The sequence below is a fragment of the Pholcus phalangioides genome, unplaced genomic scaffold (assembly GCF_987345545.1).
Source record: "Pholcus phalangioides strain wild (caught in Gottingen) unplaced genomic scaffold, Ppha-v1.0 ptg000004l_1, whole genome shotgun sequence".
NCBI lineage: Eukaryota > Metazoa > Arthropoda > Arachnida > Araneae > Pholcidae > Pholcus > Pholcus phalangioides.
Genome location: NW_028301597.1, coordinates 6,790,674 through 7,810,129, shown reverse-complemented (window position 1 = coordinate 7,810,129; position 1,019,456 = coordinate 6,790,674). Strand labels below are relative to the sequence as shown.

Sequence of the window (1,019,456 nt, the reverse complement as noted above, 5' to 3'; positions counted from 1 at the left end):
AGAGACAATTAAAGTATTTTTAATAGAAATTTTATATAAATTACAATTTTTTCTGAAAGATAATTTTAATTGCTCATGACATTACATCATAGATAGGGTGACCATACGTCCCGTATTTCCCGGGACAGTCCCGGTATTTTCTGTTTTTTTGGCTGTCCCGACTTTTTGGCAAAAGTGTCCCGGTTTTTCCCGTATTTTACACGAAGCCTACTTGAATTTTTATTCTTTATTGAAGTCAAAGATTGACATTATTTTTCAACTCATAAATTATTTTACGATAATTACAACTATATATGAGAATATTAATCTCCCACATTTGTCTTGAACGTTTGTTTTTCGTGGAATACATTTTAATCCACTGCAATTTGCAGCGATGAATCATTTCCCGCCATTGTGATTTTTCCGTAATTTCAACAATATTTGGCAACTTTGTTTGGTTTTGGCGTTGTTTTTGGCGATGTCCCGTATTTTCCCGTATTTGGAATCCCAATGTCCCGTATTTCTCTCGAGGAAATATGGTCAGCCTAATCATAGAGGTTAATACAGCAAGTGTCATGCTCAATCATGGGGGGAAAATGATTTTCCTGAATTTAACACACTCAAGTTAACGATTCTTACTCAGGAAAATGTATTGAGATTTCTTATTCGTCCATCAAGTCTTGGCATGTTGGAACTGTAGCTATTTCCCCTATATACGTTTGGCAAATATTGTTTGATACTATATATTTTGATATCACTAGAACCATGCCATTCACCATATCTCGCAATAAAATTTTAATTTCTTTCCAATCGTTTCATTACATTTTTTGACAACATAAGTTATCAACTGCAGTGAATCCCGCTTGTTTTCCAAGAAAAACTCATGAGAAACTAAGCAGGGAAACGCTTTGGACAGAAAATTTCGACGAGTCGCCAAAAATAAGTCATTCTAAATGGGAATGTTGTTCGTTTTGTGATTTCAGCTGCATTTAATCAAAAACAAATTATATAACTCTGGTTCAGATAAATCAAAATCAACACTTCGTTCCACTGAGCTGTTTTCTATGAAACTAATTCTAGATTTATTGTAGTACAAAAATGGAACATTCATAAACAATTTTTCTAATTATAATCACAAAGAAAACAAACTCATTTTCTGCTTACGATCATGGATAAATTTATTAGATAAATGTGTGAACAGTATATCATACACATATATGATTGCGGCTGTGTGTGAATATACACATAGGTGCTGGTTAATAGTTGTTGCTTAAAAAACAAAAAATTTCTAGTTTTAACCATAGGCCATAACTTGTGTCATTGCATTCAACATTTTTACCTGAAATGAAAAGGGTAACCTGTATCTGTATGATAGTTTTCAGTATTGAACTTTATGCACGTCATAAAAAATTCCAAAGATAAAAATGAAAAAGATTCAACTTACCTGCGAAATCCATGTTTTAATCCATTAGTACATAAGTACACTTCATGAGCACCGATTTCTGTCTTCAACAGGCATGTAATGTCTTCATTTTGCGACTCTCGTTTTAGTAAATGGTCAAGAACCTAATAAGCATTTCAAATAGTATATAACAAAGTACCAAAATATATAAATAATAATACCAAACATTTCAATGTATCAGCTTATGATGGAATAAAATAACATGTTAGTTGTCAACTAAAACAATTTGCCAACAAACTGCTAGTACTACTAAACCGCATATACGTGATATAGTTCTGAGGAATTTCTAATTGACATACCTTGGAAAAAGTTATGTGTATACATAAGTCTTTGTGTCCTTAGCAAATTAATTGCAATATATAAGGAATGCATGTTTCATGTTCGACTTACTATCATCTATTTTTGATACTGAAAGTGATGATATGTGCTTGAATTTTTGTGCTCTGAGTACCATATTAAGGGTCAATCTGTTCTGTGGACATATATGTATTTCAGCCCCCTCATAAGGCTGTTGTAATCTGTTTAACAAATATATATATATATATTTGTTAAACAAGAGAAAAAATACACCTAGGAGCAATTACTAATGAATAACCTACCCTCAAGTGTCAATTATACCATTTGAGCAACTACACTGAACACTTGTAACAGTGTTCCTACTTAATAAGTATAACACAGTAGTACAGACAATTATTTTCTGAATTTTCTTCTGAAATTCTTCCCATTAATATCAAGAATTCGTTCTTTATAATTTATTATGTTTTATGCTTATATCTCATGGGTGGGGGGGGGGGGATCATCTGAAGGACCCCAAACTTAACATTACAATGGGGGCGCCAAAATGCGCACTTGCCCCGTGTGATCGAACATCTAGTTGAGGCCCTGCGCAGGACCGACTTTCAAAGGGGGCATAAGGAATTTTTTTCAGAAAAATTTTGATTTACCAACCCTCAAAAAACATCTAAATTAACTTAAATTGGTTTAAATAGCATATTTGATTATCTGGCCAGCGTGGAGGATTACGGCCAAAAACCCTCTAAAAAAAAAAAGAACTCTGTCAAATAGCATATAAGAAGTATTTCTTTCGATATTTTGATTACGATAATATTTTCAATTTTTCCAAATTATTTTATCAGCTTAGGGGGAGGCCATTTCACCAACCCAATTCCTTCGTATGCATCTGCCCCGGGGCAATGTGGTGTACAATCTGGTTACCAAAGTATTGCACATTCGGCAAATTTGATTATACATAGTTAGAAAGAAAATATGGTCAGCCTGTAGACGATAGCTAACACGAAGTTAGTCATAGAAAAGGGGAGTTCTGACAACTTGTTTATATAAAAGTGAACTTACACATGAGGTGCGACCCGCTTCTTGATGAATGCTGATATGAAATTTCTTTGAGGAAAAAAATTGTAAATTTTTCTTTCAGCTCTGTGCGAGAACGTTTCATGTTACAAATAATGCACGCTACTAGGCAGGGAAAGTCCAAACAAAAATTTGAAGACTGAACTTAAAGAACTGAAACAACGAATGAATGATATTGAAACGAGAAGCAGAAAAAACAACGTAGAGATCAATGGAATTCCTGAAATTGAGAATGAAAATGTTGATGAAATACTTCAAAAAGTGAAAATAAACTTGGATATTCAACAAGAAACTGTAATAGAAAGTGCACACCGAGTTCCAACGCAGAACAACAAGAAAGCTAGGCCGATTATTGTAAGATTTCAAAGTGAAAGATCGAAAACCATCTGGATCCATTAAGCGAGAGGACAGAACACGTTAACAGCTGACCAAATCAATACTAATTTTAAAGACAACAGAATTTATGTCAATGAACGTTTAACAATAGAAAACAAGAAGCTTTTTTTTATGTTAAGACAATTTAAAAATGCAAACGACTACAAATTTGCATGGGTTAAAGAAGGTAAAATTTTCCTCCGAAAAGATGAAAAGTCAAAAATATTGCGAATAACAGAACAAGAGCAATTACACAAACTAGACGCAAACATTAATGGAAACTGACATTGATCAAATAGCTACACTAAACCAAAAACCATTGGAGGATATTGATGAGGTTCAAAATTTTTTCAAAAGACCCGCTAACACAAATAAAACACCAACATTTTTAATACTTAATATTGTTACGCTCTGTAGGCGATAGATGGCGCGATTTGATCGATTGCTCTCAGAAATATCGAAATCGGTTGATATCGGTTTCGGTTAAACGGAAAAAGTTCCGATTGGCGCAGGGCTAGAAGAACATTCTAGAAAGCCCCGCCCTTCCGGAGAATGGTTCAACCCCCCTCCAGACAGACCGTACGGTGGCTTGCCGACTGGGGAACTGTAAAATAGAATTTTGTGGAATGTTCTTTTTCTCGAAGTTTCTTGGGGGTTATAAATAGTGCGGCGCTCACAAGATGGCAGGCTCAGAGAGGCTCAAGGAGACCCGAATAAGGGAGAGACTGGATGAAAAGTCAGTCGTGTTTAAACGTTGAGAGAAAGTTGTTAGCTCTCTGATTAGGCTGTAAATACGTGTAAACTGCTGCTCCGTAAATAAATCTGTGTTTGTCCGTCGAACCGCTTCTTGTTTTGCAACCTCGAAGTAAAAAAATCATTTGCGGTCGTGATCAACAAGATAGAGACCACGAGCGCAGCCGTGAAAGAAGATGTCAACACCTCCACTGCTGCCGACAGAGAGCTGAAAGCTCTGAAGAGTGCCAAGAACGATCGTGGGACCCGGAAAGACAAGTCATTGGGAACCTGGAAACGCCACGAAAAAGGCCACCTGCGGTGCGCATCCTCAGTCACAGCTACCGGTACGAAAGATGCGCCATGCCGAGTGTACCACGTCTCACAGATGCACGGAGGAGACCACGGGGTACACGTGAGAGGCGAGATCGATGGACTGCCGTGCAGGATGGTCATCGACACCGGAGCCAACGCGAGCATCGTCAGAACGGACCTGGCTCGGAAATTCCAGCAACGACTTCTCTACGTACCACCATCGTTGACGCTACAGACAGTCACGGGAGAGAAAATAACTGTGCGAGGAAAATTAAGAGTCTCACTGAAGTTCGCCACGGTCACCTACCAACACACCGTCTTCGTGGCCGACATAAGGGATCCGTGCATCATCGTAGTGGACTTTTTGAGGAAACACGGATTTTCCTTGGACATGAGGAATTGCACACTCCGAAGGAGCGTATCGCCTTGCTTGGGTGTGGTCGTAACGAAGTACCTCCAAGGAAAGTGATGGACATTCCAGAAGCAGAAAAAGAGTGCATCGCCGATTCAGAGAAGACCAATGGCAGGACCGGAACTGTTCTCCCACGAGGGTCAGATGGCATGAAGAGGACGATCCAGCCTCGTAAAGAAAAAGCGTCTGGAAATGCCGACGCCCTGACGAGAAGACCGGGTCCACAGAACCGTCGTCGTTGCCCCAAGGCAAAAGAGAAGTGCGGACCAGTGAACCCTATAGTGAGACGGATAACATCTCAAGTCACAAGTGACGATCCTTGGAGCGACGAGAACACTCGAAAGGCCCAGCTAGAAGATCCCGACATAGGACCGATCATGGAGTTGAAGGAATCCACCGGGAGTAAACCAACATGGCAAGACGTCGCCTCTTCCAGTCCGACGACCAAGAGATACTGGGCGCTATGGGACTCTCTGGAGATGAGAGATGGCGTGCTGTACCGCAAATGAGAGTCGGAGGATGGAAAGACGTTCCGGTGGCAACTCGTCCTGCCAAGGAGCCGTGTGAAAGAAGTACTGAAAGAATTGCACGAAAGCCCGACCGGTGGACATTTCGGCATGATTAGGACGCTCCAGAAGGTCTGTAAACGGTTCTACTAGGACAAATCCAGGACCGATGTGCACGAGTGGTGCAAGAATTGCGACGCCTGCGCCACCCACAAAGGAATCGCCCCGAACATCCTGCGACCGCTACCGAGGACCGCCCAAGAGAGCACCGGATACTCGCCATCGCTGATGGGACAGGTCCTTCGCAAGCTAGGTGATCTGATGTTTCGGCGACCAGATGCTGCTCTTTCACCGGAAGAACACGTCCAGGGACTCCAGGAGCACTTCGAGGACATGCATCGAATCGCCAGACACAGGATCAACATTGGCTCCGAAAAGATGAAGAACCGCCACGCTGTGAGGGCCACGACTCATGACTTCAAGGAAGGGAACCTCGTCTGGCTCTGGAACCCGAAGCGCCGGGAAGGACTGTGCCCGAAATTTCAGACGTCATGGGAAGGACCCTACAGAGTCTTGAAGAGACTGAACGACGTCGTAGCTTGGATCCAGAAGACGCCATCCTCGAAGTGCAAGGTGATCCACTTCAACAGACTGGCCTCTTACCACAGTGACATCCCGATGAACTGAATTGTCGGGACGAACAATTCTAAGAGAGGGGCAATGTTACGATCTGTAGGCGATAGATGGCGCGATTTGATCGATTGCTCTCAGAAATATCGAAATTGGTTGATATCGGTTTCGGTTAAACGGAAAAAGTTCGATTGGCGCAGGGCTAGAAGAACATTCTAGAAAGCCCCGCCCTTCCGGAGAATGGTTCAACCCCCCTCCAGACAGACCGTACGGTGGCGCCGCCGACTGGGGAACTGTAAAATAGAATTTTGTGGAATGTTCTTTTTCTTGAAGTTTCTTGGGGGTTATAAATAGTGCGGCGCTCACAAGATGGCAGGCTCAGAGAGGCTCAAGGAGACTCGAATAAGGGAGAGACTGGATGAAAAGTCAGTCGTGTTTAAACGTTGAGAGAAAGTTGTTAGCTCTCTGATTAGGCTGTAAATACGTGTAAATTGCTATTCTGTAAATAAATCTGTGTTTGTCCGTCGAACCGCTTCTTGTTTTGCAACCTCGAAGTCTTGTGGAAAATTATCCGGTACAATATACAAAGCTTAAGAGCAAATTTTGACAACTTTACAGCATTTTTAAAGTCTTTGAATGTATCAATACCGTATTGATTATTATATTTCAGATAATATAAATGACTATTACAGTTACCCAAACTGTAGAACCTATAATAGGTCAGGAGGAGTTATTATGTATATAAACAAGTCAATTAGATCAATACAAAAAAAAGCTATAAATTCCAAACAGCTGAAGAACTTTGCATTTTTCTCCCTGATTATGAACTAGAAATATTACAAATCTACAGACACATTGCTATACCATATCACAATTTAATGATGAATTGGAGTTTTACATGTTAAATTCGAAAAGTAATACATTAATAGTGGGAGACATAAATATTAATCTTTATGGAGAAGACATAGAAACATCAAAATATCTTGATATGATGGCGTTAAATGGATTTCATCCATTACATGAAAACGTAACTAGAGAAGGAAATGGAAATAAAACATGTATTGACCATGCTTTCTACAGAACCAAACAAACAACCACACAAGAATTCACCGTTTACAAAACACAAGTCACTGACCATTACCCAATTATAGGTTACATCAATTTTTTGGAAAGAAATATAAAAATCACCAGAACAAATGAACAAATAACGATAATAAACTATGAAAAATTTGAAAAATTCATTTCAAATTTGAATTTAACAACTATTATTGAAGAGAGTAATACTCAAAATAAATACAAACGGTTCATGGATGTGATAACATTAAACTCGAACTTATGGTCTAAAACGGTTAAAAAAAATCCAAAAAAATCCAAGAAAAATGAATCACCAAGGAAATTATAGATAGAATAAACTACAAAGAAAAGTTGTACAAAAAATACAAAAAATATCCAAATATAGTATCCTTTGAAATAGAATACAAGAACTACGACAAAGAATTAAAAAACTCATAAAAACCACAAAACTGAAATACATTAAGAACAATTTCAACACTTGTGAAAATTATAAAAGGCTGCAATGGAAATGTATAAATGAAACCATTTTGAACAAAAATATAAAGAACAACATATTACCAGAATTCCAATGTGCTTCAGATATGGCTGAAAGATTCAATGTCGATTTCATAAACAGAAATTTGGAGGATGTAGAAGAAAATGAACATTATTTTTGTACAGCACAAACAAATAATAATAACGCAAGTAATTCTATGTTTTATTTTGAAACCACTGATGAATAAAGGATGTAATTAAAGAAATAAAAGAAAACAAATCAATTGGATACGATAAAATTACCCCTAAAATGATTGAAATTATTTCAACATACCATTTAAACGTAGTAAGAAATCTCATAAATTCATCAATATCAAATGGACTTTTTTATCCGGAACTCAAATATTCCCTGGTACACCCAATTTGCAAAAAAGGAGATGCAACCGACTTAATAAATTACAGACTAATCTCTATTCTACTTGTTTTTTCAAAGGTTATGGAAAAATGTATAAAAAAACTTCTAAATTTCTTAAATCATCAAAAAATTTTTGCCACCAACCAATACGGATTCCAAAAGAAAAAAATACACGAATGGCTATAATTGATTTATGTAATCGTTTAAACAATGTATATAACTTAAACAAATACTCAATGACCGTATTCCTAGATCTTAAACGAGCCTTTGATTACGTTGACCTTAATATCCTAACTAAGAAACTATACTCAGTGGCTATACTATACTCAGTATATTGGCATACGTGGCAATATATTGAAATGGTTTGAAACATATTATTACAATACACAACAAGCAGTTAAAATAAATGAAAAAATTAGCACATTCCTGGAAGTAAAAAAAGGCGTACCTCAGGGATCAGTTCTTGGACCTGTACTTTTCCTCATATATATAAACGAATTTTGTAAACTAGAACTAAATGGAAACTTAATATCTTTTGCCGATGATACAGTACTGTATGTAGAAGAGATGGAAATGGAAAATTTATTAAAAAAAGTAGAAGAAGACCTTTTCAAAATAAATAGTTGGCTAAGTAAAAACAAACTGTAGATAAATATTCAAAAAACTAAATATATTTGCTTAAAGACAAAAAACATAGATAATTTTAATAATATACATATAAAAATTCATAACCATTCCCCTAGTCATAGCATATCATACTGTAACTGCCAGGAAATAAACAGAGTTTTCGACTACAATTATCTGGGCATAATAATACAGGATGACCTAAAATGGAATTTGCATTGTGGAAAAATAACTAAAAGAATTCGAACTTTTGCAGCGGTATTATATAGACTTAAAAATGCAATAGATGAAAAATTTTTTAAAGATATATTTTATGCATGGATATATTCAATTGTAACGTATGGAACCTGTGCCTGGGGAGGTGCATATTATACTAACATAAATAAATTAGATAATATATATAATAAAATCAGATTCACAATAAAAACTAATCCCACTAACCAAAACAAAACTGAGTGCCATGCATTATCCATAAGACAAAACTATATATACAGAATAATAAAATTTTTGTTATAGCAAATGAAGAATGGTTAATAAAGAATCGAAACAGATCTTCAAGTAGATTAAATATGGAATATCAAGTGCCAAAAACAAATAAAACTCTATTCAAAAAAAGTTTTAGTTACACTGCTCCAAAAGTATTAAATAAATACCAAACTGCTAATCATACTAATAAAAGATTGAATTATAATATTTTTGATTTTGCAAAGAGCATTGTGTTTGAAACACTAATACAATAGAAATATTTACATTGAAAAAAAAAAAAAATATATATATATATATATATTTCTAACTTTTGCAATACATGTGTTTAATTTTTGTGCATAGGGATATACATGTATATCTATCATAAATATCTATATTTTCAACAATTTTCATGAACACTAATCAAAATTTGAAGAGATAATACTATGAACAAGATGTATTTTTTGTTTTAATTTTAAATATTTTCAACATATTTTTGTGATGTTATAAAAATCCAATCATTGAGCGTGCACACGATCATAAATTATTAGTTTTTTGTTTATTATAATAGAACAATAATGAAGGTTGCTTGAAAAATAGAAATATAGTATTACAAATTTTCGACCTTCTGGAAGGAAAAGTAGTCCCTTGAGGGTCACAGAGTGGGTTTATATGTATGTCCATTTTTGTTTATTTAGTATGTATTTTTGTTTTATCATCTATCTTTCTTATGTATTTTGTAACGTGTTTTGTTTTGTCCAATTAAAAAAAAAATAAAGGAACATGTTTTAAAGGAACAATAGCAGCAATGAAGGTTTTTTTTTTTTTGCTATACAGTCACCAAATATTTCCAAGAAAATAGGCGGGATATATGAGCAACAGTCACCAATCCCATACTGATCAGCGGCACTCTTTTTACTTCGTAAAAAAAGGCATTGCAATAAAATTACTGAGTTCAAATATTCCATGACGCCGACGTAGGGGCGAGTGTGTCACCTGCTGTGCAAGAAAGATACTTGTCACCAATTGGGGTTTGGGTGCATGCTTTTGTGTGAATGGATAGCCGTCGGCAAAAGACAGTCACGGAAAGCAGCTGCAAGGCCGTGGCGAAAATGAGACTATGCAGTTCTAATCGTAAAAACGATAAAAGGGCAGTACAAAAGCATGAAGTAAGCCCGTCCCCAGAAAAAGCTATATCGTTTGAGATTGATTTAAATGAAAACATTTCCCAGCAAAAAAGTGTGGGCATAGAGGAGGTACCCACGCAGGATTTAAATATAGGGAACCATAATGAAAATGAACCATAACGAAGATGAAAATGGTACCCAAAATGAAAATGGTTTGCCAACAATCGCCGAGACGGTGGACGAGTGTGTCGCTGGTCAGGAACGAGAAAACCCGATTTTAAACGAGGAGGACGGAGTCGTTATTCGCCCCGCGACTGAACGGGGGACAATAGGGGAGGAGGTTCCCTTGGAGGGAGACGATTTCACAGAGGTGACGCGAAAGAGAAGGATGGGTGATATTCCTTCCATTGTTTTGTCAGACTGGGGGGACAACTGGTTGAGGGACTTTGCAGAGATTTGGAGAGGGTGTGGGTCATAATCCCGACAGACGAAATCCCGACAAGTCACAATCCCGACAGGTCAAAATCCCGACAGGTCAAAATCCCGACAGGGTCGAAATCCCGACAAGTCAAAATCCCGACACGGTCAGAATCCCGACACGGTCGAATTTAAAAATTCAATTTCCATGTATAAGCCGCACTTCGCGATTTCTGTCGGGATTTGGATTTCTCTCGGCGAGGGGCGTTGGGACGCCGATGAGAATGATAAATTGCGATCAAATAAATTTTTCAAATTTTAATTTCGCCGTATATGCCACACTTCGCGATTTCTGTCGGGATTTGAATTTCTCGCGATGAAAGGCGTTGGGGCGACGATGAGAATGATAAATTGCGATCAAATAAAGTTTCAAATTTTAATTTCGCCGTATAAGCCGCACTTCGCGATATCTGTCGGGTTTCCGTTTGTCGCCGCAAGTGGTTTGTGGCGCATACCAAGATCAATAATTTGGAAATTCATTTAGTTTTCCAACTTGGCGAAAAGCAAAGGATTCAGGGTTGCCTTTTTCCGGCATTTGTCGCTTTTTCTATCCGCCACAAATACTGTGATTCCTTATTATTTTCTTTGAGAATTTTTCGAAATTCTTTCTCGCTCAAGTTTCAAATAGACTTAAAATGTCAAATGATATTGCACAAAGTTGGACCGTATCATGAATATCTTAATTTAAAATTTTCAAGGTTTTTCGAAAGCAATGTATTAGTAAAGAAATCTTTTTATTCATATGTATAAAATTACATGTCTTGACAGCTTAATTCACTGATTCATCGCCGAGTCGCAACCACTGAAGGTCAGGCCCGTATCCAGAAATTTCATTCGGAGGGGGGGAGGGGGACAAAGTGGTCAAATAATGTATTTGGTCATGTTTTACCTTATTTCAATCATTTTCTAACATTTCGAAGGGACCGGATCCCCAATCCTCCCCTCCCCCTCACTACGGCCTTGCTGAAGCTATAAACATAAAATAATTCCGTCAGCAGTTTCATTTTATACTGTTGAGACTCCCAAAACTTTTGTTTTTAACTCTACCTCTAAGTTGGTCTTAAGGAAGAATTTGCAGATTACTAAAGCCACGCTAGTGAAGACGCGTGTAATAGTTAGTTCCTTATTCATGGGTATTCCCCCTTTTCCTCATCCCCCCCCACCCCGCCCCGATTCATTTTGTACTTCACTATAGACAGAACCCGTGCACACGGCAGTGTTATTCTTGGGGGCCCAGCTTCCATGGCCCCACAGTGGGTGCTGGGACGGATTTAGCCCAGAGAGGAGAATAACGGTTTATATGTTACTGCCAAAGCCCGAAATTGCCCACTTCGCAAACTGACTAGCCCAGTTGACCCTTCCCATGTCCGAAATACAGGCTTTGGCCAGCCTTTTGTGTGTGTATCCCTATATCGATGCCTATGGTTCGAAGTTATCACCGAATTGAAGTATTTTTTGTGACAATTAGGCCATTTATAATTAGCTATAGCTAATCGTAGTTATTATGGTTAGCTGTGGCAACTCTAACAGTCAAAAGAATCTGAATATAGATATCTTAGTGATCCATATACAGTATAAGGATCGACATGTAGGGCCTGGGGAAAGCCCATAATTCGGACATTGGCCGGGTCCACTTGGCTGGCCAGTTCGCGAAGTGGCCAACTTCAAGGTTTGACAGTAACATATATAAATAAACATATGTATATGCAGTCATCGCTCGATATAACGACCCCCTCGTCTCTTCAAAATGAACGTTATAGTGGGAGGGTCGTTGTATCGAAAGTAAAATATATATGATTGTCGTTCTGTGAAAACATTTGGGTCTTATCCCACTGGTCGTTGTAATGGAATGATCGCTATAACATGAGGTAGTTATAATGAGAGTCAACTGTGTGTGTGTATATATATATATATATACACGGGATGGTAAAACTATCGACTGGCCGAGAATTATACACATGATTCCTTGTGAAAAATCAATGTCAAAAAGTTTTTCCGTTTTAGGATCGTCAGAATATTAAATGTATTATAACAGTTTGAACTTTTGTGACGTACATTTTTATAACGGCCAGTTACGCGCCACACAACCAACGAAAGTTAAATTCTTCCCCAGCGGAGTGTGGTGGTCTTTTTGAAAATTAACTGAAATATTCAATCACGTTAGAATCCAAGTTCGATTGTCTTCCTTCACGATTGGCACTTTTCCCTCTTCGTGAAGATTAATGTTATAACCTTGTTATTACGTAATAAATTCGATCACTATATAGGCAAATTGATCACCAGATGTGTAAAGTGTTTGCCAAATGACTTTTGGCCAATTGACCCACACATTGCATTATAAAGTATGCAGAACAAAAATTATGCACAGTTGTCCTGAGCACCAGGGCTGGTACCCTTGTAGGAGCCACGATGGCTCCAAAATACTCGAGGTCGTACGCATTGCCCTAGCTAGCCTATTTGTTGAAGGAAGCCCTGACCAGGACCGTCTCAACAGCATGATACAGCATACTAATAAATGATGAAAATTTTCTCATTTTCATGATGATTTGCGTACCGAAAAGAATCATTTCTCTCTCTCAAAATTGACTTAAACTGAAAAAAGAAATAAGTTCAAACTAATAAAATGCCTTCAATTATTTTTTGGCCCTCTGATTAACCGGATTCCCGTTGGCCCATTGTACGCGGAATTAAGCCGTTGTTAATTGCTGGAGTTGTTCGCCCGTGGGCTTCGTGGAGAGTTCTGGTTTTTCTCACAATGTTTGATAGGCTGAATCCCTGGATTATAACAGTTGAAATTTCTTTTCACATATAAAACGGTAAAATTAATTTTTACAGTGCAGTTCGAGGATTGAGTTCAATACATTCTTGATTGCTTTTGCAAATACAGTAAAACCTGTCTGCAATGGAATCGCAAGGGACCGAGATTTTTTTCCGTTGAGAACAGGTTTCCGCTTAATAAAGGTTCAATTGATATAACGTGTGAAATTATGTAACGATCTCTCAGGAAATTGAAATAACATATAAAAATAAATTAATTGAAAATAAATAATTTAAAACTAGATGATAAAATTAATTATATTTAAAATAATTGAATGTAATTGAATAATCAGTCTATAATTACTAAATAATGTATTTGAGTTCTGGCAGCACCTCTATAAAGTTATAACTACCTACACTGTGTTCTAAAATAACGACACATTTACGTTCTTTTTAACTTTCTCAAAAATTTTTGATCAGGGTGTCATTGTCTGTCATGTCAGGTTCAGGTTGTACATTATCGTCAATGTTTATGTAATCCTCAGCATCAGAACCTTAAATAGGAATTTTGTTAGGGAAAGAGCAACATGGTTCGAAGATTTTGTAGCGGTGTTTTTGTTCCCACCTAAAATTTATCACCCCCTGAACTTGCCACCAGTGTAGTAGCCCCCCCCCCCTTTCCTATCTCTAAATAATTCCGGCCCTGCTAAGCCTTGCGACCACGGAATGCACACAGCTTGCATACAATTTTGTAAGTATTGCATAACATTTGAAAATTGAATCCTTATACTGATTTTTGCTGTTGAAAAGCCTGCTCTTCTGAAAAATTTTGTTACAATTTCAGAAAGCAGCTGTTTTACTATGGTTATGGCTTATCAAAACCACTGCATTAAGTACAGAAAAGATTTATGCTAATCTAAGGTGTTGATAATGTATAACTCTCATTTGCGAGCATAGATTGAGATGAAAAATTTTACCTACTCAAAAAGGATTGAGTTCATTATTTTACTATTACCTCATGAATTGTCCTCCGATACCATTTTTATATCATTCTGATGACTATCGTCCATTGATCGCCGTGTGTGAAATTTTCCGTTGAAGGATACAATTTTTCTTTCTGTTTCCACGTTAGACAGGTTCCGTTTAAACCCATTTGCATCTTTCGAAAAAGTGGAAAATTGGTCCATATCACCAAAATTTGTTTATTGTATAAAGTTAGAAATATTTCAAAATGATGAAAAGCGAAAAACAAAATGGCGTTCACAAAGAATTTATAATTTTACTTAGTTCAATGAAGATATACATTGTAAATAATTTGAAAAATTAAATTTAATAGTTTGATACAGTATATGATAGTAATCTAGTGTTTTGTTCTTATGCATAAAAAACTGGAGCGCATATCTGCGTTTTGGTGATAATGGCCAGGAAAATTCCGCGCATATATGCGCTTATGATGCAAATGGATAATGGAGGTTTTTTAATGTGTATTTTGGCAGTGAAGAAATCATGGGAGCACGAAATTTTTCCGTTGAGAAGACAGGTTTTACTGCATTTCCTTTTTGCAATCATGGAGGAAAAAGTAAATTAGCAAGGTAAACGTGTAAAAGGCAGCTTAGCAGGGCCGGATTAACCCATATGAAGGCCCTAAGCACTAAAGTGATTTTGGTGCCCCCATTTTTTACTTTAACGCATGCTCCTCGTGATAATTAGATTTGTTTACAATTTTCTACTATAAGTATGAAAATTTTGATAAGCAGAGAGTTTATGTGGGGTTGAAAATAATCATTTTACCACGAACAATCTATGATGCCACTGCTGCTGAAGAGCCTCGAGTGTCAGGAAGACCTCGTGACAATTTGATCTGGTTAAAATTTTGTAGAGAGTATGCAAATTGTGAGGTAGTGTAGTTGCATACAGGGTGTCCTTTAAGAGTTAGTACGGCCATTGTCTCCTCAACCATCCGTGGTAGAGATGATTTCAGTTTGAAAAAATGCTCAAAGGCGATCAAAAAACACAGTGTGTAACAAAATAAAAAAAATATAAATTTTTAAAACTTCTAATTATAAAGTGACTGCACCGTATCTCCTGACACCAACAAAACAAATCCAAGTTGACAAGTACAATGTTCGCTGAGATATTTGAATTCAAAATTAGCGGCTTATACGGCGAAATTAAAATTTGAAAATTTATTTGATCGAAATTTATCATTCTCATCGTTGCCCCAACGCCCCTCGCCGCGAAAAATTCAAATCCCGACAGAAATCGCGAAGTGCGTATTATACGGCGAAATTAAAATTTGAAAATTTATTTGATCGCAATTTATCATTCTTATCGGCGTCCCAACGCCCCTCGCCGAGAGAAATTCAAATCCCGACAGAAATCACGAAGTGCGGCTTATACGGCGAAATTAAATTTGAAAATTTATTTGATCGCAATTTATCATTCTCATCGGCGCCCCAACGCCCCTCGCCGCGAAAAATTCAAATCCCGACAGAAATCACGAAGTGCGGCTTATACGGCGAAATTAAAATTTGAAAATTTATTTGATCGAAATTTATCATTCTCATTGGCGTCCCAACGCCCCTCGCCGAGAGAAATTCAAATCCCGACAGAAATCACGAAGTGCGGCTTATACGGCGAAATTAAATTTGAAAATTTATTTGATCGCAATTTATCATTCTCATCGGCGTCCCAACGCCCCTCGCCTCGGGATTTTGACCTGTCGGGATTTCGACCCTGTCGGGATTTTGACCTGTCGGGATTTCGTCTGTCGGGATTGTGAACGGAACCCATTTGGAGACTTTGTGATTTTCCCCCTGAGACAAAGGCCTCAACGAACACAGTCTCGGTAAAACTCTTTACTGAGAGTGACTATTGTAAAGTAACAAGATTTTGTAAGGAAAAAATTTAAAATTCTACACGTTTCAGCTCGAGAGAGACCGAAATTTAAAAATCGTTATTAGGGGTCTCCCCCCAAATCTGTCTACTGATGATATTGCCGAAGACATACTGTTGCAGGGCTTCTCTGCAGTAAAAATCTCGAATATGCGTAATTATAGATCGGGCCAACTATACCCGCTGCACTTGGTTGAGTTTACCCTGGACCAAAAACTGATTTTTAATATTACTGAAATCACGGGCATTCCGGTACAGGTGGAAAGGTACATGAGCAACAAAAATACCTTGCAGTGCAGGAACTGTATGCGCCTAGGGCACTCGGCAAATAACCTGTAAAGATCGCACTCGTTGCGCGTTCTGTGCCGGGCAGCATAGCGGCAGAGACTGTCCAAATGAAAATAATGCAAATATGAAAAAATGTGTCCTGTGTGGGGACAAGCATTGTTCAACATATGGAGGATGGCCTGCTAAATTACAAAGACAAAGGAAAGAACCAAAGGGTAGAATGTTTATACCATCTCTCCCTTCAATAATTAGAAGTGAGCCTGCTATTAATAGAGGTACTTTTGCGGAGGTTGCCGGTGGCCATTTGGATGACGGCCCCTCCCCGGGGTAGGAGCTTCTGTGGTAGGTGTCACGGACCCCTTGAGAGCCTCGGGTGTAGATCTCTAGTCTTTTGTGCCACTCACAAGTAGGCCAAATCCCAGGCTTTTACTAAATGTGAAAATTTTGCCCGTAGAAAGAGACACCCTCTTTACAAGGGACAGTCACTGAATGAGGGCGATTTTGTAACAGAGCTTGACAGGGCTGTCATGAGGCAGGAAGCGGCGTTGCAACAAATTAACGGAGGACCACAGGCAGGTATCACACCGACCGGGGGGTGGATATGGGGGGCCCCGGGCCGGAAGAAGAGCCGAGTGCAGCAGACAAACCTGGGTCGGATACTACAGAGAGACAGAGGAGATGATCCCGACGTTGAGTGTGACGCCGGGGGGGGGGGGGCAAATGTTAAGTACGAACTGGCATCGATCATACTCTCAACTACAAGAATTACTGCGGCAGTTAGTCCACCGCCCAGAAATTGAGACAAGACTAGCTGAACTCCTGAGCGGACTCAAGGAAATTCTATCGTTATTATACAGTACAACACTAATACAAATACAACGCCACAACAGGCAAACTGCCCAACGAGGTGGCTGACTTAAGAACATCATGGATCCCCGAGCCCCTACCTACTACTGCTACACCACACATGCACCCCCCCCCCCGCCGCGGAACCCCCCAACGAATCGGTACATGCGGGAATGTGCGTGTACGTGTAGTGCAACCTGACATAAAGTTTGTTTCTGTGTAATGCTTGTTATGTGTAGTGCTGTCATCTGCCCCCAGTTTTACTAACTATGAGTGAAGTGTTATGGTTGAATGATTTACAGTTGTAGGACTGTTGCTCTCTGTGGCGAGACTTTTTAACGGGGAGATCGGCTCGCATTTGCGCCTTGAAGTTGGGAACCACAGAAAACCAACTTCAGCCGACCACCACTGTGGGGTTCGAACCCGGATCCTCGCATCACGAGTCCGGCACTATAACCACTCGACCACCACAGCGGCAACAGCGGTATTAACACAGAGAGGTCCAGTTGGAACCCTGAGGCCACTCACGGTGTTCTCTTGGAACTCAAATAGCTTGAAACCAACCATCAGAGAGTTAACAGAGGCGCTGGTAGAGAATAATGTGGATATTTTCCTGTACCAGGAGACCTGGCTGGTACCCAGTGTAAAGATTAGAATACCGGGGTACGATTCGGTGAGGAGGGATAGACTTCATAATCGTGGGGGTGGAGCAGCGGTTTTTATTCGGAGAAATATCCCATACAATCTACTAGATCTGGTGGACTCGCCATCAATGGAGGCGGTGGCAGTTACGGCTAAAATAAATGGTGTGAATATGAACTTTGCATCAGTCAATAAACCCCCGGGTAAAATCCTGGACCTAAGGATCTGCTAAGGCCTGCTATCTCATATATTCCAGTCCAGGGACCCTACGCTTGCTGCAGTGGAACTTGCAGCATACCGCATGGCATAGCAGGTACGATCAACCGGGTGGAGTTGCATTGTTGAACTTTTGCCAAAATAATGATATAGAAATTGTCTCAACCATTGACGCTACCCATCACCCGGGTTATGACCTCCATTTACCGGATGTGATTGATTTCACCATCGCTAAAAATTTTGATAGATCAATTTCTAGTATAGGGTCCTGCCAATCCTTACCTCTCCCCACAATCCGGTCCTAATTGAAATAGATCTTTGTGTCTCCCGAAGGATTAAATCTATCTATCTATCTATCTATATATATAAAATTGATTTTCTGTGTGTGTGTGTGTGTGTGTGTGTGTGTATGTTCTCTATACAAATCTACAATTTTAGATCGATCGTCGCCAAATTTTGCATATATACCAAATGGGACCCGATTTGAACGATAGGCTACTTTAAAATTTCGCCAGACCAGGGCAAATGCCCTAAACGGGCAAAAAACTGTCCGGCAACAATGGTTTTTGGGCCTCAACAATCACTTTCCGAACGTTTACTTTGGTTACCGTGGTTCCCTAGCAATGCGTTTCAGACGTGTATATGCCTTTACGGTTTGTCACTTCTTTAATCCTGTTAGTATATGTATAATAGTTTATGCCTTTATAATGGTTTGCCACATTTTCAATATACTCTCAGTAATGAGGCTTTTTGAATAGGCGTCATAATCATCATCAGCATCGCTTTGAGAGTCAGGAAAACGGTGATCCTCATAGAAATCAGTGCTAAAATTGTCGATTTTACTGTAGAAATGCGGAAATTAGTGGGATTTTCCGCCCCATCAATAATTTTAAAAATTGTATTGAATTCCCGATTTTTGAAATATTCAGTTCGCTTAGAAATATACGAAGCCCAGGAGATTAAATATGAAGTAATTAGCCAAACCTATACTTTTGAGTTGGATATTCGAGCAATATCATTGATTTCATTTATATCTTCTCAAGTATGAAAATTAATGTCTCCATATTGTCTCTTTTGATATTCATTTGCATAAATTCATGTGGGTTAGGATATTTTAAAATTAGTTATGAGCCCGTGAAAAGTGCATCGAAAAACTTCCACAGCTTTAACTAAGGATTTTTGGAAGCTGGAACAGACAGATGGATAACTTGAAGTTCAGGGGGGGGGGGGGATCGAAATACATAGCGTCCCTCAAAAAAAGAAAAATATATATTCATTTCTACGTTTCTGTGTAAATCTATATTTGTTTATTTCATGAATCGCGCAGGTCGCCATATTGGTTAACTTGGACACGGTTTGTATGTCCCTCAAGAAAAAGAGAGGGAGATATCACGTGATCCAAAAAAGCCTCATTGAAGAAAACCCGGGCAGCGCCGGGTATTATAGCTAGTATGTCTATAAAACAGACTGGCAGGCATTTACGGAAATACTCGAGAGTGAGCCGGCTGTGGGGTTTGCTGCTTTGACGGCGGACCAAGTGGAGACTCAGGGGCGTAGCCAGAAATTTCGTTCGGGGGGGGGACCACTTTCATTTCGGGGGGGGGACCAAAGTGACAGAACAATGGATTTGGCCATCTTTTTCCCTTTTTTCGGTCATTTTCTCACATTTCGGGGGGGGGGGGACCAGACCCCCAAGTCCCCCCTCCTGGCTACGCCCTTGTGGAGACTGGTATTGTTGATTTGACTAATAAAATACATAGTGCCATCTATCGATGCACGAAACAGATAAAAGTAAAAGAACATGAATTTGGTCTCTCCAATCAGCTTTTGAGAAAAATTAGAGACAAGAATAAAATCAGGAAGAGATGGCAGCGCTTTCGAAGAGAGGGGGATAGGAGGGCCCTGACAAATATCGAGCGTGAAATCAAGGCAGAAATCAAATCTTTTGTTAAGGAACAATTTAGCAGTTTTATTGAAGAGGTTAACGTGTCTGATGTGATGGGTCGTTATGGAAGGCATCGAATATATGCAAACCCAGGAGAGAGAGTATGGTCAGATTACCGTAGCCGGTCAATTTGTCGCACTCAACTTGTCGCGATCAACTCGTCGCGCCTCAATTTGTCGCGGTACAAATTCGTCGCAGTGCCAGTTCGTCGCGGTACAAGTTTGTCGCAGTGTCAATTCGTCGCGGTACAAATTTGTCGCAGTGTCAATTCGTCGCGGTACAAATTTGTCGCAACTTCAATTCGTCGCGGTACAAATTTGTCGCAACTCCAATTCGTCGCGGTACAAATTTGTCGCAGTGTCAATTCGTCGCGGTACAAATTTGTCGCAACTTCAATTCGTCGCGGTACAAATTTGTCGCAGCTGTACAAGTTTGCCGCCGTGTCTATTCGTCTTGACGTCAATTTATATATTACAGCGCAGAATCAATTCGTCGAACCGTCGATTCTTCACTGTACATGTTCCACGCGAGCTTGTATGTAGGTTTTTGTCTTACACGTGAAATAAAAACATGAACAAAAGTGTACACGCAGTTAACTGAAAATAATTAATTTTTGTCAATGCAGAAAGGTCATCGAAATTAAAATTACAATATCAATTACATTTAAAAATTTAACTTCATATAAAAGTTTAATTATATTTGAAAATTCAGTTATAAAAATTTGAAATGTTAAATAATTGATTTCTGCTGTGATAAAATTTCAATATCATGTGGAAATATTTCGGTTTGTATGATATTCCCCAAATTACAGTGAGCCTATCTTTAACGGTAAATTTCTATCTGCCCATTACAGTATTACCATTACAGTATCTCCATAAGAACCTGAAATATTTAATTAATTAATAATTCAATTAAATTAATATTTAATTTCACCGTATAAGCCACACTTACAACCACACAAACAAACCAGCCAAAGATATGCGACTGGTTATGAACATAAGATTAGTGGTTATATTACACTGAAGAGCCAAAAAAACTGGTACACCTGCCTAATATCATGTAGGGCCCCTGCGAGCCCGCAGAAGTGCCGCAACGCGACGTGGCATAGACTCGACTAATGTCTGAAGTAGTGCTGGAGGTAATTGACACCATGAATCCTGCAGGGCTGTCCATAAATCCGTAGGAGTAAGAGGGGGTGGAGATCTTTTCTGAACAGCATGTTGCAAGGCATCCCAGATATGTTCAATAATGTTCATGTCTGGGGATTTAGGTGGCCAGCGGAAGTGTCTAAAGTCAGAAGAGTGTTCCTGGAGCCACTTTGTAGCAATTCTGGACGTGTGGGGTGTCGCATTGTCCTGCTGAAATTGTCCAAGTCCGTCGGAATGCACAATGGTCATGAATGGGAGCAGGTGATCAGACAGGATGCTTACGTACCTGTCACCTGCAGAGTCGTATCTAGACGTATCAGGGGTCCCATATAACACCAACTGCACACGCCCCATACCATCACAGAGCCTCCACCAGCTTGAACAGTCCCCTGTTGACATGTAAGGTCCATGGATTCATGAGGTTGTCTCCATACCCGTACACGTCCATCAGCTCGAAGCAATTGGAACCGAGACTCGTCAGACCAGGCAACGTGTTTCCAGTCCTCAACAGTCCAATGTCGGTGTTGTCGGGCCCAGGCGAGGCGTAAAGCTTTGTGTCGTGCAGTCATCAAGGGTACACGAGTGGGCCTTCGGCTCCGAAAGCCCATATCGATGATGTTTCGTTGAATGGTTCGCACGCTGACACTTGTTGATGGCCCAGCATTGAAATCTGCAGCACTTTGCGGAAGGGTTGCACGTCTGTCACGTTTAATGATTCTCATCAATCGTCCCGTTCTTGCATGATCTTTTTCCGGCCGCAGCGATGTCGTAGATTTAAGTTTTTACCGGATTCCCGATATTCACGGTACATTCGTGAAATGGTCGTACGTGAAAATCCAAATTTCATCGCTACCTCGGAGATGCTATGTCCCATCTCTCGTGCGCCGACTATAACACCACGTTCAAACTCACTTAAATCTCGATAACCTGCCATTGTAGCAGCAGTAACCGATCTAACAACTACGCGAGACACTTGTTGTGTTATATAGGCGTTGCCGACCGCAGCGCCGTACTCTGATTGATTCCATATCTCTTTATTTGCATACGCATGCCTGTATCAGTTTTTTTGGCTCTTCAGTTTATATCTATGCGACAGACCCATAGTCATCTTTCTTATTGGTGATTACATTGCCTTTGTCGGTGCTCATCCTGTGGGCATTATGAAAACTTCATCGAATCGTCATTCATAAGCACTGTACATTTCCACCCTTGATCTGCGCCTAACTCCCTTCGCTGTGAGAAATAGAAATCCCAACAAAAGCGGGAAGCGCGGCTTATACGGTGAAAATTAAATATTAATTTAATTGAATTATTAATTAATTAAATATTTTGGGTTCTTATGGAGATACTGTAATGGTAAATGTTGGTGACTCTCGAAGGGGGGGGGGAACTCGCGAGCCCATGGGGCAGATAGAAATTTACCGTTAAAGATAGGCTCACTGTAATTTGGGGAATATCATACAAACCGAAATTTTTCCACATGATATTGAAATTTTATCACAGCAAAAATCAATTATTTAACATTTCAAATTTTTGTAACCGAATTTTCAAGTATAATTAAACTGTTATATGCAGTTAAATTTTTAAATTTAATTGATATTATAATTTTAATTTCGAGTGTCATGTACATGAAGTTACATACAATGGGCCAATTAAAAGTCTGATTTCATTCTTTTTACTCGAGAGTTGTTAGAGTTGAAAAAAAAAATCAAAAATCGATTGACATTTGCAGTGGTGACAGAGATGCTGTTGGTGCACAGGGTATTTTATGGAATGGGTATGAGCACCCAGAGAAATGATTTATAATAAAATAATATAAATTTTTATTGATTTGACCAGTAGGTCCTTCAATGAGTGGCAATTCATTGTTGCCACATTTTACAGTCATATTTACAAAATATACCATACATTGGGAATATAATGGAGCACATATGTTGGTGTCAGAACAGTTAATATAAGGTAAGGGGAAATAATGAATGAATGATAAGCAGACACAGAATAAGCATTATAATATACCGACAAATAAAATAGGTAATATACATACAGAGCGGACAAAAAGCAAGTAATAAAAGAAAAAGTAAATTAATAACAATAGAAAAATATGGACTTCAGTCCAAACAGAGCGAGCGTAGGCGAATACATGATAAGATAAATAGATATATTGAGTATAAGTTATCAGTGATCGAAAGTAATTGAGCAATATTAGCGGGACCTGAAGAGAGATTTAAATATTTGGATCTGGGATTAGAGTAAAAAGGGCAGTGAAAAATTACATGATTCCAATCCTCAAATACCAAAAGGTTGCAATACGTACAATTGCTGATGGGATCTATAGAAAAGTTTTTACCATTAACAAAAATTGATGTCTGATTAAATCTGAGTTGGGCAAAAACCCTTTTGACTGAGATATGAAAAGGGAGGAAAAAATAGTCTTCCATCAGGAAAGTTGTTTTTATATCTTTATAGTGAGAAAAATTTTTACTATTTACAATACGGGAGAAATCAGTTTGGGTACTCTGGTTTTTTATGCTCTCGATAATCAGTGGAAGATAAGCTTTTACAAGACTTGGATTTTGTTGAACCCAAATAAAACCGAAGCCAGCATTGTCAAGAATATTTTTAACGTGAAATGCCCAATTATTTTTATTATTAATGGACGAATTACAAGATTGAAATAGTTGGTCATAACTTATTCTTGTCAAACGGGATTGTTTCATTTCAAGCAAACGTATCCAGAATTTTAAACTATATTTTTTAAACGAAACACTGAGGCTTGGGCGGCCAAGTTCAGCTCTCAGAGCGTACCCAGGGATATTTCTAGATACTATCAATAGCCTCTTAGCGAAAATGCTAAATATTTGATCCATTTTATCAATAAATTGTAATACCCAAATGGGAGATGCATATGAGGCTGTTGAAAGCAAGAGGGAATCAAAAAGTTTTAAAGCCGTGACCAAGGAATTATTATGAGCTCCTCTAAGTATATTTATTACTGGTAGTATAGCTGTTTTGGACTTTGCCAAAAAGTGTAAATATGCTGATTAAAATTTGCCGGAACTTGAAAAAGGGACCCCCAAGTACATGTAAGTCGAAGTGGTGGTTAATTGTTGACCCCTAAAGTACCATTTATCATATTTTGACAATTTACCTGATTTTTTGAATACAATAACTTGGGTTTTATTAATATTATGGTCAATCAAAAAGTCGTCACAAAAACCCTGGAGTATATCTATTTTTCTTTGCAGGTTTTTTGGGGAATCTGATAAAATTACGGCATCATCCGCGTACAGAAGAGCATGTATACCAGTGGCATGATTTATAAAAACTGGTGAAATACTAGAGGAATTTAGACGGTCTGTGAGTTCTTTAATAAAAATTGAGAAAAGTGAGGGAGATAAAACTTCACCCTGCAAAACCCCTTTAGTAATATTTATTGCAGCAGTTAGCCCATCGAGGGTTCTAATTCTCACTTTTGCTTTAGCATACATGTCAGAGAGTATCTTGATAAATTTATCACTGATACCTATGGATCTCAGAACATGCCAGAGTAGGGAATGGTCAACACTATCGAAAGCCTTCTTGAAATCGATAAAAGTAGCATAGAGTTTACCCCTAGGTTTAAAAATATACTTCTGTATGAGATTATTCAAAATAAAAATTTGATCAGTGGTTGAAAAATTAGAACGAAATCCAGCCTGTTCCCTTGGAATAATGTCTTTCTCATTTAGCCAGGTATTTAATCGATTATTCAAGATAGAGGTAAATAACTTGGTCGCGACTGAGATCAAGGAAATGGGTCTGTAGTTCTCGGGTTGGGTGGGGTCACCTTTTTTATACATAGGATTGACTTGTACCTCGATCCAGGAAACTGGAAAACATGATTTTTCAAAGATATCATTGAAGATTTTTAGAAGCCTTGAAAGATTCGGAGGTCTCAAACTCTTTAAATATTCAGGTTTTATGAGATCACCTCCATGAGCCTTTCCACTTTTCATATTCTTGAGGGCAAACAAAAGTTCTTCCAAAGAAAACGGGTTGTCCAAAATAGGATCCGTATGTGCAAGAGCAGGCTCGAAACTGGAGGGAAAAATTTGTACTTGATTGTTATCAGTCGGGGAAAACAGATTTGAATAAAACTGGTACCATGTTGCTGTAGGAACATTATTGAGATTCGAACGTCTAGGTTTAAAATTATTAATTATTTTCCAAAATTCAGAAGAATTTATCGCAGAAATCAACAATCTATTTTGGTTTGAAAAAAAATCTTTTTTTTTCGTTTTACAGAGTTTTTTATACCTTAATTTTAGAGCTCGAAAAGTTAAAAATACTTCTTGAGAGTGAGATTTTCTGAGAGAACGAAGAGTTCTATGAATATATCAGAGAAATGATTTAGAAATCAAAATTAACTACTTCAAGATCAAGACAAGAACCCACAAGTTCCAAACACTTCCGGCATCTTTGGCCAGTCAAAGGTGCCGACATGAAGGAAACATTGAGGAGGTGGGGGCGGGGGGCTAAAAATCGCCATTCATTCCGTTCATAAGGGACTCAAACCCGTACTCAGGAGGTGAAATGGTGCATTGAATTGTATATTCATGAGTTAGTGGAGTTGAGGGGGGGGGGAGCCTCAAATGGCATCAGCCCCCAGTTCTGGTGCCTATGGTCGGACTGTTTGAATATTATTTCGGTGTGATAATACAAAGTGATTTGAAATGTACACTGCATTGCAAAAAAATAATTTGAAAATAATACTTTTCGCAGCTGTTACATAAAACTTAGATACGTTGTCATAAAAAATTCCTTAAATATATATTCTCTGCATGGATACATAGAAAGCGGGAACCGTGGCTTATACGATGGAAACTAAATTTTCAAAATTTATTTGATCCCAATTTATTATTTGGGTGAGCTCCCAACGCCCCTCACTACGACAAAAGGAAATCCCGACAAAAAGTGGTAAATGCGGCTTATACGGTGGAAATTAAAATTTAAAAATTTATTTGATCTCAATTTTTTATTTGGGTGAGCTCTTCAACATCCCTCACTGCGAGAAATGGAAATCCCGACAGAAATGCGGCTTATATGGTAAAAATTAAATTTTAAAAATTTAATGACTTCAATGAATACTTTCCTTCATTTGTTAAAAATTAAAACAGATGGGAAGGGGGAACATTTCCAACAAATGAGGAAAAAAAATTAGTTCCATTTTTTACGCCTAAAACAACTACCCTATTTATAAGATCACAACAAACACATGAATTTTAAAGAAATTCAAATTTGTCGCGATGAAATGAGTCTACGAAAAATTTGTACCGTGACGAAATGAGCCTGCGACAAATTTGTACTGCGACGAAATGTGTCTGCGACAAATTTGTTCTGCGACGAAATGAGCCTGCGACAAATTTGTACCGCGACGAAATGAGTCTGCGACAAATTTGTACCGCGACGAGTTTGTAGCACGACGAATTGACGCTGCGACAAATTGAATGCGACGAATTGTCCTGCGACAAGTTGAGCGCGACGAATTGACCTAGACCCGTCAGATTACAAGCTCAAGAAAAGAAGGCCCCGGGTGAGGATAAAATTACAAACACTGCTTTGAAGGATCTCTCGTTTTCGATTCGTGTAACGCTAACTAATATGTTCAATCACATGCTTCGTTTCTATTTCCCAACATGTTGGAAAACCGCTATAGTTAGGGCGATTCATAAGCCCAACACAGATCCCCTCCTACCATAAAATTTTCGACCAATAAGTCTCCTTAGTAACATTTCAAAACTTTTCGAAAAGGTTGTTAATGCTCGCCTCACAGCCTTCTGTGCCGCAAACTCTATGCCTAGAAGGGAACAACACGGCTTCCGGGGAAAACATTCATGTATAACCCAGTTGCTTCGCACCACCGAATTCCTAATGGACTCGGTAAACAATAGTGAGTATGTGTGTGCAATTGCACTGGATTTCGCAAAGGCCTTTGATCGGACGAACCATAAGATCTTGATTTACAAAATGATTAACTTAAATTTCCCACTTAAGATGATATATTTTGTTAGGAGCTACCTGGCTGACAGGAGTTTTAGAGTCCGGTCTGGGGATGCACTCTCCACAATTAGAGCCGTAAGGGCGTCGGTCCCCCAGGGGAGTGTGCTGGGCCCGCAATCGTTCTCAATTTATGTTTATGACTTCCCAGGCCCACAGAGGGGAATCATCAGTCAGTTTGCGGATGATGTCTTGCTGGCCACGAATTGCCGAGACGTGCAAAAAGCGTTCGAGAATCTGCAAGAGACAGTGAACTGGGTGAAGGATTATTGCGAGGACTCGGACATAGCGCTCAATTTCCAGAAGTGCAATGTGATCTGGTTTTTTAAAAGGAAACCACCCCCGGCGGGACCGAATCACCATATTTGTATTGATAACGCTAGACTGGCTCCGAAGGCGCATATAAAATATTTGGGAATAATTTTTGACCAGAAGTTAAATTTTATAGCGCAAGCAGAATCGGTGAAATCGAAGGCAGCCAAGAAATTAGGAATGCTCAGCAGAATCTATTTCCCCCAGAGCAAGCTTATCCTGAAAAACAAAATGACCCTGTATAAAACTGTCAGACCAGTGTTGACATATGCGGCCGCCGTCTGGGCGTTTGTAACACGAAAAAATATAAATACACTTCAGATTTTCGAGAATAAAACTTTTAGGAAATTCACCAGAGCCCGATGGTTCATGGGAAACGTTGATATAAGAGGGGACCTTTCTGTAAACAATATTCTCGATGAAATTAAGAAACTTGCGGAGTCTCAGTTCGAGATCCTCCGGGCTCAGAATATCCACACCTGGCCGAAATCGTGGAGTATGACCCTGCGGTCATTTTCCGCTATGGAAGGCCTTTTAATATACAGTCCCAGTTCCTACATAGGAGCTGGGACGAATAACATAACGCCGAAGCTCGGGGCCCAGGCTGGGACCTCTGAGATTGAATCTCACAAAATTTTATAAAATCGAATAGAATCTTAACAAAAATAGAAAGTGGTGTGACGCAGTAAATATCGTCCTATTGGACCATGAGAGAGAAAAACCTCTGGAACAGATTCTCCCCCCGAGATGGCACTGAGGGATTTTTTAATCCTGATTTTTACGCTCCCTCCTTTCGGGTGTTTGGAATCCTTGTGGAATTTTTGATTGCTAATAATGACTTTGACCTACCGCGCTTTTGTGGTATAGAGTGTCAATATTTTGATATTATAATTTAAAATTTTGATTTTGTTTTAAACTTTAAACTTTCAAATTTTAATTGTTTTAGACGGGTCCTGATGGGGGTCTAAGGGGTTTTAGACTTGGTTTTTAATTAAAAGTTTGCTGAGGTGACTAGGGTGAGAGTTCTTCACTCGTAATTTTAAGCTATTTTTTCTTGAATTTTTATTCGACTACCTGACCTGATTGCATTGTGATTTATATGGTGCTCACGAAATGTGAAATTATTAACCTGGATTTGACTTTTTTATGACTCTACATCATACACACGCTTACACGCACATGCACGCACACTATACATACCAGGCCAATACAGGGCCCCCGGATAAGACTGGTAGAGTGGCCGTCAAAAACCGTGCCACGGGATCAGCAAATAGCTTCCATTCAGCTCAGCGGCCGTGCGAGAGGGGAACTGGGAGGTCCGGTTTTGCCCCCAACATTTTAGAAAAAGGCAAAGAAAAATATTTTGTTCTGTCACTTCAAACCTCCTCCGAAAACATTTCTGGCAATGGCTCTGATAAGCTCCTTCGAAATGAATACATTTGTTCAGAAAATTTGTTCACTTGTTCACGCAGGATAGTAATTTTTTAAACCTATAAAATTTTATGATTAAAGTAAAATAGGTGCAAGTAAAGTAATATAGTGCAAATTTGTGATTACTTCATAATTCATTAATTTCATAATTTATCTATCTATGAGACAAAAAGAATTGAACAAAAATGGCAATAAAAGGTCCATACTATATGCAGCTGGGTTCCAATCAAGGACGAGTTGAAAAATTTGCCACACCATAGCTTCTAGTCTAAGGCTGGGACCCGACTACGGCGCGGTTGCACGCCGTTGAGGTTGGGGGGGGGGGGGGAAGGCATCATCTATAGTTTTATTCTGTCAACGCACAGATACAACTGCAACCGCTGAGCGCGGTTTTTTCAACCGAGAAAATCCACATTTTTTGGGACGGTTGGGGTAACCGGAAAGCTGCCATCATGTATTGCAAAGGCTTGAGCTCCCTGATGACGGTTCGGCTGAACCTGCGGTTGCTGTCTTCCATTGTCTATTAAGTGGTTTGACAAGGAGGGTGATGGGATTTCGGATGCACTGGACAAAGGAATTGCTCTCCTTCTCAGGCTGCCATAAAAAAATGAGAGAAGACAAATTCGAGGAACTGTATGGTGAAGTTCCATGCGACGGAAACTAATTCTTTGTTTGGCACTTTTGCACTGATAACAATAAAAAAAACCAATGAAGAAAAAATTAAATTTTTCTAACTAGTGAAATTTTTTTGCTTTCCTACATGAGCACACATTGAAACTCGGTTATAATGACATTCATAAACTAACGTGATTACGCTAAAACCGAGATGTATATTTTAGAACACTTGAATGAAATGCATTGGATCCCGATTATAACGTTTTAGCAAAAAACCAATTAGTTATCTCATCCAAAAGAGTACAAATTACCACGGGGCCCAACCATTTATAATAAATTCATAAAAAATTAGAAGTAAAAATAATCAGACATCTGAAGGAATATATTTTTATGTTTGCAAATTCTCCATATCAAACTTTTGAAACATTTATTAAAAGCCTAAGTATGAACCGGGGATGAAATATGTCCCTAAGAGCTGCATTGTGTGTTTTGCTTTCATTATTCTGTCTTTTTGGTATTTATTTTTGTATGTATATGAATGTGGCTGTCTATCTGTTGTTTTTGCAATGAAAAAAAACCATCTAGGCCAGCGGTTCTCAACCGGTGCTCCGTGTGAACTCCCAAGGGCTCCGCGGCCCTCGAGGAAAATAAAAAAAGAACCAGTAAATTTGAAAAAAAATAATTATTAATATTTTTGAATAAAAATAAATCAGTAACTTTGATGAATAAATAAAAAATAGGCCTACGGGGCTCCGCCATAGAAATTATATACTGGAAAGGGCTCCGTGGGTCAAAAAAGATTGAGAACCGCTGATTTAGACAAAACGTTGTATGCGGGTAATATCGAAGAGTGCACTAAAACAATTTTCACACCTACCGTTCTTTTCAAGCAGTTTTTAATTTACATACACACACAAAGTCGCAACTAGGGAGAGCGGGTCCACTGTATCGAGTGCTGAACTAGAGGGGGCGCCGACAGGGGCGTAGCCAGAAATTTCATTCGGGGGGGGGGGGACCAAAGTGACAGAACAATGGATTTGGCCATCTTTTTCCCTTTTTTCGGTAATTTTCTCACATTTCGGGGGGGGGGACCAGACCCCCAAGTCCCCCCCCCCTCGCTACGCCATTGGGCGCCGAATTGCCCCTTTAACACCACTCCTTCTAACCTTTCCTTATACGGGGACGCTTGCTAGCTCCAGTTAAAAAAGTATCCAGCTGCGACCCTGTATGTACCTTAAACCTTGCAACATACATACTGATGAACAGGGCCACAACGACATGCGTGGTCAGCCGGGGCAAGCACGCATTTTGGCGCCCCCTTTTAATATTGAAGGAGAGATGAAGGGTTAACATTTGCGCTCCTGTCTGGCTCGGAGTTCGGGGGCATCAGTCAGTGCCGTCTTAACGCATGGGCCCACCTGAGCACGGCCCGGGTGCCTCAAGAGAAGAGGGGCCTCCCATAAATGAGATGCGATTGAAATTTTCAAGGATTTACCATGTAGGATCTCCTTAAAACCACTTGGCCCGGGGGACCCATAATACTCGTAAGACGACCCTGGCACCAGTCCCATCTGCTCCTCTCTAGATGCGGCCCTGATGCCGTATGTACAGGGTGTTAAGCGGGCCGGGGTAGCAAGTTCAGAGGGGCGGCAAATTTGAGTAATTCGTGGTCAAGAACTTTAAATTATAACGTGAATGGGGGCAGAGCAATTCGAATAGCCAGCACGTGGCGAAGCCATAAATCTGTGTCTGGAAACGGATTTAGTGTGAAGCATGTAAATAATTTCGTATAAGCACATTACGTTCCCTTCGTGTCATCGCATCATCTGGAAAAAATCATCTGATAACTGATCGAGAGAAATGATAAACGAAGAAGTTTTTATGACGTTTTTCGTTACCACGGTTCTTCGTGTTCATCACAACGAATTTACTAATCCTCCGTTGATGGATGTTCTTAGTATTATTATATAGCGTTATACTGTATCATGTGTGATTGAATAAATTAAAAAAAAAATTACATTAAACGAAAATATCATATGTTCCAGTGGCTGCCAATTTTTTTGTGAGCTAATGGCGCTGTGTACCGTATTTCCTTCTCGTGCTGCCCCCCCCCCCCATCTTTCCCCAGGACCTTCTACCCCGGGTCGGGCACTGTTTCACTTGTTGGTCGAAAATTGAACTGCAGCTTAATCCCATTATAGCAAACTTCCAAGAGACCGGAGAAATCACTTCGTTACAACGAAATTTCCTTGTAAAGGAATTCCAGGTTGTTGCCCTTGTGCCTATGTAAACTGTTGTGGGAGGTTAGAAAAGTTTTCGTTAGAACGAAATTTTCACTGTAACGGCGGTATTCGTTCAAACGGGGTTAGACTGTATTTGTTTTACTTCATAAATCTCCCCACGGTCTCATTGAGATATCCTGAAAATTTGGATGTACTCGGTTAAGCAGTTTTTGAGGAAAAACTACTCGAAGTACGCGAACTTAAACTGTAATCACCCATTATGTAATTATTTACACTCTAAACCGGAGGTCCTCAACCTTTTTCTAGTTGTGAGCACTGGCTGTACCCATCATCGAAAGGAGAGCACCCTTACAAGTTTGATCATACGTATGCATGAAAAATTAGGATGATTTTAATCCTCGAATGCAATTTGAACGAGGTAATTTGATTGAAACGTCGATCGAATTCTAGCAAGCAATTAAAGGACAAGAGCTTCGAGAACTCCAGTTGCTTCAGGTAGCACCGTGGTGCTCGCGAGCAACAGGTTGAAGATGCCTGCTCTAAACCATTATACTACATCTGGTCATGTAGGCCCTATGTGAACAAGAAGCCCAGGGTCACGCGAATATGGGTGGCTTTAAGATGGCCTTGGTCCCACGAACAGCTTTGCTGAGTTCGCAAAGTAGTCTGTAGAGCCTCAATATATATTCTTATATGTATTATTATTATTACTTTACTTTGTACATTGGCTCTCTCTTAACAAGCACGCTCTGGTCACGTGAAAGAATCTCAGTACATTCTGTACTGAAACACGAGATGATCACGTGACCGGATGCCCCTTCGGAGGGTCCGAAGGGCCATGTGTGTGAGAACATCAGTTCAGCTCCAGCTCTCACACGAGATGCACCAACGTCGTCTTTCTCTCTCTTAATATATGTACCGTGTAAATAATATCTTCTATATAGCATCATAATTAAAGATAATGTATCTACAACTACGTCTCATTCATATGGAGTCAGATGCAATTGCGCTACCGTCACCACATAGCATTTAGCATTTCAGCATTGGTGACCGCAGACGTTTAAACGCAAATAATGATGCCTTCTGAATATTCTTCAAAAGACGCCATTACGGTGAGAGCAGCAGCAGAGGACCACGGAGCAGCCTCCCTCATAAGGTCACTTCCGCTTGACCTCTTGGTTCTCTTCTCTCTCAAGCAACAGGATGATCGCAGCAGAAGGGGACAATACCGTTCCCCAAGTTTCCAGTGTCGCTCTCCGCCTACCCCCATTTTGGAAGACAAACGTTTCTCTCTGGGTGAGGCAATGCGAGCAAGCTTTCCTCCTCAGCCGCATTACAAGTGATGATACCAAATTCGCCGCTCTCGTCGCTAATATCGACTCAGAAACATTACATGCGGTTGCCGATATTGTCGTCAATCCTCCTGCGACCGGGAAATTCCAGGCTCTTTCGGACCGGCTGATACAGGAGTTTGCAGAAACTGAATCTGCCAAAATCAAGAAGTTGCTCACAGAAATTCAACTCGGAGATGATAAACCATCACAGCTGCTACGAAAAATGCGCCAACTCTCGGGATCTCGAATAACCGATGATTTCTTAAAGACATTGTGGTTGCAACGTCTTCCCACTCAAATCAAAACTGTCCTCTCAATATCGAGTGATGGACTGGATAAACTCGCGGAACTGGCTGACAAAATCGCGGAAATAAGCCAAAATACATCCGTTTGTGCTGTTTCCCCACCGCCGGATCAAGATGACTTGCGTGAACAAATCGCAATGCTCACCAAAAAATTGGATGAACTTTCCTCTCAACAACGTGGACGTTCACCACATCGCGGACGAAACAACTTCTTCAACAGGCGTTCCAGTTCCAGAAACAGGAAAAATTCCTCCGGAATGTGCTACTACCATCATCGCTTCGGTAAAAATGCTCGGCGCTGTACTACACCGTGCAACTTCAGCTCACCAAAAAACGAAGGAGCTCCGTCATAGCTGGCATGGCGAACATGAGCTCAGAGACCAGCAGGTTGTTTATCCATGATCGTAAAACGGGAATAAAATATCTCGTTGACACGGGCAGTGAAATTAGTGTCGTTCCGCCGTCAGCGATTGCTTCCACAACTCCCTGCTCTACATTTCGTCTCTACGCAGCAAACCAGACGTCAATACCGGCCTACGGTACCAAGAATATTGTCCTAGATCTCGGTTTGCGACAAAATTTTCCATGGACATTCGTCGTCGCCAAGGTTTCGTGCCCTATCATCGGAGCAGATTTTCTGCGAAATTTCAATCTCATGGTAGATTTGAAAAAGCGTCGTCTCATTAGCTCTAGCACATCACTTCATTCCCTGGGATCAGTGCATCAAACGGCTCATCTCTCAATTTCCACAGTGGGCCCATCTCAGTACGAGAAAATTCTTTCTGAATTTCCAGACATCACAAATCCGTGCTTAATAGGCGAACCTGCATCGCACGACACAGTTCACCACATAGTGACTAAAAGTCCTCCAATATGTTCTCGACCGAGACGGCTTCACCCTCAACACTTTGAGAAGGTGAAGACGGAATTCGATTTTTTGTTACAACAAGGAATAATTCGTCCTTCAAAAAGTTCATGGTCTTCCCCATTGCATATTGTTCCGAAGTCGGAAACATCTATACGATCAGTGGGAGATTATCGAAAATTAAATTCTGTCACAGAATTCGATTCCTATCCCATCCCATACCTAAGTGATTTCAGCAATGCACTTCATGGTAAGTCAATTTTTTCAAAATTAGATATTTTCAAAGCGTACCATCAGATCCCTATTTTTGAACCTGATATTCCTAAAACAGCGGTGACAACACCATGGGGTCTGTTCGAATATACTAGGCTTTGTTTTGGTTTAGTAAATGCGCCTCAAACATTTATGCGTTTCATGCACGAGGTGTTAAGAGGTTTATCTTTCTGTTACGCATATTTAGATGATATCCTCGTATATTCATCATCTGTTGAAGAGCACGAAAATCACCTGAGGCAAATATTTGAGCGTTTACACAAGTATGGCTTGAAACTTAATATTTCTAAATGTGTATTAGGGGTAGATAACTTGGAATTTTTAGGTCATTTAATCACTCCTCTTGGCATTAAACCATTACCTAGCGAAGTGCAAGTAATATTAGATTTCAAGAGACCTGACACAATTTCTGAGTTGAGAAAATTTCTTGGTCTCATAAATTGCTATAGAAGGTTCATAAAACATGCTGCTGAGTCACAAATACTCTTACACGATTTTCTAAAGGGCTCCCGCCGTAAAAAAGATAATCGTAAAATTGAATGGACCGATTCTGCACTCGCAGCATTCAATCAATGCAAAGAGCAACTAGCTAATGTCACTCTATTAGCTCACCCTTCCACATCTGCAAAACTTGCACTTCATGTTGATGCATCTGATTTTTCAATTGGTGGTGCATTACACCAGGTAGTGGACAATTCTTTGCAACCGCTAGGATTTTTCTCTCGCAGACTCACTCCAGCGGAAACACGCTATAGCGCATATGACAGAGAACTATTGGCTGCATATTCTTCTATCAAATATTTTCGACACATGCTCGAAGCATGTCAGTTCACTCTATTTACAGATCAAAAACCTTTGGTCTATGCTTTTCGGCAGAAGCATGACAAATGCTCGCCTCGCCAAACCAGACATTTGGATTTCATTTCCCAATTCACGAGTGATATTTGTCATATTCCTGGCTCAGAAAACATAGCAGCCGATATAATGTCCCGCATATGTGCTATTTCAATGCCAAGCCCAATTAATTACAATGAAATCGCCGAAGCTCAAGCGACAGATGATGAATTATCAAAATTGATGGGTGATTCAAATTGTGGCTTACAATTGAAAAAAATTAAATTTCCCGAATCTGACATAGATTTAATTTGTGATATCTCCACTGGAAGTGCGCGTCCTTACATTCCTGTGCAGTATAGGAAAACGGTGTTTGATCACGTTCATAACTTAGCGCACCCAGGCATCAGAAGAACGATCCACCAAATCCGTTCTCGCTTTGTTTGGCCTGGTATCAATAAGGAAATAACAAAATGGGCAAAAACTTGCATGGCTTGTCAAAAAAGTAAAATTCACAGACATGTCAAATCTCCTTTGAAAGAATTTCCTATGCCATCTGCAAGATTTGACCACATTCATCTGGACATAGTGGGTCCATTAACTCCATCAAATGGTTATTCTTACTGTTTGACCATGATCGATCGTTTTTCCCGCTGGCCAGAAGCACAACCGATAAAAGACATCACAGCTCCAACTGTAGCGGAAGCCTTTTATAACTGTTGGGTATCCCGTTATGGTGCTCCATCAGTTATAACAACTGATCAAGGTCGACAATTTGAGTCCCACCTTTTCCGCTCTCTCCTACAACTTCTAGGCACCGAACGAGCTAGAACTACCGCTTTCCACCCTCAAGCGAATGGTTTGATTGAGGAATTTCATCGACCACTAAAAACGGCCATTAAATGCCATAACACCGAACGTTGGACCGAAGTATTACCAACTATACTTCTGGGCTACCGAGCCGCTCTAAAAGCCGACCTGCAGTGTACGCCAGCCGAACTCGTGTTTGGTGCACCCTTGCGTCTTCCCGGCCAATTTTTCGACTCAACAAATGTCAACATTGACCCTTGTGACTACGTAAATAAGTTACGGGGCCACATGCAGCAGCTCCGTCCAACGCCAACAAAACATCATGGAAAACGTGCTACATTTGTGTATCCAGAACTGATGAATGCTACTCGCGTATTACTACGTCGTGATAGTGTCCGTCGACCCCTCCAGAGACCATATGATGGTCCCTTTATTATCATTAACAAAAATGAAAAAGTGTTCAAACTTGACATCAATGGCAAAACAGTTTCGGTTTCCATCGACCGCTTAAAACCAGCATTCTCCCTGTCGGAAGATACAACGCTGCTGGTGGCGAAAACGCAAACTAACGACTCTACGTCAGAGAACTCGACCACGAAATCGAAACCACCAGTGACCACACGATCTGGACGTCGAGTCCGGTTCACGGATTTTTATCGTGTCCAACATTGACACTGGGGAGGGGGTACTGTAGAGCCTCAATATATATTCTTATATGTATTATTATTATTACTTTACTTTGTACATTGGCTCTCTCTTAACAAGCACGCTCTGGTCACGTGAAAGAAACTCAGTACATTCTGTACTGAAACACGAGATGATCACGTGACCGGATGCCCCTTCGGAGGGTCCGAAGGGCCATGTGTGTGAGAACATCAGTTCAGCTCCAGCTCTCACACGAGATGCACCAACGTCGTCTTTCTCTCTCTTAATATATGTACCATGTAAATAATATCTTCTATATAGCATCATAATTAAAGATAATGTATCTACAACTACGTCTCATTCATATGGAGTCAGATGCAATTGCGCTACCGTCACCACATAGCATTTAGCATTTCAGCAAGTCCCTTCCCCCCCTTCTTTCTGATGTACACCCCAAACCCAAAACAGAAGTTCTCGAGGTGTGGGTCGCTTTTTCTGGGAATGTTCGGCATTATCGCTCGGAAGGACGGCACGATGACTGCATTGCCGTGAACCCCTGCAGTGCTTTGGAATGGCTCTTGCTATTCTTACGAGCAGGCCAAAGAAGCCGCGAGTGGCAAAAGTTTCAAGAACCCCTGCCAAGGTCTTCCAAACGGGTATACCAGTCGGTAACCGTTTTTCAGTTTGTTTGCCTTCATCCGGATTTCTGAGAATTATAAGAAAAACCATTATCTATTTTAAGAGCAATAGACCTGTTGGGAAAAGCAATAAAATTTAGATACTGTACTTCCATTTAAGCCCAATTGACTAGCCTTCCATGCACGCCCTTGGAAAAACGAATGGTCTTTTAAAAAAAGGGACTTCGCGAAACATAAAACAAATTTCGTGGAACCTGTCAACTCGGACATCTCCTACATGGGGCAACTTTGAAAGGCACCGTCATAATCCTACAACGCAGAATGTCGGCAATACCGAACGGCTTAATTTAATTGTAATGGAACCGTAGAGGTGTCCACTTCAGAAAGGTTTTGGTATCAGTAAGCCAATCTGAAGCCGCAGCTACGATTATTATTGGAACGCGTGAGGGCGCTTGCACAGTGTTGCAGTACATTACTAATCATATTTTATCCATCTCATTTCTTATTTACCAGTTCCATTAGTCAGCTGTGTCAACGGAATTTTTTTGTGTCACCATGTCTTCAGCAGATTCTGATTCGTTAATGGCTAGCGATAGTTATTCCGAAAAAATCATAAGCGCGGTTGAAAAAAGACCAGCTTTATATGACAAAAATATGTTATTTAAATAGTTTTTTATAATATATGTTATTTAAATAAATTATGATGATTCCAGTCATGATATATAAAAAAATTTGTGCGATTTGGTCACGAATCGTAAAAGCATCAAAAATGGGTCAACTTGTAGGTTGTCTTTCTTCAACTTTGAATTAATTTCAAACGGCAAATATTGTTACAGAAAATTAAATTCCATTACATGAATATTTTTATTAGTATATACAGTAAAACCCCTCCTTTTTGTGAACACGGACAGGACAAAAAAATGAAATCCATGTAAAATGAGTGACCGTTAAAAAGAGGTTTGAAATTCATACTTTTATATATTATACAACTGTAAATTATTATTTGTCCGTAAAAGAGGGAGTATCCGTTAAGAGGGGGGTTCACTGCAATGCAGCTTATGAGCACGAATTCGCATGCTAACTGGAGCCAACTTCAGCTTGGCGAAAATAATTTAGCCAATCCCGAGATGTCACGTGAAATTTAAAAAAAAAAAAAAAAACCCCGGTTGCTAACAGCAGTGTGTGTTTCACGCGAAATTCCACGGTTGCTGATAAGATCAACCGCACCAGCCGAACCGTAGTGTGCTGGTAGCCTAAGAGGGTCCCTGCTTCAGGATGTGGGGACCATATAAATACTTACAAAAAAGTTAGGCTGCCGGCACACTACGGTTCGGCTGGCGCGGTTGCTCTTATCAGCAACCGTGGAATTTCGCGTGAAACACACACTGCTGTTAGCAACCGAGTTTTTTTTTTTTTTTTTTTAATGTCACGTGACATCTCGGGATTGGCTAAATTATTTTCGCCAAGCTGAAGTTGGCTCCAGTTAGCATGCGAATTCGTGCTCATAAGCTGCATTGCAGTGAAACCCCCTCTTAACGGATACTCCCTCTTTTACGGACAAATAATAATTTACAGTTGTATAGTGTCAACGAAATTTGTGGTCGAATATCTGTCGGGGAAGTGGACGTGACGACCGGAGCGAGTCACAGTTGCTGGTACTGCTTGTGCTGGCAACGCTGTACTGGATGGCTGTATGGGCACTTCTGAAGGTACCTTAAAGCTATCTCCAAGTAAAGCTGGAATCAAACGATCAATGGAGATCCTCTTGCTTGCCCCATTGATGCCAATGTCGAAAAATTTTTCTCTGCGATCTTTGACAGGAAACGGGTCTTGATATGTTGGTTGTAAGGCAGGATGTGGTGCGTCGTTGCGTACGAAGACATGCGACGCGGATTGCAGATCACTAGGAATATACGTCGGCGTGTATCCGTGAGTTGTTGTAGGCACCGGCTTCATTGAACGCATTAGCTTTTGGATTTGATGGACGAAATCGGATTGTATTATGTCTGGTGTTTTCGAAAAATACTCGCCGGGCAACTGCAATGGTGTTCCGTAAAGGATTTCTGCGGAAGAGCATCCCAGGTCTTCTTTCACTGCTGCTCTTAGACCCAGTAGGGCGAATGGAAGAGCATCAACCCAAGCAGGATTCGATTGAATACGGCATCTCAGGGCAGTTTTCAGCGATCGGTGTTGTCTCTCGATCAGCCCATTTGCTTGTGGATGATAAGCAGTCGTTTTATGATGTTGGAATCCTAGATATCTGCTCAAGCTTTGGAAAAGCTGGCTCTCGAACTGCCTGCCCTGGTCGGTGGTGATCCTGTGCGGTATGCCAAATCTTGCAAACCAAGTGGCAATTAATGTTTTGGCGACTGTTTCGGCAGTTTGGTCTGGCATTGGAGAGGCTTCGATCCACCTGGAGAATCTGTCTATCATCGTTAGGAGGTACCGAGAACCTTGGCATAATGGTAATGGACCAACTATGTCAAGATTGATATGCTGAAATCGGTTGTTAGGTACCTTGAATTCAGCCAGCGCGGATCGAGTGTGTCGGTGAACTTTAGAGCGTTGGCATGGAATGCATGCTCTAGTCCACTCACGACAGTCAGATCTAATTGAAGGCCAAACAAATCTGTCGCTCAGCAGTTTTGATGTTGCTCGGATGCCAGGGTGTGATAAGCAATGCAATGATTCAAACGCTCGTCGTCGTTGAGAAATTGGTACAAAAGGCCTTATTTTGCCGTTTGACACATCACACCAAATTTCGGCTGTTGCGTCAGGAAGGCTGAGTTTTTTCAGTTGTAAAGATGATACACTAGAATTTAAGATGGTTTTGAGATCGTTGTCATTCTCTTGGTCAGCTGCGAGTTGCACATAATCTAAAGGTGTGGGTACAGAAATGGCCGATATTCTAGAAAGAGTATCAGCTGGAATATTGTCGACACCTTTTATATGGAGAATTTCTGTTGTGAATTGGCTGATAAAGTTCAACTGTCGTAGCTGGCGTGGTGAGCACTTTTCTGGTTTCTGCCTGAACGCATACACCAACGGCTTATGGTCACTACAAATGCAGAACTGTCTTGCTTCTAGCATATACCTGAAGTGCTTGACAGCAGAATAAGCTGCAAGTAATTCTCTATCGTAAGCAGAATAACTTCTTTGTGCGCTTGAAAGCTTCTTTGAGAAGAATGCAAGTGGTTGTAGCTGATTATCGTTAGATACTTGATGCAAGGCGGCACCTATAGCAAAATCACTGGCGTCCACATGTAAAACTAATGGTGATGATGCTGAAGGATGGTGCAAAAGAGTAGCATTAGCGAGCTGTGTTTTGCATTTTTCGAATGCTTGTCTGGTCTCAAGAGTCCAAGAAATTGACGTCTTGTCATTCTTCTTGGTGCTAGACAAGAAGGAATGAAATGGTGCTTGCACAGCTGCTGTAGATGGTAGAAATCGCCTGTAAAAGTTCAAAGTTCCCAGAAATCTTCGAACCTGCTTGATGTTTTCTGGAAGAGGAAACTCTTGGATTGCACGAACTCTGTCTGGAAGAGGCTTCGAGCCGTGTTCATTGACCAAATAGCCCAGGAAGGAAATTTCCGGTACATTGAACACGCATTTAGATGTGTTGATTGTCAGTCCGTACTTATCGAGTCTTTCAAACACTTCTCTAAGATGCTTGTGATGTTGCTCTGCGTCATGGCTGGCGATGAGCACGTCATCAAGATACGAGAAACAGAAGTTGAGATTGCGTAGCTCGTGGATGAAGCGTTGGAACGTTTGTGCAGCGTTTGAGAGTCCGAACGGCATGACTACGAATTCAAACAAACCAAAGGGAGTTATGATTGCTGTCTTGGGAATGTCGTCGGGATTTACAGGAATATGATGAAATGCTTTGACCAGATCTATTTTAGAGAAAACTTTACATCCATGCAGATTCTGCGCAAAGTCCTGTATATGTGGCACTGGGTAGTTATCCGGCACAGTAATTCGATTCAGACTTCGATAATCACCAGTTGGTCTCCACTCATTCGGTCCTTTTGAAACCATGTGCAACGGGGAAGCCCAGTTTGATTTCGATGGACGACATATACCTTGGTCCAACATCATCTGGAATTCGGTCTTGGCAATCTTGAGTTGAGCTGGGTGCAATCTGCGTGGCTTTGCGAAAACAGGAGGACCTTTAGTTTCTATGTAGTGCAAGGTATTATGGGAGGCTTTCTTCGAAAACGGACGAGGTCTCGTTAATTCGGGAAATTCCTTCAAAATTTCAGTTATAGCACTGTTTCCTGAGATTGTTTTAATCGTTGTCGAAGGTCCATTGTAAGTAAAACCTTTACACGTGAGAGAAGTGAGTGGATCTATAAGTCGCTTGTTTTTGATATCGATGATGAGTCCGTAGTGAGCAAGGAAATCCGATCCGATAATTGGTCTCTCAACGTCAGCGAGGGTGAAATGCCATTTGTAATTCCGCCGTAAGTTCAAGTCCAATTCCAGGAGTTTCAAACCGTAGGTAGATATACGGGAACTATTTGCAGCGAAAAGCTCAAAAGTTGTCGGTTTGCCGTTGCCTTTGTAAGGTAAAATTGATATATGAGCTCCAGAGTCAATTAAAAACTTCATGCCCCTTTTCCTTTCCATAATGAACAAACGGCTATGGTGAAGACTGCTATCGCCGCCACAGCATGCCGTTACTGCGGGGGGCTTGGACCGTTTCCCTGAATATTCTGAGCGTTGTAAGCGCAGGGGGACTTGCATCTGAAAGCTTTATTTCCGAACCTGCCATGATAATAACACACGTCAGTGTTTTCATCGGAGTCTTGATATCGCGAGCGATTCCTTGAACCAGAATAACGTCGGTCTCGACTGGAGTTTCGATAGCGGTTCCGGCTATGCCTCGGATATTTGCCCAACTGTTCAACTCTTTTAGTCAGCTCCGAGATTTGCAGTTTAAGGTCTCTTATTTCCGAGCAAGACGAGGCTTCTGCTACATGACCGTAATTGGGTTCGGTGAGCTCAGCTACTCGATCAGCTAACTCGGCTAGCTTGTCCAGTTCTTCACTGCGAGCTGCTAACACCGTTTGTATACTCTTTGGTAGCCGTTGAAGCCACAAATTTTTGAGGAAGGTCTCATCGCGACATCCATTCTGTACGACGAAATACAATCAACTGATTAAAACGTTTGAAAAACTCTCTGGCGATCCGTTGCTAGGTTACCATCCATCGCAAGGCGAAAAACGCTACAACGAGAAAACGTGACATTGTGACGTCACAGAGCATTGTTTATGATCGGTCACTACACAGTAAAATCCCTCTTAACGGACACCCCCTCCAAATACGCTCACCCTCTCTTTTACGGCCAAATAATAATTTACAGTTGTATAATATATATTGACTTTATTGTAAATTTTGAATCTTATTCTATTGTTCAAGATAAATTAACCCACATTTACCACTGGTGTATCGAAAATCATCTACACTTGAATATTAACAAATGCTTTGTTATGCCTTACACCCGTAGGAAAAATCCTATCACATACTCTTATTATATTGGAACTGATATTTTACAGAGAAGGTATTCTGCTACTGACTTGGGTGTAATTTACACCTCTGATTTTTCCTTTCGTGACCATATTAACGATATTTGTAGTAATTCGTATCGCAAACTCGGTTGCCTTAAAAGAATAACTAAAGATTTCACCAATTTGGATACAATGATTGTTCTTTTCAATTCTATAATACGATCTAAACTTGAATATCATCTGTTGTTTGGAATCCTCATTACAATAATGCTATTGATGATATTGAAATTATACAAAACTCATTTATGCGATATTTGTATTTTAAGAAATTTAGAGCATATAACATTACAATTTCGACAACTTTTCTCCGACAAATTTTTTTAATTACCAGTCTCCAAAAGAGATGAAATTTCATTCTTTTGAAATTTTTCTGGAAGTTGGTTAAAAGCTGTGGTTAGTGATAAAAGTTTCGCACGAACGAGTACAGGCCAACTGGCTTTGATCGCGGATTTAGCTTTCGCCAGAAAATGAATTTTAGACGAGTGAAATGAGCCCGTTGACGAGAAAGGTACTCCTAAGTAGGTGTAATTTCCCACAATTTCCAAATGGCTACCTTTATAATACCATTTTTCTTCGTTCTTAAGCCCACCACCGTTTCTAAAAACCATTACTTTAGTTTTCTGTACGTTGACAGATAATTTGAAATCGATACAAAATTGCTCCAAAATTGAAATTTTGCGCTGAAGATTAATAATTGAATCAGCAAAGATGACCATATCATCCGCGTACATGAGTGAATGGAGAAATTTGTCTCTGCCAATTTGGAAATCTGGAATGGGGGACAAGTTGAGTCTTCTTACAAGATCCAAGATGTAAAGTGAAAAAAGAGTGGGGCTCAAAATCTCTCCCTGCAGTACACCCTGATTCACAGATATATTGTCAGTCAGCCCAAAAGTTGATCTTATTTGAATGGAGGCTTTTGAATAAATGTCTTGGAGAATACCGATAAAACGAGCACTGAGTCCAGTATTGGCTAACACTTGCCAAAGAATTTCGTGATTAACGGAATCGAAAGCAGATTTGAAATCCACGAAGACACAATAAAAACGGCTACCCTTATGAGACAATTTCTTTTGCACGAGGAAGTCAAGCCCAAAAATTTGGTCAATGCAACTATAACCCCGACGGAAGACAGCCTGTTCCTCAGGAAGAGTACGATTTATTTCTAGCCAATTTGATAAACGATTATTCAAGATGGTTGTAAACAGCTTCAAAGAAGCAGAAACGAGGGAGATCGGGCGATAATTGGATGGAAGAGAGGGATCACCTTTTTTAAACATGGGAATAACTATAATATCCGTCCAACCATTTGGAACCGAACAGTTTTCAATGATATTATTGAAGATATTAAGCACACAATTTTTACTAATGGGAGGGAGGTTTTTGAAAAATTCGTTAATGATAAGGTCTTTCCCATGAGCTTTATGACATTTTAATGACAAAATAGCCTTATCCAACTCCTGAAGTCTTATATGATTATCAAGTAAAAAATCATGAGTATGGTGCATCAAGGAAGGGACGGTTGGGATATCAGATTCTCCTTCAGAGATGTATCGACTACATTGTGTAGGGCTTCGGCCGGAAGTCAGAAATGATTGGTGTAGCTCAAAGTATGCGAGTTATTTCTCTCTACAGGCCATAATATTTAAATATATTTTCGCCTGACCATACGTCCATTTTTGAAGTAGTGTCCCGTTTTTTCGAATCTATTTGATTTTAGCGATGACCCGTTCTTCAACCTACTTTTGTAGTAGTGGTAAGATTTTTACTACAGTAAAATATAACAAACCTATGCAGGAGGGGTCCCGTCTCTGCCCCAAAACCAGTACCGTCTTAATGCGTGGGCCCACCTGGGCACGGCCCGGGGGCCTCAAGTGAACGCGGGTCTCACAAAATGAGAACCAGTTAAAATTTTCGAGGATTTGCCAGGTGGGATCTCAGAAAAATCGCTTGGCCCTGGAGCCCATGATGCTCTAGAGACGGCCCTGCTCAAGACAATCAAAAATTAAAATTATTTTTTTGAATAAATTAAAATATTGAAAGAAAAAATACCTTTACGTGCTATATTTTTCAATTTCTGTTAATTTAAAATGTTTTTTGAAGGTAATGAATTCAAAATGTCTCTGGGACAGATGCCCTGTGCCTTCCTCATAATATTCACATAAAACTGTGAAATTCTATTACAAACCGATAAAGTGGTGGAAAATGGGTTTAATCATCAATCACACACACACGCACAATGATGGTTTTGATCACCAGTTCTTTAAAACCATGCTAATGCGTATTCTGAAATCGAATAGTTCTATCGAATGTATTTTACAGTTTTTAATCGATGATTGGATTGGATTTTTTTTGTTGTTGTTGATGATTTATTTGGATTCACGTTTCAAGTTCTCCGATAATTTAAATTTACAACCATCACCACACAGTAACGTTGCTGGTCATTTGAATATAATATTTCAGAATATTGGGTAAGCTTACATTTTGAAAACAGAGTGTACAAATACATAATGCAGGGGGTTCTGGAAATGTGTGCCACGGCACCCTCCAAAGGTTTTCCGAAAAGACTGTTAAACTGCTCTGGGGAGCCGCGGATAAGCGTTGATTAGAAAAAGAGGTGCCGCGGGTGAAAAAAGTTTGAGAGCCCCTGACATAATATTTAAGTGTATAAGAGGCCCCACACATCCACCAACGCTGCCAGGATCTTTGACGGGCCCCCAGGCCAAGTGATTTTTCTGATTAGGCAAATTATCGAAAGTTTCAACCATATCTAATTTTTGTGAGGCTCCTCTTCTCTTGGACCCCGAGCCGTGCCTAGGTGTGCCCCCATTCTTTTTGATGGCACTCCCGCCCTTACCTAAGGGGCCCGGTGCGTCTCAATAGTTTCGGACACGAAAAATATTTACCCGATTTTATATATTTGGAGGGGAAGGAATCGGCATCCATTATTTCAAATTATACAAGACTCTGAAATATTCATACAAAAAAATGTTAAGTACAGAATTCAATAAATTAACACAAAAACTGGCAAAAATTCAGCACTGAAGGTAATTTTAAATTAATGAGAGAAAAAAAATCCTGTAACTGATAAAAATTTTGGACTTGATGAATCAAAAATAATTGAAAGAAATAATTCCAGAATTGGTGAAACTTCAGAATTAATGCAAGAAGTAATTTCAGAATTCATGAAAGTCTCCAATAGTTTACCGTGAGTGCGGGGGCCCACAAAGCACGGTGCGACCGCTCCTGTCGCACAGTCCACACAAGAGCGGCTCTCACTTTCACAGCGGAAATCACTTTTCCTCATTTTTCTTTGACAACCTCAACCGTTTTTTCCACTGAGGGCAAAGCAAGAATTGGGGAACGGGGTGCCGAGACCAGGGACGCCGGAACATATTTGCTGGTGTTGCTAAAGCAATACCAATCATTTTTATGGTATTGCTCAGCAATACCAATCATTAGAGCCCGGAAGTTCAGGCAAAATGCGATAAATGCTCTTTTTTTGCCTATTTTCAAACTTTTTTGGTAAACATTAATTTTTTGAAATTTTCGTGCCATAAATGCCTATTCCAACATAGTTTAGTAGTGAATTTTATTAGTGAATTTCAGAGGCCATAATCTGTAAAACTTGGGTATTTTGGGCATTAAAAACGTCAAAAAAATCGTTATTTTTTAAATTTTCCAACTTTTAGTATTTATTATCAGAAAGAACCCCCCCCCCCCACTTTTAGCCTATTTCACTCAAATAAGTGATCTGAGAGACTGGTGTTGCCATGCATTAATTTTGCTTTGGCCAGATAGTGTTAGATGTGAATGATTTTGTTTCAGATGAGCGAAGCCCGTGCTAGAAAAGCAGAGGAAAACTAGAAGTTTTTTTTTCTCTCCCGCACGCTTTACATAATGTCTCGGCCAGGCATTAGACTGCGTTGTATGTGCATAGCTGGCTGATGGCTGTTCCAAGAGATCATGGATTGACGTCATGGCTCACACAAGGTGGAGTAGGAGCAGACAGGGCTCATTATGTTTTGATTTTATTTTTTGTACCATAAATCATAAATGCACTGCAAACAACCATGGCTATTTATTAAACATACATACAGCATTTAATATTCGATTAAATTGACCAGAGCGGCCCTCAGGGGCGTTTGGCAGATACGACCACTCAGGGTCCCACGTATTCATTGACGTACGCAAAGGAGGGTTTTGGAGTTCTCATTCCCCCCCCCCCCCCCCGAGCCAAGATTATAGTGTTATTTTGCAGGAAAAACTAAACCCCCCTCCCCCGAGAAAATACTGCGTACGCCTATGCCTGTATTTACCCTCATATGTGGTGGTAATATTTAAAAAAGTTCTATTTTTGTAAAAAAAAATGCGATAGCAATGTTTCAACTATAAAGATGATAATGATTATTCCAAATAACACAGCAAATAAATGAGAATTATTTGCAACTCGAAGGAGCCCCACAGATTATTTTCTCTACCGGCTCCACGTCTAGTAATGGGGGGGGGGGGGTCCTGGAATTACCCTAATCCTGAGGATCTACTAACATTTTATTTTGGGCTTGAAATCAATTTAACTCAGATAATAATGCAGTTAATACAAACTATAATTAAAACAATGGACGGATTAAGTGCAACCAATTTTTCAGCTAGTTTTGGACCCTTAATATCTTTGTTTTTAGTTATTTTTCTTCCTTCCAAAAATTATAAATGCCTTTTTTTAGTGCCTATTTTAGGCATTTTTAGTGCCTTTTTGCCTGCCTATTTCGACAATTTTTAGTGCCTAAATTTTTGGGCTCTATCACTCGTGTAATATATGAGATGTGTCTCTCATATATTACACTGAAAGCACTTTTCTACTATGTTTGCGAGAAAAAAAAGAAATTTTAAATCGCTATTAATTTGAGTGATTTTTTCGCCTCTTTTACGCACTACCAACAGCACCAACAGCTACCATTCTCCCCCCCCCCCTCCTCCCAAAGACTCCTAGATACTTCTAGGAGGCGTTGCTCCTCCCCGGGAGCGTACCAATTGATGAAAACCTTGCATATCTAAAAATGTCTAGCACTAGCTCATTAGCCCTGGGGATGACAAAATAGTATTTGGCTAAAAAGGCATCCGTAACCGAATGCCATTGTCATCTACTTCCCGATATTTCTTGTATTCATCCTTCCCCCCAGGGATTTGCATCCTGTTGTTGAAATTTTAGGAGAAGAAAAACAGCGGTGTCCAGTGTGAAGCCCGCTGGCACCAGACACTCCAGATGGTTTTGCAAGCTGTTTTCTCTGAGCACATGCAATTAACAATAATTGAATCCGTCGGTCTTTTTTACTCAGTGAAAAAAGCTGCTGATATAAGCATACAATGAGGGATGCCTGTTGTCAATGGTTCGTGGTTGTTTTTTTTGAAATGATATACAGTATATTTTCCACATGAAAAAAGCCTGGTTTCTACAGTACAGCAACACCAATAATCCTGCCCCCCCCCCCCACAAGCGTAGGGCTAACAGTCCTATACAGTCACATCCAGCCCTGGGGCCCAAGATAATTAACATTGTTTTAAATTGCTATTGTTTTAATTGCTATAAATTCACTATGGGAGCTGCCAAAGATTCCAGTTTAAGGCCGGGACCTGACTACGGCGCGGTTGCAGGCGGTTGAGGTTGGGGGGGGGGGGGAAGGCATCATCTATAGTTTTATTCTGTCAACGCACAGATACAACTGCAACCGCTGAGCGCGGTTTTTTCAACCGAGAAAATTCAAATTTTTTTGGACGGTTGGGGTAACCGGAAAGCTGCCATCATCTATTGGAAAGGTTTGAACACCCTGATGACGGTTTGGCTGGACCTGCAGTTGCCGTCTTCCATTGTCTATTAAGTGGTTTGACAAGGAGGGTGATGGGATTTCGGATGCACTGGACAAAGGAATTGCTCTTCTTCTCGGGTTGCCATAAAAAATGAGGGGAAAAGACAAATTCGAGGAACTGTATGGTGAAGTTCCATTCGACGGAAACTAATTCTTTGTTTGGCGCTATTGTACTGATGACAATATAAAAAACCTGATGAAGAAAAAATTAAATTTTTCTATAATCAATGATTTTTTTTGCTTTCCTACATGAGCACGCATTAAAACTCGGTTATAATGCATTCATAAAGTAACGTGATTACGCCGTCAAAACCGAGATATATATTTTAAAATATTTGAATGAAATGCATTGGATCCCGATTATAACGTTTTAGCAAAAAAACCAATTAGTACCTCATCCAAAAAAGTACAAATTGCCAGGACACCCAACCATTTCTAATAAATTCATAAAAAATTATCAGAAGTAAAAATAATTAGACATCTGAAGGAATAAATTTTTATATTTGCAAATTCCATATCAAACTTTGGAAACATTTATTAAAAGCCTAAGTATGAACTGGGGAGGAAATACGTCCCTAAGAGCTGCATTGTGTGTGTTTTGCTTTCATTATTCTGTCTTTTTGGTATTAATTTTTGTATCGTATATATGAATGTGGCTGTCTATCTGTTGTTTTTTCAATAAAAAAACCATCCAGACCAGCGGTTCTCAACCTGTGCTCCGTGTGAACTCCCAGGATCTCCGCGGCCGCTTTTTAATATTGAAGGAGAGATGAAAGGACAACATTTGCGAACCTCTCTGGTTCGGAGTTCGGGGTATCAGTTGGTGCCGTCTTGACGCATAGGCCCATCCGGGCATTCCCGGGGGCCTCAATAGAAGAGAGAGCTCACAAAAATGAGATCCGGTTGAAGTTTTCTAGGATTTACCAGGTTGGGTCTTCGGTAAACCACTTGGCCCGGGGGCCCCGCGATAGTCTTAAGACGGCCCTGGCATCATTTCCTCCTGCTTCTCCCTAGTTGCCACCCCGTATGTACAGGGTGTTAAGCGGGCCAGGATAGCAAGTTCGGAGGGGCGGCAAATTTTAGTAATTCGTGGTCAGGAACTTTAAATTATATCGTGAAAAAAGGCAGAGCAATTCGAATAGTCAGCACGTGGCAAAGCCATAAATCTGTGTCTGCAAACGGATTTAGTAAGAAGTATTTAAATGATTTCGTAAGAAGGACATTCCCTTCGTGTCATCGCATCATCTGGAAAAAATAATCTTTTGGTAACTGATCGGGAGAAAAATGATAAACGAAGAAGTTTTTATGAAGCTGTTTCATTATCACGGTTCCTTGTGTTCATGAGAACGAATCCGCTAATGATCCATTGAGGTGTTCTTAGTATTATTATATAGTGTTATATCATGATTGAATAAATTAAAAAAAAATTTTTAATTAAAATAAAATGTCATATGGACCAGTGGTTGTCAAATTTTTTGTTAGGCAATGGCCCTTTGCACCATATTTTCTTCTCGTGCTGCCCTCCCCCTTCCCCAGGACCTTCTACCCTCATCCAAGAGCGAGACCCTTTTTCCTTATTGAATTGAATTTAGTCAAAGCGAAATTTATTGCACAAATATATATATATAAAAAATTGCGGTCGCTGGAACTCCCCGGGACAGGTGCGGATCCAAAAGGAGGGGGGAGATCGATTCCTCGCTAACACCGAATTGTCTCGGAACAGTACGTCTGGGTATAATATATATGAGACGTTGCAATCATCAATTGTTTTCATGAGGTTTTCTTTTTAACCCATTTTTGACTAACGTTGCGTTTGTGCGATGCTTTGTTTAATACTTTTTTCAGATATTTTTCACATAAATGTTTTCATGAAATGAACTAAAAGGTCTAATGAGTGTTTTATCAGTAATTTTTAAAATTTGTTTACAATGAAATTTGATTTTTTAAAGTTTTTGAAACATGAAATTCTCAAATTTCATTCCGATTTTCTATCTGATTTTTTATCCTGACCATCAACAGAAATAATTTTTTCCTTAATTTTTTTTGTCACATGGGGTTACCAAAATTATAATTATCATGATTAATTTCCATTAATAAGAAATTTAGTTAATTGGAAATTTACTTTAATTACAAAGAAAAACGTGCTAAATTCATGTCCAATTTTTTGAAACTTCAAAAATATGTTATTTGAACAGCCAGTCATCCTATATAAAAAAATTTTTACGATTTGGTCACGAATTGTAAGAGCGTTCAGAAATGGGTCAACTTTTGGGTTGTCTTTCTTAAACTCCTATTTAATTTCAAACGGTAAATATTGTTACTAATTTAATTTAATTAAATTACCTGAAAAATACCTGGTAATTTAATTTAATTACCTGAAAATTTTTATACAGTAAAACCTCTCTTTTGCGGACACCGACAGGACTAAAAAATTCGTCCGTGAAAGAGGAGGGTGACCGTTAATCAGAGGTTTGAAATGCATACTTTTATATTTATTTATTTATTTATTTAATACCACGCTACAGAAAACAATCCAATTACAGCAAGGTATGACCGAAGCATTGTAAATATAATAAAATCAAACAGAATAGAATGCAATACACAGTTATGAAACATATAAAATAAAAACAAACACTAGTCAATACCAAATAAGTAAAATAAGGGTGTATAATAATAAGTGTGTATAAAATCACCGGATCAATTAAAAATGAAAATAAATAAAAACACACGAGACGATTAAAAAAATGAAAAATGAATAAACAAAGAAAAACTAAATATTTAACAGTCAAATACAAGAAATCACCATTTAAATATTAAAAAAAAAATCGCTGATCAATCGCAGAGAAGAAGCTCTTTGAATTTACCAATAGGTGTCGCAAATATATCCAATTCATCAGGTAAACTATTATACAAAATACAGAATCTGTTAATAGCACAAGACAGACCAATCAATGTCCTAAAGTGAGCTACATAGAATAATTTATTTGACCTTGTGTTGTACCGTGTGACCAAGAATCCAATTTTTGATAAAAGAAAAGAACAATCGATATTACCATTAATCCCATTATAGCAAACTTCCAAGAGACCGGAGAAATCAGTTCGTTACAACGAAATTTCCTTGTAAAGGAATTCCAGGTTGTTGCCGTTGTGCCTATGTAAACTGTTGTGGGAGGTTAGAAAAGTTTTCGTTAGAACGAGATTTTCACTGTAACGGCGGTATTCGTTCAAACGGGGTTAGACTGTATTTGTTTTACTTCATAAATCTCCCCACGGTCTCATTGAGATATCCTGAAAATTTGGATGTACTCGGTTAAGAAGTTTTTGAGGAAAAACTACTCGAAGTACGAGAACTTAAACTGTAATCACCCATTATGTAATTATTTACACACTAAACCGGAGGTCCTCAACATTTTTCTAGTTGTGAGCACTGGCTGTACCCATCATCGAAAGGAGAGCACCCTTACAAGTTTGACCATACGTATGCATGAAAAATTAGGATGATTTTAATCCTCGAATGCAATTTGAACGAGGTAATTTGATTGAAACGTCGATCGAATTCTAGCAAGCAATTATTGGACAGGAGCTTCGAGAACTCCAGTTGCTTCAGGTAGCACCGTAGTGCTCGCGAGCAACAGGTTGAAGATGCCTGCTCTAAACCATTATACTACATCTGCTCATGTAGGCCCTATGTAAACAAGAAGCCCAGGGTCACGCGAATATGGGTGGCTTTAAGATGGCCTTGGTCCCACGAGGTGTGGGTCTCGAGGTGTGGGTCGCTTTTTCTGGGAATGTTCGGCATTATCGCTCGGAAGGACGTCACGACGACTTTCCATTGCCGTGAACCCCTGCAGTGCTTTGGAATGGCTCTTGCTATTCTTACGAGCAGGCCGAAGAAGCCGCGAGTGGCTAAAGTTTCTTGAACCCCTGCCAAGGTCTTCCAAACGGGTATACCAGTCGGTAACCGTTTTTCAGTTTGTTTGCCTTCATCCGGATTTCTGAGAATTATAAGGAAAACCATTATCTATTTTAAGGGCATAGACCTGTTGGGAAAAGTAATAAAATTTAGATACTGTACTTCCATTTAAGCCCAATTGACTAGCCTTCCATGCACGCCCTTGGGAAAACGAATGGTCTTTTAAAAAAAGGGACTTCGCGAAACATAAAACAAATTTCGTGGAACCTGTCAACTCGGACATCTCCTACATGGGGCAACTTTGAAAGGCACCGTCATAATCCTACAACACAGAATGTCGGCAATACCGAACGGCTTAATTTAATTGTAATGGAACCGTAGAGGTGTCCACTTCAGAAAGGTTTTGGTATCAGTTAACCAATCTGAAGCCGTAGCTACGATTATTATTGGAACGCGTGAGGGCGCTTGCACAGTGTTGCAGTACATTACTAATCATATTTTATCCATCTCATTTCTTATTTACCAGTTCCATTAGTCAGCTGTGTCAACGAAATTTTTTTGTGCCACCATGTCTTCAGCAGATTCTGATTCGTTAATGGCTAGCGATAGTTATTCCGAAAAAATCATAAGCGCGGTTGAAAAAAGACCGGCTTTATATGACAAAAATATGTTATTTAAATAGTTTTTTTATAATATATGTTATTTAAATAAATTACCATGATGATTCCAGTCGTGATATATAAAAAAATGTGTGCGATTTGGTCACGAATCGTAAAAGCATCAAAAATGGGTCAACTTGTATGTTGTCTTTCTTCAACTTTGTTAATAATTTCAAACGGCAAATATTGTTACAGAAAATTAAATTCCATTACATGAATATTTTTATTAGTATATACAGTAAAACCCCTCCTTCTTGTGAACACGGACAGGACAAAAAAAAATTAAATCCATGTAAAATGGGTGACCGTTAAAGAGAGGTTTGAAATTCATACTTTTATATATTATGCAACTGTAAATTGTTATTTGTCCGTAAAAGAGGGAGTATCCGTTAAGAGGGGGTTTTACTGCAATGCAGCTTATGAGCACGAATTCGCATGCTAACTGGAGCCAACTTCAGCTTGGCGAAAATAATTTAGCCAATCCCGAGATGTCACGTGACATTAAAAAATAAAAAAACCCCGGTTGCTAACAGCAGTGTGTGTTTCACGCAAAATTCCACGGTTGCTGATAAGATCAACCGCGCCAGCCGAACCGTAGTGTGCCGGCAGCCTTAGTCCATTCTCAAGGAACATTCTAGTACATAAGCTTTTAAAATCCCATTGATAGGGCGTTGCAGTTGTCTTTTCCGTTCCCGCCTCTGACAAGAGCTTTCATCTTCTTTCCCGTTGGTGACAAAAGCTCACCAAAACATACCCATACCCCCTAGTTGGGCCGACTTGAGGCGGTTATGGGCATTAACCTACTCGGCCGACTTCGGGCGATCTGGGCATTATAGAGTTAAACTTTTTCATTCCCTTGAAATCTCAACACTTTTTTACGGGGCAGCTGTTTGGTCTACGAAATACCAAAATGACTTGGAAGGGATTTTTACTCTCTTTGCCAGGAAGCTTCTAACATTGCCATGATCAATTCCTGGATACATGATAAGAGCGGAGCTTGGTCAGCCTTCTTTGTCAATACAGTTGAAGAAATCCGTTCTGTCGATGTATATTCGTATATTGGAAATGCAGGACGATAGATAGCTGAGGCTTTGCCTCAATAAATTATACGTTTTGATGGATTTCGACCCTAATAATTCATACAACTGGTTATCCAATGTTTGGAGAATTTTGGATGAGACTGGCTTCAGTTTTCTCAAGTTCACACATGATGCTACTGTTTTTAAACATTTTTTCCCTCGAATAATCTTAACACTGAAAGATCAGAGCTACCAGTCCGATATGGCTAAAATACGTGGTGCGGTTTACCTCCCACTTTACAAAAGCATAAAAACAAATTTTGAAATCGAGCCCTATCTCCTCTCCTCAACGGGAATTCATATAAAAAGATTGATAATTCAACTACGTGTTGGCTTCCACATCATTTATTTTAGTAAAAATAAAATCTGCGCAAATGTGGAATCAAATTGCACATTCTGCAACATGGGAGTGATTGAGACCTGGTCTCATATTCTGCTAAGGTACCCTGCATATAAGTCATATAGAGTGCATAATCTAGGACAGGTCTCGACCGATGATATAGTAACCTACCTTAATGATCCCACAATTAATTATAATAGTATCTTCCGTTTTTTCCGTACCATTTGTAATTTTCGTTCTTTGTTTGACTGATTTCCCCATACACAATCTTCCAGACGTATTTGCTTGAGTTTTTTATTTATTTTATTTTGCACATGTAAATAGTTTTTATACTTTGTAATCCTTATTTTGTGTTTACCTATCTTGTTTTTGCTAATTTATAGTTCGTAATCCTATGTTTTTAATAATATCGCAGCTCTATTGTAATTTGACATGAATGTCGCTCTCCACTTGTTAATACAAGATATACAGAAGACTGGATGTTGTGAAGATATTTATTATTTGAGATGTTAATTTTTTAAGGAAGGAAAAAACTCATCTTTGCCTCTACCGGGAGTCGAACCCGGGTCCCTCGATTGCCGCACGAGTGCTCTGACCACTAAGCTACAGAGGAGAGAGAGATTTTCCTTCGCTAGAGCGTATATATGCCGAACGGAACCGTGCGATGGACGGTGAAACCGATCAGCTAATAGCTCATGGACGACGAGCCACCAGAGGGTTATATATATGACATGAATGTCGCTCTCCACTTGTTAATACAAGATATACAGAAGACTGGATGTTGTGAAGATATTTATTATTTGAGATGTTAATTTCGGTACTCCCGGTAGAGGCAGAGATGAGTTTTTTCCTTCCTTAAAAAATTAACATCTCAAATAATAAATATCTTCACAACATCCAGTCTTCTGTATATCTTGTATTAACAAGTGGAGAGCGACATTCATGTCATATATATAGCCCTCTGGTGGCTCGTCGTCCATGAGCTATTAGCTGATCGGTTTCACCGTCCATCGCACGGTTCCGTTCGGCATATATACGCTCTAGCGAAGGAAAATCTCTATCTCCTCTGTAGCTTAATGGTCAGAGCACTTGTCCGGCAATCGAGGGACCCGGGTTCAACTCCCGGTAGAGGCAGAGATGAGTTTTTCCCTTCCTTAAAAAAAAATAAAAAAAATTAACATCTCAAATAATAAATATCTTCACAACATCCAGTCTTCTGTATATCTTCTATTGTAATTGCCATCGTATTTGTGTTGTCATGGGTTCATGCACCCAAACAAATAAAGATTTATTTGATTGATTGAAGGAGAATCGTCAGACTCTGAGATCTGATTTTGCTGCAGGTGCGATGAGCAAGGATTAATTTTTCAAAGAAACGTTTACAAATGTACATTTACATGTATATATTTGTTTCGCATTTTCAATATTATATCATTCTCTTTCATAAATTGATATCTCCACTGGAATTGTTTACTGTTTAGAACAACACTAATTTTGTTCTGCACTGTATGTTGTACTATATTGTATATATGACCTACAACTAACCTATATATTCCTGAATCTTACATAAATAAGAATGCCAAGAACAAGAATATGTATACCTGTACGCAAAGTGAATAACATATGTTTTTATTTTTTCAAAAATATTCGAACTGTTTTTAATATTTCAATATTGTACCTTCTATAATTTTTTAGTAAATATTTACCCTGTTAGCATCAAGTGTCAAGATATATTTCATCATATACGGTTGACAACACTTTTTCGCTCTGCTCTGTTTACGTATCTGGCCTATGATTTTTGTTCAACATATGTTCTTAATACTTGTTTGTTAAAAATTTTTACGCTTATGCAAACATAATATGTAGTACGGCACTTGGTAGGAAGTCATTCCTTCTTTTAATAATGTATGTCTGTTTTCTGTGTGTATATAGCACATACATTGTGTAAACCTGCTAATGATCAATTTGCCAACGTGTTAATAAAGACTCTGGGATGTTTGCGGGATCGGGTCTCCGGGGGTGAGGGTGGTTGCGCCGGCTGCTGTCTTCGGGTTTGTGTGTCCATTCTGGGTGGATTCGGGCTGGGGGACTTGCTGGGCTCGCTGGTTGGCGGTAGGGTGCCTGGACTCTTTAAGGATCTTTCTAGATTTTGAGTCTAGAGCCCCAATCGTAGGGATCGAGGACTGGGGGCGCCGGGCCGGGGGCTCGATCTTCGGGCCCTCCGACCCGGCGGACCTGGTTTTCTCCAGTGTGACCCAACCTCTCGGGGTGATGTGCTTATATCCCATATGGGACAGAGCCTGGGTCATATCTGGTTCAACAGTTGCCCCCCTCCCCAGACGTCCAAGTCTATCTCCGCCTATGTGTGTGGCCCCTGGTGCATCGCTGCTAGCAGGGTTGACCGACGTTGGTTGGAGAGAGGAGGCCTCGAGACAGCCGCTGTCATCAGAGGTGGTGGCCCAGGAGCATCGTCTTCTATGATCTGGCAGGGTAGAGGTTGACGTTCCTTAGTATGAAAAAGCATTGCATGTTCTCCCCCCCCCCCCCCATGTTCTGAGAGGAGACTCGTCTTTTGCGTCTATCTACCCCGAGGAAAAAAGCCTCGTTTTCGACAACTTTTTCCCGAACTTCCCAGTTTCGACACAAAATCCAGTTTTGATTGGTCGCGGAATTGTCACGTGACATCAGCGTGAGGTTTTAACTCCGTTTTTTTTGGCAAAAAACCGTGAAAAAGATGACTCACTTGGGAGGGGAGGGAGCGAGAACAAAAAATGACCAAAATGCGCGTGTCTAAACATGATTTCGCATCTGGAATTATTGTGTGCCCACACGTGGTATTTTGGGGAATAGCCACACTCAAAGGGCCAAAGAACCGCATGTGGCTCACGAGCCGCGGTTTGCCGACCACTGCTCTAGGCGATATGAACTGGCCCATCTCAGGAGACGTGGGCCACAGTGGAAAAATCCAACGACATGCAAGACCAGCAACCTACCTACACCAAGCCACAAGCAGCAGGACCCCTCCATACAACTTCACCCCTCCCCCCACACACACAAACACTTCCCCACTTGTTGTACATGAAATGATATATCAAGAAAAATTTGTGGGAACATGGGCAGGTGCAGAGACGCACATCGCCTGCAGGCTACGAGTGGGGCCCACGAAGTCACAGGGCATAGGGTGTCCGTATAAAAAGCTCATTTTTTTAAATTTTAATAACTAGACAATCCCTTGAAACATTAATGAAATTCTTGACTTCCCACATTTACATTCCGCAAGAATGACTTTAATATCTGTCACCGTTTTCTTGCAATTCCCATTTTGAAAACCGTCAGGCAATTGTGGGACACTGTTTATTCAAGTAATGCAAGTATTAAAATCACGGGAGTGCACAAAACCACTGGCGGGCCCTGTCGAGAATTTTAATCGGTCCACGAAACAATTTTGAAAAAGTATTTCATTATTTCAAAATACACTTTAGGATGTGCGGTTATAGATAATATGTATAGATATTATGTAATGCATTATTGATTTTGTTGCTAGACTGTAACCAAGTACGCAGAAAGTATGGCGCATACATTCGAATTAAACCTATCAGTGTTTTTCATCGATGTGAGCCAGCACATGGGTGGGATGCAGTTTAGACCCCTTCAGAAAGTCGCCAACTGTGGCACCTCGGAAACGTTTGTTTACGCTCAGCCTCAAGTGGATTATAATGTCTTCTCGGTTTGCTAGGGCTTTATTCCTGCTTAGTGAAATATTCTTGCCATGTATCCTGCTTAATGAAATAATATTACAAATACAAATACAACGCCACAACAGGCAAAATGCCCACCGAGGTCGCTGATAAAAAGATGCCCATAAAAATATGGATGTCATATACACTCATGTCCATAAATTAAGGATAATTCAGAATCACGCGGAAATCGAAATCTAAAGTAAAAATTTCACCTGTAGAATTATCACACACACATCTGCAAGAATGATATGCAAATTTCAGGAAGCCACCAGATGATGCCGATAGTACGTCACAATGACGAGAGTGTAAGAGGGGGGTATATAAGGAATGGTGGCAAAGAAGTAAAATTGTTTACAAGAGTTCTGTAAGGTGCTCAGTGCCATAAGCGAATAGTTATGACACCGAGGACGCAGAACATTGCCATGTTTCTGGTTGTGGTGCAAACAGAGTTGATAATTACAGGCCGGGGGCAGGGGCCCCCTTTAATGGTCGGAGTTACCGTAGCCTGTGATATGAAGCACCGGCTAAATGCCGCATCTTCTTCATCGTGGGGACCTCTTGGGTCATTTGGTTTAAAACAATAACTGCTATGCTTATTCTAGAATTAAATAAGCATAGGATGGAGAGAATTAAAAAAAAAATAAAAAAGGAGGGGGGTGAAAAGAAATTGGGTTTAAATTTAATGATGTTTACTCAACATGTCTGGACGAATCGGAGTAGTTCAATGAACGATTATGATGAAAATAATCGTAATTTAATCGCCGTTTCTTTTTCTTTTCCGTCGTGATTACACCATCAACCTTCATCATGAAAAGCTAAGTTATCATTGGCTGAGAGGGTCGTTCCTGCCATCCTGGTTCTTAAGGGCAGCACGAGACATTTATCTTTTTTGTTTAAAACTTAGTCAATAAAGGAGAGAGGCTTTTTTTTTTTTTTTTTTTAATCGTTTTTTAATAACAATTTTTAAATTTTTATTCCCAAAGGGGTTTTTTTTTTTTTTTTGTATATTTTTTCTTTTTTTCCCTTTCGAAGAGATAGACGAGTGCGTATCTGTTTGTTTTAAAGGTGTGTGCATGTTGTGTTTAGGAAATAATAGTCATAATTTTGCCTTTTGCTTGTGAGATCATAATTCCTTGATGATATTATTCTTTGCTTAATGAGCTCTTATCTTTATCTTTCTTATTTTTTGTAATGTTCATTGATTTTTCGTTGACTTTTTGATCTTGCTTTATGTTTTGATTTTCTTCCACTAGGTGGCTCTGATTGTTATTTTCAATAGTTACTTTTTTTTTTTTCTCCATCTTATTTTTCTTGCTTTCTTTACGTTTATTAATTTTATTTATTGGATTTTTTTTTCATCCTTTCCATTTTGCTATGTGATTTAAATTACAATTTGCGCATTTAAGGGTAATTTGTTTATTTTTATCTGGATTACAGGATGCTGTCCAGTGTCCTTGACCACAAATCATGCATTTAATTTCTTTTTTGCATGAACTTTGGAAATGATTAAATCCTTGGCATCTGTAGCACATAATTATATTATTTGGTTTTCGGTATTTTTCAATTTTAATACATTGTTAACATTGTTTTTATTTTATAGATTAGGTGGCTATTTTCGTCTTTAACCATATGAATTTGGAACATATTCAGCGGCATTTTGTTCCTTAAGCTACGCATGCGATTAACTTTTTTTATTTTGAATTGAAGTTTTTCTAATTCCATCTTTATTTGTTCTGTTTCGCATAAGTGGTGCAAATTTTTAATTACAATTTTGACTGTTGCATCTTCATTACTTGTGTTATCTTCAATTATGTTTATATTTTCAATATTTAGAATTTTTTTGGAGCTGTCCTTATCCATTGTGTTAGAGAAATTAATTTCAATTTTTGTACCTATTATTTTGGCATTAAATGAATTTTTGCAATTCTGGGTGAGTTTTTCGTTTAATCTAGGCCAATTTTTAGCATCTTGAATTATTATTTTATTTTGTTCCCTTATTCTCTTGCTTTTATCCTCTTTTATTTTAAGTCGTACACTATTGGTTGTTATATGATTTTCCTCCAATCGCGTGCCAGCTATCAATGAGCTATTGTTAAAACTACAGACCGTTTTTCCTTCCTCCGATTCTGAGATATTAATTATCTCTTTGAATGTATTTCCCTTTTCGATATCATTATCGTATTTTTCGTTATTTATTTCTTTATTAGTTCGCTTATTTTCATTAAGTTCCTTTCCTTTCCTTTTACTCTCTACTTTACTATTTCCTTTTTTGTGCTTATTTTTTTCATGTTTACATTTTCCCGTGAAAAAAATGATTCCTAAGTCTTTCGCGGCTTCCTCAATTATTTCGATTTCATCGCAATCGATTAATTCATTCTCATCTATATCTGCCTCTTTTATGCGTTCAAGTAAATTTATCATTTGGGCCTTTCTTTCACAAGCATTGGAGAATTTTTTTACTTCTTTTTTGGAAAATAGCTTAGACAAGTTAAATAGTTTGTTCAAAAAATTATTTGATTTATATTTCTCGTCTATAGCAGCTCTCTCCGCTTGTTTCAGATAAATGTCCCATTTGCCTGGGGCGATTATGCTAAATTCTTGCACAAAAGTGCATTCGTATTTGGCCATTGCCGAAGCCCCCAAAATTATAGCGGCAGAATTGAAATTAACTTACCCCGGAGAACCACAGGCGTCAGTTGTACGTCAGAACTTCCTTCGAAGCTTTTTTCGTAACGATAGACAACAATGCGACAACCTGGATTAGCCGGGATAAACCAGAGCTTGAAGGTTATATCTTGTCATCTGCATTTGCTGCTTGGATCAGGAAAATGCGATTGTAAGGTAAAACCGGAGTTGCGGCGCAAGATGCGTTATGCTTCGCTGACCATAGCTAGGGATGGACGGAGATGCGTTACCGTCGGCTGCCTGCTGTCAACATCCGAAGTTCAAGCCCTGAAAAGAAACGTGACCTGTCAGGTCGGCGCTGAAAGAGAGAGTGAATTGTAATGGCCGGAGGAGTGAAGCGAGGCGGCCAAGCCCGAACGAAGTTCGGCCTACAGGTGCAGTCACTGATTTGCATATTCGCATGCACTCGTTAGCGAATGGACGAAACGTTTTCTGCGCTAATGCATTGCTGAACTACGTGTCTTTTCACTTCCATCGCGCGTTGTTGCAGGATGTTCTGTTCGTAGTCGCGTTTCAGCACCGATTTTTTAATTCTTGACGGTGTTAAATGGCTTCTGTTCGGCCGAAGCCTAGTAACTTCAACAACAGCGCATTTTGGATTATTTACGTGTTTGTGTCCTAAGGATAATTTCATGTGCATCAAGGATTGTTTCTAATGGATTATTGCTGTGCCATTCAGGATGGGAAAAAAACAGGTGAGCGGTAAAAAAAACCTTTTTTATTTCCCTTTCTCGGGGTTACATTAGACTCGGCACTGCTTGGCGATATGGCGCCAAAGCAGTGCCAAGAAGGGTGCTTATACTGCTTTTTCACCAAAAAACCCATCGCTGATATACATATATAATAATTAAAAAATGCTTCTGTTATTTCATCCTCTGATACTTTTGCTCTATGGATAAAATTCGATGCTCGCCAATTGTTCAGCTCGTATGGAAACTAATTATTTTGAATGTACTGGGTTTATATTGAAAATACTATAGCAGCGATTCTCCAAAACCGGGTGCCGTGATCGGTGTGAATTGCCGTGGGATGTTTTATTTATAAAATTATACTGGACGTGTTAATAGGGCTATGACTCCCAATCAGTATGTGATGGCAATTCAAGGTGCCCTGGAAACAGGGCCGGAACTAGAGGAGGCAAGGGGGCAACCAACGTGGGAGACAGAATTTAGGAAGTGGCTAATTTTAGGTGGGAACAAAAATACCATTATAAAATATTTATAACGGTTATAAATTATCGAATTTGACCGTGGGGGGGGGGCAGCTAAATCTTCTACCCCTTTTATTTTTTTCAATTTTCTTTTTTTAAATTTCAAAGTTATTTATAGTTAATTAATTCCCAAATAAAAAGTTAAAAAAATGATGATCATGAATCCAAAAGAGTTGAGCTGACAGGGCTCCAGTCCTGGGGCCCGAGACAATTACTATAATTTTTTTCTAATGCTATAAATTCACTATAGAAGGGCCTGTGGTAAGTTTGGTTTGTGGGAGCCACTAAAGTTTTCAGCCTAGGGGCCCTGCTCAGGAACGTGGGAACCATGGTGACGATCTCGCTATTTTTGAATTTCACATGTATATAAAATATAAATTTTTCTTTTTATACGAAATAAATAATTAAAGAAACTACAGATTTTGCATTTTTGTTTGTTGTTTTTGACTATATAATAAGTGAAATTATACAGCGCATATGTTTTTTTTCCCTGCAGATCAAATAAAGTTTGTAATTTTACAGGTTCAAAATTGATCACTCGAACAAAATCAAAAGAATATGTAGTGCGTTCTTATCTGTATAGATGGCGCACCCTCCTCACGCTCCTGGTGATTGTAAAAAAAAGAAAAAATGTCAGTTGGAATTGTACCACCGATTTGTATACACGTGTCATCCTTTTCGTTATGTTTCTTTCGTATATTAAATCGTTAAGTTTTCATTACGTTTTATATCGTCACTACAAGCATCGGATCACTGGTGACCTATAGGACGCATCTGATTTTGGACTTTGAAGTTAATTTCTCCATCGTTTAAATTTCGTTTTCGCGCCTTGTGCTTTCCGTTCGTACGCTCTTCAAAGATGAAACTTTTCTAATCTCCTAGTCTTTTGGATATATATTTTTTTTTTCAAGCCAAGCCTACTCGTTTCTACCCAATATAGAGGCGTTCCTGGAAATTCAAGGTGAGGAATAAACTTTCTACTCTCAATTTGCCGGTCTCCATACTTGCATTTGTCATGGCTTAACCTATTGCATCAGCTGAAGTTTCACGTGTTGCCTTTCGAGCCCCTCCGTTCTGGGAAGCAAATCCAGAGATTTGGTTTCTTCAAATTGAGTCCCAATTCAAAACGACAGGCATAACCGCCGATGAAACTAAATTTCACGCCATTGTAGAAGCTCTTGATTGCAAAGTTTTGAACTATGTTTCTAATATCGTTCGCAATCCTTCCCAACAGCACATGTACGAGACTCTCAAAACTCGCGTGCTGGAGCAGTTTCAACAATCAGAATCTTCCAAATTGCGAATGTTACTCCAGGAGCTTTAACTAGGCGACAAACGCCCGTCCCAGCTTTTGCACGAAATGCAAACGTTAGCTGAGGGTAAAATGGAAAGTGACATTTTGAGAAATCTCTGGATGCAGCGATTACCTTTGCACTCCCAACAAATATTACAAGCTTCTAGTGAACCGTTAATTGGGTTAGCGAAAATAGCCGACAAAATCTGTGAGGTTTCTCATGTGTCATCTAATACTTCAGTTGTGTCTCACACTTCAGAGTTTGATGATTTGAAAAACGAAATTGCTTCGCTACGGCAATCATTTGAAAGGCTTTCGCGATCTCCTAGACCATCTCGCGGTTATCGCAAACGATCTCAATCTCGTAACCGAAATAAATTCGGCGATGCTTTGAAAAACGGAAGGCTTTGCTGGTACCATGAGCAGTTTGGAGAAAAAGCTCATAAATGTATTCCTCCATGTCAGTTTCAGGAAAACTATAGTTTGTTTCAGGTTAACTTTGCAGTGAAGAGAAAGGTAGAGAGTATATTCCTTCGCCGCAAAATATAGTTCCCATACATCGGAGGTTTCTGATGATCATTTATATAGAATATTTCAAATTTTTTTATGATTTCGAAAAAGATACTGAAAAAATACCGTTTTGAACCAATGTATATTTGTTTAAAATTTTTAAATTAGAAAAAATATTGGTTACCATTATCAAAAATCCATGGTGAGCTCAAGAACATTTTGGCGCGATTTCCAAGAAATTTTCCCCGCCAATATCACTGTCGTGTTTTTTTTTTGGTTGCACAATTATATATATATATTATATCGTCATTTTGTTGAATTTTCCATTGAGTTTTGAATGTAGTTATAGGCCTACGACGAATATTCAATCAGTTTTTTTTTTCTCCCGAAAATAGCCTCCAACGAATTCAGATAATCACTCATAGATTACAGGAAGTGTCCCTCTTCCACGACAGCGCCGATACCGTTGTGAGAGGCTCTCTTTATGGGTGTAGGTTACGGTTCCACTCTTTATTACGGCGCCTCCCCCCCCTTTTGTTTTTTAATTATCTATTTCTTGCCGTGTTCGTAGGATAGGGGTGGTTTCTGAATTCCAATAGCCGATAGCGGAGGGTGTTGACATGAGTAATATCTCTTTTGCGTCCACACCAACTTCTCCCCCACAGCACACACAGAGGCTGTCTCTCCAGATAAATATAAATAAGCAAGAGAGAGAGAGACCCACAATGGTTTAGGCTTGCAGTGTATTTTTTCCTTCTGTGACAGTTGTATCTTTTCACCAGAGATAGACACGCTAAAACGTTCTCCGTTCTTTTTGGCAATAATGCATAAAGCACGTTATTAGCTATGTCTACACTGGTGCGTTTTTTCTGCGTCAATGCGCTTTCCACTGGCACACCTGTCATCAAGCGTGTCGTAAATCACTCAGGCGTGACTCAAACTTGTTGAAAGGCGGCCATTTTTTAAGAGGCATTCCTTTTCCTTCTGCTCCACCAGGTTTGGATTTTCGTTCAATTTCCCTTTCCTTTTCGTGAAGATTCAGTGTTGTTTTCATAAGGTTTTTCTCGATTTTTGATGTCAACAAAAAAAAAACATTGACACTTTTGAAGGCCACGTAGTGCATAACGTGATATTATTGAAGGTAAATTTAAATTAACGGTAATTATAATTGTAAAATTATAAATTAAATGATTGTCTTGAAAATTATTTTTTGGTAGAATTTCATGTTAAAATGCTGGTCGATTTCTTTTTCATGTTTTGGCGAAGAGCTCGCGTTACGGAGGTTTGCTGTGTAATTATAAAATAATTCACGAGCTCTTCGCGGGGCCACCCAGACCACGACCACCTAGATAACCACAAGGTTATATAGGAGGTCGTGCCCAGACACGGCGTTAGAACTTTAACCAGATGTGTTGGAGGGCTATTTATGATAATAAGATCTAATGGTATGATTTTTCAAAGTATATAAAATTGGTACGCCCTCCGAATATCACTTTCATCGGAGGTCCACCGTGCTGTTGAAACTCTTGACTCCACATTTTTCTAAACATTTCGTGGAGGCACACGAATAATACTTAGTCAACTGTTGGAGGATCACCCTTACCGGATGCGAGACCCCTTTACCAGTGCCTGTTTCTTGCATGGGCAAACGGGGGCAAGTGCCCTTCGCCCTTGCAATTTTAGGAGGCCCACAAATTTGGATTTTCTTTCCTTTATTTTTTTTAACCTTCCTGTCCGTAGAATATTTCTAAACGTGGAATTTAATTTGAGAGTAATTATGTAAACTTTTTACATAATTGTAATCTGTAGCAGACATATTCAACCTGCTGCTCGCGGGCACTGTGGTGCTTTCAAAGTGCTTGATGCTCGTGTCCGATTTCATGTTTGCGAGTACTTGATTAACGTCCCAATTTGAACACTTTGTACAAATTGCATTCAACGATTAAAATCATCCTGATTTCAAGCAGTCGTATGCCAAACTTGATAAGGGTGCACCCTTTTTGGTGATGGGAACAAGCATTGTGCTTGCGACTGCAAAAAAGTTGCCTCAAAGAATGTTATATAAAAGGGGGGGGGGGGGTGGGGAGGGAAAAGATTAATGTTTGCACAGGGCCCGAATTTATGAGGAGCAGGCTGTGCCCTTCAGCCAAGGGCGTAGCCAGGGGTCTGGTCCCCCCCCCCCCCCGAAATGTGAGAAAATGACCGAAAAAAGGGAAAAAGATGGCCAAATCCATTGTTCTGTCACTTTGGTCCTCCCCCGAAATGAAAGTGGTCCCCCCCGAACGAAATTTCTGGCTACGCCCCTGCCTTCAGCACAATAATAATCTTCGCCATTTTCTCAAAAACTGTACAGTTTTATGCAGATTTTATTTTCATGAATATTATTAGAGCTGCAACCAGAAGCGTACGCAGGACCAACCTTTCGAGTAGCACGCCGAGTTTAGGGATGAGCGTACAAGAAATTCTCTTCTAGAGAAATTTTCTGTTACTGACTGTCGAAAGTACGGTATTTCAAGTGTAAAAATTGTTTGAAACAACATATTAAATAATTTTCTTTTTGATATTCGAATTGTGTGCGAAAATGTTTTAAATCTGATCATCTTGGGCCAATATCATATTCTGCTACTTTTTATTATGAAATTTCCAAATTAAATAATTTTAAGTTTTTCACTTCTATTACCACGGATTTAGTGCTTTGATGTATGAATAAACACTTGAGAAAAATAATGCGCTGACTATAATTTTGAACGAAAAATATTATTTAAATACGTATTAGATTACGACTTCGCAAAATAGACGTATACAGTTTTCTTAATTTCTTTGACTCGACTATATTCGGGTAAAGTTGACGAACGACTTGATTTAATTTTTAATTTATTCCGAAGTTGAGAAATTTTGAGAATGATTTCGTCTATATATTCCGTCTTTTATAGAGCAATTTTCCCTCACATATTTTCACATTAAACTGTGGAAATTGCATCCACTGCGACAGTTGCATCGGCATCTGAATTGAAAGGTTTAGCCGTATAGGTGAAGACAGAAAAAAGGCACGCCACTTGAGGCATGCGATAGAGTTCAGCGGTAAAGAAAAAAAAAACGAGATTGAAAGCTGTTGAAAGAAGACGCACCAGTGAGGACATACCTATTGAAAGGAAGAGGAATTTTGGATTGCAGATGGCCTGATGGAACACATGTTGGAGCAACAACAATTAATAAGTAATAGAGAATCCAATAGTTCTACAACTTCAAGTCAGGATTCCATAGAATGGGAATCCGTAAAAAATGACTAAAACTGTAGTGATAACAAGTGGCATCGACATATATGCGTTCGGGTGGGTGAGCGACGGAAATTGCGGCAAGAAAAGTGAGTAAAAGAATTCTAAATTTTTCCTTATCATTTTTATTATTATTATTTGGGGCTATTCCCAAATTCAAACATGAAAACCGGGTAATAGGAGTTACTAAGATACTTTTCAATAAAAAAAAAAAAAAATTTCGAAAACCACACTTTAATTTCTGAAAGTATCGACAATGATTTTTTTTTTTCATAAGCTAATTGTTACTGACTGCAATTTTTTCTACAAGCATTACGTTATACGAAAAAAATATATTTTTTTCTGCGAGATTGGCGAGAATCAGCCATACCTTACCGAGGCTGCGCGTCGATACATAGGTTAAGAGGCTTTCGTTGTCATAGCAACGAGTGATGCGGTTCCCTCGTAGCTTCCTCTTCACTGCAAAGTTAACCTGAAACGGACTATAGTGGGCTCGTCTGTTTCGGCGACAGCTGACGAAAGCCTTCTCCATAGTCGCCTATTTGTCATCGACGTTAATACGGGTTTCCGATTTCTAATTGACACTTGCGCATCAATCAGTTGTTTTCCGAAACGCCTGACTAACTTGACAAAACCTCACAAACTCTCACTGTATGCTGCAAATGGATCCGAAATCCAAACGTTTGGCAACAAAAATCTAGTTCTGAATCTTGAACTAAGGAGGGACTTTCCTTTCGTTTTCACTGTGGCAGATGTTTCACATCTCATTATTGGAGCCGACTTTTTGGAAAGATTTGGTTTGCTTATAGATGTTAAAAATTCTCGTTTCGATAACGAAACATCGCTATCAGTGAATGGTTTAGAATCCCAAAACGGCTCTTTTGGTTTAACGCCGATCTCTGGCGATTCTCCATACCACCGCATATTAGCCAAATTTCCTCAGCTTACCAGCTCAGTTTTAAATGCAGTTCCAAAGAAACACTCTGTCATGCACTTCATCGAAACTACGGGACCACCGGTTTTCGCAAAAGCTAGAAGATTGTCTTCAGAAAAACTTGCAGCTGTTAAAAAACAATTCAATGAACTGTTGCAACAAGGTATAATTCGGCCCTCAAAAAACCCTTGGTCGAGTCCAATCCATCTTGTACCCAAAAAAAGCAACGAATGGAGAATTTGTGGGGATTTTCGCGGACTCAATGCAATAACCATCCCAGATAGATACCCGCTTCCAAATATACAGGATTTTTCTATCAACTTGAGTGATAAAAAGATTTTTTCAAAAATCGATTCAATAAAAGCATATCACCAAATACCGATCAATCCTAAAGACATTCCCAAAACCGCCATAATTACGCCCATTGGGCTATATGAATATGTTTATATGTGCTTCGGCCTGAAAAATGCAGCTCAAACGTTTCAGCGTTTTATTGACGAAGCATTTCGTGACTTAGATTGTTGTTACGCATATCTCGATGATTTGTTAATCGCTTCCATTGACGAAAAATCTCATGAAGCTGACTTAAAACATGTTTTTCAAAGACTGAATGACTATGGTATCGTGATCAATCCATCTAAATGTGTATTCGGTTAACGTCAAATTAATTTTCTGGGTTTTCTTGTTTCTCCCGATGGGATTGCACCTTTACCAGATCGAGTACAAACATTCCTCGATTATCCATTGCCATCAACAGTGACTGAATTGAAGCGTTTTTTGGCAATTGTAAATTTCTATCACAGATTCCTTAAAGATGCCGCCAGGATGCAAGCTCTTTTGCATGAATTAGCAAAAAGCAAGATAAAAAAAGATAAAACTGAAATAGTTTGGTCTGAGGAGGCCAAATCCGCTTTTTTGTCATGCAAGTAATCAATTGCCAACGCCGCACTTCTGGCCCATCCTGTTCCGAATGCAAAATTGTTTTTGACTGCCGATGCTTCCGACACTTCATTGGGTGCAGTCCTTCAACAGCAAATAGGAAACAAAACCCAACCATTGTCATTTTTTTCACGCAAGCTCAGTTCGACTGAAAAAAGTACAGTACATACGACAGAGAGCTCTTAGCAATATATTCAGCTGTTAAGCATTTCAAGCACATTTTGGAGGGACGCAACTTCATAATTTTCAGTGATCATCGTCCTCTCACGTATGCCTTCAAACAACGTAACGATAAATGTTCTCCCCGGCAACTTAGACATCTTGAATATATTAGTCAGTTTTCGACAGATTTACGATATTTGCCTGGGAATAGTAACGTCATAGCTGATGCTTTCTTAAGAATTTGTGAAAACCCCACTCCTTGTGCAATCGATTATGCAGAATTGGCACGGGCGCAGGCAGATGATGACGAATTGCATACCTTGCTTCAAAGTGAAACTGGGCTTCAGCTAAAACGCCTCGATATCTCCGGTGTTAATATCTACTGCGATGTGTCTACTACTTCACCAAACACCAACTCTGGCCATATCGCTATATTGCAATTTACTGCCATTAGTGAGATGGGTTGGAAGTGAAGGCGCTGTTCATCGGTGGTCGCCTCGAGTTCTTTAGGGAAAATATCTTATCTATATCCTCCCTTGGGTTCGAACCCGGGACCCTGACAACAACCTTCACGGTGGTAGACGAGCATCTTACCACCATGCCACTCGGGCCGATGTGTCTACTGACGATATACGCCCGTATGTACCCGTTTCAATGCGACGTCTAGCGTTCGACTCTGTGCATAATCTGTCCCATCCTGGGATAAAAGCCACTCTAGGTATGGTACGCAAACGATTTATTTGGAAATCGATTGCGAGAGACTGCAAAGATTGGTGTCGTACTTGCATCGCTTGCCAGAAGTCGAAGGTTATCAAACATACCAAGTCTCCTTTAGGCTCTTTCCAGGTTCCTGATTCTCGCTTTGCACACGTTCATCTGGACATTGTCGGACCCTTGCCTCCCTCTAAAGGATACACGTATCTCTTGACATGCGTTGATTGGTACACACGGTGGCCCGAAGCGGTACCAATGTCTAACCAAACCGCTGAAACTACAGCTGAGACATTCTTTTCTACCTGGGTGTGTCGGTTTGGCGTTCCTGAAAAGTTGACCACAGATCAAGGTCGTCAGTTTGAGAGTGATCTATTTCGCTCTCTTGCACGGCTGTGCGGCATCGAAAAATTCCGCACCACTGCCTACAATCCAAAGTGTAACGGCCAGGTTGAGAGATTCCACCGCGATCTCAAAGCCTCTCTGATGTGTGTCCTAAAAGGTAACGAGCACTGGACAGAGGTTCTTCCTACAGTCCTGTTGGGGTTACGTTCCAGCATCAAAGAAGACCTCCAACTATCAACCGCTGAGTTGGTATACGGCACAGCCCTACGCCTTCCTGGTGAACTCTTCCGGCACTCGGATGAGCGAGACGTCCTACCTCGATATGACTTCTTGCAGAGACTGGGAGACCATTTCTCCCGTGTGAGACCAGTACCAACCTCTCATCACAATTCGTCTAAGCCCTTCGTCTCGACAGACTTGCTAACTTCTCCATCAGTATTCGTCCGACAAGACTGTGTACGCAAACCTCTACAACAACCATACACCGGACCATTTGAGGTTATTTCAAGAACTGATAAGTATTTTATGTTGAACATTAGTGGCAATCATAAAAATGTATCCATAGATCGCCTTAAGCCATGTTTTATGTTAAATAATAATTTATGTGACACGTTCAAAAATCAGTATATTTCCAGGTCTGGCCGAAGAGTGCGATTTCGTATTGACCCTTCGAAATTAGCTATATGATTCGTAATTATGTATGGTATATATATATATATATATTGCAATTTTTTTTATTATTTGTATGATTATTATTCAAATTTTCTTCTCTTAAATGTTTCGTCTTCGACTGGAGGGGAAGTTCTAAAGTGCGTTCTTATCTGTATAGATGGCGCACCCTCCTCACGCTCCTGGTGATTGTAAAAAAAAGAAAAAATGTCAGTTGGAATTGTACCACCGATTTGTATATACTTGTCATCCTTTTCGTTATGTTTTTTTTCGTATATTAAATCGTTAAGTTTTCATTACGTTTTATGCCGTCACTACAAGCATCGGATCAAATATATTACCATCAACGTAAGAATTTATTAAGCGAATGCAATGAAGATAAGGATGAGCCGTGTGTGAGCCTGCGACCTCATCAAATTTTCAATAAATATAATGCTCATTTCTAAAGAAAATATTAATTTTAATGAGCATGTTGTCACACTGATTTAAAAAATATGAAAATATTGCACATGTAAATATATGTTATATATAAATATAAACTACGTTTCATCAACTTTTTGTGGTCATTTTTTAACAGAATGTCTCCGGTCATTATTATATTTTATGAACCAATTTTTGGCATATTTTGATTTATGTGATTTATTTATGTCAAAGTTCAAGTTATCTTGAGTTCAAGAAAATAGACTTTTTCTGCATATTATGATGAAGCGAACTCCAAAAGAAAAGTAGTTATGTCTATACCGGAAATTGAACCCAGGTCTTCTTGCAAACCGGGCATGTGGGCTACACGCCATGTAAACCGCTAGACATGACTCTGCCTTCCTTATATACCATCTCCACTATCAATCTTGAGTACATTTGGTATGTTATTATGATCAAAACATGATAAAATTTATAATAGTTTCAATATTAAATTACATATCTCATTCTGAACGCTATAAAATTCCATTTTTGGTTTCATATAGGCCTACTCAGAAAAAAATCGCCAAAAAATACCGTTTTTAAATACGTAGCTAGAAGGGATTGATCCAGATCTTACATAAATATTTTTCAAAACGATTAATTGAATGATTAATGATTTATTTATATCTTAACATATGTGCAGTGTACACAAAAACACTATTTTTCAAAAAATTGAAAAAAAAACCCGTCATGGGGAAGAAACGCCATTAGCGGAAAAACGCTTTAAACGGGGAAAAAATCTTGATGAATATTAGAAAGAGGTGGGACCACTAAAATATAAGTCGTACTAAGCGGGATCTACTTTAATTGAAAAATGGTTATGATAGTCAATCTCTTAAAATATTTGATGGAGCATAGAAATTTCGGGGTTTTTTTCCATAATTTAAATAAAAATGGATTTGAAACGTCAGATTTTAATAGAATTTCTTAAAAAAATATATAAGACTATAGACCATATTAATTTATGACATGAATGTCGCTCTCCACTTATTAATACAAGATATACAGAAGACTGGATGTTGTGAAGATATTTATTACTTGAGATGTTAATTTTTTTAAGGAAGGAAAAACTCATCTCTGCCTCTACCGGGAGTCGAACCCGGGTCCCTCGATTGCCGGACGAGTGCTCTGACCACTAAACTACAGAGGAGATAGAGATTTTCCTTCGCTAGAGCGTATATATGCCGAACGGAACCGTGCAATGGACGGTGAAACCGATCAGCTAAGTCTTGCATATTAATTTAATTTTTTTAGCTACCAATAAATAAAGAAATTTATATTGATTGTAAAGTTGGCTGCGATACCCAAAGATTGCTTCAAAAGTGATATTTGTTGAGAAAATGATCACCCCAGTACGCGTTATGTATTACTGTATGTCATTTGAAAAAAAAAATATGTATGGCGACCTCTGTTTTCAATGAAAAAAAACACGAAAATCCCAAATGGGGTAAACAATGCAATTTCATAGTCCAGTCGTTTACTTCATCTAACAATCCAATCACACATAAACACCAAACATGGCCCCCGCTCTGTCCCTTGTGGGATATAAGCCGGTCACCTTATGGCTGGGCCATGTTGGAAAAAGGAAAGCCCTGCCAGCCATCAAGACCACCGGTCGAACGCCGGCTGGCATCGCATCACCGGACTTCCGGCCCACGCAAATGACCAGTACGAACACCCTGGCAGCCCATGGTCTCGCCGGACCTACAGCAGGACGGCACCATCCGTCACTCCATCGGATCAACGGGGAAGAACATACATTGTTGGCAATAAACATAGAAAAAGTGGCAATTCAAAAATAATATCATTCTCAAAAAAATCAAAGTTCAACCTGGTATGCAACTCAGTTCAATATTGGAAATTCCATTGGTTCACAGACCAAAACTAGACAAAACAAGCTGAATATGTATGAATATATGAATGATGCAAGATATATATGGAATTATAATTCCCAGGATAATATATCAAGATATCAAAAAATATGTATGGAGATTGTAAACATACATTGTTGGCAATAGACATAGTAAAAATGACAATTCGAAAATAATATCATTCTCAATACAGTATTATATAAGAAATGAATCATATACGTTTCTGTAAAGTATAATAGACCTAGCTATGCATTCCGTGCAAGGCAGACTTATAGTTCAAAATCAGAGTCCGAGTCCGACGGAAAATTATCTTCGGCAGTAATTTGTAAGTCCACCTCTCTAGGAATGATGATTTTATCTTGATGTTCTTGGATAAAATTTACCAATCTTTTAATTTTGACGTGAAGATTTGTGTTCTTGAGGACATTGACTTTGCAGGCCTGAGTATTTTCAGACATTTCAGGAATATGAAAATCTTTCGTCAGTGGGCATGAATTGGCATAATGAAAGGGAGTGCCCTCTTCTCCGCATTTACATTTGCTAGTTCGTCGATGGAACCTTGCCATATATGTTGGAAATGGACCATGTTCGGAGAAGAAGATGATCACATTTCTCTGGTCCATTTCCTAAACTTACACTTAACCGTTGGAAGAAGGGCATAGATTTTTCGACCAGTTTTCTTCTCATTTGTCCATCGGTATTGCCATTTATTCATCATTTCCTGACGAAAAATGTTGGCCGCCCATGATTTTGGGAAAAGTACTGAAAAGTCCGGTGTCTCTTTCCTAGTTGCTGCTTTTGCCAATTGATCAGCAAGTTCATTACCACGGGTACCTTTATGTGCTTTTACCCATGATAAACTGATCTGGGGGTTAGAACATAAAGTTGATCTAATTTGCCGTGCAAGGAGATGTGTAGATAAGGGATCTTTAACTGTGTGAATCGATGAAAGTGAGTCTGAGAATATGGAGCAAGTTTCCTGTAAGTCCTATGCTTTCTTAATGGCCATATATATTACAAATAATTCCGCTTGGAATATAGAGTTATTGTCATTTAGTCTACAAGGCCATTTATATAATATCATTTCACTTTTGAGAATGATAAACGCAGCTGCTACTCCATCTTCAGTCTTTGATCCATCTGTATATACTCTAAGCTCATCTGAATTCGCTGAAGACTCTATAGTGGATATTTGATAGGCATTTGGGTACTCAGATGGATGGGAAGACCATCCCGTGATTTTTCGTTGTATTTGTTGATGACCTACTATAGTCCCATCCAGAGGATAAATATCTCTTCTATTCCTGAAGAGAGCTCCTTTGTTTGCTTCGTATTCCACAAATAGGTAGAGAGGTGGAACGCCAGCTAACACCTGAAGAGCATTACTTGGAGATGTTGAATAGGCCTTCAAGATATAAAGAAGACATCCCCGTTGAATGGAATCCAACCTTCTTCCTTGTTCCTTATTCAGTCTAAGGCCCCCATGTAGTCGCACCATATACCAAAATTCTCTGAGCGACCGTCTGATAAAGGGTTCTCTTCATGGTTGTAGAAATGCCCCAATTTTTCCCGGTTGAGCACCAGAATCTGGGCAGTAGCGCATTTATTTTCAAGGAGAGATCAGCGATGTGTTGATACCAATTAAGTTTATCGTCGAAATGTACTCCAAGTATTTTGATACTAGACTTCTTTTTGATGAATCTATCACCAATCTTAATAGATGGGGGTCTTTTAGAGGAAATCCACGTAATGTTAGTTTTTTCAGAAGCTATGTTTAGGCCATGAATAACCAGCCAGTCGTTGATTTTATTTAATACAAAAGTTGCAAGGGCTCCTGTCCTTTCCACCGCCGGGCCCGAGGCTGTTACAATGATGTCGTCTGCATAAGCTTGGACCCTAACGTTATTAGGCCACCTTTGCTTCAGTAGGTCATTTATAAACAGGTTCCACATCAGGGAACCAGAACATGATCCCTGCGGGCATCCTTTCGTCATCTTGTGTGAGACTGCATCTAGCGGAGTGTTGATTTGAACCATTCTATTCTGCAAAAGGCTCTTCATTGTGTCCACAAGGTTGGATGGGATAGGGAGCTCAGACATCTTAAGGCGCGTATACACTAGCGCGCGGATCATGCAATGAAAGCATCCGCAATTGGTTGTTCGGTAATTTGTACGGTGTTGCGAACGATTCGTGAGCTGTTTTCACCGGACCCACCTGGAATCGGTTTTTCAACGCACACAAAGGAAAGAAAGGAACACAAAGAAAGTTTGTGTACCCACGAGCGGATTAGAGCCGTTGCAGAGGGTCGTGCGTTGCAAGATCTGCGCGCTAGTATATACGCGCCTTTATGGCCAATAATCTGATGATCAATGTTGTCAAAAGCTCCCCGAATATCCAGAGTAATAACCACGATGTTATGCTTTTTTGCCTTTTGTTTATTGATCTCCATCAAGATTTGGAACAAAGCCTGGTCAGTCGATCTGCCATGAAGGAAGCCATATATAAATGGGCTGAAAACAGAAGATTTATCGAGAAAGAAAGAAACTCTTTGGCACAAGATCTTCTCAAAAAGTTTCCCAAATGTCCACAGTAGGTGTATAGGCATATATAAATTAATTAGTGAGGGATCTTTATCTTTTTTCAAGAAGAATAAAACCTTGCTTTGCTTGAAATGACTGGGAAAGAATGAGAGTTGTAGACATTTGTTGAATTAATTTACAAACATCTCTGGAAATCGTTTAAGCAAGGCTAAAAGCACTACGTTGTTTATTGAGTCAATTCCCGGAGCTTTACGTTTGTTGAGATGGACCGCTATGTGCCAAAGTTCATGAATCGAAATTTTCCGGGTATCAGGTTCAGTTCTATCTGATTTCGGTTGTGAAGATTTACTTGCATCTGGAAGTATCATTGATTTCTCCGGGAAGAAGAGTTGAAGTTGCCCCAATGCTTGATCCTTAATGGATAGATTTTCCTCCGGATCAGTTGTGTAGAAAATTTGTGGTGACAGAGAAGATTGCTTGACAGTGGCCTTATAAAACGTACCATAGGGATCGGTCGCAGCGCTACAGACATTTCTCCATGAATCCCTCTTGGTTTTTCGGATCAGTTTAGTATAAAGCGCTCTATTTCTATGGAAAATTATTCTAAGAACTTCCCTATTATCATCATTAGCTGTAAGAAATCTTCTTTTACTGGCTCTAGCCTTTCTCCTGGCCACCTCCAGATCCTTAGTCCACCAACTGTCAAAATACCTGTTTCTTTGCTTGTTGACTCTTAGGTAAAGGCTACCTTTATCTTGAATATTATTGAAAGTATACTGATCCAATTGTTTTTCGTTCTCAGCCGATTGAATTTTACTGAGATATTGATGAATGTCCTTTTCTAATGATTTCAAGAATTTATAAATTCGACGTTGAGAATTTTGTCGTATAACTGAGTATTGGTGATTCTTGTATAGAAATTTCTATATAATGATGAGGGCTGCGTGATATATCTTCCTTAAGAACTCTCCAAGTCAACTGATTCAAGGGCGAGACAAAATTAGAAAGTGTGACGTCAGGAGCCCCTATTGCTCCGAAGTGCTCATAAGTCGTGGATCCATTATTATGAAAGACTAACTGATGAGCATTAACAAAGTCCAAAAGCAACCATCCTCTTGGATTATTGTCTTTATACCCCCAGCTTTGATGATGCGCATTCAAATCCGCAGATATAAGAGTGGCGATATTGGTTAATGAACCGCATAAAGAGTTCAATTCTTCAATAGTATCTTCGAGTTTTTTGTATGGAGATGAGTATGGTGAGATAAGAATAAGTTCACCTTTGTGAGTAGATATCTTTATAGCAATATAATTGTGGGTTCATATGTGGCTCCCATTATATGTTCGTTAGCTATTACAATGGCCGCTTTTTTATTTAGTGAAGTCCATCTCGGCCATCTTGCAGGTAATTCCAGGAGTTTACCATTTCTCTGAAAAGGTTCTTGGAGCATAAGAATATCCCATTCATTTTTAGAAGACTGAAGGGGAATTAGATTTGTTGCTATTCTGCTTTTATTAGCATTAAACTGCAAAAGTTTTATTGCTTTATTCATTATGCAAATTATACGATGAAAAAGATGAAGATATGTAAATTATTTATTTGTAGGTGATTTTTTATTTTGAAATTATTACTAATTTCTCTACTTATGGCCGCTTGGCCGTATAATGATGTACATTTAATCCCGAGACCTCCTTGATATCTATAAATTTGTCGTAATAGGTGTCGAAGACCAGCATATGTTATCTGTTCTTCGAGGTCTTTTCTCAGAGTACCGTAATCTCTTGTACTAATTTTTTTCAGATCTATAGAAAATTCTTCTTTAGCATATTTCTGATTATTCCATGTATCATATCTTGTTTTAACGGTTTTGTTATTTTTTCGGTTGAATTGATCAATCTTGACAAATGCTATAGCATGATTTCTTAGAAAACTATGAGCTGCCAAACTGTTCTTGATATTATGACAAGTTTGTATAGATTTGCATTTAATTGCAGTACCATTCCTAATTGGACCGGATGATATTATCTCCGAGTTGAAATTATCCAAAAATTTTGTTAAGCTGATTGTTTCATCACCCATAGAGTGTCTTCTTCTGTAAATAAGAACGGTCCTGTTTTTTGAACATTAGATTCATTGTTTCATGTATTTGAACTAGTTGTTTTACTTCTTTTCGAGATATTTTCATTAGGGTTACTTTGTATTACTGCTGATTGTTTAATAGTGCTTCTTTCCTCGGAATTTGCTGATTCTGTAAGCACTGCATAAATATTATCTCTAGTTAATTTCCTAGAGAGGATCTCTGTTTTAATCTCAAAACAAGTGTCGTTCTTATAACAATCAACTGCATAACCCTTACTAATTTTACGAGTTTGACATATTTTCCTGTGGAATTTGTTCACAATTGCTTCCAATTCGTAGTATATGTCTCGTTTCTTAGATTTGTGATTTTGGATGAGAAGAATAGTATGAAGTTTTCCTGTTTTTCCTTCTTCTTCTCACCCGGCTTCTCTCTTTTCTTTTCCCGTTTCTTACATTTTACCTCTTTAAATTCTTCAGGTGATGTTTCTGTCGATGACAATCCATATCGTTGATTTCATCGACTATTTCAAACTGATCTAGTTCATCTTGTACGATGACATTTTCAGATTTTTTCGTTTTCCTTTGGGGGAGAGGCGGCATCTCCTGAGTTCCTCGAGTCATAGATGAATCTGTCCTGTTCTCCTTCCCATTTTTATCCTTGTTGACTTCATCGTTTTCTGGGGTCGCTCTAGTCCTACTAGTCAGCTGATGACTGTTATTTCCTAGAGTACGTTCTTGTTCCTGTGTCTCAGTTTGTGTGGTCTTATCAGCTTGGGCTACGGCTTGCTGTACGATGTTAATTTTTTCCGTTGGTTCTTGTGTGTCGGTTCGCCTACGAGCGGTCTTATTTGGTTCACAGCTCCTCTCGATCCACTCCTCCACCTTTGTTATCAGCATATTTACCCTCTTTCTGGCTGCTTTGGGGAGATTGTAGCGATTTTCGTTGTTGTGGTATCCGGAAGATAGGACAATGTCCTTAATACAGCTGAGCATCTGCAAGACATTGGTGTATTTCCCATTTCTGCTATATTCCTTGAAGAGTATTTTCTCCCTTTCCAGGTGCATACGTAGTACCAGCTCCTGTGCCTCCTGGACACGATCTCTGTAATAGGCTTCTAAGTTCTCTTGTGGTTCCACTCAGTGCAGTCCAGCATATAAATCCTCAGCCTTTCTAATCGCGTCTTCCAAGACATCCCTCTTACATCGGTGGCAAATGAACTTCCCTGTCTTTTGACTTTCCTCATCCGAAGATGTGCTGTGCCATCTGAATCCAGAGGGTTGAATTGACAGATGGTCTTGATCTCTTGATTGATGCGATTTTGAACTTTATGTGTTTTCTCCTTCTGCTTGCCCTGTTTTTTCCCGCTCTTTCTCCGAAGTTTACTTGATGTTTCACAGCCATCAGTATTCACCTTGGATATATTTTTCCTAAAGACCCGTGGGTCTTGTATTTCGACTCTGGTCGGCCTTTCTTCCTCCTCAGTTGAGTCGTCAGATTCTGGGCTCCAGAAATATATTGACTTGGAAGTTCTTTGGCAAGGCTTTTCCCTTGCATTCGGTGTCATGACGCAAGTTCCTTCTTCCTTATTTGATCGCTTGTCCTCTTTTATTGGGACTTGTATTCTCTGCTCCTCGTTGGCCCTCTCTCATTTTCGAAATAGCATTTCCGGTCCGGTATTATTTTCGTGTCCGTTCCCGTCATGCACCGGCTGAGTCATTGCTATCTCTGGGGAGGGGGGGGGGCTGGACCCCTGCGTGTCACCGTTTGCTGTTTCCTGCGCCCTTTGTATCTCAATGGTGGTGTTCTCTATCCTCAGTAAGTTGTCCTCAGCATAACTGGATTCGCCAGTTTCAATGGCTAGTTCAGTGCTGTTTAACTCTTGTGCCTTTTGTATCTTCAGAATTCTGTCTACTCCCAATATTTCAAGATTTGGGCCCTGATTGACTTGAATGTGTCCATATACTGGTTCTGTTGTGATTGTTGGTAAGGATATAACACCTGTTGTTTATCAAGATTGCTCTTGATTATCTTCTCCTTCACGTCTTTACTTTTTGGCTGTTGCTTTTCTCTAGGAGGGGAGCGGGTCCTTTGTTTTTCTCCATTGCTTTTTTTCCCGCTTATAAGTTTACGTTTTTTCCCTCGAGCCTTGTTCTTACTTTCTGCCTGAATTCCAAAAGTGTCGTTATTAGTAGTTTACCCTACCGATAGGATGTCTGCAACCTCTGTCTCCTCATCGTCCTTTTCTAATGAGTAGAGTCCAGCAGAGTCCCGAAAATTTGCCGCTTTTATTAGTTCCCTTTTGTTTTTTGGTACAGTAGAGCCAAGACTTTCCTCATGGTGATGATATTGAATTACACCCAATTCCATTTCTTCTTGTGATTCATCCCTCTCACTACACTTACATACAGAATGACCACCTCTGCAATTCATGGCGCTGTTCCTCTCCATAAGCGGATTGGATGACTGAGTCTTCTTTTTCTTCCCTTTTTTGTTCGTTTCCGCCTTCGCGGGTGTTATACTCGTAAAAGTCTCCATGCAAAACCTTGCTCAATTGCTTTTCCTTTCGCCGTTTGGCCATAACTTTCATTAGTGACAACGGTGAACCTTCGCTTGTCATTTCTGCGCCAGATGTGTCACTTGTTCAGAGTGGTCGGGTGCTTTTAAGCTCTGTATATAGGATTCGGTTTTCCCTATTTTTCTGTTCTTACACTTTTTAGTCTTTGATATATTTTCACTAACTACCAGGTCACTGTCTGTCTCAACGGAGTGTTCACTGTGCGGTTCCACGTCATCAATTTTCTTGGCATACATCCCCTCATTCTTTGAGCGATGTAACGATATTTTCACTGAAGTTCAAGTTGAATTAGTCTTATTTGCGGGAATAAAAAATTTACTAATCGGCACACAGGAAATTATAAACCCTTTTTTTGATGTTGAGAACAATCTGCAGCCTTTCCCACAAGAATTTTTGAAATCCGTTATTTAGTTCCAGAGATACGTTACCACCTTCTCCCTGTGGCAACACTAAACCCGCCAAAACTTGAAGTTCTTGTGGAAAATCTCACACACAAAAATATTTAATCAATACGTAGCTGTGAACCCGAACTAAGCGGTGGACAACCAGGAAAAATAACTTTTTTGGAATTCACTCACCAGGATCTCAGTTCGCCGTTCCCGCCGACCATCCATACGCTTAGCATTAACAGCGCCAAGTGCTGTCATATTTACAAATATTCTAGGGGCCATAACTTGTGAAGCGCCCGCTCAATTCACAAGTAGTAACGCCCTATGTGTTAAGCTTGCACTCAGAAATACGCGGATATATCGCACAACACCTATCAATTACTGGAGCATATTAAAAAAAAACTATTTACAGGGGAGTTACACCAACTTATATGTTGATAGTTCCAGTGACTGGACTGAACTAACAATCCAATCAGCATCAAAGAATTCTGTCGCCCACCGCCGCCAAGCAAACATCGCCAGCTGAACTACGGATCGCTTAATCCACGGACGGTGATCGAACGAGAATACCAAATTTCGTTTGAACCTCAACCAGGGTTTAGACGATCCATGGTTTGATCCACTGCACTGTGAATACCGCCCTGAGTGAGTGAGTGAGCTACTGAGTGGATGAGTGATCTAGTGAGTAAGTGACCGAGCTACTGAATCCGTGAGTGAGTGAGCTACTGAGTGACCCAGTGAGTGAGTGAGTGATCTACTGAGTGACCCAGTGAGAAAGTGAGTGAGTGAGCTACTGAGTGACCCAGTGAGAAAGTGAGTGAGTGACCTAGTCAGTGATCCTAAAGATATGGCGGAAAGTTTTAATAATGACTTTATTAGAAGAAATTGAGATGATACGGAAGAGAGAAATTACAAATTGCTGTTGCACAAGAGAATATACTCAATAATTCCATTAACTTTATATTTTATTCAGAATCTTCTAACGAAACGTTAAAAGGAATAATAACAAAGAATTAAAAGATAATAAAGTAAGTGGATACGTGATGAATTAACCCCCCTAAAACAGTGGTTCTCAACCTGGGGCCATATGACCCCCTTGTGGTCCTGGGATATTCTAGGGGGGCCACGGATGAAAATCAGAAGAAAGGTGATCCACAGCAGGTGGTGAAGAGAGTCATAGATAGGCTGACCATATTTCCTCCAGAGAAATACGGGAAATTGGAATTTCAAATACGGGACATCGCCAATTATCGCCAAGAACGACGCCAAAAGTGCACAAAGTTGCCAACTATAGCTGAAAATACAGAAAAATCGAAATGGTGGGAAACGAAGTGTTACTGCGAATTGCAGTGTATTAAAATGAATTCCACGAAATAAAACGTTCAATAAGACAAATGCGGGAGATTAATGTTCTTTTTATAGTTGTAATTATCATAACATAATTTATGAGATGAAAAATAATTTCAATCGTTGACTTCAATGAAGAATAAAAATCCAAGTAGGCGTCATGTAAAAAACGGGAAAAACCGGGACACTTTTGCAAAAAAGTCGGGACGGCCAGAAAAAGGAAAAAACCGGGACTGTCCCGGGAAATACGGGACGTATGGTCACCCTAGTCATCGCCGGTCATAGTCATAGAGAGCTGTGGAGAGAAAAGCTTTAAAAGAGAAACATGGTTGTATTACACTACTTTCAGAATCCATCAGATCCGTCCATAGAACCAGGGGCATTTTAACCCTTGGGTCTATGTGGGCATAACCCAGGGTCTTCATATCTATAATGGAAGGAGGGGAACTGCACTATATGGGATCTGGTACTATGATTTTCATATATAATCTGTTACTTCCAGCTAAGTATAGAGTGCCACCAGAGCAACGGTTGGTGTGTTGGGAGGGTCGATTTATCGTGCATGTTCGTTGGATCGTCCCGTTTTTTTTACGCAGACCGTTTTTTACCATATAATTTTACTCCCGGGAGAGATGATAATCCACCATTTGAATCCGGGCCTAGCCAGGATTCCAGAGATTGATCTGATTTATTAAAATTTTATATTCATAATAAAAAAAATAGAAAGTATCTCACTCTTGGATAAGGGTAGAGGGGGCCCTGAATAGGACAGGGGGGGGGCCACGAGAAAAAAAGCGTGATCCATTGGGGGCCATGAGCTGGAAAAGGATAAGAAACACTGCCCTAAAATGCTTAAAATCATCTCTTGTTATAACTTTGATATTATAAAAAACATTGTTGATCATTAGTAAGCAATGGATTATTTTTTTATGATGAACTAGCTGTTACCAGCGACTTCACTGGTGTGGATTCTGCAATCTTCAAATTTACGCAGCGATGATTTCTCCCCCCCCCCCCCTCTACTATATACCACTTGAACATCTCATGATCCCTATAAGTGATGAACTTTCAGAAATCCCGTTTTAGTGCGTAACTACATCTATATATTGTATATAAAATAACATGTCCTGACTGATTCGTCATCGCCGAGCCAAAACCGCGGAAGCTATAAATATCAAATTTTGTGAATAGTTTAATTTCACGACGTGAAGACTCACTAAGAAAGGTTTTTCCATATTCGACTCTTAAGGGGGTCATAAGGGGGGAAGGGGGTTCAATAATGAAGGGGGTCATACGTTGGAATCACGCCGAGCGGAAACCGCTGAAGCTATAAATATGCCATTAGGTCGATATTGTAATGTAGACAATATAATATAGAACAATCGGATTTTTTAATCATTTGTGACACTACTAGGTTAAAACTAACAAAGTTACTCACTTACTCACTAGGTCACTCGCTGAATCACTTAATCACTGGTCACTCGCTCCATCACTTAATCACTGGTCACTCGCTCCATCACTTAATCACTGGTCACTCGCTCCATCACTTAATCACTGGTCACTCGCTCCATCACTTAATCACTGGTCACTCGCTCCATCACTTAATCACTCATTCATTCACTACGCCACTCACTCACTCAATTACTAGGTCTCTCACTCACATACTCACTAGGTCACTCACTCCCTCACTCACATACTCACTAGGTCACTCACTCCCTCACTCACATACTCACTCAATTACTAGGTCTCTCACTCACATACTCACTAGGTCACTCACTCCCTCACTCACATACTCACTCAATTACTAGGTCTCTCACTCACATACTCACTAGGTCACTCACTCCCTCACTCACATACTCACTAGGTCACTCACTCACTCATTCGATTACTAAGTCACTTACTCACATACTCAGTAGGTCACTCACTCACATACTCATTGGGTCACTCGCTCACATACTCATTAGGTCACTCACTCCTCTCTCACTGGCTCAGTGACTCACTCCCACGCTAACTGACTTGCATCGAACTGTTGTCGGTGAATTTTCCTAGCGGTGAATTGCATGGCGGTGAATTGTTGGTCGGTGAATTTTCCGTCGGTTAATTTTCCGGCGGTGAATTTTCCTAGCGGTGAATTTTCCGGACACGAAATGGGAGGGGGCGGCAAAAACATAAATTGTTACCTGATTATATAATTGACCTGATTATATACTTGACATATCTAGAGTGTTTTACAAATTCAATCAAACTTCTGAATTTCACTTTTTTATCATTCGTAGTTCTTGCGAAATTTTAACTCACTCAAAATAACTCAAAGTTTCGTTATTTTGACACTGACTGACTAACGATCATTAAAAATCCCAGATACCTCTAGCAACCCTAGAAACATGAAATTTGGTATGAAGGTAGTGTTTAGGCTACAAAGCAGGAAAAAATTAAGAAATCCGGAAAACTCTCAGGATCGGAAATAAGGGAAAATTTGGGATATTTCTTATTGTCGCCCAAAAAACAATGCCAAATGATTGATTACAAGATAGATGAAATTGTTCAAAATTTACCGAAGACCGGAAAAAAAGGTTTTTATATGTATCGACAGTGGTGTTGGTTCAGTGCTGTGTCAATATATAAATTCACTGCTAATTTCGGAAACAAAAATTCAACTGATCTACGATAATAAACGCCAGTGGCGTATTTACGGGGGGGGGGGGGGTCTTAGCTGGCTAATATCCTCGGGCGGCAAATTTGAGAAATGAGTATCCAAGAAAATTAGAAGAACAGGAGAAGGCCGGTAAAATTTGTATAACCCTCAATAAATCCGCATCTGCCCAGACAGTTAGGGACTAGATTAGTGGGCGATCAAAAAAAGTGACCTAGAGAGTTTGCAAGCACGTGAGTGAGCAAAAGAGTGACTTCGAGCCATGGCCCCCACATGGGGGGGGGGCTGACAGGGCTCCAGCCCTGGGGCCCGAGAGTCAGGGGGCCCGTGGAAAGATCTTTTTGATTTTTTTTCTTTCAGATATGTCCCATAGGAAAATAGACAGGACTCTTTAATATCAATCATATCAATTTGTACTCGTATGGACGGATATCTTCAACTACGTACCTTAGATCTCATTGAAATTTTCTTTAACTATACATATGTACAAGTAAACGAAAAAAAAAAAAAAGGGGAAAAAAACCCCGGAAACGAAGAAAAGAACACTATACAAGGCCCGGCTCCCCCCCCCCCCCCGGCTCTCATGGCAAGAAAAGACATTGTGATAGTCATGGCTACTGAGACGTCAAGGACACCAGGAGCTGTACTACCTGTTCATGCTTATTCTCATCCGATCCGAATTATAAGCACTGGTTCATAAGCATGACGTTAAGAATAATCCGAAAAACGATACCAATTATTTGTAGGCTCACTCCTTAACGTCACGTAACGTGAAAGAGGGAAAATCAAAGAAATCGCTTTCTACACAGGGAAAAGCGATTTTTCCCTTTGACCGATCTACCACTGACCAATCAAAATTAAGCTTGGGGTATACAACTACTACTATACATTTACTGAATTTTTTGTTCAGCGACGGTGGCAACGCAATTCATTTTTAATGCACGTGCAGAACGTTTGTGTTGTTGCTGTCTTTCCACATTCTTTAACGTCAAAAATGGAAGGTGTTAGCGGGCTATCGGCTAGATACTTTTTTTTTAATGGGGAGGAAGGAAAATAAGAGTATATGAAGTTATTTCTATAATTAAAATATATTTTTCAGCGTGTAAATATTATTCAGAAAGATATTTCAGCATTCTAATTAATTTATTGAAGTTCTTTTTAAGCCGCACTTCATAAGGAACTACCAAAATCACATTAAGATAATAATGTATTGTCCTCCGTTGCCTATTTTGATGGACGTGGGTGATTATTACTTTGCTTCATTTATTGTATATATATATATATATATATGTATATAATTTTAGGATAATGTAATTATATCATCGAGAAATATACCATGAAAAAAAAATCTCGAAAAAATATAGCTGTAGAGGGAATTATCGTTATATCGAGTATTGTTGTAGCGAGGTTTCACTGTATACTACACTTGGATTTCTAATTGAATCCGTCCAATCAATTGTAAAAAGCTGACGAAATTGCATAGTTTTCTTTCAAGGAAAAACACCACTTAAGTCATCGTAATAAATTTCCAAGTCCAAGAAATAAATTTTTCATTTTTCGTATTTTCCACTCGCCATCGATCATCCGATGCTTAAGAAGTGGGTCTCTCCTATCCTTATCGTCATCCGAATATTCGGAGAAATACGATGCTTGTTTTCGGAGGGAGAATGCCGCTAGTACGAAAATTTCCCTTCCATGCTTATATTGTCATAATCGGCGGGGATACGGATCGGATTCCCGATAAGCATGAAGAGATAGTACAGCCCTAGCATTTTGTGTGTCCTCAGGGCTATAGCCACTAGAATAAGGGAGGCCACTAGAATAATCCTTATCTAGTCGTCGAGCGTGTGTAGGGACCTACAGGGCTACCGCGCGACCCCTGCTGTTTCAGTTCGTAGAAGGCCATAATGTCTCGATAGAATGAAAATTGGAGTAAACAGACGTCCTATTCCACAGTGAAATCCCCCTCTGGGTGCTGATGAAGCACATGAACCCCCCCCCCCCAACATTCTGGAACAGGGGCCCGTAGGTTTTACTGTAAATTACTAATAATATATATGTACCCTCGATAAGTATATATATATGAGTGTGCTCTTTCCTCATAATTTCAGTATTCCTTTGACAATGTTGCTAGCTGTAGATCATAAGCGGAGATAGACATGAAGGGCTGTGGGTGGGTGGGGGGGGGGAGGGGGGGAGATGACACAATGATGATGAGGTATTCAGTACCAGAAATCTTGTCTAGTGTTTCTCGTATTGTATTCCGCGCAACTCTGGGTTCCGATAGTAATTTTAAGTTTTTATAGTTTCCCCTAGGTTTTTTTTTCTTCGATGTTCTCTTGTGCAATATACAGTAGGATTTCGACAGCCCGAAAAGTCAGCGGACCCCCTCTATAGTGAACTAATAGTGTGGAAAAAAGACAAAAAATGACAAGAATAGTCCAGGCCCCAGGCCTGAAGCTCCGCCAGCCCCACTCTCGTGGGCTGGTTACGATACTGAGACAGCTTTGCTGCAAGCTTTTGTATACAGTGGATCCCGCATTACTTTTTCCTCCTTGGGTCCTGCGACTCTCTGGTGCCAACTCTTATTACTGATACTCATCGAGATTTCTCGTTTAAAGCGTTTTCCCGCAAAAAGTATTGCACGAAATGGCTGTAATGACGTGTGTACTGAATCACGTGATTTCGCTCACGGCCCCTCTAGTAACCCCCTCTCTCTCCTAGTCCGAACAAATCAAGGGGTTTTTTCCTTGCTTCTGAAAAAAAGGCTACATTCCGCATCGGCCTTTTTTATTCGCTGTACTGTCTTGAGGACACATCTCCCCTCAAAACTTCTATTCACAGACGATATTGTTGAACAGAAAAATATTTATGGTTCGCGTCTGCAAAAATACAGTTGTTAGAAATCTTTTAGTAAAATAGTTGAACGAGTTTGCGTACATAAAGGATTAATTTTTTTTCCCACCTGGATGAATCCTACGGTTCTAGCCCAAAAGAACGGTAAGCAAAGCTAAAAATTTGAATTTTTGTTAAATTTTTATTTTGAGCATAAGAGTTAACTATAATAAATCTATGTCAGAAGAGTTTGGCCCTGCATCGAGGCCAGTTGCGATGTTTGTTGAATTGTGTTTCATAAAGTTTAAAAACGATTATTTTTAATAGGGCATATCTACAAATTACAGAGTAACGTCGTTCATACGTCACTCAGTTACACAATTTTTCATATTTATACGACATTTAACTTGGGTAGCAATTGGTAACAATACATTTTAAACAACAATACAACAAATACATTTTAATGTTAAAATATTTCATTCATTTATTTAACGTAAAACCTCAATTATTCGACGTTTTCACTTCGACTAAAACTCGGAAACTTTTGAAAAAAGAAAAACGTAATTTAAATCCACATCAAAATTTTTGTATGCAGTGAAAAAGCGTTGCTGCAACAGTTCTTGCATGTTGTCACCGCAAAAGACATAAATTTTAGGGTGATTGCTGACGTATACGAAAATTGCCAGTGAGATGGCTGATGACCATTTAGAGTGGACACTTAGGTGATTTGTTTATTGCCTCTTTCCGAGAATACGCAGATGTGGAGAGTCCCGAAGAAATGGGTTCCAATTGTTTTGGCGGCCATATAACCTTTCAAAATTTTTTCTCTCCCTATGTTTTCAAAGTTATCCCGAGAGGGTGAGAAAGTGTACTGTAAGCAGTTGGGGGGTACAGGTCTGCCGAAAATAGGTACACATGCACAGCAAGCTCTTTCGATCATTTCCTGCAGAACTTTCTTTCGATGTGGTGCTTTGCTTGCTGACAGGGCCGTCTTAAGAGCATCATGGGCCTCCGGGCCAATTGATTATTCTGAGGCCCAACCTAGAGAATTCTCGAAAATTTCAATTACTTCCCATTTTTGTGAGCCCCCTCCCTTCTCTTGCGGCCCCCGGGCCGTGTTCGGGTGGGTCTATGCGTTCAGACGGCACTGCTTGCTGACTGTGATTCGTCGTTCGTAATGTCGGAAAACCAAAAAACGCTCCTGGAAATTTTGGAAGAATTCAACAAGAATTTTAAATTGATAACGAAAGTTCATCTTGCAAACAGGCCCGTCATTTAGGGGGGGGGGCAACGGCCCCCCGGCTTCTGAAAATACACTAAGAATGGTATATATACACTGCTGGCCACCCAAATTGCAACACCAAGAAAGACAAGAGATATCGCAACAATATTTATTTTGTAGATAGCATGTTGACCAAGCATCAAATGATTAAATTTATAGACTTCTGTGAAGTGTGGTTCCTGCCAAAATCAGTAGCCAGAGTAGCCGCCATTGTTGGAGATCACCGCTGCCACACGCCTCGGCATTGATTCAAAGAGACTTTGGATGTGTTCTTGGGGTACAGCAGACCAAGCAGCTTCCACGCGTTGCCAAAGTTGATCTGGTGTGGCAGCTGGGGATGTAATCTGGGTCAATCGTTGAGCAACCATGGACCACATGTTTTCTATCCGCGAAAGATCCGGAGAGCGAGCTGGCCAGGGAAGCAATTCAATCTGGCGATTGACGAAGAACCTTTGGACAATGCGTGCCACGTGTGGTCGCGCATTATCCTGTTGAAATATGGCTGTGGGCAAGCCCTGAAGGTAAGGAAGGACAACTGGCTCCAACACCTCGGAGATGTAGCGCTGGCTTTTTAAAGTACCGGCAATGCGTACTAGAGGAGTGCGAGAGTGATATCCAATACCGCCCCATACCATAATACCCGGTGCAGGACCAGTGCGGTGGTGCATAACGCAGCTGCTCAGCATCCTCTCTCCACGGTGTCTCCAGACTCGAATCCGACCATCGTGGTGTTGCAGACAGAAGCGTGACTCGTCAGTAAAGACAATTTCATTCCATTGTGCCGTCCACATCCTTCTTTCATCGCACCATTGGCGGCGGAGACGTCTGTGGTTCTGCGTCAAGGGTAGACGAAGCAATGGACGTTTTGCGGACAGACCACTCTGCTGTAAACGGCGTCGAATGGTACGCGCAGACACTGGATGATGCGGTACAGACTGAATGTGCTGTGCTATGGTTCGTGATGCGTCCGTCACTGCCATATGCACAATACGCCTGTCATCACGTGAAGTAGTGCACTGAGGTGGATGCGATCGAACACGTCGGTCCGTCGTACCCTCCTGCATCCAACGATCACATATCCGCATTACAGTTGTTTGGTTTCGTCCAACACGACTACCGATTTCCCTGAAAGATAATCCACAATCTCGGTAGGCCACTATCCTTCCTCTGCCGAACTCGGATACTTGATCAAAAGATGATCGCTGTTTTCTACGAGGCATAATTGATCGTTTTTTTGAAAAAACCACAAGAAAAACACAATTGCCGTACTTCAAATCGTCGAAATCTCCAAGCCTTAAATAGCGCTTTGAAGTGGCGCCACAGGCGCGCGTGATGTGCGTCTGCGCTGAAATTCTAATCATTTGCATATCTCACCTCCGCTAATGCATGTTGTAAATTTCATATTATTTGCATGCTTCCTTCAGGGTGTTGCATTTACGGTGGCCAGCAGTGTAAATACAAATATATATATATACATACATTGAGTACATGTGTTTTCCCCCCCTGGAAGAATTTTGCCCCCCCCCCTGGAAAAAGTTGAAATAACGGCCCTGCTTGCAAACCAGTTGAATATGTTCGTTTAAACTTTTTGAAACGATTATAAAGTAGAGAAACAACCAAAGAGCAAGCTCCTGATTGAAAGTCATCTACTGTCAAAAAAAAAAAAGTCCAAGATGGGGAACTTTTTGCAAGTCGAGAAGATTTTGTTGCAATTTTGTACCCAATGTCGTGCCTCAAAGGTAATGTGCTAAATTTTATTTCTTTAAATGATTTGAAATGTGATTTAATTTCCTCTCAAGTATGAAATGATATTTTTTAGAACAGAATTGGAATGCAATCAAACACATTAAATTTTATAACATTTTATATGTATGAGGGGGGGGGGATAATTTTTTAAAAAGGCTATTAGGAATTATATTCACTTCGACTTATACATAAAACGTTTTATAAAACGTTTTGACTCGGCCTCTTGAACGTCGTATGAACGACTGTAACAGAATTGTAAAGTTGCTCAGTTGAATATATGAAGTGAACTTAAATATTTGAATTATTTCAGTTCTCACACACAATTTTTCAGACCGGTAGTTCAACCAAAAGGCCAATGAAAATAGTTTTCAGTATTAGTACTTTAACTCTTTAATTCACTAAATTTATTTATTCTTTTTGAACGCCTGTAGTGAATCGCCTGGCATAACGGAATCGCTTCGTTTTATCAAAAAAATCATTGCATGGAATAACTTCACGTTAGAGCAGGGCGTCTCAAACTTTTTCCACCTGTGGCGCCCTTTCCCCCTATTCAATGCTTATCCGAGAGCTTCACCGGCTCTCCAGAGCTGTTTAACAAAGAATATTTTCGAAAACCTCACACCATGACAAAGGTTGGAGGCGCACAGTTTGAGAACCCGTGCGTTATAGGAATAATCTTTGATGTTCTAAATTGAAGTTAAACGTTTGGATAAAAATTTTGTTTTGTGTAAAACACGTTTCAAACTGGTTTGTAGAGATTCTACAGTAATTTAATTTGGTGTAGTATGAGTATACTTGCTTGGTTGGTGAACAACGAAACTATACAGATGCGGTGGATATCTTATCTGAGAGAAACTAAGGATAAATTTGATACTGTGCATATATCTACTCTATAATATAAAATCACAAACTCGAAAAGGGCCTGTTGCTAAGCAACCGAGCGACGGAAGTGGGTGAAGTTTGTGAGTGACGGAAATCTGTCACGTTTTTGTGTTACGGAAGTCGGTTACGATTTTGGGTCAAATATTCATTTAACTGTAGCACATATCGGGACCATGTTATGTGCATGTACCGAGAGGCTCCTACATCCTACAGCAGAGACCTTAGGCTGGAATTTAGATTTCGAGCCCCCAAACCAGCTTTCCAGGGGCCCCTCTGTGATTAATTTATACTGTGAAAAATCAAAAAGTGATAAGAATCGTTGTGGCCCCTGTCACCTGTCAGCCCTGCCCTTGTGGGGGGGGGGGGGTCCATGTCGAGAGATATGCATAATATACACACAACAGCAGTGCTCCCAACACAGGGTCGGGGTTCCCGGGGGAGATTTCACGTATAAGTAAAAAGTTTTCAATTCCAGGGACCCTTGATGGATCTCATTGTTTTCTTGCTGCTTTAACGTTGAAAAATTTACGATAGCGGAAGCAAAAGATATATCCAGTCTGGGGCCCCACCAAAAGTATGCGAATTGGTGTCCCGGGTAATTGGTTGGGGGCCTGGATTTTATTCGTTGGTAAAACGAATACAAATGAAAATTTTTCATGGCACTCGCTCCGGGGGGTGACCGACAAGCTTCCAAGTCGGGGGCCCCCATGTTTACAGGTTTCATTTTGGGGGCCCTGGATTTTATTCGTTGGTAAAACGAATACAAATGAAAATTTTTCATTGCACTCGCTCCGGGGGATGACCGACAAGCTTCCAAGTCGGGGGCCCCATGTTTACAGGTTTGATTTTGGGGGCCCTGGATTTTATTCGTTGGTAAAACGAATACAAATGAAAATTTTTCATGGCACTCGCTCCGGGGGATGACCGACAAGCTTCCAAGTCGGGGGCCCCATGTTTACAGGTTTCATTTTGGGGGCCCTGGATGAATCTCATTCTTTTCTGTTATAGAATTTGCAACAGCGGAAGCCCGAGATATAGCCAGTCTGGGGCCCCACTAAAAATCTGCGTATTGTGTCCCCGCTACTGGATGTGGGGCCCTGGATTTTATTCGTTGGTAAAACGAATACAAATGAAAATTTTTCATGGCACTCACTCCGGGGGGTGACCGACAAGCTTCCAAGTCGGGGGCCCCATGTTTACAGGTTTCATTTTGGGGGCCCTGGATTTTATTCGTTGGTAAAACGAATACAAATGAAAATTTTTCATTGCACTCGCTCCGGGGGATGACCGACAAGCTTCCAAGTCGGGGGCCCCATGTTTACAGGTTTGATTTTGGGGGCCCTGGATTTTATTCGTTGGTAAAACGAATACAAATGAAAATTTTTCATGGCACTCGCTCCGGGGGGTGACCGACAAGCTTCCAAGTCGGGGCCCCCATGTTTACAGGTTTCATTTTGGGGGCCCTGGATTTTATTCGTTGGTAAAACGAATACAAATGAAAATTTTTCATTGCACTCGCTCCGGGGGATGACCGACAAGCTTCCAAGTCGGGGGCCCCATGTTTACAGGTTTGATTTTGGGGGCCCTGGATTTTATTCGTTGGTAAAACGAATACAAATGAAAATTTTTCATGGCACTCGCTCCGGGGGATGACCGACAAGCTTCCAAGTCGGGGGCCCCATGTTTACAGGTTTCATTTTGGGGGCCCTGGATGAATCTCATTCTTTTCTGTTATAGAATTTGCAACAGCGGAAGCCCGAGATATAGCCAGTCTGGGGCCCCACTAAAAATCTGCGTATTGTGTCCCCGCTACTGGATGTGGGGCCCTGGATTTTATTCGTTGGTAAAACGAATACAAATGAAAATTTTTCATGGCACTCACTCCGGGGGGTGACCGACAAGCTTCCAAGTCGGGGGCCCCATGTTTACAGGTTTCATTTTGGGGGCCCTGGATTTTATTCGTTGGTAAAACGAATACAAATGAAAATTTTTCATTGCACTCGCTCCGGGGGATGACCGACAAGCTTCCAAGTCGGGGGCCCCATGTTTACAGGTTTGATTTTGGGGGCCCTGGATTTTATTCGTTGGTAAAACGAATACAAATGAAAATTTTTCATGGCACTCGCTCCGGGGGGTGACCGACAAGCTTCCAAGTCGGGGGCCCCCATGTTTACAGGTTTCATTTTGGGGGCCCTGGATTTTATTCGTTGGTAAAACGAATACAAATGAAAATTTTTCATTGCACTCGCTCCGGGGGATGACCGACAAGCTTCCAAGTCGGGGGCCCCATGTTTACAGGTTTGATTTTGGGGGCCCTGGATTTTATTCGTTGGTAAAACGAATACAAATGAAAATTTTTCATGGCACTCGCTCCGGGGGATGACCGACAAGCTTCCAAGTCGGGGGCCCCATGTTTACAGGTTTCATTTTGGGGGCCCTGGATGAATCTCATTCTTTTCTGTTATAGAATTTGCAACAGCGGAAGCCCGAGATATAGCCAGTCTGGGGCCCCACTAAAAATCTGCGTATTGTGTCCCCGCTACTGGATGTGGGGCCCTGGATTTTATTCGTTGGTAAAACGAATACAAATGAAAATTTTTCATGGCACTCACTCCGGGGGGTGACCGACAAGCTTCCAAGTCGGGGGCCCCATGTTTACAGGTTTCATTTTGGGGGCCCTGGATTTTATTCGTTGGTAAAACGAATACAAATGAAAATTTTTCATTGCACTCGCTCCGGGGGATGACCGACAAGCTTCCAAGTCGGGGGCCCCATGTTTACAGGTTTGATTTTGGGGGCCCTGGATTTTATTCGTTGGTAAAACGAATACAAATGAAATTTTTTCATGGCACTCGCTCCGGGGGATGACCGACAAGCTTCCAAGTCGGGGGCCCCATGTTTACAGGTTTCATTTTGGGGGCCCTGGATTTTATTCGTTGGTAAAACGAATACAAATGAAAATTTTTCATTGCACTCGCTCCGGGGGATGACCGACAAGCTTCCAAGTCGGGGCCCCATGTTTACAGGTTTGATTTTGGGGGCCCTGGATTTTATTCGTTGGTAAAACGAATACAAATGGAAATTTTTCATGGCACTCGCTCCGGGAGATGACCGACAAGCTTCCAAGTCGGGGGCCCCATGTTTACAGGTTTCATTTTGGGGCCCTGGATTTTATTTGTCGATAAAACGAATACAAATGAAAATTTTTCATGGCACTCGCGCCGGGGAATGACCGACAAGCTTCCAAGTCGGGGGCCCCATGTTTACAGGTTTCATTTTGGGGGCCCTGGATGAATCTCATTCTTTTCTGTTGTAGAATTTGCAACAGCCGAAGCCCAAGATAAAGCCAGTCTGGGGCCCCACTAAAAAACTGCGTTTTGTGTCCCCGCTACTGGATGTAGGGCCCTGGATTTTATTCGTTGTAAAATTGATAAAAATGAAAAATTCTCACAGGGGGGGGGGGTGTCCGACAAGCTTCCAGGTCAGGGCTCCATGGAAATGTTGGCAGGTTGTAATTCGGTGCCCCTGGATGTATCTCATTGATTTTTGTGGTTTAACATTGTAAAATTTGCAACACATCGGTAGCCCAAGATATATCCAGTGTGGGACCCCACTGAAATTCAGCGAATTGAATCTGGGGACCCCCATGGGGAAGTTTTCTGGGGGTACTTGATGAATCTCATTTGTTTTTTGTTGCTTTATTATTATTATTAAAATTCGCTTCTTCAGTAAGCTGGTGCTTCCACACGTCCCTTTCCCCCTTTCCATAGCACGCTGATGAAGTGGGACGAAATAAACAAGATATGTTGGGAAGAGAAGTGGGGGGGGGGGGTTGGCCGCCAAAGGCGGAAAGGGGGCAGAGCCCCCCTAGTATCTACATATAATTGATTTTCTGTCTGTGTGTATGTTCTCTATACAAATCCACAATTTTAGATCGACAGGAAAATTACTCGAATATCCCTTAAACCCGCGGATCATGGTGTCACCATAGTAAGAAGGCCTTTCAACTCGTGTACTTTACATTGTACGGTGAAACAATATACAAAAAATAATTTTTAAAAAATAAAACGGTGTCCAAAAAGTACGCAACGTCAAAAAAGAGGGCTACAGAACTTACAAAAAGAAGTGAAATCCCATCAAAAACATTTCAGGTAAAAAATGAAGACGCACGCGTCTTGAGATTCTTTAGCAGTAAAAAGTTGTGAAGTCAAATGCTGTTATTAGCTGTGACACTTTGATTCACAAATCACTACACCTTTAATTGAAGAACATTTTGGGACTTGGCAATTACGCAGATCGGGAATTTGTCGACCGTGGTCAAGTTTTATTATTCACGGCATTAATCAAATTCCATCAAATACTGTTTGTGTAAAGATATCTGTATTTACAACGTTGATTTTTAATTTTACGTAACATAGTAAGGTGTAATATGTGCTGCGTAATTGACAAGTCCCTAAATGGAGTAACAGCAATAAAAGACATGGAAAATTTGCAATTGATTCATAAACAGTAGGACATATATGATTACCCCTCTTGATCTATTATATATATTAACAAAAACATCAAAACAATACAGGGACAAAAATTCAAATTTATAATAGCGGAGGATTTATGCATGTATAAGTCTCCCTGATTATGATATAGAAATATTGCAACTTTATCGCTCTCACAATCGTACACAATTTCTCAATTCACCACAGAACTAGAAATTTATGTGAAAAATTTAAAAAAAAAAATAGTTTAATAGTGAAATATCAATATTAATTCATATAGGGGTCATTCAAGTATTACGTCAGCATCGATGGGGGGGGGGGGAAAGGGGGTTTCCGATTTGCTGACATTTGTTGACAAGGGGGGAGGAGGGGTTTGGATGATGCTTACGTAATCAACCACCTTTTATGAAGATATTAAATATTTTTAAGCATGTTATTCGGAGTGCCAAAATCGGAAAAACCTTTCTATAGTTATTGGGCACCTGAACTAACATTCTACCTATTGATAAGTCCCCTAAAGCAGGGTTTTCCAACCGGTGTTCCGCGGAACCCTTGGGTTCCATGAGAGTTTTTTTGATGTTCCGTGGAATCAAAAGGGACGGAACCCTGGTAGCTTCAAAATTTTCTTGTTACTGTTTCACCTGAATCATTTTTTTTTTTTTCTGTTGAGAACGGGCACTCTAAAATAATTCAGAGAAAATATTGGATAATCAGCCAGTAGAAGACAAACAATATTCTTGTTGGCTCCTTTCTTTCTTCCTATTCTCGCACACAAGTCCTTCAGACAACAACAGTCAAGATGACTTCCTGGAAATTTGTATTCCCCAAACTCTCAAGATCTACATGACGATTTTTATGAGGGTCTTCCTTCAAAGATTCGGAAGTATTAAATTGTTCCTTTGAATTTTGTGCCCCCACCATATTCTTCCATGCTACAGATTCGTTACCACACATGGAACCTCGTTTACACAACGTTCAAGAGGGCACGTCAAAACATAGCATAAGGGTGAAAATCGTACAATTGAAACTTCTTTGAAAATGACCCACCCACCCATCCCATAGACCTCACAGAAAATATCACAAAAATTCAATGGTTTCAATTGCATTTTGTTTTTATATAATGATAATTCTTGAGAAAAATTAGCCACAATATTAAATATTTTTCAAAACAATATTATAAATTACTAATTTCATCACCGTTCCTTATTCCTTCATTTTGCATTCTGAGTATTCTTATATTGTCCTTCTGAAGGTTTGAAAAAAAAAACGTAACTTTTCATTTTTTTTGAAAAGTTTGGTTTTCCATATCTAAGCAAAGCAGACAATAGTTGGGCATCGAGTCCAACTCTCTAAAAGTTGCCTAAAAGAGAAGAACCGAAATACTGGATATCAGTGTTTCTCAAAGTCTCTCAGGGACATCACCAACCTTTTTCAAGGGCGTCGCGGTAAGCTGTCGACATTGCTGATTGCCTGTTCAGTGCTTTAAAAGGATGCTTTTTTTAACTATTCTGAGTAGGGCTGTAACCAAAGAAGAACTTGGGAGTTCTGGTGACCAGGGCGCCGTACTACAGGGGGCGAAAATTTCACTGCACTGAAATTGCAGATGTTGAGACGGTCATGCATAATCCCCCCCCCCCCCCAAAAAAAAAAAGGAAGCTTACTGCTTCATTTAGGTGTTGCGTCAGGAAGATCGGTTTAGCTTGAAAATCGGTCAAAGTTCGTTGCATCGCCCAGTTTTGCACAGACCTGTTTTTCCGATACAATTCGGTTCTTGCGGAAAGGATGGTCACCCACTTTCTGGAACCATGCATGGGCCAAGGTTCCAGAGATCGATCTTATCTGATAGATCTTATCTATAAAATTTTTGTTCATTATATACAACCTCTGACAATAAAGTTCGGTGAATAGTCCTGTAACATTAACGTAGATGTTAACGAAAGTTACCTTACTGGCCTTCGAAATAGTCACCTCCCATTACTATGCACCGCTGAGATCTCCTATACATGTCCTGGAAACTTTGCAAGAAGTTTTCTTTTGGGATGGAGTTCAAAAGCCTCGTCACGTTTCGTTGGATGTCAGGAATATCTTGAAATCTCTTTCCTTTCAAAGCGAGTTTGAGTCGTGGGAATGGGAAGAAGTCTGGAGGATTGAGATCTGGCGAGTATGGTGGATGTTCAATTTGCACCACCCCCTTTTTTGGCAGGAACTGTTTGACGATATTGGCCGTGTGAGGGCGAGCATTGTCGTGAACAAGAAACCATGAACCTTGTTGTGCGTACTGAGGTCGCACCCTGCGTAGACGTTTCATGAAACGGGTCAAAATTTCAATGTACCTTGCAGCATTCATCGTCGTTCCTTCAGGTACTTTAAATTGATCTTTTGTTCGTTCATTTTCCTGTTCTCAGTTAAGAACCAATGCACTAAACAAGCACTTTGTAAAACAAGTCTTTCACGGAACACAAACGACGCTCAACTGAACAACGGTGGCGGCAGATGGTCAACACCTGCCGCTACGCATGTGCAGCGTTTTGCTTCGCCAGTGTTGCCAGATCGGCCGTTCTGACTTCATTCACCGAACTTTATTGTCAGAGGTTGTAAAATTTGTAACAGTAAATTACGCATGGCTAACAATAAAAAGGAATAGAACATCAACTAGATATAGAAATATTTATCAAGTGCCAAGAGTCAATAAAACATTATTTTAAAAAGTTTGTTTTACTGCTCCTAAAATACTAAATCTTTTTCACACAATTAACCACACGAAAAATAATATGAATTCCAATTTTAACATTTATTCATTTGCAAGAGAGACAAACTAAGAAGCAATTATGCAATAAATACGATGATTGAGCTAGATACGATGATGATGCTAGACACATAGATGTATATGGTTTTTGTGTGATCCTAATTATTATTTTTGTGAATATTGGCATATAGCAAGAAATTAACATTTTGAACTTTTAACCTTTCTGTGTATGCATACTGAAGTAAATCTAAACAAACTATGCGCAGCGTTTTTTGTTTTGCTTCATATATTGCATGAGTTACATTTGAAAAATTATATATTGACTTATATATTTATTAAAGAAAATGCATATGTAATATTGATCACTAGAGCTCGGATTATATGCACTAAAAAACAGGCGAAATATGCTCTAAAAATATGCAAATATGCACTTAAAAATGCAAAAATATGCACTTAAAAATGCAAAATATGCATTTAGAAATGCAAAATGTGCACTTAAAATGCCGAAATATGCACTTAAAATGCCGAAATATGCAATTAAAATCCCAAAATATCCATTAAACACCCCAGAATAGCACTAGAAACCTTGAAAAAGTCCGAAATATGTACAAAAAATAAGAAAATATGCATTAAAAAAAATCACCATGCAAAAAAAAAAGCAGATGTGTTTTTCAAAGGCATCTTTTCTATTTCTTAGTGCATATGTATTCATTTACAAAAAATTATCTCCTTATATATATATATATATATACCGCATATGCAAATAACTTCTACATATTTTTTATTCAGGCATTTTTAATTTTTAGTTTGTTGTAGCTGCTCAATAACGAAAATACTAGTAAGAAAAGAATTTCGACACTATTTCTAAAACAAATTTAACACTTTGATATATCTCTAGAAATAGCCTTACAATAAAACAATTAGTATTTGTAAAATACTTTAATATGCATTAATTCACTAAATTTCACCTGCGGGGAAAAAACCGATGTTATGAAAATATTATGAACAATATTTATTTGAAAAATTATGAAAAAAAAATTGAGTGAGCTTAAATAAACCTTCAAAAATATGCATTTATACAGAAAATTCTTTGACTTTATGCATTTGTATGCATTAATGCTAAAAAAGGCCAAAATATTCAAATGCATATGCACATATGCATATGTAAGATAAACTTAATAGCAAGTTATATATATACATTTCAGTTTTATGTCAAGTGTGATGTTATCTTAAGTGTGATCAATAGAGCCCGAAAAGAAAAAAAAGTAAAATAAATTCCATAAAAAACCCTAACAAATTTTTGATAAATGTAACGACAGTTGCCACATGCTAACAGGTATGAATAGACTATTCTTATAGGCCTGCTAGAAGGGCACCCTAGTCCCTTGGGGGGGGGGGGTGACATAGTGAATGCTCCTAATTTTATGTTTATTTTTATGTATGTATTTTTTGTTCTGTTACTGTTTTTGTCTTTTTGTACTTATTTGTCATGCTGCTGTCATAATAAAAAAACACCTGTGACAGGAACCTCCAGCTATAGAAGGTGTTGCATGGAGAGTCCTCTGAATGTGGGAAGGCACGCCGGCCTGTAAACGAGAATGATGACATAGTACAAGACTTGAATCGGGTATAACAGCCACTAGAAATAGCTTTTCCTAAGATGCCTTCGTATATAAAGGGGTTCTAGCTTTTCCTATTCCAGTTGCCTTAGAATCGGATAGAGTGAGAAAGAAAACCAGTTTTGATGACAATCTGGCAGCGCTTTTTCCGATAAGGGAACAGTAGAGAAAATGCGTGGAGTCATACGCGTGGAATACAAAGATCTGTAGGTATAATAAAACGGGTTTAAACATCGGGGGAACTGAAAACACGTCGACAATACGGTATAAAAATTTAGATTTTTTTTTATTTTGTTACACACTGTATTTTCAGTCAAAACTGGTACGGGGTAACTTAAAAAATGCTCAACTGGCATTCAAAACTGGAACCATACCTCTAAGACGGACGGTTGACGAATCCGCGCTAGCACTTACAGGACATCCTGTATATTACTTTATATTGGACTTAAAACATCATTGAAATGGAACTACTGCTGTCACTTATCAAATAAAAAATACAACTGTTGTGAGTCTTCGATTGAAATCGAGACGATCGGTTCGACTAATCGCATAAAAAAAGTCAATATACTTTATAATAATAATCTTTGTTTTGGGCCAATCGCCCCGTTACAAGGAAACAAGGGGAACAGATAAATTTTTGTTCTATATGAAATACATGCAAGAAAATATATATATATATTTACAAAAACAAAAAGAGGGAGTAAAAACGAAAAAATATATATATATAATATATAAGTCAATATACTTTAAGCAAGACATTAATAAATATTTTTTGAGCAATAATATCAATTGAATTCATATAATTGCCTCTATTATATATTATATTCTATATTATACTCTGCCTCTACCAGGAGGTAGAGGCAGAGATGAGTTTTTTTCCTTCCTTAAAAAATTAACATCTGAAATAACGAATATCTTCACAACATCCAGTCTTCTGTATATCTTGTATTAACAAGTGGAGAGCGACATTCATGTCATATCAATTGAATTGTCAAGTTTACTTCGAAATTTTAACAGTTGCTGTTCGTATGTGATAAATAAACATTTGTAGATGCGCAAGAGTAAGACTCAGTTCTATTCTTATTATTAAATGTCTTTTCTGAAAAAGATCATAGAACGGCTACTAAGTATTTAAATGAAAAGAATCTGGAATACCACACATACCAACTAGACAGTGAGAGATCTCTAAAATTCGTCATCAGAGGCCTTCCGGCGAACACCAGCTATGAGGACATTAAATCAGACTTGATCAACAAGGGTTTTGAGATAAAAAAAAATCTCCAATATGAGAAATTATTCCACTGGACGTATTCTACCACTGTTCTTGATAGAAGTACCTATCAGCAGCAAAGAAATTGCCAACTTAGTTGATATTCAAGACGTACCAATTGAAATAGACCGTTACAGAGGTAATAAATTTCCTCTACAATGTAGAAATTGTTTATTATTCGGACATTCATCATACTACTGTTTTAATTAAACAAACTGTGCTTTTTGTGCCCTTGGAGCAGAGATTGCCCCTCAAAAGGGAATCAATCTAAAATGAAATGTATTACGTGTGGTGGTCCACACACTGGAACTTTCACAGGCTGTCCACAAAGACCTTCCAGTAGAAGTGACGGGGCAAGAACTTTTCTTCCCAAGCTACCTCCCAGCTTAATGAACTTTCCCTCTTTGGAAAAAAGTTCTAACAAGTCTGAAACAAGTCAACCCCTTCACATCTTCAGTCCTTCGTCCACAAGTGGGCTACCGTCTAGACCTCGAATAAATCCTTGGAACATAGGGGCTAACAATAATGACAAGCAGCCGACTCAAGACCAAGAACCCCCTGTGGAAATAACGAGGTAAGAATTACACATTTTGGGGCAAGGCAAGCCACAGCTTTCCATGGAAGAATTATCAGCGGAGCTGCACAACAAATTTTTAGAGGCAGAGCGTGAAAAACTTACTAAATTCAAAGCCAGCGAAACAGGAATGAGATATAAAGAAGTCTTAGAAGATTTCATGACCCATCATGCTGTACAGGACAAACTTGAACTGGAGTTGGAAGTGACGAATCAGGATAAGGGTGTGTCTTCAACAAACCTCTCCCTTCTACGGCCTTCACTTTTCCGGAACTATAATGACAACAAATGTGATCAAACCTACATCATAGTCGAAAGTATAGAAGAGAATATAGACAGAGACTTACCAAATAATGACAACTCACAAAATAAAGTTTTAGTCCATCCAACAGTAGCAACTCATTCCCCTGCTCAAAATATTGAACAATTCCTGAACCTCTTAGAACCGTTCTTGAGGGAACTGGGTCTATCCAGGGACAAAATTGAATTCATACTGCAATTTTTGATAACTATAATCTCACACTCCAACAATTAGCACGCCAAGACTTGCCAGCAGCAAACCGTTGCGTATTATGGCATGGAATGCCACAAGTCTGAGAAATGACCTTAGAGAGTTTGGGCAGGCACTCTATGACATGGAAATTGATGTAGCTCTCGTATGCGAAACATGGTTGAAGCCTTCACACACCACTAAAATATTTAACTACACCTGCCTCAGAAAAGATAGACTAAACGAAAGAGGAGGTGGAATAGCAGTCTTCATCAAAAATGATATACCATTTAAAGAACTTGATACACCAGACTCCGACTCCATGGAAAATCTGGCAGTTACCATCTTTATTAACAGGCATCCAATATCTCTATGTGCAATATACAAGCCACCTAGAAACAGACTTGACCTGAATCTACTTAACTTTCTGATCAACACCAACAGTCCAATTCAATTCTACTGGCTGGGTACTGGAATTGCAAAAGTCCTGCCTTCTGCAGTAACAGATCAAATTCCTGTGGTAGAATTCTGGAAAGATGGTCTAGAAACAAATGCCTACAAATACACTCCAGTTCCACACCAACCCACCACCCTGGAGGACGGGGTACACCGGATGTACTTGACTATGGTCTTTCTAAAAACTTTCGGAATAATGTTGACATAGAATCGTTCACTGGCCTCAACTCAACACATAATCCAATCATATTCACGATTGATCTAACAAGGCCTCAAGATGTTCCTTTCTGCCTTGCCACTGACTGGAATAAATTCAGGGATCTGCTAGATGTTGACGAAGTTCTCGAGCTTCGGCATGCAAACAAGGAGGAAGTTGATGCAGCAACGATCATCTTTTCGGACAGTATCAAAGCCGCATTACACAATTCAACTAGAAAAATCAAATATCCGGGAAACAAATTTGGAATCTCTCTTGAGCTAAAGGAAAAAATTAGACTCAAAAATGAAATAAGAAAATCCTGGCAAAGATTTCATCGCCCTTTGGATAAAGTTGCACTCAATCGACTGGAAAAGGAAATCAGGAAAGAAATCAAAGAATTCGTCAACGAGCGCTTTTCGAACTTCGTTGAAGAGGCCACTGCGAGTGAAGGTTCCCTTTGGAAAGTTTGGAAGATCTGTAAAAAGAAAAGCAAGAAAATTACCAAAATTCAAAACGAACGAGGTGAATTGGTTTTCACTGATGCTGAGATAGCGGAAGTGCTTGCCGAAACTTATGAGGGTCTGAATGTGGGAAGGCACGCCGGCCTGTAAACGAGAATGATGACATAGTACAAGACTTGAATCGGGTATAACAGCCACTAGAAATAGCTTTTCCTAAGATGCCTTCGTATATAAAGGGGTTCTAGCTTTTCCTATTCCAGTTGCCTTAGAATCGGATAGAGTGAGAAAGAAAACCAGTTTTGATCACAATCTGGCAGCGCTTTTTCCGATAAGGGAACAGTAGAGAAAATACGTGGAGTCATACGCGTGGAATACAAAGATCTGTAGGTATAATAAAACGGGTTTAAACATCGGGGGAACTGAAAACACGTCGACAATACGGTATAAAAATTTAGATTTTTTTTTATTTTGTTACACACTGTATTTTCAGTCAAAACTGGTACGGGGTAACTTAAAAAATGCTCAACTGGCATTCAAAACTGGAACCATACATCTAAGACGGACGGTTGACGAATCCGCGCTAGCACTTACAGGACACCCTGTATATTACTTTATATTGGACTTGAAACATCATTGAAATGGAACTACTGCTGTCACTTATCAAATAAAAAATACAACCATTCAAACCTAACACGAATCAACCGATTGGCACTCAGCGGGAACACTTGCATAAAATTGAGGAATTTCTCAACAGACCACGTCATCAGAGTCTTAGTGGGTTTCAAGATTCAGAGCTAACAACTATGGAGGAGGTTAGAGAACTTATTAACAAGCTCTCGATCAAGAAAGCCTCTGGACTGGATGAAATCTCCAATCTTGCTCTCAAAACTCTGCCCCTATCTGCCCTTATGACTCTCACGAACATTTTTAATAGCTTTTTAAAAACTTGTCACTTCCCGAAGATATGGAAGCTTTCAGTAATCAAACCTATCCACAAATCTGGCTCTAACCCTCTCATAGCCAAAAATTTCCGACCGATCAGCCTTCTGAGCAATATATCTAAGCTGTTTGAACGTATTCTTCTTATACGATTCAATAACTATCTCGAATCTTCTAATTTTCTTCGTCCTGAGCAGCATGAATTGAGAAGAAACCACTCCTGTGTCACACAGCTGCATCGAGTCGTAGAATTCGCAATACAAGCCTTCAACCACAAGGATTTCACCTGCGCAATGTGCTTGGACATTAGCAAGGCGTTTGACAAAACGAATCACGTAACTCTGTTGGCCAAGCTTGTTGAATACGGTTTTCCTGACCACTACGTGTTGTTCTTCAACAGCTATCTTAAAGATAGGCATTTTCTGGTAAAAAATGGAAATGCTTGTTCTTCTGTTCGTCCAATAAGAGCCTCGGTTCCCCAAGGATCAGTTCTTGGGCCTCAGCTCTTCTCCATCTACATCAATGACTTCCCTGCCCCCCCAAATGGGCATACTGGGACTCTTTGCGGATGATGCAATTATTATCACCAACAACAGAAAATCTGATAAATGCAGAGAAAATCTTCAGGAGACTCTAGAGGAGGTTGAAGACTGGTGTGAGGATAATGCTGTCGAGCTTAATCATGCCAAGTGTCAGTTCATCTGGATAACAAGAAGAACCAAATTCACTAGAGCACCAATCTACCTGGGCAGAGAAGCCATAAGACCTGTGAAGGAAGTGAAATATTTGGGATGTATTCTAAACCAATCATTATCCTTCGTTCCGCAAATAAATCACGTAAGAACTAAGGCTACCCAAACCATGGGAATGATGTCACGCATTACATTTCCAAGTGCAAGACTAACTCTTAAAAACAAAGTCATATTGTTTAAATCAATCATTAGACCTATCATGACCTACGCCGCCCCAGCATGGGCTCATGTTTCAAAAACCAACATGCAGCGTCTGCAAAGTCAACAGAATAAAATACTGAGAACTCTTGTGCGTGCACCAAAGTACATCCGAGGGGCTGACATTAGAAAAGACCTGAAGATTCCAACCATCCCCAGCTACATCCAACAAATCTCAGAGGATCACTTTGAAAGGATGAGGAACTCAGAATACGAGCATCTGAGAGAGCTGGTCGATTACAACCCACGTGAAAGACTAAAATTTCTTAGGCCTCAAAACGTGCTGCACGTGCCATGATCGGTGCGTTAGGGTCTGAACTACTGAGCTGTATAATCTTTGTCTATCTATCATAATATTTTTGTACTTTTAATTTGCTATCGAAATAATCGATCAACTCTATTGCATAGAGTGGCATTGTGGTTTGATGTACATGACTGATCTTGCACTGCACCAATTTGTATAATTTCGGCTAACACACTTGTTTTTCTATGACTTCTTTTGTATGTTAGATTTATTTTTTATTATTATTTTCTCATTAGTGCATTATGTAGCGTTTTGGTGAATTGCACATAAGTAATTTCATTTTTGTGTCCATTATAATATACATTTATCGCATAATATGTATGTGTATATATATGTGTGTATATGTGTATGTATATATATATATATATATATATATATTTTACTACTATTGATTTTACTGATCAACTGCTCTATTGCATAGAGTGGCATTTTGGTGAAGTTTGGCTGATCTTTGTGTATTTTACTATTCTGATGGTAGCATTTATCGGACTGTATGTGTTTTTTTTTCTCTATTAACTTACAAGCACTTCACATCTACACAAACACGCACAAACTTGTCTATAACCCTCGTCATAGCTAGCAAGAGCAGTCTGTAAGTCGCCAGGCAGCCCCTTTGGGCTGGGCAGCGACGAGAAAAATTAAATTCTGTCTGTCTGTGACTCAGTTCTATTCTAGCTTACATATCTTTGAATTGCAATTTGCAAAACGTTATGCGCATCTTACTAATGTTAGTTTACCGCACACAAACACCATCTGTTAAAATTTTTAAGCAAACTTGACAATTCAATTGATAATATCACTCAAAAGATATTTATCAACATCTTGCCATATTGATTTTTTCTATGCGGCACATTAATCAAAAACCGATCATCTCAATTTCAATCGAAGAACCGCAAGTGTTATATTTTTATTCGATAGGTGACAACCGTAGTTCTAGTTCCTGAAGTTGGTTTTCTGTGGTTTGCACCTTCAAGGCGCGAATGCGAGCCGATCTCCCCATTGAAAAGTCTCGTCACAGAGAGCAACAGGCATACAAATGATACAAATATTCAGTCATTACACTTCACTTCTGAAATAGAGATGGCAGCACTGAAAAATCAGACTACACTAAAATACGCACTCAGACTCTTAGGTACACACACTTACACTTCCGACACAGCTTACTAGGTAGTAAATTGCCCATGGCGATTGACCTGAGTTGTGCTCGGTTTGAAAAAAATAAAGTAGTTCTAGTTCAGTGATGTTTCTTCAGGATGATTACTCAATTCCCCCTTACCGCATTTTACTAGCAAACAGTTTATTCTCGAGGCATACTCCCAGTTAGAAAAAGTATCTGCATAACGCGTAGAACTCTACAAGGAGTTGCGTAGTTATCAAAATATGAAAAAAAAAACCTTTTTATACGAGCACCCTGTCCTCAGAAACTTGTTGCCCTCCCTGTCTCTCCCGAGGCCCCCCCCCCAAAAAAAAAGAAAATCACGTTTTCAAGTGCAATATTCGCAGAGACATTTGAATTCAAAAATCGAGACTAGGTTGGGAAGAAACAACATAAACTAACGGACTATGCTTCTTTCCCTGATTTATGTTTTCCTTTCAATCTGCGGATTTTTTAAGAGACACCATCTCGTGTTAAAACTCAAAGAACAGCTTTGCGAGTGGGGTCATTCAAGTATTACGTCAGTAGATTTTTAGCCTTTTTTGTGATCCCTCGAGCCTGCGTACGCCTCTGATTGGGAATATCCCGCCCCTTTGAGAATATACATAGGGCGGCAAGTCAAAAGTAAACAATTACCCCCCGATAACTATACACCCCCGATGATCCACTTCCCACCGACATGTTCGAAGAACACGTATCTGCTTATGTACCGGTGTCCAGCAAATTACTCAAGGACAACACGTGACACACTAAGTAGACAAAAGACCGTTTATCCGACGGTCCCCATCGTAAGTGGAACAGGGCAGGGAAGGGGGGACGTCGGAGCTTCACTAGAGATCTATAGAGGATCTATCATCTATCAATGGGAGGGGGGGGGGTGAATGTTACTTCAGGTGCCCACAAACAAGGGAAAGGTTTTTCTCGTTTTTCGCGTGCCATTACGACATGCTTCATACTTTTATAAAGGTAGAACCTCTTTATACACTGAAGACGCCTTATATAAAGGGTTGTTGATGACGTATATAAGCATCAGTCAAACACCCCTTTCCCCGCTTGTCATCAAAAGTTTGAAACCTCTTCACCCTCTATCGATGCTGACGTAATACTTTGAATAGCCCTAATAAACTTACCTCAATAAATAGCCTCAATAAACTTACTTTTCTTCTTTGAAAGCTCTCCGAGTTCCGGGATTTTTAAGGGTTCCGTGGCATTTAATCATGCTGAACCCCAAAAAAGCTGTCACGGAACACCAAATGGAAACTCATGCCTTAGGATAGCCCAGGACACCAGGGGGGGGGGGCATATGGCCCCATGATTGGAACCACTTCTGTACATTATTGCAGCTGCAGCCAACATTATTAAAGCTGCAGCCAGGGCCGTACGTAAGCCGACCTTTAGAGTTATGTTAATAGATAATCAAATTTTAAGTCCGTAGATAGGGGGTTGTGATTGGTTTTCTTGAGTGTCAAATCCGTAGGGTAGATTTCACCGCTAAGATCAAGAAAATTATCAAAATTAAAAATGATGAGATCATCGATATATCTAAAGCCCATGATTTTATGTTTAGTGAAAATTTTAGTTTCATGGAAATGTAGAAAAATATTTGCAAGAGCACTATAGAAGCAAGTGCCCATGGGTATACCTTTGATCTGATTAAATATATCGATGCCATTATGTAAGTAGTTTTCGAAAATACAGAACTTTACAAGATTATTCCAGGTGTTTTTTTTCCAAGTTAATAATGTTTTTGTATTTCAAAAATAAATTATCACAGATATTTATAATGTTTTTATGAGGAATATTAGTAAATAAGTTTTCAAAATCAAAAGTTTCAATTTTCTCAATTTTTGCATTTTTTAAAGAATTGATCACTTTTTGATTATTTTTTATAATGAATGTGTTTTCATCCATCTCTATTTTAACAAGAATATTTTTTAGAATATTGAAAAAAGTTTTACCGCAATCACTATTGTAGCAGTTGGTCCCACATGTGACAAATCGAAATTTAATTGGTTTTTTGTGAAACTTAATGGTGAGAAAAAGATGAGGGTAACGGGATATGAAATTATTTATTTTAAGTTTTTTGAGAAAAGCTCAATTTCTGTTGTTTATTTCTTTTAAAGGTCTTTCTATTTTTGTGTAAGTGCAGGTGTTGTTATAGTCATTAAGCAGTAAGTTCTTGTAATATAACTTGCAAATAATAGCAAAGTTATTGGCTGCTTTGTCAACTACTGTGATGACAAATTTATCTTCAATATTTTTAATTTCTTCAAATAACTTTTCAAAGTAGCCGAAAAATTTATTCTCGAATTCTGTCTGATAATGCAGTATACTAAGATTGTTCTTGATATCATTAAAAATATTAAATTTCCATTCTTGAAAATCTTCAATTGGCCAAGAATATTTTCGAGAAATTTTAGCAATTAGCAAATTTAAGTTGTTTAATATATCATTTAAAATATATTTAGTAGGAAGCTTTTTTTGAAGTCTGAATTTAGTTCCAAGTGACATTAAATTTCTAAGTTTATCATATTTAATAATAGAGAGATTACCAGTAATTATGTGTCCATGATCCTTATCAACATAATCAAGCATGCTGTTATCATTGCAAAAACAATGTTTATCTTCAATGCTATTAAGGTTTTTACTCAAATTTTTTGCAATGATTTTGGCAACGGATATCCATCTTCTTTTCTGGGTTTCAAGATGCGCCATGTGTGCTGACAAATTGTTCCAAAATTGTAACGTAACGTTCAGCAGTAATCGTTTCTCGCACGAAGAACGGGCCGATAATGCCTCTGGCGCATACTGCAGCCCATGCAGTAACTTTAGGCAAATACAGTGGTTTCTCTTCACACAAATGAGGATTTTCGGAACCCCAAAATCTCCATTTTTTTTTTTTTTAATTTTAAAAATTTTTTAAAAAAACTAAATTTTCGAAATTTCTGTACAACATTCTTACAGTTTTACTAATAATCGTACCGTTTACCGCATAATTCTATTGATCTTTGTTGTAGAGATATTTAATTTTGAAATAAGGGCTTATTCGCTGATCACCCTGTATGTATATATATAAAATTTATTATCTGTTGTCTGTGTGTCTGTCTGTCTGTGTGTGTGTATGTTCTCTATACAAATCTACAGTTTCAGATCGATCGTCACCGAATTTTGCATATATACCAAATGGGGCCCAACTTGAACGATAGGCTACTTTAAAATTTCGTCAGAGCAGGGCAAGTGTCCCAAATGGGCAAACAACTATCGGGCAACAATGGTTTCTGGGCCTCAACAATTACTTTCCGAACGTTTACTTTGGTTACCGTGGTTCCCTAGCAATGCGTTTCAGACGTGTATATGCCTTTACAATGGTTTGTCACTTTTCTAATCCTGTTACTATATGTATAATAGTTTATGCCTTTGTAATGGTTTGCCACTTTTTCAATACTATCAGTATGGAGGCTTTTTGAATAGACATCATAATCATCATCAGCATCGCTTTGCGGTTCAGGAAAAGGGTGATCGTCACAGGAATCAGTGTTAAAATTGCCGATTTTACTGTAGAAATATTCATGCAATAACATTAATTTCAAGTTTTATATTTACATCTTCTCAACCATGAAAATTAATATCTCCGTATTGTCTTTTGATATTCAACTGCATAAATTCACATGTGGGTTAGGATATTTTAAAATTAATTATGGGCCCGTAAAAAGTACATCGAAAAAATTCCACAGCTTTAACTAAGCATTTTTGGAAGCTGGAACAGGCAGATGGATAACTTGAAGTTCAGGGAGGGGGGAATTCGAAATACCTAGCACCCTCTCAAAAAAGGAAAAAAAAAACGCTTCATATTTATGTTTCTTTAATCTAGATTTATTTCATGAGTCGCGCAGGAAGTCACCATATTCGTGAACACGGTTTGCATGCTCCTCAAAGAAAGAGGGAGATATCACGTGATCCAAAAAGCCTCATTAAAGAAAACCCGGGCAGCGCCGGGTATTATAGCTAGGCGCATTTGGCCAAAATCCTTATTATTTAGATTACAGGGAATAATCTATTCTATATCGATCATCCAGATTTATCTCCCGCAATTTTGTAATTACACAAATCTGTATTTCCTCTACCATTTTGGCAATTGTGCAAGTTCGAAACATGTTCTTTTATTTATTTTTGTAATTATGCAAGTTGCAAAATGTTTTTCTTTCATTTTTGTCCTTATACAATTTCGTAGCATGTTTTCTGTCTGTCTGTCTGTGTGTGTGTATGTTCTCTATACAAATCTACAATTTTAGATCGATCGTCGCCAAATTTTGCATATATACCAAATGGGACCCGACTTAAACGATAGGCTACTTTAAATTTCGTCAGCCCAGGGCAAATGCCCCAAACGGGCAAAAAAACTGTCCGGCAACAATGGTTTTTGGGCCTCAACAATCACTTTCCGAACGTTTACTTTGGTTACCGTGGTTCCTTAGCAATGCGTTTCAGACGTTTCTGTATATGCCTTTACAATGATTTCTCACTTCTCTAATCCTGTTACTATAGGAACAATAATTTATGCCTTTATAATGCTTTGCCACATTTTCAATACTCTCAGTAATGAGGCTTTTTGAATAGACGTCATAATCATCATCACTTTGAGGGTCAGGAAAAGGGTGATCCTCATAGAAATCAGTGTTAAAATTGCCAATTTTTACTGTAGAAATGCGAAAATTTGGTGGTGTATACGAACGACGAACGCGTCGTTATATACGGAGAACGCAAAGGTTTCAATTATAACAAAAAAAACGTTTATTAATGAGATGAAGCAAAGGTACGACTGACTCGAGCCGATACAAAAGAACATCTGCCTCAAAAGGCGGAAAAATAACATAGATAATAATTGTGTAAGCGGTGCCATCTAGTGGCGATACAGAGAAAAAGAATAATATGAAATACTACAGCTACACACAAACATACTCCCACCCTATCAAGAATATATACATGGTGTCATATTATTCTTGATACATAAGTAGAACTCATATCTTAGCATCTGATTAACAAATTAAAAATTCCTTTCAAAAATACCCCTAGCAGTTTGAATGCTGAATACTCGAACATAACATTTCTACTTAGATGAATATTATGGCATTATCACTGCGAATATTTTTTTTAGCACCTCCACGTGAACAAAATCATTGAAGGGCTGCAAAATATGCACTGGGTTTAAGATCACTAACAAATTCGATATGAACAGCTTTCGGGCAAAACACAAAAACAGCGGTAAATCCTTTTGCCGGAAGGCATTCGCGACCTCTGTGTTGTTGTATGTTGACAGGTTCTGCAAAGTCAACTGCACAAGCTGAAAGAGAACGATTCAAAGAGGAATGTCGCAAACGTCCTCCCACCTGTAAGATACCATCACCACAACTTTCAACGAATGCATTTTCAGGAGAGACATCCCAAGAAATATGTTCAGTTGGTTCCAATGAATTAGATCTCCACATTCTCAAATAAAAACCATGCTCTTTCAAAACATCGATAAGCTGCGGTGGCGAACAAATGTTTACAGCGCTTGTCAAATCATCACAACAGGATACTATATCGTCAACATACGTGTCCTTCTTAATGACGTCAGCAACAGCTGATAATCTCTCCTCACAGTTCAAGGCCACCTAATGCAATGATCTAGTAGTGGGGAAGGGGGCCGATGATGTTCCGTAAGTTACCGTGCACAGTTGATAATTGTCCTGAAAATGCTTCTCACAAAATTCCTCTTCAGGGGAAGAGACAGTTTTTATGGGACACTGTAGGAATCTCGTCGGAACCATGAAGTGTTTCATCGATATCCAATTCAGAATGAAGATACATCAAATTAGTATTAGACAGACAGTTATTATTAGCTTCATTGCATTTTGTAGGGATCTTTCTGACAGCACCCAACCGAACAATGTATTCTGGGCGATGAGTGCACTATCGTTATCCCGTATTTGCCCTGGGCGTATCAAAGAGAAAAAATGCTCAGCTCCAATAATAATGTCAATATGTTTACACTTACCAAAGTAAACATCGGCTAATTTAAGCGAATCAGCATAAGTATTCAGTTCATCCGAACGGACAAACTCAGTAGGCAATGAAGCCGTTAACCTTCTCAAGATATACGAACCAATGTCAATATAATGATTATCATCATAGGTAGAATATAATTTTAAGTTCACTAACCCTCTAGTGGTACCAGCGTCCACAGCTGCCACTCCTTTCACAGTAAAGCGGGCATTTTTGCGGGGAATGCTCAATGCTTGGACACATGCCTCACTAATAAAGGAACACTGAGAGCCCGAGTCGAGAAGTGCACGGATAACGTGTTGATTACCTGATGTATCCAAGACGCACACTTGAGCCGTGGGCAATAGCGTACAGAAAGAAACATTAGCGGAAATATTTGATTGCAACACTGTGGAATCATGCACCCTAGACTCGGTAGATACAGGCATATCCGATAACGCAGCGGTAACACTGGTGGACACAACTTCGTGCAAAGTTGAATGATGCCTCTGATCACATCGCGAACACCTGAACGACGACGAGCATTCATAAACTTTGTGAGAGCTGGAGAAACAGTTGAAACATAACTGTTTCTTGCGAACGAAGTTTTTTCTGTCTGTCACTGACCAAGACTTGAAAATGTGACACTTATGTAGCCCGTGATGTCCGTGGCATGATGGACAGCTCTTGACGATACTGCTAGGTGACGATGTTGATTTCTGTGGCACCTTGATTCCGTTTGCTGACCTTTCAGGATTGAAGATCTCGAGGGCAGCGCATCTTGAATTGAGAAACTCGAGGAAGTTTCCGAACTTTGGAAAATCTTGTTCTGCTGTCTTTTGAGCCCAAAGCAATCGCGTTTCTGGATCAACTTTTTCCAGCAAAATTTCAATGAGCCAAAAGTCCAGAGTAACAGCTTCATCGACAATGGCACGCGAACTTCGAATAATCTCATCCGAAGTATCGGCAATGTGTCTGAGTTTCTGTTCATCAGGAGTAGAAATCGATTGCTGTTTGAGGAACGTCTTTATCAGGGACGAAATTATGACCTTCTTCCTAGCAAAACGAAGCAATAGTTTTTCCCACGCCTCTGTGTATGTGGCCTCTGACACTGGTATGTGTTTGATCAATGCCGCTGCATCACCCTCCAAGAGGTCCTTCAAGTAGCTGAATTTATGGACGTTCGTCAAATGCTCGTTTTTGTGAATCATCGATTCGTACAGGTCCTTGAAACTGTTCCAGTTTATATACGACCCCGCGAATGACGGAATGTTTATGCGAGGCAAATAACTGTCTCTTACCTCAGTAGTAGTAGACGGTGAACGCGTCATAAACTGCGAAAGCACTCGTTGTTGTTCCGCCAGCTGCAGCAGAATTATTTCAGTACGGGTGTCCGCGTCGGAAAGCTCAACTGTCGTCGTGGGCACCTCCGTCAACGCAGCCAAAGCTCGTCTCAATTTCGATTTCGTTGAAAGATACTGCTCTTCCACCTGAGCAATTTCTGATAAATCCTCGTCCAAGCATTCGTCATGGCGAACGAATTCCTCGAAGACATTCTCGAGCCTTTCCAATCTGGTCTTGATGTCCTCGTGGTCGAACTCGGTTGCGCTTTCGACGAAATGTTGGATTCTTGTGATCGAGGCCTTAGCTCTTCCTCGATGAGCGACGATGTCCTTAGTTGACATGATATGGACTACTTTATGCAGTGAGTCCCTGTTCGGGCGCCAAAAAAACGTATACGAACGACGAACCCGCCGTTATATACGGAGAACGCAAAGGTTTCAATTATAACAAAAAAACGTTTATTAATGAGATGAAGCAAAGGTACGACTGACTCGAGCCGATACAAAAGAACATCTGCATCAAAAGGCGGAAAAATAACATAGATAATAATTGTGTAAACGGTGCCATTTAGTGGCGATACAGAGAAAAAGAATAATATGAAATACTACAGCTACACACAAACAGGTGGTGTTTTCTGTCACATCAATAATTTTAAAAATTGTATTGAATTCTCGATTTTTGAAATATTGAGTTCGCTTAGATATATACGAAGTAATTATTTCAACTTTTTATTTATATCTTCTCAAGCATGGAAAATAATGTCTCCGAATTGTCTTTTAATATTCAACTGCATAAATTGATATAGTTGTTTAGGTTGTTTTAAAATCAATTATGGATCCGTAAAGTACATCGAAGAAATTCCACAGCTTTAAGCATTTTTGGAAGCAGAAACAGGCAGAAATAGATAACTTGGGATAGACAAGTTCGGGAGGGGGATCGAAATACCTAGCGTCCCTTAAAAAAAAGGGGAAAAAAGTATTCGTTTCTATGTTTCTTTAAATCTAGATTTGTTTATTTCATGAAGTCGCGCAGGAAGTCGCCATATTGGTTAACTTAGACACGGTTTGCATGTCCCTCAAAGAAAGAGGGAGATATCACGTCATCCAAACAGCCTCATTGAAGAAAACCCAGGCAGCACCGGGTATTATAGCTAGTGCATTATAAACACTATCACGCACATTCTTATCACTGCTTTTATCACGTATCTGATTTAATATAAAAATCCTCCAAACATTATATTTCCCCTATTTTTTCTTTTTTATAAATTGAAGAATGAAAAATGATAGAAAACAATGAAAACAAGTTAAATTAAAATTCTTTCATTAAGGAACTGTTGTTAGGTTTTACTCATCTATCTTTAACAATTTTAAATCCTCTTATGAAGAACACTCACGGCTTCATGTCAACTTGGTACATGCTATTTATTGCCCGCATGTTTTAGTTGACTTATTTCTCTTACAATTTGATTTTCGCGATACCAGACGATGTCAGCAGGGTCTGGCCACGTCCAATACTTTCCTTTCTTCACCATAGCGGATACTAGTATATCTCCTTCGTTGTCTGGCTTGGAAACCTCAAGTCCTGGATAAAACTTTCCACAATATTTCACAATAACGTAAATATTTTTTATTAATATTGAATTTCCGCTAGGTGGCGCAGGAAGTAGGACAACGTTTTTTTCACGTCTCTCGTTTTCTTCTTATTTTATTGATTTAAATTGATTTATTTTAATAAATTAGCCTGTTTTATTTTGTAATTTAACGAGTAAATTGTAAGGAATGGAAAACTGTGGCGTGTGCAAGTCTAACATCGCAAATACGAAGGATTTGGTAAAATGCGCGGGAAACTGTGGTCGAGGTTTCCATTTCGTATGCACTGGCATTACCGGCACTCTAAAGCAAGCAGCTTCGCGGAAAAATATATGGATGTGTGATTTCTGCAGGTCTTTTGAAAGTGCGATATTTTCGAGATTGGAATCAATGTTTGCGGCTTTCAAGATGGAGATTTTGAAGGAGATCAAAGACAACTCGCAAAAGCTGGAAGAAATGAAGGAGTCAATTGAGATCTACCGGGGTCAAATACACGAATTGCAAGTGTCAACCGATGAAATACGTTCAAAACAAGAATCCCTTTCTCGGAATCAGGCATCGCTGGAAGTTCAAGTAAGTGACTTGATGTGCCAACTAAATGACCTGTCACAGTATTGCCGGAATCGCAATATAGAGATTTCTGGAATTCCACGCACGAAAGATGAAAATGTGAAGACTATCGTATCCACGATCGGACAGAAAGCTGGACTAGAGGTATCGGAGATGGACATTGATGTCGCGCATCGGATCAGAAACTACGGTGACCATCAACCTGACAAAATCGTTGCACAATTCCGTTCACGGGACATACGAGATGCCTACATTACCGCATCACGAAAAATGCGTTTGACGGCGAAAGACATCCATGGCGCCTTCTCAGAGCAACAGCGGGTGTTCATCAACGAGCACCTCACGCAGCAGAATAAACTACTTCTCAAGGAGGCCAAGGAAGTTGCGAAATAGAAGGGTTTTACTTTCGTGTGGGTCAAAGATGGTAAGATTCTAATGAGAAAGCAATCAGGTGATCGATCATTTCGCGTAGTGAATTCAGATATATTGAAAAATTTGTAACTCAGGTATGTGATTGATTTTGCTTGTTTTTTTTAAATGGATCAGAATTTGACATTTTCTACAGTTGATGATTTCAACATATTTTGTTATGACAATATAAATAATCTTACCATGGCCCATTTAAATATACGTAGTTTACGTGCAAATTTTGACATCTTTGTAGTATATTTAGATCAGCTTGATATAAAACCCTCAATAATAATACTCAGTGAAATCTGGATCTCTGAATGCGAAACTTCGTTTTACAAGATACATGGGTACAGAAGTTTATTTAAATGTGGAAACATAAATCGCTCTGGTGGTATAGCACTATTTTTTTCTGAAAGTATAATTTTTAATAAGTTGCATTTAAATGAGATGACATGTGTTGATTCGCTGTTGGTTGATTGCACTTACGGGAAATACAAATTTATTTTATTAAGCATTTATAGGTATCACATGTATTCTATTGACACATTCATAAACGAAATTAATTATTTGCTTGATTATAAACGAGATAAAGATATGTATTTGATCGGTGACTTAAACATTGATATTTTAAGATCTGAAGACTTAAATATTTTTTCTTATGTGAATTTGATGTCAAGATCTGGATTTGAATCGTTAATTAATTCTCCAACTAGAGAAACCGATGAAACGTCAACTTGCATAGATCATATTTTTTGTAGATCCAGGAATTTAAATTCAAAAAAAGCTGTACTTCTCGATTTGTGCATAACTGATCATAAAATGGCTTTATTTTATTTAGAAACAGATCATGACAGCAATGACTCAAATTGTGAAACAAAGTGCTTTACCTATCTTGATAAAAATCAATTGATTGATCTTGTGAAAATGGTTACGTGGGATACTGTTTACAGTTGTGAATCTGCAAACTCGGCAATGAATACTTTCTTGGATTTAATTAAGAATTGTGTTGATGCTTCTACTAGAGTAAAGGATAAGAAAACCTTGGATTACGAAAAAAATTTATGAAAAAATTAAAATTAAACATAGATTATTGAAAGAAATTAAAAAGAAACCGTTTGATATTGAGCTGCGATATAATTTCAAAACATTTAGAAATATGTTAAACAATGAGATAAAACAAAATAAGAATGACTATTATACTGCAGCATTTATTCAAGCAAACGGTGATTCAAAATCTCAATGGAATTTAATTAACAAATTAATTGGTGAGGATAAGTATAGCAGCATTGACACGGTTTTTACTGAAACAACTGGTGAAATAATGAATCCAATTGATATTGCTGAATGTTTTAATGACTTTTTTTCTAATTTTTGTAACAATAATCTTCCTAATAATTGTAATTCATTAAATTGTTCAAATTTAAATTTTTTTGAGAAATCCTTTTTTATATACCCTACGGATAGTCATGAAGTATTGAGTATAATAAATTCTTTACACTCCAAAAAATCGTCAGGATTTGACAAAATTAATTCCATAACATTGAAGTGCATTGCACCATATGTAAGTGATGTCTTATCGTTTATTTTTAATTTAAGTTTTATCACTGGCGAATTTCCAGAGTGTCTGAAACTTGCAATGGTTTCTCCAATACACAAGAAAGGGGACAAAAAGAATGTTAATAATTACAGACCGATTTCTTTACTATCTGTCTTCTCAAAGGTCATAGAAAAAATAATTAAATCCAGAATAATTAAATTTCTTGACAGCATTAATTTTTTTAGGGAGAACCAATTTGGATTCAGAAAGGCAAAAAGTACAGAGGACGCTCTTGTTAATTTTCTCTCAAATGTGTATATAGCAGATAACAATAATTGTAAAGTTGCGTCATTATTTTTAGATATCAGCAAAGCTTTTGATACCGTGAATCACAGTATTCTTCTAACCAAACTAGAATATGCAGGAATTCGGGGTTTGCCACTTAAATTTTTCAAAACATATCTTACTAACAGAGTTCAAAGTGTGAAAGTAAATTCCGTTTTGAGTTCTAAAAGACAAATTACATCTGGTGTACCTCAAGGATCAGTACTTGGACCTATTTTATTCCTAATATATATAAATGACCTGTGTAACTTTAATTTGAAAGGAAAAATCACTGCTTTTGCTGATGATTTAGCTCTTTGTTACTCTGAAAGCTCTTCAATCAACTTGAGGAATAACATGCAAAATGATCTTAACTCAATAAATATCTGGTTTAGAAATAATAATTTGAAATTAAATACAGATAAAACTAAATATATGTTATTTGGTTCTGGTACTTTCGATGATTTTGGTGTCCTAAAATATCATAGTATGACAGATGGCTGTATCTCGGATTGTATGTGCACAGTTGAAAATAGAGTAGACACCTTTAAGTATTTAGGGATTTTTTTAGATTCAAAACTATCCTGGAAAACACATATTAATTATTTGAGTGTAGAATTAAATCGGAACATTAGGAAATTTTATTTTATCAGGAATAAATGTTCCCAATCCATTTTAAAACTTCTTTATTTTGCGTTAGTAGAATATAGATTGAGTTACGGCATTACATGTTGGGGTGGGACATACTTCAGCAATCTTTCTTCACTTTTTGTCACACAGAAGTCCTTCATCCGTATCATTCTGAGTAAAAATAGACTCACGCATACATTTCCACTTTTTAATCAATTAAAGCTACTCCCTCTGCAACATCTGTACGTTTATAAAAGTTTAAAAATGTTTTATAAAAGAAGTGGCCATCTCAATCTGAAATTACACAAGTCTGGAATGCAATTTAGACGTCATACTATACAGGTACCAAGGCCAAATAAAACTCGTTTCCAAAAATTTTTCCTTTATTTAGCTCCCAAAATATTTAATTTACTTCCTCAGTTAATAAAAGAACAATCTTCATGTACATCTTTTTTTATCAATTTAAAATCTTGGTTGTTAACCTAAGAAGATTTAAATTATCTGTTTGATATTGTAATGTAACCTTCTTTTATCTTGCATACGCTACTAAATGCCAAATTTTTTTGTTTATCAATTCCATTCCTGTTGCCACTTATTTCTTGGTGTTATATGTGTGTGTGTGTGTGTGTGTGTGTGTTTTTTTTCTTTCTCGTTATTATTTATGCCGACAGATATCTATCAGATATTGTTTTGTGGGCTCACAAGCTTGCTTAGCCCCTAAATGTTTTGTAACTGTGTTTAAAAATCTTAAATAAAGGAAATTTGAATTTGAATATTTTCATCCTTTTGTCGTGCATCTACTTGTACACTCTCCTCTACATCATCAAATAAGTGGACACTCTCAACTTCATCTCGGCTTTCAACTCGATTAGCGGGAACAAAAAAGAGACGAAAATATGAAAATTGGGAAAAACATTGGTGGCACAAAGTTCTGATTATTGATAAGGGGTCATTCGAGTATTACGTCAGCATCGATGGGGGGAGGGGTTTCCGATTTGCTGACTTTTGATGACAAGGGGAAGGGGGGGGGTTTGAATGGCGCTTACGTCATCAACCACCCTTTATTAAGATATGAAATATTCTTAATAACATCTTATTCGGTGCGCCAAAAACGTAAAAAAACCTTTCGATAGTTATTGGGCACCTAAACTAACATTCTACCTATTGATAAGTCCCCGACAGAGCCACTTTTATGATCTCTAAATGTTTCACGGATCCTTCCAATGCTCTGGGAATGTTTCCGGGCCGCTTAAGTGCTATAAAACTGTGCCACATGTCACTCAAGGGATCTCTAAATGTGCCACGGAACATTTAAGTGTTCTGTAACTGTGTCGCGGGTTACTTAGGTGATCTTTGAATGTGAAAGTGATCTTTGAGGCCTACTTCAGTGATCTGAAAATGTGCCACGGGTCATGCAGGCCCCTTTCACACGGAGTGGATGCAGGTCCGGAAGATGTTTTAACAATTGGAATGAGCTGAGCCTTTCAGACAAGCCGAAATTTCCCCGCACCTAGGAAATGTTCATGCAGGTCCGGACGTCGTCTGCATGTGTCAAAACCTAAGTGTGGGCTCCGCATCCGCACATAGAAGTTTTGACAATTGGGTTATTCGGAACTATTCGATGCGGATGCAGAGCGAATTCGTCCACATCTTTGGCTACTTTTTGAAGGTGATTTTGCACTGAATTTTTTTAATTATTTGCCATAAATACCCTTAAAAACACCATATGAGGGTTCCTGTTCATCAATAGGGTGTACCCACATCTATCCCTCCGTTTCCTTCTGAGATTGAGATACAGCAACTTTAACTGCCTTTTGTCCATAATTTACAATTTTATACAATAAAACCTGCTGACAACGGCCACTGACGGGACCAAATTCAGTACGAAAATATAATTGACTACATACTTTAATTACTTTTAAATTTAATTAAAAATTTTTTATTTTTTCTTTTTAAATATTTAAAATTATGTTAAATATTATTTTTTTAAATTTTTTAATCTTTTACTTTTTTTAAACTTTAAAAAAAATACGGTGTTCACTCAGGGCCGGATTAAGACGTTTGAAGGCCCCAAGCACTTTAGTTTTGGTGGTTCCCCCGATACCTACAAGTACTTTATATTTTACTCGATATTCAGTTTATAAACTGAAAAAAAATTAAATTTTATATTTCAGAAGTGACTAATCTAAGGATGGATTTCACATTAAAAGGTTTATGATAGTTATTTTATAAAACTTGAAAAAAGCAACTAATAAATTTATCGGTTGGGTTTGTTCGAATGCAACCGATAAATTTATTTGTTGCTTTTTTAAAAGAATTATTATAAATTTTTTATAGTGTAATCCCGTGCTTAAGCCCGGATTACACTATACATTTTTATAAAAGATATTTTATAAAAGTTGAAAAATTCAACCAACAGGCGCATAAAATGCAACCGGTGATCTTATTGGTTGAATTTTTCACGTTTTATCAAAGAGCTTTCACAAAACTTTTATAGTGTAATCCCGGCTTAAGACAGAATTGTGAATATTTCTAAGCACAGACATTTTGAAAGTCTTTGATATCTCCTGAATTTTTTTTTGGAGCATGGATGTTTTTGGATTGGATTTTTCGAATGTTGGATGTTTTTGAAATTTTTTCTTTCACATGAAAGAAAAAATTTCGTTTGAAATTATTTTAAGATATTTTCTCCCATCGACTACTTGAGAGGATCGGAATGAAGGCATCTCTATACCCATATTCTATGGGGCTTTAGATTAAACCACCGAAGAATGGTTCTATGCCTATGGGCACTGAATCAAGGAGAAAAATAATTACAAAAATTGCGAAAAAATAGTTTTTATGCACGAATTTCAAACTAAAGATACGGGCGCAACGCCCGCATCATTAGCGCTCGTGTGAAAGGGACCTTAAGCTATTTGTAAATGTTCCACTTGATTTATTTTTACAAAATTGGTTTTGAGGGGGCAAGCCGCATCAGATAACCTTCAGGGCCACATTTTGTTCACGGGTCAAGAGTTTACTATATATGGCTTAAAGGGTGGGTCGCAATGAATTTTCTAAAGAGAAATTTTGAGTTCTTGCCCTTCAAATAGCATTGAAATTAAGAGAAATCGATTATAATAAAACATATAAAGGTATTTTCTTTCGAAATTTTAATTAAAAAAAAAAACATTTTTTCGTCTGGGGGGGGGGGGGGAAGGCATACGAGCCCCTATGCCCCCCCCCTCCCACGTACGTTTCTGATCCCACCAATATTCGTTAGGAGGTAGAGGGCAGTGATGTCGAAATTTTGCTGACAAGGGGAGGGGGGGAGGAAGTCAAAAATGGCTAAAAATTCGCTTACGTGATACTTGAACTTCCCCTAACAAGTGATACTAAGGGGTAAAGAAAAAAAAATTTAGTAACACCTAATGCACCAATTTGTAGTAGATAACAGAAGTAAACATAGACTTAACAGATCTCTCAGGAAACCATAAATGGTCTAACTAAAGGAAACAGTTTTTCACGAAACGAACACCAAAAACTTGCAAATCACCAATAATTTTCTGATAAACACGCGGGATAACTGGGAAGGTCATTCTTACCCAACATTACTTTTACATATGTGTACCTCCCTACAACCATTCACCGCTAGAACACGCTGACGTTTGGAAGTCGTATGTGGCACAATGTTGTAACCTTGGCACAAAGTTGTACCATTTCACGGTATGTGCGGTGTAAAGCAAAATCTTCACAACTGTTTTCGTCACTAATCTCTATTCTACGCTCCTGTAACTCTTGCTCGCCTCACTATGTGCGTGGCCTAAACGAGATTTAAGATTGAAAGCTATTAAAAGAAAGCGCATTAGCGAAGACAGCTTTAGAGTATAGCAAAACTAGTTTTCTATTCAAAGTGACATATAACTGTTGAAAAAAACGACATAGGGAAAACGACTATTGGGGCTGTGATCATAATATTGATGTCACATTTCGCACAAATATGGCTGATGAGCCTGCTTACGGTTTCCAGGACCTCTAGTTTCGATACTTCAAGATGGACGACAATGAATCCACCAGGATTTGTTAGGGAATGAAGTTCTCATATTGTTCTCACGGAAAAAGTCCCAGAATAGTTTTGGTTATGTTCAGTGAAGGTTACCACAAAAAATTGCTTATCGCTTAAACTCTAGTCGCAAAGATATTCTTTGTCAAACAGAACTTGATCTGCTTTTTCCCCTTTCATATTTATTTTTATATAGCTATTTCAAAATTCATGGGATTTGTATTAGTCTTAATGTCAGCAAATTAATATCGATCTTTTTCAGGCGCGTTAAACAGATGCCCTAAAGTTCTGGTCAGTCAGCCAAGCACCTACATCGATGACATTGAATATTCAGATGTTTGAAAACAATAAAATGAGTGGAAACGGGATGGAATCGTCGAAGTTTTGAATAGTGGGAATTTTTTTGGTGCGTAGTTTTCTCGTACCGTAAATTTCTCGAGGTTTACTACGAGGATGATCACCAAGTTCTGGTAAAAGAAATTCAACCGGTGCACTAGTAATACGTAGGTCACTGATTAAAGTGGATTCGCTCATTACATCGATTGTTTTATGCATCTTATGGCTTTCGTTTCACCTAGAACATAGTTCCCAAACTTTTTGTTCCATCGCCTTCAGAAATTTTTTTTCTCATTGCGCCCCGACTCAAGTGGACCAACCCATAGGATCCCATGTTATACTCGTATCTTCCATCGCCCACCAGGGGGTGATATTGCCCACTTTGGGAAACACTAACCTAGAAGTTGGTGAATACAATACCAGAAAAATATAGAGAAATCTGACCGAAACATTAGATTTTTCGTGATTCTCCTACGTTGAGATGTGTGCTCTGATGAGAGATCGATCGAACTCGCCGTTCCATCGACCAGTTATATGCGAGAACCACAAACACAAAGAAATATTTCTTAAGAGGTAAGAAAGAGACTCGATTGACGAATAGTTTAAGTCGCATTTCCCAGTTTTCCTGAATAATGAATTGGTTTAATTGCAGATGCCGAGAAACAACGGCAAGAGCCACTTTGCGATCGGGGAGAGGGGTCGGGAGGGATATATTCGCAGAACATCTCGTTATCCTCTTGCAGTCAGAGAAAAAGAAAATCCTCGGCCTCCACCATCGGTCACAGCACTTTCCCCTTCATATGCTCCATGTCCGCCACCGTTTCTAGTTGCGCGTGGGGATGCGCCACTGCATCAAATTGCGCTGCTCAGCCACCGCTCTCGATCCTTCTTTCTTACTGTGTAACACACGCATGTTCTTGAAGAATAAGACGATTCTTACCAAATAACCAGTGCATTCATCATAAAAGATTGCCAATTATATTTAAAGGATGTATCAGCTTGGTCCATTAATTTCGATATCTTCGCTCATTTCTGGAACAACGGGAGCCCGGAAAATCAGGCCCCTGAAAATGGATCACTCTTCCCGTCGTATTGAATGGTAAGTGGTGATAACTGATCGAGATCCCAGGATTTCCGTTCGTTATTTGACGCGAAGGTGTCACGGGTCAAACGGAATATTTCAGCATTATCCTAAATTTTGCACTCGTTTCCCATCTCAAATCGAAAAATCATCGCGGTATATAATATATACACAGGTCATATAAGAACGTATGAGTAATGCTTCGAAATCCATCCTGTCAATTTACTTGTGCGTCGGTCGGACGCGAGTGAATGTAACGTGTACTGCTAAGATTTCCACCGAACCTTGAATTATTATTATTTTTATTTTTAATATTTTTTTTCCACTGCATTATTCGGAGTGCGAAGTATGAGCCTTCAAAAGCCCCACCTCGTTATTTATACTTTTCTGTTATCAAATTATGAATCATTGTTTGAAAACACCCAAAACCTATAGAGGTAGTGGGAATTATATTTATGGATATCCGGTAAGAGAATAAACGTGTGCGCTTACATACATGGGAAAAATCGGATGAGAGGATACCGTTGCAGTAGATGAAAATTCATTTAGCTGAATGCTTAATTTCAATTGGAAATCCTCTAACGCAATGTGAATCCCTCTCTAAACGGTAAATAATGAATTTTCATAAATAATGAATAATGGATTTTCATTCATGCTGTTATTCGCTCGTACAGAACGAAAGTTTGTCGAAGAAATTCACACGTAGAAAAATTTGTTTGCATAACATTTTACTAAATAATGATAATCGAATATTAAAATGATTTTTTTATATTTTTCTAAAAAAGATAAAATATCCTCAAAGAAAATACTTTCATATGCTATCTTAATAAATTTCTGTTAATTGCGGTCTTATGGGGAGGTGTGTGGAAATTGACATCGGGAGAAAAACGGTACTTCTTTGTTATAACGGCTCTTTACGATTACAAGGTCCCTAGATTTTATTTTATCATTATTTCTTAATTATAAGGTATACAATCGTGCGCTAGGTCAGTGGGCTCTAACAGCATTAGGTGCACAACACAAGCAAGCAATGAAATAGAAAGGAAAAGGCCGGGACATCAGTAAGAACAATAAATTAATCACAAACACGAATCTGTCGTCTCCCTCATGTGCAAATTTTCACCTTTTTTTTATCAGCTGGTTGTGTGGATACCTTATTTTGCTATCGAAGTCCGACTTGAAACGTGAATGTGTGTTCATAGTGAAACACATGTTACAAAATATTATAAGATAACTTCCATAGACTAACATGGATAAATATTTGAACGTCATTTCCCACGTTTTTTCCCCAAGGACATAGCACACTCGTGCTTCTAGTCTAGCGTGTAGGGGGACGATATGCAAAAGGGGAAGTGCATGAAAGAGGGCATTAATAAATATTTATGTTAGAAAAAATCCCCGAACACATAACAAACAATAAAATAAACATATATACAGTCGAACCCCGTTATATCGCCAACCCCGCTTAGCACCACAAATTTTCGATGAACACATCTTCCCTATAAGGATTATTCAAATTCAACTTTATTGCTCTAGTCATAAAACCGATTGCAAAGGTGACAACACAATTAGGTACAATTAATAACACAAATAAATATAAAATGATAACAAACTTGAAGGTATAACGTAAAGGTAACGCCCTTATATGCCTGTTATACGACTAAATTTACATGTCGATTCACAATATCACAGAAAGCGGTGCAATTACTAAATCTGAAGGTGCACAACACTCTCTGTTCAAAGTTAAATGCAATTATAGAACTCTATAAGGCGGTCGTAACTTTATAATGCAAACGTTTCCCGAAACCTTGAGATGTCAGAAAGAAACTGGAATATTTTGTATATAAGACTATCAGCATTTTTTTGTATAAAATATGTGAAGGATTGTTGTAGGGGCTTCTAAGTATTTTATTCTGTAATAACTGTAAACTTTACATCTCAGGATCACATGCTGCCAAGTCTCTGGTACCCTTTCATTACAGAAGGAGCAGGTCTCTTCTTGATTTATTGCTATTACTCTATACCAGTGGTTCTCAACCGGTGCTCCGCGGGCTCCGTGTGCACCTCCCAGGGGCTCCGCGGTGACTCGAAGAAAATAAAATGAATTAGTAAATTTGATAGGTAAATAAATAAGAGAAGCCTACAAGGTTCTGCCATAAAAATTATGTACAAGAAAGGGCTCCTCGAGTCAAACAGGGCTCCGCCATAGAAATTATATACTGACAAGGGCTCCACGAGTCAAAAAAGTTGAGAACCGCTGCTCTATACCATTCAAAGAACGAGTCTAAAGCGAACTAAGTTGGGTGAAAACCCGTTTTGCCCGTATTCCCCAGTTTTCATCGAGGTACTTTTCCTAGCCGAAATTCATTTTTAGGAATTTATATTGGGGAAAATACGACGAGGTTTGGATTTATTCTGTATGCTTTGATCTTAGTGTTTGAATGATAAGGAAAATAAATGTAGATACGGATGATGATCTCTCGGGTCCCTCACTTGCTTAGGAAAGAGAAGCCGGTTCCATCCAGAACTCGCCAAACTGAGTTTAGCCAATTTGGTGGTGATGAGTTGGCTGGATTTTCCGCATTTTCGGTCAACCGGAGGTAGCATTGCTTAGGGTATCTATGGTCTGGCATTTACAGTAATCGAATCCAGAGGTCTAAAATCATTTTTTTTAATTCCACTGCAACCGGGAATTGACCAAATTCTGCTCTTATCATATGGCCTGGAATTCGTTGAGGCAGAAGGAAAATTTTCCTGACAAATTTATACAGAATAGTTTCGAGGTCAGTTAGATACATAGGGGACCAGACGACGGCACCGTACTGAGCAGAAGTTAAAATTGGACTAAAATATAGTCTAAAAGCAGCCGAGATAGAAGATTGTTTCGACTTCGATGGAATTGACCACATGGAAGATGAGGCCGATTTAGCTTTTGCAATTGATCTTAGCTTTGCCAAATGGAAACTCTCGGAAAAAGAGAAGGGTATTCTCATACATGAGAATATAAGGTATTTAAGGTATATATTCATACATGTATGACGGGGTTACGTCTAGTAGCCTACCCCTTAGGAACCATCTTTCATTTTCTCTAATTTTACTGCCTCGCCTGAAAATCATCACTTGTTTTTTTAACATTTACGCTAAGGCAATATATAATCTCTACAAAACTTTTCCAGAATATTTATTTTTTTCTGTAATCCCCTATTGGGTTATTCGAAATTATGACTGCCTCATCCGTGTAAAATAAACAATGTGTTCCTTAGTGGTTATTAATGCAGATTGGGGCTATATCTGAGACATTCAGTCTCTCCACTAAAGGTCTGGACACACATATCCGCACCGTGCCCGACACGTGTGTCGGCCGAGTGTAGGAAAAACGGCAAGGAAAACGGTAGGAAACACGGTCAAAGAATAATTCTTTGCTAAGCAATGCAGCCGTTCACACATATCCGCACCGAAGCCGAGCACCGTCACCGCACCGCGTCCGCACCGTCACCAACTAGTTTATTTTATATTTTTACGGTGACGGTGCGGTCTCGGGAGAGAGAGAGAGCGCAGATTTTTTTTATAAAAGAGGAGAGAGCTCATTTATTTTATGTCGCTTCTCAATTTTCATCAATTGCAGAATTATTAATTCCATTTATTTCTTGATTTTAATCAATTTCTGCATTATTACTTTTATTAATTATGAATTTTCAATAGTTCTGGAATTATTTCTTCCGTTAATTCTAAATTTTAATCTATTCCGAAATTATTTCTTTTATTAATTCTGAATTTTCATTGGTACTGAAACTATTTCTTTTATTAATTCTGAATTTTCATTGGTACTGAAACTATTTCTTTTATTAATTCTGAATTTTCATTGGTACTGAAATTATTTCTTTCAATTATTTTTAATCCATCGATTCTAAAGTTTTCCTTAATTTCAGAAACGGTTTCTCACATTAGTTCAAAATTACCTCCATTAATTTTTGTGTTAATTCACATTTGTGTAGTTATTATTTTTTTTGTATGGGGGTATTTCTTAGCGTTCGTGTATATTCAGTATGCCGATTCCCTCTTCCCACAAAATATATGAAATCTTGTTAAAGAGAGGGGGGTGTCCTAAACATTTTTCGTGCCCCGAAATTGTTTAGACGCACCTGGCCTCGCTTCTGTGGTACTAGCGTAATATGTAGAAAACATATGGATAAACATTTTCACAACTTTGATGGGAAAACAAAGTTTAAAATAGAGTTCACATAGCATATAACGAAATTTTGCGGGGGAGATTTTTGTTAAAATAATAATGTAAACTTGGAAAACTAACTGGGTTTAATTTCCGATGCTCTATAAATGAATCATTGTTTTGGTTTTAACATAAATTATATATATAAATAGAAAACGGTTCGAAAATTTTTGGGGTTTTTCTTATGGGAAAATATAGGAGACATTTTAAATTTGGTACTCACATCAGATGCAACATGTTAAGCCATAAATGCTTAACCCATGTCCTGTGCTCCAAATGCGGCCCTCGGAAGCATTTGATGTGGCCCGTGACAACAAAAAACAAAACAAGGCTCTCGAGTGGTCTCGAGCACATTTCAAAATCACTTGAGTGACTAGCGGCACACCTCCAGTTCACTTAAGTGGATCGTGATACATTTGCAGATTATCCTATTTGAGTGGTTAGTGGCACATTTCCAGATCTCTCGAGTGGCCCGCGGCACGCTTGCAGATCACTTAAGTGGCACGTGCCACTTCTTTTTAGATAATTTTGGAGGATCGAGACTCATTTCTGGATAACTTAAGAAGCCCGCGAAATATTTCAAAACAATGAAGTGGCCCACACCTTCCAAAAAGTCGAGCACCTTTGTGCTAAATATCTGACAAAGGTGTTTCAGCGACTGGGACTTTAGCAATGAGTGCTTTAAATTACTATCGAATACTGGTGAGGCTTTATCATTGAATCAAGCCCCGGCAAACTAAACACCCCAATTGTTATTGATTTTAATATCCATTTGCCATCTGCAGAGAAGCCAATTTTCAATTTAGAAGATTTCGCGAACACACACACACACACAGAGTAAAAGATATGCTCGCTCTTTCGTACAATATGCTCCTGCTGAGCTGAGATACACTTCTCCGAGGTGTTATCGGAATTTGACACCACCTGCCCCTACAGATGATTATATTTATGATGGCCGTTGACTCTGAATAAAAAAAAAACGAGTGTGTAAGGTGAGGAAGAAAGAGTACCCCTCTCCCCCACAGATTGTTTTAATTTCTATATGGCTTTTTTCTTCTCTCCACTTTTATCACTCCGTAAATAATCTCCTCTCTCCAAACTATAAACAAGAATGCATATAGTCAAACTAAGCAAATGGCCGTCTTTTTATTTTCAGCTGCATTAAATAGATCCTATCCTTTTTTGCGGGTTTGTCCACGACCTCCTATATAACCGGCCTTTGCGTAGCGTTGTGACGTCACTGGAAGTAGTGCTAAACCTCCGCCTCCTTAAGCCTAACAATCTGATCAGATACGGCGACGATATTTTTTGAAGTTTTTTTCTCCCTGAAGAATTTGAATCACGTAACCAGTCGGGAAATTTTCTTAAAAGACATCGATATTTTTTTCAACTATATACACAAACATTAATGACCCATTTAAAAAAATTCTTTTGCCCTTTCCCATTCGTTATGCACTGCACTATTCACTTTTTTTAAAATTAAACAATGATTTCATAGATATCTCTCATTGTAGAGAGAGTCATCTTAATTCCTTAATTTTTTTTCTATTTGAAAAAGAAAAAACCCAATCATTCTGTACAGTATTATTTCTATAAATATGAGACTTTTTTTTTTTTAAAAAAATCGAGTGTTCCTAAAATTAAACCTTTGCAGAAATTACTTGAAACTTCTGATTTTTGAACTGATGAATGAGAAAAAAAAAGCCTTGTATCTTTTTTACTCCTAAATATTATTTGATAGCAATAAAATACACCATAATGTCAAATTGGAAAAGTTTATTTACATGTTTCAAAAAATATTGACACAACTTTATTTTACATGAATATAACATCCTTTCAGATGTAGGAAAAACAAATCTGTCCACACATGTAATAAATTTAAAAATACACATTTGATAAATGATTTCAATAACTTGATTTTTCAATGATTTTCAGTAATTTCAAATATATTTTGATTTCAAAAATATGCAATTCTGATTTTAATATAAGTTGGTGGTTATGAGTAAACAGTACAGTCAAAAATATATTTTTTGTGATCATCTGTGGCGTGTACCAAGTAAGACACTATGGAACCCAAAGACTATTGAAAAATAATTATGTTGACTTAAGCAGATGTCAAGTTAGCGAATTTTATTTCATTTTGCTTCAATTTTTAAAAACTTTGTATGTAATATTGTTGAGCACACACACATAATTCTAGATATCATTCACAAATTCATAAGAAAATGTTCATATCTGCAATTTCCTACGAAAAGTTTTTGTATTGGGAATAATCTCAAATTTTAGGTGGAAGGGGCATATATTTTAATTGTTGGAAGATGTTATTTGTGAATGAGCGTTGCAATTGACCAAACAGATAAATTTCCTCCCCTCATTTAAAACATATCAATTTAGCTTTCTCGTGTCTTCTCTCACACTCAAAAATCATTCACAGCTGTGGCTGTCATATCAAACGGGTTGAGTTTTCAGGTTCCAAACAGAGAAATAACGGGAAGTAACCCTACTGAAAGGAGTGGAGAGAATTTGACGAATATTAATAAAGAAATAGCAGAAACAATGAAAAATATAATTTTTCACATACGAGAGTAATGACGCAAAATTTTTTGAACTGATCAACGCATGGGTGATTTCTGAGTACAAGTTATGGTAATGCAGTTTAAATCGTAGTCGACAAAAGTGAGATATGGTTCTCATGTATCAAATTGAAATATTTTCCCCAATGAATCGAATATAGTGGCAACCATATAAATAATAAACGGCGAGTTATCAAAGTTGCACTGTACTAAATTTAACGCTTTAAAATACTCATGTTGCGATACAAAAAAACAAGTTAGTGAATAAAATTGGAGGTTGATGTCTCCTTTCCAAATCACAGTAATGTTATATGAAGACATGCTTGCATTTAACGATTTTTTTAAAAATCATTTTTGTCATAACAGACTGTTCCGAATTATATCTGCATCATATTAAAAAAAAACCTACTTGGAAAGTATGAACAAGTAATAATCCTTTGCCTGATAGGCATAATTGAAAAGAAACCAACGATAAAGGCAAAGCTATGATTCAAGCGAAAGCATTGATTTTTTTCATGACTTTTAGGGGGGTCATGATTTTTTTCTTACTCTGAAACAGAGTTCCTCACTCAAAATCTGAAAATTTTCATAAAACATTAGAAATTCATGGCTTTTTCTTATTGTTTACCTTCATCGTTGGTCACCTCTTCGAATATTTAGAAAATTTTTGCATTTTTCTATTACCTTTCACTTGGCATTTTCCCCTTTGTTTCAAATTCATCACAAGTCATTTTTTTTATAGAAATTATTTGAGAATGCATCAGTAATAAAACATACGTACTCATATACATAACCTTACAGTGTTATCCATAAATGTTTTTCACATCTTTCTGATAGAAAAATTTCCCTTTCAATCCAATAAATTGCATATACACATTTCAAACTCCTACCGGTTTCATATCCTTTTTCTCTCTGGCTTGTTTTGAAGTGTGGAACAGTGAAACGCGAGAGTCCCAGTGAACAAAAACACATGGAAGAACCATCTGAATTGACCATAGTAAAAAAATTTGTGACCTGACTCGATGGATATGAAAGAGCAACTCCCTGGCAACCTATCAATAACAAACATACTCCTACCCTGTAATAATTGTTGTAATTATTACGTACAGAGTTACAAGAGAAATGCAATTATCTTAAGTCTGTTTCTAAAGGCTCTTGGAAGTCTTCACAGCGTGACTACACAACTATCTCTGGCAAATTGGCAGTAAAATTCGAGCAAACTGTCAGAGTATTACACTTGATCTTTGAAAGGCATCACCGATGGTCGAAGTGATTCAACAGTGGTACATCTGTATCCGTAGATTTGCCTATCAGGAAGCTTGTTGAATTCGTTGATGGAGGATAGATAATGTTGTCATGACCGTGTTTGGTGCTGAGCAGATAATGAAATCAGGAACGCTTCCTCAGGGTTCATAATAGCTTGTTGAGAATCTGGCTTGAAATGTGGTTTACATACCTGTAAAATGAGAGAGAAAAGCCCTTATAAAAATTTATGGCATTAAATCAATTTATTTTGAAAATAAAAATTTTGAAAAAATAAAATTTGATATAATTTTATTTTATGATTACAATTTTTTTTCTCTCTACTATCAAAAGATTTCCTACTTGTAGGTACATCTTGAGATAATAAGTTTTCTAAAAAATATTTTTGAAAATATCTAAGCATAAAAAAAGGTAAAACTTTCATAATATTCACAATGTTAAAAGTATATGACAAATTTTCATAATGATTAAGTTTTTAAAAAAAAATTAGAAATTAAGAAAGGAAAAAAAATTCCCAAGGTGAACAATTCTACGTTAATTAATGCATGCCTAATTTTCATTGAGTTCATTGCCAGTAAGAAATTGAACTAATGTTAACTTTTTAAAATTATGAAAAGATAAAATAAGAAAAATTGTTCAAATAGACAAAAAATTAAGTAATATGATCTAAACACAAATACTGTACCTCATCTGTTCAATTTGAACATTGTTCAAAATTGAACAGATGAGGTATAGTATTTGTGTATAGAGCATATTACTTAATTTTTTGTCTATATTATTGGAGTTAGATTAACAAAACAGCAACAGAAAAAAAAAGTTAAACTTTCATTTGTATCGAAGTTTGTTGATGCGGAAAAAAAATATATACCATATTGATATATTATATCAAAAAAATCAGCGATTTTGCACTTCATGATTAAATTTCGACATTGACTTCAACATTATCATAAAACTAGTGGACTAATGCTCTTATAACCAGAAAAATTCAAGAAAATTTCAATAAATAATACAAGAACGTTCTTACCTTACTATTGCTGGTAATTACGAAAACCTTTCGATGGCATGTTATTTCTCGGCATCTGAGCACGGCGACTTTTGGATCATTCCTTCAATTTAATTTATAATTCGGCACGACTATCGTGAACGGCATGAGAAATATATAAAAATACAAATTCGAAAAAACTGAGAGTTAAAATAAAATTATTAAAAACACGTGCGAAGCAGAGATGAAGAACAACCAAACACGTTCAATCGTGCTTCGCTGAGTAGGGTCATGGAGGAACGATAGCGCTACTCTTGCTGACGTCACAGCATTCCTGATCACGTGTGCAGAGGCCGGTTATCTAGGTGGTCGTGGTTTGTCACATACAAAAAATCTATCGGAGATCAATCCAAAATAAAAAATTTATATACATGTATAGATTATTTACAGAAATGTTTAGAACAATTAATTATTGTTAATTTACGCTAGGGTTATTATATCCAAATCACTCTTGTTAATTAATTTACTGAACATTTTGATTACACCGAACCGGCTGCGTTAAAGACTTGAAGCAATCGACACAGCTTCGTAGTCAGCATACGGCAGCGACACGGGCAACACACGGAAAGGTGTGGTCTGAAGAGGAACGAGCCGAGCCACGGCCAACTGACGCCCGAGCTACGGTCCTGGCACGGTGCGGATATGTGTGTCCAGACCTTAATTCGATAAGGCAAAACGAGAAAAATAGTGGTGGCAAGATTTCACCCTGGAGAATTCCTCACTTAATTTGCACTGTCTCCGAAAGTCCCTCGGTTGTTCTCACCCTCAAAGAAGCTCCTGCGTACATTTCTTTGATCAGGGCAATAAATCGAGGGGCCAAGGCTCTCGAGTGTGAGCCGTAACATATGGTGCGACACCGAAATCATATGCATTTTTAAAATCAGCATATAAGACGTATAGCCTGCCCTTGGGCTTTCTAAGCGCCTGTTGCATCAAACAATGGGGAGTGAAAATATGATTTAGACAACCATATCCTTCTCGAAAGCCGGCTTGCTCTTCAGGGATGACATTGTGAATATTTAACCAGCCTATTATTCAGTATTTTAGTGAAATTTTTTGTTGACGAGAGTAAAAAAAATTGAGCGGTAATTTTTCACTCTGTTCAAGTCTCCTTTTTTGAAATTTGGGAACACCACTGCCTCCATCCAACTGGCCGGGGCCCTCCTATTAGACAGAATATTGTTAACCGCGGCTTAAGGCAGGGATTACACTAAAATGTTGATAAAAGTTCTATAAAACTTGGCAAAGATCTTTTATGAATTTTGTATTCAAATTTTATCATAAAATTTATTTTGTATAGGAAATGGACTAAATTGTAATTTAGTCCATATAAAAGATTTATATAAAATTGTTTTTGCAGAAGTTTTCGTCGGTTTGTCCGTTTGTCAGTCTTCGTTAGTCTTGTGCTGTTGCTGGTAGTTATGAATGAAGAAATTTTTCTTACCATTTGCTATAGGGGGAAATTTATCATTTGCAATCGCTGTAATGGCTTCATTTTAAAAAATAAATAAAGCTCATGTCGGTGATTGTACATTGATGGAATAATTTGCGGTGGAAACTAATTTTTTTGATGTATTACATCTAGCTGGGAACGGGTTTTGCCAAGGCGAGTTGGTGAAAATCCAATAAACGCTTGTAAATGTTTTAATCTCGGATTTTTACCAAGTCAAAGTCAGTTTTATATGAATCAATTAATCATCATGAACTTATCAGGTCCTGCTGCTTATTAGTCGATTAATAATAAATAATTTAATAATTATGAACAAATAATGAAATAGCAAACGAAATGACCACCATGATGAGGTTTTGACGATATTTAAGTAATGGATGCTCATAATTAATTTACTCCTATCAGTTAAAGCCCGTTTTTAATGAATTAATTAACCATCATTCATCAAGACGAGTGGGGGAACTATTAATTAATAATTGTTCAATAATTGTAATTACTAGCGTGAATGACGCTTCTTAATAAATTAATAGCGATAAGAATTTAAGTAAAGCTTATTTCGTCATGATAGCCCGCTGCTTGCGCTGACGCACGGGGTTGCCAAATGCGCTTCGTCCGCTGATCCACCTCCCGACACAGTGAGCTTATCATGACCCCGCTCTCCCTCTGAATATGTTGGGGCACTAATAGTCTTGAGTACAAATGAACCTAAACTTGGATACGTGGCAGCATGTAGGAAAACTAATATATATAAAAACGATAAGTTCATTATCGTTTTTTTTTTAATTCTTTAAAATGGGTTTACTGTTTATTTATGCTATTCATAAATAAAATAATTTATTCATTAATATTAATTCCCAATTAGCTTAATTTAATTTTTAATTGTCTAACTATTATATTAGTTCTTGATGATTTTTAATTAATAAGTTAATGATGGTTTATTGACTGATTAAAAACGGGCTTTGACTTGGTAATGACACCCAAAACACATCAAGTGAAAACACATCACTTAACTATTCTAGGGAGCAGCAGGTGAAACATGAACTGGGAAAAGAGCCGCGGGTATAAAACTCATTTTCTATAAGGTCTCGTTGTGCCTTTTCGATGGCCTGTGGCAGACTTCCATTTGGGGCAAAGCTGCATTAAGAGTCTTTCAAGCGGCTTTGATTTGGGGTAAGCAAGGGTCTGCCCAGACCATAGACTAAAGATATACTAGACGGCGCACGCTATTCATAAAACTTGTCGAACGTGAAAAAACGATAAGCAGTATTGTCGGGGAAAGAACAGGTTCTGCGCTATTACATTTGGCTCGTTTTTCACAGAACCCCCATAGTGATTTCGTGTTAACGCTAGGATGTTGCTGTAACGAAATTTGACTCGATCAAATTGATGAAAACTTTCCTTCAGTTGTTCAATGAATTTCATTCATTCTTTTGTAAAATATTTAGAGAGTATCAGATTTGGAAAAAAAAAATCAATTCTATAACGTAAACAAATATTGAAAAACTAAAAATGTTTTATTTCCCATAAGGGATAATTCCAAATAATTTAATACTTTTGAGTTTTCAAATCTTATTCCGCTTAGATCTATAGACGATCTCTTATATACAGCCTATTTCATTTATATTTTTAAATATTGTCTTCATTCACTTTGCCACTTTCGATTTCGAAAGTTTATTTTAACTAGGGGTTATTAAAACAGAAAAAATTATCTTCCAAGAACATTACAATTACTCTAATCATACATTTATTATGAGTATGTAATTATAATGCATCCTATTATGCTATGTAATATGGCACATTCACACTCATACCATATTCAGTCATGAAACATTCAAATAATAAGCAAAAGTTTCATTTCTAACATTCCTGAAAAACTTTTTATAACCTCATCACACAAAAATGTAAACACATAATATTTCAGGAATAAAATAAATTTTTCAAGAAAATTACAAAACCTTATCATCAATACTTTTTCTAAATTATAAGAAATGAAATTTCGTGTAGAGGTCAGTCAAGCATCGTTAGTGCGTCACCCGGTTAACACGTCACTCCGCTTACCGGGTTACTTTTTGGAAGTCTCAATTGTCCTCGGGCAGAAATTGGCACAGCTATGGCTTACTCCGTTTAACGAGTCACTCCACTTAATAAGTCATATTTTTTGCTCTCCTAAGAATGACACATTAACGAGGTTTGACTCGTTAATGTGTTGATATGTAATAATTTAAAGTATGTAAATATATGTTACATGTGACACGTGTGTAACCTCGTCGCTCCAGAAGTATACATATGTGAATCTTCATTTTTTAAAGTATTAAATAGCTTTTAGAATGATTCTTTTTTCAAGTTAACATCTGAGGTACAAATAGTGACTTCAGGTCTTAACTCTATTGGTCCTAATAAAGATATTGACTTAAAATTAATTAATCAATTAATTAATTGATTTTCTTGTTTGAGGGCAATTTCACATACAATACAAATACAAATCAATCAATAAAAAAATTTCTTTTCTGTAATAGTTTTATCTCAGACTTGAAGAGGGGTAAAAATATTACTATTTTTAGAGGTAGTTATACATTTTGATGCAAAACTGCCATTGTTTCTATAGGGTGGGATGAGTTTTCATTACATTCTATTTAAATAAAATATTTGTCATATATTCCTCATTCTGAGAAGCATATTTCCTTCAAGTTGAGCGAAACTCGAATGGACTCGCTAGCTCGCCAAATCTTGCGGAGACGTATATTTCAGTTAAAACTTAATAAAACTCATTACTTCAATCATTTATTACCAAAAATTCTATTAAAACATTTAATAATGACTCGTGACATTTGAATTTTACCAAAACTTGGTAAAAAACTTGGAACTTTAATTGAATTAAATCCAAAATGGAATCGTAAAAAACTGAGACTACGCCAGAAATCCATTGAATATCTAATATTCCAATTTTTAATTTATAAGAAGGGAAATAAGCAAAAAAAGTACTCCCTTGTGAAAGGATATTGGTCCCCCCTCCCTTTCCTAAACCGTTCAGAACATCCGAAAGCTGCACAGGTGTTGTCCATTCTAATCAAAAATAAGACAGCATGTGGAGATCATCGTATGAACAGTCATAAGGCCATTGCCAGCCAGATTCCCTGACCAGACTTTTGACCGGAGTCACGTGACTCCGATCTTTTCTTCACATTGTAATTCCTCGCGCTCTCTCCATATTATTATTACTCTGTGGCCCAGACTTTTTTGCAGGGTCCTGTTTTTGTGAAATGTCATTAATTTTGTGAGAAATTAGTAATTTTTTGGGAAGCGAAATTATCTAGTAGATCTATCGCAAAAAAAAAATGAAATTTCAAATTCGTGGATTCATTATTTTTTTATTTCGTAAAGGGTCTTGAAAACGGACCCGAATTTTGGCTGGACAGACCACTGGTAAGTGTAAATTTCCGTGGCCCCCATTCGGCTCGGAGCCCTCGGACAATACCCCGGTTGCCCCAGCCTAATTACGTTCCTGATTTTCTATCATATTTATTGTTGAAAACGAGTTTTTTAATCGAAGAAATTACACAACGGAAGAGAATCTTTTTTCTCCCCAGAGAAGGGAGGGGCAAATGAGAGGATCGGGGCTAACGAGAAAGAGGGCTATGGCACTCGGAGCAGAAACGACGATCACGTGATCAACTGGGTCCTAGCTTTTTTCCTCTGCTCTCCGAGTGCACCCGTAGCATGGCTTTCTTGCAAAACATCCTCTGCAATAGCCAAGTTTTCCAACTTTGCAGAACATTCCTTGCGATCTTTTGCAGCATATAAATACGAATTCCCGTTTGCAAAATATGTTCTGCCCCAAACAGTTTATAAAGAGAAAAATTATATAACATTTGTATAACGAAATATTAAGCTTCTTCCAAGTCTTTCTACACAAATTTGAATGCCATTTTCCCTCAAATATTGAGGATAGAATCTATTCTTACTAGATAATTACTGTATACAAATCTCATGGCCCCCACATCCTGGAGCAGGGCTCCTAGGCTTCATGGGCGGATATATGGGGGACCCCTAATGTCAAAGGTTGAGTCAACTGGTTTAATATATATACGCAATATATTATGCAAAAACCTGTGTGAATAAGACATTTTTTAGAAAAATTATAAACACTAGAAGAATAAAAACTGAAACAGATTTTTTACCCTTGCAATTGGGATAACAAACCGCTGAAAATACACTGCACCGATTTACCTGCTTTTAATAGCGCATAAACTTCGTAAACTTTTAAAATAAAGATATCTAGAAAAGAACCCTTCAAGTAAACTTTTTCAGGTTCACTAAGTATTTTATATTCCAATGCATTTTCATAACCCGCAAATGGCAATCTATTTGTCAAACACATTCTGAAATCAAGTTTATTTGCATTAGCGATACAAGAAATATAGCCTACTTCTATGTAGTAAAGTACAACTTTTTGCACATTAAAGAAATTTTGTAAACTGCTTATTAAGTGTAAAAATATTACACTGAAGAGCCAAAAAAAACTGGTACACCTGCATAATATCGTGTAGGGCCCCCGCGAGCCCGCAGAAGTGCCGCAACACGACGTGGCATGGGCTCGACTTATGTCTGAAGTAGTGCTGGAGGTAATTGACACCATGAATCCTGCAGGGCTGTCCATAAATTCGTAGGAGTAAGACGGGGTGGAGATCTCTTCTGAACAGCACGTTGCAAGGCATCCCAGATATGTTCAATAATGTTCATGTCTGGGGATTTAGGTGGCCAGCGGAAGTGTCTAAAGTTAGAAGAGTGTTCCTGGAGCCACTTTGTAGCAATTCTGGACGTGTGGGGTGTCGCATTGTCCTGCTGAAATTGTCCAAGTCCGTCGGAATGCACAATGGACGTGAATGGGTGCAGGTGATCAGACAGGATGCTTACGTACCTGTCACCTGTCAGAGTCGTATCTAGACGTATCAGGGGTCCCATATCACGCCAACTGCACACGCCCCATACCATCACAGAGCCTCCACCTGCTTGAACAGTCCTCTGTTGACATGTAGGGTCCATGGATTCATGAGGTTGTCTCCATACCCGTCCATCAGCTCGAAGCAACTGGAACCGAGACTCGTCAGACCAGGCAACGTGTTTCCAGCCCTCAACAGTACAATGTCGGTGTTGTCGGGCCAAGGCGAAGCGTAAAACTTTGTGTCGAGCAGTCATCAAGGGTACACGAGTGGGCCTTTGGCTCCGAAAGCCCATATCGATGATGTTTCGTTGAATGGTTTCCACGCTGACACTTGTTGATGGCCCAGCATTGAAATCTGCAGCAATTTGCGGAAGGGTTGCACGTCTGTCACGTTTAATGATTCGCGTCAGTCGTCGTTGGTCCCGTTCTTGCATGATCTTTTCCGGCCGCAGCGATGTCGTAGATTTAATTTTTTACCGGATTCCCGATATTCACGGTACACTCGTGAAATGGTCGTACGTGAAAATCCAAATTTCATCGCTACCTCGGAGATGCTATGTCCCATCTCTCGTGCGCCGACTATAACACCACGTTCAAACTCACTTAAATCTCGATAACCTGCCATTTTAGCAGCAGTAACCAATCTAACAACTATGCCAGACACTTTTTGTGTTATATAGGCGTTGCCTTCCGCAGCGCCGTACTCTGATTGGTTCCATATCTCTTTATTTGCATACGCATGCCTGTACCAGTTTTTTTTTGGCTCTTCAGTTTACAATAAGAGAAAAAAATCAGACAGAGAAGTGTATAAAACTTTTATTTTTCAATAATTTAATGCATAATTTATTACAAAGCTGAAGTTCCGCAAGAAATAAAACCACTAAAGTGTGTTGAAGCTACCGAATACTACAAATGTAAACATTTTTGCAACATAACCACAGTTGCTCCAATTTTTCTCACCCCTAAAACATCTTTCTCGTTAGCCTTACGTAGAAAGAACAGGTTTTTGAAGAGTTAATACGTCACAGTGTGCCATGTTTCAGTGATTGAAACTGCAGGATAGGAACCGCATCAGCATAACTCTTTTATCAAAAATTGATGAGGAGGAATATTTGATAAAAGATTTCCCACCTAATAAAATGTATTGGTTCACTGTCAACTCTCTCAGATGATAATGAAATTAATGTATAATTAGTATGAACCAACAAATCCAGTGATGTGTCATGCATAAACAGTCGAGCCCGGATATAGCGAAGTGCACGTGAAAAACATTTGACATATCTGGTATTCGTGAAAACCGATAAACCATAAATATTTCCTTTAATGAGGAAAACTGACTTCTCAACCTATTCGCGATGATGGAACAGGTGGTCCTCGAACAGACTTATAAATTTAAGAAAATTAAAATAAAAATTATTTATGTATGTTACAAACATTAAAGATATTCACGTAGCTTTTGAACAAAATATTAATACCCGTGTACTACAAGTCAGTGATTCTCAAAGTGTGAGCCGCAGCTTCTAGGGTCGAATCACCATCCTGTATCAGAGGCGAGCTGTCTAATTGATGAAGTGTTCAGTGATTTGTAGTTCAATATGAATATAGTACACTGCTCAAAACAATTAGGGGAGCAAGCAAAAAAGTGAAGAAAACCGTGCGAGACAGTCACGTATTGGCATACAATGGATAGTACACGCGTATCAATGCGTAATACAGAAAAAAGACGTAAAAAAATTTGGAATTAAGCTTTAATTCTTTGAAAATATGGAAAAAACATGAAAAGATGATTTAGGGCAACAATTTGGTTACATGTAAACGATAAAAAAAAGTACTGTTTAGACATGATGCATGAGTTTTAATAGGGCGTGTGGTCTCCTCGAACAGCTAAGGCTGCTGCACACCTGTTTGCCATGGATGCGATGAGGTTATCGATCAGACTTTGGGGAATACTGTTCCACTCCTCAAGAAGTGCAATCTGCAAGTCTCGGACAGTAACAGGCGGCCTTGGTCGCGCAGCAATGCGTCGTCCGAGCATGTCCCAAACATGCTTGATTGGATTCAGGTCAGGAGAGCACGCTGGCCATTCCATACGCTGTATTGTTTCAGCTTCAAGCATGTTCTTCACCAGACGAGCTCTATGCGGTCGGGCATTATCATCCTGGAAAACAAAGGAATATCCAATGGCTCCAGCGTAAGGGATGACATGAGGTCGCAGTATCTCGTCTGCATACCTTCGAGCCGTCAAAGTGCCATTCCGAATGATATGCAGGTCCGTACGTCCGCCTATGCTGATTACATCCCATACCATCCAACCAGCTCGTCTGTATTGTGACCTTTCACGAACGAATGCGGGGTTATTTCGAGTGCCCCTGTCCCTCCATACCAGAACACGTCGGGTGTCACACTCCAGACTGAATCGGTACTCATCTGTAAACAGCACTTGGCTCCAATCATGTTGCTCCCAATCTCGATGTTCAGCAGCCCATCTTCTTCGGGCCGCACGGTGCCGTGGGGTCAACGGAATGCAGACCATTGGCCTACGTGCATAGAGCCATCCCTCATGAAGCCGATTACGTACTGTTTGGCTGGACACCCTTCGTCCTGTTGCCGAGAGCAACCGTCTTTGCAGCTGCGTAGCATTCTCTGTTCTGTTTCGACGGGCTGTTAACCGTATATACCGGTTATCAGTTGCTGTAGTGGCGCGTGGCCGACCTTGCCCTGGTCGACGTCTAACATTTCCTGTTTCTTGGAATCGATTCCACAGCCTTGCAACAACACTTCTGGCGACTCCAACAGCGTCCGCGACACTACGTTGTGTTTGCCCGGATTCCAGTCTGCCTATAACACGCCATGCCATGGATTCCGGTAAATCACGTTGTTGAGACATCCTCAAGTCACCTTGTCTAAAAAAAAAATACTGCGCAATCGAATTTCACAGTTACGGCAGTAAAACAGGCGTTTCTTCCCGCCCCCTAAAATTTGCGGACTCGTAGATTGTCACCCACGACATGTAACCTTCATTGCCCCATCAAACCCCAATCTTGCTATAACCCACGTCTATAAAATTAAGAGCATCCTGGCCGAGTGATGTTCTGGGGCCCCTCACTACCTGATTGCAAGTACCAGAAGTATAAGGCCCAATTTGCATAAAAACTGTACTTTCGGAAATCATATATATATACCATTTCATATATACCAACCAAATACCATAACCCAATTTCATATTTTCGTACCTCTATGGCTCACCCAATCATCATTCGAGCACCTTCCCCACCTCTTGTCATTAAAAGTCAGCAAATCATAGAGGTATTATCTAGTGGAGATGGCAAAGCGGCAATATATTTTGGGGCTAAAAAATCATGGGGTTCCATGGCCTCTACAAGGGTATGGATCCAGCTTTGGGGCCCAGGAACGATTCTCATTATTTTTTTTTTCACGCTATAAATTCACTATTAAAAGGGGCGCGTGAAAGGTCTCAGCCTAGGGGTCTTGCTCCAGGATGTGGGAGGTCATGTGTCCCCCCACACCCGAGTGGAAGTACTAGCCCTTACCAATTTACATACTTCTGAAAATCACAGTACTAGATCTGTAGTACTAGATCATTGATGTAGCAGAGGTGCTATAAGAGGTGCTATATCAGGGCTATCTTATTAACAGCATCTTGGGGGCCACTCCATGAAAGTGATTTTTCTGGAGACCCACCTCGCTGTAACTACTTTCTTTCAAATTTATCATATTACTTGCACTCGAAAAATACAACCAAGTCTCATTATCATAGGAGCGCAGAACGGGCCACCCTTACTACTCGCGGGGCCCGGTGCAAAAAAAAAGAATTGTGGAGCCAAGTGCGTCTCAACAATTTTGGGACATCAAAAATGTTTAGGACCCCCCCCCCCCCTTTGCCCCGATTTTACATATTTTGTGGGGATAATTCTGTGGCGTTTGGTCAGAACACGATATCTCCAAAAAATGGCTTTTTGATCTTGTAGTAGGTCTTGCTAATTATAACTAATTAGAAGTGAGGAAAATGCACAAATACGTGCGTACAGCTAAGCAACATGGTGACGTATGATATTTTCATTTGTGTGCATGATTTATTTCAGATTTTTAAATGACAATGAAAATGCTTACATCTCAAAAATGTGATTCTGAAGTTATCATGTTCTGACCGAACACCACAGAATTTTTCCAATTCCAATGAAAATTCAGAATTAACGAAAGAAATAATTCCAGGATTTATTAAAGAAATACTTCCAGAATTGATTAAAATTTAGAATTAATGGAAGAAAAAAATCTACAATTGATGAAAATTCCGAATTAATGGAAGGAATAATACCACAATTAACAAAAATTCAAAACCAATGAAAAAAAATACTACCAAAAGTAATGAAGGAAGCAATTCCAGAATTGATAAAAATTCAGTACAACCGGGGGATTCCTTAATTAAGAAAATTATATATAAGAATTAATGAAATTAATACTTCCGCAATTGATGAAAATTAAGAATTAATGCAAGAAATAATTTAAGACTTGGTGAAAACCCCCAAAAATTTACCGTAAGTGCGGGGCCCGGTGCAACCGCACCTGTCGCACATCCTTTAGGGCGATTCTGCATAGGAGATCTTTACACTGGAGGCTCCAAGCTATGCCTGAGTAGTCCCATGCTTTAAAAGGGCCATCACCATGGTTAGCTAACGTAATCGCTACGGGCCCCTGTTTAACCGGGTCCCTGGTGGCCATACCACTGTACATTGAATTAAGCTGTTGTGAATCTGGATTCCGAGTTGGCCCGTGGGCTTTTTGGAAAGTTTTTCTTTTTCCCGAAATGCTTGATAGGTTGAAGACCCCTCTGGATTATAGACAGTTAAAATTTATTTTCATATAAAAAGTAAAATTTATTTTAACAAACAAATCGGCTCAATTCGCCGATTCAGTTCAATTTATTCTTGATTCCTTTTGAAAATATCAAACCAATTATAATGAAAAAAGTAATTCGGCAATGTAAACGCGTATGTAACGCGGCAATGTAAAGGCAGCTTATAAGTTGCTATAGCAATGGATAGCGTCCATTCAGCACAAACAAGCGGAATAGGGTTGTCGAAAGGCGGGACATCACGCGACCTTTTGTCATCTCCTCCCCATAATACCTCCATGCAGCAAATACGAAACTTCCCCCCCCCCCACTGGTGGTGACATATTACTTGAAAATATGACCCTTTGTATCCCATATATATATAAATATATCCATTCGTTATAATGATATTTTCAACATTATTTTAGTATTTCATTGTAGGTTCACCAGGACGGAATTAAATTCGTTATAACCGATAAGCATCCAACCGTTTGTTTCTATTTTTGTAGTTAGCTAGAGAAATTCAGATCTTTGATGTTCACATACGGTATTAAAATTCTTGTAGCGCTCCCACTGACTACGTACAACTCATTTTTTAATTGCTTTTATGAAATTGTGTTATGACGCTGATGTGGTTTGAAAATGGTTCTGGTTTCGATCCATAATCTCCCACAAACTCCGAGCACAATGCGGATGAAACGAAAAATAAATCCATAGTACTAGCGCCGTTATGAGCATAAAACGTAAAACTTCCCTCTACATCGGAGGGTCACACACCGTTTAATAAAATTAAATCTGCTTAAATAAGTCAGCAAAGTCAGAAATCCAAGCCCTGCTAATGATTTTTCTGTTTTGACTTATTCTGTCCACAGTCAGCAGCGCAATATCTCTAGAATCTTGGAGGTCCACGACTCTACAGGGGGATTCAGAAAAGATGGGAAAAACCTTAAGAGGTGATAGTACATACTAATACAAGCAATTGTCATCAAAGAATCTATGGTTTAACATGAAACGCAAACGCGTTGCGCGGTGACTATTGTGAATGGCAAAGTCCTCCATGGATGTTGTAGCAACAGATGGCTACTTCTTCCATTCTATGGACAATAATTTTTGTTGGTAATCCTTTGCAAGGATAAGGCAGACTAGTGGCAAGCACCCGCACACTTTTTGTCCAAGACATTGAAATTTTTCATCATATTTTTAATTTTTAATGTTTTTCTATAATTTTTTATCATTTCAAATGTTTTTATAATTTTCAATTCTCAGTGTATTTTTGATCATTTTCAATGATCTTACCAGTTTTAGCGTTTCTTTATAATTTTTTAATGTTTTCTTTTATTCCTTTTTTTAAAGTATGCTAACTATTTTACTGAATAAACCCACTGTAATACTTGTGTAGTTAATGATTTCTCTTCCACTATATTGATGATACACCTTTTTTTCACCTTATTTGTATCTGTCCTAAACGACAATCTTGGATGATAAACCCATCGAATGGTTAAGATCGTGTCGTAATATAGGACTTCAAAATTCTTGAAGTCAAGAGTGAACGCACAAATGTTGCTGACTTAATCGTCTTTTTCAATAGTCTTGTACGAGGGGGGAATTAAATTTTTTACCAGGCGTATATACGTTTCAAGTGAATTTAAAGTGATAAAATTTGTCCTAATCAAAGTACACTGCTGGCCACCCAAATTGCAACACCAAGAAAGACAAGAGATATCGCAACAATATTTATTTTAAGGAAACAGTTATTTTCCGGATATTATGCTGAGGTGAGCTCGGAAAGAAAAGTCATCACGTCTCCGCCGGGACTCGAACCCAGGCCCTCTTGCATCCCGAGTCCCGGCGGAGACGTGATGACTTTTCTTTCCGAGCTCACTTCAGCATAATATCCGGAAAATAACTGTTTCCTTGATATCTCTGGCTGAGAAAAAAAAGCCATCTATATCTCTCCAATATTTATTTTGTAGATAACATGTTGACCAAGCATCAAATGATTAAATTTATAGACTTCTGTGAAGTGTGGTTCCTGCCAAAATCAGTAGCCAGAGTAGCCGCCATTGTTGGAGATCACCGCTGCCACACGCCTCGGCATTGATTCAAAGAGACTTTGGATGTGTTCTGTCTTCCACGCGTTGCCAAAGTTGATCTGGTGTGGCAGCCGGGGATGTAATCTGGGTCAATCGTTGAGCAACCATGGACCACATGTTTTCTATCGGCGAAAGATACGGAGAGCGAGCTGGCCAGGGAAGCAATTCAATCTGGCGATTGACGAAGAACCTTTGGACAATGCGTGCCACGTGTGGTCGCGCATTATCCTGTTGAAATATGGCTGTGGGCAAGCCCTGAAGGTAAGGAAGAACAACTGGCTCCAACACCTCGGAGATGTAGCGCTGGCTTTTTAAAGTACCGGCAATGCGTACTAGAGGAGTGCGAGAGTGATATCCAATACCGCCCCATACCATAATACCCGGTGCAGGACCAGTGCGGTGGTGCATAACGCAGCTGCTCAGCATCCTCTCTCCACGGTGTCTCCAGACTCGAATCCGACCATCGTGGTGTTGCAGACAGAAGCGTGACTCGTCAGTAAAGACAATTTCATTCCATTGTGCCGTCCACATCCTTCTTTCATCGCACCATTGGCGGCGGAGACGTCTGTGGTTCTGCGTCAAGGGTAGACGAAGCAATGGACGTCTTGCGGACAGACCACTCTGCTGTAAACGGCGTCGAATGGTACGCGCAGACACTGGATGATGCGGTACAGACTGAATGTGCTGTGCTATGGTTCGTGATGTGGCTGAGCGATCCGTCACTGCCATACGCCTGTCATCACATGAAGTGGTGCACTAAGGTGGATGCGATCGAACACGTCGGTCCGTCGTACCCTGCTGCATCGAACGATCACATATCCGCATTACAGTTGTTTGGTTTCGTCCAACACGACTACCGATTTCCCTGAAAGATAATCCACAATCTCGGTAGGCCACTATCCTTCCTCTGTCGAACTCGGATACTTGATCAAAAGATGATCGCTGTTTTCTACGAGGCATAATTGATCGTTTTTTTGAAAAAAACCACAAGAAAAACACAATTGCCGTACTTCAAATCGTCGAAATCTCCAAGCCTTAAATAGCGCTTTGAAGTGGCGCCACAGGCGCGCGTGATGTGCGTCTGCGCTGGAATTCTAATCATTTGCATATCTCACCTCCGCTAATGCATGTTGTAAATTTCATATTATTTGCATGCTTCCTTCAGGGTGTTGCATTTACGGTGGCCAGCAGTGTATAATCCCCAGCATTAACGGTCATATGGGTGAGAATCACTGTGTATTTAATGATATGGGTGTTTCGTAATTGATATGGTGTTCGAGATGGTAGTTATCAAGCCTCGATGTCATTTAGCTGATAGCTGGGACTCGAAAAAATTCTCGAATTCTGTCCCTTGGGGTATATTCGTTATATGTGTATGTCTTTTTTTCTTTTTCTTCTGTATTCCTTTTCGTGTGTTATTGTCCAGTATTTGTGTAATGTGTATGTGTGTGTATTTGTTTGCTTACAATAAAAAAACCATACAGAGATAATAAAAATTAGAGAAATTGAGAAAGAAACCTCGACGCAAATTTGTTTTTATCGAAAATGCAAGTTTCACCTAAAATAATTCTTTGAAACATAGCGAATGATGAGATCCAAGGATGAGTTTGAGTTTGTATAGGCCTACAAAGAGTAAAATAATCGAATCCGAATTTTAGTAACTCAAAACGATCAAAGTTTTCTGTTTTAATTGGTAAAGATGATACAGAAAAGTTATACATAAGTGTCTTTTTATCAAAAAATTGGTAATTTGGAAAATAAAGTAAAATGTATGGAAATAAATTAATGCATTGAAAGAATGTCACGTGAAAGAGCTGAATTAAATCTCATCATATTGAACATCATTCGAAAATTGTGTGAATCCAAATCCATTTGAAAAATTTAGTGTAGAAAATGGAAGTTAATTTGGATTTAAATATAAAAGTGGAAAATATTATGGAGTAGAGAAAAAAAAACAAGCCAGAGTATGAGTTAAAAGAAGTTGAATGAATCGATGATCTGAGTAAAATCCTTTTGATTTCGCGGCAATATAAAAGTTAAAAATGGCAGTATGGATGCAAATGATTGCAATATCAAAGCTGGATGGACAAAACAAATGCAGAAATGTATGAGCACATATACATGGCTAATCATCATATGCGAATCACATCGAAACCTATATAATTTCAAAGATGAGAGAAAAATGAATTCATAACCACCGTACGAAGATAAATTAAAACGAAAGATTTTCATCTTGATTTGTTTGAAAATAACGCATGCAGCCGACGTAGTTACTCCGTATTCAAAAAAACTTTAAACTTTAACAAAGGGTATTTTACAATATTAGATAAATATATGGCAATTTTTAACTTTAGTATGCTGCTCTTGTTTGGCAGTCAGAGAACAAACCAGTTAATTGATTCGTTTTAAAGCGTAACGGTTAGGTGAGGCCTTGTGTGTGTGTTTTGTTTATGTTGTGTGTTTTTTTAATATTTCGTTTATTTTATTTATTTCTTTAATTATAACGTAATTTATTTAATCTTCGGTGCCTCTAGATGGTAAACATGTTTCTCATAAATTCACTTTTTTCTGCATGTATAAAAAGAACAAATTCAATTTGATTTGAAGTGGAATGTGCCAAAGATAGTAAACTGAATGAGAGGAAAACCACTGAGAATTCATTCATCTTAAGAAATCGAGTATGGCCGATTGAAAACCAAAAACTTTTTTCGGAAAGCATTCACTGAGAACTTTTACGAAAGGAATAATGAATGAAAGATTCCTACTAAATAATTTAGAGACAAATAATGCTTGGTTAATAATATAGTCATTCTAAGTTATGATATGACATGCGATTTAGAAATAGTAAAAAAAAAAGACTCGTATTGGTAGTTGACTTTCATATTGAATTTTTTTTCTCGATCGTTTTTATCACTTTTAATGTTTTTTTATCCCTTTTCTTAGAGTATAATTATTTTATTGGTTACACACACTTGCTTCTGAAAACATTGTAACTTTTATTCTTTCTCGCACCAATGTCATGAAGGATATCCACTCTTTAGTTGACACATATCATATCAGAAACCGCAGTTTATTTTTTAGCCTTTATCATTGTCATCAGTAATCGAAACCTCTCCTCTCGTCTTTTAAGAAAATGTTCGTTTCGGTGAATGGTAGCAGTTGACTGCGTACACTTTAGATGTTTGTGCATATGTATGATATGGAACAGTGATATCTAAGGAATAATGCTGCAAGAATATAATCAGCAAAATCTTTCTTCAAATCAGGAAAAATTGAATTTTCATAGAGATTTTCATCACGACACTATAAAGTTTCCGCTGAAGAATTCACAGTAATGTTATATTGAAATCGTTGCATGCAGCGGGAGTGCTTGGTGAGAAATACATTTAAATTTTGTAACAAAATATATTCAAACAACCATCTCATAGTTTTGATCTGTTTTAGTTGTTAATACATCTATTTATGTTAGCATTTTATTTATTTTTCATAGTATTTTTACTTTATTTTTTCATTTTTAATTTTTCAAAATTTTAATATTAGTTTTATTCGTTTTATATATATATATATATATATATATTTTAATTCTTTATTTCATTTACTCATCGTAATTATTTTATCTATTTGATTTTTATTATCTTTGTGTTATCATTTTCTTTTCATTGTTAGTTTTTCTTCAATCCTTTATTTTTTTTATCGTAACCATTTCATCTGTTTCATTTTTTCATTACTTTTGTTATTTATATCAGCGTATTATTTTTAATCGTTCGAAATTATTTATTTCTGCAATTATTTCTTATTTTTATTGGTTTGAAGACTTATTTCGATTAATTTTTTATATAGTACGTCATTTTTATTTTACTTTTATAAAATTTGTTTTAAATCGGTTTTATTTTAATATTCTCAATTTTTCTATAATATTTCTTCTTTTAAAACGATTCAGCGTATCGACCGCGAATTCAAAGAAAATTGTATGGTGATAAACAAGTTGGAAAAAAAAAGTTATAACGATTGACGTTATAACGACACAAACTAATTACTAAGACAAGTCCGAAATAAATAGAAGTTTGAGTTGTAAAATAAATTTGATTCTTAACTTTGATTTTTCTTTTTTAAATACACTGTTTTAGGGTACGTTTGAAATCAAGATATAATAAATTTGGGGGAAAAAAAACTACTAAAATTTTCGGATCCTTTCTTTGTACGGATGCTTTCATAGATCACGTATTTGGCAAAATAATTCTCTAAAACAAGGAAAACTAATGCAGAAAACATCTATGCAATTGAACACTATCAACTAGAGGGATAAGTATGGGAATACGAATATATCAGCGAATAACAGTGATAACAGGAGTGTAAAGACATGTTTTAAAGTCGTAACATAACGTCGTCAAAACACACATCATTAGGGAAAAAAGAAAGAGGCAGGAAGTGCCGAGATAAGGTGAGAATCCTGGCAAAAACATGAAATTGGAACAAAAAGCCCCTCGTAGATACTTCCCTGGTGGCAGACTCTTGAGTGAAACGTCCCGTTTTTTTTCCTTCAAAATATGGTCACGGGCTACTCGAGGAGTCTCGGAGTTCGTCGCGAATATTTATAGCCCCCGTAGTTCTCAATAATCCGTAGTCCCTAATTACCAATAGAAATAAGTCAACACAGAAGTCAAAAATAATATAACACCGGAAGTCTCTTAATAGAAAACAGGAGAGATAATGTCGTTTAATGAACAGCAGATGTCACTTAATGAACACCGGATGTCATCATTCTGTAGAGATGAGACATCGGAAGTCTCTTAATAAACACCAGAAGTAGTTTAATGAACAACAGATGTCACTTAATAAACACCGGATGTCGGCATTCTGTAGAGATAAACAACGGAGGTCACCTAATAGACAACAGAGGTCACTTAATAAACACCAAAAGTCTTAATAGAGATAAGGCACCTCGCACTATATCTCGCCACAGGAAATCATTTAATAAACAACAGATGTCACTTAATAAACACCGGAAGTGGGATAAGAAACCTCGTACTATATCTCAGAGGTAATTTCCGGCGGAAGTATGACGTAACTTCCGGTGGTGGGGCGGAGGAAGTGTGACGTCACTTCCGGTTCTATACCGACCCCAATACTACTAGCTTAGTTTCGGTAAAAATCTCTTTGTTATAAATGAATATCAAGCCACCACTAGGTCTGATAATATTAGAATGTCTGTGTAAGCAGGTTGCTCAATTAATTCGAACTTTGTACTGGGTTTGGGGATGTTTGCTGTATCTACTGTATACAAGTTTGGCCAAAACAAAGGAAAAATCATTTTATTAGCAATGACTTCTTTATTATAAAAGGCAATTTTAGAAATTATATTTCGGGATGTTTTGGGAGCTTGATTTAACAAAGTTGTCCGGGCGGTTGCAGACCCAGTGGGAGGGGGGGGGGGGGTACATCAAGAACAATGTTATTTTTAGCACTGCTGGTTTCGGGACCGTTTCCACACAAAACTGTTAAATACTATTACATTTGACAATGCCGAATGCAAATTCCACCCCATCAATGAATAAACTATCAGTTTTCAATTTCACTCTTTTGCCTTCCTCTATAGTCCTACGCATCGTCGGGATCAAGCCTGCCCTAATACGCCTAGTTTGAAAACAAAAATCCTCACTTAATAAAACACCGCATTCCTCGGACTCCTATGATCGGCGTTTTTTCCGAAACTTTTGTAGCACTTGGTCGATTTCCTCTCGGCACACAAATTTCACAACCATTGGGACGCCATTTGAACTATTTCTACAGGACAGGAGAGGGTGTACTTTATCCAAAAGCATTTGGGTTCCTGCCGGCACATCTAAAACCGAAAAGATGAAATTTCTAACTTTTTCAGCACAGATAGCGGTCGATTCATCGGCTGAAGCATTCAAGTTTCTAAAAATAAGGGGGGTGGGGGTCTATTACGCTGATGCCGTTAAGTCCGCGTGTCAAACGTGTTTGCGGTGCATTGTGGGATAGATTTACGTCACCATCGCTAAAGCGGGGCTAACTATGGTCTTTCCTGCATAGGGGCTCACACGCAACGATTTTGTCGTGTCGTCCATTCGTTCCTTTCACACACCCCGATTTCCTGCCGGACGGGTTGTTTGCACCGAAGAATTTCTTTCTTTTTTTTCATATCGTCGTATACGGTATAGAAAACGATACAACCGTGCTCACTGGGTGCACCCAATCAATCAAAGGAGAGATGTGGTGGGCATAATCACCACATTGTTTTCAGAATTAAGAACAGATGAAAACAAATTCTTCAATTATTTTAGAATGTCTGTGTCGTCCTTCGACGAACTCCACAACCACTTGAAAGATCATATCCAGCGGCAGAATAGCAAGATGAGAAATTGCATCCAACCTATAGAAATGTTAGCTGTGACATTGAGGTAAGTGTAAAAAAAGTTACGTATTAATATTTTTTTATTGTTTGAAATATATTATAGATAAACTTTTGTACCGCTTCTCGCTAATCAACTTGAAAACGTGGAATTGTAAACTCACATGGAATTGTAAAATCACACAAATAGAATGAATGCATACAAATTAACAACAAACAAGTTATTTTTTTTTATTTTTCGGCTGTCATTGAGGGCTGAGTTCTAAAACATCAATTGAATCATATCTATTGGAATTAGTAGAAGGGCTCTGCCAATTACGATGCAGTGCTGCAGTGTCAGATGTAGAGGGCTGACAGAAGTTTTGGTAATACTGAAGGCCTTGAGGAGTTGAATGAGTTTGAGAAAACGGGTAGTGGCAAGATTGAGAAGACGGTATAGGCTGGGATGAATATTGAGGAGGAAGTGGGGGGAGAGTGAGACTATTTTTTTTGATGATTAATATTATTAACAAGTTTTTTTTTTTTCAAGCCGAGCACAACTCAGGTCTATCGCCATGGGCAATTTACTATCTACTGAGTTGTGCCGGAAGTGTAAGTATGTGTACCTAACAGTCTGAGTGCTGTTGTAGCACCCCCATCATTTTCACTAAACTTCTGTAGAGAAGGCCGTCATTCCGTCAAAGAATGATTGGTGGCGGTTTGGTTTTTCATCCTCCAAAAACTTCATCATCTTGAGTTCTAATGCATCAGGCTTTCGATGTTTTCTTTGTGGAAAGTCCAGATTGGGACATCTGGGTGAAGTAGCTTGGGGTGAGCTCGTGGCACCTTCGTCCATTGTTTCTGGCTGAGAGAGAGACTCGCCCCCAATTGATGAGTTTTGATTTCCATTGTCTTCCTCAAAGTTCTCTTCTACATTCCGTGCCTTGTACAATTTTGAAAGAAATTGCAGCTGGTCACTATAAACATACTTCTTATTATTAGAAGCCCCTGCACCCGATTTTTTTATGGATTTGGCTTTTTTGTGTGACCTCACAAAAGAATCTCTCACATTCGTCCACCTTTTCACGACTTCTCTTTCTGTAACAAAAAAAAATCAAACAATAGTAAACAAAAATGAAACAAAATGAAAACAACAAATTAAGCAAAGGAGGAAAATCAAAAAATCTATCTATCTATCTATATATTATTATATATATAAAATTGATTTTCTGTGTGTCTGTGTGTGTGTGTGTATGTTCTCTATACAAATCTACAATTTTAGATCGATCGTCGCCAAATTTTTCATATATACCAAATGGGACCCGACTTGAACGATAGGCTACTTTAAAATTTCGTCAGACCAGGGCAAATGCCCCAAATGGGCAAAAAACTGTCCGGCAACAATGGTTTTTGGGCCTCAACAATCACTTTCCGAACGTTTACTTTGGTTACCGTGGTTCCCTAGCAATGGGTTTCAGACGTGTATATGCGTTTACAATGGTTTGTCACTTCTTTAATGCTGCCAGTTATGTATAATAGTTTATGCCTTTATAATGGTTTGCCACATTTTCAATACTCTCAGTAATGAGGCTTTTTGAATAGACGTCATAATCATCACCATCATCGCTTTGAGGGTCAGGAAAAGGGTGATCCTCATAGAAATCACTATTAAAATTGCCGATTTAACTGCATAAATACGGAAATTTAGTGGGGGGGTTTCCTGCCACATCAATAATTTTAAAAATTAAATTGAATTCTCGATTTTTGAAATATGGAATTCACTTGGAGATACGAAGCCCAGAAAATTAAAAATATGAATAATTTGCCGGATCTACTTTTGAGTTGGATATCCATGTAATAACATTGATTTCAACTTTTTATTTATATCTTCTCAAGCATGAAAATTAAGTTCTCCGTATTGTCTTTTGATATTTATTTGCATAAATTCATATAGTTTAGGATGTTTTTAAAATTAGTTATGGGCCCCGTAAAGTGCATCGAAAAAATTCCACAGCTTTAATTAAGCATTTTTGGAAGCTCAAACAGGCAGAAATAGATAACTTGAAGTTCAGGGGGAGGGAATCGAAATACCTAACACCCATAAAAAAAAGGGGGGGGGGGCTTTTCATTTCTACGTTTCTTTAAATTTAGATTTATTTCTTTCATGAGTCGCGCAGGACGTCGCCATATTGGTTAACTTAGACACGGTTTGCATGTCCCTCAAAGAAAGAGGGAGATATCGCATGATCCAAAAATCCTCATTGAAGAAAACCCGGGCAGCGCCGGGTATTGTAGCTAGTCTTATATATAAATGTGAAAGTATGTATGTATGTATGTTCTTTATACAAATCTACAGTTTTAGACCGATCGTCGCCAGATTTTGCATATATACCAAACAGGTCCGGGATTGAACCGTAGGCTACTTTAAAAGTTCGTCAGAGCTGGGCAAATGCCCGAAATGGGCAAAAAACTGTCGGGCAACAATGGTTTTGGGGCCCTCAACAATCACTTTCGGAACGTTTACTTTGGTTACCGTGGTTCCCAACAATGCGTTTCAGACGTGTATTATACAATGGTTTGTCACATCTTTAATGCTGCCAGTATAACAGTTTATTCCTTTATAACGGTTTGTCACTTTTCCAATCCTCCCAGTAATTGAAGAAAACCCGGGAAGAGCCAGATATTTTTGCTTGCCAAGGGGCCATTCAAGTATTACGTCAGCATCGATGGGGGGAGGGGGGGGGGGAGTTCCGATTTGCTGACTTTTGATGACAAGGGGGGAGGGGGTTTGGATGATGCTTACGTCATCAACCACCTTTTATGAAGATATGAAATATTCTTAATGGCATCTTATTCGGTGCTACAAAAACGGAAAAACCTTTCGATAGTTATTGGGCACGTGAACTAGCATTCTACCTATTGATATAAGTGTTCTACAGAGCCACTTTAATGATCTCTAAATGTTTCACGGATCCTTAAAGTGCTCTGGAAATGTTTCCGGGCCACTTAAGTGCTCTGGAACTGTCTGGAAGTGATCCGTAATTATGCCGCTTATTATTATCCGTAATTATTTCCACTTAAGTAATTTGGGAATGTTCCGCGGGTAACTTTAGTGATGTAGAACCACACTGGGGCCGCTTAAGTGCTCTAAAACTGTGCCACATGTCACTCATGGGATCTCAAATGAGCCACTGGCCACTTAAATGCTCTGGAATTGTGCCGCGGGTCATTTAAGCGAGTTGTAAATGTGCCGCTTAGTTCATTTTAACAAAATTAGGTTTGAGGGGGCAAGCCACATCCGATAACCTTCAGGGCTACATTTGGTCTGCTGGTCAAGGTGATATATGGCTTAAAGGGTGGGTAACAGTGAGTTTCTTGAAGTGAAATTTTGAGTTCTTACCCTTGAAATAGCATTGAAATTAACATAAATCGACTAATAAAATAACATATAAAGTATATATTGAGTAAGGTATTTTCGAAATTTTAATTTTTTGCATTAATTGTTTTCTTGCATTAAAAATATTTTTTTCGTCTGTGGGGGGAGGCGCACGAACCCCTTATGCCCCTTCCCGCGTACGTTTCTGATCCCACCAATAGGAGGTAGCGGGGGGCGTTAGGATGTAGGAGGCAGTGATCACAAAATCTTGCTGACAAAGGGGGAGGGGGTCAAAAATGGCAAAAAATTTGCTTGCGTAATACTTGAACGGCCCTCTATATATACAGGGTGTCCTGTAAGTGCTAATGCGGCCTTTATCTTGCTGAGTCACTACACAGAGCCACAGCTTCGGAATAAACATTTATTACGACGACACATAATGATAATCAGGGTTAATGAAAAAGGAAGGCAGACATAGAAATTTTTGAACCTCACGCTTTCGTGTGCAGTGACTCTCTGCTCTGCTGTTTTCCAGACGGTCGTCTCCAGTACCCGGGATGACACACTCGAGGTCGTTGACCCGACTCTTGGGGGGTCGTCTGCGTGAGACACCACACACTCCCTCCCCAGTGATCACGAGTAATAAGAGGTGATCGCGTACTATGGAGTAGCATCAGTGATCACGAGCACTGTAGACGATCTGGAAAGTGGACAGTACGTCCAGAACGAGTGGTTCTGACTGGTTTCACAGCAGAATCAGCTGCGAGTCTGTCAGACGTAACTGCAGTTGGTACGTTTGGAGATACAGGTACCGGCTCCACCGTCGGATTCACGAGAAATGCCGGTTTAAGCCGATCGACTGACACTGACACAGTTTTTCCTCTTATGTCCACGTTGAACACTTTGTCGGTCCGGCTGATCACTCTATATCGTCCTTCAAATGGCTGTTCCAGAGGACGTTTCACCCTATCAGTTCTCACGAAAACGTGAGAAGTATTTTTCAAATCATGGTGAACAAATGTAGGATGTCCTCCATGCCGTTTGATTGGTCGTGGCTGGAAAGTTTGGACGTGAGTTCTCAGCATTTGTAGAAACTCAGAAGCGTCAGTTGAGTTGGAATTAGCTCGTGCTTGGAAAAATTCACCAGGTAATCGTAAAGTTTCTCCGTACAGTAGTTCTGCAGGTGTGCACCCCAAATCTTGTTTCAGAGAGCACCGAAGACCGAGTAGAACTGTAGGTAATACTTCAGTCCATTTATGGGTTTGATTGCATTTCAACGCGGCTTTGAGAGGGCGATGCCACTCTTCCAACATACCGTTTGCTTGTGGATGGTATCCAGTTGTTCTAACCCGTTTTGCTCCGATGAATTTGGACAGCTCTCGGAATAGCTGCGATTCGAATTGGCGACCTTGATCAGTTGTTACTGTTAAAGGTGTGCCGTATCGAGAAATCCAGGTGGAAAGAAAAGCTGTAGCTACCGTGGTTGCTGTGATGTCGCGGATAGGTACCGCTTCTGGCCATCGTGAAAACTGGTCTATCATTGTTAGGCAATAAGAATATCCATCGGAAATGGGCAGTGGGCCAATGATATCCAAATGAATATGTTGAAATCGTTGGGAAGGTTCCACAAACGATTGTAGCGTGGTTCTCGTATGCTTGTGCACTTTGGATCTTTGGCATGGTATGCACACTTTTGTCCATTTAGCACAGTCTTTAGCTAGACATGGCCAAATGAATCGCTTTCTGACCAAATCAATAGTGCGTCTAATTCCTGGGTGTGAGAGTTTGTGCATATTCCAAAACACATCATATCGAAATTTTTCTGGAATATAAGGTCGAACAGCACCTGTTGATAAATCGCAGTAGAGCGCTTTAGCTGCGTCTGGAAGAAATACTTTCTTCAGTTGCAAAGCTGATTTGCTCTTTAGAAGTTCGTCTAGTTCTTTATCCCCCTCTTGTTGCTCAGCGATGGCAGTAAAATCAAGAGGTCCAGGAACTGAAATTGCTGTTACGCGTGATAAGATATCAGCGGAAATATTTTGCGATCCAGGAATATGGCAAATGTTCGTTGTGAACTGCGATATATAATCTAAATGCCTTAGCTGTCTAGGTGAGCATTTTTCACTTTTTTGTCGAAACGCATAGCACAGTGGTTTATGGTCACTGAAAAGTATAAACTCACGAGCTTCAAGCATATATCTGAAAAATTTTATGGAAGAATATGCGGCAAGAAGTTCTCGATCGTATGCGCTATACCGTGTTTCGGTGGGTGAAAGTTTACGTGAGAAAAAACCTAGCGGTTGAAGACCATTGTCCGTCACCTGGTGCAGTGCACCGCCTATAGCATAGTCGGAAGCATCTACGTGTAGAGCTAATTGGGCAGACGGGGATGGATGTGCCAACAATGCGGCATTAGCTAGTAGCTTTTTGCAATCTTCAAATGCTTTCAAAGTTGATGTAGACCACACAACTTTTGTTTTGTCTTTTCTTTTTTTCGTAGAACCTTTCAATAGATCATGCAGTGGCACTTGTGTCTCAGCTGCATGCGGTAGGAAACGGCGATAAAAATTTATGAGACCTAAAAATTTACGCAATTGCTCAATTGTTTCCGGTTGCTTGAAATCGAGTACAGCTTGTACTTTGTCTGGGCGAGGTGTGATACCAGATGGTTTGATCACATGTCCCAGAAATTCGAGCTCAGAAACACCAACAGTATGGCTTAGTTTTAAATGTGTCAAAATGCATATTTGAAGACGTTGGAAAATTTGTTTTAAATGAATTTTGTGTTCTTCGGCATTTTCAGAAAAGCATAGAATGTCATCAAGATATACATAGCAGAATGGTAAACCTCGTAATACTTCATGCATGAACCGCATAAAAGTTTGAGCGGCATTTACGAGACCGAAGCTCAATCTTGTATACTCGAATAAACCCCAAGGGGTTGTGATTGCGGTTTTCGGTATATCTTCTTCGGCAATGCCAATCTGATGGTATGCCTTGAAGATGTCTAGTCTAGAAAAAATAGACTTACCATGCAATTCTTGAGAAAAGTCTTGAATATGGGGTATCGGGTAAGAATCAAATTCCGTAACACTATTTAGACGACGATAATCACCGACAGGACGTACAGTACCATCTGCCTTGGGCACGATATGTAACGGAGAGCTCCAAGGGCTTTTGGAGGGCCGGATAATCCCTTGTTCCAAAAGGAATTCAAACTCGGTTTTCACCTGTTGTTGAATTTTTGGATTGAGACGTCGAGGCTTCGAAGCCACCGGTGGTCCTCCAGTGATGATATGGTGTCGCGTCACATGTTTCACTGTTTTACCGATCTGTGAAGGGTTGAAGACATCTGGGAATTCTTGAAATATAGCACTGTATTCAGAATCTCCAATGGTAGTGACGGAAGGTTGTGTTGTGGGCTTGATCGATCCGAGTACCCGTAATGATGTTTGCGAATCGATGAGTCGTCGGTTTCGCACATCAACGATTAGGTTGAAGTTGCTGAGAAAATCAGCTCCAAGTATTGGTGAAGTGACGTCAGCTACGAGAAATGTCCAGGGAAAAGGTTTCCGGAGACCTAAATCAAGTTTCTTGACAGTGGAACCATAGGCAAGAATCTTGCTGTTGTTAGCGGCGAACAAATGGAAACTTGGATGTAGTGCTGACGAATTTTTTTTAGGCGGTATAACAGAAACTTCACTGCCAGAGTCAACAAGGAAACGGTCACCCGTAACTCTGTCACTCACGAAGAGCCTGCTGGATTTGTTGCCCGATTCCATCATACCAGCGATGATGGAAGGTCGTCGTTTTTTTTCTGGAATTTACATGGCTGACGGCAGTAGCGGGCTTTCTCACCGAACTTGTTGTGATAGAAGCAGATATCCCGTGCTTGACTTGAACGAGATGTTGAACGCCTAGCTCGTCGCTGTTGGGAGTTACTGCGATATCTCCCTCTAGAGAGTCGATTCACCGTAGCCGTTAGCTCTGCCACTTGTTTGGTGAGCGTTTCGATGACTGATGACGAATCGTTTCGATCTTGAGTTGGCTGCATTTGCGATGATGATGATGATGATTGGATTCGACACACGTAATTTTGGGTAGTGACTTCAGCCACTTTGTCGGCTAGGACAGCAAGTTGATCTAATGGCTCACTGGAAACCGATAACACTGCTTGAATATTTTGCGGTAAGCGTTGCATCCACAAGGTGCGTAAGAACTCGTCAGTGACTTTGTTGCCGGAGAGTTCTTTCATCTTTCGCAGCAGTTGACTTGGCTTTTGATCGCCCAGCTGTAGCTCGTTCAAAAGTTCCTTGACTTTTTGATGTTCCGTCGCGACGAACTCCTTTATGAGGCGATCCGACAAGGCTTGATAGCGGTTGATTGCCGGAGGATTTAATATCAGATCCGAGACGAAAGACAAGCATTCTCCGTCCAAGGAAGAGACCAAGGCTGCATACTTCGTGTCATCGTTAGTGATTCCACAGAGTTGAAAAGCACTGTTGCACTGTTGAATCCATAGTTGGACATTGGATTTCCAAAACGGAGGTAATCGAAGTCCAATCCTCGAAACTTGAGCATTTTCTTCCGCCATCGCTCAGCTCCAACGGGAGAGAGAGAAAAAAAAGAAGAGAAGACGAGAGAGGAGGAGGAGGTCACACACCAGGAGAGAAAAAGAGTAGACGATGATGCGTGGGCGAGAGGGGTCTGTTCTTCAGGGGCCTGTTTGAGGGAAGAATCGAGTCGTCGTAACCACAGACATAATGGAGGCTCGGAAAGAAGAAAATTTCCGAAAATGCATGAGATTAAATCTTCAATGAAGATGGACTTTTTTTGATGGTTAATGTTCCTAAACGTCGCTGGTCACCACTGCTGAGTCACTACACAGAGCCACAGCTTCGGAATAAACATTTATTACGACGACACATAATGATAATCAGGGTTAATGAAAAAGGAAGGCAGACATAGAAATTTTTGAACCTCACGCTTTCGTGTGCAGTGACTCTCTGCTCTGCTGTTTTCCAGACGGTCGTCTCCAGTACCCGGGATCACGTGACACACTCGAGGTCGTTGACCCGACTCTTGGGGGGTCGTCTGCGTGAGACACCACAATCTCATCAACCGCCCAATGTATAGGTATAGTTTCAATTAAAAAAATTCTCAAAAGACGTTTGAATAATATTCGCTGCACAAGCTGGACATATGACGTCGCTAACAACAGAGGACAACAACTACGACGACTCAATTGGGAATAAAAATTTTGAACGCCAACTGATGAACTCAATGCTTGCCTCAAATCATCAACACTCTGGCACAAAGTTATTATACAGTATATAAATTACAAATGTACATAAAATTAACAAAAATACAATATTTGAAGTACAAAATTAAATGGGGAATGAAAATGAAAAACACAGAAATTGAGTTGACTAAATTTTTGTGTTCTCTTTTCAGGTATCTTGCAAGTAGGTGCACCTTCTCAGATCTACACTACACGTTCAGGATAGGCATTTCGACAGCAAGCATGATCGCCAAGAAAGTATGTACAGCTATATGGTCAGTAATGAGGTCAGGATTTCTTCCCCACACCATCGAAAGAACTGTGGAAAAAAGTAGCTACAGATTTCGAAAAAAATGCCAATTTTCCGCATTGCATTGGGGCGGTTGACGGAAAACACATTCGTATCATTTATCTCAGAGGTAGTGGCTCAATATTCTACAACTACAAAGACTATTATTCTCTGGTGCTGATGGCGGTAGCAGATTCGAATTATCGTTTTGTGCATGTGAGTGTCAGCAGCTATGGTAAAGATTACGATTCTTCAATTTTTAAGCGAAGTGGGTTATGGAAAGCCATTGTGGAAGAAAGACACCAGCTACCAGAAGATAAATGTCTGCCCTGAACACAAAGTCCCCAAGTGCCTTATTTCTTCGTTGGGGACGAAGCGTTTGCACTCCACAAACATCTATTAAGACCTTATGGTGGATCAAACCTTCCGTTAGGAAAAAAAAGTGTTCAACTACCGTCTGAGTTGGGCGAGACGTTATGTTGAGTGCGCGTTTGGCATTCTAAGTAACAAATGGAGAATATTTCACGAAGCAATGAACGTTGAACCTGACTTCGCAGTTGACATTGTCAAGGCTTGCATTGTTTTGCATAATTTTGTACGAGAGAGGGATGGCATACAGTTTGAGGACACAACAACGATAGCAGGGTTGGAAGATTTGCAAACCAGAACATTCATCACGCGGAGGTTTGTCAGCAAACTGCGTGAAGCAAATACTATGTGACTACTTTGTTACAGTGGGAGCAATCCCATGGCAAATGTCAAAAATCTGAAAATTTCGACCAGGTGCTCCCATAATTACCGATATTAGACAAACAGGCGAGGTATAGGTAAACTTTGTGATTTACGAATACTAATTTCATGGATGGCATCATTTTTATTATTTCAGCTTGCAGACTCGGAAGCATATTCCGATGAATTATTATTATTACTATTATTATTTTGTAAAAGAATATTCAGTATAATAAATAAAAAGTTGGAAATTACTCACCAAATTCATTTTTAAGCTGATCTCCTATGGCATCAAAGTGGCTTTAAGTTCATCTCCTATGGCTTTAAGTTCCGCACAAACTTCTTTCCATGCCTTTTTTGTCTCTGTCCTTATAAATTTCCAGGGATTTATCCCACAATACTGGTCTACCTTCTATTAGTGAAATCATAAGTTCCAGATCGATATATTCATTCATCATGATCACCAGCAATTTGACCTCGAAAAAAAATAGACTAGTACGGACGACAGACGATAATAAGTCGTGGCGTGTGAATGCATATACCGAGTCCCGTACTCGACCACCAACACGGCGACGACACGCCGTCGTCCATTTTCAGCCGTTGGGACGACAGCTTCAGCGCCATCGGACGACAAAAAGTCGTCTGTCGTGCTTTGTGAAAGGACCCTATTCTTTCTTCACTTGACTACTCCCCTACCACGACAAAATGGCTGCCAGCACTTTTCTCGGACGACCAAAATCGTGGCGTGTAAAAGACTAGCGGCTAAAAATCCGACATTCCCTACTGAACTCGACCAATCACAGAGGAGCGGGAATGAGTTACTCTCGAACCGTAAATTTAGCGGCGTAAACACTGTAAGAGAAGTGTAAACAACAGATTGAAACCTTCCGAGCTGGAGAAAAGTTAAAATAGTTCCAGAAGGAAGTGGTTGGGCTGTAACCATAGACCGTTCAAGTATTACTAAAGCAAAATTTTATGGGTTTTTACCCCTCCCCAACCCCACTTGTCAGCAAAATCAAGTAAACTGGACCAAAACCTTCTAGATTAGTACCGTTATTAACCAAGGGGGCTGCCCTCCCCATTCTCGAGAGATATGCGGGTGGGGGATATAATAATATATTGTATAATGTATACCCCCCTCGTGACCTCCAAGAAATGAAAATTGAATTTAAAAATTTAAATTCAAATAATTTTAATGAAATATTGTATAAAAATATCTGTACTGTTTTCATTAATTTCTGTAAATTTAAAATGTTTTTTGAAAGCTTGTGATGAGAGGAAATATTTTACCCTGTACCCCCCCCCCCCTTAAAGGTAAGGCCCCTCTTTACTTCTCTTGTTGATCTGAAGCAACCTAGTAGAATAGATCAGGATCTCAAGACATTGCACTGCTGAGGTGAGCACCTCTACCAATCAACAAAACAACCATCAATTGCCATTGCGCTTTATAATATTTTACTAGCATCTTGTGTGCCAGTAAAACAAACTATATTTTTTTTGATTCCTTAATAGTGCATGTACATTTTGAATGCCCAGAAGAGCATCGATCAAGTTGGTTTCAAAACCCCTTTCAGAAGAAATGTAAATGTAAGAAAACCCCTTTCACCCCTGTATGAAGAAATTCGCTCCAGAATCACTTTTGTTTGTTGAAACACAATTTCCCATAACTTTCTATGGAATATTGTTTGATTTATTCCAGGTATGGCTCAAAATTTAAAATACCAAGTTTGTTTTTTTAAAATACCAAGGAATGTTATAAAGACGATAAAAACTGACCAAACGCTAAAACGAATAGCTTTGAGAGCTATAAATGAGAATTTATAGGAGTGTAAGATACAGATCTTTTTATTTTAAACTATGCACACAAACACCAGCTTTATTCTGCTTAAGCCAGTGTTAACACAGTCGAGTGTGTAGGTGTCCCCCATCCATTTGTGTTTTGGTACATCTGGAGAAAAGATTACAAAAAAGGGGATGTGAGTAAATCAATCTTCGAGTGACATTCTGACAATGATTAGCTTAAATTCATCTCATGATGCAGCTGATTTATGTCATTGCTTGCATTTGCATCAAAGAAAATGTTCATTAATCGCATCTGTTAGCCAAGGCAGAAAAAAAAATTGTTAGCCAAGGTACTGTAGTTATATATCCTCGATAAACTGATATATTCAATTTTTTTCAAACCCGATTTGAATAAAGCCATGCCAATATGTTCTCATCCAAATGCTTAGATAATCTTCATTCCAATCCTTCCCTTCCTTGCTATTAAAAGCAAATATAAAACCCTATTTTTCCCTATTGGTGCTTACGTAATATTTGAACGGTTGTGAGAATAATAGAAATGTACAAATAATTATACACAGTGAGAGGGAAAAAATTTTTGAACACAAAATTTTTTATCAAGTCATATGTTATTGAATGATGTTTAACATAAATAAACAAAGTTGCACACACTATGGCATAGTCCCAAAGGCAATTAGAAATAAACACGTTTTAAATATTTTGAAATTTAATTTTTTTTTTAATTGCTGCTTGTATTTCCATAGATTGAAAATGCTATTTTTCAAAGTATTCTGTAATACTGTGCAGATGTACGTGGTGTTTTGAATTTTTATACATTAGAGAATAAGCAATTTCCTGATATAGCAGAGAGGATCAGACCATCAAAATCAATATGAGATCACAGACATTCTATAACATTGAAGATAAACATATATATACAGTAGATAAACAGATATAAACTGTAGAATAAACAATTATTCTAACAGCCGAGAGGATAAGGCCATCAATAAGACATTGCAGACACGATTCTACAATATTAAAAATAAACATGATCATGAATTAAATTTTTAATATCATAGACCGTGTTGCTCTGCCCAAAGAGACTTTTTTTACCCTTTCAGGGACAATCCTGAGATATCTTGTCAAACCTGATCTGCTTTATTTCTGTCACCCAAAATATTTTGTCTTCTATAAAAATGCAGTGAAACTGTTTTTACAATAAAATGTTTTCCATTCCCCTCCAACCAATCAACTGTCAGTGGGCAGAGTTAGCTATTGTTCTAGGTTAGATAAGAAGAAGAAGCGAGAAAAAAAAGAGAAATATATGCTCAATATATAAATAATACAAAAAGGGTTTTCATAGAAAGCCACACACGTAATGGCAAAGTTTTGCAATTTCAAATGTGGCAATTATAATGCTGATCAGGAAAATTTCAAAAACCACTCAAAGGGTTAAATGGGAGTTTGGCTTAGATTTGCACCTTAAAATTGAAAAACCAACTTGAGCTGACCATCCCAAACAGTGGGGCTAAAACAACTTTTAATAACTTACCACTAATCATGAGGTAATCCCAAAATATTGGTCTGAGGATGTGTTGTATCCACAGTGTGTACCAAGTCAAGAAAAACCTTAAGGGTTGTGGAAAAGATTAGTTTTCTAAATTCAAAAGTCATAAGCTTGTCACAAAAATTCAGCGATACAAGTGGAAATTGTAGTAAACCACTTTGAAAGTGCTCGAATGTTAATGAATTTAGACAGCTTTATTTTTTTTTTGGTTCCTTTGTTTTCCCCACATTGAATAAATCATGGAAACGGCATGCGCGAAGAGACTTAGACATTGTAAATTCTATTTTATTTCATCCCAAAGATTTCTTTAATTCTATTGATTCATATTTAAAAGGGGTTGACAGAAATTAAACATATAGTTAATTACAGGAAAGCATAGGTGTACGTAGAATTTTCTCAAGGAGAGGATTTTCAGATTTTTTATCCTTCTTTGCAGGAAAGTATACTTACTGTAGAAAATATAATTACAAGGAAATGTACTTAATATGCAGGAAAAATAAGAACAGAAAAATACATGTAATGTAGGAAAAGTAATTACAGGAAAATACACAATGTAGGAAAAATTACAGGAAAATGTACTTTTAATGTAGGAAAAATAAAAAAAATATACGTAATGTAGGAAAAATAATAACAGGAAAATGTATTTAATGCAGGAAAAATAAAAACAGAATTATACACAATGTAGAAAAAGCAATTATAAAAGAAAAATCAATTAACCTCAAATACATGAACCCAAACCAACAGGAAATTGATGAAAAAAAGAGAACTATGTAGAAAATATTGATGGAAAAAAATAAAGATGAGAGCCAGAAAAAAATGAGAAAAGAGCGCAGAATATTACAAAATTACGAGAACGCGCTTGCGCATTGTAAGTTCCGAACAGTTTCCGAAGTCACGACAGTTTCCGAAGTATTGTACACGAAGTAACGACCGGTTCGAGAGTAACTCACTCCCGCTCCTCTGTGATTGGTCAAGTTTACCAGGGAATGTCGGATTTTTAGCCGCTAGTTGTGAAAGGGGCCTAAAAATATAAACTAAACTAATCGCTGACGGTGCGCGGCCACGGTGCGGAGATGTGTGAACGGCTGCATTGCTTAGCATTGAGCTATTCTTTTACCAAGTGATGACCTACACTTTGCCGACAAGTGTCGGGCACGGTGCGGGTATGTGTGTCTAGACCTTAAAACCCAATATTTAGTGACCGAACTGTACATTTCTATGGCTGGATGCTCCCTCTAGTAATGTAAACTCGATCTTCTTCTTCTTCAATGATACAGGGCTTAATGCCTTCGTGCCATCTCCTGTTAGAGAAAAATATTACATAAGAACATGTCATAAAAAGTATACTAACGAAAAAGTTACCATAAACACAGAACACACAGGAATTCCAACATTTTCCATTCTTCTCTCTTCTTCAGAAGGATATGGAGAAAAAAAAAAAGAACACAAACCAGACGAACAAACGCAGATGGAGATGTCATGAGATGGAGAAGAAGTCTTCAGGCTTAAGGGACGATGCTAAGCCGCTTTAAAATGATATTATGACATGGAGTCCTTGGATGAGTGTGTGGTAACAAAACTGGACCAAACAACCAAGGCAGAAAAAGACACAAAAACCAAACGAGAGAAAAAAAAAAGGAGGAGAAAAAAAAACAGCTCACGAGAAACGTTGACTGAGGGTAAAAAACTTCTCAAAGCTACAGATAATACTCTCAGGCTTGCCTGAACAGAATTCGGACCAACAACTGACTGGTGGGGAAAGAGAACTAAAAGTTGAGAAACGAACCTGGGAGAACCTAATACAAGAAAACAAAAAGTGAGAGGAAGTTTCAGGTACATTGCATGCATTGTAGACAAAGAGGGTTAGCCATTTTCCTAATACGATGGAGGTAATCATTCAAGGGAGCTCTATTGCAAATGAGTTTGTAAAACAAGCATTTCAACCTTCTATTCGAAAAAAAAGAGGAGAAGTTCTGGCAGCAGTTATAGAAGGAGCTAAACTCAGGATAAGATGATAACTCAGGATATAGATAAGATGATAACTCAGGATATAGATAAGATGATAACTCAGGATATAGATAAGATGGTAACTCAGGATATAGATAAGATGATAACTCAGGATATAGATAAGATGATAACTCAGGATATAGATAAGATGATAACTCAGGATATAGATAAGAGCATTACGGATATTTTCCTTGAAATGGCGAGAGTAAAAAGAACGAATGTCCTCCACATAAAGGGAGATAACGATAAGATAAACAGTGGAAGAAGCTACAGTTCGAAAATGATTGTCAATTGTCTCATTAATGGCAATGCCCGAATGACTTGGAACCCAAATTAGTGATATGCTGTTTACCAATGAACTAGTATGAACAAATTGAGCATACAAGAGGTGAGTCACCGTAGACGAATGAATAGAAAAATTGTCGAGAGCCATGATGACTGATTTGGAATCCGTAAATATTGGAGCATTAGAAGATTGAAAGAAGGATCTGAGGCCTAAAGTAATAGCAAGGGTCTCCGCAGTGAAGACTGAGGAGACTTTATTAATGAACTTTATTAAAGACTTTTGATAACTTTGGTAACACAGCAGAAAGCTCCACAAGCCACTTGAGACGATTTAGACGCATCTGTAGCTATTACATGAGCATTGAGCGGCAGAGAATCAATATACTCTTGAAACATTGTTTGGTAAGGGATGGTAGAATTAGTTTTGTGAAAATTAAGACCCTCCGATATGAAATAGACATTCGAGGGTATCCACGGCCAGAATGAATAAATTGGACACAACATGGACCTATCGGAAAAACCAATGGTATTATTGAACTGTGATATTTTCCTTGCCAAAGATGGAGAGAGGCGACGAAAGCCTGAATCCATAAGGTTGGAGTGACCCTGCGTGGGAGAGGCTGTGGCAGAAATGCAAGATAACCCAATTCTGAAGAGAATAGAATCCTGAAAGGAGGGTAGGGCGAGAATGGTTCTGAGTTTGTCTATGCAAGTTGACGTAGGAAGGCCTAAGATATGTTGCTTCACAAAACAACAAAATAGATAAAGAGAAATTTATTCACACAGAGGTGTTACAACCTTGTCGAGCGCAGGAAGGAAGACCAATAATTTCTTTTCTTCCTCCACGGAAGCGCGCGCTTTCTCGTGACGATCGCAGCGCCACAGTACGCCCCCCCCCCTCCAGTGCGGATCGCACGAACTAATTATTGACAACAAAAGAAAGAAAAAAATATATATATACACATATAAGGACGGATTATGAATGCACTTATAAAATGAGACGATTCGGGGGACGACTCGCTCTGCCGTAACGGGTCACAATGGGTTTACTGTTTGTACTGTCACTGTTAGTGGCAATGTGCGCTGGTTTCACTCGTGCAACGTTCATACATGCGTTTCTTCCTTTGCATTTGATGGTGATAGTGTTATTGCGCCTTGCGACCACTTCATAGGGGCCATCATACGGGCACTGCAATGGCTTCTTGACAGCGTCATTGGGAAGGAAAACATGAATGGAATGATCAAGTTCTTCATGGATGAATGTTATGGATTTATTATGGTGAGACGCTGGGAGAGGTCGAATTTTCGAAAAGTGTTGTCGTAATTCAGTGAGCAACTGTTTCTCATTGACGTCTGTGGTGGAAGCTGAGAAGAACTCGCCAGGGAGTTTGATAGGTTCACCATATACCAGTTCAGATGTAGAGCATTCCAGTTCCGGCTTGTATGCCGCTCTTAGTCATAGAAGGACGATTGGCAATACTGCCACCCAATCTGTTGATGAATGGCACTTGATCGCTGCTTTAAGGACGCGATGCCACCTTTCAACGGCACCATTCGCTTCCGGATGGTATGGAGTGGTACGATTTTGTTTGATCCCCAGTAGTTTGCCGAGAGATCGGAATAGATCACTCTGAAATTGTCGACCTTGATCAGTAAAGATCACTTCTGGTACTCCAAACCGTGCAACCCAAGTATGTATGTAAGCCTTAGCAACAGTCTCAGCAGTAATATCTGCTATAGGAATGGCTTCGGGCCATCTTGAAAAGCGATCTACGCAAGTGAGGCAGTAGCGATAACCTTCTGATAATGGAAGCGGGCCCACTATGCCGATGTGCACGTGACTAAATCGTCGAGATGGAGATACGAACTGTCCAATATGAGGGCTGGTATGACGATGAATTTTTGACCTCTGACAGGCGATGCACGCTTGAGCCCAATTTCGGATGTCTTTTTTCATGTTCGGCCATACATATCTGTCGATGATCATTTTAACAGTGGATTTAGCACCCGGATGCGCAGGTTGATGAATAATTTTGAACATTTCCCAACGGTATTGTTTAGGGATATAAGGCCGTGGTTTAGATGTCGAGGTATCGAAAAAAAGTTGTGTTTTTCCAGATGGGGAAGAGAGCTGTTGAAGAGCGAGTGAAGATGGTATATTTCCGTCAAGCAACTGCTTCAGTTCAAGGTCATTCTTCTGTGCTTCAGCGATGAGGTCGTAATTCATGGAAGAAGGAAAAAGTAGGTCAACTCCTGCTCGCGAGAGAGCATCCGCTACCACATTGCTTTTTCCCTCGATATGACGAGTATCAGTTGTAAACTGAGAAATTAGATTTAATTGATTAATTTGTCGAGGAGAAAGCTTATCGGGTTTCTGATTGAAAACGAACACTAACGACCTATGATCTGTGAAAACCGTGAAAGGTTTACCTTCCAGTAAATATCGGAAGTGAATGATCGATGCAAAAATTGCCAAAAGTTCGCGGTCATAAGCACTGTACCGCTTTTCAGTATCACTCAGTTTGCGGGAAAAAAACCCGAGCGGCTGCCTGCTATCATTGACTCGTTGTTGTACCACTGAGCCGATAGCTATGTTGCTGGCATCTGTCACGAGTGCGATTGGGGAATAGGGCCTCGGATGTGTCAAAAGAACTGCTTCTCTAACAGCGCGTTTTGTGTCATCGAAAGCTTTAATGAGCTCTGGTGTCCAGGTAATAAGTGTTTTGTCGTGACGTGTACAATTTCGACGTACTAGATGCAGTGGCAATTGTATCGCAGCCGCTTTCGGTAAAAAGCGACGGTAAAAATTAACCATACCGACAAATCGGCGAAGTTCTGCCTTGTTTTTGGGTCTTGGGTAAGAGTCAATGGCATCGACCTTGGCTGGTAGTGCCCTGAGAGTTGACTAAATGTCCTAGAAACTTGATTGAGCTGCATGCGAACACGCATTTGTCGATATTTATTTTTAATCCGTGTTCACACAGACGTTTCAAGACCTCACTCACATGATAGACGTGCTCTTCAAGGTTTGAAGATGCAATTAACACGTCGTCTAGATAAGGGAAACAGAATGGAAGTCCTCGCAATATTTTGTCTATATAGCGCTGAAACATTTGCGCTGCGTTTCGCAACCCGAAACTGAGGACGTTAAATTCAAAGAGTCCGAAAGGGGTGACAATAGCAGTTTTTGGTACATCGGAAGCAGACAATTGTATTTGATGATAAGCGCGTTTCAAGTCTATGGTAGAGAAGATGCACTTACCGTGCAGATCCACAGTGAAATCCATAATATTCCGAATGCTATATCTGTCAGGAACTGTCTTCGCGTTGAGAGCTGTATAATCGCCACAGCATCTCCACGAGTCATCGGATTTTTTCACCGTGTGGAGGGGACTGGCCCACTGACTATTTGAAGGGCGACATATACCTATGGTAATCATTTTATCGAACTCAGCTTTGGCAGCTCGCAGCATCTCCGGGCCTAATCGACGGGCTCTCGCGTAAACCGGTACTCCTGTAGTTTCGATGTGATACACCGTTTCGTGTGTTGCTTGCACTGGACTTGATGTTTCTTCCATGAGCTCCTTATATTCTTGTAATAGATTGCGGAAAATTTCATGTCCACATGTCACAGTTATTGCAGGGGAAACAGTTGGAGAAACAGTTGTTCCGGTTGTAGACCGTTCACCCCCGTTGTTGACCAAAACTCGGTTTCCCAAATCCACGGTGAGTCGGAATCTTTTGAGAAAATCGGCGCCGATTATTGGTAGGGATACATCAGCAATGGTAAACACCCATGAAAAAGTTTTTGTCTTAGTTTTATCATTTTCTTTCCGTATGTTTTTATTGTAGAACCGTTTGCCGCGGTAAGCGTGAGTAGTGACTGTGGTCATGGCCCCCACATGCTAGTGCCGGGCCCCCAGGCCAGGATTTTTCACGGGGGCCCCTACCCCCCCCCCCGAAAAATTTTGTGCACCTCCCTTGAGAAAAGATTATGGTGTATTTTTTCAGTAAAAAAAAAGAAACTCCTTTCGGCAAGATAAAAATGTTGAATGCCCCCCCCCCCTTCCCATGAGAAAATCCTGCATACGATACGGCATTTGTATATGCAGCAAAATATCACGCGCTACAACGATAATCAATACATCTACAATGATATTTTTTTCATATCTTGTTTGGAATTACCTGGCTTAATGTTAAACTCTCGGTACAACGACATCATCTACTATGATAAACCCCTCTATAACACGATATATTTAGATTTTTGAAATCGCTACAACAATATTTTTTATAGAGATATTGATGGCTTCTTTCTCAGCCAGAGATATCAAGGAAACAGTTATTTTTCCGGATAGTATGCTGAGGTGAGCTCGGAAAGAAAAGTCATCACGTCTCCGCCGGGACTCGAACCCAGGCCCTCTTGCATACCGGGCAAGCATGCTACCATCTACACCACTGGAGACACATGAATCTGCCTTCCTAATTTTACGCACTGTGTCGTGAGGCGCTGAAGTAGAGGCATTAGTAGCCTCATCACTCAGTAGCCTCAGTAGGTATCAAGTTTCCTTGATATCTCTGGCTGAGAAAGAAGCCATCAATATCTCTCTAAACCGTCCGACCCGGGGGCCATTTCCTGAAGTTAAGAGAGGCTACTACTGCCTCTACTTCAGCGCCTCACGACACAGTGCGTGAAATTAGGAAGGCAGATTCATGTGTCTACAGTGGTGTAGATGGTAGCGTGCTTGCCCGGTATGCAAGAGGGCCTGGGTTCGAGTCCCGGCGGAGACGTGATGACTTTTCTTTCCGAGCTCACCTCAGCATAATATCCGGAAAAATAACTGTTTCCTTAATATTTTTTATATTTTGTTCAAAATCGTTTTGAATTTAATTTTAACTTCTCCACTTGTTCTCGTTCTTTTGAAGACTTCTGATGACATCAATATTTTGCACTAAATGATCACCGAAAGCTTACGTTATTTTTATTGCTGCACTATATGTACGAAACATAAAAGCACTATGCGGTAAGCTTCTGTACAGGGACAATACACATCTAAGTGAATTTTATAAATAAACTAATCAATTACAATTTTTTGTAACGAATAAATACATAAAAGCGTATTTTCCGATAATATTAACAATGCCGATATAGAAAAAATGACAATAGCATAAATTTGATCACACGTGAGGATAATGTTTAATCCCTCTTTAATCCCTCTGCCACAATATTTTTTTGGTCCGTAGAATATTGTTATATCGAGGTTTCACTGTATATTTAAACTAAATAAAATATAATTGCGTGTGTGTAATAAATATTATTACATTTCGAGATATGATTATGTGATTTGTATATAATTTTACGCAATACAATAGAGTTCCCCTATGGGCCAGTTAAGAGAACAAATTGGTTAGGCGATATGGTTTTCCCATAGAAACTTGTGATTGCCATAGGCGTATTGCCATTTTCACGAGGGTGGGGGGTTACGTTCTTTTTTCCTGCAATATAACCCTATAATCTCGGCTCTGGGGGTAAGAACCCTAAACCCCCTTTGCATACGCCAATGGTGATCGTGATCCATGGTCGGCAGGGCTGCAACTGGGGGGGGGGGGCAAGCATGTATCTTGCCCAAGACCAGAAGGGTGCGCAAAATTCACCTTTTATAGCCTCTTCTTCAAAATTACAGGGGGGGGGGGGGAGGAATGTCAAAATGTGATTACCTCAGCTGATGAAGCATTTAGTTGCGGCCCTGATGGCTAGTGTTCAATGTCAAAGTCTCTCGATTAACGATAATACCTCTATTATGGTATTTTTCTTCGTCCGCAGAATATCGTTATATCGAGATTTCACTGCAGTTTTATCATGCATAATACTAGCTATAACCCCCGGCGCTGCCCGTATTTCCTTCATTTATTGGGAGGATTGGAAAAGTGACAAACCATTACATAGGAATAAGTATATAATACTGGCAGGATTAAAGAAGTGACAAACCATTGTGTAAAGGCATACGCACGTGTAAAACGCATTACTAGGGAACCACGGCAACCAAAGTAAACATTCTGAAAGTGATTGTTGGGGCCCAGAAACCATTGTTGCCCGACGGTTTTTGTCCATTTCGGGCATTTGCCCTTCTCTGACGAACTTTTAAAGTAGCCTATCGTTCAATCTGGTCCCTGATTGGTATATATCCAAACTTTGGCGACGATCGATCTAAAATTGTGGATTTGAATAGAGAACACACAGATAAAAAATCAATTATATATATAGATATATATGCACAGTATCAAATTTGTCCTTAGTTTCTCTCAGATAAGATATCCACCACATCTCTATAGTTTCGTTGTTCACCAAGCAAGCAAGTATAATCATACTACACCAAATGAAACTACTGTAGAGTCTCTACATGACGAACCAGTTTGAAACGTGTTTTACACAAAACAAAATTTCTATCCAAACGTTTAACTTTAATTTAGAACATCAAAGATTATTTCTATAACACACGGGTTCTCAAACTGTGCACCTCCAACCTTTGTCAGGATGTGAGGTTTTCGAAAATATTCTTTGTTAAACAGTTCTGGAAAGCCGGGGGAGCTCGTGGATGAGCATTAAAAAGGGGAAAAGGGCACCTCAGGTGGAAAAAGTTTGAGACGCCCTGCTCTAACGTGAAGTTATTCCATGCAATGATTTTTTTGATAAAACGAAGCGATTCCGTTATTCCAGGCGATTCACTACAGGCGTCCAAAAGAATAAATGAATTTAGTGAATTAAAGAGTTAATAAAAGTAATAATACTGAAAACTATTTTCATTGGCCTTTTGGTTGAACTACCGGTCTGAAAAATTGTGTGTGTGAACTGAAATAATTCCAATATTTATGTTCACTTCATCTATTCAACTGAGCAACTTGACAATTCTGTTACAGTCGTTTATACGACGTTCAAGAGGCCGAGTCAAAACGTTTTATAAAACACGTTTTATGTGTAAAGTCGAAGTGAATAACTGAGCCTTTTTAAAAAGTTATTCCCCCCTCCCATACATATAAAATTTTGTTATAAAATTTTGTGTTTAATAGCATTCCAATTGTGTTCTAAAAAATCATTTCATACTTGAGAGGAAATTAATTCACATTTCAAATCATTTAAAGAAATAAAATTTAGCACAACATATTACCTTTGGGGCACGACATTGGGTACAAAATTGTCTCGACTTGAGAAAATTTCCCCGTCTTGGACTTTTTTTTGGCACTGGATGATTTTCAATCAGGAGGTTTGTTTCTCTTCTTTATAATCGTTTCAAAAAGTTGAAACGAAGATATTCAACTGGTTTGCAAGATGAACTTTAGTTATCAATTTAAAATTCTTGTTGAATTCTTCCAAAATTTCCAGTTTTTTTAGAGAGCGTTTTTTGTTTTTCCTACATTACGAACGGCGGATTTGACACAGTCAGCAAGCAGTGCCGTCTGAACGCATGGCCCCACCCGAGCACGGCCCGGAGGCCTCAAAAGAAGAGGTTCCTCACAAAAATGGGAACTAATTGAAATTTTCGAGAATTCTCCAGGTTGAGCTTCAGAAAAATCAATTGGCCCTGGGCCCATGATGCTCTTAAAACGGCCCCGTCAGCAAGCAAAGCACCACATCGAAAGAAAGTTCTACAGGAAATACAGGTGTGCCGTATCTGTCTATTTTCGGCAGACCTGTACCCCCCAAATGCTTACAGTAGACTTTCTCACCCTCTCGGGATAACGTTGAAAACATAGGAAGAGAAAACATTCTGAAAGGTCATGTGGCCGTCAAAACAATTGAAACCCATTTCTTCGGGACTCTCCACATCTGCGTATTCTCAGAAAGAGGCAATAAACAAATCACCTAAGTGTCCACTCTAAATGGTCATCAGTAGAGCCCGAATTATATGCACTAAAAAAGTGGCAAAATATGCTCTAAAAATATGCAAATAGGCACTTAAAAATGCAAAAATATGCACTTGAAAATGCAAAAAATATGCACTTAAAAATGCAAAAAATTTACACTTGAAAATGTAAAAAATATGCACACACACATTTAAAAATGCAAAAATTTGTACTTAAAGTACAAAATGTGCACTTAAAATACAAAAATGTACATCAAACACCTCAGAATATGCATTAGAAATCTTGAAAAGTCAAAATATCCGAAATATGCATAAAAAAAAATGAGAAAATCATGCAAAAAATAAGCTGATGTGTTTGTAAAATGCATCTTTTCTATTTCTTAGTGCATATATGTATTTACTTACAAAAAATATCCCCTCATATAGCTACATATATCCCATATGCAAATATCTTCTTCATACTTTTACTCAAACATTTTTTCAATTTTCAGTTTCTTGTAGCTTCTCAATAACGAAAATAGCATTAACCAAAGAATTTCGACACTATTTCTAAAAAAATTTAACACTTTGACATATCTCTAGAAATAGCCTTTACAATAAAACGGTTAATATTATTCGTAAAATACTTCATAAATTTCACGTGCGGGGTGAAAAAAAAACCCAAAAACTTATTTAAAAGAATTGAGTGAGCTTAAACAAACCTTCAAAAATATGCACTTATACTGAAAATTCTTTGATTTTATGCATTTATATGAATTAATATGCATTAATGCTAAAAAAGGCCAAAATATGCAAATGCATATGCACATATGCATTTGCATATAATGTGAGCTCTAGTCATCAGTCATCTCACTGGCAATTTTCGTATACGTCAGCAATCACCCTAAAATTTATGTCTTTTGCGGTGACAATATGCAAGAACTGTTGCAGCAACGCACTGCATACAAAAATTTTGTGCGCATTTGATGTGTGGATATAAATTACGTTTTTCTTTTTTTCAAAAGTTTCCGAGTTTGAGTCGAAGTGGAAACGCCGAATAATTGAGGTTTTACGTTAAATAAATGAATGAAATATTTTAACATTAAAATTTATTTGTTGTATTGTTGTTTAAAATGAATTGTTACCAATTGCTACCAAAGTTAAACGTCGTATAAACATGAAAGTCGTATAACTGAGTGACGTATGAACGAGGTTACTCTGTAATTTGTAGATATGCCCTATTAAAAATAAGCGTTTTTAAACTTTATGAAACACAATTCAACAAACATCGCAACTGGACTCGAGGCAGGGCCAAACTCTTCGGACATAGATTTATTATAGTTAACTCTTAATGCGCGCTCAAAATAAAAATTTTAACAAAAATTCAAATTTTTAGTTTTGCTTACCGTTCTTTTGGGCTAGAACCGTAGGATTCATCCACGTGGGAAAAAAAATCAATCCTTTATGTACGTAAACTCGTTCAACTATTTTACTAAAAGATTTCGAACAACTGTATTTTTGCAGACGCGAACCGTAAATATTTTTATGTTCAATAGGTCCAACAAATGTCGTCTGTGAATTGAAATTTTGACGGGAGATGTGTCCTCAAGACAGTACAGCGAATAAAAAAGGCTGATGTAGCTTTTTTTTTTTCAGAAGAGGGAAAAAAACCCCTTGATTTGTTCGGACTGGGAGAGGAAGGGGATTATTAGAGGGGAAGTGAGCGAAATCACGTGATTCAGTATACACTTTTTGCGGGAAAACGCTTTAAACGAGAAATCTCGATGAGTATCAGTAATAAGAGTTGGCACCAGAGAGTCGCAAAATAGGTCGCACTAAGGAGGAAAACGTTATATGTGGGATCCACTCCACTGTATTTTGTACAAAAGCTCGCAACAAAGCTGTCTCACTATCATAACCCGCCCACGAGAGTGGGGCTGGTGGAGCTTCAGGCCTGGGGCCTGGACCATTCTTGTCTCATTTTTGTCTTTTTTCCCCACTATTAGGCTGCCGGCACACTACGGTTCGGCTGGCACGGTTGATCTTATCAGCAACCGTGGAATTTCGCGTGAAACACAAACTGCTGTTAGCAACCGGGTTTTTTTTATATTTTAATGTCACGTGACATACCGGGATTGGCCAAATTATTTTCGCCAAGCTGAAGTTGGCTCCAGTTAGCATGCAAATTCGTGATCATAAGCTGCATTGCAGTAAAACCCCCTCTTAACGGATACTCCCTCTTTTACGGACAAATAATAATTTACAGTTGTATAATATATAAAAGTATGAATTTCAAACCTCTTTTAACGGTCACCCATTTTACATGTATTTAATTTTTTTGTCCTGTCCGTGTTCACAAAAAGGAGGGGTTTTACTGTATATACTAATGAAAATATTCATGTAATGGAATTTAATTTTCTGTAACAATATTTGCCGTTTGAAATTAATTCAAAGTTGAAGAAAGACAACCTACAAGTTGACCCATTTTTGTAATCGTAGCTGCGGCTTCAGATTGGCTTACTGATACCAAAACCTTTCTGGAGTGGACACCTCTACGGTTCCATTGCAATTAAATTAAGCCGTTCGGTATTGCCGACATTCTGTGTTGTAGGATTATGACGGTGCCTTTCAAAGTTGCCCCATGTAGGAGATGTCCGAGTTGACAGGTTCCACGAAATTTGTTTTATGTTTCGCGAAGTCCCTTTTTTTAAAAGACCATTCGTTTTCCCAAGGGCGTGCATGGAAGGCTAGTCAATTGGACTAAAATGGAAGTACAGTATCTAAATTTTATTACTTTTCCCAACAGGTCTATTGCCCTTAAAATAGATAATGGTTTTTCTTATAATTCTCAGAAATCCGGATGAAGGCAAACAAACTGAAAAACGGTTACCGACTGGTATACCCGTTTGGAAGACCTTGGCAGGGGTTCTTGAAACTTTTGCCACTCGCGGCTTCTTCGGCCTGCTCGTAAGAATAGCAAGAGCCATTCCAAAGCACTGCAGGGGTTCACGGCAATGCAAAGTCGTCGTGACGTCCTTCCGAGCGATAATGCCGAACATTCCCAGAAAAAGCGACCCACACCTCGAGAACTTCTGTTTTGGGTTTGGGGTGTACATCAGAAAGAAGGGGGGGAAGGGACTACTTTGCGAACTCAGCAAAGCTGTTCGTGGGACCAAGGCCATCTTAAAGCCACCCATATTCGCGTGACCCTGGGCTTCTTGTTCACATAGGGCCTACATGACCAGATGTAGTATAATGGTTTAGAGCAGGCATCTTCAACCTGTTGCTCGCGAGCACCACGGTGCTACCTGAAGCAACTGGAGTTCTCGAAGCTCTTGTCCTTTAATTGCTTGCTAGAATTCGATCGACGTTTCAATCAAATTACCTCGTTCAAATTGCATTCGAGGATTAAAATCATCCTAATTTTTCATGCATACGTATGATCAAACTTGTAAGGGTGCTCTCCTTTCGATGATGGGTACAGCCAGTGCTCACAACTAGAAAAAGGTTGAGGACCTCCGGTTTAGAGTGTAAATAATTACATAATGGGTGATTACAGTTTAAGTTCGCGTACTTCGAGTAGTTTTTCCTCAAAAACTGCTTAACCGAGTACATCCAAATTTTCAGGATATCTCAATGAGACCGTGGGGAGATTTATGAAGTAAAACAAATACAGTCTAACCCCGTTTGAACGAATACCGCCGTTACAGTGAAAATCTCGTTCTAACGAAAACTTTTCTAACCTCCCACAACAGTTTACATAGGCACAAGGGCAACAACCTGGAATTCCTTTACAAGGAAATTTCGTTGTAACGAAGTGATTTCTCCGGTCTCTTGGAAGTTTGCTATAATGGGATTAAGCTGCAGTTCAATTTTCGACCAACAAGTGAAACAGTGCCCGACCCGGGGTAGAAGGTCCTGGGGAAAGATGGGGGGGGGGGCAGCACGAGAAGGAAATACGGTACACAGCGCCATTAGCTCACAAAAAAATTGGCAGCCACTGGAACATATGATATTTTCGTTTAATGTAATTTTTTTTTTAATTTATTCAATCACACATGATACAGTATAACGCTATATAATAATACTAAGAACATCCATCAACGGAGGATTAGTAAATTCGTTGTGATGAACACGAAGAACCGTGGTAACGAAAAACGTCATAAAAACTTCTTCGTTTATCATTTCTCCCGATCAGTTATGAGATGATTTTTTCCAGATGATGCGATGACACGAAGGGAACGTAATGTCTTTATACGAAATTATTTACATGCTTCACACTAAATCCGTTTCCAGACACAGATTTATGGCTTCGCCACGTGCTGGCTATTCGAATTGCTCTGCCCTCATTCACGTTATAATTTAAAGTTCTTGACCACGAATTACTCAAATTTGCCGCCCCTCTGAACTTGCTACCCCGGCCCGCTTAACACCCTGTACATACGGCATCAGGGTCGCAACTAGAGAGGAGCAGGTGGGACTGGTGATAGGGTCGTCTTAAGAGTATTATGGGCCCCCCGGGCCAAGTGGTTTTTAGGAGGCTCTACATGGTAAATCCTTGAAAATTTCAATCGTATCTCATTTTTGGGAGGCCCCTCCTCTCTTGAGGCACCCGGGCCGTGCTCGGGTGGGCCCATGCGTTAAGACGGCACTGATTGATGCCCCCGAACTCCGAGCCAGACAGGAGCGCAAATGTTAACTCTTCATCTCTCCTTCAATATTAAAAGGGGGCGCCAAAATGCGTGCTTGCCCCGGCTGACCACGCATGTCGTTGTGGCCCTGTTCATCAGTATGTATGTTGCAAGGTTTAAGGTACATACAGGGTCGCAGCTGGATACTTTTTTAACTGGAGCTAGCAAGCTTTTGGCGTCCCCGTATAAGGAAAGGTTAGAAGGAGTGGTGTTAAAGGGGCAATTCGGCGCCCCCTCTAGTTCAGCACTCGATACAGTGGACCCGCTCTCACTAGTTACGACTTTGTGTGTGTATGTAAATTAAAAACCGCTTGAAAAGAACGGTAGGTGTGAAAATTGTTTTAGTGCACTCTTCGATATTACCCGCATACAACGTTTTGTCTAAATCAGCGGTTCTCAATCGTTTTTGACCCACGGAGCCCTTTCCAGTATATAATTTCTATGGCGTAGCCCCGTAGGCCTATTTTTTATTTATTCATCAAAGTTACTGATTTATTTTTATTCAAAAATATTAATAATTATTTTTTTTCAAATTTACTGGTTCTTTTTTTATTTTCCTCGAGGGCCGCGGAGCCCTTGGGAATTAATTCACACGGAGCACCGGTTGAGAACCGCTGGCCTAGATGGTTTTTTTTTTCATTGCAAAAACAACAGATAGACAGCCACATTCATATACGATACAAAAATAAATAACAAAAAGACAGAATAATGGAAGCAAAACACACAATGCAGCTCTTAGGGACATATTTCCTCCCCGGTTCATACTTAGGCTTTTAATAAATGTTTCAAAAGTTTGATATGGAGAATTTGCAAACATAAAAATATGTTCCTTCAGATGTCTGATTATTTTTACTTCTAATTTTTTATGAATTTATTATAAATGGTTGGGCCTCCTGGCAATTTGTACTCTTTTGGATGAGGTAACTAATTGATTTTGTGCTAACACGTTATAATCGGGATCCAATGCATTTCATTCAAGTGTTCTAAAATATACATCTCGGTTTTAGCGCAATCACTTTAGTTTATGAATGTCATTATAACCGAGTTTCAATGTATGCTCATGTAGGAAAGCAAAAAAATTTCACTAGTTAGAAAAATTTAATTTTTTCTTCATTGGTTTTTTTTATTGTTATCAGTGCAAAAGCGCCAAACAAAGAATTAGTTTCCGTCGCATGGAACTTCACCATACAGTTCGTCGAATTTGTCTTCTCCTCTCATTTTTTATGGCAGCCTGAGAAGGAGAGCAATTCCTTTGTCCAGTGCATCCGAAATCCCATCACCCTCCTTGTCAAACCACTTAATAGACAATGGAAGAGAGCAACCGCAGGTCCAGCCGAACCGTCATCAGGGAGCTCACGCCTTTGCAATACATGATGGCAGCTTTCCGGTTACCCCAACCGTCCCAAAAAATGTGGATTTTCTCGGTTGAAAAAACCGCGCTCAGCGGTTGCAGTTGTATCTGTGCGTTGACAGAATAAAACTATAGATGATGCCTTCCCCCCCCCCCCCAACCTCAACCGCGTGCAACCGCGCCGTAGGCAGGTCCCAGCCTTAGTTCACTTTATAGAGGGGGTCCGCTGAAGAGCGCAGCCTACGGGGCCCCTGTTCCATGATGTTGGAGGGAGGGGGGAAGATCATGTGCTTTATCGGCACCCAAAGGCAATTTCACTGTGGAATACGACGTCTGTTTACGCCAATTTTCATTCTATCCAGACGTTATAGCCTTCTACGAACTGAAACAGCAGGGGTTGCGTGATAGGCCTGAGGACGCACAAAATGCTGGTGTCCTTGACGTCAGAAGCCATGACCATCACAATGTCTTTCCTTCCTTCCTAGGAGAAGGACTGCCACCCGGGGGGGGGGGGGGCACCTTGTACCCTTGTACAATGTTCTTTGCTTCGTTTCCCGTTTTTTTTTTTTTCGTTTACTTGTACATGTGTATAGTTAAAAAAATTTCAATCAGAATAGAAGGTTCATAGTTCACAAGATATCCGTCCATACTACTACAAATTGATATGATTGATATTAAAGAGTCCTGTCTATTTTCCTATGGGACATATCTGAAAGAAAAAAAAATCAAAAAGAGCTTTCCACGGGCCCCCCTGAGTCCCGGGCCCCTGGGCTGGAGCTCTGTCAGCCCCCACCCCCATGTGGGGGCCATGACTGTGGTTTATGGGCTATCAGCTGTCGAAGGGGGTATTACGGAAATATCCGCACCAGTGTCGATGAGATACGAAAGCTTGCTTAGTGGGTCTGCGATGAAAAGGCGACTGCTGAATGAAACCAACTCCCTCGTCGCCATTAGGCCCTCCTCACACGGGGAAACTAAAGTTCGGCAACTGATAAGAGAAACCGTTTCCCGAAGACCAGTACGTATATCGCTCTAGACGCCCTCACACGAGGAAATTAGCATCTTGGCGACGAAATATCGAACGCGACTCGGTCACTTGGCGACTGACATGCTAGTCGCCGCCAACTTTTGTTGAAGAAACTAGAGAAACTGCCTTTGGCATTCCTTCATATTTTCGTCATGCGAGTTTGGACTCATATTGAAAAACAATCCAGAGTATATATATTATAAATTATCAGTTGAAAGGATATAATGAAATTTCTTCAGAATTTCAGTTCACAGGTCGAAGTAAGTAAATACACGATTTCTTTATTTAAACTGATATTATTTTGAAATTATAATGAAATCAGGGGCGTCGGTCGGAATTGTTTCGAAACTGTGGGTGCTCGTCTTTAGTTTTATATCGGAAAGTTTAATTTCTTAATCAATTCTGGGGTGCTCGGATCCATGCCACAAATTACCGTGGGTGCTTGAGCTTGCACCCCTGGCTCTGGCGCCACTGAATGAAATGGTAAACCAGAACTGTCATTTCAACTTTTTTCGGGGGGGGGGGGGGCAAAGAACATATACTCACTGTATGTACGCATATATACTATTTATAGTGTATTTTTGAAAGCCGGGGGGGCAATAGCCCCCGATCCCCTAGATGACGGGTCCGTGGTAAACACATGGGCCCACCCGGGCACTCCCCCGCGAGGGCGATTTCAAAAGAAGATGAAGCATCACAAAAATTATATCTGGTAAAAAATTTCAGGAATAACCAAATGAATTTGCCAAGTAGGATCTCAGAAAAAAAAAGTACATGGCTGGGAGCCCCCATGTTGCTCTTAAGACGGCCCTGGATAAGAACCTGCAGAAAATTTCAAAATACTGTCTACTTTTACATGTACCTAAACAAGCACGTGTTCCATAGGGATGGTCCCTGATTTTCCCCCTTGCTTGGAATATCTGTAATCTAGGTCACGTACGCGCACATCTGTGTGTGGGAGTATTCGGGGATAATCATTCCCTGAAACATAAACAACAATTCATGTGTTGTTTGTCTCTAGTTTTGCCTATAGTTTATTTTTTGCCTCTGGGAACCATCTTTCGTCGTTTCATCTCATGAAACTACTTCAAATTCTGCGTGATAATATTTTAACTAATAAACAATAAAAATATATTAAATCCAACATATATAGGTACTGAAAGGCACATTTATAGAGGGAAAAACAGACGATTTTTTTTCCAAATGAAATGAAATTATACTAAAAAATTATCTAATTTTTACCATTTTATTGTCATTTCAAAATGATATCAATTTAAATAATGAAATTTCGTATTTACCCGTGAGCTGAAATTCTGTAGCAATTTCACATATAATAGAAATTATTTTTCTTATTTATTTGTTTCGATTTTTCCTAACCCGGTAAACAAGATTGTACCGGAAGATAAGAAGGAAAACTAATAGACTGTGCTGTTTTTACTCAGTTTCCCGGGCTTTGAATATTTTTTTAGTAGCGCCGTGTGAGGGAGAACGGGCAACTCGACTCGTTCTAGTCAACTCAACTCTCAAGTTGAAGCAACTCGAGCTCGATTTTAGTTTCCCCGTGTGAGGAGGGCCTTAGTTGTCGGTTTGGTCGTTTCCCGAATAGAAACTACATGGTTGCACACACTTACGGGCGTTGGATCCGAATTCACGGTGATACCAGCAGAGATCGTTTCGAAACCTCATGGAGTTTGCACCTTCGTGGCGGTTTTGATTGGGAGGACATTGAGGGTTTCCACGTTGTTCTCGAGATCGACGTAGCGCGTCAACTTGTAATGTCAATGTCTCTATTTTTTCTGTCAACTGCTGCACGTCAAGTTGTTGTGGGTGGTCGAGATTTGGTGAAATATTCTGTACTTCTGTTTTCCCGCTGACGCTGATGATCTTGTCTGCCATCTCCGATAACTTTTCCAAAGTTTCTGAACTTGTGGAGAGGATTGCTTGAACTTGATATGGTAACAGTTGTATCCATAGACTTCGAAGTATTTCATCGCTGAGACAGCCACTGGATAGATCCCGCATTTCTCGGAGTAACGCCGAAGGGCGACGATCGCCCAGCTCGACTTCATACATCAAACGTTGTAAGCGTCGCTCATCTGGTTCAGCAAATTCAGCTTGGAGGTGTCTTTTTAGTGCGTCGTACATGTTTGCTGCCGGTGGATTCATGATGAGGTCACTCACATGTGTCAAAACACTCGTATCCATGGCTGCAACGGCTGTGTGGCATTTAGTGGCATCGGAGGTAATTCCACTCGCCAGGAACTGAGAATCCAATTGCTTGAACCATAGATGGGGTTGTTTGGCCCAAAACGGTGGGGCTTTGACAGCGACCCGGAACATTGCAGGTGGTTGCTCTGATGGATTGGGCATCGTTAGTTGCTCCGATGGATTGGACATCGTTATCGTTGGATGCCGGGTCACCAAACTGTTGCTTCACAAAACAACAAAATAGATAAAGAGAAATTTATTCACACAGAGGTGATACAACCTTGTCGAGCGCGGGAAGAAAGACCAATAATTTCTTTTTTCCTCCACGGAAGTGCGCGCTTTCTCGTGACGATCGCAGCGCCACAGATAGATCTCATCGAGGAGTTATAGATGGTGTTTATCTTGGCGAGAGAAGTTTTGGCTGCATTAAACCAAGCCACCGCTCCGTAACCAACGCTACCTCCAATAATGCTCATTAGCACAGGTTTGAGGAACTTGCAAGGAATATTTCTTGAGGAGTGAGAGATGGAGCGACAAATGTTTAAAGATATAGTGCCCTTAGAACGCAGAGATGATAATTGTTTTTTCCAGGTGAGGGTGCAATCCAGATAAACACCTAGAACTTTCAAGAACGGATCGAACGGAATGGATTCACCATTAATGCTGAAAGAAGGAAAGTATGGAGGTCGTGTACGTGAGAAAATAGAAAATCGAGATTTAGATAGAGAAATGCACAAGCCACTATCTTCAGCCCATCTGAGAATGTTAGGCAAGGTATTCATCAACCTAGACTCAGCATACTTCCCATCTAGCGCATTCACCTGGAGAAAAATATCATCAGTATACATAAAGAAATTAATGTCAGAAGCAATATATGAGGTTATATCTAATGTGAACAGAGTGAAGAGAAGGGAGGAAAGGGTAGATCCCTGTAAAAGACCACAGTTGAAAGCAAAAGCATCAGATCTGGAACCCCTCCAATGAATAACATGTTTACGGTTTGAGAGATAATTAAAGAGCCAAGTTGAAAATTTTCCATGGAAGCCCAAGAGGGCTAATTTGGAAATGAGCAAATCATGCTTCATGGAATCATAAGAGCTCTTAAATCCAGGGCAATAATGTAGCTAGTGTAGCCCTTTTGGAGGGCATATGAAATGGAGAACACCATATCTTTAATGCAAACTTCGGCACCAGTTTTCGGTCGAAAACCATAAAAGTTTTTTGGAAAGAGCTCAAAGCGTAATGCAATCCAAGTGATCCTAAAATGAATGATTCTCTCAAAGATTTTACTAATAGTGTTTATAAGAGTCAGAGGACGAAAGTTCTTCGGATCAGTTGTTGGCTTTCCTGACTTGGGAATAAAAATAATACGTCCTTCTCTAAAAGACGGTGGCACCAGAGATGAAGACCAAAGAGTACTGAAAGCATCTAGAAATTCAATCCCCTTATTTGGAAGGAGTTTATACAAAGGAACACCATCTGGACCAGGGGTCGTGGAACGACCAGAACAAGTGGCTCTACGAATTTCCGTGGAAGTGAACGGTGCATCCATGTAAACCTGGAACTCACGAGGAGGACCATAAAAAGTTACGGTGTGGGACCGGCCGGATGAAGAAAAGTGGTTAGATTTTAAAAATTGGATCTGTGCGAGAGGATCAACATAGCTATTATTAGCAATCATGAAAATGTGCCGCGAATCATCCCAAGTTTTCGCCACGATGTAACGGTGTCTACGCAAGACAGAAAAAAGAACTGAGGGCTGAGTAAAAGGATGAAGTTCTTGAGCCAGAGTCTTCAATCGTAGAATGCGAAGGTGGCGACGAAAAACCGAAGCTAATCTTTTATATTTGATCCAGTTGTCCTCAGAAGGCACACGGCGAAATACACTGCTCAAAACAATTAGGGGAGCAAGCAAAAAAGTGAAGAAAACCGTGCGAGACAGCCACGTATTGGCATAGAATGGATAGTACACGCGTATCAATGCGCAATACAGAAAAAAAGACGTAAAAAAAATTTGGAATTAAGCTTTAATTCTTTGAAAATATGGAAAAAACATGAAAAGATGATTTAGGGCAACAATTTGGTTACATGTAAACGATAAAAAAAAGTACTGTTTAGACATGATGCATGAGTTTTAATAGGTCTCCTCGAACAGCTAAGACTGCTGCACACCTGTTTGCCATGGATGCGATGAGGTTATCGATCAGACTTTGGGGAATACTGTTCCACTCCTCAAGAAGTGCAATCTGCAAGTCTCGGACAGTAACAGGCGGCCTTGGTCGCGCAGCAATGCGTCGTCTGAGCATGTCCCAAACATGCTGGATTGGATTGAGGTCAGGAGAGCACGCTGGCCATTCCATACGCTGTATTGTTTCAGCTTCAAACATGTTCTCCACCAGACGAGCTCTATGCGGTCTGGCATTATCATCCTGGAAAACAAAGGAATCTCCAATGGCTCCAACGTAAGGGATGACATGAGGTCGCAGTATCTCGTCTGCATACCTTCGGGCCGTCAAAGTGTCATTCCGAATGATACGCAGGTCCGTACGTCCGCCTATGCTGATTCCACCCCATACCATCCAACCAGCTCGTCTGTATTGTGACCTTTCACGAACGAATGCTGGGTTATTTCGAGTGCCCCTGTCCCTCCATACCAGAACACGTCGGGTGTCACACTCCAGACTGAATCGGGACTCGTCTGTAAACAGCACTTGGCTCCAATCATGTTGCTCCCAATCTCGATGTTCAGCAGCCCATCTTCTTCGGGCCGCACGGTGGCGTGGGGTCAACGGAATGCAGACCATTGGCCTACGTGCATAGAGCCCTCCCTCATGAAGCCGATTACGTACTGTTTGGCTGGACACCCTTCGTCCTGTTGCCAAGAGCGACCGTCTTTGCAGCTGCGTAGCATTCTCTGTTCAGTTTCGACGGGCTGTTAACCGTATATACCGGTCATCAGTTGCTGTAGTGGCGCGTGGCCGACCTTGCCCTGGTCGACGTCTAACATTTCCTGTTTCTTGGAATCGATTCCACAGCCTTGCAACAACACTTCTGGCGACTCCAACAGCGTCCGCGACACTGCGTTGTGTTTGCCCGGATTCCAGTCTGCCTATAACACGCCATGCCATGGATTCCGGTAAATCACGTTGTTGAGACATCCTCAAGTCACCTTGTCTCAAAAAAAAAAAAAAAAATACTGCGCAATCGAATTTCACAGTTACGGCAGTAAAACAGACGTTTCTGCAACATCCCGATTTCTGCCCTTATCTCCTTTTTCTGGTTTTTGACGTCATGAACTTTGATTTGCATATGAAGTTTTCTTCTTCCGTTTCCTGCTAGGCTTTAAATTATGGATGATTCATTTTATGTTACTTATCGGTATACATCTTTGCGTAATTTTGTTGTAACCATGTGCTCCCCTAATTGTTTTGAGCAGTGTAAACGGAAAGAACTTTTTTTTTCGATAAGAGCAATACGCCCTTCTTTGTCCAACTTAAGCCAAGGTTGTTTCTTCCGGTACACAGAGTACCTAGCTGAGTTGACAATGGAAACAACATGATTGTAGATATTGTCGAAATCGTTAGTAGCGGGGATGACAGAGAGAGACCTGCCATTACCGCTGACCATTTAATATAACGGAATTCCTGAGATATGAATTGTCTATTCAGAGAGACGGAAATCTTAATTGGCAAATGATCACTATTGAATAAGTAGTCACAGGAGACCAAATAATATATCTATATAGACCTGGGCTACAGAAACATAAATCAATATAAGATTGTGAGTCCTTGCTATAAAAGAAGGGGCAAAAAGGAGGAACTAGACAAAGGTTATGATTAAGATACCAATTAAATAACATAGTACCTGTCGGAGATGCAAAATATCCTCCCCAATTTGGATGATGACAGTTGGAATCTCCGATTATGATAAAATTCCCAGAGATATATGAGAAAATATGTCGATAGTAGCGATATTGAAGACACCTGGAGGACGATAAAAATTCACAACATACATAGAAAAATTATTTACAAAAATTTGAACACAAAAATAAGAATACTGAACTCTTGTCAGCTTTTAATGAGGTAAAGGAAAATAAGAAAAAACTTATTATAACGAGGAGGAAAAAAAAACATTATCAAACTCGATAACAGTGAGAAAGGAAGAAAAAAAAAGCAAAAAACAAATTTAAGTGAGACGGGAAAAAAGGGGGAAGGACAAAAACGAAATGACGTAAAAACTAGGTTTCAACATTTGAGGCAGAGTCGTTCTTCAGCCACTTAGCTAAGCGTCTTTGCTTAACCCTTTCCGCAGGAGAAATATAGAAAATATTCGACTCAGGATCTTGAGAAAAATCACTGTCATCATTGTGCTCAGGGGGCGAAGGTTGATTGAAGATCGCACAGTCGAAGGACCAGAAGTATCCATATTCACATTCGAATTAAGTGGCGGTATTGTATTCATCTTATGTACAGCTAGGTTGACCGAATTGACTATTTCTGGTATTAATGCTCTAATAGAGTTATTCAGCGATTCTTGAAGACTTATTTTCAGATCTTTAAGCACAATATCTTTAATCGCGGTCACTTCCGCTTGGACCAGGGAACTGATCTCAGCCTTGAGAGCACTAAAGTCTGATGACATGGAAATGCTGGTTCGAGCAGCATATGAAGAGGAATTCATTTTACATCTTGCACGAGCAACATTTATTGGAACATGATGCTCGGCTTTATATTGATATGCTTTTGACTCCAAGACATAAGCAGGGCACTGACGGTCAGAGGCAAAATGAGTGGAAGCCTTACAATTAATGCAAGAGATAGGGTTTTGGCAGTTTTCGTGGTTATGCTTTTGGTCACATCGTTTGCAGACCTGACTTGCCACTCTACAGAAATTTGAGCAGTGGAAGTAGCTCCAGCACCGGAGGCATTGATTAGGACGCTCAATAAATTTACGTGGCCGAAAAATCAAGAAGCATAATTTTACTTCCGGTGGAATATTCCTACCAAGAATCGTAACCAGAACAGTTTGTAAGGGAATTCTTTCTTTTTTAAATCTTCGAATACCGATGACCTGTGACCCCTCAGATTGCAGCTCGTCCGCAATTTCCGCTACTGCAATGTCACACGGAATGTTTAGTAGAAATTTGGAGGTAATCGAATCCTTCAGAAGGACCGATTTAACAGGAATATTCAAAATATTTTCTATTTTTACAATCTTTCTCGCAGTGTAAATATTATACGTAGAAATTAACAATTCTCCAGCGCGTGTAAATCGAATCTCCGAGATGTGTTTAGGATCAGAGATCTTTTTGCAAATATCCTTTTTCAGGCTCAACGTCCTGGATCTGTGAATAATTTCTGTACCCGAAAACTTGAAAGTTAGCAAAATGCGAGTGGACTCGCATCACCAAAACCGTCCATGATGTCTTAAACGGATAACGGCGCATTCCAATAATGAATTGTTGACAAGACTTTGTCTGCACTGCCCGCTGGCTGTGTATCTATTAGAACTGCCATAACTGCACTTGAAGGAGCCAAACTATACCCCAGGAACGGGCAAGGCCCTAACCAAGAGCCTTGGCCTAGTGAACTACAGTTCAGGAAATTAAATAAAAATACTACTGAAAATTCACCAAATAGAGAAAACTTTACTTAAAGGGGAAAAAACTAATAAAATAAAAAATTAAAAAATTAAGTAAAGGCACAAAAGCAGAGCGAGAGGGGTGTAATACCAATGTTATACTGTAAAGGAATTAGCAAAGTTAAATAATAGTATCGTTCGAGGGATAATGGTATGAAAGGATGGACTTTGAAATTATGTATTTCAAAGCCATACCAGCCAGGTGTTATGAGTCCCAAAAAATATGGATCATGAAAGAAACCTATAAATTCGGCGCGTAGCACGTAAGGAATACAGAATCGAAGAAGCAGTATAAAAAAGTAGCGATAAACAGATCTATAAATATGGGGACTGAAATGAATCGTCTAAAGGGTGCAGGACATTATGAAAGAAATCTGTATAAGTTGTATAAGAAGAATATGGTAATAAAATTCATCGGCCGTGCTCATATTTCAATGATATTTGCAGCTGGTCAGAATTTTGTATACACGTAAAAGCGTGAGAAAGTCCAGGGTTAGAGCAGATGGTATTAGGTGAAAAGAGATTTGCGAATTCCGGGAATAGTTCCCACAGGAACGTCAACCGAACCAAAGGGATAGCAGTAGCCATTGAAACGCATGTCCATAGGAAAATGTTAGCCAATAATGTAAGTGAAGAGAAGTTTGGTAAAGAAAATTTAGGAAAGAAAATCGGAAATAGCGAATGAGATGAAGTTTATGGAATATAGGTAGGAGTAGGCGGATAGCCAAAGAAAAATATATATATGAAGTTTGAGAAGAGTGGAGACTCAGAGAGAGTGAGAGGAGACAGAGACAGAGAAGTTGTGGGAGTCCACAAGATAAGTGTGAGATGGGCACTCTTGAAAGAGTGAAGTTGATCTTCACCGGATTTGGGGTAAGTCACTCTTCCGAAACATAAACCAAATATTTAACATTCACTCTCCATGTTACTCGTATAATGTAATGCAGTATCCTAACTTTTAATGTACATTCATATATGTTGTCATAATTTTAGAGTAGCCTAATTATTAAAGATTAATTAACTATTTTATCTTTGTTTCCTTGGACTTGTCATTTACATGGGCCTGTGGTTATTGACTTAGTTTCACAGCGCAGTAGTACAATGGAGCATAAAATTAGTAAGTTTAGGAATTAATTCGATCACGGCATTTGGGATGTTTACATTAATGGGATGATTAGATTCAATGTTGCAGTAGGGTAACCAAGACCTTTGTAAGTCGGTGAAATGAAACAATATTGAAAGTACCGCCCGTTAACAATAAAAATGATGCGCCCGTTAACAATGGTGCCTCATACCAGTACCGTGTCAATGTGAGTCCAAGCTTGCATTAATATATAACGTAATTTCATATTAATATTCATGAACTTATGAAAGTACCGCATTCATATTGAAAGTACCGCCCATTAACACCAAACCACGCGTTCACCTCAACACCTGAATTGAAAAAATCCCCGATGGGTCGATAAGACGAATGTAAACAAATACCAGTGATGTTCGGCTTTGACTCCAAAAATTACACGTGGTGCTCGAAAATATGTAACCGGTTTTGCGTTTGTGCTGCACTGTTTTCAGTGCCATTCGACGACGCAGCACGCCTTATTCGTTTTTTGCATTTCGAAAGTTACAAGTTTTACGACATTTATACGAATTTTCCCCATATTGCTCATGGTAATAGAAAATATTTTTTTCCTGTTTTTGATTTTGATTTAGAACATAAAGCCTCTCTCTCAGATAAAGAGACTTTGACCTAGTAGCGAAAACTCATCTATTTTTCGCGTTTTCTCCGCTAAGGATTTTCGTAAGTCGACAATTTCATCGCTTTTTCGATGCTGATGGCCCATCCGATATTGCATACAAATTTGCATCGATGCGAACTTGGAAAATCTTTTCAATCGACAAGTCCACCGTTGCAACACTCAATATTGCCTGCACGTTAGTAGGGAGCTTTTCAGGGAACAAAATTTTGAGAAATTCCTCAGTCACTCAGCTTTTAGCTAACTCTTTCATTTGTTGTGACAAAGCAGATGGTTTCTTATCCCTTAGCCGTAGCTCAGAAAGCGATCTCTGGATTACACGTGTTGCCACACTATACCAAATAATAATAATGAGAATTACAATAATAGTAAAATACAGTTAAAAAGGGTCGTTACCATCGAGCTTATATTACTGGAGGGAGCATTCAGCCGCTGCGACGGCATAGACATCAAATGCAAGGAAATCACGTGACTCGATGAAAACAAAGTTCGTTTGCCCATAGAAATGTACAGTTCGGTTCCTAAATAGTGGGTTTTAAGGTTTAAAAAAGGATAAAGAACTAAGTCATCTATATATCTATCTTATATATATAAAATTGATTTTCTGTGTGTCTGTGTGTGTGTGTGTGTATGTTCTCTATACAAATCTACAATTTTAGATCGATCGTCGCCAAATTTTTCATATATACCAAATGGGACCCGACTTGAACGATAGGCTACTTTAAAATTTCGTCAGACCAGGGCAAATGCCCCAAATGGGCAAAAAACTGTCCGGCAACAATGGTTTTTGGGCCTCAACAATCACTTTCCGAACGTTTACTTTGGTTACCGTGGTTCCCTAGCGATGAGTTTCAGACGTGTTTATGTCTTTACAATGGTTTGTCACTTCTTTAATGCTGCCAGTTATGTATAATAGTTTATGCCTTTATAATGGTTTGCCACATTTTCAATACTCTCAGTAATGAGGCTTTTTGAATAGACGTCATAATCATCACCATCATCGCTTTGAGGGTCAGGAAAAGGGTGATCCTCATAGAAATCACTATTAAAATTGCCGATTTAACTGCATAAATACGGAAATTTAGTGGGGGGGGGGGGGGGTCTCTGCCACATCAATAATTTTAAAAATTAAATTGAATTCTCGATTTTTGAAATATGGAATTCACTTGGAGATACGAAGCCCAGAAAATTAAAAATATGAATAATTTGCCGGATCTACTTTTGAGTTGGATATCCATGTAATAACATTGATTTCAACTTTTTATTTATATCTTCTCGAGCATGAAAATTAAGTTCTCCGTATTGTCTTTTGATATTTATTTGCATAAATTCATATAGTTTAGGATGTTTTTAAAATTAGTTATGGGCCCCGTAAAGTGCATCGAAAAAATTCCACAGCTTTAATTAAGCATTTTTGGAAGCTCAAACAGGCAGAAATAGATAACTTGAAGTTCAGGGGGAGGGAATCGAAATACCTAACACCCATAAAAAAAAGGGGGGGGGGCTTTTCATTTCTACGTTTCTTTAAATTTAGATTTATTTCTTTCATGAGTCGCGCAGGACGTCGCCATATTGGTTAACTTAGACACGGTTTGCATGTCCCTCAAAGAAAGAGGGAGATATCGCATGATCCAAAAAGCCTCATTGAAGAAAACCCGGGCAGCGCCGGTTATTGTAGCTAGTATATATATATAAATAAAAAGATGAAAAAGACTAAATTATTTATTTCATTAAAATACTGGAATCATCTCTTTCATTAATGCTGGAATAATTTCTTACCATGCTGGAATTATTTCTTACCAGCGCTTGAAAGATTGACTACCACATCGGTCACAGCAGACAAAGTTTCCGAATCCACATGGGCTAACAAAGTATTCTACGTTGTAGTATCTGACGTTATTTTAGAAATTTCAAAGCTCGCTTCGACCTGAGCAAACCATATAGCGATATAATTTTTTCATGAAATTTGTACAGCCACGTGCGCTACTGCGAATGCGGTTGAGTTTACGGAGTTTCAGTTATTTTCGGAAATTTTTTGCAAATTGCTCAGTGAGCAGAAAATTTAATTCGTAAATTTCAATGAGTAAATAATTGCTCATCTAAATAAGCATTCACGGCACGATACAGCTATTAGTAGGCTGACCATATTTTCTCTACGGAAAATTGGGATTTCAAATACGGGAAAATACGGGACATAGCAAATTATCACCAAAAATGACGCGAAAACTAAATAAAGGTGCCAAATATTACTGAAATTACGGAAAAGTCATAGTAGCAAAAAATAAAGCATTACTGCAAATTGCAGTGGATTAAAATGATTTCATGAAAAAAGAAAACGTTCGCCAAGACAAATGTGGACGATTAATATTCTTATATATACGAGTATATATGTACACTGAAGAGCCAAAAAAACTGGTACACCTGCCTAATATCGTGTAGGGCCCCCGCGAGCCCGCAGAAGTGCCGCAAAACGACGTGGCATGGACTCGACTAATGTCTGAAGGCAATTGACACCATGAATCCTGCTGGCCTGTCCATAAATCCGTAGGAGTAAGAGGGGGTGGAGATCTCTTCTGAACAGCACGTTGCAAGGCATCCCAGATAAGTTCAATAATGTTCGTGTCTGGGGATTTAGGTGGCCAGCGGAAGTGTCTAAAGTCAGATGAGTGTTCCTGGAGCCACTTTGTAGCAATTCTAGACGTGTGTTGTGTCACATTGTCCTGCTGAAATTGTCCAAGTCCGTCGGAATGCACAATGGACGTGAATGGGTGCAGGTGATCAGACAGGATGCTTACGTACCTGTCACCTCTCAGAGTCGTATCTAGACGTATCAGGGGTCCCATATCACGCCAACTGCACACGCCCCATACCATCGCAGAGCCTCCACCAGCTTGAACACAGTCCCCTGTTGACATGTAGGGTCCATGGATTCATGAGGTTGTCTCCATACCCGTACACGTCCATCAGCTCGAAGCAATTGGAACCGAGACTCGTCAGACCAGGCAACGTGTTTCCAGCCCTCAACAGTACAATGTCGGTGTTGTCGGGCCAAGGCGAAGCGTAAAACTTTGTGTCGAGCAGTCATCAAGGGTACACGAGTGGGCCTTCGGCGCCGAAAGCCCATATCGATGATGTTTCGTTGAATGGTTTCCACGCTGACACTTGTTGATGGCCCAGCATTGAAATCTGCAGCAATTTGCGGAAGGGTTGCACGTCTGTCACGTTTAATGATTCGCGTCAGTCGTCGTTGGTCCCGTTCTTGCATGATCTTTTTCCGGCCGCAGCGATGTCGTAGATTTAATTTTTTACCGGATTCCCGATATTCATGGTGCACTCGTGAAATGGTCGTACGTGAAAATACAAATTTCATCGCTACCTCGGAGATGCTATGTCCCATCTCTCGTGCGCCGACTATAACACCACGTTCAAACTCACTCAAATCTCGATAACCTGCCATTGTAGCAGCAGTAACCAATCTAACAACTATGCCAGACACTTTTTGTGTTATATAGGCGTTGCCGACCGCAGCGCCGTACTCTGATTGGTTCCATATCTCTTTATTTGCATACGCATGCCTGTACCAGTTTTTTTGGCTCTTCAGTTTATTTATTTATAGTTGTAATTATCATAATATAAATTATGAGTGAAAAATAATTTTAATCTTTGACTTCAATAAAGAATAAAAATTCAAGTAGGCTTCGTGTAAAAAACGTAAAAAACCAGGACACCTTTGCCAAAAGTTGGGACACCCAGAAAAACAAAAAATACGGGACTGTCCCGAGAAATACTGGACGTATGGTCACTGTAGATATTGACACATACCTGAAGCGTAAGCTGATTATAAGCCATGTATCATAAGCCGTATACCTAAGTTTAGATTTACATCATCAACTTTATCAATCACTGGAGGGAGCATCCAGCCGCCGCGACATCAAATGTAAACAAATCACGTGACTTGGTGAAAACACAGTTCGTGTCCGGCAATTTGCCCATAGAAATGTACAGTTCGGTCTCTAAATATTGGGTTTTAAAGGTTGAAAAAAGGATAGGGAACTCATCTTACAATGAAAAAAGATTAAATTTTCTTTCTTTCATTAATTTTGGAATTATATCTCATTAATTTTGGAATTACCACTTTCAACAATGCTGCAATTACATCTCATTAATTTTGGAATTATTTCTTTCATTAATTTTGGAATTACCACTCTCAACAATGTTGAAATTATTTATTTTATTACTTTTGGAATTCTTTCATTAATTTTGGAATTATCACTTTCATCAATCTGAAATTATTTTTCATTAATGCTGGAATCGCTTTGATTAATTTTGGAATCATCGCTTTGATTAATTTTGGAATCATCGCTTTGATTAATTTTGGAATCATCGCTTTGATTAATTTTGGAATCATCGCTTTGATTAATTTTGGAATCATCGCTTTGGTTAATTTTAGAATCATCGCTTTCATTAATGCTGGAATTATCGCTTTCATTAATTTTGGAATTATCTCTTTCCTTAATTCTGGAATTATCTTTCATTTATTCTCGAATGATTTTCTGATTCTGGAGTTATCGCTTTCAATTATTTTGAAATTATCACTCCATTGATGCTGAAATTACTTGTTTAATTGATTTTGGAGTTCTCTCTTTCATTGATTCTAGAATTTTTTCTTTCATTAATTTTGTAATTATCACTTTCATCAATCTGAAATGATCTTTTATTAATGCTGGAATTATCACTTTCATCAATCTGAAATGATCTTTTATTAATGCTGGAATTATCACTTTCATCAATCTGAAATGATCTTTTATTAATGCTGGAATTATCACTTTCATCAATCTGAAATGATCTTTTATTAATGCTGGAATTATCACTTTCATCAATCTGAAATGATCTTTTATTAATGCTGGAATTATCACTTTCATCAATCTGAAATTATTTAGAAGACACCAACGAATAAGGCAAATACACAAAAAATAATAAAAGTCCTAATGCATTTCAACACCAATGGGTGCCGTCTTCAGAGGAAAAATTTAACCACTAGTTTCGCTGACCGAGTTTCCCATTTGGGTTGAATACCAAATCTTCACGCTCGGTTGCTCAGCGGAAGAAGTACGTCTGTTCACTTCAAACGTCGTGGTCAGAATGAAGCTGTGACCCTGCGTGAGATACTAATGCAGCGTCCTTATTGGACCTTTGCGGAATAGTGCTATCCGATTGGTCCATTCGAATTTTCTTGTAATTCCCGCTCGAAATGAATTTAAGCCATGGTGTTGCGATCGGGGGTGTAGATTTATTATCGTTCACTAGTATATTTTTGAAGGCTCGAATATATGTGCCTTCGTAGAAATCTAGATCAACTGTGGACTTGACTTTGTGAAAAACTCTTGCTTCTTGAAATTTGAATTTGTGGCCTTCTTGCCAACAGTGAACGGCGATGGTCGATTTTTCACATTCCTGATTCTTAACACAGCGAGCGTGTTCATTTAATCTTGCTTTTATGGGTCTCCTTGTCTGTCCTATATAACCAAGAGAGCAATCACCACATGGAATGTAATAAATGCCCCATTGTTTATTCTGCGGTATAGCATCCTTAGGGGGCATGAAACCAAAGTTTTTAGTGGGCACATCTATGGTTGTTAGATTAAACTTTTTAAGAATCGGTTTGATCTTTAGTGAGAGTATTGGATCGTAGGGTATGACTACACTTTCTCTGAGTGGTCTCTCTGTAATATTTTCTAGAGTGGTTCCTCGTGCCGGTTTCAAGAATTTTCTACTTAATTCGTCAACGATCTTGGTGTTGAACCCCCTGTCTATCGCAATTGCTTTGATGGTTTCAAGTTCGTGGTCTAAAGTGTTCCGATCTGAACAGATGTTAAATGCTCTCTCTACAAAGGTGCGAAAAGACGAAAGTTTCTGTTGCATAGGATGGCAAGATCTGAAATGAGGTGGTAATGAGACTGCGAAAGGCTTACGATAGACCGAGGTTTGGAACTGTGATTTCTGTTTCGTTACTAATACGTCCAAGAAAGAGAGTTCATTGTTAGTTTCGAATTCGGCTGTGAACTGAACATGAGGGTCTATGTCATTCATAATGAGTAACAATTGTTCCAAGTCATCTTTAGAGCCGTCCCAAAGCACAAAAGTATCGTCCACGTATCTTCGATAAAATGAGAAGGGCACAACGTTCAATAGCTTACTCTTAAATTTTTCCTCTGAAGACGGCACCCATTGGTGTTGAAATGCATTAGGACTTTTATTATTTTTTGTGTATTTGCCTTATTCGTTGGTGTCTTCTAAATATTCTTGGGCAAAGTGGATCAACTCTTCTAAATCTGAAATTATCTTTCATCAATTTCAAATGATCTTTCATTAATGTTGGAATTATCGCTTTCATTAACTTTGGAATAATCTCTTTCATTAATTTTGGAATAATCTCTTTCCTTAATTCTAGAATTATCTTTCGTTTATTCTCGAATTATCTTCCATTAATTCTGGAATTATTTCTTGCATTAATTTTGGAATTTTCTCATCGATGCTGAAATTATTTCTTTCATTAATTTTGGAATTTTCTCATCGATGCTGAAATTATTTCTTTCATTTATTGTTTTAAATTCCTGCGGATGTCATGAGAAAATAACGGGTGATTGTGTGTGTTTTCACCGAGTCACGTTATCTTCCGATGAATGATGTTAGGAAACATCGTTCTCACACAGACTGCTGGCGTCATACTCTCTCCAGTAATGATGATTTACATCTAAGGTTATTGTTCTCTGTAGGTTACCAAATGCGAAGGCTTGTCGTTAAATTAGGCGAATTGACTTTCCTAAATCAAAACCATATTTCTAAATTAAAATAGTATAAATTTTTTGTTTACATGTTTAAACGTAATAAAGGCACGGAGGCCTGACAGACTCACTTCGGTGTTTAAGCGATCGACCGATTCTTTTCTCTCTAGTGCGCGCACGCACACACAAGCCGCGTAACATGTGTAATATTGCAGTAGCATTGACAGTTCTAGCACCCGCTTGACGACTTGTTTCCCTCGTAAGGAAAGAAATGGAGAGCAGGCATTGGTGAATATTGTTGAAGCGGATTTTTCAATTTCACAACGGTGCTGCGAACGATTCTTGAGCTGTTTTAACTGGACTCACTTGGAATCGATTTTTTCAACGAACACAAAGGAAAAAAAGGAACACAAAGGAAGTTTGTGTACCCACCAGCGGATTAGAACCGCTGCTATGCAGGGGTCGTACGCTACAAGATCGGTGTGCGAATGTGTATCCGCGCCTTAATATTCAGGGATTACTTCTATTACCACTTGCGTTTTTCTGGCGACTGTGTTGGTTGACGCCAACATATCACCTGGCTACGTTAAACAATATATTTACTTAATTCTGCATGGAACTCCCAACCGCAATTGGTATAGTGGTTAACGTAAGAGGCTCTATCATCGAAGGTTGTGGGTTTGGGTCCCGCTCAGCGGGCATTTTTTTAACATGTTAACTAGGGGAGATTTTGCCCCACTAGCCTTTCTATTTGCCCCACCAGTGAAGATAAAAAATAACCACTGGTGGGGCAAAGCCCTTTTCTTGTTTTCCTGAAGCAGCTTCAGCTTCAAACGAATATGAAGGGAGTCAAAGAAAAAACTTGCACGAAAAAGATTCCATCATTTGTGAGATCGATGTTTTATGACACCCTTTTTTTTTTTCAAAAAGGAAAAGGAAAGTTCAACTGAAAAGATAAGTTTTCCAGGGACGGACTTCTCTGGAATAGGTCTTTTGCTCTCATAAAAAGACAAAGAACAGATGGGGGGTGGGGGAGGCCAAGGACATGACCATTTATTGATTTTTTTTTTTTTTTTTTTGACGCTCATTAAAGTGAAACGATTTAGTTATATAACCCTGGGAGTAGAAAGGATCTAAAGTTACCGGGTTGTCATGAGATGCCGGGGTTAAAGCATTCTATTTTAGAGCAATATACATAGATAAACATCAGTGTAGTAGCACAAGACCAGAGTCAAATTCGGACATTGGGTGGTCTCCAGATCCGAACAGCAGGGAACGAACAAACAAAGAAATACAATGGAGAGAGAGAGAACCCCGTTTATACGACTTTCGAGACACCGAATCACGGCATAGTTTTTATTTATAGCCATAATTCTCCCAAATTCTCAGAAATTAATTTTTATTTAACTTTCGGATTATGCTTAAAAGTTATCTGAGTATGAAGAAAACAAAGAAAAGTCATGAGATTGCGATTTTTTGATAAATTTAACCCAATATGACTTTGCCTATTTAATCCCTCTTTCTCTCTCTCTCTCTCTCGATTATTAGAGACTCTTACGATTATTTGACAAATGCAAAAAAAAGAAGAAAATTAAAAACAAATTTGTAAGATTTTCTGCAAACAATACTGTTTATATCACAGATTTATTTTTATTATATTTTTTTTGTAACCGTCTCCACAAGTAACTCGGCATATTTAATTTCTGCACAAGCTTCCCTCTTTCATACACCCAGATTTTTTGTCGAAATTTTAATTTCACGTTCAAGAGAAGGGGGGGGGGGCTTTTATTTTTTAAGAAATTAAGAACAGATGATTCCACGTAGCCAGCTAGCATACAAGATACCACAAGCAAAGGAAATTCTACTGGAAATTAAAAAACGAACTGATATATTGCACATGTTTCTCACCAGCAGACCAGTTGCAAATCCTCCAGGAATAACGCTGGGAAACGAAGCACTAACACAATGGAAAAAACTCGGAAGGAGCATGTAGTATGAGAAGTATGGTCTGTACATCTAATATACACTGCTCAAAACAATTAGGGGAGCACATGGTTTTAACAAAATTACGCAAAGATGTATACCGATAAGTAACATAAAATGAATCATCCATAATTTAAAGCCTAGCAGGAAACGGAAGAAGAAAACTTCATATGCAAATCAAAGTTCATGACGTCAAAAACCAGAAAAAGGAGATAAGGGCAGAAATCGGGATGTTGCAGAAACGTCTGTTTTACTGCCGTAACTGTCAAATTCGATTCGCAGTATTTTTTTTTTGAGACAAGGTGACTTGAGGATGTCTCAACAACGTGATTTACCGGAATCCATGGCATGGCGTGTTATAGGCAGACTGGAATCCGGGCAAACACAACGTAGTGTCGCGGACGCTGTTGGAGTCGCCAGAAGTGTTGTTGCAAGGCTGTGGAATCGATTCCAAGAAACAGGAAATGTTAGACGTCGACCAGGGCAAGGTCGGCCACGCGCCACTACAGCAACTGATGACCGGTATAACAGAACAGAGAATGCTACGCAGCTGCAAAGACGGTTGCTCTTGGCAACAGGACGAAGGGTGTCCAGCCAAACAGTATGTAATCGGCTTCATGAGGGAGGGCTCTATGCACGTAGGCCAATGGTCTGCATTCCGTTGACCCCACGCCACCGTGCGGCCCGAAGAAGATGGGCTGCTGAACATCGAGATTGGGAGCAACATGATTGGAGCCAAGTGCTGTTTACAGACGAGTCCCGATTCAGTCTGGAGTGTGACACCCGACGTGTTCTGGTATGGAGGGACAGGGGCACTCGAAATAACCCCGCATTCGTTCGTGAAGGTCACAATACAGACGAGCTTATTGGATGGTATGGGGTGGAATCAGCATAGGCGGAAGTACGGACCTGCATATCATTCGGAATGGCACTTTGACGGCCCGAAGGTATGCAGACGAGATACTGCGACCTCATGTCATCCCTTACGCTGGAGCCATTGGAGATTCCTTTGTTTTCCAGGATGATAATGCCCGACCGCATAGAGCTCGTCTGGTGGAGAACATGTTTGAAGCTGAAACAATACAGCGTATGGAATGGCCAGCGTGCTCTCCTGACCTCAATCCAATCGAGCGCTCGGACGACGCATTGCTGCGCGACCAAGGCCGCCTGTTACTGTCCGAGACTTGCAGATTGCACTTCTTGAGGAGTGGAACAGTATTCCCCAAAGTCTGATCGATAACCTCATCGCATCCATGGCAAACAGGTGTGCAGCAGTCTTAGCTGTTCGAGGAGACCTATTAAAACTCATGCATCATGTCTAAACAGTACTTTTTTTTATAGTTTACATGTAACCAAATTGTTGCCCTAAATCATCTTTTCATGTTTTTTCCATATTTTCAAAGAATTAAAGCTTAATTCCAAATTTTTTTACGTCTTTTTTTCTGTATTGTGCATTGATACGCGTGTACTATCCATTGTATGCCAATACGTGGCTGTCTCGCACGGTTTTCTTCACTTTTTTGCTTGCTCCCCTAATTGTTTTGAGAAGTGTAGTTGTATTTCGAAAAATGTAAATTATTTCGTTTTTGTCTCGCTGTGTTTCCAGAGTTCACAAAAACTTACAATAAATAGAGCCCACTTTAAGGGGGTCATCAGCTTGCTGAATTTTGATGTATCCGTTTGCAATCATACTAAAAATGATGGCTTTTTCCGGCGATAATATTCGTAAAAATATTAATTTCAGTGACGTCTTTTGCTGCTTACAAAAAAAATTGAAATCCTATTGACAAAAATGAAGTTTTTAGGGAGTTTCGGAGTTCAAGTCGAAATGAAAACACCATGTAATTGATGTGTGTCTAATGAATTAAATATTTTAACATTAAAATGTATAGGAATGAACTACGACCGAAGCCAAACATGTATAAATGAATATGTAAAAGTCGCAAGAATGAGTCGTATAAACGAGTGTTCCACTGTACTGTGGTTTTGTGAGTGTTTCTGTGTATACTGAACCCCACTGTATGTGAGTATACAATACTTGAAGAGTGATTCCGCTACTATTGAATCTCCAATGTTTGTAAAAGTTAGAGGTGTGGGGAAGGAGAGAATGGCATGGGTCTGTCTATGGGGGATGTGTTGGTGACAGTATCTCTTTGTGATAAAGCTAGCTAATGGTCACTCTCAAGCGGGCCATACAGTAATAACAAACCATAAAAAAATACCAATCAAGACCTGGGGTATCATATGTCAACGCCTTTTTAGAAGGATCTGTGTTACGTAAGATGAAATCGTGTAATGACTCGTGTAAAATTACTTTTTGTTCAGACTTTTTTTTTAATTGAGTATTTGTTTTACATCTCTTCTTGTGTGCATTTTGTATTGCTGTCTTGTTATTATTGAAAAATGATAGAAAACAACATCTACATTTTGACATCGGAAAAAAGGTAAAATATTGTCTTGTTTTCATTTTCCATTCTAAAGTTAAAGTGTTTGATGTTTCTTTAGTGCCAGCTCAAGCTATAACAGTGTTGACAACTTAGTAATTTTCCAACTAGATCTGGCCTTTTTCTTGGCCATTTGGATGTAAAAAACCAATCTATTTGCTAGTTGTTTGTCTAGTCCTTTTCAAAAAATTTCCTGTGCACTAGTAGCCTATTATTAAATCACGTGAAAATACAGGAATGTTCCGGGAAATACGAGACGTATGCAGAGGCGGATTTAACGGCGGGCGCACCGAGCGAGCACCCGGAGCCCCGACTTCTAAAGCACCTCGAAAAACCCAAACTTCACACTTTTTCTAATTTAAGGGGGCCCAATATTTTCTTTTGCACCTGGAGCCGACTTTAATCCGTCACTGGACGTATGGTCATCCAAATAATAATTAAAATTAATTCTGGTTGCTTAAGTCCGGTTTCTAGTTGTTTTCGATGAAGATCATTTGATTTTATTACTTAATGATTTGCACTATTTCAGCAATAATCCAGTGATTATTCTTGAATTTCAGAAATGAACGTTTTTCACTGAAAATCACATAACTCTAAAACTGTGCAACTAGTGGTAGCAAGGGCGCAGCGAAAGGGGGGGGGGACTTGGGGGGGTCTGGTCCCCTCCGAAATATGAGAAAATGATCGAAAAAATGGAAAAAGGTGGCCAAATCTATTGTTCTATAACTTTGGTCCCCCTCCCCCGAAATGAAAGTGGTCCCCCCGAACGAAATTTCTGGCTACGCCCTTGAGTGGTAGTATAAGTTTGGGTATTACTGTACGGTGGAACCTCATTGTAACGATGCCCGATATAACAATAAATCCCTCTACAACAATATTTTTTTCTTGATCCACAGAGCATCATTATATCAAACTTTCACTGTGTCGGGGTTGGCAAGTTTTTGCCATAGATGGAAAAAAACTTCGGTAAAAACCTGTCAGGAAAAATAGATTATTTTCCCCATGAATTTTCTCCAAGGCATTTTTATGCATTTATTTTTCTATTTATTATGAAAATGACAGTTTGAACTCAAATTTTGGTTTAACAATCATTTTTAGGGTTGGTAAGTTTTTGCCATAGCAGGAAAAACTAGAGTAAAAAAGTCCTGATAAAAATAGGTTTTTGCCATGCATAAAACAAATCGGTACTTCCCACATTTATATATTCATGTCTAGGATCACTAAAAAAATCAACGCAAAAGAATTATTTATTGTTATAACGACCATGATTATCCCGGACGACTCATCCCATGATCATCCCGGACAGGTCCTTCTATATTTTCAGGGAAACAACTAGAAGCATTGGTCACCCGGGGCAAGTGCGCATTTTGGCGCCCCCTTGTAATGTTGAAGGTAAGGTTTCAGAATGAATTTTGCGCCCTCTCTGATCCAGCGCCCGGGGCACGAGACCCGCCTGCTCCCCCCTAGTTACGGCCCTGTATAATTTATTTATTGCGTAAAAAGCCAAAAAATGATGAGAATTGCCCGACCCCAGAGCCAGGGGACTTTTCCTAGGTCATTGTAATGGAATGATCGCTATATTGTGGGTTGGGTCATTATAACGAGCACCGACTGTATCTCTATTTGTGTATGTATTTTCCATCAGATTATAAAATTGATTGTTGTAATGATTTCTGTGTCTCATTTACATATAATACACATTGAGTGAAAATTGTTTTTTCCATGAAACCAATTTTTGCCAGTTTCGCCCTGGTTTTTACCAGTTTTCGCCACTGTCACGGCGAAAATACCTCTTTCATCCCCTTTTGGACAATATTTTCCTCTCGTCCTTCTCGTCTTAGCGGGGCCTCCCAACCCTCATCCAATAGTGAGAGAGCTAGACACTTTGCACTAATTGAATTGAATTTAATAAAAACTAAATTAATAATGAACAAAAATTTTATAGATAAGATCGATCTCTGAAACTTTGGGCCAGGCACGGTTCCAAAATGTGGGTAACCATCCCTTCCCCAAGAACCGAATTGTATTGGAAAAATAGGTCTGTTTAAAACTGGGTGAAGCAGCGAACTTACAAGCTAAACCATAGTCTCCTAAACTTTTTGTTCCATCGGCCCCTTCATCAGAATTTTTTTCTCCTTTCATCGCCCCCAACTCAAGTAAACCCATGGGATCCTATGTTAAATCAGTAGGTTCTAGCGCCCCCTTGGACCATTCCATCGCCCACCAGGGGGCGATATTGCCCAATTTGGGGAACACTGAGCTAAACCGATCTTCCCGACGCATCACCCTGAGTCCACGCCTACCCTGGGTTAGAGTTCAATAAGCTTCATTTTTTTTGTTTTTTTTCGGGGGGGGGGGGATTATGCATGACCGTCTCAACATCGGGCAAAGTGATGTTTTAGGGTCCGACACTTAGTTGGGAGTTACAGCTCACTTATATTTACATACTCACATTTAATAGTACCCCCAGATCTCATTGTGTACGGATCTCACTACTAACGGATATGAAACCCCGGGTCATGCTCACATGGGCCCATAGGTTAAGATGGGGCTGTGTTGCATTTTGAAAATAGTCACATTTCCCCTTCCCATATTTTACTTGAAAGATTTAATTCTTCAGAGCTGTCTGTGTGTGTGTGTGGGGGGGGGGGGGCACTTTTACCACTCGTCATGGGCAGAGGCACCGACGTGAAGAAAAGATTGGGGGGCGGGGGCTGAAAGTTGCTGGTCGTCCCGTATATACGAGACTCAATCGCGTACCCCCTAAATTATTGGGGGGGGGGGGCCCTAACAATATCTATTGTTGGTGGGCTCTCAAATGACCTCAGCCACTAGTTTCCCTGATCAAAATAAATATTTTGTGAAACGTGTTTTTATACTGGAAATTATCTTACGATCCCCCCCCCCCCCCAGAGGATCGCAACCCATACTTTGAACCCCTGTATATACTGTAGTGTCTTCCTAGAACTTACAAAAAATTATTTTCCTCTTTGTGGCAACACCACAAAAATCCAATGTCAAGGCCGTCTGGCCAGAGAGCTTTTGTTGTTTATATTCACCGGTCGCATCTTTGTACATGTCCCTGCTCTCGTCCGAATCGCGTATTATTTTACCTTCGTTTATATTTGTAAATAAATAATTGTTTTATTGTTTAATCTACTGCTTCGAATAATATAGTTATGCCTCAAAACCAGCTCCCATAACTATATATTGGTGACCCCCCCCCCCCCTGTTTTGCTGAACCTCCCGATATGGCAACCGATTCTACTGATGGATCCACCACGCAAGGCCTGCAAACAGACAGCGTGGCAATCAAGCCACCCCCCCCCCCTTCTGGTGTGAGACGCCAGCGTTGTGGTTCGTGCCATGGAGGAAAGAATAACAGGAGGTGACATCAGGAACGAAAATTGAAGCCGTTGTGGCAACCATATGGGCTGACAAGTAAGCCCAAACAAACCGCTCTTTTCCCTATACTTAACATGGGTTTTGCCGGATCGAATTCTTTTAAAATATTAATAACTAAATAAATTTAAGCACCATGACTGTTTAATGCATCTTCAGGTAATCTACATGATCCAATAAAGGGGAAAAATAAAATCTTATCCTTATATAAGGGGTTGTTATATTTTTAATTTATTTTTGAAAAAGGGGAAGATCACTTTTCACTCTCGACTCGTCATAAGTTTTTAGTTCAGTGCCTTCAATTTATTTTAAAAATTTGATGCATCACATTAATGTCAATGGCAATATGATTAATTAAAATAATATGAAGCTGCAATAAAATGCAATTTTCATAATTTTTTTCTTTTAACTGTTTATCTTGCCTTTTTGTTTCGTTCATCATTATCATAGATTCGGGACATTTCGAAAGTGTTTCAGGCCCGTGGGTGGTCGTCTTAAGCTTTACATGAGGAATTTTTTTTTCAGAACTGATTTCTGAATCAGTTCTGAGGTGCTCGAGCACCTACTGACAGGGCCGTAGCTAGGATTTTTGGCTACCGGGGCAAAAAGCATTTTGCCGCCCCGTGCCTCAAACAAGATACGGGGGGGGGGGGGGCAAAGGTGGAGTCGACTGATCTAATGTATATATGATCTGACATCATCATCATCGTGCCCCCCCAGCAATAATGACCTTGCCCCCCCCAGACTTCCAAGTCAATCTCCGCCTATGGCCTCAAAGTACTGGAAGTGCTCGAGCGTCCTCCGCCACTGTGTATTTATGGTTTTGCTGCCTGTAGGCTGTACAAATTTCGCCACCCTTCTTCCGTTACACTCCCATATTCTTGAGTACGTATTACTGAAATATATGCCACCCATCCGAACTTTCCGCTATGTAGATGTAGTGAGAAAAAAATATTAAAAAATAAAAAACTTTTTTTACGGCCGCGATAAGTCATCTCTCTGGCCTATAATATTTAGAAAAATAATCTGGGCTGTTTTTTTCCTCTTCATTTTGTACCAATTACTTTGCTTTTAAAGTGGTATGTGTACGAAAATTTGACAAAAAAGTTTCGAATTGAATTTGAAATCTAAAATTGTGTCTGTGTTCGAGTTTTTGCCTGGAATGAAGAAATATTTCTACAATATTTTAATATATACAGCTGAAAAGCGATATATATGCTAATGTTTTGCATATATAATGTTTTTCGCAAAAAAAGGCAGATTTTTTTTCAAACACCGCTTGTTCAAGTGTTTTTAAACATTGTATTTCTGTCAGCACTGAGGTAATACATGTTTTGGCATAATATTTTTAAAATTAAAATGCCGAAAAGAAATTTTGTGGCACAAGATATGGGTAAATTTTGGTTATTTTTGCAAAAGATTCCATGTTGTTGAAGTTAATATTCGAAAACAAATAACAACTACAATTGTAAAAGCTCCCGTTCAATTGTATAAATATATCCAAAGAATTTGAGAAAAAAAAATCGAGTTCCTAAAGTGAATAGTAAATTTTTAAATGATTTTTAAAAACGGGGATGTTTCTCATAGGAAAGCATGGGAAGCCACGGTTTGTTTGGGCTTACTTGGTCCTGTGGCGCTACTTGTCTTGTACAATTTTTATATCTTTATTATATTTTTTATGCCACTTACTAGCTAGGCATTATCTAGTGTGTTCTTGTATTGGAGTTCAGTCTGGCTCCAACTGTCGACCGAACATGTCCTAAAAGTCTCTCTCTCTTCTATTAAATAACTAAAAAAAGAAAGGAGTCATGACTGTATGTTTTCCGAAATAACAACCAGACACATCCACCAGCACTAGCATTACCACAGAATTGGTGACCCACGTAAAGCAGATGTTTGACAGCCACGAACTCGAAAGCAGACGAAAACAAGTACTCTTTCTCGCTTCGTAATATGTTACTTGCTGCCTTTCTTCTTTTTTTCCCTGTGTGTGGTGCGTTTGCTGACTGATTGAGGGGGCATCCCCTCAGTTCTCTTCAGGGGCGTCGGAAGTGCTTCGAACTTGTGGGTGCTCGTCTTGAGTCCCATGTAGTAAATTTCGATTTCTGAATCAATTCTGTGGGTGCTCGGATCCGTTTTACAAACTTCCGTGGGTGCTCGAACACCCCCGGCTCCGACGCCACTGGTTCTCTTCCTGGATTGTGCTGAACTTTTTTTTGGATATGCCGAACGCTACCGAAGAGACAGGTATGTCTTCTGAATTAGAACTTTCGCGTGTTTCTTTTCGCGCGCCTTCGATTTGGAAATCCGATGTCGATCTTTGGTTTCTTCAGATTGAATCGAACTTTAAAATTGCCGGAATTACTGATCCTAAAACGCAATTTCACTGTGTTGTGACAGCTCTCGATGTCGAAGTGTTATCATATGTTAGCGATTTGATCAGAGCTCCTGTTACAGACGATTCTTACAACCAGTTAAAAACACGCATTTGTCAACAGTTTTCACTGTCGGAAACTTCCCGCTTACGAGTTCTACTCCAAGAGCTCACTCTTGGGGATAAGCGACCTTCTCAGTTGTTGCATGAGATGCATACATTAGCTGGCAAGAAAATTTCAGATGAAGTGCTTAAAACCCTTTGGTTACAACGTTTGCCTATCCATACACAGCAGATACTTTCTGTTAGTAAGGATACATTGCCGGATTTAGCAGAAATGGCAGATAAAATTACCGAAGTCACTGGGCACACACCGACTATTTCTGAGGTCAGCCGTAATGAAACCATCAGCTTGCAATCACTTCAAAGTCAAATTTCGACTTTGACCGTTGCTGTTGACCGCTTATCCCGCTATAGAGAGAAAAATTTTAACAAAAAGGGAAGAGTTCGTTCAAATTCTCGGTCTAGAGAGAGGTCTAGTGGTGATGGTACACCCAAAAGTAAACCTTATTGTTGGTACCATTTCACATTCGGTCGAAAAGCATCAAAATGCATTAAACCCTGTGATTGGTCGGAAAACTAACTGGCCCATCTGTTTTGGCGACAGCAGGTGATGGCCGGCGTTTAGTTCGCCTTTTTGTTCATGATCGAAAATCCGGTACTGGTTTTTTAGTGGACACAGGCGCTAGCATTTCGGTTTTCCCACGAGATACACAGGTACATAAAGCAGCAGATACAAACTTTTCGCTATACGCAGCTAATGATACTAAAATTTCTACGTATGGTTGCAAATCTTTATCAGTGGATTTAGGGCTACGCAGACTATTTAGATGGTCCTTCGTTATAGCTGATGTTAATCGCCCGATATTAGGTGCTGATTTCTTAGAACATTATGGTCTATTAGTTGACGTAAAAAAGTCTCGTTTGATTGACAGTTTGACTTCACTTTCAATCAAATGTAGCAATGCCAGTTGCCCTACATTAGGCTTAAAGACCATTAGTGGAGATTCGCCCTACTTGAAAATTTTATCTAAATTTCCTAATCTAACGAATCCTTCTATGCTTGGGGCTACTTCTAAAAAACACTGCGTTACACATTGCATTACTACTAAAGGTTCTCCTGTCTTTACCAAAGCCCGCAGACTTTCTCCAGAGAAACTTGCTATTGCAAAGCGTGAAGTTCAAACGCTAATGGATCAGGGCATACTGAGACCTTCAAAAAGTCCATGGGCAAGCCCGATACACATTGTTCCTAAACGTAATGGAGAATACCGTTTATGTGGGGATTACAGAAAACTTAATTCTATAACGTGTCCAGACAGATATCCTATACCACATGTTCATGATTTCAGTTACGGTCTGCAGGGAAAAAACATTTTTTCTAAATTGGACTTGGTTAAGGCAGTAATCATCAGATACCTTTAGATCCCGAGTCTGTTGAAAAAACTGCCATTATTACCCCATTCGGACTTTATGAGTACTTATATATGTGTTTTGGATTGTCTAATGCGGCACAATCATTTCAACGGTTCATAGATATTGTCTTAAGAGACTTGAACTGTTATGCATATTTAGATGACGTACTAGTTGCATCAACAACAGAAGAAGAACATCTTAGAGATCTAGAATTAGTTTTTGACCGTTTAAACAGTTTTGGTATAATTCTTAATCCTGATAAATGCATATTTGGGAAATCTGAGATAGAGTTCTTAGGATTTTTGGTTAACAGCAACGGCATTTCTCCTTTGCCAGAAAAAGTCGACATTCTTCGTAATTATCCGCAACCAAAAACGGTTGATGAACTTCGAAGATTTCTAGCAATTCTCAACTTTTACCACCGTTTCTTAAAAAACGCAGCATCTGACCAGGCTCCCTTACACGATTTGTGCAAAGGAAAGAAGAAAAAAGATAAATCTCTCATCGCCTGGTCGGGGGAAACTATTGCTGCTTTCGAAACGTGTAACTTTCGAAACGCTTTTGGCTCATCCTAAACATGATGCTCATCTTTCGTTGACAGTCGACGCATCAGATTTCGCTCTCGGAGCTGTTTTACAACAAACTTCCGATGGTGTCGAACCACTCTCATTTTTTTCTCGAAAGTTAACGACAACTGAAAAGAACTATAGTACTTATGATCGCGAGTTGCTTGCGGTTTATAGTTCTATTAAACATTTCAGACACATGTTAGAAGGCAGACCATTTACGATCTACAGTGATCATAGGCCTCTAACTTATGTTTTTCACAAAGTTAATGATAACAGCTCTCCCAGACAACATCGTCATTTAGAGTATATATCACAATTTTCTACGGACATTCGTTACATTCAGGGTGAGCGAAATGTTGTAGCGGATGCTTTTTCCAGATTATCCGAAATTAATTTACCTGACTCGATTGATTACGCAGCTATTGCTACTTCACAGAGTACAGACGCTGAATTAACAGCCCTCCGACAACCAGGTGGGGTGCTCGATATAAAACCTATCAAATTCGGTCCTCAGGGTACAGAACTTTTTTGTGATTTATCCACTGGAATTATCCGTCCCTACGTACCAGAAAAACACCGATATCACGTGTTTACGGTCCTTCATAACCTCGCCCATCCAGGCGTTAAATCAACTGTAGACCTTATTCGTCAACGATTTGTGTGGAGTTCAATACGCAAGGATGTCACACGATGGACCAGGGCGTGCATCGAGTGCCAACGCTCAAAAGTGCATCGCCACACTCGATCTTCCATCGGTGCATACCCTTTGCCCCAATGCAGATTCTCACACATTAACATCGACATTGTTGGTCCTCTTCCTCATTCTCGGGGTTTCACCTACTGCCTTACCTGTGTGGATCGATACACCAGGTGGGTAGAGGCTTTCCCGATGGAAAACCAAAAAGCCGAAACTGTTGTAGAGACATTCTACTCTGGTTGGATCAGCAGATTCGGAGTTCCAGAATCGGTTACCACCGATCAAGGGAGACAATTCGAAAGTGATTTGTTTCGCGCATTCGTTCGTTTTCTTGGAACTCAGAAAACACGCACGACAGCGTATCATCCGTCCTCCAATGGCATCGTTGAAAGATTCCACCGGCAGCTCAAAGGTGCCATACGCTGCCATGCCACGGAACGTTGGACTGAAGTGTTACCTACCATACTTCTGTCCATCCGAGCCAGCATCAAACCGGACATCAACACTTCTGCTGCTGAGATGGTTTACGGATCACCATTGCGCCTACCTGGTGAATTCTTCCGCAGTTCCGACCCTCAGCCAACACAGCCGGAATTTCTACGTGCTCTACGAGATCACATAAACACTTTACGTCCGATCCAAACTTCAAGGCATGGGACTCACAACGTTTTCGTTCATAAAGAACTTGCTGTTTCTTCCCATGTGTTCGTGCGGCTGGACACCGTACGAAAGCCCCTTCAACAACCATATTTGGGGCCATATGAAGTGATTGAACGATCTCCAAAAGTATATACAGTGAACATGAAAGGCAAACTAGCGAAAATCTCAATAGACAGATTGAAACCAGCATTTTTGCTTGATTGCACTTTTAATGAGCAATCACCGTTCACTGAACCGAAACAGCCTTATGTAACTCGATCAGGGCGTACGGTTCGTATAAGAATTCCTTGATATTATTCTTATTTGCATATTTTTTCAAATGAATAACATTATTTTTGTTTTTTGCAACATTTTTTGAGAATTAATATTGTTTTGCAAAATTTTCATTTTTTAATTTTCTTATATGTATACTATATATGTCTATTATCTATTCTAGTAATCGTTTTTGCATATACATACATTTACTAATTTTTGATCATTTGTAATTTATTTTTTTGCTCGACTATTAATTTGTGCATAAGGTATTTTCGTATTACGTATTTTTTGAATTCTTCGAACAAAATTTTGTTTTTTGCACATGTCAATGCCATATTAGTTGCCGTAACTATATTGTCAAATCGTCGTAACTATACTGTCATTATCGTCGTAACTATATTATCATATTTTGTACATTGTGCCATATGCCGTCCTTCAGACTCGTGGGGGAGTACTGTGGCGCTACTTGTCTTGTACAATTTTTATATTTTTATTATATTTTTTATGCCACTTACTAGCTAGGCATTATCTAGTGTGTTCTTGTATTGGAGTTCAGTCTGGCTCCAACTGTCGACCGAACATGTCCTAAAAGTCTCTCTCTCTCTTCTATTAAATAACTAAAAAAAGAAAGGAGTCATGACTGTATGTTTTCCGAAATAACAACCAGACACATCCACCAGCACTAGCATTACCACAGTCCCTTTAATAGAGCGATCACTGGCTTCATCTGGCAACCCAGATTCCCCGTGCTTTCTCAACGGAGGCGATGGTCGCGTCACCTCCTGTTATTCCTTCCTCCATGGGTTCGTGCATTTGGAGGCTCAGTTCAAAACCGCAAGAGTGACCAGTGAAGAAACTAAGTACAACATCGTGGTCGGCGCCATGTACCAACGACTCCTCAACGTGGTCAGTGACATCGTCATGTCTCCGCCTAATGATCGTCGATATGCTGCGCTGAAAGAAGCTCTCACATCAAGAATGTCCGAATCAGAGAGCACCCAAATCAAAAAATTACTCTCCGGTTTAGATTTGGGCGATCGTCGACCATCACAGTTGCTCAGGGAGATGAGAAACCTCGCGGCTAACAAGGTAAGCGACGACATCATCGAAGTCATCGCATGAAATATGCCTCGCCTCTCTTTCTTCTCAAATTGAAAAATTGACTAATGAGGTGCAAGAACTAAAACGAGCTAGAAGTCGACAACGCTCGACCAGTCGATCGCGATTTCAACGGAGCAGTAGCAGAGATGTGACCCATTGCGGAAAGGACATTTGCTGGTACCATAGGCGCTACGGAGATGACGCCAGGAGATGTACAAAGCCCTGTGCTCATCTAATCAGGGAAACGACCCGGGGCATCACTGATGACGACGTGTGATGCCAGCCAAGTCTCCAGTCGTCTTTTTCTATTCGATCGTTCTTGTAATAGACATTTCTTGGTCGACACAGGAGCGGACGTTTCCGTGATACCGGTAACTGCAAATCGACGACCCTTTCCAGACAAAAATTTTTCCTTGTATGCTGCAAACTCTACCAAAGTTCAAACTTTCGGCACCGAACGTCTATACCTCGATCTTGGTTTAAGACGAAGGTTTCTCTGGACTTTCATCGTGGCAGACGTGTCTAAGCCAATACTCGGCGCGGACTTTCTCAAAGATTTCGGCTTACTCGTAGACATCAAACGGCGACGCCTCGTCGATCCTGTCACTTCACTTAGCTCATCAGGCAGAGTCGTCACTGGTCCTTCTTGTGCATTGACGACTGTTTCTCATGACATCAGGGACGACCGCATCAGAATTCTGCTAGCTGAATTTTCCTGTTTGACTCATGAGTCACCCGTTATGAGAACTGTACCTCATCGTGTCGAGCATCACATTGTTACAAAAGGCCCGCCCGTTGTTGCCAAAACACGTCGCTTGGCTCCAGACAAGTTGCAAATTGCCAAAAAGGAATTCGACTATATGCTGCAACAAGGCATATGCAGACCCTCCCAGAGCTCATGGGCCAGTCCTTTACACCTGGTGCCAAAGAAGACTGGTGGTTGGAGACCATGTGGTGATTACAGAGGTCTCAACGCCATCACTCAACCGGATCGATACCCGATTCCAAATCTGCAAGACTTTTCATCAAACTTGCACGGTTGCACGATCTTCTCCACTATCGACTTGGTTCGTGCATATCATCACATACCAGTTGCACCAGAGGACATTGAAAAAACTGCCATCACAACACCATTCGACTTATTCGAATTCACCAGAATGACATTCGGCCTACGAAATGCGGCCCAGACCTTCCAACGTTTTCTCCATTGTGTGCTCAGAGGCTTAGACTTCTGTTTCGTATACATTGATGACCTCTTGATTGCTTCAAAAAATGTAGACGAGCATCACATTCATTTACGACAAGTTTTCGAGAGACTCAAAGATTCTGGTCTTGTAATAAATCTCGAAAAATGCTCGTTCGCTCAACCTGAAATCACCTATCTTGGTCATCACATCACTGCTGAAGGTATCCGTCCAACATCCGAACGAATCAATGTCATCCAAGACTACAAGAGACCAGAGACTGTAAAAGATCTACGAAAATATCTCGGAATAATCAACTTTTACCGGCGGTTTATTCCCAGTGCTGCCAAAACTCAAGCTGTTCTTAACGACTACCTCAAAGGTAGCAAGAAAAACGACAAATCTCTCATCGAGTGGTCTGAAGAAGCTATTGTAGCATTTGAGTCAACCAAGCAACAGCTCATTGATGTCACCATTCTCGCTCATCCGTCCCCTGATGCGGAACTTGCTGTAATGGTCGACGCATCCGATATGGCTGTTGGAGGAGTTGTTCAACAAAAAGTCAAGAATGATTGGCAACCGCTAAGCTTCTTCTCTCAACGATTGACTCCAACTCAGACTCGTTACAGCACGTACGACCGAGAACTTCTCGCTGCGTATTCAACAATAAAGCATTTCCGTTACTTCCTTGAAGGCAGAAAATTCACACTCTACAATGATCATCGTCCTCTTATTTTCGCTACTCAGCAAAAAGCAGAAAAAGCTTCTCCTCGTCAAATACGCCATCTGGATTTCATATTTCAGTTCACAACAGACATACAACATATCTCGGGTAAAGACAATGTGGTAGCTGATACCTTGTCCAGACTCGACGAAATTCATATGCCTCAAACTGTTGACTACACTGAAATGGCTAAAGCACAGGAACATGACGATGAACTGATCAAAATACTTTCTTCAAACACAAGTCTCAAACTTCAAAAATTTCCAGTTTTTGATTCTAACTTACAAATCTACTGTGATGTTTCCACTGGACAAAGCAGACCGTATTTTCCGGAATCCTTCCGAAAAACTGTTTTCAACTCTGTTCATGGACTTTCACATCCTGGCATCCAAGCTACTGCCACAACTATTGCCAAAAAATTTATTTGGCCTTCAATCAAAAAAGATTGCAAAACATGGGCAAAATCCTGTCTGACATGTCAGAAGTCCAAGATACACAAGCATACCAGAGCACCTGTGGGACATTATCTACCAGTTTCCAAGCGCTTCGACGAAATACATTTGGATATCATCGGTCCCTTACCCTCTTCAGGACATCAGTATTGCGTAACCTTGATCGACAGGTTCACGAGATGGCCTGAAGCCATACCAGTTCCAGATATCCGAGCCGACACAGTGGCGGCAGCAATATACTACGGATGGATCGCTCGTTTTGGTGTTCCTAGTGTCATTATTACCGACCAAGGTTCCCAATTTGAGTCCCACCTCTTTACAGAACTGTCACACATAATCGGATTCCAAAGACGGCGCACCACCGCTTACAATCCAAAATGCAACGGCTTTATCGAAAGATGGCATCGAACTTTGAAAACAGCAATCAGATGTCACAGCCACAAGCAGTGGACTCGAGTGTTACCTACTGTCCTCCTGGGATTAAGGTCCACATTCCGGGAAGAGTTCAACTCAACCCCAGCTGAAATGGTTTACGGCACGAACATCCGACTGCCAGGGGATTTTCTCGATACATCTACCTCATCTCCATCTTCTTCCGATTTCATTCAACATCTTCGTGACCATTTCAACGACCTTAGACCAGCTCCGCCGTCAAGGCATTCAACACCGCATGTTTTTGTCTTTTCAGCGTTAAACACCTGTCCTACTGTATTTATTCGTACGGACGCTGTGAGAAAAACCTTCCAAGCTCCGTATGAAGGTCCATACAAAATCATCAAAAGGACAGACCAATATTACACTCTCTCAGCAAAGGAAAAAACATTTCCACAAACCGGTTGAAACCCTGCTTCACAGAGAACTTCGACTCATCTCAAGCCAATGAAAAACCTAACGAAAATCAAGCACCTCATCCGAAGACTTCACAACCTCTTCATAAGAAGAAAAAGGTTCATTTTAACACGACAGTAAAGACTTCGGGAGAGACTGATGAATCGGAACCGCAACGACAGACTCGTTCTGGAAGACCCATCAAACCACCTTCTCGTTACGAATCGTTCTCTTCTGTTCACTAGAGGGGGAGTAATGTAGTGTCTTCCTAGAACTTACAAAAAATTATTTTCCTCTTTGTGGCAACACCACAAAAATCCAATGTCAAGGCCGTCTGGCCAGAGAGCTTTTGTTGTTTATATTCACCGGTCGCATCTTTGTACATGTCCCTGCTCTCGTCCGAATCGCGTATTATTTTACCTTCGTTTATATTTGTAAATAAATAATTGTTTTATTGTTTAATCTACTGCTTCGAATAATATAGTTATGTCTCAAAGCCAGCTCCCATAACTATAATACAATTTCACCTTGCTTCATTTTGTACATGCAATAATTTTCTACCTCGCGTATGTTTTTTTAATATTGTTTTGAATCAACGCCAGCACAATGTGTCATTATCCCGATTGTGCATAATTTTTGATTGCAGGACGCCCTGTAAACTTCTGCTAGATTTCTTGCTATGATTTATAAGTTTTACATCTCCGCCTTTCCTTGTTTTGCACATGTTATGCAATGTTTGCTCCATTTTCTTCTCTAGCATATCATGTATATCATATCATTAATATTCAAGTCAATGGGACTTATAACTCAACTGGCCACACTCCTTGTGGCATGGAGCTTATATAGCCGTGGTGACTGAATCTAGTTTTTGTTCTGTTCTACTTGCTACCGATGGTGAATCATGAAAATAGTTTTTTTGTTACTTTGGATATCAGTATGAAATAAATGTAATAATTTTGATTAATTAATAATATTAATAGAGTATTAATTTAAAAAATTGAATCATTAGCAAAATTTAGTTATAATTAATGAGTAATAATAACTTTATTAGTAAATATTTTAGTAATTAATTACTTATTAATAAATAATTAATTAATATTTTTATTAAAATGTGAAATTTTTGCGTGCTATATCATTTGTACGAACACACTGGAACTTATTCCGCTTCGAGTGCCCTTTTTTCCTAGTGCCCCACCAGTCCAAATTTCTTATAAAATGGCCTGCCGCTCAGGTACGTAGTTACTTTATTTTCCTCCCTTCCATCTTCATTTCTTGATCGCTTAAATTAATTTTAATTGTTCTGGTTCTGTGAGCTTTCTAGTAAAAATTGGAACATTTTTCCGGCCACGGTATAATATTGCGCGTGACCGGTTTTTGGAACATCATGATCTTTTACTTATTAGTTTTGCCATGTTTCTGGTTGTGGTGAAAACAGAGTTGATATTTTCAGTCTGTGGGCAGGGGCCCCCCTTTAACGGCCGGAGCCGTTTGCGGGCCGCAGGTGTATTTACCATCGAGCTTATATTACTGGAGGGAGCATCCAGCCGCCGCACAGTGGTCAATATAGCGAATTTAGGAGGAAAAAATATTTTCTCGAAAACTAACGAATATTTTTGAAAAATTATTTTTGCCCCACATCAAAAATAGGCATCCACATAGGCTGAGAAGTATAATTGAATATTATCACAAAAATTAGAAACTTTGCCTGGACGACCAGACCTCTTCAGACGACCTGACATAAACATCACCCCTCCACCACTGATTCGTGTGAATGCTGACCACGAGGTCCTGATGACGGCTCTCCATTGAAGAGCCGAAACGCGTCGACCATTCGACCAATTGAATTTATTTGTCTTGAAAACGTGGCAATTTTTGTATAAATATAATTGAATAATAACGTTCGGTAATTTTAAAACTACTTTTGCATGATTACTACATTTCTACAATTCTTTCCATTTCAATGAAATAATTACTTATTTCTAATTAATCTTTCCAGCTTTTACTGATGTTTCCTACTTTTCCGATTCACTGTCTCCGAAATAATAATGCATCACTCATATTTATTACGAATAATATTAAAAAAAAATTATAATAATATCATAGCACATTCTAAACAAAATATTGCCGTGAAAACTCGGGCGAACACTTAATTGAAGTTTAATATGTAAAAAATCAAGATTTTCACTCACAAAATAATAAATTATTCTCTTGTAACACAAAACGTTAAAAATAAACCGTGCAAATAAACAAAATCTATGATTTCTGGGCTTGATTACAGATTGAACATTTAAAATCGCCATGCTGAATTTTTGTCTTGTTACTAGATCTCCACTTTTTTGATGAGAAACTGATGAAACATTTAATTTTCAGACGAAACTTACTACTCTTGACTTCCAGGCTATGTTCAAATTTTGACTTTCCATCAATATATTGGATTAACAGGTCTGCTGACTTTTTAATACGTAAGCTCAACCCACCATTACCGAAAATAACGTCAAACAACTCTAGACGAATCACACATAAGACCATTTTAAAACTTTCTTACGTAAAAAAGGGCGGTTGGGGGCGGTTACGCATTATGCAAAACGTTCACCAACAATGTGCGGAACATCCGAAAAAACATTTCACGATTAAACAAAGTTAAACTTTTTTATAACTCACTTTTTGTACTCAAAACTACTCAAAAATAAGCCAAACTTTAAGGGGGAATTACGAAAATTATTTCCTTTACTCGGAGCTTTTGGAAAATAACGAACCGAAAAGAACAGAGAACTAAAAATCAATAGCAAAAAGAATTTTATAGTTCCATTCAAACGCAACCGAGTAACAAAAGCTAAGAAAGTTAAGCTTTTCATCACATTTCGGCGAGAGCTCCATCTGAGTAAATCATTACCCTTCTTTGACCCCCGGGAAGCCCCCCCCCCCCCTCCGATGTAAACAAATATCACCCCAAGATGCACCAGACATTTCTCTATACACCCATATGGTTTTTTTTAGCAAGAAGCAGCGCCGCGACGCCATCGACATCTGAAGTTTCAGCCCCAGGAGAGTGGGCTGGAGCACTCTTGGTAAGATAATTAAAGTTAAGGATAATAAAAGTCGTTGTCAGGATTCGCGGTCGTATCGGGCCTCGGGGAAGCAATAATTTTTATGGCTTTCAATACAAAGGCAGCGGCACGAGCGTCTTCCTTTGTGAATAACCGAACAAGTAGGCCGGGACCTGACTACGGCGCGGTTGAGGTTGGGGGGGAAGGCATCATCTATAGTTTTATTCTGTCAACGTACAGATACAACTGCAACCGCTGAGCGCGGTTTTTTCAACCGAGAAAATCCACATTTTTTGGGACGGTTGGGGTAACCGTCCCAAAGGCTTGAGCTCCCTGATGACGGTTCGGCTGGACCTGCGGTTGCTCTCTTCCATTGTCTATTAAGTGGTTTGACAAGGAGGGTGATGGGATTTCGGATGCACTGGACAAAGGAATTGCTCTCCTTCTCAGGCTGCCATAAAAAAATGAGAGGAGAAGACAAATTCGACGAACTGTATGGTGAAGTTCCATGCGACGGAAACTAATTCTTTGTTTGGCGCTTTTGCACTGATAACAATAAAAAAAACCAATGAAGAAAAAATTAAATTTTTCTAACTAGTGAATTTTTTTTGCTTTCCTACATGAGCATACATTGAAACTCGGTTATAATGACATTCATAAACTAACGTGATTACGCTAAAACCGAGATGTATATTTTAGAACTCTTGAATGAAATGCATTGGATCCCGATTATAACGTTTTAGCAAAAAACCAATTAGTTACCTCTTCCAAAAGAGTACAAATTGTCAGGAGGCCCAATCATTTCTAATAAATTCATAAAAAATTATCAGAAATAAAAATAATTAGACATCTGAAGGAATAAATTTTTATGTTTGCAAATTTTCCGTATCAAATTTGAAGCATTTATTAAAAGCCCAAGTATGAACCGGGGAGGAAATACGTCCCTAAGAGCTGCATTGCGTGTGTTTTGCTTTCATTATTCTGTCTTTTTGTTATCTATTTTTGTATCGTATATGAATGTGGCTGTCTATCTGTTGTTTTTGCAATGAAAAAAAAACCATCTAGGCCAGCGGTTCTCAACCGGTGCTCCGTGTGAACTCCCAAGGGCTCCGCGGCCCTCGAGGAAAATAAAAAAAGAACCAGTAAATTTGAAAAAAATAATTATTGGTATTTTTGAATAAAAATAAATCAGTAACTTTGATGAATAAATAAAAAATAGGCCGACGGTGCTCCGCCATAGAAATTATATACTGGAAAGGGCTCCGCGGGTCAAAAAAGATTGAGAACCGCTGATCTAGACAAAACGTTGTATGCGGGTAATATCGAAGAGTGCACTAAGACAATTTTCACACCTACCGTTCTTTTCAAGCAGTTTTTGATTTACATACACACACAAAGCCGCAACTAGGTACAGCGGATCCACTGTGCTGAACTAGAGGGGGCGCCGAATTACCCCTTTAACACCACTCCTCCTAACCTTTCCTTACACGGGACGCCAAAAGCTTGCTAGCTCCAGTTAAAAAAGTATCCAGCTGCCGCCCTGCATGTACCTTAAACCTTGCAACATACATACTAATGTACAGGGCCACAACGACATGCGTGGTCGGCCGGGGCAAGCACGCATTTTGGCGCCCCCTTTTAATATTGAAGGAGAGATGAAAGGTTAACATTTGCGCTCCTGTCTGGCTCGGAGTTCGGGGCATCAGTCAGTGCCGTCTTAACGCATGGGACCACCCGAGCACGGCCCGGGTGCCTCAAGAGAAGAGGGGGCTCCAAAAATGAGATCCGATTGGAATTTTCAAGGATTTACCATGTAGGGCTACCATTTAGGGATTTACCATTTACCCGGGGGGGGGGGTGTCCATAATACTCTTAAGATGAGTTAAGTTTTTCGTTACCGCGGTTCTTCGTGTTCATCACAACGAATTTACTAATCCTCCGTTGATGGATGTTCTTAGTATTATGATACAGCGTTATATCATGTGTGATTGAATAAATTAAAAAAAAAAATACATTAAACGAAAATATCATATGTTCCAGTGGTTGCCAATTTTTTTGTGAGCTAATGGCCCTTTGTACAGCATTTCCTTCTCATGCTGCCCCCCCCCCCCCATCTTTCCCCAGTACCTTCTACCCCGGGGGAGGGGGAGCACTTTTTCACTTGTTGGTCGAAAATTGAACTGCAGCTTAATCCCATTATAGCAAACTTCCAAGAGACCGGAGAAATCACTTCGTTACAACGAAATTTCCTTGTAAAGGAATTCCAGGTTGTTGCCGTTGTGCCTATGTAAACTGTTGTGGGAGGTTGGAAAAGTTTTCGTTAGAACGAGATTTTCACTGTAACGATATTCGTTAAAACGGGGTTAGTCTGTATTTGTTTTACTTCATAAATCTCCCCACGGTCTCATTGAGATATCCTGAAAATTTGGATGTACTCGGTTAAGCAGTTTTTGAGGAAAAACTACTCGAAGTACGAGAACCTAAACTGTAATCACCCATTATGTAATTATTTACACTCTAAACCGGAGGTCCTCAACCTTTTTCTAGTCGTGAGCACTGGCTGTACCCATGATCGAAAGGAGAGCACCCTTACAAGTTTGATCATACGTATGCATGAAAAATTAGGATGATTTTAATCCTCGAATGCAATTTGAACGAGGTAATTTGATTGAAACGTCGATCGAATTCTAGCAAGCAATTAAAGGACAAGAGCTTCGAGAACTCCAGTTGCTTCAGGTAGCACCGTGGTGCTCGCGAGCAACAGGTTGAAGATGCCTGCTCTAAACCATTATACTACATCTGGTCATGTAGGCCCTATGTGAACAAGAAGCCCAGGGTCACGCGAATATGGGTGGCTTTAAGATGGCCTTGGTCCCACGAACAGCTTTGTTGAGTTCGCACAGTAGTCCCTCCCCCCCCCCCTTCTTTCTGATGTACACCCCAAACCCAAAACAGAAGTTCTCGAGGTGTGGGTCGCTTTTTCTGGGAATGTTCGGCATTATCGCTCGGAAGGACGTCACGACGACTTTGCATTGCCGTGAACCCCTGCAGTGCTTTGGAATGGCTCTTGCTATTCTTACGAGCAGGCCGAAGAAGCCGCGAGTGGTAAAAGTTTCAAGAACCCCTGCCAAGGTCTTCCAAACGGGTATACCAGTCGGTAACCGTTTTTCAGTTTGTTTGCCTTCATCCGAATTTCTGAGAATTATAAGAATAACCATTATCTATTTTAAGGGCAATAGACCTGTTGGGAAAGGCAATAAAATTTAGATACTGTACTTCCATTTAAGCCCAGTTGACTAGCCTTCCATGCACGCCCTTGGGAAAACGAATGGTCTTTTAAAAAAAGGGACTTCGCGAAACATAAAACAAATTTCGTGGAACCTGTCAACTCGGACATCTCCTACATGGGGCAACTTTGAAATTCACCGTCATAATCCTACAACACAGAATGTCGGCCGGCAATACCGAACGGCTTAATTTAATTGTAATCGAACCGTAGAGGTGTCCACTTCAGAAAGGTTTTGGTATCAGTAAGCCAATCTGAAGCCGCAGCTACGATTATTATTGGAACGCGTGAGGGCGCTTGCACAGTGTTGCAGTACATTACTAATCATATTTTATCCATCTCATTTCTTATTTACCAGTTCCATTAGTCAGCTGTGTCAACGAAATTTTTTTGTGCCACCATGTCTTCAGCAGATTCTGATTCGTTAATGGCTACGATAGTTATTCCGAAAAAATCATAAGCGCGGTTGAAAAAAGACCAGCTTTATTTTATATGACAAAAATATGTTATTTAAATATTTTTTTATAATATATGTTATTTAAATAAATTATGATGATTCCAGTCATGATATATAAAAAAAATTTGTGCGATTGGTCACGAATCGTAAAAGCATCAAAAATGGGTCAACTTGTAGGTTGTCTTTCTTCAACTTTGAATTAATTTCAAACGGCAAATATTGTTACACAAAATTAAATTCCATTACATGAATATTTTTATTAGTATATACAGTAAAACCCCTCCTTCTTGTGAACACGGACAGGACAAAAAAAATTAAATCCATGTAAAATGGGTGACCGTTAAAAAGAGGTTTGAAATTCATACTTTTATATATTATACAACTGTAAATTATTATTTATACAAAAATTGCCACGTTTTTAAGACAAATAAATTCAATTGGTCGAATGGTCGACGCGTTTCGGCTCTTCAATGGAGAGCCGTCATCAGGACCTCGTGGTCAGAACTCACACGAATGAAGAGTGATGTTTACGTCTGGTCGTCCGAAGAGTTCGCCTTTGTATTTGCTGCGTCCGAGTGGTCTTTGGATGCGAATTGGGGAGCCATCTGTTGTAAAGTGATGAAAGTTTTTTCACGACTGAGGTTAATAAAGCCTGTCCAAGCTGACGAAATAGGTGGTGTGTTTGAACAAAAGAAGAAAATGCCGAAAGTTTCTGATTGGGAGGATGAAAGGATTTCGCATGAGGTGGCATGGAGATAGCGAATGGCTTACGGTACACAGATGTATGAAATTCTTTTGTTCATCGAGCACTAAAACTTTGCAGTGATTCAGCCTCCCTCCAGAATGAACTCAATATCCTTCGTGACATCGCTTCTAATCGGGGTTTTTCACCTTTTATCATCGACAAGGTCCTCAGAAAAATGACCCAGACATGCACCACGAACCTGCTCCCAGCTGACTCAAAACAGTTTTCTAATACCGTTGTTCTTCCATTCGTTTCTTCAAGTTTCATGATCTCTTCTATCTTCAAGAAATTTGACTTCCATACAATATTCCAGCCAACAAATATACTCACCTTTTCCCATCTGAAAGATCCTATCTCACCCTCCAAAGAATCTGGTATCTACTTCATCCCATGCAAGAATTGTGAAAATGGATATATTGGCCAAACTAGAAGAAATCTAAATATTCGAGTTCTCAAACACCGAAAGCATGTTGAGAAGGGACGGACGGATAATTCGGCTATTGCCCAACACTGTTGGCAACATTCACATCATTTTGATTTTGACAAAGCATTTGTTTTTAAAAAAGCAACACACAATTCGGAATTGAATTTTCTCGAGGGATATTTCATCAGAACATGCCAGAATTTCCTCGTTAATGATGGAAGAAACACACCACCTATTTCGTCAGCTTGGACAGGCTTTATTAACCTCAGTCGTGAAAAAACTTTCAACACTTTACAACAGATGGCTCCCCAATTCGCATCCAAAGACCACTCGGACGCAGCAAATACAAAGGCGAACTCTTCGGACGACCAGACGTAAACATCACTCTTCATTCGTGTGAGTTCTGACCACGAGGTCCTGATGACGGCTCTCCATTGAAGAGCCGAAACGCGTCGACCATTCGACCAATTGAATTTATTTGTCTTAAAAACGTGGCAATTTTTGTATAAATTAAAACCAGGCAAAGTTACTCATTTTTTGTGATAAAATTATTATTTGTCCGTAAAAGAGGGAGTATCCGTTAAGAGGGGGTTTTACTGCAATGCAGCTTATGAGCACGAATTCGCATGCTAACTGGAGCCAACTTCAGCTTGGCGAAAATAATTTAGCCAATCCCGAGATGTCACGTGACATTAAAAAATAAAAAAACCCCGGTTGCTAACAGTAGTGTGTGTTTCACGCGAAATTCCACGGTTGCTGATAAGATCAACCGCGCCAGCCGAACCGTAGTGTGCCGGCAGCCGTAGGGATTGCTTCACGCCGGGGTTTACGCAAGCTGTGGTTTTTGCGGTTATGTTCAACAAAGACTTTTATTATCTTTAGACTTTTATTAACTTCAATTATCTTACCAAGAGTGCTCCAGCCCACTCTCGTGGGACTGAAGCTTAATGCAAGGAAATCACGTGACTCGGTGAAAACAAAGTTCGTTTGCCCATGAAAATGTACAGTTTCGGTCTCTAAATATTTGGTTTTAAGGTTTAAAAAAGGATAGAGAACACTCATCTCTAAAGATGAAAAAAGACCAAATTATTTATTTCATTAATACTGGAATCATTTCTTTCATTAATGTGGAATAATTTCTTTCATTAATGGGGAATAATTTCTTTCGTTAATGCTGAAAAATTTCTTTCATCAATTCTGGAATTTTCCTTCATCAATTCTGGAATTTTCCTTCATTAATTTTTGAATTTTCATGCATTAATTTTGAAATGATTTCCTTTATTTCTCTCATTACTTCTGGAGTAATTGCTTTCATCAATTCTGGATTTCTTTCTTTCATTAATGCTGAAATTATTTCTTTCATTAATGCTGAAATTATTTCTTTCATTAATGCTGAAATTATTTCTTTCATTAATGCTGAAATTATTTCTTTCATTAATGCTGGAATTATTTCTTTCATTGATTCTGAAATTATATCTCATTAATTTTGGAATTATCTCTTCCATTAATTTTGGAATTACCTCTTTCATTAATTTTGGAATTATCACTTTCATTATTGATGAAATAATTTCTCATTAATTCTGAAATTATACGTCATTAATTCTTGAATTATCTATTTCATTAATTTTGGAGTTATCTCTTTCATTTATTTTGGAGTTATATTTTTCATTAATTTTGGAATTATCACTTTTTCATCAATGCTGAAATTATCTCTTACTTTAATTCTGGAATTACCGCTTTTTCATTGATTTTGGAATTATCACTTTCATCAATTTGAAATTATCTTTCATTAATGCTGGAATTATCGCTTTCATTAGTTTCGGAATGATCACTTTTATCAATGCTGAAATTATCTCTTACATTAATTCTGAAATTATCTCTTACATTAATTCTGGAATTATCTCTTACATTAATTCTGGAATTATCTCTTCCATAAATTCTAGAATTATCTCTTTCATTAATTTGGAATTATCTCTTTCATTAATTCTGGAATTATCTCATCTATGCTGAAATTATTTCTTTCATTTATTATTTTAAATTCTTGTGGAAGCCATTAGAAAATAACGGGGGATTGTGTTTGTTTTCACAGAGTCACGTGATCTTCCGACGAAAAATGTTGGGGGACACCGTTCTCAGCGCTGCCAAGGCAGAGACCGCTGCCGTCATGCTCTCTCCAGTAATACAACTCGATGTGGTGTGACAATAAGCTCGATGGTCGTTACGATTCCGTTTCTCCCTTTTTTTTTTCTTTCCTTTTTCGGCGGAGGGATCATCACATCATCACACCCTAATACATTCCAGAACCCTTCCAATCATTTTTCCTTCGGACATCTCTTCCCCCACCCCATGCATTTTTTTTCCCGGTCGCAATATATATATATATTCTCGACCTTGTACCTCTTCGATCCACTATGAACCTTAAGGTATGAAATGGAGTGCAGGAATTAGTAGAAATTCTTGAAGCGTCTCAGTTTTTCCATTTCCTATTTAACCGGGGCTTTTGACATTATCTTCTCGCTCCTCCTTTTTGGGCCATCTGTTTTCCAACTTCAATCTTCGTTGCAACACATGTTATCATTAGTTTTTCTTTTCTTTTTGTCCAGGGATTGAGTGATCCTGACACATCGCATCATCCGTAACTTGTGCGTCTCCTTCCTCTGTGCCATCGTCAATCGTATCGGGCAAGATGCCATTCAGTATAAAACGCTTCACGATGCATCGAAGCACAAGCCTGCCCGGAGGTCGTACAGTTGAAGGCAAGAAAATATCTCTTACGGAGATCCGAGAGCATCTTCCGACATCGAGAAAAAAATCAGAATCTTCATCCTCCAAGAGCAGATCGTCGAGTAGTCAGCATCAGCATCACAACAGCGTTTCATCTTCGTGCAGCTTGCCAAATAGTCGATCTATGGACGTGTCCGAGCTTCGTCGAACTTTTGGAGATCCGTCGACAGGTCCACCTCCCGAGTTGCTTACAGATTCCGTGGCTCCTGGGACATCACTCCAACTGGCCACGGAAGAAAGTAGGCAGCAACGTAGAGTACTTCATAGTATACAGGAATATCCCTCTCGATGTTCCAGAAGCTCTAGAAATGCCTCTGGTTCGTTCGATAGCGAAAATAGACACACTTTGCCCGCCAAGTGGCGTAGCGCCACCACCCCAGCTTCTGATAATCGTGGTGGAATATACAGCGAAGTATCAACATCTTTAGGTCCTGGAGGTACGGAATTACGCCGTCTGGTTGTTAGAAGAAATGGCGTGCGATTCCAAGGTAAGAGAAACTATTTCTTATTTTTTCTTACTTGACTAGAAATACGCTAGTGGCTAGTAGAAATTTCAGTATGTCATTTCGATCATTTTTGTCACACCATGAACATTTTCTGCGCTTGAGGTCTAATTAGTCTTTAACCAAATCCGAACTGCAGCCTTCCACATTTTTTTTATACGTCTTGCCGAGAGGTTGATGCGGCAGTAGTAAGTTCTGCGGTCATTTTATCGCTATTCTTTTTGTAATTACGCCTCGGATTCTGACGAAGACGAATCATAGATATCGCAAGTGATACTCACACGAGTATCACATCGATCTATTGCAGAGGTTCTCAACCTTTTTTTTGTCCATGGCCCCTTTTCAACCATTTCTCATTCCTGTGGCCCCCTTGGGAACATGAATAGTTTTCTACTTCCCCTTCCTTTCTCCCCCCCCCCATTTCCCCATTAGAAGATAGTTATTCAAAAATTGTCTGAAGTATAAATATTTTTGAATTTAATTGATTAATTTTTAATTTATGAAAATCCCTTGGGGTCACAAAGTGTCTGTATCATCGTAATGTTACTTTTTGTGAAGTTTATTGTTTTGTGTTTTTCTCAGTTTGATTTGAATGTTTTATGTGTTGTGTCAGTCCAATTAAAAAATATATATATTTTTAATCAATGTAAACTCTGCGCGTGAAGACGGCACAATGTCATCAAGTTACTGTACTGGATGAAAGTTTTATTATTTCCAAATTAGTTTTTTTTTTGTGTGTAAATGGTTATGGTTTCATTGAGAAATGTCAGTTGTAGCTTCCAAAATACGCATTCATATAATGATAAAAATCGCAAAAAGTGGTAGCAAGCAGCCTTACTATGAATGTAAAAAAATGAACTAAAATACGTGTGAAAATTTTTTAAATATTTGTTTGAACCATTCATTCCAGAGAAATCATGTACGCAGCAACAAAACTGTTCGTGTGAACTTAATGATTCATTATCAGGATTTCAAGCCCATCGGAAAATACAAATAATCAGATTTTCAAATAAGAAAATTATCAGTTTGTTGACTCCAATTTCGATACGGTGAAAATCTGATATTTCGTTGGATGACAAGCTCCCTTCAAGTGGCTTTTTGGTTCATAACGTGGCTGCTCTCTCGCAGACGAACGAAGCAACATGCGAGTTGACTTAAACCCAACACAATATTTCACATAACAGTCCGTACTATATTTAATATACAGGGCACATAGGTAACGGGGCATATGACATTTTACTGGCGAACCATTGGTCCTAGGGGCATACTTCCAGTTGGAAAAAGTACCCGAATAATGTGTAGTACTCAGATATTTGATTCATGTTGCCAGGGGTTACATAGTTATTAAAATAAAAATGTTAACTTTTTATGCGAACACCATGTGCCTCAAAACCCAATTGAAAAAAAAGTTGTTTCCCGGTCTCCCACAAAAAAATTCAACGTGTCTATGTTCAAATTTTCACTGAGATATTCGAAGAAAGTTGAAAAAAAACAGCATTAAATGAGGGGAAACCATTTTACCCGCATTGAATGCTGTTTTTTTCCCAAATTTCTTCAATTTTCGAATTCGCAAATCTCGGTGAATATTGCACTTAGAAACGGGAAGTTATTTTAGTTGGCATCGGGAAAGACAAAACAACAACTTTCTAATTGGGTTCTTTGGCACACAGGGACGGTAGAAAGAGTGTTTTTTTCTTATTTTATAGCTAGACAACCCATTACAACATGAATGACATATCTGAGTTGGACACGTGATTTGGATACTTTTTCTACTTGGGTATGTCTCTAAGACTAACCAGCCGCCAGTAAAGTGTCATACGCCGTGTTACCCATGCAGCCTGCATATACTCGTAAAAAAATAACTTGAGACGAAATACAGTCAACTCTCATTTTAACAAATACCATTATAACACGGGAAAAATATCGTTTTAACGAAAACTTTTCTAATCCCTCGGATAGGTTTACATAGGAACAATATAAAAATCTGGAATTCCTTTGTAACGAAATTTCGTTATTACGAAGTGATTTCTCGGGTCTCTTGTAGTTCCGGTCTAATGGGGTTTGACCAAAGCATATTAATAAAGGGTCTTTAATTCGCTTTGGGTTTGACTGTATTTCCCCCCAAAACAATCTGACATTTTTGCAGTAAAGTAATTGAACTTCGGCAATTTGATCTGAAAACAGTCCTTTTTATAATGATCATGTCCTTTTTACTTTTATAAATTTAGGAAGGAAACAAAAGGAAGAAAAGGGGGGGGGGAGAGAAAAATAAAAATGGCCAAGACGTGCTCGGTAAATGCGTTGAAATTCAACTTGTGCGCAAGGGGATTCGTGCCTCACTCTCAGTTTTAAGACAGAATTTCACATGTATGAGACGTTTGACTACGGGCACGATTAATCTCTATATATAGCTTTCAATATTAAAATATTTCATTTATACGAAGCACAATTTCAATTATTTGACATTTTCATTTTGATTCGAACTCCAAATCTTTGGCATTCAGACATCATTTCCGACTATCAAATCCAAGCAGTTTTTGCAGATTGTGAAAACGTGTCGCTGAATTGGTTTTGCAAGCGTATTATCAATACTAAAAACCATAAATTTTAGGTTGACAGATACAAAGAGACGCATTGAGCGGATTATAGACATTTCAAAGTGAAGACTTACGTGAGAATTTATTGCACTTTTTTCAGAAATCAGCAGATGCAGTGAGTCTCTAATAAACGGATTTAAATTGCTTTAAATGTAGTCATACACCTTTTTAGAATTTTTTTTCTAATGTCCACAACATTGTTCTTACAGGTTAGGAAAATTGCATTGAAATTATTTAGGATGCTGCAGGCCAGTAGTAGGGCAGTTAAAAGGAAGCATTAAAGTATCGATTAAAAAATTTTTAAAGATGTGGTGCCAATCGCATGTTCACGATATCTACAGACAAAATGTTCGGAAGCCCGTATTCTGTTCCCTGATTTGTTAATTTAGTAGAGGGTGGTCAGGCCTGGCCATTTATCGTTGGCGACAAAATAATAACGTTAGCAAACATACCACGGGAAAAAAATACTTGTAGCAAATATTGAAAAAAGAACCCCCAGCCCTTTTTCATTGGATTTTTTTGTGATATGAATATTAATTTCAAGAAATCTTTTTTTTTTCATTTCATCGCTTTTTCTCTTCCTTCTTTATTGTGTAAACAGACAAAAATATGTGGATATGCAAACGATGGAACAGATGCGCCACGCTAGGAAAATGCAAACACCTAGCATGATTAAGTTTTTTTACGTTTCTTCCGACCAGAAATGGTCCTATTCAGTTCACGCGGATTTATTAGTGCAGATTATATAATGAAAAAAAATTCCCTCCCCCCCAAGAGTTGAGGGATGGGGGTTATTTAATGTCTGCTTTGCCCAAGGCCATGGTCCTCACATCCTGGAACAGGGCTCCCTAGGCTGGGATCTTTCACGGGCCCCTATATGATGAATTTATAACGTGATAAATACTGAGAAGCGTCCCAGGCCATGTCGTCCATATTCCTGGGCCCCAGGGCTGGAGATCTGTCAGCCCCACCCTCGTGGGGGCCATGCCCAGGAGCCCTTGCAAAAGTTGGTTCCTGCGGTGTACCCCGAGCGGGGCCGTCGCAACTAGATACTTTGTCATCCGGGGCAAGCTGGCATTTTGGCGCCCCTTGATGTAGAACAAACAGTTAAAAGGTGAATTCGGCGCCCCCGTTCTGGTTCAGCGCCTGGGGCACCAGACCCACCTGCACCCCCCCCCCCAGTTGCGGCCATCGCCCCCACCCTCTGGACCATTTCATCACCCCCTCAGAAGTTATTGGTTGACAAGGAGGAAAAAATTTAAAGTATGGGAAACTGGGCTGATCACTTCTCCATGGTGTCAGAAGTGTTTCAATCATGTGGGTGATTGTCTTGGGCTTCACATAGGAAATTTTTCATTTCTGAAACGATTCTGGAATTATTTATTCTAATAATTCAGGATTTTCATCAATTTTGGAATCATCTCTATCATTAATTCTGAATTTTCGCGATTAGTTTTGGAATAATTTCTTAACTAAATTTTAGATTTCTTTCATTCATTCCTAGAATTATTTCTTTCATTTATTTTAGAACTATTTCCTTCATTTATTCTAGAATTATTTCTTTTATAAATTCCGAAATTACAGTATTTATTTCTTCTTGCATAAATTCTGAAATTTCTTTTTTCATTGATTTCGAAATTATTTCTTCAATTAAAATTCTCTGGAATAAATCGTTTTTCAATGTTTTCAACTATTTTCAGTAAATGATCAGCGGGCCACACGTTGAACACCCCTGGTATAACGGAAAGGCTATACAGTACTTACCATAGCGGTTTCTTTGTTTGTCATATCTTTTACTCTAAAAACAACGATTTTTCTCTCCTCGTCATTTCTGATTACTTTATAACAGTACTTACTAGGAAGATCCTCCATTGTGATCAATGTGATTTGGTCCTGAGAAACGCCTTTTGTTAAATTAATAAAATTAAGCGTAAGATTAAAAATTTAAAAGATAAAAATCGAAAACGGGAAAAATAAAGCGAGAAAATTTGCCGAGAGAAATGTATAAAGAACGTGATGGTAACCTCTCCCAGCAAAATTTCCCGCAAAAATTTTTTTTTTGACTAAATTTTTCCCACGCATTCCAAAAAATGTGCTGCCATCTACCGGTGAAAATTACTCAAGTCTTTTACAATAGAAAAGTACTGCACTGCATTAATATTTTTTCAAAAAATTCTTTTGCTTGATGAACTCTCAAAATTTCCCACAAATGCTAAGAAATTTCCCACTCGGCCAAATTTTCCCACGAATATGGGAAATTTCCCACGAGTTACCATCACTGAAAGAATGACACGACATGGAAAGAGAAACTAGCCAAGCAAAGGGAAAGTAGCCAAACAGACAGCGCTCCGGCAACCTTCGTTTCGCCCAATCAGGGCTCAGAATCTGGACTCTCGAACATTTTGTCTGTAGATATGGTGAACTTGCGTCGCGATCGGGTCAAAATCGGACATTTTATATTTACCGATAATTTAACACTTATTGGCGAATGATTCTGGCGATTTTTCGAGCTACATTTTCTAAATGTGTTGAATGGGGGGGGGGGGGAGAGAGAATAAGTTCCTGGAAAGTTTGAAGAAGAATCAATATATGTCGGCTGCCGACCCCATGGGAGATTGTACTATGAAGAAGAATGAATTGATTGAGAGCTGAGAGGATTAGAGTCAATTGTCGCCGTTTTTTTCTTCTGAGAAACGTGGTTTTCTAACATTGCCGTCCGTACCTTCAAATACGACTCTTATCCAGCCCATGGATAAAAAAGTAATTTTAAAACTCTGAGAGAGAAGGTTTAAATCAAAGGACTTTTAAGAAGGTGTTTTGCAATGATCTCTGCCTCAGGATTAACAATAGCTGACTTCCGCAAACATAATTTAATACACTAATACACTGCATTCCTCATAATTTTTATTTATGAAGCTTGGCATAAAGTGACTTACACAGGGGCGCCGTTATCAGACACGGGGCCATCTCAAAAATTTCGAGGCATCAAAAATGTTTAGGACACCCTTAGCCCCGATTTTATATATTTTGTGGGGGGGGGGGATCACCAACTATTATTTCAGAATATGCAGGAATGCTGAGAAATATCCTAACAAAAAATTTTAAATACGCAATAAAATGTAAATAAAAAAAATTAATGATAATTCAGTAGTTAAAGGTAGTTTCAAAGTGATGAGAGGAAACAATATTCCAGAAACTGATGAAAATTTTAGAATTGAGGAATTAAAAATAACTGTAAGAAATGGATCCAACACCAATGAAAATTCAGAATTAATTAGAAAAATAATAACAGAATTGATTTTTTTAGAATGAACGGAAGAAAAAATTCTAGAATTGATGAAAATTCGGAATTAATGCGAGAAATAATTTAAGAATTGATGGAAGCCTCCAATAAGTTACCGTGAGTGCGGGGCCCGGTGCAACCGCAGCTGCCGCACACCTCTAAGGGCGGCTCTAGACTTACAGAACCATGAAATCCGTTTGGGACGCATTGTAGCCAGATTGCTTTTCAGGCTGAAATTTCGAGTGCTTTGACACGTAGACTGCTCAACACTAATTTTATTGCCAAAAACTTTTTAGTGATTTCAGGGTAATTTTGAGTGCTGATTCTATGTGTGAATCTGGCATTATTTTTTTTTCAAACGCTCTAATTTTTAACATAAAGTGAAAATTAAATGTCAGTAGTACTACATAAGCAGCACACAAATCGCATTTAAATCTGCGAGTGGAGTTTACATCACTAGAATGCTTGAATCAATGGAATGAATCAATTTAATTATGAAAAGTAATCAATTTAATCATGAAAAGTAATCAATACATAAATCGGAAGATAAGTCAATTCTGATGATACTTAGGGCTGGACTTGGGCAAGTGTGAAGGTTGGCCGCAACCGGGGCATTAAATGTTAGGGGCCGCAAAAACGTGATGAAAGAAAATACTTTGATAGCATTTTAATTTAAAAACTTCGTTTTCAACGAAGCGAATGCATTTAAACCTCGCTACAACGATACTCAATATAACGATAAATTACTCTACAACGATACTCAATATAACGATAAATTACTCTACAACGATACTCAATATAACGATAAATTACTCTACAACGATACTCAATATAACGATAAATTACTCTACAACGATACTCAATATAACGATAAATTACTCTACAACGATACTCAATATAACGATAAATTACTCTACAACGATACTCAATATAACGATAAATTACTCTACAACGATACTCAATATAACGATAAATTACTCTACAACGATACTCAATATAACGATAAATTACTCTACAACGATACTCAATATAACGATAAATTACTCTACAACGATACTCAATATAACGATAAATTACTCTACAACGATATTTTTTCAAGCCTTGTTTGAAAATGCCTATACTCTAATGTTAAATTGTTACCTCTCGACATAACGATATATAATCCCTACATAATCTACAGCGACATTATTTCTTGGTCTGCAGAGTCGTTGTATCGAGGTTTCGCTGTAGCTTAAAATTTTGTCTAAAACCTTTAAAATTCAGACATCGAACCCTATTCCTCTTGCCTAGGGTTTTCACAGAACCCCTTCCTCCAAGTCAAGTAAAGGATGGAGGTGGATCTAGTGTTCCGGATGATGGGTTGCTAAATTCTTCTTTTAAAATTTAAAAAATTACACAAGGCAGACATAATGCATACTTGCCCGGCTGAAAGAGTATGAAGTTGAGGTCCTGGGTAGATAATCGGTTCAATTTCCCCGACAGCTCTCCAACCTTTAAATGTCTGGAAGCAGCGGGCAATATCGTTTAAATTTATTGTCGAATAACTTTTTTCTATGACCACGAAATAATAGTTTGATGTTCATTCTGCCTATGTAAACCTGGCGTGCTCCAGGGTGTTCATGGTTACTTAGGGATTAGGAAACTCCGTTTTCGAGGGCCACAAAATGTTTAAGCCCGTCGTTGATAATGAAGTAATGCGTATTTGTAAATCAATAAAAACATCTTTAAAAACACTCCACTCAATTATCAGATTTCAATATGCAGGCAATGCACGTCACACGAAATTTGTGGTACATTTATGTTCAGAATAAAAGTAAAACAATATATATGTATAATATACATTATACATATCGTGTATACATTTATGTATCGTATAATATATGGAATGAAAATAAGGGAATATATTTAGGATATCAGAATAGATCAATGCAGTAATGATATACTCTATAATGTTGCATTTTGTCCACTAAAATGAACACAAAATGATATTAAATTAATTCAAGGAGAAGCACTTGCATGATTTTCTGTTATGGGTTTTGAATGTCTTTCATAGGAGGCTTCGGTAGAGTAATCAGACATCATACGCGAGGCTCGAGCTTGCCTTGATACTTTTGTTCCATTACTTTCATATCTTGATGAAACCGCCTGTCAAATTGGACCAAGTAACTAAGAAGAAAATGCGCTTTTGTGCTCATATATTAACAGCCTATTTTTCAAACGTTTGAAAATTTTTAAATCCAATTTACAAGTTAATCATATTTTACTGCAATTCTTCATCGTTCTCCGCATTGTAATCATTCAAAAAATTCTCAACAACCAATACGAAACATGATCAAACTGAAGATTGACCAGATTGGACGGATATTGGAAGCACTCGCCACTTTATTTATTGAGCACCTTTAACGAATTGCTTCACTAAGCCGAGTTTTATATGAAGTGTTGGGAGATGTATTTTGTCTATGAACCGCTGGCTCTCTAAAAATATTTTCTTTGTTGTCCCAGTAAGAGGTTCATCAGCTCAAGATCATGACAAATAACGAATGTCTGATGATGTGATATACGTAAATTTTGCGCATAAAATTTCGAAATTTCGCAAAAATAAAGTAAAAAATTAAATCTACGACATCGCTGCGGCCGGAAAAAGATCATGCAAGAACGGGACCAACGACGACTGACGAGAATCATTAAACGTGACAGACGTGCAACCCTTCCGCAAATTGCTGCAGATTTCAATGCTGGGCCATCAACAAGTGTCAGCGTGCGAACCATTCAACGAAACATCATCGATATGGGCTTTCGGAGCCGAAGGCCCAATCGTGTACCCTTGATGACTGCACGACACAAAGCTTTACGCCTCGCCTGGGCCCGACAACACCGACATTGGACTGTTGAGGACTGGAAACACGTTGCCTGGTCTGACGAGTCTCGGTTCCAATTGCTTCGAGCTGATGGACGTGTACGGGTATGGAAACAACCTCATGAATCCATGGACCCTACATGTCAACAGGGGGCTGTTCAAGCTGGTGGAGGCTCTGTGATGGTGTAAGGCGTGTGCAGTTGGTGTGATATGAGACCCCTGATACGTCTAGACACGACTCTGACAGGTGACAGGTACGTAAGCATCCTGTCTGATCACCTGCACCCATTCATGTCCATTGTGCATTCCGACGGACTTGGACAATTTCAGCAGGACAATGCGACACCCCCACACGTCCAGAATTGCTACAAAGTGGCTCCAGGAACACTCTTCTGACTTTAGACACTTCCGCTGGCCACCTAAATCCCCAGACATGAACATTATTGAACATATCTGGGATGCCTTGCAACGTGCTGTTCAGAAGAGATCTCCACCCCGTCTTACTCCTACGAATTTATGGACAGCCCTGCAGGATTCATGGTGTCAATTACCTCCAGCACTACTTCAGACATTAGTCGAGTCCATGCCACGTCATGTTGCGGCACTTCTGCAGGCTCGCGGGGGCCCTACATGATATTAGGCAGTAACCAGTTTTTTTAGCTCTTCAGTGTATTGTTATAGTGTTGGTTATGTCGGCGTTATTTTTTTTAAGTGTAGCAATCCATCACTTGTCAGTGGTTCAAAGAGGACGGGGTTTTTTTTTAACTTGTTCTGGCCACTGGTAGACGACTCACGTCTTTCATTGTTCAAATTTCATCAAAAGTTTCTCTGCATGTCTTTATAATGTCCATCAAAGAGAAAATCGCCACTTAGCAGCTTGGTGGAAAAATTAGGGATAAACCGCCAACATCACCGGCTCGGCAAAATCTGTCCGATTTTGACGCGGTTTCTTGTTGTATCCATTTTGTCGCCATTTAACAGGTTGGAGAAACAATGGAGATACAGCGCCAACATTGAGCGCGCGGCAAAATTTGTCCGATTTTGACCCTATTTCCATGTTGTCCGCATATGTCCCGTCTGATTTTGACTCGCTACCGAATTTCGTGCCCTCTCAAGTCTAGTGACCGGAACGCTAGACCCGCTTGTTCCCCCTTAATTGTGACACAGGTTGAGGGAGAATAAATTAAAATAGTATAATAATCACTTCTTTTTAACAATTACAACTGTCACGTTCGACAAAATGTTATCAAAAAGGATTTTTCTCTGTATATCTAATAATATCCACAAAGAAAGAAGTAAACGAAAAACTAAGATTGTTTAGAGCAGCGGTTCTCAATCTGAGCTCGAGAAAAATACAAAAAACAGTAAATTCGGAAAAAATAATTATAAGTATTTTTGAATAATAATATTAAATCAGTAACTTTGATGAATGAATGAAAAACAGGCCTAGGAGCTCCTTCTCAGAAATTATATACTAGAAAGGGCTCCGCGAGTCAAAAAAGGTTAAGAACCGCTGGTTTAGAGTACCTGTTACCGCATTATCAACAGCTTGAGAATTTTTTTACTCCCATTCTATTGATTTTTTTTTCATTCGTGAAAAAAAGTAGTTTCACCACTCTGCAACATGAACACAAGTCACTACTGGTACTGCAGTTTGTTATAACTTATTTAACACACGAATTCTAGGCGATTATGTAAACATATAAGCCTCTCTTGATAATATAAATTACACCATACACACAGCATTATTTCGGGCTTTTTGAAATAAAACACATAATTTCATTTCACAGGATTAAAGAATGGTAGCTCTGTCTAGAATAATGCCATCATCCAAACGATATCAAAAAAAAGCGATCTGCAGATTTTGTAGACTGTGCTTCCAAATGCCGAAAAATTTCATCTTTTTTCGAAAATAAATCTACGTCATCAGAACAAAATCTACAGAACCAATGAACCAACACGGTTGTTTCAATTGTATCGGCCCCTGTTACTTCTAGTTGTCTTCAAACTCTATCGCAGGAGCTGCAAAAATCAGATGGAGATGAGTGGTGCCGAGGAATGAAACTAGATCTGAAATGGCTACTAAGAAACAATACATGTTTGACCGAATTGAAAAAAACGGGAAATAAACGAAATCGTATTTACGTTGTGTGTAACATATGCCACGAATACGAGTATATAGCCAAAAAACACTCTTGAAATGGTATGGTACCCATAGCTGAAGAAATTCGAGCGGGTCCTAAAGAAAAATTAAAACTGGTAGTTGAACATATTAAGTCAGAGATCCACAAGAAAGTCACAAAACATCATGAATTGGAGAACGAATGGAAGAAAGGTTCCACAAAACATCCATGGATGAAACAATTCCAAAAACATTCGGCAGAAGTATTAGGATTTCTTATTAAGCTCGCTTTTGATGCTTATTCAGATAGTTTACTAGTACGGTTTCTCTCTGATCAGGCCACGCACCCTCTTGTTTTTTACCTGTTTAATGTATTTTTTGGATACCTTCATGTATACATTTTTGCAAATGGTTATATTCTACTTTTCTGCATATACAATTTCACCTTGCTTCATTTTATACGTGCAATAATTTTCTACCTCGCATATGTTTTTTTTAATATTGTTTTGAATCAATGCCAGCACAATGTGTCATTTTCAATGCCCATTGTGCTTAATTTTTGATTGCAGCACGCCCTGTAAACTTCTGCTAGATTTATTCAAATTCGGACATTGGATGGTCTTCAGATCTGAACAGAGGGGAATGAAGAAAAAAAGAAATACAGTAGAGAGAGAGAGAACCCCGTTTATACGACTTTCGAGAGACCAAATGATTTTTATTTAGCCATGATACTCCCGTAATTTTTATTAAACTTCTTCAGATATATATATATATATATATATCTCACACACACGCGCGCGCGCGCGATTATTTAACAAATGACAAAAAAAAGAAGAAAATTAAAAGCAAATTTGTAAGATTTTTATTATATATTCTTTGCAACCATCTCCAAAAGTAACTCGGCATATTTAATTTCTTCCCAAGTTTCACTCTTTTATAGATCCAGATTTTTTGTCGAAATTTTCATTTTACGTTCAAGACAGAAAGGAAGGAGGGCTTTTCTTTTTTTTAGAAATTAAGAAAAGCTGATCCCACACAGCCAGCTAGCAAGCAAGGTACCACAACCAAAGGAAATTCTATTGGAAGTGAAAGAACGAACTCATGTATTTCACTTGTTTCTTACCAGCAAACCAGTTATAAATGCTTCAGGAATAACACTGGGAAACGAAGCACTAATACAATGGAAAAAACTCGGAAGGAACATGTAGTATGCGAACAAAAAAAGTATGGTCTGTACATCTAGTATAGTTGCCTTTCGATAAATGTAAATAATTTTGATTATGGCACACCGAGTTTCCATAGTTCTCAAACTTACAATAAACAAACCATTTTAGAGCCCACTTTAAAGGGGTCATCAGCTTGCTGAAATGTATCCGTTTACAATCATACTAAAAATTATGGCTTTTCTGGCGATAATATTTGTAAAAATATTAATTTCAGTGACGTCTTTTGCTACCTACAAAAAAAATTGAAATCCTATTGACAGAAATGAAACTTTTACCAAGTTTTGGGGTTCCAGTTAAAATGAAAATGTCATGTAATTGATGTTGCGTGTCGAATAAATTAAATACTTTAATATTTATATGTATGGGAATAAACTGCAACCGAAGAGCCAAACGTGTATAATGCAAGGGCGTAGCGAGGGGGGAGGACTTGGGGGTCTGGTCCCCCCCCCCCAAAATGTGAGAAAATGACCGAAAAAGGGGAAAAAGATCGCCAAATTCATTGTTTTGTCACTTTGGTCCCCCCCCCCCGAAATGAAAGTGGTCCCTCCCCGAACGAAATTTCTGACTACGCCCCTGGTATAATGAATAAGTAAATGAGTAAAAGTCGTATAAATCAGAGTCGTATTAAGGAGTGTTCCACTGTATTGTGGTTTTATGAGTGTTTCTGTGTATACTGAACTCCACTATGTGAATATACAATACTTGAAGAGTGATTCCGTCACTATTGAATCTCAAATGTTTGTAAAAATTAGAGAGGTGGGGGAAGGGGGGAATGGCGTGATGTCTGTCTTTGGGGAATGCGTTGGTGACAGTATCTTTTTGTGATGAAGCAAGCCAATGGTCACTCTCAATCGGGGCCATACAGTAATAACAAACCATAAAAAAAATACTAATCAATACCTGGGTATCATATGTCAACGTTTTTTTAGGAGAAGATATAACGTAAAATGAAATTTGAGATTATTATAACCGGGAGAATTTCATGTTGAGAATTTATTATTCACAAATGCGGACTTCCCATCTCTTGTTGTGTTCTTTTTGGATTATTTTCTTGTTATCGTTTAAAAAGGATAGAAAAAAACATCATTTTTTAACATCGGAAAAAGGGTAGAATTTTTTCTTGTTTTTATTTTCCATTCTAAAGTTAGTGTTTGCATGTGTTTCTTTAGTGCCTGCTCAAGCTAGAACAGTGTTGACAACTTAGTTATTTTCCAACTAGATCAGGCTTTTTTTCTTTTCCATTTCGATGGAAAAAATACCCATCTAGTTGTTAGTTGTTTATCCTTTTCAGAAACTTTTCTAGCAGTACTAGTAGTCTATTATTAAATCATGTGAAAATACAGGAATGTTCCGAGAAATACGAGACGTATGATCATCCAAATAATGATTAAAATTAATTCTTGTTTAAGTCCAGTTTCTAGTTGTTTTCGATAAAGAGATGATTCATCTCTTTATCGAAAACAATTCATCTCAGATGAATCACTTTTTTCAAAACAATCATAATTTTTCTGCCTGTGCTATACAATGTCATCTTGCTTCCTTTTGTACTTGCAATAACATTCTACCTCGCATATGTTTTTATATTGTTTTGAATCAATGCCAACACAATGTGTCATTATCCCTATTATGCATAATTTTTGATTGCAGCTCGCTCTGTAAACTTCTGATAGATTTCTTGCCATGCTTTTTTTAAAAATTGTACATCGCCGCCCTCCGTTTTGTATATCTTATGCATTTACACGGAGAGAGAGTTATAATTAATTAATGAGTTTAATAATTTCATTAGTTAATACTTTTATTAATTAGTAACTTCATTAGTTAACTTCTATTAATTAATAATTTATTAATTGATAATTTATTAATTGATAATTTATTAAAATTTGAAATTTTCGCCTGCTATGTCATTTGTACGAACACAATGCAGCTTACACCGCTTCGCGAGTGCCCTTTTTTTCTAGTGCCCCACCAGTTTAAATTTCTAATAAAATGGCCTGCAGAGAGGGATGAACAAGATAGCATATTGTCCGTGGGCTGTTGCCATAGCTGGGAAGAAGCGCAAGTCCTGGCGCAAGAGCATCGATGACCCGGTATTATAAGAAATTTGCAGAGGGTATATGGATTAACATAGTGTCGGCGAGATAACAATAGACTCTAATGCATACTGTTGCGGTACCACCCAGTGGACATCATCTAAGGGCCCTTTCACACGGAGCGGATGCGGATCCGGAAGAAGTTTTAACAATTGGAATATACTGCGCCTTTCAGACGAGCCGAAAAATCTCCGCACCTAGGAAATGTTCATGCGGGTCCGGACGTCGTCCGCATGTGTCAAAACCTAAGTGCGGGCTCCGCATCCGCACATAGAAGTTTTGACAATAGGTTTATTCGGAGCTATTCACACGATGCGGATGCGGAGCGAATTCGTCCGCATCTTTGGCTACTTTTTGAAGGTGATTTTTCACGGAATTTTTTTAATTATTTGCCATAAATACCCTTAAAAACACCATATGATGGTCCCTGCTCATTAATATAATGTACCTACATACGTGTATCCCTTCGTTTCCTTCTGAGATTGAGATATAGAAACTTTAACTGCCTTTTGTCCATATTTCACAATTTTATACAATAAAACCTGCCAACAACGGCCACTGACGGGACCAAAATTATAAGCCGTTCTGTTCATTACGAATATTTAATTGACTGAATACTTTAATAACTTTTAAATTTAATTTAAAAATTTTAATTTTTTTCTTTTTAAATTTTTAAAATTATTTAAAAATATGAATATCTGAAATATTATTTTAAATATTTGTTATGTTTTTAAATTTTTAATCTGTTAATTTTTTTAAACTTTAAAAAAAATACTTTTATTAAACAACGTTATCCACGTACGGTTTGTTCACTCAGGGCCGTTTGAAGACCCTAGCACTTGAATATTTTTGGTGGTTCCCCGATACCTACAAGTTTATTTTACTCGATATTCAGTCTATAAACTGAAAAAATGAAATTTTATATTTCAGAAGTGAGTCTAATCTAAGGATGGGATTTCACTCTAAAAGGTTTACGAAAGTTATTTTATAAAACTTGAAAAAAGCAACTAATAAATTGCAAGTGCAACCGATAATTTTATTAGTTGCTTTTTTAAAAGAATTATTATAAAATTTTTATAGTGTAATCCGTACTTGAGGCCGGGATTATACTATAAAGTTTTGTAAAAGATCTTTTATAAAAGTTAAAAAATTCAACCAATAGGCGCATCGGTTGCATTCAAGCAAATGCAACCGGTGATCTTAATGGTTGAATTTTTCACGTTTTATCAAAGAGCTTTTACAAAACTTTTATAGTGTAATCCCGGCCTAAGACAGAATTGTGATGTGAATATTTCTAAGCACAGGCATTTTGAAAGTCCCAACCCCTCCCTTTTTATATACTTGCAAATTCTTTGATATTTGCTGAATTTTTTTTTTTTTTTTTTTTTGGAACATCGAATGTTTTGGATGTTTTTGGATTGGATTTTTCGAACATTGGATGTGTTTTTGGAATTTTCTTTCATATTTTTCCGAAACTACAGATTTTTTTTCAAAATTTTTTGAAAATATTTTAAGATATTTTCTCCCATCGACTACTTGTGAGGATCGGAATGGAGGCATCTTTAGGCTCAATGATAAAAACCACCAAAGAATGCCTCTAGGCTGCCTATGGGCACTGAATCAGGGGTGAAGGAGAAAAATAATTACAAAAATTGCGAAAAAACAGTTTTTATGCACGAATTTCGAACTAAAGATGCGGGCGATTCGTCCGCATCTTCAGTGCTCGTTTCAAAGGGTATGCGGACCCGCGTCCGCATCCGCGTCCGCTCCGTGTGAAAGGGGCCTTAGCTTTTTTCACCACCATTCCGGCAACCAGGCGGGCGAGACCTCGAAGATCATGGAGAAGGGCTCTCATAGCTTCGTTCACCAACTGCTCTCTACTTTCTCTCGTTCCACCAGACCAGAATGAAATTTATTTTCCCGGGCCATCTGCGGGGTTACAAACTGTGGCCTCGGGGACCACGTATGAAGGGAAAGACGAGTTCGTATGTGAATGTGTAAAAGTGAGTGCATGTATGTGGGAGGAAAGGGTTGTCAAAAATCAGTGAAAATGGTCTCTTCGTCTCATTTAAATTCAAAAGTTAAATTTAAATTCAATTTTTGCAGGTGAAATGCCGCAGCAACCTCCTTGTGTTAATACACTGCTGTAAGAAATTAAGAGAATTTGCAGACTTGGTCGATTATCTCTAGAACTACTGTACCGATTTTAATGAAATTTGATATGTACATACATTGATGCAATACAAAACAAATAACCATTCAATAATTTTAATACACTCGCATGATCGTGCGTAACACTCGTTGGAGTCGGAAGGTATGAAACAGCGGTTGCAGAATAAACAAAAAAGTGGGTTAATAGGGGGTATGGTCCCTCTTACAGATATAATGGTCTCGCAGCGGGATTTCATACTTGAAATAAGGCAGTTTATCATTTCCTGTGGCAATCGGTCCCACTTGTTCAGCAACGCTGTTTTCATTCCCTGGATGGTTCCCGGAGGGGGGTTGCGAGTTGCAATTGCCCTCCCCGGAGCGTCCCAGACATGCTCTATAGGGTTAAGGTCTGGAGATCTGGCTGGCCAATCCATCCGGCGAATATCCTCACTCTCAAGAAAATCGCCGAGCAGATGAGCTCTATGTGGCCTCGCGTTATCGTCCATTAAAATGAACTCAGGGCCAACTGCACCCCTGAAAAGGCAAACATAGGGCTCCAAGACCTCATCCCTATACCTCACACCAGTCACAGTGCCTCTTTCAAAGACATGGAGAGGTGTGCGGCCATCCAACATGCTGCCTGCCCAGACCATTAAACCTCCTCCGCCAAAATGGTCGATTTCGCGGACATTGGAGGGTAGGTAGCGGGACCCTGCTTCTCTCCATATGAACGTACGGCTCGGTGCTTAGGCTGAACCGGGACTCATCAGTGAAGAGAACGGTCGCCCATTGATCCATACTCCAATCTCTATGCTCTCTGCACCATGATAAAGGGATTCTTTTGTCCGTAGAAGTGAGCGGGACGCAAACAGCAGGTCTTCTTGCAAACAACCCTCTCTCATGAAGTCTTTTGGAAACAGTCAACCTTGATGCACGGGTTCCTGTGGCTGCATACAAGTCACGAGAGAGCTGAGAAGCTGTAGCACTCTTGTTACGCCTCGCTATAATCGACAAATGGCGATCTTCTCTGGCTGTCGTGGCTCTTGGACGATCTTGCCCAGGCTTTCTCTCGATGGATCCGGTATCCTGGAACTGTTTCCATAAGTTACACACGACGCTGGGCGTTAAATTGAACTCTCTACAAATCTGGACTTGAGATTGGCTTGCTTCTAGCCTCCCCACAATTCGCCACCTCATTCCATCATCTAAACGTTGGTGGTTACTCATTTTTACTGTTACAAGTTGAAATTAACCGATTGCTGCAAAATAACACCAAGAAATTCGCCGAGGTGAGCTAGCGAACGAAATGCGTCTTAATTTACGCGCGCTTATGAAGCCTGTTTCTCTACTGGCTCCACCTACACACACGTGTACGCTTACGTATTTGACGTACAAGATTTGCGTTTTTGTCTAGATGCAGTGGTTTTACATTCAGTTCAGTTCTTTTCATGAAATTCGATAAAATATGCAAATTCTCTTAATTTATTTCACCAGTGTACTATTACGATTATTCTTCGCTGTGAAGAAAGCTCGGATGCGACAAGGTATGGCTTCGCTTCTGCTCGCACGGGATTCGCTGGTGCGATTCTGCTCCCTGGTTGGCTGGACCTGAAATCGATATAGTTATTTTCGAGAAAGGAAAAATCAGAGATAGAATTAGTATGTTATATTTCAAAGTTCAGAAAATTGAAGATGACAAAAATAAATGAAAAATGTTTTTTTTTTTAAAAAGTATTTTAAAAATTTTTTTGAAGAGGGTTTTTTTTTTGATTTTTTGAGAGAAAAAGTTGGGTGAGTGAAAGAAAATGAAGAAAAGTTGAGAAAAATCCGATAAAATAATTTTCTAAAATAAGTTTAGTGAGAGCTCGATCATCAGTTCTTCACCAGAATGTTTTCTGCTTCAACGAGAAATTTGTTTATGATCGCTCTCCTATCTTTCACGGAGCTCTGCTTCATGATATCTTCAAAGCACGACTTAGAAAATTTGTACATTTCAAATTTAGAGTTATGGCTAGCCACGGAATCAGTGTCCGAAGTTTCCGTCAAGTTGTCCGCGGATGCTGCCGTAGGTGGCTCGGCTTCGGGTTCTGCAACCTTCTCGGTGACCAGGCTGCTCGTAGCTGTTGGTTCAGAAGAAATCCAAGTCCCTTAGACCAGTCTCCCAAACTTTTTATTCCATCGCCCCCTTCATCAGAAATTTTTTCCTCTCATCGCCCCCCCAACTCAAGTAAACCCATAGGATCCAACGTTAAATTAGTAGGTTCTATCGCCCCCTTGGACCATTCCATCGCCCACCAGGGGGCGATATTGCCCACTTTGGGAAACACTGCCTTAGACTGTCAGAAATCCGTAGATGAATTTTATCAGAGTTTTTCTGCAACTCTGCTGAATTTTTTTCGCTGAATTTGGGAGATTTCTACCGGAATTTTTCTCGGTGTCTGGGTGAAAAACAGTCTTTTTGGACGGACCTGAGCTGCTGGACTTGTTTTTATCGTCACTTGTGCACTATGCATTCAGGGTCTTGTTAAACTTTTCCCATACACTTCGAGGCAGGAAAGTGGTGTTGCCGTATTTTTTAGAAGATTTCGACACTATAAAGGATAGGATTTTTTCCTTGGGCGCTGCGCTTTTTCTTCGGGCGGTGGGCTTCGGCTCGGATTTCCTTTTCTGCTGCTATGAAGACTTCGCATTTCCGATACGAGGCGGGGTGATTTTTTCCGCAGTTAACACAGACCGGGGGATCTTTTCCGGGGACATTTCCGCACGGCTGTCCGGGGTGAGAATTCACACATTTAATGCACCTAATTTGGAAATCACAGTCACTTGTCGCGTGGGACCAGCGCTGGCACCGAACACATCTTGAGGGCCGTACCAAGTTAGGCCTTTTTTTGAACCGTTCGATGGTTATGATGACGTATCTAATACGACGAAGTTCAGCAAATTTATTCGCGTTCTCGTCTTTCGGTATAGTAATTTTCCACATAGCGAGTCGTTCTTTTTTAGATTTTTTGCGACTAGATTTTAGCTGGAAAATATTTAGTATGTCGAAGCCCAGTTTTTCAAGCTTGACCTTGATGTCAGTTGCGCTCGAGGTTTCATCGAGGCCTCGTAATACGAAGTTGGCCGTACTTTTTTCTTTAGTCGAAAACTTAAGAATTTCAATTTGCTTGTTGCGGCAGACATCAAGGACCGCATCCTGATCCTTCGATAGTAAAATCTGATAACTGTCATTGTGAATTTTTACCGAAAATTCTTTTTCACATACCCGTTCAAATGAAGGAGCAAGTTGAAACCAGCCACCATCTTTTCTTATCTCAACGGAAAGATTCGGGAGAATTTTCCTCTGGCCATCTCTCTCCGGACAGATGGGCTGGGTTTCGTAGGGACATACTGAACGCGATTGGCCGGTTTGAATCGTCGTTGAAGAGAGGGCGGGGCTTTGTTGAGTTTCCTCGTACTCCGGCGATCTTCCCCGTCCTCTGCCACGACCTCCTATATAACTGGTCGTGCCTCTGCACGCCCTGTGGCTGGCACACCAGGCACCGCCAGGCTGGGACCGGCAACCGTATGTGGAGGAGGCGTGGCTTCTAAGTTGCAACCGTTTTGTGATTGATCGCTTTTTCGGTCAGCTTCTGGAAGTGCGAAGCTTTCGTGAGAAGTTCGCTGCTTTTCTCCTGGTTTTTCTCGAAGATTTCCTTTTTTCTGCGGCTGTTTATTTGAACTTTTTCCTAGCCATCGCTTCGATGAACCCTTTACAATGAAGAGCATCTGCGTGTGCAATTTGAGATTTACCGTTCACTAATCCACAGAATTTCGTTTCGATAAGATCCTCGAAGGTTTCCCATTGAAGTACTGTATATCGATGGCGTGTTGGTCTGAATGTCTTTCTCTTGATCTGTACGTAGATGTTTCGCAAGATAGCGTCACCTCGGCAGATTTTGTGCAAGTTTGCACTTTTCTTCATACATTGAAAAGATGCGAATTCCTGCTGTGTGAATTTTAGCAGTATCCTTGCTGCGTCAGCCAGTATTGAGACGTCAGCATTTTCATCCTGGGCAAGCTGGATGATTTCGTTCCATCTCCAGTTGGAGGGGTCTTTCATGATATCATGAAAGAAGCATCGGAATCTGGATTTACTGAGTGACATTTTAGCAAGAGAGAATTAAACAGTTATTTAAAATTTTAGAAAATATAGAAGTTAAAGTTAACGGGGCACCGACTGGGTACGGGCCGTAGAAACTATGTTAAGCTAGCATCTCATAGCAAAAATTTTTGCGTCCGTCCCCTACGAGAAGCTGGGTTCTATTTTGTTTCTCTCGTTCCGGTACTGATCCAGTATAGTCTCTCAATCCACGTGATCGGAGACATTCTATTGGTTGAGGGCTCCTGTACACGAGCTCTTCTGTTGGCATTCCCTGTATAAGATCACGTGTTTGCTTTCCCGCGGTTGTGGCGATGCTGATGATGGCTGACTCAGGCTTCCAACGTTCGACAGAATTTCATGATTCGATACGTCGAGAAATCTTCACATACAGGGTGCTCTATGGCATGTTCTGGTTCATTATCATATACTTTTTTAATTTCGATTTTTTTTTTTACTTTAGCAAATTTTTTTGATATTTTACCACTCTTCAACAAAAATATTTTTACTATTTTAATTTAGTAAACCAAAAAAAATCTTCAAATATATTCGTATCAATTTAGAGGAATCTTCAAAAAACAAATTTTAATCTTTTCAATTTTTATGACCTGTTGTGAGCCGTCCCGCGGTACTGCACCTGATGATGTTAGCAGTTGCTGATGAAACGCTTCGTTCATACGTTCATATTTCAACTTATGTGCGTTATTAATACAGTACCAAAAAGGAAAAACGTTCTAACAGTCCGTTAAGACCGTAAGATAATAATGAATTCAACTCATAAATTGATTAAAAGGGTTTTAAATTAATTAATTAATATGTTTGTACTAATGGTTTTAATTAATTTGCACTGAATTAAAAAGTAATTAGTATTTATTAATTATTTATTACCTTATGAACGAATAAATTATTGCAATGAGTCTACGGATCGGGCCGTAGACTAATAGAAATTTTTTACATCATACATTTATTGAGCGAAGGGGGCGAGGAAAATTTTTAATCTGGAAACCCACCAAAAATCTCAGCTTGTGAGTCACCAAGTTTTAAATTTTTTCGCTGATTTAAAATGATGATTGACCACACATCAGTTCTGTCTTAACGCATGTGCCCAATTGGGCACGGCCTGGGAGCCTGAACAGAACGGGGGGGGGGGGGCTCACAAAAATAACAACAGTTTGATATAACCTAAAAAAAATCACTTGGCCCGGGCGCTCACGATGCTCTTAAGACGGCCCTGCCACAGATATGGATAAAAAGTGGAACTAACAAAAAGCAATGCGCCTAAACACGTGAACCGAAGGTTTAAAATCAACTGTTCTTAATTAGGGATCCTTGGAGGCCAGTAAGCTTTAGTGAGAAAACAATTAACTCATTTTGCTTATACAGTAAAACCCCTCTTAACGGACACCTCTCAGATGCTGCCACCCCCTTCTTTTACTGAGAAATAATAATTTATCCTTGTATAATAAAAGTATGCATTTCAAACCCCTGGGTCACCCCTTTTTTACGGAAGAATTTTTTTTGTCCCACTGGTGTCCGCAAGATAGGTTTTACTGCATTGTACAAAGAGTGGCCACATTATTCTGCTACTTGACAGTTTTAAGCAAATGAACTATGGTGCCACACTGTTGCCGCTAGAGGGCTAGGCTGTCATAAAAAAAATGAAAGCTTAGTTCTTGAGTACAGAGCCTCAACTAGAGGGGGAGCAGGTGGGTCTGCTGCCACGGGCGCCGGGCCAGAGGAGGAGCAGATTTCTCCTCTTCACCTATCATTCAACATTACAAGGGGGTGCCCCGTGCTGGCCAAGTACCTATCTAGTTGCGGCCTTCGTAGTATAGGTCAGTCGTTCTAAACATTTGAAAGCCCTTGGCCTGGTAAATCTCTTTTGAGTATGTGAAAGGACGGCTTCTCAATGCAAATATAAGCCAATGATAGCCATTTTTAAGACAAATCTAAAATGGTACTATCAGGGCCACAACTAGGGGGAGCAGGCTGGTCTGGTGCGCCAGGCCAGGGGGGGGGGGCAGAAATTTTACCATCTAACCTCTTCTTCAGTATTATAAAGGGGCGTAAAATATCCGGGGAGCGTGCTTGCCCGGCTCACGGCCGGGCTCACCAAGCGTCTTGCGGCCCTCTGGGTACTACTCTGGTTTCAATAGCTTTCCCGGTCTGGACACCAGGCTCCCGTCCCGCTTTCGTAGCGAAATTATTTTGCGCTTTATCTCGAAAAGTTTGCAACGTAAATAGACGATATTGGTATCGTCGATTGGTAGCTATTTCAAAAAGACAAGCCCGATGATACCAATGTCATTATGTCAGTAACGACAACGCTGTGTATTGTTTATAAAAGTTTTCTCCTACACGGTCCCGCCCCTTCACAGGGGTAATGGCTAAAATTGGCTAAATCCGATAGAGCCTGGTCCGCGTGTTCTTTTTGAAAGAAAGAAGGTACCGACAACGAGATTCAAGGCACAAAGACAGTGTTCATATCGAAACTTGTGTCCTTGTCCAAGACATTGTCCAAGCCTACCACAATTCTTTTTCCACAGAAATAGAAACCAATGATTTTGAATTAAAACCATTAAATTCCTTAAAAAAAGGGCTATGGCTGGGGAAGGGGGAGGGTCATTTTCAAAAAATTTCAGTAAAACGATTTTCGCATTTATACGACGTTTTAACCTGTATGAGTGTACAACCTTCTTTTATACGACGCGTTGTATAAGTGAGGTTTCTTTATATTGAAACTGAGCACCCCCCCCCCCATCATTTTGAATAATTTTCCACCTATGATTGTTTCTGAAATTATATCTCATTAATTTTGGAATTATCTCTTTCATTAATTTTGGAATTATCTCTTTCATTAATTTTGGAATTATCTCTTTCATTAATTTTGGAATTATCTCTTTCATTAATTTTGGAATTATCTCTTTCATTAATTTTGGAATTATCTCTTTCATTAATTTTGGAATTATTACTTTCATCAATCTGACATTATCTTTCATTAATTTGGAATTATCTCTTTAATTAATTCTAGAATTTTTCTTTCATTAATTTTGGAATTATCCCTTTTTCTTAATTCTGGAATTATTTCTTTCATTAATGCTGAAATTGTCGCTTTCATTTATTTTTGAACTGAAATTATCTATTTCATTAAAACTAGAATTTTTCTTTCATTAATTCTGAAATTATCTCTTTCATTAATTCTGAAATTATCTCTTTCATTAATTCTGAAATTATCTCTTTCATTAATTCTGAAATTACCTCTTTCATCATTGCAGAATTATCAACTTCATTAATTCTGAAATTATCTCTTTCATCATTGCAGAATTATCAACTTCATTAATTTTGGAATTATCTTTAATTACTCTTATGAAAGGAATGCTACATACGACTCATGAAAGGAACAAATTTAAATTAAAGAAACATAGAAAATTAATCGGTTTTTTTTCTTTTTTATGGGAGCTAGATATATCGAATTTTTTTTTTAAGTTCAAGTTATTGATCTGCCTGTTTTTGCTTCAAAAAATGCTTGATTAAAGCTGCAGAATTTCTTCAATGTAATTTATATCGGTCCATAATTAATTTCAAAACATCCTAAACTATATGGATTGATGCAATTGGATAATATAAACTGAAGAGCCAAAAAAACTGGTACAGGCATGTGTATGCAAATAAAGAGATATGGAACCAATCAGAGTACGGCGCTGCGGTCGGCTACGCCTATATAACACAAAAAGTGTCTGGCTTAGTTGTTAGATCGGTTACTGCTGCTACAATGGCAGGTTATCGAGATTTAAGTGAGTTTGAACGTGGTGTTATACTCGGCGCACGAGAGATGGGACATAGCATCTCCGAGGTAGCGATGAAATTTGGATTTTCACTTACGACCATTTCACGAGTGTACCGTGAATATCGGGAATCCGGTAAAAAATCAAATCTACGACATCGCTGCGGCCGGAAAAAGATCATGCAAGAACGACGAGTGACGAGAATCATTAAACGTGACAGACGTGCAACCCTTCCGCAAATTGCTGCAGATTTCAATGCTGGGCCATAAACAAGTGTCAGCGTGTGAACCATTCAACGAAACATCATCGATATGGGCTTTCGGAGCCGAAGGCCCACTCGTGTACCCTTGATGACTGCACGATACAAAGCTTTACGCCTCACCTGGGCCCGACAACACCGACATTGCACTGTTGAGGACTGGAAACACGTTGCCTGGTCTGACGAGTCTCGGTTCCAATTGCTTCGAGCTGATGGACGGGTATGGAGACAACTTTTATAAATAATGTTTCCTGAACTGGTTTAACATTAATATAACTGATTATTTATTACTTTAAATGTGGAGATACATAATCTAAGCACTGGCGGGAAAATGCACAAACAGCTTACTTGCTGGAGACACAAAAACGTTGTGTTCACAAAAGCACCGTTGCCACTATATGATAGCAAAATAACGTCTTTAGGTTTTAGCCTTTTAAATGGCTAAGTATATTTATTACAATACTCCCCCCCAAAAAATATGAAATACATAGATGATTATATGAATACAAAACAGAAGTTAATGTTCGTAAATCAAACGTGAAGGCTTTTTCCGCTCACGCAATGGATATCGACGAGTCACTGGTACAGTACTTTTATCAGCAATATCATGATTCACCGGATCCTTTTTTGTTGCACAGTTCTTATCAAGAGCAGAAGAATTCACTCCACTGTCTTTGGCATCTGACACAGGAATACAATTGTCATAGCTAGATGAAGATTCGCTGTCATCACTGAAATTTGGAAGTGAAGAATGAGTGATGTTCTCATCAACAGGAACATGTGTAATGGATCTTTCACTTGCAATTGATTTCCTAGGAATATCACATTCACTACTATCAGTAGTCACTGGATTATAAGCATGATCAGGGCGTAACTGATCAATGTGAGCAAGATATTTCTCACTAGCGATGTTAACAATCCATGTCTTGATTCCCTTGGGTTCCACCAAAGTTCCCCGACTCCACTGATGATTCTTACTGGATCGAACAAAAACTTTCTGACCAGGGTGAAAATACCTTTTTGCATTATGACTAGGTCATAATACATTTTCTGTGAACCTTGTTGTTTTTTTACTCTTGCTTGAACACTGGGATGTACAAGAGACAATGGCGTTCTGAGTTGTCTAGACAAAAACAATTCAGCGGGTGATACACCAGTTGTATAATGAGGTGTAGAACGATATGTCATCAGGAATTGAGAAATTTTCTTACTCAATGATCTATGATCATTTGGATCATTTTGCATTTTTGACAATGCATGCTTGAATGTCTGTACTGACCTTTCTGCGAGTCCATTAGATTGAGGATGATATGTTGGTATCAGAGTATGAATAACTGCATTAGATTTTAAAAAGGATCTGAATTCCTCTGAAACCAATTGAGGACCATTGTCAGAAACCAACTCTGACGGTATACCGTATCGAGAAAATAACTGTTGCGAAGCATCAATGGTACTGAAAGAAGTAATAGAAGGCATTTGTATCACCTCCAACCATTTAGAGTGGCTATCAACAACCAAAAGATAATTCTTTTGATCTTTTTGAGCAAAGTCAATATGCACTCTATCCCATGGAAATTTGGACCATACCCACGGTTGAAGTGGGGTTCCTGGCAAAGCTTTGCTTACTTTCTGACATGCAGAACAATGTTGAACAAGATTTTCGATTTGTTTGTCCAATTGTGGCCACCAAATATGACTTCTGGCAATAGCTTTCATCTTGGAAATTCCAGAATGTGTATTATGCAGTAAATCTAATGAACGTGTTCTAAATTTTTCTGGAATAATCACACGCATTCCCCATAGAAGACAACCACAGTCCACGGACAACTGATCTCTTCGTATGAAAAATGGTTTTAAAGCCTCATTATCGAGTCTTTCAGGCCAACCATTCTGAACATACTTCAAGGCCATTCCCAAAATTGGGTCATTGCGAGTTGCCTTGGCAATATCTGAACTAGTTATCGGCAAATCCTCACAATATGAAATCTTAAATATATCAGATGGTGCATCCGTCTCAGATTCTACTGGAGCACGAGATAATCCATCAGCATTAGCATGATCAGAACCCTTTTTGTACTCAATAGAATACTTGAATGAAGATAACAACAAAGCCCACCTCTGCAGCCTAGCTGCCGCAATTACAGGGATACCTTTGTCTGGTGCAAAAATGCTTATTAAGGGGCGATGATCAGTTACCAATACAAAAAGTTTACCAAACAAATACTGCTGAAATTTTTTTATAGCAAAAATGATTGCTCCTGCCTCTTTTTCGATTTGAGAATAATTTTGTTCAGCTTTAGTTAATGTTCTAGAGGCATACGCTATGGGACGTTCCTTGTTGTCTATGACATGTGATAAAACAGCTCCTAAACCAAATGGAGAAGCATCCCACGATACTCGTAATGTTTCATCATAATGGACAAGTACTGCATCTGATGATAGAATGTTTTTACATTTCTGAAAAGTTTCTTCACACTGAGACGACCATTTCCATGGTGTGTCCTTATGAAGCAATTCATATAGAGGACCCAATAGCATAGCAGAATTTTTAATGAACTTTGAATAATAGTTCAAAAGACCTAAAAATGACTTGAGTTCAGTGACATTAGTGGGAGCTTTCATTTGCTTAATGCATCTAATCTTTTCATCAGTAGGATGAATACCTTGACTGTCAATTATATGGCCAAGAAATTCTACACTTTCTTGCAAAAACTACATTTTGACGAATTAAGTTTGACATTATAATCAGAAAATCGTTGAAATACCTTCTCTAATGTTTTCAAATGTGCATCAATTGTATCACCAGAAATCAAAATATCATCTTGAAAACATATCACTGATTGCAAACCCTGAAGGATATTTTCAATTGATGATTGAAAAATTGCCGACGCACTATTTATGCCATACAACAATCTCGATGGACGTACTAAACCTAGGTGAGTGTTGAGAGTAAGACATTCTTGTGAGCGTTGATCAAGTTCGATTTGTTGGTAAGCATGACTCAAATCCAACTTTGAAAAATACTTTCCACCGTTGAGAGTCGAAAACAAATCCTGCTGTGTAGGCAGTGGATACTGATTTTGATCAAGATACTTGTTCTCAGTGACCTTAAAATCACCACAGAGTCGAACATCACCATTTTTTTTCGGGACGATCACAAGAGTTGTTGCCCAACTGGAATGCTCCACAAATTTCCAAACTCCACGTTGTACGGATTTGTGAATTTCTTCGGCAACTTTCACCTTCAATGAATAAGGCACAGGGCGTGATTTGCAAAAAACTGGTTGAATATCCTCCCTCATTTTCAATGTTGCCTTGATACGTCTAATTGGTTCACAACTTTCCTCGAAAAGCTTGTAATATTTATCAGTCAGTCTCTTGGCAGGATCACCGGATTTATTCACTTTGCGTATGGAAAATATTTTAGGCCAATTCAACTTGAAACATTTCATCCAGTCCCTTCCAAACAATGCTGGTCGATCGCCTTTGACAATTATAGCACGGGACTTGGAGGTCTGGTTTTCATAAGTGACATCTACAATCACCTCCCCGGAAACATCGATAGGATTTTGATTGTAATCTTTAAGAAATACATTCGTAAACTTGGGAACAACATGAGGTAAATGTTTCTTCAGCCAACACTCGGAGATAATGGCTACATCTGCCGCAGTATCTAACTCCATTTCCAATTGTTTACCACAGATCTGTGCGTTAACCAAGAAACGGGATTCTTTATTCAATTTATTAATGGAATTCACTGAAAATAAATTATACTCTTCAGTGTCCAATTTATCTGCAGTAGATACCATTTTAGCAGAGAAATTTTTCTGCTTTGACTTGCATACTGGAGAAATATGTCCAATTTTATTGCAGGCATGGCACCTAGCATTTTTGTATTTACACTTTTCGGCAGTGTGTGACGCACCACATCGATAGCATTTCTAAGAACTTGACTTGTTACCGTGAACACCTTTACTCCATCTTGGCTTATTTTGATGAAAAATCGATTTTCCCACTTTGTTTACATTCGATGAGAGTTCAGCCGCTGTAACCTTGATATTACTAGAGCCTTCCTTCTTCAGCAAGTTCCATTGCTACAGCTATGTCAATGGCATCTGCAAGTTTCAAATTTTTTCTTGCCAGTAGACGTTTTTGAGTTGCCTCGCAGCGAATACCGCAAACGAATCTATCCCGCAAAGCCTCGTTCAAAAAATCGCCAAAAACGCATGTTGATGTAAGCCGTTTTAATTCCACCAAATACTCGGCGATGCTTTCACCCTCCTTTTGATTTCGTCGGTGAAACTTGAATCTTTCAGCGATGGTAATGGGTGTAGGATGGAAATGTTCTTGAAGCAATTTGACGAGCTCTTCATACTCACAGTCCTTGGGTAGACGCGGTGTTAGCAAGTTACGAAGCAATTTATATGTTTTTGCACCGAGCACGGAGATCAACACCGGCACGCGTTTTTCATCTTCCACTTCGTTAGCTGGCAAATACTGCTCGAGCCGTTCGATGTACAAGTCAAAATCTTCATTGGCATCATCGTAAATCGACAACTAACCAACTAAGCCTACTTTCGACATTATAGCTATAGCGCAATCAGTTTCTTTTTCAGCGCGTACAAGGTTCGATTTATTTACCTTTACAGGAACACTTCCTCGTTGCCATTTTTATAAATAATGTTTCCTGAACTGGTTTAACATTAATATAGCTGATTATTTATTACTTTAAATGTGGAGATACATAATCTAAGCACTGGCGTGAAAATGCACAAACAGCTTACTTGCTGGAGACACAAAAACGTTGTGTTCACAAAAGCACCGTTGCCACTATATGATAGCAAAATAACGTCTTTAGGTTTTAGCCTTTTAAATGGCTAAGTACATTTATTACAACAACCTCATGAATCCATGGACCCTACATGTCAACAGGGGACTGTTCAAGCTGGTGGAGGCTCTGTGATGGTATGGGGCGTGTGCAGTTGGCGTGATATGGGACCCCTGATACGTCTAGATACGACTCTGACAGGTGACAGGTAAGCATCCTGTCTGATCACCTGCACCCATTCACGTCCATTGTGCATTCCGACGGACTTGGACAATTTCAGCAGGACAATGCGACACCCCACACGTCCAGAATTGCTACAAAGTGGCTCCAGGAACACTCTTCTGACTTTAGACACTTCCGCTGGCCACGTAAATCCCCAGACATGAACATTATTGAACATATCTGGGATGCCTTGCAACGTGCTGGTCAGAAGAGATCTCCACCCCGTCTTACTCCTACGGATTTATGGACAGCCCTGCAGGATTCATGGTGTCAATTACCTCCGCCACTACTTCAGACATTAGTCGAGTCCATGCCACGTCGTGTTGCGGCGCTTCTGCGGGCTCGCAGGGGCCCTACACGATATTAGGCAGGTGTACCAGTTTTTTTTGGCTCTTCAGTGTAATACAATACGGAGACATTAATTCCCATTTTCGTGCTTGAGAAGATGTAAATAAAAAGCTGAAATTAATGTTATTGCATGGATATCCACCTCAAAATGGGTCTGACTCATTATTTTATATTTAATTTTCTGCGTTTCGTATCTCTAAGCGAAGTCAATATTTCGAAAATCAAAAATTCAATTCAATTTTCAAAATTATTGATGTGGCGGAAAACTAAATTTCCGTATTTCTATGCTGAAATTGGCAATTTTAACATTGATCTATCTATATTGGGAATCGTGTTGGTTTTCACCGAGTCACGAGATCTTCCGACGAAGATGTTGGGGGACACTATTCTCAACACTGCCAAGGCGGAGACCGCTGACGTAATACTCCCTCCAGTAATATAAGCTCGATGGTATTTACTAATAAAGTAGTCGCAAATGTGTTTTTTTTTTTTTTTTGCGATGCGATGCGATATTATATATCATTATTAGGGACACGTAAATTTCGTACTACGAAATAACTGCGATGAATGCGAAATTCACGAAATAAATGCGATAAATGCGAAATTTGCCAATTTTGACGAATAAATGCAAACAATATGAATTTTTACTACTTTTCTGCGAAATCTCGATAATTTAAATTTTATCGTTAATACTTCCGTGTGTTTCCAAGCTATAATTGACATCTTAAAGGAATACGAAACTAAATACAAAATAAAGGAACTAGTATCAAACTGTGCGTTACATAACTGCGTGCTTCAAATTATTAAAAACACTTCTTGATGACAACATTTTGCACTACAAATGCTGGGCGTGTAAAGTGAATTTTGTGGGGGACGCATTCATTAAAGAATTTAATTCTGTTGTGGCCAAGACAAAGATAACTTATTTTGCACTGAAGAAAAATGAGCAGTGCGTATTTAAGCTACCAGATAGAAAAAAAGTATCACTGAATATCACTGTAAAAATCAACGAAAAGTATTTTAGTAATCGATAGTTTATAATAGGCGAGATAATTTTTTAGGATATGCTGACTGAATAATTAATGGGACTGTTAACTCGCAATATCTGAATTTATATGAAATGGAAGCAATTTGTGTTATTGGCGAGGAAAAAATTACAAATAATTATACGCAATTAATTGATGTAATCAATATTTATACACAAAACTACGTTAAACACTCACAAATGATTTATATACGTACACACAATCCCTCTTCCCCAACGCAACGAAAACAAACACTTTGAGACGATGTAAACAAAAAAGCCTTCAACAATGGACGCCATTACTCTCTAGCATAAGTTTCTTAAAAATAAGTTTTGACAGTGAAATTCTATCTCCTAAAATGCGGGTTCAGTTGACTTTCGTTTCCGAGTTCTGAAAGAAAATTATGCAAATCGACAATTTGAAAGGATCAAACTTTCCATTCGCACGTTTTGTGGAGTAAGTTAGTAGATTTGAAATCTTTTAGGCTCAAATTTCAAGGGTATTTTTACGAAAAAAAAAATTGACAAATGAGTACAGTAGAGTCTCGCTTATCTGACATAAACGGGCCGGCAGAACGTCGGATAATACGGAGGTGTTAAGGAAAAGCCTATTAAACGTCAAAATGCTATAATTTTGCACAGTACGAACCTAGTAATCATGTTTACAGCAAAACAACAGTAGTGAGAAAATGAACTTAGAATTACAATATATTTTGAAGTTAAATACAGTACAGTAGAACATCGATTATTCGAACATCAATTTTACGAACAACTCACTCAACCGAACACCTTTTCAACCTAACTCATTTTCAGTAAACGATGCTGAACACAGTTGGTATTTTCTTGGAACTTGAATTCTCTTATCTCCCAACTCGATAGCCTCGTTCTATTGAAAAATAATCCACTTCCAAACAATTGTAAATATAGTACCTGTGAGCTATAGATGTAAAGAATGGCGGATCTGGGTACAGTATATGCAGTTACAAACAATTGACAGACAAACAAACGCGTGAATAGAAGCAGATTTAGCTGGAATCTTTTTTCTCGTCTACGAATTCACCTAAATCCTGTGAGTGTGCCTTAATGAAAGGGGGGCAAGGGTCTTCTTCATATTGAAGGACCGGCACATCCCGCTTCCCATATCAGAGAGATATCGAAGCTTTCCCGGGGGATGGGTGTATCCGGAAATTTATTAATTTATGTGAAAATAACAAACAACGATAAACATATATACAATAAAGAATCTGGAGTAAAAATTGTGATCATAGCATCATCCACAGATAATCAGTCCGTAATCGTAATAGTCCTTATATAAATAATCAAAGAATAATTTTTGTCTTGTATGTGATAGAATCTGGTACTGAGTTTATCCAATCTAGAATATACCAACCTCATCAATCAAGCTGTAATAAGATATAAATTGACGTCTATATGGCCGGCATCTCCATTTCATTCACACCCGCTGGAAAAGGATGAAACAGTGGACACTTGTCTTCTTGGGCGTAAATCATATCGATTATTGGGTGTCGGTGAAACAACCGATGCTTTTCTTCTTGGCCGTAAATTATACTTTTTGATAGGTAACCGTGTTACCTCTCTTGTTGGCTCGTAAGACGGGTCCTCCGAGCGCGAATGTCGTCCCCTTGATCCCGCAGCTCGCGTCTTATTGTGGAGTAGATGTAGGTTACGGTCCATGAATCGAATCAACCTCTGCAAACGTTGAAAGTTCAGAGGGCTGTCTAGAATTCTTATCTTCCAAGCCAACATTCTGGACTCTGGCAGTTGGCCAAAGTGGAAGTCTCTCGTCTGGGGACACGTGGTGATGTAGTGCCATAGGGAACCATTTGAACCGCAGATGCATACGCTGTTACTAGAACGTTTAAAACGCAAAAGATACACCGGAAAAGGGCCATGTTCGGTGATAGCGATCGTTTTCTCTCTAGGCCATACGTTCTAACACCAATGAACTCGTCGTTGTATCTTATAGGCGTCCTTTGCTGCGCATGTATCCCAATTGGTCTGCCACTCCTGCAACACGTCCTCTCTAAGCACTCGATGGACCAAACTTCTTGGCCAAAGGTGGTCGTCTTGAGACGGAAGTTTTGTGAACTCCTTGGCAAGTTTGTCGGCTATTTCATTGTCAAAGATGCCTGCGTGGCCTTTAACCCAGGCCAATCGAATTCTCGTGTTGGCGCATAAAATTCGGCAAATCTCCCGTACATTATGATGCATAAAACGTGGGGTTTTGATTGATAACAGGCCCGAAGCGCTGTCTGAGAGGATCAGCACTGGTTTCGATAAGGGTGCCCTTGAAACGGCATTCAGAATCGCATATATTTCAGCTTGACAAACACTGTTTTCCTTTGCGAGCCGCCTGTTCCATTGTTCCTCGATGGATCCATCTTCTTTTATAACTACATGAGCGCACCCTGTACCGTCGGAAGACTTCGAGCCATCTGTATAGATCTTTACTGTTCCAGGAGTGCCCCCTTGCGGTTGTTCCAGACTCTGCCACGAAGCTGGGCTGGAAGAGATCTCGGCAACGGGATAAGTCCAGTGGCAAAGTTCTGGCGTTCATTCATTGTTTAGCCAGTGGCCGGGAGCCAGCTTAATGCATTCAGCACCAGACAGCACGACCTGATTCACGTCGATGTCGACGCTGGGATGCATGAGCCATAGCTTGTGTTGTTTTTCAAAAAACTGCGCTTGCAGTGACCGCGTATTGGTGACAACGTCTTCATCCAAATGAAGAATGCTGGTCTTGCGGGCTTCATATTCAATATAACTGTTCAGCCACGGATTCCCTGTGGCAACATATAAGACTTCATTTTCAGTGGTGGAGTAGGTTCCAGATACATACAACAGGAACGGGCGCTGGGCTATGTCCAGAATTCTCCTTTGTGTTTGCGTAGGATACCGAAACCAAGAGGCGCATCCAAAGGAGAGCTGGCGCTGCACAACTGATCTGTATAAAACATTCCTAAACTTCTGTTGGAGCCCCCATTTTGGTCCGGCCACTCTACGAAGGAGTTTGAGGGTACCGTGTACCTTGTCTACTTGCTTAGCGATACGTGTCATAAAACTGAGCTTGTCATCTATGTACACCCCTAGATATTTAATTACTTTGCAAGGCCAAATCCGTAAACCATTGATCACGATCCTCGGCTTCTGCTTCTTGGGATGTAGCCAGAGAAACGTGCTTTTCTCCACTTCCATCTGCAGCTTATAATTACTCAACCATTTCGACAGATACATGAATGAATTGTGAGCTGTCAGAGTTATGTTATCGTGGTCGACCACTGATATTACAAATATGAGATCATCTGCGAATGCTTTTATGTAGACATGAGGACCCCAGTTAAGTTTTAACAGCGTATCAAGCACCGGCGTTCACAGTAAAGGACCACTGCAGGATCCTTGTGGACATCCTTGACGTTGCTCTTTTGTTGTTACACCTCCATCAGTAGTCATTGTTATGTAACGGTCTCGCAACATATTCTCCACGATACTTACCAATGACCACGGAAGTGGCGTTTGACGTAACTGGTTTATAATGAGTTCGTGGCGTAGGGAGTCGAAAGCACCACGTATGTCCACCGACAAGACAGGTGTTTGAAGACCATGGGCGTGTTTGTGTCTGATGACACGAAGAAGAGCCTCAATGGCCTTTTCCGCTGAGTTTCCAGCGCGGAAACCAAACTGTAGAGGACTTAACCAATTAGCCTTTTCTAAATAATACACAATACGCTGCACCAGAACCTTTTCAAAAACTTTTCCTGGACGATATGAACGCAAGGACTCTGGATCACGATCCTTTTTCAGAAAAAGAAGAATCTTCCCTTTTTTTGAAATTGTGAGGAAACACCGGTATGTCTAGCAGTTTATTGAAAACGAAGGTAAAGACTTCAGCATATTCTTCAAAAAGTTTCTTCAGAATTGGGATGTTGAAATTGTCACAGCCTGGTGCGCTTCTGTTCTTGAGGTTATTCACTATGTGAGCTATCTCTAACGTTGTAATTGGTAAATCATGTTCGAATACGTCGCTTCGTCTCTGCACTAAAGCAATTCGTTCTATTGTATCCGGATATATAACATTGAGCTGGTATTCTGCTGCCTCAAGAATGGTTGAGTTGAACATACCATTGGAACTCATCCTCACTTGAAGTTTCATCCTCACATACGTTTGCATTTAAATACTGAACGATATGCTCCACCGTAAGAGCTGCTTTAATCGGCACAAAACTTCGTCCAACTGGTGATTTTAGCCCTCTCAATCGAACGCTTGTATACCGCCCTTGCTTTCTTGTATTGCGCTCTAGCTATATTTTTGTCCCCTTTGGCTTTTAGAAATCTCCGTTCCAGTGCCCGAACATTTTTTCTTTCAATGGCCATCTGCTGGGTCAAACCAGCTTGGAAGACGATTTGGTCTCGTTTGGACGTACCCAAGAGTATCTGCGCATTTTCTCTGTAATTCCCACATAAAATTGTCGATGGTATTATTTACATAGTCTTCCGATGAAACCGTCCCAATTTGCTGAAGGAGCACGTTGAACAGCGGCCTTGTAACTGCTGCCAGCTTGCGCAGCCTCCTAGTTGTTGTCATAGGCGTAAACTTATTGAAAATGTTGGTGGTGGGGGGGGGGGGGGCTCTGGCTCAATAATGGAACCTCGTTATACGACGCGTCGTATAAATGCAAAGCTGTATAACTGGGACATTTTTCGAAAATTACCCCCGTCCTTTTTTTTTTTACAGACGTTTCCCAAAAAAATTTTTTGTAAAAAATCTGTAGTTTTGATTCAAAATCTTATGCTTGAGAAGAAATATTATACTATCATAACATTACTGTTGCTAAATTCTCAAGCAATTTTACGGTATTCATTTCGAGATTTAACAGAAGAAAAAAAATGATTTAAACCTTATGTAAAACGTCCTATACATACTTGTTTGTTTTGCTTTTGGTTTCTATATCTAAGCAAAAGTAGATGATGTATTGAGTTCCGTTGTTGAAAGATTTTTCTCTTAAAGAAAGAACTAATAGTGTATATGTTTGCTATCAGCAAGGCCGGAACTAGAGGGGGGGGGCAGAGGAGGCAACTGCCCCGGGTGGTAAAATATAGGGAGCGGCAGTTTTAGGTGGGAACAGAGAACACCGTTACAAAATTATCGAATATGGGGGCGGCAAAATCATGTTTGCCCCGCTCGGCAAAAAATCCTAGTTACGGCCGTGGCTATCAGCATACCATAGCCCGTTCAATAATTATTTCAGTGCCTGTCAAAAGCCATTGAACCAGTCAATCATCTCAAATTTTATGGCTTTTTCAGTAAAAAATATGCATGAGAAAGTGTAGTCGATCCCGCTTAGTTTTTCCGCTTACAACGTTTCTTCATTTGTGTTGTTGAAAACCGGAAAACACTGTATTTCAGTGACATGTTTTTACCGATTGAAAAATTATGTAATTCGATTGATATAAATGGTGTTTTCTAAAGACTTGGGAGTTCGAGTCGAAGTGAAAACGTCTATTAATTGGAGTGTATACAGGCAGGGCCCTGGGTAAAGCAGGAATTAGGAAGCTCTTGCGACAAGAGTCAAAGATGTTAATTGGTCAGTGAATGTATGTTGTTTGAATTTCGGGGGCTCAAAGTTATAAAGGCTTCATTTGCCCATGCAGAAATTAGGCTCCGTATACAGGGATAATGAATAGGAATGTATAGCAACTGAAGCCAAACGTCGTACAAATGAGTAAGGTCAGAAACGTAATAGGGAGACGTATAGAAAGGATATTCCATTACATTTTCCTATAAATGCAGTAAAATCTCCACAAATCATTACCTGTACTCAAACACAAATATGCATCAGTGGGCGCCTCTATTCGGCGTAAAATTTCTATGGCGGAGCCCCGTAGGCTCCTCTTTTATTCATTTATCAAATTTACTGATTTATTTTATTTTCTTCGAGTGGCTGCGGAGCTCCCGGGAAGTGTACACGGAGCACCGGTTGAGAACCGCTGCTGCAGTGAAAAGTTCCCCAAACTTTTTGTTCCATAGCCCTTCTTTTTTAAAAAAAAATTCTCATCTCTCCCAACTCAAACCCACCCATAGGATCCTATACTAGACCCATAGCTTCTACCGGCCCTTTGGACAATTGCATCGCCCCTTTCCCCAGGGGGCGATATTTCACACTTTGGAAAACACTGCTTTAGTGGTCATTCTTGGTTATTATACAACTCAATTTAATGAAAGGTCACCCAGCGGGAGACGGGAAATTTACCTTTTTATTTTTGATTGTTTTTGCACTATTTATAAATTTGTTATGATTAGTCCTGTTTGTTGCATTTACATATTTTAACCTCTTTTTAGCATTAATGTGTGTATAAATGTATGTAATTGAAGAATTTTCAAGAATAAGTGCATATTTTCAAGTCGTGCGGAAGCTTAATTAATTTTTTTTAATTTTTCAAATTAATATTGCTTATAATACAATAAAAGTTCGTTGTAACAACAGCTCGCAACCACGAGAAAAATTTTCGTTGTAACGTGGTTCTCATTATAAAATAATTTTCACTTTTTGGTCTGTAAGGACATAAAATTATTGAAAACTGCTGCTTTATCTGCATTGGAACGTCTTTGAGATCATTTCGTTCTAATATTAACGAATGAACGGAACTCTAGTCATGTGAAATTGATTTTTGATCTCAAATCGGTTGATTCTCTAAGAGTATAAGACGTTTTCCATAGAATTTCGTATCATCAAAGCGGTTTAGATGACTGTAAGGTTTTCCTCCATCGGGAAGGAGCATGATGAGATTAGAAAGCGTGGGTGGGGGGAGAAAGGCCCTCGACGGGAAGAGGAAAGAAGCTTGGTGCGTTTTCAGTTAGTTAGAGAGTGGCTCCTGTGGACTCAGGAGGTAATAAAAGGCTCGCTGTAAGCGAGGAGGACGTGTAATATGTTATTGTGAGAAATTATGAATAAACCAAGTAATATATATAAAAGTGGCAGTGATTATGATTGTGACAATCAGTCATTAAAAACGAACCCTACATAGTGGTGTCAGCAGTGCGGTCAGTAGAACTATACTGAATGGAAACTGACTATTTTGTGCGAAGGTGATCGCAGGAATAAATCATCGTTAAGCGGTTGACAAAATAGGAGGATCAGGACTGATCACTTGGCGTAGCTGATCACACATTGGGTGATCACCAGTGTCTCATGACATCGGAATACTTATGTGAAAGCTCGACCATCGGCAGAAACGAACGAGCATCAAGACTTTCTCCTATACTGAGGTGAGCGGTCACATTTTTTTTTGTTTGTTAGGCGAAACCGAACTATTTTCGTACAGTAATTAGATACGTTCATTAGATACTGATTTAAGAAAAGAAAAAATAATAAAAATGGCCATCTTAGTCAGAGGACGAAAAGAGGACCTGCTGATTTTAGCAGATGAGTTACGGGTGGAAGTCCCCAAAGACGCAAAGGTTGTGGATTTGAAAGAGCTAATTGTGAAAAGCCCTCATTATGAACATGAATTTGTGAAAGAATTACTAAATAGTATTATCGACGAAAGAACAGAGCGAGAAGCAAGAAACCACGAATTAGAGGTAGAGAGAATAAAACATAATGAAAGACGTGGAACACGTGGCAATAATGATTTTATTGGGTATTTGAATTTAATGAAAGGTGTAATGCCAGAGGTGACGGAAAACATAGAGGATTGGCCTTTTTTCTTTCATCAAGCAGAAAATATGTTTAAGTTGTATGAGGTCCCGGAGGAATACCATGGGAAAATTATAATGTGTACTTTGAAGGGGAAGGCTGGATGCATAAGCATGAGACAGGCGGAACCCGATTTCGATGGTTACAACAGAATCAAAGAGATTATTTTGAAGGAATTTCAAATCACTCCCATTGAACATAAAAAGAATCTAGATACGATGAAAAGGAAAGCGGAAGAAACGTGTTGTCAATATGCGGTCAGGGTGGAAACAACTGTAAATTTATACCTCAAGTCGAGGGAAGTTAACACGTTTGAGGATCTGAAACAATTGGTCATCGTTGATAAAATAAAAGAAAGCCTGTCCCCAAACACCAGAACCTATATACAGTTGAAAGAAACAGACGGTTGGTTAGATGCAGTCAAACTCGCGAAAGAAGTAGATAATTACACGAGTGCAACAAATAATAGCGGTTCGCATTCAAGAAATGAGACAAATTTTTCTGACATAGGATATTATGATAACCAACGGAATAGATATATTCGTGAGCGTGACCATGGAAAGAAATATTCTGATCGGAAGCCACTTCGAGAGGAAGGTTGTTTCATTTGTTCGTCAAGATTTCATGTAAAAAGGAACTGTCCTGAAAATAAGAACAGAGTCAACATGAGTAATAAAAGAACGGGTAATTTGGATACGAGAGTCAACCAGATAGAAACAGAAAATGTACCACAAGATCCAGAAGCGTTTTCAGCAACAGGAATCGGTATCAGTGACGATATCAGACAAAATTCGGAATATATCCAATCTATCACCGCATTGAAGAGAATGAAAGTTAACATTGAGGGAGAAATTGTAAATGCATTGATTGATTCAGGTTGCCAAATTTCTGTCTTAAGAGAAGATTTGGTCCCCCGCCACAAGACAGAGTCTAAAGCAAAGACATATTTGAAACCTGCATTCGGAAAGCCTATTTTGGCAAGTTTGAGACACATCAATCTGGCCATTCCCAGAACGGACAAAACAAGTGTAGTCCACCACAGAGCTATTTTGTGCGCTATTACGCCCCACATAAGTGAGGAGGCCATATTGCATCCACAAATTATCAGCTTACTCAAAAGGCCCGTTTACACGAGGCAAGCGCTTTAGTGGGCAACTTAATTTTAACTTACCGATTCTTCTTGAAAGTGTCCACACGTATAAGTGGCAAGTAGATGCTCATTGGTTATTTTTTACGGAGGCGAGCGCAGTTAGCGCATGCGCGCTTCAGTCTACTCAAATCCACGGAGAGAGAGAGAGAGACGCAACGCGCGGGAGTATAATAGTAATAATTTTTTATTTATCTGGCATTCAGAGAAGTGCTTTTTTTAAAGCTCATAGCTTTCGTAACGATGGATGAAGATGATCAGGTAGAACTTACGAATACTGTGATCAGAGCCACATTATATGATATTTTTTTTAAAGAATATAAATTTATTCACTTAAATAAATTTATTCAATAAAAAAGGAGAAACTATATCACTTGCGCGAGAGCAACACATTGAGCAAGAAGTAGGTCACGCAAGGGAAACAGTTCGCTTGTCCCCTTTTTTCGCCTCTGCACCCACGTAAGGGGGGCGAGAGATGACGCCACAGGGGAAAAAAGAATACACAACATATTATAAACTTATGTAAGTCATCGAGAAGAAATATAAGATTTCTCGTCCAAGTTGTAAATATCGATTATATGATATTTTAATCGAAGTTGAAGAGGAGATAAATTATGAATTATGTAAGCCGAAAATACAGGAGAAGATTCTTGGCATTCGTAGGAAATTCTAAGGGTTAAAAATTAAATAATAAAAATTCATTAAACAAAAATTATTTCCAAATTTTCGAAATCATTGTTATTTTTTTAATTTAATCTATAGATGACATCTTTATATTAAATATTTGATCATGTATTTTTACAACAGATGGCAGCAAATTCGTTCTGGACGAGAGAAATATTCGAAACCCCCCTCCAGTTTTTAATATATAAATCCTCCCCACCCGATATATATTTTTGAATCTTCAATTTTTTTCCACTCCTGACATCACGTCGACAGAATATTCCATAGCTTTTTCCAACATCGAATAGCTTGTTTTAGCTTGTTTGTTAAGGTAATATTCATTTCTATAGTTCAACAAACATTCATGGCGAAGATATTTTTCAACAAACTTGAAGGTTGTGTCCTCACCATCCAATATTTCCGCGGAATTCTTGCGAAACTTCAGGAGACGACGGAGTATGAACAGGTTCACGCTTGAGATCAAAATAAACCCCTCCGTGAGAGAGCAAAATGACCCCTCCAGCGCGGCAGGTCACGCCCACTGGCGCATGCGCATACGTCTACTTAACCGGAAAAAATAGAACCGTTCTTATCTGACTTACCAACTAAATCACTTCTGCACTTGCGCACTTGTCAACTAAAGCCGTGTAAACTGCCCTTATCGTCTGCATACATCGTATCGTACTTGGCAACTAAAAATTAAGTTACCAACTAAAGCGCTTGCGTCGTGTAAACGGGCCTAAAGGGGAAGTGAAGGCCCAAAAGTTCGCAGCTGTGAACAAGAAGGATATAACGGACAACGAAATGCAGGCAAAGCAACAGGGTGGGAGAGATGAAGGAGTAGGTGAGAGAGAAAAACAGCCGTCACCCCACAAGAAGAATTTCGAAGAATTCAAAACATTAGTGGCCCACTGGTTGCCGAATGGGAGTCAGCAGCGAAGGGTGAGCGAGGAAACAGCGGACTTTGCTCTTCCGCAAAGAGAAACTGGGGGTTTGTTTTACCAAAAGAAAAAAGAAGTTGTTTTGCGAAGGGCCCATAAAACTTCTTTTGAGGGACATGTACAAGAGTGCTAAGAAACAAATGACAAAGTCCGGTACTCATTTTATTGGGAGGGGATTGTCAAGGATACGAAGGAATTTTGTATGTGCATGTGAAGCTTACCAGTTGAGAGGAAAGAATGAAGTCTCAGACAGAGCTTCAATTACTCCATCAGTAGGGGCAGAACAAAAACTCATACTGTGCCCGACCCCCGACCATCATCACAGCACCTGGAAGCGGACACGGCAGGGACAGATAATGTAAGCGCAGACGTGATATCGCGTTTACGAACGGAATGAACTGTGTGAACTGAAATAATGAACATTAATGTTTACTTGCGTTTTATTGCAAATTATGTAAATATTTGTTGCTATCAGTATCGTGTTATTTGACCATATCCTAGTTTCTATTACCCGTATCAATGTATGTAACCAGTTTGTCTTGTAAAATATGTTATTCATATTTCACGCTTAGGAAGGGGGTAATGTAAGGTTTTCCTCCATCGGGAAGGAGCATGATGAGATTAGAAAGCGTGGGTGGGGGGAGAAAGGCCCTCGACGGGAAGAAGAAGCTTGGTGCGTTTTCAGTTAGTTAGAGAGTGGCTCCTGTGGACTCGGGAGGTAATAAAAGGCTCGCTGTAAGCGAGGAGGACGTGTAATATGTTATTGTGAGAAATTATGAATAAACCAAGTAATATATATAAAAGTGGCAGTGATTGTGATTGTGACAATCAGTCATTAAAAACGAACCCTACAATGACCAACTGAACAATTAAAAGTCTGAACTTATTACATTCATGCTCGCTTCCATGGATGTATGGATCTGTCAACATCTTCTATCGAATCGGGAATTCGACATTTTAAAATAGTTTGATGTTTGACTGCTCAACTCCAAGGAATTCTATCTACAATCGGCCATACCCGAAGCCTGGGTGCTTTATATATTTGCTTGTCATTTCTTTTCTTTTTTTTCAAGTAAAAAGTAAAATCTCTCAGAGGAGAAAAATCCACCCACTTTTGACATTATTCATGTTTTGTTACTTTTGTGCATGTAGTTTCTATAATTATTTTTTGTGAAAAAAATAAAAAAATAATAATGAACAAATGCGATCTCATCTCAAATTTCTGATCTCATTTTTTTTTTTTTTGCGAATAAATGCGAAATTTATGATTTTTAAAATTTTTTTTTTGCGAAATTTACGTATCCCTAATCATTATTATTATGATCATTATGTTATACTACAATTAAATTATATATCATGGTAATATTATCGCTCGAGCAGTCATGACAAAATAAAAGCGAAGTCGTTAATGATTCCTGGTGTTTGGCGATAAATTGCCGCACCTAACAGGCGGGGGCACACTTTAAACTCGAAGAAAAGTAACCCTCTCTTATTGCGCATACGCGTGCACCTGGATCAAAACTACTGTATCTGCGGCTTAAGTCTTGTTATCCGAATTGCACTGGACGCTCCCCACCCCACCCCTTTCCTGCTGATACCGATTGTTGATAGATAATTTTTTTTCCCTCCTTTCACCTCATCCATGTATATATCGCTGAAAATAACGTCGGCGATTCAAGTTGTCCACTTGAAAATTACTTGAACGAACGGTTTGGATGAAAATAACAAATTCACAAAACTCTAACTAAAATAAGGGAAGAACCGGGACATCATTGGGAAAAGTCGGGACGGCCAGCTAAACAAAAGAACGGTACCATCCCGAGAAATACGGTACGTATAGTGACGTTTACTAGACTGACCATATTTTCTTCAGAAAAATACGGGAAATTGAGTTTCGAAATACGGAAAATATGGGGCATCGCTGATTATCCCCAAAAATGATGCCAAAAAGTGAGAAAAGTCGCCCACTCATGCTAAAATAAGATAAGTTGCCAATCGCGGGAAACAAAAGCCACTTCAGATTTCTGTGAATTAAAAAGAAAAAAACAACAAATGTGTTGTATCTGGCAACAGGGTGTAAAAACAGAGTCAAAACCGTGTGTTGGTCCTGATCGCATTGCTGGTTGCTGCTTTGTGTTTTTGTCTTGGTTGTTAATCAAGTTTGTTGTCGTTATGTTTTCGTTGATAAATGTACACCATTCAGCCTCGCCACGGATAAAATAATTGGCGACGAGATAAAGAACTTCGATTCCGGTAAGCCGCTTTCTCTTTGTTATCGAACTAAGATGGATCCTGAACAATTAGACAAATTTTTGGGCGCGTTTCAAACTCAACAACGTGAATTATTCGAAGGATTTTTATCGACCCAGACGCAGTTAAAGCAACCGGCCATGATTCAAACATTCGATACTATCGATCCAAAGAAAGACTCTTTCATTATGTACATTCAGCACTTTAAAAAATTTTCTTGATATGAAAAACGTATCATCCAACAAATAATTGTGTGCTCAAATACTTCTGAATTCTGTAGGTGTCTCTAGTTATAATACTTTAGCAGCATTGGTTTCACCACGCCTACCGAACGAGCTCACATATGAAGAATTGATGAAAACATTTGAAGTTCATCTGTGTCCAAAGAAGAACATAGTAGTGGCACAACATCAATTTTTGTCTACCTATCAGACGGAAAATCAAACAATCGCGGATTATAGCGGATATATTTCTACGTGCGCAGTTTGTTCGTGGAATTCGGGACAACTCGATACGTGAGCAACATTTACAGTCTGAAATTCTTGAATTTGATGAGATATTGAAGAGAACAATAGCTCTGTCGCGAACTTTCAAGGAAATCAGCAAGTGCAACTTTTGATGAAGTCCACAAAATTGTGAAATCCAGACCAGCAAAACGTGACTCGAGTACCTCGCGAAACACAGGTGTATCTTATCCAAGAAGCAAGAACCGCCAGCGTTCCAAATCCAGTTCCAGAACAGACTTTGTAAAATTGGGTGTACAAAATATTTGTATTCGTTGTGGTCGTGATAATCACATTGCAAATGATTGCAAAACGAATCCAAAATCTCCCAAGTGCAGTGCCTGCAAGAAAACGGGACACCTCAGAGAAGTATGCATTAAGACACTGCTAGATGAACAGAGCGAAAATCCATCAGAATTCAAATCAACCAATCATGTGTCCAATGCCGAAGCTTTTCGTTGTTATGGTGCGCAACAAATTATCGACATATTTCAACACCACGAGTGATCAAAGGATATCGACAAATCATGATCAACATTGAAGGTCGAGAGATAAGATTCGAAGTGGACTCTGGTGCACGATTTACATTTATTCCACGCGATGCATTTCATAAGCTGAACATTCGAACACAACTTCAAAATTCAACTGTTGCTTTCCGATCATACACTGGTAATGTGTTCCTGCCAGATGTAAAAGTGGATGTGAATGTAGAGTACCAAGGGAAAACATCCCGTGAAGAACTCTATGTTGTTCCACAGGAATATGATGCATTATTAGGACGTGTTTGGATAAGGCATCTAAAAATAAGCCTAGAAGATATCGACTCTCAAAAACCAGCTGATTTGGGAACATTACAAATTCAACAAACCAACTGCCTGGATAACATTATTTGTAAATAGCCAAAAAGTTTTGAAGAAAAAGTTGGTTGTATCCCAGGTTTCAATGTCTCATTGCAGCTACGTGAAAATTGCAAACCAGTTTTTCACAAGTAACACGAAGTTCCTTATGCCTTACGCGAAAAAGTCAATCAAGAACTGGACACGCTTGAATTTCAAGGAATCATATCTAAAGTTGCAACAAGTGATTGGGGATCACTGTTGGTAGTCATTCCTAAACCTGATGGAAATATACGACTCTGTGTAGACTACAAGATTGGTATCAACGAGCATCTTGTCAGTGCCAACTATCCAATTCGTCGAAGTGATGAGATCCTGAACAGTCTCCGAAACTCAAAATATTTCTGCCGGCTAGATTTGTTCAAAGCCTATCTTCATGTTCCAGTAGATGAAGAAAGCAGTCAAATTCAAACTTTGTCTACTCATCGTGGAACTTACCACATGAATAGGCTATCTTTTGGCATCTAAACAGCACCTAGTGAATTCAACAGAATAATCGACCAAGTCCTTCAAGGGATACCCAAGACTCTCATACTTCGACGATATCATTGTGCATAGTATCACACGAGAAGAATGTGCTGGGAACCTTGAACTGTGCCTCCAGAGATTACAGGAATATGATCTTCACCTGAATAAGAATAAGTGTTCATTTTTTCAAGAACGTATCTAATACCTAGGACATACTGTGGAGTTCAACAAAGTTTCCAAAAGTTCTGAGAAAATTAGGGCAATTATGGAAATTCCACGTCCATCAAATGTGGAAGCATTACGCCGATTTCTCGGTATGGTCACATATTATTCAAGATTTCTACCAAATATTTCCTCTGTTACCTACCCCCTGCGACAACTCCCTCGAAAAGATTCAAAGTTCCGATGGGCAGCATCATGTGAAGCAGCCTTTATCAAGCTGAAAATGGAAATGTCAAGTGACCGAACTCCAACTCCATATGATCCAAACTTATCAGTTATCCTGACGTGTGATGCTAGTCCTGTTGGTATCGCCGGAATCTTGGCACACATTATCGATGGTCAAGAAAGACCTATTGTATATGCCTCGAGATCTTTGACGAAAGCCGAACAGAACTGTTCATTGCTCGATCGTGAAGCACTAGCCATCGTGTTTGCAGTTAATCATTTCTTCAACTACTTGTTCGGAAAACGTTTCAAGTTAGCGACCGACAATCGTCCTCTAACAAGAATTTTTCGAGTTCAAAGCTACTTCCTATGACGTCTGGCCGGTTACTCCGATAGGCTAGTTATCTTTCAGCGTTTGATTACGAAATTACGTTCAAGAAAGGAATTGAAAATGCAGATGCCGATTGCCTTTCCAGGGCTCCAGTTGTGCAGAAAAAGACGTCTTGTGACATGGCTATCAACAACGAGATCAATCAAGTGTGTATGGCGTCAATTAATGAAATATCGACAGAAGTATTGAATGCCGACTCAAAAAAGCAACTGTCTGATGAAAATTTATCAAAATTCAAACAGAGAAAATTCAGCAAGATCCTAAACCTTTCTTATGAATATACCTTAGAAGATGGAATCCTATTCAAAGGACAAAGAGTAGTAATTCCGAAGATTCTACAGAAATCAGTTTTGAATAAACTGTATCGAACAAACAATCAATCTCTAGGCAACTAGGCGTGGGAGACAGAATACAAGCCCGATGTTATATCAAAAATCGAACTGTATGGGAACTTGGTACTGTCATTCAAAATTTGGAAAGCTTCACTGTCAAGTGAAGTTCATTATTCTTTCAAAAGACACATTGATCAACTGAGAAGAACAGAGATTCCGAAAAAGTCAGTCTCATTCTTACCAACTACCAAATTTAATGATAATGAGGATTCTGATTAACAGATTCGACAACAACCCAGATGGCAAGACCTTTGTTATCCAGGAATGTATCAGCAACAACCTCATTACTCTCAGAATTCAGATATTCAACCGCAACCAAGAAACAGCCAGCATGTACCAATTACAGACCAACCTGATACTCAGCTTCGTAGGTCAACACGGCAACGCAGATCTCCATCATACTTGCAAGAGTATGTCACAGATTAACTGTTCAATTAAGCAAAAAACAACAAATGTGTTGTATCTGGCAACAGGGTGCAAAAACAGTCAAGACTGTCAAATGTGTGTGTTTTTGCGTCGTGTATCGGTCCTGTCGCATTGCTGGTTGTGTTTTTGTCTATGTTCTGTGCATTGGTTGTTAATCAAGTTTGTTGTCGTTATGTTTTCGTTGATAAATGGTGTATGTTAATATTTCATGTCTCAGCCTCGCCTCGGATAAAATTAAATGTTTGAGATGAATATTTTTGTTTGTATTCGTAATTATCGTAATGCAATTTCTGAGTTAAAAGATAATTTTAATCGTTGATTTGAAGAATGAATAGTCAAGTTGGCTTCGTTTAAAATACGTGAAAAACCGGGACATTTTTACAAAAGTCAAGACAGCCAAAAAACCGGGACTGACCGGGAAATATGGGACGTATGGTCAACAGAGATGTTGACTATATTTCATCATGTGGCAATCATCATGTGGTGTTTGGCCATGCGCCGTAATTCCCGTATTTTAGAAATAAATTGCTCCGAGGAAATATGGTCATCTTACGTATGATTGGGATTAGAAGCTGGAAACTCTGAGCAGCCGTTGTTGTGAATGTTGATGGCTCCACCCTGGTCAGACTTTGGTCCAACGCTATTTTGGAGCGGCGTTTCTGATTGATGTCATCCGAAAGAGGAACTCAATGATAGAAGGTGAAGTAAACAAATCTCTCATCCTGTTATCGCTGCTCACTTGAGACATCCCGAGTAAGTCCAAATTTTGTATCTGACGAAAAGGCGAAATTTCAATCACACATGGGAAATAAATGGTTAGCGGATCATGTGTTCAATTATAAAATTCGGTTTTTGTTGCGATCACGTCGGTGGAATATTGTAATGCATCAACTGACTTGACTTCATGTAACTGTTTTTAATGTTTTTGTTTTTTCTTCATTCATCAATACCCATCATTTTTTATATCATCCCCTTCATGCCAGAATGTGCAAAATTTCACTTTTTGTGTTTATCAGCTGGTAGGATTCTTTATTGTGCTACCTAAGTTTTGTTAGTTATTCAGATGTTTGACCCCTAATGCATGGAAAGTGTTTTAGGGAAATGACACTCATAGATAGAGTAATATGACTATAGTAAGCATTCAAAAGGCATGGGGGAGGAAATAAGTAGGGGGTTCTGGGCCTCCCTACCTAGCTGAAAACCAAACTAGCAATTCAAGTTACACTTGAGGCCCATTTACATGAGTTGTGTGATTTAGTAGTTAACTAAATTTTAAGTTGTCAAGCACGCACACTTACTCACAAAGCAGGGCTTCCTAGGAGCAGGTTTTTCCTACTGCGTTGAATTGGACCATTTTGTGTCTGCAGAAATGTGTGACTTCATCAGGCTAAGAGTTTGTGTTTTCCCGCATATCAATATTTCACACTACGAAAAAGGGAGACAAAGAAAGGGAAAGAAAACACAACAAAGGTGTGAATAGAAGCTCGGCAAAACGTGCTGGTGAGTTGCGTAGGGAAAAAAGTTGTACCATTTTTCTGATTGGTAAGTGGATGGTGTGTCGCAAATGGGTTATGCACATTACACGCATCACAGAATACCTACTCCTAGAAAAGCCTTGCTGATAACTAGGGCCATGGGGCATACCGAGCAAGAGGCAGAGCTGCCCTTTCCCCAGAAGAGAGATTAATGTAGTTCTTGGCACACAGCACAAAGGATGAACTACAATTTAGTATCTGTGAGTTGCCCTCCTCTAGTTCAGATCCTGGATATACCCTTGACTAGGGCTGGGAATTGATTAAAATTTTTAATCAATTAATCAAATTTTCTGTCATAACTATATAATGTTAATTGCTATAAAAATATTTTTATTCATTCACCTATTCGCCAGATTCAAACAAATGTAGGAATACGTAGATTGAGAAATTAACTTGAAAAATATTTAACTGCCCACTTTAAGGAATTTAAAATGCTTAGCATATTTTGTCAAATTCTGGAGTTTCTTCCCTTGGATCTTTAAGGTTTTTTTTCTAAAAATTTTTTTATTTTAATCAGTCACTGATTTCGAAACAACTTTCGATTATACTGTTGCTTGCTTTTGCTACATAGAAACTCCTCCAAATGGTATGTGTGAGGAGCTGATGCTGTGCCAAGAATAGGAAAACCTTCTGTTCATAGTGAAGACAATAAATTTTAGTCTTTGAACTCAGTTTGAAACTGGAGTCGCCTGCTTTCGTTGAATCAAATTGCATTTCCCCATGATAAAAAAATGTGACCAAAATATTCATTCAAAAATGGCCAGTATCCAAAATACTGTACGTAGGTACGTACTTTAAGACATCCAATCGGCTTCGTTGAGCAAATCAAGTTAAATTTCAAACTTTTGAGCAGATTTTAATTAAATTTTGATTGAATTGATCGAGTCAATTAACTCAACTAAAATTTTGAACTGAGATTAACAATTGATCGAGTGACCAACCCGATTAATCAGACCAGCCATATTTATAACCTATCTCAATGTAAATGCCGGTCTACATTTCTTTAGTTGGTAAGCGATTAAGTGGCGAAGTTGGAGAGATGTAAAATTCTCACCATCTTTCATCTCTTGGAGCGTAATCTTGGGAAGGGTTACGATAATAAATTACTTTACCTGGAGGATTTAACTTGTGAAATATATCTGAAATATATTTATAAAATGCTGAGTGTTTAGGAATAAATTTAAAAAAGAACCAATTGATAGTGTCCCAAAGCAGAACGATTCTTTCCACAAGATTGTTTGGTACTTTGTATTGTCTGAATGAACAAGGATCTGACGATACATTTTGATAATGTGTGCTGTCATTGCGACCTTGTGAGTTCAGAAGCGGAGAAGAAGTGTGGCAATATCATCTTGCAGTGTTGATCACTTATCATCAGCTTATCATTTAGTGACAAACCCCATGACAATTTTGCTGAAGTGTGAAAAACCACACGAAACTTGGCTTGATTCTCTGGCTTCATAATTGCATGGTGAGGCAGGTAGTACTTGTCTTGATTGTCACTTGTCACTTCCAACTGTTTCATGTGTCCCAGAGTCTCATACTGTTGCATGAACTCACAGTACATTCCAGAGGAATAAAAAATTCCTCTCGCAAAAAAGCGAAAATGGGAGGAAAAGCTTTAGCAAAATGCTACAATGCAAATGTAATGATTGATGGTTGGATGCCTACTCGTGTCGTACCTCCTGTACACATTTTTGCAAAAATGGCTACTACTTCTTTTGCATTCTACGATTTTCTTTTGCATTTTTCCAAAAATGTGACCTTAGCTTAAACCCTGGTACATTCTCTGTTCTTCTGGCTGGTGTCTATGACGCTTTTCATTCTGTAGAAGTCATGTCTCAGCTACGTCTCTGGATGATGACAATTTTCCATCAATGATCTTGAAAGGAAGCCTGGCGATAAATCTTCCCGATGAATTATGTCTGTGAGTTGTGTTGAAGTGTTCTTCACATGCTTGCTCTTTGGCTGTCAACAATGAAGTTTGTGGAACTTCCTCCAATTCCCAGAACATATTGAGATCGAAGATTGTACATTGTACAAAAAGTGTTGTTGAAACAGGTCTCGGTATGTCTGTGGCAGGGCCATCATTTCAACTTTTTTCAGGGGGAGGGGCAAAGAACATGTACTCAGTGTATTTATAATTTTATATATAATATTTGTATATATATATACCATTTTTAGTGTATTTTCAAAAAGCGAGGGTTGTAAAAAACCCAGCTCAGATGGGTTTTTATAAAAGACTGTGTTTTTGGAATTAAAAACCCCGGGTTTTTTGGGCAAAATGGGGAAAATTGAATTTATTTCTTCCATAACCTCAAAATATGTGACTTAAACATGTATGTACATTATTTATGTATACATCTTATATTATGTCTAAATATACATTTTTGGTGCACCTTAAATTATGTATTTGATTAATAAAATTGATATACAACAAGGAAATAATTGTTCACACACAAACACACCCGATTCTGCATAATTATATCTGAAACTTGAGTTGTATGCAGAACTGCAGCAAGAAATTTTTTTTGTGGTAAAGCAAATGAATTTGGATAATGAAAATTCTGAGAAATCAGGATGGTGTCATAATTTTTTTTCTCCAAATTTTTCAAACACTGCAGAAAATGTATTCAAAAGTGTCCTGATCCGTCAAAAATAAAACCTTTAGCTATGTAACCAGAACCATCAAGTTTTTCTTTTTTTTAATCAAACTCATTGTTGAAAAATATCCCTGCTTCATTAAATTAATATCTGAAATATTTTTAAAAGAGTCGTGATAATTAAAAAAAAGATGATTAAGAGGAGATCATTCTCCTCTTAAGCAGTCATTCTGAGGATTCATTACTCTGGAGGTGTTTTCCACTTGTCCAAATTAGCCATTTTTGGGAACGTAAAAATACAGAATAATGTGAATTATCATTAAATACTAATGTCAATAACATTATTGTGTATTTATATCACTTTATACAAGACAACCTGCCATGTCTAGCAACAGAATGCTTTCATCTGACTGACAATTTTAACAGGCTAATTTTCGGGGCGTTGGGCTTATGAGCATCTTGAAAAATCAAGCTAGGGCTTATTTTCTGGTTAGGTCTTATTATTGGAGAAAACTATACTTTTTGTATGGTTTCACTGGAAGGTGTTCGTTACCATTGTTCAATTCAAGAATCTCACAAAGTTATTTTCTTTTTGTTATGAGATAATGTTATTTTTGTCTCTTGATATTTCAGTTATAAAAGTCTGATGTACCTGTATAAAACTTATTTATTTATGCTATATTGTTTGCCCAAAGCCTTACAAAAGGATGCGGTAGATTTGTACAAATATGCTTTGAAACATTTGACAAAAAATCGAATATCGTGGGGAGTTAACAATAGTAGAGGGGAGCTTGTTCCATTCGCCTATGGTATTCGGAAAGAAACTGAATTTAAAACAATCCGTAGAGGCACAAATTGGTTTTAATTTTTTGGGGTGGTCAAGTCTATTGGAAAAATAGGAAGGCCTAGACAAAATATCGGACGTATCAAAATTTAAATGACCATGAACAGGGCCGTCTTAAGAGTATCATGGGCCCCCGGGCCAACTGAGTTTTTTGAGGCCCTACCGAACCAATTCTCAAAAATTTCAACCAGATCCCCTTTTTGTGAGGCCCCTTTTCGCTTGAGGCCCCCGGGTGGGCCCATACCTTAAGATGGCACTGACCATGAATAATCTTGTAAAGAGCATGGCTAAGTGGGAGATAAGTCGGTAAGTAGCGAGTGGGTGGAGATTAAGTTCGAGTTTAATATCGGAAACTGAACTGAAAGATGACCAGCAGTCATAAATAAATCGAAAGGATTTGTTTTAGATAGATTCAAATTTGTCAATGTTAGAGGTGTGGGGGTCCCAGACAGGGTTTAAGCTGGATAAAAAATTCCTTTTGCAAAAATGGGGGGAAAAGCTTTAGCAAAATGCTACGATGCTAAGGGACCATTCAAGTATTACATCAGCAGATTTTTAGCCATTTTTGACCCCTCCCCCCTTGTCAGCAAAACACTGACCCCCTCCACCCCTTGTCAGCAAAATGTAGTCAGCAGCTTAGAATATTTCATATCTTCAAAAAGGGTGGTTGGTGACGTAAGCAACCTTCAAACCCCGCCCCCCCCCCTCTGTCATTAAAACTCAGCAAATCCGAAACCCCCTACCCCCCAATGCTGACGTAATACTTGAATGACCCCTAATGTAATGATTGATGGTTGGATGTGTACTTGTTGCGTACCTCCTGTAAGCATTTTTGCAAAAGTGGCTACTACTTTTTTTGCATTCTACGATTTTCTTTTACATTTTGCGAAAAATGCGACCGTAGCTTAAACCCTGGTCCCAGACCTCAGCTGCATAAAAAAGAACGGGAGAAATATAAGTTTGGTAGCAGAGAAGTCGGACGTCACAAGTAGAATGTTTGAGGTTGTGGCGAAGGAAAAAAAGTTTGTTGAGACATTTCTAGTGGACATAATCGATATGATTATTCCAACGGGGAGAGAGAGAGAGAGATCAGCAGACTCCCAGATATTTAAATTTAGAAACTTGTGATATAGTTAGGTTATTGATCGAGTATAAGAATTTGAAGGAAAGAGTTTTATGAGTAGCTCTCATGAAAACTGTTTTAGATAGGTTGATAGGCATAAGCCAAAATGAACAGCAATCTGAGATGGAAACAAGATTACGTTGGAGAGTTTCTGGATCAGATTTGTGATTAATTGTGTGGTAGGTTACACAGTCATCAGCAAAAAATCTAGTGGTGCAGTTGAAGGTTTCAGATAGATTGTTTATATATATTGAAAACAGTGAAGTCAAGAGAACCCCTGCTTGAGGAGTACCTGAGTTTACAGTGGAAAAAGGTGAATCATGATCTTTAAAATGAACGAATTGTTTATGATTTTTTAGGAAAGCTTCTTTAACCATTTGAGCAATTAAAACCAAGATTTGAAAGTTTAAGGAGGAGTCTATTGTATGGAACTGGAACTTTATCGTAGGCTTTAGAAAAATCCAAGAAGATGTTATCTGTTTGTAACTTGTTATCAATGGCTTTAGAAAAGTCATGCATGAAAAGGGACAGTTGTGATGTAGTAGAAAGGGATCGTCTGAAGCCGTGTTGGCTGGGAAAGAAAAAGTTAATGGAGTCTAAATGAGCGCAGATTTCCTTTGCTATAACATGTTTGAAAATCTTACAATGGGATTAAGTAGGCCTAATAGATATTGGTCTGAAGTTAAGAGGGTCGGAGAGGGGACCGCGGTTTTGTAAATGGGAATAATTTTATTGATTTTCCAATCAGTGGGTAGGATGGCGGTGTTCAGTGAGCCTTTAAATAAGATTAGAAGATAGTCGAAAATTTCTTCCTCGCAATTTTTGAGAATGGAGTATGAAATGTCACCGGGGCCTACAGGATGGGTTTCAGTTTTTTTAGTAACTTTAAAATACCTTCTTTAGTGAAAACGGTGGGATTTGAGTTATGGACAGAATCAACGAATGAGTATTGTGGTGGAGTGAGATGAAAAAAAAAAACAACACAAAACACTACTGAGCAGAAATTTTTGAGAGAAGTGGGTCCAACAAATTTAGGTCTGAGGAAGTTCCAAAATTTGGTAGGATTTGTTTTTAAGTAATTTGGTAAAGAGTGGGATAGGTACTTGGGCTTTTGAGTGGAGATGAGGTTCTTGAGACTCCGAGTGGAGGTCGAAATTGAAGATTTTGGGTGCATTAGATTTGATTAATTCAACAATTAATAATCTTATGAAAATGTAATGCAAACATGTAAATATTTTTTGAATGATAATTCAGTATCACATTTTTGCTCCCAAAAAATCTTTTAAAAATACTTTAAAATATACATATTCTAAATGCTGCACTATGAAGCAATTTTTAGAATACATAAACTAACCTTAAAATAAAATTTTAACCTGAAAGCAACACATTTTCTTCAAAAACAAACTATTTTTCCAAAAAAACCTGGATTTTTTAGCATAAAAACCCAGCCTGGGGGGAAAATGGATACCTACTCAGGGAGCAAATTTGATAACCCTGCCCCTGACCCCCCCAAATGACGGGCCTGGTCTGTGGTATGTACCTTCCGTGATATGACCCAGCTGAACACTGTCTCAAGGGCATGAAGTGAACTATCACAAGATGCTACTCGTCCACTCAACAACAGTTTTCCAAAAACATTTACATCCAATAGTACATCCACAGGACCAGTACGGAAGCAATGTTTATCTTCTAGTTTAAGTTACGGCAAATTGCACGTTATTTTAGTCAACAGAAAAGCATTAATCAGTTCAGTTGATTCTTGGCTGCATGAAGATATGATGTTGAAATGAACCAGTCCTTTTACCTTGCCAAGGTTGGTTGATGATAATCCAGAGAGATTCAAGTTGCAATTATGTCATCGGAGACCAAGTGTTTGAACACATGCCTCCCAGATGAAACTTGATTGGCTTCCATAGTTGAGAAGTGCCCTGAACGTGTGAGCTTGACCCATTTTATCGAACCCTTTGATGATGGCTGTCGGCTAGATGACAAAGCTGGAAGTCGATTTCTTCCTTGTACTCGACAACTGTGATGAAAAGACTGAAGTAGTTTTGAAAGTTGTTAAGGTATTGAAATCTGCTTCATGCAGTAGTGTGTTGTGTAACCCATTGCATTTCTTGCAGTGTCCTGCAGAGCAGCTCCTAACCATATGTGATGATCCTCAGCAGTTGAAACAAAGTCTGTTCTTTTCAACGTGCTTTTCTAGCTGCAACACTCTGGTCGAAGAATTTCGAACATGTAAAGATGGGATGGTTTCCTTTGCAAACCACACGTGCTAGAAACACCATGATTTATCAATAATGATTTTTGTGATTTGAATGAATTCGTCGGATGACCTTACGTCTTTGACTTGGCTGAACCTGATGATTTGCTTGTGCTGACAACTGTAAGAGTGTGAGCTCGATTGCCAGTGAATTCCTGCCATTCACTGAAAGTGAAAAGTTTCTTACGCCCTTGTAAATGAAGAAACCATTGACACAAAGATTCGAGATCCAGCTTCTTAGACAGGAAGTAGTTCAGAATACTGTCCCAGTTTTGCAGTGGTTGCTGGAGCGATTTTAGAACTTCCAGGCACTGATTTGTGGCATCTAGAAGTTGACGTAGGCATGTTGCTGACTCATGTGTGATGTTTGGTTGCGAAAACAGCTTGTCCAGACTTGCCTGAATAATCTCAGTTTCGTTGTTGAACCGATCGTACAAAAGCGCCTATGCTTTACTGTAATTGTTCTCTGCGAGCGAGATCGCTTGAATTACTTGAGCGCCATTTCCCTTGACACATAGTTTCGAATATTGTAACTTTTGAATATCACTTAGCCCCTTATTTTTATCAATGGTCCTTGTAAACATATCATGAAATGGCAACCAATTGGTTCGCCACTGAATGAAGGCAGTTCAATTTTCGGTGAGCGCACGGAACTAGCTTCTGAATTTACAGTACCTGATTGTTTCGTCAATCTCAATGCCTGAGCCATGCTGAAGGGAAGATCATCAATCCGACTCATTGAATTCTGATGAAGACATAGCACTCATAAAATGCAACACAAACACACACAGTGCATAATTAAAATTCATGACAATTTGCATTCCATAAAACTACCATATTTCAACAAAAGCACCCTTCCACCTGTTTGAATGTAGCCCATGCTAAAAGGGTGCTCATATTGAAATGTGATAATTACACAGATTAACACATAACCATACACATAATTACACATATTAAACGTGTTGGGTCAAGTGGGGTAAAGTGGTTATACTGATCATAAAATGGCATAACTTAAGAATTTCAACTAATATTACTACCAAATTTCTGTTTTAACTTTCACTTGCTAGTAGTTTTTCACCTATAATATAATGCCAAGCAACATTTTAGTGGAAATGAACATTTTTTTTGTTGTTGAAGCTCGGGTTTCATTTTTTGAGTGCCTGAATAACTTCTCTCTACCATTTTAGTTGCTAAAACTTTTTATAGATTGGCTGTACAGGGCACTCCAGAAGTATCTCAAGAACACTATTCCATGCACTGGTAAGTTGTAATCATTATATTTCATATTTTATAGTAATTTAAACAATGTGGGGTAAAGTGGTCATAGCATTAGGCTTAACTAACACTTAGTTGCTAGGAGCTATTTTGCCTAACATATAATTGAACTTGTAAGATTTTTTTTACTTAATTTACTTTTTACTTAATGTAGTTCAATTTTTCTTTTCCAGAGCAAACATGCACTTTGAAAAGTAAGTGTTTGAACCTATATGTGAAAAGAATATACAACAGTACTCTGACATTCTTCCATTAGTATTGTTAGCTGTTGGAAAGAGCATTAGAGTATCATGTGAGCTGCAAGAACATGAGTTAAAGATTCCATATGACTTAAGGAAGATGGATCATTAACAAGTCAAGACAAAAGGATTCTAGAAGAAAATCACGGTTACCATGAAAAGGAGACTAGTATTGAAGGCTTGAAATCTCTTGCTCAATGTGAACAACCCCCCCACCCTTTTGTAGATGTTGAACTTTCACAATTCACAACCAAGGGAAGTAAAGATACAGAATCAACTTCATGAGTGGCTGACTTGAACTTAGAAAGTGTCATAATTAGCTAATATCAGTGTTTGTGTCTGATGAGGGACTTGAAACGAGCCATATACTGACTACCTTGTCCTCGTTAATCTCAGCTGAAAACGAAAGGGTAATACAGAACTCAAGGGCAAAATGAAAACATGTTCAGGATAGAATAGGAGAAACCTTAATTAAGGAAATAGTTGAACTTTGGCTGCCACAAAATAAATATGCAAAAATTACATTAAACTCTCATAGCAAAAGAAAAAATTTCTTGAAGATCTGAGGCAAATCTATAACTATTCAAACTTTATGAAAGATGTCAGAAGGCTGTGTGTGTGGGGTGCTGGTTTATTATGAAGAGAACAAAAACCAATAATGCAAATTATCAGACAAGTGATTAATAAGGATTTATTATCTATTGAATATCTTGAAAGAGCCTAAATAATGAATTTTTATACCTTTCCAGAAAATAAGGCCATAGATGAAATAAGAGATCAGTTGTATTTGAAGATCCTAATGAAGCCAAGATTTATAACCATAGAGTACATTAACAGTCATAAATTTAAAAGTAGAAAATGATTGTTTGATAAATGTGTTAAATAAAATTTCAATGCCCACTGATTATTTTCTTAAAATTTCATTATTATTTGGTATGACCATTTTACCCCATGCACTACTCACTTTACCCCACCCCATGGGGTAAAGTGGTCATAAAAGTGAGGTCTAAAAAGTTGCAGAAAAAAAACTGTTACACTCAAAAAATATTTTTGAAAAATGTGCTAATATACTCTCTAAGAATTTAATGTAAAATATCAGCCAAAAGATAACCTATTTTTGAAAAAGTCATATGGTTATACCTCTTCAAAGATGAAAACACCTCTTTTTATGACCATTTTACCCCACCTGACCCTATAACACAAATTGCCATAAACTTTAATGCAGTGTTTGTGTTGCATTTTGTTTGTTATGTGGAGTTTTTTTTATAAAGCTCTGCTTATATATGAATTTAGTGGACATTATAAATTTAAATAAATGTCTTTGAAAAAAAAACGGGAAATGTATAAAAAAAATTCGGAACCATTAAAAATATAGAAATGTCCCGAAATACAGGATGCAAGTGGTCCGTTGAATTCTTTCAGACATTTTACAGGTCCTTATGTTCAGAAAGGTTTATGTTCAGAAACACTGCTCTACATGTAGGCCTATGTATCTTTTGAATACATGCATAAATTACCAGGGTACATTGATATACATCCAATATTTATTTTCAAAATATAATGGCATACACTATTTTTGATATTTTCAGTTGAAAAGGGTTTGGTATTTTTATCAGTTTTATCAATCATAAATTAGCTCATCTGTAAATAAATAAACAGATTTGTTCAAACATAAAATATTCAGTTGAGAATGGGTTGGTATCTTCAGTCAAGAATGAGCTGATATTTTCATGGTTCGATATTTTCAGTTCAGAAAAGGTCTCGTGTTTTCAGTTGAGGATGGTTTCATATTTTCAACCATGGGTAGGATGATGGTCTGGTGTTTTCAGTTGTATAAATGGCTGATACTTCCAGTCAAAAATAGGCTGATACTTCCAGTCAAAAATAGGCTGATACTTCCAGTCAAAAATAGGCTGATACTTCCAGTCAAAAATAGGCTGATATTTTCAATCGAATGTGGTTTGCTTTTTTCAGCCATAATGGTTTAATTTTTTCAATCAAGAATGAGCTGATATTTTCAATTGAGAATGGTTTGATATTTTCAACCACAAATGAGCTGATATTTTCAACCACAAATAAGCTGATATTTTCAGCCGAGAATGGTGCAATATTTTCAGCCGAGAATGGTGCAATATTTTCAGCCACAAATGGGCCGAAATTTTCAATTGAGGATGGTGTGGTATATTCAGCCACAAAAATAGGTTGATATTTTTAATTGGGAATGGGTTGGTATTTTTAATTGAGAATGGGTTGATATTTTTAATTGAGAATGGGTTGATATTTTTAATTGAGAATGGGTTGATATTTTTAATTGAGAATGGTTTGATATTTTCTATTTAGAATGGTTTGATATTTTCAATTTAGAATGGTTTGATATTTTCAATTTAGAATGGTTTGATATTTTCAGCTACGAATGGACTGATATTTTTAGTCAAGACTGAGCAATTGAAAATGGGCTGATATTTGCAATTGAAAATAGTTTGATATTTTCAAACAAAAATAATTTGATATTTTCAAACAAAAATAATTTGATATTTTCAAACAAAAATAATTTGATATTTTCAAACAAAAATAATTTGATATTTTCAAACAAAAATAATTTGATATTTTCAAACAAAAATAATTTGATATTTTCAAACAAAAATAATTTGATATTTTCAAACAAAAATAATTTGATATTTTCAAACAAAAATAATTTGATATTTTCAAACAAAAATAATTTGATAATTTAAAATTTTCTGTCGAGAATGGTTTGATATTTTGAATCGAAAATGGTTTGATATTTTGAATCGAGAATGGTTTGATATTTTGAATCGAGAATGGTTTGATATTTTGAATCGAGAATGGTTTGATATTTTGAATCGAGAATGGTTTGATATTTTGAATTGGGAATGGTTTGATATTTTCAATCGAGAATGGTTTGATATTTTTAGCTAGAAATGTACTGATATTTTCAGTCAAGAATGAGCAATGGAGGATTTTTATTTGAAATATCATTTATTTGATATTTTTTATCGAGAATGGTTTAAAATTTTAGTTGAGAAAGGTTTGATATTTTTAATCGAGAAAGGTTTGATATTTTTAATCTAGAATAATTTGATATTTTTAATCGAGAAAGGTTTGATATTTTTAATCTAGAATAATTTGATATTTTTAATCCAGAATTTGTTTGATATTTGTAATCCAGAATTTGTTTGATATTTTTAATCCAGAATTTGTTTGATATTTTTAATCCAGAATTTGTTTGATATTTTTAATCCAGAATTTGTTTGATATTTTTAATCCAGAATTTGTTTGATATTTTTAATCCAGAATTTGTTTGATATTTTTAATCCAGAATTTGTTTGATATTTTCAATTGAGGATGGTTTGATATTGTGTCAGTCAAGAATAGTTTTCTATTTTCAGTTGAGAGTGAACTAATATTTTCTATGAAGAAAAAGTTTATATTTTTTCTAAAATATCAATTTACCTGCTTCTCCAGTTAAATGTCAGAAGGATTAAAAATATCTTATTAGTAATTACGAAATGTAAATCTTTGTCAAGTTTGAAATGTTCTAAATTTTAGTTTGTACCATATGTGAAAACATTTATAATCTACAACAGCTCGAATGTTCTATCAAAAATATCAGATGACAATTCTGACATTAAATGCGAAAAGTTAAGTAAAAAACAAAAAATTAGCCTATTTATAAATATCATGAATATTTTTAGGTAAACTTTACCTTAAAAACATATTACCTAGACCAGTGGTTCTCAACCGGGGGCCCTAGGATATTCCAGGGGGGGCCACGGATGAAAATCTTGCAAAAGGGGAGCCACGGCTACTGATATGGGGGCCACGAAGAAATTTGTGACATTAAATTTTTTTAGTCAGAGTGACTAAAAAATTTAATTTCAAACAAAGTGCATAGAATATCTTTTTCGTAATTTTTCCCCATTCAAGTAACATTAACATGAGGAAGAAGAAAATAAAAAAAAGTGGTTCATGTAATCTCGGTGGTTTTACGACTTGGGGGTGATAGTAGGCCCTGACACAAACTATAGAAGAGGTTTAAGCAAAATGGAATAACTGTAAAGACAGAAAATTGTGTGTGTTCAGACTTTTCATTCAAAGAGGGCTGCCATGAAGAAAACAGACAAAGCTTTGTTGACCATTTATTGACATTCTTTTGAGTGCTGGTAGTAAATGTACTCCCCAGAGCGACCCAACCCGCAAGGGTAAAAGGCTTATATCCCGGGAGGGACAGAGCCTGGGTCGTGTCTGGTCTGTTGGTAGTAAATGTAATCCAAGAAGTAGATAGGTGAAAAATGAAAGCTTGTAAAACACCCATCGTTTTCATGCAATTACAGACGGATAGCCATCTAGTTTAGCACAAAGCTATCTTCAGCCAGCACTGAGTGGTCTGATGGGGAATATATTTATAAAAATCAAATAGAGAATGATTGCTCTGGGGTATTTTTTTATGAATTTTGAAAGGGGGTGCCAATCCATTGCTCTGCTGAAAAGAAATAAAGTCTAATTCAGTTATAACGAACTCCAAGAGATCAAATCATACACGGGGAAAAATACCCGTGAAATTTAAAATTTTTTAAAACTACATTGCTGTGATAATGTATTGGGGCAAGGGCGGCTTAAGCGAGGGTGCAAGGGGTGCGGCGCACCCGAGCGGCAGCGTAGACTTTACTTAAGACAACAAAATTTAACACAGTAAAAATTCACGACATCACGCTTTAGTGGGATGTCGACTTTAGTAGAGTCCTACTATACCTCGACAACGGAACGTTGAGAAAATAGACAAGGTCTCTGACCGTAATACCAGAAACAAGAATGGAAGCTATCTTGGCGGCTCGAGACTAAATCTGTACCCGTGTGGGACTTATTTTTTGCACCTCCTACCTATTGCTCCCTCCATAGCCCCTACCTCATGCATCAGGGAATCTTTCGTAGGGTCCATGCCCGATTTTCCACGGGGCCCCTTCTACAGTTAATTTATAGAGTGAAAAAAGAAAAGTTATGAGGATTTTGTCCCGGGCCTCAAGCTATAGCCCTATCAGTCCTACCCTTAGAAGGTGTCATGCCCCTCCCTCACAATTTATCCAAAAAATTCCTAACAAAACATTTTTTCGGCCCTTCATTTCCGATTTTGCACCCCACCCCAGAGCCGACAGTTTGGTTTTTTTTGGCAAATTGAATTTTTTTTTACCCATTCACCCCGGATTTAGCAAGCGGTGCCCCGTGTGGCCTCAATGGGTCGCGTGGGCAAGCGCCACCCCTGTACTCTATTACAAGGGCCATATTGGTTCCCTCACCCATGGCCTTCACAAGAGCCCGGGATAATTCTCATAAATTTTTGGCTTTTTCAGGCTATAAATTAACTATAGAAGGGGCCGTGAGAAATTTGACTGGGAGGAGGCCTGCAAAAGATCCTAGCCTAGGGGCCCATACCCTCACTCAGAATTTGATCCACAATAGTCAAATGAAGGCAAAGGAAAATTTTGGTTTTTCACTTGTCCGGCCCCTGGAATACCAGAAACACCTTTTGAAAATTTTTTCTTAATAAAAATTACCCTGTTAAATATCATCTTCACAAAAATAAGTGCTCTTTCAAGGATTAAGTTATCTGGCATTTATTAAGAATGGTAAAATGATTCTAGAACAAAATAATTTTCTACTTCGAAAGCGGGACGTATGGTCACGCACATTTTACACGGTAAACAATTATGTGCGGCTTTCTTCTGAAAAAAAATCAGGTTTATCTCGAGGTGCCCTTCCCCGAATCCCTATCAGCCTCCTGGCAGGGTCACCAGTAGGGGCGGCACATGAGGCTTCGCACCCGGGCGACAGGTAAGCTCGAGCCGCCTCTGTATTGGGACTTCCTCCAAGATTGACACCACATCTTTAAATTGGTGACCTCCAAACATTGACACCACATCTTCTTTTAATCCATACTGTAATGCTTCCTTTTAACTGCCCTACTACTGGCCTACACCATCCTAAATAATTTCAATGCAATTTTCCTATCCTGCAAGAACAATATTGTGGACATTAGAAAAAAAATTCTAAAAAGGCGTATCACTACATTTAAAGCAATTTAAATCCATTGATTAGAGACTCACTGCATCTGCTGATTTCTAACAAAAGTGCAAAAAATTCTCACGTAAGTCTTCACTTTGAAATGTCCATAACCCGCTTAATGCGTCTCTTTGTCAACCTAAAATTTATGGTTTTTAATGTTGATAATACGCATGCAAAACCAATTCAGCGACATGTTTTCACAATCTGCAAAAACTGCTTGGATTTGATAGTTGGAAATGATGTCTAAATGCCAAAGATTTGGAGTTCGAATCAAAATGAAAATGTCAAATAATTGAAATTGTGCTTCGTATAAATGAAATATTTTCACGTTTCTAAGTGCAATATTCACCGAGATAAGCGAATTCAAAAACTTGAAGAAATTTGGGAAAAAACCGCATTAGGTGAAACGGTTTCCCCTCATTTAATGCTGTTTTTTCCCCAACTTTCTTCGAATATCTCAGTGAAAATTTGAACTTAGACACGTTGATTTTTTTTTGTCGGAGACCTGGAAACAACTTTCCATTTGGGTTTTGGGGCACAGGGTGTCCGCAAAAAAAGTTAACATTTTTATTTTAATAACTCTGTAACCCCTGGTAACATGAATCAAATATCTGAGTACTACATATTATTCGGGTACTTTTTCCAACTGGAAGTGTGCCTCTAAGACCAATGGTTAGCCAGTAAAATGCCATATGCCCCGTTACCTATGCGCCCTGTATATGAAATATAGTACGGACTGTTATGTGAAATATTGTGTTGTGTTTAAGCCAACACGCATGTTGCTTCGTTCGCCTGCGAGAGAGCGGTCACATTATGAACCAAAAAGCCACTTGAAGTGGCTTTGACTTGATGTCATCCAACGAAATGTCAGATTTTCACCGTATCGAAATTGAAGTCAACAAACTGATAATTTTCGCATTTGAAAATCTGATTATTTATATTTTCCAATGGGCTTGAAATCCTGATAATGAATCATTATTATGTTCACACGAACAGTTTTGTCACTGCGTATGATTTCTCTGGAATGAATGGTTCAAACAAATATTTAAAAAAAATTTCACACGCATTTAATTTTTTTTTTTTAAATTCATAGTATTTTAAATTCATGAACCTATTTCAAGCGCAGAGTTTACATTGATTAAAAATATTTTTTTTTAATTGGACTGACACAACACATAAAACATACAAATCAAACTGAGAAAAACACAAAACAATGAACTTCACAAAAAGTAACATTACACACATTAACATTCACAAAAGTAACGATGATCCCTTTGTGTGACCCCAAGGGATTTATTCTATTTTTACTGTATTCTATTATGTTTGTTTTGCTTTTTCGTTATTTTCATAAATTAAAAATTAAATTAATCAAATTAAATTCAAAAATATTTATACTTCAGACAATTTTTGAATAATTATCTTCTAATGAGAAAACGTGGGGGGGGGGAGAGAGAAAGGAAGGGGGAGTAGAAAATTATTCATGTTCGCAAGGGGGCCACAGGAATGAGAAATGGTTGAAAGGGGGCCATGGACAAAAAAAGGTTGAGAACCACTGACCTAGACCATATATATATATATCCCTTTTTCGTGAAGGGACATGTTCTAATTATTAGTTTAGTTACATTAAGCTTGAAAGCTTTCATTATCAACAATATGTTGACCATTCTATCAAAAATATCATGATATTTATGAACCCTGTAAATTACATTTTATGAATAGGCGGAGATGGACTTGGAAGTCTGGGGGGGGGGGGCAAGGTCATTATTGCTGGGAGGGGCATGATGATGATGATGTCAATTCATACGCACACATATACACTAGATCTGCCCACTCCACTTTTGACGGAGTGGGCGTGTTGCGCCCATCCCCGTATCTCAGCCCATGATTTTATGTGTATAAAGCTTTGAAATCCCAGTATTCATTTTGACTTACCCTGTATTTAGTGGCTTGATAAGAAAAATTTCTATTTTTTAGTATTTCATTCTTGCAAATATGAAATATTTTCTTGCAGAACAGTTTCGAAATAAAAAAAAATAATTTGAGGTTTTATATTTTCAGAAACTGATTGGAGAGTTGAAAACACAGTTGATATAGTGAGAACTGGAAATAGTGGAGGAGGACTTATGTCACTTGTTGGTGAGTAATGAGCAAAGATTATGAATGAAATTTGCTTTGTATATTTTCATAAATCATGAAAAAAAATTGAAATACAGTAAAATTGGGTAACTGGGGTGTATGCTATAATATTTTGTTTTAGACGATGCCATAGCAACATTTAAAAACATTGTACATACCGAGAAATCTTTGAAGTTGTGTCAAGGTCATTGGTTGGGAATAATCCAGGTTCCTGGATATACTGAACTAGATCTGTTAGAACAGTGATTCCCAACGTTGGTGATAACACCCCCGTCGGGGCGATCGAAAGTTCCTGGAGGGCGGTAGAAGCTACAGGTATAACATAGAGTCCTATGGGTTAGATTACGTTGGGGGGCGATGGGAGAAAAAAGGTTGGGAAACTATGTGTTAGAGGTTCAATAACACTTGCAGATAGCCAGAATCCCAGGAAGTCTATAGTCTCTTTAGCAAAGTTGCACTTTACGTTGACACAGAATCAATATTCTTGAAGCCTGTTCAACAGAGTCTTGAGATGACGGATGTGTTCATCAAGATTTTTTGATGCAATCAGGATGTCGTGCACGAAAGCGTAAAACTCCAAGAAGTCCTCTGGTCACCTCATCGATGAATTGCTGAAAGGGAGCAGAAGCGTTGCACAATCCGAATTGCTTCCTGGTGCTTTTGAACAATCTGAAAGGTGTGCATATAGCGGCTTTATCAATATTGGTATTAATTGGAATCTGCTTTTATGAGATCAACATGGCTGAAAATTCTTGATCCATGCAGTTCATCAATAGAGTCGGCTATACATGAAATATGGTATTTATATTTTAATGTTTGTGCATTTAAAGCCCTATAATCCCCTACAAGTCTCCATTCCAAGGTACCCCTTTTTTTGGAACCATATAAAATGGCGAGATATAATTACTCCTCGACGATCCATGCCCCAGTTGCATCAGGTTATGAAATTCAAATTTTGCTACTACATGAGGTCTTTTTGTAAATATATGATAGTGTTGCAGAGATGCCACTGGACTCGGGGGGGGGGGGGGTCCTGGAACACAGGTTATTTGAAAAATCTGGGTCCTTTTTGAGTGAAAATGGGTCCCTCTCAAAAAAAATTTTTCTTGAAAAAAAATTATGCCCCATCCCCCATAATTCACTGGTATCTCTATGTATTTTCTTCCAGCATGCCCCATGTCTTTGATCACCTGCTTATATTTCTTCGTTGAGACTCAACAGTTGGAGGCACACATTTATATATTTGTTAATAATCACATATCTTGGCATTTTCAATATGTTCTGATCTAATTTAAAGCAAATCAGATTCTCTCTCTCCTCTCTCAGACACTTATCTTCTCATTCCCTATTCACACTTTGGTTTTCCTGGTAAAATGATTTGATTTTCATTCCCTGATGATCCACCATTCTGATCTGTCGCCATTTAACTGCCACATATTTTCACACCTGAATATGGGAGCTACATCAGATTTGTGTTAGAGAAACTTAACAGTGTGCCTGTTAAGTGTGTGTACCCAGCATTTGGTGTGTTTTGTGTTCAGTAGGTGGTGCCACCTATCTAGCACCACAACTAGATACTTTCTCAAATGGGGCAAGTACACATTTTGGCACAGCCATGTAATGTACAAGCAGTTATAAAGGGTGAATTTGGTGCCCCCCCCCCAGTCCACAGCCCAGGACACTAAGTCCGCCTGTCCCTCCTAGTTGCGGCCATGCAGTGCATTTGAAGTTCAATGTATGTATATTTGTGTTGTAGGTCTGTCTGATCGCCATTTCACCCAGAAGTTTTTTCAAAGGAATAGCCAACTCAAAATTTGAAATCTTTAGAAAATCACATTTTTAGCTGATTACCATTGCGCAATCGCAAGTTCCAAATACAGATTTTCACCAAAAGCAAAATTTGGGGGAGGTTATAAGGGGCCCTTCCGGGTATTTGACGCATTATGGCGCGTCAATGGCATCTCTGGTGCTGTGTTTTACTGGTGCATTAGGAGTTGAAAGTTTAGTGAGTTCTGGCAAGAAAAATTTTGTCTGAAGCTGAAATCCACGGAAAGAATACATTGGCCGCACACCTCTATGGACAATGAATTTGCGACTCTGAACACTTGAACAGGCTGTTGCTTGCAAGCAAAATTGAAACATTACTGTCCGCATCAACGATAAAATATGTGTTAGTTTTTGTATCCCTCACAAACAGGCGATGTGACGTAGGTCAGTGGTTCTCAACCTTTTTTGTCCATGGCCCCCTTTCAACCATTTCTCATTCCTGTGGCCCCCTTGCGAACATGAATAATTTTCTACTCCCCCTTCCTTTCTCCCCCCATTTTCCCATTAGAAGATAGTTATTCAAAAATTGTCTGAAGTATAAATATTTTTGAATTTAATTTGATTAATTTTTAATTTATGAAAATAACGGAAAAGCAAAATAAACATAATAGAATACAGTAAAAATAGAATAAATCCCTTGGGGTCACAAATGGGTGTCACAATGGGGTGTCTGTATCATCGTAATGTTACTTTTTGTGAAGTTTATTGTTTTGTGTTTTTCTCAGTTTGATTTGCATGTTTTATGTGTTGTGCCAGTCCAATTAAAAAAAAATATTTTTAATCAATGTAAACTCTGCGCTTGAAGACGGCACAATGTCATCAAGTTACTGTACTGGATGAAATTTTTATTATTTCCAAATTAGTTTTTTTGTGTGTGTAAATGATTATGGTTTCATTGAGAAATGTCAGTTGTAGCTTCCAAAATACGCATTCTTATAATGACAAAAATCGCAAAAAGTGGTAGCAAGCAGTTTTATTAATTTTATTCTCTTCATGTGGATAAAAGTAGTAATGAGGGAGTAGCCACACAAATGAATCACAATTGAAAAGTTCGACCTTCCACATCGTTTTCAACAATAATACATGTATCAAGGATATAGGTTCATGTTGTAGCCCTACTATGAATTTAAAAAAAAACTAAAAGGCGTGTGAAAATTTTTTTAAATATTTGTTTGAACCATTCATTCCAGAGAAATCATGTACGCAGCAACAAAACTGTTCGTGTGAACATAATAATGATTCATTATCAGGATTTCAAGCCCATCGGAAAATATAAATAATCAGATTTTCAAATACGAAAATTATCAGTTTGTTGACTTCAATTTTGATACGGTGAAAATCTGATATTTCATTGGATGACAAGCTACCTTCAAGTGGCTTTTTGGTTCATAATGTGACCGCTCTCTCGCAGACGAACGAAACAACGTGCGTGTTGACTTAAACACAACACAGCACAATATTTCACATAACAGTCCATACTATATTTCATATACAGGGCGCATAGGTAACGGGGCATATGGATTTTACTGGCAAACCATTGGTCCTAGAGGCATACTTCCAGTTGGAAAAAGTACCCGAATAATGTGTAGTACTCAGATATTTGATTCATGTTTGCCAGGGGTTACATATATATTAAAATAAAAATGTTAACTTTTTATGTGGACACCCTGTGCCCCAAACCCAATTGGAAAAAAAGTTGTTTCCCGGTCTCCCACAAAAAAATTCAACGTGTCTAAGTTCAAATTTTCACTGAGATATTCCAAGAAAGTTGTAAAAAAACAGCATCAAATGAGGGGAATCCATTTTACCCGCATTGAATGCTGTTTTTTCCTAAATTTCTTCAATTTTCGAATTCGCAAATCTCGGTGAATATTGCATTTAGAAATGGGAAATTATTTTAGTTGGCATCGGGAAAGACAGAGGAACAACTTCTTAATTGGGTTCTTTGGTACACGGGGACGGTATAAAAAGTTGTTTTTTATTTTATTTTATAGCTATACAACCCCTTACAACATGAATGGCATATCTGAGTTGGACACGTGATTTGGATACTTTTTCTAGTTGGGTATGTCTCTAAGATTAATGGCTCACCAGTAAAGTACCATACGCCCTGTTACCCATGCAGCCTCCAAATACACGTAAAAAAATAGCTTGAGGCGAAATACAGTCGACTCTCATTGTAACAAGTACCATTACAACGGGAAAAATTTCGTTTTAACGAAAACTTTTCTAATCCCTCGGATAGGTTTACATAGGAACAATATAAAAATCTGGAATTCCTTTGTAATGAAATTTCGTTATTACGAAGTGATTTCTGGGGTCTCTTGTGGTTCCGGTCTAATGGGGTTTGACCAAAGCATATTAATAAAGGGTCTTTAATACGCTTTGGGTTTGACTGTATTTCCCCCCAAAAAACTCTGACAGTAAAAATCTTTGCAGTAAAGTAATTGAACTTCGGCAATTTGATCTGAAAACAGTCCTTTTTATAATGATCATGTCCTTTTTACTTTTATAAATTTAGGAAGGAAACAAAAGGAAGAAAGGGTGGGGAGGAAAAGAAAAATGGCCAAGACGGGCTCTGTTGCGCGTAAATGCCTCGAAATTCCACTTGTGCGCAAGGGGATTCGTGCCTCACTCTCAGTTTTATGACAAAATTTCACATTTATGAGACGTAAGACTACGGGCACGATTAATCTCTATATATATATAGCTCTTTCAATATTAAAATATTTCATTTATACGAAGCACAATTTCAATTATTTGACATTTTCATTTTGATTTGAACTCCAAATCTTTGGCATTTAGACATTTCCAACTATCAAATCCAAGCAGTTTTTGCAGATTGTGAAAACATGTCGCTGAATTGGTTTTGCATGCGTATTATCAACATTAAAAACCATAAATTTTAGGTTGACAAAGAGACGCATTAAGCGGGTTATGGACATTTCAAAGTGAAGACTTACGTGAGAATTTTTTGCACTTTTGTTAGAAATCAGCAGATGCAGTGAGTCTCTAATAAACTGATTTAAATTGCTTTAAATGTAGTCATACACCTTTTTAGAATTTTCTTTCTAATGTCCACAATATTGTTCTTGCAGGATAGGAAAATTGCATTGAAATTATTTAGGATGCTGCAGGCCAGTAGTAGGGCAGTTAAAAGGAAGCATTACAGTATCGATTAAAAAAACTTTAAAGACGTGGTTCTACAGGTGGTGTTGGGTAAACAGGCATTTCATGCATGCATAGAGGGGAGTAAGCCTACCCCGCATTTATAACGGTAGCAACGGCAAGCATTTCACATATTTCTGAGGGGAAAGCGAGCATTTTGCATATGTCTACAGGGCAGTTCAACTGCTTCTTCTACATGGCAAGGAGCGCCAAAATGCCGGTTTGCTGCGGGTGACAAATTGTCTAGTTGCGGCCCTGCACCCAACACCCATGATTTTCGCGATGCGAAATGGTGACCACCTCGGTATCGCGTCAAATCATCGCCAACAAAAACATCGCCCGTCAAAACATCGGCGTGACAAAAACATCGCAAGTCAAAACATCGCAGTCACAAAAACATTGCACGTCAAAACATCGCAGTAACAAAAACATCGCACGTCATAACATCGCGTGACAAAAACATCGTTTCAAAAAGACATCGGATATTTTTAATTGCGCTTCATTATTTTATTATTGCTTTATTCCTTAAGATTATACGCTATCGCATATTTTTCTGAGATTTTATTACAGAAATAATAAAGGTACAGGTGAACTTGGCTAGTTCGAACTTGGTTAATTCGAATATCGGGTATTCCCTTTGAATTTCTTGCAAAAACTTTAATTCAATGTTGAAATTACTTGTTTAATTCGATCCCCCCCCCTTCCCCCAACGTTTTGGATAATTCGATGTTTGATGCAGATAATATGTCATTTGCAAAATGTCTCATATATGTGTGTGTTACTGCCAAAGCCTGAAGTTGTCTAGTTCTTGAACTGGCCGGCACAGTTGAAACGGCCATTGTGAGAATTTCGGACTTTCGTTAAGCTTTGGCCAGTCCCTATATGTCGATCATTATATATCCCTCCATATATACATCACCATAATATTGATATTCTGATTTCTTTGATAGTTAAGGTTGCCATTATTATACGGTTAGCTTTGGATAATCATAAGTGGTCATAATTATCACAAAAAATACGTGAGGATGACCCCGAATCATAGGAATCGATATATAGGGACAGTTCAAAGCCCGACGAAAGCCCGAACTTTGGACATTGGCCGGGTCAACTGGCCAACTTCGGCAATAACATGTATATGCATATGCAGAGTGAATCCTATTCTGCCAAATGAAAGGTGGGAGGGGGTGATAGAAAAATCCAAGTGGAACATGAAACACCCTTACAACCCTGTCCTATCTTGAACCGTTTCGAGTTATGGTGGATAATCGATTATGGAAAAAAAATACCTGAACAAAAAAAGACCTACACGCAAACTAAGCGCATGTTTGGGAAGAACACAAAAATCCTATAAAGTGACACTAATTTCATTGAAATGTCTTGATTAAGTTGCGAGCGCGTTGAAAGATTGCAGAAGTTCAGAATCGAATTGTCGCCAAAATTTTTAATCACCAATTCCGCAAACACTCTTGTACCTACTACAGTTGGTTAAATTTATCAAAAACTTGTCCACTATACCAGCTTTCGAAAGAGCCTACAATAAACAATATTGGTGTTCTGGTTCAGGAGAAATTTAGCCTTTTGTTTGCAGTTTGATGAAGAAAACTATAGTGAATGGTTTATTAATTTAACGGTTTACCAGAAAATTCATACCCCTTTTTTTTGGAATCTGGAAACCATATTTCTATGATGGGGTGGTGCGAAATGTCTCCCCGGCTCAAAAAGGGCCTAATAACGGCTCTGGGTACAGATAATACAAAATTCGAGGATGATGTCACTCTCCGCTTATCCATACAAAGGTTATTAACAGCTAGCTGATGCGAAAATATATTGTGGAAAGAGAGAAGCTTCAACTGCCCGTGCGGGGAATCGAACCCACAACCTTTCACTCTCCGGGTAAAAGGACGTGTCCAGTGCACACGAGCTCCAAGGAAAGACTGAGATATTCGTTGCCTCTGTATAGTCTAGAGGGTGGTGGTTCTCAACTGGGGGCCCCAGGATATTCCAGGGGGCCATGGAGGAAAATATCTCAAAAGGTGAGTCATGACTGCTGATAAGGGGGCCATGAGGAAATTTATTAAAAGAGTGGCCAAAAAAATTTAATTTCAAGCAAAATGCATAGAATATTTTTTTTTCGCAATTTTTTCCCTATTTAAGTAACCGTAACATAAAGATTTGATTGATTTTAGATTGGTGGGCAGAATATTTCAATGCCGAGGATAAGGATTTGAGTAGTTGAAAGATGAAATTTAGCACTTGAAATATCAAAAATTTTAAGACTTTCACAAAAGCAAGCACAATGATTTTTTTGCGTGTGTGTAACCAGTTTCTCATAAGTAGGGCTCTGATTTTTACCTAAAGATGAAAGGTCATTGATGATAAATTATTAGCTGCTACGTTTCTTCTTTAGGTCATAAATATCAAAGCCCTTGTCATAAGCTTGTGTTATCAATAATTATAAGGTTTCGAGGTGAATGTACTGTATATATGCATACAGTGTCACTTTGTTGACAGTGACATTTATTTGAAGACAACCAACTAAAAAACAACGTTAAATGCGGATAAAACGTTTTTTTTTGGGCTTTAAAAGAGTCAAGGCAAGAACATTGTAATTGAATTTTTGAGCACACGTGTCCGTATAAAAAGTTAACATTTTTATTTTAATAACTATACACTCCCTTGCAACATGAATGACATATCTGAGTACTATACACGTTATTTGGATAATTTTTCTAATTGAAAGTATTCCTGTAGGGTGAACGCGGATTGCCAGTAAAGTAAAATACCATACGTCTTGTTACCTATGCCGTCTGTATATTACATACAGTAGTGTCTGTTATGTGAAATATTGTGTTGTGTTTAAGCCAACTCACACGTTGCTTCGTTCGCCTGTGGGAGAGAGAGGTCACATTATGAACCAAAAAGCCACTTGGAGATAACTTGTCATTCAGCGGGACATCAGATTTTCTCGATGAATGTAAATCTCACCGTATCGAAACTATAATCAATAAACCGATAATTTTCTTTTTTGAAATCTGATTATTTATACTTCCTGATTTGTTTGAAATTCTGATTCACCAAAATTCAAATTTACCGAAGAAAAACTAATTTGTAAATAATTCAAACTTCATCCCGAACAGTAACTTGATGACATTATGCCGTCTTCAAGCGCAATGTTTACACATTGATTGAAAATAACTTATTATATTTTTTTTTAACTGTGTTTTAATTTTCATAAATTAAAAATAAATTAAATTCAAACACATATTTATACTGCAAACAATATTTGAACACGAAGTACGAAAGCCTGGATAACCAAGCGGAGATCGAGAAGTTGTTCGGAAAGAAAATTCACATTCCTCTGTGAATGTGAACAGAGGAATGTGAATTTTCTTTCCGAACAATTTCTCGATCTCCGCTTGGTTATCCAGGCTTTCGAACTTCGTATGAAAAGCGGAGAGTGACATTGTTTCACTCTATAAATATTTGAACAGTTGTCATTTAACGGGAAAACGAGAGGGGGGAGTAGGAAATTGATCATGGTCACAAGGGGGCCACAGGAATGAAAAATGGTTGAAAGGGGGCCATGAGCAAAAAAAGATTGAGAACCGCTGGTCTAGGGCGTTCACTCGATTAGTGAAAGGAAGTGGGTTTGATTCCCCGCAGGGGCAGTTAAATTTTCTCTCTTTCCAAAATATATCTTCGCATTAGCTAGCTGTTAAAAAACTTTTTTGTATAATACAGAATTTATAAGAACTCTCTCTATTCATTGTCCATTACTCAAAAAAAAAGGCCGAATTCGAAGGATTGAGAGAAAACTAATATGTGTGGAAACAGTCGAACACAAACATACACATGACAGTTTGGCTTTGCCACAACCAAAGCCGCTTGAAAGTTAAATGCACTTTTAGTGCAGCTTTGGTTACCAGTTGAACAAAAAAAAAGGGATGAGGTGATTTACATTACAATTTTTAATCCATTAAATTTTTAATTAAAAATTTTTTCATAAGGCGATCTTTTTTTGAGGGCCATGTTCAGGCGATGTTTTGACGTGCGATGTTTTTGTCACAGCGATGTTTTGCGTAGACCCATGAATAAATTTTATAAGCGGAAAAAAATTAGTTTTTTATCGATATTTTTTACTTTTATCAGTTCGAGCGAGCCAATCAATGAAATATTTTGTGCCAAATGCCGTTCACTTTCACCTTTCCTTGAATTTTCGCCCTTGCCAAATTCCTCGGAAACCTCAATTAGAAACTTATACGGTAGAGGACTAAACCAAGCCATCAAGCCTAGAAGAGAAGACATGGCGCTGGCCTGGCCACGGTAGAGGGCTCACGAGCCACCAAACCCTTAAGAGAAGACGTGGTCCAGGACCAGGAGCCTGGCCACAGAAAACGACAAAAGGGCTCATTAGAGCTACAAAATCATGGACGTAAATTTTGTACAATAGGAATTTTTCATAATTTTTTCAAATCTGTATGTACTTTTTGTTTGTCTTTTTTTTTAATATATGTGTTTTATATCCATCTATTATTTATATATGCACAATAAAGCACCCGACACCGCCCAGCCCCCTCATCCGGGGCAATGGCTGAAATTGATAATGGTTGATAGAGCTTGGGTGGTGCACGGTATGAAGCAGTTAAATGGTGAATTCGGCGCCCCTTCACGTCCAGCGCTTGGGGCATCAGACCTGCCTGCTCCCCTCTAGTTGCGACTCCGATTCCGAATTTTATTTATAGTTGTTTTTTTCACTTCTGTGAACACGAGACTCCCTTATTATCTGATCAGATTGCTCACGGGACTCTCAATCCTGAATTTTTTGTGCAAGACGAAAAATGATAAGAATCGTGTCGGCCCCCCCCCCCCGTTAGCCCCACTCTTGTTGGTGCCATAAAGCAACTGTTTCCTTACAGATTCATGAAATTATAACTCGTTTATTTGAAAAATTGTTATTTTTGATGAAACCTAAACGAAAGAGGGGGGGGGGGGAAGGAATTGAGAAAAAAATTTACATGATTTTGATGCTGTCAAAACTTTTTCGTTCGACATTCGAACATAACTGGTTTTCTGGTTTTTTTCATGGCATTTTTGTAGTCATTTTTCAAGATTTTTAGAGCAACAACATCCGGGCCTTCGTAATAACGTAGTAAATTATTTCCGTCATTAACAATAAATGAATGTCAGTAGTTTTCCGCTGTTGGAACTAGAATAGCTCGAATAACGATCACAAATTTTATTTAACACCTTGTAAATTATAAGTAATATTGTATTATTGTATTAATTGTAATTTGATAATTAATTTTACCTTGTCGGGGAGCCGCGGGCCAGCACTTGGCAGAGGCAATCTGTAAATCCGCGTCTTAACCCACCGCTCTACTTGATGCCCAACCGCGCAAAAACCTGTTTTTTGCCAAAACCGCCTCACGCTGTAGGCTAAAAACAGGGTTTTGAGGGGTTCAAAATGGTGAAGTGGACAGGTTTTTTGCGGCGGTTCCTGACCCGGCTTCATTTGCATGGTCAAGCTCGCGGAACTTGTGCCGGAAAGAATGTTTCATCGTAGGTGCCGTAAGAGCTCTGATATGAAAAAAACGGGGAGGGGGGTCTAGGGTTAGCAGAACCAAGTAGAATCACGCTTTAGAACAAAACAAGAAGATATATGGGGGTCTAGGGTTTCAAGATATCCAATCCATATATAGGGCCCACAAGGGCGTATGCAGATTGTATTGAATATCCATGAATTATTAATACAAATACAACGCCACAACAGGCAAAATGCCCAACTAGGTGTCTGAGAAAAAGATGCCCATAAAAATATGGATGCCATATATTTCAAAAATACAGCAACCCAATTAAAAATGCAATTAACAAAAATTATAAACAATATATACACATGATAAAATATTATACAATGCCCCATGAGGAATACTTATGGTTGTCTTATTCTAAGTATGGGTAGTTTCTCGATTTACCCCAACATGTTTATCGTATTTCTTTTTAAACGTGTCAATTGTGTTACAATTTACTACCTCCGGGGGTAAGCTATTCCATTTATTAACAACCCTATTAGAGAAAAATTCCCTGCGACACCATAACCGTGCATTGTCCCTCATTATTCGATACTGGTGTCCTCTTGTAAAAGCAGTCGATTGGCGGTGTACTAAAAGTTCACGGTCCATCCTATCCATCCCATTGAAAATTTTGAACACTTCGATCATATCTCCTCGACACCTGCGTTCATCTGTGGCGTCGCCGCCGACGTGTGGGAAAAGAAAGCCACTTCCTCAGAGCGAGGATTGATGTACGCGCTCAAAGCGCCATCAGGTGATTATTCTAGTTATTGCGCAGTTCGTTTCTCGTCATGTATATAGGATGTTGTGTGAAATAAAGTCCGTCCCTTGTGTAAGATATGTCTCTGTAACTACACGCAACCGATGCATCTCATAATTCCCGATATTGGTGACCTTGGAAAGTCTGATCATCAGTTGAGACATTATATCTAAAAAAAAAAGAAACAGCGGACGCATCTCAACGGAAACAACACGTGCTGTTGAACATTCTCGCCCACGCAAAAGCGAAAGCATGGCGGACGTGGCAGCGGTAAAGATACCACCGTACAATTTCGCCGATCCTACACTGTGGTTCTTGATGTGCGAATCAACTTTCGAACTGGGGATTTCGAAACCGGTAACGGACAGTCGCACAAAATTCAACTACATAGTGGCCCATCTACCACCGGAAGCAGCTTCCGTCATCCGCGATGTCATCACGAATCCAACGGCAACAGATCCCTACGGACACGTGAAATCGGAATTAATCAAGCGCAGTGGTGAATCGTCACAGCAAGAGATACGGAAACTTCTCACTGGGGAGCAACTCGGTGATCGTCGTCCAAGTGAACTTTTGCGCGTCATGCGGCGTCGCGCGGAATCACACAGCGTTCCGGACGAGCTCATGTTGGAACTGTTTCTTCAGCATTTGCCAACATCTGTGCAATCTATCCTGGCTGCAGTCACACCACTAACGTTGGACAAAGCGGCCGAAATCGCCGATCGCGTCATGGACGTAGCACCACAAGCGGTAAGTGCCTGTTCTAACTCTTCCGCGAATTCCATCGAGGAACGTTTGTTGTCGGAAATCGAAAAGCTCCATGTGCGAATCGACGAGATTTCCCGAGGGCGAAGTCGTAGCCCGTACCGAAATCGCTACCCGCGACAGCGTAGCAGATCGAAAAATCGCGACGAGTGTTGGTATCATCGACGATTCGGCACCGATGCCAAGAAATGTGTCTCTCCCTGCAAATATTCGGGAAACGAACTCAGCAAAGAGTAGAGGCGACTTGCTCTTTGCCATCTACGTCACGTCGCCTGTTTGTGAAAGACATGAAAACGAATCTATCTTTCCTCGTTGATACGGGCAGTGATGTTTCGATCTTGCCGGCAAGCCTTTCTCAGCGCAAACAACGGCCTGTTCAAGCGTTCGCAGCCGCGAATTCATCATCCATCGAGGTGTACGGCCAACGTATTCTTTCCGTGGATTTCGGCTTGAGACGAAATTTTTCCTGGCCATTTTATTTTACATCGCCAATGTGTCAACTCCTATACTGGGTGCGGACTTCCTTCATTATTTCGACTTAGTCCCGGACCTTCGCAACAAGTTCCTACGTGACTTGAAAACGAAATTGAAACGTCCCGGACGCGTCTCAAACGCAACGTGCATTCATTCGGTGAAAACGATTACCGGTGACTCGGCGTATCACAAGCTGATTTCTGAATTCCCGGAGATCACTAAACTTCCTAATCCAAATGCACCAGTAAAGCACAACACCATCCATCATATATCCACAAAAGGACCGCCTGTGGTGGCGAAACCTCGTAGGTTAGCTCCAGACAGATTAAAAATAGCGAAATCGGAATTTCACAACATGCTGCAACTGGGGCATTTGAGACCTTCGAGGAGTAATTACGCCTCACCACTTCATATGGTACCAAAAAAGGGTACCTTGGAATTTCGACCGGTCGGAGATTTCCGTGCTTTAAATGCACAAACGTTAAAAGACAAATATCCCATTCCTTGCATTGCTGATTTCACTGCTGAACTGCATGGTACTAAAATTTTCAGCCATGTGGATCTCATAAAAGCCTATCATCAGATCCCAATAAATCCTGATGACATCCACAAAACAGCAATATGCACACCTTTCGGATTGTTTGAGAGCACCAGGATGCAATTCGGATTGTGCAACGCTTCTGCAACCTTCCAGCGATTCATCGATGAAGTGACCAGAGGACTTCCTGGAGTTTACGCATTCGTCGACGACATCCTGATTGCATCAAAAGATCCTGATGAACACATCCATCATCTCAAGACTCTCTTCAACAGACTTCAAGAATATGGACTCTGCGTCAACGTCTCCAAGTGCAACTTCGGTAAAGAAACCATCGACTTCCTTGGATTCCGGCTATCTACAAGCGGCATCGAACCTCTGACAGGTCGAGTTCAGTGTATCTTGGATTATCCACAGCCAACGACCTTGACACAACTTCGAAGATTTCTCGGTATGTACGATTTTTATCGACGTTTCATTCCGAAAGCTGCCGATTTGTTACATCCGTTAATAAAATTTCTCGAAGGTCATAAAAATAAAAAATCACCTCGTTCTGCTCGTGCCAACGACCAACTCGCGTGGACCGATGAAGCAACAAAGTCGTTCACTTTGGCCAAAGATGCCATGGCAAATGCCACACTCCTGAGACATCCACTTCCTGGAGCTAAATTAAGTGTTTGGGTAGATGCTTCAGATGTCGCAGTGGGTGGTGCTCTCATGCAATTAGCCGACAAATGGGAACCCATCGCATTCTTCTCTATGAAATTGTCCAAAAGTCAAAACAAATGGTCCGCATACGACCGAGAACTATTTGCAATTTATTCATAAAATTATGTCGCAGATGCACTGTCAAGAATCGAAATCGACGCAATAACTGGTTCTAAGGACATTAATTTCAAAGAATTCGGGGAATTTCAATCAAGCGACCCGGAACTGAAAGAAATTTTGAAGGGTAACAACACATCTCTACAGCTGGAACTGAAGCCATGTCATCTAACAGATGGTGAATTATGGTGTGACATTTCAACTGGCTCACCCAGACCTTTCGTTCCAGACTCGTATCGAAAGCTGATTTTTGACCACCTTCACAATCTATCGCATCCCGGAATCGCTGTAACAAAAAACCTCATTTGCTCACGATATGTGTGGCCAAACATGAACAAAAACATCACAGCTTGGGTACGCTGCTGCCAATCATGCCAGCGATCGAAAATCCAGAGGCACACAAAAGCACCTCTGAGCACCTTCGCACTTCCCGACGCTCGTTTTTCACATGTGCACATTGACATTATAGGCCCTTATCCACCATCAAACGGGAACATCTTCTGTCTTACCATGATAGACAGATTTACAAGATGGCCCGAAGTAACACCGATACCGGACATACGCGCCGAAACCATCTGCAAAGCATTCTTTGATTCATGGATCAGTCGTTTTGGGTGTCCCTCAACAGTGACCACAGATCGTGGAACTCAATTTGAATCTCATCTCTTCCAGCAGCTCGCAGCACTACTAGGAACAGATCGCATACGAACCACTGCATATCATCCAATTGCCAATGGTCTGGTCGAGCGATTTCATCGCACCCTAAAAAGTGCCATCATTGCTCACGACAATACCAAATGGTCAGAATCGCTTCCGATAGTCCTCCTGGGTCTACGATCCGCTTTCAAGGAGGATCTTCAAGCTACCTGTGCCGAACTGGTGTATGGAACCACTATTAGATTGCCATCTGACCTACTTTCAGATGAGGTGTCCAAATCTACACCAGACGCTACCTATGCATCAATGCTGTCTTCGCTCATGAGGAGTTTATCACCCGTATCTCCATCTCATAAGAATACTTTCAAGATTTATGTTCATCCTTCCTTAAAATCTTGTTCTCATGTGTTCTTACGCGTAGACAAAGTTCGACCTGCATTAAGCGCACCATACACTGGACCATATCCTGTAGTGCGAAGGACCGACAAAGTTTTTGTAATCAAAGTAAATGGTAAATCTATCTCAGTGTCTATTGACAGAGTCAAGCCTGCATTCGCCATGGATGACAGAGAACCACCTGCAGTCACCGAACTACCAAATGAGATCAGTTCTAAACAGGACTCCAAAAGTCCAGTGTCAACGACAGAAAAAACAGTAACAACTCGTTATGGACGAAGAGTTCATTTTCCAGAACGATTTGTTTCGTATTTTTGATTGCATATGTTTTTTTACACCCATTTATATTCTTGTGTTATGCCTTTACATTTTCGCATATGTGTACATATTATTTTCGCATTTCTCGCATAAGTGTTAATTTACATTATTTATTTTTTCAAATCATTGCAAACATGTTAACATCGTATATATTCGTATTTTTCATTCGTCTTAGCAAAATATTGAATTCTCAGCTGTCGCAAGTATTTATACACACATGCACATTGGTTATTATTTGTTATAATTTTGTATCATCAATATGTGAATGTCAATCTTGTATTTCCTACATTAGCGTTCGCTCGCTCACTGGGGGGATAGTCTGTGGCGTCGCCGCCGACGTGTGGGAAAAGAAAGCCACTTCCTCAGAGCGAGGATTGATGTACGCGCTCAAAGCGCCATCAGGTGATTATTCTAGTTATTGCGCAGTTCGTTTCTCGTCATGTATATAGGATGTTGTGTGAAATAAAGTCCGTCCCTTGTGTAAGATATGTCTCTGTAACTACACGCAACCGATGCATCTCATAATTCCCGATACATCCAATGTAAACATATTCAAAAAATGAAGTCTCTCTTCATAACTCAAGTCCTGTGTGCCAATAAGGACACGCGTAGCTCTTCTCTGCACCCCTTCAACCAAGTCTATGTCCCTCTGTAGGTATGGTCTCCAAAACCTTACAGCATACTCCAGTCCAGGACGAACTAAGCATTCTATTCGATTTTTTGACCACCGCTGAACAATGTTCAGAGAACCTAAGCCGCTCGTCAATGAGAATTCTTAAATCGGTGACCCTAGTTGCATCCGGGATAGTGACACCATTCAACTCGTAATAGAACCGTGGGTTGTTCGAACCAAAATGAGCGACCATGCACTTATCAACGCTAAACGTCATGCTCCATTCATTTGCCCATGCTGCAATCCTGTTTAGACTGTTCTGGAGCGACTCCCTATCGCTTTGATGCCCGATTACCCCCATTAGCTTCACATCATCTGCGAATTTGCTAGTAATCCCATCGATACTCTGATCGAGTTTGTCGATAAAAAGTGAAAAAAGTATGGGGCCAAGGACACTTCCTTGAGGAACTCCACTTGTGACGTCTGTCCAACCAGAGAATTCCCCGTTCATCATAACTCGTTGCGACCTATCTCTTAACCACGATTCTATCCAATTCAGCAAGTTGCCCCCAATTCCAATCTCGTGTAAACGCTTCAAGAGTTCACCATGTTGGACCCGATCGAATGCCTTCTGGAAATCAAGGTAAACAACATATACAATAAGGGACTTGGTGACCTCGGGAAGTTGCTTCGAGAGGAGGGGGGCATGAGGTCTGAGCCTTCTAGGTTATTTTATTAATGAACTTTCAATTAAAATTAAAAAAAAATTAAATTTTTGTGTCTATTTTTTTATTGAACTGTGATTACGATTTCCTAGAGGGGTATCCACCCCCCCCCTGGTCCCCACATCCTGAACAGGGTCCCTCGGCTGGGATCTTTTACGGGCCCCCCAATCAGACTTTCGCGGGCCCTTTTATGATGAATTTATAGCGTGAAGAAACAAAAAAATTATGAAATTATTCCAGGGCTGGAGCCTTGTCAGCCCACCCCTTGTGGGGGCCACACACCCCCCCCCCCCTCACATGGCAAAGCTGAACATTTATCACTACTGCGAAGCGGCCGTTTCGAAACGCGTTTGCGTTTCATGTTAGGCCTCTTACACACGGAGCGGATGCGCATCCGCATGCTTTTTCACATTATATTTGCTCATTTTTTTCACCCAGTGAACGTTGTACGTGAATAGCGGGCTGTTTTTTATAGTATTTAATTTTTTTTTAAAGTTTTATTTTATTATTTAAGAATAAAATTGTGAAGTATGGACAAAAGGAAGGTTCTACCTGTACTAAAAATATTCTTAAAATATTTTAATATGAATTGTTGGCAGGCATTACACATGCTAATGTTTTTCCCTAAAATGTTTTTTTCTCAAAACACTTAGTTGGAATATTTTTTTAAACATCCCTCATTCAAATGCCTTGAGACTCGGTGTCTCTCTCAACACTATGGTGTTACATATTGTAAACTGGGGTGACTGTAACCACTTGACTGCCAGGCGGCGTTATATTGTGATTTACTGTGTGATTAGGCTATATTGCGATTTACACAAAATTTTTCAAGCGCGTGTAAACCTCTCCTGGTGCAGAGAGTGTGTTTCGTGAACACTAGGTAATTTAATATTTCTATGTAGCAGTTACGATAAGAAATACCTATTTGAATTGTAAACATACTGCATTTTGGCAGAAATATGCCGCATAAACAAAAAAAAATGGGGGATTTAGGTGGTGACCATAGTTTTTCCAGTGTTTTCTCCCTTTTTACACTAGTTAATTATTGTCCCAGCAATGGTTCGCAAGTATGTGTGGAAGCTGGGTAGTCGACCCTACCGCAATTACTCAAATGAAACACTTCAAGAGGCTCTTAGTGTCATAAGAAACAAATAGATGCTCACCATTTTTTTATCATTTCGGTGAGGCGTGTGTAATGGCCACGAGGAAAGTTAGCAAATTTTACTGTGCCTGATCCGGGTGACGAAATTCGGTATGCGAGTCGCCGAATCATAATGAAAATCAATTGACCAATTGGCATGGACAACAAGTTTGTAGTGGATTCGAAGAAATGAATGTTATATATTTATAGTGTTATTTTTTAAGAAGAGCCTTATATTTTCGAGTTATAAGTCTTTATTTTTGTTAATGTTTCAGAGAATTAAAGTTTTCCACAAAAAAGTAAGAATAAACGCTTTCTTTACTTAAAAATGTCAATAAACTGATTTTTTATGTTTCAGAGGTAATTTTATTTTTAAATAGTTTAAATTTATTTTTCAAAAATGACCTTATTTTGGACAGAAATAATTTTTCTAAAAGGTTCCAAGTAAAGTTGATAACCGAAATTGGATAAAAATGGGTGTGACTGGCGAGAAAAATTCGCTGTCTTTTCCTTGTCATCATAATTTTTTTTTAAACCAAAAATCGAAATCTGAGATGTGAGGCTACCCTTAGTAAAATCCCCAGCAGCCTAGGCAAAGCATAAGGGAAGAAGATATCAAGGAAAACCTCAAAGTGCCACAAAGTCACCCCAGTTTACGCTACCTTAACACGAGCTTTTAGGATTTTAATTTATGGTTATTTTTTATTGAATTTTAACTTTAACAACATGCAACTTTTTCAAAAATCACCAAAACTAACCCATATTTTGTGCAATAAAATTTTTTTAAATAATTAAAAAAAAAATCCTCGTGTTAAAAGTATGCAACACGTAGGCAGTTAAAGTTGCTATATCTCCTTTATCTCGAAAGGAAACGGATGGATTGACGTATGTGGGTACATCCTTTTGATGGACAAGGACCTTCATATGACGTTTTAAGGGTATTTATGACAAATAATTTAAAAAAAATTCACTTAAAATCATCTTTAAAAGTTGACACATGCGATTTTGACAAATGCGGACGCCATCCGAACACTTCCGCATCGTCTGAAAGGCTCCGTATGTACCAATAGTTAAAACGTCTTCCGGACCCGCATCCGCTCCGTGTGAAAGAGCCCTTAGATACCATGCATTCTTTGATGACTATTGTTTGTATTGGTGTGTAATATCACTTCTTAAAGTTTTTCCCATCTTTTCTGAATCACCCTGTAGGCCGGAGAGAGGCTAGACAGGCTAAAAGAGACTCGAATAGACAGACTATTGCTGAAGTCAGTTGCGTTTAAACGTTGCAAGAAAGTTGTTAGCTCTCTGATTAGCTTGTAAATACGTGTAAAGTGCTGTTCTGTAAATAAATCTGTGTTTGTCCGTCGAATCGCTTCTTGTTTTGCAGCATCGAAGTCTTGTGGAAAATTATCCGGAACAATTTGGTGTCAGAAGTGGGATAATTCAAGACTTGCATGAAGACAAGGAAGATGAACATGGATGGAATTCGAGAACAGCTGAACCAACTGATGTCTTTGGCGAGCCAGATGAAATCAGGCATCGAAGCCATGAAGGCAGCCGTGACAGATATCACCACCTCCATTACTGCCGTCAGAGAGCCGAAAGACCTGGAGAGTGCCAAAAACGATTGTGGGACCGAGAGAAATGAGAAAGACAAGTCGTTGGGAACCTGGAAAAGTCAAGAAAAATGCCACCTGCGGAGCGTATGCTCAGTTTCAGCTACCGGTACGGAAGATGCGCCATGCCGAGTGTACCACGTCTCACAGATGCACGGAGGAGACCACGGGGTCCACGTGAGAGGCGAGATCGATGGACTGTCGTGTAGGATGGTCATCGACACCGGAGCCAACGTGAGTATCGTCAGAACGGACCTGGCTCGGAAATTCCAGCAACGGCTTCTCTATGTACCACCATCGTTGACGCTGCAGAAGTGAGAAAATGACTGTGCGCGGAAAATTGTAAGTCTCACTGAAGTTCGCCACGGTCACCTATCGACACACCGTCTTCGTGGCAGACATAAGGGATCCATGTATCATCGGAGTGGACTTCTTGAGGAAACACGGATTTTCCTTGGACATGAGGAATGACCAGCTGCACACGCCGAAGGAGCGTGTCGACCTGCTCGGATGTGGTCGTAACGAAGTACCTCCAAAGAAAGTGATGGACATTCCAGAAGCAGAAAAAGAGTGCATCGCCGATGCAAAGAAGACCAATGGCAGGACCGGAACTGTTCTCTCACGAGGGTCAGGTGGCATGAAGAAGACGATCCAGCTTCGTAGAGAAAAAGCACATGGAGATGCCGACGCCCTGACGAGAGGACCGGGTACACAGAACCGTTGTCGTTGCCCCAAGGCAGAAGAGAAGTGCGGACCGGTGAGCCCTATAGTGAGACAGATAACATCTCAAGTCTCAAGTGACGATCCTTGGAGCGACGAGAACACCAGGAAGGCCCAACTAGAAGATCCCGACATACGGCCGATAATGGACTTGGAAAGAATCCACCGGTAGTAAACCAGCATGGCAAGACGTCGTCTCTTCCAGTCCGACTACCAAGAGATACTGGGCGCTATGGGACTCTCTGGCGATGAGAGATGGCTTGCTGTACCGCAGGTGGGAGTCAGAGGATGGAAAGACGTTCAGGTGGCAACTCGTACTGCCAAGGAGCCGTGTAAAAGATGTGCTGAAAGAATTTCACGAAAGCCCGACCGGTGGACATTTCGGCGTGATTAAGACTCTCCAGAAGGTCCGAGAACGATTCTGTTGGGACAAGTCCAGGACCGATGTGAAAGAGTGGTGCAAGGATTGCGACGCCTGCGTCGCCCGCAAAGGACATCCGAGGCGCACCCGGGACCGCCGCAACGTCGAAGCGCCATTGGAAAGAATTCGACCGTTACCGAGGACCTCCCACAAGAGCACCGGATACTCGCCATCGCTGATGAGAGAGGACCGTCGCAAGCCAGTTGATCTGATATTTCGGCGACCGACAGATGCTGTTCTTCTACCGGAAGAATACGTCCAGGGACTCCAGAAGTGCCTCGAGGACATGCATCGAATCACCAGGCACCGGATCAACATCGGCCTCGAAAAGATGAAGAGCCGCTACAATGTGAGGGCTGCGTCTCATGACTTCAAGGAAGGGGACCTCGTCTGGCTTTGGAACCCGAAGCGCCGGAAAGGACTGTGCTCGAAACTTCAAACGTCATGGGAAGGACCCTACAGAGTCGTGAAGAGACTGAACGACGTCGTAGCTCGGATCCAGAAGACGCCATCCTCGAACTGCAAGGTGGTCCACTTCAACAGACTGGTCTCCTACCACAGTGACAACCCGCCGGACTGCATTGTCGGGACGAACAATTCTAAGAGAGGGGCAATGTTACGAACTTTCGACGATAGAAATATCGATTCAGCAATATCGATGATACCGGTTTCGGTTATAAGCGAGAAGGTCCGATTGGCGGAGACTGGCAGGGCGTGTAGAGAAAAATCTAGAAAGTCCCGCCCCTCCATACGGTAACGCCGCCGACTAGGAAACTGTGAAATAGAATTTTGTGGAATGTTCTTTTTCTCGAAGTTTCTATCCGGGTTATAAATACCGTGGCGCTCACAAGATCGGAGACTCAGAGAGACGTAGAGAGGCTAGACAGGCTAAAAGAGATTCGAATAGACAGACTCTATTGCTGAAGTCAGTTGCGTTTAAACGTTGCAAGAAAGTTGTTAGCTCTCTGATTAGCTTGTAAATACGTGTAAAGTGCTGTTCTGTAAATAAATCTGTGTTTGTCCGTCGAACCGCTTCTTGTTTTGCAACATCGAAGTCTTGTGGAAAATTATCCGGAACAGTATTTTGTTGTTAAGCATGAACCTGTTTATACTCCGTCGTCTCCTTGCTTTTAGCCAAAGCGCTTGCTTTTTAGCTAGAATTCCATGGAAGTATGGGATGGCGAAGTGTCGGAGGACCAAACCTTCAAGCTTATTAAAGAATATCTTCCCCCATGAATGTTTGTGTTGAACTACAGCAGCGGTTCTCAACATTTTTTGACTCACGGAGCCCTTTCTGGTATATAATTTTTATGACCGAACCCCAATGGCTTATTTTTTATTTATTCATCAAAGTTACTGATTTATTTTTGTTAATTAAAAAATATTTATAATTTTTTTCTTCAAATTTAGTTTTTTTTTAATTTTCCTCGAGCGGCCGGTGCTCCGCCACCGGTTAAGAACCGCTGAACTACAGAAATGAAAACTACCTTAAAAAACCAGCTAAAAATCAATGTGTTGGAAATAGTGAAATCCATGGGATATGCTGTCGTCGTACTCCCAGGAATTGAATAAATTGAAGGTTCAAAATTATCTGGCGCTGGTGTGGAGGATTTATTATAAAGGGTGCATAGCAAATAGGGGGTATGGCATTCTACCGTTGATTCTGGTGAACGGGACTCAAGGAAGACAAGGATCAGCTCAAAGGAACACAGTGTTCTTAGGAAAGAAAATGTCTGTCCTCTGTGCGTGGTTGGTGGTTCGATTTCCTACAGAGGAATGAGACTTTTCTTTCCAATTATCTTCGCGTGCTATCCAATCATCTGCATTTTGTACAATTAGCGGAGAGGTTCATTGTTTCGTTTCAATATACTGTATTATTGATGCCAAAAAATCGATGCTACAGGAATATAATTGCCACCAGCAATTTTGAAATTGATGCTGAAAAAACCATTCTCGAGAAAAAAATTAATGCCAAGGATATAATTGAGAAACCACTCTTTGGCAATAAAGGCAGGTTAATCGAAAGTGTTTCAGACCTGCGGATGTTCAACTTGAGTTCCGTGTTGGAGTTTTCAATTTTTGAATTCATTATCGAGGTGCGCAGAACTGAGGCGTATGCAAGAGGGCATGCACCTTCCAAGATAAGACGCATGTATCCATGACAATAGAAAATTTAAAATATTTTTAAATGTTTTTGTTTTTCATAGGTTATGACGGTCAAGATCGTCCGCTTCCTTCAATATAGGTGGCGCGCCTGAGATCCGCTCTCGTGGGTGGTGGTGTTCGAGAGTTGTTCGAACGAAGAAATGCTGTAGTTGCGATGCATGTTCACCATATCTACAGACAAAATATCAGAAAACACGTATTCTGTTCCCTGAATTTCGAAGAGGTGATCAAGCATGGCCATTTATCGTTAGCGACAAAATAATATCGTTAGCAAACATCCTAGTGAAAATACCGTTAACTTCTTTCTCACTGAGATTAAACAAATTAAAACGGAATAACAAAAATTGGGAAGTCCCATTTTTCCCCTTCATTAGTTTTTTTTGTGATTTGAATATTAATTTCAAGAAATAATCTTTTTTAACAATCTTAAACTTTTTTTTTCATTTTATTTTTATTGTTTAAGATGGCAAAAATACGTGGATATGCAGTCGACAGAACAGATGATGCGCTACGCTTGAAAAATAAAAACGGGTAGCGTGATGAAGTTACACATTTCTGCCGACTGAAAATGGTCCTATTCACTGAGAAAAACCTGCTCCTAGGAAAACCCGGCTTAAAAGTTAAATGTTTACAAGATGCCTGTGATGACTAAAGCAATTTGCTGCTCATAATCAGTTAAAAACATGAAATATTAGTGCAGATTATGATTAAAAAACAAAAATTTCCACATAAAAAATACAGGGTTTTCTCCCCCCCCCCCCCAAGTCGGGGGGGGGGATATTTAATGCCTGCTTTGCCCGGGGCCCTTTCCATTGTAAAAGTCGGACCCTGAGATTCCAGTCATGGCATGTATACGAATTGGCATCATCATGCCTTCCCCACTCCGTCAAGTCTATCTCTGCCTATGCCGGGTGACCCATCTCTACCCACAAGGATGGGTCTGACAGGGCTCCAGCTCAAGACGATTTTTAACTTTTTTTTCCCCAAAGTACTAATTTACTGTGGGGGGGGGGGGCGCCAACGACCACAGTTGCAAGGTGTAAGATGACCTATACATTTTTTTGTGTTATACCGTAAATGTGATAAATCTGGTGATCATGCACAATCACCGACCATTATGTATGTGTTAACATCATCGTGCCCCCCTCCCCAGAACTTCAGGTCCATGTCTGCCAACAGGGTGGATCAGTTCATCTTAACACGAGTTCACCCAAGTATGGGCCGGGGGAAGGGCTTCAAGATTTCTACAGTAAGCATATAAATTAAGGGGGCTCAGAAAAATCACCTTGCCCGAAGGCCCCATGAGATGGATCCCCACCCACAAATAATACATTCATCCGAGACTCTCAGGTTCTGGCACCTGTGTTTGAGATCTGAAGCGATCTCCTATAGCTAGAAATATGTTTTGGGGGGAAACTACAGCGATAAAACAATGTAATCAGTCTGTTCATCACATTTCGGGGAGGATCTACCCCTTTTTAATAACATTGTACAAACAACAACGATGCTTAGACTATACCCATCATAATGAACACATTCTTGAATGTGATGAACGCATAATGCGCTACTTCTTGAAAGCATAATGAAAATCACATACTTGAATGTGATTCTCCAATTAGGCTCTTGAACAGCACTCTTGGATGCTCTCAAGCAATAGGCGAGATGAGCTTTAAATCATTAATATATTGGGAAATATGGAAATTCAGAGGCATCTCATTTTAGCCTGTGCCCCTCTGGACCATTCCATATGCCTATGGGTGTCATTCGAGCGAGTAAAAAAAAAATAATAAATTTGGATTCTTGGTGTTAAAAAGTAAATTTTCGTAATAAAATTTCCCCGACTTTTCCAGTCAAATTTCCAAACAATTCCAGGTAGTTTTTTAATCGAAAATTTAATATAAATCAATTATTAAGAACTAACTATATTAATTGCAAAATTAATTATATTAATTAATTATTATTATTACATACCATCATGAGCGTATTTCTTCAACATTCACGAATTATTATAGGATGAGTGGGACATTACTAATTTCAACACCCACAAGATTTAAGCCTTCACTTCTGTTCATTTGACGTGATTTGTCAAAGATGTAGTTGGTTTCACTACATCCACAATTCTTTACGGTTGGCTTATTCACTCCGTATTCGCGCTAGAACCGAAACATTTAGTAACCTCTTTCTCTCAGGGGTTGTTTGCAAACTCCTGATTTTACATGGTTGTGAATAGCTTACCCGTCCACGTTGCTCAAATTGAATAGTTTGACCGAAGATATACGTATATAAGATAGTTTCTGATAGTTTTCCAACCAAGCCTAAGATTTAAAAAACACCCAATAAGTGAACCATTATGTGCACGGAAAAATTCTTGAGAAAAAATAAAATAGTATAATGCAGGGGTCTTCAACTTTCATACATGGCGGGAAAAATTGAAACTTCCCATGAAGCCCGCGGGCCATCAACTTATGTAATTTTGTGCCATCTTAATAGAAGGGATCAATGGGGCCCCCGAGTTAAACAGGGAGAAAAATAACTGAAGACATTTATTTGTTCTGAAATTATTATCATTTTTCAATTTTGATTAGTTATGAAATATCTTTTTCACTTATCCTGAAAAAGGTTTTGATTAATTACTGTTTAAATTAATTGATTCTGAGATTAATTTCACTCTGAAATCACTTAAAATGATATTGTAATTATTTATTTCCGTAATTCTGAAATTATTTTCCTTCTCACTGCATTATAGGTATCTTGAAATCATTTCTTTCAGTAATTATGCAATAATTGATTGTGAAATAACTTTTATCAGAAATTAGGAAAATATTTCTTTCATTGATTTATAAGCTGCCTTTTTTTTACTTATTCGGAAATTATTAACTTCAAAAAATATTTCTTTGAATAAATCTGAATTCCCATCAATTCTGGAATTATTTCTTTCATTAATTCTGAATTTTCATCGATTTGCTCTGGAATTATTTCTTAAATAAATTACAGAAAAATTCATGAATTCCGAAATTGCATGTAATTACCGAAATTACATTATGAAAGAAGAAATACAAATACAACGCCACAGCAGGCAAATTGCCAACGAGGTGGCTGACTTAAGAACATCATGGATCCCCGAGCCAGCCCTCACCCCCCCCCCACCCCGCGGAACCCCCAACGAATCGGTACATGCGGGAATGTGCGTGTACGTGTAGTGAAACCTGACGAAGTTTTTTTTTGTTGTTTCACTGTAATGCTTGTTATGTGTAGTGCTGCCATCTGCCACTAGTTTTTCTAACTATGAGTGAAGTGTTATGATTGAATGTTTTATCGTTGTAGGACTGTTGCTCTCTGTGGCGAGACTTTTCAACGGGGAGATCGGCTCGCATTTGCGCCTTGAAGTTGGGAACCACAGAAAACCAACTTCAGCCAGAAAGAAAAATGCTGCAGTATTTTTTTTTTTTTTTTTCATAAATTCTGGAATTATTTTTTTCATTGAGAGAAAGAGATTCCGAAATCATTTCCGTAATTTTTTGGAATAAATAATTTTTCAATATTTTCATCCATTTTCTGAGGGTGATCGATAGGTTACGACAAAAATCTCCAAGGGCAACACGTTAAAGATTCCTGGTATAACCGAAAAGCTAATACAGTACTTGAATGCCGTAGCGAGAGATGGGGGGGGGGGGGGGTATGCCTCCCCCCACGAAATGTGAGAAAGTTTGCAACCCCCCCCCCCCCCCCCCGAACGAAATTTCTATTTACGGGCCTGAGCATTTACCTTAGCGGTTTCTTCTTTTTTTTTGTCACATCTTTTACTCTGAAAACAAGTTTTCTCTCCTCGTCATTTCTGATCACTTTATTATAACAGTAATTACCAGGAAAATCCTCCATTGCGATTAATGTGATTTGACTCTGAGATGGGGTTTTTGTTAAATTAATAAAATTAAGCTTCAGATTAAAATTTAAAGGATAAAAATCGAAAGGGGGAGGGGAGAAGAAATATATGAAGAATGATGCATAGCATGAAAAGGGAAACTAGCCAAACAAAAGGAAAATAGTCAACGCTGAACTATAAAGAAAGTGGAGTGAGAACTGCGCGAGCCGTCGCTTACGCGACCGCATCACACCCTTTTGGAACGAGATAGGCAAAACATTTCCTGACCGTGTTAATTCAATGGGACAATTCCAAATGCGAGACCCGTAAATTACGTTTTTTTTTCACTTTTCGGCCAATAATTATGCATTCTTTATCTTAAAATTTTTTTTATAAAAATTAACACTGACTTTCGTACAAGAAAAATACCTTTTTTTCAAAAACTTAAGAGGAACAAAATTAATTTATAAAAAACAACATACATTTCTAACATTATGTTTGGCATTTTATTGAAAGCTTCCACTTCGAAAATTCGCATATTTCACCACTTCGAATATTTCCGAATTAACTGCTGAAAAAACAACTTTCAATGCAAGAAATGAGATGAAAAAAGTTTTTAATATTTTTTTTTCAAACACTATACATACAACAATGTACACATACAAGTTTTTAAATAAACAATTTACAAACAGGTCCACAGAGCATAATTTGGAATATTAAAATCGCAATTCACAAGAGCACTTGTATGTTTGCTATGAAATAATTTACAATGCAAACCTTTGTCCACTATTGTATACAAACTCTCTAAATTTAAAGAGTTTTTTTCCCTCCAACCTATGCTCATTTGATCATTTTTGTCGCACCACGGTCATTTTCTGCACACGAGGGCTAATTAGACCGGGACCTACAATTTATTGCCGATTCCGAACGGCAGGCTTGTTTTTCATACTCATCGAGAGGTTGGTGCGCTAACCCCTCGATGGGGGACTCCCTGCGGTAGCAATTTTTGCTGCGGTCAAGTCGCCGTTTTTTGTTGTACCCCTGTGTCAGGAAAGTTTTCTGACAAGGACGAACTGGGTATCGAACTCGCGACACCTCTAAACATCCTTTGGTACTTTGGGAGAGCATCTTATCGGCTGGGCTACCGCGCCCTCCAACCCTATGCAATTATTCCCAGCATATAAGAAATTCTTTAACATTTTCATTAGATTTATTTTCATCATGACTCTCCAACTGTCATGTTTTCTTACACTGCAAGTGGGTGCCAGAAACTAACACCTTTTCCTCTAATTAAGACACTGTAATATTGCACGCATATCTCAACAGTAATCAACACGTTAAGGAAGATGACCAGGTGGTGGCCCAAAATTTCAATAAAGATATTTTTATTTCACAGGTGATGCATAAGAATTTAAAAGAACTTGGAACTATCCAAAAAAAAAACTTTGCATGAAATTGGCATTTTCACAGTTATGCAGTTGAAGCTCAAGGGAGACCAGAGGTGCTAACATGAAGAACGCAGGGTATTGTGTATTCATTATTGGGGAGTTGACATGGAAGAACGTGTAAGTCACAGAAATCAAATCTCACACGACAATAAAAAATCTCTGTAGTGAAGCCATAAACACTCAATGATTTCTCTCTTTGCACAGCTACAGAACTAAACTATTTCTTTTAGCGATTCACAGGCTTTAACATTCCACTGGCACAGGTTCGTATCATCTTATCCAATTCAATCTTTGCTGGAGCAGTTTTATTTTGCGCCTTAGTTCAGCTTTGGTGGGACTTCCTGATTTCGGTACTTCAGAACTGATCTGGAAAATTAGTGCAATCCTCCCTCGACAAAGCAACTGTAGCCAGTTCTGATAATGCCTGTTACAGGGTTCGTACAGTCCTTGAAAGTGCTTGAAAAAAAAAGTTCATTTTCAAGTCTTTAAAAGTGCTTGAAAAATCGTAGCAGTCCTTGAAAAAAAATAAAAGCATTTTGAAGTGCTTGAAAAGATTTTTCTGCCTTAAATTTCTTTTTTCTGATTCCCCGTTTCTCTCACAACGTTTTTACAACCCATACAAAAAAGAGCGAAGCAATAGCAATGAGTTGCGGGACGTATGGTCACGTGAACCGGAGGTATTTTTATTTTTCCTTAGTGCTTGTTACCTAAAATCTGGCAGTAAAACACGATACCGCCGCGGGAAATGCAGTTGGAAAAGCAAGGTTTCTAGAATATATAGCGGGGGGTCTGGTCCCCCTTCCGGGTACAATATACATATCGGGGTCCGGTCCCCCTTCATTTATTGTTAAATGCGGCGAATTGACTTCATTAGACGCACGCGGCCAAAGGGTTCTTCAACCATAGTTCAGTAATAAACAAGCTGACCATATTTTCTCGATAAAAATGCGGGACATATATTCAGTAAATACGGGAAAAAAATCCCGAATTTTTGCGCTAACTTTTTCGGTAAGGGGCCGTTAAAGTATTACGTCAGCAAAACTCTGACACCCCCCCCAGCAAAATAAATTTTACAATGCAAAAACATTTAATTATTCTTAGACCTTTCTACAATCTCCTAATGTTCTGGAGAAACTGAATTCTACCATCCTGAGGTTTTGATTAAGCTGTTACATAGTTTTTCATAGCTTGAAGTGTGAATGATAATAATGCTTTTCATTCAAGGTTTTCCTTTTTGGTGGAAAAGTTTGATATCTCTCCAATATTTTTTGCAGATAATCAAATCCTGTTTTAACGAATTCCATTATAGCAAAAATCTCATTTTAACGAACGCTTTTCTAATCCCGAAGATAAGTTTACGTAGTAAACAATGCAAAAAGTCCTGGAATTCCTTTTTAATGAAATTTCATTATAACAAAGTTATTTCTTCGGTCTCTTGCAGTTTGTTATAACGGAATTCAACTGTATATGTCCTTATGTCGGAATATTAAATTAATGAATGTATCTGACTATGTGCTTTCTAATTTTTTTTTTTGCTTATAAAGTTTAGTATCGTTTCAAAAATAAAATGCCATTTTGTATGCTAAACTTCAATTGTTATTTTAAGTCCTTTCAGAATTTGGTAGGCCTATTGTCTATGAATAAAAACAAGAAAAATAACTGTTGTATGGAAGTTATATATCTTAAAAACTTAATTTTTAATTATCAATTAAGAATGCTAAGTTTTTAATTTAGATTTAGAATAAATTTAACTTTTTTGAAAAAAATGATTTTTATCGAGTGTAATATAAACGTCCTTGAATTTTAGAATTTTGCCTGGAAAAGTCCTTGAATTTTTTTAACTTGAAAGAGTATGAACCATGCTGTAGTAGCTGCTTCAAGCTCATATTTGCCATCTGAATCATCAGTGTTCGCCATGTTGTCATGATTGTGAACAGCAGTTTTCAACCTTTTAGAAATCTAAAAAAAAAATCCTAATTAAAATATTAATTTCATATTGTAACAGGCAAGCTGTTGACAAGGATGTACAGTAATACTTTTATTCACGAGACAAGTGGGGTTCATGTTTTATCGAGAGATGAAGACATTCTCGAGGAGTTAAATTTTAACCTTCATGACGGAGGGTTGTCAGTTTTGCATGATAACGTAGAGTTGTTCTGTATTAATGTAGAATAAAGGAATGTTCCATGTTCACCGCTCTGTACACACCACACCGACAGTCATAATATACAGTAAAATCTCTTCTAATGGCCACCTCCGAACTGCTGCCATATTTTGTTGAAACCAAAAGTCTCAGACTTAACATTACAAGAACCTCAGATCAACTATTTCCGAACGATAACTTTGGACACTAAGTTGAAAAAATGTGTACGATTTCTTTTCCTGGGTAAATGCGAGATGGGTGTTGAGTGTTGAAGGCAGTGGAGAGGGAAAAAACTTACAGATTAGAGGGGACAACAGAAGACATGCTATCAACAGTAATCACAACAAGGAATACACAAGCTGTCCGATTACTAGAAAAGCTTTGTTTATGTGGCACTCCCGTTTTTAAGGGATAGTTCAATACGAAAAATGGACCTCGCAAATAGCAAATGAATAGAAATATCTAGGGCATAAATTTTTTGGGAGGGATGTGTTAATCTTTTTACAAGAATGTCTTTAGCTATCGGACTGAACATAAATATGCCGTGGAAAGAAGGCTTAATTTATTTTGGATGTTCCTGTTAGTGGCCGTTGTTGGGAAGTTTTACTGTAATTTTCCATTTGCAAAATAATTTTGTTTCTAATATCTAGGCGAAAAAAAAGTCGACAAAGATTTTGAAAATTATACAGGGCCATCATTGAGGGGTCAGGGGTGGCCATTGCCCCCCTGGCTTTTGAAAGTGCAATAAAGATGGTATATGTGTATACATGTCATTATGAGGACTTGAAGGAATCGACTAGGAGTAGAGGCTTAAAGTCCAATCCGCACCTTCTGGTGGTGCAACCTGTAAATAGCCATGTTTATCACGTGGTGAACGGACGCGGATGGGCTTCCTCCAACCCGCACTGGCCAGCTTGGAGGAATACGGCCAAAAACCCTCTAAAAAAGAAATATGAACTCTGTCAACAAAATTTAGGAGATACCTTCATCCAGCAGTGGATTGAAAATGGTGGTTGTTGACGATGATGATTGATATGTATACAAATTATATATACACTGCTCAAAACAATTAGGGGAGCAAGCAAAAAAGTGAAGAAAACCGTGCGAGACAGCCACGTATTGGCATACAATGGATAGTACACGCGTATCAATGCGCAATACAGAAAAAAGACGTAAAAAAATTTGGAATTAATCTTTAATTCTTTGAAAATATGTAAAAAACGTGAAAAGATGATTTAGGGCAACAATTTGGTTACATGTAAGCGATAAAAAAAAAAAGTAGTGTTTAGACATGATGCATGAGTTTTAATAGGGCGTGTGGTCACCTCGAACAGCTAAAGACTGTTGCACACCTGTCTGCCATGGATGCGATGAGGTTATCAATCAGACTTTGGAGAATACTGTTCCACTCCTCAAGAAGTGCAATCTGCAAGTCTCGGACAATAACAGGCGGCCTTGGTCGCTTGGATTCAGGTCAGGAGAGCACGCTGGCCATTCCATACGCTGTATTGTTTCAGCTTCAAGCATGTTCTCCACCAGACGAGCTCTATGCGGTCGGGCATTATCATCCTGGAAAACAAAGGAATCTCCAGCGTAAGGGATGACATGAGGTCGCAGTATCTCGTCTGCATACCTTCGGGCCGTCAAAGTGCCATTCCGAATGATATGCAGGTCCGTACGTCCGCCTATGCTGATTCCACCCCATACCATCCAATCAGCTCGTCTGTATTGTGACCTTTCACGAACGAATGCGGGATTATTTCGAGTGCCCCTGTCCCTCCATACCAGAACACGTCGGGTGTCACACTCCAGACTGAATCGGGACTCGTCTGTAAACAGCACTTGGCTCCAATCATGTTGCTCCCAATCTCGATGTTCAGCAGCCCATCTTCTTCGGGCCGCACGGTGGCGTGGGGTCAACGGAATGCAGACCATTGGCCTACGTGCATAGAGCCCTCCCTCATGAAGCCGATTACGTACTGTTTGGCTGGACACCCTTCGTCCTGTTGCCAAGAGCAACCGTCTTTGCAGCTGCGTAGCATTCTATGTTCTGTTATACCGGTCATCAGTTGCTGTAGTGGCGCGTGGCCGACCTTGCCCTGGTCGACGTCTAACATTTCCTGTTTCTTGGAATCGATTCCACAGCCTTGCAACAACACTTCTGGCGATTCCAACAGCGTCCGCCGTGTTTGCCCGGATTCCAGTCTGCCTATAACACGCCATGTCATGGATTCCGGTAAATCACGTTGTTGAGACATCCTCAAGTCACCTTGTCTCAAAAAAAAATACTGCGCAATCGAATTTCACAGTTACGGCAGTAAAACAGACGTTTCTGCAACATCCCGATTTCTGCCCTTATCTCCTTTTTCTGGTTTTTGACGTCATGAACTTTGATTTGCATATGAAGTTTTCTTCTTCCGTTTCCTGCTAGGCTTTAAATTATGGATGATTCATTTTATGTTACTTATCGGTATACATCTATGCGTAATTTTGTTAAAACCATGTGCTCCCCTAATTGTTTTGAGCAGTGTACATACATTGAGTGCATGTTGAAATTATATATTTATAACTATATGTAATTTATTATTATATATATTTTTACAATATAAAAGCTGTGTACTACCAGTTGCGCAACAGCAATTTGATTGTTCGTTACATAACTGATTACGCTGGTTAATCAAATATTACATGCCAGAGCTGTTGATAACCATTCAAGTGGGATCGATTGTACTTAAAATTTGAAAACCATTTAATCAAGGAAAAAATAATAACTTAATATCTTACCGGTGGAGGGTGTTTAATAAGTGATCGGCGTCGCTTCTGCAAAGGATGTGGGTGATGTGGAAAATCGAATATAATAGGAACAGCATCATCTCTCAAGTAGCGTTGAGGACTTATGTCAGTTGTGAAATATTCAGCAGAAAGAACAGATGCTTTAGTAGGATGCCAAGACTTTTTCATAGCTTCCAGAAATTGTTCAAGAACTTCTGGATTTAGAAGAGGAAACCTTTATTTAAAAAAAGGCTTCAAGAAAGCAATAGAAGCAATCAATCATTGTTCGTAATTGTAGCTTAACAATGATAATTGTTTGATAATTATAATACATTGATAAAATAATTAGATATTATAAACATAATTATAACACTGATGATTGTGATACATTTATGATTTTCATATTTCGCTTTTCATATTTAACCAAAGGCTGATGATGTAAATAATATTAATTTCATTGTACCACTCCTCATTCTCACATTATTTTCCCCCAGAAATAGAAAAGTTTAGGTCCTTTGTTTCTTTAATTTACAAGGGATTATGGAATGCAATTTTTAATGAAATATATTTCGTCAGTTTTTCTGTCATAAATATTCTAACCCATATAGTAATAAGCAATTTCTACACGATTTAAAAAAATACTTACGAGGTTTAAAATTCATGTGAAATTAATTTATTATTTTGAATTAGGCTTATCAAACAGAAATTGAATGTGAAATGAAAACTACATGCGTTTAATTTCACAATTTTAGTATAAAAATAAATGCATCTTTTGATATAAAACCACGTACACTCACCTATGAACACTGGAGATGAAAGTTTCCCCCATTGTTTACATGCTAAAATCAGCAATGTTTCGCTCCGTCGCGCCCACTTTTGTATTCCTCTGCGTCGGCTCGCGCACGTCTGTGTTATTGCATAGGAAGTCTTCGTTCCAGTTTACTTATAGCTCAGTGGTAGTCAAACAGCCAACGCTCCAGCAACCTTCATTTTGACCAATCCGGGCGCAGAATTTGGACTCTCGAACATTTTGTCTGTAAATATAGTGAACTTGCAGTTGCGATGCCATCCACGCGGACTGTTAGGTTTTTAGGCACTGTCTGGTTAGGCACCCCAACGATGTAAATTTCTATTCTTTTCTTGTAAATAAATTTAGTAGACTCAACCGTACGAGCCTACAAGTTTAGTAAATCAAAATTTCTCCGAAGAAATTCTTTGCACTACCCCTCCCAAACCTCCTTCAAAGGTCGATCCTGCGTACTCCCCCTGGCTGGCTCAGAATGAAAAAAAGAGTATATTCTTATTTAAAGTATAATTTACAAAATTTTAGAATCTGTTTCTCCAATTGAGGTGAAGTGACCAACATTTTTGCGTACAGTATTGTTCAGTTTAGCGTGTTTTAATGAAGAATTAATTTCATATAGTACACTGCCTAAGGAAAAAAAAATTGTCATAACATTTTCTCTTGCACCTACTGTACAAGCCTTGGTAAGAAGCGTTGTGTGTGTGTAATCTAGTGTAAGATATGAAGTGAATATTTTGGTAAACATAATGATGTTACTCACCCGTTAAAGGATGTTTTCTTCCTTGAGAACGGAAATATAATTCCAGAATGACATTGTCAAAAAATATTTTTTCAAACGGAAAAATTGGTGGAAAAAGCACGAGTCATCATTCGGACACTTCACTTGGATTATCATTCACCAAGTGAATCTAGTCGTGACCAAATCGAAACCAACTGAATAAAATCGAAAGCTTATAGAACTTATTCCAGAACAGGCGCGATCACCCCCCCCCCCTCAAGCGAAATGCAAATATGATAATGTTGCATTTAATAAATCCGTTGAAAATTACTTATATCAATGTTTTTGAATAAATAACAAATTCAAGAAAACTTCGACTACAAAACCGGAAAAAAACCGGGTATTTTTTTCAAGGTAAAAGTCGGGACAGAGAAAACCGTGTACGGGACAATGCGGGAATGTATGATCACCGAAAAGATAAGTTAGTATAATTTAATCACATATTTAATTATTGAATAAGAAGATTTAGAAATAAACTAGACGTACATAATGTATTATGGAAACGGACGCATACATGATACTCGTGCAAATGAAACGAATTAAATAAAGGGTGTATATAAGATTATTTTCCGTGTCCAAAAATGAAATGTTTGACTGTCTCTCTATTTTTTGTCCCCCTTTCGTGATCAAGTCATCCACTTTTTACAAGCAGACAAATGAATCTATGTAACAGGCAAGCTGTTAACAAGGATGTACAGTAATACTTTATTCACGAGACACGTGAGATTTAAGTTGTATCGAGAGACGAAGACATTCTAGAGAGTTCGATTTTAACCTTCATCACGAAGGGTTGTGTGTTTCGCATGTTAATGCAGAATAAAGGAATGCTTCATGTTCGTCGCTTCGTATACACCTCACCAATCGTCACATTGGCGCCCAACGTTTAAAATAGACGCGTGAGTGTTTTTAGCTAAGCGGACATCCTAATTAGGTACCAAGTGAGTGAAAATGGCATACTTGGCGAAATATCGGAAAGACGAACTCCGTCGCCTTGCCGAAGAGATGGGCGAACCTACCGAACCAGAGATGAAAGTGATAGAGCTGAAGAAGCTGATTACGTCCAGTAAAGAATACGATGAGGTCTTCGCAAAAGGAGTGCTCATAGACTTAAGATATAAATAGACCGCGCACGCTATTCATAAAACTTGTCGAACGTGAAGAAAAGATGAGCAGTATTGTTGGGGAAAGAACAGGTTCTGCGCTATTACATTTGGCGCGTTTTCGCAGAAGCTAGGATGTTGCTGTAACGAAATTTGACTCAATTCGATCAAGTTGATGAAAACTTTCCTTCATTTTTTCAATGAATTTCACTCATTTTTATGTGAAATATTTAGGGAGTATCAGATTTGAAAAAATAAATTCTATAAAACAAACAAATATTGGAAAACGGAACAACGTATATGTTGTAAAGCCTAATTCATTTATATTTTTAAATATTCTCTTCATTCACTTTGTCGCTTTTAATTTCGAAAATTTATTTATACGAGGGGTTATTAAAACAAAAATATATCTTTCCAGAACATTACAATTACTCTATATACTCATAATTAATGTATAATTAATTATAATGCATCATATTATGTTATGTAATGTAACACATTCACACTCATACCATATTCAGTCATGAAATAATATTCAAACAATAAGAAAAAGTTTCATTTCTAACATTCCTGAAAAACCTTTTATAACCTCATCACACAAAACTGTAAACACTTACATAATATTTCAGGATTAAAATAGATTTTACTCAAGAAAATTACAGAATCTCATCATCAGTTTCTCTAAATTATAAGAATTAAAATTCCATGTAGAGTATATATGTAATAATTTAAAGTGTGTATATATATATATATATATAATATTTTAGGATATAATATTTCATATATATAATATAATATTTACACACGTCACACATATATATATATATGCCATATGTAATCTCTTCGCTCCAAAAGTATGCATATGTTAATCTTAATTTAAGGTATTAAATCGTTTTTAGAATGATTCTTTTTCAAGATAACATCTGAGGTACACAATATATAGTAGTACAGATATTGACTCAAAAAATCAATTGAATAATTAATTTTCTTGTTTGAAGCGGCAATTTCACATACAACAAACATAAATTAATGAATAAAAAAATTTCTTTTCTGTAATAGTTTTATCTCAGGTGTGAAGAGGGGTAAAAATACTAATATTTTTAGAGGTTGTTATGCACTTTTATGCAAAACTGCAATTGTCTAGAGTGGGGGGGGGGGGGAGTTTTCCTCACATTCTATTTAAATAGAATATTTTTCATAAATTTCTCCTCCTGAAAAGCATATTTTCTTCCAAGTTGAGCAAAAGTCGAATGAACTCACTAGCTCGCCAAATCTTGCGGAGACGTATATTTCAGTTAAAACTTCATAAAACTCACAATTTCAATCATTTATTGCCAAAAATTCTATTAAAACATTTAATAATGATTCATGACATTTGAATTTTACCAAAACTTGGAACTTTAATTGAATTAAATCCAAAATGGAGTCGTTAAAAACTGAGATTACGTCAGAAATCCATTGCATCGTCAATTTAATATTCCAATTTTTAATTTATAAGAAGGGGAATAAGCAAAAAAGTATTCCCTTGTGAAAGGATACTGGTCCCCCTTTCCTAAACCGCTCAGAACATCCGAAAGCTGCGCAAGTGTTGGCCATTCTAATCAAAAATAAGACAGCGCGTGTAGATCGTCATACGAGTAGCCATAAGGAAAGCATTGCCAGCGAGATTCCCTGACCAGCCTTTCGACTGGAGTCACTTGACTCCGGATCTTTGCTTCACATTGTAACCCCTCGCGCGCACTCTATAGTATTATTACTCTGTGGGAGTGCTACAGACCCTCGTAGAAGAGAGAATTCGACAAGAAGAAGCAGAAGAAAGAATTCGACGAGAAGAAACAGAGGAGAGGATTCGACGGGAAGATGCCGAAGAGAAAGAAAGAATTCGACGAGAAGAAACAGAAGAAAGAATTCGACGAGAAGAAACAGAGGAGAGGATTCGACGGGAAGATGCCGAAGAGAGGAACCGGCGAGCAGAAATGCAGTTCGAACTCGAGAGACTGAGGATAGAATCGGAGAAGTGCCAAGCTTCCGTTCGACCGGCTGTGACAAATCGGGACTTTCAAGTGTCGGTTCCGCGTTTTGAATCATCAGATGACATTTCACTGTTCCTGGTCCTGTACGAACGACACATGGGATTACACCAGATTCCGGAAGAATTGTGGATTACGTATCTCATCAATAGCTTACCGAAGGAGGTGGCTAGGATCTGTGCCAGGGAGCCTAACGAGAAGTTCAAGGACTATCGGTATCTCAAGGAACTGCTGTTAAAGCGATTTAAGCTACATGCGGACAGATTTCGACAGCTTTTTGTAGAGCATCGGAAGAACTCGGAGAGTTCATGGCGTGATTTTTATTTTGAGTTGAAAACGTATCTTGAAGGGTGGTTAACAGAAGTTAAGGTCACAACATTCGAGGACTTGATTAATCTAGTCATAGCTGATCAGATGAAGAAGAAGTGCCCTCCACAAGTGAAAGAACATTTCATCGATGTATGGGCCATGTTGATCTCCCCATCGGAACTAGCGGAGAAACTCGACGCGTATGAAGATGCCAGGAGTACTTTCCCAAAGAAATTCAACCAACAGTACGATGTCGAGGGTCGTCGAAAGCAAACACCGAGGAAATATCCATGGACGTCATCAAAACCAGTGATTCATGCAGATGAACAGACACTTCCCATGATCAGCCTGGATGAACAGCGACCTCTAATCTGCTATGGATGTGGATATCCGGGGGTAATTAGAGCGCAGTGTCCGACCTGTAATCCCGAAATGACAGCGACAACCGCTCAGTTTGGTCAGTTGGAACTGAATCTATGCTCTTCTGTAACAAAACCCGTAGCATTGTTAAAAATTCATGTAAATGGCAAAGTGGGAACTGCCTGTGCCGACAGCGGTGCTACGCACTGTATCGCAAGTGATACTCTGCATCGTATTTTGAAAGAGCAAAACGCCAAATTCCATCAGGAAACTATCGAGATGCGTCTTGCAAACGGACAGCAATCAACGGTGAATGTGTGGACCACAACGGTATTGGTCAACATCCAATGGAAGCGACTAAGGACGAAATTTATAGTTCTTCCTGGAATCGTCGGTAACAGAACTCTTTTGGGAATCGACTTTCTAGAGAAAGCTGGTATCGTGTTGGATCTCAAGCGAAGGCAATGGTTCTTCGGGGAAAATACTCGGAAGCGATTCCACTTTGTGAACGAGTCTACGATTAAAACTGTTCAACATGTAGTAGAGCATGTTAACTTGAATTCTTGCCAACTACGACAAGTTGAAGGAGAGCAACGGAAACAAGTGCTGAACAGGTCGTGGAAAAAGAATGAAAATTTTTTCAGTCCAGGGGGAGGAGACACTCCCGAAGGCGAAGTTCACCATGGTGATATGGCATCGGAACCTCAGCGGTGGGATCGGTCTAGACGTCTCAGGAACCAAACAGGTCGCGTCCGTGACTATCCACGTCGTGTTTCTGGCTATCCACGTCCTGCTGTCCATAGCGAAATCCACCGATCCGCAAGAAGCTTTCATCACCAATCGGTGCAAAGGCAACCACGAGTTACTCCGACAGGCAGGCAAGTACTAGACTTACGTTTCCGCAGGAACGAACGAGTCGAACTTTCCGGTGCCAGGCGACGCAGTCCAGGATCACCAGGATATTATCACATACTGCATCGTTGTAAAATGCCAAGCCAAACAATAACGTCTAGCAATAGCTTCCATGAGTCAAGGACCCAAACAAGTATAAGCAGTGCTAGAGAAGGGAACGATAAATGCAGGGGGAGCGGCATTAAATATTCGGATCAAACCCCTAACGCGCGTCGATCAGAAAGTCGCAGCCATGCCCAAAGAAGTCGTGAAAACAGGTTGACTCCCATGCAAAGCCTTACAAGAGTTTCTGTGAAGCAGAAAGTGGAACAAAAACGGGATGAACGCAAAGGTTATGTTGACAACGGTTCCAAACCGAGTTCTCGAAGGAAGAACTGGTCGACAAAGTTCACGCCACAACGAGATGGACCGTACCCTGTGCTAGCCCAGAGATCGCCTACGAGGTACATAGTCGCTGATCCGGCCAAATCGGGTGTCTCTGTCAGCGTATATCGTACTTCTGCTCTCACACCATGTGCGAAACCGGATGCTGTATCCATAGTGTCATCACGAAAGAAGGGACGACCACTCAAAGTTGGAACTAACAAGAACACTGAACAACTTCCCATAACGCCTATTGCTGGTTCCTTGCCGGGACGTCCGCGAAACCAGAGGGGGAGTATGTAACAGGCAAGCTGTTAACAAGGATGTACAGTAATACTTTATTCACGAGACACGTGAGATTTAAGTTGCATCGAGAGACGAAGACATTCTAGAGAGTTCGATTTTAACCTTCATCACGAAGGGTTGTGTGTTTCGCATGTTAATGCAGAATAAAGGAATGCTTCATGTTCGTCGCTTCGTATACACCTCACCAATCGTCACATCTGCTAAATTCTATTGCTAAATGCTATTTTTTAAATTTCTCTCATTCCCGAAATCTTCGAAGAAGGAAGAAAACTTCTAGTTAAAGGGAAATTTTAACACTAAAATACGGAAAAGGTTCTGGGACTAAGTGAAAAATTTCGACTTAAGCAAATATTCGAGGTATCCAAGTTCGCCATATCGTGAATCAACTATTTTGCTTTTGCCTAATAAATTCAATCCTTCATATTTCACGCAATGGAAAAAATGACAAAAACCATAATTTCAAACACATGCAGGAAAGATGATTTCAGTGACACATTTTCATGTGGATACAGCCCCCTTATAACTTCAAGCCATTTATGTGCGGAAATTCGCCGTGCGGTTCTGTCTATACATCACGTCACTGTAAGTATTCTTACCCATGGAGGAAAGAATAAACAGGAGGTGACGCGACCAGCGCCTCCGTTGAGAAAGCATGGGGAATCTAGGTTGCCAGATGAAGCCAGTGATCGCTCTATTAAAGGGACCAAGTAAGCCCAAACAAACCGTGGCTTCCCATAGCTGCCAAGTCTCCCGAATTTTACCCTCATCGCTCGACATCCCGAAAAGTTCTTAAATCTCCCGAATTTTTACGAAAATCACAAAAATCCCTAATTGTCCCTTAAAATTCCCTGCTTCATTAAAAAAAATCCCCGCTTATGAAAACAATCCCTAAGGAATTTCTTGGGGGGCATCTTTTTTCCCCTTTCGAAATGACGTCACACGTCGTAAATGGGGAAATCCCCTTTTTAAGGAAGTTTTACAAACCCTCTGATGGTAACAAGAAAGTTGTTTGTCTTATCGTGCAGGGAAATGACTTAGCAGCCAATAGTCCTGGATAATAATTGAAGATTATAGTCACGCGCATGTGGTCAAAATTTCTTTTGTTATAACGTGCGATATAACAAAACACGAATACTGATAAGCAAAAACATATTTAATCAATTTTAAAGATACTTATTCCGATGAATTTCCTTTCATCAAACGTTCCAGAAGAGGGCCGACTTTTCCTTTTTGTACAAGTTGTGTTACGGACATAAACATCCGTCATGGAAAGACTGCCATCATCACTCGTGAAATGAAAAAAAAAAAAAAACATCAAGCAAGTGTCACAAAAAGTCAGTGTTCTTCAAAAATTGACGGTGTTTTCCTTCATCTTCCGATGATTTTGGGGTCATTCGCTCAGAATGTTTGTTCACAGCGTTTCTGATTGAACAGAATATTTATTTTTACATCATTGAAGTTTTGGCCTCCAATTTCACTTGTTTTTTGCGTAGGAATTTTATTCCCAAGGGTTTAACTTCCATGTGTGTAAAATCCCTATTTTAATTTGACTTCAGTTTTTGAGTAGGTATTTTATTCCCTACGCTCTAACTTTTATATTTGGAAAATCCCTATTTTATTTGGAAAAATCCCTATTGTATTTATTAGGGAGTGGTTTTAGCATAAAATACGGGTGTGCGCGAAAATCTCCCGAATTTTCATTTTCAAAAGTTGGCAGCTATGCTTTTCTATGAGAAACATCCCCGTTTTTAAAAATCATTTAAAAATTTACTATTCATTTTAGGAACTCGATTTTTTCCCTCAAATTCTTTGGATATATTTATACAATTGAACGAGAGCTTTTACAATTTTAGTTGTTATTTGTTTTCGAATATTAACTTCAACAACATGGAACCTTTTACAAAAATAACCAAAATTTACCCATATCTTGTGCCACAAAATTTCTTCTCGGCATTTTAATTTTAAAAAAATTATGCCAAAGTATGTAACACCTCAGTGCTGAGAGAAAGACAATGTTTAAAGACACTTGAACAAGCGGTGTTTGAAAAGATCTGACTTTTTTTGCGAAAAGCATTGTATATGCAAAACATTAGCATATATAATGCCTTTCAGCTGTTTATATTAAAATATTGTAGAAATATTATAGAAAAAAAATAGATTTCCAATTCAATTCGAAACTTTTTAGTCAAATTTTCGTACACATGTCACTTTAAAAGAAAAGTAATTTGTACAAAATGAAGAGAAAAAAAACAGCCCAGATTATTTTTCTAAATACTATAGGCCAGAGAGATGACTTATCGCGGCTCGTAAAAAAGTTTTTTATTTTTTAATATTTTTTTCTCAATACATCTACATAGCGGAAAGTTCGGATGGGCGGCATATATTTCCAGTATTCAAAAATATGAGAGTGGGACGGAAGAAGGGTGGCGAAATTTGTACAGCCTACAGGCAGCAAAACCATAAATACACAGTGGCGGACGACGTTCGAGCACTTCCAGTACTTTGAGGCACGGGGGCGGCAAAATGCTGTTTGCCCCGGACGGCTGAATCATGTTTGCCCGCGTGGCAAAAATCCTAGCTACTGCTCGAGCACCTCAGAACTGATTCAGAAATCAAAATTTCTCATGTAAAGCTAAAGACGAGCGCCCACGGGCCTCAAACACTTTCGAAAAGAAAAAAATTATGAAATTGCATTTTATTGCAGCTTCATATTATTTTAATTAATCATATTCCCATAGACATTAATGTGATGCATCAAATTTTTAAAATAAATTGGAACACTGAACTAAAAACTTATGACGAGTCGAGAGTGAAAAATGATCTTCCCCTTTCAAAAATAAATTAAAAATATAAAAACCTTTTATACAAGGATAAACTTTTATCTTTCCCCATTATCGGATCATGTAGATTACCTGAAGACGAATGAAACAGTCATGGTGCTTAAATTTATTTAGTTATTAATTTTTAAAAGAATTCGATCCAGCACAACACATGTTAAGTATAGGGAAAAGAGCGGTTTGTTTGGGCTTACTCGTCAGCCCATAAGGTTGCCACAACGGCTTCAATTTTTGTTCCTGATGTCACCTCCTGTTATTCTTTCCTCTATGATTCTTACCCGTGTAAAACATTCCGTTGTGTGTCATACTATGACAGCAATAAAATTAAAAGTGTGCGAATAGCAATACGTTTTTAGTTGGATATCATTCATGATATTCAATGATTTTTGGTTTTAAATGAAATCCGCGATAATCTTATAACACGAAACATCCCTTTTACTTATTTTGAACATCACTTGACTTTGGACATCTTTAGTGATCTTATCATGAAAAAGTACAGCACATTGTCCACTGAACACCTGCTATGAATGCAGACTTGGCTGGATCTAATGAATTTCTTTTTAAACAGCAGCATTGTTAACCTTCAGACATTCAGATAATGGAAGTTTTTTCCACAACCTAAATCCCTTCAAATCCAAAAAAGTTTTTTTGTAGTGTGTTCAAGTCAAATTTATGGTATCAAATTTAAATCAGATGTTCTTAACCTTTTTAGCAGCGACTTAAAAACAAACTTTCCCACATCTATTACCAATTTTAAAAATATGCGTATTGAATAAATTTCTAAAAAAAATGGTTTTTTTTCGAAATTTCTGTAGGCAGTGGTAATCGTCTTAACGGGTGAGTGAACGAAAATGGAACGAGTGCCAAATCAAAAAGGGGCCCCAAATTATTGAAAGGCTTTCATCTATTCTGAAATTATTTCTTTTTTCACTTCTGGATTTTTATTGATTTCGAAATTATTTCTTTCATCAATTCTCGCATTATTTTGCATTAATTATGGATTTATGTACATACTTCTAACGCTAATTAAAAATTTTGAAACTGATCGTTCTTAAAATATTTATTTTCTATTAAAAAAACAATTATTATTTTTTTTTAATGAAAAAACAGAATTTACAGGTTAGAAACCATAGAAAACAATGGTTCACTCAAATAAACAAAAACACAGCAGCAAGGATTACAAGCCTTGTCAGATATATACACGCCAACGAAAAACAAGAAATCTGTCCACCAGATTTATAAAATAATGTTTAAATATTACAAAAATAAGTGGGAGAAAAAAAACCAGAAATAGATAAAAACAACAAAAATCACATCCACATGACTGTCACTACTAATATCTTGTACATGTAATACATAACCATTACATGTACAAGATATAGCATGTACTAACAGGACCCGAACAAGAATTTTTATGACATTCCCGTTACAATGATGTAAATGTGATAACCACAAGTGTCCTTCATGCCGCTAGGGTGCTAGGCGGGACGACACGAATGGTTTCATAATAACCATTACATGGAGTTTATATTATATATACATTTATTTTTTTTTAATATAAATATAATCAGCCAGATCGAGTAAACCAAAACACCAAGACCGAAGCTGATCCTTAAGGCCCCTTCACACGTACAATCTTCACCGCACGCCCGGAGCGAGACGTTCTTGCTTGAAGGATTGGGGGGCTGGTAAGCCGGTTTTTCTTAGGAGTAGAGTATCTGCGCCGTGAGCAACGTGAAAATGCTGATAGGCCAGAAAACTTGAATTTCAGGTTTTTAAGCAATCAGCGATTTCACGCTGCACGCACCGTAGAAAATCTTTTCCTAGGAGCAGGTCATTTGTGCAGCGTGGAAGCGCTGATTAGTTTCAGGTTTTTAACCAATCCCCTCCTTCACGCTACACACGGTGTAGAAATCCTACTCCTAGGAGAACCCGACTTTAGGAACGCGGTGTTCAAGAGCGCGTTGTTAAAAAGAGGCACTCTCGCGTGCGCTCTTTCCTGTACGAAGGAAGGCCCCGTTCAGAATTGTGCGTGTAAAGAGAAGCATGTGGCGAAATTCATACGCTTTTGCGTGGCGTGTGGATTTTCGGGGAAACACAACACTCCACGTTCCTGGCCACAGTTTTTTCCCTGTTGGCAGATCGACGTTTGCGCGGAAAAAATGTAGATTTCAAAAGCTTATTATTACTACGCGTCTTATTCATTTTTAAAAATGATTCCAATAATTATTAATTGAAATTACTATTACAAATTTATGGTAATTTTTCATGCAATTGATAAGAAATTGAGAAATAAAATTTCTGTGATCGTTAATTTCAAATTTTTATTGTTGCGATTCGACTTTCATTTGCTCGTTCGACTTTAATTGATGTAGTTAGCTCATAACTATATTTTCTGAATTTAATTGGTTATTATACTTAATATTATAGTTTTACCGAAACAAGAAAAAATCAGATTTTTTTCTTCCATCAATTATTGATTCGGTGTGTAGCCGATATTTTTTTAATACTACCAGCCAGAAAAATATATAAAAAGCATTACAAAATTATTACATTGAAACCTCGCTACAACGATTCTCGATATAACGATAAATCCTTCTACAACAACATATCTTCAAATCTTGTTTGGAAATGTCTATTTTCTAATGTTAAACTGCTGCCTCCCGATATAACGATAATACCTCTACAACGATATGTTTTTTTTGGTCCGCTGAGTATCGTTATATCGAGGTTTCACTGCACTTTTTTGAAATTATGGTGTTATTTTGTAGGGCTTTATTTCAGATATTTAAGAAATTCTTGATAAATTTCTCTCGGTTGCATTCATATCCTCAAAAAATCATTTCAGTTTAATGTTGTCGAGCATAAGCAGTTCATAACAATACAAAAAATAACAAATAACTTGAAGCATAACTTTTTTCAAATTTTTACAACTATACACGTATTCTTACCCGTGCAATTCCATTGTGTGTCATGCTATGACAGCAATAAAATTAAAAGTGCGAATAGCAATACGTTTTTAGTTGGATATTGTTACGAACTATCTACGATAGATGACGCGATTCGTTCGATGGCGCTCAGAAATATCGAAATTGGTTGATACCGGTTTCGGTTTGGCGGAAATGACTGTGATTGGTGGAGAACTGGCAGGGCGTGTAGAGAAAAATCTAGAAAGTCCCGCCCCTCCAGGCAGTCCGTATGGTGGCGCCGTCGACTAGTAAACTGTGAAATAGAATTTTGTGGAATGTTCTTTTTCTCGAAGTTTCTCCGGGGTTATAGATAGTGCGGCGCTCACAAGATGGCAGGCTAGACAGGCTCAGACAGTCTATAGAGGCTCAGAGAGACTCGAATTCAGTTGTGTTTAAACTTTACGAGAGAGTTGTTAGCTCTCTGATTAGCTTGTAAATACGTGTAAATTGCTGTTCTGTAAATAAATCTGTGTTTGTCCGTCGAACCGCTTCTTGTTTTGCAACCTCGAAGTCTTGTGGAAAATTATCCGGAACAATATTCATGATATTCAATGATTTTTGGTTTTAAATGAAATCCGCGATAATCTTATAACACGAAACATCCTATTTACTTGGTATTTTGAACATCACTTGACCTTGGACATCTTTTGCGATCATGAGAAAGTACAGCACATTGTCCACTGAACACCTGCATGGTTCGTACGGTCCTTGAAAATTTTTTTTAAGAATTGTGTGAGAGAGAGAGTACTTGAAAAAAAAAACCCAGTGTTTTCCGAGAGAGAAATAATTTCGCGCGCCACTTTTTTTTACTCCGTAAGTGACATCCTTAAAAAACGTGCAAAGCACAGGCAAAAAGCCTTAGCAGCCAATAACCCTAGATAATTGGATTTAAAGCACGTTTTTTCCCCCATTAATCTTAAGCCGGGTTTTCCTAGGAGCAGGTTTTCTATGATGCATGCAGCGTGAAAACGTGGATTGGTAAAAAAATCCTGAATTTCGTTTGAAACCGAGTGCAGCGTTGCACACGGCGCAAAAGTTCTACTCCTAGGAAAATCCGGCTTTTCGTAGGAGCAGGTTTTCTGTGCCGCGTGCAAAGTGGATCGCCCAGCGTGACACGCCGTCCACTCACCAAAAAAAATGAAAACAGGTTCGACTGTTTTCGTAGAGAGCGCAACAAGCGGTACGGCAGTGTTTTACGTCGGGCGTGATTGGCCGACTGCTTCTGGAGGAGTCAACGCATTTGACATGCGTTGTGATCCACGCGTTTCACCGATCTTCTCTTCATTTTTGTTTTCTTTCACTTCCCTTCATCGAGGTCGATGCTTCCCTTCAAACCGGAGCATGCAGACGGCAGAGTAGCTTATGCCAAGGCCGTGAGCTGATGCGCCACGACAGGAAAACACAAACGCGTAGTGTGATTACGTAAAGGCTGAAACACACTGCTATGACATGACGTGATTTCACGTAATGTCGGAAACATTGTGAATTCTGATTCGTTTAAATTCTGTGACGTGAGAATTGCACGTAACATAATTTCCACGTCACAAGTTTTCCACGAATCAGAATTCCCAACGTCTCTGACATTACATGCTAATCACGTCACGTCAGTGTAGTGTGTTGCAACCTTAACACGTTTCTGTCGACGCGAAATGATCCAGTTCGGTTCATGCGGCGCCAAAAACCTATTTTGGAATATTTTTCCCTTTTTATTCCTTGTGCACGTGGAACCTCTCGGCCCGACACAATATGTAAATCGGCGGTGGAGTGCTCTCACCCTCACGGGAGCTCGGCTTTATATTGTAGGCTGGTTTTTTCCGCGTGTATGTCGGGATTGTTTTTTTTTTCTCCCTGAGATTGCCGGTTGTTATTTGTCGGTCGTTTTATTATTTTTTTTTTTATGATCGTAAATGATCTTGTTTTTTTTTTCTTGGAACTTTTATGGAATAAAAGCTGAAAAAGAGTTTAAAATGAACTTCCGATCGTTGTTTTTTTTCTTCAACTCAGTCGGCACGCTCTGGCCCACAACAACCCACTTCTAGGAAAACCAGGCTTTATGGTAGCATGTATCCTGTGATCGTATGTAGACGTATTTGGAGTCTGATCGTATGTAGACGTATTTGGAGTCGTTGGAAGTCATTAAACTTTTGTACTAGGTATGTTTTCTAGAGGACTTGAGAAATCAATATCTTTAAAAAAAGTGTTTCATAATTTTTGCCGAAATAATTTCAGCCTTTCGGTCCGTAAGTAAAGGAAATATTGTTTTTTTTTTAAATTATGTGATGTGAAGCGCTTGTACAAGGTTCTTTAAAGAAAGAAAACAAAAGAAATGAGTGGCAAATGTATGTACTTTTAATAACTTGTGGCTGAAAAATCCCTGCTATTAAGATTGGTTGCTGAGTATGCCAGACAAAAATGCCGCCAAATGCAAGCTGTGCTTCAATATCGCTTCAATGGGTGAATAGGCGCTGAAATCCATTGAGCTTATAATTACTGGAGGGAGTATGACACAGGGCCATAACTGGGATTTTTGTATTGTCTTGCCGCCCCCACCAACTCGGAATTAGATAATTGCCACACGGGACAGTTGCCCCCTCCTGCCCTCTAGTTCCGGCACTGGTATAACGTCAGTGGTCTACATCATTCCTTGTATAAGGAATTACAGCCCTTATATAGTGGCTATAATTCCTTGGAAGATCACGTGATGCGTTGAATGTCGGCGCGATGTCCGCTATTTTCTAATGGCATCCATAGTCGTTTAAAGGAGTTTTAATATGAAAGAAATAATTTCAGTATCGATGATGATTCCAAAATTAATGAAAGATAATTCCAGAATTAATGAAAGACAATTCCAGAATTAATGAAAGACAATTTCAGCATTGCTGAAAGAGATAATTCCAAAATTAATAAAGCAATAATTCCAAAATTAATAAAGCATTAATTACAAAATTAATAAAGCAATAATTCAAAATTAATGAAGGAGATAATTCCAGAATTAATGAAGAAGATAATTCCAGAATTAATGAAAGATAATTCCATAATATCAATAAAAGAATTCAGCATTAATAAAAAGAAAGAATTTCAGCATTAGCGAAAGAAACAAATCCAGAATTCATGAAAGCAATTATTCCAGAATTGATGAAAGAAATTATTCCAACATTAACGAAAGAATTTTTTCAGCATTAATGAAATAAATTAATTCAGAATTGATGAAAGAAATAATTTAATCTTTTTCTATCTTTAGAAGAGTTCTTTTTTAGTCTTTGAAAGAAAATTAATTACAATATTTAGAGACTAAACTGTACGTTTCAATGGGGAAATTGACAGGCACGAACTGTGTTATTCAATGTGTCATATGTTTTCCTTGCATTCGTTGTTGCTGCCGTCACTGCAGCTCCATGCTCCCTCCAGTAATAAAAGCTTGATGCTGAAATCCTGTATGAAAAGTCAAAAGCATAGCGATTTGGTTAAAATCTGGCTTCATCTTCGAATTTATTGCTCAAGAAACTTCCTGCCGTGAATGATTCCATCAAGCCTGAAAGTGACATTGTTGAAAAAAAAAATAAACGTTTCATTGGAGGTCATTTATTGAAAAATGAAGTTGTGAATGTAGAAATTACATAGACACTACAATGTATAAAAAACCATCATTCCTACAAATCAATATAAACAACCTGGGGGGGGAGCTGTAGATAATATGCAGTGGCATGAATTAATGAATTTCTTTTTAAACAGCAGCATTGTTAACATTCAGATAATGGAAGTTTTTTCCACAACCTAACTCCCTTCTAAAGTTTTTTTGTAGTGTGTTCAAGTCAAATTTGTGGTATCAAATTTGAATCAGAAGTTCTTAACCTTTTTAGCAGCGACTTAAAAACAAACTTTCCCACATCTATTACCAATTTTAAAAATGTGCGTATTGAATAAATTTCTAAATAAAATGGGTTTTTTTTTCGAAATTTCTGTAGGCGGGTGAGTGAACGAAAATGGAACGAGTGCCAAATCAAAAAGGGGGCCCCAAATTATTGAAAGGCTTTCATCTATTCTGAAATTATTTCATTTTCACTTCTGGATTTTTATTGATTTCGAAATTATTTCTTTCATCAATTCTCGCATTATTTTGCATTAATTATGGATTTATGTACATACTTCTAACGCTAATTAAAAATTTTGAAACTGATCGTTCTTAAAAGAAAAAGGGCCAAGAAAAAGTATCGTTCTAGAGGGATTATCGTTATACCGGAAGACAGCAGTTTAACATTAGAAAATAGACATTTTCAAACAAGATTTGAAGATATGTTGTTGTAGAAGGATTTATCGTTATATCGAAAATCGTTGCAGTGAGGTTTCAATGTAATAATTTTGTAATTTTTTTTTTATTATATTTATTTTTTATTAAAAAATTATTTTATATTTTTATATTTATTTTCTATTAAAAAAACAATTATTTTTTTAAAATGAAAAAACAGAATTTACAGGTTAAGAGCCCCGCCGCCGTGGTGGTCGAGTGGTTATCGTGACGGACTCACGATGCGAGGATCCGCGTTCGAACCCCACAGTGGTGGTGGCTGAAGTTTGTTTTCTGTGTTTCCCAACTTCAAGGCGCGAATGCGAGCCGATCTCCCCGTTAAAAAGTTTCGTTACAGAGAGCAACAGGCCTACAACGTTACAAATATTCAATCATTACACTTCACTCACAATTTGAAGTATAGGTGGCAGCACTGAAATATCATACACAACACTAGGTACACTCACTTCTCTGCTTCTAGTCGCAAGTTATCAAGCCCATTTGCTCACCAATAAGGTGTTAAGCGAGATGACTCGCTTCGATGGATATATATTATTTCACAATAAGATTCTCATTTTTTTTTTCTTTTTGTATCCTGTGTATATAATATGGCAAGTGTAAGATAACGGGTGAGATGGCATTGGGGGGGGGGGGGGCTCAATTGCTTTTAAATCATACCTCCATCCTAATATGTGTACATTCATCTTAACTAAGCCCCGAAACTTCTCCAACTCCTAATCCCATCTCGTCTGTAATCACCACAAAATTTGTTAATCGCGACAGTACCCAATTGTCCGGGGAAAATATGTTTAAAAAAAAAAAAACAACGTACAAACTTTTTTACGTTTTTTTTTGACACAAAATAAAGTGTTCCAGACTCTGCCACGAAGCTGGGCTGGAAGAGATCTCGGCAACGGGATAAGTCCGGTGGCAGAGACCCTAGTTAAACTATTTTAAAATTTTCCCACACCCTGAGGGTAAATGAGAGCTTGTGAAGTTATTAAAATAATAATAGTAATTTAACATATCTATAAATCTGATATAATAATGTTAGCAAACTGAAGAGCCAAGAAAAACTGGTACAGGCATGCGTATGCAAATAAAAAGATATGGAACCAATCAGAGTATGGCGCTGCGGTCGGTAACGCCTATATAACACAACAAGTGTCTGGCATAGTTGTTAGATCGGTTACTGCTGCTACAATGGCAGGTTATCGAGATTTAAGTGAGTTTGAACGTGGTGTTATAGTCGGCGCACGAGAGATGGGACATAGCATCTCCGAGGTAGCGATGAAATTTGGATTTTCACGTACGACCATTTCACGAGTGTACCGTGAATATCCGGTAAAAAATTAAATCTACGACATCGCTGCTGCCGGAAAAAGATCATGCAAGAACGAGACCAACGACGACTGACGAGAATCATTAAACGTGACAGACGTGCAACCCTTCCGCAAATTGCTGCAGATTTCAATGCTGGGCCATCAACAAGTGCCAGCGTGCGAACCATTCAACGAAACATCATCGATATGGGCTTTCGGAGCCGAAGGCCCACTCGTGTACCCTTGATGACTGCACGGCACAAAGCTTTACGCCTCTCCTGGGCCCGACAACACCGACATTGGACTGTTGAGGACTGGAAACACGTTGCCTGGTATGACGAGTCTCGGTTCCAGTTGCTTCGAGCTGATGGACGGGTATGGAGACAACCTCATGAATTATAACTACTGCTTGTTGTCTGTCAAAGTAATGTTTTGAACCATTCCACAATATTTGTTCTCGTATACCAGCTCTATGTAATTTTTCTGTTAATACGGTCAAATCCACATTATCAAATGCTTGTTTTAGGTCTAAATAAACAACAATAGAGTATTTATTGTTATTGCAGCTGGTATTTAAATAGTGACAGATTTTGATCATAGCCATTTCAGTGTTTTTATTTTTTTGAAAACCGAATTGATTCGGGGCAAATAATTGTCATGGTTCAAAAATCTATATTAGTTGTGAGTTATAAATTTTTCGATTATTTTAGAAAAAACTGGAAGAACCGATATTGGTCTGTAGTTTGTCATTGCATTTGGGTCTCCTTATAAATTGGGTAGACAAGAGAAAATTTTAAGTCATTGTAGAAATTATTTCCACTGATAGATGAATCAATGAGATGTTTAAGGACATCAATATTTATCTTTCCGGTTTTTTTTCCTTTTTATATATCTTTCAGCCTTCCTGTTCTACGGGATTATATAAGCGTTCTTTCCCCGCCATAATTCGCTTGGATGCTTCACATCCTTGCATTTTCTTTTTTCACGGGTTTCGTGCTTCTTAATCACCTGTTATTTCCTGGGCTCCAGAACTAAAGCTCTTTCAGTGCACCCCTTCCAGTGGGGCCATGACAGTTACTGAGATTAATACCTACTGGTATTTGCCTTATTCGTTGACGATTTTTTGAGTGATTAACTTATTGTAGAGATCTCTTCCAACCGGCTTTGTGGCAGATTTTGGAACAAACCCTATGACGGTTGAAAGACGAACGTTCAATCCTTCTAAATAGAATAGGATAAGTGAACTCGTACTTGTGTAAAGTTATCGGTTAGTGATGTATTTTTTTTTTTGCTATTTATTTCCCAGCGCTCGTAAGTTTGAAAGTGTACTAGATGCACTTCGTCAAGGACGCATGAAAACGTGCTGGAATAATTCGTTGTGTTATTATTTTAATCAATGATAGGGCCAAGCATACACGTCTGTCATTCTCTAGTGCTCGAGCGTATGGTAAATGCATGGGGCCGGGAGAGAAAAAAGGAGAGGAATCTCACGTGGATGGCGCCAAGCTAATTTTAGATCTACTCAGGCTCTTCTCCTTGTACTCCGTCAAGAAGTTCTATGGTTTCGTCCTTCAAATTCATGTTAGAGTTATTTCTTCGTAACATAAGCAATCTGTGTGAATTTCTTTCTCTCGTCCGTGCAGTAGAAAAGACGAACATTCTCAGGTGAGATTTAGGAAGATTTTGGGCTTCGTTTTTTCATTTTTCTTAATTACCGTACGAATTTCCCTAATGTGTCGCAGTTGCGGATGCGTAATACCTATTTTTATACTGTGTATATAATTGATGTTCCTTCTGCCTGCTTGTGTACGTATACGTTCTCAATAGATACTTCGATCTCACCCAACTCTGCTATAGACAGTGCCGTCTTAACACATGGGCCAATCCGGGTACGGCCCAGGGGGCCCTCGTAAAAATGAGAACTGATTGAAATTTTCAAGAATTTTCAAGTAGACCCTCAGAAAAATCAGCTCGGGGGCTCATGATTCTCTTAAGATGGCCCTGCCTATAGATAAGATAATCTTGTCTATGTGGGTGATGTCTCACAAGGAAAGGTTTCGTCCTCAAAAAATTATGAAAAAGTTTAAGTACATTTTTCTCACCCAGAAATACAGTAAAAAAAATAGTGGTGGAGCGAAGTTATTAAAGCCGCAAAAAATTATTAAGAGTCGGCTCTTGATCGCTTCTCGCACTCATAGGCGGAGATAGACTTGGAAGTCTGGGGGGGGGGCACGATGATGATGTCAATTCATATATATACATATACATTAGATCTTCCCACTCCACTTTTGACGTTGGGTGGGGGGGAGCATTACGTATCCCGCTCCCGTATCTCCGCCCATGCTCGCACTTCTTGGCAATATCTCTAAAAAAACTGAAACTCTTAGTTTTTTCTTTTCTCTTTCTTCGTGTGTGCTGTACCTGTTCATATCTTGTTTGAATGACGCCACTGTAAGATTATAGGGTTGCAAGTTTTTTTTAAACCATTCTTAGCCTCTATTGGCGTTCAAAATATTAATATTTACATTTCTTTTTTGAGTGACCCATAATAATTCCGCCGAAATTATTAATATTTTTGTTCATGTTTAAATTTACAGTAGAATCAGTGGTATTTTTTCAAAACTTTTTGAAGACGTCATCCTAGAACCCTCAGCCGAATTCTGCGGTTAAAACAAACATTACCTCGCGGTGGTAACAGGCTGCTTTAAAACTTTGTCAGGGCTAGACAAAGGCCGAAGTTGAAGAACTGGCCCGCAACATATACGATGTCATAGGTGGTTGCGGGGGGGGGGGGGTGTGAAGGGGACGATCGCTTTCCCCCCACCGTCCAGTAAAAAATTGTATTATTGGCGTGGGCGGAGGTGGATATTCGTCCCCCCCCCCCCCCCATCACTATACACTCGATCAGTGATTCGCCGTATTTATTCAGCTCTGACAATGCCCGTTTTCATTCAGGTCCAACCACTTGGTTTTTTTCAGGGTTTTTGATTATAAAATTATAAAGCATGATGGAGGCAAAATAGAATGCTGTACTATAACAATTTAATATTACTAAATTGTTTAAGGTAATTATTCCATTGGTATCTACGAGAATTTGATAATTTCAGAATGTTGAATATTTTTTAAATTGGGAATATGAATGAATATTTATATTACGAAACATTTTTACAATAGTTTGGGATGGAATCGGGTTCAGTCCCTGCTGGCGGCACAGTAGTGTCGTCTTGAGTTCATATTTTTAAATGCAATACAATGTTTGCCACTGTTGTCAGTACCTTTTGGAAGTTTTTTTTCCAATTTCTAGGAAAATACTGGACGAATCGTTCTGAAGTTCTGTATATACCTTATATCAGCGGTTCTCAACCGGTGCTCCGCGGAGCCCCAGGAGCACCGGTTGAGAACCGCTGATATAAGGTATACACCAGGTAAGGCCACTCAAGAGAAATAAAATAAATTAGCAAATTTGATAAGTAAATAAAAAAAGAGGCTCTTACAGGGTTACACCATAAAAACTATTCACAAAATGGCTCCTCGAGTCAAGCAGAGCTCCGCTATAAAAATTATGTATCGAAAAGGGCTCCGCGAGTCAAGAAGGTTGATAACCAGTGCCTTATGTAGTTACTTCCCATTTCCATTGAAAATTTTGTCGCGGGTGCATTTAGGGGACCGACAAAAAATTAAGAGAGGAAAAAAAAGTTTTGATCAACCCTGTACCAGAAAAAGCTACAAATGACATCTCTGCTGAAGCAATACACCAGAGGCGACCACCCGAAGATGATGCTCCTGAGGCCTCTGCGCCACAAGACGGTCCACCTTGGGTTTTTATCGACGCTGTCCTCCGGCTAACATCTTGTCGGAGGAGCTTACAGTGAACCCGTCTTCCACACGTTTCCCAGAGATGGGAGCCAGATATCCATAAGACAATGAGTAAAATAATAACTTAATGAACTTTAAGTAAAGTTTATCAAGTTAATTTTAGGGAGCGTTGGGGAGTGAAAAAAGATGTAGTGTCGAAAATTGAAAAAGGTATTTTGAGATGGTTTGGATATATAGAGAGAATGAATGAAAGGAAATAGATGAAATAAGTATATAAGACGAGTGTGGATGGGAGAGTTGGAAGGGGTTGACCTCAGCGAACGTACCTTAATCAGAATGAGGACGTTTTTAGCAAAGGCCAGCTGAGGAGTACCTTAATTAAGTTTTTTTTTTTTTCAATCCGAGCACAACTCAGGGCTATCGCCATAGGCAATTTACTACCTAGTGAGTTGTGCCGGAAGTGTAAGTGTGTGTGTACCTAACAGACAGTCTGAGTGCGTATTTAGTGTTGTGTATGATTTTTTAGTGCTGCCATATCTATATCTCAGAAGTGAAGTGAGTGTTGTGTAGTGACTGAATATTTGTACTGTTTGTAGGACTGTGGCGAGACTTTTTAACGGGGAGATCGGCTCGCATTTGCGCCTTGAAGTTGGGAACCACAGAAAACAAACTTCAGCCGACCACCACTGTGGTGACGGTGGGGCTCGAACCCAGGTCCCCGCGATGCGAGTCCGTCACTATGACCACTCGATCACCACAGCGGCTTCTTAATTAAGTTAATAACAATGTAAGTTTAAGTTTGAAAAATTTGGCTGTCAAAAGAAATTTCAATCGTTGTACTGCTGATATTTGGCTCTGTTGACTAATGAGTTTGCAGACCACTGTCCTAGACCATCGCAAACGATCTCAATCTCGTAACTGAAATAAATTTGGAGATGCTTTGAGAAAAGGAAGGCTTTGCTGGTATCATGAGCAGTTTGGAGAAAAAGCTCACAAATGTATTCCTCCATGTCAGTTTCAAGAAAACTAGTGGGCTCGTCTGTTTCGGTGACAGCTGATGAAAGCCGTCTCCACAGTCGCCTATTTGTCATAGACGTTAATACAGGTTTCCGATTTCTAATTGACACTGACGCATCAATCAGTTGTTTTCCGAAATGCCTGACTAGACAAAACCTCACAAACTTTCACTATATGCTGCAAATGGATCCAAAATCCAAACATTTGGCAACAAAAATCTAGTTCTTAATCTTAGACTAAGGAGAAGTTTGTTTCACATCCCATTATTGGAGCCGACTTTTTTGAAAGATTTGGTTTGCTTATAGATGTTAAAAATTCTCGTTTGATTGATAACGCTATCAGTGAATGGTTTAGAATCCCAACATAGCTCTTTTGGTTCAACAGGTGGCAAGACCTGACCAGACTTGGAAGTCTGGGGGGGGGGGGGCACACAATGATGATGGTGTCAATTTATATATGCACATATACATTAGATCTGCCCACTCCACTTTTGATGCTGGAAAAACAATTCCCCTGTATCTCTGCCTATGCCATCGTCCATTAGCCAAATTTTCTCAGCTTACCAGCTCAGTTTTAAATGCAGCTCCAAAGAAACACTCGGTCATGCATTTCATCAAAACTACAGGACCACCGGTTTTCACAAAAGCTAGATGATTGTCTTCTGAAAGACTTGCAGCTGTTAAACAATTCAGTGAACTTTTGCAAACAAGGGATAATTCGGCCCTCAAAAAGCCCTTGGTCTCATCCATCTTGTACCCCAAAAAAGCAACGAATGGAGAATTTGTGGGGACTTCCGTGGACTCAATGTAATAACCATCCCGGATAGATACCCGCTTCAAAATAAACAGGACTTTTCTATCAACTTGAGTGGTAAAAAGATTTTTTCACAAATTGATTTAATAAAGGCATATCACCAAATACCGATCAATCCCAAAGACATTCCCAAAACCGCCATAATTACACCCATTGGGCTATATAAATATGTTTATATGTGCTTCGGCCTGAAAAATGCAGCTCAAACGTTTCAGCGTTTTATTGATGGAGCACTTCGTGACTTAGATTGTTGTTACGCATATCTCGATGATTTGTTAATTGCTTCCATTGATGAAAAATCTCATGAAGCTGACTTAGAACGTGTTTTTCAAAAACTAAATGACTAAAATAATAATAAATACAAATACAACGCCACAACAGGCAAATTGCCCAACGAGGTGGCTGACTTAAGAACATCATGGATCCCCGAGCCATTTTTTGGAGGCCCTACCTACTACTACTACACCACACGTGCACCCCGCGAAACTCCCCAACGAATCGGTACATGCGGGAATGTGCGTGTACGTATAGTGAAACCTGACGTGAAGTTTTTTTTGTTGTTTCTCTGTAATGCTTGTTATGTGTAGTGCTGCCATCTGCCACTAGTTTTTCTAACTATGAGTGAAGTGTTATGATTGAATGATTTATCGTTGTAGGACTGTTGCTCTCTGTGGCGAGACTTTTTAATAGGGAGATCGGCTCGCATTTGCGCCTTGAAGTTGGGAACCACAGAAAACCAACTTCAGCCGACCACCACTGTGGGGTTCGAACCCGGATCCTCGCATCGCGAGTCCGGCACTATAACCACTCGACCACCACAGCGGCTCTTATGATTAGAACCATAATGATATGGTTCTAATCATAACTGTGCAGTTACATCTCAGTGACAGCCTGATTTATCTCAGATAAGTCCAATGTGCTAACAGCTGATGAAAACTTCGAGTTATTCTTAGTTTAATTTATTGGAAATTATGGTTTTGAAAAAGTTTATTTTTTGTAAATATGTATATATGCCATAAGTAAACATAAACTATTGAGCAAAAACAAATTGACAATGATGTGCACATACATATCGGTATGGATACACAATATTTTTATATCAATTTAATGACAGAGAAAAATTATTTTTTCTATAGAAAAAACCTCAATAACTTTTATTGCTATTTGTTTCATTCATGTTTGAAGAGAACCTTGCACAAATAATGTCCTTGTTTTTCTTAAGATCGTTGCTACTATATTCAGAGGTATGCCTTACTTTTCCAACAACAATTTTTTTTCTTAAGAATTTCCATTTCATCTATAATTTGTTCGGGAGAGAAAGAAGTTTCTGTATTTATGTGCACAAAACAACTTTAATTCTTTGATGAGAGGATTAATGCATTTCTTTTAAAATCATCTCATACCCAAAGAGTTTGACTTAAAGGCAGAAAACTTCAACTGAAGGAAAAATTTCAATACTAAAATAATATTGAAGGTTCTCGAGTACGAAGAAAACTTTAACTTGCACAAATATTTGAGTTATCGGAATCAAACTTATCAAGAATTGACTGTATTCATTATATGCATCTGCACAAAGTCACACAGACAAGATATCTCGCCCCTTTAAAAGCCCCTTGTTTTAGTCATGACAAGCCCAGATATTTTGAAAAATTGATTTCTTAATGCAAAACTTTTCCCCTATACTCCTTGGTGTGCCTCTATTGAAAATCCAAATAAAGCCTATTTCATTTAAAGAAGGTACGACATTTTGAAGAGGGTTTAGTGGGGGTGTAATGTGATAGGCCTCCTCGTGGTGCACTCTGGGTAACGCCAAATCTTACACACGTCATTGTATTGTCATCACTTATTTGTCCTCATATACTTCACTTCCAAAAGCCCAAATTACATGTTTATTTCTACACATCTTGCAGTACATGTCTTGCGTCTCGTTTTGTCCTGTACATGTTTTTGTCTTTTGTGTCAAACCCCTCATTGTGGGGGAGGGGTCCTCCCAGACGGGGCATTGCTTCTAGCGTATGCTCTATCTGGGAGGCTGTCTACCTGCGTGTGGGCCGTGCGTGGAGACCCGTAAGCCTGGAGATGGGGATCCTGGTTAGCCTGATGCGCTAGCTTTGGCCTCGGATTCAGCCGAAACGGGAGGCTTGGATTAGCCCCGTCTAGGTCAATTGGCTGTGGTCGCCTCGGTGGCTGAAGGGGTTACACTACTGGGCAGGTAGAGGGGCCGGGCCTGCCGGACGTCATTGAGGTTTGTTGGTGCTGCTTCACAACGATCTTGGATCTTGAACACGTCTGCTCGCCTGTTTCGGTGGTGTATAGCTCTCACCTAACCTGGCGTTGCTACTAACCTTCGTTGGTTACGTGTGTGCGCGTCCCCTCGTAGGGCTCCATGGTGGGCATGGTGGGTGAGAGTGGAACAATACACTACAAGAACTACTCTAAGTGAAACAATTGTCACAGAAACCGCTTCTTCAAATCTGTCTTCTGTCTCATTCTTCTTCTTGCATAGCTCTGATACCAATAAACAGCTGTCAAAAGTATCACCATTCTTGATTGATAAAGCTCTCTATGGCGCAGTTGAAACTTTGAAATCAGTGAAGGCTCTCCATTCAGGAGACCTTCTCGTCGAAACTAACACTCCCAAACAAGCTGAACTCATTCAAAAGCTCACATCTCTTGGGGACATATCAATAACAGTCAAAATCCACCCCACGCTGAATTATTCACATGGCGTCATCTCAGACCCTAACTTAATTAACACGGATGAAGATGAACTAACCCAGGAGCTAGCGTCTCAAGGCGTAACATCTGCCAAACATATCATGAGCCGCAAAGATCGCAATCTAACTCCATCACGTAATATAATCCTGACATTTTCATCCCCAACATTGCCGAAAGATGTCAAAATCAGTTACTATAACCTCAATATCCCGCCATACATACCTAACCCTGTAAGATGTTTCAACTGCCAAAAATTCGGTCACTCACGAATGGCGTGCCGTAGTCAACCCACCTGCGCAAAGTGCGGCAAGAGGGACCACATTTCGGACAGCTGCACTAATTCGCCATTCAAGTGCGTCAATTGCGGTGGCAACCACCCCGCATTTGACAGGAAATGTCCGAAATGGAATGAAGAAAAAAAGATCCAGAAGATCAAGGTTCTCAATAACATCTCATATATCGAAGCACGTCATCGTATAATCTCTAGCCAAACTCCAATAGCTAGTAGATCATACTCTAATATGGTAACAAATCCATTAACAGCTAACAATGTCACCAAAGCATCTGTAACAACTCAGACTGAACCCATAGCTGATACATCAACTCAAATATCATCTAACCAACCATGTAATAGTTGTGGCTGCTGTTGCTCTGCTGGATTACGGAAGGAATCCACCACCTCCGAAGAAGCGGGAAAAGCAACAGCAAACACATTCAAAGTAATTACAGGTACTAAGCCAAAAATCAATACTGGAAATAAATCTAAAATAAAACTATTCAAGACTGGATATTCACGAAAAGCCATTCAGAGAGCAAAGAACAAGCCTACATTACAAAACATGTCACTTCTTGATGACAAATCAATTGGTGACATGGATCTCGATAATCCATCAGAATGCGGTGGTACTCGCTGGAAATTAGACCGAAATAAGTTCAAAGACCTTGAACCGTCTACATCTATTTGAAATTTATGGCCAACATTATTCAATGGAACATTCGTGGTCTTAGATCCAATGACGAAGATCTCAAGGATTTGATCAATCGCTATCATCCTGTTTGAGTGGCACTCTAGGAAACTTTCACGAAGCCCTCTGAGACATGGAACATCAGGCGACACTCCCTTTTCCATATTGATTACGATGACGGGATGAGTAGAGCTTGCAGTGGTGTTGCTCTGCTGGTTCCACATCACGTATCGTCGCGCCTTCTAACGTTGCGCACGAACCTGCAAGCCATCGCGGTGAAATCTCTACAGGCCTAAAAGTTACCATCTGTTCCATTTATTTACCACCAAATGACACCATCTTACAGAGAGATCTAGAAGATCTGATTGATCAATTACCTCCACCATTTTTTCTTCTTGGAGACTTCAATGCTCATAACATGATATGGGGTTCTAACAGCAACGCCCCTAGTGGGGAAATGGTTGAACGTCTGCTAGACGACATGGACCTCGCTATCGTGAATGATGGCAGTTTCACTCATTTCCATGCCCCAACCAATAGTTTCACTGCAATAGATCTCTCGTTATGCTCACCTTCACTCTTGCCCAACTGGTCCTGGTCGGTTGATCCGGACCTCCACGGGAGCAATCATCTCCCTCTAGTGGTTAAGTGCCTTGATCGCGCCATTCCTGAGGGACCTCCTCGGTGGAAGCTTTTGGCCGCCCGATGGGCAGAATTCATGATCAAGGCAGAAATCACGGAGGATATGGTCTCGCAACCCGATGTTGACCATTGTGTTGACCTTGTGACCAGTTGCATAATTTCAGCTGCCAATGAAACAATCCCTAAAGTCTCCTCGAAACTTCCTAAATTTCCTAAAGCTTGGTGGAACCACGAATGCAGTCTTACAATTAAAGCGCAAAAGAAAGCATGGAGTAGGTTCCGGCGGTATCCTACCCACGGCAACAAGTTGGCATTTTTAAAAGCAAAGGCGATAGCAAGAAGGACCAGGCGCCAGGCTCAACATGAGTCCTGGCAAAAATTTACCACGGGAATCAATTCATCAACTTCATCCAAAATCATTTGGGACCGGATCCGAAAAATCAATGGTCATTATCAGTCTCATCCCATCACCATTTTAAATACCAATGGCAATATCATCAGCGATGTGAGGGATATTGCAGACACCATCGCTGTCCATTTCGCCACTGTCTCCAGTGATGCGAACTATCCCCCATCGTTTCATCCCATTAAATCATCGGCCGAACGTACATCATACACCTTCCGGCCTTTTACACCGGAGGGGTACAATTCCTTGTTCACCCTTCATGAACTGACGATGGCCTTGCAGCGAAGGCCTGACTCAGCTGTAGGGCCCGATAGTATTCATTATTCCATGATCCTGCATCTCTCATCTGAATCACTCTCACATTTACTCGTATTGTTTAATTGGATCTGGGTCAATCATACATTTCCTGACATCTGGCGAGCAGCCATAGTTCTTGCATTGCTGAAGCCTGGCAAAAATCCTCAACAACCTAATAGTTACAGACCTATCGCATTGACCAGCTGTTTGTGTAAACTTATGGAACGTATGGTCAACTATCGCCTTATGCACCACTACCTTGAGGTTAACAATATTTTATCGAAACATCAAAGTGGCTTTAGACGGTTCAGGTCCACAACATGCAATCTGCTACGCCTTGAGACATCAATTAGACAAGCATTCATAAAGAGGGAGCATATGATAGCCATATTTTTCGATATAGAAAAGGCCTACGACCGTACTTGGAGGCACAGAATTCTTACCGACCTCTATAACTGCGGCCTGTGGGGCAACTTGCCCATTTTTATTAAGAACTTTCTCGCTCGCCGCATCTTCCAGGTACAGATCGGAAACACATTATCAGCTCCCCAAATTCAAGAACAAGGTGTACCTCAAGGTAGCATTTTAAGGGTTACTCTTTTCATTTTAAAACTCAACGGGGTGTTGAACCAACTCCCGTTGTCTGTCACTGGCGCACTCTACGTGGATGATCTGTTGATATCTTACCAATCAGTGAATATGAGGACAGCCGAGAGACAATTACAAACCACATTCAACAAGATCAGCAAGTAGGCTCATGATAACGGTTTCTCTTTCTCCGCCGACAAGACTCGCTGTGCACTTTTGTCGGCGTCGAGACCTTCATGATGACCCACAATTGTTACTAAATAATAGCCAAATACCAATAGTAGAAAATACTAAATTCCTCTGCATCACATTCGACAAGAAACTCTCTTTCAAACCTCATATTTCACAATTAAGAGCTCGTAGCATGAAGACGATGAACCTCTTGAAGGTCATCTCTTCTACATCGTGGGGAGCAGACCGTAAGTCGCTCCTCCACTTATATAAAGCTCTGATAAGATCAAAGCTCGACCACAGCTCCACTGTATACGGGTCGGCACCTTGGAGCTATCTGAGTGTGCTCGACCCAGTCCACCATCTCGCCCTGCGGATTTGTTCTGGAGCTTTCCGGACGTCTCCAATGGAGAGCAAGTATGTCGAATGCAACGAGCCATCACTGACATCAAGACGCCAACAACTTTCTTTGAAATATCATATCAAAATGAAGTCTTTGCCAGGTCATCCACTTCATCGTGTCATTTTTAATTCCTCATTTCATAGACTTTTTGCTGCTCGACTTTCATGTGTTCCATCTTACGGTCTTCGTATGAGGGCACTTGTGGAAGAACTAGAATTAGACATCAGTTGTGTGGCCCCAGTTGCTTGGCAACTGGCACCATGGGAGCAGTCTCTGCCAGATGTCTCTCTTTCATTATCATTATACCCTAGAACCACCACAGCAGATGTCATATATCGACAGATATTCTTTAGGCACAGGGGTAGGTACAATAGGTACTTCCCCATGTATACCGACGGTTCTAAGAGCCCTGGGCATGTCAGTTGTGCCTACATCTGCTGTGAGGAGACATCTTTCAAACATCACGACACATTCTCTATTTATTCTGCAGAACTACGCAGTCCTTCAGGCTCTATGTCATATACGATGCAAACGCCACAGATGATGCATCATTTATAGCGACTCTCTCAGCGCATTGCAAGCACTGTGTTCCTTCAGTTTCCACACTCACCCATTCATTCATGCCATTTTTCATGAATTACATTACCTCATCCATCACGGTACCTCAGTAAAATTTTACTGGGTACCAGGTCACGTTGGAATACCGGGCAACGAAAAAGCAGACACTGCAGCTCGAACAACAACTAACATCGATAATAGCCTTTTGGTACCTGCCAGTGACCACTTCTCAATCCTCCGAGAAGTGATGCATCGCCGCTGGCAGGACCATTGGAACAATCAAATTAATAACAAATTGCATGCCATCAAACCCACACTTGGCGTTCGAGCTGCAGGACTAACAGAAAGGAGGAAGTTCTGCTTGCCCGGTTAAGCATAGGACACAGTCGCATCACACAATCGTATTTGTTATTACGGGAGAGTCAACCAGAGTGCCCTCATTGTCAAAGTCCATTGACCATTGCTCATGCTTTTACTTGTTCACATCATCGTCATCATTTTACGACCGCTTTTGGTCATAGTCATCTTTCACTTCATGACATTTTAAATGACAATAGCGATGCATCTCGCATTTTTAAATTCATCAAAGCCATTGGTTTGTATGACGAATTATAGTTTTACAATTCATGTCATTGTTTTACGTTTCATGTTGCTTTTTATCATGCGCTTTTTCAATTTTTGAAATGACAAAAGGACAATCTTGTTTTTTATAATCATTTGTTTTGTCACAGTTTGACCAAATTGGTCCTTGCGCCAATAAACTTAAAATCCAATCCAATCCAGAGGGTTTAGTAATGTCTGCTGTGCCGCTCAAATGAAATGTGCAGCAACCATAGAAAATCTTTGAGTTATCGTTGTTTGAAAAAATAATTTTTTTTTATTATAACACACACACAGAACCATAAACAAGAATTTAAGAATTTAATATTTTTTATTAGAATTTATATTTTTAAGAATATTTATATATTCTATATATATATTAATAATATTTTTTATATATTTAAGAATTTATATTTTTGAACAAACAAACACAAAATTACATCAAACGGGGGGGGAGTGAATTGAGATATATACATGTTAAAGACACTGGTGAAAACACCATCAAATCACCAAATATATATAATTAAAAGAATAAAACAAGCATAATTTACATGTGAGAGTTGCCAATGGGTATTTTACATAATTGATAAAATCGCGAACCCCACCTGGATGGTTATTTAAGAAACTGATTAAATCGGAAAGGTAAGGGTGAGAAATATCAAAAATTGCATAGGGAGATCAACTTAGGGCAGGTGCAAAAGAAATGTAAAAAAATTTGTGGGACATTGCCGTCATAGAGGGGGCAGTAGTGGCTCAAATGGCTGCAACCCAGTAAAAAATTGCAGTGAGCCTGCAAAAGAGCTGATATGTAGGTCTTGTTATTAGAAATGTTAAGATACGACTCAGGGTAGAAGGAGGAATTGACATATCTGTAGGCAGGATTTAAGTTGCTAACAGAAATTTTTTGGGTAAAATTCTTCACATAAATATGAATTAGGGAATTCCAAAAGCAGTCCAGAGGAAGAAAGTGTACCATTCAGTTCCAAGTTACGCAATTCGCTTGGAAAAAAATTCTGACAAAGTTACAAAGCTGGTTGCTCCAGCCCTTGTTTGGTATGGAGACATCAATTTATACTCAGTTTAAGTATAAGATTGTGTGAATTTTTTGCTCTATCCAACCACTTGAGAATAATGTTTAAACATATTGAAAGAAAGTGATAGCCTACTGAACTCCATGTAGATTGTATGGGAAACATTGTACATCGGGATATGGTAACTTCTTTTAATGAAATGGAGTTGAAGGGGATCAAATGCATCAGATCCGGCACCCCAAATTTCTGAGCCGAAGAGAAAGAATGGGAGAATAGTAGACTCAAAAACTCTGATTTTGTCTAAAAAATTTGGTAAATGTTTCAATGGGGAAGAGTACAAGAGTTTATTGATGTTCAGCTTGGAAAAGGAGTAGGCTCAGTCTATATGCCTTGGGAAAGATCTGTTGTTGTGGAAATTAGTCCCCAAATACTTATAATGATTGTCTGACCAATTCTATTTCCTCGCCAAGAAAAGCCACCTGAAAGTGTCAGGGAGCCTGAATCCTCTCCTAAAAACCACAATCTTGGATTTAGAGTAGGGGTCTTCAACGTTTTACACTTGAAGGCCACATAAAAAATTTGTGGTGTTTCACGTGCCACTCATTAACGCCGTAGGGGATGGGCCCCCCAAAGACGATCAAAAACTAAATATATTTTTAAATATTTTTTAAAATTTAAACATTCAATTCAATTAATTTTAACAAATTAATTTTGAATGATTAAAAAAAAAAAGCATTTCAAATTATAGTGTCAAAAAATTTCTTTTTTGCTATATTAATACATTTCTGTACTGGAAAATGCTTTTGAAAGTTGGTAAATCTAAATTTTTCTCAGAGATTTCTTGTGCCTCCAATCAATCTCAGTGTGTCCTCCCCCCTGAAAAAAGTTGATCCTACGTATGCTCTGATACGCCAAATTAAAATGCGATGAGTACTACATATTTTGTGATTCCATTATGTAGCATTTTTGTTTAAAAAATTAAACTGAATTGGGGTAAGACCAATTATTTTAGGTGTTTTTTTATATTGTATGAAACAGAATGAAAATGAAATGATTTTTGTTTATACATGTATATGTCAAATTAATTATGTACCAGGAAAAAAAAAAGTTTTTGATTTAGTAGACTCAAAAACTCTGAGTTTGTCTCTAAAATTTGGTAATTCAAGTGGATGTAATTTCTATAATGCAAAACTTGAAATTTTTTTTGCTTGACTAAAGTTTCAATGTTAGATAAAATTTGTGTTGCTATTCGTAAAGTATCCTCCAAATGCAGATCAGTCAGATGTGTTCTAGTTTTTGTTTTTGTATTCTTCATTTGGTTAAAGATCTGTTCACATATGTAAGTGCTGCCAAATATAGAAGGCATGAACAATGCATGTTTGCGTATTTCTGGATACTTTTCTTCGGACACATACTTAAGTAAAAATCAGTTAATGAAGGAATTTCAAAAAAACTTGCATTTAAGTGCAGAGTCACATTGCAAATCTGCAAATTCTAATTGTAGCTCTGATGAAATACTTTCAATATTGATCGAGATATTGACCGAGAATGGTGAGGTAAACATTTTCATATAGAAATTTTGTTCTCGCGGAAGTCTGAAAATCTGCTTCTGAATTCCATTCTCAGATTTGAAATGCACTGTACATAATCGTCCAGTTTCAAAATTGTAGATCTATTTACCAACTCCAATAATTTAGGAAAATTTATGCAGTTTTTACTTTGCAATTGACGTTCCCAAAGGACTAATTTAGTTTTGAACGCTTTCACATTGTCATAAAAATTATGGGCAAGTAGGTCTTTTTCCAGTAAGCAGTAGTTTAGATCATTCAGATGACCAGTGATATTGACAAGAAATATGAAATCTATCACCCACTTTTTATCTTGAAACTCTCCAATAAGTTTTCCTTTGGATTTCATGAATTCATCAACTTCCTCCTTCAAGGAAGACAGGCGCTGAAGCATCTTATCCCGGCTCAACCAGCGTACTTCTGTATAACAAATAACGTCGCCATATTCAGCTTCCAAATCCTGTAAGAATTTTTGAAACTGTCTATTAAGTCTGTTAAGTCCTTTGGATCGAATGAAGTTAACTACAACAGACATTACATGTTCAAAGTTTGAGAAAACCTATGCCCAAGTTTTCCTGGTGTATGATGCAGTGGAAAGCCATCATCTTCGTATTTCCAAATTTTTCGGCATCTGATTTTATCAGTGATTACCCCTGTCTTCTGACCGGTCATAGGGGGATCACCATCTGTAGTTATGGCAGATATGTTGCTTAAGTCCAAGTCACATTTGGCCAATGTTTCTGCCAAACTTGAATATAAGACGAAACTTAGTGTGGTATCCTTGCTTTCTCCCATTCAAGGAGGATGGGATGTACTTGAAGTTATTTTTGGTGAAGAAGTGTATGGTGTGGTTTCTTTTGCGTTAAAGGCCTTATTAAGAAGCTAAATACTGTACACTGATTCGTCTGTCCTTGTTATAATTCTATATGAAGCTGGGTGACTTTTTTGCAGAAATCATTGTTTTACAGTTTTTGAATGATATTGCCTTAATCGATCAAAATGTTTGAGCAGGCCACGGGTTGAAGATGTTGCGAAACAACGGGGTGGGTGGACTGGATAAATTGTATAAGTGAAATACACTAATTACACAAGGAAACGCGTGCCCTTCGTCATCACATTTTATTTATGGGAACCATTCCACTTATCATGTTGCCAAGAGGTCAACTGCAATACTCTTCATGCTTTTGGCATAACCAGCCGTTATCAAGGCTTCACTTTTATATCGTAACACTCATCCTTACCAAAGCATGACGAAAGGAAAAATAACATTGATGCGCTTCATCCTCCTTGCCTGCAGCTGGTTTTGCTGCTGCTGCTGGACTTCCTAGCCTTTGGCTCATTCTCTTCCTTCTCGTCTTCTTCTGCACCGTTATCGATGTCGGACTCATCATTCTTTGATTTCTTACCTTGGTAACCATCACCGTGTTTCTTGGACGGCAAAACTTCATCCTCTTCTTTCTCTCCAATACCATTTCTTCGTCCCTTTTTTGTCTGCCGGCCTACGGCCTTTCGTTTCGGTAACTTCGGTTCGTAATCTGAATCCGAGCCGGTGTCATCATCACTGTCCTCCTCCTCGTGTTCGGAACCTTCTTGTTCATCATCTTTAGCTTTTGTCATCGCCGCCTTATGCTCAATTTTTTTCTGACAGGCTTTCACGTCAGCGGTACCATCCGTGTCGGAGTCGTCGTCTTGGTCGCTATCCTTGGCAGCTGCTTTAGCGGGTCTCCTGTGCCTTTTCCGACTAGAGTTATCATCATTGTCGGTCGTCTTCTTAGCTGATTTAGCTGCCCGACCACGTTTCCTGGTTACCGGTTTCTCTTCCATGACAGCGTCACTCACTTTGCCAGCTTCCTCAACAGCCACTTGTTCTACTTCTTCCTTCATAGCTGCTTTCCACATTTCTGCATCAAATGATTTCATCGATCCTTCGACTGTGGCGGGATTCTTGATTCGAATATCAGCATTAAACTGCGCTTCATTGACAGCTTTGTATCACACTGGATTCTCATAAAAACTTGTGCGTCTTCTTTGTCTCTTGCTTCTTCAAACATCTGAAGGTTGATTCGCAGTGGTTGTAGGCTGTTTTAAATTTCCAACCATTTGCTCTGCATGATTCAAGTCGGGCGATGCATCCCTTAGAGAGGGTGCAGGAGGTGTCACTTGTACTTCTTGATCATTTAGATTGACTATTAATTCATTTCCTTTCAACTGACAATCTATTTGACTCCTCCTGAATGGAAAAACGGTCTCATCAAACCTCACATTCCTGCTGGGGAAAAAATATGCCTTCCTCTACGTTCCACAACTTGTATCCCTCGACCCCTTCAGGATATCCAATGAAAATACGTTCTTGTGAGCACTTTCCTAACTTTCCTTTTACTTGCATTTTATCGATGTGTATATATGCTTTGCAACCAAAAATTTTAAGATGACCAGTTTCAACTGGCCTTTTGGTCCAAAGTTCTTCGGGTATACCTCTCTGGATAGCTTCAGGTGGGCATTTATTCCGCAAATAACAGGCGGTAACGACAGCATCTGCCCACAAGTTGTCTGGGACCTTCGAGTCTAGAAGAAGGCATCTGGTCATGTCGAACAGGGTGTGATTCATTTTCTCAGCTACCCCATTCTGCTCTGGAATTCTAGTGACCGTGAGCTGCCTCGATATTCCATTCTTATTTAAAAAATCGTCAAATTCACGACTGACATATTCCCCTCCATTGTCGCTTCGTAGAGTAGTGATTTTAACTCCATGGAAATTTTCAACAGTTCTTTTGAACTCAATAAATTTCTCGAGGACTTGACATTTGGATTTCATACTGCATACCTTGAGTAGTCGTCAACAAAGGTTGCAATATACCTTGACCCTCCTTTAGATGTAGGCGTGATAGGTCCTTTGACATCACTATGAATGAGCTGAAGTGGCCTCGATGCACGTTTGGTCCCTCCTTTAGGGAAAGGAATTTTTCTCATCTTTCCAAGGACACAAGTAGAGCAAATATTTCCATCTTCCATTGCTTCTGCACAACTATTGGCAGTAGTCATCCTGCTTCATGAGCTTCTTCACTGCATTCAAATGAAAATGTCCTAAGCGTCTGTGGATAAGCTTGATGCCTTGAGGTATGCGCTTTATAAGTTCTTGCTTCTTCAACCTTATAAAGTCTCCCACTTCTATATGCAGTAAGGATTACTCTGTTTCTTTCATTAGGGTCTTTGACGATGGCCTTGCCTCCTTGAAATGAAACAGTCATTCCCATCTCCTCGATTCTTCCCACTGAAAGGAGGTTACCGTCGAGCTCTGGTACGTACAGAACGTTGGCTAGATAGAATGTTTCTTTACCACAGGACTTAACAGGCTTCAAAACAACATCACCTTTTCCAACCACTTCCATTTTCTCGGAATTAGCTATTTCCACTTCTGACTTCACAGTTGTCAAGTTGAGAAACTTATATTTTTGTTAACACATGTGCTCCGTTGCACCACTGTCTAGATACCAATCGCAGCTAGGCTTCTTGTTATCAGTATTAGCAGTCAGTGTTCGATTCGCGTTCTGCGAAACCATCTCGGCCCGATGGGACGTGTTCTTCGATGCAGTTTCTGGCTATGTGTCCCCAAACACCACAGGAAAAACATTGAATTCTTCCCTCATTGTTTCTGGAGTATCTCCCTGATCGTACGTGAGTTTTTCCTATATCGTCAGTTTTAAGAGCTCTATTGCCCACAGCTACACGATTCGTTTGCATATAGTCACACAGTAACTTCTTTGACACGATTTTACCATTTTTGTGGACAGTTCGTTCTCATCATGCTCTAAGTTCAGTATCAGAACTTCGTACTCTTTGGGTAGACCCATTAACATCACAAGAGCGATTTCCTTGTTGGTCAAACCATATCCACAGGATGCTACCTTTCAATGTAAGTCCATCAATCTTCCCAAGTATGCACTTACGCATTCGTCAGGCCTCATTGACACAAAGAACTCTCTAAGAAGCAGCAGTGTGTGTAATAATCCGAACTTCGTATGAATGTCCCTCAAGGATGCTCAAGTGTCCCCCGCTCTCGCACAGTCTGCGATATCGTCTAAAAAGTCATCTTCGACCATTAAAAACAGAAACGTGAGGGCCCTTTCATTGGTTTTCCTCTCGTCCTCCCTCAGTTCTGGTCCGTATCCGAGTTCTATGGCATCCCATCAGTCTTTCTGCGCCAGTGCGGCGCGCGTCCGTATACTCCACATGTTGTAATTGTTCCTATTGAGCTTTTGAATCTTCAATTCCTCCATCTCTATTAGACTTAGTTGCGTGCATGTAGAATTTTCTTTGATCCTTTGTGAAACTAGATTTAACTTATCTACTTCCCACTTACCGATGAAACGTCTATCCAGGAGCCTTCGTGCTGATAACGTGTTGCGAAACAACAGGGTGGGTGGACTGGATACATCGTATAAGTGCAATACACTAATAACACAAGGAAACGCACGTCCTTCGTCATCACACTTTATTTATGGGAACCATTCCACTTAACATGTTGCCAAGAGGTCAACTACAATACTCTTCATGCTTTTGGCATAACCAGCCATTATAAAGGCTTCACTTTTATATCGTAACAGAAGACCCCTAATTTAGAGGGTTTACAGGTTTACCTGAAGGTATGAAGGTAAGATTCATGAACAAAAGTCTCAAGCTTGTTTATCAAACTCTGCAGTTAACTCTGGAAATCTGCCATCAGAACACTATCATCGGCAAAAGCTAGGGCATTCACCGTCTTGTTGAAAAGCAAGACACCTGACGCTTCCCGAGAAAGGTCTACAAGAAAATCATTGATGAAGATATTAAAAATAAGAGGACTAAGGCTGCATCCTTGTTTTACTCCTTTTAGAATATGAAACTTCTCTGATAGGCCAGCATGAGTGAGAACTGTGCCATGGTTTGAATTATACAAACCAATTATTGCGTTAATAAATTTGTAGCTCAAACCAAGACAAAAAAATTAGCTTCTAAACCCAGCCTGAAAGGGGGGATAAAATATCATTGATAGAAGTAGAAATGAATTGCCTTTTGGGTTTGATAATACAATTGAGTAATCGACATTAGATTTACCCAAAATTCCAAAATGAACATGGCTATACGCGTTTTGGCACTATATGAAGATCCTTTATCAGTAGCAGGAAGAAAATATTGAAAAAACTCCTTATAGCGGGAGTTACTCACTGTTGTAGACAAGAGTCAAATTTTAAAAAAAGTCCAATTTTTGAATTTGATTCTTGTCTACAACAGCGAGTAACTCCTGCTATAAGGAGTTTTTTCAATATTTTCTTTCTTCTTTGTTTCTGCTACTGATGAAGGAACTTCATATAGTTCCGAAACGTGTATAGCCGTGTTCATTTTGGAATTTTGGGTGAATCTAATGTCGATCATTCAATTGTATTATCATTGATAGAGAGCTATTTTTCCCAAGCGATGATAAAGCACAGAAACATATGATTTGGAAATTGTATACAGAAATGAGATTGGGCATTAATTCTGGGGGTTGAATATAGAAACTTTTTTTTTGTGTTGAGGGAAAATGAGATTAGTTTTCCAAGAATCAGGAATATCATGACCATCAGAAAATTTGTTAAAGAGGTTTACTAAGAACGGTCTTATTTCGTCTACTCTGAAAAACTTGATTGGGGTCTCATCAAAAACTGGGGGCTTTGAGAGACTTGGTAGCCCTTTGTGCTTTGGAGGTATCGTCTGAACTAATGGGAGCATCCAGAAGAACATCTCTGCAATTCGTGCAAAGGTTAAATGGTTCAAAAGTGGCTGAGTTGATGGTTTCTGAGAAAACAGTAGAGAGAGTCCGATTTCGAGACCCTATTGCTTTCTTAGTCTTTATCAAACCAAGATTGAGAAACACAAGGTTTAGATCCTATCATATCCACAGATCTGGTCACAGAAATTATCGTGATGTGGAGCAAATTCCAATCTGAGTGGGAAACATCGATTTGGGAAAAATGCATATCTACGTTTGATCTGAAAATTTCACACCTCTCGGGAATCCAAAGAAACCTTTTGTGCTTAAAGCTAGTTTTAAACATAGCGGGTGAACTAAAAATATGTATTTGAATGGGAAAGTGATTGGAGTCGCAAAGATTGAGAACTTCAAGATCTTCAGAACTTCAGAGCCATCAATATCTCTGATATCTCAACCATTTAGAACAATCAAGTCATTTATCCAGGGTTCGTACGGGTCAGGGAAAAAAAAAATGTTACTAAAAAAAGTCAGGGAAATCAGGGAAAATGGCCCATTTTTGCTTTAAAACCTGGAAATTTCAAACAACGACCTGGAAAATCGTCATGATTGTGGTCTGATCGGGAAAAAAGATTGATCAAAAATAATAATGAGGAAAAAAAAATCCGTCGGGATGAAAAAGGGAATTCCGATAACATCGTAAATATTGATAATCCGTAAAATATTGCAATGTATCGCAAAAAACGTTAGATACTGCCAAGGAGGAACGAGAATTTCGTAAGTCCGCTTGGAAAAGCGTATTGCTACGACTTTATCTTAACTTTTTCTAGCGCTTCCCCAGAAACATCATAACTACGCATCGTAGAAAGCCATAGGTACAAAGTGCAGTTGCGATAATTTCGTAAGTTGACCAGTTGAAAACGAAGATGACGCACGGGTATGTTTTAATTTTCCACGTGGGTATTTTTATTTGAAAACAATACGTTGTAAGAAAACTTGTCTGAGCGGATCGTCAGTAGGATGATTGGATCGAAGCAGTCAAAAATGACCCGTATAAAGCATGGTGGCAGCTTTGCGGTAAAACTCGCAATATGGGCAGATAAGTCATCCAGAACTATGCCAAGCACGTCAAATCAGAGTTCAGTGAACAACCCCCGATTGCGTAGCTTCTCGGTTCCTAGCGCTTACGCGAGTGCAAGTCAACTATAAAGAATTTTGATGCAGTGAAACCAGCTACATCTTTGACTAATTATGTCACAAAGGAAACAACTGTAAAGGCTTAAATCTTGTGGGCATTGAAATTGCCGAAAAGGGAAATCTTTCATTCCTTAATCGTGTTCCATTTTTCTTCTCCATCAGGTGTTTTTGAAAAGCATAAATGTGTGTAAAAAAATCTACGATTATGATGTCATTATGATATTGTAATTAAAATTATTAATTTTATAATTAATATAAATAATTTTATAATTAATATAAACAATTTTATAATTAATATAAATAATTTTATAATATAATTAATTTTTTATAAATTTTTATTAATTTATATCAATTTTTTGATTTTAAAAAAAAAACCTGGAATTTTTTGAAAATATTACTGGAAAACCTGGAAAAGTCAGGGAAATTTTTTTACGAAAATGAGTATGAACCCTGTTTATCCTGCATTGATCTTTCAGCATACTGCCCCTAAAATTGATCTTAGTATCGTAGGAATTCCTAGATTTCTGAATAGAGAGCAAGATATCCTCATTGAGCAAGATGAATTTGCGATTTGAACTTGTTAGATAATTAAAAACATTGTTGAAAATAGTATTCCACTTGGACGGATTAATATACATGAACGCAAATATAAAATTCAAATAAAAAAATCATGTAAATTTCATTCGATCGCGACAAAATAATCATCCCTATGATAGGTTTTAAATTACATAAATTTTTAAATATGCGGCAGCCAGCCACTTTTAAATCGACCAATTCCTGGTTGCTGCAGAAAACAAAAGTCAGAAAGTACTTACAAGTCTTGCAGGGAGAGTAGGTAACCATGCTTCATACAAAAAAAAATGTTATTTTAAAAGGGTATCCAAACCATAATTGTTGATAGAAAAAATTCTTGTGACATTCCAAGAAATAATTTTACTCTGGCTTCAGCTATTATATCAGCAGGGTGAGCACTTGAATACTTTGTCATCAGTTTCATTATGCATAAAACGGAAACTATCTAGGAACAGTTCGTTGAATCGTAGTAAAAAATTGTTTTCTCCTGAAGAGTGGCCCCTCGCAAAATCCACAAGTTTGGCTCATGTCGGTCAAATTTCCCAAGAGTAATCCTGTTAATGTTGTCAGGTTTATTACAAACGGATCAAACATGGTGAATTATTTTATTAGGCTAAACACAATACAAGGACGAAAGGAATAGTGTGACCGAACACAACGAATACGCAGATCAAACTGCCCAAAAAACAAAATAATCAAAAAGAATTAACTTAAGTCACCATAGCAACCAATAGTTCAAATAAATGAGATGGAGAAGACAGTCCTTTGTAAAGGCTTGTAGACCCCCATACGTTGCAATATAAACTGTTGTTTTAAAAAAAGCCTGTTTGATATAAATATTGGTGCCTTTCAGTTTCTTTGAATTTACTAGTATTGCCATGGAGTCGTTATAGTCGAACAGGTTGCAAATTATTGGATGGTGGCCGTTGGTCTTTTTTACTAAAGTGATACACTCTCTCGATTTTGATATCTGTCAGTCCCAGTTTGTCTTTGCACAAGTCGGTGATCACTGATCGTAGATCATCAGTGTTTCAAAAGCCGATTCACTCAAACCATTGAAAATTAAATTGTTTCTTCTGGATTGGTTTTCTAGATCATCTAGTTTTCTCGACAGCTCAGTGATAGAGTTTTCTGCCTTTGGGTGTGAACATAGTGCTTCCGTATTTCATATTCTGAAAACCTGCGTCGTCTCCAATTGGTTAAAAACCAGAATTTCAACTTTTTTTAGCTTGAAATTTGAGTTTTCAACCAATCAGAGATGACATGGATTTCCGGAATCTGAAATATGGATGCACTATGTTCACACCCTTACTCTTGAACTCCTTGAGATCAGAAATGAGAGTTTGATCGGAGCAAAAATACATTCTCCCTCAGCGACAGTTTTTTTCCAGTTGATTGACATACGATTTCAGTTCGAAATAGCAGTCCTCCACATTTTGTAACCAAGCAGTAAAATGATCTAATCTAGCAAGCATTTTGTTCAAAAGGGACTTGGTCTCTGCCTCAACCAGATATCGAAGAGCAACTCGCATATCAGAGTGACCCCCCTAAATTGGGCAGATCCAAGTCTACAAATATGTCCTCGCTGTTCCGACTTGATTTCCTACACTGTTCTAGGTCCAATGATGCCGGAGAGAGGGCTTTTCTCTTACTGCTATTCGTGTTTGATTATCCCTAAGCCATGATATGCCAATAAATTTTGAAATCTTACAATTCATATGTACAGTGAAGAGAAATAAAAAAAATAAAATAAAACTGAGTAAAAAAAACTGATCCAAACATGAGAAACAAAACATCATGCGTATTCACTCAACAATGTGGTGTTGCCACTTTAGAACCATCAACAAATATTGTTTTGGTAAAAAACATCAAACAACTGGACAAAAAGAAATTGGCTAAGATGAATTATAATTATTCTAATTCTTGATTATCGAATGTGAATATTGAAAAGTACTTTCAATTCTCTGAAAAGCAATGATAACAATTATCATTATTAAAATTTTATCATTAGTTGCAAAACTGTTTCCCAAATTTTAATAATTTATAATTATAATAATTTATCTTAGCTGCTACATCATTCTACTGTTTTGGAATCAGCATCACTGCAGAATTTCCTGACCATGCTTAAAGCCTGATTTACAGAAACAGTTCATGATCATCCATTACAAAACTGTTTCCCAAATTTGAATATCATTGTTATGCTATCAAAGAAATATACTTTCATTGATGTACTTTAACTTGATTCATACTTTCTGGTACTGTCCATGCTTTTAATGACTATAAAAAGATTCAGGTTTCAAATATTGCACCTTGATCCATAGGTTGAACAACATAATCGGTATCAAGTGGTACACATTCTCGATGCACACCAGCTGAAAAAAGTTAAAATGGGCATGAATTTATCACAGAAAGAGTAAAGAAAAACACAATTTTCAAAAATTTTTATTTGTCTTCAAAAATTTGTTTTTCGACAACTTGGTCGAGAAAAACAGTCTGGTTTATTGTATAATTTTTCAAACTAAATTTTCTCATAAAAAAATTCTAATTTTCTTACTCCAACTTTGAATTATCCAAAACATTCAAAACAATTTGAACTAAACAAGAAGTTTTAACATTAAATTAGAAAGAAAACTAAAGGGGAGTTTATAAAAATTCATATTACCCCCAGTTCAAACTGTCTAAGTTCTTCTGAATATTTTTTGTGAAAGGGCCCTCATTCAGCTCAGGTCACCAGGGCAGTGCTCCAGTTGCCATGGCCTGGTAACAGCCCTGATGTTATGATATTTGTACTTTTCATACTTTGAAACAATTATAACAATATCCATGATTCTAATAAGAAACTTCTATTGTATATGAAAATGTCATCTGCAAATAGCTTCACTTTGGGAAGATTGTTTATCAGTTTCTAGAATCCACCCTGCTCAATGGATTTAAATAAGAAAATGAATTATGAACAAACTAACTATAAACTCTACTTAGAATTTTTTTTTCAAGCTCTTATCTATTGGTTTCCCTATTCAGAGACGTATCTGAGGATCACATTGGTGTATCTAGACAGTTAATTCTGTTCACACAATTGTTGAACATGCTGAATTAAAATAAAAATATATCTGTTTGAATTATTGCTGTGTTAAAAAAATTGGAAACACAGTTTTCAGTTTATTCTTTCAGCAAAAAGAATGACTGGCTTTCAGAATTTTGCAATTCTGAAAGCCAGAATTGTGAAAATTCCGAAGTGTTTTTCACTCATTAAGGGATATATATATTTTTCACACAATTTTCAATCACTAACACATAAAATATCTGCGATTTTTGTTTCTTTGCATGAGCTAAAGGTGAAAAAATCATGTTGATTTTAAGGAAAGAAAAGCTTGAGCAGAATTTTCTCAATGTTATAGGCAGAAAATATCAATGATTTGAACCTTATATCCAAGAAAAATTAACATCACCTTGACTTGACAAATTCCAGGTCACCAGGGCAACAAAAAATTGATATTTGGCATCTAAAATTTTCTGTATGTGATTATTAGCCCGGACAAAAGAACTATGATTGTCTCCTAATACATTTGGTTGGCACCTAGATTTTTTCCCCAATGTATCAAGCCCTGTTACCACTATAGAAAGAATTTGGGACCATGAAAATAAGTTGTGTGGCATTTTTGTAAATGCTCTTCTGCAGTTTTTCCATCTCCCTCCAAATCCACTATTTCCATCAACAGCCATTGACCGCAAGAGGGGACCGCATAGCACAACCCGTATGAAAGATTTTTTTCCTTGTTGTGTGTTAATGTAAGCAGGAATTTCAAAGTGAAGCCCTTCTCTCTTTTGTATCATTCCATAAATACTCAAGCCTTGTATATAAAATAAGTAAAGACATGGCAATATGTGTGAAATAAATCAACCTGCATTTTATCTTAGTAAAGAATCATGGCTGGCAGGGGCGTCGGAAGTATTTTCGACCAGTGGGTGCTCACGCAGCCGTTCGCCAGGGGGGGGGGGGGTCACCCCCCCCCTGAAGGATATCAAAAATTGAAAACGTATTTGTAAAAATAAATATAAAAAAAAACAAATACATTTTTGTATAAATTCTGTATATCATGGGTGGCTCGAGCCTCGGGGCAAAAGTCTCACCATGCGAGACGACATTAGTTACGCGTCACTTCGGCGTATAAGCCGCATCAGTGAAGCGATCCTGAAAATTCGCAACTGTTTCTAGCTAGATAAAATGCAGAAAAATTTAGTTTTCTCCGAGAGTCATTAATACGCTATAGTTCGAGTGTTTTTACAGACACGAAACACATTCTTTCTTTCTCTAAACTTTTCTGCAATTATATTTCTCTTTACTCCTGATTTAATACTTTTCCTTATAGCAGTGCTCTGTGCCGGTGGCACAGCCATAGGCGGAGATAGACTTGGAAGTCTGGGGGGGGGGCACAATGATGATGATGTCAATTCATATATACATTTATACATTAGATCAGTCGACTCCACCTTTGCCCGTATCTCCGCCCATGGGCACAGCCCAAAAGACATCCCTGTTTATATGCTGCTACAATATATAGATATACATCATATAGTAAATAGATGATGAGAGCATCATCTATTTACTACTCTTCGGCTCCAGTACTTAATAAATTAATATTTTTTATTTCTCGTGATAAGACAGATACTTTGGTAATAATTTCTAATAATTCATTATTGGATTCTTATATAAACAAGTCATGGTTTTTTCTTTATAATTATTTTTGCTACGAGCCTAATCTATGAAAATATTTTATTACGTAAATCTTTGAATTTATACAAAATGCTTTCAATGCATGCTTACTTGCATGTAATTATAATAGGGTAAGGTAATTAAGGTAGATGGATACTTTCGGAATAACATACAATAATTAAAACCTGAAAGTGTTGACTGTGAAGAGGTCATCTAAAAATATTATATCCAATAGTAGTAGACTGTCGAGCCATCGAGAGTAAATTAAATTTCAAATAATTTGGCAAGTACCAACCAAATTTATTGTGGCACTAATCATAACCAATTGAATAAGTATTTAGTCATGCCAGAGCATTGGTTATAAATTTTTTCTACAATCCTATGAGGGAGGGGGAACAACAATTAAAATGAATTTTTTTTCAGTATGTGATAGGCAATGGCAGCTCAAATGAGGTGTGACTCACGCAGACCCATGGAGCCACAGAAGAGGCATCACATCAGGGTTAAGGAAAAAAATAATTAGAGAAAAGTTTGAAAATTTTTCCTAAAAGGATGCAACAAAAAAGAGGTTTGGCTGTTCTAGCAATTTTCACGCAGGCAGATGAACCAACTTCAGGACCGTAACTAGCTCTTGGGCGCCGAATACATCATTAATTTATTATCATGAAAATTTATACCGCAGTAAAATATTTCATTTCATACTTTGAACAGGGCCGTAACTGGGGAGGGGGGGGGGACAACTGCCCCGGGTGGCAATTTTTTGGGTGGGAACGAAGAACACCATTACAAAATACAATATTTACAATAGTGATAAAAAAATTTAAAAAATTGAAACACATATAAGGAAGTCGTCGGGAAAAATGAATTTCACATGCAATATAGAATTCTTTGCATTTTACTTAACCTTTTCTCGTCAATCTTCATTGGATTCAGCTTACGCACTGCTTATTTTTCAAATAATAGGATTGATAATGAAAATTAGAATACACAAACTCACCCTCATGTATTTTCATCGAAGAAAAACTTTTCTTACACACTCGAGCGCGACAGTTTCAATTGTAAATCTGTCGATTCAAGTCCGGTAATTAAGAGAAATAACACTCTGCCATTAAGTTTCGAAACAAGATCCTACGAGAAACAGTTTCTGTATGAAAAATCTACAAAGATATCGCTGATAAGTTTAGTTTTACAACGAATTATATGAATCGCCACTATCTAGTGAATTCACCTGTTGAAAAAATCCAAATATGAAATGCCTAGATCTTTTCGATAGAGTAATTATGTTTGCATTTCATCTTCACTGTTTACACCAATGGTTCTCAAAGTGTGTGTCGCGACTACTAGAGGTACTGCGCTGAGCTGTCGATATTGATGTGTGTGTGGCAATCATTCTGGCCAGCAGTAAACATAGGTAGTACTGTACTTTTACTCGCTATCTAACATGCAAAAAAAGACGATGACGACTAAAGCAATTAGTGCAATGCCGTTGCTGTAAGTACAACCATGCTAATAAGATCCAATCACAATAAAGAATTGGCCATTAACAAAATCGGACAACCAAAACAATCTTCTACAGCTGGTTGTTGGCAGACTTCACTGATCGTGTGGCAATCATTCTGGCCAGCAGTAAACATAGGTAGTACTGTACTTTTACTCGCTATCTAACATGCAAAAAAAGACGATGACGACTAAAGCAATTAGTGCAATGCCGTTGCTGTAAGTACAACCATGCTAATAAGATCCAATCACAATAAAGAATTGGCCATTAACAAAATCGGACAACCAAAACAATCTTCTACAGCTGGTTGTTGGCAGACTTCACTGATCGTTTAATAGCATTTTTAGCGTTTTGGAAAATAAAAGAACTTTGGAAAAAGAAGAAAGAGGAATATCAATGGTTTCGAAATCTTCTTTGCATTTTTGGAGTTACCTCCCCTATACCTATGTACCATTTACCCCACACAAATATATCCGCTGCTACTTCCACACCCAAGGAGATGTCGGTCAAACTGAAAGACCCCGTCTTTGCATATGTTCTTTGGAATTCCTTCACTAATTGTAATAGCCACAAGCACTTTTTGATGTTATCAGGGTTTGAAACTGGAATCTGTTTCTTCTCCCACGAAATGTAAGTTTCAGGAGGGAAAAAAAAAAGCATTTTTCCCATTTCAGAAGAAAAGGATTTCTTTTACGATAATTGCGCCCCCCCCCCTAAATTTTGCGACCAGATGGGACCGCACCTTTTGCAACTGCTTAGGTCTGGTCTGCTTCAACAAAATGGAAAATAAAAAAACAACAATATTTCTGTTTGAGAAAGGGGGTCTTCCTTCTGTCACACAGAACCCATGGATGGTCACCCTTCAAAGAATAATATTTGGTATATAATAAAAGAATAAAAAGTGAATCGTTTCCTCATCCAAGATCATTGACCCTCCTGAAATCCTTCGGAAGAACCGAAATAAAAAATGTTCGAGCCCACGTGATCATGCGCAGGGCTACCTTTAAACAGAGATCTAAAAATCATACCCCCAACTGATGGGGGCTAACAGGGCTCCTACCAAGAATGGAGATTTGTTTTGGCACTTCCCCCAAATTTCTCACCACAAGCTGCCAATTCTACCTTGGAAATACTGTATACAGCGACACCCTGTCTTGGCCGATCTCGTGGCACACCCCTTTCAATTAGGAACCGTGGCTGTAGTCGGCACTGTTTGATTTCCAAACAAAAATATTGTGCCAAATGGAACCATGGCTCCAGAAGAGTGCCCAGGAAGGAATGAAGACTGGGCCTCCAAGTGATCAAAAATAGATAACTGAAAAAAATTGAAAATATTTAAGAAAATTTAATTAAAATATCATATTGGTATATAGAGAAAATACCCATATATGATATTTGAATTAAATTCTTTCATTTTAAAATGCTAATTTTTAGGGTTAGTACCGCAAGATTTTTCGGAAGATATTCCTTGTATCCTCCCGCAGCAGAGCCTCAGACTAAACTTTTCATGTGCCCTTTTATAGTTAATTTCCAATGTGCAAAACTAAAAATGATAAGAGAATCGTCCCGGGCCCCCGGACTGAAACCCTGTAAGCGAGCTGCTCCTGCCCAATATAGAGTCTTTTGCTATACATTAATGTAACAGAGTTTTTTTACATAAACAAATTTTTATATCAGTGGTTCTAAAAAGTGCACGTTGCGGTTCCTAGTGGGGTCACTGTGACTTTGCAACGTTGATGCGTGCCTGTTCCGTACTCTAAATTGATTTCTTTCATCACTTCGAAAAGGCGGAGGATAAACGATGGCTAGGACCAAGGCCCCACAAGGGTGAGGCTGACAGGGCTCCAGTCCTGGGACGATTCTCGTCATTTTTTGTTTTTCACGCTATAAATTCATTATAAAGGGGCCCCGTGAATGTCAGGTTGCGGCCCCTCTCAAAAGATACCATTGGCCCGGCATCTTTTGCGCCCTAACAATCTCATGGCCTCCACATCCTGGAGGAGCCATGCACGAGGGAGCCGTGGTTGGCAAACAATTGAGAACCACTTGATATTGTATAACCTAGCCTAGTATTGTATTGCTAACCTAGCTGCTTCAAATGAAAGAAGGTCCAAACACTCAGAGAACTTGCCTTGATGAGCAGTCTAAAGCTGCAAATCTTAACCTTTATCTACTCGTGCAGCCCCTTTTAGTATATAATTTCTATGACGTAGCTCCGTAGATTCGTCTCTTTTATTTATTTATCATTTACTGATTTATTATATTTTTTTCGAGTGACTGCGGAGCCTTTCCCGAAGTGCACATGAAGCCCCAAGGGCTCCGCGGAACACCGATTGAGTCTAAGGAAATAAATGCACACAAAATTGTACCACTGTCAAGACTTGTAAGCAAATTATCCCATATCTGCTGGCATAGGCGTACGCTGAATTTTCTCGAGGGGGTTCAGATTTTTTTAAGTTTTTTCCTGCAAAATAACACTATAATCTTGGCTCTCCCTTTGAGTACGCCAATGTCTGCCGGTATCAGTCATAAATAAGGAGACAAATTTTCCTTAAGAAATCTTTGGAGGCATTCATTTATTCGAGTGAAATGTGTGTCTGCATCACCCCATCAATGCAGAATTTCATTTATTGTAAAATACTTTTACCCTGAGATAATGGAAGGATGCCTGCGTGCAGGGCCGCAACTAGATACTTTTTCACACGGGACAAGCTGGAATTTTGGCACCCCTTGCATGAAGAGGAAGTAGTTACAGAATGAATTCGGTGCCCCCCCCCCCCCCCGGTTCAGCGCCCAGAGCACCAGATCCGCCTGCTTCCCCCTAGTTTCGCTCCTGCCTGTGTGGACAGAATCGTAAAAAAAAGTGGGTGTGGGCTCCAAAAATACCCATCGTAGGTGCCTGAAGCTGTAGGAATAACCACTGGATAAGTAGAGCAACAGGGCAGAGCAAGAGGTATAGGATGAAGAAAAAATATATTTTTCATTTTTTGTTAGGTTTTTGTTTATTGCAAAACACTTTGGGTGCTCAAGCAGCAGCAGCAGCACTCCCGGGTTCTGACGCCACACCAAAACATATGCATATGGATACCCTCCATCCCTTAGGCAAAACAGGGAAAAGGGACACAAGCAGAAATGTGAGAAAACGGGGGGAGGGGGGAACTACAGTAAAATGTTTGCTGTATCGGCGCCTAAAGGCTCTATCAATTGTGATGGCAGTGGGGACTCCAACAAGATTCAAGACTCATAGAGAGGAAAAACAGGCAGTTTTTCCTTTAATTTTTTTTTCGTGTTTGATATTTACGGAAAAAAATCAGAAATTTATATAGGAGGTTTTTCTTCCTAAATCAATTCTGTGGGTGCTCTGCCCCGTTCTACAAGAGAGTGTGGATGCTCGAGCACCCACAGCACCCCCGGCTCCGACGCCACTGATGGCTGGCATGAGAGAGATGGTGTCAGAATTGGAATATGTTATTTCTCGTGAAAAATTCCGCTTTGATATACAAGTGTTTGGATTACAAGCATGTTTGCAAAATGAATTATGCTCACAAACTGAAGTAAATCATATTTTGATTTTCTGTGTGTGCTCTGGTTTCATTAAAAAGATTTAAACTAAAGTGTATTTTTTCCATAATATAAAATGAACACATGCACAAATTTAATTGATATTTGCTGTTGTTAATAAAGGGGGAAGGAGAGAATGAAAATTTGAATGTGCAGCTCAAATAAACTATTATATAGTTTGATAAAATTTCATTTTTTAATCTTAGGATCTGCCACCAGTAAAAAGAATGAATGGGATGATGACCTGGATTCGGGACACTTGAGTGATGCTTTGCCACGTGGAAGTCAACCGTTGAAAAGAACAGCCGCTCCGCAAGCTACTAGAAGGCATCATGTCGAATGGTCCAGTATGACTCTTCCTCGCCCTAGCTTAGATTTAGAAGTGAGTACCTTATATTAGAGCAAATATTTTATGTATCTTATAATGCCTGTGTTTTCATCAGATAAACTCTTGTGGAAACATTTGAAAACAGCAAATGTTTTAGGTTCTTATTTCAATAAGTATTTACATGACTTACTCTTATGTTCATGAGTCTCAGTTAATACAGTAGAATAGGGGTGAACAATAGGGTGGGTTGAAGAAAAATAAGTGTTATTTTTAAATTGTTACACTGCAGAAAAGTTTCCCTCTTTAATAATGCGAAAAATGATGTAAAGATTTTTTAAATCGATTGATGTCTGTTCACTCATTGAACTTGAAGTTCATGGAAGTTGGTGAAACCAAACATTTTTGGGCTTTTAAAAACTGGGCTTATAAGCCCAATTTTTAAATTCTCTCGGGTGTCTTCAACATTTTTCTTGTCATGAGCACTGCCAATACCTATCATAAATCGCTTTTCTGCCTCTTGGCTAAGATCAAAGAGTAGTATTTTTATCATAAAAAAGAAGAGCACCCTTACAGCATGTTTGACATGTGTATATGTCTGAAATAAGGATGATCTCAATCTTCGAATGCAATTTGTACAGGGTGTTCAATGAGAACGTTGATCGAGTACGCATGAGCTCAAAATCGGACACGAGCAAACTGGACACTTCGCACGCTGCAGGTTGAAGAGATAGATCTTAGCTCTTTCAATATCTTCTGCATAAATTAAAATCAAATGATTCTGATGATCATCTTGATTCATATTTTTGAGCAATTTCCACCTTAAATTATTTTCTTTTCCCTCCCTGATGGTCTACCGCCATATTTCACACCTGAATATGGGAGCTATGTTAGATTCATATTGGTGAAATCTAACAGTGTGCTTGTTTGTCCAGCATTGTGTGTGTCTTCTGTTCAGTAGGTGGTGCTATCCATCCTCCAAATCACTGTGTGGATTTGCAATTTCATGTGTATTTGTGTTGTAAGTCTGCTAATCATGGTAGGGGCGGCTCTAGACAAAATCTCTACCCATGTAAGATCTACACTGCTGGCCACCGTAAATGCAACACCCTGAAGGAAGCATGCAAATAATATGAAATTTACAACATGCATTAGCGGAGGTGAGATATGCAAATGATTAGAATTTCAGCGCAGACGCACATCACGCGTGCCTGTGGCGCCACTTCAAAGCGCTATTTAAGGCTTGGAGATTTCGACGATTTGAAGTACGGCAATTGTGTTTTTCTTGTGGTTTTTTCAAAAAAACGATCAATTATGCCTCGTAGAAAACAGCGATCATCTTTTGATCAAGTATCCGAGTTCGACAGAGGAAGGATAGTGGCCTACCGAGATTGTGGATTATCTTTCAGGGAAATCGGTAGTCGTGTTGGACGAAACCAAACAACTGTAATGCGGATATGTGATCGTTGGATGCAGGAGGGTACGACGGACCGACGTGTTCGATCGCATCCACCTCAGTGCACCACTTCACGTGATGGCAGGCGTATTGTGCGTATGGCAGTGACGGATCGCTCAGCCACATCACGAACCATAGCACAGCCCATTCAGTCTGTACAGCATCATCCAGTGTCTGCGCGTACCATTCGACGCCGTTTACAGCAGAGTGGTCTGTCCGCAAGACGTCCATTGCTCGTCTACCCTTGACGCAGAACCACAGACGTCTCCGCCGCCAATGGTGCGATGAAAGAAGGATGTGGACGGCACAATGGAATGAAATTGTCTTTACTGACGAGTCACGCTTCTGTCTGCAACACCACGATGGTCGGATTCGAGTCTGGAGACACCGTGGAGAGAGGATGCTGAACAGCTGCGTTATGCACCGCCACACTGGTCCTGCACCGGGTATTATGGTATGGGGCGGTATTGGATATCACTCTCGCACTCCTCTAGTACGCATTGCCGGTACTTTAAAAAGCCAGCGCTACATCTCCGAGGTGTTGGAGCCAGTTGTCCTTCCTTACCTTCAGGGCTTGCCCACAGCCATATTTCAACAGGATAATGCGCGACCACACGTGGCACGCATTGTCCAAAGGTTCTTCGTCAATCGCCAGATTGAATTGCTTCCCTGGCCAGCTCGCTCTCCGGATCTTTCGCCGATAGAAAACATGTGGTCCATGGTTGCTCAACGATTGACCCAGATTACATCCCCAGCTGCCACACCAGATCAACTTTGGCAACACGTGGAAGCTGCTTGGTCTGCTGTACCCCAAGAACACATCCAAAGTCTCTTTGAATCAATGCCGAGGCATGTGGCAGCGGTGATTTCCAACAATGGCGGCTACTCTGGCTACTGATTTTGGCAGGAACCACACTTCACAGAAGTCTATAAATTTAATCATTTGATGCTTGGTCAACATGTTATCTACAAAATAAATATTGTTGCGATATCTCTTGTCTTTCTTGGTGTTGCAATTTGGGTGGCCAGCAGTGTATATTTGGTGCCCCCATACCAATTTTTTCCTAACCATCAATTCCTAAAAAATCCTAAAAAAATGGCTCAGCTTGTAATGTGCTGGTAACCGGCAACAGTGTGCAAACAGAAGTAGGCCCAAACGCAACAGCACACCTCCCTTATATAGAGGGGGAAAAAACCATGGTAGTCAAGGCAAAACTGGTCCGTCAGCCAAAGGAGCCAACCAATCCCAAGCTTTGGTTTTAGGTGTCATCGTATGGAAATAGAAGAACAGACCTCTGGCACTGAAACAGGAGCAGTCAAGGCCATTGGGACCAACTCATGACACCATATAGGAATAGTTACACTCCTTGAAACTTGTATAATCACAGTTAGGGTCAACTCCATTATCAATGGAGTTGATCCTAATTAGTTAACTGGAAACAGGGATGAAAAACAAAAACACAGCAAAAGTATGGGTGTCCTCAGCCACCCATACCTTAATGCAATTACAACTAGATAGCACATTTTCTTACAATAGCCAACTCAAAATTGGAGAACCTCAGAAAATCATATTTAGCAGACCACCTTATTGATTAGCGGTTTATTGGGTCCCATATCCGAATTTTCCCGATGTGAAACTGTGACGACTGTATAGTGACAAGATGACAAAACTGTGGATATATGATTGAGTTTTTACAGGTTTGGTTTTTTTTCAACAATCTAGAAAACTTTTTATTCAATTTGAATGAATGATCCAATCCTATACAATTTTTCACAAATGTGCATGTGTAATTTTGTGGGTACAGAGCAAATTTACATGGTAAATACGCTGTCTCTGAATTTTGGTGGACAGCTGCAAAATTACCGTAATTTCCCCGATATATACCCCTCACAAGGACAAACCCTAAAAAATTAGAAAATTTGCTGCTCGTTCAGAGACAGGGTTTTAAATTTTGTTTTTCTTTCACATAACTTCAATAATATTGAAGTAAAGGTAACCCCGGTATGGCATGCATGTTATTGATGTATGGTAACATAACATAACACAATATAATTTATTATGTTATGGTAAAGCTCTTGATTGAAAGAAGTGTAGAAGATGTTCGGGGTAAATATGGGCTTGAACTTAATCCCTAAATACAGTGCAGAAAGAAAGCTGCTCTATTTCTAGATTTTGTGCATGGAAAAAATTGCAGAAAAATATAGGGAGTTGAGCTTGGAACTTAGCTTAACTGCACTAAGTATCATCAATGCATTACAATCCGGCACCAGGGTTCCCCTGTTGAAAAAACAGGGAAATTATTTTTTGCATAAAGCCTTGCTCAAATTGCTGATTCAAAATAATAGCACGTGTTGTACCAACATAGATATTATTGGGCTTTCATCTTTACTTTTTGTATTGATATTTTGAGTTTGCTTACTTTTTTACCAAAACTCATCAAATCTGTGAAAGAATAATAACATGTAAATTATTAAGCAACATCATGCAAGTTGGAAGCACATCCATTAATTGTGGAAGAAACAATCTTGCCAATAGAATTTGTTTTATTTAGTTCTGTTGATGCTGAATGGCCCTTTGATTGTACATCAAGTGAATTGAAATGCCTGCACCGTATGTGTGATACTGAGTTGCCACCACACATTCACTTCAATGGGGAGGGGGTGGTAATTATGAATGAAAGTACTTTTTTCTGCAAGAAAAATGTTGAACCATGAAGTAAATTTGGGCTCAACCTTTTACGTTACATAATTTTTGGTGTTCATATTTTTTGCTTGTAGCTCTATCGTATTTTATTCATTAATGCAGAATTAAATTTGAGCAATGAGGAGTGAAAAGCAGTTAGGTGATATGAAAATATGCATTCTTAATGATCAGCAAGATTTGTTTTTTAATTAATAAGTTAATTTTAATTAAAAAAAACTTGATTTAAATGAAAAAAAAATCAGATTTTTTTTTCATTTTTAAAATAAAATCATGGTTTTTTCATAAAAACACAACTTGATATTTCATCAGCTTATTTATGATATAGCCTGTGGGTTTATTTATTTAATATCCATAGGTTTATACTTTTTTGCGCTTTTCTGATCATAATATACGGTGAGGAGGAGGGGAGAGAAAAAGTTGGTACAGAGGTTTTTCCCGCTGTACTTTTTTTCTTAAGACTAGGAAAGTACTCATTCCATGGAACACATGAATGAAATTATTATGTTACCTTTCCTGAAATTCTGTGCGCTATGCATCAGCGTCATCTCTGCATGTATATGTAATTTACATCATATTGCAAAACTAGTTAGATAAATTGACACGTTCAAAATTTAACTTTTAAGAGAAATAAGGCATAACTGATCTTGATAAGGACTAGATTTTACGTAGCTATCTCTAGCTTCACGTCTACATACTTTAGTTGACAACTGGATAACAAGTTTGACACATCCATCGACTGTCTGAGTGCGACAGGGAAACTTTTTTATGCCTCTGATGTGGTTAGTATCAAAATTGATGTAAGATATTATATCATCACCACATGCTTCCTGTAACATTGGGAGAGGATACAACAGGCCAGTATATTCTAGTAAATAATCTAATAGGTTTTCCTTTAGAGGCGAATTATCATGCTTTTAAAATTGTTCTATATCCAAGCTCTTTCAAATGTGTTCCGTCATCAACAATCATAGCAAATCGTAAATTTTCTAGGTGCACAAAGATCACATGTGTTCAATTACTGGATTAACAATTTGGAATAAATGAATATCGCAATGTTTGAACTGCTAGAAAAAACATGTTTAGCGTGTCACTAAAATACTTCTTTTTTGATGTGGAACTACACAGGTATGCATGATTTCAAGATGAAGAGAACTTCAAGTTCTTATAAGGATTGGGCTAACTTATGTAATTAACCTTAGCACTCTATATTGGCCGCAGTTAGAATGTGACAGAGGACCAGGATCTGAAATTGACAAATCCTCTGGACAATGACCCAACTATTTTCTATTGATATGTCTAATAAATACAGTACTGCTGATCTTTGCTCAGCATCTTTCTGTCTACTTCTAGAATTAAACAATCTACAGATTCATACTCCACCACAGGAAGCTTCTCACACCCAGTTAGCTGTAATCCAATGGGCCCAGAAGAAGATTTTGGCCCTGCTGGTGTAACGTGCCGATGATCCCCCGGCGTAAAAGTCCGTAGTCACCGTCACGTTATCTGTTGTCATAAATGTTACTAGTCTGCAGCTGTGATCGTATGGCGACGATCAAGGCCGATCGTGATGTCCGCCTGCGATCGCATGCAAATGAGGTGACCTTGAAGCCGATTGGCTTGATCAGACACGTGCGGTCCGATGTTTTTCCTTTAAATACCGGCCGTACGTTGTAACAATGCTGATTCTGCATTCATCTAATCTAGTTCTATTCAACTGAAGCCCTCTAGTAGGACGGTTCACCGTCTTGCTACCATATCCATTGGCCTTAAGCTGAATTGTTAAAATGCAATAATTTACATTGTTTGAATCCGTTTTCCGGCAGGTCCGGAATCAAAAATATTAAATAATCTTCACAGTCAAAGTTCTTCATTGCTGATCAAGGTGGTCCGGCCCTCAACCGAGAGGCCCCCCGGAGCTGAGCAAGGTGGTCCGGCCCTCAACTGAGAGGCCCCCTGGAGCTGATCAAGGTGGCCCAGCCCTCAACCGAGAGGCCCCCTGGAGCTGATCAAGGTGGTCCGGCCCTCAACCGAGAGGCCCCCTGGAGCTGATCAAGGTGTTCCGGCTCTCAACCGAGAAAACTTCTCTGATATTTATGGGGAAAGGCTAACAACATCGGATGTCCGATCACTATACAAGATGACTGTTGATGATCATCAATTGGTGAGCCAGTATCTTTACTGTTAACGTCAAATAGAGGGCTCCACGTTATACTAATCTATTGTTAAAATTGACTAACCCTATAATTAATTGAATAAATAATATTTCATGCGAAAGTTTATTTGCAATCATTTTCCACTTGTCGTTTGCCGCTTTATTACTGGATATTTCGAACCGGGCAAGCAACTCCCATAAGGGACGTTGCACTGGTTGCACCATCTATATGGGTGAAAAATATGAAAGAAAGGGAGTTTGTTGTGAAATGGGGTGGACACACGATGCATTGTAGTGTTCTTCGAACGTGCAGTTTACACGTGCTCCAGTCACACTCAGGCTGTCAAGAGATGTGCCTAACTTGTTACTGAGGCCTCAACTAAAGTATGTGGATGTGAAGCTAGAGATAGCTACATCAGATTTACACTGTTATCAAAATCAGGGCCGTCTTAAGAGCATAATGATACCCAGACCAAATGATTTTTCTGAGGCCCTAAAAGGTAAATTCTAGAAAATTTCAACCAAATCTCATTTTTATGAGGCTCCTCTTCTCTTGAGGCCCCGGGCCATGCGTTAAGATGGCACTGATCAAAATCATTCATGCCTCATTTCTCCCAAAGGTCAGAATTTAAACATGTACACTTGGAAAAGAAACAGTAAAAGAAACTATAAACCACTGACTCTTAGTCAATTTTCATAACTAGTTTTAAAATATAATACAAATTACACTCTCTCCCCTACTTTAGATGGTTGAATGGGTAGAGTGTGGATGGAAGTCGACGTGCAGCCACCTCATCCTGGTGACTCTGGGTCGTTTTTTTCTGCCAAAACGTGCAAAAAGCTCCATAGTGAAACTTGCAAAAATTTGGCCAATTCCAGTTTTTTTTAATACATTGCATGAACGATAAACATTGAAATATTAATGATGGTTTGATTTATCTTACTTTATTGAACCATAAAATAAGCATAACGTAAAATTTTGGGTAATATTAAAAAATTTAAGAAAAACATTAAGTTTTGTCAATTTCCATAAACTTCAAGTATGATGTGCAAACGGAAGATGTCATCTGATTTAAAAAATTATCATGTAATTTTTCTCATTGTTAAAGGAGACAACTTTTCCGCACTATAGCGATGTGAAAATAAAAACTTAATTTTTTTTTACCCATCCTGGTGCACAAACTTCAGAATTAATGAAAGAAATAATTTAATCTTTTTCTATCTTTAGAAGAGGTTTTTTTTTAGTCTTTAAAAGAAAATTAATTGCAATATTTAGAGACTAAACTACGTTTCAATGAGGAAATTGACAGGCACGAACTGTGTTATTCAATGTGTCATATGTTTTGTAGGCCTATGATATATATGTGTATGTGGCCTCCTTTATTCATTATGGATGGTGTGAAATAAAGTAGGTAGAAATTTAATCTCTGAAAGTTTTAATCAAAATTAAATATGCGCCTATTCATGTGAAAAATATGCATTTGTGAAAAAAGTCCTTGAATTTTTAAGTTTTACCGTGAAAAGTCCTTGAATTTTTAAGTTTTACCGTGAAAAGTCCTTGAATTTTTAAGTTTTACCGTGAAAAGTCCTTGAATTTTTTTTCGTTGGAAGAGTACGAACCATGTAGAGGAAGCTTTATCAACATACTTGATGATATGAAGAAGAGAAGGAACGGCAAACAGAAATCACAATGTTCTTTCAGAAAACATTGTCAACAATCGCTACACCCTCTTTTACATCCCCTTCTATTTTCTGTGTCACCCTGTTCTTCTCGTGATGTTCAATAAATGAGATATACGAAAAACCAATGGTTTCGATTATCCTGTATTTACGACCACCCCTAAACGTAATCCCTGCGAAATGACCCTGTAACATCTCTTAGCACTTTGTTGTTCATTGGTAATTCGAAGTATGAAGGCTGTATAACAACTTCACGATTACCAGATAACAACATAAGTGTGGAACAACTAGTTTTTGAGTATGACAAAGATCTAAGGATAGAAATTTATAAATTCTTTCGTGAATTTTCCATTTATATGTATTTCTGCCAGCTCTATTAGGACAAGTTGTAATGTGTCAACAGCTTCATCAACATGATTTTTTTTTCTGACTCTAATTTTTTGAGTTTTTCCTCTACATTTTGTACATATGTTGTACAAATATATTTATTATATATTATTATATATTATTATTATATATTTAATTAATTATTATATTATATATTTATTATATTAATTATTATATATTATTATTTATTATATTAATTATTATATATTATTATTTATATATTATTTATTATATATTTAATATATTTAAATATATGTTGTACAAGTATATTTCCTGTACATTTTGTACATATACATTAGGCAGCATGTTCAATGACTTCAATGAGTAATACTTTTTGTCTTTCAATCAATCATATTATGGTCTTGAAACCCTCCCCAATACTTCATATGATTGAGAACAAATTAAATACATTTGAGCCCAGATTTTTAACACCACCATCCGTCCCAAAGAATTTTGGTACTATAATGAGTTTATGTGGCATTATTTCAGATCATGGTCAAAATACTGTTTCAGAGAAGCACTGTCACATAAATTCACCATTTGTTTGGAACTACTGTATCTCAATGTCTTATTAGTGTTACTCTATGAAAAAAATAACCTCTTTTATACATATTAAATTTGAAGTTGAGAAAATTGGTAGAACTGTAAAATTACTTGAATATTCCTGTATATAAAACTTGACAAACATACACTTAACACTGAAATTATTGTAATTCTGTATGAATTACAATGTATTTTATAAGCAAGTGCAAAAACAAGATAAACAAAAGTGCTGAACAAAATTACGATTTTTCCACTTCAAAAAGTGTAAATTGCCTAGATTTTGCGAAAAAGTAGAAAAATCAAATTTCAGCATTTATTCGTCAAAACTGGCAAATTTTGCATTTATCGTGGTTATTTCGTAAATACGAAATTTACCTATCACTAATAATCACCTTCATTCTAAGATACAGAAATATTATTTTCTTTAATGCACATACACTTAAATTCTGTATCACTCACATTTCTTTAAAAGTTGTGCAATTCAGCCGTGTTGGTTTTTCGTGCTTTCAAACTTCAATATTGTGGTCTGCAAACTTCAATATTCACTGTCTTCTTGAAGGGAAAAGAGACAGGGACAGAGAATATTCCCTCAAAGGACTACTGTTGTAAATTACTAGAGAATATTCTCATTGAAAATAATAATTATTCTCAAGTTATTTATCAACATTATTTATTATAATACATATATTCTTGATAATACTCTCTGGAAAGATTTCCGTAATTGAAGAATATTCTCATCTAGGATTCAAGAATATTCTCTGGAAGGACTATTATTAATAACTTTAGAATAATTCTTATTCTTTTCTATAAGAATATTCCCCAGTAATTTATGAAAGTAGTCTTTCCAGAGAATATTCTCAAGGATATTATATGTAACTATATATTATAAATAACAGGAGAATATTCTCATCAAGAACTTATAAGAATATTCTCAAGTTACACTGCTGGCCACCCAAATTGCAACACCAAGAAAGGCAAGAGATATCGCAACAATATTTATTTTGTAGATAACATGTTGACCAAGCATCAAATGATTAAATTTATAGACTTCTGTGAAGTGTGGTTCCTGCCAAAATCAGTAGCCAGAGTAGCCGCCATTGTTGGAGATCACCGCTGCCACACGCCTCGGCATTGATTCAAAGAGACTTTGGATGTGTTCTTGGGGTACAGCAGACCAAGCAGCTTCCACGCTTTGCCAAAGTTGATCTGGTGTGGCAGCTGGGGATGTAATCTGGGTCAATCGTTGAGCAACCATGGACCACATGTTTTCTATCGGCGAAAGATCCGGAGAGCGAGCTGGCCAGGGAAGCAATTCAATCTGGCGATTGACGAAGAACCTTTGGACAATGCGTGCCACGTGTGATCGCGCATTATCCTGTTGAAATATAGCTGTGGGCAAGCCCTGAAGGTAAGGAAGGACAACTGGCTCCATCACCTTGGAGATGTAGCGCTGGCTTTTTAAAGTACCGGCAATGCGTACTAGAGGAGTGCGAGAGTGATATCCAATACCACCCCATACCATAATACCCGGTGCAGGACCAGTGTGGCGGTGCATAACGCAGCTGTTCAGCATCCTCTCTCCACGGTGTCTCCAGACTCGAATCCGACCATCGTGGTGTTGCAGACAGAAGCGTGACTCGTCAGTAAAGACAATTTCATTCCATTGTGCCGTCCACATCCTTCTTTCATCGCACCATTGGCAGCGGAGACGTCTGTGGTTCTGCGTCAAGGGTAGACGAAGCAATGGACAGTTGTTTGGTTTCGTCCAACACAACTACCGATTTCCCTGAAAGATAATCCACAATCTCTGTAGGCCACTATCCTTCCTCTGTCGAACTCGGATACTTGATCAAAAGATGATCGCTGTTTTTTACGAGGCATAATTGATCATTTTTTTGAAAAAACCACAAGAAAAACACAATTGCCGTACTTCAAATCGTCGAAATCTCCAAGCCTTAAATAGCGCTTTGAAGTGGTGCCACAGGCGCGCGTGATGTGCGTCTGCGCTGAAATTCTAATCATTTGCATATCTCACCTCCGCTAATGCATGTTGTAAATTTCATATTATTTGCATGCTTCCTTCAGGGTGTTGCATTTACGGTGGCCAGCAGTGTATATTTGTAATAGTAGTCCAACCAGAGAATATTCTCCGAAAGATTATTCTCAAGAATTTTACATTTCTACATATACCATTCAAAATGTTATGATGAGTGAGTAAAAAAATGCACTGTTGAAAAACTTATCTTGGCAACATTGCACAAACTGGTGCAGTGCGCTCATTCTACACGTATCCAGGTATTCATAAGAAATGTGCTTTCTAGCTTCTATTCGCCCCGACTACACCATTCCTTTTTTTTTTTGACCGATAATAACAGGGGAATGAAAAAGATAAATTCTAAATTTGTCTTGGAAAAAAAATGATGGGAAAAGAAATGTGGAAATTCTTAGAAAAGGAGACAGATTTTGTATACATCCAAACAATAGTTGGTGTTACGAGTTGGCGTTGGTGCTAAAATGGGTTTTTTGCATTATAATCCCTATGCAGAAGATTTAATCACAGGAACTTTTTAGCACTAAGCAGGGTTGGCACTGTAATAGGGAGGGGGGACTACAACAGGGTTTGACAGTATCTTTCTTGTTAATGCTTCCAAATAAAATTATGTGAGAGAAAAAATTCATTGAGTAGTGGAATTTTTATTTTGCTATCTTCTCTATGTTGAAAGGTAAATATTATACATGTGTTTTTCCTCCTGTATTAGAAGGGCTCATATCATATCTACCATTTTGATTTCACCATATTCAATATAACCATCTTTGTTAACATCATATCTTTCGATCATATCATCAACATCTCCTGAAATAAATAAAATACAGAGAATGAAAAACATTGAGAGGCGCAATTTATTTTTAAATATATCATTTATCAAGAAGAGGAAAAAAAATTTTGATTATTGTTATGTTTTGCAAGGTTGAGTGTTTATTATCACAAAAATTAGAAACTTTTTCTGGTTTTAATTTATACAAAAATTGCCACGTTTTCAAGACAAATAAAATTCAATTGGTCGAATGGTCGACGCGTTTCGGCTCTTCAATGGAGAGCCGTCATCAGGACCTCATGGTCAGAATTCACACGAATGAGTCGTGGAGGGGTGATGTTTACGTCTGGTCATCCGAAGAGTTCGCCTTTGTATTTGCTGCATCCGAGTGGTCTTTGGATGTGAATTGGGGAGCCATCTGTTCCAAAGTGTTGAAAATTTTGTCTCGACTGAGGTTGAGACGAAAGGCATGTTGTTCATCATGAATAAAGCTATTATCCTCGAGATACAAAGATAATCTCGCCTTAAAGATTCGTTCAAAAATCTTGGACAATCCCTGGAGCAAACTGATTGGGCGGAAATCATTTGCAAATACAGTAAAACCTCGATAAGTTGTCACCTCAGGTTATTGAAAAATTATGACGGCTTAAGCGGAGTGCCGTCGGTTCCAATGTGCAATGTTGTGAAAATTGTATAAATTTAAAGTAATATGAAATTTATCAAAGTATGAATCAAGATAACAATATTAACAAAATTTATAGATCACGAAAGAAAAAATAATACCAATTTTTTATCTTTTTTATCTCTTATTACTTAAATTATTGTGGTGAAATGTACTGTACACTTGAATACTTGTACTGTACACTGTTACTTGAATTAAACTAGTAATTTTTAATTTAGATTAACAGAGCAATTGTTATAATAGGTAGCTTTTCTTCATAACAGAACTTTCTATTGTGCTTAGTTTTACATATACATCAAATTTAATTTTAGTGTTTTAATTCTTCATCAGTAGTTCATGATACAACTACAAAGTAATCTCGAACACTTTTGACTTGGTGGAGGGGCCCTGGGCAGGGAAAAGTAAACAAAAAACCTCAACTTGGGAAAGAATGTCCAATTTTTTTCAACAAAGATATTTTGTTTAAATTTCAAGCACTAAATTAGTAGAGCCTATTCTTTCTATGATTATTTATTATTTGTGCCTGTTGCACTTTGACTTGATTAATTTGATTCTTCGATTTACATAATTTTTGATTTCCTTGCACTGTATGTAATCTTTGACGTATCAATAAATTTTGGTTTTGCCGGAGATGCCCTGGGGGGGGGGGGGGCGAAGTGCTTATGTTGCTTCTTGTGACAGAGCCTGGGTGTCTTGCAGTTTCTCCAGTAGAGCCCATGCAGAAATGAGATCTAGCTTGAACAGTCCCCAACGTTCCAAAAACCTTAGTCGGCAAATGAACTTCCCCAGCGTAACTTTCATTACTTAAACTGTTGCATTTGGGTATATAGGATTTTATGGTGACTTTTAAGCATATATGGCAATGCTGTTAAAAAGCTCTTTTTTTAATGGGAGACATAAAAAAATAGTCTGTTCCACTTTCTCAAATTTTGTCATAGTGACGAGTTAACTGAAATTAGTGGCGAGTGATCAAGAGTTTAATAACATTGTTGTCTATGAGAGCTGGAAGGGTCTGAAGAAAAATGACGACTTAACCAGAGTGACGACTTATTAGGGTGACGACTTAACAAGGTTTTACTGTAGTCTTATCTCCCTAGTTTTTGGAATGACTTTAATAATGGCATATTTTCAGATGGAAGGGAAATAAGAAAATTCCAATATCAAGATGGTAAATTGTGCTCAATTAAGTTTTGAAATTTTAATTTTCACCATATAAGCTGCATTTCTCCTAGCAAGGGCTGTTGGGGTGCCGATAAGGTAATAAATTGCAATCAAATAAATTTTGATTTCAACGTATAAGCCACACTTTGTTTTTTTTTGTCAGTAATTTTATGATGTTCTTTGTTCTCATTCACTCAGTCATTTGCTCACTTTCCCATTCACTTTCTTCCTCTTTCACTCGCTCATGGACTCGATAGCTTCGTGTCTAGTTGTTGTCTGGAATTTTCCGTTGATGAATTGCTGGTTGGTGAATTTTCCTAGTGGTGAAATGCATGGCAGTGAATTTTCCTAGCGATGAAATGCATGGCAGTGAATTTTCCTAGTGATGAAATGCATGGCAGTGAATTTTCCTAGCGGTGAATTGCATGGAGGTAAATTGTTGTCTGTGAATTTCCAGACACTGGTGATAATATTAGGTGGAAGAACTTTCAAAGCTGTGTTTGTAATATTATCATACCCAGTAGCCTTTTTATCTTTAAATCTTTTAATTATTTCGAGGATCCCATCACGATCAATGAGAGAAGCAATCAAGATATTATGTGGTTGATTGTTTTGTTGAAAGTTGTTAACCACTTGTTCAAAGTGTGCTTCTACAGTAGGTGGTTGGTTACTATTTTGTAAAAACTGGTCTTCATACAGGGTTGGTAAAAAAACCGGTTTTTTTGAAAAAAACCAAAAAACCGGGTTTTTTTGGTTTAAACCAGGTTTTTTTGGTTTAAACCGGTTTTTTTGTTTTAAATAGTATTAACATTAAAAACAATGAAATTTCTGAAAAATCATTCAAACTTCTGATAATTAACTAAAATAAAATGTTTATTAATGTAATTAACACTATTCCCATGCTAATTAATCAATAAATACATTTGAACAAAAACCAACTTTTGCAATTTAATTATTTTTTGCTTAACTCAATGGATTACTGTGTGTTTGAAAATTCTTTTAATGTTATTATTAATCATATAATATATAAAGGTTTTTCTCCAGTTACTTTCAGTATACTTAATTAGGAAGCTATTTTGCAAAAAGTAATAAAAATTAGGTGAATATAATGCATTTAATGAAGCATAAATAATGCAGATTAATTAGCAATGATTTACGATATACTGGGTGATTATAACTAAGGTTCTGATTTCAAAACACTAAAAAAAGAACGATTGTCAGAATGACTTGAAAATTGACATGAATATTCCTGAAAAAATTCAATTTTATTTGATAAAGGGGAAAAAATACTTAAAAATGTAAAATTAATGACATCATCCAACATGTGGGAAATTTGCTCGCAGAATGGAAACAATAGCCAGTCATGGCAGAATGATACCTTAATTATAGCATTTCACGAGCTCATAATTCATGGAAACATCACAAAAAACGAAGTAATTGAACAAATAACTACAACTTACTTAAGAAATGTAAAATATGTTGTCCACTGCGTGTTCTGGCTATGAGAAGTTGAAAGCACAAAAATTCTTGTTCAACAACAGAATCGGAGTATGCCATGGTCATAATGTGGATGTGCTTGCAATTCAGCTTTATTAAACCAAACATGCCCCCCCCCCCCACCCCGTTAATATTCCTGAGGAACTTCTAACATATAGGGAATGTGCTGGAGATTGCAATTCACCAAAGTTTGCAATCTGACCACTGTTTATAACATTTTGCTGTACCCCCACAGCCAGAAGTTGCAAGGGTTAAGGTGCATCCTGTCAAAATAGGTCTTCAGCAGCTGCTTTGCTGGTATTGCAATGTGCATCTTGATAGAAGTTCTATCCACACACTGATGCTGTGGAAGTGCCGAAATGATGTGGTTGCACAAAATAGATTATATTGCTGGCCAAGTACAGCATCATCTACTTGCACATTTTGCACTTTTTTCTTTTGCAAAAGAAACTTCCATTGCTTCAGGAGTATCCATGCAAATTTTCAAGTTATTCTGATCAGTACGTATTGTATAGTTTTGGAATCAAAACTTAAATTATAATCACCCTGTACATAGCTGATTATTTTTCATAAATCTGTTACTACTATACAGTAGAACCTTGATTAACTGGGCTTAACAGTGTGTGTGTGTGAAAGTATAAAAAAAAAAAACTATTGAATATTAAGACTGGGAGATATACAGTAGGAGATGTGCTACTTCTTATGGGAAAGAAAATGAAAATGTATGTGAGGTAGTATAACTACTAGTACACTAGTCTTTGTCCTTTAAGGACAGCTGGTCTTTATTGGATTATAGGACCACCTGCCCCTAGCATGATGGTGTCAATACTGTAGCTGCTTCTTTGTGAAGGGAAAAAGAAACCCTGTGAGATAATACACCACTACATTTAGATGTGTGATGCAATCCTTATTCATGAATTTGCTAAAGATTGAGCATCGGAATGTAGCCAAAGGTTAGAAAATGTTGTAAGAATGAGGAATTTTGGCTTTTGTATATACACTGCTGGCCACCCTAATTGCAACACCAAGAAAGACGAGATATCGCAACAATATTTATTTTGTAGATAACATGTTGACCAAGCATCAAATGATTAAATTTATAGACCTCTGTGAAGTGTGGTTCCTGCCAAAATCAGTAGCCAGAGTAGCTGTCATTGTTGGAGATCACCGCTGCCACACGCCTCGGCATTGATTCAAAGAGACTTTGGATGTGTTCTTGGGGTACAGCAGACCAAGCAGCTTCCACGTGTTGCCAAAGTTGATCTGTTGTGGCAGCTGGGGATGTAATCTGGGTCAATCGTTGAGCAACCATGGACTACATGTTTTCTATCGGCAAAAGATCCGGAGAGCGAGCTGGCCAGGGAAGCAATTCAATCTGGCGATTGACGAAGAACCTTTGGACAATGCGTGCCACGTGTGGTAGCACATTATCCTGTTGAAATATGGCTGTGGGCAAGCCCTGAAGGTAAGGAAGGACAACTGGCTCCAACACCTCGGAGATGTAGCGCTGGCTTTTTAAAGTACCGGCAATGCGTACTAGAGGAGTGCGAGAGTGATATCCAATACCGCCCCATACCATAATACCCGGTGCAGGACCAGTGTGGCGGTGCATAACGCAGATGTTCAGCATCCTCTCTCCATGGTGTCTCCAGACTCGAATCCGACCATCGTGGTGTTGCAGACAGAAGCGTGACTCGTCAGTAAAGACAATTTCATTCCATTGTGCCGTCCACATCCTTCTTTCATAGCACCATTGGCGGCGGAGACGTCTTTGGTTCTGCGTCAAGGGTAGACGAAGCAATGGACGTCTTACGGACAGACCACTCTGCTGTAAACGGTGTCGAATGGTACGCGCAGACACTGGATGATGCGGTACAGACTGAATGTGCTGTGCTATGGTTCGTGATGTGGCTGAGCGATCCGTCACTACCATACGCACAATACGCCTGTCATCACGTGAAGTTGTGCACTGAGGTGGATGCGATCAAACACGTCGGTCCGTCGTACCCTCCTGCATCCAACAATCACATATCCGCATTACATTTGTTTGGTTTCGTCCAACACGACTACCGATTTCCCTGAAAGATAATCCACAATCTCGGTAGGCCACTATCCTTCCTCTGTCGAACTCGGATACTTGATCAAAAGATGATCGTTGTTTTCTACGAGGCATAATTGATCGTTTTTTTTAAAAAACCAGAAGAAAAACACCGCCGTAATTCAAATCGTCGAAATCTCCAAGCCTTCAATAGCGCTTTGAAGTGGCGCCACAGGCGCACGTGATGTGCGTCTGCGCTGAAATTCTAATCATTTGCATGTCTCACCTCCGCTAATGCATGTTGTAAATTTCATATTATTTGCATGCTTCCTTCAGGGTGTTGCATTTATGGTGGCCAGCAGTGTGACTAAGATACTTCATATGAAAAATATATATATATTATGGCCACTTTTATGAGACTTTTTGAAAAAAACCACTTATAAAATCTTATGTCATTTAAAGATATACCATCAGAATGTACCCCAAGGATATAAAATATGGTAAAAATGAAACATTTTGGCTAATAATGAACCAATATGATATTTTTCAAGGGAAAAAAATGATATTTAGGCAACTTTTATTTGATTTTTTGAAAAAAACCGAAGTGGTTTTTTTAAAAAAACCACTTGGTTAAAACCAAGGTTTAAACCATGGTTTAAACCAACGTGGTTTAAACCAAACAACCCTGTCTTCATATGTGTTAGAGAATGACTCCTCTATTTCTTCATCAGTATATACAAGACCATTTGTACTATGCATTCTGTTAATGTTGATGGCTCTGGGCTTACAAATTCTAATTAGCTTCCAGAGGGACCCATGCGAAACATCAGCCTCGTCAACAAAATCATTCCACCTCTGAGGGTGATAATCCTTGAGGCTGTTTCTTATTTCTCTGGACATACAGTTCGGCATATTATGGAGACTGGGATCTCTTGTATGCTGTGCTCGTCTTCAGAGTTGATTTTTTAAATTAATTTTACACTTCAACTCCTCAGGGTTGCCATAATTTTTAAAAGGCTTAATACGCATTGTTGAATTATTTACGGCATTTTTAGTTAGCTCTAACTTTTTCTGCTGGTATATCGATGTTCTCTTTTGACAAACTATTGATCTCAATGATTGGTTCATTTTCCAATGCTGTATGGACGTTAGTTCAATCTGTACGAAGCATGTATAGGATTTGAAAAGTGACACCACTGTCAATCTCGAATAGTACAGAGTTATGGTCAGATCCAAGAGCACTGAGCACCTCAATGGTGACTCTGTGTAGTAGGTTTTTGTCAAGCCAAAGTCAAGTACGTCTGGCCTATGCTTAATGTTGTAGGGATAATGTGTAGATAATTGCAGTGCATCAACATCAATCATATTTGAATGAAAAAAATGTGCAAGCATCCTACCATCCTGATTTGTTGGGTGGCTTTAGAGTTGGCTCTCTTAGCGTCCTGGCTTATAGAGTTGAAATCGCCACCAAATATGGGCTTATTCCCATTGCTTCTAAATATTGCCTTTAGTAAGGGATGTTAAGTCAGTATAGTGGTGGCTTGTAGAAGGAACATATTACCATTGGTTGTTGATTTGGGTGGAAGATCAACTGTTACTAATTGCTATTGCATTAGTGTTTGAGATTCGCAATTAGCAGAAAGTGATAAATGAATTAGATTCTCTTGGGGCTAATAGGATAACCTCTATAAAGCTCTGCCAGATAACTGCGAGCTTATCTTTGTCTTCAGTGTTATCTTTAAGATTTTGGAAGGTGGTATTTGTGATGGTTGTTAAAGCAGTAGCAACTTCATTTGTGTCATGCTCAGTAGTTTCTTCATTCCTCGCAACAACTTTTTGTAACGGCCTGTGTGATTCTAAATCGATCAGTGTACCATGCAAGTGAATCCTGGAGGCCCAATGCCCAAGTGGCACAGTGGTAAGATGCTCATCTTCCACTATGAAGGTTACCATCATGGTCCATGGGTTCGAATCCAGCCATAGAATGTCAAAAGCAAGTTCTTTACCTACCAAACCTGGGGCGACCACCAATGGATGGAGCCTTCATTTCCCACCCAACTCCACTGGTTGGAAATTGCCGCCATATGGCAATGTATGACCGGATTTGTACGGTAAAGTAGTGGATCCTGGATTTCTGTTGCTGTGGGGATTGTTGAAGCACGTTCAGTGCTTCCACAAACTTGTGGATTTTGTTTATCACCTTTTTAGGCTGAGCCACATCTGCAAATCTTACCCTGAGCTGAATGGTTGCTTTCTTGTTTTTATCTTGGAAGTCTATGAGATTAACCTCTTTTTCTACTTGAGGGGGCGTTTTCACCCAAAGGAGTGAAAGTCTGACACTTTCTGCACATAAACTTTCCAGGGCCACCCCTAAGTTTCTCAAGTGTGACTGAGAGCCCTACCAACTCCTTTATTTTGTATACACCACAGTTTCCCTTTCCCATTTCAATTATGAAAAGTAGAATGAATCTCTTGGTTCGGAAGTACCTCATCAGGCTTACTTGCCCAACATCATGACCCTCACTAACAAGGGACGTTTGTATACTAGTAACTTCCATGTTGACTGGAAGCCCTCTGATAACAACTCTTAGTGGACGTTCATCTGGAAAGTATGGTATTCAAACCCAAGCTTATTAAACAGCTTTGTACAGTTACGAAAATCATCAGCGTGAAAGAATTTAACTGACATCTTATTAGCAGGGCTTGGCACGGGCCACTTTTTTCACTAAAAGTCACTTTTATTACGTATTTTCAGGCCCAGGTCACTTTTTCCACTTTTTTTAGCAAAAAAACCTCGGTCTCGCGCGTTTTTCTCCTGTCAGCGTTTTTCTTTTCTTCAAGGAGGAACTTCACAGGTTCAATATCGCCAATTTTCTCCCTCCCTTCATTGAACTACGATCGAAGGCGTCTTATCTTCCCGGGAGCATACCGTGTGACGTCAACATAACTTGATTTCAAGGTGGTTGGAAAGAAAGCTCCTTGGTTAAAGAATCGTCATTTTATGGAAAACGCGGTCGGAAAAAAAACTAGCATAAAAGGCGTATACTTACAACAAAGAATTCTCCCCCCCCCTACTACCATTCTTTCTTATTCCCCCACGTGCTCACTCGTTCTTTCATTTTCATCTTATTTTGAAATTGATCCTTTATTTTATTTGTTTTAAAAAGGTGTAGTCCTAAGGGCCGAATTCCTTTGAAATGAAGATTTAAGAGAGCCCGTGCAGAAGCTAACTTACGCGTAATGGGAAAATACCAAAGCGCGTATTATTAATATGTATTAATACGCTTTGTAGCTGGCCAAGGTTAAAGAAGCTCGCAGGTATTTTGAATTAACTTAAAATAAAAAAAATCATCCGATCGCGATCCATCTACAAATAACATTCGTACTATTTTTCTGAATGGATTTAACTCTCAGCAAGAAACCGTACCCCCAAATTTGATCGAAAGGAGAACTACTTATGAAAAGAACACAGAATCCTGCAATTCAACATTTAGTTTAACACAAGGGTTTCCAAATCAGATGAAAATTGGCCATCAGGCTGATAAAAACTCAGTTAATGCATTCGAGCCGTAAATAGAGGCAGATTTAACGATGGGCACACCAAGTCAGGGCCGTGTTAAGAGTATCATGGGCCCCCGGGCCAAGTGGTTTTTCAGATGCTCTACCTGGCAAATCCTAGAAAATTTCAACCGGATCTAATTTTTGTGAGGCCCCCCCAGGCCGTACCCGGGTGGGCCCATGCTTTAAGACGGCATTGCACCGAGCACGCCTTTGGCCCCTACTTTACATTTTTTTCCTAATTTAAAGGGCCTAATATTAGTTTTTTTTTATGCCCGGGCCGTCAACTGACCTTTATCCGCTTTTGGCCGTAACTTAATTTAGAGCATCTTCACGATACTGATTGTTGACTTAATATCGACATCTTGCGCTCCATTCTTGGTGTTGTGTAAAAAAATCCCATTTTTAGACCTCGGAAGTTATTAAAACGTTTTTCTCTCGAGTCGCTATTACGACCGCAATAGGAGAGGGCGGGGGTCTGGTTCCACGGGTGTTGAACGAGGAAAGGTGCGAGTTTACTCTTTTTCTGTTGAAAAAATGGATACCGGCCCGGGCGATAGTAAATTTTCGTTCATACTTGCGGCTCGGGTTGCTACATACTGTGATCAGATCTAAAACTGGGGGGGGGGGCAATGCCTTGATGGAATAGCATATTTAAGAAAAGGCAATAAATTCCTTTGCAAAATTATCGAATTTCACTGTCAAGGGGCAGTAAAATTATGTTTCTCCTCCAGCAAGAACAATTGTATTACGGCCATGGTAAATCAGGTGGGGATGAATTCACTGTTTTTGTTCGTTGAAAATTACGGGAAGAGTCAGCGCTAACGTGGTGAGTTTTTTCGCGCTATAATAAAATAGATAGCCCTGACAGCAGCAGCATCCATAAACTGTATCAACCGCATTTATAAACCCTGTATGTTTCTCGGTAAAATAGTAAATGTGTGGTTTTTTTGCAGGGGTGTATGTTGTGTGTAAAAAAAAAGAAAAATATATATTTTTAAAAATTTTTCTCTTGAAAACCAAACAACTGGTTTGTTTTCTCCCTCACCCAAGGACAGTATTATTTTGGTGCGCCCCCCCCCCCCCGCCTGTAAAATAGTACTCGCCCACTTTTCCCAGTCCAGCCATAGGTGGATATACTTGAAGGTCTTAGGGATGTGGCACAATGACAATTGATATACATCATATATATGTATACATCAGTAGGCTCTGCCATTGACACTGGGGGAGGGTGGATTGCCCCTCCCTCAACGTATAATAATTGAAATAATTTAGTTGATTTCATAATTTGAATACTTAATTCAATTTAATAGTTTAAATAATTTATAATTTAAGTAATTTTTTAATTTAATAATTTGAAATAATATTGTTAAAAACTTAATTTTATAGTTTATAATCATTATAGTAAATTTCTTAAAATTTGTTGGAACGTATTATACAAACCTAGGTATGTAAATCAAATTTGTACTAGTTAAAAAAGTTTGAGTGCATTGTCATTCATAGCATAACATGAATGAAAAATCCACTGGAATGTAGATGGGACAAATTCTCTCATCAAATTTTGTGTTATTTCATTTTTTTCCTTTCTTTGAACGTGAAAACTTTTTCCCGTTTTGAAGTTTTTCCTGCTTAAATTAATTTTAAGATGGGTTGTGGAAAGCAATATGGGGGAAGGCATTGCTACTGTTACTCAGAAAGGATATAATGTAGTTATTCTCTCGCACATAGTTGTTGATAAATTTGATAAGTTATTCAAAACTTTTCTGGTTAGCAGAATGCGTTTGAGTTTGAATTAATTATTTCACAGTATTATGTAAAAAAAAAGCAATTTCAATGAGTTCTATTGAAATGCAAAGTTAAAACTAAATTCTATTCATTCAATTTGGTAATAATCAAAATTCATTGTCCATTTGGTCTCTTTCTAAAAATATTTTGGTCACTATTTGGTCACTTTTAAACATTTTGGTCACTATTTTCACTAGTTTTGAGGCCATGATCTGTGCTGTATTAGCACCTGGTTTAACCTCGGATTTGTGCTTGCACATATCAATGATCTTAGGATAGTGCTCATGCCAACCAGTCCATTTATTCAACATTGCAGGAGGAATATTGTCTTTTTTCTTAGTGTGGGTCACCTTCTGAAAACTGGTAAGATCAATATTTTCATTAGCTACTTCCTCTTCATTATCCTTATCCTCTGAGCTAATGAAATCCTGTGGTGCAGTGCTACTGCCGCCTTGGTCTGATTGTTGTATCTCCACTCTATCATTCCCATCTTCATTCTCACTTTGTGACAGTACCTCACTAGGGGCTTCATTAGAAGCAGAGGGTATATTACTGTCATCATCTAGGACAGATTGAAAATGAGAAACCACCTTTGGGACAGAATCCTGAGGCATTGTTTTGTTTTTAGCCTTCTTTACACTTCTAAGAGAAGACTTGTTAATGAGCAGTGATGATACTGGGATATTTTCCTGGGCTTTGAATTTGGATGCAAGCTGGTGCTTACAGGGGACCTCATAGATTTCCAGGAAGAAACATGCAGAATACTTGATGAGATCATCTAAGTTAGAAGTGTTAATCTCATCAGCTAAGTAATCTTCATAGTCTACTATAGGTGCTGGTTTGGGCGTCTATCTGTATAACGGGTTTTGAGTGTTGTTATAAAAGATAATGACAATCAGAAGGTTTTAATAAATAAAGAAAGAACATTATTTATTAGGTATGTACGCACAGAAATTTAGGACCTCTCGTCCACATTGTTTCTTGCCATCTACTTAGAAAAACATTCTATTTTTGTCGCAACTCACGTTGCTGGGTAACAATCCTTTTCAAGGGAAAAATGCAAAGTGTGACGTCATTTTGCCACAGTGGGTAAAAGTTCGACTAGAGGTTGCTGCACTACCATTATGGTGGTGAAACTCGTAGCAACGCTACATTTGTCCTCAACGAGGATAAGAAGATTATCATAGTCAACTAAATGAAGTCCTAACAATGACATTAGACGTTTCTGGTATATCCGACGAATATCATTACGTTCATGAGCGAGTTTGGCTAGCTTGCTCAGGGCCTCAGCCCACAAGGGGCTTGACCAGGACTGGGCAGACGGATAGGATAGACCTTCATTTTATGCTTGTAAGATTGTAAGCCACCACTTTACCTTAACTGATGTGCCATATAGTATGGTGCTTAAAGAATCCAGTGATTTAGGATATTGAGAAAGTTTAGAAATTCAGATTGGCCTATCCTGGTGGTCAAAATAGGAAAAAAAGAGAAAATAGGATAGATCCACTAGTCAAATCTTTTCCATGGAAGCTTGAGTCTCATTGCAAGTTGACACCAACAAAAACTAGAGCCACGTGCAAGTTCAAAAAGTTTGGTTGGACAACATTTTGTAAACAGGTGTAGAGTGTCCTCGCTAGATGTTAACGGTTGAGCAGCCAAGAAGAAAGTACAATCCCAATGACAATTATAAATAAAATTGAAGTTTTTAATTTAAAATAAAAGTATTGGCAATTTCAAATCATTGAATTTTAATTTTGCAATTCATTATTTAAATAAATATTTTAATAAAATGGTAATTGAAAGATTTTTAATGCCAACCTGCTTCCTGAATCACATTCATTAGCCAAAATGTAATTTCCCACAGGTTTCTATGGAAAATTGTTTCATTCATTCCAGCCTTTGCCCAAAATGTTTTTGATATATTTGACATTTTCTTTCGATAATTTTAATTTCTCACAAAAATATTAGTAATTATTTATAATTTTTTATCATCTGGAGAGGGTATGGGCCTCTCCATGTCATTCTTCCCCGCTCATGCCTCGGCCTCAAAGAACACTATACATAAAGACAGGGCAGCTCCATGGGCTGTCCCTAAAGCCGACCCTGGTGGGAGGCTGAAAAGGCTTTATTGAAGGGGACTCTGGGATAAACCTTTTATTTTTTACCAATCCAAAGCTGCACACCATTGTTTAGTTTACAAAATGTTCTTGACCACACTTCCCACTTTTAAAGAAACACTCCTGTTTTTCATCCAGAACTACTTTACTAATTGTTAATTATGCCACATAACCTTTTCACTTTACAGCTCTTATTAATGAGCCATCATATTTTCTTTCGTTTTTATCTTGTTAAGATTGGATTTTTTAATTTATGTAAATGTTTTAAATAGACTTGTGCCTTGGTAACACCAAAAAATCTACTCCAAAGGTAGAAATTAGGGGGAGTGTGAGGTTTTCTACTACTCCAGGCCCTGGACATGTGAGAACCCAAATCCTTTCTTTGGCTGCTCCCATAAAATTACTGGGTGAGGGCAGTGCATATTTACAGGGGTTCTTGGCAGCCTATAGCCCAGGGTGAAAATCTCAGTGGGGCAGCAAATTTGAGAAATGAGTGGTCAAGAAAATTGGACTGGAATTGTTATTCGACTAGAAGGACACCAAAATTTGTTCGAAACCGTAAATGTGCTTCTAGGAAGGGGAACCAAAATGTACAATGTGTGATATACCGAAACGATGAATCTCTCCACTAATTGTACAAAGTGCAGATGACACTGGATACCAAGCTGGATAATTGGTCATCTGTACTCATGGCCCCCCAACATGGGGGGGGGGGGGCTGACAGGGCTCCAGCCCTGGGGCCCGGGAGTCAGGGGGGCCCCGTGGAAAGATCTTTTTGATTTTTTTTCTTTCAGATATGTCCCATAGGAAAATAGACAGAACTCTTTAATATCAATCATATCAATTTGTACTCGTATGGACGGATATCTTGAACTATGTACCTTAGATCTCATTGAAATTTTTTTTAACCATACACATGTACAAGTAAACGAAAAAAAAACCCCTGGAAACGAAGAAAAGAACATTGTACAAGGCCCCCCCCCCTCCCCCGGCAGCCGTTCTCCTAGGAAGGAAGAAAAGATATTGTGATGGTCATGGCTACTGAGACGTCAAGGACACCAGCATTTTGTGTGTCCTCAGGGCTATAGCCACTAGAATAAGGTAGGCCACTAGAATAATCCTTATCTAGTCGTCGAGCGTGTGTAGGGACCTACAGAGCTACCGCGCGACCCCTGCTGTTTCAGTTCGTAGAAGGCCATAATGTCTCGATAGAATGAAAATTGGAGTAAACAAACGTTGTATTCCACAGTGAAATTGCCTCTGGATGCCGATAAAGCACATGAACCCCCCCCCCCCCCAACATCCTGGAACAGGCGCCCGTAGGCTGCGCTCTTCAGCGGACCCCCTCTATAGTGAACTAATAGTGTGGAAAAAAGAAAAAAATGACAGCTCCGCCAGCCCCACTCTCGTGGGCTGGTTACGATACTGAGATAGCTTTGCTGCAAGCTTTTGTATACAGTGGATCACGCATAATTACTTTTTCCTCCTTGGGTCCTGTGACTCTCTGGTCGGCATTGAAAACTACTGATGGACGACTGTCATCACATTCGGTCCCTTCCGTTCCTTGGAACTGTGAAACTGTCATACTGTTCTGTGGAATCATATATATATATTCGCTTTATCCTTCACTAAGTCTGTTTATAATATCGCAGATTTTTGTATGTATGAATGAATGCTTTTTGTGCTCTTGTTTCAGCTATCGGACTTCCAGCGAGAAGAGACAACAGTGGAGTGGCGTGGATCCCCGGTGGGGGTGAATCCCGCGGCTTGAGTCGGGGATACCCGCTGAGCCCGGATACTCGAAGAGTTTTTCCAGCATGGCCCAGCCGCAAGGTAAACTGCTTATATCCCGCAAGGGACAGAGCGGGGGCCATGTTTGGTGTTGGTGTGACTCTCTGGTGCCAACTCTTATTACTGATACTCATCGAGATTTCTCGTTTAAAGCGTTTTCCCGCAAAAAGTATTGTACGAAATGACTGTAATGACGTGTGTACTGAATCACCTGATTTCGCTCACGACCCCTCTAGTAACCCTCTCCCATTCCCAACAAATCAAGGGGTTTTTTCCTTGCTTCTGAAAAAAAAAGGCTACATTCCGCATCGGCCTTTTTTATTCGCTGTACTGTCTTGAGTGAGGACATCTTCTATTCACAGACATATTGTGACACAGAAAAATATTTACGGTTCGCGTCTGCAAAAATACAGTTGTTCAAAATCTTTTAGTAAATACACTGCTGGCCACCCAAATTGCAACACCAAGAAAGACAAGAGATATCGCAACAATATTTATTTTGTAGATAACATGTTGACCAAGCATCAAATGATTAAATTTATAGACTTCTGTGAAGTGTGGTTCCTGCCAAAATCAGTAGCCAGAGTAGCCGCCATTGTTGGAGATCACCGCTGCCACATGCCTCGGCATTTATTCAAAGAGACTTTGGATGTGTTCTTGGGGTACAGCAGACCAAGCAGCTTCCACGCGTTGCCAAAGTTGATCTGGTGTGGCAGCTGGGGATGTAATCTGGGTCAATCGTTTAGCAACCATGGACCACATGTTTTCTATCGGCGAAAAATCCGGAGAGCGAGCTGGCCAGGGAAGCAATTCAATCTGGCGATTGACGAAGAACCTTTGGACAATGCGTGCCACGTGTGGTCGCGCATTATCCTGTTGAAATATGGCTGTGGGCAAGCCCTGAAGGTAAGGAAGGACAACTGGCTCCAACACCTCGGAGATGTAGCGCTGGCTTTTTAAAGTACCGGCAATGCGTACTAGAGGAGTGCGAGAGTGATATCCAATACCGCCCCATACCATAATACCCGGTGCAGGACCAGTGTGGCGGTGCATAACGCAGCTGTTCAGCATCCTCTCTCCACGGTGTCTCCAAACTCGAATCCGACCATCGTGGTGTTGCAGACAGAAGCGTGACTCGTCAGTAAAGACAATTTCATTCCATTGTGCCGTCCACATCCTTCTTTCATCGCACCATTGGCGGCGGAGACGTCTGTGGTTCTGCGTCAAGGGTAGACGAAGCAATGGACGTCTTGCGGACAGACCACTCTGCTGTAAACGGCGTCGAATGGTACGCGCAGACACTGGATGATGCGGTACAGACTGAATGTGCTGTGCTATGGTTCGTGATGTGGCTGAGCGATCCGTCACTGCCATACGCACAATACGCCTGTCATCACGTGAAGTGGTGCACTGAGGTGGATGCGATCGAACACGTCGGTCCGTCGTACCCTCCTGCATCCAACGATCACATATCCGCATTACAGTTGTTTGGTTTCGTCCAACACGACTACCGATTTCCCTGAAAGATAATCCACAATCTCGGTAGGCCACTATCCTTCCTCTGTCGAACTCGGATACTTGATCAAAAGATGATCGCTGTTTTCTACGAGACATAATTGATCGTTTTTTTGAAAAAACCACAAGAAAAACACAATTGCCGTACTTCAAATCGTCGAAATCTCCAAGCCTTAAATAACGCTTTGAAGTGGCGCTACAGGCGCGCGTGATGTGCGTCTGCGCTGAAATTCTAATCATTTGCATATCTCACCTCCGCTAATGCATGTTGTAAATTTCATGTTATTTGCATGCTTCCTTCAGGGTGTTGCATTTACGGTGGCCAGCAGTGTAGTTGAACGAGTTTACGTACATAAAGGATTGGTTTTTTTTTTTTTTTCCACGTGGATGAATCCTACGGTTCTAGCCCAAAAGAACGGTAAGCAAAACTAAAAATTTGAATTTTTGTTAAATTTTTATTTTGAGCATTAAGAGTTAACTATAATAAATCTAAGTCAGAAGAGTTTGGCCCTGCATCAAGGCCAGTTACGATGTTTGTTGAATTGTGTTTCATAAAGTTTAAAAACGATTATTTTTAATAGGGCATATCTACAAATTACAGAGTAACGTCGTTCATACGTCACTCAGTTATACAATTTTTCATGTTTATACGACGTTTAACTTGGGTAGCAATTGGTAACAATACATTTTAAACAACAATACAACAAATACATTTTAATGTTAAAATATTTCATTCATTTATTTAACGTAAAACCTCAATTATTCGACGTTTTCACTTCGACTCAAACTCGGAAACTTTTGAAAAAAAGAAAAACGTAATTTATATCCATCAAATGCTCACAAAATTTTTGTATGCAGTGAAAAAGCGTTGCTGCAACAGTTCTAGCATATTGTCACCGCAAAAGACATAAATTTTAGGGTGATTGCTGACGTATACAAAAATTGCCAGTGAGATGGCTGATGACCATTTAGAGTGGACACTTAGGTGATTCGTTTATTGCCTCTTTCTGAGAATTCGCAGATGTGGAGAGTCCCGAAGAAATGGGTTTCAATTGTTTTGACGGCCATATGACCTTTCAGAATTTTTTCTCTCCCTATGTTTTCCACGTTATCCCGAGAGGGTGAGAAAGTCTACTGTAAGCATTTGGGGGGTACAGGTCTGCCGAAAATAGGTACACATGCACAGCAAGTTCTTTATCATTTCCTGTAGAACTTTCTTTCGATGTGGTGCTTTGCTTGCTGACAGGGCCGTCTTAAGAGCATCATGGGCCTCCGGGCCAATTGGTTTTACTGAGGCCCAACCTAGAGAATTCTCCAAAATTTCAATTACTTCCCATTTTTTGAAACCACCCCTGTTCTCTTGAGGCCCCCGGGCCGTGCTCGGGTGGGTCCATGCGTTCAGACGGCACTGCTTGCTGACTCTGTCAAATTCGTCGTTCGTAATGTCGGAAAAACAAAAAACGCTATCTCTAAAAAAACTGGAAATTTTGGAAGAACTCAAGAAGAATTTTAAATTGATAACGAAAGTTCATCTTGCAAACAGGCCCGTCCTGGCTTTTGAAAATACACTAAAAATGGCATATATATACAAATATATATATATACAAATATATATATACAAATATATATATAGTACATGTGTTTTCCCCCCTGAAAGAATTTTGCCCCCCGCCCTGGAAAAAGTTGAAATAACGGCCCTGCTTGCAAACCAGTTGAATATGTTCGCTTCAACTTTTTGAAACGATTATAAAAAAAAAGAAACAACCAAAGAGCAAGCTCCTGATTGAAAATCCTCTATTGCCAAAAAAAAAAGTCCAAGATGGGGAAATTTTTGCAAGTCGAGAAGATTTTGTTGCAATTTTGTACCCAATGTCGTGTCCCAAAGGTAATATGTTGTGCCAAATTTTATTTCTTTAAATGATTTGAAATGTGATTTAATTTCCTCTCAAGTATGAAATATTTTTTTAGAACAGAATTGGAATGCAATTAAACACATAAAATTTTATAAAATTTTATATGTATGAGGGGGGGGGGGATAATTTTTTAAAAAGGCTTTTATATTCACTTCGACTTATACATAAAACGTTTTGACTCGGCCTCTTGAACGTTTTCAGGCCGGTGCTTCAACCAAGGCCAATGAAAATAGTTTTCAGTATTATTACTTTAACTCTTTAATTCACTAAATTTATTTATTCTTTTTGCACGCCTGTAGTGAATCGCCTGGCATAACGAAATCGCTTCGTTTTATCAAAAAAATCATTGCATAGAATAACTTCACATTAGAACAGGGCGTCTCAAACATTTTCCACCTGAGGCGCCCTTTCCCCCTAGTCAATGCTTATCCGCGAGCTCCACCGGCTCTCCAGAGCTGTTTAACAAAGAATATTTCGAAAACCTCACACCATGACAAAGGTTGAAGGCGCACAGTTTGAGAACCCGTGCGTTATAGGAATAATCTTAGATGTTCTAAATTGAAGTTAAACGTTTGGATAGAAATTTTGTTTTGTGTAAAACACGTTTCAAACTGGTTCGTCATGCAGAGATTCTACAGTAGTTTCATTTTGTGTAGTATGAGTATACTTGCTTGCTTGGTGAACAACGAAACTATAGAGATGCGATGGATATCTTATCTGAGAGAAACTAAGGATAAATTTGATACTGTGCATATATATCTATATATAATTGATTTTCTGTCTGTGTGTATGTTCTCTGTACAAAAATCCACAATTTTAGATCGATCGTCGCCAAAATTTGGATATATACCAAACAGGGCCCGGATTGCCCAATAGGCTACGTTAAAAGTTCGTCAGAGAAGGGCAGATACCCGAAATGGACGAAAAATCGTCGGGCAACAATGGTTTCTGGGCCTCAACAATCACTTTCGGAATGTTTACTTTGATTACCGTGGTTCCCTAGTAATCATCGAGCTTATATTACTGAAGGGAGCATCCAGCCGCCGTGACGTCGTCTACATCTAATGCAAGGATACCACGTGATCCGGTGAAAACGATCTCCCATAGAGATCAATGTTAAAATTGCAGATTTTAACATAGAATTGCGGAAATTTAGTAAGGTTTTCCGCCGCATCAATAATTTTAAAAATTGAATTGAATTCTCGATTTTCGAAATATTGAGTTCGCTTAGAGATACGAAGCCCAGAAAATTAAATATAAATTAATTAGCCAGACCCACTTTTGAGGTTGATATCCATGCAATGACATTAATTTCAGCTTTTTATTTATATCTCAAGCACGGAAATGAAAATTAATGTCTCCGTATTGTCTTATATTATCCAATTGCATCAATCCATATTGTTTAGGATGTTTTGAAATTAATTATGGAATTATTTCTTTATTAATTATTATTTCTTTCATTACTTCTGGAGTAATTGCTTTAATCAATTCTGGATTTGTTTCTTTCATTATTTCTGAAATTATATTTCATTAACGCTGATATTATTTCTTTTACTAATGCTGAAATTATTTCTTTCATTAATTTTGGAAGTATCACTTTTTCATTAATGCTGGAATTATTTCTTTCATTAATGCTGGAATTATTTCTTTCATTAATTTTGGAATTATATCTCATTAATTTTGGAATTATATCTCATTAATTTTGGAATTATATCTCATTAATTTTGGAATTATATCTCATTAATTTTGGAATTATATCTCATTAATTTTGGAATTATATCTCATTAATTTTGGAATTATATCTCATTAATTTTGGAAGTATCACTTTTTCATTAATTTTGGAAGTATCACTTTTTCATTAATGCTGGAATTATTTCTTTCATTAATTCTAGAATTTTTCTTTCATTAATTTTGGAACTATCTTTTACTTTAATTTTGGAATTACTGCTTTAATTAATTTTGGAATTATCACTTCATTAATGCTGAAATTACTTTTTTCATCGATTTTGGAATTATCTTTTCCATTAATTCTATAATTTTTCTTTCATTAATTTTGGAATTATCCCTTTTTCTTAATTCTGGAATTATTTCTTTCATTATTAATGCTGAAATTATCGCTTTCATTTATTTTGGAACTGAAATTATCGCTTTCATTTATTTTGGAACTGAAATTATCTGTTTCATTAAAACGAATTTTTCTTTTATTTATTCTGGACTCATCTTTCATTAATTCCGAATTATCTTTTATTAATGCTGGAATTATCACTTTCATTTATTTGGAGCTGAAATTATCTCTTTCATTAATTTGGAACTGAAATTATCACTTTCATTAATTCTGGAATTATAACATTAATATTTCAGCTTTTTATTTATATCTTCTCACGCATGAAAATGAAAATCAATGTCTCCGTATTTTCTTATATTATCCACTTGCATCAATCCGTATAGTTTAGGATGTTGTGAAATTAATTATGGGCCCATATAAATTAAATTCCGCAGCTTTAATCAAGCATTTTTTGAAGCAACAACAGGCAGATCGATTCATTTCTGTTTCTTTCATTTAGATTTGTTCCTTTCATGAGTCGCATGTAGCATTTCTTTCATGATAGTAATTAAAGATAATTCCAGAATTAATGAAAGAGATAATTTCAACATTGACGAAATTGATAATTTCAAAATTAATGGAAGTGATAATTCCAGAATTAATGAGCGATAATTACATAATTAATGAAAGTTATAATTCCAGAATTAATCAAAGTGATAATTCCAGAATTAATCAAAGTGATAATTCCAAAATTAATCAAAGTGATAATTCCAAAATTAATGAAAGTGATAATTTCAGTTCCAAATTAATGAAAGTGATAATTTCAGTTCCAAATTAATGAAAGAGATAATTTCAGCTCCAAATAAATGAAAGTGATAATTCCAGCATTAATAAAAGATAATTCGGAATTAAAGAAAGATGAGTCCAGAATAAATGAAAGAAAAATTCGTTTTAATGAAACAGATAATTTCAGTTCCAAAATAAATGAAAGCGATAATTTTAGCATTAATAATGAAAGAAATAATTCCAGAATTAAGAAAAAGGGATAATTCCAAAATTAATGAAAGAAAAATTATAGAATTAATGGAAAAGATAATTCCAAAATCGATGAAAGAAGTAATTTCAGTATTAATGAAGTGATAATTCCAAAATCGATGAAAGAAGTAATTTCAGTATTAATGAAGTGATAATTCCAAAATTAATGAAAGCAGTAATTCCAAAATTAAAGTAAAAGATAGTTCCAAAATTAATGAAAGAAAAATTCTAGAATTAATGAAAGAAATAATTCCAGCATTAATGAAAAAGTGATACTTCCAAAATTAATGAGATATAATTCCAAAATTAATGAAAGAAATAATTCCAGCATTAGTAAAAGAAATATTATCAGCGTTAATGAAATATAATATCAGAAATAATGAAATATAATATCAGAAATAATGAAAGAAACAAATCCAGAATTGATTAAAGCAATTACTCCAGAAGTAATGAAAGAAATAATAATTAATAAAGAAATAATTCCATAATTAATTTCAAAACATCCTAAACAATATGGATTGATGCAATTGGATAATATAAGACAATACGGAGACATTAATTTTCATTTTCGTGCTTGGTATATAAATAAAAAGCTGAAATTAATGTCGTTGCATGGATATCAACCTCAAAAGTGGGTCTGGCTAATTAATTTATATTTAATTTTCTGGGTTTCGTATCTCTAAGCGAACTCAATATTTCAAAAATCGAGGATTCAATTCAATTTTTAAAATTATTGATGCAGCGGAAACCCTTACTAAATTTCCGCAATTCTATGTTAAAATCGGCAATTTTAACATTGATCTCTATGGGAGATCGTGTTTGTTTTCACCAGATCACGTGGTCTTCCGACGAAAGATGTTGGGGGACACCTTTCTCAGTACTGCCAAGGCGGAGACCGCTGACGTCATGCTCCCTCCAGTAATATAAGCTCGATGCTAGTAATGCGTTTTACACGTGCCTTTACAATGGCTTGTCACTTCTTTGATCCTTCCAGTATTATATATTTATTCCTTTGTAATGGTTTGTCACTTTTCCAATCCTCCCAATAAATGAAGAAAACACTGGCAGCGCCGGGTATTGTAGCTAGTATTATGCATGATAAAACTGCAGTGAAATCTCGATATAACGATGTTCTGCGGACGAAGAAAAATACCATAATAGAGGTATTATCGTTAATCTAGAGACTTTGACATTGAACACTAGCCATCAGGGCCGCAACTGAATGCTTGATCAGTTGAGGTAAGCACATATTTTGACATTTCCCCCCCCCCCTGTAATTTTGAAGAAGAGGCTGTAAAAGGGTATTGTAGCTAGTATTATGCATGATAAAACTGCAGTGAAATCTCGATATAACGATGTTCTGCGGACGAAGAAAAATACCATAATAGAGGTATTAGCGTTAATCTAGAGACTTTGACATTGAACACTAGCCATCAGGGCCGCAACTGAATGCTTGATCAGTTGAGGTAAGCACATATTTTGACATTTCCCCCCCACCCCCCACCCCTGTAATTTTGAAGAAGAGGCTATAAAAGGTGAATTTTTGGTCACTGTTCTGGTCCTGGGCAAGATACCTGCTTGTCTCCCCCCCCCCCCCCAGTTGCGGCCCTGCCGACCATGGATCACGATCACCATTGGCATATGCAAAGGGGGTTTAGGGTTCTAACACCCCCCCCCCCCCGAGCCGAGATTATAGGAAAAATTATTATAAAATTATTGCAGGAAAAAAGAACGCAACCCCCCCACCCTCGTGAAAATGGCAATACGCCTATGGCAAACACAAGTTTCTATGGGAAAACCATATCGCCTAACCAATTCGTTCTTTTAACTGGCCCATACGGGAGCTCTATTGTATTGCATAATATTATATACAAATCACATCTCGAAATGTGATAATATTTATCACACACACACAATTATACACTCATTGCCATAAAAATTTGCACACCAAGAAATAATTGTGGGATCGAAACGAAAGTTGGCCTGAAGGTACATGTCGGGCAGATATGCAAATGATTAGAAATGCAGCGTGATTGCGCATTGCCACTAGAGGGCGTTGAACTTCGTTCTCCTTGGAGTATAAAACAGGTAAGCAGAGCTTGCTGGAGTGTATTTAATCGTTTGCAAAGGAAATGCTGAGGTAGACATGCCGTTACGTCGAAGACCATATGAGCAGTTGTCAGAGTTCGATAGGGGAAGAATCATCGGGATGATGGAAGCTGGGTAATCAGCTCGACGAATAGCTCGTCAACTAGGCCGTTCTGATTTTACTGTCAGGAGGTGTTGGGACCAGTGGACAGAAGAGATGTCATTTACTTGGCGACCAGGTTCAGGACGCCCTCGACAGACCAGTCGTCGAGAAGACCGTCACATCATCCGAAACGCACGCGTAGAGCCAACTGCCTCATTGTCCGCTATCCAGACACAGGCAGCAGCTTCACTACGGGCCCCTGTGTCTTCCCGAATCATCGCAAGGTGCCTGGCTGAAGGACATCTGGTATCACGGCGCCCATTACGTGTGCTGCCAATGACACCCACCCACCAATGCCTCTGTTTGGAGTGGTGTCGAGCACGATGGGATTGGACTGCAACGGAATGGAACCAGGTCGTCTTCAGCGACGAATCGAGATTCAACTTGAGCCGTGATGACAATCGTGTTCGTGTGTGGAGGCCCCGTGGTGAACGCTTCAATCCTGCCTTCGCTTTACAGCTCCCACAGCTGGTGTCATGGTATGGGGTGCCATTGCTTACGATACACGGTCACTCCTAATATTGATCCATGGCACAATGACAGCCCAGCGGTACGTCCATAACATCCTTCAGCCACATGTGTTGCCACTCATGGCAGGGCTCCCAGGAGCCATTTTTCAACAAGACAATGCTAGGCCACACACAGTAAGGATGTCATAAGACTACCTCCGCCACATTACCACCCTTCCCTGGCCTGCTATATCTCTAGATTTGTCACCAATCGAGCATATCTGGGATCATTTGGGACGGCAAGTTGGACACCCTACGAGGTTGGTCGAACTAGAGGTGCATTTACAGCAACTGTGGAACGAGATATCACAGGACATACGGAACTTGTATGCCTCAATGCCCGCTCGTTTTGATCACACCACGGTCATTTTCTGCACACGAGGGCTAATTAGACCGGGACCTACAATTTATTGCCGATTCCGAACGGCAGGCTTGTTTTTTTATACTCGTCGAGGGGTTGGTGCGCTAACTCCTCAATGCCCGCTCGTATCGCATCGTGCATTCGCACTAGAGGGGGTCCAACAGAGTACTAAAACTTCTGTTCATCTGTACTTTTTTCTGCAATAAATGATCCTTTTTCTTGGATTTTCTAATCACTTACTTACATGTGTAAAATTTCGTTTCATTTTAATGACTTCTTTTGGGTGCGCAAATTTTTATGGCAATGAGTGTATTTTATTATTTAGTTTAAATATACAGTGAAACCTCGATATAACAATATTCTACGGACAAAAAAAAATATTGTGGTAGAGGGATTAAAGAGGTAACATTATCCTCACATGTGAATTTATGCTATTGTCATTTTTTCTATATCGGCATTGTTAATATTATCCGAAAATACGCTTTTATGTATTTATTCGTTACAAAAAATTGTAATTGATTAGTTTATTTATAAAATTCACTTAGATGTGTATTGACTCTGTAAAGAAGCTTACCGCATAGCGCTTTTGTGTCATACACAGAGTGCAGCCATACAAATAGCGTTAGCTTTCAGTGATCATTTAGTGCAAAATATTGATGTCATCAGACGTCTTCAAAAGAACGAGAACAAGTGGCGAAGTTAAAATTAAATTCAAAACGATTTTGAACAAAATATGAAAAATATTGTGGTAGCGATTTAAAAATTCTAAGAATATCGGGTTATAGAGGCGTTTATCATAGTAGATGATGTCGTTGTACTGAGAGTTTAACATTAAGCCAGGCAATTCCAAACAAGATTTGAAAAAAATATCATTGTAGATGTATGCGTTATCGATTATCGTTTGCAACGTATGTCTTTATCTGCCAATGAACAAAACAGTTTCGAACAACTATTTATTTCTATTATTACAAATTAAAACATTAGTTAAGACATCAATTTAAGGGCAAACCCTTCACTAGAAGGAAAATCGCAAAGTATACTTATAGTGAAAAGATTAGGGCGGAGGTGACACTCAGCTATGGTCTTGAAGAAACGATACTCGAGCACAGATGTCAGTAGAATCACACAGAGTTCGGCGACGAACCCAAGGCGTCGACTAGGCGGCGAAATCGGATCACGGACGTCGACAGAACCACACTTGGTCTTCACCGATCAAGAAGTAGAAGTCAGATGACGGATATCGTGACGAACCCAGAGCGTAGATGAGGCGATGTTATATCCCAAACACCAGTAGAACCACACAAGGTATTCGGCAATCAAGTGATGCAGTCCAGTTAACGGATATCTCGACGAACCCAGGGCGTTGACGAAGAGGCGTCGTTAGATCGCGGACATCGGCGTGCTACACGTGGATTTCGGTGTTCAAGCGGTGGAGTCCGATGGTGGACGTCGTGACGAAAGGGTAGCCTCAGATTGCAGCGTCATACGAGGAAACTATCAGATCATTGCTATTGACCATGCCAGCCAACGCCAGATCGCAGTCGGCAAGATCTACGAAGGCATTAAGATCGAGAACGGACACCAGCAGACATCCCTGAACGGCATTCTTGGAGAGCAGCTGACGGGAACTTGTGTGACGGGAACATCGGACCAGCCGAGTTGTTCGGATGATTAGCGATTCTAGCGCTATATGACTGAAAGCCCATTTGAAGCACGGACGTGATTATATATAGCTCCCAAATCACTAAGCATGCAAATGAGGAGTAACGCACATGCGCCCCCATCGACATCGGCGTTCCAAGCGGCAAGTTCGGAAACTAGTTTCCCTTTCTTCCTAAACCAGTTCGTGACACATCGGCACCGAAAACGTCCGTAAGTAACAAGTTTGTTTAGTCGACAGGAAATAATTATAAACATAAAGTATATAATAGACATAACACAAATGCAATAATAAAACATAACACGTGCACTACCATAACATCAGGGGCAAAGGCCAGGCGAGCGTCAACAAGGCTATGTTACACGTTGTAGCGATGTTTTGCTGCATATACAAATGCTGTATCGTATGCAGGATTTTCTCATGGGGGGGGGGGGAAGGGCATTCAACATTTTTTTCTTCAGGAAAGGAGTTTCTTTTTTTTTCTGTTTTTACTGAAAAAATACATCAATCTTTTCTCAAGGGAGGTGCACAAAATTTTTCAGGGGGGGGGGGGGGTAGGGGGCCCGGCACTAGCATGTGGGGGCCATGTCTGTACTTCATACAATGAGCTGAGAGGTTCATTATTTCATTCTATGTCGCCATATGGAGGCTAATTTCGTTGCGAGCTGCTGCTGAGTTACGAGGCTGTCTATTGCGCAGTCCTGTTCAGCCCAAAGGAACACAGTGTTCTTATATAGTTCATTCTTGCTTCTGGTATTACAGCCTTGGTTCCTGTCCTTTCCCTCAAGTTTTCTCAATATTTTTGTTATCAAGGTATGGCTCAAAAGCAAGCCAGCATGTGGTATCGTCTCTAGTCCATTCCATCTCCTTTAATGGAGGGGGGTATATTGATGTTATCTCAAAAGGAGGAGGTGGGTAATTTTTTTTTAAATTTTTAAATCAAAAAAATATTGAGAGACTTCTCTTGATATTTATATTTTTACATTTTCTACAATATCAACAATGAGAAGTTGACATATGTTATTTAAGATTTGACAAATAATTTGAGAATGAGTGTTTTTAGATTTAGCTTGTAGACTTGGTAATCACTAGTTAAAAAAAATCACTAAAGGAGATACTTGAAACACTCATTAGAAAAGTAATTATTTTTTCTTGTTTTTCGCCACTGATGGAAGTCTAAATTTGTGCTTTTGTTCTCATTGTAACAGACCATAACCTGTTACAATGAGTCTGTGGATCTATTAAGATATATTTATTACAGAAACATTGCTACAAACTACACAACACACACGATGACAGAACATTTATATCTTCAATGATGATTTTGTATCTTTCCAAGCTTCATTGTGTGAATGTACACCTGAATCATTGACTGAAGCTCTGAACAGCCAGGATGCTGAACATTGGAAAAGGACCATTGACGAGGAACTGAAATTGCATGCTGATAATCAAACATGGATTCCAGCTAAACTTCCTCCAGGTCGGAAAGCCATTTCCATGAAATGGGTATTCAAGATTAAGCAGACGGCTGATGGTTCTATTGAACAGTACAAAGCCTGTTTGGTTGCTCGTGGATACTCCCAAAGCTATGGCCTTGATTATGATGAAACCTTCTCACCGATTATCTGAACAACTTCGATCAGACTTCTGCTTCCCTTTCTGCTAAATATGACTGGGATGTTCATCACATGGATGTTGTGACAGCCTTCCTCCATCCGAAGTTGGATGAAGACCTGTATGTCAAGCTTCCATCTGGATCCATTTGTCGTCTTTTGAAATCTGTCTATAGTTTGAAGCAAGCCAGTAGTCATTCATGGTATATGTTACTACATGATTTTCTCGACCTTGAGTTCAATTCGTCAGAATATGATTCTTGTGTGTACTTCAAGATCGAAGGGGAAAAAACAATCATTGTGGGATTATATGTGGATGACATTCTAATTTTTAGTGCTATTAATTTTAATCTTCTACTGATGAGCTCAAAACCGCTCTTGTCAAAAAGTTTAAGATGAAAGAATTTGGTGAAGTGAACCATTGGGTATGAGGATCACTTGTGATCGAAAGAACAGAAACATTTTCATTGATCAAGAGAAATATTTGAAGGATGTTCTTGTTCGTTTTGGTATGTCTGATTGTCATGGTGTTGCCACTAGAAGTAGGACTTAGTCTATCCAAGAATGATGAACCGAAGACTGAATCTGAAAAGAACAGATGTCCAATGTATATTACAGAGAACTGGTTGGATCTCATCTTCGCTGCATATCCAACGAGGCCTGATGTAGCTTTTGCTGTTGGTCATCTAAGCAAGTTCAATAACAACCCTGGAAAAGCTCACTGGACTGCACTGAAACGTGTTCTTCAATACATCAAGGCAACTGTTTCTATGAAAATGATGTATGAAGCGGATCACTCTGAGCTTTCTGCATATGCTGATGCAGATTGGAGAAATTGTTTGGACACCAGAAGGTTCATATCGGGATATTCATTCATGATGTCAGGAGGAGCTGGTACCTGAATGTCAAAACAGCAACACTCTGTAGCTCTCAGTTCAACCAAAGCTTAATGCTCCGGTTGAGCTGATGTACCGGATCTAAGTTCAGCAGCTCAGGAATGTGCCTGGTTGAGAGGAATAATGTGTTAGCTGAAATTGAAAGGACATCAAAAAGCTACTGTGATTTATTGTGACAGTCAATCTGCAAGAAAATCTGCTGAGAACCCAAAATTTTGTGCTCGCACTAAACACATTGATGTAAGGCATCATCATATTAGATCCAAGATCAGAGAAGGGGACATATTCCTTGAATATGTCCAGAGTCAAGATATGATTGCAGACATACATATGAAAGGACTGCCAAGACCAGCTCATCAAAAGCTTTGCAAAGAACTAGGACTTGCCACCTGATTTCCACTAATAAAATTCAGACAGACTGAATTAAAGGGCTGTGTTAGTGCAAATAATGTCTGATAGATGGCAGCACTTGTAACATGTTATTATACCCTGATCAGTGTACTGTTTATGTGCCCTTTCCTCTTGTAACTGTCATCATGTGTGTTGTGTAGTTTGTAGCAATGTTTCTATAATAAATATGTCTTAATAGATCTAAGGACTCATCGTAAAACTTATGTGTTTTGGAATCAGAAATTTAATGATAATCACCCTGCATATAGCTGATTATTTTCAAATCAGTTACTACTGTACATCCTAACCAAATGGTGACCCAGTGCATATTCCAACGAATTTCTAACTGAAAATTATTTGGACAGGACACTTCACGAACTGGTCAATTTCGGGCTTTTATCACTGTATAGTAGAACCTTGATTAATTGGGAGCAATGTTGAAAATATGTAAAAAAATAATAATTCAATATTAAACCTGGTGGTGATATACAGTATGAGATGTACTGCTTCCTATGGAAAGAAAATGTCATTGAGGTAATGTAACCACTAGTTTTTGTGGTCTTTTTCCTTTAGGAGCAGCTGGTGTCTTTTTGGATTATTTCAAACCACTTGCCCTTAGCATGACAGTGAAGTCACTACTGTTGCTGCTTCTTTGTGAAGGAAAAAAAAGCCTGTGAGATAATAAACCACACACCACCACATATGTGTGATGCAATCTTCATTCATTAATTGGCTCAAGATAGAGCATCAGAATGTAGCACAAAGTTAGAAACTGCAATGAGAATGAGAAATTTTGATATTGTATATAATTTTCAGCACCTAAGATACTTAAATGACTTACTTACTTTAATATGATTAATATTTTATGACTTACTATACTTAATGATACTTACTGAAAGAAAATTTATATTCAGGCCACTTTTATGAGATTTTTTTTGAAAAAAACAAAAAACACTTATATCACCTTACACCATTTAAAGATAAACCATCAGAATGTACCCCAAGCATACCTGCCAACTGTTACGATTTTATCGTATTGAGTACGATATTAGCCAATTAATATGATTATACGGTTTTGCTTTTAAAAATAAAATTTTTTACCAAATCGCTATTATTGTTTTCCTGCCTATGTCGCAAACTGGTCAACGCTAGGAATCATTGATGGTCCATTGGTAGACATCACTTCATGGAACCAGTAGCCGAAAATTCCCGTTCTCCCCACAGTGAGAAAGAGTAGAACCCTGCTGAGCATTTTTGCGGCAGTTTTATTGGTGCGGCTTATGCACTGAAACGATGTATCCAGTCACCTTTGACTGTATTATCAAGCACACCAATCCTATAGCATCCATATGGATGAATCAATATTTTTCCAAAATTTGCATGCCATCCTAGCAGACCCATCATTTGGGGGTGTCGTGGGGGGGGGCGTTGCCCCCCTGGCTTTTGACAATACACAAATATGGTATATATGTATACATTTATTATGTTCTGTGCTTCCCTCCCCCCCCCCCCCTGGAAAAAGTTGAAATGACGTCCCTATATCCTAACCCTTTGTTTTCATGAATTATATACCCTGGTGAAATAAATTAAGAGAATTTGCATATTTTATCAAATTTCATGAAAAGAACTGAACTGAATGTAAAACCACTGCTTCTAGACAAAAATTCAAATCTTGTAAGTCAAATACATAAGCGTACATGTCAAATATGTAAGCTTGCACATCAAATATGTAAGTGTACATGTGTGTGTAGGCGGAGTCTGTAGAGAAACAGGCTTTATAAGCGTGCGTAAGTTAAGACGCATTTCGTTCGCTAGCACACCTCAGCGAATTTCTTGGTGTTATTTTCCAGCAATTGGTTCATTTCAAATTGTAACAGTAAAAATGAGTAACCACCAACGTTTAGATGATGAAATGAGGTGGCGAATAGTGGGGAGGCTACAAGCAGGCCAATATCAAGTCCAGATTTGTAGAGTTCAATTTAACGCCCAGCGTCGTGTGTAACTTATGGAAACAGTTCCAGGATACCGGATCCATCGAGAGAAAGCCTGGGCAAGGTCGTCCAAGAGCCACGACGGCCAGAGAAGATCGCCATTTGTCGATTATAGCGAGGCGTAACAGGAGTGCTACAGCTTCTCAGCTCTCTCGTGACTTGTATGCAGCCACAGGAACCCCTGCATCAAGGGTGACTGTTTCCAAAAGACTTCATGAAAGAGGGTTGTTTGCAAGAAGACCTGCTGTTTGCGTCCCGCTCACTTCTACGGACAGGAGAATCTGTTTATCATGGTGCAGAGAGCATAGAGATTGGAGTATGGATCAATGGGCGACCGTTCTCTTCACTGATGAGTCCCGGTTCAGCCTAAGCACCGATTCTCGCCGTACGTTCATATGGAGAGAACCAGGAACCCGCTACCTACCCTCCAATGTCTGCAAAATCCACCATTATGGCGGAGGAGGTTTAATGGTCTGGGCAGGCATCATGTTGGATGGCCGCACACCTCTCCATGTCTTTGAAAGAGACACTGTGACGGGTGTAAGGTATAGGGATGAGGTCTTGGAGCCCTATGTTTGCCTTTTCAGGGGTGCAGTTGGCCCTGAGTTCATTTTAATGGACTATAATGCGAGGCCACATAGAGCTCTTCTGCTCGACGATTTTATAGAGAGTGAGGATATTCGCCGGATGGATTGGCCAGCCAGATCTCCAGACCTTAACCCTATAGAGCATGTGTGGGACGCTCTGGGGAGGGCAATTGCAACTCGCAACCTCCCTCCGGGAACCATCCAGGGAATGAAAACAGCGTTGCTGAATGAGTGGGACCAATTGCCACAGGAAATAATAAACTGCCTTATTTCAAGTATGAAATCATGCTGCGAGACCATTATATCTGTAAGAGAGGACAATACCCCCTATTAACCCATGTATTAACCCTTTTTTTGGTTTATTCTGCAACCGCTGTTTCATACCTTCCGACTCCAATGAGTGTTACGCACGATCATGTGTGTGTATTATAATTATTGAATGGTTATTTGTTTTGTATTGTATCAATGTATGTACATATAAAATTTCATTAAAATTGGTACAGTAGTTCTAGAGATAATCGACCAAGTCTGCAAATTCTCTTAATTTCTTACACCAGTGTAGCATTTAATTTTTTTAATTCGGACCAAATTTTCTAAATGAACTCGTGCCAAAAATTGAGTTCATAATTCACGCTTTTTTGATAGATTTACAATAGTACACTGTACTACCGATATTTGAGTTTCGTCAAAATTTTTCCCCATGTCTGAAATATAAAATTTTTTATTGTTATGTGTTATTCAGGGTCGGGAATTTTCGACAAAAAATATTTCACTTGATTCTAGTGCAATAGTATTCTATTATATACAGGGTGAGTGAAAAGTCCGTAAAAAGTAAAAATTCATAAAAACTGGAAAAAAAAAATTGAAATATAAAACGCTTTGCAGGGTCAGCATCACTAGGTCACAGAATTTTTTTTAGACAGGAATAAAAGAACTCAAAACATCCCATAGGTGGCGCTGACGTACACAAGTCAAAGAAAAGATGCACAAATAGCAAACAGAATGCCTCCAAATTCTTTATTACTGCAGTATGTGTTCCACATGACCGGCACCACATTGCAGGCAAATCACAAATCGAGCAACGTTTTGTTTGAATGAAAGAGATGCGCTTTCTACTGTCACGTTTATGCAAGATGGAGCAACTACTCACACTGCTACTCTGGTCAAGGCATTCCTGATACAGATGTTCGGGGAAGACAATCATTGCAGGTACCCATGGCATCCTCTGTCTCCAGATGTGACACCGGCAGACTTCTGGTTATGGTGATATTTGAAATCCCAGATGTATCGATCCAGTCCATCCAATCTGTCAGAACTGAATGATGGGATCTGCCGAGAAGTGTCATGTATACATCCGGACCTGCTGCACTCTGCTGTTGCTGGATTTGTGACTCGCCTGCAATGTGTTATCCCGTGTGGTGGTCGTCATGTGGAACACATACTGCTGTAATAAATGGTTTGGGGGCATTCTGTTCGTTATTTGCATCTTTTCTTTGACTTAAGTTCGTCAGCACCACCTATCTGCCTTTTTTCCTGTCTTAAAAAAATTCCTGTGACCTAGTGATGCTAACCCTGCAAACCGTTTTTCATTTCAGTTATATTTTCCGGTTTTCATGAATTTTTAAAGTTTCTACAGACTTTTCGTCCACCCTGTATAATTCTTTTAATTATGTTTTTTGACGTGATCGGGGACTGTTACCCATTGGCAAAATTCATTTCAGATGAAACATAACAGTAGTGTTTCTTTTTATAAAGAAAACCATATCTTCTCTCATGAAACAATCACTCTCTGATTATAATTATATAATTTTCTGATAAATTTCTTTAGTATGGGGTGCCCTCCTCTCACACCTTTTTTCCATAAATTGGAAAATGAGCCTCATTACCCTTTTTATGAATAGAGTAGGATAGTTTTCTTCTGAGGTCAGCAGGTCTGCCCAAGAATAGAAAATTGGGTAAGAATGAAACATATTGACTAACGAGGAACCAATATGCTATTTTTTAGAAGGGAAAATCATACTTTTGCCACTTTTATGTGATTTTTTGAAGAAAAAAAAACCAGAATGGTTTTTTAGAAAAAACTGCTTGGTTAAAACCAAAGAACCCTGCAGGTATCTCATCTAATCTATCTGGCAGAGAATTTCTGTTTGACCTGTTTGCACCATCTTTTTGTCACATTTTATGTGCTGTGTAAATTTTTTTGTAATACAGTACCATTTACGAGTGAAACTTCAAATTGTTGTTCAATTTATATAAAAACAACCATACACCAGGGGTTCTCTATGTGCTGAAAACCTTTGTGAGGGAGTGCTGGTCCTGACAAAGGTTTTTTGAAGAGATTCTTTGTTAAACTGCTGTGGAAAAACGTGGATAAGCATTGATTAGGGAAAAGGGCACCACAGATGAAAAATAAGAACCTCTCAGGGATTAAGGCACTCACCCTAGGATTGTCTTATTAGATTGTGGAGAAATCGATTGTTCGTTACTTTATTAGGCCTGAGAGTAAAATTTATAAATTCAACATTTAACAGGTTTGCAGAAAGGTAGGAATAGTATATGCAGATGTGCAAAATCTGGATTGGGAGAAAAATTAATCAGCATATTTATAAAATATAAAATAATTTCTTCAAGTCAAAAGTTATATTTTTATCACTGAAATATATATTTATAATTTCTGTAACTTTCAACTGAAAATTGAAACCCATCAAATTGACTGATTTAAGAAATTTTAAATTTTTCTCACTTTCCATAGTTTCTTTATTTGATATGTAGTCTTTTCCTTCATCATGGTGTTGCACAGCAATTATTAATTCCAGCCCATCAAGTTTGCCATTATCATCAAAATCATGCATCCTGCAAATATGGGAAAAGAGAATATTTTAGTATTGTTATTTTAAGTAGTCGTCGCTTATAAGTGTCACATTTGGTTCAGACATTTTGATTCTTGTTAGCAGTTGATAGTTTTATCTGGATTTTTTTTTTCCATTGATTCCATATAATTACCACTGTCATATGCCTGGGAAGGCCTTCACATGAGATAGGGATTTTTTTTTTAAAAACCGTGCTAATTTCTTACTAAATATTATATTTTTTAAATTCTAAATTAGTTTAAATATATCCATAGTATCATGACAAGAAAAATATCTATTCAAAGTCACTTGCTTTTTGAAGAATAGTTAAAAAGATTATTCTCGTGTTTTTCCAAGTCACAGTGTCCATAAATATTTTTAGTTGCACCTCTATAGAGTTCTCCCAGTGACATCCAGTGCTTCTCACAATTGCTTTATTATAACATCTTCATGTTCTGAATCATTTTAATTTTCCTCTACACTGTGTGTATGCTCCATGTCATTTGCTGTAGGCCTATCTTTGTCAGTCTTTTTTTCAGTAATTTGAAGGATTTCGTTAACAGGAACTCATTCCATAAAAAAATTCATAATTTCTGCTGCTTCACATTTTTCTGGAATGATATCACTGCTGATGAGAAAATCCTGCTTTTTGGAAGCAATTGAAGTTGCATATGTCGGAAACATTTTTCCAAGCCCTTGTAACTATATAAATGGAGTCAAGCAAATTCATCTGCTTTGTTGTATCGGCAACCACTCTTTTACCTTTGAGAATTTCATTCACAATTGGGCGATCGGGGATCATTTTATTTTTGTTTTCTTCCTTTTTATCGTTTATTCTCATTATTACTGTTTTGTAAGATGGCAACAGTGAGTTAAGTTCAAAACATCGTGGTAACAAGTCGCACATGTATGTAGCTCACATGTTTTATATTTGGGATTCTCTGAAGTCGAGATATGACAACAAGCGTGAACTCGCGTATGCACAGTGCGCCAAGATCTTCCAGCTGAAACAAGTGAAAATCGTGAATTCAAGAAACATCTTGGAACTGCTGGACACGGCGAACGAGGCAATACGAAATCTGCAGTGCTTGGGACTTGAAGTAAGTAGCCTCTCGAATGTGCTGTTGGTGTACTTTCTAAAACAAAAATTGGATGATAATCTAATGAAGCAGTGGGAACTAAGTCAAGGTCAAGATTATCCCGAGTATGGATGAATTCATAGCTTTCCTTGAAAAACAGGCCAGGTGTCTAAAGTCTGTCCAAGATGGTCCCAAACCAAGGGAAGAGTCGAAAGGCAATTCTAGACTTGCTTTTTCCTGTGCTACTCGTAAACAAGCTAATGTGTTGTGTATAGTGTGTAAACAAGATCATAAGCTCAGTGATTGTAGCAAATTTAAATCCATGACATTCAATGACAGGTGGATTTTCGTGAAGTCAAATAAGCTATGCTTCAATTGCTTGAGGAATAATCACTCAGCTGCAAAATGTTTGTTTACAACCCGCTGCCAGTGTTGTAAAGGAAAGCACCATACTCGCTTGCATGAATTCAAGGTACAGCCATTCAAGGTAGCATGAAAAAATAAAAATGATAAGGATGGAGTCCCAGGCTGGAACCCTGTCAGTCCTAGCCTTGAGAGTCATTCCCCTCCCATAACTTATCCCAACAATTTCCTAACAGAAAACTTTTTCCCCCTGTCATCTATAATTTAGTGCTTCTCCAGAATGGACAGAAATCATTTTCTTTGCCCAATAAAACTTTTTTTCACTCATTCACCATGGACTTGGCACTCCTCTTGAGTGGCGTCCCATGCTGCAGCAATGGGTCGCGTCACCCAAGAGCAGCACTGTATGGTCTGCCTCTTTGAAAAGGGGCAATTATGCACACATTTTGGTTCCCTCACCCAGTATTTTTTCCAAAATGAGCCAGAAAAAAAGGAAAAATTTGGCTTCTCACTTGTCTGGTCCATGGAGTACCAGAAACATGTTCGAAATAAATTTCTTAATGAAAAACTAACCTCATTATACATTATCTTTACAGGATAAATGATGATGGCTATTCAAATTAAGTGCTGTTTTAAGGGTTAAATTACCTGTTGCGGCATTATTAAGAACTGTAAAGTAATACTGCATCGAAAAGCAGAAAAATCTGCTTCGAAAGCAGGACATATGGTCATGCCCATTTTGTACAGTAAACAATGGTGTGCTGGTTTCTTCTGAAAAAAAATTAGGTTTATCTAAAGCAAAGCTGGTTAAAGAGTAAAACCTCTTTACTCTTTTCTTAAGTTTTGATCTAGAGGTCCTCTTGTTTGAAGCCCTGCCAGCCTCCGACCAGAGTCACCTTTATGGGTAGCATATGAGGCTTCGCACCCATGTAGCAAGTAAGCCCAAGCCACCCCTGTGCACAAATAAATATCTCAATCTAGCCACTACACCCCACATAAAGGTTGGCAATGTCCCTAGAAACAGTGACGCTCACTTTGAAAAAGCTGCTCTCTATCCATTACATTTTATTACTTTATACTTTTTTACTGCTGAAAATCATAAGAAAGCTTATTGCTGTTATGCCCATAGGCATAAACTTGTTCCTGGCCCATGGGCCCAAGCCCCTCCAATAATTTTGAAGGACCTGCTCAGCCCCCCCCCCCCCCAAAAAAAAAAAATTGAGTGGATAAGATACGTTTCACATATTTGGCTTGGCACGGAAAAACAATTTTTATGATTAAAAAAATCTCCCCCCAAAAAAAAGTAAAGTTCAGTAAAAAAAAGTTTTCAAAATTTTATTTTAATACTTTTTTAAAATCACAATAGACTTGTCCTTGGTTTTTTTTGTAACAATTTGTAGTATTTTTCTCACAGTAAACAATGACACTCGATCTCCAATTATCATTCTCCTTCGGTACCAACCATAGCTGCCCGAAGGCATGCATCTCCGGATGGCATCTGGAGATAATAATATAGGGTGGAGGTGCTTTGGTCCTTTCTTGTTCCCGCTGTCGGAAAATTCACAAGCATCTCTTCTTTTATTTGAACGCGACCCATGGGGAAGAAGGCTTCCAGACGATGCTGGAGGAAAAGAAAGGTTAAAAAATAGGCCAATAATGATTGAAACCAAAACAAGTACACTCCGAGAGCCATATTTTACTTATCGAGTTCGGGAGCCCAGGCCAAAACATTTTTGACAAAATACTAAATGACTAATAACACTGAGACAAATAAACAATAGCTAAATGAAATGCAGTGAAACCTCGATATAATGATTGTGAACCAAGAAAAAATATTGTTGTAGTGAGATTATCGTTAATGTCAAGAAGCAACATTATCATCACATGCCCTGAAATTTCTGTTGCCGTTGGCATCTTTTCTGAACTAACGTTGTTAGTACCACCAAAAAATGTGCTTTTTAGTATTTAATCATTGCAAAAGTAATTTAATTGATTAATTGATAAATAATATTCATTTGGATGTATTGCCCTGTAAAGAGCTTAATCGCAATACGCCATGGCATGGCCCTCACATCCTGTAGTAGAGTGCTTAGCCTGGAATCTTTGGCGGGCCCTAGCCAGACTTTTCACAGGCCTCTACATAGTAAATTTACAGTGTGAAAAATGAAAAAATAACAAGAATCGTCCTGGACCCCTGGGCTAGAACCCTGTCATCCCCATCAATGTTGAGAGGGCATGCAGAGGTGCCCTTATGAAGAAAACATTGGGGATGGGGGGAAATTTTGGAATAATTCCGTGTAATTAAGTATTCCAATGTCAATTTGGAAAAAAAAACTTTAGTATTTTCCTAAGAGAGATGTTATTCCTAAATTTCATATAACATGCTCTTATTCATAATAGTCATTAAAAGTTAGCAATATGCCCATTTCTGCAGCACTGAAATCAAAAATACTTCAGAAAAAATTTATTACAAATACACACTCACACTACAAACATGTTTTTTTTATTGTGTACAAAATAACATGATTTAAAAAATGTTCATGTGAATTTACAGTCAAATCCAGTTTTAACGAAAAACGTTATAACAAAAATCTTGTTTTAACAAACACTTCTCTAATCTCCCAGATAAGTTTACATAGGAACAATGAAAAAACCTGGAATTACTTTACAATGGAATTTTGTTTTAACAAAGCGCTTTCTCCAGTCTCTTCAAGTTCATTATAACACGATTCGATTCGACTATTATAAAAGTTTCTGTAGTTTTCTTTTCTTTCCTTTTACATTACTTGGACATGAATTTCCAATACTTTCAGAATCTATAGGTTTATTTGCATTTAATTTATTTTTGTCCAACTTCGAAGTCTTGGGTGCATCATTCCTCTTTTTAGAATAATTTTTCAGAAATATGTTAGTTGATGCAGATATAATTTGTTTAAGAATAAAATTTGAATATGACCATTTGTACATGTATTAGGAAAACATTCAATTCCAAATAATGTATTAACCGTTGCTTTGATAACAAAATCATAATGGTTCCTGATTTCAAAAAATTCCTTTTCAAACTCTTTTGAGACCAATTTAGAAACAATTACATAACAGTGCATAACAACTAGCAAAACAGATTGTTTTGGATATTTTAATCCACCCCTATCAAGATTTTTAATTAAATCATACTGTTCATTAAATTCCAGGGAATTATTGAAGGTGAGGTTGAATTTACAATTAGTACACTTCAATTTTTTTAAAGTTGCATGCGCACAATAGCCTGCAATATAAGTTAGCACAGGAAGTGAATTACCGAGATCTGTGAGCTCCTTTTTAGAAACAGTGATCTGTTTTAAAAGCAAATTCTCTGTATCTGGATGTTTCACAGAATCTGGTTCATTGATTTGAATACATATTGATTGATTAAATTCATTGTTTTGAATAATACAATATTCGTAGAGAGGAGCTAAGGAAATTTCTCCTTGCGAGTGAGACTTGACAGTTAGAGGCATCAAAGAACGAATCCTCAATTTCATTTCAGTTTCATACACTTGAACCAAAGACACATTGTATTGACAACCTGCAAGTTTTCGGTATTGACCGAAACGTTCTTCGAGGGAATCAGTTTGGAATTTGCCTGTTAATATGTACTGCAACTTCAATTCATCACAGCAATACTTCACAATTTCTATCATTGCATATGTTGTATGTTGCAAGGCAAGAAAAGTTTCCTTGGTTAGAAAGCCAGATGAACAATTTGCACTTTTCCAATAATCTAACCAATCTAAAAAATCATATAAAAATTTCATTTTCTCATCATCTGGAGATGATGTCAAAGGTTCCTGAAACACGTTCCTTTTTCATTTTCCTTTCAGGACTGTGCGAACGTTCATTATGTCAAACCACTTACATATTAACGTTATGTAATTGGCTGTATCTTTGTGGTTTGCAATGGCATGAATTTCACCACTGCATTTCAGGCCTTCGGAAACTGTATAGTTAAATATTTTCAACGCCAAGCGAACATTTTGACGTTCAAAATTATTGGGGCAAAGAGCTTTTTCTGTTAAAGAAGGGGCAAACTTCACAATATTGTTTGCTTCAGCTTCATGAAGCTCTTTCAATGCTAAAAAGGAAGCTGTTTTCAACAATGGCTCTCCATTGATGCCCATTGGTCGAGCTTTGAAATCTGGGAAATACATACATTTTCCTGTATTCTTTTAAGCCAATTATTTCGGATACATTTTAATATATGGACAGAATCAATAAGATAAAACAAAGGACGAAGAAAATCTGAAGGGTGTTTATATACAATGCTTAGTTCTGGAGGGCTACAGAAATACGAAACAGCCTTTCGGTTTATAGCATTATTATCTGAAACAACTCCTATAACTAAAAACCCAATAGTTTCAAGACCAACAATTATTTTGCTTAACATATTATATAATACAGCAGCAGATATTGTTTTCACCGGCAGAATGTGCATTACATCTTTATAATTAGACTCAATACTCTGAATCATGAAAGCTGAAGATGCAGCTTTTTCGTTATTATATGCCATTCCTAAAATACTCCCACCTTTATAGTCTAAATATGATTTTATGTGGATTTCATCCATCAATAGTAAAACATGCTTATCTTTACCACCAATCAATGCAAATTTTTCTTTTGCATAAGCCAAAAAAATTTTCATCATTCTGTTCAATTTTAGGATTTACATCATACATAGAACATAGCTTTGTCAGGGTAGATGAATGTGGCAAAATAATATAGTTACTGCTGCGTAAGAATTTGTATGCATGTGGAGATATGGAAAATAATAGGCAACATAAAATTAAAAAATTTCCACTGTACCTGTAATGGTTTTTGTGACAAATTATCAATTTCAATTGCTCAGAAATAAATTGAATCATTTCTGTATTTACATTCTGCTCAATTAAATATTGTTCGAGTGTTCGAAGCATATCACAGATTGACAGAACAAGTGCTGAAGCATTTTGGCACATTTCATTGTTGGAGTTTTTAACATCGCACAGAAACTTATGTAACATATTCACATCAGTTAGCTTTGTAGGTAATGCACACTGATCAACGCTGGTCAGTTTGCAATCTTTACGAAAAGCAGTAACCATCAAATTTTCATCCACAACAACTGAGGAAAGTATTATCGGAATTGGTTCTGCTTGGATGTGAATGAAAATTATATTTTCTTCCTTCACAAGAACATCTCAATCCTTAGGAACAGGACAGTTTTTCAAGCAGTCTTTCAGTTAATTTAAAGAACTATAGGAAAATCTTTTATTGTAGAGCTCTTCTTCTGCTTTGCTTTTCTCAATCGCAGCAGCGATTTGCTCACTTTCAATTCGAGCTTTTTTATCCAATGGACTTTCCCTGCTGGTAGAAGGTGTGGACAAATACAAGGGACATCCATGGAAAACACGGGGAACTGCACCATCTCTGGGTCGAGGTTGAGGAAGGCTAGCAACAAGGTAATTTCCAGTCTTTTCATCATAATACGACACTTTCCTTTCAATATCCTCTTCGATAAAATGCAGCTCGCAAATCTGAAAAGAATTTGGTATTCAAATTTTGGCTTTATCCATACAAACATAATTGAGTGAGAAACAAAAAATCCTTCAGAGAACTAGTAACTGTAACAAGTGGCATTTTTGTTTTTAATGCATGTAATAAATTATCTATAGTTATATTATTTAAAAATTAATACTATCATAATGAATATTTTGTTATAGTACAACAAATTTGTATTTTATTAAAAATTTACCATATCTTTAATGTTATTCGAAGAAATCTCTGACTACCAAGAAATAATTTCTGAAGCAAATTAAGGAAAAATTTAATTTTAACTTTGGAATAAGAATTTGTGAAATATTGTGAATTGTAAAAGCTATAAATATCAGTTCTAACAATGTTTTTAAGGATGTATGAAAAGATGAAATATCATGCAACTAACTAATACAAAATTTCAAAGAGGCTCTCTGTCCTTAGGCCTATACCTTTGAATAGAACAACTTTATGATATATAAATACCACCAAAAACAGTACGTACTCTGGAACTTGAGGTTGATTCGAAATCCTTTCGCGGTATGGCTTTGATCCATTTCCTTTTTAGATTCTCTTCTTTTGGAAACCGGAACACTGTAACCTTAGGCCCAGTTTCATAATTGCCCTTGCAGTTGGTAACACAACACTTGAAAGGCATCTTGTTATTCTGCATGAAATGGAAAGATTGAAAAAAAATTAAATTTCACATTTTAAATTAGAAATTATGAAATGTTATGAATCTTAAAATGTATGAACAATTTATTTTCATTGCAAGTCATGGCTTACAGCAGAGGTTCTTAACCTGAACTGTTTGAAAGAATTTCCAGAGGCAGGATAGAAGTGTATAAAACTTCAATAGAAATTAAAAGCATAGTAACTATTCATAAAAGTATCATGAATAGGTAATGATGTAGCCATGAAAAAATATTCATAAAACTGATATTATTTCATTTATTTTTTATTATATATATCATAGATTTTATTTTATATTTTATGTATGTATATTATTTATTATAGGCCTATATACAGGCCCATCATTTGGGGGATCAGAGTGGGGCACTTGCCTCCCCTTGGCTTTGAAAAATACACATGTATATATACAAATATATATATTCATTCAGTACATGTTCTTTGTCCCGTCCCCCCTCCCCCCGGAAAAAGTTAAAATGACAGTTTTGCCTATATATGATTTATTTTGTTACTTCAGAAAAAATTTTATGTTGTGAAAATTATTTGTTTCAAGTCATTCAAAATAATCCAGCAATATTTTTAATTTCTACGAATTAAAGAATTAGAAATATTTGATATTCAAGAAATATGGGAATCTACTTTTAGATGAGATCCATTCATACATACTTTGGGTTCTGAAAAAAAATTATTTTTTAATTTTAATCCATTCTTTTTTTTGAAAGTTTCAAAAAATATTAAGTATTAGAGATATTTGAAGCTTTGTACTGTCACAGGATAGCATATATAATCAAAAATATGTATAGTAAATTTGAAATAAATCTATGGTTAAATGATATTTTTAACGATATTTCTACCAGACTTTACTTTTTCACCAAGTTAAAAGGCAGGAAACTCCTCAAGGTAGGCCTATTGCAAGTAGTACAGTACTTACAAAAGCAAGTAATGTTTTAAACAAGTAACCATTTTGTTGTCTGAAATTCATTTAAAAATATACAAGCTTAAACGATTAATTTAACGAAAAATGCAAAATATACTTACTCTGGAATTAGAGATTGATTCAAATTTTCTTCATAACCACGTGGTATCCGAAATATCACACAGCATCGCCATAGCTGGTTTCTTCCTGTCATCGGCCTTCGGATAGTCATGTGACCACGTCAGCTGTGATGTGTGCAGGGGCTTTGTATATAGGTAAGACGCCTTCATATACGAGCGGAACCATCAGGCATTCTGGTCCTCGCCGAAGGGTTGCTGCACGAAATCGTCACTTCGGAAATGACCGCCAAACAGAGGGGAAAAAAAATCGCGTCGGTAAATCTGGCATAGCAACCTAACAGAATTCCCTGCGCGCTAAAAATGCTTGGCAAATGCGTATGGAAAATTCAATTTGTGGAAGAAACGAGGAATTTCAAGGAACGGATTTACTATGGGAAATAAACCATGTTTCACGAAATTATGATTAATCACGAAATTATTGGTAAACAACAGGTTGAATTCGTAACAGTTCGTGTGATGACGATCAAGTAATTAATCATAAACACAAAAGTATATAGCAAAAAAAAAATAAATTTCTTAACTTTTTTTCAGGTTTTTAGTGAAAATAAAATATTCCTATATATCCCTTACCCCGATCCTTAATTTCAGGATAAAAGTGGCATACAAAAATATATATAGTCAATTTAGATTACATTACGAAAATTTCTTCTGGATATTAAATGATTGTGTGAAGTTAAGGATTTGATAAATTACTGCCTCTAGATATTGGAAATTTAGTAAAAAAATTCTTAAATATTTTAGGAGCATTTATTTTATCAGAATTTTCTTCAGTAAATTACAAATTCTGAATAGCACACACAGGTTCAATAATGTAAATTGACGAGCTCAATGAGTGAATACATTTATTTATTAAAAAAATATTCAAACATAATGTACATAACTGATGAAAGCAAGATTTTACAAATATCATTCACAATTTCACATATTTTTCTACACTTTGTAATTAATTACTACGCTGCTTTAGAGTACCAGTAAACTTTGGGAATTACAAAAAACAAAACGCTTAAATAATAGAAATATAGTTCTTTTCTTGAAACTGCGTGACCCAACAGCAATTAATCTGGAAATATATATATATATATATATTCAAAAGCATTACTTTAAGAGAGCCAAGATAAAAACTGTACTGAAAATTGAAAATTACAATTATGGCAAAAAATAGTCTACGCGTACATGGTAAATACCCGTATTTCGTTATCTGTGACCCTAGTAATAGGTTAATACAGGGGCGCAACAAAATACTTTGTCCCCCGGGCAAGCCAGAATTTTGGTACCCCCCTTGCATGTAGAAACAGTTAAAGGATGAATTCTGCACCCCTTCTGGTCCAGCCCCTGCCCCCCCCCGGTTGCAGCCATGGGCCAATAATAAGCTAACCTTAAAATCCTAATAAATGTATAGAAACATCACCACATTAGGATAGATAATCACCAATAAAATACACACATTGATTCCTTTTAATAAATATATTTGTCCTCCGCACCAAGCTTTCTCTCCTCATCCAAAAAGTAAACAAATAAGCAATGACGAGTAAAAATGAAACACAAACTTTTCTTAAAAATATAAAGACACTGAGGCTCTATAACATTATTAGTGTAAGTGCATAATGTAATTTTTTCTGACACCACACAGTAATTCATTGTGTACAATAGATAGATGCCGATACGTATAGCAAACTATTTTCAGAAGTTTACCATTACTCATCCAATAATTTAAAAGAATAATATAGAAATTGCAGGTGACTAAAAGATGAAAAAGACAAATATTTAAGATACAAAAAAAAATACGAGAAAGACATATTTATGTAAAGATAGTCAGATAAATTTCACTTAGTTTTAGAATCTTTCAAATTTCTCGTATTCAGAGGAATGAATGTGTGAAATGATGTTGGCAGAGTGATAAATAGTTACACCTGCGCACTCACTAAAGTGGGGGAGCCTATTTTATAACTTCAGTACCTAGATTGAGTATATATATATAGCTTAGTTACTATATAGCAGGTATTATATTTCTTAAGATAGTTCACTAGACCCAATAATTAAGAATCTGTCTTTCATTATATATTGGTCATATCAACAAAATATGACAAAAATATAAAAAAAAAAAAGTTATCCATATATAAGTCTACCAAACAATCCAAAAACGAATTCTAAGGAACACCACCTTCTTGGCTAATAAATGAAATATAGTCAGCAATGAGGTTTGTTAAAAATTCATGATGGAAAAAAATTTAATTTAACCATGCTGAGGGACAGGGAAATCCAACAAGACATTTTACCTGTTTCAGCAATTAACTTGCTATTTATGCTTCACACTCGTAACATGTCCCATATATGTACTTTGGTATTTAATTTCTAACTTGGACAAGCAAAAAGGATAAGTCCAGTGGCAAATTTCTGGTGCTCATTCACTAACAAAACAGTGTAGATTTGAACCTTCCGCTTACGAAATTGCCTAGATGTGTATTGAGTGAGCTGTGTAATATAGAGCTTTTCTATGAATTTGTGAAAAAGAGCTTGAGATGGACGATCTGACTGAAATCTGTAATCCCTATAAAACACTCCCTACTAATCCCTGCCATTCACAATACTTGCTCATGAGTCTTTTTCTTCATTCAGTTAAGGGAAAAAACAGTTACTTGTAGCTGGACTTGACAAATCCCACCAGGGCGCCATGGCGATGAAATGCCATTACAGATTTTATAAAGTAAATCATGTGATAAGTAAATTTGAGTCTTTTAATTTCAAGGCGGCATGTGTCTCTTAAAGTAGGAAAAAGATATAGAAAGTTGGAAAAAAAAAACATTATTCATTACCATTTTATTTGAGATTAAGATCACCCTTGGCTCCTAAGAAGTTTGACTGGCATTAATTTTTTTTCCCTCTTGATTTGTCAAACCCTGACTTACATTTTTTTTGTTTGTTTACATTTTCTATTTCGTATATTATTGAATCTATTGTGTACTTTTGTTTTACACATTACCAGTTTATTATTACTTCCATAATTTTTTTCATGCATGGTTATTTGTTTCTTGTTCAACGAAATTATCCTTTAATTAATCAAATTAGCAGTACATCTAAATGTTATGAACAGAGTTTTTGGAACATAACCAAGGTTGTGTGATGATAAAGGAAAAATATCAATGGAGATGTATTCCACATACTAGAAAGATAGGATGCAACAGTTCATATCTTTATCTTTAGTATATATTATCAGTGTGCTTACAATCTGGTCAATGAACTTAAAACCATTTTCATGAAATGGGGAAAATTCCACAGATGAATAAATAATTATAATAATACCACTTAAAACAATGGAGGCAGCACAAAATTTATATTGACGTGCAGTGTTTTGTGTGATTTGTTGTGAATTTGTGTATTGTGATAACGGACATCAGAAATAAGTGTATAGGTAGTGAATGAAAAAAAAACTGATTTTCAAAAAGGTTTTTCTTGCTATCATTATAACGTGTTTCGCAATTGCATATCTATGCAATGAGATGGTGACAGTTGACGAAACTTCGTCTACTGAAAATTACGCACACATTGTTGAGCTTAATACTCATTTAAAAAAGTAATTGTTACGCGTCTTTTGTATCACACTTACCAGAAATTCTGTTCATGCCAATGTCAATGTAAAAAAATATTAACGTTTATAATGCGTTTTGACGGTTATAATGTCAATTTCTATTTTTTTTATCTTTCTCTTAGTAATTGCTAATTTGCCTCAAATATTACTCTCAGAACATATTAAATAGATAACAGACTGCAAAATAAATTCAATTGAATTTTTACCTCATCAGTTTTTTAATCTATGGCTTTTTTTAATTTGCTGAGCATCAAGTGTTTGAAGCGGCAGGCTTTTCAAAGCATTAAAGGGATAAATAAAAGTAAGATAGCAATATAAAAAAACAGTACGTTATTGAATATTGAAGTTATTTTCATGTGTCTGTATGGTGTTGGGTCTGAGAAAAAAATTTCAACATTTCTGCTTCACAATACTTGAATGCGTTTTTCTCAAATTGATTACTGGCGAATGATTTGACATTGTTATGCAATTTTTCACACTTACTAAGCTATTATAGGGATATAGATAGAATTTTTGAGATTCATTGAAAATTTTAAAAATGTTTAAATTTAAGAAAAATTATAAAAATGTCTAAAATTTAAAAAAAATAGAAATTTTAAATTCCGAATGTGAAAAAATTACTTTCCATCATACTTTCTAGAAACCCCAAAGAAATTGGAATGTATTATTCTTGAGAAAGAAGAAAAAGAACTAGTTTTTGCATGGGCAAAATTTAATCCATGAGGTGTTTGTTTCAAAACTCATGCATGTAGTTCGAGTGAAAAAATTCAAAAACCCTTTTCCAAGCAAGATAATGATTTAAGCTGAACATGCAATTAATTTTAAAATAGTAAGATTAAATTAATTCTTTGTAATTAATTTGCAAAGTAGTCACTGCATGTGCCTTGCAGGAAAGAGAGAGTGCTCACCAGTCCAGTAACACAAACTAATGATACCAATCACAATTTTGTAGTCTGTTAAAAGAATTATGGGGGACAGAAAATGAAATCAATTGAAATACGACGTCTATCACATTAATTTTTAATCCCATTAAATTTGATTTTCAGTGAAGATACAATTTTAGCTAATTACTCCCAATCTGCAAGCGATAAGTCGCCAAATCAGCAGAGCTCACTACAGCAAGCAAGGAGGATTGAAGGACCGATTTCCAACTGATTTGAAATCACCTTGTTCTCTTAGTTGAAAATGCCAAAATTAAAACATTTCTATTTTCCACAGAAATACCACATGAAATTTTGCCTCAAAACATAACAAAATAAGTTAAAATTCACTATAACAGTAATTCGTCGTAGTAGCGATAAATCGCCAAACTAAGAGCCGAGAAAGTGAGCATTCCACGATAAATTCATAAATAATTTGAATTTAAATTAGTTCTCTTGGTCAAAATTATGTACCTATGCATCTTTTCTCTTAAATCAAACGGAACAAAAAACCGGGAAAATGATTGAAAATCACCATAACTTTTATATCTAAACACAACACGCGAGCAATGGCGCCAAATATCGTCTGCTACCTCCAAACGATTTATTTTTTCATATAGTTCTCATTTAAAATCATTATCACAAATACGATTTTGAAAAAATAAAATTCACACAGAATAATTAAATTTAACTCACTTCACACAGGCGAGCTCCATTTCCTGGTATGAAATCGTCTCTCCTGGAGTTCACGATCCACTTCTCGCGTCGTTCTTTTTCCGCCAGAAATCTAAACATTCTGTAAAACCTTTTTTGTCGGAATTGGAACACTTTGGAGCCGAACAACAAGGCATTTCTGAAGTTATTTCACGAAAAAAATCGATAAAAACAACTAAAAACACAATAAATTTGACTAATATATAGGAGCGTTGAAAGGACCCTACAATGCGATGATAGTAAGCAGTGCTACAAAAAGGACCAGAATGCCGCATGCGCCAGCCTGTGTATTAAGGAGTTCTAGCACAACTCAGGTCTATAACCATATATTGGTGATTTGCTACCTAGTGAATTGTGCCGGAAGTGTAGCTGTGTGTGTACCTAGCAGTCTGAATGCGTATGTAGTGTTGTGTTTGATTTTTCAGTGCTGCTATCTATATTTCAGAAGTGAAGTGTGACGTGTTATGATCGAATTACATTTGTGCTGTTTGTAGGTCTGTGGCTCTCTGTGGCGAGACTTTTTCAAGGGGAGATCGGGTCTCATTCACGCCTTAAAGTTGGGAACCACAGAAAACCAACTTCAGCCGACCACCACTGTGGTGACAGTGGGGTTCGAACCGGGACCTCGTGACACGAGTCCGTCGCTATGACCACTTGACCACCACAGCAGCCTCAAATGGCTCTGTTGGTCCAGTGAATTAATTTGAAAGAAATTAAGTTTTATTTCAACATCAGTATTTCATCTGTCATTGCAGAAAAATAATGTGCGGCATGTAAAACGCTGTGATGTTTTCACAAAAACTTTTGGCCCTGGGCAGAAATTTTGAGAGGACGGCACATTTCAGGGGAAACAAAAACTATCTTTCAAAGTTATCGATTTTTACACTGTTGAGGTGATGTAAAACTACATTTCTTTCAGCCCTTCCCCCACACTTGACAGCAATAATCTACACTCTTATTTACGAACCTGTCCGTGGCACCCAGAAAGTGCTGCAACAAACAGATTGGGAATCACAGCCCTATAAAAATACAGTACAGTAGTGTACATTCAATGAATATAATTTATCTGCAAAGTATCTATCAGCAATGGGCCCCCCACCCCCACGTCATCGAACAAGGCTTCTCGATTGAGATGTTTTGTGGTTACCAGGACAGGATTTCCCAATCCCCCCCCTCCCCCCCCCCCATCTGTTGTGAATTATATGGTAAAAATCGGAAAAAATTCCTCCCGAGACTCACTCCAGCCAGGAGCACTGTGGGACCTTCCTTCATGTGGTTCACCCTCTGGGAATCATTGATATACAGTAAGACCTCGGTATAACCTCGACCACTCTTACCGTCAACACAACTATAATGTCGGTTTCTTAAAATCCTGCTAGCTTAACTGACAAAACGTTTACTCGTTATGAAATCACCCTGCTAATGAAGTCGTTTTATTCGGCACTCAGGTGTAACATTATACTAAGGTCTGACTGATGATGAAATGGTGTCGGACTCGGAAAAGTGGTTTGTTGCAAGGAGCAGAGAGAGATTACCCCGAGATTCAGAAATAAAAATTTGTTATAAACATAAATTTGTAATTGTTTCCGCAAATATTGAACACACATGGCCCTCACATCCTAGAACCGGACCCTTAGGCTGAGATCTTTTGCGGGCCCATTATGTGAATTTATACTGTGAAAAAACAAAAAATGATGTGAATTGTTCCAGGGCTGGAGCCCATGAATGTCTGGCGCTTGCTGGGGTCTGCGTCGTTTATCCCCAGGGTTTACAAAACCAGATTGTGCTTAAAATGAACACCTGCCTGACTGAATGTCATTGTCATCTTCCCCCTATTTCATGTATTCAACACTCCTTCCCGTGATTTGCTTCCTGTTGTTGAAGTTCTCTGTGGTCCTCAAGGCGATGCCCGAGGACACCATGGCCCTCCAAATGATTATAACAGATATTGTTAGAAACTTGCCGGCTTTTTTTCCCGAAACCAACCGTTTCTATGCAAAAAAAAAATTGTTTTCCGCAGACTGTACATACTGAACACTTGCATTCAATTGACAGTAACTGGATCTGTCCGCCTTTTCTTTAATTAGGGACCGTTCAAGTATTAAGTCATCATCGATGGGGGGGGTTCCCGATTTGCTGACTTTTGATGACAAGGGGGAGGGGGGGGGGTTTGGATAATGCTTACGTCATCAACCACCTTTTATGAAAATATGAAATATTTTTAATGGCATCTTACTCGGTGCGCCAAAAACGAGAAAAACCTTTCGATAGTTTGTGGGCAATTGAAGTAACATCCCTCATTGATAAGTGCCCTACAGAGCCACTTTAATGACCTCAATGTTTCGCGGATCCAAGTGATCTGGAAATTTGTCCAGGCCGCTTAAGTGCTCTGGAAATGTGCCCGGGCCGCATAAGTGCTCTGGAACTGTGCCACGCATCACTTAAATAATCTGAGAATGTGCCGCGGGTAATTTGAGTGATGTAGAACCGCACTGGGGGCCAGTTAAGTGCTCTAAAACTACGTCACATGTCACTCAAGGGATCTCTAAATGTGTCACGGATCGCTTAAGTGTTATGGAATTGTGTCTCCGGTCGTTTAAGTGATCTGAAAATATGCCACGGGCCGCTTAAATGTTCTGGAATTGTACCTCGGGACACTTAAGCGATCTGTAAATGTGCCGCTTAGTTCATTTTTACAAAATTAGGTTTGAAGAGGGCAGACCGCATCAAATAACTCCCAGGACCATATTTGGTCCGCGGGCCAAGGAACTTTTTGTGATTTATCATTATATGGCTAAGAGGGTGGGTCGCAATGAATTTATTAAAGATAAATTTTGAGTTCATAGCCTTCAAATAACATTGAAATTAACAGAAATTTATTATAATAACATATAAAGGAATTTTCTTCCGAAATTTCAATTACAAAAAAATTATTTTTTTTCATTAAAAAATAAATTTTTGATCGTGGGAAGGGGGCACGAGAGAGCCCCCCTATGCCCCCCCCCCCCGTGTACGTCTCTGATCCCACCACTATGCGATAGGTTTCACAGGGGCAGAGCTGATGACAAAATTTTGCTGACAAGGGGGGGGTCAAAAATGGCGAAAAATTTGCTTACGTAATACTTGAACGCCCCTTAATGAAAAGGGAACCGCTGATAAAAGCATGCAATGAGTGAATGTCAGTGTTTCAAGTCCCGTGCTATTTTTTTGAGTAGATATACAGTATTGGCCACATGGGGAAAAAACTTGTTTCTACTGCTGCACAGCCATATACTTTTTCCAAGAATTTTCCATCGCGTGTGTGCATGGCCCCCACATGCTAGTGCCGGGCCCTCAGGCCAGGATTTTTCGCGGGTTTCCCCCCCCCCCCGAAAAATTTTGTGCACCTCCCTTGAGGAAAGATTATGGTGTATTTTTTCAGTAAAAAAAAAAAAAATCCTTTCGTGAAGAAAAAAATATTGAATGCCCTTCCCCCCCCCCCCCATGAGAAAATCCTGCATACGATACGGCATTTGTATATGCAGCAAAACATCGCTACAACGATAATCGATAACGCATACATCTACAATGATATTTTTTTCAAATCTTGTTTGGAATTGCCTGGCTTAATGTTAAACTCTCGGTACAACGACATCATCTACTATGATAAACGCCTCTATAACCCGATATTCTTAGGAGAATTTTTAAATCGCTACCACAATATTTTTTATATTTTGTTCAAAATCGTTTTGAATTTAATTTTAACTTCGCCACATGTTATCGTTCTTTTGAAGACGTCTGATGACATCAATATTTTGCACTAAATGATCACCGAAAGCTAACGTTATTTGTATGGCTGCACTCTGTGTACGACACAAAAGCGCTATGCGGTAAGCTTCTTTACAGAGTCAATACACATCTAAGTGAATTTTATAAATAAACTAATCAATTACAATTTTTTGTAACGAATAAATACATAAAAGCGTATTTTCCAATAATATTAACAATGCCGATATAGAAAAAATGACAATAGCATAAATTTGATCACACGTGAGGTTACCTCTTTAATCCCTCTATCACAATATTTTTTTTTTGGTCTTCACTGTGTATTTAAACTAAATAATAAAATATAATTGTGTGTGTGTGTGATTAATATTATCACATTTCGAGATGTGATTTGTATATAATTTTACGCAATACAATAGAGCTCCCGTATGGGCCAGTTAAAAGAACGAATTGGTTAGGCGATATGGTTTTCCCATAGAAACTTGTGTTTGCCATAGGCGTATTGCCATTTTCACGAGGGTGGGGGGTTACGTTCTTTTTCCTGCAATAATTTTATAATCATTTTTCCTATAATCTCGGCTCTGGGGGTTAGAACCCTAAACCCCCTTTGCATACGCCAATGGTGATCCATGGTCGGCAGGGTCGCAACTGTGGGGGGGGGGCAAGCAGGTATCTTGCCCAGGACCAGAAGGATGCGCAAAATTCACCTTTTGTAGCCGCCGCTTCAAAATTACGGGGGGGGGGGGAATGTCAAAATATGTGCTTACCTCAGCTGATAAAGCATTTAGTTGCAGCCCTGATGGCTAGTGTTCAGTGTCAAAGTCTCTCGATTAACGATAATACCTCTACTATGGTATTTTTCTTCGTCCGCAGAATATCGTTATACTGAGATTTCACTGCAGTTTTATCATGCATAATACTAGCTACAATACCCGGCGTTGCCCGTGTTTTCTTCATTTATTGGGAGGATTGGAAAAGTGACAAACCATTACAAAGGAATAAATATATAATACTGGCAGGATTAAAGAAGTGACAAGCCATTGTAAAGGCACGTGTAAAACGCAATACTAGGGAACCGCGGTAACCAAAGTAAACATTCGGAAAGTGATTGTTGAGGCCCAGAAACCATTGTTGCGCGACGATTCTTCGTCTATTTCGGTTATCTGCACTTCTCTGACGAACTTTTGAAGTAGCCTATCGTTCAATCCGGGCCCTTCGACGATCGATTTAAAATTGTGGATTTTTGTATAGAGAACATACATATATAGGTATATGTGCACAGTATCAAATTTATCCTTAGTTTCTCTCAGAGAAGATATCCACCGCATCTCTATAGTTTCGTTGTTCACCAAGCAAGCAAGTATACTCATACTACACCAAATGAAACTACTGTAGAATCTCTGCATGACGAACCAGTTTGAAACGTGTTTTACACAAAACAAAATTTTTATCCAAACGTTTAACTTCAATTTAGAACATCAAAGATTATTCCTATAACGCACGGGTTCTCAAACTGTGCACCTCCAACCTTTGTCATGGTGTGAGGTTTTCGAAATATTCTTTGTTAAACAGCTCTGGAGAGCCGGTGGAGCTCGCGGATAAGCATTGACTAGGGGGAAAGGGCGCCTCAGGTGGAAAATGTTTGAGACGCCCTGTTCTAATGTGAAGTTATTCTATGCAATGATTTTTTTGATAAAACGAAGCGATTTCGTTATGCCAGGCGATTCACTACAGGCGTGCAAAAAGAATAAATAAATTTAGTGAATTAAAGAGTTAAAGTAATAATACTGAAAACTATTTTCATTGGCCTTGGTTGAAGCACCGGCCTGAAAACGTTCAAGAGGCCGAGTCAAAACGTTTTATGTATAAGTCGACGTGAATATAAAAGCCTTTTTAAAAAATTATCCCCCCCCCCTCATACATATAAAATGTTATAAAATTTTATGTGTTTTATTGCATTCCAATTCTGTTCTAAAAAAATATTTCATACTTGAGAGGAAATTAAATCACATTTCAAATCATTTAAAGAAATAAAATTTGCCACAACATATTACCTTTGGGACACGACATTGTGTACAAAATTGCAACAAAATCTTCTCGACTTGCAAAAATTTCCCCATCTTGGACTTTTTTTTTTGGCAATAGAGGATTTTCAATCAGGAGCTTGCTCTTTGGTTGTTTCTTTTTTTTTATAATCGTTTCAAAAAGTTGAAGCGAACATATTCAACTGGTTTGCAAGCAGGGCCGTTATTTCAATTTTTTCCATGGCGGGGGTCAAAATTCTTTCAGGGGGGAAACACATGTACTCAATGTATGTATATATATATATTTGTATATATATGCCATTTTTAGTGTATTTTCAAAAGCCAGGACGGGCCTGTTTGCAAGATGAAAGAAAGTTCTACAGGAAATGATAAAGAACTTGCTGTGCATGTGTACCTATTTTCGGCAGACCTGTACCCCCCAAATGCTTACAGTAGACTTTCTCACCCTCTCGGGATAACGTGGAAAACATAGGGAGAGAAAAAATTCTGAAAGGTCATATGGCCGTCAAAACAATTGAAACCCATTTCTTCGGGACTCTCCACATCTGCGAATTCTCAGAAAGAGGCAATAAACGAATCACCTAAGTGTCCACTCTAAATGGTCATCAGCCATCTCACTGGCAATTTTCGTATACGTCAGCAATCACCCTAAAATGTATGTCTTTTGCGTTGACAATATGCTAGAACTGTTGCAGCAACGCTTTTTCACTGCATACAAAAATTTTGTGAGCATTTGATGGATATAAATTACGTTTTTCTTTTTTTCAAAAGTTTCCGAGTTTGAGTCGAAGTGAAAACGTCGAATAATTGAGGTTTTACGTTAAATAAATGAATGAAATATTTTAACATTAAAATGTATTTGTTGTATTGTTGTTTAAAATGTATTGTTACCAATTGCTACCCAAGTTAAACGTCGTATAAACATGAAAAATTGTATAACTGAGTGACGTATGAACGACGTTACTCTGTAATTTGTAGATATGCCCTATTAAAAATAATCGTTTTTAAACTTTATGAAACACAATTCAACAAACATCGTAACTGGCCTCGATGCAGGGCCAAACTCTTCTGACATAGATTTATTATAGTTAACTCTTAATGCTCAAAATAAAAATTTAACAAAAATTCAAATTTTTAGTTTTGCTTACCGTTCTTTTGGGCTAGAACCGTAGGATTCATCCACGTGGGAAAAAAATTAATCCTTTATGTACGCAAACTTGTTCAACTATTTTACTAAAAGATTTCGAACAACTGTATTTTTGCAGACGCGAACCGTAAATATTTTTCTGTTCAACAATATCGTCTGTGAATAGAAGTTTTGAGGGGAGATGTGTCCTCACTCAATACTGTACAGCGAATAAAAAAGGCCGATGCGGAATGTAGCTTTTTTTTTCAGAAGCAAGGGAAAAACCCCTTGATTTCTTCGGACTGGGAGAGGAAGGGGATTATTTGAGGGACCGTGAGCGAAATCAGGTGATTCAGTACACACGTCATTACAGCCATTTCGTACAATACTTTTTGCGGGAAAACGCTTTAAACGAGAAATAAATTGTTTTATTTCAAACAATTTATTATTTATTATTTATTTTAAAAACAATAAAAATTGTTTTTCCTCTGAAAGGGAAAAAAATCAAAAAGATCTTTCCACGGGCCCCAGGGCTGGAGCCCTGTCAGCCCCTCCCCCATGTGGGGGCCATGTGTGTATGTGTAGCAAATGTTTCTCATCTTTGTTCGATGACCAGTTTCATATAGGGAATGCGACCGTCTCCTACTTGCCACTCCTAAAAGTGATCTCAAATTTGCAGCATTAGAATGATGAAACATTATTCTGAGCAAAAAAAGGACACTTACATAATATTTGTTGCCTGAAAGAATTTTGTAGTGACACATTGATGAAGTAGATTCTGCTTCACTTCAAGGGAGTGTTGTTGTTAGGTACCATCGTGTCGATTTCGACTCTTGGTGACTCTATAGATCATGGCTCTCCAAGCTGTACTGTCATTCACAGCATGTCTCAGTTGTGCTAGCTTCATTCCAGTGCTTTGCAACACCTCTTCTATCCATCTGATGCTTCGTCTGCCTCTCCCTCTCGTTCCCTTCATTCTTCAAGGCATTACCATTTTTTCTAGTGAGTTTTCTGTGGGCATTACATGGCCAAAGTAAAAGTGTTTCTGTTTAATGACTGTTGCTTCTAGAGAATAGTCAACCTTGAGTTCTTCGATAACCGATTTGTTAGTCCTTTTAGCTGTCCATGGAATTCTCAGCATTCTCCTCCAGCACCACAGTTTGAAGGAATTAATTATTTTCTTATCTGCTTTCCATAGTGTCCAGCTCTCACATCCATACATGAAGACCTGTGCAAGTTCCCTCTTTTACAATTCTTGATCCTAGGAAATCAAATCTGTCCACAATCTCAAAACTTTCGCCATCTAGTTGAAAGCTGTGAATATCTGCTGTAACCATGATCTTTGTTTTTTTTCGTATTTACGTATAGTCCAAGCTTCTCACTTTCTGTTTTTAATCTTGATAAAATGTTCTTCAGGTCCTCTTCAGATTCTGCCATCAGAGTTGTGTTATCAGCATATCTAAGGTTGTTAATCACTCTTCCTCCGATTTTAACACCTGCTTCTAATTCCTCTAAATCGGATGCGCTCATTATATATTCTCCATAGAGAGTAAATAAGTTTGGGGAAAGGATGCATCCTTTTTGAACCCCCTTTTCAATTCCAAATCATTCAGTTAAGCCATAATTTGTTCTTACACTTGCCTCTTGGTTAATATATAAATTTCTGATCAAGCAGACGAGGTGATTAGGCACTCCAATTGTTCCAAGAATATCCCAAAGCTTATCATGATCAACACAGTCAAAGGCCTTTGTATAATCGATGAATCAAAAATATAACTTCTTTTCATGTTCTTTTGCTGCCTCCATTATCCATCTTATATTGGCAATTTGGTCTCTAGTTCCCCTATTTCTTCTGAAACCTGCTTGCTGCACTGCTAATAGCTGTCCACTCTTTCTATAATGGTTTCGAGTCTTTTCTGAATAATTTTCAGTAGAATCTTGCTAGCATGTGATATTAGGGAGATTGTTCTGCAATTGGAGCATTCTCTAAGATCACCTTTTTTTGTGAATGGGTGTGAATATAGATCTTTTCCAGTCTTTGGATCACTCTATTATCAAGGGGGTAAGTCCACTTTTATCTAAATGAGTATGAATTTTATTTGTATGAATAACTGTGGAAAAACAAACTTCTGTCATTTAAACAATTTTTTTTTAAAATTCAGCAGTGGCTTCCACAAGGGTGCAGCAGCTGGCAGGGTCTAGTGCTGTGGCTGGGACAGTTATCATTATCTTTTGTTTTTTCATGCTATTAAATTCACTACAATAGGGCTCGTGAAAAGTGTGGCTTGAGAAATTGAAAAAGATCCCAGTCTAGGGCCCCTGTTCCAGTATGTGGGGGGCTATCGCTCCGCAGTAAAATTTTACCTACATTGCCAACTATTTTTCTAAATAACATTTGATCCTAAAAGGGAAAAAATAAACTTTTAACCTTCATTTACTAAAAAGTTAATATCTAAATAGGAAAATTTAAAAAAGTCCATTTATATGTTGTTCTTGAAAAAAAACAACTGTGATCGGATTTCCGCTATTCATTTGAGAGGAGAGAGGAAGGATTTTCTTATCACAGTTTTTCAAAAATACTTTCAAACTTCTCATCTGACAGCAGTGCTATCTAGAGTTTAAGCTCGAGCTCAAATGGCAGTACAGCCTCATCTATGGGCACCTTGGCGTGCATTACGGCATGATTTCTACCCAAGTTCTGCTATTCACAACCAAAAAGAAGCTCCCATACTGTTGTCAGAAAATCTTTCGGCTGACATAAGTTTATCAAACATTTTTCCCAATACAGCCCAGATGCAGGGCATCTTAACAGCAACATGCCTTCCCCCCCCCCCCATAGGACAAGTAAATTTCTGTAACTTTAACCAGGCTAGAGTTGTCTCTGTACCAATTTCGCTCTCACTCAGGAAAAAACCATAATAAATTACCACATCTCATTACCATAAGCCCCTCCATATGCACTTGAGGCCCCCTGTGCCGTGCCCGAAACAATTCTTTACCCTAGTCATGGAGGGAGGGCTACCTGCTTTGAGCAGGGTCCCCTTTCATCAATGTCAGGCCCTGCCAGGTTTATCATCGTTTCAGGGGGGACCCCTCCCACACTCCTCGGTTAAAACCGTGGCACCCAGCAGGTTCGAATTCAGTGGGGGTCGAATTCTTTTCTGTTGTAGAATTTGCAACAGCGGAAGCCCGAGATAAAGCCAGTCTGGGGCCCCACTAAAAGTATGCGAATTGGTGTCCCGGTTAATTGGTTGGGGGCCCTAGATTTTATTCGTTAGTAAAACGAATACAAATGAAAATTTTTCATATCACTCGCAGCGGGGGATGACCGACAAGCTTCCAAGTTGGGGGCCCCATGTTTACAGGTTTCATTTCGGGGGCCCTGGTTGAATCTCATTCTTTTCTGTTGTAGAATTTGCAACAGCGGAAGCCCGAGATAAAGCCAGTCTGGGGCCCCACTAAAAATCTGTGTATTGTGTCCCCGTTACTGGATGTGGGGCCCTGGATTTTATTCGTTGTAAAATTGATAAAAATGAAAAAAATTTTCGTGGCCCCTCCTCACAGGGGGGTGTCCCCTGTGAGGGGACAAGCTTCCAGGTCAGGGCTCCATGGAAATGTTGACAGGTTCTAATTCGGTGCCCCAGGATGTATCTCATTGATTTTTGTTGTTTAACAGTAAAATTTGCAACACATCGGTAGCCCAAGATATATCCAGTGTAGGGCCCACTAAAATTCAGCGAATTGAATTTGGGGACCCCCATAGGGAAGTTTTCTGGGGGTACTTGATGCATCTCATTTGTTTTTTGTTGCTTTATTATTATTTTTATTAAAATTCGCTTCTTCAGTAAGCTGGTGCTTTCATACGTCCCTTTCCATAGCACGCTGATGAAGTGGGACGAAATAAACAAGATATGTTGTGAAGAGAAGTGGGGAGGGGGGGGGTGAGTTGGAGCCCCCCCCCCCCCTAGTTTTATTATAAATTGTCCGAATTCTCTCCGCAAAGAGGGCAGAAGATATAAATCCAGTTGATACCTCTTACATTTCTTATTGCCATCATTGTTTAAAATTTCCGCATCAGAATTCCATCATCGAAATTTTGTTTTTTAAGAAAATTTTCAACTTAATTCTGTTGTAGAATAAATTTTCGTACCAATGAGTAAACAGAGGATTTCTACCGCGATTTCGATAAAATATTGCAGACTTATTCAGTTCACCACACAATACCGTAGATGAAGTGGCCTCGCAATTTACGTGACCACCCCACCCTTATTATATTTCTGCTCATGGAGATATTTGAAAGCTCTGTTATTATTCATCAATAAACTCTTGAAGTTCCAACTTTTATTCCATTTATTAAGATGTTTTGTATGATACATGAGTAATATGTGTTATGGTCGACGAGTAGTGTACGCGTCGCTTTACCGAGATTTACGCCGCTAGATGGCGCCACCGGAAAATGTTCCCGATTTTTCGCGCGTTTTTGACCGACTTCCTTTTTTAGCCAGACTTCCTGTCGCCTGGGAAAATGTCCGATGTATTTTCAAAATGGCGGTATTTTTTCCGGATTTCACACCTCTCGAACCAGACTACTTGTCGTCTGGGAAATGTCGGATATATTTTCAAAATCGCGGTTTGTCCTATTTATTTGGAAAAAAAACTATTTTACTGACTATTCGAACCCATGACAACTGATAAAGTCTTTCGTTCTCCAGGCTAGTGTGCTAACCACTGAACCATATAGACTTGCTAGACAAATGCCTTATGAAATAAGTATATAAAAATAATAGTACGTATATTAAATAAGTATATTAAAAAAACGTCGCTCCTAATTTTGATGTGCCTATAATCGACGATCGTCCACTGAGTTATTGGTGAAAAGGGTGAATATTGTGAACCATACCTACTGTTTTTCAATTATATTCCACAAACCTTTTTTTAAATAAATTTTGAAAAATTTTCTCAAAATGGTCAATCACGTGACTGACCCACGTTGATGACGATACTAGAAGGCAGCACTACCGTTATTTAACTTCCGTGAAAATTATTCACTATGTCGTTATATAAAAGATTTTATCAAATGTCCCGATTTTCTCTTTGGACATGAAGTTGTATTAGAAATGAATTTAAAAGAGAAAAAATTAAGTTACCAAATTACGGCGAAAATGTCAATTTTGGCACCAAACTAACCAAGATTTTTCTCTAGCTGTTTTCAATCCTCAAGTTTGAAAAGATATAGTTGGTTTGAGGTTGATGATGATGCTAATTAAACACTAGTGTTCAAATTATGCTGCTTCGAGAAGAGCCTTTTCATAAAAAAAATATCCAAGTTAATCCAAACATGATCCAAAAAAAACGCTCACTTTCCAAGCGTTATTATTTTTACCCATCGTCTTTGGATCTTGAAGAGATTAGATACCAAAAATATGCACAAAAAAACACACACAAGTTTTCATTGTCAACATTTTTATATTTCCTTCCATAACGAAACGAGATTTGTAACAGCAGCCTTAAAAAGCTTATTCTTTAGACATCACTCCTTATACCACATAAATAAGAAAGATATTGTGTCTTCCCGGACTTTATTATTTTATTTCTATATTCCATTCAGCCACTTAAAAATTATTTATTTCACTTGTTTCACTGATATTTTTTAAATTTAAACCTATTTTTAGTTTTTCATTATGTCTCTTTATTCATGGCTTTTATTTTATTTTATCACTTTTATTATTATTTTTTTTTTATTCACTTAAAACACTTAAAAATTTATTTATTTCACTTTATTTTATTTTACCCAACTTATTCTATATGTTTTACTTTATTAATTATTCAAACTTTTATTCAAAAATTTTAATATTTTCTTTATTTTATCTTTTTCATTTCGTTTATTTTTTAATCATTCAAAATTTTATTTTTTAATGTTTCATCGTTATTATATTATCTATTTGGTTTTATTATCTTTGTGTCAACATTTCATTTTCATTTCTTTATTTTTTATCGTTATTATTTCATCTATATCGTTTTTTATTTTCACTATCTTTGTTATTTTCATTGATATTATTTTTTTAAATTTAAACCTACTTTTAGTTTTTCATTATATCACTTTATTGAAGCTTTTATTTTAACAATTTTATTTTTTATTCACTTCAAACACTTAAAAATTTATTTTGCTTTATCCAACTTATTCTCTATTTAATTATTCAAACTTATATTCGAAAATTCAATTTTTTCTTTATTTCATCTATTTGATTTTATTATCTTAGTGTCATAATTTTATTTTCAGTGTTTGCTTATTTTTTCATTTATAGTTTATCTGTCAGCCGTACCATTGGAAAGTCATGCCCCTCCCTCACAATTTATCCAAACAATTCCTAACAAAAAAATTTTTTTCGTTCTTTCATTTCGGATTTTGCCCCCTTCCAGAGCCGACAGTTTGATTTTTACCGGCCAATGGAACTTTTTTTTACCAATTTATCCCGGATTTAGCATCCTCTTGAGCGGTGCCCCGTGTGGCCGCAATGGGTCGCATGACCAAGTACCGCCCCTGAACTCTATTACAAGGGGCATGTGTGCATTTTGGTTCCCTCACCCATGGCCTCGACAAGAGCACGGGACAATTCTCATAATTTTTTTGGCCTTTTCACGCTATAAATTAACTATAGAAGGGGCCGTGAGAAATCTGATTGGGAGGGGGCCTGCTCTAGGATGGGGCTCATACCCTTACTCAAAATTTGTTCCACAATAGTCAAATGAAGGCAAAGGAAAAATTTGGCGTTTCACTTGTCCGGCCCCTGGAATACTAGAAACACCCTTGAAAAAAATTACCCCGTTTAATATCATCTTTACAGGATAAGTGATGATGGCTCACAAAAATGAGTGCTCTTTCAAGGATCAAGTTATCTGGCGTTATTAAGAGTGGTAAAATAATTCTAGAACAAAAAAAAAAAATTCAGCTTCAAAAGCGGGACGCATGGTCGCGCACATTTTGCACGGTAAACAACGATGTGCGACTTTCTTCTGAAAAAAATCGGATTTATCTCCAGGTGCCCTGCACTGAAGCCCTATCACCCTGTGACCATTAGGGGAGGCACACGAGGCTTCGCACCCGGGCGGCAGGTTAATCCGCCCCTGCCTTCAGTTAGTGAACTTGTGTATATATTTCATGCTCACTTCCACCTTGTTGCAGTAGGACTCTATTTTCAGTTTCATGTTTTCCTCATCTTAGAAATTCCCCCTGACATAAAAATGGGATATACACCATAGAATAAAATATAATTGGTAAATTACTAATTTATGGGAAAATTTTAATTGATACCATTTTTTTAAATTTGTCTGGTCTGTTGTGCTTGGACTTAAAAAGATATTCAGCCGAATACTTAAGCATTATTTGGCCGAACCGAATATTCGACAAAGGGCGGAATAGGCCGAAGAAATAGCAGCCGAATATTCGTCCCATCTCTAATTGCAAAAGGTTGTATATTTTTTGAAGTATAATAAATTAACTTTTTACACGGACACTTTGTCCTGAAAACCCAATTAGAAATGATTGAGAACTCTCCCGAGTCCCAAAAATTGCACGTTACCACTATTCTGTGAAATATTTGAATTCACAAATCGGAGAAAATGTGGGAAAGACACCGCATAAACTAACGGACTAATTTCTTTAGTCCGTTTTCTTTCGCCACTTCTGCATTTTTCCCCCACATTCTAACCGATTCGCGAATTCAAATATCTCAGCAAATAGTGGAAACGTGGTTTTTTTGGGAAGACGGGAGATAAGGCAACAACTTTCTAATTGGGCTTTCTATAGGACAGGGTGCCCGTATAAGAAGCTAATTTCATTTCAATAACCGTACAGCCTCTTCCAACATGAATGACGTATCTGAGGTCCCCACGTTATTTCAATACTTTTTTAATTGCAAATATGCCTTTAGGATCAACGGTTCGCCAGTAATTTGAGAAAGGGAACGTAGCTATGCATCCTGTATATAGAATATTCAAAATATATTTTTTGCTAAGTAGCTAATATTCTTGATTGAGTATACTACCTAATGGTATAAAACACCACTTCATCTGCAGTAATGTCGCCGGTGACAGCAAACTTGTGCATTTTCTTCATGTCTTCTTTGATATGCCTAAAATGAAATATATTTTTTGAAATAGCTTTTTTCAGAAGCGTGTCCCGAAAGTAAATTTTGTCTGTTTTAAATGCTTACTTTAAATGTTGGTTGGCATCTGGCGCCAACATTTTTGCTGGCGACAAATAGGTGTTTAACAATTGATATACTGTATTTACTTGTAATTATGACTAAGACAGGTATCTCTGGTTGGTGAAGTGGATAGCGCATGATATTTTTATAACGAAAGTTGATGGTTCGATTTCCTCTTACAAGCACCTGGAATTTTTTTTTCTTTTTTTCTCCATTTCCGTTTCTTGTGACGATCTTAAATTCATATTTAGGGGAACCCTACTAAACGACCATTCGGCGATAAGTTGCCAGTTCATTTGAAGAGATTGGCTCTTCAATTTTGCACATGCGCATTGTGACATGACGTTCTGTCGCGAGACTCTTCTTTTTTTGTTTATTCATTCGCCGCTGTGGTGGTGGAGTGATCATAGTGACGGAGTTGCCATCGCGAGGTCCCGGGTTCAAACCCTACTTGGTTTTGTGTGGTTTCCAACTTCGAAGCGTTAATGCGAGCCGATCTCCCCGTGAAAAAGCCTACAATGGTACAAATATTCAATTACTGTACTTTCACTCACAGATAGCAGCATTGACAATTCAAAACATGACACTAGATACGCATTCAGGCTATTAAGTACACTCCGGCACAATTCAATCTGTAGTAAATCGCCCATGACGATAGACGGGAATTGTGCTTGATTTGAATGAATGAATTTTTTATTCATTCCGCTTGGTATTCACTACATAGATATGATCTTTTATCCCGATGACTTACCAAAATACATTGTTACAAAAAAGGAATTAACAATGGCTTTTATTTATTTTACCCTCTTCTATTTTTTGCATTATGGGAAATTAGTGTAGGTCAATTTAAATCCATGTATATAGAAAATTTATTTTCTGTTTATCACTGTGTGTATGTCCTCTATACAAATATAAAAATTTAAACCGATCATCGACAAATTTTGCATACACAGAGTGCATGGCTAACTCTCTTTGCCGCAAATTACTGGTGAATCGTTAATCTTAGATGCATACTTTCAATTACATAAAGTATTATTATCATACTTCCAATTAGATAAAACGTGTAGACCTCAGATACGCCATTCATATTGCACGGGGTTATACAGTTATTAAAATGAAAAATAAAATAAATTATGTATACGAACACCTTATATATATATACGGGGTGATTATAAAAAAAAACTCTCCCGACATATGGGCCCCTAATTATCATACCATTCACAGAAACTGAATGAAATTTTGGCATAAGGTATTTTGAGGTATGCGCTCAAGAATGATATGGAAAACAACAGTGTCACTCTAACAGTTACGGTTACAGTGAGAAAATTTCGAAAATATCAAATGGCAACACCAAGTTTTTTGTATTGGAATGCGATCTCCATACTGAAAAACACTAAATAGCGTTGGAATCGCACCTGTAGTATGAAAATCCCCGGAGCTAGGCAAGGAAAAAGTACTTTGCCGTGCACCAGAGCATTAATGTTCGTTTCATTCGTCACACCGTTTCTTCGGCTGAGATCCCAGCCTGATTAGTCCTCCACAAGGTCATGTGGAAAATTTGTGAAACACAATAAAATGCTTTATTTTATGCTGCTTCTCTGTCCTTATTGGTTGTCCTCACTTTTAGCCTATCTACCACCGGTGATTTTCATGCTACAGTTGCCGTTCGAACGCTATTTAGGGTTTTCCACAACAGAGATCACATTCCAATACAAAAAACTTGGTGTTGCCATTTGATATTTTCAAAATTTTCTTACTGTAAAAGTAACTGTTAGAGTGACACTGCTGTTTTCCATATCATTTTTGAGCGCATACATCAAAATACCTTATGCCAAAATTTCATTCAGTTTCTGTGAAGGGTATGATATTTAGGGGCCCATATGTCGGGATAGTTTTTTTATAATCACCCTGTACCCTGTATGTGTATATATATATATATATACATACATACATACAAATACAACGCCAGAACAGGCAAAATGCCCAACGAGGTGGCTGACATACATACAGGGTGATCAGCGAATAAGCCCTTATTTCAAAATTAAATATATCTACAAAAAAGATCAATAGAATTATGAGGTAAACGGTACGTTTATTAGCAAAACTGTAAGAATGTTGTACAGAAATTTCGAAAATTTAGTTTTTTTTTTTAAAAAAAAAACCGGAGATTTTCGGGAACCGGATTTTCGGGGTTCTGAAAATCCTCATTTGTGTGAAGAGAAACCACTGCATTCACCTAAAGTTACTGCATGGGCTGCGGTATGCGCCAGAGGCATTATCGGGGCCCCTTCTTCGTGCGTGAAACGATTACTACTGAACGTTACGTTACAATTTTGGAACAATTTGTCAGCACACATGGCGCATACCGCAGCCCATGCAGTAGCTTTAGGCCAATGCAATGGTTTCTCTTCACACAAATGAGGATTTTCGGAACCCCAAAATCTCCAGTTTTTTTTTTTGTTTTTTTTTTTTCCTCCCTCACCCATGGCCTCGACAAGAGCACGGGACAATTCTCATAATTTTTTTGGCCTTTTCACGCTATAAATTAACTATAGAAGGGGCCGTGAGAAATCTGATTGGGAGGGGGCCTGCTCTAGGATGGGGCTCATACCCTTACTCAAAATTTGTTCCACAATAGTCAAATGAAGGCAAAGGAAAAATTTGGCGTTTCACTTGTCCGGCCCCTGGAATACTAGAAACACCCTTGAAAAAAATTACCCCGTTTAATATCATCTTTACAGGATAAGTGATGATGGCTCACAAAAATGAGTGCTCTTTCAAGGATCAAGTTATCTGGCGTTATTAAGAGTGGTAAAATAATTCTAGAACAAAAAAAAAAAATTCAGCTTCAAAAGCGGGACGCATGGTCGCGCACATTTTGCACGGTAAACAACGATGTGCGACTTTCTTCTGAAAAAAATCGGATTTATCTCCAGGTGCCCTGCACTGAAGCCCTATCACCCTGTGACCATTAGGGGAGGCACACGAGGCTTCGCACCCGGGCGGCAGGTTAATCCGCCCCTGCCTTCAGTTAGTGAACTTGTGTATATATTTCATGCTCACTTCCACCTTGTTGCAGTAGGACTCTATTTTCAGTTTCATGTTTTCCTCATCTTAGAAATTCCCCCTGACATAAAAATGGGATATACACCATAGAATAAAATATAATTGGTAAATTACTAATTTATGGGAAAATTTTAATTGATACCATTTTTTTAAATTTGTCTGGTCTGTTGTGCTTGGACTTAAAAAGATATTCAGCCGAATACTTAAGCATTATTTGGCCGAACCGAATATTCGACAAAGGGCGGAATAGGCCGAAGAAATAGCAGCCGAATATTCGTCCCATCTCTAATTGCAAAAGGTTGTATATTTTTTGAAGTATAATAAATTAACTTTTTACACGGACACTTTGTCCTGAAAACCCAATTAGAAATGATTGAGAACTCTCCCGAGTCCCAAAAATTGCACGTTACCACTATTCTGTGAAATATTTGAATTCACAAATCGGAGAAAATGTGGGAAAGACACCGCATAAACTAACGGACTAATTTCTTTAGTCCGTTTTCTTTCGCCACTTCTGCATTTTTCCCCCACATTCTAACCGATTCGCGAATTCAAATATCTCAGCAAATAGTGGAAACGTGGTTTTTTTGGGAAGACGGGAGATAAGGCAACAACTTTCTAATTGGGCTTTCTATAGGACAGGGTGCCCGTATAAGAAGCTAATTTCATTTCAATAACCGTACAGCCTCTTCCAACATGAATGACGTATCTGAGGTCCCCACGTTATTTCAATACTTTTTTAATTGCAAATATGCCTTTAGGATCAACGGTTCGCCAGTAATTTGAGAAAGGGAACGTAGCTATGCATCCTGTATATAGAATATTCAAAATATATTTTTTGCTAAGTAGCTAATATTCTTGATTGAGTATACTACCTAATGGTATAAAACACCACTTCATCTGCAGTAATGTCGCCGGTGACAGCAAACTTGTGCATTTTCTTCATGTCTTCTTTGATATGCCTAAAATGAAATATATTTTTTGAAATAGCTTTTTTCAGAAGCGTGTCCCGAAAGTAAATTTTGTCTGTTTTAAATGCTTACTTTAAATGTTGGTTGGCATCTGGCGCCAACATTTTTGCTGGCGACAAATAGGTGTTTAACAATTGATATACTGTATTTACTTGTAATTATGACTAAGACAGGTATCTCTGGTTGGTGAAGTGGATAGCGCATGATATTTTTATAACGAAAGTTGATGGTTCGATTTCCTCTTACAAGCACCTGGAATTTTTTTTTCTTTTTTTCTCCATTTCCGTTTCTTGTGACGATCTTAAATTCATATTTAGGGGAACCCTACTAAACGACCATTCGGCGATAAGTTGCCAGTTCATTTGAAGAGATTGGCTCTTCAATTTTGCACATGCGCATTGTGACATGACGTTCTGTCGCGAGACTCTTCTTTTTTTGTTTATTCATTCGCCGCTGTGGTGGTGGAGTGATCATAGTGACGGAGTTGCCATCGCGAGGTCCCGGGTTCAAACCCTACTTGGTTTTGTGTGGTTTCCAACTTCGAAGCGTTAATGCGAGCCGATCTCCCCGTGAAAAAGCCTACAATGGTACAAATATTCAATTACTGTACTTTCACTCACAGATAGCAGCATTGACAATTCAAAACATGACACTAGATACGCATTCAGGCTATTAAGTACACTCCGGCACAATTCAATCTGTAGTAAATCGCCCATGACGATAGACGGGAATTGTGCTTGATTTGAATGAATGAATTTTTTATTCATTCCGCTTGGTATTCACTACATAGATATGATCTTTTATCCCGATGACTTACCAAAATACATTGTTACAAAAAAGGAATTAACAATGGCTTTTATTTATTTTACCCTCTTCTATTTTTTGCATTATGGGAAATTAGTGTAGGTCAATTTAAATCCATGTATATAGAAAATTTATTTTCTGTTTATCACTGTGTGTATGTCCTCTATACAAATATAAAAATTTAAACCGATCATCGACAAATTTTGCATACACAGAGTGCATGGCTAACTCTCTTTGCCGCAAATTACTGGTGAATCGTTAATCTTAGATGCATACTTTCAATTACATAAAGTATTATTATCATACTTCCAATTAGATAAAACGTGTAGACCTCAGATACGCCATTCATATTGCACGGGGTTATACAGTTATTAAAATGAAAAATAAAATAAATTATGTATACGAACACCTTATATATATATACGGGGTGATTATAAAAAAAAACTCTCCCGACATATGGGCCCCTAATTATCATACCATTCACAGAAACTGAATGAAATTTTGGCATAAGGTATTTTGAGGTATGCGCTCAAGAATGATATGGAAAACAACAGTGTCACTCTAACAGTTACGGTTACAGTGAGAAAATTTCGAAAATATCAAATGGCAACACCAAGTTTTTTGTATTGGAATGCGATCTCCATACTGAAAAACACTAAATAGCGTTGGAATCGCACCTGTAGTATGAAAATCCCCGGAGCTAGGCAAGGAAAAAGTACTTTGCCGTGCACCAGAGCATTAATGTTCGTTTCATTCGTCACACCGTTTCTTCGGCTGAGATCCCAGCCTGATTAGTCCTCCACAAGGTCATGTGGAAAATTTGTGAAACACAATAAAATGCTTTATTTTATGCTGCTTCTCTGTCCTTATTGGTTGTCCTCACTTTTAGCCTATCTACCACCGGTGATTTTCATGCTACAGTTGCCGTTCGAACGCTATTTAGGGTTTTCCACAACAGAGATCACATTCCAATACAAAAAACTTGGTGTTGCCATTTGATATTTTCAAAATTTTCTTACTGTAAAAGTAACTGTTAGAGTGACACTGCTGTTTTCCATATCATTTTTGAGCGCATACATCAAAATACCTTATGCCAAAATTTCATTCAGTTTCTGTGAAGGGTATGATATTTAGGGGCCCATATGTCGGGATAGTTTTTTTATAATCACCCTGTACCCTGTATGTGTATATATATATATATATACATACATACATACAAATACAACGCCAGAACAGGCAAAATGCCCAACGAGGTGGCTGACATACATACAGGGTGATCAGCGAATAAGCCCTTATTTCAAAATTAAATATATCTACAAAAAAGATCAATAGAATTATGAGGTAAACGGTACGTTTATTAGCAAAACTGTAAGAATGTTGTACAGAAATTTCGAAAATTTAGTTTTTTTTTTTAAAAAAAAAACCGGAGATTTTCGGGAACCGGATTTTCGGGGTTCTGAAAATCCTCATTTGTGTGAAGAGAAACCACTGCATTCACCTAAAGTTACTGCATGGGCTGCGGTATGCGCCAGAGGCATTATCGGGGCCCCTTCTTCGTGCGTGAAACGATTACTACTGAACGTTACGTTACAATTTTGGAACAATTTGTCAGCACACATGGCGCATACCGCAGCCCATGCAGTAGCTTTAGGCCAATGCAATGGTTTCTCTTCACACAAATGAGGATTTTCGGAACCCCAAAATCTCCAGTTTTTTTTTTTGTTTTTTTTTTTAATTTTAAAAAATTAAAAAAATAAACTAAATTTTCGAGATTTCTGTACAACATTCTTACAGTTTTACTAATAATCGTACCGTTTACCGCATAATTCTATTGATCTTTGTTGTAGAGATATTTAATTTTGAAATAAGGGCTTATTCGCTGATCACCCTGTATATATATATATATCATTTATACAAATACAACGCCACAACAGGCAAATTGCCCAACGAGGTGGCTGACTTAAGAACATCATGGATCCCCCGAGCCATTTTTTGGAGGCCCTACCTACTACTGCTACACCACACATGCACCCCCCCCCGCGGAACCCCCCAACGAACCCCCACGAATAGGTACATGCGGGAATGTGCGTGTACGTGTAGTGCAACCTGACGTAAAGTTTGTTTCTGTGTAATGCTTGTTATGTGTAGTGCTGTCATCTGCCCCCAGTTTTTCTAACTATGAGTGAAGTGTTATGGTGGAATGATTTACCGTTGTAGGACTGTTGCTCTCTGTGGCGAGACTTTTTAACGGGGAGATCGGCTCGCATTTGCGCCTTGAAGTTGGGAACCACAGAAAACCAACTTCAGCCGACCACCACTGTGTTGTTCGAACCCGGATCCTCGCATCACGAGTCCGGCACTATAACCGCTCGACCACCACAGCGGCAAATTATTTATTTATTTTTTTTAAGACAGGGTGAAGACCCAATAAAAACTTTTTTGCCCTTTCGGTGGTTGTTGTATGTAGGTTGCGGTCATTTGTGCATACATTTTTATCGCCTCCACGCATAAGTTTATTCCGATTAGAAATATTTCTATTTACAAAAACTAGTGAAAAAGCATAACTAGACGCGTGCGTTTTTTCAAGCTCTCTTCAGAGACTCTACTTTCTACCAGTTTGGTGTTGGCGTGGTCCAACCCCTCGGGGTAAAAGGCTTATATCCCTCTTGGGACAGAGCCTGGATCACGTCTGGTCTTAAGGCCCGTTTACACACACCGTTTTATCGTAGGTTCTGGGATGGACCAAACCGGTCTGAAAATCGTGTCATTTTTTAGGGGTGTCTACACACAACGATTTTTCAACCGTTTTATCTTGCGATCCAGCTTGTGACTGTTGATGGATGTCCACAATGGAAGACGCGCTCTCGCTATTCACTCTTTACCAATTATATCAGTTGCAGAACAGCAGGAAGAAAAATAAAAGAAATCGCAGGTCAGAGACATAATTTACTATATTAAAGAATCGATGAAGTGGAGGGTACATAATATAAAATCAAAATACAAAAAAAAAAAAACGAACTATTCACAAAAAACGAAAATTACCCAACAAAAAACGTTGGCGCACTGCCATGGGTGGAGATACGCCTGGGGGGGATGCACCCCCCCCCCCCATCGTCAAAATTGAAGTCGACAGATATAATGTATATGCGTATGTATGAATTGACATCATCATCATCATGCCCCCCCCTCCCCCAGACGTCCAAGTCTATCTCAGCCCCATTTAGACGCAACTAAGTGATCTGAGAGATTGGTGTTGGCATGTATTGATTTTGCTTTGACCGGATGATATTAGCCGTGAATGATTTTGTTTCAGATGAACGCAGTCCGTGTTAGAAAAGCGGAGGAAAGTTAGAAATTTGTTTCTCCTCACAGGCTTCATATAATATTTCTCGCTGAGGCATTGGACTGCGTTGTATGTGTATAGTGGACCGATGATTGTCCGAAGAGGTCTAGAATTGACAACATGGCTTATGGAAATCGGAATAGGAGCAAACAGGGCCCTGGGGCCCATGTTGTTTGGCTTTATTTTTTGCAACCTTAAATGCACTGCAAACAACCATGGTTATTTATTAAACATGCACATTTAAAATCGATTAAATTGACACGAGTTCCCCCTCATGGGTGTGTGACAGATTCAGTCATGCAGGGCCCCACGCTTGAAGTAGTCTTAATAGTAAAAAAAAAAATATTTTTTTTTTCTTTTTACAAAAATAGAACACGATAGCCATGCTTCAACTATAGAAATGATAATGATTATTCAAAATGATACGACAAATAAACGAGAATCATTCGCAACTCGAGATAGCTCCACAGATCATTACCCCTACCGATCCCGCGTCTGGTAATCGTGGCCCTGGAATTGGCCTAATCCTGACGGTCTAGTAACATTTTATTTTTGACTTCAATTCCATTTAACTTAAATAATAATGCAGTTATTATACATTGTAATTAAAATAATAGACGGATTAAGTACAATCGATTTTTCAGCTATTTTTTGGGCCCTTAATACCTTAGTTTTTAGTTATTTGTAGTTTTTTTTTCATTAAAATTATGTCCTTTTTTTGTGCCTATTTTATTCATTTTTAGTGCCTTTTTGCCTGCCTATTTCGACCATCTTTAGTGCCTAAACTTCCGGGCTCTAGTCATTACAAGCGAGGCTGACGTACTTATTTTTTTGATCAAAAATGTAATCAGATGAAATCAAATAATGTAAATAAAGTGTTGTTCATTGACCATAATTGATCTAGAACAGTACGGTGAATTGGGATCATAAATACGAGGCATCACCAATTTTTGCTAAAAATATAACCAATTGTAGGTAGAATTATCGAAAATTGGGAAAAATAAAGAATTTTCTTAAAAAGACATGCCATAAAAACAAAAGAAAGAGTGACAAAAAAATGAATCGTTGTAACCGAGGGCGTTGAATTTCTTCGACGTTGTAAGCAACGTTCATGAAAATTCTTCTGTATGGAAATTGGTCATTCCGCCAAGAATTGTTGTTATAGCCACATTGTCATTAAAACCGCGATCGTTATAAATAAGTCTGACTGGGAAAAATAAATTCAGATCATTTGATCATTTTTGTCGCACCACGGTCATTTTTTGCACACGAGGGCTAATTAGACCGGGACCTACAATTTATTGCCGATTCCGAACGGCATGCTTGTTTTTTATACTCATCGAGAGGTTGGCGCGCTAACCCCTCGATGGGAGACTCCCTGCGGTAGCAATTTTTTGCTGCGGTCAAGTCACCGTTTTTTTATTGTACCCCTGTGTCAGGAAAGTTTTCTGACAAGGATGAACCGGGTATCGAAATCGCTACACCTCTAAACATCCTTTAGTACTTTAGGCGAGCATCTTATCGACCGGGCTACCGCGCCCCCAAATAATATAAATTCAGGAAATTAAAAAAAATACAGTGGATCCCGCTTATAACGTTTTTCAAAAAACCGCCATGAGGAAACGTTGTAAGCGGGAAAACGCTTTTAACGGGAAATCTCAATTATAATTACCTAGACCTCCAAAATTAGTTGCATCAAGCGGGAAAACGTTATCAATGAGAACGTTATAACCGGGATCGACTGTACACGAAAGTTCATTCCATAAATGTGATTCAGGACAGAGATACGGCTGTGCGGATACGTGCTAAAATTGATAATTTCCGGGAGTCCTGTCCCCCTGCTCCCTCGTTGGTTCATGCTGTTCCACTGACTACTAACTCTGAGATTACTCAGTTTATTAAAAAGCTTAAATCTCGTGAAGCATCAGGAATGGATAAAATATCTAACTCTGCTTTAAAAGCTCTTCCAAATTCTGCAATTGATTCGATTACTAACTTTTTTAATTATATGATTAAATTAAATTATTTCCCCACTTGCTGGAAAATAGCTGTGATAAAGGTCATCCATAAACCAAATACTGATCCTCTATTTCCATAAAACTATCGTCCTATTTCCCTATTGAACAATATTTCTAAACTTTTTGAGTGGATTTATAATGTTAGGCTTGTCTCCTTCTGCTATACAAACTCAATCCTTAGGCCGGAGCAGCATGGGTTCCGGAGAGAGCATTCCTGCGTAAAGGTCTGGACACACATATCCGCACCGTGCCAGGACCGTAGCTCGGGCGTCAGTTGGCCGTGGCTCGGCTCGTTCCTCTTCAGACCACACCTTTCCGTGTGTTGCCCGTGTCGCTGCCGTATGCTGACTACGAAGCTGTGTCGATTGCTTCAAGTCTTTAACGCAGCCGGTTCGGTGTAATCAAAATGTTCAGTAAATTAATTAACAAGAGTGATTTGGATATAATAACCCTAGCGTAAATTAACAATAATTAATTGTTCTAAACATTTCTGTAAATAATCTATACATGTATATAAATTTTTTATTTTTGATTGATCTCCGATAGATTTTTTGTATGTGACAAACCCGCAAAAAAGGATAGGATCTATTTAATGCAGCTGAAAATAAAAAGACGGCCATTTGCTTAATTTGACTATATACATTCTTGTTTATAGTTTGGAGAGAGGAGATTATTTACGAAATTAAAACAATCTACTCTCTTCCTCACCTACACACTCGTTTTTTTTTTATTCAGAGTCAACGGCCATCATAAATATAATCATCTGTAGGGGCAGGTGGTGTCAAATTCCGATAACACCTCGGAGAAGTGTATCTCAGCTCAGTAGGAGCATATTGTACGAAAGGGCGAGCATATCTTTTACTCTGTGTGTGTGCGTGTTCGCGGAATCTTCTAAACTGAAAATTGGCTCCTAAGCAGATGGCAAATGGATATTAAAATCAATAACAATTGGGGTGTTTAGTTTGCCGGGGCTTGATTCAATGATAAAGCCTCACAAGTATTCGATAGTAATTTAAAGCACTCTTTGCCGAAGTCTCAGTCGCTGAAACACCTTTGTCAGATATTTAGCACAAAGGTGCTCGACTTTTTGGAAGGTGTGGGCCACTTCATTGTTTTGAAATATTTCGCGGGCTTCTTAAGTTATCCAGAAATGAGTCTCGATCCTCCAAAATTATCTAAAAAGAAGTGGCACGTGCCGCTTAAGTGATCTGCAAGCGTGCCGCGGGCCACTCGAGAAATCTGGAAATGTGCCACTATCCACTCAATAGGATAATCTGCAAATGTATCACGATCCACTTAAGTGAACTGGAGGTGTGCCGCTAGTCACTCAAGTGATTTTGAAATGTGCTTGAGACCACTTGAGAGGTTTGTTTTGTTTTTTGTTGTCACGGGCCACATCAAATGCTTCCGAGGGCCGCATTTGGAGCACAGGACATGGATTAAGCATTTATGGCTTAACATGTTGCATCTGACGTGAGTACCAAATTTTAAATGTCTCCTATATTTTCCCATAAGAAAAAACCCAAAAATTTTCGAACCGTTTTCTATTTATATATATAATTTATGTTAAAACCAAAACAATGATTCATTTATAGAGCATCGGAAATTAAACCCAGTTAGTTTTCCAAGTTTACATTATTATTTTAACAAAAATCTCCCCGGCAAAATTTCGTTATATGCTATGTGAAACATAATTTTAAACTTTGTTTTCCCATCAAAGTTGTGAAAATGTTTATCCATATGTTTTCTACATATTACGCTAGTACCACAGAAGCGGGGCCAGGTGCGTCCAAACAATTTCGGGGCACGAAAAATGTTTAGGACACCCCCCTCTCTTTAACAAGATTTCATATATTTTGTGGGAAGAGGGGATCGGCATACTGAATATACGCGAACGCTAAGAAATACCCCCATACAAAAAAAAAAATAATAACTACACAAATGTGAATTAACACAAAAATTAATGGAGGTAATTTTAAACGAATGTGAGAAACCGTTTCCGAAATTAAGGAAAACTTTAGAATCGATGGATTAAAAATAATTGAAAGAAATTATTTCAGTACCAATGAAAATTCATAATTAATAAAAGTAATAATGCAGAAATTGATTAAAATCAAGAAATGAATGGAATTAATAATTCAGCAATTGATGAAAATTGAGAAGCGACATAAAATGAATGAGCTCTCTCCTCTTTTATAAAAAAAATCTGCGCTCTCTCTCTCTCCCGAGACCGCACCGTCACCGTAAAAATATAAAATAAACTAGTTGGTGACGGTGCGGACGCGGTGCGGTGACGGTGCTCGGCTACGGTGCGGATATGTGTGAACGGCTGCATTGCTTAGCAAAGAATTATTCTTTGACCGTGTGTTAAGGTCTGGACACACATATCCGCACCGTGCCCGACACGTGCGTCGGCCGAGTGTAGGTCATCACACGGTCAAAGAATAATTCTTTGCTAAGCAATGCAGCCGTTCACACATATCCGCACCGTAGCCGAGCACCGCGTCCGCACCGTCACCAACTAGTTTATTTTATATTTTTACGGTGACGGTGCGGTCTCGGGAGAGAGAGAGAGCGCAGATTTTTTTTATAAAAGAGGAGAGAGCTCATTCATTTTATGTCGCTTCTCAATTTTCATCAATTGCTGAATTATTAATTCCATTCATTTCTTGATTTTAATCAATTTCTGCATTATTACTTTTATTAATTAATTAATATATTAATTAATTAATATTTAATAATAATAATTAATTAATTAATATTAATTAGTTAATTAATTATAATATTAATTAATTTTCAATAGTTCTGGAATTATTTCTTCCGTTAATTCTAAATTTTAATCTATTCCGAAATTATTTCTTTTATTAATTCTGAATTTTCATTGGTACTGAAACTATTTCTTTTATTAATTCTGAATTTTCATTGGTACTGAAATTATTTCTTTCAATTATTTTTAATCCATCGATTCTAAAGTTTTCCTTAATTTCAGAAACGGTTTCTCACATTAGTTCAAAATTACCTCCATTAATTTTTGTGTTAATTCACATTTGTGTAGTTATTATTTTTTTTGTATGGGGGTATTTCTTAGCGTTCGTGTATATTCAGTATGCCGATTCCCTCTTCCCACAAAATATATGAAATCTTGTTAAAGAGAGGGGGGTGTCCTAAACATTTTTCGTGCCCCGAAATTGTTTAGACGCACCTGGCCTCGCTTCTGTGGTACTAGCGTAATATGTAGAAAACATATGGATAAACATTTTCACAACTTTGATGGGAAAACAAAGTTTAAAATTATGTTTCACATAGCATATAACGAAATTTTGCCGGGGAGATTTTTGTTAAAATAATAATGTAAACTTGGAAAACTAACTGGGTTTAATTTCCGATGCTCTATAAATGAATCATTGTTTTGGTTTTAACATAAATTATATATATAAATAGAAAACGGTTCGAAAATTTTTGGGGTTTTTCTTATGGGAAAATATAGGAGACATTTTAAATTTGGTACTCACATCAAATGCAGCATGTTAAGCCATAAATGCTTAATCCATGTCCTGTGCACCAAATTCGGCCCTCGGAAGCATTTGATGTGGCTTGTGACAACAAAAAACAAAACAAGGCTCTCGAGTGGTCTCAAGCACATTTCAAAATCACTTGAGCGACTAATGGCACACCTCCAGTTCACTTAAGTGGATCGTGATACATTTGCAGATTATCCTATTTGAGTGGTTTGTGGCACATTTCCAGATCTCTCGAGTGGCCCGCGGCACGCTTGCAGATCACTTAAGCGGCACGTGCCACTTCTTTTTAGATAATTTTGGAGGATCGAGACTCATTTCTGGATAACTTAAGAAGCCCGCGAAATATTTCAAAACAATGAAGTGGCCCACACCTTCCAAAAAGTCGAGCACCTTTGTGCTAAATATCTGACAAAGGTGTTTCAGCGACTGGGACTTTAGCAATGGGTGCTTTAAATTACTATCGAATACTGGTGAGGCTTTATCATTGAATCAAGCCCCGGCAAACTAAACACCCCAATTGTTATTGATTTTAATATCCATTTGCCATCTGCAGAGAAGCCAATTTTCAGTTTAGAAGATTCCGCGAACACACACACAGAGTAAAAGATATGCTCGCTCTTTCGTACAATATGCTCCTGCTTCCGAGGTGTTATCGGAATTTGACACCACCTGCCCCTACAGATGATTATATTTATGATGGCCGTTGACTCTGAATAAAAAAAAACGAGTGTGTAGGTGAGGAAGAGAGTACCGTTCTCCCCCACAGATTGTTTTAATTTCTATATGACTTTTTTTTCTCTCTCCCCTTTTATCACTCCGTAAATAATCTCCTCTCTCCAAACTATAAACAAGAATGCATATAGTCGAACTAAGCAAATGACCGTCTTTTTATTTTCAGCTGCATTAAATAGAACCTATCCTTTTTTGCGGGTTTGTCACATACAAAAAATCTATCGGAGATCAATCCAAAATAAAAAATTTATATACATGTATAGATTATTTACAGAAATGTTTAGAACAATTAATTATTGTTAATTTACGCTAGGGTTATTATATCCAAATCACTCTTGTTAATTAATTTACTGAACATTTTGATTACACCTAACCGGCTGCGTTAAAGACTTGAAGCAATCGACACAGCTTCGTAGTCAGCATACGGCAGCGACACGGGCAACACACGGAAAGGTGTGGTCTGAAGAGGAACGAGCCGAGCCACGGCCAACTGACGCCTGAGCTACGGTCCTGGCACGGTGCGGATATGTGTGTCCAAACCTTTACGCAGCTCCTCAGGACGACGGAGTTCTTAATGGACGCAGTCAATAACAAGGAATATGTTTGTGCGCTGGCCCTGGATTTTTCCCGGGCATTTGACCGGACTGATCATCCCACATTGCTGGCAAAGCTGATAGAAATGAGTTTCCCTCCGGATATGATTTATTTTATTGAGAGCTATCTAGAAAACAGAAAGTTCATGGTGAGGGTTGGGGATTGCCTGTCCTCCTCAAAACCGGTGTGGGCCTGTGTTCCTCAGGGGAGTGTTTTGGGCCCCCAGCTTTTTTCGCTTTATAACAATGATTTTCCTGGTCCACAGCGTGGCTTAATTTCTCAGTACGCAGACGATGTTCTGCTGCTGACAAACTGTCGTGAGCTTCAGAAGGCATATGACAATTTTCAGGAAACTGTGGAGGATGTGGAGGATTAGTGTGCTGACTCAGATATAGTGCTGAACTCAGAGAAGTGCCACTTCATGTAGTATGAAGTAGCGGAAGACTCCCCCTTCCGGTCCAAATCACCAGCTTGAGGTGGGCAGATCGAAACTGAGACCACAACCAAAAATAAAATACTTGGGGGTGATCCTGGATCGAAAGTTAAATTTTAAGGCACGTGCGGAGCATGTGAAAATGAAGGCTATAAAAAACTTGGGGATGCTGAATACGGTATATTTTTCGTAAAGTAGATTGTCACTCAAAAATAGACTAATCCTTTATAATAGCGTAATTAGGCCAACCATCACTTATGCTTCCTCTGTTTGGGCTTTTGCTCGTAAGGGTAATCTGAGCCTACTGCAGATATTTGAAAACAAAACTTATCGGAGACTCACTGGTGCATGTTGGTACATGCGCAATGCAGACATACGTTAAAAACCTCTGAGTTTAGACACCTCTCAGAAATAGTAAATTACGACCCGGCAATCATTATCAGGTACGGGAGACCAATGAATTTGCTCTTTCGTCCCTGGTAATGTTAACTAGCTTGTGCTAGTTAAAATAGAAATATAGAATAGATTGAATATTTAAAATTATTATTTTCAGATATATTTAAAATTGATAGTTTGGAGTACTTTAATTTGTTTTGGATTTAACTATTTGAGCTGTAGGTCTCCAGGCGCCGATAGCAGGTGACAGTAACCGATCTACTATATGTACAGCAAACAAATAATTGAACAATAGGAACGTAAATAAGAATGGTTGTCTATGGATGGTAGACATGTTTCTTGGGGGTTTAAAGTAAGTGGCGTCATGTCGATGGAAAAAGCTGTCCAAGCGGTGGGAACATAGTCCCAATTAAAAGAAATACAATCACAGGCCGATGTAAGTAGATGGGGCAATCGCCATTCATTAGGGAATCTTTTAGTTAGGCTGCCGGCACACTACGGTTCGGCTGGCGCGGTTGATCTTATCAGCAACCGTGGAATTTCGCGTGAAAAACACACTACTGTTAGCAACCGGGGTTTTTTTATTTTTTAATGTCACGTGACATCTCGGGATTGGCTAAATTATTTTCGCCAAGCTGAAGTTGGCTCCAGCTAGCATGCAAATTCGTGCTCATAAGCTGCATTGCAGTAAAACCCCCTCTTAACGGATACTCCCTCTTTTACGGACAAATAATAATTTACAGTTGTATAATATATAAAAGTATGAATTTCAAACCTCTTTTTAACGGTCACCCATTTTACATGGATTTAATTTTTTTTGTCCTGTCCGTGTTCACAAGAAGGAGGGGTTTTACTGTATATACTAATAAAAATATTCATGTAATGGAATTTAATTTTCTGTAACAATATTTGCCGTTTGAAATTAATTCAAAGTTGAAGAAAGACAACCTACAAGTTGACCCATTTTTGATGCTTTTACGATTCGTGACCAAATCGCACAAATTTTTTTATATATCATGACTGGAATCATCATAATTTATTTAAATAACATATATTATAAAAAAACTATTTAAATAACATATTTTTGTCACATAAAGCTGGTCTTTTTTCAACCGCGCTTATTATTTTTTCGGAATAACTATCGTAGCCATTAACGAATCAGAATCTGCTGAAGACATGGTGGCACAAAAAAATTTCGTTGACACAGCTGACTAATGGAAGTGGTAAATAAGAAATGAGATGGATGAAATATGATTAGTAATGTACTGCAACACTGTGCAAGCGCCCTCACGCGTTCCAATAATAATCGTAGCTGCGGCTTCAGATTGGCTTACTGATACCAAAACCTTTCTGAAGTGGACACCTCTACGGTTCGATTACAATTAAATTAAGCCGTTCGGTATTGCCGGCCGACATTCTGTGTTGTAGGATTATGACGGTGCCTTTCAAAGTTGCCCCATGTAGGAGATGTCCGAGTTGACAGGTTCCACGAAATATGTTTTATGTTTCGCGAAGTCCCTTTTTTTAAAAGACCATTCGTTTTCCCAAGGGTGTGTATGGAAGGCTAGTCAACTGGGCTTAAATGGAAGTACAGTATCTAAATTTTATTGCCTTTCCCAACAGGTCTATTGCCCTTAAAATAGATAATGGTTATTCTTATAATTCTCAGAAATTCGGATGAAGGCAAACAAACTGAAAAACGGTTACCGACTGGTATACCCGTTTGGAAGACCTTGGCAGGGGTTCTTGAAACTTTTGCCACTCGCGGCTTCTTCGGCCTGCTCGTAAGAATAGCAAGAGCCATTCCAAAGCACTGCAGAGGTTCACGGCAATGCAAAGTCGTCGTGACGTCCTTCCGAGCGATAATGCCGAACATTCCCAGAAAAAGCGACCCACACCTCGAGAACTTCTGTTTTGGGTTTGGGGTGTACATCAGAAAGAAGGGGGGGGGGGGGAGGGACTACTTTGCGAACTCAACAAAGCTGTTCGTGGGACCAAGGCCATCTTAAAGCCACCCATATTCGCGTGACCCTGGGCTTCTTGTTCACATAGGGCCTACATGACCAGATGTAGTATAATGGTTTAGAGCAGGCATCTTCAACCTGTTGTTCGCGAGCACCACGGTGCTACCTGAAGCAACTGGAGTTCTCGAAGCTCCTGCCTAATAATTGCTTGCTAGAATTCGTTCGACGTTTCAATCAAATTACCTCGTTCAAATTGCATTCGAGGATTAAAATCATCCTGATTTTTCATGCATACGTATGATCAAACTTGTAAGGGTGCTCTCCTTTCGATTATGGGTACAGCCAGTGCTCACGACTAGAAAAAGGTTGAGAACCTCCGGTTTAGAGTGTAAATAATTACATAATGGGTGATTACAGTTTAGGTTCTCGTACTTCGAGTAGTTTTTCCTCAAAAACTGCTTAACCGAGTACATCCAAATTTTCAGGATATCTCAATGAGACCGTGGGGAGATTTATGAAGTAAAACAAATACAGACTAACCCCGTTTTAACGAATATCGTTACAGTGAAAATCTCGTTCTAACGAAAACTTTTCCAACCTCCCACAACAGTTTACATAGGCACAACGGCAACAACCTGGAATTCCTTTACAAGGAAATATCGTTGTAACGAAGTGATTTCTCCGGTCTCTTGGAAGTTTGCTATAATGGGATTAAGCTGCAGTTCAATTTTCGACCAACAAGTGAAAAAGTGCTCCCCCCCCCCCCGGGGTAGAAGGTACTGGGGAAAGATGGGGGGGGGGGCAGCATGAGAAGGAAATGCTGTACAAAGGGCCATTAGCTCACAAAAAAATTGGCAACCACTGGAACATATTTTCGTTTAATGTATTTTTTTTTTTAATTTATTCAATCACACATGATATAACGCTGTATCATAATACTAAGAACATCCATCAACGGAGGATTAGTAAATTCGTTGTGATGAACACGAAGAACCGCGGTAACGAAAAACTTAACTCATCTTAAGAGTATTATGGACACCCCCCCCCCCCGGGCCAAGTGGTTTTTAGGAGGCCCTACATGGTAAATCCTTGAAAATTCCAATCGGATCTCATTTTTGGAGCCCCCTCTTCTCTTGAGGCACCCGGGCCGTGCTCGGGTGGTCCCATGCGTTAAGACGGCACTGACTGATGCCCCGAACTCCGAGCCAGACAGGAGCGCAAATGTTAACCTTTCATCTCTCCTTCAATATTAAAAGGGGGCGCCAAAATGCGTGCTTGCCCCGGCCGACCACGTATGTCGTTGTGGCCCTGTACATTAGTATGTATGTTGCAAGGTTTAAGGTACATGCAGGGCGGCAGCTGGATACTTTTTTAACTGGAGCTAGCAAGCTTTTGGCGTCCCGTGTAAGGAAAGGTTAGGAGGAGTGGTGTTAAAGGGGTAATTCGGCGCCCCCTCTAGTTCAGCACAGTGGATCCGCTGTACCTAGTTGCGGCTTTGTGTGTGTATGTAAATCAAAAACTGCTTGAAAAGAACGGTAGGTGTGAAAATTGTCTTAGTGCACTCTTCGATATTACCCGCATACAACGTTTTGTCTAGATCAGCGGTTCTCAATCTTTTTTGACCCGCGGAGCCCTTTCCAGTATATAATTTCTATGGCGGAGCACCGTCGGCCTATTTTTTATTTATTCATCAAAGTTACTGATTTATTTTTATTCAAAAATACCAATAATTATTTTTTTCAAATTTACTGGTTCTTATGTTATTTTTCTCGAGGGCCGCGGAGCCCTTGGGAGTTCACACGGAGCACCGGTTGAGAACCGCTGGCCTAGATGGTTTTTTTTTCATTGCAAAAACAACAGATAGACAGCCACATTCATATACGATACAAAAATAGATAACAAAAAGACAGAATAATGAAAGCAAAACACACGCAATGCAGCTCTTAGGGACGTATTTCCTCCCCGGTTCATACTTGGGCTTTTAATAAATGCTTCAAATTTGATACGGAAAATTTGCAAACATAAAAATTTATTCCTTCAGATGTCTAATTATTTTTATTTCTGATAATTTTTTATGAATTTATTAGAAATGATTGGGCCTCCTGACAATTTGTACTCTTTTGGAAGAGGTAACTAATTGGTTTTTTGCTAAAACGTTATAATCGGGATCCAATGCATTTCATTCAAGAGTTCTAAAATATACATCTCGGTTTTAGCGTAATCACGTTAGTTTATGAATGTCATTATAACCGAGTTTCAATGTATGCTCATGTAGGAAAGCAAAAAAAATTCACTAGTTAGAAAAATTTAATTTTTTCTTCATTGGTTTTTTTTATTGTTATCAGTGCAAAAGCGCCAAACAAAGAATTAGTTTCCGTCGCATGGAACTTCACCATACAGTTCGTCGAATTTGTCTTCTCCTCTCATTTTTTTATGGCAGCCTGAGAAGGAGAGCAATTCCTTTGTCCAGTGCATCCGAAATCCCATCACCCTCCTTGTCAAACCACTTAATAGACAATGGAAGAGAGCAACCGCAGGTCCAGCCGAACCGTCATCAGGGAGCTCAAGCCTTTGGGACGGTTACCCCAACCGTCCCAAAAAATGTGGATTTTCTCGGTTGAAAAAACCGCGCTCAGCGGTTGCAGTTGTATCTGTGCGTTGACAGAATAAAACTATAGATGATGCCTTCCCCCCAACCTCAACCGCGTGCAACCGCGCCGTAGTCAGGTCCCAGCCTTATTATTCATTGATGACATTTTCTTCTCCTGTCGCAGTCGATCTACAATCAGCAAAGAAAAAAATTCGATATTTTTGTGATGCCGTAGTCAGGTCCCGGCCTTAGGCTGCCGGCACACTACGGTTCGGCTGGCGCGGTTGATCTTATCAGCAACCGTGGAATTTCGCGTGAAACACACACTACTGTTAGCAACCGGGTTTTTTTTTATTTTTTAATGTCACGTGACATCTCGGGATTGGCTAAATTATTTTATAACGTTTTAGCAAAAAACCAATTAGTTATCTCATCCAAAAGAGTACAAATTACCACGGGGCCCAACCATTTATAATAAATTCATAAAAAATTAGAAGTAAAAATAATCAGACATCTGAAGGAATATATTTTTATATTTGCAAATTCTCCATATCAAACTTTGGAAACATTTATTAAAAGCCTAAGTATGAACCGGGGATGAAATATGTCCCTAAGAGCTGCATTGTGTGTGTGTGTTTTGCTTTCATTATTGTCTTTTTGTTATTTATTTTTTGTATCGTATATGAATGTGGCTGTCTATCTGTTGTTTTTGCAATGAAAAAAAACCCATCTAGTCCAGCGGTTCTCAACCGGTGCTCCGTGTGAACTCCCAAGGGCTCCGCGGCCCTCGAGGAAAATAAAAAAAGAACCAGTAAATTTGAAAAAAATAATTATTAATATTTTTGAATAAAAATAAATCAGTAACTTTGATGAATAAATAAAAAATAGGCCTACGGGGCTCCGCCATGGAAATTACATACTGGAAAGGGCTCCGTGGGTCAAAAAAGATTGAGAACCGCTGATTTAGACAAAACGTTGTATGCGGGTAATATCGAAGAGTGCACCAAGACAATTTTCACACCACCTAAGCCACAACTAGGGAGAGCGGGTCCACTGTATCGAGTGCTGAACTAAAGGGGGCGCCGAATTGCCCCTTTAACACCACTCCTTCTAACCTTTCCTTACACGGGACGCCAAAAGCTTGCTAGCTCCAGTTAAAAAAGTATCCAGCTGCTGCCCTGTGTGTACCTTAAACCCTGCAACATACATACTGATGTACACGGCCACAACGACATGCGTGTTCAGCCGGGACAAGCACGCATTTTGGCGGCCCCTTTTAATATTGAAGGAGAGATGAAAGGTTAACATTTGCGCTCCTGTCTGGCTCGGAGTTCGGGGCATCAGTCAGTGCCGTCTTAACGCATGGGCCCACCCGAGCACGGCCCGGGTGCCTCAAGAGAAGAGGGGCCTCCCAAAAATGAGATCCGATTGAAATTTTAAAGGATTTACCATGTAGGGCCTCCTAAAAACCACTTGGTCCGGGGGGCCCATAATACTAGACGACCCTTCATAATGTTGTATCATAATGTTTTTTAAAATTTGATTTTTTACAGTTTTTAAAACATTAAATTTTCAGAAATTTGATTTCGATTCCTATCTGAACTTTTTTTTTCCTGACCATCAAAAGAAATATATATTTTTTTAAATAGGTGAAAATAATTTTTTTCTTGATTTTTTTTTTTTTTTTTTTTTTTGGTCATATGGGGTTTCCCAAAATTACAATTATTGTGCTTAATTTCCATTAATTAGAAATTTAATTAATTGGAAATTCACTTTAATTACAAAGAAAAACGTGCTAAATTCATGGCCAATTTTTTTAAACTTCAAAAATATGTTATTTAAATAGTTTTTAATATATGTTATTTAAATAAATTATGATGATTCCAGTCATGATATATAAAAAAATTTGTGCGATTTGGTCACGAATCGTAAAAGCATCAAAAATGGGTCAACTTGTAGGTTGTCTTTCTTCGACTTTGAATTAATTTCAAACGGCAAATATTGTTACAGAAAATTAAATTTCATTACATGAATATTTTTATTAGTATATACAGTAAAACCCCTCCTTTTTGTGAACACGGACAGGACAAAAAAATTAAATACATGTAAAATGGGTGGCCGTTAAAAAGAGGTTTGAAATTCATACTTTTATATATTATACAACTAAATTATTATTTGTCCGTAAAAGAGGGAATATCCGTTAAGAGGGGGAGCACGAATTTGCATGCTAGCTGGAGCCAACTTCACCTTGGCGAAAATAATTTAGCCAATCCCGAGATGTCACGTGACATTAAAAAATAAAAAAACCCCGGTTGCTAACAGCAGTGTGTGTTTCACGCGAAATTCCACGGTTGCTAATAAGATCAACCGCGCCAGCCGAACCGTAGTGTGCCGGCAGCCTTACCGTCACAAAGCATCTGGTCGGTTGTACTTCAGGGGTGCCCTAGGCAAAAGGGATCGTCCGAGGAGTGTTTTCTTGGAGAAAAAGCGGGGAATCGTAGAAAATAAAGGGGACCAACGCGAATGAATAGACAAATTTTCAAGATTGAGAATAGATGACGGCCATTTAAGTAGAAGTAGAATCCCTTTATTTAGGGGGTGCAATTAAAGTATAACAGAGGATCTAAAATGCCGAGTATTAAGGCCCCTACACACGCTCAGTTATACCTGCGCAGTTATGCCTGTACAGGCCAACTGTGCAGGCATAACTGAGCGTGTGTAGGGGCCGTCAGTTGACCTGCACAGGCGACCTGAAGGGAATGGTTTTTCGATTCGGTATAACTGTGCAGTTATGCCTGCGCAGGTATAACTGATCGTTTGTATGGGCCATCAGGTATAACTGCGCAGTTTTTTTTCTCCGCTTTCTTATATTCGCCCTTCTCTCTCTCTTTCTTCCCTCTTCTTTTTTCACTGATAATGTAATAGAACAATAATAACTGAATAACTTGTTTTGGAGAGGGATTCCATTTAATTAGAAGGAATTTTTCTAATGGCGTAATTTTCACGATATTTTCTTGCAATTTCATATCGAATAAAAAAAATCGAAATAAAATTTTAGAAATATTTCGACCATTGTTAAAATTCGCAATTTTGTTTCTGAAATCACTCTTTTCAATAAATTTGCCCGAAATTATGCACCGAAACACACAAACTCTATATTCAAATAATTTGCTATGACTATTAACTGTTTATTGATTATTTAGAGAAGAGGTGTTTTTAACCACGGTTCTTGGAGATTTTAGGGGCCCCGTGACATCAGATTATTTTAGTATTCTTTCACATGTACTTCCTTTAGAAATCAAGCACGTGTTTATACGAGTCAGTTAATGTTTGCAATTTCAAACGCAGGATTCCTACTCCTTTCTTGACCGAAAACCAGCAAGCATCAACAGGACAAAAATCACTGCAATTTATTATTTTCTTTTACATGTAATTCTTAATGAATCTCATTGAATTTGTTTTTTGGACACTTCTCGTCAGATTGCAACGAATTTCAACTTTCAGCTCAAACATTGAAAGAAAAAAATTCAGATGAAATTACGCTAGTTAAACGTAAGAAAACAATCGAAAAATTCTTTGAGAGAGATATACGATTGATAATATAATTATATCATTGAGTAATACTATGAATATACATACTATGCTTCATAATAAGTCAATTTCTAATTGAGTTGAATTAATCGAAAGAGGTCGCGTGAAAATGCAGTCAAAAAAATTATTTTTTTTAAATCGACGCTATCGCGAAAAGAAAATACTATCATACGATGCTGAAGGAGCATGTATCCCCTATCTGTATATTCAAAGGAGAAACGATGCTTGTTTTCGAAGATAAAGTCGACGCTCGTTATGAGAACTTCACGTTATAGCGACAAAGACTGGTAGGGTAAGTCCCAAATGTTTTATGTTTTACTTATATAACGACCGTCCCAATCAGGCCCGACCACACCCCCAAGTCTCCCCCTCGCTACGACCTTGCTCCAAATATAACGTCCATTCTCGACGAGACGAAGGGGTCGTTATATCGGGCGTCGATTGTAATACCAAAATTTCTCTTTTATTGCCTATACGTATTGTCATAATCACTGTAGATATGGATAGCATTCTTGATAAGCATGAGTAGGCAGTGGTGCCTTTTACTGAAGTCATGAAAATCGGTCATTATGAGAGGTTTTAGTAACATCAAAATGCATTATTGTACTTATGGTGTAGATTCAACAAACATCTTCCGTTACAGCAGTCTTCCTCAAAGTGTGCGTCGCGGCTCTTGAGCGTCACCCCCCTGCCCCTTCCCACCCACATCCTGCCGCAGGGCACAGAGGCTATTCTCTTTGCCGAGCCGCCACTATAGTGAATTTTTCAACGTGGGAAAAAAGAATGATTGGAATCATCTCGGGCTCTGAAACCAGAATCATGATCCCAATCCCATCTTTGTGGGGGTTGGGGGGGAAATGGCTCGAATAATGACAATATTCATTAGTAAAAACAGCCCCCGGGGATGCAGGACCCCAGATGGTGTGGAGATCTGTGACAGTAGGCTTTACCGATCAATTTACAATTACAATACATCTGGAATGTACAGCGCACATTCAAAGGGAGAAAAAAACACTTTAGCTCTGATGAAACAAGTACGAATTTCTGTGTGAGTTTAGTTTTCACGACTCGAGGTTTATAATGACGAGCGATCTTCGAAACGGGCAGCGCGAATGTTTGGAAGAATTCATTGAAATGTATAGGAATCAGAAATGCTTGTGGCAGGTGAAAACTAAAGATTTCCATAACAAAATTAAGAAAGATGACAGTTATGAGAGATTGGTGTGGAAAATGAGAGAAATAGATCCTCTAGCGAAAAGAGACAGTGTTGTTAAAAAAATAAACAGTTTGCGAAGCAATTTCCGAAAGGAATTGAAAAAAAAAAAGCTTTGAGTAGGTATCTTGATCCATTCTGAGAAAATTATGCCAATCTTTTGGTGCAAATCTCAATTCCTGTAATAATTTAACGTGCGAATATTGTTGCCTTTTTTTTAAACCAATCTTTGTACCACGTTACCCGTTTTTTTCCTCTTTTTTTTGAGTTAATAACTTTCAGTGCCATAACCAATCCAACTACACCCAAAGCATCATCTGTGGAAATCATACTAGAAAATTCCGAACTTTATAGACTATGAAAAAATCCGAATGATCAAAAGACCGCGAAGACAGAGATCGAAGAATAAAAATATCCCCACAGATTGCCTAGAACCGGTTCCAGAAGCTTCGCCTGCACAGGTATAACTGAATGGTGTGGATGCATCGAACCGTTCAGTTATGCCTGCGCAGTTATGCCTGTACAGGTATAACTGAACGTGTGTAGGGCCCTATAAGGTCCCTACACACGCTCAGTTATACCTGCGCAGTTATGCCTGTACAGTCCAACTGTGCAGGCATAACTGAGCGTGTGTAGGGGCCGTCAGTTGACCTGCGCAGGCGACCTGAAGGGAATGGTTTTTCGATTCGGTATAACTGTACAGTTATGCCTGCGCAGGTATAACTGAGCGTGTGTATGGGCCATCAGGTATAACTGTGCAGTTATTTTTTCCCGCTTTCTTATATTCGCCCTACTTTCTTCCCTCTTCTTTTTTCACTGATAATGTAATAGAACAATAATAACTGAATAACATGTTTTGGAGAGGGATTCCATTTAATTAGAAGAAAATTTTCTAATGGCCTAATTTTCACGATATTTTCTTACAATTTCATATCGAATAAAAAAATCGAAATAAAATTTTAGAAATATTTCGACCATCGTTAAAAATCGCAATTTTGTTTCTGAAATCACTCTTTTCAATAAATTTGCCCGAAATTATGCACCGAAACACACAAACTCTATATTCAAATAATGTGCTATGACTATTAATTGTTTATTGATTATTTAGAGATTTTAGGGGCCCCGCGACATCGGATTATTTTAGTATTCTTTCACATGTACTTCCTTTAGAAATCAAGCAGGTGTTTATACGATTTAGTTAATGTTTGCAATTGTTTGCAATTTCAAACGCAGGATTCCTACTCCTTTTTTGACCGAAAACCAGCAAGCATCAACAGGACAAAAATCACTGCAATTTATTATTTTCCTTTACATGTAATTCTTAATGAATCTCATTGAATTTGTTTTTTGGACACATCTCATCAGATTGCAACGAATTTCAATTTTCAGCTCAAACATTGAAAGAAAAAAATTCAGATGAAATTACGCTAGTTAAACGTAAGAAAACAATCGAAAAATTCTTTGAGAGAGATATACGATTGATAATATAATTATATCATTGAGTAATACTATTAATATACATACTATGCTTCATAATAAGTCAATTTCTAATTGAGTTGAATTAATCGTAAGAGGTCGGGTGAAAATGCAGTTTTCTTTCAAGGAAAAACACTACGTAAGTTATCGTAAAAATTTTCAAGTCAAAAAAATTATTTTTTTTAAATCGACGCTATCGCGAAAAGAAAATACTATCATACGATGCTGAAGGAGCATGTATTCCCATCTGTATATTCAGAGGAGAAATGATGCTTGTTTTCGAAGATACAGTCGACGCTCGTTATGACAACTTCACGTTATAGCGACAAAGACTGGTAGGGTAAGTCCCAAATGTTTTACGTTTTACTTATATAACGACCGTCCCAATCAGGCCCGACCACACCCCCAAGTCTCCCCCTCGCTACGACCTTGCTCCAAATATAACGTCGATTCTCGACGGGACGAAGGTGTCGTTATATGGAGCGTCGATTGTAATACCAAAATTTATCTTTTATTGCCTATATTGTCATAATCACTGTAGATATGGATAGCATTCTTGATAAGCATGAGTAGGCAGTAGTGCCTTTTACTTAAGTCATGATAATCGGTCATTATGAGAGGTATATATTTACAAAGGCTTCCTTGGTAAAATGGTCTGAGTTTTCGAAAACTGATGTTTTCCTCTCGTCCCCCCATCACCCCCTTGTGTCCATTCATAGCCTGAATAGTCCTACTTTGGGAAACACCAATTTCAACACTCCACCAGAGCCTAGTTCAGAGTTCAGTTTAGTTTTCACGACTCGAGGTTTATAATGACGAGCGATCTTCGAAACGGGCAGCGCGAATGTTTGGAAGAATTCATTGAAATGTATAGGAATAAGAAATGCTTGTGGCAGGTGAAAACTAAAGATTATCATAACAAAATTAAGAAAGATGATAGTTATAAGAGATTGGTGTGGAAAATGAGAGAAATAGATCCTCTAGCGAACAGAGACAGTTAAAAAAATAAACAGTTTGAGAAGCAATTCCCGAAAGGAATTGAAAAAAAAAGCTTTGAGTAGAGGTATCTTGATCCATTCTGAGAAAATTATGCCAATCTTTTGGTGTAAATCTCAATTCCTGTAATAATTTAACGTGCGAATATTGTTGCCTTTTTTTTTAAACCAATCTTTGTACCACGTTACCCGTTTTTTTCTTCTTTTTTTTGAGTTAATAACTTTCAGTGCCGTAACCAATATAACTACACCCAAAGCATCATCTGTGGAAATCATACTAGAAAATTCCGAACTTTATAGACTATGAAAAAATCCGAATTGATCAAAAGACCGCGAAGACAGAGATCGAAGAATGAAAATATCCCCACAGATTGCCTAGAACCGGTTCCAGAAGCTTCGCCTGCACAGGTATAACTGAATGGTGTGGATGCATCGAACCGTTCAGTTATGCCTGCGCAGTTATGCCTGTACAGGTATAACTGTGCAGGCATAACTGAACGTGTGTAGGCCCCTTTAGTCATGGGAAGCTTCAATGTAGGTTAGGCCATGGCCGTTGGGGTTCTCGGGGTCCTGAAGGGAGAGTCGCTTGGACAAAGAAATTAGGGATGGATCGGCAGTGGCCAATCTTATGAATAAACCTTCAAGAAACGAATAGAAACTTAGAGACGATGGGTAAAATATCAAATGAAATTAAATGGGTGGAGTTTTCCAAGGGACGGGGGACGTCCGAAATAAAATCTTAAAGGGATGAGAAAATCTGGATACGGGGGATTAGAGTTGGAATTAGAGAGCAAGACAAACTAGACTGAAAAGAGATGACTTGTGAAGACGAGAGTTGTAATCAGAGGAATCGGTTTCTTGGCTGCGATGAGTGTCTAAGGGGCTAAAGCTAAAGACTGGAGAAGGGTCTCTCTCTGCAACTTGGTGAGTGATGCATGGATTATATTCTCTCTCCCATGTGACATATAGTGTAGGTACTAGTAATTAATTGTTTTGGGGGCGAACTGAGATGTAATGGAAAATCACGGGTCATATAATGTTCAGGGCCAAGAGCTTAATTGTTTTGGGGGCCAACCGAAGATTTTGTTAAGTATCTTTGAATGGAATATGTATTAAAATTTTTAATAAGGATGGTAATATGACAAATACCAATTGCATTAATTCAATTAACTACAGTGTAAATAAACTAATTAACTTCCAGCATCTCGTGTATGACTACTTTGTGTAAACTTTGCCTGGGTTATATACTTTATAAGCACAACGCAATTGAAATCAGGGAACGGTATTCGCTTACGTACTTACGAGAACGGTCTCAAACCCGAACGGGCTAACAGTAATCCGAATGATATGGTGAAGGGCCAGTGGAGCCGTGGTGAAGAAACTTAGTGCTGAAATTTAATATTAGGGCTCTTGATTGAAAAGAGACGATTTTTGAAAAATGCAGAGAAATTTGCCGTACTCGCGATCGGGGTTGTGGGACTGCTGAGACATTTGAAAGGAATTGTACACGAAGTTGAGGGATCCTTTTGGGATCTCAAAATTTTAATATGAAACTTTTTGGGGATTTTTAAAATTTTTAATGGTTCTCTGATTTTAAGTGGGTCGTTTTTTGAGGGGTTCTGGTTTTGGTAAAACGTGTTTTAAAATTTTTAAATATTTGGTGTTGATTGTTGGTTTTAAATACTTGTTGGCCCTTGGGGGGCAATATGGGCCTATGTCTGTCAAGTGAATTTGATGGCTTTTTCCTCCCTTGTTATTTGGGGTGTTTTTTGGTGACGGCTGGATGGTTTTTAATTGGTTTTTTAAATAAATTACTGGTTTTGTAATTTTAATGGTTTTTAAGGTGCGGTTTTCCCCCTGTTTTTTTAAGAAATACCATGGTGTTTGACAGACTGGATGTACTCATCTGTTTTGTATTTGATTTATATATACCGGAGGTATCAGTCTTTTCTTCTACATACAGTGCACACACATTACACATTCACACACTACACATACATATTAGATTCCCCTACGTAGGGCATCCGTGTCTTAAGTCTGGAAGAATGACCTAAGAATTAGTGCCATGGAGCCGGCGAGAAAATTTCAATTCAGGGCAGGTCACCTTAGGCCGGGATTTACTATAAAAGTTTGATAAAGTCCCCTTTTATAAAACTTGAAAAATCCAACCAATAAAGCTCATTACATTTGTGCAAATGCATTCGATGATCTTATTGGTTTAATTTTTTTTCAAATTATAAAAAAGCTCTTTTAAAAAACTTTTATAGTGTAATCCCGGCATTATAGAAGAAAGAGAAATACTTATATTTCTGCTCTATAGTATGTACAATGACGCGCTCAGCGCTTCAAATTCCCAGATTTTCGGAAGAGGGCACAAAAAAAAAGTTTTGTTTTCGCGTGCCACGAAACGATTCTTTCCCAGGAAGCGTGTTTTATTCCTTCGTACTTCAGCACCACCCCCTTCCTCCCATAGCCGCACTTATCCGAGAAAATAATTTTGAAGAGTAATTCCAAAATTTTAAGGGGACGTATTTAAAAAAAAGGGTTTTTTATTAATATTATTAAAAAAATTTATTTTTTTAAGTGGTATTCTATCTTATGAGAAAAAAAAAAAGGCTCAAAATTTGAAAGAGTATGTTCAGTTCTCTACAAAATTTGGAAGATTAAAACTGAATTTAGATGCGTATTATATTTTCCAGGCAAGTTCCCGCTCTCGATTTTGTCCCCAAAAATCGGATTGTGGTAACCGCAACCAGGGCCGCAAGTAGGGGGGAGCAGGTGGATCTCGTGCCCCGGGCGCTAGACACGAGGGGGCGCAAATTTCAATCTGAAACCTCTTCTTCAACATTCAAGAGTGCGTCAAAATGCGCGCTAGCCGCGGGTGACCAAGCATCTAGTTGCGGCCCTGACCGCAACGCCTTATTCAAATTATCGGCCCTCATCGGGAAACCCCGACCATATCCTTAATCGTACAGCTAAAGACGGTTTACTCTAGTCCAGTGTTTCTCAAAAACCGCGCGACCGCGGTTTCCGTTTTCAAAAAAAGAAAAGAAGTCGCCACTGCGAACATCAGAAATTACTATGGTCGATCGCATTGCGTCAAAGCCCGGTGTTTCGTGGGAAAAAAATTAATTTCATTAACAAAAGAGCTAGTCCGCCGAATTATGAGTGTTAATTTGTACATTTCGCCAAATAACGAGTGCTAAATTGCCAAACATCGTGTTGAATGTCCTGAAATTTTGCTCCCATTTTATAATTTCTTTGTGAATATAACTGAAAAACATAAGGAAAATTGAAAAATTTAATTTTAAAGAATTTGTGTATGTGTTGATCCACTTTGAGCGGGAGGTGAAAAAGTTGCTGCAAATATAAATAATTTTGTGAGAAAAATCTTTGTCAGCTGTGGTGTTTTATTTTGAATAATTGAGGGGGAATGAATATCACTTATATTTTTTATAATTTATGTGATGCTGTTATGGGTTATATTTTTGACCGAAACTTGAAGGTTTTAGAACACTTTGGTGACAATAGAAAAGTATGTATGTGGATTAATTATTTTATGAATTCTTATGATTGTAAGGGCCCGTTCAAGTATTACGTCAGCAAATTTTTTGCCATTTTTGAGCCCCCCCACCCCTTGTCAGCAAAATTTCGTCAGCACTGCCCCCACCTAATAACGCATATTGGTGGGATCAGAAACGCACGAGGGAGGGGGCCAATGGGGCTCGTATGCCTCCCCCCCCCAGATGAACAAAAAATTTTTTTCCATGTAAAAAATAAAAAAATTTAAATTCCGGAAGAATTCTATACCTCTATATGTTATTATAATCGATTTCTGTTAATATCAATGCTATTTGAAGGGTAAGAACTCAATTTCTCTTAAAGAAAATTCATTGCGACCCACCCTTTAAGCCATGGTAACTCTTGACCCGCAGATCAAACGTGGCCCTGTGGCTTCCTCCCTCAAACCCAATTTTGTAAAAATGAACTAAGCGGCACATTTACAGATCGCTTAAATGACCCTTCGGCACAATTTCAGAGCATTTAAGTGGCCCGTGACACATTTTCAGATCATTGAAGTAGGCCCGTGGGACATTCAAACATCAGTTAAGTAACCCGCGACACAGTTCCGGAACATTTAAATGATCCGTGGCACATTTAGAGATCCCTTAAGTGACATGTGGCACAATTTAGAGCACTTAAGCTCTCACACCTAGTGCGGCTCTACATCACTCAAGTTACCCGCAGAACATCCCCAGATTATTTAAGTGATCTGTGGCATAATTACGGATCACTTGAGTGATGCGTTGCACCGTTCCAGAGCCCTTAAGCGGACCGGACACATTTCCTGAGCACTTCAAGGATTCGTGAAACATTTAGAGATCGCTAAAGTGGCTCTGTAAGGGATTTATTATTAGCGAGAATGTTAGTTCAGGTGCCCACAAACTAGCAAAAAATTTTTCTCGTTTTTGACGCACAGAGTAAGATGCCTCGCCGGGACTGGTGACGTCTCTTTCCGAGTTCACCTCAGCATAATATCCAGAAAATGAATGTTTCCTTGATATCATGGGCTGAGAAAAAGCCATCTATCTCTCTAAATTTTTGTTATCAATCCCAAATATTATTGCTTTAATTCATATTTTCCCAAATTTATTTTACAAGATATACGGAAGACTGGATGTTGTGAAGATATTTATTATTTGAGATGTTAATTTTTTAAGGAAGGAAAAAACTCATCTCTGCCTCTACCGGGAGTCGAACCCGGGTCCCTTGATTGCCGGACGAGTGCTCAGAGCACTCGTCCGATTTGTTGAAAAAAATCTAGACAAGAGAAAAAGTAAAAAAGGGCAAAGAACATATATATAAAGAGGGGAAAATAAGTAGTAATTTAATGCATTACTAGTTGAGAGTAAATGCTGGTTTACATTTTTTCTTGATTAGATGTAAAATTGTAACAAGTGTTGAAAAAAAAAATTGTTTTAATTAAGTAATATTAAAATACAATGTATCATCGTTAAATTTGATTGTCAGTATCATGACAATATAAAAATCCCTCAGTACCCAGTTTTAAATAATGAATTACCTAATTAAAGTTCAATATCAATCATTTGAAATTACTAATAATTTCATTTTCAATTAAAAACCAATTTTATTTATAATTATGATGAATTTAAAAAAAATTATATTCGGCCGCCGAATATTTCATATTTTTAATATTTATTTCATATTCGGCTAAAGCATTTAATTAGAATTAAATTTACGCCCTCTAAAATTCTTTGCCCTCGGTGCCGTAGGATATCCTCCAAAATTAGCCGTGTGGGGGCCCACCACAATTTACACACTTTGGTAGGTCTGTAACCTTTTGGGGCCCACATTCATTGGAATTGTGCGGGCCCGCACATTTCACACATCTGGGGTTCCTAAAACAAATCTGGGACACATGGAACCATGACTGGCACCTGAAGCACTGGGGGGTCCCTCCCCTTCCTCTATACAGTTAACTTTTCCCCGACTTCTTTTTATCAGTCGTAGGTCCTCGGCTGTACTTCTATTACAGGGCTCCTACTTTTTGGTAAAATGTCCTACTTTCTCGGTTTTGTCCTACTTTCTAGTTTTTGTCCTACTTTCTAGTTTTTGTCCTACTTTCTAGTTTTTGTCCTACTTTTCCTACTTTTTTATCAAATCCTATCGACAAAATTTGTGTAATTGATTTTAATTTAGCAGGAAATCATTGATATATTGCCAAATATTACAAATGTTGAAGAATGCAATTAATAATTCTGCCAAAGCAGAAATTTTATCATTTTTGAGGTTATTTGGGGGGGGGGGGTGTATGTGGACCATTTGGTTGATTAATTTTTCATTTGCTTAGTTTGAGGGTTCAACACGTATTAGTCATTAAAAACTTCTGTCTGGATGGGAAAAATAATTTTGTATTTATTACTTCATGGTCTTGGACAGTAACTAACATTCATCATTCAAAATTACGGTGCAAATATGTGAAACAACAGTTTGCATTTCAAAGCAGTTGGATACATAGGCCTATTCTAGTTTTGGTGATTCTGATGCTACCCAATAGCATTCAGTTGTCTTCTGTATTTTTAAGGCATGAAGAGGCATAAACAATATTTACAATGCTCAACAAAGAGCTAGAAATTGAAGTGCTTCATTTGTCAAAAATTGTTACACTGGCAGTGAACAAATCCCTTTAAAAAATGATCGACAATGCAGTAAAACAGGTTCACCTTGCCTTATTTACATCGGATCTTGTAATCTACACATTTTGCACTGTGCTTTTGAAAGTGGTCTCGAAGGAGCGTCATTCTTAAAAAACGTACGTCTTCAAAATATGATGTGCCTTGTGAAGAGAGTTGACAAGCTCTGCACTTTGGAGGACTCCAAAAAAAGAATGTAATATATATGAGGAGAGACAGCAAAGAATTATCTGTGGTTGCTAGTACACTGTTTTGGTGCCCGAGTGGCATGGTGGTAAGATGCTCGTCTACCACCGTGAAGGTTGTTGTCAGGGTCCCGGGTTCGAACCCAAGGGAGGAGGATATTGATAAGATATTTTCCCTAACGAACTCGAGGCGACCACCGATAGACAGCGCCTTCACTTCCAACCCATCTCACTAATGGCAGTAAATTGCACTATAGCGATATGGCCAGAGTTTGTGTTTGGTGAAGTAGTACACTGTTTTGGCCAAAAATTGGTTTTGTAACCAAGTCATTTATCATTTTGCTTTGGCTTGAGTCAGTCTTATAGGAAACTGAAATAGTGCTATGAAAAAAAAGTTAATTCAAAATTAATTTTTTTTTTTAAATTTAAAAATTTTTGTTTGCAAAAATTTTTTTCTTCAGGGATTTTTTTCCATTATGCTATGATTATGTTGTCTAAAGGGGTTACCCTCCCCCATCCTACTTTTTAGTCCTGCGTTTTCCTACTTTTTCTCTTTTTGAGTGGGAGCCCTGTATTATGATTTCAGGGCAAAATAACTGGGTTACATATCCCCAACGAAACCGTCATGTCTCTTCGGTACAAACGTTCACACCATTCCACCTTTTCGAATGTCTCAATTCATTCTTTTTTCTTTCTCTCGCGACTTCTGTTTCTCCCAGGCCTTCTTCCATTTCTTTTCTCCTGAACCTTACATAGTTCGACCTTCACTCTCAGATAATTCAACCATTGTAATTCTAAAATCTCTTTACTCCTAGGAAGCTCCACAAGCCACAACGGTATTAGTATTTTTATTCTCCCCTCCTCACTAGTCTTCGTAGTATGCATTTCACACCCCTCAACACTTCGAATCCCAACTTCTCCACGGTATCTTTAATATCTTCACTTCTGGTACTCTTTTCCAGTTTTTTCATCACTACTTTTATATTTTTATCATTTCTACTAAGGTAAGTGCTAAACTTAACTCCCATATGGATTAAGAATTCTTTAACTGTATCAAAATCGTCCCTATTAAAACAATAAATTAACACCTTTTGTACGGCCCTAGCTTCAAACTTGTCTTTACATATCGTTTTTAATTCTCTTGCCAGGTCGTTCCAAATTCCATTTGGGATCCATTTCCTTATATTTCTGTTTTCAAAAATTTCATCACTTGGGGCAGAAATAACATTTCCATAGGCGACCTGTACTTCATTTACAAAATCATCAGAATCATTGTTTGGGCTCCTACTTCCCCGTTCATGTTCTTGACCCCCCCCCCCCACCCCGGAGAGTCGTTTTTCACATTAACTGACTGCAATTTTTGCGAGTCTTCTACTACTTCCAAGCATTGTCTATCCTCGTCTCTAGTTACATAGAACATTTTTTTCAGACTTTCATGAAAGGAATCCCTAATTTTTAACCTTTTTCCCTCATCCACCTCCTCTCCCTATTGCCTAATATCGCCTCAGGGGCACACTCTATCTAATTTGCAGTATCGCTTAACATACCTTTCCATTTTCCCCTTTAACAAGTTCATTAAATAATTCCAGTTCCAATTTTTCACACTTTTTTGAGATGGTCAGCGAGAACTACCTGGGGGAGTCCATCGAGTGAGACTCGGGAAGTTCCCGGGCCAATAGGTTTTTCTGAGGACCTACCTGGAAAATTCTCGAAAATTTCAATTAGTTCTCATTTTTGTGAGGCCCCCGGGACGTGCCTGGGTGGGCCTATGTGTTAAGACGGCACTGAGTGTCGCAGTCCTTTCAACTCTTGTGAACCATAGCCCAGTTCGAAGCCTAAATTCAGCGCCTAACTCGCGACAGCGGGCAAAAGACTACTACTACTTCTCCCTGCTTGCGTAGCACTACCTCGTCGGGATTGGTCTGTTGAGCCAGTCTGTTTTCCTAAGGGCTCTGGATAATGCTAATTCGGTCACAATGGCTGAAACAGACCAATCCTGACGAGGCAGTGCGACTCAAGCAGGGAGAAGGAATTAGTAGTAGCCTTTTGCTCTGTTGTCGCAATTACCATCGCAAAACAATTGAACGTCTCTTCTTCACAGCTTGAAATTTCGCTATCTCACTCGTCATTTTAACACTAACATCTGAGGTTGTGCCGTCATGTTACCTGCAAAACTGTGTTAAGCCATGAACCATAAGCTCATCGAAAATTCTGTCTCCCGGACTTGTAATAAATATGAAAATATATAAAAAAAGAAAAAAAAAGAACCCTTTTCCACTCACATACATACACTTCATTGCTACACATACATTACTCTCGTCTTTCGCTTCATCAGGGGGACGCGACGGGCCCCCAGCCCTTATGGGAATAGATGGCCCGCACAAGGGCCAGTTAATTCCCGAAAAATTTCTATTCTGGTTCTGGTCGTTACGTGGATAAAGTACCGTCCCGGGTTGCGGCAGCGTCAGTATAATAACGCTACGAGCTACAGACTTCTGGTCGTCTACGGTTCTGGGTGCGGCCTGGCTTCAAGGAAGGAATATGATTGGCTACCGGAGCATTTGCAATGCGGAATAACGGTCTCTTCGACTATTATCCTGTGTCTTCGCTCTCAAAAGTGCTAATTGTGATTTCCCCCCCCCCCATGTTACGTCTGCCCTTTTTTTATTTTTTTACTCCCCTTTGGTGTAATTTTCTTGGATTATTACAGATTTTTGTACTGGATTAGAGGTAAGGGGTTTTTGTACATGCACAATAATGGGTAAGATTTGTCCATTTGCGAGCTCAGAGATATTAAAACGGTTAAGAAATTGTGTTTCCTGACTTCAGAAGTCAGTGAAAATGAGGAATATTTGTTAGAATTTCAAGAGTTACTGTTGTCGTATGTGAAAAATCAAAAAAAGTTAAGTGATTAACTCAATCATATTGGTGAAAAATGTAACTTGGCAAATAAGTTTGATATCATTACTATTTCTGATTATGTGTGTTGGGAAACCTCCGACAAGGAGAGCAGGGAAAAACTCGTTGATAACTTTATTGGTAATGCTATCACGTATTTTGATTCTTTGAATTTAGAATCACGCAAACACAAACAGTCAGCTTCATTCAAAAAAAGCTTTGGGAAAGCATTGTTGACCTCTACTCCTATAAATGATGTATCTAACGGTGCACGAAAATCTAGGAGGAAGGGGAAAGCCAACAGGATAAAGAAAAGAGGTACCGATGAACGGGAGCCTTCAAATCATTCAGACTGTGATAGTAATAGTGAAACGACTTATATTTACTTCCTAAACAGTAACTTAATAAAGATCTTGAAGTTAAGAGAACATTTATTTCATAAGTGAAGTTTAGATATAACCGCTTACATGGCCGAAGATAACACAACAAAAACACCGCGAGAGTTGCCACTCACAGTAAAAGTAAAAAACAAGGAAAAATATATATGATGCGGTTCACTGTTAAGAAAGATTTCATATTTACAACACTTCCCCTAAATCTATACCTTCAACATATATGTAAAATAATGAAGACAAAGAAAGCACTTCAAATAATGTTCTTAAAGTTCACATATGCCAATTAATTGACGAAGTCTTTCAAATCGAACTTTTGACAAAGGTTTTGTGAATATATCGGCTGCATGATTTTCACTACTGCAGTACTGAACATCTAGTAATCCACTCTGAAACTTTTCTCGAACAAAGTTATATCGCACATCTATATGCTTTGTTCTATTGTGAAATTCTGGATTCTTAATCAATCTTATGACACTTTCATTGTCAACTTGTAAGACTGGCACAGTAATTGTCGTACACAGGTCTGAAAAAAGTCTGTGCAGCCAAATGGCTTCTTTAGCTGCCTGACTTGCAGCGACAAATTCAGCTTCTGTAGTAGAGAGCGAAACACAATTCTGGCGCTTACTTGCCCAGGTGATGGCTCCTCCACTTTATTTGAAGACCATGCCAGAAGTAGATTTTCTGGTAATTGCATCGCCAGCATAATCAGCATCACTGAAGGCTTCCCATTTATTTCGAACACTTGCTGCAGGATGCAGTGGATGCAGAAAAGTTATATCGAAAAGAAGCCGACTCCTTCTATTAAGACACAATATCATATGTAGCGATTTCAGTCTACTAGCATCTGCATACGAAGAAAAAATAACCTCATGGCACCATCATCCAGCCATAGATGTTCAAGATAATCAGCTCATCACTGAAGAAAAAAAACATTCCAATTGCTATCAAAATATATACGGGTGGCTCGAAAACCTCTAATGGAGTTGCTTCGGCTTTTGTCGTCTTTCGCAACAACATCATCATACACGAATGGTCACAAAGGCTCCAAGACTTCAACTCTGTTTTCCAGGCAGAATTGTATGCTATTCATCAGGCCATTCTCCATATACTGCATAAGAACGAACCTATTCAGATTATATCCGACAGTCTTTCTAGTATTCTCGTGCTTAGAAATAATTTTTCCCCCACCCAACTTGTACGACAAATCAGAGCAAATCTAATTGACAAGCCCAACACTTTCATCTCATGGACCAGGGCCCATGTGGGTAATCAAGGGAATGAATTAGCAGACAAACTTGCTAAAACAGCTACTTCATCAGAAAATATGAACTCTGATGTTTTTCCTCCCTGGTCTCATGCCAAACACAAGATACTTTGTGTAGCGAAAGAAACTTGGCAGTCCAGATGGATTGATGGTGAACAACGGGGCAGAAAGGTCTTCCAAATCATAAATAAGACCAAAATATTCAACCAACCATGGATTAGAGAAAGGACAATCCTATATAGTGAGCATGGCCCTGTTCCGTATTACCTAAGGAGATTTAAAATATCTAAAAATAAATTATGTGCTTGTGGGGAAATCGGAACATTTCCTCACTATATTTGGTCGTGTCCTAGCACTGCATCCTACCATCAGCCCCCGATTAATCTAAAACATTTCCACGTCTGGAAACGTCAAGTAATAAAAACTAAAAAAACTGGGCTGACATCATTAAACTTATCAACTTTCTAGAGGAAAATCTGTCGTTACTGCACAGCAAAAATGAAGAAGATCTCTTTGAATCTGATGAGGACATCCCTGTCTTCACCATGGTGACTAGATCGATGACCAGATCAGCATCGACACCAGATCAGCATCTAATGACTACGCTGAAATTGTAAAAATGTGTTCACATTTTTTTCCTTCTCTCGGACAGTGACGTGCATTGTGCTTACCACAGATGCTTAATTTTTACATTTTTTTGTGTTTCTCATAGTGATTTGACTGATGTTTATTTTCTATTCCTCATATACATATGTCCTTGAACGGACTGTGACGTGCATTGTGCTTACCACAGATGTTTATTTTTCATTGTTCTGTGTTTTCCAGTGTTATATAACTGATGTTTTCCCCCCACCCTTTTCATACATATGTGCCTGAACTGTGACGTGCATTATGGTTACTAAAATATATTTTAATTCCCCCCCCCCCCCATGTACTTTGTAAAAGTGTTCTCATGTGTGATCGGGTAGGGTGGATGGATGTGATGGGCTGGGGAAGGTGTTGCTACTTTTCCAACAGATACCCTTTACGTTAGAGGTTCCGTAAGGAATATTAACGTGGGTATCTGTCTGGTAGTTCAAGTTCAAGTGGATGCAGAAGGATGCAGTGCCCCGCTTTATTTATTCATTAATTGGGGAAGGGGGTTCTCAGCCCCCCAACACAAAATTTATTGGGGGAGTTGAAATAGCCCCCTCCCCCCGCCATGTTTTAGCGCCTACGTCCCATGGCAGTGGCAGTACGTTTCTTATTAAAAGCTATTCAGAGACAATTGAAAAGATGAAATTTGAAGGATGGAATTTGCGCCCCCCCCCCCGATACTACGCCCAGGAAACCAGACCAAGCCCCCGCCCCGCTCCCCTCCTAGTTGCAGCACTGTTCGTTCGTCAGAAGGAAGTTCTCTTGCTCATAGTGCAGTTTTCCATGCGAAAAGCGCAATGGGATGGGCGGAAATTTGCGAAATATCTCGTAGTCCCAGTAAAATTTTGGAAAATATTCATGTCTAAAAAAATGACTGAGGGAATTAATTCGTAAAATGCTACCACAACAACCGTCAAACTTTTAAATTAGAATAGACTGGGTTAAGCACAATGGGAATCGAAAAGAAGATAGAGCGCCACAAGTGGAAAAACATCCGAAACACCCCCTCCAAACCAAATGGGTGTGATGATGATGATCCCCCCCCCCCCTCAGAAGTTTTCTTTTTTTTCCAAAGAGCGAGGAGAAAAAAAAGGGGAGAAAACTGACCAATCCCCAAATAGCGTCTGATTTTACCTCGCGATGAAAACAAACCGGCTTGAAAGAGTCGCGTACCTAGTATATATTCTAGTAACCTTGTTCGCGTACCTCTTGCAGCTGCCTCTTTCTCCTCCTTGTCTCGCTGCCCGTGTATGTGAGGCGCAGAACAAAACAGTACATTTGTTTTTGACGCTATCTCGTACCTCTCCGCTCACATCTCCAGTATGTGTTCGGCCTATGTGTGGTGGTGGTGGTGAGAATCGGAAGGTAAATAATATTGAAACCAAGATAAGAAAAAATTACACTGTACAGGATAGGCCCCGGAACCTAGGGGCTGACGCCATTTAAGCCTCCGCAAGAAATTTTGTAAGCCCAACAATAATTTCTGAAAAAGCAATGCAATGCACCTGCCTTCTTCGTACGCGCTTGAGTCCCGTATATATACGGGAAAACCAGCAACTTTCAGCTCCTTCCCACCCCCCCAATCCTTCCAATGTTTTCTTGAAAAATATTGGGGGGAAAACAGCACATTCTAAATGTCCATTCACAACAGAGAACCGAACGGCCGATACCAAAACATTTTTCTAGCCTCGTTGCAACAAAATTTGACTTTGGGGGGGGGGGGGGAATAAAATAAAAACGAGTGAACATGATTGATTTACAAAACATGTGTGAAATAAAAAATAAATAAACAATTTTCAAAGGTTCAACAGCCCCTCGGGCAGGACCTTTATAAAATTATCGAATTTGAAAGTTGTGGGGGCGATGAAATAATGTTTGCCCCAGGCTGCAAAGATCATAGTTACATGTGTGTCTCCCCCCCCCCCCCCACCTTCAAGTTTTGTTCCCGTCTGGTTGGGTGTTTGGAAGATGAGAAACGAAACTAAAATTCAATAAAAAGCTGGGGGGGGGGGGCCTATAAGTTGGTTACAAGACTCATAAGAAAAATATCGCTCACAAATTAAAAATAATTTCTTCAACTGAAAAAGTAAAAATTACCTAAGGAAGCAGTTTGGCCACCACTTCATAAACAGTGAAATGCATGCACAATATGGGTATACATAAGTGCCGTAAAACATATGTCTATTTAGAATTCAACAAATCATAAATAGTAAGTCCTCGGTATAACGTCACTAGGGGACCACATAAAAATGACTATAAGGGGTGATAACTTGATAATGAGTAATCCCGATTCACTTATTACGCTGGCAGGCACTAAAAAAAGGGACGATAATAGGCACCCCCCAATACTGCAGCAGGGTCTCAGGCTGGGTTCTTTGATGGGTCATAGCTCACGGGCCACTCTATAGTGAATCTTTTGTGTGAAAAAAATAATGGAGAGCAATCGTCCCGGTCCCCCGAGTGGTGAGGGGCATGTTTATAGTGTAATGCAGCGATTCTCAACCTTTTTTGACTCGCGGAGCCCTATCCAGTATATAATTTTTATGGCGGAGCCCTGTTTGACTCGAGGAGCCCTTTTTTGTACATAATTTTTATGGCAGAGAGAACCTGTGGGCCTCTTTTATATTTATTTATTTATCAAATTTACTGATTTATATTATTTTCCTCGAGTCGCCACGGAGCCCTTAGGCCTCCGTGGAGCACCGGTTGAGAACCCCTGGTGTAATGTATGCTTGATGACGTTAATTAGTGTTGACGTTACAACGACGTCCTTATTGCACTTTGTCAAGCATCTCTCGCTGTCATCCTTATATAAGATTTTAAATTGAAAATTAATTATTTTAAAAAATTATGTATTGATAGATTATCTTTCCATGTTTAGCGTGACCTTTTTCTTCTATGAACACAGGGTCGTAGCGTGCCTTCTCGGGGCCCCAGGGCAATGCCTCGATTGCCTCAGCCTAGTTACGAGCCTGTATGAACATATAGTAGTTTATTCCAGACAACCAGCTTTCCCGGGTTGGGGAATTGCCTTGTAGATAAAACAAGGCAAAGCGCTTGGACAACGGCTATCGTGGGGAGTGATCAAAGAAAAGCCGTTGGGTTGCAACAGGCAGGATTTAACCATTTTGAGGAAAACAAAGCACATGCTTAGGGCATCACAAAAATATCGAATTTTTTTCTTTGCTGATTGTAGATCGACTGCGACAGGAGAAGAAAATGTCATCAATGAATAATAAGGCTGGGACCTGACTACGGCGCGGTTGCACGCGGTTGAGGTTGGGGGGGAAGGCATCATCTATAGTTTTATTCTGTCAACGCACAGATACAACTGCAACCGCTGAGCGCGGTTTTTTCAACCGAGAAAATCCACATTTTTTGGGACGGTTGGGGTAACCGTCCCAAAGGCTTGAGCTCCCTGATGACGGTTCGGCTGGACCTGCGGTTGCTCTCTTCCATTGTCTATTAAGTGGTTTGACAAGGAGGGTGATGGGATTTCGGATGCACTGGACAAAGGAATTGCTCTCCTTCTCAGGCTGCCATAAAAAAATGAGAGGAGAAGACAAATTCGACGAACTGTATGGTGAAGTTCCATGCGACGGAAACTAATTCTTTGTTTGGCGCTTTTGCACTGATAACAATAAAAAAAACCAATGAAGAAAAAATTAAATTTTTCTAACTAGTGAATTTTTTTTGCTTTCCTACATGAGCATACATTGAAACTCGGTTATAATGACATTCATAAACTAACGTGATTACGCTAAAACCGAGATGTATATTTTAGAACTCTTGAATGAAATGCATTGGATCCCGATTATAACGTTTTAGCAAAAAACCAATTAGTTACCTCTTCCAAAAGAGTACAAATTGTCAGGAGGCCCAATCATTTCTAATAAATTCATAAAAAATTATCAGAAATAAAAATAATTAGACATCTGAAGGAATAAATTTTTATGTTTGCAAATTTTCCGTATCAAATTTGAAGCATTTATTAAAAGCCCAAGTATGAACCGGGGAGGAAATACGTCCCTAAGAGCTGCATTGCGTGTGTTTTGCTTTCATTATTCTGTCTTTTTGGTATTTATTTTTGTATCGTATATGAATGTGGCTGTCTATCTGTTGTTTTTGCAATGAAAAAAAAACCATCTAGGCCAGCGGTTCTCAACCGGTGCTCCGTGTGAACTCCCAAGGGCTCCGCGGCCCTCGAGAAAAATAACATAAGAACCAGTAAATTTGAAAAAAATAATTATTGGTATTTTTGAATAAAAATAAATCAGTAACTTTGATGAATAAATAAAAAATAGGCCTACGGGGCTCCGCCATAGAAATTATATACTGGAAAGGGCTCCGTGGGTCAAAAAAGATTGAGAACCGCTGATCTAGACAAAACATTGTATGCGGGTAATATCGAAGAGTGCACTAAGACAATTTTCACACCTACCGTTCTTTTCAAGCAGTTTTTAATTTACATACACACACAAAGCCGCAACTAGGGAGAGCGGGTCCACTGTATCGAGTGCTGAACTAGAGGGGGCGCCGAATTGCCCCTTTAATACCACTCCTTCTAACCTTTCCTTATACGGGGACGCCAAAAGCTTGCTAGCTCCAGTTAAAAAAGTATCCAGCTGCGGCCCTGTATGCACCTTAAACCTTGCAACACACATACTGATGTACACGGCCACAACGACATGCGTGGTCAGCCGGGGCAAGCACGCATTTTGGCGCCCCCTTTTAATATTGAAGGAGAGATGAAAGGTTAACATTTGCGCTCCTGTTTGGCTCGGAGTTCGGGGCATCAGTCAGTGCCGTCTTAACGCATGGGCCCACCTAGCACGGCCCGGGTGCCTCAAGAGAAGAGGGGCCTCCCAAAAATGAGATACGATTGAAATTTTCAAGGATTTACCATGTAGGGCCTCCTAAAAACCACTTGGCCCGGGGGGGCCCATAATACTCTTAAGACGACCCTGGCACCAGTCCCACCTGCTCCTCTCTAGTTGCGTCCCTGATGCCGTATGTACAGGGTGTTAAGCGGGCCGGGGTAGCAAGTTCAGAGGGGCGGCAAATTTGAGTAATTCGTGGTCAAGAACTTTAAATTATAACGTGAATGGGGGCAGAGCAATTCGAATAGCCAGCACGTGGCGAAGCCATAAATCTGTGTCTGGAAACGGATTTAGTGTGAAGCATGTAAATAATTTCGTATAAAGACATTACGTTCCCTTCGTGTCATCGCATCATCTGGAAAAAATCATCTGATAACTGATCGGGAGAAATGATAAACGATGAAGTTTTTATGACGTTTTTCGTTACCACGGTTCTTCGTGTTCATCACAACGAATTTACTAATCCTCCGTTGATGGATGTTCTTAGTATTATTATATAGTGTTATACTGCATCATGTGTGATTGAATAAATTTTATAAAAAATTACATTAAACGAAAATATCATATGTTCCAGTGGTTGCCAATTTTTTTGTGAGCTAATGGCCCTTTGTACCGTATTTCCTTCTCGTGCTGCCCCCCCCCCCATCTTTCCCCAGGACCTTCTACCCCGGGTGGGGCACTGTTTCACTTGTTGGTCGAAAATTGAACTGCAGCTTAATCCCATTATAGCAAACTTCCAAGAGACCGGAGAAATCACTTCGTTACAACGAAATTTCCTTGTAAAGGAATTCCAGTTGTTGCCGTTGTGCCTATGTAAACTGTTGTGGGAGGTTAGAAAAGTTTTCGTTAGAACGAGATTTTCACTGTAACGGTATTCGTTAAAACGGGGTTAGACTGTATTTGTTTTACTTCATAAATCTCCCCATGGTCTCATTGAGATATGAAAATTTGGATGTACCCGGTTAAGCAGTTTTTGAGGAAAAACTACTCGAAGTACGAGAACCTAAACTGTAATCACCCATTATGTAATTATTTACACTCTAAACCGGAGGTCCTCAAACATTTTCTGGCTGTACCCATCATCGAAAGGAGAGCATCCTTACAAGTTTGACGATACGTATGCATAAAAAATCAGGATGATTTTAATCCTCGAATGCAATTTGAACGAGGTAATTTAATTGAAACGTCGAACGAATTCTAGCAAGCAATTATTGGACAGGAGCTTCGAGAACTCCAGTTGCTTCAGGTAGCACCGTGGTGCTCGCGAGCAACAGGTTGAAGATTCCTGCTCTAAACCATTACACTACATCTGGTCATGTAGGCCCTATGTGAACAAGAAGCCCAGGGTCACGCGAATATGGGTGGCTTTAAGATGGCCTTGGTCCCACGAACAGCTTTGCTGAGTTCGCAAAGTAGTCCCTCCCCCCCCCCCTCTTCTTTCTGATGTACACCCCCAACTCCATCTCCACTTCCCCTCCTTCCTTCTTTCCCAAAATTAAAATTATTATGCTTAATTTCCATTAATTAGAAATTTACTTTAATTACAAAGCAAAACGTGCTAAATTCATGGCCAATTTTTTTAAACTTCAAAAATATGTTATTTAAATAGTTTTTTAATATATATGTTATTTAAATTAATTATGATGATTCCAGTCGTCATATATAAAAAATTTTGTGCGATTTGGTCACGAATCGTAAAAGCATCAAAAATGGGTCAACTTGTAGGCTGTCTTTCTTCAACTCTGAATTAATTTCAAACGGCAAATATTGTTACAGAAAATTAAATTTCATTACATGAATATTTTTATTAGTATATACAGTAAAACCCCTCCTTTTTGTGAACATGGACAGGACAAAAAATTTAAATCCATGTAAAATGGGTGACCGTTAAAATTTTTGAATTTTCAGGTTTGAAATTCATACTTTTATACATTATACAACTGTAAATTATTATTTGTCCGTAAAAGAGGAAGTATCCGGTAGAGGGGGTTTTACTACAATGCAGCTTATGATCACGAATTTGCATGCTGACTGGAGCCAACTTCAGCTTGGCGAAAATAATTTAGCCAATCCCGAGATGTCACGTGACATTAAAAAATAAAAAACACCCCGGTTGCTAACAGCAGTGTGTGTTTCACGCGAAATTCCACGGTTGCTGATAAGATCGACCGCGCCAGCCGAACCGTAGTGTGCCGGCAGCCTTATACGGGGACGCCAAAAGCTTGCTAGCTCCAGTTAAAAAAGTATCCAGCTGCGGCCCTGTGTGTACCTTAAACCCTGCAACATACATGCTGATGTACACGGCCACAACGACATGCGTGGTCAGCCGGGGCAAGCACGCATTTTGGCGCCCCCTTTTAATATTGGAGGAGAGATGAAAGGTTAACATTTGCGCTCCTGTCTGGCTCGGAGTTCGGGGCATCAGTCAGTGTCTTAACGCATGGGCCCACCCGAGCACGGCCCGGGTCCCTCAAGAGAAGAGGGGCCTCCCAAAAATGAGATCCGATTGAAATTTTAAAGGATTTACCATGTAGGGCCTCCTAAAAACCACTTGGCCCGGGGGGCCCATAATGCTTTTAAGACGACCCTTCATAATGTTGTATCATAATGTTTTTTAAAATTTGATTTTTTACAGTTTTTAAAACATGAAATTTTCAGAAATTTCATTTCGATTTCCTATCTGAATTTTTTTTTTCCTGACCATCAAAAGAAATATATATTTTTTTAAATAGGTGAAAATAATTTTTTCCTTGATTTTTTTTTTTTTTTTTTTTTTTTTTTTTTTTTTTTTTTTTTTTTTTTTTTGGTCATATGGGGTTTCCCAAAATTACAATTATTATGCTTAATTTCCATTAATTAGAAATTTAATTAATTGGAAATTCACTTTAATTACAAAGAAAAACGTGCTAAATTCATGACCAATTTTTTTAAACTTCAAAAATATGTTATTTAAATAGTTTTTAATATATGTTATTTAAATAAATTATGATGATTCCAGTCATGATATATAAAAAAATTTGTGCGATTTGGTCACGAATCGTAAAAGCATCAAAAATGGGTCAACTTGTAGGCTGTCTTTCTTCAACTCTGAATTAATTTCAAACGGCAAATATTGTTACAGAAAATTAAATTTCATTAAATGAATATTTTTATTAGTATATACAGTAAAACCCCTCCTTTTTGTGAACACGGACAGGACAAAAAAATTAAATCCATGTAAAATGGGTGACCGTTAAAAAGAAGTTTGAAATTCATACTTTTATATATTATACAACTAAATTATTATTTGTCCGTAAAAGAGGGAATATCCGTTAAGAGGGGGAGCACGAATTTGCATGCTAGCTGGAGCCAACTTCACCTTGGCGAAAATAATTTAGCCAATCCCGAGATGTCACGTGACATTAAAAAATAAAAAAACCCCGGTTGCTAACAGCAGTGTGTGTTTCACGCGAAATTCCACGGTTGCTGATAAGATCGACCGCACCAGCCGAACCGTAGTGTGCCGGCAGCCTTAGGCCGGTCGTTGTATCCTTCATCAAGGCTCAACTTGTATCAGACAGTATCTCTTGGTAAGTACTATAGCTCATTAACAGTTTCTCTAATTTTGGGGGCATTTCGCGAGTACGTTAAAGGCTTATACAGATATTCTTGAGGACAAAAGCTTTTACGACAAACATTGTTTGGAACAAGAATTGCTATCGAAATCCAAAGTACAGTAGGACCTTGATTATCCGAGGGTGGATTATCCGGAGTTCGAAAATTACAAAACTACGGAAGGTGAAAATATGGAACTATGAAAAGAGAGCCGAGCTTGAAATTATTGCTCAGACCACTCAAGTAGTTGGGGTAATATTTATTCGGTGATGGTGATTAGAAGAATGGGAACAGAATATTATTATTGAAGTTATTATTATGAATAACTTATTATGATCAGTTAGATCAGTGTTTCCCAAAGTGGGCAATATCGCCCCTTGAAGGGCGATGAGAGAAAAATTTTTTCTGAAGGTGGGGATGGAACAAAAAGTTTGGGAAACTGGAGTGTTACCCACCTCCTTCTCATGTCGAAAGGCACACTGCAGTGAAATAGGAAATTCTTTTTGTCATCCTGTGATTTTCCAATCTAGCAATCACATGCAGAGAGTGTTTGGTGCCAATATCGATTTTCTAGTCGCCATGATTGCCGGAAGTCTGGGAATTGTGAAGCTTTGGCGTATCGGGACAGAGTTCGTATCCCCCTAGAAAATCCTTAGGAAAAAGTTCATTTTCATGTCTTTAAAAGTCCTTGAAAAATCGTGGCAGTCCTTTGAAACATTATAATCATTTTCAAGTGCTTTTAAGAGTGCTTGAATTTTTTTTACATGTATTTCTTCCATCAATTTTTGTCTTACCCTCCCCCTAAACTATATTCTGCTGAGATGAAAACGAGTGGAACAATAACTATGAATCACGGCAGTGTTTCCTCAAAGTGTGCGCCGTGGATCCTGGGGCGTAGCTATTTTGTCAGCTCAGGGGCAAGGCTGTAACTAGGATTTTTGCCGCCCCCACCATTTTAAAATTCGATAATGTTTATATAGTGTTCTTTGTTTCCACCTGAAATTTTCCACCCCTTAAATTTTGCCGCCCGGGGCAGGTGACCCCTCTGTTCCCCCCCCCCTCCCCCTCCAGTTCCGTCCTTGGTCAGGGGCGTCGCGACAAGCTGGAGATATTGATTTGTATGCTTATTTTTTGAAGTGGTTCTTTTATAAGTAAAAGTTTCTACCAAACTATTCTTGGGAGCCGCAAATGAACCATGAATTCGGCAAGACTGGGCCGCTGGTAACAAAATGCGGAGAACCACTGAGTTACATGACAATGTTCAAAACAGAATATCATTTGATCATTTCTGTCGCACCACGGTCATTTCCTGCACACGAGGGCTAATTAGACTGGGGCCTACAATTTATTGCCGATTTCGAACGGCAGGCTTGTTTTTTATACTCATCGAGAGGTTGTTGCGCTAACCCCTCGATGGTGGACTCCCTGTGGTAGCAATTTTTTCTGCTGTCATGTCACCATTTTTGTTGTACCCCTGTGTCAGGAAAGTTTTCTGACAAGGACGAACCGGGTATAGCACTCGCGACACCTCTAAACATCCTTTGGTGCTTTACTTAGGCCGAACACATACTGGGGATGTGAGCGGAGAGGTACGAAATAGCGGCGAAAACAAATGTACTGTTTTGTTCTGCGCCTCACATACTCAGGCAGCGAGACCAGGAGAAGAAAGAGGCAGCTCAAGAGGTACGCGACTCTTTCAAGCCGGTTTGTTTTCATCGCGAGGTAAAATCAGACGCTATTTGGGGATTGGTCAGTTTTCTCCCCTTTTTTTTTCTCCTCACTCTCGGAAAAAAAAGAGAACTTCTGAGGGGGGATCATCATCATCATCACACCCATTTGGTTTGGAGGGAGTGCTTCGGATTTTTTTCCACTTTTGGCGCTCTCTCTTCTTTTCGATTTCCATTTTTTGTGCTTAACCCAGTCTATCCTAATTTAAAAGTTTGACGACTCTTGTGGTAGCATTTTACGGATTAATTCCTCCCGTCATTTTTTTAGACGTGAATATTTTTCAAAATTTTACTGGGACTAACGAGATAGATATTTCGCAAATTTCCGCCCATCCCATTGCGCTTTTTGCATGGAAAACTGCACTATGTGCAAGAGAACTTCCTTCTGACGAACGGACAGTGCTGCAACTAGGGGGTCTGGTTTCCTGGGCGTAGTATCAGGAGGGGCGCAAATTCCATCCTTCAAATTTCATCTTTTCAATTGTCTCTGAATAGCTTTTAATAAGAAACGTACTGCCGTACTGCCATGGGACGTAGGCACCAAAACATGGCGGGGGGGGGGGGCTATTTCAACCCCAAATTATTTAAAATTTCAACCAGATCTCATTGTTGTGAGGCCCCTTTTCTCTTGAGGCCCCTGGGCCGTGCCCGGGTGGGTCCATGCCTTAAGACGGCACTGCCCGGGAGACCTCAAGATAAAAAAGGCTTCACAAAAGAGAGATGTGGTTGAGATTTTCGAAAATTTGCCTGGTAGGTAGGGCCTCAGAAAAATCATTTGGCCCTTGGGCCCTATGATGCTCTTAAGACGGCCCTGCATATAGGAGGAATCTATAATTCTAGGATGTCATAAATAATGGATCCACTCTGATAATTTGTGATTAACGACCACGTATACATTTATCGCTGATAACAATCATTTTCATAATGATACGGTGGCCATAAAAAAATTACGGTTGCGTCATCGAGGTGTATGGATAACTTCTCGCTTCATCTCATTAACGGTGATATTTTGTTTAGAAAGTATCGAAATTAGCTTCTGCGGATTATAGGCATGTATTTTTATTCAGTGTCTAATTAATTCTGTTGTCTCTCTATCTTGATTGAAGTATAATTATTTAAATCTTTATGCAATAATATTATAATATAATAACACTATGCAATAATAATATTCGAAACAACGGTTTGATACAAGAAGTCATTAAAAACATACATCAGGACTTGTAGTCTTTTGAGGATTAATGGGTTTATTGCAGCGCTTCTCAACCTTTTTTGACCCACGGAGCCCTTTCCGGTATGTAATTTCTATGGCGGCGCCCCGGACGCCTATTTTTTATTTATTCATCAAAGTTTCTGACCTATTTTTATTATTCAAAAATATTAATAATTATTTTTTTTCAAATTTACTGGTTTTTTTTATTTATTTTCCTCGAGTGGCCACGGAGCCCCTGGGAGTTCCCACGGGGCCCTAAGGGCTCTACGGAGCACTGGTTGAGAACCGCTGGTTTATTGGAATCCTCCAATATTGCCAAACTGATTGATTTGGCATGAACAGGCTGGTAGGGTTACTAGTTGGCGAGATGTCACTTTTCCCGCTCAAAGGCTTCTCTTCTTTACCCTTCAGAACGCCTGCGGTCATTTTCGCTCTCTCCGCCTCGTCAGTATGTGAGGGGACATCGAGATACGCATCGATGTATTTTCTCTTTTGAAATCACTCTCTTTGTCGACTCCCCAGTATGTGTTCGGCCTTAGGCTGAACACATAGTGGGGATGTGAGCGGAGAGGTACGAAATAGCGGCGAAAACAAATGTACTGTTTTGTTCTGCGCCTCACATACTCGGGCAGCGAGACGAGGAGGAGAAAGAGGCGGCTCAAGAGGTACGCGATTCTTTCAAGCCGGTTTGTTTTCATCGCGAGGTAAAATCAGACGCTATTTGGGGATTGGTCAGTTTTCTCCCCCTTTTTTTTTCCTCACTCTCTTGGAAAAAAAAGAGAACTTCTGAGGGGGGATCATCATCATCACACCCATTTGGTTTGGAGGAGGTTTTCGGATGTTTTTCCACTTTTGGCGCTCTCTCTTCTTTTCGATTCCCATTGTGCTTAACCTAATCTATCCTAATTTAAAAGTTTGACGATTGTTGTAGTAGCATTTTACGGATTAATTACCCCGTCATTTTTTTAGACGTGAATATTTTTCAAAATCTTACTGGGACTACGAGATAGATATTTCGCAAATTTCCGCCCATCCCATTGCGATTTTTGCATGGAAAACTACACTATGTGCAAGAGAACTTCCTTCTGACGAACGAACAGTTCTGCAACTAGGAAGGGAGCGGGTGTGGTTTCCCGGGCGTAGTATTAGAAGGGGCGCAAATTCCATCCCTTAAATTTCATCTTTTCAATTGTCCCTGAATAGTTTTTAATAACAAACGTACTGCCATGGGACATAGGCACCAGAACATGGCGGGGGGGGGGGGCTATTTCAACCCCCCAATAAATTTTGTGTTAGGGGGCTGAGAACCCCCTTCCCAATTAATGAATAAATAATGCCGGGCACTGCACCCTTCTACATACGGGCTCGAGGCTCACCACGGAACGATTGGCAACTTTCAGCCCTCTCAATGTTTTTCATGCCCACGCCTTTGCCCTGGGCTGCAAAATGTAAAGGGTGGCAAATTTTTGTCGGAAACTGGAAAACCACTAAAAGATCATAAGTTATATACCACTATAAATCATTATGCAGTCACTGGGGCGGAAAAATCATTTCTTCCCCACAAAGACATCAAAAATCTTTTACAAAGAAAACTATCTATGTACTGTCTATACCAGCGGTTCTCAACCAGTGCTCCACGTGCACTGGTTGAGGGGGGCTCCGCGTTCACTCGATGAAAGTAAAATGAACCAGTAAATTTTATGACCAAATGAAAAAAAAAAAAAAAACGTAGCTTACGGGGCTCCGTCGTAGAAATTATATACTAAAAAGGGCTCCGTGACTCAGAAAAAAGGTTGAGAATTGCTGGTCGACACTAATTTTCTACTCAACACTGAACATGTTCTTAGAATTTCAACGAAAATTTGTGGAGATTTTTCCAGGAACGTCATTTCAACGTTTTCCAGGGAAGGGGGCAGGCAAAGAACATGAACTCCATGTATGTATATCTACTCTATAATATAAAATCACAAACTCGAAAAGGGCTTGTTTCTAAGCAACCGAAATTAATGACCATTTTATGTTACGGAAGTGAGTGACGTTTTTTGAGTGGCGGAAAGCTGTTACGATTTTGGGTCAAGTATTCATTTAACTCTAGCATATTCGGGACCCATTTAACCCATCGGGACCAAGTTACGTGCATTTACGGAGAGGCTCCCACTTCCTACAGTAGGGCGCCTAGACTGGAATAGATGACGAGCCCCCAAACCAGCTTTTCAGGGGCCCTCTATAGTTAATTTATAGTGTGAAAAATCAAAAAGTGATAAGAATCGTTCCGGCCACTGTCAGCCCTGCCCTTGTGTGTGTGTGTGTGTGGGGGGGGGGGGAATGTCGAGAGGTATAATATACATATAACACCAGTGCTCCCAACACACAGGATCGGGGTATCCGGGGGATTGCACGTATACCTTAATGGGGAAGTTAAAAGGTTTGATTTCCAGGGCCCTTGATGGATCTCGTTGTTTTCTTGCTGCTTTAACATTGAAAAATTTGCGATAGCGGAAGCCCAAGATATATCCAGTCTGGGGACCCCATAAAATTTGCGAATTCGGTCACGGGTAACTGAGGGGGGGGGGGCTGGAATTTATTCGTTGGTAAAATGAATACAAATGAACATTTGTCATGGCACTCACAGGGGGATGTATGACAAGCTCCGAGTCAGAGGACCGTTTCATTTTGGGAGCCTGGATGAATCTCATTTTTTTCTGTTATTTAACATTTTAGAATTTGCAACAGCGAAAGCCCGAGATAAAGCCAATCTGGGGGCCCCCACTAAAAGTATGCGAACTGGTGTCCCAGGTAATTGGTTGGGGGCCTTGGACTTTATTCGTTGGTAAAATGAATACAAATGAAAATTTTTCATGGCACTTGCAGCGGGGAATGACCAACAAGCTTCCAAGTCGGGGCCCCATGTTTACAGGTTTCATTTTGGGGGCCCTGGATGAATCTCATTCTTTTCTGTCGTTTAACATTGTGAAATTTGCAACACATCGATAGCCCGAGATAAATCCAGTCTGGGCCCCGCTAAAATTCAGCGAATTGGAGTCTGGGGACCCCATAGGCAAGTTTTCTGGGGGTACTTGATGAATCACATTTGTTTTATGTTGTTTTATTATTGTAAAATTCGCTTCTTCAGTAAGCTGGTGCTTTCACATGTCCCTTTCCATAACGCTGATGAAGTGGGACGAAATAAACAAGACATGTTGTGATGAGAAGGGGGGGGGGGGTGGCCGCCAAAGGCTGCAGGGGCACAGAGCCCCTAGTATATATATATTTTAGTATATATATATATTTGTATGTACATATAAAATTTTTATTGTATTTTCAAAAGCTCCCCTCCCTCGAATGGCGCCCCTTGATTTGTCAACACGTTGATGGATTAGCAGGGGTTCTCAAACTGTGCACGCCAACCTTCGTCAGGGGTGCAGCTTCGCAGTGGTCCTGACAAAAGTTTTTCAAAGAAATGCTTTACTTACAACTGTTCTTCACATAGGCGTACGTACGGCAGAATTTTCTCGGGGAGAGGGGTTCAAATTTGTTTTTCCTTCTGGGGGTTTTACGTTTTTTCCGGCAAAATAACACTATAATCTTGGCTTAGGTGGGGGGGGGGTTAGAACCCCAAATCCCCCCTTTGCGTATGCCAATGGCTCTTCATAAGGGAAATGGGTGACGCGGGTGGAAAATGTTTGAGATCCCGTTTTTTAGGAAAACGAATAAACACCGTGATGATTGCTCATCGCTTACTAACATTGTCGAAACATGGTTTCTGTTTTTTCTCTTTTATTTTATTATACTGAATACTGTATCCATTATTTCCGTGGATTTGAATTGGAATGTCGTGTGTTATGAAAGAGACACAAGATTTTTTTCTGATGCAAATAATGAACATCTCACACACAATACATATTTCTGTATTTCTTAAAAAATCGAAACCAGTTGATTGCAGCATCCGTGCGTCCATTGAGATTGGTTATGCACAGAACATGCCGGTTATAAGCAGTGCCGTCGTAAGGCATGGGCCCACCAGGGCAAGGACCGTGGGACCTCAAGATAAAAAAGGCTTCACAAAAGTGAGATGTGGTTGAGATTTTCGGGAATTTGCCTGGTAGGGCCTCAGAAAAATCATTTGGCCCTTGGGCCCATGATGCTCTTAAGACGGCCTCGTTTATGGTGTATGGATAACTTCTCACTTCATCTCATTAACGGTGATATTTTCTTTTGCAAGTATCGAAATTAGCTTCTGCGGATTGTAGGCATGTATTTTTATTCAGTGTCTAACTATAATTGTATTGTCTCTCTATCTTGATTGAAGTATAATTATTTCAATCTTTATACATATTGTGCAATAATATTCGAAACAACGGTTTGATACAAGAAGTCATTAAAAACATATATAAACAGGACTTGTAGTCTTTTGAGGATTAACGCGTTTATTGCAGCGCTTCTCAACCTTTTTTGACCCACGGAGCCCTTTTCCGGTATGTAATTTCTATGGCGGAGCCCTAGACGCCTATTTTTTTTATTTATTCATCAAAGTTTCTGACTTATTTTTATTATTCAAAAATATTAATTATTTTTTTCAAATTTACTGTTTTTTTTATTTATTTTCCTCGAGTGGCCACGGAACCCCTGGCAGTTTGCACGGAGCCCTAAGGGATCTGCGGGGCACTGGTTGAGAACCGCATCGGAATCCTCCAATATTGCCAAACTGATTGATTTGGCATGAACAGGCTGGTAGGGTTACTAGTTGGCGAGATGTCATGTTTCCCGCTCAAAGGCTTTTCTTCTTTACCCTTCAGAACGCCTGCGATCATTTTCGCTCTCCTCTGCCTCCTCAGTATGTTACGGGACATCGATGCTGATCTCGATGTATTTTCTCTTTTGAAATCGCTCTCTTTGTCGTCTCCCCAGTATGTGTTCGGCCTTAGGCAGTCCCGTCTTAACGCATGGGCCCACCCGGGCACCCCAAGAGGAGAGGGGCCTCGCAAAAATGAGAAGTGGTTGAAATTTTCGAGAATTTTCCAGATAGGGCCTCAAAAACATCACTTGGCCCGGGGGCCCATGATACTCTTGAGACAGCCCAGGCTTCAGGCGAGTATCTTATCGACCTGGGCTAACGCGCCCCTGAAAACAGAATATATGATCACGCATACCTGAGGTATTTCTCAGCTTTGAAAGGTGTTGCTAAAATCTGACAGAAAAACACTGCACTTAAGATCTTGCTGCGAAATTATTTCAAACTTAAATTTATGAATGGCAGTTTCATACAGGGCCGCAACTAGATGCATTCTCGGCCGGGACAAGCACAGGCACTTTTACGTCCCCTTTTTAATGTTGAAGGAGAGGTTAAAAGGTGAAATTGGCGCACCCTCTAGTCCAGCGTTAGCGGTACTAGACCCCACTGCTCTCCCCTAGTTGCGGCCCTGCTAAAATTTTCTACATTTTTCTTAAAACTCTTCTAGATTGTTCTGCAGTAGCACCAATTCTTCTGCGCGTACGTCGCAGATTTCGCATATTCTGCTTTGGGGATTGTATAAGAAACATTAGAATTAAGTATCATTGTAAATAATTATCGAAAATTTATTTTATTGTAGTAATATACTAGGGAAGCAACGTAACAATACCCAAAATGAGAAGCGAACAACGGCTAGACGCGTTTTGGAACTGTATAAAGTTCCTTCAGTAGCAAAGAAAAATATAAATATTTAGGATAAACATCATTTTTCGACTGTCTTGAACAGCGTGTAACTCCCGCTATAAGGAGTGTTTATCTTTTAATTTTTCTTTGCTACTGAAAAAAGGAACTTCATACAGTTCTGAAACGCGTCTAGCTGTTGTTCGCTTCTCATTTTGGGTATAGTTACGTTGTTTCCCTAGTAACCTTTTAGTGTCTCACTTAAAAGGTGTTTCATTTCTATTTACTGTAGTATTTTCGAAAGAATTCATAGTTATTGTAAGTAACATCAGAATTCAGTATTATCTATATACAGGGTGTCCTGTAAGTGCTAATACGGTCTTTATCTCATCAACCATCCATCGTAGAGGAATGATTCTAATTCGAAAAATGCTAGAAAGGCGTTAAATTACCCTGTACCAGTTTTGAGAGTTAAAATACAGTGTGTCACACAATAAAAAATCTGAATTTTTGTACTATCCCCTGTCCTATAACTTCCAATTAGAAAGTTGTTGCCCTGTCTCTCCTGATGCCAAAAACAAATTCCATGTTTTCTTAGTGCAATATCCACAGAGATATTCAAATTCAAAACTCGGAGGAAACTTTGGGAAGAACAGCGTTAAATGCGGAAAAACCATTTTACCCGCATTTAACGTTCTTTCTGAAAAAACTGAGCTCACTGCTTTGTTGACTTTTTGCTTTTATATAGAAACCGAACAACAAAACACGATTTTTTGTTTAAGCTTTTATATAACACATTTTTTTTATTAAATCTTTATCAAAACTGGATAATTTCGAACGAACTGCCAAATTTCAAATCTTTATTCAAAACTGATCAAAAACATCATAAGAGCGTTTGAGATTTAAAAAACAGTAATGCATGTCAATCTTAGCACGGTGTTTTGAGTAATTTTTTCGTAATAAAATTTTTCTTGACCTTCATTTTATGAAATATGATTTTAAATTACAAGTTTTACATAGTTTTTAATTTTTGATTTCGAGATATCTGTAGGGATATTTTTACGGAAGGGGTTTCATTTTAAATAAGGTTACAGTTATACGATTTTTGCATTTATACGACGCTTTGTCCCGCTGTTTCGGCGGAATGATTGAAACCTCGTTTATACGGCGCGTCGTATAAATGAGGTTTTGTTGTATAGGACCTGAGCCGCCGCCCCCCCCCCAACATTTTCAATAACTTTACGCCTATGTACACCTGCCTAATATCGTGTAGGGCCCCGCGAGCCCGCAGAAGTGCCGCAACACGACGTGGCATGGACTCGACTAATGCCTGAAATAGTGCTGGAGGTAATTGACATCATGATTCCTGCAGGGCTGTCCATAAATCCGTAGGAGTAAGGGAGTAAGAGGGGATAGAGATCTCTTCTGAACAGCACGTTGCAAGGCATCCCAGATATGTTCAATAATGTTCATGTCTAGGGATTTAGGTGTCCAGCGGAAGTGTCTAAAGTCAGAAGAGAGTTCCTGGAGCCACTTTGTAGCAATTCTGGACGTGTGGGGTGCCGCATTGTCCTGCAGAAATTGTCCAAGTCCGTCGGAATGCACAATGGACATGAATGGGTGCAGGTGATCAGACAGGATGCTTACTTACCTGTTACCTGTCAGAGTCGTATCTAGACGTAACAGGGTTCCCATATCACGCCAACTGCACACGCCCCATACCATCACAGAGCCTCCACCAGCTTGAACACAGTCCCCTGTTGACATGTAGGGTCCATGGATTCATGAGGTTGTCTCCATACCCGTACACGTCCATCAGCTCGAAGCAATTGGAACCGAGACTCGTCAGACCAGGCAACGTGTTTCCAGTCCTCAACAGTCCAATGTCTGTGTTGTCGGGCCCAGGCGAGGCGTAAAACTTTGTGTCGTGCAGTCATCAAGGGTACACGAGTGGGCCTTCGGCGCCGAAAGCCCATATCGATGATGTTTCGTTGAATGGTTTCCACGCTGACACTTGTTGATGGCCCAGCATTGAAATCTGCAGCAATTTGCGGAAGGGTTGCACGTCTGTCACGTTTAATGATTCTCGTCAGTCGTCGTTCTTGCATGATCTTTTTCCGGCCGCAGCGATGTCGTAGATTTAATTTTTTACCGGATTCCCTATATTCACGGTACACTCGTGAAATGGTCGTACGTGAAAATACAAATTTCATCGCTACCTCGGAGATGCTATGTCCCATCTCTCGTTCGCCGACTATAACACCACGTTCAAACTCACTTAAATCTCGATAACCTGCCATTGTAGTAGCAGTAACCGATCTAACAACTCTGCCAGACACTTGTTGTGTTATATAGGCGTTGCCGACCGCAGCGCCGTACTCTGATTGGTTCCCTATCTTTTTATTTGCATACGCATGCCTGTACCAGTTTTTTTGGCTCTTCAGTTTATAACAATATGGTCCAGATATTGTACTATGTCGTTGTGCTAATGGGGTCAGGACAGGGCTGCAGCCCTGAGGCCCGAGATGATTCTGATCATTTTTTGTTTTTTTAGGCTATAAATTCACTACAGAAGGACCCTTAAAAAGTCTGGCCAGGCGCCCTGCTGCTAGATGAGGGATCCATGATTAGACGTCGCTTTCTGAAGAAAACTGGTATTGCGATCTAATATGTAGGACGATGAGACGGCTCGGTATTTAGATGCCGTTGAAAAACATAATAAATGAGATGTTACTTACTCTTTGTCTCGCGCAATGCTGTGGGAACCACCCCATCTGTGCCGAATTTGATCTGGTTTTTTAAAATGAGCAAAAGTAATAGAAGGTAGAGACAGCAACATCAGTAGTAGTACTGTTGATCTGGAAGAGTTCATTTCTGGTACGCCGTTTTCCTCTTTTCTATTGCATATTGTTATTTGAAACAGAACACGGACTGCTGAAATGATTCGCAGGTGGCTGTCAACACAAATGCCTTTGTTGTTTCTTGAAAAACTTCCGACTCCTCCCCCACTCTATATTCTTATTGTAGTAGCTAGCATATATATATACGACATATTATGGCAAACTGTTCGCTCATAATCACATCGTATTTTTCAAATTGTAGCGTTTTCTGTAAAAATTTTATTCACGCTACAAAACTACGAAGTTTTCGACAGCTGGCTGATGCGTAGATAAATCGAGGAAAGACAATTCAGCTGGCCTTGTGGGGCATCGAACCTACTTCCTCATACTTGCTACCACCAAACCAGAACATGGCTCAAAGTCATGCCAACAGCACGCGGTGTTCCCAGGTGGTCACCCTCCCAAGTACTAACCGCGCCCGATGCTGCCCTCATACTTGCCGGTTGAACGCACCTACAATAGTGAAAAAACGATGCGAAGCCCGGGTCGCACCATATGTACGGGTCAACTTTCAGCCCCCTCAATATTTATCTTCATTTCGGCGCCTCTGCTTTAGTGGAAGATATAGTTGATCGCAAATCAATCGAAAGGTCTTAGGAGCCGTTCAAGTATTACGTAAGCAAACTTTTAGCCCTTTTCGACCCCCTTCCCCCCCCCGTCAGCAAAAGTAAGCAAAACTCTACCCCCCCCCCCGTCAGCAAAATTTCATCACTGCACCCTACCTCCTAACGCATATTGGTGGGATCAGAAATGTACGGGGGAAGGGGGCTCGTGCGCTTCCCTCCTCCCCAGACGAAAAAAAAACCATTTTTTAATGCAAAAAATCTTTTAAAAAAAATTAAAATTTCGAAAGAAAATACCTTTATATGTTATTATAATCGATTTCTGTTAATTTGAATACTATTCGAAGGGTAAGAACTCAAAATTTCGCTTTAAAAAATTCATTTCGACCCACCCTTTAAGCCATATGTAGTAAACTCTTGCCCGCGGACCAAATATGGCCCTGAAGTTTATCTGATGTGGCTTGCCCCCTCAAACCTAATTTTGTAAAAATGAACTAAGCGGCACATTTTCAAATCGCTTAAATGACCAGTGGCAAAATCCAGAGCATTTAAGTGGCCCGTGGCACATTTTCAGATTACTGAGGTAGGTCTCAAAGATCACTTTCACATTCAAAGATCATCCAAGTAACCCGCGACACAGTTACAGAACACTTAAACGATCCGTAGCACATTTAGAGATCTCCATTACACTCCATTCATGCGCTAGTTGCTCGTGGCCTCCATAAAAATTATCCAATTAGCGTCTACTTAATTATTTATCGTGTGGACACTTTTCTGAACAATCGGTAACTTAAAATTTAGTTACCAACTTAATCACTTACCGCGTGTAAACAGGCCTTAAGCCTGAAGTCCAATGGGAAAAGTGCATCTGTTTCGCAGATCATTTGGCATAAAATAAGTCAAAAAAAAAATATATATAGGGGGTGGAGAGGTTTAAGGAGAGGCTAATATTTATATATATATTTTTTATAGGGTTTCTCTCTCTCCTGTGATCCCGCAGCGAGTGTCCATCCTTAACGGGACAGAGTCCGAGCCACGTCTGGTTTTACGATGGGGGAGAATGAGTCGATTAGTCACTAGCTGAACCCAGTTTTTTTAACCTGCAGAAAATAACTTTCGGGTGTATTTATGTTATTCTTAAAGCATACATGTGTGCTCAACCCATGGTCCGCGGGCCGAATGTGGTCCGCCTCAAGTGCTCCGGCACACTTAGAGATAATTTGAGGGGTGTTACGACCCCTGAAGTCGAATTTTCAAACATGAAATCAAAAAATACCTCATTCAATCGCACATAAAATACTAAACATTTCGTGTCAATCGGTTAATTTGTTCTTTCATAATAAAAGAAATGATGAATTATAGCAGTGATTCCCAACGTGGGCGTTAACGACCCCTAGGTGCGATGGAATGTTCCAGGGGGGCGGTAGAAGCTACGGGCATGGCCCCCACAAGGCCGGGCTGTAGCCCTGGGGCCCGGAATAATTCTCATAATTTTTTTTGCTTTTTCACGCTATACATGAGCTATAGAAGGACCCGTGAGAAGTCTGACCAGGGGGCCCACGAAAGATCCCAGCCTAGGGGACCCTACTCCTGGATATGTGGGCCATGGCTACGGGTATAACATAGGATCCTATGGGTTAGATTGCGTTGGGGGAAAATTTTCTGAAGAAGGGAACGATGGGACAAAAAAAGGTTGGGAAACTATGAATTATAGTGTAAACGTACACAAGAAAAAACACTTTGAACGCGATTTTGTCAGAATGCAGTTTCTGAGCTCATCCGTAAGTTTAAAAAAAAAAACCTACTGCCCCGAAAATTCTGAAATTTTGTAGAAATGTTTATTCGACATCTGTTGAATCTCGGATTTAGCAATTGACTGGTGGACAGTATTTTAAAAAAATGTTGAATTTAGATTTTTGAAATTTATATACACTGCTGGCCACCGTAAATGCAACACCTTGAAGGAAGCATGCAAATAATATGAAATTTACAACATGCATTAGCGGAGGTGAGATATGCAAAAATGATTAGAATTTCAGCGCAGACGCGCATCACGCGCGCCTGTGGCGCCACTTCAAAGCGCTATTTAAGGCTTGGAGATTTCGACGATTTGAAGTACGGCAATTGTGTTTTTCTTGTGGTTTTTTCAAAAAAACGATCAATTATGCCTCGTAGAAAACAGCGATCACCTTTTGATCAAGTATCCGAGTTCGACAGAAGAAGGATAGTGGCCTACCGAGATGTGGATTATCTTTCAGGGAAATCGGTAGTCGTGTTGGACGAAACCAAACAACTGTAATGCGGATATGTGATCGTTGGATGCAGGAGGGTACGACGGACCGACGTGTTCGATCGCATCCACCTCAGTGCACCACTTCACGTGATGACAGGCGTATTGTGCGTATGGCAGTGACGGATCGCTCAGCCACATCACGAACCATAGCACAGCACATTCAGTCTGTACCGCATCATCCAGTGTCTGCGCGTACCATTCGACGCCGTTTACAGCAGAGTGGTCTGTCCGCAAGACGTCCATTGCTTCGTCTACCCTTGACGCAGAACCACAGACGTCTCCGCCGCCAATGGTGCGATGAAAGAAGGATGTGGACGGCACAATGGAATGAAATTGTCTTTACTGACGAGTCACGCTTCTGTCTGCAACACCACGATGGTCGGATTCGAGTCTGGAGACACCGTGAAGAGAGGATGCTGAACAGCTGCGTTATGCACCGCCACACTGGTCCTGCACCGGGTATTATGGTATGGGGCGGTATTAGATATCACTCTCGCACTCCTCTAGTACGCATTGCCGGTACTTTAAAAAGCCAGCGCTACATCTCCGAGGTGTTGGAGCCAGTTGTCTTTCCTTACCTTCAGGGCTTGCCCACAGCCATATTTCAACAGGATAATGCGCGACCACACGTGGCACGCATTGTCCAAAGGTTCTTCTTCAATCGCCAGATTGAATTGCTTCCCTGGCCAGCTCGCTCTCCGGATCTTTCGCCGATAGAAAACATGTGGTCCATGGTTGCTCAACGATTGACCCAGATTACATCCCCAGCTGCCACACCAGATCAAGTTTGGCAACGCGTGGAAGCTTCTTGGTCTGCTGTACCCCAAGAGCACATCCAAAGTCTCTTTGAATCAATGCCGAAGCGTGTGGCAGCGGCGATCTCCAACAATGGCGGCTACTCTGGTTACTGATTTTGGCAGGAACCACACTTCACAGAAGTCTATAAATTTAATCATTTGATGCTTGGTCAACATGTTATCTACAAAATAAATATTGTTGCGATATCTCTTGCCTTTCTTGGTGTTGCAATTTGGGTGGCCAGCAGTGTATTTTCTCAAACTTTAAAAATTCATGAAATTCTAACGAATCGTCTGATATTCAAGTTCGAGGTTCATTTTACTAACACATATAGAATAAACATTTCTGTAAAATTTTTGAATTTTCGGGGCAGTAGGTTTTTTTTTAAATCTGCAGTTTCTGAGCTCATCCGTAATTCTGAGAAAATCGTGTTAAAAGTGTTTTTTCTTGTATACGTTGACACCTTTCAACATCATAATTATTCATTAGTTGACATAATTCATCATTTCTTTCTTTTATTATGAAAGAAATTAACCGATTGACACGAAATGTTTAGTATTTTATTTGCGATTGAATGAAGTATTCAGGGGTCGTGACACCCCTTAAGGTAAGAATGTGCCGTGAACCACTTAAGTAACCCGCGACATATTTCGAGATAACTTAAGTGACCTGGAACGTTGTTCTAGATCAGTGGTTCTCAACCTTTTAAAGCCAGCGGTCCAGTTTCATTCATTTTTGTGAGTCGAAGGCCCTGTCAAACACAAGACCAGCGGAAAATAAATTAGAAAAAATGAAACGGATAATCACTCGCGGCCTGGTATGAATGATATCTGCGACTGGTGGTTGAGAAACACGGTTCTAGATCACTGAAGTGGCCCGCGGCATATTCCCAGATCACTTCAAGTGACCCACGGTTCATTTGCAGATCACACAAATAACATGTGGTGTGGTTTTAGATCAAATTAAGTGGCCCGCGACACGTTTTCAAATCAATGATGAGGCCCCACACTTTTGGTTGAGCACCCTTGTTTTAAGGCAACGTTGCTCCACTTTTTGGGGAGTATGGGCCACTTCATTGTTTTAGAAACGTGTCGCAAGCCACTTGAGTAGTCTGGAAATGTGTCAAGAGCGCCACTAAAATTATCTATAAGAATGTAGCGGGCAGCTTAATTTAAACTGTAAATGTATCGTGGACCATTTAGGTGATCTGTAAATTTGCTGTGAACCACTCTAGTGATCTCGAAGCGGGCAACTCGAATGATCTATAAATGTGCCGCCAGCCGCTCAAAGTAAAGTGCAACTGAACTACGTGCCATTTTAGTGAACTAGGGGCTTGCCTCAGGTCGCTCAAGTTATTATTTGGAAATGTGCTTGGGGTCACTTGGGTGATCTGGATATGCTCCGTTGGCAGGTTAAATGATCTGGAAATTTGTCGCGGGCCTCTGAAGTAATCTTGATATGTGTCGAGGGCCACTTGTATGGTTTTGTTATTCGCCGCAGACCACTTGAAATTGCTTCGAGGGCCACATTTGAACCGCTGGTCATGGGTTGGACATGTGTGTTTCAAGGCATACTAGGCTCGTTTTTATGAAAATGGCGACTACCGTCTCCTTTGAAGAAAACAGATTCTAATCTTTGTATCTTTTGGGTGTAATGTAACTCGAGGAGGTTTTACATCAACGGTGTTCAGCCTTCAGTAGAATGTGGGCCATTTAATCGATTTTGACACTTGTCACGGGCCACTTGATTTAGTAATCTGGAAGAGTGCTGCGGGTCACTTAAGATGATCATTGGATGCTGGACCTTTTATCCCCCAGATGGCGTTGAAATCTGCGATTGTAGTTTTACTGATCAATTATAGTTACAATACATCTGCAATGTATAGCGTATATTCGAAGTTGAAAAAAAACACACTTTAGCTCCGCTTTCTGAACAGTGAAACAAGGACAACTACTGTGTGCAATATTTTACAATTTTTTGTTCTCTCAATAGGCACGAAGGCTCCCTTGAAAAGGGTCGAAGTTTTCGGAAACTTTATTCTTCTCGTTCTCCCATCGCCCCCTTATGTCCATTCATAACCTCCAATCGTGACTGAAGCTGCTATCGCCCCCCCCCCCTTGAATAGTCCCATCGCCCACTTTGGGAAACACTGATCTAAGTGGAAGAGCGTAACCCCATGTTTAAGGCCGGGACCTAACTGTCCGGCCAACAAATTCTAGAGCAAGTGCTTGCTGATAATAGTGATTGCAGAGAATATTCTTCAGTTACCAAAATCTTTCCAGAGACTTTCCATATGTAATAACATGTATTATAATAAATAATCTCGATAAATAACTTGAGAATAATAATTATTTGATAAGGATATTCTCTAGTAATTTATAATAGTAGTCCTTTGAGAGAATATTCTCTGCCCCGTCTCTTTCCGCCAAGAAGATGAGAACATTGAAGTTTGTAAACTACAATATTAAAGTGTGAAAGCAAGAAAATCAAACCAACAGGCCTGAATTGCACAACTTTTAAAGGAATCTGAGTGATACAGAATTTAAATGTATGTGCATTGAAGAAAACAGTTCTGTATCTTCTTAGAATGAAAGTGATTGTATAAGAATAGCTTCCTTTATCAATCACCTTTGATTTAATTTAATTAAATACACAGAATTACCCCCTCCCAAATATTAAAACTTACCTCAAAGAAATATTGTTAGTACCTGTCTATATTTCCAAAACCTGGCTTTTAAGAATAAGTATTTGTATATATTTTCTAGTTATATATATATAACCCAATTCATCAACACAGTATTTTGTAATTCCTAAAGAATGCAAATTTGTTTATCATAACGCATTGCAAGCCTATTTCGAAAATGCACCTTCTGTACCAATCACTGACAAACGTAGATTAATTTTGAGAATTATATTATGAAGCAACGTGTGATCTTATGTTCAAGAAGGGCAAAACATGAACCTCGCGAAATTTATAGGTGGGACAAAATTATTAGGGGGAAAAAACACCTTTTTAATACAGCCAGCTTTTCTGATATTTTTAATCAGATGCACTATCAGGGAAAAAAGGGTCTGACCCTATATGTTGAAGGGCGATGATGAACATGGAAATTTATATGGGGGACTAATAGACAAACCCACTATTTTGTTATTATATAGGCCTAAGCTAGTTATTTTGTTATTAATGCAATTATCAGTTGCGATGGCTATAACAATAAAGCCAATAACCTCTAAAGTGGATCAATTTTGAGAATTACATTATGAAGCAATGAGCCATATATGTTTAAGACAGGTAAAATATGCATCTGACCAAATTTATAGACATGGGGAAAAATTCTATTTAATACTCTACTATTATACACTACTCCCACGTTGGTATAGACAATATAATAATCACTTGAATATTTTAAGTTGTGTTATGTGTTGAGAAATTTGTATGGAAAAATAAACTGACATTTTTTTTAACCTAATAATGTCTCGCCCAGTTATAATGTCACCACCTGTCCCAAAGAATTTTGGCGTTATATCGGGTAATGGTTGGAATAATGTTTCAGAGAAGCTTCATTACATAAATTCACACGTTTATAATGAAACACTATCTTTGTCTTATTAGTTGCTATTCTATAAATATTTCAACTTATTCAATTTTAAGAGAAAATTCGTGAAATTTTAAAAACTGTACAACATTACTTGTGAATATTTCTTGATATAAAACTTAAGAGACACATATTTTACACTTACCTTTGAAATTATTTTAGTTCTACATTATATTATAATCCCTTCGTTTTTTACATTATAATCCCAATTGAAGATGTGTTCACTGGAAATTTCTGGTGGCAAACAGGGTTGGCACTACAACAGCGAATGCTATAACAGGGTTCAACTGTACTTTCAAAATATGAATTATATTATTATTGGATAATTATTAATTATTGTATAATTCTTATCACTCACATTTACTGTGAATAAATGTCCCACAACACACACTGTATGTCCCCCCCCCCCCAAACATCTCGACTTGGTTGGTCGCAATATGGCACGAGTCAAGTCCTGTGGATGTCATATCATTCAAGGTTGCTGGGGATAGATTATTTGTTGTTGGTAGTTACAGTCCTCATGCTTCAGTCCAGTTCACTCTTCTTGGGCGTTCAGCAAATTCACATCATTCTGGTCTGATCCCATGATACTGTCCAAGTCATGCACACCTATTGACATGAAATAAAAGCATCATTAGACGTTTGAATTTTTTCAAAATTTGTGAATGTATTTAGTTGAAATTATAGCATTAAAAAAATTTAGAATTTTCATTGCTTTGACCCTAGCAGGTCTTACCAAGGGGCTCAGTTTCAGGAGGGGGCATGAAATAAAATAGTTCCTTTCACGTAATTATTTGAAGTTCCATCAAAGGTTCCAATGAGAAATATTAGAGTGGGATCCACTAAAAATTTTATCATAGACGCCCGGCTCCTTGATCTGAGAAGGGGGGGTGCATGAAATATATATTTTCTGTGATTATTCTAAATTCCCTCCAACTGTTTATTCGTTAAAAACTTTTTACCTTGAAGGATAACATAAAAAAATTATCCAAATAGCAGTGTCAATATTATTTATCAATTAACCTAATAAAGCCCTATCCCTATGTATAGCACTGAGTTTATGAAAATTGGGATTATGAGATTAACAACGTTTGCAATAATATTACAGAATATCCATCAATGCACATTTCATGTAATAGTAAAAACTGAACTCACCTGATTTTATATGCAGCGCTACAGATATGGCTTATACTTCTTCACCGAAAACAAAGCTCGCTGGTGGCCGGATTAGCTGTTGTTTTCTTCAACTATTCTTTTTAAAGGACTTGTGCAACAATATTATTTATTGCCTTATGAAGAAATGAATAAAATAAATGTTTAAAATAGAAATTATATATCAGTAAAAAACTGCACGTGCGTGCAAACGGATGTCAATAATGGCGATCAGGGAGACAAACACTACCGATGTGGAAAAAACAGGCCGGAGTGCCATGGCGTCACAGCATCGAAAAATCGCGGGCGAAGGCTTCTTGCTCTAAAGGTGTTGCCCTGATGACGGTTCGACTGGACTTGCGGTTGCAGTCTACTATTGTCTATTAAGCATCGAGCTTATATTATATAGAGGGAGCATGACGTCAGCGGTCTCCGCCTTGGCAGTGCTGAGAAAGGTGTCCCCCAACATCTTCGTCGGAAGACCACGTGATCCGGTGAAAACAAGCACGATCTCCCATAGAGATCAATGTTAAAATTGCCGATTTTAACATAGAATTGCGGAAATTTAGTAAGGTTTTACGCCGCATCAATAATTTTAAAAATTGAATTGAATCCTCGATTTTCGAAATATTGAGTTCGCTTAGAGATACGAAGCCCAGAAAATTAAATATAAAATAATAAGCCAGACCCACACACTTTTCAGGTGGATATCCATGCAATGACATCAATTTCAGCTTTTTATTTATATCTTCTCAAGCACGAAAATGAAAATAATTGTCTCCGTATTGTCTTATGTTATCCAATTGCATCAATCCATATAGTTTAGGATGTTTTGAAATTAATTATGGGCCCATATAAATTAAATTCCGCAGCTTTAATTAAGCATTTTTTGAAGCAAAAACAGGCAGATTAATAAATTTAACCAAATATAATTTTAGCATTAATGAAGGATGCTTTCAGCATCGATGAAATTGATAATTCCAGAATTAATGAAAGTGATAATTTCAGTTCCAAATTAATGAAAGAGATAATTTCAGCTCCAAATAAATGAAAGTGATAATTCCAGCATTAATGAAAGATAATTCAGAATCGGGGTTGGCAGGTTTTTGACGCATGTCAGTTTTTCACGGTTGAAACTGTCACGTCAAAAACCCTCCATCAAAAACTGTCAAAAACCTCAAATACTGCTTTTCAACGTATAAATTCCCATTGAAAATACGCACATTGATTGCATGTAATGCTTAAAGTGACTATGCTGCAATACATAATGTGTGATTTTAAAATAATCTTTCCCCCCCCCCCCTACATAATTATTTTGGACAATTATATACATGTATATATATATGTAAAATATAGAATTTGAGTAGAGCATAGCATAAAACTACGGAAGGATATGTAATGTATTCAAGATAGTTTCAACCTTCTAAAATTTCTTCAACTGTTTATTTATATATGAATATATATATATATATATATATATATTTGCATATCAACATCTGCTCTACTTTTTTTTTTTACAACAGATACATGTTTAAAAAGTTCTTTCATGCTTGCTATATATAATGTTGATTTCTGTTATTATATTATCTAGACAATCCCAGATATTTAAAACAATATTCTTATTGTACATAACATTAGAATATATATATCCAGCAATCAAAATACTAAATTATCCTAAAATAATTTTTCCCCTGAAAAATTAATTAGTTCATTATTAGTCAAAATTTTTCATTGTTACCACAGTTTCTATTCTTGGGTTACATTTGGTGGTATATTTTTAAATGATAAGTGTTTTTTTTCCCTTATAAAAGTAGCCTGAATATACATATTTTTTATATAAAGTATCTTAGTTACTTAAGTTATATTACAATATCAAAATTGCTAATTCTTACCACATTTTCTAACCTTGGGCTATGCATTCTGACGTTCTATTTTTAGAAAATTCATGAATGGGGATTGCATCACAGATCTAAATGTAGTGGTATATTATCTCACAGGGTTTTGTTTTTCTTTTTCCTTCACCAAGAAGCAGCAACAGTAGTGACTGCATTATTATGCTAGGGGCAGATGGTCTTATAATCCAATAAAGACACCAGCTGCCCTTAGAGGACAAAGACCAGTGTACTAGAGAAAAGTCCAACTTTGCTATTTATTGTTTGAATTCTAAAGTAGTGAGGATTAATATGGAAACCAATTTCAGAAATTTCATTTGATATTTTTTTATGTTTAGTGAAACCAATTTCTAAGAAATCATAAATATTTAGTCTATTATTAGTTGTAAATATAATGAATCGTGGTGGAAGGCCACAGCATATAGCCTGGCAAAATTTTGATAAAGTAGAGAAAAATGGAAAGGTATATGCAAAATGCATTAATTGTGGAGTTATGCGATGTAATCGTGTGGACAGGATGAAGAGCCATATAGCTCTGTGTATTGGAAGGGGCAATGATGTTGAACAAATACCTGATGTACAAAAAGGAACTACATCAACATCTACAGAGTCCACTGCTTCACAGCCTATTATTTTGTTGGAATCAACAGAACCTGAAATTTTCACTCAAAAAAAAAAGGAAAAAATTGATGACTTCATTGTGAAATCAAATTCTGCTACAACTAAAAAAATTGATTTATTAGTGACAAAGTTTTTTTATGCCAATAATATCCCATTCAGTGTTGTTGAACATTCAAGTTTCTGCTTTGCGACCTGGTTATAATACCCCAAGTAGAAAAGCTTTGGCTCAGTCATTGCTTGATGAAGTTACAAGAGAGGTTGAGAAAACTGCAAAAGACAATCTCAGTGGAAAAGCTGTAGCTTTAATTGAAGATGGATGGAGCAATATTCATAACGATCCAGTCATAGCTACATGTATACATTATGAAAGTAAATCCTATTTTCTTGAAGCTGTTGAGTGTGGTGCTATTATGAAAAATGCAGATTACCACAAGCAAATAATTGACAATTCCATACGTTTGGCCCACGATAAATATTCTTGTGAAGTAAAGGCAGTTGTAACTGATAATGCGAAAGTAATGGAGAAAGCCAGGCAACTTTTGCTTAATGAGATTGACCAAAATTTAATAGAATATTGGTGCTCTTCTCATTGGCTCAACTTACTCGGACAAGATCTAACACCTGAAGCTGTGCTCAAACAGGTGGTTAAAATACAAAAATACTTTAGAAACCATCATTTGCCTTCGGGATGGCTTAATGAACATATGGGGTCAATAAAACCCCAATTACCTGGTGATGCTCGATGGAAGAGTGCACTTACTTGTCTTGAAACATTTTTACACAATAGGCCATTTTTTCAGAAAATAGTAGAAGATAACGAAAATGATTGACAAAGGAATTGTTATTTTAATCAACAATTATAATTTATACAAACAGTGTAAAGATCTTTCATTCCAACTCAAGCCAATAAGTGTTGCATTGGATATTCTTCAAACAGACACAGCTACAATAGCTGACTCATGCCGTGTTTGGCTAAGCCTTCTCAAAGAAAGTGCTCTTCAGCCTCACATTGAAAAGATACAAAACAGGATGAACCAGATTCTGAGACCATTTCATTATTTGGCATATAATTTGCACCCAAAATATAAAGGTGAAGGACTGGCTGATGTGCAAAGTGATTTGGCTCGCACATGGGCAACAGAGAAAATTAACGGTTGTCTGCCATTGCTAATTTCATATGAAGCGGAAGAAACTCCTTTTCCATCTTCTTATTTCAGTGCAGCAGGAAGAATGACAAACCCTGTGATTTGGTGGAAAGGACTTTCTAAATGTAATGCTTTTTCAGGCTGAGCCTGTATCTGAACTCATAAAACTAGCAATGCTTTTGCTGTCCAATCCCGCCAGCTCAGCCTCCATTGAAAGAGTATTTTCTAACTTTGGATTTGTCCATTCAAAACTTAGAAATCGTTTAGGTGTAGAAAAATGCACAAAATTTGTTACATGTTATCGGATGCTACGTGGTAAAAATGAGCCATACTGTTAATTATATATCTATTCTAGACATTTTTTACCTCAAATTCAAAACCGCAAATTATAATTAATATTTTGTTTCAATTTTAATAAATTAGTGTTTGAAAATGAAACATTGTAATATCAAAGTGCCTCATCATTAAGTTATATACTTATTCTATTCGAAACATCCCAAAGCATTCATTTAGGTTTTTGACAGTTCTTGATGGTTTAAACCAGTTTTTGACGGTTTAAACCAGTTTTTGACACTTGTCACGTCAAAAACCCAACCCTGTTCAGAATTAATGAAAGATGATTCCAGAATAAATGAAAGAAAAATTCGTTTTAATGATACAGATAATTTCATTTCCAAAATAAATGAAATCGATAATTTCAATATTAATAATGAAAGAAATAATTTCAGAATTAAGAAAAAAGGATAATTCCAAAATCGATGAAGAAGTAATTTCAGCATTAATGAAGTGATAATTCCAATATTAATAAAAGCGGTAATTTCAGCATTAATGAAGTGATAATTCCAATATTAATAAAAGCGGTAATTTCAGCATTAATGAAGTGATAATTCCAATATTAATAAAAGCGGTAATTTCAGCATTAATGAAGTGATAATTCCAATATTAATAAAAGCGGTAATTCCAGAATTAAAGTGAAAGATAGTTCTAAAATTAATGAAAGAAAAATTTTAGAATTAATGAAAGAAAAATTTTAGAATTAATGAAAGAAAAATTTTAGAATTAATGAAAGAAATAATTCCAGCATTAATGAAAAAGTGATACTTCCAAAATTAATGAGATATAATTCCAAAATTAATGAAAGAGGTAATGCCAGAATTAATGAGATATAATTTCAGAATCAATGAGATATAGTTTCAGAAGTAATGAAAGAAATAATTCCAGAATTGGGCGTGGTCAGTGGCGGATCCAGGGGGGGGCGATGGGGGCGATCGCCCCTCCCAAGAGCCTTCAAGCAAACATAACTCCAGTTACCTCACTTTTTTTCTTTATTAATCCTTAATTTTTTTAATTAATTTCCTTTTTTTCTCAAAGTTCCTTTCCCTAAAATTTGTTCCCCAAGTTCCACCTTGAGATTTCTTCTGCTGGTAAGGTCGAAAAAATAAAGAAGTCATAGCCGGAGGAGGGTCAATTGTATTCCCACCAGGGTTCTACAGGGATTCCATGCGATTCGGCTGTTACGCTGCCTTTTCGCTGCAACATACCCCCTAGCGCCTAAGGGCTTGTGTAGAGAGGCAAAAAAATGTACACCCTTCAGTTTTCTTGGTAACACTCAATAAAGCACAAGCCATCCAATAAGATGAATCATCGTTTTCTAGCCTTTGTTATTTCTTTTTTTTTAAATTCAGTCCTGAAACCCGCAAGCTTGACGTGGATCAAAAAATGGCCATGTCTTCGAAAAAAACTGTTTTCAGTAAGCAAAAATTTTAAAATTTTAAAATAAATGGATGTTAAGAAAATTAATTCTATTACTTTTTGTAGCACATCTGGGGTTTTCCCAGAGAATGAAGCTGCATTCGCATACGGATTCACTGATAATGACATTAACGGGGGGTTCCCCCACAGGGTGAGGCTAACAGGGCTCAGGACGATTCTTATCATTTTTTGATTTTCACTCTACAAATTCACTATAGTGGGGCCTAAAAGTATGAAAAATCTCAGCAAAGCCCCCCCCCCCCTCCTCGAAAACGTAGCTCAAAAGCCCTGCGCCAGAAGGTGAGCATTTGAGCACACATAGCTTCTCTATAATATCTATGAAAATATAGGCCTCGGCCCCATCTAATAATTAAAGCCTTAGTAATTTGAAATAAGTACCTGGATTAAACATTATAAGTGGATCGCGCGTATCGTTTTAAGCGGAAAAACGCTTTAAACAGAGCGCTTAAAACGCTAAAAAACGCTTCAAAGCGTTTTTACGCTTGCAACGTCTCTATGGTCTGAGCATTAGTTGAGATGAATCGCACTAAGCGGGAAAAGGTTCTAAGAGCAGTGCCGCAACCAGATGCTTGGTCAGCATCTTGGTGTCCCTTGTAATGTTAAAGAGCAGGTAAAAGGTTGAAATTCACGCCCCCCCCACCTCCGGTCCAGCGCCCGGGGCACCAAACCTACCTCCTCTTCCCATGTTTCGGCCTTGAGGAACGTTATAAGTGGAATCCACTATATAAAATTGATTGTGTGGTGTCGGATGTTCTGCGGGAATTAAATTTAACCACCATCTTTTCAGCCAAAAAATCTGAAAATTAATATTGTGCACTTGATAATCATAATTAAATAATAATGAAAATCATTCCAATTTGCATGAAAGTAAGCTTTTGCTATTTAACGTATCTGTGGCGAAAAACTGTTTTTGAATAGGTTTTTGACAACCATATAGTCTGCACAAAATTGAATGAGAAATTTATTATTTTAAATCGCGCAATATTAGAATTTCATTAGGAAGTTTTTTTACTCTTAAATTTTTCTTAATTATGCAGACAAATTAGTACCCTCATATTTTATTGAAATATGCTTCAATTATTTCTTGTTATCGAAAACAGTCTATACTTGTTTCAATAACTTTTCAATGCTATATTTTCATATTTAAAAACATTTTCATATTTAAAAACATTTTCATATTTAAAAACATTTTCATATTTTATCTTGACGTCCTATTCGAATAAGCAAGATTTACCATTTAGTATTTCGTGTATTTGTGTTTCCAAGATTTTATATTTCCTGATTAGTAATTCTCTGAAACTCCTGCTAAGGTGGTTCCAAATTAAAGTTTTCATCCTTTATGAGTTGTTTATTTGAAACCGAACCAGAGATTCAGGTTAGGAGATTGAGAGTAATTTTGATGTTCAGTCAGAAGCGCATTTACGGTTTTGCCGATGAAGGCTATTCAAATTTCACCGCCCTTTCACTCTAGTCTAATTTTCTCGACTACTCTATCCACGAATTTTCCATCCCATGTTATAGCCCCCCCCCCCCTCCCCCACTCCTGCAAGTACACCTGTATTAAAGTCGCTCTTTTAAAGGTCCGTCCCACGAGAGTTTGCTAGGTGACGCTGGATAAGATAATTAAAGTTAAAGATAATAAAAGTCTTTGTCAGGATCCGCGGTCGTCTCGGGCTTCGGGGAAGCAATAATTTTTAAGGCTTTCAATACAAAGGCAGAGGAACGAGCGTCTTCCTTTGTGAATGACCGAACAAGCACGGTTTACTTCACGCCGGCTGTTATTTTTGCGGTTTATGTCCGACAAAGACTTTTATTAACTTCAATTATCTTACCCAGCGTCCCCTAGCAAACTCTCGTGGGACGGACCTTTTAGTCATTTACATGTTTGCACCCTGTTTTGGTCACACACGTGTTTGACGCTGGTTTTGGTAATTGTTTCGTTACTTACACGCGCTCTAGACAATACCGTCTTAACGCATTCCCCGCGGGCGGGGACCTCAAATGCAGAGGGGCCTCTGGTTTAAAATTTTGAAAGTAAACGTGTCTCGCCAGGTAGGGGGCTCAGAAAAATTACTTTTTCCGAGGGCCCAGTATACGCTTCTGACGGCTGACTCTAGGCCGACCTTCTGAACTTGCCGCCCTGGGCTATAGCCCATTTAGTTCTGACATTGTCTTCAGTAACGGGGCATGAGGATGGTTAAAATCAGTGTTGCAAAAAAAAAATTGAGGGGAAAAATTGAAAAATTACCAGCAAAAAAAAAATGGCTGATGGAATTCAATTTTTCTAGAACTAATAGAGATATGAATTATTAGTACAGTAGACTCTCGCTAATCTGGCACATATCACACCAGGGTGTACTGGGTTAACGAAATCGCCGAATTACTGCAGATTGATTGAAAAAGTCCATTTAAATAACAAACTTCTGCTCATAAACATGTGCGCACTATGTTTTCCTCTTCTATGCTCGGAGAAAACTGGCCTAAAAACACCGGATTACTGGAGGGATTATTGAAAGTCTGACTCTATACGTAGTAGGATGGGAAACTTTATTTGAAGACAAAAATGGGTTTCAGACGCAAAATATTTTCATAAATCGGGTATACAAAGCTGGAAATTTGTAATTTTTTAAATTTTATCGTCTCGTTTGAAAATTATAAGTGATAAATGAGGAAGTTGAAGGTATTATTTGTAAATACAGACATGTCATAAATGGGTGTTTTATTGTGTGTAGTACTTATTTTCATTTTGAGAAAGGATACAAGTTTGGTGTGCTATAAAATTGTTCACAGAAAGAAAAATTAACTGTCTAGAACGTGAGTAACTGAAAGAAGACTGCTTAATGTTCTCTACATCAATCGCCAAGTCCTCGAAGCGTATACGTGAACACGAAAAGTTGCTGGAGTGAGTGTAGCTCGGCTTTGGATGCTTGAGTTTCCAGCAGTGGTTCCGAACCTTTTCAGTGCATACGCCAAGCAGATCATGAGTAAATACTAAACAAGGTATTGAGCGAAACAAGAGGGACCACCTTAGGGATCCCATGTATGGAAACAAAGTCCCTTTGGTCGGGTCCAGTGCCGAGCGGGGAGTACTGAGCTGATATGAATTAGTACGAGACAAGCAGAGCCAGTTGAGGGCCCCACATGGATCTGCCGGCAAATAGATAGAATTCTCTATCGAACGAGACAGACCACAGAGGGCTCACCTGGAATCACTGATGTAAACAAAGCTCATTTGGCCGATCCCATCACCGGCATTCAAAATCTGAACAGGGAAAACATCTACCCTGTGCTGTACTGAAACCGAAACTGCCTTATCACGGACCCTACATATGAGAGGACAAAAGCTGCGCCGCATAGGTTCAGCTTTTTATCTGAAACCATGAAGTCATTTGAAGTTTGAGCGGTCACAAGAATTTTTCGCAAGCTCAGTGCGACCCGTTACGGGTAATTGGGCTGTCGGTGTGCGCGTAGTAGCCTACCTATTTATTTGATAACTACTTTGTTGTTGTGCGTAAAGTTCATGCTCCCAAGGGTGGAGCTGACAGGGCCGGGGACGATTCTCATCATTTTTTTTTTGTTTTTTTAAGCTATAAATTAACTATAAAGGGGCCCGTGAAAAGTCTGGTGTTTGGGCCCACTAGAGGCTTTAGCCTAGGGGCCCCGCTCTAGGATGTGGAGGCCATGGTCAGGGCTTTAGATAATTTTTTTTCCTTCAAATGTTCAAGGATCGTCTCTCAAACGAGGTTTCTTGTATCCGAGTTAGCTTAGAATTCATTTCCTCTGGTTGACCGAGGTCCTTATTTTATTCATATTAATTTGCCTAATTGTTATCATAACGTCACAAAGAGAAACGTTTAGTACTTTCACAGGGATCAAAAAAATTAAATTTAAACGGAAAGTATCTCTCTACTTTGACTTGAAAAGCTGGAAAAAAGCATTTATCGAATACATTCGGATGAATTTTTATTTGTGCACATTGTTTTGTCCGGTTAACTGTGAGCCTTAATTTTTATCAAGCGAAGGAGGAAGAAGTAGTATTCTAGGAACATTTTAAAATACCAATTCTTCATACGCTTTTCATATTCTGCTCTCTTTTCATCTGCAAACTTTTTATTTATTTGTACAATTGCTCATGATACTGTTAATAAAAAAACATTTTTAACTGGTAATGTGCATCAGAATTCCTTACTATGTTTATAAATATAACACACATTATTCAGTCTGTACCTCAAACCTTTTTTTCTTACGGTATTTTTTGCGAGGGTAGCCGGCACAAACGTTCAAATTTATTATCAAAAACAGCTTATTCATTAATTGTAACACCAGTTGCTGCAAGCAAGTTTTTAAATAAGTATGCTGCATATTGAAAAAATATTATTTTTATAAATATAAATTTTTATTTTTAATTAATTTTTAACTGCCTTCAATTTTTAATTAATTTTTATTTTCAATTAAAATGTAATCGTAATTAATTTTAATGTTCAATTAATTGTTTAAATGAAAATTAATTGAAAGTTTTAAATAATTTTAATTCTTAATTAATTTTTTATTAGTTTTTTATTTTAAGTACGTTTAGCACCTGCGGACACTAGGTTGGGTCTCACCGATCGACATCTTCATTGTAAAAAATCGCCCCCCCCCCCCAACACATCACCCTGGATCCGCGCCTGGGCGTGGTGTAGCAGTAGTAGGTAGGGCCTCCAAAAAATGGCTCGGGGATCCATGATGTTCTCGTTGGGCAATTTGCCTGTTGTGGCGTTGTATTTGTATTTGATTAAAGCAATTACTTCAGAAGTAATGAAAGAAATAATTCCATAATTAATTTCAAAACATCCTAAACTATACGGATTGATGCAATTGGATAATATAAGACAATACGGAGACATTAATTTTCATTTTCGTGCTTGGTATATAAATAAAAAGCTGAAATTAATGTCGTTGCATGGATATCAACCTCAAAAGTGGGTCTGGCTAATTAATTTATATTTAATTTTCTGGGCTTCGTATCTCTAAGCGAACTTAATATTTCGAAAATCGAGAATTCAATTCAATTTTTAAAATTATTGATGCGGCGGAAAACCTTACTAAATTTCCGCAATTCTATGTTAAAATCTGCAATTTTAACATTGATCTCTATGGGAGATCGTTTTCACCGGATCACGTGGTATCCTTGCAGTAGATGCAGACGACGTCGCGGCGGCTGGATGCTCCCTCCAGTAATATAAGGCCCCTTTCACACGGAGCGGATGCGGATGCGGAGCCCGCACTTAGGTTTTGACACATGCGGACGACGTCCGGACCCGCATGAACATTTCCTAGGTGCGGAGATTTTTCGGCTCGTCTGAAAGGCGCAGTATATTCCAATTGTTAAAACTTCTTCCGGACCCGCGTCCGCATCCGCTCCGTGTGAAAGGGCCCTAAGCTCGATGCTATTAAAGCGCCGTTCACATGTACAATGAAACATCCCGGGAAGTTCCCGGTAACGGGGATTTTCGTTACAAACCGTTCACATGACGTTTTAGTTTATGCCGGTAATCCAATACCTTCTAAAGCAGCTTGCTCTAGAAGGTGTTGGGTAATCCCCCTCTTCTTTCCGGAAGTCGTCACTGGTTACGTAGGTTGAACGGAAGTGATTGATTCAAGATGGTTGACGAAGTTACCAGGTTATACCAGTTTCCGCGGCGCAAAGGATTATGGGAGAGAAGGTCGGTGTCGACCTCCATTCCACCCCAAGAAAGATGGGCTTTTTTTGATGAGCTTCTCTCCCACCTACGAGGGGAAAAAAGATGTCATGCTGGTAATTACCACCAAAGCGACCCCCAATCTTGCACATGTGAACTTAAAGTGGGGCTTAAGTGGTTTGACAAGGGTGATGGGATTTCGAATGTACTGGACAAAGGAATTGCTCAAGGATAACGTCACTCTCCGCTACCATAGGAATGTCTTTTAACAACTGGCTGTTGCGAAGATATATTTTGGAAAAAGAGAAAATTCAACTGCCCCTGCGGGGAATCACAAGTTAAAAAATTCAAAAGGAATTGCTCTTCTCAGGTTGCCATAAAAGTGAGAGGAAAAGACAAATTCGAGGAACTGTATGGTGAAGTTCCATTCGACAAAAAACTAATTCTTTGTTTGGCGCTTTTGCACTGATAACAATGAAAAAAAAACCAATGAAAAAAAAAAACCAAATTTTTCTAACTGATAATTTTTTTGCTTTCCTACATGAGCATACATTAGAACTCGGTTATAATGACATTCATAAAATAACGTGATTCGCAAAACCGAGATATATATTTTAAAATACTTGAATGAAATGCATTGGATCCCGATTATAACGTTTTAGCAAAAAAACCAATTAGTACCTCATCCAAAGAAGTAACAAATGACCAGGAGGCCCAACCATTTCTAATAAATTCATAAAAAATTATCAGAAGTAAAAATAAATAGACATTTGAAGGAATAAATTTTTATATTTGCAAAAAAATTCCATATCAAACTTTTGAAACATTTACTAAAAGCATAAGTATGAATCGGGGAGAAAATATGTCCCTAAGAGCTTCATTGTGTGTGTTTTGCTTTCATTATTGTCTTTTTGGTATTTATTTTTGTATCGTATATGAATGTGGCTGTCTATCTGTTGTTTTTGCAAAGGGGAAAAAAAACCCATATAGACCAGCGGTTCTCAACCGGTGCTCCGTGTGAACTCCCAGGGTCTCCGCAGCCGCTCGAGGAAAATAAAAAAGAACAGTAAATTTGAAAAAAAATAATATTTGTGAATAATATATAAAAATAAGTAACTTTGATGAATAAATAAAAAATAGGACTACGGGGCTCTGCCATAGAAATTATATACTGGAAAGGGCTCCGTGTATCAAAAAACGTTGAGAACCGCTGATCTAGACGAAACGTTGTATGCGGGTAATATCGAAGAGTGCACTAAGACAATTTTCACACCTACCGTTCTTTTCAAGCAGTTTTTGATTTACATACACACACAAAGCCACAACTAGGGAGAGCTGGTCGATTGTACAGGGTGCTGAACTAGAGGGGGTGCCGAATTACCCCTTTAACCACTCCTTCTAACCTTTCCTTACACGGGGACGCCAAAAGCTTACTAGCTCCAGTTAAAATATATCCAGCTGTGGCCCTGTATGTACCTTAAACCTTGCAACATACATACTGATGTACAGGACCACAACGACATGCGTGGTCAGCCGGGACAAGCACGCATTTTGGCGCCCCTTTTTAATATTGAAGGAGAGATGAAAGGATAACACATTTGCTCACCTCTCTGGCTTGGAGTTCGGGGCATCAGTGAGTGCCGTCTTAACGCATGGGCCCACCCGGGGGCCTCAGGAGAAGAAAGGTCTCACATAAATGAGATCCGGTTGAAATTTTCTAGGATTTTACCAGGTTGGGCCTCCGGAAAACCATGATAGTTTTAAGACAGCCCTGGCATCAGTCCCGCCTGCTTCTCCCTAGTTGCGGCCCTAGTGCCGTATGTACAGGGTGTTAAGTGGATAGGGGTAGCAAGTTCGGGGGGGGGGACAAATTTTAGTAATTCGTGGTTAGGAACTTTAAATTATATCGTGAAAAAGGTAGAGCAATTCGAATAGCCAGCACGTGGCAAAGCCATAAATCTGTGTCTGCAAACGGATTTAGTAAGAAGCATTTGAATGATTTTGTAAGGGGACATTGCGGTTCCTTCGTGTCATCGCACCATCTGGAGAAAATGATTTGATAACTGATCGCGGGAAAAATGATAAACGAACTTTTTATGAAGTGTTTCGTTACCACTGTTCTTTGGCCGGGACCTGGCAGCGACGCGGTTGCAGGAGGTTGGGGGGGGGAAGGCATCATCTATAGTTTTATTCTGTCAACGCACAGATACAACCGTAACCGCTGATGGCGGTTTTTCCAACCAAGAAAATGCCCATTTTTTTGGACGGTTGGGGTAACCGGGAAGCTGCCATCATCTATTGGAAAGGCTTGAACACCCTGATGACGGTTCGGCTGGACTAGGGATTGCTGTCTTCCATTGTCTTTTAACGGTCGTATTCACCAACACAGTTTCAACTGCAATCCCAGGTTAAACGATCAGCGATCGACACGGATTGGTTAAAATCCTTAATTTAACCAATCCGTTTCGATCTTCAATCCTTTCACCTGCGATTGCAGTTGAAACTGTGTTGGTGAATACGGCCGTAAGTGGTTTGACAAGGAGGGTGATGGGATTTCGGATGCACTGGACAAAGGAATTGCTCTTCTTCTCAGGCTGCCATAAACATGAGGGGAAAAGAAAAATTCGAGGAACTAAATGTGGTGAAGTTCCATTCTCGACGGAAACTAATTCTTTGTTTGGCGCTCTTGCACAAATAACAATATAAAAAACCGATGAACAAAAAATTAAGTTTTTCTAACTAAATTAATGTTTTTGCTTTCCTACATGAGCATACATCAGCACTCGGTTATAATGACATTCATAAAGTAACGTGATTACGCCGTTAAAACCGAGATATATATTTTAAAATACTTGAATGAAATGCATTAGATCCCGATTATAACGTTTTAGCAAAAAACCAATTAGTTACCTCACCCAAAAAAGTACAAATTGCCAGGAGGCCCAGCCATTTCTAATAAATTCATAAAAAATTATCAGAAGTAAAAATAATTAGACACCTGAAGGAATAAATTTTTATGTTTGCAAATTCCATATCAAACTTTGGAAACATTTATTAAAAGCCTAAGTATAAACCGGGAAAGAAATATGTCCCTAAGAGCTTCGTTGTGTGTGTTTTGCTTTCATTATTCTGTTTTTTTTGTATCATATGAATGTGGCTGTCTATTTGTTGTTTTTGCAATTTAAAAAAAACTATCTATACCAACGGTTCTCAACCGGTGCCCCGCGAAGCCCTCAGGGCTCCGTGTGAACTCCCAGGGTCTCCGCGGCCGCTCGAGGAAAATTAAAAAAATAAATAAAATAAAAACAGTAAATTTGAAAAAATAATTATTAATATTTTTGAATAATAAAAATAAGTCAGTAATTCTGATGAATAAATAAAAATAGGGCTACGGGGCTCCGCCATAGAAATTATATGCTGGAAAGGGCTCCGTGGGTTAAAAAAGATTCAGAACCGCTGATTTAGACAAAACGTTGTATGCGAGTAATATCGAAGAGTGCACTAAGACAATTTTTGCACCTACCGTTCTTTTCAAGCAGTTTTTGATTTACATACACACACAAAGTCGCAACTAGAGAGAGCGGGTCAACTGTACTGAGTGCGGAACTACCCGCAGCGTTAGAATAATTATATCTTTAGTCTATTGAATTACCCCTTTAACCACTCCTTCTAACCTTTTCTTACACGTGGACGCCAAAAACTTGGTAGCTCCAGTTAAAAAGTATCCAGCTGCGGCCCTGTTTGTACCTTAAACCTTGCAACATACATACTGATGTACAGGGCCACAACGACATGCGTGGTCAGCCGAGGCAAGCACGCATTTTGGCGCCCCCTTTTAATATTGAAGGAGATGAAAGAAAAAAAGAACCCCTCTGGCTCGGAGTTAGGGGATTAGTCAGTGCCGTCTTAACGCATGGCCCGGGGGCCTCAAGAGAAGAGAGGCCTCACAAAAATGAGATCGGTTGAAATTTTCTAGGATTTACTAGGTTGGGCCTCCGGAAAACCACTTGGCCCGGGGGCCCATGTTAGTTTCAAGACGGCCCTGGCATCAGTCCCGCCTGCCCCTCCCTAGTTGCGGCCCTAGTGTCGTATGTACAGGGTTTTAAGCGAGCCGGGGTAGCAAATTCGGAGGGGGCGGCAAATTTTAGTAATTCGTGGTCAGGAACTTTATATCGTGAAAAAGGCAGAGCAATTGGAATAGCCAGCACGTGGCAAAGTCATAACTCTGTGTCTGTAAACGGATTTAGTAATCAAACATATATATTGCTGTCCCGCCCCTAGAGGCATACAGCGGATCCTGAAGTTCAACATAGTCCCTCTCAGCACAAAGAGTCCAATTTTCTCAGAGATGTCCAAAAATAGCTATATATATATATATATATATATATATATATAATTTTTTTTTTTTTTTTGGTTATTTAAACTAACTATTTATTCTTCCCACGTTCCGTTTACTTCTCCAACTCTATATCGAAAAACAACAAATAAAAGTAAAATTATATCAAAATCAATCTCACAACAATAAACAAAATAAGTAAATAAATAAAAATAAATAACAAAGGATGGAGGAACATTTAAACCAAGGCTTTGAAATTTTGATCTACATTTTGTCGAAGTCCTGGGGGGTGGGGTGTATCTTAATTGCTACTAATTTGTAGCGAGATATCCCGGAGCTTCTTATTAACAAATCGCCGGAAACAATGTTAAAGATACGAAAGATCACAAAGACTCTAGACAGTTACAGAAACAATTAACAAGACAAGCAATAAACAGTTACAAGACAAGAATTTTACGCGAAGAAAAATAAATAAATAGATAAAAGAAAAATAATAATAATAATAATCCCCTCAACTTTTGGGGTTTTATAAAGAATAGAAAGAATATATACACACACACACTATGCGGATTTACTAAGAAACATATGAATGATTTCGTAAGAAGGACATTACGTTCCTTCATGTCATCGCACCATCTGGAAAAATCTGATGACTGATCGGGAAAAATTATGAACGAAGAATTGTTTATGAAGTTTTTCGTTACGAGGTCTTTGTGTTCATCAGAACGAATCCGCTAATGATCCATTGAAGGATGTTCTACAGTGTTATATCATGATTGAATAAATTAAAAAATATTTAAATTAAAAGAAAATATATGGACCAGTGGGTCAAATTTTTTGTTAGCCAATGGCTCTTTGCACCATATTTTCTTCTCGTACTGTCCCCCCCCCCCCCCAATCTCTCCCCAGGACCTTCTACCCTCATCCAAGAGCGAGACCCTTTCTACTTATTGAATTGAATTTAGTCAAAGCGAAATTTATTGCACGAATATATATATTAAAAAAATGTCGGTCGCCGGTACTCCCTGGGACAGGTGCAGATCCAAAAGGAAGGGGGATCGCGATCCCTTGATAACACCGAATTGTCTCGGAACAGTAGGTCTCTGTGTAATATATGAGACACTGCAATCATCAATATTTTCATGAGGTTTTCTTTTTATCCCATTTTTGACTAACCATGCTTTGTTTAATATTTTTTTCTGATATTTTTCACATAAATGTTTTCATGAAATGAATATTTTTGGGAACTAAAAGGTCTAATGAGTATCATCATAGTGTGTTTTTTTTAAATTTGTTTACAATGAAATTTTATTTTTTAGAGTTTTTGAAACATGAAATTCTCAAATTTCATTCCGATTTTCTGTCTGAATTTTCTTCCTTGACCATCAACAGAAATAATTTTTTCTCAAAATTATAATTATTATGATCAATTTCCACTAATTAGAAATTTAATTGGAAATTTACTTTAATTACAAAGAAAAACGTGTTAAATTCATGTCCAATTTTTTGAAACTTCAAAAATATGTTATTTGAATGGCCAGTCATAATATGTAAAAAAAATTGTGCCATTTGGTCACGAATTGTAAGAGCGTTCAGAAATGGGTCAACTTTTGAGTTGTCTTTCTTCAACTCGGAATTCATTTCAAACGGCAAATATTGTTACAGAAAATTAAATAATTTAATTACCTGAAAATTTTTATTGGTATATGCTGTAAAACCTCTCTTTTGCGGACACCGACAGGACAAAAACATTCGTCCGTGAAAGTGGGGTGACCGCTAATCAGGGGTTTGAAATACATACTTTTATATATTATACAACTGTAAATCATTATTTGGTCGTAAAAGAGGGGTGTGTCCGTTAAGAGGGGTTTTACTGTAATGCAACTTATGAGCACGAATTTTTATGATAATCGTAGTCAAGTTCAGCTTGGCGAAAATAATTTAGCCAATCCCGACAGAGATGTCACGTGACATCAAAAAATGAAAAACTCCAGTTGCTAACAGCAGTGTGTGTTCCACGCGAAATTCCAGGATTGCTGATAAGATCAACCGCACCAGCCGAACCTTATTAGTGTGCAGTTAGCGCCTAAATCCTGTGTATAGAATGGAATAACGCTGCCCCGACACCAGACACCCCTACTTCCCCCCTCTCATTTGCTTATTTTTACCATTTATTCCCCAAATTCTTTCAGAGGATGGCTATATATTCTAGAAACCTTGGGTGGATACTGGGTGAATAAACGGTTTAACGCAGTATTTCCTCAACGTGTGTGTCGTGGCGAGCTGGCGATATTGATTTGTGTGCGTATTTGTGCCTTGCCTAAATGGCTCTTCCTGTAAATGAAAATATCTATTAATTTTTAACGTATAGCAGATCTCAAATAAAACAACTGTTCCTTGGTAAAGTTACGGAAAATGTGTGTGTGTATTATATATATAGAATGGAGTAACGCTGGCAATAAAAATTAATTATTTCTAGATTGAATTTATTATTTTATTATTATTATTCATTTTGTCTTGTTTCTGAGCTAGAAATGATGCCACGAGGTAGTGCGATTTTGGTAGACGGTAGAAAGAAGGCAATAAAAGGTGGGGGGGGGCGCATTTCATAAACGGATTTATAGGATATTAATCATCTTGACTTCGAGGACGATTCCAAAACGCTTGGTAAACAAACAATGACCAAAATTTCCGTTCTTTTTTCGAAGTTTCCGGTATTCCATCCACTTTGTAAATACTAGTTGTGTAGTCTGGTATATTGGTCCACGCGTAGCCTATCACCTTCGTCGATCAATGAAATCCCTTGATTGTAATAAGGTTGATACTAGCGGAAACGCTGTGTGTATATAGGTTACATGCTTATCACAGCTACGAAAACAATCTTCGTTTCTGACAGCCCTCCGATATAACATTTTTCCAGTTTTGTAGGCGATGAAATTGTATCGAAGAATAAAGAACTCTCCCCCCCCCCCCACTCCTACGTACAACATATTTTATTTTAATCTTACTTCCGTAAGTTTTTCTTATTAATGTAAAACCGTTCATATTTTTAGACGCGATTAGGATTCGTGATACCTCTGAGATTTCTTCTCTTCGCATTGTTGTTCGGTTACTGAGCAGGTGCTAAACATGAAAATTGAATTATCGCAGTTGGTCAGTTGTTTCAGAGGAAAATGTTTTTCCTTTTACATGTCATTTTTCTGATTCTGATGGTCGGTGTTACTAGCTTCTCCGCTGTCGCTATCTTCTACTGCTACAGTGCAGTGTACCGTGTCTTGCTTGCGCCGCACCCGTATCACCCATGCGCGGATGCTTGTGTTCTCTTTCAGTGGCGCATTGGATCGTTTTGTGCTGGCGCTGACAGCGCCGTCTGTTTACGCACGCGCCGGCGATGGTTCATCATCACCTAGGAAACTGCAGCTCCAGCCACAGGAAAGAAAAAAAAAAGATTTGTAGTTACGATATAAGGTCATTGAAAGAACATTATATTTTTTAAGTATTGGGACTGTTCTTACCTAGTGAGCTAGCGTTTTGCTGTGCATTTGGCATCGTCCATTAATACATGTGCTTCGTCGCTCATTTTCTATGGCCATGCATCCAAACGCGCTCACTCCGTCTTGTTTAGAATGGCTGCTGACTAAATCAGGTCCGGGAAAGACAAATCGAGTGGCTCGAATGATGGTCTGAAGGGGGGGGGGGGAAGCTCGAAAAAGTGTAGTGAAGCTGTCGCAAACTGGGGGGGGGATTCTCTTTTATAACTTTTTTGATGACGAGGATTACTAATGCGAGCAAAGTAACGAACCCTCATTGTTTTGCTTAACATAATATTGTCCGTGAAAAGTCTCTTCGGCATTTTTTTCTTTTACTGTGATTCCACTATATGTTATGAAAATGTGTTATATCATGGCATGTGATTTTTTGAAGAGTTGTTTCATTGCCGATTCAGCATATTTTTCTTCAACGCGTTGGAAAATAGAAAAACAATGACACGGGAAAATAATTTGTCCATTTTCGACCGACAAAATGTAGCATCGATGTAATAAATGAGAGATATTTTCTGCTTCGCTGTCACGGCGACGTAAAGATAATGTTTCAAGCAGTTGTGCAATACAGAGATCATCAGTATATATCGCAAGGCCAACAGCTTCATGCCAAATCTCATCTTACTACGACTCACTCACAAGAAGCAACAGCTTGTAATACTCGAAATGGCAGTTCGAGTTCGTCCTCTTCGGAATCGTCGACGCTGGAAATGGTCGCGGGATCGACCACTTCCGGCAACCGAAAGTCTTCATCTCGAAGGCGGAAGTCATTACTCTATCAAGTCTTAATGTCACCCTTGAGAAAAAAATCCGGATCGACTAGTGCTCTGAATGCTAATCCGCAGCAGCAGCAAACCAGGGAAAAGAATGGGGTGAGTTTCTGAATAGTTATAAATAATTACATAACATGGTACTTGACGCGCATCATATCGTTATTTATGGCTATTATTAACACAAAACTTTTTTTTCCTCCCTTGTCGTTCTATTGACGTCTTCTTTGAAATGCCTTTTTTGCCGAAATATTGCTTCTGGAGGATCGAGTGTAATTCGGGACTCACAGGATCTCAGCAGAAAATCTTGAAAAATTTGGGGTCCTGTTTCCAATCTGTTAAAAGACCTATAACTGATAGGTTCTTAATGTTTCACGCATCTATATTCCGGGTGTTTGCATAATTAAAGTGAAGGTCCGGATTAACCATTAAGCAAAATAAGCACGTGCTTAGGACATCAGGGAAAAGGGGGCACCACAAAAAAAGGTATCGAATTTTTTTTTATGTACAATTTTTTTCCAGCATCTGGTAAAAAATCGTAGAAGTTTCGATTGATTGATAGTTAAACGCTTTCATCATATAAAAAGGATGGCAGAAATGTAGAAAAACTAATAAAATATTGCAAACTCAGTCACGTCAATGCTGAGATTTCGTGCAATTTTCATAAAGTAAGCTTGGGCTTTCTCAACAGCATCATGGGCCCTTGAGCAAACTGATTTTTCTGAATACCTTCCCCCCCCCCCCCCATACCTACCTAGCTAGATAGACACCACCACATAGACGGAGATAGACTTGGAAGTTTGGGGGAGCACGATGATGTCAATTTATATATACATATATGCATTAGATCAGTCGACTCCACCTTTGACGCTGGGGGGGGGGGGTGTCAAAGGTGCCCCCACACGCCCCCCCCCCCCCCGTATCTCCACCCGTGAGCTAGAATTACCTTCCTATCAATTTGCATACTAACTGTCGCAAATTATAAACATATCTAATTGTCATGAGGGCCGTGCGTCCCATCATGGGTTACACATCCTAGAGCCACCCTTTTTGGTCTGATCTAAAGCCCTTATAAAAGTTTTTAAAAAGTTCTTATGTAAAACTTGAGGTTCACGACTCGCACGTAATTTTATGTAGATTTTTGAATTTCGTCGTTGGAAGTGAACGGTCGCAGTATTTCTGATTCTAGTTGTGTGCGTGTGTGCTGTCGGAGGAGTCTGTGATACGTGTATTGTGTGGGAAGGTCATAACGAGGCCGTTGTGGTCCCGCATGAGTGGATAATTTCTTGCGCTCTTCCTTGGATATACCAAAAAGATGTCGAGACAGGAGAGGTAAGTACATACTTCTGTAGTCGATCTTTTGCCGTTTTCTATATCGGTTGTGTATATTGCGAATTTTCAACATGGTTGGTAAAAGAAAACTGACGTAATGTTTTTCGCATTATGCTATTGCCTCTAGAGATAATATTGATACATCTAGTATTATTGATAAAATCAGAGATACTATTGATGATAATGATGTACCATTCGAAAAAACAATAGATTTTGTGTTAAGCAAATTGTTGACATACTTGAATCACAGGAAAAATTCAATACCTGGTTATCAGAACCAAACAATGACTGTGCCACTGAAGGCACTTTTAGAGCAATAATAAAATTGGCTCACACACAAAAACATGAGGGTGAGACAGATGGTAATGACGTCAAGTTGACAAGCACAGAAATGTTGTGTAATCTCAAATCATGGTGGAGGTTCCTAAATTCAATTTTGACTATAAAAAGTTTGGCATGTTCCTAAATAAGGAAAAAAGAGGATAATTATGCAATTGAAACTAGAAGTAGGGGAAAGAAAAAGTTCAAAGGTAACACAGAGATAGAGTAGTGAGAATGTCTCTATCGAAAAAGATACTCCACAACAGGTGCTGACACAAAGCTCTTACAATACAATTTCTTTCCCACATAATTCAATTGTTGACACGATACAGGTAGTTGCGATTAGGGGTTAAAAGCGGACGAGACATATGCGGACATGTCGGAAATCGGGACATATGCGGACATTTTATGTTTACCAATAATCAAACATTAATGGCGAGTAATTCTGGCGATTTTTAAGGTACGTTCTCTGGTCGCGATCGGGTCAAAATCTGACATTTTATGTTTACCGATAATTTAACACTTATTGGTGAATGATTCTGGCGATTTTTCGAGCTACATTTTCTAAATGTGTTTAATGGGGGGGGGGGGAAATAAGTTCCTGGAAAGTTTGAAGAAGAATCAATGTATGTCGGCTGCCGACCCCATGGGAGATTGTACAATGAAGAAGAATGAATTGATTGAGAGCTGAGAGGATTAAAGTCAATTGTCGCCTTGTTTTCTTCTGAGAAACGTCGTTTTCTAACATTGCCGTCCGTACCTCCAAATACGACTCTTATCCAGCCCATGGATAAAAAAGTAGTTTTAAAACTTTGAGAGAAGGTTTAAATCAAAGGACTTTTAAGAAGGTGTTTTGCAATAATCTCTGTCTCAGAATTAACAATCGCTGACTTCTGCAAACATAATTTAATAAACTAATACACTACATTCCTCATAATTTTTATCCATGAAGCTTTGCAGCAAGTGGCTTACACAGGGGCGCCGCTATCAGACACGGGGTCAAGTGCATCTCAAAAATTTCGAGGCATCAAAAATGTTTAGGACCCCCTTAGCCCCGATTTTATATATTTTGTAGGGAGGGGAGATCATCAGCTATTATTTCAGAATATGCAGGAATGCTGAGAAATATCCTAACAAAAAATTTTAAATACACAATAAAATGTAAATAAAAAAAATTAATGATAATTCAGTACTTAAAGGTAATTTTAAAGTAATGAGAGGAAACAATATTCCAGAAACTGATGAAAATTTTAGAATTGAGGAATTAAAAATAACTGTAAGAAATGGATCCAACACCAATGAAAATTTAGAATTAATTAGAAAAATAATAACAGAATTGATTTTTTTTAGAATGAACGGAAGAAAAAATTCTAGAATTGATGAAAATTCGGAATTAATGCAAGAAATAATTTAAGAATTGTTGTAAGCCTCCAATAAGTTACCGTGAGTGCGGGGCCCGGTGCAACCGCACCTGCCGCACACCTCTAAGGGCGGCTTTAGACTTACAGAACCATGAATTCCGTTTGGGACGCATTGTAGCGATTGCTTTTCAGGCAGAAATTTCGAGTGCTTTGACATGTAGTGCTTAACACTAATTTTATTGCTAAAAACTTTTTAGTGATTTCAGGGTAATTTTGAGTGCTCATTCTATGTGTGAATCTGGCATTATTTTTTTTTCAAACGCTCTAATTTTTAACATAAAGTGAAAACTAAATTTCAGTAGTACTACATAAGCAGCACACAAATCGCATTTTAATCTGCGAGCGGAGTTTACATCAGTAGAAAGCTTGAATTAATGGAATGAATAAATTTAATCATGAAAAGTAATCAATACATAAATCGGAAGATAAGTCAATACTGACGGGCCGGACTTCGGCAAGTGTGAAGGTTGGCCGCAACCGGGGCGTTAAATGTTAGAGCCGCAAAAACGTGATGAATGAAAATACTTTGATTTGCATTTTAATTTAAAAACTTCGTTTTCAACAAAGCGAATGCATTTAAACCTCGCTACAACGATACTCAATATAACGATAAATTACTCTACAACGATATTTTTTCAAGCCTTGTTTGAAAATGCCTATACTCTAATGTTAAACTGTTACCTCTCGACATAACGATATATAATCTCTACATAATCTACAACGACATTTTTTCTTGTCTGCAGAGTCGTTGTATCAAGGTTTCGCTGTAGCTTAAAATTTTGTCTAAAACCTTTAAAATTCAGACATCGAACCCTATTCCTCTTGCCTAGGGTTTTCACAAAACCCCTTCCTCCAAGTCAAGTAAAGGATGGAGGTGGATCTAGAGTGCTCGGACGATGGTTTGCTAAATTCTTCTTTTAAAATTTAAAAAATTACACGAGGCAGACATACTTGCCCGGCTGAAAGAGTATGAAGTTGAGGTCCTGGATAGGTAATCGGTTCGATTTCTCCGACAGCTCTCAAACCTTTAAATGTCTGGAAGCAGCGGGCAATATCGTTTAAATTTATTGTCAAATGATTTTTTTCTCTGTGACCATGAAATAGTAGTTTGATGTTCATTCTGCCCATGTAAACCTGGCTTGCTCCAGGGTGTTCATGGTTACTTAGGGATTAGGAAACTCAGTTTTCGAGGGCCACAAAATGTTTAAGCCCGTCGTTGATAATGAAGTAATGCGTATTTGTAAATCAATAAATGCACATCTTTAAAAACACTCCACTCAATTATCAGATTTCAATATGCAGGCAATGCACGTCACACGAAATTTGTGGTACATTTATGTTCAGAATAAAAGTAAAACAATATATATGTATAATATACATTATACATATCGTGTATATATTTATATATCGTATAATATATGGAATGAAAATAAAGGAATATATTTAGGATATCAGAATAGATCAATGCAGTAATGATATGCTCTATAATGTTGCATTTTGGCCACTAAAATGAACACAAAATGATATTAAATTAATTCAAGGAGAAGCACTTGCATGATTTTCTGTTATGGGTTTTGAATGTCTTTCATAGGAGGCTTCGGTAGAGTAATCAGCCATCATACGCAAGGCTCGAGCTTGCCTTGATACTTCTGTTCCATTACTTTCATATCTTGATGAAACCGCCTCTCTTGTCATTAAAATGACTCAGATTGTCTGTGAAATTGGACCAAGTAACTAAGAAGAAAATGCGCTTTTGTGCTCATATATTAACAGTCTATTTTTCAAACGTTTGAAAATTTTTAAATTCAAATTACAAATTAATCGTATTTTACTGCAATTCTTCATCGTTCTCTGCTTTGTAATCATTCAAAAAATTCTCAACAACCGATACGAAACATGATCAAACTGAAGATTTAATATCCGTCAAAAATGATGAAAATTTCGAATCTTTAAGAAATTTATGAATTTGAGAACCATCAAAAATCCCTGCTCACAGCTTTTCATTGTTCAGTCCAGGAAACGTTTTACAAATTAATTGGAAGCACTCGCCACTTTATTTATTGTGTATCTTTATCGAATTGTTTCACTAAGCCGAGTTTTATATGAAGTGTTGGGAGATGTATTTTGTCTATGAACCGCTGGCTCTCTGAAAATATTTTCTTTGTTGTCCCAGTGAGAGGTTCATCAGCTCAAGATCATGACAAATAACGAATGTCTAATGATTTATACGTAAATTTTGCGCATAAAATTTCGAAATTTCGCAAAAATAAAATTTTATAAATTAGAGATTTTACAATTAATTCGCAGAAATGAACAAAACTAACGATATATTTTTCTTTCAGGTTTCATTTTGTAGCGAAGTAATAAAGTACTTGATTAGAAGCTAATATTTCAGTAGGCTCTCCATATCTCCTTCTTTAATAGTACTTCCCTCTGTGAGTAGTAACGGCGTTGTAGGTACATAATACATTCGATCCTCGTTTTACGAAGTTAATTCGTTTCTGAGGTAGGTTGGCAAACCGAAACACATTTGCCCATAGGAATTAATGTAAAAATAAATTCATTCGTTTCTAAGACCCCGAAGATTCCTACAGTGTAAATTTTTACACTTTTTCACGCTCAAGTGAATAACTCGAAACCTATAATAATCATACCGACACTAAAAACACTTTTTTCCAGAGAAAATCCAGACTTTACGAGAAAACGGGCATATATGCTATACATGGGCAAAGCTGTACCCATGTCTAGTCTGATTAATTTCATCTATTAATCTCAATGTCAAAGCTCTCGAAATTTCTGCCTGCAAAGCAATCTGGCTACAATGCGTTCCAAACCGAATTCATGGTTTTATAAGTCACTTGCTGCCAAACTTCATCAATAAGTTCTATGAGCAATGTGGGACATTAAAATGATGTTTCTAGAAATCAGATAGTAGTAATTATATATGTATCAGAGGTTATTGCAAAACGTGTTTCAAAAATTTCTTTGATGATAACCGTCCCAAAATTTGAAATGACAAGCTGATCTATGAGCTGGATAAAAGGAGTCGAATTCGGAGGAATGCATTTGAAAAAATCGAAATGCGGCCGTAGACACTTCAATTTCTCCATTATCATTTCGAATTTAGTCAAATATTTTCCTGCTTGCGTGTTCGTAAACCGAATCAATTTTTGTTGTTGGTAAACCGAATTCACGCAAACCGAGACGTTCGTAAACCGAAGGTTGACTGTGTCAGCATTGTTGCTATTAGCGGGACTACGAAGACTTTGAATAACTGCCTTTGCAAATTAGGTAGTAGAATTTCATGTGCATGGCCATCAACAGAAGTATTTTAGATGACTACTGACAGTAGTATGATTCTATTTATCAATGACTTCATACCATGCCATAACGTTGCAAAAAATATTATCTTGCAGAAGCTTTCCAAAGTACAAAATTTGGGTGCAAAGTTGATGTAAATGTTGTCACGGCGTCAGATAGGCCCAGCATAAAACCACTGTATATGCTGCAGAATTTAATTTGTCGCGTCGAATATCGTGTAAAATAAATGTATTTAAACTCTTCTGCTGCTGTCAAACTTTTTTCTGTCTTTTCGAAAAAAATGGCTCTGACTTTTGCGTTCATGAGAAAATTAACTTGATGCGCAAAACGTGCGCGACTGGATATATAGTTTGGTCCTTCTATAAATAGTCAATAACATCCATAATTTTCGGACAGAACTCAGAAACGGAAGGCAACTGAACTCTTAATTCACGAGTTAGAATTCAAAAGCATTTTACTCTGCAAAATCACGACCTATTTTCGCTTAACATTGTAAATCTTCGAAATTTTGAGTAAAAGTTATAAAAATCAAAATTTTCGTATTCATTCATCTACATCGGCTAATTTCACTTTTATCACATTTATTCCGTAAATATGAAAATTACGCTTCCTTAATGATGCTATGAATGCAATAATAGTGAGAATAAGTTACGAAAATAAATGAAAAAACACAAAAGTAAAAATCTGCCGCAAAAAATAGTGATTACAGACTGCATTGGAATGTTGAGAATATGTACTATCTCAAAACTAGAGTCATTTCGTCAAAACCAACACCAGTTTTGGAATCAGCAGCCCACTAAAACCTAAAACCTTTACCCTAAAACCGTTGAAGTTTCTTTGGTAAACCGATTTTTTTTTTGTCTTGAGTAGTGTTAAATTAGACATTCCCTGTCTCTGCCCCAGTCTGACTTTCTCTCTCTCTCTCTGAGGGAATTCGTTTTTAGTTTATTCAAAGTTCTTTATGACTTTTTTTCAAAAAAGTTATAAGCGGGATCCGAATTGGACAAAAACCGAGACTGTCATGTAAAACCAACAGATCTATCCACCCTATTTTGTAGGTTAACTATCATTCTACCATTTTCTTTCGACAAAGAAAAAGTTTACCCCCCCCCCCCCCGCACTCATGAGAAAATCTTCCGTACACTACTGAATGTAATTCACTGCACACACAATGTACTTAGAGTTCCTGTTTGAACTAGACTGGGACAGAAGGAGTCTTCTCCTGAACTGGGGTCTTCCGTGTACCTATAATAATTAGCTAAAATTTTTCGCAAGCATCTTTATAGTTAATTTACTGTGCCATCAAACAAAAAATATAGCATTCATATATCTGCAAACCATGTCAGTCTCCCTTATAAAGATGTCATGGATCTTCGCGGTCCTAATCTGTAACGAATTAAGTTATTGAATTAATAACAAAGGGGGAGTTGAATTAATAAAAGGGATTAATAACAGGGGAGATTGTGTGGAAGAAATTTGTGGAAGAAACGAGGAATTTCAAGGAACGGATTTACTATGGGAAATAAACCACGTCTCACGAAATTATGATTAATCACGAAATTATTGGTAAGCAACAGGTTGAATTCGTAACAGTTCGTGTGATGACGATCAAGTAATTAATCATAAACACAAAAGTATATAGCAAAAATAAAAAAAATTCTTAACTTTTTTTCAGGTTTTTAGTGAAAATAAAATATTCCTATATATCCCTTACCCCGATCCTTAATTTCAGGATAAAAGTGGCATACAAAAATATATATAGTCAATTTAGATTACATTAAGAAAATTTCTTCTGGATATTAAATGATTGTGTGAAGTTAAGGATTTGATAAATTACTGCCTCTAGATATTGGAAATTTAGTAAAAAAATTCTTAAATATTTTAGGAGCATTTATTTTATCAGAATTTTCTTCAGTAAATTACAAATTCTGAATAGCACACACAGGTTCAATAATGTAAATTGACGAGCTCAATGAGTGAATACATTTATTTATTAAAAAAATATTCAAACATAATGTACATAACTGATGAAAGCAAGATTTTACAAATATCATTCACAATTTCACATATTTTTCTACACTTTGTAATTAATTACTACGCTGCTTTAGAGTACCAGTAAATTTTGGGAATTACAAAAAAAAAATGCTTAAATAATAGAAATATAGTTCTTTTCTTGAAACTGCGTGACCCAACAGCAATTAATCTGGAAAAAAATATATATATATATATATATATTCAAAAGCATTACTTTAAGAGAGCCAAGATAAAAACTCTACTGAAAATTGAAAATTACAATTATGGCAAAAAATAGTCTACGCGTACATGGTAAATACCCGTATTTCGTTATCTGTGACCCTAGTAATAGGTTAATACAGGGGCGCAACAAAATACTTTGTCCCCCGGGCAAGCCAGAATTTTGGTACCCCCCTTGCATGTAGAAACAGTTAAAGGATGAATTCTGTACCCCTTCTGGTCCAGCGCCTGCCCCCCCCCCCCCCGGTTGCAGCCATGGGCCAATAATAAGCTAATCTTAAAATCCTAATAAATGTATAGAAACATCACCACATTAGGATAGATAATCACCAATAAAATACACACATTGATTCCTTTTAATAAATATATTTGTCTGTAGCTAGTATTCTCCGAACCAAGCTTTCTCTCCTCATCCAAAAAGTAAACAAATAAGCAATAACGAGTAAAAATGAAACACAAACTTTTCTTAAAAATATAAAGACACTGAGGCTCTATAACATTATTAGTGTAAGTGCATAATGTAATTTTTTCTGACACCACACAGTAATTCATTGTGTACAATAGATAGATGCCGATACGTATAGCAAACTATTTTCAGAAGTTTACCATTACTCATCCAATAATTTAAAAGAATAATATAGAAATTGCAGGTGACTAAAAGATGAAAAAGACAAATATTTAAGATACAAAAAAAAATACGAGAAAGACATATTTATGTAAAGATAGTCAGATAAATTTCACTTAGTTTTAGAATCTTTCAAATTTCTCGTATTCAGAGGAATGAATGTGTGAAATGATGTTGGCAGAGTGATAAATAGTTACACCTGCGCACTCACTAAAGTGGGGGAGCCTATTTTATAACTTCAGTACCTAGATTGAGTATATATATATAGCTTAGTTACTATATAGCAGGTATTATATTTCTTAAGATAGTTCACTAGACCCAATAATTAAGAATCTGTCTTTCATTATATATTGGTCATATCAACAAAATATGACAAAAATATAAAAAAAAAAAAGTTATCCATATATAAGTCTACCAAACAATCCAAAAACGAATTCTAAGGAACACCACCTTCTTGGCTAATAAATGAAATATAGTCAGCAATGAGGTTTGTTAAAAATTCATGATGGAAAAAAATTTAATTTAACCATGCTGAGGGACAGGGAAATCCAACAAGGCATTTTACCTGTTTCAGCAATTAACTTGCTATTTATGCTTCACACTCGTAACATGTCCCATATATGTACTTTGGTATTTAATTTCTAACTTGGACAAGCAAAAAGGATAAGTCCAGTGGCAAATTTCTGGTGCTCATTCACTAACAAAACAGTGTAGATTTGAACCTTCCGCTTACGAAATTGCCTAGATGTGTATTGAGTGAGCTGTGTAATATAGAGCTTTTCTATGAATTTGTGAAAAAGAGCTTGAGATGGACGATCTGACTGAAATCTGTAATCCCTATAAAACACTCCCTACTAATCCCTGCCATTCACAATACTTGCTCATGAGTCTTTTTCTTCATTCAGTTAAGGGAAAAAACAGTTACTTGTAGCAGGACTTGACAAATCCCACCAGGGCGCCATGGCGATGAAATGCCATTACAGATTTTATAAAGTAAATCATGTGATAAGTAAATTTGAGTCTTTTAATTTCAAGGCGGCATGTGTCTCTTAAAGTAGGAAAAAGATATAGAAAGTTGGAAAAAAAAAAACATTATTCATTACCATTTTATTTGAGATTAAGATCACCCTTGGCTCCTAAGAAGTTTGACTGGCATTAATTTTTTTTCCCTCTTGATTTGTCAAACCCTGACTTACATTTTTTTTGTTTGTTTACATTTTCTATTTCGTATATTATTGAATCTATTGTGTACTTTTGTTTTACACATTACCAGTTTATTATTACTTCCATAATTTTTTTCATGCATGGTTATTTGTTTCTTGTTCAACGAAATTATCCTTTAATTAATCAAATTAGCAGTACATCTAAATGTTATGAACAGAGTTTTTGGAACATAACCAAGGTTGTGTGATGATAAAGGAAAAATATCAATGGAGATGTATTCCACATACTAGAAAGATAGGATGCAACAGTTCATATCTTTATCTTTAGTATATATTATCAGTGTGCTTACAATCTGGTCAATGAACTTAAAACCATTTTCATGAAATGGGGAAAATTCCACAGATGAATAAATAATTATAATAATACCACTTAAAACAATGGAGGCAGCACAAAATTTATATTGACGTGCAGTGTTTTGTGTGATTTGTTGTGAATTTGTGTATTGTGATAACGGACATCAGAAATAAGTGTATAGGTAGTGAATGAAAAAAAAACTGATTTTCAAAAAGGTTTTTCTTGCTATCATTATAACGTGTTTCGCAATTGCATATCTATGCAATGAGATGGTGACAGTTGACGAAACTTCGTCTACTGAAAATTACGCACACATTGTTGAGCTTAATACTCATTTAAAAAAGTAATTGTTACGCGTCTTTTGTATCACACTTACCAGAAATTCTGTTCATGCCAATGTCAATGTAAAAAAATATTAACGTTTATAATGCGTTTTGACGGTTATAATGTCAATTTCTATTTTTTTTATCTTTCTCTTAGTAATTGCTAATTTGCCTCAAATATTACTCTCAGAACATATTAAATAGATAACAGACTGCAAAATAAATTCAATTGAATTTTTACCTCATCAGTTTTTTAATCTATGGCTTTTTTTAATTTGCTGAGCATCAAGTGTTTGAAGCGGCAGGCTTTTCAAAGCATTAAAGGGATAAATAAAAGTAAGATAGCAATATAAAAAAACAGTACGTTATTGAATATTGAAGTTATTTTCATGTGTCTGTATGGTGTTGGGTCTGAGAAAAAAATTTCAACATTTCTGCTTCACAATACTTGAATGCGTTTTTCTCAAATTGATTACTGGCGAATGATTTGACATTGTTATGCAATTTTTCACACTTACTAAGCTATTATAGGGATATAGATAGAATTTTTGAGATTCATTGAAAATTTTAAAAATGTTTAAATTTAAGAAAAATTATAAAAATGTCTAAAATTTAAAAAAAATAGAAATTTTAAATTCCGAATGTGAAAAAATTACTTTCCATCATACTTTCTAGAAACCCCAAAGAAATTGGAATGTATTATTCTTGAGAAAGAAGAAAAAGAACTAGTTTTTGCATGGGCAAAATTTAATCCATGAGGTGTTTGTTTCAAAACTCATGCATGTAGTTCGAGTGAAAAAATTCAAAAACCCTTTTCCAAGCAAGATAATGATTTAAGCTGAACATGCAATTAATTTTAAAATAGTAAGATTAAATTAATTCTTTGTAATTAATTTGCAAAGTAGTCACTGCATGTGCCTTGCAGGAAAGAGAGAGTGCTCACCAGTCCAGTAACACAAACTAATGATACCAATCACAATTTTGTAGTCTGTTAAAAGAATTATGGGGGACAGAAAATGAAATCAATTGAAATACGACGTCTATCACATTAATTTTTAATCCCATTAAATTTGATTTTCAGTGAAGATACAATTTTAGCTAATTACTCCCAATCTGCAAGCGATAAGTCGCCAAATCAGCAGAGCTCACTACAGCAAGCAAGGAGGATTGAAGGACCGATTTCCAACTGATTTGAAATCACCTTGTTCTCTTAGTTGAAAATGCCAAAATTAAAACATTTCTATTTTCCACAGAAATACCACATGAAATTTTGCCTCAAAACATAACAAAATAAGTTAAAATTCACTATAACAGTAATTCGTCGTAGTAGCGATAAATCGCCAAACTAAGAGCCGAGAAAGTGAGCATTCCACGATAAATTCATAAATAATTTGAATTTAAATTAGTTCTCTTGGTCAAAATTATGTACCTATGCATCTTTTCTCTTAAATCAAACGGAACAAAAAACCGGGAAAATGATTGAAAATCACCATAACTTTTATATCTAAACACAACACGCGAGCAATGGCGCCAAATATCGTCTGCTACCTCCAAACGATTTATTTTTTCATATAGTTCTCATTTAAAATCATTATCACAAATACGATTTTGAAAAAATAAAATTCACACAGAATAATTAAATTTAACTCACTTCACACAGGCGAGCTCCATTTCCTGGTATGAAATCGTCTCTCCTGGAGTTCACGATCCACTTCTCGCGTCGTTCTTTTTCCGCCAGAAATCTAAACATTCTGTAAAACCTTTTTTGTCGGAATTGGAACACTTTGGAGCCGAACAACAAGGCATTTCTGAAGTTATTTCACGAAAAAAATCGATAAAAACAACTAAAAACACAATAAATTTGACTAATATATAGGAGCGTTGAAAGGACCCTACAATGCGATGATAGTAAGCAGTGCTACAAAAAGGACCAGAATGCCGCATGCGCCAGCCTGTGTATTAAGGAGTTCTAGCACAACTCAGGTCTATAACCATATATTGGTGATTTGCTACCTAGTGAATTGTGCCGGAAGTGTAGCTGTGTGTGTACCTAGCAGTTTGAATGCGTATGTAGTGTTGTGTTTGATTTTTCAGTGCTGCTATCTATATTTCAGAAGTGAAGTGTGACGTGTTATGATCGAATTACATTTGTGCTGTTTGTAGGTCTGTGGCGAGACTTTTTCAAGGGGAGATCGGGTCTCATTCACGCCTTAAAGTTGGGAACCACAGAAAACCAACTTCAGCCGACCACCACTGTGGTGACAGTGGGGTTCGAACCCGGGACCTCGTGACACGAGTCCGTCGCTATGACCACTTGACCACCACAGCAGCCTCAAATGGCTCTGTTGGTCCAGTGAATTAATTTGAAAGAAATTAAGTTTTATTTCAACATCAGTATTTCATCTGTCATTGCAGAAAAATAATGTGCGGCATGTAAAACGCTGTGATGTTTTCACAAAAACTTTTGGCCCTGGGCAGAAATTTTGAGAGGACGGCACATTTCAGGGGAAACAAAAACTATCTTTCAAAGTTATCGATTTTTACACTGTTGAGGTGATGTAAAACTACATTTCTTTCAGCCCTTCCCCCACACTTGACAGCAATAATCTACACTCTTATTTACGAACCTGTCCGTGGCACCCAGAAAGTGCTGCAACAAACAGATTGGGAATCACAGCCCTATAAAAATACAGTACAGTAGTGTACATTCAATGAATATAATTTATCTGCAAAGTATCTATCAGCAATGGGCCCCCCACCCCCACGTCATCGAACAAGGCTTCTCGATTGAGATGTTTTGTGGTTACCAGGACAGGATTTCCCAATCCCCCCCCTCCCCCCCCCCCATCTGTTGTGAATTATATGGTAAAAATCGGAAAAAATTCCTCCCGAGACTCACTCCAGCCAGGAGCACTGTGGGACCTTCCTTCATGTGGTTCACCCTCTGGGAATCATTGATATACAGTAAGACCTCGGTATAACCTCGACCACTCTTACCGTCAACACAACTATAATGTCGGTTTCTTAAAATCCTGCTAGCTTAACTGACAAAACGTTTACTCGTTATGAAATCACCCTGCTAATGAAGTCGTTTTATTCGGCACTCAGGTGTAACATTATACTAAGGTCTGACTGATGATGAAATGGTGTCGGACTCTGAAAAGTGGTTTGTTGCAAGGAGCAGAGAGAGATTACCCCGAGATTCAGAAATAAAAATTTGTTATAAACATAAATTTGTAATTGTTTCCGCAAATATTGAACACACATGGCCCTCACATCCTAGAACCGGGCCCTTAGGCTGAGATCTTTTGCGGGCCCATTATGTGAATTTATACTGTGAAAAAACAAAAAATGATGTGAATTGTTCCAGGGCTGGAGCCCATGAATGTCTGGCGCTTGCTGGGGTCTGCGTCGTTTATCCCCAGGGTTTACAAAACCAGATTGTGCTTAAAATGAACACCTGCCTGACTGAATGTCATTGTCATCTTCCCCCTATTTCATGTATTCAACACTCCTTCCTGTGATTTGCTTCCTGTTGTTGAAGTTCTCTGTGGTCCTCAAGGCGCTGCCTGAGGGCACCATGGCCCTCCAAATGATTATAACAGATATTGTTAGAAACTTGCCGGCTTTTTTTCCGAAACCAACCGTTTCTATGCAAAAAAAAAATTGTTTTCCGCAGACTGTACATACTGAACACTTGCATTCAATTGACAGTAACTGGATCTGTCCGCCTTTTCTTTAATTAGGGACCGTTCAAGTATTAAGTCATCATCGATGGGGGGGGGGGGGGGTTCCCGATTTGCTGACTTTTGATGACAAGGGGGAGGGGGGGTTTGGATAATGCTTACGTCATCAACCACCTTTTATGAAAATATGAAATATTTTTAATGGCATCTTACTCTGTGTGCCAAAAACGAGAAAAACCTTTCGATAGTTTGTGGGCAATTGAAGTAACATCCCTCATTGATAAGTGCCCTACAGAGCCACTTTAGTGACCTCAATGTTTCGCGGATCCAAGTGATCTGGAAATTTGTCCAGGCTGCTTAAGTGCTCTGGAAATGTGCCCGGGCCGCATAAGTGCTCTGGAACTGTGCCACGCATCACTTAAATAATCTGAGAATGTGCCGCGGGTAATTTGAGTGATGTAGAACCGCACTGGGGGCCAGTTAAGTTCTCTAAAACTACGTCACATGTCACTCAAGGGATCTCTAAATGTGTCACGGATCGCTTAAGTGTTATGGAATTATGTCTCCGGTCATTTAAGTGATCTGAAAATATGCCATGGGCCGCTTAAATGTTCTGGAATTGTACCTCGGGACACTTAAGCGATCTGTAAATGTGCCGCTTAGTTCATTTTTACAAAATTAGGTTTGAAGAGGGCAGACCGCATCAAATAACTCCCAGGACCATATTTGGTCCGCGGGCCAAGGAACTTTTTGTGATTTATCATTATATGGCTAAGAGGGTGGGTCGCAATGAATTTATTAAAGATAAATTTTGAGTTCATAGCCTTCAAATAACATTGAAATTAACAGAAATTTATTATAATAACATATAAAGGAATTTTCTTCCGAAATTTCAATTACAAAAAAATTATTTTTTTTTCATTAAAAAATAAATTTTTGATCGTGGGAAGGGGGCACGAGAGAGCCCCCCTATGCCCCCCCCCCCCGTGTACGTCTCTGATCCCACCACTATGCGATAGGTTTCACAGGGGCAGAGCTGATGGCCAAATTTTGCTGACAAGGGGGGGGGGTCAAAAATGGCGAAAAATTTGCTTACATAATACTTGAACGCCCCTTAATGAAAAGGGAACCGCTGATGAAAGCATGCAATGAGTGAATGTCAGTGTTTCAAGTCCCGTGCTATTTTTTTGAGTAGATATACAGTATTTGCCACATGGGGAAAAAACTTGTTTCTACTGCTGCACAGCCATATACTTTTTCCAAGAATTTTCCATCGCGTGTGTGCATGGCCCCCACATGCTAGTGCCGGGCCCTCAGGCCAGGATTTTTCGCGGGTTCCCCCCCCCCCCCCGAAAAATTTTGTGCACCTCCCTTGAGAAAAGATTATGGTGTATTTTTTCAGTAAAAAAGGAAGAAAAAAAAATCCTTTCGTGAAGAAAAAAATTTTGAATGCCCTTCCCCCCCCCCCCCCCCCCATGAGAAAATCCTGCATACGATACGGCATTTGTATATACAGCAAAACATCGCTACAACGAACATCGATAACGCATACATCTACAATGATATTTTTTTCAAATCTTGTTTGGAATTGCCTGGCTTAATGTTAAACTCTCGGTACAACGACATCATCTACTATGATAAACGCCTCTATAACCCGATATTCTTAGGAGAATTTTTAAATCGCTACCACAATATTTTTTATATTTTGTTCAAAATCGTTTTGAATTTAATTTTAACTTCGCCACATGTTATCGTTCTTTTGAAGACGTCTGATGACATCAATATTTTGCACTAAATGATCACCGAAAGCTAACGTTATTTGTATGGCTGCACTCTGTGTACGACACAAAAGCGCTATGCGGTAAGCTTCTTTACAGAGTCAATACACATCTAAGTGAATTTTATAAATAAACTAATCAATTACAATTTTTTGTAACGAATAAATACATAAAAGCGTATTTTCCGATAATATTAACAATGCCGATATAGAAAAAATGACAATAGCATAAATTTGATCACACGTGAGGATAATGTTTAATCCCTCTTTAATCCCTCTGCCACAATATTTTTTTGGTCCGTAGAATATTGTTATATTGAGGTTTCACTGTATAAACTAAATAATAAAATATAGTTGTGTGTGTACATTTCGAGATATGATTATGTGATTTGTATATAATTTTACACAATACAATAGAGCTCCCCTATGGGCCAGTTAAGAGAACAAATTGGTTAGGCGACATGGTTTTCCCATAGAAACTTGTGATTGCCATAGGCGTACACAGAATTTTCAAGAGGATGGGGGGCTACGTTCTTTCCTGCAAAATAAACCTATAATCTCGGCTCTGGGGGTTAGAACCCTAAACCCCCTTTGCATACTCCAATGATGATCGTGATCAATGGTCGGCAGGGCTGCAACTGGGGGAGGGTGGGGGGCAAGCAAATATCTTGCCCAGGACCAGAAGGGGGGGGACTTGAGGGTCTGGTCCCCTCCCGGAATGTGAGAAAATGACCGAAAGAAGGGAAAAAGATGGCCAAATCTATTGTTCTATCACTTTGGTTCCCCCCGAAAGAAATTCTGGCTACGCCCCTGAGAAATCTGCATCCATTATTTCAAAATATGCAAGAATGCTGTTAAATATCCATACAGAAAATGTTAAATACACAATTCAATAGATTAACACAAAAACTGGCGAAAATTCAGCACTGAAGGTAATTTTTTAAACTAATGAGAGAAGATAAAATCCTGAAACTGATAAAAATTTTCGGCTTGATGAATCAAAAATAATTGACAAAAATAGTTCCTGCCCCACACGCAACAAAAATTTAGAATTTATGGGGTAAAAAATTTCAGAATTATTGGAAGAAATAATTCCAGAATTGATGAAATTTCAGAATGAATGCAAGAAGTAATTTCAAAATTCATGAAAGCCTCCAATAGTTTACAGTGAGTGCAGGGGACCACAAAGCACGGTGCCCAGTGCTACCGTTCCTGTCGCACATTCCTAAGAGCTGCTCTCACTTTCACAGCGGAAATCACTTTTTCTCATTTCTCTTTGACAGCCTCAACCGTTTGTCAGTGATATATGTTGTTTAAATTTTGTTGACTGGGCTATGCGTTCACATCCCGTTGGCTGGGATTTCTGGCGGCTCGAAGCAGAGGTGGATTTAAGGGCAGGCGCACACCCTGGGCCATGTAAAACACAAACGTTACACTTTTTTCTAATTTAACGGGTCCAGTATTTACTTTTGCGTCCAGGGCCTCAACTGACTTTAATCCGCATCTGCCCCCCTACGCAAAACTTTTCACTGGCTCTTCTGTAGTGAATTTACAGCTTGGAAAAAACCAAAAAAATGTATGGTAATTGTCCCAGGCCAAAGAGCTGTTCCCATGTCAGCCCTACCCTTGTGGGGCCAAATGCCGAACTTGATCATACGGATATCGGGCATCGACATCTGCACAATAATTTTACGGAATATAAGACGACCTTGAAAGTTATTGGCAACATTCCCAGTTTAAACGACAGTGGATGGTTTTTCTACAGTTAATTACACAAAAGAAAGAAAGAAAATATTTAGATAGAAGCAAACTTACGTGGGGTAGAAGTCTAGTGTTCATCAATGTGTCACTATGAAATCCTTTGAACTTTGAACAAAACAAATCTTGAGCATTTTTTTTTTAATTTCTTTTGCTCACATAGGAGCGTTTCAATATAGCAAGTTTGTGATTACTACTATCTGACATAAATACTTCAATGTTATACATGAACAGCGAGGAATGATTCGATTCTCTACATGCAGCTGGTCATCCGACAAACATTGAGCTGGAAAAATAATCACACCATAGGAAGTCCATTCAGGGCCACAACTAAGGGGGAGCAGACAGGTTTCGTGCCCCGCGCACTAGACCCCAAGGGGTCGCAAATTTCATTCTGAAACCTCACCTTCAACACTACAAGGAGGTGTCAAAATGCGCTCTTGCCTCGGGTGACCAAGCATCTAGTTGTGGCCTAGCATAGGAATCTGTATTGCTGTGCAGCAGAAACGATTTTTCCCCCATGTGGTGGGTATACTGTATATCTATTCATGAAAACAGCCAGGGAATTTTAACCGCACACTAATTGCATGCTATCAGCGGCTCTCTTTTCGCTGAGTAAAAAAAGACAGACAGCTTCAATATTGTTAATTGAACGCATGTGTTGAATGGGTCTGCAAAACGATTTTTTCCTCTCCCTATAGAAATATTTGTTTCCGAGGAAAAAAAGAAGCTTATTACCCTTTGAAGTTAGCAGCTTGGCGAGTAGCACAGATGTTTTTCTAGTCTCCAAGGAACGTGGGATACAGAGTTTTCTCATGGCATTATTTCAAAATATACAAGAATGCTTCAGGTCATTTTCTGTGGTGCTGACAATGGCAAACCCTGAACACGCAAACAACGGGGTCATCTGGTTGTCAACAGAGAGCCCTAAAGCCAGGCCCGTCATTTAGGAGGGGGGGGCAGGGGCCTCCCCTGGCTTTTGAAAATACATTAAAGATGGTATATATATATATATATATATATACACATACATTGAGTACATGTGCTTTGCCCCCCCCCCCTCCCCTCCGGAAAAAGTTGAAATGACGGTCCTGCCTAAAGCAGTAGGATATTTTTGGGGAAAAGGGACAGAAAGTATGGAACTTCCCTACCCCTGCTGTATTGTTTGGGTCTCATGAAGACAGATACATAAAAATATGAAAATGAGAAAAAATACAATTAAAAATACTTGTTTCGAGGGGGGGGGGAGGACCAGAGACATGTTTCCCTTCCTTTGGGCCTTGCAACAAAACTAAGGATTTCCAGTGCGATAAAGGGAAGAGGGATCCTCCAAATTCTTATAATTTACGAATGCTTCAAGCCTTTGTTCTGGGAGGGTTTTTCATCTTTCCCCTTCTAAATGATTTTTAGACTGAAAAATTAAAATAATATGTACCATAATAGTGAAATAAACCAATTAGTTGTGGAAATGCTTGAAAAATGAAAGGGTAATGAATACATTCTCACGCCTGGTACGATTGATGTCACGGCACGGTTGAGAAGCAGTTTTAGACGATAAGTTCATGGTGATAATTAAAACGTTGTGTATATTTTCTTTTTATTTTGAAATCATTTGTGGACTTTTTTTCCTTCACAAATTCTCCCTCACACTGCTAGAAGTCGTGAAAAATGGAAAAACAAGCGTCAAACCATTTCTCCTTCCTCTTTGAATCTCAATACATCTCATTTTACTAGGATGCTTTTCTTAATTACATGTTTCTGTGTCTGTATTTGTTTATTTAAACTTATGTTGAGCTTTGAATTTTAATTTTGATAGCACTGGAATAAACAATTCTGTAGTATGATATTTTTTTTTTTTTTTTTTTTTTTTTTTTTTTGCGGTATAAACTTCAGATAACAAAGCTATGCCATTATTGCATTTAATTTAATTAATTTTTTTTTTTGCTTTATTTAACAAGTTTTATTTTTTCTCGTCTTTTTTTTTTTGTACTTTTCAACTACATCGATGAGACTATTGATTGATGCCTTTACACGGCATAATAGCAATAAGCTTCCTTATGATTTTCAGCAGTAAATGAGTATATAAAGTAATGAAAAAGTAATGGGTATAGATTAGTGTTTTCAAAGTGTGCGTCACTGTTTGTAGGGACATCTGCAACCTTTATGTGGGGTGTCGTAGCGAGCTTGAGATATTGATTTGTTCACCTATTTATGCTTCGAAGAAGTCCTTTTATACAGGAAAATATCTATTTATCTATCCTGAAGAGCCGCTGAGTAATCATGAATTAGACAAGGAAGCCGTGGTTGACAAGAGTTTGTGAACCATTGGTATAGGGAAAAGTGTTCCACTGAGAGAGGCATTCACTTTACAAAATATTTGGGCTTGCCTATGCTAAAATAAGGAGGTCAGATATCTTGTTAATGCCACTCAAAGGATTGAGATCCACCTGAAATCAGCGATGAAATGTACTGTCTCCAGTCTATTGTTATGACTACCGTTGTGGTATTGAGATTCTATGATGCCTAATAGACATATAGGGTGTATGGGGAAAGTCCTTTGGACCTGAAATGATTTGCAAACAAAAAGAGCTACAGCAATGCAACTCCTTACAAGAAAAGGGTCCCACGGATATGTCTTCAAAAATTTTAATTAAAAAAAAGCACTTTCAGAGAGTGCAATATTTTAGCTATGTTCAAATGGTGATTGGTATTCCTGAGCAATACCATTCAAATGATTGGTATTGCTTTAGCAACCCGAGCAGATATGTTACGGCGTCCCTGTGTACCCCAGAATGGTTGATGGCACATGACACAGCAAATCCATTGAAAAAACATATTTTAAAACATATATGTTTTTGGTGAAGTGCTGTTGTGCACTATCTGAACCCCCCCCCCCCCACCACCTTTGCTATTGCCACTCGACCACCCATTCTACAATCAAAAATGCTTGCTTAAGAGTGATATAAGTATCACCACTCAAAGTTTGTCCCATGAATTTAGAAACACACTGTATTAAATGTTCATCTTTAGTAGACTAAAGCTGGTGTGGTTGTGTGCATACTGGAAAAGTACATACAGTGTTCTTGATAATTTCATTTGAGCAGGATGCATTTTCAGTGTACGTGACCGTGCTCCCTAAGCTTGTTCTGGAGAAAACATTTCGTAGTTGGAGGTACCATAGGAGCTCTAATATGAAAAAAAGTATTGCGCTCTAAGGATTGCCAGATGTCTGTATATAGGACCAGGGACGTTGAAAGTATTTGGAACTAGTGGGTGTTCATTTTGATCTTCACGTAGGAAATTTTGATTTCTGAATCAATTTAGGGGTGCTCAGACCCATGGCATAAATTTCCGTGGATGCTCAAGCACCCTCTGCAACCCCACTCCGACATTACTGTATATGACCAGCAAGAGTATATGCTGTGCTGTCTTAACGCATGGGCCCACCCAAGCCTCAAGAGAAGAGGGGCATCACAAAAATGAGATCTGATTGAAATTTGCGAGAGTAAGCTTGTTAACGTGCCGTAGTCATTAGAAAAATCACTTTGCCTGGTGGCCCATGATGCTCTTAAAACAGCCCTGAGTGTATGCAGGGAGCTTGCATTTTATATTCATGAATTACTGAGAGACTGCGACCTTGTAAAGTAGTTTGGGAAAGAGGGCTCATGTGACTTAAGCCCCTAGGATTTAATTTTACTTTCAATTTAATTTTTTAAAAAATTAAATCAAATTTTGAGTCATTTTTTTTACATTACAATATGATTATGGTTACTGAGGGCAGGGGGGGATGAAGGTCAACATTCATCATTACTAAGAGGCTTTGTGTCACTGCTGGCATGTGTTTATACATTTCATGCACATATTATGTGTTTATAGGGTAAGTTCCAACATATTCCACATCAGTTCAAAATTGATAGACATGTTTCTGTTGTAGAGTCATTTGCCAAATCAACGTAGCCACTCGCTGTACCAGCCCCCACCCTCAAGCGTGTATGATGATGATCCGGGGATCATGTCGGAGGTCGAAACTTCGGCCACGGGTTTTAGGAGAGGCAGCAAGGCAAGGTCAAGCCTTCCTATTGTCCGCACCCCATCCAAGACCCAAGAGCGGCCTTTGGGTATGTAATTTTTTCTAAGTGCATAATGATATACAACAGAAACTCATGCAGCATTGTCTATTTTTTACATTAGTTAATTTTTAAAAAACATTCTAATTCCCATTGCTAAGGAAAGTTCTTTTTCTTCTACTCCATTTCTTTTGATCAGTCAATAGATGCCCTGTTCTTTTCTTTTTGCCTTTTCACTTCACAATATTATAATATCTTAATAAATTAATAGTATATTATATAGTTAAGTTTGAAGCCTTGTTATAAATATGCTATGTTTTGAAGTTTAGTATGTTCATTTTGTGGCAAGGGTGATAAATTTGCAACACATTGTCCAGGCAAATACGAAGCCACTTGAGAGAACTGGCCAACTAGTTACTTCACAGAGATGCTAGACTTGGACCATAAAAAACGTTTTAAACATTTGAATGTGTCAGGTTTCATCAAAATCTAAAATATTTAAATAAATAGTTTAAATGTAAATATTTTAATTGAATTTAATGTTAAGAATTTTTCAAGCTGCCAAAATTTTAGTTTTGTGGATCAAAAAGAAATTCTGTAACTTTGATATTTTTATTACTTATCAAGTATTTACTTTTGCAGGTCTCGTATTTCTGCAATATCAGAGCGAGACCAAGAGGGCGCTATTGCCGAATGAGATAACCTCAATGGATACTGTGAAGGCTTTGTTCGTGCGCTCCTTTCCCAAACAATTGACCATGGAGTACCTCGACTCTCCTCATATTCGCGTTTATATTCATGATCCAGCCAAAGATATGTTTTATGAGCTTGAAGAACTCAGGTATTTATGAATATGGTTATTGTTTGTTTTTTTTTTCATTTCTTCCACATTCATTGTTCAATTACTCACACTGCTGTATTTTATGTCATTTTAAAGAATATTGTATATTCATGCATTTTTCGATTTTGCTTCGCCTAATTCATGAGAAAAAAGATGTATGGTTGTTAAATAGTTTCTTCAGTTTTGAAACTTTTGACTTGAATACAGTGGTACTTCTTAATTAAATTATAGGGAAAATTGCTCTAGAACTATTTATGTTATTCTTCTATGTTTCTGCAATTTACCTGCAATTTTTTTTTATGAATGTAAAACCTAGAGAGCTGTCCTTTCTTATAATAATTTTTATATTTTCACTTCTTTTTGTATGAATTTCCCTCATACTTTTATGATAACTGTATCTATATACACACAACACATTCTAAATTTCAGAAAAATTCACCATTGAAAATTATTACAAACATCAACACAATCAACATTAAATGACCAACTACAATCAAAATTTTTAGTTAGTTAATGAAGCACTCATATTTCTAGTCCCACAGATTTTGATTGTGGAATTGAATTGAGGCAAGAAAGTACTGTATCATAAGATTTTTCTGAACACTGTTCAGCGGTGGTCAAAAAAGTGATTAGAATGCTCAGTTTCATTTTGCAACAGATCTCCTCACATTCTCCCAAAGTGATCCTTTTACTTTTCTAGGGCTTATTTTGTTCTAGATTGGAGTATGCCATTAGTTATTGGAGACCATACCTATAAAGAGGGACATTGACTTGGTTGAGGCGTGCAGATAAGAACCATACATGCTCTTGAGGACACACAGGGCTTGAGATATGAAGAGAAACTTTTTGGATACATTTACATTAGAAGAGCACAGTTATCGAGCAGGGCTCCTAGGCTGGGATCTTTTTCGGGCTCCCCAGACCAAACTTTTACAGGCCCCTTTGTGATGAATTTATGGCATGAAAACAAAAGATTGATGAGAATTGTCCCAGTGCCCTAGGACTGTAGCCTTGTCAACTCCACTCTTGTGTGGGCCATGGTGTCAAGGATATGGTGGAAGTATTTAAAATTTTCAACGGGATGGATAAAATGGACCATACACCATCAATCGACTGCTCCGACAAGGGGACACCAGTATCTGTGTTGCACAAAGTTTTTCTCTAATAGGGTTGTGAATAAATGTAATAACTTATCTCTGAGGGTTGTGAATTCTAACATGATTCACACGTTTAAAAAGAAACACTATAAATATGTTGGGATATATCAAGAAGCCATCCATACTTAGATGAGATGAGACAACTATAATTTTTTATGAGCAGCATATTTATATTTTGTTATAATTATTGGTTTTTTTAATTGCTCTTATTGTGGTATTAGTATGTATGTATTCTACATCCATATTTTTCTTGGGCGTCTTTCTTCATTGGGGATTTTCTCTGTTGTGACTTTTGTATTTGTATAGGTGAATATGAAATTAATTAAACAATTTGTGAGGTCTTAATTGTTCTGTTGGCTTATACATTCCTTCCTTATTCTTGCCGTGAGAGCCATGTTACACAGGACTGTCATTTCAACTTTTGCCTGGGGCGGGGGGCAAAGTACATGTACTCAATGTATGTATATATTTGTGTGTGTGTATATATATATATATACATATATAGTGTATTTTCAAAAGCCAGGGGGGCAACGGCCCCCTGTCCCCCCCCCCCAAATGACAGGCCTGCCATGTAATGATCATGTGACAGTCTTGGTTTAATAATCTTGCTGTATTTTGAATAGTTATTTTTGTACTAAAATTCCATGATGGACTAAGTGATTTTTTAGAGGCCCCTACCTGGCTAGAAATGTCTGCCTACCGAATTACATGCTTACTTGCGAAAAATTTAACTAGATCTCATTTTCATGAGGCTCTATCTGCAGTTGAGTTCCCCCATCTCGAGCCATGCCTGCAGAATACAGTATAAATAATAAACAAAAACATTATAATACCAAAATGTGAATATTACATAGACAAAATACTACATGCTCAATTATAATATTTTAAATTTTATGTTGGAATAAATCAATTTCCTTTAAACTCTTTTTTTACATTTAGTTTCACCATTTCCCCTTGGTAAGTTTCACTTAATTTGGGTTTTAGTTAAATCCCCATAATTTTAATAAAATGCGGTAAGAATTTCTTTCCTGCCTTTTCCTCCATCCTTATCTGTCACAGATGACCCCAACGTCTGATTGGAAAATTGAATGTGTACAAAAACATTTTTCTACTTTTTTTTTTTTTTGTTAAATCTTTCTTGATTTAACTCAGTGATTAACTCTTGACTCAGTCAGCTGCTTAATTTTTTTGAAATTCTGAAAGTAAAGTCTTAAGGGGCAACAACCCCCTTTTTCTCATTGGTAGTTTGGTTTCCCGAGATGCTGCCATTTACCTGGGTCAGGTTATTCGAAAAATCTGGGTCCTTTTTGTGAGTGGAAGTGGGTCCCCTCAAAACAAATTAAAATTAAAATTTATCCAAAGGTTCATTTATGTTATGATGATTTTTGATTACCAATTATATGTTTAAATTTATCGTTAAGAGGGGATTGGCCGTGATGAGAGGAATGGGCAAACCAAAACATACTACCCAGGTTCACTAAAAACACAAAATATCAAAGTTTAGAATCATTGATGACAGTGAAAACACCTTTTCTTATAAATCATAATGAATGCATTTTAATCACTCTTTTTAACATCATTAAGAGGGGGCCCTTGAGTTCACAGCTTCCGCTAGAATACACAAGAATACTATTGGCATCGTATTTCTATATAAATATATATTCCGGATTAAATACTCAGACTTTTTTTTATATATCGAATGAGTGAAATAATAATAATAATAATAATAGACTTCAAAAATTATTCCTATATCAGTGCAAATATTATCATTCTTCATGATATCGCTAGAAGGGATAGAAATAGGCGGTTAAATATTAAAGTCATTTACCGAGGGTCTCAAGCATCTTCTCTGAGTCCGGAACGACGATGGAACCAAGAAAAGAAGGTCGTTGAGGCCCCTGACAACGAATTTCGGGAGAATATGACAGTGCCCGAGTATCTCAGGTTGCAGGTCCTTGGGCCACTTTCAGGTTCACGAATGCCACAGTTCAACGTAGATGACCAAGGACCCTGGCTACGGGCCCTCGGGATAGGTGCACCGAGTATCTCAGGTTACAGGTCCTCGGGTAACTTCCAGGCTCATGAATGCCACAGTTTAACGTAGACGGCCAAGGACCCTGGTTACGAGCCCTCAGAATATCTTGAGTTTTTAGAATGCCACTTAAGGTACCTGCTGTGCGACGACTACTTATTAAGGATAACGGTGGAATTATTACATGAGAGCCCTTACTCACAGTTATCTTCTGTACGGAGGTGCCGAGTCATACCTCCAACCTCTCTCATGACATTCTCCTTTCACAGACCCCGATTTTGGAAGTCGTTCCGCTCATCCACTGTGAAAAATCATCACGGGTCTCAGGTACCACCATTGACTACTAATTTTGCTTATAACTAAAAACCCTTTGCGAAAATATATTCACAAATCTTTAGGGCTCGGCTACAAGCCTGCACCTCCAAGCGGGCTCACTTCTCCGTGCACTACATTTTTTCCAAACCTCTTTCTTTCAAGCCACCCAACCAACTCCTCGACAAAAGGGGGCGCTCGCCCTTTGAGAGAGGAAAAGAAGCCAAAAGTGGCTTTCTATGTCACAAAAGTCATGTCACATCCGCCGAGAGAAGAATTTCCAGGAGCGTTGCAAAATGCAGGCCAAACATATCAGGGAACGTTTGCGAGGAAGAACAGAATGAGAAGAGGATATTGTGTTACGTTACAGCTATTAGAGCAAAGAATAGCTGTGCGGCCACCTGTGCCTGGTTTGAACGTCTCCAAAAATGCATATGTACAAAATGGCAGAAAATCAAAAAAATAAATATAAAGAAATGTAAAAATTTATCCATCAATTTCAATGCAACATTTACTTTCATTGTCTACTTGTAGGAAAAGCTTGCAAAGAAGCTCATCAGCACTGAGAATTTAACGTATGGAATTCTGGAAATGTAATAAAACAAATATGCAGTTGATCTCCCGCTTATAACATTCCTCCCATTTAGAACATTTTTCCACTTAGTACAACTTATTTTCATGGTCCTAACAAGTAATTCTCATTAAGATTTCTCATTTAAAGTTTTTTCTTGTTTACAAAGTCTTTTATGACGGTTTTTTGAAAAACGTTATAAGCAGGATCCACTTTAATTAACAGTTGAAGGCACTCATTTATATATTTACTAACAAATCAATCTATAAATTCCCTTCTGATTGATTTTACATTTAGTTAAAAAAAATCTTAGCACTTTCAATATCTACTGATGAAATTTAAAGCAAATTCGATTTTCTCTCTCTCAGACACTTATCTTCTCATTCCCTATTCATACTTTGGTTTTCTTGGTAAAATGATTTTATTTTCCCTCCCTGTTGGTCTACCACTCTGATCTGTCGCCATTTAACTGCCACATATTTTCACAAGTAAATATGGGAGATTTGTCAGATTTGTGTTGAAGAAACTTAACAGTGTGCTTATGTGTGTGTGCCCAGTATTTGGCGTGTTTTGTGTTCAGTAGGTGGTGCTATCTATCTAGTGCCGCAACTAGATACTTTCTCAAACGGGCAAATACGCATTTTGGCACACCCATGTAATGTAGAAGAAGCAGTTATAAAGGGTGAATTTGGTGCCCCCTCTAGTGGAGAGTCCTGGATACTAGATCTGCGTGTCCCTTCCCCTCCCAGTTACAACCCTGAATCGATCCTCCAAACTGGTAATGCATGCATTTGAAGTTTAATGTATGCATATTTGTGTTGTATCGCCATGACAACCAGAAGTTTTTTTCAAAGGAATAGCCAACTTAAAATTTGAAAACCTTAGAAAATCACATTTTTAGCTGATTACCATTGCACAATCGTGAGTCCAAACCCGGATTTTCACCAAAAGCAAAATTTTGGGGGAGGGGGGGTTATAAGGGGCCTCTTTCCCCCTCCCCCCAAGATTAAAAATTAAAAATATTTTTGTAGAGAATTAAAATATGGGAATAAAATAATTTCTTTTATACTATCTGTTAATTTAAAATTTTTTTTGAGTGTTAGCAAAGCCGTCTTAAGAGCATCATGGGTTTCCAGGCCAAGTGATTTTTCTGAGGCTCTACCTGCTAAAATCTAGGAACTTTTAGCCAGATCTCATTTTTGTCAGATCCCTCTTCTCTTGAGGTCCCCCGGGTAGGCTCATGCATTAAGACGGCACTAAGTGTTAGTGACCCAAATTTTCTGTGAAGAATTAGATTCTTGTGCCCCTCCAAAAGCCAATTCTGTGTACACACCCGTGTTTTTAACGATGCAAAATGGTGACTACCACATAGCAGCTAGATGACAAAACTGCAGATATTCCAGGTTGAATTTTTACAGATTCGGTTTTTTTTCCCACGATCTCAGGAAAGTTTTACAATTTGAACGGGTGTTCCAATCCTTTACAATTTAAAAGAAAAGGCACATTTGCAATATTGTAGAAACAAGGTGAATTTACGCCTTATAGACGTTGTCTTTAAATGCCCGCAAATAGCCATGCAAGTACCATAATTTCTGGTATGTGACCAGAAGGGATACAATCCGCAGGAGAATAAAAACTTGAATTTGACAATTGCACAGTCCCTCATCCAGGGAAGCAACTAGATATCCGTCATCTTATTCTTCAACAACCCGCATGTATATCAATACAGTACAAAGTTGTAAAACCCATGGAGGAAACAATAACAGGAGGTGGTGTGACTAGCGGACTAATGCGCCCGTTGAAAAAGCATGGGGAATCTGGGTTGCCAGATGAAGCCAGTGATCGCTCTATTAAAGGGACCAAGTAAGCTTAAACAAACCGTGACTTCCCATGCTTTCCTATGAGAAACATCCCTGTTTTTAAAAACATCAAAAAATTTACTGTTCACTTTAGGAATTCAATTTTTTCCCCTCAAATTCTGTGGATATATTTATACAATTGAACGAGAGCTTTTACAATTTTAGTTGTTGATGTTAATATTCGAAAACAAATAACAGCATGGAAAACATATGCAAAACATTAGCATATATAATGCCTTTCAGCTGTTTATATCAAAACATTGTAGAAATACTTCTAGTCCAGGTAGAACAAAAACTCGAACACGGAAAATTTTAATTTTCAAATTCAATTGAAAATGCGTTTTTTGTCAAATTTTCGTACACTTACACTTCAAAAGTGAAGCAATAGGTACAAAATGAAAAGAAAAAAATAGCCCAAGTGATTATTTTCTTAAATACAGTACTATAGGCCAAAGAGATGACTCATCGTGGCTTGTAAAAAAAGTTTTTTCATTTTTAAATTATTTTTTTTTCAATACTATCCACATAGCGGAAGGTTCGGATAGGCGGCATGTATTTCAATAATACGTATTCAGGAATATGAGAGTGGAACTTAAGAAGAGTGACGAAATTTGTACAGCCTACAGGCAGCAAAACCATAAATACACAGTGGCAGAGGACGCTCAAGCACTTCCAGTACTTTGAGGCACTGCGGCGAGCATCCCTGGCCTAAGCTTAGAATTTATTCTGAAATCAAAATATTCTCCTACATGAGGGGAAACGAAAGTGTTTTAGACTTATGGGTGCTCTGTTGAAAACTTTATGCATGAAATTTTATTTCTGAATTTATCTTGCCGGGTTGCTCGGCCCAGGATAGCAGCTGGGGGAGGGGAGCAAGTAGATCTGGTGCTCCAGGTGCTGGACCAGAAGTGGTACCGAATTCCCTTTTAACTGCTTGTTCTACATGGCAATGGGTGTAAAAATGTTGGTTTGTCCCGGGTGACAAATTATCTAGTTACGGCCCTGGCTCGGCCTGGTGCGCTCGACATGTCTTCCCCCCCCCCATTCTGGAGCAGGATCTCTAGGCTGAGATATTTGGCAGGGCCCCCAAGCCAGACTTTTCACGAGGGCCTTTATAATAGATTTATGGCTGATTTAGAGTTCTTTAGAGAGTGTTGCCCTAGCCCTGGGCCCAGGATGATTCTCATAATTTTATAGACAGTTATTTATATATATGGGCATATTATTTCAGTAATACATGTTTGTTTTTTCACGCAATAAATTAACTAAATTGGGTGCCCATTACCTATGTACCCTGGGGTTTCACCAAAAGTCCCAGCTCTAACGCCAACCACCCCACCCCTCCATCGAGCACTCACATGTTTGAAATACTGCAGAGTAATATTATGTAGTCAATCAGGGTGGTATCAGAAGGCAGGGCCGTAACTAAAAAGGACAATTGCCCGGGCGCCAAAATTTAGGGGCCAAGTTGTGGGGGCGGCAAAAATCCTAGCTACGGTCCTGTAAGAAGGTGCTCGAGCACCTCGGAATTGATTCAGAAATCAAAATTCCTGATGTAAATCGTAAGACGAGCGCCCATGGACCTGAAACGCTTTCAAAATGCCCTGGATCTATCATAATGATGAATGAGACAAAAAGCCAAAATAAAGAGTTAAAAGAAAAAAAATTATGAAAATTGCACTTTTTATTGGCGCTTCATATTATTTTAATTAATCATATTCCCACAGACATTAATGGGATACATCAAGTTTTTAGAATAAATTGAAGGAGCTGAACTAAAAACTTATGACGAGTTGAGAGTGAAAAGTGATCTTCCCCTTTTCAAAAAGAAATTAAAAATATAAAAACCCCTTATACAAGGATAAACTTTTCCCCTTTATCGGATCATGTAGATTACCCGAAGACGCATTAAACAGTCATGGTGCTTAAATTTATTTAGATATTAATATTTTGAGAGAATTTGATCCGGCAAAACACGTTAAGTATAGGGAAAAGAGTGGTTTGTTTGGGCTTACTTGTCAGCCCATAGGCACAACGGTTTTCGTTCCTGATGTCACCTTCACGGGATTATAACCTCTTTGAATAAAACCACTTTTTTAAGGTCACATGATCATGATACATGGTAAAATGAAAGCGAAAAAAAGTTGGGAAGGTTTCTCTCTCTACTTTTTTCTTCTTAGAACTAGGAAAGAACGCATCCCGGAGGACGCTTAAACAAATTATTTATGTGCCCTTTTCCGAAATTCCGGGTATTTGACCTGTTATAGGGCGCCAATGGCATCTCTGGTTTCAAAAAGGATCATTCTATTGGGTGACGAGAATTACATGTGTACAGATTGATATTAAAATTGAAACACCATTGGTCTATTTCACCCCCCATGATCTATGATGCCTTGGCCATGCATTTGGGAGGAAATGTTTTTTCCGTGGGTGGTTTATACAAAAAGGAAAAGGAGCAAAAAGGAAAGAGTCAGTAAAATGGCAAATATTCCCATGGAAGGGATACATAAATAGATGAAATAAAACCATAAAACTTGATTGCCTGCAGTTGGAATTAGAATGGTCAAGGAATAGATTTTCAGTATTAGAGAGAGAAGACGAATACAGAGGGTATAAGGCAATCTTGGATGAGGGCCCTTTAGGTGGTCATAAAGTAAAGAAAGTTGAATGATGGAGGAAATAGAAGTATTGTGGATGTTTTTTACTTTTAGAAGGCTAAAAGCTCTTTTACTTTTCCTTCTTTATTATTATTATCATGCTGGACAGAAATTCCTGCATTGAATGATTGTGTGGCTATGGATGCTATAGCAATAGGAACTTTGGTTTTAATTCAAAGAAATTTTTAACACCTTTTAAGGGCAAATTCTTTTTCTTCTTTGACTGAGGTTTACACAATTTGGCCGTACGTTGGGGAACGTATAAATCCATTGGAGGGAGGAGTGGTGTTTATTGGGTCTTCTTGGGAGTTTGCCTTTGTATCTGAACTCTAATGGATTTTGAATTCGAATTGGGGTGCCATCTGTTGAAGAGTGTGAAAACCTTGTCTCTGCTGTTGTCTATAAAGTTTGCTTAAGCTGATGGTATAGGTCCATCATTTATGAGAAAATCTTCAGGGTGCATAGCTAACAGGGTGTGTGGTATTTTACTTGCGAACTATTGATCCTAGAGGTATACTTCCAGTTTGAAAAAGTATCAAAATAACATTTACTGCTCATATATTTCATTTATGATGCAAGGGGTTGTACAGTTATTAACAAGGTTTATAAGTTTTTGCCGTAGATGGGAAAAACCGTGGTAAAAACCATCCCAGCAAAAATAAGTTTTTTGCCAAATAACAAAAATTGATTTTTCCTTCATTTTTGAGTGTGAAGCATTATTGCGCATTTTATTATTTTTCCGAATGAAAATAAGATAGTTTTGAACACAAACTTTAGTATAAAAATCAATACATTTTTTAGAGTCATGAGTTTTTGCTATTTGCTGAAAATTTATTTGCATTTAATGCTGTTTTTTCCCCACCTTTCCTCGGTTTTTGAATATCTCAGTGAATATTCACTTAGAATTCAGATTTTTTTTGTTGACATCAGGATAGACAGGTCAACAACTTTGTAACTGGGTTCTTGAGCAAAGGGTGTCTGTATAAAAAGTTAACATTTTTATTTTAATAACTATACAACCCCTTGCAATATGAATGATATATCTGAGTACCACACATTATTTGGATACTTGCAGGGCTCGGCACGGGTCACTTTTATTACGTATTTTCAGGCCCAGGTCTCTTTTTCCACTTTTTTAGCAAAAAAACCTCGGTCTCGCGCGCTTTCCTATCTTCAGTGTTTTTCTTTTCTTCAAGGAGGAACACTTTACCAGTTCAATATCGCTAATTTCCTCCCTCCCTTCATTGAACTACGATCAAAGGCGTCTTATCTTCCCGGGAGCATACCGTGTGACGTCAGCATAACTTGATTTCAAGGCGCTTGGAAAGATAGTTCCTTGGTTAAAGAATCGTCATTTTATGGAAAAGCCGGTCGGGAAGAAAAACTAGCATAAAAGGCGTATACTTACAACAAAGAATTTTCCCCCCTACTACCATTCATTCTTATTTCCCCACGTGCTCACTAGTTCTTTCATTTTCATCTTATTTTAAAATTGATCCTTTATTTTATTTGTTTTAAAAAGTTTTAGTCCTAAGGGCGAATTCCTTTCTTGGAGCATCGAGCAAGTTACATTTGTTGTTTGTTCTATCGTTACTTTTTTCTAATGTTATTTGAAATGGCGATTTAAGAGAGCCCGTGCAGAAGCTAACTTACGCGCAGCGGGAGAATGCCGAAGCGCGTATTAAAGACGCGTATTATTAATACGTATTAAGCGTATTAATACGCTTTGGAGAATACTCTTGTAGCTGGCCAAGGTTAAAGAAGATCGCAGGTATTTTGAATTTACTTACAATAAAAAAAATTACCGATTGAAAATCGCGATCTCTATTTAAAAATAAAATTCGTACTATTTTTCTAAGTGGATTTAAATCTCAACAAGAAACCGCTGCCCCAAATTTGATCGAGAGGAGAACTATTTATGAAAAGATCACAGAATCCAGCAATTCAACATTTAGTTTAACACAAGGGTTTCCAAATCAGATGAAAATTGGTCATCAGGCTGATAAAAACTCAGTTAATGCATTCGAGCCGTAAATAGAGGCGGATTTAACGGTGGGCACACCGAGCGCGCCTTTGGCCCCTACTTTACACTTTTTTCCTAATTTAAATGGCCTAATATTAATTTTTTTTTATGGCCGGGCCGTCAACAGACCTTTTTCCGCTTCTGTCCGTAACTTAATTTAGAGCATCTTCACGATACTGATTGTTGACTTAATATCGACATCTTGCGCTCCATTCTTGGTGTTGTGTAAAAAAATCCCATTTTTAGACCTCGGAAGTTATTAAAACGTTTTTCTCTCGAGTCGCTATTACGACCGCAATAGGAAAGGGCGGGGGTCTGGTTCCATGGGTATTGAACGAGGAAAGGTGCCGAGTTTACTCTTTTTCTGTTAAAAATAGTGAATACTGGCCCCGGGCGATAGTAAATTTTCGTTCGTACTTGCGAACCGGGTTGCTACATACCGTGATCATAACTATAAGGCTGCCGGCACACTACGATTCGGCTGGTGCGGTTGATCTTATTAGCAACCGTAGAATTTCGCATCAAACACACACTGCTGTTAGCAACCGGGGTTTTTTATTTTTTAATGTCACGTGACATCTCGAGATTGGCTAAATTATTTTCGCCATGCTGAAGTTGGCTCCAGCTAGCATGCAAATTCGTGCTCATAAGCTGTATTGCAGTAAAACCCCCTCTTAACGGATACTCCCTCTTTTACGGACAAATAATAATTTACAGTTGTATAATATATAAAACTATGAATTTCAAACCTCTTTTTAACGGTCACCCATTTTACATGGATTTAATTTTTTTGTCCTGTCCGTGTTCACAAAAAGGAGGGGTTTTACTGTATATACTAATAAAAATATTCATGTAATGAAATTTAATTTTCTGTAACAATATTTGCCGTTTGAAATTAATTCAGAGTTGAAGAAAGACAACCTACAAGTTGACCCATTTTTGATGCTTTTACGATTCTTGACCAAATCGTACGAATTTTTTTATATATGATGACTGGAATCATCATAATTAATTTAAATAACATATATTAAAAACTATTTAAATAACATATTTTTGAAGTTTAAAAAATTGGCCATGGATTTAGCACGTTTTTCTTTGTAATTAAAGTAGATTTCCAATTAATTAAATTTCTAATTAATGGAAATTTCTAATTAATGGAAATTAAGCATAATAATTGTAATTTTGGGAAACCCCATATGACCAAAAAAAAAAGTCAAGGAAAAAATTATTTTCTCCTATTTAAAAAAAAAATATATTTCTTTTGATGGTCAGGAAAAAAAAAATTCAGATAGGAAATCGGAATGAAATATTTCATGTTTTAAAAACTGTAAAAAAATCAAATTTTAAAAAACATTATGATACAACATTATGAAGGGTCGTCTTAAGAGTATTATGCCCCCCCCCCCCGGGCCAAGTGGTTTTTTGGAGGCCCTACATGGTAAATCCTTGAAAATTTCAATGGGATCTCATTTTTGGGAGGCCCCTCTTCTCTTGAGGCACCCGGGCCGTGCTCGGGTGGGCCCATGCGTTAAGACGGCACTGACTGATGCCCCGAACTCCGAGCCAGACAGGAGCGCAAATGTTAACCTTTCATCTCTCCTTCAATATTAAAAGGGGGTGCCAAAATGCGTGCTTGTCCCGGCTGACCTTCACCATACAGTTCTTCGAATTTGTCTTTTCCCCTCATTTTTATGGCAACCTGAGAAGGAGAGCAATTCCTTTGTCCAGTGTATCCGAAATCCCATCACCCTCCTTGTCAAACCACTTAATAAGCAATGGAAGACAGCAACTGCAGGTCCAGCCGAACCGTCATCAGGGTGTTCAAACCTTTGCAATACATGATGGCAATTTGCCGGTTACCCCCAACCGTCCAAATAAATGTGGATTTTCTCGGTTGAAAAAACCGCGCTCAGCGGTTGCAGTTGTATCTGTGCGTTGACAGAATAAAACTATAGATGATGCCTTTCCCCCCCCCCCAACCGCGCCGTAGTCAGGTCCCGGCCTAAAACTGGGAGTGGGGGGGGGGGGGCAATGCCTCGGACGGCGTTTTTGATGGAATGGTATATTTAAGAAAAGGCAATAAAAATTCCTTTGCAAAATTATCGAATTTCACAGTCAAGGGGCAGTAAAATTACGTTTCCCCTTCAGAAAAACCAATTGTATTACGGCCATGGTAAATCGGGTGCCCCGGGTGGGGGCGAATTATTTGTTTTTGTTCATTGAAAATTACGCGAGGAGTCAGCGCTTACGTGGCGACTTTTTTTCGCGCTAAAATAGGTAACCCTGACAGCACTGCATCCATAAACTCTATCAACCGCATTTATAAACCCCGTATGTCGTTGATTCGATTTTTGTGTTCATTTTATCCTAATTTTCCGTATTTCCCGATATATTTCTATCGATTTTCGCATATTGCCGCATATTAGGTTGATTCATATAAATTACATATTTTTGTAATTTTTTATTTGTCCTTTGTCAGCTGCTGTGGTGGTCGAGTGGTCATAGTGACGGACTCGCATCGCGAGGATCCGGGTTCAAACCCCACCGATGCCACAGTGGTGGTCGGCTGAAGTTGGTTTTCAAGGTGCGAATGTGTGCGAGCCGATCTCCAAATTAAAAAGTCTCGCCACCGAGAGCAACAGACCTACAACGTTACAAATATTCAATCATTACACTTCACTCACAATTTGAAGTATAAATGGCAGCACTGAAATATCAAACACAACACTAGCTACATACTACTACTACTACTACTAAACCACACATGTACCTCGTTCATATTCCTCTGCGGAACCTCTAACGAATTGGTACATGCGGGAATGTGTGTGTACGTGTAGTTAAACCTGACGTAAAGTTTGTTTCTGTGTAATGCTTGTTATGTGTAGTGCTGCCATCTGCCACCAGTTTTTCTAAATACGAGTGAAGTGTAATGATTGAATAATTAATCGTTGTAGGCCTGTTGCTCTCTGTGGCCAAAGCCTTGAAATTGGGAACCGATGCGGGCCGATCTCCCCGTTAAAAAGTCTCGCCACAGAGAGCAACAGGCCTACAATATTACAAATATTCAATCATTACACTTCACTCCCAATTTGAAGTATAGATGACAGCACTGAAATATCAGACACAACACTAGCTACACACTCAAACTGTTAGGTGCACTCACTTTGTTCCAGACCTCCAGACCCAGATTCCCAAAGCTGGGCTGGAAGAGATCTCAGCAACGGGATAAGTCCAGTGGCGAAGCCCCTGGCGTTTATTCATTGTGCCCTTTGTCAGCCATCTTGAATTGACTACCGCAAAACGGGGATTCTTTGGCGCGAAAAAAAGTCTCCACGTTGGTGCTTACAAGGTTCATGGGAAATTTACCGGGGAAGGCCGCGGAGATTCTCTTTTTCTGTTACAAATTACGGGGGCGGGGCAAAATTATAGTTTCCAGGGGTGGGAACACTGCGTCAAAATTAACATCTTGCGCCATCCTGCTCCAATAGTGTATTTTCGTATTTTTCTGCGCCAAATAGCTAATTTTGCTTCCGTATGCCTGGAATTTCGGAAAGGACGCCAAAAATTTTTTGTACCTGCTTACCGCGAAACGATTCTTTCTAAGAGCGTGTTTTGTTAAACTGTACGCCTTATTTAAACTATCGGCCTTTCCATCACGATAATATCCGTGATCGTGCAACTGAAGATGGTTTGCGATGGTCTTTCAGCTTTAAAGCGCAAATGCGAGTCAGTTGCCGTTTAAAAAAAGTCTCCTCTGGAAGCAGCAGAAATTACTGTAGTCGATCGTCACTGCGTCAAATCCCGATGTTTCGTGAAAAAAATTTTCATTCCGGGAGTAAAAAGTGCGTTTCCACCGAGTTACGAATGCTAATTTAGAAACTTCGCCGAATAACGAGTGTCAGATCACCAATCTCGCCAAATAATAAGTACTTAATCGCCAAACGTCGTGTTGATTCTTCCGAAATTCTCTCCCATTTGCAACAATTTCTTTCCAAGTATGAAAAAATTGAAAACTTATAGAAAATTTTTAGCCCATTTGAAGTGCTGCGGTTCCAGACAGACAATAGTGCCCTCAGTAGGCAAAAATCATCTTAAATAGACTAATGTGAAAAATTTTGTGACAGCCTCTCTTTCAAACAAGCTGTCAAAAGCCTGAAATACCAAAAACAAAAAACAAGCTGATGAAAAGATGTTTGATAGCAAAAGACAGTGCAGTTGTTTTATTTCGAAAAGGGGTGAGGGTTAACAAAAATATTCTTGTTAACTTTCCCTGCTCCAATTTATAAATATCTGCTCCAGATCCTGAATTCACTGCTCCAAAACTGCTCAGAATCCTGAATTTTGCTGCTTCAAAGCTGCTCTGAAATGGACTTTGTCACTTCCCACCCCTGTGTTTCTGGGTAAAAAAGTAAATGTGTGGTTTTTTGCAAGGGTGTATGTTGTGTGTAAAAAAAGAAAAATATATATTTTTAAAAATTTTTCTCTCAAAAACCAAACAATTTCAAAACTGGTTTATTTTCTCCCTCACCCAAGGACAGTATTATTTTGGTTCCCCCCCCCCCCCGCCTGTAAAATAATAGACTCACCCACTTTTCCCAATCCAGCGATAGGTGGAGATAGACTTGAAGGTCTTAGGGGTGTGGCACGATGACAATTAATATACATCATATATATGTATACATCAGTAGACCATTGATGCTGGGGGGAGGGTGGATTGCCCCTCCCTCAACGTATAATAATTAAAACAATTTAGTTAATTTAATAATTTGAATACTTTATTCAATTTAATAATTTAAATACTTTATTCGATTTAATAATTTAAATAATTTATTTATAATTCAGTAATTTAAGTAATTTTTTAATTTAATAATTTAAAATATTGTTAAAAATTTAATTGAAATTTAATGTGAAAACTTTTTCCTGTTTTGAAGTTTTTCCTGCTTAAATTAATTTTAAGATGGGTTGTGGAAAGCAATATGGGGGAAGGCATTGCTACTGTTACTCAGAAAGGACATAATGTAGTTATTCTCTCACACATAGTTGTTGATAAATTTGATAAGTTATTCAAAACTTTTCTGGTTAGCAGAATGCGTTTGAGTTTGATTTAATTATTTCACACTATTATGTAAAAAAAAACAATTTCAATGAGTTCTATTGAAATGCAAAGTTAAAACTAAATTCAATTTCAATTCATTCAATTTGGTAATAATCAAAATTCATTGTCCATTTGGTGTCTTTTTAAAAATATTTTGGTCACTTTTTAAGCATTTTGGTCACTATTTGCTCACTTTTTTAAATATTTTGGTCACTATTTTCACTAGTTTTGAGGCCATGATCCGTGCTGACCCCTGTACTTGTTTTAATTGGAAGTAAGCCTCTATGACATATGATTCACCAGTGAAGTACCACATGCCCTGTTAGCTGTGCACCTCTGTATATTCAAGATTTTTTGGATGGCAGAATGGGATCCTTAAGTTGAATGTTGGGAAGTTTGTCAGTTGGTTAAAAAATTGCATCAAAGTTAAATTTCTTTATACTGAAAGAGAGCTTGAAACTTGAAAAATGAAAAGGAAGAACACACAGCAATAACTTTTTTGAGTCATCCGGAAGCAAGTGGGTGGTCGAGGTCATTTTTTAAAGATCTTGTTGATATGTAGTGAAAACTTCCATTAGTAATAGAGGACACCTCCTCACATAGAGGGGGAGATAAACATAAGGCCGCCCCCCCCCCCAAGTCAACCAAAAATTTAATTTTGTAAAAAAAAAAATTGAAATATCAAGGGAAAATACCTTTTATATGCTATGTTAATCAATTTCTGTTAACGTTGGTAACATATTTGGTAATGAAGGTTTTTGAAGGTTGACAGTTCAAAATTTCTCTGAAAATAATTCCTTGTGCACCCTTTTTCCCCTACTCCCATCTTCAATTCTGCTTACACCCCTGATTGTTTGCAATTTCAGAAAGATTATTGATCTCATTCTGGAGGGAGATTAAATCACTGTAAATTTTTAGTGTACTAAGAAAGTTTTAATGGATGGATTTTGCAGGAGATGTAGCATGGAGATTGTGAATGGTTTATGAATCACACATAGATGAAAATTTACTGTCTTTCTAATGAGGATATTGATAAAGGGCAGCATATTATTTTCATCTATTTCATAGGGGAATTCAATATGTGGGTCAATGGAATTCATATAATTCAGAGAGATTGACGACATGCTATGCTTCAACACTTTTATTCATGGGCATCTATTTCTCAGCCACCTCGTTGGGCATTTTGCCTGTTGTGGTGTTGTATTTGTATTGTATTCACATATAAGTTTAATATTATTATCTGCTGAAACTCAAACTCATTTGTATTATTGAATAAAATATCAAATTATTTATCATCAATATTGCACCACTGTATACAAATTTGAATCATAGATTTTTTAGGACAGAAATTACAGTTGAGCCTCTTGATAATGGAGGTGTCCATTATAATAGGTAGTGAAATGCATTGAAGTGCTTATTTTAGAAGATTTGAAATGTGTATTCATTAATTGAAGTCATCCATTATGGGAAGTTCCACTTCATTATTCCACACATTAATTTTCTGAAACTTTTATGTATATGGTTGGTTTGCAAAAAAATTTTTCACTCTGAAAACATTATTCATTAATAATAAGAATAATAATGAAAGAATCAATGATTATTCATTATTCTTTTTCTTAAACATTTTGTATCTGATTTCAGAGATATACGCGATAGGTCTGTTCTCCGGATCTACGAACAAGACATGAATGGTGAAGGCATGTACAGCAACAGTACTTATGATCAGGATTTAAGCTACTTTTCTGAACCAGAATTTGACTCTGAATACCAACACCAGCATATTCATCGGAGCAAAGTGAGAACAATCAAAATTTATTATTTTTCTTGGGCTATGTGAGTAATACTTTTACTTCATCTTCCTGATATGGCTCATATTGTACAGTGGAACTTCAGTTTATGAGCATAATTCATTTCATATGTGTGCTTGTAATTTAAATCACTCGTATATCAAGTCAAGCTTTCCCATAAGAAATGATGAAAACAAATGATTTGTTCCACAAGTCTTCTCTGAGCCAGTCATGATCCTTTGCAAAGGAAAAGTGCAGTCGATTTATTTTAAGTTACTGCATTTTTATTTATCTTATATTGATTGATTATTTCTGGAATGGTGTGAAGAGCAGGAATTCCACTTAAAATTCCTGTTTGCATTATTACCCAACATGAGCATGAGATGGTCTGTCATGGGCTTGTGCTAGAATGTCTTTCCCATAGTCAGTTACATCTTGACGAATGGGTCCAAATCAAACAAGGGCCCCCCGAACTGTTGAAGGGTTATGTTAATATGCATATAGTTCAATTTGGACTTTCATTAACATTAAAAAAAATCCTTAAAATGTTTGCTCCTGGCCTCTTAAATTTTTAAGACAGTCTTGCCATCACAACTAACGGCTCACTATTAGCATTTTTTTTATTTGTGATCATGCTGTACTCAACTGGCAAGGTGACTACACAAATTTAAAGTGCTCATCTAGAAGTGTTTTGTATATGTTCTACACTCCTATTGTGAGAAATATTTGTTAAGACAAAGTCTGTTATTAAATTCTAAAACTGTCCCTTCCCTTACGAGACATTACACATATATTAAGGCAGAATTTGTGAAACACTTTTGTTTGTCTTGTAAATCAATCGTAAACTGAGTCACTTTCACCGAAGCCTTACTGTACATCTTTTGAAAGATATTTTATTCAACATATTATTTAGAACATAAATATAGTACAATATCACCAGTCATGCATAAAGAAACGTCTCTCTACATCTCTGAATGAGCCATATCCTTTATCTAACCGGCTGTCCTGCACGTGAATTTGGTGTGAAGTTGACAACTTCCAAATGGTGCTGGCCATATTTTTAAGTTTGAAGTTTTCGACTTTCAAACGGTCTTGGCCGTAAATATATTGCCTTGCTTCCTCCCCGTAAAGAATCATTGAGCTGGCTTAGCATACACCCTTCTCCATAAAATGATTATTGTACTTGCAACAGCACTGGGTGTCGGAGAAGGACAAAATGGCTTCTGCCTCTTCAGGGGGGATGACAGTTTTCAATTAACATAGCAGATACAGACTATTTGAGCACCTTATGAATAGTCAGTTCAAAGAAACCTTAATCCTTTTGTGCCAACGAAGAGGAATTATCAGAATGCATAAAGGCTGCTAGCAACAAATGACCCACCTAAAAGGCTCGTTTTAACTTATTATAGAAATTCTTATCGTTTGATTGTACAAGATATACTGGCATTCAGTTTTCTTTTGGCATGAAAGTTACTGTGTATTACATTCAATGACTGTGAAACGCCGAATGTGTGATGGAGATAAACAAAATCTGCCCCCTCCAAATTGTGACATCCTGCTTTTTCAGTGATTTTTAATTTTTTATCGGTGTAGGCAAAATTTTTGAATTTTATTTTTTACTAGCTATAATACCCGGTGCTGCCCGGGTTTTTCCCAATTACTAAGAGGGAAAAAATGACAAACCATTGTAAAGGCATATGCATGTCTGAAACCCATTGCTAGGGAACCATGAAAAGGAACTAGGAAAACCTTATTAAATTTCCGCATTTCTGCAGTAAAAGTCATCAATTTTAACTCTGATTTCTATGGGGATCATCCTTTGCCTGACCCTCAAAGTGATGCTGATGATGATTCTTACGTCTATTCACAAAAGTCTAATTACTGGGAGAATTGAAAAAGTGGCAAACCATTTTATAAAGGCATAAACTATCATACATATACTGGCAACTTTGAAGAAGTGACAAACTTGTAAAGGCATAGACACGTCTGAAACGCATTGCTAGAGAACCATGGCAACCAAAGTAAACATTCCGAAAGGGATTGTTAAGGACGAAAAACCATTGTTGCCCGACAGTTTTTCGCCCATTTCTGGCATTTGCCATCTCTGGCAAACTTTTAAAGTAGCCTATCATTCAAGTCAATCCCATTTGGCATATATGCAAAATTTGGCGATGGATCTAAAATTGTAGATTTCTATAGAGAACACACACGCACAGAAAATCAATTTTATATATATATATATAGATTTATTTATCTTTACCCTTTTATCACTTATTACCTTTATTTGCAAAGACATTCGAAGGGTTTTTTTCTGAATAACTAAATCGTTTTTACAAAAATAGTTCAAATTTATCACCTGGGGGCTATGTCCTTCCCTCTTTTGGAGGTGGGGGGACTGAAACCTCCTTGGTTGATATCTCTGTCCAGATTACTAAATTGTACTTAAAAGGGAGAGGGTCAAAAAATTACCAAACTTCTGCATACGTAATACTTGAACGCCCTCTATTTAACCTAGTCTTAATCTTGAACCGTCCTCTGTATTTATGTTGTCAGAGTTATATGTGTTCCATGAATTTTGAATTTAAAATGGCAGATGGCTGAATTCTTACATAATGTAAGGATCATGACGAGAGAAAGAGAGGTTTGTCTGTCCTTTTCCAAGACTTTTTCCAAATAGGAGACGGCTCAAATTTGAAAACCAGAAATCAGAAACTGCAACTTCAGCAGATAGACATTGTACCACCAGCAGGGTACAACTACAAACCTTGATCCTCGCAATGAGATCCCAGAACGATGCTCACATGACCACACAATAGCCCTAGAATATACTAAGGGGCCACGGGTGAAAATGCAGTAAATGGCAAGCCCTGGCTAGTGATTAAGCAGTCAATGCAGGAAAAAAAAATTGCACAACTCATCTGTCAATCCCTCATACTTATGTGTCCAGAAGTGTGGGTGAGAGAGATTAATAAATTATTTAAAATTTTGTGGCAAACACTGGTGGTGTTGCAATTTAAAAAAACAATCTAATAATAAAATAAATGAGGTAGAGAGCAGAAAATGCATTATAGTAAAATGAACAAGTTCAATATGTATATATATATCTTATATATAAATGTGAAAGTCTGTCTGTCTGTATGTATGTTCTTTATACAAATCTACAGTTTTAGGCCGATCGTCGCCAGATTTTGCATATACACCAAACAGGACCGGGATTGAACCGTAGGCTACTTTAAAAGTTTGTCAGAGCTGGGCAAATGCCCAAAAAACTGTCGGGCAACAATGGTTTTGGGGCCCTCAACAATCACTTTCCGAACGTTTACTTTGGTTACCATGGTTTCCAACAATGCGTTTCAGACCTGTATATATATATGCCTTTACAATGGTTTGCCACACCTTTAATTCTGTTATTATAACAGTTTATTCCTTTATAATGGTTTGTAACTTTCCCAATCCTCCCAGTAATTGAAGAAAACCCGGGAAGAGTGCCGTTTATTTCTGCTAGCCTATATACAGGGTATCCTGTATATAGGCTAGCCTTTATTTCATCAACCGCCCATCGTAGAGGTATAGTTTCAATTTGAAAAATGCTTAAAAGGCGTTTGAATAATATTCGCTGCACAAGCTGGATGTATGACGTCACTAACAACAGAGAATAACTACTACTACGACAAAATTGGGGATAAAAATGTTTAACACCAACTGATGAATTCAATGGTTTACACTGTCACAGACACAAAGCAGACAGTTCTGTATTCTGCAGAATTTCTGAACTCTTTGGATATTCCGGGTGTGCCACCACACAATTTGACCCTTAAAGTCGGAGCACCTATAATGCTTTCAAGAAATTTGGAGAGACAGAGACTCTGCAATGGCAGCAGATTCTGCGTGAAGAAATTGCACAATTACATCATCGAAGCACCAATTCTAACTGGATGTGCCAAAGGAAAAGACGTCTTCATTCCACGTATGGGGGTCATTCAAGTATTACATCAGCATCGAGAGCGGGGAGGGGGTTTTGGATTTGATACTTTTGATGACGGGGGGGGGGGGGGGTTTGAAGGTTGCTTACGTCATCAACCACCCTTTTTTGAAGATATGAAATATTCTAAGCTGCAGAAGAAATTTTGTTCACAGGGGGAAGGGTCAGTGTTTTGGTGACAAGGAGAGGGAGGGGGGTCAAAAATGGCTAAAAATCTGCTCACGTAATACTTGAACAGCCCCTATCCCAATTATCACTGAAGAAATTCCATTCACTTTAAAGCGATTACAGTTCCTGATTCGTTTAACTTTTGCCATGACAATCAACAAAGCGCAAGGCCAGTCGTTAGCAGTAGCAAGTATCAACCTACTTCAGCCCTGTATTTCTCATGGACAGCTTTTCGTCGCCTGTTGGTAATCCCAAAAATTTGTACATCTACACACCAGTTGGAAAAACGAAAAATATTGTGTATCCACAAGCGATTGCCTAAAGTTTTTAATTAAAATATTTAAAATTAAAGTAATTTTTTCTTACTTGATGCAGAAATTTTTTTTTGATTTAGAAATAATTAATAAGCTATACGTATATAAATTTTTTGCGGGACGGGCAACACCGCTGGGTATCAGCTAGTATATACAGGGTGATTATAAAAAAACTATCCTGACATATGGGCCCCTAACTATCATACCCTTCACAGAAACTGAATGAAATTTTGGCATAAGGTATTTTGATGTATGCGCTCAAAAATGATATGGAAAACAGCAGTGTCACTCTAACAGTTACTTTTACAGTAAGAAAATTTTGAAAATATCAAATGGCAACACCAAGTTTTTTGTATTGGAATGTGATCTCTGTTGTGGAAAACCCTAAATAGCGTTCGAACGGCAACTGTAGCATGAAAATCACCGGTGGTAGATAGGCTAAAAGTGAGGACAACCAATAAGGACAGAGAAGCAGCATAAAATAAAGCATTTTATTGTGTTTCACAAATTTTCCACATGACCTTGTGGAGGACTAATCAGGCTGGGATCTCAGCCGAAGAAACGGTGTGACGAATGAAACGAACATTAATGCTCTGGTGCACGGCAAAGTCCTTTTTACTTTTTCCTTGCCTAGCTCTGGGGATTTTCGTACTACAGGTGCCATTCCAATGCTATTTAGTGATTTTCAGTATGGAGATCGCATTCCAATACAAAAAACTTGGTGTTGCCATTTGATATTTTCAAAATTTTCTCACTGTAACCGTAACTGTTAGAGTGACACTGTTGTTTTCCATATCATTCTTGAGCGCATACCTCAAAATACCTTATGCCAAAATTTCATTCAGTTTCTGTGAAGAGTATGATAGTTAGTGGCCCATATGTTGGGATAGTTTTTTTATAATCACCGGGTGATTATAAAAAAACTGAAATTTCCAATATATATACGGGGTGATAATCACCCCGTATATATATTGGAAATTTCAGTAAACATAAGTTGTAGTGAAGAAATTTAAGTTGTACAGTTATACATGATAATGCTAGATTCATATTAAATGTCGGAGAGTAACAAAATTTAGCAATTATGTAAGTGAAATGTTTTCTTTTTAAAGTTTCATGAGAGAGAACACAAAGTAATGCATAGATTGAATTAATTTTGTAGAAAGAACGAGACAAAAATTAATATTTAAAGAAAACAGATTTTTAAAAATAATGAGTGATTTATAAGAAAAAAGAAATCTTTTTATAAAAAAAAATCCATTGAATCAGTTGAATGTATCTTATGATCCATTTTTAATTGTGATTTTTCTGGCATGCTGAAAGCTGACCAGATCCCAACATTTTAAAAGCTGGTATCCCTTAAGTTTACAGCATGCCGGCCAATGCATGGGGTTAGGGTAAGTTTATTAAAATTTGTAAATAAAATAACTTGGCCATTGTTTGAATCATTGCTTGTGTATTCAGTTCCATTTAACACCAAATTTTACTTGAAAAATACGGGAACAGAGGAGTCCACAAAACGCCTAGTTCTATAGCTTCAATACTGATAAGGAACCTATATGTGGTGGATGGCAGGAGGAGTGACAACATCTTTTATAAAAATGTTTTATTTAAAATGTATATGGCAGGACTACATAGTAAATTAATATAAAAAACTTTCCTCTCTCAATTTGTGGCATGTATCTGAGCACCCACAGTTTAGAAACACTTCCGACGCCCCTGCTTGTATGCATTGAGGGGCAGGTCATCACCGCAGATGTAAACTGGTTTGACTCTGTCTATGCTTACAGATACTGGTCAACCTTGTATTATTATTTGGAACACCTTTTCCGATCTTGCAACACCTGGTAAGGTCCCCTTGTATAGACGTTCTAGGCCTTTCTTCACTCTGTTCGTGCGGAGGAAAATGTATGAGCAGGATAACTGGTCTTTGCTGTCAAAAACAGCAAGTTTTCCATGGCGAACAGTCTATCTTGGGCTTAGATTTTCCATGGTAGTCTTTAACTGATCAACGAAGCTTGATGGATCTGGGTGACGACGACTAGGTATGAAAAACTCTCCCAGAAGTTGTATAGGTGCACCATACACCATTTCCACAGTTGTAGCTTGCAAGTCTTTCTTCGAAAACCCAATAGAATTATTGGAGTTTGTCGGAGTCGGAAAAGAACTCAAGTCAGCTTTTTTCTTTATATATCTACTATAACCTTTTTTTAATTTAACTTAATATAAGAACAATTACATGTTTAAAAGTAAAGCGACGGAAGAGTGTCCTATCAGTACCGCGTGGTCTAGCCAAAAGTGTCAACTCCTCTTGTTGCCAGATTCATCTCTTTTTTTGTCTCGTCCTGGCACTACTGGATCTACTATTTGTGGTTTCTAGGCCGCACTAGATATACACCACACTACTCCCCCCCCAAGTACCAATGGTACGATTTCTGAATACACATACGAGTTGCTGTACTTAGGGTTGAAACGTACGCGCCTACCCGAGCGTGTTGTTGTGGTTTGAGTCGGACTTGGTACTGTCAATGTGTGTAGAGTAGGATCTGCCATCATATCTGTTGCTTCGGTTGTCGATGAACAGTTTTCCTCCAATAATGTGAAGGCAGGTTTTAGCCTGTCTACACTGATTGTGGTTTCTCTAGTTCCTCGGTCGATGGTGAAATGTTTCTCAGAACGTCTGAGCACTTTGAACGGTCCAACGTATGCTTGCTGTAAAGGTTTTTCACCCCATCGCGGCGCACGAAGACATTGGTGCACTTATCGAGCTGAGGATGAACGAAGGTCGCTGGTTTTGAGTGAGATGATGTTGGCACTGGTGTCAGCTTTTGCATATTTTCTCGCAGTCGAAGGATGAAGTCTGATGTATCTTCCTCTGATTTAGGTGTTGGATTGAGGAATTCGGCTTGTAGTCTGATTGGGGAACCGTACACCATCTCTGCAGTGGAGCACTGTATATCTTCTTTGAGGACTGCTCGCAAACCCAGGAGAACAAGCGGCAGTGTCTCGGTCCATCGATGATCGTTGTGGCATCGAAGCGACTGCTTCAGTGATCGGTGGAACCGCTTCACTAGTCCATTTCTGGCAGGATGGTATGGGGTCGTGCGAATTTGTTTAACGCCCAACAATTTCGACAAGCAAGAGAAGAGGGAGGACTGGAACTGGCGTCCTTGGTGGGTAGTGATAGTGGATGGGGTCCCAAATCGAGCAATCCATTGCCCAACAAAAGTTCGAGTGACTGTTTCAGCCAAGATGTCTTCTATCGGAATCGCCTCGGGCCATCTGGTGAAACGGTCCACACAGGTGAGTAAATAAGTGAACCCGTTAGATGGAGGCAACAGACCTACCAAGTCCAGATGAATGTGGTCGAACCTGTTTGAAGGCATTGGGAATTGCTGGAACGGGCTCCTAGTGTTGCAACGTCCCTTATGGGAGTTGCTTGCCCGGTTCGAAATATCCAGCAATAAAGTGGCAAACGACAAGTGGAAAATGATTAGAAACAAACTTTCGCATGAAATATTATTATTTATTCAAATTAATTATATGGGTTAGTTAATTTTAACAATGGATTAGTATATCTTGGAGCCCTCTATTTGACGTTAACAGTAAAGATACTGGCTCACCAATTGATGATCAACAACAGTCAACTTGTGCAGTGATCGGACATCCGATGTTGTTAGCTTTTCCGTAAATACCAGAGGAGTTTTCTCAGTTGAGAACCGGAACACCTTGATCAGTTCCTGGGGGCCTCTCGGTTGAGGGCCGGACCACCTTGATCAGCTCCAGGGGGGCCTCTCGGTTGAGGGCCGAACCACCTTGATCAGCTCCGGGGGCCTCTCGGTTGAGGGCCGAACCACCTTGATCAGCTCCGGGGGCCTCTTGGTTGAGGGCCGGACCACCTCGATCAGCAATGAAGAACTTTGACTGTGAAGATTGTTTTATATTTTGATTCCGGACCTGCCGGAAAACGGATTCAAATAATGTAGATTATTGCATTTTAACAATTCAGCCTAAGGCCAATAGATACGGTAGTAAGACGGTGAACCGTCCTACTAGAGGGCTTCAGTTGAGCAGAACAAGATTAGACGAACGCAATGTGAGAGACAAAGAGGGAGGAATTTATACTCCCCTTTTACAAGAAGTTTGGGACCACATGTCCTCGCATGGCCTTTTCGCCTCAACAAAATTATCGAATTTGCATATTCATGCGTCACTATTATAAACATTACAATTTAATTACATTGGAATCTGGCAACATGACACAATCCGGAGAGCTGATCAGACTCTCCCGATTATGTAAACATTACTAACATAACAATATGAAATGAATTGTTCCGACGGAGGTCTGCAGCCCCCCGCCGAAAATAAGTGAGTACAACACTATATTTTCGTATCCGCACAACGAGACTTGCAACAACTCCCCCGGGAGGTTCTTCAATAAAAATAATTTAAACTGGGCTAAGCCTCGCCCAACTATACATATATTGGATCAAACCCCTCCACGAAAATAGCGGCATCGTCGTCATGAGGGAAATTAATTTATGTGGGACATCAGTAGCCCGACCTCTGGCCCGTTCTCGTTCGACAGCCGAAAGACCCCACCCGCCGACTGCCGAACTAATCGAACACTCTGGCCCTTACCGGTTCGCCAGTGGGTCCTCGGGTGGTTTCCGGCAACTGAGAGGTCCCTGGGGTCTAAAATAAGAAGGAATTTCCCACATAACGACAAGATCACCATTAACGTAGAGGGATCGGATCCCGATACGTTACAGTGTGCCTAGTGATTTTTGATCGCTGGCAGTCCATGCAGGCACGCGTCCATGAAACGACATCTTTGCATATAGACGGCCATATGTATTTCTCACAGAGGAGCCTTTTCGTGGCCCGAATCCCAGGCTGGGACAAGCCGTGCAATGTCTTAAATAGAACTGTTCGGTAGTTCTCGGGAACGAATGGTCGTATTTTTTGTCCGGTACAATCACATACAAATTTCACTCCAGGAGAGAGTTCTAGTTTTTGAAGTTGAAGGTTACACGTTGGATCACTCAGCAATTTTTGAATTTCTTTGTCGCTCTGTTGTGCAGCAGCGATGGCGGTAAAGTCAATGGTCTGGGCATTGATGTTCTGTATGTGTGATAATGTATCCGCGACCACATTGTTAGAGCCGGATACATGTCGACTGTTGGTGCTAAACTGAGCAATGTAGGATAAATGTCGGAGTTGCCTAGGGGAGGCAGAGTCTGAAATTTTTGTGAACGCAAATGTGAGAAGACAGCAAGGGCGTAGCCGGGGGGGGGGGGACTTGGGGGTCTGGTCCCCCCCCCCGAAATGTGAGAAAATGACCGAAAAAAGGGAAAAAGATGGCCAAATCCATTGTTCTGTCACTTTGGTCCCCCCCCCCCGAACGAAATTTCTGGCTACGCCCCTGGAGGACGGTGATCGGTAAAAATAATAAAATTCTGGCCCTCGAGACTACGGCGGAAGTATTTGATAGCAGCGTAAATTGCAAGGAGCTCCCTATCATAAGTGCTGTACTTGCGCTCCGCGGGACATAGCTTTCTTGAAAAAAATGCTAAAGGCTTAGGACCATCCTTTTCGTGAGTGTGAAGAACTGCTCCGATGGCAATGTCGGAGGCATCGACCATTACGGAGGCCTGGAATGCAAGAGTCGCCGCTTGGGATAAGTCGTCTTTGCATTTCTCAAAGTTAGCAAGGGACTCTGGGTCCATGGAATAAGGCGTTTATCATTTTTCTTTGAATCCTTCAGGAATTCATTCAGAGGAGCTTGTGTAGTCGCAGAATTCGGAAGGAAACGTTGATAAAAATTTATCATTGCTAAAAAACGTCTGAGTTCAGCGATGGTTTTTGGGGTTGGAAAGTCTGTGATGTTTTATACTTTCTCTGGCAGTGGTGTCACACCTTGTGGGGTAATGAGGCAACCTAAAAACTTGACTGCACTCTTACCAAGAACACACTTGGCTGGATTCAATTTGAGGCCATGTTGTTTCAAACGGTCAAAGACCTGATGGAGATGGTGTGTATGTTCTTCAGCATTGGTGGAAGCGATGAGAATATCATCGAAGTATGGAACACAGAAGTCCAACCCTGTTAAAACTTGGTGGATGTATCTTTGGAAAGTGTGACCAGAATTGCGGAGGCCAAACGGCATAGTGACGAACTCAAACAATCCAAAAGGAGTTGTGACAGCTGTTTTTGGGATATCATCTGGGTGCACTGGAATTTGGTGGCATGCCCGTGTGAGGTCCAAGGTTGAGAAGGTGGTTTTTCCGTGGAATAGTTGAGTGCAGTCCTGGATGTGAGGGACTGGGTAGCGGTCTGGTACCGTGATAGCATTTAATCGACGGAAATCTCCACATGGTCTCCATTCGCCATTGGACTTTCGAACCATATGAAGGGGACTAGCCCAAGGACTTCTAGAGGGTCTAATGATACCTTGTGTCGGGGCCGAAATAGCTTTTATTGGGAGAGCAAATGCGTAGAAGAAACGATTTTATTTTACGTAATACAAGCCGAGACATGCGTACGCGTAGGCGTCGAACGAACATATCATACTAGGGAAAAAGATACAAGGGAAAAGAAGACACAAGCGAAAAGTCATGTAACGGATCAGTTTCGCCATCTGGAGGTGACCAGAGGGATTACAAACGTAAGATCGTACTATTCCCAACATCCTCCCCACCCTGGTCAACCTCCAGAGGAATTACCAATTGAATTGGCCGTCGAATTTCTGTTCCACTGGCTGTACATAGAATACACGAACGAATGTTGCCGTCACGACCTTTGACGAGGGATGATATGCGTGCCTTCGTCCACATGTGTCGAGGTCTTGCATCTTCCTGTAGGAGGACGACATCTCCAACTCGTAGCTGAAAACCTTGGTCTTTATTTTTCACTTGGTGGAATGTCTTCAGCTCTAGTAGGTATTCTTTCCTCCATCGGTTCCAAAAGTCATTCAGTGAATCTTGCTGCAGTGACCACGATTTCTTGAGGTCGGTAGCTGCAGGAACCTTTTCGTGAGAAGGAAGGGTTGTCAGTCGTTGTCCAACCAGGAAGTGGGCAGGCGTGAGAGGTTCTTCGAAGCTGTCATCCAACTCGATATCTGCTGTCAATGGTCGGCTGTTGACTGCGGCTTCAATTCCAGCCAACGTAGTCGTCAGTTGTTCGTCATCGAGAGACGCGCGACCTAATGTTTTCCGTAAACAACGTTTGACGACACCAATCATGCGTTCCCACCATCCTCCCCACCAAGCCGCTCGAGGGGCTATGAATTTCCAAGTGATTCCGTGGGAGGCGTAGTACTGGTGAGCAGAAGGTGAAGTCATGGCATCCCAAAGGACGGAAAGCTCACGATTTGCGGCGTGGGCAAGTTTTAGCGTTATGCGAACGGTTAGTACACAAAAAACAACGACGAGTTTCTTTTAGCTTCTGCACTCGTAATTGAACATCAGTTATCACCGAGCAATTTTGGGGCCAATGATCATACGATTCACAAAATGGGCAAAAGGGTGACAGATTTTTCTCGTTACGTCGAATGCGAACATGAAATGCTTCCGTAGTCGGGCGGAAAGTCGAAGGTGGCAAAGGAAACTCACCTTGCACTTTGCTTGATAATCGAAGTCCGTCGATTTCTTCACCGAGGAACTGCATCAGCTTGGATATGTCCATGTCCGAGATATCTTGCCGTTTAGAGTGGATAATCCACCGTTGACGAATGTCCGTAGGAAATGTGCGAAGAATCTTCGGTGTCAAAATCCGACTGTAGTTATCGACATCTTCGCCGAGTGATCGGAGAGCTTGAATATGGGCGTTAATTTCCAAGTAGGTGTCGTTGAGAAACACGGGCGATGAAGTTGTCGCTGGGCGCAGGCTGTCGAAGAAATCGATGTGGGTCTGTATGATGGTATCCTTGTTGCCGTACCTGTCGATCAGCATCTTCTTTACCGTCTCGTAGGCTTCCGATGTGACGCCGATTCCCTCGACGAGCTTCTTGGGTTCGTTTTGGAGATACCCCCGTAGAAAAACGTGTTTGTCGATGGTTGACAGTTGAGGATTCTCGTCGATTGAAGAGGTGAATTGTTTCCAGAATGTCGACCAGTCTTCAACACAACCGCGGAAGGGCTCTAGGCGTATTGTAGGCAGCTTGAGAGCACATGGTGATGAAATCGATGTAGGCTGAGTTGAAGCGGGAATCGAAGTAGCAACCAGAGGAGGCACCGTCGTTGGAGACTTGTTGCGTTTTCGTAGCACGAGGGAAGCATCGAACAAGGCACGTTTCGCTTTCTCAGTGTATTCCTCGCATTTTTCGATATCGATAGCGTAGTCCTCGTCCGATAGTAGAGCGTGAATACCGTCGTCAAGGCGAAGTAATTCGTATAATTCCTCCGTCAAACGAGAAACCATGAAGTCGGTTTCCTTCCCGGCACTGTCCAACGTTGAAACGAATCTAGTCACCTTGGCGCGCACCGTTGTCCGTTTCCGATGGAGAGTCGTTAATTTCTCCTGATCCATATTAAGACGAGTTTCGTTGGTCAAAATGTTCATCCGACAGGTTTCCTTCATCAAAATATTCGTTTCGGCGTGTTTCGTTCACCAAAATATTCGTTCCGGCGGGTTTCGTGCACCAAAATATGTCGGGGCCGAAATAGCTTTTTATTGGGAGAGCAAATGCGTAGAAGAAACGATTTTATTTTACGTAATACAAGCCGAGACATGCGTACGCGTAGGCGTCGAACGAACATATCATACTAGGGAAAAGAAGACACAAGCGAAAAGTCATGTAACGGATCAGTTTCGCCATCTGGAGGTGACCAGAGGGATTACAAACGTAAGATCGTACTATTCCCAACACCTTGTGCCATCATGAATTCAAACTCTTGTTGTGCTACTGACATTAATTCGGCAGATAAGCGTCTCGGCTTGGAAAATACTGGGGGCCCTTTTGTTTCAATATGGTGGAATACTGTGGTATTCTTCGCCTTGTCAGATAAAAGAGAGGGGCTTGTGATTTCTGGATATTTCAGAAGTATTTGATTGAAGTCGGAAGCTTCAAAAAGAATAGTGACGCTGGAGCTAGATGAGCTGACAGATATTGTTCTCTTTATCGATGAGGCAACTGTTTTTGGCATCGCCAAGCAAATTAAAATGCTTGAGGAAATCAATGCCTATGATAGGATGTTCGACATCGGCTACTACAAATGACCAGGTAAATGCACGACGTAAATTTAGGTTGAGAGTAAGCAGTTTAGTGCCATATGTAGAGATTTTGGTGCCATTTGCAGCACGAAGGACTAGACCATCATCAGTTTTTTCTTGTGGGCGGTGGATTTTTGGCAGTACCGAAATGTCGGCGCCCGTATCGATGAGAAAGTTTACTCTATTCTTACTGTCGGCCAAGATGATTCGGCTGATACGGCAATCGCGGTCATGGCCGTCTAGCGATCGCCCGCTTAGTTTCCCGAGTATGCACAAGCCTTTTAGCCTTTTCGCCGAAATTAGTGTAGTAGAAACACAAGTTATATAGCTATGTGAGCTGGTTTTGAGACATAACTATATTATTCGAAGCAGTAGATTAAACAATAAAACAATTATTTATTTACAAATATAAACGAAGGTAAAATAATACGTGATTCGGACGAGAGCAGGGACATGTACAAAGATGCGACCGGTGAATATGAACAACAAAAGCTCTCTGGCCAAACGGCCTTGACATTGGATTTTTGTGGTGTTGCCACAAAGAGGAAAATAATTTTTTGTAAGTACTGGGAAGACACTACAGTTATTTGCGGCGGGTTTGTATTGACGATTGCGGGAACGACTGCGCGGTCGCCGATACGAGAAACGTCTATGTGAGCGGGACGCATGGACAGTAGCTGAAAGTTCGCTCAACTGCTCAATTTGCTTTTCTAAGTGCGTCGTAGGGGATTCCACTCTAGCGGCATCTACGTGGGGTGAAAAGGTAAGATCATTGATCTTGTCGGCAACGGCGGCGAGTTGGGTTAGGTCTTCGTTTAAGGCAAAGCCAGAATGCTTTGCGTGTTTTTTTTGGAGTTTTTTTTTCCGGACAACCATAGCAACTTCAGAAGTGGCTCACCAACGGAACCCCCGGCAAGCGATCGCATCCGAGTGAGAAGTTGTGATGGACGCTGGTCACCAAGCTCGAGGCCTTGAAGGAGGGTTCGTATTTTGGAAGCCTCGCTTTCTGAATGCAGTTCTATGAGACGCTTCTTTAAGGCGTCGTACTTGCCACCTTCACTAGGGTTGATAATGATGTCGCTTGCCGAATTGAGGACATCGGATTCCATCGTGATGAAATTTTGTGGCATCTACGGTGATTTTGGCCAAGGAGAATTGGGCCTCTATCTGCATAAACCATAATGTGGGATTTGTCTTCCAAAATGGGGGAAGCTTAATGGCAACGCGGTTGATTTGCGACTCGGAATTGTCATCCATAACGTTTTTATGCGTTGCGAAGAATGAAATAATTTAGATGCGAACAATTAAAAATGCTGTAAATACCGGGAAAAATAACAGGTATATACATGGGTTGAGAGGGAAATTTGCTCAGCGTGACATATCGACATGCACCGATTTTATTTTCAAGCATCGTGGTAGAAATTAAAAAATTTCATGGATACATTAAATATACAGAATATGCCACATTACCTGTTGTATATCGCTCGCATCTCGTGCAGATGTTCGGATGTTGATGGATTACTCCACGAGGTTTTTTTTGTTTTTTTTTTAACTGAGTCGGCATCGGATCAGAAGGTTCATATCACGTTTGGTCACCATTTTATTGGAGTTTGTCGGAGTCGGAAAAGAACTCAAGTCAGCTTTTTTCTTTATATATCTACTATAACTTTTTTTTAATTTAACATAATATAAGAACAATTACATGTTTAAAAGTAAAGCGACGGAAGAGTGTCCTATCAGTACCGCGTGGTCTAGCCAAAAGTGTCAACTCCTCTTGTTGCCAGATTCATCTCTCTTTTTGTTTCTTCCTGGTACTACTGAATCTACTATTTGTTGCTTCTAGGCCGCACTAGATATACACCACAGAATCATAGGAAGTACTGTTACTCTGCAGTTAGTTGCATGAGCCTTGATAGCAGACTTAATCAAGATAGACTTCTCGATGGAAGCATTCTACTTGACCATTTGCTTCTGTATGGTATGATGTCCTCTGGCGATTGGTTCCCAAGAACTTGGTTAGAGCTTTGAACAGAAAAGATTCAAACTGGACACCGTGATCTGAGGTGATTCTGTTAGGTGAACCGAACCGAGCAACCCATCCAGCATAGAAAACCTTGGCCACAGTGTCAGCAGAGCTATCCGGCATAGGGAAGGCCTTCAGGCCATTTAGAGAAGCAATCCACACAAGTGAGGCAATATTTGTAGCCTTCTGAGGGAGGCAAAGGGCCTAAAATATCAATGTGGAAGTGTTCAAACCTGGCATCAGGTGGTGAAAATTTTCCATGTGGGCTCTTTGTATGCAGACTCATTTTAGACTTCTGACAGCTAATGCATGTACGTGCCCAAGAGGTCACGTCTGTCTTCAATGCTGGCCACACGAAATGCTCTTGAACTAATTTTACAGAGACCTTCACTCCAGGATGTGACAGTCCATGCAAGGCATAAAGATGTCCCTGCACATCGAGGATGGAACCAGTGGTCGCAGAGCTGCCACTGGACTTTCAAAAATCTGGGTCTTTTTTGAGTGAAATTGGGTCCCTCTCAAAAAAAATTATGCCCTTCCCCATAATTCACTGGTGTCTCTATGGATTTTCTTCCAGCATGCCCCAGGTCTTTGATCACCTGCTTATATTTCTTCGTTAAGACTGAGCAGTGGGTCTTGTTCTGGGTAGGAGAAGAAGCTATCTGTGAAACAAGTATAATTCAATTCTAAAAACCTGTTCTACCCAAAGGTTCATTTACTTTCATTGTCTACTAGTAGGAAAAACTTGCAAAGAAACTTGTTAGCACTGAGAATTTAATGTATGGAATTCCGCACATATAATAAATCTGAAACAAATATACAGTTGATCCCGCTTATATATAGCGTTTCTCCCATGTAGAATGTTTTGCCATTTAGTACAACTTATTTTCGTGGTCCTAACAACAAGTAATTCTTGTTAAGATTTCCCGTTTAAAGTGTTTTCCTCTTTGACTTTTTTTGAAAAATGTTATAAGCAGGATCCACTTTGATTAACAGTTGAAGGCACAAATTTATATATTTACTAATAATCAATGTATAAATTCTCTTCTAATTGATTTTATATTTTGTTAAAAAAATCTTAGCACTTTCAATATCTTCTGATAAAATTTAAAGCAAATTAGATTCTCTCTCTCCTCTGTGACACTCATCTTCTCGTTCCCTGTTCGTACTTTGGTTTTCCTGGTAAAATGATTTTATTTTCCCTCCCTGTTGGTCTACCACTCTGATCTGTCGCCATTTAACTGCCACATATTTTCACAAGTAAATATGGGAGCTTTGTCAGATTTGTGTTGAAGAAACTTAACAGTGTGCTTATGTGTGTGTGCCCAGTATTTGGCGTGTTTTGTGTTCAGTAGGTGGTGCCATCTATCTAGCGCCGCAGCTAGATACTTTCTCAAACGGGCAAATACGCATTTTGGCATACCCATGTAATGTAGAAGAAGCAGTTATAAAGGGTGAATTTGGTGCCCCCCCCCCTCTAGTCCACAGCCCAGGACACTAGGGCCACCTGTCCCTCCCAGTTGCGGCCCTACATCTATCCTCCAAACTGATAATGCGTGCATTTGAAGTTTAATGTACACATATTTGTGTTGTAGGTCTGTGTGAACGCTGTGGCAACCAGAAGTTTTTTTCAAAGGAATAGCCAACTCAAAATTTGAAATCTTTAGAAAATCACATTTTTAGCCCATTACCATTGCGCAATCGCAAGTTCCAAACACGGATTTTCACCAAAAGCAAAATTTGGGGGGAGGTTATAAGGGGCCCCTACATGGAGATAAAAAATTTAAAAAAAATTTGTAAAGAATTACAATATTGGAATAAAATAATTTCTTTTATACTATATGTGAAGAATTAGATCCTCGTGCCCCTCCAAAAGCCGATTCTGCTTACACGCCCGTGATTTTCAGCGATGCAAAACTGTGACTACCGCATAGCAGCAGATGACAAAACTGTGGATATTCAAGGTGGAGTTTTTACAGATTCGGTTTTTTTCCCATGATATCAGGAAAGTTATACAATTTGAACGGTTGTTCCAATCCTTTACGATTTAAAAAAGAAACGCGCATTAGCAATATTGTAGGAACAAGAAGAATTTACGCCGTAGAGACACGGTCTTCGAAGACTGGCCGATAGATCAGTTCTGAAGTGCCAAACTCAGGTAGTCTCACCAAAACTGAACTGAAGCACTGCTGAAAATAAAACTGTTCCAGCAAAGATTGAAACAGAGGGACAAAAAAATACCAGATCTTATGTCAATATTCACAACAGCTCAAAATGTATGTGAAATGCCCATGCAAACTGTTATATTGTTAAAAGACACTTTTGGAGATCCTAGTACATCAGCTGTGAAATAAAAATGTGAAACTGAGTAGGAGGTGATACACATCGTGTATGAAAAAATTTGCACTTTATATTTTTATCCTCCTCGTTCATATAAAAATTATTTGTAAAAAAAAGTTTACCCTTCCCCACCTAGCAATGCTGAGATCATGGGTGAGCTCTACCAAATGTTACCCACGTTTCATGAGTGAAGTTTTCTCATATGTTGAAAATGTTACAGTGCAAGGAAGCACTCCCCTGGATTGTGCTCTAATAACTGACTCTGTCTATTAGAAAACAAATTACGTGGGACAAAAGCAGACACAAATACTCTGGGTATGTTGAATGTACTGGGTTAGTGAATGGCCAAGAGCATTGCCTAGCTTCTGAGGCACTGATTTACAAAAAATTCTACAGTGATGCTGATTCCAGAACAGTGGAATAATGTAATAGCTAGGATCAATTATTAATTCTAGATTAAGTTTCAGTTTGTAGTCATTTTTAGGATTCAGTACAGATTAATTAAATAGTCAAATTTGGTCAAGTCCAATCGATCTATCCTGGGTCCTTGAAATGACTACAAATTGCAACTTAATCATCAATATTCATATAGAATAATAATCAACTATTAAAATTTTGACTTGCAAACGGTTTCCGGGTTATTAGGCCATGGTCTAGGAGATTTTCTTCCTGACTTTTCGCCCACATCTGTGGCAGGCATCATCTGAGGTTAATTCACATTGGTTGGCTTGTGTGGATGTGTTGTGCGGCGATTGGCTGCAAGTGGTGTCTGGCGACGATCGGCTGTTGAGGAAATGACCTCGACAGCCAATCGTCGCCAGACACCACTTGCAGCCAATCGGCGCACTAAGAAAAATGACCTCGACAGCCAATCGTCGCCAGACACCACTTGCAGCCAATCGGCGCACAACACATCCACGCAAGCCAACCAATGCGAATTAGCCACAGATGTGGGCGAAACGTCAGGAAGAAAATCTCCTAGGCCATGGCCTAATAACCCGGAAACCGTTTGCAAGTCATTTAACGCCGGCCATGAAAGCCTCAGACAATATTAAAATTTTATCAGTTACAAAATTGTTTCTAAAATTTTAAAAATTTACAGTAATTGATCGTAGTTTGTACATTATTCCACTGTTCTGGAATCATCATCACTCCGAATTTCTTGATCATATTCAAAGCCTAATTTACAGAGACACTTCATGACCATCTGTTACGAAACTGTTTCCCAAATTTTGCTTATCATTTGATCATTTTTTGCACCACAGACATTTTCTGCACTCAGGGCTAATTAGAATGGGACCTGCAATTTATTGATGATTCTGAATGGCAGCCTTTTTCATATTCACCGAGAGGTTGGTGCACTAATCCATCAGTGTAAGACTCTCTCCAGTAGTAATGTTTTTCTGTGGTCATGTTGCCATATCTGTTTTACCCGTGTCAGGAAACTTCCTGACAAGTACGAACCGGGTATTGAAATTGCAACACCCCTAAACATCCTTTGGTACTTTAGCAAGCATCTTATCGACCTGGGCTAGCGCGCCCTTGCTGTCCCCTTCACTCTGAAACCTGGGTGCGGAGGTTGTTTGAGCTCCTCCTCTCCCATGTCACAAAAAATTTAAAATTATTTTTCTTGTGGATAAGATGATATGAACCTGTGCCAGTGGAATGTTAAAGCGAGTGAATCGCTAGAAGAAATAGTTTAGTTCTGCAACTCTCTAAAGAGGGCAATATCAGTAAGTATTTACAGCTTTGCTACAGAGATTTTTTTATTGTCCTGTAAGATTTAAGTTTTGTGACTTCTCCTTGAGCTTTGATTGAATAATTGTGAAAATGCCAATTTAATGTGAAGTATTTTTAGATAATTTCAAGTAAATTTAAATTCTAATGTATCGCTTGTGAAATAAAAATATCTTATAATTGCATATCTTGGAGGGAAAAAAATCCTTTCAAATTTAGAGTTTGTCTGTATAAAATGTTAGACAAAGTTTTGCATTGTAACTAAGTAATTATTTTATAGCAAACATATGTGCTCTTGTGAATTGTGATTTAATATTCCAAATTATGCTCTTTGGACCTGTTTGCAAATTGTTTATTGTAAAAAACTTGTTTGTGTACATTGTTGTATATACAATGTTGGAAAAAATATTAAAATCCTTTTTTTTTTCTAATTTTTATTTCATTTCTTACATTGAAAGTTCTTTTTGAGCAGTTAATTCGCGGGAATATTCGCTGATACTAATTTTTGAAGTGGAAGCCTTCACCAAAATGCAAAACATAATATTAGAAATGTATGTTATTTTTTCATTTAAAAAAAATTGTTCCTCTTAAGTTTTTGAAAAAAAGAGTATTTTTCTTGTAGGAAAATAAGTATTAATTTTTATAAATTTTTTTGAAGATAAAGAATGCATAATTATATTGGCCGAAAAGCGAAAAAAAAAACAATGTACATGTCTCGTGTTTGGAATTGCCCCATTGCATTAACATGTTCAGGAAATGTTTTGCCTGCTTCGTTCCAAAAGGGTGTGATGCGGTCATGTAGGCAACGGCTCGCACATACCTCACTCCACTTTCCTTATAGCTCAGTGTTTGTGACACACGCAGGAAATGTCAATATTGATTTGGTAAAAATTTTTTAGAAGCAAAAGCGTATTATTGTATTAACTTGCTAAAATTGTACTAAATATGATAAAATCGTAACAGTTGGCAGATATGTTTTGAGCCTTAATTCTTTTTCTTTTGATGCATCTGCAGCAAGGGTTTTTTATTTGGTGTCCATGTAAAAACCATTGAAGGTTTCTGTTTTGAACCAGGTTTTACCACTTTTAAGTTAAGGGTGGGAGAAATTTGTTAAAATGCATTCCAGAAGCAGATGGTGTAGAAATTTCCGCATCAATGTAATTGATCCACCAACTTCAGGTGCATCAAGTGCATTTACACTTGAGCATGGGTTTTCCCTCTTCAATTGAAATAACATCACATGATGAAGTCCCGTCTTCTACTTCTTGGATACCATCATTTATGATTGGTTATTGGAGATTCATAAAGTAGTATTGACACGTTCAGGGGCGTAGCCAGAAATTTCGTTCGGGGGGGGGGGACCAAAGTGACAGAACAATGGATTTTGGTCATCTTTTTCCCTTTTTTCGGTCATTTTCTCACATTTCGGGGGGGACCAGACCCTCAAGTCCCCCCCCCCCTCGCTACGCCCTTGGACACGTTGAACTGAAATGACGTGTCCAGCCTGCTATGAAATTGTATGTCTGAGCATTGCTGCCCAGGCTTGTATTTATGTTTTTGCTGCCTGTGGCTATAAATTGTTCCGCCCCCTCCCATTCCATCTTTCCCATGCCATTATTAAATCACTAATAAATCATAAACAAACAAAAGATAAAGTTATACTGTATATATAGTTGCTCTTAAATTTAACTTTTTTCTCCTGTATTTGTATCCTATTCTGATCCATAATGATTGCAATATAACGGGGGGGGGGTGCTCAACCTTCGGCCTGCAGGCGTCTACACATTGAAGAAAAAACACTGATAACTTTAATTCAAATGTATGGTGCATACTTTCTGCACACTTGGTTATAGTCTAGCAACAAAATTAGTAGTGTATTACATAATATCTGTGTATATTATCTTTAACCCCACGTCCTAAAGTGTATTTTGAAATAATGAAATACTTTTACAAAATTGTTTCGTGGACCGATTAAAATTCTAGATGGGACCCGCCAGTGGTTTGTTCACTCATGTGATTTAAATGCTTGTATTACTTGAATATGCAGAGTATATATTCAAGATGTACACATATTTTTTTATTATGGTACGTGCATTTTAATACAGTATCACATTTCTTGGAATAATCATCACATGAACCTATGCGTCGCTGTATCAGAAAAAAAACATCATCAATATTTTTGACATTTTGTTTATGAACTTAACATAAGGCCCTCATCCTTCGCATATTTCTGATATAGAAAATTTATTAAATGCTTATTTTTAATTTCGGAAATACTTGCTAAATTATCAGTAATGCTTGTCAAATTCTTGCCAATTTAAAAAATGTTACTCGGTTAATTGACAGTTGAATATCGTGTGATTCAATTGGCCAACCTCTTGGAAATTGTGTTTTTTGAAATGAAAATGAACAAACGAGTTGCATCTCTCTAAGTGTAAGCACCACCAGTCTCTAAAATCATGTTTTTTTTGTGTTTGTGTAGACAACACAATGCTTATTTCATGAAATAAGGGGATTAAAATCGCATAACAATTAAAATATTGTGTATGTGTAAAAGATACTATGTGCATTTTCGTCAAAATTGAGATAACTCAATTTTCGTTACACTATATACATAGGTATAGAACATCAAGTCCTATCTTAATAAATAGCAAAAATATATTCATTTTAAAAAATACTTTAAACGACTCTCTTGTAAAATTTCCCCTTTGGCACATGGTGCCAATTATCCCCAACATACAGAAATAGTTCAAACTGCAAATGTAAACTGTTCACCTGTAGCATTTGTTACTCATCTGAAAAGCAAGTGATACAGGACAATATAAAGATTACAGAGAAAACATGATATAATTGTTGTCCCTGTATTGAGACCAGGATGTGAGTCAATTTCCTGTGATTTTACACCCAAAATGAAACTAAAATACAATAACTATTTTTTTGTTTACTTTAATTCCTTAAATGAGCACTAGCTCAAACTTTTTTAATTTATCGATGTATCATATAAAAAATATACGTCTTATATATGCCTTATTGAATACAAGTATTACAGAGGATTCCAAATCACCCAAGATTGAATTGTGGCGATTGATGATAAATTATCATTAAAGAAGACTCTCACAAAATACAAAATGTATGAACTTATCAGAAATGAGTAGCTACATTTGATATTTACTTACTTTGTTTTCATCGGGAAAGTGTAAAATGAAGAGGAGCTTTTTTCCATTTTGTTGGTAATCCTGCGTTTATAAGCAAATGTAGTTTTGTCATATAAACTATGGCTGTATACCATAGTTTTCCAAACTTTTTTGTTCCATCGCTCCCTTCTTCAGAAATTTTTCTCTCTCGTCTCCCCCCAACTCAAACAAGCCCATGGAATCCAATGGTATAAACGTAGCCTCCATCGCCCACTTTGGGAAACACTGCTGTATACCATGGGTTCTCAACATTTTTTTACTTTTGAAACCCTTTTCGGTAAAAAACTTGTATGGCGGAGCCCTGTAGGCTGATTTTTCATTCATCAAAGTTACTGATTCATTTTTATTGTTTAAAAATGTAAAATTTTTTTTTTTAAATTCAATTTGTTTTTCTTCGAGTGGTCGAGGGGCCCCTGAAGAGTGTGTTTCCCTTTTTTTCAGGAAACGTCACATGAGGAGAGTTGTCTTTACAGGACCAGTAAACACTGTCGCGTGATCCCACTTACCATTCTGTACCATGATTTCTTCATATTCCAATTAGTGACTGCAAACTGATGTTATTCTCGATTGATCAGCTTCATCCTATTTCAGTTCCCAAACGAATTTTAAAAAATCGTATTGTAATTGAATTCATCCATTCGATTTATAGCCACTTGACACGGTTTCTATTCCCTCAGATAGTCAATCATAGCCAAAAGACTCTCACGGAAGCCCCGACCGGCAGCAATAAAAGCATCTTTGTTGCAGAAGATTCTTTCTCATATGGCGGGTGTCGTTAAAATCAGTGGAATGTTCTTTGTTTTCACTTTCAAAGAGAGGCCGAAGTTAAGCCATTGAAATGTTATTTGTTGTTAACTGAGGCTACGGATACACGGGCGTGAAGCAGGAGAGGGAAAAAACTGCAGAAAAATGGACAGTAGAGAATTATACGGGACCGGTCACACACAACGCGCGTTCCCCACACGAAATGCGCGTTCTCAAGGTCGCATGCACAAAAACGCAACTGGTTCCTTTTTTTTCTGTGTTTTTCCTCAGTCCGGTGGACACAAGAATTTTATCACACTGCAGTTCTTTTTTTTCTTTTTATCCCCTCCATTTTTTTTCTTCTTTTTGCCAGAAATGGAGCATTTGGATAGAGAGTTGATTATTATAACTAGAGCCTGGATTATATGCACTTTCATGTTTTGGCAGTTTTTAGCATTAATACATATAAATGCATAAAATGAGAGAATTTTCAGGCTTTTTTCCTTGAGGTAGGATTTAATGAATTAATAGAGATGTTTGCAATACAGTATTTTCAAAATATCAACCCGTCAAACAGAAAGATACCCAGGCCACATCGCCATATCGCAATATCGGCTCATTGTCCACACGGACTGGATACCTCTGGCAATTTATTCATAAAAAAGCATACATTACAAAATATACATTACAATCATAACAACTATAAAATCGTAATCTAAGTGTAAAATCATAATCTAAGTATAAAATCAATTGCGAGATCACAAATCTACGTATACAATTGGAAATCAAGCATATAATCCTATATATTCCATATTAAATCTTAATTCGAATATAAAGTCCTAAATCACATATTGAAATCAATAATAAAAATCAGATAAAATTCATAATCGATTTCCATGACATTACACTGGCCTTGTGCTATCAGTCAGTCTTCTTTGTAGTTGATCCGTTTCTTTTTCCTTTGTGAGCGGCGAGGTGGGGCAGTTTGTATTTGTGCTATAGGCTGATAAGGCGTCCATGGGATCACTTTGTCTTCATTGTCTTCTATCCATCTAATTATTTTCTTGACTTTATTTATTCTACTTTTGTTTTTAAAAATCTCTCTGATCCAGAGTGTGACATTTTCAGCAGCGGGCACAGCCATGTGCTTTAGATGTCAAGTAATGGATGGGAGTGCAGATTTCACCACAGAGGCAATGATCTGTTCCTCGTTTTTTGAAGCGGTGAAGATAATTTGGAAAAGGTCCGTGATTGTTTGTAAAAAATACAAGTTCTCTGCTCCAATTTTTTGCGTTGTATGAAACATTTGGTGCTATTTTTGTGGACACTTCTTCCAGTTTTGGCATCATTCCATCGGGTTTGCCATAGATTATTTCTTTTCTTGCCTTTTGTTTCGCTGTTGATGATGGTAATAATATTTTAATTAAATGGGCGCCATTGATTGTCGCTGCTTTGGCTATAGCGTCTGCTTCTTCGTTCCCCCACTCACCCACGTGCGCTTTGATCCAAGATATGCGAATTTGTGGGTTCTTGTGGAGGACCTGCCGAATTTCCCTAGCCATAGCATGGATGGTCATCGGGTTCTATATTGCATATATACTTGAAAGGCTATCGCTATAGATTATAAATGCTTGTTGGAATTCTTGAGCTTTTATGGTTGCCATGTATAACGCTAGTAATTCAGCTTGAAAGATATTATTGTCGTTTTCCAGCTTACTACTCCAGCACTCGATGATCTTATGATCTTTCGCTACTACATATGCTGATGCTGTTCCGGAGATAGTTTTCGAGCCATCTGTGTATATATGAGTTCTTTGGCCTGCTATTTCTTTGTTCTGGTTATTCCCGATAGATAGTGGGTGGATAGTTATTTGTTTTTCCCGTCTCTGATACTCTTCTGGAGCAAAGTTTAATGCACCAATCTTTGCTGGTCGGTGTAGACGTAACAATAGACCCATTTGTGCTTCATAATTCATCCATAGGCTCCAAGGCGGACAACCTGTAATGACATATAATGCGCTATTTGGTGTTGTGTGGTACGCTCCTGTGATATATAATAGTAAATTACGTTGGGCTGAGTCTAATTTCTGTTGCATGGAGTTGGTTGCGCCTGCGTACCAAATAGGTGTTGCGTAAGCCATTATTCGTGTTGCTATTGTCCAATAGAGAACTCGTCGGTGTTGATATTTGATTCCCCATTTCGCTCCGCTGATGTTTTGGAGCTGGAGAAGAAGCTTATTAATTTTTTCGGTTTGTTTTTCTATATGTGGACTCCAAGTTAGTCTAGAATCTAAGTACATGCCGAGGTATTTTAATACATCTGTTCTTCTTATAGATTTTCCAAGCATTCTGATGGTGGGAGGTTTTTTTGAAGATATCCATAGAAACTTTGTTTTATCTGCTGCGACTGTCAAGTAATGTTTTCTCAACCATGTCGTAAATTTTTCTAAGGCTTCCATCGCTATTTTTGCAGTGCCTTTGACTGTGTGGTATGAGACTATCAGGAGAATGTCGTCTGCATATGCCTGTACTTTCACATTTGATGGCCATGGCTCTTTCAGGATTTCGTCAACCACAAGGTTCCATAAGAGTGGTCCAGAACATGAGCCTTGGGGACAGCCTTTGTATTGATGCTTCCTTACCTCTTCCTCTTCTCCAGCTGTAATCATTACTACTTCTCTATTATGGAGTATATCTTCGACTGTTTTCAGAAGTTGCTCAGATATTGGAAGTTGGCAAAGCTTATCTATAATAGAGGCCTATCGTAGATTGTCAAAGGCACTTTTTATGTCTATTGAAATAACGGCCACATTTTTGCTTTCTTTCCTTCTATTTCCTATTTCTTCATTCAGAATGTACAGAACATGCTCGGCCGATTTACCTTTTCGGAATCCATATTGATTTTCATGCAGCTAGGATAATCTTTCAATATGATATGTCATTCTTTGAACCAAAATTCTTTCAAATATTTTGCCTGTTGTTGATAATAGAGATATTGGTCGATATGATGATAGGTTTGCTGGATTTTGGTCCTTTTTTAGAAACAGAAGGATTTTCCCTATTTTGAAATGCTCCGGAAAGCAATGATATTTGACGCACTGATTGAATAGATGGAATAGAAGATTTGGGAATTGTTTGTTGATAGCTTTCAAAAGTTTATAACTGATGTTGTCCAGTCCGGATGCCTTTCGGTCATTTGTTTGATTTAATGTTCGTTGTATCTCTCCTCTTGTTATTTCTGTTTCTTCTTGAGCTCTTGTTGTAAGCTGTATTTCCTCGCCTATTATCTCTTCTTTTATATCCGGATAAAGCTTGTGTAGTTGTTGTTGGGCAATGTCTTTAAAATGGCAACCTTCCGATGCTCCCGTTACTATCTGAGGTGTAGGCTTGCGTTTATTTAGTACAGCCTTGTATGGTTTGCCAAATGGATCTGCCATCTCCGCACAAAACTGTTTCCACGAATTGAGCTTTGTTTTTCTAATGGCTTTAGTATATCTCGCTTTCTCTTGCCGAAAAGATTCCATCGCTTGCTGTTTCTGTGCTTCCGGCGACTTCTTCCAACGTCTCTCTTTAGCTCATAGCAGTTTCCTATGGATTTCCAGATCTCTGTTCCACCATGGTGCACACGTTCGTTGTGACGTTCTATCCACTCGGAGTGTCGTTGCTGCTACTTCAGTAAACGTTCTGAATAATTCAGTTGTTGCTTCATTTATTTCTTGATAATTTATGCATGTATTATAGATCCTATTAGGGGTTTTAGATTCATCATAAAACCCCTAATTTATTATACCCCATTATTTATTCTTCTCACAGATGAACTATATTTGATTTGTTTCATCTTGGGTATGTCAAGATTGCTCAATTTAATATGAATATATTTATGGCAACTTAATGTTACTTCCGTGCCGATTGACCTTGTTATTGAGCATTGTATTTCATTGGAATTAGTCATAGTCATGTCCGCCCATCCTTTTGAATTCCAGTGGGTATATGTTGGTTCTTCTTTGCTGTTATGTAGTAGATAAAATCTGTTGCTCTGAATGAAGTTCATTATGCGAATTCCTCTGTGGTTTGTATCTGGATATCCCCATAATCTGTTTCTTCCGTTTAAGTCTGCTGCTATGATAGTTTTTGTTATTTTGGCTTTCCGGATGATTGCTGTGAGCTCCTGTAGCGTAAGATCTATGTCGTCGCAAGGTGATGAATATCCACTGATGAATAATAATTGTTCATTATTTAATTGCAACTTCACAGCTATTGTATGTTCCTTAATGTCAAAGATTGCTCTTTCTATTTTCTTGCTTAGTAATATAATAGCTGCTTTTTGGTTATACGAATGTCATATGTGCCACTCTGAGGGAAAACCATGCAATTTTCCTTTCCTAATCCATGGTTCTTGTATTAGAATGATATCAATATGGAGTTTTTCTGCTTGTTTCACTAAAAGTGATGTTGCATCTATACATTTGTCAATGTTTATTTGCAGTACTTTCAGTTCATCCGTACTTTTCCCAGCGATCATTTTTTTTTCTTTTGGGCTTATGGAGATCAGTATCTGCTATTATTATGTGCTCTGAAATGATTTGTGGATGATTCAGCTGCCGTTTTGGTGTGCTTTTGAAATGTTCGACATCGATTACTGGTTGCACTGTGGTTTACTGCTATTCTCACGGAACTGTTCATGTTGCTTTCCATGCAGTTAATGCATCTGCGTGTTTTCGTCGTGCATACATCTGTATTATGAATATTTCCACATTTTGCACATCTTGGATACAGATATTCGCAGTTTATTGCGTGGTGGTGAGATCTCTGGCAGCGTGTACACCTGCTGATTTCTGAGCTGTGTGATGTATGTGAACTTTAAGTTATGTTTCTAGGGGTTCTTGCGGTGGTTCTGCCATTCTGTATTGCCGTAACATGTTTTTGCCGTTGTCTACTTGGACATGCTTGATCTTCCTTATTATGTTGCCATTCGTAATTGTTGTTCATCGCTAGATTACTCATGTAACAGTTTATACTTTGTCTGCTGTTGTGTTTTCTGCTGTCGTTATGTACTCTGCTATGAAATGTTCGCTGATTTATTGTTGGTGTTTTTTTAAGATTGTGCTCATAATGGCGATTCCCTTTGTGAGAACGTGGGGATGAATCAACTACTTCGAATTCTCGTGAATGTTCAGTTTCGTCTATTCTGGTCTTGCGATTTGCATACCTCATAGGCACATGTCCTCCAACTCGGTATTGCTCTGGGGGCGACCGTGCTAACTGCCTTGTTTCCGGCCATCTGTCAATGAGTTCATAGTCTGAATCGGCTTTGCTTGGGTCCCAAGATGCATTTTCTGATACTTTGAAATCATCATATGTTGCGTACCTGATAGGCGTAACTCCTCGTACACGGTATTGCAAACGGGGTGATCGTGTTGACCCTTTTTGCTTCGGCCATCTATCAATCAGTTCATATTCGGAGTCTGCTCTGCTTATGTCATGAGATGCATTTTCAAACAAAAACAAAAAATTAAAAAATTCTTAAATATGTACCAAAAATAAGAAAATACCCTTTAAAAATCTGCTCCAGTAACAAAATAATTTTGAGGCTATTTCTAAAAAAAATTAAACATTTGTGACATATCTCTAAAAATAGTGTTACAATAAAATGATTGATATTTAAAAAATACTTTATTACAAGCATCTCTATTAATTCATTAAATCCCCCCTCTGGGAAAAAATGTTATGAAAATATTATGAGCAATATTTACTTGAAACATTATTAAAAAAAGGGATTGGCTTAAATAAACTTTAAAATATGCTTGTATTATAATGTTATATATATTATATCGTATAATATATATAACATATAAGCATATAATATATTATATTATATAGCATATAATATATTATATGCTTATGCTTATATATAAAACTTAAAAATATTCACTTGTTCTGAAAATTCTTTGATTTTATGCATTTATGCTGAAAAGGCCATAATATGCAAATGTATATGCACATATGCATTTGCATATAATCCGGGCCACGGTATGAAAAAATCATTTTTTTAAAATAAAAAGAAATCATGTTTTTTTTAAATCAAAATTAACTGATTGCTTATTAATTTCAACAAATTAAATATAAATCAATCAAAACAAATTAATTATAGATGGCCATAATTATCAGAAAAAGCACGCCAACGCGCCGATTACCTGAATCATAGGAATCGATATAGGGATATACATATAAGGATCGATATATAGGAGCCGCTGAAAGCTCAAATTTCGGACATTATCCGGGTCAACTGGGCTGGCCCCTTCGTGAAGGGGGCAGCGTCTGCCTGTCATAATAATGTCGTAATGATCATAAGGTGTTTATGACAGACAACCAATAAGAAGCTGGCACTGTTACGTCACAAAACTTTTTTCACGTTCAAAATACGCTCTCGTGTGACCAGGGGGTAAAAGATGCTCGAAAACAGGTTTGTGTCCAGCGGGAAAACTCTCCCGTGTGTCCGTAGCCTGAGAAGGGTGCAGCACAGCCTCTAGTCACACACAGAAAGAACCCCTTTCTTTTTTCCTCTTCCCTGACCACTATACCAACACCTTTCTTTAGGGGATGCCAGCTGAACTCTTCTCTTTTTTCCAACACCATCATTAATCTGAAATAAGTGCTGCATTGCTTCGCTGGACACCTACTCACCCTCCCACCTCTACTTGTGACAATACTATTTAGGAAGGCAGTGAATAACACTGTAAATGGGAAGGTTAGAAAATCATATATTTTTTTACTTCAATGATAGTCTGTGTGGAGAAAAAACAAAAAATAAACAAAATGGTTTATATATATAATAATTATATATTATTTACTATAGAAATGACACATGGCACTTCCACACATTTATGAAACGTGAATTTAAAAAAAAGTTTTTACCTCCCCTCTTTCTATGCTCCAGAATTCACCGCCCCTCCGAATTTGCCGCCCTGGGCTATAGCCCGCTCAGCCCCCCTGTAAATACACTACTGTCCATTTGAGAATACAAATTGATATGATTGATATTAAGAGTCCTGTCTATTTTCCTGTGGCATGGTGGTAAGATGCTCGTCTACCATCGTGAAGGTGGTTGTCAGGGTCCCTGGTTCGAACCCAAGGGAGGATGTCGATAAGATATTTTCCCTAACAAACTCGAGGCGACCACCGATAGACAGCGCCTTCACTTCCAACCCATCTCCCTAATGGCAGTAAATTGCAATATAGCGATATGGCCAGAGTTAGTGTTTGATGAAGTAGTGTCTATTTTCCTATGGGGAAATAAATAAAGATAAACCATATGGTTTAACCAGTCAACTGTCCAATTAATTTCTCCGAGCGTTACCCGCAGTGCCTACTTTTTTTTGAAGATGCGCGCCCTTTTTCCTTTTTTTTCCCTTTTCTTGGAAGTTTGAAATATTAAAATATTTTTTTATAGCTCAAATGTGTCGAGACATAATATGACTCCCCAGAAGTGGGGAGAGGCGGTCATAATGTCCTGTGACTAAAAGAAATGCTGTTGATGGATTTATGTGGAACCATAGTAGTTGAATCTTTGCTTAGATATATGAGTAATAAAACAGATGCATCTTTGTAATGGAATCGGAAAAAAAATCAATGGGGATGCCGCTTTGCAAAACATGACAAATATGTCATGAAGAGCCAAAAAAACTGGTACACCTGCCTAATATCATGTAGGGGCCCCGCGATCCCGCAGAAGTGCCGCAACACGACGTGGCATGGACTCGACTAATGCCTGAAGTAGTGCTGGAGGTAATTGCTGCATTCAAGTCACACCAACTATATTACCTTAAAATGTTAAACTATAGTCTGATATGTTGAAATACAGATATATTTTCTAACACAGCAAAGATATAAACAAATTCTACTCCTTATATCATTTGCAATTTCATTAAATATCGAACGAAACAAACCGCTCCATATCTGCTATTTCCAGTATACAATCTTTTATAGCCTTTTTAAACATATAAAATGATTGCTGTTGTCTAATAATATCATCAAATTCTCTACATATTCTTGGAGCAAGAAAACATATTGATTTTTTTGAAAATTGTTTTTTTAGGTAATGGCATTTGATATAAATATTGTGATCTCATAGTGCTTCTTTGTATATTCACCCTTGGATACCAATCGGGATTCTTATAGATGAATACTAAAACTTTATACAGATAAAGTTGCCGTATATTAAATTGGATTAATGATACTTTATTTTGTGAACACCACGTTCAAACTCACTTAAATCTCGATAACCTGCCATTGTAGCAGCAGTAATCAATCTAACAACTATGCCAGACACTTGTTGTGTTATATAGGCGTTGCCGACCGCAGCGCCGTACTCTGATTCGTTCCATATCTCTTTATTTGCATACGCATGCCTGTACCAGTTTTTTTGGCTCTTCAGTTTAATAGTAATGTCTCTCTTCTCTCATAATATACCTTATAATTCTCTTCCCTCTTTCTATACTCCAAAATTTGCCAAAATTTTTTGTAGAAAGATAGAATGTATTCCATCTGTACCTGGTGATTTAAAAGGAGAAAATCCTTTCAAGGCTTCAGTACATTTGTCATAATCAACTATTATGTTGACTAGCAAAGTGTACTGGTTCCAATTCAGGCCTAGAGTCCTCACCAGAGTCTGGTTTTGTAGGTCTCCCAAGGTGATAATCTAGTACACATTCAAGCATCTCCGGTTTAACTAGTGGTATAAGGTGGGTTTTACTGTATCATCTATAATCTCAGTGTCAAAGTTCTCGAAATTTCTGCTGGCAAAGCAATCTGGCCACAATTCCTTGAAAACTGAATTTATATTTTTGTGAGTTCCTAGTTGCCAATCAGTATAATCAATAAGTATATTGCCATATCATAAAGAGCTATCACAAATGTAGTACAGTATTAATATGGCAAAAATATAAGTGAAATAAATTCCTAGCTTAATATCTGATGTAGCTAAAAAATAATTTTATTTCATTGAGCAAACAAAAACCATGAAAAACAAGCATCCCAAAAGCTTTTTTCCGGGACAGGGCAGAAAATAAAAAAAACCAGGACTGTCCCAGAAAACAGGGACATCTGGCCACCCTAACCATAAAGGCTCTTTTACACATACGCTTTTGCGTGCGTGATAGCTCTAAACAACTTCAAAATCACCTTTAAGAGTGTGCGTGTGAAGGCAAAAAAGTGTGGGGTACGAGTGCATGCTAGAACTGGTCATCAATCACGAACTCAAAATCATACATCCAAACTCAAACCAACCATACAGGCAAAAACGGGGTGAATCCCTTGTCTCTTGCGTCGTCTTCCTTCATTATCATTCCAAAAAAAGAGATTTATAGAATGTAAATAATTTTTTTCAGCAATAATATTAATTGAAATTTTTTTCAGATTCTATTTAATGATTTTTTTCCTTTTTCCAACGAATTGCTTTTTTTAAAGGAATGATGAATTAGTTTCAAGTACCATAATTGCATTTAATAGGTTATTGTAATAATTTTTGAACTTTGATTTGGTTCCTTTATTTACTGACATTATTATCAGATTTATAGATATGTTAGATTAGTATTATTATTTTGATAACTTCTCACAAGCTTTCATTTACCTTCAGAGTTTGGAAAATTTTTAAATAGTTTAATCAGGGGCTCTAGGGTTCATTTTTTTTTTCCTTTTAAAGATAATAATTGGTTTTTTTTTTAAACTAGAAAACAAATATTTTAAGAAAGATTAGTTTCAATATTTGAAATTAACAGTAGAAATATGTACATAAATCTATAATTAATGCAAAATAAAGTGAGAATTCATGATAGAAATTATTTTAAAATTAATACAAATCCTGAATTGAAGAAAGAAATAATTTTAGAATAAATGAAAGCCTTTTTTAATAATTTGGGGCCCTCTTTTTGATTTGGTGCACTGGTTCCATTCCTGTTCACTCATCCGTTAAGACACCTACCACTGGCTACAGAAATTTTGAAACCAAATATTTTATTATTCAGAAATTTATTCAATAAGCATATTTTTGGAATTGGAAATAGAGATCTGGGCAAGGCCGCAACTAGGGAGGAGCAGGTAGTTTCTCGTGACCCGGGCGCTGGACCTGAGGGTGTGCAAATTTCATTCTGAAACCTCACCTTCAACATAACTAGGGGGAGTAAAACTGTGTGCTTGCCCTGGGTGATCAAGCATCTAGTTGCTTCCCTGGATCTGGGGAACACAAAATTAATGATTTTTTTAAGTCATGGCTAAAAAGGTTAAGTACATCTGTTTTAAATTTGACAGTATAAATTTGACTTGCAACAAACTAGAAGAAAAGAACTTCCATTATATGAATGTCTGAAGCATTAATAGTGATGCTGTTTAAAAAGAAGCACCCTATTCATTAGATCCAGCCAACTCTGTATTCATAACTTCAGGAAGTATTCAATTCACAACAGGTGGACAGTGTGCTGTACTTTTCCATAATAAGATCACAAAAGATGTCCAAGGTCAAGCAATGTTCGAAATACAAAGTAAAAGGGATGTTTTGTATTATAAGATTATCACTGATTTCATTTAAAATCAAAAACCATCTAATATCACATGAATGGTGATGGATGTGAATCCAACTAGAAACGTAATGTTATTCACATTTTTAATTTTATTGCTGTTATAACATAATGTACAACAGAATGTTTTACATGCGTAAGAACGTGTATAGAGCTGCAAAGTTTTTAAAAAAAATTATGTTTCAACTTATTTGATATTTTTTGTATTGTTATGAGCTGCATATGCTCGACAACATTGATTTGGTAGATTGAATTTGAGTAAATAAATACAACCAAGAGAGAGATCTATCAAGAATTTTTAAAATATCTAATACAAAATACCACCATAATTTCAAAAAAGTGCTGTGAAACCTCAATATAACGATACTCAGTGGACCAAGAAAAAAATATTGTTGCAGAGGGATTATTGTTATATCGGGAGGCAGCAGTTTAACATTAGAATATAGAGATTTCTAAACAAGAGTTATAGTTGTAGAAAGATTTATCGTTATATCAAGAAGCATTGTAGCCAGGTTTCACTGTAATAACTTTGTAATGCTTTTTATCTATTTTTCTGGCTGGTAGTATAAAAATAACATTGGCTATACACTATGCCAATAATTGATAAAAAAAAATTTCTTGTTTTGGTAAAATTATAACCGATTAAATTCAGAAAATAGTTTAGAGCTAATTACAGCAATTAAAGCTGAACAAACAAATGAAAGCCAAATTGAAACAAAAATTAGAAACTACACAAATTTTATTTCTCAATCTCATTTATTGCAGAAAAATTACCATAAATTTGTAGCAGTAGTTTCAATTATTAAAATTATTTTTAAAAATGAATGATCCCCGTAGTAATAATAAGCTTTAGAAATCTATATTTTATCCAAGCTGAATTCTATCTGCCAACAGAGAAAAAACTTCAGCCAAGAACGTGGAGTGTTGTACTTCCCAAAACTCCACATGCCATGCAAAAGCATTCGAATTTCTCCACACAATTCAGAATGGGGCCTTCTTTCACACAGGAAAGAGTGAGCGCAAGAATGTGTCTCTTTTTGACAGCACGCTCTTGCAACGCTGTGCTCTAACCATCTTCAATCCTTTGCACAAGAACATCCCACTACGGGTACGCTGGAAAGATTGTACGTGTAAAGGGGCCTTAACTCCAAAACAGTAAGAGTTGCTAAGGAGTAACAGAGTTGCTAAAATGTTTTATGTTTTATTTTAGTCTTTCTATCACCCCCACTTTCATTTGGCAGATTACGTGAAATTCATCCTGCATATTGTTCTTTTCTACGCCGGTTATTCAATTTTGGATTTGCTATTTTCTTCATAATTCCATCTAAGAGTGTCTTTTGCTTCACCCATTGATCTGTGTAAATGTCAACAACATATATAAAAATGACACTGCTTTTATGAGCATTTTGGTTTTTGTTGCTTAACTTTTGAGCTTTAGTATATCTGATTTTCCACAAATTGTTATTTTGGTTATTTGCTATCATTTGATTATTTTGAGAATGAGCTCACAGCATTATGCGAATTAGCATGTCTGATGTCATAAGAGAAACACTTGAGAATAACACATTATGTATGATTAGGGTTACAAAATTCAAGAGCTGAGAAAGGAAGATGCCTGCAAAATGCCCTTAGTAATATCACTTTTCTAATTTTCACTACAGATGGTGCTACTATACTGACCAAAAAAACAGCTACCACAATAATTTTTTCTAACTAAATCAGAACAAAAGAGCAAAAAAAAAAAAAAAAAATGCTGATTTTTCTCCCCTTCACTAAAAATGAATTGTACCCGTTAGTTTTGTTGTTTTCCGGTCTTTACTTGTAGCATGGCAAAGTTTTCTTAGGCCAAGAATCTTGTCTTTTATTAAATTTATTGGCATTTCTAAAAGCTTTCACAGCCTTGTTATAAGGGAGCTGTCCCACGAAACATAGGCTGCCTGCTACTTTATTTCTGAATAGACGAGGCAACCCCTCCTCCCTCCCCCACTTCAGTACACAGCAGTTGCTATTGATAAGAAAACATGGTGTTCTTGAAATGGAGGTTATGGGTTTCTTCTTCCAAATCTGTTTTTCAGACTCTTTTTCATATTATACTGGGCCATAAGGTGAAAGTAGCATCTGCCGTGTGTGAGGCGAACAAGGGTTTTGCATTCTGGGAGGGGGAGATTTCGACAGTGATTGGTCAAAGCGTGTAAACTTGCAAACGTGTGGGAAAAAACATCAAAACTCTCATATCAATGCAGAGATATTTTTTTCAGAGTAAAAAAATGAAATCCCAGGAAGAAAAAGAATAATTTATTGAAGAATAATTTTTTCAGTAAGTATTATTTTGAGGGATTTTTCTATGGCATGAATATTACTTCAAGGGTTCTGCAATAGTTAAAAAGTTGATAACACTACTTTAAGTTTTAGAAAACAAAATTGAAGTTCCAAGTGCTTGTGATAGAAAAAAAAATCTATAAATAAATTGGTAAACATAATTTTCAGACTATATTCTTCAATTTTGCAGGTATCTAAGAATCCTGGTCCTCCAACTGTTTACTATGGCACACTTCCAGCACATTACATGTCATCTAACAGGACCCAGACTCTACCACATAGTTCTTCCATGCGTGCATACTCTCCTGCTGTAGTTACAGATCGTCAAAAGTCTCAAACTCTTCCACCTGGAGGTGTGTCTCCAAATATTTGTATTTCTTAACTCTTCTTCATGAAAACTAACAATTATTTGCTGTTTTTATATATGGCACTTATGATATTTGAAAAAATACTTTATGATATGATAAGACAGAGCACACACAGTAAAACTTCAATAACTCAGTTTATATAAATGCTTATGTTTCTCAAGATAAGCAAACGTTTTGTAATAAATTTTGATTCTATTGATGAGCTATATCTCTCAAAATAAACAAAAATTTTTAAAACATTAATGGATTTTGACTTTACAATTGATATTTTTCGCAATAAGAGTACTACATAATGTAGACTTCTAGCTGAACACTAGTCTATGAGACTTTACATATTCATGTTGTCTTTGAAGCTTCATATGATCACAACTAAAAGGCTGATAGTTTGATTTCTCTCATTCAAAGCAACGCTGCTGTAATGTTCCGAATAATTTCTGCACAAGACCTTGAAATATTAGTAAAGCTACAAACTATCTAATACAGAATGTCTCAGATTTATTTACAGAACAATGATTTACACTTGAGCAGCAATTCACAGACACATGCCAAAAATCACAGAGTAAGCTGGCTTCTTCGCAAGGAAAACCCTGCTCTCTCTCCTGTACACGTAACATTTCTTTTTGGTGAGTGATACTATTTATGTGGAAAAAACGGGAAACATGACGAATCTCAAACATTCTCACAGAAGCGCGTCTCTCCTTTATGTTCCTACACTCTTCTTCCAATATGACGTCATTAAAACTTTGGCACTTTTGCCAAACTCGTTAAATTCATTGTCAACTTGGTGTGATTTACAGGAAAATGTGTATTTCAGATTTAATCATTGGTTTTACATAAAAAAAGCTATTTACATGTAAAAAATGGCATGATTAATGATAAATAAGGGCTATTTATATAAATTTTATAAATATAAAATGAGTTTAGAGACCAGGCTCAAGCATTGTTCAGGACTTTTTCATTACTTTAATGAAAGACCAAATAGACCAAATTGAAAGTAATTTATTGTATGCATATGCGTATTAACTGTTCCTATTGCTTTTAGATGATGGCCTTAGTGATTTTTTCAATCATCTGGAGATATTTTGAATTTTTTTTTTTAGATAAAATTCGTAAGAAGATGTGTCAATAAAATACAGATATGTGTTTTTTATTTTTGTTGCTGTATTCCTGCCATTAACTGGCATTATACTGGGTGATGTACCGATTTATAATAAATCATTGATGTAAGGCCCACATAGATATCCCAATTTCACAATTTATTTTGAACCCGGTGATGTATTGTTAATTCTGATGCCTAACATTACAATGTCGATTTAACGAACACGTCTAATATCAGTGGAATCCCATGTAACAACATCAGAGTTGAAATGATGATGCCGATATAGCAAATGTGCTTACACGTTCTTTATAAGGGAGGGGCATGCATGGAATAAAAAAATATTTGATAAATCAAGTGTTTAATGGATATGATTGAATTTGGTGAAAAAAATTCACTTTTTTTCCACAACACATACACACGTGAGTTTGATAAAACAGTTATACTCTAGTAAAACTCTGATTACCAGACAGTGTGCCATGGCACCAGAAGCAGTGATGGATTAATGCTGTTTTGTGGGAGGGGAAGTCGATTGGAAGATGTAAAAAATCAGAGGGGGTGCCCTGGGGTATGTAATATCCCCCAGAGAATACTTTATTTTTTTCGCTCTTGGAGTGGGAGGTCACCTCATCGCCCCTATTTTAATCCCATCAGTGACTGGGAGGTAGGGGCTGAAATGTATGCAGGATTTACTCAGCAGGAGGTTCATTGTTTTCATTTTTCCCCCAGGGGTTTTTTTTACTAAAAGGAAAACCACTGTAATCTCGGCCTACCTCTTTTCTCCCATCTACGTCAGTGATAGGGTCATGAGACATGTTTCAAATTAAAGGGCAGAGCTCTTCCTGAACAGTTTGGCAAAGCACCTTGGCAATAGCACCTTGTGGTGCTGTGCTATTTGTGCTGTCAATATTCTGCAGATAGTTTTATTGAACAATGTAGTGGAGTGTGATTACACACACACAAGACAGTGAGTACTGAGTTTGTGCATAGTGCACACACACTCAGTGATTATCCCCCCCCCCCCTCCACCTTCTACAAGGAGCCTTTCTCTACTTGTGTTCAGGATGGCATATAACAGGGCTCCCACTTGTCCTACTTTTTAGTAAAATGTCCTACTTTCTAGATTTTGTCCTACTTTTCTAGGTTTTACCCTAGTTTCCCTACTTCTTAAACAAATTTTGTTGACAAGAATATATGACAATGAATATAAGTCATATATTTCAACATATTTCTGTTGAAATATATGACATCCTGAACAATTTATTTTAGGCAATTGTTTAGAAGTTTAACATGGTTTAATTCTAGTTAAATCAGAGACCAAAAAAAAAAGAAAAAAAAGATACACACAGTTACACACTGTGAGCAACAACATTGAAGTGTTGCCATACAGCTTCTCATAAACGAGGAGAAAAAAAAAATAATATCATGGAACGATTACAATTATAACCATTACACTACCCCTAAATCAAAACAGCTCCAATTCCAAAAAGGTAAATATGCAAACTGAAAAAAATAAATTGCAGACATATTACGAAAAAAAAAAAAAAATTAGTATGATCACACAGATTCAATTAAAGAATATATACAAATAAGCACAAATTAAACAAGACTGTTCATTCCAATCGGCTGCTCAAGTTTTTCAAATCTCTCTCGTGAGAGTGGTTTTGTTAGTATATCCGCAACTTGACTTTCACTATCATAGCACTTTACTCGAAGAAAGTCATTCTCATATTGTTGTTGGATGAACTTGTACCTGAAATCTGTATGTTTCATTCTGTTATGGAACTCAGGGTTTTTTTATGAGGCGAATAGCACTCTGGTTATCGATCTGTAACACAGGTGGCTCTATGGAAACAATAATTTCTTGAAGCAAAGAATGTGGCCAAATTGCTTCTTTACTCGCTCGGCTGGCAGCCACAAATTCTGCTTCTGTTGTTGATAAGGCTGCACACTTTTGATGCTGGCTCCTCCAGGACACTGCTCCTCCACTGCACATGAATATCATTCCAGTGGTTGACCTCCTTGTGAGAGGATCTCCAGCATAATCTGCATCACTATATGACTCTAGGTGACACTTCGTCTTATGTTTGTACATTATCTCACAGTCTGCAGTACCCTTCAAATACCTCAATGTTCTTTTTATGATGCTCCAAAGTATTTCCTGAGGTTTATCCAGCACCTGTGAAAGAACTCCAACTGTAAAGCAGATGTCAGGCCTTGAGACAATTGCCAGAAACATCAAACTCCCAACGTCTTCACGATAGGGTGTACCTGCTGAAAGTGAAACAGAATCTGTCACAATAGAGCCTTTCTCCATTGGGACACTAACTGGTTTTGATTCAGACATTTCAAATCTATCCAAAATTTTTCTGCAATAAGCAGCTTGGTGTATAAATATGTCTCCATTTTCAAGGGTATTCATTTGCATCCCCAGAAAACAACCAGGTATCTCTACAACCACAGAGAATTCTGATTTCAGTTACATAAGAAACTCTTCACATGAATTTGCTTCATTGGCAATTATTATGCTATCATCGACATACAAAAAAAGGAGCGATTTTTCATCATTGAAAAATATACATGGATCAGATGATGATTGTTGAAACCCGGCCTTGGCCGTAAACCTCTCAATCCAACACCTGGGTGCTTGTTTTAGACCATAAATGCTTTTGAGGAGTTTACAAACTTGTTTCGTGCCATCAGTGAAATCCTTCAGGTTGATACATGAAAATTTCTTCAGGAAGTTCTCCATAGAGGAAGGCTGTCTTGACATCAAACTGAGTGAGTTTAAGATTCTTACTGGAAGCAATGCTCAAAACAGTCCTTATTGTATCCCACCTCACAACTGGACTGAAGGTTTCTGAAAAATCAATATATTTATACCAGCTTTCTAACTGAAGCCCTTGGCAACAAGTCTAGCTTTATAATGCTGAATAGATCCATCTGCATTGTACTTTATAGGAAAGACCCAGCAACAACCAATTGCCGGCTAATTCAGTGTTATTATTTTCCCTCTTCTCTGACTGGTTTGCTTGCACTGTATCCTTCCCTTTTTCTGATTTAATTGAATCCATGCGATGTCTGATTGCCATCTATCTATTGCAATAAAATTTCAAATAAAAAAACCCACAAGACTAACCTAGCATAAAATAAAATATCGCTTCAGAATATACCTGATCACCTGAATTTTTTCATTTGTAATATTCTGTTAAATGTATTTTCATTGCATAAGTTGTTTTACATATTTTTATATATCTTGCACTTTGTGGTTGAATTTCACAATTTTAACTCATTTTTGATAAGAGACATGAAAAATGATTTTAATTTATTAATCATAGAAGAAGGTGGTAAAGTGACTAGGCATGCTTGGTTTACTCCCATTTTCGTAACTTGAATGCAATAAAATGGGGTAAATAAAAATTTTTTAATTTTAAGATATTTTTTCATCTCAGTATTTAACACATCTCTGAATACAAAATGCCTCCTGGGGCGAAAATTGCTGCAGTTAAGGGGGGGCTGCAATGTCTCCACTCAGTGCTTCATGCTAATAATGTGTGTCATAAAGAGTTGAAAAGTATGTCTCTGGTTAGCAAACTTGCCTGGTATGCAAGGGGACCCAGATGTGATTCCCGGAGGAGACAAATCACTTTTATTTCCAAATATTTGTTTCGGCATTACATCCAGAAAATTCAATTTCTCAGTTTTTATTTTTTTAATTGATTCATTAGAATATGGGGGTGGGGGGATTATATGGTTCACATTTTATATCTGATGATGTGTCATGCCAAGAGTATACCAGAAAGGTGTGGAGAATAACTATCAGTTCATTTTGCAGCATACCTTCAACAATGTGTTAACAAATTTAGTTTTTTTTCAAATCACTATAGACCAGCTCTTCTCTTGACTTCCGAAAAGGGAAATGTTCTTGTTATTTGATCACTTTGTAGTTCTTTCTTTCTCTCTCCATTCTTCTCACATGGTGGATCCATGTGATCACTGCACGATCTGAAGGTGGGTCCGCACACTAAACATGCTTAAGCCTCTTACTCCCCAAGTTTTCATTCATCAATACATGTGTGACTTCTATTTTTGTTCTTTCTCTTTCACCACCTCACAAATCTGTTGCAACAGTTGTGTCACAGCTTTTTACCTAACATGTAACAAGAATCGTGAGGAGAGTATTTTTGATATACCGACATCTGATAGATCCTCATGAATCACTGCTTTTGTCTCATAACTTGTCATTCCATCTACATTATGTGGGATCTCAGCAAATTGCTTGAGTCAGAGCACACATAGAGTACACAGAGCTTTAGACTTCCCTCCCTTTCTTCAATAATCTACAGCTGTCTTTAATCTGTGAACAAAATATTACAATGTTTCTTTTTGTTAACATAATACAGTCAACCCTCAATTTACAAACATCTTTGTTTATGAGCAACAAAAAAGGGTTCGATTTACGAACACTTGAAACTGCCTAAATCCTGAAGCAAGCCTATTTCAGAAGGCTCAGATTAAAATTTTTTTTTGACAAAATTTGGTTGATGAATTATACAGGGTGTTTAAAAAAGAATCTGCCGATTGGAAATGCGTATATTATGAAAAATATTGAATGTAGACACTTAAGATTAATTTTATATTACATGGCTAATCAAAGTTTTTTTACAAACCAATTTAAAGGTGCTCAGTATGTCCACCTTGGGATGCTTGGCATATGTCTATATGGTAGTCAAATTTGTCCCCAAACTTTTGCGAGCATGTTTGCATCTACTGCAAGTGGATTTCTGTGAAATACATGTGAAACTCTATCGGATGCGCTCCACATTTTTGTCTGACATGTGGGGATGGCCAGGGGATTTCCCTTTACACACAGACAACCGGTGTCTCGGAATTGTTTATACCATCACCTAATGCTCTAAGCAGTAGGAAGTTCAATACCAGGGTATCGTCGACGAAAAGCAGCATGATGAACAGTTGTTACGGACTCACACTTCACGTAGCTTACAACACAAAATTATTTCTGTTGTGCAGTTGTCATCTTGACAAACACTTAAGTGGGGACCGAAGGAAGAGCATTAGCACTACTTGTCAGCAACTGTGTGAAACTCGAGATTTCCCTCTTTCTACTTATACATTATTCGATCAAAACAGATTAGAAGCTGAATAGTTATGATTTTTTTTTCAAATTGGATGATTCTTTTTGAAACACCAAGTATTTCATCAGAATAAAACTCTACCACCAAATACGGCTCCTCTTATCCAATCAATGAATCAGCAAGTCATTTCAAACTTTATGAAGCTGTGAAGAGAAAAGGACTTTTTCAAACATGTTTTACAATAATATCTGACATAGAACTAACAGTTAGTAATTTCTGAAGAAACATTATTTTATTATCCTACATTACATAGGTCTTATTCACAAAGCTTAACAGCAAGTCTTACAAAAATCAGCAATTTGGCTTGGAATATATTTTGTGGCCTGATAGTGTTGGTGAGATTTTGAGGTCTTTCACATTGAGATCATAGATCATACATATTCACAAAACCAGACATTGCCCTGGCATACTTTTCATTCTATTTCCATCTCATCTCTTTTGAATTATGGTAATTATTTCAGTGTTACTTTAATGATTACTATTGACAATACTGGAACAAGAATTATGTTGGTTTGCCACCTACAATCACTTTAAAATTCAATAATTTTATAATTGTTTTGTGTTCCCACCTAACATTTTCTGATAAGGGCAGTGGCCCCTCCCCCCACCCTAGTTCTGGCCCTGGCATTGATCATTCATACTAGTTGTTTACACTAGAAATCTTTAGAGTCTCAAGAGCAGTTTAATTCATTTTGTATTGATTCCTATAGGAAAATTATTTTGGTTTACGAACAACTCTTTACAAACAGACATGAGGAATGAATTAAGTTCACAAACTGAGGGTTGACTGTATAGTAATACCTGACTACTTCACCAAACACCAACTGTGGCCATATTGCTATATTGCAATTTACTGCCATTAGTGAGATGGGCTGGAAGCGAAGGCACTGTCTATCGGTGGTCGCCTCAAGTTCGTTAGGGAAAATATCTTATCGATATCCTCCCTTGGGTGCGAACCCGGGACCCTGACAACAACCTTCACGATCAACCTAGACGAACATCTTACCACCATGCCACTCGGGCACTGTATAGTAATACCTGTCAACTTGGACACCTCTCTACATTGGACACTTTTGAATGGAATCAGCCATAATCCTGTAACATAGAATGTCCACAATACTCCACCACTGTTTCAAGATTTCTCTAACTTGGACAGATTTTAATGGAACCATAGGTGTCCAACTTACAGTTTTTACTGTATTTATATGGAATTAAAATGTCACCAACTTTTTCATTTGATTGCACTAGAAAAAAAAAATAAGACTACACTTCAGCATACCACTTGACTGCTATGTGCGGGGATAAAAACTAAATAAAGTTCTGCTTCTACTAAAGAGTGTTTTGAGTTGTCTTGGCGTATATGGGAACGTTTTTGTTAAAAATACAACGCGTGCAAGAAAGGAATGTAAAATGTGCACAGATATCTCATGGCACCCTTATCCAATCTCAAGGAACTTTGATAGCTCCCTAAATTGCAGGAACATTCTGGTTTGGAATCATAGCTATGTGCTCAATATAATGTTTCATAGTACTCCTAAAAATTGATGGTAGATGGCAGCACTACACATAACAAGCATTACACAAAAACAAACACTTCACGCTAGGTTCACAACACATACATGCACATTCCAACATGTACCAGTTCATTTAAAGTTCCGCAGTGGAATGTGAACAGGGTGCATGTTTGGTTTAGTAGTAGTAGTACCCCTAATCGATCTCCTAGCACTCATATGAGCTATAGCACACCATTTAGGGAGTTGCTGGTCTAGCATTTATACTCCCTTATTGTTTTATATTCTTATGATTTACAGAAATGGAAACAACAATTGTGAACGTGCTTTCTTTCTATTCAAGTGACAGAAATTTTTGCCCAGAGGCATGCATCTCCAAACACCTAACATCAGTTGTATCACAGTGTCACAGCTTGCTAAACAACTTAACAACTTATATGTATATCATCTTATCCATGAAGATGAAACAGACATCCTTGGTTCTCTCTGTGCTTCTGTTCATATTAATAAGTCTAAATTTTAAACAAAATGGCAAATGCTTCAGCCATGACATTTGTGTTTTTTTTCATATGTATTTTAGGAACAACTCAGCCGCCACCTAAGCCTCAGAGATCATTTCAGCAAACTTTAACTCCTTTAGGTAAAGCAGTTCGTTCAACACCACCACCCACTGGACCTCCACCATCAGTACCATCACCAAGATCTAGCCAATCTCGAGCATTAGGTAAAGTATTCCAGTAATATCTCCAAGTATGTCTGGCTTTTGAAATATATTGGGTATTTTACAAAATGGCCGGAGATCCCTGGCCAAAGCTCAATGTGTGAATGTAAGTTGGTCTGGTAGGAGCTGAATTCGTTTTTTTTAATCGCCAGCATGTGATATACGTCTTTATACAGCAATGGTATCGGATTAGCTTTATGTGACGGTAGAAAAAAATGTAGAATTTGAGAGAAAACTATGAAAATAATTATATAAACATATTACTTATAATTTTTTCTGCTAAATTTTGGAGTAAAAAAATTATTACTGCATCGTGACTGTAGTTTGACTGATTGCCATAACTAACATGGACATAATTATCACAAAGAACATGCTTCTTGCCGATGATCCCGAATCATGTCTTTTTTCCATCCGACTTTGGCCAGGAATCAACGGCCACTTCACAAACTGGCTAGCCAATGTTTTATTTTCGGACATTGGCCGGATCAATATTTGACAAATTTGACGAATTTAAGGAGATTCAGGCTTTGACAGTAACATATATACACAGGGCATACAAAAATTTAAAACAATTTTTGTGTCAAAAGTTTAGGTACAAATCTGAATGAAATGTTTCAGAATTCCTAGATCTCATACAAAAATATTTCTTATAATTGTACAGTTACCTTGGTATCAGATCACTTTAAAAGCAGATTTTTTTTAATGGACAGAATAGGATTTTGTAAACGTTTTCGATGCTAGGAACACTACGACTCTATAATTGCTTTCAGCTCCACAACAATTTGGTATTAAATCAAATTGTTGTACCTGATTAACAGAGTTGCCAACTGCTATGGATTGTTCAGTTTCTACAGACGGCCGCAATGAACTATCGAGCTACGGGAGACACTCTAAATACTACGGGAATCGGTTAAAAAAAAAATCTGGTCTTTCAGTTTCTTGTGGTATTTTACTTATTTTTAGAAAAATTGCATCGATCTTTACCGTTACGATGAATGACGCATGTGAGAGAGTTCGAGAGAAGACGAACTCAGAGCCGATCTGTTTGTCTGTGCGTGGAAGGCAATCTGTAAAGCCACATCTAAACCCGCCTCTACCTGTTGAAAGAAAAAAATTCCTTCTTCATGCCTTATGCAAATAATGGATTACGCTCGTCTCTCAACAACCGGTTGACTTTCATGCTTAGAGGAGAAAATAGGGAATAAGAAATACTTATATATATTTCTTCTCAATGTTTCCATGAAGGGAAAGAGTTTCCCTGTCTATTAAAGGATGATGTTTGTTTTCGATCTGAGTTCAATTTCGGTATATTTCAATTGCAGTTCAGTATCTTATAATTCAGTTATTTGCTCTGTTCGTTGTTATGTCTCGTCACTATGTTATTTTCATGCTAAGTCCAGTGTCGTCTTAACGCATGGGCTCACCCGGGCACAGCCCGAAGGCCTCAAGAGAAAAGGGGCCTCAAAAAAATTAGAAGTAGTTGAATTTTTTTAGATTTTGCCATGTAGGGCCTCAGAAAAATCACTTGGCCCGGGGGTCCATGATGCTATTAAGACGGCCCTAGCTAAGTCTGACATGATATAAAAACTTTTCATTCGAATTGGGTTCTTATTGAGCGACACTGCACATTGCACTAACAAGGTTATGGGCCACACATTATAATGATACGCTGTGTGATGCTCATATAACCCAGCGGAAACGAATTTTTTGAGTGCACTTCCCATATTCACCAGAAGGGAGCTGCCAAAAATATTGACAGTATTTTGCCTATCGTTCCCGGAGATGGAATCCAACTTCAAGTTTTATCTGCTCAGCCCGGAAAATTATTCTTCATGGAAGTACGATATCAAAGTTTACCTGGTGGACAGAGGTTGTTGGTCCTTCATCAAGAACTCTGAACCGCCTATCACCAAAGGAATGTTTCGTCGCGAAATAATAGACTATAACTTGAGAAAAGGGCATGCACACTCTATGATATATTATGTACAAGCATCTGTGTTTTTAGTGCCTGACTGAGGGAAGCCGTGCAAGCGCTAAACGAAGCAGGCCATCCACTCGAGAACTTGTATCAGTGTTTTCAACTCGTATGATTCCTGCCCAAACTTTTTCAAGGCATTGTGCAGCTCATCTACCGATGGGATGACAAGAATTTCATGTCCAATAACATCGAACAAGAACTCATATTGGAACAGATTAAAACAAGCCAAGAAAGATTTGAATGAACATTCAGAAGTTGGAGCCTATAATGTGAACTCTCATGCCAACCCGAAGCCGCTCGTTTTGTCAAAGAACGATGCTGAAAATAATAATTTCAAGAATGTTAAGAAGAAATTCATGAGAGGTAAATCACATTTTTCTCAAAATAATATGCGTAAAAATGTTGTAAAACATGATGTAAATGCTCTAACTTACCATTTTGATGACGATACTAATTTATCAAATGTAACTTTTGAAGAACATAATGCATATGTAAGTGAAGCTTTTGCAACTCAATTAATGATCCTGTAGACAAATTTAATAGACTTATATATTCAGCTGCAACAGGTAATTTTTGTAATTATCTCGATCTATTTATTGAATATAAACCTATCGAAAATGCAATGATGCAGAAAGTCCGATAAAAAGCATTGGAACAGTTAAATTTCATTGTTTCACGAACAGTGTTAATAATGAGTTATATGTATTTTCATAATGTTATTTATTCTCCAAAAGTTTGCTTTAATTTAATTTTTGGTTCGAAAATCGATAAAGATGTTTGTCATTTTGTTTATTCTAATGGTAAAATAAAAGTTTATTCTCCAACGCTGCCTGCTCTAGGATCTTTGATGGGCCCCCAGGCCAAGTGATTTTTTTGAGGCCCTATTAGGCAAATTATTGAAAGTTTCAACCAGATCTAATTTTTGTGAGGCTCCTCTTCTCTTGGACCCCTGAGCCATGCCTGGGTGGGGCACAAATTTCATTCTGAAATCTCTCCTTCAACATTACAAAGAGGCGTCAAAATGCATGCTTGCCTCGGGTGACTAAGCATCTAGTTGCGGCGTTGAGTCCAGCATAGGAATTCGTATTGCTGTACAGCAGAAACAATTTTTTCCCCTCGTGTGGTAGGTATACTGTATATTCAAGAAAACAGCCAGGGAATTTTAGCTGCACACTAATTGTATGCTATCAGCGGCTGTTTTTGCTGAGTAAAAAAAGACAGACAGCTTCAATATTGTTAATTGAACGCATGTGTTGAATGGGTCTGCAAAACGATTTTTTCCTCTTCCTATATAGAAATATTTGGTTCCGATGAAAAAAAAAGGAGCTTATTCCCCTTTGAAGTTATGCAGCTTGGCGAGTAGGTGTTGATGTTTTTCCATTCTCAACGTGGGATGTGGAGTTTTCTCATGGTGCCGACAATGGCAAACCGTGAACACGCAAACAACAGGGTCATCTGGTTGTCAACAGAGAGCCCTGAAGCAGTAGGATATTTTCGGGGAAAAGGGACTGAAAGTACGGAAAAACATTTCCCACCCCTGCTGTAATGTTTAGGTCTCATGAAAACGGACACTCAAAAATATGAAAAGAATAAAAAAACAATTAAAAATACTAGTTTCGAGGGGGAGGGAGGACCAGAGACATGTTCCCCTTCCTTTGAGCCTTGCTTTTATAAAAGAAAAGTTATTTGATACAGGAAAATATCTATTAATCTATCCTGAAGAGCCGCTGATGAATCATGAATTAGGCAAGGGAGCCGTGGTTGACAAAAGTTTTTGAACCATTGGTATAGGGAAAAGTGTTCCACTGAGAGAGGGATTAACTTTACAAAATATTTGAGCTTGCCAATGCCAAAATAAGGAGGCGAGATATCTTGTTGATGCCACTCAAAGGGTTGAGATCCGTCTGAAATAAAATGTCAGCGATAAAATGTACTGTCTCAAGTGTACCGTTGTAGTATTGAGATTCTATGATGCTCATTTTATTCTCATGCTTAATGGATATATAGGGTGTATGTGAAAGTCCCTTGGACCTGAAATGACATGCAAACAAAAAGAGCTGCAGCTATGCAACTCCTCGCACGGAAAGAGTCCTAAGGATATGTCTTCAAATATTTTAATTTTTTAAAAAAAGCGCTTTCAGTGCAATATTTGAGCTACGTTCAACTAGTGATTGATATGATTGGTATTGCTCAGCAATACCATTCAAATGATTGGTATTACTTTAGCAACACGAGCAGATATGTTCTTGCGTCCCTGTAGCCCATGAAAATTTAAGGAATGCTTAGATGGCAAGTCACATTTTCAGACTTCTTACTGAAGTGGGTTCAAAGTTAAATCGTTGGCATGTAATTTTGCGATTAAAGACACTTTTTACTGAATCGAAGACATTCTGACCAGATGTTATTTTCACTATCCACCTCACTGTAGTCATAGTTGATGTAAGTAATCTTCGGCATCATGATTTTGGCTTGGAGTCTATATTACTGGCGAAGGGAGGGGGGGGGGTAAATAATTTTATTTAACCATTATAAGGCAGTCAAGATTATGTTAACATTATCTCTTATGTTCATTTTCTGCAATCTAAAAAACTCTGTCTTGGTTTTTCAAGGATGAGTCAGAGCAGCGGACCATGTTCTGATTAAGACAAGGTTTTGCTGTAACTTTGACATTTTCATTCAATGATGAAATCTGTTCTCCTTTTATATATGCCTGACACATAATTTTGATCATCCACACAGCCATTAATTTGCATAAAATGATGTTTGTATCTAAACTTGTGTAACATCTTATTTTCATTTTTTTTATGAGCTTAGTGTGATTGGTCACAAATGTTTCTATCTGATATTTATTATACATTGTCTTACACTTTTTCTATTAAAATTCAATTTTTTTTTTACTTTGTGTAGTTTAGTAGAGAATCAAAGGTCTTTGGATCAATTCTGCTGGATATGGGAGGTTTTTCTAAACTGAAAGCAAGAATTTTTACATAAAATTATTTTTAATGAAAAATAATAAATTAAATATTAATATATTTTCTTTACAGTTCCTGTTGGTTCTTCTCTCCCAATATCACCTGAAAGACGCAATGATCAACAAAGTTCCTACCGGTCCCCTCCTGAACGACCTTACTCTGTAGCGGGTCAAGCAACTTACCACATATCACCTGAACGGAGATATGACCCACCTTATAATTCATCTCCAGAGAGGCGATCACAACCAGATTCTGGATATTTGTCTTCTCCAGAGAGAAGAATTGACCCTAATAGAGCATTTTCAACCTATCAAGCAGCTGCAACATATGAGGATTCGTTGTATGGAGGAAGCATTTATGGAACTCGATCAGGCAGTGCAACACCTGTCATCGATGAGGAAGCGAGGTAAGTTGCATTAGACTTTCTTTTATTTCTTTTAATTATAGTATAAGTAATTTGATATGCTAGTACAGGCATCTGTCCAGCTGAAATCTGGGTCCGTTTTCTGAATCCCCTTCACGAAATTCTGGATTTCGAAAGTGGACCCTTCACAAAATACAAATTCATGAAATCATAAATTTTGTCTTTCATTTCTTTTGTGACTAACTAGATTATTTTGCTCCCCCCCCCCCAAATTATTTATTTTTCACAAAATTAGTGATTCTTCTCACAAAAATAAGGAAAATTTTTACAAAAACAGGGCCCTACAAAAAAATTCTGGATAGACCCTGAAGTATAAATATGATGAAATTTATAGATATTATTAGGATTGTGTGTTACAGACAATATTTGCTTTATTTAGTTTTCGTTACCTGTGTGGACCTTGCTTTTCTACTCTGTTTGAAAGTAAGGTATCTTTAATGAGATACCATTACTTTAGAGCCATAATTACCCTACCCTTGTTTATTCATAACTCTTTCCCAAAAAAATGTTTTTGCAAAAAATCTGTCATTTTGATTCAAAATTATGCTTCAGGAGAAATATTATACTATCATAACATTACTGTTGCTATAATCTCAAGCAATCTTATGGTATTAATATCAAGATTTATCAGGAAAAAAAAAAAGTGTTATTTAAACCTTATGTATAACGTCCTATACTTGTTTGTTTTGCTTTTGGTTTCTATATCTAAGCAAAAAAGTAGATGATGTATTGAGTTCCGTTAAAAGATTTTTCTCTTAAAGGAAGAAATGATAGTGCACATGTGTGCTATCAGCAGGGCCAGAACTAGAGGGGGCAACTGCCCCTTTGGCAAAATTTAGAGGGGGCTTCAGTTTTAGGTGGGAACATAGAACACATTATAAAATTATCAAATGTTGGGGCAGCAAAATCATGTGTGCCCCGGTCGGCAAAAATCATAGTTACGGCCCTGGCTATATCAGCATACAGCCTGTTCAATAATTTCAGCACCTGTCAAAAGCCATTGAACCGGTCAATCATCTTAAATTTTATGGTTTTTTCGGTAAAAAATATGCATAAGAAACTACAGTCGATCCCGTTTACAACGTTCCAGCTTAGCTTATATGTTTTCCACTTAGTACGATTTATTTTCGTGTCCCATCTATCACTAATACTCATTGAGATTTCCTGTTTAAAGCGTTTTTCCGCTTACAACATTTCTTCCTGATGGGTTTTTGAAAAACGGGATGCACTGTATTTCAGTGACGTGTTTTTACCAATTAAAAAATTGTAATTCAATTGATAGAAATGGTGTTGTTTTCCAATGACTTGGGAGTTTGAATCAAAGTGAAAACATCAATTAATTGAAGTGTATACAGTCAGGGCTCTGGGTAAAGCAGGAACTGGGAGGCTCTTGCAACAAGAGTCAATGGCGAAGCAGGTCGTAAGCTTGTGCCAAAGCTGGAGGGATGAAAACTACTATAACTCACTAAAACTACTACAACTAGAGCCCGGAAGTTTAAGCACTAAAAATGGTCCAAATAGGCAGTCAAAAGTCACTATAACAAGGCATTTATAATTTGTGGAAGGAAGAGAAAATAACTAAAAACAAAAGTATGACGGGTCCAAAAGCTATATATATAGCTAAAAAATTTACCAGACGTGGAGCCGATAGAGAAAATTATCTGTGGTGCTCCTATACGAGTTACGAATAATCCTCGTTTATTTGTTGCATTACTATGGATAATCTTTGTCATTTCTATAGTTGAAACATGGCTATATTGTTCTATTTTTCTGAAAAAAATTAATTTTTTATATTATCTCATATGTGGGACTCCTTCAAGCGTGGGGCCCTGTGTTGCCGCATCTGCCACACACCACTAAAGCGAGAGAGAGAGATTCTGGTCAATTCAATCTTCTTCAAACCGAGCACAACTCAGGTATATCGCCATGGGCAATTTACTACCTAGTGAGTTGCACCGGAAGTGCAACCTAATAGTCTACCTAAGACCTAATAGTCTGAGTGTGTATCTAGTGGTGGTCAATTCAATCGAGTACAAAATATGTATGTTTAATAAATAGCCATGGTGATTTGCAGTGCATTTATGGTAAAAAAAAATTAAATTTAAACAACATGGGCCACAAAGCCCTCTGTGCTCCTACTCTGCTTTGTGTGAGCCATGACATCAATTGATAACCTCTTGGGGCAGTCATCGGTCAGCTATACATATACAACGCAGTTCAATGCCTGAGCTAGACATAGGAAGCATGTGAAGAAACAGAAATTTCTAATTTTCCTTTCCTAACACTGACTTTGTTGATCTAAAACAAAATCATTCACGTCTAATGCCATCCGGTCAAAGCAAAGCTAATGCATGGCAACACTACAATCACAGACCACTTATTTGCAGGTAAATGGGGCTTTAAAGGGGAGGGGGTTTTCTGATGATAACTAATACTGAGAGTTAGAAAATTTTAAACAGTGCAATATTTTTGAAGTTCTCAATGCTCAAAATATCAAAGTTTTATAGATTATGGCCTCTGAAATTCACTAATAAACTTTAAACTATGTTAAAATAGGCATTTATGGCACGAAAATTTCATAAACTGCATTTTCACCAAAGAAGTTTGAAAATAGGCAAAAACAGGCATTTATAGCATTTTGCCTGAACTTCCGGGCTCTAACTATAACATACTAAAGATTTACTGCGCTTGTGCAACTGCCCTTTTTCTTCTCTCTTGTGGCATCCATTACTTTATTTTACCCTTCCCACGGGATTGCTTTTTCCTATCTCATTTCATCTTCAAAAAATTTTACCTCTTTTTTTTAATTAATTTATCAGAAAGATCTTCTCAAGGCTAAATTACTTAGCATTATCTTTTACTTACGATATTTTTGTGGAGTTTATGTTTATTCTTTCTCATTTATTTCATCTGGATTCCAATGCATGTTGAGGCAGTTTATTCTTGAAGCACCTTGGTGGGTGCAGGCAGTGAATTGTTCATTCATGTGGTGCTCCACCTTCAGCTGGCCTCTCGTCCTCAGTCTGCTCTAGTTGCTGTCCGAGCCAACTACGAGTATAATTATGGCTTCTAATTTGAGAAGTGGTGATCAAGATATTTATTTAATTGGCAGTGAGTGTCACCAAATTACCGGAAGCAAACTTCCATTTAACAGGCAAATACTATCGGTGCTATTTTATAGTTTACGTGAGGTTAAACTGTCCATAAAGGCCCGTTTACACGAGGCAAGCGCTTTAGTTGGCAACTTAATTTTAAGTTGCCAAGTACTATACAATGTATGCAGACGATAAGGGCCGTTTACGCGGCTTTAGTTAGCAAGTGATTTAGTTGGTAAGTGAATACGAATGGTTCTATTTTTTCAGGTTAAGTCTACCTATGCGCATGCGCCAGTGGGCGTGACCTGCTGCGCTGGAGGGGTCTTTTTGCTCTCTCACGGAAGGGTTTATTTTTATCTCAAGCATGAACCTATTCATGCTTCATCGTCTCCTGAAGTTTCGCTAGAATTCCGCGGAAATATTGGATGGTGAGGTGGCCAGAGGACACAACTTTCAAGTTTGTTGAAAAATATCTTCGCCATGAATGTTTGTTGAAAAATATCTTCGCCATGAATGTTTGTTGAAAAATATCTTCGCCATGAATGTTTGTTGAAAAATATCTTGATGTTTGTTGAACTATAGAAATTAAAATTACCTTAACAAACAAGCTAAAAATTATTTGATGTTGGAAAAAGCTATGGAATATTCTGTCGACGTGATGTCAGGAGTTGGAAAAATTTTAAGATTCAAAAATATATATCAGGTGTGGAGGATTTATATATTAAAAACTGGGGGGGGGGGGGGGCGAATATTTCTCTCGTCCAGAACGAATTTGCTGCCATCTGTTGTAAAAATACATGATCAAAAAGATATCATCTCTATTGATTAAATTAAAAAATAATAATTTCGAAAATTTGGAAATAATTTTTGTTTAATGAATTTTTATTATTTAATTTTTTTCAAACCCTTAGAATTTCCTACGAATGTCAAAAATCTTCTCCCGTATTTTCGGCTTACATAATCGGACCATGCAGCGCTCCTATTTTTCCTATTTGTTAGAAATGTCCTCCTATTTTCCTACTTTCGTCGCAGTCGTCCTATTTTATTCCAATTCTTTCCTACTATTCCTATTTTATCTCTTCCTCCTTTTGTTTACGGCCAATATCTCACTACGAAAATTCCGAGAAACCGCAAAATGTCGCTGCTTTCCGTCCCTTTTTCACGTATTTTATTCACATCACAACTCGCTACTGAAAAAAAGAGGGGAAATTTTTTTTCAGTTCCATTGGAGCAGGGGACGACGACGAGTGTATCTTTTCACTCCCGCACCGTATAGTCAAAGTGCTAAAAACAAGTCCAGTAGGGAAAGAGAATCTGTTTGGGAGATCGGTTGTCATAAATAATAAGGTAAAAAAAAGGGAGGGGGTAGGGACAGGCTCTATCCACACACAAGAGGTTCCATGAGAGACTATAGATTTCTCTCTCGGTATCTCGTAACGAGCGTTCAAAGCCAGGTTTTCCTAGTAGGCGTTTCGCGCTACGTGAACTGAACTGGATCATTTCGCTTCAGCAGAAATGTTACATAATCACGCTACGCATTTGTGTTTTCTAAGTGTGGCGCATCAGATCAGGGCGGCTATATTATAGTATATGGCCCTGGGGTCAGCTACTCTATCGGCTGCATGCTCCGGTTTGACGGAAAGGGCAAGAGAACACAAGAAAAATAAAGAGAAGATCGGTGAAACGCGCGGCACACGACGCATTCAACTCCTTCAGAAGCAATCCGCCAATCAGGCCCGACGTAAATCGCTGTCGTGAGCAGTATTGCGCTCTGTAGGAAAACAGCAGTGCCTTTTTTATTGGTGAGGGGACGGCGTGTTGCGCTGGGTGATTCACGTTGCGCGCGGCATGGAAAACCTGCTCCTGGCGCATCGGGAAAACTCTGGTCAAAAAAAACCCCTGAATTTCAAGTTTTTAACCAATCAGCGTTTTCACGCTGCACACGGCGCAAAAGTTCTACTCCTACGAAAACCCGGCTTTACGGGGCAGAGCCCGAGCACCGAGCAACGTCTGGTTTTATGGGGGGGGGGGGGGGAAGACGAGCCGATTTTAGCCGCTCTCTAAACCCAGTTTTGTTTTAACCTTCAGAAAATAACTTTCAGGTTTCTTTATTTTCGTGGTCATTCAAGTGTTACGTCAGCATCGATGGTGGGGGGTCCCCGATTTGTTGACTTTTGATGACGGGGGAGGGGGTGTTAGGATGATGCTGACTTCATCACCCACCCTTTATAAAAATATGAAATATTCTTAATGGCATCTTACTCGGTGTGCCAAAAACGAGTAAAAGTTTTCGCTAGTTTGTGGGCACCTGAACTAACATTCCCCCTATTGCGTCCCCTACAGAGCCACTTTAGTGATCTCTAAATACTTAGCAGATCCAAGTGCTTTGGACCTGTGGCGCGCGTTATACAAGTGATCCGTGATTATGCCGCGGATCACTTAAGTAAATGGGAATGGGCCGCGGATAACTTGAGTGACGTAAAACCGCACTAGTGGCCGCGACAGTGCTCTAAAACTGTGCCACAAATCTCTTAAATGGTCTGGAATTGTCACGGGTCACTTAAGCGATCTGTGAATGTGCCACTTGGTTCATTTTTACAAAATTAGGTTTGAGAGGGACAGGCCAAGTGTTTACCGCGGGTCAAGGATTACCTATGGGCTTAGAGGTAGGGTCGCAATGAATTTCTTAAAAATAAATTTTGAGTTCTTAGCTTTCAAATAATATTGAAATTAACAAAAATTCATTATAATAAGATATTTTCTTTCGAAATTTTAATTATAAAAAAAATATTTTTTGATTAAATATATTTTTGATCGTCTGGGGGGCGAGGACCACGAACCCCCAACCAAGATCTCCCCTCCCACGTACGTCTCTGATCACACCACTATGCGTTAGGAGGTAAGAGGCAGAGCGCTTACGAAATTTTGCTGAAAGGGGGAGGGTCAGAGTTATGCTGACTTTTTGCTCAAAACTCGCTAAAACTTTGCTGCCGCAATACTTGAACGGCCCCTTATTTTAAGCATGTGCTCAACCCACGGCCTAAATGTGGCGTGCCTCGCTTAAGTGGCTCGTGGCATTTTCTTACATCATTTAAATGACCCGCGGCATATTTCCAGATCACTCAAGTGACTCCCTGCGAATTCTTACTTCAATTAAGTGGCCCGAGGCAAATTTACAGATCACACAAATAATCTGCGGCGCTGTTCTAGATCACTGAATTAAGTGGCCCGCGACACGTTTTAAAATCAATGAAGTGGCCCACACTCTTCAAAAGGTTGAGTTAAGTTGTAATATGCCGCAAGTCATTCAGGTGGTCTGAAAGTATGCCCCGGGCCGCTTGAGTCATCTGGAAATGTGCCACAAGTCACTTGGATGATCTGTAAGTGTGCAGCGGCCACTGGAATAAAATAATCTCTAAAATCAATAATAATCACTCTAATAATCACTAATCGCCACTGAAATAATCTATAGAAAATGCATCAAGCCACTTAAAGTGTAATGTATTGCAGACCATTAGGTGATCTGTGTGCTGCGAGCCACTCAAGTGATCTCAAAGTGTGCTGCAGGCCACTGAAATGATATGTAAATGTGCCTCCAGCCACTTAAGTGAACTGGGGGTTTGTCGCTCAAGTGATTTAGAAATGTGCTTGGTGCCACTTAAATGATCTGGAAATGTGCTTGAAGTCACTTAAGTGATCTGGAAATGTGCTTGGGGTCACTTAGGTGATCTGGTCATTTGATCATTTTCGTCGCATCATGGTCATTTTCTTCACATGAGGGCTAATTAGACCCTGACCTACAATTTATTGCCGATTCCGAACGGCAGACTTGTTTTTTATACTCGTCGAGAGGTTGGTTGCCCCCCTTGATGGGGGACTCCCTGCGGTAGCAATTTTTTTCTGTGGTCATGGCGCCATTTTTGTTGTACCTCTGTGTCAGGAAAGTTTTCTGACAAGGACGAACCAGGTATCCAACTCGCGGCACCTATAAACATCCTTTGATACTTTAGGCGAGTACCTTATCGACCTGGGCTGCCACACCCTAGGTGATCTGGAAATGTGCTTGGGGTCACTTAAAAGGTGATCTGGATATATGCTTTGGCAGCGTAAATGATCCGGAAATGTACCGCTTGCCACTGAAGTAATCTGGAAATGAGTCCTACTTAAATTATTTAATGATTGCTCTTGAGCCACTTGTGTGGTTTTGTTATTCGTCCTGGGCCACATAAGATAATTCTGAGGGCCATTGGTTAGCATGTGTGTTTTGAGGCATAACTAGGTTCGTGTGTACGCTATTGATGACTGCCGTTGTCTTTGAAAGAAAAACATTCATGAACATAATATGCAGGCCATTTTAGTCATATCCTTCGTGTTGTAACGTTACCAAATTGGGCCCCGTGGAAATCGTCTTTATTCTAGTCATTGTTTTACCTTTGTCTCCGGGATCGACCGGTAGGATCGTGTGTCCGCCGATCGGCCTTCAATTTGTTATGTTTGGTTGCCAGATTCAATATTATGTTTACAATATTTCCTTTTCTCATGAAATTATGTAAATCGGATACAAGCTAATATCGCACCTTCAATGTTGTGATTGGTTCTTCAGTGAGGCATTGTGGGAATGCTGCTATATAAAAGCCAGCTAGAGATGTGCTGAGTCACGACTTCTTGCCTCGACTTCCTTACCTACGACTTATGACCGACTTAACGATTTAATCAGCAAGGCGTCACGCCCTGTCATGGTGTGAGCTAGATCGTCTCATAAATACAATGAAGTGACAATAGTAGAAGTGTGCCTTGGCACTTATCCCGTCTCATCGCACGTAAGGTTTCAACGTCGTCGTGATCGGTTAGTGGCCAGACCGGCCATCCGTGGACTTTCATCTCCAGTTCCATGTGCAGTGGCTGAGCTTTCATCTCAACGTGTGTGTTTACAGCAAAATCGTCTGAAGCTGGTGCCGACGAGTCTTTGGCTGTGTGGCAGACACCTGGGAGTATCTACCGGACGATGTGATAACACATGAAAACCTGGACACTGCGGTGAGATCGATTCATATTTCTGTTTCATTGTGACAATGAGAGAAAAGCCTAATTGTGATAAAATGTTGATTAATAGTTTAACATATAAAGGGCCTGTGATAATTGTGATTACGCTGATTAATGGTTTAACAATAGAACTATAACATTTATTCAATTATATCTAAACTTTGTCTATTCCATTGTTGTCATCCACTCAATGTTTACTGGGGGAAAAATATTAAAGAACCGGGAGGTAACGATCACCAGACGTTACAGTGTGTAATGTAACGCCAGGAGGTGTTGCATCAAAGATGTTCAACATTCAGTAGAGAGTGGGCCATTTCATTGATTTTGAAATGTGTCGCGGGTCAGTTAAGTGCTCTGGAACTGTGCCGCGGTGATCTGTAAATTTTCCGCGGGTCACCTAAATGATCTGGGAATGTGCAGCAGGTTACTTGGGTGTTTTAAAAGTTTCATGGATCAATTGAATGCTCTGGAACTGTGCCGCAGCGATCTGTAAATATGCTGCGGCATATTTACTGATCAGGGAATGTGCCGCGGGTTCTTGAGGGGTCTGGAACTCTGCCGTGAGTCACTTAAGTCATCTAAGAATGTGCCACGGGTCATTTAAGTGCAGTAGAACAGCAGCTGGGGTAACTTGGGTAATCTGGAACTGTGCCGCGGTGATCTGTGAATGTGACGCGAGCCACTTGAATGACCTGAATCTGTGCTGCAGGGTTTCTTGAACGATCTGGAAGTGTCGCTTGGTTCATTTTTACAAAATAAGATTTGAAGTTGTGAGCCACAACAGATCACTCCGGGGCCACATTCGACCCGTGGACAATGGGTTAAGCATGCATGGGTTACATTTCTATGGCACCTAGAGAGGTTTTTTACTTTCTTCGAAAGGCACAGGGAAAAATGGATCACGAATTGTTGGACTTTTCAAGTAACAGTAGAAATTTGATTAATTTCTTTTTAGTTTTGCTTATTTACATTGTTTTTGATACCACAATCTGTGAAAATGAAATATTTTTAAATTCGTTACAGAACTTGCGTTTCTTAAAATATATATAGATAATACTATAATTGAAGTATATAAGGTGTGAATGTTAAGGGCACAACATTTTTATATGCTATGATAATTTGGCAATTCCATTTTTTCCCTCCTATTTTTTTCCTATTTTTTGTCAATGGTGTTCCTATTTTTCCTACTTTTTTTTTCAAATTTTCAGTTCTAGGCCTGCATAATTCATATAATTTATCTCCTCTTTAACTTTGATTAAAATATCATATAATCGATATTTACAGCTTAGAGGAGAAATTCTTCATTCATTCTACCATATTATCAGACTCTTGGTGCCGTGATCATCCTCCCCCGCCCCCTCCCACACACACACACACCTCATGGTTGGATATTAAGGGACGAATAAGTCGGAAAAGCTTCTTCTAAAATGGGATTACTGCTATTTAACTTTATTTAACTTGTAAACAAGCATAAAAACCTAACTTGTTTAATTTAATTACAAGATTTAAAAACATTAAAAAAGAAAAATGTCACACACTTATGCAGGATTTTCATCACAAAGGATCTATCTTCTTCATGCTTATTTTAATTGGGTTTTATGGTGAAATTTGTGTAGTGCACGCATCACATACAAGCAAGATGATAATAAAAGTGGTTAAATTTAAAAAGTGATATCTCCGTATGATTTCTTTCATATTTATAAAACTCATGTAAACTTCATTTGAAATTATCCCTTTCAGATGCAGTACTAAGAAACAGAAGGGGCAACACCAGCTAAAGCACCGGTCCCTGCAACTTGGGCAGGCCTGTAACTATTCTAAGGTAACTTGGGGGTGCCCCAAGTCTAATATGGGGCACTTGTAACTCCTTTTTCTGAGCATAACCATTTCAAGGAGATTCCAAGAAAAGACTGCCCCCCAAGAAAGCACGCTACGGCCCTGGGGAAGGGGCAGGGCCACCTTAAGTGCATCATGAGGGGGCCCGGGCCAAGTGGTTTTTCTGAGGCCATACCTAGTAAATTCTAGAAAATTTTAACTAGATCTCATTTTCGTGAGGCCCCTCTACTCGTGAGGCTTCCAGGCTGGTCCATGCATTAAGACGGCACTGGGAAGGAATTGTTTTTCTCTCTGTAGATTCTTTTAACCTCACAGACTTCAACAACAATGCATGATTTTTCAAGTTTAAGCTGAACATTCCTGAGGTTAAAAAAAAGAATATCTAAAGAGAGAAAAAAAGAAACCCACACGGTTATACATACAGGGTCTAAAAGGGCTATGCATAATCGCCAGTAAAAGTGATAAAATGTTGTAAAATTTATCAAACTTACCGAAACAATTGGTCCATTATGCATTACTGATGTGCTTTACCGATTCAAAGCATTTATCGTAACTTACATTTAATTCTATATTTCATCAGCTTCAAAAACATCATTTCAAATATACAAAGATATATATCCGAAATTTCTTTCATACGAAATTGATTTTTTCGCTGCCCCCTCCTTGTTTTAGATATGTGAGGTACACTACTTTATTTACATATTTCCACGGAAGTCCCAATTACTTACCTATTCTGCTGCATATAGTCCGTAGATTATACATTAAAAAAAAATTATGTTGAAATAAAAACAAAACATCGCAAATGAATTTCTATAATTCATATGATTGAATTTTTATAATCACCCTGTATTTGTAGATTGGGTAGATGCCCGTACGAAAATTTAAATTTTCTCTACAAAACCATGTTAAACAACACCCCCCTCATCCTTAAGAGCAATTTTATATGGATAAATAAAATTTTCTCACGTGGGTTCTATACCGCTGCAGACTATACATGGTGTCTTTTTTTTCCTCAAACTAGCGAAGTTTGCATCTGCGGATTATAAGTATCAAAATTCGATAGGTTTTGTTTAATTCTTATTCAAGATTAATGTCGAGGAAATGACTTGCCTTCAAAATGACTTTCTTTAAGATGATTAAAGTTTTTAAAAATCTTATAGAAAACTAATACAACAAAAATTAAATTCGAAAATTTCGCTAGGATCACCAGATTTTCGTTTTGATCGAATTCATATTGAGGTTTTCGGCCCTTGAAAGTCGGTTGAAAAAAAAATCGAATTGAATTTCCAACATACGTTCCTCATTAGTTTCTTGTATAGCGATATTGCTGATGATGTGGGGAAAAAAAAATGAGCGACTCGCAAACGTATTAAACATTTTAATCCATAATTAAATACAACATCACAAGTGTTAAGGAAAAGAAACATACACAGAGAAAATTGAGAACTAACTATACATGTCGAAAATCCAGAGCGAACTGACTGGGAACGCCTCAGCCTCGTGGCTGTAACATAGAAAAACTACTCGCTATACAGGCTAAATTGGCTCATCGGGCCAAAACATGCTTTTTACAAAAACTATAATAATAATCCCCACAGTACTCCCTCCTGAGACCGTAAGTCTGTCAGACTGGAGGAATTCGAAACCTTACACAGTTCGTCCAGAATGAGTTGTGACAGTTCGTGGAGGATCAGTTTTTGTCTTGTTCGATTCGGAACAGTTTGCTTCTCTTGTAAGTTCTTCTTGAGTATTGAGGAAGAAGGGCAGCTTGAGACGGTCGATCGACACCGTTTGAGACTTGCCATTGACGTCCCAGGTGTAGAACTTGTCAGTTCGTGCGAGAATCTTGAAGGGTCCGTTGTATGGTGCCTGAAGCGGTCGTCGAACTCCATCCACTCGGATGAAGACGTGGGTAGCTGTCTGCAAAGTCTTATGGACGAAGATGTCGTGCTGACCATGATGACTCGCCGGAACAGGTTTCAGGTTCTGCACACGCTCTCGGAGATGAACCAAGAATTGGTCGGCTTGTGGGGAGATCCTGCAAGAATGAAAATACTCACCTGGCTAACGCAGTGTCTCACCATAGACAAGTTCTGCAGGACTAGCATCAACATCTTCCTTGAGGCTGCAACAGATTCCTAGCAAGACGGATGGCAATGCTTTCGTCCAGCTGTTGGACTGGAGACACATGATGGAAGCTTTTAGCTGTCTATGGAATCTCTCGACCATCCTGTTAGCAGCTGGATGGTATGCCATGGTTCTTGTTCTCTCTGTACCCAGTAGATGAGTGAAAGAATGGAACAGCTCAGATTTGAATTGTGCACCACGGTCAGTAGTAACAACCTCTGGGACACCAAACCTTGAAATCCATCCTGCAAAGAAAACTTCAGAAACAGATTCAGCAGTTTGATTAACCATAGGAAACACTTCGGGCCACTGAGTAAATCTGTCAAGGCATGTGAGACAGTACATGTATCCTTGTGAAGGTGGTAGAGGGCCATTGTTGTCAATATGGACGTTCCTAAACCGAGATTTGGGTAATGTGAACTGTCCATGTGGGGACTTGACATGTCTGCTGACCTTGCTCTTTTGGCAGATAATGCAACATTTAGCAAAATGTGTGCAGTCTTTTTCTAGAGATGGCCATATGATTCTGCTTTTTACCAGCTTTGCTGTAGCACGTCCACTTGGATGTGACAGCGAGTGCATAGAGTCAAAAACTGTTTTTCGTAAGCTTTCAGGTACAAGAGGTCGAATAGAGGCTGTTGAGACGTCGCATTGAAGATCGGGACCATCGGAAGAAAGGGAAAATGGTTTCAAGTCCAATCCGGAATTGTCAAGCTTTCAAGAATGCAAACTTTCATCGCGTTGCTGTTCCTGTGCCATGAGTTGATAGTCAATATTGCCTGGCAGTTCTATGCCTGCCATACGTGAAAAAGCATTGGCGATAGAATTTTGCCCGCCAGGAACATGCTGTATGTTGGTAGAAAACTGTGATATTAGTGATATTATATAATTTTGTCTTTCTTCTTTTTACTTTTCACCAGGTCATGGAGTGCAGCTTGTTTTTCGGCTGCTTTGCCCAGGAACCTATGGCAAAAATTTATGAGAGCTAAGAAGCGTCTCAAATCATACGCAGTGGTAGGCTTCGGGTACTCGGCGATGGCACTGACCTTTTCGGGTAATGGCGATATACCCCTCGAAGATATGAGGTACCCAAGGAAGGGCAATTCGGTATGGCCAAATACACATTTCTTGACATTGAAGACAACGCGATATTTATTGAGACGTTCAAAAATTTTGCGCAAGTCTTGCAGATGGTGGTTTCGTCTTCACTACCTACTAAAATGTCGTCGAGGTATACATAGCAATTGAGACCACGAATGACTTCGTCAATGAATCGCTGGAACGTCTGGCCTGCATTTCTCAAACCGAAAGTCATGCGAGTGTATTCAAAAAGTCCTATCAGAGTTATGACAGTTGTTTTTTGTATATCTTTCTCATTAACTGTACTCGCTTCGGCAGTACATATACTTGGTTGTAAGCTCTCACGAGATCCAATTTGGAGAAAAAAATTTTACCATTCAACTCCATGCCAAAATATTGAATGTGTGGCAGCGGGTATCGGTCCGGGATAGTAACGGTATTGAGCCTACGAAAGTCTCCACAGACACGCCAGGGCCATCTTTGTTCGGAACGAGATTAATGAGACTCGCCCAAGGACTTGACGGGTGAACTATACCCTGAGCCAAGAGCATCTGAAATTCCTGTCCTACCGCGTCTAACTTCTGTGGGCTAAGACGTCTGACTTTTGAAGCTACAGGTGGACCATCAGTGAGAATACAGTGTGTTGTTGAATGATCATAGGAACTTGATTGAGGGCAGTCTGCGTAATGTTTGGGAATTCGGACAGTAGCTGATGGTACTGGGAAGTACCAAAAATGGTCTTCAAACCAGGAGGCTGACCGGGCAAAACATTACCTAGTGCATTAAGAGATGTCAATTGATCAATGAGTCGACAGTTCTTGATATCAACCAATAACTCAAATCGCTACATAAAATCAGCTCCCGAGATAGGGCCGGAGACATTGGCGATGATAAATGACCAAGGAAAGTCTCTGCGTAAACCCAAGTCGAGCACTAAATGTTTATTGCCATATGTTTTAATAGCGGTTCCATTGGCAGCGTATAAAATGAAGTTTTTGTCCACAACTGGTTTGCGATCACGTTTGTGATTCACGGTAAAGACGGAACATGCCGCGCCTGAATCGATCAGAAAACGCAACCCAGTGTTGCGATCTGGAATGAATAAGCGGCAGTTGAGTCGGCTAACATCAGATGCCGCTAGTTCTGATGAGCTCGTACGTTTCCCGAAAAATTACAGGGGCTGATGCATTTGCGAGCTTTCTCGGCGAAACGCCTGTGATACCAACAAAGAGATTCGGAGGAAACACGATTTTTAGAACGATTTCTAGTTCTCGAATTCGAACGATTTCGGCTCTGAAAATGTCTTGTCGGGGAACGCCCCCGCGACAAAAGCTCAATTTGCTCACTGAGAGCTTTTTTAATTTTTAGCTTTTTAATTTTTTTTTTAAAGTTTGAATGATCGTGTCAGTAGAAGTAGCCGCGATAACCGGTGAAATGTCGGTAACTTCAGCGATTTCGTTTGCGACCAAAGCTAACTCTGTCAGTTGATCGTTGCTGACTGATAATATTTGCTGCATGTTTACTGGGAGTCGTTGTGAAAACAACGATCTCAACACATCGTCAGAGACATGATCTTGTGCTAAATCTTTCATCTGTCGCAAGAGCTGAGAAGGTTTTTTTTATCACCTAGTCTTGGAGAAGTGAACGTGATCGCGCATTTTCAGATTCTGCGTACTTGGCGATTATACGGTTTTTAATTGCGTCGTAGGCACCTTCGCTGGGGGGGGGGGGGGGGGGGGTTGCGTTCTATATCGCTAACAGAAAGCAGTACATCATTATCGAGCACGGCGACAACGTTGTGGAATTTAGTTTGGCCATTAGTTATACCAGCAACTAGAAATTGGGATTCAACCTGAATGAACCATAGTTCAGCGTTATTTTTCCAAAATGGGGGTGCACGAAATGCAACTCTAGTTAGTTAAGATTGAGGCGTAATCGCTGTGTTTGAAGTTTCGGTTGACATGACGAAAACGGCAAACTTGATCGTTGAAATCCCCCAGCGAAGTGTCGTTCACCCGGTAAATGTATAGGTGTGAAGAATCAGCATCGGTGGTAATCAGGCAGAACCAGTCAGGAATGAATATCGTCGTCCATGCGATGTCGAGTTATGGTGAAGGCAGCGATGTTACAGGATTTTGGGTCACCAATATAGCGATATTGCCGATGATGTGGAAAAAAGAGATGAGCGACTCGCGAACGTATTAAACATTTTAATCCAAAATTAAATATGACATCACAAGTATTAAGGAAAAGAAACATACACGGAGAAAATTGAGAACTAACTATACATGTCGAAAATCCAGAGCGAACTGACTGGGAATGCCTCAGCCTCGTGGCTGTAACATAGAAAAATTATTCGCTCAATTATACAGGCTAAATTGGTTCATCGGGCCAAAACACGCTTTTTACAAAAATTCTAATAATAATCCCCACACTTGAAAGGAAAAAAAGGCTTTTTAGAGTCGCGTTGTGACCACACCTTACGAAGGCTCCTAGACAGAGATACTGTCTAGGAGCCTCATAGGAGGTTTACCGTTACTCACCGGGTATCTGGAACAAGATCCATGAAACTCTGAAAAGATGTTCAGTTGTGTATATGAACTCCCCAATTTAAAAAAAACAAAACTTTTGTTTCAATCGCTTCGTTTTGATGCGTTCAAAGGAACAGCAATATTTTATGTCATAACATATCATGTTGAACTTCTTTTTGTCCCTTTATCTTGGATTTGGCACTCCTACTAGAACGGGCAGAAATCTTTCTCTTTTTCCCACCCTTTTACCTCGAACTTAACGCCCCTCCTAGAGTGGGCACAAATAAGTTTTCCAAAATTTTTTTGCATTTAATAAAAGTAATACAAGTCTGGAAAAAAGAGGCAATAAAGTCCTCTGGCTCAAAATCTTTCCCACATCAGAAGACACTTTCAATTCCTTTAATACTCCCCACAACACAGGAAAACACTTTTGCTCTCGTTAGTAGAAAAATTGGATGATTGAGGGGGCAATTCCTCCATTATTTTTATTTTTTACTGCACAACGAAAGAGAAAGAAATTGCGTCTCCCTCCCAAAATCTCCTGCAAGGGAGTAAACGAAAAGAGCTTGAGAGAGAGGGAGAGATTTTTATCTGACCAAAATCGTTGTGTATACTGTACTGTATAGGTGCATTGCCCATTGTATATTTTCTTTTCGAAAAATAACAGTAATATTATATAATATTACATACGCTCACACCTTTTTATTTTTTCTTTTTAATTCTCATCTCGGTCATTTTTCATGTATATTTTGTAGTTATTTTTTTATAAGTACGCATCTTAAAGATATTTTTCTATTAATGTATATTTAATGCGTTTTGGTGCCCCTTCTCATTTGCAGGGGCGGGTTTAACAACTTTGCGGCCCTCCGAAATTATTTTTTTTTGATCCCCTGCAAATCCCTCCCCACGCCTCTGCCTCAAAGAAAACTACAAAAGCCGCCTAAGAATAGTTTTTGCCCAGGGCATGAACTTATGAGATGTAGGCTGTGGGTTTGGGAGGTCGTGAAAATCCTAGATCTCGAGGGTCCATGGGTGGAGATACGGGGGACGGGGGGGCCCCCCCCTGTCAAAGGTGAAGTGGACTGATCTATTGTATATTGCCTCCTCTACCCCCCCCCCCCCAGTTCCGGTCCTGCTGATAGCAAAAATGTACACTATTAGTTCTTTCTTTGAGAGAAAAATCTTTCAACTAAGGAACGCAACTAAACACATCATCTACTTTTTGCTTAGATATAGAAACCAGAAGAGCAAAACAAGCAAGTATAGGACATTATACATAAGGTTTAAATAACACTTTTTTTTTTTCTGTTAAATCTTGAAAAATTAATACCGTAAAATTGCATGCGACTTTAGCTACAGTAATGTTATGATAGTATATTTCTTCAATAAATTTCTTTCTTTAATTCTTCTCAAGCGGAGATTATAGTGTTATTTCACAGGAAAACATGAAAAACCCCCTTCAGAAGGGAAAAAGATTGAAACCTCCCCCCCCCCCCCACTCCAGAGAAAATTCCGTGTACGCCTATGAATGCACCCATTAACTTGATATATTGATTGGAAATTTTTAATTACATTGCAAGAAGCAAAACCTAAATTTCTTATATGGGCGTTTTTATCTTGGATAATCGCTCGCGACACCATCAGTTCATTCAAGCAGCCCCCCACCAGGGGGTCGCGATGAACACTTTGGGAACCACTGATTAAAACCGTCTCATTTTTGTCAGGCCAATGCGTTAATGTGGCACGGGAGGCTCACACAAAATGTATTGGGGAGCTTACAAATAGCCTCAGCCCCCAGGTTCCGGTACCTAAGGTTCTAGCCCCGGGACAACCCTTACCTTTCTTTCACACTATAAATTCACTATTGAGGGGTCCCCCGTTTTAACCTGTCCTAGGGGCCCACCAAAGATCACAGCCCAGCAGGAAGGGAGGGAGATTTATAAATTTAAATAACAAAAAAAAAGACATTAAAAAAACTAACAAACATTGACAATATCTTGGAAAATTTATCCTCTAGTTTGACAGCAATAATTCTTACCTTTTCTATAAACGGTGTCTTTGGCATCAACGATTTTGTTTCAGCTGGCACTTCTTCATGTTTCACTTCTTTATATTGGAATAACTAATGCAGGGCTCCCACTAGTCCTACTTTTTGGTAAAATGTCCTACTTTTGCCCTACTTTCTCGGTTTTGTCATACTTTTCCTACTTTTTTACCAAATCCTATTGACAAAATTTGTGTAATTGATTTTAATTGAGCAGGAAATTACTGATATATTGCCAAATATTACAAATATGTTGGAGAATGCAATTAATTATTCTGCCAAAGCAGAAATTGTATCATTTTTAAGGTAATTTAGAGGGGCGGGGGGGGGGGGGTATGTGGACCATTTGATTAATATTTCATTTGCTTAGTTTGAGGGTTCAACAAGTATAGTAGTCATTAAAAACTTCTGTCTGGATGGAAAAATAATTTTGTATTTATTACTTCATGCTGGCCTCGACAGTAAATTTCATCATTCAAAATTATGGTGCAAATAGGTGAAACAACAGTTTGCATTTAAAAGCAGTTGCATAAGTAGGCCTATTCTAGGTTTGGTGATTCTGATGCTACCCAATAGCATTCAGTTGTCTTCTGTATTTTTAAGGCATGAAGAGGCATAAACAATATTTACAATGCTCAGCAAAGAGCTAGAAATGGAAGTGCTCCATTTATCAAAAATGATTACACTGGCATTGAACAGTAAAATATGAGCAAAACAGTAAAATTTAAAAAATGATGAACAACACAGTAAAACTATCTGGTTCACCTTGCCTTATTTACGTCGGATCTTGTAATTTACACATTTTGCATTGTGCTTTTGGAAGTGGTCTCGAAGGTGCGTCATTCTTAAAAAACTTACGTCTTCGAAATTTGCTGTGCCTTGTCGAAGAGAGTTGACAAGCTCTTCACTTTGGAAGACTAAAAAAAAAGAATGTGATATATGTGAGGGGAGATAGCAAAGAGAATTATCTGTGGTTGCTAGTGCAATGTTTTAGCCAAAAATTGGTTTTGTAACCAAGTGATTTGTCATTTTGTTTTGGCTTGACTGAAATAGTGCTAGGCTAGGGGGAAAAAAAGTTAATTCAAAATTAAAAAAAATTTTTTTTAGGGATTTTTTCCATTATGCTATGATTATGTTGTCTAAGGGGGTTACCCTCCCCCATCCTACTTTTTAGTCCTGCGTTTTTTTACTTTTTCCTCATTTTTAGAGTGGGAGCCCTGCTAATGTAATTCGTTTAAAAACAACATTAAATCGCGATCGCGGCTTCTAATGCCACCGTGCACGAGATGAACTTCTCTCTTTCAAAATGGTGATCTTCTTTGCTGACGCTCAGGGAGAGAGAGAGAAGAAATGAATGTATTTTTTCAATTGTTCTATAAATGACGATTCCATGATTATGTTGCAAGAAAAATTGGATTATTTGAAAAGAGACCAATTAACATATGAATAATTCTCCTTCATACCTTATAATTTCCTCGGTATCGGACACTGGAAAGTTTCCGACGTTCTTATATTCATTAGACGTTCCAACATCCTAACCATACCTAATGATATTGTTGTGCTACTGGGGATAGACACTGTTATTTCTCACAGGTATTCCAATGATTCAGAAAAACCGATTGCCTTTGCTTCCAAGACATTGACATACAAAAGCCTAGTCAGATCGTAAAAGAAACTATCCATTATTTATGGTGTGAAGAAATTTCATCAGTATTTCTATGGCAGTAAATTCGAAAATCATCAACTTCTAGTATCCATATTCCATCCTAACAAGCAACTTCCCATGATGACTGCTCTGAGACTTCAATGTTGGGCAATTATTCTCATGGGGTACATGTATAATATCAAATACAGACCAACAATGCAGCATGGAAATGCTGATGCCCAGTAAACTTTCCCCCGACTGCTTCTCGGTCGTAGGTCCTCGGCTCCTCCACTACGATTTCAGGACGGAATAACTGGATTCTACACTCCCAAAAGAAGAAAGCAACACTTTATTTAATGTATTATCCAAAACCTCCCACAAAACCGTCCTGTCTCTTCAGTACCAACCTTTACACTCCTCTCTTTTTCGAATGTCTCAACTCGTTCTCGTTTCTCTCTCTCTCGGGACTCCTGTTTCTCCTCGGCCTTTTTCCAACCTTTTTTCTCCTGAACCTTACACGTCCCATCATCGAAAAGCACATCCATCATTTTTAAATGATGATGATGCTTCAAGAGCATAACTCGGTTTCTCATGGCTACTGTGACAGGGCGTCGGCATTACCTTGCGTATCACCCTTTCGGGTCCCCCAGGCCAACGCATGACGCTATCCGGTAGGCGAGCGTTGTACCGTGCAGTAGCAGCTACTTTGGCGGCGGCCATACCACCCTTGAATGGCAAATAACGGTTGTTCATCCAAGAGTTCATGAGGTGGTGGTCACCACCGGCACAAGAGAAGGATGACCTTTCCCTGCCCTGATTCCTGGGTACGCCGTTGTTGGCGATTGAAGATTTAGCCGGTTGGCTTCTGGTTTTCTCGGTCTTCGACTGCCGGTTCGTAGCTCTGTTGATTCCTTTGCCAAATCAATCGCCAGTCCGATTGCTTGGACGTTTCCTGCCTAGCCGGGAACCGGTTCGGTGCCGATCTCCTCCTGTTGACAGCATGACCATCGTCGTATCGTTTCGAGTTCATCTCCTTGAGCTGCAAGGCCTTGCCCTCGGATGCGGACGCGTCCCGATTGGTCTTGCACTTGACGAGGGCGAGCGTCTTCTTCACTATGTTCCCGTTGACGTAGGGACAGCGCCTCGTACAGACATATGGTATCTTGGATCCTCGATTGACGACTGCCACGTCGACAACTTCTCCGTGTTCTGATATAAACTGCGACACTGACTCGGGTGTCATTTCCTCGGACGGCATGTTGCAGACCGGGATCATTTTAGCGCATCTGGTCTCGCAAGCTGGTACGGGCACAATCCAGCGCACTTTAGTGCCTCCTCCGTTGACTTGGAATTTGTTCGAGTTCCTGAGACAGTACCGGACGACCCTCCAGTCCTTGGATAGGGTCTCGACCTTCCTGAAAGATGAGACCAACCTAAGGCTGACGTAGCCATCCTTGTTTCTCCGGATTTGTTTCAGCAGGAAGTTATTCATGATGTTGAAGTTGGTGAAGTAGCTCTCGACTTGGGATATGATCCTCTCTTCAAGACTTCGTTAGGTATGCAAAAATCGTTGTTATTGCCGTTGCTGGCTTTCTGTTTGTTATCGGCAGATAAAGTACACACGCCGTCCTTACGGCTTGGCTCATTGATCGGACTTATAACTAGTACATTTCCCAAGAGTGCGTCGTATGCCGTCGGACATATTAACATTTCATTTATCAAGCGACTCGACACTGCGCAAGTAATTGGCACGTACCCGTGTTTGCCGTCGCTGATCTTCATCATACCAGACCCATCATACCATCATACCCAGAATCAACTACGCCTCTTATTGTCTTCTGACCACATTTCAAACTCACGGTCTGCGGTGTGTCAATGTCCGCACCAACACCAGCTGCCGGCACTGTGATATGTGCTGTTAGGACTGTGGTTTCTTCAATCGTGTCCCCCTCTTCTGTCTGGACAGAGTTCACCTGGGCCCGACTCAATGGCTCCTGCTGGCCTCTTGCAGGACAAAACCTTGCTATATGGCCTTCTGCTCCACACGCATAACAAGTGACTGCAGCTCTCTCTCTGGAATTCGAACCCATCGTCGCCTTAGGTGGGCAGGACTCACCCTGAAGCCTCTGGTTTCCGCTGGCTTTCCATCTCGGTTTTTGATGAACAGGTCTTGGGGTTCTCGTTCTGTCACTAGGGGAGGGTGTCCTCAGAGTCCTCTTCACATCATCGAACCTATCTAGTTTCTCCGATAGCTCACTTGGAGACACCATATCACTCCATTCGTCCAGATAGTGTTCTTTAAATTCTGCTGGGACGCGTTTTTTCACTTGATCGGTGATGATCAAATCTCTTAGTCGCTCAAACGTCGTGACCCCCAAAGCCGCCGTCCATCCATCAAAATAGGTACACAGTTTGTGGTAGAAGTCTCTCCATGTGCCCTCTTGATTCTTGTGGTGCGAAGAAAACATCTGTCGGAACTTCTCTGTGGTGAGTTTGAATCTCCGCAATAATAATTCTTTAACTTGGTTATAGTCCTGTACTTGCTCTTCCGGTTCGCGGGCAATTAACTGGTTCATCTCGTAGGGAAGAAGTCCCAAGAGCTCAGCTAACCAATCTTCCCGTGCCAGGGCCGCGCGACGAGCTTGCCGCTCGAACAGCACCAGGTACAGACTTATGTCTTCTTCCATCCTGAACTTTTGCATCATGTTCTGGAAATCCCGGCTGGGGGTTCTGCTGTGCCCAGCTTGATTGTTCTCCTCTCTTCTGGCTCCTGTCTCGATCCTCAGTCTTTCGAGTTCATGTTCCATATCCTTTTCTCTACGCCACTCCTCCATATCCATCTCTCTCTCTCTACGCCTCTCCTCTATCTCTTTCTCTCTACGCCTCTCCTCCATCTCTTTCTCTCTACGCCTCTCCTCCATCTCTTCTCTCTCTTTCCTATTTTCTATGATCGTTTTCAGCATCTCTCTGCACGTCGCTTCGTTGTACAGTTCACTTTCCTGTATGGTACTCACTAGTTGCATTAAGTTGAACTCCGGTCGGACTTCTACCCCCAAGTTGGCGGCCATGGTCTCCAGATCCTCCTTGTTCCCTTTTGCCAAATACGCCATCTTTATTTATCATCTCGATACCGCCGTACAACACTTACTCCTTTTTCCCTGGGCAGGATTGCCCCTCTCAGCACCGGTTGTCGGGTTGACTTCACGAAAAAAAAACAGAGTGGGTGCTCGACGCTGCTACTATCCTTCTACACGAACCGGGGTGGTTCCACCGTCGCTGGGACACTCTTCTTCGAATTCAACTCACAATCTTGAGTCGTTGAAGCCACGATCCAATCCTGTCGACTGCGCCAGTAAACTTTCCCCCGACTGCTTCTCGGTCGTAGGTCCTTGGCTGTACCTCCACTACGATTTCAGGACGGAATAACTGGATTCTACATCCCAAAAGAAGAAAACAACACTTTATTTAATATATTATCCAAAACCTCCCACAAAACCGTCCTGTCTCTTCGGTACCAACCTTTACACTCCTCTCTTTTTCGAATGTCTCAACTCGTTCTCGTTTCTCTCTCTCGCGACTCCTGTTTATCCTCTGCCTTTTTCCAACCTCTTTTCTCCTGAACCTTACATGCCCTTTCAAGGCTTCCAGTTTGTTCAGATGTAGAGACAAATCAGAGAATTCATGCCACATTATTGATGTACAGGTACAGGATGCATTTCTTACTATCCAATTGATTACAAAGCAATTGCTAGGAACAAAACTCTGAAAAAGTTATCCATTATATTCAGAATGGTTGGTCGAAAGACTTGACTGAGAACAATGAGGATGTAAAACCATACTTTCTAAGAAAAAATTCACTGTCTGTCAACCGAGTTATCTTTTTACTTCAAATTGGATGTCTTTGTGTTATCATTCCAAAGACTTTGCAAAGTTCAGTCCTCAAGACTCTTCACATTGGTCATTGGGGAATAGTTTGAATGAAACAGATAGCTCAAAGATATTGCTGGTTCCCACGAATCGAGCAGCAGATTGAAAACACTGCAATCCAATGCCAATCATGCCAGTGTGAGAAAGCTTGTCTGAAAGTGATGTTCCGAGATTGTCCAAAACCAGATGATCCTTGGAACAGAATTCATATAGACTTTGCGGGTCCTTTCAAAACTTCCATGTGGCTTATCATTATTGATTCATATTCCAAATTTCCTCATGTGATCGAGATGAAATCGACTACTTCAAAAGCGACTATTGGAGCTCTAAAGAAAGTATTCATCATTGCAGGTTTGCCGATCACAGTTGTGTCAGACAATGCCACACAATTTACTAGTGAAGTTTTTGAAGACTTTTGCAAATTTAATGGTATTGAGCATCTTACTACTGCTCTATTTCATCCTGCCTCTAATGGTGAAGCAGAAAGTTTCGTTAAGATGTTCAAGGAAGCTCTGAAAAAAGCTGTGTGGGGAGAAGACCACAAGTCAGAAGCACTCCAAAAGCCTCTGATAACATGCAGGATAACACCGAAACCTAGTTGTGATTAGTCTTCTTTCTGAACTATTGCATGGCAGGCAGCCTAGAAATCTGTTCTCCCTCCAAAGGATAAAAACATTTCAGAAGACAGTACTACCCACAAGTTGAGTATCAACAGCAGAGTCTTTGTAAGAATTATTTGAATGGTCCTAAGTGGGGGTTAATACCAAAGTCCTCAAACATCTTGGTAAAATTATGTATTTGGTTCAGATGAATCATGGAAAATAGAAACGTCATCAGAACCAAATGAGAAAAGATCATGCTCCATAGAAACATCCTGCAATGCTATCTTCTGAGTACTGTGTGGACTAGCAATTATTGCTGCCTCCTCCTACTAAAGATTCAATGTGTCCAGAGACTGCTCCTGAACCTGCTGATGGTGGTTCTGCTGTTACTACCAATACTTCAGTTGGACATCCTGAATGCTCTGCACCGGTATCGAGTCAACCCTCTTCTGTTCTTCGTAGGTCGACTCGTAAGAGAACCCCTGTCGAGAGATTTATTCCATTATTTGGGAGGAATGTTGTGAAAACTACAACTACTACCAACTAAAAAACCGTGGTCAATGCCGTCCGTCTGTTGATGTTTGCCTTTTGACTTCCTGGGCCATTATGTTTTGTCACTCTGATGATGGCCGCATTTGATTAATTTTACAAAAAAGTTTTTGTTACTAATAAAGTATATTATTTTTCTACAATATGCCTGATCAATGTAATTCAGCCTTAGACTGCACCGCTTCATAAAAATACAACACCTATTTTCAAGCTTTTCTGTAAAAATTCCTTTTTGAACTTTTTCTGCCATAAATGTCTATTTTGGCATAGCTCTAAGTATATTGGTGCATTTCAGAGGCCATAATATGCAAAACTTGGATATTTTGAGCATTAAGAAACAAAAGAATTGCTTTTTAAAAAATGTTTCCAACTCTCAGTATTAATTTTCATCAAGAAATTCTTCCCCCCCCCTCCCCCCACCACCACCTTCCAGCTCCATTTAAATACGAATAAAATGATCTGAGAGGTAGGGAACTTGGTGTTGCAAAGAGTTAACTTTGACTGAACGGTGTTAGCATGCGCCCCACATCCTGCAGCAGGGCCCCCAGTCTGGGATTTTTGGCAGGCCTCTTTTGTCAGATGCTTCACTGTCCCCCAAAAGTAGTGAATTTATTGCATGAAATAACAAGGAGAGGGTAAGAATCAGCCCGACTGGAGTCCTGTCAGACCCACTCTTTTGGGGGCAATAGGTGTAAGATGTGGTGTTTCAGATGAGCGCAGGAAAACCCTTGCATATTGAGATTTTTTTGAGATGCATTTAATGCATTTTGAAAATTGTTGGCATTATTACATACATGCTTGATGCGAGAAAATACAATATTTTTGAAAACCTTTTTGATGATATTTGAATTGTGATTGGTTAGAAAATTGACTTTAAAATTGAAGTCTTTTCTTTTGATGTGGATATCAGTAAAGACCATATTGTTAGCATTGTTTATTTTTAAGTCAAGGAAATCAGCTTGATTATTGTTGTGATTAGTTTTTTTAAGATTTAATGTGGCTAGGATAGACATTGCTGGCTGATTTTGTGAAAATTGCTGTAGCTGAAGATTATTAAATCATCAACGTATTTGAAACCAGAAATATTTAAATAAAAATATATAAATATAAATATTTAAATATAAATTAAATTTTTGTTTTCAAAGTAATGCAAGATAATATTTGCAAAAGCACTTGAAAAACAGGTCCCCATAGGAATCCCTGTGGTTTGTTTATCAAAAATACCATTAAAAAGGTAGTTCTCAAAAATACAAAATTTTGCAATATTCAACCATTCGTGTTTTTCCATTTTTATGCATTGTTCAAAGTTGTAGAGAAATTCACAGATGTTATGAATCTCATTATGTGGAATGGTAGTGAAAAGATTTTCAAAATCAAATGTCTCAATGGATTGAATTTTATCTGTTTTGAGAAGTTCCAAAACTTTGACATTATTGTTGATGATAATGCCAGATTTGCTTTTTTCAATTTCTTTAAGAATATTATGAAGCAATTTGAAGAATTTAAACCCAATTTTTGATTGTAGCTATTTGTGTTGCATATAACAAATCTGAATTTAATTGGATTTTTGTGAAATTTAACAGTAGCAAAGAGAGATGGAAATTTGAGATTATCATTTGCAGTTTTAAATTTTTTGAAATTTGTCAAGTTTCTTTTATTGATTTCTTTGATGGGTCTGTCAATTGAAGTGTAGGTATTGTTAAGAGAATACTTGTTGATAAGTAACTCTTTATAAAACACTTTGCAAATAATAGCAAAATTATTTGCAGCTTTATCCACAGCTGAAATTATGAATTTTTCTTTGAGTTGTGTGCTTGATTTCTTGTAGAAGTTTCTTATCCTCGACGAAATTATTATTATATGAAATTTTGTGGTTATTGAAAAATGTCTTTATATCTTTTAGTATGTGAAATTTCCATTCCATGAAGTCTCCCATAGGTCATACATACTTTCGAGATACTTTTGATATGAATTGATTGATTTCATAAGAGATAGTATTGAAAATTCGAATTTTTCAAAATTTTCTTACTTAATCTGAATTTTGTGCCAAGACTCATGATGTTGCAAAGATATTCAGATTCAATAATAGACAAATCTCCTGTAATAATATGGTTGTATTCTTTGTCAATGTATGGCCCATGTATTTCTTTGTTACAAAAGCAATGTTCTTTTTTTTATCTCATTGCGATTTTTACTGCAGAAGTTGTAATTGGAAATAGTACTTTTGATAGGTTTTGTGAATTTATATGTAATTTTTGGTGTACGTGTTTTATTCAGAGAAAAAATATCTTTATGCTATATATCTTATGCTTTTATATATATATAGCTGACTGATGACTTCCAAGAGGTCATCAGTTGACGTCATTAATCACCCAAGGCAGAGTAGGAGAAGACAGCTTTGGGGGGGGGGAGCATGTTGTTTTAATCAGGGGTGGCTTAAGCAAGGGTGTTGTGCCATCATGGCCCTGGGCAGCTGGTTGTAAAGGGTGGTAGCCTGGACTTTTGTTTAGACACATAAGTTTTTAAATTTTTGTTATAAAAATTCACAAAATGCCATGCACTGTCACTCTTTTTGTTGAGCCATACCTTGTTAACAAAGATTTTGAGGAAAACAGACAAGGCCTGGGCAATATCTCTGAGATATTAAGTATAAGCTATGTAGGAGGTATTGGCCTAGGGCAGAGAAAAACACCAGAAACAAGGATGGATTCTCTCACACAGGGTAAGTGGGCATAGGCATAAAGTTATTGAAAATGTTGGGGAGGGGGGGGGGGCTCAGGTCCAAAGCCTCCTAGATAATACAAGCTGGAAACATGTTTTAGTGACGTCACAGCCCGGGTCCTACCGGTACACGCTTCACATTTAAAACTCGCAACCAACATGTATTTTTTGACAGTTGGAAGGAAAAATTGAAGAATTTAAATTTTTTTATTACAATTTTAAAATATTTTTTATTCACTGAACTACATTCATATTATCAATTCTAATTCAATAAATCTTCAATCTAAAGAGGAAATTAGTTGCTCTAAACATAAAATTTTTGTAAATGTTCAAATTTATTAATCTATGAGAGGAACTTCGAAAATGCAACATTTCAAAATTCTGATTGGATTTCACATTATTAAGTCTTACTCTTGTTGCACTCATTTCATTTATAAAATAAATTTTAGTTTTAATTTTAAATGGTCAATTATGAATACTTAGAAGTAAATATTTTCAATTAAAATTCTGAAAATAAAATGCTAATATTTAAAAAAATAATTGATCCCATATTTAGTTTCAAAATTAAAAAGACACCTCCTGAAAAATGCAAACATTTTTTCATACGTCTAATCAAAATGCACACACTTTTATTAATTTTTTGAAAATACTCCGAATTTAAAAAATAAACTATTCAATGCATAAGATTGCTTCTATAAAACAAGTTTCTTTTAAATGAAGAGTTCTTTTAACATGGCGAAAAACTATACTCTAATAGAAATATCATTAAAAATACTATTTAACCATCGATTTATTTTAATTTTTTTACACATGTTCTTGATTGTATGTTCTATGCTGGTATAAAGTTTTACATATCTTAGATACTTAATGTTTTGTGAATTTTCAGAAAAAAAATGCATTAAAACAGCTTCCGTGCATGATAAAATACCATGACATCAATGTAATTGAATATAAATAAAGGAAACTGTTCAATTCATGAAATGAAGCAAAAGGTTGAGATTTCATTGATGCCATCTTATTTAAAATTAAATTTTAAATGTAAGAATTTTTGGAATTTAAAATTTAATTTTAAATAAGATTGAGTCAATGAAATTTCAACCTTTTGCTTCATTTGGTAATTTATCATGCATGCAAGCTGCTTCAATGTAATTTTTTTGTTGTTGAAAATTTACAAAAAAATTAAGTATCTAAGATATGTAAAATTTTATACCAGCATAGGATAGCACATACAATCAAGAACATGTGTAAAACGTTTGGAATAAATCGATGGTTAAATAGTATTTTAAATAATATTTCTATTAGAGCATAGTTTTTGCCATGTTGAAAGGTACGAGATTCCTTAAAAATTGAATATTTGGCGTTAAAGTTATAATTTTTAGTTTTTATGTAATTATTTAGGAATACGTTAGATATGATTTTGATAGTCATGACAGAGACTTACCTTGAATATTTTACCTTTGAATGTATTAATGTCAAACTTTTAATTGAAGCTTTCTTATAAAATGTTCCAAGCTTAAAATAATGATTGCATAAATTTTGGCCATTATCAAACCAACTAACTTCTCAATTTCAAGAAGTTCACAACTTCAACACTTTTGCTGTTAGATGTTTCACGTTTGAATTCCGTACGCTACGCTAGAACACCTACTTTTTGCAGCAATACTTGAAGTAATATGCATGGGGTAGTATCAGTTTATTTGAATTCCTCACAAAGCGATATGAAGCTGAATTGGTGAAATAAAATACTGATGTCCATAATATCATTTCCGGAGATTAGCGAGCAACTTTGATAAAACTCAGTTCCAACTATTCATGCACACAAATGGTAAATTCACTTATTTTACCATGAAGTATGCTGAGTTTTTTCCTAGGAACCATTCATAAGACTGCTACAAGATGATTATTGAGTGAGACAGTGACACACAAGACTGATTTCACTATTTCTTTCCTCTGGCGACTTTCGTTTAATTGGTAACTTTGTCGTGCCTTCCTCAGTACGACAAGGGTTCCATTCAGTCTTTCGCTTCCCCTTGCAGTTTGACCTACCGCTGCAAACACAGGAGCACCGAGACACCTACAAGAAAATGTAAAATGTTATAGGTGTAGTATTTATAATATACAGCATATAGGCAACAAAATTATTGAATTATAAAATATTCTGAATAGTGCAAGAATGCTTACACAGGGAGTGACTCACATTTAAATTTAATGGTTTAAAATGCAAGTTGAATTTGCAAACTATTTTATTTATTTAAAAAGTAGCCTATCCCTTCATTAAATTTCACATCACTCAGCCCATTAATATTTGTATTTTTAATTACAGACCTGAGAAATGTGATTTACTCAATATTAAAAAAAAGGTTATATATATTAAATCTGAAAAATGTGCTCCAGTGATTAAACAAGTGGATAAAAACTGCTCTCAATGCAGGAGGAAATAAAATTTCGACACGAAACAGCAGCGAATATATCTACTTTCAAATTAATTATGCAAAATAAAGTCAGAAAAAATAAATATTTCAAATGTATACACTGAATTGTGTGTGTACAAATAGCTACATACCTTTTTTTTGCCCGTCGTCAGATGATTATCGAAGTTCTCGGCTCTTTTTTACAACTATTGAAACGAAATTTCTCCCGCTAATGTGTTACAACAAATAAAAAAGCAGTAACACTAAGTAAATAGTAAAATAAATACTAAAAACTTGAATAATTCAAATAAAATATGACGATAAATGCACATGGCGTGCTTCGTTAAAAACATCCAAAATAGCCACGCTAAGGACCCGGATTGTGACGTCACAACCTCGGCGGAGTGATACATTACGTCTTGTACTTCTAGGAGGCTTTGCCAGGTCCCATACAACATGACCTCATTTATACCACGCACTGTATAAACGAGGTTTCAATTACGCCGCCGAAACCGCAGGTCATAGCGTCATATAAATACTAAAAAAGTATAACAAACTTAATTGAACATGAACCCTCCCCCCACTCCTCTCCCGTAAAACTTTCCCTAGGGAAATCAAAAGTTAAAATCTTTGTACTTTAAAATCGTATTTCATAAAATTTAAATCAAGAAAAGAATTACTCAAAACACAGAACTAAGATTGACATAACATTACTGTTCCTTAAATCTCAAACACTCTTATGATGTTTTTGATCAGTTTTGAACATGTTCTGATAAAGATTTGAAATAAAAAAAATTCATTATTTAAAAAATTAAACAAAAAATTGTGTTTTGTTGTTCGGTTTCTATATCCAAGCAAAAAGTCAATAAAAAATTGAGCTTAGCTCTATTGAAAAAAATCAGTTTTTTCAGAACAATGTTAAATACGGGTAAAACGGTTTTTCTGCATTTAACGCTGGCTGTTCTTTCCAGTTTCCTCTGTTTTTTGAATTCGAATATCTGTGAATATTGCACTTAGAAAACGTGGAATTTTTTTGAAACAACTTTCTAATTGGAAGTTAAAGGACTGGGGAATAGTATAAAAATTTAGATTTTTTATTTTGTGACACACTGTGTTTTAACTCTCAAAACTGGTACAGGGGCATAGCTGCCAAGTCTCCCGAATTTTTCGGGAATCTCCCGAATTTTAGCTTCATCGCTCGACATCCCGAAAAGTTTTTAAATCTCCCGAATTTTTACGAAAATCACGAAAATCCCTAATTGTCCCTTAAAATTCCCTACTTCATTAAAAAAAATCCCCGCTTATGAAAACAATCCCTAAGGAATTTCTTGTGGGGCATCTTTTTTTCCCTTTCGAAATGACGTCACACGTCGTAAATGGGGAAATTCCCTTTTTAAGGAAGTTTTACAAACCCTCTGATGGTAACAAGAAAGTTGTTTGTCTTATCGTGCAGGGAAATGGCTTAGCAGCCAATAGTCCTGGATAATAATTGAAGATTATAGTCACGTGCATGTGGTCAAAATTTCTTTTGTTATAACGTGCGATATAACAAAACACGAATACTGATAAGCAAAAACATATTTAATCAATTTTAAAGATACTTATTCCGATGAATTTCCTTTCATCAAACGTTCCAGAAGAGGGCCGACTTTTCCTTTTTGTACAAGTTGTGTTACGGACATAAACATCGGTCATGGAAAGACTGCCATCATCACTCGTGAAATGAAAAAAAAAACATCAAGCAAGTGTCACAAAAAGTCAGTGTTCTTCAAAAATTGACAGTGTTTTCCTTCATCTTCCGTTGATTTTGGGGTCATTCGCTCAGAATGTTTGTTCACAGCGTTTCTGATTGAACACAATATTTATTTTTACATCATTGAAGTTTTGGCCTCCAATTTCACTTCTTTTTTGCGTAGGAATTTTATTCCCAAGGGTTTAACTTCCATGTGTGTAAAATCCCTATTTTAATTTGACTTCAGTTTTTGAGTAGGTATTTTATTCCCTACGCTCTAACTTTTATATTTGGAAAATCCCTATTTTATTTGGAAAAATCCCTATTGTATTTATTAGGAAGTGGTTTTAGCATAAAATACGGGTTTGCGCGAAAATCTCCAGAATTTTCATTTTCAAAAGTTGGCAGCTATGCAGGGTAATTTTTTTGAACACCTTTTGAGCATTTTTCAAATTAGAATCCTCTACAATGGACGGTTGATGAGATAAAGGCGGTATTAGCACTTACAAGACACCCTGTATATTCTGATGTTACTAACAATAACTATGAATTCTTTCGAAAATACTACAGTAAATAGAAATGAAACACCTTTTGGGTGAGACTATACTGGGAAACAATGTAACTACATCCAAAATGAAAAGCGAACAACAGCTAGACGCGTTTCAGAACTGTATGAAGTTCCTTCTTTCAGTAGCAAAGAAAAATTAAAAGATAAATACTCCTTATATAGCGGGAGATAATCGCTGTTCTAGACAGAGTCGAAATTATGTTTGTCCTAAATATTTATCTTTTAATTTTTCTTCGCTACACTGAAGAAGGAACTTTATACAGTTCCGAAACGCGTCTAGCTGTTGGTCGCTTCTCATTTTGGGTGTAGTTACATTGTTTCCCTTGTGTGTATTACAACAATAAAATAAAATTTCGACTATCATTTACAGGGACGTAACTAGATGCTTGGTCACCCGGGGCAAATGCGCATTTTGGCACCCCCTTGTAATGTTGAAGGTAAGGTTTGATAATGAAATTTGCACCCTCTCTGGTACAGCGCCGGGGCATGAGACCCGCTTGCTCCTCCCTAGTTGCGGCCCTGATTATTTACAATGCTAATGTTTCTTACAATCCCTAAAGCAGAATATGCCAAAATCTGCAACATATGCGCAGAACAATCAGTGGTACTGCAGAACAATCTGGAAGAGTTTAAAGAAAAATTTAGAAAATTTTGGCAGGGCTGCAACTAGTGGGAAGCAAGTGGGTCTGGTGGCGCTGGACTGGAGGCTGCACCAATTTCACCCTTTAACCTCTCCTTCAACATTACAAAGGGGGCAAGCAAGCATTTTTGCCCTGACCAATCAAGCATCTTGTTGTAGCCATGTATGCAACAACAGATTCATAAATTTAACAGTTTGAAATAATTTCGCAGCAAATCTTAAGGGCAGTGTTTTTCTGTCAGATTTTAGGCAACACCTTTAAAAGTTCAGAAATACCTCAGGTATGCATGATCATAAGAGCCCGGATTATATGCAAATGCATATGTGCATATGCATTTGCATATTTTGGCCTTTTTGAGCATTAATGCATATAAATGCATAAAATCACAGAATTTTCAGTATAAGTGCATATTTTTGAAGGTTTATTAAACCTATTTATATTTAAGCTCATTCAATTTTTTTTTATAATTTTTCAAATAAATATGGTTTATAATATTTTCATAACATCGGTTCTTTTCCCGCAGGTGAAATTTAGTGAATTGTTATATATTTATAAAGGTTTTTTTCTTAATCAATTCATAACAGCACACATAAATACATGAATACAAAATACAAATATACAAAATAAAATAAAGACAACAGAACAAAAGACAAAACATACACTATGCAGCTCTTAGGGACCCATTTGGTCCGTCCTAGAGCTTAATAAATACTATATATAATAAATGGCACACTCAGTTTATATTTTTTCATTTTATTCATTTATTTATTTATTTTTTATTATAGATATTTCAAATTTTTCCTTGGTTACCTATTTATATTTTCAATAAACCTTTCAAAATTCGTTATAGAGTTTGAGAATGTGAAAATTTTTAAAGATGCCTTTAAAAAACACATCTTTTTTTTTCATGGTGATTTTTTAATGCATATTTTCTAATTTTTTTGTACATATTTCAGACTTTTTCAAGATTTCTAGTGCTATTCTGGGGTAGTTTAATGAATATTTTGGCATTTTAAGTGCTTATTTTTGCATTTTTAAATGCATATTTTTGCATTTTTTAGTGCATATTTTTGCATTTTTTAGTACATATTTTTGCATTTTTAGTACATATTTTTGCATTTTTAAGTGCATATTTTTAGAGCATATTTTGCCACTTTTATAGTGCATATAATCCGGGCTCTACTGATCATATAGTCTGTTTTGAACATTGCCCCGTAACTCAGTGGTTTTCAGCATTATGTTACCAGCTGCCCAGTTTTGCTCAATTCATGGTTCATCTGCGGCTCCCCAGAATAATTTGATTGATATTTTTACTTATAAAAGAACCACTTCAAAGAATAAATAAGCATACAAATCGATATCTCCATCTCGTCACGACATCCTTGAGCAGGGCCGGAACTAGAGGTGGCAACTGCCCCGGTCGACAAAATTTAAGGGGTGGCAAGTTTCAGGTGGAAACGAAGAACACCATTTAAACATTATCGAATTTAAAATGGTGGGGGTGGTAAAAATCCCAGTTAGGGCCTTGCCCCTGACAAAACAGCTATGCACCTAGGAGCCACGACACACAATTTGAGAAAAACTGCCGTAACTGATAGTTGTTGTTCCGCTCATTTTCATCTCAGCACAACAAAATTTAGATGGAGGGGAGGGGGGTAAGACAAAAATTGATGGAAGAAATTCACGTAAAAAAAATTCACCCACTTAAAATCACTTGAAAATGATTGTAATGTTTTTGAAGGACTGCAATGATTTTTAAGGACTTTTAAAGACTTGAAAATTAAGTTTTTCCCAAGGATTTTCAAGGAGGATACGAACCCTGTCCCTATATGCCAGAGCTTGACAAATCCCAGGATCCAGGCCATCATGGTGACTAAAAAATCGGTATTGGCACCAAACATTCTCTGCATGTGATTGCTAGATTAGAAAATCACAGGATGACAAAGATAATTTCCTATTTCACTGCAGTGGGCCTTTCAACATGAGAAAGGTGTTTCTCCAGTTTCCCAAACTTTTTCTCTCATCGCCCCCCCTGGACCTTTCCATCGCCTTCAAGGGGCGATATTGCCCATTTTGGGAAACACTATCTGTGATCATAATAATATATTCATAATAATAACTTGAATAATATAATACTCTGTTCCCATTCTTCTAATCACCATCACAGAATAATATTACCGTAACTCCTTGAGTTGTCTGAGCTATAATTTCATGCTCGGCTCTCTTTCACACTTTCAGTAGTTTTGTAATTTTTGAACTTCGGATAATCCACCTTCAGATAATCGAGGTCCTACTGTACTTTGGATTTCGATAACAATTCTTGTTCCAAACAATGTTTGGAACAAGAATTGCAAAAGTAAACAATCCTCAGCAAAGAAGAAAAAAATTCGATATTTTTTGTGATGGCCCTTTTCTGATGCCCTAAGCATGTGCTTTGTTTTCCTCAAACGGTTAATCCTGCCCGTTGCGACCCATAGGCATTTCTTTGATCACTCTGCACGCTACCCTTTGTCCAAGCGCTTTGCCTTGTTCTATCTACCCGGGAAAGCTCTGGTTGCCTGGCATAAACTACTATATGTTCGTACAGGCCCGTGACTGGACTGGGGTAACCGAGGCATTGCCATGGGACCCCAAGAAGGCACGCTATAACCCTGTGTTCATAGAATAAAAAGGTCATGCTAAACATGGGAAGATAATCTATCAATACATTATTTTTTTTAATTAATTTTGAATTTAAAATCTTATATAAGGATGACAGTGAGAGAGGCTTGACAAAGTACAATAAAGACCTTGTTGTAACATTAACACTATTAACGTCATCAAGCATACATCACACTATAAACATGCCCCTCGCCACCTGGGCGACTGGGACGATTCATTTTTTTCACACAAAAAATTCACTGTAGAGTGGCCCGTGAGCTATGGCCCACCACAGAACCCAGCCTGAGACCCTGCTGCAGGATGACAGATGCCTATTGTCGTCCCTTTTTTAGTGCCTACCAGCGTAATTAGTGAATTGGGACAACTCATTATCAAGTTGTCACCGCTTGCTCGAATGACGTTATACCGAGGACTGACTATTTATGATTTGTTGAATTCTAAATAGACAGATACATTTTGCGTTACTTATATACCCATATTGTGCATGAAGGGCTGCAACTAGATGCTTGGTCAGCCACGGTAAGCATGCATTTTGGCACCCTCTCATAATGTTGAAGGAGAGGTTAAAGAGTGAAATTTGCACCCCCTTAGTTGCGGTCCTGTGTGCATGCATTTCACTGTTTATGAAGGGGTGGTCAATCTTCTTCCTTATGTAATTGAAGGTCATTAGGTAATTTATACTTTTTCAATTGAAGAAATTATTTTTAATTTGTGAGCGATATTTTTCTTATGAATGAGTCTTGTAACCAGCTTATAGCCTCTCGCACACTGATAATGTATAATAGGCCTTCTTTACAATAATTGAGTGGCAATTTTTTATTGAATTTGTCTTAGTTTCGTTTCTCATCTTCGAAACACCGAACCAGACGGGAAGAAATCTTGAAGGTGAGGGGGGGCGTAACTAGGATCTTTGCAGCCAGGCACATTAAATTGCCGCCCCCACAACTTTAAAAATTCGATAATTTCATAACGGTGTTCTTTGTTCCCACCTAAAATTGCTGCCCCCCCCCCAAATTTTGCTGCAGGAGCTGAGGTTCTGGCCGAGGGGCTCTTGAGGTTCAAGAGCCCCTCGGCCAGAACCTTTGAGAATTGTTTATTTTTTATTTCATTCTTTTAAAAGCAATATTTTAATTAACTTGTTTATTTGATTCTGTGTTCTACCCCCCCCCCCCCCCCAGTGAAATTTTGTTGCAACGAGGCTCAAACAATGTTTTGGCATCGGCCGTTCGGTTCTCTGTTGTGAGTGGATATTTAGAAAATGTACTGTTTTTCCTCCAATATTTTTCAAGAAAACATTGGGGCGTGGAGGGCTGAAAGTTGGTTTTCCCGTGTATAAATACGGGACTCGAAACACATACGATGGAGAGGGAGGGTGCATTGCTTTTACTGAAATTATTGGGGGGGGGGGCTCAGTCCCCTTACAAAATTTCTTGCTGTGGGCTCAAATGGCCTCAGCCCCTAGGTTCCGGTGACTATCCTGTACAGAGTGTAATTTTTCTTATCTTGATTTCAATATTATTGACCTGATTCTCACCACCACCACACATAGGCACCGAAACCTATGGGCTGACGACATTTGAGCCTCTCCCCCTCCCCCCCCAATAATTTCTGAAAAAACAATGCAATGCGCCTTCACTCTCCTGCGTACTCACTCAAGATTTTGATTTTTAAAAGTATTGATTGTATTGATGTATGTTATAGCCTTCAAAATGAGCTGTCTTTATTTCACGAATAGTGTTTACTTAATAGACTTAATCTCAATATTGATAAATGTTTTGTTCTTTCATTCACTCACAAAAAGAATCCAATCTTTTAGAAGAACCTCTGTGACCGATTTGGGAGTTATTTATAGTACCAATTTTAACTTTGCTGATCACATTAAAAATCTTTGCTCTGTGTCATATAAAAAACTTGGTTTGCTTAAAAGAATGTCGAGAGATTTCAAGGATAGTAATACGTTAATATCCCTTTTTAATATGCTTATAAGATCTAAACTTGAATATGCTTCAATTATCTGGAACCCATTTCACGCTTGCCATATTATGAGTCTTGAAATTATTCAAAACAATTTTCTAAGGTATTTATATTTCAAAAAATATGGTCCTTATAACAATATTCTATCTGCCACTCATCTACGAAACAGTTTCAATGTCAATAGCTTACAAAAACGCAGAGAGTACTTGCTCATTATTTTTTTCAAGAAACTGTTGACTAACCAAATTGATTGTATACCAATTCTTAATGAAATCTGTTTCAATATTAAGTGTCACAATACAAGATCTAATTGTTTATTTGCCATCAAATCATATAATACTAATATTGGTAATTTCTGTGCTATAAACAGATTTTCCGAATTTTATAATGCGCTTCCTCAACATCTGGATATTTTTCATTCATCTGTTACCGACTTTAGAAGATTTTTGCTGTGATTGCGTTGTATATATCTTTGTATAGAATTTTTGTATTTTGCGTAATTCTTTGTTACTTTTTATTTGTCTTTTGTGTACTTTATCATGTCGCTTTTTCTATTCTGTGCAAATTTTAATTTTTACTGCAAGCTGTAATTGGGTTTAAACCTGTAGCTTTGTTTTATAAATAAATAAATAAAATAAAAAGTTCCGTATTTACGGGACGACCACGGGACTGAGTGATAGGGAAGAAATGAGAGAACCAAATTAAAAGAACCAAAATTTTGAGACGATTGTTTACATTATCTAATTCATAATTAGGACAATTTTTTTTTTCGTTATAGCAAAATGAGGAAACCATTCACACGAATTTTTCGGGGGGGGGGGGGCGAGCCAGGTCTTCAAAAATATTGGGAGGCTCAAGCCCATGGGCCAGATACAAGTTTACGCCTATGCAAGTGGGCATTTTGGTGCCCTACCCAATAAGTTTTCAAAGACAGTCGAAATAATTCAGATTCTCACTTGTACAGGGCCTAGAAAACCAGAAACCCTCACTTCCTTAGTTTCTGCCCTGAGATTCTTTGGGTAGGTGTTTTGACAATACCAAAGATCAACTCTATGTTGGAGATTTTCAATTGAAAAATTCAACCTTAAAAGGAAGATGAATATGACAGCTCATCAATAAGAGCTGCAATGTGGGAAAAGGTTTCTGTAATAAGGGAATGATGGAAATAAAATGATTCTGGACCAAAAAGAAAAAAGTTACTTTCTTTAAAAATGGGACGTATGGTCGAGGGTATTGTTGTTGAGTAAAGATTGTTTTGTGGCTTTGGACAAATAACAAAAATCAGGTTTATCCCATAGTACCCTAGTCTGTAGTCTCTTTAGCCTCCTAACAGGGTCGTCTTTAGGAGCGTCACATGAAGCTTTGTACTTGGCGACAGGTGAGCTCAAGCTGCCTCTGGTTTTGCATTTGTTTTTACACCATAAATGCACTGCAAACAACCATGGCTATTTATTGTACATACATCAGGGGTGCAAGAGCTGCGCCAAACTGCGCCGAAACGGTTCTCTTGCTACATGGTGCGCCAAGGCGCCGAATCCCTGCGCAGTTGCGCCAATTCTTGTTTGTGGTTCGCGGAGGTGCCGCTAATGCACTGTAGTGCGTCAAATACCGGGAATTTAGGAAAAAGAAGCATGAAAATTTTGTTCACGGGACGCGTTCTTTCCGAGACACGGAAAAAAATACGGAGGGAGAAACTTTAATTTTTTTTTCACTTCCCACCATCTATCACAATCGCGTTATGTCATGACCTTGGAAAGTAGTTCTACTACCTTGAATTATAAAGTCCTATACTGTTGTTGGTTAACCGGCGGGCTATCAAAGTCCCTGAATGAATATGCCGAATTTTCCGATTTCGGAGACCGTTTTTTCTCCTGCGGGTTATATACTGAAAATTACGGTAATTTTGCGGCTGCCAACCTGCGTTCAAAGACCGCATACATCGAAAAGAGGATTGGTTTACTCGTTTAAATTACCGACATTTTTCGAAGATCATTAGAAAAAAATGGGATCTGTTAAAACTCCAGCTAAAATAATCATAGTTTTGTCATCTAGTCACTATGCGGTCGGGTCGTGTGATTATCGTCGGCAGTTGCCGATCGTGGCAATTTCACGTTGTGAAAATTCGGATTTGGTGAATACAGGGGCGGCTCGAGGAAAACAATTTTTACCCATGCGAAATCTGTTTTTTTGCTACTGACGGCGTTTTTTTTTTTTTTTTTTGGTAAACAAAGCTTTTTTCACCCTTTCAATTCCATTTGATACCCCTCCTAGAGCGGCACCCAATATGGCCGCACGGTCCGCCACTGCATTGGTGGGAAAGGGACATGCTCTTAACAATAGTCAAAGGAAGGAGTTTGTACTAGGAGCATGTGCTCATTTTACATAACTTCTGTGAGATACCTTTTTTATATTAATGTCCTACCTTTCCAAAACATGTTGTTGGAGAGAATGAAACGTTTGCACTTCCTCTCGTGCATTGCTGGGATGGTACATTACTCCCTCACGTATTGCTGGGATGTTGCTCAACATTGTATCACCAACAGAACTATTAATTATGTGTGATGAATGGGTTGCACTACAATGCAAATAATTACAAGAAGTGAAATCAGTTCAGAGAATAGATAGATATTGGGCAGACATATTCAAACTTTATAACCTTGAAAGCAGCCCAAAGTTAAAAATTTTGCCAGTTTTGGTGAAGGCTTTTTTATCTTTAGCACATGGTAATGCAGACAGTGAAAGAGAGTTTATTGTTAACAAATAAATAAAAGTCTATTCGAACATTGAAAAATCTGTCCATCCAATGCTTTAATGGAATAAGACATATAAAATCTTCAAACCTTCAATGTTCAAGGGCATGAAATATTTGAAAAAAATTGTTATTAATATGCTGAACTTCTGAAAGCGACTTGTGATTCATAATCTATTAACATGCTATTAGGTTGAGAAATTGTTTAAGTAAATAAGGTATTTATATTTTTCTTGTTTTTTGCATTTTGCTTTTAAATTTAATAATTCCCTTAAATTTTGTGAGAAGCTAATTTTTTTTCACGGAAACCCTTATTATATTCTGCACGTACTTTTTTTGCTATATCAGGATGAATACGATTTTGGTGTTCAAGCAGCAGAAATTCTTGTTGCCTAGGTTTTTAGTATACATGTTGCTTAATTTGAAAAGAGTCTAATAATTTTTATTCGTCATTTCAGTAATGCATGTTTTAGTAGTGACAAAGATAAGATAATTCAGGAAAAATTTAAATGGATTTTAATTTGTGAAGGAAATTTATTTAGAATTATTTGTTTCAATCATTTTTGGCAAAACTTTTGGAATTTCACAGAAAAATTACTCCTTATATTGCAGATATAGTTTGTTTCTAGTTCTGCTCCATTTTCAAAATTTCTGCTCCAAAAATGAAATTTGCTGCTCCGAAATAGATGAGGGGCGCTTGCACCCCTGATACATATTTTTTGTTGAGAAGACACCAACGAATAAGGCAAATACACAAAATTTTGTGCATTTGCCTTATTCGTTGGTGTCTTCTCAATATTCTTGGGCAAAGTGGATCAACTCTTCTACATATTTTTTGGTATTCAGTCAAATTGACCAGAATCGCCTTCAGGAGTGTGCGACAGATGCATCACAGTGGCCCCACGCTTGGAGGAGTCTTGCACATGTGGGAATATTAATAAACATAATTTTTCAAGCAACAATAGAACAAGGTAGCTATGTTTCAACTATAGAAACGATAGTTATTTTAAATAATGCATGAAATAAACTGGAATGATTGGCAATTCGGAGCACTACAGATCATTTCTCTTCGGGCTCTACATCTGTTAGTTAATGGTGACCTTGGAATTGATCTGAAGGACTTCAAATAGTTTGTTTTGAGCTTGAAATCAATTTAACTTGGATGATCATGCAGTTATTATAAACTCTAATTGAAACAGATGGATTGAGTGCAACCAATTTTTCAGCTAGTTTTTGGATCCATAATACCTTAGTTTTTAGTTATTTTTCCTTCCATAAATTATAAATGATTTATTTTAAGTTCCTATTTTGACCATTTTTAGTGCCAAACTTCCATTCTCTATTAATTATGATCTCAACTATCAACATGTTGCTGAAATAATGAAAAAATGATGAGAAAAATAAGATGAGTGTTCTATTTTCTGAAAAAAATTTTCCCCTTCAAGATTTAGGTTTGTAAGTCAGAAAATTTATAAGTTGGGGAGTGAGTATATAAATTTTTTTTTGGAGGGGAGCAAACATTTTTTTGCACCGGGCAGTGAAATTCCTTAGCCCGGCCCTGAATATATATCCCCTCTGCTCAAATCTCAGTGTGTGGAATGTCACAGGCGATAAATCCCATTTGAGGATCGTCGTACACTGTACATTTCGCTTCACTCTCTTGGTTGAGATTTTTTCTGCACCACCATTTCTTCTATGGCTAGCCTTGGCTTCTTAGAAAATTTTGAGTCAATCATTCGCTTCAACTAAATTTCTGAACTGACTTGAAGTGTTAGTAATCCCTTCTTTTTTTTCCATTGTGGTTTCTTTATGCACTGAAATATGTGATTAGTTATTATTGATGATTGATTTATTAGGTCTAAGATTAGACTTAATTGCCAACCTCTCTATTGAAAGTTATAAGCAAAGTAATGAATTTATTCAGTTCTCATTTGTGCAGAATGCGAATGGAGTATATGGAAAGACAACTGGCAAGTCTCACTGGTCTTGTTCAAAAAGCTCTTACTCCAACACCAAAACCTCTGCAACAACTACCAGCCAGAGATGGAGATTTAAGCAAACCTGCATCTAGTAAGCATTTTACCTCTTTGAGATATTACTAATTGTAGGAGTAACAATCACTCTGAAAATTTTGAAATTAAAAACACAATTTTATTCTTTTTTTTTTAAATTTCAATTTAATCAACTATTGCACTTTCTTTTCTTCATCATATTTTGTGCATTTTCCATGAAAGAATCTGATAATTTTAAAATTCCGTCAATACAATAAACATAATTCAATACAGTAAAAAGTACAATTATTTTCAGTCAATGCAAACTGCCCTTGAAGCAGCACAATGTTATCAAGTTACTGTAGTGGATGAAATTTATATTACAGTCGGACCCGCTTATAACGAAGTTGAAAAAACAGAATTTGTTCATTATACACGAACTTTGTTATGTCCATACTGGTTTGGTAAATATTATGATTAAGCAAAATGAAACATTATTTACAATTATTTACAAGCACATGCCCATTTTTTTTTTTGTAATATAAGTACTTTAAAAATATATTGTTATAAAAATTAATCCTGTATATTTAAGAAAAATTTAAATTTTATTGAAATTTTCCATAATTAAGTATGTGAACAAAAATGTGTTAATCGTTACTTTATTTTTCCTTGATATGATTTTGGACATTGAATGTTTTGTGTAAAAAACATATTTGCATGACAAATGTGAAGTCTTTTTAGTAGGGTTCTGCTCAGTGTAACATACATACAGTATTTCCTTCTCACTTTCTTAGAACAAAAAAAAAATGCAAGAGTTTCCTCCATATCCAGTATGAGCTCCTTCTCTGAATTTTTTCTTAAAGATGTTCAGATCACCATCACATTCTTCTTTCTCAATTGGAAATTTTACTCGCACACAATAACACTACCACAACCTAATTTAGCTAAAAAAAAGTGGCAAACACGGGCTTTGGAAGTGCTTCAGACCTGTGGGTGCTCGAGTCGAGTTTTAAGCAAGAAACTTCGATTTCTGAATCAATTCTGGAGCTGCTCTGAAGCATGATAAAAAATATTGTAGGGAGCACCCTGGGGGGAGGGGTAAACTATCTCTGCATTCCTTAGTAACTACTAGTCCGAATGAGCTACTGGTTGGAGGACGTAAGTTAAGGATCACTTCAACTACAGATAGTTGAAAGGAACCATGAACTACCTGTCCTTAAGACCACATGACATGAAGTAGTAGTAGTTCAAGGAGAAAATTTTTGGTTTCGAGAGTAGTGAATCTCCAACCAATCGGGATACCATTTGAACTCTACAACTACTACTAATTAGTGTTTAAGAATCGTGCCACTTAAAAAAAAAAGATCAATTCCTTAAATGATTTATTATTAGCCATTCTATTGCTTTTAAATAACTTCATTGAAACAATGAACTATAAATTCTTTTTGGAGAAACTAAATTTTAAGTTGAGAATTTTTAATTAAAAATATTAATAATTCTATAAATAAGCATTTACCTGTTAGTGCAAGCAAATACTTCAATATTTTAAAAGAAATATATACGTGTATATCTAAGATGTTTTACCAATCTGTCTGTTTCATACTTAGCTTCCAACAAATAACTTCACCTGATGACTTTGATTTGACCATATACTTCATTTCAGTTGATCATTAATAGAAACATATGAATTAAATCACAGAACTTGAACACATAATTTATCATACAAAAGCATTTTATTTCAAACTTGGCCATAGAGAGCTATCATAATCACAATTTAGTTGTTGCACTTTCTTAAATCGCAGCATTTCAAAAATTGAATCGATTTTCTATGATTCATTAACTTTTATCTGCATCAAAAACAACTTTTGTTATGCTTATCAATCTTTAAATATGCTGTACATTTTGTTTTAGTTGACAGTCATTAGTTGTATAAGTACACATAAGTCTTGCACAGGGGCTTGTGGAAAATTCATCGTCAGAAAACAGTTCGACACGAGTCAATGAGCGAGGAATGACTGAGAGTGAATGAGTCAGTAAGTATAGCAGTTAGTTAGTGAGAGACAGAGTGGTTAGTGTTGGTGAGTGAGCAAACTAGTGAGTTACAGAGTGAGCAACCTAGAGATTGAGTAAATGACTTAGAGAGTGAGTGGCAACCTAGTGGTAGATGGAGTGATCTAGTGAGTGACTAAGTGCATGACCTGGTGATTGTGTGACAGAGTGAGCAGCATTCATTCACTTGTCACTTACTCACTCGATCATTCATTCACGCATGTTGATAAGTTGTTGGTGAATTTTCTGGACATGGTGTACTATAGCACTTTGTTAACATTGGGGCAACTCGCCGCCATTTTATCACAGTAGGAACCGAGATGTATCAACTGTGTTTTGTAAGGAAGGCCAAGCATTGCACACAGATACACATGTTCAGATGTGTTTACTTAAGGCTTGACAAATCCCAGGCGCCAAGTTGCCATGGCGAAAAAAAATAATTTATATATTGACACCTAAAATTCCCTATGCATGATCTCAAAATTTTTGAAATTTATGTCTGTGCAACTTGTAACAGGAGGATGGTTACTAAGTGTTGAAAAACTCGAATAAATGTTTTTACTTTTTTATTTTTCTTAAAAATATGCTTGGCTGGCTTGATAAATGTTTTTTAAATTTTTCAAGCCCTGTTTCTACCCTAAAGTTTTGGCCATAGATAGATAAAGAGAAAAACCCTATTGGCAGACATACAGACAGGCATGATCGCTTAAGTGCTCTGGAACTGTGCCACGCATCACTCAAGTGATCCGTAATTATATACCGTGGATCACACAACTTAAATAATCTGAGAATGTGCTGTAGGTAACTTGAGTGATGTAGAACCACACTGGGGGCCACTTAAGTGCTCTGAAACTATGTCACATGTCACTCAAGGGATCTCTAAATGTGTCAGCTCTGGAATTGTACCAAGGGACATTGAGCGATGTGTAAATGTGCCGCTTAGTTCATTTTTACAAAATTAGGTTTGAAGTTTGAGGAGGGCAGGCTGCATTAGATAACCCCCAGGGCTATACTTGATCTGCAGGCCAAAGGCCTTTATGCGATTTATCATTATATGGCTTAGAGGGTGGGTAGCAATGAATTTATTAAAGATAAATTTTGAGTTCATAGCCTTCAAATGACATTGAAATTAACAGAAATTGATTATCTATATATATAAAATTGATTTTGTGTGTGTGTGTGTGTGTGTGTGTGTGTGTGTGTGTGTGTGTGTGTGTGTGCGTGTGTGCGTGCGTGTGTGTTTTCTCTATACAAATCTACAATTTAAGATCAATTGTCGCCAAATTTTGCATATATACCAAATGTGACCCGACTTGAACGATAAGCTACTTTAAAATTTCGTCAGACCAGGGCAAATGCCCCAAATGGGCAAAAAAACTGTCCGGCAACAATGATTTTTGGGCCTCAACAATCACTTTCCGAACGTTTACTTTGGTTACCGTGGTTCCCTAGCGATGAGTTTCAGACGTGTTTATGTCTTTACAATGGTTTGTCACTTCTTTAATGCTGTCAGTTATGTATAATAATTTATGCCTTTATAATGGTTTGCCACATTTTCAATATACTCTCAGTAATGAGGCTTTTTGAATAGACGTCATAATCATCAGCAGCATCGCTTTGAGGGTCAGGAAAAGGGTGATCCTCATAGAAATCAGTATTAAAATTGACGATTTAACTGCATAAATACGGAAATTTAGGGGGGGGGGGTTCCTGCCACATCAATAATTTTAAAAATTAAATTGAATTCTCGATTTTTGAAATATTGAATTCACTTGGAGATACGAAGCCCAGAAAATTAAAAATATGAATAATTTGCCGGATCTACTTTTGAGTTGGATATCCATGTAATAACATTGATTTCAACTTTTTATTTATATCTTCTCAATCATGAAAATTAATGTCTCCGTATTGTCTTTTGATATTTATTTGCATAAATTCATATAGTTTAGGATGTTTTTCAAATTAGTTATGGGCCCCGTAAAGTGCATCGAAAAAATTCCACAGCTTTAATTGAGCATTATTGGAAGCTGAAACAGGCAGAGATGGATAACTTGAAGTTCAGGGGGAGGGAATCGAAATACCTAGCACCCATCAAAAAAAAGGGGGGAGGGGACTATTCATTTCTATGTTTTTTTAAATCTAGATTTGTTTCTTTCATGAGTCGCGCAGGACGTTGCCATATTGGTTAACTTAGACACGGTTTGCATGTCCCTCAAAGAAAGAGGGAGATATCGCATGATCCAAAAAGCCTCATTGAAGAAAACCCGGGCAGCACCGGGTATTGTAGCTATAACATATAATGGTATTTTCTTCCGAAATTTCAATTTAAAAAAAAAATTTTTTGGCATTAAAGAAATACATTTTTGATCGTCGGGGGAGGCACGAGCCCCTCTATTTTTTTTTTGCATTTGAAAATAAATTTTTGATCATGTGCGTGTGACTTGTGTGTGTGTGCACCCGAAGCCCTGCTCCACCTGTGTACGTCTCTGATCCCACCAATACGCATTAGGATTCAGAGGGGCAGCTGATGATGAAATTTTGCTGACAAGGGGGGGAAGGTCAGAAATGGTTAAAATTTGCTTAGGTTATAATTGAATGGCCCCTTTTTGGAAGACTGGCCTGGAGCGGGGTCTATCCTGTCTTTCGTTTTAATTGTTTAGTTTTGGAGAAAGTCGTTTGCGGCGACATTTCTAGGGTTTTCAATGACGGATGTGTAATAAAAGAGAGGGCATGTGTGTGTGTGTTCGGAGTACAACAATTTTGTTTTGTTTTTTTTTCCTCATTATATTTCTTACGAAGAGAGTTGACACCTCTTTCAAACAATCTTGTACTTTCGTGTACAGCCCAATCTGTGTTTTGAATTACTGTAGGTTGGACTGGACAATGGCCATTCCAAAGAATAGCCATCAGTTCCGATTGCCATGACTGGAAGGCAACGACAGGTTTTGTCTGGCTCTAGTTTGAACTAATAAAAGTGCTCTACTTCAAAAAGAATTTGAGCAACCGCAAACACACGTTGGGGTAAGAGGGGTGGTTTCGGGACATGGAAAGAGGAAACAAGACTACAACGCAAACTGGGGGTGTCATCCCTGCTCATAAAAATGCGCTGGGGATAGAGGGAGAAAAGTAGACACTGGCCATTTTTGAATAGAAATGGTGGGCAAGATTTGCACTGAGAAACTCTCGTCTTTTTGCGGGCCAGTATACTAGCTAAAAGTAGCAGGTTTTTACTTTTGTTAGTATGATTTTCAGGGACAAAACTAATGCCAAATAAATTAGGATCCATATTCACAATTTAAAGAAAATTTCAGTCACATTTGGAAGGGCAGTTTAAATTAGAAATTATCTATTGGCTTCATTTGAATAGTGTTGCTCAGCAATACCATTCAAGTGATTGTTATTGCTCGCGCAACACATGCAGATATATGCCGGCGTCCCTGACTAGTCATATGTGATTGGGTTATCTGATGTTAACATTTTTGTTTGTATTTCTGTCTCTGAAATGTTTGGAAATTGTGGAATGTGAATGTGATGTACTATTTTATTTTGCTTGTTATTTTACTGTGATTGTATCATAGCTGCCAAGTCTCCCGAATTTTGGCTTCATTTCTCGACCTCCCCTAATTGTCCCTAAACATACCCCTACTTCATTTAAAAGGAATCCCCACTTCTGAAAACAATCCCCAAGCAATTTCTTGTGGAGTAAAAAGTATTTTGCCTCTGTTTTTTCCCCTCCTCCTTTCAAAATGATGGACGTCACACGTCGTAAATAGGGGAATAGTGGGAAATTCCTTTTTTAAGGAAGTTTTACAAACCCTCTGATGGTAACAAGAGAAGTTGTTTGTTTTACTGCCATATAAACCATTCAGCGTGCTGAAACGCGGATCAGTTGAAATTCGTTTCAGTTTCAACGCAAAATCTGTATTCTCCAAACACTACCAAGTGAGTATCAAGTGAAACTCGGTTCAGTTGGCGAGTATTTGGCATATATTAGCTTGGCGAGTGTATATCCGATGCTGATTGGATGAAGGATGAAGTGGAGTTTTGGATCTTCTAATGAAATAGAAAACTCAACAATAGAATTCTTGTTTACGTTTTTCAACAATTTCTTTTCGATAAGCAAAATACGGTTTTCATCATCCTCTTTTTAATGGACATTCCATTTCATTCCAGCTACGTTTTTCTTTCCTACTCCCGATATATCTATAATGATGGGTTTTCATTTCGCTACAGAATTGCTAATATTCTCAGATTAGATAAATTATATATATCATTAACAGCAAATAATTTATATTGCATGTATTGTATCTTCCCACGTATAATCAGCCTATGCGATTTTCATTGCTTTGAAGAAAAAAATATTTGTCCACACATACAAATTTTATTAATCGTGAATGAAATGAAGGAAAAAAAGGACGGTCGCAATTGTACACCGCCAATCGACAGCTTTTACTAGGGGACACCAGTATCGATTGGTAAGGGACAATGCAAGATTATGGTGTCGCAGGGAATTTTTCTCTAATAGGGTTGTCAATAAATGGAATAGCTTGCCCCCGGAGGTAGTAAATTGTAACGCAATTGACACGTTTAAAAAGAAGTATGATAAACATGTTGGGGTAAATCGAGAAGCTATTCATATTTAGAATAAGACAACCATAAGTATTCTTTATGGGCATTGTATAATATTTTGTCATGTGTATATATTGTTTATAATGTTTCTAATAACTTTTTTAATTGGGTTGCTTTATTTTTGAAATATATGACATCCATATTTGTTATGGGCATCTTTTTCTCAGCCACCTCGCTGGGTATTTTGCCTGTTGTGGTGTTGTATTTGTATAATTGTGTAAAATTTATATTTTAAAAAATACTAATAAATTTGGAATTTTTTTCAAAAAATAATTTTCATCTGAATATTTTTTAAATTGCGATTGTTCTGTACCTGAAATCACAATTTTGTAAACACTAATAAGATAAACACATTAAAATTAAAAAGTACAAAATTCAATAAATTTGATTTCCAAAAAAACTTTTTTAGTGCTAATAGTAATTATTCTTGTGATGGACATTGAATATTAAATTACTGAACATTAATAGCTATATTTCCTATTATTAGCCAAATAAGTTAATATCTGAGACTGACTTTTTTGTAATTATATTTGTTGAAACTTATATGTAGTTGCATGCACGTAGTCGTGATGTTACTACGATATTTTACCTATTGCGTGTTAAATGATACCTCATGTCTAAAATGTGACCGAAGATGTAAACGAACTAGTTTCATTAGCACGACATATTATATATTTCTAGGAAATTATGAACAGGACATGGTGAAAATAATACCTTTTGAATTAGAGAATTACAATTTAATTTTATTTATTCATTGAAAATTACTTCGACACGGTGTATTACACTAAACTCGATACAATTTATATTCAACATGGTCACTCTCACTCCACCAATTATTGTGTCCCCTACATTTGAGGGATCTCGACCCGGGGTTACGAGGAGAGAGTGAAAATTAATGAACCTTCAAGCGCGACATGTTGGTCATCCAATGCCCAGCAACTATCTCTGGTCTTCCCAAACCAAGTTGGTGAAGACCTCCCCTATTGGACGAAGGTAATCGCCTGATTTCTGTAAGGATTTTCATTGGCCCAGAGGCACAATGTCTGTTTGTAGAGTTATGATTGTGTTATGCAATAAGTACTTATTCGGTGCTCAAGTGCATTTTGGAAATCCCGGTGAGGGAAAGGAGAGCACACGTGTTGCATCCCATGTATGTATGTATGATGTGTGGTTTGTGGTTTCTCGATGGGAAGGAGAGAGGGGGGGGAGATTGTGTGTAAGGTGCACTCGTGACATATTACCTACGGGAAGTGGGTAATGAATGTGGGTTTTCAATGAGTTGGGTGAGAGACCATTACATATGGCACGAGAGAAAAGTTGAGAGTGAATCGCATACATGACAACTATAATGTAAATATGACAAGCATAAAGTGGTGTACGACCAAACAAACAAAAACATGAAATGTTATGCAACAGAGTTCAACAAGGAGAAAAAGTGTATATATATATGGTGTATGTGCGTGTATATGTATGCAAGTTACAACTGAGCATCAGAATACATGTCAGGAAGAAAAACAGTATATGGCAATAGTATCATAATTTGTGTAATACATAATCGACAGTGTTATATCAAATAAAATACATAAAGAAAAATTTAAGACAAACTTGTGCTCTGTAGTTGCCAATGAAGATATAACCAATATGAAATGTCCATCTATGTACATATCCTCTGCTCCAAAGAAAAAAAAACAATTTGACACTTCTCTTTTTTTTTACAAAAGAATGAATCACAATTCAATGTCACAACTATATACAAGTTGTATCAACAACTTCAAAAAGAAAAAGAAAATCAAAACTACGATAACAAACTGATATACCATATATACAATATGGTATATCGGTATGGGGCGGTGATTATGACTCAAATATAAATATAATAAGAAACACTCTGAGAAAAGTTGTGAATAATATATCTGAAAAAATAAATATAATCCAGGACTGTCATAATGATTATAGATTTGACATCAATAAACTCTATCTTTACAAAATATTATTCTTTATTCAGAAAAATCCCGATTGGTTCAGAATTAAACACCAGCAGAGACAAACAAGACAACACGGAATTCAATACGCCATAATTAAACCAAACAAAACCATAATACAAAAACAATTCATATACATAGCACCTAAAGAATATAATAGATTGAATAACGAAATAAAGACGGAAAAATCACTGCACAAATTCAGAAAACTACTCATAAACAAAATCAACACAATTGAATATTAATCCCATATACATGCATCTTTTTTTCTCTCTTTACGAATGTAATGTGAAGACAATATTATATTTTAATTATATACACCATTGGTCTGTTGTCAACCCCAATATATACTACTCTATCAATATGCCCTGGACGGATTATGTAATCCCTTGGGCTAATATATAAATGGTAATATATATGTTTTTGTTTTTTTTTGTTTGTTTTTTTTTGTATATTGCGTCTGTATTATATGTTGTAATATGTGTGTGTGTAATAAATTTCAATTTCAATTTCAAACTTTAGCATCTGGCGCCAAAGAATCTAAATTTCCAGCCTAAAAGAAATAAGCTTCACAATATGACATCAACACTAGAACTACTTTTCACATGAAAACCAAAAAAAACAAAATCAGACATGTCACCTTCACAAGCAGCAGTATGCACAAGCACATATCATCAATGATATAACTTCAATGTTGACAAAGAATGAGGATTCACTGGAAAGAAAAACTAGAAAAAAAAAATAAAGAACGTGCACACACATACAGCAATATCCAAGCCATTCACACCAATACTTGAATATATATAAACATAGGGAAGGCGTCTCTGGGACCCCATCATGCTCTTAAGATGGTCCTGGTTAGGGAAATTTATTTTTCTAAAAAGAAATTAAGATTCGTGAGAAAATTCGAAGCTGTATACAAGTGACTATTCCTGCAATTCAAGACTTTTCATGACTCTTTTTTTTCAGACCCATGATTCATTATTTTCAGAGAGGAAAAAACTTCAAAAGCGTGACACTATGCCCCACCATTTTAACCTTTAGATAAGGACTGTAAATAAGCTGGGGCAACCGGAACACTTCCCAAGGGCTGAGAGAATGAGGCCCTTACAAAAATTTACACTATTTTGCATAATAATAACACTTTCAGGGCCCCCACTCAAGAAAAAAGTTTTCATCAAGAGAACCCACTACGGCCCTTCTTCAGGTACCATAAAGATGAATTTGTGTCATTAATATCAATACATGAGTATATTACACATACAATTCTATCATTATTTGATAGTAATGATCATTTTGTTAGCGAATAAAGTTCAGATTTGAAGGAAATCATAGAAAAGTACCATTACTCACCTTCTTTCGTCACTTGTTGATGGCTTTTATTGATTGGGGATAATTATTTAACATATATTTAATACCTAAACACGGTCATTCATCACCTTATAATTAATAAATTATTCTAAATTCCCTATTTCATTCGGGCTCATCGTAAAAACAATTCAGCACGACCTCCATTACTACGTCGATGTTTGTGGCGTTGATAATGCTCACTGCACATGTGCTGAAACTCGATCCACCCTGCTGGATTGCCGAAATCGGAGGTTCAGTTTCAGGCTCGAAAAACTGGTCCCTGGATTTCAATTCCGGGGCAGTGAATACCAATTTTGAGGTGAAACGCGGTTTAGAACCTGGATCTCATTCTGAAACTCTACGGTGAATACGGCCATTATTGTGCTGGGAAATAGCTTAACAACCAATAGTCCTGGATAATAATTGAAGATTATAGTGACACGCATGTGGTCAAAACTTCATCTCACCCTCTTATTCCCATGGGTTTAACTTCCATGTGTGTAAAATCCCTATTTTATTTGACTTCAATTTTTGAGTAGGGATTTTATTCTGTATGCTTTAACTTTTATGTGTGGAAAATCCATATTCTATTTGGAAAAGTCCCTTTTGTATTTATTAGGGAGTAGTTTTTGTATAAAATACAGGTCAGCGCAAAAATCTCCCTGATTTTTATTTTCAAAAGTTAGCAGCTATGTTGTACGTATGACTGTTTCTGAAATGTTTAGAAGTTGTGGGATGAGCATATATATTTCATTTTGCATTTTAAACATATTGAAAATATGTTTCCCGGTGATGGCTTTTCAGTTAGAAGTCTCGTAGGATGTGGACTGAGCCATCACATGGTTAGTTAGCTAATATGATCTTATGAGGATTTTCTACTGAATGGTTGATGCTGGAAAAAAAATTTGCATTAACAAAAAAAATAGAATTCGTGATATCTTTTTGTGGTGCCCCTTTTTTCTCTTGATGCCCTAAGCATGTGTTTATTTTGCTTAATGGTTAATTCGGCTTGACCCTTAGAGAAGGTATAGAGCCTCCTCTAAAGTTAAATCCTATTTTGCTTGCAGAAAAACTTTTCTGAAGGGAAGATTAAGACTATTTGTTCCCAAGAATCCAACCTTCAAAAAACCTTTTGCTTCTCTTTGGATAGATTTAACCACTGGTTATGGTGGACTTATCGTTTACGAGTTAATTTTGAGAATGCCCATATTCAAAACACTAAGCATTGCTTCAAAAATTGAAGCAGTGGTTAGCCTAAAATGGTTGGTAGCCGAAAATTGAAAAAAGTAAGGCATCAAAAAAAAAAAAAAAATTCATGATTCTGTACAGTTTGTTATCAATGATTTGGAACAAAGAGGAATTGAATACAATACAAACGAATACAAATACAACGCCACAACAGGCAAATTGGCCAACGAGGTGGCTGACTTGAGAACATCATGGATCCCCGAGCCCCTACCTACTACTGCTACACCACACATGCACCCCGCCCACACCCCCCTCCGCGGAACCCCCAACGAATCGGTACATGCGGGAATGTCCGTGTACGTGTAGTGAAACCTGACATGAAGTTTTTGTTTCTCTGTAATGCTTGTTATGTGTAGTGCTGCCATCTGCCACTAGTTTTTCTAACTATGAGTGAAGTGTTATGATTGAATGATTTATCGTTGTAGGACTGTTGCTCTCTGTGGCGAGACTTTTTAACGGGGAGATCGGCTCGCATTTGCGCCTTGAAGTTGGGAACCACAGAAAACCAACTTCAGCCGACCACCACTGTGGGGTTCGAACCCGGATCCTCGCATCGCGAGTCCGTCACTATAACCACTCGACCACCACAGCGGCCTGAAGCGGAAGGTTTTTGGATGGTTCAAGTAGCGATTCAGAAAACGAGCTCATTTTGATGGGGAAGCACTTCTTTTTAAATAATTCGAAAAAGTCAGGCAAAAATATGCAACAGTGACCCAGCCTGTTCTTAAAAAAAGACATTTAAATTATTTTTAGGTAAAAGTTATTTTAGAGCAAAACATTCATCTTACACAATCATATCAATTGAAGGAAAAAAAATGGCAACAAAAAGCAATTGACATTCATTGAATTATGTAACATTTAAATTAAATTTTAACCTTCTTTTCTTAAAAATATTAGTTTAATTTTTATTTTCTTTATTTTCAGAATGCTCAGTATATTGGAAAATGGTTATGGTGTATGTAAATTATGCTTCATTTCACTTGAACGCATCATTTTCAAAACCAGTATAGATATAATAAAGTTTGCGTGTAACGAATAGTTTCTCTGTTTTTTCCAACTTCATTATCAGTAGGTATGACTGTATATACAGAATGTGTGGTCTCAATACAACTGCTTCCTACCCCATTCCTCAATCAATCACTACTGCTCCTGTCTTGCTTTTCAAACTTACGTTTTCCAAACAGTCGCTCCTTCTCAAGCACAAAGTCACAATACATCCTTCCTTTTCAGCTCAATAGCTTCCTACAATTGTTAGCCATTTTCAAAAGAACTACCAATGTTGTAAAGGACTTGATAAAAGACTTTTTTTCAAAAACAAACTTAGTAATTTATTAAATAATAAAAAAACATGATAGTACCAGTTGTACATTAACCTTGAAGAAAGTAATACACTGAAGAGCCAAAAAAACTGGTACACCTGCCTAATATCGTGTAGGGCCCCCGCGAGTCCGCAGAAGTGCCGCAACACGACGTGGCGTGGACTCGACTAATGTCCGAAGTAGTGCTGGAGGTAATTGACTCTATGAAAATCCTGCAGGGCTGTCCATAAATCCGTAGGAGTAAGAGGGGGTGGAGATCTCTTCTGAACAGCACGTTGCAAGGCATCCCAGATATGTTCAATAATGTTTATGTCTGGGGATTTTGGTTGCCAGCGGAAGTGTTTAAAGTCAGAAGAGTGTTCCTGGGGCCAATTTGTAGCAATTCTGGACGTGTGGGGTGTCGCATTGTCCTGCTGAAATTGTCCAAGTCCGTCGGAATGCACAATGGACATGAATGGGTGCAGGTGATCAGACAGGATGCTTACGTACCGGTCACCTGTCAGAGTCGTATCTAGACGTATCAGGGGTCCCACATCACGCCAACTGCAGACGCCCAATACCAACACAGAGCCTCCACCAGCTTGAACAGTCCCCTGTTGACATGTAGGGTCCATGGATTCATGAGGTTGTCTCCATACACGTCCATCAGCTCGAAGCAATTGGAACCGAGACTCGTCAGACCAGGCAACGCGTTTCCAGTCCTCAACAGTCCAATGTCGGTGTTGTCGGGTCCAGGCGAGGCGTAAAGCTTTGTGTCCGGAGGCGGACGGACGTTTGGTTCTGTTCTGTTGCTCCTTTGGGCGATGAGTGGCGGACGGGGGGTGTTCTTTCGTGGACTAGTGGAGCCGAGGGCCGTCGGAATGTTTTTGCTGGGTCGGAGATCTGGCGGGCGGTCCACCTGCGCTCCTTCTTGACCATCGGAGGTTTCCGGGAGCTTCCCGGAGTGTGGCTGCTTGGGATAGAGTGGGGTCCCGGCGGGACGGACCCGGTGGCTTGCGAGTCGGGTGATGTTCGCCGGGCCCGGATGTCGGGAGAGTTCTTCCAGCATGGCCCAGCCGCAAGGTAATCCGCTTATATTCCGCAAGGGACAGAGCGGGGGCCATGTTTGGTGTTATAGTCATCAAGGGTACACGAGTGGGCCTTCGGCTCCGAAAGCCCATATCGATGATGTTTCGTTGAATGGTTCGCACGCTGACACTTGTTGATGGCCCAGCATTGAAATCTGCAACAATTTGCGGAAGAGTTACACGTCTGTCACGTTCAATGATTCTCGCCAGTCGTTGTTGGTCCCGTTCTTGCATGATATTTTTCCAGCCGCAGCGATGTCGTAGATTTAATTTTTTACGGGATTTCCGATATTCACAGTACACTCGTGAAATGGTCGTACGTGAAAATCCAAATTTCATCGCTACCTCGGAGATGCTATGTCCTATCTCTCGTGCGCCGACTATAACACCACGTTCAAACTCACTTAAATCTCGATAACCTGCCATTGTAGCAGCAGTAACCGATCTAACAACTATGCCAGACACTTGTTGTGTTATATAGGCGTTGCCGACCGCAGCGCCGTATTCTGATTGGTTCCATATCTCTTTATTTGCATACGCATGCCTGTAGTTTTGGCAGTTTTTTTGGCTCTTCAGTTTATAAGCAGTTGAAGAAATTTTGAAAGGTCCAGAATCATCTTGAATGATGTAATAAACTTTTTTAAACACTTTTCTGTTGTAAAAAGAGGACAGCAGACGGTTTATATCAATGCAAACATATACACTGAAGAGCCAAAAAAACTGGTACACCTGCCTAATATCGTGTAGGGCTCCCGCGAGTCCGCAGAAGTGCCGCAACACGACGTGGCGTGGACTCGACTAATGTCCGAAGTAGTGCTGGAGGTAATTGACTCTATGAAAATCCTGCAGGGCTGTCCATAAATCCGTAGGAGTAAGAGGGGGTGGAGATCTCTTCTGAACAGCATGTTGCAAGGCATCCCATATCTGGGGATTTAGGTGGCCAGCGGAAGTGTCTTAAAGTCAGAAGAGTGTTCCTGTAGTCACTTTGTAGCAATTCTGGACGTGTGAGGTATCGCATTGTCCTGCTGAAATTGTCCAAGTCCGTCAGAATGCACAATGGACATGAATGGGTGCAGGTGATCAGACAGGATGCTTACGTACCTGTCACCTGTCAGAGTCGTATCTAGACGTATCAAGGGTCCCATATCACGCCAACTGCACACGCCCCATACCATCACAGATCCCCCACCAGCTTGAACAGTCCCCTGTTGACATGTAGGGTCCATGGATTCATGAGGTTGTCTCCATACCCGTACATCAGCTCGAAGCAATTGGAACCGAGACTCGTCAGACCAGGCAACGTGTTTCCAGTCCTCAACAGTCCAATGGCGGTGTTGTCGGACCCAGGCGAGGCGTAAAGCTTTGTGTCGTGCAGTCATCAAGGGTACGGGCCTTCGGCTCCGGAAGCCCATATCGATGATGTTTCGTTGAATGGTTTGCACGCTGACACTTGTTGATGACCCAGCATTGAAATCTGCAGCAATTTGCGGAAGGGTTGCATGTTTAATGATTCCCGTCAGTCGTCGTTGGTCCCGTTCTTGCATGATCTTTTTCCGGCCGCAGCGATGTCATAGATTTAATTTTTTACCGGATTCCCGATATTCACGGTACACTCGTGAAATGGTCGTACGTGAAAATCCAAATTTCATTGCTACCTCGGAGATGCTATGTCCTATCTCTTGTGCGCCGACTATAACACCACGTTCAAACTCACTTAAATCTTGATAACCTGCCATTGTAGCAGCAGTAACCGATCTAACAACTATGCCAGACACTTGTTGTGTTATATAGGCATTGCCGACCGCAGCGCCGTACTCTGATTGGTTCCATATCTCTTTATTTGCATACGCATGCCTGTAACAGTTTTTTTGGCTCTTCTGTTTACATTTCATTTATATAGGCTGTACACACCATGAGACATTGTACTGCAATAATGACGTAATTTACGTAACTTAACATGTGATGCCAACATACAAAATATTATCTTATCAGAATGATGCTATCTGGTCATGATTTGTATGAGATCTGAAAAATAATTTATCTGATTGGTTGTGGTTGAAACTACAAACTGTGTAAATATGTAAATATTTCTTTATAATATTACAACAGCCTGCATAAAAGTGATGCCAAAGCAAAGTGAAACTGAGTAGTTTAGAGAAAAGACTCTCTTGTGTATGTTTGAGAAGGCATGTATCAGGGGCTCTTTGTCTATTCAAATCGCTGCTTGTGAATACCGCTAAATAGCTGTTCTGAATAAATTTGTGAGGTCCTGCATTTTGGTTGGTCCCTTACTCATTTCAAGGACTTGTGTGAGAGGTGGTCTATATTGGCTAATAATATATATATACCTTATTTATATGCGAAAAGGTTTTGGAAAATTAACTACTGTGAGCTGGGAAGTAATTCCCTTCAATCAATCGCTAAGGTTAGAACTGAATTCTTATATTTCATTTAGTTCTATTGAATCTATATTCAAGGACAAAAAATTATTATTAGTATAATATAACAGAATAATTTATAATTATATGAAGTGAGAGATAATCCCTTGCAATCCTGGCTTATAATGAGGAGTCAGGTATAATGACAGTTTTCCCTGTAATTCCAAGCTCTTGTTGTAACTGACTTTTATGTACTTGTGGGTAATGTTTTTTTTTTCTTTTTCAGAAATGAATGCATAAGTACTTTATTATTATATCATTTAGACATTTTGCCTATGATCCCCTTATTTTTATTTATCTATCTTTTGATCTAGGCACTCAAGTGAATATGACGTGCAGTAGTTCACCACAGGTTTTGCTGCCAGGAGGTTTGTAACAAGAAGTTTTCTTTCTTTTTTTTGAGTATCTTCGACTTGAATGAAAATGTACATATTATCATTCTTATATCATCAAGGGGAGAAAATTTATTGAGAGAAACACTTTTGCCAGGATTATGTTTTTTGTTTTTCTGAGTGGCCTTGACTGACCTATCGTCATTCGTGCAATTCTATTTCTGAAAGTATGATTTATGACATGATCTTGATTGTGATCTTGATCATTTATGTTGACTTGCCTTTTTTGGTACTTACCCTATGTCAAAGCATCACAAGTCATCCTTAAAAACAAAGAATATTTTTAATGCGGCTTTCTTCATGAATATGTCAGTAAATTTCCTTCAGCATTACGAGGGGGGCGTAAAAATATGCACTTGCCACGGGTGACAAAGTATCTAGTTGCGGCCCTGTTGATACACATGTATAGAAGACTAATCAAATCTTACCTTCTTTCAATTACAGTACCGACATTGAACAATATTTTCGATTCTCTCTGATGTTTCATTTCCTTCTTCCTTCCCCCTCCCCACTAACACCCTCTTTCGTAATCTATATTATGAGATATACCCCCCCCCCCATACAACTTACTCATTACAACTTAAGTTACTGAAATTTGCACGCAATTAGAGTATATACATAGATATTTATTCACCTTGTCCGTTTTACTTCAATGCACGTTCGGCTCTTTACCTGATTTTTTTCCTTATTGAATTGTTTTTTTAATTGCACTAACACTGTTTGCTTCAAAATTTCTAATAATTTATTTTTTATTTATTTATCTTCTTTCATAACACACGCACTTATTCATTCTAATATTAAATATTCAACTGTTTCTTTTCACTAACATTGAGTAAGAGCCATCATTGTTGACTCCTTGGATATGTATAATCTGTTTTCCTGATAAGAAATAAGAAATTAGTAAAAAATAAAGATATATTCAAGAATTTTGAAACCGTGAATCGAATTTATCGGCATTCCGGAAAATACAAACATTTTCAGCATGCTGGTCTCCCTCACTGTTTCCCAGCATGCCAGCTAATGTGGGGGAGTACGGTAATTGTTTTACTAATAAGTTAGTTTTTATCACTAATTGAATTCAATTACTGTGGCTCGTTTTACATCCAGGAGCTGAACCGGTTTTATCATTAAATTTCTTCTTTAGTACATTATTGTGCAAATAAATGTTATGTTAGGTTGCTTGACCTCAAGACCTGTCAGATCTTTCTATTATGTGGACAATGGTGCTATTGGAAGAGACGTAATCAGAAATTTCTTATGGGTTAGGGGGAAGGGAACTGACAGTGCAGTACTTAGTCAAAAGATTCCACAATATATAAGTGAAATTCTAGCATTTAGGAGGCAGTGGTGGTGGAGCCAGGGGTTGTAGTGAGTATTCGAGTACTTACAGTGTTCTGTATCATCGATCTGAGTGTCCCCAAAAAATTCAGTCAGGGATCAATATTTCCATGTAAAGCTCAAGTCAAGCACCCACAGTTTTGTAACTCTTCCGACGTATCTAATGGCTTGGCCGCCAGATCGCTGTCGTAGATGGGAAAAAAGAAGTCAGTCAACCATTTGGATGTTTCGTTTGTACAATGATCACACATTTTATAAGTGTGATAAATGACCAAAAGATACAATAAAAAAATTGTATTTTATTTTTTAATTTAAATTTACTTTTTTTTTGTTCAATGTTGAGGCATTGTGATTGATGAACACGTACAAGCTTATTCATGCCCTGTCACATAAGTGTGAGGAATTGATAGATGAGCTGCACATTTTTTTATTTTATTTTGCACAGAATGCTTAATCATAAGCCGTGGCTCAGCTTTTAAAGCATAATGCTTTTTTACTGGATTTTCACCCGTGGCCCCTTAGTATATTCTAGGGCTACTGTGTGGTTGTGTGGACATCATTCTGGGATCCCATCACGAGCGTCCAGGTTTATACCCCACTGGCAGCACAGTGGTGGTCTACTAAAGTTTGTTTATGTACGGTTATGTTATGTATGGCTTACCACAAATGTGATGCGCACACATGGCCATATGCTTTCTCTGTGTACGTTCGTCCGACTCTGGAGTTCTGTTCACAAGTATGGGCTGATCCAGGCATAGTCTGGGGGTCTAATGTCTTCATGGGACCTACATGATAAAATCCTGGCGCACTATAATTTTCGAAAGTATGTAGATATGTAAGCTGTTACTTCCATCCAAATCCCCCCCCCAAATATCAGTTTGCCCGCGGAAGGGGGGGGGGTGGTGGCACGATTTTAGAATCACTGCCCAGCGTATAATCTTCACAAGAGGGAAGCTCGCTAGAATCTAGACATGTGACAGTCTTGACAGACACTATGGCAGTCTTTGTTTATAAATTTTTTTCTTTCATTATAAATCTTTTCAAAAAGAAAATAGTTTGAATACTTAGAAATTGTTTCCTCTGCTGGGAGAGGTTGGGGGTCCAGGCAAAGGGGGGGGGGGTAGCCAAGAAAGAAAGAGGTGAGAAGAAAACATGGTCCAAAGAGGGTTACAGGGGAGGTTAAAGGAGATAAGAAACACTGGTATCAATTATGCTCTGTGTGAAATGAACATGATAGTGTATTTGATTTTCTGATGTAGGGCTTTCCAATCACATTGGATAATTGAGGTTCTGTCGTATTGTACTTGAGTAGTGATAAAGAGGTAAAGATAAACAAATAAAAAATAAAATTAAAAAATTTCACCACACAATACTGATAAAAAATTAAAATCACTGAAAAGCCAGGATGTCACAATTCGGGGGGGGGGGGAGAAATCCTGTGTATCTATATCTTGCATTCAGTGTTTCACAGTCAATGAGCTGTAATACGCTGTAATTTTCATTCCAAAATAAAAGTGAATGCCAGTATATATCCTACAACCGAGTGATAGGAATTTCTATAATAAGCTAAAAACGAGCCTTTTAGGTGGGCCATTTGTTGCTTAAGAGCGGCCTTTATATTTTCTGTTTCTTATATTTAAATTTCTCTTTATTAACCCTCTTTCCTCCTTTCTCTTTATTATTTATTACAAAAGGATTAAGGCTTCTTTGAATCAACTATTCAAAAGGTGCTTGTCAAACGTCTGTAACTACTTAATTAATTGAAAACTGTCCCCTCCCGCCAAAGAGGCAGAAGCCATTTTGTCGTTTTCAACACCCAGCGCTGTTGTGAGTGCAATGGTCATTTTGTGGAGAAAAGAGAGGGGCATATGCTAAGCCAGCTTAGTGATTCTTTATGGGGGGGGGGGGGAGAGAAGCGAGGGCAGGACCATTTGGAAGTCGAAAAGTTCACACGTAAAAATACGACCGAGACCGTTTGGAAGTCGGCAACTTCACACGTAAAAATACGGCCGGGACCGTTTTGGAAGTCGTAAACTTCACACGTACATATACGTGCAGGACCGCCGGGCAGTTAACAGGATTTAGTTGTGTCGTTGTTGAACTGTCGACCTTCGGTGATGAAACAGCAGTGTGTTCAAGCAATAGTTCTTGTGATGGGTCAGGAGTTCCCTCATGTGACATGTTGGCATGATCGTGAGCATTAACGTTATGCTTGGTCCAACTGGACGAATCTGGTCATTGTGTCTCCTCCATAGCTTATTTCGTTTCGATAAAGTGCACTGTAGTTCTCCATCTTTGGAAACAATAGCACCAAAAACCCACTTTTTATATGGAGATATGTAGTCTCTTACAGCCACTTTTTGTCCAACCTCATAAACATGATCAAGAAATGTAACTAACTCTCTGGTCTTTGTCTCTACTTCTCTGACTATGTCAGGTCATGATAAGTCCAATCTGGTATGTAATTCACGTTTCAAAAATATGGACGCTGGACTATATCTAGTAGAAATTTGAGGTGCTCTTTTTTATAGGCTAGACGCAAAATAAGCACATGCTTAGGGCATCAGAGAGAAAGGGGCACCACAAAAACTTATCAAAACTTTTTTTAGGCAGGGTTTTTTCCCAGTGCCAAGCATCCAGCAAAAAATCCTAGAATTTTTGATTGATTGTATAGTTTTAGACTATCAAATGGATGCAAGTGCAGAAAAGGTAATAATATTGCGAAATAAAGACCACATTAATGTTGAGTTTTTGGAATGAGATATTTCATGCAATTTCCATAAAGTAAGTTTGGGCCTTTTTAACAGCATCATAGGGCCCTTGTTGGTCAAACTGATTTTTCTGAGATTCCCTCCCCCCCTTTACCTAGTTACAAATACCAACCTACCAATTTGCATGCTAACTCTCACAAATTGTAAAGAGATCTAATTGTCATGAATTCCTTGGGCTGTTTCCATGTGAGACCCAGTAATCAACAGTAAGCCAGTGAATGTTCTTTGAGACCTAATGTAGATGTGTAATTTGATGCTTTTCCCAAAGTTTCCACAAAAATATCTCTGTACTCATTAACCAGATATAAAACTTCTTCTTTTGCAGCTTTGACACTGTTTTTTAACTTGGTGAATGTGGTCCCACTTCAGTGACAGAGAACCTATCCATATTCATGTCCAAGTATTGAAGAAAAGTATTTTTTCACAATATAAATAGGCAGTTCCGTTCTCTGATTTTTAAATGCAACAACTACTTTGGCAACTCTCATGGGAACAATAATATTCTTACTGTACATGTGAAATTTAACATTGGGCTTGCTCAAGAACTTTGCTGCATTTCAATAACATGTATACCTAAATGGTATACATGTTAATGAATAATGAAATAAATGAAACTGGTAACTTTTGCTTCAGTGTCATTGAAATTGAACTATGAAAAAATGAAATTTAAATTTTGTGTGTGTGATTTAAATCAATGTTTTTTTTTTTAATCAAGTGATCTGAATTGTGATTTTAATCATTATTTAGATTGGTGTACCCTGCTCAAATGATTACAGTTCTTTGTTAAGCTGTACTAAAATGAGTGCAGTGGGTACAAATGTGTTAAGCACAATATCCTACCAGAACAGAATACATTCCTTAGCTCTTCTTTTGCAAGCATGATAAATAGAATACACTAGAACCCCACTAATCCGAACAGCTCTTAAAAAAATAATAATAATAAAAAGACAATAAAAAGAAAAAGAAAAATACAAAGTTTAAGAATCAACAAAAGAAAAACTCATAAATTTGGCATTGCAACATGCTACAATGTTAACATATGGACAATGATCATTCATGATCATAATGCTTTGGAAATCACATAGTTGCTTTGGAAAAATCTTCCATTTTCATTTAAACAAGTAAACATAAGCCCCGTTTACACGAGACAAGTGATTTAGTTGGTAACTAAATTTTAACTTACCGATTTTTCTTGAAGTTGTCCACATGATTAAGTGGTAAGTAGATGCTCATTGGATAATTTTTACGGAGGCAAGCGAAAACAGTGCATGCGTGCTTCAGTCTACTCAAATCCACGGAGAGAGACAGAGGCAATGCGCGGGAGTATAATAGTAATAATTTTTTATTTATCTTGCATTCAGAGAGGTGCTTTTTTTTAAAGCTCATAGCTTTCGTAACGATGGATGAAGATGATCACAGGTAGAACTTACGAATACTGTGATCAGAACCACATTATATGATATTTTTTTTTAAAGAAGAATATAAATTTATTCACTTTCGCTTATACAAGAGGGGAAAAAGAATACACAACATATTATAAATGTATGTAAGTCATCGAGAAGAAATGTAAGATTTCTCTATTTCTCCTCTAAGTTGTAAATATCGATTATATGATATTTTAATCAAAGTTAAAGAGGAGATAAATTATGAATTATGTAAGCCGAAAATACGGGAGAAGATTCTTGGCATTTGTAAGAAATTCTAAGGGTCAAAAATTAAATAATAAAAATTCATTAAACATAAAAATTATTTTCGAAATTATTATTATATTTTAATTTAATCTAGAGAGATGCTATCTTTTTATGTTAAATATTTGATCATGTATTTTTACAACAGATGGCAGCAAATTTGTTCTGGACGAGAGAAATATTCAAAACCCCCCCCTCCAGTTTTGAATATATAAATCCTCCACACCCGATATATATTTTTGAATCTTCAATTTTTTTCAACTCCTGACATCATGTCAACAGAATATTCCATAGCTTTTACCAACATCGAATAATTTTTAGCTTGTTTGTTAAGGTAATTTTCATTTCTATAGTTCAACAAACATTCATGGCGAAGATATTTTTCAACAAACTTCAAGGTTGTGTCCTCTGGCCACCTCACCATCCAATATTTCCGTGGAATTCTAGTGAAACTTCAGGAGACGACAGAGTATGAACAGGCTCACGCTTGAAATCAAAATAAACTGCTCTGTGAGAGAGCAAAAAGACCCCTCCAGAGTTGCAGGTCACGCCCACTGGCGCATGTGCATAGGTCTACTTAACCAGAAAAAATAGAACCGTTTGTATTTCACTTACCAACTAAATACACTTGTGCACTTGCCAACTAAAGCCATGTAAACGGCCCTTATCGTCTGCATCGATACTTGGAAACTTAAAATTTAGTTACCAACTAAATCACTTACCTCATGTAAATGGGCTCATATACCTACTTCTACTAAACCATACATAAACCTCGTCAATATTCCTCTGCTGAACTTCTAACGAATTGGTAAATGTTGGAATGTGCCTGTACACATTGTGAACTTAATGGGCAGTTTTGTTTCTGTGCAATGCTTGTTATGTGCAGTGCTGTCATCTTCCATCAATTTTCTTACTATGAGTGAACTGTAATGATTGAATAATTGTACCATTGCCTGTTGCTGTCTGTGGCACGACTTTGTAATGGGGAAATCGGCTCACATTCACGCCTCAAAATGGGGAACCACAGGAAACTAACTTCAGCAGACCCCACAGTGGTGATGGTGGGGTTCAAACCTGGGTCCAAGTCTGTCACTATGACCGCTCGACCACCATAGAAGTGGATGATGCAGTTTTTAGTCATCACCTCAGAAACATGATGTCTGCAGGTGTTGCATTAGCATGCTGCTTCATGTATGGTATGCAGTTTCAACAGCTACCACATCTGAACAAGTCTTTGGTGGTGGAGCATCATAATCTAACTGAGTGCTTCTCTCACTCAGGCCTAGAAGTGAAAATTTGAAAAAAAGAGTAGGAAAAATAGAAAAACCATTGAGAAAAAATAGGAAAAAAATAGGAGGGAAAAAAACTGAATTCATAAATTATCGTGGCATTTAAAAATATGCCATTGAGATTCACACCTTATATATTTTAATTATAGTATTATCTATTGATATTTCAAGAAACTCAAGTTCTAATAAATTTAAAAATCTTTTATTTCCGCAGAATGTGGAATCAAAAACAATGTAAACAGCAAAACTAAAAAGAAATTAATAAAATTTCTACTGTTACTTTAAAAGTCCAATTAATGATAGTGATCAATTTTCCGCCATGCTTTTCAGAGAAGGAAAAAAACCTGTCTAGGTGCCTGAGAAATGTAGCACATGCATGCATACCTCATTGCACACGGGCTGAATGTGGCCCCGGAGTCATCTGTTGAGGCCCACAGCTTCAAACCTTATTTTGTAAAAAATGAATTAAGCGACACATTTCCAGATCATTCAAGAGAACCTGCAGCACAGTTTCAGGTCATTCAAGTGGCTTGTGTCACAGTTCCAGATTGCTCAAGTTACCCAAGCTGCTGTTCCACTTCACTTAAGTGACCTGTGGCGCATTCCTAGATCACTAGAGTAACCTGCGATATTGTTGATCTACACTTAAGTGACTTCACGGCAGAGTTCTAGACCACTCCAAGTGACCCGTGTACATTTACACATCATTCAAATGACCCGTGTACATTTACACTTCATTCAAGAGGCCCGCTGCACATTCTCTGATGAGTAAATATGTCACAGCATATTTACAGATCACTGCGGCACAGTTCCAGAGTACTCAATTGACCCAGAAATATTTACAGGTCAGCTTCAGTGACCCGCGACACATTTCAAAATCAATGAAGTAGCCCACACTACTGAATGTTGAACACCCTTGATGTAACACTTCCTGGAGTTACGCTATATCCGAAGGATACAATGATTAGAATGGCCTGCATATGTTTATGAATGTCTGGTTTTTTCCCAAAGACACGCATTTTTTTAAAACACACTTGCTGACCTGTGACCCTCGTAGTTATCTCATGTGGTCCAGCACAAATAACAAAACCACTCAAGTGACCCACGAACGATCATTAAATCATTTAAGTGGGACACATTTCCAGATTACTTCAGTGGCTTGTGGCACATTTCCAGATATAAGGGGCCGTTAAAGTATTACGTAAGCAAATTTTTAGCCATTTTTGACCCCCCCGTCAGCAAAACACTGACCCCCCTCCCCCTTGTTAGCAAAATTTCTTCATCAGCTCTGCACCTCTGAATCCTAACTCATATTTTCATAAAGGGTGGTTGATGATGTAAGCATTATCCAACCCCCCCCCCCCCGTCATCAAAAGTCAGCAAATCGGAAGCCCCTCCCCTCCATCGATGATGACGTAATACTTGAACAGCCGGTAAGCTGCCAACAGCATATATCCAGATCACCTAAGTGACCTCATGCATATTTCCAGATCACTTGAGCGACCAGCGGCAAACCCCTAGTTCACTTAAGTGGCACGTAGTTCAGTTGCAGATTACTTTAAGTGGCTGGAGACACATTTGATCATTTGAGTGGCCCTCTGCATGCTTCGAAATCACTTGAGTCGCTTGCAGCACACAGATCACCTAATGGGCTGCAATACATTAACACTTCAAGTGGCAAAATGCATTTTTTATAGATTACTAGCTTACCCATCGTGCGTTGCTGCGATCTCAGAAGAAAGGAAATTCAAGGAAATGGAAGAAAAGGAAAAAAAATTAAAGAAAAAAAAAAACTATGCCAGAAACCTTCGCGGGAGTGTACTCAACAACTTCCCAACGTTTCATGGCGATCGAATGAATGGTGTAGTAATGCATAAAGGACAAACACACACAGACATACATTCGTTTTTATATATATAGAAAATTTTAGTGGCGCTCTTGACACATTTCCAGACCACTGAAGTGGCCCGCTACGCACTTTCAGATCATTCAAGTGATTTGTTTCACATTTCCTGATGACTCAAGCGGCCGAGGCACACTTTCAGACCATCTGAATGACTTGCGGCACATTTCAACTTAACTCAATCTTTTGAAGAGTGTGGGGCCACTTCATTGATTTGAAAACGTGTCGCGGGCCACTTGATTAAGTGATCTAGAACAGCACCGTAGGTTATTTGTGTGATCTGTAAATGTGCCGCGGATCATTCAAGCAATCTGGGAATGTGCAGCGGGCCACTTATGCGATTGGGAAATTTGCCTCAGGCCGCTCAAGAATTCACCGGCTTGAAGTAAGAATTCACCGCGAGCCACTTGAGTGATCTGGAAATATGCCACGGGTCATTTAAATGAGGTATGAATGTGCCGCGAGCCACTTAATTTATCTGTAAGTGTACCGGGGCCACTTGAGGCAGGCCACATTTAGGCCATGGGTTGAGCACATGCACGCTTTAAAATAAGCGGCCGTTCAAGTTTCAGCAAATTTTTGGGCACTTTTGACCCCCCTCCTTGTCAGAAAAAGTCAGTAAAACTCTGACCCCCGTAAGCAAAATTTTGTCAGCGCTCTGTCCCCTTCCTCCTAACGCATATTGGTGGGATCAGAGACGTCCGGGGGGGGGTGGAATCTGGGTTGGGAGCTCGTGGTCGCCCCACAGACGATCAGAAATTTATTTTTTAATGCAAAAAATATTTTTTAAAAGAATTAAAATTTCAAAAGAAATTATCTTTATATGTTATTAAAATCAATTTCTGTCAATTTCAATGCTATTTGAAGGGGCTAAGAATTCAAAATTGCACAACAAATTCATTGCAACCATACCTCTGAGCCCTTGGTAATCCTTGATAGCGGTAAACATTTGGCCTGTGCGGACCAAATGTGGCCCTGGGGTTATGATGTGGTCTGTCCTTCTCAAACCTAATTTTGTAAAAATGAACCAAGTGGCACATTTACAGATCGCTTAAGTGACCCGTGGCATAATTCCAGACCATTTAAGTGATCCGTGGCACATTTAGAGATCCCTTGAGTAACATGTGACAGTTTTAGAGCATTGGTGCGGCTACCATTGCGGTTCTACATCACTCAAGCTATCCGCGGCACATTCCCAGATTACTTGAGTGATCCGCGGCACATTCCCAGATTACTTGAGTGATCCGCGGCATAATCACTTGTATGACGCGCGGCACAGGTCCAGAGCACTTGGATCCGCTAAGTATTTAGAGACCACTAAAGTGGCTCTGTAGGGGAACTCAATAGGGAGAATGTTAGTTCAGGTACCCACAAACTTGTGAAAAGTTTTATTCGTTTTTCACGCACCGCGTAAGGCGCCATTAAGAATATTTGATATTTTTATAAAGGGTGGTTGATGATGCATCATCCAAACTCTCCCCCCCCCCCTCAGTTATCAAAAGTCAGCAAATCGGAAATCCCCCATCGATGCTGACGTAATACTTGAATAACCCCTAACATAAAGATACCCGAAAGTTATTTTCTGAAGGTTAAAAAAAAAAAAAAAAAAAAGTAGGTTCCGTCTTCCCCCCCCCCCTTTTCCTGTAAAACCAGACGTGGCTCGGGCTGTGCCACCTAAAGCCGGGTCCCAAGTAGCACAAAGATATAGATCTATATCGTAAAATTTCAGTTTGCAATATATCGGCCACGATATCATTCTGGCTAAAAAAAAAGGCATAGTCGGAGATGAATAGATCTATATCGTGAATGTGATATATTCAAATTTTGGACGATAGGTGGCCCCTTTCGGAAGAAATTGTAAAAAAATGTAACTATGTGGAGGTGGGTGGGTGACCCATGTACCCTGAACTCTTCCCATTTTCTCTAACTGCGTATCTTACCAACTCACCACTAGAGTACTGGTTACTGGTGGTTATTATAACATTAATTTACAAGTAATCTTTTTTTTTACTTGTATTCTCAAATTTATTCATTTTCATGTATGCACAAAAATTACAAAATAGAAATTGTGAGACATATTTATCATTTTGAGACAGATAATTGAAAAATTATATTATAATTAAGGAAATTATATATAATACAAAAAACACAAGAATCAAATTAATGTATTGTGTAGTATATTATTTATTCATATGCTAATAAAACAAAAAATACAGAATTAAAAATATGCATCACAAAAGAGTTAAAATTCTCAAAGTATGGTAAAAAATGAAAACATCAAAGGAAAAAAATAAATAATTTTAAGAAAAACACACGTACAACAAGAACAAGAGCTATTTTTTTTAATTAAAAAATATGTGTTTGGGTTATGAGTTTGCGTGATTTGAATAAAATGATGGATTCAGGATAATTGATTAATTTCTTAAAATAATTATTTATTTACAACACGAAACATAAGACGGAATCGAGCCGATCTCCCCGTTAAAAAGTCTCGCCACAGAGAGCAACAGTCCTACAACGATAAATCATTCAATCATAACACTTCACTCATAGTTTGAAAAACTGGTGGCAGATGGCAGCACTACACATAACAAGCATTACAGAGAAACAAAAACAAAAAAAAAAACTTCACGTCAGGTTTCACTACACGTACACGCACATTCCCGCATGTACCGATTCGTTGGGGGTTTCGCGGGGGGTGTGGGCGGGGTGCATGTGTGGTGTAGCAGTAGTAGGTAGGGCTCGGGGATCCATGATGTTCTTAAGTCAGCCACCTCGTTGGGCAATTTGCCTGTTGTGGCGTTGTATTTGTATTTGTATTTGTAAAAAATCTACGGAGCGACATGTTAAGCGCTTCATGGTTCGATCGCTTCTCCCCCGATTTCCCGCGTGACAATCCGATGGCGTCGGCTTTACAAGTGCCGCCATCTGTGAGATAAAATACAAATCGAGTCTCACCACATGAGTTTCCCCCCAGTGAAGGAACATGGTGAGAGAACGATAAATGAGATACAAAATGAAAATGTGATACAAAAAATTAATCATAAGATGCAGAATAATAGATATATAAGATGCAGAATAATAGATGTATAAGATGCGAAATAAAGTGATGCAGGAAATCATGTGCAATAAGTATACACTTAAAAATATACGATGCAAAATGTACAATTAAATGCAGAAAATTCAATAAGGTGTAAAAAATATATATCGGATGCATAATATAAATGAGATGCATGAAATACAAGATGCAAAAGAAAAAAAAATCAATGAATTGTAGAATTATATGATGCAAAAAATATTATGATGCACAATTCGAAATCAAATGAATTTCAGTTATCAGCCGAGGACTGAATTTGGCTTTTCTGCCAGACCTAGTGACATATGGTTGTACTGGTACAGTGTCATTTTTCTTTTCTTCGAGCTTGTTTTTGTCAAGTTCCACACAGACATCGTTAAAGATAAATGCGGGTTTCACTCTGTCAAGTGAAACGCAAGTCTTTCTCCCATTTACATTTAAAGTGATTTTTTTCTCATTACAAGAAATCACTTCATGGGGTCCAGTATATGGTTGTGTCAAAGGTGGTGTGATCTTGTCAATTCGAAGAAACACATGTGAGCATGTTTGCAGTTGAGGATGCACATAAATTTTGGATTGACCATGAGCTGATGTTTTGCATGGTTTGATACTATTCATACGCTCTCTGAGCTGTTGTACGTATGTGTATGTTGATGAGAGCTGACCGGGTGTATCCGTGCAGAGATCTGCAGGTAATCTCAAAGATGTACCAAAAACTAACTCGGCACTAGAGGCTTTGATATCCAGCTTGACGGCTGCCCTGAGACCAAGTAAGATGGCTGGCAATGTGACGGTCCATTTTGGATTTTCATGTGCCTTTAATGAGCTTTTTAAGACACTGTGGAACCGTTCGACCATGCCATTGGCCTGTGGATGGTAAGCAGTGGTACGAATCCTGCTAGTGCCAAGCAGGTTGATCAGTTCTCTGAAGAGTGATGATTTGAACTGCCGTCCTTGATCGGTTGTAATGGTTGATGGACATCCATAATGGCAAATCCAACCATCGAACAAGGCACGACAAACTGTGTCTGCTGTGATGTCTGCTATAGGTATGACTTCCGGCCATCTGGTGTAGCGATCAATTACTGTTAAGCAGTATGTCTTCCTTCAGAGGTCCAACCAGATCGATATGAATATGAGAAAATCTCGCATCGGGTGTTGCAAAGGTGACTAAAGGTGTTTTGGTATGCTTATGAACCTTTGAGCTCATGGCACTCATTGCAACACCTTACCCAATCTTTGATGTTCCTTCTCATGTTAGGCCAAACGTATCTTGTAGATATTAGCTGAGTAGATGATGTTACACCTGCATGAGCAAGATTGTGGAAATGATGAAAAATAGTCTTGCAGAAGCTCGCTGGAACAAATGGTCGTGGTGAGCCTGTAGACACATCACATACCAGTTCTGTTGTGGTAAATGGACTTGGCATTGACTTGAAAGTCGGTGAACTAGAGTTGTCTTGCTGTAACTGTTTTAATTCAGGATCCTCTCGTTGAGCAGTTGCAAAAAGGTCAAAATCCAGGAATGGTGATTTGGAAATCGAGTTGATTTCTATTCTTGAAAGAGCGTCAGCTACCACATTGTCTGCACCTTTAGTATGATGAACATCAGTGCTGAATTGCGAGATGAAGTCAAGGTGTCGCCATTGACGTGGACTGCATTTATCAGGATTTTGCTTGAAGGCAAAGACAAGAGGTTTCTGATCGGTGAAAATTGTGAACTCACAGCCGTCTAGCATGTGCCGAAATCTTTTGACAGCAGTGTACATTGCTAACAGTTCTCGGTCGTAAGTGGAGAACTTCTGTTGACTCTTTGTCAGTTTCATGGACAGGAATGCAATGGGTTCCCATCCCTTTCCATTTGATTGCATTAGCGAATCACCGACTGCTAAATCACTGGCGTCAACCCAAAGACTTAGCTTGGCACCAGGAATTGGATGGTGAAGTAATGTTGCACCAGCTAAAGCTTGCTTCGCATCAATGAATGCTTGCTCAGCTGGATCAGTCCACTGAAGGATATCAGCTGGCTTGATTGGAGTAGCTCTTTTGGATTTCTTCTTGTTTTTTATCCCCTCCAAAAACTTGTGTAAAGGTGTTAAGATGTGTGCAGCTCTGGGTACAAAACGACGGTAAAAGTTGAGACCAAGAAAACGTCGTAGTTGAGTGATGGTGTTTGGCTTAGGAAAGTTCAGGATGCAATCAACCCGATCTGTTAAAGGCTCGATGCCAGATCCAGAAACTTTGTAACCCAAAAATTCAATTGATGAAACACCAAATACACATTTAGAGGGCTTGATGCTGAGGCCATATATTTGCAGACGTTCGAATAACAACCTTAGATGTTCGATGTGCTCTTCTGGTGATTTCGAGGCTACCAGTATGTCATCAACAAAGGCATATACAAATGGAAGTCCACGAGTGACCTCGTCAATAAACCTTTGGAATGTGGCTGCAGCGTTGCAAAGGCCAAATTGCATTCGAGTGCTCTCGAACAACCCAAATGGTGTGATAATAGCACTTTTATGGACATCTTCAGGAAGTATAGAAATCTGATGATAGGCCCTGATGAGATCTATGTGAGTAAAGATTTTACTACCATGCAATTCAGATGTAAAGTCCAGAACATTTGGAACACTGTACCGGTCTTTCACAGTCTGTGCATTTAAAGCTCGGTAATCACCAACTGGACGCCATTCATCACTGTCCTTTTTCGGGACTAAGTGCAGAGGTGATGCATAGCAGCTGTTAGATGGTCGTAAATGGCCGAGGTCAAGCATCTGCTGAAATTCTTGCTTCACGATTTTCAATCGATCAGGAGCTAGACGTCTTGGTTTGGCATGCACAGGTGGACCAACAGTCTCGATATGATGCACGACAGAGTGTTTCACAGGTTGTCCTGGTTGTGGTGGTTTGATGATGTCGGGAAACTTGCTGAGAAGGCTGTGGTAGATGGTGTCACCTTCGATGAGTTTGATTGAGTGAACTTCTGCAATGTGAAGATCACAGTCAGCATTGAGTTTTGTTGTCCTGTCCAGTAAACATCGTCGTCGGAGATCCGGAACAAGATCAAAGTTGAACAGAAAGTCTGCCCCAATGATGGGTGTGGAAACATTAGCCAGTAGGAAAGTCCAAGTGAAATTACGACGGAGATTGAAATCTAATGTCACCCTCTTTTGACCATAAACACTAATGGATGAAGCATTAGCAGCAGAGAGCTTCATAGTGGCGTCACGGCGTCGTTGTGATGGTGATGCTGGAAGGATAGAAACATCGGATCCAGTGTCAATCAGGAATCGAATTTTTGAATTTCTGTCCATGGCAAAAAGGCGACGAGATGCCTGTGGCAAGGAGCAAGCATGTCGCGATTACTCCTCGCCCGCCTCGTTTTTTTGAAACTTGCACGGCGACACGCACTTTTTGGCGTTGTTGCCAAATTTGTTGTGATACCAGCAGTTTTCCGATCGTGGATGCGGACTGCGCGCACGTGAGGTACGTTGACGAGAGTTGCTGAGTTGCTACGCGAACGCAGGACGTTTTCCAACTCGCGGCGTAACTGAGCCACTTCGTCCCGAAGTAGCGCGATGGAATCCGGCTGTTGCGGTTTCTCAACTGCGTCAACATGATGAGGGTTCACTTCGTGAATTTTGTCGGCGAGTTGAGCAGCTTTCTCGAGAACGAGTGGAGTGACAGCAGCGAGAATGGACTGTGTTGATGCAGGTAGGTGTTGGAGAAAAAGCTCCATCAGCAATTCGTCGGAGACAGAATGCGATTTCGCTTGTCGTCGCAATTCGCGGAGAATGTCGGATGGTTTCCGATCTCCCAATGACCCGCATGTTAAGAGCTTTCGAAGTTGAGTGGACGACGACTCGCTCGACCGTTTAATAAGTTCCGATTTCAGCCTTTCATACGGATCCGTGGCCGGCGGATTAACGAGAATGTCTCTGACAAGAGCCGCACTTTCCGGAGGCAGATTCGCGACAACATAGTTGTACTTTGTGACATATTCGGTTACCGGTTTCGGAACAGCGAGAGCGAAAGTGCTTTCACACATGATGAGCCACAGCGCTGGATCATGGTGGTTGAAAAGTGCTATCTGAACGGCACTTACTTCCGCCATGCTGAAAATCCAGGAAAAGTGATATCAAGTTCCGGAAAGCGAAAGTTCGCTCACGGGAAACGTCCGTAGATTGCCTCGTGCCGCAATGAAGAAACTGGAACTTGTTTGAAGTCCGCGGTCACCATTCTTTGGGTTATGAGGTTGCGTGATTTGAATAAAATGATGGATCAGGATAATTGATTAATTTCTTAAAATAATTATTTATTTACAACACGAAACATAAGACGAAATAAAAATCTACGGAGTGACATGTTGAGCGCTTCATGGTTCGATCGCTTCTCCCCCGATTTCCCGCGTGACAATCCGATGGCGTCGGCTTTACAAGTGCCGCCATCTGTGAGATAAAATACAAATCGAATCTCACCACATGTGCAATTATAAAGTGGCAATTAAAGTCACGGTGGATAAGTTCTCGCTCCTCCTAAAATACCAACATCTACGATGTAAAACATACACAGTAAGGATTCAATTATAACTGACGAAATGATTTTGATATATCAACATATAATTAATCCTATTAAAATCTAAATTATTCATTCAAACGTTTTTAATTTCAATTCAAACAAAAAATTGTACACTCGACTTTAAATTTTCTCCAAATTTTCATTTGAAGGCAATATTTTTATTTAAAGGCACACAATATGGTGATATATCAGTATATTGTGTATCTGATATATATCTCTATCAGGTTCACGGTATAGATGTATGTCATGTTCAGGATATAGAGCTATGTCTTCTTTGATAGATCTATATCAGGTCTATATCGAGAATCTGATATAAATCTTTGTCAGGTTCACGGTATAGATCTATGTTTTTAAAACTATATTAAAATAATTTATTGCCCCAAGTTGTTGTCCTTCAAAGTAGAGATTATTCACATGGAATCAAATACATATTCGGCTGAAAAATTAAAGACTTGATCGATTAACATCATAAATAATTTGCACCATATAGGACGAGATCGTTCTATATCATAGTTATGACATCTGATATTCCTCTGTCATTTCAATATATAACGATATGGTCAAAATATTGTACTATATCGTTGTGCTACTGGGGGGTTTTCCTAGGAGCATGTTTCCCGTGCCACGCGCAACGTGATTCGCCCAGCGCGACACGCCGTCAACTCACCAGTAAGAAAAGCAGCATGACTGTTTTCCTACAGAGCGCAATACGCCTGACGACAGCGCTTTACGTCGGGCGTGATTGGCCGACTGCTTCTGGAGGAGTCAAATGCGTCGTGCGCCGCGGTTTTGCCGATATTCTCTTCACTCTTGTGTGTTTTCTTTTCCTTCCCTTCAAACCGGAGCATGCAGACGACAGAGTAGCTGATGCCAAAGCCATAATACTTTATATAGCCGCCCTGATCTGATGCGCCTCGCTACGAAAACACAAACGCGTAGCGTGATTATGTAACACGTTTCTGTCGGAGCGAAATAGTCTAATTCGGTTCAGCTGAGCAACAAACCTATTCCTAGAAGTAGGTTTTCTGTGCTGCGCAACGTGAATCACCCAGCGCGACACGCCGTCCATTCACCAATAAGGAAAGCAGTACGACTGTTTTCCTACAGAGCGTAATACGGCTCACGACAGCGCTTTACGTCGGGCGTGATTGGCGGACTGCTTCTGGAGGAGTTAAGCGTCGTGTGCCGCGCGTTTTAGCGATCTTTTTTATTTTCGTGTTGTTCTATTTCCCTTCCCTTCAAAGATAGAATAGCTGACGTCAAGGTCATACTATATAGCTGTCCTAGAACTCCTCAATACACTGTATATGAAGTCGTCTTAAGCCGTCCTGAGCTGATGCGCCACGCTTGGAAACACGTGATTATGTAACACATTTCTGCCGACGCGAAATGATGCAGTTCGGTTCACGCGGTGCAAAAAGCCTACTCCTAGGAAAACCCGGCTTCAGGGATGAACGCTCGTTACGGGATCCCAGAAGAAAGAAACCTATAGTCTCTCATGGAATCTCGTGTGTGGATGGATAGAGACTGTTCTTCCCTCCTTTTTTTGCCTTCTTATTTACGGCAACCGATCTACGAAACAGATTCGCTTTCCCCACCTTGTTTTTAGTACTTTGACTACAGCGCGGCGTGGAAAAGATACGCTTGTCGTCGTCCCTTCTCCAATGGAACTGAATTTTTTTTTTTTTTTTTTTAGTAGCGAATTGTGATGCGAATAAAACACGTCAAAAAGGGGAGGGAAAGCAGTGACATTTTGCGGTTTCTCGGAATTCTCGTAGTGAGATTTTGGCTGTAAACAAAAGGGAGGAAGAGATAAAATAGGAATAGTAGGACGATTGCGGCGAAAGTAGGAAAATAGGAGGACATTTCTAAAAAATAGGAAAAGTAAGAAAAATAGGAGCACTGCGAGGTCTGCTCACTTTTGCCCTTCCTTGCTATAACAAGGTTTTCCGTAATGCCCCAGAATAGTAAGAACCATTCTAAAGCACTGAATAGGCAATGATAAATTTTTGTAGCTTCTCGCAACATCTCTAGGAGAAACAATGCACATTTTGAGCACCACTGTTCTAACCCATCGCTTGACAATGAGTCATTACCAGTTGAAACTTCTGAGACAATTTTTGCAACCTTGAAAAGTTTGATGGCTGTGACAGTGTTCTAATGATAACATTTCACCCATCTTTTTCTTCTTTGTTTCCTCGCAACCATGGTTTTCTTTCAAAAGCTGCAGGATTTCGTCGGATTCCTTTATTGTTTCTTTATTATTGTGTTGAAAGTAAGTCTTAGTCATTATTTTTCAGTTTTTTTTAGCAAGGTTTCCATCACGTATGCTTCTGCAGGCCAGTAACTGATATTTCTCACCGATTTTTTTTTTCGCCCACGTTTTGGAAAATGAAAAGGGAGTCATTCTTATTTTCAATGAGACATTGAAGCAACATTTTTTATTAGCAAAGGTGACATTGTGCTATTGGAAAGGTGAAAAAATCACTGAGTCAAGTAATTTTTTTGGTCATTATTAACCAGAATTATCTGGTTTGTAACCATGTTCTAAAGACAAACCCTAGCAATCCAAACTTTTTGTTAATGGAAACAGGTCGCAGTCCCAATTAGTTTGTAACTGTGCACTATAACCCCACTAATCCACACTTACTTATATAGATGTTTTTAAGTTTTTTAGTTTATATTTGGTGTGTTTTTTACAGAGGTGAAGTTTACAGTCGAAATGCAGTTGCAATTAAGGCAACTAAGAAAGCAGGCAAAGGATTTGCGTTTAGAGGTTAGAAACATCAGAAGAATAGCTCAGTCACAGTCAGTTACAGCTCGAGATACTGTGCGAGAAACTTGTGTCAGAATCAAGGTTGGTTTTTCTTTTTCCCCCCATTGTTCATATAAAGTTTGTCTACATAGAATCAAATATCCTATTATTACAAATGTTCACTATATCTAATCCAAAAAGAAAATATAGATGTGCAATATATGAAATTGTAAAAAATATTAGGATAGTTGTATTCAGGGGCGTAGCCAGAAATTTCGTTCGGGGGGGGGACCACTTTCATTTCGGGGGGGGGGGACCAAAGTGACAGAACAATGGATTTGGCCATCTTTTTCCCTTTTTTCGGTCATTTTCTCATTTTTCGGGGGGGGGGACCAGACCCCCAAAGTCCCCCCCCCCCTGGCTACGCCCTTGGTTGTATTTATCCAGTTAACTGTGATTTAAAAATATATATATATATATATATATACACTCATTGCCATAAAAATTTGCGCACCCAGAAGAAGTCGTCAAAATGAAATGAAATTTTACACATGTAAGTACGTTGATATAAGTAAGTGATTAGAAAATCCAAGAAAAAGGATCATTTATTGCAGAAATAAGTACAGATGAACAGAAGTTTTAGTACTCTGTTGGACCCCCTCTAGCGCGAATGCACGATGTGATACGAGCGGGCATTGAGGCATACAAGTTCCGTATGATGTCCTGAGACATCTCGTTCCACAGTTGCTGTAAATGCGCCTCTAGTTCGACAAACCTCGTAGGGTGTCCAACTTGCCGTTCCAAATGATCCCAGATATGCTCGATTGGTGACAAATCTGGGGATAGAGCAGGCCAGGGAAGGGTGGTAATGTGGCGGAGGCAATCTTGTGACATCCTTGTTGTGTGTGGCCTAGCATTGTCTTGTTGAAAAACGGCTCCTGGGAGCCCTGCCATGAGTGGCAACACATGTGGCTGAAGGATGTTATGGACGTACCGCTGGGCTGTCATTGTGCCATGGATCAATATTAGGGGTGACCGTGTATCGTAAGCAATGGCACCCCATACCATGACACCAGCTGTGGGAGCGGTGTGTCGCTGTAAAGCGAAGGCAGGATTGAAGCGTTCACCATGGGGCCTCCACACACGAACACGATTGTCATCACTGCTCAAGTTGAATCTCGATTCGTCGCTGAAGACGACCTTGGTCCATTCCGTTGCAGTCCAATACCGTCGTGCTCGACACCACTCCAAATGAAGGCGTTGGTGGGTGGGTGTCATTGGCAGCACACGTAATGGGCACCGCGATACCAGATGTCCTTCAGCCAGGCGCCTTGCGATGGTTTGGGAAGACACAGGGGCCTGTAGTGAAGCTGCTGCCTGTGTCTGGATAGCGCCAATGAGGCAGTTGGCTCTACGCGTGCGTTTCGGATGATGTGACGGTCTTCTCGACGACTGGTCTGTCGAGGGCGTCCTGAACCTGGTCGCCGTATAAATGACGTCTCTTCTGTCCACTGGTCCCATCACCTCCTCACAGTAAAATCAGAACGGCCTAGTTGACGAGCTACTCGCCGAGCTGACCACCCAGCTTCCATCATCCGGATGATTCTTCCCCTATCGAACTCTGACAACTGCTCATATGGTCTTCGACAGCAGTGTAACGGCATGTCTACCTCAGCATTTCCTTTCCAAACGATTAAATACACTCCAGCAAGCTCTGCTTACCTGTTTTATACTCCAAGGAGAACAAAATTCAACTCCCTCTAGTGGCATTACGCAATGCGCAATCACGCTGCATTTCTAATCATTTGCATATCTGTCCGACATGGACCTTCAGGCCAACTTTCGTTTCGATCCCACAATTATTTCTTGGTGCGCAAATTTTTATGGCAATGAGTGTATATACACTATCTACCAATAAGTATTTGGACACCTGTGATAGAAAAGAAAAACTAACTTTATTCAAAATCAATAGTAGGTAGAGCCTCCACGAGAGGCAATTACAGCGTGAACCCTCCGGGGCATACTTTCCACAAGTCCTTGTGTGACGGCTAGTGATATTTTCTTCCACTCGGCGTGGAGAAGACACGTCAGTTCCTTCACCGATTTTGGACGGGTAGGGCACCCCTTAATTCGGCGATCCAACTCGTCCCAGAGGTTCTCGATAGGGTTCAGGTCTGGGCTCTGGGCAGGCCAGTCCATTCGATGAACCCCATTGGCACCATACCAAGCCTTGGTTAACATCGCAGTATGACAGCTGGCATTGTCGTCCTGGAAGTAACAGGGGTCCACCCCATAAAACTGCCACAACGTAGGAAGCACATTGTCATCCAAAATAGTGCAGTAGGCATCGGCGTTGAGCTTACCATGAATGGGGACCAAGGGTCCCAGTCCATACCAGGAGAAACACCCCCAGACCATAATTCCACCTCCGCCGAACTTGACTGTTGGCACAATGCATTCTGGCAGGAGACGTTCTCCAGGCAGACGCCAGACCCAGACCCTGCCATCCGAACGGTAGAGGGTGAACCTTGATTCGTCGCTCCAAAGAACCCGTTTCCACTGATCTACGGTCCAATTTCGATGTGCTTTGCACCACATTAACCGAGCAACGCGGTTGGACTTTGTGATCAAAGGCTTATGGGCAGCAGCACGACCATGAAAACCAATCAGATGTGCTTCCTTACGGATGGTATTCATTGAAACAATACTCCCAGATGCCTGTTGAAACTCCTCCCGGATGAGGGCCATCGGTTGGGTGCGGTTCTTCCGAATTTCTCTGGACAGCACCCGTCAGTCTCTATCTCCCAGTTTCGTTGGTCTGCAAATTCCGACAATCACAGCTCACCTTCCACTTCTTAATCACATAGGCCACTGTCGATTTTGGGTACTTCAGCTCGCTAGATATGTCCCTTAAGGATCGGTCATTTTTGCGATACCCGATAATTATACCTTTCTCGAAATCAGAGAGCTCTGAACTGCGCGGCATCTTGCATGCGACTAATGCCGATGTTGTTTCCTACACGATATATACCGGCAGAGGGCGTGACGTATCTCATGACCGCAGATATCGTCATTTGCATAGGTGTCCAAATACTTATTGGTAGATAGTGTGTATATATATATATATATTACAAGTTAATTTGAATTATAATTATAGTATCTGCATTTCTAGTGTTTTTTTTCTCAGTTCTAATGAATGATTTCTTATTTCCACAATCCAACAAAGTTGTATCCTTTGTTTGGGGGGGGGGGGGATTGAAGGACAAACATCCTATTCCCTGGAATGTTAAAACACCCTATGTTGTAAGTGCTGGTGGTAATTAGCCCTCAGCATTTTATCCAGCTTTATCTACTCCTCTAATTCCTACATAGAAACACTCCTTCTGTAGTAGTGTTCTCTAAGATTGTCATGAAAGTGGTCCATGCCTAAAATGGACTTGATGAGACAAACAAAAAGAGGATGGATATATAGAAAGATAATACAGCGTAGTGAATCGTTGGCAACACCACCTTGCTGACAAACAACGTGTGCATAACAGCTCTTTTAAATATTTTAATTTAGTAGGCAAATTATTGACAAATCGTGCTTGGAAGGATATCTACTTTAATAAATTTGAGTACAAAGTACTTAAAAATAATAAAATTACAATAATAAAACATTAAATAATAGTTTAAAATACTGTGTGAGGTTGAAACGTGCTTACAAATCTCGGAATAACAAAAAACACTGGTAGTAACATCTATGAGCAAAAATCTTCAACTTACACGATATCAAGTATAAAAAAACCATTTGAAATCAAAAAATGGAGTCACAAAATGCAAAAGTGGTGGTGTAGACAGAAATGAGGTTATGAAATGTAAAAAATTTAAAAAATTTCTTCATCCTGTCTGTGTGAGAATAGCACAGATTGTTCACCGAAGAATATCCAAGGGGAAAAAATATGCTTATTTGTGCTCGCTATGTAAATCTGATGCAGAGACAGGTGAAGTGCAGCAAAAATCATCCAGCACAAATGCAAGATTGGAACAAATGGAGAAGGTCGTAGAGAAGCCTTGACAGGAAATGAAAGGTACTTTTCACGTGGAAATTCGAATCTATCGACAAAGCAAAATGAAATTTGACTGATAAAACAAAGTAAATTAGCTACAACTCATAGTGTGTAGAAGATCTTGTGGAAAAAAATGGACAACATGAAATCATATATCGAATATGTAAGCAAACAGAATCAATATATAAAGTTAGAAAACCTCAACCTGAAGAAAGAAATGAAGGACCTAAAAGCCACAGTGAATTAGATGGAAAATAAAAGTAAAAAAAAATACTATTGAAATCAGAGTTCCTGAAGTTACTACTGAAAATGTGTTGGAAATCGTTTAGAAGATAAAGTAAGAAATAAATGTATAGGAGAGTACTGAAATAGAGAATTTATACAGAGTGAAAATGAGAAATGCAAATAAAACAAAACCAATTATTGTTCGATTTACAAGTGAAGCCTTAAAGACAATGTGGATACAAAAAGCAAAAATGCACCACCTCACTGCAAGCAAAATAAATTGGAATTTTGCATCAAGCAGAATTTATATTAATGAAAATCTCTTCCAAGAAAGTAAACACCTGTTTTTCCTGACCAGAAAATTCAAGAAGAATAATAACTTCAAATATGCATGGACGAAAGATAAGAAAATTTTGCTCCAGAAGTCTGAAAACACCAGGATCATAAGAATTACAGATGAGGAAGACCTCAGAAAAATACTTAGTGAAAAACAATGAAAATAACCTGATTGACTATCAACAAGAGAAACTTTTTTTGGTTATTACAACTTATTCTTTACAATAAGAATAATGGCTATTTATCATGGCCATTATTCTTATTCTATTTTTCCTAATACAGTCAAACCTTGTTAATGAGTCACTCTTTGGAGAGCAAAAATATGACTTAGTAAGCAGAGTGACTCGTTAAACGGAGTAAGCCATAGCTAAGCCAATTCCTGCCTGAGGACAATTGGGATTTCCCAAAAGTGACCCGGTAAGCAGAGTGGCGTGTTAACCGGGTGACGTACTAACAAGGTTTGACTGTAGTTGGTAGTACTTTCCCATTAGCCACAGTTATACCTTATTAAATTCACCATCTTCCTCCCCTCCCCCCGATAATTTTTGCTTAATTTGGGTTTGGTTAAATCCCCATAATTTTACTTAGAATATGGTAAGAATTTCTTTTCTCCATCCTCATCAGTCGCCAAACGTTTGATTGAAAAAAAAAATTATGTCTGCAAAAACACATCTTACAGTACTACCTCATTTTTTCAAGTTACTTCTTAGCTTCCACTACTTCGTAGCTCAAGCTACTACTGAATTTTTTGAAATTCCGAAAGGTTGGGTCGCGCTGGGCGAGAATCAGGGGCGCCGGGCCAGGGCGCCACCCAGAGAATATCCGGAAGGCGCCCCCAACCCTCTATCCAAGACTACAGTCGCCAACAAGCTCCATGCACGGCCCTCAGGGCATCTCAATAAGCAGCCACCAGGAGGCGCCCACAAGCCCGAGCAACAGCCCGGAGCACCCCCATCCAGACCCCCGTGACCCAACCGCAAAAACCCCTGGATTTTAATGACAGAAAAAATATACAATATATACATATACACAATATGCATCACACAGTCATCTATTTACACGTGACAGATCCGCCCACGCGACAGCTGCCCCTGTAAGGCGCGGAGTCTTTATGTGTTCTGTTCGTTTTCAAAGTCCGAAGACTCCTCCTCTGTGGAAAGTGCCCTGCAGTTTCTTGCTCTTTGCGATCGAGGCGGCTTTCCGTCGGGGATGAATGTTCTCTCGTCTGTTGTTATCCTCTCCATCAATCTTCCAATTTTTTCTTTTCGGTCAGTTCTTTTTAACAACTCGGCTCTCCAAAGGGCCAAGTTTTCTTGTGTAGGCTTCCCGAAGTGAATTTTCTTGGTCAGTGGGCATTCAGTGGCATAGTGCAGTGGTGTTCCCACCATTCCACATCTGCAGGCGTCTGTACCCCGAAGGTGAAATCGCTTGAGGTATGCAGGGAATGGCCCATGTTCTGTGAAGAACAAGATCATTGCTCTTGACCACCCCTGATCCTGGAGCCTCACCCTCGGAAGTACCTGGTGGACCTTTCTCCCTGTTTTATCGTTGCTGTCCCACTGCACCTGCCACTGCCTTAGAAGATGTTGTTTTATCTTTGCCTTCGCCCAAGACCTTGGAAATGGAATATTTCGATTGACTTCTGGTCTTTCTGTTGTTGCTTTCGCAAGAGCATCAGCTTCCTCATTACCCCAGTTCCCCTCGTGGGCTTTAACCCATGAGAGGGCGATACCGGGGTTATTAATGAGAATCTTCCTGACTGCTCTTGAAGCGTACGTTTTGGACAACAGATTTGTGACTGCATGCAGCGAAGAAAGCGAGTCCGTGTATATTTTGACTGGAGGGTTTAATTCCTCTGCCTTCCTTGTTGCCTCTAGAAGAGCCAGCATCTCTGCCTGGAACACGGAAGCCTCTGCGTTAAGCTTATGTGCCCACTTGCTGATTATTTTGTTGCCTTCCGTAAGGACATAGGCTGCTGCAGTTCCGTCTTTAGTCTTTGAGCCGTCCATGTAAATTACTATCGGCATTAGCTGTTTGTCATGGTGTAAGCTGATCTGTATGTCTTTTACCTCTACTGCTGGGTGTGAGGACCATCCGATCTCTCTCTGTTCAATTTGCGAATGCTCTATGCGCTCGTTGTTGACTGTGATAGGCCGATTGAGTCTCGTCAGCAGTACCATTTTTGCTTCAGACTCTATCCAATGCCCGAGGGGGGCCAGTCCTGTTACCACCTGTAGAGCGTTTGTTGGTGCCGTGCAGTATGCCTTGGTGATATAGAGGAGAAAGCCCCTCTGAACCGAGTCTAGTTTTTTCTTTACTGCCTTGGTGAGCTTGGAACCCCAGACTGGGGCACTGTAGGCCAGCATCCTCTGTATCACTGATACATATAAGGTGCGATGCATGGCACTGGTTATGCCCCATCTTGAGCCTGCACAGCTTAACAACTGTGGGAGAACTTTAATTATTTTATCAGCTTGTAGCCTCACGTGTTCCCGGAATTTGAGTTTCGGATCTATGTAGACTCCTAAGTATTTGAGAAGGTCTGTATGCTCCATAAGAGACCCATCAATAAGGAGTCCTGATGAAGTCTTGGACGATATCCACAGATATTTTGACTTTTCTGACGCCACCTCGAGTTTGTGTTCCGTCATCCAGTTGTTGATCTGTTCGAGTACTTCTGACGCGAGCGTCTCCGTTCTACCTTCCGTGGGGCTGCTGACCAAGATGGCAATATCATCAGCGAACGCCTGGACTTTCACGATTTAATTTCCCCGGCCTGGCCATCTCATCTTCAGAAGGTGGTCAATTACAGCGTTCCAGAGCGTTGGACCAGAGCAAGATCCCTGTGGACATCCTTTAGATAGCCTATGTGTCGCTAGTCCTGCTGTAGTCTGAAGTGCCACTCTTCTTCCCTGAAGAGTGTGGCACACTATTTTGGCAAGCTGTTCTGGTATAGGCATATCTTCGAGTCTTTCTCTGATGATGTTATGTCTCAGTGCATCGAACGCTCCTTTAATATCCAAGGAAATGAGCGCAATATCCTGTTTTTTCGCCCTTTGTTTGACGATCACCTCCTTAATAGCCAGGAGGGCTAGTTCTGCAGAACGTCCCTGTCGAAATCCGAATTGGTTTTCATTCCACCATCGTTTTGTCTCTGTGTGATAAGTTATTCTCCGAGTTACAATTTTTTCCAAGACCTTTCCAATGGTAGGCAGAAGATGTATAGCTCTGTATGAGGTGATGTTGTCAGGATCCTTGCCCTTTTTGAGTATAAGAAATATTTTCCCCAATTTGAAGTGAGATGGAAATATGCCCAGCTCCATGCATTTGTTGAACAAAGTTCTAAGCAGTTGGGGAAATTCTTTGTTGATGGCTTTCAAGAGCTGATTATTTTTAGCCATCGTGTCCCGGGGCCTTCTTGTCACTTAACCCTTTTATGATTCTTGTTATTTCCGCCTTCGAAATTGTCGGCTCTTTTGTTGTCTCTTCGCCTGATGTTGTGGCACAAACTATCTGACCTGGGTCTTGATGCTGATCTGTATCATTCTCCGGAAATAATTGTTTTAGCTGTTCTTCCGCAGCCTTCAATATCGGAAGGTTTTTTCCCACTGGCATAATCAACTGTGGGTGCCTCATTCTTCTCCTCACCGTTGCCTTATAAGTCGTCCCGAAGGGATCAGTCGCGTCTGTGCAGAATTTCCGCCAGCTGTCCCTCTTGGTCTTTTTTAGAGCTTTGTAGTACACTTTTCGATATTCTCTGTACGCCTGACAAGCTGCTATCTTTGTTTCCCCAAGGGCCTTTTTGTATCATTTTTTCTTGGCTCTGAACTTTTTTCGCATAATATCAAGTTCTTGATTCCACCATGGAGTTACTGTTTTATTAGGTTGCCTTATTGTCTTGAGCTTTTTATCAGCTGCCTGTTTGATTTTAGCAAAAGTCTGGTCTACGGCTTGCTCTAACTCATCCTCGTTCCTGGCCTGTTGGAGCATTTCAACTAGCCGTGTTATGTCGGGTTTGATGTGTCGAAGAAAGTTGTCAATTCTCCTACGTGAATTAGAGTATTTGGCAGTTGGATCCGATCTGGGTTTGTCGTAGATCTGAATGATCAGGCACTTGTGTACACTGAGTTCCTCCTCATGATCGATTGACCAGTCTATTGATTGATTGACCGATCCAGTGGAGCATACTCGTTGGCTAATGTGACATCTGGACTCCCCTCTTTTCCGTCATGGTGATAAGTTGACTCCCCATTGTTTAAGATCGATAGATTCATAGATCTTATGAAATCCAGCAGCTTTACACCTCTGGGTCTTGTCAGTTTGTAGCCAAGCAATGTGTGTGCCCCATTGAGGTCTGCTCCTATGATACTAGGTACTCTTCCCGCACTTTTGATAATCGCCTGTAGTTCGATTGTTGTATGTTTGAGTCTGGCATATGGGGAGGAGTACGCCGAAGTGAAAATGTACTCATTGGAGTGAAGGCTGATTTTGATTGCTACACTGTTCTCAAGGACTGAGAATGTGGTGCCTTGTATTTGTCCATTTGGAATAACAATAGCCGCTTTGCAGTTGCGGGAGCTCCATCTAGCCCATTTGCTCGGTATTCCCTTCAGTATGTCGTTATGCGCCCATGGTTCCTGCAGAAGGGCAATGTCTATCTTATGCTCATCTATGTATTTTATGAGCTGGAATGTCATTACAATGCATCGATTACAATTGAATTGAAGGATTTTTATACCTCCTTGGTCTCCATCTGATTTAGCCGTTGTTGCAGAGGAATGCCCATGTACTGCTACCGGATTCTGTGGACCCATTTGGGTACCATTGTTATTCATTTTTGTTGTTTTTCTTGTTTAAATCTTCAAAAGCGCCTTACTTGTGATCTTTTCTGTTTAACGACTCCTCCTGAATACCACTGTTCTTATCGGCTTTTCATTTTCCGGTCAAGTCCTGCCTGGTATTGTTACCCGTATATTTGTCGCTCCACTCCTTTCGGTGTCGTTGGTTACTATTCGTGAAATTACTTGGTAACCGTCGTCTATGTTACCCTTTTCATCTTTCCTGATGAAGGGAAGCTGTCTGCATCCTCGTTTATTTAGGTCTTCTCTACCTCTTTCGAAGTCTTTATATCCCGAGGTTGCGTGTCCCGCGCTTTTGTTCCAGTTCTTTCCTTGTCGATGTACCTCTCCTCTGCCTTTGTCACTGAAAAAAGTTGTTCTCCACCATCTCTCTCTTCTGATGTCCATTCTTTGCCATCTGCCAGAGGTTTCTCTTTTGAAAACTGGGCAACTTATCGCTGAAGCACTGTGACCAGTTTCGAACCTGCTACCTTTTTCCTGGTTGCTCAGCAAGCAATTGATGCACCTCTGTTTGTTGCTTTGACATCTTGAGGTCTCATGTCGTTCTGCACATCGTGCACATCTGGGGTCTCGGCTGGTGCAGTCCCTAGCGTGATGCTTCATCGACTGGCATCTAAAGCATCTCGGGGAGGGCACGAACCTCTTGACCCCTACTCTCTTTCTTTTCAGCCACATGATTCCCTCATCCAACATTTTTGTTAGTCTTTTGTTGACATTCACCTCCAGAATTATGTGACTTTGATTTTTTGCTTGTGCCCGCAATTGGAATTTGTACTCCACCTCCTCTTTACGTTGTTCCAGTTCCGTTGCCGTGTTATCCAACAGCTCTTGGATGTCGTCTTCGCTATTAAAGTTTTTAACCATTAGAAGCTCTCTTCTGGGTCTCGGCGGTCTGATTGTCATCACGTCGTTCAGTTCTTTTATGTTGAGTATTTTGCCTGGTAGTTCCTTGGCATCTTCTTCTTCACTCAAATCCACTGCATACCCTCTCTGATTCGCAGTATTTTTCCGGTTAACTCTAGTTTGTCTTTATTTAGCCTAAGGACCAGAGGAAGATCGTCTTTGTCTTCCAAATTTCTCGGGAATAGCAGTAGTGTGTGGACTTGTGCTCCTTCTCTTGCCACTCTTTCATATGATGCTGTCTCACAGTCTCTCGCATCGAAAGGGTTTGCCATTGCCAGAAGTTTTTTCTGGATGTTTGTTAACGCTGTTTTGGGCTGTTCATTTTCTGCTGTTCGAAGTGATCTTCCATTATAGTCAGCCCATTTCACTCTTCTTTTACCTTTAATATGTGATAACACCTGATTCTCCTCTACTATCTCTCCTTCTTCTATGGGTTCTTGCATCTCTATCTCTGAAGCTAGCCCCATTGTCTTTTCTGATTTTTTGTTTGACTCTTCCGTCTCTTTTCCCTCGCCAACTTCCTCCCTTCCTGTTGAATGTTGTTGATTCATCTGAGTTTTTTCCCCATTTACATTCAATCCATGAGTCTTCTTTTGTCTTTGCTTGGCACGAAAATATTATGTCTTACTCCCCATCGTGCCCAATCCTCCATTCCGGGGCTTTCAGTTTTCCTTGATATGTTCATTTCCTCGTTGAGTCTCGGGAAATCATTATCAGCTGTTTGGGTGCCTTGGCTAAATTTAACCACCCTTATCTCCACCTGTATTCCTACATGTCTTGCATGTCTTTTCTCTGGATCCGTCCCCCATACCATATCGTAAGTTGTCGCCTCGTCCTCACTCTGCTTGTTCCTATTTGTTTTTATGGCTGGGATCTCCTCGTGCTCTACCTGTTGTTCCATCTTTGTATTGTTATCTGTTCTGTCCTTCGATTCTGTTTCTCCCTTATGAGTCACCTCAACTTGGGCTTGCTTGTTTGGTAAGCACGTTCGCCTTGTTTCCTGTTCCTCAGTTATTGTAGAGATATCAATATCTCTTTCAAGCCTGATGTCTTTGTCGTCTGCTGGGGTGCTAGTCATTCGTTCAGATTCCCCACACGCTTTTGCCATATCTATAATATCACTGATAAGTGATTTAATGTCACTGTGGTACTTTTGTGGCATCGGGAATTTCCCATGGCCCGTTCTTTCTGTTAACAAGTTCCAGAGTTCGTTGGCTGGTTCAACATCAAAGTTATGTGAGCCGCTGTCTTCTTCCTCGCTTTCTTCTTCTGCCAATTCTCTCTTGCCGCTCTCCCCTGATGTCGATGACCAGCTTGCGCTGAGGTTCCAGGAAACTCTAGAACCCTGTGCATCTTGCTCTGTTGTGTTGAGATTATTTTTGTCGTAATCTGATGTTGTAGAGGATGGCTCTGGTTCAGATGATACTGAGATATCCCTACCTCCGTCATTGCAGTCTCCGGAGCTCCATCTCAATGCTCTGGGTTTCGCCCCCTTGTTGTATTCCCCGTCATCAGACATGTTGAAATGTTCGCAGAAACTCCGGATCCCCGAGCTTCCTTGTGGCTGACCCTCTTCTTGTTGATGCTTCTGGCTTTTGTTAGTCGTGGGATACTCCTGCTGCCCTGTGTGATGGCACTAGTTTGTGTAACCTGTCCATAGTAGCCTCTGAGCTGAGATTATGCTCTGCTCCCAAGATATAGAAAATATGCTGTATAGAAAAGTTTATTGTTCCGACTCAAAGTTTATACCAGCTTTGCTCGTCTGATTCCCACCTGAATATTCCACTGAAAAAGTCTTCTTCGGCACAGATGTTCGCCCCTGGTGGATTTTGCAGATAGTCCCGATTTTAGAAGAGAAATATGAAAATGCACAACAAATACGGGACAGTGTAAGAATTTATGCAAATATATAAGTATATATGAAAAAGAAAATTGAACACTAAAAAGAAAACATTTGCAGTAGAACACAAAAAGCTGAACATATTTGTCAACCGTTTCAACATATTCAAAGAATTTTTCTCCAAGGTAAAAAAGTCTCAAAATGCAAAACATTGTTATAGATATTCAGAATATATACCAAACCATCCGGTAATGAAAATATCTGGCCATTCTATGATACTTCCAGCCCACTATTCACTGAAAATTATCAGTCCATGCTCGTCTGAAAAATATCAGTCCATTCTGTGCTGACAAACATCAGCCCTCGTTACCAGGAAAGTATACCAAACCATTCTGTAGTAAAAAAATATCCTGCCATTCTATGGTAATTACAGCCCACTATTGACTGATAAATATCAGTCCATTCTCCAATGAAAATATCAAGCCATGCTCTGATTACAGCCAATGCTCCACTGTGAAATATCAGTCCATTCTGTACTAACAAACTAAGCTATTTTTTAATTTGATGTTCATGAAACACCAATCCTGGAAATGTCTCTCACAAACACGAGCATTGGCATCTAGTTTCTCAGCAGAAACCCCTATGAGTTTCGGGTTGTTACAGGCAGCTACCTATTTTTGACACCTACAAAGGAAAAAAAATTGTACATGAGAAATCTATTTTTCATTAAGGAAAGTAAAAAAAAAATAATAAAAATGAAAACTTATGATTACAACAGTAGGGTATGAAAAAAATCATGATTTTTTTTCAAACTATTATTTTGATTTGAATTAATTATTTTGTGAACTAAAAATCAACTGATTGTTTACCAAGAAAATCTTGATATTTATTGAAAACTTTTATTTCCTCATCTTATTTTTCAAATTTAACTAATTAGTTTTTCTTATATATATTTAGCATATCTTCTATATTTCTTTTAATTGAGAAGTTTCTGACTATCACATTCCCATATCGTCTCCTAAAGCCAGAACCACGAATGTCCAAAATTCACCCACTTTTTGTTATTAGAAAGTTATTTTGCTTTCTGATCACATTCACATTTCAGGCAAAACTGAAATGCATATGTGTATACTATCGAAACACGCCACAAAAAGCATTTTAGGAAAATAAATTCTGTTGAGTAACATGAGCAGAGTGAACATTAAAATGTCATTTCTTACGTTTTTTTCCCATGGACTTTCATGCTTTGACGACAAAATTTTACATATATACCACTAGGTTATTTTTACTTAAACTATTCAACTAAATTCCGTTGTTCAAATCACCCAAATTTTATGTCATAATTTTAACCAGTCTACTCTGCAGAACAGTATGAGACTAATGTCATTCCTCGATACTATTTTTATGTAAGCAAGAATTTTTTTTGAAATTTTTTTTCAGAGAAATATAGCTTGGTTTTTTTATAGCAATTTATAGTTAACATATTTTGTTAAAATAGTTTCATGAAAATAAATGTGAATTTTAAACAAATCTTAACTCACTTCACAAATGTGAATTTTTTTTTTATAATCTGAATCAGTTGTTTTCCTCTTTGATCAGATGAAATGATTAGGAGTTAGGACACCACAGAATTTGAAATAGGGTCGACATGCCCTGGAAAAGTGAAAGAAACATTATTATTGGACCTGGTTTTCCAGGTACAAAAATAGCTTCTACAAAATTTATGTGGTCTACATATCTTTGTGATTCAGGGCTTGACTGACAAACTATAACTATACTCCACATGAATGAAATTACAATGTTTGAAATTAAAAAATTTCAATGAGTACCATAGTATTTTTTAAAATTTGTGTACAAAATAATTTCAGTTTTTTATGCCTTTCCAAGCAAAACTTTTGGAAAATTTATCCTTTTTTTAGAAAAATTATCCTGTTCCAGATTGAAAATCTAGGACATTTTTTTTCTCATGACCATAAACAGAATTATTTTCTCCCAGAAATAGGAAATATTTTTTTCTTACATTTGTTTGTCACATTATACATGAGCTTTCCCAGTATCATTATCCCCCAGTATCTTTCCCCTTCAGTGAAATTTCGCGCATTTTTACGGTTCTAATGTGGTGAAATGAAAATTACGGATGAATGAACTAACTATAGCCCTGATAAATCAATTCTTTTATCATGTCCTAGAAAATAATATAAGATGAAAGAAATTTTTCACTTACCTGTTGCTGTCTTTCGGAAATTTATACATGTGAACGCCAGTCCAGTCTTAGAGTTCATTTTGCAACCATCAAATCTGCAATACAACTTCGGATACGCGGACATATTCAATAAATATAGCTACAAGGTATGTAGAGAATTTTAGTTGGTCTTTAGAAGGATCTTTTTAAGAATTTTAAAGATTAAAATTCGCCAAAAAAAATAAAGAGCAATAAAGAGAAAACCAAGCGTCTTCACATGAGTAAAGTAAACAAAATGGCGTGGAGGGGAAAAAAGACGATTCCTTCCCGACGCAAACAGCCAATCACAGGCCAGCAGTAGGAGTTTGTCCTTCCTCAACAGAGAGGGCGCTGATGTCATGTTTGGATTCCGGTTTTTGCATAGGACTGTTCACGCTTACTCTTAATGCAGCTTTGGCGTCGATCGTCTCTTCCGACTGCCTGGTCATCACCTCGGCTCTAGCTGTTGAGCCTGCAGTTGCCGCCACGTGGAGTCTCGGCTCGTGAAACTTCGCTCGCTCCCATCAAGGTCAATGACGCCACTGGTCGAGTGATTCAAGATCGTCAAACTTCAGTCGCCGGACTATATTGATGAGTCAAAGGACTTGCATGGAGATTGCTATGAATTAGAGTAATAATTTTGTTCTGTTAATTGTAACCTAGTTAATTGTTAAAAGTATTAATAAATTTACTTATGTTAAAATCTAGAAATTCTCTTGAAATCATTTCTCTCTCTCTCTTACTGTGTATCGATTGCACCGATTTCGCCAGATCAGAATCCTGGGTAGTTATGCTGGGTTGTCGCAACTGCATACAAAAATTTTGTATGCAGTGAAGCCCTGAGACCGGAACAAAATTTTGTATGACGTTTGTTTTTTTTTTCAGTGGTTTCTGCGTTTGAGTCGAAGTGAAAACATTGAATAAAATTGAGGTTTTATGTTAAAATAATTCATTCATTTATTTAACACTAGAACCGATTGCGACTGAAGCCAAACATTGTATATACCTGAAAGTCGTATAACTGAGTATAACTGAGGATGAGGTTCTACTGTAATTTGTCGATATGCCCTATTGAAAATAAGTATTTTAAAATTTATGAAACGCAATTCAACAAACATCGCAACTGGACTCGAGGCAGGGCCATAACTCTTTGGACATAAATTTATTATAGTTAACTCACACACAAGATTACATATTGACAAATTTTTATTTTGAGCATTTTTAGCTTTATTTATCGTTCTTTTGGGCTAGAGCTGTAGGATTCATCTACATAGTAGGGGGAAATTAATCCTTTATGTATGCACTCGTTCAACTATTTTACTAAAAGATTTAAAACTTTATTTTTTCAGATACGAACCATGAATATTTTTCTATCCAACAATGTCTTCTCTGAATAGAAGTTTTAAGGGGAGATGTGTCCTCAAGACAACACAGCAAATCAAAAATGGCGATGTGGAATGTAGTCTCTTTTTTTCGGAAGCAAGGAAAAACCCCCTTGATTTGTTCGGACTGGAGGAGGGTGGTAGGGGGTTATTAGAGGGGCCATGAGCAAAATCACATGATTCGGTACACACATCATTCAACAGTCTTTTCCTACAATACTTTTTGCAGGAAAATGCTTTAAACGAGAAATCTTGATGAGTATTAGTAATAAGCATAGGCGTAAACTTCTATAGGGCCCATGGGCCCGAGCCCCCCCAACATTTTTGAAGACGCGGCTCAGCCCCCCCAAAAATTCGTATGAATATGACTTATTCATTTTGCAATGATGAAAATTTTTTTTTTAACCAAAAGTTGTCCTAATTATGAATTAGTTAATGGAAACAATCTGCTCAAAATTTTAGTTCTTTTAAAAAATCTGGATGGTCTTCGGCTTTCTTGTTCCATGACAATACGTTTATCTCATTTCTTCCCTGCCGTTCAATCCCCAATTGCACCCTCCATTGGTTCCAATCCTTACTGCCAGAAGGCACGGCTGAGAGGAAGATTCTTTGAGGTGTTGAGGGGGCTCTTTCTTCTTTGCCTGTGGCAAAAACTGAGTGTCTCTTCTTTTGTTCACTGCGACCGGAGGACGGCCATGGCGCCAACATGAAAATAAAGATGCATGGTTGGGGGGAGGGGGAGGTTGAAAATTGGGAAGCAATGATATTGAAACCGAAATAAATTACACTCTATAATCTATAAAGAATAGGTGCCAGAACCTAGAGGCTGAGGCCATTTGAGCCCCCCCCCCCCCCACAATAAATTTTGTAAGGGGACTGAGCCTCCCCAGTAATTACTGAAAAAAACCATTGTGCAATGCATTCTCCCTCTCCTTCGTACACGCTTGAGTCACGTATATGCGGGAGGACCAATAACTTTTAGGGCCCCCCCCCCAGTGTTTTTCTGAAAAATATTGGGGAAAAAATCACATTCTAAATGCCCATTCATAACAGATCTTGAGGACCGATGGCGAAACATTTTTCAAGCCCCTTTACAACAAAATTTGACTGGGGGTGGGGGTAGAACATAGAATCAAATAAACAACAAGTGAATTATAAAAGTGATTTTAAAAAAGGAAATGAAAAATAAATGATTTTTCAAAGGTCCAAGACCAACCCCTCGACCGGGCTTTATTGGCCCATTCGTTAAGTCACCACTACATTTTAACAATGAATACCAACTATTATCTTTATAACTAAGGGATTCCTGAACTATTTACGTTCGCAGCACTCATGGAAATTTTAAATGTTGCCCAACACCTCAGCCAACGTCTTCCTAAAGAGTGTAGTCAACACCATAACCCTTGTTTTGTGGAACAGATTTGCACCCTCCACTAATATAATTTGACTGGCTCTTCGTTTTCGTAAGAATGCTCATTTAAGAAAGAAAATTAGAATTTTTTTTGAATTTTTGAGTAGGAAAACTGAACATCCTAATCTAAATTGTGCATGTGTATCAATAAAAATTGTACAAACTGTATAATTTTTATTGATGAGGTGACTGAAAAGGCAGTGACAGCAACGCCAATGAGGTATGTGATATCCCCGCCCCCTCAACGTTTTCTCTCCATCTGGTTGGGAATTTCGAAGATGAGAAACGAAACTAAAACTAATTCAATAAAAAGTTATCAATTAGGTCATTGCAAAGATGGCCTACTGCACATTATCGGTGGGGGGGGGGGGGGGAGATAGCCTACAAGTTGGCTACAAGACTCATTCATTCATAAAAAAAATATCGCTCACAAATTGAAAAGAATTTCTTCAATTTAAAAAGTAAAAATTAATCTTCAATTACCTAAGGAAGCAGGTTGGCCACCCCTTTATAAATAGTGAAATGCATGCACAATATCAGTATGTAAGTGCCGCAAAATGTATCTATTTAAAATTCAATAAATCATAAATAGTCAGTCCTCGGTATAACGTCACTCGGGGACCAAATAAAAATGACCGGAAGCTGCGATAACTTGATAACGGGTAATCCCATTTCACTAATTTTGTTGGCAAGGACTATAAAAGAGATGTTATAGGCATCCCCTATCCTGCATCAGGGCCTCAGGCTGGGGGCCTTTGGTGGATATAGTGAATTTTTCGTGTGAAAAACAAAAAATGATAGGGGGGGGAATCGTCCCCCCGCACTGGAGCCCTGTCAGTCCAATACCTTCTAAAGCAGCTTGCTCTAGAAGGTGTTGGTTAGTCCCATCGTTGAGCGGGGGGGGGGGGCATGTTTATAGTGCAATGTATGCCTGATGATGTTAATAGTTGTGACTTTACAACGAGATCTTTGGACGAGAGATCTTTTCAAGCCTCTCTCTCGGTCATCCGTTTATAAGATTTCAAATTGAAAATTAATTCAACAAAGAAAAAAATTATACATTGATAGGTTTCCTTTCCATGTTTAGCGAGAAAATTCTTTTTCTAGGAACACAGGACCATAGCGTGCCTTTTCGGGGCCCCCAGGGCACACTTTTTCTGGGGGCCCTTGGAAAGGATTATTATTATGCAAAATAAATGTACATTATTTTGTGGCGCCCAATTAGGCATATGGCCCTGGTGCAATGCCCCGGTTGCCCCAGCCTAGTTAGGGGGCCTGTATGACCATATAGTTGTTATTCCAGACAACCAGCTTTCGCGGGTAGATAGGACAAGGCAAATCGCTTTGGGACAAGATCAAAGAAAAGCGTTGGGTAGCAGGATTAACCATTGAGGACAACAAAGCACGTACTTCTGACACGGGCATCAGAAAAGAGCAATCACTAATTTATTTTTTCTTAGCTGACGATTGTTTACTGTCACTGTAGATCGGCTGGCGACAGAAGTAGAAAATGCCATCAGTGAATCCTCTTGAATGCACTTCTGTACTATGCCTGTGACAGATACCCATTATGAGTTTAAAAAAAAAGAAGAAAAAAAAAAAGAAGAAAACTGTTCAACAGAATACACCCCAACCCCCCCCCCTCACTTGTTAACTTGGGAACTGGTTGACGGGTCTATATCGCTTCCTGTACGATCTCCTTCCTCATTGTTTGTACACCCCTCTGGAGGTAGCAATGTATTATATGATAGCAATAATGAGATGGATGTTGTAGTTTTCTTGTCAGCGGCGCTTTGACTATTTTTGTTCCACTGTAGAAATTTAGTAGCCTTTCTAGAATACAACTGCCCTGAAGCGAGGCGGAGCATACACAGACACACACATATATATATAGGCGAATTCCGAACAAAGACTCACACGAATGGGCAGCCAGATGTATTGGAAATTTTTCCCTGAGGAAGCGTGAGGACTTTCACGAAATTTTCAGTCATGGATACCGCCATCTAACTGAATCATGTGTTTATAGGTGTTTAAGTAACACACATCTCTGTGTCCCTCCTTCAGGAAGCTAGCACAGTGTTACATTTTTATGTTGTCCAGATGTACTAACCGTGAGAAAAAAACGAAGATAAGACATCCGAAATGTTCACAAAAGATGAATTCGGCTGGTCAAATCACCATTTGACCAGCCGAACTATAGTAGTTACAAAAGGTAATTGCCGACAAATGGTTGCGCACGAAGACGAGAGAAATTTTTCTGTACAGAGTTGACAATACCGAAAACAGGATTGTCATATTAACTATAGCATATAAGAAGAGGAAAAAACATCCAGTTGTTTTTGAATCCAAGTGTCATCGTTGAGTGTTCATGTTACAAATTTTCAAGTCAACGCTGATCGATCGTTGCATCCTTACTCATCCTTCATGATGAAGGAATCATCATCAAAGCCCAATTTGTAGCAGAGCAACAATAATCTTGGTAAGTACAACCTCATTAGCAGTTTCTCTAATTTTTTGGGAATTTTGCGATTGCATAAAATGTTTATACAGATATTCTTGAGGCCAAAAGCTTTTACGACAAACATTGTTTGGAACAAGATTGTTAAAGAAATCTAAAGTTCAGTAGAACCTCGATTATCCGAGGGTGGATTATCCGGAGTTCAGAAATTACAAAACTACGAAAGGTGAAAGAAAACCGACCATGAAATTATTGATCACACAACACAAGAGATTTTGGTAATAATATTCGGTAATAGTGATTAGAAGAATGGGAACAGAGATTGTTATTGAAGTTATGATCAGTTAGATCAGAGTATCCTATAATGGGCAATATCGCCCCTTGGGGGCATGGAAAGGTCCGGGGGGGGGGGGAATGAGAAAAAAACAAATTCTGAAGAGGAGGACGATGAAACAAAAAGTTTGGAAAACTGCGAGTTGGATTATTCAAATTTGTTTTGCTTAAACAGTGGTCTCTAATAACAAGGAACAAAATAAGTCGAAAATAATTTGTGTAAAAAAAACATCTTATGACACCCAAATTTTTTGGTTTTTCTGTAAGTCAGGACCTTTGACTTGAAGTGGCCCTAGAAAAAAGTGGACAATTATAACCCTGCATAAATAGGGTCAAAGATGTTTAGTTTATTAGCGAATAGAGTAAATAGTATGCTGTTTAAATTAAATGGGCCACTTCATGCAGAAATTAGGACCGGTTCAGAAACTATATAATTGTATAAATAGGTTCTTGTGTGTATTTTTTGCTTAAATTTAAATGTGAGTATTTGACATGAACAACTTGAGGATACAATAAATATTTATTTTAAATCAACGAAATGTATAAATATGCGTTTCATTCGAACTGTTTGCTATTGCTGCTATGTTTGGTTATTCCTGGTGATTTAAACCGTGGTTTTCGATAGGCCGTGGTCAGCATTACATGATTGAAAATTTTTATATTGTTAGATTATTAAGTTATTTTTGTTAAAATTAATTTTTAGGATAAAATATAAATGGCATATCTATCACGTGGGTGTTTATGGTCAAAACTGATACCAATTGATTTATTGAAAATGATTGCAAATAAGATAATGCTTGACCAAAAATAATTACTGGTCCTGCAGGTCCTTCAACGTTGAAATTTTTTACATACATCAGTAGTATATGAGCAAAAAAACACTATACGTGTGTGTATACTATAAGTGTTATACAAATACTAAAATTTCGGTTAATAAGCACTCGCTCAGACGTATATTATATGTAAACAAAGATTTTCCCCCTTCTGATTTATGAATTAAAACAAAAGTATTTATACTTTTACTGATATCAGTATGACTTCAGTATTATACTAATACTGAAGTGTGTGTTTATTAAGAAAAATAAGCGAGCTGCTATGCCAATGGGTTTTTAAACGTTTGCTATCTGCGGCGCACCTTAATATTAATAGCAACTGATCTCCTATGTTGGCCAAATAAAATCGAAACCAATGTTTTTATACCCTCTATTGTTCTCCTCCATAAAATGTATTGAAAATTATTTTTTTTCCAGAAACCTATGTAAATTGGCACTGTTAGCATATTTTTAATTGAAACAATACATCATCACAGCAATTTAATTATACTGGATTTAACTAGCTAAAATAATTAATTAAGGGTAAAATATAGTCTGCCTTAATTTTAATGTTATCTATAAACAGATAGAATTTTGCTCAGCAAAGTTGAATAGTTTCGTCCTTGAATTTCATTTCCATTTCCCTCAATTTGGTGCTATAATATAAATCTCGTAGAGCACGTAAAATTGGGACAGCTCTCAAATATGACAGCAATAAGGAATCAGCTTTTTCTAGATAGATAAAAATTATTGTACTTATATAGCTGTACCTTGTACTGAAATGACACTAAAGGATGTACTTTCTGAAATACCAAAAAACCTGTTTGTGTTTTTTGACCATTTACCATGTCTATTCAAAAATCAACGGGACTATATAGGGTTAATGCGCAAAAAAGTTGCTCTTCCTTCACATTTTTTTAATTGATGCAATAAAATTATTGCATCATTGATTTCATAATGAGATTATCACCATATCAGATATTATCTACACCGAACTTTTGTCATTAATTACGCAATAATAATTTTCTCATTATTAATACGCGAAAGAGCTCAGTATGGTGTTGCATTTGTCCTCTCTTTAAACACTGTACTCACTCAGACATTTTAATATTTTTGTTTTGTTTGTTTACATTGAATTTTTTGCAAATCAAATACGGTACTCCTGTACTATATTGAAATGCACATTATTCAACACAAATGAAACGAAATTAAGTATTTCTGCTCGAAGAAATGCAGACCAACAAAAAACCAAAATATCAAATCGTAATATTTTCAGTGATTTTGTCTTCTTCACCCCCCCCCCCTTCCACCTCTAAAGAGAAAAAGAAATGAACATGAAGTAAAATCATTTGTCAAACATTTTATAGGATGGCGGCTCTGGCTGCATAAGCCTATATCATAGCTGCCAACTTTTGAAAATGAAAATTCGGGAGATTTTCGCGCAAACCCGTATTTTATGCTAAAACCATTCCCTAATAAATACAATAGGGATTTTTCCAAATAAAATAGGGATTTTCCAAACATAAAAGTTAAAGCGTAGGGAATAAAATCCCTACTGAAGTCAAATTAAAATAGGGATTTTACACACATGGAAGTTAAACCCTTGGGAATAAAATTCCTACGCAAAAAACAAGTGAAATTGGAGGCCAAAACTTCAATGATGTAAATATAAATATTGTGTTCAATCAGAAACGCTGTGAACAAACATTCTGCGCGAATGACCCCAAAATCATCGGAAGATGAAGGAAAACACCGTCAATTTTTGAAGAACACTGACTTTTTGTGACACTTGCTCAATGTTTTTTTTTTAATTTCACACGAGTGATGATGGCAGTCTTTCCATGCCCGATGTTTATGTCCGTAACACAACTTGTACAAAAAGGAAAAATAGGCCCTCTTCTGGAACGTTTGATGAAAGGAAATTCATCGGAATAAGTATCTTTAAAATTGATTAAATATGTTTTTGCTTATCATTATTCGTGCTTTGTTATATCGCACGTACGTAACTTCAACAAAAGAAATTTTGACCATATACGCATCACTAGAATCTTCGATTATTATCCAGGACTATTGGCTGCTAAGCCATTTCCCTGCACGATAAAACAAACAACTTTCTTGTTGCCATCAGAGGGTTTGTAAAACTTCCTTAAAAAGGGAATTTCCCCATTTACGACGTGTGACGTCATTTCGAAAGGGAAAAAAAAGAGGCTTCATGCCCCACAAGAAATTCCTTAGGGATTGTTTTCATAAGCGGGGATTTTTTTAATGAAGTAGGGAATTTTTAGGAACAATTAGGGATTTTTGTGATTTTCGTAAAAATTCGGGAGATTTAAGAACTTTTCGGGAGGTCGAGCGATGAAGCTAAAATTCGGGAGACTTGGCAGCTATGCTATATGACCATGCTTTTTGAATTTTTCATTGAGTATAAATTTCAATACTGTTTTAAAACATTGAATGATTCCTGTTTTGATGTCATTTGAATATAGCCGATCTTGACAAATCAAAAACTATGTAGGAAACAGCCATATTCCTGAGGAGCCAAGCATGGTTTTTGCTGAAGAAGTATTTTAGATTTTTTCAGGACTTACGGAGACCCCCCTCCCCCTCTCCCATGTCGAAAGCCACACTGTTTTCGTCATCCTATGATTCCACTCTAGCAATCACATGCAGAGAATGTTTGGTGCCGATACCGATTTTCTGGTCGCCATGGTGACCTGGAGCCTGAGATTTGTCAATCCCTGGTATATAGGGACAGTGTTCGTACCGTCCTTGAAAATCCTTAGAGAAAAAGTTCATTTTCAAGTCTTTAAAACAAGTCCTTGAAAAAAATTATAATCATTTTCAAGGTGTTTGAATTTTTTTTCATGAATTTCTTCCATCAATTTTTGTCTTACCCCCCTCCTCCGCAATCCCCGCTAAACTACTTTCTGCTGAGATGGAAACGAACTGAACAACAACGATCATATGAGTTACGTCAGTGTTTCTCAAAGTGTGCGTAGTGGCTTCTAGCGGTGCAGCTAACCTTTGTCAGGGGCGGCGCGACAAGCTGGAATATTGATTTGTATGCTTATTTATTCTTTGAAAAGTGGTTCTTTTATAAGTAAAAATATCTACCAAGCTATTCCGTGGAGTCGCGGATGAACCATGAATTGGGCAAAAAGCCGCTGCTGACAAAAGTCAGAACCTTTGAGTTACGGGACAATGTTCAAAACAGAATACATGGTCACGCATATCTGAGGTATTTCTGAGCTTTAAAAGGTGTTGCTCTTAAATATGACAGAAAAATACTGCACTTGAGATATTGTTCTGAAATTATTTCAAACTATTAAATTAATGAATGTCAGTTGCAAACAGGACCGCAAGTAGATGCTTGGCCGGCCAGGGTGAGCACGCATTTTGACGCCCCTTTGTAATGTTGAAGGAGAGGTTAAATGGTGAAATTGGCACCCTCTCTGGTCCAGCGCATGGTGCACCAGAACCTTTGAACAGACTTTCCTGTAGGAACCGAGTATAACATATCGATATAACATATGTACTGAAAAAGTTCTTGGGGCCAGGCTGGTCGTTGATCGCCTGCGGATGTGACCACGGAATGGAGGTGGCTTCAACAATATCTGTTGCAAGTTCCGAAATGAACTGACTGCTAACGGAGGTTGATTGTTGACCGTAGATGCACGCAAAAACAGTTCTTTAAAGCAGAACTGATTTTTTTTCAAAAGAGCTGAACTCTATGCTTTATTGACTTTTTTCTTGAATATAGAAATCGAACAACACAGACAAATTTTTTGTTTAAGTTTATAAATAACGCATTTTTGTATTTCAAATCTTGAAAGGAACATCATAAGAGTGCTTGAGGTTTATGAAACAGCAATGTTATGTCAATCTTAGTGCTGTATTTCGAGTAATTTTTTTTTGTAATATAATTTTTTCTTGATTTCAATTTCATGAAATATGGTTTTGAATTACAATAATTTTTAGTTTGCTTAGGGAAATTTTTGCGGAAGAGTAAGGTAGAGATAATGTTTCAGTTATACGATTTTTCATTTATACGACGCTTTGACCCGACTGTTCGGCGACGTGCTTAAAAACCTCGTTTATACGACGCGACGAATAAACGAGGTTCTACTGTATGGGGCTTGAGCCCCCCCAACATTTCCAATAACTTTACGCCCTTGGTAATAAGAGAGCCCGGATTATATGCACTAAAAAAGTGGCAAAATATGCTCTAAAAATATGCACTTAAAAATGTAAAAATATGCACTAAAAAATGCAAAAATATGCACTTATAAGTGCAAAAATAAGCACTTAAAATACAAAATGTGCACTGAAAATTCCAAAATGTGCATTAGAAATCTTGAAAAAGTCAAAAATTTCGAAATATGTATGAAAAAAGGGAAAATATGCATTAAGAAATACACCATGCAAAAAAAAAGCGAATGTGTTTTTAAAATACATGTTTTCTATTAGTGCATATGTATTTCATTTTTACCAAAAAATATCCCCTCATATATATGTATACAGCATATGCAAATAACTTCTACATATTTTTTATTCAGGCAATTTTTTAGTTTTCAGTTGTTTTGGTACTGCTCAATAACGAAAATAGCAGTAATAAAAGAATTTCGACACTATTTCTAAAAACAAAATTAACATTTTGACACATCTCTAGAAATAGCCTTACAATAAAACAGTTAGTAGTCGTAAAATACTTTATAAATATACAGGCCGCTGTGGTGGTCGAGTGGTTATAGTGACGGACTCGCGATGCGAGGATCCGGGTTCGAACCCCACAGTGGTGGTCGGCTGAAGTTGGTTTTCTGTGGTTCCCAACTTCAAGGCGCAAATGCGAGCCGATCTCCCCGTTAAAAAGTCTCGCCACAGAGAGCAACAGTCCTACAACGATAAATCATTCAATCATAACACTTCACTCATAGTTAGAAAAACTGGTGGCAGATGGCAGCACTACACATAACAAACATTACACAGAAACAAACTTTACGTCAGGGTGCACTACACGTACACGCATATTCCCACATGTACTGATTCGTTGGGGGGTTCCGCGGGGGGAGGGTGCATTTGTGGTGTAGCAGTAGTAGGTAGGGCCTCCAAAAAATGGCTCAGGGATCCATGATGTTCTTAAGTCAGCCACCTCGTTGGGCAATTTGCCTGTTGTGGCGTTGTATTTGTATTTGTATTTGTATTAATTCACTAAATTTCACATACGGGGAAAAAAAATCGATGTTATGAAAATATTATGAACAATATTTATTTGGAAAATTATAAAAAAACCTTTTGTAAACCTTCAAAAATATGCACTTATACTGGAAATTCTTTGATTTTATGCATTTATATGCATTAATGCTAAAAAAGGCCAAAATATGCAAATGCATATGAACATATGCATTTGCATATAATCCGGGCTCTAGTAATAAGAGTTGGCACCAGAGAGAGAAAAATAAGTTGAATTAAAGAGGGAAACGCTATAAGCGGGATGTATTGTGTAAATGTATTGTGTACAAAAGCTGTCTCAGTATCATGGCCCACCCATGAGAGTGGGGCTGGTAGAGCTCCAGCCCTGGAGCTTGGACCATTCTTGTCTTTTTTTCACACTATTAGTTCACTACAGAGGGGGGGTCTGCTGAACAGTGCGGCTTATGGGCCCCTGTCCCAGGATAATGGGGGTTCATGTGCTTTATTGGCACCCAAAGGCAATTTCACTGTGGAATGCGACTTCTGTTTATGCCAATTTTCCAGAAATTATGGCCTTCTGCGAACTGAAATAGCAGGGGTCGCGTGGTAGCTCTGATGACATACACAAAATATTGGTGTCCTTATATGTCAGTAGCCATGACTATTACAGGTTCACGGAACCTTTGCCTCCGATATTTCGCCTCCGACATTTCGCCCCTGGCACGTTTCGTCTCCAGTACATTTGGCCCCCGGAAATTTCGCCCCTGACATCTCATCCCAGTACATTTAGCCCCCGGAAATTTCGCCCCGGTAATTTTGCCCTGACCTTTCGCCTGCCCTGACCATATCAGTGACCCAGTGAGTGACCATATGAGTGACTCAGTAAGTAATCAAGTAAATCGGAAATTTATCTCTGATATTTCGCCAGCCCTTATCGTACGCGTGACTGTATGAGTGAACATATGAATGATGGTACAAGTGACCAAGTGAGTGACCACATGAATGATCAAGTGAGTTGGACATTTACTCGTGACATTTTGCTTCCCCTGATCACATGAGTGACCAAGTGAATGAATACATGAGTGATCGAGTAAATTGAAAATTTATCCCCGGACATTTCACCTGCCCTGACCATGTGAGTGACCCAGTGAGTGATCATATGAGTTACTCAGTGAGTAATCAAGTGAATCGGAAATTCACTCCCTGTCATTTTGCCTACCTTGACCGTACGCGTGACCGTATGAGTGAATATATGAATGATAGTGTGAGTCGTAAATTTGGGAAAAATATTTTATGCTTAAACTGAAAATTCCAAATTCTTAGAATCCATTAAAGTGTGAGTGACTTGGTAACTCAGTGCTACGTAACCACCTGTAAAAAGGGAGGGGATGAGGAAGATCATCTTTGCAGACACTCCACCCTCGCACTTTGCGAATCACTCAATCGCTCACTTTGTCAATCACTCAGTCGCTCACTTTGTCAATCATACGGTCATTCACTTTATCAATCACTCAGTCGCTCACTGGGTCAATCATACGGTCATTCACTTTATCAATCTTTCGGTCACTCATGCAGTCATTCACTTTATCAATCTTTCGGTCACTCACTTGGTCACACATTCACTTATGCGTTCCATCACTCAGTAACTCCCTTGGTCACTCACACGGTCAGTCCCTTGATCACTCACTTGAACACTCGTACCGTCACTCACCTGCTCACATATACAGTCACTCACTTGGTCACGCATGCAGTTAACCACTCGGTCACTCATGCGGTCAGTCACTGGGTCACTCATACAGTTAATCACTGTCTCTCTCTTGATCACTCATATGCTCAATCACTCAGTCACTCGCAAATTTATTCAAGCATTCACTCTGTCTTTCATTCCGTCAGCCACTCGGTCACTCATACGCTCAATCATTCACTAGGAAACTTACACCAGTATTTAATTAGCCACTCACTTGGTCACTCATTCGGTCAGTCACTTATTCACTCAAACGTTCCATCGCTCAATTCCTCCACGGTCAATCCCACTATCACTCACTTGATCACTCATACAGTTAATCACTTGGTCGCTCATGCGGTCATTCATTTGCTCACTCATACGGCACATTCAGTCAGTCACGTGGTCACTCATACGGTCATTCACTCATAAAGTCAATTGCACACTAGTTGATACGGTCACTCACGTGGTGAGTCATTCTGCCACTCGCTCAGTCATTTGTACGGTCACTAACGCACTCCTACAGTTCATTTCACACTCACTTGGTCACTCATACGGTCACTCGATCATTCACACAATCAATCACTCATACGGTCACTAGATCACTCACACGGTCACTCATACGTTCAGGGCAGGTGAAATGTCAGGTGTGAATTTTTCGGGGGCCAAACGCACCAGGGGCAAAATGTACCAGGGCGAAATGTCAAGGGCAAAATTTCCGGGGGCCAAATGTAACGGGGACGAAACGTTCCAGGGGCGAGATGTCGGGGCGAAAGTTCCGGATCCCACTATTACAATACCTTTTCTTCCTTCCTAGGAGAACGACTGCCGTCCGAGAGCGGGGTCCCTTGTACATTGTTCTTTTCTTCATGCTTCGATATCTCCTTGAGATGGGAAGCGGGGTGTCTGCTCCTTCAATATTCTTTTCTTTGTTTCTATTTTTTTTTTCGTTTACTTGTACATGTGTATTGTTAAAAAAAATTGCAATGAGAATAGAAGGTACGTAGTTCAAGATATCCGTCCATACGAGTACAAATTGATATGACTGATATTAAAGAGTCAAGTTAAACTGTCTATTTTCCTATGGGACATATTTGAAAGAAAAAAAATCGAAAAGGTCTTCCCACGGACCTTCGAAGACTGGAGCCCTTTCAGCCCCCACCCCATGTGGGGGCCATGAAGGTATGGCTCAAGAACATGATGTCATGTGCAGAGGCTCATAAATAGGGGGACTTGGTGGGCTGTAGCCCATCAGAAAATTCATGAAAAGAGTGGTCAAGAAAATTAGTGTAAGGGGAGAAGGGCGATGAAATCTGCAAAACTATAAATCTGCCTCTTCCCAGAGAGAAAAGGACTATGTTTGTGAGTGACTAAATGAGTGACCCAGAGTTCGCAGGCATGTGGGTAACGAAAAGAGGGATCTAGAGAGTTTGGTGGACTGTGAGTGATCAAAACAGTATGCACGTTAGTGACTGAAACAGTGTGCAAACAGGTGAGCAACCAAAAGAAAAACCCTAAAGAACAAGGGACAAGATTGGCGAGTGATGGAAAGTGACCTAGAAAGCAAGGGACCTGGCTAAGAATGAAAGTACGACAAAAACTAAGAAACAGAAGTTTGTTGACAGGCTAAGTGGGCTGTAGCAAGAAAAATTTGGAAAATAAATGGTCAAGAAAATTGGAGTTTTTCAGCCCCTCGTGTCTACAGGGATTTTGTCAATCGTAAAAGGTTCCTGATTCTCTGAACTCTCTTTTTGGTCACTTGAAAAGTTTTCATGACCAAGACCAGATTTCAGGTGCATATTGTGAACTGTACAACCTTTGAGTTTCCTCTCCTCTTCTGGCACATTCACTCTGTCTTTTTCTACCTACTGGAACTATCTCCATCAAGCCTTGAAAGAAACCATCTTGCTTATCTTTTGTCCTTTTCATGTAGAACTGAGTAAACAAAACTGTCAATTCACCTTCATCAAAGAGCTTGAGACACTTGCCAGGACAGCAACTAGAGAAAAAGCAATTTAAAATGTTTTGAAGAAAGAAAAAAAACTAATTTAAACAGATAATGCAAAATTCAAACACACCACCCTAACTTACTGAAAGTGAAATTATCCCTATACAAGTTATGAGAATTCGATACGTATTGTTACAACGATAGGCAAAGTTTTTTAGCAATTTCTTTTCCAGCATGATTAATATGTACTTTCCCCTTTTGAGCTTACTTCACCAAACTCCAACTCTGGCCATATCGCTATATTGCAATTTACTGCCATTAGTGAGATAGGTTGGAAGTGAAGGCGCTGCCTATCGATGGTTGCCTCGAGTTCGTTAGGGAAAATATCTTATCTATATCCTCCCCCTTTTGAGCCTGGCATCCTTAATCAACTTTCGTCTGTAAGACAATGTATCCCTCACTCCTCATTTCCTTTGCTTAGTTGAGACGTTTTCCACCTGAGACGGAGAACAGTTTGAATAGGCTGATGTTACAGGATCAGATGTCAGAGATGTCACTAACGACGACGTTTTAATAATGTTGAATAACCACAACCTGTGGTCAACGAACAAAACAAAAGCAATGTAAATGATGAAAACATTTTCATGAAGGTAACTCAACAGGAAACCCTGTTGCCACCAGTTAGTATTCTTGAGAACTAAATGTAAAAAGGGGTCATGTCCTGGTTTAGGCACCTTTTAACATTTGTTTTTTCTCAGCATCTAAAGGTGAGACTTTTACCATAAAATGATGCATTGCCATCTCTATTACACATGCGACAGGTCTACTTGTCATACTCTGGATCTAAACGATAATTATGAATCAATCCAACACAACAAGTGTCTAAATCATGAACTCAATTAAATTACTTTTAAATAACAGAATTTACCAATTAAATTTTACAATTTAGGATTTAACAAAATGAAATTTATCCCCACACTTTCCTCGTATTATGATCAGTCAATCACCACATCCAATCTATTGAAAGTTCAGTCCTGGCTATATTTCTGATGTCTTCCGAGAGTCCTCTGAACAGAGTCAATTGTTCCTTTCATCTGATTGTCCTTACATTGAGAAGCGGCACTCATGGACACAGGAACAGTATCGATGGGAGAACTAACCTATTACTCGGGCGTACAGACTCCCCAGGTAGAGCCAAGATTTGCTTATAATCTGAAAACTGAAGCGATCAGAAAATGTAAATACAGTGGCGATCTTATAGGTATGGAGGAGGTGGCCAATCGGCGCCAACCAAGCCAGATTTACATATCTTGCAAATCCCTTTTCTTCACTTCAGAAGGATGATGTAGCAACACAACAGCGATTCAGGCAAAGCAACTGGGTGGGTGTCTCTGGAAGATGACACTGTATAATAATCGATGACATTGGACAGATGCTGGATGATTGTGATATTATGGTGAGAAAAATCATTAATTATCAAGGTTATATTTAATCGATAAGCACTTATTTTGAATAGGGGTGGTCTCTTTCCACCTGTCGCGGTTCCATACCTTTACACACGAATCTATCAAAATACAAAAATTGAAAAAAAATGTGACATGACCTGTTTTTACATTTTGCGATTCAACTAAAATGTTAGCTGAATCTGCATTTGTTAGCAGAGGTAGAAATCAGAGCTGGGTTTTTGACACGACAAGCGTCAAAAAATTTCAAAAACCTAAATGAATGCCTTTTGATAATGTTTTGAACAAAATAGGTATACAACATGATGGAAAACTTACTTTTTTGCATATTACAATGTTTTATTTTTTAAACATTAATTTATTATTTAGAAGACAAAAGGCTTCTTGGGCAAAGTGGATCAACTCTTCTATTAATTTATTACAATAATTAAAACAAAATATTAATTAAAATTTGTGATTTTGAATTCTTCATCATAAGAGCCTAGAACATATAAAATATAATTTTATGGTTTATTTATCTAAGCTACTCATTACCTGTGTTCAATTTGCTAAGTGGAATAGAGCTACTTATTCAAAATATGTATGATAGGGTATCAGGGTTAGGTTTTTGACCCCAGAATGGGTCATTCTAACTCAGTATTAAAACTATCAAAATCTTACTGTCAATGATGTCAAATAGTTTTCGTTAACTTGATAGATATGTTAAATAACAAAACACTTACTTTTATTTAGATTAAAGGGTTTTATATTCAGAATGATAATTACTGAGGAAAAGTGGTTATGTAGATAATTTAATAACAGAAATCAACATTACATACATGATGTAATAAACTTTTTTAAACACTTTTCTGTTGTAAAAAGAGGACAGCAAACGGTTTATATCAATGCAAACATATACACTGAAGAGCCAAAAAAACTGGTAAAATTTAATAACAGAAATCAACATTACATACATGATGTAATAAACTTTTTTAAACACTTTTCTGTTGTAAAAAGAGGACAGCAGACGGTTTATATCAATGCAAACATATACACTGAAGAGCCAAAAAAACTGGTAAACCTGCCTAATATCGTGTAGGGCCCCCGCGAGTCCGCAGAAGTGCCGCAACACGACGTGGCGTGGACTCGACTAATGTCCGAAGTAGTGCTGGAGGTAATTGACTCTATGAAAATCCTGCAGGGCTGTCCATAAATCCGTAGGAGTAAGAGGGGGTGGAGATCTCTTCTGAACAGCACGTTGCAAGGCATCCCAGATATGTTCAATAATGTTTATGTCTGGGGATTTTGGTTGCCAGCGGAAGTGTCTAAAGTCAGAAGAGTGTTCCTGGGGCCAATTTGTAGCAATTCTGGACGTGTGGGGTGTCGCATTGTCCTGCTGAAATTGTCCAAGTCCGTCGGAATGCACAATGGACATGAATGGATGCAGGTGATCAGACAGGATGCTTACGTACCGGTCACCTGTCAGAGTCGTATCTAGACGTATCAGGGGTCCCACATCACGCCAACTGCAGGACGCCCAATACCAACACAGAGCCTCCTCCAGCTTGAACAGTCCCCTGTTGACATGTAGGGTCCATGGATTCATGAGGTTGTCTCCATACCCATACACGTCCATCAGCTCGAAGCAATTGGAACCGAGACTCGTCAGACCAGGCAACGCGTTTCCAGTCCTCAACAGTCCAATGTCGGTGTTGTCGGGTCCAGGCGAGGCGTAAAGCTTTGTGTCCGGAGGCGGACGGACGTTTGGTTCTGTTCTGTTGCTCCTTTGGGCGATGAGTGGCGGACGGGGGGTGTTCTTTCGTGGACTAGTGGAGCCGAGGGCCGTCGGAATGTTTTTGCTGGGTCGGAGATCTGGCGGGCGGTCCACCTGCGCTCCTTCTTGACCATCGGAGGTTTCCGGGAGCTTCCCGGAGTGTGGCTGCTTGGGATAGAGTGGGGTCCCGGCGGGACGGACCCGGTGGCTTGCGAGTCGGGTGATGTTCGCCGGGCCCGGATGTCGGGAGAGTTCTTCCAGCATGGCCCAGCCGCAAGGTAATCCGCTTATATTCCGCAAGGGACAGAGCGGGGGCCATGTTTGGTGTTATAGTCATCAAGGGTACACGAGTGGGCCTTCGGCTCCGAAAGCCCATATCGATGATGTTTCGTTGAATGGTTCGCACGCTGACACTTGTTGATGGCCCAGCATTGAAATTTGCAACAATTTGCGGAAGAGTTACACGTCTGTCACGTTCAATGATTCTCGCCAGTCGTTGTTGGTCCCGTTCTTGCATGATCTTTTTCCAGCCGCAGCGATGTCGTAGATTTAATTTTTTACGGGATTTCCGATATTCACAGTACACTCGTGAAATGGTCGTACGTGAAAATCCAAATTTCATCGCTACCTCGGAGATGCTATGTCCTATCTCTCGTGCGCCGACTATAACACCACGTTCAAACTCACTTAAATCTCGATAACCTGCCATTGTAGCAGCAGTAACCGATCTAACAACTATGCCAGACACTTGTTGCGTTATATAGGCGTTGCCGACCGCAGCGCCGTATTCTGATTGGTTCCATATCTCTTTATTTGCATACGCATGCCTGTAGTTTGCAGTTTTTTTGGCTCTTCAGTTTATAAGCAGTTGAAGAAATTTTGAAAGGTCCAGAATCATCTTGAATCAAAGAATGACAAATCATTCCACAGTTTTCCCTTCAATGTTCATGTTATGCTTTATTCAAATTTTATAAGAAAAAAAATCAAAAATATATATATATATATATATTGCCCAAAAAATAATTCTGTCGAGAGTAGAAAATTATTTTAGAATCATATTTATTCTTTGTATAACATAGTCCCTTTAAACATTACATGCAATTAACGTGTGCATTTCCAATGGGAATTTTTATATCAAAAAGCAATATTTGAGGTTTTTGACAGTTTTTGATGGAGGGTTTTTGACGTGACAGTTTAAATTGCTGTTTAAACCGTCAAAAACCTGCCAACCCTGGTAGAAATATCACTAAAAAATGCCAGATGATTTGTAAGCCAAGGTATTACTTTATATCTAACAAGAAGTGCAAGAAATCGTCTTCCAGTAAGACTGGCTTATCTGTTGAACAAAATTTTTTCAATCTTTTTTTTGGTTAGTCTTTTTTATGCTGCAAGTGTTAAGTAGATTTAGCAAGATTAGCAAGTGTTAAGTAGAGTCTACTGTATTAACAGCCCCCTCCCTTTTATTTTTCTTCTGGGTGCTGAAGGTCAGCATTGCAAGGTAATCTTACAATGGCTGTATTTATTAACATCTTATAAAAATGTTATTCCTGAATTTGTTTGAACAATTCATTTTAAATGAGTAACACTTTGTTAATTTTTTTGTCATTACTCAATTTTTGCTTTTGCTAATTTCTGATAAAGACAATCTAAATTTCTTCCTCTAACTTTCTGTGGTGTTTAAACATATTTATTATAGTCAATGTTGTCTGCTGCTCAAATGGGTGAAGATCAAGTGTGTGCAGAACGCTTGCGTGTATCTAGAGAGGAAGATCTGTATAAGCAAGATGTGACAAAACTTGAAAAAGATTTAACGTAAGTGGTTTTGGAATAGTTGCTAAATTGAACTGAAGTTGTTCTTTCATTATCCTCTTTCTCCTTCTATGATTTTTAATGATTTCAATTATAATACATACTGTATATCTGAAACTTTGATTTAGCTATGCAATTATATTGCAAGTTGTGGCAACTTTTTTTTGTGAGAATGCTTGATAAGAGTAGTATAAGAGATAAAAATGTGATCAAAAAATAAAAAGTATATAATAGAAGAAATAGATATCCCTTGATTCACAAAATTTCCAAAACATATGTTTATAATAAACATTTGAATTTATACAATAAAGAAAACTGAGTAAATAGTACGTATACAGGTTCTAAAGAAAATTTTGTATCCACTCCTTGTATTGTTGAAGAAGAAATCCCAGCTAAGTAAGTAGACATTGCAAACACATTCAGATGTATTATAATACCACACATGAACCTTGTAAACACTCTTATTGGGAATTTCTAACGAATCAGTATGTCGATATACGTTCTTTGTGCATATAAGTGGCAGCTTGCCATAAAAAAAAAAATCTGGGGAATGTCAAAATTGTTATGGGCAAGACTCTATTTCCCATAGGCCTCATGAAAAGGGCCTCATGATTTTGCGGCCCAAACTGCAAGCAATATATATTCACTGACCAATTAATCTTTGACCCCGGTTGTGGGGATCCTACCAATTTCTGATTTGCCTAAGGCCCACTGAAATTAAAATCAAGCCCTGGATATGTACTGCAGAGTTGCCAACGATAGATTTTCTGTACTATAGATTTTCCGTAGTTTCTACAGACGGCCGCACTCAACTACGGAGCTGTGGGAGGTACTCTCAATGCTACAGAAATTTTTTTCTCCTCTAATAGTTATATATTATCTTTAGAGATGCTCTGTACTCTAATTTACCTGGTTCCCTGGGCCCAAGTTATTCGAAAAATCTGGGTCCTTTTTGAGTGAAAGTGGATCCTTCTAAAAAAAAATGTATCTTGAAAAATATTATGCCCCCCCCCCCCATAATTCACTGGTATCTCTATGAATTTTCTTCCAGCATGCCCCAGGTCTTTGATCACCTGCTTATATTTCTTCGTTGAGACTGAGCGGTGGATCATGTTCTGGGTAGGAGAAGAAGGTATGCTGTCTGGGAATCAAGTAATTAATTTCTAAAAATATGTTCTATCCAAAGGTTCATTTACTTTCACTGTCTACTAGTAGGAAAAGCAAAGAAGCTCATTAGCATTGAGAATTTAATGTATGTAATTCTGCACGTGTAATAAATCTAAAACAAATATATAGTTGATCTCGATTATAACGTTTCTCCCATTTAGAATGCTTTTCCACTTAGTACAACCTATTTTTGTGGTCCCAACAATAAGTAATTCTCATTAAGATTTCCTGTTTAAAGTGTTTTCTTATTTACATTTTTTATGACTGTTTTTGAAAAACGTTATAAGCAGAATCCAATTTAGTTAACAGTTGAAGACACATTTATATATTTACTAATAAATCAATCTATAAATTCCCTTCTGATTGATTTTACATTCCGTTAAAAAAATCTTAGCACTTTCAATATCTTCTGATCAAATTTGAAGCAAATTAGATTCTCTCTCCTCTCTCAGACACTTATCTTCTGATTCTATTCATACTTTGTTTTTCGTGGTAAAATTATTTTATTTTCCCTCCCTGATGGTCCACCATTCTGATCTGTCGCCATTTAACTGCCACATATTTTAACACCCGAATGTGGGAGCTATGTCAGGTTTGTGTTGGAGAAAGTTAACAGTGTGCTTATGTGTGTGTGCACAGCATTTGGCGTGTTTTGTGTTCAGTAGGTGGTGCCATCTATCTAGTGCCGCAACTAGATACAGCACAAGACATGAGGGTAAATTTGGTGCTCCCCTCTAGTCCAGAGCCCACGACACTAGACCCGCATGTCCCTCCCCCTCCCAGTTGCGGGTGAACTATCTCTGCAGTCTTTAGTAACTACTAGTCCTAATGAGCTACCGATCGGAGGACTGAAGCTAAGGACCGCTTCAACTACTAGTAGTTAAGAGGTACTATGTACTACCAGTCCTTAAGGTCACGTGACGTGAAACAGTAGTTGGAGGGGAAGAAAATTTTTGGTTTCAAGAGTAACAAATCTCTAACCAATCGGGATGCCGTTTGAAGCCTACAACTACTACTAATTATTTAACAATCATTCTTCCACAGTGGGTTGTGGCAGCGATTTCATGTTTACAAACAAACTTTTTTTTCCGAGGGACTCGCCATACATTTTTTTGTCACACGTGTTTTGCAATTTTTTTTACTCTAATATCGCTGGCTAGTTTAATCATTTTGTAAACGTATGAGGACGTTGCATTTTTCATCTTGCGACTTTTTTTCAGAATAAGATTCAGTATATAATAATAGTCAAAGTATTTTTCTTGTCCGAGCTCATTGACCCCACTTTTGGATGCTTGAAGAAGCGAGTATATGGGACCCCAGCTGCATATAAGTGGGTCGCATACTGATGAAATCAAAATTTGAAAAAAAAAAGTCTGACAACAAAATGTAAGATTTTAAATTAAGGTTACCGGCACTAGTTGAACCTATGGCTGTAATGTGCCTTCTCGGGGCAGACTTTCCCTTCTTTTTGGGGGGGGGGGGGCCCTCTTCTTGAAAGGGTTATTATGCAAAATAATTATAGATTTTTGGGCCCCTATTCACCTCGGGAGCCCTACTTGAGGCCCCAGTTGAATACTATTTTTAATATTGAGTGCCACTTTTTTTTAAAGACCAATTTGTTAAATGATTTTTTTTATTATCTATTTTTATTCCTTTTAAATTCATTGAAACAACGAATTGCAAATTCTTTTTGGAGCAACTAAAATAATAAATTATTGATAATTTATAATTATAAGAATTAACTGCCTTGCTGCGTATTGTAGTTCTGTATTTTAAACTATGGGTTTCTCCTCAGTATTAAAAAATATTATCAGAACATGATTTTCTATGAATGAGCACTTACCTGTTAATGCAAGTGAATACTTCAATATTTAAAAGATATATACTTCTATATTAAAGATCTTTCATCAATTTATCTGTTTCATATTTAGCTTCCAACAAATAACTTCGCCTGATAACTTTCATTTGATCGTATATTTCATTTCAGTTGATTAGAAGATGAATGATTGAAGTTGATTAATAGAAACATGAATTAAATAACAACTTGCACACATGATTTGTCATACAAAAAAACATTTTATTTCAAACATATAAGTATGTTCATAGAGAGTCATCATAATCACAATTTATTTGTTGTACTTTTCTTAGAAATCGCACCTTTCAAGAATATAATTTTTTGAGATTCATTAATTTTCATCTGCATCTTCAAATGTTGATTTAACTGAAATTAGAAAGAGGAAGAAAAAAACACTTTTTATTATGCTTATCAATCTGTAAATGTACTGTATATTTGATTTCAAATTATAACAGTCTTTAGTTGCATAAGTAGAGATAATTCGTGCACAATAGCACTTTGTCGACTCGCCACCATTTTATCACAGTAGGATCCAAAATGCATCAACTGTGTTTTACAATGGAGGCCTGGCATTGCACACAGATGCACTTGTTCATGTCTAGATGTATTTACCTAGAGCTTCACAAATCTTAGGAACCAATATTGCAAAAAAGAAAATCATACTGACACCTAAAATTTTCTATGCAGATCACAAAATATTTGGAGTTTATGTCCAGCATCTTCCAATATGTGAAGATCATCACCAAGTGCTGAAAAAGTTGAATATAATTTTTTTTTACTTTGGATTATTTCTCCTAAAAATATGCTTGGCTGCCAAGAAATTTGGCCGGCGCCTAAAATGTTTTTCAATTTTTCGAGCCATGTTTCTACCCTTAAATTTTGGTCAGACAGATGAAGTGAAAAAACCTATTGGCACTCAGCTTACTTAATATTTTCACTTTACTTTCAGCTTCGCTCTAAAACACATCCTTAGCAACCTCTTGGGGATCGGGGAACCCTATTTAAATTAACATAGAAATTTTGCAGTGTTGTATGGTCTCGCTAGTTAAAAAGTATGGTATTATTTGTCGTCAATTATATTAATTGTTTTAATATTTCCATTCACAAAATTTGCTAATCAGTAAATATGATAATAACAAAGAATTAATATTGCTTTTCAGTTAGCAAAGCTTCTAAAGGTTTTTTTTTAATGTCCTCCCTCTCATTTATATTAGCCAAGACAAGTTTTTCAACAGTACATGTTTTTACTTGCACTGGTCAAATTTTGAGTGGTACAGGTAGCCATTAAGAAATCGTCTATCTTAATTTCCTCAATTCAATTATGTCAAAAACAGTTGTTCTTTCAATAGTATATGAAAAAATTATTATAAAGATAATTACTCATAGCAAGATATTTCTCGAGAAAAACCAATATGGTATGGACTAATAACAATGCCACCTTCCCCCCCCCCTGCTTATTTTGTTTTTGTACATATAAAATGTGTTGCTGAAATTACAATAATTTCAGAGGGAAGTATGTTTCTGTTAAGTTTTATATTGAGAAATATTCAAGTGATTTTACAGTTTACAATTTTTATGAATTTTCTCAACTTAAAATTGAATGTGTATAAAATAGGTTATTTTATTCATCATGCAGCATAAATGAGACACTGAAATACATTTCTTAATAAACATGTGAATTTATGTAATACAGCCTCTCAGAAACGCTATTATGTCTGCGATCTGATACAACGCCCAAATTCTTTGGGTGGGATGGTGTCATTAAATCGGGGTTCGACTGTATTTGTTCCACTAGAGTTGTTGATACAAATGAAATCAGTGAAAATGATGCGACATAATGTTAAAATTTATGTCATTAAATCATGCATGGAAACTGTTGCTCAAAGTCAAATACAAAGAATTAAAATTACCTTTGTTTGCTTTGGTAGAATTGTTTGGTAACCTTGAAAACCTTTACATAACTTCGTAGCTACCTACAGCCAAGTTCCTGGGAAACAAAATTTTTCAAGAGTTAGTAAAGTCTCACAAATGTATATACAATATATATATATGTATGTATGTGTGTATATATATATATATGCTGTTTACTAACAACATCGTTAAAAAATAAATGCTTGTTAAAAGTTAAAAGTTTAAATGTTTCAGTTCCATAACATCTCAAAATATTATATTTTAAAGTTCTTAAGTATTCGACATGGAAATTTTTTTTCTGTCTTTACCCATACACACAAAATCAAAAAAAATTTTTGGCAAAAAATTAAATTTGGACACTCACAGCAAGGCCATAACCCAAATACTGAAGTAGTAATGTTTCAAACACTACTGTTCAAAATCTGCTTCCTTTCATTATAATGTTATATACCGCAACACTAAAAACTGTGCCTGAAATTAAAACTTTGCCTGAAATTAAAACTTTGTTTTTTAGTCCCATTGTACGAATTGCATTTTTTATATCAACAAAGCAATATAATGATTCCTTATTAAATATTCTTCATCTCAGAGGGAGTTACAGAGTGCAATTTTTCAAGAAGTGGCACATGATTTTTTTCTGAAAATTTAACTTTCACTAAGTATTACAATATTGTTCATTTGAACAGTTCAAAATATCAAATCTATATTTTAATCCTTTAGTGCACGAGTTTTACAAAAATTAATATTTAACATTACTGCCAATTTTTACCATGCTTTATTTCAATTTCACCATTACTCATCACAAAAAAATAATTAAATTTTTTGTCATTTAGGTGCTGTAATTTATTATCAATGAATTGTAGCTTATTAGTTACTTTGTGCATTGAAGGGAGGTTGATCTAAAACACAAATTTTCAATTTCCTTATTTATAAGCGATTATTTATAGCATAGTCATCCAAGCACAATTTTTATTGTGCCAACAATATTCAAATTATTTATTTACACATATGCTCAATTTATTTAGACATAATTTTTCATTAAAAAAAATTAATGTAGCAAAAAAACATAGAATGTAAAATTTCAATCTGATATTATCGTAATTGAAGATTCATGTTTCATTCGCCATGTAAATATTTTCAATACAACCGAAAATATACATGGGCTATTTGATATTTTTCAGCCTTACCAAATGGGATCCACTGCCCTATTGATTGCGTGACATTATGTCCATTTATATTTTTAAATAACGCATTTACCGAGCAAAAAAATATTAATAATATCTCTAACACTTTCCTTATATAGTTCGATGGCAATAGAATAATTCTAACCTGAGTAATGAACATGCTAGCACTTAATCGTGGCTTCGATCGCCGATGTCAACATACACGTATACTCAAGGGCGTAGCGAGGTCCCCCCCCCCCCCGAAATGTGAGAAAATGACCCAAAAAAGGGAAAAAGCTGGCCAAATCCATTGTTCTGTCACTTTGGTCCTCCCCCCCGAAATGAAAGTGGTCCCCCCCCCCCCGAACGAAATTTTTGGCTACGCCCCTGCATATACTACAGCAAGTTTTTGAGGATGAAACGATGAATCACTTCAACTTTGATGACACCGAAGATATAATCCAAGTTTTATCTGTCATTATTATCGTAAAAAAAATTTTAATTCGAAAAAAAAAACCCAGCATATTTCATCGCTAAATATCACAGCGAGAGCTCGCGGCCAGAGGCGAAATTTCCTCTTTTCCAAGATGGCCACCGTGAACTACTTTTCTTGCTGCTTTATGACTGGTGCTAGGCAGTCCTTAGCAGCGGTCCTAAGTTGAACGATAACTCACTCGAAAGAAGTGGACTGTAAACACTTTTAATAATTTTACGATAATTTTAATTCACAAATATAACAAATGAACTCGCACGAAATCCCGATCGAGGGAATCGTTGTACAATTGACCAGCTCCAGGTCTCAACTCATACTCACTCACACACACACTGTCACACACTCATAAAAAACGCTTTCTCTCTCTCTCTCTCTCTCTCTTTCCCTGGGAACGGGAGGGGAGCTCTCATCACCTTTTGACCTCTGCTCTCTCCTTACTTTTCTTCTTCTTCTTTTTTACTATTATTATTATTACGCAGCAACATACCGCCGGGCGTTGCAATGTTCTTTAAACATTCAACCAATTGCAATTATAATGTAATAATATGTAAAACTGATCATATCAAAACCTGAACAAATACAAATTTTAACTAAATACACAGAATAAAGAAAATTGACACACTCAATTACATTATAAATTAACACTTTCCGATATATAATAAAGCATAATATACGATATTTACATTAATTTTCCATAGGTAAAATACACAATTTTGAAATAGGTCGCTTATATGTGCCTGAAGCCGTTTTCACAGCAACCACTCTAATCTTGTTATCCTGTTTGCCAGGATATGTTTCCGTAATTCGACCTATAGACCATTTACAAGGAGGCAAATTATCCTCTTTAACAATGACCATGTCACCTATTTTTACGTTTTCCTTTTCGGAGAACCACTTATTCCGTTGCTGTAATGTACTCAAATATTCTCGATGCCACCTTTTCCAAATGACTTGTACGAATTTCGTTGTTTGTTGTCATCGGTTAAGCCAATTTTCTGGCACCGAAGTCAACTCTGGTTCTGGAAGTGAAGTGATCGGTCTTCCAATAAGAAAATGACCAGGTGTTAGGGCCTCCAAGTCATTTGGGTCTTCTGACATGGCAGATATTGGTCTAGAATTTAGGACTCCTTCTATTTGAGTCAAAACAGTAAGAAATTCTTCGTAAGTGAGCCTTGTCTGGCCGAAGGTTCGTTTTAAGTGGTATTTGCAAGATTTCACTCCTGCTTCCCAGAGACCACCGAAGTTTGGTGTTCGGGGAGGAATGAATTCCCAATCTATGCCATCCGAGGATAAATAGCCAGCAAGGTCCTCATCTGGTTGAGCTACAAGGTTGTATAAGTTTTTGAGCTCAACATTTGCTCCCACAAAATTTTTTGCATTATCTGAATACAACTTAACACACTTTCCTCTTCGAGAAGTGAACCTTTTAAGAGTTGCAATAAATGCAGCAGTGGTAAGATCCAAGGGCGTAGCGAGGGGGGGGACTTGGGGGTCTGGTCCCCCCCCCCCCCCGAAATGTGAGAAAATGACCGAAAAAAGGGAAAAAGATGGCCAAATCCATTGTTCTGTCACTTTGGTCCCCCCCCAAAAGGAAAGTGGTCCCCCCCGAACGAAATTTCTGGCTATGCCCCTGGTAAGATCAGTAACAATATCCAGATGGATCGCTTTCGTCACTAAACATACAAAAATACACACATATACTTTATTCAAGGTACCCTTTCTTTGATTTTTGTACTTTATAGAAAAGGGTCCACAAAAATCTACACCAGAAATGTTGAATGCAAAATCTCTCGTTACACAATCTTTAGGTAAAACACCCATAATTTGTTGAGCCGTTATAGGTTTAGCTTTAAAGCACACAATGCAATCATGAACAATTTTTCTACATACACTTTTACCATTTATAACCCAAAACTTTTGTCTGAGTTGATTCAATAATGCTTGTGGCCCTAAATGCAGATACGTATTATGATAATGTACAACAATCAACTTGGTTAATCGGTGTTTTGTGGGCAATAGAATAGGAAACTTCTGATTATAGCCCAGTGTACTATTATTTAATCGGCCACCAACTCTCAAGATTCCTTTTTCGTCCACAAAAGGATTCAAACTTTTTATCAGACTGTCGAAAGGGACCTTACCTTTTTCTTTCAGACCTTTGAGTTCTGGTTTGAACTCCTCACCTTGAATCAATTTCACGAGATGCAGCTCAGCATTATTGATTTCTTCAGCATCTAAAAGACTATATTTTTTCTTGTTTTTACAATTATTAAGAAACCTAAAAATGAAACTCAAAATACGAACAATCTTAATATACACATTACTAAGATTCAAAAAATCACTGATAAATGATCGAACTGAAACACTAAAAGTTTGTATATCACAAATATTGTCACTCATACTGCAAATTTTGCATTCACGTTGAAAGTCATCTTGTATGACCGCTGACGGGATCGTTCTGTTTGGGTATTCACTGTCCGTAAGAAACTTTGGACCGTTCCACCATAAAACACTTTGTTCCAGTCTCTCTGGAGCTAGACCTCTGGAAATGAGATCTGCAGCATTTTCTTCGGATGAAACATGTCTCCATTGTTGCACAGTTGTTAGTTCCTGTATTGTAGCTACACGATTTGCCAAGAACGTTTTCAGAAGATGTGGTTCTTTCTGGATCCAAGACAGCACAATCATAGAATCACTCCACAAATACACTGCTGAAACGTCGAGCTTCAGTGAAGCTTTTATACTCTTCATCAACTTAGCTAGTAACACTGCCGCGCACAGTTCCAACCGCGGAATAGTTGTACGTTTAATCGGAGCTACTCTTGATTTGCTCGAAACCATTTTTACTCTCACGCATCCGGTAGATGAAGTAGACTTGCAAGAGATAACAGCCCTGTATGCAGATTCAGAGGCATCTGCAAACCCATGAATCTCGATCGTAGTTGGCTCAGATATCAAAATACATCTATCTATTTTTAGGTTATTTATAGACAGAAGAGATTCGATGAACTCGTGCCACTCTTGTGCCTCCTTTGCTGGAAGTGGATCATTCCAGTCAATTTTCAGAAGCCACAGTTTCTGCATGAAAATTTTTGCTTTTGATACCACAGGTCCTATCAATCCCAGTGGATCAAAAAGTCTTGCGATGGTAGATAGAACATTCCGTTTGGTGAATACTGTATTGCTGTCAGCTTTCACACTGAAAGAAAAGCAATCTTCACTTGGCTTCCAGGAAATTCCCAGAGCCTTTATTTCACTTGTGTCGGAAAAGGTATAATCACAATCTGAAAATAATTTTGGAATGGGCGCTGAATTATTTCCGCACCACTTATGCAGCTTCATGCCTGCAGTATTGAGGATGCCTATCAGTTGCTGTTGAAGCTCTTTCGCTTCCAGCAAGGTTGGTGCCCCGGATAGGACGTCATCCATATAAAAATCAATGGTTAGGACAGAAGCCGCTAGAGGAAAATTGTTTCCTTCATCCTGTGCGAGTTGTTTCAAGGTTCTCATGGCGAGAAAGGGTGCTCTCACTGTCCCGTAAGTTACAGTTGACAACTCATAAATTTTTATGGGCTCGTTCTTGCCTTCCTTCCACAAAATTCTTTGAAGGCTTTTTTGACTCGGATGAATTTTTATGATTCGGTGCATCTTTTCAATGTCCGCAATGAAAGCAAACTCGTGCTTCCTAAATCGGATCATTATTGAAAAAAGATCCTCTTGGATCACTTCTCCGTTATACTGAAGAGAATTCAAAGAATTGCCCTTTGTGGTAATCGTGGAAGCATTAAAAACAGTTCGTAGTTTTGTTGTCGTTTTATCAGGACGGTATACACCGTGATGGGGCATGTAATATGTGACCTTTGGCTCTGTGGTCTCATTCACCTCACTCATATGCCCAAGTTCTAGATATTCTTTGAGAAAATCTTTGTATAATGCCTGATAATTTTTGTCTCTCTCTAATCGATTCCACAGTGAGTTTAGTTGTTTCAGCGTCATACTCTTGGACTCTCCAAGGCACCCGGGATCTTCCTTGAGAGGCATGGTGACTATATACTGCCCCTTATTGTCTCTCATATGAGTCTCCTCGTAATGGGTTTCACAAATTTCGTTTTCTTTTGATATTACTGGCTTTTCTCCAACACTTTCAATTTCCCAAAATTTTTGCATTATTTTATTCAAGTTCTCTTGCTGAACTAGTCCACAATGTATTGTTTGTTTGTCTTTAGTGGATAATGCGCCACTTACAACGTACCCAAACACCGTATTTTGCAGAATTAAATCGGTGCCACTAGGAGAAATTTGTCCTGTCAATAATAGTTCATAAAATATTTCCGCTCCCAACAATATATCTATGCGTCCCGGTTCGTTATATTCTGGAACAGCTAAATTTACATCCCTCATCCCCTCAATAGACACTTCTAACTTTTGGGAGGGAGTGCTATTTGTTATTTTCTCCACTATCAAGAAGTCCAATTCCCTCTCATAGTCCTTTCTTCTATTAGCGAGAGAGGCTCTCACGCATCCCTTGATTGGCGCATTGACGCCCCGTTTAAGCAAGATACAACAAGATTTATTTTTTCTCTCTTCAACTCAAGTTTCTCTGCAAACTTTCTGGTTACAAAGTTCGACATAGAGCCCCCATATAGCAGTGCTCTACCATTGTGGTATTGACCATCCTTATCTTGCACAAGGCATCTCGCTGTACTAAGTAAAACTGTCTTTTTTTGTTTGTTTCCCATGCAGCTGGTGGCTGTTATGGGGTTGGCATTGTGCTGTTTCGGCGTCATTATATTGCTCGGGGGAGAATCTGTCATCCCTGTTCTTCCTGCAGTAGCAGCAACAACAGTGTCTTCTTTGCGGGGGAAGTGCAGGGTCACATGGTGTCTTTTATTGCACTTGGGGCAAGAGAACCTCGACCTGCATTTTTTCACCCCATGTGAAGATGACAGACAATTGAAGCACAAATTATTACTTTTTACAATTTTAATTCTCTCGTCCACTGATTTGCTTCTGTAATCAGAACACTTGTACAATGCGTGAGTTTCAATTCCGCATTGTACGCATAATGAGTCTTTTGAATCCGAGAGAAACACCTTTGACACATTTTTATTATTTTTTAAGTGGAAATTTCCTCGCTGTTTTTGAAACCCACTATTGCTCTCAGTGAGAGATCTACCTCGTGAACCAAAATATATGTCGCTCTCTTTAGCTAATTCAAGCGGTCGAAACCATTTTTCTCCTTGCCTCACACTAATATGAGAAGCAGTTTCTCTATCTAATGTCTCAAACAACTTATCTGCAACAATGAGGTCTTTTAATGTGTCAAAATCTGACACTCCTCTGAGCTTCAGATAGTAATCGAAACTCGTTTTTAACCTCGACGCAAATTGCACATGCGTTTCATTATTACGATGAGCCCTTCGAAAATTCTCTAGACAAACCTGCGGTGTAGGCTCGTACTCTCGTAAAATAATTTCTTTTACCTTATCATAATTTGACAGTTCATTATCACTTATGTGAGACAAAACGTTGGTTGCCTTTTCACCCAACAAATTCAATAAAATTTCTGACTTAAATTTCTCTGGCACTTTTTTTGTGTTAAATGCTCTTTCAAGTGATGTGAAGAAATACCCCCAACCTTCCGGCTGATTGGGTACTCTAACAGTTAAAGTTCTCACACTTTTAATGAGAGATTCAATTGTGTCTTCCTTAACTTCTGTTTTATTATGTTCGGTGCCGTCACAATTTAATTCTACACGTACTCTAACTAACTTTAATTCTGTTTTGACGCGCTCTAATTTCATGCGTTCTAATTCAACCTCTCTTAGTTCCTCTGACTTTCTATCTGCTATTATTGTGGCTAGATAGTCTTTTACAAAGTCAGGATCTCTTACACATGCTTGATTTTGCAAAATAAGTTCTTTTAACTCACTCACCTTCGCATTCTCTAACTTTTTCTCCAAGGTCCTGAGCAACTTGGATTAAGTCCTGCTTTTTTGCTCCAGCGAACATTTTGACAATGAAAGTTACGTATTCCGAATTATGTTAGCACTACTCACAATTCTTTCGTGGTCACACAAGAACTCACCGAATATAAACTCGCTCCACAGACGTCTTCTCCGATTTGAACGACATTTTTCACAGTTCTTTGTCTCCGTATGAGACGGACCAGATGTACGATAACTCACTCGAAAGAAGTGGACTGTAAACACTTTTAATAATTTTACGATAATTTTAATTCACAAATATAACAAATGAACTCGCACGAAATCCCGATCGAGGGAATCGTTGTACAATTGACCAGCTCCAGGTCTCAACTCATACTCACTCACACACACACTGTCACACACTCATAAAAAACGCTTTTTCTCTCTCTCTCTCTCTCTTTCCCTGGGAACGGGAGGGGAAGCTCTCATCACCTTTTTACCTCTGCTCTCTCCTTACTTTTCTTCTTCTTCTTCTTTACTATTATTATTATTACGCAGCAACATAAGTAACTACTAAAAAAAAAGTCCTTAACTTAGAGATAGTACCGAAAAGTCGAACTACTGGCCAGCTGAGGACAAATCGGCGCTTAACTACTTTTTTTCGGCTAAGGACCACAGAGATAGTTCACCCCCTGCATCTATCCTCCAAACTGGTAATGCGTGTATTTGAAGTAGTTTAATGTATGCATATATATTTGTTTTATAGGTCTGTGTGATCGCCGTGGCAACCAGAAGTTTTTTGAAAGGAATAGCCAATTCAAAATTTGAATTCTTTAGAAAATCACATTTTTTGCCGATTACCATTGCGCAATTGCAAGTTCCAAACCCGGATTTTCACCAAAAGTAAAATTTGATTTGGGTTGGAGGGGGGGGGGGGGTTATAAGGGGCTTCTTCTCCACCCCCTGAAATCAAAAATTAGAAATATTTTTGTAGAGAGTTAAAATATTTTTGAATAAAATAATTTATTTTATACTATCTGTGAAGAGAGAGAGAGAGAGAATTAGATGCTGGTGCCCCTCCAAAAGCCGATTATGTGTACACACCCGTGATTTTCGTGATGCGAAACAGTGACTACCACACAGCAGCTACATGACAAAACTGTGGATATTCAAGGTCGAATTTTTAGATTCGGTTTTTTTCCACGATATCGGGAAAGTTTTACAATTTGAACGGGCATTCCAATCCTTTACGATTAAAAAAAAAAGTGCACATTTCGCAATATTGTAGGAACAAGACGAATTTACGCCGTATAGCCGCGCTCTTTAAATTTCGGCAGATAGCCGCGAAAGTACCGTAATTTCCCGTATGTAACCGGAAGGGAGAAAATTCGCGGGGGAATAAAAAAATCTGAAATTTGAAACTTTTGTACACGGATTTTCAGAGAGAATAGCAACTTATAGTCCGTTTCAAGTTAACTTTGCAGTGAAGAGGAAGCTAGGAGGGAACCTCATCACTCGTTGCTATGGCAACAAAAGCCTCTTAACCAATGTATCGATACGCGGCCTCGGTTAGGTATGGACGGTTTGTAGGGTATCACACCAAAATGTCGTTGTGGTTGCTATAGATTTTTAGATAATGGTAAAAAATATTTTTTCTAATTTAAAAATTTCAAACGAAGAAACATCGGTTCAAAACGATATTTTTTCATTATTTTTTCAAAATCATTAAAAAAATTGAAATATTCTGTATAAATGATCATCATAAAACTACGATTTATGGGAACTTTATTTTGCGGCGAAGGAATACACTCTCTACCTTTCTCTCCACTGCAAAGTTAACCTGAAACGGACTATAGTTATCCCTCATCTTATTCGTCAACAACCCGTGTGTATATCAATCACGGCCAACTAGACATTCAACATAATTGTTTAGTGGGCTATGATATCAATACAGTACAGTGTACAAAGTAGTAAAACCAGTTTTTCCAGGTCGCGCGATCATGATACGTGGTGAAAATAGAAAGGGGAAAAAGTTACTGGGGGGTTTTTCCTCTCCACTTTTTTCTTAGAAGTAGGAGTGTAGCAAAATTTTTATGCGTCCTTTTCCGAAATTCTGGGTGCATTGACGCGTTTTTTATTTTTTGTTGTATTTAATATAATTTGAAGCTTGAACTGGAGCTACATGCTTTTAATGAACATACCAAACAATACACACAATCAACTGATAATACTGTAAATGGAAAACTGGGGGACAACAAAGTTGCACCTTCTTTTGAGACCTTGGGAAACTTGAAACATTCAACTCGTTTACACTGACTTTAATACTCTCCCTTGTTAATTGTTTAGTTTGTATCTTGAAAGTTCTGTCTGATAACACAAAGTCAATAGTCTTCGCCTTATTAGTTGTTTTCATGCACAACACAGTAGTGTATTTACAGGGGGGGCTATAGCCCAGGGCGACAAATATTGGAGTATAGGAAAAGGGAAGAGAAGAAAAACAATTTTTTTTCAAATTCACATTTCGTAAATGTGTGGAAGTGCCATGTGTCATTTCTATCATAAATAATATATAATTTATAGACCATAATGCTAATTTTTATTTGTTTGTATTTTTTCCACACAGACTGCTGTTCAAGTAAAAAAATATCTGATTATCTAACCTTCGTATTTACAGTGTTATTCCTTCCATGTAACAAACCTATGCAGGAGGGGGTATAGGGGTACCATGTCTGCCCCAAGACCATTGCCGTCTTAACGCATGGGCCCATTCGGGAATGGCCCGGGGGCCTCACAAAAATGAGACCCAGTTAAAATTTTTGAGAATTTGCTTGGTTGGATCTCAGAAAAATTACTTGGCCCGGGGCCCCATGATGTTCTAAAGACGGCTCTGCCCAAGACAACTAAAAAGTAAAATTATTTTTCAATAAATTAAAATATTTAAAGAAAATACATTTAGGGGTGCTATATTTTTCAATTTCTGTTAATTTAAAATGTCTTTGGGACAAATGCTCTGTGCCCAGAGCTGTCGTAAGAGCATCTTGGGCACCAAGTGATTTTTCTGAGTCCCGACCAAACAAATTTTCAAAAATTGCAACCATATCTCATTTTTGTGAGGCTCTTTTTCTCCTGAGGCCCCTGGGCCGCGCCCTTGGTGGGCCCATGCCTTAAGACGGCATTGCCTGTGTCCCTCCCCCCCCCCCCCATGATATTCACATAAAACTGTGAAATTCTATTATAAACCGATAAAGTGGTGCAAAATGGGTTTAATCATCAATCAATGATGTGGTTTTGATCATCAGTTCTTTAAAACTGTATTTGATGGTTTTGATCATCAGTTCTTTAAAACCGTATTTGATGGTTTTGATCATCAGTTCTTTTTTTTTTTAATGCGTATTCTGAAATCGAATAGTTCTATCGAATGTATTTTACAGTTTTTAACCGATTGGATTGAATTGTTGATGATTTAGTTGAATTCGCATTTCAAGTTCTCCAATAATTTAAATTGACAACCATCACCACAGAGTAAAGTCGCGGAACATTTGAATATAGTGTTTCAGAATACAGAATTTCGGAATTGAAAACATTGAAAAAAATTGCGAAAACAGAAAGTGATACAAATACATATAATGCAGGGACTCTCGAACTGTGTGCTGCGGCACCCCAGAATTGTTGAAACTTCAGAATTAATGCAAGAAGTAATTTCAGAATTCATGAAAGCCTCCAATAGTTTACCGTGAGTGCGGGGCCCACAAAGCACGGTGCCCAGTGCAACCGCTCCTGTCGCACATTCCTAAGAGCAGCTCTCACTTTCACAGCGGAAATGACTTTTTCTCATTTCTCTTTGACAGCCTCTACCGTTTTCTCCACTGAGGAGCAAAGCAAGAATTGAGGAATGGGGGGGGGGGCTAAGGTGAAGAGATGCTTGGCTAGTCAGTGAATACCTGTTGTTTAAATTTTGTTGGCTGGGCTATGCTCTCACATCCCATAGGTTGGGATTTTTGGCAGGCCCAAGTAGTGGCGGATTTAAGGGCAGGCACACCCTGGACCGTGTAAAACCCAAACATTGCACTTTTTTCTAATTTAAAGGGTACAGTATTTTCTTTTGCGTCCGTGGCCTCAGCTGACTTTAATCCGCATCTGCCCCCCAAGCAAAACTTTTCATGGGTCCTTCTGTAGTTAATTTACAGCTTGAAAAAATCCAAAAAATTATGGTAATTGTTCCAGGCCCCCAGGGCTGTTCCCATGTCAGCCCTTCCCTTGTGGGGTCAAATACCGAACTTGGAAATCGGGCATCAACATCTGCACAACAATTTTACCGAATTTAAGAGTTGAACTTGAAAATTATTGGCAACATTCCCAGTTTAAACGACAGTGGATGGTTTTTATAAGTAATTACACAAAAGAAAGCAAAAAAAGTCATTTAAATAAAAGCAAACTTACGTGCGGTAGAATCTAGTTCATCAATATGTCTCTATGAAATCATTTGAACTTTGAAAAAAAAGCAAATCTTAAGCTTTTTTTGCTCACATAGGAGCGTTTCATTATTCCACAACAATAGAGCAAATTTGTGATTACTACTATCTGACACAAATAGTTCAATCTTACACGAACGGCAAGAAATGGTTCGATTCTCTGCATGTAGCTGGTCATCCGACAGAGAGAGAGATGAGCGGAAAAAAAATATACACCATAGGAAGTCCAGCAGTACAGCAGGAACGTTTTTTTCCCTGCATATGGCAGGTATACTGCATATCTATTCAAGGAACAGCCAGGGAAAACAACCAGGCTGCACCCTATTTGTATGCTATTTTATGCGGCTCTTTTTTCGCTGAGTCGAAAAAAAGACTGACAGCTAAAATATTGTTAATTGAATGCATGTGTTGAATGGGTCTGCAAAACGATTTTTTGCTCTCCCTATAGAAATATTTGGTTCCGAGGAAAAAAGAAGCTATATCCCTCTGCCCGTTTGCAATTCCCCGTGGTGCCCGCGGGCATCGGTGCCGGCTTTGATTTTGAACACCACAACGCAAATCACAATGGTGGGAAGAAAATGACAACGACATTTGGTTTATGGTGTCCTTTTTTAAGCAGAATTCTGTTTTGTCAACCCTATGGGATAATGAGCAAGCCAGACATCTGAAAAAGTGTGCAGACTTCTCAAACATGAATTCATTGGTGACTTATGGCCTGAAATAGGGCCAGGCATCACCTTATAATTCTGATTCTGGTTCTATAAATTCATATGTTTTTCGTAGGCGGAAGGGCGGGGGGTGGATGGTGGCTTTTACCGTTGGCAGTACGAAAAAGTGATGAAAAAAACTCGCAAATTAAAATAAATATAGTGATTTAATTAAAAGCCTTTTTTCAATTACTTAAAAAAATTTCCTTCACTTTCCCATTCTACAACATGATGTATAATTTGTGTATGCGTGTATGTGCAGAAAAGAGATGCACGAGACTTTTTTTTTTTAAATTTTCATGGTGCATGCGATCAGTATTTGATCTCATTTATCGAATCATCTTTTCTTTCATGCACAAGAATCATCGTTGAGATTTGTCTTCTGTAAATATAGAATGCTAAAATGATTATTCACATGCATTTTGGAAGTAGTAGCGGAGAGGTTTCCGAGTGTTTTCGATGATAACTTCATGGTGATAATTAAAACATTGTGCATCTTTTCTTTTTATTTGAAATCATTTATGTATTTTTTTCTTCACAAATTCTCCCTCACACTGCGAGAAGTCATGAAAAATAGAAAAATATACGTCAAACAATTTCTCCTTCGTCTTTGAATCTCAATATACAGCATCTCATTTTACTAGGATGTTTTTTTTTAATACCTATTTTTATTTATACCTATGTTGAGCTTTGAATTTTAATTTTGGTAATAGCTTAGGAGTAAACGATTCTGTAGTATGATTTTTTTGTGGTATAAATTTCAGATAACAAAGCTGTCATTATTGCATTTATTATTTTTTGTTTTATTTTCTCAGCGACATTTTTTTGTACTTTTAGGTAGTACATGTATGAGACGTTTGATGTTTGAGACATTGATGTTTTTTAACCCTTTTACACGGCATTATAGCAATAAGCTTCCTTATGATTTTCAGCAGTAAATGAGTATAAAGTAATGAAAAAGTAATGGGTATAGAGCATGGGCAGAGATACGATGCCCCCCCCCCTCCATAGTTAAAGGTGGAATCGACTAATCTAATGTATATATGTAGGATTTTCAGTTATAGTCTTTTTTGTCATCGGTAGATGGCGCTGCAGCACGCAGGGCAATAATCAATATTGTAAAGATTAGTTTTGGCCAGGGACGTCGGAAGTGTTTCTAAACTGTGGGTGCTCGTCTTTAGTTTTATATCGGAAATTTTAATTTCTGAATCAAATCTGTGAGTGCTCGGATCCATGCCACAAATTACTATGGGTGCTCAAGCACCCCCGGCTCCGACGCCACTGGTTTTGACAACAGTGAGTTTGCCGAGAGAAGTTGGTGGGAAAGGTCGCGTTCTTTGTTATGTCTGTGTATGATCGCCTGTATGTTTTGTGCGCGTAATAAATGTTTCAAAAATGGAGGCTGTGTGTTTTTCTCTGTGAAGACTTCAGAGAAATTCGGGGCTCAGACGGGATCGATGTGAAATCATCAGATTTGAATGTGAGGGCGAATCGTCTTGATTCGAGTTTCCTCTTCAAGTCGCGCTGATTCGAATGAGCCACCCAGGCTCGGAGGTTCGACGATTGCATGAAGGTTTGGTCTTCGTGAGTGTCAGCCTGACTCAAGATTTCACGATCAGTTTCGTCTTCGCAAGACTATCCTAAAAATTTCGCGATAGGTTTCATGTTCGCGAGACTGTGCTGAGGAGGATTTCACGATCAATTTCGTCTTCACGAGACTGTGCTGGAGATTTCGCAATCGGTTTCGTCTTCGCCGTGGGTCGTCAAGACTCGAAAAGTGCGCGTCCGTGATAAATGTGGATCGCGATAAGTGTTTCTGACCGAAAGTACATTGCAGTGTCATTTACGTCCCTTTACACGAGGTCGCCATGTCTTATTTGGCGCAGGGCATCAAAGAGGACTTGAAGGTGCTCGCGAGTGAATTAGGGTTGGACACTCCCCCTAATTCCAAAATCATAGATCTCTAGAATGCCATTCTGGAAAGCGAAGAATATGATTAGGATTTTTGCAAAGAGTTGCTGAAAACTATCATAGGTGATAGAAAGTAAGAGCAGCGGAGGAAAGATGAAGAGCAACGAAGGAGAGACACAATGGAAGAACAACGTATGAGACTGGAAATAGAGAAACTTAAAATCGAGGTTGAATCCCGATCAAGTGGAAGGACTCAGTTTGAAAATACTATAAGTCCAGGCAGAGAGTTCCAAAACCTGATGCACAGATTCGATGTGAGTGACGATATAACTCTCTACCTTGTGCTCTTTGAGCGGCAAGCTCACCGGGTATCACTACCAAAGGAGGAATGTGTCACTCATCTTCTAGGACTATTACCTCATGAAATAAACCATCTGATTGCACAAGAGCCCGAGGAGAATGTGGAGAATTACGACCTTGTCAAAGAACTGTTGATGAAAAGATTCAAATTGATGGCGGAAAAGTTTCATCGGCTGCTTGTCTCGCATCAGAAGCAGACCAGTACTTGGCGAGATTTTCATCATGAATTACGCACATATTTTGATGGCTGGACATCTGCTTTAAAAGTAACACCATTCGATCAATTAAGGGATTTGATCATCACGGATCAAATCAAAAAGCGAAGCCCAGTTGATTTCCGAGAATATCATTTAGACGAATGGAGTAATTTTGTCTCTCCACCCAAGGCCGTCTTAAGAGCATCATGGGCCCCCGGGATAAGTGGTTTTTCTGAGGCCCTACCACGTAAATTCTAGAAAATTTCAACAGGATCTCATTTTTGTGAGGCCCCCGGGCTGTGCCCATTCGTTAAGATGGCACTGCTCCTACCGAACTGACAGAAAAGCTTGATGATTACGAAAGTATTGGGAGACCTGTCAAAACATCACATGCTGGTGAGTGGGAACGACAAAAATTCCCGAAACCAACATTCCAAAATTTTCAGGACAAGTTCTACAAAATCAATGACATCAAGAATAAAGCAGGAGGAGGATGGAAGTTTAGAAATAGACAAACCGAGAAGAACAATAGTCAGATGAGATGTTATGGGTGTGGTAATGTGGGTCACTTGAAGTTCCAGTGTTTTCTTTCATTACAAAAGCAGTAGAATTCATCCATAAACTTCAAAATGTCTCCCACTCTTCTCATAAAACAAAATTGATTAATTTGAAATTAAATTTGTAGAAAAAACGAATGTCACCATCAAAGGTCCTCTCCAATGAATTGAGAAGTGATTCTCAGAATTTCATTATTCCCTATTCAAAATCGCAGAAGTTTTAGGTCTCATCTGAATTTGCCTCTATCAAAATATGTTTTCATTCAAGAAACAATACTATTGTATGGCTGTAGGTCCTTGCTATGGGATAACACATTTTTTAAGTCTTTAACAATCTATATTTATACACATTATTTAAAATGTAATTCTTTAATGTAGCATAGCTTCTTTTAATACAGCATCAACTTATAAAGCTTCTGAAATGAACTTTTTATTCTTGTGGCTTATTAAAATGATGGCCGTGATTCGACCTATTCAACAATATTTTTTTTCTGCTGCATTTTCAGAGTTTTGATTCCAAGGCTGGCTGTAATTTGGAGTTTTGTCAGGAGGATAATTTCAGTTTACTCATCTCTTTCTCTCCCCCCCCCCCCCCCACAAACATATATAACACAGTGGTTTTTTTCCTTTTATGATGTTTTCAGTGAAAATTTTTTTTCTTTTATCCAATTATTATCATTTACTTACCCCACCCCAGTTATAAGAGCCTTTCTTGATTGATAAGTTCTTAGTCGGGAGGTTTTATAGCACTATTCTTCTGATGCTCATTTTAAAATAGTTTTTCTCGAAGTGTTTGGTATCTCCCCAAAGGAGGAGCATAATGAACCGAGAGGGGAAGACTACAGTAAAGGTAGTGGAAAAACATTCAATGACAAGCGAAAACTGTTCTATCTCGAAAATTTAAGCAAAGTCAATCAAATCTATCAAAGTCTATCAAATCCATACTCATAAGAACCTAGGTGATTCAAATTAGGCTATCTTGCAGATTATGGATGAGTGTTTGTTTATATCCCAATTTTCATATTTAATGCAGAAATACGCCTCTGGACACTTTCATTCATATTTTTCTTTGAAATAAAATTAACAAAGCAATGTATATATGTATAAATACAAATATCCAACAGGCAAAATGCCCAACGAGGTGACTGAGAAACAGATGCCTATAACAAATATGGATGTCATATATTTCTAAAATACAGCAACTCCCAATTAAAAATGTAATTGTGAAAACTAAAAAGTAATATACATGATAAAATATTATACAATGCCCATATATAAAAATATTTATGGTTGTGTTATTCTAAGTATGGATAGCTTCTCGATTTACCCCAACATGGTTATCGTATGTTATTCTTGTTTATAGTAACAGATAATTTAATTTTGAACCATAAAAAATTTCTAATTTCCATTTTGTTACTACAGTCAAATCTCTTAACACAAATAAATGTGCAGTGGCCAGTGAAAAATTTCGAGTAATCATTAATTCCACTTACCAAAAATTTCGAGTAATCATTAATTCCACTTACCAAAAATTTCGAGTAATCATTAATTCCACTTACCAAAAATTTCGACTTCAGAGTGGAGGGGGGAGAGATTTATTAAACTAACTAGGCTAATATATTGCATTAGTAAAACATTTCAAACTGCTGTAGGTGAAAAAATTCGTAAAGATAAACTATTCTAATGCAATGATTAGGCATTGAATGGAAATGTTAAAAAATAAAAGACATATTTTATTACGAAAACGGATGCATACCTAATACTTGTGTAAATGAAGCAAATTATAAGAGACAGAGAATTTAAACAATCTATTTTTTTCTCTATTGAGTTAGATGCATATAAAAATAGCCAGCAATGGTTCCCAAAACATTGTGGCAATCTCTGGCTGTAACTACAAACAGATATCGTGAGAATAAAACTTGTAATAAACTGGTAAACTGGTCTCTCACACTCTCTTGGGTATTTGCGGAACAGATGCCTTTCCAGGAGGAATGATAGACAAAATGCTATCTATGTTAAAAAAACACTTCTGAAATCAATGAGTGCCCCCAAAGCAGAATGTGCCAAAAACTGTGCAGAATAATCTTGGGATGAACTTATCAGGAGGAAAAATATGGAAAACACTATTATGGGAACTTTTACCACAGAACATTTCCATTCAGCTGAGAACTCGCTTTAGAATAATGCAAAACATTCAGCTTTAGGAAATGAAAGAGTATCCGAATTCATTGGAGCCTGGTTCTGGAAAAAAAAAAATGAATGCTCTTTCGGATCCATAATAATATGCAACAGATCAAAAATTAAATCTTAGCTTCGTATTATTTTTTAATTAAAGAAATGAATGAGGTAAAAATAATTGCAGTGAAATACAGATTTGCAAAACAATGATATTGGCAAAGACAATTTTGAGGATTTAGCATTAAAATTTGGAGGCATATATATATTTATTTTCCTGATTAATTTGTTTCAAATTCAACTAAAGTAATACCCCCAAAGTTACGTGATAGGTGAGACTGAGTAATAACTGTATAAGTTCAGGTATGATATTCCATGCAAATACATATTAATATAGTTAAGTTGCATTAACGAGATATACCTCCTTGAAAGCCTCTTCTTTCAGCATTGACGAGCCTTTGGGTTATGAGGTTGCGCGATTTGAATAAAATGATGGATTCGGGATAATTGATTAATTTCTTAAAATAATTATTTATTTGCAACACGAAACATAAGACGAAATAAAAATCTACGGAGCGACATGTTGAGCTCTTGATGGTTCGATCGCTTCTCCTTGCGATTTCCCGCGTGACAATCCAATGGCGTCGGCTTTACAAGTGCCGCCATCTGTGAGATAAAATACAAATCGAATCTCACCACATGAGTTTCCCCCTAGTGAAGGAACATGGTGAGAGAACGATAAATGAGATACAAAATAAAAATGTGATGGAAAAAATTAATCATAAGATGCAGAATAATAGATGTGCAAGACATAATACAATGATGCAGGAAATCATGTGAAATAAGTATACACTTAAAAAAAATACGATGCAAAATGTACAATTAAATGCAGAAAATTCAATAAGGCGTAAAAAAATATATGGATGCACAGTGTAAATAAGATGCATGAAATACAAGATGCAAAAGAAAAAAAATCAATGAATTGTAGAATTATATGATGCAAAAAATATTATGATGCACAATTCGAAATCAAATGAATTTCGGTTATCAGTCTACGACTGAATTTGACTTTTCTGCCAGACCTAGTGACATATGGTTGTACTGGCACAGTGTCATTTTTCTTTTCTTCGAGCTTGTTTTTGTCAAGTTCCACACAGACATCGTTAAAGATAAATGCGGGTTTCACTCTGTCAAGTGAAACGCAGGTCTTTCTCCCATTTACATTTAAAGTGATTTTTTTCTCATTACGAGAAATCACTTCATGGGGTCCAGTATATGGTTGTGTCAAAGGTGGTGTGATCTTGTCAATTCGAAGAAACACATGTGAGCATGTTTGCAGTTGAGGATGCACATAAATTTTGGATTGACCATGAGCTGATGTTTTGCATGGTTTGATACTATTCATACGCTCTCTGAGCTGTTGTACGTATGTGTATGTTGATGAGAGCTGACCGGGTGTATCCGTGCAGAGATCTGTAGGTAATCTCAAAGATGTACCAAAAACTAACTTGGCACTAGAGGCTTTGATATCCGGCTTGACGGCTGCCCTGAGACCAAGTAAGATGGCTGGCAATGTGACGGTCCACTTTGGATTCTCATGTGCCTTCAATGAGCTTTTTAAGACACTGTGGAACCGTTCGACCATGCCATTGGCCTGTGGATGGTAAGCAGTGGTACGAATCCTGCTAGTGCCAAGCAGGTTGATCAGTTCTCTGAAGAGTGATGATTCGAACTGCCGTCCTTGATCGGTTGTAATGGTTGATGGACATCCATAACGGCAAATCCAACCATCGAACAAGGCACGACAAACTGTGTCTGCTGTGATGTCTGCTATAGGTATGACTTCCGGCCATCTGGTGTAGCGATCAATTACTGTTAAGCAGTATGTCTTCCTTCAGAGGTCCAACCAGATCGATATGAATATGAGAAAATCTCGCATCGGGTGTTGCAAAGGTGACTAAAGGTGTTTTGGTATGCTTATGAACCTTTGAGCTCATGGCACTCATTGCAACACCTTACCCAATCTTTGATGTTCCTTCTCATGTTAGGCCAAACGTATCTTGTAGATATTAGCTGAGTAGATGGTGTTACACCTGCATGAGCAAGATTGTGGAAATGATGAAAAATAGTCTTGCGGAAGCTTGCTGGAACAAATGGTCGTGGTGAGCCTGTAGACACATCACATACCAGTTCTGTTGCGGTAAATGGACTTGGCATTGACTTGAAAGTCAGTGAACTAGAGTTGTCTTGCTGTAACTGTTTTAATTCAGGATCCTCTCGTTGAGCAGTTGCAAAAAGGTCAAAATCCAGGAATGGTGATTTGGAAATCGAGTTGATTTCTATTCTTGAAAGAGCGTCAGCTACCACATTATCTGCACCTTTAGTATGACGAACATCAGTGCTGAATTGCGAGATGAAGTCGAGGTGTCGCCATTGACGTGGGCTGCATTTATCAGGATTTTGCTTGAAGGCGAAGACGAGAGGTTTCTGATCCGTGAATATTGTGAATTCACGGCCGTCTAGCATGTGTCGGAATCTTTTGACAGCAGTGTATATTGCTAACAGTTCTCGGTCGTAAGTGGAGAACTTCTGTTGACTCTTTGTCAGTTTCATGGACAGGAATGCAATGGGTTCCCATCCTTTTCCATTTGATTGCATTAGCGAACCACCGACTGCTAAATCACTGGCGTCGACCCAAAGACTTAGCTTGGCACCAGGAATTATCAACACGATCTGTTAAAGGCTCGATGCCAGATCCAGAAACTTTGTAACCCAAAAATTTAATTGATGAAACACCAAATCCAAATACACATTTAGAGGGCTTGATGCTGAGGCCATATATTTGCAGACGTTCGAATAACAACCTTAGATGTTCGATGTGCTCTTCTGGTGATTTCGAGGCTACCAGTATGTCATCAACAAAGGCATATACAAATGGAAGTCCACGAGTGACCTCGTCAATAAACCTTTGGAATGTGGCTGCAGCGTTGCAAAGGCCAAATTGCATTCGAGTGCTCTCGAACAACCCAAATGGTGTGATAATAGCACTTTTATGGACATCTTCAGGAAGTATAGAAATCTGATGATAGGCCCTGATGAGATCTATGTGAGTAAAGATTTTACTACCATGCAATTCAGATGTAAAGTCCAGAACATTTGGAACACTGTACCGGTCTTTAACAGTCTGTGCATTTAAAGCTCGGTAATCACCAACTGGACGCCATTCATCACTGTCCTTTTTCGGGACTAAGTGCAGAGGTGATGCATAGCAGCTGTTAGATGGTCGTAAATGGCCGAGGTCAAGCATCTGCTGAAATTCTTGCTTCACGATTTTCAATCGATCAGGAGCTAGACGTCTTGGTTTGGCATGCACAGGTGGACCAACAGTCTCGATATGATGCACGACAGAGTGTTTCACAGGTTGTCCTGGTTGTGGTGGTTTGATGATGTCGGGAAACTTGCTGAGAAGGCTGTGGTAGATGGTGTCACCTTCGATGAGTTTGATTGAGTGAACTTCTGCAATGTGAAGATCACAGTCAGCATTGAGTTTTGTTGTCCTATCCAGTAAACATCGTCGTCGGAGATCCAGAACAAGATCAAAGTTGAACAGAAAGTCTGCCCCAATGATGGGTGTGGAAACATTAGCCAGTAGGAAAGTCCAAGTGAAATTACGACGGAGATTGAAATCTAATGTCACCCTCTTTTGACCATAAACACTAATGGACACTTAGCAGCAGAGAGCTTCATAGTGGCGTCACTGCGTCGTTGTGATGGTGATGCTGGAAGGATGGAAACATCGGATCCAGTGTCAATCAGGAATCGAATTTTGGAATTTCTGTCCATGGCAAAAAGGCGACGAGATGCCTGTGGCAAGGAGCATGTCGCGATTACTCCTCGCCCGCCCCGTTTTTTTGAAACTTGCACGGCGACACGCACTTTTTGGCGTTGTTGCCGAATTTGTTGTGATACCAGCAGTTTTCCGATCGTGGATGCGGACTGCGCGCACGTGAGGTACGTTGGCGAGAGTTGCTACGCGAACGCAGGACGTTTTTCAACTCGCGGCGTCCTGAGCCACTTCGTCCCGAAGTTGCGCGACGGAATCCGGCTGTTGCGGTTTCTCAACTGCGTCAACATGATGAGGGTTCACTTCATGAATTTTGTCGGCGAGTTGAGCAGCTTTCTCGAGATACGAGTGGAGTGACAGCAGCGAGAATGGACTGAGTTGATGCCGGTAGGTGTTGGAGAAAAAGCTCCATCAGCAATTCGTCGGAGACAGAATGCGATTCTGCTCGTCGTCGCAATTCGCGGAGCATGTCGGATGGTTTCCGATCTCCCAATGACCCGCATGTTAAGAGCTTTCGAAGTTGAGTGGACGATGACTCGCTCGACCGTTTTAATAAGTTCCGATTTCAGCCTTTCATACGGATCCGTGGCCGGCGGATTAACGAGAATGTCCCGGACAAGAGCCGCACTTTCCGGAGGCAGATTCGCGACAACATAGTTGTACTTTGTGACAGATTCGGTTATCGGTTTCGGAACAGCGAGAGCGAAAGTGCTTTCACACATGATAAACCACAGCGCTGGATCATGGTGGTTAAAAAGTGGTACCTGAACGGCACTTACTTCCATGATGAAAATCCAGGAAAAGTGATATCAAGTTCCGGAAAGCGAAAGTTCGCTCACGGGAAACGCCCGTAGATTGCCTCGTGCCGCAATGAAGAAACTGGAACTTGTTTGAAGTCCGCGGTCACCATTCTTTGGGTTATGAGGTTGCGTGATTTGAATAAAATGATGGATCAGGATAATTGATTAATTTCTTAAAATAATTATTTATTTACAACACGAAACATAAGACGAAATAAAAATCTACGGAGCGACATGTTGAGCGCTTGATGGTTCGATCGCTTCTCCCCCGATTTCCCGCGTGACAATCCGATGGCGTCGGCTTTACAAGTGCCGCCATCTGTGAGATAAAATACAAATCGAATCTCACCACAAGCCCATATGTTTTCTGAGAAGTTCATTTCTCAATGGAACTCTTTTTCCTGCACCCTTTAATTTGCACCTGCTGAAAATTGAAATGAAGGCTACTTTATTAAAAAAGAATGTATGACATTTTAAAGAGGGTTCAGTGATTTTTGCTGTGCTGCTTAAAGGGTTAATTGGGACCAAAATTCTGGAAAAAGCACTTCTTTCTCCTTTTTATAGGTGTACCACTTTGATACCTTCCATGGACTTCAGGTATGAAGTTGTGACTTTCTCTGCAAAATGGTGGATACATACAGGTTTTGAAATTCCCTTTTTAAAATCATTGCAAAGTTTTCATCTACAGTATATATTCTATAGCCTCTCAAAAATCAGTGTGATTTCATTTCATATAGGCCTATTTCAATCGAATAAAACATTTCTTACCTGATTATCACTTGATAATCTTTATTATTTCAACAATTATCTTATGATTATGCTTAAATTTCCAATATGTACAATTTTACACAGAAAATTGTGTAATTTCAGAATTATGTAACTTGGAATAGTGTTAGTCGGGGTATTACTGTACTAATTTTAAATAACATATTTTTCAGTATTCATTTCACAATAATACATAACTTCAAAAATTTCTGTATATATGTTTCTTATCAGCCTCTGATATATAGAAACTATATTTTGAAGTGTGAGGATATATTCACTACTTTTCCCTTTGCTGCAAAGAACTATGAGAATATATTTTTCAGTGAAAATAATTTTGCTGCACTGCACCAGAAAAAAATTGTCAAACAGAGTTTGAACAAAGGTGTAAATACACTCATTTTTTTATATCTTGTTTATATCAATCAGTTCTGCACAATGAAATTAGTTTTCTCTGAAAGTGTACAGATGCTAAAGCAACACATTCATCTGTAATTGAAATAGGTAAAATCTTTGCTCTCTCTCAGAGAATTCAGGGTGACCATTCATGTAATTTTGAGAAAAATTAAAAGATTGAAGTTCATTTCTTACAATTATATAATGGATTCTGAGATTTATAAACTGAACACTCGAACAGGTAGGCCTACATCCATTACTAGTCATCAGAAAATCATGATTAAAAGGCAGATGTAATATAACTTTCCTTGTACATGTTGAACAGTGAGTAATGTGTTCAAAATATAATCAAAATGTGCAGTATGCAAAAGTGAAATAAGGTCCTTCCCTCACAAAACAGCACATACAGAAGAAATTCGAATGTACTAAACAGTGTGTATCTTTTGATATATCTTATCTTTTGGCGAAGTAGGATGATGTGACTTTATCTGATCAGAAGAAATTTTATTCGGGTAAATTTTCTACTGTTATGACCTACCCAGTGATAATCATATTTGACAAAAAACTAATTTGGAGGTTTATCAGAGATAGATTCGCTTTCGAAGAAAAATGTTGTCTCTTTTTCATAAGCTATAAAATCAACTTGTCCCATCAAAACAGTTTGGCAAAGAAATGGTAAAGAAATTAGTCTTCCCAGACTTCTCTCATCACTTTTGGACCAGCTGAATAGTAGACGTTGAGTTAGGAGACCTATTAGTCTCTTCAGCACCTTAGTATTCGGGGTTTTTATCCAGTATCCAATGAACTTTGAATAATATGTCAAGGTGCCTTCTGACTTCCAGAATGAATTCTTGTTTAAGTAAATTTCGAAAAAGTATTTCATAGTCCGAGCTTTTCCACTTATCATACAAAATACTGGGAGATGTGGCTTATTCTTTTCGTCATATTGCTCATAGATTTTCATACATTTAATAATGACAGTTATAGTGTACAAGTTATGTATTGCATAACTTTTTTTATAGCACCCAGAAAAAAAACACTTTCTACGTAAGAGGCATGTGGATACAGAGCTGTATAGTAGCAGGTGTAGTTACAGCAATGGCTTACAAATTATAAGTTTTTTTCCTTGATATATATCTGACTGTATTTTTTGATACTGTAATAATGGGAAAACACAGCAATAAAAATGGCCATTGTTAATATTTCAAATTTTCCTTGCAAAGTTTTCACTTTCAGAAACATTTATACAATTATATTTTATAAACATTTCCAAAAGCTGCAGAAAAACCCTTTAGGGAGGGTTTTTAAAATGTTTATGTAGCACATACATTTTATATTTTGCACCCATTATCACTGTGACAGTGTTTTCCAGAAAAATAGGAAAGACACTGTTTATACGAAAACTGCAAATATGAAATTGAGTATGTGAATATAGAGGGTCGACTGTATATAAATTTTGTGCTTCCATATGTTCTTTAAACTTTGCATGTGTTACAATCTAGTTGCAATATTTACCCCTCATGCCGATGGGGGGGGGGGACAGACTACTTTACAGGCACAGATCTATGGTGGGGAAGGGGGGATATCACCCCCTTCCAAGTGAAGTGTGATAATTCATGGAATTTTTGTACATCTATATGATAATATTGCCTTCAATCAGTTTGTTGAAAATTGCCTATATCAATGATTTTTGATTAAATAACAAATTCAAGAAAACTTCGACAGAAAGACCGGGGCATTTTTTCATAAAAGTCGAGATGGGGAAAAACCAGGGCTGTCCTGAAAAATATGGGACGTATATTCACAAAAATTTGTAAAATCTCCCCTCCCAATACCGAGCTCTAGATCCATCCATACTTGTGATAGGATAGATGAAAAATTTCACAACATTCTTGTGATTTAAATTCATGATTTTGCAGGGAGCTAGAAACTCATGTGGAAGATCTTAGAAGCAATGTCATTAATAGACGCTGCCGTGTGAATATGAGCGATGTGGAGGGAATGGCTCTTGTTCTAAGTAGAGCAAGTAAAACAGTTGCTGATTTAAAAGGTATGAGAATCAAATATTTGCTGAGATTCTTTTATCAATGTTTTTTTTTTCAAATTATTTGTCCTGTTTTGTGAAAAAAATTTCTAATATACTTTTATTATATACGCGTTTTTCTGAATTTTCTTCTCTTTTCCCTCTGGCAGTTATTTAGTAGTACTAGGGCCGGATGAGGACACTTGAAGGCCCTAAGCACTTAAGTAATTTCTGGTTTCCCAAAACTACTTTCGTGGGCAAAAAATAATGAATAGAAAACTAATTATCCAAAGGGATCGGGAAAAGTGAGTCATATTGCAGGGGGGGGGGGGGGGTGCAAGATGGAAATCAGGTTAAGAACTGCTTTAAACATAAAAAATCGCAGAGTAGCTGTCAATAGCATGAAAATGGTGGGGGGGGGGGGGGGCTATCTATGTGGAGGGTGTTGGCACAGTGGTCAGGAAGAAAAAGAAAGATGGGGGGGGGGGTTTAGTGGCTGGAGGTTGCTGCACCCTTCCCAGCTGACCACATTTCAATAGCTCAATTTGGCTCTCTGAAAGTAAAAAGACAGAACATTCTACTGATTTTAATGATGCTCGCCATCATGTCCCCCACAAGGGGGTAGGCTGACAAGGCTCCAGCCCTGGGGCCTGGGATGATTTTTCATCTTTTTTTGTTTCTTCACGCTATAAATTCATCATAAAGGGGCTCGTGAAAGTCTGGTCGATAGGCCCTGCTACAGAATGTAAGGGCCATGCCTGCCATATGAGAAAGACAGGTCTCCTCGTGTGACGTTTTCATAAAAAAAAAAGGACAAGTGTGGAGCTTGGAAGAACCCACATTTTGATTAATTGTATATCGTATTACAAAACTACATTCCGTTATGAACGCAGGATTACCGCAACAAAACAAAAAAAAAAATCTCCTCTTCGTTTTACACTTTCCTGACAAAAACAAAGTAAGTGTATATCAAATATAGCTACTCATTTCTGATAAGTTAATCCGTTTTGTATTCTGTTAGAGTTTTCTTTAATGATAATTTATGAACAATCACCACAATTCAATCTTAGGGGCTGTTCAAGTATTACATAAGCAAATTTTTAGCCATTTTTGACCTCCTCCCCCTCTTGTCAGCAAAACTGACCCCCCTTGTCAGCAAAATTTCATCATCAGCTCTGAATCCTAACACATATTGGTGGGATCAGAGACGTATACAGGTGGGAGATGCATAGAGGGGCTCGTGCCTCCCCCGACGATCAAAAATGTATTTCTTTAATGCCAAAAAATTTTTTTTTTAAATTTGAAATTTCGGAAGAAAATACCATTATATGTTGTTATAATCAATTTCTGTTAATTTCAATGTTATTTGAATGCTATGAACTCAAAATTTATCTTTAATAAATTCATTGTGACCCACCCTCTAAGCCATATAATGATAAATCGCATAAAGGTCCTTGGCCCATGGACCAAATATGGCTCTGGGGGTTATATGATGCAGCCTGCCCTCCTCAAACCTAATTTAGTAAAAATGAACTGCGCGGCACATTTACAGATCGCTTAAGTGTCCCGTGGTATAATTCCAGAACATTTAAGCGGCCGTGGCACATTTTCAGATCACTTAAATGATCCGGGACAGTTCCAGAACACTTAAGTGATCCGTGACACATTTAGAGATCCCTTGAGTGACATGTGACATAGTTTTAGAGCACTGAAGTGGCCCCCATGTGGTTCTACATCACTCAAGTTACCCACAGCACATTCTCAGATTATTTAAATGATCTGCTGCGTATAATTATGGATCACTTGAGTGATTGGCACATTTCCAGAGCACTTAAGTGACCCGTACACATTTCCAGAGCACTTAAGTGACCCGTACACATTTCCAGAGCACTTGGATCCGCAAAACATTTAGAGATCACTAAAGTGGCTCTGTAGGGCACTTATCAATAGGGTCGGGATGTTACTTCAAGTGCCCATAAACTATCGACAGGTTTTTCTCGTTTTTGGCGCACCGAGTAAGATGCCATTAACAATATTTCATATTTTCATAAAGGGTGGTTGGTGACGTAAGCATTATCCAAACCCCCCCTCCCATCAAAAGTCAGCAAATCGGAACCCCCACCCCCATCGATGATGACGTAATATTTGGACGGCCCCTTAGGTAATTTGGAATCTTCTGTAATACTTGTATTCAATTAATGGCGTAAGGCTCATATTTTTTTTGTACGATACACCGATAAATTGAAAAAGTTTGAACTAGTGCTTGTTTAAGAAATTAAAGTAAAAAAACAATATTTATTATATATTGTTTCATTTTGGGTGCAAAACCACATGAAGTTGACTCACATCCTGGTCTTAATACAGGGACAACAATTAAATCGTGTTTTCTCTGCAATCTTTGTATTGTCCTGTATCACTTGCTTTTCAGACGAGTAACAAACCAGCATTTTCTAGAGATAGATCTCTAGGAGGTATTGAACAAACATGACAGGTGAACAGTTTACATTTGCAGTTTGAAATATTTCTGTATATCGGAGATAATTGGCGCCATTTGCCAAAAGGGAAATTTTACAAGAGAGCTGTTTAAAGTGTTTTAAAAGTGAATATCTCTGTTATTTATTGAAATAGGACTTCATGTTCTATACCTATGTCAGGGGTGCAAGAGCTGCGCCAATTGCGCCGAAACGGTTCTCTTGCTACATGGTGCGCCAAGGCGCCGAATCCCTGCGCATTTGCGCCAATTCTTGTTTTTGGTTCGCGGAGGTACCGCTAATGCACGTAGTGCGTCAAATACCCGGAATTTAGGAAAAAGAAGCATGAAAATTTTGTTCACGGGACGCGTTCTTTTCGAGACAAGGAAAAAGATGTGGATGGGGAAACTTTTTTTCACTTCCCACCATCTACCATAATCATGTCATCTCTTGACCTTGGAAAGTTGTTGTACTACTTTGAAGTAGTCCAATAACGATCCTGTACCGTTATTAGTATAACTCGCGGGCTAGCAAAGTCCCTGAATGAATATGCCGAATTTTCCGATTTCGGAGAGTGTTTTTTCTCCTGCGGGTTATATACTGAAAATAACGGTAATTTCTTCGCTACCAACCTGCGTTCAAAGACATCGTATCTACGGCGTGAATTCGCTTTAGTTCCCGCAAGATTGCACACGCGCCTTTGTGAAGAATCGAAAAGGGGGATTGATTTACTTGTTTAAATTACCGAAAATCTTCGGAGATCGTTGGGAAAAAACTGGATCTGTCAAAAACTCCAGCTGAAATATTCATAGTTTTTTCGTCTAGCCACTATGCGGTCGTGTGGTTATCGTCGGCGGTTGCCGATCGTGACAATTTCACATCGTGAAAATCCGGATTTAGCAAACAGGGCCAGCTTGAGGAAAAAAATCTCTACCCATGCAGAACCTATTTTTGGTGCTACTGACCACGTTTTTTTGATCGACAAAGCTCTTTTTCACCCTTTCAACTCCATTTGGCACCCTTCCTAGAGCGGCGCCCAATATGGCCCCACGGTCCACCTCTGCATTGGTGAGGGAGGGGCATGCTACAAAGGAAGGAGTTTGTAGTAGGAGCATGCTCATTTTATATGTACATAACTTTTCTGTGAGATACCAATCTATATATATATAAAATTGATTTTCTGCCTGCCTGTCTGTGTGTGTGTATGTTCTCTATACAAATCTACAATTTTAGATCGATCGTCGCCAAATTTTGCATATATACCAAATGGAACCCGACTTGAACGATAGGCTACTTTAAAATTTCGTCAGACCAGGGCAAATGCCCCAAATGGGCAAAAAACTGTCCGGCAACAATGGTTTTTGGGCCTCAACAATCACTTTCCGAACGTTTACTTTGGTTACCGTGGTTCCCTAGCGATGAGTTTCAGACGTGTTTATGTCTTTACAATGGTTTGTCACTTCTTTAATGCTGCCAGTTATGTATAATAGTTTATGCCTTTGTAATGGTTTGCCACATTTTCAATACTCTCAGTAATGAGGCTTTTTGAATAGACGTTATAATCATCACCATCATCGCTTTGATGGTCAGGAAAAGGGTGATCCTCATAGAAATCAGTATTAAAATTGCCGATTTAACTGCATAAATACGGAAATTTAGTGGGGGGGGGGGCATTCCTGCCACATCAATAATTTTAAAAATTAAATCGAATTCTCGATTTTTGAAATATTGAATTCACTTGGAGATACGAAGCCCAGAAAATTAAGTATGAAGTAATTAGCCGGATCTACTTTTGAGTTGGATATCCATGCAATAACATTGATTTCAACTTTTTATTTATATCTTCTCAAGCATGAAAATTAATCTCTCCGTATTGTCTTTTGATATTTATTTGCATACATTCATATAGTTTAGGATGTTTTTCAAATTAGTTATGGGCCCCGTAAAGTGCATCGAAAAAATTCCACAGCTTTAATTAAGCATTTTTGGAAGCTGAAACAGACAGAGATGGATAACTTGAAGTTCAGGGGGAGGGAATCGAAATACCTAGCGCCCCTTAGAAAAGGAAAAATATATATTCATTTCTACGTTTCTGTAAATCTAGATTTAATTATTTCATGAATCGCGAAGTCGCTATATTGGTCAACTTGGACACGGTTTGTACGTCCCTCAAGAAAAAGAGGAGATATCACGTGATCCAAAAGCCTCATTGAAGAAAACCCGGGCAGCGCCGGGTGTTATAGCTAGTTATATATGAATGTCCTACCTTTCCAAAACATGTTGTTGGAGAGAATGAAATGTTTGCACCCTCTCTTGTTTTTCGCACTCCCTCTCGTGCATTGCTGGGATAGTACATTACTCCTTCACGTATTGCTAGGATGTTACTTAACATTGTATCACCAAGAGAACTATCAATTATGAGTGATGAATGGATTGCCCTACAATGCAAAGAATTACAAGAAGTGAAATCAGTTCAGAGAATAGATAAATATTGGGTGGATATATTCAAACTTTATAACCTTGAAAGCCGCTCAAAGTTTTGCCAGTTTTGGTGAAGGCTTTTTATCTTTAGCACATGGTAATGCAGACAGTGAAAGAGAGTTCAGTGTTAACAAAAGTCTGTTTGAACAGTGAAAAATCTGTCCATCCAATGCTTTAAAAGAATAAGACACACAAAATCTTATGTTCAAGGGCATGAAAAATTGATGAAAAAAAGATGCTCAATTTTTGAAAGTGACTTGTGATTCATATAGGAAATATTGTAACAGGTTTCAGGCTCAGAAAAGAGCAGAAAAAGAAAACATTTTTAATTTATTAACATGCTATTATGTTGAGAAATTGTTTAAGTAAATAAGGTATTTATATTTTTCTAGTTTTTTGCATTTCACTTTTAAATTTAATCATTTATTTAAATTCTGTGAGAAGCTTACTTTTTTTCCTGGAAACCTTATTATATTCTGCAAGTATTTTTTTTGCCATATCAGGATGAATAAGATTTAGATGTTCAAGCAGCAGAAATTCTTTTGCTGCCTAGGTTTTCAGTATGCATTCATGGTGCTTAATTTGAAAAGAGTCTAATAATTTTTATTCGTCATTTCAGTAATTCATGTTTTAGTAGTGACAGATAAGATACTCAGAAAAATTTAAATGGACTATAATTTGTGAAGGAAATTTATTTAGAATTATTAGTTCCAACCATTTTCATCAAAACTTTTGGCATTTCACAGAAAAATTACTCCTTATATTGCAGATACAGTTACTTTTTAGTTCTGCTCCATTTTCAAAATTTCTGCTCCAAAATGGATGAGGGGCACTTGCACCCCCTTCTATGTGTATAGTCTAACGAAAATACATCAAATTAATAGCGTTATCTCAATATTGACAAAAATGGACATACTGCCTTTTACTTATATGCAGTATTTTAATTGTTATGTTATATTAATCCCCTTATTTCATGGAACGAGCATTGCGTTGTCTACATTTTGAAAAACATGATTTTAGAGACTGGACATTGAGAGAGATGCGACGCTTATGTTAATTTTCGTTTCAAAAAACACAATTTCCAAGATATTGGCCTACTGCATCACATAATATTGAACTGTCAATTAACCGAATATCATTTTTAAAATTGACAAGCATTTGATATTCATTACTGAGCATTTAGCAAGTAGTTCCTTAATAAAAAATAAGCGTTTAATAAATTTTATTTCAGAAATGTGCGACGGATGTGAGGCCTTATGTTAAGTTCATAAACAAAATGTCATATATCGATGGCTCTTTTTTTCCCGATGCAGCGACGCATACGTTTATGTGGTGATTATTCCAAGAAATGCGGTACTGTATTAAACTACACGTACCGCAATAAAAAAAATATGCACAATGAAGTATAGCAACAAAGACCACAATAAAATATATATTAATTATTGCTAATTTCGTTTTCAATTTTAATAAAAAAATTAATTACCACTCAGTAAATCCCACATTAATTTGGATTTAGAATCAATTTAATATAATAAATTTGAGTATTCAGACCTGTAGAATTGAAATTTTAATATATTGTCTGGAAACTGATGAGCAAGTTTTGGAAACTGTTTCCTATTTTGTTTAATGGTACAGTTAATTACAATAATTCGGTTACAGACATACGCAAATACATGATGATAACGGACACACGATTACATAGATGCTATCGTAACAACAACGCGGCACGAACTGCCTAAACGTCCAATAGCCGTAATACGATACAATGACATGTGCGCCATCTGTCTGACAATAATATAACCACATACATAACATCTCCTCCCTTTCTTAGCATTGCAAATGTTGCCTTCATAATCCAAGTTGGTCCGGAGGTTTTCTTTTTCGAGTGGACCTACGAAGCACAGGGTGGGCAGGTAGCGTTGGCTCGACACCCGATGACACAACATCACCAGTCTCATCTCCAGCCGTCTTGTCCTCAGCCGTGTGTGACCGATCCTCCGCTCCAGGTCGGTTGTCAACATCAGTGTGAGAACCTGAAAAACAAAACTGATCATTATTACTACGAGACTGTTCTCCCGAAGTGGCAAGAGGAGGCATATCTCGGATATTCTCTTGTTCATCACTCTCGTCCTTCACAGCTTCTCCGCATTTCCAGATTTGGTCGACATGGCCAAATTTTGGACCAAAAATGGTCACTGATTTTAGACGGGGGTCATTTTTGAATATCATGTAAAAAATTTTCACAAGAATTGAATTCTGTGTAACAGAAAAAATCTATAAAACGTATTATTCTAACCTTTTAAATACAAAATTAACTTTTCAAAGAATTTTTTACATAATCTATACTAGCGATTCTCAACCTGTGCTCCCCGGAGCTCTAAGGGCTCCATGTGAACTCCCAGGGGCTCCGCATCCGCTCGAGGGAAAAAAACCCCAGTAAACTAAAAAAATAATTATTATTAATATTTTTGAATACTTATTAATAACTGGAATAATAAAAATAAATTAGTAACCATGATGAATAAATAAAAAATAGGCCTATGGGGCTCCACCATAGAAATTATTTACCAGAAAGGGCTCCGTCTGTCAAGAAAGGTTGAGAACCGCGGGATCTATTCTACTTTTATATTTTTATTACGTAGATTTCAATATAAAAGTATCATAGGGAAAAGAACAAAATGAAAGGAACAAAAGCAGTTTAATTAATAAGAATTTTCTTGTTTCTAAGTATTTACTGAGATATTTGTATTCAAAAATCAGATATCTCTGCGAATATTGCACTTAGAAACGTGGAAATTTCTTTGTTGGCATCAGAAGAGACAGGGCAAAAACTTTTTAATTCGGTTTTTGGGCACAAGTCGTCCATATATAAAAAGTTAATTTTTTATTTTATTTGAATAAGTATACAATATCCATTGAAACATGAATGACATAGCCGAGATTCCTGACTTCGCCCATTTACATTCCGCAATTTGGAAATTTGTCTCAGTTTTCTTACTATTCCCATTTTGAAAATCATGAGGCGATTGTGGGACACTCTGTACATTCAAGTAATGCAAGAATTTAAATCACACAAGTGCACGAACCACTGGTGGGCCCGTCTAGAGTTTTAATTGGTCCACAAAAATTTTTTTAAAAAGAATCTCAAAATATACTTAAGGAGGTGTGGTTAAAGATAATATGTATAGATATTATGTAATGCATTATTGATTTTGTTGCTGAGACACTTTCATATTTGAATGTATGCACCATACATTAGAAATAAATCTATGAGTGTTTTTCATTGATGTGTAGACGCCTGCGGGCTGGAGGTTGAGCAACCCCTCCCATTACATGGCAATCATTATTGATCAGAATAGGATCAAAACAGGGCAGAAAAGTAAAATTTAGGTGCAACTATATACAGTACCACTTTTGTCTTTTTTTCGTTTATGACTTATTAGTAATGGCATAATGACATGGGAGGGGGGTAGAAGTTAGACTGAAATGGGGGAGGGCAGCAAAATTTTTATAGCCCACAGGCGGCAAAAACATAAATACGGCCCTATTTTTCCCTTATTGATTCCAGCCAGTACAGGGTGTCCTATGAGTCCACACACACAAATGCAGCTTTTTATCTCAACTGTTCATCCTACAGGTATGATTTCGACTGTGAAGTCTCGACTGCTAAAATACAGTGTCAATAAATAAAAAATCTAAATTATTATACAGTCCCTGTCCTTTAATTTCTGATTAGAAAGTTGTTGCTCTGCTTCTCCTGAGGTCACAAAAAAATGCAATGTCTTTAAGTGCAATATTCACTGTGTTATTAGAATTCAAAAATTGGAGAAAAGTTCGGAAAAAACCAGCATAAAATAGGAAAAGGAGTGTTATCTGTCAGTTTATGTAAACAGAAATATTTTCAGTATTAATGGTGTTTTTTCTCAGTGTTCTCATTTACAAACGCTAATCAAAAAAGAAACTCAAATTTCATGTTCAATGATTTATTCTTTTACTCATTTCTTAATAACATAAATTCCAAGTGCTCTATTTCTACAAGTGAAAATTGAAAAATAAGGTGTCAAAATATCTGTATAATTCAAGCTTTTTTTAAGAATCTAAAACTTCAATTTTTATCATAATTTCAATTTTCCTGAATAGTCAGTCAACATTTAATATTTTTTCCCATCTCGCACCTCCGAAAATGCTTACCCACACCCCTTGATGTGGCCACCCATAGTTAAGAACCACTGGTTTAAAGACGAATAATTTTTACTTCCAAGGTTTCTTCACGTTTAGTTTTCTTTCTTTTTTGCTGAGAATACCGGATATTGCCAATTCTCTCAAGGGTGACCATATGCGTAGCATTTCTCATATATCTGTTCATTGAATGTATCAATTGACTTGTTTCCTTTGGAGCTACGTGTTCGTACTCACTCTTATCTTTCTAATTCTTGATTCATCAGGCTTAATTCATCATATTAGGGCTGCCAAGATCTGTTTCCTCTCAGTAACAGAAGCTCTAGCACTGGGAATCCAATATGAAAATATTTTTTTACACTATAAATTCACTGTAGAGCAGTGGTTCTCAACGTTTTCAAGCCTTGCGGCCCGATTTCATTCATTTTTGTGATTCAAATGCCCGGTCAAGCACACGACAACGGAAAATGAATGAGGAGAAATGAAACGGCTAACCACTCACGATCCGGTATGAATAATGTCAGGGCCCAGTGGTTGAGAAACACCGCTGTGGAGGAACCTCTAGAAGATTCTGGCTTGAGGTTCCATTGAAGACCTCGTCATAGGGATCAAAACCCCCCTTAGTCATGGACGGAAATACGGTGCGAGTCCTCTTCAAACTAAAACTAGTGACATTCCTAGAAAAAAAATGAAACAAAAATGAAAAAATAAAAGAAAAACAAAAACTGTGTTTTTTGGAGTAAAACAGAGTCACATGGCTTTTTGAGAAAGAATTTCGAAAAATTCCTGCATACCTTTATTATTTGGAACCTCAAACTTTTAGGTCTCAAATTATTGAGACTCTACTGTACCTTAGTTTTTTACCATCATCGGTACCTTTACTTTCTGATATATTTCCGAAGTCTCATTTGCAATCTAGATCTGGTAGCATTTCTTTTGCTTCTATGATGGATCAAACTACATAGTTGATCTACTTATGATCCATATGCAAGTATACCCACAGATCTGTATAACTTGACTTACTCTGTGCCTTATCGATGCATGGGACCAACTGGCCACCCCTCGGGGAAAGTGCCAGGAGAGCCTTGTGGCAATTGCATCTGGTTAAAATTTTCGAGAGTAAGTATGCAAGTTAGAAGGCAAGTATTTTTAGGTAAATGGGGGGCCTCGGAAAAATCGCATTGCCCGGGGCCCATCAAAAGTGTTAAAGAGAGAGGTGCAAACGAGTCGATGTCAGGAAGAAGACTATTTATTATACAAGAGAGGACACAATATACAAGCACACACGCACCTATGCAGATAACTAGAAATGACCGGTTCATGGACATGCAGCATCATCTATACACATACATATATAACAAAAACTAGTGCGATTACATTTCTAACACCCACCCTTAATCGCACATTTTCAGGCAACACAAATGCATAACTTCAGACAATACAAATTTGGGCAATGCTTTCGTGAGCGTATCAGCAATTTGCTACAAACGTATTCAATTTGAATATTATTTTCTTTGATAACATCATGTAAAAACTTGAGCTTAGTGTCCAAGTGCTTTAGCTATCATGACTATTCTCATTTGTAACACATTTAATGCAAGATTGATTATCTTCATATACAACAAAATTTTCAACATTAATTATTTCACAAGATACGTTCTTAAACCACAAAAGATCTTGAATTGCTTCTACCATAGCTATAACTTCTGCTTCGGTAGAAGACAAAACAATACAATTTTGCTTCTTGCACGACCATGATATAGGACAGTCATTTATCATAATAATATTACCTGAAACTCTGATTTTCTATCATTAGGATTTGCTCCCCAATCTGCATCGACATACACTGACAATTTAATAAGAAATAAATAACGTGATCCTCACGTATTCCCAAAGGATCAGCATGATCCGTCCAGGGAATTTGTAAGTGTTAGTAAGCATCCATGCCCGAACCAGGATTCGAACCCAGACCTGCACAGTGAGAAGCTAGTTCCCTAACCACTCGACTGCCAGGCGGCTAATTTCGGAATGAGAATCATTTCTTTTATATTTCATTTTCATGTCAACCATTCCATTTAAATACCTGAGGACCCTTTTCAAGGCACTAAAAGCAATGTCAGTTGGATGCTCTTGGAGCTGACTCAAACAATTGACAGCAAACAGAATATCGGGTCGAGTAACGTGAGCCAGGTACAACAGAGAACCTATGAGTTCCCTGTACGGTCCTTCGAACAAATTCCCACTAATGAAATTAGCAGATGTTGATTTCGGTTCCATTGGAACAGCACTAGGTTTGCATTCATTCATATTAAATTTCTGTAACAATCTTAAAATATAGGATTTCTGATCAAGATATAAACAATCAGAAGAGAAGAACGTGGCAACACACCGTAATGTTTGTAAACACGCGTCTACAACAAGCTCCGCAAATAAACATTAAATATCGTAAAATTTGGAAGTACTGAACACAGAGGTGAGAGATATTCATAAAATAATGTTAGTATGAGTACAAAATGTTAAATTAAGCACGTTAGATGTAAGTAAAATCTAAAAAAAGTTAATTAAAAGATATTGACGAAAAAGTGAGGAAAGAAAAGGGTGATGATAGAGCTGCCATCTGTGATACAAAATAGGTACTAAAAGATCAAATCTTAAAGTGTCTCGGAGAAAATTTTTTACACTGAGCTTGTAACAAACTACAAATAAATATGGATGAATGTAAAACCTGCAAGGATCCCGTATATGACAAGAGTGAGTTTTTCTGTTGTGTGCGGTGTGGAAGGTTTTTTCATCCGAAGTGTGTTGGAACGACAGAATCTAGCTTTAGGAAGATGGCAAAGAAAAAAAAGAGGAATATAGGTGCAAAGACTGTAAAAATGAACTGAAAAGTGCTACTAGAGATGAAACAGGCAGGAAACAGGCATGTTGGGCTTCTGGAGATGAAGAGGATATGGATGAACCAATGGAAAAAATGCAGAAAATGCTTGAGGCATTTAAATATCAAATGCAAAAGACCATGGATCTAGCAGTAAATAAAATCACTCAAAAACAAGATCAACTTACCAAAGAGGTCCAGGAGGTTGTGAAAGCAATAGAATTCCAATCAAAATCAATGGAGGATGTAGGAAAAAAATTGAAAATGTTCAAAAAACAGTTGAACAGATTAATTCTGATGTTAAAAAAACAAAAATAGAAAATGAAAGGTTAAGAATGGAAGTAAGGGATTTGAGACAAAGAATGAATGATATGGAAACAAGAAGTAGGAGAAATAATATAGAGATAAATGGAATCCCAGAAACAAAGCAAGAAAATATAAATGAAATAATGAACACAATGAAAACAATCCTGGGAATACAAGAAACAACAGAGATAGAAAAAGCCCACAGAGTGCCTTCGAGAAACACTAGTAAACCAAAGCCAATCATTGTTAGGTTCCATAATGAAAGGTCAAGGAATCTCTGGATGGAAAAAGCCAAGTGACAAGATAGTCTAACAGCTGACAAAATAAATCCAGATTTTCAGGATGATCATCAATGAACAACTCGCACCAGAAAATAAGAAACTGTTCTACGAAGCAAGGCAAGCCAAAAACAGACTTGGTTATAAATTCGCTTGGGCAAAAGATGGAAAGATTTTCCTTCGGAGAGGTGAGAAATCAAAAACACTAAGAATATATGCAGAAAATCAACTACAGAGACTGAACCCAATCTCAAATGACAATGGAAATTGAAGAAACTGATGAAACAGATATGATAGAGGATCAACGGCCTCTGGAAGAAATTCAAGAAGTGAGAAAGGTGATAAGGTGTCATAACATAAGAAATAGAACACTTACATTTTTAATAATCAACATACAGAGCCTTAGAACGAACTTTAACAATCTTTTGATTTTTCTAAGAACACTAGATAAAAAAATTGACATAATTTGTTTAAGTGAAATATGGATAGATGAGAATGAAGAATTCCATTACTATATATCAAATTATGAACATCTCAATAATTATTACTGTTACAGAAATTCTAGAAGTTACAATAGATCAGGGGGAGTAATTATGTATATAAATAAAAAAATTAAATCAACACAAAAAAAACATACTAATTTCACTACAGCAGAAGATTTGTTCACCTCACAAAATATGACGTTAATATTTTGCTCTTGTATCGTTCACACGCATACACAATTACACAATTTAATGAAGAATTAGAAATCAATATGAAAAAATTGAAAAGCAACATATTAATTGTTGGCGATATCAACATTGATCTATATAGTAAAACTAATGGAACATCACAATATTTAGACATAATGGCCTTAAATGGATTCGAACCACTACACAAAAAAATAACACGAGAAACAAAGGAAAGTCACACATGCATAGATCACGTCTTTTATAGAACAGGAGGAAATACTTCACAAAACTTCACAGTATTTAACACTAATATCACTGACCACTACCCAATATTAGGAAATATAACCTTCCTTGAAAAACAGGAAGAGAATTTGAACGATGAAAATGATGAAATAACGAAAATAGATTATATAAGGTTTGAACAATTCCTATCAAAAATAAATTTCAATTGCATACGAGAAAATGATTCAGTACAAAATAAATAAAGACATCTCTTGGATATAATAACATTAAATACTAATCTCTGGACTAAAGTTTCAAAAAATTACCCTAAGAAAAATAAAAAACAATGGATAACTAAGGAAATACTTGACAGAATAAACCTGAAGGAAAAGCTACATAAAAAACATAAAAAAAATCCACACATAACCTTATATGAGAACGAGTACAAAAGTTATAATAAAAATTTGAAAATGTATATAAAAAAGGTAAAACAAGAATACTTCCAGAGGAATTTTAACGCTTGTGAAAAGAATAAACGATTGCAATGGCAATTTATTAGAAGAAATATATTAAATAAAGATATGAAAAAAAATATGTTACCAAATTTTGAAAATCCAACAGACCTTGCAAATAAATTTAATGAAGAATTTATCACAAGAAATATAAATGATGATGAGGGAAACGCAGATAATTGTATTTGTATAGAACAAGAAGGTTCCTCAAACACATCAATAAATTCCATGTTGTACCTCGAAACTGAAAGTCATATACTGAGACAAATTGTGGCAGAAATTAAAGAAAATAAAGCAAGTGGCTACGATCGAATTACACCTAAAATAATGAAAATTATCTCTCACTACCATATAGATGTATTAAAGGATTTAGTGGATTCCTCAATAACAAATGGCGTATTTTATTCTGAACTAAAAAATTCCCTCGTGCATCCTATATTTAAAACTGGAGATTCCAATGATACTAACAACTATAGACCTATCTCGATTCTCCCGATTTTCTAAAAAATTCTAGAAAAGTGTATGAGATACCAACTGCTCAATTTCCTGAATCATCAAAAATTCTTTTCAGCCAATCAATATGGATTCCAAAAAAACAAAAATACAAAAATGGCAATTCTAAAATAATTGAAACAATATTATTAAATTATTATATATTATATAATTTGTTTAATAATATAATTATTATTTAATAATTATATTATTGAACAAAACATAAAAATTCAATAATAGTTTTTTTGGACCTAAAACGAGCATTTGATTATGTGGACCTAAACATTCTAACAGAGAAATTATATTCAGCCGGTATAAGAGGAAATATGTTAGAATGGTTTAAATCATACTACTACACTAGACGACAAGCTGTCATAATAGAGAAAAAAATTAGCAATTTTCAAGAAGTTAAAAAAGGCGACCCACAGGGCTTGGTCTTAGGGCCGATACTATTTTTAATTTACATAAATGAACTGAGTAAACTAAATCTAAATGGTAACATTATATCTTTTGCAGATGACACAGTTTTATATGTTGAGGATACAGAAACAGATAGTTTGGTGAAAAGAACAGAGAAAGACCTAACAAAAATAAATCACTGGCTAATTAAACACAAATTAAAAATAAATATGTGATGATTGACTTTTTTTCTGATTTCTTCATGGCACCCGTGTGATGATGGTTGCTTTTCACGGCACCAATTATGTTGTGGTGCTAAATTTGTTGAGCACTATTTAAGTTGACAGTACTCCAAGAAAAAATACTTTTGGCCTAGTGATCATATTAGTGGGGTACCATTTTTGAGTTGTTACCGTGTCCGCAACAACCCTTTGTGTGTCGGTGAGTAATTAATTCTCCTGAATAAATATGTACTACAGCATTTTAACCCAAACAATTAAGTCACAAAGAAAAAATAATATGTCAACACACAGAGGTCTAAATGCACATTAGGTTCTTTAATTCTTAATTCATATAGCCAAAAACAAAATACCAAAAAAAAAAACGATGCTGAAATACCTTACTTTACTTATCGAAAAATTAAAAATTATTTGGGTGCAAAACACAAGAAACTAAATATCGCTGCAGTTTGGTTTTGTTTTTTTCCAACCACTCAACAAAATTTGAAAGAGAAAATTTACTCACTATCTCCCATATTAAGGCCACTTCATTCTTGACAACCGGATTTCGATGAACAGTTCCCTTTAACTTGAACACTCAGTACGGACAGTTCGTTATTTCATGTCATCCTTAGACGGGCGAATCTGTTATGTCCTCTGTATCTGCTGAAGCGACGGTCCGTGCAGATACTTTACGATGTCGGAGCATCAAAGTTCTCCATCTGTACTACCACTCGGGGTAGTGTGGTCGAAGTACCATCCTTGGACTGGACTGCAAGAGACAGCTGCTGGGCTTCATCTTTCTGGCATGACAGTAAACCTTCCTTCCTGGATCCGTTGGGAGCAACTGATATGACGAGACGATGCTTCATACTGTTATTTTTATAGCTGTTTTTCTTGAACTTACATCTTCAAGTAAAATGTTACGACTTTTGGCAGTTCAGAACTACATAGGGGTTTTGAGTGACTTGACTTGGGATTTGAGTTTCAGGGGCTCTTCAAGTTACGTGGGAGGGATTCTTCAACGGCGGGACCGCTCTTTCTCGTGCAACTGGTCCCGATGAACTGCACGCCTCCAAAGTTTTTCAGTGATAATATGTAAATTGAGTGATGGGCGGGGCTTGAGAAAGCGCACCCTCTAATTCGTCGCGCAAACTGCATCATCCAAAATTTTATCCAATTGTATCACGAGGCGCGAACACAAACATGAAACCAAAAGAAAAACATCTTCTCTCAATACGGGGTCGATTTAAGAAAATGAACGGCTTTCAGCAAAGTTTATAATGACAACAATAATTTTCAATATAAGATTTCCGGATTAAATGCACAAATATTCATCAAAATGAAAAAACATTAACATCATTGTGTGGGGGAAAAAAATTAGCTTTCCAACGATATGCGACATCATATATAAATATTCTTGTTTCGCGACATGCCGAAAAATTTAAATCCAAACAAAGGAAATTCTTTAAAAAATTCAAATTCAACACTTTCTCGATGACAGAGAATAATTTCAAGCATATAACATTATTTCAGAAGTTTCTCTCCCTCAAAATATTTTACAACACAAGCCTTTTTTTTTTTTCAAAGCATCGAAAACAGTGGAGAGAAAAAGAAAAAAAATATATATAAATTTTTAAAATTGAAATACTCACACGATCTCAAAATTATTTAACTCTTGATTAACAAAAATGTTTGCTTCCCTTATTAAAAAAAAAACCATCGACTCAAAATATGCAAAAGGCGAAAAATCGGCTTTTCAAGCATTTTAAAAAATATATACAACAGATTACGAACAAGTGAGAGAGAAAGAAAAAAAAAGAAAAGGAATCTTATCTTCCTTTTACACGTACCGAACGCGTTCGTGTGGGAACCAGAAAAACTGACTCATCAAGATGGCGATAATATCTTTGATTATCAGTGGATCATTAGGTGTGTGTCTCTCACAAAAGAAAGAATATATTATTCAAAAGAACACACGTTTCTCGTTCAATTTAACTCGGAATTTCTCAAAATTTTACAGGAAGAATCAGAAAAATTCAAGGAATTTGGTATTGAGCTCAAATGATTGAGATGTCAAAGCAAAGCATTTAATATTTAGGATTTTCCGACAAACACATACAGTGTGATGCATAAAGAGTGTGTGTCCACTCTATACAAACGATCTGTGGTTCAGATCTCGGGCATTTTATGAATATCAGACGGAATGATAACACAAGAGGAAAGGAACTAGACAACCATGAGATTCAGCTCAGCCTTCCACATTAAAATGAAGACAGAAGCTCAATAATTATTTTCCACACGACAAACACAATTAAATCTACATTTAGCAAATTTCACTTATTTGACATGACTATTCTAGGTTAAAATTATGTCAGACTTCTTTGTCAAAGGGGGGGGGGAAAGTGTCCTACTTTTCCCACCGTGACAAATACACAAAAAACTAAATTTATGTGCACGAAAACAAGAAATATAAATGACAGTACAGAAATCCACGTAAAATTGCACACTCACTGCCAATCTCAAACTATATCAGTATGCAATTGTGAAGAAATAGGTAGAGTGTTCAATTATGAATACTTAGGAATAATTATACAAGATAACCTAAAATGGAACATACATAGTGAAAAAATGATAAAAAAAACTCAGAATGTATTCAGGAGTGATTTATAAAATTAAATACATTGTTGATAATAACTTCTTGAAAGATATCTTCTATGCGTGGGTTTATTCAAATATAAATTACGGAATATGTGTCTGGGGAGGAGCATATTATGAAAACATACGCAATCTAGACTATCTTTACAATAAATTAAGAGAATTAATAAATGTTCCAACAGAAAACAAAAACATACAGTGCCACATATTGACACTGAGACAGAACTACATGTACAGAATTTATCATCAAAAACGAAGAATGGTTAGTAAAAAATGAAAATAGAACCTCGAATAGATATAAAAATATCTATCAAGTGCCTAAAAGTAACAAAACATCATTTCAAAAAAGTTTTTGTTACACCGCACCGAAAATAATGAACTTCATCTACTCTAGTAATTACACAAATAGTAATAAAAATACAGATTACAATGTCTTTATTATGATCAAAAACACAGATATTAATGCAGTACTTTGAAATAAATTATTGCACCAATGCATATTAATTATATACTAAAATACATCTAATGAAGGAAAGAGCTGTTGCTGAGGGACAAAATCATGTAATTAAAATCATATAGGCCTGCTGGAAGGACTTCATAGTGTATGTATTATATGTGTGTGTGTTTTGTGTCGTGTAACATATGTTTGTATTTGTATATTGTATTATGTATTTGTATATTGTAATTTTCTGTTTTGTTCGTTTTAAATTTGAAAAAAAAACCCTCCATATTAATACCTAAGAAATCTGTTGCTAATTCGCATTTTGACATTTCGAACTCTTTAGACAACATATCAATAATTATTTTAAGCTCCTTATCATCTGAGCCAGCAATTAACAAATCATCTACATATAAAGCAATGATAATTTTCTTAGCATCATTAAAATTTCGAATAAAAATACACGGTTCAGAAATACATTGAACGAAACCTACTTTGACCACGAAGTTGACAAATTTCTGATACCATTGGCGTGGGCTCTGTCTCAATCCGTAAACGCTTTTCTTCAGTTTGCACTTCCGGCCACTGTCGTCGTCGTATCCCTGAGGTTGATCCACGTAGATCACTTCATTTAAATCGCCGTTCAAGAACGCGGTTTTCACATCTAACACAAACACTTGTCGGTTCTCTTGAAGTATCACCACGAGTACAAGTCGCAAAGCCGAGATATCGATGATTGGTGAATATGTTTCGTTGTAATCCAGTCCTTCTTTTTGCATGAAGCAGCGAACTACAAGCCGAGCTTTGTGCTTACCATCGCGTTTCTTTCTGCAGACCCACTTGCATGAGATAGCCTGCTTTCCTCTAGAAATTTCCTCCAGAGTCCACACGTCGTTCTTGATCATGCATTTCATCTCTTCTTCCATGGCTTGCTCCCAGGGTTGCTGTTCCTCTTTCACAAGCGATTGAATATCGTTGTATTCAAGTGTTTCTTGACAAGAAACCATTGCCATATAGGTTTTAGGATCAGGATACCGGTTCAGCTGTTTTGTTTCTCTTTCGGATCTCCTCCTTCGTTCTTGTGTGGCATGGCCGTTTTCGTCACTTTCCTTCTTCGTTGGATCGCCATCACTCTCCTGAAAAGAGAAATTATCTTTCACGGTTGCATCATCGATCGGGTCGTGTATGTTGTCATTGATGACGGTCTTCTTTTCTTCATTGAATTTTACATTTCTTGAGACTGTGATACGTTTCGTCTCTGGATCCATGAGCCGGTATCCCATTGAAGAGTACCCGACGAAGATAATTTTCTTCGATCTCTCATCCAGTTTCTTTCTCAGAGCTGCAGAAGTTAATACGTACGCACTGCATCCAAAAACTCAAATATTACTTTGATCAGATCCAAACTTCAGTTTGTACGGTGTACAATTCTTTACGGTATTGCTTGGAATTCGATTATACAAGTACGCAGCAGCATCTGATTGGTTTTCATGGTCGTGCTGCTGCCCATAAGCCTTTGATCACAAAGTCCAACCGCGTTGCTCGGTTAATGTGGTGCAAAGCACATCGAAATTGGACCGTAGATCAGTGGAAACGGGTTCTTTGGGTGATGAATCAAGGTTCACCCTCTACCGTTCGAATGGCAGGGTCTGGGTCTGGCGTCTGCCTGGAGAACGTCTCCTGCCAGAATGCATTGTGCCAACAGTCAAGTTCGGCGGAGGTGGAATTATGGTCTGGGGGTGTTTCTCCTGGTATGGACTGGGACCCTTAGTCCCCATTCATGGTAAGCTCAACGCCGATGCCTACTGCACTATTTTGGATGACAATGTACTTCCTACGTTGTGGCAGTTTTATGGGGTGGACCCCTGTTACTTCCAGGACGACAATGCCAGCTGTCATACTGCGAGGTTAACCAAGGCTTGGTATGGTGCCAATGGGGTTCATCGAATGGACTGGCTTGCCCAGACCTGAACCCTATCGAGAACCTCTGGGACGAGTTGGATCGCCGAATTAAGGGGTGCCCTACCTGTCCAAAATCGGTGAAGGAACTGACATGTCTTCTCCAAGCCGAGTGGAAGAAAATACCACTAGCCGTCACACAAGGACTTGTGGAAAGTATGCCACGGAGGGTTCACGCTGTAATTGCCTCTCGTGGAGGCTCTACCTACTATTGATTTTGAATAAAGTTAGTTTTTCTTTTCTATCACAGGTGTCCAAATACTTATTGGTAGATAGTGTATAACATTGCTCGGATAATACTACACCTCGCAATTCGCCTACGCCTGGAAATAGGCACACAAGCAAAACGTTGGTGCTTCACTCTGAATAACTCCTACGCACAGGACCGCCCGGGGGTTTGGCTTGACGATTGCGAGAATTTCATGTGCCAAGTAGAGCAAGGTGAATCCGGTACCTTTCATTATCGAGGATATGCTATCTTCAAAAGAAAAAAAAGACTAAGCCAGCTTAAGACTATGCATACCGGATGTCACCGGTAAATGATGCGTGAAACATTGGAAGACAACGTTTCTTACTGCTCCAAGGAAGAAACTAGCGTATCACCAGTTTACACACTGGGTGTTCCTGAAAAGTATAATATTATGATCGAAAAACAGCAACGTATGCAGTCCGGGTACACTCTCAAAGATATCTACGATAAATTCTTTAGCTTAAGCGCTAGATTTCATAATTTCTTTCAAAGATATGCTATGCTATATGAAACCCCCAGAGACTTCCAGACCGCCTGTCTGGTATTCTGGGAACCCCCCTAGTACCAGGAAATCAGCACAAGCAGCACTCAACTATCCTGACGCCTATCACGAGATGACTGGAAAAACCACTCAGAAAAACTACTTGGCCTGGGGGGGGAGGGGAAGGCTATGATGCTCTCAAGACGACCGTGCCCCTTCCCAAGGGCCATAGCGTGCTTTCTCGGGACAGTCTTTTCTTGGTTTCTCCTTGAAATGGTTATGCTCAGAAAAAGGAGGAGTTACAAGCGCCCCTCCCCCCATTCGGCTCGTTGCACCGCCCAAGTTGCCTCAGATTAGTTACGGGCCTGCCCAAGTTGCAGGCCCGGTGCTTTAGCTGGTGTTTGCCTGCCCCTTCCGTTTCTTAGTACTGGGTCTAAAAGGAATAGTTTCATATGAAGTTCACACACACATGATCGTTATAAATATGAAAGAAAAAAATCATACATAGAAATATCACTTTAATTTAACCACTTTTATCATAGCCCGTGCGTGATGCGTGCACTACACGAATTTTACCATGAAACACAATTAAAATAAGCAAGAAGAACATAGATCCTTTGTGATGAGTAACCTGCATAAATGTGTTGATGTTTCATGGGAATATTTTTCACCATATCACTGTATATATATATATTTTTTTTTTTTCTCTTCTGTCCCGCTCATTTAACAGAACTGCGATGTTTGTCATGTTCTTTCCTGACAATTTCCACTTGATGTTAAGCACTTGCTGTCATTTCTGTTCAGTGCTTCCATGTGCCATGTATGCATGTTTTCTTTCAGGTGGCGAAGGAGCTGAAGCGAGTGATTGGCAACCGAGATCCCACGGGTCCATCTGCGGATGGATTGGTGGGGACGGAGTGCGGTGTTGGCATGGACAGGCGTGGGCTGCCGGAGGGGGACGGACGTTTGGTTCCGTTCTGTTGCTCCTTTGGGCGATGAGTGGCGGACGGGGGTGTTCTTTCGTGGACTAGTGGAGCCGAGGGCCTCGGAATGTTTTTGCTGGGTCGGAGATCTGGCGGGCGGTCCACCTGTGCTCCTTCTTGAGGTTTCCGGGAGCTTCCCGGAGTGTGGCTGCTTGGGATGGAGTGGGGTCCCGGCGGGACGGACCCGGGGGATGCTCGCCGGGCCCGGATGTCAGGAGAGTTCTTCCAGCATGGCCCAGCCGCAAGGGACAGAGCGGGGGTCATGTTTGGTGTTATGCATAAATGTGTGACGTTTTTTTTTTAACGTTTTTAAATATATTAATTAAATCAAACAAGGTGGGTTTTTATGCTTGTTTACAAATTAAATAGCAGTAATCCCATTCTAGAAGTTTTCCGAATTCTTCGTCCCTTAATATCCAACCAAGAGGTGTGGGGGGGGGAGGTATGGGGACGATCACCACACCAAGAGTCTGGTAAGTGAATCTGTGACAGTAATGACTAGCGAAAAATGCCTCCTCTGACACATCACTCTGGATTCGCGCCTGGGGGGGGGGGGCGCTGACTACTGTTTTTTGCACTGAGCTCCACCAGGTCTAAGACTGGCCCTGGCCCCACATTTGTTTTGGCAAGTTGGCTGCAAATATTGTAACGTTATTGTGATCGATCCCGGACGAGCCCCCAGAATTTATGTAACGTATCGTAATCTCGTTACCTCCCGGTTCTTTAATATTTCCCCCCCCCCCCAGTAACCATCGAGTGGATGACAACAATGAAATAGACAAAGTTCAGATAGAACTATAACATTTATTCAATTATATTGTTAAACCATTAATCAACGTTATCACAATTAGGCTTTTCTCTCATTGTCACAATGAAACAGTAATATAAATCGATCTCACCGCCGTGTCCAGGTTTCACGTGTTATCACATCGTCCGGTGGATACTCCCAGGTGTCTGCCCCAAGGACTCGTCAGCACCAGCTTCAGACGGTTTTGGTGTAAACACACACGTTGAGATGAAAGCTCAGCCACTACACATGGAACTGGAGATGAAGGTCCACGGGTGGCCGGTCTGGCCACTAACCGATCACTGGATCACGACGACGTTGAAACCTTACGTGCGATGAGACGGTTAAGTGCTAAGGCACACTTCTACTATTGTAACTTCATTGTATTTATGAGACGATCTAGCTCACACCATGACAGGGCGTGACGCCTTACTGATTAAATCGTTGATTCGGTCGTAAGCAAGGAAGTCGTAACTCAGCACATCTCTAGCTGGCTTTTATATAGCAGCATTCCCACAATGCCTCACTGAAGAACCAATCACAACATTGAAGGTGCGGTATTAGCTTGTATCTAATTTACATAGTTTCATGAGAAAAGGAAATATCGTAAACATTATAATATTGAATCTGGCAACCAAACATAACAAATTGGAGGCCGATCGGCGGACACACGATCCTTCCGGTCGATCCGGGAGACAAAGGTAAAACAATGACTAGAATAAGGACGATTTCCACGGGGGCCCAATTGGTAACGTTACAATATGAGGGCCCGCCCTTTGTCCAGTAAAGTTCGATTCGCTCGTTCAGCAACTCCGTTCAACATTGGAGTATAAGGGGCAGCAGGATCAATCGCGATACCATTTTCTGTTGTGTAACGAACAAGTTCGTCTTTCACATATTCGCTAGCATTATCACATCTTATTTTCTTCACAGAAGTATTCAGCTTCAGAAATTTTATCAGTTCTGTAGGAACCTCACTTTTATTTTTCAGCAATCGAACCTCCATGAATCGTGAGTGATCATCAATAAAAGTGATGAAATACTTCTCACCTGCGCGGGTCGCTGGAGTGATCGTGCCACAAACATCAGTGTGCACCATCACCATAGGCTCGGTTTCTCTTTTCCTTGGTCCTTTCCCAATCGGTTCAGCGCTCTGTTTGGAAAATGTTCAGACTTCGCAAAATGAATCTTCAACTGGAAACCCAAGTTCTTTTACAGCTGAGTTTGATGGATGACCCAACCTTCGATGCCACAGTTTCACATTACATTCAGCAGCATACGATGAAGCTACACGAGGAAAGAAACCCTTTACATACTACTACTAAACCAAACATCAACTCTGGCCATATCGCTATATTGCAATTTACTGCCATTAGTGAGATGGGTTGGAAGTGAAGGCGTTGTCTATCGGCGGTCGCCTCGAGTTCGCTAGGGAAAATATCTTATTTATTTCCTCCCTTGGGTTCGAACCCGGGACCCTGACAACAACCTTCACGATGGTAGACGAGCATCTTCCCACCATGCCACTCGGGCACAACTTACATACTGTCCGTTGCTGTTGAGTTGAGCTATGATGAAACTTTGATTTCCCTTCCGGACACGAACACCGCTTTCTGAGAAGATAACAGCAAATCCAGCTGCTTTAATTTGTTTCACAGACATCAGCTCACCGTTGAGCTTCGGAACATACAGCACGTTGATCAGGGTATCTTTCTCCCGTCAAGTTCGCAACGATGGTTCCAATTCCTTGAATATTCAACCGTTCAGTTTTTGAAGCACAGTCCATAGTCCCATTATATGATGTCATCATTTCAAACCATTCCCGCTTGCTACACATGTGTGACGTAGCACCGGAAACGACGATGAATCCCTTGTTGACACCACCGACAACAAAAGTCACAGCAGCCGATTCAAACTGCTTCGCAACGGAATCTTTCCAAAATAAAAAATCCCGCTTGAAGTGGCCGATGCGACCGCACCCATAGCACTTCGGTTTATATTTGAGTAATTTCGGCGAGTTTCCTTTCTTCTTGGAAACACCAAAATCAGCATCACAGTTCGATTAGCATTTTTCTCGATCGATTGTCCTTTCGATGTGCTGTTCTCCAGCATCAGTGCTTCACCATCAACGAGTCTTTTCGTCACAAATTCCAGACTTAGATTGTCACTAGGCTGATTCTCTATCGCTGACTTTATTACATCATTTTCCGCCGGTAATGACATGAGAAGATAAACTACAACGTCTGCTTCATCCACTTTCGCCCCCGCGAATTTCATCTCGTTTAAGATCCCGAGAAGTTCATCGATGTGTTGACGCATCAAACATTCGCGTTTCTTTTTCATGGTAGCGAGTCTTTTTCGACATAAAATCTGACTCACCATCCCATCCTTTGTATACGTGGATTTCAGCTTGTTCCATATCTGCAGGGCAGATAGTTATTCACTCATGGACATCAACACCTTTTCGTTGATAAGAGTCATCAGCAATGCGTATGCTTGCTTGGCTTCCTTGACCTCCTTTGGTTTCGACTCATCTGCTTCACGTAGTAAGTAAGCATTGAGTTCTTTTGCAGCAAAAGAGCCTCCGCCCGTCTACACCACAACGGATAATTTCCTCCGTTGAAAGGTTCCACTACATATTGAAGTTAAAGGTTCCACTACATATTGAAGTTAAAGGTTCCACTACATATTGAAGTTAAAGGTTCCACTACATATTGAAGTTTCTCTTCCGCCATGATGAAACCTATGAGACGATCGCTTACGAAACCAACCTAAACCACGCTCTGCTGTTAAAGAGAGAGGTGCGAACGAGTCGATGTCAGGAAGAAGACTATTGAAGACTAGTAAGAGAGGACACAATATACAAGCACACACACACACACCTACGCAGATAACTAGAAACGATCGGTTCATGGACATGCAGCGTCATCTATACACATACATATCTATATATTTAAAATTGATTTTCTATATGTCTGTGTGTATGTTCTCTATACAAATCTATAATTTTAGATCGATCGTTACTAAATTTTGCATATATACCAAATGGGACCCGACTTGAATGATAGGCTACTTTAAAATTTCGTCAGAGCAGGGCAAATGGGCAAAAAACTGTTGGGCAACAATGGTTTTCGGGCCTCAACAATCACTTTCCGAATGCTTGCTTTGGTTACCGCGGTTCCCTAGCAATGCGTTTCAGACGTGTGTATGCCTTTACAATTTGTCACTTCTCTAATCCTGTTGCCATATGTATAATAGTTTATACCTTTATAATGGTTTGCCACTTTTTCAATCCTCCCAGTAATGAGACTTTTTGAATAGATGCCATAATCATTAGCATCACTTTGAGGGTCAGTAAAAGGATGTTCCCGATAGAAATCAGTGTTAAAATTGCCGATTTTACTGTAGAAATGCGGAAATTTGGTGGGGTTTTCCGCCGCATCAATAATTTTGAAAATTGTATTGAATTCTCGATTTTTGAAATATTGAGTTTCGCTTAGAGATATACGAAGCCCAGGAGATTGAATATGAATTAATTAGCCGGGCCTACTTTTGAGTTGGACATTCATGCAATAACATTGATTTCAACTTTTTATTTACATCTTCTCAAGCATGATAATTAATTTCTCCGCGTATTATCTTTTAATATTCAACTGCATGAATTCATATAGTTTAGGATGTTTTAAAATTAATTATGGACCCATAAAGTACATCGAAGCAATTCCACAGCTTTAACTAAGCATTTTTGGAAGCTGAAATAGACAGATGGATAACTTGAAGTTCAAAAGCGGGGGAGGGGGGGGGGGGGGAAGGGAGAATCAAAATACTTAGCGCCCTTAAAAAAGGGGAAAAAAATATATTCATTTCTACGTTTCTTTAAATCTAGATTTGTTTCTTTCATGAGTCGCGCTGGAAGTCACCATATTGGTTAACTTAGACACGGTTTGCATGTCCCTCAAAGCAAGAGGGAGATATCGCATGATCCAAAAAGCCTCATTGAAGAAAACCCGGGCAGCGCTGGGTATTATAGCTAGTATAACATAAACTAGTGCAATTACATTTCTAACAAAAAGCGTACACAGGATTGATCTTTTGAGGGGTACAAGGAATCTTTCCGTAGATATTTTGAGCTACTAACCTTCAGAAAAGCATTTCAAATTAACAGATATTGATTTGATAACTTATAAAAGTATTTTCTTTCGGTATTTTAATCCTTTTTATAAAAATATTTTTAACCGCTTTTCTTATAAGTGATTGGCAAGAAATTCGGATGATATCTGTTTGACGAATCGGTGATAAATGTGACCTTGTTCTAACTTGTTGAAACAAATTTTAAGTTCAACGCTGGGTTCGAATGGCAAAAATATGAAGGAATACTAAAGGTGATTTCCACAACAAAAGTTGGCGGCGACTAGCATGCCAGTCGCCAAGTGACTGAGTCGCTTTCGATATTTCGTCGCCAATTTCCTCATGTGAGAGCCTCTATAAAAATATGCTGGCTAGTCTTCTGGAAACAGTTTCTCTCATCAGTTGCCAGACTTTAGTTTCCCTGTGTGAGCAGGGCCTTATTCTTATTACCTCTATAGTTGAAGAAACAAACACAAGGGCCATTTGTCTAACTACTTATGTCATTTTCATGTTTTTTAATGTTTAATGGTGGTTGTTTTTTGAAAACCTTTTGTTCAGAAGTTGGCCTCAATGTTAACTCTAATGGTATGCAATTCAAAAAAATATGGGTGCTGTTCAGGGGTGAATGCTACGGAAAGTTTCACTGTATTTCCTTCTAGTTATGCATCACACAGGCATGAAGCTTCATCATTTTTCTAAAGCGAAGTTCCATTTATTTATTTTTGTAAATTATTTATTTATTGTCACGGAATAACTACATGCATTATAACTTTGCTTTTATAATTGTAGCTCGGTTTCCAAATCTTCAGGATAGCCTGAAATCTGTGATGGCTGCTGAAATGGAAGTTGTGGTCAGAGAGGAAAAGTGAGTTTAATTTTTTGAATATCAGATATATGAAAAATTTTCACAGAAAATATATGTTCTATGGGACTATCAAATTTCCTCCAATCAACCACACTTTTACTGAAAGTTTGGAGTATTTTCTACCTATAGCGAAAGGTGCAGTCGCACCAGGCCGCAATTCTTCTAAAAGTAACCCTTTTCTTTCTCAAATGTTTTGGACATTTTTGATTAAAATTTTTTTTCCCCATTAAACTATTATTGTTTGGGTTATGAGGTTGCGTGATTTGAATAAAATGTTGGATTCAGGATAATTGATTAATTTCTTAAAATAATTATTTATTTACAACACGAAACATAAGACGAAATAAAAAATCTACGGAGCGACATGTTAAGCTCTTGATGGTTCGATCGCTTCTCCCGCGATTTCCCGCGTGACAATCCAATGGCGTCGGCTTTACAAGTGCCGCCATCTGTGAGATAAAATAAAAATCTAATCTCACCACATGAGTTTCCCCCCAGTGAAGGAACATGGTGAGAGAACGATAAATGAGATACAAAATGAAAATGTGATACACAAAATTAATCATAAGATGCAGAATAATAGATGTGCAAGACATAATACAATGATGCAGGAAATCATGTGCAATAAGTATACACTTAAAAAAAATATGATGCAAAATGTACAATTAAATGCAGAAAATTCAATAAGCTGTACAAAATATATATCGGATGCATAATATAAATGAGATGCATGAAATACAAGATGCAAAAAAATCAATGAAATGTAGAATTATATGATGCAAAAAAAATATTATGATGCACAATTCGAAACAAAATTAATTTCGGTTATCAGCCTAGGACTGAATTTGACTTTTCTGCCAGACCTAGTGACATATGGTTGTACTGGCACAGTGTCATTTTTCTTTTCTTCGAGCTTGTTTTTGTCAAGTTCCACACAGACATCATTAAAGATAAATGCAGGTTTCACTCTGTCAAGTGAAACACAGGTCTTTCTCCCATTTACATTTAAAGTGATATTTTTTTCATTACGAGAAATCACTTCATGGGGTCCAGTATATGGTTGTGTCAAAGGTGGTGTGATCTTGTCAATTCGAAGAAACACATGTGAGCAAGTTTGCAGTTGAGGATGCACATAAATTTTGGATTGACCATGAGCTGATGTTTTGCATGGTTTGATACTATTCATACGCTCTCTGAGCTGTTGTACGTATGTGTATGTTGATGAGAGCTGACCGGGTGTATCCGTGCAGAGATCTGCAGGTAATCTCAAAGATGTACCAAAAACTAACTCGGCACTAGAGGCTTTGATATCCGGCTTGACGGCTGCCCTGAGACCAAGTAAGATGGCTGGCAATGTGACGGTCCACTTTGGATTCCCATGTGCCTTCAATGAGCTTTTTAAGACACGGTGAAACCGTTCGACCATGCCATTGGCCTGTGGATGGTAAGCAGTGGTACGAATCCTGCTAGTGCCAAGCAGGTTGATCAGTTCTCTGAAGAGTGATGATTCGAACTGTCGTCCTTGATCGGTTGTTACGGTTGATGGACATCCATAACGGCAAATCCAACCATCGAACAAGGCACGACAAACTGTGTCTGCTGTGATGTCTGCTACAGGTATGACTTCCGGCCATCTGGTGTAGCGATCAATTACTGTTAAGCAGTATGTCTTTCCTTCTGAAGGAGGCAGAGGTCCAACCAGATCGATATGAATATGAGAAAATCTTGCATCGGGTGTTGCAAAGGTGCCTAAAGGTGTTTTGGTATGTTTATGAACCTTTGAGCGTTGGCACTCATTGCAACACTTTACCCAATCTTTGATGTTCTTTCTCATGTTAGGCCAAACGTATCTTGCAGATATTAGCTGAGTAGATGATGTTACACCTGCATGAGCAAGATTGTGGAAATGATGAAAAATAGTCTTGTGGAAGCTCGCTGGAACAAATGGTCTTGGTGAGCTTGTAGACACATCACACACGAGTTCTGTTGCGGTAAATGGACTTGGCATTGACTTGAAAGTCAGTGAATTAGAGTTGTCTTGCTGTAACTGTTTTAATTCAGGGTCCTCTCGTTGAGCGGTTGCAAAAAGGTCAAAATCCAGGAATGGTGATTTGGAAATCGAGTTGATTTCTATTCTTGAAAGAGCGTCAGCTACCACATTATCTGCACCTTTAGTATGACGAACATCAGTGCTGAATTGTGAGATGAAGTCAAGGTGTCGCCATTGACGTGGGCTGCATTTATCAGGATTTTGCTTGAAGGCGAAGACGAGAGGTTTCTGATCGGTGAAAATTATGAACTCACGGCCGTCTAGCATGTGCCGGAATCTTTTGACAGCAGTGTACATTGCTAACAGTTCTCGGTCGTAAGTGGAGAACTTCTGTTGACACTTTGTCAGTTTCATGGATAGGAATGCGATGGGTTCCCATCCTTTTCCATTTGATTGCATTAGCGAACCACCAACTGCTAAATCACTGGCGTCGACCCCAGGGCCGTCTTAAGAGCATCATGGGCCCCCGGGCCAAGTAGTTTTTCTGAGGCCCTAACAGGTAAATTCTAGGAAATTTCAACCAGATCTCATTTTTGTGAGGCCCCTCTTCTCTTGAGGCCCCCGGGCCGTGCCCGGGTGGGCCCATGCGTTAAGACGGCACTGGTCGACCCAAAGACTTAGCTTGGCACCAGGAATTGGATGGTGAAGTAATGTTGCACCCGCTAAAGCTTGCTTCGCATCGATTAATGCTTGCTCGGCTGGATCAGTCCACTGAAGGATATCAGCTGGCTTGGTTTGAGTAGCTCTTTTGGATTTCTTTTTGTTTTTTATTCCCTCCAAAAACTTGTGTAGAGGTGTTAAGATGTGTGCAGCTCTGGGCACAAAACGACGATAAAAGTTGAAGAGACCAAGAAAACGTCGTAATTGAGTGATGGTGTTTGGCTTAGGAAAGTTCAGGATGCAATCAACACGATCTGTTAAAGGCTCGATGCCAGATCCAGAAACTTGGTAACCCAAAAATTTAATTGATGAAACACCAAATACACATTTAGAGGGCTTGATGCTGAGGCCATATATTTGCAGACGTTCGAATAACAACCTTAGATGTTCGATGTGCTCTTCTGGTGATTTCGAGGCTACCAGTATGTCATCAACAAAGGCATATGCAAATGGAAGTCCACGAGTGACCTCGTCAATAAACCTTTGGAATGTGGCTGCAGCGTTGCAAAGGCCAAATTGCATTCGTGTGCTCTCGAACAACCCAAATGGTGTGATAATAGCACTTTTATGGACATCTTCAGGAAGTATAGGAATCTGATGATAGGCCCTGATGAGATCTATGTGGGAAAAGATTTTACTACCATGCAATTCAGATTAAAGTCCAGAACATTTGGAACACTGTACCGGTCTTTCACAGTCTGTGCATTTAAAGCTCGGTAATCACCAACTGGACGCCATTCATCACTGTCCTTTTTCGGGACCAAGTGCAGAGGTGATGCATAGCAGCTGTTAGATGGTCGTAAATGGCCGAGGTCAAGCATCTGCTGAAATTCTTGCTTCACGATTTTCAATCGATCAGGAGCTAGACGTCTTGGTTTGGCATGCACAGGTGGACCAACAGTCTCAATATGATGCACGACAGAGTGTTTCACAGGTTGTCCTGGTTGTGGTGGTTTGATGATGTCGGGAAACTTGCTGAGAAGGCTGTGGTAGATGGTGTCACCTTCGATGAGTTTGATTGAGTGAACTTCTGCAATGTGAAGATCACAGTCAGCGTTGAGTTTTGTTGCCCTATCCAGTAAACATCGTCGTCGGAGATCCGGAACTAGATCAAAGTTGAACAGAAAGTCTGCCCCAATGATGGGTGTGGAAACATTAGCCAGTAGGAAAGTCCAAGTGAAATTACGACGGAGATTGAAATCTAATGTCACCCTCTTTTGACCATAAACACTAATGGATGAAGCATTAGCAGCAGAGAGCTTCATAGTGGCGTCGTTGTGATGGTGATGCTGGAAGGATAGAAACATCGGATCCAGTGTCAATCAGGAATCGAATTTTGGAATTTCTGTCCATGGTAAAAAGGCGACGAGATGCCTATGGCAAGGAGCATGTCGCGATTACTCCTCGCCCGCCCCGTTTTTTTGAAACTTGCACGGCGACACGCACTTTTTGGCGTTGTTGCCGAATTTGTTGTGATACCAGCAGTTTTCCGATCGTGGATGCGGACTGCGCGCACGTGAGGTACGTTGACGAGAGTTGCTACGCGAACGCAGGACGTTTTTCAACTCGGACGTTTTTCAACTGAGCCACTTCGTCCCGAAGTTGCGCGACGGAATCCGGCTGTTGCGGTTTCTCAACTGCGTCAACATGCTGAGGGTTGACTTCGTGAATTTTGTCGGCGAGTTGAGCAGCTTTCTCGAGAACGAGTGGAGTGACAGCAGCGAGAATGGACTGAGTTGATGCCGGTAGGTGTTGGAGAAAAAGCTCCATCAGCAATTCTTCGGAGACAGAATGCGATTCCGCTCGTCGTCGCAATTCGCGGAGAATGTCGGATGGTTTCCGATCTCCCAATGACCCGCATGTTAAGAGCTTTCGAAGTTGAGTGGACGACGACTCGCTCGACCTTTTAATCAGTTCCGATTTCAGCCTTTCATACGGATCCGTGGCCGGCGGATTAACGGGAATGTCCCGGACAAGAGCCGCACTTTCCGGAGGCAGATTCGCGACAACATAGTTGTACTTTGTGACAGATTCGGTTATCGGTTTCGGAACAGCGAGAGCGAAAGTGCTTTCACACATGATAAACCACAGCGCTGGATCATGGTGGGTAAAAAGTGGTACCTGAACGGCACTTACTTCCATGATGAAAATCCAGGAAAAGTGATGTCAAGTTCCGGAAAGCGAAAGTTCACTCACGGGAAACGCCAGTAGATTGCCTCGTGCTGCAGTGAAGAAACTGGAACTTGTTTGAAGTCCGCGGTCACCATACTTTGGGTTATGAGGTTGCGTGATTTTAATAAAATGTTGGATTCAGGATAATTGATTAATTTCTTAAAATAATTATTTATTTACAACACGAAACATAAGACGAAATAAAAAAATCTACGGAGCGACATGTTAAGCTCTTGATGGTTCGATCGCTTCTCCCGCGATTTACCGCGTGACAATCCAATGGCGTCGGCTTTACAAGTGCCGCCATCTGTGAGATAAAATAAAAATCTAATCTCACCACAATTGATTGTGAAAGTAGGCTTTCCTTAGAAGCACCTATAATATCATTTTTAGTGTTATTAGGTATGGCATTAGCTTATTTCAAACAGGAAAAGAGTGTATGCAGGTGGTCACATTCTTTACTCCTGGAAAAAGTCTGGCCTTTCTTTCTGCCATTACAGATATAACAGGGCTACATCAACCAAGGAAAAAAACATGCTTAGGGCATCAAACAAAAGGGACACCACAAAAGAAATCTAGTAATTTTTTCCCATGACAACCTCCCCTCTCGTTGGAATTACCATCTGGTCGGAATGTGCCAATAGTGCCCACAATGTGTAGTTTCATCCGGTGGTGCTTCCATTAGACATAGTAGCCGGTGGCATGGACATTTCTAGATGATGATTGCCCCGGAGTGAGGCAACTTGGACTGTCTTTCGAAGTGTTAATTGCAAACCTTCCTGGGAACTGTCATGATGTTTTCTTAGGAAGCATGACCGTATTGTGCCTTTCCGGAACAGACCTCTCCTTGGAGCCCTTCTTGAAAGGGTTTCCTATTGAGCCAAAAAGTGGAAAGTTTTTGGACCCCCTATTCGGCAGTGCTGTTTTAACACAGGCCCACCTGGGCACCTCACAAGGAGAGAGGCTTCAGAGAGACGAGAAGTAGTTAAATTTTTCGAGAATTTCTCGGGGGGCCTTAAAAAATTACTTGGCTTAGGACCTATGATGCTCTTAGGATGGCCCCGGTTGCCCCAGCCTAGTTACGGTCCTGCTAGGGAGGCTAGGAAACTTCTTCGAAATTTCCTAAAACAACCGTCGGGCACTCATTCTCTCATATATTCCAGAAGATGGATATACAATGTATGAATTGTAAATTTTTACAATTTTTAGCCTCTCGATATATTGTGTTTGATTACGATCTCAACCATCAACATGTTCCTGAAATAATGAAATGAAAAAATAAGTGTAATAAAATGAGTTCTTCCTGAACAATTTTTTCCCCTTCAAGATTTATGTTCGTAAGTCTAAAAATTTACAAGTTGGGAGAGACTGCAAAAATGTTTTTGGAGGGGCCGCCAAATTCCTAAGCCCGACCCTGAGTGTACGGGATAATGGCACACTTTAGTAATACTGAAAAAGCTGACATGCATTTTATTTATGGAGCTGCAAACGTAAGTACCACAGAGGCAGCACGAATGTACGGTGAGTGTTTTCCCTCGGGGAGTGTTGTCCAATTCAAAATCATTTCTATGCTTGCATCGGCAGCTGTGTGAAATGAGATCCTTTCGTGCTTCCTGGTGTGATGCAGGTCATACAAGGACTGCCAGAACAGCAGATTTTGAAGACAAGATTTTGGAGATTTTTACAAGCACATGAGCTGTGGGCTTGGTGTGCCACAATCCACGACATGGCGGGAACTGAAGGGTGAGAGGTTGCACCCATACCATTTTCAATGAGTCCAAGCATATTGAATGAAGAAGATTGTGCTCATCGTATAGACTTTGCCTGTTGGTTTTTACAGCAGAGTGCATCATGCCCAGATTTTGCAGCAACTGTTCTTTTCTCCGATGAATGCATTTTTGCACAAGATGGTGCATTTAATATCTATAGTTAACATGTCTGAGCATTTGTAAATACACGTGCCGCATATCCACATGTGCATCAGGGATGCTTCTCCATCAATGCTTGGGCAGAATTCATCGGCGACCACCTAGTAGGACTGTATCCTCTGCCGATTTATGATAGTTTTCAACAACTTTTTGCAAAACTCCTCATCTTATTCTTCGCTTTCCAGAATGGCATTCTTGAGATCTATGATTTTGGAATTAGTCGGCGTGTCCAACCCTAATTCACTCGCGAACACCTTCAAGTCCTCTTTGATGCCCTGTGCCAAATAAGACATGGCGACCTCGTGTAAAGGGACGTAAATAACACTGCAATGTACTTTCGGTCAGAAACACTTTTTTTTTCACGGGCACGAAACACTTATCGCGATCCACATTTATCACGGACGCGCACTTTTAGAGTTTTAACGACCCACGGTGAAGACGAAACCGATTGCGAAATCTCCAGCACAGTCTCGTGAAGACGAAACTGATCGTGAAATCCTCCTCAGCACAGTCTCGCGAACATGAAACCAATCGCGACATTTTCAGCGTAGTTTCGGAAACATGAAACTGATCGCGAAATTTTTAAGATAGTCTTGCGAAGACAAAACTGATCGCGAAATTTTTAGGATAGTCTTGCGAAGACAAAACTGATCGCGAAATCTTGAGTCGGGCTGACTCACATGAAGACGAAACCTTCTTGCAATAGTCGAACCTCCGAGCCTGGGTGGCTCACCTGCATCAGCACGGCCCACCAATGAAACTCGGATCAAGACGACTCGCCATCGCATCCAAATGCGTTGAATTCAAATTGAGTCTGACTGGCTCCCACGAAGACTTCTTGCGATCGTCGAACCTCCGAGCCTTGGTGGCTCACTTGTATCAGTGCCATCCGAAGAGGAAACTCGAATCAACACGCTTCACTAACGAAACTCGAATCAAGATGATTCGCCCTCACATCCAAATCCGACGAATTCAAATCGATCCCGGACGAGCCCCCAATTTCTCTGTGGGCTCTTCACAGAGAAAAAACACACAGCCTCCATTTTCGAAACATTTATTACGGGCACATAACATACCGTGACCGTGAAACAGTTAAGTAGAGCGCCAGACCCCTTTTCTTAATAAATGGTCTACATCTCCTTCATCATGGTGACCACTATTGGCGTGATCGATTAAAGGACTTAGGGTTATAACATTTTTTAGAATTAAAATAGTGCTAAAATAGTTTTTCAGTTCCCCAGGAAAAGCTTATTTAGTCGTAATACCATTTTTTGCACACTCTGTCATCGCACGTAGGATCCATGTTTGGCAAACTCGCCGTATCATCTCTTTTTTTTCTCTTCTCTTTTTGAAATCTTTCGAATTTTCATTCAGATTTCCCTTCTTATGTCATTGGTTTTGCACTTTTCTTCATCCCTCTCTTCAATATCATGATAGTTCTGATATTTTTGTCTTTTCATGTTACTCTCAAACCCTTCTTTTTTTTTCCTCATGAAAATTACACAAATCATCTGAAATTTATCAGAATTTACCAAATTATAATATTCTCAAAAAATACTAACATTGATTATGCGATTAACTGCGGTTACATAACATCTCTACTCTTCCATTTGATTATGCATAATGAAATTAATCTAACGCTTACCTAGAATTAGATCTTATTAAACTTTTTACCAATAAATTGTCTTTTAATTGGCAATACAAACTATTTACAAAATGAATATGATTAATGCCACTAGTTATACATTTTTACTAATTTTTTCTATATTCTAGAAAGCATTAAAATCCTATCACTACTTACCTATTTCTACCTATTTGCTGAGTTTTTTCTGTGTCTCCATTTTTTCCTCTTTTTTTTTTTGAACTCTTTTCTGTACTGAATCATTAGCACATTTTTCGGTCTTAGGTGTCTCATTCTTTCTTCATGATTGTATGCAACTAATTCTTGAAAATGTGCAACATTCGAATTTTCCAACCTAATGAAAAAGTTCTCTGCTGTTCTTTTCACATACTTGTATATAGATTCCACATTCAATTTCTTGTGTAGGTTTGTCACCTTAAAATACCTTGGCGCTCCTGTGAACCTTGTCAGGACCTTATTCTGAAAAACCTGTAGTGTATAAATATTTCCTTTTGAGGCATAAGCCCACGCTGGAGCTGCATACAATAAGAATGGTCGAATCACCTGTATATACATTAGTATTTTGTTTTTTATGCTCAACTTTGTTCTGGGATTGCAGAATCTCAGAATTTGATCAATGTTTATCTTGGCATGTTTAAGTCTGTTTGCAACATGTCTTTTGAAATTTAGTTTGTTATCCATGTACACTCCGAGATATTTTATACATTCAGAAGGGTATATCATATGTCCCATGATGTTAACAAAAGTGTTTGTGGGTAGAATTCTAAAAGAAAACCATACCATTTCACTCTTTTCTGGATTTAGTTTTGCTTTGTTGAAATAGTTCCATTGTTCTATTTTATATATTTCATCTTGAACCATTTTTAGTGCTTTTTGAGGATCATCGTCTGATGTCATCAGGATCAAATCATCAGCGTACATACCCAGGAGTCCATGGGCCATATTTGGGAAATCATCCATGAATATGTTGTGAATATATGGTCCCAAATTGGACCCCTGGTTAATTCCTGGAGTTATCTTTCCCACTCTTTATTTTTCTTCTCTAATTTGTACTTGAAAAATTCTATTTGCAAAATATGAGAATAAAAACTTGATAATAACTGGTGGGTATCCTCTGGTTAGCATTTTGTGAAGTAGGCCTGCTTGCCATATGCAATCAAAAGCCTTGCTATAGTCCAGTGCCACTGCTACTGTATGTTCTTTTTTTATTCTTGCACTTTGAACATGTTCTATTACCCTGAGTAGTTGGTGGCATGATCCATTCATGGTCTTGAATCCAAATTGTTCTATGCGACCTAGTTTGAGTTTGTTTGTAGTTTCCACAATTCTTGCTGTAATCCCCAAAGCAGAATATTTTGCGATGTTCTGCAACGAGCCCTTGGCTGACTGAAAATGTTCCGCGGTAAAAATTCACATATACATAATAGCGTTTTTCTACACTTTTCTTAAAATTCTTCCAGATTGTTCTGCAACAGCACTGGTTGTTCTGCGACGTGCGTCACACGCTTCAGCATATTCTGCTTTGAGGCTGTAATCTATTTTTCAAATAACTTGGATAAGTGTGGTAACAAGGCTATAGGTCTGTATGAGCTCGCTTCTTCTTTGGGTTTCTCTGTTTTGTGTATTACTTTTATTATTGTTTTTTTCCACATGATTGGAAAGTATGCTATTCCCATAATTGCAACCTCTGACAATAAAGTTCGGTGAATAGTCCTGTAACATTAATGTAGATGAAATGTTAACGAAAGTTACCTTATTGTCCTTCGAAATAGTCACCTCCCATTACTATGCACCACTGAGATCTCCTATACACGTCCTGGAAACTTTGAAGAAGTCTTCTTTTGGGATGGAGTTCAAAAGCCTCGTCACGTTTCGTTGGATGTCAGGAATATCGTCAAATCTCTTTTCTTTCAAAGCGAGTTTGAGTCGTGGGAATAGGAAGAAGTCTGGAGGATTGAGATTTGGCGAGTATGGTGGATGTTCAATTTGCACCACCCCCTTTTTTGCCAGGAACTGTTTGATGATATTGGCTGTGTGAGGGTGAGTATTGTCGTGAACAAGAAACCATGAACCTTATTGTGCATACTGAGGTCGTACCCTGCGTAGACGTTTCATGAAACGGGTCAAAATTTCAATGTACCTTGCAGCATTTATCGTCGTTCCCTTAGGTAGAAATTCCTTGTGGATTTTCCTGTTCTCAGTTAAGAACCAATGCACTAAACAAGCACTTTGTAAAACAAGTCTTTCACGGAACACAAACGACGCTCAACTGAACAACAGTGGCGGCAGATAGTCAACACCTGCCGCTACGCATGTGCAGCGTTTTGCTTCACCAGTGTTGCCAGATCGGCCGTTCTAACTTCATCCACCGAACTTTATTGTCAGAGGTTGTAGATTAAAGACATTTGCTATTGATACAATGACATTTGGAGTGAGTAATTTTATGGCTTTTTATGTGATGCCATCATATCCAGGTGACTTCCTTGGTTTGATACTGGCCATATGTTCTATGCTCTTCTATTGTAATAGGTCTGAATGCTGTATTGTCTATTGGAATTTCATTTTCCAGAAAATCATGGACCTCATGGATTCAATATGGATTCAATATTTTGGACAAAATTTTAATTTATAGTTCTGTTTGGAGAAAATTGTTTTTCGTAGATTTTAACAAATTCTTTAGCTTTCTCTGCATTGTTATATATTAGAACACCTTCTGAGTTTTTGATGAGTGACAGTTTATCTCTTTTATTTTTCATTTTGTGATAAACTTTATATAGTGTTCTGTCTTGCGGAGATGCTTCTTTGAGCCATTGTGCAAAGCGGTTATTTGTATGTTCATCATTGTCTTTTTTGACTTGTTTAGCCTTTCTGTTGTATTGTCTTTTAAATTCCAAATCCTTTGCCACATTGTACGTAATCTATTTTTTTTCTCTAATTTTATCCTTTATCCATATTGGAAGTCCAAGGGGATTTGGATGAGCAATTTTTTTCTTTAGTAGCATATTTCACAGAATCTAAAATTTGTTTTCTGATTTTCTCAATCATATCCTCAGCTTTTTCTTTCGTATCTTGATTTGGTATGAGAATTGGAGCCTGTTGTAATTTCTCGTGCAATTTCTTCCAATTCGTAATTTTATTTATTACCATTTTGTGCAATATTGAAAAGTCCATAATTATTTCAACTGGTAGATGGTCCGAATCCAGTTCGTTTAGCATTTTAGGTTCCACATAGATATTGAGTCTTTTGGATAGCATGATGTCCAGTATATCTAGTTGATTTGTAATAATTCTTGGAAAAAAAGTTGGTTCTTCTGTTGTGTGCACTCTTATCCTTTCTGTCTCACAGAATCTTTTGAGTAGTTTTCCTTGTCGATTGTGTTTTTTGCAGCCAAAAAAAAAACGCTTTACAATTAAGATCACCCATTATAATACTTGTGTGATTATAGTCCATAATTTCCTTTAAGAGACCAAGATCTATAGGATTACCCAGTGGTTTGTAAATGGCTGTAAACCTTATCAGCTTTTTATCATTGTACTCAATGTCTGCTGTTATTGTCTCTGTAGTTGTAGAGTCTGTTGTGTTTATTTTTCCATAATTAAAATTTTTCTTGATATATATCGCCACACCTCCTTTCCTTCCATCTACTCTGTCTTTTCTCACACAATTATAGTTTGGGATATTTGCCTGCCATCCTGGTTTGAGGTGCGTTTCGCTAATGCAACAAATATCTGTTTTCCTATCTGTGAGTAATTCTTTTAATTCTGCTATTTTATTTATTAGTCCATCAGCGTTCCAGTGTATAACCTCTAAAGGTCTGCTCTCATTATTCATTGTAAAAGTACTTCTGTAATTTGCTTAAATGCTTCAGCAAGTATTTCTTTTTTTGCTGCATGATTTTGTGTAGCCAAAAATTTCCATACATATTTCACGGCTACTTTCAAGGGCGTAGCGGGGGAGGGGGGACTTGGGGGTCTGGCCCCCTCCCCCCCCCCCCCGAAATGTGAGAAAATGACCGAAAAAAGGGAAAAAGATGGCCAAATCCATTGTTCTGTCACTTTGGTCCCCCCCCGAACGAAATTTCTGGCTACGCCCCTGGCTACTTTGGATATTTTTCTACAATAAAGTTCAAACTGTTTGTATTTTCTCCTTCATCATTTCTTTTTTCCTCACATTCTCGTCTCTCTTTCCTTTCATCTACTGCCATTTCTTCTGATAATTTTGTATCCCTTGCTGCTAGTCTATCAGCATTTTTTTCTTTCCTGCATTCCCAGAAATCCGTTCTACTGAAATTTCTTTTTTCGGCATTCACTGTATTCTTTTGCTTTTTTTCCTGTCTTGTCAATATGTTCTTTTTCTTTTGCCAGTTAAGATTTATCCATACCTTGTCATTTTTTGTGTTTGTTACATCTTTTCGATTCTTTTCCCCCCGTTGAAATTGACTTTGTGCTGGGATATTGCGTGTTTTTGAACCCGTTTATCTTGGAGCTTGGTTAGTTCTTACTGGGATTCTTGTTACATTCTTGTTTGTAGGTCTCCTCCTATCTCTTGTTGTATTGCTGTTTTACTTCTGATCATATAGCCTGTGTCCTCTATTTCTTGGATTCATTTTGCATCCTGACCAAGCACTGATATTATATCCCCAACCGCCATTTAGTTATCCCCTAGTCAACTTGCACACAATCCTGGCCCATCTTCTTTTTTCTTGGAGCAGTCACGGGTCATGTGACCTTGACCAGATGAGTCCAATTCCTGAAGATGTGTCACCAGAGATTAGTGCAGAACCTTCAAGTTCAACGATTGCAAATGAGCAGATACCAAACGATAATGGAACTGTGGCAACAAAGGCTCCGAGACCGAAACGAATAATCATTCGCCCAAAACGTCTGGGAATAGACGACTTTCCTAGCTAAGAAGGGAGGGATGCTGTGATCTATTTCATTAATATAGATGGCAGCATCTAATAGACCTTATTCTGTGCTGTGTTTATAATGTTCAAGTGATTTAAGATTGCTGTCTGTTCTGCTTCTGTGTTCTCTCTCGTTCTCTCGAGCATTCGCAATCATGTAGCCAACGCGTTAACATCTATTTCTTTCATGCTTCTTCTTTTATCTTGTGTGTTGTGTATTAAATGTAATAATTCAAAGAGTTCACTTCGTCATCTATCGGTTTCCACTCGGACGAATGTTTCAGCAAGTAATGAAACATAAAAAAATTCATGAAAGTTATCTGCGTTTTGGTTTGCATACCTAGCAACTGTAATCAATTTTGACCAAGCGGCCTTAACATTTACCGACGGCGAATGACCGAGTGCGCATACGAAATCCCTTTCCATTTTAGTTATTTTCCTGCCAAAATAGAGATAATCGTCGGGCGCTCTAAATAACTATTACACTTACCCTTTCGAAGCTTGTGGCCAGTCTACTCTTTCGATGTATCACGGTCACTATCTCTCGTACCTGAGAGATAGTGACCGAAGTTTTCCCCCAGCGACGGCTTCCTTCGATCCATGCCTTGTCCTGTCACTGCAATCGTTGCGGCTTGCACGTTTGTAACTAGAAAGCTCGGCCTTTCGCCTGAACTCTCTGACGATGGGATCCGAGGAATTTTCGTTTGAATTGAAATCGGCTTGTAACAAAACATACAAGACAATCACACACAGATATAACAAAAAACACGGCCTTTCCCGCTGACTTCTCCTGGAAAACTCACTGTTGCCAAAACTAATTTTTACAATATTACTCATTCACTTACGTGCTGCAGCGCCATCTACCGACAACAAAAAGAACTAAAAATAAAAATCCTACGTAAATGGAATGTTTCAATGTTAAAAAGAGTATAGAGAATAATTGAGGCCAAATATAAATATCGTATAAATGAGAAAGTATTGTAAATTGGAGTCATATAAACAAGGTTCTACTGTAAGTAAGTGATTTCCCAAATTCTCGGGAAATATAAGATTCCCCATTCCCGAAGGCTCCAAAATGTCAGGAATTCGGAAATCCTAAGCAAAACCTTCTGTCATCATACAATTAAAAGTACAACAAAATAAAATACTTCAGTAATATACCAGGGCACAATGGTTTATCAGAAATCTTGACATAATGAAAGATCTGAAAATACGGGGTGATTATAAAAAAACTATCCCGACATATGGGCCCCTAACTATCATACCATTCACAGAAACTGGATGAAATTTTGGCATAAGGTATTTTGAGGTATGCGCTCAAGAATGATATGGAAAACAACAGTGTCACTCTAACAGTTACGGTTAAAGTGAGAAAATTTCGAAAATATCAAATGGCAACACCAAGTTTTTTGTATTGGAATGCGATCTCCATACTGAAAAACATTAAATAGCGTTGGAATGGCACCTGTAGCACGAAAATCCCCGGAGCTAGGCAAGGAAAAAGTAAAAAGGACTTTGCCGTGCACCAGAGCATTAATGTTCGTTTCATTCGTCACACCGTTTCTTCGGCTGAGATCCCAGCCTGATTAGTCCTCCACAAGGTCATGTGGAAAATTTGTGAAACACAATAAAATGCTTTATTTTATGCTGCTTCTCTGTCCTTATTGGTTGTCCTCACTTTTAGCCTATCTACCGCCTGTGATTTTCATGCTACAGTTGCCGTTCGAACGCTATTTAGGGTTTTTCACAATGGAGATCACATTCCAATACAAAAAACTTGGTGTTGCCATTTGATATTTTCGAAATTTTCTCACTGTAACCGTAACTGTTAGAGTGACACTGTTGTTTTCCATATCATTCTTGAGCGCATACATCAAAATACCTTATGCCAAAATTTCATTCAGTTTCTGTGAATGGTGTCATAGTTAGGGGCCCATATATCGGGATAGTTTTTTTATAATCACCCTGTATATTAACCATTCATGACTATTTAACCAAACTTTGTCAAGGCTATTTCAACAGGGCTGAATCCTCAGAATATTAGCACATCAGAGACATCTCGCCTTATCCTGCGGGGGAGATGTTGAGGTTTCCTCGACCTAAGAAAATACTGGCCTGATGTATCTCAGTGAATTTGTTTGGTTGTGTAAAAAATGTAAATAGTTCTAATTTTCTCTTAATCGATTGAAGGTATCATATTGTATATGCACTGAACACTACTATCCATATTTTTCGTACTTATCACATTTAATGTTATATCCACATGTAATCACATATACTTAAATGCCTGTATTTCGTTGAAATGAATATATACTCTGTTGTAAGCATGAGGTGGAGCGTTCCACGCATTATCAACTATTAGCCCAGATAATTGAAAAATTCTGTAATTATTAGAACCATTGGCCTATAAAATGCAGCGAGTTTACTCAGTGTTCTTGAAGTTGATACTCCAGTAATATAAATATGATAACCATGTACCGGGTATTTCTTTAGACCAGCGGTTCCCAACCGGGGGTACGCATAAGGCCGTTAGGGGGTACGTGAAAAGAAAATGTTAACGGCAGTCACCCATCTAAAAAAAGAAAAGGATTAAAAAACATTAAAAAGAATTTTAAAAAGTAGGTAGAGGTTTTTACTAATATTGTCAGTTGTAATGCTGACCTCCCTATCAAAAAAATCCATGAAAGAGGGGTTGCGTTCACTGGAAGGATCGGCCTTTCTCCCTCCTGCCCGTGCCTAACCTATGATCCAGATTCGTGAACTCCTTCCTCTTGGCTCACTTTTCTTTGGCGTTTTAGATTTGATTGTTGACACATGCCGGGCTGTGCATAAAAACGAAGAATTAATTAATTTTTGTTGTGCTTAACTTTTGTTGTGGGTATTCCCACAATTTTCTATCTATGTCAACTTTTCTACCAAGCACCTACTACTCACATGATTTACGGCGATTTACGCTATGGATCAGTGGCTAAAAACTGGAACTGTGTAGAAGCGGAAGTTGACAAGCACCAAAATCAGGTACCCTGCACCAGAGTTCTGTAAACACGAAAATATTTTTTGAATCTGCCAAAAGTGCTTCTGTCAAAGCCAGTGCTGCCTTCATGCATGGGCTCAATCGTGCACAGCCCGGAGTCTCAAGAAAAGAGGGGCCTCGAAAAAATGAGAAGTAGTTGAATTTTTTAAGAATTTTCGAGGTAGGACGAGGAAAATATCACATCATTGGTGCAAAGTTAGTTTCACCATGCATCAAAGATGCTGTCAGGTGCATGCTTGCAGAGGAAAGTGCTCATATAATGAGTTTGATACAAACAAACAAATACAACACCACAACAGGCAAATTGCCCAACGAGGTGGCTGACTTAAGAACATCATGGATCCCCGAGCCCCTACCTACTACTGCTACACCACACATGCACCCCCCCCCCCCCGCGGAACCCCCCAACGAATCGGTACATGCGGGAATGTGCGTGTACGTGTAGTGCAACCTGACGTAAAGTTTGTTTCTGTGTAATGCTTGTTATGTGTAGTGCTGTCATCTGCCCCCAGTTTTACTAACTATGAGTGAAGTGTTATGGTTGAATGATTTACCGTTGTAGGACTGTTGCTCTCTGTGGCGAGACTTTTTAACGGGGAGATCGGCTCGCATTTGCGCCTTGAAGTTGGGAACCACAGAAAACCAACTTCAGCCGACCACCACTGTGGGGTTCGAACCCGGATCCTCGCATCACGAGTCCGGCACTATAACCACTCGACCACCACAGCGGATACCTCTGTCAATTAATACGGTGTCTCGAAGAATACAGGACATGTCCGACGATGTTGAGAGCAGTCATAAGTCATGTCAAAGGTTGTGTCTTTTTTTCCATCCAAGTGAACGAAAGTACAGACGTTGCGCAATATTCTATGCTACTTGTAATTGCTAAGTACTTGAAAGAAGACTGCTACAGTGGAGCGTGTGTCTACTGCACTTCAACGAACTCCTTTTCCTTCATATTTCCCAGCATATAGATGGTGCAACTACAGGGCCAAAATCCTTTTCTGGGCCCATTGGGCAACAGCTTATTGAGTGTGAAAAGCTCCCTGTGGTGGAGTACGAATCTGTAGATTGTTTGATTCCAGAAGTAGACAGAAAGATGCTGAGCAAAGACCAGCAGTATTTGTTAGATATATCGAAAGCAATAAAGTCTGGACATTGCCCACAGGATTTTTCAATCCAAGATCCTGGTTCTCTATCACGTTCTAGATAGCTATCTGCGGCAGATAGAGTGCTTAGGTTGTATATAAGTTTGCCCAATCCTTCTGAGAGCTTGAAACAAATAGTTACTTTCATCTTGAAATCATATATGCCTGTGTGGCTCAACATCAAAAAGAACAGATATTTTACTGACGGCCCTAAACATGTTTTTCTAGCAATTCAAACATCACGGTATTTATCTGACAATCTACTTCAAGTTGTTAATACAGTAATTGAACGCAATGTGTTCTTTGCACACCCTGAAAATATACTGTTGGCTATATGTTCGTTGATGAGAGACAACACATTCAAGAGCTTGGATATAGGAGAATTTTGAAAGCAAGACAATCCGCCCTTAAAGGAAAAACTATTAGATACTTTGTGCCACCTAAGATAAATTTTGAAGCTACCGATTATGCTGAAATTATTCACTGGAATACTTGCCTGTTGTATCCTTCCCCCAATATTACGAGAAGTATGTGATGATATTATATCGCTCATCAATTCCGACACTAACCCCATCCGGGACATCCAAAAGTATCCCTGTCACACTCAGGCAGTTGAGAGACGTGTCAAACTTGTTACCGAGGCCTCAACTAAAGTATATGGACATGAAGCTAGAGATGGCTACATCAGATCTACGCTATTATAAAGATCAGTTATGTCTGATTTCTCACAAAAGTCAGAATATAAATACGTGCACTTAGAACAGAATGAATAGAAGTACGTAACAGTGAACCACTGAATCCTAGTCAATTTTGATAACTGGTTTTAAAATTTAATGTAAATTATGCACACACCCCTACTTTGGATGGTTGGTTGGGTAGGGTGTGGGTGGAACTCGATGTGCAGCCACCTCCTCATCATTTTGTCAGAACAAAACGGACGAAGAGCTGCACAATGAAACTCGCAAAAATTTAGCCAATTCCCATTTTTTGAATACATTGTGCAACCGGTAAACATTGAAATATTAACGATGTTTTAATTTATTTTATGTTATTGAACCATAAATTAAGCATAACAAACCATATTGTGTCGATCGTGGAATTTTAAGTAATATTAAAAAATTGAAGAAAAATGTTCAATTTTGCCATTTGCCAATCAATTTCTATAAACTTCAAGTACGACGTGCGACCAGAAGATATCAACTGATTTTTAAATTTTTTACGTCGTTTTTCTTCTTATTAAAGGAGGCAAGGCCTTAATTACGATTTACTGAAAGACATTCCACAGAATATTTTTTATTACAGTTTTCATTATGTGTTTTGCATAATACTACAAAAAATTCATAGTAAATAAGAATTAATTGCTCCCATATTTAATTAAACTATACTTTCAAAATACTTTCAAGCCATCCAAGAACAAAAATAGACAATAAAAGCTCACTAACCTCAAATAAGTTTCATCTACAGGTGTCAATAAATATCTTCCTGCTGCTTTACATATATCAAGGTTTGGGCAGTGCATGAAATGAGTTTTGGCACTGCAAACATTATTTTAGTCAAAAGACTTTAGAGCGCTACTGTATATCATAAAAAAACTGTGGTATAATTTTCATTGTTTTCCAATTTTATCAATCAATTAATGCTTTTTTTAATGCAATTGGTTTCAGGTTTCTGAAAGAGGAGCCAGATAGATTGGAAACTGCTTTACGTCGTTGCAAGAAACTTACAGGCACATTAGTTACTTTGAAACGGTAAATTTTGGTATTTTTTTAAACTTTGTTTGACCTGTATGTTTTTTTTCCTTAATGAAGTATCATTTTTATCTATTTTACATACATATAATGGTTATGTAACATCCATTTGCAACAATCCATTTCAACATATCACCCAACAGGCCGAAGATTAGTTATTTTGTATGTTTGGTTCATATACAGGGTGTTCTAAAATTGGACTGACAAACTGAGGGTTGTTAGTAGACATCAAGAGGAACAAAAATTGCACTGGAACATGGTTTCACAAACCACGTTGAGAGGGTGAAAATCGCTAAAAACGCATGCAGGGTTCGACGTCATGCTGAAACAACAAAAAGTACAATAATACCTACAAAAAGATTTATTTTATTAATTATTACAAGAGTTGTTGGAATTGGCGGCTGCTGATGTCATTTCACAGTCTACAACATTGTAAACACGATTCTCAGACACGCTCAAAGATACCAGGTATGCTTTTATACAGACAATACTCATTGAAACAGACAACTAACTGCTAAACGAGTATCGTTTGTATAAAAGCATACCTGGTATCTTCAAGCATGTCCAGGAATTGTTTTTACGTAGTTGTAGAGTGTGCAATGACGTTAGCGGCCGCTACTTCCAACAACTCTTGTAATAATTAATCAAATAAATCTTTTTGTAGTTATTATTGTACTTTTTGTCATTTCAGCGTGACGTCGAAACCTGCATGCGTTTTTCGCGATTGTTTGGTTTGGTCTGGTTTGCGACATGTTCCACTGCAGTTTTTGTTCCTCTTGATGTCTACTAACAACCCTCTGAGTTTGTCGGCCCAATTTTAGAATATCCTGTATGTATATATATATATATATATATATATATACATACAACATAAACAACAAGGTTATACACAGTATAACCTTGATTTTATGCTCCTCCCACGAGCATATGTTTTCCCACTTTTGGGTGTGAACATAGTGCATCCGTATTTCAGATTCTGGAAACATGCGTTGTCCCTGATTGGTTAAAACCAAACCAGATTTTAAAGCTAAAAAAGTTGAAATTCAGGTTTTTAATCAATCTGAGACGACTCTGGTTTCCAGAATGGGAAATATGGATGCACTATATTAACACCCTGAGAGACAGTTTTTCTAGATCTCTATTACATTTCTTATATCAGTAATGTCATATTTGCATCCACTGCGAGTAATTTTCTGTGGACTATGTGCAAAACTCTGTCGGATGCTCTCTTTATGTGTTCCTTACATTAATTATTTTTTAAATTGCATCGATTTTCCCTGACTAGCTGTATTTGATGAAACATTCGTGTGTCCTTAAACAGAATGGAAAAGTTTGCGAAAGAACTTATTATCGCACTGGAAAAACAGCAATGATGAATCTGTCTTCACCATCAGAAGTTGCAATGCAAAAGCCGTTCAAAGTGTGTTAAATTAAAGGTGTTTATGATGATGGAAAAGTAATGAAATGAGAAAAGGGTCATGAAATAAGTGAAAAATAGGGAGTGAAAACAGATGTACTCGAATTGAATTTTTTTGTGAAAATAGAATCATTCTGTTAAATTACTTAGCATTATTCTATAGTTTTTATTTCTACAGTTTAAATCAAAAATAATTCAAATTCTATGGTTTAAATTACTATAGTTTAAGGCTGGGATTACACTATAAAAGTTTCATAAAAGTCCATTTATAAAACACGAAAAATCCAACCAATGAGGTGATCGATTGTATTTGCTACAATGTTATTGATGCTCCTATTGTTTGCAGTTTTAAACTTTTATAAAAACACTTTTATCAAACTTCTGTAGTGTAATCCCGGCCTAAGTTAAAAATAATTTGTCTGTAGTTTTTTTTAATCACTATATTCCAATTTCTGAGAATTTCGAATAAATATTCTAAGAATGACTTGGGAAAAGAAGTCATCTCAAAGTATGTTGAATCAAACTGAGGTAATGATCAAGAACGAACTCAAAAAGAAACACCTATCATTTTAAATATGAAATGGGTAAATTCTGGTAAAAGAAACAAGATCAAATGTTCAAAAATGTTTGAAACCGAAGAGAACAAAAGCACAACTTAGACTTGCATCAACAGCAGAAACAAGAAAAATAATTACTTTTCTAATGAGTGTTTCAAGTCTCGCCTGTGGTGGTTTTTTTTAAATTAGTGATTACCAAGTAAAATCTTTACAAACTAAATCTAAAAACACTCATTTTCAAGTTATTTTTGAAATCTGAAACAACGTCTTAAAATGGATCTATGTTCAAAGCCTGTCATTTGTTGATACTTTAGAGAATGTAAAAATGTAAATATCAAGTCCCTTAAAATTTTTTTATGATTTAAAAATTAAAAATTTTTTTTTTCTTCTAGTGGAAATCTTTATGTATTTTGTGCCTTGTGGAGGGGGGGCACCCTCTTCTCTTCTGAGCTGAGATAACACTTTTTTAAAGTAAAAAGTAATCCTGTGTACGCTACACTGCATATCTATAATAAAATCACAAACTCAAAAAAGGCCTTTTTCTATGCAACAGAAATCGGTTACCTTTTCTGGTGAAGTTTTCATTTAACTCTTGTATATATCGGAAACTGTTTGATTTATTGGAAATTGGAACCAAATTATGTTTATGTACCGAGAGGCGTGGCCCCGCACATCCTGCAGCAGGGGCATCTAGGCTGGGATAGTTGGTGGGCCCCAAATCACTTTTTTCACAGGTCCCTCTGTGGTCACTTTATAGTATGAAAAATTAAAAAAAAATGGTAAGAATCGTTCTGTCAGCCCTACCCTTGTGGGGGCCATGCCGAGAGGTATGTATAATACACATATATCACCAGTGCTCGCAACACGGAGGGTCGGGGTACCCAAGGCGTCACATTGCACATATACCTTCATGGGGAAGTTGAAAAGTTTCATTTCAGGGGCCTTTGATGGATCTTATTGTTTTCTTGCTTGCTTTCTTTCTCTCTTTCAAACCAAGCACAACTCAGGTCTATCACCATCTATGGGCGATTTACTACTTAGTGAGTTGTGCCGGAAGTGTAACTGTGTGTGTACCTAACAATCTGAGTGCGTATGTAATGTTTGATTTTTCAGTGTTGCCATCTATATTTGAAGTGAGTGATGTGTTATGATTGAATTACAATTTGTACTGTTTGCAGGTCTGTTGCTCTCTGTGGCGAGACTTTTTAAAAGGGAGATCAGCTTGCATTTGCGCTTTGAAATTGGAAACCACAGAAAACCAACTTCAGCCGACCACCACTGTGGTGACGGTGGGGTTCAAACCCGGGACCTCACGACGCGAGTCCGTCACTATGACCACTCGTCCACCACAGCGGCATTGTTTTCTTGCTACTTTAACATTGAAAATTTGCAATAGCGGAAGCCCAAGATATATCCAGTCTGTGGGCCCCATAAAAATCTGTGAATTTGATCTGGCTCCCTGATTGGGGGCCTTGGGATTTATTTGTTGGTAAAATGAATACTAGTGAAAATTTTTCGTGGTCCAACAGGGCTCATCTGGGGACCCCCATGGAGAAGTTTTCTGGAGGTACTTGATGAATCACATTTGTTTTTTTTCTTTATTATCGTAAAATTTGTCAGTAAGCTGGTCTTTCACATTTCACTTTTCGTAGCACTCTGATGAAGTGGGACGAAATAAACAAGATATGTTGTGAAGTGGAAAGGGGGGGGGGGGGTTGGCCACCACAGGTGGCAGGGGTGCAGAGCCTCCCCAGTATGTATGTAAAAACAGTGTATTTTATTTACTGCCAAAATTTGAAAGTGCTACAAAACTGATAAATGTTGCTACAAAAACAACAGTTTCCATTTTCCACCCCTGTGAATAGGTAAAAATCAGTGAAGTTTAAAAGTGGAAGCAACCTCCAAGTATATACTCGACATGGCCAATTTAAAAGGGGTTAGATAACAACAGGCATCATTAACACCATAGATCATTCACCAAGACACTAGCTTTATTACAACAGTCATCTATTTTACCCGGAAGAGGAAAAAGGGAAAATATAAACCCTCAAGATGTTGTTTGAGGAAAAAACACACCCTTCCTATTACTGCCTAAAAAGGAAGTTACTAAAGTTCTTGAGGTTAAGAGAATATTTATTTAAAGATGAAGTTTAGGCATGACCGCTTACATGGTCGAAGATACCAACACGCGCGCTCGAGAGTTGCCACTCACAGAGAAAGTAAAAAAATAGAAAAATATATATACAATGCGGTTCACGGTTAAGAGACTAAGTATAGATTTCATATTTACAACACTTTCCCATAATCTATACCTTTGACACATATGTAAAATAATGAAGACAAAGAAAGCACTTAAAATAATGTTCTTAAAGTTCACACATATGCCAATTAATTGACGAAGTCTTTCAAATCAAACTTTTGGCAAAGGTTTTGTGAATCTCGCAAGTTAACCTGACTTCCCTCGGCCTCAGTGCTCTTGTGACAGGGACGCCGGAACATATTTGCTCGTGTTGCTAAAGCAATACCAATCATTTGAATGGTATTGCTCAGCAATACCAATCATACCAATCACCATTTGAACATAGCTCAAATATTGCACTGAAAGAGCTTTTTTTTTAATTAAATTTTTTGAAGAAATACCCTTTCCTTGTGAGGAGTTGCATAGCTGTAGCTCCTTTTGTTTGCTAGTTATTTCACATCCAAGGGACTTTCCCATACACCCTGTATATCCATTAAGCATGAGAATAAAATGAGCATCATAGAATGTGAATACCACAACGGCAGTCACAGCAATAGACTTGAGACAGTACATTTTTCATCGCTGATTTCAGACGAATCTCAACCCTTTGAGTGGCATTTACAAGATATCTCGCCTTCTTATTTTAGCATTGGCAAGCCCAAATATTTGTAAAGTTAATCTCAATCTTAGTGGAACACTTTCCCCTATACCAATGGTTCACAAGCTTGTGTCGACCACTGCTCCCTTGCCTAATTCATGATTTGTTAGCGGCTCTTCAAGACAGATTAATAGATATTTTCCCGTATAAACTTTTCCTGTAACTTCTTCAAAGCATAAATAGGTGCACATATCAAAATCTCAAGCTTGCCGTGACACCTCACATAAAGGTTGGTGATGCCCCTAGAAACAGCGACGCACACTTTGAAAAAGCTTCTTTATACCAGTGATAAACTTGGAAGTCTGGGGAGGCACGATAATAATTATGTCAATTACTATATAAATATATACATTAGATTAGTGGACTCCACCTTTAACGCTGGGGGGCGGGCTTGGTCAGCCCGAGCAAGCATGCATTTTGGCGCCCCCATAATGTTCAAGGAGAGATTAAAGAGTGAAATTTATGCCCCTTAGTACGGCGCCCGGGGCACCAGACCCGCCTGTACCCCCTAGTTGCGGCCTACACGTATCTCCGCCCATGCTATATAGCCATTACTTTTTCATTAATTTATACTCATTTACTGCTGAAAATCATAAGGAAGCTTATTGCTATTATGCCGTGTAAAAGGATAAAAACATCAATCAATAGTCTCATCGATGTGGTTAAAAAAACAAAAAAATGTCGCTGAGAAAATAAAACAAAAAATAATAATAAATGCAATAATGACATAGCTCTTTTATCTGAAGTTTATACCACAAAAAAAAAAAAAAAAATCACACTACAGAATCGTTTATTCCAGCGCTATTACCAAAATTAAAATTCAAAGCCCAACTTAAGTATAAATAAACAAATACAACACAGACACAGAAACATGTATTTAAAAAAAGCATCCTAGTAAAATGTGTGAGATGCTGTATATTGAGATTCAGAGACGAAGGAGAAATGGTTCAACATTTTTTCTTCCATTATTCATGACTTCTGACAGTGTGAGGCAGAATTTGTGAAGGAAAAAAATACATAAATGGCTGCAAATAGAAGAAAAGACCACAAGAAAAACACAACGTTTTAATTATCACCATGAACATAGGCGTACGCAAAATTTTCTCGAGGGGGGGAGGGTTTTCGTTTTTTCCTGCAAAATAACACTACACTCAAAAGGGGTTAGAACCCCAACCCCTCCCCTTGCGTACGCCAATGACCATGAACTTACGTCGTACACACCAGGAAACCCCTCCGCTACTACTTCCAGAATGCATGCGAATAGTCATTTCAGCTTTCTATATTTACAGAAGACAAATCTCAACGATGATTCTTGTGCATGAAAGAAAAGATGATTCGATAAACGAGATCAAACACTGATTGCATGCACCATGAAAATTGAGACAAAAATATCTTGTGCATCTCTTTTCTGGACATACACAAATTATACATCATGTTGTGCAATGGAAAAGGGAAGGAATTTTTTTAACAAAAATACCTCATCAGTTTCTTGAAAGAAAAGAGAGGAATTTAATTTTTGAGGCCCGTTATGACTACAACTTACGCACAGGGCCGCAATCAAGTGAGAACAGGGGCGTTTGGCACCCTGGGCGATGGACAACTAAGGGTCCTGAGTCACACTTTTTTCTGTTGAAAATTATATTGAGTGGGGCGCTAAAATGAAACCTGGTCCCGGGCGACAGAGTTAACTTTCCTTCCTAGTTGCGGCCCTGTTTACGCACCAGATTAATTCTGGGCCCGGGTACCTGGAACTTCGGTCTATGAAACTCCAAAGGGTGTTCAGTTGCGAATGTGTGGTATGTTATAATTTTTCTGTCCACGTACATGCCCTGATCCACTAAGAAAGTCTGGTAAGCCTGGAGACATACCAGGAGTCCTAAGTAATTTGTGACGCAAAAATGCATGATTTCCTAACGTGAGACATTGGTTTTCTAATTCGTTCTTGTGAGACGGGCAGAAAAACGGCGCCCAGCGCAAGATCCCTCTATTCAAACAGGGCCTACAAATAATTATTTTTATTCTCATTCATTTTTAAAAAATATTTCTTTAGTCAATATTTAAAAAAGATACTGTGTTCACAATTGGATTGCGTAATTGGGGAAACTTTTTTTCAGATGGTCCAGCCTGTCTGGCCATTACCTCAAAAAAAAAAAAAATCTCTCTCAAAAGGGAAAAAAACCCACAACTTTCTCGACTCCTTGCAACACTGGAAACCATTGAGGAGGGGGAAACTCTTTCTTGTTAGCAGAAAAATGGGGTGATGGAGGGATACGACTCCAATTCTCTTTTATTTTTTCCACGAGTACAGGGACAACAAAAGAGGAAGCAAACTGTCCGGTATCTCCGGGAGGGGCTTGAAGAAAAAACGAATGTTGTGTATTCTTATCTTCACCGAAATTGGTATACAGTAGACGCTGGAATAGTTGAACGCCCTCCGCCCCATGTGCACTGCTCAGATTCTTCTTTCTTTTAAAAAAATCGTCTTTATACAGCATATACTCAAAACCATGAACTTTTTTCCTCGCCTCGCTGTTGGTTTCCATGTATATTTTGTACAATAATTTTTCTTTTTTTAATACCTTAAAGATTATTTTCCATTTATGTGAATCTAATTTTTCTACCTCGTTTCGGCGGCCCCCATTATTTTTCACCCAGTGCAATTGCACTGGTGGCACTGCCCTAAGACTGCCCCTGGTTGATGCCTTAGATAATGAAAAACCAAACTCTGTGTGGCTTCAGAAGATCCTAGTTAATGGGAACAAAGTCAAATTTAAGCTGGATACTGGAGCACAAGTGAACATTATACCTAAGAGTGAACTGCTAAAATGGGAAATAAAGCCAACTGTAAAGAAAATTAAACAACCAGTGCTAGACTACAGTGATAATGTAGTTCCAATATTGGGTGAGTGTTCATTAACTTGTGAGGTCAAGAATCAGAGGAAAAGTTTCACATTTCTGGTAACAACTCTGAATTCCTGCCCTATATTAAGCCTAGTTGCTTGCAATGAATTAGGACTAATTAAAAGATTGAATGACCTTATGAAAATGAACAGAAATTCACATAAGAGTGATACACCGGAAGAAATTATGAAAGAATTCTCAGATGTTTTTACTGGTGTGGGACGACTCAAATGTACTGTAAAAATTATTCACCAAATGTGGCAGCTCCACGAAAAGTGCCATTGGCTCTTCATAGCAAAGTGAAAGGGGAGCTTAAACGCATGAGTGATAATAGAATAATTGCAAAAGTAGAGGAACCAACTGAGTGGGTCAGCAACATGGTTGTGGTGAATACACCCAAAAAATTACGCATTTGTCTAGACCCAAGGCCATACAAATACCTCACTATCAAATACCAGCAGCCGATAATCTGATAACAAAGCTGCAAGGATGTAAAGTATTTACAATCTTAGATGCAAAAAATGGATTCTGGCAGTTACCACTTGATGAAGAATCATCATTTTTAACAACTTTCACAACACCTTGGGGAAGATATCGATTTTTAGTTTTACCATTTGGACTAAACAATGAACCCGAAGAGTTTCAGAGGGCCATGAATGAAATTTTTGAGGATGATCCAGAAATTAATCCATACTTTGATGACATAGCCCTTGGATCTTCATCCATGCAAGAACATTGTCAGTTACTCCGTCGGACACTGGCACGAGCCAGAGAAGCTAATCTTGAGTTCAATATTGAAAAGACACAATTAGCCTTAACAACAGTCAAATATTTGGGACATATAATGTCTGATACTGGAATAACTCCAGATCCCAAAAAAGTTAAGGCCATTAACGAGTTTGCTGTTCCCAAATGTCGTGAGGATCTACAAAGATTTCTTGGAATGATAACTTATCTAGCCAAGTTCACTCCTCAGTTGTCTAATTTAACTCACTCGCTACGTCAGCTATTAAAACAAGATACTGAGTGGCTGTGGGATGAAAATACCCAACATGATTTTGACAAATTAAAACAAATGATAGAGCAAGCTCCATGTCTACAATATTTTGATGTGAAAAAGTCAGTAACTGTTTCAGTGGATGCCAGCCAACAGGGATTAGGAGCAGTTCTCCTACAAGATAACAAACCAGTTGCATATGGATCTGCTACACTTACAGCAGCTCAAAAACGCTATGCACATATCGAGAAAGAACTGTTAGCTGTGATCTGTGTGCTGGAACATTTCAATTATTACACCTATGGAAGACCAGTAGTTGTTCAAACCGATCACAAGCCCCTTCTAGGGTTGAGTAAAAAGCAATATGACACAATCTCTCCCAGACTTCAGCGCGTGCTGTTGAGATTGAACAAATATGATGTTGAACTTATGTTCATACCTGGTAAAGAGCTAAAGATTGCAGATGCCTTGTCAAGAGCTCAATCGTCAAATGATAAATTTGAAGAGGATTATGAGCGAGAAGCAGCTGTCTCGATTAATCTCCTCGCATGTGCTACACCCAATAAGTGGCATGAATATGCTTTGATGACAGCGAGTGATGCAGAGCTGCAGGATGTGCTTCATCATGTTCAAAAGGGATGGCCAGAAAAGAGTAGAACCAGAGCAGCAGCTCAGCCTTACTGGCACTGTAGAGATGAGCTGTATTATTCTAAAGAAGGAATAATATGCAGAGGCATAAAGCACAAAGCTTGTGATGTCACTGAAGAAGTCCATTTCAACTGTAGTCATTGGATATAATCAGGACCGTATTTACGCTTTTATCGCCTGTGGGCTATACAAAGTTTTCCGCCCCCTCCCATTCCAGTGTAACTGTTTTACCCCCCCCCCCTTCCATGCCATCACTAAAAATCATAAACAAACAAAAGACAAAAAAGTGGTACTGTATATATTTGCCCCTAAATTTTACTTTTCTGTCCTGTATTCGTATCCTATTCCGATCCATAACAGTTGCCATATGACGGGGGGGGGGGGGGGGGGGGGGGTTCTCGATCGCTTGCCCGCAGGCGTCAGCACATCGATGAAAAACACTGAACACTGATAAATTTAATTGAAAGTATCTCAGCACAAATCAATGGTAACGAGATATTTTCTGCGTTCTTGGTTATAGTCTAGCAACAAAATCAATATAATGCATTACATAATGTCTATACATACACTGGTGTAAGAAATTAAGAGAATTTGCAGACCTGGTCGATTATCTCTAGAACTACTGTACCGATTTTAATGAAATTTGATATGTACATACATTGATACAATACAAAACAAATAACCATTCAATAATTGTAATACACACGCATAATCGTGTGTAACACTCGTTGGAGTCGGAAGATATGAAACAGCGGTTGCAGAATAAACAAAAAAAATGTGTTAGTGGATGGGTTAATAGGGGATATGGTCCCCTCTTACAGATATACAGGTCTCGCAACGTGATTTCATACTTGAAATAAGGCAGTTTATCATTTCCTGTGACAATTGGTTCCACTCGTTCAGCAACGCTGTTTTCATTCCCTGGATGGTTCCCGGAGGGGGGTTGCGAGTTGCAATTGCCCTCCCCAGAGCGTCCCACACATGCTCTATAGGGTTAAGGTCTGGAGATCTGGCTGGCCAATCCATCCGGCGAATATCCTCACTCTCTGGAAAATTGTCGAGCAGAAGAGCTCTATGTGGCCTTGCGTTATCGTCCATTAAAATTAACTCAGAGCCAACTGCACCCCTGAAACGGTGAACATAGGGCTCCAAGACCTCACACCAGTCACAGTGCCTTTTTCAAAGACATGGAGAGGTGTGCGGCCATCCAACAGGATGCCGTAGAAGTGAGCGGGACGCAAACAGCAGGTCTTCTTGCAAACAACCCTCTCTCATGAAGTCTTTTGGAAACAGTCACCCTTGATACACGGGTTCCTGTGGCTGCATACAAGTCACGAGAGAGCTGAGAAGCTATAGCACTCCTGTTACGCCTCGCTATAATAGACAAATGGCGATCTTCTCTGGCCGTCGTGGCTCTTGGACGACTTTGTCCAGGCTTTCTCTCGATGGATCCGGTATCCTACAACTGTTTCCATAAGTTACACACGACGCTGGGCGTTAAATTGAACTCTCTACAAATCTGGACTTGATATTGGCCTGCTTCTAGCCTCCCCACAATTCGCCACCTCATTCCATCATCTAAACGTTGGTGGTTACTCATTTCTACTGTTACAAGTTGAAACTAACCGATTGCTGCAAAATAACACCAAGAAATTCGGCGAGGTGTGCTAGCGAACGAAATGCGTCTTAACTTACGTGCGCTTATAAAGCCTGTTTCTCTACTGGCTCCGCCGACACACATGTGTATGCTTACATATTTGACGTACAAGATTTGCATTTTTGTCTAGAAGCAGTGGTTTTACAGTCAGTTCAGTTCTTTTCATGAAATTCGATAAAATATGCAAATTCTCTTAATTTATTTCACCGGTGTATTATGTTTAACCGCACGTCCTAAAAGTTATTTTGAAATAATGAAATACTTTTTTTCAAAATTGTTTCGTGGACCGATTAAAATTCTAGACAGGGCCCATCAGTGGTTTGTGCACTCGTGTGATTTAAATGCTTGCATTATACTTGAATATACAGAGTGTGTGTCCCACAATCGCCTGATGGTTTTCAAAATGGGAATACGGTGACAGATGAAGTCATTCTTGCGGAATGTAAATGTGCAAAGTCAGGAATTTCAGCTACGTCATCCATGTTTCAGTTATATTATTTCATTGTATAGTTATTAAAATAAAAAAAATTACCTTTTATATGGACAACCTATACCCAAAAACTGAATTAAAAAGTTGTTACCCTGTCTCTTCTGCGCCAACGAAGAAATTTCTACGTTTCTAAGTGCAATATTCGCAGATATATCTGGTTTCAAAAGTTGGGAAAGAAGCGTTCTTCGTTATTTTTTGTCTCCGATTTTCGAATTAAAATATCTCAGTTTTAAATACTTATTTAGAAACAAGGAAATTCATATTAATTAAACTGCTTTTGTTCCTTCCATTTTTGTTTTTTTCCGTATGCTACTTTTATGTTGAAAGCTGCATAATAAAAAAATATAATAATAGTATCAATTATGTAAAAAATTCTTTGAAAAGTTAATTTAGTATTTTAATGGTTAGAATAGTACGTATTTTACAGATTTCTTCTGTTATACCGAAATCATTTTTTGTGAAAAAATTTTATATGCTAGTCAAAAATGAGCCACGTTAAAAATCAGTGACCAAAAATGCACCATGAAATTTCATGGTTTCCAAAACTTGACATGTTCATCAGTTTCCAGACAATTTTCCAAAATTTCAATTCTACGAATAATCAAATTTATTATATTAAATTGATTCTAAATACGAATTAATATGGGATTTATCGAGTGGTGATTAATTTTTTATTAGAATTAAAAACGAAATGAGCAATAACTAATATATATTTTATTGTGATCTTTTGTTTCTATATTGCAATGCGTGCTGCTTTGCTTCGCTGGGCGCCTACTCACCCTCTCACCTATACTTGTGAGAACATTATTTGGGAAGACCGCACGCTGTAAATAGGAAGATTAGGCAATCATACATTTTTTTTACTTTAACGGCTGTCTGTGTGGAAAAAACACAAAAAATAAACAATATGGTTTAATAATTATATATTATTTACGACAGAAATAATGCATATGACACTTCCACACTTTACGAAACATGAATTTAAAAAATGTTTTTTCTCCCCACCCTCTTTCTATACTCCAAAATTTGCCGCCCCTAAGAACTTGCCGCCCTGGGCTATAGCCCGCTTAGCCCCCCTGTAAATACACTAGTGAATATAATGCAAAAAAAGGTAAAGTTTTTGCGTGCCTCAGCCTGCTATATCCAATGACTACAGGTGAAATGGACTTCTTCAGTGACGTCAAAGCTTCACCCAGAGGTCTTCTGCTATAGATGGTGTTGCTTCAGCGCTCACGGAAAGAGGATTTGTTGGCTTTGTAGTTTAGTGGTCTAAGGTGCTCACCCAGCAAGTGAGAGGACGTGGGTTCGATTTCCCGCAAGGCCAGTTGAAAGTTGAATTTATCTATGCATCAGTCAGTTGTCAAAATCTTCATAGTAATAGCGAAGAGTAACATCACACGCCTTCAGATAAGCTGAAAGACCTCATTTGTGCGTACTTATCAAGATAGCAAGATGCAATAGATATGTACTTTCCATCTCTTAACACTGAGAATCTCGACGACTGGGTTGTCTCAGGGCCGTCATTTGAACTTTTTCTGGGGCGGGGGGCAGGGCCGTCTTAAGAGCATCGTGGCCCCCCGGGCCAATTGGTTTTTCTGAGGCCCTATCTTGCAAATTCTAGAAAATTTCAATCGGATCTCATTTTTGTGAGGCCCTTCTTCTCCTGAGGCCCCCGGGTGGGCCCATGCGTTAAGACGGCACTGGGGGGGGGGGCAAAGCACATGTACTCAATGTATGTATATATATATATATATATCATTTTTAGTGTATTTTTAAAAGCCCCCCTAAATGGCGGGCCTGGGTTGTCTCACTATTTCATTTTGCAGACAGTGAGGGGGAAATAAATTTCACTGCTTATGGACGAGATGAATTTATTGATCTTTGTGCCAATTTCACACTCAAAGGTAAGTTTACCAAGAGTGAGGCGTCAGTTGCTACTTTTTGGCTTGGACTGAGAGAGTCTAACTGAGAGAAACTGAGTATCCTAATCTAATGAAGAAAGAAATTAACTCACTTTTGCCCTTTTGAACATCATATCTATGAGAGCAAGACTTCTCTGCTATGGTGACAATAAAATACAATGCAAGAAATATACTACTACTACTCAACCGTACATGTAGCTCATACTCTAACAAATTGGTGCATGTCGGAATGTGCATGTATGTGTGTAATCTATCGTGAAGTTTGTTTCTGTGTAATGCCTATTATGTGTAGTGCTGCCGTCTGTCAAGAAATAGATTGTAAGACCTTGAGGACAATTTACGTATTCCGTTGCCAAATGTAAGGCCTTATTTCAAGTATATGTTCACTAAGCATTAATCACAAGTTTCATGTTAATGATTAATGGAGCAAAACTCTATTAATGTATTTTTACTCAGTGACTTTTGTTGTAACAAACTGTATTCTGTATTCAAGGAAGGGTGCCCCAAGTTTTTAATGTTATTTCCGAGGGTGGCGCAAACTTTAAAAGGTTGGGCAACGCTGATCCAAAGCATTCATATTTGCTTTCCTTGTGTAGGCCCATGCAGGGCATGCATAAAGCAGAATCGGGCGGATGATAATTTTGTGTAAAGCAGTGTTTTATTATATAGTGAGAGTTTATATATACTTTCTGGAAAGCAGGATTTTATATAACATATTTGTAGCTGCATTGGCTTTCTCAATGATTTCCTCTGGGTATGTTTTGTAAACATAAATTTTGTGTTCAGCCAAACTCCAAGATATTTGACCGAGGATTGCACTGACAGATCTGTACCATTAATGGTTACCACAGCATCCCTCTTAGACACTTCCATCTATTGGTAAACCACATAAATTGACATTTAGATGGATTTAGTGCTATTCTTTTTTCTTCACACCAATCCTCTATTAAGTAGATGGTGTTTTGAAGATTGTCGAGAGCTTTTTCGTCGCTTCTGTCAAAACACATTACAACCACATCATCTGTATATAATGCTAATTAACCTCTCAGTAGGTTTGAGAAGTCATTCATATATATGTTAAAGCACAATGAACCAATTATATGAATCCTTGTGGGACAGATGCTAGAATTGGCTTGACCCGAGAAAGCTTTGTTTTAGTTTGCACTTGAAAGGTTCTGTCCCTTAGGTAGGTATTTAATAGAAGAATTATCAGAATCTATATAATTTGGCGGATCCAATTCTAAAGGTGGGGATATGCAATTTCATTTTAGCACACAAAATAAAATAAATTAGTGGGACAGTATTGCTGGGGTAAAAGAACAACATACACTTAAGTGGAAATGCATAGCAAATAATTATGCAAAAAATAATAGTAATAAAAAAATAGAAGAATTATATGAAGAGGCAACTGCAAATTTATAAGTTTAACAATCAGAGTGTCATGATCCACTCGATCAAAGACCGTTGTTAAAGTATCTTTGTCATGTTTTGCAAAGCTGCATCCCCATTGTTTTTTTTTTTCGCTATTCTTATTCTATTCTTATTTTTTTGCTATTTCTAAAAAAAATTAAACATTTATGACATATCTCTATAAATAGCGTTACAGTATTTTCCAAATATCATTTTATTGTATTACAAGCATCTCTCTATTAATTCACTAAATCCCACCTTCGGAAAAAAATGTTATGAAAATATTACGAGCAATATTTACTTGAAACATTATTAAAAAAAAGCGATTGAGTTTAAAAAAACTTTTAAAAATATGCACTTATTTTCAAAATTCTTTGATTTTATGCATTTATATGCATTAATGTTGAAAAGGCCAAAATATGCAAATGTACATATGCATTTGTATTGGATTATATGCAAAATGCACATATGCATTTGCATATAATCCGGGCCACGGTATGAAAAAATCTTTTTTTTTAATTTTAAAAAAATCGGTTTTTTTAAAATTAAAATTAACTGATTGCTTATTAATTTCAACAAATTAAATAAATCAAAACAAACTAATTAAAAATGGCCATAATTATCAGAAAAAACACGCCAACGCGTCGATGACCCCGAATCATAGGAATCGATATAGGATATATAAACAAGGATCGTTATATAGGGGCCGGTGAAAGCTCGAATTTCGGACATTGGCCAGGTCAACTGGGCTAGCCCCCTCGAGAAGGGGCATCGTCTGCCTGTCATAATAATGTCGTAATGGTCATAAGGCGTTTATGACAGACAACCAATAAGGAGCTGGCACTATGATGTCACAAAACTTGCATTCGCGTCCGAAATACGTTCTCGTGTGACCAGGGGGTAAAAGCTACTCGAAAACAGGTTTGCGGCCAGCGGGAAAACTCTCCCGTATGTCCGTAGCTTAAGAGGCTTCATGCCATATTGGCATGTCTGTGTATGAGGGGACCATTCAAATATTACGTCAGCATCGATAGGGGTTTCAGACTTTTTGTGACAAGGTGGGGTGGAGGTTTGAATGATGCTTACGTCATCAACCACCCAAAAATTTATATATATATATATATATATTCGTAATGACATCCCCCAGTAGCACAGCGACGTAGTACAATATATATCGAAATGTCAGAGGAATATCAGATGTCATGACTACGATATAGAACAATCTCGAGCTATATGGTTCAAATTATTTGATACTAGCTATAATACCCGGCGCTGCCTGGGTTTTCTTGAATGAGGCTTTTTGGTTCACGTGATATCTCCTTCTTTCTTGGAGGGACATGCAAACCGTGTCTAAGTTAACCAATATGGCGACTTCCTGCGCAACTGATGAAATAGACAAATCTAGATTTAAAGAAACATAGAAATGAATACATTTTTTTCCTTTTTTAAGGGGCGCTATGTATTTTGACCTCCCCCCCCCCCCGAACTTCAAGTTATCCATCTGCCTGTTTCAGCTTTCAAAAATGCTTAATTAAAGCTGTGCAATTTTCTCTATGTACTTTTTACGGGCCCATAATTAATTTTAAAACAACCTAAACTGTATGAATTGATGCAGTTGAATATCAAAAGACAATACGAAGACATTAATTTTCATGCTTGAGAAGATATAAATAAAAAGTTGAAATCAATTTCTGATTTCTATGGAAATAATCCTTTGCCTGTCCCTCAAAGTGATGCTGATGATGATTCTGCGACTATTGAAAAAGTGGCAAACCATTGTAAAGGCATATACACGTCTGAAATGCACTGCTAGGGAATCACGGTAGCCAAAGTCACTGAGCTATACGGAAAACTTTACAGTGACCAAAGTAAACGTTCGGAAAATGATTGTTGAGGCCTAAAACCCAATGGTGCCCGACAGTTTTTTGCCCATTTGGGGCATTTGCCCTGATCTGACGAAATTTAAAAGTAGCCTATCGTTCAAGTCGGGTCCCATTTGGCATATATGCAAAATTTAAATCAATCTACAATTGTAGATTTGTATAGAGAACACACACGCGCACACAGAAAATCAATTATATGTATATAGAGTGATCAAATCTTTAATTTTTCAGTCGAATATGTATTTGATTGCATGTGAATATTCTTTGCTTTGAAGGACAGCTTGGGACAATAAATTATTTTAATAAAGTTTGAAATACATATCTATATCGTGAACTTGACAAAGATTATCAGATTCATTGTATAGACCTGATATATCCTGGATCTGACAGAAGGGGTCATTCATGTATTACGTCAGCATGGGGGGGGGGAGGGGTTTCCGATTTGCTGACTTTTGATGACGGGTTGGGGGGTTTGGATAAAGCTTACGTCATCAACCACCTTGTATGAAAATATGAAACATTCTTAATGACATCTTACTCGGTGCACGAAAAAGGGGAAAAACCTTTTCATAGTTTGTGGGCATTAACATTCATGTGGGGAACTAACATTCCCCCTATTGATAAGTGCCCTACAGAGCCACTTTAATGATATCTAAATGTTTCGTGGATCCAAGTAATCTGGAAATGTGTTCGGGTCTCTAACTGTGCCACGCATGACTCAAGTGATCCGTAATTATGACGCGGATAGCTTAAATAATCTAAGAATGTTCCGCGGGTAACTTGAGTGATGTAGAGCCACACTGTGGGGGCCGCTTAATTGCTCTAAAACTATGCCACATGTCATTCAAGGGATATCTAAATGTGTCACGGATCGCTTAAATGTTCTGGAACTGTGTCCCGGGTCATTTAAGTGATCTGAAAATGTGCCACTGGTCACACTTAAATGCTCGGGAATAACTTAAGCGATCTGCTAATGTGCCGCTGCATTCATTTTTACAAAATTAGGTTTGAGGAGGGCAGGCCGAATCAAATAACCCCCAGGGTCATATTTTGCCCGGGGGGGCAAGGGCCTTTATGCGATTTACCATATATGGCTTGGAGGATGGGTCGCAATGAATTTATTAAAGATAAATTTTGCGTTCATAGTCTTCAAATAGCTCTGCTGTGATAGTCGAGTGTTCATAAAAAATTCCGCTGTGGTTCGGCAGAAACTTCTGCAGTACGTCCATGAAACTGCAAAAGCCCAACCCCACCGTCGCCGCAGTGGTGTTCGGCTGAAGTTGGTTTCCTGTTGTTCTCAACTTCGAGGCGCAAATGCGAGCCTATCTCCCCATTAAAAAGTCTTGCCACAGAGAGAAACAGGGCTATAACGATAAATTATTCAATCATTGCACTTCACTCATAGTTAGGAAAACTGGTGGCAGATGGCAGCACTACACATAACAAGCATTACACAGAAACAAACTTCATGTGAGGTTTCACTACACGTACAGGCACATTCGTTAGAGGTTCCGCAGAGGAATATAGACGAGGTGCATGTATGGCTTAGTGGTAGCCTTCAAATAACATTGAAATTAACAGAAATTGATTATAATAACTTATAAAGGTATTTTCTTCCAAAATTTCAATTTAAACAAAAAATATTTTTTTGCTATAAAAAAAATAAATGTTTCGTCGTGGGCCCACCCTGCCCCCGTGTACGCCTCTGACCCCACCAATATGCGTTAGGATTCAGAGGGGCAGAGCTGATGACGAAATTTTGCTGACAAGGGGGGGTCAGAGTTTTGCTGACACGTGTGGTCTCCGGTAACCAAGCGGTCCCTGGGGGGGGGGTCTAACTATGTAAAATTTGTGAAGGATCTTAGGTGGTCATGTTACAACTGGTTCATGTAGTTATGGTAGTCATGTAGTCAAGACTTGCAAGGGTCTTTTTATAAGCGGATAGTTATGAAATTCATCTAGCTTCCCTTATGACTCTAATGTATAACAATTAATTGACAATAATTAATTAGGGTTTCTGAAAATGACAGTGATTTGACAAAAATGATCAAATGATTAGAATGTTGCCACCATCCATTGCACTGAGCCATTCAGCATATACATACACTCCAAGGGGAGGAATTCTGTCTTAGCATAGTTGGTAGAGAGACTGAAGTTCGAGTCCCCATGAGGGCAGAGATGAATTTTACTTATCCTTCATTCAGCCAGTTTTCAGAGTCTGTTGTAGAGATTTTTATAAAATTCTTGTAAAAATTCTTTATAAATATGTTATTTTGAGTGAATGAGTTAAAGGTATATAAGAGAAAGAGAATCTTTTTTTTATTTTATTATCGTTATGTCTTTCTGTATTCTGGTGCGTGTGTGTGTGTTTTTCTATTTAGTATTTTTTGTTGCATGCTAATTCAATCGTTATTTTTAAATTGATATTGTCTAGTTCTGTTTTTCATCATGTCAACTGTAGGAGAAAATTTTTCTTGTGAAATGCTCAACTAATTTCTTTCTAAAAAAATTTCTGATACTCTATAGCATGCAGTTGTGCTTTTACAAGCTTTCAAAGTTTAATTTTCATGTCAGCTTGATTTGCAGTTTCTGCCAATGGCTTTTTTCTTTTTTCCCCCCTTCTTGGTAGCTTGGCAACTGCACAACGCCATGACACAGATGTTTGAGCAAGGATGCCTGGAAAACACCGTGATCTAATTTTCAGACTGCAAAACTTTCTGTAAAAACATTGTATTATACTTTGGTTCAGCAGCTGGTTACTGTTTTTTTTTTTTTTTATGTTTGTTTTGTTTTGCCAGCTTGGCATCTGTTCAAGAGCAACGACACACTGGAACCACTACTCATCCAAATCCAGAAAAATCCTCAACAGAAGGCAATCATTCAGATGAAGACACTAATTTAGTTAAGGTATGTAGAAATTGTGTGATCAAATTTATCTTGTTGTATTGTTATTTTTAATAAAAATTTAAGTGGCAAACAAAAACAATTGTCACAAGTATATTTAAACCCTTAAATTGTGGAAATATACCTCTCCATATACACGAGAAAAATTCTCAGATTTTTCGTTAATTCCAAACCACCAATAAGCTATTCAGCAGCCTACTAATACTAAGCCCATCGTCTGCTCATCAAAGAAGAAGCCTGAATTACAGAAAATTCAGGCAATCACCATTTTCGCTTCAAAATACATTAGCAAGATGGCAGCACCAGCATAACACCAAACAAGCGTGATTCTCTAATAGGGTTAATAGATTCGAAAACGGAGGAAGGAGGACGCTCGCACGTGCACCTTTGACATCATTTTCCGCAATTTAGACAACAGAGTGTGCCACTTTTCTTTGAAAAAAGGAAACCACTACCACAATAACTTTTCCCAACTAAAACAGAACCACTAAATATGTTATAGAATTTGGTTAAACCTGGTTATGATGCATATTCATTGGCTATTATGCATAGTTACCAACCATTTTTGTAAGTTTAACACTTGCAGGTCTGAGCTATTTTGACTGTTTGTCCCTGTGGACTGAGGGTTTTTGGCACTTTTCACGATTTTTTTTATGAATACTTGAAATATATACATCTCAACAGTTTTTGTAGCTTGAAATTTCAAACACTTTTGTTTCATAATATAGAGTTATGTAAAGGTACTAATAATTCATATTTAATGAGAAATAATTAAAAGAAGTATATTTTAGCATTTGAAAAAAGTTCCGCATAAGAAAACATCATTTTTTAACATAAAATTTCAAACAATTCTGAATAAAAACTTCCAAATGTTGTATAAATATCTAAAATTGGTTTTCATTAAAAAAAAAAAAATCATCTTGTCATCAACAAACATGGCTACCTTACCCAGGAAGAGAAAGACAAAAGAGTGTTTCAACTATACTTACCTCTACGTCATTTCATAAAGCTACAAGCTATATCCATTGGCTGCTGCATCTATATATATATATATTATGAAAAGGTGAAAGATGAGAAGTTATTGAAAAATTGTAAAAAGGAAAAATATGGATCAATGAGGAGGTCGTTCTCAAGGGGGAACCCCCCCACATTGCTCCAAACTGCAAAAATGTTTCTAATGATGGTAAGCCTAATAGGCATAAAATTACCATCAGTTCCCCCGACATGTTTGCGAAAAAACAAGCTTTGGAAGTCAAACAAAAAAAATGACAAAATACAATTAGATTCAAAATATGAAATAACAAATGAGTTAAGATTAAGAACACAACAATATATATACACAAATATATGTATATATATATCTACTCTATAATATAAAATCACAAATTCGAAAAGAGCCTGTTGCTAAGCAACCGAGTGACAGAAGTGGGTGAAGTTTTTGAGTGACGGAAATCTGTTACGTTTTTGTGTTACGGAAGTCGGTTACGATTTTGGGTCAAATATTCATTTAACTGTAGCACATATCGGGACCATGTTATGTGCATGTACCGAGAGGCTCCTACATCCTACAGCAGAGCCCTTAGGCTGGAATTTAGATTTTGAGCCCCCAAACCAGCTTTTCAGGGGGCCCCTCGGTGATTCATTTATACTGTGAAAAATCAAAAAGTGATAAGAATCGTTGTGGCCCCTGTCAGCCCTGCCCTTGTGGGGGGGGGGGGGTCCATGCCGAGATGTATGTATATGTATAATATACACACAACAGCAGTGCTCCCAACACAGGGTCGGGGTACCCGGGGGAGATTTCACGTATAAGTAAAAAGTTTTCAATTCCAGGGACCCTTGATGGATCTCATTGTTTTCTTGCTGCTTTAACGTTGAAAAATTTGCGATATCGGAAGCAAAAGATATATCCAGTCGGGGGGCCCCACCAAAAGTATGCGCATTGGTGTCCCGGGTAATTGGTTGGGGGGCCCTGGATTTTATTTGTTGGTAAAAAGAATACAAATGAAAATTTTTCATTGCACTCACACCGGGGGATGACCGACAAGCTTCCAAGTCGGGGGCCCCATGTTTACAGGTTTCAATTTGCAACAGCGGAAGCCCGAGATAAAGCCAGTCTGGGGCCCCACCAAAAGTATGCGAATTGGTGTCCCGGGTCATTGGTTGGGGCCCTGGATTTTATTCGTTGGTAAAACGAATACAAATGAAAATTTTTTATGGCACTCGCTCCGGTGGATGATCGACAAGCTTCCAAGTCGGGGGCCCCATGTTTACAGGTTTCAATTTGGGGGCCCTGGATTTTATTTGTCGGTAAAACGAATACAAATGAAAATTTTTCATGGCACTCGCTCCGGGGGATGACCGACAAGCTTCCAAGTCGGGGGCCCCATGTTTACAGGTTTCATTTTGGGGGCCCAGGATGAATCTCATTCTTTTCTGTTGTAGAATTTGCAACAGCCGAAGCCCAAGATAAAGTCAGTCTGGGGCCCCCACCAAAAGTATGCGAATTGGTGTCCCGAGTAATGGGTTGGGGGCCCTGGATGAATCTCATTCTTTTCTGTTGTAGAATTTGCAACAGCCGAAGCCCAAGATAAAGCCAGTCTGGGGCCCCACCAAAAGTATGCGAATTGGTGTCCCGGGTAATTGGTTGTGGCCCCTGGATTTTATTCGTTGGTAAAACGAATACAAATGGAAATTTTTCATGGCACTCGCTCCGGGGGATGACCGACAAGCTTCCAAGTCGGGGGCCCCATGTTTACAGGTTTCATTTTGGGGGCCCTGGATGAATCTCATTCTTTTCTGTTGTAGAATTTGCAACAGCCGAAGCCCAAGATAAAGCCAGTCTGGGGCCCCACTAAAAAACTGCGTTTTGTGTCCCCGCTACTGGATGTAGGGCCCTGGATTTTATTCGTTGTAAAATTGATAAAAATGAAAAATTCTCACAGGGGGGTGTCCGACAAGCTTCCAGGTCAGGGCTCCATGGAAATGTTGGCAGGTTGTAATTCGGTGCCCCTGGATGTATCTCATTGATTTTTGTGGTTTAACATTGTAAAATTTGCAACACATCGGTAGCCCAAGATATATCCAGTGTGGGAATCTGGGGACCCCCATGGGGAAGTTTTCTGGGGGTACTTGATGAATCTCATTTGTTTTTTGTTGCTTTATTATTATTATCAAAATTCGCTTTTTCAGTAAGCTGGTGCTTTCACACGTCCCTTTCCCCCTTTCCATAGCACGCTGATGAAGTGGGACGAAATAAACAAGATATGTTGGGAAGAGAAGTGGGGGGGTTGGCCGCCAAAGGCGGCAGGGGGCAGATATATATATATATAAATCTTCTAGTTCCAATATATATATATTGGAACTAGGAGATTTATAGATAAGTTTAAAAACACTGAGAACATATATATTCAGCCATTTCATAGCTACTAGAGTTAAAAGTTAAGCCCGAGTCTGACTCTGGCTTAGTTCCCTTGAACAAAAACAGCATCCCGAGTCAGGCTCGGGCTTAGCCCGAAAGTGTTAATGAATTTTGTTTTTCACATTTACCAGTAATTGGAAATTTTTCTCAAATTTCATCCTAGGATGATGGAGTCAATTATTGATGTAGTTTATGTTTAAAAATGTTGATAAATATAAAGAAAATATATCCTTTATTCGGAAATTTATAAATTTTATGAATTTTTGTGCATTAAATACTGAAAAAGGCCAAAATTTGCAAATGCATATGTGCTTGTGCATTTGTGTATGATCCAAGCTCTAGTTATGAAAAAAAGGTTATTCTAACTCACCCGATAAGTTGTCGACAGAGAGAGAAACAAATATTAATGATATAGTATATTTTTGTGAAGTATAACTGTCATAATCTGCAAAAGGTAATGTGTTGCTTCTGCAGTTGTCAAGCTTATTTAATGTTGCTGTCCATTGGTTAATATTGTTACTCTTCATAATTTCAAACCAGGCGGAAAGGGGGAGTAGGATGATGATGGCCAAAAAGCTATACAATAATCTTGAACTGTAAATTTCTTGATATTTTGAAATATGTCTAACACAGACATTATCAGTTGAAGCAAAAAAAAAAAAAAGATTGCGTCCCCTTGCTTTTAATGAATTGTGCCCACGGTTGGTAACTATTCTCTAACAACATAAACTTGGTAGACCCACCAATTTCCACTCAAACAACATACTCTTGTGCGTACCATTATGTTCTGAATTTCCCAGAGGAAAGTTTACGAGGTGGATTGAACAATTCATTTTAGGCAATTGTTTAGAATTTTAAAGTGGTTTAATTCTAGTTAAATCAGAGACCAAAAATACACATAGTCACACAGCAAGCGTGTTGAAGCGATGCCATACAGCTTCTCATAAAAGAAAAAAATAATACTACGGAACGATTATGATTATGCCATTACACTTCCCCTAAATTGAAACAGTTCCAATAAGGTAAATATACAAATTTTTAAAAAAATTGTGAAACAGACATATTATAAAAAAATTATTATGGTCACACAGATTAAGTAAAGGAATACAGTCAAACCTCGTTAATGAGTCGCTCTTGGGAGAGCAAAAGCATGACTTGATAAGCGGAGTGACTCGTTAAACGGAGTAAGCCATAGCTGTGCCAATTCCTACCTGAGGATAATTGGGACTTCCAAAAAGTGATCCGGTAAGCGGAGTGACGTGTTAACCGGGTGACGCACTAACGAGGTTTGACTGTATATACAAATAAGCACATATGGAATATGGCTGCTCATTCCAATAAGCTGCTTAAGTTTTTCAAATCTCTTTGGTTAGAGTGGTTTTGTTAGTATATCTGCAGCTCGACTTTCACTATCACAGTACTTTACTCGAGGAAAGTCATTCTCAAACTGTTGTTGGATAAACTTGTTCCTGACATCTATATGTTTCGTTCTGTTATGGAACTTAGGATTTTTATGAGGTGAATAGCACTCTGGTAATCAATCTGTAACACAGGTGGCTCTGTTTAACCAATAATTTCTCAAAGCAAAGAATTTAGTCAAATTGCTCCTTTACCAGCTTGGCTGGCAGCCACAAATTCTGCTTCTGTTGATAAGGCTACACACTTTTGACGCTGGCTCCTCCATGACACTGCACCTCCACTACACATGAATATAATTCCAGTGGTTGAGCTTCTTGTGAGAGGATTACTAGCATAATCTGCATCACTATATGACTCTAGGCCACACTTCAACTTATGTTGATAGATTATCCCCCAGTCCACAGTACCCTTGAGATACCTCAATGTTCTTTTTATAATGCTCCAATGTATTTCCTGAGGTTTATTCAGCACCCGTGAAATAACTCCCAACAGCTTCACGCAGTGGCGTCGGAGCCGGGGGTGCTGTGGGTGCTCGAGCACCCACACTCTCTTGTAGAACGGGGCAGAGCACCCATAGAATTGATTCAGGAATAAAAACCTCTTATATAGATTTCTGATTTCCCCCCCCCCCGTAAATATCGAACACGAAAAAAAAAAAATTAAAGGAAAAACTGCCTATTTTTCTATGAGTCTTGAATCTTGCTGGAATCTCCGCTGCCATCACAATTGATAGAGCCTTTAGTCACCGATACAGCAAACATTTTACTCAAGGTTTCTAGAATATATAGCATTTTACTGTAGTGTTCCCCCCCGCTTTCTCACATTTCTGCTTGTGCCCCTTTTCCCTGTTTTGCCTAAGAGGTGGAGGGTATCCAGATGCATATGTTTTGGTGTGGCGTCAGAACCCGGGGCTGCTGCTGCTTCTTGAGCACCCATAATGTTTTGCAGTAAACAAAAACGGGATGTTTTGTTGACGGGATGGCAACACGCCGTCAATGTTTACAAACAGATAGTCAATGTTTACAAACAGATAGTCAATGTTTACAAACAGATAGTCAATGTTTACAAACAGATAGTCAATGTTTACAAACAGATAGTTACCGAGCTCCGAAAAATACATATAAATTAAGTGTTTTATCAGTAGATTAAGCGAAAACAACAGCACTGGAAGCTGCAGGACTGTGGGAACGGTAATTATGTTCAAATAATATAACAATATGATAATTTAAAAGTAATGAAAATAAATGAACAAAGTACAGCCACATAACTAGACAACAAAGAAATAAGGAATTGGAGTTGCCATCCATGAAAACAATTTTAAACTAAGAAGTTAGAATATACGATTTCTTCATTGGGGAAAACAATCAGAGATGGATGGATCACGATGTAAGAAGTGTAAGGATAAAGTGATAGACGTGAACGAATTTTTCTTGTGTACAGTGTGTAAACAATATATACACCCCGTTTGTGCTGGATACAACGAATCTGCATTTAGAAGGATGGCAAAAGACAAAAGAAGCAAATTCACATGTAAAATCTGTGAAAATGAACAAGATGAAGGAGCCACAGCGGTGAATGATACACAGCAAGACAATTTTGACAGGATAGAAAAAATCATAGGTGATTTCAAACTGGAAGTAAAGGAAACCATCCAACAAGTCACAGAAAAAATCATACATAAACAAGAAGCAATGGAAAATGAAATGAAGGAGGTTATAAAGTCTATAGAATACAACTCAAAATGCATGGAAGATTTTTCAAAGCAGGTAGAAAACTTGAAAGAAATGGTTCAACAAATAAGTAGAGAAAATCAAGAACTCAAGATGGAAAATAAAAACATGAAAGCAGAAATAGGAAATTTGAAATATCATATGAATGAGTTAGAAACCAAAATGAGACGAAATAACATTGAGATAAATGGAATACCAGAAAGCCCAAATGAGAATATACAAGAAATAATTCAAGCAGTAAAAACACAACTACAAATACCTGAAAAAACTAAAATTGAATGTGCTCACAGAGTCCCAACAAGAAATGAGAATATACCCAAACCAATCATAGTAAGATTCAATAGTGAAACATCAAAAAACATCTGGATTCAAAAGGCTAAGCGACAAAATACCCTTACAGCAGATAAAATAAACCCGATCTTTCAAGATGTCCGAATATATGTGAACGAACATCTAACAATTGAAAACAAGAAGTTATTTCACCTGGCTAGACAAACGAAAAACAAACTGGATTTCAAGTTCGCGTGGGCGAAAGAAGGGAAAATATTTCTCCGGAGGGATGAAACTTCAAGAGTAATCAGGATAACAAACCAAGAACATTTGCAAAAGTTAGAATCAAGCCACAGTACAAATGATCACAGAGAACTTTCTCGAAATGCAGGACCAACGACCTCTGGAGGACATTAGTGAAGCAAAAAAATTTATGAACTGCCCCAGTGAACCAAACTCAACATTGACGTTTCTTACATTGAATATCCAAAGTATAAGAGCAAATTTTGACAGTCTGGTGGTATTTCTTAGAACTTTAAATGAATTAATAGATATTATATGCCTAAGTGAAATATGGATTGAAAGTGAAGAATTATTTAATTACTATATTGACAATCTTGAGGGAATAATAGATTACTATTGCTATATAAACAGTAGAACATACAATAGAGCCGGGGGAGTAATAATGTATATAAATAAAAATATCAAATCAATATAAAAGAAAAATGTTAAATTTTTAACTGCTGAAGAATTATGTATATACCTCCCTGATTATGACATTGATTTATTACTCTTATACCGTTCGCATTCTTTCTCCATCTCACAATTTAATGATGAATTAGAACAAAATTTACAGAAATTGAAGCAAAATACTTTAATAGTGGGTGATATTAATATAAATTTACATGGAGATGATAACGAAACTTCTCAATATCTTAACATAATGGCAATAAATGGACTGGTCCCCCTTCACAAAAATATAACAAGAGAAACAAATAATAATAAAACATGTTTAGACCATGTATTCTATAGATCAAAAATAAATTCAATAGAAAAATTCACAGTGTATAAAACTCAGATAACAGATCACTATCCAGTATTAGGATACATAAACTTTTTACAAAAGAAAATAGAAGAAAATGAAAAAAACAAACATATAAAAATAATAAATTATGATAAATTTGAAAAATTCATTGAAAATATAAATTTCGTTAGTGTCATGGAAGAAAGATGCATACAAAATAAATACAAACGATTCGTGGATATCATACAATCAAACTCTAATTTATGGACGAAACAAGTCAAGATGAAACCCAAAAAAAGTAAAAAAAACTGGATCACAAAAGAAATAGTAAATAAAATAAATTATAAGGAAAAATTATACAAAAAATACCGAAATATTATGTCATACGAGCAAGACTACAAAGAATACAATAAGGAACTGAAAAAGTATATTAGAAAAATAAAACAGGAATATATCAGAGATACTATTACGAAATGCGAGAATAACAAAAAAATGCAATGGAAATGTATAAATCAGAATATACTTAATAAAAGTGCAAAGCAAAATATACTCCCTATCTGTGATAACCATAACATTTCAGCGAAGAAATTTAACGAAGACTTTGTTACAAGAAACTTCGAAGAAATAGAAATAAACACAGTCTGTAATTGTGAAGATGACCAAACAATGACTAATTCTAACAATTCTATGTACTTCTTTGAAATTAACGATTATGATATTGATAAGGTTATGTCAGAATTGAAGACTAATAAAGCAAGTGGAATTGACCAAATTACCCCTAAGATGATGAAAATAATTGCCCATTATCACGTGGATGTAATAAAAAACCTAATTAACTCATCTATAACGGAAGGAGTCTTTTATAGTGATTTAAAGTATGGCATAGTACACCCCATTTATAAATCAGGAGAGACAAATAACTTACTGAACTATAGACCCATATCAATTCTTCCAATATTTTCAAAAGTAATAGAAAAGTGCATAAAAAAACAGCTCGTAGATTTTCTTAATTATCAGCATTATTTAGCTCCTAACCAATACGGGTTTCAGAAAAGTAAGAATACAGAAATGGCCATCTTAGAGCTGTGCAATTATTTAAATACCGGGTTCAACTGCAATAAATTTTCTATAACGATATTTCTGGATTTAAAAAGAGCCTTTGACTACGTAGATTTAGAGATACTCACAGGAAAATTGTCAACAGCTGGTATACGTGGAAACATATTGAGCTGGTTTAAATCATACTATTCTAATAGGAAACAATCAGTTAAAATAGGTGAAGAAATGAGTACATTCATAGAAGTAAAAAAAGGTGTCCCCCAGGGATCTGTGCTTGGCCCGATATTGTTTCTCATTTACATAAATGATATATTCAAACTCAACATAAATGGTAAATTAATCTCATTCGCGGACGATACAGTACTGTATGTTGAAGACACTGAAATTACAAATTTAATAAAAAAAGTTGAAGAGGACCTATTTAAAATCAGTAACTGGCTCAAGAAAAATAAACTAAAACTAAACATACAGAAAACTAAATACATATGTGACAAGAATGTCGCTCTCCACTTGTTAATACAAGATATACAGAAGACTGGATGTTGTGAAGATATTTATTATTTGAGATGTTAATTTTTTTAAGGAAGGAAAAAACTCATCTCTGCCTCTACCGGGAGTTGAACCCGGGTCCCTCGATTGCCGGACGAGTGCTCTGACCACTAAGCTACAGAGGAGATAGAGATTTTCCTTCGCTAGAGCGTATATATGCCGAACGGAACCGTGCAATGGACGGTGAAACCGATCAGCTAATAGCTCATGGACGACGAGCCACCAGAGGGCTATATATATGACAAGAATGTCGCTCTCCACTTGTCCATGAGCTATTAGCTGATCGGTTTCACCGTCCATTGCACGGTTCCGTTCGGCATATATACGCTCTAGCGAAGGAAAATCTCTATCTCCTCTGTAGCTTAGTGGTCAGAGCACTCGTCCGGCAATCGAGGGACCCGGGTTCGACTCCCGGTAGAGGCAGAGATGAGTTTTTTCCTTCCTTAAAAAAAAATTAACATCTCAAATAATAAATATCTTCACAACATCCAGTCTTCTGTATATCTTGTATTAACAAGTGGAGAGCGACATTCTTGTCATATATATAGCCCTCTGGTGGCTCGTCGTCCATGAGCTATTAGCTGATCGGTTTCACCGTCCATTGCACGGTTCCGTTCGGCATATATACGCTCTAGCGAAGGAAAATCTCTATCTCCTCTGTAGCTTAGTGGTCAGAGCACTCGTCCGGCAATCGAGGGACCCGGGTTCGACTCCCGGTAGAGGCAGAGATGAGTTTTTTCCTTCCTTAAAAAAATTAACATCTCAAATAATAAATATCTTCACAACATCCAGTCTTCTGTATATCTTGTATAAATACATATGCTTAAAAACAAGAAACATAAATAGTTTGGCAAATTTAAGTATAAAAATTCATGATCATTGTCCGTGTCAACATATATTACAATGTAACTGTCAAGAAATTGAAAGAGTACATGAATACAACTACCTAGGAATAATAATACAAGATGATTTAAAATGGAAATCACAGTGTGAAAAAATAATAAAAAAATTAAGAATATATGCAGCAATTCTTTATAGACTAAGAGACACAGTAGACAATAACTTTCTAAAAGATTTATTTTATGCTTGGATATATTCAACAGTAACATATGGAATCACTGCTTGGGGAGGTGCATATCAAACAGATATACAAAAACTAGATAATATATATAACAAGATAAGATCCCAAATAACAAGCACCACAATAAACACCAACAAAACAGAATGCCATAAGCTAACTATAAGACAAAACTATGTTTATAGACTAATAAAATTTTCATTCTTAAACAATAATTGGTTAGAAATGAAACAAAATAGAACATCAACTAGATTAAATAACATATATAAAGTGCCAAAAACAAATAAAACGTTATTTCAAAAGAGTTATAGATACACCGCTCCAAAAATAATGAATCTATAGCATACAATCAATCATACAAATAATTACATAAGATCTAATAACAATATATTCACGTTTTCTATGAATACCAGTCTAGAATCTATATTACAACAATAATACAACCACATGATACAATCCATCTGCATGTAAAATTTCTTTGTAACATAAATACAAAAAAAAAAAACAAAAAAAAAACTGTATATTGAACAATTATAAACCGACCTAAACCATAATAGGCTGTTGCTAAGAAAAATAATCTACGGAGAAACCCTTGTAGACCTACTGGAAGGACAGGCATGTCCCTTGAGGTCAAAAGTGTATGTTTAATGTGTTTCTGTATATGCTTGTATATATGTTTGTATGTTATTAAAAAAAAAAAAAAACCTAACAAAAAATGAAAAATCTTTTTTTCTTCACCCTATACCTCTTGTTCTATCCTGTTGCTCCACTTATCCGGTGGTTATTCCCACAGCTTCAGGCACCTACGATGGGTATTTTTAGAGCCCACACCCGCTTTTTTTTGCGATTCTGTCCACGCAGGCAGGGGTGCAAGCAGGGGGAAGCAGGCAGATCTGGTGCCCTGGGCGCTGAATCAGGAGGGGCGTCGAATTCATTCTTTAACTGCTGCTTCTTCATGCAAGGGGTGCCAAAATTCCGGCTTGTCCCGCGTGACAAAGTATCTAGTTGGGGCCCTGCACGCAGTTCTCCTTCCATTATCTCAGGGTAAAAGTATTTTACAATAAATGAAATTCCGCATTGATGGGGAATGCAGACACACATTTCACTCGAGTAAATGAATGCCTTCAAAGATTTTTTAAGGAAAATTTGTCTCCTTGTTTATGACTGATACCGGTAGACATTGGCGTACGCAAAGGGGAGCCAACATTATAGTGTTATTTTACAGGAAAAAACGTAAACCCCTTTCCCGAAGGAAAAAAAATCTGAACCCCCTCGAGAAAATTCAGCGTACGCCTATGCCGGCAGATATGGGATAATTTGCTGACAAGTCTTGCCAGTGGTACAATTGTGCGTGCTTTTATTTCCTTAGACCAGCGGTTCTCAATCGGTGCTCCACGGAGTCCTTGGGGCTCCATGTGCACTTCGGGAAGGGCTGTGCAGTTACTCGAAGAAAATAAAATAAATCAGTAAATGATAAATACACTCATGTCCATAAATTAAGGATAATTCAGAATCACACGGAAATCGAAAAAAAAAGTAAAAATGTCACCTGTAGAAGTATCACACACATCTGCAAGAATGATATGCAAATTTCAGGAAGCTACCAGATGATGCCGATAGTACGTCACAATGACGAGAGTGTAAGGGGGGGGGGGTATATAAGGAATGGTGGCAAAGAAGTAAAATTGTTCACAAGAGTTCTGTAAGGCGCTCAGTGCCATAAGCGAATAGTTATGACACAGAGGACGCATGAGGATGATTTTTTACGTGGTAGAATTATCGGCCGCCTGGAATGTGGGCGTACTCAGATGGAAGTATCCGAGGAACTTGGAATTGCCCAAAGTGTCATCTCTAGGCTTTGGCAACGATTCCAAGATAACGGAAATGTCAGTAGACGTTACAGTACAGGTCGCCCCCGAGTTACAACGCCGAATGAAGACCGGTATTTGGCAGTAACTGCCAAAAGAAGCAGACGGAGCACAGCATCCGACCTGTCTCGTCAACTATCTGCAGCCACGGGTACCACAGTTTCAAGGCAAACCGTGTACAGACGTTTGGGAGATATTGGTCTATATGCTCGCAGGCCTATCAGCGGATGTGTTCCGCTCATGGCAACTCACTGTCGGCAGCGATTAGCCTGGAGTAGAGAACATGCAATGTGACATCGTCACAGTGGGCTTGTGTGATGTTTTCCGATGAGTCCAGGTTTAGCTTGCAGTCTGATTCACGTCGGACTTTCATATGGAGAACGCCAGGTACCCGTTACCACCAAGACAACATCATTGAACGACACCGTTATGGTGGTGCAGCATTGCTCGTTTGGGGTGGAATTATACTGGGTTCCAGAACAGATCTGCATGTTCAAACCGGAACCATGAAAGCCCAAATTTATCGGGACACCATTCTGGAACAACATGTACGCTTGTTTAGTGGTGCCATGGGCGCGGAATTTGTGTTTATGGATGACAATGCCCGTCCTCACCGAGCAAACATCGTAAACGAATGCCTTGAATCTGAGGATATAACCCGTATGGAATGGCCAGCATTCTCACGTGACTTGAATCCGATAGAGCATGTGTGGGACATGCTTGGCCGACGAATTGCAGCCCGTCAACCACCTCCTACATGTGTACCGGAACTTCGGAGAGCATTGCTTGCTGAGTGGAGTGATCTTCCCTAAGATCAGATCGATAATTTGATACTCAGCATGCCTAGGCGTTGTACGGACTGTATTTCATCGCATGGGAGACATACAATGTATTAACCATCATACCAACCATGTAATAGTAAGTTTTTGTAAAGGAGATATTTTTTACAATTGCTCCAGGGAGCGAAAATCGTAGTTTTTATGAATGGTATCATACATACACCATCGTTTTCGTTCTTTATTCTTTGTTTAATAAATGGGCTTTATGAATAAGTAACGTTTGTTTTGTTTCTGAACCTTTATTTGCCGGAGCTGGCATTATCCTCAATTTATGGACATGAGTGTAAATAAAAGAGACGAATCTACGGAGCTCCGTCATAGAAATTATATACTAAAAAAGGGCTGCACGAGTAGATAAAGGTTAAGATCCGCTGCTTTAGACTGCTGATCAAGGCAAGTTCTCTGAGTGTTTGAACCTTCTTTCATTTGAAGCAGCTAGGTTAGCAATAGTTCCACATATACGATATCAAGTGGTTCTCAATTGTTTGCCAACCACGGCTCCCTCGTGCATGGCTCCTCCAGGATGTGGGGGCCATGCCCCTGACAAAATAGCTATGCCCCAGGATCCACGGCGCACACTTTGAGGAAACACTGCCATAATTCATAGTTATTGTTCCACTCGTTTTCATCTCAGCAGAATATAGTTTAGGGGGAGGGTAAGACAAAAATTGATGGAAGAAATTCACGTAAAAAAAATTCAAACACTCTTAAAAGCACTTGAGAATGATTATAATGTTTTCAAGGACTGCTACGATTTTTTAAGGACTTTTAAACACATGAAAATGAACTTTTTCCCAAGGATTTCCTAGAGGGGATACGAACTCTGTCCCTATACGCCAAAGCTTGACAAATTCCAGACTCCAGGCCATCATGGCGACTAGAAAATCGATATTGGCACCAAACATTCTCTGCATGTGATTGCTAGATTGGAAAATCACAGGATGACAAAAAGAATTTCCTATTTCACTGCAGTGTGCCTTTCGACATGAGAAGGAGGTGGGTAACACTCCAGTTTCCCAAACTTTTTTTTTTGTTCCATCCCCACCTTCAGAAAAATTTTTTCTCTCATCGCCCTTCAAGGGGCGATATTGCCCACTTTGGGAAACACTGATCTAACTGATAATGATAATATATTCATAACAATAACTTCAATAATAATATTCTGTTCTCATTTTTCTAATCACCATCACCGAATAATATTACCCCAACTACTTGACTTGTCTGAGCAATAATTTCAAGCTCTGCTCTCTTTTCATAGTTCCATATTTTCACCTTCCGTAATTTTATAATTTTCGAACTCCGGATAATCCACCCTCGGATAATCGAGGTCCTACTGTACTCTGGATTTCGATAAAAATTCTTGTTCCAAACAATGTTTGTCATAAAAGCTTTTGGCCTCAGGAATATGTGTACGTTAAAGCAAGGGCGTAGCCAGGGGGGGGGGGGACTTGGGGGTCTGGTCCCCCCCCGAAATGTGAGAAAATGACCCAAAAAAGGGAAAAAGATGGCCAAATCTATTGTTCTGTCACTTTGGTCCCCCCCCGAAATGAAAGTGGTCCCCCCCCCCGAACGAAATTTCTGGCTACGCCCCTGCGTTAAAGTATGTACCAAAAAATGCGCCCCACCATGTACCGCGAAATGCCCCCAAAATTAGAGAAGCTGTTAATGAGCTATAGTACTTACCAAGAGATACTGTCTGATACAAGTTGAGCCTTGATGAAGGATGCGACGACCGGCCTAAGCATAGATGGCGGCAGCCCCGTTTCCAGAAATTTCGTTTGGAGGGGGACCGAAGTGGTAGAACAATATATGGATAGGCTATCTTTTACCCTCTATTTCAGACATTTTCTCCCATTTCGGGACCACCCCATCCCCCCCCCCCAGCTACGGCCTTGGAGGACGGTATCCATTACAAAATTTCAAGAAAATTCTCGCACCCCTCCTCAGGGAAACATTTCCAATACATCTGGCTGCCCATTCGTGTGCGTGTTTGTGTTCTTCACACAAATTGGCGCATGGCTATTTTTTTTTCGGAATTAGCCTATATATACATATATGTGTGTGTGTGTTTGTGTATACTCCGCCTTGCTCCGGGCAACACCTTCTGGAGCAATCTTTTCCTTTAGAAGGTGTTGCTCCGGGGCAGTTGTAGAGACGTCATGCTACTGCAGTACTACTTCAATAATCAAAGCGCCGCTGAAAGGACGCCGTAAATGACCTCCAAAGGGGGGTATACTGTTCACACAATGAGGAAGGAGATCGTACAGGAAGCGATATATTAAAAAAGAAAGGAGAAAACTGTTCAACAGAATCGCCGAACCCCCCCCCCCCCCACTTGTTAAATGGTGGGTGGTGGGGGGTCTATTACGCTCATGTCGTTATGTCCGCGTTTCAAACGTGTTTGCGGTGCATTGTGGGATAGATTTACGTCACCATCGCTAAAGGTTGATTTTTCTCACATCGTTACTAGCGATTTTCGTTATGGTCATCGCTACGTGAAACGTTAAATAACGAGAACCGTAGACCACTCGTTATGTTCGCGTTACGGAAATAAACATGGCCGCTCACGCGTACATTTTTCGATCGTCAGAGCAACGGAGACAAATTAGTTAGAATTGGAAATTATTCATTCATTATTAATTTATCAAGTTGTTCATTATAATGAATAATAATTCTCTGAATTACGTTCCTTAATTTAGTAACATGATTCAGAGACAGCATTATCATTTAAAATGTTATCTGTACACATACTGATTGGAAAAAATTATTCATAGTCGTAAATCGTTATAAATTATTATACTCGGTACAAAGATAAATCACTCTACACAACGTTATTTTTTTTCTTTTTATCGTGCATGGAAATGCCTTTATTCTAATCTTAAACTCATCTCAATATAAGAATATTATTTAACTGGTAAATATCTCTATCGCGATGTCTTCAAGACATTTTGAAATTATCGCTCAATATTTTTTTTACATCTTGTTCAAAATTGACGTCAATATATATTTAAACGTCTCCAGATTTTCCCCTTCTTAATTCGTTTAATCACATTGATATTTTGTAATATCAATGAAGTATTGCTACTTTCTGTGCAGTACACAGAAGTGTAATGCAGTAAACACCATCACACACACACACACACACACACTATACTCTGCGCACTAAAAAAAAGTACACTATAAAAAATCGAAGTAAATTTTATTAATCAACAAATAAATTTTTTCTAATCCTTGAGTGCATTTTCTGATCGGAGTATAAAAAAGATTTCAACAACAGTGTAAATTTGGTGGCACTTCATTTTCATGTGTGAAACAAAGAGACAAATTTTCTAATTAATGATGTAAATAAAAGGTTACTTGTTCTTGATTTTGACTTAATATCAAGACGGTAGATAAATGTGTTAAAAACATGGTAAGATACGATGATATTTTTGATAGTCGTTTTGGAAATTCATAACATCATTGAACTTCAATAGAAAATCATTTTTTAAACGTAATAATTTAGAAAATTTCCCCGCGCCAGTATCATGTGCGTGCATAGCCTACCTTTTTCTCAAATATTTGATGAAAATAAAAATAATCCGGATGAATTAAAAAAAAATGCAGCTTAGAAAATTAGGGACAACCAACGTGCACAAATCAATCAATCAATGGTTTAGTTTTAGCAGGGTTTTTGGCTACAGCAAGGCCCTCTCCCTGCGGCTGGTAGAGATTTTCTACATTAAAGAAAAAAAATATTAATCATTGTCGACTGCTCCCAGAAATTAAGAGCAAAGGAAAACAAAATAAAGGGAAAGGAAGAGTGGGATATCTTCAGCTGCACAGGGCAACGATGCAGCACTTCTAAAGCTAGAGGCCCTCTATTTTAGTCATGATAGAACAGAAAGAAAAAAAAAAAACAATCAATCAAAACGATGGGATGCCCAAATATATTTTTGGACCAAACAAGAAATAATGTTGGGAGGAAGAGAAATCAGATCTGACCACTCTAAAATGTAGTTTTTTGAAACAGGATCAATGAGGATAAACTTGCGAATATTTTGATAAAAAGGACACTGGAAAAGGAAGTGATAAGCAGATTCTTCCATTGGACAGTTGAAACAGTAGGGGTCTCTATGTCTTTTAATAGTGTGTAAGTACTTGTTGAGCGGAGCTCGCTCGCAAATGAGTTTGTAAAGAAGGTTTTCAATTTTTCGAGATGACATCTTTCTGGAGATTTTTTCAACAAAATTGAGGAAAATAGAAAATTGAGATGGACAAGCCACTTGAAGTTGATTCCGCCAAGTTGATGTGAGAATGTCTCGGGTTCTGACTTTGTAGTCTTCAATGAAGAAACCTGCTGGAGTTGTCAGAGGAACAGAAGTGGTGGCTAAATTATGGACTGCTTTATCAATAATTTCATTCAGAGAGATGTTGACATGGCCTGGAACCCATACAAGAGTTAGCGAATTTATCTGAGAACAAATATGCGCAATAACGTTATAGAGCAACAAGATGACAGAATGTGAGTGGATGCTAATATTATTCAGGGCAAGGAGAACTGCTTTTGAGTCTGAAAAAATTGTGATGTTTGGGTTGTCTTGGATGTTGAGACAGTTGAGGCCATATGCAATTGCAAGAGCTTCAGCGGAGAAAACAGATGCATTTGGATGTGCAGTACATGTTTTCGTGACATTAGCCTGGGGGAAAAAAGCACCAAGAGTTGTATATTTGGCTTTTGAGGCATCAGTAGCAATAATGATGTTGTTGTTCACCGATTCAAAATATTCATTGAAAAGAATTGAAGAGAGGTTGCTTTTGGGCGTTTTTTGGAATTCCCAAACATCAGTTTGAATAAAGACATTGTTGACAGACCATGGAGGAACCTTGTACATGAATGGGATAAATGAGTGCAGATTTAAGAAAATAGATGAGTTGGCGCATCTATTTTTCCAAAGAGCAGTATTTCCAAAGACAGAAGAACGATTCATAGTAGGAAGAGTAAATTTTTGAGATGGTGAGCTAACTGCGGTGATGAGAGCCATATAAGTTCTGTTTAGAATAATGTTCTCCAATGATGGAATTTGAAGGAGGGATCTCATCTTAATGACCGAGGTGCTTCTGGGAAGACCAAGAATAGAGCGAATGGCTGAATGATATATGGGATCCAGAGAAGATAGAAGGGATTTCGAGCAGTTTGCCCAAGCAATTGCACCGTATCCCAAGATATTTGAAATAATGGATAAGAAAATTGGTTTTAACATTATGTAGGGAATGGCTCTAGCTGACCGTGCAACAGAGTGGCAGATGTTATTTGAGAAAGCTCCTGTAGATTTGAGATGAAGAATTTGTTTCTTCCAGTTCAAGGTTTTGTCGAAATAGATTCCCAGGATTTTGATGAAAGGGTGGTAAGGAATCTGGGAATTATGAATTTTAAACGAAGGATGGTGATTAGTTTTTTTGCGGGAGAAAATACAGAATTGAGATTTGCTAGGTGAAAGTTGAAGACCATTCGTTTGTGCCCAAGAATTAAGAATGCTAATAGATTTCTGAAGAAAAACCTCTGCTTGGTATCCTTCCGGAGAGCTGGCATATAAAATCAAGTCATCTGCATATACAAAAAGTTTCACAAAATTTGGAATTAACGGGATCAGGTCTAGTGTGAAAACCGAAAACAGGAAAGGCGAAAGGCTAGAGCCCTGTAGCAGACCTTTACTAATATGAAACCTGGGCGACGTATGGCCCCTCCAATGAATGTGATGATTTCTATTAGACAGATATGAATGGAGCCACTTGCAAAATACAGTACCAAAACCAATGTTGTAAAGTTTACGAATCAGAATATCATGAGGAACATTATCATATGCGCTCTGTATATCCAAACCAATCAGATAACCCTGGTGGCCTTTCGAGAAACTTGTATAAATACAGGCAACTATATCTCTAAGACAGCTTTCAGTGCCTGTTTTAGGACGAAATCCATAGATATTATGAGGAAAAAAGTTGTGCTGAAGAGAGATCCATTGAAGACGAGAGAGAATGATTCGTTCGAACAGCTTTGTAAAGGTATTGATCATAGTGATGGGTCTATATGAATTAATATCAGTAGAAGGCTTTCCTTTTTTTAGGATGAAGATGACTTTTCCTTCTTTAAAAGATTCGGGAACAGAAGATGTAATCCAAAGAGAGTTGAGATTTTGGAGGAGGAATTGAAGGATATCTGGAGGAAGTTGTCGAATGGCTTTGTTGGGGATATCGTCTGGACCTGGAGCAGTCTTTACCTCTTTTGATTGCTGATTGCAGTTCCTTAAAGGTAAACTTCTTTTCCAACTGGCTGTTAAATTCTCTAGAGCAGCTGGAGACTTGAGAACTTGTAGATTGGGGTTGTAGGCATTGGAATCTGGACATGAATGCTTTTGTTTGCTCGAGAGGGTCAATGAGCGTTTCACCTTGAAAAAGAATGACTGCATGTGCCGAGTCATAGGTATGGGAACCAATATACTTGAATTTTCTCAAAATCTTGTAGATATGTACTGAATTGTTGTTTTGTCTGAGTTGGGAGTCAAAAAACATAAATTTGAAACAACGAAATTTATGTCGAAAAGTAGCATGAGCTCTTTTGTATTCAATCCAATTCCCGACAGTAGGTGACTGCCTATATCTCTTAAAGGACTTCTTTTTTTTAACAAGGAGTTGTCTGCACTCTGAGTTTAAAGGCAACCGCTGACTTTTAGTAGCGTCACAGATTACTCGAGCATTGTGAAATTGATCTTTGATAAAATTATATAAGTGATTAAAAGAGTTAAACACAGGAAATCTAGTGTTTGCTATGCCTGTGCTGAATTTGTTCCAGTTGATGAAGTAGTGAGACTGTTGATGCGGGCAATAAATCCCGCCCAGAAAAATCTTAATGGGAATGTGGTCACTACCATAAAGGTCTGACCCAGTAGACCAGGTTATATTGCTAAATAGATTAGGGCTACAGAGACACAGGTCAATAAAAGAATTCCTCTCAGCAGAGAAGTAAGTGGGGCTGGATGGAATAATGAGGGCAATATTATTCAGATTGAGCCAGTCATAAATTTTATTGCCAGAGGAGGAAGTTTCTCGAGACATCCAGGCTGGATGGTGAGCATTAAAGTCACCTGCCAGAATAAAAGAACCTCCCATTTTTCCTTTTATGATATTGAGGTAAGAAGTGGAGAAGGAAGATGAAGGAGGTCTGTAACAGTTTGTAATATATATAATTTTGTCATTAAAATAGACAGAGATGACGAGAGCTTCAAACTCGTCGTTGCAATATTGGAATTCCAGTTTTGAAGGAATGTGTTTCTTGATAGCAGTGAGAAGACCTCTTTTATTTGAAGAATTGTCTTGACGATAAATATGGCAACCAGGCAGGAAAAAATTTTTCATTGGATTCAAATGCGATTCTTGAATGAGAATGATGCCAGACTGTTCAAGCAAAAATTGTTTCACAGAAGAGATTTTGTTTTTTATACCCCTGGCATTCCATTGTGTGATAGAAAGACCAGATGGGCTATTAAGTCTATTGATTGAAGTGTTGAATGAAAAAAAAAAAAAAAATTGTGAAAGGACAAACAAAAAGCCAGGAGAGAACTTATCCCCTAAGATACACTAAAATTACTTTTTTTTTCTTCACTTTTTCTTTCCCGGACGTGAAGAACGGGAAGAGGACCTTTGATTTTGTGATGGGATGAGGTCAACTTGCTCAATTTCACTCGAATCGATGATCTTTCTTTTGCCGCCAGATTCTTGAGTAATTTTTGCTGGTGGTGAAGAAAAGGGTTGTAACAATGCTTTGATTTCATTTATCAATGCTTCCCTAAAAGCACGAAGTTCACTTTGAAGAGTGGAAGTAATCTGAGTGTTTTCAGGAGGAGCACTTTTGGATGTAATCGTGGCATATGATTCTGTGTTAATAGATCGTCGTGCCACAGCGATAGAGACGTGGCGCTCTGCTTTGATCTGTAAAACTTTACATTCTGTATTGTATTGGACACACGATTTATCCAGCGCTGAGTGAGAGCCTTTGCAATTGATACAGGTGAGTGTACTAGCTGTACACACTGATACATGGTGCTGCTCCCCACATTTGTCACAAAATTGGGCCCTTGCTGGGCAATATTTTGCAATATGTGTGAATTTGAAGCATAGTTTACATTGTCGCGGTCTATCAATGAAAAGAGAAATCTTCTGGCGAAGGAACCAAAGCTTTATGTCCTCAGGTAAATGTGTTCCCAGCTTTGTTACTAACACAGTGGAGGTAGGAACTCCTTGCTTGATAAAACGCCGGAGCTCAAGAGGGATTATATTATTCCCTTGGATTTCTTCTGCTAATTCATTCACAGGGATGTCTGATTCTATGTTTCTGACGAGGAATCTCGTGGAACAGTTTTCCAGTAGGAATTTAGTAGATACTTTAGTTCCAAAAAGTTGGTTGATCATGAGTGCCTCCAGTGTTGACTTCGCTGTTGATATTGTTAGAATGAGGCACTTTCCAGAGCGAGTAAATTTCACCTCTGAGATATCTTTGCTTTTCCTGATGTAGGTGTTTAGCTCCTTCTGCAGGGCACGAGGCTTCGAAGCTGGGATAATTTGCGGGGAAATCACCATCACTTGGAATGATGAACAGCCCAGAGCGGCCGCTTGAATGGCTTTTTGACCATCTGACATGGTAGAAGTGAATACATTATGTTCGTCAGATTTTTTCTCAGAACCACTTACTTCCATTTTCTCGTGAGACAGAGACTGTGTAATGTTATCCGATGAAGTCGATGCAATAATCTTCATACTGTCAGTTTCAGAAAGACTTGTCATGTCCGAGGTTAGGCTTAAGCGCGCCACCCCTGGGGCGTGCTATTTAATTCTCGCCACTGCAAGAGGGGAAAAAAAAAGAGAAAACCACAGACAAAACTATTCCGGAACAAAAAATAAAAAACCTGACGAACTTGTCAGCAAAAGAAAGAGATGCAAAAGGACAAAAAATTGAAAATATTGGACACAAGAACAAAACACAACCAACCGCAGGTCGACCACCAACAAATAAATAAAATAATAATAACGCACGTGCTGCAGCACTCGTTGATAGTGATGATGATTATCAGCAGCGGAGAAAATTATCCGATTGGTCCATCCCTTTCGGAGCTAACGCAACTCTCGGACCAGGGAGTTTTTCGTAAAATAGATAACGACATACCGCGGGTTGCTGAGAAAAATCAAGTTTTTGACGCTGGTCGCTGAGATTTGCGTTATGAGGCTCGTTGAGAATTTGCGTTAAGGGCGTGACGTCACTAACGACCTCGGAGCCCCAAGGGCTCCGTGGCGACTCGAGGAAAATAATATGAATCAGTAAATTTAATAGATAAATAAATATAAAAGAGGCCCACAGGTTCTCTCTGCCATAAAAATTATGTACAAAAAAGGGCTCCTCGAGTCAAACAGGGCTCCGCCATAAAAATTATATACTGGATAGGGCTCCACGAGTCAAAAAAGGTTGAGAACCGCTGCATTACACTATAAACATTCCTCTCACCACTCGGGGGACCGGGACGATTCCTATTATTTTTTTCACACAAAAAATTCACTATAGAGTGGCCCGTGAGCTATGGCCCACCAAAGAATCCAGCCTGAGACCCTGCTGCAGTATTGGGGGTGCCTATTATCGTCCCTTTTTTTAGTGCCTGCCAGCGTAATAAGTGAATCGGGATTACTCATTATCAAGTTATCACCCCTTATGGTCATTTTTATGTGGTCCCCTAGTAACATTATACCGAGGACTTACTATTTATGATTTGTTGAATTCTAAATAGACATATGTTTTACGTCACTTATGTATACCCATATTGTGCATGCATTTCACTGTTTATGAAGTGGTGGCCAAACTGCTTCCTTAGGTAATTTTTACTTTTTCAGTTGAAGAAATTATTTTTAATTTGTGAGCGATATTTTTCTTATGAGTCTTGTAACCAACTTATAGGCCCCCCCCCAGCTGTTTATTGAATTTTAGTTTCGTTTCTCATCTTCGAAACACCCAACCAGACGGGAAGAAAACTTGAAGGTGGGGGGGGGGGACACACGTAACTATGATCTTTGCAGCCTGGGGCAAACATTATTTCATCGCCCCCACAACTTTCAAATTCGATAATTTTATAAAGGTCCTGCCCGAGGGGCTCTTGAACCTTTGAAAATTGTTTATTTATTTATTTTTTATTTCACACATGTTTTGTAAATCAATCATGTTCACTCGTTTTTATTTTATTCCCCCCCCCCCCCCCCGAAGTCAAATTTTGTTGCAACGAGACTAGAAAAATGTTTTGGTATCGGCCGTTCGGTTCTCTGTTGTGAATGGACATTTAGAATGTGCTGTTTTTCCCCCAATATTTTTCAAGAAAACATTGGGAGGATGGGGGGGGGGGGGGAAAGGGGCTGAAAGTTGCTGGTTTTCCCGTATATATACGGGACTCAAGCGCGTACGAAGAAGGCAGGTGCATTGCATTGCTTTTTCAGAAATTATTGTTGGGCTTACAAAATTTCTTGCGGAGGCTTAAATGGCGTCAGCCCCTAGGTTCCGGGGCCTATCCTGTACAGTGTAATTTTTTCTTATCTTGGTTTCAATATTATTTACCTTCCGATTCTCACCACTACCACACATAGGAGCTGGAACCTATGGGATAAGGACATTTGAGCCCCCCCCCCCACAATAAATTTTGAAATTTAATAATTTCCGAAAAAACAATGCAATGCGCCTTCTGTCTCCTGCGTACTCGCAGAGTCCTGTATATACGGGGACAACCAGCATCTTTCAGTCCCCAATGTTCTTTGTGCCGATGCCTTTTCCACCACACATCTTTGGGCTTCCTTTCATGTTGGTATCATGCCCCCCCCCCCCTTCCCTTGGTCACAGTGAACAAAAGAAGATACACTTTTGAGTTTTTCCAGGCAAACAAGAGAAAAGACCCCTCCCCACTCAAAGAAAGTTCTTTGAGTCAGTCGTGCCTTTGGCAGTAAAAGCATGGCACACTAGACATTCATTGTTTAGTGGGCTATGGTAAAAGGGGAAGTGAAACTGGGGGAACTGAGCGGCAAGAAAGAAATGAGAGAGAATTATTTTGGCATGAACAAGAAAGCCAAAGACCATCGGGAGTATTTAAAAGAAATAAAATTTTGAGCAGATTGTTTCCATTATCTAATTCATAATTAGGACAATTTTTGGTTAAAATTTTTATTTGGTCATAGCAAAATGAGGAAACCATTCACACGAATTTTTGGGGGGGCCGAGCCAGCTCTTCAAAAATATTGGGGGGGGGGGGGCTTGGGCCCATGGGCCAGATACAAGTTTACGCCTATGCCTCAAATCATAATATATAAGCTTACCTTATAGTTACAGGCAGCTAGATTGATTAAGTTCACACAATGATTCGTATTTCCAAATAATATATAACATAGTGGGAAAAATTGCATGTTTAAATAAACTGGCACGGCACATTAATTAATAAATCCATTTGGTGAGACGTATCATTGCTCTTCCACCTAGTACCTTACCAAGGTGTAAAACAACGCCGTGAAGCATATTTTAGGGACAACGATCCCAATGGAATGAAGCAATATATATTTTACACCTCACTTTTTTTTTAGTTTAAAAAACAGAATTGGAGGGGGGTCCATGATTGTGGAATCTGGTTTACAAAGCTGTTTAAAAAAATCAAATTGAACTTCCAACATACGTTCCCCATTAGTTTCTTGAAAGCAAAAAGATGTCCTTTTAAAGTCCCATTGTGGTCACACCTTACCAGAGATACTGTCTAGGAGCCTCATAGGAAGCTTTACCGTTACTCATCGGGTATCTGGAACAAGATCCATGAAACTCCGAAAAGATGTTCAGTTGTGTATGTACGGTTTGTTACAATTTCCAAGTCCACACACACACACACGTTGTACTTAGGGGCGGCTCGAGACAAAATCTCTACCCAAGCGGGACCTATTTTCATGTCCCTGACTTCCCTAATTAAAAATACTTTTGTTTCAATCTTTTCGTTTTGATGCGTTCGAAGGAACATCGATATTTTATGCCATAACATATCATGCCGAATTTTTTTCTGCCCTTTTACCTTGGATTTGGCGCTCCTCCTAGAGCGGGTAGAAATCATTTTCCCATTTTTCGCCCTTCTCATTTGTTGCACCAGTCGCACTGCCCTAAGACCGCCCCTGCTGATGCTACTCCATAGTACGTGATCACCTCTTACTACTTGTGATCACTGGGGAGGGAGTGTGTGGTGTCTCACGCAGACGACCCCCCAAAAGTCAGGTCAACGATCTCGAGTGTGTCACATGATCCCGGGTACTGGAGACGACCGTCTAAAAAAACAAGACGTTAGGGATCAAGAAACGGAATGGAATATTACTCAAAGCGCATGCGCAGAACTTGGATCTCCTCTGTGACGTCCCTTATGACGTTGCGGTGTCAGTCCCAGAATCCTTTGCGTTATATCTAGTCAAGGTTACCACAATAAATAGCTTATCCGATGAACTGTCGTCGCCAAGGGAGAAAGAGATGATCTATTGTTGCCATTTTTCAAAACAAAAACTTGATTAGCAAAACTCAATGACCATATATATATATATTTCTTTTTTTCTGTATTTTACGGTATAAAATAATCTATCTCCTCATTCCAATCAAAATACGCATTTGGTGGAATTTATATTAGAGAAATGGTAAAAAATATTTTTTGTATTGTGAATTTCTTATCTCAACGAAAATTATTCACTGATGTTGTTTGGAAAAAAAACTGCCTTATTTTGGAAAACATGGTTGCATTACATTAATGCCGAACTTACAAAAGTGTGAAGTTAGCGGCAGGGCCGTCTTAAGAGCATAATCATGGGCCACCGGTTTTTTGAGATAAATTCTAGAAAATTTCAACCAAATCTCATTTTTGTGAGGCTCTCTTCTCTTGAGGCCCGGGTGGGCCCATGCGTTAAGACGCACTGGTTAGCGTCCTCCCCAGGTCGCTAAATATTAAGGGTCGCAAACGGGATTAAAATAAGGGCCATAACTAGGCTGGGGCAACCGGGATACTCCCCCCCGGGCTCCGAGTTGAATGGGGCCCCGCAAAAGTTTATATTTGTTCCACATTTACCCTTTCAAGAGGTGCCCAAGGAACATCTGCCCCGAGAAGGCACACTACAGTCCTGATTAAAATGTATAGGCTAATGATATCAAGCGATCTGATAAATGAAAAAAAAAAAAGTTCCGTTTTGAGTTTAAATATGCTTGTAAAGAGATTTATAGACCATAATATTTTATTGATTTATACATATGCAATGGAAAAATGTCACACGCATTATAACATACTCAAATATGATATACATACACAGCTTACAGATGGAACCCTAGGCCCGTCGTAAGTTCATCATGGGCCTTTGGGCAAATTGATTTTTTTTTAGGTCCCCCCACCCAAACGATTGCTTACCGATTTGCATGCTTCATTTCGAAATCATTACGAGATCTGATTACCATGTGGCACTCTGTACACTTGAGGCTCCCGGGTCATGCTCCGGTGGGGCCCGTGTTAAGGCGGCACTGTTTAGGCCAGGAGTTTGAAGGAATCCCCAATCGTAGTCTTTTCACGAAGCCTACTTTGATTTTCCTGTGAATTTATATAAAACAAAAATATTAAACTTCCCGTTCAGGATTCCGGGATAGCGTTACGTAAACACATAACCCCGCGCCGGAGCTGATAACGGTAAATCTGCTGAAGTAGGGAGTTCTTGTACCTTGGGGACCCTACTTCAGCAGGTCCTACTTCTGACATGGTGCCCCACATCCTGCAGCAAGGTCCTTAGGCTGAGATCTTTGATGGCCCTTCCATAGTGAATTTATAGTGTTAAAAAACAAAAATTGGTAAGAATCATCCAGGGCTTTAGCCCTGTCCTTGTGGGAGCCATGGGACAGTGAACTTGGAAGTGAAAACAATTACGTGTCATTCTTCTTATCTCCCCCCACTTACATATATTTAGGGCTTTTACTGATTTTCACAAATTACTTCTTCAAAAAAATTCAGGGTTTTCATAACCATAAAAAATTCAATTCTAAATATATTTGTCATTCAGTGTCGTCTGAAGGCATAGGCTCACGCAGGCACGGCCCAGGGGCCTCAAGAGATGAGGGCCCCCCACAAAAATGAGATATGGGTGAAATTTTCTAGAATTTGCCAAGTAGGCCCTCAGAAAAATGACTTGGCACATTATCATTAGCTTTCAATTATTTTCTTCATTTATTCGAAATGTTCAACATTGTTGGAATTAAATTTTTCATATTAATTTTTGATTAAATGTTTCTTTCATAAAATATTCTGAACTTTTAATAATTCTCACGACACACACACACACATCTGAATTTTCATTATTACATTTTTTGTTTAGTGTTCATAATTTTCTTAGATATCTTCATCATTCTCGTATAATTGAATCTATTATCTGCACTTCTACATTTGCAAAAAATTTTGGAAAAAAAGTAAAGTATCGCAGAAGGTAATGCTTTTATATGCTGTCTTAAATCAGTTTCTATTGATTGGAATGCTTTTAAGAGATGGTAACCATAAGTTTATATGTGTGAGAGAGATTCCTTACACTCCGTCCTCCCAAACCTTTTCCGTCCTACTCCAAAAATCATTCCTGACTACGCCCCTGAACAGAGTGCACACACAATAAATATCATTATATTCATTTGAATTTTTCTAGAGTATAATAGCTTCTTTCACACAGGCTATTCTCAAAAAAATTCTTTGAGGATATTAAAATCTCACATACAGAAATGGGATTAATTTGATGCTTGCGACGTGACTATCTATTCCACATAATTTATGAATTTTTGGAATTATTTCAGGATTAATTATTTTGCTTTCAAACTTGGACAATTGTTCTTAAAGTTTTTGAAATACTTTTGAATAGCATCAAAATTCATAAGCCAATGTAATGCATGTTATTGTAATGCGACAAAGGCCTGAAATTACTCAATTAAAAGAAATACAGAAAGACATACCCGTAATTGCTTATCTTCAGTAGAATAGTACAGAAGGATATATATATATATAGCTCTCTAATTCTAGATAAGTTTACGTATAGAAATGAATTTAGAAAAATGTGAAAATCAAAATGCAGATGAATTGATATGAAATATTTGCAATGCAATACAACAGATCACTCGCTTCCACTAATTTCTTTGTAAAATAAAATTGACTATCACTTTATTGCACAAATTCATTAAACTTCAAAAGAAAGTTGTACTTCAAAAGTAAAAGTACAGTAAAACCTCGATAAGTTGTCACCTCAAGTTATCGAAAAATTATGACTGCTTAAACGGAGTGACAACTTAACCGGAGTGCCATCAGTTTTAACGTGCAATGTTGTGAAAATCGTATAAAAAAATTTAAGGTAATATGACATTTATTAAAGTGTGAACCAAAATAATATTAATAAAATTTACATTGCAAAAGAATAAATAATATCATTTTTTACCTTTTTTTTTTCTCTCTTATTACTTAAATTATTGTGGTAAAATGTACTGTACACTTTCGATTTATACCAGTAATTTTTAATTTAGACTAACTGAGCAACTGTTAGAATAAGCAGCTTTCCTTCATAATAGAACTCTCTATTGCACATTAATTTTACATGTACATCAAATTTATAATTTGTGTTTGTTCATCAGTAGTTCATGATACAACCACAAAGTAATCTCGAACACGTATGACTTGGTGGAGGGGCCCTGGGCTGGGAAAAGTAAACAGAAGACCTCAACTTGGGAAAGAATGTCTAATTTCTTTCAACAAAGATATTTTGTTTAAATTTCAAACTGTTCCGTTTGGGTATATAGGATTTTATGGTGACTTTTAAGCATATGACAATGCTGTTAACAAGCTATTTTTTAATTGGTAGCCATAAAAATAGTCTGTTCCACTTTCTCATAGTGACGAGTTAACCAAAATTAACGACGAGTAAACGAGGGTTTAATAATATTGTTGTCTATGAGAGCTGGAAGGGCCTGAAGAAAAATGACGACTTATTAGGAGTTTAGGTTATTAGTCGAATGGTCAATTGAACCATTGACCATTCAACCAATTGAATTTTATTTGTCTTGAAAACGTGGCAATTTTTGTATAAATTAAAACCAGGCAAATTTTTTAATTTTTGTGATAATTCCATTAATGTACAGCAAGGCAAGACCGTAACGTGCCTTCTCAAAGCAGATTTTTTCGTGGAGGCTTCTTGAATGTGGTATTTCATATTTCTAAGCAAAATATATGCATAATTTTATGTAGGGGACCCACTTGGCTCGGGGTCCTGGGCAGTGCCCCAGACTAGTTAAGGGCGTGTAGCAAAGTCAAACTTAATTTGACCCGTCATTCCCCATAAAATTATACCTCAATTATGGGCTGCCAATTGTTGTTTTTTTTCATCTAAATTAAAGAATTGTATTCAATTTGAATCAAAGGGAAGTGTGTGAAAGAATTATAATTATTAACTTAATTGTTTTAACTATTGTAAATAAACCATTAAAATAACATTGAAAATCAATATTTCTGATTGTTACAAGATACATAAAATAGTATATTTGCCCTTTTCTAAAAGCATTTGAATACTATTTGGTGTGTTATAAAATTAAGTAATGTTATCACATAGAGAAAGCAGTACGCAAATCAGAAGATAATTATAATGGAAAATAATGCCCATTTTTTTCAATGAATAAATACAAATCTTTAAAAATTTACATGGCTAGACATGCGAGAATATTCTCCTGGATGTAAAAATTGGAGAATAATCGAGAATATTATTTAAAAGAAAAATGCATAATGTTTTTACTAGTTTTGTTTATATTATAAAATATATATCAGTTTTTATTGCCTGAAACAAAAAACAATTTTTGGCATAATCACCCCACAATGACAACTTTCAGTTTGAGAATATTCTCTGTATATAAAAATTTGGTTATAAAGATTTTAGAAATCTTAAGATTAAAACCCTAAAATATTATTTTAAAATTAGATAAATTTTCAGAAATAAGTTGAAAACAAAAAATTAAGCCAAAAGGTGATTGATGAAGAAAGCTATTCTTCAATAGTCACCTTTATTCTAAGATACAGAACTGTTGTTTTCTTCAATGTACATACACTTAAATTCTTTATCGCTCATATTTCTTTGCAAGTTGTGCAATTCAGCAATAGTGGTTTTATTTTCCTGCTTTCAAACTTTAACATAACTGGTTACAAACTTTAATATTCCCAGTCTTCTTGACGGGAAGAGAAATGGTTTCAAGGATATTATATATAACTACATTATAAATAAACAGGAGAATATTCTCAAGTCATTTATAATAGTAGTCCTTCCAGAGAATATCTTCCTAAAAGATTATTCTCGAGAATTTTACATCTCTATACATGGCAGATATAAATAAGCAAGTAGTACAGATATTGCATGAAATTTGTGTCAAATGCCAGTTAAGAATAAAATTAAAAGAGTAGAATGAATGAAACAGATTTAGGAAATATAGATCAATAGTTTTGAATACTAAAATAGTAATAAGAGGAAAAAAGAAACATTGATTTATTCCACTAAAATGTATAACTAAGTTGGTTTAGCTCATTCACAGTCAAAGGTATCATTTCTTGTTACGTACATCGTTAGTCTCATGTTGGAAGCTCCAGCAGTAGCCTGAAATCAGCCACTAACGTAGGGAAGAGGCTACACTTATTTTTATGTTAGGATGTATGTTCCAAGAAAATGGCTGCTGGATGACAGACAGTGATGCAAGTAAAAAAAATGTCTTTACACCAAAGTCCATGATCGAGCGGCCTCTCCACCCAGACCCATGTCCTGAGAGAGAATTACTGGAGCTATTAATCCTGCAGGCTAGAGCTGATGTTTCCCTTCAACGTTTCGTCAAAGCATCAATATAAAAACACCTGTCCACAGATCTGATAGAAATGTTTTAAATTATAAAAATGCCTTGGTAAAAACTGCTATACAAGGTGCTGAAAAAAAATATCAATGATATGGTTCATAAATACTATAATATTCAGATCATTTTTGTCGCACCACGGTCATTTTCTGCACAGGAGGGCTAAATAGACCAGGACCTATAATTTATTCCAGATTCTGAACGGCAGCATTAGATATTTTGTCCTTTTTTCATACTCAGAGAGGTTGGTGTACCAACCCCTTGGTGTGGGGCTCCCTGCGGTAAGCAATCTCTTTTCTGTGGTCATGTTGCCATTTCTGCTGCACCTGATGTCAGGAAAGTTTCTGACAAGAACGAACCAGGCATCGAACTCGCAACACCTCTACACATCCTTTGGTACTTTAGGTGAGTATAGTATTAACCTAGGCTACAGCACCCTACAAATATTCAGCAACACTAAATAAAATCAATAACACGATTCAGCAACACTAAATAAAATCAATACATATGAAAACTAAAAACTAATCGACAATATCTTATATATAAATGTGAAAGTATGTATGTATGCATTCTTTTTATACAAATCTACAGTTTTAGGCATATCGTCACCAGATTTTGCATATATACCAAATAGGTCCAGGATTGAACCGTAGGATACTTTAAACGTTCATCAGAGCTGGGCAAATGCCCGAAATGGGCGAAAAACTGTCGGGCAACAATAGTTTTGGAGATTCAACAATTACTTTCGGAACGTTTACTTTGGTTACCGTGGTTTCCAACAATGCATTTCAGACGTGTATATATGCCTTTATAATGGTTTGTCACACCTTTAATTCTGTCATTATAACAGTTTATTCCTTTATAATGGTTTGTCACTTTTCCAATCCTCCCAGTAATTGAAGAAAACCCGGGAAGCGCCGGGTATTTCTGCTATCCTATATACAGGGTGCATGTAAGTGCTACTGCGGCCTTTATCTCATCAACAGCCCATTGTAAAGGTATAGTTTCAATTTAAAAAATGTTTAAAAGGCGTTTGAATAATATTCGCTGCACAAGCTGGACGTATGACGTCACTAACAGAGAACAATAACTACGACAACAAAACTGTGAATAAAAATGTTCAATGCCAGTTGATGAACTCAATGCTTGCCTCAAATCATTAACACTCTGGCACGAAGTTAAAAAATTATCATTATCCACCAACATGCGAGTTCAACAGCACAATGACTCGGCACTGCTATCATTTTCACATCAGTTGATCAAACTTGGCAATGGAAGAATTCCCGTAGACCCAAGCACTGGACTGATTACGTTCCCAAATGTTCCGCCTCTTCGCGTGTCGGAAATCCGAAAAATTTGTACATCTACACACCAGATGGAAAAACAAAAAATATTGTGTATCCACAAGCGATAGCCTCAAGTTTTTAATTAAAATATTTAAAAATAAAAGTAATTTTTTTTACTTGATGCAGAAATTTTTGATTATGAAATAATTAATAAGCTATACATATATAAATTTTTTACAGGGCGGGCAACGTCGCCGGGTGTCAGCTAGTATATATATATATATGTATGTAACATGCATATATATAACAATAGAAAATGGTCATTAATTAGCAGACACTATGCACGATTCCACCTTTCATTGGAATACATCAATTCCCATTAACATTCACTGGAAATGTAGATTACCCTACAAACAAAGCATAATGAAGCAATTTTTATAAACTTATTTCGATGGTGTTTCTGGTACTCCAGAGTGGGGCACCTAAATGCATACTTGCCCTCCCCTTTTGCGACAGAAAATTTTTTCTGGTACAATGGTCCCCTTTTTTCTCATAAATAAGTCTAAGCTACCACAAGAAAATATGATTGTCTTCATGTATGGACACAGCCTCTCGATTTAAAAATCTTTAAATTTTGATCTTGAGAAAGAAGCCAGGTGATTTTTCTGAGGCCCTACCAGGCAAATTTTCGAAAATTTCAACCGGTTCTTATTTTTGTGAGCCACTGCCCTTTCCCACATCCTACAGAAGTTCCCCCAGGCTTTGACCTTTGATGGTCCCCCTGTCAGATGTTTCACGGGCCCCTATGTGTGAATTTATTGCATGAAAAAAAACAAAAAATAATTGTTCCAGACTGTGGCCCCTTCAAAAACATTATCTAATTTTTGATCGTCTTGGGGAAGGGGAAATGAGCTTCCCTTGCTCTCCCTTCATGCGTGCGTTAGAATACACGCTCATCAAATTTATTCATTTGCGACTTAATCAATGAATAAACTCACCCTGGATCGATGAAAATGCACGCTCTTCATATTCTTCATTTTGTCCATGATTTTTAATAATATAATAGGAAAAAATGTGGAAAACACGAGCATAACGAGACGAAAAAATGGCGAACAATCTGCAATAGAAGCAGAATGCAATTTTTAAGCCACTTTGCCAATTTTAAAGCAACCTCCTACCTTTGCTTACTGTATTGTTTAAGTGCTCCTACGTCACGCGTGAAATCACGCCCATTCGCGCTTGCGCTTTAAGCATTCCTTCGTGGTCCCTACCGGCTATGTCTAAAAAACAGCAGCAGCAGCAGAGAGTCACTACACACGAAAGCGTGAGGTTCGAAATTTCTATGTCTGCCTTCCTTTTTATTAACCAAGATAATCGTTATGTTTGTGTCGTCGTAATAAATGTTTATTCCGAAGCTGTGGCTCTGTGTGGTGACTCCGCAGATTTTTATTCTTTATTGAAATCAAAGATTGAAATTGTTTTTCAACTTACAAATTATATTATGATAATTACAACTATAAATAAGAACATTAAACTCCCACATTTGTCTTGGTGAACGTTTTATTTCGTGAAATTCATTTTAATTCATTGCAATTTGCAGTAATGCTTCGTTTCCCGCCATTGCGATTTTTTAGTAATTTCAGCAATATTTCGCACCTTTGTTCACTTTTGGCGTCGTTCTTGGCGATGTCCCGTATTTGGAATCATAATTTCCCGTATTTTTTCGAGGAAATATGGTCAGCCCAGTTAGAACCTCTGTATCACCAATCAGGGTTTTCAACACATCTATTTTATATATGTGATTTTGTTTTCTTTCAGACCCTGTATAAGCAGTGCAAAATTCAAAATAGATTTTTTCCAACTTTACGTATACTTCATTAATTATGGAAGAAATTATTTGTTCAAAAAATAATAATGATGCATTGTAGGGTTAAAAATACAAACGCTTCTATTTATATGCATTACTAGCCTGGACAAGTTTCAAGTTAGCAAATGCTAATTTACTAGGTTTCAATAGCTGGCTGATGCGAAGATTAGGGGTCATTCAAGTATTACGTCAGCATCGATGGGGGGGGGGGGGGTTCCGATTTGCTGACTTTTGATGATAAGGGGGGTTTTGGATGATACTTACGTTATCAACCACCCATTATGAAGATGTGAAATATTCTTAATGGCATCTTATTCGGTGCGCCAAAAACGGAAAAATAACCTTTCGATAGTTATTGGGCACCTGAACTAACATTCTACCTATTGGTAAGTCCCCTACAGAGCCACTTTAATGATCCCTAAATGTTTCACGGATCCGTCAAGTGTTCTGGAAATGTTTCCGGGCCTCTTAAGTGCTCTAAAACTGTGCCACATGTCACTCAAGGGATCTCTAAATGTGCCACAGATCATTTAAGTGTTCTGCAACTGTGTGGCTGGTTACTGAAAATGTGCCACGGGCCACTTAAATGCTGTGGAATTGTGCTAATGCCACGGGTCATTTAAGCGATTTGTAAATGTGCCACTAAGTTCATTTTTACAAAATTAGGTTTGAGGGGGGCAATCCACATCAGATAACATTCAGGGCCATATTTGGTCTTTGAGCCAACGGTTTACCATATATGGTTTAAAGGGTGGATCGCAATGAATTTTTTTAAAGAGGAGTTCTTACCCTTTAAATAGCATTGAAATTAACAGAAATCAATTATTTAATCAATTATTACCTTTCTATAACACACATATAAAAAGGTATTTTCTTTCAAAACTTTAATTTTTTTTAAAATATTTTTTGCATTAAAAAAATATTTTTTTTTTCGTCTGGGGCTGGAGGAGGCGTACGAGCCCCCTATGCCCCCTCCCGCATACGTTTCTGATCCCACCATTATACGTTAGGAGGTAGGGGGCAGTGATGACGAAATTTTGCTGATGGAGGAGGGGGTCAAAAATGGCTAAAAATTTGCTTACTTAATACTTGAACGGCCCCTTAATCCAGGAAAGAAAATTCAACTGACTTTGTGGGAGAAATGAACCCACATCCTCTTACTTAACAGATGAGTGCACTGAACCATTACACTACAAAGGCAACGAATTCTCTTTTCTTAGATCTCGTGTGTGCTGAACGGAACTGTACACGGACAGCTAGACCAAACTCAGGCCAAAGTTCACATTGCTGTCACTGCAACCAGGTGGAGAGTTATCCGAAGATGATTTCACTCTCTCATATTAGGAAAGAATTTTCTTTCCTGGATTTGTCTTCACATCAGCCAGCTGTTGCAACCTTCGTATTGGGAATTATATCATCTTCGGATAGCAAATGCTAAACTGAATATATCAAGTTAAGCATTCACTTGATTACTTAGAATATTTTTCAGCTGCCATACCATATTGTCCAGCCCTCATTTATCTACAACTCTGTGGTAATTATCTGCTATTTGACATTATTGCTGGTTTTCTTCATTAATCAGGTTATTATTAGACAAAGGATTTGTATTTATCTTTATTTCAACTTCCTTGCTTATTCTTGATGTTAGTAACTTGCATGTTTCACATTGTGAACTATAGTATGCACCAGTTCTATTTCTTTCAGAAAAAAAAAAAATAGTTGCCAGGACACATGCCTCAACTTTCATTTAAACTACACAAAAAGGTGAATGAGCTAGTCTTTGAAAAAGTGTAACTTTCTTTTAATTTCAACTTGCATTCATTTTCAGGGTGTTGCTACTGACCAGCACACAGTGATACATGTTCCAGCTGATAGTAATCAAAGAGGATCTCACACAGAAAACGCTCTTGATGCTCTTCTTGATGAACTGCAGACATTCACGAAACCACTCGAGCAACCAAGAGATAATATACCTGGGCTACTGGGCCCACAACGGCGTTTGCCATCTTATCCTAGCGCTGACTCTCCAGTAAGAACACCAACGCATGGGTTCTCATCAAATCAGAACAAAGTTCCATCTTCGGGAAGTAGCGCATTTCACACTCCTTCTGCTGTAGCTGCATGTGAAAAGTTGCAAGTTAATGATAATGACCAAAAGCATAATATGAATCTATCACCATCTCATTCTGCAGTTCCTGGCATGAAAAAAGACCCTGCAGATACTATAATAAGAGTGGCAGTTAATCCAGGAGGTGGTACCAATAAGCAAACTATAATCGATGCTGTTGAGGGGACTGTTACTTCCAATTCTGGGATACCAAAAAAGGCTCCACCACCACCACCACCACCTAGAACAACTAGCAAGTCACCTATGACATCGCCAACCACAGAACAACAAGACAACAGTGTCCCGAATAGTCCAAGAGATGTAATGTTCAGTCAAATGAGAAGTAATTCTGCTCCAGCTGGAGAGAGTGGTGTTGGCCACGGGGTTATGAAACGACCTCAAGTACCGCCAAGGTCAGTCTCTAAAGATGAAGGTACAGATCAAAAAGAAAATGAAGAGTTGCTCAGAACAAGTGCGATTTCAGATGATTCGCTGAGACGGGAACAACTTTCAAGCAATAGTAGTAGCAGTGAAAGTGTGAATTCTCAAGAAGGTTTACAAGTATCTCAACAGGTGGGTAATGATGCCCACATGGGGAAATCAGAGAGAAAATCCTCCACCAATAGTTCCTCAGATAATGGTACTCCAAATAAATCCAAGAAATTAGGCATAACAACTTCTCCTCGATCACGGCAAGAAGTTCTAGAACAAAGGCATCAAGAGCTGTTGCGTAAACAAAAACAACTTCAAGACCAGTATGCTCGTCTACAGCAGCTTCAGAGGGGGCAAATTCTCCAACGATTCTCTCCACCCAGGTCTGCTACATCAACACCAGTTTTGAACGACCTTAAGAAAACTGGAAGTGAAAGTAATATCTTATCAAAAACTGCATTTTCTTTAACCCCATCATCTGGATCATTAACTCATCTTGCAGAAGGGAATGTTGCTTCAAGTAAGACATTGGGAGCCACAGACTCCACCACCAACAATGTTTCGGATGGTCAGTCTGCAAAAGTCCCCTCTGCTAAAGCACCTGTAGTGCCAGCTAAACCTTTTGTAACAAAGTCAAAAAATAAAATTTACGAAACCGACATTCTTTGATTTACAAAAATATATGGAGCACATGTTGTTCTGCACATGGTTTTTGTTACTAGCAGAGTGAATCACAAGAATTAATAACTGTCCAAAAATAGGTGAAATAAGGTCTGGCCGGAAAAGGGGGGGGGGTATGTTTGAGTGAATAAAGAACAGAGGTATACAGATTAATGTGCAACAAATCCTATTGTTTATGTATCTGAAGCGAGATGGATGTCCTCTGCAACCATCATTACTGATGTTCAGTTGCACTCAATTATGATTGGGAAAGTTTTACCTTCTTCATAGGCTCATACTCTGTGAAATCAATGGCTGCTGTTGTATCAGACAAAAAAAAACCTGATAATAAACCCTCTTCAAATAACTCTGGAATATAACTATCTTGTGAGAGCAGCAACATTGTGTAGAGTGGTTTTTTGCAGGTATTTGGGGGTTGGGAGGAGGTTCACTTACAGAAACATATTGATCCTTGCAGATCTTTTCACCAATAAATGTTAAATATATATCCCAGGTCTCCAGGAATTTCCCTGCATATGACCAGAATTGTAGAGAAAATTTTGGATTTATGACCAGAATGTCTGACAATAATTGGAAGAGTAACTGACTTCCAAAGGTAACCTCATATGTTCTTTTGGGCCGGTTATTTCATTAATCTCCTGCAAAGCTAAAACATTTCATCTCTTAGATTAAAAAGATTGAAGATTCTTAATTATATCAATGTGTTGATATTCCTAATGTTATTAGAAAAATATTGTTTTAAATACCCCCCAGACTCACATTTCTTGCACCTATAAAGTACTGTCCAATAAAAAGAATGAGTTATCTCACATGATGGGGATGGCTGCAACACAACACATTTCACAGTCAAGTTTATGTTTTGAAATGAAAACTATTTAATACAAATGCACATCAGGATTCCGATGTTTCCCTAAATGCGTGACACTTATTAATATCAAATTATTTGTGAAATCCAACGATAATCACAACGCGAGAGAAATGCCAAATTGCAATTTTGTTGATGAGGAAGACTTTTATAGATTCAGATTTTTCTGTATAGAATGACATTTGCCTATAACTTGTTCTTGGTATAAAATTATAAAATTTCTCAACATTCTGATTTTTTTATGCCTTCTGAAAAAGTGTTCAAGCGATATTTTCTAGCAATGTGTATGACTGCATCCCCCAAAAATGGAACAAGTGTAATGGATTTCATTTTCTCGTCAGTCAGTGTATGCTTTGTGAACAGTATATATTATTTGATGCAACAGTGAAAGAGTGTGTTTGTAAATTTTGGAAAGTAGAAAGTTTTTATTGAAGTAAATAAATATGAAATGCTTACTATATAGAAATGTATTAGTGTATAGATGAGAATTTAGGTGTGTTTTGTATTTGAATGTAATTTGTATTTTTTTTAAAAAATGAGTTCTACAATTGTGAAAAATATTTTCTTTTTTTTCTCCTAAAAATTTAGTATTCGTGAAGATGTATCAAATTTACAGTGTTTTTATTCAAAATTTTGAATGTGCCAAGTGTTCTTATCCTTTTCAAGCAGTAAATTGTTTTTAGCATGAAGTTCATCTTCTGCATGCGTTTGGTCTGAAACTCTAAGCTTAGTCTGAGGGAATCTTTAAATCAAATAGTTGTATCGACAACATTTTTATTTTATGGAAATGTTTTATTGAGCATTTTTGTGATACCAAATGTTGTTTTTATATTTCAAATGATCTAGTGCATATAACAATGGTGATTTCTATAGCTGCTCTGTATGTTAGTGCATATGTGTTGAATCTCAAGAAGGGAAAAGCTTTCCCAGAGCAGATTAGATTTACTTGTAGAAATACTCCCTCAACCTATGTAATCATAGGGGAACAAAAAAGTCTATCACTACTGAAACACTAATTAATGACTGGGAATTTCTTTGTTTCTAATGGAGTTTCAAACTTTCTGTTGTTCAGATTTTATAATTCCCCTCCAACAGTGATCTTTTGTAATGTTCAGTGAAGCTAGGCCTGAATATTCTCAGAGATATTTATTTCTGGGGGGGGGGGGAGATTTTGACCTCCCAGTTCAAGTTTGTTTCTCAAGTTTAATGTTATAAATAATGCTTATTTATTAACATAATGTTTTAAGATTAAAAATGGAGTTCATTCCATAAAAGCATCAACCAAGAGAAACTCCTATGCAGATTGACTTTGTTGCAAAATACGTGTGTGTGTGTGTGTAGAAGCTTGAAAAATATTTATGCTCGCCAAACGTTTAGTTTGTATTTTTGTTCCGATATTGTTTTAATGGGAATTATTTTGTCCTCATGTTTTCCCCCTGTATCATATACAAAGCAACTTCATATGAGTGTTTTTTTTTAACAGTTTCTAGCACAAAGAATGGTAAAACAATGTTTTGTAGTTTATGGAATATAATGGAAAATCTCAATATATGTCCTACTAGTTCTAAGGTTTGAACTATGAAAGTTTAGTAAATCATGGATATGTATCAATCAATAAAGAAAATAATCATCTAAAATTTTTGGAATTCATTCAATTTTTAAAGCAAAAGCCACAAATTTTATCTTGAAAAAGCAGTGCAACAAAGCTCTTAAATGTAAATAATAGGAAAATGAAAAGACATTGGGGGGCAATCAAATAATCATCAGTGAGATGAGGGGTTCTTAACCTATGGGTTGCCAGGGCCGTGTTAAGAGTATTATTTTATCCGAGGTGAGGCTGATTAAAAAACATGCCATATTATCATACACCATTTATCAACGAAAACATAACAAGAACAATCTTGATTAATGAAGTTGTGAATCTTGATTAATCTGTTGTTGAAGACAGAATATAGACAAAGACATAACACAGCAACCCGCAATGTGACCGGGATTGATACAGGACGTAAACACAGACATGGACGGTCTTGACCACTGTCTTTATATATTGTTGCCAGATACAACAGTTCTTCCACGCTTAATTGAACAGTTAATCTTTTACATACTCTTGCAGGTATGATGGAGATCTGCGTTGCCGTGTTGACCTACGAAGCTGGGTATCAGGTTGGTCTGTAACTGGTACATGCTGGCTGTTTCTTGGTTGCGGTTGAATATCTGAATTCTGGGAGTCATCAGGTTGTTGCTGATACATTCCTGGATAATAAAAGTCTTGCCATCTAGGTTGTTGTTGAATCTGTTCATCAGAATCCTCACTATCATTAAATTTGGTAGTTGGTATGAGACTGACTTTTTCGGAACCGCTGTTCTTCTCAGTTGATCAATGTGTCTTTTGAAAGAATAACCATCACCCAAGTACCAAGTTTCCATACAGTTCGATTGGTGATATACATTGGGCTTGTATTCTGTCTCCCACGCTTAATTGTCTGGACTTGATTGTGTATTCAGTGTTCTTAATGTATTTCCTGGGGCGAAAAGCATCGAATTGAATACGGATATTGCGTTGCAAATACATTTCAGCCGGAGTTTTACCATTTGCCAATGGAGTGGCTCGATACCGAAAAACTATTTCTCTCACTTTCGCATGCGTTGAATTTGGCTCATCAGACATTGTTTTCAATCAATTTTTCAATGTCTGTACATTTCGCTCGGCCAAGCCATTAGTAGCAGGATGTCCAGGGCAATAAGCTTCTGAAAGATTATATTTTTAGCGCAATAAGATTTGAACTGGTCATTGACGAAAATTGTTGCGTTGTCTGAAACTATTGTGTGTGGATACTCGTGCACAGCGAAAATGTCAGATAACATTTCAAGGGTTGAGGATGTAGAAGGCGCATTTCGACATATTTTGATCTCGGCCCATTTGGATTTTGCGTCGATAACGATCAAGAAAAAATTGTTCCGGAAAGGCCCAGCGTAATCGATGTGGACGCGGTCCCAATTTTCCTTTGGTTCATCCCAAGGATGGACTTGCACTTTTGAAGGATTTGTCTTGATTTGTACAGTTGATCATGCGAACCACTGTTCGCATGATCTGGATAAATGTTCAATATCTTTGTCGATTCGAGAAAGTTGTTTCACTTTTGTGATGCCAATGTGTGTTCGATGCAGTTCATTTAAAACTGATTTCTGTAGTATCTTCGGAATTACTACTTCCTGTCCTTTGAATAGGATTCCATCTTCTAAGGTATATTCATAAGAAAGTTCAGGATCTTGTTGAATTTTCTCCGTTTGATTTTTGATAAATTTTCATCAGAGTCAGTTGCTTTTTTGATCGAGTCGGCATTCAATACTTCTGTCGATATTTCATTAATTGACGCCATACACACTTGATTGATTTCGTTGTTGATAGCCATGTCACTAGACATCTCTTTCTGCACAACTGGAGCCCTGGAAAGGCAATCGGCATCTGCATTTTGAATTCCTTTCTTGAACGTAATTTCGTAATCAAACGCTGAAAGGTAACTAGCCTATCGGAGTAACCGACCAGACGTCATAGGAGGTAGCTTTGAACTCGAATGAAAAATCCTTGTTAGAGGACGATTGTTGGTCACTAACTTGAAACATTTTCCGAACAGGTAGTTGAAGAAATGATTAACTGCAAACATGATGGATAGTGCTTCACGGTCGAGCTGTGAATAGTTTTGTTTGGATCATATGGAGTTGGAGTTCGGTCACTTGATATTTCCATTTTCAGCTGGATAAAGGCTGTTTCACATGATGCTGACCATCGGAACTTTGAATCTTTTCGAAGGAGGTGTCGCAGGGAGTATGTAACAGAGGAAATATTTGGTAGAAATCTCGAATAATATGTGACCATACCGAGAAATCGGCGTAATGCTTCCATATTTGATGGACGTGGAATTTCCATAATCGCCCTAATTTTCTCAGAACTTCTGTAAATTTTGTTGAACTCCACAGTATGTCCTAGGTATTCGATACGTTCTTGAAAATATGAACACTTATTCTTATTCAGGTGAAGATCATATTCCTGTAATCTCTGGAGGTACAGTTCAAGGTTCCCAGCACATTCTTCTCGTGTGGTACCATGCACAATGATATCGTCGAAGTACGAGAGAGTCTTGGGTATCCCTTGAAGGACTTGGTCGATTATTCGGTTGAATTCACTAGGTGCTATTTTGACGCCAAAAGATAGCCTATTCATGTGTTAAGTTCCACGATAAGTAGACAAAGTTTGAATTTGACTGCTTTCTTCATCTACTGGAACATGAAGATAGGCTTTGAACAAATGTAGCCGGCAGAAATATTTTGAGTTTCGGAGACTGTTCAGGATTTCATCACTTCGACGCATTGAATAGTTGGCACTGACAAGATACAAAATTCATCGAAAGACTGGTTATTTGTGGAGATGAAGATTACAAGGAAGAAAATTCATCACTGCCCCCACGGGGACTCGAACCCCGGTCTCTCGCTTGCCGGACGAGTGCTCTACCATCTAAGCTATGGAAGCAGATAGAATATTTCAACCTTGGAGCGTATATATATATGTTGAAAGGCACCGTACATGGACGGCGTCAACAATCAATTAATAGCTCGTGAATGACAAAGGCCAGCCAGATGGCCATATGCATATAGACTGACAAGATGCTCGTTGACACCAATCTTGTATTCTACACAGAGTCGTATATTTCCATCAGGTTTAGGAATGACTATCAACGGTGATCCCCAATCACTTGTTGCAACTTTCGATATGATTCCTTGGGATTCAAGCGTGTCCAGTTCTTGATTGACTTTTTCGCGTAAGGCATAAGGAACTTCGTGTTCCTTATAGAAAACTGGTTTGCAATTTTCACGTAGCTGCAATGAGACTTTGAAACCTGAGATACAACCAGCTTTTTCTTCAAAAATTTTTGGATATTTAGAAATAATGTTATCCAGGCAGTTGGTTTGTTGAATTTGTAATGTTCCCAAATCAGCTGGTTTTTGAGAGTCGATATCTTCTAGGCTTATTTTTAGATGCCTTATCCAAACACGTCCTAATAATGCATCATATTCCTCTGGAACAACATAAAGTTCTTCACGGGATGTTTTCCCTTGGTACTCGTTGGATCCACTTTTCCATCTGGCAGGAACACATTACCAGTGTATGATCGGAAAGCAACAGTTGAATTTTGAAGCTGTGTTCGAATGTTCAGCTCATGGAATACATCGCGTGGAATAAATGTAAATCCCGCACCAGAGTCCACTTCGAATCTTACCTCTCAACCTTCATTGTTGATCATGATGAAATATTTGTCGATATCTTTTGGTCGCTCCAATATACATGGTGCTGAAATATGTCAATAATTTGTTGCACACCATTACAACGAAAAGCTTCGGCATTGGGCACATGATTGGTTGATTTGAATTCTGATGGATTTTCGCTCTGTTCATCTAGCAATGTCTTAATGCATACTTTTCTGAGGTGTCCCGTTTTCTTGCAGGCACTGCACTTGAGAGATTTTGGATTCGTTTTGCAATCATTTGCAATGTGATTATCACGACCACAACGAATACGAAGATTTTGTATACCCAATTTTACAAAGTCTATTCTGGAACTGGATTTGGAACGCTGGCGGTTCTTGCTTCTTGGATAAGATACAGCTGTGGTTCGCGAGGTACTCGAGTCACGTTTTGCTTGTCTGGATTTCACAACTTTGTTGACTTCATCAAAAGTTGCACTAGTTGATTTCCTTGAAAGTTCGCGACAGTCGATTTTTGATGCTTCAAGAGCTATTGCTCTCTTCAAGATCTCATCAAATTCAAGAATTTTAGACTGTAAAAGTTGCTCACGTATCGAGTTGTCCCGAATTTCACGAACAAACTGCGCACCTAGAAATATTTATATCCGCTATAGACGTTTTGCATTGGCAAGGTGACACAAACCCACAGTTGATAATATCCTGTCGCAGAGTTGCTACATAATCCGCGATTGTTTGATTTTCCGCCTGATAGGTAGACAAAAATAGATGTTGTGCCGCTACTATGTTCTTCTTCGGACACAGATGGACTTCGAATGTTTTGATGAGTTCGTTATATGTGAGCTCGTTCGGTAGGCGTGGCGAAACCAATGCTGCTAAAGTATTATAATTAGAGACACCTGCAGAGTTCAGAAGTATTTGAGCACACAATTCTTTGTTGGATGACACGTTTTTCATATCAAGAAAATTTTTGAAGCGCTGAATATACATTATGAAAGATTCTTTCTTTGGATCGAAAGTATCGAATGTTTGAATCATGGCCGGTTGCTTTAACTGCGTCTGGCTCGATAAAAATGCTTCGAATAATGCACGTTGTTGAGTTTGAAACGCGCCCAAAAATTTGTCGAATTGTTCAGGAGCCATCTTAGTTCGATAACAAAGAGAAAGCGGCTTACCGGAATTGAAGTTTCTTTATCTCGTCGCCAATTATTTTATCCGAGGTGAGGTGATTAAAAGACGCCATATTATCATACACCATTTATCAACGAAAACCGGCAATGTGACCGGGATTGATACAGGACGTAAACACACACATGGACGGTCTTGACCACTGTTTTTATAACTTGTTGCCAGATACAACATGGGCCCCCGGGCCAAGTGGTTTTTCGGAGGCCCTACCTGGTACATCCTGGAAAATTTCAACCGGATCTCCTTTTTGTGAGGCCCCCGGGCCGTTCCCGGGTGAGCCCATGCATTAAGACGGCACTGTGGGTTGCGACCCAAACTTGGGTTACTGGGCTCTTGAGATGGGTCGTACAAATCCATTTATAAATCAAGTTACAAGTTGGTTTTTTTTCCACCACTGGTTTCATAAACGTCTCTACGATTTTGGCTTATTACTAGGGTGACCATACGTCCCGTATTTCCCGGGACAGCCCCGGTATTTTCTGTTTTTTTGGCTGTCCCGACTTTTTAGCAAAAGTGTCCCGGTTTTTCCCGTATTTTGCACGAAGCCTACTTGAATTTTTATTCTTTATTGAAATCAAAGATTGAAATTATTTTCAACTCATAAATTATATTATGATAACTGCAACTATAAATGAGTATATGAATCTCCCACATTTGTCTTAGTGAAAATTTTTTTCCGTGGAATTCATTTTAATCCACTGCAATTAGCAGTAATGCTGCATTTCCCGCCATTGTGATTTCTCCCTTATTTCAACAATATTTGGTGACTTTGTTCGGTTTTGGCGTCATTTTTGGCGATAATTGGCAATGTCTCGTATTTTCCCGTATTTGGAATCCCAATGTCCCGTATTTCTTTCGAGGAAATATGGTCAGCCTACTTATTACACTCACGTAGTTATACAACGAGGTCGTTAGTGACGTCATAATAATAATTCAGATAATTATTTTTCATTATAATGAACAACTTGATAAATTAATATTGAATGAATAATTTCCAATTCTAACTAATTTGTCTCCGTTGCTCTCACCTTCATCGAAAAATGTACGTGCGAGCGGCCATGTTTATTTTCATAACGCGAGCTTAAGGAGTGGTCTCTGGTTCTCGTTAGCTGACGTTTCACGTAGCGATGATAACGAAAATCGCTAGTAACGATGTGAGAAAAATCAACCTTTAGCGATGACGTAATTCTATCCCACAAACCCCAAACACGTTTGAAACGCGGGCATAACGACATCAGCGTAATAGACCCCCCTGGTCTGGCACCCAGACATTTTTTTTTGGGGGGGGGGGCCCATCGTAAGCCATGATTTCATATACATTAGTTCCAGGGAGAAGTCAGCATTCTAAAAGGCAAAAACTAATTATTATAGAATGGAAAGAAATGCTGAAAAAAAAGATATATATATATAAATGAACACATTAAACAACACTAAAAGTGCAGACATCATAATAATTTGAAACTAAGGAAAGAATTACTGCAACCTCAGAGAAGAAATAAAATCTTACTCTATCCGTAAAAAGCGTAAAGCTGCCCTTTACAGGAGGAAAAGAAGGGGCTAAAAATTGATTAGGAAGTTATATAATTATAATAAGAAAAAATAATTGCTGCATGAGAAAAGGTGGTATGATTTATTAAAAAAAACATTCTCAGAGGTAGAACAACAGATCAGTAAAAAATTTGTTCGCTTGTATCTATCTTTTGACATTTTTTCGGTGTTTTATCTAAAATGAAATATGATTTCACTCATTGGGGCACACACAGTTCCCTGATCCCGTGAAAACATTTAAAAAAAATTAATTAGATGGATTAGCTAATCTAAATCCAAAGTGTTGAAAATCATCCGATATTCATAACGCAAAAAATTTAACATTGTAGTCATCTGAATGATTACATTAATAAAACTTTATATTAGGGGGACCGGAAAACAATGTCGGTTTTTACATTAAATCAAACAGATAAACTTTTAACAAGTTTTTTTTTTTAATCAATGATGTAATCACCCTCGTTATCAACAACCTTTTGCCATCTAGTGTGCAAATTTTCGATGCCGGATCGATAAAAATCAGTTGGTTTTTGAGCAAAAAATATCTGGAGATGACATTTTGGACATCATCCAAATTTTCAAATTTTTTGCCACTTAAAAAATGGTGTAGCGATTGAACAAATGGAAATCCGATGGCGCAATATCGGGCGAGTATGGTGGGTGAAGCAATATAGTCCACCGATCACGAGAAGAACACTGGCTATGTCACGTCGGACGATTCTATTATTTACTTTTAGGTAAAGCAACTGCCCATCGAGAATAGCGCATTAGCAACGGCGCTTTCCCGTTTGGCGTCTTTAGCGCTATTTTGGCCTCCTAGAAATTTCACTAAAAGCGCCACGACAGTGCTCTCGATAACGTCGTCACCGCAGTGTTTTTCTTGCGTAAACACCGGCTGTTCGACAGTGTCGTCTTAAGTCATAGACTACTACACCGCACACCAACTCCGGTCATGTATCGCCATACGATAATTTCCAACCAGTGGAGTTGGGTGGGAAATGAAGGCTCCATCCATCGGTGGTCGCCCTAGGCTCGGTAGGTAAAGAACTTGCTTCGAATGTTCTATGCTCGAGAGTGCGAACCCATGGACCTTGATGGTAACCTTCGTAGAGGCAGACGAGCTGAAGATGAAGGATGGGCTAACAAAATCCAGCCTATAGAAGAATTCTTAAAATTTTCTCTTTTTTTTCCACACTGTAAATTCAGAATGGACGTCCGGTGAGAGATCCCAGCCAGGATCCCTGCTGCAGCATGAGAGGACCATTCTTCCGATGCCCTTAAGCATGGCCCCCACATCTTGCAGCCGGGCTCTCAGATTGGAATCTTCGACGGGGTCACTCTAAAATGAATTTATAGTTGTAAAAAATGATTAGAATCATCCAGGGCCCCAGGCTGGATCCCTGTCAGCCTTGCCCTTGGGGGGACATGCCCTTAAGGTGGCTATAGACGTAACTGCAAACTTGACAAGCAAGCATGGTCAATCTTTTTATTTGTCACTACTGCATTTGCCACCTAGGGGCCGTTCAAGTATTACGTAAGCAAATTTTTAGCCATTTTGCCCCCCCCCTTCCTCCCCCCCGCCCTTGTCAGCAAAATTTCGTCATCAGCTCTGCCCCTCTGAGTCCTAACTCATATTTTCATAAAGGGTGGTTGATGACGTAAGCATTATCCAAACCCCCCCCGCCCCCTTGTCATCAAAAGTCAGCAAATCGGAAACCTCCCCCCCGCCATCGATGATGGCGTAATACTTGAACGGCCCCCTATTTAAAAAGCCCATATGAGTAGCTTCTGTCGAGAAAGTAAAAAAAGGAAAAAAGACGATGATATGGCTATGAGAGAAGGTAAACAGAAGAAGAATAACTAATTCCTAGCAGGTAGCATTCTCTTACTGCGGTATAGAAATTAAACCGAAGAAAATGCCATACAATTTACAGTAGTAATAAATTATTATTATTATATTAATAATACTCTCATTTTGTATTAAATTATTAATTTAAAGTAATTTTACTCCCTTTATTACTAAATGATCACTACTCCCTTCGAATTTTTTTCTGTATCAAATATTTTAGTTCAAAATATTAAAATTAATGAAAATTCAAATTTTTCAAATTAAAAAATTTAATTTACTTCCAAAATTTATAACAATTTTCGAGTACATCTTTTACTCGAACACAAAAAGCGCAGCTCACTCAAGCGTGAAGATTGACGGAGTTCACTGAAGCGTGAAGAATACCCGCATACAGAGATTTGCGCCAAGACAGCCTTTACTGGCAACCCGGGATAATTTTTATCCTTTCCCCGCGCCGAAATGAATCCTCTCCAGAGTGGGGGGTTCGCGTAACTCTTCTCGTGATCTGAGGACTATACCCCTCACCCCAATTCATTAATTTTTTCCAGGGTTCGTCTTGCGCAGTGCGGTCTTGCATTATCGTGTTACAGAATAACGCCTTTTCTGTCGACAATTGCTGTGCACTTTTCAGTTAAAGATTGATTTACTCGATCCAATTGTTCACAGTAAAGGTCTGCATTCACAGTTTGTCCAGGTTTCGGCACTTCAAAAAGAACGACTCCACCAAACACACAAAAGCGTCTTTTTAAGGTGTGCGTGGAGATTCATTCAGAGAGAACCACTGCCTTTTGGATTATCATAGAAGACCCATTTTTCATCTCCAGTGATCAAGCGATCAAAAAACGCTTCTGTACATAGGCGTAAACTTCTATAGGGCCCATGGGCCCGAGCCCCCCCAACATTTTTGAAGACGCGGCTCAGCCCCCCCAAAAATTCGTATGAATATGGCTTATTCATTTTGCAATGATGAAAAATTTTTTTTTAACCAAAAGTTGTCCTAATTATGAATTAGTTAATGGAAACAATCTGCTCAAAATTTTAGTTCTTTTAAAAAATCTGGATGGTCTTTGGCTTTCTTGTTCCATGACAATACGTTTATCTCATTTCTTCCCTGCCGTTCAATCCCCAATTGCACCCTCCATCGGTTCCAATCCTTACTGCCAGAAGGCACGGCTGAGAGGAAGATTCTTTGAGGTGTTGAGGGGGGGCTCTTTCTTCTTTGCCTGTGGCAAAAACTGTGTCTCTTCTTTTGTTCACTGCGACCGGAGGACGGCCATGGCGCCGACATGAAAATAAGCCCAAAGATGCATGGAGGGGGGAGGTTGAAAATTGGGAAGCAATAATATTGAAACCGAAATAAATTACACTCTATAAAGAATAGATGCCAGAACCTAGAGGCTGAGGCCATTTGAGCCCCCCCCCCCCCCCCGCCGCAATAAATTTGTAAGGGGACTGAGCCTCCCCAGTAATTACTGAAAATAACCATTGTGCAATGCATTCTCCCTCTCCTTCGTACACGCTTGAGTCCCGTATATGCGGGAGGACCAATAACTTTTAGCCCCCCCCCCCCCCAATGTTTTTTTGAAAAATATTGGGGAAAAAAGCACATTCTAACTGCCCATTCATAACAGATCTTGAGGACCGATGCCGAAACATTTTTCAAGCCCCTTTACAACAAAATTTGACTGGGGGTGGGGGTAGAACATAGAATCAAATAAACAACAAGTGAATTATAATATTGATTTTAAAAAAGGAAATGAAAAATAAATGATTTTTCAAAGGTCCAAGACCAACCCCTCGACCGGGCTTTATTGGCCCATTCGTTAAGTCACCACTACATTTTAACAATGAATACAAACTATTATCTTTATAACTAAGGGATTCCTGAACTATTTACGTTCGCAGCACTCATGGAAATTTTAAATGTTGCCCAACACCTCAGCCAACGTCTTCCTAAAGAGTGTAGTCAACACCATAACCATTGTTTTGTGGAACAGATTTGCACCCTCCACTAATATAATTTGACTGGCTCTTCGTTTTCGTAAGAATGCTCATTTAAGAAAGAAAATTAGAATTTTTTTTTGAATTTTTGAGTAGGAAAACTGAACATCCTAATCTAAATTGTGCATGTGTATCAATAAAAATTGTACAAACTGTATAATTTTTATTGATGAGGTGACTGAAAAGGCAGTGACAGCAACGCCAATGAGGTATGTGATATCCCCGCCCCCTCAACGTTTTCTCCCCATCTGGTTGGGAATTTCGAAGATGAGAAACGAAACTAAAACTAATTCAATAAAAAGTTATCAATTAGGTCATTGCAAAGATGGCCTACTACACATTATCGATGAGGGGGGGAGAGAGATAGCCTACAAGTTGGCTACAAGACTCCTTCATTCATAAGAAAAATATCGCTCACAAATTGAAAAGAATTTCTTCAATTTAAAAAGTAAAAATTAATCTTCAATTACCTAAGGAAGCAGGTTGGCCACCCCTTTATAAATAGTGAAATGCATGCACAATATCGGTATGTAAGTGCGGCAAAATGTATCTATTTAAAATTCAATAAATCATAAATAGTCAGTCCTCGGTATAACGTCACTCGGGGACCAAATAAAAATGACCGGAAGCTGCGATAACTTGATAACGAGTAATCCCATTTCACTAATTTTGTTGGCAAGGACTATAAAAGAGATGTTATAGGCATCCCCTATCCTGCATCAGGGCCTCAGGCTGGGGCCTTTGGTGGATATAGTGAATTTTTCGTGTGAAAAACAAAAAATGATGGGGGGGGGGGGGAATCGTCCCCCCGCACTGGAGCCCTGTTAGTCCAATACCTTCTAAAGCAGCTTGCTCTAGAAGGTGTTGGTTAGTCCCATCGTTGAGCGGGGGGGGGGGGGGGCATGTTTATAGTGCAATGTATGCCTGATGATGTTAATAGTTGTGACTTTACAACGAGATCTTTGGACGAGAGATCTTTTCAAGCCTCTCTCTCGGTCATCCGTTTATAAGATTTCAAATTGAAAATTAATTCAACAAAGAAAAAATTATACATTGATAGGTTTCCTTTCCATGTTTAGCGAGAAAATTCTTTTTCTAGGAACACAGGGCCATAGCGTGCCTTTTCGGAGCCCCCAGGGCACACTTTTTCTGGGGGTCCTTGGAAAGGATTATTATTATGCAAAATAAATGTACATTATTTTGTGGCGCCCAATTAGGCATGTGGCCCTGGTGCAATGCCCCGGTTGCCCCAGCCTAGTTAGGGGGCCTGTATGACCATATAGTAGTTATTCCAGACAACCAGCTTTCGCGGGTAGATAGGACAAGGCAAATCGCTTTGGGACAAGATCAAAGAAAAGCGTTGGGTAGCAGGATTAACCATTGAGGACAACAAAGCACGTACTTCTGACACGGGCATCAGAAAAGAGCAATCACTAATTTATTTTTTCTTAGCTGACGATTGTTTACTGTCTTTGTTGATCAACTGGCGACAGAAGTAGAAAATGCCATCAGTGAATCCTCTTGAATGCACTTCTGTACTATGCCTGTGACAGATACCCATTATGAGTTTAAAAAAAAGAAGAAAACTGTTCAACAGAATACACCCCAAACCCCCCCCCCCCTCACTTGTTAACTTGGGAACTGGTTGACGGGTCTAATATCGCTTCCTGTACGATCTCCTTCCTCATTGTTTGTACACCCCTCTGGAGGTAGCAATGTATTATATGATAGCAATAATGAGATGGATGTTGTAGTTTTCTTGTCAGCGGCGCTTTGACTATTTTTGTTCCGCTGTAGAAATTTAGTAGCCTTTCTAGAATACAACTGCCCTGAAGCGAGGCGGAGCATACACAAACACACACATATATATAGGCGAATTCCGAACAAAGACGCACACGAATGGGCAGCCAGATGTATTGGAAATTTTTCCCTGAGGAAGCGTGAGGACTTTCCCGAAATTTTCAGTCATGGATACCGCCATCTAACTGAATCATGTGTTTATAGGTGTTTAAGTAACACACATCTCTGTGTCCCTCCTTCAGGAAGCTAGCACAGTGTTACATTTTTATGTTGTCCAGATGTACTAACCATGAGAAAAAAACGAAGAATAAGACATCCGAAATGTTCACAAAAGATGAATTCGGCTGGTCAAATCACCATTTGACCAGCCGAACTATAGTAGTTACAAAAGTTAATTGCCGACAAATGGTTGCGCACGAAGACGTGAGAAATTTTTCTGTACAGAGTTGACAATACCGAAAACAGGATTGTCATATTAACTATAGCATATAAGAAGAGGAAAAAACATCCAGTTGTTTTTGAATCCAAGTGTCATCGTTGAGTGTTCATGTTACAAATTTTCAAGTCAACGCTGATCGATCGTTGCATCCTTACTCATCCTTCATGATGAAGGAATCATCATCAAAGCCCAATTTGTAGCAGAGCAACAATAATCTTGGTAAGTACAACCTCATTAGCAGTTTCTTTAATTTTTTGGGAATTTTGCGATTGCATAAAATGATTATACAGATATTCTTGAGGCCAAAAGCTTTTACGACAAACATTGTTTGGAACAAGATTGTTAAAGAAATCTAAAGTACAGTAGAACCTCGATTATCCGAGGGTGGATTATCCGGAGTTCAGAAATTACAAAACTACGAAAGGTGAAAGAAAACCGACCATGAAATTATTGATCAGACAACACAAGAGATTTTGGTAATAATATTCGGTGATAGTGATTAGAAGAATGGGAACAGAGATTGTTATTGAAGTTATGATCAGTTAGATCAGAGTATCCTATAATGGGCAATATCGCCCCTTGGGGGCATGGAAAGGTCCGGGGGGGGGGGGATGAGAAAAAAACAAATTCTGAAGAGGAGGACGATGAAACAAAAAGTTTGGAAAACTGCGAGTTGGATTATTCAAATTTGTTTTGCTTAAACAGTGGTCTCTAATAACAAGGAACAAAATAAGTCGAAAATAATTTGTGTAAAAAAAACATCTTATGACACCCAAATTGTTTGGTTTTTCTGCAAGTCAGGACCTTTGACTTGAAGTGCCCCTAGAAAAAAGTGGACAATTATAACCCTGCATAAATAGGGTCAAAGATGTTTAGCGAATAGAGTAAATACTGTGCTGTTTAAATTAAATGGGCCACTTCATGCAGAAATTAGGACAGGTTCAGAAACTATATAATTGTATAACTAGGTTCTTGTGTGTATTTTTTGCGTAAATTTAAATGTGAGTATTTGACATGAACAACATGAGGATACGAGAAATATTTATTTTAAATCAACGAAATGTATAAATATGCGTTTCATTCGAACTGTTTGCTATTGCTGCTATGTTTGGTTATTCCTGGTGATTTAAACCGTGGTTTTCGATAGGCCGTGGTCAGCATTACATGATTGAAAATTTTTATATCGTTAGATTATTAAGTTATTTTTGTTAAAATTAATTTTTAGGATAAAATATGAATGGCATATCTATCACGTGGGTGTTTATGGTCAAAACTGATACCAATTGATTTATTGAAAATGATTGCAAATAAGATAATGCTTGACCAAAAATAATTACCGGTCCTGCAGGTCCTTCAACGTTGAAATTTTTTACATACATCAGTAGTATATGAGCAAAAAAACACTATACGTTGAATATAAGTGTTATACAAATACTAAAATTTCGGTTAATAAGCACTCGCTCAGACGTATATTATATGTAAACAAAGATTTCCCCCCTTCTGATTTATGAATTTAAAAAAAAGTATTTATACTTTTACTGATATCAGTATGACTGATATCAGTCATACTGAGTTTGTTAAGAAATTCCTGTGTTTGTTAAGAAAAATAAGCGAGCTGCTATGCCAATGGATTTTTAAACGTTTGCTATCTGCGGCACACCTTAATATTAATAGCAACTGATCACTTATGTTGGCCAAATAAAATCGAAACCAATGTTTTTATACCCTCTATGGTTCTTCTCCATAAAACGTATTGAAAATTATTTTTTTTCCAGAAACCGATGTAAATTGGCACTGTTAGCATATTTTTAACTGAAACAATACATCATCACAGCAATTTAATTAATTATACTGGATTTAACTAGCTAAAATAATTAATTAAGGGTAAAATATAGTCTGCCTTAATTTTAATGTTATCTATAAACAGATAGAATTTTGCTCAGCAAAGTTGAATAGTTTCGTCCTTGAATTTCATTTCCATTTCCCTCAATTTGGTGCTATAATATAAATCTCTGAGCACGTAAAATTGGGACAGCTCTCAAATATGACACCAACAAGGAATCGGCTTTTTCTAGATAGATAAAAATTATTGTACTTATATAGCTGTACCTTGTACTGAAATGACACTAAAGGATGTACTTTCTGAAACACCAAAAAACCTGTTTGTGTTTTTTGACCATTTACCATGTCTATTCAAAAATCAACGGGACTATATAGGGTTAATGCGCAAAAAAGTTGCTTTTCCTTCACATTTTTTTAATTGATGCAATAAAATTATTGCATCATTGATTTCATAATGAGATTATCACCATATCAGATACTATCTACACCGAACTTTCGTCATTAATTACGCAATAATAATTTTCTCATTATTAATACGCGAAAGAGCTCAGTATGGTGTTGCATTTTTCCTCTCTTTAAACACTGTACTCACTCAGACATTTTAATATTTTTATTTTGTTTGTTTATATTGAATTTTTTGCAAATCAAATACGGTACTCCTGTACTATATTGAAATGCACATTATTGAACACAAATGAAACGAAATTAAGTATTTCTGCTCGAAGAAATGCCGACCAACAAAAAACCAAAATATCAAATCGTAATATTTTCAGTGATTTTGTCCTCTTCACCCCCCCCCCCTCCACCTCTAAAGAGAAAAAGAAATGAACATGAAGTAAAATCATTTGTCAAACATTTTATAGGATAGCGGCTCTGGCTGCATAAGCTTATATGACCATGCTTTTTGAATTTTTCATCGAGTATAAATTTCAATACTGTTTTAAAACATTGAATGATTCCTGTTTTGATGTCATTTGAATATAGCCGATCTTGACAAATCAAAAACTATGTAGAAAACAGCCATATTCCTGAGTAGCCAAGCATGGTTTTTGCTGAAGAAGTTTTTTAGATTTTTTCAGGACTTACGGAGACCCCCCCCCCCATCCCTCTCCCATGTCGAAAGCCACACTGTTTTCGTCATCCTATGATTCCACTCTAGCAATCACATGCAGAGAATGTTTGGTGCCGATACCGATTTTCTAGTCGCCATGGTGACCTGGAGCCCGAGATTTGTCAAGCCCTGGTATATAGGGACAGGGTTCGTACCCTCCTTGAAAATCCTTAGAGAAAAAGTTCATTTTCAAGTCTTTAAAAGTCCTTGAAAAAAATTATAATCATTTTCAAGGTGTTTGAATTTTTTTTCGTGAATTTCTTTCATCAATTTTTGTCTTACCCCCCCCCCCCCTAATCCGCAATCCCCGCTAAACTACTTTCTGCTGAGATGGAAACGAACTGAACAACAACGATCATATGAGTTACGTCAGTGTTTCTCAAAGTGTGCGTAGTGGCTTCTAGCGGTGTAGCTAACCTTTGTCGGGGCGGCGCGACAAGCTGGAATATTGATTTGTATGCTTATTTATTCTTTGAAAAGTGGTTCTTTTAAAAGTAAAATTATCTACCAAGCTATCCCGTGGAGTCGCGGATGAACCATGAATTGGGCAAAAAGCCGCTGCTGACAAAAGTCAGAACCTTTGAGTTACGGGACAATGTTCAAAACAGAATACATGGTCACGCATATCTGAGGTATTTCTGAGCTTTGAAAGGTGTTGCTCTTAAATCTGACAGAAAAATACTGCACTTGAGATATTGCTCTGAAATTATTTCAAACTATTAAATTAATGAATGTCAGTTGCAAACAGGACCGCAAGTAGATGCTTGGTCGGCCAGGGTGAGCACGCATTTTGACGCCCATTTGTAATGTTGAAGAAGAGGTTAAATGGTAAAATTGGCACCCTCTCTGGTCCAGCGCATGGTACACCAGAACCTTTGAACAGACTTTCCTGTAGGAACCGAGTATAACATATGTACTGAAAAAGTTCTTGGGGCCAGGCTGGTCGTTGATCGCCTGCGGATGTGACCACGGAATGGAGGTGGCTTCAACAATATCTGTTGCAAGTTACGAAATGAACTGACTGCTAACGGAGGTTGATTGTTGACCATAGATGCACTCAAAAACAGTTCTTTAAAGCAGAACTGATTTTTTTTTCAAAAGAGCTGAACTCTATGCTTTATTGACTTTTTTCTTGAATATAGAAATCGAACAACACCGACGAATTTTTTGTTTAAGTTTATAAATAACGCATTTTTGTATTTCAAATCTTGAAAAGAACATCGTAAGAGTGCTTGAGGTTTATGAAACAGCAATGTTATGTCAATCTTAGTGCTGTATTTCGAGTAATTTTTTTTTGTAATAACATTTTTTCTTGATTTCAATTTCATGAAATATGGTTTTGAATTACAATAATTTTTAGTTTTCTTAAAGAAATTTTTGCGGAAGAGTAAGGTAGAGATAACGTTTCAGTTATACGATCTTTGCATTTATACGACGTTTTGACCGACTGTTCGTCGACGTGCTTAAAAACCTCGTTTATACGACGCGACGAATAAACGAGGTTCCATTGTATGGGGCTTGAGCCCCCCCAACATTTTCAATAACTTTACGCCCTTGCTTCTGTATTGTGCCGCTGAAGCAATAAGTTGAATGTGGTGGACCGGTTAGCTTTGTTTTCTTCGGACAGATTATGCGGGACCCAAACACCACCTCAGCTTTACCAATCTGCTGCAAATGTTCTTGAATGGTCGACCAAGGTTGGTTAAGAGTGTTTGACAGTTCCTCGATTGTCTGGCATGGATTTGCTTCTACTTCCGTCTTTAACATGTCATTGTCTGAAGTTGTTGGTCTTCCTGATCGATACGAGTCGGAAAGATCAAAATTACTGGATTTGAACTTAGAAAACCACCTTTGGCATTTACGAACGTCTAATGCACTTGGATAAGGGCGGTATTCACCGACATGGTTTAAACTATAGTCACAATTTTTGGATAAGAGATCGACGCGGATTGGTTAAAAACCTGAATTTAACCAATCCGCGTCGATCTCTTATCCAAAAATTGTGACTATAGTTCAAACCATGTCGGTGAATACGGCTCTAAACATCGCAAATGTTTTTGGTAGCAACTGTTACGTTACTACCTCTCTCAACTACAACTCTTACGTTACGTGAAACTCAAAAAGCATGCAATGTCGGATATGTAGCTCTTCTGGTATTTGGCTGGCCATTTCACCATTAGTTGCAAAAAAAAAAAAAATTTAAGATTTAATTATTTACGAGTAAACAATTCACTCTAACCTTAAAATGTCTTTCGCACGACTTTGAAGTACACAATGAGCTGATAAATGACAAACGAATATCGACATGAGCAGAAGCGACATTACTTTCCGGTCCCCTTAATATAATAGAATAATATTGCACTGGAATCAAGTGCATTATTTTCGTCAAAAATTTCCGAAAATCCTGAAAAAACTCTTGAATCACTCAACAATAAAAAGTTATATTTCAGACCTTGAAAAATTTCGACGGTACTCAATTATCGAGATGGTAATGGTATGCGAGTATTATTGTAAATCTATCAAAAATGCGCGAATTATGAACTCAATTTTTGGCAAGTTCATTTGGAAAATTCAGCCTGAATTAAAAAAAATAAAACGCTATATAATTCATGGAGGGTTAGGATGGTATGCAAATTTCGGAAAAATATTGATCTATTAAATGATTGCTTAACCCCAGTAGCACACTGATATAAAACGACGTAGAGATGGCATACATTTGTCGACGTAGTTCGACATAGAGAAATTTGGATTATTTAAAAAAACACTAATTATCATACAAGATATTCTCCTTCAAAACGAAATGCTGTAAAACTGAGAGTAAAACTATTTTAGAGAATAGAAAATATATTTTAGCGTTTATTATCTATATTATTCGATAACAGACACGTAAAAATTTCCGACCTCATTCCGACGTTGGACCGGTATCGTTGTGCTACTGGAGTAAGGATTGGGGCATCACTCAGAGTTCTGTCTACTGCAAGGCGGCTTGAGACATCGTTTCGGCACATAAGCCGCATCAGTAAAACTGCCGCGAAAACTCCCAGCGGTTTCCCACTCTTTCTACCCCACGGGGAGTGCGGTAATTTTTGGCTCGGTTACGCGGAGCGATGGCGACCAATGGTCCATCGATGACTTATAACGGCGACCAGTTTGCGATACAGGCAGGAAAATGTCGATATTATCGTCGTCAATACGGTAGAAAATCGTATTTTTAGAAGCAAAAGCGTATAATCGTAGTCAATACGATAAAATCGTAACAGTTGATAGGCATGGTTAGAATGATTCAAGAATTTGTGTAAAACATTTCAATAATTAATAAAAAATAATTCCAGAATTTAGGAAAGAAAAATCTCAGAATTAGTAAAAGCTTTCAATTATTTGGGGCGTACTGAGTTAGGGTCCTAGACTCATGGACTGGTTTCACTAATTTCGAAAACCAAACATTTGCTGATCAGGAATATTTTATAAGAAGTTTTAAATTATATATAAAAATAGACCGATGGGTAGCAAAATTATTGACATTGTTGATTTTAAATCATGGCTGGAAAAGGGTAAGAACCCCTGGGTTACACAATATGTCATTTTCTGCAATCACTCAAGTGTTGACCTTCAAATTTTTTATCACGTGTAATCAGCATACTCTATTTCAAACTTTTCAAATGGTAAAATCCCAGAAGAAAAAAAATGACTAACTTTGCCTGAAATAATAACAAAAAATACCTTTTTTTGGTTTCGGTATAGCTAAATACCAGTATCTGAACTTGTTTCCTATCAATTTAAGTGACCAACAAACTTTGTTGGTGGAAAATTCTTCGCTCTGCACTTTCCACCTATCGTCTGACTAGAATTTACAAATTTTTCTTCAGCTGCTGAAAGTTACCGACTGTAGAATCCATTGTCAAATTCTGAAAACGATGGGGGGGGATTGTGTTTGATATTTCTCCATTTTCTGTGTCCAATTCAAGTTGGTATAAAATATGACGGTGATAGGATATCGCGCCTACACGAAAGGATAAAACAGTTTCACTCATGGCCCCCACATGGACGAGGGGGAGCTGACAGGGCTCCAGCCCTGGGGCCCGGGAGTCAGAGGGGCCCGTGGAAAGGTCTTTTTGATTTTTTTTTCTTTCAGATATGCCCCATAGGAAAATAGACATGACTCTTTAATATCAATCATATCAATTTATACTCTCGTATGGACGGATATCTTGAGCTACGTACCTTCTATTCTCATTGAAATTTTTTTTAACTATACACATGTACAAGTAAACGAGAAAAAAAAAAACGGAAACGAAGAAAAGAACATTGCACAAGGGCCCCCCCCCCCACTCTCGGATGGCAGTCGTTCTCCTGGGAAAGAAGAAAAGACATTGTGATGGTCATGGCTACTGACGTCAAGGGCAGGGCACCAGCATTTTGTGTGTCCTCAGGGCTAAGACGCCTTCATATACGAGCGGAACCATCTGGCATTCTGGTCCTCGCCGAAGGGTTGCTGCACGAAATCGTCGCTTCGGAAATGACCGCCAAACAGAGGGGAAAAAAAATCGCGTCGGTAAATCTGGCATAGCAACCTAACAGAATTCCCCGCGCGCTAAAAATGCTTGGCAAAAGCGTATGGAAAATTCAATTTGTGGGAGAAACGAGGAATTTCCAGGAACGGATTTACTATGGGAAATAAACCACGTTTCACGAAATTATGATTAATCACGAAATTATTGGTAAACAACAGGTTGAATTCGTAACAGTTCGTGTGATGACGATCAAGTAATTAATCATAAACACAAAAGTATATAGCAAAAATAAAAAAAATTCTTAACTTTTTTTCAGGTTTTTAGTGAAAATAAAATATTCCTATATATCCCTTACCCCGATCCTTAATTTCAGGGTAAAAGTGGCATACAAAAATATATATAGTCAATTTAGATTACATTAAGAAAATTTCTTCTGGATATTAAATGATTGTGTGAAGTTAAGGATTTGATAAACTATTGCCTCTAGATATTGGAAATTTAGTAAAAAAATTCTTAAATATTTTAGGAGCATTTATTTTATCAGAATTTTCTTCAGTAAATTACAAATTCTGAATAGCACACACAGGTTCAATAATGTAAATTGACGAGCTCAATGAGTGAATACATTTATTTATTAAAAAAATATTCAAACATAATGTACATAACTGATGAAAGCAAGATTTTACAAATATCATTCACAATTTCACATATTTTTCTACACCATGTAATCAATTATTACGCTGCTTTAGAGTACCAGTAAACTTTGGGAATTACAAAAAAAATATGCTTAAATAACAGAAATATAGTTTTTCTTGAAACTGCGTGACCCAACAGCAATTAATCTGGAAATATATATATACATTCAAAAGCAATACTTTAAGAGAGCCAAGATAAAAACTCTACTGAAAATTGAAAATTACAATTATGGCAAAAAAATAGTCTACGCGTACATGGTAAATACCCATATTTCGTTATCTTTGACCCTAGTAATAGGTCAATACAGGGGCGCAACAAAATACTTTGTCGCCCGGGCAAGCCAGAATTTTGGTACCCCCCCTTGCATGTAGAAACAGTTAAAGGGTGAATTCTGCACCCCTTCTGGTCCAGCGCCTGGGGCACCAGACCCAGATGCCCTCCCCCCCCCCCCAGTTGCAGCCATGGGCCAATAATAAGCTAATCTTAAAATCCTAATAAATGTATAAAAACATCACCACATTAGGATAGATAATCACCAATAAAATACACACATTGATTCCTTTTAATAAATATATTTGTCTGTAGCTAGTATTCTCCGAACCAAGCTTTCTCTCCTCACCTAAACAAATAAGCAATGACGATTTTCTGGCTTTCAGTATTTTCTGGCTTTATAATGACAATTGAGAAAATAAGGTTATTTGAGAATATCACATACATAATCATCACTCAGAACTTTTGGAAGGCCTATATTCTTCTTCCGTTGAGGAGTAAGAAGTTTCGGTGGATTAGGAACCTGGAACAAGGTCGGCACAGCAGTTTGCTTTAACTTCTTGCAGCCATCTTGCCTTTTCAACTCATACTGGTTTTCTTCAAAATGTACCTAATTTAAAAAGGGACAATAACGAAAAATTACCACACAGCCTTTTTTTATACCTTAATTCAAAGTAATGTCAGGTAAGTGCATATTGCATCACACATAAGAATGATAAAACAGCATAACATACATATTTTTAAGTGATTAATACGGTACAAATATTAACGTCCAAAACAGTCAAAATTCCTTTTAAGGGATACACATCTGTTTTTCAAAGATGAAAAATTCTGCCCCAATTTCTCAGAATAGGAATTAAAATCTTCATTAACCATCATAATTAATCTCTAAATACTGGACACTCATGGAATTCTTAATACCTATCCTTAAAGTATTTTCTTCAATTACAGTAATGGGGATGTCTGAATCTGCTCTAAAATAACGCATCTGAATTTCCAGTAAACACAGTAAATAGCCTATTGAACAGGATCTAACAAGAAACCTAATCTAAAAGGATGCAAGCACCTTTACTTTATCACTAACAAACGTTGCATAGATTTGGACCTTCGCAGTCTTCCGTACTCTGCCACGAAGCTGGGCTAGAAGAGATCTCATCAAAAGGATAAGTCCAGTGGCAAATTTCTGGTGCTCATTCACTAACAAAACAGTGTAGATTTGAACCTTTCGCTTACGAAATTGCCTAGATGTGTAGTGAGCTGTGTAATATAGAGCTTTTCTATGAATTTGTGAAAAAGAGCTTGAGATGGACGATCTGACTGAAATCTGTAATCCCTATAAAACACTCCCTACTAATCCCTGCCATTCACAATACTTGCTCATGAGTCTTTTTCTTCATTTAGTTAAAGGAAAAAACAGTTACTTGTAGCAGGACTTGACAAATCCCACCAGGGCGCCATGGCGATGAAATGCCATTACAGATTTTATAAAGTAAATCATGTGATAAGTAAATTTGAGTCTTTTAATTTCAAGGCGGCATGTGTCTCTTAAAGTAGGAAAAAGATATAGAAAGTTGGAAAAAAAAAAACATTATTCATTACCATTTTATTTGAGATTAAGATCACCCTTGGCTCCTAAGAAGTTTGACTGGCATTAATTTTTTTTCCCTCTTGATTTGTCAAACCCTGACTTACATTTTTTTTGTTTGTTTACATTTTCTATTTCGTATATTATTGAATCTATTGTGTACTTTTGTTTTACACATTACCAGTTTATTATTACCTCCATAATTTTTTTCATGCATGGTTATTTGTTTCTTGTTCAACGAAATTATCCTTTAATTAATCAAATTAGCAGTACATCTAAATGGTATGAACAGAGTTTTTGGAACATAACCAAGGTTGTGTGATAAAGGAAAAATATCAATGGAGATGTATTCCACATACTAGAAAGATAGGATGCAACAGTTCATATCTTTATCTTTAGTATATATTATCAGTGTGCTTACAATCTGGTCAATGAACTTAAAACCATTTTCATGAAATGGGGAAAATTCCACAGATGAATAAATAATTATAATACCACTTAAAACAATGGAGGCAGCACAAAATTTATATTGACGTGCAGTGTTTTGTGTGATTTGTTGTGAATTTGTGTATTGTGATAACGGACATCAGAAATAAGTGTGAAATAGGTAGTGAATGAAAAAAAAAACTGATTTTCAAAAAGGTTTTTCTTGCTATCATTATAACGTGTTTCGCAATTGCATATCTATGCAATGAGATATGGTGGTGACAGTTGAGGAAACTTCTTCTACTGAAAATTATGCACACATTGTTGAGCTTAATACTCATTTAAAAAAGTAATTGTTACGCGCCTTTTATATCACACTTACCAGAAAATGTGTTCATGCCAATGTCAATGTAAAAAAATATTAACATTTATAATGTGTTTTGACGGTTATAATGTCAATTTCTATTTTTTTATCTTTCTCATAGTAATTGCTAATTTGCCTCTCAGAACATATTAAATAGATAACAGACTGCAAAATAAATTCAATTGAATTTTTACCTCATCGGTTTTTTAATCTATGGCTTTTTTTAATTTGCTGAGCATCAAGTGTTTGAAGCGGCAGGCTTTTCAAAGCATTAAAGGGATAAATAAAAGTAAGATAGCAATATAAAAAAACAGTACGTTATTGAATATTGAAGTTATTTTCATGTGTCTGTATGGTGTTGGGTCTGAGAAAAAAATTTCAACATTTCTGCTTCACAATACTTAAATGCGTTTTTCTCAAAGTGATTACTGGCGAATGATTTGACATTGTTATGCAATTTTTCACACTTACTAAGCTATTATAGGGATATAGATAGAATTTTTGAGATTCATTGAAAATTTTAAAAATGTTTAAATTTAAGAAAAATTATAAAAATGTCTAAAATTTAAGAAAAATTATAAAAATGTCTAAAATTTAAAAAAAATAGAAATTTTAAATTCCGAATTTGAAAAAATTACTTTCCATCATACTTTCTTGAAACTCCAAAGAAATTGGAATGTATTATTCTTGAGAAAGAAGAAAAAACCAGTTTTTGCATGGGCAAAATTTAATCCATGAGGTATTTGTTTCAAAACTCATGCATGTAGTGCGAGTGAAAAAATTTAAAAACCTTTTTCCAAGCAAGATAATGATTTAAGCTGAACATGAAATTAATTTTAAAATAGTAAGATTAAATTAATTCTTTGTAATTAATTTGCAAAGTAGTAACTGCATGTGCCTTGCAAGAAAGAGAGAGTGCTCACCAGTCCAGTAACACAAACTAATGATACCAATCACAATTTTGTAGTCTGTTAAAAGAATTATGGGGGACAGAAAATGGAATCAATAGAAATACGACGTCTATCACATTAATTTTTAATCCCATTAAATTTGATTTTCAGTGAAGATACAATTTTAGCTAATTACTCCCAATCTGCAAGCGATAAGTCGCCAAACCAGCAGAGCTCACTACAGCAAGCAAGGAGGATTGAAGGACCGATTTCCAACTGATTTGAAATCACCTTGTTCTCTTAGTTGAAAATGCCAAAATTAAAACATTTCTATTTTCCACAGAAATATCACATGAAATTTTGCCTCAAAACATAACAAAATAAGTTAAAATTCACTATAACAGTAATTCGTCGTAGTAGCGATAAATCGCCAAACTGAGAGCCGAGAAAGTGAGCATTCCACGATAAATTCATAAATAATTTGAATTTAAATTAGTTCTCTTGGTCAAAATTATGTACCTATGCATCTTTTCTCTTAAATCAAACGGAACAAAAAACCGGGAAAATGATTGAAAATCACCATAACTTTTATATCTAAACACAACACGTGAGCAATGGCGCCAAATATCGTCTGCTACCTCCAAACGATTTATTTTTTCATATAGTTCTCATTTAAAATCATTATCACAAATACGATTTTGAAAAAATAAAATTCACACAGAATAATTAAATTTAACTCACTTCACACAGGCGAGCTCCGTTTCCTGGTATGAAATCGTCTCTCCTGGAGTTCACGATCCACTTCTCGCGTCGTTCTTTTTCCGCCGGAAATCTAAACATTCTATAAAACCTTTTTTGTCGGAATTGGAACACTTTGGAGCCGAACAACAAGGCATTTCTGAAGTTATTTCACGAAAAAAATCGATAAAAACAACTACAAACACAATAAATTTAACTAATATATAGGAGCGTTGAAGGGACCCTACAATGCGATGATAGTAAGCAGTGCTACAAAAAGGACCAGAATGCCGCATGCACCAGCCTGTGTATTAAGGAGTTCTACTCAGGGCTATCGCGCGACCCCTGATGTTTCAGTTCGTAGGAGGCCATAATGTCTGGATAGAATGAAAATTGGCGTAAACAGACGTCGTATTCCACAGTGAAATTGTCTTTGGGTATAGCCACTAGAATAAGGGCCCTTATCAAGTCGCCTTACCTTTGGGTGCCGATAAAGCACATGAACCCCCCCCCCCCAACATCCTGGAACAGGAGCCCCGTAGGCTGCACTCTTCAGTGAACCCCCTATATAAAGTGAACTAATAGTGGGAAAAAATGACAAGAATGGTCCAGGCCCCAGGCCTGAAGCCTCGCCAGCCCCACTCTCGTGGGCGGGTTATGATACTGAGACAGCTTTACTGCAAGCTTTTGTACAAAATACAGTGGATCCCGCATATAACGTTTTCCTCCTTAGTGCGACTCTCTGGTGCCAACTCTTATTACTGATACTCATCAAGATTTCTCGTTTAAAGCGTTTTCTCGCAAAATGTATTGTACGGAATGGCTGTAATGACGTGTGTACTGAATCACGCAATTTCGCTCATGTCCCCTCTAATATAATCCCCTCCCTCTCCCAGTCTAGTTAAAATAAATTTTCAAAATTAAAAGTGACAAAGTGAATGAGAAGAGAATATTTAAAAATATAAATGAAATAGACTGTATATATAAGAGATAGGTTATATAATAAGATTTGAAAACTCAAAAGTCTTAAATTATTAGGAATTATCCCTTTTGGAAAATAAAAAAATTCTTTTTTCAATATTTGTTTATATCTTAGAATTATATAGAATTGATTTTTTTTTTCAAATCCCACATTCCATAAATATTTCACAAAAGAATGAATGAAATTCATTGAACAAATGAAGAAAAGTTTTCATCAACTTGATCGAGTCAAATTTCGTTACAACATCCTAGCATTAACACGAAATCACCAGGTTCTGCGAAAACGAGCCAAATGTAATAGCGCAGAACCTGTTCTTTCCCCGACAATACTGCTCATATTTTCTTCACGTTCGACAAGTTTTATGAATAGCGTGCGCTGTCTATTATATCTTTAGTTTATGAATAATCCCCTCCCTCTCCCAGTCCGAACAAATCAAGGGTTTTTTTCCTCGCTTCTGAAAAAAAAAGGCTACATTCCGCATCAGCCTTTTTTATTCGCTGTACTGTCTTGAGGACACATCTCCCCTCAAAACTTCTATTCACAGACGACATTCTTGGATCGGTTGAACAGAAACATATTTACGGTTCGCGTCTGCAAAAATACAGTTGTTCGAAATCTTTTAGTAAAATAGTTGAACGAGTTTGCGTACATGAAGGATGAATTTTTTTTCCCACGTGGATGAATCCTACGGTTCTAGCCCAAAGTTCTAGCCCCTGTAAGCAGAGCTAAAAATGTGTATTTTTGTTAAATTTTTATTTTGAGCATTAAGAGTTATAACTATAATAAATCTATGTCCGAAGAGTTTGGCCCTGCCTCGAGGCCAGTTGCGATGTTTGTTGAATTGTGTTTCATAAAGTTTAAAAACGCTTACTTTTAATAGGGCATATCTACAAATTACAGAGTAACCTCGTTCATACGTCACTCAGTTATACGACTTTCATGTTTATACGACGTTTAACTTTGGTAGCAATTGGTAACAATTCATTTTAAACAACAATACAACAAATACATTTTAATGTTAAAATATTTCACTCATTTATTTAACGCAAAACCTCAATTATTCGACGTTTTCACTTCGACTCAAACTCGGAAACTTTTGAAAAAAGAAAAACGTAATTTATATCCACATCAAAATTTTTGTATGCAGTGAAAAAGCGTTGCTGCAACAGTTCTTGCATGTTGTCACCGCAAAAGACATAAATTTTAGGGTGATTGCTGACGTATACGAAAATTGCCAGTGGCTGATGACCATTTAGAGTGGACACTTAGGTGATTTGTTTATTGCCTCTTTCTGAGAATACGCAGATGTGGAGAGTCCCGAAGAAATGGGTTTCAATTGTTTTGATGGCCATATGACCTTTCAGAATTTTTTCTCTCCCTATGTTTTCAACGTTATCCGGAGAGGGTGAGAAAGTCTACTGTAAGCATTTGGGTACAGGTCTGCCGAAAAGAGACAGATACGGTACACATGCACAGTAATAAGTTCTTTCGATCATTTCCTGTAGAACTTTCTTTCGATGTGGTGCTTTGCTTGCTGACAGGGCCGTCTTAAGAGCATCATGGGCTCCCGGGTCAATTGATTTTTCTGAGGCCCAACCTGGAGAATTCTCGAAAATTTCAATTAGTTCCTATTTTTGTGTGGCCCCTCTTCTCTTGAGGCCCCCGGGCCGTGCTCGGGTGGGGCCATGCGTTCAGACGGCACTGCTTGCTGACTGTGTCAAATCTGCCGTTCGTAATTTAGGAAAAACAAAAAACGTTCTCTCTAAAAAAACGGGAAATTTTAGAAGAATTGATAACGAAAGTTCATCTTGCAAACTAGTTGAATATCTTCGTTTCAACTTTTTGAAACGATTATAAAGCAGAGAAACAAAACCAAAGAGCAAGCTCCTGATTGAAAATCATCTACTGTCAAAAAAAAATCCATTTTTTTTTCCACGCTAACAAAAAAAGCACTTTCAGTGTAATATGAGCTACCATGAATCCCTCTTGGTTTTTCGGATCAGTTTAGTATAAAGTGCTCTATTTCTATGGAAAATTATTCTAAGAACTTCCCTATTATCATCATTAGCTGTAAGAAATCTTTTACTGGCTCTAGCCTTTCTCCTGCCCATCTCCAGATCCTTGGTCCACCAATTGTCAAAATACCTGTTTCTTTGCTTGTTGACTCTTAGGTAAAGGCTACCTTTATCTTGAATATTATTGAAAGTATACTGATTCAATTGTTTTTCGTTCTCAGCCGATTGAATTTTATTGAGATATTGATGAATGTCCTTTTCTAATGATTTCAAGAATTTATAAATTCGACGTTGAGAATTTTGTCGTATAACTGAGTATCGGTGATTCTTGTATAGAAATTTCTATATAATGATGAGGGCTGCGTGATATATCTTCCTTAAGAACTCTCCAAGTCAACTGATTCAAGGGCGAGACAAAATTAGAAAGTGTGACGTCAGGAGCCCCTATTGCTCCGAAGTGCTCATAAGTCGTGGATCCATTATTATGAAAGACTAACTGATGAGCATTAACAAAGTCCAAAAGCAACCATCCTCTTGGATTATTGTCTTTATACCCCCAGCTTTGATGATGCGCATTCAAATCCGCAGATATAAGAGTGGGGATATTGGTTAATGAACCGCATAAAGAGTTCAATTCTTCAATAGTATCTTCGAGTTTTTTGTATGGAGATGAGTATGCTGAGATAAGAATAAGTTCACCTTTATGAGTAGATATCTTTATAGCAATAAAATTGTGGGTTCTTGCATATGTGGCTCCCATTATATGTTCGTTAGCAATGGCCACTATGGTCGTATTACAATGGCCACTTTGTTATTTAATGAAGTCCATCTCGGTCATCTTGCAGATAATTCCAGGAGTTTACCATTTCTCTGAAAAGATTCTTGGAGCATAAGAATATCCCATTCATTTTTAGAAGACTGAAGGGGAATTAGATTTGTTGCTATTCTGCTTTTATTAGCATTAAACTGCAAAAGTTTTATTGCTTTATTCATTATGCAAATTATACGATGAAAAAGATGAAGATATATTAATTATTTATTTGTAGGTGATTTTTTTATTTTGAAATTATTACAAATTTCTCTACTTATGGCCGCTTGGTCGTATAATGATGTACATTTAATCCTGAGACCTCCTTGATATCTATAAATTTGTCGTAATAGGTGTTGAAGACCAGCATATGTTATCTGTTCTTCGAAGTCTTTTCTCAGAGTACCGTAATCTCTTGTACTAATTTTTTTCAGATCTATAGAAAATTCTTCTTTAGCATATTTCTGATTATTCCATGTATCATATCTTGTTTTAACGGTTTTGTTATTTTGTCGGTTGAATTGATGAATCTTGACAAATGCTATTGCATGATTTCTTAGAAAACTATGAGCTGCCAAACTGTTCTTGATATTATGACAAGTTTGTATAGATTTGCATTTAATTGCAGTACCATTCCTAATTGGACCGGATATTATCTCCGAGTCGAAATTGGCCAAAAATCTTGTTAAGCTGATTTTTTCATCACACATAGAGTGTCTTCTTCTGTAAATAAGAACGGTCCTGTTTTTTGAACATTAGATTCATTATTTCATGTATTTGAACTGGTTGTTTTACTTCTTTTCCAGATATTTTCATTAGCGTTACTTTGTATTACTGCTGATTGTTTAATAGTGCTTCTTTCCTCGGAATTTGCTGATTCTGTAAGCACTGCATAAATATTATCTCTAGTTAATTTCCTAGAGAGGAGCTCTGTTTTAATCTCAAAACAAGTGTCGTTCTTATAACAATCAACTGCATAACCCTTACTAATTTTACGAGTTTGACATATTTTCCTGTGGAATTTGTTAACAATTGTTTCAAATTCGTAGGATATGTCTCGTTTCTTAGATTTATGATTTTGGATGAGAAGAATAGTATGAAATTTTCCTGAGACATTATTTTCCTGTTTTTCCTCCTTCTTCTCACCCGGTTTCTCCCTTTTCTTTTCCCGTTTCTTACATTTTACCTCTTTAAATTCTTCAGGTGATGTTTCTGTCGATGTTGCATCCATATCGTTGATTTCATCGACTATTTCAAACTGATCTAGTTCATCTTGTACGATGAAATTTTCAGATTTTTTCGTTTTCCTTTGGGGGAGAGGCGACATCTCCTGAGTTCCTCGAGTCATAGATGAATTTTTCCTGTCCTCCTTCCTATTTTTATCCTTGTTGACTTCATCGTTTTCTGGGGTCGCCCTAGTCCTACTAGTCAGCTGATCACTTCTGCCCCTGTTCTTTTTATTTCCTAGAGTACGTTCTTGTTCCTGTGTTTCAGTTTTTGTGGTCTTATCAGCTTGGGCTATGGCTTGCTATACGATGCCAATTTTTTCCGTTGGTTCTTGTGTGTCGATTCTCCTACGGGCGGTCTTATTTGGTTCACAGCTCCTCTCGATCCACTCCTCCACCTTTGTTATCAGCATATTTGCCCTCTTTCTGACTGCTTTGGGGAGATTGTAGCGATTTTCATTGTTGTGGCATCCAGAAGATAGGACAATGTCCTTAATACAGCTGAGCATCTGCAAGACATTGGTGTATTTCCCATTTCTGCTATATTCCTTGAAGTGTATTTTCTCCCTTTCCGGGTGCATGCGTAGTACCAGCTCCTGTGCCTCCTGGACACGATCTCTGTAATAGGATTCTAAGTTTTCTTGTGGTTCCACCCAGTGCAGTCCAGCATATATATCCTCAGCCTTTCTAATCGTGTTTCCAAGATATCCTTTTTACATCGGTGGCAAATGGGTTTTCCTGTCTTTTGACTTTCCTCATCCGAAGATGTGCTGTGTCCATCTGAATTCAGAGGGTTGAATTGACAGATGGTCTTGATCTCTTGATTGATGCGATTTTGAACTTTGTGTTTTCTCCTTCTGCTTGCCCTGTTTTTTCCCGCTCTTTTCCCGAAGTTTACTTGATGTTTCACAGCCATCAGTATTCACCTTGGATATATTTTTCCTAAAGACCCGTGGGTCTTGTATTCACTAAAGTTCAAGTTGAATTAGTCTTGTTTGCGGGAATAAAAAATTTACTAATCGGCACACAGGAAGTTATAACCCCTTTTTTTGATGTTGAGAACAATCTGCAGCCTTTCCCACAAGAATTTTTGAAATCCGTTATTTAGTTCCAGAGATACGTTACCACCTTCTCCCTGTGGCAACACTAAACCCGCCAAAACTTGAAGTTCTTGTGGAAAATCTCACACACAAAAATATTTAATCAATACGTAGCCGTGAACCCGAACTAAGCGGTGGACAACAAGGAAAAATAACTTGTTTGGAATTCACTCACCAGGATCTCAGTTCATCGTTCCCACCGACCATCCATACGTTTAGCATTAACAGCGCCACGTGCTGTCATATTTACAAATCTTCTAGGGGCCATAACTTGTGAACCGCCCGCTCAATTCACACGTAGTAACGCCCTATGTGTTCAGCTTGCACTCAGAAATACGCGGATATATCGCACAACACCTATCAATTACTGGAGCATATTAAAAAAAACTATTTACTTGAGAGTAACACCAACTTATATGTTAATAGTTCCCAAATTTCACAGAGCAAAATACTCTTGATTCACAATGGTCAAAACTTTGAACTGGAAGCTGGCCTGATATTCTGAGATAACATCTCTTTTGCTCAACCAATCGATCAATTGTTTGTGAAGGATTAATGTACAAATTTTGTAACAAGCTGGGGTGAGGGACAGGGGTCTATAATTGGTAATCTCTTTAACCTTTTTTGAATAAGGGAAAAATCAGATTTGTTCTCCATTCCTGACGAATTTTTTCACCATTAAAAAACAATTAAATAGCGATGTAAAGAAAGGGTAAAAAAATTGTCATTCTTTAAGAATTATCTATCTCACTCACACTCCACACACAAAAGAATGCCAAGAGATTTCCCCAATAGGGACACTTTTCATGGCTTTATATACATCAGATGCCGTAACCTCTTTATCCAGGTCATACCAGTTAGGGGCCATTCAAGTATTACGTCATCAGAAGTCAGGAAATCCAAACCCCCCCCCCCCTCGATGCTGACGTAATACTTGAATGACCCCTTATGGCAGAAGTTGAAAGCTCTTAAGTTCCAAACAATCTGTGTTTTTCTCGAAAACCCTAGTAAAATAGTAAGCCCAAGGTAACGCACAAGGAGTGGAAATATTTTGTTTCAATCGGGACTGCCCCATGAATTTCCAGAAAGTTTTACTATTTGGTTTACCCCCAGTAATCATTGAACAAATAAAATTTTCCCTTTTATTTCTGCAAAGTTTTATAGCAAAATTTGTATATTTTTTCTATTTGGAAGAAAGATCTTGAGAATTAGTTTTGTGGATTTGGCTTAGAATATCATTCTGTTTTTTAATAGCTTCCAAGCATTCATCGGAAAACCAATGGAACAAATTTTTGGTAGAATGAGTCATGCCTGTTTCATTCGCTGCGTGAACAATTATTTCTTTTAAGGTCTGCCAATTAGTATACCGATCCCCAAACATATGTACTGAATGCGAAACACGATTGTCATATTCAGTCCATTTTTTGTTCATTCCAATGAAGTCTGCTACGTTTAGTATGGGTTACAGAACTCTTGAATACTTTAAAAAAAGCTCATGGAAATGGTCAGAATCATGGTTGTCTAAAACTTAGAAATTCTCCACTGATGCACAGAGATCAGCGTAGCAAATGCCATAATCTATAACTAATGCGCCATTTCTCCCGATGTATGTTAAATTTCCAACAGAGTCACCAAGGTTAACCCATTAAGGATAACCAAGTTATTACATTCACGAAATTGAATTAATTTATTGCCATTAGAGTTAATGGTTTCATCACGAGATTTTCTATTTACCCAAAGGTGGCACAATTCATATGTATTCTGGTAACCTGCACACAGATTAACACCTCCTATCCTAGCAATACAGTTAGCCATGATAAAAAAAAACCTCTCATGCGATAACTCTAAAAAATCATTAATATTAAACACTTGATCAAAATAATTTGGACTGAAATATGCAAAAATAACAAAACACACTTCATTTCAATACTCTTGATTTCACAATGGCAATGAAAAACTTTTCCCTATTTAACACAGTGTATGACAGAGAATTTCTAATAGCCACCCACTCATATAGGCCAAGGAAGTGATAGCAAGAGAAAATGGAAAAGTTTTATTCATTGATTTGAGTGATCAAAGAAAAGGCGGAGGGAATCGCTTCTGATAAAATGCTAACATTTTATTTTATAGCACAGTTACGCACTTACTGAAATATCGGTGTGATGGTATTCGGCGATGATTAATTTTAATTTGAAAATTTTTTTATGCGATTTATTTCGAAGGAAAGAAAACATTTAATATTTCAGCATCGCATGTTAGAGTGAAAGCGTAAAAATTCAGTGTGCTGAAATTTGATTAACCGTTTAAAGGCCTAACCTATTAAATAGTTTTTATTTACAAAAATATCAGATAAAAATTGATTCAAACACTTCGAGTTTTTTTATCGTGTATAGAGGAGAGTTCAAGGTATTTTTTGAAATAAATTAGGAAACTTCAGGTTGATATAAAAGTTTTGAAATTTGACATTTTTTGGGTATTTTTTTCCCCATTTCGATTAAAATTTGCAATTTTGAAGTAAATTGAAAATTATTTTGTGTGTTTCTACCACTTAATATATCAATCAAAGTAAATCAAATAGTTTATTTGTGCTGTTAAACGTTGAAGAGCTACGCGCGTTCAAAAATGCATCTTCCATTTATGGAACATTGGCCTTTCAAGAGAGCGGGATTCTAGGGATATCTAATGTGCAGTGCGCTGCTTTGATTTTCCCGTTCGAACTCCAGGGTGCTGTCATAGGGCTAATTCTGGGTAATATGACACAGAGGAATGTGCTTTCTGGGGTGGATTGTTTATATTGGATGAGTACTTTTTTTATTCTTGCATTCCTAGAAATGTGTGTTTTAGCGAACTGCAGACTAATCAATCAAACCTAGTTCAACAATCTTAGATAGTCTTGTTGTGTTCAGCTGAGTGTAACCATATCAAAAAGATATCTCACATTAGAAGAAGCTGTAAGATATTTAGAAACTCTTTCAGATTCCTAATTAGAGGATGTAGATATACACTGAAGAGCCAAAAAAAAAACCTGTTACACCTGCCGAATATCGTGTAGGGCCCCCGCGAGCACACAAAAGTGCCGCAACACGACGTGGCATGGACTCGACTGATGTCTGAAGTAGTGCTGGAGGTAATTGACACCATGAATCCTGCAGGGCTGTCCATAAATCCGTAGGAGTAAGAGGGGGTGGAGATCTCTTCTGAACAGCACGTTGCAAGGCATCTCAGATATGTTCTATAATGTTCATGTCTGGGGATTTTGGTGGCCAGCGGAAGTGTCTAAAGTCAGAAGAGTGTTCCTGGAGCCACTTTGTAGCAATTCTGGACGTGTGGGGTGTCGCATTGTCCAAGTCCGTCGGAATGCACAATGGACATGAATGGGTGCAGGTGATCAGACAGGATGCTTACGTACCTGAGACGTACAGAGTCGTATCTAGACGTATCAGGGGTTCCGTATCACGCCAACTGCACACGCCCCATACCATCACAGAGCCTCCACCAGCTTGAACAGTCCCTTGTTGATATGTAGGGTCCATGGATTCATGAGGTTGTCTCCATACCCGTACATCAGCTCGAAGCAATTGGAACCGAGACTCGTCAGACCAGGCAACGTGTTTCCAGTCCTCAACAGTCCAATGTCGGTGTTGTCGGACCCAGGCGAGGCGTAAAGCTTTGTATCGTGCAGTCGTCAAGGGTACACGAGTGGGCCTTCAGCTCCGGAAGCCCATATCGATGATGTTTCGTTGAATGGTTCGCACGCTGACACTTGTTGATGGCCCAGCATTGAAATCTGCAGCAATTTGCGGAAGGGTTGCACGTCTGTCACGTTTAATGATTCTCGTCAGTCGTAGTTGGTCCCGTTCTTGCATGATCTTTTTCCGGCCGCAGCGATGTCGTAGAATTAATTTTTTACCGGATTCCCGATATTCACGGTACACTCGTGAAATGGACGTACGCGAAAATCCAAATTTCATCGCTATCTCGGAGATGCTATGTCCCATCTCTCATGCGCCGACTATAACACCACGTTCAAACTCACTTAAATTTCGATAACCTGCCATTGTAGCAGCAGCAACCGATCTAACAACTATGCCAGACACTTGTTGTGTTATATAGGCGTTGCCGACCGCAGCGCCATACTCTGATTAGTTCCATATCTCTTTAGTTGCATACGCATGCCTGTTCCAGTTTTTTTGGCTCTTCAGTTTATATATATCTACATCCTCTAATTAGGCACATAATTGAAATTCATTCCAATTACGTGCTAATGAAAATGAACATCATGGATGTAGATGATATTGTTGAAAATGATCTAGTATCAACAGCTCCAACTGACGTATGTGAAATGCTAGGTAATTTTGCAACAACGGGGATGGGTTGTAAGAAAACTCCTGAAACGTGTTCTTCAAAAGATGTAGGGCAGCAAAACGTAAGTGCAACACTCAAGTTTCAGGAAAAAACAAGACAGTTTTGAGCAAACCGAAAAAAAAAACTATTGCATAGGATTCAAAAAAAATTCTTTCTAGAATCCGATCAAAACCTCAGCTCTGGATTCCATTCGAAAAGATTTGCCATATGACCATTATAGCACGTTGGATAATTCATTCAGAGTTGCGAGAAGCAGATCTTATTTCGCATTTGGAATTCCGAAGAGAAGTGACAATGAACCTTCTTCGATCGGAGGGGGGGGGTTAATTATTCATCCAGGTCCACGTTGTCAACAAAAAAAAGGATGTCAGGTCATCTGATGGCCATTATATTGTGTCTACGACGCACGGACAGTGTGCGGTTTCCCAAAAATACTATGTATAAATGCTACCAATGTGACAAACAGGTCCATCAAATATATGTGTTTTTCTTCTTTTATCACGGACATTATAAAAGAAAAATTTCTGCACTCATTTTTATGTTAAAAAATCCAGTATGTGTTGCGAATTCGAATTTGTAGTAGAAAATAGAAAATTTCGTGTGATAACTGTACTCCAGAAATAAATAATTGTGAGAATATAGGCGATACCAGAGTTTCCGCTTTCACCTCTCCCCAAGAGCCATAAAACAAAGAAAAAAATTGTTTTTCTTCAAATTTCAAACTTCTATGTATAGGCATGCAAAAAGACCTCAAATTTCAAAACAATAAGTGACTTTGTTCATAGTTCGGCCTTAAACGGTTAATGAGAAGAAAAAAAATGAGTTTCGAATGAAAGGCTAACATTTTATATCATAGTGGTCAAACTATTGTTTTGGTCAACAGCTCGTTGGGCATTTTGCCTGTTGTGGCGTTGTATTTGTATTTGAAAAAAGAATAAGAACAAAAACGGTGTAGTGAAGCTCATTGATACTTTTGAACTGAAAATTATAATATACGTTATGGGGTTAATCAGCAAGGATAATATTTATATTTCCGTTGAAATGTGGCATAATCAGCGATTGGATAAATCAGAGAGAGAGAGCAAAAACTTATTAATGAAATATTGGTCATCGAGACATACATTTACAATCGTTCCAACATTATACTATGAAATTAAATGATAACCTATTCAACCGAGAACTTTTTTTCCCATTCATTACTTAAATTTTACAATAAATAATTTCCAAGTTCTGTCAAAAATAATTATAGCATTGATTATAATGATATCGTTTTTTTTCCGCTATCACTCAGAACTTCTGCTTTGGAATTGTTAATTTACAACCGAAATATGTATTTTATTCCGATCACTCAAGATATCAAATAAAATCAGAAATAAAGTTTTCAAATGTCGAAAATTATTATCGAGTGTCACCGCATTGATATTTCTACGATAACTCGTCCATCATTCTATGAAATTGAATTCCAGTCGAAAAAATATTTCGGTTGTAAATTAACAATTCCAAAGCAGAATTCCTGAGTGATAGCGGAAAAAAAACGATATCATTATAATCAATGCTATAATTATTTATTTTAAAATTTGAGTAATGAATGGGAAAAAAAGTTCTCGGTTGAATAGGTTATCATTTAATTTCATAGTATAATGTTGGAATGATTGTAAATGTATGTCTCGATGACCAATATTTCATTAATAAGTTTTTGCTCTCTCTCTGATTTATCCAATCGCGCTTATTATAATTTTCAATACAAAATTGCCCCCGATTTTTCTACAACCAATATGCTAACATTGAATGTTAAGTTTTCATCTAGAACAATATTTTTCTTCTCTTTGATTATTCAACTAAACATAAACTGAAGAGCCAAAAAAACTGGAACAGGCATGCGTATGCAAATAAAGAGATATGGAACCAATCAGAGTACGGCGCAGCGGTCGGCAACGCCTATGTAACACAAAAAGTGTCGGGCACAGTTGTTAGATCGGTTACTGCTGCTACAATGGTAGGTTATCGAGATTTAAGTGAGTTTGAACGTGGTGTTATAGTCGGCGCACGAGAGATGGGACATAGCATCTCCGAGGTAGCGATGAAATTTGGATTTTCACGTACGACCATTTCACGAGTGTACCGTGAATATCGGGAATCCGGTAAAAAAATTAAATCTACGACATCGCTGCGGCCGGAAAAAGATCATGCAAGAACGGGACCAACGACGACTGACGAGAATCATTAAACGTGACAGATGTGCAACCCTTCCGCAAATTGCTACAGATTTCAATGCTGTGCCATCAACAAGTGTCAGCGTGCGAACCATTCAACGAAACATCATCGATATGGGCTTTCACAGCCGAAGGCCCACTCGTGTATCCTTGATGACTGCACGACACAAAGCTTTACGCCTCGCATGGGCCGGACAACACCGACATTGGACTGTTGAGGACTGGAAACACGAATAAAAGAAACACGAGAACTGGAGAGAATAAGGAGATATCGCGTACAGAAATGTGAAGCGTCATAAAAAATTTAATACAATCGACGCTGTTAAAAATACCAGTTGATAAAATGGGACCACCACGGGAGCTGAAGTTTGTTAAAGTTCGCGATAAGAGGTTATCTTTAAAAAAACCATGTTCCCTCCCTCGGACACATCTAGACAACTGAGATAATGAATGCCGAGAGTGAGAGGAACTAGGGATTTAAACTGAGGAGCTAGGGTTCAAAGGTCACCGATAAGAGCGTTTAAGGATGGAAACTGAGGAGCTAGGGGTCAAAGGTCACCGATGAGAGTTTAGGGATGGAAACTGAGGAGCCACGGATGAAAGCTGAAGAGCTAGAGATGGAAACTGAGGAACTAGGGGTCAAAGGTCACCGATAAGAGGGTTTAGGGATGGAAGCTGAGGAGCTAAGGTGAGGATTAAGGGATGAAAACTGAGTAGCTAGGGGGTTAAAGGTCACCGTCACCAATAAGAGGGTTTAGGGATGGAAACTGAGGAGCTAGGGTGAGGATTAACTGATGGAAACTGAGGAGCTAGGGTGAGGATTAACTGATGGAAACTGAGGAGCTAGGGTAAGGATTAACTGATGGAAACTGAGGAGCCACGGATGAAAGCTGAAGAGCTAGGGATAAAAACTGAGGAGCTAGGGGTCAACGGTCACCGATAAGAGGGTTTAGGGGATGGAAGCTGAGGAGCTATGGTTTAAAGGTCACCGATTAGAGGGTTTAGGGATGGAAACTGAGGAGCTAGGGTTCAAAGGTCACCGATAAGAGGGTTTAAGGATGGAAACTGAGGAGCTAGGGTTCAAAGGTCACTGATAAGGTGTGGCTCCTCATCCTGTTTGTCAACTCTACTTTTTATACTACTAGTGTATGTAAATCAGATACAGATTCAGTACCACACCCTCGTCCTTGTTTCCGTCATGAGGCATTGTGGGAACGCTCTCGTATAAATACCAGATGCACAGAGATGCTCACTTCCGACTAAGTCCTGTGTCTTCGAAACAGTTACTTATTCTAAGGCGTCTCGCCCTGCTGAGGCATACACCAAGTGGTCCCTCAAATAAAACAAAATATTAATTCTAGAAAAGTGAGCTTCGGCACCTCTCTCGTCTCGTCAACGGTTCTAATGTGATGTTCAAAAGTCGTCATGGACTCGTCAGTTGTGTGGATTGATCGGTAGCCAGACCGGCTGCCTCTGGGCCATTCTCAACGTCCGCCTCCTGCTGTCGTCCTCCAGTGGTTTCGAAGGACACTTCAGGACACAAACCCATGTGAACTCGGCTCCGGGGTTCTCTCCGATCGTGGTGTAAAAAAAGACCAACTCTTAATTGTGACATGTTGGACTGGTTTGTGGATGATGTGGACAAGGAAATGAATTTATGGACAAAGCGGTGAGAGGGTTCTTTTACTGTTTCAATACAATTTTTTCAGAAAAAAAGCTAACTATAATAATTTCTTGTAAAAAAAAGTTGTGTTAAATTCTAATAGTTAACAGAATAAATATTTATTTTTTAACGAAAGCAAATTCCTTTCATTGTTGTCATCCATTCAATGATCACAATGGATTTAATTTAATGACGGAAATGCAAGATAAACGTTGCACGAGGTCCCGCAAATACCCTAGTTGCAAGAGATGTGTTCTCCATCTGAGATCTCTATCACACTGTCAGAGAGATTCCTGGTCATAGCGAAAACTGTCACTACCTTTTACAAGAGTATCATGCTGCACTTTGAAAGAGGTTTTTTCTCTCGGCAGCAACTTTTTTTACCACACTCAATGAGCTTTTTTCTCACAGCGCGGGTACAGTAGGAATAGTCTCTATTAATGAAAAATTTAGTACCTTTCAACTTGCTTGCGCTTTTTAAGAACTCGTTCACAGTCCTTGTGAAAAATTTACAAACAATCAAGCGAGACTGTCCAACACGATTTCGACCTATACGGTGACACCCTTCGATCTCTAAATTTGAGACATCTAATTTCTGCTTACAGAACTGCAACACTATTTTTTCAGTCATGGACCAGTCTTCATCAGGCTCCTCAGGGACTCCCGCAAATATCAAATTATTCCGCCATGATCTATCCTCTAATTCGTTCATTTTATTTGTTTGGATTTTCAACTGATGTTCCATGATAGTACATCGGCCACCTAGCCAGAAATTTCGGGAACCAAAGTGATAGAACAATAGATTTGACCATATTTCTCCTTTTTTTGGTCATTTTCTCACATTTTTTTTGGGAGGGGGAGACCGGACCTCCAAGCATTCCAAACGAACGATCCTCATTTGCCGCTAAAGCTTTATAGACGTTTTTTAACCATTCTCTCACATTCTCGAGGTCAGTGCTCAAATCCAAAATCGTAGATTGCATTTTGATTAGATAACGAATCCCCTCACGAAGGTTGAAATCGCCCTCAAACTTGGAAAGCAGAGTCAATCGTGTCTCCTCATCTGTTGCAGCTCGCTTGTGGACACTCGATTGTCTTCCATCCCTTGCAGAGAATATTTTCCTTTTCCCAGAAACAGGAGTTTTATATTTTTCTATCCCTAACAGCTAAAAAAAGCTGTAAATGGTTTATTTTATTCATAAAATAAACCAAACACTTAAAGCACTACAAAATCGTTTTTTCAAACAAAGCACTAAGAGCAAAGAAACAGGGGGGGGGGGGAATGTTCTGGATAATTTTTCACAGGACTTCGATGTTGCAAAACAAGAAGCGGTTCGACGGACAAACACAGATTTATTTCCAGAACAGCAATTTACACGTATTTACAAGCTAATCAGAGAGCTAACAACTTTCTCGCAAAGTTTAAACGCAACTGACTTCAGCAATAGAGTCTGTCTATTCGAGTCTCTTTTAGCCTGTCTAGCCTCTCTCAGTCTGCCATCTTGTGAGCGCCACGGTATTTATAACCCGGATAGAAACTTCGAGAAAAACATTCCACAAAATTTCTATTTCACAGTTTCCTAGTCGGCGACGCTACCGTATGGAGGAGCGGTCTAGATTTTTCTCTACACGCCCCGCCAGTTCTCTGCCAATCGCATGTCGCTGCGCTTAGACCGAAACCGGTATCGTCTGATTTCGACATTTTGAGAGCCATCGAACGGATCGCGACATCTATCGTCGATAGTTCGTAACATTGCCCCTCTCTTAGAATTGTTCGTCCCGACAATTCAGTCCTTAAATCGGCGGGTTGTCCCTGCGGTAAGAGTCCAGTCTGTTGAAGTGGACCACCTTGCACTTCGAGGATGGCGTCTTCTGGATGCGAGCTACGACGTCGTTCAGTCTCTTCACGACTCTGTAGGGTCCTTCCCATGACGTCTGAAGTTTCGGGCACAGTCCTTTCCGGCGCTTCGGATTCCAGAGCCAGACGAGGTCCACTTCCTTGAAGTCATGAGACGTGGCCCTCGCATCGTAGCTGTTCTTCATCTTTTCGGAGCCGATGTTGACCCTGTCTCTGGCGATTCGATGCATGACCTCGAGGCGCTCCTGGAGTTCCTGGACGTATTCTTCTGGTGGAAGAGAAGTATCTGGCGGTCGCCCAAACAGCAGGTCAGCAGGCAGCCGAAGATCTCGTCGCATCAGCATCTGTGCTGGTGAAAATCCAGTGCTCTCGTGGACGGCAGTTCGGTAGGCCAGCAAGAAAAGCGGTAACTTTACGTTCCAATCCTGTTGGTTCTTCGACACGAAGAGCGAGAGATGATTCAGGATGGTTCTGTTGAATCTCTCGACCATCCCATCGGATTCCGGGTGGAGCGAAGTTGTCTGCGTCTTCTCCATTCCTGGAAGCTTGCACATGCCGCTGAAAACCGCTGAAGTGAAGTTTCTTCTCTGGTCGGAATGGATCAGCATGGGGACTCCGAATCGAGAAACCCAATTTCGCACCAGAACTTCAGCCAGCGTTACTACTTCTTGATCAGGAACGGGATATGCTTCCGGCCACTTGGTAAAATAGTCCATGGTCACCTGTATGTACGTGGCCGTTGTGGGTTCTGGGTAACGGTCCGAGGATGTCCAGGGCGATTCTCTCGAACGGCGCACCAACGTTGGAGGCGGGCTCTGGTGCGCTTCGGAGGTCCTTTTTCGTCGCAGTTCTTGCACCATTTTCTACATCTGTCCTGGACTTGTCCCAATAGAACCGTTCACGGACCTTCTGGAGCGTCTTGGTGATGCCAAAATGTCCACCGGTCGGGCTTCCGTGCAACTCTTTCAAAACTTCTTTCACACGGGCTTCTTTACAAGGGTAGGATGAGTTGCCATCTGAACATTTCCCGTCCTCCGACTCCCATTTGCGGTACAGCACGCCATCTCTCATCTCCAGAGAGTCCCATAGCGCCCAGTATCTCTTGGTCGTCGGACTAGAAGAGGCGACGTTTTGCCACGTTGGTTTACTCCCGGTGGATTCTTTCAGGTCTGGTCGTATGTCGGGATCTTCTAGTTGGGCCTTTCGGGTGTTCTCATCGCTTCACGAATCGTCACTTGAGACTTGTGATGTTATCTGTCTCACTAGAGGTTTCACCGGTTCATACTTCTCTGCCTTAAGGCAATGGTGACAGTTTTGTGGACACGGTCTTCTCGATAGAGCGTCGGCATTTCCGTGTGAGGCTCCTTTACGATGCTGGATTTCCATATCGTATTCCTGCAACCGTTGTATCCATCGAGGGACTTGACCCTCGGGGTTCTTGAAGTTCAACAGCCAGCTCAAGGAGGCGTGATCCGTGCGAAGGAGAAATTTTCAACCGTAGAGATAGTGATGGAAATGCTCGACGGCCTTGATGATTGCGAGCAGCTCTTTCCTTGTGACGCAATAATTTCTTTCAGGCTTGGACAAGCTCTTGCTGAAGTAGGCAAAGACGTGTTCTTTGCCGTCCACTTCTTGCGATAGAACAGTTCCGATCCCGTTGTTACTTGCGTCCGTGTCGAGGATAAATTCTCTCTCCGCGCGTGGGAACGCCAATATTGGAGCCGATGTTAGGGCTTGTTTTAGAGATGTGAAAGCCCTTTCGCATTCGTCAGTCCACCAGAATTTTTGCTTCGCTTCAGTGAGACGGTGCAGGGGTCTCGCTAACTTAGAGAAACCTTGGAGGAATTTTCGGTAATACGTGCAAAGTCCCAGGAAGCTCCGAAGCTCGTGCACATTCTCTGCTCGCTTCCAGTCTTCTACGGCATTGGTCTTATCAGGATCTGTCCTTATTCCTTCTCGGGAGATGTGACCCAAGTAGGTGACTTCGTGCCTAAACAGACGGCACTTTGTCGAGCTCAGTTTCAACTTGGCATCTCTCAGCTTCTGGAGTACTTTGCTCAAATTCTCTAGATGTTCCGAGAATGTCTTCCCCATTATGATTTATTTCGTCTAATGATTATGTCGTCTAAGTACACGAGACACGATTCGTACGACAGACCATGTAAAACGGGCTCCATCAGTCGTTCAAAAGTGGCTGGGGCGTTGCACAGGCCGAACGGCATCACCTTGAACTGCCACAGTCCTTGCCCGGTCGTGAAAGCCGTCTTTTCTCAATCCTCCGGGTGTATTTCCACTTGCCAATATCCACTCTTCAGGTCCAGGGTAGAGAATCACTGATGTCCGGAAAGTGTCAAGAGTGTCGTTGATCCTTGGCAGTGGATAACTGTCTTTCCTGGTGACATCGTTCAATCTTCTATAGTCGACGCAGAATCGCGTGGACCCGCCCTTCTTTCTCACTAGTACGATCGGCGACGCCCATGGACTCGTTGAAGGCTCGATTATGTTGGTAAATTGCTACAAGAAATGCAAGTCAACAACTTCTTCTTGCTTGGCAAAAGGAAGCCTTCTAGGATGTTGTTTAATTGGTGAATAGTCCCCGGTGTCGATGTGATGCTGTATTAAGCTGGTTCGGCCAACATCAGCTGATGACGTGGAGAAGACATCTCGGAATTTTTCGATGGTCGACTTTGCGCGTCTTCTCTTGTCCGGATCCAGTTGGGCGTCTTCTGTCAGGTTCTTGAACAAACTTCCGGAGTCCTCTGGTTGATTTCCCGACGAGTCCCGAACCACACACGTGACGGGGACACACTTTTAGCGATCTCTTCGCCCTTCCGAATCTCCTTCGGCTTGTCGCTAATATTGACTAGTCTGACAGGGACGACGTCCTTCGATGAATTCACCAGAGCAGCAGCAATCAGCAGGAATTCTTGCTTTCGCTTGGGAAGTCCACTAGTCCGAGCTGAAAGTCCCTGGCTATCCCGCCTGTGCCATGGATGATGCTTTCCACTCTTGGTGGAATCGTGAAGTCCCGAACAGCCAATATTTTCCGGGGACGGATCTCTTCGTTGTCGTACCCAAAGAGGGCGACATGCTCTTTTGGCGTGTGCAGCTGGTTATTCTTCAAGTCAAGGGAGATCCCATATTTCCTGAGAAAGTCCAATCCGATAATGCATGGGTCTTGAATGTCAGCCACGAAGACGGTGTGACGATAGGGGACCGCAGCGAATTTCACCGATGCTTCCATCTTCCCATGCACTGTCATTTGTTCCCGGTAACGGTCTGTAACGTCAGTGAAGGTGCCCCGTATAGGAGTCGTTGTCGGAATTTTTGGGCCACATCGGTTCGGACGATGCCCACATTGGCTCCGGTGTCGATGACCATCCGGCAAGGAAATCCGTCAATGTCACCTTCCACGTACATTCCATGGTCTCCGCCACTCAGCTGCGAGATATGATAGACACTTGATGGGGCATCTCCTCCTTGCAGCGATCTCCGCCCCGCGAGATGGCCGCGTTTCAGTTTAACGGCTCGGAGCTCCTGGAGGTGTCCCCTCTCTTGGGAACTGTCATCGATCATGATCTTCGCAAGTGGCCCTCCTCATGGCACCTCCAGCAGACCAAGGGCTTGTCTCTCCGATTTTCTCGGTCGTTCCTTGCACTCTTCAGAAGTTCCTTAACTCTCTGATGATGTCTGCCGTAGCGTCCTCCGCCACAGACAACTCGTCGCTCTCGTCTCGAAGCTTGATGGGCTGCTTCGAACTTCATGGCGTAGACGAGGGCATTTTTCACGTCCTTGTACTCGCCCAGACGCAGCGCCTCGGGGTCCTTGACAGAATCGACGAAGGCTTGTAGCGTCAATCCGTCCCTGATGTCCGGCGGGCAATCGGGATATGCCAGCTGCGAGAGTCTCTCAATGTCCATGGCCAGTTCTTGCAATGTCTCTCCCGCTTTCTGCTGCCGGGTCTTCAGTTGCAGCCTGTGGATATCCTTGAGGTAATTTTCTCCGAACCTAAGGTCGAGGGCGTTCGTAAGAGCTTCATAGCTGGATCGGTCCTCGGCGACGAGCGTCTGAAGAACTTCGGCAGCTTCACCTCGGAGAGAGGCGGCTAGGTGAAAGGCCTTCAGTACACAGTCCCATCCGTTCGCTGAGGCGATTATCTCGAACTGGGTCCTGAAGATCGACCACGATGTTCGGCCGATTGACATCAGCTATGGCTGGCAGGACCTGGTGCGGCCGCTGTGGTGGTCGAGTGGTCATAATGACGGACTCGCATCGCGAGGATCCGGGTTCGAACCCCACCGTCGCCATAGTGGTGGTCGGCTGAAGTTGGTTTCCTGTGGTTCCCAACTTCAAGGCGCAAATGCGAGCCGATCTCCCCATTAAAAAGTCTCGCCACAGAGAGCAACAGGCCTACAACGATTAATTATTCAATCATTACACTTCACTCGTATTTAGAAAACTGGTGGCAGATGGCAGGACTACACATAACAAGCATTACACAGAAACAAACTTTACGTCAGGTTTCGCTACACGTACACACACATTCCCGCATGTACCAATTCGTTAGAGGTTCCGCAGAGGAATATGAACGAGGTACATGTGTGGTTTAGTAGTAGTAGTAGGACCTGGTGCGCGTCCGTGGAGAATGTAGGCTCTTGAATTCTCTTTTCTAGCTCTTGTATCTTCTTCGAGAGCTTCTCGTCGACCGCAATCACTCGATTCGTGACAGAGTTCATTTCCTGGGTGAGTTCTTTTTTTACGGCGTCGATCATCCCGTCCACTCTAATTTCAACGGCGGCGATGTCTTCCTTCACACCGGCAAGGGCGGAGGCGATTACTTGCTTTACTTCAGCGACTGAGTTGGTGACATTCTCCTTGACTTCAGCGATAGAGGTGTTGATAGCGGCAATGGAGGTGGTGACATCATCTTTCATGGCAGCGCTCGTAGCCTCTATCCTGTTATTCACGGCAGCAATGGAGGGGGTGACATCTTTCATGGCAGCGCTCGTAGCCTCTATCCTGTTATTTACGGTAGCAATGGATGTGTTGAGATCTCTCATGGCTCTGCTCGTTGACTGGGCATTCTCTTCGATGCGTTTTCATCTGGCCCATCACAGACATCACTTGATTCAGTATCCGCTGTCGCATCTCGTCCATGTCCATCTTCCTGGTCTTCATGCAAGTCTTGAATTATCCCACTTCTGACACCAAATTGTTCCGGATAATTTTTCACAAGACTTCGATGTTGCTAAACAAGAAGCGGTTCGACGGACAAACACAGATTTATTTCCCGAACAGCAATTTACACGTATTTACAAGCTAATCAGAGAGCTAACAACTTTCTCGCAAAGTTTAAACGCAACTGACTTCAGCAATAGAGTCTGTCTATTCGAGTCTCTTTTAGCCTGTCTAGCCTCTCTCAGTCTGCCATCTTGTGAGCGCCACGGTATTTATAACCCGGATAGAAACTTCGAGAAAAACATTCCACAAAATTCTATTTCACAGTTTCCTAGTCGGCGACGCTACCGTATGGAGGGGCGGTCTAGATTTTTCTCTACACGCCCCGCCAGTTCTCTGTCAATCGCATGTCACTGCGCTTAGACCGAAACCGGTATCGTCTGATTTCGACATTTGGAGAGCCATCGAACGGATCGCGCCATCTATCGTCGATAGTTCGTAACAATAAAAACAACGCGTCCGCACTTACTGAGCTGCTGTGTTCCCCCCCCCCCCCGTATCTCCGCCTATGCTCCTCCATTACCAAAGTTCGAAGCAATCAATTTTCTTATCTGCTTTCCGTAGTGTCCAGCTCACATCCATACATAAAGACAGGAAAGACCAACGCGTTTATAATTCTATTTTTTTTTTTTCATTGATACATCCTTGTCTTTCATCATTATATTGAGCTTTCTCATGGTTGTTTTACCCAGAACTACTCGTCTTTTTATTTCTTCTGTGCAAATTCCCTCTTTTACAATTCTTGATCCTAAGAAATCAAATATGTCCACAATCTCAAAACTTTCGCCATTTAGTTGAAAACTGAATATCTGTTCTAGTCATGATCTTTGTATTTAGGCAGAGAGTCCAAGCTTCTCACTTCCTGTTTTTACTCTGGATAGTTCTTCAGGTTCTCTTCAGATTCTACCATCAGAGTTGTGTCATCAGAATATCTAAGGTCGTTGATCACTCTTCTTCCAATTTTAACACCTGCTTCTAATTCCTCTAAATCTGATGCTCTCATTATATATTCTCCATAGAGAATAAATAAGTTTGGGGAAAGGATGCATCCCGGTCGAACCTCTTTTTCAATTCCAAACCATTCAGTTAAGCCATAGTTTGTTCTTACACTTCCCTGTTGGTTAATATAGATGGTCCTTGTAGATACCGTCAGTAAAAGTGGTCACATCACAAAGATATAAGCATTTGATTGAAGCGGTATTTTAAAGTACCGTCAGGATATAAAGGGTTAAGAAGCAACTTTTTGAGTACAAAGTGCAGCAACAGAGAGAGAACGGAGGTAATGGCAAAATTTGCATACAATCACACTTTTCATCTTTGTATGGACCCTAGCAAATATGCATAGTTACACAGGGTAGTTACTTCTGGAGGAAACATGTCATAAAAAGGTATAATCTGTGTGCACTCATTATTATTTAATATATAAGACACATTACTATTTAAACACGTATGAATAATTTTTATGTTATTTTCAACTACATAGAGACTTTTCATAATATCAGGTGAGCTAAACCTATGGAGTGAGGATTTTTAAGTTAATAATGTCAATTGAGGAATAGATATCCTTAAAAAATAAAATGTAATTCATCGCATTACGACATACGATATGAAAACAGTGAAACGACCATACGATGAAAGTGCCGCCATCTATATAAAATTATTTGCACTAAAGAGTTATTTCCTCACCTGCAACAAATTTATCGTGTTTAATACAAGTTACAAATATGAACAAAGTGTGTGGTGTATACAAAGGTGTAGTCATTGATGAAACTGAATTCTTTCACTGTACACAGTGTGAAGAGCTTATACATCCGGTGTGTGATGGAACAACGGAATCAGCTTTCCGAAAAATGTCGAAGAAAAAAAAAAGTGAATACGTCTGCAGACAATGTAACCAGAAACAACAAAAGGATCAAGAATCTATAGAACCAACTGACGAAGATATCACGTTAGTAGGGATGGAAAAAATCGTTAGAAGAGTGAAACAGGAAATGAAAAATATCTTTGAGGCTGCCATAAATAATGTGATTCAACAACAAAATTCCCTAGCAACAGAGATAATTCGAGAGGTTGTAAAGGCAATAGAATTTAATTCTAAACAAATGGAGGAATTTGGAGGAAAGATAGAAAATATGAAGCTGCTAGTGGAACAAGTACACAAGGAAAATGAAGAAATAAAACTTGAAAACAAATCTGAAACAGGAGGTGACAGAACTGAAATGTAGAATAAATGACTTGGAAACACGAAATAGAATAAATAATATAGAAATTAGTGGGATCCCAGAGACGAAAAATAAGAATATTTCTGAAATAATAGAAGCAGTACGAACACAACTGGAGATTCAAGAAACAACTGAAACAGAAGTAGCACATAGAGTCCCAACTAGAAACAAATACAGACCAAAACCTATAATAGTAAGATTTCAAAGAGAAAGATAAAAAAATATTTGGCTACAAAAAGCTAAAGCAAAAGGTGAAAATCTCACAGCTGATAAACTGAATTCAAACTTTCAGGATAATAGAATATACGTAAATGAATACCTTTCACCGGAAAACAAAAAATTGTTCTATATGATGAGACAAACAAAAGACAGACTTGATTACAGGTATGCTTGGGTGAAGGAAGGTAAATTGTTCCTTTGGAAAAATGAAACTTCTAAAATAATAAGAATAATTACCGAAGACCAACTACAAAAGCTTGAGTCAAATGCTGATGTCCACAGAAATTGAAGACTTTGAGAACTCAACACAGACCCCATATCCGTTGGAGGAACTTGATGAAGTAAGAAAATTTCTCAGTACACCCAAAGCAGAAAGTAAATCATTGACATTTCTAATTTTGAACATTCAAAGCTTACGAAATAATTTTGACAATTTTTTAATATTCCTTAGAACTCTAAACAAACCAATTGATGCGATATGTTTAACTGAAATTTGGATTGAAAATGATGAAAAATTTAATTATGAAATCACAAATTATGAAGGTATAAATGAATATTATTCATATACCAATTGTAGAACATACAATAGATCACGAGGTGTAATAATCTATATAAGAAATGATATTATATCAATACAAAAAAAAGGAACACTTAAATTCGGCTGAGGATTTACACATAAACTTTCCAGATTATAATATATATATTTTATTGTTATATCGGTCTCATTCATAAAGCATTACTCAATTTAACGAAGAACTACAACTATATCTAAAAAAATTAAAGACCAATCTATTAATAGTTGGAGACATTAATATTGACTAATACATCAGGAATAATACAACATCTCAGTATCTTGATATATTGGCAACAAATGGATTACTTTCGTTACATGAAAAAATCACAAGAGAAACAAACACTACACAGACCTGTATTGATCATGTTTTTTATAGATTCAAACAAAACACTGCACAGGAATTTGCAGTCTTCAAAACCAAGATTACTGATCACTATCCAGTATTGGGATTCATAGACTTCTTGCAAAAACAATCCAACAGTATTAGTGAGGAAAGTAAACATATAAAAACTATTAATTATAAAAAATTTGAAGCTTTTATCGAGCTGAAATCTCGCTGAATCTCGAGAACATTATAGAAGATGAAAGTGACGAAAACAAATATAAACACTTAATGAATATCTTAACACTGAACTCAAACTTATGGACTGACACTGTGAAGCAAAAACCAAAAAGAATAAAAAAAAACTGAATTAATGAAGACATTTTAAAAAGAATAAATTATAAAGAAAAACTCTATAGAAAATACAAAAAAAATCCTCTTATAATCTCGTACAAATTAGAGTACAAAGAATATGAAACAAATTTAAAAAAATACATAAAAAAAATTAAGCAGGAGTATATTAAAGATAACTTTAAAAAAACTGGGGAAAAACAAACGACTACAATGGAAATACATTAATGAAAATATATCAAACAAAAACATTGGGCATAAGACACTGCCAGAATGTCAGGACCCTATGGACTTGGCAAATAACTTCAATAATGACTTCATTACTAGGAATTTAGACACCAATGAACAAAATAGTTTTTGCATGTACTGTATGGAACAAAATAATATATCAACCAGTTCAACCAACACTATGTATTGTACTGAAATAGATCAAGAAGAACTGAAACAAGTAATAAGAGATCTAAAGGAAAATAAAGCAAGTGGCTATGATGGACTAACCCCTAAAATGATGAAAATAATTTCAAAATACCACCTAAACACATTGAAAAAATTAATTGATCATTCTATTTTAAATCGTATCTTTTATCATAATTAAAATACTCTCTCGTCCATCCTATATATAAAGCAGGAGATAGAAATGATCTGGTAAATTACAGACCAATAAGTATACTTCCAGTTTTTTCAAAAATAATTGAAAAACGTGTTAAAAAACGACTTCTAAATTTCCTAAATAGACAAAACTTTTTCTCTCCCAATCAATATGGATTTCAAAAAAAATAAAAACACAGAAATGGCAATATTAGATCTAAGTAACTATCTAAACAATGGCTTCAATAATAATAATATGTATTCCATAACTGTGTTCCTAGATATAAAAAGAGCATTTGACTTCGTTGATCTGGAAATATTAACAAGTTAACTATTCTCAATAGGAGTCAGAGGAAATATGCTTAAATGGTTTGAGTCATTCTATAACAAAAGACAACAAGCAGTTGTGATTCAGAAAGAAATTAGTTCTTTTCGAAAGAGTGAAGAAAGGAGTACCTCAAGGATCTGTACTGGGCCCAATACTATTTTTGATATACATAAATGATTTATGCAAACTGAAATTAAATGGAAAGTTGATAACCTTTGCTGATGACACAGTGCTTTACGTAGAAGATACAAATACATTAGATTTAATAAAAAAAAAAAGTAGAAGATGACCTAACAAATATTAACTAAAACTTGACATTCAAAAGACAAAATACATTTATATGAAAACAAGGAACATGAATATCAATGAAAGCATGCACCTAAAAATACATAATCATTGTCGCTGCCAAGATAATAGTGATTTTCTATTTCTTGGCAATAGCAAAGTTCATGAGTACAATTATCTGGGTATAACAATACAATATGACCTTAAATGGAACTCACACTGTGATATTTTAATCAAAAAAATTCAGAAAATATGCAATAATCATATATAATATGAAAAACTTAATCGATGAAAAATTTTTGAAAGACTTATTTTATGCATGGATTTATTCAATTATTAATTATGCAATTTGTGTTTGGGGTGGAGCATACTATGACAATATCCGGAAATTAGATAGCATGTATGATAGAATAAGATCTCAAATAACAACGTATAGTACGCAAATACAGTGCCACACTATATCTCTAAGACAAAACTACACATATAGAATGATAAAATTTTCACAAGTAAATGAAAAATATTTAACAAAAAATCGAAATAAAACCACCGGTAGATACAATAGAGTAAATCAGGTACCGAAGCCTAATAAAACACTATATAAAAAGAGCTTTTCCTACATAGCCCCCTAAAGTTTTAAACTTATTTTATACTGACAATCAAATTAGCAATAGAAAAAACATAAATCATATAGTATTTAACTTTGTTAAAAATAATGATTATGAAATGATTTTTACAAATACGCTATAATCAGATATAAAAATAGTTTTGTGCACAGTGTACGAAAATAGAAAGAAATTGTAAAATGATGGACGGATGTATAGAGTTGTTATAAAAAACTTGGTTTGCTTAAAAGAATGTCGAGAGATTTCAAGGATAGTAATACGTTAATATCCCTTTTTAATACGCTTATAAGATCTAAACTTGAATATGGTTCAATTATCTGGAACCCATTTCACGCTTGCCATATTATGAGTCTTGAAATTATTCAAAACAATTTTCTAAGGTATTTATATTTCAAAAAACATGGTCCTTATAACAATATTCTATCTGCCACTCATCTACGAAACAGTTTCAATGTCAATAGCTTACAAAAACGCAGAGAGTACTTGCTCGTTATTTTTTTCAAGAAACTGTTGACTAACCAAATTGATTGCATACCCATTATTAATAAAATCTGTTTCAATATTAAGTGTCACAATACAAGATCTAATTGTTTATTTGCCATCAAATCATATAATACTAATATTGGTAATTACTGTGCTGTAAACAGATTTTCTGAATTTTATAATGCGCTTCCTCAACATCTGGATATTTTTCATTCGTCTGTTACCGACTTTAGAAGATTTTTGCTGTGATTGCGTTGTATATATCTTTGTATAGAATTTTTGTATTTTGCATAATTTTTGTTACTTTTTATTTGTCTTTTGTGTACTTTATCATGTCGTTTTTTCTATTCTGTGCAAATTTTTATTTTTACTGCAAGCTGTAATTGGGTTTAAACCTGTAGCTTTGTATTATAAAAAATAAATAAATAAATATAAGTATAGATAGATACATGTATATGTATGGTGTTACATGCAATGTACTAACCGATATTTATAATACATAATTTAATTATATAACTGTGATTATGACTCTCAAAATGAGAAATCAAACAACTTAACCTATACCATAATCGTAAATATATAAATAAAAATACAATATAACATGTCTAATCTTTATAAAAGCTGTTGTCTGAAACATATATGATTATAACCCCCTCCTTTAGACCTGCTGGAAGGACTTTTAAGTCCCTTGGGGTCACAAAGTGTTTGTATTCATGTGTTTTAATGTTTGTACCTATGTGTATGTTTGTATTTGTATATATGTCTGTGTTTCTGTGATTTGTTTATTAAAAAAAGTTTTGAAACTTTTCAAACACAGTAGCATATGTATTTGACAAAAAATACTGAATAATATCTATATTTTCTCTAAAGATGGAGAAAACAGCTATTTCTTGTCTTTCTAATAATAAATAAAAGCATAATATCAAAAAAGCTTCGAAAGTCCATAAAATGACAATGTTACAAGTCCAAAAAAGACTAAACCACAACCAGTAATTAAAAACCTGATCTTCCAATATGCTTTGCTATTTCTTAATTCAAGTACTATAGATTCTACTTGAGCTTTTGCAAAATTTTCATCCTTGCTGTTATCAACAATATAATTTGCTAACTTGCACTTGTCTTCCAATTTCATTTGAGCATTAATTCGAGCAACTGCATCGCTCTTTGATAACGAGTCTCTCTTCATCAAACGTTCAAGCTGTTGAGATGGAAGGCTACAATGAATAGAAGAAATAATTTCATTTTGTAAGTGAATCAAGAAGAAAGCAAATCATGATATTAACTGCTTCACTGTCAGATGTGAATGCTTTATGTTTTTTCAAATATATGATTTTCGGAAGTACCATTTAAGTAACAACTGATACCTTGACTTATGAAATTAATTTGCTCCTGAAAGTTACTTACATCATCTTGAAAAACTTGCATTTTGAAGAAAATTTTGAGGTGTAATTTTATGGAGACATTATTTAGTTCATTCTACTCTATTCTAAAGCATTTAAAGTTCAAGCCGGCCCAGATACAGTGGCGTCTTAATGCATGGGCGCACCCGGGCATGGCTCGGGGGCCTCGAGAGAATAGGGCCTCAAAAATATGAGAAGTAGTTGAGTTTTTCGAAAATTTGCCAGGTAGGGCCTCAGAAAATCAACTTGGCCCTTGGGCCCATGATGCTCTTAAGACGGCTCTGCCCAGATAGGGAGTATGGGTATTCTTTGGATATGTGAGGGATGAAGAAAATGAAAGATCTCATCACCGGCAGAAACCTGAAAAATAAGTCCAAGTCGCATAGAAGGGTGAGGGGGAAAAAGAGTAAAAAAACAGAAAAAAAGACTAGTCAAAACTTGGATGAGTCTACTTCTAGGAAAAAAAACTGACAGTAAAAGAGTTACTATAGAAACACTTGATGACATTTCTCTCTCATTTCATTAAGCAACATTAAGTAGTTTATAAAATCATATTATCTTTATATTTCTCCTGGCTCAAAATTTGACAGACATCAGTATAAACTGAAAAACTTTTTTAATTGATTGATAGTCCCCGGGCTCAACAAAAATCAGTTGAAAAACAAATTTAAGCTAACTACAGTCAGACTTTGGTACGACATAGCTTCTGGGCACTGAATGAAAGTGACTTGATGAGCAGGGTTATAAAATTTCAAAATTGTTGGGGGCGGCCCAATAATGTTTGCCCCGGATCGCAAAAACCCTAGTTGCAGCCCTGTAGATGGAATACATTAAAACTATGAAAACTGTAATGAGACTGAAGAGTAATATCATTAAATACTATATATACTCGTGTATAAAAGCCGAGTTTTTTAATTTAAAAATTTGTTCCTTAATTCGGGGGGGGGGGGGATCAACTTATACATGGGTCAGTTTTTGAGGAGAAAATATCAATCCCCACTTTACCAAGTTATAGTTACATGGCTAGCTCAAAGGTCTCAACGTAATTGGACTACTTTAGATGGTGTTACTAATCAATAGAGTAATTTTTGTTATTGTCAAAGCCCACAGGACCGATGATGTTAAAGCAAAATCAAACAAATCCAAAACGCCACTGACTTTGATACCCAGTGGACTAGCAAGTCAATTTTACAGCCTTTAGATTTCAGTATCAACAAGTTTTTTTAAAGATTTTGTAAAGAATTAATGAAGTTCCAAAGATGTAGGAACAACAAAAAGCGGTGTCTTAAAGAAACCTGACATTGGTCTACAGTCAGGGACACCGGAAGTGAAAAAAATGATTGGTGTTGCTCGAAGTGTGTTTGCTTTGCAAAATAATAATAATAATAATAAATTTCTTTGGATAGAATACAATAATTCACCAGAGACCATATGTCCCGTTTTCAAGTAGAATGTCCTGTAATGCTCCACCCGGATGTGCTGAACTTTTTTTTTTCAAACCGAGCACAAATCAGGTCTATCACCATTTATGGGCGATTTACTACCTAGTGAGTTGCGCCGGAAGTGTAACTGTGTGTGTACCTGAGTGCGTATGTAGTGTTGTTTGATTTTTCAGTGCTGCTATCTATATTTCAGAAGAGAAGTGAGTGATGTGTTATGATTGAATTACATTTGTACCGTTTGTAGGTCTGATGCTCTCTGTGGAGAGACTTTTTTAAGGGGAGATCGGCTCGCATTCGTGACTTGATGTGCTGAACTGGTCGAGATCTGAATTCATTCTTTGGCCACTGAATCAATATTGCAAGAGTCTACCAGAGTATAATATATTCTAGGCAATAAGTTGACCAAGCATCTAATTGCAGATCTGTTGCGTATTATATTAATTTTTCGCATGTATATTGTGGGTCCGGATTGGATTCTATGTATGCAATGTTTGGCAGAGACAGATTGTATTTTCATTGGTAACAAGTGCACATACATGGTGGACTTAAGAAGATGCGGTAACACACATGGTCGCAACTAAGGCAGTTCAGGAAGTCTGGTGCCTTGGGCATTGGACCAGAAAGGGTGCTGAATTTTATTCTTTTTCGTTGAAAATTATAGGGACTGGGATAACAAAATGGCACAGTCCCCAAGCGACAGAGTAAATTTCCTTTTTTAGTTGCAAGTTTCTGAGGTTTTTTATGGTCAGGCCTGCGATACACTACACATTTCCTTTTTGGCCACCCAGTCACAGTGTATATGAACTTTTCTGTTTCAACATAGAAAAACGAATGCCACAACTAATTAAAAACTCTAGATTCGTCAATATTGGTTTTTATTTCTGCATTAACCAACACCAGGTCTGCAAATTCTCTTTTCCTCTCATTTTTTCTGGTCTACGAAATTTATCACACATTTTCACCGGTAAAGAGATATGAAAAGGTTTAAGAATACTGGTGTACAGTTTATCATAAGAAATTTAATAAATCATACCATTGAATTACTGAATGGATAGAATGCCACGGTACATAATTTAGAAACCACTGGTACAGCAAATCTAATCTTTTTGTTCTCTGCGGACCAAGAAAATATATTGTTGTAGAGTAGTGGCCCTTACCCTTTTTTTCCAATATGAATTTTCTCCTTGAATAATCAATTTTCTATTCGTTATTCTTTCTTCAATCAATTACATTAACTATCTGTATTAATTAATTTTTATAAACTCTATTACTTATAATTTAATTCCCTCTTTCATCTACTCTTAACATTTATTCATTTTTTCAATAAATTTAAAAACTAAACCAAAAAAAGTTGCTGTTTTATATAACTTTTTCAAAATTTGGAAACAGTTTCAATGTTCTTTACTTATTGACTCCAGCTTGTACAACAATATACAGGGTGTCCTTCAAGTCCTAACTTGGACCTTATCACATCAAGTGTTCGTCGTAAAGAAATGGTTCCAATTTTAAAAATGCTCAAATTGTATTGAAAAAAAAAAAAAAAAATCACCCTGTACCAATTTTCAGAGTGAAATTAAGAACCACTACTGTAGAGAGATTACCCTTATATCGGGAGGCAGTTTACTTAGACTACGGGCATTTCCAAATAAGATTTTTAAAAAATACCATGGAAGAGCGATTTCTCGGGATACAGAGTATCATGAAGTGAGGCTTCATAAAAAGATATTATTGGTACGAGACAGTATCCCTGGGCATGAGACACAATACACACTATTACAAAGTTAATAATACAATAGAGAAAGTTGTTTAGATAAAAGTCAACTCACATGAGGTACAAAATCTGGTCCCCTTCATCAATGATGATATGCAATTTCTTTGAGAAAAAATTATAATTATTTCTCTTTTCTTCTCTGCGTGAGAACCTCCCATAATTACCAATAATAAACACTGATGGCGAATATGTATATCACATATATATCACATATACATATATATCACATGGTTATGAAAACGCATGTATCTTAAGCAAAGGCAAATAAAAATATGATCGCCTTTTCTAACCTATCTCAAAACTGCTCGTCATTGGACAGAGAAAATTCACGGGGGTAAGGGGTGGGGAATCATCAGAAACATTATAATGTTTCAATAATTATCGTACATGTGGGAACATGGGTTTATAACAACAAGCAAAATTTCTGAACTGTAATTTTTTTTATTTTTTCTGCCATATGGTCACCACCGAATTCGGAGGCTGGTGGAATAAAAAGGTTTGTAGAAGACTGGCCTGGAGCGAAGTCTATCCAGTTTTGGAGAAGTACTTTGCGGTGGCATTTCTGGGGTTCTCAATGACGGATAAGTAATAAAAGAAAGGGTATGTGTGTGTTCCTAGAGTACAATTTCATTTTCTTTCTTCCCCATTATATTTTTTACGAAGAGAGAGTTGACACCTCTTCCCCACTATCCGGTCCTTTCGTATACAACCCAATCTGTTTTGAATTACTGTAGGTTGGACTGCTGGACAATGGCCATTCCAAAGAAGTGGGGCTACCGTTTAATTGTGATTGCTATGATAATAAAACCGATAAAAAGCACTATGCTTCAAAAAGAATTTTAGCAACTCATCGCAGAGACATGTAGGGGTAAAGCTAACTATATACTACGGTTCGGCTGCTGTGGTTGATCTTATCAGCAATCGTAGAATTTCACGTGAATACACACTGCTCTTAGTGCAACAAGGGTTTTTAATTTTTAATGTCACGTGAGATCTCGGGATTGGCTAATGGTTACCCCTCTTTCACGGACAAACTCCTTTGTCCTGTTGGTGTCCACAAAAGAGATTTTACTGTATATGGGTCATTCCCAAAAAAAGTGTACAAACTGTTTCTGAAACTTTGCAATTTTTTTTACAAAATTTCAGAGCACTCTGGTGGTAATTTCAATTTTTTCTAGTTCTTCATTTAATTCTCTGTAATGCCGTGTTTCTCAATTTGTTTCAGATAGTATATAATTTTTTTTAAAAATCATTGTTTGTAGCAAAACGTCAAAATCTGGCTGTCCCAGCTTCAAAAAAAGTGTTAAACAAAGAGACTTGGTGCAAACCTGGAATTTTTTTTCAGAAAACTTGGAATCACATTTTATATATGTGCCATAGATGAATAAAACTCACAATAAAATTGTGAGAATTTTTTTTTTCTCATGAAAATCTGTTTTTTTTGTTCGTGTCCCAAAATTTTTCCCATTTTAAAATGTCCACTCTATTACGGTCATTTGGAAAATATATTTTTATGCCAGAGTAAATCTGATAACATTTTTGAGCTCATTGAAAGGTTTACTTTTAATGCTTGATCAGCAATTTTGTATTTGACTTTTGCAAAATGACAATATTCACATTATGTCTTTAGTACCATATTTTTCTGTCAGATGTCCACTCTGTTACATCATTATCATAAATAATTAATTTTTTTTTCACCTATATCAGCATCTAGTGATAGCACATGGAGATATGCTTCAAAATATAATAAAAGTTTTCACAAATCATTAAAATTTATAATGAAAAAAATAATTTAGGCTAATTTGTCCACTCTGTTACGTCTTCAAAAACTCAACCAATGCAACAGAATGGAAACTATGATTTCCGGGGCATCGAACATCAAAAATGATTGGTGTTGCTCAAAGTTTATGGGACATTACTCAGTATGGGTCATAACATATATTTCCTATTGACCATACGTCCCTTTTTGAACTAGAATGTCCTGTTTTTTATCCTTAATCTGTATTTGATTTCAGCGATGACAGGTAATTTAACCTACTTTTGTGGAAAAAGATTTTTGCCTCAGTAAAATATGGTAAATCTATGGATGCCTGCCTCAAGATGATCAAAAATTTAATTAGTATTTTTTTAATAAATTAAAATATAGACAGAAGTTGCATATAGCATTTATACACATTTTCTTTCCATTTCGGTTTGTTTTAAATTCATTTTAGCGATTCAAATTTCAAAAGGGGGTTCAAAAGGTTAGCGATTCAAATTTTTTCTGGGAGAGATACCCCGGTCTCTCCCACAAAGTTTGGTTCTGCGCACATCTATGAGACTGCGTACAATATATATAGACCTATTAATGTTATACATACGCTCAAATACATGAGTGTATACATATACATGAGTAAAGCTTGACAAATCCCAAAAAAAAAATTTACTTGCCAACAAAATATTATAGGCACCAAGATTTTTTCCCCCACGAAATCCGTCCAAACATGTGTATTCTGACTTGTTCAGGACCCCTTTCATGCCGGCAGACAAGTCGACCTAATTTCCAATAATTCTGTACTGTCCTCAGACTTCAATATAGTTATCAGTCATCGTACATAAAAATATTAGGCGTCAAAGACAATTTCTTAGTTGCCATGGTGACCTAGTGGTTGGGATTCGTCAAGCCCTGTATTTTTCCATCAGATTATTTTGAACAGAAATTTTGAAATTTTTTGAACGTAATTTTATAAATTACGATTATGCAAGAAGACACTCTCTGAAATAAAAAAAAGTGTGTTTTTTTCTTCTCCAAAAAGCTTAACGACGTCTTTTCCGTCGCTTAGAAATAAAATTTAAGTTGACTGAATTTAGTACTGATAAAAGGATACAAAAATACATAATAATAAAATAAGAAATAATAAAAAACAATAGATAATAATAAATAACTGAATTGATAACATTTTGAGAAATAACATGAGGAAACATCGGCAGGCCACGATGAAAAGCGTTGAGGACCAAATCTGGCCATGCATTGAAGACCCCAGGATTACAGGGGGGTCTTGGCTATACGTAATATGGAAGGCTTAAGCCAGGGGTCTTCAATGCATGGCCAGATTTGGTCCTCAAAGCTTTTTGTCGTGACCCGCTGATGATTTTCAGAAAATTGTTGTCATTAGAAAACATTGAAAAACGAGTAATTCTAGAACTGAAAGAAACAGTTTCGGAATTGATTAAAAGTAATAATTTCTGATGAAATAAATTCTAGAATAAATGAAAGAAATAATTCCAGAATTCACAAAAAATTCAGAACTACTGAAAGAAATAATTATAGAATTTGCAAAATCAATAAGAAAAATAATTTCATAATTCCTGATAGAAATCATTTCACAATCAACAAAAGTATAATTGCATAGTAAAGAAAGAGAAATAATTTCAAGATATTTTGAGAAGGAAAATAATTTCAAAATTACCACAATAAATAATTAAAGAATAATTTAAAGTGTTTCAGATTAAAATTAATCTTGTAATTAATTAATTTAATCAGCAATTAATCAAACTTTTTTAGAATAAGTGAAAAAATAATTTCAGAATTAATCAAAATTGATAATTAATAAAAAAATAATTTCAGAACAAATAAAAGTCTTCAAATATTTTTCTCCGGGTTCAACACCAACTTAATAGAAGGGGCCTATTGACCACTTCTATTAAGATGTCACTAAATCACAAGATTTGGTGGTCCGTGGGCTTCATGGGAAGTTTAAATTGACCCATCATGTCTGAAAAATTGAAGACCCCTGCCATAAGCTGTTACTTCTAGCTAAGTACGGAACCCCTAGAACAACACTCTGCCCAAGGGTCCATGTTTTGCGACAGTCTTGAATAGAACCAGGCAGGGTTGTTTGGTTTAAACCTTGGTTTGACAAAGTGGTTTTTTTCCTTGAAAAATATCATATTGGTTCATTATTAGCCAAAATGTTTCATTTTTACCACATTTTATATCCTTGGGGTACATTCTGATGGTATATCTTTAAATGACATAAGATTTTATAAGTGGTTTTTTTCAAGAAGTCTCATAAAAGTGGCCAAAATATATATATATATTTTAAAGTTATATATAAAAGCCAAAATTTCTCATTCTTACAACATTTTCTAACCTTTGGCTACATTCTGATGCTCTATCTTTAGCAAATTCATGAATAAGGATTGCATCACACATCTAAATGTAGTGGTGTATTATCTCACAGGGTTTCTTTTTCCCTTCACAAAGAAGCAGCTACAGTAGTGACACCATCATGCTAGGGGTAGGTGGTCCTATAATCCAATAAAGACACCAGCTGTCCTTAAAGGACAAAGACTAGTGTACTAGTTGTTACATTACCTCACATACATTTTCATTCCCATAAGTAGCAGCACATCTCCTACTGTATATCTCCCAGTCTTAATATTCAATAGTTGTTATTTTTATACTTTCACACACGCACTGTTAAGCCTAGTTAATCAAGGTTCTACTGTATAGTAGTAACATATTTATGAAAAATAATCAGCTATATACAGGGCGATTATAATTTAAGTTTTGATTCCAAAACTATACAATAAGTACTGATCAGAATGACTTAAAAATTTGCATGGATACTCCTGAAGCAATAGAAGTTTATTTCGCAAAAAAAAAAAAGTGCAAAATGTGAAAGTAGATGATGCTGTACTAGGCGAGCAATGAATGAATGAACACCAGGGTCTCTGCCACCGGACTTATCCCGTTGCCAAGATCTCTTCCAGCCCAGCTTCGTGGCAGAGTCTGGAACAAAGTGTTAGTGTATGATATTTCAGTGCTGCCATCTATACTTCAAATTGTGAGTGAAGTGTAATGAATGAATATTTGTAACGTTGCAGGCCTGTTGCTCTCTGTGGCGAGACTTTTTAACGGGGAGATCGGCTCGCATTCGCGCCTTGAAGTTGGGAACCACAGAAAACCAACTTCAGCCATAACTCATTTCGGCACTTCCACAGCATCAGTGTGTGGATAGAACTTCTATCAAGATGCACACTGCAATACCAGCAAAGCAGCTGCTGAAGACCCATTTTGACAGGATGCACCTTAACCCTTGCAACTTCTGGCTGTGGGGGTACCTCAAAATGTTATAAACAGTGGTCAGATTCCAAACTTTGGTGAATTGTAATCTCCAGCACATTCCCTATATGTTAGAAGTTCCTCATTCCTCAGGAATATGAACGGGGGAAAGGGGGCACGTTTGGTTTAATGAAGCTGAATTGCAAGCACATCCACATTATAACCATGACATACTCCGATTCTGTTGTTGAACAAGAATTTTTGTGCTTTCAACCTCATAGCCAGAACACGCGGTGGACAACATATTTAACATTTCTTAAAGTAAGTTGTAGTTATTTTTTCAATTACTTCGTTTTTTGTGATGTTTCCATGAATTATGAAATCGTGAAATGCTATAATTAAGGTATCATTCTGCCATGACTGGCCATCGTTTCCATTCTGCAAGCAAATTTCCCCCATGTTGGATGATGTCATTAATTTTACATTTTTACGTATTTTTTCCCCTTTATCAAATAAAATTGAATTTTTTCAGGAATATTCATGTCAATTTTCAAGTCATTCTGACAATCGTTCTTTTTTGACAGTGTTTTGAAATCAGAACCTTAGTTATAATCACCCTGTATATCGTAAATCATTGCTAATTAATCTGCATTATTTATGCTTCATTAAATACATTATATTCACCTAATTTTTATTACTTTTTGCAAAATAACTTCCTAATTAAGTATACTGAAAGTAACTGGAGAAAAACCTTTATATATTATATGATTGATAATAACATTAAAAGAATTTTCAAACACACAGTAATCCATTGAGTTAAGCAAAAAATAATTAAATTGCAAAAGTTGGTTTTTGTTAAAATGTTATAAATATTTATTGATTAATTAGCATGGGAATAGTGTTAATTACATTAATAAACATTTTAGTTAATTATTGGAAGTTTGAATGATTTTTCAGAAATTTCATTGTTTATAATGTTAATACTATTTAAAACAAAAAAACCCCGGTTTTTTGGGTTTTTTTTTCCAAAAAACCCGGTTTTTTTACCAACCCTGGAATCAGGATAATGGAGGACAACAACAGGGGAGTGTAGTGAAGCTCAATAAACTCAAGAACCTGAGTACTTGAGTACTTTTGGTTTGCACGGAGGTCTTTTTTGTCAATTTCGGACAAAGCATCTGGAAGAGAGAAAACATGTCGGAAAATGACTGATGTCATATTCACTGAAACCTAGGGGCTGAGGCCCTCCCGCAGTAAATTTTGTAAAGGGGCCGAGTCCCCCCAATAATTTCTGAAAGAACAATGCATTGCTGCACCTTCTCTCCTGCGTAAGCGCTTGAGTCTTGTATATACACATAGGCGTGCACGCAGAATTTCTCGGAGGCAGGGGGTTTCAATTTTTTCTTCTTCTCAAGGGGGAGGGGGGGGGGCGGGGGGTTGCATTTTTTCGTGCAAAATAACACCATAATCTCAGTTTGAGGGGGGTTAGAAACCCAAACCCCCTCTCTTTGCGTACGGCAATGTATATACGGAACAACCAGCGACTTTCAGCACCCCCAATGTTTTCTTCATGTCGACGCCTCTGGCTGGAATAGCACATGCTTGTCTATTTGACGTGGAATAGCACATTCTTGTCTGCGTACCACTTCCCCCAAAATATATTTCTGGCATTGGCGCTGACTTCAATAATATATTCACCAAATTTCTCCCTTCGCGGTTGTTACCCTACAGTTATTCTAAGGAACAATTATTTTTCTTGGCACTCTTTTACCTCCCGTGAAGTTTAGAGTTTTTCGTATTCCGGTAAATCCGTCTCCCTTTATAATCCACCCCCGGATAACTGAGGTTCTATTGAACTTTGATTAAATTTTGTCACAAACGATACATATACAGGTACACCGTAAGAAGTTTCAGTAACAAAAAATGATTGTCTTAGCTATTACAGTACTGTTGTGATAGTGAATCAACTTAAATAGACAGACGTCATAGCTCCTCAAGGCAGAGGCATACGCAGGAATCAGGGCCGCAACTAGGGGGGAGCATGCGGGACTCGTATCCCAGGCACTGAACCAGAGGGGGTGCAAATTTCATTCTCAAACCTCTCCTTCAACATTACAGGGGGGGGGGGGGCGCGCCAAAATTCGCGCTTGCCTCGGGTGACCAAACATCTAGTTGCGGCCCTGCGCAGGACCGACTTTCAAAGGGGGCATAAGAAATTTTTTTCAGAGAAATTTTGATTTACCAACCCTCAAAAAACATTTAAATTAACTTAAAGTGGTTTAAATAGCATATTTGAATATTTAGCCAGCGTGGAGGATTACGGCCAAAAACCCTCTAAAAAAAAGAAATATGAACTCTGTCAAATAGCATTTAAAAAGTATTTCTTTCGATATTTTAAGTAAGATAATTTTTTCAATTTTTCCAAAATTTTTCATCAGCTTAGGGGGAAGCTTCTTCACCAACCTAATTCCTTCATATGCATCTGCCCCAGGGCAATGTGATGTACAATCTGGTTACCACTGGTATTGCACATTCGGCAAATTTCATTATACATAGTTAAAAAGAAAATATGGTCAGCCTGCAGACGATAGCTAATACAAAGTCAGTCATAAAAAAAGGAAAGTTCTGATAACTTATTTATATAACAGTTAACTTACATGAGGTGAGACCCACTTCTTGATAAATGCTGATATCAAATTTCTTTGAGGAAAAATTTTTTAATTTTTCTTTCAGCTCTGTGCGAGAACGTTTCATGTTGCAAATGATGCATGCTACTGGGCAGGGAAAGTCCAAACAAAATAATGGAACATGTTTCCAACAACAGCAACAATGTAGGTTTTTTTGCTATACAGTCACCAAATATTTCCAAGAAAATAGGCAGGATATATGAGCAACAGTCACCAATTCCATACTGATCAGTGGAACTCTTTTTATTTTGTAAGGCATTATGCTAGTGTATAGTGACGGACTCGCGATGCGAGGATACGGGTTCGAACCCCACAGTGGTGGTCGGCTGAAGTTGGTTTTCTGTGGTTCCGAACTTCAAGGCGCAAATGCGAGCCGATCTCCCCCGTTAAAAAGTTTGCCACAGAGAGCAACAGTCCTACAACGATAAATCATTCAATCATAACACTTCACTCATAGTTAGAAAAACTGGTGGCAGATGGCAGCACTACACATCACAAGCATTACAGAGAAACAAAAAAAAAACTTCAAGTCAGGTTTCACTACACGTACATTCCCGCATGGGTTCCGCGGGGGGTGGGGGGTGGGTGGGGTGCTGCATGTGTGGTGTAGCAGTAGTAGGTAGGGCCTCCAAAAAATGGCTCGGGGATCCATGATGTTCTTAAGTCAGCCACCTCGTTGGGCAATTTGCCTGTTGTGGCGTTGTATTTGTATTTGTATCAGGAGGGACGATTTCTCATGTAGGTTCATTGCACCGGCTTGTACATATGATACACAGACCTACTGTTCCAAAACAATTCTGTGTTAGTGAGGGATAGAGAGATTCTCCCTTCCTTTTGGATCTGCACCTGCCCCAGGGAGTTCCAGCGACCAAAATTTTTTTATAGGTGTGTGTACAATGAAAAAAAAATAATTTCACTTTGACTAAATTCAATTCAATAAGGAGAAAGAGTCTCGCTCTTGGATGTGGGTAGAAGGTCCTGGGGGAAGATGGGGCAGCACGAGAAGAAAATATAGTGCAAAGGGCCATTGGCTAACAAAAAATTTGACAACCACTGGACCATATATTTTCTTTTAATTTAAAATTTTTTTAAATTTATTCAATCATGATATAACGCTGTATAATAATACTAAGAACATCCATCAATGGATCATTAGTGCATTTGACTAATAGTGGACATTAGTGCATTTGACTAATAGTGGACATTAGTGGATTCTGACAAACACAAAGAACCGTGGTAACGAAACACTTCATAAAAACTTCTTCGTTTATCATTTTTCCCGATCAGTTATCAGATGATGATTTTTTCCAGATGGTGCAATGACACGAAGGGAACGCAATTCCCTTCTTACAAAATCATTTAAATGCTCCTCCCTAGTTGTTTGCACACAGATTTATGGCTTTGCCACGTGCTAGCTATTCGAATTGCTCTGCCTTTTTCACGTTATCATTTAAAGTTCATCACAAATTACTAAAATTTTCTGCCCTCCGAACTTGCTACCCTGGTCCACTTAACACCCTGTACATATGCCAGGGCCATTTTAAGAGTATCATGGGCACCGGGCCAATTGGGTTTTTGGAGGCCCTACCTGGTAAATCCTAGAAAATTTCAACTGGGTTTCATTTTTTGAGGCCCCTGGGCCATGCCTGAGTCGGCCCATGCGTTAAGGTGGCACTGACTGATGCCCCAAACTTTGAGCCAGAGGGGTGCGCAAATGTAATCCTTTCATCTCTCCTTCAATATTAACAGGGGGTGCCAAAACTCGTGCTTGCCCCAGCTGACCCCGCATGTCGTTGTGGTCCTGTGGTCCTTATGAATGTCATTATGACCGAGTTTTAATTTTTTGCTCAACCTATGTTGCAAGGTTTAAGGTACATACAAGACCGCAGCTGGATACACACTTTTTTAACTGGAGCAAGCAAGCTTTTGGCATCCCTGTGTAGGGAGAGGTTAGGAGTGATGAAAAAGGGTAATTTGGCACCCCCTCTAGTTTAGCACCCGGTACAATGGACCCACTCTCCCTAATTTCGGCTTTGTGAGTGTATATAAATCAAAACTGCTTGAAAAGAACGATAGGAGTGAAAATTGCCTTATTGCACTCTTCGATATTACCCGCATACAACGTTTTGTCTAGACGGTTTTTTCTTCCATTGCAAAAACAACAGAGACAGGCTCATTGATACACGATATAAAAATAAATTCCCAAAAGACAGAATAACGAAAGCAAAACACACACAATGAAGCTCTTAGGGACATATTTCCTCCCCGGTTCATACTTATGCTTTTAATAAATGTTTTAAAAGTTTGATATGGAATTTGCAAATATAAAAATTTTTTCCTTCAGATGTCCATTTATTTTTACTTCTGATGATTTTTTATGAATTTATTAGAAATGTTTGGGCCTCCTGGTATATATATAATTTGTACTTTTTTGGATGAGGTACTCATTTTTTTTTTCTAAAATGTTAAAATCGGGATCCAATGCATTTCATTCAAGTATTTTAAAATACATTTCTCAGTTTTAATGGCGTAATCACGTTACTTTATGAATGTCATTATGACCGAGTTTTAATGTATGCTCATGTAGGAAAGCAAACAACATTCATTGGTTAGAAAAATTTAATTTTTTCTTCATCAGTTTTTTATTGTTATCAGTGCAACAGCACCAAACAACAAATTTGTTTCTGTCGAATGGAACTTCACCATTCAGTTCCGCAAATTTGTCTTTTCCCTTCATTTTTATGGCAACCTGAGAAATCAATTTTTTTGGCCAGTGCATCCGAAATCTCACCACCCTCCTTGTCAAAAACCACTTAATAGCAATGGAAGATGTAACATTACCATTTAGGCCCTATGGAAATGGCCCTTAATTCTAGTCATTTTTATGGATTTTTCATTGTCTCACCTTTTTGTTTCCAGGATCGATCGGCGAGATCTGTCGCTGGATCAGCTTCAATGTTTACTCCTTCCATGTTGCCAACTTCTATGTCAAAATTTCGCAATAGTGTTTTTATTTCATGTAAATATGCAAATGAGGTGTTATTTGTTGAAAGAATTATGATAATTTCAGTGCCATCCATTCTCAGTTGTGATTCGTTCTCGCATAGCTGATGAGATGAAGGGTTTCTCCATATATACCAGCAGCGTGCTAGGTATCAACGCATTCACATTCTCACGCTTTGCAACGCCCTTTATGGGAGTTGCTTGCCCGGTTTGAAATATCTAGTAATAAAGTGGCAAACGACAAGTGGAAAATGATTGCAAATAAACTTTCGCATGAAATATTATTTATTCAATTTAATTATAAGGTTAGTCAATTTTAACAATAGATTAGTATAACGTGGAGCCCTCTATTTGACGTTAACAGAAAGATACTGGCTCACCAATTGATGATCATCAACAGTCAAACTTTTATATTGATCGGACATCCGATGTTGTTAGTCACTTCGACGTAGCCTTTCCCCGCAAGTATCAGAGAAGGTTTCCCGGTTGAGAGCCGGAACACCTTGATCAGCTCCAGGGGGCCTCTCGGTTGAGGGCCGGACCACCTTGATCAGCTCCAGGGGGCCTCTCGGTTGAGGGCCGGACCACCTTGATCAGATCCAGGGGGCCTCTCGGTTGAGGGCAGGACCACCTTGATCAGCTCCAGGGGGCCTCTCGGTTGAGGGCCGGACCACCTTGATCAGCAATGAAGAACTTTGACTGTGAAGATTATTTAATGTTTTCGATTCCGGACCTGCCAGAAAACGGATTCAAACACTGTAAATGATTGCATTTTAACTAATTATCAGCTTAAGGCCAATGGATACGGTAGCAAGACGGTGAACCGTCCTACTAGAGGGCTTCAGTTGAATACAACAAGGAAAAGATGAACGCGGAATCGGACCTGTTACAACGTACGGCCGGTATTTAAAGGAAAAACTTCCGACCGCACGTGTCTAATCAAGCCAATCGGCTTCAAGGACACCTCATTTGCATGCGATCGTAGGCGGACATCACGATCGGCCTTGATCGTCACCATACGATCACTGCTGCCGATGAATAGTAACAATATTAGTGTAAACAACAGATTTACGTAACGGGGACTACAGACTTTTACACCTTGGGACCATCGGCACGTTACAGCTTGAGTTCTATAATCAATTATGTAGAGGTTCGGTGATGAGTCGTCCAGCCTCATTCTGTGCTGAAGGTTCCTCTTCCTCCGTTGTGATGAGTTGGCAAAAAAAGTTTCCTGTTGCGATGCTGCTAGAGTAACTTCGCCTCTTCTCTCGTTGGTTGTCTCTCTATCCATTCCAGTGGTCTGCAAGTGAAGTCAACAGGAGATGCACTCTTGTTGAAGATGCAATATTGCTGACAGACCTCGGGACATGCTTCTGTCCATCCTGGACTCGTTTGAGTGGTGTTCTGCTGAACTTGTGCCATAGGTGAAGACCTGGACCGATCTTCAGTAGTTGGAATTGTGAGAACGAAGTACACTGAAGAGCCAAAAAAACTGGTTCACCTGCCTAATATCGTGTAGGGCCCCCGCGAGCACGCAGAAGTGCCGCAACACGACGTGGCATGGACTCGACTGATGTCTGAAGTAGTGCTGGAGGTAATTGGCACTATGAATCCTGCAGGGCTGTCCATAAATCCGTAGGAGTACGAGGGGGTGGAGATCTCTTCTGAACAGCACGTTGCAAGGCATCCCAGATATGTTCTATAATGTTCATGTCTGGGGATTTTGGTGGCCAGCGGAAGTGTCTAAAGTCAGAAGAGTGTTCCTGGAGCCACTTTGTAGCAATTCTGGACGTGTGGGGTGTCGCATTGTCCTGCTGAAATTGTCCAAGTCCGTCGGAATGCACAATGGACATGAATGGGTGCAGGTGATCAGACAGGATGCTTACGTACCTGTCACCTGTCAGAGTCATATCTAGACGTATCAGGGGTCCCATATCACACCAACTGCACATGCCCCATACCATCACAGAGCCTCCACCAGCTTGAACAGTCCCCTGTTGACATGTAGGGTCCATGGATTCATGAGGTTGTCTCCATACCCGTACACGTCCATCAGCTCGAAGCAATTGGAACCGAGACTCGTCAGACCAGGCAACGTGTTTCCAGTCCTCAACAGTCCAATGTCGGTGTTGTCAGGCCCAGGCGAGGCGTAAAGCTTTGTGTCGTGCGGTCATCAAGGGTACACGAATGGGCCTTCGGCTCTGAAAGCCCACATCTATGATGTTTCGTTGAATGGTTTGCACGCTGACATTTGTTGATGGCCCAGCATTGAAATCTGCAGCAATTTGCGGAAGGGTTGCACATCTGTCACGTTTAATGATTCTCGTCAGTCGTCGTTGGTCCCATTCTTGCATGATCTTTTTCCGGCCGCAGCGATGTCGTAGATTTAACTTTTTACTGGATTCCCGATATTCACGGTACACTCGTGAAATGGTCGTACGTGAAAATCCAAATTTCATTGCTACCTCGGAGATGCTATGTCCCATCTCTTGTGTGTTGACTATAACACCACATTCAAACTCACTTAAATCTTGATAACCTGCCATTGTAGCAACAGTAACCGATCTAACAACTGTGCCAGACACTTGTTGTGTTATATACGCGTTGCCGACCGCAGCGCCGTACACATTGGCTCCATATCTCTTTATTTGCATATGCATGCCTGTACCAGTTTTTTTGGCTCTTCAATTTATTAAACACTAACAGACAGATTCGGTGAGTTAAGTCAAAATAGTTTTCCCTTTACTAATGCAATCAATTAATTTACTATTGATTGCATTTTTTTTAAAACTTATTTCTGAACATGCAATATTTCATAGATATTTTCACATATTTATTCACAATCAAACCTTTAAGGCAGAGTTATTCACTTTTGTAGTTCTCTTAGGCTGGGATTTCATTATAAAAGTTTTAGAAAATAGTTTTCTAAAACTTGAAAAATGCAACCAATAAGCGCATCAGTCACATTCGAGCAAATGTAATCAATAGAATTATTGGTTGCTGCTTTCAAGTTTCATCAAAAAGCTTTTACAAAACTTTTACAGTGTAATCCTCGCCTTAGAGAATATTCATATGAAGAAGAATATTCTCCAAAAGACAACTACCAAGAATGTTGTCTTTTCATTTCTTTACAATACCATAGCTGCCAACTTTTGAAAATGAAAATTCGGGAGATTTTCGCGCACACCCGTATTTTATGCTAAAACCACTCCCTAATAAATACAATAGGGATTTTTCCAAATAAAATAGGGATTTTCCAAACATAAAAGTTGAAGCGTAGGGAATAACATCCCTACTCAAAAACTGAAGTCCAATTAAAATAGGGATTTTACACACATGGAAGTTAAACCCTTGGGAATAAAATTCCTACGCAAAAAACAAGTGAAATTGGAGGCCAAAACTTCAATGATGTAAAAATAAATATTGTGTTCTATCAGAAACGCTGTGAACAAGCATTCTCCGCGAATGACCCCAAAATCATCGGAAGATGAAGGAAAACACCGTCAATTTTTGAAGAACACTGACTTTTTGTGACACTTGCTTGATGTTTTTTTTTCACTTCACGAGTGATGATGGTAGTCTTTCCATGACCGATGTTTATGTCCGTAACACAACTTGTACAAAAAGGAAAAGTCAGCCCTCTTCTGGAACGTTTGATGAAAGGAAATTCATCGGAATAAGTACCTTTAAAATTGATTAAATATGTTTTTGCTTATCATTATTCATGCTTTGTTATATCGCACGTACGTAACTTCAACAAAAGAAATTTTGACCACATGTGCATCACCATAATCTTCAATTATTATCCAGGACTATTGGCTGCTAAGCCATTTCCCTGCACGATAAGACAAACAACTTTCTTGTTACCATCAGAGGGTTTGTAAAACTTCCTTAAAAAGGGAATTTCCCCATTTACGACGTGTGACGTCATTTCGAAAGGGAAAAAAAAGAGGCTTCATGCCCCACAAGAAATTCCTTAGGGATTGTTTTCATAAGCGGGGATTTTTTTAATGAAGTAGGGAATTTTTAGGGACAATTAGGGATTTTTGTGATTTTCGTAAAAATTCGGGAGATTTAAGAACTTTTCGGGAGATCGAGCGATGAAGATAAAATTCGGGAGACTTGGCAGCTATGCAATACCACCATCCACCCCACCACCACAAACTTTCCGGAAGCTTAAGTCATCCTTTGATTTGAACCTTAGCATTCATTTATTACTTGCACCACATCAGCCAAGTTGATGATGATATATATGAAACACTTGTATATTGGATCAAATTTTCTGCATTGCAAATAATGGAAACTTGAATTGTTTGTTCTATAACCGTCTCCCTCTTGTGTCAGTCACTATAGTTTTCAATGAGAAGAGTGCAGGTGGATTCATTTTTAATAGTTGTATTTTTAGTATTAGTTGTATAATTAGTTGTATTTGTAAAGTAAAAAGTATTTTTCGAGGCTTAGTTCGTCCTGGACTGGAGTATGCTGTAAGGTTTTGGAGACCATACCTACAGAGGGACATAGACTTGGTTGAAGGGGTGCAGAGAAGAGCTACGCGTGTCCTTATTGGCACACAGGGCTTGAGTTATGAAGAAAGACTTCATTTTTTGAATATGTTTACATTGGATGAACGCAGGTGTCGAGGAGATATGATCGAAGTGTTCAAAATTTTCAATGGGATGGATAGGATGGACCATGAACTTTTAGTACACCGCCAATCGACTGCTTTTACAAGGGGACACCAGTATCGATTGGTGAGGGACAATGCAAGGTTATGGTGTCGCAGGGAATTTTTCTCCAATAGGGTTGTTAATAAATGGAATAGCTTACCCTTGGAGGTAGCAAATTGTAACACAATTGAACGTACGTTTAAAAAGAAATACGATAAACATGTTGGGGTAAATCGAGAAGCTATCCATTCTTAGAATAAGACAACCATAAGTATTCTTTATGGGCATTGTATAATATTTTATCATGTGTATATATTGTTTGTAATTTGTGTTAATTTCATTTTTAATTGGGTTGCTGTATTTTTAAAACATATGACAACCATATTTTTATGGGCATCTTTTTATCAGCCACCTCGTTGGGCATTTTGCCTGTTGTGGCGTTGTTTTTGTATTTGTATTTGTATTTGTATTTTTGCTTATTTTATATGAAAGGCTCGAGGTATTTCCAGAAACATGCAAAAGAGTACTGGATTTTATGTCGTAGTCTTTATTATAAACTAATTATTATTGCTAGAAATATCTAGTTTATAAAGTCAAATGCTTGTTGAAAAAATTGCTCTTCCTGCAACGCATCGCTTGTTAATCAAGTCAACATTTGTTTAAACTTTTTAATCATCTTGCAAAACACTCATAAACCAAGTTACTCGTAATCCGAAGTTTTGCTGCATTTTTATTTTTTTGTGACACACATTTTTGATTTTGTAGTTGCCAAAAAGTTTTATGAAAAAAAAAAATTAAACAAAACAAGGTATATAGAATGAAAATTTAAAAACATACCAGCTCACAACAATCACTTTATGTAGGAATTTCAACATTTTCCCACTTTCGTAGAGAAGAGGTAAATCAAGAACAGCAAAATTATGTCCTGAAAATTTTCAAAGAAAAAAATCTATTTCTTGATGCAATAATAATGTGAACATTTTCTTGAAGGCTTATTTCAAGAAATTCTATTCAATTTTTCAAAAGAAGAAATTCTATTCAATTTTTCAATAGAAGAAATTCTTTCCAAAAATAATATTTTCTTATGAATGATAATAGTCTTGTAGCTACCCCCCCCCCCCCACCAAAGCAGAATGTTTTGTCAGGCAGCGTCCTCAGCAGACTGAAAATGTTCTTCTGTAGAAGTTCCTTTAATAGTGTTTGACTTTTGCTCAGAGAGAGAAGAGCTCTTTTTCAATAATTTAAAATTTTTTGCAAGTTCGTTCTGGGATGTGTGTCATAGTTTTCGGCATATCCTGCTTTGGAGGACCAAAGCTACATATGATATGGTAGGCTTTCTTAACAATTATGTGGTAACGTTTTGTAAAAAGATGACGTCACTCTCTGCGACCATACAAAGGTTTTTAACAACTGGCTGTTGCGAATATGAATTTTTAGAATGACAGAAAATTCAACTGCCTTTGCAGGTAATCGAGAACCCACGTCCTTTCCCTAAAATAAAAAAAAATTTCACTGTTTTTGTTGAAATAAAAATAGTCGATAACACTAATTAAAATAAAAAAAGGTGTATCTCTCTCTTTCAAAAAAAAAAAAAAAAACAAAAAACAAAAAAACACCAATTATAGGTATTATGATGTTATTATGGCACCCTCCTCAAGAGTTGGGATGACGGTGCTCCAGCCCAGGAGCCTGGGATGATTCTTATAATTTTTTCCTCGTCATTCTTTCACTCTACAAGTTTACTATAGAAGGGCCCATGAACAGTGTTGTCTTAAGGCATGGGCCAACCCAGGCACTGCCCGGGGGCCTCAAGAGAAAAGGGGGGCCTCACAAAAATGGGATCTGGTTGAGATTTTCGAAAATTTGCCTGGTAGGGCCTCAGAAAAATCATTTGGTCAGGGGGCCCATGATGCTCTTAAGACGGCCTTGCCCATGAAAGGTTGCTCTGAGGGCCTGCTAAAGATCACAGCCTGGGGGAAGGGGGGAGGCTTTGCTGCAGGATGTGGGGGCCATGGCCGTTATAAAAGCTTGTTAGAAATTATTTTACGACAGATACTGAGAAATCTACATTTCTTCTAATTACTTTTTTTCTTTCAAAATTCCACAATTTAGTTTCTGAGCTAATTTATGTCATATGATTTTCCAGGGCCGATATAACAAAAATTATGAGTAACTTACCATTATGTTGCCATTTTTTAAATTTTTGTTGCGGTATTTTGAAATGTTTCATAATTTTACACAGGCTGTAGCAGTTCCAATATGACGAGGGAGTCACCCAATACTTTGTTTCTTTACTTCAACCTGTTGTTCATATCCTGTTTATCCTGAGACAATTTTGGTTTTTTATTTGCACGTACATTGGGAGCCAGGACTCCAACATGAAACAGCAAGGGGGCCCTAGACTGAGATCTTTAGTAGGCCCCAGGCCAGACTTTCTCAAGGGTCACTCCATAAACGATCTATAGCAGTGGTTCACAACCTTTGGAAGCCTGCAGCTCAGTTGATTTCAAAGGCCCAGCCATAACACGACTAATCTATATATATAAAATTGATTTGGTGTCTGTCTATGTTCTCAATACAAATCTTCAATTTTAGAACTATCTTCAACAAATTTTGCATATATACTAAACAGGACTCGACTTGAACAATAGGCTACTTTAAAAGTTTGTTAGAGTTGGGTAAATGCCTGAAATGGGTAAAAAACACAATAGTTACAATAGTTTGTCACTTCTACGCTGCCAGTATATGTATAGGCCTAACAGTTTATTATTTTATGATGGTTTGTCACTTTTTCGATCCTCCCAGTAATTGAAGAAAATTCGGGCAGCACTGGGTATTATAGCTAGTGAGAAATAAATGGGAAAAAATGAGAAAGTGAATCATTCATGTCCCAATTTGACTGATGTCCGGACCAGGCAGTTGAGAAACACTGATCTACAGTGTCTGTCAGCCTAACTGAATCAAGAATGAACAGCACATTTTCAAACCAGGATTTCAAAACTTTACCTTCATGTCTTTCTGATAATCCATGGTCTTGAAACCAATATCACTGCCTCCTACCCTTCCCAACAAGCTGCTAAAACAGAATTGTGAGTGCTTTGGAAATGCATATATTCACCATGACACACCCATAAGTGACCCACTTCCAATGTATGTCAAAGCACATGGGTGAGACAAAAAAAATATTGTTAACAGCAGCAAATCCCTGTTTATAGGAGTGAAAGACAAGCACATTTCATTTACGTCATCAAACCATAAAAAAAAAAGCCAGTCTTTTTTGCAAGAACTCTTGAAGTGTATGCAGGTGAATATCAAATCTGTTTGTGACCAGGAATAATAATGATAATAAAAACCCATGATGCTTCCCCTAAAACAGAGACAGTAATGCTTGAGTGAGAAAGGCATATCATGTCAGCACCCACCCTGAAGAAATGCTGTAAAAATGCTATGACCCATCTTTGAGAAATATTTCCCCCCCCCCCTCAATATCAGGGGCTTTTGGCTGTGTTGTACTGCAGAAGAGGCTGAATGTTCTTCAACCAATCATTTTGAGTATTCCGCACATGCTTTTGTTTGCATTAGGACCAAAGTTACAAAGTTAGAAGAAACAAAGATCAGAGATCCTAACATGAAGAAAACATTTCTGGGATGAGGGCTAGGGTAGCTGGAAGTTCTGTATAGACAGGATTCTAGGGCACTCACATGGGGGGGGGGGGGGGAGCTCATGGATTGCATATTGATGAATATTGAGGTGGCTCCACCTCCCAATAAAGTTTACTGGGGAGAGCAGCGCTCAAACACTGAGTAGGTTCTGGTGCCAATGCTCACCATGGTGAAAGCATACATAAAGATGAACTTCTATCGGTACACAATTTGCATTGTACTAATCAAATTTACGATTTAAAATACTTTCTTACTCAAAACAGTGACAAAATAAGCATTTTTACATAAACAAAAGGACAGCAAAATGTTTAAAAAAAACCCTTGAATTAAACAATAGTAACTCTCGTTGTTTAAAAAAAAAATGTTTTTTGCCACTCCTGCAAAATCAATTTCAGACGTGTTTCTCTAGTTTGGAGATACAGAATTTTAGTCTGTGAACAAGAAGTTTATTGATGGAGACTATTTTCGTGAGAAACATTGGAAAGATAATAAACAAAATTTTTGATAGCCTACTTTACTTTAATATGTTTTGTGAACTCATTTTGTAAAAAAAAATTCTTACCAGTTATTAAAAGTCTTAAGCATCGAATAAAAATGGATTTATATATCTCTGGATGTGTGATAGCATTCAGCATCTCTCGCTTATTGGGTTGAGAAAATACTATTTGTCCCAATGCCTTACGATTTAATGTTCCATCAGGTGAAAACACACTCGTACCAAATTCCTTCCTAATTTTTCTCCAAGCTTTTCTTCCAGGTTCAACAACTAGATAGAAATGTTTCAAAAAAGTGTGTTTGTAAGATTTGAATACATAATGAAAACTTAAGCTTGTTTCACCAAAAATAATTCTTAAACAGTTGGCTCAGAAACATACTTTCAATTAGAAAAAGTATTTGAATAACAGTCCATCTCAGATATACCATTTATTTTACAAAGTTTTATATATATTTTATTGCAACTGCCACTGGGTCTCATCAAACCTCTGTCACAAGATTATCCTGTTATATGGATCTCTCAGGTTCTTCACCGGAGACTTGAAGATGGGCAAAAACTCACAGGACCAAGGATTTGAGAACAAATAACACCTTTTCATTTATTTTCATCTACAACAGGTTGGTTTCACTTATTGCGGGGACCAGAAGTCCTGCTAAAACTAGAACAGCTTTCCAAACGTATGTTTTCTCACTTCGAATTCTACTGTCCAAGTCCATAGAATCTTGTTTTTCTATTCGAACAATCACATGTCATGCATACCTTGCATGCGTTCACTAGCCTCTTTGAATTCCTACCCTTTGTAACATTGCTCCCCTCCTCGACAGTTGCTCGTCACAGTCAATGTAGCCCTTGAATCGGTGAGTCCTCCGTAATCCTTGTGATAATGAGTAAGTCTGATGACATAGACCATCTTGAACTTCAGTGTCCTTTGAATCCACATCACGACATTGTCCAGTCCCTTCTTGACATGATAATGTCCTTCTCATGAAATCTGCAGTTTTGGACACCCTACTTTCTGATGTTTCAGATTCCAAAGTCAGACAAGGTCTCTCTCCTTGAAGTCGTGGCCTTTGCACCATTGCAGTTCTTTATCTTCTCGGCACCAATGTCGATCCTGTCTCTGGCAATTCAATGCACATCCTCAAGGTGCTTCTGGAGTACCTTGATGTATTATTCTATACGAAGAGGTGCATCTGGCGGTCACCCAAACAGCAGGTCATTCGACAGCCAAAGATCCCATCTCATGAGCATCTGTGATGGTGAGAGTCCGATGCTCTCACTAACAGCACTCCCATAGGCCAGCAAAAGAAGCAGCAACTTCAAGTCCAAATCTTGTTGGTACTTCGACCTGAACAGCGAGAGGTGATTTCAGGAGGGTCCTGTGAAATCTCTCTACCATCTCATCGGATTCTGAATGAAGTGGATAGATCGTGTCTTTTCCATTCCCAGAAGTTTGCACATCCTGAGAAAGACCGCTGAAGTAATGTTTCTTCCCTGATTGGAATAGATCAGCATGGGGACTCTGGATCGAGACACTCATTCTGCACCAACACTTGTGCCAACGTCTTGGCCTCATCAGGAACAGCAAATGATTAGGGCCACTTGGTGAAACAGTCCATCACCACAAGTACGTACTTGCAACATCCCCTATAGATAAGAAAGTCTCCACACTGGCGACGCCACAGCTAGTGACATGGCCCCCACATGGGGGGGGGGGGCTGACAAGGCTCCAAGCCCTGGGGCCCGTGGAAAGGTCTTTTTGATTTTTTTTCTTTCAGATATGCCCCATAGGAAAATATACAGGACTCTTTAATATCAATTATAACAATTTGTACTCTCATATGGACGGATATCAACTACGTACCTTCTATTCTCATTGAAATTTTTTTAACTATACACATGTACAAGTAAACGAGAAAAAAAAAATGGAAACAAAGAAAAGAACATTGTACAAAGGGCCCTCCCCCCACTCTCGGATGGCAGTCGTTCTCCTAGGAAGGAAGAAAAGACATTGTGATGGCCATGGCTCTATAAATTCTAGAAACCTTGGTTATGGCTACTGACATCAAGGACACCAGCATTTTGTGTGTGTCCTCAGGGCTACCGTGCAACCCCTACTGTTTCAGTTCGTAGAAGGCCATAATGTCCGGATAGAATGAAAATTGGCGTAAACAGACGTCGTATTCCACAGTGAAATTGCCTTTGGGTGCCGATAAAGCACATGAACCCCCCCTCCCAACATCATGGAACAGGGGCCCCCGTAGGCTGTGGTCTTCAGCAGACCCCTCTATAAAGTGAACTAATAGTGGGAAATAAAAACAAATGACAAGAATGGTCCAGGCCCCACTCTCATGGGCAGGTTATAAAACTGAGCAGGGGCGTCGGAAGTATTTTCGACCAGTGGGTGCTCACACAGGCGTTCGCCGGAGGGGGTTGGACCCCCCTCTCTACCTTCAAGGATATCAAAAATTAGAAACGTATTTGTAAAAATAAATATTTAAAAAAACCACAAATATATTTTTGTATAAATTCTGTATATCATGGGTAACTTGAGCCTCGGGGCAAAAGTCTCACCATGCGAGACAACATTGGTTACGTGTCACTTTGGCGTATAAGCCGCATCAGTGAAGCGATCCCGATAATTTGCAACTGTGTTCCTAGCTAGATAAAACGCATAAAAAATTAGTTTTCTCCGAGAGATTAATGCACTAGAGTTCGAGTGTTTTTACAGACACGAGAGAAACACATTCATTCTTTCTCTAAACTTTTCTGTAATTATATTTCTCTTTACTCCTGATTTAATACTTTTCCTTATAGCAGTACTCTGTGCGGGTGGCACAGCCCAAGAGACATGTATTGTAGTAGCATATAAACAGGGATATCTCTCATCATCTATTTACTAACTGCTCCAGTACTTAATAAATTATTTTATTTTTTTATTTCCCGTGATAAGATACTTTAGTAGTAATTTCTAATAATTCATTATTGGATTCTTATATAAACAAGTCATGGTTTTTTCTTTATAATTATTTTTAATCTATGAATATATTTTATTACGTAAATCTTTGAATTTATACAAAATGCTTTCAATGCATGCTTACTTGCATGTAATTATGATAGGGTAAGGTAATTAACCAGTCAGGCGACCAATTAATTTCTCCTTATTAAAAGTTTGAAGCTAATAAGATGAATTTTCCTGATTAAAATTTTTTATGAATACATTTAAACTGACTTCATTTTTTTAAAATCACCAACCAAAAAATTATGAGAATTTAAATAATTACTAATTCATTTTCAAAAATTGAAATAATTCGATTAAATATTGGGGTGATGGCGTATGCTGTCGTAACCACCTGACTGGTTAAGGTAGATAGATACTTTCGGAATAACATACAATAATTAAAACCTGAAAGTGTTGACTGTGAAGAGGTCAACTAAAAATAGGGTCTTTAAGTAGACTGTCAAGCCATTGAGAGTAAATTAAATTTCAAATAATTTGGCAAGTACCAACCAAATTTATTGTGGCACTAATCATAACCAATTGAATTAGTATTACTCATGACAGAGCACTGGTTATAAATTTTTTCTACAATCCTATGAGGGAGGGGGGAACAACAATTACCGCTTATTTTTCGTATAATAGGATTAATAATGAAAATTACAATACACAAACTCACCTTGATGTATTTTCATCGAAGAAAAACTTTTCTTACACACTCGAGCACGACAGTTTCAATTGTAAATCAAGTCCGGAAATTAAGAGAAATAACACTCTGCCGTTAAGTTTCGAAACAAGATCCTATGAGAAACAGTTTCTGTATGAAAAATCTACAAAGATATCGCTGATAACTTTCGTTTAACAACGAATTATATGAAGTGTGCGTTGCGTCTACTAGGGGCACCGCGCTGAGCCGTCGATATTGATGTGTGGCAATCATTGTTGCCAGCAGTAAACATAGGTAGTACTCAAAGCGTATTAATAATAATTCTATTATAAGCGTATATATAATAGGCGTATTATAATAATAAGTCTTTAATACGCTTTGGTAGTACTCAAGGTTTCTAGAACAGCGGTTCTCAATTGGGGCTCCTTGTGCATTCTCCACGGGCTCCGCGGTCGCTTGAGGAAAAAATAATAATTAGAAATATTTTTAAATAGTAAAAATAAATCAGTAACTTTGATGAATAATTAAGAAATGGGTCTACGGGGCTCCGCCATAGAAATTATTTACTAAAAAGGACTCCGCAAGTCAAAAAGGTTGAGAATCGCTGTTCTAGAATAAATAAGGTTAAGTATTAGCAAGCACGCTCTTCTCTCTCAGAATGAAACTGGTTTTGACGTCACCCGATTCCTCACGTGACTCACTCAAACGGGAGCATAATGTAAAATTGTTGGTTTTTCATGAATTTTTTCGCATAGTCTTCACGCTCAGAACTTCATAATTTTTTTTGAGCGGATGCCACAAAAACTGCTTATTGTCAAGATATTTTTTTTTAATTTTAAAAAAATTTATTTGATTTTTAATGAATTTTTCCCCCAACTCATGTATGCAATGTTAAGTCAATGGAAGCAGCTTCTCTCTTCCACGAGAGGGAAACTCCAGAAACCACGAGGGAAATTATCAGGAAATGTCTTTACAGAGAAAAAAACATACAAGGAAAGAAAAATATTAGATACCTTTAAAAAAGAGTGTTTCATAATTTTGATTGAATTAAAAAAATTTCTTGGTAATATTATAACAGTTATTTATTATTAATTACTATTTATTACTTGTTATTTATTACTATTTATTATTATTATCATTATTTTGAACTTGCCTACACCTGAACTTGTTTAAACAGTTATAATGTAGTGAAATTGATTCCCAAACAGGATGCCACGGAACCGTGGGTAAGGGGCAATAACAAGAAGAAGGGGTTTTAGTTTGTTTTTTAACTGCATTAAAAAAAGTAATCATGCTTTTTCCTAGTACGCATAGGCCCACCCACACACGGCCCGGGGGTCTCATGCAGAGGTGGCCCTCATGATAATGAGATATCGTTTGAGATTAAGCATGCAAATTGGTAAGCAATCACGGGGGCCGCAACTAGGGGAGAGCAGTCATGCCTGGTGCCCTGGACGCTGAACCAGAAAGGGTGTAAATTTCAACCTTTAACCTCCCCTTCAACATTAAAAGAAATGCGTACTTGCCCCGACTGACCAATCATCTAGTTGCGGCACTGTGTAACCATTTCTAGTTAGGTAGGGAAGTCTTAAAAAAATCAATCTGCCGGGGGCCCCCAAGATGCTCTTAGGACGACTCTGCTCTTCCCTCAGAGTACGACAGTGCCGCGATATATGTTAAGAATTATATTGAAGACAGTGACGGGGTCGTGATTCCCGAATGGTGAGCCACATCATCTTGAGATGTCATTGCTATTTGTACCGCAAATATTCAGATATTCTGCTGATACTTTCATTGAAAACCGTCTTATTACTACACATAGGTGTGTGCAGGATTTTCCCAAGGGCTGGGGTCGGGGTTTAATTTTTTTTCTGATGGGGTGGGAGGCCCGTCATTTCAATATTTTCTGGGGGAGGGGGACAAAGAACTCATACTCAATGTATGTATGTACATATATCGCTTCTAGTACATTTTTTAAAGCCGGGGAAGGGAGCAAGATTCCTCGGACTACCCCCCTCCAAATGACAGGCCTGGGAGGGTATATTTTTTCCTGAAAAATAACACGATAATTTCGGCTCTAGGAGGAGGGAATATTACATCCTCCCTTTGCCCAAGCGAATGTTGCTACATGCAATTACTGCATTTAATGCTTAAAACGTTTGGTTAAACCTAGGGTGCACAACTTGCCGGAATTGGGTACCTGTGAAGGTTGCGATCAAAGCTGCATTAAAAGCTTCTTTCAAGCGGGTTTGGTTGCGATCGCACCGGGCCGCAAAATATTAGGGGCCGTAAAAATGTGTTTTACTGCATCGATTATGTATAATATATTTTACACTAACTACATACTTTAAAAAGTCAGAACTTTGAAATTCTATTGAATCTATTGATGAAAAGTATGTAGATTTATTAAAAGACACACACATATGGTAGTGAATCTGCAGCCCCCCACATCCTTGGATGGGGACTTAATTTTTGAAAGGACCCCCAGACTAAGATTTTTATCTGGCTTCTTTGGTTGAAATTCAAGAAAATTTATATTTTTATATATTTATAAATATAAGACCGATAACTAAAGAGCCTACAGCCCGGTCTGCCTTTCCCATAAATTGGCCATGGCCTTAACACTGTGGTGATCCCTCGGTGCAACGGACTCACCCTATCAGACTTAAAGCACCAGTCATCCCGATTCAAAATCTTATTTCACAGAATTAGACACTAGGCAACTAGATGCTTGGTCAGCCGGGGCAAGCATACATTTTGGCGCCCCCTCATAATGTTGAAGAAGAGATTAAAGAGTGAAATTTGCGCCCCCTCTAGTACAATTGCCCCCCCCCCCCCCCAGTTGCGGCCCTGTTAGACATTATATTGTTTTACATATATCTCGTTAACGTGAAGCTTCGTAACCACCTGCACTGCCCATATCCAGTCTGCCCATGCGCTAGAACGGCCCTACTTACCGGGGCCTCCTCCTCTTAAAGATTTTTTACGGATCCAAATACCGCCCCTAAAAGAAATTTCGGTGGATTTATAGAGCAAAAATTAGGTAACCTCTGGGCCTAACCCCTATCACTAGGACCACAAAACTGTTCTTGCACCGTGCCGCTGAATGACTAAACCTGTCCCCGGGCCATAGGCACTGCAACCTGGGGTTGAAGATGTTTCAGCCCCTCCCTAATAAATTGTGCGAGGGGGGGCTAGAGTCCCGTATATATGGGACTCTAGCCCTTATGCAGGAGGGGCAGTGGGACAAGAGATATCATCCGGCTCCCGAAAAAGTGTTGTTATGAATGTACGGAGCAACACGATAATTGTATCACTTTGTGGCCCGCAGACTAAAAAAGTACACGCCTGGGTAACACGTACACGAAATCGAATGATATTATATAATGCACTCAGGGCCGGGCTTAGGATTTTTGCGACCCGGAGCAAAAAAAATTTTTGCAGCCCCTCCAAAAAAAAAGTTTATCAGTCACTCCCCAACTTATACATTTTTAGACTAACGAACATAAATCTTGAAGGGGAAAAAATTGTTCAGGAAAAGAACTCATTTTATTATTTCTTACACTTATTTTTTTAATTATTTCAGGAACGCATTGATAGTTGAGATCGTAATCAAACACAATATATTGAATGGAAATTGCATTTTAATTAATTTGACGAAATTTATAAATGACTAATAATAATTGGCGTGGTCCCCCTGCTTACACTTCTTCATGGCTCGAATCATATTGAACAGACATACATTTCTGACATACTTTTAAAGCATTGCATCATCTTTAGCAAAGATATGTTACAATTCGGTAACTTTGATCATTTTTCGAAGCTTTTATTGTTGTTTTTGCTGAACTAATGTATGTAATAGTAGTAAAGGAATCAAGAGTACTGGGATTCACAGAGATAAAGTGTATTCCGTTTAACGCTCCCACTTGGAAAGTTCTCGCTGTGAGCACGACTTATTTTTGTAATTCTACCTTTTACTAACACATTAACAAATTTTCAGTTTAGAGCATTTTCCTGCCTACAACGATTTCTATGACGAGTTTTTAAAAAACGCTTTAAGTGGGATTCTTTATATATGAGCACTCTGATGTTATTACTTGTTTAAAACCAATTGCTACAAATAATATCCAAGATTGTAATCTCAATATTTGAATATTCAAACTTGAAATTCAAAAATTCAATTCATACATTGTATATCCGCCTTCCGGAATGTATGAGAGAATGATTCTCAGATGGTGGTGTTAAGAAATTTCGAAAAAGTTTTCAAGCCTCCCTAGCAGGGCCGTAACTAGGATGGGGCAACTGGGGCACTGCACCAGGGCCCCGAGCGTAATGGGGGAACTCCAAAAAATTTAAATTTTTTTGCTTTACAGAAACCCTTTCCGAAGGGCTCCAAGGAAAAGTCTGCCCCGGAAAGGCACACAACAGCCTTGCTTCCTAGGAAAACATCATGACAGTTCCCAGGGAAGGTATGCAATTAACACTCCAAAGTTACCTCACTCCGGGGCAGTCGTCATTTAGAGATGTCCATGCCACAGGCTACTATGGCTAATGGAGGCACCACCGGATGAAACTACACTACACATTGTGCGCACTATTGGTACCTTTGCGGGCCCCCGACCAGACTTTCACGGGCCCTTTTATGATGGATTTATAGCGTGAAAAAACAAAAATAATGAAAATCATCCCGGGCTCCAGGGCTAGGAGCCTTGCCAGCCCACCCCTTGGGGGGGGGGCATGGCGGTCCTGCTTGTAATGTTCATTGAAGGAGAGGTGAAAGGGTGAAATTTGCCAGCCCCCCCCAGACCAGACCCACCTGCTCTCCCCTAGAGTTGCGGCTCTGAATGTAAGGCAGAGCTACAAGAAAAAGATGAAAATACTCATAACTTATTCCAATTTATACATTCCCACTGAACGTTGAGTATCAAAAGGCCATCATTTATGGGGAAAATGTTTTCCCCCATTCTGATAATTCCCTTTCCGTTTCCCTTTTTGATTTTACAAACGTGCATACTTCCCATTGATTTAACATTGCATACATGGGTCGAAAAAAAAATCTGTCAAAAATAAAAAATATATATATATTGATAATCAGCGGTATTTGTGGCATCTACTCAGAAAAATGATACAGTTTTGTGAATTAGAACTATGCAAAAAAAATTATCAAAAAACAGTAATTTTACTCAGTGTTCCAACGGGAGACAGTCGCGTGAGGAATCGGGTGACGTCACTTGATTTTCCGCATAGAGTAGCTAGAAAACCGGTTTTAGAGTACCCCCCCCCCCCCAAGCACTTTTACTCGCTATAAAGAAGCCTAAAAAGAAGACGACAACTAAGGCAATTAGTGCAATGCCGTTGCTGTAGGCACAACCATGCTAATAACATCCAATCACAATAAAGAATTGGCCATTGGCAAAATCGGACAACCAAAAAATCTTCTCACAAGCTTCTACAGCTGGTTGTCGGCAAACTTCACTGATCGTTTAATAGCATTTTTAGCGTTGGGAAAAATAAAAGAACTTCGGAAAAAAAAGAAAGAGGAATATCAATGGTTTCAAAATCTTCTTTCCTTCCTTGGAGTTACCTCCACCTCACACAAATATATCCGCTGCTATTTCCGCTTTCTGCACCCAAGGGGATGTCGGCCAAATTAAAAGACCGTGTCTTTGCATATGCTCTTTGGAATTCCTTCACTAATTGTAATAGCCACGAGCACTTTTTGATGTTATCAGGGTTTGAAACTGGAAGCTGTTTCTTCTCCCACAAAATGTAAGTTTCAGGAAGGAAAAAAAAAAAATCATGTTTCCCATTTCAGACGAAAAGGATTCCTTTTACAAAAATTGCGGTCCCCCCTAAATTTTGCGACCAGGTGGGACCACACTTTTCGCAACTGCCCAGGTCTGGTCCACTTCAACAAAATAGAAAATGAACAAACAGCGAGATTTCTATCGGTTTGAGAAAGGGGTCTTCCTTCTGTCACACGGAACCCATGTGATAGTCACAGATGCATACCTCTTTAAAGAATAATATTTAGTATATAATAAAAGAATAAAAAGTGAATCGTTTCCTCATCCAAGATCACTGACCCTCTTGAAATCCTTCAGAAGAACCGAAATAAAAAATGTTCGAGCCCACGTGATCATGCGCAGAGCTACCTTTAAACATAGATCTAAAAATCATACCCCCAACTGATGGGGGGGATAACAGGGCTCCTATCAAGAATGAAAATTTGCTTTGGCACTTCACCCCAAATTTCCCACCACGAGCCTCCAATTCTACCTTGGAAATACTGTATACAGTGGCACCCTGTCTTGGCTGATCTCGTGGCACACCCCTTTGAGGTAAGAACCATGGCTGTACTTGGCAATGTTTGATTTCCAAACAAAAATATTGCTCCAAATGGAACCATTGCTTTAGAAGTGTGCGCAGGAAGGAACGAGGAACGAAGACTGGGCTCCATGTGATCAGAAATAGATAACTGAAAAAAATTGAAAATATTTAAGAAAATTTAATTAAAATATAACATTGGTAAATAGAGAAAATACCCATATATGATATTTCAATGAAGTTCTTTCATCTTAAAATGCTAATTTTTAAGGTTAGTACCGCAAGATTTTTGTTCGGAAGATATTCTCTGTATCCTTTCTCCCTATAGCCTCCCGCAGCAGAGCCTCAGACTAAACCTTTCATGTGCTCTTCTATGGTTAACTTGCAATGTGCAAAACAAAAAATGATAAGAGAATCGTCTTTGGCCCCCGGACTGAAACCCTGTTAGCGCCCAATATATAGTCATTTGTCATACATTAATGTAACGAAGTTTTTTTACATAAACAAATTTAGATATCAGTTGTTCTAAAAAGTGCACGTTGCGGTTCCTAGTGGGTACACTGTGACTTTGCAACATTGATGCGTGCCTGTTTCGAGCTCTAAATTGATTTCTTTCATCACTTCTAAAAGGCGGAGGAGAAACGATGGCTAGGACCAGGGGATGAACTATCTCTGCGGTCCTTAGCCGAAAAAAAGTAGTTAAGCCCCGATTTGTCCTTAGATGGCCAGTAGTTCGACTTTTCGGTACTATCTCTAAGCTAAGGACTTTTTTTTAGTAGTTACTTAGGACCGCTGCTAAGGACTGCCTAGCACCAGTCCTAAAGCAGCAAGAAAAGTAGTTCACGGCGGCCATCTTGGAAAAGAGGAAATTTCGTCTCTGGCCGCGAGTTCTCGCTGTGATATTTAGCTGTTTTTTTTTCGAAATATGCTGTTTTTTTTTCGAATTAAAATTTTTTTTACGATAATAATGACAGATAAAACTTGGATTATATCTTCGGTGTCATCAAAGTTGAAGTGATTCATCGTTATATCCTCCAAAACCTGCTGTAGTATACATACGTGTATGTTGACATCGGCGATCGAAGCCACGACGAAGTGCTAGCATGTTCATTACTCAGGTTAGAATTATTTTATTGCCATCGAACTATATAAGAAAAGTGTTAGAGATATTATTAATATTTTTTTGCTCGGTAAATGCGTTATTTAAAAATATAAATGGACATAATGTCACGCAATCAATAGGGCAATGGATCCCACTTGGTAATGCTGAAAAATATCAAATAGCCCATGTATATTTTGGGTTGTATTGAAAATATTTACATGGCGAATGAAAGATGAATCTTCAATTACGATAATATCAAATTGAAATTTTACATTCTATGTTTTTTGCTACATTAATTTTTTTTAATGAAAAATTATGTCTAAATGAATTGAGCACATGTGTAAATAAATAATTACAAATATAATTCATTGATAATAAATTATAGCACCTAAATGACAAAAAATTTTAATTAATTTTTTTGTGATGAGTAATGGTGAAATTGAAATAAAGCATGGTAAAAATTGGCAGTAATGTTAAATATTAAATTGTGTAAAACTCATGCACTAAATTTAGTGTAAAGGATTAAAATATAGATTTGATATTTTAAACTGTTCAAATGAACAATATTGTAATACTTAGTGAAAGTTAAATTTTCAGAAAAAAATCATATGCTACTACTTTAAAAATTGCACTCTGTAACTCGCTCTGAGATGAATATTTAATAAGGAATCATTATATTGTTTTGTTGATATAAAAAATGAAATTCGTACAATGCTGGGACTAAAATACAAAGTTTTAATTTCAGGCACAGTTTTTAGTGTTGAGGTATATATATTATAATGAAAGGAAGCAGATTAGTGTTTGAAACATATTACTACTTCAGTATTTGGGTTATGGCCTTGCTGTGTGTGTTCAAATTGAATTTTTTGCCAAAAATTGTTTTTGATTTTGTGTGTATGGGTAACGACGGAAAAAAAATTTCCATGTCGAATACTTAAGAACTTTAAAATATAACATTTTGAGATGTTATGGAACTGAAACTTTTAACATTTAAACTTTAAACTTTTAACAAGCATTTATTTTTTAACAATGTTGTTAGTAAACAGCTGATATATATATATATATATATACACATTTGTGAGACTTTTCTAACTCTTGAAAAATTTTGTTTCCCAGGAACTTGGCTGTAGGTAGCTACGAAGTTATGTGAAGGTTTTTAAGGTTACGAAACAATTCTCCCAGAGCAAACAAAGGTAATTTTAATTCTTTGTATTTGACTTTGAGCAACAGTTTCCATTATTATTTTCATGTAAAATAAAATATTTCCATGCATGATTTAATGACATAAATTTTAACATTGTGTTGCATCATTTTCACTGATTTCATTTGTATCAACAACCCTAGTGGAACAAATACAGTCGAACCCCCGATTTAATGCCACCATCCCACCCAAATAATTTTGGCGTTATATCAGATCGCAGACATAATAGCGTTTCGGAGAGGCTGTATTACATAAATTCACACGTTTATTAAGAAATGTATTTCAGTGTCTCATTTATGTTGCATGATGAATAAAATAATCTATTTTATACACATTCAATTTTAAGTTGAGAAAATTCATAAAAATTGTAAACTATAAAATCAATTGAATATTTCTCAATATAAAACTTAACAGAAACATACTTCCCTCTGAAATTATTGTAATTTCAGCGACACATTTTATATGTGCAAAAACAAAATAAGCAAGGGGGAAAGGTGGCATTATTTTTAGTCCATACCATATTGGTTTCTCTCGAGAAATATCTTGCTATGAGTAATTATCTTTATAATAATTTTTTCAGATACTATTGAAAGAACAACTCTTTTTGACATAATTGAATTGAGCAAATTAAGATAGATTTCTTAATGGCTACCTGTACCACTCAAAATTTTACCAGTGCAAGTAAAAACATGTATACTGTTGAAAAACCTGACTAACTGAAGCAATATTTCAGTGCTAACTGAAAAGCAATATTAATTCTTTGAAAATGTTATTATCATATTTACTGATTAGCAAATTTTGTGAATGGAAATATTAAAACAATATAATTGACGACAAATAATATCATACTTTTTAACTAGTAAGACCATACAACACTGCAAAATTTCTATGTTAATTTAAATAGGGTTCCCCGATCCACAAGAGGTTGCTAAGGATGTGTTTTAGAGCGAAGCTGAAAGTAAAGTGAAAATTTGAAGTTAGCTCCGTGCCAATAGGTTTTTTCACTTCATCTGTCTGACCAAAATTTTAGGGTAGAACCATGGCTCGAAAAATTGAAAAACATTTTAGGTGCCGGCCAAATTTCTTGGCAGCCAAGCATATTTTTAGGAGAAATAATCCAAAGTAAAAACAAATTATATTCAACTTTTTCAGCACTTGGTGATGATCTTCACATATTGGAAGATGCTGGACATAAACTCCAAATATTTTGTGATCTGCATAGAAAATTTTAGGTGTCAGTATGATTTTCTTTTTTGCAATGTTGGCTCCTAAGATTTGTGAAGCTCTAGGTAAATACATCTAGACATGAACAAGTGCATCTGTGTGCAATGCCAGGCCTCCCTTGTAAAACACAGTTGATGCATTTTGGATCCTACTGTGATAAAATGGTGGCGAGTCGACAAAGTGCTATTGTGCACGAATTATCTCTACTTATGCAACTAAAGACTGTTATAATTTGAAATCAAATATACAGTACATTTAAAGATTGATAAGCATAATAAAGGTGTTTTTTTTCTTCCTCTTTCTAATTTCAGGTAAATCAACATTTGAAGATGCAAATGAAAATGAATGAATCTCAAAAAATTATATTCTTGAAAGGTGCGATTTCTAAGAAAAGTACAACAAATAAATTGCGATTATGATAACTCTCTATGAACATATGTTTGAAATAAAATGTTTTTGTATGACAAATCATGTGTGCAAGTTGTTATTCAATTCATGTTTCTATTAATCAGTTTCAATCATTCATCTTCTAATCAACTGAAATGAAATATACGATCAAATGAAAGTTATCAGGTGAAGTTATTTGTTGGAAGCTAAATATGAAACATAAATTGATGAAAGATCTTTAATATAGAAGTATATATATTTTAAATATTGAAGTATTCACTTGCATTAACAGGTAAGAGCTCATTCATAGAAAATAATGTTCTGATAATATTTTTTAATACTGGAGGAGAAACCCATAGTTTAAAATACAGAACTACAATATGCAGCAAGGCAGTTAATTCTTTTAATTATAAATTATCAATAATTTATTATTTTAGTTGCTCCAGAAAGAATTTGCAATTCGTTGTTTCAATGAATTTAAAAGGAATAAAAATGGATAATAATTTAACAAATTGGTCTTTAAAAAAAAATGGCACTCAATATTAAAAATAGTATTCAGCTGGGGCCTCGAGTAGGGCTCCTGAGGTGAATAGGGGGCCCAAAAATTTATAATTATTTTGAATAATAACCCTTTCAAGAAGAGCCGCCCCCCCAAAAAAAGGGGAAGTCTGCCCCGAAAAGGCACATTACGGCCATAGGCTCAACTAGTGCCGGTAACCTTAATTTCTTACATTTTGTTGTAAGAATTTTTTTTTCTTCCAAATTTTGATTTCATCAGTATGCGACCCACTTATATGCAGCTGGGGTCCCATATACTCGCTTCTTCAAGCATCCAAAAGTGGGGTCCATGAGCTCGGACAAGAAAAATACTTTGACTATTATTATATACTGAATCTTATTCTAAAAAAAAGTCGCAAGATGAAAAATGCAACGTCCTCATACGTTTACAAAATAATTAAACTAGCCAGCGATATTAGAGTAAAAAAAATGTATGGCGAGTCCCTCGGGAAAAAAAAGTTTGTTTATAACATGTTTGTTTGTAAACATGAAATCGCTGCCACAACCCACTGCGGAAAAACGATTTTTAAATAATTAGTAGTAGTTGTAGGCTTCAAACGGCATCCCGATTGGTTAGAGATCTGTTACTCTCGAAACCAAAAATTTTCTCCCCCTCTAACTACTGTTTCACGTCACGTGACCTTAAGGACTGGTAGTACATAGTACCTCTTAACTACTAGTAGTTGAAGCGGTCCTTAGCTTCAGTCCTCCGACCGGTAGTTCATTAGGACTAGTAGTTACTAAGGACTGCAGAGATAGTTCACCCCCAGGGTCCCCACAAGGGTGAGGCTGGCAGGGCTCCAGCCCTGGACGATTCTCGTCATTTTTTGTTTTTCCCACTATAAATTCATTATAAAGGGGCCCATGAATGTCAGGTTGCAGCCTTCCGCAAGAGATGACAGAGCTCCGTAGATTCGTCTCTTTCATTTATTTATCAAATTTACTGATTTATTTTATTTTCTTTGAGTGACTGCGGAGCCCTTTCCGAAGTGCACATGGAGCCCCAAGGACTCTGCAGAGCACCGATTGAGAACCGCTGGTATAAGGAAATAAATGCACGCACTATTGCACCACTGTCAAGACTTATAAGCAAATTATCCCATATCTGCCGGCATAGACGTACGCTGAATTTTCTTGAGGGGGATTTAAGTTTTTTCCTGCAAAATAACACTATAATATTGGCTCAAGAAGGGGGTAAGAACCCCAAACCTACCCACGTACGCCAATGTCTGCCGGTATGTCATAAACAAGGAGACAAATTTTCCTTAAAAAATCTTTGCAGGCATTCATTTATTCGAGTGAAACGTGTGACTGCATCATCCCATCAATGCATAATTTCATTTATTGTAAAATACTTTTACCCTGAGGTAAAGGAAGGATGCCTGCATGCAGGGCCCCAACTAGATACTTTGTCACGCGGGACAAGCCGGAATTTTGGCACCCCTTGCATGAAGAAGCAGCAGTTAAAGAATGAATTCGGCACCCCTCCTGGTTCAGCATTCAGGGCACCAGACCCACCTGCTTTCCCCCTAGTTGCGCCCCTGCCTGCGTGGACAGAATCGTAGAAAAAAGCGGGTGTGGGCTCCAAATATATCCATCGTAGGTGCCTGAAGCTGTAGTAATAACCGAATAACCACTAGATGAGTAGAGCAACAGACAGAACAAGAGGTATAGGATGAAGAAAAATCTTTTTTTCTTCATCCTATACCTCTTGTTCTGCTTGTGGGTGTTCAAGCAGCAGCAGCAACCCCCCCCCCCCACCCGGTTCTGACGCCACACCAAAACATATGCATCTGGATACCCTCCATCCCTTAGGCAAAACCGGGAAAACGGACACAAGCAGAAATGTGAGAAAGTGGGGGAGGGGGAGGTGGGAACATTACAGTAAAATGTTTGCTGTATCGGCGCCTAAAGGCTCTATCAATTGTGATGGCAGCGGAGATTCCAGCAAGATTCAAGACTCATACAGAGGAAAAACAGGTAGTTTTTCTTTAATTTTTTTTTTTGTTCGATATTTACGGGGAAAAAAATTAGAAATCTATATAGGAGGTTTTTATTCCTGAATCAATTCTGTGGGTGCTCTGCCCTGTTCTACAAGAGAGTGTGGGTGCTCGAGCACCCACAGCACCCCTGGCTCCGATGCCACTGATACTGAGACAGCTCTGCTGCAAGCTTTTGTACAAAATACAGTGGATCCAGCATATAACGTTTTCCTCTTTATTTTGCGACTCTCTGGTGCCAACTCTTATTACTGATACTCATCGAGATTTCTGGTTTAAAGCGCTTTCCCAAAAAAAGTATTATACGGAATGGCTGTAATGACTTGTGTACTGAATCACGTGATTTCGCTCACGTCCCCTCTAATAATCCCCCTCCCTCTCCCAGTCCGAACAAATCAAGGGGTTTTTTCCTTGCTTCTGAAAAAAAAGGCTACATTCCGCATCAGAATTTTTTATTCGCTGTATCGCCTTAAGGACATATCTTCCCTCAAAACTTCTATTCATAGACGACATTCTTGGATCGGTTGAACAGAAAAATATTTACGGTTCGCGTCTGCAAAAATACAGTTGTTCGAAATCTTTTAGTAAAATAGTTGAACAAGTTTGCGTACATGAAGGATGGATTTTTTCCCCACGTGGATGAATCCTACGGTTCTAGCCCAAAAGAACTATAAGCAAAGCTAAAAATGTGAATCTTTGTTAAATTTTTATTTTGAGCATTAAGAGTTAACTACACTGGTGAAATAAATTAAGAGAATTTGCATATTTTATCGAATTTCATGAAAAGAACTGAATGTAAAACCACTGCTTCTAGACAAAAATGCAAATTTTGTACGTCAAATACGTAAGCGTACACGTGTGTGTAGGCGGAGCCAATAGAGAAACTGGCTTTATAAGAGCGCGTTAGTTAAGACACATTCGTTCGCTAGCACACCTCGGCGAATTTCTTGGTGTTATTTTGCAGCAATCGGTTAATTTCAAATTGTAACAGTAAAAATGAGTAACCACCAACATTTAGATGATGGAATGAGGTGGCGAATTGTGGGGAGGCTAGAAGCAGGCCAATCTCAAGTCCAGATTTGTAGAGAGTTCAATTTAACGCCAAGCGTTGTGTGTAACTTATGGAAACAGTTGTAGGATACCAGATCCATCGAGAGAAAGCCTGGACAAAGTCGTCCAAGAGCCACGACGGCCAGAGAAGATCGCCATTTGTCGATTATAGCCAGGCGTAACAGGAGTGCTACAGCTTCTCAGCTCTCTCGTGACTTGTATGCAGCCACAGGAACCCGTCTGTTTCCAAAAGGCTTCATGAGAGAGGGTTGTTTGCAAGAAGACCTGCTGTTTGCATCCCGCTCACTTCTACGGATAGGAGAATCCGTTTATCATGGTGCAGAGAGCATAGAGATTGGAGTATGGATCAATGGGAGACCATTCTCTTCACTAATGAGTCCCGGTTCAGCCTAAGCACCGATTCTCGCCGTATGTTCATATGGAGAGAACCAGGGACCCGCTACCTACCCTCCAATGTCCGCGAAAGCGACCATTATGGCGGAGGAGGTTTAATGGTCTGGGCAGGCTTCATGTTGGATGGCAGCACACCTCTCCATGTCTTTGAAAGAGGCACTGTGACTGGTGTGAGGTCTTGGAGCCCTATGTTCGCCTTTTCAGGGGTGCAGTTGGCTCTGAGTTCATTTTAATGATAACGCGAGGCCACATAGAGCTCTTCTGCACAACGATTTTCTAGAGAGTGAGGATATTCGCCGGATGGATTGCCCAGCCAGATCTCCAGCCCTTAACCCTATAGAGCACGTGTGGGACGCTCTGGGGAGGGCAATTGCAACTCGCAACCCCCCTCCGGGAATCATCCAGAGAATGAAAACAGCGTTGCTGAACGAGTGGGACCAATTGTCACAGGAAATGATAAACTGCCTTATTTCAAGTATGAAATCACGCTGCGAGACCTGTATATCTGTAAAAGAGAACCATACCCCCTATTAACCAATTTTTTGTTTATTCTGCAACTGCTGTTTCATACCTTCCGACTCCAACGAGTGTTACGCACGATCATGCGTGTATTACAATTATTGAATGGTTATTTGTTTTGTATTGTATCAATGTATGTATTTAGCAAATTTCATTAAAATCAGTACAGTAGTTCTAGAGATAATCAAGTCTGCAAATTCTCTTAATTTCTTACACCAGTGTATAATAAATCTATGTCCGAAGAGTTTGGCCCTCCCTCGAGGCCAGTTGCGATGTTTGTTGAATTGTGTTTCATAAAGTTTAAAAACGCTTACTTTTAATAGGGCATATCTACAAATTACAGAGTAACCTCGTTCATACGTCACTCAGTTATACGACTTTCATGTTTATACGACGTTTAACTTTGGTAGCAATTGGTAACAATACATTTTAAACAACAATACAACAAATACATTTTAATGTTAAAATATTTCATTAATTTATTTAACGTAAAACCTCAATTATTCGACATTTTCACTTCGACTCAAGCTCTGAAACTTTTGAAAAAATAAAAACGTAATTTACCTCCACATCAAATGCGCACAAATTTTTGTATGCAGTGAAAAAGCGTTGCTGCAACAGTTCTTGCATGTTGTCACCGCAAAAGACATACATTTTAGGGCGATTGCTGACGTATACTAAAATTGCCAGTGAGATGGCCGATGACCATTTAGAGTGGACACTTAGGTGATTTGTTTATTGCCTCTTCCTGAGAATACGCAGATGTGGAGAGTCCCGAAGAAGTGGGTTTCAATTGTTTTGACTGCCTTTCAGAATTTTTTCTCTATGTTTTCAACGTTATTCCGAGAGGGTGAGAAAGTCTACTGTAAGCATTTGGGGGGTACAGGTCTGCCGAAAATAGGTACACATGCACAGCAAGTTCTTTCGATCATTTCCTGTAGAACTTTCTTTCGATGTGGTGCTTTGCTTGCTGACAGGTCCGTCTTAAGAGCATCATGGGCCCCCGGGTCAATTGATTTTTCTGAGGCCCAACCTGGAGAATTCTCGAAAATTTCAATTTGTTTCTATTTTTGTGTGGCCCCTCTTCTCTTGAGGCCCCGGGGCCGTGCTCGGGTGGGGCCATGCGTTCAGGCGGCACTGCTTGCTGACTGTGTCAAATCTGCCGTTCGTAATTTAGGAAAAACAAAAAACGTTCTCTCTAAAAAAACGGGAAATTTTAGAAGAATTTTAAATTTATAACGTAAGTTCATCTTGCAAACTAGTTGAATATCTTCGTTTAAACGTTTTGAAACGATTATAAAGCAGAGAAACAAAACCAAAGAGCAAGCTCCTGATTGAAAATCATCTACTGCCAAAAAAAAAATCCAAGATGGGGAAATTTTTGCAAGTCGAGAAGATTTTGCTGCAATTTTGTACCCAATGTTGTGCCCCAAAGGTAATGTTGTGCTAAATTTTATTTCTTTAAATAATTTGAAATGTGATTTAATTTTTTCTCAAGTATGAAATGATATTTTTTAAGAACAAAATTGGAATTCAATTAAACACATAAAATTTTTTAACATTTTATATGTATGGGGGGGGGGGCATAATTTTTTTAAAAAGGCTCAGTTATTCACTTCAACTTACATGTAAAACGTTTTGACTCTGCCTCTTGAACGTCGTATAAACGACTGTAACAGAATTGTCAAGTTGCTCAGTGTCACTTCTTTAATCCTGCCAGTATTATATATTTATTTCTTTGTAATGGTTTGTCGCTTTTCCAATCCTCCCAATAAAGGAAGAAAATAGGAACAGCGCCGGGTATTATAGCTAATAAACTGAAGAGCGAAAAAAATTGGTACAGGCATGCATATGCACATAAAGAGATATGGAACCAATGTGTACAGCACTGCGGTCAGCAACACCTATATTATATAACACAACAAGTGTCTGGCATAGTTGTTTGATCGGTTACTGCTGCTACAATGGCAGGTTATCAAGATTTAAGTGAGTTTGAACATGGTGTTATAGTCGGCACACGAGACATGGGACATAGCATCTCCGAGGTAGCAATGAAATTTGGATTTTCACATACTACTATTTCACGAGTGTACCGTGAATATCGGGAATCCAGTAAAAAGTTAAATCTACGACATCGCTGCGGCCGGAAAAAGATCATGCAAGACAGACGACTGACGAGAATCATTAAATGTGACATACGTGCAACCCTTCCGCAAATTGCTGCAGATTTCAATGCTAGGCCATCAACAAGTGTCAGCGTGAAAACCATTCAACGAAACATCATCAATATGGGCTTTCGGAGCTGAAGGCCCACTCGTGTACCCTTGATGACTGCATGACACAAAGCTTTACGCCTCCCCTAGGCCCGACAACACCGACATTGGGCTGTTGAGGACTGGAAACACGTTGCCTGGTTTGACGAGTCGCGGTTCCAATTGCTTCGAGCTGATGGACGTGTACGGGTATGGAGACAACCTCATGAATCCATGGACTCTACATGTCAACAGGAGACTGTTCAAGATGGTGGAGGCTCTGTGATGGTATGGGGCATGTGCAGTTGGCGTGATATGGGACTCCTGATATGTCTAGATACGACTCTGACAGGTGACAGGTACGTAAGCATCCTGTCTGATCACCTGCACCCATTCATGTCCATTGTGCATTCCGATGGATTTGGACAATTTCAGCAGGACAATGCGACACCCCACACGTCCAGGATTGCTACAAAGTGGCTCCAGAATAGAGGTACCATAATAGAGATATTATCGTCAATCGAGAGACTTTGACATTGAACACTAGCCATCAGGTCCGCAACTAAATACTTCATCAGCTAAGGTAAGCACATATTTTGACACCCCCCCCCCCCTTTAATTTTGAAGAAGAGGCTATAACAGGTGAATTTTGTGCACCCTTCTGGTCCTGGGCAAAGATACCTGCTTGCGCCCCCCCCCCCAGTTGCGACCCTGCCGGCCATGGATCACGATCACCATTGGCATATGCAAAGGGGGTTTTGGGTTCTAACCCCCCCCCCCCAGAGCCGAGATTATAGGGTTATTTTGCAGTAAAAAAGAATGTAACCCTTCACCCTCGTGAAAATTCTGTGTACGCCTATGGCAATCACAAGTTTCTATGCGAAAACCATATTGCCTAAACAATTTGTTCTCTTAACTGGCCCATAGGGGAGCTCTATTGTATTACGTAAACCTATATACAAATCACATAATCATATCTCGAAATGTAATAATATATATTACACACAAAATTATATTTTACTTGCTGTAATACCCGGCGTTGCCCGGGTTTTCTTCAATGAGGCTTTTTTGGATCACTTGATATCTCCCTCTTTCTTTGAGGGACATACAAACCGTGTCTGAGTTCACCAATATGGCGACTTCATGAAAGAAACAAATCTACACTGCTCAAAACAATTAGGGGAGCAAGCAAAAAAGTGAAGAAAACCGTGCGAGACAGCCACATATTGGCATACAATGGATAGTACATGCGTATCAATGCGCAATACAGAAAAAAAGACGTAAAAAAAATTTGGAATTAAGCTTTAATTCTTTGAAAATATGGAAAAAACATGAAAAGATGATTTAGGGCAACAATTTGGTTACATGTAAACGATAAAAAAAAGTACTGTTTAGACATGATGCATGAGTTTTAATAGGACGTGTGGTCTCCTCGAACAGCTAAGATTGCTGCACACCTGTTTGCCATGGATGCGATGAGGTTATCGATCAGACTTTGGGGAATACTGTTCCACTCCTCAAGAAGTGCAATCTGCAAGTCTCGGACAGTAACAGGCGGCCTTGGTTGAGCAGCAATGCGTCGTCCGAGCACGTCCCAAACATGCTTGATTGGATTCAGGTCAGGAGAGCACGCTGGCCATTCCATACGCTGTATTGTTTCAGCTTCAAGCATGTTCTCTACCAGACGAGCTCTATGCGGTCGGGCATTATCATCCTGGAAAACAAAGGAATCTCCAATGGCTCCAGCGTAAAGGATGACATGAGGTCGCAGTATCTCGTCTGCATACCTTCGGGCCGTCAAAGTGCCATTCCGAATGATATGAAGGTCTGTACGTCCGCCTATGCCGATTCCACCCCATACCATCCAACCAGCTCATCTGTATTGTGACCTTTCACGAACGAATGCAGGGTTATTTCGAGTGTCCCTGTCCCTCCATACCAGAACACGTCGGGTGTCACACTCCAGACTGAATTGGGACTCGTCTGTAAACAGCACTTGGCTCCAATCTTGATGTTCAGCAGCCCATCTTCTTCGGGCCGCACGGTGGCATGGGGTCAACGGAATGCAGACCATTGGCCTACGTGCATAGAGCCCTCCCTCATGAAGCCAATTACATACTGTTTGGCTGGACACCCTTCGTCCTGTTGCCAAGAGCAACCGTCTTTGCAGCTGTGTAGCATTCTTTGTTCTGTTTCGACGGGCTGTTAACCGTATATACCGGTCATCAGTTGCTGTAGTGGCGCGTGGCCGACCTTGCCCTGGTCGACGTCTAACATTTCCTGTTTCTTGGAATTGATTCCACAGCCTTGCAACAACACTTCTGGCGACTCCAACAGAGTCCGCCACACTACGTTGTGTTTGCCCGGATTCCAGTCTGCCTATAACACGCCATGCCATGGATTCCGGTAAATCATGTTGTTTAGACATCCTCAAGTCACCTTGTCTCAAAAAAAAAAATACTGCGCGATCAAATTTCACAGTTACGGCAGTAAAAGAGACGTTTCTGCAACATCCCGATTTCTGCCCTTATCTCCTTTTACTGGTTTTTGACGTCATGAACTTTGATTTGCATATGAAGTTTTCTTCTTCCGTTTCCTGCTAGGCTTTAAATTATGGATGATTCATTTTATGTTACTTATCGGTATACATCTTTGCGTAATTTTGTTAAAACCATGTGCTCTCCTAATTGTTTTGAGCAGTGTAGTTTTAAAGAAACGTAAAAATAAATATAAATTTTTTCTTTTTTAAAAGGGTGCTAGGTATTTCGATCCCTCCCCCCTGAACTTCAAGGTATCCATCTCTGCCTGTTTCTGCTTCAAAAAATGCTTAGTTAAAGCCGTGGATTTTCTTCGATGTAGTTTTTATGGGCCCATAATTAATTTTACCACATCCGAAACTATATGAATTTATGCAGTTGAATATTAAAAGACAATACGGAGACATAGACATTAAAGACAATACGGAATCTCCTAGGCTTCGTATATCTCTACGCGACCTCAATATTTCAAAAATCGAGTATTTAATACAATTTTTAAAATTATTGATGTGACAGAAAACCCCACCAAATTTCCGTATTTCTACATTAAAATCGGCAATTTTAACACTGATTTCTATGAGGATCACCATTCTCCTGACCCTCAAAGCGATGCTGATGATGATTATGACGTCATTCAAAAAACCTCATTACTGGGAGTATTAATGGTGGCAAACCATTATAAAGGCATAAATATTACACATGTACTGATAGCGTTGAAGAAATGACAAACCACTGTAAAGGCATATACACGTCTTAAACACATTGCTAGGGAACCACGGTAACCAAAGTAAATGTTCGGAAAGTGATTGTTGAGGCCCAAAAACCATTGTTGCCCTAAGGTTTTTTGACCATTTTGGGCATTTGCCCTGCTCTGACGAAATTTCAAAGTAGCCTATCGTTCAGGTCAGGTCCCATTTGGTATACATGCAAAATTTGGTGACTATCGATCTAAAATTGTAGATTTGTATAGAGAACATACACACACACAGACAGACAGAAAATCAATTTTATATATTTAGATTACTAGTTATAATACCCGGCATTGACCGGGTTTTCTTCAATGAGGCTTTTCGGATCACGTGATACCTCCCTCTTTCTTTGAGAGACATACAAACCGTTTTCAAGTTGAACCAATATGGCGACTTACTGCACGACTCATAAAATAAACAAATCTAGATTCAAAGAAACGTAGAAATTAATATATAATTTTTTCTTTTTCAAGGGGTGGCAAGTATTTCGATCCCCCCCCCCCATGAACTTTAAGTTATCCATCTGCCCGTTTCAGCTTTCAACCATGCTTAATTGAAGCCGTGGAATTTCTTCGATGTACTTTACGGGCCCATAATTAATTTTAAAACATCCTAAACTATGAATTTATGCAGTTGAATATGAAAAGACAATACAGAGACATTAATTTTCATGCTTGAGGATATAAATAAAAAGTTGAAATCAATGTTATTGCATGAATGTCCAACTCCAAAGTAGGTCCAGCTAATTACTTCATATTTAATCTCCCGGGCTTCGTATATCTCTAATCGAACTCAATATTTCAGAAATCTAGAATTCAATAGAATTTTTAAAATTATTGATGTGACAGAAAACCCTACCTAATTTCCACATTTCTACAGTAAAATCGGCAATTTTAACACTGATTTCTATGAGGATCACCCTTTTCCTGACCCTCAAGGCGATGCTGATGATGATTATGACGTCTATTCAAAAAGCCTCATTACTGGGAGTATTAATGGTGGCAAACCATTATAAAGGCATAAATATTATACATATACTGATAGCGTTGAAGAAATGACAAACAGTTGTAAAGGTATATACACGTCTTAACCGCATTGCTAGGGAACCACGGTAACAAAAGTAAACGTTCGGAAAGTGATTGTTGAGGCCCAAAAACCATTGTTGCCCTACGGTTTTTTGCCCATTTGGGGCATTTGCCCTGCTCTGACGAAATTTTAAAGTAGCCTATCGTTCAAGTTGGGTCCCATTTGCAGGGCTCCCACTCAAAAAATGAGAAAAAGTAGGAAAACGCAGGACTAAAAAGTAGGATGGGGGAGGGTAACCCCCCTTAGACAACATATTCATAGCATAATGAAAAAAAATCCCTAAAAAAAATTATTTTTTTTTGCAAAATTCAAATAATTTAAAAAAAAATAAAATTGAATTAACTTTTTTTTTTCATAGCATTATTTCAGTTTCTTATAAGATTGACTCAAGCCAAAGCAAAATGACAAATGGCTTGTTTACAAAACAAATTTTTGGCCAAAACAAAGCACTAGCAACCACAGATAATTCTTTGCTGTCTCTCCTCATATAGGCCTACATATATTACATTCTTTTTGGAGTCTTCCAAAGTGCAGAGCTTGTCAACTTTCTTCAGCAATGCACAGCAAATTTTGAAGTACGTTTTTTAAGAATGATGCCTATTTTTTAATAAAACTCCTTCGAGACCATTTTCAAAAGCACAGTGCAAAACGTGTAGATTACAAGATCCGTTGTAAATAAGGCAAGGTGAACCAGATAGTTTTACTGTGTTGTCCATCATTTTTTAAAGGGATTTGTTCACACTTTACTCTTCAATGCCAGTAATCATTTTTGACAAATGAAGTACTTCCATTTCTAGCTCTTTGCTGAGCATTGTAAATGTTGTTTATGCCACTTCATGCCTTAAAAATTCAGAAGACAACTGAATGCTATTGGGTAGCATCAGGATCACCAAACCTAGAATAGGCCTATGTATCCAACTGCTTTGAAATGCAAACTGTTGTTTCACTTATTTGCACCATAATTTTGAATGATAAATGTTAGTTACTGTCAGGGTTGTTTGGTTTAAACCATGGTTTAAACCTTGGTTTTAACCAACTGGTTTTTTAAAAAAAAAAAACACTTTCGTTTTTTTCAAAAAATCAGATAAAAGTGGCCTAAATATCATTTTTTTTCCCCTGAAAAATATCACTTGTTCATTATTAGCCAAAATGTTTAATTTTTACCTCATTTTATATCCTTGGGGTACATTCTGGCGGTATATCTTTAAATGACATAAGATTTTATAAGTGGTTTTTTTTTCAAAAAGTCTCATAAAAGTGGCCAGAATATATATATATATATATTTTTCATATGAAGTATCTTAGTCATTTAAAGTTATATATAAAAGCCAAAATTTCTCATTCTTACAACATTTTCTAACCTTTGGCTACATTCTGATGCTCTATCTTTAGCAAATTCATGAATAAGGATTGCATCACACATCTAAATGTAGTGGTGTATTACATATCTCACAGGGTTTCTTTTTCCCTTCACAAAGAAGCAGCTACAGTAGTGACACCATCATTTTAGGGGCAGTGGGTCCTATAATCCAATAAAGACACCAGCTGTCCTTAAAGGTCAAAGACTAGTGTACTAGTTGTTACATTACCTCACATACATTTTCATTTTCTTTCCCATAAGAAGTGGCACATCTCCTACTGTATATCTCCCAGTCTTAATATTCAATAGTTGTTTTTTTTATACTTTCACACACACACTGTTAAGCCTAGTTAATCAAGGTTCTACTATATAGTAGTAACATATTTATGAAAAATAATCAGCTATATACAGGGTGATTATAATTTAAGTTTTGATTCCAAAACTATACAATAAGTACTGATCGGAATGAACTGAAAATTTGCATGGATACTCCTGAAGCAATGGACGTTTATTTCGCAAAAGAAAAAAGTGCAAAATGTGCAAGTAGATGATGCTGTACTTGGCCAGCAGTATAATCTATTTTGTGCAACCACATCATTTCGGCACTTCCACAGCATCAGTGTGTGGATAGAACTTCTATCAAGATGCACACTGCAATACCAGCAAAGCAGCTGCTGAAGACCCATTTTGACAGGATGCACCTTAACCCTTGTAACTTCTGGCTGTGGGGGTACCTCAAAATGTTATAAACAGTGGTCAGATTCCAAACTTTGGTGAATTGTAATCTCCAGCACATTCCCTATATGTTAGAAGTTCCTCATTCCTCAGGAATATGAACGGGGGAAAGGGGGCGCGTTTGGTTTGATAAAGCTGAATTGCAAGCACATCCACATTATGACCATGGCATACTCTGATTCTGCTGTTGAACAAGAATTTTTGTACTTTCAACCTCATAGCCAGAACACGCGGTGGACAACATATTTAACATTCTTTTGAATAAGTTGTAGTTATTTGTTCAATTACTTCATTTTTTTTGTGATGTTTCCGTGAATTATGGACTCGTGCAATGCTATAATTAAGTTATAATTTTGCCATGACTGGCTATCGTTTCCGTTCTGCAAGCAAATTTCCCCCATGTTGGATGATGTCATTAATTTTACATTTTTAAGTATTTTTTCCCCTTTGTCAAATAAAATTGAATTTTTTCAGGAATATTCATGTAAATTTTCGTCATTCTGACAATTGTTCTTTTTTTACAGTGTTTTGAAATCAGAACCTTAGTTATAATCACCCTGTATATCGAAATCATCGTTAATTAATCTGCATTATTTATGCTGCATTAAATGCATTATATTCACCTAATTTTTATTACTTTTTGCAAAATATCTTCGTAATTAAGTATATTGAAAGTAACTGGAGAAAAACCTTTATATATTATATGATTAATAATAACATTAAAAGAATTTTCAAACACACAGTAATCCATTGAATTAAGCAAAAAATAATTAAATGGCAAAAGTTGGTTTTTGTTAAAATTTAATAACTATTTATTGATTAATTAGCATGGGAATAGTGTTAATTACATTAATAAACATTTTATTTTAGTTAATTATTGGAAGTTTGAATGATTTTTCAGAAATTTCATTGTTTTTAATGTTAATACTATTTAAAACAAAAAAACCGGTTTAAACCAAAAAAACCTGGTTTAAATTTAAAAAAAACCTGGTTTTTTGGTTTTTTAAAAAAAAACCGGTTTTTTTACCAACCCTGGTTACTGTACAAGAGCATGAAGTAATAAATGCAAAATTATTTTTCCATCCAGACAGAAGTTTTTAATGACTACTCTACTTTGTTGAACCTTCAAACTAAGCAAATGAAAAATTAATAAACCAAATGGTCCATATCCACCCCCCCCCTCCCCGCCTCAAATAACCTTAAAAATGATAATTTCTGGTTTGGCAGAATCATTAATTGCATTCTCCAACATTTGTAATATTTGGCGATATATCAATAATTTCCTGCTCAATTAAAATCAATTACACAAATTTTATCGATAGGATTTGGTAAAAAAAGTAGGAAATGTAGGACAAAAACTAGAAAGTAGGACAAAAGTAGGACATTTTACCAAAAAGTAGGAAAAGTAGGATGAGTGGGAGCCCCGCATTTGGTATATATGCAAAATTTGGCGACGATCGATCTAAAATTGTGGATTTATATAGAGAACACACACACAGACACACGCACAGAAAATCAATTTTATATATATAGATTTAGTTTAAATATACAGTTAAATCTTGATATAACAATATTCTACAGACCAAAATAAAATATTGTGGTAGAGGGATTAAGGAGGTAACATTATCCTCACGTGTGATCAAATTTATGCTATCAGGGGTCTGTCCAGACTTTTTGCACAGGGTCCTGTTTTTGTGAAAATGTATCATATTTTTGTGAAAATGTACCTTATTTTTGTGAAAACGTTAAAAATAGCAGTGAAAGTAATACTAATTAAACAGCAACCTCATTTTCCTATTTATTACTTTATACAAAAAAAACAAAAAAACAATCTGTGTGTCGTAGTCTTTGCATTACTTTATTTTATGTTAATTTGAAATCTAATTGAGTTTCAAGTTAAAAAGTGAGAATTGCTAAATCTTCAGAAAAATATAAAAACGTACCGACAATCATATCCTTATACGTCTATTTCCAGTCGATTTGAAAATATCAATGATTGAAAGGCATTCAATATCTGTAAGCTTGTCGGGTCCATTGAGTATGATCCGAAGATGTCTGTCGAGAGTGGTTAGTGACAATTTTGATCTTAAATCGGTGTACACAAGGTTCATTTGAGAAAAAAGTCTCTCGACAGATGCTGTTGATGAAGGTATGATAGTGCATAATGATAATAACCTCATTAAATTAGGATAAGCAGTCCAGATGCTTGCATCATTCTCCAGAATTGTCAAAACATCATTTGGAGAATTTTTTTTTCCAGAGTTTTTTGGGCCTCACATTTCTTGTCTTCTCTGAGAAACGCACTTGCTTCATTATTCTTTTGTGTCTCAAAATACAATTTTGCAATAGATACCTCTTTATTGAACCCATTCATTTCCATCATACCTTCAGATGCATTAAGTATGGGTTCCGATATTTTCACAGTCCCCTGAAATTCATTTTGCTGCTCTCCACCATAAAATGACAATAATATATCCAGGCATTTTTCAGGAGTCTCCACTGTCTTTAAATCTGAATTCATTGTGTGAAACCTATCAAAGGCATTTAATATTTTGTTTTTCACACCAAATGCAGCCGACATTTCTTCCTGAAAATCACAAATAAAGTTTTGAACAAAGTTTTCCTTAAATTCCTGGATTATGCTGTCTGCACTCATTCCATACTTTTTCTTTCTTCGTTTTTTCCTACTAAGTTCAGTGCATTCTTGGGAGAAGCACAACAGATCTTTACACTGCTTGAAGTGTTCCCCTGTATGTAAATCATTTGCAAGCACTTCAATTTCCTGACAAACAACTAGAACCTTTGCATTAATAGAGCTAAACATGATTGTAGAGCCCTGAAGCCACAAGCTAAATCTGTTTATAACTTTGAGGAAGTCAGCCAAGAACAGAATACATAGGAGAACATCTGTATTCAGAAGTTGCTCTCTAATCCCCTTCAATTCAGGCTCCTGAGTCTTTGAGAAAAGATTATCGAGCATTTCAATCAACTGTTGGAACCTATCAATCACTCGGTTGCATGCAAGTCCATGAAATAACCACCACGTAACCAAAAACACTCAACATTTTCAAAACATCTACACCATACACATTTTGCTGAATATCTAAAAACACTTGCCGTTTCTTTGGGCTGTAGTGAAAAAGCTTCCATAAGCTTATGAGAACGGCATCCACAGCCTGTAGAATGGGATATTTTTTTTATCAAATGTACAAAAACTAAAGCTATTCGATAATTTCTGCAGTTGACATAAATAGAATGAGGTGCCAAGTGTCGTATACGTCTTTGTACACCTGATATTTCTCCACTCATCACATTAGTTTCATCCAAAGCTAAAAACAACAAGTTAGTGATTGGAATCGCTTTTGCTATCAACAACTTCTCAATGGCAGATGTAACAGATTCTGCATTTGTTGCAGTTAGGTTCACAAGACTGAGGAACTCTTCTCTGAGCTGACTTCCAGCTATCTTGTAACACACTATTAAACCCAACTGTGTTCTTTGTGCTTCGTCAGTTGCCTCATCAGCTATCAACGTAAAGTAAGTGGCTACTTGCAAAGCTGTCAAAGTTTTCCTCTCTAAATACAAAGATATTGCCTCTGTAAGATTGTCTACTGACACATTTGATAGATAGGTGGCATTGTTGCCGCATGTAGCAAGATAGCATTCTATTTCTTTGTCACCAAGATCCTCACCAATGAACTTAACTACAGAAGAAAAATTATCGGAGACTGTCCATTTTTTTTTTATCATGAAGTACAAAATCTTTATATATTTTGTTAAAACTTTTACATTTTTTTCCTTAGTCTTCTGCACAGCAATTTCATTTTTTTTTCTGTAAACAAATACAAGGGATTTTTGGATGCAGTTTCTGATGCACTCACAGCTTGTTTGTGTTTCTGGCTATATATATGCTTGTTGACACATCGTGTTGAGTGATCCCCAAATTGAACCCCTTAGTCAATCCAGGGTCCCTTATCAAAAAATGTTGAACATATTTTGCAAAGAAAGCCAGATACAGAAATGCTGTAACATAGCCAACTGTGAAGCTTCTCAAAACGTACGATGTTCAACAAATTCGGTACTTTTGGTCCCATTTTTCTAGTTTCTGTAGATGAAATTTTCTTAAAATCTGGCCCTACCGACGAATTCGTAGCATTTTTCAGCGCTTCCGATAAATCAGCAATGTCTTCCACCGCTTTTGACGAATCGGTAATGTCTTTCGAAGAAACGGAATTGTTCACTTCCGACGAATCGGCAATGTCTTTCGAAGAATCCGAAATGTCTTTCGGCGCTTCCGATAAATCGGTAATATTTTTCGGCGCCTCCGATAAATCGGTAATGTATCGCGCCATTTCCAAGGTTTCGACAGCGTGGTTCGAAACCGATGAAGGAAGCAATGTTTAAGTAATTTTTTCCGGGTTAGCACAATTGGAATTATCTGTATCTGACGTCTTTTTGGTGACGTTTTCAAATCCTCGTTTAAAAAACGATGTTATGGAGCTGCATCCCCGAACGTCAGCTGGTCGTATTTTTTTAATGTAGTAATCACTATTCCTTGAATTTCCACCTGTTGGTGGTCGACCACGCTTCATATTAAATTTTCAAAAATGAAAGCGCAATACAGGAAAAAAAAACGTGCACAAAAAATCCACATCAACTACGCCGATTTTACGACTAACAAGAGGTTGTGATTCAAAGACCATTTGAGGAGAAGGGCGGGGCTAAAGCGTTTGTATAATGGCATAGGTTGTGCGATAAAATATCGGACGCGGTCAATCCGTGGTCAACCAGCGGGATGTCCTAACAGGAAGCCTAGGAACAAGGAAAGCCCTCTCAAGGTCACGCTCTTTCTCCGGTCGCCTTTTCAAGGTCATGTTTCCGGTATCCAACCAACAACTTCTATAGATAAGATTACTCATCTATGGGGGAGGGGGTGGTGGTGTTGGGCCAACAATGCATGCTTAAAAAAAAAGATCAATGGCTTTCTATTACGACTAGGGTCATAACTGATAAGAATTTTGTGGCACAGCAGTCTCAAAAGTTCGTTTTTTACGACGTAATTTTCATGAAGGGTTCGTTTTCCGGAATTTTGTGATGGATCCGTTTATTATCCTCCAAATTTTGTGAAGGGTCCGTTTTTTAGCCCCGGAATTTTGTGAAGGGCCCGTTTTTCTGCCTCGGAATTTTGTGAAGGGTCCGTTTTCCGGACCCAAATTCCGGCTGGACAGACCCCTGGCTATTGTTGTAATTTTTTCTATATCGGCATTGTTAATATCATCGGAAAATTCGCTTTTATGTATTTATTCATTACAAAAAATTGTAATTGATTAGTTTATTTATAAAATTCACTTAGATGTGTATTGACCCTGTAAAGAAGCTTACCGCATAGCGCTTTTGTGTCGTACACAGAGTGCAGCAATACAAATAACTTTAGCTTTCGGTGATCATTTAGTGAAAAATATTGATGTCATCAGACGCCTTCAGAAGAACGAGAACAAGTGGCGAAGTTAAAATTAAATTCAAAACGATTTGGAACAAACTTTAAAAAATATTGTTGTAGTGATTTCAAAAATCTCCTAAAAATATCGTGTTATAGAGGGATTTATCATAGTAGATGATGTCGTTGTACCGAGAGTTTAACATTAAGCCAGGCAATTCCAAACAAGATTTGAAAAAAAATATCGTTGTAGATGTATTTATTACTGATTATTGTTGTAGTGATGTTTTGTTGCATATACAAATGCTGTATCGTATGCAGGATTTTCTTATGTGGTGGGGGGGGGGGGCATTCAACATTTTTTTTTCTTCCGGAAAGGGGTTTCTTTTTTTTACTGAAAAAATACACCATAATCTTTTCTCAAGGGAGGTGCACAAAATTTTTGGGGGGGGGGGGACCTGGCACTAGCATGTGGGGGACATGAGGGGATCACATATCCTTTAACACGGAAGAAAAACTATGCTCTAGTTAAAATATATATCATTAAAAATACTATATATATACGTATATGTGTTACTGTAAAAGCCCGAAGAGTGGTAAAACCAAGTCGAGTTGGTAAAGGCCCGAAATACGGGGGCCATAAGTATATAGGGGAAGGGTGGGCATAATGGCCATGGCGGGCAAAATTGCCACTGGCTATTTTCTCCCCCGTAAGGTGCTGCCACAAAGCGTCAAACCCCTCAACTGCTCCGCTTGTCCACCATCATTGTTATGCGGAAGTTGGAAGCTGTTCGGACCATTTGTTTGGAAATCATTCAACATTTTCTTGTTTTTCACCGTGCTGATCTAAGGTAAGCATGTTTCATTTATATTTTTAACTGAATACAAGTACCTAATACATGTGATTAGCATTCACCCCTTGAAACAACAAGATTTAAGCTATAAATATGTGTGTCGAAATAAGAGTTAGGGTTAGTCGTTTATGCTGTGGAGTCACATTTATATAATGCCGCCAAAGAGGGCAAAATGGCCACAGCTGTGGTCATCAGTGGCCATTTTGCCCTCAATCATGGTCACTACAAAATATGTAATTATTGTTCTAATTTCATTTTTATACAAAATTTCAATAACTAAAAATATTTATACATTTACGACGGTAAATATATATACATAGGCCTATATATAGCAAAATCTTGATAACTTGGACTTGATAACAGAAACAAAAAGACTCCCAGTTATCGAAATTTATTTTAATCATAGAGATTTATTTTAATCATTATGTTGTTTTCAAACATAACAATGTGTTTCATTTAATCTCTGTGAATTCAAGCTTATTTTGGGAAGCAATAACAAATTTTGTTTTGGTTGCAGACACGGTTATGGTGTATAAATACCAAAGGAAGAGCCCGCGGCAGTCCTGGGACCCTAATGAAATGCAACAAGCTATCGATGCCCTGAAAAAAGATGGCATGGCAAACAGCTGCTAAAAGGTTTAATGTGCCAAGAAACACTCTAAAACATTGTGTTTTAAACAAAAACCAATATGCTACTGACAACAAAAAATTTCTGGGACATTATCGAACTGTCTTTAATGAAGAACAAGAAAAACAGCTTGTGAATCATCTTTTGGATATGGAGGTTCGTTTTTTTGGAATAACAGTAGCCGACTTACGTAGCCTTGCTTACCAACTGGCAGAACAGAACAATATTGCTAATCACTTCAACCATGGAAAAACAAATAGCTGGGAAAGATTGGGTCACCGGCTTTAGAAAGCGCCATCCTGAAATTGTCTTGAGAAAACCAGAGGCGACCTCAGCAGCAAGAGCCCAAGCCTTTAACAAAACAAATGTCACAAAATTCTTCGACATTTTAGAGGATGTACAGAAAAGTCACTTGTATCCTCCTCATAGGGTTTACAACGTCGACGAAACTGGACTTTTAACTGTTCAGTCAAGATCCTCAAAGGTTTTTGCACTTAAAGGTAGACGTCAAGTTAGTTCTCTCACATCTGCAGAAAGAGGTGTTCGCTGTAGTTGCATTTGCAGTTTGTATGTCAGCAGGGGGAATTTTTATTCCTCCTTTTGTCATATTTCCTAGGCAGCAGATGAAAGAAGAACTTAAAGATGGTGCTCCACCCGGGACAGATTTTGTTTGTCACACTTCAGGGTGGATACAAATTGAGATATTCTCCCAATGGTTTGATCATTTCTTGAAATATGCCAAACCATCAAAAGAAGACACAGTATTGCTAATACTTGATGGACACGCTATGCACACGAGGAACCTCCACTTCATTGAGAAAGCTAGGAATAATCATACCACTGTAGTTTGCCTTCCACCTCATTGTAGTCACAAGCTGCAGCCCCTGGATGTATCTTTCATGGGGCCATTCAACACTTACTATGTTCAAGCAATTGAGAGATTCTTGCGAAATAACCGTGGTAGGCTAGTTAGTCAATATCAGGTGTCGCGACTTCTTGGTGAGGCTTTTTTGAATGCAGCTACTCCGACCATTGCCGTAAAAGGATTTCGAAGATGTGGTATAGTCCCAATGAACAGAGATGTATTTACTGAAGTGGATTTCGCTGCAGCTGCTACCACAGACATCCATGATCTCTCTGTCGCCTGACTACCAGCTGAAGATCATCAGGTGGCACGGGCCCCAGGTCAAGAGGAAACTCCTTCTGTTCTGACAGATTGCGGATCTACAGACCTTCAACTTCAACCCAAAGCTGCACTTCCTGTACTTTTTAGTAACAACAGCACAGCATTCACAGTAGGTTCGGTTGATTCCAGCAATGCATTTCTTTTCATGTTTAGAGAGTCATCAAGGCCCAGTACCTCATCTGCTGTAAGCCTACTCACCAAGCCTAGCACCTCATCTGCTGTAAGCCCATTCACCGAGCCCAGTAGTCCTACAGCATTTGCTGTAAGCCCTCATGATATTGTCTCAATCCCTGAAACAAATATTACCAAACGAAAAAAGGGATCAGCAGCAGTTTTGACATCAAGCCCTTATAAAAATGATCTCATAATAGCGAAGGAAGAAAAGAGAGAAAATGAAAGACGGAAGAAACTCAAACTGGAATTAAAAAAGGAAAAGATGTATAAAAGGAGAAACGAGGTAAAGAAGAAAAAAGTTAAGGGGAAAACAGAAATCCAAAGTGGCTAAGCGTGCTTCCTTTGAGGACTCTGATGACAGTGACGTCAGTGATGCCGATTGCCTCTTCTGTGGAGACTGTTTTTCAAAGTCCAAACAAAATGAAGGGTGGATCAGATGTTCAAGCTGTCTACATTGGGCACACGAGGTTTGTGCTGGTTGCGAGGAAGAAGACAATGAGTTCATCTGTGATTTTTGTAAATCTATATATATAAAATTGATTTTCTGTGTGCATGTTCTCTATACAAATCTACAATTTTAGATCGATCATCGCCAAATTTTGCATATATACCAAATGGGACCCGACTTGAACGATAGGCTATTTTAAAATTTCGTCAGACCAGGGCAAATGCCCCAAATGGGCAAAAAACTGTCCGGCAACAATGGTTTTTGGGCCTCAACAATCACTTTCCGAACGTTTACTTTGGTTACCGTGGTTCCCTAGCAATGCGTTTCAGACGTGTATATGCCTTTACAACGGTTTGTCACTTCTTTAATCCTGTTAGTATATGTATAATAGTTTATGCCTTTATAATGGTTTGCCACATTTTCAATATACTCTCAGTAATGAGGCTTTTTGAATAGACGTCATAATCATCATCAGCATCGCTTTGAGAGTCAGGAAAAGGGTGATCCTCATAGAAATCAGTGCTAAAATTGTCGATTTTACTGTAGAAATGCGGAAATTAGTGGGATTTTCCGCCCCATTAATAATTTCAAAAATTGCATTGAATTCTCGATTTTTGAAATATTCAGTTTGCTTAGAGATATACGAAGTCCAGGAGATTAAATACGAAGTAATTAGCCAAACCTATTCTTTTGAGTTGGATATTCGAGCAATATCATTGATTTCATTTATATCTTCTCAAGTATGAAAATTAATGTCTCCATATTGTCTCTTTTGATATTTATTTGCATAAATTCATGTGGGTTAGGATATTTTAAAATTAGTTACGAGCCCGTGAAAAGTGCATCGAAAAAATTCGATAGCTTTAACTAAGGATTTTTGGAAGCTGTAACAGACAGATGGGTAACTTGAAGTTCGGGGGGGGGGGGGGGATCGAAATACCTTGCGCCCCTTAAAAAAAGAAAAATATATATTCATTTCTACGTTTCTGTGTAAATCTATATCTGTTTATTTCATGAATCGCGCAGGTCGCCATATTGGTTAACTTGGACACGGTTTGTATGTCCCTCAAGAAAAAGAGAGGGAGATATCACGTGATCCAAAAAAGCCTCATTGAAGAAAACCAGGGCAGCGCCGGGTATTATAGCTAGTAAATTAATAAAATACGATAGCTAGCAAAATGTTGTAAAATAATTTTTAAACGCCAATAATTTGTTAATAATATACTAAAAAGTTTCACAACCTTTGTAGTGAATGATAATATTGCTTTCATGGGAGAGAATACACATTAATATTCTTTAAAATGCAATCAAACAGTTGTTTTTTACATCGGGCAAAATGGCCACTTGGTAGGGTTGCGGGAAAATATTTTTTCCAACAAAACTAATTGAAATACAGTCAAAATAATATTTTTTGCATGAACCTAAATATCTAAACTAACTTATATAAAACTTCCATTAGTTTTTTTTCAATATTTACTTATCGAAAAAAAATATTTTTCCTTAACGTGGCCATTATGCCCACCCTTTGGGCTTTTACCAAGCACTTCGGTAAAACCTGACAACTTTCATGAAAATTAGTAAATAGCGAATTTTTTAATTTTCATAAATTTTAAAGCTTCGCATTTACTAGTCACAACGATCCTGATGCTAATTAAGATCATAATTAATTAACTAATTATTCATTCAAATTCGTGAAAATTACTAAAATTGTGAATTTACTAATTTTGACAAATTTGAAAGCTTGTCATTTATCAATCATAACGATTCTGATGCTAATTAAGATCATAATTAACTAATTAGTCATTCAAATTCGTAAAAATTGCAAATTTTTATAAATATGAAAAGATTTTACAGCCAGGCTCAGTGGGGGAGGGGTGTTTAACAGTAGCAATCTGTAAAACCGTGGTGACCATGGTTCGATATGATCATGATCGCCGGATATAAATTAGAGCTTGTCTTTGAATCACATCCATCTCTGACATTTACCAGGAGCCGAGAAGAGGGGAGAAGAAAACCAGATGAGAGCCCAAGGGTAATCTTTTGATACAGTAGAGTGTAGAGCAGTGATTCCCAACGTGGGCGATGAAATGTTCCAAGGGGCGGTATAATTTAATAATAACAGAAATCAACATTACATACCTGATGTAATAAACTTTTTTAAACACTTATCTGTTGTAAAAAGAGTACAGCAGACGGTTTATATCAATGCAAACATATATAAGCCCTTGAAGAAATTTTGGAAGATCAAGAATCATCTTGAATCAAGGAATGTCAAATCGTTCCACAGTTTTACCTTCATTGTTCATGTTATGCTTCATTCAAATTTTATAAGAAAAAAAGCATATATATTGTCCAAAATAATTCTGTCGAGAGTAGAAAACTATTTTAGAATCATATTTTAAATATTTATTCTTTGTATAACATAGTCACTTTAAACATTACATGCAATTAATGTGTACATTTCCAATAGGAATTTTTATATCGAAAAGCAATATTTGAGGTTTTTGACAAAGGTTTTTGAGAGAGACGGAGGGTTTTTGACGTGACAGTTTAAACCGTCAAAAGCTGCCATGTGTCAAAAACCTGCCAACCCTGTATCTAACCTCAAGACAGTTCAGTTTCAATTGTTTGATAACCTGATATCAGTCATGCAACCCTTTACATATACTGTTTTGAATTTCAAAATTTTATTATAGGCCTATTCAAGGTAATTAATAATATAATTTATATAATATAAAGCTTGATATTTGATTACAGAAGTTACCTCTTTATCAAATTGCAAAATTTTTCACTTATAGTTATAAATAGGAGGTTTTGGACATGTTTAGGACTAGAGGGTTTTTACCGTACAGTCCAAAACCTTGCCAACCCTGTCCAGAACCCTTTTTGTGTTTCATCTTGGGATTTTTAGGGCTCAAAAGCCTAGTCTTTGACACTGCCCTATACATACGCTAGTAACTATTGTGAAGGCATCCACAGATAACCTGGCATTTCTGGGCACTTTAAATTTTGCAAGGCTCCTTTTTGGTAGTATTTCTACAAGCCTAGGCTTCCTCTACCTAAGGCTCCCAAAGAAAAAGCAATACTTCTTGGAGCTTCAATCCTAGCCATTACTTCATAGGTTCAGTGGTCTCCCCACAATAGGTTCCCATGCCTAATTTCTTCAGAAGGCACCTTAGCTAAAGCTCTTGAGAATGAGCATTTCGTGAACGCCATATCCTCAAAAATGAGGCACCTATGAAAGGTATTTCTAGGATCTCTACAGAAAACGATTAATTGCGGGTGGAAAAAGTTACAGCAAGAAGTGGGCAAGATTTTGTCATTTAATGAAGGCGGGAACAGGGGCTGGTCTGAACATGTTTCCAGACCTTGAGAGCAATTTTCAAAAATGATGTAATGAAAACCTCTATATTTTTTTCCTCTTCTCAAATGACTTGTACAAACTCAATGACTGTGAAACTGCAAGAAGCGCAAATTTAAATGGCGATTCATTTAGTTCATTAGTCAATAAAGGTCATCATTTTAGTCAATAAAGGTAGGAAATTAATTTTTTTTTTCATCAAGTTTTTTTAAAGGTCATGTCATTTAGAAGAATAGGCGCCAACGTAGGCAAGATTTTTATCGAGAGAGTCTCGGCTACGCCACTGCAGTGGCTAATACTATTTACCACCTCCTAAAAACCCAATCCTGCTGGGGGGGGGGGGACAGTTGGCCTTCCCAAGAACCAAATGTTTCACAGCAAAACAACGTAACTTCTTTTTTCTTCTGCGTAAGCACTTGATGTCAGAAGGCGCATAATTGCAACACAAAGGAAAACGGAAGAAACTTACCTTCGCGGGCTATCAGATCCCCGTCGATTACTTGGATTCCTAAGCTACGCAAGGAAGCGACCACCGTGCTCTTACCAGAGGCAATACCCCCCGTTAGACCAACTAAGAACATTTCTAAAAGAAAACAACAAATTGTCGCATCTAATGAACAATAGAGTCATCAATTAGATGAACAACTATTAACTTATTTATTATCCTTCTTCTTCAATTATACAGGACTTTATGCCTTCGGGCCATCCCCTGTTAGAGAAAGAACATTCCACAAGAGACAAGAGCATAGAATATGTTATAAAAATATACTAACGAAACAGCTGTCATCAATCACAGAACACATAGGAATTCCAGCAATTTCCATTCTTCCCTCTTCTTCAGAAGGGTATGAAAAAAAAACAAAACACAAACCAGACGAAACAAACGCAGATGGAGATGTTATATGAGATGGAGAAGAAGTCTTCAGGCTTAGGGGACGATGCTAAGCCGCTTTAAAATGATATGATGACATGGAGTCCCTGGATGAGTGTGTGGTAACAAAAATGAAACCAAACAACCAAGGCAGAAAAAGACAAAAACCAAACGAGAGAAAGAGGGGGAAAAAAAATAAAAACTCACGAAAAACGTTGACTAAGGGTAACAAACCTCTCAAAGCTACAGATAATGCTCTCAGGTCTGCCTGAACAGAATTCGGACCAACAACTAACTGGTGGAGAAAGAGAATTAAAAGTTGAGAAACGAACCAGGGAGAATCTAATACAAGAAAACAAAAAGAGGAGGTTTCAGGTACCTTGCATTGTAGACAGAGAGGGTTAGCCATTCTCCTAATACGATGGAGGTAATCATTCATATCTATTGCAAATGAGTTTGTAAAACAAGCATTCCAACCTTCTATTCGAAAAAAGAGGGGAGAAGTTATGGCAGCAGTTATAGAAGGAGCTAAACTCAGGAATAGATAAGAAAAGAGCATTACGGATATTTTCCTTGAAATGTCGAGAGTAAAGAGAACGAATGTCCTCCACATAAAGGCTAGAGGGTAGTAGATCAACAGTGGAAGAAGCTACAGTTCGAACATGATTGTCAATTGTCTCATTAATGGCTATGTCCGAATGACTTGGAACCCAAATTAGTGATATGCTGTAAACCAATGAACTAGTATGAACCAGTTGAGCATACAGGAAATGAGTCACCGTAGACGAATGAATAGAAAAATTGTCGAGAGCCATGATGACTGATTTGGAATCCGTAAATATGAATATTGGAGTATTAGAAGATTGAATGAAGGATCTGAGACCTAAAGTAATAGCAAGGGCTTCCGCAGTGAAAACTGAGGAGTCTTTATTAATGAACCAAGACTTGATAACTTTAGTAACCAAACAGAAAGCTCCACAAGCCACTTGAGATGATTTAGACGCATCTATAGCAATTATATAAGCATTCAGCGGCAGAGACTCAATGTACTCTTGGAATATTGTTTGATAAGGGATGGTAGACTTAGTTTTTTGAAAATTAAGACCCTCCGATATGAAATAGATATTCGAGGGTATCCACGGCCAAAAGGAATAAATTGGACGCAACATGAACCTACGGGAAAAACCAATGGTATTATTGAACTGTGATATTTTCCTAGCCAAAGATGGAGAGAGGCGACGAAAGCCCGAATCCATATGGTTAGAGTGACCCTGCGTGGGAGAGGCTGTGGCAGAAATACAAGATAACCTTCTGAAGAGAATAGAATCCTGAAAGGAGGGTAGGGCTAGAATGGTTCTGAGTTTATCAATGCGAGTTGAAGTAGGGAAGCCTAAGATAGATCTCATCGAGGAGCTATAGATGGAGTTGATCTTGGTGAGAGAAGATTTGGCTGCATTAAACCAAGCCACCGCTCCGTAACCAATGGTACCTCCAATGATGCTCATTAGCACAGGTTTGAGGAACTTGCAAGGAATATTTCTTGAGGAGTGAGAGATGGAGCGACAAATGTTCAAAGATAGAGTGCCCTTAGAACGCAGAGATGATAATTGTTTTTTCCAGGTGAGGGTACAATCCAGATGAACACCTAGAACTTTCAAGTACGGATCGAACGGAATGGATTCACCATTAATGCTGAAAGAAGGAAAGTATGGAGGTCGTTTCCGTGAGAAAATAGAAAATCGAGATTTGGATAGAGAAATGCACAAGCCACTATCTTCAGCCCATCTGAGAATGTTAGGCAAGGTGTTCATCAACCTGGACTCAGCATACTTCCCATCTAACGCATTCATCTGGAGAAAAATATCATCGGCATACATAAAGAAATTAATGTCAGAAGTAATATATGAGGTTATATCTAATGTGAACAGAGTGAAAAGTACGGGTGAGAGGGTAGATCCCTGTAAAAGACCACAGTTGGGAGCAAAAGCCCCAGATCTGGAACCCCTCCAATGAATAACATGTTTACGGTTTGAGAGATAATTAAAGAGCCAAGTTAAAAATTTTCCATGGAAGCCCAAGCGAGCTAATTTGGAAATGAGCAAATCATGCTTCACGGAATCATAAGCAGCTCTCAAATCCAGAGCGATAATGTAGCTAGTGTAGCCTTTTTGGAGGGTATATGAAATGGAAAACACCATATGTTTAATGCAAACCTCGGCACCAGTTTTCGGTCGAAAACCATAAAAGTTTTTTGGAAAGAGCTCAAAGCGTAATGCAATCCACGTGATCCTAAAAAGAATGATTCTCTCAAAGATTTTACTAATAGTGTTTATAAGAATCAGAGGACGAAAGTTCTTCGGATCAGTTGTTGGCTTTCCTGACTTGGGAATAAAAATAATACGTCCTTCTTTAAAAGACGGCGGCACCAGCGATGAAGACCAAAGAGCATTAAAAGCATTCATAAATTCAATCCCCTTATTTGGAAGGAGTTTATACACCTTCAATGGAACACCATCTGGACCAGGGGTCGTTGAACGACCAGAACCAGTGGCTCTACGAATTTCCGTGGAAGTGAACGGTGCATCCATGTAAGCCTGGTACTCACGAGGAGGACCATAAAAAGTTACGGTGTGAGACCGGCCAGGTGAAGAAAAGTGGTTAAATTTTAAAAATTGGATCTGTACGAGAGGATCTACATAACTATTATTAGCAATCTTGAAAATGTGCCGGGAATCATCCCAAGTTTTCGTCACGATATAACGGTGTCTACGCAAGACAGAAAAAAGAACTGAGGGCTAAGTAAAAGGATGAAGTTCTTGAGCTAGAGTCTTCAATCGTAGAATGCGAAGGTGGCGACGAAAAACAGAAGCTAATCTTTTATATTTGATCCAGTTGTACTGAGAGGGCACACGGCGAAATAAACGGAAAGCCCGTTTTTTTTCGATAAGAGCAATACGCCCTTCTTTATCCAACTTAAGCCAAGGTTGTTTCTTCCGGTACACAGAGTATCTAGCTGAGTTAACAATGGAAACAACATGATCTTATATATAAATGTGAAAGTATGTATGTATGTATGCTCTTTATACAAATCTACAGTTTTAGACCGATCGTCGCCAGATTTTGCATATATACCAAACAGGACCGGGATTGAACCGTAGGCTACTTTAAAAGTTCGTCAGAGCTGGGCAAATGCCCGAAATGGGCGAAAAACTGTCGGGCAACAATGGTTTTGGGGCCTCAACAATCACTTTCGGAACGTTTACTTTGGTTACCGTGGTTCCCAACAATGCATTTCAGACATGTATATGCCTTTACAATAGTTTGTCACATCTTTAACGCTGCCATCATAACAGTTCATTCCTTTATAATGGTTTGTCACTTCTCCAATCCTCCCAGTAATTAAAAAAAACCCGGGAAGCACCAGATATTTTTGCTTGCATGTATACAGGGTGTCCTGTTAGTGCTAATGTGGCCTTTATCTCATCAACCACCCATCGTTGAGGTATAGTTTCAATTTAAAAAGTGTTTAAAATGAGTTTGAATAATATTCGCTGCAGAAGCTGGACATATGACGTCACTAACAACAGAGAACAACAACTACGGCGATAAAACTGGGAATAAAAATGTTCAACGCCAGCTGATGAACTCAATGCTTGCCTCAAATCATCAGCACTCTACTTCACCAAACACCAACTCTGGTCATATCGCTACATTGCAATTTACTGCCATTAGTGAGATGGGTTGGAAGTGAAGGTGCTGTCTATCGGTGGTCGCCTCGAGTTTGTTAGGACATCAACACTCTGGCACGAAGCTAAAAAATTATCATTATCCACCAACATGCGAGTTCAACTGCAAAATGACTCAGCACTGCTATCATTTTCACATCAGTTGATCAAACTTGGCAATGGAAGAATTCCCGTAGACCCAAGCACTGGACTGATAACGTTCCCAAATGGATTTTGCCAGTTATTATATATATAAACTCAGTTCAAGAACTTGCAGACAAAGTCTTCCCAAACATTCAACAAAATCACCGAAACCATGAGTGGCTTTGTGAGAGAGCGATTCTGGCACCGAAAAATGACAGTGTGAACAAGATCAACGAAAAAATCCTAAAAATTATTCCGGGAGACTCCGCATCTTACAAATCGGTTGACACTGTCACAGACACAGCGCAGACAGTTCTGTATCCTGCAGAATTTCTGAACTCTTTGGATATTCCGGGTGTGCCCCCGCACAATTTGACCCTCAAAGTCGGAGCACCTGTAATGCTTTTAAGAAAATTTGGAGACACCGATACTCTGCTATGGCAACAGACTCTGCGTGAAGAAATTGCACAATTGCATCATTGAAGCAACGATTCTAACTGGATGTTACAAAGAAAAAGAAGTCTTCATTCCACGTATCCCAATCATCACCGAAGAAATGCCATTCACTTTCAAGCGATTATAGTTCCCGATTCGTTTAGCTTTCGCCATGACAATCAACAAAGTGCAAGGCCAGTTGTTAGCAGTGGCAGGTATCAACTTACTTGAGCCCTGTTTTTCACACCTTTTCGTCACCAGTTCGCGTGTTGGTAATAGCAAAAATTTGTACATCTACACACCAGATGGAAAAAGAAAAAATATTGTGTATCCACAAGCGATTGCCTGAAAATTTTAATTAAAATATTTAAATATAAAAGTAATTTTCTCTTACTTGATGCAGAAATTTTTTGATTAAGAAGTAATTAATAAGCTATACGTATATAAATTTTTCACGGGGCGGGCAACGTCGCCGGGTATCAGCTAGTTGTAAATATTATCGAAATCGTTAGTAGCGGGGATGACAGAGAGACCTGCCATTACCGCTGACCATTTAATATAACGGAATTCCTGAGATATGAATTGTTTATTCAAAGAGACGGAAATCTTAATTGGCAAATGATCACTATTGAATAAGGATTCACAGGGAGACCAAATAATATATGTATAAAGACCTGGGCTACAGAAACATAAGTCGATATAAGATTGTAAGTCCTTACTATAAAAGGTGGGGCAAAAAGGAGGAACTAGACAAAGGTTATGATTAAGATACCAATTAAATAACATAGTACCTGCAGGAGATACAATATGTCCTCCCCAATTTGGATGATGACTGTTGGAATCTCCGATTATGATGAAATTCCCAGAGATGTATGAGAAAATATTGTCGATAGCAGCGATATTGAAAACACCTGGAGGACGATAAAAATTAACAACATACATAGAAAAATTGTTTAGAAAAACTTGAACAATCATAATTTCAAAAAAAGGGTCAGAAATTTTCCATATCAAGGATGAAGAAAGAGATGAATTCACCGCGGTCACTAAACCACCACCTGGGAGAAGTCGATCATTTCTAAAAATCTGAAAACCAGCAAGAAAAAAATGGTCCTCCGGTTCCAGAAAAGTCTCCTGTAAACATAATATATCATAGTTTAAGCAAAAATTTCTGATAAAGGTTGATTTGGACTTGACGCCTCGGACATTCCATTGAAAAATTCTAAAATTCATATTATTCATAGATTTTTTTTTTTGGAAAGGATTAACTAGAAAAGTATATTTAACTGAAGAGGGAAAAAGCATCAAGTTTTCACAGGAAAAATAAATAAAAAAAAAATCACTTATTTTTTGAGAAAGAAAAAGGAAATATCAAACGAGAAAAACACAATAGGAAAGGGAGGGAAAAAAATCCAAACCAAACTCGATTTGATGACAAAAATAAGAATACTCTGAACTCTTGTCAGCTCTTAATGAAGTAAAGAAGAACCATTATCAAACTCGATAACAGTGAGAAAGGAAAAAAGATCAAGCGAGAGAGAAACAACTTTAAGCGAGAGGGGGAAAAAGGGGGGGGGGAGACAAAAACGAAATTACGTGAAAACTAGGTTCCAACATTTGAGGCAGAGTCATTTTTCAGCCTCTAAGGCCCCTTTCACACGGAGCGGATGCGGAAGAAGTTTTAACAATTGGAATATACTGCGCCTTTCAGACGAGCCGAAAAATCTCCGCACCTAGGAAATGTTCATGCGGGTCCGGACGTCGTCCGCATGTGTCAAAACCTAAGGGCCCTTTCACACGGAGCGGATGCGGATGCGGATGCGGGTCCGGAAGAAGTTTTAACAATTGGAATATACTGCGCCTTTCAGACGAGCCGAAAAATCTCCGCACCTAGGAAATGTTCATGCGGGTCCGGACGTCGTCCGCATGTGTCAAAACCTAAGTGCGGGCTCCGCATCCGCACATAGAAGTTTTGACAATAGGTTTATTCGGGGCTATTCAGACGATGCGGATGCGGAGCGAATTCGTCCGCATCTTTGGGTACTTTTTGAAGGTGATTTTTCACGGAATTTTTTTTAATTATTTGCCATAATGATAAAATGACCATCATAAAACACCATATGATGGTCCCTGCTCATTAATATAATGTATCTACATACGTCTATCCCTTTGTTTCGTTCTGAGATTGAGATATAGCAACTTTAACTGCCTTTTGTCCATACTTTACAATTTTATACAATAAAACCTGCCAACAACGGCCACTGACGGAACAAAAATGATAAGCCGTTCTGTGCATTATGAATATTTAATTGACTACATACTTTAATAACTTTTAAATTTAATTTAAAAATTTTAATTTTTTTCTTTTTAAATTTTTTAAATTATTTAAAAAATATAAATATCTGAAATATTATTTTAAATATTTGTTAATTTTTTTTAATTTTAAATATTTGTTAATTTTTTTTAATTTTTAATCTGTTAATTTTTTTTAATTTTTAATCTGTTAATTTTTTTTAATTTTTAATCTGTTAATTTTTTTAAACTTTAAAAAAAATACTTTTATTAAACAACGTTATCCACGTACGGCGTTCACTCAGGGCCGGATTAAGACGTTTGAAGACCCTAGCACTTGAATATTTTTGGTGGTTCCCCCGATACCTACAAGTTTATTTTACTCGATATTCAGTCTATAAACTTAAAAAAATGAAATTTTATACTTCAGAAGTGAGACTAATCTAAGGATGGGATTTCACTCTAAAAGGTTTATGAAAGTTATTTTATAAAACTTGAAAAAAGCAACTAATAAATTTATCGGTTGCATTTGCTCTAATGCAACCGATAAATTTATTAGTTGCTTTTTTTTAAATAATTGTTATAAAATTTTTATAGTGTAATCCGGCCGGGATTATACTATAAAGTTTTATAAAAGAACTTTTATGAAAGTTGAAAAATTCGACCAATAGGCGCATCGGTTGCATTCCAGAAAATGCAACCGGTGCACACACACACACACGCACACACATTTTGCATTCAAAAAATTCTACCAATAAGATAATATTGGTTGAATTTTTCGCGTTTTATCAAAGAGCTTTTACAAAACTTTTATAGTGTAATCCCGGCCTAAGGCTGGTATTACACTATAAAACTTGAAAAATGTAATCAATAAACACATCTGTTACATTCGAGCGAACTTAACTGATCGGCCTATCGGTTGCATTTTTCAAGTTTTATAAACTAACTTTTATAAAACTTTTATACTGTAATCCCGGCCTAAGACAGAATTGTGATGTGAATATTTCTAAGCACAGACATTTTGAACGTCCCCACCCCTCCCCTTTTTTTCTACTTGCAAATTCTTTGATATCTCCTGAATTTTTTTTTTAGGAACATATTAGTTTCGGATGTTTTTGGATTGGATTTTTCGAACATTGGATGTTTTTGGAATTTTTCTTTCATATTTTTCCGGAAAGACAGATTTGTTTTCAAAATCTTTTGAAAATATTTTAAGACATTTTCTCCCATCGACTACTTGTGAGGATCGGAATGAAGATATCTTTATTCCCATATTCTATGTGGCTCTAGACTAAACCACCAAAGAATACCTCTAGGCTGCATATGGGCACTGAATCAGGGGTGAAGGAGAAAAACAGTTACAAAAATTGCGAAAAAATAGTTTTTATGCACGAATTTCAACCTAAAGATGCGGGCGAAACACCCGCATCTTCAGTGCTCGTGTGAAAGGGTATGCGGACCCGCTTCCGCATCCGCATCCGCGTCCGCATCCGCATCCACTCCGTGTGAAAGGGGCCTAAGTGCGGGCTCCGCATCCGCACATAGAAGTTTTGACAATAGGTTTATTCGGAGCTATTCACACGATGCGGATGCGGGGCGAATTCGTCCGCATCTTTGGCTACTTTTTGATGATTTTTCACGGAATTTTTTTAATTATTTGCCATAAATATCCTTAAAAACACCATATGAGGGTCCCTGTTCATCAAATATGATGTACCCGCATACGTCTATCCCTCCGTTTCCTTCTGAGATGGAGATATAGCAACTTTAACTGCCTTTTGTCCATATTTCACAATTTTATACAATAAAATCTGCCAACAAGGGCCACTGACGGGACCAAAATTATAAGCCGTTCTGTTCATTACGAATATTTAATATTAATTTAATAGTTTAATAACATTTAAATTTAATTTAAAAATTTTAATTTTTTTCTTTTTAAATTTTTAAAATTATTTAGAAATATAAATATCTGAAATATTATTTTAAATATTTGTTATTTTTTTAAATTTTTAATCTTAATTTTTTTAAACTTTGAAAAAAATACTTTTATTAAACAACGTTATCCACGTACGGTGTTCACTCAGGGCCGGATTAAGTCGTTTGAAGGCCCTAGCACTTGAATGTTTCTGGTGGTTCCCCCGATACCTACAAGTTTATTTTACTCGATATTCAGTCTATAAACTTGAAAAAATGAAATTTCATATTTCAGAAGTGAGACTAATCTAAGGATGGGATTTCACTCTAAAAGGTTTATGAAAGTTATTTTATAAAACTTGAAAAATGTAACCAATAAACACATCTGTTACATTCGAGAGAACTTAACTGATCCGCCTATTGGTTGCATTTTTCAAGTTTTATAAACGAACTTTTATATTTTATAGTGTAATCCCGGCCTAAGACAGAATTGTGTTGTGAATATTTCTAAGCACAGGCATTTTGAAAGTCTCTACCCCCCTACCCCTCCCCTTTTTTACTACTTGCAAATTCTTTGATATCTCCTGAATTTTTTTTCTTTTTTTTGGAACATCGAATGTTTTGGATGTTTTTAGATTTGATTTTTCGAACATTGGATGTTTTTGGAATTTTTCTTCCATATTTTTCCGAAAAGACAGATTTTTTTTTTTTTCAAAATATTTTGAAAATATTTGAAGACATTTTCTCTCATCGACTACTTGTGAGGATCGGAATAAAGACATCTTTATTCCCATATTCTATGTGGCTCTAGGTTAAACCACCAAAGAATGCCTCTAGGCTGCCTATGGGCACTGAATCAGGGGTAAAGGAGAAAAATAATTACAAAAACTGCGAAAAAACAGTTTTTATGCACGAATTTCGAACTAAAGATGCGGGCGATTCGTCCGCATCTTCAGTGCTCGTTTGAAAGGGTATGCGGACCCGCGTCCGCATACCCTTTCAATAGCCAATATTATATGTATCTGTATACGCAATTAAAGCATACATTTCACATATACATGTCACTATTTATTACTATTTATTTATTTAATTTCATTTAATTTTATTTTATTTATTTATTTAATTTTATTTTATTTATTTATTTAATTTTATTTTATTTATTTATTTAATTTTATTTTATTTATTTATTTAATTTTATTTTATTTATTTATTTAATTTTATTTTATTTATTTATTTAATTTAATTTTATTTATTTATTTAATTTTATTTTATTTATTTATTTAATTTTATTTTATTTATTTATTTAATTTCAATTTATTTATTTACTTTATTTAATCAAATTTCTGATTGCGCCTTCGCGATATGATTTTATACATCTTTCCATGATTATTTATTATCCGTGCCCGTTGCACTTTGACTTTAACTTGATTAATTTGATTCTTCTTTTTACATAATTTTTAATTTCCTTTCGCTATATGCAATCTTTGACGTATCAATAAATAATGGTTTTGTCGGAGATGCCTTGGACCTCCCCCTTTCTGAGGGGGCCGAAGAGCTTACGTTGCTTCTTGCGACAGAGCCTGGGTGTCTCGCGGTTTCTCCAGTATCTCCAGCAGAATCAACAGATGTGGCTAATTTGAAGACATTTATTTGAACCAAACATTCCAAGACATTTGTAAAAAGCTTGCTTGATGGGGCAAAACAAACTCGTTGTCTTTAGGTTTGCTTCGTATTGTTAAACGTGAAAGTATCCAATTGTTCAGGGAAATTAATTTTTCACATTTTGTTATGTATTTTCTTTCTTCGTGTTTTGCATTTATCTGGGTAATAATAGTGCTGCATTCACACGGGAAGAAATTTCTGTCACTGAAGCTTGGCAGGTTCGCCTCGACGATGATGATGACGTGAAAGTCGAGCGACTTCTTATATTTTTATGGGCCCCAGGGCAGCATGATGGAAAAAGGCTCCATGAAAGCTGTGATGTCCTGTTCAAAGCTAATTTAACATTTTTGCACGCTGGAGACATGGGTGCTTGACTTGTCATGAAAAAGATTTAGATTTATGAATTAATTTGGGGGTGTTAATACTGGTGCTACAAAATAATGTGGATGATCGTGCTTCCACCACACCCCTGGCTCCGACGCCGCTGCTTGTCATCAAAAGCCGGCAAAAAAAATTCGAACAGTGCATGAACTTTTTATATGGTTTTTTTTGCGGCTTGTTCTATCCGTACTGAACTATAGTTTCGTGCCTTTCTGTACCCGGTTGATCTATTTTTCGGGTTGTCGAAATCCTACTGTATATTGCACAAAAGAACATCGAAGAAAAAAAAAACTAGGGGAAACTATAAAAACTTAAAATTACTATCGGAACCCAGAGTTGCGCGGAATACAATCCGAGAAACACTAGACAAGATTTCTGGTACTGAATACCTCATCATCATTGTGTCATCATCTCCCCCCCCCCCCCCCCCCACCCACAGCCCTTCATGTCTATCTCCGCTTATGATCTACAGCTAGCAACATTGTCAAAGGAATACTGAAATTATGAGGAAGAGCACACTCATATATATATACTTGTCCAGGGTACATATACATTATTATTAATTTACAGTAAAACCTCTTTAGTGAGTCGCTTTGTCTTGCTCAAATTGTTTCTTAGACAGTTTAATGTTATTCGGTAATACGTCGTTCTCGTTGGTACGTTGCGTCGTTTTAAAAGCCGTCCGTTGAACAACGTTCTAAAGGGGTTTCGCTGTTTTTGTTTTGAATTATTATTATCTACTCTATAATATAAAATCACAAACTCTAAAAGAGCCTGTTTCTAAGCAGCGAAAATTAATGACATTTTTATGTAACGAAAATCTGTTACGTTTTTGGGTTACGGAAGTCGGTTACAATTTTGGTTCAAGTTTTCATTTAACTCTTGCATATATCGGGACCCACTCTTGCATATCCCCATCGGGACTAAGTTATGTGTATGTACCGAGAGGCTCCCACATCCTACAGCAGGGGCCCCTAATATGGGAGAGATATTCATTCATTCAAACCGAGCACAACGGCGGTCTATCGCCATAGGCGATTGAGTTGTGCAGGAAGTATGAGTGTGTGTCCCCCAAATCTCCCGGGCCACGAAAGCGACAGTATACTAAGTGTACAACAAACAAAATACATTCAACTGCTTGCCACCTGACCAGCCGCCACCCAGCCCTCAAAGTCCAGCCGCCCCTCGAGCAGCCGGTCAACCGGCATGGTTTCAAGGGAACTGCCTCCCAAACCAGATTTTTCACGGGCCCCTCTGTGGTTAATTTATTGTGTGAAAAATCAAAAAGTGAATAAGAATCGTTCTGGCCCCTGTCAGCCCTGTCCTTGTGGGGGTCATGCCGACATTGTATAATATACATAAATCACCAGTGCTCCCAACACACAGGATCTTGGTACCTGGGGGTGGCATTGCACATATACCTTCATGGGGAAGTGAAGGTTTAATTTCCAGGGCCCTTGATGGACCTCATTGTTTTCTTGCGAATCTTATTTTTTTTAGGTCCGGCGTATTTTGTTGGGGGGCTGGGTTTTATTCCTTGGTAAAACGAATACAAATGAAAACTTTCCGTGGCACTCGCAGCTGGGGACGTCGGAAAAGCTTCCAGGTCAGGGACCAGGCCCATCATTTCAACTTTTTCCAGGGAGAGGGGGCCAAGAACATGTGCTCAATGTATATATATATATACCATTTTTAGTGTCGTTATATATTTATAATATATATACCATTTTCAAAAGCCGGGAGGCAAAGGCCCCCCCGACCCCCCAAATGACGGGCCTGTCGGGGGCCCATGTGGAAATTGATAGGTTTCATTTTGGGGGCCCTGGATGAATCTCATTGTTTTCTTTTGTTTAACATTGTGGAATTTGCAACAGTTGAAGCCCGAGATAAATCCAGTCTGGGTCCTCCACTAAAAATTTGCGTCTTGGGTATACCCGCTACTGTATGTGGGGCCGTGAATTTTATTATTTGTAGTAAAATTAATAAAAATGAAAAATTTTCGTTGTCCTTCACAGGGGGGATGTCCGACAAGCATCCAGGTCAGCTTTCCCCCCCCCCCCCATGAAAAATTTGACAGGTTCCATTTCGGGGTTCCCTGGATGAATCTCATATTTTCATTGTTTAATTGTAAAATTTGCAACATCGGTAGCCCGAGATAAAGCCAGTTTGGGGCCCCACTAAAAGTATGCGAATTGATGACCCGGGTAATTGGTTGGGGACCCTGGATTTTATTCGTTGGTGAAATGAATACAAATGAAAATATTTCATAGCACTCGCAGCGGGGGATGACCGACAAGCTTCCAGGTCGGAGGCCTCATGTGGAAATTGACAGGATTAATTTTGGGGGCCATGGATGAATATCATTATTTTCTGTGGAATTTTGCAACAGCGGAAGCCCGAGATCAATCCAGTCTGGGTCCCTCACTAAAATTCAGCGAATTGGAGTCTGGGGACCCTTGTGGAGAAGTTTTGTGGGGTTACTTGATGAATCACATTTGTTTTTTGTTGCTTTATTATTGTAAAATTCGCTTCTTCAGTAAGGTGGTGCTTTCACGTGTCCCTTTCCATAGCACTCTGATGAAGTGGGACGAAATAAACAAGATATGTTGTGAAGAGAGGGGGGGGGGGTTGGATGCCAAAGGCGGCAGGGAGGCAGAGCCCCTCCCCCCTAGTATTAATATATTCTTATACCGAGTGCATATCATTTTACTTGCGAACCAGTAAATCCAGACTCGTAAATACAGGGGATGTACCACCTTCTGATTCTTAATAAGAATCCGCTTCTTAACTATGGATTTGATCTTTAGTTAAGAATCGAGAGAGAACTTTGCTACCACATTCTTAACTAAGAATCGTTTTTGTTCCATAGTTAAGAATCGAGTTAAGAACCAAGGCTACCCACTTCTTAGCTTGATTCTTAGTAAACATTTTTTTTTTCTTCTATACGAGATAACTTAAATTCTTTCTTTAATAGAAGTTTTTTTTATGATTCATATTTTAAAAAATGGGGAAAAATATTAACAATACATTTTTATTTCCAAATAAGGAGTTCGTCAGACTTTTTAAGTTATCGAAAAGTTATCTGAAGGTTGTGTGGGAGAGTTGAAAACAGTGTTAGTCTGTTTACAGCACATATATGTTGATAATAGTGGTAAAATATCGGATTATTTCAATTAAGTTTGATAAATTTTGCTACATTTATCACATTTACCAATGATTATGCATAATTCTCAAATTTTCAATCCATAAATATCATGATCGATGAGTCGTAAACACAATTTTTTCCATATTATGGGAACTTAATATAACTCATATTATGGAATTATTAAATTCAAATCATATATGATTTGAAATTTTTTATTAGTTTAAAACTTGAGAGAAAATTGAATTTCGCCCACAAAATATGTGAGATAAAGCTTCAATCGGCCGAAATATCATTGTACATAAATTAAAAATCATTATTAACCTGCTGCTGCGTTTGTTTTTTTCACATACTTCGGTGTACGTGAAAAAGCCAACATTACAGAAGCGATGACCATTTTTAATATTGGTGTATTATCTGATCACTATATATTATTTTTATTTGGCCACGAAGCAGCTATGCAATACATGTACCGTATCACGTTCATTTCGCCATGACAATTAATTTAAAGAAACATGAAGCATATTATAAAAATTATTATTAGTCTTGTAATGTTAGCTTCACTTACATACATAATGTAAACACAACGATGATTCATTTATCGCATTAACCATGGTTTGACAATTATGCATAATGACCTACAAATGTGATAGATTCACGGTATATGAGCAAAATTTATCAAACTTACCGAAATGGCCGGTGATTATTTATATAATAACCGCAGCTCTTTATCACTTTCACCATAACATATATAGCATAGCCCCTCTTCATGGAGGGTGGCAGGGATCCATCCAGGGCCGATCCATCCCAGTGAACGTGGGGTGAATCTTTGATTCGAATCATATCGGATGATTAAGTATGGATATGTTTGTTTTTTACTGTAACATGTTAAAAAAATATTATGTATTTATCATTTCTTCAAAACCGTATTCACATTTGCTGAAATAATATCCGCCATTTTTTCAGGCGAGCGTCGCTCTAAAATTTCTTTTCCTCCTTATCTTGTCAACAACAAGCTGTGTGCCAATACAACAGCTGTTTTATTGGACTTCTTAAAATTGGCTATTCTTCTAGTACCCACAGTAGGTACAACAGGTAAGTGTGCACAAAATGAACATGGTGCAACAAAAATAAATCCAAAATGAAAGAGAGAACTAGTGAGCGCTTTTTCTCAGAAGAGGAACTTCTATTGTATCAAATAAATGCCGCGCCAAGTTGGCAATCCCTTTTTTTTTGTCAAAATGGTTGATGCAAAGATGGAATGTCCTGTTTTTTCTCCTTTGTGATGTTACTAATAGTTTTCTTTGTAAGGATTCGCGATCCCCAAAAAAAGGTTGAGGAGTGTAAACTTCCTAGAAAATGTGCAGAAATCTCTCTTGTGATAAGATTATCTGCATTATGCGGAGATAAACTTGGAAGTCTGGAGGGCAAGGTGATGATGATATCAATTCATCATGGCCCCCACATCTCGAAGCAGGGCCCCTAGGCTGGGATCTTTTACTGGGCCCCCGACCAGACTTTCACGGGCCCCTTTACGATGAATTTATAGCGTGAAAAAACAAAAAATGATGAAAATAATCCCGGGTCCCAGGACTGGAGCCTTGTCAGCCCACCCCTTGTGGGGGCCATGCAATTCATATATACACATATACATTAGACTAGTCGACTTAACCTTTGACGTTGGGGGGGGGGGGCATTTTCCATCATGATTTTGACTCTTTCTAAGCTATTACTTAATTGCTGCAGCAATTCACATAGGTGGAAAGATGAAAATATGTAAATTACAACCGTACCCTTAATTTGAGCTTTCCAACTTGAGCTTTTTATGAACTGCTCTCGTTAATTTCTATGGTGTTCTAATTGCTTAAAAAAGATCGGGTGTTTTTATTTCATGGTATAATTCGACATTTTTAAAAATGCAGATTCATCTTTATTTTTAGTGCATGTTTCAGCGTCTAATCCGGGCTCTAGTTACAACTTTCTTTCACGTTTTGAATTCCAGCGACTTTATTTACTTCGAGTATTTGTGTATTTAAAAATTTTCTCAGTATGTTACTTGTTTTCATGTATTTTTTTTTTTTTTTTGTAAGATGATTTAATGCACCAAATTTATACAGTTCAGAGAGAATTCTTTTATTATATTCCGATGCAAATGACTGTATATCTAATATGCGTATTCAATCTCACTAAACCTACGCTCATTTTTGAAATTAACTCCACGATCATAAGATATCATGAAAAAAAAGAAATGAATATTCAAAAAGAATGTGAGTAAAGCAATGAGAAGCAGTTTTATACCCAAAAGTTTTGATAAATTAATTATTTAATGAAGTTCCTCGGTTGGGAAGTAGCTGTAGTTTTGTTCGAATAGATTTGTAACAACTGATAAATATCAGTTGTTACAATGCCTTGCCTCGAATAGTAGTAATTCCAACAATACTGATTTAATCAACACACATTATTTACGAAAAAGCTTTGCGATTTTTAAAAAAAAATTCACATTTTAGGTGAACCTCAAAATCACGAGAACATACTGCAACACTTGCAAATTTAAAAAATACAATTAAAATATTAAGGGGCATATATATAGAATGCTTCTCGAGATTCAGAATATTTAGAGTGCGACTTGAAAATATTGGGACATTTTTACATACCTGGTGGATGGATTAGTAATTTCTACTTATTACGTTCTGGCATTCCGTTACTAAGTTAATCATATCAATATTTCACAAGCGAAAGCAAGTAAATTTTATTGCCTGTTAAAGCTAATCTATATTGATAGAGTTATTTACCATAGAATGCTGAGCATCTATAAACACGCTACAATAATTTCGTTAAAAATTTGGAGTATATCCCGCCTTTTTTTATGTGTTTTTTATTTAGTTCGGAAAATAGAAAAACTTTGGAGAATGAAAGGAGAAGGTACATTTCTGGGAAGAAAGGGGTCAATCACCGGGCGTTGCCAGCCTGTCACTTCGGTTCAGCCCCCTCTCGACGGATTATCATACATGTCAATTACCCATTGTCACATATTGGGGGGAAAGCATTCTAGAATCACGTGACCCTGTGGTCATTTTGAAACGATTGTGAAAATAAGTAGCTTTTTTTGAAGAGGTTTTGTGTTCGACCCTGAGCCGTCGATAGGGTTAATGGCCGTTTTTAGTGGTAGATGAAATTCCTCAATCAAACCATTCGCTTGAGGATGGAAAGCGGTAGTTCTAGCTCGTTTGGTGCCTATAGTCCGTTTCAGGTTAACTTTGCAGTGGAGAGGAAGCTACGAGGGAACCGCATCACTCGTTGCTATGACAACGAAAGCCTCTTAACCTATGTATCGATGCGCAGCCTCGGTGAGGTATGGCTGATTCTCGCCAATCGCGCAGAAAAAAATATTTTTTACGTGCAACGTAATGCTTGTAGAAAAAATTGCAGTCAGTTAGTAACAAAAAATTAGCTAATGAAAAAAAAAAAATCATTGTCGATACTTTCAGAAATTAAAGTGCGGTTTTTGAAATCACTTTTTTTTTTATTGAAAAGTATCTTAGTAACTCCTATTAACCCGGTTTTCACGTTTGAATTTGGGAATAGCCCCAAATAATAATAAAAATGATACGGAAAAATTTAGAATTCTTTTACTCACTTTTCTTGCCGAAAATTCCGTCGCTCACCCACCCAAACGCACGGTATACGTCGATGCCACTTATTATAACTACAGTTTTAGTCATTCACGGATTCCCATTCTATGGAGTCCTCACTTGCCGTTGTAGAACTATCTGTTTCTCTATTACTTATTAATTGTTGTTGCTCCATCAAGCCACCTGCAATCCAAAATTCCTCCTCTTTTTCAATAACGTGCTTTATGCATTATTGCCAAAAAGAACGGAGAACGTTTTAGCGTGTCTATCTCTGGTGAAAAGAAAGATACAACTGTCACAGAAGAAAAAAATACACTGCAAGCCTAAACCATTGTGGGTCTCTCTCTCTTGTTTATTTATATTTATCTGGAGAGACACTGAAGGGGCATCTGGAGGAACAGCCTCTGCTGTAGGGGAGGAAGTTGGTGTGGGTGAAAAAGAGACATTACTTATATCAACACCCTCCGCTATCGGAATTCAGAAACCACCCCTATCCTACGAACACGGCAAGAAATAGATATAAAAAAAAGGGGGGGGGGGTCTGGAACCGTAACCTACACCCATAAAGAGAGCCTCTCACAACGGTATCGGCGCTGTCGTGGAAGAGGGACACTTCCTGTAATCTATGAGTGAATATCTGAATTCGTTGGAGGTTATTTTCGCGAGAAAAAAAAAACTGATTGAATATTCGTCTGGGTGTGTAGGCCTATAACTACATGCAAAACTGAATGAAAAATTGTATCGGAAAAAATTCAACAAAATGACGATAACTGTGCAATCAAAAAAAAAAGCACGATAGTAATATTGGCGGGGAAAATCTCTTGGAAATCGCGCCAAAACGTTCTTGAGCTCGCCATGGATTTTTGATAATGGTAACCAACATATTTCTAATTTAAAAATTTTAAGCGAATATACATTGGTTCAAAACGGTATTTTTTCAGTATCTTTTTCAAAATCATAAAAAAATTTGAAATATTCTATATAAATGATCATCATAAACCTCCGATGTATGGGAACTATATTTTGCGGCGAAGGAATACACTCTCTACCTTTCTCTCCACTGCAAAGTTAACCTGAAACAAACTATAGAAGTTGTAGGAGAGAGCGGAAAAGGTGGGACTCAAATTGTCGACCTTGATCAGTTGTTATAACTGATGGAGCACCATAACGGGATACCCAACAGTTATAAAAGGCTTCCGCTACAGTTGGAGCTGTGATGTCTTTTATTGGTTGTGCTTCTGGCCAGCGGGAAAAACGATCGATCATGGTCAAACAGTAAGAATAACCATTTGATGGAGTTGATTGACCCACTATGCCCAGATGAATGTGGTCAAATCTTGCAGATTGCATAGGAAATTCTTTCAAA

At 38.4% G+C, this 1,019,456-nt stretch overlaps 9 protein-coding genes, 1 long non-coding RNA gene and 1 other non-coding gene across 19 annotated transcripts; 4 read left to right on the top strand and 7 right to left on the bottom strand.

The window, feature by feature from the left end:
• Positions 1-33,012: 33,012 nt before the first annotated feature.
• LOC149086516 (uncharacterized) lies at positions 33,013-33,801 on the top strand. The gene has a single exon (XM_089231784.1). The coding sequence runs from the start codon at positions 33,013-33,015 to the stop codon at positions 33,799-33,801; it is 789 nt and encodes a 262-aa protein (XP_089087910.1).
• Positions 33,802-116,881: 83,080 nt separating this feature from the next.
• LOC149086515 (uncharacterized) lies at positions 116,882-117,655 on the top strand. Its single transcript, XM_089231783.1, has one exon. It carries the CDS (start codon positions 116,882-116,884, stop codon positions 117,653-117,655), a length of 774 nt encoding a protein of 257 aa, XP_089087909.1.
• Positions 117,656-125,412: 7,757 nt separating this feature from the next.
• On the top strand, positions 125,413-884,126 carry LOC149086509 (coiled-coil domain-containing protein AGAP005037-like). Of its 7 annotated transcripts, none has more exons than XM_089255964.1 (19): positions 125,413-125,644; positions 229,743-230,411; positions 295,557-295,634; positions 380,006-380,181; positions 564,878-565,061; positions 565,653-565,851; positions 583,199-583,352; positions 620,137-620,299; positions 628,658-628,801; positions 633,821-634,154; positions 676,048-676,178; positions 692,496-692,549; positions 711,922-712,076; positions 746,577-746,692; positions 777,306-777,436; positions 804,988-805,063; positions 824,269-824,352; positions 843,930-844,038; positions 880,233-884,126. In XM_089255964.1, the coding sequence occupies exons 2-19, from the start codon at positions 229,826-229,828 to the stop codon at positions 881,610-881,612; spliced, it is 4,254 nt and encodes a 1,417-aa protein (XP_089112090.1). In that variant the 5' UTR covers positions 125,413-125,644; positions 229,743-229,825; the 3' UTR covers positions 881,613-884,126. The 7 variants fall into 7 exon arrangements, with proteins under 7 accessions (XP_089112090.1, XP_089112089.1, XP_089112093.1 ...); XM_089255963.1 differs by having other exon boundaries at positions 676,033-676,178; XM_089255967.1 differs by lacking the exons at positions 125,413-125,644; positions 229,743-230,411 and adding an exon at positions 277,989-278,237 and having other exon boundaries at positions 676,033-676,178.
• On the bottom strand, positions 161,579-162,391 carry LOC149086514 (uncharacterized). Its single transcript, XM_089231782.1, has one exon. It carries the CDS (start codon positions 162,389-162,391, stop codon positions 161,579-161,581), a length of 813 nt encoding a protein of 270 aa, XP_089087908.1.
• LOC149086513 (uncharacterized) lies at positions 186,220-187,041 on the bottom strand. The gene has a single exon (XM_089231781.1). The coding sequence runs from the start codon at positions 187,039-187,041 to the stop codon at positions 186,220-186,222; it is 822 nt and encodes a 273-aa protein (XP_089087907.1).
• Positions 306,862-307,962, top strand: LOC149086512 (uncharacterized). Its single transcript, XM_089255971.1, has one exon. It carries the CDS (start codon positions 307,212-307,214, stop codon positions 307,959-307,961), a length of 750 nt encoding a protein of 249 aa, XP_089112097.1. The 5' UTR covers positions 306,862-307,211; the 3' UTR covers position 307,962.
• On the bottom strand, positions 344,645-514,439 carry LOC149086511 (uncharacterized). The gene is made up of 5 exons (XM_089255972.1): positions 514,285-514,439; positions 426,000-426,109; positions 391,827-391,900; positions 372,276-372,398; positions 344,645-344,860 (listed from the first exon to the last, which is right to left on the bottom strand). Exons 1-4 carry the CDS (start codon positions 514,416-514,418, stop codon positions 372,297-372,299), a joined length of 420 nt encoding a protein of 139 aa, XP_089112098.1. The 5' UTR covers positions 514,419-514,439; the 3' UTR covers positions 344,645-344,860; positions 372,276-372,296.
• On the bottom strand, positions 783,719-793,953 carry LOC149086510 (uncharacterized). The gene is made up of 2 exons (XR_016196123.1): positions 793,040-793,953; positions 783,719-784,394 (listed from the first exon to the last, which is right to left on the bottom strand). It is a non-coding gene; the product is annotated as an uncharacterized LOC149086510 (long non-coding RNA).
• Positions 884,127-886,945: 2,819 nt separating the features above from the next.
• On the bottom strand, positions 886,946-887,017 carry TRNAA-GGC (transfer RNA alanine (anticodon GGC)). Its single transcript has one exon. It is a non-coding gene; the product is annotated as a tRNA-Ala (tRNA).
• A 17,677-nt stretch (positions 887,018-904,694) lies between these two features.
• LOC149086507 (THAP domain-containing protein 5-like) lies at positions 904,695-910,013 on the bottom strand. The gene is made up of 3 exons (XM_089255962.1): positions 909,006-910,013; positions 905,445-905,609; positions 904,695-904,875 (listed from the first exon to the last, which is right to left on the bottom strand). The coding sequence occupies exons 1-3, from the start codon at positions 909,102-909,104 to the stop codon at positions 904,804-904,806; spliced, it is 336 nt and encodes a 111-aa protein (XP_089112088.1). The 5' UTR covers positions 909,105-910,013; the 3' UTR covers positions 904,695-904,803.
• Positions 910,014-935,391: 25,378 nt separating this feature from the next.
• Positions 935,392-1,000,627, bottom strand: Dpck (Dephospho-CoA kinase). Of its 3 annotated transcripts, XM_089255958.1 has the most exons (5): positions 1,000,365-1,000,459; positions 970,586-970,784; positions 960,708-960,911; positions 957,320-957,407; positions 935,392-937,679 (listed from the first exon to the last, which is right to left on the bottom strand). In XM_089255958.1, the coding sequence occupies exons 2-5, from the start codon at positions 970,764-970,766 to the stop codon at positions 937,388-937,390; spliced, it is 765 nt and encodes a 254-aa protein (XP_089112084.1). In that variant the 5' UTR covers positions 970,767-970,784; positions 1,000,365-1,000,459; the 3' UTR covers positions 935,392-937,387. The 3 variants fall into 3 exon arrangements, with proteins under 3 accessions (XP_089112084.1, XP_089112085.1, XP_089112086.1); XM_089255959.1 differs by lacking the exon at positions 970,586-970,784 and having other exon boundaries at positions 1,000,365-1,000,627; XM_089255960.1 differs by lacking the exons at positions 960,708-960,911; positions 970,586-970,784 and having other exon boundaries at positions 1,000,365-1,000,586.
• Positions 1,000,628-1,019,456: the final 18,829 nt, after the last annotated feature.

Coding starts and splice junctions, on each gene's coding strand:
- LOC149086516 (XM_089231784.1), top strand. CDS start 33,013: ATGATCGCAGCAGAAGGGGACAATACCGTTCCCCAAGTTTCCAGTGTC.
- LOC149086507 (XM_089255962.1), bottom strand. CDS start 909,104: ATGTTTAGATTTCCGGCGGAAAAAGAACGACGCGAGAAGTGGATCGTG. Junction 905,610..909,005: donor ACGGAGCTCGCCTGTGTGAA/GTGAGTTAAATT, acceptor TTTTTAAATTAG/GTACATTTTGAAGAAAACCA. Junction 904,876..905,444: donor AAGTTCTGAGTGATGATTAT/GTATGTGATATT, acceptor ATATATTTCCAG/ATTAATTGCTGTTGGGTCAC.
- LOC149086511 (XM_089255972.1), bottom strand. CDS start 514,418: ATGAACTCTTCCAGATCAACAGTACTACTACTGATGTTGCTGTCTCTA. Junction 391,901..425,999: donor AAATAAAGAAACTATGGAAA/GTGAGAAAAATT, acceptor TATTTATTTCAG/GAGATGTTGATGATATGATC. Junction 372,399..391,826: donor AATATGGTGAAATCAAAATG/GTAGATATGATA, acceptor AACTTTTTTCAG/CTGGTGTGCATCGAGAATGT.
- LOC149086514 (XM_089231782.1), bottom strand. CDS start 162,391: ATGGCGGAAGAAAATGCTCAAGTTTCGAGGATTGGACTTCGATTACCT.
- LOC149086512 (XM_089255971.1), top strand. CDS start 307,212: ATGGCGGACGTGGCAGCGGTAAAGATACCACCGTACAATTTCGCCGAT.
- LOC149086513 (XM_089231781.1), bottom strand. CDS start 187,041: ATGTCCAATCCATCGGAGCAACTAACGATGCCCAATCCATCAGAGCAA.
- LOC149086509 (XM_089255963.1), top strand. CDS start 229,826: ATGCCATTCAGTATAAAACGCTTCACGATGCATCGAAGCACAAGCCTG. Junction 712,077..746,576: donor AAACTTGTGTCAGAATCAAG/GTTGGTTTTTCT, acceptor TATTTATTATAG/TCAATGTTGTCTGCTGCTCA. Junction 777,437..804,987: donor AACAGTTGCTGATTTAAAAG/GTATGAGAATCA, acceptor TTATAATTGTAG/CTCGGTTTCCAAATCTTCAG.
- LOC149086515 (XM_089231783.1), top strand. CDS start 116,882: ATGGAAAACTGTGGCGTGTGCAAGTCTAACATCGCAAATACGAAGGAT.
- Dpck (XM_089255958.1), bottom strand. CDS start 970,766: ATGGAGCCCAGTCTTCGTTCCTCGTTCCTTCCTGCGCACACTTCTAAA. Junction 957,408..960,707: donor CTTAAGACTTTTAATAACTG/GTAAGAATTTTT, acceptor GAAAATTTTCAG/GACATAATTTTGCTGTTCTT. Junction 937,680..957,319: donor AAAGTGATTGTTGTGAGCTG/GTATGTTTTTAA, acceptor TATTCATTGTAG/CCTTCCATCTCAACAGCTTG.